This window comes from Rhinolophus ferrumequinum, chromosome 26 (genome assembly GCF_004115265.2).
Source record: "Rhinolophus ferrumequinum isolate MPI-CBG mRhiFer1 chromosome 26, mRhiFer1_v1.p, whole genome shotgun sequence".
NCBI lineage: Eukaryota > Metazoa > Chordata > Mammalia > Chiroptera > Rhinolophidae > Rhinolophus > Rhinolophus ferrumequinum.
The window spans coordinates 13,153,103-14,116,789 of NC_046309.1; the positions used below are offsets into that span (position 1 = coordinate 13,153,103).

Below are 963,687 nucleotides of genomic sequence, written 5' to 3' on the forward strand. Positions count from 1 at the left end.
GGGATCTCCACAAATGCACCGTGTACCGTTACAGTTCTGCACTGAGCTTAGATTTTCTGCCTTCTTCCTCAGGGTCAGGCCATTAACCAGCTCTTCGGCTCCCCTGGCACCCATCCCAAATGCATCCCCTTCCCACACGACATGGCCCTTCCCGGTTTCCAGATTACCATCTGCTGCAGGCTAGGAATCCAATATTCCAGATGGGGTTTGGTTTGGAGAGCAGAAAGTACCAGCCACCTGCCCCTTGTTCAGCAGCTCCATGGTGGACATGTCCAGTGCTCAGAAACCGCTGCCCTCCTACCTCCAGGCTGGGGCTGTCAGTTACAGAAGGTCAACATCCCTATGTACACAGGGTCTTGGGCAGGTCCCGGCAAAGCCTGGTCAACGTTAAACGATGCAGAGAAAGCCATAGTTGGCACCCTGCATTGCACAGCATGAAAACCTCCTGTGCACAGCTGTGACTCACACAACTTCACTCCCAGCCTCGGTTGTCCATGATTCTAGAGCGAGAAAATTATAAGGCAACTCACTTCGTCAGAATTCAGAAACACCTGTTGCTCAACATCAGCTTTGCCCACACAGGTCAACCTTCCTCCGTGCTAGCTTCTTGCAGTTAACTTTGCTTTGGCCCATGGCTGGAAAACCTCATCCCACACAGGTAACCTCAGGCAGCCATACTAGACCCACAGACACTAACGCAACCTGCATCCTACTCTGTGGTAGCATTAAAATTCACATTCCAATGGGTAAAAAAAAACATGGAATGCGTGTTTGAAATGTCTGCTACCTCTTTCTTTTCTACAAAGGAATTATACTGGTTGTACAGACAACCTGCTGTTGCACAAGCACACACACACAAAAGAGCCTGTCTAACCGAACAACTGATCTTGTTTGTCATTTTAGGTCTTGGAGAACTTGAGCTGATCATTAGTAGGCATTGGGCTTCTCAGTTTTAATCGAGTTAGTCATCAAAACACTTCATACAGATATTCCCTGCTGCAGTGTCAAAACCCCACTCGAAAAGCGTGCTCTGGAAGAAAACTGAGAAGCTTTTGGCTCCACGTTGATGGAAAATTCTGGGGAAGTTCCATCTTCGTGGATATTTTAGGTGCCGCAGATAACCAGTCAGAAACAACCTGAGAGGTCCGTGCTGCCAGAGTGCTGGTAGTGAGTGTTGGTGGAAAGTTTCTGCTGAATGAAGCCAGCCAAAGAATTCTCCATATTAGCAATGGCCCACCCCGGGAGAACCATGGAAAACAGCAGTGAAACCAGCAATTCCTGGAGAAAACTCAGCAGCTTTGGGGAGTCTAAAACGGTATGCCTGCATAACAGATACTTTGTGAATTCAATGTTAGACCAAGGTCTGCTTGGAGATTCAGTAACTACAAGACTAGCCAACAAGTAATACACTTTGTATGAACAAAAAGGAGGCCAACGAATTCTTGCTGGGGGCAAAGGCTTTTTCCACATTCATTTACTCTCACAACCACACAGCCTAAGTTCTGGGATAGGTATTCTTTATTCCCATTTTATAAATGAGTCTCAAAAGATTAAAACAATCTGCCTAAGTAATAAGAACCAGCTCCTAAGAATAGGAGCCCGCCCTGAAACTGAGGACTTTCCCACTGAACCTACATTCACAGTCTGAGGAAGAGGCCTATTTGGAAACGAAGCTTCTGGTGATACAAGTTCTTTGCTGGGGGTGATAATCAAAATCTTTCGCCACCCGAATGCCCCAGCATTGACTAATCAGAAGGGAACCAGCAGTAAACACTGTGTACAAACATACAGGTGCATACGTGCCAAATAGCTGGCCCTTCTCATCAGTCCGTGAATGAGATTTGGAACTTTCTGAGTGATTGCAGAAGAGGGCAAAGGTGGTCATTGTCATCAAAATAGTTTTTTAAATTTCAAATAATATTTTTGATGATAAAGGAATGTAGATCAATTGTACAAAATTACAAAGTATTTATAAGTATAAAGGAGGAAATAAAAATTGCATATGATTCTCACACACACACACACACCATAGGTAAGATCCCACCATAGGTAAGATCTTGCCTTTTTCACTTATAATCATGTCCCCATGCCACTTAATAAAAATCTCTGGTGGCTTTATGTTGATGCCTGCTTAATATTTCATCTTAGAGATGTAATATAATTGATTTAATCTTCCTCTTCTTATTGCAAATTTTGAATATTTCAGTTTTCATTTATACAAATAACGCTTTGGTACGTATGTTTGTGCCTGAAGTTCTGTTCGCCTTTAAGTTTTTGTCCTTAGGAAAATTCCTAGAACAGTTGCTGGTAAACAGGATCACAGAACCACCTATTACCGTGTCATAAACCTGGCTCTAAGCTGACTATATTGTCTCAGTTCAGCTCCTCAATGGGGAAAATCCCCCTCCCACACAATACAGTTACCACCAACCTCAATATTGTCATCATGACCATTATGGTTATTACCTGTGTAATACCCTTCCAACTCTCTGATGTTTCTAATTGACTCCTCCATAACCCTGTGCTTGGCATCGTTAGGAAACGGTGAAATATAAAACATGATTTCAATCCTTAGGCAAACTTGTAAGGATGCAAAGACTACCTGGAGTGGTCCACACATTCTCCCATTTGTGTAAATGCCAAATAAAAGGTTACTACCACACTGTTGGAGATAAAAAAAAAAAAAAAAAAAAAAAAGGGCTTTAGGGATGGGTGAAACTTGAGCCTGTCCGTGAAGTAAACCATTTAGCAAAGGCCCCCGGCCAGAAATAGCTCTACTGGGAGCCACAGCCAAACTATCATTTTTATTTTAAAACGTACCCTTCCACTGGAGTCCTAGAGTATCTATAAGAGGGGTGGGTGCTCAGTGTAGCTTGTGGGACAGGATGGGACAGGGTGGATTCATTTCCAATCTGCACTTTACCACCATGCTTGGCTGTAATTCCTTATTCAGAGACTTTTCTCTTTGGTATTACTATTAATAATACTTTTTAAAAAATCACATTAGCTCAATATAGGTATGGCATGCCTATATTTCCAAAAGGTGTTGCCATGAGTGCATGAAAATGGAGTCTTAACCTTTGATCCTTCAACCAGGAGGAAAGAGGGATGGGGACCGAAAGCAAGTTAGGGAGTCAGGATTAGACTGCACAGCCCCTCTGTAACTTGTCCTCCCCGCACCTTTCTGCCCAGGTTGGCCTCCTGTTAACCAAATGAGTCATCAACTGCTCCCTTGTCTGGTAGGTTAGCTGTCCAATGAACCATGAGGCTTTAATGGCTAAGAAATTTTCCAACAGTTCACCATATTCACCTTTCACATGAAATCGTGTTTCCCTTTCTGTGTCCACCTTTGGATTTCCAAAGGAAAAAGAAAAAAGGGGAGCACATAGAAATGGAGGAAAAGAAAAGAGGATAGAAAAGGGCAGAAAGGGAATCCTGGAATTGTTTATCTGGCTTGGACGTAGAGGACTGAAATAAAACCAATGGAAGAGTATCTAAGTGCCTCTCCCGCTGCCCCCATTTCCAGCCTCAGGTTTCACGTTTCCATTGTGCACAGTCATCTGTAAATCATGTAATATGGATTCACTTTCTTAATTGCATTTTTCGTCTGCTACTCAAATGAATTCGGACTTGACCTTATTAAACAACAGGGAATTATCAAAGGTTCTTCGTCGAGGAGAATAGTTGAATGGAGCAGCTTACATTTTATGTCTGCCAGAATCATGGCAGGAAACAAATGGCATATTCCAAAGGGGTGTTTGAAGAAAGTTCATTTAAGAGGCCGTGTCTGATGGTGTGGGTGGAGTCTAGAGAAGTCAGCAAGAGAGAGTGTAGGAGACCCAAAACGGTTACTGCAACCTGGACCAAGCTCTAGCTCTAGGAGAAAAATGGCTGCCAACCAGAGTCTGTAGAGGAACACAGTGTAGCTGGAATGGAGGGAGCTGGGGAAATAACCCTGACCTCTCTTTCCTCCCCATGTGAGACTCAGTGAGAGGGCAAGAGAATCTATGGACACTGTCCATTCAAGTAGCTTCCCAGGGTCAGAGCAGGGCAGGAAGGAAGTGCTGGGTTTGCAGGGACACAGAAAGAAGATCTAGTCTACATTTATGTAGCATAGTATCCAGAGAGATAACTATCTAGATGGAGATATAGATATACAGCTAGAGATCTATTTGTTAATCTCATTTGAGCCTCACAACCACCCTGCAGGGTTTTGTGTTTTTCAAATGAGGTAACTTGGGCTCTCAGAGATCCAATCATAGACTCAACTAGAAGAGGTGGCAGACTGAGGACATCAATCCAGGATTTTGACCTACACAGATGTCACTCCTTGCCTCTGTCTTTTCCCATATTCGACCTCCCTTGTCCTCACTTACTCAGGGTTAATCTGCCCTTCAAGTCCAGTTTAAACCAGTTTGATTGAAGTAACACCATTGATCTCATCCCTTCTGACTGTCCAGAGTGCCTGGTTTTCAACTAGACACAAGGCAGCAACTATTTATTTATTGACTTTGTATTGTTCTGGGGTGTTGGTCCTTGAGCTCCAGAGTCTGCTTTCTTAAGACAAGATCAATATAGCATTCCTTTGGATGTCAACATCCAACAGGACTTGGCATATTCTACAACTCAGCAGACGGTCAATAAATACATCCCACATTTAAATCCGTCGCAGGGGAAGGGAATCAGGATATGTACCGTGTATGTAAGTGAATGTACATGGGCCAGGCAGGGTTCAACGTCGAAAACAGAGCTACTCTCGCTAAAAGGGATCAAATATAGGGAAGCAGGCACTCCTGAAATCACTGGGCAGGCAGAAGGAAAGGGCCAGCTTTAGACTATTGATTCCAAGATCAAATGACTCTCGCTGTCATTCAGGAAGCTGTTATTGCTATTGACACCTCACACCTCTCAAGTCCTGACGAGACACTGGGACGCAGATGTGGAGTCGAGCCACCACAAACATTCACCTATGTTCTGACCTTCTTCCAACAGCCTCATTGCAGGCAGGTGACCTCTGCCTGCTTCTCCACTGTTCAAGCAAGTTCAGCTCACTGACACAAGTGCACTAAAATTCATCACTAACCCTAGCTCTGAGGAAGAATGGGAAGGCAGTTTTTGGTCTCTTTCTTGCAGTATTGAAGGGAGCATAGAACGCCAGGGAATTAATTCTGAGTGCCAACAGAGCCCGTGCAGCCCATGACTACACGTGTGCGGACGTAGAGCGTCCGTGTGCTGCCATCATCCAGAAATTAAGACAGTGTAACCGTGGCTAGATAGTGAAGAGTGTCAGAATGTGCAGTGAAATCTTTTGAGGTATTTTAGATGAAGCACTTTTATTCAATTGGTGAAATTTGATGGGGTCTTCAGGAATAGCCTTGGAGGGAAGCGATGGCAAATAAAGACAATCTGTAACATGAAGGGGTGTGTGAAGAGGAAAGGCAACAGCCTTCTCTTGGAGCCGGCAGGGGTGCAGCGGGGTGGGGCCAGCATACTAGAGGCTTTTAGGTGTGTGAACCTGTGTCTTATAGCATCAACAGCTCATGGAAAGCACACCCTCCCCGCACTGGTGCCCTCTACTACCAGCCTACCACCCCACTCCACCCCCACGCACCCAAACTGCTATCCTGAGCCTTTCTTGATCAACAGGGCCCCCTGGAGGTATAAAAACACTCATATTTTCTGTAGCATAGCAACAAATTTGCTGGGTGTGAATTCAACTTTTATGTGAGGGGAACATACAAATCTAAACTGAGACAACGAGCAAGTTGGAACTGGAATTCCTAACACTTAGCTCCCAGCAACCGGGGCAGCCCTGCTCGCTCCACCGGATGCGCCAGGCTGACTCTAGAAGCAAGTACTGACTTAGACAGTGGTTCTCAGCTGGGGGCTGGTCTGCCCCCCAAGGCACATCGAGCAATGTCTGGAGACAATTTTGACTGTCACAACTTGGGAGGGGGTGCTACTGACGTCTAGTGCATAGAGGCTACGGACACAAAAGAAGTATCCAGTCAAAAACATCAATAGTGCCTCTGTGGAAAAATTCTGTGTTAGAAGAGGCCAGTTCCCCACCCCCACCCCCTAGGTTGCTCCTTAGGATGTCACCAGGCTCAAACCTTCCGCACTGCTCATGGTTCTCCTCAACCTGAGACACTGAAAGATACAAACAGAAAAGAATAAAACAACGCAAACCTCACACCCATTAGGATCATTATAAAAAAATGGGGGGGGGCAATAACAAGCATTGGTGAGGATGTGAAGAAATTGAAACCCTTGTATATTGCTGGTAGGGGTGTAAAATGGTGGGGCCACAGTGGAAAACAGTAGGGAGGTTCCTCAAAAAGTTAAACATAGACTTTCCATATGGTCCAGGAATCAGTATATACCCCCAAGAGCTGAAAGCAGGGACTCAAACAAATTCTCGTACACCAATGTTCATAGAAGATAGCCAAAAGGTGGAAACAACCCAAATGTCCATCAAGAGAAGAACGCATAAACACAATGTGGTCTATACGTACAATGCAATGTTGTTCAGCCTTGGGAAGGAATGAAACTCTCATACATGCTGCAATATGGCTGAACCTTGAAAACATTATGCTAAGTGACATAAGCCAGACACCAAAGGATAAATATTGTGGAATTCCACTTATATGAAGTACCTGGAATAGGCAAATTCATACACATAGGGGTAGGCGAATGGTAGTTGCCAGGGCCCGGGAGATGGACGAATGGGGCATTATCGATTAATGGGTACAGTTTCTGTTTGGGAAGATGAACTAGTTCTGGAAATGCAAGGTGGTGATGCCCACACAACACTGTGAATGTTCTTAACGTCACTGAATTGTACACTTGAAAATGGTTAAAATCGTATATTCTATGTTACGTGTATTTTATCACAATTTAAAAAAACCCCACAAACCTGAGATTCTCCGCTCTTTTAGACCAAATAGCAGCCAAGGTCAGCGGGTCCCCGGATTGCCAAGAACGCTCTGACTAATCCACAAAGGTGCAAAGCTGTGTTTGCCAGGACGTATGCCAGGTCATGACATATTAGCTGAAGATTTGCGGCACATGGCTTTGATTACCCTGGGCTCAGATTGGATTTCATGGGACCAAGGACAACTGGCAGCAACGTGGCTGCCTCTCCAGCTCACCAAGAGGACATCACTTAAAATTCTGAAATGTGCTGCGCGAGGGAGCGCCTCAGAAGCCCTTTTGGCTTCAGTTGCAGAGTCAGCAGGACGGCCTTTCTGTGGGAAAGCAGATAAGAGAAAGGGACTGGAACTCATAGGAGGCATGACGATGTTGCCAAGTCCTTCTGGCCGTCCCTACATCTCTGCTGGCACCTCTGAGTTGCCAGCTCTGCTCAAGTGCAAAGAGACTTTGTTTGTCTTTGTCCACTTGTCTGTGCCATCTCACTGTCTGTCTGTGTGTGGGTGGGCAGGTGTGTGCAAGCATGCATTTATTTAATATTTTCCTCTAAGCTAGTGAGCTCGGTCTTTAGAACACAGGGATGATGAGTCCAAGGTTGTGTGTTTAATTCCAATTACGAACGAGTTAGCATCACACAGTGAAAACTGTTTTCGGTCACAGAGGGCACCCTTGCATCAGCTGGCAGGCTGGCACAGGAAGTGCATAAAGGAATAGGGGTGGCTGTGAGCAAGTCATCCACACTCAGCCATGCCCAAGGCCTCCAGGAAACAGAAGCCTTTGTAAGGCTGTGTGAGTGGCGCTGAAGGACATTGGTAACTGGCATATGGCACCTGCTAGCTTCCACCCAGACGATGCTGCAGACCCCAGAAATACCCCACTGGTAATATGTCACATTCCATCGACTGAATCCTCAAGCAGCATGATTTCATGATTCTTTTTAAAGTAGCAGGTGGTGTTCACCGTGTCTACCCCAAGCTTTCCCCATGACCTCTTTTGGGTCCCCATTGAGAGATGTCAGTAGCCAGTGAATGTGGTTCCTCGGCTGTCACTACTGGAGATGTCTATGTGACCAGACCAGCCCCTGCAGAATCCACAGGCTATGAGGCCACCCTCCTGGTGGAGGCCTTGGTCAGCAGTGCTACGATGACCACATTCTCCCCAGACAACCACAGAAAAGAACTTCACCGTGGAACTGAATATAGGGTCAGAAAAGCCATGAGTTTTCCAAATCCTGGATGTAGGGGTAAAGTCATATCAAGCCACACCCTGGGGTCCAGCAATGCTCCTGCCCATTGCCTACTCATGCAGGGTTTGTGACGCTGTAAGAAACACCAAATATCTTGAGTCCCTTTATTATACTTCCCCACTCAAAATTCATGTGGTAATTCCCATCTCTGTTTTTTTGTTCATGTTCTTCTCCCTGAATAGGATGCCTCCCCATCACTGCCTCTTCATTCGATTTCCCCAATTCTTACCCACCTTTATGCATTCTGTTATTTAAACAGTTAAGTCAAAGCAAGCCATATCATAAACGGTTTCCTTCCGGAACCTATTACTTGCAACTCCAAAACCTGACACTAGGTGGCGGTGGCACGTTGCACTCTGCTATCGGGGGGCGGGGGGCGGGGAGACTGAATCCATGGTCAAGAAGGCAGGAGCAGGGCCCTGATAGGAAATAAGGGGGGTCCAGCCCTCGCCTCCTTTTGACGTAGCTTATGAGGCCTGTTGCCAGGGGAAGGCTAGCTAAGTGTACAAGGCAGGTTGGACCCCACAAATGGAAAACGAGGCTCTGGGAAACACTGAAACTGTGAAATGAAGTATGTTTTTTTTTAAGTTTCGACCATCAAAACAGGATTATTTTAATGAACGTCTGACAGCATCCCTGTAAAGGTGAAAATGGGGGAAACATAGTTACCATTGGATCCAGTTTTGAACAGTTGTGTCTGTTCCTGGCTGTGTGTGATGCTTATTTATCTGGCTCTGTTGATTGTGTACAGTTAAATGGCCTGTGGAAAATGGTGCACAAGCATCTAGCAGTGGGTGATCACCGGACAGGCTTGGTCAAGCCTGGATCAGAATACTTGGTCCGTCTCACAAAATCTACATCCACTATTATTTGGAGAAGCTTACATCAACTTCACTGATCATATCAACTCCCTCCCATTTCAATGTCAAAACAGAGCAGACCCATGTAGCTACATCACTTCCAAGGGTAAATATTATGCAGTCAATGACAGGAGAAACTGGCAACATTAAGGTCCTTTTATGAAGCAGAAGTTATCAAGATAACAACTGCTCAGAAGCCACAAGCCAAGATCGTCACTCTGCCCTCCTGACAACTTGTCTTGTCCTAAGAAAGCAATTGAATCTAAAGGTTCATCATCATCCAGATTTCTTTTGCCTTAAGCCTCCCACAGTCAAGAAAAGAAATGCTCAGGCCAAACACTTTTTGGCAAATCAAGACACGATGTCCACCAGAGGTATCTTTCTGGACTCTGTGCTGCTTTTTTGTGATCATTGCAATGTTCGCCACCACCACTGTGCCACCTTCCAAACCATGCTGGGCCTGATCCTGGTTAAAACGCAAGACTCCTTTTATAATATCCTCAGTTCACTTTGTGTGAACATTTACACATATCTGGGGTTGTGTATTACTTTGTAAGAACATGTATTCTACATTCCATTGAAACCAGCACTGTGCCTTATGCCAAACAGATATGTAATCGGTGTTGCATTAGATCATCGATGAGATTTAAGTCAGCACATGATGGAATCTCCTGTGGGGCGAACACCCTAAGAGAATTTCTTCTGATGTTAGAGTTTTGATATGTAGAAAATATTGCTGATGCGATGCCCTGGAACTAACAGCCTTCCATCTAAGCACGTGAGAGGAAGTTCAAAGATGATCAGAGGAGATTCATATTTGTAAAAAAAAAAAAAAAAGAAAAAAAAAGAAATCATTTGAATTCCACATGGCAGTTCCAGAAATGTAAGTTACTCCCAGAGCATGCATAACCCTGGAAGGTTCTAGTTCTAGCACAGCCTAGAACAAGGTGATGGATTCTGGCTTCAGGGCGAATCCAGAGAGACCTACAGAGAAGCTATAGCACCAAGAACATAAGTAGTGACTATCAGGTATCTATAGGGGGCTGTGCAAGCACCAAAAATGTTCACTATTTTGATCGACCATTGCTGAAAACTGCTGCTTTTTGACGAGAGAAGAAATAATAATATCTTCATGGTTCCAAGTTTACAAAACACTTTCCAATACAGTATCTCATCAAATCCTTCTAACAACCAGGCAACGTAGATATTATTTTCAGAAAAGGAAGGCTTAGAAATGTGGCAACTTGCCCAAGCTGGCTGGAAAAACTGTGTCTCAAAACCAGGATTTCTAACTTCAAACCTAGTTCTCCCCCCACTATGCCATGGCTTTAGATCATCTGACCCTAAGAAATTTATTTAAATGGGTCAAAAGAACAATGTGGACGTGAACCCAGTTTGATGAAAAAAATTATCTTGCTTATTAGTAATGTTAGTCCACTGTGGGTTTGTTTTATAAACTTTATCATTTCTAGGGAAGTCTGTCAAATTTTCAGAGTTCTTTGGGGGAGGTTTCAATGCTTTTGTTCCTTACTTATAATTCATTCCTAATCAATGATTCCCGATCTGCCTTATTTGCAGTTGGAACAAACAAAATGTCCAACCACAGACGATGTGTAAAATCAACCTAAATGTCTCGGCTTCTCTGCTAGAGTACACAGAATTTCTCTCTCCTCTCTATCACTCACCTGTGACATTCTGGAATGAGTCTCCAAGCTGTGCTGGACTCAGCCTCCCCTCACTCACCCAGGCTCAGATGGGTCAAGGGGACCACGGGAGTGACATAACCTCTGCTCAGAATTGTCCCTCCTCACTGATGGATGGGTGAGCAGTCAATTGCCAGCGTGTGTCACTAACACCAAATAGTAAATGCTCTGTGGAGATGTGGATATGCTACTAAAAAATTAAATTGTCAAACAATAAAAACATCCTGTCCCTTTCCATTCAGCTGGAGACCAAGGCAATCATTTTTATCCTAAGAAGATTTTATACGCTTTTCCTTTTCTCTTCTTCTATGCCCATCCTTTTGCAGGTGTGTGTTCACAGACACACGGACACACACACACTCATTTCTGACGACCGCTTGTCACGTGACAGAAAGGATTTCAAATGAAAAAAAGATGGCGGAGGGAGGGCAGAGGAAGAGAAACAAGCTAGCTAGATTGACATGCCTCTAAATCTCAGGGGACTGGCTAATGTTGGTGCAGCCTGGAGACTGCCTAGCCATCTAATGAAACACAGAGAAGAGAGAGACGCATTTGCTATTCTAAAGCCACAAGTCAATGAATGCAAATGTGCCCTATTCGAGAAAACCAAATTAAAGGAACTGCTGGAATTTTCTGCATAGTTAAGAAGAACAATTTTCTCCCCTTTAAGGCCATGTTTACCCTTCGGAATTCACATACCCTTAAGCACAAACATCTAGAAATGCATCACTTGCAGGAAGGATGTATTATATTAGCCCAGCCCTGTCCTTCAAAGGAAGAAACAAAATCCATCATTGCCCAGACAGCTTCTGCCATGCTACAGCTGCAAAGAGAGGGAACGGGCCCCAGGGCTCATATCTGACTCGGCTTCAGGTGACAGGTGTCTAGGGCAGTCAGAGCCTTGGCTTTCTTCTAGCCCACAGTCACACTCCAGTGTGAAGACAGTTCACGAGACTATAGACCAGGGCAGCACCGTTGAACAGGCAAATGAACGGGGATGTAGAGAGCTCAGTCCTCATTCCTGAAATTTGTCACTGGGTCAGTTGCAATGATTGATTCAAGATGGATATTCTTTGCTTGAATTGCTAAGGGAACTTTTCTCCAATTGTTCTGCCTTCATCGCCAGCCAACCCATGTTGGTTCCAGGTTATGGAAAATGCACTTGGCCTAGCCTGAGCTAAAAGGGGGTTGGTGAGCATTCTGAGATCTCCTAAGGAAACAAACAAACAGAGAGAGGGCTGGGGTGTATGTGCCTCTCTCTGGGCTCTGTCTCTGGGTGTGTCTCTCCTCTTGTGGGGATTTCTCCTCTTGCTCCCGTCACATTCTCTTCTCTGGCCAGAGAGTCTTCCCCACAGCTTCCAGAGGACTTGTCCCCAGTGCAGGCAACCAGCAGAGACTGACCCCACTTCCAGTTCTCAATTCCAGATTCCTAGAAAATGGAAACTTGTGAGCCAAAAGAACATACCCCTGCCTTTATGGAATTATAATTTAGTAGAGAGAAATGACACTACCAAAAATAGGCGCATCGCTTTATAAATTAATAAGTGAAATGAAGTAGTTTGCAAAAATATAGACTGGTAGAGAAGAATGGTTGGGGGGTGCTATAGACTGAATGTTTGCATCCCCCCCAAATTCATATGTTGAAACCTAATCCCCAATGTGATGGTATTTGGAGGTGGGGCTTCTGGGAGGTGATTAATTCATGAAGGTGAAGCCTTCAGAATGAATGGGGTTAGTGCCCTTATAAAAGGGATCCCAGAGAGCTCCCTTGTTCCTTCTGCCATAGCAGGACATAGTGGGAAGATGCTGTCTACGAACCAAAAAAACAAGCCCTCACCAGACACGAAATCTGCCAGCACCTTGAACTTGAACTTGGACTTCCCAGTCTCTCCCAGTCTCCAGAGCTGTGAGAAATAAATTTCTGTTGTTTGTCAGCCGCCCAGTCTTTGGTATTCTGAGATAGCAGCCTGAATGGACAAAAATAGAGTGGGGGATTAGAACCATTGAAGGTGCTAGGAAGCGCAATTCTGAAAGAATGACATTTCAGCTGAACCCTGAACAAGAAGTAGGACTTAGCCATTCAAAGGGAAGGGGAAGAACATTCCAAGCCAGGGAACCACGTGAACGAGGCAGGGAAGAGCTGAGCTTGTTTGAATGCCAGTGTGGCCAGTGGTGAATGGAGGTGAACTGGGGTGAGTGACTGAGAACTCAGGCACCACAGCGTGTTAGTCTCATTGCCAGGTGATGCGATTTTCTTGGAAGCGCAGCGGGAAACAATGAAGGATTTTTAAGCAGATGCATCATTGTTGTGTTTGTTTTCAAAGATCCTCCTGGCAGAAGCATGAATGGGTAACTGGGAATCCACGATGGAAGCAGGGAGGCCACTTACGAGCCCATCTGAAGGGTCCAGAGCAGAGGCTATGCTGGCTCCCTAGTCCAAGGTTACGGTAGTAGACATGGAGAGGAGAGTAGGATCCAAGAGAAATTTGGAAGATAGAAATGACAGGTGTTGGGGATGGATTTGACGTATCTGTGGGGGAGGAGAGGTAAAAGGCAAAAGCAAGAATGCTCCCCAGATTTCTGGTCTGAGCAAGGGCACGGATGCAGGTGCCAGTATGAAGACCAGAAGCCCTGGAGCAGGAGCAGTTGGGGTGGAAGGAGACACCACTCTGCTTCAGGCACGGGAAGCTCCAGCTGCCTCTGACATCAACAAGCAGGTGTTGTATATAAGACTCTAACTGACTCTGGGCAGTGAAAACACGATGTGATATATAGATGGTGTATTACCGAATTGTACACCTGACACCTATGTAACTTTACTAACCATTGTCACCCCAATAAACTTAAACAAATAAAATAAAAAAGGAATCTAGTGCTCAGAAGAAAGGTCTAAGATGATAAATTTGAGAGACGTCAGGATAAAATCTTTTTTTTTTTTTTTAAATCACGGGAATGGGTGAGGTCATTCCAAGGAGGAGAAAGTAGAGACTGAAATGAGAACAGGGCCCAGCATTCAGCCGGGACGTGTCCAACCTCAGGCGCTTGGGGAGAGGGAAATCAAAGTAGGAAGTCTGAGGGAATGACAAGGGAATGAGGAAAACCTGGTGAGCTGGCTCTCACAGTGAGGAAAGAGAGGGAGTTGACAGCTGGAACAAAAGCGGCTGAGGGATTTCGTCACCTAAGCCAACACCAGTCCAAGGTCTATCTGGGGGACAGTGCTACTCGGCAAAAAGTGTCTATTATACAGAGCTAATGATGACTCTATCCCCGTTTTCCTTCCAGCCCTTCCCTGTTTTACTATTCCAAGTGACCTTTTTTACTCTTAACTCCAACTAAACATCCAGTCATCCTTCCACCCACCTACCGATCCATCCATCCACCACCCATCTGTTTGTCCATCCATCCTTCTGTCCACCCTTCTATCTAAGTCCCATACTTCCCACTAAGGTGCAAGGCACACAAGGGTCCCCAAGGAGGACCCTCAGTCCTCGAACCTTTCACTTTTTCTTTTCCCTTTCTACTGGTTTTTATTTGGCTCTGAAGGAATTGTGCAACCTTTGCTTCATGTACATACAGTAATACTCATTCTGGTATCTGGTCTTGGTAAAGAACCTCAGATCCAGGTTTAATTATGTTGAGTTAGTCATAAGAGCATGATTGGAACCATCTTCCTTTCAACGAAGGCAAGGAATATTTCTAGCTTCCAAATTCCCCACACTGTTTTCACGCAGCCTAGATCACCTCTAACTCATGTAAGCCTACTTTCGCTCAGTTCACTCAGTTTCTTGCAACATTTGCATTTCCTTTCAGCCTGTCAGCATGAAAAACTCTTAGGTAGCAACGCCTTAAAGGTCAGCGTAGTACCTTCACAAAGACTGATGAGACTATTTTGTGTTGCGTTACACTTGATGGTGAGCCTCGTTCTCTCCTTGCAGCTGGTGGCCTGTCCGGGCTTCGCCAGCATCCCTGACCATGGCATATGCCCTCCCTAACTGCTGCCCCCACTAGAACCACAAGTTCTCCCCTTCTCAGTAGGTCCCTTCTTCCTGCTACCACCTAGACTTGCCTTTTTATAGATCATTTGTTTGTCCATCCATCTATCTGGACAAACCCATCTGTTTGTCCATCCATCCTTCTGTCCACCCTTCTGTCTAAGTCCCATACTTCCCACTAAGGTGCAAAGCACACAAGAGTCCCCAAGGAAGACCCTCAGTCCTCAAACTTTTCACATTTTCTTTTCCCTTTCTACTGGTTTATCCATGAAGCTTTGGAATGATGGTAGATTTCACTCGAGCCTTCCCACATAGATTTACATATTCCTTAATGACCCTCTGTGGCACAGGTTACAAACTGAGATACTACCAGACCTTCCTCAAATCTTCTACTGTGTCAGGATTTACTTTTCACCAGTTTCTTGTCTCTTTCTCTAGGCGGTTTCAAAGCAAGTTGCAAACAGTCCTTTTCACTCGGTGCTACCTCCAGCTCCCGGCCTCTCTACTTACTGCCACTTGGCCCGTTCCAGTTATGCTAAGTCTGACCCAGGTTTTCACGAGCTGGGGCCCTCCTCCATCATTCTTCAGGGCAGCATGTCACATAGCACCCTGCTTTTTTACATCCACTTTTCCCGAAACTCTGAGCCAACTCCACCCGACAGGTTGCCTCACAGCCATATTGGAAGTAGGTGGAGGCGTAAATCTTTAGAAAATAGGCAGCTTCCATCGGTTGGTGATGAATTAGGAGGATTCAACTTCCAGCAAGTGAGAGTTGTTAGTTGTTAACACTGCAATGGCTCTGCCAAAAAGAGTCTTTCCCTGGAGGAAGGTTTCAAAATAACATGAACTTGCTCCAGATGATTTAGGAGGACAGAATAGATAACTTTTCCAAATACCTTCTGGCCCTGGGTTTTTACTATTTGCCTCTCCAGGATGCTGCCCTCTGATTTCAGAAGCGCGAGTGAAGTTATACCATGATAGACTGCACCAACCTGTGTTCACCTTTGCCCTAATTTTATTGGTGGGGTGAGGTGGACTTGTTGTAAATCCATCAAAAACATACCTGAAGCACACTCTGGGGTACATATTAAATCTAGGAACTTGATGTCCTCTTGTTTCTGTCCCTGAATAACAATTAGGCATCAAATCCCATATTTGACCACGTCATAGATTTACTGATTTGCTGATTGTCTTTGCCTATGTTTATCTTTCCAAGTTTTGAGTGGATGGGCACGTCTCTGAGGCATTGAAAGTCTCCTGAGAAATAATTAAGCCATGGAATTCGTTATTTCAGAGGCTACCTGTGAACCCAGAGCATACTCCTATGATGCTTTCTGAATTTAAAAGCCAAAGAGGATTGTTTCTCTCCATCTTGCTCCACACATGTATGTTGTGTGGATTTACTGGGTTTCTGCTACTCCAGCAATTCACTGGCTCCAAGAACATTACTGAGAACCCACTACGTGCTAGGCCCCATGCTAGGGAGACCCCCCAAATACATAGGACACCATTGGAGGTGCAGTGGTGAGCATAGATGCCTTCTAAACATGTAGCACGTTCTATAACGTTCTGTAACGGAAGAGACAGTGCAGGGAAGAGGAAGAGAGCGTGGACGCCTGGATCCAGACACACCTGTGCTTCTAACCAACCCCAGCTTTGCCTCTTCACAGCTGTGTGACCTCGTCGAATCTGTGGGTGTCTGGATCTTGGACTTCCCAGCCACCAGAACCGTGAGAAATAAGTGTTTGTTGTTTGATTTTAAAAATAATTTTAAATCTAGCTAAACCTTGGCTTCTTCCTCTGTGAAATGGGCATAAGTGTAAGATTGCTGCAAGGGTTAGGTGAGCAAATGAATGTGAAGGTGTTCAACGGGTGTAACCAGGGTCCACAGTGCATTAGACGTGTAGTGACTATTCCCGATCCCTGAATTTAGCTGGGCTGCTTTCTTTAAGGAGTATCTCAGTGCAGGATTGCCTTCAAACCAAATACAAATTCTTCTACAGAAAGCTTTAAAAGGTAACTTACGAAGGTATGACAATTAAGTTCACGAACCTGTTGCAATGATGTTGCTAACCTTTTTTGATATCAGAGGGATTATTCATTATGAATTTGGACCAACTGGACAAACAGTTAACCAAGTTTACTATCTGGACGTGCTGAAAAGGTTGTGTGAAAAAGATGACCTGAACTTTTTGCCAACAATTCATGGCTCTTGCATCACGACAATGCACGAGCTCACATGACACTGTCTGTGAGGGAGTTTGTAGCCAGTAAACAAATAACTGTATTGGAACACCCTCCCTGCTCACCTGAACTGGCCCCCAATGATTTCTTTCTTTACCCAAAGATAAAGGAAATATTTAAAGGAAGACATTTTGACGACATCCAGGACATAGAGGGTAATAGGACTACAGCTCTGATGGCCATTCCAGAAAGAGTTCCAAAATTGCTTTGAAGGGTGACTAGGTGCTGGCATCGGTGCACACCTTCCCAAGGGGAGTACTTCGAAGGTGACCGTAGTGATATCCAGCAATGAGGTATGCAGCACGTTTTCTAGGATGAGTTCACGAACTTGATAGTCTGACCTCGTATGTCTTTCCTGAAAGTGTGTTAAGGAGACAGAGAGAGCCGGGCTCCCCAACGAGTCTCTGCCCCTCTCTCTCCCTGGAATTCTGCTTCCCATCCATGACCCCACCTCTCTAGTTCTCATAAATCCGCCTCACCCCCGGGCTCGCACACTCTCCTCACTCCTAAAACTCCTCCAGCACCCCCCATCCTACTTTCCTGAAACCAGGAATCCTCCTAGGGGAGCATCGTGAGCTGCTTTTAAGCCGTGCCAGGCATTTATCAGCGTTTTGAAGAATTGTGGAGGCTGTTAGCTTGAGGGAAGTGATTTCTCCCACTTGTGTTAGCTGAACCTTGATTTAAAGGGGAAAATCTACAGGAGAATCTGAAAGATTGGGAGGAGAAAGCAGGAGAAAGTGGAAGGTGAAGTTTGCTCCTGCTTTGCAAGACCGAATGGACAGTTGTCTTTCAAAGCAGGGAGGGAAGAACTGTTCCATGTACTCACACTACCGTGTTTCCCCGAAAATAAGACCTAGCTGGACAATCTCTAATGCATCTTTTGGAGCAAAAATTAATATAAGACCTGGTCTTATTTTACTATAAGACCAGGTCTTTATAATATAATATAATATAATATAATATAATATAATATAATACCAGGTCTTATTTCAATTTTTGCTCCAAAAGACTTATTAGAGCTGATTGTCCAACTAGGTCTTATTTTCGGGGAAACATGGTAGGAGGAAAAAAGTGTCGCTAATGACAGGGGCTTTACATATGTAATTTTACTGAATTCCCAGGGTATAATAGGTAGGTGCTGCTATTCTCTTTTATAAATGAAGAAACCGAAGCTGTAGGTTTTTAAACACTTGCATAAGGTCATACACCATATAAGAAGCAGAGTCAGCGTTTGAAGCCAGATCCATATCTGAGTCCAAAATATCTACGCTTCCCATAACTCCACACAATTTCCCCTTCTTCATTGTTTTACGTTCATATAAAGCCCGTCAGCTCATATAGACCAACTTTACTATATGGCTTGATAGACAGAACCTCAAGAAAAGCATTTTCACAGAAAAAAAGAAATCACACATACTGAGCTCAATTAAAATCATTAACCACTCATTGCTCAAAACACTACCCACACCCTGCCACTTCCATCTCTGGATGTATTTATTTCCTGGGCATGTTCAGAACGGACACATGATCACGACCTCTCAAATCGAATTTCTCTGCAAATGCAGGAGGAAACTCTCTTTTTGAGAATGTACGGTCTAGGCCTCACCGCGGCACAGGATCGGACAATTTAAGACCATTCACTGCGGCACCCCCAACACCCAAATCGTGCTGACCAATGACGGATGCAACACTGTCGTTCACCATTTTAGGAGCGAAAATAAATCTAACTGTGTAACTTTAGAAACTCTTTGTGTTTTTCCCCCCACAAAATGTAAAATCAAACAGCAAATGAACCTAATTCCTTCCCTTCTAAAGCACATTGCCCAAATGGACTCCCTTTGTTCACCCAGTTAATGAACTCTCACTGCCAGGTGAAAGACCGAAAAGAAAAACAAAAAACAACCATCTTTGATTAAAAAGAAAGAAGAGGAGTCACTTAATCCTTACCTGCCTCATCTGGAAGGTCTGCACAGGGTGTCTGAGGTGGCTGGCCCTATTAACGCTTTCTTTCAAAAAGGGTACTTCTTAACTGGCTGATGGCTCTTTTTGTTCTTACATTTCTAATTTGACCTTCCCAAATTGCATCTTGAGTCTGGGAGGAGATGGGAGTGGGGTGGACTCGCAAAGAGAAGGGATAATTGCACGTTGAGGGAAGTCAAAGGGCTTCCAAATCTTTGTTCTTTTCTCATTCCTTCTGGCCCCCATAAGGAAGACCAAGAGGTCTGCCCTTACTTGTTGGGCTGTTCTGCAAAAATGAAGCCAAGTATCAACTCTGAATACATGAGGCAGCGTTCAGGAGAGGGGTGAGGAAATGCCAGGCCCGCCCAGATGTTCTCTTGGAACTACCTGCTAGTGTAAGAAGCGCTTCCAGAGGCTTCCAACACGGCAAACAGCACACGATGGCCTCACTTCCCAAGACAACAACAGTTGTCACTTGCGGTTCTGCGTCTCAAATCTCCTGTAAAACTCTCTTGTGAGGCCTCCACCAAGGTCTGTCCTCCAGATTGCTATCTGGCATATTGTTGACTCTGTATTAATGACAGAAATCAAAATGATGCCGACATCTGCTGGTAGAGGAACTAGAGTGGTGAAACTTCAGAATCCTCTTTGGTTCATTAGCAAATTGCAAGTTGAGGACAATCATTGAAAACTGAGGTCGGAAAACACATTACCAGCCCTGAATACAGCCATCAAGAATCTTAACCAGATGGAAGGAAGAAAAAAACTCAGCATCAAAGCACCTCTTCCACTCTCCCAGCTACTTGGATGAGTGACGCATGCAAGCAGTTGAAGGATGTATTGCGCAGACGACCTCTGCCAGACACTTTTGGTACCTGTAACTGGCCGTGGGAGTTGGTCCCGATGTACAAATTTCCCTATAATGAGATCATTATTTTATGCACTTACCCAGTGCTGCGTGAAGAAGGATCTTTATAATCCCTTTATGACTTTCTGCACGTTTATGCAACGTAGGAGGCGAGGATCTTATAGAATTTGGATGCTGATGGGAGATGCCCAAAGGCCCCAAGAAAGACCTGAAAACTCAGGAGCTTGGGATTTAAATCTGGCTCCTGCAATGGAAAGCTTTTTTTCGAGTTGTAATTGTGTGCCTCCGTTTTCCTATCCATCCATTGGAGAGAAGACCACAACTATTTCCCGCAGGACTACTGAAAGGGTAAGAATTTTAAGAGGTTAAAGACATGCGATGGGTAAGGTTCCTTTGTTCTGAGACAACCAAGGTACATTAAATAAACTCACTTTGGTAATATTTACTGAGTGGGTACTGTGGGTGGCCAGGAAGTGATCGAGGTGCTGCTGGTAACACAGCCGTGAACAGAACAGCTCAGGTCCTTGTCCTTAAGGAGCTTACATTCTAATCAGAGGAGAGAGAAAATAAACACATGCGATGCGATGTTACGCTGTGCTATGCTGTGCTACGACATGACATGACATGATGTGACGTGACGTGACATGACACGATGTGACGTGACATGACGTGATGTGACATGACGTGACATGGTGTGACATGACATGACATGACGTGGCATGACATGACATGACGTGACATGACATGATGTGACGTGACATGATAATATATAATATAGAATAGAATAATTTCAGGTATTGATAGGTATGCTTAAAACAAAGAAGAGTAAAGGGCAGGAGGGTGATGAGGCGGGGAGGGCACTGCCATTTCAGACCTGGTGGCCAGGTACGGTCTACCGAACAATTTGGCGTGTAAGCAGGAACCTGAATGAAATGAGGAAGTGAGTGATGTGGATTTTTGAGGAAGGTGCGTTAGAAACAGAGGGAACTGAAAAAGTGCGAAGACTCACCCATCGCTCAACATCACAATCAGAAGAGACCAAGATTTGCCTCCGGGAGTAGAGGCTGAGAAAGCTGAGGTCCAGAGAGAGGTGGAGACCCCGCCAAATCCACAGGGTTTTCCCGGTCTGGACAGGAACAGGATGAAGACACTGGAGGTCTGGCTGCAGTCCTGCTGACGCCATCGGGTAGCTGACAACCTGAGACACTGTTCGGATGTAGGCTGTAGCTGTCTTTCAGGGTTTTCTGAGACCCGTATTTCTCTGATGGTGAAGATCCTTCTACTTTTTTCCTGAAAAGTGGGGATTGAATTGTGTGTGCCTCTGAAAATGGCGTTGGCAAGCTTTATGAGTGGACTTCCTTATACAAAGCAGCACTCTTTTCCAGCTGCACTGTGGCTGGAGTGGGCAGCCAACAGAAAGAAGCCGGGGCCCTGCACTTTATACATGAAGTGCCCATTACCTTCTCACTAAATATTATTTTTTTGCAAAGGTTTTAGCTAAATTACAAGCCTCTTGACAGTCTGAATACAACCCACTGTAGTGTGTAAATTCTACTGAGCCATAAAATGTTTTGAGGTTTCTTGGGGTGGGAATAGGTATGAAATTACAGTCCATTATTATTATATATCTCTTTTCATTACTTTTTGTTATATTTCTTAGGACTAACCAAAATAATTCTTATGCTGCTGAACGTTTACAACCTTCAGATATAAATAGATGTTCCCCGAGTTCCCCCAGGTCATCATTTATAGAGCTCTGCCTATTCAGCTCTTTTAATCTTTCTTCATAAATCCAGGGGTCCCCCTCCATCACTCTGATTGCCTTCCCCCCAACACTCACCCCGTTTGTCTGTACCTGCCTGGTAATTAGATGCTCAGAGCTGAGCACAGCCCTGCAGGTGGGGCCTTAGCAGGGTCATCTGTAACTCCGAGTGTTGCTTAACAGATCCATTTCCGTTTCCTCCTGGGCCCCACATTTCACTCCAGGTAGGATAAGCCAAAGGGAACACAAAGGGAACACCACAACCCAGACCGAGAAAACGGGTCCTGGGAGGAAAGGTGACAAAGCTAGTCCACATTTTATTTACAGACAGCCCAGAAGCAGACACTGGAAGGTGGCAGAGAGAGGGTAGGGAGTCATTTTCTCCTCCATTTTAGTGCCAACGGGAGAACAGGTTTTCCACGGTAGCAGAGAAGCTTGTCTTAATTGGTGTTAAAACCTGCGTGGGGCTGAGCTTTCTGGGCTTTCTTTTCTTTCAGAAGCCACTAGAAGCCTCCTGTATAGTGAGATGAGACACAAGGAGGGGCATCTCATTCCATGAGCATGCTGAGGGCACGACCCAGCCACTGGCTCTTTCTGACCGACATTCCCTCACCTCTGCACATGCTCCTTCCACAGAGGCCACTTTCCTAGCCACTTAGTCACGACCATCGGGGATTAATTGATTTTTTTCATCAGCAGGTTTATGGAAGTGGGGAGAGCACGTCATCAGATAGCTTGTATGAGTTCATATGAATGAATCATAGCTCTCTGGCAATTTTGTTAGCTTTTCCTCATCTTGTATGCCCACCCCAGCCCCTTGTGTAATATTTATCATAGAGTAGGTATCTGACAGACACTTGGGAGATGGCCTAAAACAGTGGATTTGAATGTATTTTTTAAACAGACAGCCCTGGGCGTGTCGTCTCACGCTCCTATTAGCCATGGGATTGAGGGAAGGTGCCTTAACCATCCTGGCCCTCGGCTCCCTCACGTCTAAGACAGAAGCATCTCATTGGGGTTTTGTTACACAGAAGTGAGACAGCACACGTCAAGCCCTGGATACATAACAGGCATTTCTATACAGTGTTAGTTTTTCTCCCCAGGAGAGAACACGTATCATGGTGGCTGGCTTTGGTAGGTCTCACAATCCCTCACGTTTACAATGTTTCTGTAATCATGTCTATTGAGGGAAAGGTAGTGTGTGGAGGGAGGAAAAACCATTCGACTATGGTTAGTCTTATCCATTCGCAAGATGGCATAGACGTTCACAGCCTAGCTTTGATCTGCAATTTGGGGAAAGGCGGTTCCAAATACACGAGGGATCATCTCTTCCCCTTGATGTGATGTTGGAATTTAACTCCCGCTAACTGTGAACAGGCATAATGAGTCGGCATCCGGGGAAAAATACCCTCTAGTGCTTAATGAACACAAAATAAAACATTTCCTTTTATCTTTGACATCTACCCGTCATTTGAATAATGCTATTCATACTCATGACTCATAAGACCCTTCCATCAGCTCAGTGTTGTCACGAAGGCGCCTGTGGAATGCCAATAAGGACATAGAGATCTCTTTGATGGTATTACAGTATGAAAGCTGCTGTTGCAGATGACTTATGGGGTCCCAAGTCAATAGAAGGTAAAGAACATTCTACAATAGCTGTATCTTTCTACTCAAACCAATGAAATTTTATGGCCTGGAAATGATAACATCCAAATAGAGCACAAATCTCCTTTGCTCGAGCAGGGACCCTCCGCCACCTAATAGGATGAAAACAGGACCGCAGCAATAATGAAGGCCGTGAGCTTCTGCAGTTGCCCAGCTGGGACTAGAAGGGACAGTCTTGGGAGTTTAAAAAGGAACAGGGTCTGGAGAGGGAGGGTTCAGGCTGTACCGTAGTCTCAAATTGAACGTAAGCAAATCTCTACGATGAAGCCATCTCTCTCCCTCATTATATTTGTGAGCTCCTTGAGGCATAACACTATGTGTTAATGTAGCTCTGTATTCCCACCCCTGGCACAGGGCTTGGTGCACAGTGGACTAACATATTTGAACCATTTACTATGCACCGGCTTCTGTATTTTACACCATGTCATCTTATTCTTTTCTCATTACAGGTCTATGAGGGAGAAAGGTAGTATTGTTAGTTGCTTTGTACAGATTAAGAACATGAGACTGGTTAAAGAATTCTAAAAACTTGCTCAAGGTCATCCAATAGATGTCAGAGCGGAGACTTGAACTCAGGTCTGTCTGTTGCCAGAGCCTGTGGTCCGAGCCGCACACTCCAGGGTGCTCAGTGAAATGTTTGCTGACCAGCACCAGAGTCAGGGGTGGGGTCAGCATGTGCAAAGGCTATGTGGCTTTTAAACATGAGGCTGTGGGTACAGACAGTAATTCCAACATGGGATGAGGCTAGAGGAGGTATTGTCGTTCGCAGAGATCAGCAAACTTTTTCCGTAGAGGGCCAGATAGTCAATATTTTAGGCTTCATCACAACGACTCAACTCTGCCCTTGTAGCATGACGGGATCCAATAAAACTTTATTTACAAAAAGTAGATAGATCTGCATTGCCTCCCCTCTCAGGAGTTTGCCAACTCTTGTTCTATGTAGTGTCTTGCCAACAAAATCAATGACTAAGTTGCAGAACAGGTCGACCCCCAAGAAGATGGAGTAGAAGATGGAGTAGAAGTTGATGCTATCTTAGCCAGGATCCCTGTAAAGATAAAGGAGATCAATGAGGGCTTTTAAAGAGAGAAGTGAATCGTAAGGATGTGAGCTTGCATTAAATATCAACCTCTCTGAGCTTCCACTTTGAACTATGAGGGTGGCCCACCTTCCCTGCAGCAGAGTAATTTCACATAAACCCCCAGCCCTGGGGTTGCCTCGGCAACACTTGGTATCTGGGGTGTTCTGCAGCATCCTTTGCTCAGTTGTCACCACCACCAGCTTGATGCTATACAAACTAGGACATCCTCTTTTCGAATCTGCCCACCTTCCTCTGTAACACCCCCACACTGTTTCATGAAATTGTGGGTGTTGGGGGCCTGGGAGAGGAAACAAAACAAGCATCGGTATCATTAGAAGGCTTGTTAATAAAGAAATACTAAAACTTCTATTTGTAACAAACACCCAGACCACCACATTGGGAAACTGAGTCGATGGTCATTCTGAGTTGTTTTGATTTTGCACGAAAGAACCGCCTTCCCTCACCCCTTCCCCCAAGAACAAGCTAAAGTCAATGGGGTAGGTTTGTTGAAGATGGAACCCTCCAGGTTCCACGTTCAGAATATGAATATTCTCCAGCAGGAGATTAGGGACAGCCGCTCCACTTTCTAAGGATAAAATGCCGGTGCCAGCAGTCAGAGCAGTGCAAGTAAAGCACCACACTTGGAAAAAAAAACTGTTGACACATTACAGAAAACTTTGAAAACCATTCTGCATAGGAACAGGCTTTCCTTGTACCAAAGACGTGGGCAGGAACATAAAACCTTCTCTGCCTTGGGGTTGTGCTGACCACTCTCTTCGTTATTGCTCAGAGTTATCTGAAAAGCCCCTGATCCCATTTTCCTCGATGTTCAGTTAGTACTTGTCAAAATACCATCAGCGCAAAATGGAAGAGAAACTAGTTGCCTCTAAGAGCTTTGGCAACATGGAGAGTAGTTCTGCAAGAAAAGTAACAATGAGCTGTCAGGACATAATCCAGAATGGGAAAGAGCATGTCCAGATCCTAGCTCAGCCTTTAATTAATTACCCGGGAGCATGTTATTCCACCATCCTGAACTCGGTTTCCTTATCTGTGTCTATAAAAGGAGAAGAAAACAATATGTCTCACTCAAAGGGGTGTGGCAAAGTAATATATGAGACACTATCATGTAAAACATCTGGCAAGTGCCTGGCACAGAACTGCGGTTCGATGTTTGTTAATTATCGTAAAGAATCCCGATGTATAATAAAAGAATTTGTTCATTCAAATTATTGGTACATATGAAGTGTTACTACTTATGTGCCAGGTTCTTTTCTAATTGCTAGAGGTACACACAAGTCTCTGGCTTCCTGGAGTCTACTATCTACATAGTGGAAAACACAAAAAAATAAATCTAGATAAAGATCATTAGATAATAGTAAAATAAAGAAATAAAGCAGGGTAAGCTCAGGTCCAATGTCAGAGGATGCTACATAGATAATCAGGAAAGGTCTCTCTGATGAAGTGACATTTAAGCGCAGAACTGAATGAAATGAAAGACAGAGCCATGGGTACACCTGGGGGAAGAGTGTTTCAGGCAGAGAGGACGTAAAGTGCAAAGGTCCTGGGGCAGAAATGTGCTCAGCATATTGCAGAACCAACAAGTGATCCAGTGAGGCTGGAGAGTAGTTGGCACAGGGAAGAGTGGTAGATGAATGAAAGAGACGTACCAGAGGCCAGGTCATGCGCTAGAGTGTTTTGACACGTCTTGGTGGTTTCATACGTGTTTATCTAGCTTCTCTGATGAAACTGACAATCTCCTGAATCAGTGGAGCAGAGCAGTTAGGACTGTAGTTTCAAGTATCAGACGAATCTGGGTGTCAGCCAAGCTAACAACTTTATATCATCTTGGAAAGGACTCTTACTCTCTAAGCCTCATTTTCGTCCTCTATAAAATAGAGATCATAATAGTGCCTATTTCATTGGATTTTTTATGAAAATGAAATGAGATAATATGAGTAAAGCGCCAGGTGTTGAGTAAATGCTCCATACATTAGCTACCGTGTTTCCCCAAAAATAAGACCTAACTGGAAAATCAGCTCTAATGCGTCTTTTGGAGCAAAAATTAATATAAGACCCAGTCTTATTGTACTATAATATAAGACTGGGTGTAATATAATATAATGTAATATAATTGAATATAATACCAGGTCTTATATTAATTTTTGCTCCAAAAGACGCATTAGAGCTGATTGTCTGACTAGGTCTTATGTTCGGGGAAACACGGTTTTATCATTGAGGTCAGCAGGACCATGCTGTACATGTTTCCTTTATCAGTCAACAAATACATATGAAGCCTTATCAAACCCTGTGATCTATAATTTCACACTTGCTAGCATTGTGTTGACCACAGAACTTGACTCTTGATGAAGTTTTGTAGACTTACAAAACAGCAATAACTTTATAACCCAGCAATCAGCTGACTGACAACTCAATTCAGAACCCGAGAACTAGAAAGCAAACAAAATATGTCTTAGAATTCCCCAAACGCCTATCAGAAAGGTTATACACTAAAGCTATAAACTGAAATCATGAGGGACTCTACATTCCTTACTTGTTTTTAAGCCCAATCACGTGTTTAGTAAGTCAGGTTTCTCAGCTTACAGAGAGTTGGAAGGGACAGTAGCCAAAGGCCAAGTGCTTAATGGAAAGAGAGCAACCGCGCAAAAGAAGACAAAATTAAAACTATAAACAGCAGAGAGGAGAGTTCAAAAACGGAACACAGGAATCTATTCACTCATTCCTACATTCACTTATTCAACAATTCATTCACTCCACAAATATTCATGGGTGACTATTGGAGGCCAGGCATTATTGATGGGAACTGGGTACACAAAAGTGACAGGTACATCACTTCTCAGACATCAGGGTATGGTGGGGTAGACAGGCGATAAAACATCTCCATAGTGTTAAATGATAGACCAGAGTGCAGGCCAGCAGAGGGCGCTGGAGGACCATGGATCAGTCAAACCGGCAGAGACCGTTTTCTGGAGGAAAAGCGGGCCGCTTAGTATCAGGGCTGCCAGGCCTTGGTTCATCCAGTGACTCAGTGAGAATTATCACAGGGCAGTAACGGATGCTCAAAACCACGATGCTAAGTGCACAGGTAAGGACAGTCAACGTTCCCTGTATTATATTTGATAAAGCTGGGAATTATATGAAGGTTTTCATTCAAAATTACTTCTGTACAATTTTCTGTTCTAAAATTGATGTGCTAACTGTAAGTTTTTGCTGAGATGGACTCTGCCATCGTGTATTTCTTGTGATATTAGATCTAAAAGGAATTATTGTTAGGCCATGGTTTTCAGACAATGCATGAAGCATACTACATAATATTTTGTCTTGTACATAAGTATGAAATAACGTATCTACTTTGGTCTTTTTTACACTATCTGGCTATAAAGGGAAGGTTTATGAAGAAGTATCCTTAGCTATGGGAGTCCTGTGAAAGTTTGGCATTATTAATTCTACAATTTTGAATCTAAAACATGAGTAAATCAGTTAATTTGACTATGTTTCATACTAAGTTATGGCCAATTGTCCACCAGTTTGGTTTATTCAAAAATACATGCCACTGATATTCAGAGCAGTGCTGTTTGTTAGAGCAAAATAGTGAAAACAATATAAAGATCCAACAACACGGGACCGATTAAATAAAAGGTGGTACATTCATAAATAGAATATTCTGCATTCATTAAAAAGAATAAGACTGTGCTAATATGGAACATTCTCCAAGATATATCGTTAAGGAGAAAAATAGTATCTGAGTGAAAAAAAATCCTACATATTTCGTAGAAAACAGAAGGATGCACAAAATATTCGTGACAACTGTAACCGTAAAGTAGGGGTGCTGGGTGATGGGGGTTCAGGAGAAAGAAGGAAATTATTTTACATTGGTGTCCTTTGTGCCTTTTGAATTTTGTACCATGTGCATGTATTACAAATTCAAAAATAAATCTACAGAAAAAATTTAAACGAAGAAGTGTCCCCAATCCCAAAGGGAACATGTTGAGGTAAGATGGTACACCAAACTGAGCAAGTGTCAAAAGAGGGCTGTTCTAGGATTCCCTCCTCCTTTATTTACCTGGCTCCGTCACTTAGGCTATCAGAAGGGACCATAAGCCAGAAAGAATCTGGCTCAAAGACTGGTGTGCTCCATGCTTTAAAACTGTGAATTCAAAGGACTTGAACATATATTTCCTCAAAGAAGGTTTACAAATGGCCAAGCAGCACATTACAAGATGTTCAATACCTCTAATCATCAGAGAAATGCAAATCAAAACCACACACAATGAGATACCACCTCACATCCATTAGGGTGGCAACTATTAAAAAAACAAAAAATAAAAAAACAAGTGTTCGTGAGGATATAGAGAAAAGGGAACCCTTGTGCATGGTTGGTAAAAATATAAAGTGGCTGCTGTGGAAAATAGTATGACGATTCCTCAAAAAATTAAACAGAATTACCTTGGGTTCTACCAATAGCAATTCTGGATATATACCCCAAAAGAATTGAAAGCAAGGTCTCAAAGAGATATTTGTACACCCCTATTCATAGCATATCATTTACAAGAGCCAAAGGGTGGAAGCAACCCAAGTGTCCATTGAAGGGTGAATAAATGGATAAACAAAATGTGGTATCTATGGCATATTATTCACCCTTAAAAAGGGAGGAAATTCTGACACATTCTACAACATGAATGAACCCTGAGAACACTGTGCTAAGTGAAAAAACCAGTCACAAAAAGACAGATACTGTACGATTTACTTATATGTGATATCTAGAATAGTCAAATTCGTAGAAGCAGAAACTAGAATGGTGGTTGACAGGGGCTGAGGCGAGGAGGAAAGGTGAGTGATTATTTAATCAGTACAGAGTTTCCATTTTGCAAAATGTAAAGGGTCCTGGGGATAGATGGTGGTGATGGTTGCACAACAATGTAAGTGTACTTAACACCACTGAACTATACGCTTCAACTGGTTGTGCTGGTAAATTTTATGTTAGATGTATGTCACCACAATTAAAAATAAACATTTTTAAATGTGATTTTGAATGCATCCAAATAGAGCTTACACTTTCCATTTCCCCAACAAAACTCAAATGTTTTGCAGCAAGTTTCATGCATTTCTCTTAAAAATCAGTTCCATACATTTCCTTTCCCTGCCTGGCCCCATATGCATTCAAATTTTTGACACTTAGGAAATACACTTAACCTTTTTGACCCTCAGATTTTCTCCGAGGAATAATAACTCCTATCTACCGCATATAATTGTTGGAGGGGTACACGAGCTACGTGTGGGAGCATTTACAAACTGAAACAGTTACCTCCCGCAACAGATCAAAGCGTGTTTCAGTATATGGGTTAGTAACATCTTCACATACACTTACTACCTGAGACAGGGAAAAGGTGACAGAACCAGTGTAAAAAATCTGAAATTAAATGATCCCATGGATTTGTTTTTCTCCTTAAAAATATTAAGTTATTGAGGGTGGGTTGAACTTCAGTAAATAACTTTGAGACATGTCACATTGATGTGGAAAACTTGGTTCTCTGACATCTTTTTTTTTTTTTCCTGAAAGGTGATATGACAGTGTCTTAGTTAGATTTGCCAGCTCAACTCAATCATACAATTTAACAAACATCAACTCAGCAGCAACGAAGGGGGAACCGTGAGGCACGTAGAGCAAGTAGAGGCGGTTCCTGTCATTAGGGAGCTCACCCACAGCCTCAGCACTAAAAATTGTTTCTTTAGGTGCTTGTTCTACTTAGTACCTTCTCCCACGGCAGGTACCATTTTCAACCCCTCTCCTATTTTGTGTACAAGAGTCCCTTGAAAAGGAGCTGGCTTTTCTAAAGGTCTTTCTTCCTCCTTCCCTACCCCTACCTCTTCAACCCGTGTCTGACCCTCTGTCCCTCCATTTCTTCCTTCCTACCTTCCAACCATTACGTACTGAGCATTCGCTATGAGCCAGATGCCATCTAGATATGGAAGATACTATGGCTAGGAAGATAAAATCCTTGACCTTGTATCATTATCACTCTGGATGAGAAAGTTTCCTTTCTAGCCAAAACTCTATGTGCCTTAACTCTAGTACTCTGAAAAAGAAAATGAATAATACCCTTGAAGAAGTTAGATTATATAAATCTATCAATACACTGGGGTGTTGCTTGAGTCTGACCTATGATATAAGCAACAAAAATATTTTTGCTTTATGTATAATACCTTAAATATATTCATAGGGTACCTTTCCTGTGCACAGCTCTAAGCATCTCGAAATTTATGTGATACAGAGAGGAGAAAATCATCTTCATGTGATAGATATGGAAAACAAGGTTTTAAAAAACCCAAGTGACAAATCTCTGTAGGATTGTCAACTTGAGGACACTTGTCGAGCAGGATCCCACAGGAGTCATCTTATTTAATTTTTCGTCAACAACTTGGTTAAGTGGATTTTATAAATGATTCAAAATATGTCTGAGTGTCTGGAACGAGAAGCAAAAAGGGTTTTTAAAACAACCTTGACAGCTTTTCCTGCTGACAACACTGGGGCATGTCAAAGAGGATGAACACTCCCAGAGCGATAGGTCCTTCCTCACCAGGGGAGAGGATCACGGGAAGGTTTAAACAGGGGGAGCCCAGCCAGCTGCTGTCTAAAAAGATGCTATTCATTCAAAGGTGCTAGAAGTTTGAACTCAGGAGAAGGAACAAGAAGAAAAAAGTCTGGGAGATGAAGCCAGGCCTGCACTTCATGACTTTGATTTTATGATGAAACAGTTAAAATGTTGAAGTAGAAATAACCCCTAAAAAAATGGGGTGTCCCAGTTGTCAATTTACAGCCTTTCAGCTCCAAAATCACCTTTCATGGTCGTTTGTGATGCTGGAGCAGGAGCCTGGGGACATTTCTCTTCTGCCAGGTGGCACGCTGCTGAGGTTAGTCACGGAGGATGCTGCATGAGCCTTAGAGGACCAGGTGGCTTCTCGTTCTGGTTCTGGTGTGTTTTCCTCTCTTCCTGTTCCTGCAGCACCTGGGAGGGACATCCTGTGGCTCACCTCAATGAGTTCAGCAGTACGTACAGGTGGTTAGTGGTTATTAGAAAGTTCTGCCGGAGCCCCAGGCATCTTCCTGAGAGTACAGTACCCCCACCAGCAGCTTCCTGGTGAATTGGCCAGTCAGCGTGTAGCTCATAGTGAGTTTTAGCAGCACTCAGTGAACTTCTCTGCGAGCCAGAGGGCTACAGCCAAACCTTCATCAATAAGGCCCGAATCTCAACTTGGGGGAAGAAGGCCCTCTCCCAAATTTGTTCCTTCCTTGGGTAGTCTGTCTCAGTCCTAGGCAGTAGCTACTCCTTGTATAATCTGCTCTTCCTATCATCTTGGGATTCAACCCCTCATAGAAACTCATCCTCTGTTAGTAGTTAATGGTTCTTTACGTTAAACTTTGCGTGTTCAAATCACTGGGTGGTTTTTGTTTTCTGACTGGACCTTGATTAATATGCTGCTATCCAACAGAAATATGCATTTATGTTCACCAAAAGCTATGTACTAGACATTTCATAGTAGGTGGCGCTGTTCATAATAGCTAAACTCTCCATCACCTGGAGAAGAGACAAATAAATCGTGGTATATTCCTACAAGGGAAGCTATACAGTGATGAGAATAAATTAACTATATAAATACATGCAACAACACAGAGGAACTGACAAACATAATGTTGAGTGAAAGAAGCAGAAACAAACAAATAAAATATTCTGATTCCATCTGTGTAAAGTCCCCAAACAGCAAAACTAACCTCTGGTGCTAGAAAGTAAGAAAAGCGGTTATTCCTGGAGGGGATTGGTGATAGAAAGGGGGTGCAGGGGGTTTCTGGGAGCTGGTAGTGCTGTTTCCTGGCTAGGGTACTGGTTCTATATACTGTTTATGCAAATTCATTGAGCAGCGCCTTTTTGATGTTTACATTTTTAAATTAGTCAAGCTGAAAAATATTACATATTTATTGAATTTATGAGGTGTGAAATATTTTCCTCAAACAATGAAGTCAAGCACATTTATTCAACAAAAACTGTATGTACATATTACATACCAGTCACTGTCTATGATGCTAAGGATCTAGAGATGAATTACTTATTCTTGGTTCCTGTCTACAAAGAGGCACAGTCTACTACTGGGGGGGAGTGACATGAAAACAGATCACTACGATGCAACAGGAGTCCTGGAATAGTTTAGGTAGGAATGGAGTGCTGGAGATACAGAGGAGGGAGCCACGAATGGGGCATTAGAAAGCTACACAGAAAGCTTTTGTGAGCAGAAAGGTCCTCTGCTCAGGCATCAGATTGGTGAAGATGTCAACCGAGCCCTTGGAAACTTTAAGACCCAAGCGAGACTGGGGCTGCACATATATGAATATGTAGGATCACAGTTAGATATAGTGATGGTTGAAGTTATGGAGATGAAATCACCAATACAGAGTGTTCAGGGCAATAAAAGGAGGGGACAAATGATGGAACTTTGGACGGGGATTCAGTGGGCAGAGGAGACTGAAAAAGGCAAGTCAGAGAAGCAGAAAGAGAAACAGGAGACTCATGTCTTATAATCAGAGGGACAAGAAAATGTTAGGAGAATGGAGCTTTCATTGTCAAAAGCCACTGCAAGATCAGGTCAGATGAGACTGTGGGTACAGTAAGTTCTCACTGTCATTGATGAGTTCTTGGAAACTGCGACTTTAAGTGAAATGGTGTGTAACGAAACCAATTTTGCCATAGGCGAATTGATACAAGCAAGAATTAAGTTCACAAAAGGATGTTATTGGAAGACCTGCTATATATGGTTTTGACAATTAAGAGGTCAGTAGGACTCTAACTGAGACTATTTTCAAAAATCTCGCTTTGATCAAAGTAAAAAGCAGGGACTGTGAATTTAGACTACTCTTTAAAGATACTTGGTGGTAAAGTGAAGGAGAAGAATAAATCAGTTTGAGCATGATTGTAGGCTAAGGGGAAAGGAGGAGGGGGAAAAAATGGATGACAGGAGCCAATGGGAGGGGTGGAGGAGAAGTGTCCAGGGTCAATTGTTTTATAGGCATCTGCTCCTCAAAACGTGGGCCATCAGCAGCACCTGGGAACTTGTTCGAAATGCAGAATCTCGGGGCAAACCGCAGGTGTAGTGAACCAGAATCCACATTTTAATTAGATCCCATTGTGATCATAGCGTTACTATTCCCATCTTTACCAATGATGAGACTGAGGCTCAAAGAAGTTGCTTGAGATAGCAGAACTGATTGGTAGCTGAGCAGAGATTCAATTCCAGAACTTCCGGAGTCCAATGTACTTTTCAAGCGGGAGAAAAGTTCAGTTCAGAGGAATTTCTACTTTCACTCAATTCGAGAGAATTGTTTGAGATGCTAGAACGCCTCCAACGATCAATCACAGGCCTGTAGCCCTAGTGCCGCCAGCTGCGAGTTTGTTCAGACACTGATGGACGAATCCCTCTCTGAAGCCTTGGCTTCGTCAGAAACAACATTGACAGCGTTAGAACTTCACTTCCCAGCAAGCCCCGCGGCTTCCATCGTGCGACACATGACGGGCACCCTGTCCCTCCTCTCTAGTGGAGCTGCTCAGCCGAAGAGGGACACGTCCCAGCCTGACGTAAGGGCGCGCGGCATCCTGGGATATGTAGTTTGACCCCGACTAGGACGCCCCCTCGGATGAATGGGGCCGAGGCCGACTGCGAACTACAGCTCCTCGGCCGGAGACCACGGCGGCCCCGGAGAAGAGCAGCGCCCTGGGACGGTGGCGATGTTCTTTGCGGTGGCCGAGGCAGCGGTCCTGCTTCCTGGGATAGCGATATAGGCGGCGTTTCCTCTGCACGCTCGCTCCCCGTCCCTTGCACTGGCCATGCGCCCGATCTTTGCGGTGGGCCTGGTTTTCGCAGGTTGCTGCAGTAACGTGATCTTCCTGGAGCTCCTGGCCAGGTGAGTGACTCCCGCAGGCCGCAGCCGTGTTCCCCGCACTGCACGGAGAAAGGCGGAGGACAGGCGTTAACGCGCGCCGCCCCCCGGGCCGAGCCCCGAGCCGCGGAGCGCCGAGGCCGGGAATGCACGGCCTGGGCTGGGTCCGCTCTGGGCGGGCTGCCTGGGACCCTGCTGAGCCCGCTACTTCTTCATCCTGCGCAGCGTTTCCTATCCCGCCCAATGGTTGCACAGCATCCCTCGGAGGGGGACACGGGGTGTTGCTGTCGTCACTCGTTTTTCACACACTGGGGGTATTGATCCGGGAGAATTTCTCACGTGATGGGTCCTAGGCCGGCAGGGATCTCTTGACAGAAGCCAAGGTTCCTCCAGCTCTTTTCTCTGTCCCATTCATAACGTCACAAAGCTTTTTGATTTATAAGTCAGTCTGATTTTGTACACGCGGCAAAGAAAGTTTCATGTGTATTCAAGCGGCCCGCAAAGCGTTTATTACTCTTAGATGGTTACGAGTACTTTGGCCAAACATGACTCCTAGTGATGTAATAGAACGGATTATTTATGCGAAAGGTCGATCTCATTGACCAGAGAGAGCATTGCCAGCTTTAAGATACTAGTCTTTAAACTGAAAAGCGTGTATTTTAAGGTGTGACTTTATAAATTAATAATTGGGGCGATGGAAGTAGGGCAAAACGGGTCAACGGGGTGAAGAATGGAAGCTAGACTTCAGGTGGTGAGCACGATATATTATGCACAGATGTTAAATTCTAATGTTGCACACCCGAAACTTATATAATGCTATAAACCAATAAACCAGTGTTATCTCAAAAAAAAAAAAAAAAAAAAAAAGGAAGGAGGAAGAATGGCTAGGAAAGTTTACCAAAGGGAGACCAGGTTAATTTCATTGAGATGGCAACCAAATAATGTTGAGTAATAAAGTGCAAAGTTCAGTGGGTAGAAACTGTTGCGGGAAAGACAACAGGTGGACTAAAAATCTCAAAATTATGAATTTCACTCTTGGCTCTGTCCCACCCCCACTGTGTGACGTTTTAAAGTCATTTAGCCTCTCTGGCCTCCTTTTTACTGCTGTAAAATCTATCTTTCTATGGTGCTGTCTATTGCCAAGGTTCTGAATCTACATTTTGTCTCCATGACCATCTTATGGACAAGATAGATCAAGAGTTATAATCTCTGTTTTGCTGAAAATGAAAGAGGTCCCAAGAAGTTAGATGATCTTTTACTACTTGCAAGTGGCAGAGACAGACATGTAAACTCCTAGTCCAATACCTTTTTCAGCCTCCCTGTTAATTTTGAACTTGAGTGGCCTCTAGGTTTTGGTCACCCCATTCCTCGTGGTGCCTACTAGAAATGTATTTTATTTTCATGATACCCTTCATTAAGTTGTTCTGAAGCAACCAGTTTATTTAGGGTAAACTCTGTGTGGGGTTAATTTTTGCAGTTACAGAGCTTGGAATTTTTTTTATGCGGAAAGTATTAATAAAGATCTGTCATTTGTTATTCTTGAGAGTAGGTGGTGAGGGGTATGAAAAGGAGAAAAGAAGTGTATCCTGCTGGTACATTTCAAAGGAAGGTTACTTTGACAATTGATTTTAAAAGATAAAAAAAAGGGATAAAAACAGGCCAGCCATGGAAGTGAAGGTCAGAGAGTAATAGTGTAATATTTGTGTTGAATATGCCATTACGTTCAATCTTGCCAGAGGTATATGACGTCAGTTACGCTAGCAACTGAAGGGACTCTTGAATAGTTATGAGCTCTTGGCTAAATTTCTTGATCTTCCCTAGTCTGTTTTCTTAACGGTGAAAGGGGAGGGCGATGGCTTTGCCAGCATTACATGATTTTGAAGGAATAAATGAGATTCATGTGCAAAGCCTGAAGCACACTCTAGTCGGCTTCCTCTCCTCTCTAACCATTTTGTTTCAATACAGGTATACGTGTTTTATGAATTTGTTCCTGGGAAGTGGTAGATATATCTAACTTTACAGAATGTTTTCCTGCATTGTGGGAACATCTATTTAGAACACTTTGAGTATTTTGTAAATAAATCATCACTCATTTATCTTTTTTGTAAATGTGGAGTTTTGCTCACAGCAATGGGTCTTAATAAAGTAGCAATAAAGAGGGGTACATTTATTAATTTAATGACTGGTACACCAGACTGAATAGCAGCTTTTTCCTGATTTGCTTGGACTTCTCGTGCTACAGATCGATAAAATTAGAGCTGTTTGGACTAAGTGGTCTTTTAATTTCTCTCTGGTTTTGGCCTTCTCAGAATTTGTGACTTCATCTTGGGACGTCACAGTGCAGAGCTCATAAATTTTTATAGAGCAGAAACTGTGCTTTTTATATGACTTCCTTGGAACCATTGGGTGGCAAGTAGAACACTAACTATAAGTGGAAATGCTAAAGTAACTTGCAGGGAGAAGTGAACATTTTTAACCATTTTCCCCAAATTGGAAAACAAATTTAGATTTTTCTTATTTTCATACCTATAATTGGGACCTGTAATAAAATATAGAGCACAATGCAGTGTAAAAAAAAGATGCAAAATCTTGAATGAGTGCCTTGATCTCCCTCTTGAAGGAGCTTACATTCTTGGAAGCAAGATATGCTCACTAACGGGGCAGGGTATTACGGTCTTACATGCGGAAAACAATGTGAAACATTTCCTTATTCCCATTTCACTTTTCCATCAAGTGCCGAATGCTGAATCAAATAGGAAAGTTTCCTAAATCTAGAATAAGAGTTACAAAAGGCGTAAACGATCTGCCCAATTCTTTTTCTTCCAAGTTGCTTTAAAAAAAAAACTGGATCTTGCCAAAGAGAATTCAAAGTTAGAGAAACTGATAATTCCTGAGGAACGAATTTCAAGAAAACAAGTGATTTAGGGAAAAGGGTCCAAATTTTTGCTCTGAAGTTTTGAAATGAATTATTTAAGATAAAATAATTCCATTGGTATCTATACGACAGTGTGTTCCTAAAAAGCTCTCCAAGTTGATTTTTAAAGAGTTGAATTATATGAGTATATAAGATTCATGTAAAAATCTTATGGAAATAAAGACAAAGTAGAGTTGTCAAGGGCGAAATGGGGAGTGATTCCTAATGAGTATGGGAATTCTTTTGGAGGTATCCTATAATTAAATAATGGTGATGGCTGCACAACTCTAAAGACAGTACTCAAAACCACTGAATTATAAATAATAGTAATGATGGTGATGCAAACACCGTGTATTTGCCATGTGGCCCGGGGAGATTTATCTAACTCAGTGTCACTTGGCCCTCCTTATCTTTAGCTATGAAATGGGCCATAATGAAACCTACCTCCATAAAATAGAGATAAAATTAAAAGTTATTATGATGCCTTTTTAAAAATCATATGGCGAATACACTCGTAAAGTGAATCGTATTTTGAAATAAATTGTTTCTTTATAGCTTTTGTACAATCCTCCTATTCTAGATCAAGTTTGCTTAAAGAGAGGCTTCCCCGCATTCATTCAGGTGTTTGAGTGAAGGCCAGACGCTGTACCCCGAGAGTGGGGGCACACAGGTAAATAGGACATGGCCGATCCTCTAAGCATCCCTCTGTGGCACTGTGCTCTTACTCCTCACGTGGCTCGTGGCTCTCTCACGCTGCTGTCATCTCCTTGAGAGCAGAGATAAGGTCTCATTCACACTGGGAGCTCCCTGACAGCTAACACCTAACTTTTTGCATAATACGTTCTCGATAATTGTTCTTTAATTGAGTTGACCTAAGCCTTTGGTAAAGAGAAAATGGAAGGGAAAGCAAGGAAGCTTCCTGAGCTCCTTTTGGGCTAAGTTTGTGCTTGGCACTTGATATTTTCTCATTGAATCCTCACTACAATGTTAAAAAAATATGTCATTTCCATTTGATAGGTGAGAAAAAGGATCAATGTAAATATCTTCAAAAGGGTTACTAGACTTCAAATTGAAGACCTTCTAATATGCAAGATTCTAAATCCTGGTCGTCCTTGCCTGGCAGACACTATGGGAAGTGCTTTTCAGGGACTGGCTCGTTTTGCTCTGCGGTAAACCAGTGACATGGGCACTAATAAATACTGTTCCCATTTTAAAGATAAGAGAACTAGTAGATGTAGAGAGGGTGATTAGCTTTCGCTGTCACAGGGTAGGTGACAGAGCTGGGTCCTGCATGTCACTGTGTACTTTTAACCACCGAGGAGCACAGTGGTTCTCAACTGGGTGTCAACTCCTAAGCCCAACATAAGAATTACTTGTGCATCTGACACCTGCACACCCAACCCGGCCCTTTCCCCAGTGGTCTACGCTAGTGGTTCTCGGCTGGCCTCACATTCGAATCAAGTGGGAAGCTTTCAGAAGTACAGAGTCCAGGGCCCTACCCCAGACCAGTCCATTCAGAACCGGGAGGGTGAGGCTCCCCAGGCACATGATTTTTAAAAGATGGCCTGGCCAGAGTGGAAAAGCACTGGACTGGGAATTATCTAGAGCTCACGTTCCTTCCCCTGTCACTCATATTTAGGCTAATGGTTTTAATTAGCTCCTTGAATGAGGCAAATGTCTTACATGATTATTTATGGATTCCTGCAACATTTAGCCCTGTCCCTTGAACGTAAGAAGTGCTAAAAGAAGTCGCTGAATTGAATATAAAGCGGTAGTTTTCAAGCCAACCTTCACAGGCTGTAGAGTCTTACGAGTAGCAACAGTTTTGCCTCAGACAGTAAGCATCGCTTGGCAAGAATGGCTTACGATAGGAGTTGCTTATTTTTATGCCTGGTGGGTGTATTTAAAAATTTGTATACTTGGCACTGTTATTTAATATTAACACCACCAATAGAGAATGGAGTTGTTTTTAATACAAAGCATTATATTCACGTAATAATATAGTTAAATCCCTCTAGTCACCAGCTTTGAGTAAATGTCTTTTGGGTTCAGATGCAAACACAGACTATGAAGGCTGTATTTTGTAGCATGGGAATATTGGTAATATGGGAAATCTGGAAGGTTCAGGAAAAGAAAGACAGCTGCTCACTTTGTACTTCTTCCAGTGATTGAACAGAGCCTAATGGCGGACCAGCTCAAGAAAAGCACAGACATTTTAAGTAACTAATTTTCAGAGAGTGCCTCAAGACGGATGTCTGGAAGAAGTTTTCTACCTTGGAATTGTGTTCCTAGCGGTCACTGTGAAAGACTCCCCATGGCTCACACAGATCACTGCCAAGGTGCGACTGGGGTTCAGGAACACGTGCTGAGTGCCTCGTACATTGTGTCAAAAGTTGGGGAGAACAGCACACTACAGCTGTGTCCTCAATCTTTCCGTTTTTACTTCTTACACCACCCCCACCCTCACCCCCAAAGACCTTGTTTTAGGCATTTTGTTCCCCCCACAAAGAATACACTATATATGGGTTTACGTACAGGATGTACAGCTGTGCTTTGTATTTATAAAAATAGTAAGATTCCCCCCTCCAATAACCAGTTTTTGGGTACTGTCCCTGACATCAGCACTGGGTACACATCTCTGATTGACAGTAGTGTGGGAGATGCCTGGTCCGGAGGATGTGTAAACATTACATTTCTTCCGCCCTTGGCTTTGCTGCCTAAGCCTGAGCCAGCTAGGGTCCTGAATAACGCCCTCTCGGTTTAGTGAGGATCCCAATAAGAACACACGACCAGCTCATACCATTTACTAGGAAAGTCGGATCGTCGTTCTAGGAACGAGTGTCTCGGTGATTCTTACTCATGGCCTGCTACACGTACGGAAGAGTGAAGTAAGAGTGCTTGACGTTCTTCTCTTTGAGGTATATTGTTAAATGTGTGTGATCCATTCGGTATGAAAACAGGGAGCGGAGGTACAGTGGGTACTATCAATATAACAAGTCATAGTGGCTTTTATCTCAGTGTTTTGTGCCTTTTTGTTTTTCACTACACAGAAAGCATCCAGGATGTGGGAACATTGTGACATTTGCACAATTTTTATTTATTGCTGTAGAAGGCTTCCTCTTTGAAGCTGATTTGGGAAGGAAGCAGCCAGTGATCCCCATAAGGTATGGTATATTGAAGTCTCTTTTAGCCCTTTTTTCCTTTTTTAAAGTTAAGAGCTTTTGTGGTGTTTATATAAAAGGAATATGAGACATCCTTTTACAAGATTTGTATCAAGATATCAGTAGAATAATAATTCATTTTCTGGCTTTAATATGTTGTGAAACTCCAGGGAGCCTGTATTTACAATAAAATGCCTGCCACAACACTTAAATAACTATGATGGAGACAAAAATGTATTAAATGTGACTGTGTGTGTGTGTGTGTGTGTGTGTGTGTGTAGTGTATGTTCAGTTAAAGGCCCAGTGTGATCACCAGTTTTTTAAAGAGTGATGTGTGCTCTCCTCATGTTATCAAACAGGGTAAGAGAGGTATCACTGTTCCTTTTAAAAAACGAATGGCTTTGTTTTCTTAGATCCCACATAAAGTGAAATCATATGGTATTTGTCTTTCTCTGACTTGTTTCACTTGGCACAATACCATCTAGGTCCATCCTTGTTGTCACAAATGGCAAGATGCCATTCCTTTTTATGAATGAGTAATATTCCCTTGTATAGATGTACCACATCTTCTTTATCCATTTGTCTATCGATAGACACTTAGGTTGCTTCCATATCTTGGCTATTGTGAATAATTCTGCAATGAGCATAGGGGTACATATGTCTTTTCGAATTAGTCCTCATAGATACGGAGAACAAATCGATGGTTGCCAGATGGGATGGGACTTGGAAGAATGGGTGAAAAGGGGGATGGGATTAAGATGTCCAAATTGCCAGATATAAAAACAGTCACTAGGATGTAAACTACAACATAGGGAATAGAGTCAATAATATTGTAATAAGTACGTATGGAGTCAGGTGTGTACTAGAATTACTAGGGTGATCACTTCCTAAGTTATATAAATGTAATCACTATGTTGTACACCTGAAACTAACACAGTATTGTGTATCAACTGTAATTGAAAAAAAGTTTTTAACTTAAAAAAAAAAAGGCTTTTGGAAATAAATAGAGGTGGTAGTTATACAACATTGTGAAGGTACTAAATGCCACTGAATTGTTAACTTTAAAATGGTTGATTTTATGTTATGTGCATTTCACCTCAATTAAAAGAAAATAAATGGCAAACTAAGGCAAAATTGTTGATTCCGGACCCCCATCCATTAGTCCACATTTGCATAATTGTTCTCATGAGGCCAAAAAGAAAACAGCAGTTCTTATAATAAGCAATGTATTGAAAACTCAGCATTCTTGCTGTGAGACTTGAAATAAACGTGTAATCCATCTGAGTGTGAGTACTTAGTAGGGTAGTGTCACTTAATCCCGTTGAGAGGGACATTCTGGTATGAATGTATCAGGGACAGGTGGAGGCTCGGCCTTGTGGGTATCATTTTGCAATGTTCCTGAGTACCTTGCTATAGAAAATCTGGCTGAATTTTGTTACTAATACTGTATTTTTTAATTTCCCAATGGGAGGCTAAATATTCTGAATCCTTTTTTATTTGTTTCCAGTGGCGTTAGTATCTGCCTAAAACTTTTTGCTGCCAAGACCATCATTTACGTCACAGTAGGAGCTGCGGCATCTTTCGATTGCTCTGACCCTTTCTTTCCTCGCCTTGTCTCTTTCCCTTCTGGCTGCCATTAGCACAGTTCAGGATCACATTCACTCGCATCCTGACTTCCACAGTAGTCTCCTAGCGGGCTGACCTCCTGCCGAGCACCTCCTCGTCCCCCCATTTCCACTTCCTATCTTTGGATCATGGCACTCTCTCTCACAAGCACGCAGGGGTCACCATTAGCATCAGAGTGAAGCCCAGAATCCCTACCCTGCCCCTTGAAGCGGCCCAGGATCTTGCCCTAACCGCTGTACTCCCATGTGTGCCCGTTTACGCTGGCTTTTGATTTTCCACCTTTGGAGCCGTAATCGGGTCGTGCTCACGTCCTTCATCGCCACCAGTGCTTTCTAGGCAGTGCTCTGTAGGCAACGGTGTGGGATGTAGTTGGCATTAAATACCCTGAAAGACCTTGATGAACTCACTTTATTTCTAAATGGCATCTTGTCAAGACAGGACTAAGAACATTTGGCAAGAAACCTTGTGAAGTCGCCAGGACTGTATCGTTTCTCTGCTGTGAAAGAAACAGCGATGGCCAGTGATTGTGCGTGTGTGATTCTGTTCTCATTCATTGTACAGCTCCTCAGACTTTCCAGACTGGGTCAGATGAGCCCTGGTGTGGTTGCCTGTTGGACATACAGGTCCATACCGAACCAGCAACGCAACATTGGTTCTTGTTAGGGAAGTTAAAGTGAGACTGGTGCTGTCACATTCTTCCGATGTGTAAAGATGAGGAAAAAGTGGGGGTCTGTGGGCAAAGCTCAGCATTTCCTGAAGAATATGGAACCGCTTATGTACCTTTCCCCTGCATTCTTAAACCATTTATTTTAAATACCTTTTTCTTCTATTGAATGTATTAGGTGCAATCAAATGAAATTGCTGATATTCAACCGTTTTTGACCTATAAAAAATGGGTAATTTTAAATGGTTTAACCTGATATGTATGAAAGCCATCTTAATTTTATCTGGTTTAACTTGGTATGTATAAAAGGCATCTTAAGTATTTTCTAGTTCAAACTGGGGGCATAAAAATATGAATTACTCATTTAATTCATTTATTCATAATTGTTCATTTGTATTTATTCCTTTATCTTTCTAAGGTATTAGGGTTTTCAGAGTATGGTTCTTTCACTTCTTTGGTTAAATTTATTCCTAAGAATTTTATGCTTTTGATGCAATTGTAAGTGGGATTGTTTGCTTAATTTCTCCTTCTCATCATTTGATATTAGTGTATAGAAGTGCAGCTGATTTCTGTATATTGACACTGCATCCTGTAGCTTTACTGAATTCATTTATTAATTCTAATAGCTTTTTCTGGAGTCTAGGGTTTTCTATATATAGTATTATGTCATCTGCAAATAATGAGAGTTTTACTTCTTCCTCTTTGATTTGGATGCCTTTTATTTCTTTTTCTTGTCTGTTTGCTCTAGGTAGGAGTTCCAGTGCTATGTTGAATAGAAGTGATGATTTCCTGTTTGATCCATTGGTTGTTTAGTAGCATGTTGTTCAGGCTCCACGTATTTGTGTTTTTCCCAGTTTTATACCTGTACTTGATTTCATGCCATGTGGTTGGAAAAAGATATTTGATGTGACTTCAGTCTTCTTGAACTTATGGAGGCTTGTTTTGTGGCCTAATATGTGATCTGTTCTGTCCCAAAAATGCTTATCAAGTCGATCTGGTGTGATACGACGTTTAAGGCCATTATTTCCTTATTAATTTTCTGTCTGGATTATCTATCCATTGATGTGAATGGAGTATTAAAATCCCAAACTGTTATTATAATACTGGATTTCTCCCTTTATGCTATTAGTAATTGCTTTCTACATTTAGGGGCCCCTGTATTGGGGGAATGGATAGTTACAATTGTTACAGCCTCTTCATGGATTGACACCTTTATAATTATGTAATGTCCTTCTCTGTCTGTAAAAAAAAAAGCACTTTAAAGTCTATTTAGTCTGATGTGAGTATTGCTACCCCATCTTTCTTTTCGTTTCTATTTGCATGGAGTATCTTTTTCTATCCCTTCACTTTCAGTCTGTATGTATCTTTCGATTTGAAGTGAGTCTCTTGTAATCAGCATATAGATAAGTCATGATTTTTAATCCATTCAGCCACCCCGTGTCTTTTCATTGGATCACTTAATCCATTTACAGTTAAAGTAAGTGTTGATAAGTATGTACTTAGTGCCATTTTGTTCATTGTTTTTATACTTCTCTGTTCCTTTCTCCTTTTTATCTTTTCTTCCCTGGGGTTTGCTGGTTTTCATTGGTGTTCCATTTGCTTTTTTTTCTCTCTGAATTCTTGGTATATCTTTTGTAGGCTTTTGGTTTGTGGTTACCATGGATAGATAGATAGATGGAGTGATAGATAATTCTATATCTACTGCAGTCTATTTTAAGCTGATAGATGTTTAAGTTTGAATCTATTCTATAAGGACTACATTTTCACTACCCACGGCATGGTTTCATGTTTTAGCTCTTTTTGTGTTTTGCATCTCCTGACTACGTATCGTAGTTTGCGTTGAGTTTGATACTTCTATCTTTTGACCTTCATATCTTTTTAAATGTCTGATTCGGTGTATTTACTTAATATTTGGCTTTAACCCTGAGATTTTTTTCCTTTCTTTTATTTTCTTATTTCTGGAAATGGCCTATCCTTTTCTTATATTAAAGAAGACCCTTTAATATTTTTTGGTAAAGTTAGTTTCATGGTGATGAGCTCCGTTAGTTTTTGCTTCTCTGGGAAACTCTTCATCTCTTCTTCAGTTCTGAATGATAACCTTGCTGGGTAAATCATTGTAGGTTGCAAGCTCCTTTCTTTCAGCACTTTACAAATGCCCTGCCACTCCATTTTGGCTGGTAAAGTTGATGCTGAGCAATCAGCTGATATCCTTGTGGGATTTTCTTTGTGTGCAATTCATTGTTTACCCATGTCTCCTTCAAGATTGTGTCTCTTTTACTTTTGACATTTTAATTACAATATATCTTGGTGTGGGACTCTTTGGGTTCATCTTATTTGGAATTCTCTGTGTTTCCTGGACCTGGATGTCTATTTTCTTTCCCAGGTCTGGAAAGTTTTCAGCCATTATTTCTTTAAATGGCATATCTGTTCTTTTCTCTCTTCTCCTTCTATATATAATGTGAATGTTTGAACACTTGATGCTATCCCAGAGGTCTCTTAAACTGTCCTCATTAAAAAAGTTTTGTGTGCGTGTTTACTATTCTGACTGGTTGATTTCCACTAGTCTGTCTTCCAGGTCCCTGATCTATTTTTCTGTAGTAGCTAATCTGTTGTTGATTCCTTCTCATGTGTGTTTCAGTTCAGTTACGATGTTCTTCAGGTGTGCTTGGTTCTTTCTTTTACTTTCTACCTCTTTGTTGAGGTTCTCCCTAAGTTCTTCTATTCCACTCTCAAGTTTGGTGAGCATCTTTATGACCATTTCTTTGAATTCTTTATCAGGCAAATTACTAATATCCATTTCCTTAGAGTTTTTTTCTGGAGATTTTCTTTGTTCTTTCATTTGAGAGATATTCTTCCATCTTTTCTTCTATTTTTTTTTTTTTTTTTGGACATTCTGTGTTTGTTTCTATGTATGAGACAAAATAGCTCTCTCTCCCAGTCTTGAAAAAGTGGCCTTCTATAGAAGGGGCCTGTGTGTAGGCGGTTGATCCAGGTGGTTTTGGCAGGCCGGTAGGATCTGAGCTGGTTGCCTAAGGCGGCCGGCGCACCGGCCTCCTGAGCCAGAGCGACTCCAGGTGGGGAGGCCAGGTGGTGTAGTGATGCTCTGTTGATCCTGCTTGTTCCTTTTGTTCAGGGCTGAAATGGGCTTGGGTGATGTGTTCAGGTACATGCTGCAGCAACCTTGCAGGTAGGCCAGAGCACCTGCGTAGAGCCCCGCCCACCCTATGGAGGTGGAGGAGGACAATGGCACTCACCAGCTCCGCTGGCCCATAGAGTTCCCACGGATCCCGGAGGGCTTCTGTGCCTTTCCCAGCCTTCTCTATGTTGTCTTTTTCTCTTGTTTGTCTTTTAGAAGCTGTTCATTCAGTCCTCAGTTGTCTCACAGGAGTCATTGTTCTCTGTATTTGTGTATATTTGAGTTTGCTCATGGGAGGGGGTGAGTTCAGCATCCTCCTACGCCACTGCCATCTTTGACTTCTTTTATTTCTAGTTCTTTAAGGTGTAATGTTAGATTGTTTATTTGAGATATTTCTTGTTTATTGAGGTAGGCCTGTAATGATACAAACTTCCCCCTTTGTACTGCTTTTGCTGTGTTTTGGGATGTCATATTTTCATTTGCATGTGTCTCTATGTATCTTTTAATCTCTTGTAGTTAATTTTGTTTCATACCATTGTGCTTGGAAAATATGCTTGGTATGATTTCAGTCTTCTTAAATTTATTGAGACTACTTTTGTGCCCTAACATATAATCTGTCCTTGAGAATGTTCCATATGCCCTTTAAAAGAATGTGTATGCTGTTGTTTTGGGATAGAAAGTTCTACAAATATCGATTAAGTTCGTTTGATGTAATGTGTCATTTAAGGCCAATATTTCCATATTGACTTTCTGCCTGGATGATCTATTCATTGCTGTCAATGGGGTATTCAGGTCCCCTACTATTAATATACTCTTTTTTTTTTTCTCCCTTTAGGTCTGTTAGTAATTGCTTTATATATTTGGTACTCCCAGGTTGGGTGTGTATGTATTAATGAGCGTTATGTGTTCTTGATGAATCGTCCCCTTTATCATTATAAAATGTCCATCTTTGTCTTTTGTTACCTTTTTTTATCTTGAAATCTATTTTGTCTGATATAAGTACTGATACATCCGCTTTTCTCTGGATGCCATTTGTTTGAAGTAGCATCTTCCATCCCTTCACTTTGAGCCCGTGTTTGTCTTTGTAGCTGAGATGAGTCTCCTGTAGGCAACATATAGTTGGGTCTTGTTTTTTAATCCATCCCGCTACTCTGTGCCTTTTGATTGGTAAGTTCAGTCCATTTAGAGTAATCACTCTAAATCACTCTAAATATATTTGGTATATGAGGTGTTTTTATATACATATAAATATATTTGGTATATTGATATATGAGGACTTACTAGTTATTTTATCTTTTGTTTTTTTGTTGCTCTGTATCTCCATTGTTTCTTTGTCCCTTGCGATTCTGTTTGCTATTTCAGTTTGGTGGTTTTTTAATTATTTTTTTCTCCTTTTCCTCTTTTTTTGTTTTGCCTCAGCTCTGGATTTTTGTTTTGTGGTTACCATTAGGTTTGTGTAAACTGCCTCACACATACAATAGTCCTTTTTCTTCTGATTGCCTCTTTTCTTCATTCACCTGTACCTGTTCGGACCTTTTCCTCCTCGCCTTTTGATTTTGTTGTCACAAATTATCCCTCTTTATGTTGTGCATTCGTTACTAAGTTGCAGTAGTTATAATTATTTTAATGCCCTTTTCTCCCATTTAACCTTTATAATTGTTTAGTAACCTGTTCTGAAGTAGATTTGCAGTTTCCTGCTTCTGTCAGTCAATCATCTTACTCAAAGTTTTGTATATTTTTGTGTTTTGTTCCCAGTAAAAGAGCTCATTTCAATATTTCCAGTAATGCAGGTCTTGTCATCGTAAATTCTCTCAGCTTTTGTTTGCCTGGGAAAGTCTTTATTTCCCCTTCATATCTAAAATATAACTTTGTGGATATATTATCCTTTGCTGATTGTTCCTCTCTTTCAATATTTTGAATATTTCTTTTCATTTTCTCCTGTATTGTAATGTTTCTATTGAGAAATCTGATGATGATGGTAATCTAATGGGGTTTCCTTTGTAGGTTACAGTTTTTTTGTTCCCTGGCTGCCTTGAGAATTCTTTCTTTGTCATTCATTTTTGACAGTTTGAATAAAGTGTGTCTTGGAGAAGGTCTTTTTGCATTTATATCCTGGGTGTTCTGTTAGCTTCCTGTAGTCCAGTTCTTTCCTTAGGCTTGGGAAGTTTTCGTCAATTATTTCTTTAAGTAGGTTCTCTGTTTCCTTCTCCCTCTCTTCTTTTTCTGGGATACCTATTATCCTTAGGTTGCTCTTTCAAGTATAGTCAGATAGTTCTCATGGAGTTCTTTAATTTTTTTTTTTTTTTTTTTTAATTCTTAGTTCTCTCTCTTCTCCCTCCTGGGTCATTTCTAGGTTTCTATCTTTGAGTTCGCAAATTCTATCTTCCATCTCGTCTGCTCTGTTTCCAATTCTCTCTAATGCATTTTTTATCTCATGTATTGAGTTGTTCAGCTCCAGAATTTGTTTGGTTCCTTTTTATACTGGGGGTGCCAAAAAAATGTATACACATGACTTGTATTCATCTTTTGTTATCGGTGTATATTGAGTATTACAATTTTAATGAAGTTTTTTCCTTTCTTAAAATGTGTATACTTTTTTTTGGCACACTCTATAGTTTCAATTTCTTTGGTCAAGTACTTCTGTTCATTAATTTTTTTATTCCTGAGCTCATTGAACTGCCTTTTTGAGTTTTCTTGTAAATTATTGAATTTCTTTAAAATTGCAACCTTGAATTCTCTGTTATTTAAATCATAGTCTTCCATGACTTCGAGTTTGGTTTCTGGAGACTTCATTTTCTTTCTGTTCTCCCAAGTTATCTTGGTTGTTCATAGTATTTGATAGATTCTTTCTCCGTGTGTACATTGAGGTAGTAGTGATCTCTTTAGATACTATTTTACTCTCAACAATTCAGCAGGCTAATAGGTAGGGTACTTTCTTTGTTTTCCCGTAGGTGGTATTATACTACAAGTATTTGTTTTCTTTTACCTGCACTATTTGCACCTCTGGGATCATGGTGGAGTGGCGTTTCTTAGATTAAGGAAAATGCCACATACTCACTGGAATGGTGGGTGTCCCCTCTGTGACCAACTTGCCTTGTTTACGGGGCACCACTACTGTGGTGGGAGAATGTTGTGGGTGGTGGAAAACTGGTTTTGTGAGCCCCCCATAGCTACCTCCTTTTCCCACTGTGTTTTTGACTTTACCGGGCTCTTCTGGGGCATATGGGGCAGAGAAGGCAAGTTTATGATCTCATGGCTCTGCCCCCACACCTCACAGTAGTGGCTGACAGCTACAGCTGTGTTGTTTAAAGCTTCCCAGGTACCTCTACCCAGCTCTGCCACAATGGCAAGGGGAGGGAGGTGCCTTTTCCAGGAAGGAAACTGCTTCTGCCCCTCTTACACTCCAGGTCGTAGTGTGAGGTCTGTAGCCCAACTTCGCCAGGGTGGGCACCAAACTGCGTCTGCAGCCACTGTCCCTGTCCTTCCGCCCCTCCTGTCTCTCCTCCTTGTTCCAATACTCCCACCTTCAGATGTCCCATGCGTGGATCTTTTAGGCCTGTTGAGTGTTGAGCAGGGGATCCTTTGTTGAGTTAGAATTGTCTGACTTTTAAATTTAAGGGGAGAAACACTGGCATCTTCTCACTCTGCCGGGATGCTCATGTCATCTCTCTCCTTTCACTTTGTAAAAACCGATTGATGTCTATTAGGTAACATTTATGAAGCCTAGTTTTCAGTTTCTTTGTATACTTGAAACATATTAAACCAGGGTTTCATGAAACGTATCCTAGAATTCAAACATTTTCCACGTTCGTTTGGCTTTGGGAAGTATTTTTCTAGGTACTTAGCGTTTGATGTCCCATTATAATGGCAACACAGACTTCATTACAGAGGAAAGAAGCAAAATACATTATTTTAACTGAAAATATGTATTTCCCTCTATACTTGATTTTCCTGAAATAGTAGAGCCTGTGTGACGATGAGCTGTTATCTCCGCATTCCAGGTACTACGTCGTCATGGTAACCATGTTCTTTACTGTCAGCGTGGTGAACAACTACGCCTTGAATCTCAACATTGCCATGCCTCTGCACATGATATTTCGCTCCGTAAGTACTGTTGGCTCACACCCTGTGTTCCTCTGAGAATGCAACCAAGGGGGTAGCTTGAGCACATGCCATGAAAGGCCTTGTAATAAGTGACACTTAGGGCATAAGAACACATCTCATGGATGGGTGAGCAGAGGCTGGCTTTCGCTTGAAAAGTAAGGCGAAAGAAAGGAATGTGAAAGGAGATGGTTTACTTTTATTTATCTGTAAATGAGATGGTCTTACAGATGATTAATAAAAGGGAAGTTGAAATATGAGATGGTCTTACAGATGATTAATAAAAGGGAAGTTGAAATATTCCCAGGAAACTGATTTTACCTGTAATTTCCTTCATCTGGTTGATTTCATGGTCAAACTTGCTATGACTGTTATTTAATTTATTTCTTGTCACCTTTTGTTTCTTTCATAAAATTACATTTACTTCTAGTACATGAAACAGACATCTTTCTGTTTTTTGTTGTTTTGTTTTGGTTTTTAGGCAGAGACTTGACATAGTTAAAGGGAAATTCTTGACGAAGGTGCGTTTCTCCCAAAGCAGTAGAGGTTTTTGTATCCAAATGAGAACATGAGAATGTAGTTAGGCTTGCAGAAGAATACAAAATGGGTGATTATTGGAATTACAACATTTCTGTATGGTCTGAGATTTTTGTGAGATCGAATGTGCTATTCCGAAAAGGACTTCGTAGAGCCTAATTATAATTACTAAGATGACTTTCAAAGATGACCTTCAAAGCATTGAGCATGTAGTAGACTTTCAGTAAGAACTTGATGATTGATCAGCACCCTTTCAGAGGAGAGCCCCTGCACGAATTTTTTCATTAAATTGTGTGTGAGGAGAAGCTTATTAAAAGCTCTTACAAATATAAGATAGACGGAAAATTTGACAAAAATAAGTCTATAATATAATTTATTCCTGCTAGCCTTAGCTTCAGCTATAACCAGTTACTGAGAGGTGATCGTTTATATTTTCATTGTCATCTTTAAAAGGTTTTATTACTTTAAAAGTTAAATTTTTATGGTTCATACTTTTTGCCATCGTAAAAACACCTGACCTTTACTAATTACTCATCGTCACGTCCTTTCCAGCTGTTTCCCCCCTATTCATGTTCATATTTATCTTGAATTATGTTATTGTCTTTTCCTAGTGTATTGAAACTGCCTCTTGTCTCCTTTTACAGGGTTCTCTAATTGCCAACATGGTTCTAGGAATTATAATCTTGAAGAAAAGGTAAACCGTACATGTTTATAATTTATGTACAGGAAGCATATCTTGAGCCCCTTTTAGGGGAGCTAGTTTGTAGTTGGCAGCTACTTTGTTTCTTAGTTTCCTATGTGACGGTGATGTATATTCCTGAGGCAGTGGACCAGGTAAGAGATCCCACCTGTGGCTTTGGATCAGCATTTTCTCTCTGTGGAGTTAGCTCATGTCATCATTGACTCCTTAGAACCATTCTAACCTACGCAGCCAGGTGATCTAGAACTTCACTGTCCCTTAGGGTCACCACTAGCCACATGTGACTTTTACATTTGAATTATTTTAAATATTTAGTTTTTCAGTGTCACTAGTCACATTTGATGGGCTCAGGAGGCACATGTGGCTGGTGGTGACATGTCAGAGAACACAGATGTGGAACATTTCCAACGTCGCTGTTTTGTGGGACAGTGCTGTCATAGAAGGAACTCATCCGTAGAAAGTAACGAACTAAGGAATCATCATACTTATTACAAAGACAATTCCTAACAGAGGCCCTCATGGCCGAGAAGATGGAATGAAAAGCTTCAGGATTGTTCTTTGCACCTGTCACCAGTGGTGGCTGTGGGATAAGGGTGGAAAACATCAAAAGTACCTGGGATGCTTTTTAAAAGTATTTGTCTCCCACCTTCATTCTGAGCCTCCTCTCTCACTCCCAAGGAGGAGGGTCATGAGGAAAGACAGCACAAACAGTCTGGAACATTCCCTGGGGAAGTTCACCCTTCCTATTAAGACCCAAATTGTACAAGTTGACGCCAACTTTGCCATGTTAGGCCCCAGTATTAGAACTCTATACTAACTTGGAAAGTAGCTCTCAGGGCAGAGTGTGGGAACCTAGAATTTTGAAGTAATAAGGGCTGTGTCATAAAAAGAACAAAAAGGACAATTGTCCTGTCTTACTAGGCTCCTTATCATGAACCCGTTATCCCGAGACTTATGTATTCTCCAGTTAAGCACCTCTGTAGGTGATTTCTTTCCTAGGTTCTCTGCATTGAAGCATATATACATAATGGTCAGTTTTGTTATGTTTGGAGTAACCATCGTGCATCTTAGTAGTGTAAAATTCACCTTGGGACACACCTGTGGTCCTTCCAACCTTTGATTTTGGGCTCATAACAGGGATACAAAACAACACATTATAAAAAGAAATGTATTCTCTTGATACTGCCTCAGAATGTCAGGGGCCTTTCTCAAACATTTCAGTTTTCCGTAAGAACTTGTTTTGGGTCTGTCATCTTGAATCAATCTTTCTCAGCTTTTTTGACTCTCTTAGTGTGTGTCACCCAGAGAGCAGGAATTTCCCTATTTAATATCATGGATGAGTAACTTATCTTAACCTAAAAAATAAGAGGCAACAAGCATTTACGTGAGATCAAAAAAAGAAAAAAAAAAAGCTATCTGGGAAGCACTGATTTGGGCAGAAACCCAAATAGTGTTCTGATTAGGAGACAAAGGCAAGGGGTATTTATGAGAAAGGAAAGGGGAACAATTACATCCGTAGAAGGAAGGCATTTCTATTGGTGCAGATCAGCTAACATAGTGACACTAATTCTAAACCATGTTTGTAAATTATCAGTCCAGTAGTTACCAGCCGGGTATTCATAAATATCTGCCTTCTTGTTATCTTTGCAAACAGTTCTTGGAGGCACAGTGTTGCTTTAGGCCCAGTCAAGGTTACTTTGCCCTGTTTTAACTTTCCGAAGGTTGGAGGCATAATATATGCAGGGCAGTTCCTCTGGGATGGGATGGCAACTCTGACTCCATTTGAATGTGGCTCTGTTTATTCTTTTTTTACTCTTATTATCTCCTTTTGTTTATCCTGGGTAGAAGCCCTTTGGGTTCGTAGTGTGCTCCTCGTCCCAGGATTTGAAAAACAAATCTATATGTGCCTTACCCGTGCCGTTCATTCTTTTTTAGGCTTGAATTATAAACCTCTCTATTTTGATCTTTCCAGACTGAAGCCTTCCCTTATTTTTACAGCTGCCTCCATCAGTACCTTCCCTCGCCCACACCCTCTTCTCTAGCACAGTGCTCTGGGCCCTTCACTCTGCTTCTTAGCCAATTCTGTTGGCCTTTTATGAGATGCCATGACCAGAAGTATACAAAGTATTTGAGCATAAGCCTCGGGTGGTTGGTACATCCTGTGAGCTTACTTTCTTTTCACTCTTGCCTGAGGCCTTTTGCTTTATCATCAAGAATCTGAGAGGGATGTGAATGATACTATTTTAGTTAATGTGAAATGTCACTGTTATTACTGCCAATAGTGCTAGTTAGTTTAATATTCCTCCCTTTCTCCAACTATGCCAATATTAAAAAAACAACACTTTTTCAGAGTTAAAAAAAAAAAAATCCTCGCCTGAAAATGGCCGATTGAATTATTTTCAGAGTATTGAATCCTGCACCTTGTACCTCACATCCTGTTTTCCCTCTTGCGTGGTGTGTGTCTTCACACTCAGGTTTGGGCTCCCTGAAGACAGGAAAAGCATGATGACAGTGAAGATCTGAGTCAGGCTTTCATTGGGTTTTTTGAGAGCAGAATGGAAGGTCGTGTCTGGTCTCTCTTTTTTTTTTTCTTTTCCTGATGAAACAATCAGTTCACAGACTATCAACTACCACCAAGAAAGGGTGTTGTATAACATTGTGCGGGCACCCCGATTCTTTCACACACAGACTCACACGGACTCTGCTGGGAAATGACCCTCTCAATTATATTTTGGTAACTTGTACTCTTCTGGGTCATCTGACTGTAAACATCACGTGGAAATCAGTGTCTTTGCTTTCCTAAGGCGTTCTTGTTCTTATTTTTGCAGATACAGTATATTCAAATACACTTCCATTGCCCTGGTGTCTGTGGGGATATTTATTTGCACTTTCATGTCTGCAAAGCAGGTGGTAAGTATTAGCTCTCAAATCATTTATATTCACGCATTGCCATGGGGGCCCAGGTACTTATTAATGATGCAATAAATTAAACGCTTCTGTAATGCAAGCATTCAGATCTCTGAAAAAGGAGAGTGGCGGGAAATGGGTAACAAATATTTCCTTTGTAGCTGGGCCCCTGGCGTGTAGTTCTGGTCTCTATACCTAGTCTTTTTTCTTATTTCCTAGACTTCCCAGTCGAGCTTGAGTGAGGATGATGGATTCCAGGCATTTGCATGGTGGTTACTAGGCAAGTATAGTAATTACAATAAAGATAATTGCCTTTGCAATTCTGTTTGCTGAGTTTTCTCCTAAGGGACATGTTTCTTGGCAGGAAGCTTCGGCTAAACAAATGATGCCACGGGAGAGAGAGGCACTTGGGATCACGTATCTCTAAACTTTAGTGTTCAAGAAAATGTCCAGGATCGTGGTAGTATGTTCTGTAACAGGGGTCCATGTTTTTCATGGTTGCCATGGACATGCCGCCTTGGCCCAGCATGCTCTCGGGGAGCAGTGCTTAGAGTATCCTTCATTTCCTCATGATCGGTCTGCGAGTCGAGGCTTCTTCAAAAGGAGGGTGCACTGCAGCTGTTGACTGCATTTCCAAGGGACCCATTGCTAAACCCTAGATTTCTTTTCTTTAGACGTTAGTGTTCCCAAACCCAAGCGATTAGCAGAATCTCCTGGGGAATTTTTTAAAATACAAGTGTCTCTTTGTGGAATTAATGAGTCAACTCCCGTAGAGCTTGGTCCTCAGTTTGTGTGTTATGGAAGGGAAACTCCTTCCCCTGCATTCAGTGGTGGCCATAACAGATTGAGACTGACCAAGCGAAAGAGAAATAGCCATGGAAGAACCATGTTCTCCTTGCTTCTTGGCTCTGAAACTTGATCCCTTTAGATTGTATTCTTAACATAGATCTTTATGAGCTATTAGAGAAATACTTTTTCCACAAAGAAAAATTTGCAAAGGATGTGAACATACCGTTCATGGGGAAATAAATAATGTCCAATAACTTTATGTTCGGCCTCACTAGTCTAATAATCAAAGAAATGCAAATTGAAACCCAAATACGGTACCTTTTTATTTTTGGTCTGTGATGTTGGCAAGATAATAAATGATTATTCTCATTGCTGCTGAGTGTGCAGTAAGACAACCATTTTCATATAAACTGTTTCGAGTATAAATTGACATAGTCTTAGTGGAAAAACTTTATGTGTTGAGTTATTTAAATGTCTACAACCTTTGACTTAGTAATTCCACTTATGAGAGTTTATCCTAAGGAAATAATAAACATGTTTAAAAAAGATTTATGTCGAAGGATGTACCTAACTGGAAGTAATCTAACCATTCTCATATTATAAGACATTTAAGTATGGTTCGTACACACGAGAGAGTAATATGCAGCTATTAAATCATACTTTTGAAAAAATTTTAATGAATGACCTGAAGGAAAATCCAGGAAAAAGATGGTGAAAAAGCAAGATATAAAATTTTATACTCACTAAGAATCTGTCTTAGCATGTACATAAATGTAAATAGAGAGGTAGGAAGCTATATAAAGGACTGGATGGTAATACTGTGATTGATTTTTATTTCTTTTTAAAATTTATACATGTCCTACAATTAGTTTGTAATGTTGGTAGACTATTTAAACAATGAATGTTCTTTTAAGAAAATATCTGGAAATTAGCAAATGCAGGTATCCTATAACCTGACCTGTTTTTTAGGAATTGGAGCACTGACGTTTGCTCTTCTGATGTCAGCAAGGATGGGTATTTTCCAAGAGACTCTCTACAAACAATTTGGGAAACACTCCAAAGAGGCTTTATTTTATAATGTAAGCAATTTCTTGAACTTGGGGAAGATAAAAATGACTGAGTGACTGTTAATTGTGATATGCTATTTCAAATGTGATATGCCATCCTTCTGAGGGATTGGAGGATCAATTTATTATCTGGTAAACTGCTTAGGACCCCGTAGGTGGAAGTAAGTACTCTTAATACAGGCTGCTGGGTACATTGGGAGCCACAGGTCTCCACACGAGGTGATCCTCGCGCTCAGTGCGCACAGAACATGTCTGCTAACCGGGAACTACCGCAGGGACCAGGACCCGTCACCCCCAGTGCTCATGCAGATGAAATCAGGCTCAAACCAGTATGGGAACCTGGACAGGAAAATACGTTACAGAAACAGCATGCCAAGGGGAGTGAAGACCAGGGGTGCCAAAACAATGTGTACACATGCCTTGTCGTCCTCTTTCCTTATCGGTATATATTGAACATTACAATTTTAATACAGTTTTTTCCTTTCTTAAAATGTGTACACATTTTTTTGGCCCCCTCTGTAAAAGCAGGCGGGCGTTTGAGAGAGTTGGGGAGGACAGGTGAGAGGAGTAAGTCCCTCAGATGGGCTTTATTCATTTGATGGGGAGTTTCCATAGCTCATTAATTTATGCTTCTTTGTTTTAAACTGCTGATCTGGCGCTACCTCCTCTAATTTTTCTTTTCCTCCTCCTTCTTTCTTGTCGAGGTAGGGAATGCCCAAAGCATGGCCCCTCAAGGTCAGGGTGATGTAATTGCCTCCAGGTTCTGTAACTTCAGGGATTCCTTCCCTGCCAACTCTTTGTACTGACGTTGCAGACAAGCAATCTGATATATTTAATTGGAGCTAGAGCATGCGGCTAGGAATTTAAAAAAAATAAACATTCCATTTGTTCCATGTCTCTCATTTAGAACAGAATGTGTGGCACATAGTAACTGCTCAGTAAATAAGTGATTCCTTATTAAAGTATTGTGGAGTGGTGGTGGTGGTTTTCAGGTACAGTCATCTTTGCTTTTCTACTGTTTCCTCTTCTTCAATCTCTTTTTATTCTTGTCTTCATTTCTTTTTCTCTGACCTCATATTGTCCTCCAGTCTCTTTTCCCACTAGTTTTCTAAACTCCCTGAAATTTGCCTTGACATTCTTTATAATTTTTAAGACCATTATATTTACTTAACTGTTCTCCGAAAAAGTAGTAAAATGTAGCCAATCCTTTGGGCAGAATGACTGTGTCTTTACGTTTCCCATTCCTTTTTGTGGAGGAAAGGATGCTGACTCCATTTTTTTGATTTGTGTGGTGATCATCACCCGTAATTTGGGGGTCAGAAGCACTGGATACATTTAACTTATTCTCTAACTTGCTTTTTTTTTTTTAAAGATTTTATTGGGGAAGGGGAACAGGACTTTATTGGGGAACAGCGTGTACTTCCAGGACTTTTTTTTCCCAAGTCAAGTTGTTGTCCTTTCAGTCTTAGTATTGGAGGGCGCAGTTCAGCTCCAGGTCCAGGTGCCATTGCTAGTTGCAGGGGGCACAGCCCACCATCCCTTGGGGGAGTCGAACCGGCAACCTTGTGGTTGAGAGGACGCGCTCCAACCAACTGAGCCCTCTAGGAGCTCAGCGGCAGCTCAGCTCAAGGTGCCGTGTTCAATCTTAGTTGCAGGGGGCGGAGCCCACCATCCCTTGCAGGACTCGAGGAGTTGAACCAGCAACTTTGTGGTTGAGAGCCCACTGGCCCATGTGGGAATCGAACCGGCAGCCTTGGGAGTTAGGAGCACAGAGCTCTAACCGCCTGAGCCACTGGGCTGGCCCTAACTTGCTTTTCTTGATACTGCTTATCAAATAACTTGTAGGACTTAGAATAGCGAGAGCAGCTTTACAATGAGTCAGTGTTGGTGCATTTCAATTTACGTGAAATATTTCTTCCCACAGCATGCCCTGCCACTTCCTGGATTCATCTTCTTGGCTTCTGATATTTATGACCACGCCGTTCTATTCAATAAGTCTGGTGAGTTTCTGAGGCAAAATTTCAGTTTGACTCTTGACTTGACTACTGCTTTTTTATCCAAATCATTTCTCCACTTGAAACCATACCCCTTCCAGGGACACAGTGCTGTTAAGCAGTAGCTGCAGCAGCACAAGCTTTTACAGGTGCTCCTAATTATTTGCAAATGAAGTGAGAGGATGTCTTCACATTTTCTGTTTTGCTTTGGAATTTGTGTGCTTGCATTTGAATGTGGAAGGTTTGATGTTTTGAGAATGCAAAGAAATAGTAGTAATCTGCCTTCAGCTGCTTCTAAATCATTTCTAAGTTAAATATACACTTTTTTATTGTCTTGAGTTTTAGCATGTCAGGTGAATCTATTATCCTGAATTTTCTGAGAGAGCTGAATATATACCTAAATATTTTACATCATACTGATTGTCTCTTTCCTCAGCAAAGTGATACACTGGATCTCTGAACTTGTTCAACAGTAATAACATTTAACTTTCTTTTCATTTCAATACTCACTGAGTATTTCAAAGACAATAGCAGATTATTGGGATTTCCCACTAATCCAGACATACAGTTCTAACAAATTATCTCTGTTTATCTAGATGGCTTAATTTTTTTGCAAAAGAAAATTAATGTTCAAGTTATGCTATATCTCAAACTCTGAAAACAATTTAACAATATAAAAAATGCCCTTAGAGGATTACTATGTACTTATTCTCTTCAATCTTGGGTATTTTATATTCTCCCAAATATTCACTGTGTAAACACCTCATTATGTAAAACTAACATAAGAATGTATTTAAAGGAAGAAAAGTTAAAGTTCCATTACCCTATATATCAACTAATTTCATTTTACCAGTTTCCTTCCAGACACAATTTACATAAATTCTTACATAGTTGTAATCCTTCTGTGGATATAATTTTCTACCTCCTTTTCACCTTCATTCTGAGGTGGTATTTTTGTGTGTGACTATATGTAATCGTTATGATTTTTTAATTGAATGCATAATGCCTCGTCTAGTCAAAGTACCTTTGCTTACATAGCCATTGCTCTGTCATTGAATATTTAAATTAATTCAGAGTTTTTCCTTATTATAAATTGTGCTGCAATGAATGAAGAACTTTTTCGAATTATCTAGAATTTCTAAGAATAACTACTAATACTTGTATGGCCCCATAATAAGAATTGTGAGACTGATTTCTTTAAAAACACCAACTTATACTACCACCAAATGAATGACTGCCAATTCCATTTCACATTGCCAGATTAGAATATCATTTGTAAATCTTTAATGGCTAATTTAATAGATATACAATGCTACAGCCTTTTTAATTTAGAATTCTTTGATTACTAGTAGGACTGAACATATTTCCAAATGGCATTTAGTTACTGGTTCTCTTACCTCCTGTGTTGTCAGTTAAGACCATATCATTTTGAACTTCTTTGTGCTTCACGATCTTTCTCTGTAAAGTGGGGTCCTATTGAGGGGAATGGTAAATAATTTTTTAAATTAAAATAAATTATCATTTGTTTTAAGAAAACAGTATAATAATTCTTGAGGCAGATGCCGCCTGAAATCGAGGCACGTCAAGTGGTATGGGGTCCAAATGTACTCGTAGGGGAAATAACGCTGTTGTTCCTGTTAGGTTCAGACTGTATTACTTTGTTCAAACAGATGAAAATGTTAGCTGTCGGAAGTGAACCACTGTCTCCCCTCTTGATCTCTGCAGAATTATATCAAGTCCCGGTCGTTGGTGTGACAATGCCCATCATGTGGTTCTACCTCCTCGTGAATGTCATCACTCAGTATCCTTTGCCGTACGGTCTCCTCGGGGTTCTTTTGCCATAGGAATGTTGATGGCTTTTCTTCTAACACTGCAGTGACACGAGTGTCATTTTTGCCTTGGTCTGTTCTGCAGTAAGTAGGACACAGAGACGCCCATCCAATGAGCTCCTCTGTGGAGCACCGAAGGTGCCATAGGTCAGTAAGTCCCAGGGACACTGTGACAGAGCGCTGCGGCTGGAGGTGGATAGTTAAGAATTAATACAGGGCACGCATGTTCTGGAATATCCACCGGGAGTTTTCTAGTGTCCTAGGGTATTTCATAAGCTGCCAGAAAATTCTGAAAGAATTTACAGAGTTCTTTTATGGAGGAGATGGTGGAAAGCCTGGGGACTGGATCAAATACAGGTGGGTGTGAACGCCTTTTCTGAGAGTGTGACCCTCTGTAATTACTTGGGAGGTGACCACTGTACACCGAGGGAAGAATTCAGAATAAGGATAGTGGGAGGTTTCAGGCAGTTTCGAGTTGGGATCCACAAATGTAGACCAGGAATTCTGCAGGCTTGTCTAGCAGGAAGGAGCCTCAGAGCAGCCGTAGCCAACACTCATGTTTCCTACTTCTTAGCATCTGAAGAATCATTTAAGCCAAGAACCACGCCAGCAGTTTCTCCCTGGCTGATCTCTTTGATGACAGAAAGCCACCTTAACTCCATCCCCCCAGGTACGTGTGCATCCGGGGTGTCTTCATCCTCACGACGGAATGCACCTCCCTCACCGTCACACTCGTTGTGACGCTACGCAAGTTTGTGAGCCTCATCTTTTCCATCCTGTACTTCCAGAACCCTTTCACTCTGTGGCACTGGCTGGGCACCTTGTTTGTCTTCATGGGGACCCTCATGTACACAGAAGTGTGGAACAACCTGGGGCTCCCAAAAAGCCAGTCTCAGAAGGCAGACAAGAAGAACTGAGGTCTGCTGGGAGACCAGTGTCACAATAAGCCAGGTCCGGTGAAGGTCTGGCTCCCATTTCACTTTTGTTAATGCTGAATTACCCCCAGTATTGAACCAACCACATACCAGAGATTCCTCAGAAGGAGGGGGCTTCTCAGATTTCACATGGTGACACAGACCAACATTTGTGGGCTGTGCTTAGAAACCCCTCAGCCCTGAATTCTATGAGTTCATGGGTGTTTTTCTGTTTTGTTTACCACAATAGTCAGTACTGTACTTGGTTACTGAATTCTGAGTCCCCAGAGCTACAGGTTTGATATTCACGGTCTTGGACAAGATTACCCCTTTTGTTGCTGTTCTGATGATTCTCTGCCATAACAGTTATCATCATCCTGTGGCCTCATCCCTTTGTTCTGTCACCCTTATACTGTTCAGCAGCGCTTTTCAGTCAGATGCTCCAGGCAGTATCATCAGGAATAACTAAGTTACCAAGTGAATTGAAACACCGGTGACATTAGGGTTGGACTTTGTCCCGCATGTTGGGAAAGAAGCAGTTGTCCCTGTGAGCTGAGCCCCGGTGCCACTGGAGCAGGACCAGTGGGAACCCTTTTCCATAGTTTGCTTTTTCCATTCTCTATGCAAAAGTTATATGCTCTCACATCTGTTGCTTTCTGTGCTTAGAACAAGCCTGCAGCATATCTCTATGGCACAGTGTTAATAAGAAAGACAGAACTGCAAAAGAGAGACGTTTTCCCTCGGTCCTCTGCATGAAGCCCATGAGCCTAGAGCTGAGATGGTGATGGCAGGATGGCCCTGGTCAGCACCTGGAGAGCTCTAGCTGCCGCCACCCCAGGCACTCACAGGACTGCTTCCAAATGGGAAGCTTAAATCTTTGAAAAACTTCTTAACCAAGGAGGCTCAGCTCTGCCTGGCAATTCTGAGAGAGTTACAAACAGGCTAATGAGTAGACTAATAGGGACAGTGGGTGTGGTGCATAAATCAGGTCAAATCATAACTAAAACGGAAAGGTTTGTTTTTGTTTGTTTTCCTGTAAGGTCTTTTAATGTTCTTGATGGGTATTTGTATTTACAGGTAGAATGTATGTATTCTATGGGGTTGTATGTATTTTCGTACAGGTAGAAATGTGCTCCCTGGCTTTTACTAATCATTTCAAATGTTTGGTTTTCCTCCCATGACATAATTTTGAGACAGGAATGATGTCAGTGTGGTGGGTGTAGGTGAGTGTGTGCCCTTGTGTAGCTTGTGTGTGATCATTTTGGAGGAGAGAGCATGAAAGCGTTCTTTTATTTCCTCGTAATGACAAAGGGGTCAATCCAAGAAGAGGCTAAATAACAATGACAAATACGTGCCAACATAGGAGCACCCAAGTATATGAACCAAATATTAATGGACGTAAAGGCAGAAATGAACGGTGACACGATAATAGTCGGGAACTTTAATACCCCACTTACCTCAGTGGATAGACCATCTAGACAGAAAATCAATAAAGAAATAATGGCTTTAAATGCCACATTAGCCCAGATTGACTCAATAGACATTTTTAGAACATATTATCCAAACACAGCATAGTATACATTTTTCTCAAGTGCACATGGAACATTTTCCAGAACAGCCCACATATTAAGCCACAAATCAAGCCTTAATAAGTTGAAGAAGATTGAAATAATATCAAGTATATTTTCTGACTACAGTTTCATGAAACTAGAAATCAACTACAGAAAGCAAACTGGAAGAAACAAATAACATGGAGAATAAACAACATGCTACTAAACAACCAGTGGATCAAAGAGGAAATCAAAATTACCTTGAGACAAATAAAAATGAAAACACAACTTTGCAAAACTTATGAGATATAGCAAAAGCAGTTATAAGAGGAAAGTTCATAGCTATACAGACCTACCTCAAGAAGTAGGAAAAAAATCCCAAGTAAAAATCTAACTTTACATCTAAAGGAACTAGGGGAAAAAAAAAACAAAAAAAAAAAACCTAAAGTAAGTAGAAGGAAGGAAATAATAAAGATCAGAGTGGAAATAAATGAAATACAGAGTACAAAAATCAATAGAAAGATCAATGAAACTAAGAACTGGTTCTTTGAAAGGATAAATAAAATTGACAAACCTCTCCAAGGCTCATCCAGAAAAAAGCCCAAATAAAATCAGAAATGAAAGGGGAGAGATTACAGTTGATACCGCAGAAATACAAAGGACCATTAGCAATTATATGCCAATAAATTCAACAATCTAGAATAAAGGGACAAATTTTCTAGAAGTATATAACCTTCTGAGACTGAACCAAGAAAAAATGCAGAATCTAAACAGGCTGATTACTAGCAATGACACTGAAGCAGTAATCAAAAAACTACCAACAAATAAATGTCCAGCACCAGATGGTTTCACATGTGAATTCTACCAAACATTCGAAGAAGAATGAATACCTATCCTTCTTAAACTATTTCAAAAAATTGAAGAAAGAGGAACGGTTCTACACTCATTCTATTAAACCAGCATTACCCTGACACCAAAAGCAGGCAAAGACGTTACAAGCCAATATCCTTGATAAACAAAGATGCAAAAATTCTCAACAAAATACTAGCAGATAGAATCCAACAATATGTTAAAAGGATTATATATCACGATCCAGTGGGATTTAAACCAGGGATACAACGGTGGCTCAACATCCACAAAACAATTGGTGTTATTCATCACATCAACAAAACCAAGGATGAAAATCATATGATCATCTCAATTGATGCATAAAAAGCATGTGACAAAATTCAACATCCATTTATGATAAACACTCAACCAAGTGGGTATAGAAGGCACTTACCTCAACACGATCAAAGCTGTATATGACAAGCCCACAGTTCACATCTTATTCGATGGTGAAAAGCTGAAAGTTGTCGCTCTAAGATCAGGAACAAGACAAGGAGGTCCATTCTCACCACTATTGTTCAATATGGAGGTGGTCCAGTGCCCCGATGCATCATCTCCATCCTGTGTGCAACCGCTGCTTGCGTTTTTGTAGGGGGCTTTGAACATCTGGTTGTACAGAATACCAATAGCCTGGAATGAAATATATTGAACAAGTTAGAAGAGCAATGAAGAAAATAGTCTGCAACCCAGACTTTAAAATAGCTCTGAGCCCCGTTGGGAGCCATCTGAAAATATCAGAGACTTTAAATCCTAACCAGCCAGTGGTGCCTAAGGGAAAACTGGAATTACCCTTAAGAGCATTTGCAAATTTAAGGAGTTTGGTTGTTTCTAATTCTACCTGAGAAGATGTATTTATCCATGTATAGCAGGAGGTGTTGGCAATGGCGCGAACTTCTCCCTGGACTGCAAGCAAATAACCAAGCAATCCTGGTGTCAAAGGCTACTTGAGCTGGGAAATCGAAAGATGTCTGTTGGACGCCAATGGGTGGGCTCTTCTATTAGTGGTCTGGTTAGATTTCACATCATTATGTCTAACTGAGCAGTGCCAAGCCCAGCTAGTGTTGGAATTTAAAAGGTACCCTTTGCACCCACAGAAGTCATGTACTTTGCACCCAGAATCATGTACTCAGGTTTACAGAGAGGCATAATAATTTGTTTGTCATGCAACTAGCTGTTTGTGAAATTTGTAATGGTTAATAGGATAAAATCTTTATGAACATATACTAATATATAACAGATTACACCAATTGAGCAAGCAGCTCAAATTTATAAGGGTAAAGACCCAATATCCCTGAATTTCCAAGCGTACTCATACATCTCAGTGCTAACTTGTTTTCACCTAAATGTTACCCCATTGGCAAAAAAGATTTTACATATTCCTTCCCTTCCAATACATCATTATACTTTCAGAGATGGAAAGGGAACAATTCAATTTCTTCACCTTTCTTTTTGCCCAGTCTCATCAATCTGATATAATGTTGTTATGGTGCTTAGGCTAAGGTAGGTGCTCTAAAGAATCCAATGAATTCAGTTATTTTCTAGGTTCTAGAATATTGCTGATATTATACAATAAGCCTGTCTTCCAGAAAGCCATGTCTCTGGTTGAAACATTTCCTGGATCAGTGATGGAGGAGTTAAGATCAGCTGCCAGTGAAATAAGACTGTTCCCTAATTGTCAGATAACAGTTTGATCTTTTCTGTCAAAATAAAAGTTCTTAGCAAATAGGACCAGGTCTCATTCTTTGCCTTTATTCTTAAAGCATCTACTAAAGTGTTGTGTGCGTGAGTAGCATGTGGTGGATGATACCTGGGAAAGGATTTCTCCTTCTGCCTCAAAGAAAACACCAATCCATCACATGGTATATTTTAACTCCAACAACACAATTTACAGAATCGTTAACTTTTGAAAATTATGTTAAATGTTGTCCACATTAATACAAGTAGATATTTAGGCTTATTCTCTATGACATCACTTAAAATGTATTTCAGTTTTTAAACACTGCCAGGAAGTGGAGATAAGGAACTCACAGTCTTCAGTCTTCAAAATACTGAACTCTTCAATATAATCAGCACCAAAAGTGAAATAAGAAAAGCTTGCAGACTGACGACTGCCAAGATACTGCTCCTCTTTAAAGGAAATTTTCTTATATTTGAAAGTACACCTTTCAGTTTTACGGTATTGGGAAAAGGATAACATACATTCTAAGATATTCATAAAGATTGTACACAACAGTGTGTCTTAGCCATCAATTTCTGCCTTACCGTGTTGCTCTAAATCACCTCAGCTGAGATATAGGTCCTTTCCACTTGAAAAACTGATCACTATCAATACTGGGGTGAAAAGTCCTAGCAAGATAAAAGGAATGATTCACATTGCAAATGACGTACCTTTCATAAACAAGCAGCACTTCATTTGCCAGGGATATGCCAGTTTGGCTTCATTGACTGGTCAGAAACAAGGGCAAATGCATATAGGTCCACAATCGTTCCTTGTACAAGGAAAACGTAGAAGGCTACAATTTTTCCATAATAACTATTTCCCCATTAGGTGGTGTGTGAAATTACTGGAACGTCAACTTCGAAGGTAGAGAGGCAGAGTTTGGTGAGTAGTGCTGTTTCCTGCCATACTATCTTCACAGATCGGAGTTTATAAAATCAACAGTTAAGTTATAGACAGTCAAGAAATTACTAACAGGAATAACTGTGGGATTATCAATTTTACTAAAGGTAGAAGCAGGCATCAGATGACAAATCCAGCATTCTGACAGGTTCCCTGAAGAGGCTAAGGTTTGAGAGTATTGTACAACAATATTTTTATGCCAAGGTTTCCCATTTACAAGGGTTAAAACAGCAAAAATTAAGAAGTACTGTATAGTCAAAGATTAATGATATGGAGTTAGAACACACAATATAAAACACATAAGATGACCAGCCCGTTGCAAGAAATTAAGATCGCTAATATACCCAGGAATATGTAATCATTATAAGGGTTGTGTAGAGCAGGATTTGACTTTACTGGCCTGGTCCTAGATCTCGGGAAAGGTTATATGCTTCACGGGTTGTCTGCTTTCTGTCCGAGCGGCTGTCTGCTCTGGATAACTTTACTTTGAGGTCTCCTACAGGTGGGGTGTTTAGTCAGGCAAATGAGGTGGGAGTGTGAGAGCCTTTTTAAATAAGAAACATGAATTCATGAGTTAGTACGCACTAACTTTGCAGCACAGTTAACAATACCTGGTATGGTCCCTTACAGCGAGACGAGAATCCTTGTAGAGATGTCTTTTTCAGTAGACTGTATCTCTAGGTTATAGGCCATGATATTCCATGTCTTAGTCTCCTGGGAAAGCTGTGAAAAGATTTTCTCTACTAGCTTTGAATTAATTTCAAGAATTTTTATAAGTTCTTTGCAATAAGTCAGAAGGTCTCCTTAAGGCAGGTTCATACATTCCCTGATCTCGCATCATAGGTCTTCTGAAAATGATTTTAAAAGGGGATAATATATATTTACCAAAGGGAATAGACCTTAAGCAGTACCAAAGGAATGACTTTAGGCTGAGGCAGATTAAAAGATTCAACAAGTTTCACCAATTGAAGTTTGACTACCTCATCAGTTCTAGAAAACCAGAGGACTGGGCATGATAAGCACAACGGAAATGCTGCAGTATTGGCCGAATTTTGCATACCTGGTGTGGAATTTGTCTCGTAAAGTGGATTCCTCAATTGTTATCAAGTTCTGGTGATTTTCCAAGCAGGAGAAAAATCCTTTCTGGAAGTATTTTAGTAACTGCTGCAGCTGTAGCTCTTCAACATGGGAATGCTTTTACCCAATGAAAATACATATAAATTATCACTAGTACATCTTTATCTTTGAGAAGGGGGCAATTGGATTAAAATCCACTTTCCAAACCAGAGATTTTTAGCATGGCAAATAGGCCCCATTAGTTTCATTTCCTCCTTTTGTAAAAAAAAATTCCCTTATTTTAGTTACCATTTAGTCATCCATTTAAAGACTTCACGAGCAATTACAGAAAGTTAAATGGTTAGAAGCAAAACTTAGCTCTTTCAATATTAAGGTTTGGTTTACCCAAGTATCAAAGACCTGATGATACAGCAGAGCATACTAGGAATTAATCTTAACAAAAAACAAAATCCTTACTTCCCCTTTATAATTTCTTACCAAGAGCACACCATTAGTACAGGAAAATTTGTGACAGAAACATAACCCTTTTAACAGAAACATAACCCCAAATTCCAATTCTGTATCAATGTACTTTTGAAAGCAAAGAAACGTAAATAAACCCATTTCAATCTAGCCAGCTTGACCATGCAGAACGATTTCTTCTTCAAGATTCCTTTTCCATATACCTTTTCAACTTCCATAAATCTTTCAGCTTCTGTTATTTTTACTTTCTTATTCTAGAACAATCGTTTTACTCTAGAACAAAATTACTCTTTTCTTTCAACAAAAGTATTTCCATTCCTCACCCCTTCTTTTACCAAGCACACATCTCTGATTTCCCATAATACAACCATTTTTAGTCAGCATAACATCCTAATCAGGCTTTGTCACAAGTGTCTGGATCTTAACAGCAGGCTTTAAGGTTCTGAGTAACCAGAGAACTTTAAAAACTATCTCCCAAAATTTCACCTCAAAACTCATTCCATTTATCCCATCTGTTTTTAACAATTAATTTGAGAATTACTTCCTGAAGTTTTCATGAGACCTCAAAGCGATTAGTCATTATATCTAAAGACATGCCTGTTATAAGTAAACCGACAACACTAAGCTATTCTTTATTCACTGAAGATTGATCCTAGATTACGTGCACTTGAAAAGCGTTTGGGTGTGTGCCTGTTATTTCTCTAATATAAGCATTTATTTGTTTTAAACCAATTGAGTGAGTTCCTTTACTACCCAATTCTGAAATTACAGTTCAATCAGGGCAGTTCCATTCATCAGCAGAAGTATGCCGTATCTACCACATACAGACATAAACAGATAAACACAGAGATCTCATGGCTTTCATTTTAAAATGCTAGCTTTCGTGTCCCAGGCAAATAACACAAAACTGAAAAGAAAAAATGGATCCACATTACGTTTTTAGCAGATGGACCATTTTGTTTTGCTCAGATGGTCAGAGTTTTGCATGCTGTAAGAATTCCTTTAAAGCTGTTTTTCAAATCAAAGAATACATTTCACTGCCTCTGAGAGTTTGAGATCCTCTCCTGTAAGGTACCCCTAAGGTGGACTTATCATTGACACAAACAAACAAAATGGAAAGCAAGCAAAATGGAAAACAATGAAGTTGGAAAGCCCAGGAAGCAAAGATGGTGGCCTCGGAAGGCTTGAATTGAAAGGGGGCAGACTTTCCTAGACAGAGAAAGAAAATGGTAGAAGTGGGGCCTTAGCACAAGATGGCTGCTCCCAGGATAGAGAAGGTGATGGAAGGAAAAGAGGCCTCAAAGGCTATTTAAAGTAGGTACACCATCCAGTCTGTTTTATCTTAGAGCTCTCAAATCAACAGTTCAAGAAAGCCTCCTATTGTTTCTGGGAGGCATGGTATTTCTTCTGTTTCTGTCCAGAGGCCAGACAATTACAGTTCTCTGGACTGCCCTTGTTGTACATGCAATCAGCAAACGTTCCTGTTGCTGACAACAGGAGGCGGCTGCAGAGCATGAACATTTTTAGAACAAGGTTACCGATTGTACCCCTTTTTTATGAAGGTGTCCCTTTGAGGTAACTGGAGGAGTCCCTGACGTGAGGGAATCCCTCCCCTGGTACCAAATGCAAACCATATGGAGGGTCCCTCTCAGTCTAAACGTATGGACTGAGGCCCAAACTGGATGAGGCTCCCCAACCTAAACTGAATAGTTTCTGAGACATCATCTGAAAGCGCAGGAAATCTTGGATCCGAGAGGACTTACCCAAGAACTTCTGGTGCCGCTGGGAAAACAACTGAGCTCAAGGGGGTTGTGCAGGTCCCAATGCATTGGTTTCAGGAAGGCATCAGGAGAAGAGTTGGGCCATCACTTTAGATCCTAGCACTGCCAACATTTAATGTCATCTGAAGTCCACTGCCACCAATTCAAGATTCCCTAAACGGGGGTGGCGGTGAGGGGAGACACTTTATTCAAGTGAAATGGCTCAAGTGAAGCAGCCCAAGTCTTGCTGTTCAAGTGCTACAGCTCCAGTGCAACAGCTCTGGTGTTACAGCTCCAGTGTTACAGCTCAAGCCGAGAAACGCAGCTGAAAGGGCACTCCACGGAAACAAAGGAGAGGCTGGTATAGAGAGAGAGAAGTTCCTGCCCCCAGGGCCTGATGGTCCATTTCTCCGCAAATGAAGACTCCAAATCCACACAATTTGATTGGTCCAAATAGTACTGTCCTGATTGTCTGACTCCATGCATTCTGATTGGTTGTTGTGGAGCTGCTCTGATTTGTCAACAAAGATGCAAATGAAGATACAGCTGCACAGCTCTTGACTGGATGGGGCAGGTCTCAGCGCATTGGTCAAAATACGATTCCAGGAACTCCTTTATAAGGGTTGGCTCAGATGGCAGGAACACAGTGCAGGAAACCGGGCAGTCCCGTCTGTGGTTTTTCACTGAAATTCAGTGTGCGTGAGAGGCCTCTGTAAACTACGGCTGCTAAAGTCAGGTTATGAATTTGGACTGATTAACCACAAGGAGTCCTAGCAGGTATTTTCTTACTCAGGGTTGTTGATATATAGAGGGCCAACAGACATGAAAAGATGTTCAATATCACTAATCATTAGGGAAATGCAAATCAAAACCAGAATGAGGTATGACCTCACACCACTCAGAATGGCTATGATAAAAAAGTCAACAGATAACAAGTATGGATTAGGATATGGAGAAAAGGGAACCCTCGTGCACTGTTGGTGGGAATGCAAATTGGTGCAGCCATTATGGAAAACAGTATGGAAATTATTCAGAAAACTAACAATAGATCTACCATATGACCCAGCAATTCCATGTCTTGGTATTTATCCAAAGAAAATGAAAACACTAATTTGAAAAGAAATGAACCCCTATGTTCACTGCAGCATTATTTACAATAACCAAGATATGGAAGCAAATTAGATGTCCATTGACAGATGAATGGATAAAGATGTTTTATATATACAATGGAATATTACTCAACCATAAACAATGAAATCTTGCCATTTGCAACAACATGGATGGACCTAGAGGGTATTATGTTAAGTGAAATAAGTGAGGCAGAGAAAAACAAATACCATATGGTTTCACTTGTGTATGGAATCTAAAATAAACAAAACAAATGAACAAACAAAACAAAAACAGACTCAGAAACAGAATTCAAACTGATGGTTGCCAGAGGAAAGCATGGTAGAGGGATAGGTAAAAAAAAGGTGAAAGGGAATATAGTAAAAAATATTGCGATAACTTTGCATGATGACAGACGATTATTAGACGTAATGTGGTGATTGCATCGTAAAGTACATAAATTTCAAATCACTATGTTGTACAACTGAAACTTTTATTAATATAATGTATACCAATTAAATTTAAATTTTTAAAAAGCTGCCTCGGTTTTGGGTTTTTTTGTCACATAAAATGTGGATGCTATTTCTCCACTTAAGTAACAAGGTTTTTAGATTGATTTGTTGTTCTGGACATTGACAGTGCCAGTAAGGGTCTGTTCTAAAAGATGCTGAATTAGGTGTGAACCCATTCGTGGAATCTTTGAAAATATGTGGAGTTCCTCAGACTTATGGTGCTCTAAATACTATGTATTACCGTGTTTCCCCGAAAATTAATATGAGACCCAGTATTATATATATTATATTATATTATATTATATTATATTATATTATATTATATTATGACCCAGTCTTATAGTAAAATAAGACCGGGTCTTATATTAATTTTTGCTCCAAAAGACGCATTACAGCTGATGGTCCGGCTAGGTCTTTTTTTCAGGGAAATACGGTAAATATCCTCTTAAAAACAAAAACAACAAAATCTACCTTTATTTATTTATTTTTTAATAGAAGAACCCGTTCCCAAGGTCTATTTGATTGCTACATATCTGGAGTCTTAACGGGAGACCTCTTAATAGGACAGAGCATTACATAATAACACAGTATCTATCACCCTTTATACATTGATGGGAAATATTACAATTTTAGTAATTGAAATACGTTGATGTATACAGACAGCATTTAACTGGGTCCACTAGATTCTGGTTTTAGGCCTGTTCTCTTAGTCTGAACACCTCTGCTTGTTAACAGGATATGTATAGACAGATTAGGGCACACGTACAGTGAAACCAGTACATGTAAGAACGGAATACCTGAAATGCCCTGGGAATTGTTTTTCCTCTCTAGTAGTTGAAGATAAGGAAATGTGTCTAACAGATACTAGTTAATACTTTTTTTAACCACTTTTTTTTTAACCATTTATTCCCTTTGATTAACTGATTTTCAATCCACGTTGAAATTGATTTCAACCTTTATTAAAGGGGCAGATAAACCATCTTGTAGAGGGTCAGACTTATACCTAACTGGAGGAGAAATGTCTATTAAATAAAACCATGTCATTTTATGCCCCAAATAGAGGATATAGGCTGTTTGCAAAAGAGAGTGGTGTTTAAGACATCCAAACCTATCCCCTTAGAGCAAAGATCAAATAGATCACACTAGCCAGAAAAAGTAGTGTGTGCGTGTGTCTGTGTGTGTGTGTGTGTATACACTTTTGTGCCCACTTAACAGCTGAACCGGGGCCAGAGATATAAGGCAACAGGAGAAAAGCGGTAGCTATTTGGATTATAGTAATTTAATGTCTACATAACCTTTACCCAAATTCTATTGTCACATTATATATGCTATCTTTTTCCTTTTTATTAGTAATTTATTTTGGATCCTTTCTTTTTCATCCAACTAAAACAACCATTAATGTACTTGATGAGTTTCTATCAAGTTCTGAAGTATTTAGACACAATCCAAATAGTTTTTTCTCCTTCTTCCTGCCCAGTTCTCCAAGGTGAAATGCTATAGTACTTTAATTTGGTCAGTGCTACAAGTGAGGGAAAATCTTGAAAGCTGAGTTGATCTGGGCCACCCACAACAAACCTCTTCTGGGAAAATTACCTGACATTTTTTTTAAAAAGATTCTAATAAATATCTTTCCTGAGCACCTTTCCTCCTTTCTGCCCTGTTTTTTTCACTTTCTTGCCCCTACCTCCAGTTTCCTTACTGCAATCTCCATTCACTTGTGTAATTTTCTACTGAGCAACACCTATAATCTTTTCTCTGTTCATGCCTCCATGATTTGGGGCTTTTGGATGTTTTTTACAGAGTATTTATGTCTGTGTGTGTTTTCATACACTGTTTTAAGCATTGACAGTAGAGGTCTGCGTCTTTGGGGATGAGACTATCTGGCAGAGTAGTGAATGTATGTGTACATGAGTACGAACATGAAGCGTTACTGTAAAAATGTGTCTGTATTTTGTTATAGCTCAAAGGGGGCTGAGAATCCTTACCACCTTTTCCTTCTATATTTGGAGCACGATGGTTTTCTTATTTCGCTCTTAGGCTACCTCTAGCTGACTTCACTCAGCAGTGCCAAATGCCTATGGTGAGAGGAGGTGGAAAACATTAGGTCAGGAGTAATTCTAAAGCAGTGAATTAGCTCTGGGCTGGTGGACACGCTCAGCAGTGGGCCCGCTGAGCTATTAGAGAATGCAGCCAAGGCCTGCGCAGATACATCACTACACACTGAGAAGAACCACGCCATAGAGATCTGGAATCACGAGCCTGCTTCTGTTGTAACTGGTTTCTCGGTGGTTTCGAGTAAATAGAATTAGGAGTAATTCTGCCCTTATTAGATAAACAAAGCGTTTTGATCTTAATAGCTTTATCCTGAAAAATGTGAGTGGGACTTACCTATTCATTCGTAGGTTGAAAACTATCAAGAGAGACAAAATCCACTATTATTACTGATTGGTGTGACATTGGAGAAGGAGTATAAATAATATTTGTAAGTAGGAGAACTAGTCATAAGCATTAGGGTATGTTCAATACGTACGTACCAAACTGAGGTGGGAGACTTGTGGTGTGTTCTTCTCCCTTTCCAGAAGCTTCCTCATAGTAGACCATGCAGAGAACGGAAGGAGCAGTGGTCACATCTTTCTCAGTTCAGTATTGCCAGCCCAGCAGCAACTGACTTGCGTTACACGAACACACGGATGCTTGCTTGCCAAGATCTCTTATTCTCTCAAGTTTTGGAGAAACCTTCTGATGATCCCTGATACCTGTTCCCACTCGTCATCAGCTGGTTGGCAAGACAGCAATTAAGAGGAAACAGCCCTAAGATTCCCAGCCAGAGAAGGAACGAAGGGCGAGTGGAGGACACACACGGGTGTTGCGATGGGCACAGGGCTTTTTGCTCTCTGCCTGGTGGTAGGAGGGAAAAGCATTATGTATTTGGCACCCTGCATTATTAGATGCTCACTGCAAGGAGCATCAGGGTAGCATTCAAGAGTCTTAAAAGTTTTTGAAGTAGGCTGCCTGGCGTGACTCTTAAAGCTCCATAGCAGGTGTAGTGGGTTTGTACTGGTTGCTGCCCAAAGCTCACTATTTACCTGTCTGTTCCCAGTGTCATACTGAGACACTGCCCCTGAGCTTTACTTAATTCACTAGCCATCCTACCCGATTCCCTCAATTTTATCAAATAAGGCAAACTGCAAGGGTACCAGAGATGGGGGGTGGGGACGGGGCAAGGAAAGCTTGGTCTATGTTTAGAAGAAACAAGACCCATCCTTTTTAAGAAAAAAGGTTGTAATAATTCCTTTGGCACATTAAATTATTTCTCTCTTTTGAGATGTAAAGAAGACGCCTGTGAACCACCAAGAGAAGCAATGGTTAACAATAAAAATATCTGTGTGTCACGTGCAATAGCAAGTCATTTCTGTGCTCGTTGCTTTCACTCCAGAGAACAGCAAGCACCCTCCTAAAAATAAGAGGACGATTTTTAAAGTAGGATTTCCTAACAAATTCTGTAAGGATGGGAAGAGGTGGTGGGGACTTGATTTATGCTGCCTCCGAGCTCTTCATTCAGTACTACATTTTAAGAACAGAGCTCAGGGAGGAGGGGACTAGATAGCAGCAGACCATGTAGAACAGCTAAAAGACATTAGCAAGTATTCAAATGTTGAGCTGTGTAAATATCAAACCTCAGCTTCCAGCTTTAGGAGTTATTTGAGCAGAGAGTGCAGGAGGAAAGGGAGATTTCTGTGAATAAAATATCTTGCCAAACAAACTGCAGGAGTCTTTTTTTTTTTTTTTTTTTACCACGATTTCTTATAAAGAGCCATTTTCTACCTTCTGAAACAACTCATCGGACCCCTGGTTTTTATCTTGAATTGTACCATCATTGTTTCTTAATAAAAGTGATACCATTTCTTGCTGGTGTTTCCAATCACCATTGCCTTTCGAGGACTCGTGTGCAGTTTCAAAGCTGTCCGGTTGTGTGTTGCCTTGTGTGGTTGGTAGTCACTGGTAGTGGTGCATTTTACTGCCAACCATCGTCTGCAACCTGTCTTCGCACAGCCCAGCAGCGGGGTCAGTCGGCAGGTGACTGGTCTGTTTCTCCTTCAGAAAATTTAAAGAGGACCAGCCTACTTTTGGAGGCTGTAGAGAGGTTTCATGGCAGTAAGTTGCTGTAGCAAATCTCTCAAAACCTCTTAGCCTTAATAGAAACACATTGATTTTTGTAATGCTGCTAACGGTCAGCTCTCTTTATCTTCAGTCTTGCTTTTCAATAAATCTTAATGTGAAATGAAAGCAAAATTCACAGCAGTTACCACACCCGGTCAGGACACTAAAGAGAAAAAAAAGAAAAAGAAAAAGAGAGAGAGGTTTTGCACTAAATATAGCACAATTAAAATTCATCTCTTTAAAAATCGCAGCACAGCTTTATCGGTGTCGAACTCAAAAATGCTAAGAACCACATGCCTAAGCAAAGGAAAGAACCCTTTGGGAGACTAAATCATGGGTTAGCTCAACTCTTTAGCGAATTGCATAACCTCATCAGTGAAGCAGTTTTCTACACGGTGCCCTGTGATTCCAGGGTTAGCTGCAAAACACAGCTGCAGACGGCAGCATCTCGCCTGAGCTATCATACCTCCTTGATAAGGGCTCAACGTGGACATCAGAAACCATCCGCTTTCTTCGTCCCTGTCTTCTACTCAGCATCCAAGCAGTGATCAGACATGAGTACAGATCAGTGAATTGCGTGCGTATTAATGTCGCAAGTTCCCCTTAAATGAAAAAGGAAAGCACATCTGGCTACGCAAGCACGTGTTCATAGTCAAAGCTTCGCAGTGATGTTCTTTATCGGCAAATTAACTTAATAAAATCATCCCATCGTTAAAAGTATGTTATGTGCATGTCTGATTGTTTCTTAATCAGCACTTCAGGATTTAGCATCTGGCTTCATTACTGCATGTGACTCCACGGGGCACAGATGCTTCCTAAAGCCCAGGAAGCTTAGATGGTAATGACTGGAGGTTTATTACGTCCTGTAATAGCTCCAAATGAAGTTGCCTGCACGCATACATTCCTCTCATGAAGTCCACACATCTGTATCGATTTCCCAGAATTTTTAACATTGTTAAAATTATTGCTTTCCTTCCGGTAATTAAACGGAGAGACATGGTAGTAATAGTGAACACATATTTACCATGGGTGAAACACTTTGCACGACTTATATATTCACGTATTTAATCCATCGGACAAATCAAAGTTAGAAAATTATCGTTCCACTGGTAAGGTGTTGGAACTGGGATTTGAACCCGTGAAGATGAAGACTGATTCCAGAATCTGCACTTTCTTAATCACTGCACTTCGCTACTCTGCAGTTTCAGTAAGAGACAGTACAATCTTCCTTTCCTCTGTCTCCCTGTTTGGAGTAGATCTCTGTATGCTAAATGTCAACAATTACTCTTGAATCTGTGTTTTTTCCCTATCATTATGTTAACATGTGTCTTTGAATTCATACCATATTCTGTACCTTTCCTCTAAGAACTTATGATCTGTTCTGTAGTACAGTACGAGCAAGAAGAAAATGAAATCCGGAAAGTAGCAAAACGGGACTCAGGAATAGTCCTGGTTCTTAAATGTTCACATCAGAATGTACCCATTATTCCTGGTATGTAAAGCACTCGACCTTCAGGTTAATGAACAGTAGCGAACATGCAGTTAATTAAATCACAAAGCCTTTAGGCAATTAAATCACAAAGCCTTTATCAGTGATTTTCTTAAGTAGCTGTGGTTTACAGAACGTTTAATGTGTATGTTACGTTAACTGTTCTTTTTAGTTTCTGCATGATCTGCCTCAGAAAGCATTTAAATTACATTATCTCCTCTACCTGGATAAATGCCATCCCTGAATTATACTTTGATAAGAAACCTGCAACCATTATGCAAAGATCGTTACAAGAGGTGTCGTTTTGAATGATTCAGTATCTGGCACAAATGGAATTTCCTGCATTATCCATTATCCCCTGGATCTCCTCCTGATATCCAGTGTATAATTGCCTGATTTCCCCCTTTCAAGCAAGAATCAATGCTATGGTGTTCCTCAAACTTTAGTTCTAGAAAATAGTTGTCTCTGCAGATTTGTTTACCTGTGTAATTTTGTCAGAAAATGAAAACGTAACTGTCGTCCCTTTGATACAAATTCATCAGGATTAGGTGTAACTGCATGTAATAGAAACCCAAACTACAGTAACTGAACCTAATGGTTTATTTTTCACAAGAGGTGGGCAGATTGGGGCTGGGTCAGCCTCTCAAGGAAGTGACCCAGGAAAGTGAAAGCTGCTATGAATGGACACATCTGCAAAAGGCAACATGTCTGCCCACTGTCGCCAGAGGAGCTGTTATATGGCTTCTGTTTCATTTCTACCTTCCACATCACAGGAGTCTGTGTCGTTAGACGAAGCTATCCCTGAACGCTGGTAGAGAAGATTCTGGGGATTATAGATTCCAAGACTCAGAACTCTTTGGACTACTCAACAACAATATTTAACTCTCAGACAAACAACTGGAGTTGAGGATCCTGACATAATTCTGCGACCAAATGTGTAGACCCTTCTGCACTTTGGTGTCCGACCTGTTCCAGTGACTAGGCTGTTTTGGAGGTTAAACTCTGACTGTTATCTACTTGATGAACTATGGTCCCTATTTCACCACAAAACTTGTTTTACTAGTTTATTTTGCAGAATCCAAGGGAAATGGAGGTATTGCCCCTGGCCTTGTGACATCCCCTCTGCTGCTGACCATGTCTTATGACTGCAACTGTTGGCCATATCCTGTGACTACCTAGTAAGACAGTCAACCCAAATGAGCCATTGTTCTTATCTCAAAACCCCCTGCCAACCCGCAAGTCCAGTTGCCCTGTCCAATCAGGAAATGAATTATGTTAGTTATGGTCTTGTTTTCCTAGCAACCCATCTCTTTGATCATCAGCTCCTTGCAACTCTCGTTTTTAAAACCCTAACCCTTCCCCGATAAAATCTTAAAAAACAAACAAACAAACAAAAAATCCTTGCCTAATTGTTCCCACCTCAGAGCCCAGTTTTGGTGCATTGCCGAAGGCTTCGTTCTCTGATTTGCAAATCACATCAGAATAAAATTCCCTTTAATTCCTCAGAAGAGTCCTGTGGCGCTTTTGTTTGCAGAGTAAAGCAGCAGCATGTTTCTGCCTAATATCATGTGACGTGACTATTCGTCATGTAAATGAACATGCTGTCATTCTTTCCTTTTAAGTCACCATATCCATCTCTAGTTCAACGGCAATTCCCCTTCGATATCCTTTAATCTGAAGCCAAAAATGAAAAGTTAACTACCACACATCTCATAGAAAATGAAAAGGGCTTGGGGGGGGGTGGGTATTTGTTGCTGATAATCAAATTAATTTGTTAATGTTAATACACTAATACATTCATAACAATGCGAGGATCAAAATATGGAGGCTTCTTATAGTCCTCGTTTTAGGGGCTGTTCATGAGGCCACAGTTGGTATGGATAACTTGCTTACTCCACTCATGCTATGTTCCCTTCGCCCTCTGCCAGCTACTCGGCTGGTCAGGGCTCTTTGCCTTGCGGGATGACCCGAACATTCATTCCTGAAGTGCCTGAGCCTATTCCTGCCTGCACTGGTGCTGTGTCTTCCATTCACTTGGATCTGTGGACATGTGACTACTAAGAAATGTTCCGAGGAAAGGCTTTGAGTTTCACATACTCCTCGGCCCCACGGTGTGGCAGGATCCCCGTTTCTCACTGATAATCACGATCAGATCCCCCCACGACAGCAGAAGCAGCGATCCTTTTCTTGGCCTATTGCTTCAGTGGCATAAGGAGTCAAAAGTGACCAGGTGGCTGTCTCAGCTTCCTCCTCCACTGAAATTTTGTTGCATTCTTGGTGAAAGCCTTCCTCCCCTGGAATCTGAAACTTCTAGACCAGCAGCATTTACAGTTGTAGGAACTAGGAACAAAATTTTGGCAATTGGGCTTTAGGGGTAATGGTGTGAATCACTTCACATGTACCTCCTAATTCTCAGCCCCCTATTTTCTGGCTGTCGGTGAAAAGGGACCGTGCGTTGGTTGCTGGTTCAAACAGGTCCTGCATCTTGTAGGACAGCAGATTTTAGCTGCTCTTCTAGTGCATGGCGACTGCAAACCAGGATGTGTCAATTTCCCCAGATCCTTTTTTTCTGGCTGCCACACAAGCAGCCACTTCTCAGGGGTTTGTTGTTACTGGCTTAGACCAATGTGAAACACAAAGAGTTGGCCCAGCTTCATATATCTCTTCCATCTTCCTCACATACATGCAAGCGAAACACACACACACACATTTGCTGTGTTTCTGGTATAAACACTGAAAGCTCCTTCTTTTTCCTTTTTCTTTTGAAGGCCCCCTAGTTCCTGCTGCCTCCACTCTCGCTCTTTAATGGGCCAATTTTAAATGTGTTAAATCTAGGGAAAGATGTCATCAAAAGGAGAAAAACAGGTGGGGGAAAAAGAGATGAAAACCCTCTTTGACAGCTCACTTCTGTTCTGCAGCTGTGAGGGACAAAGATTTGAATTGGTACCGCCCTCGACAAGCTAATTCATTCTCTTTTTTATGAAAAAAAAAAAACCCACAGAAAGCTACATTTCCTTCCTTCAATCAGCGTCAACAGCCAATTACAACCTTTCATCACCCAAAGTGGAATAACACAAATGTTACTGAGGAAGAAAACAGTTGGACTGACAAGATTAGCAATTCACGTCTTCTTTCTTAATCTTGTAATCACATGATATGCAGCAGTTTACAATAATACACACCCAAGTTTGCCAGGAAATTACCCCATAAGGGCCGTATGTAAATTCCCCATCATGCCATGTCTACTTCTGGCAAAGAAGCACGTGTCTTCCTGCAGGAAACACAGGATGAATTAAGATCTACCCCTTAGAGAGCTTTTTCCTCATCCATTAACCACTGCAGAAGGTTGGTAATTATGTAAGGAGGGGTATACTTGGTAGAATATATAACCATGACTGGCATTTGGGGGCAACAGAAAACTGAGGCAGCTGACAATGCCAGAAGGTATTTCGCCAGCGCTAAGATTAGCGCTTTGCTGTCATGTGCTGGAAGACAAAAGGCTTCTTGCTTTATGGGCATCAAATATTTGTTGATATGATCTGAATTTTTTCCCTAAGTTGGGAAGCCCAACTTTCTTATCAGTGCTCTAAAACCATACCCTCATACCTCAGAGGGTGTGCGTGTAATGGGTATGACTTTTAGACCACGAGCTGGATTGTGAAACGAATGTCACATATAACAGATTAAAAAAAAAAATGATTTAAAGAACTGATTCCCAGCCCCCACCTGCTAGGGCTCTCAAGCTCTGTCTTTGCCACCACTCCTGCATTCCCCTGGGGTCACACAAAGATCCAGGAGTCTTATGTGATGTTTAGAAAATGAATGAGCCGGTTCTGATTTTCTGTCCATTCTTGGTTATTGGGGTTCCTGACGCCTGGTGACCCTGCAGCTCCAGTGTGTGCCCTGGAAACACTGTCCTGGCTTCCTCTTTGGTATGTTATTCTTAGCATTTCCCTGGGTCCAATTGCCTGGCTTAGCTCAGGGTCTGGAGCACAGAGGGCCTGAGGGCGGGGGTGGGGTTTGTGTGTGGGGGGTGGGAGGCAGGAGGAGGAGGGACTTAAATCCAGGCAAAGGCTTTTAATGAAGAGAAAGAATGGGAAGGCAGAGGCCGATCCATGCTCAGTGAAGCTATAGATCTCGTTTCTCCTGCCTTGGGGTGGAGGAAGGACTGGGGGCTTGGGTTAGAGCCTCCTGCCTGCCTCGTGTTCTTCTAGCTTCCAAGAGGACGTAACACCCCCATCACCTCCATCACGGGAAGACTTCGGAGGTGCTCAGTGTGGTCTGTGGGGCGCCCTGGCCTCTGCGGCTGCATCTACGCCCATTCCGTCACTCTAGACCCTGAAGGAGGACTGCTCCTTCTTGCGTGGTCACAGGAATTTCAGGCAATCTCAGAAGATCTTGTCTGAGAGCCATCACCCTTGTTTCAGATCCCCTCTTTGAGGACGCTGGGACACATTCCCTACTTTTCCAAAGTCTCTTTCGTCATTTCTGCCAGAGCACCTCGAGGGCCCTCAGGCAGAAGGGCTATGAGCCTGTAACCGAACAGCCCAGGAAGCCAGGAAGACCAGGCCCCACTGTTCCCACCACCAGAGTCACACCCTTTACATACAAGGTCAGATCGTGGCAGTCACTGGGTGATAGGACAAGCTCGGAATACTTCATGAAACCATATGTCCCAAATTCCAGAGTCATCCTTTTTAAAAAAATCTTTTTTATCTCCAGATGGGATTATTCTGTTTTCTTTTTTAAAGAGTTTTATTAAATTTATTGGGGTAACATTGGTTAATAACACTATATAGATTTCAGGTGTACAACTTTATAATATGGCATCTGTATACTCTAGTGTGTGCTCACTACCCAAAGTCTAGTCTCCTTCCATCACCATGTATTTGACCCTTTTGTCCTTCCCCTCCCCTTCCTCTCTGGTAACCAAGCTCACATCCAAAATATATAAAGAGTTCATATAATTCAACAACAACAGAAATCTGATAAAAAATTGGGCAGAGGACCTGAATAGATACTTTTTCAAGGAAAACATACAGATGGCCAACAGATGTATGAAAAGATGCTTAACATCACTGTTATAAAGGAAATGCAAATCAAAACCACAATGAGATACCACCTCACACCTGTTAGAACGGTTGTTATCAATAAGACAAGTAATAACAAGTGTTGACGAGGTTGTAGAGAAAACAGAACCCTGATACACTGTTGGTGGGGATGTAAACTGGTGCATCCACTATGGAGAACAGTATGGAGGTTCTGTAAACAATTAAGAATAGAGCTACCACATGACCTCGTTTCCCCTCTTCTGGGAGTATCTACCCCCAAATTTTGAAAACACTTATTCATAAAGATACATGTACCCCTATGTTCACTGCAGCATTATTCACAGTAGCTGAGACATGGAAACAATTTAAGTATTCTTAAACAAATGATTGGATAAAGAAGATGTGGTACTTATATACAATGGAATACTACTCAGCCATAAAACATATTGTCATTTGTGACAACATGGATGAATCTTCAGAGTATCGTGCTAAGTGAAATAAGTCAGACAGAAAAGGACAAGAACCATATGATTTCACTCATATGTGGGATATAAAACAGCAACAAATGAACAAACCAAACAATCAAAAAATAAATTCAGAGGTACAGTCAACAAAATGGTGAATCATCCTTAATTAGCCAAAACGTAACAACCATAGGTCATTTATGGAAGACATTCGAAGCTCTGCAATGCTTAGTGCTTTGTACTTGACCACTCCCACCAAGAGTGAATAAAAGTATATCTGTTTCAAATCAAACATAGACACTCTGCTGTAGACACTGCATATTGAGTTCATTTCACACATCTAAGGCATAGATTCCACAAATACATTTCATTGTGACAGTCTTCAGGCATTCAAAGGTTCTGGTGAAAAGTATGTTATGTGCCTCTGCCATTTCCAGTACCCAGAATGCCTTTGGCAGTTGTGGCTAGTGAGGCACGCCAACCACCTGTTTTGTAAGCAGGAATATATGACGATAAATGAACTTTTAGAGTACGTGATCAATAACAAGTTGTTGATAACAGGCTATGAAGGATTAGAATTCCCGCTATTTTTAAGTATTTTTAAATTAATTCTAATTAATCGTTGAGTATTACAATTCATAAGCACTGTGCTAAATTATACACATATCAAGCTGAAAAATCTTGGTACTAATTTCAAGGTACTTATGATTTCAAGGTAATCATACTCATTGGTGATTCCTACCACCCAAAGACAACTACTAAAAAATCTTGGTGTATTTCTTTCCAGTTTTCTTGATGCCTACAAGCTGTATACCAAAATTAGGATCATGCTAAATATACAGTTCCATGTTCTGTTTTATTTACTGAACACTGTTTTGTATGCATTTCTTATATTCTTTGAAAACATGAGTTTTAATGACTTCATGACATTCTATTATGTGGATGTTCAATAATTGTTTGCACAAATTCAGTATTGCTAAACATTTAACATGGAATGTTTCCAAACTTACTTTATTATAAACAGTGATCCTTGCATATAAACCTGTCTACGTTGATCAGATTCCTTTCTTAGAATACATCCCAATTAGATTTATTGGTTCATAGGCTATGAACAGTTTTAGATCCTTAAAGATATATGACCACTTTTTGTGGATCTACACTACACACAATTCATTAAGAAAGTATTTCTTCATTCATTAGGCAAATATTTCAATTCATTAGGCAAGCTACGTTGTACCGAGTATGGTGCTCCAGCATTAGGAATAGTGGTGAGCAAAATCAACAAGGTCTCTATCTTTACAGAAGTTGTGGTCGACTAAAAGAGAATTTAGATCTAACCTGAGAATGGGAATCTTTGTAGATTTAATGTTAAATTTCATGCAGAGTTAAGAGCTTGGAGGGGGGAAGAATAAAATGAAGACTCTGACTCTCAGAATACCAATTAAACGAATAATTCCCACAAATGGTATTAAAATTTGTTAAGCATTATAGCAGCTGTCAAAGTACCCATAAATCATGCAATTATCCATTATATGTTCAGTTAGTTAAGGTTATGGAGAAATATTAGAAATTGGTTTAACTCCAAATGGTACTCAGAGGGAAAAAAAAATATATCTTATTTCCATAATTTAAAAATAAAAAACTCAAATGTCAAAGCAGTTGCCTATTTTTCCCCAAAAAAACTTACCTAGGAAAAAAATGCCAAAAATGCTAGAAATGGGAAAAGGTATGAGGAAGAATTTCTGTATAGTAATGTGATGACAGGTTGAACTGAGAATGGATGGGTCCCCATCCTGTTCCAAACCCACAGATATCCTAGGGAGGGAGGGAAGGAGAAAGGGAAGACGAAAGGAGAAAAATTAAGCTGCAAACTGGGAGAACATATTTTAATATACTGATAAAGAATTAATATCCAGCTTTTATAAAGAACTCCTGAAATCAATAAGGAAAAGATAAATGACTGACTAGAACAGGCAAAAAAGACATGAACAGTATTTCACATAATAAAAAGACACCCAGCAGCTATGAGACATGAAGAATGTGCAATCTCATTAGTAATTTAGGAAATGAACACTAAAACCACAGTGATACATCCTGTTACATGCGTCAGCCAGGCCAACGTAAAAACTCAGAAAACAGCAAGTGTGCACAACGACGGTATGAGCAGGAACTTTTTTTAAATACTGTTCTGGAGTGCAAACTAGTACAGCCGACTTGGATAATAATTGGACATTATCTTTTAAAGCTGAAAACCTGCTTATCCTGCGACCAGAAACCCCACTCCTGGCTAAACCCAAAGAGCAACTCTTATCCATGTGTGTCAGCCGACGTACCCAAGACTGTTCATAGAGTGCTGCTTGCTTTGGGAAAAACAAAAAACGGAAACGATCAAAACTGCCGTTGACAAGAAAATAAAAAAATGGAGAAGCAAGGAATGAACTATAGCGTCGCCTGTCAACAAAGACGCATCTCAAAAACCCTCTTGCTGAGTGTAAAAAGTAAGTCTCGAGTGACGTCATAGGAATGGCGGCAGCAGGGCGCACTATCTGAGTTCTCCTCCAGATCTTGTTGCAAACGGGAACTATAACCCATCGAGGAAATTTTCGCTCACCACACAATGTAGTGGAGAGATTCGTGGATTGCTTGAAGCTAAGAAATTCTTGGGGGTAAGCTAACTGGACGGAGCAAGGAGAGGAGGAGGAGAAACGGCGTGGGAGCGCCCGGCCGGCAGTGGCGGGAGAGCCCAGCCCCCAGCGGAGCCTCAGCTGGCGGGGGCGAGGACCGAAAACCACGGAGCCGGGCAGGCGCGGGATCCCAGGCGGAACGGAGAGCGCAGAGACCGGGGGTAGGCCCTTTCCCTGCTCCCACGGCTGATTTCTCCCGCCGGGAAGGCGGCGCGCCCTGCGGCGGTCGGGGGCGCAGTCTCCATACCTGGGCCCCTCCCCCCCGCCCTGCTCCCCCAATCCTACCCCGCCCTTCCAGAGACTGGGACTGGAAACCGCGGTGCAGCCCCGCTGTGCCGGGCGCGGGCGCGCAGAGCGCAGAGACCGGGAGGCGGGCGCTTTCCCTGCGTCCCGCGGCTGATTTCTCCCGCCGGGAAGGCGGCGCGCCCTGCGGTGGACGGGGGGCGCAGTCTCCATACCTAGGCCCCTCCCCCGCCGCGCTCTTCCAATCTTACCCCGCCCTTCCAGAGACTTAAACCGGCCCCTGAACCGAGAAGTGGTATCAAAAGCTCACGCTTTGGGAAGCCTGACGGGCAGCCCTGACCCAGGCAGTCTGGGCAGTGTGCGTGATTTTGGCTGCGCTAGGAGAGAAGAGACGCCTCCACCCCCAGCCACCACCTTTTCTGGCCTGCGGGAAGAGGGCGACGCACGGCTGGGCTGGGAGAGTGAAGACCCCTCCATCTCCAGCCCCCACCCTTCCTGGCTTGCCTAGGGTGGGGTGGGTGCAGCGGCCGAGACACACCCGGAGATCAGCAGTGAGGCAGGCGCAGCTCTGGGCTTCCAGCAGATCAGAAATCTCCTGCCCGCACTCACACACACACACTGAAGAGGTGCCTTAAGACTCAAGAGTTTTGGTCACATATCTGGTGGTGCCACTCTCAGTCTGCATTTGTGCAGGCAAGGGCAGAAACTGCACTGATATTGTAAAAACTATCATCCAGACCCCTCAGGCCCACGCTTTTAAGTCTGCAGTCCCAAAGTCTCTCTGGGCACCAGGTGACCGGCTCTGCCTGCGCAATAAGCAGGGGGCTCCTTGGTACAGCAGAGAACAACCTGGACATTGCTTGATGGGCTTAGGCCGAGACTGTCGCTGCTTTTTGTATTGCTTTGTTTTGTCTTGTTTTGCTTTGTCTTTATATCTTTGATATCTTTGCCTCTGTCGAGTGGGGTTATCAGGTGGTTTTTGCATGTGAACGTATTTGATATTTTTCTTTGTTGTTGTTGTTGTTGTTGTGCTTGGTGATTTGCTTTGTTCTGAAACTGCCCTGCCGGGGCCCAGCTTGTGAGGCACGGTCAGCAGATCAGAAATCTCCCGCCCGCACCCATACACACACACTGAAGGAGTGCCCTAGGACTCACGAGCTCTGGACAAAGGACTGGTGGTGCTCCTCTCGGTGTGCATACGTGCGGACAAGGGCAGAAGCTGCACTGACTTTGTGGAGACTATCATCCAGACCCCTCAGGCCCACGCTTTTAAGTCTGCAGTCCCAAAGTCTCTCTGAGCACCAGGTGACCGGCTCTGCCTGCGCAATAAGCAGGGGGCTCTTTGGTACAGCAGAGGACAACCTGGTCATTGCTTGATGGGCTCAGGCCGAGACGGTCGCTGCTTTTTGTTTTGCTTTGTTTTGCTTTGCTTGGTTTTGTTTTGCTTTATCTTGTATCTTTGATATCTTTGCCTGTGTCGAGCGGGGGTTATCGGCTGTTTTTTTTTTTTTTTTTTTTTTTTTTTTTTTTTTTTTTTTCTTTTCTTCTTTGCTGTTGTCATTGCTGCTGTGCCTTGTTCTGGGACTTCCCTGCCGGGGCCCAGCTTGGGTGGCACGGGACTCGGCATATCTGGGGGCCAACTCCAGACCAAATCTGAGTGCAGCCGGGGTTGACCTGCAGGTCACATACCTAGAGGGGGTTCTCGGCAGGCTCTGGAGCCCATAGAGGCCAAACCACATTGGGGTGGTCAACCCTCACGCAGCAGAGTGCCCTGCGGGGGGCAGAGCCAAGTCTCACGGCAGGTCAGCCCAGGAGTTGACCCCACCTGCTCATTAGCGGGAGGCAATTAAAGATCTTCTTGAACGGGACAGTGTACACAACACAAGACTCACCTTTGGAGCACACGCAGAGGAGGACGACGTGGTGCGAGTCAAATATAAAGGACACATACTACACAAGATAACCTAGCAAGAACTAAGAACTCTAGGGGATCTACCTAATATATCAAAATAAACACAGTCAGCCAGAATGGGGAAACAAAGATACACGTCCCAAATAAAAGAACAGAAGAAGCTTCCACAACTGGAACCAAATGAAGCAGACGTAACCAACCTCTCAGAGACAGAGTTCAGAACACTGGTGATAAGAATGTTTAAGGAGCTTAGAGAAGACATAAAGAAGGATGTAGAAATCATAACAAACGAGCTTAGAGAAAACATAAAGAAGGATGTAGAAATCATAACGAAAAACCAGTTGGAACTAAAGAACACAATTACCGAAATTAAGAACTCACTTGAAGGAATTACCAGCAGGCTAGATGAAGCAGAGGATCGAATCAGCGACTTAGAAGACAAGGTAGCAGAGATCACCCAAACGGAACAACAAAAAGAAAAAAGAATAAAAAACAATGAAGATGGCCTAAGAGACCTCTGGGATAACATCAAGCGCAACAACATGCGCATCATAGGAATACCAGAAGGTGAAGAGAGCAAGCAAGGGATTGAGAACATATTTGAAGTAATAATGTCTGAAAACTTCCCCAACCTGATGAAGGAAACCAACATACAAGTCCAGGAAGTGCAGAGAGTTCCAACCAGGATTAACCCAAACAGGTCCACACCAAGACACATTATAGTTAAAATGGCAAAGCTTAAAGACAAAGAGAGAATCCTAAAAGCAGCAAGAGAAAGACGGAGGGTTACATACAAGGGAACTCCCATAAGACTATCAAATGATTTTTCTACAGAAACATTGAAGGCCAGGAGGGAGTGGCAGGAGATACTTAAAGTGATGGAAAACAAAGGCCTACAACCTAGATTGCTTTATCCAGCAAGGCTATCATTTAAAGTTGATGGAGAGATAAAGAGCTTTCCAGAAAAAAATAAGCTAAAGGAATTTATTACCACCAAGCCAGCATTGCAAGAAATACTAAAAGGTCTTCTGTAAATAGAAGAAAGATCAAAACAACCTAACTACAAATTTAAAAATGGCAATATCTATGTACCTATCAATAATCACTTTAAATGTAAATGGATTAAATGCTCCAATCAAAAGACATAGGGTGGCTGACTGGATAAGACAGCAAGACCCTTGTATATGCTGTATACAAGAGACTCACCTCAGAACAAAAGACACACACAGGATGAAAGTGAAGGGTTGGAGTAAGATATTTCATGCAAATGGAAACGAGAAAAAAGCTGGAGTTGCAATACTTATTTCTGACAAAATAGACTTTAAAATGAAGAACATACTAAAAGATAAAGATGGGCACTATATAATAATAAAGGGATCGATCCGACAAGAGGACATAACCCTAGTAAACATCTATGCACCCAACATAGGAGCACCTAAATATATAAAACAGGTACTGACTGACATAAAGGCAGAGATCAACAGTAACACTATTATAGTCGGGGACTTCAACACACCTCTGACCACAAGGGACAGGTCTTCCAGACAGAAAATCAATATGGAAACAACAGCCTTAAATGATACATTGGACCACTTGGATTTAATCGATATTTTCAGAACATTTCACCCCAATGCTGCAAAATACACTTTCTTCTCAAGCGCACATGGAACATTTTCCAAGATAGATCATATGTTAGGCCACAAAACAAGTCTTGATAAATTTAAGAAAATTGAAATCATACCAATTGTCTTCTCTGATCACAATGCTATGAAATTAGAAATGAACTACAGGAAAAAAACGGGAAGACACACCAATTCATGGAGGCTGAATAACTTATTACTAAATAATGAATGGGTCAAGCAGGAGATCAAGGAAGAAATCAAAAGATATTTCGAGATAAATGAAAATGAAAACACGACGACCCAAAATCTTTGGGATGCCGCGAAAGCAGTCCTAAGAGGGAAATTCATAGCTTTGCAGGCCTACCTAAAGAAACAAGAAACATCACTAATCAACAGTTTATCTTCACATTTAAGGGATCTGGAAAAAGAACAGCAAAATAAGCCCAAAGGGAACACAAGGAAGGAGATAATAAAGATCAGAGCAGAATTAAATGAAATAGAAACCAGAAAAACAATACAAAAGATCAATGAATCCAAGAGTTGGTTCTTAGAGAAGATAAACAAAATCGACAAACCATTAGCCAGACTCATTAAAAAAAAGAGAGAGAGGACCCAAATTAATAAAATCAGAAACGAAAGAGGAGAAGTGACAACGGACACTGCAGAAATACAAAGAGTTTTAAGAAGTTACTATGAGCAACTATATGCCAACAAATTTGACAATTTGGAAGAAATGGACAATTTTCTAGAGGCGTACAACCTTCCAAGGCTAACTCAAGAAGAAACAGAAAACCTGAATAGACTGATTACCACCACGGAAATTGAATCAGTAATCAACAGTCTCCCAACAAACAAAAGCCCTGGACCAGATGGCTTTACAGGTGAATTTTACAAAGCGTTCAAAAAAGAATTATCACCAATTCTCCTCAAGCTCTTCCAAAAAATCCAGAAGGAGGGAAGACTCCCAAACACTTTTTACGAAGCCACTATCACCCTGATCCCAAAATTAGACAAAGACACCACAAAAAAAGAAAACTACAGGCCGATATCTTTAATGAACATAGATGCAAAAATCCTCAACAAAATATTAGCAAACAGAATTCAGCAATACATTAAAAAGATCATTCACCACGATCAAGTGGGATTCATTCCTGGTATGCAGGGGTGGTTCAACATCCGCAAATCTATTAATGTGATACACCACATTAACAAAATGAAAAATAAAAATCACATGATCATATCAATAGATGCAGAAAAAGCATTTGATAAAATCCAACAGCCATTTATGATAAAAACCCTTAAGAAAGTGGGAATAGAGGGATCTTATCTCAACATAATAAAGGCCATATATGACAAACCCACAGCTAACATCATACTCAATGGGGAAAAGCTAAAACCATTCCCCCTAAGATCAGGAACAAGGCAAGGATGCCCATTATCTCCGCTTCTATTCAACATAGTTCTGGAAGTTCTTGCCACAGCAATCAGACAAGAAAAAGAAATAAAAGGCATCCAGATTGGTAAGGAGGAAGTAAAGTTATCATTGTATGCAGATGATATGATACTATATATAGAGAACCCTAAAGACTCCACCAAGAAGCTATTAGAGCTGATAGATGAATTTAGTAAAGTGGCAGGATACAAAATTAATATTGAGAAATCAGTTGCATTTGTATATACCAATAATAAAACATCAGAAGGAGAAATTAAAAAAACAATCCCATTTACAATCGCTCCAAAGACTATAAAATACCTGGGAATAAATTTAACCAAAGAAGTAAAAGATCTATACTCAGAAAATTATAAGACACTGATGAAAGGAATGAAGGAAGATATAAATAGATGGAAACACATATCATGTTCATGGATAGGAAGAATTAATATAGTTAAAATGTCCATACTGCCTAAGGCAATATACATATTCAATGCAATTCCTATCAAACTGCCAACGTCGTTTTTCACAGAAATAGAACATATAATCCTAAAATTTATATGGGACCATAAAAGACCCCGAATAGCAAAGGCAATCTTGAGAAATAAGAACAAAGTGGGAGGTATAACAATACCTGACTTCAGATTATACTACAAGGCTACAGTAATCAAAACAGCATGGTACTGGCATAAAAACAGACACATAGATCAATGGAACAGAATAGAGAGTCCAGAAATAAATCCACGCCTATATGGCCATTTAATCTACGACAATGGAAGCAAGAATGTACGATGGAGTAATGACAGTCTATTCAATAAATGGTGCTGGGAAACCTGGACAGACACATGCAAAAAAATGAAGTTGGACCACCTCCTTACACCATATACAAAAATAAATTCAAAATGGCTTAAAGACTTAAATGTAAGGTCTGAAACCATAAAATACCTAGAAGAAAACATAGGAAGAAACTTCTCAGACATTACCCGGAGTAAGATTTTTACTGATATACACCCTCGCGCGAGGGAACTAAGAGAAAGAATAAACATGTGGGATTATATCAAACTAAAAAGTTTTTTCACAGCAAAGGAAACCATCAATAAAACAAGAAGGGATCCTACTGAATGGGAAAAGATATTTGCCAGTGATATATCTGATAAGGGATTAATATCACAAATCTATGGAAAACTTACTCAACCCAACTCCAAAAAAACAAACGATCCAATTAAAAAATGGGCAGAGGACTTGAAGAGACATTTTTCTGAAAAGGACATACAGATGGCAAACAGACATATGAAGAAATGCTCAACCTCGCTAACCATCAGAGAAATGCAAATAAAAACCACAATGAGATACCACCTCACCCCAGTCAGAATGGCTATCATCAATAAATCAACAAACAACAAGTGCTGGCGCGGATGTGGAGAAAAGGGAACGCTTGTGCACTGTTGGTGGGATTGCAGACTGGTGCAGCCGCTATGGAAAACAGTATGGAGGTATCTCAAAATTCTGAAAATGGAACTACCTTATGATCCAGTAATTCCACTCCTAGGTATCTATCCGGAGAAATCCAGAACTTCAATTCAAAAATCTCTATGCACTCCTATGTTTATTGCAGCACTATACACAATAGCTAAGACATGGAAACAACCAAAATGCCCATCGATAGATGACTGGATTAAGAAACTGTGGTACATTTATACAATGGAGTATTATGCAGCCATAAGGAAGAAAGAAATCTTACCATTTGCAACAACATGGATGGATCTAGAGAACATTATGTTAAGTGAAATAAGTCAGACAGAGAAAGATAAGTTCCATATGATCTCACTTATTTGCGGATTCTAAAGAAAAGAATAAGTGAATGAACTAATCAGAAACTGTTTGGGAGACAATGAGGAAAAACTGAGGGTTGCTAGATGGGCGGGGGGAGTGGGGGGTGGGGGGGAAGGTGAGGGGATTGGAGGGCAGTCGGTGACCACAGGATGGCCACGGGGTTTGAAAATTAATCTGGGGAACGTAATTTGGTGGTTACCAGAGCGTAAGGGGGTTGGGGGGTGGGGGATGAGGGTGAGGGGGATCAAATGTACGGTGATGGAAGGGGAGCTGACTCTGGGTGGTGAACACACAGTGTGATTTATGGATGATGTGATTCAGAATTGCACAACTGAAATCTATGTAATTCTACTAACAATTGTCACCCCAATAAATAAAAAAGAATAAAAAAAAAAAAAAAAGTGAAAAAAAAAAAAAAAAAAATTCAGGCTACACTTAAGTCCACATTTTCAAGCCTTCACTGTTAATCCTTTTTTAATTGACATGAAATGTATTCCCAATTATTAATGGAAAGTGTACTTTCTGGAGTCTAATTAAATGCTCTAATCGTATTGCTACCATTAAAAAAAAAAAAAAAAAAAAAAAAAAAAAAAAAAAAAAAGTAAGTCTCAGAAGACGACAAACAGAATGACAGCATTTTCATAAAGCTCAAAAATGGTCACCAAATAATCATCAAATAATTATTTGATATTATCAAATAGTACATTATCATCAAATAATAATGTACTACTAAAAACACACAAGGTAATGGCAAACTGAAAAGTCAGAATTGTGTTGATCCCTGCCCTCCCAGGGCTTCCATTTCAATAAAGGGAAATACACAGTAAGCAGGGCAAATACTGAAAATAAATGCTAGATGATGAAATGTGCTCTGGAGACCAATGAAGCAGGGAAAGGGCATGAGTATTGGATAGAGTGCGATGGGGTCTCTAGACAGATTTTAAATAAGATGATTAGGGAAGACCTGAGAGAGTGATGTGAAAGCAAAGCCCTGGAAAGGTGAAGAAGTGAGCCAGAGTGTCACCTGGGGGCCAGAGTGTCTGGGACAGAGTTATAGGAAGTGGACATACTCTCACTGTAGCTTTATTTCGTATGTGAAAGTCACCTTAATAATGCTGGTGCATTGGGACCAAACAACATCCTTCAACTTCAAGTTACCTTGCATTTCTTGTTTTTCTTTTTCCTTCTTTCATCTGACTTTCTGAATCATATATTAATTGGGTTTTCAAAGACTTGCCCCAAGTACAAGCAAGTGGAGTTATTATTTAGGTAAATGTAGTGGCCCATGCAAATTCTTTATTTGGCAGAATTCCTAGTTAGATCAGGAATTTGTCTATAATTTCAAGCATCACAATTTCAGGAAAAATAGATTGTACCTCTGTCCCAAAGCTCAACGAGCCTATAAATACCAAATTTAAATATTGCACAGTGGCAACTGAGAACATTTTTTACTTTACAATAGGTAGAAAGTACTATTTCCTGTTGGAGTTACACAATTAGAAGCATGCATTAGGATAACAGAATTTTCAAGAGAACCTTATAAATTAAGGTGCAAATGAGAGTTGGGGCTTTAGTGTTGCGGATTCTAACTTAACATGTGGTGGAATTCACCTCATCAAATTACTAAACTCAACTCTCATGCACACAACTACCTGTGTTAATGAAAAATCCCTGGGGCTTTTCTTACGTTAATAAGCAAGAGAAAATATAAAACTGCAGGACTTTCTCCTTCTTAAATGCAAGCAAGTATGATAGCAATGAGCTGAGCTGAGCCATTTTGAGCTTGAGCCAGTTGTGCCAACAACGCGCTGCCACACAAGAGGGAAAAGTCCGAGGGGGTGTCTACTAGCAATGCTTTCTCCACAGTCCTGGCTGACGTGGTGAAAAAGTACGTAATCATAAGGAAGTAGCACTGGAAGGGACCCTGGCAGGCTGTCCTTTTACCCTTTATCTCCGTCTGAGTATTCTTATGTTCGTTTGTGGTTTGTTTAACTCCTGCCTCGTTGACAAAGGAGTGTCTTGGCACCAGCAATGCTTTCCCCTCATTATGACGGGCCTGGAAGAGAGGACTAATGCAAGGGTTTGCCTGAGAAGGGCTTTCTGAAAAATGGGATAGCCATACTTCTGCTGAACACCTTCTCTGACAGAACTCTAACCGGACAGCCACGGCCCCCCTAGATTACCACAACTTTAGTGGGATCCATTCTACCTCACCAAAGAGATGTTGGCTGCCCCGGAGGAAAAGCTGGTCTCTTAGAATAATTATCACTACCGTGTGTTATTGACGCTAAGATGTTATAAATTGAAATGTACACCATCATTTTATATTCCACCAAGAAAGAAAAACAATGCTGCCAATTCAACTAGGGCATGCCATCAATTTTTAAATGTGCCCTGATTTTAAAGATATTACAATGTGACTCTTAGAATTGATAAAATACTTTCTTTTTCCCCTTAAAATTTCCACCACTTATTAATTTTCTTCCAAGACCCACCAATGGGGGTTGGAGACTTGAGGCTGGAGACCTGCCGGCTACTGTTCAACCTGATTCATAACGTACCCCCACCCACCCCACCCCCCACTCCCAGGTCTGTGAACCAACATCTCCATCAGTTCCTCCATGACTGAACCTAGCAGCTGAAGTAACAAAGAGGTGAGTAAATTTTCTAAGGTCAGCCTCCTGGCAAGTGGCTGAATCAGGATTTGAACTCAGAAATTCTGACAGCAATCTCACACAGTTTATCATTATTTTCTAACGTTTCCCTAAATATATTTAGACAGGACCTCTCAAAAACAATTTTAAGAGTGGAGTAAAGATTATGATCTTATATAATCTACATTGAAGGATATTTCAAGAAATGACTGTATCAAACTTAAGACTGTATTTATTGCCTGTAAGGTACTGGTCCACACGTTCACACAGCGCCCCCTTTAGGAGAACTGGGAAACAAATGTCCCCAAAAGTCTCGATCAAGAAAAGCTGTGCTCCTCCGGAGCCACTATTTGACTTTATCTTAAAGTCACTATGAATCTTGAAACTGTGGAACTGATCATGTTTCCTTCTTTACTGTGACTACTGGGAAGCTTAATTTTGTGACTCACCTCTAACAATTAGGGCTTGCACTTCATAGATTAAACATGGTCTTTGTTTTTCGCTTTGCACCGATAAACTTACTTTTTCATGTTTTATCTGATTGAATTGAATGCGCCACTGTAAGTGTCCTCGAACCTTTTGGAATGGAGTGGCATTTTATATATATTATATGCAGAGGGTGCCAAAGAAATGTATACACATTTTAAGAAAGGAAAAAAACTGTATTAAAATTGTAATATTCAATATATACCGATAACAAAAGATGAATACAACTCATGTGTATATATTTTTTTGGCACCCTGGTATATACCTTTATGAACTTCTGAAACTTTAGTGCTTTCTAGAAATTTAAATGCAGATGTCCCAACTTCCCATTCAATTATGAAAGGCACTCCCCCCACTTTATAAAATCCAAAGAAAACAACAAAAATAACTGGCACTAGAAATAAAATCTAAAGTGAAGTCCAGATGCCAAATCTTGGTATATCCACTGAGGACAGAATCCTGGGGAAAGCAGAAAGAAAATATATCCTGAAAATAGCGGAATATATGTTAAAAAATATTAAAAAGTTCAGTCACCTCTCACCTTTTATCTCTCTTGCCAAAATAGAGAAATCAAACAGATTCCTCTATTATTGTCGAGCTATTTTCTGAAGGGCTCCCATCCCCTCACTTTCCCTCCAGGATTTTATATTCCCAATTTGACAACGAGAAAGTAATCATATAAAATAATTAGTAGTAAACATTGAAACTACTGAGAAATAACAGAGCTACTGAATGTAAAGCCAAAACAGCCCCTGAAGATTTATTTGGAAAAAAAAGGGTGCGGGGGATGAGATTCTACGAACTGATTCTATAATTCCTAATTAAATTTATAATTTTGGGAACAGGAAAGTCAGGGAGAAATAAAAACATTTAAAATTTCATGATATACATCAGAATAGGGAAAAAATATACCTTCCAAGTCACTGTAAATGAAAAGAGCAACATATACAGCAAAACACATAAACCAGTAAGTGAAACGGCTGTGTTTTACGGTCTCAAACTCACCACAAAATATAAGACAAAATGACAGAAATAGGACTGAACTCATCAGTATGAAAGAGAAATAAAAATAGTTTTGCTCCACAACTGAAATAGAAGGCAGAGATTTGGATTGAATTCAAGAATATCCAACTACGTTTCTTACAACAGTGAGACCAAAATCAAATTACACAGAACGAATAAGATAAAAAGGATAGAATAAAATATATCAGGCAAACAAAAATAAGCAGAGGTGGCACTGATATTATCACATGAAAGTTCAAAGCAAAAAGGAATCCATGAAACAAAAAGGACCTTTTTATACTGAAACAAAGTAAAATCCACAATTATAATAGTCCTGAGCATTTATGAGCTGATTAATATAACATCAACATTTATACAGCAGAAAAACCATTTGCTATGTAAAAAGAAAGACACAGAAACACAACCATAGTGAGATACTAAAATACCAATCTCATCTATGACAGAACAAGTTGACAAAAATAAGAGGATATATCTAGGTATACCCTAGTTTAGGAAAATTGAATTAGTAGATGTATCAAATTTTTCTACCATAGACTTTTAATTCCACTGATGAGTTGTTTTTTTTTTTAAATTGAACATCTGCCAAGGCATAAAGAACATTAATAAAGCTTATGACGTATAATTATATAAACCATATTTTCATTTCTTCATTATAATCCATCAAACCTAGAATTTATAAGAAAAAACTCTGAAAACAACTGTTGGGCCAATAAAACGGCCCAACTATAATGATAAACCCCTTAGATTTGCACTGTCCCATATGGTAGCCCCAAGCCACATGTGGTTATTTACTCTAACTAAATTAAAATGGAAAACTCGGTTCCTCAATCACACTAGCTACATTTGAAGCACTCAATAGCCATGTGGAGCTGGTGACCATCACGTGGGACAATGCAGATATTTCTATGGATTTCCATCATCTATTTGACAGAGCTGCTTTTAGGAAATAGAATTCATGATCACACATGGAGACCAAATAGTTAATGTTTAATACACACGGCTCTCACAAAAATATAGAACACTGACATCCTAGGACAAAAATATAACAAAGACATGAACCCCCAATTCATAAGAAGGAAATACTAACAGAAAATCAGCAGGTGAAAAGTGTTCAACCTAATCGATAGAAAATATTTTTTCCACTATCAAATCAGTGATAACGTATTATAACATGCTTTACTCTAATGAGAGTGTGGTGAGATGGTCACTTATAAACCACTGAAGGCAAATAATAAAAACTTGAGAAAATCATTCTGGATCGCTCCCACTTACCTGTCTAGCAGTGGTTCCCAAATCTGGCTACAAATGGATTCACTCAGGGAACTTTAAAACAATACAATGCCTGAGCCCCCGACTCCACAGATCCTTACTTAATTGAATTGGCATGGAGCCCGGACTTTGGCATTGTCAAGCTTATGGGGATTCCAATGTGCAGACCAGGTTGAGAACCACTATATAACTTCAGGGTCTGGGGTACAACAGAAATCCCATCTAAGTGTGGGACTGGCAGAGCAAGGGCATTGGATCCCATATAGAGCTCTACCTGGCAGCCTGTTCACCAGGTTTCCAGTATAACATGTGGTGGGAAGTCATCAGGGAAAGAAAATTGCAGGGACGAAGGCAGAGAGGGGCTCAGACACACCCTGGGCCCCAGAATGGCATAAGGGAGAAGCTGGTTTATCATATGCTTTCATTGAAAAGAACCAAAGTTACATAAAAAGGAGGGTTGACTTACCTGGAGTGGTCAGAATGATGGGGATTCTGACAGCAGCTACAGGCATGGACCCTGGAGAGGCAGGCAAGATCCAAGACTTTCTCATTAATGCAGGAACCAGATGGCTCCTCCTGATGTCCTGGAACTCTGTAACCCCCCTGGAAGTTGGACGCAATCCCAGGTAAAAAGCAAGAGAGGAGAAACGGAACTGATTGAGATTGCACTGAATTGACTGACAGTAAGATTAAGTTTCTTCTACTTTGAGCTTACAATTAAGAGTTTGTGGTAGGAGGTATTCTTACTCACTACACATGCATCATCTAGCTTAATCATCACATGAATCCTTACAGGTACTCTGGTTAGAATCCCAATTTGATGGATGAGAGCGCTTTGATTCAGAAAGTAATTTACATTTCTAACGCTTTTTCAGATAGAAAGTAATCAACATTTCTGACACCTTTTGCTTTATATACTTTGATGTTACATGACTCAGTTCATAAGGGTTTAAACTCATAGATACAGACAACAGATTGGTAGTTACCAGAGGGGAAGTGTAGAGGGGGGTAGGTGAAATGGGTAAAGAGGGTCAAATGTATGGTGACGGATGGAAACTAGACTTTTGGTGGTGAGCACCTATAGTGTATACAGATAACAAATGATAATGTTGTACACCTGAAAATTATATAATGTTATTAACCAATGTTACTACAATTTAAAAAAGATTTTAAAATAATTGTCAAATTAAAAAAAATCTATAAGGGTTTGTGACTACTCTATCTTAGTAGCAATGGGATGCACCTGGCTTTGGGTAAAAGGGTATTTTACGTATCATTCAATGATTTTTGTCTTGACCTCTTACTTTGATTCTAATATTGCTACTTGGTTTTTTATTTGTGTGATGCTACACTTGAGGTTTCTATAAGCATTTCTGTTATGTATCACTACTTTTTCTACAGTCAGCAGATAATACAGGTAGGGAGAGAGGAAGAGAAAGAGGGCTGGAGAGGAAGGAAGAGAAACCCAATCACTATGGGAGATTTTTTAACATGTCAGTACAAGTTGGAAAAAAAAACTAAAAAGAAAATAAATGGCTTGACTGATACAATTAATAGAATACATACCTCAAATTTCTGTAACCCTACAAAGAAAACACCTTCTTTTCTATACTTATTTATAGTAAAACTCATTGTAAACTAGGAATTAAATGAAGCTTATTTTTCCATAGTTTATCTGCTAAAAATCTACAGCAAACTTCACACTTAATAGGAAAGCATAAGAAATATTCTTTTTAAAATGAGAAGAGAATAAGGATGCCCACTATTATTGCTTCTATTCAACATTGTATTGGAGGTTCTTTCCAGGGCAGGTTTTGAAAACAACAACAACAAAAATGAAATAAAATAAAAAAGAGAATAATAATAGGAATGGAAAGAAAGTAAAATATTGTCATTTTTGATGATACTATCTGGATGGAAATCCTGAAATAAGCTACAAATATATTGTTAGAATTAATATACATGGTAGATATAGAAATGAATTACATTTTATATGCCAATCCCAGAAAATATAATCTTAAAGAATATTCCATTTACAATAACCAAAACAAAAGGCACCTAGGTATAAATCTCACTAAAGATTCAGATGTCCTTTATAGAGAAAGTTGTACCACTTTATTAAAGGAAGTAAAGAAAATCGTTACAAATGGAGCATGTTTATAGATAAGGGAGACACGTATCAAAAGGAAGACACACCTCCCCAAATTTATGAATTAAATTTTAATTCTAATCAACTACAAGTAAGAGATTTGTAAAGTTGATAAATAAATTCTAAAATTACTTGAAAAAGCAAAATGTGAATAGCCAAGATAATTTTAAAGAATATCAAAGTGCATACTTGTCTTACCACATTCGATGTCTGCAGAGTCTGTAGTTTCATCCATTACTTCATTTCTAACATTGGTAATTGTGTCTTGTTTGTTTTTTGTTTTGTTTTTTTGGTCGGTTTACCAAAGAGAAGTTGTCAATTTTATTGATCTTTTCAAATAACTACCCTCTTGTTTTATTGATTTTTCTCTATTATTTTTCTGTTTTTATTTTTATTGATTTTTGCTCTCATCTTTATTAATTCCTTCTGCTTGTTTTGGGTTTATTTTGTTCTTTTTCTAGGTTCTTGAGTGAGAAGGTTAAGATCCTTCTCTTCTAATGTATGCATGTAGTGCTATAAGTTTTGCTTTCAGCACCGTTTCAGCTGCATCCCACAAATTTTGATATGGTATATTTTCATTTTTGTTCAGTTTGATATATTTTTTTAATTCCCTTGAGACTTTTTGTAAATGGATTGTAAATAAAACAGTAACATAGCCCAGAAGCAGAACCAAGCATTTATGGAAACAATATATGAGAGAAATGGCCTTACAGATTAGAAAAGGGATGAGACAACTAGGAAAACATTTTACTCCTACCTCACACCATACAGATATTGTATACAATTCTAGATATTGTATATACAATTCCAGATATTGTATAGACCTAAATTAGAAAAGTATAACTATTTTTAAACAAAGCATTTAGAAGAATATTTAGGACACTATATTAATGATTCATAGGATATAAAAAGTAGAAACCATAAAGGAAAAGACTGACAAATTTGGCCATATTAAAAGCTTTTATTCATTAAAAGATAACATTTTAAAAGAGAACATTTTAAAAGGTGAAAAGATAAGACACAGTCTTGGAAAAGACATCTGCAATACACATAGTTAACAAAGAATTGATAACCAGAATATAGAAATGAATTCTGCAAATTGATAAAAAAAAAATCTAATTTAAAACGAGGTAAAACATACATAGGCAAGCCATAAGTGGCCAATAATCTTATAAAAAAATCATTCAACTTTACAAGTAATTAGAGAAATTAAAATTAAACACTACAATGAATTTACGTCAATAGTCATTGGATTAGCAATAAAAAGATTGCCAATTCCACTTGTTGGTGAAAATGCGGAAAAATGTTGGTGAGGGCATATTAGAGTAACCAATGTAGCAATATCGGTACAGTTAAGATTTGTATACCTATAACACAGCAGTTCAACTCCTATACAAGAATGTTTTTAGCTGTATCCTTTGTAGTAGCAAAAAAAAAAAAGAAACAAATTTAGCATTCATTAACAGGAAAGTGGGTAAATTGTGGTATAGTATTATAGTAGCATATTATATAGCAGGGATAAATCTAAAACGAAAATAGCACAATCTACATGGATGAATCCCACAATATGTTAAGAAAAAAGTTAATTGCTGAATATGTACAGTACAGATCGTCCCCGACTTACCACAGTTTTACTTACAATTTTTCAAGCATTCTTGTTTCTTACGATGGTGCGAAAGTGACATGCATCCCGTAGAAACTGTCTAGGCTAAGCTATGATGCTCAGTAGGACAGGGGTATTAAAAAATGCATTTTCAACTTACGATGTTTTCAATTTAAAATGGGTTTATCGGGATGCAACCCCATCCTAGGTTGAGGAGATCTGTATAATATGAAGTTGAAAATCATGGTGAATGAAAGCATATATTGTTTAGGGATAGAGGCATATGCATCGAAGTCTTTATCAAGTTGAGGAAGGTATCCTCTATTCCTAAATTTTTATCATAAATGGATGTTGGACTTTGTCAAATGCTTTTTCTGCATCGATTGATATGATCGATTTTTCTTGTTTGGCATGTTATTATGGTGGATAACATCGGTTGATTTAAACTATTGAACCAACCTTGCATCCTTGGGTTAAACCCCACTTGGCCATGGTGTATAATTCTTCTTATATATTGCTGAATTTTATTTGCTTATATTTTGTTAAGAATTTTTGCTTTTATACTCATGAGTAATAGTACTCTGCAGTTTTCTTTCTTTGGAAAGAAAGTCTGATTTTGGTATCAGGATAATATTGGCCTCATAAAATAATTTGGGAAGTATTCCTTCTGCTATTTTCTGGAAGAGACTACATAGAACTGGTGTGAAGTCTTCTGTAAACATTTGATAGAACTCTCCAGTGAAAGCATCTGGGCCTGGAGATTTGATCTTCAGAATTCAATTATGAATTCTTTAATTCAACTTAATTCTTTAATTTCTTTAATATATTAATAGGGTTGTTCAAATTACCTATCTCACATTGGGTGAGTTGTGGTAGTGTGTGTTTTTGAGGAATTGGTCCATTTCATCTAAGTTGTCAAATTTATATATGTAGAATTATTGGTCCATTTCATCTAAGTTGTCAAATTTATATATGTAGAATTATTAGTAGTAGTCTCTGATTACCCTTTCGATGTCTGCAGAGTCTGTAGTTTCATCCATTACTTCATTTCTAACATTGGTAATTGTGTTTTTTTCTTTTTGTTTGGTTTTTTTTTTATCAGTTTACCAAAGAGAAGTTGTCAATTTTATTGATCTTTCCAAAGAACTACCTTTCTGTTTTATTGATTTTTGTCTACTATTTTTCTGTTTTCATTTTTATTGGATTTTTTTCTCTCATCTTTATTAATTCCTTCTGCTTGTTTTGGGTTTATTTTGCTCTTTTTCTAGGTTCTTGAGTGAGGGGGTTAAGATCCTTCTCTTCTAATGTATGCATGTAGTGCTATAAGTTTCCCTTTCAGTACCGTTTTAGCTGCATCCCACAAATTTTGATATGGTATATTTTCATTTTTGTTCAGTTCGATTTAGTTTTTAATTCCCTTGAGACTTCTTCATAGACCCACGGATTATTCAGGATTATGTTGTTTAGTTTCCAGATGTTTTGGGACTTTCCTGTTATCTTTCTGTTATTAACTTCTAGTTTGATTACATTTTGGTCAGAGAACATACTTTGTATGATTTCAGTTCTTTTAAATTTGTTACGGTTTCTTTCATGGCCCAGGACATGGTCTGTCTTGGTAAATGTCCCATGAGCACTTGAAAAAAATATTTATTGGGCGGTTACTGGATAGAATGCTCTATAAAAGTCAATTAAATCCTATTGGTCGAGGATGTTGTTGAATTCTTCCAAATCCTTGCTGATTTTGACACTTTGACAGGGTGGGAAGGGGGAAATGATACCTTATTAATGCTGGGTGAGTGTGGAAGTTGAGTCCCCACTAGACTTCCACTGAGACCGTGCTGCCTCCAACATGGCCTCCACTGGTTACCTCCACAAGGAGATGGGTCAGTGATAAGAATCCTGGATCTCCACAAGACCTTCTCTGATACCTCCATGGTAGGAAGAGGAAGAGGGGCCTCATTACTACTAGGTGGGCAATGGACGTCCAGGTCTCTACGTGGCCTCCCACAGTGAGAACCTTCATCACCATTCATACTGAGTGGTGATGAAAGTCCGGCTCTCCACAAGGATTTCTATGACATTATTCCAGCAGGGAGGAGAAGGGGAACATTATTCCAGTCACTAAACAGTGGAAGATTTGCTGACAGGGTTAGGGATAAGGGTGGGGCCACAGTTTTATTCATGGTACTTGGCTACAGTCCGTCAGTTACTGTCTGCAAGTTCTCTGGCTTGCTCAGCTGCTCCTTTCCTAGTCCTTTAGCTAGAGAGAGTGGGCTTTTTGTTGACGCTTTCGTGGTCTATACCGTTAGCGTTTTGGGGTTGTAGCTTCTGCAGCACCCAGTTCAGGATATTGGAGGCAACCAAGAAACCTAGGAAACTCACCACTGTGCCGTCACTCAGGTTCTAAGGTCCCCAGTTGGTCTGCCTTCTTCCTTCCACCTCTCAGTCTTCTTTGCTTGCTTTATAGATACTGTCTAGGATTTTAGCTGTCCTTAGTGGGAGAAATAGGGAAAAGCACATCTCCTCCATGTTGCCTGAAATTGTAACTATTATTTTTATATCTTCTAGTGTGTCTAAAATTTTTAAAAATAACTTTTTAAAAGATGAGATGATGCTAGTGAAAGTGAAACTATTTTTTAAGAGTCTGAGGGCACAGCAACCACTCTCTGTCTCCCCACTTTTCCAGAGAGGATTGCCTCCCTTTCCCTGTTCAGCCTTGTCCCCCGCCCACGAACCCCGAACCCCGAGAAAAGACAAACTTTAATGACCTCCTGTTGAGAATACTGCTAGGTGGAAGAGAGAGGCCAACAGCACATCCCGTTACATTCAAAACTGAGTTATGAGAAAAGGAGTTATTAAACGGGGGGCGGGGGTGTTTGATAGTTTTAAAAGGGAAGTCGTTAGAGGGTTTTTATATTTAAAATATTTAATAGTTAGTACAGTAGTGTGTGAAGGCTTCTGTTCCCATGAGTCATCTTGCATAGAGGAGTCAGAGAAGAGACCATTTACCAATCCATATGGATGTGTTTCCATGTTTTATCAACCTGGATAGTCTTACTAGCACATGCCAGTTGACGATCAGCCTTACCTATAACTACTCAATATTTTTCTTCTGCAAACAGCACGTAGTAAAACGAGAAAGATGATAAAAGTTGTTTAAAATATTTCTAACGACAAGCAGTACATAATCAGAGTCAGGAAAGGGTAAAATAAAAAATATCTGATACTCTTTATCCTTCATATTGCTAAAGCTAGTCAAGAACCAAGAAAAATTACATAAATTAATTCCCTTTGAGAGATGCAGTTGATACCATGTTGGTCAGAGTCAAATGGAACTCTACAATCTTTTCAAAAGCAGAAGGATAAAATATTTCAATTCCCTAGAGTATACACTAATGTTATATAAATGGACACACTGAAATTTCAAGAGCACGATTCCAGTTGGATATATCAAAAAAATCACTAGGCACTTAGCAATGCAGAGATCCAGGCAGATTTTGTCATCTGATATTTCAGAGCAGGAAGCAGCTGGAAAAATCATTAACAGCTATGGGGAAAACTGAAATTACATGTCTAAAAGCTAAGAATAACCTACATTAAAAAGACACTATTCAGAGACTCACAAAAGAAATTGATTGAGAGAATTAAGGCATACAGAACTTTTTTTTTTTTTTTTTTTTTTTTTTTGCAGGTACTTGATTGTGTGAGAAACAGCCCGGATCCTTGGCCAGGTCAGACAGAGGCACTGCGCATGATCAGAGCAAGTTTTCCATGTTAAGATCAAATCTCAAACGCTGTTATACTTGTGGCCATGAGGGATTGGAGGAAGTGTGGGTTTGATGTTGGAACCTGGGCTACTGACAACTGACATCCGGTGTCTTCTGTATTGGAAAGACGCTTTTGCAAATAGATGTGACGTTTTATGTGGTGCTATAAAACATTAAGAAAAAAAGATTCAGTACATATAGTTAGCCCCTTGCTACACTAAACTAAGACAATAAGCATTGCATGATGTAAGCACCAGAATAATATTTAGAATTCATTCGTAATAAACTTTAAGGAATCAATGACATCCAAACAAGACAAATAGGGGATGAGGTTCAGAATACCTCAATATGACTGGTTGGACAAGCCTTGGTTTGTGTAGACCTATCCAATGACCAGAATGTTGTTACAGCAAGAAGTTCCCACGCTGCTCTTCTATAGTGTTCATACTTTCTGTAAAAATGCCCGTATTCTTTCACAATCATACATAAGTACACTTAGTGTATACACACACACGCACGTACCCTGAAGAGTCCTTCCTAGAGATATGTCATTTAATGCCCTCTAAGGTTGCTCTATTCACCCAGGATGAAGACACCCAGGATGGAGACACTCATGGAGCTAGGTTCCTCGGAGGACTATTTTAAGCAAGAGGAGTTTGGATAGAGACTGAAGGTAGAAGCATGTGATCATAGAGGGAGCTGAATTCTCACTGGGGGATTGGGACAGTGAAGCAGAGGCTTCTAACGGGAATGACAAAAGTGGAGTGACCTACATTATAAGCTCAGAAAGAATCCATCTATTGGGCAAACTGAAGCAATCCAAAATGTTAAAGGCAAAAATGGATGTTTTTGGTATATTCAGACAAAACGGCACACTCCTTGAGAAGATACCATGTTCACAGAGGACCAAAAAAAAAAAAAAAGAAAAAAAAAGAAAAGAAAAGAAAAGAAAATGCTCCTCCTTGTTTGCTTCTTTTTTTTCACCACTGATATATTTTTTAAACTGGAAAGGGTAACAAAAGCATCTTAAGAGAATAAGGACCCTGATGAAGAAAGAAGAGAGAAGAAGGCTGGGCCTCCTTTCTCAATCAGTTCAAGTTTCCACACCCCAGTAAGTTACATTCCAAGGTGCCTAACTAACAGAAATACTTTTAGAAAGTCTGGTCTTTGGGAATTCACTGACAGGGAGAAAAATACTGGAGACAAATGATATTGCCATTTAAAAAATGGCAATAAAGAATTACACACCTGTACACCCGCCTTTAAACCTTAGCCAATTCAAGTTTATTAAAGAAATGGTTTGTGTATTTAGAAAATACTGTAGTGAGGAATAAGTGTTGGGAAGGATTTGTGAAGAAAAATTATTTCAAATTAATTTACTTTCCCTTTTACTTAGGCAGGGGTCAACAAACTGTAGCCCATAGGCCAAATGTGGTCTGCAGCCTGTTTTAGTAAATTAAGTTTAATGAACCCAGCCCATGCCTATTTATTTGTATATTGTCTATGGCTGCTCTCACACTACCATGGTAAGGTTCGAGTAGTTGCAAGAGTCCATGTGACTCATAAAGCCAAATATAATTTACTGTCTGATCCGTTACAGACAGCTTGCTGATCTCTGAGTTAGAAAATACCACTGGTATAATGTATTCTTGATTTCCATAAGGCACTTATCAAAATTTGTCATGTAAACACACAGAGAGACATGAGTGGGAAATCACATACCAGGTAGATTTTCCCTGGAATTGAGTCTCCAGAGACTTGTCACAAGAAGTTACTCTTGGCCAAATTCTGGGTCCTAGCGTTGACAGTGACCATGGCAAAGATATAAGTGACATCCTTGCTAGTTTTATAGAGATCTATGAAGTTTTAAATATAGAAGATGAATCAAGACCCAAAATGATCTAATCAAGCTAGAATGTGGGGTTGAAACCAAAATGATAAAAAGATGAAAATACAAATTACATTTATGTAAAAATAAAAATCAAGCATTCATATATTGTATGACAGAAACCTGGTTTTGCAGTTCATGTGAAAAAGATATGAGAGTTTAACTGATCCAGAGCCAGCAGTGAGATGTGACTGATCAGAAAACCACAGAAGGACGTCAGCAAGGTGGCAGACTAGAAAGATCCACGCCCTTGTTCCCCCCCAGACACATTAAACACACAACTAGAGACTAGCCAAAATAACTTTATAGGAGCTCTGAAAATCAGTCAAAGACCTACAGCAAGCAAGGGAATGCCCAATCAAAAGAAAGCCACATTAAAAACAATAGAAAATACCAAGTTGTTTTTACTCACTTTTGCCTCACCTCCCACCCCTGGGGCAGCTTAGAGGAAAGGAGACCTGGTCTCCAGTTCCCTCCTGTGAACCAGAGAGTAGAGCAATGTTCTCACCTGTCTGGGGGCTGCCTGACTGGTTTCTCTGTGATCTGAGTCCAGATGGCCAAAAGTGGCACAGCTGGGATCTCAGACTAGGGGAAGCCACAGGGAGCAGTGGGCAGGGCTCATGAAAACCACAAGGGGGCACCAGACGCACAGCCGCCTCTTAGGGAAATGAGGACATTTTTAAAAAGCACCGGTGTATACTGAGAAATTGGAAAAAAGCACACACACACACAGGCCCTGGGAAAGCGCATGCCCAGAAAAGGACTGACAAGACCCTAAGGCTTCATGCTGGGCTGATCTTAGGCTCGGCACCTGCCCTGCTAAGTGGTCAAGGTGTTCCCCGGCACGGAGCCAGTGTGCAGCCTTGGAGAGGGGGCTGCTTTTTCAAATGCCCAACTTTCAACAAAACATCACAAGGCATATAAAGAAACAACAACATGGCCCATTCAAAGGAACGACACACGTCTCCAGAATCCATCCCTGCAGGAACTCTCCGTCTTCTGCTATGTGTATAAAGATGTACACTGATCATATCTAGTAGGAATCTGTGTAGCACTTTATTTCTTACCATACTCATCTCGTCTGGTCCTATATTATTATGTTACATTATAATATACATGTATTACAGTACTATAGAGGAGAAAATAGAATATTACTATATTACTGTAGGGCAGATATTATTATTCCCAAATCAGACATTATCTGATTTGCCCAACACTGGGCAACCAGACAATAGTACGAATGAAACCAGAACGCAGATCTTCTGATTTCCAGTCCAATGTTCCTTCCGCTGTACCGCCCCACAGGTAACAAGCCCGACTTGCTCTGGCCAGACTACGTTCGGAATGCAGTTTTGACTTAGTATCCCACTTAAGGAAGGACACAGGCAGCGGAGAGAAAATGAGATGGGAAAGATCTGGGCACATATGATGGGCCATGGTGACATGTTTGGTCCAGGGGCCCTGGGTTCCCTCAGGCCCTAGAGTGGCATGTCATAGTCGTTAAGGGGTTCCTGGACTATACTTCTCACTCCTGTAAGATGACATAAAGTGTCCACATGAGAATTTGGGATTATCCCCTGGACCTTTGGTCTTGGGACTCTAATCTTTATTGCTTGTGTTCTCCCTCATGAGTAAAATCCTTGAAAATACCTTATCTCAGCCAGCTCTTCTGACTATAACCACAGCTAAAGAGGGAGTCCACCTTTGAATGGGTTAGAAGATGGGCCTGCTTTAGAAACCTCTGCCTTCTGGAGTTGCCATCCACTTGTCCCTGGCAACCTAACAAGCCTATATTCTCTTTCTGGTTCCCCTAGTCACGTGAGGAAGCAGGGGAGCCTCACGTTCTTTTTTGGGCTCAGGCAGAACATCCCGCCCCCCTCAGGCTACAAATGGCGGCTCCCTCCTGGCCTCTGTGTCCTAGAGAATTCCCCCCAATTTAGTCATTCCTCTATCAATTGCTCACAGAGCCCAACCTTCCATCCCAACACTGGGTAACTTTCTCTTTTGCCCACGTTCACCTCTAGCCCTTCATGGTTTTTACTCACGGTCACTTATGAACATTGCCACTGAGCCCAGAGACAAAAATGCAATGACTATTCTTTCTGTGCCCAAAGAAATGTATTCACATGTGTGCTGGGCAGCAGGGGACAAGAAGGGCGCACATTAGGGGGACTTTGGCAGATCCTTCAAACCTAACGCCATCAGGATACTGCCAGACTCCCGGAGCAAGACTGGCCAGCGATCTGAAACCGTCCACACTTCTTTTCCATATAGGTGTGTGGTCACGGGGGCAGAGCAGCAGAGTCCACTCTAAGTAGCTAAGTGACCCGGGGCACATTCCTGACCTTTCTGAACTTTGTTTCTCATCTATAACAATGGGAGACAAATAGCCCACCCTTCCTACGAGGAGAGATTCTGACTTAAAACACTCATTTAGTTTAAAAAATCAGTAACAGAAAAACAATGGGCAATACATATAATTACAACATTACTATTTATAGGAGAACTATATGTAAAACGACTCATACCTTTTAGGACACGATCCTCCCCACTGTCACTTATTTCTGATCCTGGGGATGAATAAATGCTGTACTCTTGAGGTTTAAAAGGCAATTCATTTGGCCATGGACAAGGCTGAAACACTGCAGAATATTTTATGGGACCCTGGGAATCCAGGCTGCGGAAAATACAAAAATGAATAATATCTGTGAGATGCAGAACTACTAATGGCGATACGACCTATGCCTGTGACTTCAGTGGGTTATGTGAACACGTCTCTGTTGAGCTGAAGTTTCCAATGGTATTTGTAGCAAAACCTATAGAGCCGCGGACATATTAAGTACCACACATATTACCATAACCTTCTCATCCATCCCACAAAACAACTGAATACTTCCTAAGAGCAAGGCATTGTGATAAGTAGGCGCTGGAGTGTAGAACAAGATGAGAAAGGCACAGGTTCTCATTTCTAGGACTCGAGAATCAAGTGCGATTTAGTAGGTTGGTGCAAAAGTAATTGCAGTTTTTGCAATTACTAACTTTTTAAACCACAATTACTTTTGCACCAACCTAATACCGTGTTTCCCTGAAAATAAGACCTAGCCGGACAATCAGCTCTAATGCGTCTTTTGGAGCAAAAATTAATATAACACCCAGTCTTATTGTACTACAATATAAGACCGGGTATGATATAATATAATAATATAATATAATATAATATAATATAATATAATACTGGATCTTACATTAATTTTTGCTCCAAAAGACGCATTAGAGCTGATTGTCTGGCTAGGTCTTATTTTGGGGGAAACACAGTATATACAGCCGTTCCTGCTATTATTTCAAGGAGAGAGAAAATGAAAGCATGGTAGGGGGCCTGATCTGGACCACACATTGGGAATGTGACTTCATCCCCCTTTTAGGATAAATGTTGGGGTGTGGCCAGGGTGTGTGAAGTTCCAGGGTCTGGGCCAATATACCTCCTTCCACCAGGTTGCTCTCGTCTGGGATTCACCTGCTTCCCACCTGGTAGCTCATCCTGAGAGCACCGTAAGTAGCTGAGCTTGGGTCACAGCAAGACTGCACATCATTTCCTGTATTCACGAATTAGCTCCTCTCCCCTGTTTTGTGAACTGTTGACATCTTTTCCTCATTTACCTTCTGAGGATCTTCGTGTTTTCCACATCGATTTGTGTGAATGCTTTATAGATTGAATGTCAACTCTTTTGCTGTATTTTAAATAGCTTACTGTGTCCCTTTTAATTTTGTTTTGGACCTAGAGGAACTTCAAATATTTGTATCATCAAAATATATTCATCTTCCATGATTTTTCTCATTTCTCCAAAAACATTTCATTAACACTTTAATCAACCTACAATATAAACGTAGTTAAAACTAAGTCATATTATACAGGAGTTTAAAATAAAAAGCAATAATCACCCCATTTTACTTTCCTGAGAGCCAACCATTTTTACGTATGTCTGTTTTAGATGGTCTGACAATAATCTTCTGTCTAAATAATATGCTACTGACGTTTATTGATTTATCAGCTTTAAACAGATCTTTGATAGACATGGATTTCTGCTGTGACTGGGAAGGATTTAGCTCACTTAATAGCACTTCCCATACTTTTCCTCCCCCCAAATAGCTTCATCACTATTTTCAGTGTCTCCATCTGTCAGATCTATATCTCCATGTATCATGGTTAAAATCTCCATTTCTTGTTCCATCAACAACAGATGATACATATTGACTTTCCACCTCCACCTCCTAAACGGTGTCATTAGAGCTCTACTTTTCACTGTCAGTTTTAATTATATTAAGTTTTGGCATCATAGTTATGTCTTTTCATGATTTAGCCAAAGATTGATTAAAAATGCTGAAAATTAATAGATAATTGTTTACTGAAGAGCCTGGGAGTTGGTTGTGATTATTCTTTCTTCTGTCTAGTTCCATGCAATGATTCTTATCTCAGCCAAAAAGGAAAACAAAGAAAAAGAAAAATTTCTAGGGTCAAGTTAGCTTGACCTTTAACTTGTTCCCATTCCACATGTAACTTAAGTTCCCATCGGGCAGTAGCAAAGGCTGATGGAAACTGAGTCTATTCAAGACAAAGCTTGTCACTTAAATGAGGGTATCTGCGTCTACCAGGGTACCATTGAGACTGAAGCTAAGATGAAAAGGGCAGAAGCAAGTCTTAATGAGGTGTCCTCAGGAGTCCAGGGCTGTATCACTGGAAACACAGTCCAATTAGCTATCTGGGCCTGTCCATGGCCCGGGAGGAAATGTAGTGGGTGGTACACGCAGGCTGAGAGTGACATGTCCAGTGTGGGTCCTAGCGCAGTGTCAGTGTTCTCTGTGAATGGCAAACAGAGGCTGCAGCACTTGGGTGGCAGTTCATGGCGGGAATCTAGACCCGGCTCTGCGAAGCTGCCATACAGCTGAGGGTAGACACCTGCCTCCTGCTGGACCTGAGCTTCCTATCCACTCTAGCAAGGGCTAGATGGCATTGACAGTCCCAGCCAGAGGGAGTCCAGGAGGGGCAATCTCCCTGCACTCGGTGTTCTGCTGAGAAGTTCTGACTATTGTTATCAGCTGACGGAGAAGTCGATTTGCTTGCTTGACGGAGGAGATCCCTCTTCCTTACCACCTTGGATTGAGTTCTTGGGTCTGTCTTTTTTTTCTAGATAACAGATTTTGGAAGCTCTCACAGAATGCTACCCCTTTCACGTAGAATGCACATGCTTCTAGAAGACCTTGTTTCCCAATCTTCCTCCACCACAGAGGGTTACTGAGCTCGCCCAGAAAGCACGTCCTAGAGAAGTATAAACTGAGACCAAGGCTGCCAACATCTGGATTTTCCAGTGACTGAACAACTCTTCCTTCTACCCCCTGCAATGGAGAAGTGCCCTCATTAACCCAAGCTTGGGATCTTCTCTCTAGAAATAGAACTGGATTGAGTCTTTCCCCCTAAATACAGTCTTAGATGTATTTAAGTTTTATGGGCTAGATCTTTTATTCTAAACTCTAGACGCATAAAGATGTTGTTCTTCCTTCTTTTAGTGAAAAACAGTAATCCAATAGATTTTCATGGCCAAATCTCTAGTGATATAAATATAGTATGTTGAAGGGAATACAGAAAGAAAATGGCAAGAAACATTTCACTGGGTTGTTGTTAATAGGTATTGTATTAGTTTGCTAGGTTTGCCATAACAAAGTATCATGAATTGAGTGGTTGCAACTTATTGTCTCACAGCTCTGGAGTCTCAGAATCTGAGATCAGTGTGTTGGCAGGGTTGGTTCCTTCTGAGGGCTGAGAGAGAGAATCTGTTCCAGGCCTTTCCCCAGGCTTCTGGGGGTTTGCTGGCAATATTTGGTGTTCCTGGGCTTCTGGATCACCCCAAGCTCTCTCCCTGTGTGTGTGTCTGTATCCAAATATCCCCTTTTTATATGGACACCAATCTAATTAAATTTGGGGTTCACTCTACTCCAGCATGACCTCCTCTTAAGTAATTACACCTCCAATGATCCTATTTCCAAATAAGGTCACATTCTTAGAGGATTAAGATTCCAATGTTGGAGGGACACAATTCAACTTGTTAACACATATGTTTTGGTCTCGTAGTTGGTCTCTGAATCTCAGACTTAGCTTCCAGAGCCATGAGAAATAATTGCCTGTTAGTGATGCCACTCACTCTACAGTAATTTGTTAAAGGAGCCTGAACTAAGACAGTCTCTTTCTCACTATATTCCCATCAACCTACCTTACTGTACTACAGAGTCAGAGCTTGAAGAAATCCTCAGAGATCCACAGTTCTGACACTGTCACAGAAAGCTAATTAGCTCACCATGATACTAGAGTCTATACTATCTAGTGAACTGTTCAGACTTGGATGGACCATCTAGAAGGGACAGTTATTTTTTATCATCATATTAATGAAGGGAACCCAAAGTGTTTCAACAATAAAACTCAGAAATGAAGGAAAGCATTAGTCATTTTTTAAATTGTCACTCTCATTATGACACATCAGCCTCATCAAATACCCCTTTGCTCTGGCAGACTTTTAAAATAACTTCTTCAAGTTACACTAATACTTTGAAAATCATAAAGTACTTACTGCTGAAAATATGGGGAAGAATAAAGAACATTAAAATTGGCCATAATCCCATCACGAGAAGATAATAACTGATAAAATTTTGGTATATTTCTTTTTAGTCTTTTATTTTTCTGTACATTCACATGAATATTTTTAGACTTACATTATGTTGGACATACATTTGTATCTGACTTTTAACACATTTGTTCATAGGCCCTGATTTGAATTTAACTCTATAATTTATCTAAAAAAATTGTAACATATAGAATGATATGAGAAACTTCACTGTATCTAAAAGAAAAATTTTCCCCATATTTTGAATATTTCATCAAATTTCCATGGATTTTTTTAATAGTCTTTCAAAATATAAAAATCAGAAATATACAGAGGGTGCCAAAAATGCATACACATTTTAGGAAAGGAAAAAAACTGTATTAAAATTGTAATACTTAACATGTACCAATAACAAAAGGTGAATACAAGTCATATGTATAGATTTTTTTGGCACCCCCGGTATAGCCTGTGTGGACAATTTAGAAGTTGCAGAAAACGCTAAAGAAAAGTAACCGATAATTCTAGAAGATCCCCTGTTAATTATTTAGTGTACTTCCTCCCATCACATTTCTGTCGATTAGGTTGCCATGCATTCAGACACTCCAGAGAGACCACCAAACTCACAGACCCCTTCTGAAGAGTTCTTCACTTGCTTCTCTGTCACTGCTCTGGCCACAGATGCAGATAAAGGATGGGTGCATGACACAGAGGTAACCAATCTATAGACCATCCTCTTACCTACGCAGCGATCTCCGCTCACCAGTAGCGCCCTATTAGTAGATGGCGATTGACCCAACCAGCCAGATACTTACTTGGGAAGTGTGGATTCAAGGCCTGCAGAGAGCTGGCCAACTGTGGCAGGCACAGCTGAAGTAGAAACAACGTAGGAGAATGCCCGCAAAAGCCAAGCAGTAACATTAATAGTGGAGGGTCTACTGTGGCCTCTATGGAGTCCTCAACTTATATATATTCAGATTCTGAACCACACTTCAATATCTTAAGCACTGGGACCCAGAAATGGCCTTTTATATATTGGACATCAGCTGGTACACACTTTGACATATAGCATCGTACTAATCAGATTGCAAATTACAGACACCAACTCTGGCTAATGTAAGTGTTAAAAAGGGAGTGATTGAAAAGCTATTGGTTGGTTAGTTTATAGACTTAATGGAAAACTAGAGAAGCAGGCTTAAACTCTGGACAGGAACCAAGGGAAGCTAGGCAGCAAGAACACAGCTGAGTCGTGATACAGGAGAGACTGGTAGACATCATTGCTTTCACTGCACAGTGGATTTCTGATCGGTTCACCACTGGTGACTTGAATGTTTGCTAACTGCCCCTCAAAATTCAGAGTCCCAGAGAAAAACTTCAGAATCCCAGAGAGAAGCTTCCAATTGTATGAACCTAGGTTATATGCCTGTGCCCTTTCTAGAGGGCCAGCATTTACTCCCTTCAAATTCAATGGTGGGACATGGGGTTCTGCTTCCCAGTTTTAGGATTTGTCTGGAGCCCAAGGATGAGGGCTATGATCTTGACTAACCAGCAGAAAACAACCAACTCTATCCAACAAAACTCAACTCACGTCTTTTCAGAATATCTTCCAAAGGGAGTTTTAAAAGAATCTTCACAAAGCTCCAAACTTTTCTGTAGTTCTAAAGCTGTGAAATAATGTACCCCACTGGTGATTGGTACTGGTACTGCGCCCCTGAAATTAGAAATAACAACAACAAAAAAATTCCAAAGAATTTTGAAATAATACCAAGCGCACACACACATGTAATACCTAAATACTGAACATTACATCCCACATAAATGCTAATACCAATAAAATCTATTTGGAATAGTGTACCCACTCATAAACATTCCATTCAGAGCTTGTCTAAGACGCTGGCGTTATTACATTCTAATTCATAGATTAAGCAAATCTCTATTGTTGTAAGTATTCCTTATCCATTAAACCATTAACATAGAGAAATTTCTTCCTACTGATTAGTATGTATTCTATTGTAAACTGTACTCCATTTGTTATGTGAGTTCTAGCAATATATTAACTGCTATAAAAATTGAGATAGATATTTTCCATTTTTTAATAATCGAATGCTTTGAAATAATACCAGAATAAAATATTTCTAAAAATTCTAATGTTATACTTCCAACTGAACTTAAGTATGAAATAGTCTTTTTCATCTATACTAGCCTGTTTTCCCAGAGTGACTTGAAAGAATCATTAACTATTTTTAGCAAATGAATAAATCCCACTGCTATTCACCCCAGACTTGCTAAATAGAGTTGCTATGTGCTAAGTAGCTCAGTTGCATATAAATGCATGCAAATTAAAAGCATCTATCTGTCCTATAGGACCCAGTTGGAGCTCATGTTTAAAACTGCTTAGGTTTTCTGTTTACAGTGTTTTAATAGGCATTGCTGGTCAGAGGTCACAAAGCCCCAGCTTTAGCTGCTTTGAGGGACATGCCTATCTCCTGACCAAGAACCTTCCAGATCCTCCAGTAGAACTTTGTATGTACCACACAGCCTGTCTTTTGCATCAGTCTATCCAAAGATAGCCTACCAATATGGAGACAATTAACCACACCTTTATTCACATAGGGTAGACAAATAGACAAAACATTATTTATATAGGTTAAAGGTTTTCAACAGATAGCTTAAAATTACAGACAATAGAAAAGAAGTGTAATTTAAAGCACTTTTAAATGGCTTTTTTATTCTGAATCACTAGGCCCATTTTAGCACAGAGGTCCGTTTATGTTGATGATTTAGGATTCATTTGCTATATTTGGATACTGGAAAATCAATCTAAAGATGCTCAGCTATAAATAAATGTGATAAATCGCTACCTTTGAAATAGGAGTGCATGATGAAGAGGTGTCTTTCCCATTAGGGCCTGTCGGGCTGTGTTATACTGTCTCTCCAAGGAATTTATTTCCTAGGCAAGAAGTAGCACCAGAAAATTATACTGATGTTCAAAAGACGTCAGATGATTAAAATAGCTATAATCATTCTCTTCTTACTTGAGGTTGCCAAATATGTGGAAAGAAAAAGGAAGAATATATAGGCCAAAAAAACAACTGCTATTTGTTAAGTGGAAACTTTATAAGTAAAACCAAAATCCTTTTATGAAGACTGAAATTTAATACATAAATTTTATATGACATCTAAATAATAATGTGGCAATTTTTTATTAACCTTACATGTGTATATATATTTTTTATCTTTCTAATGAGAGTATCTCTCAAGGGTCCAGATTATTATCGGGTTTTTAGTCTTCCCAGATCTTCCCAGCACACATAACCAACTGATTGAATATATCCAACAGTGTTTAAATATGATACTGAAATAGGTCAGACTAGGAGGTCTTTCTCTGGTATTTCACCAATATCACTCTCACTGTCATTATATCCTTAGCAAGCATTTGATGGAGATACAAAGATTTAAAGACACAGTGCCTGCATTCAAAAGGTTTATAATCTGGTGGCAAAAGGTGATTTAAGAAGAAGGAGAAAAAAGATAGCACATGCTGTTTTATAAACAGTATAACATGTGTTTACACACATTACCTGACGGACTGGGTCCTGTGTAGCAACTGCCCATGTCCTGGATTTCTTCACTGTAAACCAACCTAATCTCTAAAATTCTTACTTTACAGAAAACATAAACTGGCAAGGGCTTGTTTATTTTACATAAAACACTACTCATTGATAAAGAGGTTTGTAATAACATTTAAATAAACAGCAAATGTATTTACAATACACTAACCTTTGTTTGCAGTAACTTAATCTGAACTAAACCTGACTGTTCTGATTTGAACGTCATTACCAGGCTCCTCTATAAGTTGCTATTCACTTAAAATCGCACAGGAAATAACAAACAAGTATGCCAAAGAAAAGGTCCACACCACAGCTAGGGTGGTTAGCCCACAACTCCAGGCTAGTGTCGTTTCAAGAGTTGGCATGTCCTTTGGGAGACTTTTTTAAGAATCGAGTTTCAAGGATTAAGTTGATGTGATTCTAAAAACACTTTTGCAGTGCAAAAACTCATCTGCAGGAATGGCTCTGCTCTGCAGTGATGGCAGGATTGGCACAGTGAGCTCTCTGGGAAACAACTCGTACCCTGGAGACCAGAAGTCCCTTTGGTCATTCCTTGTCCCCTGCACATGCACACACACCTTAGCACAAAGCAGCGAAGGGGTAATATATAAACAGTGAATGATGTTTACTATTCTTTATACATCTGCACTAGAATTTGCAGTCAGTTGTGGCTAGCTTGAGAAATTCTAGGTCAAGCTTTTGAAATTGTTCCTTAGAAACCATGACACACGAGAGCTAACACATGCACTCATTGCACCCAGGCTCTCAGGCAGATATTTGATTGCTGAGACCATTTTACTGGTTCCCTGACCATTAGGTTCTGTGGTCTGGGTAAGGAGGATGAGGAAACTTATCTGTTGGGTGGGACAAAAAAGGAAGAAAGGTACAAACTCTGTAAATTTCACCATTTAAAAATTATACACTTAAGTAACTCCATATATACGTGTACATTGTTTCATATTACTATAAAATTACTATATATCGACCAAATTGGCTGTTCTACTCTCATGTTAATTTGTTATTTTTTTCTCAAATCACTCTATACTTGTATATATGTTGACTGTTGTGATTTTGCGTTATTCTGTCCTTATGTTTTTTCTTACACCGATGGTTGGTTTCAATTAAATCATGACTGGGAAGATAAGAGAGGTAGTGGAAGCATAGTTTTTAGATCTTCCAGAATCCCCGCATAAAAATAGATATAGCAACTATATAGTAAAATAGAAGACATATCAAAACATTTATAAGAAAACTAGGTGACCAGGTATCCCCTCAAGCCCCCAAACACAGGTGATAATAGCCACAAAAGTGCCATGGTATCAGTTTTTAAGCAAGAGGAAGCGAAGGAAGCAACAGGGTGACTAAAAGACCTGAGAACAGAAAACCCCAAAAGAGTTCTAAAGCATTCACTGGAAAGCAAAACAAGGCAATATGAGAACCACAGCTGAAATATGTGAGGGGCTGTCCCCACTCTAATAGTGGGTAGGAATAAGGGGTCCATAGTAAGTTCTGAAGGAGCTGGATCTACTGGGAATTCTTGAAACTGATTTAGTGGGGGTCCCTTCTAAGACAGGGTCTCTCACTGAAGAAAAGCTGATGGGAGTACAATAAAAATTAATTAGGACAGAGTCAATAGAGACAAAGGAAAGAGAAAATGTAGTCCAAAGTGGGGGAGGAAAAAGAGTCAGGGAATCTCAAAAAGGAAGCTATTTCATATTTTAACACAATTTGAAGGAACCATGCTGCTTTCTATAAGCTTGAGAAAAATAATTTCACATAAAAATGAGAAATTTTCTGGTCAAACTCCATGCAAAGTTATTATGAGAAAAAAGAAAACCAAGAGGAGAATAACACCTCTATATACAATGAAATCTTGCTCATAGAACAGATAGTCTATAGTCCACTACTTAAAAATAAACTAAGACATTAAGAAAATGACACAAAACATTAAGGAACAAATAAATTGCAATTTTACAAACTCAGAAATGAGGTGATGGAACTCAGCAAAGACTTAGCAATATAAGGGATAAAAATCACTTTAGAAACAAAAAACAAACTGGAAGGAATACAAGAGTGAATAAATGAAACAAACAATGCCTTAAGATAAACAGAAAGTGAATGGAGGAAACATTCAAAACCAAAAGAAGAAAGAGGTTACAAAGATTCAAGAGAGAGCATTTTCTCAGTCCGTTGAGATTTTGCTTCCCAACAATCGTAGTCAGTTTGGTTCAAATAAACTTCTCATAAGCTTTAAAAAACAAAACAAAATGAAACAAACAAACAAACAAAAAAGATTCAAGAGAAAATAACAAATATTCAATATTTGTTATTCAAAATAACAAATAGTCCAAGAAGATCCAAAGTACAAATCCTTGACAAAGTACACCAAAATAAGGAAATAGGATAGATAATAAAAACTACAATTCAACTATAGAGTATAACAGTAAAACAGACTATTAATAACAGGTAAGAATTCAGGAAATATTGTTCCCATAGTCCTTTCTGTATCTACCAGAGAATAAGCTTAGATAACAGAACAACTAGAGAGCTACACCTAATAATGAGCATTTAGTATCTACAGATTTGAAAAGTAAGACAAAGGAAGAGTTAAAAGGAAGGGTATATAATGACTATATGTTCTGATAGTGTAGCTATAATACAACCATAAATAATGGGGGAGAACATTTGCCCTCAGTTTTTTTAAAACTGTTTTCAGTTTTTATACAGGATGCTGGTAATATTAGTATTGGTATTCGGAGACTTTTCTGTGTGTAATGTGATAAAACAAACGAGAAATTTAATGAGATATTGTAATTCTATCATCTCCTATGACTTTCAGAATCAGGATTCTCAGTGTGGAGGGAAAAATATGTAATAGAGAAGAAGCTGAGTAAAAATTCCGACGTCTTGTATCTGAATTGGAAATATTAAGTTGAACTCATGAAACATTTCGTCTATCCACAGAAAAGGCGTAGAAACAATGATCGCCCCACTAGCGATGAGCTATCCTGGCAATGTATTCTTGTGCTACTATCTGCCACTTAAAGAAAGAAGGCTTCTTGGAGAAAAGACTGATTCCAGGTCTGGAAGGAAATGAACCAAAGAGCATAGATTTTCGTCATACCAGATAGCAAGGTGGCCATCAGAGGCTACATGGCTCATGTTAAGAGGACATGGGAGCCACCTGAAGAGGCTCTCACTGGTGAAAGGGAGGATGTTTCAATAAGGATAAAAAATGCAATGGGTGGATACTCTCCAATATGATGTGTACAGATTAAGATCATAAATGATATTTTAAAATTAATCGGTTATCTTCAGAGAATAATAGGAAACCAATGTATTATGTTGAAGAAAATGAAAAAAGCATTTAGACTGCTAATCTTATAGGAATTATACCACTTGGTAACCAGGTAGTAGAGGAGAGAAGCATCTCTTCATAGTATTATTCCAGCTAATAAATACGGTGCTGAACACCATGCACTGAAAAATGCACCCGAGTAGAAGAAAGTACTTTTCATTTGGAGTCAAAATAGACACTGCTAAGCTGTGAAATCTTGGACAAGCTCCCTGTGCTGACTGCCTCCTAGTAGCGAAAGGAAATAATAGGCAGTCGACGTAGGTGTCCAATATTTTATCACCACAGATCCACTTTCTCACTGCCTTTCACACATTTGGGTACTTTATAAAATCGTACTGGCCTTATCTGCTACACCCATACATTTGCTAAATTGGCTTGGAATGAATTGGTCATTCAGCAATTTTTTTCTAAAGAATTGGCTTTCAGTAACTTGGCCTGCTTCAGTAACTTGGTCCCCTAAGAAGGTCAGAGGAGCTTGTTGAAGAAAGAGATACAATTGAAATTCACACAATCAAGCTTCTTCTAGAAAGCAAAGAATCTTCGCTAAGCCATTATAACCTTCCTGTGTGCTTTCCAGGGCGCCAGCCATGCAAAAGGGGGTTGGGTTGAAGCTGAAGCATAGTAATACCTGACAAGTAAAACACAACAACTTAGATTTCTGTAACCAATAGTATATGTGAGTGTCATATAAATAAAAACTTCTCATTGGATAGTGTTTGTTATATACTTTTTTGACAGTAAAAAAAAAAAAAAAAAAAGAGAGCTGTACACTATTTTTTTATTCAAACCTAAAAAGAAAATTGTGTGTAAGAAGTGAGGCTGATTAAAATTATATTTACAGTTCTCCAAGAGTCTTTTAGAGATGTTCAAATTAATGTGCTTTGGGAGTCATTCAGAAAAGTAAATACCTTTTAAGCTATGAAAACAGAAGAAATAAAGCAACAAAGGATTGTATAAGCAAGGAATGAGGAAATAAGTAAAATGAATATTTTGTTGAATTATTTAAACCCATATTAATTATGGTCATATTCATAGAAACCATTGCATATTGATAAACTATTTGAGTAACAAGCAAGAAAAGTGAAGTTGCAGGTTTTCGTCAGACTTGAAGAGCAAAGAATATTCTTGGACATTGCGTCCGAACAAAGGCAAGTCAGCTGGGTTCCAGGGTAAATCCCCGCTGACTTTAGATATGAGAAACAAAAACTAGCTCTCAGTTTACGAGTAGTCAGTAATCCTGAGGGTCTCCTTGCTCCATCGGCCCATTTTCCACTTAAAGGAAGAAGGCAGTAGAAGAGGGGTTACAGATACGCTAACCTCACCCTGCCGGTGAGAGGAAACCAGAGGGTGTCACGACCAGACCACGCATTCCCTAAGGGCAGAGTCTAGAACAGGGGCTGCAAACAAATACCTGCTGTTCTATACTGAAAAGCAAATCCAGATCCCACATACATGGTAGGAATTCGACACATTCAGGATGGGGAGAGACAGATGACTAAGTGAGAGGACAGGGAGGGGTGGGGGTCGGGGTAGCAGAGGGAATGGAAGAAGGGAAGGGACTATACTATCGCTGTTATATAAAAATCTAACTTATTTTTGAATATTGACATTGTATCTAATAACCCGGCCAACTGCACCTCTTTCCTAAATTTACACCAATCGTTCCTTTTTTTATTGAGATATACTGGACATATAGCATTGTGGGTAAGTTTACGGTGCACAGCTGAAGGCCGGAGCCCTTTCTCTCCTCCCTGCCAGCCATCATCACCATAACAACAACTAACAGTTCTTTTACGGTCAATCATTTTATAAAGATGTTCCATATGCATTTGATACAGTCACTCTGTAAGGCAGATATTATTAGCTCCATTTCACATCTCATCGCAGATAGGTGATTTTTACAGGATCACCCAGTAGGTGGCAAGACTGTCACAGGAACACTCACTGCTGGTGGATTTTCTCTCAGGTCACGGAGTCCTGTGGACAGAAGCAAGCTAGACTAGAAATGCACACAGACCCAAACACACACGTAAATATACACTTACCCAACTAGTTATGACATGTGCACATGTGACTACCAAGGAATAGAAATGGTTTCCTTAACACACACACAAATCCAACCTCATTATTTTGTAACGACACCTTGACACACGCATACTTGCAAACTACGCACATGGAAAGAGTGGGAGGCTAGAATGGACGGATTGGACGGCAAGACCTCACGGACACAGTGAGCTCTGAGGTGGGTCTGAGTGGAGAGGAAGTACGCAGTTTTCAGCATAAGCAGGAAGGGTGCCTCAGAGAAACAGAAGCAAGAAAGCACTGACGATGGGAATTCCTACTGTGTCTGACTGTCAAATGGCTCTCTGGATAGTTTCCAAAGGTAAATATGAACACATTCAATCTACAGTGAAGATACCAAAAATAACATAAAGATTCCCCCCCCCCCTTTTTTTTTTTTGGACAATTTAAGATACAGGTTTTTGACAGAGAATGCAATTTCTTCAATCCACCAAAAAGTTCCAAAAACACATGGAAACTTACGTTGGGAAAGTAAAATGAAGAAAATATCTTCTCCTAAGGTGGGTAATGATGGGTACATGACATAATTTACATGAAACCTTTCCAGATTATAGATGCTGTATAAAGGTTATTTGTGTTCTCTAACATAACATTGGAATATAAAGCTTCTGTTGTGGTGATCTTACAAAGGCAGGTTGCTCCTTTTGCAGTATTATAACAGCTATGCAAAAAGTTAATACCCCCATGAAATATCCTAAAATTTGATAAATACTTAAAATTTCAAAGTAACATTGAATCCATAATCTTTAAAAGAAAATGAGGCACTAAAAATAACATAGGCAAATTCACCCCATAAATACGACAGCAGCAATTTCGTATTACATTCACATTCACTTCTGAAAAGTGAATCTGTTGGCTTTTCAATGACACTATTCTGTTCCACTCTCTCTCCACCAGCCCCAACAGGCAAAGGGACCAGAACTTCAAGGCTGCAAGGGGTTTGGGCATTACTGCTTTCACGGGTCGGTCACTGCCAACCGCCTAACACGGGACAGAACAAGTGTGCTGGTCTCTAGGACGCCCTGGATTATGGGGCTGAACGATTTCTCAGGGAGGTGAACTGTAGGAAAAGAGGAGCCCTCGGTGTGTAAAAGTTCAGGAGACTCTTTTTGACAACAGGTGGTCAGTAAGACCGGCTCCCCTCACCGCCCACCTACCACCACCAAGGTGGCCCTTTCTACTCTCACATTGCCTTTTTATCACATTCTTGCCTCTCCAATTTCTCCATACTGTTCAATAATTTTACATTGGAATGTTACAGATGAATTATTGTTAATAGGGTGCAGCTTCTTTTTTTCCTTTTTCATTTCTGTTCCTCTGTTCCCACCCCTGGGTACCTGAGTGCCCTTGAGCAGAGAAAAACTATCTTTAATCAGGTCTGGAAGTTTTCTAACAGGTAATATCAGGTTGGTCATGTTGAAATAAATCATGACTACCCATTAACTGGCAGAGGGGTGCAAATCAACGGTGTGTGTTTCACATCGGCGTGTATGAGGGTGTGCTAGAGCACAAACTCACTGGGGCATGAGTTGGTTCTGGTGATCAGGGCACAGACTTATCATTAAGGAATAAAGGTGGCCAAGGAGTTGGGTTCTGGAGTTTACATTCTGGATACGCCATGCCCTAGGGGAGATTAAAGAGGAGTTTCTATCGGAAAGTCTACGCTCCAAGAAGCATAAAGCTATACATCCAAGAAGGACAGGACAACAAGTACAGAGAGAAAGCAGCAGACTGACCTGGAAAGAGCTGGGTTTCCCAGGACTGCAGGGACAGACATTGATGGGTTCCTAACGCGGAGGGAGCCCCCCAGGGTATGGCAATATCTCAGGGGGTCAGTGCTAAGCAAAGGTACCAGTAGTATGGAGGGGATGTGGAGAATATCAGAGCCACCGGTCTGAATGAAACTCAGGGTGGTCTGGAGACACTCCCCCAATTTTCCAGGATGGTGTCAATTTCAGGATTCTTGGGCTTAATTAAAAGAATGGGCAGCAGTCCCCTCCTACGGGCTGATATTTGATTTCCCGCAGATCCTGGTGGATGGGAACGACTGCAGAATTCATTTCTTTTGGTTAAATAAAGACGCACGCAAGTATCATGGTACAAATTCATACTATTTGTAGATGTTCAGAGTCCACCCACTGCTCCTTCTAAGAAGTCATAGTCTGTGCCAAGCGGCCCTGCCTTTGGCCTTGCCACAGATAACTGGACAAGCAGTCTAACGTGACCTGTGTGGTATGGCTTGGAAAGTCCAGCTGAGCCAATGAGATTCTCTTGCCTCCTGCAGTAGGAATTAAAGAGACGTTGCTGGGAATTGTGGGTACAGAGCCTCGAGGTCATGGAGAGTTGGGGCTGGCGTGCACGGTGCATGAGAATGAGTTCCAATTATGTGGGAGGGGAGCCCAGGGAGGGGAAGAGGCCAGCCGGGAGAGAGAGAAGACACCAAAATACCTAAGAAGAGAAGCAGGGATGAAAGGAGCCTGGCACCTCTGGGAGGCAGAGAAAGCACCCAAATTTCTAACCCTGGGGTCCGTTTCTGAGCAGTCTGCACTTCATGACCATTCATGATACACTGTGAATCTACTCAGTGTACTTTTCATAATGGAACTACCTCTCACGTAGGCTGACTTGAATGGGTATCTGTGTCTTACACCTCGAACACCCCACTCTTATGACTAAATCGGAGTAGAATGTATATGCCCGTATGTACTGCTGCCCAAGACTTGGCGTCTGAAGTACCCAGTCTAATTCTTTTGACCACTGCCAATGGTGCTGACTTTAGAAGATGATGTGATTATTTGCTTAGAACAGGCTGGCCTTAAGAAAACACATCCAAGGAGAAAGTTCTAGTGCTTCTGCGACAATTGCAATGGTTTCGATCTCTTCATAGTCCCAGATCACCACGTAAAAACTATTACAAATGGAAAAATGAGCACGACTTGATTTGAATGCAGTGCCAAGTCTGTATTCAATACTCCTGCACATACTGATGTCTGAGTTCTCAGAGAACTGAGTTTGGACTAAGCTATATGACCGGTTGAAATACTGTTATGTTCTAAAACACGGATTCTTTGAATGGACCCACTTTGATGACTCAGCATAAGAACACTAAAAATTATACCCCAACAACAAAGCATGTTTTCCCTGGAAATACATATTTTACAGCATTAATTACACTGTGCTTTGCTATCTTGATAAACGGAAGAGTTGAGTTTCAGAGTTTTGATGAGGAGCCTAGGGAAAAGGTACTCCAAAAATATCTAAACTGAATATTCTGTTTTTAGAACCCATTTCTATTCTCGGAGGTGTTGAAAGAGGTGAAAAAACTTGCCTTTAGATGACAACAGTCAGAGAACAGTTTTGGTGAAACTTATTAGACTGAAAGTATCAAACCACCTTTTCGTCTGACACTACGTAACCCTCAGCTGTGCCTTCACCCCATCTATTCCTCCTTACCACTGGTGTTTTCTTAGCTGAAAGTTTGGCCCATAATTTCACAAAGTAGTTTCTGTCTGTAGAATCCAGAAAATCACACGAACTCAATACACTAAGCTTCTTAGATGACTTTTCAAAATTCAGCTGACATGCCTTAATATCTGGTAGGGAAAAAAAAACACAAAAAAACAAAACACCAACATTTAAAACAAAAGGCATAAAATAGGAGATAGGAACTTTATGAAGTAAATGTTTTATATCTGGATTTGTCCAAACACAATAAACTGCATATTTAAAGTCTGTGCATTTCAATTTGAAAGATAGCTAAAAGTATGTCTTAGAATAAGATAATTATTTTTGATAATAATAAAGTCAGCCCACAGCACCTGGTAGACACATCCTGGGAGTATACTTAGGGATCAATCAATATAGGCTCATAAATGGAATTAAAGGAAGTAAAACTTGGCAAAAACAATGGCTTCCCAATACACGTACTTAACTGAAAAGTGACTCTTATAATTATTTACCATTTGACAAAATTCTCCTATAAGGCTAAAAGGAAAATAAAACATGCAATGCTAAGAAGAAACTTTAAAAAAGAATGAAATGGATAATGAGGTCACTGTTTAACAGACTTTATTAATAGATTATGTCTAATGTTTCCTTTAAAACATTAGAATGTCTAGAAACCTAAAGAATGTTATTTCTATTGCTTCTCATCTATAGAGGGCCCAGGTATAAATACCTTTGGATATATAAGAGCCTTAAACCTTTCTGTGGTATTGCTTTAAAAATGCTTAAATAAATAATTTCCACATGTATCAGCAGCCAATGTGGCTGACTGAGCAGATGTGGGGAGTTATCTTCACCCAAAGGAAAAATAAATACTGGATAATGTATAACAGAAGTCTTTTTGTTTTTGTTTGTTTTGTTTTTTTAAAAAATACATAGCAATGGTGAAACCAAGAAAAGAAATACTTTGAGGTGTTGGAAGTGAAGATTATAAGTGAGAGGAGTGGGAATTGATGCCAAGGGTCAGAGTGTATCAGGGCCTGAGGCATCTGGACTGAGAGAGGAGATCCGTCCCTGTGTGCTAAAGTACAAGGCCTGGGCTCTTTGATAAGGAGACAAGTCGGAAAGGGAGTGTCTGGAAGTGTCCGCCCCAGACCGAAGGCCTTTGCCTGGTCGCAGAGTCTCACCTGGACTGAGGGTGGAAATACCTGTGGAAAATCAGGCCTCCAAACCTGTGCTGTGTGCTGGTATTGAATCTGAATTTGAATGCCCACCAAATGGGGTGGCAAACCTGAGCTTAAAAAACAAACAAACAAACAAACAAAGTGAAAGCTGTTGCAGATAGAGTGAAAGTATTTAACCATGGTAGGGAAGTCTAAACCTCCACAAACCCAGCACCTGTCTTGAGAAAGGGGGAGAGCCTCAGACGACGCAAAAAATGGGCAGGTACACACCCAAGGAATTCCAGGTGATAGAGCAATCTGAAAAGGAACAGTAAAGTAACTATATTTATCACAATCACAGTGATAAGAGGAGACATAGAAACATTCTTTGATGGGAAAGCCATTCAACCCATATTGGTTGAGCACCTACTATGTGCTGGTGCTTTGGATGGTGGGGATATAGCAATAAATAAAAAGTCCTTGGCCTGTGGGAATTACATCCTAATGTTGGAGACAGACAAATAACACATCAGATAATGTCAGGTAGTGATAAGTGTGACGAAGGACCAGGAAGCCAGAGAAGCATACAGAGTGGGGGGGGGGGGTGGCATGATGGTCAAAGGAAGTCCTCTCTAAGGTGGTGACAACTCGTCAGTGATCTGAAGTCATGAAGAAGAAAGGCATTCAAATAGATGGGAGAAAAGCTTATCAGGCAGTGAGAGTGGTTCTGTATAAGGACCCAGAAGCGTGCTTAACACAACTGAATTAAAGAATTCATCATGGCTGAAGTAAGGAGAAAAATTAGACGGAGGGGCCAGATCCTGTGCTCAATTATTTTTTTTTCCCCAAATACTTGTCCTCTTGATGGGAGTCTAAGAACAGAACATTGTGAAAAAGACCAGATGAGTTTGAAAAAAGTTAAGATAAAATTTAAAGACATAGAAGCTATATTCATTGAATTAATTTCCATAAAATGATCATATGACCACATATATATGATATGTCACATATATGTGTGATAATATATGACATTGATATGTCATATATATAATATTTGACATATATACATCATATATATGACATATATATGTGTGTGTGTGTGTATATATATATATATATATATATAAAACAGGGTTGCTTTTTCTAGCTTTTTGAGCTATAAGCCATTTGTACCACGATGTAAACAAGCCAAGTTCAATCTAATGAGACAATGCAGCTGTAATTCCAATAATGTTTTTTTTTCCCTTTTAATAACAGTGTGGATGTGGCTTCTCCTGTACGTCCTTAGTTATAGGACTTCTGTTCAGCCAGACTTTAGGCGATTCTCAATGATGGTTGTTCTGTAGTTTAGTTGAAATTTTGATCACGAGAGGAGGAGGCCAGCACAGCGTTTACTTACTCCACCATCTCCACCAGAACTCAACAGTTTAATGTCTTAATGGTTTCTCAGCAACAAAACATTTTGAGTAAAGGTAATATATTGTAATGCCACCACTTGGACTCCTATAATAAACAGCTTCATACAGTTCTTAATATAGTTTCTAATGTCTTACTACATCAATGGACAAGAGAGTCTTCTTCTCAATTAAAATAAAAACATAATTACCAATGTTATAATATCGTGCAACAAGTTTCTTACTGTCATCTTATTCAAAGTAACCAAATTAAAGTCAACCTTAAGGCAACATTAAAAATATATATATATATATATATATATATATATATATATATATATATACACACATATATAAATTACAGTCCATGAAAAGTACCAAGTTCTTCAGTATATAGGCCAGTTGAATTTATTTAAACACCTATAATAAAGCATAAATGAATTTAATGATGCATGGCAGATTTTAAAGTTATTCTATGGATTAGTATCATTACCAAATAAAGGCAAATACAAATGAAATACCTGGAACAATCGGTACTACATCTCAAATTAAATCTAAATAGCTTAGACCTTTTATTTAGACTTACATCACTTTGCAGTCAAGTGAATTAAAATAATATTTGTATAAAACATTTTAAAAGAAAAACACAGAATCCAATCTAAATTACAAATGCAGTAGAAGCCATGTACCTAGGCATAAAACATAAGTGTGTGTATTTAATATCACATCATCATACAGACTAAACAGGGCCTTTTACTGCATACAAGGAGGAAATAAAAGATGTTGATTATCTCATTTATGGGCACACAGCCATGTCAATAACTAGGAATAAAATTAGAATCTGAGGGTCAGATTGTGAATATGGCTGACCCTTGAAAAACATGGGTTTGAACTGCGAGGGTCCACTTACACATAGATTTTTTTCAATAAATATAGAAAATGTATTTTCCTTATGATTTTTAAAAACTTTTTTATATTAGTTTCAGGTGTAGAAAGCAACATAATGATTAGACATTTACGTACCTCACAGGTGATAACCCCCCTCTAATCGCACATAGTTATTACAATACCATTGACTATATTCCCTGTATTGTACTTTACATTATGTGACTATATACATTTAATTATAGTTGACATTCAATATTATTCTACATCAGCTTCAGTCATGGGGATGTGAAATACGGTACGGGGAATATAATCAATAATGTTGTAGAGATTGTGTAGGGTGCCAGATGGGTACTGGACTTATCGGGGGATCACTTCATAGATTGTATAGACTCCTTATGATTTTCTTAACATCCAATTCTCTAGCTTACTTTACTGTAAGAGTACAGTACATAATACATGTCACATACAAACTATATGTTAGTTGACTGTTTATGTTACCAGTAAAGTTCCTAGTCAACAGTAGATTATTAGGAGCAAAGTTTGTGGGGCTTCAAAAGTTATACATAGATTTTCGATTGTGTGGGAGGCTGGTGTCCCTAATTTCCATGTTGTTCAAGGGTCAACTGTATTTTGAAAAATAAAAATCCCCATTTTAATAACCAATTTTTCTATATTAATGAGTATATATACATATATACGTATATATATATATACATATATATATATATAAACAATTAAGTCACTCTCCTGTCCAAAAATGAGACTGAAGACTTTTAAATATAAATCTTTTAACATTTAAATAAAACGTTGCCAAAAAGATGAATCAACACTAGAGTTTGTTTCTCTTTGAAAACACTTGGAAATGTATGACTTGGAAATAGGCTTTCACTTTCAGACAAAAGTCCACAGAGAGCCAGATGATTTCAACAGCGTTCATTTTCTACCCACTCAAATGGGGTTGAAACAAACAACGTGTTTATTTAGGTAATAGTGAGGTAATAATAGTATTAGGTAATAAAAAAGCTGTGTACAATTTGTTTTTACTAACAAGAGTAATTTATACCTATCATGATTCAATGTATACACATATATAGAATGTAAATACCTATAAAATCTCTGCAAAAGTCTCAAAACTGAAATATGTAACCATAAAAGGGGCCCAAAACAAATTAAGGCACAATAATCCACTATACAATTAAAAATATTGATTTATTTTTAATAGGAGAGTTACATAATTTGTAGTGGAAAATTAAGGAAAAAGCTCAATTCATTAGGAAGTGTTATCACAAAACTGAAGGTGCCAAAAGAACCTATTTTTTCAGGACAGAATTAAATCTTAAAAGTCTTGTCTATCTGTGCTTAAAAGAAAGGAGTAATACCAACTAGAAAAATAATCATTTCACATAATATCCATAATAATTTTCCATAGCAAAATAAGCTTTTACAGTAGAAAGCTACCATATAAGTTCAAGGAAATATGGTAATAATGTTGATGTTATATATGGTAAAAATGAATATACGTAAGAAACTATTCTAACGGTAAAGTGCTATAGTCTTGAGTGTCCAATCAAAGGAATAATCAGCTATTTAAACAGAGAACAGAGTGTACATCAGGACAAAGGAAAACATGTGAATATTGTTCTTACACAGAAAGAATGAGGTACAAAAACGTTTCTTTCCATTGAACATCAAACTTTGGAATGTCTTCAACAGAGTTGAACTAACGGGTTCAGTATTTGGACACTGTATCCAGAATGTGCTAATTAAAATATATAACAATAGTTCCCTGATTTTCCATTCCTTAAAATGGAGGAGTTTATCATAAAGCAGTGAATGAACACTTTGAAGGAGATACCAGATAGGACAACTAAATTTCAAGAGCTGAAACTTGATACATAAGATATGGATGTGTATAGAATTTGGGGAAAGGAAAGGAGAAGAAAAGGGTAGCCATGACTGGCAGGAAGAAATAGGATAGAAACCTTCAGAGAGCTCAGATAAGTTTCCTTTCCCTTGAGCAATATGCTTGATAACTAGAGTTGTGATGTGATTTCCACCCACCCCTATTCCCCCACCTTTGATAAGTATGGTGTTCGCTTGTTAAGGGCTCATTTTTCAAGAACAATTTTTTCAAAGATGTTGTTTCATTGGTCAATTCTTCTAGTGAAGACTTTTTTTTTTTTTTTTTGTCTTTCTTTGCTTTGCTTTTCTATCTTTGTCCTTATAAACTGAGGGTCTAGATCTGGTAGCTTGTAGAAGCCAGTCTTTGTCTTCACCCACCACGAAAAGAAAACAATATGCCCACCATCTGGTAGTTTATTCTTGAGTAAGGTAGACTGACAGCATTTACCATTTATCCAATCTGAACACAGAATATAAACGCCTTTGATTGTATCCATAATGAAGTAATAATAGTAAAAATAACAGATAACATTTATTGCGGATGTCCTATGTGTCAGGTGCTATTATAAATATCTGTGTGTACCACACATAAATTTCAATGCTGCCTATGAACACCAAGAAAGAATCTCTTGATCTAAGTAATATTTTACTGACTTACAATTTCTTTCGAGTATTATTCTAATTCTGTTTAAGCCTTTTACTTCAATCAAGGTTGGCAATATTTTTTAAAGGATTTTCAGAGAAGTGCATCTCATTTGCCAAATATTTCTACCTAGTTTGAACAGTATTGTCTTATTCCAATTAATGATAAAATTCTACATAATTTTTTTTTTTTTTTTGCTACTTACATGTTAATACTAACAAACACTCATGTAAGCACGTACAATGGGTCAGACATTGTTCTGGGTGTTTTTCAATATATTAACTTATTTAATCCTTATAATAATCTTGAGATAGCTAATATTATTATCTCTATTTTGTACATGAGAACTTTGTAACTTGCCCAAGGTCATGCAGCTAGATTGTACTGGAACTGGAATTTCCATGAATTATTTTGAATTTTAGTGTTATTTGAAATCATGAACTTCAAAAGTTATAATCTTTAAAAAAAAAAAAAAGATCTTCAGCTTTCCTAATCATGGCTATACTCTATCACCTCTAAGATTAAAGAGTTGGTCTTTTAACATTATTTATCTATCATCAACACAAAGAAATAGTTAGGCTCTTCTTATCCTCTTCTCAGAATGCCTGGTCTGGTCAATAAAGAAAAGTGATTTTTAGAGTTACGTCTTTCAAATTAAACTTTTATAGACATACTGTCCCAGACACTATATAAATAGTGCAATTATCTGAAGTGGAATTTGGAGGATCTTTGATAGCAACAGGATGATTTCAGGGTTGTCACGGAGAAAAAGGAAAGGGGGTCAGCTAAGTACTTAGCAGAGAAAACACTATTGATCAAGATTTGTTTTGAAGGAGTTTTTTGCCTTAGATTTACATAAGAACATATTACTACGCATATGGATTTTGGATGTATCTTATTTGGAGCCCTCACACTGACAAAATGGGTAATTGGCACTACACTGGATCCTTGCTATTGGCCCAGGAAAGAATTTGGCATAAATCATGCCCACGCATCCCACCTCCCTTGAAGCCAATCAGAGCAGGGAAGAGTCTGGTCAGCAGGCCTCTAAGAACAGCACCCCACAGCAAAGCTCAGGGCAGGGTTTTTCACACTGCAGGTTGCAAACTACATTGTGAAGTCCATTTAGTAAGTCACAACCAGCACGTGTAAAAATGCACATTGAGCAGAACAGGAAGTAATCACTGTATCGCCATAATAAGGGTGTTTTACGATACTTCTGTTTCCTACGTGTGCTTGTGTGTGGGTCACTATATTGTAAAATGTGTTCCTAGTTATAGATCTTGAACCAGGAAGTTTGAGCAGCCACTAAGCTAATGAGTACTAACTGTGTGTATTTTTCTAGTACTGAGCCCTATATTTAATAAAACAGATGGCTGAATTCTTCCTAACCAGCACATAAAGTCAGTTGTAGTATTAATAAATGGATGAGAAGTCATGTAAGGAAACTTACATTTCATCCAATCCCACTAATCACCCAACACGCAGAGACTTTCGATAAGTTTCCGTCACACGTCATCTAAGTTCCGGAGAAGGTCTGTTTGCCCCTCTGTACATGACTTCTAACTCTTAGGAAGTTCTTCAGTATGCCAAATTGAAACAGAACATAAGGTCGCTGCTTTCACACACCAGATTTTCATGTGTGTGAATTTAATTCGATATAACTTTTCCTGAATAAACACGGGTTTATCGTGGAAGATTTACAAAATACTAAAAAGCATAAATGAGAAAATAAAAATTACCCCAAACCTAATGACTGGAACTACCAACTAGAACCATAGTGACTATATGTACCTCCTTAACCTGCCCTTTCCTTAACATGTTATAAATATCTCCCCCTTCTCCATATTCTTCTATAGCATGAATCTAATGGCAACACAGCATTCTAACATATGGCTGTACCATAATTTTTTCCCATCAGTTATTTTTAGAATCCCAGGAGATAGCCTGATTGTTTTCAGATTTTATTATAAAGATATTAATAGGAACATTCTTGTACATAAATTATTTCCTTATGATAATTCTTGGATTAGAATCACTAGGTTAAAGATACGAAAATGTTTAAGGTTTTGACAGATGCTGTAAAACTGTCCCCAGAAAAGCTGTGCCAATTTACTTTTCGGTGATGACACGGCAAGTGCACTTATATTTAGCCTCACCAAGAAAAGGTATTAATTTGTTTTCCATCTTTGCCAGTTTGGTACCCAAAAAGAGTCCATTCTGTTCTAATTCACAGTGAGGTTATTTTTTTGGTCATATTTATTGGCCATTTTTATTTCCTCTTTTGTGAATTACCGAATCATGTCCGTTGTCGAATGATCTTTTGAAGCTTAAAAATAATTGATTTAGCACTTTAAATATTTAAAGAAGGCTCTTATGCTCAGGGGATCTATTATCTCTGCTGATTTGAACACAGACTTCCTTTAAAATTTAAAGCTGAAGATTATATGAGCTAATAGGGTGACTAAAGTCCACAATTTTTCCCCCCATAAAGATCACTTTGCTGAGAAACACAGCAAATGGAAGTGACAAGAACTCTGTCAATGTAGATAGGAAATGGCAACTTTTAAATATTTATATTCTAACGATTAAAAAGCATAAATTTCCCTTACACCAAGAAAATCGGTAATAGCAGTGTAAACCTCTCACCAGAGAGGAGTTGGTGATCTTTTCTACTCCATTCCTTGGGCCACAAACAAAATGTTGTCCAGTTGCACTGAATATGAGAAACTTATACCACCAAAGAAAAGCATAAACAGAACAAAAAAAAAATCTTGCATTATCATCGAACCCAGGAAAGGAAGTTAGAGCTTTCTCCAAATCAAATGAAGAGAAATTTGGCTTCTCACTTCCCATTAGAACCCTAGTGAGAATGCAACCCCAAATACCTTAAGGAGCCTCAGACACAGTTGCCCAAAGAGGAAACCAGGTACATTTCTAAAGTTCTCCGCCTAAGTGAGGTACTGGTGCCTCTAAAACGCCCTATACACAGCTCATAAGAAATAGGGGGTTATCCTTATTCTTCTCTTGCAGTCTGTCCCCCTTCTCTCCCCCGCCCCCCTCCCCCACCATATCCAGTCCAAATCGCTCTCAAATCTGTCCATTCCTGCCACATGCCTTATTTCAGGCCCTTGTCGCCTTGTCTGGACTATTGCAGTAGCTTGCCAGCCACTCTTCTTGCCTCCTATATTGCCCTCCTTCAATTTATCCTCTACACTATCTCTAAACAGGTGCCTCTAGGATACAAATTTAACCACTCCTTATCTCCCCATTGTTAGCAGATCAAGTTTCCAAGTTCATCAGCTTAGCACAGAAGGCCCATTGCCTTTACATACACCTAGAGCTCCTGACATTTGGGTCCTTCAAGTACGCTACGCTTGTCCTTGGGCATATGCCATTCCCTCTTCTAAGAAAACTTCCCCTCTCTCCCATCAGTCTGCTAATGGATTCTGCAACCTGGAAGACTGAGCAGAAGGATGACCCCTTGGATGTGTTTCCTGGTCCAATTTTCTCACCCTAGGCTGAATTCAGTGTCCTTTTTTGGTACCCTTACGGCATTCTGGACAAGTGAATGAATAATTTTCTTGCCTATTTGACGCTACACTTAGCCTCGTGCGCTGCAGGGACTCCAGGGGCCCAAATGGCATGGGGTTGTGCCTTATCCCCAGCTAAAGAGCGAGCTCCTTCAAGTGTCCTCATCATCTCACTATATGTAGCAACTGTCACATGTGTGGCACATGGGAGGAACTCAATCAACGCTTGTTGAAGGAACTAACTTCATAAAAGTAAGTTATGTTTCAGAATTCACCTTATTCTATTCATCTTGGACAAACCAGATAAATCAGAGGGTAATTACCAGTATAACATAGGCTTTTCACTTGACAAGAGGATCCTGCATCCTGGATTTTGAAAATATCAATTTCCTCGACTGCCCTTGAATTAACATTTGACATACATTCAATTTTGTGGACACATACCTTTTGTGTAAGACACATTTATACAGGCATTTAGCCATCAGTTATATTTTTTAAACACAGAACGCCAAACATAACATACATGCCACTGTATATGTCGTATAATAAGCATTCAATAAATTTCTTGTAACTTTTTAAGAGTTGAATCTTGGGTTGGCGGTTCTGCTCATAATTATTCTCTTCTCGGGGAAGGCAGACTCCATACATCCTGGAACTGGGCCCAGGACGTGCGTCTAAATGTGACCCTGTGCCCGCCAGAATAGACTGGCTTAAGACGGAGCACCGGACTCAAGCTGGGTCAGCCTTTCCTTGAACTTTTTAATCTTACGATTAAGGAACATTCGAGTTAATCCCTTTCTAGTAGTGGGAGCTGCCGAATACTAAACGAGATGTAAAACTTGAGAGCGGTTAGTGACCAAGTTCCCGGCCATGTGCAGAAACTGATATATAGTCATTTGTAGAGGACAAAGACAACACGCAGAAAGAGACAGATGAGAATTGGTGGGCATCCAGGAGATGGTAATAGTCCAGGAGATGACAAGCGTCCAGGAGATAACAAAAATACTGGAGATGACAAGAGTACAGGTTACGTTCAATATCGGGTCCCCATCTCTCCACACCTCTACCTTCGCCATAGTTTGGTCCTGTGAGACATTCCACACCTTTATAGAGATTTGCATAAGCCACCGGCTCATGGTGGACTCCTGCCACTGGCCAGCAAAAGAATCCTGATGGGACAAATAAATGAATGAAAACTAACTCACTTGAATTTTCTCCCCACTGATTTGTTTAACTGATTCAACCAGATGGTTTTGCATAATGAAGCCGTGAGCTAATTTCCATGAGGTTCCTATTCAGAGAGAAGGAAGGTATTCATTTTGAAATACATTTCAAACAAAAGTAAGTTTCAAGTGATATCGGCCAACGCCTATCTGAACGCCTATCCAACGCCTGCTGGATCACAGAGTCCTGCGTGAAAAGAACTTGTCCTCTTCCCTTCAGGAATTCCCACCAATCAATTGCGGATTTGGAATCTCTGTGGGAGAGACCAAGACCCAGACATTATAAAGGCTTCCTTTCTCGGAGTTCTTGTTTCTGGACCCATTACTAATGCGAGGAGAGAGTTTTCTAATGTAGAAGACGACTTTTCTAATGAACACAAAAAACATAATGGCAATACGCCACTGCTTCAGCCAGAGTTGGAACTCACGTTGGAGTTCGTATGCGTCTGGACACCAAGGCTCCTCGCAGACGCCAACCCTCGTGACGGGCTGTCTCTTGGCAGCGGGGCAGTACTGGCTGCTGTGCCCTCTACAGGGGCTGCTGTCCCAAGCTGAATGGCAAGAGGCAGAAGTGCAAAGGCTGGCTGCCTTCTCAGAACCCAAAGGCGAGCCCTCCCCTATGCTGATGTGGGGTTGCAGACGTAAGTGGGTGTGGTGTATGGACTCACAGCACCCCGACCCCCGCTTTCCATTCTGTGACAGCACTTCTTCAGGGGGCATTGATGACGTACCTGCCGGCTCCTGGGATGGCTTACACCTTGGTGCTCTGACTGCCTCTTGCTCTCAGCTTTCCTTTCCAGCTGCCCTGCTCCTCAGCAGACACCTGATTTTGGGGTGCTGCCGGGCTTTTGTCCTGTGGTGCTGCCCCACGTTTCCGGGGGTGTTTCTCTTTGCTTTGCCGCCTGGAAGCATTGTCCCCTTGGACAGGGCTCTCTCTGGTCTGACTGGTCTCTTTGGCAGGCGGCTGGGTTGGGGCCACATCATCCTGCTCTGGGAGATCCGAAGCCATCTGTCTCTTCTGAGACCTTCCCCTTTTAGGAGCTCCTTCCTCTCTCCTCGGATGCTCCCTGGGAGCAGAAATCCCCGAGCTGGACTCTGCAGAGGCCTTTTCGTTCTGGAGAGGTCCCCTGTGTGAAACTTGACCCTCTGGAGTTGGCTGGTCACCGCTGAGGGTAGTTTTATTTTCTTGAAATAATCCCCCAGAATTCTCTCTCTTCAATGAAGGTCCTTTTTGGGATACTGCTACCTTTTGGACCGGGTCATCTGCGGGGAGCTTGGCATGGGCCTCTTTTCTGGAATAATGTACTCTTCCCCTTTCCTCTTCCTGCATGTGGGAATCTCTAGGCAATGGTTCACTGTGGGCTGGCTCGGGAATTTCTGGGGGATGGACTTTGCTTCTCTGGTTCCTCTGAGGACTCCGAGGAGGGCTGGGGCGAGGGTGCATGGACACCTTTGGGCGAGTCGGCCTACTCTGGGATTCTGGCTGCAGGGCGGGCTGGGGGCCTCCAGGCGGAACTTTCGTCAGGTGTGCCGGTCCTTTAGCTGTCTCTCTTTGGGTAGGGAGTTTTTTTTTCCTAGCTCCCATCTGCTGCACTGGCTCTTGGTTTTGGGGTGAGGCCTGCATACCTGGAATCTTCTTGCCGGATGAGTGGCCTACTTTGGGCGCTCGCCTCTCCTTCGCAGGCCTTGAATCATGACGAGCCCCCGTGTTTTGAGGCAGCGGCTGTTCCCCAAAGGGAGTGGGAATGCGAGGGAGCCTAACGCCCTGAACCTCGTCTTCCTGGGGCGGATCGGGGGCGGGCTGTGCTGTGTGCTCCTGGACAGGGGGACTGAGAAGAGGGAGCTTCACGTCCCGGACTTTCTCTTCCTGGACTTGCTGAGGACTGTGGCCTGCATGGGGGCTCAGACGCTCTGACGGTTTGGAATGCGGAGGGCTGATGGGAGGCAGTTTACCGGGGTCTCCTTCCTGAGCTGGCGGAGGCCCGGGAGACCTCAGGGTTTGACCTGAGGCTGTTCCTGAAGCCTCTTCCCTGCTGAGTGAGGGAAGTCTGGGTGTGGGCCTCCGACTCTGCAGGGGAGCGAGGACCCGAGGCTGGGGCAGCCTTGTGGGAGCCAGCTGGCTTCTGGAAAGCAAAGTCACTGGGTCTTCCCCGTCCTGGGTCTGTTCGGTATTTCTTGGGTCCTGGGGATGTGACACTCCTGGGAAAGGAGTGTGGACCCGGACAACTTCTGCTTCGGGGGCTCCGTCCTCTAGAGGTTGTTGAGAATCTTCCAGAGATGGCCCAAGCATCTTGGCCCCATCCGGTTGGGAAGGCTGTCTTGGGGGATCCTGATGGGAATGGTGGAGTGGCAGACTGGCTGACTCAGGTTCCTCATCCTGGGTTCTCTGGGGGCTGAGGGAGACTGGGTCAGGTGCCTGTGGAGGTTCAGATGGGGGAGGACCAGTGGAAGGTACCGTGGCCTCATCCGATTCTTCATCTTGATCTGGCTGAGGGCAGGGGGCTGGAGGTGGGTCAGCGTGAGGAGGTCCCCGGGAAGAGGTGGAGGTAGACAGCCCTACTTCACCCGCTTTTACCTCGGACGTCTGAGCCTCATTTTCAGGGAGATTTGTGGTTACTATTTTCGAAGGAAGATCTGATTGTTGAACATCCCCGTCCTTCTGGTTTGGGGATAAGTCTTGGGCCTGCTGGGGAAGACCAAGTGCCGATGGGCTGGGCTGCAGAGGAGGCTCAGCACCGACGTGAGCCTGGGGAGAAAGCTCTTTTTGATAGGTTGCTCCCTCCCGAGTCAGCGCCTGGTTTTGGGAGGGAGCTACGTTCTGCTTTTCAGGGACCTTTGCATGAACCTGCATTCCAGAGAGATTCTCTGCTGTCTGGCCATCTGCTTGCAGTTTTGCCAGGCGCCTTAGGGAAGGAACCAGGTGTGCTGGTATCCCTGAGGGAGTCTTCTTGTTAGAGGGAGCTCCTGCTTTGACATAAAAAGAAGTTAGCTAAAAGCATCTTAACGAAGACAACTATGTAACTTTAGAAAGGAGTAACAACAAAAAAATCTTTCCCTTTTTTGAGGTGTGCAGGCCCTTGAGAAGAATAAAATTACACATAGAGAAGATTGTAACTGTCCCTTCTCTTTGGGGATACTAAGTGCCTAGAATTCTCTTATTTAGTGGAACTTAGAACCACCTTAATCAACTGAAAACTTTAATGAATAAATATCAAGAGGCAGAACCAAAATTCATATCCAGGTCTGAGAGTGGCAAGAAAATGTTCCAAGTGAATGAGATTTAAATTTTCACCACCTTCAAGCTCACTGCTGCTTTCAATGGCAGAAACTAGAAGATGGACATCTAAGCCAGATGAAGTCCCGTCTGTCTGCTTGTGTAATGGCAGAACACGGAGAGACACGCTGAGCTCTGAGGAGTTCACCAGCACCCAGCAAGGGGCATGAAGCTCAGAAGGCAGTCAGTGAGTCAGATGAACGGAAGGAAGGACAGAGAGTAAACAGATCTGATGGAATCAGAAGGCGCCATGGCACAGAGAAGCTGCTCCTGGGGACCCACCATCCAAGCTACTACCCCACCTCCACCCCCAAGGACGCCTGGGTCCCTCCAAGTCTACCCTAGCTTCAAAAATGTCTCTCCCAGGCCACTAACAATGGATGTGACAGAGGGGGATTGCTTCCTTTGCATGAGGGCAGGTTCCCAGCATGACTCTGGGCTCAGGGACAGTTTCATGGACGCAATCTCCCCACCAACCACTTGTTTATGACCGAAGCCCGGACGTACTCTGGTGGCCCATATATCACCTTCACCCAGGCTGAAGGACGTGGCTGTGACATGCTAGTGGTCACAGCAGGCACACCAGTCTGGGACAGCCTTGAAGAAACCTGTCTCAGCTCACTTTGGGGGGACCTGATACTCAGAGGCTCCAAATCAGATCAGACTTCTGAGGTAATCCCAGGGTGATCCATCCCCAGACACAAGCCAGGTTCTGGCCACCGTTCCCTCTCCCACAAAGCAGGATGACCTTGGACTACTCCAGCTTCTCACTGAACCTCCCAGTCTGGGTATGTACCCTTTGCCTCAGTCACACCAGATGTCTCTGGGACCAGAGTGGGGACAAGGGAAACTTGCCGCTTGGTGAGGTTTCTGAGAAGATGCCCCGTTCATCATTCTTATCTCCCTAGTGTACAACAGTTATAAATTAAAATTTAATTTCAGTCAAGAAACAAGGTTAAAATAAAATATCAGAACACCAGAAACATCTAGAATAGGCAAATTCAGAGAGACAGAAAATAGATGAGAGGCTATCAGAGGCAGGGGAGCAATTATTGCTTAATGCGTACAGAGTTTTTGTTTGGGGTGATGAAAAATTTTGGAAATAGGTAATGGTGATGCTTAGGCAATAGTTTGAGTGTAATTAATGCCACTAAGTTGTACACTTATAATGGTTAAAATGGCAAATTTTGTTATTTTTTTCCACAATAAAGAAGTAATTAAAAAAAAACGCAGAAAAATATAAAGACAGTACAACCCAATGCTGAAGGTTCTTTACATTTTTAAGTCCTCCTGATTTCCTGTCATCAGACATACAAGGATTTCCCCTCCCCTCCCCACTTTCACAATTTAACAATTCATGTGAGTTGGCAAATGATACCCGGCCCTTTATTAGAGATAGAGGTACCACTTTACGGACTATTAAATTGATCAATTTTCAGGTTTGACTCATCATCACCATCTTTTCCCCCTATCATTAGTCAGAATTCTGAATAATGATTTGCAAATATAATTTTATTTTATGATCTCTACGGCAAGAACTCAGGATAGAAGTTGGATCAGCTTTTTCAAAGCTTTACAGGAAGTACCGACTATTCCAAAAATAGGTTGTACAGAGACAAATGGGAGGTGAAGACATCCCTTATACTGAGTTGTAAACATAGTGAGTTTTCCCTTATTTTATAGAAACTATAATGTTTATTCAAGCTTTTTTCTTAGACTTCATGTTTTAGAAATGACTATTACCTGCATTGCTATAGGGGAAAAAATAATAAGACAATTCTGTACCTTAATTGATCCACATTTTTAATTAATGGCATATCCAAAGATCTCTAGGGTTTATAATCACTCTGCACCTAAAGTTACTATTTTATAAAGGCATTAAATGAGAATTCAGTTCATCTCTCCCCTATGGAAGGTTTACATTTCTGGGTCCAGGCTCGGGGACCTGCTATACTCGGAGCTCATAACCTTGGCCTTGCTTTTACCACTTTGTGCCACTCTTATCATTAAAGCTTAGAAATTAAAATTGCGTGCTCAGTTACAAATTAGCAACACAAAACTACTGAAGAGAAAGCCATCTGTTATTACTTCAAATATTTGGGGATAATTTTCAATTTGCGTTGATATAGGATCCCTGCTCCTAAGAAAACAGTGCCGTTGGTTACTAGATTTCCACTTGTTCTGAATCCTAACACACAGATGGTCTAATCCAATTGGGAAAACCTCAGCTCTAGAAGACCAGATTCTAACAGTGTTCCATAATATTATATATATAGTTGATATTTTTTTAATGAAATAGGAATTAAAGTGATTTCTTTAAAGTAATGATGATTGATGACACTGAGAATACAAAATTAAGGCTTCCTATATCCAATCCAGTTTTCTAATTGCTCAGACAAAATGGTCTTTCATAGAACCTTAAATATGTTTTATTTTAATTTCTTACCTTTGACAGCTCAGTTATATATATATATATATATATATATATATATATATATATATATATATATATAAAATAGTCCACTGTACTGAAATGATTGATTGTTGTTTCTAGGGCTCCCAGTTATGCTAAGTAATACAAGTATTTATACAAATATACCTAACTTACAGAAATTGAGATCAGAGGGACCCAGCTCAGATCTGAGGCAAAGAAGTGAGAGCCAGTGAGACCTGTGGTGATCCCACTGGGAGTGATGACATTCATTTTGAGGTGATTATTGACGGGGCCAGAACGGGGGGAGCAGCCTCTCCTACAGCGAACCTGCAAACACCTGGCCCACAGCCTTGGAACCTACGTCACAGCTCTGAAACGCAGACAAGTCACCTGCTGTACTCTCGGGCCACTAGAGACACTGTCAAAGCTTACTAATAAGGACTTTGTTAATTATAATTTTTTAATACTCATTTGAAAAATGTTTAGCCTCTGAAAAGTCACTTCATATGCAAGTTTACTCTTAAACCATCAACAGAAAAGAAACTGTATAAATAAGTTTTATACAGATTAACTATATATATTTATACAGATTAACTGTATAAATAAGACAATGTGTTTGGCTTCTTAAGAAAAACATTATTTTCTAAAATACTAACCCTGTCAGAAAAACAGGGGCTGTTGAGGCCAGTGATTTGATGTATTAAACACAAACCCTCCCACCTGCTTTTTTTTAAAGCTGGAATTCTATTAGTCAATAACTGGATGGCCCAGTTTCAGTTACTAAATGATCTGAGATTTTACAAGTTCTATAATTCATACTCTTCATTAAACCAGACAGGCCTAACCTAATAAGTCCAAATAAATGAAGTTTTATTATACCTTTTAAAATGGGAGTCCATTTTCCTATGCACACATTACCTGGTCTATTAATTTCCCAAATGGCACCTGCACCCAACAGTCAGTCAGTGCTCCTGATGGCTGTAGAATAAGGAAAGATGGAGAGATGGAGCCCCGCTGGCTGCGGAGGCAGAACCCTGCTCCAGTGCCACCATTCAGAGGTATCCCCAGAGCTCCTGATTCAAAAACATGCTTTTCTCAACTATTTAGAACTGGTCAGGCTCAGGGGACGGCCGCGTGTTTACGCAAACCCACAAGTGGCTGATTTAAAAGCCAGAACACCAATTTATTAATTTACAGTGGGAGATGGGCCTGGCTCAGGGACCAGGGCAGGATGTTCTAACGTAAGGGACAGCCCCCACAGGGACGGGTCCACCCGAGGGACCAAATTAACGATCAGAAGCTTGCTGGGTTAGCAAAGATGTAAAGCAAAGGGAGCCAGAGTTCCTCAAGAGAAACTTCCATCAAGCTATGGACACTTCATTAGGTAAACTGTGCTACTGGGCAGACACAGCTTCCTCAAGAACCGACACCTCATGTGGAGAATCAGAGCGGAGCCGGTAAACACACCGACAGGCTCCTAATCTAATGTCCCTGAATTGTAGACGGAGCACAGACCTTTACTCCTCCATTAGTGCCTATTTTCAGACAGGGTGCACTTTTCTTCCGGTACTTTCCAGGCAGTAGTTGTAGCCTGGCCACTAGTCTCCTATGAGACAGACGTAGAAGGAAAACCTTAGTCATTCTCTACGGGTTATTCCCAGTTTCACACGCCCTCATTCCAGAATTCCAGGGGGCACCTGACCTGGGAAAAGTGCATGAAATTGCAAAACAGTACAAGTAGTCTGAACTCTGGAGAAATCACAACCCGGCCTGCCTCAGTCTGCTCAGGATGCAACGTGGCAAGCAAAATCCACCTGGTTGGAGTCACGGAGGCTACAAACTCCATGCGCACACAAAGCTGTGGGACATCTGCACAGCAGCAAGAATCTCGAATTAACGCTTTACCATATGTAACATGTGAACGTGGTTCAGCCCATAGAGAGACCTGTTTTTGTTATTATGGTGGTAAAATACACGCCACATAAGATTTACCGTCTTAACCATTTTTAAAATGTACGGTTCAGTGGCATTAAATACATTCAGATTATGGTGCAAGCATCACCACCATCCCGCCCTCTGCAGAACTCTTTTCATCTTGTAAAAGTGAAACTCTGCCCCCATTAAACAATGACTCCCCACATTCCACTCTCCCCCCAGCCCCTGGCAACCACCATTCTACTTTCCGTCTCCATGAGGTTGAGTACTCTAGGTACCTCATATGTATGGAATCATACAGTATTTGTGGTTTTGTAACTGGTTTATGTCACTTAGCTTAATGTCCTCAAAGTTTGTCACGTTGTAGCATGAGTTAGAACGTTTTTAAGGTTGAATAATATTCCATTGTATGAATATACCAATTTTGTTATCCATTCGTCCTTCAATGGACACTTGGGTTTTTTCCACCTTTTGGCTTTTGTCAATAATGCTGCTATGAACATAGGTATACAAACATCTGTTCAAGACCCTGCTTTCAATTCTTTGGGGTCCCCAGAAGTGGAATTGCTGGATCAGACGGTAATTCTACTTTTAATTTTAGAGGAGCCACCATATTGTTTTCCAGAGCAGCTACACCATTTTACATTCCCAATTTCTCTACATCCTTGACCACACTTGCCATTTTCTTTTGTTTTGTTTTGGGGTCTTTTTAATAGTAGCCATCCTGATGGGTGTGAGGTGGATTTGGGGGAGTCTTTTAAATACATTTCAAATTACTCATATACCGAAATTCTAAGTTACGGCTTTAGGATCCTAGACTTCAAGGAGCCCTCATATATCCTACATTCTTGCTGCTCATGACCCATCAGGCAGGTGGGGGGCCTCACTCCATTTAGCAGGATAGTACACTGAAGCTCTGAACAGCTACGCAGCTTGCCCAAAGGAGCAGCGGGGCCAGGAGCAGGCCCCTTGCTGTGACCAGCGCTGTTCTGCTATACTCTGCAGTGCAAACTCTTGAGGACTGGGGCAGTGCAAGGAAAAGGGGGAAGAAATCTGTGGGACTGAAATGATGCTCAACAAAAACCCGCCCAGCAGAACACCACCTCAAGGGACCCTCAGGGAGCCAAGCTTCTAGAAGGCTGAGCTCTGACCCATGAGGCTGACCATGCCTGACCTACTGCCAGTCTCCGAGGCACTGCCTGGCACATCCATCTGCAGGCAGTCCCCTGAGTTCCATCATGGTCCCGAGACAAGCAAAGGTGCAGACAGGTCCAGAGGGCTGACTCAGTGCAGCTCACCTGTGGGGACGATTGCCCCAGAGGAAGGATGGGAAGTAAAGAGTTAGAACCAGCTTTAGCCTGGCAGGTGAGGATCCAAACGACAGCTCACAGGTTTGTTTTCCTTTCTGCATACCCACAAAAATTCTGGCACGAAAGGGCTGGGACAGTACCTGCAGTTGGAGCCAAACTCTGAGCGGTTTCCTTGGATAATCCCAGGTATTCTCTAACGAGCTGACTCATCTGTTGGTAGGCGGTATCCAGGTCATCTGAGGATAATGACAGAATGCACTTTAAAGCAACAGAGTCACATCCAAATACCATCAGTTTGCAACTGTGGGTGGCAGGGATTTTTTTTAACTACACCTCATTTTACGGCTATTGTGGTAGGCAGAGATCTAAGATGAGCCCAGCACATGGACAGAACCTGGGGCCAGCCCAGGGGACAGAGGGCCACCCCTGGCAGAGAGCCAACAAGAAAGCAGGGGCCTCCGTCTTATGAGCACAATAAACTGCATTCTGCCAACAAAAACAATATGCTTGGAAGAGGATTTTCCCCAAGTGACCTCACACTTCAAAAAGTAAACTTTGCTGACAGTTACTAACCTGCATTGATTACTGCGTCAAAATATCCTGGAAATGTTTGATTAATGTCAACATAAAGGTCCACTGTGGAGACAGCAAATTCAATCTCTGCACGACTGAATAATCCTTTTCTCCGCAAGTATCCCTCGTATTTTTTCTTGTTCATGGGTACTACCAGGATGTATCGAGGCTCAAAATAGGAATTTTTCAAACTCCTTACACCCTTTCAAGAAAAGATTAACACATGAGAAATGGATACATGATTGAGAAATCATTTTGGAGCTGTCTGACACCATAAGGTATAACTAGTAGTATTATGTTGAAGAATTTATCAGTATAATTAGATATTATTTTCCTATAAATATCTCAAGGTTGGATTACTTCTCCCTGTTCATCAACTACTAAATTATCATTTAGCATTGGATAAATCATTTAGTATTGAAATATAATAATTCATTCTACTCGGTATCCTCTAACTAATCATTCTAATGAACATGACTGTCAAAAAAAGAAAATTACTAGATACAAATAGGTACACTCACAGCAGTACTGCACCTTTATTACAGAAAAGTAATTTTGATTTCTTCATCTCCAAGGGCATCCCTGCAGCATCAGGAGACAGGGGTCTTACCAGAGAGAAAAGACTCCTCTGTTACCACTTTGTCATTTCTTTGGGACACTTCCTGTTCCTAAATCAGTCACCTGGTTGGCTGGTTCCTGTTACACCTCACAGCCTCGACCCAGAACAGGAGAAGGTCAAGATCATGATAGCCCGACACCGGAGCTCACAGCGGGAAGCAGTGGCAGGGCGGGAGGGCTGGGTCATGCCTGCAGCTCTCCAGCTACTCTAGACTCTGCATGAACCCCTCAAGCTCTCCAAGCTCCAGTTTCCTCGTGAACGAAAACGAGTTATTCCAAATGGCGGACTCGACAGTTCCTTCCAGGCCAATCCTATCATCAACAGTTTAACTCAATGTTCAAAACCTTTGTTGAAAAAATTCCGGGGAAGCAATACAGGCTCTTTTTAAAACCAATTTCTAAAAGTCAAGACCAAGAGCAGTTTGGAAAAATGCTTTTGCTGGGGACAATCAGGGAATAAAGCCTGATTTATAGACTCAACCTCTTGGAAACGAGTAAGAGGAAGCTCTCAGGGAGGAACAAAGGGAAACAGGGGCCAGCACTGAAGGAGTAGCTGAGTTGGAAACAGGAGGACACAGGGAGAGTTTGTGCACTTGAAGATGCAGAATTTCTGTTTCTTCTAGTCCAAGGAAGACATTTTTGGGAAAATACCTTTTTTTTTGGCTTCTTTTCCTTAAAGGTGCAAAACCAGTCAAATGCAGAAAGGTAAGAATTGCAGGATTTCTAGTCAGCAAAGGTAAAGAGCTGGAAGAAACGTGACCAGTTTTACTGACATCAAGGAATATTGACACCACACAAGGAGCCAAAAAGGAATCCCAGTTTTCTGCTGTCAAGTCACTGAGGAAAAAGGTCTTAAGAAAGATTTATTTAGTCCATAGTAAAGGAATACAAGATGGGCCCAGATTTGGTTTTCTTAAGTTTGGGCTAATGGGATCCTTTTTATTATCATTTGTTTTCTGACTACAAAAGTATTATACTGTTCAGTGAAGGTAACTTGAAAAAAATAATCAAGTGTCTTTGAAGCTTTGCTTATTTAATAAAGCTATATATTTTTTAAAAACAAATGAGTGGGACATTCGTGCTTTCATTTTGGATCTTCATTTTGGAGAAACTTTTGTATAATCTAATACAGAAGAATACTGGGACTGGGGTGATATTGGGACAGAGAGGAAAATCTCCTGAAATCTGCAAGTCTAATTTGCTAAAAGAATGAAAATATTGCAACCAGTGAACAACTGGAGTCAAACGACACCATAGCCCAGACATCGCTCATGAAGAATGAAGTAATAAGGTCAACTGCATGGAGCTGCCATCATCCTGAGGGGCAGGGAACCAGTTCTACAACCTGTAAGAATCAGGCTTTATCTAATTTATCACTTCAGATAAACAGAGACCACACTTTGCAAAGAAAAAGGATAATTTCGTGAGGAATTAGCTTAGCAGATAAATCTTGAATGGTCGTTTTACTCACAATAATTGGTGGTTTCTTGTATTATAATCTAATTCCTGTCATTTAATTTTTCATGTGTCTTGCCTCCCACATACTAATTATACATTTAAAATCTCACACTTTTGTACGCATTTCCCTTGTGCCTGGCAGTGTGCTACTGCCCCACCCCTAATACACACACACACACACACACACACACACACACGTAAAAAATAAGTCGATTAAAAAACACTTACTTCTATTTCCATATGAACACAGCTTGCTAAACCATCTCTTGCGATGCCTTCTATGGTGTCCCTATTTAATCCATAACTGTGATTACCATAATTAAATGTTAGAATGAATTTCCCCTGAAATTTGAGAAGTACAAAGACTTTCATATAATTGCTGCCATAATGAAATTTAATATAAAGAAAATTACTCGATGCCTTCCTTTCATATGATTCCATAAAATGTACCAATGGAGGCAATTATAGAAGAACAACAATGGGGCTATGAACATAAAATCAAACTATGATAGAGAAATTGATTCGGCATTCTCAGCTGGCAAAAAAATTCTGCTGCTCAAATGTTAGAGGCGAGTGAAGGCACTGAAGCTGTGGTAGAGCAGATCATTTTGCTTACTTACTCGCTTCCTGCCCAGCCTGCACCGTAAACCATCATTATTGAGAGAGCAAAACGAATAGTTCGCCCTTTGCCTCAGCCATTTCGGCTCGGCCAGCACACCAGGTAGGCCCGGAAAGCTTCCATTCTCCAAAGCCTTGTACTCCCCGATAAGCCTGAAGGCCATGAATTACAGGCACATCTAAAGCCTTTGCATTCTGAGATAAGCCATGAAAAACAGAGTCATCCTGTTTTTCCTTATAAACATAGCCTTTTATGGACACTGCCTGCAAACTGTGGGACCCATCGTGATTTGAAGCATAAACACTGCCGTCTGTCTGTGTTCTGGAAGCCCAGTTCTTCCCAAGCTGGACGCCCTTCCAACATGAACGTAAGTAAAAACACGATTCTCAAAATTGTCTGACTTTTACTTTGACAGTATTATATTGATGAAACCACTAGGTCTAATTTAAATTGGGAGGCTGAGAACAGTGGAAAGAATAAGAATGTGGACAACCTTGGCAACTCTTGACTCTTCACATGCATGATTTTGAAATAAATAATGAAGTGAAACTTCTAAGGCTGAATCCTATCAAAGGGCAACATCCTCAATAAGAACAGTACACAATGGAGTCCTTTGCGTTACCCTGCCCTTCCTGAAGCCTGAGGTCCTGGAGATCTATGGGGGTGGGGGTGAGCCATCTGTCAGGGGGGCAGTGTTGGAAGGCCAGGAGCCAGGGTATCTCTCAGGTGGAATGGGACTCTGGGGTGGGGGGACGGGGACTGCTGCACATGATGAAGAAAATCCATACTCCACCTCCCTCATAATCAAAAGAAGTTTATATCATGCATTCTAAAAGTTAAAAAGTCAATAATAAGTATCCTTAATATTTCACTCAAAGTCATACCCTCTTTGTTCTGTGGAACAAATATTGTAACTCCTTTTCTATTAATAAATAGCTAGGTAGGTAGATAGACACCTCAATCTTCTGTCAGGTGTGTATTTTATCGTGTTTACTGTGACTCACCCTCTTTTCAAAATGTACACTTGAATCCTTTTTCAGATATATACTATGAGTTTGTTTACTTGTATGTACAAGCACCTCTCTCTTTGGATCCCAAATACATTTTCTGGAAGGATGTCGAGTTGGGAGAACTCTTGCATGGTATTCACGTGCATAAGACAGGCCCTGTTAAACCGTTTATTTGAAGAATTTAGATTAAGTGATCTTCCAGCTTCTGGCCGGTAATACTCCCTTTGTTTTTCCCTGCCTATGGATTTCTTAATAAACAGCAATAATCGTATTTCAGAAGCCTCCAGATCTGGGGTCTTATTTCCACAAGCAAGAAAGAGTTCTGTAGGTGACTATGTATGTCCTTCAAAAGGGCTTGTTTGTCTGTGGGCATGTTGGGGGGTGATCTGCGTGTTAGGGAGGGGTGCATAACTGGGTCTGGGGCGAACCTGTCCGAGTACCTCTGTGGGGATGGGATACGCCAGGGTTGTCTGTCAGGGGGTGGGGGCTGTGCATGGAGGGGGAGCAGGACGTCAGGGAGGTGTTCTGTGTACAGAAGGCCAAGGGTATGGGCGGGAATGGCAAAGCTGAAAATGTGTCACAAGTCTATACTCTCCAGGTTTGTCTCTCTTCATAAGAGTCTCGAGCTCACTTTAAAGAAAAGAGAAGGAGATGAGAAGCAAAATTCAAGTGGAAGAAAATGGCATCATCCTGAAGTACTGTATGCTAGCAGTACTTCTCAAACACAGGAGGATTTTAGTAGCGGGAATAAAGCTGTAAGACTAAACGTGGTATAGAAGTACAGTGATGTCTGTGGTGAGGAATTGAAGCAGACTTACTTGGTTACAGATGTGATAAGGTATGGAACATCAGAGGAGCATATGGGTACTGACAACAGATGCGCCGAACCGAGAAAAAAATGCCTCAGACTCTAACAAGAGAAATGAACTTGAACTTTGGGAACTAGTTGTCTTTCCACCCAAAGAATCCTTAGATAATGCTTCTTACTATAACCAGATAACTCCTCAAATCCCCATTAAAACTTCCAGAAGGATGAAGTTCCAGAATACTCTTCATACATTAAATGGAACTGTCCAAAAACAACCTTAGAAGAGACACTTATAAAGAATTTCCAAGATGTGCTTTTGACAAGGTCAGAGGGGAAATGGCCTAGGGATTATAAGACTTTCTCACTGGGGCGTCTCTGTAAATGTAAGAAAACATGCACATTGTGTAAAGTTGGTCATTGAAACTTAAACTTGTAGAAACTGTGGCGCCGATGCTTACATGTTCCATGGTTCTGCGCACTGAGGTAAAGTCCAGGTTTGTGATTTGGCGGTGGGGAGCAGAGACAGGAGGAAAGACGGAGAAGGGGAGCGAGGGAGGGGCCATGTAATACCTATCAGAGCATCGCTAATTGGGTGATATTTCCAAAGCAGAAGTATAGACTAATCCTTAACCCGTCCTTTGGTAGGCACTTCAGGGGGAAAACAGTGGTGTAGCGTTCATTTGGTGATAGAAACAATGAAAATACAGACCGCATTAAGGCCCAGGGTGAAGAGAAAATAAAAGGCTTACAGATTCTTTGGTAGTGATGAAGATATGAGACACGCCTTCCGTTAAACTGAAGTCATGGGTGGCTATGTATTGACGTTACTAGCATATACCTTTGATAGATGAAACCAACTGGGGTTGTGAGGGCCCCTTTGCAGGTGAAGGCCAAGACAGAACAAATAAATTCTCTTTAAGAAAATGAACTCCGAGACAAGGGTGCCGTGAATTACTACCGATTAGACGATCAGGGTTTCGGGAAAAGTATCTTACACTGAGTAAGACTACCCAGGACTCCTATGAAACAGACTAATGCAGGAGAGTTACCCTCACTTGGTAAAGACACAGACCTCAGAGAGATTCGGAATATTCTCCAGTCTAATAGCAAGGGCTTCCAGCTGCATCAGTCTCAGAATTTGTCAAAAGTCTCAGAACTTGTCAAATGGGGATGCTACAGTGGACGGTCAGGGCTGTATGTGTAAGTCTGGGACAGGCCAGCTGAATGGGACACACTAGGATGAAACGGTAACTATCAGGAAGCACCACCGATAGAGCAAACAGAATGAGTGGTCTCCGGACAGAGCACACCAATCCCTAGAATGTTCGTTTTGCCAGCTTCGTGCATCACATCAGATCCGTGAGAACTGTCTGTCTTGAGTAAAATCTGATTAATAACAGCAGCACCTGATAAATACAAGAATTTTTCACAGTGCTTTTACTTCTACGTTCCTAAAATGTCTACTCATTCCGTCTTACTGAAAATTTACAATATTTTCTCCAGGATCAGAAAATAAAGCAGCACGTGAACAGCGATGTATATTAAGAGGAGTAAGGAAAAAACAACCTGGTAAGAACACATCTCTCATAACAGACCGAATGTAATTGTTTGCTTTTTTGATCACTATTTCCTAACATTTCTACCAGGGAACGTGTACGAGTATTTTGTAGTGCAGTGAAAATAAAGGAGAACGTGCTTACCATGTTTACCATTTCATTAAACACTTCTTCGGAGATAAAATGATAATCAACTCGATCCCCTTCTCCAAAGTAAGGGGGTCTCGTGGTGTGACAGGCCCTGAAAACATAGAATAGATAACCAGGTCTATATCTGGTAACTTGCAATTCAAAATGGAAATGAGCTCAGTATAAAGTATACTTTAAAAAACTGAAATTGATCCATGAACCATAAAGTAACGTACTTGTGAGACCCCTGTGAGGCCCCTGTGGTTTTGAGGCGAGACTATATTCAGCCCCGATACTCTAGAGGGATGATAAAACGTTCAGATGATCAACACCAAACTCTTACTCATTGTTATTTATGGTCTTCTGAACCACCTCCTCGGCCATCACATAATCCTTTAGGAAGCATAACAATATTTATTACTCATGTATTTTTCCACCCAAGTGTGTTCGTGTTCTCTCTGACCTGTGGGCATTTCCTGCACGCTCCTCTCTTCATCCCTCCACCTGGCTAGGCCACGTGTCCCTCAGGACTCAGTGTACGTGTCACCCCCTCCCCGCCAATAACAACAAAAAGCCTTTCTTGACCCCCTATTGCTGGATTCTGCACCTTTTCTTTATACGGCCATCACCTCAGTGCCTGCTGCCAGTTGCACCCCCGTTCCCCGTTCCGGACCCCATCTCCTCCTGAGGGCAGATGTGAGCTCTTTCCGCTGAGCCAGGGGTCTGGTCATAAAGGGTCTCTAAGCAGGACAGTGTCGTTGACGCAGCTAACGCAGCTGACACTCTTTCTAATACACGACATTGTCCTGCTTAGAGACCCTTTGTGACCAGACCCCTGCCATCTCCTGAGGGCAGACGTGAGCTCTTTCCGCTGATCTGTCAGCACCTAGCAGCACTGGGCAGGTACCTCCTCCGGGAATCCATGGGTCCAGTGCTGTGTGGGATTCTGAGCTCCACCAGAGAGGCCTTCTGCGCACTGCCCAAAATGACCTCTCTACTCCACACCCCCAACTACTCTCTATCACCAGAACTACCTTCTTGTCTCTATGTATCTGGTTTTCTCCTGTCTTCCCAGCAGGACCTCTGAATTACAAGGGGAGTACTTTATCGTGTTCATCTTGTTTGCATTGCATTCCAAGTGCATAGTAGGCACTTGCTAAATATTTGTAACATGAATGAAGACATGAAACATGCGAAGTGGTCAACAGCTGCGATGAGCTCCATTTCACAGGTGACTGAAAATGACTGGTCCGAGGCCACAGAGCAGGCCAGTGTTGGTCCCAGAGCTAAACGGTGGGGGCCCAGCTAGCCCAGGACTCTTGACTCACACAGCATTCTTCGTCTTCAATGTTAAGGTCTGGGAATGCAAACTCATTTTTTGTTTTAAAATAGGAGATGCGAATGGGTACACACTTGACATGCTATTTCATTTATTCCTGAAAAATACACGAGGTGGACGCTATTGTTTTCATGTGCTAGATGAGGAAACTGAGGCATAGCAATTAAGTAATGTGACAAAGTGGCAAGGCTATGGTGACCCCACAGAGGGTAGAGTCGCAACCTCAAAAGCCCCTCCATTACAAAGACAAATAAAATTTTCATAATTCATCCCACTGTTCAGCTTCCAGGATGACCAAGAATTAACTATACTAGTACATTCTGAGGTCTCAATGTCACATTTGAATTGCGTGCTCAGGAAAGAGCGGACACTCTAGAAGACTGTCAGATCGTCATGACATCTGCTTTGCTGTTTGAACACATCGGTATTTCTTCCCACACTTTGGCAGGGACCCTCTGCCTACTGGGGTCCTCGATAGTCATGAATGATCAATCAGTGACTCAGCAGTGGACCCTCAGTGTGGCTTTTACTTTGTTGCATTTCCCAACGAAGACACTGAGCGGCAGGAATTGTTTCAGAATTTCTACAGGGAAGACAGAGCAAAGAAGCAATTTGAAGCTTCTAGGCAGAGAGACAAAGAGATGGCTTCACCGATATGGAGAATGCAGATGACAGAACCTGCATCCACTGTGGAGTGCTCTCTATTAAAAGGGACCTCAGATGACCTGAGGTTTCTTGAATCTGTCATCCAGTTTTCACATATGCAGAAACACCTGCTGTGAAGTATGCCGCCCCAAGATGAACATCTTAAAAAGGAAATACTTCATAGTGAAGGCAGTGTTTCACTAAATTTACTTAGGAAAAAATACTGCCAAATTTTAGACAAAGAAATGTGCTTCGGCTATCACCTTCCACAGCCTTCCTCTCCCCTGGAAATGTAATTTCAGCTATAATTTAAATTTCCATGGGTTTATCATAAATCATGGCAAGTTAGTTAAATCATGGCTTGTAATAGGAATCCTACTCCCCATTTGTTTCACCTAACAGACAAAGGAACTGAGTTGGATATTAACCCCAGGCAACACTGGTCCTAAAGGTCTAAGGGTGAGTTAGATATTCTAAAGGGAGTTCACTGGCCAGCTGTCAGAAAGGATCCTAACAAGCCAAATCCACAGAGAGGAGGAAAGGATCAGGAGGGAAAGGAATCCAGAAGGCCAGGCCAAATGATGGACTGTTCAAATATCCAAGGAAATGCAATAGGAAGAAAAAGATAATCTAAGCAGAGCTAGCAGGTGGATGGGGAAGCAGCCATTTTTTTCAGTGTGATTCGGAAGCATGCAGATTTAGAATCTCAATTCTACAACAGATTGCCTCAGGAAATAATAAACTTCCTGTTACTGAAAATATTTAGGCAGAGCCTTGGCTGCAAATGCATCTAAATTCAAGCAGATTCTAGCACACCATATTGTTAGTAAGCAAACTCTTTCAAGGGGTATCCACGAAAGTCCAGGTATCCCCAGGGTATTTGGGAGGCAGATTAAAATGGCCCTCATGTTCAACGCAAGTTATATGTCAATTAACTGCTGGGCACAATTTAAGAAATCATCAACGTAGAAGATTCTAGCACATACTGTGTCTGAGTACCAAATTCCAGGAAGCCACTACTCTGCCTACTTTCCAGTAACTACACACCACTTCCTAAGTCACACCATCGTCACCTGTCACTGTTCCCTAACTGGTCTCCTCTTCCCAGCCTTCCTTCCCAAGCCCTCTCCCAAACTGCCCACAGGGTGGTGCACTTTCTAAAACGCAGCTGACACTCTACACGACACTGTCCTGCTTAGAGACCCTTTATGACCAGAACCCGGGCTATCTTTTCAGTCTCGTCTTCTGCCTTCTCCATTCATGCGTCAAGCTTAGCTTTACTACAGAGTGTACTTTCAGTTAATCAAATTGCCTGTCCTTTTGGTCTGAAATGTACTACCCCGAACCCTGCTCAAGCCCCACCTCCCACTCCTCTTTTCCTTCTGTCACAGAGAAGCCTGACTTCCCTCGTCATAGCATCCATCAGACTGGTACCTTGTTAGGCGGCATGTGACCTGTCTAAATCCCATACCAGACTGTAAGCTGCCAGGGGGCCAGGACCCATGTCTGTTTGCTTTACAGTTTTATCGCTGGCACGTGGCACATGGATGGCACTCAATAAATACTGACCGAATGACTCCGTGAACCATTCTACTAGTCTGTTGCATTTGTATAAGCAACATTTAGGTAGTTGCAGCTCACATCATCTCGTTTAGTTGAAGAGCTGTGGTCTTTTATTTTGCTGTATTACAGTGTTAAAAGGAAAATATATTTAGTAGTCAACATCGTGAAAGATGTTCTGAAAATAGGGAGTGCTATAAAACAGAGATCTAGGGAAGGAGAATCAAGTTTTCTTTCATGACTATTCAGATCACTTAAATGGCCTTAAATCTGGAAGATGAACAGGCAGGTGGTATTGTTTTGTGTTCCCCTCACTACTCTAGCACTCTTCCAGGAAGCCACGGATTTGTGTCGTTAACATAAAGGTTGGACATAAGAGAGACTTTGAGGGCAGTTAATCCCTACTTCCAGGCCACTAATAATCCATGTAAAGAAAGACCATCCAACCTACTCGAAAAACCAAGAACAAATAATAAAATCAAACCTAAGACAAGAGCGCAATCTCTCAGCCACACCAATATTTGTTATATTACTGAGTTTTGAATATTTATATATCTGGATACGCCACTCAGCATGTGAAAATTTCACTGACTGTCTCGGTCTTGGGTCAGCGTGATTTCAAAAGGAAGACAAAATACCAGGAGAAATGGAAATAAAGATGAGGGAAAGAAAAAGATTTAAGCAATGACAGAGAAAGTGCCTTTGTAAATGTTTCCGTTCCACGATGAGATTGTACTCATCCCCTTTTCCTTTTCATTTAATCAAAAAATCAATAAAATTTATGTTGGAGAGAGAATACAATTAAAAGAAAATCTAAACAAGAGCCGTGACCTGCCTCCGAGGATGTGCTTGGGTTTTCTTATTCATTTTAATGAGAAAGTTGTGGCATATAATAGCAGTCATTATTTTACTTTCTCAATGGATGAAATTAAGAACTATCTAATGCCCTTTTTTACCCAAGGACATGGTCTTTGATTCATTACTTGATGGAATTCTTCGAGTGATTCACCATTGAACAAGCCCTGATCTCTGCGTCATTGCAGATGCTAGTAGACATTGGCTGCTGCTGTGAACCTGTGACGAAGGCGGGTATGTGAGTGTTACTTGGTAGTGGGCAGCTCGGAGTGGCTTTCAACTTGCCACTAATTCCATCAGTAACAGTAACAGTAGAGACGCATGAAGACGACGTCGGGATTTTTGTTTCGCCATCTTGTGCCTCCACACAAGTTGCACCTGACACCCCTATTTAAGGTCTGATTTCCCCACTAGATCACAAATTTCATTAAGGCAAAGACCTTACCAATCTGTTCCCACTGTATCTTCAGGGCCTAACACATAGGAGGCACTCAAAAAAAAATATTTATTGACGAATGGAGGAACAAATGAATGGATCCTTCCATGTATCTCTCCAGATATCCATCAGTGAAGTTTGGGGAAAATCACCCATGCTTTTCATCACAGTAATTTCCCACTCAGTATTGCAGACGATGCTATTAATTCATTCACAGACTCACTCGCTCAGTCATTCACTTAATAAATATGTATCACGCGTGTAGAAAGTGCCTGACCATCTGCTGGGCACTGAGAACTGAATGGTGAGCAAAGCTGACATTGTCCCTACCCCCACTTGGGTTTGCCACAAGGTTCAGGTTTACATATTAGCACAACCGTCAGGACACACCCTTTTGCCCGAGTTTGACCTTCCATTCCTTGTGTTCCACTTATCTTTCAAAACAGGTTCAGTACCACTAGATGAGCATAATGGCCTTCTATACTTTTTTATTCTAATATTAAGTTTTAATTTATTTTCGTTACTCCAGGGTGCTTAAAATATATTAATGAATAAATTATTCTGTAGTATTTGTATCCTAGGGTTGTTCAAATGAGGGATGTAATTTTAGATATCTAAATAAATGGACCTGCTTAAAAGAGTATTTACATTGTTTGAACACATGTCGCTTAAGGGAAGAAACTTTGCTGTATTAGCATCAGAAAATAATTTGCATTTATTTTTCTTGCTGTCCTCTACATCTTTGCAGTCACATCCTCAGCTCACTGACAAACTCCACGAATCTAAAAGTAATTCCATTGCCATACGGGAAAAAGTAAAAGAGGAAACCCGTTTAAAAGACCACAGTGATCATTCCGAATCCGATGCTCAGAAACGTCTTCAAAAACCTGCAAATCCAGCTGACGGTTTCTTATGGATTGGCTCTAGTGTTTTGGGTATTTTTACTGGGTCATTAGGGAATCGCACAGCACGATATTTGCTCCAGAAAACTGAGTGTATCGAATGCCAACCTGAGGGGAAGGAAAGGAAAGACCGTTGCTGCCCCTTTTCTCTCCTTCCTCCTGATATATGCCTCCAAAGAGGAAGACCAGGGTGGAGACAAAAAGGCTGAAGTGCGGTCAGCATTAGTTCCAGGAGAGGCTATGTCACCAGTGCAAGGATCTGCCCATCACACATCACGGCACTGGCCTTCTGACTGTCACATTACGTTCTTAATGAAAAACACATGTATCTCCAAACCTTGAAGAGTGACTTTGGCTGTTGCTGAATTAAAGTTAAACATTTGGAGGATTAAAGCGGAAAAAAAAAATACAGTGTCTATCGCAGTGCAATAAATGGTAAAGAAGCTGACAAGCCTTCTAGGCACATTTTTGAATTTGCTTAAAATTGATAGCTGAAATTAGTCATAACTAACCGTCTACAGTCTTACCAGCCAATAAACAGACTTACCCGTATCTGAAGTAAGTGCTAAACTGCCTGCAGAGGCGGTGGGCGAGTTCGCGTTTACCACAAGCTTGAGGACCAGCTAATACCAACATGGGATAAGGAGCATCCAGACTAGGAAGAGTGCTGTAACACAGGGCAGAGTCAGTGAGAGGCCTGTTTCCATCACGTACGCAGCGTGCTAACCGCATCCAGCATGGAGAGTGTCTGTGCCACTGACACAATTAATCCAGTAGTCCAGCACTTGCTATACTCGGACTGTGTTTCCCCGAATAAGACTTGGCCGGACTCTTTTGGAGCAAAAATTAATATAAGACCCTGTATTATAGTATAGTATAGTACAGTATTGAATAGTATAGTATAGTATATAAGACCGGGTATTATATTATAGTAAAATAAGACCAGGTCTTATATTAACTTTTGCTCCAAAAGATGTATTAGAGCTGATGGTCCAGCTAGGTCTTATTTTCGGAGAAACACGGTATGTAGACAGTGCACAGAAGGCAGGTCTTACTTTCCAGAAGCAGGGGGATTACCACACGACACCAAAAATAATATTCAAAACACGGATAACATGTAAACTCCAAATATATGGAAATTTACTTGAATGATTTCAAACAGAACCGTATGGTAAGATATAATGAATTCTTGGTTGCTAAAGTACTCCCTCAAGAACTTCAGAATGAAAGAAGGAAGGCTGCCTCTGAGAGTTTAACATGCATACCTGTTGAATTACAACACCAATATGCAAAGCAAACAGCAGTAAGTAAAATTTACCTGAGCGATTACTATGTGCCAGGCACTGCTCTAGGAGTCTTACATGCGTTGCCTCATTTAGTTATCACAGGAAGCTAATGGAGACGTCGCTATCATTATCCCCATTTAACACATGAAGACTGAAGTACAGAGAGGTTAATTCACTTGCTCAAAGTAACAGCTAATAAATAAGAGCTAATACAGAAAGCTAGGCGTAGCTTTCGGGCCTGAAAGGCTGGACTAAAGAATGAGCTTATTATTAAAATCTCCTGCCACATGTTGAGCAGGAGTGTTGGATTCCACTCATGACACAGATTATAGAATACAATATAATATTTAAAAAGAATACATGGCTGAGGTGTGGTTTGATAGAGAATCGGGGTGGTGGCAGCGTAATTTTTCAGTCTCTCTGAATACCCACAGGAAAACAGAAAAACCTAAGAGCAAAGGCCCATGGAAAGCATGTGTAATGAACCAGATGAAAGGGGAACTCCACGAGCCACAAAACCACAAGATCTTCGGAGTGCTGGAATTTGTGCAGTAGGAACCAATGGGGTAGCATATGATAGACCTGAGAACAAGGGAATCCCCCAAACAGCCAGTGGTGCCCACTGGAAAGCAGGCAGGCTGAAACTGTACACCTACGAAAACTTGCACGTGAACGGTCACAGCGGCTGTCGCCGTAATGGCCAAAAACTGGAATCAGCCCACATGAATGATTAAACTAATTGTGGTGCAGCCAAACCGACGACTACTACTCAGCAATATAAAGGAATGAACTCGTGATGCACCCAACAATTTGGATGGATCTCCAGGGACTAAGGCAAATAAACAAACACAAAAAGTATCAATCCCAAAGGTTATATACTATTCGATTCCATTTATATAATCTTCTTGAAATTAAAAAACTATACAGATAGGGAGCAGATTATTGGTTGTCAGAGGTTAGGGGAGATGAGAAGGAGGGAGTTGACTGGGGCTATGACAGAGGCACAGGGATCCTTGTGATAAAACTCTCTGTGTCTTGACTGTGGTGCTGCGTATATGAATCCACACATGTGATAGAATCACATAGAACTACACGCACACATGAGTATGTGTGAAACTGGTGAGGTCTGGTAAGGTTGGTGGATTGCATAGATGCCACTTTCCTGCTTTTGATACTCTGCTATCACTGTGCAAGGTACTACCATTAGGAGGGGAACTGGGAAAGATATACAGAATTTCTCTATTATTTCTCACAAAGTGCATGTGAATCTAAAATTATCTCAAAATAATTTCTTAATGACTAAAGAGAAGAAAAATTTGAGAGAAAGTGACAAACATTGAAGACAGGCAAAGGAGATCTTCTTCAGGACGAAGACAACCAAAGCAAAGACTGTAATTTAAGAAAACTTTCCTGAAATAAAAAAAATGAAACTACACATTGTGAAAGAGCACACAACAGACCCGAGAATATTAGCCCAGAATGACTAATATCAAGACACAGTCTAGTAAAATTACTAGACTTTAAAGAAAACGAAAAGAAAAATGTTCAGCTAGAAGAAGAGAACGCATGATTTACAAGTATAAGGGAAAGAAAATCAAATTGCCATCAGATTTTTGACAACAATGTTTTGCACCGAAAGAAAATGGAGTGACTTCTTTAATACATTCAAGGAAAAAACTGTGAGCCATGGGACTTTATATTTTATAGCAAAAATGACTGCCAAAAGAAAGGGCAGAGAATATTATCAACATGCAAGTGTTCAGGGGATACTGATCCAACAGAACTTGCTAAGGAATCTACTAGAGAACAAGCTTCATACAACCACAATGACTCAAGGGACATCAATATAAGGTCTGGAAGTGAGCAATAAATATGCAGGTATCCACAGAACCAAGGCTAAGTGACAGCGAAGGAGAACCTGTAGTATGTGATGGATATATGTTCTGACAATACAAATATAGTGCACTATTTTTAAAATGGGGTGATCGACACTTATATAAAATAAATACAGAGGGAAAATTCACAGAGACAGAAAGTAGATTAGAAGTTACCAGGGAGTGGAAGTAGCAGGGAATGGGGAGGTAACGTAAAGAGTTTCTGTTTGGTGTTATGAGAAAGTTTTGGAAGTAGATGGTGGTGATGGTTGCACGACGTTGTGAATATAATTAATGCCACTGAACTGCACACTTTAACATGGTTAGAATGGCAACTTTTATGTTATATGTATTTTATTATAATAAGAACATGTGGAGTGGTAATGGGAAGAGCATAGGCAAAATATGCTTTCGATGTTTTCAGTAAACATATCGGTTAGTGGTATTCGTTTTGGTATGCGGATACTGTTGTGTGATGTGGGACTCTTTTAAAAAAGAGTAATTATGGGATTTCTTAATTCAACCCTCTGCGTCCTTGATGTGGGAGTAAAGGATATATGATGTCAGAGAGAGAAGGTTACGTAAAAGCTCAACTGTAGTCTTGAAATTGAATTGTAGGTATAAATATAAATTTAGGAGGTATTTTAGATTGATACAGATAGAAATATCTAGATATGGATTAGATAGATACAAACAGATTGTATAGATACAAGTAGATAGGTACAAATATTAATAGATAGGATAGAATAGAAGAAAGGAAGGGAGGGAGGGAGAAACGCAGGAAGGGAGGGAGGAAATAAATACATTCCTACTTCTGTTCACTAAAAGGTCTAGAAATAATGGCCAACCCAATAGCAATGATTATCTCCAACATCCACACTGCGATTGGGAAACACCACTTCTCGCTAAAACAAACCAGGGTTTCTTGGAGAAAGGGCTGATTTCAGAATTGGGACAGGATTTGTACAAGACGAGCTTGGGGAGCCTCGTCATGCTGGAGAGCAAGAAGCTATCAGTGATCACCAGACCAGAGTCCAGTTTCTGCTGTGTCAGTTTAATATTGTATCCTCACCTCGATCGTGGCAGGAGAGGGGACCATCATTCCCCCAAAAATGCAGCATCAAAGTCCCAAGGTTAAGAGTCAGGGTTCCTATTGGGGTGTCCGAGAGCTGTGCACTGACCCAGAGCGGGAAGGGCAACAACAGGCCTTGCTCCTGCCGCGGGGAGTCTCTCCCAGTGGGAGCCGCTCTATCTGGGGGCATTCAGGCTGCTTGGCCATTGGCTGTTATCTAAACAAAAGCCAGGAATGACCACAAGATACTGTGTTTATCAGACACTGCTGTAAATTTCTTTGATATATATTTTTATATAAATGTACCCTAAAGCATGAAACAACAGGCAAGCTTCATAAACTAGAAAAGAAATACAGTGAGGACATAAATGCCCTTTTTTTAAAAAACCAAATATGCTTTTCCAGATGTATGCAAATAAATGATAAATCATTTCACCTAGAGGGCTGCCATAAATATATAAAACTGCCAATGTCTACATTATTATATCACACATAAAAAACTCATGTCCTAGATGCAAAGTAAACCATTGTACTCTCTGTGGGAAACCGACCATGTGAAACACAGGAGCGAACATGAAGAGGAGAAGCCATTTATAACCAGGACCTCTTACACGTCTTTTTCAAATGCCTTTGGGTATGCATAGAATTTCTGCATTATACTTATAGCAGAAACGGCCATCTGTTCTGACAGATTGTTGAAAACGAGAAGGAGAAGCCGTGGTAAATCTGTCTTTGAACTTAGAGGTGAGAGACTCTTCATGTGTTCAACCAAACTGAGCGACTACTCCCTGCAGAGTTGATGGCAACGCAATGCAATCACTAGACAGACTCTTTCAGGTCTCCCTCGGGCTGGCTGGGCTTCCTTTGAGGGACTCGCTAATAATCTGCATTGATGGGATGTGCTCCGGCAAGGATAGTGAGGATTCACTCACAGAGAAGGAAACATTTCCAACTGGCTGTGGTTCTGTCCTACGGTACATCGATTGGCAAACATTTTTTTCAGTATTATTTCACTGTCCAATGGCAAGGGCTAGCCGCCACTCAGGGGCCAGATGAAAGAGGGAGGATGAATCCACTTGTCACTACACTTGGGAAAACACCCAGAGAGCCCCTATTCGAGCCTGTGATGGTGAGACGCTGTAACTGAGACAACACAGCCTAGCAAATAAAGACCTGGTCCCCTTCCCTCAGAGGAGGTGAGAAAGGAATGGTTCACAAAACAGAGGGCTCGGGGAAATGAGGAGGTGGTCCTGCGTCTATCCCCTAAATTCTACCCAGCCGATCCCGAGAGAATACCTGTCAAAGATCCTCTGTGGTTGCATCACGCTGTTGACGACATGGGTCATGTGATCTTGGGCTGCGACCACTTCCGGGGGAGGGTTGTATCTATTCACTGCGGCGACCTTTTCCAGAATTAGGAATGCAAGAAGGAAAGAGGTTTCACTCCTAAAAAGATGACAAGGCTTAGATTTTCTTTAACGAAACACTCTAGACATGCAACCAGGTAGAGAAAATAATTGAAAGTATGCTCATGAACCTTTGTGTTCTGCCTTCGTGTCTACTCTGCCTGTCCTGAAAACTACATGAAGATAATTATTTTAAAATTGAGCGGGAGTCCGTTGGTCCCCTCCTTCTTTATACTTCCTGGTTTGGGAGGGAAAAAGCAAAAAATAAAACACAAAACCTCTAAAGTCCATGATTACTTCTAATACAGTAAACACTGCAATTTTTAGTACAAGAAGGACCCCAGGTCGGTGACACGGCTGCATTTTCTTCTCACGTCATCTCACCAAGAACTATTCTGATTACCTCAAATTTTTCCCAAACCTCCTCCTCTTTTAACATTACTTTCTCTGTTCAAAGATACAGGCCTTTTCTTTGTAACACACATTATTCTACCTACCTGTCTTTGTCATCTCTCTAAGGACATTAGCCTGGTCTACTACACCTTTACTTAATACACAGTTTTAAATTTTATTCCCTTCGCCAAACATTGAAGGGAGAGAGAAATCTATTAAGTGTCTTTGAGTGTGAGAATAATAACAGACTGCCATCTGTAACTATTTTTAACGAAGATTTCAGAAATACATTTATGAAACAGAATATCTGCCTCTCTGCATATCGAGACCTGATTTCATTCCCATTTCAAATTTGCGGCCAGTGTAACAAATCCCTCATTTGTGGAGATGTCAGCTGTCACCAGTCACCAAAGCAAGACAGAGCAGCTAAGCTGGCAAAGGTATGGTGGCGGGGAGGCAGGTGCTGCTGGCATTCGGGGTCTGGCGACTCTGGAACTGCGTGTCCAGATGAATCATTATCTTAAAGGACAGAATTAAGGATCGAGAAGATCGGTGTACTGATACATTTGAGTAGCACCATGTGAGTAGAACGACATTACAACGCATTTCATTGTTAAATGAATTTTTCGAGTGACACAGGAAGAACCACATCCCCTCCAAATATGATAGTTATCTAAATGAACAGTCTGCCGCGATGCTCCTGCTGTTTCCCTCTGCCCCTTTTCTCACTGTACCCAGCAGGGCTTCTGCTACGTTTGTGCTGAAGCTCAGCTCTGCAGGGGGTTAACCAGATCCTGGGACAAGGGAACCCTCCCTAAATAATTAATTCACATACTGTAAATTAATGATGTGGATCATTTATTGAGTATATTGGCCCTGCCGCAGGCAGCGTAAGATTTTCAAGCTTATTAACTCGTAAACATATGATGTGATACGATTACATACCTTTTCTTCCACTGTAATCTTCTTCTGATCTAATTCTGTTAATTGCAGTAGCATAAAAATGACGAACAACCAATATTCAGATTTTTCCTATTTAAAATATCAAGAGGATTATTCAATTGCCTTCCTTTCCCCCAATTAATAGGCATGGGCATCCGACTGCCACGGCATAGGTCTGTCACCTACCACCTGACCGGTCACTCACACCTCCTCCCCTCCCCCACTCCCGACAGGTCTCTAGGTTTTCATGCTTACCATCCCCATTATATTAATGACTCCAATGCATACTGTGACTTGTAACGGATAAAGTTCTTCAAATGTGGGATCTTGCTAACCTCCCTTAGAGATAAGTAGGACAGGTAAGATGATTTTCCTGTCTAAACGGAAAGACAGCTAAGCCTCAGTGAGGTCAAGTATTTCACCTAAGGTTGGATGGCCAGTGACTCAAACCCTACCTTCTAATTCCCAAGTTTCATTACTGCACCCAGTGACACAGGATGTATATTATTACTTTATTATTACTCATCATGACTTTGGATTCTTTCGTATTAATTTGGATCATTTATTACACATTCGTTTTACAATAACAAAACGGTATTCATTCATGGAATGAATTCCTTGTTACTCCCTACCATGTGCCATGTTAGGATTACTATCTGCTTTTTAAAAACATAATGAAAGGTTTTTTTTGTACTAGAAGTTACACCTCTTGGAAAGGAAAGACATCAGTGGATGACACTTTTTTTTATAGACGAGCATATACATGAAATGTATCTTTTTTTTTACTTCGATGTGTAAATGGGAGGGGGAGTTTGTGTATATAAACGAGCTAACATATGAAGGGCTTTGTGCTGGTCACTGACGCACATGCACAAACACTCCTCCTGCATCTGAAACTAGGGGGTGATGGCCACCGTAAGCCCTGCTGCTTTCTTTCCCAGAGATGCTTTTAAATTGTCTGCCACCATCCCCATACTGAGGATTGTTTTCAGGTGTAAATCTTATTTTTCACTTTTTATTTTATTATTATTTTGCCTGCTGGACTTGTTCATCAAGATACACACAAAAAGAAAGGCACTCGGAGATACAAATTCAAGAGACTATAGAAAGGTAAGTGAAGAGTGTAGGTAGAAAAGTGGAATGGAAGAAAAGTAGGCAGAAAAGACAAATGGACAAAGAAGGAGGGACAATGGCCAGGAGAAAGGATCTATCAATGGAAAGGAAGAGAGGGCCTGAAAAAGTCATGGGTCTTTGAATCCCAGAGGTGAAGAGTGGGAAATATTATTTTTTTTTCTATAATCAGTTTACAACACCACTGATTTCACAGCTATCTCCAGACAACTTACTTTAGGTATCTAATCTCGGATTTCTTTCCCCTGTTATAAAACAGGAACTGAACTCTGGCCACATCCCCAGCATGGTGCCTTCTCTAAGGTAAAAGGACACTGCTCCCCAAGCTCAGTAACTAGGATCTTTATTACCACCTGGATGAGTCACAAATGAGCCCACAGAATAGAAAATTTCAGGCTTTATGTTCATTAACAATGGTGCATAGGGTGCTACCTCGCTTAACCATTCTACTTGTTTCCTAAGACATAGAGAATGAAGATAAGCACACGGTATTCACGATCCCGATTTCTTTATCAAAAGTATTTCTTGAAGAAGAGTTCCAAGAAAGCCTTCCTCCCCCTCCCTCATATAAATGGTCTTTTACCTGAACTGGAGTTCTCTGCTGATATAAATGATCTCTTACCTGAACTGGATTTCTTAGAAGATTGAGAACTCGAAGGAGACGTAGATTTTCAAGGTATTCTATTTCACCCAGCTCAGAAATCTGTTTAATCAAAGAAACAAAATACTATTGACTGCACAAAGATAATAGAAAGCATAATATTTGAGGAGCTACTTTGGATCCTTTAAATTCAACTTATTTTAAATTTGCTCTGTTGAATATCCAGCTTCTTCATGTGAATTCCACAAAGCTACACAGAACCAGGGGATCATTGCATGTCCCGTCATGAATGTGAACACATTCAGGCATGTTTCCTTTTTTCCTTTCTGGCTAGAGATCAGGGAGGTGTTCCTCATCTCAGCCATGTTTATTTTAAGGCAGAAATAAAACGGAATGTCGAATCAGTACAACTAATGCATGCTGTGGCTATTGGTTCTCCATACCCTCCCCCAACCCTTCCAGCCCTCCAGTTCTCCAATCTCTCTCCCTCGCACTGCTTGCTGGCCTGGTTATCTGTGATTGATGAAGCCTTCTTACTGAACGTACACTTGTAGCTCTATCATTTTTTCAATAAGATCATTATTTCAAGGAAAGACAAAAACAGGAAATTGTGTGACATTTCTTGACGTGGATGTTACATGGGTGTTCACCTTAGAAACGTTGTCAAAGTTTACATTTATGTTTTATACTCTCTTTGTGTAGGTTATGTTTCACAACTTTTAAAAGTAAGGGGAAAAAAAGGTCCCTTAATTTGACTAAGAATAGAGCTTAGGCTACACGGCCTGAATTTTGCACTAAACCAAAGACAAACACTTTTATTTACATTTCCTATAATTGGCATAATTATTATTTTATTTCAAACACAGATATTGAACTTTTGCAAACAACTAATGATCACTTTTCATTTCTATTTCTCCTGAAGTCATTTCTGCAGGCACTGTAAAAGCACTCCAGCAGCCGTGACTGATAATTCCTGACTTACTGAATCACAAAATGCAGCAAAAATGCAGACTATTCCCAAAGCTCAATCAGGGCAAGAACATATGCGCCACTTTTAAAGGATGCCATTTTCAAAGCTATCATATTAAAGGCAAATTTCGAGATACAATATACAACCTGCACACATTAATCTGGTGAGAGTAACGTGTGCTATTATGCACATCTTTTTCCATAAGCTGACTAGGCTGCCTGTTGGACTGCCACTTGGATCATCCACAAGATAAAAGGATCAATTTTTTTTATATTGCACTTTTCAGGAAAGTGGAAAAGTGAACTTGGTCCACACTGCTCAGTCAGACCTTTCAGACAACGGGCTGGTTTCCCTCTAGCATATAGCTCTTGGGCTTGGACCTAACGCCAACGTTAGGAAATGTTTTCCTGCCGTCAACATGTCTCACCAACAAGTCTTGACCACGTGCACTCACAGACTGTGCTGATGAGAGTGGAAATTTTTTCTAAAGGGCAATCCTATGCCTCATATGTGCATAAGCTATGAACCCGCTATCCCACTTCAAGAGGCTTACACTGAAGAGATCATCAGACAGACAAGAATTAGATATGAGCATGCTCAGTTTACTGTTTTTAGTAAAAGCTAAAAATACCCTAAATTCCTAAAAACTCCATCCTTATGTGATAAAATGAGTCATGGTACAGTCCCATAGTAGGAACACTGTGCACCCAATTTAGAAGATTTTGACATCTATGGTGAATGACATGGAAAGATCTAGAAACGTCGCAAACATGAACAGAATGACCATGGAATCCATAACATTATATTACCACTAATTTGTCAGTTGGGATCATTGAGCTTTCGAGAGTCAACTGAGAGGGATCCAGCTTCCTCCCAGTCCTTGCAAAGGTAGGAAGAGGCTGGTAAGGGGCAGAGGGCAGCCAGTGTGGAGTAGCCTGGCTTCCAGCTCCCACCACGTCTGCTGAATTAGCAATGTGCGACCGGTATGTGTGTTCTCCCTCTCCTGTACACCTCGCCTCACAGCAGACCTACCCTCACATCTTCTCTCCTTAAATGCCAAGACCCAAGGCTGAATGTGCCACAGAAGATTATAGAAGGTGTTGGGATAGAGCACCTCAAATGACCTAGAATAAAATAGTGCCAGAAAGGTTATATTCTTAAAGGAACTTCAGCCTCTGCTGCTAAGAATGCCACACCAGCACAGCTGACCCCAGATTCCAGTCTGCTCCTCTTCTAGAACCTACTCTGCTTCTGCTGGCCACTCCCCACCCTCCGGAAAGGGGTCAACTTCAACTTCGTAGAGAGAGCAGAGCAGTTTAGTTGACTCCTTTTTTGCCATTTTCTTCTAGGCCATGTTCTTCAAGCCTCACCATCCAGACCTAACGGGGCCTGTGGAAGCTTTTCCTTCGGGTAGAAAGACAGATTTGTGAAATAATGACACGGAGGCTCAGAAAAGTAAAACGGCATTGTCTAAGTAACTCCCAGACGAATATCTTACTTCTAGAAGAAAGGAACGAGGTTACAATAGAGTTAACATTTTGGGGATAAGTTTTAAGTGTTAGAAACATCAAAGGTAACAAGGACTGTAGCGTAGAAAGTGACAAACGGCCCCCAAATCCCCAGTTGATGACAAACATTTGCAAAGGAACTTAAAAAAGAGATGTTCAAATGATCACATGAAAATACAGTGATGTTTCAACCGCTAAAACCAAATAAATGATACTGATGAAAGTGCTACCAATAAAACAACATTCTTGACATTAAATTAATCATTTGAGAAGCAACAGCTATGTTATGTTTCTTTTACAAGATAAATTTTCCATCCCTGATACACGGCATTCTCAGTGGTACTGGAGAAACCTCTGAGGAAATCTTTGGATGGCTCAAAGAATATTTCAAAGTACTGTTGTTTGCTCCCCAACCTGCCCAGTGGGGAGCCAGGGAATTATGTTATTGTTACAAACCTAACCGTTGCCAAAGATCCCCCCTGGGGACATGTGGCCATTTTTTTTTTAATGGGGTCTCTTTAATATTTGAAAATTATAAACTCCTTTCTTAATGATATCCCTTTGTTCCTTAAACTTATTCAAATGTAATTTGAAAAGTCTTCTGAAATGGAAGAGAACAACATAGTAGGCGTGAAGTCTTTCTAGAGCAGCAAGCGCTATCTAGTGTGGTCATTAACAGCCACACGTGGCTCCTTAGCACTTGGAATGTGGGTACGGTGAATAGAAATGCACTGTCAGTGTTAAAATACACACCAGGTGTCAGAACCTTAGTATGAAGCAACAGAATATAAAATATCTCATTGATATTTTTTTAATGTAGATTACATATTGAAATGGTAATATTTTTGATGTACTCAGCTACATAAAATATATCATTAAAGTTAATTTCACCGGTTTTTTTTTTTACTTTATTGCGGCTACTAGAACATTTAAAATTGCCTCTGTGGCTCACATTTATAGTTCGCAGTGTATTTTTCTCAGAAAGCTCTCTTCTAGAACGTTACATCATACACTTTTCTGAAGGGGAGGGCCACTGGCATCTCATCTACTGTATTATCCTGCGGGGGTTATGACCATTGACTCTGGAGGCAAACGACTCTGTATTTGAAGCCTGGCTCTGCTATTTGCTTGATAAAGAACTTTGGGCAAGTTGCTTAACCTCTTTATGCCCCAGTTTCTCCATCTGTAAAACAGTGATGACCACAGGGTTATAATGAGGATTAGTTGAGATATATGTAAAGTGAGATATAGTACAGTGCTTGTGCATAAGTATTAGATGAAGATCACAGTTATTTTATGACTATAACCGTTAGTGTTACCATTACTGCTTTTCCTGAATCCTGAGTGTTTTCCACCTTTCCAACACTCCTTTATACCCATGAGAATCATGTTAATGGCAATTTCCTGAAAAGGACAGGAAAACCACGTGAAAGAGAGATTATGCTGACTTGGCAAGACAGATGGCGCAGGGAACAAAAGTTGTCCATTAGAATTAACTTTAGAAGTTGACAAAACAACTTCACATACAAATCAAATGAAAATGAGGACGGACAGCTTTGTCTGTGATTAAATATCCACTTCGTCCCAGACCTAAAGACGGCCTTTCCTTGAATTTGAGAAACATAACAGATGATAGAAGTTCACTGGAGAGTCATCGGACACAACTGATAAGCACCATCACAGCTGGACAGAGAAAGGTCTCCCTAGCATCACATTTCACCTAACGAAGATCAATGTCTCCTTCAGAGTCAGCGAAACATTTGATTTTCAAGAAGAAATGAGCATTCAACTTCCTTATGAAATCTTTTCCAAAAATGTGATAAAGTACTCAATATGAAAAAAAAAATCACAATATAGATCTTACTGCATAAGAAGTCACCTATAGGTACCGACTTAATATGCCGTGATTAGGAGCTTTACTGAAATGCTTTACTGAAAATAAAGGGTGATTGGGGGTGGTAGACGAGGATAAAGGGGTCAAACAAATACATGGTGTGGGAAGGAGAACTGACTTTGGGTAGTGAGCACACAATGCAATATACAGATGATGCATTATAGAACTGTACACTTGAAACCTACATAATATTACTAACAATGTCACCTCAATAAATGTAATAAAAAAGGGTAGTTAAGAGTGAAAGCCAATTTATATAATTTGTGAAGGAATATATGCACATTAAGCCATATATGGAAATTTGAGTAAGTCCAATCCCCAACTCATAGCGATTGGTAACATACACTGTTCTTCCCATTGGGATGTAAGAAGTCACTTCCTGTGTCTCTTCTCTGCAAATGGTAGGCATGGGCTATACCAGCCCAAGGTTATTCTCAGGTCTACAATTTCCCTGCACTAACATTTCAGGTATTCCTAATGCTATCTGTCTTCACAAAATTTCATAGGAACATATTTACTTCAGAAAGTCACGTGCACTTGGTTGCAGTTCAAACTTTTAAAACAATGTATTTAGGAATCATCAAATTTTTGAAAACTAAAAATTGTAAGTATTTAAAAAAAAATAGTCCTTCTTCAACTATTGCTGTAGGAGTATGAGATTTCTAAGCTGGCATTTAATGTGACAGCCTTTGAGAAACCAATAATGGGTCCTAATATGTCCTCTTAATGTAGACATTGAAACCAAGACATATAAAGTATGACATTACCTTATTGTCCTCTAGGTTGATCTCTTCCAAGAAGTCATGATTCTCTAAGCCTTGGAGGCTACTGATCTGATTATGGGACAGATCCACCATCTGCAGAGCTTTCAGGTCATCCAAACCTGTGATCCTCCCAATCTGGTTATGGCTCTAAAATTGATAACATACACTCAATGTCTCTAGTAGGGAAGAGTAATAACAAGTGTTCATTCTGGATACTGCCCTAAATCTCTTAAAATCAGTAAGCCATTCATGTCTGTCCCGCCCCCATGTCCATCATTTGTCTCCCTAAACACATATACAAACACCCCAGAAAGAAATCCTCGTTTTTCAGCTGGAAGACTCGGAATATAATATTTTCACTAATGTAAAAGCAAGATAAACATTCAAGTCAGTAGGATAGACAAAAGTTAGGTAGTATAAGCTTTTCAAATTCCATAACCTGAAGCCTAATGACAGCATAACTCCATGTTTATCTTTCGAAATAAAATTTAATGCAGTTCTTTCATCAGCATCAAAATGAACCACATGAATATTGTAATTTCCCACATACACTTTGTTTTCAGAAACATTCTAACTGTAATCGCTTTGTATCATGAGGGCTATGGTTGTCTGATACACCCACCCCCCCAATTATTCATGCTCTCACGCAGTGCCCTCCTCATGCATCGAGCTGGACCTCTAACTTGCCTTAACACAAAGCATATGGCAGAAGTGTGCCAGTTCCAAGTCTAAGAATTAAGAAGGCCTGACAGCTTCTCCTTTCGTGTCTTGGAACCCTGAGCTGCAATATAAGAACTCTAGTTACTTTACTGGAGAGAATTCAGGGGAGGTCACATGGCGAAGGAGAGACCACATGGAAAGACTCCCTGAGATTAAATACAGAAGAAAAACCCAGCCATTCCAGCATCCCAGCTGAGCCCAGCCCCCACCAATCTGCCAGCACTAGCCGATAAAATTTCTCCATGCCACTACATTTGGGGTGGCTTGTTACGCAACAATAGGTAACCAAATGAAGTTCTTTAATAATTGGCACACAAGCATCTTCTCAGACAACGAGCATAAAACCAAGAAAGTTTCAAGACTCAAATGTTGTCCTTTTTCCCAACCCCTATGTACCCATAACAACAAATTATGGTGATAACAATAATTTGCATTCTCTTGTACATTTTCCAACATATTCATAGTCCCATGGGTTCCTTATCCTTGAGGTATAAGAATATACCACAGCAAATTGAACTTGTCGTTTAAGTTGTGAATCATAATAAAGAGAATTTTGAGGTTTCATTTAATGCTATGTTATGCCCATCTTTAAACTTTTAAAATTTATAATAAGCACTTGAGAACTAAAATATTAAATGGTAGTAGTCTCTTCCATCTGAAATATATTTCCTGGTATATTGCATGGCAAGAACTCATTTTCATCCGATTTTTCATACGATTTTACTTCAATAATGAGCAAGACTTGCATTCATTAGTATAATTTACGGCTGTTTAAAAGATATTAATAGAATGTTGGTAATCTATAAAGCTGGGTGATAGTACATGGAGGCTCATTAAACCACTTTCTTTATGTTTGAGAAATTCCGTAAGAAGAAGGAAAAAATAGTCATAACCCCATTTATATAAGTGAAGTCAAATTTCATACTATTCAGAGTGCAGAAAAGTTCTAAAAAGTGTACTAGAAAAGAAAAAATGACACTGAACTTAACATAATATCCATATTAATTTAACTTATTGAAGTAAGACCTCAATACCCTATTTAAAATGTGCCCACACATCAAATTTATATACAATATACTTCTTCCCAAAGAACTTTGAAGTGTTGTGGTTGTGGAAGATAGCCTGTAATAATTCTCCCCAGTGTCTCTCATGGCTTTCAAGGTGGTAGATGCACAAGAGTAGAGTGAGGCATAGAAAAGTTAAATTAGATGCCCTATGCTCATTAAAAAAAAAAAAAAGCAGAATGGAGAAATATTCAGAATCACAGACTTTGAGCTGAAAGTCATCTAGTCCAACCCTTTATCCAGTTCTGAGAAACTGATATATCGCCCCTCAAAGCAGACAGTAGTTTCTCCCTGAACAGTGTTCTTGCTTGTTTTGTCATCACTGGTAGGGGAGTCAGGACAGACTCCCTTTAGAGAGAAGACACTTTCTTAAATAAAGGAAATGAGAAATATTCTTCATCTCCCAATTTGGGAGGGCAAAAATGACAAATTGTTCTTATCAAGACAAAATAAATTCTAAAATTTGAAATGCATTGCCCTTACTTGCCAAGGGAGGTGGTTGCCACAACAGCCCATAAGTGAACGACATTTTCCCCTTAATCATAAAAGTTGATAGCAGACAATTAACCAATAATGTGCACAGTGAATTGTTTCCCCCCCCCACTAAATTGTAAAATGAATTATTTTCAAGACTAAAGCAATTGTTTTTCTGATTCCACAAATTAAAAAAAGAAAACCATTAAAAACTGTTAAAACAAATGTGTATCACTTTATTTATTATATTTTATTAACATGGAAAAGAAAACCCTTCTAGTCTCAAAAATTTTAAGGACAATGAATGATGGCACATTCTGTATTTTCTAGTTCAGCTCCCGTGGTGGGGGAAGGGATTAAGAACAATCCACCTAACCTATTTGTAGAAAAAAAAAATAAGTCTTTTATGCTTTTTCTAAAAGCTACTTGAGACATGAATCTGTCAACATGGATGATTTATTCAGTTATTGAAACAAACTCTTGGGGTGACAGTGCTGTGTTGTTTTTCTTAATAATGAATTCAGTTCTCGTTCCCTGAAGCATAGCCCCATACCCCTTTCCACAGGCCGCGCTCCACTTAAAATTAATAGGGATGCTGATCGAGAAAAAATATGTAAAGAAAAGGACAAGATTCTAACAAGTTACAAACGGAATAGCACATACTACCCATAAGCCTCCAAATTATCATCATTTTAAAATGTGGTTTTATCATTTTCAAAATGTGCAGTCCAACTTATAAAATTCATTTTCATTTATGCTTTGCTAACATGGCCTGAGTGGGCAGAAAGCAGGAAACCTCAGGGAAATTATGAAATCTTTCCATGCCTCATTTCCATCCCAGTCCTGGAAACCAATCCTTTACCCCCACTGAAGTCACTGTAAGAAATGAAGGGTCTTAAAAAAAAAAAAAGCACTTCCAGCTCCAAGCTGCGAGGGAAAAAATTAACACATAGCGAACCTTCAGCTTATCTGTGGTTAAATAAGGCAGGAGTAGTATATTGTATGTGTTAAAATTCTGCAGACAACCCAAGATGTCACTTCAAACAGCAGTGCAGTGCTTTCCTCTGGGACAGTTCACACAGGTGACTAATCAGCTACCAGCCTCCTGGCTTGAAATGCTCCCTGTCCACCTTGTGGCGGGTCTAATAAGAACAGCAAAGCCGTGTAAGGTTAAGAAGTAAGAGGACAGGAAGAGGAAAGAAGCCTGGGTAATCCACAAACTACATTATCAACCCTCGAATTGATGAGTGATGCTGTTATTTCAAAAATACTATGTATTTGGGACTATTATGATCCTGCTTTTTTGGTAAATTATCTGCATTTTCCTTGAATCACAGTCACACAGCATGTCATACAGTTTAAGAAGAGTGCTCTCTACGGGAAATAATAAACAAGTTTAAACTCTCTGATGGAAACTGTTCCTTTATTCTCAGCACTCATTCTGGTTTGCTAGAATCGGAGACGAGCATATGTTAATATGAAAGGACTGCCAAAATGCGGTGCCCAGAGAACATATTATGGTTCATTTGAATGCAAAGGTGTTAATATCAATAAATAGAATGTTAAATACGTGTAAATGTTATTTCACCAATAAGACGTTATGAAATCTATTTTTAAATAATTGTTAAAAGTATACCTTTCCAATTGTAAAAAGTTAATTAAAAAAAATGAATTTGGAAAACAAATTAGAACTGTCTCTCTTTCTTTCAAACACACACACACACACACACACACACACACACACACACACACACACACACCCGATACGGAAAGGAACAAACAAAACTGAAGACAGTAACATTTCGTTAAGGAATTATCTCTCTATAAAATGGAAGATTCCTAATTATAATTCATACAGTTACTAAAATATTAACTGCACTTCTAAAGAAGAACATTTTTTGTTAGACTTACCAGACAGAGAATTTTGATTGGTAACGTGCCTAAGCTGCAAATCGTTGTGATCTTGTTTTTGGCCAAACTAAGGTGAGTTAGATTGCTGCACAGCTCTAATCCACAGATTTCTTTTATCTCGTTGCCTATATACCATGACGATGTTTAAGGAAAATGTTGTTAGAAACATTTTGAAGAAAAAAACAATGCGTGTTAAATAGAATAATAGCATAAATAGAGCAGTAGTGTATGCCCACTAAATCTTGAAACAGTTTTTCATATCGAGGTTAATATTAGCATCGCTTAAAATTGATTGTTTTTAAGGCATGCTTTTGGAGTGTGGTCAGTTGCATTTGCATTTAGGTGTGACTCATTTAACTGGCAAGAAAAGAAATTTCGGAGAGGATCATAGCTGTCTCCTTGGCAGTGTCCTTTCTGTTGGTTCCTTAAAAGTCTCCATAAGAAACTCACGTGCTTCCCACAGGCAAGACCTCTGAATCCAGGGTCACCTTGGAGAGGTAACATGCATTGAGCTTTATCCTCCTCCAATCTGGGACAACAGCCTGGGAAATGGCATCTGTAGCAAATGGGTGGTCAAGAAAATCCAATACCCTGATAATAGACAGAAACAGCCCTTTCTTTCTATCTATCTTGGCTTCTCTTCTCACTTGAAAAGAAATGAGGCCTAAACTCGCCCTTCATTTCCTCATCCATTTATTTTCTATTCATTGCTAAAATTTTAACTTCTTGCTCCTGTGTTCCATCCTTGTATTCACCTAAAACTCCAATCTCAAAGTCACCCATTCTACTCACCTTTCTCTGTCCTCATTCTCTTTGGAAGATTTTCAGGGTATGATATCATTTCCCACCAAGGCTCCGTTTTCCCTTCCAAGTAGCCTAAGACATCATGGTTTTCTCAGCTACTTACAATCTTCAGGAAGTCCATCCAATCAGTCACCAAGACCTGGCATATTTGCTTTAAACTATCTCTTTCATTATTCCCTTCCTTTTCATTTACTCCTCTGCCAACTGAGTTCAGCTTCTGCAACCATGGAGACCTTTAACATCCAGTCATCAAATCACTTTGCACACTGCAGTCAGGTTAATATTTCCAAAATATTAATTGGATATCATGCTTCAGATGAAAAAAAATCTCCTCGGATGAATTCCAAATCCCTCACTCTGGCATTCAAGGCCCTTGACCTGAAGGAAAACCTATTTATCCAATTTCATCCCCATTATAATCCAGTGGGAATTCTCTAATTCTGCCTATCTTCTCTGAACTATCTTCTCAATAATTCCCGCATGTACCAAGAACTTTCTTACTTGGCAGTGTTATCTTTTTTTTATACCGCTTTCCTTACTCCTTTGTAATCCCTGCACATTCTTCACAATTTCAAATTCCACTTTCTTTTCTTTTCTTCTGTAACATTCACATTAAAGCAACATCTTAAGTACTTTCTTTTTCACAGATAACCTCATATTCTCTTATTTCTTTTTCATCACATAAGTACAAATGATAGATTTGAAGAGCATACAACATATATAGTAGACAAAGGATTACTATCTAGAATAAAGTATGACATAAACTAATAGAAAAAAAAAAAGACAACCCAATAGAAAATGCAGGAGGAATATGTCCAGGATATTCCCAGGAAATGTCCAGAAGAGCAAATCGAAGTGGCTAATAACCACATGAAAAGACACTGTGCTTCACCTGTAGTCAGAGAATACAGATCAAGACAAGATTCCATTCTTTCCCCACCAGCTCAGCAAACACTGAGAGGTTCTAAAGAACAGATACTTGCAGGCTACTGGATAAGTAGGTTCATTATGATATAGCCACTTTGGAGGCATTTTGGCAGTATTTATTATAACTGCAAATATATCACAGCAATTTCACTTGCTGGTATCCATTCTAGACAAACCATTTCTTCCTCAAGGCCATTTCTGGTCAATTTCATACCCGCCAGCTATCTCCTTCCATGAATCACAGACTCAACATTTTTTTTAAAAAAAGTAATTAAGGAATCATAAGTATCACCAAAACATATATTTTGCCTCATAATTGTTTGTAGTTATTCTAACTGTACTACTTGCTAGTTATGTGACTACTCTCTGCTCAGATGTTTCATTTGTAAAATGAAGATGACACCAGGTAGCCATGAGGGCCAAAAGTAAGATCATGAATTTAGAAAATGGGGCAGGAAGGCGTTGCATGAGCCATACAGCACTTAACAGTTATAAGCATCGTTATCATTAGGAAATTACACGCACGTGAGGCCGAGGAATCTCATCCTCTACCGCTTGGCCAACAGCACAAAATGGAAAATTGAAGACCAGGAATGATTCTGAAAAGATCTCGGCCATAGAAAGAGGTAAGTAAGGAAACTAGATGCAATGATGAAAAAATATTGCCCAATGAACCAGAAATTCGCAGATGTTTTTCATTGGTTTCAAATTCGGTGGTTGGGCAGAAGCATAGCTCCGCTGTGGTCCATACACATTTTCAAATCTACTTTCATAAAGCACCCTGCCAGAATAGCTCTACAAACAGATATCTGTGCTCACAAACATGATGCTCCCTTCTGCTTCCACTTTCTTTGGGCTATTTCCTCATTCTGTAACTACACCAAAGACTAGATGTTTGCAGATACCGATGATAACAAAGGATGTGATATGCAGGACGTAAGAAATTAAACTCTCACACAGCCCGAGATGAAATAAAATATCCTCTGAGTAGGCAATCTTCGGCAAGAAAAACTTCACATGGCCATCTGTCTCAGTTTAGCAGAGGGAGCAATAGTCTGTAAGTCCTTTTTCAGGAGCACTAGTGTCCTGGTAACTCTGCTCCAGATGAAATGAAGATACACTGAATTGTGACAGAGTTGAACGAATGCCTGTGGGTAGCTGAGCCAGGAAGCATCCCATGGGAAGCAGGCAAGAATCAGAAGACTAGAAAACAGGAATCCTGAAACTATGGAGAGATAATGGAATGAGAAGGAAAGCTTGCTTACTGTGTGCACAGTAATTTTCTAAGACATCAGAGGCGAACCACAGTTTCCTGGTACACCCCGCTATCCAGTACGGCAAGTCATGTTCTACGTAATTAGTATCGCAAGGGCCAAAAGGAGGAGGAATACAGATGTGGCACTGCCATCGCAGCCACGGCTTCTGCAGCGTCCATTGTCGTCACTCACACCATCAGGGCTAAGGGCGAGGAACTGAACTTACGTCTCTGTTGAAAAAGTGGTTCATTTCAGAAAAAACTGTCTCCTGTTGCCTAACTGTTCACTTTCCTTTACATTTCCAGGAATTTCAATTGATCGGGTTGTTGAGTAAAGAGCACTTTTTATAGTGGCACAGCTTTCTGCCCCTAATGAGTCCCACAGTCACGTCCTATGTGACCGCCAGCAACGGTCATGGTCCATACGGGTCACTATGCAGGACTGGTCCCTACAAAGCCCTGAGTTTGCAGCTTGCTTTCAGGAACACCTCTATCTCCCCAATCTCCCGTTTTCTTATTTTAAGAACCTTCACGAAATGTTACCTGCCCTTCCTCCTAACATTATTCTTTCATGTTCTTTCTCAGGTCTTGGTACTTTTGGATAAGAAGAAGTATAATCTGATAAGTCACTAAACTATTACAATGAATTAGTTTACTGGGTTAATCCTCTTAGGTGTATTTTAATTTTAAAAGGCCACTATCAGGAGAAAGAGACTCAAAGAACACCAAATTATCATACCGCATTCCAGCTCTAAAGCTTTTTATTCTGTGAATAAATCTTTTACAGTGGAATTTTAGATCCTATGGAAACTGAGTGAAAGAATCCAGTGACACATAAGCATAACTTTGCAGCTAGGGAAAAGCCCAACAATATATTTTTACATTTTGGCGATGCTGTCAGCAGTTCACAGCGCTTGACATGAATTATTCACTAGTTCAGTATTCGCTCTAATTCATTTGTCTCCGATCATAAAATATGGTTCGGGTGTATAGAAAACAGTTACTGAGAAATAGGTAGGAAATCCATCACAATTCTCTTAGTGGAGAGAACCGCAATGATGGCTTTAATCAAAACCAATCCTGAAAGATCTATATCACCTTTCCAGTGAAAAATGTTCTTCACTATGGGAGTGAAACTCTGAGAAATGAAGCACACATACACTTGAAGTGGCGATGTGATAAAAGTAGTAATTACTCAATGAATTGCAACATGGGAAAAACAATGGGATTCAGAAGACTAGTCTCAGTTCAATCATTTGCCAAACAATCTTGGACAAGTCACTGAATGGTGCTCGGTCTCTGGCTCCTCTTCCATAAAATAACAGCAGTGGGATATCTCTAAAGTCCTGCCTGGATTTAAAAAAATCTATGAATCACTGTTTTTAATTCCATGATTCTATAATACTAAAATAAATTCCAATGAACAACCCGTCAGTATTTACAGATAAGAATGCATCCTTTCTCAAGATTAAATAAATTTACATACCCTTGGCTAAATTTATCATCTTGCAACTTAGGATAATTATCAATTAATTATCAGTTATCCACACATGGAAGAACAAAAGAGCATAGTGAAATAAACTATAAAGTTGGTATAGTTAATTCATTCTGGGGTATTAATATAATCTACAACTCACGATGTCAGTATTACTAGCTTGATTAACTAATTTGTTTTTATTTAATTGTTCTGTTTTGTTTTTTATATTGATAATTATCTTTTGTTTCACTTTATTTTAAAGAAAAGTGCACTTTTTTTTCTCAAGTAGAAAAATCACGTACGCCCTCTAAGGAAAGCTTGAACAAATATAAAGAATATTAAAAAGATAACTGTCAAATTTCTGAAGCATTCAAAAAAGGAACCCTCATGCACTGTTGGTGGGAATGCAGACTGGTGCAGCCGCTATGGAAGGCAGTGTGGAGGTTCCTCAAAAAATTAAGAATTACCATTGACCCAGCAATCCCTGTCCTGGGTATATACCCCCAAAATCTGAAAACATCTATCCATAAAGATATATGTACTCTGATGTTCATTGCAGCAGTATTTACGGTCGCCAAGACATGGGAACAACCAAAGTGTCCTTCGATAGATGACTGGATAAAGAAGATGTGGTATATGTACACAATGGAATACTTTTCTGCCATAAGAAAAGATGAAATCGTGCCATTTGCGACAATATGGATGGATTTTGAGGTTATTATACTAAGCGAAATAAGTCAGACAGAAGAATTAGAGAACCATATGACTTCACTCATATGTGGGATATAAAATTGAAAGCAACAAAGGAACAAGACAAACAAATAAACAAAAACTCATAGACACAGAGAACAGTTTAGTGGTTATCAGAGGGTAAAGGGGGAACGCAGGTGGTAGATGAGGGTAAAGGGGATCAAATATATGGTGATGGAAGGAGAACTGACTCTGGGTGGTGAACACACAATGTGACATATAGATGACATATTACAGAATTGTACATCTGAAACCTATATAACTTTACTAACCATTGTCACTCCAATATATTGAAGAAAAAAAGGCCAAGTGGAGTGTATCAAATTAGGAAAGCATGGCTTGCAAATTATAATAGAGAGGACTGATTAGCTTAGAGCTGAGGATCTCAAAGTACGGTCCCAGCAACATCAGTATTACCTGGGAACTTGTGAAAAATGCCTGGTACCACCCCAGACCTACTCAATCAGAACTCTGAGGAAGAGGGCCAGCAATAGGTGTTTTAACAAGTCCTCCAGGGGATTCTGACACCGCTGAAGTTTGAAGTTTGGTAAATCATTGCTTACAAAGAAATGTATTTCTAATTTTCAGACTTTTAAATTTTTTAATGGACACAGGTACATCATTTGACACACATGACCTGCTTTTTATCTACTTTGAAAAATATAGTGAAGACTCTTGAAACCACCAGCAGCAATCACTTCTATCTGTCTCTGCACACCTCTGCTGTGATATCCTGGTGTCACCTCTCGGAGGTAACCACTATGCGGAATCGTCTATTTGCTTTTCTCTTTCCACACTGGTTTTATACCTAAATTATATTAAGTTTATTAAGATCCCTCCTTATTGCTGCATGGAAATATATTTCACTCATTTTCACTACTGTATGATATGCTGTTACGTGAGTGTACCATAATTTACGTTTTATCAGTAAGCACCTGTTTCTCTGAAAATAAGACCGAGCCGGACAATCAGCTCGAATGCATCTTTTGGAGCAAAAATTAATATAAGACCAGGTCTTATTTTACTATAATATAAGACCGGGTCTTATATAATATAATATATATAATATAATATAACATAACGTAACTTAATATAACATAATACCGGGTCTTATTTTACTGTAATATAAGACTGGGTCTTATATAATATAATATAATATAATATAATATAATATAATATAATATAATATAATTATAATAATATACTATGATACCAGGTCTTATATTAATTTTTGCTCCAAAAGACGCATTAGAGCTGATGGTCTGGCTAGGTCTTATTTTTGGGGAAACACGACATTTGGGCTGTTCCCATGTTTTGCTATTATAGGCAATGCTACTATGAGCGTTCTTAATTCTTACACAAGCCTCCAGGTATACATATGCTAAACTTTCCATAATAAAAATGAAAATGCTAGGTCATAGGGAATTTGCATGTTCAACTTTTCAAGATTGGATAACACTGTTTGCTAAAGTGGTTGAACAAATTACATACCCGTAAGCAAGACAAAAAGAGTTCCCCTTGATTTACATGTTCTCCAATTCTTGATATTTTGAGATTTCTTAAATTTTGTACACTACTTGTTCACGTTCACACACAAGTTTTAAAGGGTGTGACGCTATGTTCTAAGCTTATCATCACGTGCAAATAAAGGGGGTTTTTTTGTTTGTTTTTTCTTTTTACAACGTGTGTCTTCAAGAAAACGTACCTTCCATTCTCCCCACATCTCAGCCTTATTACAAATGGGGTGTGTGCCAGCTGCTGACACCTGGAATGAGGTCCCAGGGGCAGTCAACCCTTTCTCCACTGCCCTGCAAATCCTCAGGTGGGAAGGAAGATACTTACCGAGAAAGAGAAGGCACTGCTCCCTTACCACCCTGAGAACTTCAGTCTCAGGTGTAAAGAAGAGACTCAAGCTCATTAAACTCACAGGACCCCAATTAACCCCTTAAGCTCTAGAAGCTGGAGCATGCCTACTTGAGAGCAGGTGCTCTGTTTGCCCGGGAGCCTGAGTCATCCAATGGATCTGAAGTTGGATGCAAATGAAGCTTTTTTGTTTGTTTGTGTTTTTTTTAATGAAAGCATATTTTAAACACACTAGAGAACCTTGCTATTTAAAGGGGGCTTAGTACAAATTCTTTTGTAAAATAAGTAATCACTAATTGTCCTCATGGCCACATCTGGATTTTCAAATCCTGAATTTATATAGAAACAGGGTATAAGTTTATTTGAAGAAAGTAGTCCGTTTAAAACAGAACTTCTTATTTCATTCTCAAAAGAATTAAAAATAAGGCTATGTTTATCAGAATGACTGTCTTACTTAGCTTTTCAGGTGTAAGACGCTCTTGGTAAGCTTTGACTTACAGTCTTATTCCTTGGTAAACACAGTATCTTTCCTCGTTTTATGAATATCAATTCTTAATCATTTAAATGAGTCACGCATCTCTAGAAAATAGCTTATCTGGTACTATTTCATGTCATCTGGTACACATTTACTAACGGGTCTACTAACCAAATTTTCCCCTTTACTCAAAGGATACTGTCCAAAATTAGTTTAGTGAGAGCCTTGTATGACGACAAATCACACATTTTAGAAATTTGGTTGCAGGAAAAATCCACCTTCTGGTGAGAAAAGGAGAACGATATGTCATTCTTTATTTTTCATTCATTATAACCACAATAATTAAATGCACAAGAAGAATGCGTTTCTGGTGTAGAGTTAGAATTCATTATTGAAAACTCACTACGTCTAAAATATTTACCTATATTTTATCACTTTCTGAGATACTGTCTGTCCACTTTGAGAGACCCTGTGAAGAAGACCCCCTTCCTTGTGGTCAGAGAAGACATGCCCACGACCTACACACTCAATCCCTGCAGCTACCTTCTCCATTTCAGCATTTGTTTTAAACTTGCTTGATCTTCCTTCAGGATTTACCTCAATTTCACCATTAGTTACCACCATTTCTTCCAGATTCTCTAATGTCTGGTAAACTTAGTTTATATGCATATTTTGTTTCTCTTTTCTATTTCTGTCTCAATAGATTCTCCGATGTCACGCCCTAAATGCCAGAAAAGTCTTTCTCACGCATCCCTCAGGCCATATCTCTTCCACTTAACACCCTTTCTCAAAATGGACGATTTTGGGGAAGCATTTTCAGCAGCATCTGTTGTTCCTAGTCAAAAACATGAGACTAAAGAAATACAGCGTTAAATAACTTCATTTAATTATCTACCTACTGGCAAAGGACAGACAAAAATAATTTTTAGAAAAAGCAATGAAAATCTCAACTTTTTGAAACACTGCATTGATAATTTGCTGGTTATTTTCTGCAAAACTATCAAGCAATTATATAAGAAGCACTATTCTTATCTTCTTGTACCTTTTAAAGTAGTGATTCCACCCCTCAAAAGTACTAACCTTATTTTATCAATGCATTAAATACTAAATACTTAAAATACTAAAAACTTTAAATACTGAATTCTAAAAATGGAAACAACTGAAGTGCCAAGGTAGAAAACTGCTTAGATTGATTATAATATAGCAATGACACTATGTACAACGTCAGTAAAATACAAGTGTGTGAACCACATGAAGAAATAGAAATGTGCAAACACTGTTAAGGAAAAAAGAAATCAGAACACAAAACTTAATGCATATAGAAACTGCAACTATGTAAAATGCATCTCATGACTGAAATAAGAAGTCAGTATGGCATGATATAAATGGAGTTTCGTGTTCAGTTTTTTCTTCTATATAATAATGATAGCCTAGAAATAAACTTAGAATTATCTGAGCTTACCTATAATTGGCACTTTTTCATCATCACCTTTCATTCCTGTGCCATAGCAAGTGCCATTCTGATACCTATCCAACTATACCCCTGTCAGGACTATGTGCCAATACTATGTCCCCCATGCACCTATTACGTTTGTTGACAGACCTTAAAAGGGTTGTGACATTGCTCTGACTCCCCCTGGGAGTTCCACTGGATCCCAGAGTTAGTAGGAAGAACCTGTCAAATCAAACGAACCCTCTTCACCTACTAGGAGCAAAAGCTACTAGGAAATACAAAGAGAGTGGAATTACAAGCTCCTGCTCTTTAGGGAAAACATGTTCTCTCTGGTTTGTGGCACAAGGCTCATAGGTCATAAATAAAAAGGAAGCAGAGCTTCCCATGAGGTGCGATACTATACATCAGCCTGATTTCCTGGGAAGACGTGGGCTTTTGGTCTCAGACATCAGGTTCAATCCCAGCCCTGTTACCTCGCAGTAAAGATGAGCCACTTAACCTTCCTGTACTTCCTGTAAAATGGGACCATTCCAGCTGCCTCACAGCTTTGCTGGGAGGATTAGGTAATGCACATAAGGTAATGAGCTGGAAATACCAGGTAGCCTCAATCATTCCCTGCCGAGGTTCCCACGGAGTTCTCCTAGCCCCTCACGGGGGCGGGCTGGCACCAGGCACACCCTTCTCTAAAGTTACTGCATATTTGCTCTTAACTCTCAGACCTTAAAGATGGAGTGTCTGCCATAATGTTGGACAGATGTCATGATAGGTTTGTGCAAACTCCTAGTATGTACAGCACTAAGAGGGAACCCTAACGTAAACTATGGACTTTGGGTGACAGTGACGTCAGTGTGAGTTCATCCGTTGTAACAAATGGACCTCTCTGGTGGGTATGTTGATCCTGCAGAAGCTGTGCGTGTGCGGGGGCAGGAGGAATATGGGAAATCTTTATGCCTTCCTCTCAATTGTGCTGTGAACCTAAAACTGCTCTTAAAAAAAGGTGGGGTACCTGATATGTTCCTGTTCATTTGTGGCATCCTTTTGAGAGAGCGTGAGATAAGGGTGTGAATGAAAGAAACTCCAAGGAAGTTTTTCCCAGGGAAGAGGTCACGCCGTTGCTGTGACTGGTTTCCCTGGGGCTTAGGGCAAAGCAGAATTCGAAAGCAAAGGAGAGAGAATGGAAACAGCTCTGCAAATACAATTCCTGATAAGCTGAAGACCATGCGTCCCCACACAGGCACCTTGTACAGCTTACCCGGACAAAAACAATGTCACCCTGGCAACAACTATAATTTCAAAGGGGGAAAAATACCCACTACTGATAAAAATGGAGAGACGTGAAACAACAGAAGAAAAATTAAGAAGGGTGTCTCATTGGCACTATGAGGGATGTCAGATTCTTGACTCTATGTTTGTGCAAACACCGGCAGAATACATTGGATCTAAATTAATTTGGTTTGTAAATAAAATAATATCAGCTAATAAAAGGCAATAGCTGATGTCCATTCCTACAAGTACCTTTTAGATTAAATATGTGAGTCCAAGAGAAGAACATTCTGTAGCACTGTTTCCCAAAACTGTCAGCACATTACAGCCACCCTGGGGTTCTTTGAAAAATGCCAAAGCCTATCATTATCTTGGACCACGAGGGTCTCTGGCAGTGGGCTCCTGGCCTCAGTGGTTTTTAAAACTCCACAGGTGATTGCAGGGCGCAGACAAGTTTGGGAACCACTACTGCATGACGTCTCTGCTTCAGTGGTCCATGGACCCCCAACCACAGCATCCCCAGGAAGGTTGTTCAAAACCCCAGTCCCAAGCCCCAGCCCAGACCGACAGGGTCAGGATGTCATTTCCACAAGAACCCCGGGTGATTTCTGGGCACATTAAAGCACAAGACACGGCGCTTGACAGCAGAGTAATCTGCTCCACCAACCACACTGCAGAGTTTTATTCTGCCCCTGAAACGCAAAACGCGGGTGCAGAGAGGCAAGAATGAAGATCTGAGGTCTTGGCTTTCTAACAAAGTAAAGGGTGCGTCATGAAGGCGGGCAAAGTTGGAGCCCCCAGGAAATTTTTACAGATTTTCCCAGGTATAAAATTGTCCTGCTATAATAACAACATACAAATAATAACTAGCATTTAAATGAGGGAGAGAGAACAGATGGAAGTTAGTTCTCAGGTTTGAACACTAGGTTTTAGCAGCTTCCTAACAAAGATTATCCGCTAACAGACCATCTCCATTTTCGAAAACGAGACACTTACCACTAGTGAAACCTCCATCTTTATTCTCTCTGAATTTTTCTATTTTAGTGCTGTTTTGCCTATTGATGTACTTAGCAAACCAGTTAACGTATATAATTGGCATATTGATTTACCTTGAGATTTTGGGGTGGCTTGAAATGGAAGAATGTAGTCAGTTTATTTTGAGAAGCATTAAGTTCTAGAAGATAAGGCATAGAGCTCACGCAAGACAAATCTGGGGGGGAAAAATAAATACAGAATAAGGTCAGCCAATAAAATAAAAATTAAAGTCATTAAAAACAGCATATGTTACATCGGAACATTTTTTAATTATGCCGGAGGCAAGCACATCTTAATTATACCAGAGGAGTGAAAGGAATAGTGTGTGAAATGCGCACACACACACACACACACACAGTGTGGAAAAGTCTCCACGAGCCAATAGTTGAACCTTCTCCCCCAGGCCTCCCCACCTCTTCTGTCCCCTCTTTCCAGGAAGGCCAACAGGTCACGGAGGCCTGCTCGCTTTCCCAGCTCACTCTCCCACAAGCTGCTAACAGTCAAATGCTTCCAAAACTGCCAGCCCTGGAGGAAAGGACAAGAAACTAAAGCTTTAGATAATCCTCTCGATAATTAGCCCTTAAATAACTGAATTAGGTCTTTTCAAAAGGACTGAAAATGCCACAATTAGAGAAGTTTCTCTGCTATAAATTTAATTTTCTTTTAGTTGGACTCAATCCTAAATCTCATTAACTATTAATATTTGAAGCGATTTAAATTACTGCTCTTATTTTACTTTGACTCCGGATTGGTGCAAATGTATGTCTGAGTTTTACATGTTATCCCAAGCAAATATTCTGGCTCTTGAATACAAAGGACTACAGTGCTAATATTCACCCCTAATGAAATTACATGTAAAACATAAAAATGGCGAACTATTATCTTGTCTCTCCGCGTCACTTTACAGCAGAAGCACTTCGGGACGGGAGGATGAGGAAGAAAAAGGCTCAGGGAGAATTGCATGACAAGGATTCACTACCCTGTCTGTACCAGCCATTTGTTTCTCCACCTGAAAATGGTAACAATAACATCTCTCTCTCTTCTCACTCTACATCCTAGAACCAGCGGTTACTGGTTCTGAAGCCAGAAGATCGCCACCAATTTCTACTTCATTTCGCTGGTCTAAACCACACCCTTCTTTAGCCTGTCTTTTTGAATGAAAGTGTTCTAGGAGGGACAATACATGGAAACATCCACACTTTGATGGGAGTTCATAAGCGAATCAAGGAAGGCTGCCTGTGAGGGGAAACCCAAGGAGAAACGGTCACTGCTTTCCAAGTGTTGCCTATTTGTCCATTCTGAGCTCAGCTCCGAGTCTGTCAGCAGTGCTCTCAACTCTATGAAATGCCCCTGGCCCCTCTCCCCAGCTCCCAAGAACTGATCTTTCTGTGGGCAGGTAAGGGCTATCGCACGGAGTTCTGCCTTGAAGCAGAAGCAGCAGTTACCACTTACACGGCGATAAAGAGATGGCAAGTACATTTCATACTTTGTAGACGGCCAGTGCCCTTGAATCACTGACAGAAAAAAATCCATGGTCTGGGCGGCCGGGCTTCTAACGCTGGCAGACCCGTTCATTCCCTATTTGGTGTAGTGACCGCCATGTCCACCAGATGGCAGGAGCACCTCACGTCTACATCCCTGGTTCTCAAAGTGTGGTCCAGGCCTCGTAGCATCAGCTTCTCCCAGGAACTAACTAGAAATGCAAATTCTCAATTCCCACCCCAGATCTGCGACACAGAAACTCTGAGGGTTGGGGCACAGCCATCTCCTCCCCCCACACACATCCAGGTGATTCTGATGCAAAGTGAGCTCTGGCCTATATATCTGGTCATCAATAAAGTTGTTTTCACAAACAGGAATATATACTATACCTTACACACGGTAGGTTCTCAAACACTTGATGAGTTAATAAAATGGGCCATACAAGATTAAAGAAGGCTGATCTGAAGAGGAAAGATTCATTCGCCACTGTGGACTCCACAAGGGATAAGAGTATGGAGCCACATCTGTTTCCTCTTCTAGCATAGCATACTCGAAGCCTCCCACTGCTCTGCAATTCCTCATCCAGTAAATGAAACCAACCTTGGAGGGGTGGGGTGTGGGGAGAGCTCCTGCCAGTAACACTAAACACGTCTTTCCGATGATATGATATCCGGGATTTGCTTTAAAATAACCCTGGGGAGGGGAGCAGGGAGGTATAGATGGAACAAGTGAGACCGTGGGCTGACAATGGTTGAACCTGAATGTTCACTACAATAGTCTCTCTATTTGTGCACGTTTGTAATTTTTCATAATAAGAGTTTTATAAAACTAGGAAAAAATATTCTTTCAAAATAATAGCATTTTAAGAATATGCGAGGCTATTTCATAGCCATTGAAATGAAAGATTTTAATTACTGCAGTCTTATGGGGGGGAGTTAAAATGAGACAGAGAGGACCATATCAGCAACATGTAATTGTCATAAAAAAGACAGACCACAGAAAAGATTATCAGTGAGGAGAGCGGGGTAGAAATAAGGATTTGCTTCCTTCCCTAGAAGTCTAAAGAAGAGAAATTGTGCACTTTAACTTCAAATAAGATCAGAAAATTAGAAACAAGGATCAAGCTTTGATGAAAATGTGACTAATTTCATGTAATGTGAGCTAGATGTCACAACAAATAGAGTATACAGAATTACAAATGGCAAAGTTAGAGTTTAAAGACTCAACTAAATATACGGCGGCAGCAAAAGGAGAGGCAAAAATGAATCTGTGAATCTTTGGTGCTCAAATAAGAAGAGAAGTAGCTGGGCAGGATTAAAATGTTGATACAAATGCAAAATAAAGAAAAGAGTCCACTAAAGGAAAAAAAATGAAAACGAATTCATCTACACTGAATAAACTAACAGAGGGAAAGAAAAGGGAGTCATCAAATAGTCAGGAAGTATGAAAGAAGTAATGATCCATCTCTTAACAGGACAAAAGCAAACATTCCATGTGACACTTTTCAATAGCATCAAGTGCCTTTGGGCCATAACACAATACAGCATGTTTGCTGAGTTTGACTTTTGCTTTAGTCATCAGTTATCGGCGCCTTTTTTCCATTGGAAAGCGGAGGATCGATATGTAAATTGATCCACAATAGCACGCATGTCAAGTTTGGTAGTATTCAACTATATTACAGTAATACTGCAAAGCTGAAATTTTGAAATGAGTCAGTGAGCCATCAATTTACAAGAATGACAATTACATACCTTCAATTTTATTTACTGAGAGATCCAACTTCTGTAGGTGAACATATCCACAGAGAATGCTAACGTCAATTAGATCACAACCCTGAGAAGACAAAAGGTACAAGACTTTAATGTTGCTTTAACAGGTTAGTCCTTGGCCTTCTGGCAACATCTGGAAATAACAGTTGACAGAAGAAACCCAGAATTTCTTGATTCAAAAGTAGAGTAGAAGTGAGAGGACAAAATCTGAAGATTACTACTAGCAGGATCTCAAAACAGACTGTATGTCCCATTAAAAAAGGCATTCCTCTGAAAAAACAATAATAGCTTAGGAAATTAGTGGTGTTAGCAAGAACAATACATGTGAAAAGGCAAATTAAAGCACTGTCATGAAGACCTTCAGTGCAGTTTTACATTTAAAACAAACAAACAAAAAAACCCAAGTAACAGTAATAAAGCCAAAGCCTTTACCTAGTAGAGGAAAAGAAAAAGCTAATGCCTGGAATTTAGATGAAATGTTAAAGAGAGTTCACACCCAATCGGGAGAGCATTAATAAAACCACCACCTACATTTTCCCAAGGTTCATTTTTAAATCTCTCCTGCAATAATCTCATCTGATCAAACAAAGGTGTGAGATCCCCAGGGCCGATTATTTCCAATTTAGAGATGAGAAATATGAGGGACAGAGAGGTATGTACATTGCCTAAAATCACACAGCAAGTTAGTGATAGAGAAGCAGAACCAAGTCTCCTGAATCCTTGTCCAAGATTCTTTCTATGAAATCTTGTTTCTAGTGAACCTCAAGAAGGGTTGGATGGTTTATTCTTGTCTATGGCCTAAGAAGGTGGTCCAGTTTCATCGTTTTGCATGTTATCTGTCCACTTTTCCCAGAATAGACTGTCTTTATCCCAGTGTAAATTCTTGCTTCCTTTGTCGTAGATTAAATGACCATATAGGCATGGATTTATTTCTGGGCTCTCTATTCTGTTCCATTGATCTATTCGTCTGTTTTTATGCCAATACCACGCTGTTTTGATTACTATAGCCATGTAGTTACACTATTTGATATCAGGTACCATGATATCAGAATTGCCATGGCTATTTGGGGTCTTTTATGGTTCCGTATAAATTTTAGGATTATTTGTTCTAGTTCTGTGAAAAAAGCCAGTGGTATTTTGATAGGGATTGCACTGAATCTATAGATGGCTTTGGGTAGTATGGACATTTTAACTATATTAATTCTTCCTATTCATGAGCATGGTGTATGTTTCCATTTATTTGTTCTTTAATTTCTTTCTTCAAAATGGATTAAAGACTTAAATGTAAGACCTGAAACCATAAAACTCCTAGAAGAAAATATAGCAAGTAAATTCTCAGGTATTACCCTTAGCAATATTTTTATTGATATATCTCCTTGGGCAAGGGAAACAAAAGAAAAAATAAATAAATGGGACTACCTCACACTAAAAAGTTTTTGCACAGCAAAGGAAACCATCAACAAAATGAAAAGACATCCTACAAAATGGGAGAAGATATTTGCCAATGAATGACACATTGATAAGGAGTTAATATGCAAAATTTATAAAAACTCATATAACTCAACACTAAAAAAACAAACAATGCAATTTAAAAATGGGCAGAGGACCTGAATAGACATTTCTCCAAAGAGGATACACAGGTGGCCAATAGACATATGAAAAAATGCTCAATGTCACTAATCAGCAGAGAAATAGAAATAAAAACCATATGAGATATCACCTCACACCTGTCATTCTGGCCATCATCAATAAATCAAGAAACAACAAATGTTGGCAAGAATGCGGACAAAAGGGAACCCTCGTGCACTGTTGGTGGGATTACAAATTGGTGCAGCCACTATGGAAAACAGTATGGAGTTTCCTCAAAAAAATTAAAAGCAGAACTACCTTATGACCCAGCAATTCCACATCTGGGTATTTATCTAAAAAAATCCAAAACACTGATTCGAAAAGATATATGCACCCCTAAGTTTACTGCAGTGCTATTTATAATAGCTAAGATATGGAAACAACTGATATGTCCATCAATAGATGATTGGATAAAGAAATGTGGGTACATATATACGATGAAGTATTACTCTGCCATAAAAAAAGAATGAAATCTTCCCATTTGCAACAACATGGATGGACCTAGAAGGTATTACGCTAAGTGTAATATAGTTAAGTCAGGCTGAGAAAGACAAATACCGTACGGTCTCACTTACATGTGGAATTTAAAGAACAGAATAAATGAAGGAAGCAGAAATAGACTCATAGATGCAGAGAACAAACTGATGGTTGCTAGATGGGAGGAGGGTTGGGGGGGTGGGGGAAATGTGAAGAGATTAGGAAGTACACATTGGTAATCACAAAATAGTCACAGGGATGTGAAATACAGTATGGGGAATGTAGTCAACAATATTGTAAAAATTATGTATGCTGTCAGATGGGTACTAGACTTATGGGGAAACCACTTCATAAATTATATAAATGCCTAACCACTAAGCTGTATACCTGAAACTAATATAAAATAATATTGAATGTCAACTATAATTTAAAAAATACACAGTCACAGAATATAAAGTACAGTATAGGGAATATAATCAATGGTATTGCAATACCTGTGTATGGTGTCAGATGGGTAGTAGACTTATTGGGACTTTGTGAGGTGTGTACATGTCTAATCACTATGTTGTTTTTACACCTGAAGCTAATAATAAAAAATGTATTAATTAATTAAAAAAATAAAAGACAGGTTGGAACAAAGACTCCTATCAAGGGTTTATGTTATGATGTCAGAATCAGAAAAGCCAACCAATGAAATGTCATTATAAGCAAGTTCTCAAATATAACAACGATAAGAGTGTTTAATGAAGGCCGTTGGCACAGTAATAAATACTGAACACCTACTATGCATAAAGCATTGTGCGGGGCATGGTGAGAAATACAATAATGAAACAGAGCCATAGTGTGCCCTTATGAAACTTATGACTTTGGCAGGAGAGAAGATACGTACACAAGTAAAAAGAGAAAGTAAATAAACAACGTGTAACATAACTAAGATATAAGGGGGGGAAAAAATCAGGAAATCAGGCAACCCTAAGAAAGTGTATCCAGTAAGACAGGTTATGGAGGAGAAGTAATTTAACGCGTAATATCTCAAATGTAAGGAGGTCAGTGGCAAAATAAGTTAACCTTCAGACCATCTAGCTGAAATAAGATTTAAAAAATTGCTTTTTTATTTTGTAGATTAATTTAAGGCATAGCATTACGTACATAAGCAGACTCGATTAAAAGGGTCTTGTGTTGGGAGGTGTTGACGGTTGGAATTATCTACCATTCCAACGTCTAATGTAGTGCAATTCACACAGGGTGCTCCCTGTATGTTATTGCCTGACAGGCTGAGTCATCTGTAAAATGTTATACAGTGAAAATAGTAAAAGATTAGAGCTTTAATATGCTGTCCTCAAAGCACATGGCATGGAACCAGCATGGGAGAAAAGACCTTAACATTTCTTAGATAGTTTACTCGTTCAAATCCATGACAGAACAGCCTTGCTGTCAATTTTATACACTTGAGTCAAATTATGGTGCTATAGCAAAATTTTTGTGTGCTTTTTTTTCACCTATATATCTGCATTTACTCGGTGGATCTCCAAGGACAGTTAAATGCTTTACAATATAAGGAAGCAAAAAGAGTTAAATTGTTTTTCTAGGACTATAGAGAAACAAAATAGGAAAAAGAAGCTGAGTATTCTGCTCTTACAAGCCTCTCTTTTGATAAAATTGGAGCCAAGATTCTGTGCGACACTATGAATAATAATACTTTTTTTTCCATTAATAATAGGTATCTTTTGGAAAGTGAGAGATAGCTCAAAGCTCCTTATTTCTTGACAGACTTGGTGGGGGTTGACCGGAGTCGATACCAAAATCTTTTGTTCCCTTGGATTCAGACATAAATTTTTGTCCTGGCAGTGATCAGAGAGAAAATTCTTAAAGAGTTTTTGATTGGATTTACAGAATCAAATTCAACCTTCTGGAAAGAACGCATTGATTACTATAATATAGATGACTTAAGATGAAAGAAATAGATTGTGAAGGGAATGAAAACAATGAAATTTGAGGAGCTGATTAATGGATTGGCCAGGGCTCTTTGATATCTAACATTTACATAAATTACTCTTATCACGAGTGTCCATCACATGCAAGACTCTGAGATTTGGGGCCACAAGAGCTATTAATATGAGTACCAGAGAAAACACTAGATATGGTCCTACCCATGGTGACCGTGGCCTACTCACCGATAAAGTCAGACTGAGGTAGACCTGCTCGGTCCCAGACCCCGAACGCCCCAATTGGTAGAGTGCCTCCGCCACGACCTCCTCTCTCAGGACCCCATCAAATTCCTCCTGCAAAAAAATGTCAGAAAAGTGGACAAAGAGAGGACTTTCATTACAAAACAAACATCCGTCGTGTCATATCCAGCACTTACTTAGTATATTATATATCCAGGAGTTGAGCCCTCCACAGTTTACTAGCCCCAAAGAAAATTCTGTGTTGAAGGGGTGTGTGTGTGTGTGTGTGTGTATATATATATATATATATATATATATATATATATATATATATATATATATATTATGTATGATTAAAGAAAAATATCTATCAAATCAAAGTTTCTATTGCTACCAAATTTTCAGGTGGTCACTTGTATTAAGTATTCACAGTGGAATTCACACAAGGACATAGCAGTAGGCACGTCAGCATTAGTGGTGATAGTTAACACCGATCGAGTGTGTTTCCTTTCCAGGCACGTGCTAAGAGCTCTCAATGGATCAACTCATTTCATCCTCCTGACGACCTTCAGTAGGTGATCTGAGCTCCATTTTACAGATGAAGAAACTAAGGCTTACAGAGGTTAACTTGCTTGAAACCACACAGCGAGTATGTGACAGAGCCAGAACACACATCTGAATCTTTCCAACCCCAGAGCAATTCTAATGCCTGACTGCTTGCCCACACCCCCAAAGGTGGCTACACTAAGTGGAGGCGATTATTTCTGTAATGTGGTAATCTTGCTGGAGAAAACAGGTCCTCAGTTTGCTTCCTATTGGCTAATTTTGCTGGATTTATATACCTTATAACATTTAAAAAGGTAATCGTTTCCATAAGGAGGCAGGCCCTTGGTCTGCAGACACTGAGGGATGGCTAGTGGCCCAACATGCTCTTTCTCCAATCATGACAGACAGAAGAGATAGCAGGTGGGGCAGTGCTATGGTCATGCCGCTTTTAACTCCGTAACCATCAACACATTCGCAGTTCCATCAGCATGAGGACACAAAATACAGTAAGCATCTCAGTGACACCAGCATGACTAGCCAGGGCGACAGCAAAATCCCTTTGCCAGATCTTCTCTGTTAATTCAGGAGCTAATAATGCTGCCCAGGCTGCTGGGAGGTAGGCTTGTGCTAGTGTAGAGACTGTCTTTCTCCCCAGATTTCTACTGGCCCAGGGAAGCAAACACCGCTCACGTGGCAAGGCACTAGGGCTGGGCAGGCTTGGTGTGAACCCCAGGTCTGCCATTTTGGAAATACGACTTTGGGCAGATACAGTTTTCTCTGAGCCTCACAGTCTTCGTCTATAAATAAAAAACGTTATTACCTTTTCTTAATGTTTGAGGAGAATGGAAAAAAAATAGTATATATAAAGCTCTTAGCCCAGTGTCTAGAATACAGCAAGTGTTCTCAATAAATGACAGTTGTTACTACTAATTAAAGAAGTCGGAAACTCCACATCTTAATCTTTCATTCATCCACACCAATCAGCCTGTTCACAAAATGGGGGAAAGATTTTTATTTTTCTAAATAAAGTTCCAATTTCTTAAATGAAGCCTGGGAAGGAATAGAGCTGGGTTTCCCTCCAGAACCTTCCACTTAAACCTCTGAAGTTAAGCTGAGCCACAACCTCCATTTCTTGGACATAGGAAGATACTGCACCGCTTATTGTAGGTAGATGTCTGTTTTTCACCGTCGTCATTGATATGGAGACCAGCCACACTGTCCGCATTTGCCAAGGTCCCCAAGGCAAGACTCCCCATACAACCTCCTCACACCTCCTTTGAGGTTCCTGCCATTTGTCAGCAGCTGCCTTTCCCTCCGGGTCTGTGGTTATTTTCAGACCTTTTCAGCCCTGTCTTTATCTTGGGTGACTTCAGCATCTCCAAGGATGGTCATTCAACACTCTTACTACTTCAAGCACATGTGCATACACATGTTTCTTTACTTTCTCCACCCTGGACGCCTTAAAATTGATCTCTGTGCAGCCTCTGCCACTCACTCCCATGGCCTGGACATGGTCATGAGGCTAAACTGCTGCACCCTAAAAACCTCAGACCCGGGTATTCCATTCCTCTCTGATCCTGCAATTGCCTACGCCCCAACCTTTCCGACACCTACTGAACTTGTTCTCTGACCACAACAGAATCCCCAGTCTGCTCATCCTTCCCTTCTTCAGAGTCTGTCTGTCCCCTCCTGTCTCTACGTCTTTCCCTGCTGGGTAGCCCATGAGCAATTTCAATGTCTCTCTACCCTCAAGTCTCTGACTGCTTCTCCCCCGATTGCAACTACCACATACATACCCAAACCTGAATCAAGTTCACAGTCAACTACTGTGCTGAGGCAGGGACAGTGTCATGTTCATCATTCACGTGGGATGAAAATCTTTATAGCACGCTAAGCACATGCCAGACAAGTTACATAAGCAATTTCAGGAGTGTGAGAAATACTACAAAAGAGGTGAGCAGGGCGCTTCGACTAGAAGCAGGGTACCCCTTTTCCATCAGTTCTAGTGGGGAGCAGGAGGTTATTTAGTGAAGGGGAAGAAAGGTCAGAAAAGAGAGCCAGAAGGGTATTACAGGCAAAAGAGGAAATGTGCACAAAATCTGAAAGGCAAACTTGAGCATGGCCCATGGGGGAACTACAAAGAGTTCAAAACAGCTGAAGCATAAAGTGGGAAGGGAGGAAATTCAGTGTCTGGCACATGGTAGGCGTTCAAACATGGGCTGAATGAATGAAAGAATCTATTCCTCCTCCCGAACTGCTGAGCGGGGTGGAAAAGGCCCCCCACACATGCATCCTGGTGACATTCTAAAGTCGACTTTTAGCTGGGCTTCAGCGCTGTTAGTCTCTGGCTCCTCCTCAGCTGCCTTTCGCCTCCCACTGCGGCTGGTCAGATCCTCGTGGCTGTCCTCAAGCTGTCCAGGGTCTCCACGCCGTCGTCCTCCCTCTCAGCAGATGCCTTTCTCTTCTACTTTTGAGGCGAAGTAGAAACAATCAGACGTGAACCCCCTCGACACTGAGCACCTGGCCCAATGCTTCTCGCTTGGGTTTCAGAGGTAGCCTTCTTCTCCACACTCAGGTCCCACGCCCTCTGCTTCTTCAGGGACCTTGCTCAGGAGCCATCAGTTCTGCGCCCCTTTGCCTGGGATTTCAACCGGTCACTGTCCACTGTCATTCTCCAACATGTCGTTTCCCCAGCTCTATAGGTAGGTCCTAAAAGGGCTCTCCTCGGTCCTGCCTGTTCCTTCACCATAGCTGTAGTCTCCTTTAATAACCGAGCTCTTCTGGAGTTGCTTCCTGATCCTTTGGTTCCTCTTCCTCACCTCCCATTCACTCTTCAACTCCCTGCAGTGAGGCTTCTGCCTCCGCCACATCACAAAACCACAAGGGCCAAGGTCTCCAAAGACCCGCAGGCAGAGCTAATGAGCTCCTTTAGGCCTCTTCCCACTTACCCTATTGGCAGCAAAACTAGTCCCACGTTCTCAAGACTCTTTCTTGCCTCGGCCTCCCTGTCAGACAGCTCTCCTTTCTTCTCCTACTTCTCTGACCGGTGCTTTCCAGTTTCCTTCCCCGAGTCCTCCTCACCTGCCCTCCACTTAAATGCCTGGACGCCAGGGTTCAATTCTTGGCCCTCCTCTTCTCTTCTGTTTTATTCCTGGCTGACGGCACAGACTCCAATGCTGATGATTCCCAGATCTCCTACTCTGAGCCCCGTCCCGATTTCCAGAGTCACATGAGTCATACAGCCAGCCCCTTAATACACAGCTGCCCCTGTCCATTTCCTATCGTAGTTAATGGCCTCAAATCCCACCCTCCCCAGAAGACCACTCTGTACTCCTACCAGCCTGCCCAGACTTCTAATAATATTCAATTAGTGACTGTCCCATGTCAGATATTTTAAATGTTTTCATCTGTAGTCTCCTTCCCATTTCCACTTCCGCTGCCTTAATCAGCTTTTGTCTCTCCCCCTAGATATTGCTAGGGTCTCACTCATCTCTGTGCCTCTGATTTAATCCCTACTCAGCCACCGGAGCAGTTCCCCACTGTTTAGAAACCCAAGCCCACAGTCCACACAACAGCACGGAGCCCTCCCCTACCTGGCCCTGCTTTTCTGCTCTCACCTATAACTGGAAAAGCTGCCTTCGGCCTGCCCACGTGCCACCTCTCCACCCAGACAAGCGTCTACTTTCCTGAATGTCTTCCGCGATCCCTGCAATCCCGCTGTCATCGGTACCTGGATGGCTGTGTATATGGATACTTCACATGCTGAATAGCTATGATTTACTCACATTGAGAGCAGGGACCATGTATGTCCTCAAGCCCGTTCTCATCATCTTCTAGCATTACTGTTGCTATCATGTATTCCATCTACAAATTTTTGAGAGCCGAGTGGGTATCAGATACTATGTTGAGAATGATCACATAGTTTCTCATTACACGTGATGGTTGTAACTGTCTAATGTGCAGGCCTTATTATTCACATTCAGTTACTGGCAGAGAGTGGTTTTCATGCATCAGACACATACAATGAGCCCAGACACTTCTTTTGCCCGATATACAGAGGGTGCCAAAAAATGTACACACATTTGAGGAAAGGAAAAAACTGTATTAAAATTGTAATACTCAATGTATACCAATAACAAAAGATGAACACAAGTCATGTATATACCCCTTTTTTTTGTAGTTAGAGTGCTTCCTACCTATGCTCAATGAAGGCTAAATTAAATCACTTAATGGGCTGTAGTTAGCAGATAAAAACATGTAAGTTAGTATTTGTATTAGTAACAGTATAAATAATTGATTATGCTAAGTATTTTATATATACGATCTTATTTAATTCTCAGAACTCTCCTGTGAGATAGGTATGATTATAATTCCCATAGTACAGATGAGACAGAGAGGGGAAGTAACTTGCTTAAAATCTCACAACTAACAAAAGGCTTTCCACGAGCCCAAGGCAGTATTCTGAATAACTGGTCTGTGCTACCTCCCTTAAGTTCATAAGGGCTGCTGAGGTCTGAGGCCAATTGTATCATAGCCACTCTGTAATCATTGTGACCATATCATGGCATTATAAATCTTAACTAGGCTAAGACATGGAAAGGAAATCACTGAACAGAAAAGCCCAAATGTTTCCTTTGAAACTTTGCAGTTTATTCAGTAGATTGAAACTTATGAGATACTATAAAAAGCTAACATAGAATGTGAGAACACAAAATGAATATGACTATTCAGAATGAAAAAGAACTAATAAACTTTTTCCACAGATATCCTAGAAGCCAAAAAGGAATAATAACCAGCTCAAGTCAACCCCCCCCACGGTTTGTTCCTGGCATACTCAAGACAGATTAACAATGGCACTAATGAACCCCATAACCGATGAGCATGCATTAATTAGCGTAATAAAGTGAACTGGTGATTCATTTGTGAATTCCTCTGGGGCAGAAGCTGGTGGAAACCATATAAACATCTTGAACTTGTAAAAACAATGCTACAGGTTTGCAGTCGTCACTGTTCAGGATGGCAAAGTAAATCAACAAAAGATGAACAAATAAGTCATAATTTCCTAAGATCGACTTGAAGCAAAACTAGTGCGTAACTAGCCCATGTAGAAGGAGGTAGAAGAGGAAAGATGAAACGGGGGTGGGGTGTGGGGTGGTGGTGGACAAAATGGGCCCAATGTTGAAAGTGAACAAAAGGACATTACAAAACAAGGGAACCCAAGTGGGGGGAAAGTGTTAAGGGGTTAATGGTAGACTCAGAGTAACAGAAGACACTGCAAGCTAGGGAGGAGAGAATAAGAAGAAATAAGACTACTGGGAATAAGGAAAAGCACGTGTGACAGAGAATGGGCAAAACAAAGAGAAACGTATTTGGCCTCAAGGAAGAAAGGGGACCAGGGAAAGGGGAAAGATGCAAAGAGGGGAAGCCAGAATACCACAGAGCTGGGATATTAGAAACATTCTGTTGCTCTGCATCACATCTACTTCTGAAAAGAATCGGAAGCAATCTGTACTATGAAGGAAGGGAAAAGGGGAGAGAAAAACCTAGTTTAAAGAAAAACGACTGAAAATATTGATTTGAGTTTCCTAGCAGCCAAAGCGGAAAACCTAACAGGTTATTGAAAGGAATCAAATCAATTTATGTTTTTGGAAGCAAACAAGTAATATACTAGAAGCCAAGAGAAGGGAGTGACGTGATGAGAAGTGGAAAGGGACAAGAAGACAGGTAATTGGCTAAGAAGGGACCAGGATGACACTAAGTGTAAGAAAGAAGTGGAATTGGGTGGTGGTTAGAAGAGGTCCTGTAGGACAGAGAGAATTTGTATTAATATGAAAGGCAAAGCCACCACCCCGGGCAATATACATGGGGATGTCGGGAACATTCTCCACATCCTAAAATACTCCACAGCAAGTGTGTGTGTGTGTGTGTGTGTGTGTGTGTGTGTGTGTGTTGCTTGCGTAATGCATCATATGCCCCTGACAGAAGTAATATATTAAACTTTTAAGTCACTTAATGTTTGAGGAAGCAGTTATCAGATTATTTCAAACAAGCAATTTTTTTTTCCCTAGAGGAAGAAGGATGAAGGGACTAGAAAAGTGGGGGAGAGTGTTGGAGTACTTCACAATCACGGGGAAAAGGAGCAGAGGATGCCAGACAAAGAACTCTACCTATTCACACTGTTGTCAAGGTTTAATTCTGACAAAGCCGTAACATCCATACAAACGGATATTTTTTCATAACAACGCTGTGTAACTTGACCAAGAAACCAAATGTGCTAATGAAAAATAAAGACGACGTGGAAACATTTCAACAAGGGGTGAGGAAACTAGGTAACAGAAATGGGGGAAAAAGAGGGAGAGCCTCGGAGTGGTCAGGAAGAGGCACTCCTGGAGGCAAGAGCCCAAGGAATCGGCTGGCTAACCCGCGACCTGGTGAGGGGTGTGTCGGGGAGCGGCTGCTGAAGTAGCAAAGGAGCAGGGCCCCAAGACTGCAGAAAGGAGTGAGGGGTGGGAGAGGGAAGGCACACCTCCAAATTCTGCATCTCTGACTCTGAGGACTCCTCGGATTCCACTTCTTCCTCGCCCTGGCTCTCGTCTCCGTCTGCGTCTGACTCCTGATATCTGTGAATGAGCTGCTGGAGCAGGTAGGAGGAGGCTCTCAAGTAAGGATCTTTCGGTCTCTGCCCCATGGGAAAAGAAGACCTGTACTCTTTTTCTGAGCGCAACATCATCGACTGAGCTCCAGGTCGTGAATTGCTCAAGCTTCCCTGGAGAGAGGAACGCTTCGGCCACTGGGAACTGCTCCTGGAGGTCGCCATCTTGTTTACCTTGGTTGCCTAGGAGACTGAAACCCTGGGAGAAGGTGCCGCCAGGGATTCTGGGGCCTGTAGTCTCCGCCCCTCCGCGTGTCCTCTCTTAGTCAGCACCTCGGCAGGCAGGCAGGCGACTTTCCCTTTTTGTCTGCGTCTTCTGTACTTTTTATTTCTCCTTAGTCTATTCAAATTCCGGCTTTCTTTTTCTTTGTCTTTGTTGTTTTCATCTTTTTTCTTTGCATCTATTTTCTTTGTGTCCAACTGTCTGTTTTCTCCCGAACTTGAGGCCTTCTTAGAGATTTTTCATCCCACCCTAAGGTCACCGGCTGCCCCCCACATCCTGTTTCATTCAGGAAGGCTCTTTTCCCCGAGTTGTACTTTGGAAGTGTTAGCTGTTTCTCTAGTACTCTCTGTTGGAAAGCTAATAACGCTGAACTTTTACTCTACGCAGAGTGCGGTGTTAGGAGTGGAGTGTGTGCATAAATAAAGGCCATGGCCGTTCCTGACCTGATGGCTTAATTGTAGATAATAAAGAGAAACTACCACACAACGACTGAGGGCCGATTTGCAATGAATTTACATTCCCCTCCCCGCCCATGGTAAGCCATGTCCTTGGGGAGAAAAACTGGCAGTGGTCGAACATTCCAAACAAAGAGGGAAATAATGACTGTCAAATTGACACTGAAAAGCTTCTGAAAAGCTATTAGCATCCCATAAATAATTGTATTAGTCAAGTGACCTGCATTGGTAATTATTTTTATCTTTTTGCATAGGTTCTCTTTGCAGTTTCATGAAATACTCTTATAAGATTACAAAGCACGATTTTAGGCTAGTGTGATTTGATGTGGCCCAAACCCCATAGCCTTATGCTCCTCTAAGTAGACAGACACGCTATAGAAAAGCAGAATGAACGTTATAGTAACTCTTATTGCCATAGCGATGGCAACAGAGATCCTTGCAGGGAAGTCACCCTCATCCTCCTGCGTTACAGGGCCTTTTCTCCATGCTTCAGTGACAGCAGTTACAAATACAAAATGATCCTATCAATGGTTGTCAGGGGAGAAGGAGAAAAACTCCTGTGGACCCCGTCCATTCTTTCTCAGCGCTTTAGGGACCATTAAAACTGACATAAAGCTTTCAGAATTACCTTTCTTATCTTACTAGTCATAAATGTAAAGGCCACAGTGAAAGTATCTGTCTGCCAGACTCATCTTGCTACTTGCTTATGTCTTTTTCCAGTGGGTAGACATTCTTCCAAGGGCTATTTCCCCACCTTCATCCCCATAGGACCTGGCTCCAGCTCACTGACATAGGGAAGAATGGGGCAGAAAATATAAAATGGAAACCTAGTATGTTTTTTTTTAATTTTTTTTGTTTTTCCCCAATAACTTAATCAGCATTTCTAGCAAAGCAAGTTTTGCCAATGTCAAAACTTGGAAAAGTGTCTTAAGGCAGTCGGTTAGGATCTGTCAAAGGGTAATTTTCAAAAAGTTAAATACACGATGCTCATACAAAAACTAGAATGAAACACATGTGATTTAATTCCACCCATCAGTTAATGAAGGAACCAGTAAGATGGTAACAGGGTCTCACAGTCCACAAAGAAAGACATTCTGACATCAATTCACTAAGTTTATGAACTTATTGCTCTTCAGGATATTAAACTATATAGTTTCCGGGGTTATATATTTCTAAGTGTTTTGTCTCTTTTCATTGTCATATCTATCCTTTGTCTATCCCCATTTGACAGAGGAGGTCACTGAGACCCAGAGAAGTTAAATAACTGGCCCAAAGTCAAGTGATGGTGCTAAAATCCAAACCCAGGATGACAAACTCCACAGTCTGCCTTCGACTACTGCTTTTGCAGGTGGAAAATGTGAGTCAAAAAAAACATACACAAGAATTCTCAGAAGACATATATAAATGTATAAATACATATTTAAATATGCATAGAAAAATACATATAGTTAATCTTCTTAAGTATCAATAAAAGAATTCAGAGAATGACCCTTCATTCAGATTCACAGATTCACAGCATATCAGAACTAGAAAGAACTTAAGAGCCCATCTTATCCCAACTCTTCCTTTTACAGAAAAAGAAATTGATGGCCCTCCAGGGACAATGACCACCCTTCACCCCTAAATCACCTAACTTGTTAGCAGCTGAGCAGGAATCAGTCTAGATCTCTCACTGTTCACTCTTCACTCTTGTTCGCTCACCAAAATGCTTCCTAGATTGAAATTCTGTCAATAGAATCCCTACTTTGGGATTCCGGCATCAAACTCAAAGGTATGTCACTATAAAAGTTATTTTACCAGATAGAGAAGACAGAATTAGGCAAAGGGAGAGGAGATGATGGGAGGGAATATTTTGTCTAAACTCTTTCCATTTAGCACAAAACAGTAATAATCATTTCTATTTATTCATTGCTGTGAACTAGAACTATGCTCAGTGCTGTATGCATATCTCAGTTAATTATTCTAACTGCTCTCTGAAATAGGAACTGATGTCTCCATTTTACAAAAAAGAAGAATGATGCACAGAAATGCTAAGCAAGTTGCCATATCCAAACCAAAATTTGGGTCCAAACCAAAACTCCAACTCAGGTTTTCCTGGATCCAAAGCCCTTAATCTTGACCATTAATACTCTACTTTCTCCAGGAGTATGAATTAGTTTCTCAGAAAATAAGTGTGAGTTTGTGTACTTTCTCCAGGAGTATGAATTAGTTTCTCAGAAAATAATTGTGAGGTTGTGAAGCATGGAGAGCCTGGCCCTGGTAAATGAATGAGAGAGAGAGAGAGAGAGGGAGAGAGAGAGAGAGAGAGAGACAGAGAGAGACAGAGAGAGAGAGAAAACACATGCACACTGGGGGCCAGGCAGGAACACCCCCCGGTTTCTGGAGCCAGGGAAGTGGATAGTGGGGTGGGTAAAGGCAGTGGGTCTTCTGTGACAGCTCTGAATTCTCACCCACTTGGGTGACAGGAAGGAGAAAGTAGAAGAGTGTCACCACAGATGTCCTAACTCAACAATCAGACGAGCAGAGTTCCCTCTTACTCAGTCTTTTGTTCTATTCAGATCTTCAATTGATTGGATGAGGCCCACCCATGTTAGGGAGGATGATTTGTTTTAATCAATGTACTGATTCAAATGTTCATCTCATCCAGAAACATTCATAAATGCATTCAGAATAATGTTTGGCCAGTGTCGGGGCATCCCAGGGTCCAGCCAAGTAGACACAAAAAAATTAACCATCACAGAAGGTGACACTAATGGGTAGTTTCTAAGCAAGGGGCGGAAAGAAAGTCCTTTGGAATCTGTGAAAAGGAGAAAGAACAAATCTCCTATATTTTATCTGCCTTTGTACCAGCCATCGTGTCCAGCGTAGTGGGCCTCCTGGGTGCTCTGCTTGAACCTCATTCTCCATTTCATGCCCTACTATCTAGGGAGCACTCTTGCCTTCCATAAAGTCTGTGATGATGCAAACCACTAAGAGTATTAAAAGGTCTAGGATGCACATAGAAAAAGTAATAATAAAAACAACAACAATAATAATAATAGAGCCACACCCATGAAAAACTGCAAGTAGACAAGCTTTGGAATTCTTTTCCCTTCAAATGAAACAATATATAATTCAGAAGTGGGAAGAGGATGGTAAAGAGAGAAATTGGACCTTGAGTCATGTCATAGGACCTTTTTGTGAGTCCTGGACCACTGGCAACATACACATCTGGATAATAAAATTCAGTAACCGGCAGAAGAATAGGATAGAATCCTGACCTTTGGTCTCTTACTGCCCTTAGGTACCCAGGTGGGCAAATCTGTTTGAATTATTTATCTGCTTTGTAAAGAGTTTTGAAGATACAAACAGCTCTGAATATGCATAGTATTTTCATTATAAATAAAGAGAGGCTTAGGGCATTTTTCAAAGTTCATTAATTATTGAGGTCCCCTCAAGCAGCTCTCACTCTGTCATGTTTTGATTTTTGTTCCTGACCAAATCAAGTGACTCAAGAGTCCATCTTGATTATGAATTCATTCAGAAAGCAACTTATAGCTTTTATAAAATTATTTTGAGTAAAAAATCAGGTTGGAAAAATTTGATTTTAACTGCTTAGGTACTGAATTGCTCTTCATACTACAGATTTCTAAAAAACATTGTGGCAAAATATGTATGACATAAAATTTACCATCATAGCCATTTTTCAGTGTACAGTTCGGTGGCATGAAGTACATTCACACTGTTGTGCAACCATCACCACCCCAGAATTCTTTTCATTGTGCAAAACTGAAACTCTGTACCCATCAAACAATAACTCCGCATTCACCTTCCACCCCAGTCCCCAGCATCCACCATTCTATCTTCTGCCTCTATGAGCTTGAGCAGTCTAGATACCCCACGTAAGTGGAATCAATCAGTCTTTGTTTTTTTGTGACTGGTTTATGTCACATAGCATAATGGCCGAATGGTTTATCCATGTTGTAGCATGTGTCAGAAAACTCCCTTCCTTTTTAAGGCTGTATGTATAGACCACATTTTGCTTATCCATATATCTTCAGTGGACACTTGGGTTGCTTCTATCTTTTGTCTACTTTGAAGAATGCTGCTGTGAACATGGGTGTCCAGAGACTCTGCTTTCAATTCTTCTGAGTGTATACCTAGAAGTGGATTTGCTGGAGCCTATGATAATTCTATTTTTAATATTTTACAGAACTGTCATACTGTTTTCCATAGCAGCTGCATCATTTTACATTCCCACCAACAGTGCACAAGGGTTCCAATTTTTCCACATCATCACCAATACTTGTTATTTTCTGAGGCTTTTTTGACAGTAGCCATTCTAGTGGGTGTGAGGTTATATCTCTGGTTTTGGTTTGTATTTTTCTAATGATTAGTGGTGTTGAGCATTGTTTCATGTGCCTATTGGCCATTTATGTATATCTTCTTCGGAGAAATGTCTATTGCACTCCTTTGCCCGTTTCTATCGGGTCACTTGCTTGCTTGTGTGTGTGTGTGTGTGTGTGTGTGTGTGTGTGTGTGTGGTTGTTGAGCTGTGAGCATTCTTTATATATTCTGGATATTAATTTTGATCAGAAATATGATTTGCAAATATTTTCGCCCATAACCATGGGTTGTGTTTTCACTCTGTTGACTGCATGCTTTGATGCACAGAAATATTTCATTTTGATGTAGCCCAATTTATGTGTACTTTTGTTTCCTGTGCTTTTGGGGTCATACCTGAGAAGTCAGTGCCAAATCCAATGGCATGTGGCTATTCTCCTGTTTTCTTCTAAGAGTTTTATGGTTTTAGCTCTATGTTTAGGTCTCCGATCCATTTTGAGTTAATTTTTATATCTGATTTAAGGCAAAGATCCAACTTCATTCTTTCGCAGGTGGACATCCAGTTTTTCCAGCATCACTTGTTGAAAAGACACCACTGCTTTCTCCAAAGTTTAAAATTCTCAGAAGAAACTAAGACTGTCTCTTTAGGCAGAGAGTGTTAACAAGATGAGACTGATTATAGGCAGATACTCCGAGTACTTCACCAGTATTAACTCAATAATCTGCAAGGTATAGGCACTGGCGGTCTCCATGTCTCCCCTGCGCCATCTGTTCCCTTCCAGTCTCTGTATCCCTGGAGGGGCTGACCCTGCAGACAGTATCACCTGGCTCCCCTGTCTTCTGTCTTTTGATTGATTTTGGCCAATGGGAGGCAGGAGACAGGAGGGTAGGCAGAAGAATGGTCAGTGTTTCCCTTGCACCTCCCGCATCCCTCTGTGTCTATGGTTCCTATCTGGAGCCCCTAACATAGCTCAGCCCTCATCCGGCTCTGGAACACTGTTTGCTTCCCTTGATCCTTCAGTTCCTGCTGTGGCCCTGAGTATCTCAGGAATATCTAAGGAAACCTGTGCTGGTTTCCTTAACTCTGCCCATCCCTCGGTAAAGAGCCCCTTTATGAAATTGTCTTCAGAACCCTGCCTGAGTGGGCCTAACATCTCCTGCTGGGTCCCTGACTGATAAGAATGGTAAGTGAAATGAAGACACCATTTGAAAGGAGCCAATGAAACTGATTAGTCTAGTAAGATTTTCACCCTGATACTTACATTCTATTTGTAAGTTGAAGGTTGGGTGACGGAGGCCCAGGAGTTGGCATACGCGTGCGTTCTTTCTCTCTCTCTCTCTCTCTCTCTCTCTCTCTCTCTCTCTCTCTCTCTCTTTCTCTCTCTCTCTCAGAGGGGGGCGGGCGGTGTAGTATAGGGGAAGGGAAGGGAAACTCTGAAGTTACTTTTTTGAAAGGCTAAGCTTGCAGAGGGAAAACAATGTAAAAGTTTGCCATGGGCATATGAAAGACAGTTTGGGGAATATAATCAATAATGTAAAGATTTTTGTAGGGTGTCAGATGGGCACATGTCTTATTAGGGAGACCACTTCATGGACAGTGTAGATGCTTGACCGCTGCACTGCACACCTGAAGCTGAAGTTGAATTATATTGTATGTCAACTACAATTTAATATATAAAGTCACGGGATATGGAGTACAGCATAGGGAAGAGAGTCAATGGAATTGTATTGGGTATATACCATGTGAGAGGGGTAATAGATTGGGGGAGAAGGGTTATCACTGTGTGAGGGGTGAAATGTCTAACTATTGCATTGTTTTGTACACTTGAAACTAAAAATAAAATAAAATAAACAGTGTAAAAGATCAATATTCCTTGTCAAGTACTGAAGATGGCGATTCTAAGCAGACCAGTAGTAGGATTTCACACCACTAGCAGCTTAAAGCTGCCAGAAGGGTTTCTCCAGTTTCCCCAAACTTACTCAATAAGTAAAACATTATTTATATACCACTCAGCCATAGAAATAAGTTTATAATTTGGGCATTAGAAGCAAGCCCAAGGCTGGAGTACATTAAGCAATAATTTATATCAGAAGTGAATGAGAGAGATAGCACAAATCTAGGATTATACAAGAATTCCATTTCTTTCAGTTTTACTTCTTTGGTCATCTCTCAAAGGAAATGTATCTCCCCTTGGCTCATTTCTCTTCTATGCATTTGGACCTAATAAATGGGCAAACACCATCCACACCCACCTCTGCGTCAGTTATTGAATGTGATTGTGTCTGAAAGTTACTTCTACCATCTAGCTGGACTTAAACCATTCTGTAAACTACACGCGGAATTTTGTACCCTCGGGGCGAAAACTTGGCACAGGTCTAGTCAGAATTACAGCACTTCCTACACCTGCCAGCCACCCACATTGCTGATTCAATCTGAAAGACGATACTTCTGTACTCATAAATGTCCCCGACCACCTCCCAATAGCAGCTCTCGGAATCGCAGGCTTACACCTCGGAAGGGAATAATCAATGCACCACTTGTGGGATGTTTTATAAACCCAACCTAGTCCTAGGATGACAGTCGTCACAATTTACAAGACGTTACATTGGCTAATTCCTAGTCCTTTGCCATCTCAAAAATTACCCGTTAAGTTAAAATTTAAAAGAAATAAATGTATATGGATCATAGTTAAAAATACAGAGATACTCTCTGTGCCCAATTAACTTATACGTATTCAAACAATGAGTAGGAGGCTGGGAGAGAGGATTTCCAAATTCGATTTATATCTCCCCATCCAACCATTTCTCAAAGTAGTTGCCAAGTTTTCTTAGATAAATCCTAAACAATATTTTATACTTTCATTATGCTTATTTTTAAAAATGAAAGTAAAAAGACAAAGTGTTTTTCACCCTGACAATAAACCTGTACAGGCAGAGAATTAGATGTCAGAATCTTTAAAAGCAGTCACATTATTTAACTGATGAATTAGTAGGAATATGTGGAAGAGAAGGTAGGATTTTAAAGTTAAAACTGAATAACAATTAGGTTTTATTGTCATTAAAATTCCACTTTCAGCTGCTAGTAATTTTCTTTTGACTACAAAAAACATTAGTTCTGAGTAAAGAGGAAAAAGATCTACATTGTTTTACAACAGCACCCACTGAAGAGGCTGCCACCGTAGTAAGAGGTTGTCATTTGAATCGCGTAGACAGTGTGAAAATGAACAAAGGAAAACCTCATTCAAAATGGACTCCGGAAGCCACCAAGGAAGGGTTCTCATGCACATGTCATTCATTACAGCTTACTTTATACACTCCAGAAGGAAGAAGCTTACTATACACACCCTGGCAGGAAGAAGGAAGATTTTCTCCTTGCCCAGCAACAACCCAGCCAATAAGAAGCCACCAAAACTTGAACTCTCACTCTCTTCCAATCAACTTTTGTTCAAAACTGCCCCTCCAAACTCCTCCCTTTCTCTGTAAAAGCACGCTCCTCTCCTTTGTTTTCTGGACTTGCCTATGGTCCGCCATAGTTTGCATATCTCAAATTGTGATTCCTCTATTATTGCCAAATAAACTCAATGTTCCTGGCCAAACTGCTTACCTTTTTGCTTTAAAGGTTGACAATAGGAAGAGAGGAACAGGAGAGGGGAAGATTGGTAAAGAAAGAATGCCCTGGGGTGCATGTGAGAATCTTGAAAGCATGAGCAAACTCACATAGGAAACAGTATCACTGTTTCCAGTGGTAGGAAAAATGATGAGGGAGTATAGGAGGTAATAGCAGAAACCAGCATCTGGGCCCCTGTCTTCATACAGGGCACAGAGCACTGGACACCAAGGTGTCCATTATCGAGTAAACGATCAGGTGCTTTGAATGGGAAGGTTGGGGGTGTCATGCAAGGCCAAAGACAAGTCCACTTAACTCCAAATAATAGTATTGGTTTTAAGCCTTTAGCAAATTTCCATCAAGATACTGGTTGGTGTATGGAATTTATTTGAGGAGAACTTGGGTTTGCAGAATGACTATACCTTACCACCTTTCCCTTCCCTCCCCCAAACAAATACTGGTCTACTATGAATGTCACCCAAAATATCCACCCCCCTAATTCATGATTAGAGTAATAAATATAGAACCTGAATACATTTAATTGTTAAGCAGGTCCATCCATGAATTGAGAGCAAAAGAGCATATGCATTTAAAATATGTGACAAACTATAGAATATGAGCTGTAGGCTATCAAAGCTACAATTCTGAGTTCAACCACTCAAAAACTGAACTATGTAAGGTGAGGAAAAACCACAGCAAGAGTGATGTGTGTAAATTGAAAATAGGGACAAGGCCACCACTGCTAAACCTCAAGACGTCTTAGAAAATTAGATATTAATTAAAGTGAGTCTGGTAAACACACAACTCTTGGAGAAAAGCAGCAGATTGAAGAAAGCTGATTCCATAAATTCTGGAAGCTTCTGAGAATGGTTACTCTACTAGAATGGAGCAACAAGAAGTCCATCTCAAGGAGCAACAATTAAAAACAGAGCTGCCAAGAAAGGAATGACTCAGCAAGAAGATGGCAGCCCCTTAAAAATGAAATGTGGGTCAGAGCCTCAGCCCTCCCTAGCTTTCCTAATGGCTCCTCTGAGGGTAGTTCCGTTAACATCGCTGTCTATCCCTTAAAAAGGAAAACGAACATCCCATGATCTCATCACAGCACTAAAAGGGGTCACATTTCAGTTAGCAAATGGCAGTCTCTCTTTGTAATTTACATACTAAACAAGAGCTTCTAGATTCCTGGAATGTCTTAAGGGGGACAAGAGAAATAAGAAAAGGTGCCTATGCCAACCCATGGTTTAGTCGGAGAAACTCAGCTACACACAGATGACCCATAAAGATGGCTGGGTTTTGCAATACAGTGCGAGAGATGCTAATGCTGGAGTTATGGTCCAAGTGCCGAGGGAAAGCACAGGCCGCCTCGGCCAACACATCCCGTGTGGATCCCAGCATTTCTCATTATCATGAGCTAGTGAACAAGCACAGTATCAAGTCCTAGGGAGGAGAGAACGGGCGTGCCAATGTTTTCCTTTTCCTTGGGGGGCCCTAATTTGCTAGACTGGCTCTAGGTGCCTCTTTCTTCAATATTTATGAAAAAGACCTCATTCTACCAGTTTCCTCAGTGAACTCTGGGGAACTGTAAATTATTTCATGTGTTTCCCCTGAAAACAAATCTAGGATGCCACTCCCCTAACAAATTAATAGGCAGTTGGCCCACCCAATACTGCCACCATTTCTAACACAGATGGAACAAAAGGATTTCATAATAATGGTACCTGGTATATGCCAGGCACTAGGCTGGGTTCTTTATGTACATTCCGTTTCTTCATATTCAGAATAGTAGGGATTATTACCTACCATTTGCAGACCAGATAAGAGTTTAGGTTAGGTGACTTGCCTAAGAGAACATGAGCTAGTAGGTGATAGGGTAAAAAATGTAAAGCCAGGTCTTCTGATCCCAAAGCCCATGCTCTTTCTAGCACATTGTGTGTATCCCGCAAAAATCTGAAATAAACTCAAGTACCACAGAAGTCTCTTGGAGGAAAAAAGCTGCCATTACTTTAGTGTAACAAGTAGAATCAACAGCTGGATCACGGGATACCTCGGCTGGTATTTGCCAACCTAACCTCTATTATCTCCCATCTCCACTCTGCCTCTCTTTCCTAACAAAACCTCAGTCCCCCCCCAACCCCTACCCTAGAACCCCCCCCTTGGAGCAGCCACAGGTGCTGCTGTTTCCTGGAGGCGGGCTCCCATCTAGCTGCAGCCCCAGATTGATTTCACCCAGTCCTGTTCCTTGCTGGTGATTGGATTAGGACGGTCACATAGAACTAGTCTGGCCAGTGGTATGTCGCTACTGAAGGAGCTTCTGAGAAGGTTTTCCTAGTTCTTTAAAAAAAGGATCAGAGGCAGAGGTGATTTCTTCTGCGTGGACTGGGGACCCTTCCATACAGGGCTCTGGGAGCCTGTATCACCAGCTTTCATAGTGGGATGGGGTCAGTGAGAGGGAGCCTGGGATTCCAAACACGGCTGCCTTCTGCCCAGGCCAAGGACCATCTTGGGTCTTTCATTATTTCCCTTAATGATGGGAACTCTTTTGGGTGTTTCCAATGGTTAACCAGCTCCTTAAGTCATTTTGCTTTTTTTTTTTTTTTTTTTTTTTTGGCCTTTTGGTAGAATCCGGGGCAGTTAATCACTTCATATTCATTTCTCTCTTGTAATTTAGAGAGTTTTCTCTGTGAAATGCAAAGCAATTTCACAGAAGCCATAGGAATCTTCTCTCCGCAGGATCCTTTATAAGATCAAACAGGTATCTGTCAAGAAAGAGCACTCATCCCAGGCCAGAGCTCTTTAATGTGATAATGTGGTGATGCCTGGTCTCGGATTTCTTCAAGGTTCTGCAGACTGCACCCCACCGCCTGCCGTACCTCTTCTCCCAGTTTGGTTCTCTCTCAGTATCTTCCTCCCTTTTCTCTCTCTCAAATTCAAATGAATTTCTCAACATTCTCTGCGTTCTTTATACTCTTACCCCCTTTACTTTACAACTTTATGCTCACAGGGCACCCCAGATGTTTATCCTTAAATTTGACAAATGCTCACGGAGTGCCTGCTATGTGCAAAACACTGTGATAAGCACAGTGCAGGACGGAAACCTGAGTGACGTCCCTGCCCTCAGTGAGCTTATATTCCAATAAAAGAAATACGTCAGGGTAAAGTGAGGGAAGCAGAAAGTACAAATCAGCATCCCATTTTGACCAGCTGAGGCAGGAAGGGAAGGTGGGGCTGAGGGTATGGGGGGGTGGGGGGCGGGGAACCAGGCAGAGGAGGATGAGTCGGCTCCTCGTGCCCCCCCCCCCCCCCCCCCCCCCCCCCCCCGCCCAGGCTGCAGATCAGCCGTGGGACTGACTGCAGGAGGAAGAGGCTCCCACAGCCTCTTTTCTGCTTCACCCTTTCCTTGATCTCTCTTCTTACCCAGCCTGTTGACCCTTTTTGTGCATTTCTACCTTCTCGCTCAAATAAGGAGCTCTTTTCAACTACGTTTTAAAAAGTATTATTATTATTAATTATTATTATCATTATTGCCGTTACCTTCAGTTCCCTTTTTCTCCCATAAGCTGGGTCATTCCCAGGATCTTCGAAGACGGGGTGTGAGGCAGAAGTAGCTCCAAGACGTCAGGTCAAGTCCCTCTCCTCAGCCTGTGGGGTTTAACAGGAGACAAGAGGTTAGTAGGAGAGAAGGGGCTGAGACTTGCAGGGAGTGGGCAGCTGGCTTCGCCTCCTTCCCTGCCCAGCTTCCGTGTGTGCTGAGCGCACCTGCATAGTGCTATGTGGGGTGGGACAAAGGGAGGGAGATGGGGTGCCTCCAGGGACACATGTGCCTCGATCAGATTGGAGAATCCCATGGCCTGCATCCACGTGACGCATTCACTGCCAAAGATAAGGCGGCCCACCAAGTTCTACTGCGTGGAGGGTGGGCCTCTGTCCTTATGTCACTCAGAGCTAAAAGGACCATGAATATAGAAAACTCGAACCTCTTACTGGCAATGCTTCACTAGCTGTTCCTGGTAACACATACGTGGGCAAGGCATTTAGCCTCTTTGATCTTCAGTTTTCTCATCTGAAAATTGTGGGTAATAAACAATTTGCCCAGGCTCGATGATGGAAGAATTAAATGAAATAATGTAAATGTGGCACTTAGTACAGTATGTAGCACATAGAAAGCACTTCATAAATATTAGTTCTTATTCATCCCACCCCCCAAATCTTTCCGTAAACATTTACTTGAATTCTAGTTTGGTCTTAGCACAAATAATATTTGTAAACTGAGTCCTGTAGCCAACCCTTAAACTGGAGGAAATACTAGGTAATTTTGAAGAGCTTTCTAGTAAGTTAATTGGCCAATATTTCTGAAGTAAAGAAAGACCATCTATTTGGAAACTGAGGTAGGAACCCTTACCTAGAAAGCTGAAAACTGATGTGGGCGAAAAGCTTGGCAAGGACTGAAGCCCTCCCTGCTTGCCAAGAGGTAGACTTCATACAAAAAAAAAAAAAAAATCCCATAAAATACCTGAAACACTATAAGTATTAATTATATGTCGAAATGGTAATATTTTGGACATACTGGGCTAAATAAGATAGTTCATTAAAATATTAAATTTTATTAAAATGAATTCCACCTGTTTCTTTTTACCTTCTTTAATGTGGCCACTAGAAATTATTTAATTACTTGGGGCTCACATTATATTTTTATTGGACAATGATGACATAGTGAGTAGTTTATGTGACAAGCCATCATGTGAAATATTCTCCACTTTTATTTGGCTTAATAAGTTTTGGTGAGGAGATCATATGAGATATTTTCCACTTTCATGCGCCTTAATTAATACTTAAACATAAAGGAGTTAACTATGGTCCGTATGAGTTAAGCGTATTCTTCTACTTCCCTTCAATGCTGAACTTAACCAAGGCTTTTCTTACCCTATTTTATAGAAAGTACTTTCTCTCATCCTGGTGCTAAAAGCATCCAAGGTCTTTTTCCCAGATGCTGCTTCTTTTGTCTCTTTCTCCCGATGCATCCATTAAGAACCCTTTGATGACTGGAGCTTCCTCTGTCAGAGAGCTCCATGCTCACCAACTAATTAACTCAGCAAAGAAAGCCAAGCTGTTATCATGTGGGATTTGCTTTCTTACTCCCTTGGTGTCTTCACTTCCGGTTTCCTGCTATGGCCAGAAGAACAAAGTGGGGAGATCACCGTGGATCTCAGGTTTGACTTCAGGCTTTTATTTTTCCAGCTGTGAAAGACACCTCGACAAATATTATAGCTATTTCATTACTTCATCCTTCCACAGAGAGGAATGCTTTTGCAAGGTTCAACCAGTTTTTGCCACTGACCAACCTTTCCTTTGTAAATAGTATTAAACAAACAAACAACCCCAAAACAACAACCCACATTTGAATAGATTAGAACAACCTTTAAACCAATTAACATACTGTTTTTCTTTCCCCATTTCATTTCCTATACATGTTATTTTTCAACTGGCTTCAAAATTTCAATTCTCTTGTCTCGGTGAATGATGCCACATTTTCTTTCAAGTTCGTATTTGCTTCCAAGTTCAAGTGCCTGCCAGACGCCTCTACTTGGGAATCCCATAGACACCCCAAAGTCAATGTTTGCAAAGGAACTCCTCAACTCCCTCCACACGGTTCTCCCTTCCTCACAAAATCTGTTAATGTGGTGACTGTCCTCCAGTCACCAGGTTCAAAATGTTAACAACGCTATGTTCAATTCCTCTCTCCCTTCCTCTCCTCTCACAAACATTTGCCAGGCCAGCATATAACTTCCTCAGTTGTCTTTATCTCCTCGTCTCCATTCTGCTGCCACGTGCCTATTTCGGTCCTTCTTTGCTGCTTTTCAGATGACTGCTGCAGCCAGCTTCCTCCCTAGGCTGCTACTTGTCTCCTCTGTGTCTAAGTAGGTGTGCCCAAGTGCATATTCCTGTCGAGGCTCTGCTCAAATCACTTCCCAGCATACAACCTGGTTCCCCCGACCTGCAGACTGACGTCAGACACCTCAAATCACTTTCTGCTAAAGTAGACATACATATAAATGCCAAAAACCAACTGAGAAGCAAACTCTGCCTGATAAAAGACTTCCCAGCATTCAAAGCGCTCTACTGCGTGGCCCCAGTATACCTTCCCACGGCTCCTGGTCAGACTCTTGGTTCCAGTAGAACTGAACTGTTGAGTGCCCCCAATACTCAAGCACATTCTTCTTCTTCTTCTTTTTTTTTAAAGAGGGCACAGCTCACAGTCGTCCATGTGGGGATCGAACCGGCAACCTTGGTGTTATCAGCACCACGCTCTAACCAACTGAGCTAACTAGCCATCCCTGAAAGCACATTCTTAATTCAATAAGCTGTGTTCTTCCCTTCACCTGAGGCTCTCTTTTCCCACATCTCAATACACAGTCCTACACGTTGATATTAGTTTGCTAAGTCAGCCATTACAAAGTACCACAAACTGGGGTATTTAGAACAACAGAAATTTATTGCCTCACAGTTCCGGAGGCTGGTCTGAAATCAAGATGTCGGCAGGGCCATCTTCCCTCGGAAGGTGATAGGGAAGGATGTGTTCCAGGCCCCTCTCCTGGCTTCTAGTTAAATCCCTTGGTTTGTGGCAGCAAAATCCCAATCTTCAAATGGCATTGTCCTGTGAATGTGCCTCCAAATTTCCCCTTTTTCTAAGGACATGACTCACATTGGATTAGGGCTCCCCTTACCCCAGTAGGACCTCACCTTAACTATGTACATTTACAATGACCCTATTTCCAGATAAAGTAGCATTCTGCAGTACTGGGGGTTTGGACTTCGACATATGGATTTTGAGGGGACACAATTCAACCCATAACACCATCCTTACAGCCATGCTCAAATGTCGCCTCCTTCTGGAAACATCCCTGGCCCATGCGCCATCTCCCTACGCCCAGCCTGACCTAATCTCTATCCGTCTTTGACCACCTCTGGCTAAGTAACCCCTAAGTAACTTTTCTGTGCTTTATGACATAAGCACTGACTTAGCACCTGGTCAGGTATTTGAGTTGGCTCCAGGCTATTTTTGGAAAGGAATATTGACCTTGATTGCAGGATCTCTAACTCCCATGTCCATCTCTCATCTCCCTCGGAAGATGAAGGAGGAGAAGCATAAATGCTTTGAAGAGGGCTCTCCTTGGCCCTACAAATCTGCTGTGTGATGAGATGTCCCCGTGGCGATTCCCTGCCATGAGAGTGCTGGAGTTCTGAAGACCGTTCTGAGAACTCCATCACCTCCAACTGCTAGAGGCTATACTTCCACTCACTACCACTGAAGAACTGGGATTGCTCCTAGCCATCCCCACAACAGCAGCTCTCCCGCCCAGAGCAGTAAATCTGCAATTTATGATGCAGATCTTGATTTCTTTTCACAGCCTGCTCAGCCACACTTTTGCGGTTTTGATTAGGAGATAGTGCCCTGTGTGCAAGAATTGGGTTGGGTCACACCATTTAATAAAGCTATCATGACTAATGCGAGCACTACATACAAAAGGGGACAGGAGTCCCACAGCTGTACTCTTTGCAGCATGAAATCTTGCAGCTTCCACTTGGGTAGGGACCTTGTTGATGTCACAGGGTGAGGGATTAAGTTATAATTATGTAGATCTAAATTACCTTCCAGCAAACCCACTGGCGGTTCTTCATTAACATCGCAGCAGGCTTTAATTCCAGCCCAACACTGATCACCCTTCAGCTGTCCGACACCCAGCCTGCAGAATATATTTGGAATTAAAACTCTGGTTGACAAGAACGTCAGGTGCCGTTTCTCTCCTTTTGTGTCAGACTTGATTTTGTTTAATAAGTGTGAGTCCCCCTTTCATGGCAGTGCTCGGGTGTGTGTTGGCAGGTGCCACAGATTTGACCGCACTGCCCAAAGCTCACTAACTGAGAACCTGCAGTTAGGAGGGACCTTAGGTATCACTGCAACCCCATGTCAGCTTTCTTCTAGAAACTTTTAGGACCAAAGTGGCCAACCAATAGGACCATGGACATTGTCTAGGCCCAAATCATACTCAGAATCAGAGCTAACACGTCTTTCTGTCTTTCCAGGAGTGCTGAAATAACCAGGAGGAGAGGCTCAGGGATCAGTGAGGAACTTGGATGTTTCCATTCCATATCAGTTGCGGAGGCTGATCTCTGGTCAATGTGCAGAGTGCCTCAGGAGTGGCTAGGTGATTCTTTTGGGGTTGCCAGAATCTTGTCTCAGCAAGGACTGTCTATGAGCCAAAACCACCTCCTCGGTCTTCCACTAGGGTGAACCAAGGAGATTGTCGCCCAATGCAAGTGAGATAAAATAGCCTTGTTTTAGGAGACTGCAAGGCAGCCCCTGTAAGCAATAGATGGAGAGATCTGCTTTTTCTCCATTAAGGAGGGAGCTAGGCTTTCGCATACTCACCTTAAGGGATCGGCTACCCATATACTTTTTTCCCTTCTCTGTAACGGGGAATATGCTTCATCCTCCCTGATATCAGGTAATGTTCCGGCCCTGACAAAAATCAGAGGGGAGGTGACAGAGTTGGGAGGAACAATGTGGGCCAGTAGATCTCCAACCAGAATTACCTGTGGGCTTAAAAAAAAGGAACATATTGCCTGGTCCCATGAGGCTTGCTAAGTCAACATCCCCAGGGGGTGGGAGTGAAACTTTCTTTTTCTTTTAGCTTCTATCAGGTTTAATTTTAATTGTAGCAAGCGTCCTGATTCTTCTATGTGGTTTCTGGTCCCTGCTTTTTATTTTTAATCTTAGCTTGTTTGTGTATATGTGTCATAATTCCAGACTACTTCCAATTCTTTCTGGAAAACAGAAGGTAATGGGAATGGTGGGTGTCAAATTATAAGTAAAATTAAAAACAGAGCTCATTCACCAAAACCACCCACCCCCTAGAGAAGAAAACCACATTCATCATCTGTGATAAATGGCCATCTGTCTTTGCTTGAACTCCTTTAAGTGACAATTAGTTCACTACTTTAAAATGTGACCTATTCCATTGTGGGCTGTCAGTGAGATAAAAAGTTCTTCCTTAAATCGCAACAAAATTAGCTTCCTGGTGACACTTCTCTACTGATCTTAATTCTTTCCTTTGATAATTTAACAGCATTTTTTCCTCCCAGCATGTACGAGTTACTACTGCTGCGTAACGTATTATCCCCAAACTTAGCTACTAAAACAGCCTGTCCTCTCAGATGCAGTTTCTGAGGGTCAGGAATCCAAGAGAAAATGACTTAGATGGTTCTAGTTCAGGGTCACTCATGAGCTTATTAGTAAGATGTCAGGTGGTGTGGGTATAGTCCCCTGAAGCCTTTGATTGGACCTGGAAGGTTTGCTTCCAAGATGACCCAGTCACATGGCTGTTGTCAGACAGCCTGAGCTCCTTGCGTGTGGCACTCCCCAGAGGGATGTTTGAGTGTCCTCATGACATGGCAGCTGGCTTTCCCCTGTGCAAGTGATCCAGGAGAGCAAGGAGAAGTCTCAATGTTTTCAGGACCTGGTATGGTTACACAATGTCACTTCTTCCACATTCCACTCAATAGAATTGAGTTGCTAACGACAGCCCAATTCAAGACGAGGGGAATTAAGCTCTGCCTCTTAAAAAAATAATAATTTCTATCTCTTCACGGATATTCTCTATTTGGTGAGACATTATTCTTCCCTTTAATTCTCTAGACATGGTTTCCCTTAGTTCTTTGAACATACTTGTAATAGCTGATTGAAAGTCTTTATATAGTATAAAGTCCGACATCTGGGCTTCCTCAGGGACAATTTCCAGCGACTGCTTCTTTTCCCGTATGTGGGCCATATTTCCCTGTCTCTTTGTATGTCTCATAATTTCTTTGTTGAAAATTGGACATCTTTCCTTAAAGGTTTTTTTGTTCATACTTCTAACGTGTACAATTCAATGGATATTCAGAACTATCCCCACTATCGAATTCCACTCCCTTCCATCACCTCAAAAAGAAACTCCATACCCATGAGGTGAAAACTAGACATTGAAAATAATACAACGTGGCAACTCTGAAAATCAGATAACCTCCTCCAGAGAGTTAGTTGTTGTTGCTGTTTAGTAACTTTCTTGGACAAATTCTGCAAAATATGTATTCTCTGTCACGTGTGGCCCCTGGGAGCGTAGATGGAGGATTCTACATTTAAGAAACCTACCAGAGCACCTCCTGATATAAAGACAACCCAAGGGCAGCCTAGCTGTCAGCCTGTGATAAGAAAGGCCAGCTTCTGGGGACCTCTCTGTCCAGCTTTCCCAGTGAGGTCACCCAGTATGGCTCGTAGCTTTTCACCTTGCCTGGATGGTGCCCTACCAATCGTTGGCCATATTTGCACTTTTGGTGTAGTCCATGGTACCCTGAGAAGAGAAGATTTTATGTTGTCTGTAACACTAACAAGAGATAGGTCTCTCTGCGATTAGATGTATGAGGAAGTATCCATGGTTTCCATGGGAGTATTTTGGAATTATAACTTAAGTCCATACGTTTGACTTGAAAGTAGCTGCCTTCAGAATGGCCAGTTATATCTGGTGTTCAATGTGATAAGTAATCAGTAGAAACTCCACACCCTTGGCCGAGCCATGTTTCCAACAGTGAGGGGCTGAAATTGGGCTGATCACATCTCTTTCACAGTAAGGGGTCTTCCTAGGTGAGCCAAGTTAGCAGCTCGCTGGAGCCAGACAGCCTTGGGGTGGGTCATCCGCAGGTATTAGAGTGATAGTACAGGGATCTTTTTTGTTTGCTCTAATAAGCTTGATTGTCTATGGTGAAAGAGGCTGAGAGAATTTCATTTTGCAATATGCGTACAAGGAGGAATTGGCCCATACAGTGGAGGGATGGAAGAATAACTGGACTGTACATACTGGGTTTTACCGTTTTGGCAACCCTAAATGAGGAAGCGTGGCAGATTAAAGATGGCTATAGATTCTTTGATATTCCTCCTCCTATTGAGAGATGGATCTATTACTTGCCTATTACTTTTTGACCTTTAGAGTATGGCCAATGTGACGCTATGCTAGTTTTAGGGCTAGCCTTTAAAAGGACTGGCAGCTTCTGCTTGGTCTCTTGGTGCCCTGAGACCACAATTCATGTAAGAATTGTGTCTATCATGGAAGAAGTGCAACTACCCTGCTGGAGAGACTATGTGGAGAGGCCGAGATGACATGGGGAGGGAAAGAGGACCAGCCGAGCCCAGCCGTAAAGCCATTCCTGCCAAGGTGTCAGGTGTGTGAGTGAAGCCATCTTGGATACTCCAGACTAGCCCAGCTGCAAACTCAGTCCCACCGACTGACCCGGGTTGATGCCACATGGTACAGACTTGCCCAGCTAATCTCTGCCCAAATTCCGGATCCACAGAACCATGACATAATAAAACAATTGTTTTAAGCTCCTGTTTAGGTTGGGTTAGGTTGTTACACAGAGATAGCTAACTGGACCAGGGAGTCAGTGTCCTTCTGTGAGTGTGTGCCTCAGACATGGGCAAGGGACCGGAGTTAAACCCTGACGTTTCCGCATCGGAATGTGGCTCTCGTTGACCCTCTTAGGGTGCCAGGACGAAGGGGACTGCCCTGTGTGTCACTGGGTGGGTCTCCCAGGTATCTGCTCGATGCGTAAAGAGGCTATACTGAAGTAGGGTTCTCTTGGTGTAGAGCCGATTGTGTGCTTTACAACAAGAGAAATTGCTGAGTCATGGATAGGTACACTTCTAAGCTTTTTGATGCATACTGCTAAATTGCATTCCGGAAAGGTCTTGCCAATTTCTAGCTCTTCCCACAGTCTATGAGAGTGCCTGCTCCTGCCCCTCAGTAACACTGGCTAGTATCGACTGGGGTAGTAACTGTGATCTCATGAGAAATGTCACCATTTGCAAGACCTCAGTTCATTTATCTTTGTATCCATCATGGCTTGCATAGTGTCTGGAACAAAGCAGGTACACCGCAAATAGTTTTTTGAATGGATAAAGACCTCAAAGGCTACAAAATCTATTCCTCCAGCCAAAGGCCTCTCTTCTCCTGTCCTCAATGTCCCACAAATGTGTTGTCCCCTCAGTCTTGCTTCTCCCCCTCATGCACGACGTTCCCTATCTCACTGACTGACGTACCACCTGCTCAGTTAACCTAGCTACAAATCGGGGAACCTTCGTTTGCTCCTTTACGGGTTCCTTTTACTCACCCCCTGCCATCCAACCAATGATCGCATCTTGCCAATTCTATTCATTCTTTACCTACTCATTCATTCTAAACATATTTCTTTAGCATTTACCATGTGTCAGGGATCATCGTAGGTCAAGCCTTCATGCTTTTAAATATCTCCTGAATCTATCCCCTTCTCTCCATCTGCACCACCATTGTCCTAATTCACACCATGGTCGTTCTCCTGGGTTATTACTAGTCTCTCTGCCATCCAGTTTCCAATTCACCTGCCACCTGCCCCCCAAGGTGATATTTCTAACATCAAAACCTGATCCTTCTCTCTTGCTTAAAAGCCTTAGTGGTTACCCCAAACTCCCTAAGGTAAAGATTATACTAAAAATTCATTAACATTTCACACAAGCCCCCAAAGGGGGTGAGGCCTTTGGGAGGTGCTTAGGTCATGGGGGTACAGCCCTAATGAATGGGATTAGTGCCCTTTTAAAGGAGACCCATAGAGTTCCCTAACCCTTCTACCATATAAGGACACAGTGAGAAGGTACCACATAAGAAGCAGAAAGTTGGTCCTGACTAGACACCGAATCTTCCAGGGCCTTGATCTTGGACTTCCCAGGCTCTGGAACTGTGAGAAATAAATTCCTGTTGCTTATCAGCTAGCCAGTCTCTGGTATTTTGTTACAGCAGGCAGAAGGGCCGAAGACAATCGGTTCTCAATGGAGGGATGCGATGTGGGGCGCATTGCACAGATACTCTTACTTCCCTCTGAGCCCCTGAGTAGGGTCTGGGACCACGTGTAACTGTCAGGGTGTGCTAGGGCAGCATAACTAGCTGCATTCGGACAACATGGACACGAAACTCCAAGAAAATGGTAACAGTTAATAAAACCGCAAAACTTAAGAATTTCTGTAACTCCTGTGAAAATACTTATCATGTTTGCTGTGTCGCAGATGAGTGAATTATAGCTCTTTAGGTGTCAAAAGGCCTAATACCTGTGCTTTATTAGTCTCTTAAAACTGGCTGAGTAAACAGCATTTCAGTGTTATGTTTCCCCATTTGAAAATTGCAGCTTCGGATCTCCTTCAAAACCATGAACATTTACTTCCACTGGGACATCAGAGAAATACAAGGAGCTCTGAGCTGCGGAAGAAGGGGGTAGTCATACAGAGAACAGATTTTTCTCCCAGTCTTTTTCATGTTCTGGGGAATGGGCCTGGGGTTCCGAGGATGAAAACTCAAATCTGGGGACTGGTATTTACTGGCACTGTGATGGAAAGCTTCTAAAGAAAAAGAGCTGGACCAGTGAGATGGCTAGACCTCAGCGAAAATTCAGGATTTTAAACCTTTAATAACAGTTAATTATAATAGAGTCAATTTTTTCTCTTTCTGATTTGGACACATATATTAATAGAAGCTTTCCTATAAAGAGTTAGATACACTGAACTAAGACCTATGTATCCGGCTCATTACTACTACAGGAGTGACAGGAAGGAGGCAGAGAAAGCAAAGACTGGGGGGCTCCAGGGTCACATCCCCATTGCCTCTGTCTCTAGGACCAATGTGCTGACTGAGCACTTGATACTGGCAAAGCACCATCTTTTCTCCCTTAAGCCTCTAAATTTAATTTGGCTCCTGTTCTCATCACTCCGCTCAAGTTGTTCTCTTTGATGCAATAATTTCATGCTTCTTTAAAACCCCCTGGCTTCATGGGCTCTCCGCTCATGCTCAGCATCTTTGTTGTATTAGTCAGGCTAGGCGAGGTTCTGCTGCAGTAACAAACAATCCCCACATTTCAATGGCTTAAAACAACAAGGATTCATTTCATGCTTACATCACACATCCACTGCAGGTCAGCGGGGGCTCTGCTCTGCATCTTCCACCTCTGGGACCCAAGCACACTGAGCGGTCGCTGTCTGGAATGCTGCTGGATGTTGTGGCAGAGGAGGCAGTGAGCTCCGGAGCATTGCACACAGGTAATGAGATGCTTTGGCTGGGAAGTGACACACTGCTTCTCATAACTCGTTGGCAACCTAATCACAAGGTCCCACCCAAACACAAAGGAGCGAGGAAAGCAATCCTACTGTATTCATGGAAGGGGGAGAGCAGGAACTATTGAGAATGTGATTAAAACCTCGGACTTTTTCTTTCATGTAAGGCACTAACTAACCATCCCTCCTAATGCCGCGTGCATGTAATTCCAGGGGATGCAAAGATCCTATGTATCCACTGACCCACAGGAAGGTTTACAAATAACTAAAGAACACCCAATGTGCCCGGCTTCCTCCCTGACTTGTTTTCCCTCTTGACTAGTTGTTATGATTGGACTCTGCTGATCCTCCTCACGCTTCTGAGTTTTCTTTTTTTGCTTGATTTTCTTTGCTTATTTTTTTACACAGTAGGGTTTGTCTCAATGCACCCCTTCATCTCAAATGCCCCCATCACTGCCCTAGCTCTCCATTTTCTTCCAGACCATAGTCCAGTTCACCTCCTCCATTAAGTTGAATCTGGCTAACCAGTCTACTGTCTTCTTTCTTTTTCTGAATTCCTCGAGTATTTAGTCTGAGCTGCACATGAGCTTCCAGCGCTATGCTGGCTCGCAATCCTCCAGAGTTGCTTCATGTGCTGCCCTGTTCTTTCCATGAGATGGTCACGTGTCTGAAGGCAGGGTCTTGCGTTCCACTGCTCTACTCGGCAGCGTAACCATATGGGATACGTCTGAGCTCCCAGATGCAGGCTCCCTGGGATTGGCTGTCAAGAGACCTGGGTGCTGATACTGCCTCAGTCCCTAACTGTCCCCACTGCCTTCTCATGGACCTCTTCCCTTGACCCCTTGGAAAAGTGAGATGGTTATGAATCTACAGCAGGTACTCACCTGTTGTGGACGACATTAACTGATGTCATCCCTGTACCCCAAGGAGACTAAAAGGACTATCCTCTTCCTCGTCCCACTACAGGAAGGTTACCTGAGACTCCTCCTGAAGCCTCGGCTCCTTTCACCCCCAGCGGTCGGCTTAACAAACTTTGTTTCAGGGCAGAAAAAGAAGAGGGAAGGAAGGGGACTGAAGAGAGTCACTTGGGAATCTCCCTCCCAGCAGGCTATTATTTTAAAAGGTCTTGACCTTAGGAAGAGACCTTAGATCTCCCAGGGACCTTGGGTCTCCCAGTGGCAGAAAGGAAAAGAGACTTTGGCTTTGGAAGAAAGGGAAGAACTGTCCAACCTGGAGTGTTGGCTCCCCAAAGCTCAGAAGAGACAGGTTGTAGATTCCGTGTTGCCTTCTGGGGGGCAGAACCTTGGGTGGCGGTGACTTTGGGGGATACCTGTGGAGGCTGGGCACTGTCCCTGGAGGCCCCCTGGGTGAAGCCTGGTGACATGAGCGAGGACCTCTGGATCCGGAGCTGCAGTTGAGGACAGCGGGCGTCTCGAGCAGGGGTGACGAAAGGATCAGGATACACTGATGATGAACTTTTCTTCACCCCATTTTCCTGACCTGCTTCATAAGCAGAATGTTGATCCAACTCAAGGGAAGGGAACCCCCCGCCCCTCCAGGAAACCACGAAAAATGATTGAAGTTGGACTTTTGCTGATAATGGTAAGTAGGACCTCAGAACTAGATTTAAGAAAAAAAAAAAAGTGACAGTTTTCTTACCTGAGTTTCATAGAGTCATCTGCGAACTTATTGGAATTCCATAATCTGACATTCCTCAGCAGAGGTGGGAAGTGAAGCAGCAAACTCAAATGCAGGCAGAAAGCCATGTGTCTGCAAAGATCTGGTCCTTGAAGGGTACTGAAGCCCTCAGAGTTTAAGGAGATGTGCATAGTCCACTGGCGGGCAGAGATGCAAACTCACTAATAGCTACAGAGGCAGCAAGCAGGCTTGAGGAACCAGAATTATATTATTATTATTATTATTTATTGTGTATATGTGACATTTATCATGTGCCAGGCCCAGAACATCTCTTTTACTTTATACAGCAACACGGTTGGGTAGGAGCTATTATTATTGTTATCCCATTTTACAGATGAGGAAACTGAGGGATAGGGCATTGAATAATGTGCATAATAGCAAACCACTTCGAAAAGGCTGAGGTGACATTTTGAGCCCAAGGTACACCAGAGTCGATCACCAGATTGGGGGTGTGAGGTTACCAGCGAATGTCACTTGAAGCTCAAATATAGAAAAGTGAAGTCCCCCCTCCCTTTGCCACACAGAAGGAGAGGGTTTGGCTCAGAATAAAGAACAGAGGGGTTCTGAGCATGAACTCTGGTGTTGGCATCTGTCTGGGGTCAAGTCCTTAATCTGAGCCTCAGTTTTCTCCATAAAGTAGGGATGATAAGATCTCCTAGGATTATAGCGAGGATTAAATGGAATAATGTAGTAAAGCATCTGACATATACTACCGTGTTTCCCCGAAAATAAGATCTAGCTGGACCATCAGCTCTAATGCATCTTTTGGAGCAAAAGTTAACATAAGACCTGGTATATATTATATTATATTATATTAGACCCGGTATTATGTTTTATTATATTATATTATATTATATTATAATATATTATATTATAGACCTGGTCTTATAGTATATTAAAATAAGATCGGGTCTTATATTAATTTTTGCTCCAAAAGACACATTAGAGCTGATGGTCCGGCTAGGTCTTATTTTCGGGGAAACACGGCAAATGCTCAATGAATGGGATCTAAAATAACGTAACAGCAATCATAAAATAAAAACAACAGAAAACAGGTACTAATGTTTTCCTGATCTCTCACAGTAAGTAAATCCTCGAGAAAGAAAACTCGGCCTGGTAGGATGAGGAGATTGCCGATTTTTCTCCTCCTAGATTATCTTTGCAAAGTCAGCAGGAATCTGAGGCCACATTTCTAAATGGTAATGGAACCTATACCTACTTGACAGCACCCAGCCTCCTTATTTTTCTTTTCAGTGGTATGAACATACATAAGCTGGGTAAACAATTACAAAATACATGTGCAGCTTTCACAGGTCATTGCATTCTCGGTTTCCAGGGACGTCTGCTCCAGGTACGGGAAGGTCCTAGCAATATTTCTGATTACAGATATCAGTCTTTGGTCCAGGTATGTTAAAGCAACTTCTCAAATCATGCACATTTCATCACATTCACACCTAGCTCTGTTAGCACAAACTCTTGTCGGGTGTTTGCAGCTTAGGTCCCTTTTAAAGAAATTTCCAGCTCAATTCCCATGGCTTTTGCATCTCATTACATTCCTGATAATTAGCTATATCTCATTACATCCCAGGCCAGTTGGAACAGGATTAGTTGTTTTCAGGTGTAAACCTGTGGCGTGCCTCTTGCTACACCTCTGCAAAATCCCAGGCAGGCTTTCTGTCTCAGCCAAATGAGAACAACTGCTTCCAGCTGTGTACACTTCACGACAACTTCCATTTCAGGAAAAGACCCCGCTGCATTTCACATCTGGTCACACACTTATTAATTCTGTACTTCTAACAACTGAGCCTAATTAGGACAGAGCCAGGACCATGGCCGAGCCCAGCCGTTCTTTAGTTTTCTTGTTCTCAGTACCTCATTACACTCCCTCCAAATTACATTCAATTTATTTTACATCCCTGCCACATTAAGACATACTGCTCTTGGGTATGTGTATTTCCACACACACTTTGCTTCTCAAGCAAAACCTTGTAGACCAGGATCTCCGTTGGTCCATATCCTGCCAGAAGGACAGCCAGTTTGCTGGTCTTCTCACGCTTGGCCCCAGTGGCATGGATACACCTTGGGTTTGTCTGAATCCTCTCACCCTCTGTTCTTTACCATGGAATTGTTGTTCCCGAGTCCTGGGGAGGCAGTCAGAGCTGTGCCTCAGAGAAAGAATCCTGAAGGCAATGGCCTTGGTCCATTCAGAGCCTGTAAGGCGGGAATCCATTTTTCTCCATCAACCAATGGGAAGGGGTGCACTTCCAGACTCTGTGCTAGCCAGAGAGGGAAAAGTGAATAGTGACGTACAGTCTGGAGCTTCCAGAAGGGCAACGCTTGGAAGACAGCAGCAGAGGGTTGGGCTGAAGATTTATTTCAGTTCTCAATTGTATGAGATTTCTTCCTAAATGAAAGGATAGCTTTGGCAGATTGAGGGGGAAATACGGTCTCTTGGGAAGACATTATCAAAGTGGAAGTTGTATGACTTTTCATCGGAGTGAAGGTATAAGCTCCCTGTTACAAGGGACTGTCTTGTTCGCTTGCTATAGCACGAATCCCGTATCACCTGAGCTGTGACAGGCAATTATATCTTTTTGACTGACTGAATGAACGCATTAGCGTTCATGGATATGACTTGACAGTAAGAATTATCTGGGTTGGTTGCCAATTCAAGTTGGCTGTATTTGAGTTTTTCTTCCTGAGCTATTTGAGACGTAAATTAATGACTGTCAGGCAGAGAAAACACTCAGGCTAGAATGAGGTCCTGGAGAGGGGCTGGGGCCCCTGGGAATGAGGTGTCTCAGCAGAGGGCAGTAATTCCAGGTGGAGGGTCCCCTCAGATTCTGTATAACTGGCTGTCTCAGGACTTGGGCTGTGGGAGGTCAGACTGGTTCCCATATTCTGTCCCTATTAAAGACTCAGGAGTGTCACTGTTGTCTAGTATCAGCCCCATACTTCCCAGCACTGGGCATATATCAGGCCCTCAGGGAACATTTGCTGAATAAAGAACGCAAGGAAAACAATACACAACATTGAAGCTTCTCAAACATTTTTTTAATTTTCTGTTTTTCTCACCAAGATCACAGTTAGGTTGTACAAACGGGTGTCACATTCTAGACCCGTAGGGCGTGAGGAATGACTGTGTGCGGTCCAAGTCCTTCTTGTTCTCCTTTCCACATGGTTTCAAGGCGACGTGTTGTTTTCTTCTGTGACATATCAACCACGAGTAGCAAGAACAATTGGGGACCTGGGGACAGTGGTGAGACCCAGTGTTCCAGGAGCAGTGAGCGCTCACACCACCCAAGGGCACTTCAGAAGCGCAGCTGGTGGGTGTGAGAGGAGGCATGTCACAGCTGTCCCATCTTCCTTGCATTCAGCTGAGCAGACCTGGGCTACTTTCTAAGGGAGAAAGACCCAGGGGCTTGTAAGGAGAGTAAACGAGCACCTAAGAATCAATCACACCCGGACAATGTTTCAAGTGACATGAAACGTTCGCTCACCATTATTTTCTCTTGGAAAGGAGAGAGGTGAAATCAAAAAGGGGATTGGATCACCTTGTATGCTTCCATTTTTGTCATTAATTTCATGGCTCTTGGCTTTGATTATGGCAGAAATAAAAACAAGAAGGCAATATACCAACTTATAACCTGTGTATGGGTTACTGCATACAAAACTCTCCCAGGGATTAACATAGAAGGACTTTTCCCCCCTCGTCCTGAAGAGGTCCTGTCTTGGTTAGGGAAATTTGTTGAAAACTCCAGCCATCTGAGAAGCCATTGTTTTGATCTTGGCAATAGAGGCAGAGAGCAGTGCACATACACTTATTTCATTGAATTGTTAACTGACAAGGTTGAGAGAGAAAAACAAATCCTACATTTTATGGAGTAGAACCCTATGAAGCGACTTTAGGAAGGGACTGAAATTTAGGTAGCAGTCCACTTCCTAGAGACTGCCGGGCATTAGTAATTTGTGCATGCATTTTTTTTTAGAGTCCAGTTTAACACATCCTCCCCCTGTCCCACCCTAGCCCCTGTGAAATCCACTGCATTAAAGCACACGTTAAATCAAAATATTCAGTACTGCAAAGTCCCTTTATATGAGAGTTTCTATGAGAAGCCAAAACTATAGAGAAAAAAGATCCTTACACCTTCTCTCCACTAAAGCATCAGTGCAGAGAAAACTAAGTCAGCTTGGAACATACCAAATAACATACCGAAGAAAGCAGTAAGTATGACTAAGGAAACAACAATGACCATCCCCCACCCCCGACCCCATGCGTTGCATCCCATTAAACCGTAGTTATTTTCTTATCCTTGGTGGCTTGCTTGATGGCAGCCTGCTCGCAGATGATTTCCTTGAGTCGCTGCAGCCTCATGTTCTGGGTGGTCTGGTCTCCCACCCCCGTCTGACTTCGGTGCAGCAAAGTCAGAGCGTGGATGTACTCCAGCTCCGTGTACTTCACGCCCTGGTCCACCACCAGGTTCAGGAGCTCATCGGCCGTGTTGTATAACATCTCGTAATACTGCCTGAGGGAATAAGACAGAGCACGCTTACCATCTCCACTGCCAGGGGTATACGTGGGTTTGAGTAGTAATGAACACGTCGCTTATACAGTTTACTTATTCCATAACTGCGTTTACTTATTCCATAAACACTTATTGATCACTAGGCATTGTTTTCGGCCCTATGGATAGAACGGAGAACCAGACAGTCCTGATTGCTGCCCTCTTGGAGCTCGCTGGAGCGCTCTTCAGGAGAGTAACTCGACACAAAGACCCAGGGAGACCTCACATCTTTCAGAGTCTCAGTTCACTCAAGACTTTCTCCTAGTTCTGCATTTACCTCAGGAGATCCAAAGAAAGAGAAGTAGGGGTATGGAACCAAGAGGAAGAAAAACAATCATGTGGCTGGCACTGTCCCCGGTTTTTGTCTCATTCAATCCCTCACTCATTCACTCCTTCACTGGAGGCTCTGTGAAATACAGGGTTTTCTACTCCATTAAGAGGTCGTTCTTAGGGTTATTGGAAGAATTAATTAATCCATATGGAGCACTTAGAACGGTGCCCAACACAATTATACGTGCTCCATAAGCAGTAACTATTATTAGTAGCAATATAATATTAATAGTAATGTACTAATAGCAATAGCAGTATATAATGATGAGCAAGACGTAGCCTCTTTCCTCAAATAGCTCAGAGGCAAGTAGGAAAGGTAATGAAAAGCAGCGAGATAATGACTGCATTTCTGTTGACAAGTTAATTCCCGTGTAGTGTCATTTACCCTCACTGCACCTAGCAGATAAGGAAACTGAAAGGATAGAGGAGTTGGAAGACTTGCCCCGTGTCACAACGATAGTGAGTGACTGTGCCAGGACAGGAACCCAGGCTTCTGACTCTAAGTGCAATACTCCTTTTTCACGGACACAGTCAAGAAGAAGGTTCCAAGTGCCTCGAGTGAGGTGTAAATGCTATGAATTTATAGCGGAGGAAGAAGAAATCACGCCACGCTGAGGGGAGGCTGAAGGATAAGGAAGACTTCATATGGGGTAGGATACAGTCAGGCAGGGCTTCCAGGAAGGAAAGTCTACAATCGGGGAAAAGAGAAGGGCACGAGCAATGGCAGGGAAGAGTAGTCCGCTTAGCCTGGGAGTGTAGCTAAATAGCGGGAGTCGTGGGAAAAGGCCGTTAAATCCAGGAGGTGGAGAGCTTGACATCAGGCTGGTTAAGTCACTAAAGAACTTTAGCCTAGTTCAGTCAAGGTTCCCCCACCCGCCAAGGTTCTGTTGAGAGCAGAGGCACCATTCCAAGTTGTGCTTCTGGAAGATTAACGTGCCAGTGGTATGTGGAATGGCCTGGGAGGACACCGGTTGTAATTCTAGCAAAAGCGATGTGGCTTCAAGGCCATTGGCCTGGCTGGTGGAGAGAAGAGCAGGGCCTGCAAGGGAAACGTGCACTAGCGTGACTTTTCAATGCAGCGAGAAGGTGAGGTGGGAGCCACTTGCCATTCTTAACCCAACATTACGCCACTACTCTCCTTCATGGAGCCTACTAGATGGACTCTGAGGCCATGACTGGCACGGTGACTACAAATTACCCAGGAGGTAAAGTTCAGCGCAGGGTCTGAGCCAGCAATGCTATCACGGCTGGCCGGCCAAAGGACGGAGGAACCTTCCAGAAGACAAAGAAGCCTCCCAGAGAAGGACAGGGGAACCTTCCAGAGAAGGACAGAGGAACCTTCCAGAGAAGGACAGAGGAACCTTCCAGAGAAGGACAGAGGAAACTTCCAGAAAAGGACAGAGGAACCTTCCATAGATGGACAGAGGAACCTTCCAGAGAAGGACAGAGGAAACTTCCCAAGTTTACTTCCTTCTCTCTTCCTGACAGGAAAGGCAGCTTCACCAGGATTGAGGGGCCCGAACAAGGCAGGGCCCCCGAGGCATCTCCGGGGGTGAAAGGATCTTGCGGATCTAAGAGGATCATTGGTCCAGAAATCTCGTACTGCCGGGCTCTGTTGGGCTCGGGGCATTGGATTTGTTTCTTCTTCATCAGCATCTTGAAAAAAAGAACATTCTAGGGGAGAAGCAAGCCACCCTTGTGGTGAGGAATACATTCTGGGAGCTTCACAGTCAGGAACTTTCTTGAAGCTTCATATTTAGCATAAAATCCATGTGAACTACTCCTACTCCATAACACGCCGGTTGCAATTTAAAAAGAACATACTATTTTTTTTTAAAAGCCTCATTCTGTAGGAAGAGGCATCACATTTATCCTGCGGCTTCCTGTGTCCTCCATGGCTTCCTGTCTGTTTTGAGAAATGAGGCCCTACTCATCGAATTGTGTTTCCCTGAGATGCACAGATAAGCAAGCGAGCTGTCCATTTACAGAGCTAGCTAAGTATGCATTACAGAATGTTGCTCCAGAAGCACACACGTTCAAATCTAGATTGACCAACTGGAATGAGGGAGAATTTGGGGCCCATGTTTCTGCCAAAGCAAGAACGTGCCTGGTAGCCGCAGTTCTAGACTGGTGGTGCTCAAACTGTCAAGGGCCTGGGCAGCTAATGAAAAATGCAGATTCCTGAGGCCCCAGTCCCAGACACTGTCATTCCCAGAGGATCTGAACCAGCTAGGACTCTGCGTCCTCAGTCTGTCTAGTGTGGGAATAGTTACGAAACCATTCCCATCTCCTTGAACCAAGGACATAAAAGCATTAGGGAAGGAGACAGAAGCCATAAGTGGGTTGTGGTGCTTTTCAATGAGATGAAACCAAAAGAATTGGGTTTCTTTGTATTATGATGCTGATATTCTCATCATTTATCTTAAGAAGTAACACTGAACCCATCAGCCCAGATGAAATTGGATTTCTCTGGAAAAACCCAATGAACTGTTTCCAGAGGTGAATTGCTGGTTTTCTATAGAGACCCCTGTTCCATGCTGGGAGCAAACAACAAAACAAAGATGCCTGGATTTCTAGTCCTGGAACCTCCTGTGTGGTAAGCGATAAAGAGCATGCCACTTAAGTCCTATTGTTTCAATATCCTCTGTGCAATGAAGACCTTTATAAATCCCAGAATGACACTCTCAAGTGGACTGAGAGATGAAAAGAGTCTTCAAGCGCCTTGGATAAACAGTGCCCCGGAATTGCAAGGCTGAGTTATTAAACAAAATAGACAGGTAACTGATGGTGCATTTTCTATAGTTAGGGAAAAAAAATTCCCCATAACCATGATGATATATTAGATCATAAAGAAACATAAATATTTAAAGACAGAATGAAATTCATTCATCTTTCAGAATAGTACCCAGTTGCAAAGACTAGACTAAAATCAGCACATCAACGGTTAGACTTAGAGCTGGAAAAAGGATGCTATGCTACAAGGTGCCTTAAGGAGAAAATAGGAAAATGCCCTGAACTGCACACTTAGGTTGAGCTTCCATGATAAACACTGACATGCTGAAATAAAATCATGTAACCTGATTGGGATAAGTAATTTATCAGCACTTGTGGAGGCCCCAGGAAAACGAAAGCTTGATTTTTATCATTAAGCATTAAAATTGCAGCCATGGTTTCCAGGGTACCACATTTTACAGTAGACAGCACTTGACTTAGCTGCCTGGATGGCATCGGTTAACACACAGTTGATTTAGACCTTTTCTAGCTCATGACTTGTGGAGCAGGTCTCTTCATAGCCCATAATTAATAGCCCATAAAGGGCCAATTGCCAGACACGGACCAACTATCCTGTTCTGGAAACCAGGGTTCCATGTCACCCTGATGGGTGGAACATTCTGCGAGAGGTGGGTCTCCACTCATCGTTTCTCTCACCCTTTGTTGTCTTTGGGCACACATTAATATTAATAATAACATCTAACTTTTCGGTGCATGAACATAATCAGCACTTTGCGGTAGGTACTGCAGTCATCCACGATGTACAGATGAGCAAACTGAGCGTTAGAGAGTCTGAGCGATGTGTCTGAGGCCTCAAAATGAAGGACTTGGAACTCTGGACTCACTCCAAAGCCACCAGAATACAGAAATATCTGGCAATGTAAAAAGCCATAGTACTAATGTCAAAAGATAGTTCTACAGCTAATTCACTTTTAGTCATGATTTACGAAATACTAGTTTAATAAAATTCACATACTGACTCAACTCTCTGCCTTCTATTGTAATGAAACAAGCCAGTATCGTGGCAATTCAAAATTCATTCATACGCTTTGCCGTTATATTTGAGCATCACTGGCTTTGATCTGGGAATTCAGCGCTCTAAACCCAAAATAATGAAGGCATGTTGTAAATTCAGCATTCAGGAGTTACAGGAAAGCTGTTTGGCTTTTTCAATCATTTTTGTCACCTCTCTTTATTTCTCCTGGTTTTGTCCCTCCATGGTGGTAATGGACAAGGTGGCATTTCTTTCCAAAAGTTGGCTGTCCTTCTGATTCATTACTTCCTTGAGGAAGGGAGATCATTAAGTAATTTCATTGTAAAGACTTTTTCATCTAGTCCTTCCTGAGCTAAGGATATAATAGTATTACTATCAACAAGAGAATTAGGCTCTGAAGCTGACTTCTTAAATATAAGTTTCAAAGGAAGAAAAATGTACCTGAATATGGCTTAGTATTGATTGTTGCTCCCAAAATTCCTATTAGCCAACAGTTGCAGCATTTTGAACTTAAATAAAAACCCAATAGGAGGTAGTTCACTAAATTGTCAGGAAAATATTCAAATCCTGTTTTCTTGTTCACTCAGTGGTACATATGATAATAAGCAGGGAAATGGAAAGAGAAAAGAAACTGAATAATCTATAAACTAGATAATCATCCCATAAATAATTGAGAGGTAGTTACAGTGGAAAGACTTAGAGAAATAAATAAATACTCAAGAGATCAACTAAATTCCGACTCTGGTTAAGTCTTTGATTCCCCACTTAACCAGCTGTGTGACCTTGGGCAAGTGCTGGCAGCTCTTGGGACCCCTGCTTCCCAGATGAAAAACAAAGAGGTTACAGCAGATGCTGTGTAAGCACTGGCGTTTTTTGGATTTTAAAATCTGTAGAGAATGTCTGCTTAGTCCTTTAATTAACATCATGGGCTTCCACATCAGAAGCAGCTGATGCCGGTTTCCCCCAAGCCATTACTGTAAGATGTACTACTGAGTGATCTGAAAACATTCTGAACAAGTGTAAACGTAGCTCGGCCATACTTTCCAGACCGAAAATAAAATGGATGGTAATCTTGTGTGTCAGAAGAATAAATTAGTTTATTAAAAAATATAATATAATTGCTCTGATTTGTCCTCCCCTTCAGAGAGCTCATAGACACAATTGAAAATTCTGATTTGAAATAATTGAAGTTACTACCACTCCAGGAATGAGAAAACTAAGGTAGAGAAAAGCTAAATAATTTTTAGAGAGTTAGGGGCAGAATTAAATTTCTATTCTATATTGGGATCGTTTTGAACACTCTTGACAATAGATTGCGCAGGTTTTTGTTCCGAGCAGGACACGCCAGGACAGAAGTAAAGTACAGTCTTTAGAAAAGACAGTGAAGAAATTCCCTCAGCTGGTGGCAGCAGAAAATCACTCAAGAGGTAAAGAGCCCGGGCGTGCATGGGCTTCTTTGATTGGTCCTGTACCCCCATCTTCTTTATTTACTGTGACACTCACACTCACCACTGCCCTTCCACAAGGGCGCTGTGCTTAAATGGCAGTTACCTATTGTACGGGTTCTGATAGTCCCCAGGCTTCAGCAGCCCTGGGGGATGTCTCTCCTGGGGAGAGGTTAACTGTTAAAGTCATTTGTGTCCATCTTGCTCAGGAACGTAGCCTGGTATTTGGATGGCAGCAGCTAGAGCCTTGCTTTATTCCTCTTTTTTTTAAAAAAAAAATACAACCACTGAAAACCAAAAAACTCCTCCGAGACCCATGTCTTCTGAGATGATGACCCTCTCCCAAGCTCAGTTACTGTAAAGGGAAGACAATTTCTTTTTGTTCCCTGAGCGAGAAACTTTGCTCCCCACCGTGGGAATGCATTCGAAATTTATAAAGATCTACGGGTGAAATTTCCTCCTTGACAACGTAAGGATTCATATGTCACTCTCTGCTCCATCAGATAATTTTTTAAATTTAAGTTTTCTACAACAGGGCTGGAGGAAGATCTGCATTTTAAATTCCGTACAATTAAAGCTGTGTCTCTTTGGTCTGGCGCTGCCTTTGGCCAAACCCCAATTGCATGAATAATTATTCAGTCCATTAAGAAGTCTGCTCAAGTCCGTCTCCCATCTTGAAGGTTTTAATAAATATTGATCAGGCACATTTCTGTTTGCACTTTGTCAAAGCAATTCTGATGGATTCATCTTCTGATGTTATCAAATAATGAAATATGAAAGAGTGAATAGAATTACCCTCTTGTTCTGTGATTTTTTATTTAGGTCCTTCATTTTACTTTCAGAATTGTGTTTGTCTCCTACTCCTGTAAATGTTCTTTTGATTATGAAAAGGTAAGACCAGGTTAAGGAGGGCTGTGCTGTGCTGAATATCACTTTAGAGAGTGTTTTCCATTAAAAAAAATTATCTAATAGCATGGGTTGATAAAAGGACATAGTATTATGTACTCTGGTAGCCCCAAAGCTCCATTTTGTTCACCAATTAGCACAAGGCCCTTTTGTTGGGGATTATCTATTATACTATATATTTCTTAGATTAGCAATCTGGGAAACTGTTGAGACATGCTGAATAAAAATAATTCCGAAGCCCTGTGGCTTTTCCAGTTTTAAGTAATGAAATGGAATGATCAACTTTTCAATAAATAATGCAAAGGATTTCTTCAAAGGATAACCTAGTATTATTATTACTAATGCTTAGGAAGTTCTATTAATAACATTTGCAATGCAAACATGACAGAGAAAGCTAGAGTCCTTGCTGCAAGAAGCTTCTTTTATCGACACTTAAAAAAACCCCAAAAAACCCAGTCCAGGCCCAGATCAAAGGTATCTAAGGCACCAGGCAAACGTTTTAATTTAAATAAGATAAATCTGGGGCTTGCCAGCCACCTGCCTGCCCATCCTGCTCTCTCCCTCGGTACATGGGAAGGGAGAAAAGAGCTGGAGGGCCCTGGACAAGGTACAGAAACCAAGGTTTCGGTCCCAAGCGACGACCAGAGCTAGTAATGGGGTGGAGAAGTGAAGGGTAACAGGGGTGGGGTTTCTGTATTTACAACATGGGGATTCGTCTCTACCTGTGTAGAGACGTGTATGGGGAGCAAGGACAGTGTGGACAGATAGGCATGGACTGCATGGCTTTGATGGGAGAACACGCCCATTTGAGCATTATGCCAATGAGGCCAAGGTGATGGACTGATTCTGGTAGGTGCCAGTTAGTTCTCTTTTTCAGTCACTGACTCTGCCCATAGCCAGCTAGTTGCCAAGTGTGTTAAGCCAAGGACTGGGTCAGGTTGAATGGACAGTTCACCGCAAGCCATTGTCACTGCTAGGGATACTTAAGAGGCAAAGACTGCTATTTAGCCAGCAGTTCACTGAGTTTGTCAAACCTTGACTCCTGACCTTTTGATGCTGGTTAGGAACCTTAGTATACGTTTCCATATTGTTACAGGGGATTGCTCTACTTTGCTGAGACAGAAGACCATATCCTTTAGGGCTAATGGGCAAGAAAGGAAAATAGTTTTGGCAGAGAAACCAAAAAATCAGCAGATAATTTGAAAAGTGTGAGCATATTCAAATCAGTAGGTCCCAATGGCAACCACTCAGTATATTTACTGAACCCTTACAGTTACTTATGAAAGAGAGAACACCTAAATAAAGCAAAGCTATGAAATAAGCCCCCTGAGATTCAAGGACATGTGACTCAGGATGTCAGTTAGAAAAACAATAGACTACATCATCAGAAGCTAATGGAAATATGTACAATATCCAGCAGGGTTTAATTAAAGACCCAAATACTCTGACAAACGTGATGGATAGCTTTGGGTAGCAGTGTGAATTTGGTGGATGCAAAGCCACTGTGGCTGATATATATTTGGATGTCAGTGAACCATTTTATAGAGTGCCTCTAAAAAAATATTACTAGCAAAAGAGAATTTATCCTGAATGGCCACCCCTGAGAGGACACAGGCTGAAAAACAAACAAAGGGTAATGAGAAAGGCAAATCAACAGATTCAGAAGAGAACATCTCTGACAAATGCTAAGGACACTGGCTTATAACTGATCTCACTTAATACCTTAATTAACAGGAAGAACACACAGAGTAGTGGAAAGGACAAATGTTACCAAATGGGCAAGGGCCGTGAACGGCAACAAAGACAGAGAAAAACTGCAAAGGACTCCAGAGAATTTAGAATTATGAGCAGCAAACGACAAAATGAGATTCGTCTTGGGAAAACCCAAGTAAGTGAACGTGTCTGGAAGAAATTCAAACCTCCTCTATTCAATAGCTGGAAGAAACCTTAGAACAGTACTGGTGAAAAAAACGGTCCATTGCGGGGGAGGGGTAAGGTTATGAAATCAGAGCATTTTCTTCCTGTAGAAAAAAGTACCAGTTATAGGACAAGGAGGTGATGCTAATCCCTGTCTTTGTTGTACTTCATAGTTCCTGTATTGCTTTATACTATAAGCCAATTGAAAGAAAATCCGAAAGACAACATCAAATAGGATTAAAGGGACAGTAGGTTGGCAGAAAATAGATTTAAAGAGATTCAGTCCAGTTTTTGCTCAAATGTCAGCTTATCAGTAAGTGAGGTTTTCCCTGACCACCTTATCTAAAATGATACCACTCAATCCTCATCAAGCTTTGTCCTTTTTCTGAGCTTTACTTTTTTTTACCACTCACCTCCATCTAAAAATATATATTTCCAAAAAATACTTTTAATATATATTTGAAAAATATATGTATATATAAAGTTAGAGACACACCATAATGCAGTGGTTAAGGTCATGGACTCAGGAGCCAGGGGCCTGGGATCGAATCCCAGTTCCGTCACTTACTATTTGTTTGATCTTGGGCAATGTATTAATCTCTCTGTGCCGTATTTTTTTTTTTTTTCACTCGAGAAATGGATAGTACTACGGGGTTGTTACAAGGATCACATGATGATGGACAGTGTCCGGGGCAGAGGAAGTGTTGCAGAAGTATATTGATTACGGAAAGAAATGTCTGCCCTGCCCCTTCCTAGAATACAGGCTCAATGAACGCAGGGTTGGATTCCGTATCATTCCTTGTTACCCCTTGGCCTGAGAACAGGGCATCTAGTGGTGTTGAATAAATCAAAAGGCATGAATCAAATTGAGAGTCAACCTAAGTGACAGAGCACAATGTAAAAAGCAGTCTGATTCTTTGACACTAGAAGGGGCGAAACTCTGAATACAATAGTTGCTCCCTACCTACAAAGGCAAAGGGTATTCTGAGGACACTCGGGGAGGCAGACCCTCCGTGTCTGCGATAACCAGTTGCAAATGGAAAAGGGGAGGGCAGGGAGGGAAGAGGTCTGGTTTCGACTCATGATCTGCAATCCTCAACTTTTCTTTCTTTCTCTGATGGAATTAGACATGAATCCTCAGAAATTCTTGGCCTGTCTGAACTTCAGTTTCTTCATGTACACAAAGGGGTAAATAATATTACATCACAAGCTAAGTCTGAGGATTAAATCAAATGATAAGGTAGGACACTCGCTAGGTAAAAATGGTCCTATACATATATATATGGCAGCTAACTGTCATTGCGCTCTGTACTGGCTGGGTGTGTACATATTATCTTTTACTTTACCACAACTGTATGAGGTATCATATCCTCCACATTGAAATGCCTCTTTTATTAATCCTCCTCTCTCCACTCAGAAGAGGGGTTTCTTTTCTCTTCTTTCCTTTTCTAGGATTAACCCTATGCCTTTGATCCCAGTCCTCCCAATGCCTTGAGGACCGTGTTGAGGTTTGGTTTTGTTTTGCTTTTAACTCTTGTATCGAGTACCTACCCCTTTCACTGGTTCTTTCATGTCTGCCTTCAAACATCCTTATATTTCTCATATTTTGAAAACAAAACAAAGCCAAACAACAAACCCCAAACCCTTTACGATCCTGAGTCCACTCCCTTCTTCACCATTTCTCTTCTCTTTTCATTGTTAAAGTTCTCGGAAAAATAAAAATCATTTGTATTCACTGTCTGTCCCTCTAAAGCCTCCATTTTTGTCTGAAAGTATATTCCAAAAGGTCACGAGTGACATGCTAGTGGGCAAACACAATGGCCTTTGCTTAGCACTCTTGCCCTTGACAGTTTTCCATCCTAAACTCAACTTTCTTTGAGTCGGTTATTGAGCTTCTTCTCCCAGCATCCTCAGTTTCTTGGATTTCCTCATTGGCTCCTATCCTCTCTGCCCACCACAGGCATTCCTTCCAGTCACGCGTTGGCTCTTTGTTCTTCTCGCTTTCCTTCCCAGAGTCTTATCTGTACATGAGATGTCCCCTCTCTCTCTCTCTCTCTCTCTGTCTCTGTCTCTCTCTCTGGATCTGGTCTCTCAATAGATCAAAGCCTCATTTTCACTGATTGGCAGACATTTCTGCCAGGTGTCCTTACCAGGTACCTCCCTGACTTCCAAATTTTGTTTAAGAGAACTATAGTTTGCAAAACCTCAAAATGTCAGTATCACGTTTGAGTCTTTGCTCTTTATTTCTTTTACCTGATAATTACCAGGTCTATCACGGAAACATCTTTTATACTCATTTCTTCTCTCCAATCTCATTGTCACAGATCTTAGTCCCCTCTCACTGGGTTATTACAATAATCTCCTACTGTAGTGTCTCACGGTCACAAACTCCTCCCAGACGAACCTCCAGTTCCAACTGGATCAGATCACTATTCTGTGTGCAAGAGCAACAACCACTTGTGTGTCCACTCGTGCTAGTAGCACTGGATTCACACTCTTAACAGTGATACCCAAGGCCTTTTACTGACCTGGCCTCTAGTCCACATTTTCTCTCACTTTCCCCCTGCTTCGGTTTTCTATTTAAGCCAAAACTTAGCTCCCCAATCAGTGTCCCTTGAACATACTTAGTACTTTTGGTCTCGGGTTTGTGTAGCCGAAGCCTAACTGACGTGCAAGACCGCTGAAATCCCATATCCTCTATGAAGCTATCTGAGCAAGTTCCTGCTTCTCGTTTATTTACTGCATGGGTCACCCCATGTGTCATTTAAAGTAGTGTTTGTTTCTTAAGAAAAAAAAAATTAAGGTTCTTTTTGACCTGGTAATACCATAAAAAATGTTATTAGGGTATTTACTTATTACCTCTGTGAACCTGGGAAAGTTACTTAATCCTTGTGGGCCTGTTTTCTGACCCATAAAATAAGGATATTGCTAGTACCTACTCCTAGGGCTGTTAGAAGGATTAAATGAGTTAATATGTGTAAAGTGCTTAGAACAGTGCCTGGCACATAATACGTAAGTGTTTGTTAAATAAACAAACAAAACAAGAGAATAAACGAAAGCAAAAGGTACAAAAAGCAAACACCGCAAAGTCTCTCTCCCACTTCTGTCTCCTACCGTGTTTCCCCGAAAAAAAGACCTAGCCGGACCATCAGCTCTAATGTCTTTTGGAGCAAAAATTAATATAACACTTGGTCTTATTTTAATAAAAGACCGGGTATAACACAATATAATACGGGGTATAATATAATATAATAAATACTGGGTATAATATAATATAATAAATACTGGGTATAATATAATATAATATAATATAATATAATATAATATAATATAATATAATACTGGGTATAGTATAATGTAATATAATATAATATAATGTAATACTGGGTATTATATTAATTTTTGCTCCAAAAGATGCATTAGAGCTGATGGTCTGGCTAGGTCTTATTTTCGGGGTAACCTTCCACCCTGTTTCCTTTCCTGGAGAAAATCACTGTTACTAGTTTCCAGGGTATCCTTCCAAATACATTTTAGACATATACAAGCACAGCTGTGGGCGTGTGTGTGCGTGCACACACACAACACTTAAAGAGAAATGATGCTTACATGCTCTTCTGTGTCTTGCTTTTTCCACTTAACAATATATCTTTGAGATGGTTTTATTTCAGTATATATCGACCTGCCTTGTTCTTAATGGCTGCAGAGAATTCACCGGTATGGATGTATCATGATATATATTTATTAACTTCTCCCAAAACGCAGCCTTCTTGACAACAAAGACTATGGCTTACAACTCTGTAGCACCCTCAGTGCTTACATTAATACCTTTGAAAACTCTTTTTTTTTTGTTTTGTTTATTTGTTCAACAGATATTTAAGCATCAATTATATACCAGGTAGTATATATATATGGTAGATACTGAGAGTAAAACATAGTCTTTGCTCTCTGGAGATGCAGAGTCTGGTGTGACAGTAGCCATGTAATTATACTAATGTGACAGTGGCTAAATAAAGGTGTAAAGGAGACTCTAGGATCACCAGTAGGAAGGTTTTCTGGAGGAGACAGTAAGGATGAGGCAAACATGAGAGAAAGAAAGTACTAGACAAAGAAAGGAAATGGAATGTGTGAAGTGGATGGGAAGTAGGAAGAATACGGTATTGGGGGGGTGGTGGTTACAAAGCGTTTACTTCTTTCTCACTGGAGTGCAAGGGGTATGTGGAGAGGGGACAAGAAGTTAGCAAGATAAACTGGGGCCAGAACACAATGGACCCTGTCTGTCGTGCTAAACACTGCAGACTTTCACAGGTAGGTGGAAGAAAGGATGGATGGTGAGACTGACTTAGAGTGATTCTCCTCCTATTTCACCTACGTTATCCGACAAAAAAATTACCATCTGTTAGTACCAGGATTTAATGAACGTAGAAGAGACATAGTCTCAGAACAACAGGTGCACGCTTTCTTTTCTGAGGAAGTCACAAACTCACAACTTGGTCATTAGTTTCCTAATTTGCCATGGATGAGGCCAGTCTAGCCTTAGGTTACCCCCTGGCATTTGGAAACTAAGGCTGTAAGAGGAATGTGAAGACAGAGGATCTTAGAAAGAAGTCAGACATGATGACAAGTGTGTTTTAGAGGCAGGGTGGAGGATGGACAGTCTGAGAAGCAAGTGCTCCTTCAGGCTGTCGGACGATCCGGCCTACGCTTGGTTTGCTCGATTCTCCTCTGTCAGGACATATGGGTCTTTAGGTTTCCTCACGCCTCATGTTCCCAAGCTTGTAGCTGTACACAAGCAACCTCAAGGACAGAGAAGGGTGCCAACATTTCATCAGGAAAACACGCCCAGGCTCAGACCTCTAGGACCTTCCATTCAGGTCAACCCTGGCAACAACTGTTACCACACGCACAGCTGGACTGTGATGAGGGAGAGAGGAAAGAGGAGGCAGGTGGTAGGAACAGAAGAAAGCAGAGCAAGGCGGCGGGAGGGGGACGGCTTTTATAATACTATTCCCGGTGTCATACACGGTAGGCTTGATAACCTCAGTTTGGCAGATACATAGAGCGTCTGGGAAGAAGGTCACGAGGCTTCATGTGACTGACACTAGATGAAATCCCTGTCCCTTAGATTCTCTACGACAGTGATCATGAGCTTCTGGGATCACTGGTAACTGGGAGCGCCACTTACATAGTGAGAACTCACACCAGATTCTTACTGTTAGAAACGGGAGTTAAGTCTGGGGAGGTGTCTGCAAGAAAATGAGATGTCCTAGGACAAAATCAACCACAGGAAAACATAGTCTGCGAGTCAGCAGAAAAGCATCAGGCATTGAGGGCCAGAATAGCATTTTTTTTTTTTTAAAACTGACCCTTTCCATAGGGCTGAGACTGCTCAATAATGCTGCTTTCCTACGTCTATAAGAAAAGGGCCTTTGATGGGGAAAATATATATAGCATTTGCATTCTTTTCTTTAGGAGGAAAAAAAGTATCAGATTTGAAAGACCTCCAGAAAGGGCAACGTTGTGTGAAGAAGGTCTTTGCGCGCTTAATGCTTCTATTTAAATGCTAATGCTAACCTATAGCGCGGGACCACACAAAAATGAAAGTTTTTCAAAGGCCATAGAGTGAATTTAAAAGGAAACTTTAATTTCTCGAAGAAAAGGTATTTTGTTTTTGAAGAGAAGCAAACACATGGCATTTCACGAGAGGAATATCCTTCTGAGGGTAAAAAAACAGCTGGCCACACAGCAGACGTGTGTGAGGGCAGCGGCTTGAGAGCACTGAGTGGGCCGGGGCTGTCTCTGTCACCAGTGGGAGTTTGCCCTCAAAAGACTCGTCTGTGGAGTTCAACGCTTGCCACAAGGGGTACCTGCTGGAAGGGGGATGCTTTCCCCTTCCCTGAACTGTCTCCTGGACCAGCCTGTGCTTTGGGAACACAGCTGTAGGGAAGGAGAGCTGAAGACCAAGGCCGGGGGGAAGCACGAGGCCTGGGGTCCTTGGCCCAGAACAGGCGAGCAGGACACAGAATGGGGGCGAGGGCCTCCTGAGAGGTTCAGGGCCGCTGGATTTCCCACGGGAACCAACGGCGAAGAATGCAGTGACTGAGGCCCCAAGCCCTGGGGAAAGGTCTGTTTGGAATCAGAATTAAGGCGGGGAGGCTGGGAGACCACGTGTTTCATATGGGTGCCAGGGAAACCAACTTAGAAAAATAAAATTAAACAAACTCAGGAAATATCTGTGGTGGGGTGGAGACTGGGAAGGGGGCATGAGGAGGCTGCTAGGGTCATTCTGAAGTTTTATTATTTATGTGGGGGATGGCGACATGGGGGTATTCACCGCGTAAAAAGCAATCAAGCTGCACAGTGAAGATTTGCACAGGTTACTGTATGTAGGCTGAATTTCTACAAAAACATATTACTTTCCTCCTCCTCACCCTCTCCCTCCAGAAAAACAAAAGAAAGAAGGAAAGCAGGCAACAGGCCAGGTGATGGGGTGGGTACCTGGGTATACATATTTCACTCAGCCTCATACCCTAACATAAAGACCAGGGCTAATTTTACGAACCTTGAAAACCTCATGCTAACTAAAAGAAGCTCAACACAAAAGACCACACGTGCTATGGTTCCGTGTATATGACATATCCAGAAATCCACAGGGACAGAATGTAGATTAGTGAGTGGGGGTAGGGCATGGGGGCACCGGGAAGGGGCTGCTAACGGATACAGGGTTTTCTTTTTTGGGGGGGTGATGAAATGTCCTAAAATGAACTAGTGATGCTGGCTGCACCACTCTCACTACACAATTAAAAAACCCAATGAATTGCACATTTTCAAGGGTTAATGTTTATGGTATATAAATTATACCTCAATCATAAAAAAATGCTAATTTTATGCACTAGAACCCTGACTTCTTAACTGTACAGAAGACTTTGGTCCACAGCCAATACCCTTTGAAGACTCATCCGCTAATCAGGATATTTGCTACATGTAGTTCAACGTTCTCCTGTGCTATTTGTGGAAAACATTCTGTAAGCTAAAAGATACAGAAACATTTTCACCAGCTCACATTTTCACTAAGAGTCCCTGAAAAGTACTAAAGCCATTTTGTAGGGCTCCATACTTTTGTAGGTTCTGTGGCCCAGTTTTTGTATTAAATGCCTCTGAACTCCCTCCAATCTCAAAAAAAATTTAGGACAACTAATAATAAATAACCGCTATTAGAAAAATCGGTTAAAATTGGGAACAATTCTATGTGTATGATTACAGAGTAATAGAAATATAATTGAGCCAAAGATTCACTAATTAATGTTTTTATTAAGGGGAACAGTGAGTGTTTATTTAACACTTACTATGTGCCGGTGCTTTACACGTGTACCTGATTTCATCCTCACAACCGAGCTCACAAAGGCTAAATACCTAAGGTCGACTGGCTGGTTCACAAGAGCCAGACTGAGTTCTTCCTACATAATAATACACTCCCCTGTCCTATCTCCCTAGATCATTCCGTGAAAACAGTTTACACCCAGAATCAAGTTTGGGGAGACAAAAATGTTTACTCATAATCAAGAGACTCACTGAGATCGTATTTGTGACAGCTCTGCATAAACTGTAAAGTGCTGTACACATATCTGGCAAGAATACATGAATATTATTTTAGCTTGGGTAACGGATGGGGGAAAAAACTTGGAAGCTGTGGTGCAGATGACTGCTCCAAGCGTGACCCTTGTGCGAACTTCAAGTGCAAGATGAGACTTTTCCCAATTATCTATTCTTTTACACAGCTGACCTTCAGCTCTGTATTCACGGTAATGAACGACTCTTCGAGGTAGACTTGAGGCTGAGGAGAGAGAGGAAAGAAGGCCTGTGATCTCAGCGGGTACAGATTTTCAAGAAATATGTTTGTCTTTAACAGGAAAAGTCAAAAGTTAGTCAAAAGGCAGCAAAAAAATGGCCTGGAAACCTGAACCAGGATTTCCACAAATACTGCTGAGAAAGTGGAAGGAAAGAGCCTTTCCCTCACACTTGCTACTTTCAGAATTAGTCTCAAAATTTGCAGTGCTTTCCAACATCCAATGAACCTGCTTTACATATGGTGCGGTGGGGCTCCTTCAGCCAGCAGGATGTGGGCCATTAGTTGGGGACATGCTGCTCTCATGACCTGAGTCTCAGTGGAGAACACAAAATGAGAGGAAGGTGGCAGAGGGGATTAGCTGAGGTTACACAACGAGTCAGAAGTAGAGTTCTGATTAAGTCCACTCTGCCTGGGCCCCCGCTTGCTGACGTACCCACTAGACCATGCTCCATCTGTGACCAGGCCAGTGCTACGAACCAAGGTTACGCTTCAAATGAGCCCTACTCTGTTGGAGCTGTAGACACAATGCAGGGGAGTGTGGACCAAGGAAGAAGAAGCAAGCAAGCCTTCAGTCTGTCCTTCCTACAGTGACACTGTTCTGGCCACTTCCCTGCCCCCTTTTTCTACTCTTTCTTCTCAACACTTAGTCAAAAGTCACAGGATATCAGGGAACTGAGCTGCTGCCCCCAAGTCACCTGAACCATAACACTCCTCAGTAGACCTGTTAGAGTTCAAAAGCAAAGAACGTCAATGTCGAGAGTCACTTAGGAGCCAGGACTGGAGGTTCCTGAAGGTCCCACACCAGGTAGCTGGAGGTGGGTGTCCCACCCACTCCCGGCTTCCACTTCTGAGAACCTGTGTTACTGGCAAACATTTCTAATGTGTTCAAAGAGAAACATTTCAAGTGTGGTGGTGAAAGAAACGTTGGATTGTGACCCAAATGTTTCTTCAAATGTTTTTTCAGGCTGGGGCGTGCAAATGTTTACAAACCATGTGGGCAGGAAAACTGCAGTGCGATGTGTTTCAGAAATAGTTGCTTGAGGGGGGAAAAAGAAAATCCCAGCGCCACCAAGTGCAGCCAGGATGTCATTAAGAAAATGTCTGTGTTCTTTTCCAGCCCATGTGGCAGTGTAGACATGATGTGACATCCCATATGCACCTGTTCCAACCTTTGTTCTGCCACTAGCTGACTGGCGATCGTGGTCATACCACTCAATCCCACTGAACCTCAGTTTCCATATCTGGAAAAATAAAGGGATTAGACTAGAAGTGAAAACCATCTCAACCCAGGAGGGAGATGAAGTGGGGGGAGGGCAGGATTATTAACATCATTTCTATTTTCCAGGAAAAGAAATACAGGCTGAGAGAGATCAGGCCTCAGGTCGCACAGCTAACCAACAGCAGCGCTTTAATCTGGTTCTCCTAAGCCTGAAGTCTGTAACTTGTCGATCACACCACACAGGGTCTCGACGTTTTTCTGGCCCCCTGGCTTCCTGGGTGCCTCTGTACTATCCAGTCAGAGATGGCCCACGTTCGTTAGTGGTACCTTCACTTTCATTTTTTTCTACCAGGCATTATGTCACTCATTCTGCACTGGGAAAAAAAAAAAACAAAACAAGTGCTTTTGACAGGAGCATTGAGCGCCCTGGGAATGTACGGGGTGCAGCTTTATTTGAGTGCATATCCAATCAAAAAAATAGTGGCCTCGTTGTAATAAAAAGCTTTGCTGTGCTTTGTAATGAAGACACAAAGCACTCAGTTGAAATCACAGTCTTTCACACTAATCTGCTTTCTACTCTATATGGGAGACGCAGATACAAGGGAATTCAAAGTGACGTCTACAAAATAATTTTCTCGAAGGAGGCATACCCCTGGGTGGGAGCCTCGGTTTCCCCCAGGACTGCCTCTGGGGTCAGGGTTTCTCACCTTTTCTCTTGTCTTACTGTGTTTATGGCGGGCACACTGATCTACAATGCTTATGCAACACGTGACAACTGACAGACTTTCCAATAAAACCATCCCATATTATATGATCTCAATCAGGGTATAAAAATCCTGTCCCACCCACCTCTACACCCACACATACTTGCACACTAGAATACAAGACAGTAAGCTCAGTGGGAGGAGAGGGAAATGAGGATTTTAAAGGCTTTAAATAAAAATTATATCTGTTGTTGGGCTGCACAAAGATACAGAGTAATTAAAAAGCTCTTCAAAGAATGGAATAAGTCCATTAAATCCAGTTAAATAATTTTTCAGAGACACTGCAAGAAACACTTCTCGCTGTTTCATTCTCTCACAATGAACTGAAGGAAGAATATCTCATTTTCCAAATGAAACTTTATGGAGTTTTCAATAAGCCCCCTCAGCACTTATCTAAATCTTTAATTAGTTCTATAATATACTGATGATATCAAGCCTAATTAAATTTATATAGATAAGATGCAATGAAATTCTAACCAAGTGAGCTGGAAAGCATATATTAAATAGTAAATTTAATGGTTCAAGCTGATAACTACAAATTTATATCAAAAAATTAAATTCAATTTACATGTTGTATTCAAATTGATTTTGAGTGTGCAAATTATTGGAAAAATCTCTTGAATAGATCAGTAAAATTGTTAATCCTGCCTGTTTAAATATCAGTTATTAATGTCTGCATTTGCAAATAAGCCACACACATTTGCATTTTTACTGCATATAGTAAAAAATTATGTAAACCTGATACTGTTTTATTAAGAATATAAAGTGATTTTTCTTTTGGCTTCATGAAAAAATTAAGGAGGCAAAGAAATGACTGTTAAGCCTAAAGAAGAGAGTCAGCAATTCAATATATATAGCAAGGTGAAGGTTATATATATACTGCTGACTAAAGCAGTTTATGTTCTTCTTTGGGAACAGCGATTATGATGATAAAATTCTGCCTTGTTTACAATCAACTGGAAGGGAACTGGACACAAACACCTGAGGTGACACTCGCAGGGGGATGTGAACGTATATACAAATTTGGTGGTGTTCACTTCAGTTTGGGAACAGAAGAGAAACACATTGTTATGCTTATCTGAAGGTAAAGGTACACACCAGGTGATCACATTTCACAGCTCGGCTGAAGAATATGCTTGGGAAGCTATATTAAAAATGTTAATTGAGCTACAGTGACCTCAGAATTAGTTGCCTATTTGTCAAGATCTGTGCAGTGATTATTCTGGACCAGCCATTATCTGCTTTCCCCCAAAACGTACCTTTATTTCTCTGGGATTCCATTGGTTGGTAATCTGTCTTTGAAATAATCAAACATTTATCAAATATTTATTACATTGTCATGTGCTTACATTATGGGAGATGTAAATAATATGCCGATGACTTCAGAGAACAGAAAAATGAGGGTGAACTGGCGTAGTCAATTATTCCAGAAAAGGGGTGGGGTGGTGATGCATTTTGAAGAGTGAGAAGTTTAATAAGTAAGAACGAAGGCATGGAGGGTAAACTGTCAGTCACGTGGAAGGAGCACCGAGACCAGTGCTCCTGCATGTTAAAATCCGAAATCTGACGTGTCCAAGTTCAGCAATGCCAACCAGCTTTGTGCAGATGCCTCACAGGTGACCGGCTTCAGACAGTCCCCATCGGCCAGATATGCTAATTCTTACACAATCAATACTGCATCTCTGTAGCCTCATGCTTTTCCGACCTACCTCAGAAAATAGGGGTGGGGGGGTCTGTCCCACTGTGCGGTCCATATTGCACTGGGTTGTCTTCCCATCCTGACCGTTTAAAGGTAGACGGCGGACAAGTTACCTGTTTTAGTTTCTTGTTATTCGTAGAGCTAGGCATTTTGGAAAGAACTCCCTAGATTTGGAATCAGGTGGCAAGTAATAAGATGCTGAGGATTACTATTTTAGAATTGGAATCCTGGAAATAAAAAATGTGCTTTCTCAAGAACCTCTGGGCTATAACTGGGGAATAAGAACTTGTAAAAAGTCACAGGAAGTCTTCAGTTTGTTTTGTTGTGGCATTCTGTTCTACAAGCTGTTTGAACCTAGAGCAACTGCTCTAAGGACATTTAGAGAAGGAACAAGAAAGATGATGAGGGTAAAAGGGATCAAATATATGGTGATGGAAGGAGAACTGACTCTGGGTGGTGAACACACAATGTGATATATAGGTGATGTATTACAGAACTGTACACCTGAAACCTATGTAACTTTACTAACCATTGTCCCCCCAATAAATTTAATTAAAAAAAAAAAAAAAAGATGATGCCTCCACTCAGAACCAAGAAAGCCCCCGAGAAGGGGTGGGAATAATTCACTTCTAAATCGTGTTCATGGCAGTGTATATAAAGCCACAGATGCTAAAGCTACAGGAATACTGCTCTGTCTCCTCGCGTTGGTATAGTACCTGAAGAGCAGAAAGTCAAATACCAGGCCCTCATCTAATTGATGCATGTTGTAACTAATTGAGATGATACGTTTGAACTTTTTTGAGCCTCTCTACCAGGGAGAATGTCAGAGAAATTCAATTATTACTGAATTATAATCCTATAATGTGTTTTATCCATCATCTCATGCTTTTTGATTATCTGAGCCTGATTTCTTTTTTATAAAAAAATTCAAAGGGATTCAGTGAAGAAATACAGCGACTTGGGTCTCCTTCTGTGAGGAAACCATTCTACTGAAGGCCCCGTCAATGGCGGCTCCCTGGGATCCAACTCAGGGCAACGTGGGGAGCAGCTAGCAGTCTTTGATGGAGAAAACTTGGTCAAAAGCACTGATATCTTCTTCGTTTGGTCTTTATCCTTGCTGCTTTTCATCTTCCCTCTTATGACTATATTCATGTTTCAAATTAGAATTGAATTCCTCTGCCTTGCCCCCTAATTTGACTCACTTTTCAGTAATGTCAAGCAACTATCAAACACACAAAAACTGGGAAACCAAGTGCCAGCTACCCTCTTGTACATTACAATAGGAAGAAAAAGAATGAACAATTGCGGACGTCCTCCTTATATTAGTACTAGGTACTTCTATTTGCAGTGTCATTTAATCCTTAAAACCACCCTAACATGTCAACAAATCATCTCTATTTTAGAATTAAAATAACTAATTGGGATTCAAACCCTGGTTTGCATTTTTTATTTCCATTTTACCACGTTGGAAAACAAGGAAGTTTTGAGAAGAGACAGAGTCCTTCTCTTTCTACAGAAGCTATATATGATGAGAAAGCTATCCATTATCTAAAGAGAGGAAGGATCTATTAGGATCTATGAATAATATTGTTTAATCCAAGCAAAAATTCACTTAGCAGTTCTGAGGACCCAGATTTGATACAGAAACTAGAAAAAAAGGAACCTATATTTCTAGATCTCAAGGGAGAATTACCGAATAAGGAAAACTAGATAGTCATTATGGTGTTGTTTTCTGATTTCTGTCTATAATTGAACTGAGCAGAGGGATAACACAGACAGCAACCTTTCTGATAGGTCTATTGGTATGAACACTTACCAATTCAGAGAGCAAACGCATTAACAGTTGCTATGCCTAAGCCTTAAATTCATGCTGAGATACAAGTTGCCCTTTCCAGGGACCTTCTTCCACGTCAAGCCAGCTGACGAGTGGCTGAAAGAAGGCAGCTTTCCATTTCTGTTGCCCTAGTGACTGGTTTAGAGGAAGGTGTGTGATACAATCTGGGTCAATAAGACAGAAGAAGAAGCCTGCAGAGGGACTGCTAGAAAATATTTCTTCGCTGACAAAGATAAAGGAAGGGGCATGGTCTTCCACTGGATGTTTCAGAGATGCTCGGAAGTTCAGGACCAGCCTGGGACCCCGGAGGGCGCTGTGAAGGATGGAGCCAACACACCTTGAGGGACAAAGAGCAGCGAGTGGGCAAGAACCTGGGTTCTAAATGACATCCGTGGGCCACTGAATTCACCAGCCTTCAAGACACCCTACCTTGGGCCTTCACGTTACTGTCAGATAAAACATTTTTTCAAAAATTAAACGCAGTCAAAAGTATCCTAATAGATAAACCTCCCGATGTGAAAGGTCAAGATATGGTTCAGCTGTAACACAGCTCTCCTCTTCCTAGTATTATAGTGTGAAAATGCTTTTCTTTGTAATTTAAATAAACTACCTAAATCACCATTTGTACTTCCGTTAATCTCCTGCCTGCCTAGCTTTTCAAGATGAAGCTATTAATGACCCTTTTTAAAACCTTTCTTCCTCTACTGTCTATGCACCAACTTCTGCTCGGCCACCATCGTCCACTTTCTCTCAGCTACACTTTTACTTTTGCCTGTATTGTCCTGCGAACACAACGGAGTCTTTTATGCTTTGTCTGCATAATGATTCATGAAAAAACAAAGGCATTTACGTCATCGTATGTACTAAGAACTGTCTAGTGCTAGGGCCGGTATTGTCTAAGGATTACATTTCCTTCTCGGTCGATCAGTCATCACTCGTGCGCTTCTCCAAGAGGATGCTTCTGGAAGTTTGCTTTGGATTTGGACCATGCATTTCTTGTACAGATTTTTGTTTTCCTGAAAATATCTGTTTGACTTTCCCTTTTCTGGCATTATTTTTAACTTCATCATACTATCCTTTTTCTTTTTCTTTTTAAAGCCTTTATAAATATTTATATAGACAATAAAGCAATAAAGACAGTACTACTTAAAGATACAACAATGACACCAACATTTGAAAGTAGTAATAATGGATGCTGGGCTCTATTATTAATTTCTATTGAGCATCCCTTACTAGAAATATTTTAGGATCTTGGTTCCTTTGCAGTGTGAGATGCCTATAAACTCATTTTACTCTGTTATAAAACATTTTTTTTGGGTCTTTTCTCTCCCAGAGACCTTTCCCCAAGTGTGCTCTATTCTCTCTCTCCAACTTGAACTGGTTCTTCTCTAAGCCTGCTGCTTTACGGGTGCCCTCTCACTGATTTTCTGAGTGGGACCAGTGTTTTTTTTTAGCACTATCTTTTCTATTTTTTTGTTGTTTGTTTTATTTACTTGCTGTGCCCAAATACATCCTGTTAGTTCCCCAGAAAAAAAGAGCACAAAAAGTAAACTTGGTGAATCCTTATATATCTGAAAATGTCTTTATCTTGCCCTCACAATTGGCTGACACACTCTCTGGATATAAAATTCTAGGTTGTAATCATTCTTCCTCAGAGCTGAGAAGACACTGCTTCATTATTTCCTAGCACTTAGTGCTACTGATCACAAGCCTGACGCCAGCTGACTTTCTTTCCCCCTCTCTCTAAAGCTTTCAGTAGCTTTACTTTAGGCACTCTGAAAAGTCACGGGGCTGTGTTTAGGGAAGGCGATTTTTCCCCTCACCACAGTGGGCACCCAACAGACTTTTTGACTATGAAGAGGTGTACCCTTCCTCATTTTAGAAAAAGTGTTTCTACTAATTCTTCAGTTCTTTCCCTTCTTCTTTATATTCTGATCTCTTTTCCAGGGACTCCAATCAGCAGGACGCTAGGCCTCTAAATATAGGTAAGACAATGTTCCTAAAAAGGGAACATGGTGGAAGGGAATTCTGCCCGGGAATGTTATGAGGGTGGCACAGAGGTGCTAACAGGTAGGTTTCTCTTCAGGGTGAGCAGGTGGGGTACGAACTGTCAGGCTGGGAACCTCCTCCCTCAATGCCACAATGAGGAGGGCATTATCTGGGGCTCCAACGTCCAGACCAGAAGCTCTGACATTCCTTGAGTATTTCCTAAGATGGGTCTTTCAGGACTACATTCTGGATGCCAACATTTTGAAGGGGAGAATAAAATAGTGCTACGTCATATATTTTTACATCTCTGAAATTGTCATTAATCCTTGTTTTCCATTTCTGTTGACACTCCCACGTTTTTTCTTTTCTTTTCTTTTTTTTGAACTGTTGATTATGAGCCTGGAACTTCTCCAAGACACCCACTACACACTCCAGACTGGTTTTCCCCTCACTGGTTTATCCACTAACTGTATCCCATCTTCTTTCCATTTTCCAGAAATACGTTGACATCTTTTGTTCATTGGTAAATCCCCTGCTACCCTTTTCTCAGTTATGGATTTAACCCTTTTTGTTTTCCTGGGAAAGCGCAGTAGCGGAGTCTGCCATTTTGAACCCTACGTATTATTTAAACCTTACAAGCTTTGTTAAAAACACCGAAGACGATGCAGAACACTTTCAGGCAACTTTTAATGCCTGGCATTGAAATCAGTGTATGGTCCAGCAGAGCACAGCCCTGCTGATTTTGTGTATCTGAGCAGGCACACGGTGAGGAAGAAGCTGCCAAAGCCGTCTTCTGTGCTTAGACAGAATCGTTTCCAAATTGCTTTCATCTTCAGAAACAACGAAAGACGAGAGATGCCAGGCTCTCAAGTGCTGACTCTTAAAAGTGCAGGATTCCTTGCATCCGGTCTCACTGGGAGGGACAGCTGCTCCCACAGGTCGCAAGGTCACCATTGAAGCCGCCCAGATCAGGGCTGGGCTGGGCTCAGCTGGTGTCAACTGAGGGTGTGAAGGCGTCAGATGGCTCTGAGCCTGGGGTGGTGAACAGCTCTGCACCGTGATGTGGGATGGAGAGGTGCCAATCAGTCCCACTGGCACAGGAAGACAGTGGCAGGGGTAGCAGCTTGCGAGTGACGGCGATGACAGCAATAGTGAGAAGAGGCTGGCAGCTGCCACAGACACCAGAGTAGCAGCCACTGGACAGTGACAGCAGCTACAACCGCAGGAGAAAGTGGTGACAGGCTTAGGGTAACACAGACGTAAAATTGCTTTCAATATACAGAATATTGATTTCTAGGTAATGCGGTTATAAGAAAGAATTTAATGTGTTAAAAAATGCTTAAGACAAGGGGCTTCTTTCTAACACTAAGGTCAGAGGACCCTTATAAAGAGCCTTTGTCACCATCTCTGTCTCACTGATTCTGAATTTCAGCTTCCAAGGGGTTAATGTTTCTAAAAACGCTAGTACTTCTAGAAGGGCTATCCTCTTTGTCATCAGGTGGCAATAAAGAGTCATAATTTATTATCTCAGATGGTTTGGGCTACTAGGGTGATTGGACATTTAGTGTTTTAAATCACGACTTTGTAACTAAACTCACTGTCTGCTTATTAACACAATCTGAATTGAGAGATTCAGTAACAAATGAAAACTTAGAAAACAAAACTTAATTGTAAATTTAAAAAAAAAAGAATTCCCTTATAGTTCTTTAACTCAGTGGATCCATAACGGAGTCTTAGATTCATTTGCACAAAAGTGTCTTTCTCTTCATTTGATGCATCTGTTTTTAACTTTGGAATTGCTATTTCTTCAGTAGCTTACTGCAGCATACCTCCTTTTTCTAGAATAAGAAAGTCTTCCTCCAGCTGGGATGGAAGTATCAGATTTTGAACTGGGAATACCTGTCTCTACCCTTGCAACTGTAATTTATTCTTTCTCTAGCTGGGAATTCTTTAGTCCAATTACTCCATAATCAACTCTTAATAATTTAAAAAAATCACCAGGACTACTAAAAGCATTTCTTTACTTCCAGAGGCAGTATTACAAACTGTGTGTCTGTCTTTCCTGAACCACAGAAAGATTTTCCCTTTTGGAGATAAAGTGAAAGAGTGAAGAAGAGAAAGAAAGAGAGCAAAAGGGAAGGAAGGGGAAGGGAGTGAGGGAGTGAGGGAGGGAGAGAGGGAGGGAGGGAGGGAGGGAGGGACGGGGGGGAGGGGGAGAGAGAGAGAGAGAGAGAGAGAGAGACTTCCTGCCATACTTTACTACTGCTCTCAATTTTTGTTCTTACACAGGTTTTGTTTAAAAAAAAAAGCTGCTTTATTGAGATATAATTCACATATGTGCAACTATCACGGCTATCAATTTTAGAACATTTTCATCACCTCACAAAGAAACCCTGTACGTACCCTTCAGCTATCACTCTTCTGGCCCCCTGCTCCCCACCCAGCCCTAGGTAACCACTTATCTACCTTCTGTCTCTATAGATCTCCCTATTCTGGACTTTCACATGAATGAAATCCTATAGTATAAGATCTTTAGTGCCTGCCTGTTTTTTTCACTTAGTGTTGTTTTCAGGGTTCACTCCTATTGTCGCATGCATTAGCACCTCGGTCTTCTATGGCCAAATAATAATCCCCTGTATGGACATACCACATGTGCTCACCCATTCATCCAGGGGTGAACAGACGGGCTGCTTCACCTTCTGGCTATGACGATAATGTGACAATAAACATCGGTGTACAAATTTCTGTGTGAACATGTGTTTTCATTTCTCTTGGGTATGTACCTAGGAGTAAATCTTACGAGGTTTCAACATCTTTCTTACCTTAGTTCTCTCCTTCTTAATTCCTATCCCCCTGCATTGCTCACATTGCTGAGCCAACTCTGCTACTCTGTGTGTAAGCAGGAACTACATCTTCATTTGGAAGCTCCAGGAGTGTTTAACTCTCACATATGTTCAGTAACTACTTGGTGTATCAATTATAGGAATGAATGACCCCTTGCCAATTTGTCATAACCACCTCCAGCAACTGACTTCTTTAGGAAGTCAGGGAGATGGGAGAGACAGACAGAGACATCCTGCCATATGGCTTCATATTGAAATAGTTTAAATTATATGCTTTGGGGCTTGTAGTTGGCTCTGTTCATTAAGGAAATCAAGTGGGAAGAAGCTCTCGATGGTAGATGGTTCCAAAGTTGTGTAAGAACCTGAGAACAGGCTGCTTCAAAAGGACCACCAAGATGCAAAAGTGAGACAGAGGCTTAATGTACAATAAACAAGGGAGACATCAAGCAACATGATTTGGATAATGAGAATATGTCATCCCTCAACATAAGAAAGATAACCCATTGGATGGGCATGGCTGAGTCTAGACAAGGTCTGCTTCCTTTACGAAAAGAAGAGAAAACCACCAAGGTGGGCCTGCCATACTCAAGAGCTCTGCTTCCCCCAGCTCCCTCCTAACTGCTCAGAAAGATCACGGCGGGATCTAAGGGTCCTCTCACGTCTATTTGCTAGATGTGGCTGTGTAGCTGAGGAAGTTCTTTCAAGGCAGCTGGCAGGTGTATCAGTTAGACTAGATTCCTCTCAGAGAGAAAGCAAGAACTTCAAGGTTTTGTGTCAGTGACCCCAAGAGTAAGCGTCGGCTCTCCTCCAGACTGGTCAGAGATACATAGATTCTCCCTGTCTACCTGGCACTTGAAGGATACTTCTCTACATGATTATCGTGAACTCTGAGGCTCAGGAAAAGAACACATATACCCTTCACTGGCGGCAGAAGTACCAGAGTTAGTTAGCACTTAGCAAGGCAGTGAGGACACTCAACTTCACTGTGCCTCCTGGTCTAAGAGTCCAGCCACCCTCCGCCCTGCGGCTGACCTAAGAACTCCAGGTTCCTCTACGAATTTCCTTTCTGCTCCATAGGAGCAGGAGACATCTCCCTCTACAACATCTCCCTCTCACCTAATCACAGTTCTTACATCTTGTTTTGACTTGAGAGGTTAGCAGGATTTAGACAGTAATTAATTGTGCTATCATTTCTACTTTAATTTACTTAAGGAAAAAAAACACCAAACCCATGTGGGCAGAGTAGATATTTACAGCTAAGAGAGAACATGGCAATGTCAATATCAAAAGCTAATAAAACTCATAATCTTTCTGTATTGACTTAGTAACAGGGACATGGGTGAGCAGAAGTCATATTTATTAGCACACAGTAATTTCTGTTTATAAAGAAGTACCCACCAGCTCTATTATTCTAGTTTTAGAGAAGACAAACATTATGGGGAGTGAGGCTAACATGACCCCCCTTCAGGGTCGTATCAGTGACTGAAGAGGGAGGGTCAAACCACACAATGATGCCTCTTCTCTCCAGGTGCCTGTCACTGCCCAGGGTGCCACTGTTTCCGATGAGAATGTGACCCCTCAGAGCTTTTGACATCAACCTGCAGAGGGAGCCCTGGACCAGGAGTTAGGAAACCCGGGTTCTAGCCTGTCTGCATCATTCCTGGGCAGTGACTCCACTTTCTGAGCCCGTTTCCTGCCTGGTAAAGGAAGGGGCCAAATGACACCATCTCAAAGTCCTATCGAATGAAGACTGTTTTGGTTTCTGGGAAGACGATACGATCCAAGTAATCTGAGAGCCAATCAGGACTCTTCTTGCCGAAGTCTCAACTCCTTCTCTGCCCTCTACTGCTTTCTCCTTTCACCATTCTCATACTTGTCATATTCAGTCCTCTTTCACTCTTTCAGAGGGATAGAGAGCGGGACTGAGAGAAAAAGGAAGGGAGGGAGAGACAGAGGGAGGTGGGTCCCTTTCCTTTCCTCCTCAGCACGGGGAAGAGGAGCTAAATTAATTCCCATTCTGGAAACCTTTGGCTTCACAGGAGGACTAGAAATACGGAAAGGCAGATTACGATTATTTCTGATAATTTCAACAACTACTATTAATCAAAGTGACAGAGAACAACAAATGAGTATATATTTTAAAAAGGCGTTTCTTTCGATAGCAAACACCTTGGAAATTCTATTTTTTGTCTGAGCCCCTTAAACACATAAAACACCCACTTGTCACACTCAGGGTTAAAAAAAAAATCTTCCTTGGAACTAACTAAATCTGAAAGCATACAGTACAACACACTAAAATAAGAAAGCTCTAGATTTTCTTAAAGGTAAGGTTTAAGGGGAGCGGCACCCAAAAATTATACTTTGTAAACTTCTCTCTTTTTGATAGCTTTTGGTTCTTAAGACGGTCACGTTTCCTCTGTCTATAATATCCTCCTTCCTTCTAATTCTCACCAAAAACTGTTTCTTCTACGACGTTTTTCTCTGTTTCAATCCACTCTGAGTAATGCCCCAGCAGCACCTCTATCTAATTCTTTCCATAAAAATGCCTTTCCATAAAACAATTTTTAAAGTGTCTATCTCCAGGCTGTGGTTTATTATGTGGCACGTAATAAACTCAGCACTTTATTGTCTGTGCTACTCACTTATTACTTACATTTTATTCATTCAGCAAACTGCTACTGGGTGTAGTAAACAAAACCTCTTGGTTTTGTTTATCCAGCATCCATGCCACTTCTTTTGGTGACAGAACCTTTCCTTTTCTCTGGACCATGTTCTGTGAGGTTCAGTTTGGACAGATCAACCCGTCACAATGGGAGTGAATGTGTGATGTGGATGCTCCAATCAGAATGCTCCCTTCTTCTTGGGCATAAATTGTCTCAGAGACGGGCAGGGCCCATCAGAGTCCCTCCAGACGACTTGCTGTATCGATTTCAGAAAAGAGAAGGTCTCTCTTCCCCTAAGATTTCCAGCTATGGGTATAGGTATGGGGCTATTATTTTACCACATGGAGAGACAGACTATGTAATAATAAGACCAAATGAGTGCAAACAGAAACAAGAGTTTGACAAGAAAAAAAGACTGCTGATAGGGTTTGAATTCTTAGACAAAACCAAGTCTAAAACCAATCACCTCTTGACTATCCCAGTGTCATGATTCAATAAACTCTCTTTTTTTTGACTTAAGCTGGTTTGGATTTGGTCTCTGCTCCTTGCAACTGAAAGAATCGTGACAAACACATTCGATATCCCCTGTACCAGACAATGAGCATCTAATCTAGGGCCTGAAGTTTAAACACAGTAGTGGCTAAATTCCAGAGATAACCCCTCATGAACCACGCCTCCCATTATTCACGCCTTTGGGCAGTGCCCTCGTGCACTCGATCTGAGCTAGGCCAGCGACTTGCTTTAACTGACACAATGTGGCCAAAGTGATACTATGCCAATCCTGGGTCTGGGCCTTAAAAATGTCTGGCATCTTCTACTTTCATGCTTTTGGGAGCCCTAAGTTAACAGGGAAGAAGATTACCCTAATGGAGAAACCACATGGAAAAGCTATGTGGAAGGGGGACTCTCTGAGACTACATGGGAAGAAAGACAGAGGGACTCAGCTTTCCAAGTATCCCCACCAGACCTATGAGGCAAACCATCTTGGATGTTCCAACCTCAGCTGCCATCTGAGGTTACAGCCACGCAAGAGACCCCAAGTCAGTCCAGCAGAAGAACCAGACAGCTGAGCCCCAGTCAATCTGCTAAATCAAGGGAACTAAATCAAGGTGGTTGTTCTTGGTACTAAATTCTAGGATGATTTATTATGTAGCAATAGATAATGGTAACAAATGTACACATCCAATAATTAAGTCTTCCCAGCTATGGGGAGCCAAGCTTCAGGGCACGCAATCTAGCCAATTCTGCTTTCTCTTTAAAAAAATTAAAACTCTTGATAGATAATTAGGTATTCTATATAATTGACCAAGATAAAGAGATAAGATGCAATTTTAAATTTAAAGAGATAAGATGCAAGTTTTACATCACAACTTTAATAGTAGTGAGTAATAATGCAAGACCCCACACTTCACTGAGGACTGACAGAATGAAAAGCTAAAATTCACTAGATTTTACTATGCATGTACCAGTCAAGGTTCTAAGTTGCAGAGAAGAAATTATTGAAAGGATGCTGGGTAACTCATAGATGAGCCAGGAAACACTGGAGAATCCAACTTGGAAAATGAGCTGGAATAAACAAAGCTAGGCAGCAGTTGGGATCATGGCCAAAATCACTCCAGAATCATTCTTCAAAGAGAGGTCCATGAGATACCACCGACGCCACCTCTTGTTCTGCTGCCAGCAGAACTGGCTGTTGACTGTGCCATGGCCACAGCCACCGCTGCTTCCCTCGGTAACTGGAAGTTGCCACCGCTGCTGCTACCACCTCATGTGGTTCTCCATCACCCCTGCACTCCGAGTCCCCAGCTCCCTCCACAGGGTTTGATGTAGGTGCATCTGATTGGCTCAGCCTAGGCTGGGTCCATACAGGATGCGAGCCTGGACTTCGTGCTTTTATAATGGAAGGTGGGCCCTGCCTCCCTCCAGGATCATATTATGGGGAGTTTCCTAAACACAGAGAGTTAGAAGCTAGGCAGTCAAAAAAACAACAAATGTCAATCAGATATCACTGCTTTTATCTTTCTTTTAAAATGACTGGGTTTTCCACTGATACGACAAAAAGACAGCTTTTTGCTGGGTCCTCTTTTCTGAATATTTTAAATTCATGTAGAAAAAAGCATAATAGCTCCAGAGAAGCCATTTAAGACAATAGCATCAGTTGCTGTATTACCACCTACTGATGCTTTGGGAACTGAGATTTGCACTCGGCAGTGGCCTCATGCTCCCTGAGCTGTCTGGTCCAGCCATCCTCCCTGATGCAGACATCCTCCAATGCTGAAGCCATGCCACGTCTCGCGGAGGTCTTACGCCCCTTCCTGCCTCTGTTGGGCCCAACAATGACCGTGACCATTCCGAGACCGGCCTTAGGTGCTGTGCTGAAATCCTTTCTCATAATGCTTTTGGTCTCGTTTATCCCTGCAGGCCTACAAAACAACATCTTTCAATTTCTTCCGGGGAAGATAAAAAATTGTTAACCCTCCCTTAAGCCCTTTCAACTACGAATACCCCGCCATCACCGTTTAATAGAGTCTATAAAATCATGGAGGCTGTGGTATATCTTCTTGAAATACTAATGCATTACATTGTCATGAACTGTATAGCGCAGTAGCGAAAATGCAGACAGACCTGGCTCTGAATCATGGTTCTGTCACTTACTAGTTGTGCAGACCTTGGGTCACTTAATCTTTCAGAGACTCAATTTTCCCATTTGTAAAATGAAAATGCTAATACCTAAGCATGCTAGGTTATTACAAGGATTAAACAAGATAACATGCATAAATCACATAAGCAGAGTGCATTACACCAAGTAGGCCCTCAACACATAGTAGTTAGTAGTAATAATATTACAATAAGGAAATAATATATTTATTTTAGGTACTTGTTACTACCTTGTCTTACTTATGTGTGGAAAAATGAAATGCCATGATGGAATTATAGAGAGATAAAATCTTCATGATGCAGCATGAAAAGAAAATGAGGGGTACAGTTAATCAGATATTCTGGCTTATACTGAGATATCATATTGAGTCATCAATGTTTAAAAGACAGAATATAATAAAATATACACAATGCTAAAACTATACTAAATGCAGTGGTATTCTGTGATGATGGACAGAATCCTCTCGTCTCAGGGCCAAGCATCAGTCAATTATCAGCTGCAGTGAGAAAGTACAGAAGTCCCAGGTAGTATGATTTCCCGTACGGAAGAATTACAAAAGCAATTCTCACTGTTCTTCTATTTGGTTCTAACTATAAACAACAATTTATAGAAAGAGATGAATATCGGAAAAGGAAAAAACAAACTTATTGTGCTAAGAGAGGGCGAGCTTGATCTAGGGGATTAAGCAAACCTTTGAAGTTAGGATTTAATCATGGCTCACTGATCAGGAATGGACAAGACAGATTAGACAGAACAGAAGAGCTTACTATTAATACTCATTATTTGAGTTCAAAAGAAATGGGAACAGGTACAGTTCCTATTTTTGGGGGGTGATCCACCCAGCTTTAGTGGCAACAGCAGGATACCTATGTGTGATGGTGTGCCAAGCTGACCGGTGTACAGTCCTCACTTATACCTGCCCGGGTGAGGATCCCTTGTCAGATAGTTGCCAAAAGGAAATTTCTCTCTCATTCTATTGGTGAGCTAACACAGAGGTCGGTATTATCCAAGCAGATCTGCACAGGTCCTATTGGAAGAAAGGAATGCTAGGAAAGTAGCTGGCTGTAGGTTTTACCGGGGGAAGAAATGGCGTGCGTGCGTGTGTGTGTGTGCGCTGGAGTGTGTGTTTTAATTTAAAAAAGGGAAGAGAGCTATGAGAGGCTCTTTGGCTTCGGGGCTCATGATTTAAATGTGTGCTATTGGTGAGAAGGGGCCTCAAAATGCCTAAGAGCACTTTCTTTCCTTCTGCACAACAAATGGTAAATATTTAAGGCTCATTAGAGGAACTGGCAAATAGCTGATAGCCAATAGCTACAAAATTTAACTAAGGCAATCAGCTCCCTGGCAGACATATGCTTCCCTTGTTCAAATGTTAGTTATGTGTCATTATCATTTCAATACTTTCATCCCTGGAGAACTAGGAAACCAAGAATTGAAAAAAAACAACACAATTTCGGGAAACTGAAAAATACAAATTCTCCCATGCTATATAATTAAAGTTAACAAAAGAAACAGACCCACTGCCACATATGTAGCACGGAGAGAAGCTGAAACTTCAAATGACTGATTTATCACAGCAAGTAATTACTTTCTGTTTTTCACAAACATTTGAAACCTATTATTACTTTCACAGCGGCATACACGTCAACGGAAGACTGTCACCTAAAAGAGAAATGGGGAACTGGGCTGTAATTAATTTCTGGTCGAATATATCACGAAGCCTTTAATGTTGTCAATAAAATGCTCTAGCAACGGAAAATCCCCAACCTCTCCCTCCCTCCTCTGTTCCCAATACCCCCACATGTTTGATCAGCGTCTTTGTGGCACTGGATGCCTAAAGGAGAACGAGAAACGGCTTGAATGCAGGCTGCAGAGCTGGGGCCATTGATCCACCCTTTCCCCTGACCCGGATATCAAGAAAGAGAAGTCACTCGCGAGCTGGCCTCTCCTATCCCCCCCACTTGTTTTCTTTCTCATCTGACTCCATCTCCAACTGAGTAAAATAGGAGGTGTGCAATTCTTGGAAGGAATTCAAACATGTAGATGGGCAGGCAGTGGAAATCATTACCGCAGCAACCAAAGCCCGTATAGTTAAAGGTTAGAACACGAAGACTAAGAGTGCCTCGAGGAAAAAGTGATCTGCATAAAACCTTTCCATCAATTGGAAAACCACAGCACAGCCATGGAGAGGAAGAGCTACAGTAGATGTGACATTTATATTTTTGAGTACCTACACGTTTATTTGTTGAATTCGTGTTCAGAGCCTTAAAAGACCTTTACAGGTCATGTAAAAGCAGTAGCCAGCTTTGATCTCTGTCTGTCTGTCTTACTTTCCAGCACCTGTGGTGAGAAATGCTACAGCCACGATCTTAACTCTGAAAAGAAACAGGCCCACATTCCTTCCTTCCTCATTCAAACATACACACACATGCATTTGTTCAGTCAAAAAATACTCAAGTCCCCGTTATGTACTGTGTATCGCAGAAATCTGACAGTATCTTTATGGAATTGGATAAACATTAACCTCTTCCTTTTGAAAAGCTCTCCTGCGATAGTCTCTTTCGAAAGACAGGGGTCAAGGCTTTAGACCTCTGAACCCCATCTCTGGCTCTACATCGTGGAACTCTGGGCAGGTCGTGTCTGCAGGAGACCCCAGAGCGGATCTTCCAGTCGAACCTTTACTTTGTAGAAGAGTAAACCCCAGCCAAGAGAGCTGAAGTGACTTACCCAAGTTTATGCAATGATGGGTTGAATTTGTTCACTGGTTACCCACTACATAAACGAAATACCATTTAGTTCACCCCAACATTTCCAAGAACACAACTTGACTCTGCCTCAAAATAGTAATGGTGACTGCCTTGAGGGATAGTTTTAATGATGATTCAATTTAATCCAGGGAAGTGCTTTCAGGTTATTTTTACTTTTACAGTCTGTAGCAGGAGAAAAAAAGAGAAAGGGGACTGAAGGAGAGTAAGAGTCTGAGAGAAAAATGGCCTGGATACTGTGTGGGTCTCAGAGAACAGGAGGCCACCCGCAACCTTCTAAATCAGAATTTTTAGAGATGGAGTCAAAGAATTCCACTCAAAACAAATTTCCTAGGAAATTCTCAGGGCCTCTCGCTTTTGAGAACCACCTGATTCATCTGTTTGGTGTTTTAAGAGTACGGGGGGTATGTACCTGGGCTTAAGGATGGAGTTCTCCAGTGATGGGAACCACAGGCTGGTTCTCAAGTGTGGAATGGCTTCCAGAGAGTGGAGCTGGGCAGCGAATGCTATTGTTCCAGGACAGATGCTTGGAAGTGGATAGAAAACCTACAAGCAGCAGGGAGAACCCAATGGCTGAGCCAGTCCAGCCCCAACACATTTGAGAAGAAGCGAGCTGCAGAGCCCGCTACAGGGAAACTGCTAATTAAAGTGAATTAAAATTGCCAGAGACCAGAGTTCGATGGAAATCAAGCAGGTAAGACACAAACCAGAAAAAAAAATAAAGGAAAAAAAAATGTTTGAGAGCTCAAAGAGCCTCATCGTAAAAGGAAATCACATTTAAATTAAACAAAGCAAAACAGAGACCTGATATTTATGGAATGTCAGGCCTGACTGAGAACATATATAGACTTTGGGATGGACTGAGTCATATTGGAATTCTGACTCTTATTATTATGTAAACTGGGACTTCAGCTGGGGGTTGACCACTGAGCTCACTGTGGTTGTCTGGCCTCCCTTCAGCACTCAGGTCTTACTCTATTTAGACCAGTAAAGGCTGTTAAGCAAAGCAGGAGGTGGGAATGGAGAGAAGGGCTTTCTACACCAAGAAAAGGAGTGAAGGAGAAGCTGGGGAGAAAGTCTGGCCTTGACATGCTTTGTAAAGTGTTGTGGCTATGCTTTTTATACCTATAAACAATTGTACCTGCTTCCTACTTTTAAGCGTCAAATTGAAACCTTATAATCTTATTTAGAAAACAAGAAAGGTCAGCTTCAAGGCCCAAGTTTTTCAGTAAGAATTCTAATAGAGTCAGTAAATGATCATTCTAGGTAGCGCTTTAGTTACAGAACAAGCTTAACGACTTTTTAGTACAATACAATCCTTTCCTGGCAGAAAATGGCCTCACTGGGTGAATTGATTTAATTTCCTGACTATGATGAATATAGAGGTAGTACAGAGTATATAAGTAGTACAATTTGATGAGAGATTTTGGACAAGTCACTTCTGATTTCCGTTCCCTGGGATCTTTACTGGAAATAATAACACCTGTCATCTATGCTGATCTCTGAATCATTCCAATGGCAGTGTATTTGCTACAAAGGAAAGACTGCCATTGTCTGCCAGTAATTCCTAAATTATACATTGACATTATATATGTACAAGGTATGGTAACATTGATTGAGCACAATCAAAAGAAATCTTACTTAATCAAAGCCTCACACATGAGATATGCTTATGAGAAATCAAACATCACTATTGACATGTATTTTTTTGAGAGTATGATAAGCACTCACTGTTTTTGGAGTGCTTTATGGGGGACCTACAGATCAGTAGGCATACTTACCTACCTACTGCAAGATCCCTAATTAAACAATTAATTAGAGATCAATTAGTTGTTATTAGAGTGCATGGAACCTACTATAAGAGCAGTAAACACAGAAAAAGATCAGTGGGGGAAAAAAGTACGTTCAAAAATAAAAGGAAGTGGGATGTTCAAAAACAGGGTAGTAAGTAAAATGAAGGTTTAATTAGGGAGATATAATATTTAAATCTACTTATATGAAGATCTTCAAATTTTTTTCCTAAGAGATCAAGCCATACAAACTTTTGTTTCATTATTACATTTTTTAAACAGACACTTCCTTCTACCAGGCAGCAAAAGCTATTTAACCCATCATATTTCTCAATTTACTCTGGCCCCTAGGAAAAGCAGGGATAACTGCATCACCATTCAGTTCAAAAGCTATAACATTTGGGATGGGGTGGGACAGCTTCACTAAAAGAATTTGGGTAGCAGACTCGTCTCTCCTATAAAATGAATCACACATCCACATGGTTAATCATCTTGACTCAAAAATCTGGACCATTCCAGGAAAAGGCTAGAAAAGGGATAGGTTATCCCAGGATTGAAAAGACAGATTAAGACCCAATGGCAGAATAAAGCTGGGGAAAAAAACAAACGAAAGATGATGTGAACATAGTGTGGATTTTTTCCAGACACAACATTGCTCATCTAGCAGGGCAATCTAAGGAAATTTTACCTGCTAGGTAAGGGCATTTCATACTTTCAGCCCAGTCACCTCTGAAGGGCAGCACCCATTCTTGAGATTTAGACCACAGATATTCATCGGTCTGGATGTCTGTGGGTGTGACCAGTAGATGGCAGCGTGTCATTGCTAATCACTATCTATCAACCACAGCCGGGTCACTGCTAATAGGAAAACCTATAACCTCTTCTGCAGAAAACCAAAGTAATGATCCTGGACCAAGCCTGCAGGAAATAACAGCTCCCTTGGAAGGAAGTCAACAATCTCAGCCATGCCAGAGATCACTCCTGGCCTTAAAGTACAAGGTCAACGACAAAGGAGGGTCCGAGTGATTATTTAGTTTCTAGGCTGGCTTGGTCACCTCTGTCACCTTGATGAGGGCACGTAAACAGTTTACTTCAAAGAGGAGTTGGAAAAGTTAAAATGTAAAGATGTTTTAATTTACTAGGAAGGAAGACGCCAGATCAGTTTATGGGGAAAGTGCCATTTCAGTACCGGAAGTACTTTCATGTGCTGTCCTCTTCTGGCTCTTGTACTGTGGCAGTTCCTTCCCCATCCTCTTGAGGGGTTCCTCTTCCTTCTCCTGCCCTTGACACTGGAGTTCCCCAGGGGACTGCTCTCCATCTACAGTGTGTATTTTCTCTAATGGTTTTGAACAACAACTCTATGCTGATGATTTCCGGTTTCTGTTTGTTCAGCCCAGGCCTCTCCCCAAAGCTTCTGTCTCACGTCTCCAGCTGCATATTAGACTTATTCACCTGGAAACCTCACGGGCTTCTTACACTCATCCCGTCCACTGATGATCTTACCTCCATCAAACCTCCACCCTCTCCACCTGCAGGCTTATCTCATTCGATGGTATTGGGACCCAGCTAGATATCCACGTCAGGAAGTGGAGGGCCCTCCTTGACTTCTTTTTCTTTACCCTCACTGTTCAACCACTCATTTTAGCTGCTTCATACTTCTCCACTCTGTCTCCTGCATCCCCACCGGCACTGACCTAGTTCAGGCCTCACACATCTCCCTCTTAACAATCACTTTCCAATTGGTCTGTAATTGCCCTCTAATCCATTTCTACATGGCTGCTGAAGGAGTCTACTTAGAACAAAAACCTGACCATTGCACTCTTCTATTCAAAAGCCTTGAGTCACTGACAGGATAAAATCCAAAGTCTTTGTCATCCATGAGTATTTATTGAACGTCTACTATATGCCAGGTACTGTCGAGGCTCTGGGGCTATAGAAGTGAATAGAGTCTCTGCCTTAGAAAGCTCACATTCTACTTCCCGTAGATGGGAAACTAACAAACTGTTTTCAAAAGCACCTGTAACATTTTATATTCCTACCAGCAATGTGTGAGGGTTCCAGTTTCTCCATATCCTCGCTAACATTTGTCATTTTGATTTTAGCAATCCTTGTGGGTACAATGTGGTATCTCACTGTGGTTTTGGTTTGCATTTCCCTAAGAGTTAATGATGGTGAGCCTCTTTTCACATGTGTATGGGCCATCTATATGTCTTCTTTGGAGAAATGTCTATTCAAATCCAATACCTATTTATTTTTATTAGTTTCAGGTGTACAAAACAATGTAATAGACATTTACACCCCTCGCAAAGCGATAACTCACCTCCCCAATGTACTACCCCTCTAATATCGTGTATGGCTGTTAGAATTCCACTGAGTCTATTTTTTAATTAATAGATTTTCCCACAATAGTTGTACATTTATAGAAAAACTGAGAAGATAGTACAGAGATTTCCCACAAAACTTACACTCAGTTTCTCTTTTATTAACATCTTACATTAGGTATGGTAAATTTACCAAAACTAATGAACTGATATTGATACATTAACTGTAGTCCAGAGATTATTCACATTCCTCACTTTTCACCTACTGTCCTTTTCTCTTCCAGGATCCCATCCAATTACCCCATTACATGTAGTTGTCATGTCTTCTTAGGCTCCTCTTGGCTATGACAGTTTCTCAGGCTTTCTTTGCTTTTGATAACCTTGACAGTTTTGAGAACTATTGGTCAGTATCGTGTAGGCTCTTGTGATTAATCTTGTGATTAAATGGGGGTTATGGGTTTTGGGGAAGAAGGCAGCAGAGGTAGTGTCATTTTCATCCCCTCATGCCAAGGGTACATCTATCAACATGATTTATATATGTTGATGTTGACCTTGATCACCTGGCTGAAGTACTCTGTCAGATTTCCTACTGTAAAGTTACTTTTCCCACATTCCATATGTATTGTCTGGAAGGAAGTCACTATGTGCAACTTATACTTAAGAAGTGGAGACTTAGGATCCTTCTCCTTTAGGGTAGGGTAGCTACATAAATCATCCAGAATTCTTCTCACAGGAGATTTGTTTCTTTTTTCCTACTTATTAATATAATCAATCAATTATTTCTATCAGTATGCCGTCATCAATGTTTATTTTATACTTTGGGTTATAATCCCATGCTACTTTATTTATTTATTTTTGCTCAAATTGTCCAACTTTGGTCATTGCGAGTTCTTTCTATGGATTCCTGTGGCCTGACACATCCCTGCAATGTGTTAATGTGTGTATGTGTTTAGCACTTCCTGACTTTCCGGTACAGGATGTCCCAGGCTCATCTTGTGTATTTCCTGACCCCAGTCCTAGAATTATCCATTTCTCCCAGGAACTCTGGTTGCTTTTGTTGGAGAATAGTACTGGAAACCAAGATTTGGGCACTAGTTGTGCTTGTTGCTACTGGGGTGCCTTTACCTATTCTTTAATTGGGCTATTTGCCTTGTATTGTTGAGTTGTAAGAGTTCTTTATATATTCTGGATACAAGTCCCTTTATGAGATATATGACATGCAATTTTTTTTTCCATTCCATTGGTTGTCTTTTTACTTTCTGATTCAACCTCTTATTGAGTTAAACAAATACAGTATATTGTACTTCTACATATAAACCCGTGTTCAGAGGAAGCATTTCAGGCAAGATTTTTATCTCCTTTGGTCCCCAGGTTCCAGGTGGTTCCTTCTCTACCAGTGAGGTTTTTCTATGTATATTGCCCTATGTATGGATACTATACATAGGAAACATAGGGCTTCACTGGTTAAGTGAACATATATAGAACAGCTCCAAAGCTAATCCAGAATTGCTGGAAGGGGGTTAGGAAAGGGAGGGGTGCGTCACTTAGGAGCAGAGACTGTCCATTATCAAAAATGGAAACACCCAGTTAATATCCTTATAGGGGGATCATAGCTCTGCTTCATGATGAGAAAAACACCGTGAGTACCTAAGCTGGGAAGCCTTCTTAGTGACCATCCAATGAGAAAAAAGAAGCTGCCAATTTGATCTTCTATATATCACACTAGAAACACTCTAATCGTTTTCCCTACCAGGGAGGTGAGGAGTGAGAAGCCTATTCTCAAATACAGTTAAAGCTCGTGCCTACACTAGGTAAATTGTGTAAGGAAGGTAAAGAAATGAAAACCAAAGTACTTCAGGCCTTTTGTGAGGCCCTCGAGTACCCAATTGTATGTCTTGAGCTAATTTAACCTATCAACAGCATTTGACACAGAAGAAGACATCCTCCTGTTCAAATATTTTCTTCACTTTATTTCTGAGACACAACTTCTGGTTATCTTCCTCCTCTACTGATTGCTCTTTTTTAGGTTCCTTGGCTGGTTCTTCTTCAGTATTCCAACATCTGAACAGTGGAGAACCCAGGCTCAATTTTTGGACAGCTTCTCTTTTTTCTCTACTTGTGGTCTTGTTGAGCTGTCACCTGTCTCATAGCCTTAAATCCCATGTATATGCTGATGATTCCCCAGCTCCTGTTTCCAGCCCAGACCTCTTTCCTGAATTTGTACATCCAGCTCTCTCTTCTTTATCTCTATTCACATGTCTAACATGCATCTTAAGATTAATATTTTCAAACCCAAACTCTTGATAGCCCCTTTCTATTGGCCCCTTTGCCCCTCCCGCCCCCTAACTCAACCAGCCTTTCAAATGGTCTGGCTCATTTTCATTTCAGTAAATGAAATCCCTACCCTGTGAATAGCTCAGAACAAAAAACTCAAGAGTCAACTGGTTCATTTCCAATCCCTTAGGAAAACCTGTCAGCAGAACTTTAAAAATAAATCATAATCTGAGCACTTCCTTCCCATCCACTCCACTGCTACCATCTTGGTTTGAATCACCGCTGTCTTTCACCTGGATTACTGCAATCGTTTTCTAACAGCTCCATCTGCTTTTGCCCTTGCCTGGAACCTCCTCTTCCCAATTGTCTATTTTTAAGATCGCAGCCCGAGTGATTATTTTACGATGGAAGGCAGATTATGGCACTCTTCTGTTCAAACCCTAATAGCTTCTTAACTCACTCAAAATCAAAGCCAACTTCATTACAATGGTCTTCCAAATCTTAGCTGCTCAGATAAACCTGTGACTTCATCTCTTACTCTTCCCCTTGCTCATTCACTTCAGCCATACTGGTCTTTCTGCTGTTCTTCAAATGCCAAGCATTCTCCCTCTGGTTTATTACTCCTAGATTCCTTATATTCCCTATCCTGATATGCTCTTCCCCTAGATATCCACATGGCTTGTAACCACTCTTCCTTTAGGTGTGTCCTCAAATGTTACCATCTTGCTAGGGAATTACATGAACACTTTAAAATTGCAGATTACCTTCATTATACCCGCACACGCAATTCTCCTTCCTATGCCTATTTTTTTTAACCATAGCATATACCATCATCTGACATATGCCCCACAATAACTCAAATTCCACTATGGCAGGGTCTACAGAGAATGCACACTCAATTAATATTTGTTGAATGAATGCCTGCGTGCATGCATAAATGAATGAATAAAAGGGTGAGGAAGCTTTCTCATTTGTTTGAACTTCTCCCCTTACCACTTCCTGTAACCTAGCTTTCATTTTCTGATCTTTGTCAGATTTAAGAATGAGACATACCAGTCTAGAGAAAACCAAAATTAGAAAATCAAGGGCAGATGAAGCCCTGGAGGAGGAAAGCCAAAAATAGAGGTGACAGGAGAGATAAAGGAGAAAAGGGAGACAACTCTAATGGGACAGATACAAAATGGAAAATGGGGGTAGAAGGCAGAATTAGGAAGAAAACTTTGGGATATTCTTTCTGAGTAATGGCTTCACTTAAGCTATAAAGACTGACAGGTCCACCTTGGGGAGCACAGTACCCTTGCAGACTTCTCCTGTTAAATGCTGCCTGGACTCTGCCTCAGTGACTCAGTTCTGGAGAAGCCCATGAAGCTCAGGGTAAGATGCTCTCTGATGAAAGGAACTAAAAATCACACTCATAAAGCTCTTCCACTTTCTAGTCAATCCGCAGTGATTTGCCAGGACAAAGTATCTTTTTGAGTTTGAAAATTAACAGTGGAGTCAAAAGGGTCAAAACCATAGCAGAGATCATTACCATTGGAGATAAGGTCTTTCTAATTTTGGTGATCATACAGGTAGGCTTGATTCTTTGCTCATCTAAGAGTTACCCTCCGATTAGAGATTAGAGTACCAGTTGTATATAAAAGGAGACAGACAACAATACCACGAGTAGAAAAATCAACATAAATGGAATTGTTCCAGGGCTCTCATTTCTTGATTACAGAAAGGGTGTTCTATTTTCCAGTGGGCAGGAAGACTACGGAAGTGAAAAACTTACAAGAGTCTTGCAACTTCTTGTTAAATAAATTTTCTGACACATGGCAACTAGTGATTAATTACTGTGGTAGAAGATAACATTTCTATAGAGATTTGCTGGAAATACAGATGCTGTCCATGCTTGGTTAGACATTGCTTAAGGAATGCTGAGGCACACAGCTCCAGTCTATTATTTCTGGCTATTTTGGTATCGCTGTTATATTTATTTTACATAGCTTCAAAAGAACTTAGGCTAGAATTGATGGAGCCCATTTTGCAAAACCTGTCCCTACCAAAAACAAGAACAGAAAAAAAATAAGGCTATAAAGTGTGTCTATGTATATATATATGAGAGCAAGAGAAAATGAGAAAGAGACTATAAAGAGTAGAGATATATTATTCCTTTTTTGTACCACTTCCTGCTCTACAAAGAAAGAACTGCAAGGGAGATACTCGGTCTCTTATAAACCTAGAAGAAAACTGACCCATGTCAGCTGATTAAAACTTGCAGGGCATTAGAGGTAAACTAAACTCTGTCATTATCCAACTCCTTCACCAACACCAAAAGATGTGCTGACTGGATACCTAGTCTTTCACCCAATACACACACTGAGCACTTACTCTGGTCCAGGCACTGAGACAGACAGCAAGAGTCTCGGAGCCTACAGGATAGTAAGGAGATGTCTTCTGAACCAGGATCAGAAGAACCGAATCATTCAATTCTACATGCTGATGCTGGCTCGTTTCCTTTTGGAATCCATTAAGAGTAAAGAGTAATAGTAGCACTACCTGTCCCAAGTGATCACATTTCAGCTGACACACAAATCCAACTGTGAAAGGCATGAGTTGCTTGCCATTCAATTATTTCCTGAAGAAATGCTTCATTGGCGCATGGCCCACCGATGCCAACCTCAATATTGCCCAGTCAGCATTTCATTAGTCAAATGCCAGTTGTTGTTTTTTTCAGTATGTATTCGAGCTCCATACTGCTGCCAAAAACTGAGTTAATTTACTTACTTCAGCTGAATAAAAAAAAACACCATTTAAAAAACGATGATTGAATTTAGGAAATTATATTCTTCGGAGAATTAGGAATGCTTCTCTGTGTCCCTCAGGCCTCCATGTTCTTAAGCTCCCCTTGTCAAAGCTATCATGAGACTAATTCAATAATGAGATCATTCCCCATAAGAGAGGCCAAATAAATGCAGCATTCAGTCACACCTGGTTTCTCTAATCTGAGCAAGAGGCCTCCCACCGAATTTAGCCTAAATTAGGGAATTTAATGAACGAACACACACACACACACACAAACACACACACACACACACACACACACACACACACACACACAAGACAGGGAATGTGGACAGAGAAGCAGAGGAACAGGGCAGCAATAGAACAAATGGAGTGACAGATTGGAGAAGAAAGGTTAAACACGAAGATATATGCTTATATGATTCCAAAACAAAGATCCTAGCATATACGTCTTAATAATTGTCAAAATAGTATACTATTTCATCATTCCCTTGAACATATCAAGAACTGTTTCAAATTTTCTTGAATTTCTCAAGGAATCAAATTAGCAAGCAAAAAGACACAGAAATGCTAAATACTAGGCAGGAACATTTTGGATTGTTAGAAACAAGTGACTTCCTAGGCATAAAGGAGTTTGGGAAAAAACTAGGAGAAAGTGTACCAAATATCACAGTCTCTAGATTAAAAGTTTATGAGTAATGTTTATATTCTTCTTTGTATTTTATATTACATATTTTATGCAATAAGCACATATTATTTCTATAATCAGAAAAAACAAGTTACTAAAGTTTAATAGTAAAAAGAACTTAGGCTAGACAATAGGAAAAATTAGCTGTCTAAGGGATATTAAACGTCCAATAGAATTTTACAGAATTACCTTCTCTATGACTGAACAACATCTATTTGTTTCATTTGTTTTCTTTTTAAAATTGAGATATAATCGACATAATATTAGTTTTAGCTGTAGAGCATAATTATTCGGTGTATGTACATATTGCAAAATTATCACCACAATAAATTTCATTAACATCCATCACCTCTGTCTTTTTTTTTTTCTCCCAAACTAACTTTAAGAACCAAGAATCCATTTTTAAAAATGACTTTCAAGGCCATGCGATCTTGGGTTTGGTCCAAGGAACTGAGCCTAATCTTCCCTCTTACCGTGCAAAGTCCAGGTCTGCCTCCCGCGACATGGTGATGTTGGTCAAATTCTGCTGAAGGACAAAAATGTTCCTACACATCTTCTTGATGCCAGACTCACTGATGCGCCTAAAGTACTGGGCACCATTAATGAGGATGCAGGAGATCAAATGTCCTAGGCCTGAGGGACCAATGGGCAAAAAGAGAAGGCAGATTAGTGCCATCCTGCAGAAACTGACTCATGGGACTGCTCTCTTCTAATCCGCCACTAGTTTAAATGACCAAAGAATACATATCTCTGATGGTTGCACCAGCTGATGTCACAATGATTTCAGAGTATTTATACACTGCCGTAGTACTTACAAATGGGGAGATTTGGGGCTGACAGCAAGACCTGGTATACCCACAGATCCAGCACTGCCATCGATACCTAAAGTCACTGTGTCAGGGCTTAGAGAATATGCCAGGTTGTTATACACTATTACAGTACATAGGGACTCTTGTTCTTCTGTACAGATATTTTGAGAGCAAAGAACACATGTAAATACAATGATCTATTTGGCCTCCTCTTCCTCCCACAAAACAGACAGGGGTACACTTTTAGTTCAAAGGTTGACTGAGGGAAACCTACATAAAGCAAAATAAATCAGTAAGAAATTGGGCTACTAGCACTGACACTAACACAACTCAACATTGACAATGGAGCATGTATCTAAATATTAATTGGAGAGAATATAATCAGAAACAAAATGTGAAAGAAAAGTTAACTGTTGAGTTCCCATGGGACACCTATGGACATTTCTGGGGTTTCATAAGTGGTTTGTTCTCACATCCAAAGGACCGTCTTAAGATCTATGAAATTTGGCAAAGAGCAGGTCAGTACATCAACAAAGTACAAGGTCCCATTCAGGATATTCTACGTAATTAAGGAGAGGAACGGTGGTTCCGAACCACCTGAGGCACATGAGGGTTATTGCTTTTAAAAGCTAGATTTTAATTCTAAAGGCCAGGAATTAAGCAAGCATCTCTTCCTTCTTTTTCTCTTATCCTTGCAAAGTTGGACTCTAGCAGGCAGTTTCCCCGAACTCTAAAGCTGGTCTGACTAGTCATAAGCACTCTACCATCTTTATTTTCCTTTTCTAAAGCCATGAAGCCCCTCTATGGTGGGACTTTTATGGTTCAGATCAGAGCTCAGGGCACATCTTCAGGTTCAAGAGCTCGCTCTGTCATTGAATGAGTTTTCCTCTGATGAGGATGAAGGTAGAAAAGAGGGAGGAAGATGCAGTCTCTCTTGCTTCTATGACACTCACCCACTGTTGCTTCAAGACCACAATTGCACTTCTACGTGTTACTATTTGCAAGTGAAACAGAAAGACTTTTACTCAAGGAAAAAGAAACACACACATGGGTTTTACATTTAATATCAGATAATTTATTGAGGAGAAAAATCACTGTTGGTCAAGTTTTGGCTAATACTCCTGAGTCCCTAAATTCTGGCTCTGCTATTTGCAGTCGGACCTGAGTGTAGGTAATGGGTGTGTATGTGTGCCTTGTTTACAGGGAACAGTAAATAATAATAAATATATCAAATAAACAAATTTATAGAATAAACATGTACAGTAAATTATAATGCTAGCTAATAATAAAACCAATGCAAGCTGGTCTGCTTTATATTATCACTATACACCAGCCATTCTGAACTATATCCGTGACGAAGTACTCCTTTCTGCCACACCAAGAAGCTTGAAACCCTGTCACTCCCGACCTCCTACCTTGGGAAACTCCATATTCTACCTTTTTGAGTGTAGAAAATTAGACCACAGAGAAATCACTAGATTTTAAAACAGGAAGTCTCAAACGTATGATTTCCTATTTAAAAACCTATTCTGTGCCAGAGAATTACACCTGCATTTCAAGATGTTGCCTCTCAACAGGAGTACATGTTAAGAAATGTTTGGGCGAAATGAGAGGCAAACCCTGGGAATGAGAACTGCGAATGTTGAGACACAGCGCTTGGAGGAGCCACAGTGGAGAGCAAGGAGGAAACCGTGTGTAGTAAAGGCAGAATGCTGCTCAGAGGGGCCTGCAGCTCCAAGCTACAGTGTTACTGCTGCCCCCAGATTGCCAGTGCTGTGAGGCTGATGCACCCCTCACCTTTTAACCACTTACACATTTTAGCTCAAGTCTTTTGGGGATATTTCCCTTCAGAACTCATCTCCATCTTTATAACATAATTTCCCGAAAAAAATAGGAATTTTATTTGGTCCGACTTTCGTGGAACGTAACTGTTTCATAAAGCAGTCAATGGCCTCGCAGCGGCACTCTCTTTCCTACCTGCAGGTTGCCACAATCCTTTCGACAATGTCCCTTCTTAATTGTTTTAAACAACACTGGCTGAATTCTTTGAGATACCCTGGATACTTGCAGCGCCCAGGTCTACATACAAACAAACCAAAACAAGAAAAGAGGGAATATGACTGGAAATCCTAACAGGGGTCCGTCCTATGGAAGGAATTCAGCAGGAAAAACTATTTGGCTGGCATCGCATTTTTCAATGTTGAAGGCAAATGCCTTAGATGGCACTGTCTTTCACAGCCTCCTCGCCTGCCTGCCTGCCTGCTCTGAAGGCATTTATGGACGTCGCCTTCCTAATTATCACTGCTAATCTGAGGTTTCCGTTGTTTTCAGACAATAACACATTCTCTGAGAGAAAACGCCCCCCTTGCAGTGATAATTTTAGCCCATGAGGGATCTTTCCGGGTTCTCTCCTCATTGTGTGTGTGTTTCTTTTTCTTTTATGAGCTCCTCTCGAGTCAATCCGTGGCCCTCCACACATTTGCCCAACTGCCATGAGTAGCATGTCAGGGAGGCAGCCGGGCTGCCATCTGCCTTATCTTGGATTACATCTCCTTATCAACCAGGAGCAGATGGCAGCCATATTGTGGTCCACCTAGCCGTACACACAGAGACTAGGTATTGCAGCTTTAATCGGAAAACAAAGAAAAACCCAACCACCTTTTTCTACAAGTTTTGAACTTCAGTAATAGAGAAAGATCAGGAGAACTTTCGCCCTTCCTTCCTCCCAAGCTGCCGGGGACGGGCAGGGTCTGACCTTCAAATATGTACTGGAACTTGTGCTGCTGAAGGCTGGCACCCATGGCCTCTTCGATGGCGCTGATGTCTTTGTTGAGCTTGACCACCAGAGGGTCATAATCCATACTTTCCACGTTAGCGACAATGGCGTAGTTCCCTTCCTTTGCAAGAGGGATGAGATAGTGGAAGCAGTGAACCCTGAAAAAGAGAGAGATGGGGAGAGCAGTTCGTAATACATCTTTATGCTATAAAAATAATGATCTTCTGGCGACAGAGCATCCAAATACTTAAAGCAGTAGTGACCCTCTAAGCATTTATGTACCTCTTCCCCTTTTCACCAGCATGCTGTCCAGAGAACAACTGAGGGCTCTTGAACAGTGCTCTGTGCTTGTTTAATTCGTATGTTGTGGGTAAGAAACACATGAGCTCTCAAATTCTTTTCAGCGACAGGACAGTATGCACACACTGTGAAAGCATTATATTTTTCAACAGATACTGTTGTAGAGAAAACTAGAGGCAGAGGTCACAGATCCTAAAAGTGTAAGCTTTGTCATGAGCCTACTTGGGTTTCAATTCCCAGTTCCAACGTTTACTAGCTGTGTGACTTCAGGAGAGGTATTTTCTCTCTTTGCCTCAGTTTCCATATCTGTGTAGTGGGAATGATGACAAGCCCTGAGGAGCTACCATATTTCAAGTGTACCGCATATGACCTGGCACAGGGGAGTCCGCAACAAGCGTTGGCTGTCATCACTACTGACAGAGTTATCCCTGTTCATCTATTACTTAAGTCAAACACTCAACATCCATGAATTTGGTAAAAATTGTGCCCTGGGAATATGAGACACAGTTTGTACCCTTGAAGACTTCACAGCCTAGTGGGGCCGACCGAGGAAAAGTGACCAGAAGGGGGCAGTGTCCCACTGAAAAGCACAGGTACTGGGGTGTCAGGAAAGGTTTCTGACAGGACGCGATACCCGAGTCACCAGGACGTATGTGAGTGAGCTCGAGGAAGGAGAGAACTCCTGCGTTATAAGGGCCTGAGTCAATTCGATTATGCACAGTTCTTTGGTTCTTTTTCGTAGATATTGGTAACTGTCCAAGAAGTCTGAGGTGGGTAAGGACTGGCTACTTCATAACTTTTGTATTAAGTTGAAATGAAAAGCAAGTAAGTTACAGTCCAAATAATTCACACACACATACACACACACACACACACGTATTTATTAAAAACACAAAACAAAAACACCATGCCTGATTCAAGCAGGCCATTCTATGAGCGCAGTGAAATCCTAACTCTCTACTGTTTTGGATGCTGTGTCTCTTGCCATAGCAGATTGCCTGGAGGTAGACATGGCGACAATTCAGTCATGATTCTGTTACCCTTAGAGTTGGCATCAGATAACAGGAAATATTCCTACACACATGGCTACAAAAGCCTTGGGCATTATCCCTAATGATGCTAGTACAGTATTGACTACCATCTTTTATCTATCTATCTATCTATCTATCTATCTATCTATCTATCTATCTATCTATCTAAGTCAGGTTTACTGAGAAATAATTTACAAACAGTAAAATCTACCCTACTTAGCGTGCAGTTCTCTGAGTTTTGACACATGCATACATACAGCTGTATAAGCACCCCCATAATCAAGTGATACAACAGTATCATTACCCCTAGAATTCCCTTGTGCCCCTTGGAAGCCAGCCTCTATTCATACCGCAAGGCTCTTGCAACCACTGATCTATTTTCTGTCCCTATAGTTTCGTCTCTTCCGGAATGCCACATCAATGGAACCATACAGTTTGTCGCCTTTGGAGTTTGGCTTCTTTCACTCTGCCTAAAGCATCTGCGAGTTCTCCAAGCTATTGCTCATGGGTGTGCCACATCCTCACTGTTCACCAGTGGACCTCTGGCTCATTTCTAGTTTGGGCTGATTACGGATAAAGCTGCTTCATGTACGAGTTTTTGTGTAAACGTAAGTTTTCACTTCTCTTGAGTAAATACCCTAGAAATCGATTGGTGGGTCATATGGGAAGTGTATGTTTGACTTTATAAGAAACTGCCAAGTTCTTTTCCAAAGTAGGTATGGCATTTTGCTTTCCTAGCAGCAACGGTCTAGAGTTCTAGTTGCTTCACATCCTCACCTGGACCTAGTTTTGTCAGTTTTTAAAAAAATTTAAGTTTTATTGAGGTATAACTGACATAAAATTGTAAGATATTTAAGTGTTCATCATAGTGATTTGATATATTTACACATTGTGAAACAATCCCCCATCTAGTTAATTCACAGACCCATCACCTCACATACGTATCCTTTTTTTTCAGTGAGAACATTTAAATTCTATTCTCTTAACAAATTTCAATTATACAATACAGTGCTACCAACTATAGTCACCATATTTTACATTCCATCCTCAGAATGTATTATTCAGCTTACAGCTGCAAGTGTGTACCCTTTTACCAACCTCTTCCTATTTCTTCCGTTCCATTCTCCCAGGTACCACTTACTTTTCTGTTGCTATGGAGTTTGACTTTTTTTTTTTTTTTTTAATATTCCACATATAAGTGATAGTGTGACTATTTGTCTTTCTTTGTCTGGCTTATTTCATTTAGCATAATGCCATCAAGTGTTTGCCAGTTTTTGTGTAAAAAAAAAAAAGTTTGGTCATTCTAATAGCTGTATAGTGGTATTTCATTGTGATTTTAATTTGCACTGTCATAATGACTAATGATATCGGGCATATTTTCATGTGCTTATTTGTCATCCGTATATCTTTGTGTTCACATCATTTGCCTAATTTTTTTATTATGTTATTTGCTTTCTTAATAAGTTTTGAGAGCTTTTTATGTATTCTGGATATAAGTCCTTTATTAGATGTGCATTTTGCAAATATTTTCTAACAGGCTTTCACTTGTCTTTTCATCTTAGCAGTGTCTTTCAAAGAATGGTTTTAAATTTTGATGAAGATCAATTTATCATTTATTTCCTTTATGGATGGTGCTTGGGTGTTAGATTTAAGAAATCGTTGCCCAACCAAAGTCACAAGGATTTTTTTCATATGTTTTCTTCTAGAAGTTTAAAATTTTTAGGTTTTACATTTAGATGTATATTCCATTATGAGCTAAGTTCTTTTTTATAGGATATGCTATTTCCTTATAACCTGTTCATGCAAGGGAATCTGAATGTCTTGACTACCAGTTCATTTTCATGATGAGTAATCATCTTAACAGCTGCTCATAAACTAATGACTAATTACACCAATAAAAACTCATTCTGACATTCATGTGCTAACTGGCAAAAATAGATAGTTTTGATCAAGGTACCAGTAACTAACTGCACCAGTCGCAGACCCCTCTGGGATGTGACCTTTCTGAGATAATAAAAGTCAACCAACCCTGGTGCAGGATTCGTGACTAGGGACACTGATAGGTATTGCGGTTGAAATTTACACCAAGTAGCTCTTGGTTAAAAATAAAATCAAGCCACCGATGCTTAAGTATTTTTATAGTTAATTATAAATATTATAAGCCCAGACAAGGGGAAGGCCATGTACGAAGGCATGAGGGAGGAAATGGAGGACATTTTTAAGGACAAAGAGTTGTTCCTTTCAGAACACACGGATCACATGACAGAGGCAGGAGGGGAACGTGGGGAGACGGGCGGGGGCCAGGTTGGCACAGTCTTGGAGGCCATTCCAGGACTCTGGACTTCATTTGAGAAGACTTAGGAAGCTTTAGGAGGATTTTAGGAGGTGAAATGATATCAGCCACTATGAGCTCTGGCAAAATCACTGTGGCACAGTATGAAGGGTGGACTGATGACGGAGAATGGAAGCAACTGGAAGTAGAGAGACTCCTTAGGAAATTATTATGCATTGGAGGTGAGAGCTTATGAGATCCTGAAGTGAGTGGCAAAGAGGAGAGATAAACATTGTTTTAAGGTACTGTCTTCCTCTCCCAAAACGACCAGAGACGAAACAGAAATTACAATAGTCATTGCCAAATGTCCAATTCCAAAACAGTGTTCTTTTTCCTTTCCGTTGAATTCTAGAATGTTGTTGCTGGCCTTCACATGACTTTGGCACTAAGGTTTCCTGGGAATATTGATGATCACACAGCAGGATGGGTGATTTTGGGAAAGTGCACACTTAGGACCCCAACAGTGACAGGCAGCTTGCTGTTGAATCCACCTGGAGCCTCCTGATGGTGAGAGAACCAGAGGATGAATGTGACCTTCTTGGCTTCCTGGGCTCAAATGGCAACTTCATCCTCTCCTTCCAAAGCTCAAGTAGGGAAAACTACTCACCAGTGTTTTAGGGCCTCATCCTGTCTTTCCTTCATTGGCGTGTCATTTGCCTTATGCTTCAAATGGTGGAAAGGCCCTGCTTGGTGGTTAAATGGGACCTTACAGGGACACAGGTACCGGACACTCTTTGGATGGGACCTTCAACACAGAACCTACTGGATTTGAGAACACCTTTTGATTGGAACTGTAACACTGTTAAAGAAAAACAGCGGCTATGGATATAAACATATCTAGGGGAATAAGACAAAATTGGGCATTTGAAGTTGTTCTGGACTTCTTGCTAGGCCTCCCCATTAATGCGTCGCCCATGAATTGTTGTTTTCTTGTCTGTTCTATCTGTACTCTCTTATTACAGTGGCTTCTTGGGTAAAAGTGCCAGCGACAGAGCTTAGCCAGCCACTTCTGCATTGTACCAGCTCCTGGATGACAGGGTCTAACATCTACTTCTTTCACAGCAGACGGGAACAAAACAAACGTTCCCTGATTGTGCTGACAGAGCTGAAGTTGGCCACACAGGACCTCGTACCTCTTACATACACGTAGGGAACTACCAAGTGGAAACAAAATCTCTGTACCAATTCCTTTTCTTTAATGGGCAACAGGTTTTGTTTGGGGAAACAGCTCTCTCTTTGGGTTTGGTTGCAAACCAGCTAATTCTCAAGAGTCACTGACGTTTTTTTGAGTACCCACCATGCGGCACGACCATTCCAGGTTCTGGGACCATCACGGTGAACAAGACACACCTGATTCCTGCCTTCTGCGTGCTAACCGTCTCTTCCATACTCGCCCACTGTGGGCAACGAGTACACAGAGCCGTCTCCTGTTTCAGCATTACTACACTACAGTATAATATTTGCTTGACATGTCTCTTATTCATTTGTATCAACTATACAAAAAAAAAAAAAAAGCTTATTACTGTGACAAGGAATGAATAAAGTCTGTGAACATTCACTACCTGAGCCATACGTGGAGTGGTCTGCCTACTTTTGTATACTACTCTCTAAAAGGAACAAAGACAAAAGAGAGCATATTCACAAGAAAGCAACCTGCACGTTGAAACCAAGTTATATGAGGAGGCGAGGACAATTAATTTAGAAAAAAAAAATAAACATGTTTCGTGTTGTCAGCAAAAGTCAAGGAAAGATAAACCTGCATCTCTAAAACTCAGCATTTTTTGTTATTTATTCTTAAAATGATCTTTCTCTGTTCTTAAACTAATGTTGAAGGAGATAGAGCAATGGCTGTTAACAGTACTGAATGGTTTCTTGTAAAGTTAATAAATAATGACTAAAACTTGTTCAGCATTCTCGAACAGTGCTGCCAAGGTGTACAAAACTTAAAAGGGCAGGATGGGGGTTAAGGATTTAAAAGATTTTACTCTAATGTGTTGAAAATATCTGACTTGGAATTGACTACACTGCGAGCAGATAATTCTGAACGGAGAACACATCATGTGCCCACACAATCAACAGCATGAATTCCAGGAGCTGTGACAGTAATTCATTTGATGTCCCCTTGTTTTTCTGTGCAACCCAGGTAACAGACGCGTCAGAATGTTACTAGGTGCTTTTTCTTCTTTTATGTCTATTGCATTTATCTATTCATAGAAAACAGCTGATTTATTTTACTGTCGGTGTGCAAACAGAAAACAAATTTTAAAATTATTGTGAAATAAATAGAAAAAATACAAAGGAAAAGCCTTATTTCTGGACAGCTGAATGTAAGAAATGAGATCAGAAAAATATGTTGAGTAAAATAGATTCCAAATCTGCAAGCTACTTCTCTTGCTCCACTCACAAGGTGCGCATGAGGAAGAAGTAATTCACTGAGCAACATAATGAAGAATGACAAAAGCAAGTGGCATAAAAAGGAAGTGACATTAACAATGCATTGTCAGTTAGGTTTGGCCTGGGTACACCTGTAAGATACCCAAGTTCTAACTGGAGTCCAAACATATGAACTGAAATCCTAATTACATTTTAAAACTCTAAATCTAGTAAAGACTCCAAAAGAAAATACTCTATCAACTTTAATAATGTTTCATGGTCATACAAAATGTTTTACTATACACTTTCTCATCCTGAAGTTTCAAAAGTGTATCCAACTGTCTATTTGACATGGCTACCTAGAGTCTAATAAGCGTTTCTACCTGAATATCTCCCAAATGGAATTCTTGATTTCCACGCCTTTCCCAGTCTCCTCCCTCGGTCTTTTCTCACCTCAGTTAATGGCTCTGGCATCCACATTGTTGCTCTAGCCCCAAAGTTGGTGGTTTTCCTTGATTCCTGTCTCTCGCTGCTTCTAGCCCCTGCGCCCTTTCTGATTTATCAATAAATTTTATCAGCTCTACCTTCAGAATATGTCTCAAGTCCAATATTTCTCAAACTTCCATCTCTGTCACTTGGGTGCTCATAATTGGTGTCAACTGGTTGCCCTACTTCCATTCATATTTCTCCCTGCGATTACTTTTCCACTTATAGCCAATGTGATCTTTTAAAAAGGTGAACGAATGCTGAATGAATGAGTATCACTTCCCACTTAAAAAGCCTATGGCTTCTTCCTGCACTTGAAGTAACATCCGAACAAGTCACCTGATCTTCAAGACCCTGTAATGTGTCAGGCTCCACGAGCCCACATGACTGGGCTCCAGCCTGCTTCTTCACCTGTCCTTCCACCCCCACTATGTCACCGGGCTACCATCACATTGGACTCCTCTCTGTGCCTCGAAACTGTCAACCTTGACTTCATCTCAGACATCAGGAGTCTGGAAATTCTTTTCCCCTAGGTCTTATCACCTTGTCACATTTTCTCTGACTACTTTATCTAAAACACAAAAAGAAAACAAACCAATAAAAAAATCCCCCTTTCTAGTCAATTCTGGCCCCTGTATGCGAGCAGCAGCCCCAATTCGCTATCGAGCTCTTGAATCGTGACTAGTCCAAATTTAAATGTGCTGTAAGCGTAAAATATGCAGATATCAAAAGCTTAGTACAAAAAAATACGAAATAATGCAGAACATCTCATTAATAATTTTATGTTAATTACATGTTGAAATAATATTTCGGATAGACTGGGTTAAAGAAAATGTTATTATAATTTATGTATTTCCTTCTATTTTTTTCAAATGTGACTGTGAGAACATCGAAATTATCTATGTGGTTCATCTGTAGCTTCCTTTGTATTTCTATTGGATACCACTGCTTGATTCCATTATGCTATTTTCTTGTTTTACTTGTACTTATCTGAAATTATCTTTTTTTGTTTATTCATTGGCTCTTACCCCCTTAGAATGTAGTTTCATGAGAGCAGGGATGCTGGGTGTTACTTTCATTGCTATATCCCAATTTTGAGAACATTGCTTGGCACAAAGAAGGCACTCACTAAGTATTTATTGAATGAATGAATGAATGAATGAATGAATGAACAACTGAAGACGTCCTAGTCTTTTCTGCCTATCATTTCCAAATGTGTAAGAATAGATCTTACCAAACTAATCAGAATATTCTACACTGTAGGGGAAGGAAGAAGAGTCCAAGAGTACAGCACTTTCAAGACTAGTTTCTTGAATTATTTTAACTTAATCATTTCAATTGGGTTTTAAATTCTTTAAGGAAGGGATCATGGTTCCTGCATCTGTATACTACTTTCTTGATTGGCAGAGTATCTTAGTAAAAATATCAATGACAAAGTTACTATAATTGCAATGCTACTGCACTTACTATGTGGCAGGTATTGTACTCATTATTTATTATTTCACTTGTAAAATCTCTACAAGTTAGGAACGACTGTTTCTATTTTTAAGATTGAGGAAACGGAGGGCTAGTCAAGTTAATTTACTGTCATAAGATCAACCACCTGGCTGGGATAGACATTCAAATCCAGGTCATTCTGCTCTCACAGGCTTTGCAAACTCTGGATCACCATATTCACAATATAACCTGTGCTCAAAATATTTAAGAGTGGCTGAATAACACTAGAAATGGTGTTCAGTGTAAGAAAAAAAGGACACCAATAATAAGAACCCCGCATTATGGTGATACTCCCCAGAAATGCCCGTATTCAGTGACGCATGACTCACGGTGTATTTCCGTCTCTTTGCTGTGTCATACCTGACTTCCAGATGCAGGACCAGCAAGCAGCGGTCAGCCATATCCTGGAAAGATTTGGCAAGTTCGCTCAGAGTCTGCATGATCTGCTCTGACACTGGGGGGAGATCCATGTTCACATGGCTTTCTTGAGCAGGAGACGACACTGAAAAAAGGGATGAGGACAGAACACCAATCACTTATGTCACTCGATGCCTACAGGTTTTGGTTTTTTTTTTTTGAAATGACATGTTATTTCGTTGCTCATCATGTTGTTTTGACCAATTTGGCTAATGCTAGGGTTGGCAGCATTAGACGTCCAGGACATGATAGCCTATTTCTGTACTTGATTAAACATAGAGGCCCAGCTGATTGTCTTGAATCAATTCACAGAATGATGGGAACAGAATTTCAGAGTTGGAAGTGACCCGAACAGTCATCTGGTCCCACCATGTGGTCTATGCTTGTGTAATTTGCACATCTTTAAGTGGCTGTTCAGTTTCTGGCTGCATACCCACACAAATGTTTGTGAAAGGAAACTCAATACCTCTGGAGGCAGCCGATTCCATCTCGGAAAGATCTGACCATCTTACATGAAGCTGTCTTTGTCGTCATGAACTTCTAATCACCGGCCCTGATACCACTACCTTTGCCGCCCTTCTCATGTGTGTCAGCACTTCAGGTATTAAACACAGCTCTTTTGTCTTACTTAAGTCTTCCCTTTTCCAGGCTAAATGTCCCCAGTTTTTCAACTATTTTTCAAATAATCGGACTGAATCATTTTATAATTCTCATAATTCCCCCACAAAGACATTCTAATTATTCTGTATCTACCTTGAAATAGGGGACGCAGAACCAAACATAAATACTACGGAGTGGTCTGACCTGACTAGAGAGAATGATCAACTCCTTTTCCAGATGCCCTGCTGCGTGCATGGAAGCCTCAAGTATTCCAGTGGACTGGTTGTGTGCTGTTTTCTACTTTAACTCATATCCAGCTTACAGTCAACTAAAGCCTTTAAAAGGGCCTTTTGGCAAATGTGATAAAGCTACCTTCTATAACTCTCCCCAGTAATTGACAAAAGATTTAATGGCATGTGGACACACTGTTTTCAGGAAAATACGGAACAGTAAAAATGTGAACTACATTTGTTGACGTGTACACTTCTGTTGTATATGCAGTTCCCCACAATTTCTCAAAGCTCATCCACAATAATTTGGCAATTTTATTCCAAAAGTTATTTTAGTTCTCTAGAGTCTCAAAGCCTGGCCTTGATCCTGTCTCCCTACTTATCGTGTGACCAAGAGCTAATTACTTAAATTCTGTCTGCCTCAGTTTCTTTTTCTGGAAAATGGAAATATTAGTACCAACAGCATGGGACTTTTGGGAGCATTGGATGGGTTAATGTAGATAAAACACCAACAGCACATAAAACTTACTCCATAGTAACACAAATGATAAACACAAGTAATTATTATTCATTAGCATGTGATTTGTCCAGGTTAAGAATCTTAAGCTTCATTACAACAACAACATACTTAAAAGATAACTCAATCCATCTTGAAGTCCAATTTCCATTCATCGGTATTTTCTGCTTTTCCATCTGGAAGTTCTTCTCCCTATCAGAGGATGCGAGAAGAGCTCCCCGGACTTAGGGCTCATGTGCTATGGCGAGGCACTACCGACTAAATGTCAGGAGGTGTTCATCTTAGAGGGTAGGGGGCCGACCTCTGGTTGCAGCAACATCCACAGTTATGCACTTTCAGGGCTGCATCTATTCCTAGACTCTGGCCAAGTGCAGAGAAGGACCCAGAGAGACAATCGAGACGTACAGACTAATCCTCCCTGGAACCAGACTTTAATAGTTAAAATGTCACAGCAAACGTAAAAATAAGTTTTGTTTGAGGGAACATGTAAGGAGGAAGGAAGTGCAGTGAAGTAGGTTTACAATGATTGCCGGCCTTGGCATCATCCAAGATGTTCACTAATTGATCTGCAGGAGGCTGGACATGTGACACTGCACCCCTCTGATGTTAACATGATTCCTTAACAGTGCTGTTAGGTGCGGGCCCGGCCTTCATACATTTTCATTTGGCAGGCTGGATGACAGCAACTCGAAGGAACACTGTTCAGATATTTCAAAGCATTCGAAGGCTTCTGAGCCCCTGGACCCCTCTGTTGTGTGACACTGGCATGGCGTGCTGTCTATGTATCAATGAAAAGAGGCAGAAATCATACCCTGAAGAAATCAGACTTGTGGTCTGAGGGTCAAAGCTGTACAGTCGTCCCCCTTATCTGTGGGGGATATGTGCCAAGGCCCCCAGGGGAGGTCTGAAATCACGGATAGTACTGAGTCCTGTATATACTGCTTTTCCATATGCACAGATACCTTTTCACTTAAAGGAAGCACTTTATGGCTTCTCTTTGGCGTATCGGAACTGCCAGCATCTTGCACTAGTCTTGCACTTCGGGGCCGTTGTTAAATAAAATAAGGGCGACTTGAACATACAGCGACAGTGGACCTGATAACTGAGATGATTGCTAAGTGATTAATTGGAGAGTAGCACGTACAGTGTGGATACACTGTACGACGCGATGGTTCACAGCCTGGGCAGGACGAAACAGTGTGGTGTGAGAGTTCATCACGGGACTCAAAATCGTGCGTACTTTAGGACTTAACGAATTGTTTACTTCTGGAATTTTCTATGGAATATTGTCGGACTGTAGTTGACCGCATGAGTAACTGAAACCGTGAAAAGCAAAACCACAGGTAAGGAGAGGACGACGGTTCTCATCTCCCACACTCTCTCAAGGGCATTCTGGACAAATTCCACCAAGACAGTAAAAAAATACACCTGCCCTTCTTAATAGAAGTACGTAATTTCTCCGTGTGTAGCAACTGACCACTGCCAAACTGTGCAATTATGAAAACGTCTCCAAGTAGAAGTACGCTAATGGCAAGATGAGCAGCCAAGACAAAACTTGCAATGAGTGAGGGGGTAGCACTTTAGAAAAGCAGCATGCTGTGCACTTCACTTGACTGTGACCTAGAGCAAAAACATAACATTTTAGTAAAGCAACATGAAAAATGGTGCTCAGCATTCTACCGAAAAGCTGGCTTGTGAATTCTTGAGGGCTCACTGAAATGTACGAAGTTCTTTCTTAAAAAGAAGGAATTCACAAAGAAATGCTGAGCATGGCAAACAGACAACAAAAACAATTAACTAGCTCTTTAATGTCAAATGGAAACCTACAAAAAAAGCAGCGCTGACAGAATCTGCTGTTGGATTCCTGATCATTTTATTAGACTATGCACTTTGAGTTGTTTTTCTAATACTGGGTGTGGGTCACATCAGATCATTCGTAATATCCCTGTTCCTCTTATGATAAAAGCAGGCATCTCTGAAACTCCTAGCTAACTATTTGTGGCAAGATAACCATGGCTTTTTGTACTAAATTGATTGGTCTATATGAGGAAGCTGAACCTCGGTCTCTGGGGCAGACACCGCTTATTAGATGAACCAACAGATATTTCCAATTCTGCTGTGCTCACCCCACTACGGACTCTGGAAAGCTACAGGTCTGCATTCTCGGCCTTGCTTTCATAGTGAGAGGTGGCTATGTGTCACCGTGTGGCCAACGACCCGCTAACTAGATTCTTCTTTGGCAACTTGATCTAATCCTGGGCTAATTCTGCAACTCTTTGGACAGCGAAACAAAAGTATGGATTGTTGCCACTAAAATTTCCTGGATTTTAATCTCAAAAAAGCCTTCCATATCACTTGTCAACCCTTCACTAGTGTTGGCCAGCACCTACCCCTTTCTCAGCAACTTTCTCAGATTCATGCTGCTCTCCCAGGCCCCTCGTCTTTCCTACTCTCTGCTACTCCTCTCTTGAGGACCTCAGATTCTTAAGATTTCAGAAGAATTGTTAACACTTGCTTCCTCCATAGTCGTGCATTCTATGAACTCTTCCATGTGCCATACTCTGATTTCTGCCTCCAGTTCTTCATTAAATAATTATTGTAATAATCATTGGTGATAGCCTAATTGCCAAATCCACTGGGTACACTTCAGTCCTAATCTCAGAAAGTCTCTCTGCTCCATTCAATATGACTGGCCATCTCCTACTTGAAATTGTATTTCCCTTTGGTTTACACGGCACCATACTCCTCTGGGTGTCCTCTCACCTCTCTGATGTTGTTTTCATAGCTTCCTTCCCTGAATCCTCTCCTCTTCCTTTAGCCCACCCATAAATGCTGGTGTTCCCAAGGAATTTCTTCCCTCTTGGTCACCCTTACTTGTCATTCTATATGTCCTTTCTGAGTGAGCTCATCCATTTTCATGCTTTGTGCTATTACCTAGGAATTGATGACTCCTAGATAAAATTTCATTTGATCAACTGTTTGTCAGGTATTTCACCTGTGCATCCCAACGCGTCTCAAACGCAATGTGTTCAAAACTAAACTCATTATCTCTTGCTAGCATCTGCTCTTTTTCCCAAATTCCCTTTGGTCAGTGGTCTATAACTCTAAGAATCTCAGCTGCCGATATGACACTCATCTTTGAGTCTCTTCTCTCTCGTTCTCCTCAGCAAAAACTAATTTCTGCCAACTTTATTTCGTCAATGTTTTCTTAATACATGTTGTCTTTTTTATACCTACTGTCACTATCTTGGTTTAGCCCTCATCTCGTCCCCGGATGACAGCAGTCACTGACAGATGTCTTTGCCTCAGGCCTGCTCCCTACCTTCATTCAATCCTCCATATTTAGCTAATTAAACCTGAGTTAGAGAATCAGAGTTATTTATCTAAGACACAAATTTGACTATGTTAATTTCTTGTAAAAATCACATCCATGTATCCCACCACTTATATGATGAAGTCCAAGTTCCTCAGCAAACCTTTCTATGATTTTTGGTTTCTGTTCAATACTTCAGTTTTTCTCCATCTTTTACCACTTTCTCCTTCCTCTCCAACTTTTCCCTTCCTGAAGACTGGCCCTTTGACCCATCACCCTTTTAAAGCAGATTCCCTAAACATATCATGCTGTTTCAGGATTCCACCTTTGATGGCTCTTCTTACTTTTTCTAAGCTGTTCATGCTTTCTGGCTCAGAAAATCTTTCCTGTTCTCCAGGCAGGGCCATTGGCTCTTCTGGGCATTTCCCCACACCCCACAGAATTCTATTAGAGTAGTTCTCATATTCCATTGACATTATCTGTTTATCAATAGTTCTCCCTACCAGATCATTACTCCCTCGGGGAAGGATTTTATGTGAAATCCTTATATAAAATAATCAATGCTTTTTTAATTAAACAGAACAAATGATTTGATTGACCAACATAACATGATGAACATAACTCACATAATAACAGGCTGACAGAAATCAGGAAAGAGAGGGAATAACCTGCGACTTTCAACTAGAACTTGCTCCTTCGTTTCTGCAGTATATTCTCGGGACAGAGTGGGGCATAGGTGGAGAGGCGAGAAGCTCATTATAGCTGGTTCCCTGGGTTAACCAGGAATCTCACAGAAGTACAGTTTAAAGCAATTCTGGTCAATCCCTACAGCCCAAGCACCTTCTCTATAAACTGCATTGCCTTTAGAAGTCACTTTAATTTCATGAGGCCATCTTTCCGTTCCTGAGACTTGGGATGTCTCTTTTCTATTGACCTAAAATCCCTGGCAAAGCACATGCCCAGCGTCTCTCCAGGAAGCCAGGACGCTAAGTGTCATGGAGGAGCAATCAGCGTAGGACATCAGGATGTCTCAAGTGGTTCCGTGTCCTAATATTAACCAGGCTGAAATCTGTTCAGGTCTCAAAATTAGTCAAAATTGGACTCATTCAGACTCAGAAGAGCATCTGTTTTCAAGGATGCAGCTGCTACACTTTCAACAGCAGCTCACTGTGACTTCTTTAATTGATACATGCGAGGATGTCCCTTGTGCATCTGCGATATTATCGAAAATTGTTACAATATGAGCTTAGACGCGTATCGGTTGTCATGAAAGTGGTAAACTGAAAAGAGTTTTCACTTTGGTTATCACTGCAGGAATAGAAAGGTTCACTCTGTGAACGCAAACTTTTTAGAAAGTGGAAAAAGACAATGAACAATGATCCCACGCGATTTTCTCACTGGAAAGCATTTTAGAAGATCGCATTTTGGTACAATCGTCATTTCCGATTCCTCTTTCTATGTGTGCAGGGAAGTGACAGACACGCCATCGCTGCTTGAACCTGGGATAAAACAATTTAATGTCCAATCTTCAGGTTTCCTATTTAGAAAAGTGGGGGTAATAGCCCCTTCTTAACTCCTAGAGCAATGTATTATTAGGTTTTGTAAATAATTTTGAGATCCTCTGATGTTGTTACCTGGCTGACATTTTTAAAAATAAAAATAGGTATGCTGAGCAGGCCTGTGACATTAAGAACTCCTGGGGCTTACAGAAGGAATGGGGACTGTGACAGTAGACCCTCTATCTCACCTCTTTCCTCTCCTAAATGCCTGTGGGGTATGCTACTATCAAGCCTAACACTGGGGTAGGATTTAAAAGTGTCTGTAACACCACAATTGAAAGTTAGAACTTAATGCCAGCTAGCTCTAGCCTCGGCCTTCGTACTTCTCTAATCCACTATCTGTACCTTTTACTCATGCCCTTGAATTATCTGCAAACCTATAAGTTAATGACCCCCTACCCCAGGAGGCACTCTGTAAGTATTTGTTAAATAAATGGTTTACCTATGAAACCTACTGACTTCTGGAATGGACAGGTGATCTTCACATGCTTAAGTCTCTACTGTCATATTCGCATCTAATTTGAATTTTCTTAGGATGCAGATATCCTTTCTCCCTGATCTAAATCATTACTCCCAACCTGAATTTCATGGTGACTCTTTTTGATCACTCCTTTTCTTTTCCAAGACACATTTTAACACCAGCTATTCTTCACCAACAGTCCTAGCTTTCGCCACTATTGTCAAATCATTTATTTAGTCACGTTTTCCCACACTCCAAACAACCTAGAACCTAGTTTTTAAGTTCTTTGGCTATGCTTCTGCATAAGGATGGGCCTTATCTAAGAAACGTGTTTTGCCAAGTCCTCTTTATTTTGCTTCCTATTTCAGATGCAATGGTTCTTCTGTACCCAATAATAACTTTCTTTCAGTTCAGATTTCCCTAGAAATTTTGGGTCTGAACTAGCAAAGCCAGTTCATTTTGAAAGCCAAGATGCTGACTCAGATTGTTCTTTGACCTATAGAATTATGATCACAAAGAATGAGGACATACTGTGCATTATTCAGATTAGATCCTATACATGCACAGATGTGTATAACCAGCTCTGGAAAAACAGCTTACTCCATGAGACATAATACCCAGCCAATGGATCCTATTATATCTAATAGTTGTATGCAAGAATGTCAAGCCTTTCACTGCTGCCTCTGGAAGCAGCTCTCTTTTGTCTACTCTTACAGGGGAAGAAGGGCAGATGGAAGACATTTTTTAAAAACTGGAGTGAGGAAAGTGGAAAAAATTCATTACCAGGAAGGAAAAAAGAAATAAAGATGGGGGAACTAGAAGATAAGGTGAAAGTGTCTTACTTCTATTTGCTTTTCTAGGGTCCATTCACCTAACTGATAAAATATTTATGGTAAAAAAAGAAAAAACTGCTTCCAGTGGGTACAGGAGGCAAAGACCTACTTTCTTTTCTGAGGTACTATTTGTAATTTAAATGGCCATGTTTTATACCTTTCCCCCTTATTAATCATAAATTTATGGGCAATATAACTTCTTTGTGTTCTTTGGAACATTTCCTTTTCATCCCTCTCTTTTTCTCCTCCAAAGTGTTTTTTATTTCCCTTCCTATAGATAGTAACTCCTGGGGGAAGAAAATATATGCCTGTCCAGCTCACTGCCCAGCCTAATGACGGGTGGTCAATAACTTTGGTGTGAGAATGTATTACTATGAGGCCCAAAAAGACCAAAGATCAAACTTTTATGAAGAACTTACCTTAAAGAATGCTGCTTAAGAGTAATTTGCATCTCTATGAAACCATACTCTTTCCTGCTGCATCCCAGAGAAATACATTCTTTCACTTTTTATTTCCTCTAGAACACATTTCTTAACAACGCTGCACCTCATTTTCCTAATTTCTACAATGGAGAGAGTTGTGAGGACCAAATGGGGGGCTTGGCCCCTCGCAAGGTGCCCCCTTTTGATCCTTAGTAACACCCTGCCTCGTCTTATGGCTGTGGCACATTTCATCTTGCACTGTATTTGCCTGAGGCATCCCTGGTAGACTGTGCGAGTCTCGGAAACAAAAGCAATACATCATTCTTCCTGGCGTCTCTCAGAGCTTATGGCTCTTTCTCATACTCAGCAATAATGCCTGTTGAATTTAATCTTGGAGGACAAATCAAAACATTTCATATCCTTTTTTTTCATTGCATCATCACAATGCCTTTACCCTAACGTCTTCCAAACAGTTCATTAGCCTGGAACGTTATTCTGTTTCAGGGTAAGAAACTGAAGCTCCAGAACAACTGTGCATGTTTGAAACTGAAGAACAATTCCAGATATTGGCCTATCTAGTAGAAGCAAAGGAGATTCGCATCAGGCTCATGGTGAAGAGCAATACCAGAATAAGCAGCAAAGTAACAAAGGACAGCTGTTTCCTTAGGCTACCACAGGGGAAGAGGCCAGTCCCAACGGAGCCAGTGGCGTGCACTGCACACGGCACAGCTCCACAGAGGGCAAATCCCACCAGTTGTTTGGCAAACAGAACCGGATGCTAACAGGCGTAGGGAAGCCTGACGTTCTCCTACGCCTTTAGCTGTGGGCTCCTAATCCGTATACTGCAAACCTGCACAGACGTAAGGATTGTACGCCTTGTCAGTGATAGGACAGACCTCGGCCTCTTTTATACCTGGGGGAACATTAATATTGATTTCTCTTTTATTCCAAATGATCCTCCCTGAGGCTTGGTAAAAACCTAATCGTCTGCTAAAATGGCGTGTCACGTGGCCAAATCAGCTCCTGCTGGATGTGAAAGAGCAATGGGCGGAGGGAAAGCTAATGGACAGCTCCTGCCATTCTGTTCGAAGACGCTACAGTGGAGGTATACAGAGGGTGACAAAACAATGTATATACATTTTAAGAAAGGAGAAAATGGTATTAAAATTGTAATCCGCAATATATACTGATAACAAAAGATGAATACAAGTCATGTATAGACATTGTTTTGGCTCCCCCGGTATTAGATTTTCCATGGACTTTGTACAGCTTTTTTTATTTCTGTCTGTGAAATCCCACATCAAAGAGCATCTGAAAGTGTTAACAAATACTTAACCAGATATTTTTAGGCGAATAAAGGACACAGATTTAAGTTTAACAGAATTTCAGAGGCAAAAATATCCTATGGCAAAGAGGTAACATTTATCCATGTGTTTGAACAGCTTCCTTCCAGCTCTGGCATTTATACATCTTCCAAAGAGCCGTAGGGGATGGCTTACTCACTGTGTAAATTAAAGACATTAAGTCCATGGACAAATGGTGGAATGGAACCACACAGAAATGCAGCGCCAAACAGAATTCCAGTACGACACAGCAAATAAGTGCCACAAATACAGACAGAATGAAAGGAGTTAAATTGAAAGTCCTAGATGGGGATCTCTCTTCAATTTAACTTTTCCCAGTTGCCTTTTTTCCTGAGTTTCCTGTTCAGGCAGCTGCATCCTTCATAAATTTGGACCCAAGTTGAAAAGTAATCATTACCTTCTTGACTGAGAGCCGGTAAAACCTCGCTTTTATCTTTGTGTCCCCAGTATACCGCGCAGTTTCTAGAACTAGCAGCTAGCTAACTATCAAGCACAGTGAATAAGAAAGCGCCCTTTGGCAACACAGAGATCTGAGCTCAAATTCTGACTTTCTCATACACCATTTGGGTGAATGTGTCCGTAACAGACTCCCCACCGATAAAAGGAGGGTCATCAGACCTAACTCTCAGGACTGTGACGATTAAAGAGAAAATATACTACAATTAAGATGTGACAATTAAGTTTGCAAACTAATTGCAATGATGCTGCTAACCTATTTTAATATTAGAGGGATTATTCATTATGAATTTGTACCAACTGGACAAACAGTTAACCAAATTTACTATTTGGAAGTACTGAAGAGGCTGTATAAAAAAGTTAGACGACCTGAACTTTTTGCCAACAATTCATGGCTCTTGCATCATGACAGTGCACCATGAGATATGTAACATTTTTTCCAGGATGAATTCACGAACTTAATTGTCATAACTCGTATAAACACTTAGAATAGTGTTTGCCACACATGTGCTTAACATACGGCAATTACTATAACTACTACTATTATTGTTTATTCCATAAAGTTATGAATAAACAACAAAAACCGAGTATCCTTCCCCTCCATCTATAGCTTTCAGGAGGCTTTGGAACAATTAGATTAGCTCTATACATTTCATGGCAAAATGGCTGAGCTACTGTGACTGCAGAGTGAAACTGGCAGAATCGCAGGAGCTCTGGTCTCTCTGATCCTATTGCTGTGTGAAAAACACACAGACACCTGACTTACCTGGAAGACAGAGGTGACCCTGCCACCGAGCGCACAGACAATCACCGAGACTCGCTATGGAGTTGGTAACGGCTTCCTTGAAGCGTGCAGGAAGTAAGAAGTATAGAAAGAATTAACTTGCTAGCACACAGTGCAAGACTTGCAGGTATAAATCTTGCTAAGAGAATTTCCAGTCAGTGAGAACAAGTGAGGCCACTTGCGCAGTATGTAGTAAAGATAACAGTTAAGCTGTACCTGCCTTTTAATCTCTCTCGTGCAGGCTAAACTGATGAATTGGTGCCATACATATGTTGACTAATGCCTTGGGAAGGTTAATAATACACAGCCATATTTCTGTCTTTATACATTAGTAACACATGGATACTGTTCACTCGTCCATCCCAGTCTTGCTATATAATCCCTAGAACAATTAACAGTTCATATAGATGTTTCCTGAATCAACTTTCCTAAAAATCAAAAGATGAATAATCTGTTTTTATGCCAGTGAAGGGTATAATTATTTAATCAGTTGATTAAATAATTTCAGGATAATGCCTTAAAGTCTAAATAATTTTCTTTCCCTAAGTAAAAAAATTAGTATTCTCATTAATTATGAACCTGATTTTCCTACCTATAACAACATTTCTTTTGGATTGACTTTTGATGGTTAGGCTCAGAAAGTGGTTCAATTATGACTCAACCACTTACTAACTGAATTACCTTGGACAAGTTGTTAAACCTGTGAATCACAGCAATCATAGTTTTAACCTCAGAGGATCATTGTGAAGATTCAATGAGATAAAACACACAAAGCATTTAGAACAATGCTGGACCAGAGTAAGTGCTCAGTAAATCTGAGTTCTTGTTGGACCTTTCGGTGAGAACTCTGAAAGACTGAAACTCCTAGACTCATCTTATCTCATCAAAACACCCTATAAAAAACTGCAGCACTTAGTTATGCACAGGGCTAGTGGACAGAAAGGAAATCATATATTGATTTATATTAAGACATTTACACTGTGTAAACTTATGACATTTTGACCTTAAAATAAGGAATCGCAAAAGTTTCAGAACACCACAGAATTCTGGAAATGCTCAAACTAGTGAAGACAACAGGAGAAGGGGATTAAGGGTGGCAGGTTTAAATTTTATCCTTTCATCCACAAAAGGGGGAGAATGACTTTCTCCAGAATTGCCAGTTCCATAAGAGACGCGGCGTTTCGGGCCGGCATGAGGAGGTGGTAGTTTGGTGGGAAAGCAAGCAAAGACACTCAGAAGCAGTTGGGGAGAGAGAAAGTAGTCTTCACCTTACTGTGTTTCCCCGAAAATAAGACCTAACCAGAAAATAAGCCCTAGCATGACTTTTCAGGATGACACCCCCTGAAAATAAGCCCTAATGCGTCTTTTGGAACAAAAGTTAATATAAGACCTGGTCTTATTTTCGGGGAAACACGGTATTTTGAAGGGGGAAGGACCGAGATCTCTCTTTTCAAGGAAAGGATGTCTGCAGAGCTCGGTTCTTTAGCAAAGTGAATTTAGGATAGATAGTCAACAAAGCTTTGAAATTGTTTTTAGAGGTCAGGTCTGCCTTACTCAAACAGGGCCTGAAAAGTCATATTTATATTTATATTTTGGATCAGCACTTATTTCATGGTCACAGTTTATTTCTCTCTGTCGAAAGTACTATAAGGAGAGAAGAAGAAATACACATGGGTGTGTGTCCATTTGGTATCAGTGAGGGAGTAAGGATTATGAATTACATAGCCATGAAATTTTGACCTGAAATGATAGAAATTGTTATTTTCACGTGGAGAGACGGAAATTGTACTATAAATTATTTCAATATGCTCATAAAGACACTGACAAGCCAGGTCTTCTATTAAAGCTAAAACAGCTGAATTGGGCTTATTTTGAAAAGATTTTTTAAATTTTTTTTTTTATTTACTACCTTGGGAGACTTGTTATTTCATTTGCTTTCTTGGGAACATGTTCCCCTTCATATTACCCTAGATTAAGTTTACTACAGAGTGTGAGATGGGAAAATACCGTACGTCCTCCTCTGCTGTCAATTCAGCATCACCCCCAGCCCCATTTCCTGCAAGCCAGCAGCTAATTTCCTTGCTCCTTGCTTCCTCCCGACTGTGTTCTAAGCCCTTTTAGCAATATTTTAAAACATCTAATTCCCTGTATTAAATTTCCTGAGTGAGCCTCGGCGAGTTAATATAATCTTCTTCTCATGAGATATTTCTGAGCTTGGGCAACTCAGAGCTCAGAGGACGTGGGAGCAGGAAGGGATGGGATCCAGGGTCCCTAAGGATGTGCCCCCCTGACACTTTACCTGCAGGCTCACCTGACATTGCATGTGCCTCCTATGCACTCATCGGTGATTACAAGCCTCTCCTTTCATACTTAGATTCTTCTGTGTGAGCTTATCGGAGAGTTCTCTGGATGCCGTACCGTGTGGGGGTTCAAAGTGCAGGCCGTGGAGGCGGACTGAGCAAGCTCCAGTTCTGGCTCCACCACTTAATATCTTAATGTGTCCCCGGAGAAGTGACTTTGCCTCTCTGTGCCTCAGTTTCCAGTAGGTAAAAATGGAAATAATTTCGGCATCTATGTCACGGGTTCTTGTGAGGATTAAATGAGTGAGTGTGTGTGTGTGTGTGTGGTGTGTGTGTGTGTGGGGGATGTGTGTGTGTTAAGAATACCCCCTGACACAGAGTGTTTGATATTACTTTTTGTTGAAATTACTTAGTATTTTGTGGTTCAGATTTTATGTCTTAAATTTTCTCCACTCCTCTCCATGAACTATATTCCCTTTGATGAGTTCTAACTATGGGATCACACCTATATTTTCTCCAAATGTCTGAAAATTAAACTTTATGAAACCTAAACATCCAACTACGCCTGGAGTTTACTTTCTTTGCTGTGTCAACTCCAATATGGAACATTCTCCCAAAACTACCATAATTTTTTTACTTCCCCAGTGAATTCTTCCCTTTGATTAGAATTAAGCACTACAGGATACTGGGTCTCCATATTTTTCCCTCTAGAGAAAAGAAATCATCCAAAAGACAAGTCAAGAACTTATTTCTCATCTTATTTTAGCTGCATGAGATTTCCAGAAATGTCAAGCTAATTGAAACCTCTCATCACCATTATATCAACAAAGCACCATCCATGGTCTATCTCTCGCTAAGTGGTCTCTAGTATATACTTTTACATCAATCTCATTTGCTTCTTCCTTTTATGTGTGTTTTAGTCTAAATATGAATGTTGTTTCTAATCTCTCCTCAGAGAAGTGAGTTTCCATACAACATCTCTCATATTTCACCCATTAGCAAGGATGGTTGCTAAACAGTTGTGCTTTCCTCCATATGAGATATAAAACTCAAAATAAGCGTATAGCAATCTCTGTAGGGTTTTAATTACCTTGGGTGCAACAAGTGGTCCATTTTGTACTTTGCCATTATTTTAGGTGCATATTGCAAAGATGTTGATAAGTAATTGCAAATAGTAAAGTCAATTCTCAGTGAAACCAAGAAGGGAAGGGAAGAGGCGGGGAGGGGAGGAGAACAAAAGGCAATGAAGTGAAGAAAATATGCCTTGAACTTAATGAAACAATTCTGATATTTCAAGTTTGTTGAAATACGACTGTACTTGTTTATTTAAACATTTTTTTAAAAAAATTATTTTTCACTATAGTTGACATAAAATATTATATTAGTTTCAGGTGTACAATATAGTATGAGACATTTATATACCTTACAAAATGATCGCCCTGATAAGTTTAGTACCCATCTGGCAACCATACGTAGTTAATACAATATTATTGACTATATTCCCTCTGCTTTACTTTACTTGTTTTTTTAGTGGGTAAAGAAACAACTTAATGATAAGGAAGAGAAGTAAAAGACTTTCTAATCCAGAAAGTAAAAGCATGTCAAAGAATAACCAAAACAGAGTATTAAAAGGAAATAAACACAGCACTTCTTATGAAAGACTGGTAAAATCTGTCATATGAGAAAGTGGAAATCATAAAGAGACTAGACAGAGTAATTGCCTACAGTGAGGAGTACTGAAGAATTAAAACAGAATACGGGAAGGAAAAAGACAAGCAGAGTAAAATTTCTTTTTAGTTTAATGAAAAATAATGTGTCTCCACGATCAATATCCCAGCTCTGTCACTGGCTAAGCACAGTTCATACTTTTAGGCTTAAGTTTTTCCATCTGTAAAATGGGAATATAGATGCTAGCTTTCTAATTAGCTTTTCCAGAAAGTAGCTGTGGGGATGAGCCGATGGATGGCTGTGGTGCAAGTTACAAATGTGCAGTGCTAGACAGTTTCTGCTGGGGATACAACAGGAAGTCAAAGGGAAGGGGACGAAAACAGAGAATGGACAGGATGACTTCATAGCTTCCTTGGTACGCCTGGACTGCTCATTTCAATGCAGAGAGGAGGGATGCCCAACGAAGCTCGGAAAGCGATACAAACTAACTGCAGGTGAGCTGTGATAAGCAGGCCTCAGCGTGGTTCCCACCAGGTTGGTAACCACTAACGATAAAGAGAGTGCAGTCTGCCACTGCGATAAAGGACCAGCTAAAGACTATTAGTGTTTCATTTGCTGAATGAATGTCCTTCATGGCGTGTGTACACGAACCAGTAATGAACTGTCTCCTTGCGACAGCCTGGGTACTCCTCTGGGCCTCTGCAAGGAGGCGTACGTTACAAGAAATGAGCACTTTCAAGGAGGCAGCAACTCCTGTAAAAGAAGTTTGTTTTCAACTAGTTTCTGCAAACCTCCTGCCTTACGAAAATTTGCCTCTTTCCTTTTTCCTTGCTCCCACCCACCCCCACACTCTATCTTATACAAATTAAAGGAAAAAGAGGCAAAACCATCCTTCATAACATTTTATAGATAGATAGATATATCTGGTTTAGATGAGAGCCCAGATATCAACGGGGAATATTTAAAAAAAGAATAAAACAACTCTGAAGCCCTATTCGTCTTCTGTGACAATAAAGAGAAATCAATCTCCTACTAGTCACGTCTTGCCCATTAAGCCGAATGATTAGGTTTTCTCTATTTGCCAAGGTCCTCTACACCTTATCTACCCCTGCGGAATGAGAAAGTCAGGCCCGGGCCTCTAAAGCACATAATCGTATTTCATTTCTCGGGGGTTTATAACCGCTATAGCTCACAGAGGACGGTACAGTGAGGGCTGAGGTTCTCTCTTCAGCCCTTTACCCAGCCTCTCTGTGGCTTCTGCCGGAAGACAGGTCTGGGGGAGGCCGTTTGGAAACGAGTTTGCTGCTGGTGGTGGTTTGCTGCGTGGTTGACACTCCTGAACCAGTGAAGTGTAGATAAAACAAAACCGAGTATAAAAGGCTGAGAGAAAAATACAGTTGTTTCTTCAACTTAGCTGGCTTTCTTTGATAATACAAAAAGTTAATATCCAGGAGACTGCATTGTACTCTGACATAAAGAACTGGATGAGAAGCCAGGAGTTCAATGGCTGGGTCTCTTGCTGATATTTCTAAGAGGGTTTTGGATGTGTTTTCTTCCCCGAAGATTTGTATACTGTCTATTTCCCTAAGAACTGGAAGTTCTTGCTCATATATTACCTCATATTAGCCTTGCAGATTTTAATTAAAAAGATTTCACGGGGGCATACATACATAATAAAAACAATCTCAGAATATATGACAAGTCTCCGCTTCCAAATGTTAACATTCTCAACATTCATCCCTTCAAGACCAACTACTCCTTTCTTCTTTTCTCCATGACCTTTAGTATTTCCTAAGCAACTGTGTTAAAAATAAACCCCAAACCTCTGCATTAATTTAGCCATTTATCTGAACTCATCTCTTATGTAGATAATGGCCCCGCTAGGCCGTGAGGCCCCAAATGACCACGTATCTTTTGTTCACCATTAAACCCCATGTCCAACTCAGTCTTGGGCACAGAACAGGCTGAATGACTGAAGAAACAGAAACGAATGAAGGGACAACATCCGTTCTTGCTCAGTGCCAATTTCACTCTCCTATTCCCCTTCATGGGAATTCTCATCTCTCATTTTTTAAAACACTTTAATATCATGGATTCTTCTCTAATAATTTAAGTATAAAATCAGTCTTTTCCCCAAATCCTTGATACTGCAGTTACCCCCCAGTTTGGTGTCACTTTCCTTTCATTCTTTGCCTCACTTGTCAGACATAGCCCTGCACTCTGGCATTTCTTTTGGCCCTGGACTGTCTCTTGTCTAAAGACACATCCCCAAGAGGTCAAAATTCCGGTGTTCCACCGCGAAACACATTTTGTAGTTTATTATATCACAATAGTACTGAAGGTTTTCGTTTTGGTCAATTAGCATTTATTAAACACTTAGAGCATACTCTAAAATGTGCTCTAAAAAGGCATTCACAGAATTGGGTTTTGTTTTTGTTTTTATAAATTCTGAGCCTTTCAAAAGTTCTGAGCCCTTTAAATATGGGAGCCCCATGACAACCTTTCTGATATCTGATGTAGGGGAGTAAAATGAGGCATGACGGCAGGGACAGGTTCCGGGGGTGGGGGGGTGCAGGGCGGGGTGGGGACGGGCACCTGGCAAAGCTGAGGGACCATGGGAAGTAGCCACAGGCTGCAGGACTCCCTCCTCTGGATGCCTCTTTTTATAACGCCTGCCTTCTGGGTATCTCAAAGCCATCCCTATATGTACCGCATGTGAAAACATATTGGAATCCTCTCCAGATCATAATACATCTGTTCTAAGAGGCTGAATGAGAGATGCCAGGGGAACATTAACTCAGAATTTCCTAACTTGAGTGCAATTAAATTCTCAGCCACAGTGCGGAATTAATGTCGCCCTTTGCATTTTAAATACATATTTTAATTAAATGACACCCATCTGTAGAATATGAGACTGCATTTTTATTGAGGATTTCAAATGATATAATCTGTTCCTATGAAGCGTAAACGGCTTGGTTCATGTTTCCAGAAACCTCAGAAGAATTATATGGATCTGCCATAAGCACGTGTGGGGACAGTCAATTTTGCTTAAATTTAAATCTGTTTAACTTGCATGATAAGTGTTGTTTGTGTGGTAAGATTTAGATTTATATAAAAGTGACAGGAACTAAAAGCACAGCTCTTTAAATGTCTTGGATCGTTTCTCTGGAGAGTATATGAGAGGCAACGACAAGGTCGAGGGTGACCGGTCTCTGCCGTGTCTGGAGCTGCACAGGCTCGGTGATAACCTTTTAAGTCATTTAAACTAATGAGCCGCTTCATCTAAGGGAAAAGGTACGAGCCTAACTGCTAAAATACAGGCGGGACAGCCAGTGGGATTTGCACGATTACTTCTGCAGAAAAGATGTTGGGTAGGTGTCAAGTTTCTCAGGAAACGGAACTACGCTGACAGAAGTAGAAGAGCAAATACATCCTTTTCTCTTTACAGCTGTTATTTAGTATCTTTGCTCAATGCGGTTTTTTGACCTGGATTTCCACATTAAGTGTGTCCTTCAAGAGGAAAAAGGAGACAACGTAGATGATGGCTGTGGTCGAGGCACCGCCTTGATGTGTGACCTCGGGAGAGTCAGACGCGTGGCCCTCAGTTTTGTTGCCCATAAACTGGGAGAGCTAGCTAGCAGCGTGGTGCTGAGATTACGAGTGTAGGCACACGAGTCCGGCTGCACAGATTTAAATCGTGCCTCCACCACTCTCTTGAACCTCTCTCTGCCTCAACTTCATCCTCTAAGCAATGAGGATAACCACCTCCTCCATCGAAGGCTGCAGTAAGGACGAGACAAGATAACACAGTAGAGATCATAGACCAGGGCGGAGTCAGACCTGCGTGGCGTTAAAAATGCCAGCTATTACGTACGACAGTCGAAAGGGTCAGGTAAGGGAGTCACAGTGTCCCGGGCTCCAGTGCTGGCTTTGTCAATGACCACCTGCATGATTTTAGAGAAGTCATCCAATCTTCTGAACTTTATTTTTACCATCTGAAAATGGGGACAACAACGCTTTCTGCATTCAATTCCTATTGCTGTGACAAATTGTTAACAAATTACTACAAATGTCGGAGTTCAGAAAAACACAACTGCATTATCTTGTAGTTCTGGAGATTAGAAATGTAACACAGGTCTCATTAGGCTAAAACTGAGGTGTCAGAGGCTCTCAGGGTGAACCTGTCTCTGTGCCTTTCCCACTTCTAGAGGTTGTCCACATTCCTTGGCTTGTGGCCCCTTCCTCCATCTTTAAAGCCACAATGGAGGATTGAGTCTTCCTCATACTACATCACTGGACTACTCATCTGTCTCCCTCTTCTACTTTGAAGGACCCTTGTAATTACATTGGGCCCACCTAGATTACCCAGGCTAATCTCTCTATCTTCAAGTGAGCTGACTGGCAACCTTAATTCACTGCAACTTTTTTTTTTTTTTTTTTTTTTTTGTCGACATCTTTAGGAGGCTATATTCTGCCTACCACACTTATCTTCACAGCATTATGACAATCAGAATTAAAGTTCTAAAACTCCCAGTATAGTGTCTTGCACATGATGAATTCTCAATAAAGGAGAGTGTTCATTATTGGAGCTGACTAGTGGCTAAGGTCCTGTCAATCTTGGAAGTTCTGTGATCTTATAATCATATAGCTAAATGTTTTGCTAATAGTTTTATGTTTGGATCATAAAGAAGTAGATTCCAAGTTCTGATTATATTATCTATACAGATTTCTCTACTAAGAGTGAGAATATTGTAACAGAATAACACGTCTCTCTGTTTAATCTATTGGTAGCAATTGGAAGCAAGTTAAATCTTTTAGCATGATTATTATACCCCTATTAGTATGACTTGCCTCAAAAACTGTCAAATAGCCTGTGGAACTATCTTTACAATAGTGAATGGTTAATTTGAAAAGATATCCTATGTTCACTGCAGCATTATTCACAATAGCCAAGACATGGAAGCAACCTAAGTGTCCATCAATAGACAAATGGATAAAGAAGATGTGGTACATATATATAATGGAACATTATTCAGCCATAAAAAGAATGAAATCTTGCCATTTGTGACAACATGGATGGACTCAGAGGGTATTACATTAATCGAAAAAAGTCATACAGAGGAGAACAAACACCTTATATTCATTTACATGTGGAGTCTGAAAAACAAAAACAAACTAAACAAAACAGAAATAGACTCATAGATACAGAGAACAAACCGATGCTTGCCAGAGAGAGGGGGTCAGGAGGATGGGTAAAAATGGTGAAGGGGACTATGAGGTACAAACTTCCAGTTATAAAATAAATAAGTCACAGGGATGTAATGTGCGGCACAGGGAATACAGTCAACAGTATCATAACTGTGCATGGTGACAGATGATTACTAATTTATCATGGTGTTCACTTTGTGAGGTATATAAATGTTGAATAACTACGTTTTACTCCTGAAACTCATAATACTGTATGTCAACTATAATAAAAAAATAGCAAATTGTTTTGAATATTACTTATAGGGACATGATGTTATATCTCCAAATACTAAACATACTTGAATTATTTTACCAGTTGTTCTCATGCATATTTATTTATGCCTGAATACACACATAATATAAGGGCTTAACATTTTTCATTATACCTAAAAAAAATGAAGTCAAATTGCCAGGGTTCTGTTGTTTCCCATGTAAGTATTGCTGATGAACAGAACCCAGTTCCAATCTAGGTTGTTAGGCGTCTTATTGGTTTTAGCTATCTAATAGTCCTTATGAAACCAGAGAACATCTTAGTCAATAGACTGTGGCCATGAGTAAGGCAGAACATACCGGGCGTGCCAAAAAAAGTGCATATTTTAAGGAATGTTATCTATGTATTACTTTTCAAAGTTGAATCCAATTACGGTAGCAATGTGTAGTATGACTTTTGCTCAAAAGATGGTGTCAATTAAATGAATGCTAGAGTCATTCACTGTCTTACAATTTTAATACAGTTTTTTCCTTTCTTAAAGTGTGTATACATTTTTGTGGCACCCTCTGTAGAAGAAGCCACCTGGGATCTTACTAGACACTAGACAGTAGAGTTTCCACGATCTCACCCAAACTCAAGCAAATAAGTTATTCTTGTAAAATTTGGGTTTGGTGGTCAGTACTAGGAATGAGGGCAGATAATTAGTTTCTCATCATAAAATTTTCAGGAGAAATGGTGAAGCTTCCAGATTCCAACTGACATTTGGAAGGTCCATTTTTCTCTCATTTCTGGATCTCAGGAAGACTGACCGGAACTTTGTGGACAACAGGCTCTTCCTTGATTGGGTCTAACTAATACTTTCATAAAATCGTATAGATTATTCATTAGAATTGATTAAAAATTCAATAGTGAGAACCCAATGAGAACTTTGCTACTGTAATTACTTTTGGTTCACTTTTTACTTTAATCAACGCTAGATGTACACACAGATTAAAGAATTTAGTTTTTATAAGCTTTTTCACTGGGCAACCACTTTCAACTCTTTTAGTGGATTTCCTTGGTTCTTATCCCTGTATAGTTAAAGAACTTGCCTAATTTGCTACTATGAGACTTTTCAGTTTTAGGTGTTTATTTGCTGTCTTGCCTCCCACTATGGAAGATGAGGATTTAACTCCCCGTGCATACACACACTCTTCCCATTACTTTCTCACTACAGATGTCTCATAACTTTGGTTAGATCAATATTTCATGTTTATATTATTAACACTAGATAAATGCTACTGACATCTAAAGCCATATAATATTCCTTACTTTTCCCCTGCACACAGGTTTGTTTTTTTTCTGGTGCTATTAACAGCCTTGCTATTTGCTTGCTTACTATTATTATTATTTTTTAATGTACTTAGGGATCATTCAACTGCAAATACTTGGCCTGATTGAACAATCCCCTGTCAATACCATCGTCCTGAATAAATCTCTCCTGAGAACTTCTGAATCTTCCTCTGAGTCTTTACTTCCTGTGTCCTGCAGAGCTGCCATCTTGACATCTGTGTTAGAATCTCCATTTCTTATATACCATGCCTTCCTACTTTTATGTAAACTTCTTCAGTTTGGTAGGTCTGAGGAAGGCTGCATGGAATGTAAGCTTTTTAGAGATCCTGTATGTCTGAAAACATTTTTTATTCTCCCCGCACACTGGATGGACAGTGTGGTTATATAATTCCAGGTTGGAAATATTTTTTCTTAGAATCTAAAAGGTATTTTTCTATTGTCTTCTAGAGGCGAGCGTCACTTTTGAGGAGTCATTGCTTTTCTGCTTCTCACGTCTTTCTACAAACCCTTATTTATTTATTTGGACAGTTGTAGGATTTTCTGCTTATTCTGAGGGTTCTGCAATTGTGTGATGACTGCTTTGTTCGGAATCTAAGTCTAGTTTCATCCACTATGCTGGGCACTCTGGTTCTGTTTTAACTTGAAAATTCATGTTATTTTTGGTTTTGGAAGTTTTCTTTTTCTTTCATGATTCTCTTCCCTTTATTTCTCTCTTCTTTCTCTCTGTGGCTCTATTAGTCAGTTGTTAGACATAGTGGACTGCTCCTTAGGGTCCTTTTAATTTTTCCCCCCTATTTTCTGTTTGTCTTTATTTTCTTTCTCTCTCTTTTTTTTTTTTTGGATATTTTTTCAACTCTATCTTCTAAGCTTTCTTCTGATATTTTTATTTTCACGACTTATTTTTTTATTTGCAAGAGTTCTTTTTTGTTCGTAAAATGTTCCTTTTATAAGTATACTATTCTTGCTTCATGGATGCAGTATCTTCTCTTACATCTTCTTCTAGGGATATTAACTACAGTTCTTTTGTTTGTTTGTTTTTTTAAGTGCTTTTCTTTTGGGATAATCCTTGTTTCCTCTAAGTTACTCTTTCTGTTTCGTTTGGTCTCTATGTTTCTTATGATATGGTCCCCTGAAATGTCCACCACCCTTGGCTGCCTGATTATACGTAAGTGGGGCTGACTGAAACTTCTGTGTCTGGAGAGATAGACTTCATGAACTGTGGCCATGATTGTAAGTGACCTGGCTGGTCTGTTTCATGGGGTAGCCACAGATGTCCATGTCTGGAGTATTTTTTTTGTTTTTTTCTCTTGGGCTGATCAGATTCCTCAGAGAAGACTTTCCAGTCTCTTGTCTGAAGTTACATATCTGGCTGCCAGCCAATCAGCAAAAGGAAGCAGGTCTCAACAGTCATCAAAGTGAACTATGAATTGACCATCCTAAGTTCAGATGGTAGCCCCACACTCAACTATGACTTATATCCTGCAGTCCAAGGGATCTCTATTTTACCATTTTCAGAGAACAAACCTCCAATGCTCTGCTGTGACTTTGATAGGAGCAATACCACAGCTATGTGAAGCAGGGGAGAAAATCTGCTTCAGAAGATTTTCAGATAAGATAAGAAGATGATCAGATAAGAGAAACTTATCTGATCATATCTGCATTTAGATGGATCACTTTGGTACAGCAGTTGTATCCTAGTAGAACAAAGAGAATGGAAGCCAGGTAAATGTCTCACAAACAGACTTTCAACAAGTCTTCCCGTTTTTAACCCCATTTTCATTCCTCTTTCAGAGGTAGCTACGGCAATTAAAAAAAAAAAAGTAAGTTGGATAACTTTTTGGTGTTCTCACTACTAGTTCAGAAATTAGCTTTCTTGGATTTTGTTCTCCTGTTTTCTTTGTTCCTTATACCTTTAAAAATCCTTTTTGTTTTGTTTCATGGGGTTAAGGAAGACAGCATAGATAAATGTGTATGTTTATCCATCATGGTGTTTTGTTTACAACTATTTAAGGTTCATACTAAGGGACAAATTGTTTACCCTTGTCAACATTATGGCTACTTACCACATGGTTGGACCTAGATTGCATTTTACTCAAAATGGCATTCTTCCACTTCTCCCAATCTACACACCCACCAATTTACTAAATATCCCTCCAAATTCTATGCCAAATTGCATGCCTGGGTGTCTCAGAGCCATATTCTATATAAACAGCAGGCAGGCTTCAGGCGCCATCATCAATCACTGTTACCTCAGTGACTTGGGAAGAAATTTGCCAGGAACAACATAAAAGATGGAGGTGGCAGCTTTTATTAGTCTTTGACTCTGTGTACACGAACAATTCAGAGCTGAGTCTATGAATTGAGTTCAATACCAATCTGCAGTTACTGGCATAAAACTTAGAAGGGGCTCTAGTCAAAAGATGGAAAGCCTAGAACTATGCCTGCTTGGGGCCCATCTGAACTGTCTGGAGACCATTGCTCTATGGTAAGAAAACATGGGGTCCAAATCAACAATTTGTTAGTCGATTAGAGTGAATCTGAAATTGCTTTTTGAGAAGGATTTTGAGCCTACGCATAGCCTCTCCTTTAGCCCAACTCCAGCTTTCCTACCTGACTCTCAAAAATGTTTACCGGATCTGAGCCACAATGTTACCCAAGCGAGAGAAGTTGTTCTTGTTTCTACTCTAGCACTGGTTGTAGTCCGTATCACAGGATTTCAGGTGTGACCTCTTGGTAAGTAAATGTTAGAGATCAAAACTAGCAGAGCTACTGGGACCTATAGGGGGTGTAGATGGGGAGGAAAGTCTTATTCTGAGACGGCAGCACAGAGACCTGTGTTAGTCATTCAAATAGAAATATCTATGTCCCCCACTTAAATAGTATTCTTAATGGAGGTCAAGGTTAATTAGTTTGTCCATTTATTTGACAATTGATACAATCCACATTATTTGAGCCCCTTCTATGCACCATATTAGTTGGTGATATAAAGAAGAAAAAGTCCATACTTTCAAGGTGCTTGCAGTCTAGTTGGAAAGGCAGATACAGTAACAGATGAATGACATTAATACAGTATGTCAACTGCTACAGATAGCTTGGCTATTATGAGAGCTCAGATAAAGGTTACTGAATTCAGTCTGAGGTTCCAAAAACGTTCTTGAAGTGGGGATGCTTAAGCTGAATTTTAAAAGATGAACGGGATTAACCAGGAGAAGTAGAATGGGAAAAGGTAGGAGAAAGGGCATTAGACGCAGAGGGGGGCAGCCTGAATAAAGGTAAGAGGTGAGAACTGGCATGGCACTTCAGGAGAACCAAGGTCAGTTCAATGCCCATAAAACCAGAGAGCTAGATTGTGAAGAACTTTCTGTGCCATGTTAGGGATTTTGGACACTGCCTAGCAGATGATGAGAACCCACTGGAGCAACTTATCTGATCATATCTGCATTTAGATGGATCACTTTGGTACAGCAGTTGTATCCTAGTAGAACAAAGAGAATGGAAGCCGGCCGGTTAGCAGGAGCTACTGAGATAATTCAGGTGAGAAACGATGACGGTATAAAGTAGGGCAGTGACAGTAGGGATAAAGGAGATATGACATATAGAGAAATACTTAGAGAGTAAAATTAGCAGGTCCTCATAGCCATGATCAGAAATAGGCATTATTATGATTTACCTAATTTAAAGAAAATGAAGACTCAAAGAGATTAAAAAGCATGTCCCATATCCCATAACCAAAAACAACAATGCTTCTGTGGGAGAAATGCTTTCAGAACTTCTAGAAGTCAATTTTAAAAGAAGTTCTGGAACATAACACATTCATTACCTTTTAAGTAAACACTGGAGCCTAAACAGGTAATGAAGGAAAAATTATTTAAGGAAAAGAAAGACAAGTCAAAGTAGAAGGTCAGAAAAAACATTTTCAGTAAATAAAATACACATTTAGCTAGCAATAAAATAGGCATATAATTAAATATATTGCTTTGAATAAGGAAGTTAATGGCCAGAATACTGTGGAAATCCAAAGGCATTCGTACTGTTTAATCCTAGGAGCGTCTTAAGGGAGACAAATGGATGACTTGAGAGGAACTTTCTTACGCTGTGTAAGATCACTGCTACTATCAGTGCTTGAAACGAGAGAGAAAAAAAGGGACTGGTAGTACCTGCAGAAATAAGAAAAAGGGTTGGCTCATTTGTAGACAAAGATTTACCAGCCAATTCAGCAAACAGACGAAGGGCGACAGATTTCAGGCCCTCACTGGAAGCACTCTGTTAATTTCATTCAATTTGATGAAACGTTTCCTGAGTACGTGCTCGGCCTTAACTGGTTTTATTATTGACACTGAGTTATATTGGCCTTGTTAACGTCTGTACCAGGATGCAGTACAACCTGGGCCCCGTGCAACACCCCCAAGTTGTCTGTGATTTCTACCTGGTGCTCTGAATCTGAGCTAACGCGGAGAATGACGAGGGCGGGAGTCTTAGTGCTGGCTTCTGGCAGTGTGCTGGGCTGTTCAGTGATTCACATGACTAATTCAGTGTGCAAAGTACAAAATTAAGCGAACTGCAATATGGGTAACTGACCACTAATGAATTCAAGCTGACTATTTTCACTATTCTCATTGCCCAGCCCTTCTAAATATATTGCTCGGATGCATTTCTCAGCTGCTTAGATGTTTCAGATGGTTCTATTAAAGTTAATAGGAGCTTCATGGTAATCACGCCTTTTTGTTGTTTCATGATGCGTGTGAAACCTGAAGATGCAATCCTTAGTAAAGGTCTGGCATACACAGGAAGTCATAGAATAATCCATTAACTAAATAGTAGACATAGAAAATACCATATCAGCACATAAGGATCTTAACTTCTTAATCTAAAGACTAGAATGGTTTGAAATCCTTAGACGCTTACACAGTAAATCCTACTTTAGACTAAGTCACACTCGGCCACCAGGATTTTATTGAAGACTAAAGACTTAGTTCATAAAAATTAAGTATTTGAAAGTTATAGTAGATGTTTTGAATTAATGCATATTTAATTCTTTTAAAATTCCACTATATATGGTGTTAATGAAGTATCAGTATTCTGTTTATCTTCCCAGGGCTGTTCAGAGCCACTCAGACATTTAACAGCCTATATTTATTCTGCTTTAAAAAATAAAATTATTTATAAGTCGTCTCACTGAAAAACAAATCCATATGAACAATTGACTCAATGACACATGTTACAAGCTAATCCCGAATGGAGAAAAGGAAAACTTTGACTTTAGGGAAATATACTTGCATTGAAAAACTTAATTCAATTCATTTTAAGTCATGAATACAAAGACCCTCTTGAGCATGCCATTGAAGAATACTAAAAAGGGGCATCATTTTAGTTGTGCATTTCAGTCCTTAAATATAGTCCTCATACTGACAAACAAACAAACAAACAAACAAAAAAACCCAAATGTATTAACTATAGGAAAATACAATGCTTTTATAAGGAAATGCACAGAAAACAAGTTCTCTGTTCAGTCCTAACTAATTACTATTTATAAATATGTGATATATCTTTCCTGGCATTATATCCTCACACTTCAACAAGTATGCTGGAATAAAAGCAGCCACAATTCTTTGCAGTTCTTCTCATCAGGAGGTAATGTCTTTCCTCCACCTCTTTATTCTAGACTGGCCTTATGGCTTGCATTGACTAGTAACATGGCTGAAGTAATGCTGTGTGGGTTCTAGAGCCAGAGTCTTAGGGACGCCAGTATCTGCTTTTGCATTCTTGGAACTGCTCTGATATCTCTGCATATTAAAGCAGCCCAGGATGAAAGATCCTGGAAAGAGAGAGGCCCAGCTTCCCCAGATGTCACAGCCCCAAGCTGAGCTATCCAGCTGAATGCAGCTGCCTGAGTGCCTCTGCTAAGGCTAGAACTGCCCACCTAACCCACTGAATGGTCACAAGTATTTGGGGTGGTGTTTTTTACACAGTAACAGAGAACTGAGGTAGGAAGTATCTGGATACTCCAGCACCTTCTATGGCCATGGCATGCTTCACTTTGCAATGATTAAGATAGACAGAAGAGCTTCCATGGAGGAAGAATAATTTCAAAATGCTTTGATCTGCCAAAGTTAATATAACTTAAATGAGATAAATGTCTTTTGCTATTTTGCAGAAAATGGGAGAGGACGATGATAGTTATGACTGCTTAAGGATGGATGAGATGAAGGATGAATCTATTGCTATGGTACAAGTTTTTTCCAGAAGTACTTACCATTATGATTACTCAGGCTTACACAAGTAGTTAGGACCTCTCCTGTGTCTCAAATAGGGGGAAATCGACAATAAACATGGATATTTCAAGGATGCTTTTTCAATGCACTTCTACATTTTCCCCCCTTAGGCTCAGGGATGGTTCCCTTCGTTTTCTCCTTATCCTCACTCTAGGAGAACTGTTGTTAGTTTCTGATTTTCTACCAGAAAATCCGATCTGATTTGAATCACTTCTGTCCTTTACCACTCAGGTTATGTATATGAAAAACATCTGGATGTTGATAAACTCCTAATTATGCCATATTTTCATATAAACTTCACAGTGCTTATCTAAAAAAAAAAGAAAAGAAAAGAAAAGAAAGAAAAGAAAAAAAGAAAAAGAAAGAAAAACACAAGAACACAAAAAGCAATGGCAGTGCCGTCCCTTAACAAGTCCACCTGGAGACAATACTGTCTAGGGCGGGCATCTCCATATTCCTTTGATTAAATATCTTAACAGTAGAAATTGTGAGCCCAGATCATCAGTATATGTACATTTAGTTATTGATAAATTATACACATCTATTATGGTACTAATATATTATATACATTTAAAAATATAACTAAAAAATGAATGAAGAATGAGCCGAAGCTAGAACAAATAATGTTCTTAAATGTCCTCCTAAACACGATGGTTTGAAACTGACGTTAGTTAATATATCAAAGCACATATACACTTAGGGGAAAGTTCACCTCGATAGCAGTGGATATAAATCCATATTCCAAATAATACTCTTGGCAAGTTCTTTTGCCAGTTTCCAGTCATAGCTGATTAGATTGTTATATCTGATTGGGTAACTTCATTATATGACTGATGAAGAGCTCTACCAGGAACAAGAAAAATACCAGCTCTGTCATTTTCTCATGGCTTGTTTTTGCTTATATCCTCAATCTGTAGTTTTCCTTTTAAGCCATTTATCCATTTCTGAAGGTCAGTTTAGTTAAAAAAACAAAAAACAAAACAACTGAAAACGTAATCCATAAATCCACTTCACCAGGCATATACTATGTTCCAAAATGTTGACAATAAAAGAATGGCAGAGGATGCCAAAGTTGTTTCCTCTTTGTTGTGGAATCCTTGGGGGTTCCCTCAAGAGACCTCCCACACAGTACTTGACAAATAGACCAAATGCGGGCTCCCATGCCATCTCTTATATTAAATATCAGTAAAACTTACATTGCTCCTGATGGTTTTAATGTTTAAAAGTGTAGTAAATAAGTGATCTTCTTTTTTCTTCCCATTCCCCAATGTATTGTTTTTCATACTTTCTGGGAGGCATAAAGCTCATATTGAAAATAACTGATCTACAGAACAGAACAGTAATCTTGAATCTTAACTGTAAATATTAAATACGCTAGGAATGTAAGGAAGACAATACCTAGGGCTTTAAAAGAATTTTAAGCCCACAGCTAACACTATACTCAATGATGAAAGGTTGAAAGCTTTCCCTTCAATATCAGGAACAAGAACAGTGTGCTGCTTCTCACCCTCCAGTTCTACGTAGTGCTACAGGAAGTCTTAGCCAGAGCGAGCAGGCAAGAAGCAGAAATAAAAGGCACTGAAATTGAAAAGAAGTAAAATTGTGTCTATTTACAGATGACATGATCTTGTTTATAGAAAACCCTAAAGAGTCCACAAAAAAACTGTTAAAACTAATAATTCAATAATGTTTCTAGATACAAAATAAACATACAAAAATCAGTTGCATTTCTATACATGAACAAAGAATTATCTGAAAAAGAAAGAAAACAATCCCATTTACAAAAGCATCAAAGACAATGGAATATTGAGGAATACATTTAACTAAGGAAGGGAAATATCTATAAACTGAAAACTGTAAGGCATTGATGAAAGAAACTGAAGAGGGCACATAAATGGAAAGATATCCCATTTATGGATCAGAAGAAGATTATTAAAATGACTATACTACCCCAAACCATCTATATAGATTCAATGCAATCCCTCTCAAAATTCTAATGGCATTTTTCACAGAAACAGAAAAACAATGCTAAAATTGGTACGAAACTACAATAGACCCTAATAGCCAAAACAATCTTGAGAAAGAACAAAGCTGGAGGCGCCACACTTCCTGATTTCAGATGGTATTGTGGAGCTATAGTAATCAACACAGCATGGCACTAGCATAAATATAAACCAACGGAACTGAATTGAGAGTCCAGAAATAAACCCATGCACATATGGTCAGATAATTGACAAAGGAGCCAAGGATACTCTCTGGGGAAAAGATAGTCTCTTCAATAAATGGTGTCAGGAAAACTGGATGTTCATATGCAAAAGAAAGAAACTTGACCCCTACCTTACACCACTGACAAAAATTAACTCACAATGGATTAAAGACTTAAACATAAGACCTGAAATCATAAAACTCCTAGAAGAAAACATAAGAAAAAAGCTCGTGGACATTGGTCATAGCACTGATTTTTTTGGATATGACACCAAAAGCATAAGCAACAAAAGAAAAAATAAATGAGTGGGACTGCAGGTTTCTGCACAGCAACAGAAACAATCAAAACGAAAAGGCGACCTACAAAATGGGAGAACATATTTGTAAACCACTTATCCGATGAGGGATTAATATCCAAAGTATATAAGGAACATATACAATTCAAAGCCAAAAAATAGTCCCAACTAAAAAGGCAAAAGGCCTGAATAGATATTTTTTTCCAAAGAAGACATACAAATGGCCAAAAAGTGCATGAACAGTGCTCAACATCACTAATCATCAGGTAAATACTAATAAAAACCACAATGCGATATCATCTTACATCTGTCAGAATAGTTATTATCCAAAATATATGCAATAATAAAGCTGGTAAGGATGTGGAGAAAAGGGAATCTTTGTACAGTGTTGATGGGCATGCAAATTGGTGCAGCTGCCATGACACACAGTATGGAGGTTTGTCAAAATATTAACAATAGAGCTACCATATGACCCAGAATCCCACTCCTGGATATTTATCTGACGGAAATGAAATCACTATCTTAAAGAGATATTTGCACCCCCATATTCACTGCAGCATTATTTACAATAAATAGCCAATATATGGAAACAACCTAAGTGCCCATCTATGGAGGAATAAAGAAAATGTGATGTTACGCGCGCGCGCGCGCATGCGCACGCACAAGAATATTATTCAGCCATAAAAAAGAAGGAAGTTCTGCCATTTGTGATGACGTGGATGAAGCCTGAAGGCGTTATGCTTTGTGAAATAGTCAGTAAAAAGAAAGAAAACTATTGTATGACCTCACTTATATGTGGAATTTTAAAAAGCCAAACTCAGAAACAGAGGAGAACAATGGCTGCCAGGGATGAGGGGACAGGGCAGGTCTGACATGTGTTGGTCAAGGGAACAAACTTCTACCAACAAGAAGAATAAGTTCTCAGGATCTCATGTACAGCCTGTGACTATAGTTAACAAGATCGTATTGTATACTTGAAATCATCATATTGGGTATCTCAAAATTACACAATGGTATATATGTCAATTGTATCTCCACAAAGCTGGATTTTATTTTCTATTTCACGAGGAGGTAAAGAATAATGATTCATCTAAAGGAAGCAGAGTGTGATGGTCACAGGCACGAGCATGGATGTCACTCAGATGTGGGTTACACACTAACGCCACCACTTACAACCGGACAATGAGCCTCATAGGTCATGAAGATGAGATGAAATCAGGTAAAGAGCTTGGTGTATAATACTATCGCTGTATCTGAGAATAACGCTGAACGTCTCATTAGAAGCCATCATCTATATAAACAATTAGGGATTTCAGAGGTATCAAGTAGAAAAACATCTGAAGTACAATTTTCATAATACGGCTTCAGAATACCAATTTTCATAATTCTAATTCTGGGTACACAGATCCCACAGAACTCAAAGCAGGGACTCAAAGAGATATTTGTGCACTCATGTTCTTAGCAGTATTATTCACAATAGCCAAAAAGTAGAAATGTCCATCGACAAGTGAATGGATAAAGAAAACGTAGTATATATCCATACTATTCAGCCTTAAAAAGAAAGGAAATTGTGACACATGCTACAACATGGATGAGCCTTGAAGACATCATGCTAACTGAAATAAGCCAGGCACAAAAGGTTTGATACTGTGTGATCCCACTTTATGAGGTACATAGAGTAGTGAAATTCACAGAGACAGAAAGGGGAGGGTGGTTGCCAGGGGCTGTGGGGAGAGAGGAATGAGAAGTTAGTGTTTCATCAGTATGGAGTTTCAGTTTGGGAAGATGAAAAAGTTCTGGAGGTGGATTGGTGGTGATGGTGGCACAACAGTGTGAATGTACTTAATACCACTGAATTGTACACTCAAACACGGTTAAAGTGGTAAAAAAAAGATAAAAGGGAAAGGAAGGAATATTAATTTCCATTCCTAACCAACTCTAAGAAGTCCTAGCAGAACTGGAACCTCTAGAACCCCCTTGGGTGTTTTATTACCCCAGGGGCAGTAGAGAAGGGTTACCCCTAACCACAGCACTTGTTACCCCTGTGCAGTAGCCCAGCTGAAGCCTGGGTAAGTCTTAACCAGAGATGGCCCATCAGCCTGCCTCAGTACAGACAGAATCCTTTGATGTTAAAAGGCCCAAGCTCCAGAGCGACTTTCTCTTGTCTGTCATTTTTGTTCTATGTTTTACTAAAACCACAATGCAGCAGTTTCTTCATTTGTACATTCCCCTGATACAGTGAAGCACACATTTGAAAAAGTCATTTCATGAGAGCTGGAGTTTTCACTCACTGTAGCCCCACATAAATACAACCTTACCCTTTGCCTAAGTTCAAAGGCCACGTGGATTTGGGAAGGCTGTTAAACGTAAGTCTAATTTTAAATGCAATACGCCAAAGCTCCGTCAACAGCGAGACTAAACTATGAAATAGAATGGCTCAGCTATCAACTGGAGGCAGACCTGGGCGTTTTGCATTGAGTACTGCTACGGGCAAATACTGGCAGTAAAAAGAAGAGTCAGGAACAAAACATTCTCAGGATGGCTAAGAATGAGGTAAGCAGCTTTAAAAAGGAGAGGCAAACCAAGGAAAAAACTACCTCTTATCGAGGAATCACTGTTTGCTATACGCTGTGTCAGCTGTTGTGTATATGTTGTGTATACAGATACAAATTGACTTGATCTTCCAAGCATGTAATGGGGGATTTATAAAACAGACAACAGCATCCTGGATGTTAAGTGTCTCGCCCAGGGCCAGCCTATGCCCACCTACTGATGATGCCAGCACAGAAATAAGGAAGGGGTGTAACATCAAATGTCAGTCTTGCCTCCATAGTCCATGGGCAGGGTTGGGTGAGGGAGAGAATGTCTGGGACAGTGTGGAAGCAAAGCACCTCTCCATGTTTGTTTGAGGGATCTGGATGTGGTGGGAGGGGTTTCTGGCTGCTGGTGGCCCTGTGGTGGCCATCTGTCTGTCAGTGACCCGTGCTCTGCTTCCTGGAGTGAGGCAGATATAGCAGCATATGCAAAACTCTGTTGTGGGGGCGTTTCTCTAGCACACTTCCAAGATTTCTGTGAAAGCCCAAAAACTGTTGGCTTGAGCAAAACCGTTAATTGGGTTTGTGGTACCTTTCAACAAACAATACAATGGTGGCGTTTTCGTCCCACTCCCTCTTTTAGAAGCAGACAGAAGTTTAGAACATCTCTCTGTGGATAAAGTTTGAGCAAATACTTTTCTTCATAAAGCCAATCCTAAAGGATGGCTTTGAATGTATTGAATAAACACACTAAATGCTATTTCTGATGGTATTTCTGTTTTGATGCTTATAATAACCCATAAATCTTAAAATTAATATTTTGGTGAGAATTTCTCTTTACACAATTTGTCTCACTATCTAGATGTCACTATTTAAAAACTGTACCATAAAAGGTCAAAATCTTGTTATCACAGTTCTTGAGTGAAGTTCTATATTTCCCTAAAAATTGTGCAAGAGACGCTCTTGGAGAAAATGGACAGATCCTCAGTAGGCCTAAGGAGAGAGTTTCCAACGAAGAAAGTGGACATGTGGCCATTTTATTCTGATCTTTTGTTCAGGCTGCCTCCCTTAAATCTCCCAGAAACTTCTCATTATAAACAAAAAGGGACTCGGTCTTAATCAGAAAATTGTGTGGTACTACAAAAGTGCCCAAGATAAAACCTGGGATAAAAGATAACACCTAAAAAGCATGTGTTCTCGATCAGGTCCAAAGCTTGGATAAAGTACATGAATCTTGGAAAAATAATTCATTTGGAACCACAGTTTTTTTTTTTTTTTTTTTTTTTTTTAAGACTTACAATAGCTAAAATTCTCAATAATGAGTTATCTTCAGGAAGAGATGTTGTTTGAACTGGCGTTTCTCCCCCAGGTGTCAGGTTAATGACTTTATCATTTTCTTTTCAGGAAGTTTCTCACACAAAGACAGTCTCTACACACAGAGATCCAGTTACATAGCTTATCATTACCTTTACTGAAGTTCTATAATGTAATATTTCTGATAATACATTCTCTTGTCTTCCAACCACATCAGGCATCATAATACCTCATCTTTGCCATATACTGTGTGTTTTAGGAGAATGAGATTTCAAAGAGACTTACAATAGACATATATTGGAAAATAAAAAGAACCAAAAAAAAGAGAAGAAATTCCCAACTGCATTTAAAATGCAACAGTCCTCCACTGCACGACCCAAAGCTAGTTAATACAGACATTTCCACTAACTTTAATCTTTAAGTGGTTATTGTTGGGGAAAAAAAAAAAGAAATCAAGTTTGCGGTTCTCAAAAGACAAGAGGGAAGAAAATGACTTGTCATATCTGACTGGGTTGGAAATATAAAATCCAATTCTGAAGAAGCAGAGATAAGGAAAGTGCTATGGAAGAGCCATCAGCTTAGCAAACACTAAATAATGAACCATGCAGAGACTGTCCGGCATGATAAAATACTCTATTAGAGCGACTGTTTTTAAATGAGTGATAATTGTGGCACATCTACAGTGAAATGTTATTGAATTTTTATCTGCAGCAGGAAGCTTTTGACAGACTTGCAGAAAAGTCACCTACAAATAGTACCTTCTTTAGATGAATTTGACCAAAGGAGGTTTCCAGCAGGCAATGTCTTTCTGACATTGCAGGGCTTGTGCTTCCTTGAAGAATCTGATCAGATAGTCTTGCCTTCTAAGAAAGACACTCAGGGTTTTCAGGAGTCTTAGAAAAAAGTCCTCATTATTCGTCCTTTCATGATAATTGGATTAAGTTGTGAGTTCAGAACTCCAGTCCAATCTACCCAGGATTCAACAACCAGCGCTCAAAGATGGTAGTACACAGGACGAGCTGCTATGAATAATCAACACTGTTCCTTGGAGACCTACATCTAATACATACCTGTACATCATATGCCAAAGGATAATTTATTGTACAATTTATAATACTGTATATACATTATGGTATTGAATGTAGGATAATAAAGTAAAAGAGAACCTTTCCCTAAATACATAAGTAGAAAATGTGGTCCCAACCTAGATTCTTGGGAGGAGAGGGCACAGCTGTTACAGTTCAGTTTCTAAAAGTGGGTGAAATGTCAAGATCCTGCCCCACCCCTTTAAAGTGCACTCAATGCCCTGCATAGTAGGGACGCGGCATCACGTTCACCTTGTGCATCATTTTGGGAGACAGCTGAGGCACAGCATCCTCTCTGGGGAGGCGGCAGAAGCACCCTGGTTTGGTGACCTGAGGCACACTAGCCACGGGCGATTATGCTGTCCTGCCGGACACGATGGTCTGCATTCTGAGAACGGTCAGGTTTAGTCTAGATTTTGTCACTGCCTCATTTTGACCTTGGGCAAACGGCCAAACTTCTGTGTTTCACGATCATGCTTCATAAAACGGAGACAATAAAAGGTTGGCCTGTCATCGACGCCTTAAGGCAGAAATAGGGGATTACGAATGAATGATTATGAAGGTCCTTGAAAGTACGAGACGCACTCTAAGTGCTGAGTGTCATTACCGTCACCACGGCCTCCTGTGGGACTGTTACACGCATACACATTCATTCACACATGCCGCCCCTTTGTTACACTTTCCCGGGACTGGCAGTCTAGAAAGGGTCTTTATGCAGTATTGATTAATAAGAAAGCTGTCTCAGAAAGCATAACATTGAGTTAACATTGTGAACATTTTTCTAAATTCAATCCCACAGAGTGATAGAGATTTCTTCCAGTCAATCTCAGCCAGCCCTCTATCCTCTTTCTGTCTTCCCTGTCAAGGATGGATCTCTCCTACCCACTGAATTTTGTGCCACACCTACACTTTTGTGCCACACTAGTTTCAAGGGTGAAGAAATTAAAAGACACTCTTTTTCTACTAAGGAGTTCATTAAGTCATGGTTTCACTTTGGTTAGTGGGCTTATCTGAAGTTTCAAAGCACCCAACTATCCGAGGGCTTTTCTAGATAAGAGCTTAGATTTAATGGCACATTTAGCGCCTTGAGGTACAATCTTTCACTGCTTCGCACTGTAAGAAGCTTTTCCACTTGGCAGCCACATCAGTTCCTTCAGATTTCTTGTTCAAGTCCTGCTGTCCTAGTAGCCATTCCTCCTCTGGGCTGCTCGGGGTGTCACTTCAGGTTAACTCAGCCTGTCCACCATCTCCTCAATCTGGCTCTGCAATGTCAACATGCCGTACTAGAGCCTTTTCTTGCATTCCAACTTCTTCTGCCTCTGCCTTCTCCCAGGGAATGCCATTTCTATTTCTTCCTGTTACCATTCTGTGGTTTTGTCTGAAGATGTAATCATTCAGCTGGAAGCTCCCACCCACCACACTTAACCATCCATGATATTACCATATTTTAATAAAATATTTCCCATACGGATACAAATGTTGGCACTTTCAAAGACACAGCTACATAATTCTTTACGGGCAGATACTTGGAACTCGATAATTACACTGAAATGCCCACAGCACTAGCCTTCTGTAGCTTCACAATTGATGAACACGTTCTTGCTGAGGGTACTGTTTCCTACTCAGTACTCGCCACGGGACAATGCATGCTACAGATGACCAGCTGACCAACAAAAAGGGAACTAGGTTTGGTTCTGGTGTGCTTTGCAATAATAGCTGGGCGCTTGTTTCATAGTTTTGAAGAACAAAGGTATCCTTTTGAAACTCAACCTGGTTTCTCAGATGGGCAATTTGTAGACAGAGGTGACTTTCAGATGCTGATCCATTCTCAGGCACATGCCTGCGACCTCAGATACATTTGGGAACTCTGGTAGAGTGACGGCCACGATTTACCAGAAATGGCTCAGCAGTACAGATGTTAAGAGTTTTAACAGCAACTATGAGACTTGAGATAAAAGAGTAGCTTGAAGGGATGGGAGGAAGGGAAGACCCAGCATGAGGGGAGGAGCGCAATGAGTGAGAGCTCTAGGGATAAGAGTCATAGTGGTGAACCCACGAACCCCATTCTGAGTACCTACTGTGTGTCACACACTGCTAAGGATGCCATGTCCACCATCTCATGTAATGGTTACAGCGACCCGACGAGCATGCATCACTCTTTCTACTTAACAGGTAAGAAAAACTATTTGGTTCAGAAAAGCTAAATAATTTCCCTACGGCAATACAATAACTGGACCGATTTGTCCCCACGTGAGCCTGACTTCAAAATCAAATGAAAATATATTTGGAAATTATTTTAAAAAGGGCTAAAGGCTCATATAAAAGTAGAAGTAGTATCAATTAGATGAGATCAAAACAAATTCAGAGTTGGACAATGGGTGAGAAAAAGAATAAAGAAGATATAATACCAATGGCGATTTAATGTTCTCGGTAAACAGCATGATCATGAAATTCACCAACGACAGTGACTCTGGAAGGTATCACAACAGAAGAAGAAGAATGATAAGAGTGAAGCCACAGAATGAGACTCAGCTTAAAAAAAAAAAAAATCACAAATCATAATCCCCCCAAAATGATTATGTCATGGAAAGCCTAGCCTCGGAAAGATGATTAGAGAAACTAAGTAAGTTAGGCTAAGCAAATGTCTGGGGAGGAGCTGTCTGATAACAGTCTACAAATATTTGAAACTTGTAAATACCGAAGCAGGAGAGGAATTACCATGCGTGGAGTTTTAATTAAAAATAATCAGATGAAATTATGACAGGGAAAACTCTAGCTTAATAGACTGACAAAAGCAAAGCTGACAGAGGACAATGTCTCATGAGGTCTTGGCTGGGGATATTTTTATTCTCATTTGTGAGAATAAAATGAGAAATTAAAGAACAAATTTGGGGGCGGGCTCTAAATCAGTCGTTCTCAACCTTGGCTATTGGTTGAAATAGCCTGAGGAAGTGTTAACAAGCATGGCAAGTGGGAATCTTCTCCAGACAGTGTGACCACAAGCTCATCAGGTGATTCTACAATAAGCCAAGACTGAGAACCAACCCTTCCGAAGAGTGGTTCTCCACCTCTGATTAGATTGGTTTGGGGATATCCAGGCCGCACCTTGGAACAATTACAGGAACGTCTCTGAGAATGGGGCCCAGCATCAGTATTTTTTTTTTCCAGCATGAGTAATATTTTTAAAGCTCCCCACCTGGTGACAGCTCAAGTGCAGCAAAGTTGAGAACAGCTACTCTAAAAGGACAGTTTTCAGGAAGCAAGTTTCACTTGCGGCGGGCTTTGAGTCAACACTGCACATTAGAGCCTAATGAAAGTGGGTCAAAATAAGACTATAACTAGTGAAGAAAATTTGGGTGACTCTTTTAATCGCAGCATGGCTTTGTCTGAAATAAAACGGTTGTGTACATTTATTAAGGACTGTTTAGCGCGTGTGACAATTGAGAAGTAGTGGCAGACCTAATCAAGTGGCCCAGGGTAGAATAAACAGTTCCTCCTGCACAGAGCCTTACAGAACCATAAGATTTTAATCAATATCAACTACATAATTGTTGAAGGTGGACGACTACTTTTTTTTTTTAGCAGCTATTCAACTTGTCCAAACATTGGGCGTAATTACTGATATATGTGTCATGTGCACAAAAAAATAGGCACTAAAAAGATAAACAGACAAAAGCAATTTGTGGCAGGAGAGTGGAAAGTCGATCTAGAATTCAGAAGAACTGTCTAGAGAGGACTAGGAGAATTGGAGGCATAAAAGTCCATCCCAGGGCATCATCAGTGATAAATCACAGTGATAGGAATTACTCTTGATATAATGTGATGAGAACAGCACTTTTTCTCTGTGGTTTTCCTTCCTCAAACTCGTAAGTCCAGTCTAGTCATGAAAGAGATCAGACAACCCCATGTTGAAGGGCATCCTGCAAACTATCTGACCAGTATCCTTCCACACTGTCAAGGTCGTCAAAACAAGGAGAGTCTAGGGAGCTGTCGCAGTCTAAACAACACGAAAGGAGCGATAATGACTAAATGTATTATGATGTCCTAGATGTGATCCTGGAACAGAAAAAGGACATTAGATAAAAGCTCAGGAAATCTGAATAGTGCATAATAATGTATCAATACTGGTTCATTAGTTGTAGATGATGTAAGAGGTTAACAGTGGGGAGATACACGGGAGTTCTGTACTATCTTTGTGACTTTAAATCTATTCTAAAATAGAAATTTTATTTAATAAAATCAATCCCCGGAGCCCTACCACAATAGACATCCCAGCATTCCTCAGTGAATTGACACGTAGAATTCTATTAGGAGCTAGAATCGTTGAAAAGTGTGAGGGCAGCGCAGTGACTGGCGAATGGTCAGGACAGCAGCCAAGTTGGAAAGAAGCAAAATGGCAGCTGTGGTCATTTTATGTCAGTTGACTGGATCTTCAGGCCAGAAGTCTTTCACATCCAGAGATGGACCCATAGGGGCCAGGAGAATGTGCTCAAACGCAATCAAGTATTTTAGAGAGAAGATATTTAACATTTAATTTCTGAAGAACAGGACAGAGGAAAGGGTTTAGATGGAAGCCAAGGGACTTCAATAACAAATAGATGATACGTTTGCTTAAAGAGCAGAATATATAATCAAGAAAATGTTAGAATCTCTAATCCTGGAGACTTTCTACAGAATCCAAGACAGACAGGACGGCCCCCTGAGGAAGGCTTGCAGGTGAAAATGAGCCCAGGAGGCCCTTTTCTGTTCTCTGTAGTCTGTTTTTAAAAGCAACACATCCTTAAAACAACTGGATAAAATACAAAAGAAAATCATTAGTGTTCCAGTTGCATACAGTCTAACAATTTTTATGTAGGTCACCTTTTGCTGAGAACTTACTTTACCAGAACAGTTCATCTCAGAGTCTTTATTTAGGATTCTCACAAACAGTACTACAAAGGACAGAAGTTACTCTGGGCCTTTACTAGAAGGGTGCCACTGCGATCGATGGAGGAAAACAGGCATAAACCTAGATCCGGAAGGCCCGAGCCTAAATAGGATCCTGCTGAACCTCCTTGCACTGAAAACGTGTTTGTTAAAACAGATCTTGAACAGAAAGAAATTCTAGAAGTGGGAGTGGGAGACAGACACTGAGTGATGGCTGAGGAGAAAGAGTCAGAAAACAAAAGGGAATCAGAGGAACCCATGAGAGAAGGTCAAGTTGGGTCAACCCAAGTCCTCTCTGGGACAGTTTCGGGACCTCTTGGGGAAAATGATCTTTTTGTGTAGGACCAAATAATGCTGAGACCAAGGGTGTTGGCCAAGGATGTTGCCATATGGAAAGTGCTCCCCTCTGATGGAAAACAATAAAGAGGAAATACCCAGAGATAGGGAGAGGGAGGGAAGGAGAAAGAGAGTGTGAGCAGATGTGCACACACAGCTACGACACGATGCTATCTTGTGAACCGCTGGAGCCAGCCACACCTGAAGTTTTCTGATTTACCAGTTTTATGAATCAATGCATTCCCTTTCCTTCAACTGGCTGTGACTTTCAATGGAAACAATCGTAAGTAAAACAATTTGAAGGAAGATTGAGCAGGCGGGCTACCAGAAGAAACGGAGTGGGAACTGTGGACTGGGGTAGGACGGCAGTCAGGATCCACATGACGTGAGGAGACTCTTAAGTGGAAAGAGGACACAGTGACATTTAGGCAAACACTAAACGAGATGGGAAAGTTGTCTTTGAAGAAAATGATCAACTGGACAAATGGCCAACCCCACTCTATCACGGAAATGTACACTTCAGTGTAGCATTGGAAGTTTCAGGTGGGTGACAATCTTGCTGTAATATGTGAAGAGATATTCTGCTATGAAAATAATTTTCTGCCAACTTCCTCCACTCCATTACATGAACAGATCCTGAATGAGAACAAAGCATGGCTTTTATCATACCACACAGTTAACAGGATGCGGAACAAGCAATACACCTCGTATCATCTTTTCTTGATGACGTCCCGTCCTCAGAACCCATTGAGTGCTGGACCAAAGGCTGGCATTTTCTTCATGCTCCCTGGTCTCGAGACTTGGAAACAGTTTTGTGGAGGTAATCATCTGATTCACTTTTCAAAGGAATAACAAAGCGCTGTCCCGGTTCCCTTTCTAGAGTTACACTGACATGGAGAATCAAAGTAACCATTATCACAGAATTCCCCGCCATGTTCAAATTATAAACATCAATGGGCATCTCTCCTGGGAATGCAAAGAACAGATGAGCGGGGCCTGATGTAAGCAGAACAAACCACGTCCGCTTGACGCTTTGTTTTAGCAAAGACAACATGAGTAGTGATTCCAGTTCACTTGGGTTTTGCCCTGATCATCAAAACGCTGACAGTAACTGAAATCACTCCCTGGGTGGAATAATCATTGTGAGCGGAACCGAGAGGGTCCCACTTACAAAATGGAACTGAGCACACGAGACAAAGTATTAACGGGCGCGGCAGAAGAGATCTTTGTCAGAGTAACAGGGATGATTACAGACATGAATTAGACGGCAACTGTGCCGTGGCGTCTTGGTGACATGAACACAACAGCTAAACTGTGCAATTACAAAGCTGAGCATAACTCAGAGAGCATCTCGCTCTTTTTGGAAACAGTGGATGCCAGGTGAGCCTGTGTGAATCCCTCAGCGGCTTGCTTTACAGGCTGTGTGCTCTCCGGCCTGTGGAGCCCTTTTAGAATAAACAGAAAAGAAATCTGGAATGCTATGCCACCGGAAATAAGCGCTTGCATTATTAAATAGTAGATGCTGATGTCCTGCCAAAGGAAAGGACACTTTCCAGTCATCACTAATAAACCTGCCCAGGCAGCTCTGCGCTTGTGAGAGTCAAAGGACGTCAGGAAAAGAGGCATCTGGTCCCTTTTCAGAGCTGTTTGTTTTGCAATTAGCTAAGGGGAAATTAGCTCTGACCCTTTTTTTTTTTTTTGGAAAGTGGGGTGGCACTGGGAGATAAAATGGATAATTGAGACTACAGCTTGTGACAGATTGCCCGATAGGACGGGATTATAAAGTTGAGGAACTTTCAAGGATGCCTACACAGTCTGCTCAGATCCAATACGGGGCCCAAACCCTCCTTAATGGGTGGGTACATTTTCTATTCTTACAGATTCAGAGAATGAGAATAAACATGTATAATTTTATCATCAGATAAAAGTATTTTTAAATAATAAAAAGTATAAACACAAAATAAATAGTAGTATTTGAAGCTTTCTAAAGCACAGTGTATCATCTCCCTCAAAAGCCCCCCACCCCCCTTCCATCCTTCCCCCTCCCCCCCCACTGGCTCTCAGGACAGCTCCACATGCAGCATGAGACCCTAAGCAGTGAGCATTCAAGGACTGATTCTGCCTGTGGGGGCTGAATGTCAGGGAGTAACTTACCCCTGTGAATGTCACCATACCTCTTCCATCTCTGCCCTAGAAACCATGGTGAATCAAGTAATTATAACTTTTCAAAGGACAGCGACAGTAACTTACTCTGAAGTTCACGTTACAAGTAACGGAAGCGTTTTCCTTCCAGAAATCTTCTAAAAGTTAAACTCTAACATTGAGGCCAGAGCTGATTTTGTTTCTTTGATGTTCTTGCTGTTATTTTGCTTTATTCTGGCCTGTTTGTATCTCTCCATTTGTGCATTCAAATCTGCCATCTCCTTTATTCCTTCTTCACATTATTTTTTCCTTTGCCTCTATTATAACCGTCTAACACATACTCCTGAACTGATGCCTTTAGAAAGGATTTATAGTTATTGAATAAAGTTTACGTGCCCTTAAAGTTTTCAAGTTTTTTCCCTTTGAGTCATTGGTCCTTCACTATTTTTATTTCATATCTTAATACTTGATTTTCTTGAAACCTATAATTAAGCTATCTCTCAGCAATCTCTTTTTCAGAATTGTTTTTCTCATATTCTCTATTTTCTAGCACCTTAATCACTTCTATTATTCTCTTTTTAAACACTTTTTCATTAACTTCATATCTGTTAAAATGAAAACATCAGCCATGTGCTCGGCTAAGAGCTCTAAGACAGTTTCTATCTTGGAGAAGTTGTGAGTGGGACAAAAGATACTGCTTTCTGTTCCTGAGACACAGCGGCTCAGTCTTACGTGATTTTCTGTCTCTAAGGTTTACTATCAAGCTACGTGAACACGGACCATTTCTGGCCTCCCAGGCTCCACACAGGGAAGCCAAGGTCACTTCCTGCTGCAGAACCACAAAGCTCGGGAGGGGGAGCACAGGCAGAACTCGGGCACAGGTCTTCCGACAACCTGAACACGTCGACACGCGGTCACAGGCACCAGGACACTCCCATTTCAAGAGGAAGTACTCCGTCTAGCTCCTCAGCTGTCCCCACAATCGCTCCCCGACCAGATACTTACTCTGGGCTGTAGAAAGGTTGGAGAAGGCTGACTTTGTTCGACCTGCTAACCATTCCAGGCTTTCATGCATGTTGGCCAAGGCTTTGAGGTCACTGACGTCACGCAGGATGTCTTGCGCGGGGATTAATTTATCACCCAGGTTTCCAATAAGAACTTCAGATTCCTTGCCAAAGGCTGCCCTGAAAAACAAATCAGAAACACACTTCATGTACAGCATGGAAATGGTAGGGATGGGCAATACCTTTTCAGACCTGTCTAGGATAGTGGTTATAATCACTGTAACACAGCATGTTATTTCTGCTAGTTGGATTTTAGGAGAAAATTACCATACACCTGTTTAAAATTTCTCCAGTAGGAGGAGAGTTCATGGAAGAAGAAGGAAGTGACCTTGAGGAAGTGACCTGTACCTTCAACAGCAACTAGAAGAGGCCCGACCCATACATTGATGGACCCTCGGGATAGCTCTGATGCCTGCTCCCTTAGGGGCTTTTCCTTTGCCTCTTCTCCTGCTATGGAAGCAGAGGAACAGCTTAGGGTATTAAATACATGCTCTGTTTGAAGCTTGTTGTTAAATGAAACAACCAAATTAATGTGGCATTTGGAAAATGTTTTAAAATGTTCAAAAGCAAAGAGGACTGGGCATCTTTAAGAAAGCAGACGATAGTTGAGATGGATGACAGGCCTCATTCATTTCATTCACTCACTCATTCACTTATTCTAAAAAGGATCTGGGGCAAACAAACAATAAAGCATCAAGGCATTCATTATTTGGAAAGAGAAACCAGTAAAAATCAATGCTGGGATCCTTTTACTGACCGGAAAGAAACACAGTCAGGTGGATTTCACACAGAACCTGGTGTCTTCATAACGTTTTGGAGGGTTGACAAATCGTGTTATGCAGGGTTACAGGAGGAGAGAGTCAAAAGGGACCCTAGAGACCACGTGGCACAGTCACTGCACAGATGAAAAAATGAAGGCTCAGAAGGTTAATTGTTTCGCCAACAGGACACATGAGTGGCAGAGCTGGGATTCAGGTTGTCTAATCCCCACAGCTCTCTTTCTTTCAAAAAGAGCGAGGGCTGAAATGATAAAAGATGACGGAAGATCTTAGGGAGAAAAGTCCTGTCTTTTCAGGAAAGCTGCACACCGGTGGGTAAGCAGAGTTGATGCCAGTGGAGGTTGGAATAGGCACCTGGAGAGTTTTTTTTTAAGTCCCAAGGCTTTTACAAGTAAAAACACCTCCAGTGAGCAAAAGCAAGGGCTTTATTTAAGTAGAACAAACTGGATTAAGTTTCAAGCAAGCAGTGATTAACAATAGTTGACATAGAGTCACAACGATGCTTAATTGACACCAGGCACTTAGTGCCCAGCAGACACTCAGGGTTGAAAGAAACAACTGCTGTGAATCAAATGCTTATTAAAAATGTTTATGCTACCAAGGAATGCCTCGTGGTTAGGCTTCTTAGTTCAACAGGTTACATTTTTAAGGAAAAGTCATAATCAGCTGACCAGGTTGGGTAGGTCCTGGCCACAGAGGCAACGCAGTGCAGTGGGTGAGACACTTGAGTGTGCACACAAACCTTCCCTGGGGTCTTATAAAAGGTGCTGGGGTGGTACTTGAAGTCTGCCTTTCAAACTAGTTTCAGGCTGCTCGTCGGAGAAGCGTGCTTCCTTTGAGTAGCAAGGCTTAGGTGACAGCACAGGCTTCAGTCAGGTGAACCTGGGTCCAAATCCTGAACCTGCCACTTACTTGCTCTGTGATGCTGCTTAACGTCCCTGAGCATTATTACTTAGGGAATAATGGTAATCACCCCTGACCTCACATAAGTAATGTAAGCACTAGATGAGATGGCTTTTAAAATCTTTACTGGGAAAATGTCAGTAATTACAAAAGTAGAGAGAAGAGCGTAATAAACCCCCTTGTAGCCATTACTCAGGGTCAATTATTAGCAACTCACGGTGAGTCTAACTTTCATGTATCCTTACCCACATCCCACCCCCCACCTTAGGAGCATAACACAGTGCATGGAACTTGGTGAAAGCTAGGAAGTTGTAGCTATTATTATTCTCAGGTCTGCTGACATGCTTGCTTTAGTGTCAACCTGAGGTGTGCTATGATGAATAAAAGGAAATGGAAAAGAGTGATCAGAAGTAAATAAATTAGATCTCAAGGGCTAGTATTACAGATGGAACCTTGTGACATCACACAATGCCACTGTGTTTCAGAGTCCAGACTTTTCTCAAAATCTTCCAGAGGTAAATTAGTGTGGCAGAAACCATTAGTTGCCTATCCAGCATCCATTATCGCACGCCTTCTTAGTAAAAGGACACTGATATTGTTGGGGTCACCAGAGACCCAACCTAAAAACAAAATATAACCAACAAAATAACCTCGTCAGTCTCCCGGCCCCTCTCGCAGATGTGGTCATCAGTGAGATACCAACTGAAATCAGCAGATGGGCTTCCCAGGAAGCTCTTTCCAGCAGTGTTATTTGGCAAGGGCCACTTTTGCCCTCCCCCTTACTGGAACACAGCTATGGTGAGCGAAGCTGCAGTAGTGCTTTGTCAACCATCAGGTGACCTTGAGTATGGAAATAATGCTGAGAATGATGGAGCCCAAGACAGGAGGGCATGGGTGCAGTGGTGACATCATGCAGCTGACAATACATTTCTGGCTTTCCTGTTATAGGAGAGAAAACGAAACCTTGTTTGCTTAAGCCACTGATATTCCAAGCTTCTGCTACCAGCAGCTAAATGTAATTTCGAACTGACACAATTACCTAATTAGCATAAGTGATGTCATCCTCAGAAAACCTCTGAATTTAGATATCCCTAAAATCGAGTTACCGGGAAATGGAAAACAATGTCTCCTCCATGATTTCAGCCCAGCAGACGGTTATAATATCTTCCCCTTGGCTGTCAGTCAGTCACGTTGTAAATATTTAGTTTTCTTAATCTGTCCTTACATACCAACTCTCGCAGACCCCTTAATCACCTTTGATAGATAGAACACAAAAAATGCCTGTGAGCGACGTGGGTAAAAAGCAACAGGGGAGGCAACCAGCTTTGAAAAACAGGCTTGGAGCCATTTCTGTGCACGTAGGTGTGACCCTGGGTGGAAAGTGACAATGGAGACAAATGTATTTCTGTAGACGGTTAATCTGCTTGTGCTGGGATCGGGGGGCCCAGGGCATATCTGTGGTGCGCCTCCAGCGGGAGATGCTACTGCATTTCCCTTTGGCCCACCGAGATTTACTTAACCTCCTCCGAAGGGAGAGCAATAGACTGAGAAAAATACAAACTGCCTCATGTTGAATGCAGAGTAGACATCTCATTTGACAGGAATCCATAATCACCCCCTAACAACCTGGAGAGAACACAGAAACCATGACATCAAGAAGTGACTGACAGCTAGAACCCTTTCACACAGAAAAGCATTCCTTCGAGGATTTGTGTGTGTCAAAGAGCTTGGTGGATGGTTTTTATGTGCTCCAATAACACTGAGGGGATGGCTTTAGCTGCTTGACTGCAGATTTTTTTCCTAAACCCTCTAATTTATTAAATAAATTATGGTCTATCGACACTATGGAAAAGTATGCAGCCATCAGAAATTATATAGTAGAAAATACTTGATGTCATAGAAAAATGTTGGGTATAGTTTATTTTTAGCTGTGATATACAGTTGAGTAAAATAAGCTGTTAAAAAATGGTATGAATTGCATAACATTAAAAAAGAAAATAATTACATATTTATATGAACTACAAAAAGACTGGATATTTACAAGGTCAGACAATTAAGTTCGCAAACTCATCCTAGAAAAAGTGCTACACACCTCATTGCTGAATATCACTATGGTCACTTTTGAAGTGCTCCCCCTGGGAAGCTATGCACCGACGCCAGCCCCTAGTCCACCCTTCAAAGCAGTTTTGGAACTCTTTTTCTAGAATGGCCATAAGAGCTGTCGTCATATTACCCTTGATGTCCTGACTGTCATCAAAATGTCTTCCTTTCAATATTTCCTTTATCTTTGGGTAAAGAAAGAAGTCTTTGGGGGCCAGATTAGATGAGTAGGGAGGGTGTTCCAATACAGTTATTTGTTTACTGGCTAAAACCTCCCTCACAGACAGTGCTGTGTGAGCTGGTGCATTGTCGTGATGCAAGAGCCATGAATTGTTGGCAAAAAGTTCAGGTCATCTAACTTTTTCATGCAGCCTTTTCAGCACTTCCAAAGAGTCAATTTGGTTAACTGTCCAGTTGGTACAAATTCACAATGAATAATCCCTCTGATATCAAAAAAAGTTAGTAACGTCCTTGTAACAAATTCACAAAATTATTTTCAGACCTTGTATATACCAAAATGTTAACTGTGTGACTGGATCATGCTTTGTGCCTCATATTTTCTACATTTTCTCCAAAGAACATGTTTACTTTTTCACTAAAAATGACAATTAGAAACCCTACCACAGATAAGAAAACCTTTGAAATGGACGCATCGAGAATTTCAGCATAGAAAATGGGAAGATGTGGGCTCTGCAGTCACTAGAACTAAACTGGGAGGTGATGAGTGGTCCGTCTGAGGCTGATTTGGACGGTGGCTCCGGGCTGGCTCCAGATGCGGTCAGTGTCCACTGCAGGCCCCCCTCCCCGCCCGAATGACCACCACCCAGCATCTGGGCCAACCCGGCTTCCTCTTTTTTGATCTGAATTTCACTCACTCTTCAGCGTATCGTCAGCAGGCCAACATGCTCACAGAGAAGCCTATGAAACTGAAGGATGCTAAACCCGTCACGCTTAACTTCACCACACAACTATAAACTGTAAAGAGCTTGATCGGACGAGACTGCATTGAAGACAATTTTGCCAAGAGTGTAAACCCTGTTTAACTTCATTTTACCGCACAATCATAATCTTTAAAGAGGTCTGTCTGACAAGAATTCATTGAAGAGAATTTTGCCGAAGATGCCTAAAATTGTCTCCATTTAGTCTTTAATTCTGTTACCCACTGAAATTATAGGAAGGAAAAACAAAATCTGCACTTTCAGCAGGCTAAATGTACTTAGGAGGGAAACATCACAAAGAGTTTGCAAGTGTTTGATTTGCACATCTGTGCTGTATTTGGTCACATAGCATACACACACACACTCACCGTGCTCTCTCTCTGCCTGCCCCATCCCCCAAATCACCCCACTGCTTCATAGAGCTGAACCGGGCTGAGAGGTGACTGTCCCAGGAGCCTAGGACACACTGCAGCAGGGCCAGTCCCCTAGCATCCAGAAGAGAGCAGGGAAAGGGCAAGAACAAAACAGGTCATCCCAGGGGGCGTGAGGTGGTATTTCCCCTACTATTTCCAATGAGCAGCTGGGCGTGATTAGCTTGCCCATTGGGTTTAGGGGACTCAGGGTGAGAGATCACATGTGACTCGAGGAGGAGGACTGAGAAGACCCTCGACCTGAGCTGAGTACAGTGACTGAGGAGCCTGACTGGCCCTTTCTGGGGAGAGGGGCAGAATGCCTTTAGGTGATGCACAGTTACCTTATGTTAAACAGAAGTACGAAGTCTTAAAATACAGGTGTGGATACAGAATAATGAAAGTCCTAGGCCTATTTGCCCTAAAACCTACTCCACACCTTTCCCCTTCTCTGCTCTGTATTTGGGAGATGGGGCGCTGACTGAGCAAGCTGTTTTCCAGGCTCCGGACTGAGGCCCTGGTTGGATACTGAAGGGCAAAAGGGAGAGGGCAAGCTGGGGCTTCCCTCCACCGCCACCTGGAGTGAGGTCTCCAGCAACCAGCAAGGGATGCGTCTCCTAGGCTCCAACTCCTACCATGCCCCAACTCCCCGTGGGCACCTCTGTGTCCCAGGAAATGCCTCCTCCCTTTGGCATTCGAGGGCTAACGTGGGAGGCAGTGGCTTCCTGCTATTGCTAATCTATGGGTTCTCTTTATGTCCCGTTTGACGCACGTCCTCATTACCCTGTGTAACCAAGTCCCTACACAAAATTCCCTCTGAGGCAGACACTGGGAGTGGTTTTTGTTTCCATGTTAGACCCTGACTTACACGAGACCTACCGTCATGAGGACGTCTGACCATATTCAGTGCTCCTGGGACTTGAGTAAATGTTTTGGCATGGGGATTAATTAGTTCTGTCGTACAGGTAGCCAGACTGAGACATGGCAAGGTGACCTGTAAAGATCACCTAGCCATTATCTGTCAGAGCCTAAACTGATGGAGGTTATTTTAAAAAGGTCAGGTCCTCTGACCTAGATTTCTAGTAATACCAACTCATCCTCATGTGATGTGACAGTGACACCTCCATTTATCACTTCCGCCTTTTACAACTGCTCAATCTTCAGCACTTTCAAATCCTAATTTGTTTATGTCAAAAATAATGGAGGGAGTACCATTCTTTTTAATCAGGTTTTCAAAAGCTGTTTCTCTAAAATGATTTGGCTAAACCGTCATAAATAGGAAGTAATAAAATAGGCCAGTTATCTTGATTACCATTGTGTTTTTGTCCTCCTAGAAACTGCCAAAACTCATCACTAAATCTGTCCCTCATGTTTGCATGCATGTGCATTTCATCACACTATCACGTGTAGTTACTTTTTATGTTTAGTAAGTCATTGCTACTCTTTAGAAACTGGTCTCTGCCTTCAATAAGCACAATCAGGCGTTTTTCATCGGCTTTCTTTGCCCACTGTTCTTCGACCATTCAGAAACGTGCAATGCTCTTGACTGGCTAGGTGACACTGAGCAGTCCACCATCTGCAGAGGCAGGGAGGGTCCTCAGGGAATTCTCTGCAGTCAAGGTGAGTATGGAAAATATCAGCAACTTCTCTTCTCCCAGGATCTGCTTGAGACTTAAAAACACATTCATTGTTTTCCCTGATCCCAGGGAAATTGGGGTTTCTGGGTTCCTACCGACTCAGAGATGACAGGCAGAGAAATTAATTAAGGGGTGTGTGTGGTGGGGGTGGCCACCAGCTCTTTCCCTCGTGCTTTTAAATGAGCTGGGTCTCTAGGACAGGCACAAAACACCAGACTGGTGAATTTATGGTGTTCTGGCACTGAGAGGGATCTTGGTAGTTAGTCTAAACCAGTAGAACTCACCAAGGCTATACATTAAAAGCTCAACTAGGAATGTTTAAACAAAATGCCTGATGCCAAACTCCACCCTCAGAAATTCTGATTTAATTGGTCGTGGGTGGGGCTCAGGCATGGACATTTAAAACAAAGTAACAGCTTGAGATATATAATTCACCCTATAAATATGTGCATTTCAATGGCTTTTAGTATAGACACAGTTGTGCAATCATACCACAATTATTTCAGAACTTTTTCATCACCTCAAAAAGAAACCCTGTAATCATTAGACTGTGCTCTTATCCCCAGTCTCCACCCCGCAGCCCTGGGAAACCATCAATGCATCTTCTGTCTCTGTATTTTCCCTATTCTAGACATTCATACATGATTCCTAGTCACATAAATGGGACTCATACAATACGTTGTCTTCTCTGACTGGCGTCTTTTATTTAACATGGTCTCAAGGTTCATCCATGTTCAAGAACGTAGCAGTGCTTCACTTCTCTTATTAATAAGTAGTAATCCATTGTATGGAGAGACCATATTTTATTTTTGTATTCACCCACTGATGGGCATTTGGGTTGTTTCCAAATTTTGGCTATTAGGAATAATGTTGGTATGAACATTCACATATGAATTTGTATGTGGATGTATGATTCCATTTTTCTTAGTTATATATACCTATGAGTGGAATTGCTGAGTCATACGGTCACTCTATCTTTAACCCTTTGAGAAAATGCCAGATTGTTTTCCAAAATGGTGGCACCATTTTACCTGTCCACCAGTGGTGCTGAGGGTTCCCATTTCTCCACATCCTTGCCAACACTTGTGATTACCTGTCTTCTTTTTCTTTTTTATCATAGTCATTCTAATGGGTGTGAAGTAATATCTCATTTTGGATTCAATTTGCATTTCTTTAATGGCTAATGATAGTGAGCATCTTTTCATGTGCTTATTGAGCATTTGTATGTCTTCTTTAGAGACATATGTCAATTCTGCTCCTTTGTTCATTTTCTAACCAGGCCATTTGTCATTTTATTCTTGAGTCATCAATTCTTTAGGAGATTTTTACTAGGAACCCAGGCCCTTTTCCAGCTCCTGTAGTGGGTTCATAGCCCACGAGAATGATTTCATAACCTGCTAGTCTGCCATGACCAGAGTTTGAAAAATACTGTGTTAGCGTATTCCTGGCTCTGTGAATGTGTCCTTTGATTGGTTCTCCCAAAGATGGCAACCATTTATCAGGCATTTTATAGAGCAATTGAAGCACACAGAGGAAGATGTGCTCATTTGCACACTATAGTAAAGGTGGGCTCAGATTCAGGTCTGCTCTTAGTTGACTAACCACGATTACAAAGCACATTGCCTCTCACGAGCTGCAGTAGCTTTAGAGTTTCCTTTGGCCCGGGGATTCAAATAGCTCCCCTGACCCCAAAACATATAAAATTGCTTTTTCTCATAGAATCGGATTGTGGCGGGGGGGACATCACGGACCTGTCCAATCTCAGAGGAGAGCCCCTTCCTAACAGCAGGCACGTTCCGACTTTTTAAGACCAGAATGCTCGAGTGATGGGCAACCGCCTAGCACTAAAGTAAATCAAAAGCTTTCTATGGGAAAACAATACTTATGGCTCCTTGATATGTTTATAATTACAAACGATTCAAGTGTTTATGTGGGACAGAGAGAGGGAGGACACAAAACTCTTAAATTCAACAGGAGAGAATTCTGAAAGTTCAAGAGAAGGATGAGTGACTGAGTGAACATGAGGAATGGCTGGTGAGAAAGGCGGATTGAGTGGACATCACCCCCACTGAGGACAGACGCGCTGCTTCAGCTGGGTCACAAATCGTCCCCTAGCGGGTGGTCAGCTGGATCCATGGGCTGGGTTTACCAACCATCAGAGAAGCCTTTCCACTAGTGGCCTGATCCTCTGACCATTTAGTTAGCTGCCTCCCAGTCTTTATTTATTAATTTTTAAATGGAGGTACGAAGGGGATAGTTATGTTTTTAAGTTTGTTCCTTTGTCACAGGATGTGTCACCTATACATGGCTCAGAAAAATATGCAGAGAGAGCTTTTATTAAGAGAAAGGAACCATGAGAGACACAAGAGCACTCTTTCCTAAAACGAAAAAAAAAAAATCACAATGCCCATCGCTGCCAGTTATTCCATTACTTTAGTCATGTTCTTAAGTCCTGCAGGCTCCAGCAGGTGAGATGTTAGTAACGGCTACAACAAATTGTTAAAAGCGTGGACCCGAGTAAATGGAATTGCTTCATGCAATCACAGGTTAGCAATGCTGGAATTCCTTGCTGTTCCTGAGCCTTCCTGGCGAATGAAAGCAGCTACTTGCCCCCAACTCTGCCATCCTGAACGTGTAATAGAAAGGAAACGTGTAGGTAGGCTAATGAAAGCATTTGCAATCAAGCATGATCGTCTTCAAACACTTTCACCGTTGTGATGTGGCAGCACAAAGATTGCCTCTCCACCAAGCGTCTACATGAACAGGAGGGAGCTAAGGACACTAAAGAGTACTGCATCGTCCAGTCAAAACACTTTTGGTTCATTTGCCACCCATCTTCCATTCATAAGGCTTTCTTCCCAATTACGCCTAAAGCAGTGACTAACTGAAAGCCGTCAATAAAATGGGGATATAAAGGGGGGAGGGGAAGGAAAGAGGGAGGAAGAGGAAACGTTTTTTACAGAAGAATGTCGGCAAATACATGTTTCAGGCAAAGTTCATCAAAGACGCTAAAACTACTGTTTGAAAGGTTGGTAGAAAACAGGAAAATCAAACGGTCTCAAGTTATCACCCCACAGAGAACTAGCTCATCACAGAAGGAAATAAATGCACCTGACAATGGGGTGATCTGGCGGGGACGACCTCAACCAAATGGCAAGCTTGGCACTGCCAGCAATGGCACAGGCAGACTTATGTGACACAATGCAGTGGGAGGTACAAAACATCATCTATGCGTGTTCTTGACAGAAACGTTCACTCTGGATATAATCACCAAGAAACAGGTAAATTCCGGTGCCGGCTTGGTAACTGGCTTAGGCTCTATCAACGGATTCCTTGTCACGAAACATAGAGGGAGTGGACGAGACTGTTGTAGACTAGTGGAACTAATCAGAATCAGAGGCACTCAGAACTGCATGCCATGTGACAAGAAATTCTTAACATTTTCTCTATAATTAGAGTTTTAGGTTTTCTTCCCCTGCAGCGCAACTTTCGTTCTTCTGTCTGTATTACTAACAGTACATTCTATACATTAAACAGGTAGCTTTTTTCTCTCTAATTTCCAATCGCTAACATAAAATGACAGCTCAGATTTTAGGTAAACAGTTAAGTATTTGCATTTTGCTTTAGACTGAAATGAACCCCCCCCCCCAAATTCATATACTGAGGCCCTAAATCACAAAAGCGATCTTTGGGAGGTAGTTAAGCCATGAAAGGGAGGCCTCATGGTGGGATTTGTACCCTTATAAGAAGAGCGATCTCCCTCTCTCTCTCTCTCACTCCCTCTCCCTATTTCTCCCTCTCTCCCTCTCTCTCTCTTTGACATATCAGGACACCGCAAGAAAACAGGCCTTCGCAAGCCAGGAAAACGGCCCTTATCGGGAACTGAACTGGCCGGCGCCTTGATCTGGGACTTCCCAGCCTTTAGGACTGAAAAATAAATTTGTTCTTTAAGCCCCCCACTCTGTGGTATTGTGTTACAGCAGCCTGAGCTGCCGTATATAGAATACACACATCCTATATTCTAAGATGACTTCTGTGCTACCCTTCTTATTTAATCCATTACTTGTATATCAAGTAGTACATGACTACAAACATACATTCACTCAACAAGCATTTACTGAACAACTGTTGTGTGACTCACTCTGCGCCTGGCACTCAACACCAAAACTGTAGACCAACGATCCCAGCTAAACGCTCTCGTCATTAACCCTACACCTTTGATATCAGTGTTGAATACTGACTTGATCTAGGAACTTGGTTTCATAAGCCTTTACAGGCACCCTCTGCTTATATAACAATGTTTTTCTAGAAAATTACAATCAGCAAAGAGTTGACTACATTTTCTTATAAAAACAGCTTTAAAATTGAAGGTTGTGATTCTGAGACATCAAATAAATGATGAGCAAAAAACCTAAAAATGCCATAAATGTAAACACACTAAAACTAGAATGCTTAGGAGTAGCTAAAAAATACTTTTATACCCAAAATTCCAGAAAATGGACAGAGTGCACCAGGTGTGCTGATCATACAAAGGGTTGCAACCTAAAGTGTAAAGATACAACATAAAAACCCTTTACTAGACATTAAATATGACCTAATATGCCAGTTAGAACAAACAGACACACACTCACTCAAAAAACAGCCTATAAATTCTAGAATCAAAAGTTATCACTTACAGATAAAGGACAGAGCTGCAGAGGGAGGGAGGGGATCTGGCTAAAGACACACAGAGAATTAGGGACCGGGTGGAAAAGGAATGCAAGGCTCTGTCTCAGGGTTTTCTCCACACTCTGTACCCCTTTTTGGTATCAAGTAGGGGAGTGCACTGATGGATCGGTGAGTAAAGACTGTGAAAGAGCCCATGAAAATCGATACGAGGTAACAACAAGCAAAGAGCTAACTGAAACAGCACATTATTTTCAGGATGGTGGCATCTGCTCAGAGTTCCCATAGACACTTCACTTGGGCTAACATTGCACTGAAATGCTGTGAGCTTAGAACATGAACACGTCTTTCTTTAGGCAAGACACTCAAATAAGCCTGGCTACTTAATTTTCTTTGTAGGACGTTTTCAAGCAACAGTGGAGACAAACAATAAGGTACAAGGTTTTTTCCTGTAGGTGCTGGGACTCCCAGAAGGACGCAGTTTTCCTGCCAAGAGCCACTACAAATTATGCCTTTATTCAAATAATAATAGTTTTCCATAGAGAACATTTCTTAAGCTTCAGAACAGATGGTCCATACACAGGATTAAAATAACCAATAATTACTTACCATAAATTGAACATAAACTTTGGTTTTTCAACAACCAAGATTGATTCCAGATTTAAAAGTCAAAATTTATCCAGCACTGAACTTCCTTGTCTGAGTATTCCAGTTGATTGACCATTCTGGTTATTTCTCAAATTGTCCTACGATGTCCTTTTGAAGAAACTAGTCCAAGAGCAGAGGCACTTAAACAACTGATTTCATGCAAAGGCAATACTCCCAAATTTAGCAACTACATATCACATCTTCGAGGAAGCTCTCTTGGAGCAGAGAGGGAGAAGTAATTGAGGCGTGGGTCAGGGTGTGGGGATCTTAGGAGGAAGACAAAAAAGATGGGAACCCCAGGGGTAACGTGAGATACTACAGAGAAGAGTAAATACTTTGAATAAACTTGGCAGAAAAATGAAAATAGTTTAAGAGTTTTTTTTTTTCAGGAATAAAAACATAGGTTGTGCGGACATTGTTTTTTAAGCAAACATAAATTTAAAACCTAAGTAACGTTACTCACGGTTAAATCCCCTATAATGATGAGCGGTGATCCGCCGTCCCAGCCTCCCCATCCTTAGTCCTGTGACCCAAAAGAGGCACCTATAACTTTAAAAACAAAACTATTTCTAATTCTTCCAGTGGTTATAGCCACCTTGTTACATAACCTGTGGAAACGGCTGCTTGTTGACGTATTATTAATTTTGGATCTTTTCTTCCGACCTCTTCAATAGATGGGTGAAGAATTAATTAGATTACTATGTCCTCTCCCAGCACCCCCAAATGTCCCCCTTTGCCATTCCTAATGTAGTTATGTAATGTTTCGTTTTTATATTCGTCTCTCTCTCTAAGGTTTACACATCTTTACCTCTAGCAAGAGCTACAATGCTTATTTGTTTTCCTTTCCCCACAAGGGGAGCTCCTAACCGAGGAGAGAAGCAGGGTGAGGTGTCCAGAGGACAGGGTTTCAGGGAAGAGCTGATGCTGGAGCTGAATGTTGAACAGCTGAAGCGGGCAGGTACAGGAGGAGGTGGGCGTGGGACGAGCAGAGGGCATTCCAGGGAGAGGAGTGGTTAAGGGGAACACATAGAAGTCGGGAGGAAAGGGCAGGTGGACTGGGAACCTGGAAAGTTCAACAGGGAAAGAAAGACAGAGGTGAGACGGCAAGGGAACTGACGGCTGCCTCAGACAGCAGCCATCCGTGGAGGCGGCTGGGTAAGGAGGACGGCAGCACACTCCTTCCAGCAGTGGTTTTGGGCTTCCGCTTGTCACCCCGTCTCAGGAACACCCCTTCCTGCCCCTGCCCAGGCTGGATGGCAGATGTCCTTTTCTCCACAATGGCACAGATGTCACCCACCATCAGCCTCACTTTCTGAAGGGCTGAGTGGGACTAAATTAGAGGGATTATTATTTTTTCTTTTATTAAGATTCCAAATAAGAGAAAGAGGAATGGTATTAAATGTACCTTGAAGTGAAAAAAAAAAATTGCATGACCTGAAGTCAAACAAAAATAAAATGTAGAAAACACTCTACAGTGACTTTTATATGATACTAACAGATAATTACAATCCTCAACTAATTGTCTAACTAGACCAGCATTTATGCAACGTATAGGAGAGATGTTAAGGGTGTTTTGTTTTTTTTTTTCACTTCCTGCCAATCATGCTACTAAGAGTCATATTATTTTGATATAATAACAAAGTGCCTAATTCAATCTTCTTGAACATTAATTGATATGTTTGTAGCTGAGTCTCCAGTTAATTACCTGTCTTTTCTGTTTAATTTTGAGATTTAAGTCTGCTTCGCATCCAATCTTGCCTGGCAGTGTCCTACTTCTATCCATGACCTTCATCTTGTTTAATTGAGGGAAAAAGAACATTTTAGTAAAGTATTTTCCACCCTTTCTACTTATTTAATATATTCATGTTTTCTGATTCATCTTTCCATTTCTAATTGTATTTTAAAGTCATATTAAGCATGCACAGAGAGTGACATAAATGTCTCCATTCTAATAAACATTTTGTTCAAGCTAAAGTCTTTTTTTCCAGCACTTGATCTTTTACTTGTTCCTCCAAATTTATCTAACGATACTTCAACAGTTATAGTTATCTGGACCTTTTAATAGCTGTTGCTTAGGTTGTTTTGAGAAGCCTTTAAATTTCCAGGTGGAATTTTTCTGAAAATGTATGCTCTATTTTATTCGTACTGTGTTATACATTCCTAGGTCTACTAGGGCTCTGCGTCTCTTAATTGTCTAATCTCAGTTATGTGAAGAAACTGAAGGGGTGTAACGACTGACCAAAGGGAAAAACAAAATAAAACCGAATAGTTAATGGCAGTGCTGAGAATTAGAACTCAGGCCTGAGCTTCCAAAAGAACATGTTACTATACATGTGACACGTATGAAGCCTCTGAAGGTATTTCCTTCCAATTAGGGGATTTGGCTCACAATTCTTTACATTTATCCTTTTCATTTGAAGAGTGGGTGATGCTTTCTCTTTCTCAATTCAGTTGCATTCATTCAACACTTATGGATCTGTGATGCACGAATGATTACAGTTCCAAAGAAAGAAGGTAAAAGTGCAAACCTGCTTTGTGCTTTTATTTAGTTTTTTTTTTTTCCATCAAGCATTTAATATAGATAGAATTCAGGCCAAACAAAATCTTAGGAATCACTTTGCTTTTTGAAAACAATATTTTGCTGTTCTTTAATCATACTGAGTTGGTAATTTCATAACACAACAAAAAGCAGTCTTAATAAACATATGCCTCATTTGATTCTCGAAATAAAAGATTACCTTCTACATAACTCAAAAAGTAAAAATAGCTGAAAATGTCCTTTAGTCTCCCTTCCCTATTCAGGACTGTATCACACTCTATCGGAAACCTGCATAATTTATTTTATATCATTTTTATATTGTCATTCCTTTTGTGTTATCCTCTTTGCCTATTCAATAATGATTATTTTCTGTTTTCTTTTCTCTGATGAGACAAACAAAAAACTCAAGAGTAAAGATAAGATAATCAATTTGAAAGCCCCTACATTCCTGGGTTTAATATACTGTCCCTTCCTCCCCCCAGTAGCTGGATGTTTTGTTATGAACCTGTCATTGAAAAGGGAGGCAGATAACCCACAACAATGTAATACATGACATACAATACAATGGATACTAGTGATAACACACTAAATCTAGAGTAAACGCACCTGTATGATAAATGCTTGTGCCATTAGTATAAAATGATGAGCGTATCAGTCAAGATTATGATGATCAGTGAAAATGAAGGAATAACTCAAATGTCTGAAAATACAAATTCCTGATCCATTTTTAGGCTGGTTAATCCTAAGTGGTAGCCAGCTGAGCACACCTAGCTACATCACTTCGTGGCTCTGTGTATTGGGGGAACTTAATTTTTCTGCACCTCAGTTTCCTTATCTGTTGAATGGGAAGAACAGTACCTGAAAACGCCTAACGTTGCTGAACAGTGCCAAGCACTGTTGACTGTGATTGTTGTAACTGTTGCAATAGATGGCACAGTCTTTCCAGAAACGTAATTCTTTATCCTCCATCTTTCTGCCTGCTAGAGTTCAAGACTAATTTGTAGGTTTCATATAGTCTTTCACTTGTATCACCTGAAAACTTAGGTCCTGGTCCTGCCAATCACACTCTCCACTTCAGGCTCTAGAAAAATGATTCTTATTCTTTGATATTATGGAGTCCTGAGTGAAATGGGCTAATAGATTTTTTTAAGGACAGTCTTTCTAATACACACGGCCTCCCCAATTCCTCAACAACCCCTCTCCACCCTCTTTACTTCTCCCGTCTCCTTATCGCTTCTGTTAATTACATCTCTAGAAAGTAGGGCTGCTTTTATCAGTCTCAAAAGAATAAATATATACATATATATGACAGGTGCAAAGACAATGGGCTAGAAAGCCTGCTTTCAGCTTCTTTGGGAACAAAAGAGTATTTGCTATTTTTCTTTTCTTCTATTAAAGCCCTGGCTTGACCTATTTCTTTTCCCCTCTATCCAAAGTTAAGCCTGGAAATAATACATTTTATTTTTTAGTTAAAAAACAAGGCTAGGAAAAGGCCTCGTTTAGTAATGAAGGGAATATAACCTTTATTCAGTGTAAAGGGCACTGGAGTCTATATTCACCCAGGTGCCAAAGAGCCCTCTAAGCTCTAAAAACTAATTATAGGAGGAGAGTGACTTTTCAGTCTTTGGGGCTCGCACATGCTCAGTGGTCCTCTAATGTGCTAAATCAAGGCTCTCTGTCAACTCTACCACGTTGGAATATCAATGAAGAGTACTCTCTCCTACTTTGCTTTCAACTTCTAATCAGGACAGAGAATAGGACAGATTAAGAGGAAAGAATCAATCACATGCAAAACAAAGTGGTCCTATAAGATTTTTTTTCCTTCTGTGAAAACAAATGTAATTTGTTTTCAAACCATGTCTAAACGCACAAACATGGACAAATCTCTCAGGCATAATGTTCGGCAAAATAAACCAGATAATATGATTAAATTTATATCCAAAATATACAAAGAACTCTTACAACTTAAAAATAAGAAAATGCACAACCAAATTAAAAAATGGGCAAAAGATCTGAACAGAAAGCTCCCCTGAAAAATATTTATATATAGACGTCAGATAAGCACATGAAAAGATGCTTAACATTGTATGTCACTAGGGAAATACAAATCAAAACAATGAGGTATCACCACACACCTATTAGAATGTCCCAAAACCACAACACAGACAACACCAAACTCTGAGGAAGATGTGGAGCCACAGGAACTCTCATTCACTGTTGGTGGGAATGCAAAATGGTGCAGCCACTTTGGAAGACAGTTTGACGGTTACAAAGCTAAACATACTCTTACCATATGATCTAGCAATTGCATTCCTTGGTGTTTACCCCAATGAATTAAAAACACACATCCATAGAAAAATCTGCACACTCAAGTGTACAGCAGCTTTATTTATAATTGCCCAAATTTGGAAGCAACCAAGATGTCCTTCAGTAGGTGAATGGACAAATTATGGTGCATCTGTACAATGGAATACTATTCAGAAATTTAAAAAAAAAAGATAGAAAGAGCTATCGAGCCACAAAAAGACTGGAGGAAACTTTGTGCATATAGCCAAGCAAAAGAAGCCAGTCTGAAAAGGCTGTATGATTCCAACTACATGACATTCTAGAAAAAACAAAACTATGGAGACAGTAAAAAAAACAAGAAAAAAACAAAAAACATCAGTGATTGCTGGGGGTTCAGGGAGAAGAACGCAGGGATGAAAAAGAAAATCACAGAGGATTTTTAGGGTAGTGAAACTATTATTTTGAATGATACTGTAATCGTGGATACATTCATTATACATTTGTCAAAATCGGTAGAATGTACAATGAAAAGAATGAACCCTGATACAAAACATAGACTTTAGTTAATAATAATGTATCAATGTTAGCTTGTCAATTTTAACAAATGTACTACACTAATACGACATGTCAAAAATAGAGGAAATTGGGGGTAGTGAGGGGATATATGGGAACTCTGTGCTTTTCAATTTTTTTTATAAACCTAAAACTGCTTTCCCCTAAAACAAAGTCTATTAATAATAAAAAACTATATGTATGTAGTTTTCTTATATCAAAATAACCAGTTGACAAGTTTCTCTTTGATAATGTGAGTAATGAAGAAGAAAAACATAAATAGGAAGGCTTTAGGTTAAATTATAGGTGAATTTTTGAGTATCATGATTTGAGAATGTTTTAAATGGCACGATAGCAAATTTTCGTAATAAAATTTTGGTAAAATATGGCACTACAGTATGAATATAATTAACTTTGTGAGCAGTAAAGACCTATTTATCTACAGTTGTAAACTACCTCTGAGAAAGAGATGAGCCCACAGTTCTATGATAACTTAAAAGTAAGATATTGGCTAATACTTCTTTTCTGGTCTTTGCTTCTTTAAAGAACTTTTATTTTATTTTCACTATTTATTCACTTAATTAGGCAAAAAAACAATAAAAATAAACTTAATTTTAATGTGCCAAAGTAGTACCTTCATTATTTTTTTCTACTTTACAAAGCTCGAAAACGACAGGTGAAATGTTCCACTGTGACAAGCCAGCCATGTGAAAATGAGTAGCTTCGTCAACTTAGGCTACATTTTCATAGTTAAGTAAATTATTCAAATTGTACACTGGTAAATGTTGAGGGATAAAGTTGAAAAAGAGACTTTACTTTTGTCAAGAAAAGCAGAAAACATTCAGAGATAATACCATGTATATGAACACACATGAGAAGTACATATGTATTTCCAGAAAGTTCAACTAACGGTTCTGTGAACTGAACAACACCCTGAAAACAACTTTAACATACTCTGTATGGGTAGGAACTTTTCTTATCGTCATAGTTCCAAGGCATGGTACATAATAAGGTCAATACAGATTTGCTGAATGAGTGAATGAATGAACTCCAGTTGATTCATTATAACACAAAATTAATTATATACTTATATTTGAAGGGAGAACAACCTACAAATTAAAATATATTTTGACTCAATTTAGCAAATGCTCTAAATTTGATTCCTATTAATCCCTTCCTTCTCAAGTTTTGAGCACAGGCATATTTGCATGGGAAATGAGCAGTAGGATGAAAACAAGACTTTACTAAGTTCAGTTAATCGCTGCATGATATGTAGAACTGGACAAAATTTCACATGAGAAAGCATTAGCTAAACAGGTGTTTTTCCTCCCCGTGTTTAGTACAACGTAGAAAATAGAACTTTTACCTTATAAAATCTTCTTCATCTTCTCTCTTTGGCCTCAGCTGTTTGGGTTGAGCCATATTAGTCCAATTTGGTAGAGATTTCAACAGTCTGCTGATATCGTCATCTTTTGCCCAAGATGCACTGATGACAAGTTTTTCTTCCGATTGCACGATGCCCCTAAACACAACCAGCAGAGAAGAGAGACACTTGAGCACACTGCTAGATAGCCAGCTAGCATTTTTCACCTTTACTACACAGAAAAGATATCGCACCCTCTCTCTCTTACTAACATACTCCATTATCTGACTCGGGGCAGTGACACCCATTCATTCTAGATTTCATTCTTAGTTTCTTCATTGTTGAGTAATCATGAAAGCTAATAATACTAATTCATCTCCCTTTATCATAGTTAATCCCACAGGGTAAGTAAAAGTGGGTGGTAGGTTTGGGGGGAGGGTCTTTCAAGAAAAATGTTGAACAGATAAGGTGGGGCCACCAGATACTAAATGTTATTAAATGACAACATAAATGGTACCTGAAGGGTGACAGAAGTGTCACAAAGGATTGTTCTCTGACTTCTTGGTTTAACCACCAATTAGTGCTACTTGAAGGTATCTTCTGAACTGTGGGCACCCCTCTTTTCAAAGCAAATCTACCATCACAGAGACACCTTCTGACCCTGATGTCAGGCAGACAAGTCTTTGATTATTGCTCTCTCCAGGGGGCTTTGACGGGTGACCTGGAGCTGACAGGCTTCAAATCCTTTCACAGGCCCGGGGGCAGCTATTAACACTGCTCTTACCAGGATGCACCTGGAAATTCATTTTAAATGTTCAATTTCAACTTAATTAAAAAGCTTCTCTTTCCGTTCACCATTTCTGTCCCCACAGCTAATGTGAGTGGTCTAAAAGTCTTCATCAGCAGTTCCAGGTGACAGAAGTGACAGTTATTTATGAAGGGAGTTCTAATGAGCTGGCTACTCCTCTGAAGTCGAGAACGCGGCCCCAGGAGACTTTCCCCTCCTCCTCAGCCAGGGGTTTATTTGGGAATCAGGGTTATATGGGGGGACAGGACGCATTCCTAAATATACAATATATATATATATATATATGTATATATGGTGTATATGCATGTCTGGAGGATAAAATCTCCTTTACCCAACAGACAATTCAATGTTTGTAGACAAAAGCAGTTGAAGCTGAAAACCCTGACTCACACTAACAAGACTCAAGGTAACATGGTTCTTTGAAAAATAAGCGAGAGTCATAAGAGGACCACAGCTGATTTCTAGAATTCTTCGAACTCACTGTGAGCAAGAGTTTTCTAAGAGTAACTATGGCCAGCAATACAAAAATCAGACTACAGAACTTTCTTCCCTAATCTCTCAGATTACACTGGTACCTTCAATCCCCCGCTTTCCTTGTTATTTTCTTGCATCTTTTAGGACATATGTATGGATGAATCCCACAATCTCACGTTCGCACTTTTGTACGTGAGGTGATGGATGCAACAGAATGGTACCACCTCAAAATTATGACAGGCCATTCCAGATGGACCCTGCATGCTCTCTGGCATTCTTTTTATGTCTCTGATCAACTTCCTCTTGCATTTCCCTCCATGGTTATTTTTTAGACCTTTGCCCTTTATTTATCTCCTCATTACTTATCCCCCACAATCTTTCTATCTGTCAGAGAAAGGAGGGAACCTAATTCCATACTCTCAAATATTCCACCTCCGATCTCCCACAGAAGTATGTTCAAATCTGTTGCATCCTCATTCACTTCCAGTAACCCTTGTACTTAGGCTTGTGAGGATTGTTTCTCACCCCCAATTATCCCTTTTCTTGTATACCTAGTACAGTCGTTCCCCTTTATCACTCACTAGTTTCACTTTCCAGGGTTTCAGTCACCTGCAATCAATCACGGTCCAACAATATTATATAGAAAAATTCCATAAATAAACAATACGTAAGTTTTACACTGTGAGCCTTTTGGAGTAGTGGGTTGAAATCTCATGCCTTCTCGTTCCATCCCACCTAGGACAAAAATCACCCCTTTGTCCAGCGTGTCCATTCTGTATACACACCCTGCCCATTAGTCACTTAGTAGCTGTCTTGATTACGTATCAGATCGACTATCGCGGTATCTCAGTATTAGTGTTCAAGTAACTCTTATTTTACTTCATAACGGCCCCAACGCGTGAGAGTAGTGATGCCAGTAATTAGAATATGCCAAAGAGAAGTCGTAAAGTGCTTCCTTTAAGTGAAAAGTTTCCAGACTTAATAAGAATGAAAAAAAAAACAACACTGTATGTTGAGGTTGCTAAGGTCTGCAATAAGAATGAAACTTCTATTTGTGAAACTGTGAAGAAGGTAGAAGGAATTCGGGCTAGTTTTGCTGTTGCACCTCGAACTGCAAAAGTTCTGGCCTCAGTGCGTGATGAGAGCTTAGTTAGGATGGAAAAGGCACTAAATGTGTGGGTGGAAGGCAGGAATACAACCAGGTTCTGACTGAAGCAGCAGCAGCGTGCTGCTCCAGAAAACACCGCGCCTGTAATGAGGGCTTGAGCACAGGGTGCCCTGCAACAAGTGACACCAGCCATTTACTGCAAGTCAGGGACAGTTACACAGATTCAGGAATCAGTTTGGACTGAAAACTATAAAAATTACTGGAGGGTATTGTTATCATTGTTCTAGTTTACTATTAGTTACTGTTGTTAATCTCTTACTGTGCCTAATTTGTAAATTAAACTTTATCACAGGTATGTATGTATAGGGAAAAAACACAGCATACGTAGGGTTCGGTCCTATCTGTGGTTTCAGGCATTCACTGGGGGAATCTTAAAATGCATTCCCCGTGGCTAGGGGGAAATACTGTATCTCTCAACGTATTCCCCAAATCCCTGTTAATGTTTCAAAAAATGAATGGATGGATCTCTTCCTTGATCCAGCATTTCTCTTCAGTAAAGCTCCTCTCTCTCCTTCACAGACAGTCACCCAATGAGTGGCCTTCACTCTCTGACTTCACTTTTTTCATTCATGAACTCTCCACCCAGGATCTATTTGATGATCTAACCCATCTAATGCTTTTTGAAAAATTTTCAATTAATCTATTTTTCATTTCCAGATTTTCTATTCTGCTCTTTTATAAATCCACTCCAAAAAGTCCTGTTCTTGTATGATGGATTCTACTCCTTCATCTCTTTGAATATTTAAAAGCAGCACTTTTAAAGGGGCTTTATGTGGCTTTATATTTCGTGTTAGTTCTTTGGATGCTAAATGTCCTATTTGTTGCATTTTCCTTCTTTTCTCATGATGGTGAATTTTCTCATGTGGTCCGCTATTTTGTTCTGCAAGCTCTACCTCAGTGGGACTTGTGTCTTGCAAGAATCCCACGTTTGCCCTGACTTTTGGAGATGTTACTCTTAGGTAGTTTGCATTAGTTGTCTCTTCTGGATCCTAGTTCCAAATAAGTGGGGTTTTTTTGCTTAAAAGTGTCTCTCCCTACACGAATAGTGCAATTTGAGGTCCTTACACATGTCACATGAGTGGGATTCTGATTTCTATCAGGGGCCACTTTTTTGATTCCGAATGGGGTGGCTCAATTCCCAAGCCCAACTTTTCCTGGTTCCATTCATGAATGGAATAGCCCCTTACATAACTTCTGCACAGATACAACTCCTCTCAGCTGTTGAAATGTCAGCCCCTATTTAGGTCTTGACCTTTTCTATGGTCTGAATGTTTGTGTCCAACTCCCGCCCCCACCAAAAAAAAAATTCCCATGTTGGAATCCTAACATCAACAAGAGAGTGTTAGGTGATTAGGTCATGAGAGTGGAACCCTCATGAGTGGAATCAGGGCTCTTATAAAAGAGACCCCACAGAGTTCCTTAGCTCCTTCCACCACCTGAGGATACAATGTGAAGTCCATGACCTGGAAGAGGGTCTTTACCCAACCCTTTTGGCACCATGACCTTGGACTTCCAGTCTCCAAAAGTATCTATAAATGATACTTTTCTGTCATTTATAAGCCACCCAGTCTGCGGTATTTTGCTGCAGCAACTCAAACAGGCTATGATGACGACCTCTACATGTGCTCCTGACACCTTGGTGGGCCACTCAACTTCAACATTGGCTTGTTGCTCTAGCTTTTAGTTTCTTTTTCGTTTGAGACATCTGGGGAATTCTTTCTTCCTTTTGAATTTGGCTACATATTTAAAATACTTTTTAAGTTACATATTGTTATCATTATCCACCATTCCCTCTCCCACTAAACATCTAGTATTCCTTATTTTGGTCAATAGTCCAACCATCCATCCTGCTATTCAGGTCAGCACTCGGCGTCATCGTACTGGCTCCCGGTCACCACATCCTGCCATCCCATCTCCTTACTATCTATGAATCTGCCATTTCCTGTCCAGGTTCATGGCCATGAACCTATATTTACAGCCTCATCATTTCTTACTCGATTTTGGCGGTAACCCTGTAACTCAGTGGCATGCCTGGAGCTTCAAGACCATTAGTCCAACTCATCACTCTAGTCAGAAGAGTCATTTTTCTAAAATTATACAAATATCATCACCTATTCTCCTCTGTAAAACTCGTCACCGATTCCTACTTCTAAGACCAAGTCAAACTTAGCAAGGCGTGAACATCTACCTTTTCAGTTTCATCTCCAGCAATGCTTTTCCTCCTTTGTCTTGCTTCGCTATTGCCAGGCAAACCCCTGCCTGTGTCACCTGAACACCCTATCCATGAGGAGAATGCAAAAGGGTTTTGGATGAGATATACTGTGTCCTGCTTCTGTGTATTATCTTTGCCTAGAGAGTCTTTTTGTTTGTTTGTTTTCATCTTCCTTGTTTGCCTCTGGGGATCAAGTATTAACTTGGCCTTTCCCTCAGGACAGTTGAATCCCCCGTTTTTGTGCCTCATCACCCTTATACTAGAAGTTTTCAACCTTGACTGCACATTGGGATAATCTGGGAGCTTTTTAAAAATGAAATGCTCAGGCCACACCCAAGACCAAGTAAATCAGAATCTCAGGGGATGGGACCCAGGCATCAGAATGTTCACAAGTTTCCCAGGAAATTCAAAGGTGAACCCAAGGGGGAGAACCACTTCCTTACACGTAACCTCTACTCTCAGGGGCCCCACTTTACTTCTTTACGAGTTCTCCGGGGACAGAGTTTATTTTGTCATTCCTTTTCGTGCCTGTAGTGCTTAGCACAATTCCTGGTGTTGGGTAAGTGTGTAAGAACTGAACTGGAGATAAAAAATAAGCCCTCTTCAGTTTCAGGAGTCTAGATAACTCATTAAACTAAAATCAATTTAGTGCTTTTCCTTTACTTCTTCTCTGCACTAAATAACGTAGGTGAGCTATCAAGCCATTTGGCATTTTGACCAACTTACAGATCATCTGCCAGGCTCTCACCATACCTCTCTGAATGCAATACAAACTAGAAAAATGAATATAGGTGTGTTCCTCTCTGAAATAAAATCCAACATAGAAAGTCGTGACTCACAAAACTAATGAGCCAAGGGATGATTACTGACAAGCCTTCCCCTTCTATTCCACTTGTTCCTAGGTGGCCTATTACTGGAAAGTCTCCCTGAAGTCTCAATTTCTCTGTGAAGAATTTGTTGACTGTGTTAGCCTACAGTAATCTTGCCCTTTATACTTATTACCCATAACTTCACAATTCAAACTTTATCCCATACGATGGGTTGGGCAAACTATGGCCTATCGATCAAATCTGCCTCATCAGCTGACTGTATGTCCTGTAAGCTATAAACAGTGTTGAAATTTTCAAATGTTTTTTTGTTAATCAAAATAATAATAATATTTTCTGATATGTGGAAATTACATAAAATTTAAATTTTGGTGTTTATATCTAGAAAGAACTTGGCTGGGTGGTTCAATTCATCTTATAGCCACACTACAGGTCAAATTCTGCTCCAGGGAGTTAGAAGCCCAAACACAACTCAGGTCTCCAGCATCTAAATTTTTGGGTCCATCCGTAGTGGCCCACATCTGCCGTGGGGTTCAGTAACAGTTTGAGTCTGTAGGTGTGATATGGTATTGCACATTTTGGGGGCCTAGAATGTTTCATTTTAGCCCTGGGTGGAAAGAAAAAAAAATCACCTAGTGGGATACTATGTTAAAGGTACTCACACTATTTACTTAACGTATTTTTTAGAAGACTGGTTTACTTCAATGATTCAGTATATTACTGCCTTTGCTACTATTCATACATCCTGTCTTATTAAAAAATGAAAATCAAATGAACAAACATGCTACCTATATACTGCCCTCCACAATAAATTATTAATTCATATTGGAATGAACATCGATTCCAAATGCAATTCCAAGTATTCTAATTGGAAATATTGGCATTGATTAGGAATATACCATTAGTATAAAGGGAATTTTTCATTCAAGTGCCAAAGTTTCCATCCTGACCAATTGCATTTATTAGTTTATAATTTTGTCACAAACTGTACTGCGTGGACTACAAAAATCCCAGGACATATCCAAATAGCCTCAAAAAAGGCAAGCTAAACCTCCAACAATTATTCCACAAGAGCAGCAGGGTTAATTTCAACTACCAGAACCAGAACCTATTAATTAATTCACAGCTCAATGGGCCACAGACAGAACCCTCTGTGTAACTATTTGTACCCGTTCCCAGGAGGAAGAGGGAAATACGTAAACCTCTCGGAACAGGTGACACAACTGCCATGAGAAGGGTCCAGCCTCTAGTCACAGCTGAGTAAATTTCATTCGGAAAACATCTGCTGGTGCTGACTAGCCCTGATGTGCACTGCTTCTTCTCTGGAACAGTTGGGAAGTGCCTGGTCCCAGGACACAGCTGGAGGGCTGCGTCTTTCATTAGATAAACAACCAGGGGCAGGTGGGGCTAATTGGATTCAACTGTTTGGTGACAGTCGGGGCACCGTGCTTATTTTCCCAGACCCAATCTTTCCGACACTTCAAAAACTAGGAGCCAAACTAGACAAATGAACCCTGGACAAGGCTGGTCCGGATGAAGCTGCTGTAGTCGATTTTCGACCGTGAATGGCCGGACCTGTGGCAGGCCAAACTGCAGTGTCACGTCCAGCAACGCAGTGATAATGACAATGGGAGATACAAAAAACAAACAAACAAACAAATACTATACTGCTGATTAAAACAAAACAAAATAAACACAGATTCAACACAAAAGAGCCCTTAAGATAAGACGGAGCAGAATAAATAGGAAAAGAGCAGAGAAACGGCTGATCACTCCAGAGTTAATTCATGGGAAACACAGGCAAACCGGAAGACATGCTTGCACGGAGCTTGCAGAGGTTTCCTGGGCATGTGCCCTCAGCTCTTTTGAGGTTCAAAGTTAGTTTGCTGGCAAAGGCATCATGGCAAGCTCAGCTAGGCTCTCCTTCCTGCAGGACCCTGGCCTCTGGATACACAAGAAACCTGAAGGGCTTCATGAGCTTTCACAGCCCGGGGTCTAGTCCCTGCTCTGAGCACAGTAGGGCTACTATTTCCTCAAACGCCACTTTGATGATGGAGGAGGCCACCCTTCTCATCAACACCTGTGCTCATGCTCTTTACTATGGGAAGTTTTCAAAACTCCTTTTCTGCATATTCTCATCCAACCACAAGGCCCACGTTAGTCATTTTGATTTCTCCACCTTCTCTCCAGCCATCATGGTGGACAGGCTAACCCACGGCTTGCTCATCCTGTTCAGGAAATTCCTCATTCATTCACAGACATACTGAGCGCCAGTAAGCTGTCCGCCCTGTGCCAGACCCGGGTCCTGCCATCAGCAAATTGTACGTTGATCCCTATGTCACTCTTTATGCTCTGGCATGAGTTCTCGGTCCTCCAGGAGAAGCGGTGAAAGGTGGGCCCTGAGCGTGGACTTCTCTTACTAAAACATGCTTGGGTCTTAGATCAACCGAGCCTCTAAGACTAGACGATGTTTTCTTTGTATTCTCTACCAGACCCACCCCAATGCAGAAAAGTCGGCAAAAAATATGGCTTAATGAACTGTTGCTAACAGAAACTTTGAAGAACTGTGACTTCCAATTTTGAAATGACTCTTTAGGGACACAAGCTGCTGGTTGTACCTCAGGGCAAAGGGAGAGAAGCACTCAGTTTGGAAATAGCAGACTGATGGACCGAGCTCAGTAGAGACTGCACAGCCAAGTTCACCTTCAAGCCCCAAGGGGTGTGACTAACTAAGGAAAAGAGTTTGAGTCCTCATTCCCCTTTTAGGAAACCTCTCTTTATCCGAAGCACGTAACATGCCATCACCACACAACACCGTCCTTCTCTCCAGAGTGAGGTGCTCACAGAAAGGTGAGATGTTTGTGACCTTTCCTCAGATCTCCAAACTCGCAGGGGATGCTCAGGTTCTCACGGTAAACGCGTCAACTCTCAGCAGAGGGCATTGTGAGCTTATGGATTTGATCGTTTCTGTAAACGCTATCGGCTGCGAAAGAGTCAGATTGCCATGTTTCCCTGCTCTCTTCCTTCTTCCCCAGTGTTATATCATTTTGGATCATTTGAATTGTATATGGCTTTCTATTTAAGTCAGTCATTTGCTGGCAGCAAAACTAGAACATTTCCTGTTTTTCCTCTCACTGTAATCAGGATTTGGCTGTCCAAATTAGGACTGCCCTAATTACTCCGCAGCAGGTGCCAGTCTGGGGGAGGGCAGTAAATGGGAAGGGAGGAAGTGAGGACATTCTGCATCTTCAGACTCACATGATGAGAAAACACTTTCTCCCTTGGCCTGAAAAACCAGATTAAATAACAGGCACTGGGAAGGGGGGCACCATGGGGTTCTACATGGTGTGTGTGTGTGTCTGTGTGTGTGTGTGTGTGTGTGTGTGAGAGAGAGAGAGAGAGAATACATTGTTGTACAACGACCGTATAAATGATTTTCTATTTACTTCCCCTCCAAGCTTCACAGAATTACCTTTCCCAGCCCTGGTATCATTCATCCTAGGCCTGTAATTCCCCAACTGTGGGGAATCTCTCCAGATACCACCCTGTATATGGAATGTTCGGGTAGTAGGCACCATCCCAGAGAATTTGGCCAAGACGGACATCACGTGGTGTGCTGGTCTCTTGCAGGAAGGAATCAAGATACTCTTGATGAGCACGACATACCAAGATCCAAAAGCAACGGCTGCTCCCAGAAGAACGCGTACACCAGAGAGACAGTTGCACTGTCGGGGCAAAATGGTGGAATACAAACGACATGGAAACACTCAGTTCCTATAAGGACAGACCACGGTGAACAAAACTATCCGTGTTCCTACCAGTAGCCAGTCGCTCCGCTGGGCATTGCATCCCAGCCCCACTCAGTAGCCAAAACATTATTTCGGCAATTCACGCTTTCTCTCCTATGTCAATACTTTTCCCTTTCTTCTAGACACTTTCTTCAAACACAAACACACACTTACTTCTCCTATTTAAAATAACACATAAAACAACAACAACAACAAACCTGTCACGTGGCCTCAGTTCTCCAGCTGCTACCCCCGTTCTCTGTCCCCCTTTGCAGGGACACTCAGTGTAAAATTTCCAACTACATTTACAAGTTCCCTACTCCCAGTTTCTCAAGGCCACACCATTCCGGGTTTCAATCCGACTGGTCCACAGAAACGACTCTTGTGATGGTCACCAATGACCTTCACATTGTTCAATTCATCACCCCATCAATGGTCAGTTCTAATGCCGATCGAGTAGCAGCATTTGGACCAGCTGATCACTCCCCTCCACTCTCCATCCCGTTACTTGGGTCCCAGGACACCACCTTCTCTAAATTTTCCTCCTATTTCACTGATTGTTGCTTCTCGGTGCCCTGTGCTGGTTTCTCCTCATCTTGCGAACTTCTTCAAGTCCACGATTCTCTTCTCTGTCATAGTTATACTCACTCCCCTGAAGGTTTCATCTAGTCCATGGTTTTAAATACCGTTTGTATGTATCATTTCTATGTTGATGGCTGCCGACTACGCATCCAGGCCACTCCCCTTTGGATGCACAGGTCCGACTGCTTACTCTGTATCTCCACACGGATGTCTAATACACATCCAGAATTAAATCCTGACCTACTTGCCCCCAAACCTGCAATGTCCTCCATCTCAATAGCTGACAATTCCATTTTTCCACCATAAAAAATTCCTAAGAGTCACGTTTGACAGCTTTCTTTCTCTCACACTCTATGTTCAATCCGGCAGTGAATTCTGTTGGCCAGCCCTTTCAGAATTCACCCAGATCTCACCATCTCTGCTGCTACCAGCTAGTATAAGCTGTCTTCACTTCTTACCTGGATTACCTCAATAGGCCACCCTTGTCGTCTGACAGTATTCTCAATTCTTATATTTTAAAATGCAAGTGAGACCACGCTGCTCCTAGGCACGAGCCCTCTAACGGCTCCCCATTTCACTCAGAGGAGACTGAACACCCCACAGGGGCCGACCAGGCCCTACAAGGGTTTGCGCGCCGGCCCTTTCTGGACATCCTGCTAACACCCCCTTGCTCAACGGACTCTAACTAACCCTGTTGGCTGCTGTTCATAAAAAATGTCATTCAGAGTCCCAATGGCCTTTGCCCTCTGCCAGGGTACTCTTTCCAGACCTCCTACTCCCAAAACTCCTTTGCGACTTTTCTCCAATCTCAGTTTGACAGGGCCTACTGGGGCACCCTGTTTAAGTTTCAACCTCTAGCTCCTATATGCCAGAGGCTATTCATCCTACTCTATTTTTTCCCCATAGTACTGACCTTCTAAAATTCCTTATAGTCATGTTACGTAGTATATTTATTGTCTATCTCCTGTCTTCAATCTCCAACGCAATGTAAACTCTACGACAGCAGTATTTTGTCTGTTTGGTTCATTGCTGTGTCTATAAACTCTTGTATAAGCACTCAATAAACATTTGTTGAATGAATGAAATCCTAGAAACCAAGTAAATGAATTGTTTTAAGGATAAAGTAATTAACTGTGTCAACGGTTACTGAGATTAAAGAATATTCTGACAGGTTTAATAAATTTAGGCACAGAAATTACTTGGGGCACAGAAATAATTCAAAGCATATAATCACAAAATCACTGCTGATAATCCTACAGATATCCTGGCAGACGGGGAAAAATGCCTGAGAGCAACCCTGATATTCACAAAAGAAAAGAAGGTAAATTACAGAAATTGGGTGGGTTTGGAATTGGATTTATAAATAAAATTCTAGAACACATTAGTAAAGGTGATTTGTGAACAATTAGGAAGTGGTTCTCACAGGTAGCCAGGAAGATCTCACAATGAAGTCATATGACCTCGTTTCTTTCCTCAGTGGGTAACTCTCTGACTTGAATGAAGAAATGGTAAATTTGGCTCAAGGTCAAGAGACTTTGTTCCCAAGGGTAATTTGTAAGCTGTCCAAGATATGAATTCTTAACAAAAGCTTTGGCAGAGCAGGGAGCAGTGGGTCCTAAAAGTGAAGGGAGAGGAGGATTCCTGAACAAGTATCTCGTATTGTCCATCGCTGGCTTGTACATGTCCATCTTGGGGAAACATGAGGGAGGGTTAGCTGCATTAAAAGGATTGGGACCGGGGGGACACCCGCAAGAAAGCTAAGTTTCTTATAGGGCAGATGATAAAATATAGGGGGTACTATCACGAATGGTGGTAAAGGCAACCTTTGTCACTGTCGTCGCTGTCATTACCAAAATAGCAGCCAATCATTTTGGGGGGAGCTTACTAGTTGCCAAAAACAGTTCAGAAAGATTGACATTTTCAAAGCAACTCTATAAAGAAAGAAACTATTATTATCCCTTTTTTGCAGATGGAAACAATTTAGGCACAGAGAGGCTGAGTAACCGTTCAAGGTCATGTAAGTAAAAGGTGGAAACGCTGGTATTCAGTTTAGGCTTCAGGGCCTGCCCTTGGGTTCACAGTTAGAAAAACACATGAACTGAAGTACTGAGTAATACATGGATGTCAGTCTCAGAGGAAGTCTTGAGACAGATGCCCCCCAAATTCTCAATTTATCCCTGTCCTGTTGAACATTTTTAAAAATGACATACATAAGGAAATGAAGAGATTGCTTATAAAATCCAGAAGGATGTGGAATTTGGAGGAATGGCTAAGATTTTTGATGACAGAATGAGAATTCCAAAATATCTCAATTGACTAAAATGATGACCTAGAAGTAACATTCAATTTAATGAGTAAGTATTAGATCCTGAATTTGAGGTAAACAAAAGTCTCTACAAACACAGCACAACAAAGAGCGGGTTAATTTCAACGATTATTTCTCCTCACAATGGTTCCTTAATCCCTAGAGCCAACCAGTGGCCATGTCCTATGAATTCACCTCCTTAACGTCCCTTGGTCTGTCCCTACCTGCCATTTCTCCTGCCTCTCCTCTAACTCAGGCATTCACTGCCTCTCTCTTCTACCTCCACACTCTTGCCTGTCCAATCCTTCTGCCACAGAGCTCAGAAAATCTCCGTAGCTCACGGTTCTGCACCTGGTACACACTCACCGTCAGTGGCTCCCCCCTACCTCATTTAAGGCCACTTCCTGGAGCTTGGCATTCATGGTCCTCCACCATTTTGGTTCAGCTTTCCTTTCTAAAACATTCACCATCTGCTCTTCCTTTTCCAACTGTCCCCCACCGCCTTGACATCATTTTGATTCCTTGCTTCCTTCAGCTCCATGAGCCTCGATTCTGTCTAAATCCTCCTCATCCTTCACAAGGCCTACTTCACGTCCTTCATCAAGCTCTTGTTGTCCTCCTTAGGTCATTGCTTTCCCCTGGAGCAGCTTGCCATATTTCCTGCCATAAATTAATGCTGTGCATATATACAGGTCCTATTTCTTTGTCCCTTATTTCCCTTTCTATCCTCCACCAAGAGTGCAAGCTCATGAAAGCATATAGTCTGTGACTGATTGGCTTCTGCATCCCCACACACTCACAGTGTGGAGCTCTGGTAAATGTTCAATCAATGGGCGACATACGCAATGATAGGATGTAACAGGAGGTGCTGTGTCCTAAACTGGGTCCTGCACAAGGGAGGTGATGGTTTTGCTGAAGTACCAAGAGCAGACCTGGGACCCAGCTGGAATACTCCTTTTTAGAACAGGCAGTGCCAGGCTAATGGGCAACAGAGAAAGAAGACTGGGATGGTGTATAGACCCAAGACACATCGGAAACTAGCACTGTTCTGTTTAGGGGAAAAAAAGACTCAATGGACCATGACAGCTATCTTCACATATTTGAAAGGTTTTAATGTATAAAGATTAAACTAATTTGGAATCACTCCAGGAAAAAGCACTGTGTCCAATGGATAGGGGACTATCATTCCAAAACAAGAAACTGTTCAACAATGACCAGTCTGCTTTGCGCAGGTAGCGAGTTTCCCCTCACTTGACATGTTGAGAGGTCGGATCATAAATGAGGAGGAAAAGACTTCAAGCTATTACTATGATTTCAAGCTATATGAAATTTCTGTGGCCCAGAAATTCCAGTCTTAGACAGCTACCCGTGAACAGTGGCTTTTAAAATTTTTATCTGTGTATCCCTTAAAGGAATTTTGAAAAATGATATTCTCCTTCCCATATTTAAAAATTGATATTTAATATTTTTCAGCATGAGCTTAAATGGTAGCAAAAGATGTGTTTTTTTGGCATATTATAAATAGTGACACTTTATAATCATTATTTCAAGTGTACCCAATGGAATCTCAGTACTATTATACCTTCAAAATATATATAAATAAGCTCTTCTTTGACAGTTGGATATTTTTCATTTTTCTCTTTGAATTATTATTTTTATTTTAGTTCCTCACTGAATTTTATCCAATACATGCTTGAAAGTATTTTATTGACTGCTCTATGATAGTTTTCCGCCAAAAAATTATTTGTACAAATTAAAGTCTAAAATATTTAGGATTTCCTGTTACCTTGATTATAACATAATTATTGATGATATGTATGATTTAAGTCTAAATATAATTTTTTATGAATCATTTTTGAACAAAAAAAGTAAAATATTATTGGGAGAGCATCTCTCAGTGAGGTGGTTGGGTTTCTTTTCTTTAATTGGCTGATGTAACTGTGGATAAATATTACTTAGTCTGGAATAAAGGAGGCTAAGCATTCATCTAAGCTAATGCCACATTCATCTTTCCAAACCACTACTTCCTGCCTCACTTACAATGACTCCGTGTCATCCACTATACAACATCTAAATTTTCAAGTCTTACTTTTGAAGACCTTTTGTTATGTGGTCTTATTTTTCCTATCAAATATTATCTACCACTACCTCCTGCTAGGAACTCTGTTCCATTCAAGCTTTCTCCTCATTTCCCCCTCTGAATATCAGACAAGTATGTCTATACTTTCTCCCCATCCCTGTGATACCGTATTTATTCTTGGTACCTCCCTCAATCTCACTCGTCTTTCTAAGGTGCAGCACGTATCTGTCTGTGACATCTTTCTGGATTGCAATCACTCTTTCTCTCTCACATGTTATTTCCTCTGCTCTTCTATTCTGTATTGTACAAGTAGTACCTGATTATGAAATCTCTACTTAATTACACACCACATAAAATTTAGTATTTTATTATACATTGTTTTCTCTCCTAATTGTTTCAGGTCTTGTCAACCAGACCATAATTTGTTCCTATTATTAGCTTTTTATGAGAAGTGCTATGATCTTTTCCATAAGCTCAAAGAGATTTTTGAACCTAGAGAAAAGAAATCAGAGGGAAAACTAAAGGTTTTCAAGTTCAGAACAATGGTTTTTCTTTTCCACTGATGCTGGAAACAGTGTGTCTTTTTATAACAGCAGGAAGGCTATAGATCAAACATCAGGAGGAACACATTTATGAGAAGTAAAAATAAATCATATTATAGATTATTAACAGTTACTAAGAGTTTGAAATTGCTTTCCTTTAAAGATCTTTTAGAATCACATGACGGACTGATCAAGATCTGCAATTTCCTCAAGGAAGACATATCTTATGATTCTAGGCTTTCATGAAAATCAAGGCTGACACTTCGTCTAACCCACCCAATGGCCATCCTAAATGTCTCTGTCCCGTGGCCCTTTCATTCCCTCAGTGGTTATGACTATAGAAGCATCTAGGAGACTATTTCTGTGCATATGTTCTCATCCGGTCCTTTGACGAGCTCAAGGGTGTTCCTTCTCTATAGTGGTGGAAAGTTGGGTTATGGAGGCAATATCACCAATCAGAACAATCGTCAGGTGCGAAAGTCACTTTGCTTAGCACCCAATAGAAGCTGTACCTGTAGGCCGCTGTGCAGGTGTCCTTATACTCCTGGAGCTTCACACACACCATGTTGAGGAACTGATCTGAGTACGCGCTCAGGTCATGCATCAGATTCAGGAGGTCCTGCACTGTCTTCTCCACAATGATTGTGCTCTGGGAAGGGACACAGAGAGAGGATACAGAAACTCATGAGTTCTTTTCACTCACCTAACGTGCAGGACAAGGATGGACAACTAAAAGGAGGCAATCATTTAAGACATTTGAGCTTTCCTGGGAGGATGTGACATTTGAAAATACTGATTAAAACTGACAACAAAGTAAGTATCTTACATAGTGCTGGCCTCCCAAAGACCTGAGAAAGTGTTCTCTGTGGAAGGACAGAGGACAGGGATTTTCCGATTGATTCATGGAATTCTTAGCATCCACAAGATATCGCGGTGGCTTTTCGGGAGGAGAATACACATTCAATTGGGGCCTGCTGAATCATAACCCCCAGGGCTCTATTTTGAGGCAAGGGACTTCTGACGGGCAGCACCAAGAAGAGAGCTCCCCCAGATTTGTTTTCAAAGTTTCAAAACCATCCATCTATTAAAAATAACAACTAACATTTGCATTGTGCCTTACAGTTTGTAGAATGTTTTCACATACACAGCATATGTTGTCTCACTTGAGACTCACAGAATAACCAAGAACATTTACTGGGCTCTTATCAGTGCAAAGCATAGTGCTAGGCAGTCTACATGCGTCATCTCATTGAATCCTCTCAACCCTCCTAGCCCCAAGGTGAATCCCGCAAGCACCCCCAGTTTAAAGATGAAACAGGCTTAGAAAAAGGAAGTGAACAAAGCCAGGGCTCCAGGCTTTGCTCTTTTAATTCCACCATTCTGCCTCTAGGCTAGACCTGAGTTCTGTCTGCAGCCCAATTTCTTTTTCATGAGATCATAGTACCATATTTCCCTGAAAATAAGACCTAGCCGGACCATCAGCGCTAAAGCATCTTTGGAGCAAAAATTAATATAAGATCCAGTCTTATTTTACTGTGATATAAGACCGGGTCTTCAATATAATATAATATAATATAATATAATATAATATAATATAATATAATATAATATAATATAATATAATTAATATAATTAATATAATTAATATAATATAATATAATATAATATAATATAATATAATATATAATACTGGGTCTTATATTAATTTTTGCTCCAAAAGACACATTAGAGCTGATTGTCTGGTTAGGTCTTATTTCCGGGGAGATACGGTATTTCCTATTGCTGTTGCCACTGTAGAAGCAATGTCCAGACAGACTCAGACATACTTTAGTAATGAATTAGAGCATCTCCAAGGGAAAAAAATAAGCCCATCTTACAACGAGTGGGCAAGAGTACGTACTATGCAGCAAATCGGTGTTGTATCTGAAAAGAGGCACATCCAGTAAACTCTTTAATCTTTAAGAAAAGACTGAGTTGTTTAAACCATTCGTTCATGCCTCTTTCAAAAGGAGCAGACATACACTGGAGTAAATATTAATCACATACACAGCAGCTTGGAATCCAATGGTCAATAAATGGTTTGGTGAGTACGTATTTATTTACATAGAATTACCTAAGCTATGGTAGACTTAGCCATAAAAGCAAATATTGAAAAAATATTTTTTTCCAGTCTGACCGTGACCCATAAAAGAATCGGAGGCATTTTATTATGTTTAAATGCACACTATGGGATACAGGGTTTTGGTTAATTTGTTTTCTCCTGAAAAAAAAAAAAAAAGGACAAAAATGTACAGCTTTTCTCAATACAATGGAGGCTCAGCTTGAGTTAGAGTTTACATGTGTATGGTCATTCAAGATTATTTGCTTGTAAAGGTTTCTTATCATCTTTCTCTGTCTTCCGTTCTCCTCACTGCCCCAAAATAAAACAATCAGAAGGTAAAAAAGGAAGGAATAGTTATATTCTGCGAGGCAAACCAAATTACAGTCTCTACAGAATCCCCGCAAGTTCAACTTCCTTTTCTGTATTGATTTTAAGATTAAAACACTGCAGCTTCACCTTGACCCATAATCCCCTTTCTCTGTAGTTGTGTTTGAGTGACAGGAATTGATTCTGCTTAGCTACATGTCCCCATGCTGCTAAGAAGAATCGAAAATCCTCATCCTGATTTGGAACACAGGATATCCTACAACATGTGGACAGCAATTAATAAAGGAGAGCGGAGTTCAGCCATTCTAACAAAGCCAGTTTAAAATCTAAAACGCTGCAAGGAAGATGGGCATGGGGAGATTGCTCAAACTGAGAGAAGGGCCTGGTTCTATTCCCAACTGTGCTATTGATAATCAACTCTGGGGCAGGTCTGGGTCACTACTTCCTTCCTAATGACTCAATTTAGTTTTCTAATAACCAAGGATCATTTGATGGCTCCTCTAATCTACTGGCCGTCATCACTCAGGTATCCAATCGGTGCACTGGTGCTTTCAAACTTAGGAAACAAAGTACTGTGCAAGTGTTCTAGGTTACCCCAGGTCTGTGCCTGGTCTTCCTAATTAGATTATCGACCTCTCCAAAGCAAGACTCGCTCTCTTCCTTTTGTCCATCTCCCGTCCTTGTCCTTTCCCACTTGTTTATAGTTTCTCAGGATCTTCAGGATAATATTACTAATAAAAGAAACAGTACTAATTCCATTCAGACACACACATAAACCTCTCTGAATGTCATATACACATACGTGAGGGATGCTGAGACCAGACATCTTTGCATCTTTGCACTTTGGGTGGGTTCGGTTTGGTGTGTTTCTCCACAGTGCTTTCAACTGACTAGAACTGTGCTGATGGTCTGGGAGAGGAAGGGGAGACTGTACACAGAGAGTAATACTCCCTGGAGATAAAGGTTTTGGGGTAAACAGGAAGTACCTGCAGGGACGGATTAGAACGCAGGTTTAATTTGAATGGTTGTGCTCAACAAAAGGGCCTATTGTGCTGCTATATGACTACCTACAATTTTCCAGCTATTTGGTTGGTTTACCTTGTCATGGTAGCACTCTGGCTAACCAAGAACTACATTCTCTTCAAGGAAAATGACCCTGCAGTTTGCCAAATGATGGGTATTTTTACAGGGGAAAAAGTTCCCATTTTTCAGGAATTTATAACAATTTCCAAATCAGTGGCTCTGACAGATAAATGCTGAAAATATCCAATTTCTAACAAAGTCAATTCTGTTTTTATTTATATGCTCTCTCTGGCATCACAAATGACTCATTGATTCATTATTAATTTTGGGATTTGCCGATGTTGAATATAATGACGTCTAATAAGTAAAACCCTGATTTGATTCATTATAATTTCTATTAAACATATCACAAATGATTGATATTTGTTCAGAAACAACGCAATTCTCATTTCTTGCAGCTTATTACCAGGTAATAAAGTCTGGGCATGACATGAAAAATGAGAAAAGGAAAAAGAAAATCCCAGAATAGAAGAGCTGATGCAATTAAAAAACCATTTCTATGAAAAATAAACAACTAAAGTTTCTTACAGGGATATACCAGCAATCTAAAATACAAAGAGAGTGCATGAGGACCAGCTCTTAGGTTCTGCACTTTTAAAAAGTTTAATGAACGAATGAATGAATGAATGAATGAAGATGATTGGACCCTTGAGGCCTTGTCCACTGTTTGCCAAAAACGGGGCTCTGCAGCATGATACTGATGATATTATAGAAAAGTGGCTCTAAGCTCAAATAATTTGACAAATGCTGAGTTCAAGAAAACTGAAGATGTTTCTTCACTGAAAGACTTTGGAAACTTTTAATATGCTAATATCATTGTGATTCTTAAAGAGAAGAATGTGGTACTCAATCTTCCTCTAACAATTTAAGCAAAGAAAACATTTTTCATAGCCTATCTTTTCACATCTACTGGAACAGTGTTTCCAGCACATGGTTTGGGAACAACTCCCTCCAGTTCTCTGGTCATACTGATGAGGACACTAGGTCCAAAGAACATACTTGGGGACACATGAGGAGCCCTGATAGAAATAGTGTGAGAATCCAGGTCTCTTTCTTCTCAGCCCATGTTTTTCACATGCCCAGCCTTTGAAGCTCTGGCTCCTCCTACCTCTCCAGCCCTCTCTCTCTCCAGCTGCACTGAGTATGCCCCCACCCCCTGCTACGATCCCACTAAATTACTAATCATTCCTTGATTGCACCAGGCTATACTTCCTGCCTCTGTGCCTTCCAGATTCCCAACCTCTGTGCCTGGGATGCCCTTTCTAGCTCTTGCCTCTCATCCTTGAAGAGTGAGCTCAAGGATTATCTGTTCCCCTTCTGTGCTATCAGAACACCCTGGCATAATTTTAGCTCAAGTCCCAAAAGGGGTTTGGCGACCCCTGGTTCACTTGACCTGGTTTCTTCCATGAGACTGTAAATTCCTTCAGATTGGTGGCCATACCTTTATATCTCTACTACTAAACTAGTAAGGTATCTGGCATATTGCAGGTACTCAACAAATGTTTATTAGGTGAATTGACGCAAATATAAAGCACAGTCAGAACAGTGTGAAAACACAGATTTAAAGTAAAACGTTAATGTCAAATAGTGGGTTAAAAGCCTGACTTGATAAGGTGGAACCAGACCACAGCTTCTCCATTACTACATTACTGTACCTTAATTTCCAGTTCTAAAGACTGACTTTTTTATTTTACAAAAACATTCCTAATTTTATCTGATTCTACTATTTTCTATAATGGCAACCTATCTATCTATCTCTATGTATATCTATATCTATCTATCTATATCTATACCTATGTGCTAAATTTAAAGTTTTAAGACAAATAAATAAATTCACAATTCAGGGGTGGAAAAAAAAGCCAAAAAATCTTCAGTTTGGACCATGCAGCCTGTATATTGGTGCTGTTTTAGCCCCTGGAGCAGGGAGCAGGGATTATTCAGAGATGCTGCAAAGAAGCTAGGGTTCTGGGAAACTGCTTCAGGAAGAATTTCAAACAGAAAATAAATCATTCATCGCTGCAGACACCGCCACCCACCCGACCCCAACACCACACACACACCAGCGACTGTGAAGGAAGGGGCTACATGAATGTTTGATGATGACAATACGTTTCTGTTTATGAGGACAGACTCAACTACAATTCAGGAGAACTTGCCACACCGTGCTGTCCTCACAATTACTGCCAGCGCCAACTGGTCGCTGGCTGTAAACAAGAACCGCAGGCTGCGGCGGGATCACTTTGCAGTGCAGACAAATGTCCTATTATAATGTTGTATACCTGGAAATTATGGAATGATATACTCATAGACCAGCTGTACCTCAATTAGAAAAAAAGGGGTAATAGCAACAGTGACAGTAATGACAGATGCCAGAAGGCAATCTGCTTCCTGTTTTTTAATCTATATTTTGATTTCTGTGATGCTGAGCATTTCTGAACGTGGTTACTTTTTTAATGAGCCAGCTGGTGAGAGGCTGTGCGTCCAGGCGTCGGTGCCTGAGGAGCTGGCACGTGTCCCCTCCACGTCACCCTCCACCTCACAAGCAGAGTGACCTTTTAAAAAGGTGTATCTCCCACAGACACGAGTGCGTGTGTCCATCAAAAGACACGAACACACTATGCAGAACAATTTATTTGTAATAGCCCTAAAAATAAAGTAAAAGCGATCCTCGTGTCCATCCACAGTTGACTGGGCTAATAAATTGCAGTGCTGTCACACAATGGAATACTGCACAGAAATGAAAAAGGACGGATGACCTGCAACGCATGACGACACGGATGAATCTCAGACCATATGCTGAGTGAAAGCAGTCGGACAGACAGCAGCACCGCTGTATGGTTATTGTTGTAGTTTAAAAAAAAAAAAAAACAGGAGAAAAGCAATCTTGGTGATAGAAGTCCTGACTGGGGAGGGAGACCCTTCCAGGTGCCGGACATACCTTGCTTGGGTAGCTGATGCGTGAGTGAAAAATATGTAAAAATTTTCTGCACTTAAGATTTGTGTGCATCACTGCATGTAGTTTGAACCATCAAAAGACAAAAACTAATGTTATATCTGATTGTGTCTCTCACCAACTTACGGCGCGTCGATGCACGAGGCCCTCATCACGTGGCTTCTGTGGCCTCCCCAGCCCCATCGGCCACCATTTTCCTCTGCCTCTCTAAGGGCAGGCACATGGACTTCTTCAGTATTCATTCCCACGGCAGGAACCTCACTTGCCTGAGAAGTCCTGTCCCCTGTCTTCCTTTGCTAGAGTATTATGTTTCAGGTCTCAGCAAAAACTCCTTTCTGTGGGAAGACTTTTCCTAACCCCCATTAGGTCCTCTGTTAGAAACACCTAGAACATCACCCCCCCAACCCTTTGGTTCTCTTTCTCTGGAGAACCAGAAACATACATCTTTGCTGGGGGAGGTGGAGACGCTGATTGGGAGTGACATGTAGTTGGTGGTTGGTTACATGTTGTGCGTGTTAAATCTCAATTTTGAACAATTTATGTCCACCGTTATACCAACAAATAGGCAACCCTTCAAAAACTGAGCTGAGAATACCACCTGTAAGTGTGTAAGCGATTACAGTGGTTTTCACTGCTCGTGTGTTTTCACACCATGAAGACGTGGCAGTATTGTCGGCGATACTACTACAGACCACCAGAAGTGTTCAGAAGGATCAGAAGTTGTTTGGGGAAAGTGAAGGGAACCTAAGTAGTTGATTAGATAGATACATACTTATTAGGTCAGTATTTTCTCTGTGCCAAACATCAGGCTAACTGTAGAAGAGGAAAATCCAGATGAGACAAGATCCCTGCCCTCCAGCGATCTGCGATACCAGTAGATGACAAACAAATTCACAAATAAGGACCAGAAAGTGTCGCAGGTGCTATCCTGGGCACCTGTATACTGTACAGCAGAGGCACCGAGGAGAACAGAGTTAACTGGACTGGGGTGGAAGGAAGGGGGTGGGGGTTAGTGAGAAAGAGGAAGTTATAATTTAACTGAGCTCTGAAAGATAAATAGTGACTTATAGATTGAAAAGATGGAAAAAAAGGACTTCAGGTAGATGAAGCAGCATGAACATTACATAGTGTGGGATTCAGGGAATTGCAAGTGGTTCTTCAAGGCTGGGGCGAAGAAAGGGAGCATGTGTGTATGTGTCTGTGTGTGTGTGTATCTGTGTATATGTGTGTATAGACCAGGAGCGCAGGCTGAGGAAGGAAGGCAGAAGCTAGATCCCTGAGGTCCCTTTATAACATATATATGTGTGTGTGTATGTGTATATACATATATATATGCATATATACGAGTGTGTGTGTGTGTGTGTGTGTGTGTGTGTGTATATATATATATATATATATATATGTAAAAGCTAAATTTTGAGTATTCCTCTTTTCTCCTTCTCCAACAAGAAAATACAACAAATGAATCCTATCTGATGTCACTGATCACTAGATGTCCCACTTCATGTATAGGAAGACAATTTCAAAAGGTTCCAGTTTTCAGAAAAGATAAACATACAACCAAGAGGGACATACATACCGAGGCTATCTTTGGCAGCCTAAAGAGGTAGGAAGAATATATGAATAGGCTTAAACAAAGAAAAAATAAGGTGAAAATTAGGGGCAATCAGAAAAACTATATCCCTTTAGAATGCATGTGTGTGATTACAAAATTTGTCAATTAAAAACTTGGGAAAGGTATGTGAAGTACATTACCACTAATATTTTTTTAAAGTTATGGTTGAATAAAATCTATACCTACCATATCTTATAAGCACAGCTGGCTGTTTATGAGGTTTATTTAGGGGCTTGTGATTTCCTATTCAAAACAAAACAAAACATAATAGCAGGAAAAGGGAAAGAAGTATACAGCAGTTGTACATAATTAGGCTTCGAGATCCCAGGGGGCATCTCTGTTTCCCTAGCTAATATTAGGTAATAAAAGAAGTGTTTGTTGACTTATATACTTCATATCAACTCCCCTTGATATGTAAGGGAACCCAGAGAGTGGAACTAGATCAATGAAGAGGTAGCGCTAGCACTTGTAAGAAATATACTCAACTCCACCCCACCCCAATACACACACACACACACACACACACACACACACACACATTTATATATAGTGTTACGTGGTAGGGGGATATAGAAGTGTAATAACAACATTAGCATTAGCGGCTATAGCACTTCTTTTGTTCCAATGCTTTGGGTATCAAACATGTCTCTTTTCCCAATAATATTGATATTATTGGAATGCTATCATTTAGAACAAGAACCAAGTGATATTCCAAGAGAAGGTGCAAGCAAGTGCAGAAGACAGTGCAAGGGAACAGGAAGAAAGGTGGGGGGTCTGAACTGGGTGCTGAACGGTGGGTGAGGTGTGGACGCACAGAGAGGAAGAGGCAAGGTATTTTAGACAAGAGTAACGGTTGGGGGTGAGGGGTGAGCTGGTGTCCTGCAGCAAACAGGAGACCAGTGTGACTGGAGGAGGGAATTCCAGTGGAGGAAGGGGAAGGGAAAGGGGTGACTAGATGGGGGGACCTCACTAGTGGACTGTCGGAAGGACAGCTGAGGGCCTCCTCCTGCAGATGGAGAGAAGCGGGGCCGTGTATTAGGAAGTGGAGCTCGGAATCCTAACTCCAGAGCTGCAAGTGACCCATGCTATCCACAGTCTAGTTCTCCAGTTTTAAAGAAAGGAAAACAACTCAAGTAAACATTAAAGGGCTTGTCAAAGACACACAGCTAAGCTTACGATACTCCAAAATCGAGATCCAGCTCCCTTGGGCCAAAGCTGATGATTAGAGCATCAAACAGAATAAATTACTGTAGGTGATTATATCTATTGAAAAATATGAAAAAAAATCAATGCAGAGAGCAAGTCAGAAAACAACTCATTTGTCACTGTTTGAGGTGACTATTAAAATAAATTCTTCTTTGAATTTTGATAAAGAGAAAGAATTATGCATTTGTTTACTCTGTCTTTCCAGTAGAATCTCTATTTCAGGATTACCAAATAGTCAGAGCTCTACTTTTCGGAAGCGCACCAGCTGAGAAACACAGGGGAAGTAACAGAATTAGAAAGTCACTTTGCAGCCCCTAATAGAACAAGTGATTCAGGTAAAGATTATCGATTGGTACTAAAACAACTAGATGAAATGTGACAAGAAAATGAGCATTTTGGTAGCAGCAAAGTTATACCAGACAGATTACTTTCTGGTTACACGACGGAAACTGTAACAGAGGGATCAGGTGGTCACGACTCTCATCCAGGGGTCAGTTTTAGCATCACTAACGTTAGAAGGTATCTTGTACAGGTCTGCTGTCACGGAATATGAAATATAACATTCTCTACGGTATATTCTTACTAAAAGCATTTACCCACAGCAAGGCACATTATAATCCAATTACTGAAAACCAGTGATAAATAGAAAAATCTTAGAAACCAACAAGAAACAAAGAAATGATATTTGAAAGGGAGAATGGACTCAGGCCTTTTGAGTCTCATTTCGATGTTCTCTTTACTGCCCTGGGCTGTGCCCCCTCCTGAGGAAAATGGTGTTCGATGAAGATGGACCCAGGCTGACATATGGGGGTGGACTAGAGCTGTGAGAGTTCATAGTAAGGAGGATGACGGAGGCCCCAACAGTCGTCAGGGTGGCTTGGGCAGTGGTGACAGGAGGAAAAGAGGTGACAGAGAAAAAAAGAGCAGAGGCAAAGAAAAAAAAAAAGAAAGCAAAGTATGATAAAAGCTAAGGAAGAAGAGTTTCGAGGAAAAGGGCTAAGTACGGGCATCCAACTTTTCAGAAACAAACCAGACACCAACAGAATCCTCCAATGAGGGAAGAAGAACTCCAATGGAGGACTTACTTCAGGTAATAGCGTCCCCTGGAATTTTATTTCCCAGTTGCATGTTGCAAAATATTTTCTTTCTGTTCAAAGAGCCCAATTTTATTCCATGTTATATAATCCAGTTCTCCACATATTAAAAAAAAAAAATCCTTTACTCTTGTCAATGTAAGTTTTTTGTTAAAGGCAATTTGCTCAAAGAAAAAATAAAGGAAGTAGCATAAGTGTTAAAAGGCTTGAAAAGGAACAAATGTATTACAGAGGAGCTTATAAAACGCAGATAGGTATTCGAAGATAACCAAATCCTAGTTGGCTTGATTGGTGAAGGTAAAATACTCAGGTACCCTTGTTTCCTTTCTCTGATATTGGATATACCTGTAAATATAAATACAATTTATAATACAAATTTGAATGTTAAAATAAGTGACCTACTGATCATTCATCTGTCAATCTCTCCAATATTTACTGAGCACCTACTATGTGTCAGGCACTACCGCTATGCTACACTCTGGGAATAGCTGTTACTGTAATGAAGTGTGCCATATAGCATAGGTCTAAGTGCTTTATATGCATTAGCTCACTTAACTCCATATAAATTCTATTTTAACCATCTATAAGGTGGGAACAATTATCCCTATTTTATAGTTGTGGAAGTGAAGTAGGAAGAGATCAGAGAGTTGTCCAAGGTCACAGAACTGTAAAGATTTAGTTCCAGCCAGGATTTGAACTCTGCAACCTGCATCTTTTGTTGCTTCTAGTAAACACACAGAAACAGTAAGTGATGAGTTAGTCTTCTGAGGCATTCCACGGTGCCAGGTGTAGCACGTCAAGGTGACAGAGAATTGATTACGGAAGAAGGTTACTGTGACCTTCAGAGGGCAGATTCGGTGGTGCGGTTGGTGAGACCAGAAGCAGGTTTATAAGAAGCTGTGAAGGGAGTGGCGAGGGAAGAGAGACACTCACTGAAGACATTTGTCAATGAAAGGAAGGTGTGAAGTCACTCAGCAAGCAGAAAAGATGTACTCAGGAGAGGAAATGAAGATGGGACCCTCCTGCTTCCCACTAGACTGTCCTTATGATCAGCCTTCTGGAGACACAGGCCACTCCAGTGCCAGCAGCCAAGAGTCTCATCAATGACAGTTTTCTACCAGCAAGTGCTCTTCTAGCTTCACAATTTCCTGATACCCTGGCCTCTTCATGTACCCACCAGTGACACCTGATACAAAACAGTTGGTCATAAGGACACCAGATGGCCATACAGACTTGGGCTAAGGGTTCAAACTTTCCTAAACGACTTTTTATGATGTTTTCACATACTTTTCCATGCCCTGCTAACAATAGCAGCATGGCATTTTCTAGCACCTTTTTTCCTGAGCACTCTGAGTACTTCACAAATACCTCAATCAATATTCCAACAGATTGTGAGAAAGTGGAAGTCATTACCGTCCCTATATTTTAGCAAGTCTAACACTTAGCGTGGTTTCAAGGAACAAGCACAACACGTAGAAGGAGGTTTCCAAAGAACTCTGAGCCGCTATCAAAGATGGTCTTAGGTGCCAGCATCTCCTTCAATTTATCCAATTCTCAATCCACTCTGACTAGGTTCTTTCACGTTGCCAAGCATCTGTATTCACAGAAACCCTTCTCTTGATGTAGCAGCGTTACTCAAGCGTTTTATGTGATTACTATGTCCTTTCAAAGATTACACGTCCTCAGTCACTCAGTGTAATGTCAACAAACAAACAAATCCAGAAATTCACAGAGCGGAACCTTTACACTTCTTCCTTTTTGCCAGCAGAGGAAGGCGGCTTCAACAGGAGGCCCCAGTGGCCCACGCTGGCGCACGATTCATTAGGGAAGAGCTACAATATATAAATCAACATGTCAGAGGAGGGAGTCGGGCTGGACCCCGTGGGAGTCGCGTACCACACACACATTTGTTCCACTCTGTGCAGGCTCGCCTGTCTTTGGGGGCTCACACCATATAATAATCAATTATGCTGACAAGTTTCCCTGCAAATTGTTTCAGCCTCAGTTACTCAGGCACCTCAGAGGTGAGATCTGGGGCCCTCGAAGGAAGAGAATGAGCAGGGAGCTTGGCTTCCAGGAAAACGGAACATCTGGATCTGTTTGGGGGAGGGAGAGTGCGAGCAAGCGTGTGCACACAGGGGAAACGGTTCAAGGGCAGAGACACAACTCAGCTTTGCTTCACGCTGGGAGAGACCATACGATCTGAAAACCAATGAATTTAAAAAAGTAGATCTTGTTCTTGACAAAACTGGTTGTTGTAAACCTAGCATTCCGGCTCATTCTAGGAACAAAGGTAACTACTTCATATGACCTTTGCATGCTGAGAAAAACAGTAAGCGCCCCTGGGCAAAAATCAAGTGACGAGTGAACAGGAGGCCTGGCTCCAACATGCTTTTAACACTGACTGCCTGTGGGGTATGGAACGAATTACTCTCCCTTTCTTCACTCAGAAGGGGTGTGGTACCTTTCGCGAACCATGGTGACATCTCAAGCCCACCAGAGAGTCAACTGGGGCTTTAACGCCTTGTCCCAAGTTGGGGAGATGAGTCATTCATTTACCTTTCCTAGACTTTTAGTTATAAAAGCACATTATTTGTGAAGATCTATCTGTGAGATTTGAGATTACCATCCTGCATTCTGATGAACTAAAGTCAGTGGCATCCTGCCCAAGTTTGTGTGAAAGGAACAGTCACAGAACCACCCACATAGTGCCCAGGAAAGCAGTGTTTCTCCTGAGTTCAAGAAGAGCTAGTGGTTAAAAATCAGCACATTGAAGCTTCCATATATTTCTTTCTAAGACAATCTCTTTGCACAGGAAACACCCACGCCACTAGGAAGGATACAGCTGACACGTTACAATAATTTCCAGACTTTAGGATTTTACCACCGAGGAAAAAAAATAAATGGATCGACATACACCTAACTTTTTATTTTGCCAAGTTATGATGCTTAAAATAAAGCAAAAACAGATCACCTACAATACCACTAACTATATACAAGGTATATATATATATATATACCTTTATGATTAAAGGTATGAATATGTTAACATCAATAAAATAGAAGGAGAATGAGAAAAAAAAGGACAGTCCTTCCAAGAAAGTAAACTGGAAAGTGCCCGCATAAGTGAGTGTGCGTGTGCACACGTACGTACACACAACCTATTACAGTGACCTTACTTCACCCATTTTTTGTGGACCCCATGTTGGGCTGGCCTTTGGGGACAACTGCTCTAGGAGAGAGGACACGTTTTGCAGGTCACTATGCCTGATGAGACACGTATGCCAAAGAACAATGTTCAACCATTGTGACTGTTTTCAATTTTGGGGTGGGGTGGGGAGGCTTTTGCTTTGAAATGAGATATTGTCATTCCACCAAACAAGGGCTTTTTATTTATCCTGGAGTCTCTTACTAGACTAAGGATGAGAGCAGAGGCAGGCTTTTATGTTTAAAAAGTAGGAGAAATTAGGTACACAAAGATTCAGCTGTCATGATTTTATCCTGGGTGGTAAGTATAAATTTTTTAAAAAACACAAAATGAATACAAAACTCAAAAGTATGCAATGGAATAATAAAATTCTTCCACAGCCTCAAACTGTGGGTGACTTAGGAGGCACTTTAGGAACATGCAGATACGATTTGCAAAGAAAATTCTAATGATTCATAAAATTACCACAGTTCCCATGTAAGTGAAAACAATAGAGCCCACCGCCAAATGTAGACAGAGCATTCAAAGCATTTTAATGTTTTCTCATTCTTTTCTTTTAAACTCTCTGCTCCTTTTATCGCTAAGATTCTTTTTTAAATGAAAAGTAGAATGTCCCTGCTGTCCATTTTCTACTTTTATTGTTTCCCTTTTGTTCTAAAAATGAGGGTGAAATTAAGTGCTTAGATCACTAGAGATTTCCAGATGGTCAGACAAATGAGTACTGTGGCTCCTGGGTTTGCTTTTTTTCATAGATATGGACATACAGTTCTCACTCGGTCTCCAAGGCTCTTGTTCAACACAAATTTGATGGAGCCTAAGAACCTTCAGGATGTGTCAATCAAATTTCTGTCTAGGACGAGGATCAAAATTGGTTTAATTGCTTAAGTCAAAATGGAAATTTTCTATGCGTTTATAAAGTATCCCTTTGCTTTTCTGGTATATATTTTTGAAATAAAATAAAAAAATTTATATTATATGCATTTTAATCTTTGCAGGTTATTCTGAAATATAACTATCTTTCTTATTATTTATTTGTCACCCTTCCTTATGGCCATCCTCCTTTGGATTTATTTCATTAACCTTTCCCTAGTTCCAAAGAGCTACTGTTCCGGTGTTAAAATGCCAAACCATCCTTTCTCTTCTTTTATTTTCATGTGTTCCTTTTGCTATTCTCCTTTCTGTCTTAAACTCTCTGCCTCATAATAAGCCTATAGGTAAGGACTAGATAACAACGGGAGCATTTATTTTATTAAATAAATATCCACATTTTGCATACTATATACATCCGGCATTATTCTAGGTGCGTTAAAATTATTAGCTCATTTAATTCCCATAATGACTCCATGGGGTAGACAGTATTATTATCTCCACTTGGCAGACGATAAAACTGAGGCAGGAAAAGCTTAGCAACACCCCAAGGTAACACAATTAGTGAAGTGGAGCCAGAGGCAAAGCTCATGAGTCTGGCACCAGAACCCTTGTTCTTAAAAAGAATAAGGTGGAGGAGGAAGGAGAAGGGGAAAGGAGGCGGAATATAGAGGGAGAAAGACAGAAATTAGTGAGTGATTCACTGGGGACGAGAAGGGTGGAGGGAAGGGCAGATCAGAGGGAGCCCTGGATCCGCTGTAAAAATCTGAGCTTGGTGGTCACTGGGACGGTGGCAGAAAGACATGTAAGGCAGGCATGACCACGTTAGAGGAAGAGTGGCCATCTGGAATGGTAGTTGATGGGACTCGAGCGCATTGGTGCCTGGAACGTCGGCAGAAGGAGAAGAGAGCAGCACGACCGGAGCGTGCTGCTGAATGCCTGAAAGCTGGCTGTCCGGGGAGATGAGGGCCGCCCGACTTCTAACGTTTGCTGTGTCCACTTGTGAATTCTCCCACCATGGCTGATTTCAAGCTACCAAGGTGACGTCACTGAGCTTGCAGTTGGGATGAGAGGCCCAGTAACACACCTGGTAATATAGTATTTCTGCCGTCGGCTACAATGATGCAAATAACCAAGAGCATAGATAATAGTAAAATTTCATAACATAATCAAGAAGTGATGTGTCTGAGTATTTATTACCTTTGTTTTTAATATTATTATTATAGAACTTACTTTTTAACAATCTCTGTGTTTAATAACCAGCTCACAGAATTGCTGAAAATGTAACCACCAGCTACCGGGAGCCTGTAGGAGTCAGCTCCTGCACACCATCGAGCCTGACTACCCAAATACATCTGTTCTCAAGTAAGTGGGTGGATGCTGGTCTGGAGACTTGACCTTCGCAATGTCCCAAATTTGCCACAAGCAGGAAGTAAATGCAGGAAGAGGGATACAAACTAAAATGACAGAGCTTCTGAAGAAGAGAATACCCACTCCAATCTGATGAATGGAGAAAGAGGGCACGTGTGAAAAGGCGAGTTTCACCAGGCAAGTTCAGAGGAGCACTGAGCCCATGCTCTCTCACATGCCATAGGCCACTAGAGACACCAAATGAACACCATGCAGCTTGCCACCTGTCCTCTCGCTCCCTAGGCAAGGTCTTGCATTTTCATTCTGTGCTCTGTGTAGACTCTTTCCGCATGGGAAAACACAGAGATCAAGAAGGAGTAGAGGTTATCTTATGTAATGACAAGCTTTTAGGTGAGCAACAATGATAAACTGTGAACAAAACACAAAATTTAGGACTGTAACAAACACTAGTTGTACATAAATCTAGATGTGGCACTGAGGAAAGCTACATGGAAAGCTCTGAGACACAGAGAAGAAAAAAATCAAATAGCACAGAGAACTAGCGATCTTTGGAGAAAGCCAGTCTGTTTTACTCACCAGGGTTTCCCCCAGAGTAAGCGAATCTCTGTTCAGATTGTGCACAGTCCACATAGAGTCCAGTACAATCATATTCAGTCAGTATTTTTTTCACTAAGTGAATTTCCCTTGTATCTATTCCATGTGGTAACTGTCTTTGAAATTCTTGTCACTTGAATACAAAGGGACACTTGTATGTTTGTGAATGAGAACTGTTTTTTGTGGAAAACTCTGTCTTTTGTTTTGTTGCTCAAGATTACAGTAATATTTGAAAATGCATAAATTTACAAAGGAATGCACGTTTAAAATTTTTGACTTCCAGCTCTTCATATAACCTGACTGGGTATATAGTACAATACAGAATTTCATGTGGGAGGCATTTTTCAAATGCTTGTTGAATTGAAAGATTAGTGCAAGATCCATCTGATTACTCCAAGCTGCAAATAATGGGCTGTTTGCTAATTGACACCTGAACATATAATTACAACTGGCAACCCTACATAGCAGAGCACCCGAGGTCAAAACGTTAGCCAGCTTCCAGATCCCAAGCGGCCAGCTGTGGATTGGATTGGAAGTTAGTTAACAGACTTCCCACTTCCGTAGCTGCAGAGAGGAAGCAGAGCCGGGAGCCTCAGGTTGCCTGGAGAAAACCAATGCTGAGACGGAGGCCTTTTCCGTTTTATTGAATACTAAGTCCTGCCTTCCCCAGTCCCCGCTTTACTCACGCAATAAGAATTTCTTGCCATACAATTCTGGTTTAGAGCAGGGATTGGAGTCCACCTTCCTATTGCAGATGATGTGGTGCGGCTTGGATACAGAAAAATAGGATAACGATGTCTAACGGAGAACCTTCACTAACTTCTTTTCCCAGAACAACATTTAGAGAATATTCTTGAGCATCGACTACGAGGAAAACACTGTGCTAAGGAGATGTGAACATGGGGGGAAACGGGGGTGACGACGACTAACGGTTATTAAGTACCTCCTGTGTGTAGGGATATGCTAAGCAGGGCGGCATGCTTCATCGCATCCTGCTGAACTCCTTCACTGTACAGAGAAGATAGGGCACTTCAGGAAGGTTGAACTCCTTGTCCACGATAAGACAGTAAGTGGCGAGGCTGAGCGCTGCCCTCAGACTGGCCCTATTCCAAACGCCACGCCCCTTCCGTTAGACCACATGGCAACTCAAACCCCGAATTCTCAGGCAGTGCCTTGGCATGAAGGAGACTACAATCTAGTTTTTGTCTTCTTGAAAAGGATATAAAACTGAGCCAGCTATACGAGGTATGTATGAGTACTTTTCCTCATTGCCTGAGATGCTCTGGAAGGTTTTACAGACAAGTTAGAACCTGAGTCAGGCCTTCAGGGAAGGGAGATAGAAAAGCTAGACCTTAACCGCATAGAGGGGTAGGAAAGAAGGGGGGAGGGGGTGTTCCATATTTCTCCAGTTGCCTGGGAAGAGGCAGGGTAAGGCCTTACCAGTAAAGGTGTAGGGAGCAGGGATGAGAAAGATGTACCGAGGGGAGGACTTACATCCAGGTAAAGAAAGCAGAATGAACATACACATCTAGTCTCTCTCCCTCCCCAAACCTCACTGAAAGGACAGAAAAGAGATGATTTTTTTTCCAAGACAGAAACCTACAAGGATAAGGAAAATGGAAGGAGCAAGACAAAAGCAACAGAATTTTGGAAGCTGGAAAGCAGATCAGAGTGGTAATTGCTTCTAACAGACTCAAGAAAGTGGAACCCTCTGTCAGTTGTAGGGAACGCCCGGAAGCAGCCAGGTCTCCACTGTGGATTCCCGACAGCCCTGGGTACAGGTGGGTGTGGGGAAACAGGGATCAGCAGCAAGTCTGTGAAGGGGTCAGACCCCTTCCCTACTGGGGAACGCTCTCTCCTCCACTTTGGTAAAAATCTGAAGGTTTGCTCCCCGGAAAGAGTAAAATACAGGGTCTCTGAACTAGGAGACAGGATGAACAATTAAGGATGGGAGAGGAGAAAAAGGGGGAAGTAAGTGAATTGATACAGAGTGGAAGCCCCGGCCATCTTCCATCCTCTTCCCATGGGTTTCCGGGATGCTGATGGTGAGACCGTCAGTCTCCAAACAGCAGATTAGTGACTCTTCCTCTGTGGAGACTGGTCCTAGAAGGGTGACCTCAAGAGACTAACGGAGGTTTCCCAAACAAATGGCTCGCATCTTCATGGTTGGGCCCCAGCCCAAGCCAGGCAGTGAGATCACAAAAATAAATAAAAGCTAAAGAGCTCTTGCCCTGAATATTTCAAAAACAGAAAGGATCTCTTGGAACCAAACTCCATATAGAACTATTACTGAAGACAGTTTAAAGTGTTTTAATTTACTTATAAAAGAATATTCTTTTTTTTTCTTTTTCTTTTTTTTTTTTTACTTTCTGTGTTATCGGCAACTATTTGATTACCAAATTGATGAAATAACCTCAAATTCATACTGGTTTAAATGAGGAGGCCATCGGCACACATGCCCTACAGATCCCTCGGAACCACGTAGCCAGATAGCACACAGTGCAGTGCACGAGTAATAACCTTCCTTTAATGAAGCTAATCAATACACATTTGCTCCGGGTTCTACTGAAAGGACCTGGTCTCTTTTAGTATGCACACCCACCTCTGAGGCTTCGAAAAATGAAGTCTCTGGCAGGTTTAAGTAAGTGATTGGAGTTTTCCGCGGTCACCCTACAGGTCAAACCGTGTATCACATTTAAGCGAATGTGGCAGGATAATCTTTTGAGAGGCTAATTTCTGTTCTCACTGACACAGGAAAACTTGGGGGTGGAGGTGGACAAAAGAGATTTTTTCTCCTTCTCTGATCCCACTTGTAAAACAGTAACCAGGTCTTTGATTCCCCACGAAAGGATTAACAGCTTCTCTGTGCTTCTGGGAACTCCCCCAAAGAACATCTACCACCCAGGTCTCTGGGAGAGGAAGCTGGGCTGCCTCAGTGCGAAGGGGAGGAGGCGCTGCATGCTTTGGAAGTAGTGACGACAGCGACAGAACCAGGCCGAGCAGTCGGGCTTAGAGCCCACGGGTTTGATGGTTCACTGTGGAGCCCTGGGGTCTGGGAACGCCCGGATGAGGAGCTGCTGTTTCCGTCAGTGGCAGGACCTACTGCGACGCAGTGTCCCGGCAGGTAGCAGGCTCACCGATGGGGGGGTGCGCAGATGTCTGGGAGCCCAGCAGTATACCAGAGCCTCGAGGGACCCAGGACAAGGTCCAGGGGTTAAGTTTGGTTGGCACAGGTGGCAGGGCACAGCGGAGCCGAATGTTTCCAAATCAATTAAAGGGACTTGTAAATGAGCTGCTCAGCAAAGACTAGGGTGGACAGAGTCCATGTCAGCAGACAGAGCCTGCACATTTCTCTCTTCATTAGAGAAAATCATACAACTCTAACGCTCTGAAACTCAAAGCTTCTGAGCACACATAGGCTCTCAGATCCACAGATGAATCAAAGTGAGTTCTACTTTGGAACAAGGAAAGAAGATAAGTAACTTGGAATTTCTTGTCAGAGCTGAGATTTAGTGGACGAAGGGCGTAGCAATGCCTCAGATTAACCAATCCTCATTGCCCGGCCCATGTGACCTCCTCACCAGTAATGGTACAGCTGTCTCACCCGCAAGTCTTCTCCAGCTGGCATCACCTCTTGCCGACTTCCCGTATTTCCCACGGCTGCACCGCACCGCACTGCACACCCTTGCCTCATCCGGGCCTTGGGCCTCTTCTTCCCCTACCTGAAATGCCCACCTTCCTTTCTCTGCTTGGTATACTCCCCCTCAATCTGTAAGAGCAAATGTCGGCCTTCTCTGCGAAGCCTTTCCTGACTCCTTCCAAGTTAGTCATCCATTCCTTTGTGCTCTCGCAGTGCTTTGAACAAACCATTGCTGCAGAATTACCTGTTTGCTTATCTCGCTCTATTCCTTAGCCCCCGCCCCCAACCACTGCATGGAAAACAGACCTTGAGACACACGAGGCCCTGTATAGGCTGAGTGGACAGTCAGCATCCAGACACCCAGTAAACCAAATACCCGAGGGAAGTAGTGGGTAGTGGGGAGAGGCAGGAGTGAGAAAGGCTGGGACTCACCCCCAACTCTGCCAGTGTCTTGCTCTGTGACCTTAAGGAGGTTGTTGGAAAGATTACACGAGATCACATCTGTGAAAAGTATGCTGCTCAATAGTCCCCTCTTCATGAACTTTAGATAAATGAAGGTAATTTTCCTGAGAAAATTACCTCCTAAATTTTGAGAAATGAATCTAATCTTTATTAAAAAAATATGCAGAGCAAAATAGATGTCTCCAAGTTCACAATGATTAGTCACTAATCAAGTACCGTAATAACTAAGACACAAGTGTATTTCTACTAAAAAGATGAATAACAATAAACAGGAAAATACAGAGACGGGAAGATCATGTGGCCTAATTGTATGTTCAGAGTATTATCATAACTTAAAAGAACTATTTGCAAACAATGAATTTATATGTCATTTATGAGTAAATTACATAAGCGGACTCTACAGGTTTTCATCACAAACATACTGCACCTAGGTTTTATCTGTTTGTTTCGATGCACTGTGAATGATTTTCTTAATCTTTAGTTCTACTGATATAAGGTCTCCATTGTTCTTTCAAAGGAAATAAAAACAAGAAATTCAGGAAAAAAGAAACATCTTATAAATCATCTTAAATCTGATTGGGCAAATGAAATTAGTCAAACGAACTTTGTCCCGTGACATTTATGTAGGAAACGTTTACAAGCCTTATATAGCAGGAAGCATCTTCCGAGTTATATGCATAATAATCCTTCACTATTCACTTTCATTTTTCAGACAAGAATTTCTCAAATAAAATCTCAATGCCTAATAGTATTTCAAAATAATATTTAAGAAAACAGAATTCCACTACAAGCTTACACTTTATATAATTTCTTACACTCTCATCTCTGATGATTTTTCTAAAGTATATTCATCTTTTCTTGCCTTTTCGAGTAGAAGCCACACAGCTTAATATAACCCCATGATAACTTACTACAAATCAATGACTTGTCATTATTATATCCTTTCTGCTTAGCAGTACAGCCACAGCCTCATGGGCTTTCATGGCAAGTAGGGCAGTCTGAACCCCACGTAAATGGCTCCCAACCAGCATGCTGTCCTGTGAATCTACACAGCGCTTGTTACAGAGCCTAGCAGTCATTAAATCTCAAAGCCTTGAAAACAAAAATAACAGTAGACTATTGGTGTTGTCAGTTTCTGTTATTCCTAATTTGCTGCTTCTTAAAATCACGTGAACCAGAAAATCAGACAAACTTTTCTAGAATACATAGGCTTTGACTAAGGGCCAGTAGGTTGATGTGGATCACCACGTGACTCAGAAGAAGATGCTTTCCATTTTGCTTATACTAATCAACTTTAGGTTCTTAATTTCTGAATCCATCAAGCACTCAGACAAAATCAAATGCAAGAGCACCACAAGCCTCTCCAACAACAATAAGCCAGGTGTACAAAAAGTAATATGAATACTTAGTTGAGTAAGACAGGATTCACGCTATAGATAAAATCTAAGTTTCTTGCAAGCAAAGCTTGGTCCTACTCATTTTTGTATGTCCCAGAGCACCTAGTGTTGTGCCCTATACCTAGTTAGCAATCAATTACTGTTTATATCTTGAAATAACCATAGGAGTAAAAGAGGCTTTGGTATTTCATCAAATGCACCAACGGCTCCCAGGGAGGATGAGAGCTACACATGTAGGCCCCCCGCTCTATCAGGGCACAGAGTGGGGGGGGGGACCAGCACAACAATATGTCTACACTGAGGAACCAGAGAAGGAAGCCAGGGGCTGTGCACCCAGGGCTGAGAAGAGGAGGGCTCAGAGAGGACATCCCCTCCATGGTCCCCAGGCCACTGAGTGTGCTCATGGCTTAGGGGACTAGCTGTCCCTTCCTTGGGTTTCTCTTTTCAAGGCTCCTGCTCTGAGGAATCTGACCATCTAGCCTCTGTCCTACCTTTCCACTTCTTATCATGTAAGACAACTGGATCCAAACATTCCACATCCAGTGGACTCAATTGACTTACAAAATCCAAAATGTTAGTGACAGGGCACTGATCTCTTGTTCTGGAATTATCTACACTCACCAATCCCCTCTGCTTTACTTAATTTTAGTGTGAATGATTTGAAGGCCAGAAGACGGGGCTTTCACAATGTACTGCTTACCATAATGCTATGGGTGGGTATATGGGACGTTATTAAATACTAATATTTGCAGGAAAAGTTTGGGAGCCCATGGAATTACCTAACAGCTCCTGTCAACTTTTGTAAATTAACAAGACTCCCTAAAGCTTTCCTGACCCCGAAGGGCAGTGGAGTAGAGTGGGAAGAACATGAAACCAGAGTTAGATCTGGATATAAAATCCTGACCTGCCACTTACTTACTAGATGTGCTGCATTAACTAAGCGATAAGTGTCCTTCTCTGTAGAACGGAAGGAAGACACTGCTTCACACGGTTGTCGTACACAGAGCTGTGATAGCAGTCCTTGGACATTTCCAACCTTGCCTTCTTTGTGCTTCAATATCTTGATAGGCAAGGTACCTCCCCCGAAACTAGTGTTTCTCAAAGTGTGGTCCAGGAACCCACTTCCTGAGAACCACCTTGACCTACTTGATACAACTGTGGATTCCCAAGCCCCCCTCCAGACCCACAGAATCAGAATCGGTGGGGTGGTGCCCAGGAATTCCCATCGTTACACCAAGTCCACAGGCAATTCTGGAGCACCCCAATTTAAGAACCCCTGCTTCTGGTCCTCCTGGTGCTTTTCCTCATTTCCAGAAAACCAAGTGCCGACCCTGTCTGAGCACTGGTCTACTCCAAAGGAATCTTCCTCGCACACGCCTCCGTGCCTCCCTTCGCTTGAGAAAAGACTCGGAGAAGCACTTTCAGTGCAGGAGAAGTCGGGCTACTAGTGAAGGAGCGACTCACATTTATTTAGGTTATTTAGGGATGGGTGGAAGGGCATTCCCAGTAGAGAAAAGTGAAGGAATAAGAACATAAAGTCAAGAATTCTCTCAGCATGGAAAGGGAACAGGGAGCAGTTAACTGGGGTTGGCACGCCTGAATTATTTCTAGTTATATATGGAGAGAGAAATATATACATATTGACATCATGTGTGCTATGCCTATAACGCATTTAGGTAAATCATGACATTATATATGCATGTGGATGCTCTTTTAAAAGTTTAAAGTGTTTTGCATAGGGTATTATTATTTCAAGACCTGAAGAATTTAAACTCCACGTCTGAAACCTGGGTATAAGAAGGAAAAAGAGAAATAACATCCATTAAGCACTTATGTGTGTCCACTCTGTACTAGATACTTTGCTATTTGATCTTCAATTCACCAACGTTTCTCTGAAATATTATTTTCCTTAGTATGAAACCCAAATGGGTAGACATTAAGATATTTGCCCCAAGTCACACAGCAGCTGTATGGAGGGAAAGATCTGCTTTTGATTTGTTCTGCATGGTTCTTTCCTCCCTCTCACAAATGGCCAAACACATCCCTGGAGTCACATCCCTGGAGTCAGAATTAATGTTTTTCGTCGCAAGTGGCACTTTGTAAACATGAGGAATTGCTGGCTCTTTCACTTTCTTCCTCAGAACTTTTAGTTTGATGATCTCTCATGCTCCGTTAGCCTGACTGTAATATGTAGAAACGCTGTAGAAAATGAGGCAGAGAAAGGGAAGGCAAGCTGCTTCACATTACTGTGTAATCAGATGTTCGCCGGGCGTAGCATAGTCTGAGGCGTCTTCTGGACTCACACAGCTCACAGCTTAGAATTGGGCTCCTCTCAAGGACCTTTAGTCACGGGCCTACAGGCTTGGGAGTTTTTCGAAGGGGAAACATATCGATAGAGTGCCACAGGGTGCTGCTGGCCTGTAGAGTTCTACCTACAAATCCAGAACTGTACAGGAGGAACCAGGTGAAGCTGCCAATATCTGACATTGTTTGACCCACAGAGGTGGCCATTTCAGAACCTAATAGAAGCATTCCGTGGGTGATCTAGGGGATGTTCTAGTCGGCTTCTGCCTCTGTTTTCTAAATTTTAGTACAACTATCTGTTACACAATTCCCTGCATTTTAAAAAGCTTCAGCATACAAAGCCATGGCCACAGTGACTAGTACACACTTAAAAGTGCTCAGAGCAATTTTCAACCAGCATCTTATGTTATCTTCACCATCCTGTACACTGACGGCACACAAAAAATTCCCTTTTTCAACTCTTCAAACTCAGAGATGGACCTCTTGTGCGAGACCATTTGTTCTGATTAATGATGGCGAGAAAGTGGCTCTCTAGTCCTACTCTTCAATGCGATTTCCTTCCAGTGCTAATGACTCTAAGTCACTACCCTGTGAATAAACCCATTTGGGGCTCCTAACGCCAGCTGTAAGTAGGAAATTAAAGTAAATGGAAAGCCAGGAGCTGCAGCAGTTCCAGCGTGGGTACCGGGATCCAAGAGACACTCATCCATTAACCAAACAGCAGCACTTTCAAACCCAGCGGGAACCAGTGGCTCCCCGCTGAGAAACAGAAATTAACTTTGTGAGGAGATAATTCCTCTTTAGATGGTTGTCATCTTCAGAAAAGCTCTCTGGGTGAGGAGGTGGGAAGAGAGGAAGGGAGGCTCCTGACAACAGAGCCACATATGAAACCACAGCGTCTCAGGGAACCAGGTGGCACTGAAGATGGAGGCTCTGCCTTGCTCCCTCTGGGACATGTGCTTGAAATGCACCAGGAGCTGTGGTGCCATTTACGTCTAATGGCTGTGGGATAAACTAAGACCGCACAAACGATGGCTACAGATGTAACTCAACCGAAAAATGAGACAAGTGGAATCACTGCTTTGAAAAACACACTAGTGCCACTGGGTGGGGTTTTGCAAGGTTTTAGGGGAGAAGAGTCAAGTACCCGGAGGGTGCCAAAGATGACACTACAGAGACCTGCTGGAGTGGAAGGCTGTCACAAAACAAGCCATCGGAATTTGCAGCGCACCCTGGGATTGGGCCGCAAGCCTCCACAAGATGCCAACTTGTTGTTCAAAACAGACGAAGCATAAGCGATGCCTATGATTGTGACACTATTTTGACTAAACTGAAAATAATTTAATATTACAGGGTTTGGAAACTGCCGTGAGGTAAAAGTATAGGAAAACTCTGCTGTTGGTGAACTGAACTCGGAATACCAGCCCATTCGGAACCAACATTTCCTGAGGACCTGCACAGAGCTAAGCCCCAACTTCAAGGTGTTTCTAAGATTCCAAAAGGCACTCAGAGTGGCTTCATCAGAGCCATCTGGCAAATAAAATTATGCCCGTTTAGTCCCAGGGTTCTAGGAGACAATCATCCTGGTAGATCAAGTGGAGGTATTATTTTTTTAAAAGTGTTGTATTTCTCCATTGCGTTTCTGGCTGTAGATTAGAACCTAACAAGCAAGGAGGTGACTCAAGAGACGCTGAGAAGCTTGGAGACGCAGAATGGAAGCAGCTTTGTGGGGTTCATACAGGCTACAGGAACTGGCCATGGCCCCACCAATTCCAACTTGTGCTTATTTATCTACGTGCAAGTGACACCTCTGAGGTACTACAGTATAAAACGTACAGTGGGTGATCAAAACCATGCATTTATTCATTCAACACTTTTTCTGAGCACCTACTGCAGGTTCAAGCACCTCCTACATCTCCCCTCGAGACAGAATACAGTCCCTCTATATCCTCAAGGAATTCAGAGACTTGTGGGTGACAGAGACGGGAATAAGCAATAACAAAAGAGGTGATGTCACACGGCAGCGCCAGGATAAGGCATGGGCAATGCTAGTGCCCCAGGCGCTTAACTCTTCTGTTTTCTCACAATTCTAAGTCGCTACAGCATCACACATATATTTTCTTATTTACAATTGCACCAGTGACTTAAATCCGCAGAGAACTTACATTCACAATGTACTCTCAGATGCATTACTTATTTAATCGCCACACTGGTGCAGTAAGGGTCACACTAGTATTATTTCCATTAAGGAGGTGAGGAAACTCAGGAAGGTAGGTTCTCTGTGAAAGGCCACACAGCTGGTGAGTGGAAGGTCTGGGATCCAACTCCAAGTCTAATTCTAAAGGTCATGTTTTTTAAACTACGCGTATATACGCTCCAGTTTCTTAAAAGCAATATTCGTGGAGGGTTTCACTTTACAGAACGCTTTTACATGTTCCAGATCATTTAATCTTCCAGAATATGCTATAAGGTACATAACTCACACTACAGGTAAGGGAGTTGAGGTTCAGGGATGTTAAGAAATAGGACCCTTTTATGCAGCTAATACGTGGTAAATCCGAAGGCTTACGACCAGGTGCCAGACTCTAAATGGAGGCTTTCCCCGCTCACCTACATATGTAGTCATTGTTCACCATCATTCTGGAGTGTGAAGGAAAATGCAGGGTTAACTACTTTGCCTGGCACATGAAACACCAGGAGCTAACTTAAAGCCTGTTTTTCAATGACTAGTGGTTTCTTCCCTCTCCCTCGAGAAAAAGGTACATACTATGCTTTTCAGAATTGTTCATCCTTCTGTATTATGTGCAGAGTTCTATTACATCACCACTCGGGCACTTAGCACAGAGAACACGACTTTGGAGATTGGAAGGTTCCAGGCTAAACTATGGACCCCAGGGCCCTAGACCCAAAGTCATGTATCTCCAAGTGCAGTTGTGCTGGTATCTGAGAATCGAGAAAGAATCAATCGTGCCTGCCCAAAAAGTGGAAGACATATGGACAAGGGTGCTCTTATATCTTATTTTAATATCTTATTAGAAGAAATCTTCAGGGTATCAGATATAGTGTAGAGAAGCACCTGAAATCTGCAGGTGAAATGAAGTTGGTTTTCTGGTTTAGGTTACTAGACTATTCCAGGAAGGTTGGTGGTTTGGGACAAGTTGAGAGAGGAGACTGTAAAGTAGCAAACGCACCCTACTAAGTGCCTGGGGTAGGTTGTGCATGAGAAACAACTGTCCACTCGTCTGTGCTGATAAAAATAGGTAGCTGAAGTGGCAGTGCCTTGGAAACAGCAAGAGGCGCCGTTTACACCACCATCATCCGCTAGGGGGCAGCACTGTGTTACCTGCTTCCTGCAAAAGAGAACGACATGGAAACTGCACAAGTCTCTGGTTGATGGTCTAGATCGTGAGGCTTCTATTCTTCTTTAATTAATGGCAATAGGCAAGTTCTTCTTTTAAATTGTTTTAAAATTGGTTTCTTGGGAGTAAAGGTAAGATAGTGAGAAGGGTACACCCCAAAAGAAGAAATGGCTAAGAGGCGCTACTTGAAGGTGGGGAGGCAAGTAAGAGGGCTCGAAAACTGAAAGTGCCTCCGGATCCCACTCTCTCAATTTTGCTGATGGCTGCGCTTGTGTTTTAAAAATAAAATATCTGCTGAGTGAATTAAAGGAATGAATTGTATTCCCGGGGCTCCCATTACCTTTCCCGTTGCCAGGTTTTATCAGCAACGATCAGTAAGACTATCAGATCTGATGTAAACTTCTTCCCCCTTGCACTCTTTTTAGCTTCAGAACATATCAAGCACAGGATTAATTTTTTTTTTCTTTTGAATAGTTGAGCCCAGGAGAAGAATGTGTAAGAAAAACACCTAGTAACCTGGAGACCAATAAAACAGGGCACGCATGCGTGAAGGGATGCTGTGCTCCGTCTCGGAACGCACTTCCCTCCACCAGTTTCCCCGGGATCCCCGGTGCCCTGTGTCTATTGCAGCTCTACACCAACTCCTCCTGAGAAACAGGACGCTGGATGGCCAGTGTCTGGAGAGGTGAGTGTAAAATGACACTGCTGATCTGTCATCCTGAGGCCTCTCCCTGAAGTCAAATGGGATGGACCCTTTCACACAGCCCCTGCCAGAGGAGCACTGCCTGTCACGAGGCAGCTGTTTCCTCTGTGCACCCAGCACACTTTTTGAGGGTTAAACTCTCTGCCTCCATAAGGTAAATGTAAACACCAGCAATGGGTGTGTATCCACCAGGCACCAGGAAATGCTGGAACCTGTTCACGAGCAACTTTGTGCTCACAAACACGTCAGGGAAAGAATGCACCTGGAGGCTGAGCTCTTCCTGAGGTGGAGGGGCAAAGCCTGGGGTTGGAAAGAGGGTGTAACTCATATATGCAGCTTGGCTGACGCGAACCAAGAGATCCTCCTGAGATTTAACTTGGCCAGAAGACGTGGGAAATGTCTCTAGAACATGATCTCGGTGTCTTCAGAGATGAATCCAAACGTGAGCACAAGACTGGGGTTTAGGGAACACTCGCTAAACTGGACCAAAGTGAAAGGGGATGTCTTGGGGGGTGGCAAGACTTGTGAATTGGGCCTCAGGGGTGCCTAAACCGATGCCAAATAACTCAGATGTTCTTTCCCCATAAAATACTCGTAGAGGTGAAAATTATCAAAACAATAGGCGAGATCTTGACAATAACAACATTAAGAAGAAAAAAGCAATGGCAGCAGAACCCAGCTAGCTATATGAAGCAGGTGTTCTGGCTGGTGACAAAGCGCCCAGTTATCTTAGGTGTCAAACTAAAGGATAACATTGTTTCCAAGAATCCCCACACTACCATGATTGCCCAACACAAAGCCAAGCTGTACTTTAAGCAGGCACTTTTCTACCTTAGGCTAGGATTGTTTACTGGATTCTGAACACCGGGAGCAAAAACGCAGCAAATTGACTAAATCTACCTTCCAGTAACTTGACCCATCTGACCTCCCCAGCCTTTCAGGAGTATTTAAGAGCAAAGATACCTGATTGTCTTTTAATTTATTTGTTTATGGTTTGTGTTTTGAACAAATCATTGGTCCCTAACTCATTGTGAGAGGGCTCAATGATATAAACTTGTTTTGTGACAATTCGTGTCAGGCATGGCTTTTAAGTGACAGCAGATGTTGCTATTCCTTTCTCCTAGAAAGAATGCTTTTTATTAAAGAAGCCGCCTTCAGAGTTTTGTTTGCTCCCTAATCTCTATCCCAAAGACTAGAGTCAGGAAAATGTTATGCTTATTTTTTTTTAATGGTAGAAAATGCATTTTAGAAAGAACTGATTAAATTTCAATCATCTCTTGGGTTATGAGCATTTAGAAAAGGAAATGTTACCTATGTTAACATTTATGTACATTTAGATAAATGTTATCTAAGTCAATTCGATATCTAAAATGTTGCCTAATGTTATCTAAACACATTCAAGTGTTATGTTAATTTTCTTTCCTTTACTTACAGGATTAGTAGACTAAGTGATTTTTATGTCTTCAATTACCTTGAGGGCGATCCTTATGTTAAAAATATGGGGTGGATGACCGTTCATAAAATCAAGACTCATGAAAAAGCTATACTGAGAAAAGGTTGCTTAATGGATTTTTTCAGCCTAGAGGGATATCCATAATAGACTCCAGTCCTTGGAAATGACACGAACAACAATTTCATTGATAACTGTAAATAAAGGCATACAAGGTTTATTTATTAAATTTAAGAAAAACAGAAAGATATTGAAAATACTGCTATTGCTACTGACGACAAAGTCAGGATTCAACATTATCCTGACAAGCAGGACATCAAAATTATAGAACTCAAGGACAACAGATGTTTTTCACTTAGATTGCAAATTACTGGCTTTATCAAGAGCATAAGGGGGGAATAAAAGGTGGGGGGAACCTGGAGATTTTAATTTGTCAAAAATCAGTAGAAATAAGAAACTTGATCAGATTTTTAGAAAAATAACAGCAACAACCAAAATCTCCGGGCTGGATTAACAGCAGTACGAGGTACTACCAAATGTAGGTCATCATATCCTCAGTGTAGATCAGATGAACCAGAATTACCCTTCATAAGTTCATGTGACTCTCCCCTTCTCTTACTATGCTCCCCAAGGTGGCGTTCCTTCCTACTGACAATTCTACCCACAGATGCTGACTCCTTGATTCCTTTGCATCTTTCAAGAGCAGCTCAACAAACAGCCCATCCTGGCTCATGTGAGGACTTTCCTAAAATCTCTCAAACGTTCATAGCCCCAAACAAGCTGCCTCTGGCCTCCATATGCCCTGTATTTCTTGATAAGCAGCCCCAAGCCTGGCACTCACGGCAGTCGGTTCGCAGCTTAGCCTCTCCCAGGCACCTCGGAGCCCAGTGCGGGTGGTGGCCATCTGCTGATCACTTTATAGCTCATACCAAGTGACCCTGGGCAGGACACTGGCAGTGGATGACCTTGGCCTGCAACAGAGTCCCTCCCAAAAGGCCCCAGAACCAACACACATGGAGGCCAGCTTCAGACCATACCAGAGCACAATCCAACCACCACCATAAATGACACACCCAAAAGAAGATGGGACAGGCACCAGAGCCCTGCTAAAGTGAATCCTGCTCCATAGGGTCAGCCTCTGCACCACAGCTCCTCCACTGTAGTCATGGCCAGTCCTCACAACCAATCAGCCTGAGGGTCAGTCCCTCCCACTGATGTGCTGACAGTAACAAAGGCTCAACTACAATAAGAGGGCACACACGACCCACAAGAGGGACACACCTGGAGCACCTGGCTCAGGTGACCAGGGAGACTGGGCCCCACAGGACACCTACTATATAAGGACACTCCTCTAAGACCAAGAGACATAGCAGCTCTACTTAATACATAGAAACAAACACAGGCAGGCAGCAAAAATGAGGAGAAAAAGAAACATGTCCCAAATGAAGTAACAGAGCAAAGTTCCAGAAAAAGAACTAAACAAAATGGAGACAAGCATTCTACCAGGTGCAGAGTTCAAAACAGTGGTTATAAGGATGCTCAATGATCTCAATCAGAACTTCAACAAAGAGATAGGACCCATAAAAATTGAGAGAGAAAACATAAAAAAGAGCCAGTCAGAAATAAAGAATGCAATAACTGAAAGAATGAAATATTGCTGTCTACAACAACATAGATGGACCTAGAATGTATTGTGCTGAGTGAAGTGTCAGACAGAGATAGACAAATGCCATACGATTTCACTTATATGTGGAATCTAAAGAACAAAATAAACGAACAAACCAAACAGAAACAAACTCATAGATAAAGAGAACATTTTGATCGTTGCCAGATGGGCAGGGGGGTAGGGAGAGTGGGTAAAATATGGGAAGGGATTAAGAAGTATAAATTGGTAGTTGCAAAACAGTCATGAAAATATATAGTACAGCATAGGGAATATGGTCAATAATATTGTAATAACTACATATGTTGTCAGATGTTTACTAGCCTTATGGGGAGATTGCTTCATAAGATACATAAATGTCTAATCACTATGTTGTACACCTGAAACTAATATAATATTGTATGTCAAGTGTAATTGAAAAATAAAAAAAATATGTATTTAAAAAAATCTCATGGGCTTAAAAAAAATATTACGGAACCACAAAATGCTCTGAAAAGCCAAAAAAACAAAAAACCAAACAAACAAAAAACAAAAACCAGTTCAAATGTCACCTCCCTCACTACTGACATAAAACAAGCCACTTCCTTCCTAAATACTTTCTATCCTAATAGATATCGCTGCCTTATTGCCTTTATAACATTTTTGACTGTGTGACACCATCTTATTAATTCTTATTTCCTGGCTCATTTGTCTGTATTATTATCTGCTATAATGCAACATTCTAGACACATTGCCAGTGTCTGGAATAGTACCCAAAACACAACAGTGGCTCCAGAAGTATTTGTTGAATGAAAAGTGAAACATTTCTGCTTGGCAGACCATAGCAGACTGTGTTTAATTCTAGGTATCTCATTCTGAGAGGGACATTGGACATTATCCAGAGGAGAGTACTCAGAATGGTGAAAATTCTAGAAACTTCCTCCTATGAGGAAGAGTGAAATAAGCCATGGTAGTTATCTTGCAGAAAAGGAAGCAAACTTCTTTTGCCAATATTCTATTTGGCAAAACAAGATGTAATGGATAATTTACAGAGACACAGACTTTTGGTTCAACTATAAGGAAGAATTTTGCTTTAAAAAAAGAAAAGGAGGCCAGCAATGGAGTGGACTGCCCTCTGGCGTGGTAACTTTCCTGCTAAGGTTGGTATTCAGCAGAGGCTTGATGGCCATCTGGCAGGGCTAATGTAAATGGATTTTGACGCAGGATGGGGGTAGCGAGGTCACCCAGATAACCTTGAAAGCCTCTCAATTCTAAACATTATATGATTCTGTAGGCCTGTTCAGACATGAGGGTGATATTTCCCAAAGAGTATCCCTTGGAACACGAGGTCCCTGTGATACTCCTGTGAAAAGAAGTTCACTGGGAAATAGAATATACTGTATTCCCTCCAGTAATGTGGTGCTGTAAAAATACCTGTTTGATGTTACACTAATGTTTTCCCATTTTTACCTTGGAACCAGTTCTCACGCAGTTCCCATCAGCATCTCACAGAAATGGATCCCGTGGAACACGTTTTGGGAAATGTGAGCCTGCACTACGGGAAGAATATTCTTTTCTCCTTAGGATACCTTAAAGGGCAAAGATATTAGAATTTCTAATTCTGCACAGTACTTTAGGCTGAAAACATAAAAGTTATGGAGCACCCAGAGAAAATTTTGAAATTTTCTGCAATTTCATAAAGACAAATAATCTACATATCATAGCATTTGGCAGTGTTTTTGTTGGTTTAGAAGAATACAAACAGATCAAAGAAACTGACATTCAATTGAAAAACAGTTCCTGAACATGTTTATATTATGAGTTGCTTCTTTGAACATTATGCCCATGAATAACTCACATACCCTTAGTTACAAGATACTGAAAACATTAATATTTCACATGCTGAAGTGCTTGTAGATAAACATACATAGCAAGTATACTGTCAAAGCTGACCAAGCCCAAGAAAATAAAATGTGGTTTTACTTTGGGTGGGGGGGGCAGCTCCTTATCTTTTGTTTCATGTGTATCAATTTGGAGAGATTTGCAAAAGCTTGGAATGATTCATTCAGTAAACTAATACTTGAGTACCTACTATGTGCTGGTATTAGAGCTGCACGGCACCTTGCTTTCAGGAAGCTCATTCCTCATTAGGGAAAGAGGCAGACAAGGAAGCCATTGTAATACATTGTGGTTAAGAACAGCAGTGTGCCTGAGCTGGCTCCTATTGGCTCATAGGAGTGAACTGTTAGGATTTTAGGACTTTGGTGAAACAAAATTAAACACATTATTAAACAGACACAGTGTTACTACCGTGTTTCCCCCGAAATAAGACCTAGCCGGACAATCAGCTCTAATGCCTCTTTTGGAACAAAAATTAATGTAAGACCTGGTCTTATTTTACTATAATATAAGAGCGGGTCTTACATAATATAATATAAAATAAGACCAGGTCTTACATTAATTTTTGCTCCAAAAGAAGCATTAGAGCTGATTGTCTGGCTGGGTCTTATTTTCGGGGAAACGGGGTAGTACCCGCGCTCCTGAGGTTATTTATATCTATTGTTTCCATACAGGGAAAATTCTGTGCAGTGATCTGCTACTGCACAGGTCCTCTCAGCTCCACATCCAGCACCATGTTGGTCAATTTACATCGGCTATGGTCGGAGTAGTCACACCATGGAAACTGGCAAACACTACAAATCAGGGCTTGCTTTATTGATCTTCCTTTCACTTCACAATTTTTCCCCCCAGAAGCTGGTTGTTAAACATCTATTGTTAGATGATTGGATAAAAAGTACTTTCAGGTCCCTAAGCTTCCAGTTAAAATACATGAGACCTCCATGACGAGGTAAGAGCTACCACACGAGAGTTCTGTATTCTGGTGTTCTTGGCTTCTAAAAGTCTCTCCTATACTGAAACACATGCTTACTTTTGCCTAAACATATTTTTACTCAACGAACATGCATTAAACATTTATCATGTGCAAGACATTAGGGGGTCAAGAATATGCCATGTATGCCTTTCAGGACAGTGACCAGACGAATTAGAAAGCTTGTGTTATACAAAATACACCATTCCATATGAGATACAGTTATCTTCCACTGCTGTCCCTTCTGAAACATGTTTATAAGCTAGCTTCATTGGTGTTAAAAATAGGGGAATTGCAAAAGTTTCACGTCCCTTGAGTCTATAAAATCCTTCTTGGCAAGGTTAAAATTTTCACATGAGAACCCTTAGATGGGAGGGAGACCATCCCTAATACTGGTCACCCCACTGACTGCCAGGATTGGAATAAAAGACGTCACAGACCATGTGGGTGTCATCTCCTTTCTCCTATACGAACTTGCGGAAGCTGTGCTCAGGTAAAAACGGCCATTTCTGATTTCGTGATGTGTTGCTAGGGTCTCAAATTACAATCACGCATATGGCCATTTCTTGGTACAGACTCCCTCCAAGTGTGGGGCTCTCTGAGGACCTCTAGGGGTTCTCTCCCGAGTCCCGTAAGTTCTAGGACACTCTGATATGCATATCGTTGCGGGAAATCAGAAAGGAATCCTAATCCTTTACTCCTCTAGAAAAACTGCCCTTGCTGCTGCTAATAACACTTATAAGGAAAAAAGGCTACATTTACATTGTACTTCATAGTGAGTCAATATTATTCATCAATATTAATCCCATTTACATTCCTAAAGGAGGCACGGCAAATGCTACAGCTACAAATTTTATTTGTAAATAAATATACAAATGATGAGACCCACTTAAGAGCACATGGTGATGACATGGGTTTTAAACCTCAGGTGAAAACCTAGCTCAAAATCCAGCAATCCTGCCATTATGCCAGGCGTCTGTGGGCCAAATCTTACCTGCCACCTATTTTTGTAAATAAAGTTTAATTGGAACATAGCCAGGTGTATTCACTTCTGTACCATCTACGGCTACTGCCAAGGCAGCGCCAAAGAGACTGTGTGACCTGCAAAGCCCACAGGACTTACCATCTGGCCCTTGCTGACCCCTGCTCTCTACCACATGGCCTCAGTTGAGTGGCCCTAAGTTTTCGGTACCAACAGCATGGGCTCTTTCAGATCAACACATAGTGGATTAATCTATGGGTAGAGGTTACTTGGAAGGGACTCTGGACCCAGAGTGTCATTGTGGGATACATGTCACCTACACATCAACCCAAATTCCTCTAAAGGTGGGTAAAAGCTGTGCTTACAAGGTACCTGACTGACCTTGGGGTGGCCTCTGATTTCTGTTATTGGCGTTCTGAAGTTTATAAGAAACTGAAGACGTGGAACTGAATACAAAGAACCAAAGACTTCAAAGATGAAATAGAAGTGTAAGGTAATGAGGCAAGCGGCTGAGAGGGTTAGAGATGCGTTTTATGAAATCCAAGGCTCAGCTTGCTTCCCGCGTTGTCTTCCCTTAAATCTCCTTTCACTGTATCCCCTATGTCTTTGCTTGACTGAAGACCAACTACATAGATATAAAATAAGTGTGATGTTTTCCTAATTTTTGCTACAAATTAAATTTTTCCCATGTGTGTATGTGTATGTACCGGGGGAGTAAGGAGTAGATGGCAGTTATCACAGAATTCATTGCAAAGTCTGTGGGTTTACTGTGGTAAACAAATGCCTGCCTTTCACCTTCTTTTAAATCCTGTAAACCTGACAAGTTTAGCCGGTCAACCAGGGACACTTCATCCCCCCTGAAAAATGAAGAGTGTCACATCAGGACTCTGAAACCACTGCAGCAAACGCCAGGTTAGTGTGACGTGTGTTCATGATGTGATTATGAAATGAGCCTTTAGTCTGTTAACGTAAGCAAACCTTCCTTTAACTCACTGCTTGGTAACACGAAGCGTGGAGCTTTGTTTCAACCGAGCTCCAAACTGGTATCAAGGAAGATGTGATTTGCTGGTTTAGAGGGAGATAACAGGTGTGGTGTGCTGGCTGGGACAGGTGGCAGGAGTTACATTGTAAAGAACTGACTCCCGGGAAGGCTTCTGTCAGGGAGAAAGCCCACCAAAGCCCCGTGAAAGGGAGTTTGACTTTCTCAGAGAACAAGTTACCGGAGAGTTTGGGAAGAGTCGAACCCCCAGGTATCTTCAGTCAGCACAATGGACAGCAGCTCGAATCCTAACCCAGCTAACTGGCGCCGCTCCTTGGCCCACACTGGATCCTCGATTCATTCTGACCGACGGGAATCTTCCCTGGGGGCCATGTGTCGTAACAGTAGCCGGAGTAGGCCCCCGTACCGTCTTTCTAAACAGGTCACAGTGTATTCGCTCTTTTATATGAAATCACATAAGCAATAAAAACCAAAGTTCTCATGATATAGAGGCTACCTACATATACATACAAGTTTCCATTTCAATTTTCAGTTTGGATTTTGAGGCTTGAGTTAATAAAAGGCCCTTTTAAATCAAAAAAAAAAAATCCACATGAGGTAGAACAAAATCTATTACGATCAAAATAGAAAATCTAGTGTGGTTTTAATGTAAACACACATATTTTCAGGGGATAGTTGGAAAAGGGCCCACTATGACTTCCTTTTTAGTGGGGAATGGGCTTCTAAAGGGGATTTTAAGTTTGGTTATAAAAACTGAGTGGAATCTGAGGAAAAGCATAAAGCAGTGCTGTTATACCTACAGAAGCACAGCTGAGAAATATGGCTAAGCCCATGGAGGAAAAAAGTCAGCAGTAAGGAATGCACATGTAAAACTAGTAAGAATGGAGTGTGTGGTATAGTGAAGATTTAGTGAAATTACACTGGTTACATAAAAATGAAAAAGAGAGACTATATAGTTTGAGGTGACTGTTGGAATTCATGAGGGTATGGAGATGGGCAACTGCGCTTTTCTTGGTAGGATTATGGTGGAGGTGGTGGTAATTTGTACTTATCTGAAGAAGTAGGTATGAACAACGACCTTTATGTAGAAGAATAGGCCTAAAAGGAGAGACAATAAGCTACAGCAGAAAAGGCTTTGTCCATTTGGGACACTAATCCTTATCTCAAAAAAATGCCATCGTTTTAGTCGACAAATGAAAATACCTAGGATCATAATAGACCCTGGCTTTCCATCCCCAACTGAATCACTGGCCATGTGATTTTTCTACTGCCCAATCCCCTTCAGACCCATTCTTCCATTTCTTACGGCCTTCTTTCAGGTGTTTACCTTCTTTGTAAAGTCTATTTTATTGTGAAATATAACACACATGTATTGCACAATAACATATATATGAGAAGTTCGTAATGTGGATGTATATCTTAATAAATAATGGTAAAACAAGTATTCAATGGAACCACAAACCTGGTAAAGAAACAAAACTTTCCTGTATCCCAACTGCTTTGAGCCCCAATCAAAATCGACTCCCTTCCCAACTGAGGTAACCTTTATAATAATCTCTCTCTCTCTCTCTCTCTCTTTTTTGCTATACTTCATGATTCTGTCACTTAGATATGGGTCCCTAAACCATATAGTTTAATTTTGCCTGTTATGACTGAAATCCCACTTTACACATTCTTTTGTGTATTGCTTCTTTCTTTCAACATTATATAATTCATCCAGACTATGTAACATTCATTTTCATTGTTGTATAGAATTCCATTATAGGGATGTATGACAATGTATCTATTTCTCAATGTGCTCTGCTACTTCATGCCTCTATATCTTTGTTATTGCTTTTTCTTCTACTTGGAACCTTTTCCCACCTTTCTAGATTTAGCTAAAGTATCACCTCCTTTATCAAATCTGTTCTGAATGACCTTTCACTCTCCTGAGCTCCCAACGTGCCATGTACAAGTATACACCATGGCAGGCATAATACTGACTTGTTAGTGTATCTGCTGCTCTTTACTAAACAACAAACTTGAGAGCAGGACTCAGGTCTTCTTTCTCTCAGAGTGATGACTCTCTTCATGATACATTTTGGATAAATATATGCAAGGAAAGTTAGACAGCTTTCAAATATAACACTGAAAACTAAGAAATAAAGTAAATGTGGTTTACAGCAACAGATGGACAAAGTGAACGTAATACACTGGCCTCAGGTCTATAGATTTAGGTTTCAATCTTCCCATAAAGCACTTGTCACTCCAGGTTTTGGGTACTAGCATAAGTCTTCCACGGCTGATATTCTAAAACTCAAAAATACTATGATATGATTACCAGCTTTGGTCTTCATTCTTTGCTGACCATCAACTGTTATGCCCATGTCTCTGCTACCAGCAGACAAATGGGCAAATGCTAAAAAGGCCTGCCAAGGAAAACACCGTGAAAATGAATTTATTAAGAGCGTACATTTTGCACCAGAGCACAATCTTCAAAGCAATATGCTGCACTGTCATTATCTCATTACAGTAATTTCAACACTTGCTCCTGTTAACTTATTAAAAAAACATTTTAAATCATTTTCTTCATTGCAGGCACAACAAACTATCTCATTACCCAAATATGGATCGGTGCCAAATGATATGGCAAGGGATGTGATAAAAGAAATGCACACAGGCAGGAAAGAGTCAGAGTTTGGAAATAGGCAGACACATAACAATATATAACTGCAAACCACGGCTTGCCAAACAAACTGCTTTTTCAAAATGTTGTCACCATCACGCCACAATCGCACTGAAACATTATGCCGCTCACCTTATTCTAAAGCCCTCTAGACGGAAAAGATACCTTACTGCTTGGTTTACACTTTTTCTTGCGTACTGCCTGGGCAGAGTGTGAATTAACCTCTAGCCATTTTATATATGTGCCTCACCATATAAAGCAATCCCATGTAAACATCTGGATGAAAACTTTCAAGTTTAAAAAAGATATATATCATTGCAAAGACACTGTCTAAAGCAGGAGTTGACAAACGAGGGCCCACGAGCCAAATCCAGCTGCTGTATTTTAGGTTTCAGTAAAGTTTTATTGGCACACAATCATGCTCGTTCATTTGCACATTGTCTGTAGTTGCTTTTATATCACAATGGCACAATTGTTCAAGCAGCGACCATTTGGCTCCCCCAGCCACATGGTAATATTTACTCTCTGGCGCTTTACAGAAAAGAGCTCGCTGATTCCTGGTCTACAGCCGTTTTGCTCAGGGATGGCTCACAACAAAGCAGCAGCGGGATTACCTGGGTGCTTGTACAAAAATGCAATCTCAGGACGCACCCAGACTGGCTGAATTGGAATGAGCCCGTAAAAAAGAACCCCAGGTGACTAACATGAATATTGAAAATTTGGAAGCACTGGTCTAAAGAACACCGTCCTAAAGATAAATGAAATTACCCAAACAGAGGTGGGCTTATTGCTGGACTCACAATATTTTATTACTAGACGACTGAGGAGAGGGCTCCTTGCAAAGATTTTCATAAAGAGGAAAAAGAACGTAGATGGAAAATTATAGAAAGCATTAATAATGTACGTGAAGGGGAGAGGTGTTTATTTGTTTGCTTGTTTTTTTTTTTGTCTGTTTTTTTTTCTTGCATCAATGTATTATACCCCTAGAGAAAATGGGACATGTGCAAACCACTTTACCCCAGATGGCTAGGATTTTTTTCATGAAAGAACCATTACTGCTGAAAAAGCAGGTCTAGGCCCCATATCACTCTCCCCAGTGCAAAAACAACAAGTAAATAAAAAACAAATTTGCCAATTTCAACCAAGTCCATTTGGTTGTCATACTTATTTCCTTTTTAAATACTACATTTTCCCTGTGTAACAGAAAAATTGGTTTTCCAATAAGGCAAATGGGTTATGATTTGCTCCCTGAAAAGAAACGTATTATAAAATCCACTCTAAATCTCTATTTTATCACGTGTTATTTGTGTTCCATTTGTAACAGGGATATGCTGTCGTTTGGGGTTTACTTTATCCCACACTAGAAGGATCTGGCAGAGATGAAGGCCATTTCCTCTTAAAGTTACAAAGCCTGATCTATCATTGTGTTTACATTTAATATCTTTACGTTTTCTAAGTTTTTGAGCTGGAAAGCTTCCCTATATCTAAACTAGACACCTCCAAAGAGAGAACAATATATACAGCAGAAGAACCAACGGACAGCGAAATCCACTCATGAAAAACACATGTTACAACTAGACTCCTCACTGGAAAAGAGCTTCAGGAGCCAGCAAAAAAGATGTCAGGCAGTAATTTGAGAGGAAAAGTTATTGCTGCTTTGATAACAACTTTCAGTTGCTCAGAGATTGTTACCTTCTGCTCCCAAACACCGCCTGCTTTGGACATGCTGGACTTAGCAAGTAGAAAATATATTGAAGAAAAAGGAATCCTTTGTTTAAGAGCATTCAGACGGGACCATCTTTGATTTCGGAGGTGACAAACTGACTTCTGTCATGGAAAATGTATACCTTTTACCACTCCTCACTCTTCCAACTAAATCTGACAAAGAAGGAAGGTAGCTGCTACTTTATGGTATTGTTTCAAAGCATCATGGAATGTTACAGCTGGAAGAACATTCTGAAAAGGCCCAATGTCCTTTATTTAGAGATGAGAAATCGAGGCCCAGAGAAGTTAAGTACACTGCCCACTGTCACATCACAAGTTGGCAGCAAATCACCACAATGTACATTCCCGGGGCACCGTTTTCTCATTTAAGTCTTTGCACTTAATGCTTAATCCAGTGCCTGGTATACAGCAGACAGTCAGACATTGTTTGGCTGAATACAGATCCCTGAATTCTGTCCCAAGCTTTTTCCACTGAACCATGTTCGTTCATGTTTAGCAGTGAATTAATCTCTTTTATCTTCCCAAAGAATCAGAAGTCACATTTCAAATGATGCTTTTACACAGGTGTAATTAAGTCTCCAAAAGGTGGGACGGTGAAGAAATTAGAGGCTAGGGCATAACAGACACTTTACAACCTGCAGATGCCAAGAGCAGGCAGCCCAGCCCTCTCCACCCCCCTTCCCCACAGTATAACAGCAATTATATTCCAGGGCGAATAATGTCATTATCTAAATGAAACCAGGAAGGGGAAAAAAAAGAGACTACGGCATAAAAGGATTAGCTGCTCAGTGCCTTGTGGTTGGGGGAGGCAGGAGGATGGATCTCGGCTGACAATTTCATAAAGTTGCCATCAATTATTGAAATCATTGTGACTTTTCAGACGGCATTCTGGACAGCAAAGGGAAAAGACACTCTACATTTTTGAAAACCATAAATTAGAAGAGAGATGCTTGTTATTTGCTTTTGGAGTGAAACGTGCTCTGCCTTTAGAGAAAGACGCAAAAAGAAAAGCAAAGTCGCCCTCAGAGGAGGTGGTTCAAAATGCCACTTTTCTGGAAGTTCAGTGGAACAAAATATCTTCCTCACAGTACAAGTACTGGTACTATGAGGCTGGTGCAAAAGTAATTGTGGTTTTTGCAGTATTTTTAACCTTTTAAACCGCATTTACTTTTGCACCAACCTCATATTAACATCCAATGTAAATAGATTGCTCAGGACATGAAAGGTGGCAGATTTTAAATAATACTGCAGGTCAAACAGAAGGAGAACTGGGTCAGCAGGAGACAGGGCTGGATTCTACTCGTGGAGCTGCCATTTACTAGGTATGTCACCTGCAAGGCACTCAACTTGCTGAGCTTGACGCCAGTCACGGGCCTGGAGGAAAAGTGTAGCTCTAAAATTCTACGGAAGTCTAGTCTTCCTATGACGGGGAATGGCAACACTGGCTGGGGAAAATTCATACTGTGGGTTTAACTATACACAGTCAGTCTTTTAGTCAATTGTTACGACTTACAAATATTTGTGCCCTGTATATGAATCTGGCTACAATACTCAATGTCTGCTATTTTCTTGTTCTGTATGTAAACCAGCCTTTGCCTATAGGTCCAGGACCTGAAAGAAGGAAGGAAGGTGAATTGTACAAAGCCTAAAAATGTTGCCATTATTCGAAGTGTTTGCATTCGCTAAGCTAGCTCAAAAGCAATCGATTATGTCCACCCAGGACATATGGAAATAATGTCTGCAATTGGATTAGTATCATGAGATCACTCTAGTTGGGAGTTTCATGAACCTATTAGCTTGTTTTCCCCCAGATACGGCTATTAATAGCTGAGAAAGAGTAAAATTAGCTTTTAATTCAGTCACTTATGATTATTTCCATAAAACTACTCCACGAAAAAGCAGACGCTATAAATATATAACTAATTACATAAATATTTAACTAATGCATTTGAGACAGATATAGGAATGTTAGCAAGATTTTTTAAAAATATAACTACCTAGGGACTAATTAAAAACATTCCCCAACTAAATTATAACATTATAGATTAGAACTTATCTCTGATTTTTTTTTGGCTTTTGTTTTTCACTTAAAGAGAAATCTTTAATTTGCTCTTATTTCTGTTCTGTACATCAAAAAGTTTTTCATCACTTGCAGCTTACAAATTTCTTGTCACGGCGGGTGTTGGAGAAAGTTCTTTCTGCACTTACAGTTTGGCCCCTCTGCCTAATTAATGCTCCTTTCACCCTATTAATTCCTCTACAAATGAAGAGGATTTGCTAATCGAATCAAACCTCTGTTATATTTTGCTAACATGCAGGTCACTATACATTCAAGAAGGATGTATGTGCCAGCTCTTGTGCATTCCAACTCCCAGGCAGTAAACACACTTACTTTTCATCTCTCTCTCTCTCTATTCTACCTTCTTCACTATCAACTGGTGTAGAAGTGAGACTCCAATTGGCTCAGCTGACCTGGACAGCTAACATTCAAAGGTGTGGAAGGAAACAAGAGGCCTCTTAACGCTGGCCCCCTGGCACCTCTTCTAGGACGCTTATCACAAAAACCCTTCTTGAAAGGCGCAAGTTTAGCCCTTGACAAGGCAGGATTTCATTTCCCATGTGGCTACTTCCTTTAGGTTTAGCTTCTTGGGGAATCCCTAGGGGAGGGACCCCGAATCCCTAGGGTTCAATACATTTACTTGTTGTTAGCTCTGAATGACTTGGTAAAAGAATTATATTTGCTTTTTTGTCCCATTAATTCCAGGTTTCCCGATAGCTGTAAGTCACTCTGCCTTTTTTTCCCCCGTCTCATGAGGTATAACTATTTTGCACGCTTACAAAGATTTTCTCCCCATTATTTGAGCTGGAAGAGGAAAAATCATTAAGCTCTAAAAGAGTCTGCTGCCAGTGAATTCCTATAAACATCTTTTCTCAGCCAGAAGATTTTTGTGCCACCTGACTCATGGTTTTCATTGTCGCTGGAGCAGCATGTCTTCAGCAAGTTGGTTTTATTTTTTTTAGGGGGTGGAAAGTAGATTTAGAAGGACAGAGTTTTTTTTGTTTTGTTTTTGTTTTTTTTCTGGAAAAGAATGCTAAGTATTTTGTAAAAGATAGAACCTAAGAGTAAGTTTTAAAATGGAACCTAAGAGTGAGAGTAAATGAAAATATTTTTACTTTTGCCTTTTGCTTAGATCCAACAGTTTACTCATTGTGCTCATATTTTTATTAAATCACTCACCACTGTGGTGTACTTGCTTATTTATAAGTCTGTCCTCACCACCGCTACAAACCCACTCACCCCCATGACTTCCTTAAACAGCTAAAAACACATCCAACTGATCTGAAAACTTATGACCATACAGACACATATACATGGGTATTTACAGCAGCTTTATTCATAAGCATCCTAAATGGAAGCAACCAAGATGTTCTTTAATATGTGAGTAGATAAGCAAACTGGTAATTCTATGCCACATGCTACATACCACATCCATAATCCATACCACAGAACAGTCTCCAATAATGAAAAGAAAAGGGCTGTCAAGCCATGGAAAGCCACGAGTGAATCTTATTCATATTGCTCATTGAAAGAAGCCGGAATGAAAAGCTAAATACTATATGATTCCAAATATAAAAGGCAAAACTGTGGAGATGGAAAACATCAGTGATTGACACGTGTGGAGAGAGGGGAGAAAAGGTTGAACACACGAAGTATAGGGAATTTGGGGGTGGTAAAAACCATTTTGTATGTTAATATAATGGTAGATACATGACATTATGCATTTGCTGAAACCCACAGAACATCAAAGCACAAGGAATGAACCTTAATGTATGCAAACTTAAAAAAATCATTTAGGAGGTTAAGGGATTCCAGGATGGTGTGCAGAATATGAAAAAACTACCAAACTCTATTAAAAATGTATACAAACAACCTTCTTGAAAAGAGGAGAAAAAGTGCTGACCCAAGTAATTTTGGGAATTAACAGTCTGTAAAACTGGAGGCAAAAGAAACTGGACGTAAGGACTGCACTGGTTGAGACAGTTGTTTCCCACAAGGGTATGAGTTAATAATTCTGATGCTGCTATACATGGATGCAGGAATTGAATAGGTGAACAAATGAATGGTGGATGGTGGGATCCAGACTTTCCACTGTCAACAAGAGGGAGTTTACAGATAAGCAAGAAGGAGAGGCTAGAATGGTCTGTACAGTAATGCAGTAGAGTAGGAGACATCAGTATGAACTCATTTTTAGCTTAATAAATAGATGCAAGTAGCTACATATAGAAATATGTATAGATATGAATACAGACAAGGGTTAGCACATACGTTTCCTTTCTCTGTCAGCGGAGGGGACCTACAAGTAATGATGTCCAAGTAGCAACAAGCACATGGGGTCTCCAGATCTTGGTTGCCAATCCTGTTCTCCAGTAACAGAAACCGGGGCTCCTTGGGAAAATGGCTGATTCTAAGACTGGAGCAAAACATACACAGATGGGGTTTGGAGCATCTTGCAGTGCCAGAAAATAAATGTTGAAAATCACAAAGATGGGGACACATGCGAGAGATGTGCCAAATGAAAATAGGTCCTAACGGCCAAAGCTGGAATAATTTGAGCAACAAAATAGAGCCGTATTGGATTGTAACCCACTGTGTACAATAAAAATCCTGAAGTCCACGCTGACACAAATAAATGACTGAATAGATATAGAATAGAGGAGAAGAGACACATCTCTAATGCAGAAGGATTCCAAGTAATTTATGCACACTCTCTGTCATCAGGGAAGCAGGAAGTAACTCCCAGCTCCTTGAGTGTATGGGCGTGCATAGTGACTTCCTTCCAAAGAGTAAACTATGGAAAGAGGGAATAAGATAACTTTCTAGTGGAGAAACCTGATAAACACTGCCCCAGCCAGAGGGGTCACAGTTGACATTGACAGTGAGTGATAAGTCACGTGACAGCATGTACACTTGACCTGATGTGATGAGAAGGGCACTTTATTTCTGCTGCCTTCCTCCCCCAAATGCATACTCCCAGTCGAATCATGAGACAAATCCATATAGTAGGACATTCTACAACATACCTAACCCACTGCCATGGCCATTTAAAAAAAAGGGGGGTGACCAGTTAGCTCTGTTGGTTAGAGCGTGGTGCTGTTAACGCCAAGAATGTACCAGACTAATCTAAGATGTTAAAAATGGGGAAAACTGGATGTGGGGGGTATGGACACTCCCTGTACTATCTCTGCAACTTTTCTGTAAATCTAAAACTTTTCTGAAAAGAAAAAAAAAAATTTAAAGGAAAGCCCAATATTTAGTGCTACTTTCTCTGGCAAACATAGAGTCACTTTTACAGACCCCATCCCTAGCTGTAAGCCAGAGGCTACGCTTGAGCATAATTGTTAGCAATTTCCATTTCATTCATTCATCAAATGAGTGCCTACTATGTGTCAGAGATTTCTTTTGGCTCTAAAGCAAACTCTGAAGGTATGGAAGAAAAGGAGATATTTCTTGGTCGAGAAGTAAGAAATTAACTGACAGTCCAGTCCTCCCTCTCTCTGCTCAGGCAGACTGCTCATTCCGGCAAAGCCCTGGAAGCCCCGGGCGAACACAGCAAGCAAGGTCACCGGGGCACTTCTGCGAGAACCTGATAGGAAGCCTTGACCTTGGAATGACCAAGGGGGAGAATAAATTAAGAAACGTTTTGTGGAATAAAAAGGAAGAAGCAATTAAGCTCCTGTGGTTGAAATAGGGCAAAGAGTCGTGTGTGAGGAGAGGTACAGAATGGCTCTCATTTAAGCACAGTTATCTGAATTTGACTTTGTAGCTATTTGCAAGTGAATACTCAGAGTATTCTGGACTCCAAAGATATGACCATCCATCATGGGAATAGCTGTAACTATGGAGGGAAAAAAAGCAGATAAAAACGAGGAAGAAAAAGAAAGGGAACTAGAAGCCTAGATGGATTTTTTTCCCCCTCCTCAAAAGACTCTATTTCCAATATGTACAATCCAAAGAGGACATAATAACATAGATAACCTGGTAATGAGCTAGCTGTGTATTGCATTTTCCCCAAAGTAGGACTTTAACGGACAGAGCTCCTGTGTATCTGAAACAGCAATAAATGAGAAATGTACAGCTTAATCTTTAAACAAATATGACCCTGCTGTAGCCACATGTCTGCTCTTGTGGACAGAGGGGACGAAGAGCCCCTTCCAGTCACAGCCTGCGAAGGCTCAGAGAGGAAAAGCTGATGAAGATTTATGAGCACAATACTTACACCAGAAAGTAAGCTTGTCTGGTTTGTTTGGCCCATTATGGCAATCGATCAAAAAGACTGGCTTCAAATGCTGAGCTGAGCAAAAAGTTGTAACTCCCCAAACGTCAGGCAGCCATGAGGTCACCACGCGAAGCTTGGGTCTGGAGGTAAACATTCATAGGAAACCGTTCCCTTCAGAGCTGGATGCCTGGACCCCTGTCTCAGACGGCCTTTCGGACCCCAGGCTCTCTGCCCTGCGATCTTGTCTGCGGACTGGCAGAGCCCACTCTGTCTTACTAGAGCCCCCATTCGAGTGCACCCCTTCACGATTCTGCACCTCTCCCACGTCAAAGGCAGACTGCTCTGCTCCAAGTTTAAGACCTCCGGGAGAGTTCTGTACCCCACTGGCCATCTGGCTTGCTCTCCGTTCATTCCTTCACTCATCTGGGCGAATCTCACTGTGATGTTCGCTCACACTGAGTCCCGTGTTGGGGGCCGTCTCTCCTCTCCTTTCTCCGTGTCTACACATCCTACAATGCCCTCCACACATCGTACGATCCTCTTGTCTAAAGCCTCCTGAATCCTCTAGCCCTCGGTGGTTGTCTCCGCAACTCTCCCACGGCAAATCCTCTGGAGCATTCAGTGTGTGATTACAGACTGTCCTCTGCTGTCCTCAGATTCGTAGGTGTAAGGAATTCTGATTGCCTCACTAAACCGGAAGCGCTTGAGAAATAGGAGCCATGCTTTAAAGTTCTTCTGTATCTCCACAGGTCCTGGTCGAGGGATAGCACAAGGCAGGGGTTCAGTAATTATCAGTACCAGCCCATCTTAGAGTGCGTGTGCTGAGATAAAGTACACACAAGTTTTTGAGCAGGACAGGATCCTTGAAAAGCGTGAAGAAAAACAGCTGCTTTATTTGAACAGTTAATCTTAAGGGGCCATTTAACTTTCGAGCTGAGAGAGTCTTGTTTTTCTGTCTTCATTTTCTCACTAGAACATCTCTAAGCCAAAGCTGCAACATCCAGACAGGGCAAACATTACTTGTGATAAGAACCTCAAAAATTCCCCCAGAACAGCAGTTCTCCGTCAACACTCATCTGGCTCCAACCAGTAATCTTGCCAGATCAGCAATTCTGCTGCTTCTAAGAATGATAACTACCATTTGCTTCGGCTGTCGAGCCAGCCTTTTCTCTCTTCTTGGTATCTTTTGATGGGACCCACTTCCTCTTCTCTAGCATTTAAGGAAAAGAAATAAATCTGAAGATGCCTTTGTTAGCAAGTAAAGTCAAATATATTTCAGATGAAGGCAACTCTCTAAAGATCCGAGAAAGAGTGTTAGTGTAGCCGGCCCAACGGCAGATCTGTCGTAAGGTATTACCTTCTCTCCTGCTCATCCACCAAGGAGTGGACCCAGGCAAGATCAAAGCAGACAGCAGCCAATCAACATCTCAAAATACTTACCCCAAATCAGCTCTGTTTCGTAGAAGAGTCTAGGAGATAACTCAAGTGGTCATCAGCGGGCCTACCTTTACTTAGACAGAAAGTAAACTCAGTTTAAAGCCCAGGGCTTATAAGCCTGTATTGATGTCATCCCAAGAGAGCCTGGTGCTCAGACAAGTTTCCTAGTACTGAGCAAAGCTGGTAAACAAGTGTCACCAACTGTAATGACTTCCTCATTCAGCACTCCCTCGTGACTCCCCTATCCATGGGGATAAAGCCTTCCAGCTTACACTTTTTGCACTGACCTCATAACCCAGATATAATAAATGAATTCTGGAGAAGTTGCATCTAAATTAAAATCTGTTTCAAACACATCCTGAGAGACGATGGGCTGTGGGAAAAAACATTTGGAAACAGAACTGACTTCAAAAAACATAAACTTTCAGATCATTAATGGTTCTCATACAAGGTATAAGTCTGGTGGCAGATGATTTTCTGCAAACAAAAGAAAAAAAAAAGTCTTCATTTCCAGCCCCTCCAGGCTTTCTCCGAAAGCCTAGCGGACTAGACTCTTTAGAAGTTACTTAAAAAAAAAAAATTATAATTTTTTTTAATATATAAAAAATTACATATATATATATATATAAAATTTGCTTTGCAGAAAGCTACTTACAGAAGTCTAGTTAACTGGCAAGTTCTCTAAGAAAACCAGACAATTAGACAATATCCTATTTCTTTTTCATCCAGAAATAAGACTATAAAGATATGTGTCAAAATTCAAGTTGATCATATTATGTGCCTATCCTGCCTGTATATAAAAATCTTCTCTCACTGGCTCCCTTCACAGCCTTTTCCACCAACAAGAGGACAAGTTCCCTTGTCGTATTACAGTATCAATAAAGGCACGAGCTGGTCAATTCCCTGTTCCATGACATTATTTAAAGGAAACACCTGAATGGGTATTTTTAGAAATTAGATGCTCTTTTAACAAAGCAACTAACTTTCCCACTTCATTTCTCTTCATGTTCAGATTTTCTAAGTAAGATATTAAAAACCTGTGGATAACACCAGGGTAAAGAGGGTAGAAAATGATTAGGAATTTAATTCTGGGATGGCGGAAGAAGAATCAAAATTACCAAATTTGTTTATGTTATGAAACAGATACAGCAAAGTATGGACTATAGAATCTGGATGGTGAGTGGGTGTTCACGCCATTTTTTTTCAGCCCTTTTGGATGTTTAAAACAGTTTCATAATAAATGCTGAAAAAAAATATTGCCAGGTATTTACACTGGTTTTCATACATAACCATGTATGAAAAAAAAACCAAAAACTACTGGTAAAAACGAGTGAAGCTTTTCATTTAACAGGAAACACTGTTCCTTTCTGTAGGTGTTTTCTTAGCACCACCCCCTTTAATGCGAATGGGTTTCCTGAAAGGCACGACCATTGGGTGTGTGGACCAACAATAGTTAACAGTTCTGCAACACCTCAATATGTGGAGCTGTTCATAAAGCCCTCCTGAGTACGTGATCCCACTGCGCTTCTCACCTTAGTCCGTAAGGCTAATGGGAACCAGCATCGTTCCCATTTTACAGACAAGGACAGTGAAGCTGAGGGACGATGAGGGGCTTGGGCTTTCTCGGAGGTCCCTGATCTGACCAGGAGACCAGAACCCCATTTGACACTCCTTTCCTACCAGGCCACGATGAAATGTACCTGAGTTCCTTTCCTGCATGGCTGTGAATAATCAACAAAAACTCTACAAACATGAAAATGTATTAAACCAGTGACAGAATTGATAATACAAAAAATAACACAATTTGATAAGACAATTGGAAGACAAGAGATGAATGTTATAAAGTCCCTGAAGTCGCTATCAGTCATGAAACACTGAACGGGCTCAGCCGTCTCAGAAGTGAACAGGAGAGTGCTGACACCCTCAGTGACGACAGAAACGATCAAAGACAAGAATGAAGGCACCTTCCATTTCATCTTCCGGGACAAAGCCTGACGTGGCCACTAGTGGTTAGTTATCTGAGGTGCCTACGTGTCAGGAAGAGGCCAGACAATAATATTGCTAATGAATAAAATAAAACAATAAGAGTAAGATGCAAAGAAAATCAAAAGTACAGACTGTGGTAAGTTAGTATTTCTTTCGGTCTAGATAGACACAGAAGAATCAGATTAGACTACCCAAGGCATCTTGGTTCTCAGACTTCTTTCAGCACGGTGAGACCACCAGCACTGCTTCTCAGAGGTTACAGAGGGGGGAAAGTCAATTTTCAACTTAATGGTTTTCACGATGATTTCCAGCAGACCTTAAAGGGGACTAATCTAGTTACATTAGTAAAAGCTGAATCTATTCTGTACTATACAGGCTGGTACAGCAGCAGCTGGCCGTGATGCAAACACCACCCAATGCAACCTCCTTCACATTCACATAACTTGATGGGAAGAAAACAATATGCTATCGCTGCTGGCCTCCCTTCCTTGGGAAACCAACGAGAGGTCACTGGCAGTACCCTGGCTTAGCGGGAGAGATAACAGGTTTGGGCATCAGTGTAACGATCTCTAGCAAATCACCACACTGTAAGTAGCAGTGATCACTGACCTTCCGTACGGCGTAACCACAGCTCCAGCAATCCCTCTGCCTAGCAAAAACTCACTTGGAACCTTGTTGACACCCAGAATTTAGACTACCCTGGACCGACTGCCAGAACAGCAATACACTGCGTCCCGCCAGAGAGTCTTCAAGGAAAACAAAGCAAACTGAATACACTGCATTCTATATAACTAGCTTCTAATTATGAGCTGTGGTAGGTTGAACCACAGCCCCTAAATTTTACACAGAACCTCAGAATAGGACCTTATCTGGAAATAGGGTCTTTGCAGATGTAATTAAGGCAAGGATTGTGAGGAGATCATCCTGGATTAGGGTGGGCTCTAAATCCCATGGAAAAGTCCCTAGAAGAGCCAGAAAAGGACAAAGGCAGACCCATGGGAGGGGGCCCGTTAAGGAGGCAGAGACCGGAGTTATGCTGTCAGAAGCCAAGAAGTGCCAAGACCACCAAAAGGTGGAAGGCGCGAGGGAGGGTCATCTAGAGCCTTCGGAGAGAATGTGGCCCCTGGACTCTCAACTAGGAGAATAAATCTCTGCTGTTTTAAGCCATCAAGTTTGTGGTAATTAATTATGGCAGCCCCAGGAAATGAACACATGAGTTTTCATGGTCATAAACACTAGGAAAAAGACAAAGGAGGTGAAACAATATCTTCTCTTGTTGTCACACCACGGTAGCGGGAGGCAGGAAATAGAAGTTACCAGGTGGGTGCTGAAGTACAAAGAACAGGAGTTGATACACAGCAAGTTAGTGAGGAGAGGAGTTGCAGGCTGAAATCTAGACAGAGATGGTGGACGAACACACTCAGTTAGTGTCAGAAACCTGTACAGGTGAGACTTAAGGAGCAGGCAGGTAACACGTATCAGAGGGATCAATGCTGAAATCGACACGTATGTGACTCGGGGAAGGAAGGAGATCCACTTCACAATCATTATTTCATCTAATCATTAGAAAGGATTCCTGGGTTCCGGTGATACATATTTTATTATTTTTGTTTTAAGGAGGAGGAAATAGGTTCAGAGAGGTTAGCCATTTGGTCCTGGACACAAAGTTTTCGATTGAAATGGTGGGATTTAAATCCATTTGGTATCTGCTTCTAAGGCTTAGGCACCAAACTTGGTTCAAAGCATCAAGAGAGCCCCCTGTTATAAACCTGACTGAATTAAGGAGTGTCTGAACTAAGTTTTATGTACTTCCTCTCAGGGCAACGACTGGTCCTATGGTGTAGAAAGATCCAGGCCAGTGGCACTAACTCGGGCTGCATGCTGGGATCACCGGGCATCTTATAAAACGCTGAAGCCCAGTACCCGCTCTTGACCAAATGAGCTGAATCTCTGGGATGGGATCTGAGCAGTGGTGTTTGCAGAAAGCTCCCGGGTGACTCTAATGGGTGTCATTGAGAACCACTGCTCTCACCCTGCACGTACCAGTGGGAAGTGCAACCAGCTCAGGAAGAGAAGAGAGTGCAGTGTGTTTGGGCTGACTCTGGAAACACTTAACTCCTCAGAGGTATTCTCACAAATACTGGGGCAGTGAAGACAATGGAAATCTGCTTTAAATGTTTTGAGGTCGCCTAAAATGTTTACTTGCACATCTTATGTGTTTCCCTCCAATGATGCGGGAATTGCAGTCTAAGCCTTAGGAAAGCCGCCTCTGTCTCACACGGCCCTACACGGGCGGAAAATGTAGGCTCGTCCTGTGTTTGCAAAGAACTTTGCAAAATTCAGCAATGTGCTACACTGGGACACAGCTTCTGCTGCCACTGCAAATACTGTTTTTACAGTCTCTGGGCCTGTGTGAAACAAAGCTGAATAGGTTTTTCTTTTTCTTTAAGAGACTACGGTACACCACGACACTAAGAAACCACAGCATGAGACCCCATTTCCTAACCTCCAGCTGGCAGGGTGGTGCTGCATAAGGCAATGCTTTTAGAATGCTAGCCTGTGTCAAAATCACCTGGAGGGCTGGTTAGAACACAGATTTCTGGGCTCCCCGTCAAAGTGGAATAAGATTTAGGCACTTGCCTCTCTCACAGGTGCGGGAGGTGCTGATGCCGACAGCCCATGGGCCACACTTTGTATTCGGCTGGGACAAGCAGTGCTTCTCAAACTCTAACGTGCATACAAGCCACCTGGAGATGCCGTACGGAGGTCTGATGTCCTCCTCCACAGACCACTCTCTAAGGAGCAAGGGTACAGCGTATTCCATCAAGGGGTAGGAAGAATAACTTTACTTGGACCTTTGTTCACACAGTTAGGTGCCCAATCAGCAGTTTGACGTAAAAGAAAAATCTTAAGCATTAGCCCTCGTCCTTTTTTTGGATGGAGAGACTAAAGCAGAAATAAATGAGTCCCCGAAATCAATCATAAGTAGGGAACTGAGTGGATGCTTCCTTGCGTCCAAGGAATAAACAATCTGTAGACTCCTGCACACATACAAGACCTGAGAGGGTATCCACTTCCAGTGACTGTTTCTACTTCCCATATCTAATGCCAGAAGATCTGACTCAGAAAATGTGAGTCAGATCTCTTATGAGGTTTGATTTTGAATCAGCACGCATTGCTTTGCAACATGTGGAAGCCATTTTGCAAAAAATAAAAAAGTGGCACCTGAGATGGTAAGACCATGAGGTCTATTCAATCTTGCTTTCATGGTGGTAAGCGTTACAGGCAGAACAACTGTGGCATGTTCATTGCAGCTTTGTCAAGAATTTTATACCCAAGACTACGAGGCTTATACCACAAGCGGAGAACATGCACACACATCCTTGTCCTAAGGAAGCCATCATTCAATCATTCTTTTTCATTCACTCATCCATTCGTCCATTTATTAAACATTGTGTACCTCTTCTATGTAGCAGGCACTGTTCTAGGAGCTGGGGATTTAGCAAAGAGCCACTTGCAACAAATAACCGAACTATTCCATCTGCTGGAAAGTACTTTGATGCTGAGGCAAGAGATGGTTGGGTTTATGCTTTTACTTCTCTGGGAGGCGATATAAGAAATGACGGATCTAGAGCCGAGTGTCCCTAACTATGGTGAGAGACCAGGTTCCCCCTTTACCCCGCCTCATCTGTTGTAGATTGATACTTCCATAAAATACAATGGAAATTATGTACTAGCATAAATTAAAAACCACAAAGATATACAAATCCCTTTTTTTTTTACTCGATTGAACAATGTTGCCGAGCTATAAAAAATGGGAGGCATATAATGCTTACTTTCAAATTCCGTACATCTCGAGCAGGTGGTAACAAATACCTTGCAGACAAGCTAACTGCTCAGGCTACGCTTTGAGTTGAACTCATTCAGAGCATGGCCTCCAGGGTCAGATGCCTGGGTCTGAACCACAGTTCTGATCCTTGCTAGCTATGTGACCACAGGCAAGTTATTGCATTTCACTGTTTCTCAGTTTCCTCCCCATAAGAAGAACACCACCCCCACAAAGCTGTTGCCAATACATGTAAACGACAAGTCAGACATACAATGCGCTATTCTGTGTCTGCAATGCTATTAAACGTGAGCTGCTGTCATTACCACTATCTACTCTTAGGAATGCTATTCTTACTGCTATTACTACTTCCGTTACTAGTAGTACTATGCTGCGGTATCATTTTGGGCTACTTGACAGTTGTTTCACCTATAAATGGCGCTTGTAATCACTTCCTTTCTAGTTACCTCTTTCCCTTCCATGAATTCTGTGCCGAGAAAGTGAAATGACCGAGGCGAAAGCACACCATCGCCCATGGAACTAGCCCCTTATAACCGACTGTCTATACCGCCCAGATGCCATTGCAGAGGTCAGGACAGGGTGTCCCGGGTTCTCTGCATCTGCACATCAGAAACAAATGACAGCGGCACTGAGACCGGTGTCCTTCCGTTCTCCCTGGAGAATCCAGTTGGGCTGACGCTACATGACACTGGTGCTGTCTCAGGGGACAGGCACGATCCTTTCTTCTCCTCTGGGACCACACAGCAGCCTGGCAGAGGGAATGACTTTTAAAGGACATTTTTATACTTCATGTAACTGAATACCTAACCCACCTGCGCCTTTCACACAAACAGTTGTTTTGGAAACTCAGCTAAAATTTGTCGTGATTCTTTCTTACTTTTTCTTCAGAGTGGTCACCTACCATTAGCCAGGGATAAAACTATCAAGGTGACACAGAAACACATTTAAGACACACTGAAGCTTGAGCATGGGAAATTATATTAGAAAATTATTTATAATTCTTACAAAGCAGGAGAAATGCTCAAGATGGAAAAGGAAACTAACCATCATTTCATTTGCTTTTTAGATCTCATAACTCTGAGAATAGTAAACAAGTTTATTGATATGATCTAATTCATTTGCATTCTCATAAAATGAAAATTTTATGAAGAAAGAGAGGGCAACATGATAACAAAATAAGAAAGCAGATGTTTTGGCTCTGAAAACAAATTTGGAGATTGATAACTTGAATGATCTTAGTTTCAAGATTTACTTCCTTACATAGAATTCTCATGTCTTGACTAGGTCAAAGAGAGAACAGGTAAAGTTGGAGTTCTTATCTAGCTTCAGAATGGAGTAACTGATTTAAATAACATCAGGAAAAAAAACCCCACAAAAAACTATAAAACAAAACAAAACAAAAAAACAAACAAAAGAACAAGAGGAAAATTAACATGTACAAATAGCTGGTGACGAAGCTGGGAGTGATTTGACAGGCACATCGGTAGACTGCCCAGAGAAGACCATCAGCCGACAGTGTGTGGCCCTGCCATGGCCTAGACTGTAGTCAACTGGTTAAGAGTTTTAACGTGTTTTTGCCACTCAAGCTGAAAATCATGATGTTTAACAAGCCAGCATCTTTAGTTCACAGACTCACTCTAAAACACTGTTGTCTGTGTTCTTTTAAATTCAGTACACTAAGCATATTAAAGTTGCTCTGTACAGCATATAACACAACACCTCAGGGACATAAATACAGAAATGTTTTCTGATGGAGAGGAAGTTAATGAGATGGTCAGACAAAAGAAAAAGGTAAACAGGTTTTGTCATTCTCTATTTCTCATTTTCCCACTCTGTCTATCTATGTCTACCTATGACTCTCAAAACATATTCACCTTGTCCATCCATCCTTCTACCCATGCATGTATGCATCCATTCAATAAGTTATTTATTGAGCACCTTCCTGCTGCCTAGTATTGTACCACGCTTTTGGAACTCACATTCTAGTGGGAAAATACAGAAAATAAACAAGGTGGAGAATAAATTAACTAATAATTACAGTTGTTGTGTCAAGAAGGAAAAAAAATCAAAGTGTTCAAATAGTGACTAACTGGGGAGATCTATTCGGGATCTTGATAAAAGAGAATTCCACTTAGATGATTCAGATGAAGGAACATTCATGAAGAGATGATCCACAGAAGTACAATTGGCACTGAAAGAAGCAACAAAGGTGCTGAGGCACCAGAAATGCGTAACAGAAGACAGCTGTAATCAGGTGCCAGGAGAAGAAATGGGGGTGTCCAAGTTCAGTGAGAGCTGGAGCTATGGCGGAAGTGTTGTCACCGGGCATCACTGTTACGCGGGGATGCACCCATGGTCAGAACCATGATCCAAAGTGGAAAGGAAGGAGATAAAAAACAACCCGACCTCTTTCTCCTCTTACCCTCCAATCTGCTGTTAGTGCTTCCGATTGGTAGAACCTGATCATGAGTCACCTGGCAAGTGAGCTCTGGTGACACAGTCCAGGGTTGGGCTTCAGTGTTGAGAATGGACTGGGGGATGGGGAGGAAATGGAGCATAACCAGGGAAGGGAGCCCACTTAGGTAGGACTGTCAGGAAAAGTTCCCCTGTGGAGGTGATATATGAACTGAGACTCAGAGAGGAGTAGTTCAGAGCCAGTGGAAGAGCAATCAAGCAGAGGGACGAGTGAGCACAGGCCTGTGTCATGGCCCCTTGTCTGCCTCCCGTGCTCACTCCGTACAGATCCCTCACCAGGAATCTAACACAGACTCAGCCAATCCAAATGAATCCATTCCTTGGTGTGACGCTATAACACAAGTCCTGGAGAAGTGAATGCCTCTTTTCTATTTTCTCAATATCACAGAAGAATTTGCTAAAGAATGTGCCTAACTAGGACACTTTCCTACGAAGGGTCCAGCATTTCCATTAATTCCAACGTACAAAGAAGGAAAATTCAAGGAAAACATATATAAGGGCAGAGAAGGGCAGGCAACTGAAGCGAACTATAACTCCCTGTCATTTATACAACTTTTCTTTGGAGGGCTCAAGCCTTCTACATTTTGAGATATCTCCATATCAGGCAATTTATGTAAAAAAATGAAGAAACCTTTTGTCTCTTAAATGAAGAAACACTATAAAGATTCAATTACACTGTAATAATAGTTAATGCATTTAAACTCATAGTTTCTTTTATATTTACCTTGGAGTCACTGGATACAACGGATATACAATAAATACCCCGAGCCTATCCATCCATGTATCTTCTGAGATGTGTTGCCCAGAAACCATTTCTTTGTATAGTCCAAGTAAACTGTTCAATGTTAACAAGATCATACTTTCATTAAATGATCTGATTTTTAAAAGCGAGTTTGCTGGTAGGTTCAAGTTCACTGTCAGTTAGTCAAGTTCTTAACCATAAGTCTGCCCTGCAATGAGTACAGAGGGTTTCCTGTGGGTAGCTGGGGTTCGGCAGCGTACCCCCCTCCCTGTAAGTCCTTCATCCTCCAGGATACATTCACCAATGGACAAAGAATGTTTTTCAAGGACAAATGCCAGGCATATCATGAGGCGTTGCCGGCTCGTTAATGAAAATAACTACCTCCCACATCCCAAGCTAATCACTTTGTTCTTAGAGATCTTAAGGAATTTCCATTATCTCTACATTAGTCCTACATTTCCCTAGTGCCTGTTTATTTCTTCATGTTTTGTCCCTGAAGATATGGAAACAGATGGTAATTCTTTAGTTTTCACCTGTGACTTTTGCCAAGGCAATGAAAACTGTTGGTAAAAACAGTAAGTTCAAAGTATATTGGTACCTACCTGCAGGAGGGGCCGCTGCACGCCTAGCACCCTCATGGTGTCTGCGTTAGCAAGGATCTTCAAGGGGTCCGACGTCTTGGTGACGCCTTCAATCTCCTTGTTGATCTCAGCCAGGACTTGGTTGAGAAAGATGTTTTTGATGTACACAGTGAGAAACTCTCGAAGAGGACACTGTTTGGCTGGGCCAAGCCCCAGGGCATGCTCGATCTCCTGAATAAATCTGGAAGACAGAGTAAAATGGTTGTTGAATGTATCAGAGAAACAGTTACAGAAATATGACAAAGCACACATGGGTACCACTAGGCTTTGGCTACGTCCATGGAGAGACGTGAGGAAATTCCCAGAATTCTTAACAAGGATTCTGTTTTTCCACTCTATAATATTCATCTATCTATATGTACTGCTGATCTATGTATACTATTCATCTATCTATGTCTCTATGTATAGAGATATAGATATTTAAATACAAGCTGTTTCACTAATTGAATAGAAACGGGATGAAATAGAAAACATGACTTCTAAACTAAGGGGGGAAAGGGGAAAAATGTTTTTATTAATTGAAGAAGGAAATAAGAATAAAAGAAGCAGCGCATGATAAACAGAAAACAAATTATGATGCAAATTTAAAATTACATGACCAAATACTACATAATTCTCATTGCGATCTTTATATACATACATAGAAATATGAGACAGAGAGAGAGAGAGAGGAAGAGAGGAAGAGAGAGAGAGAGAGAAAGAAGAGAGAGAGAGAGCGAGACAGAGAGAAAGAGAGAGACAGAGAATATAAAGAAAATACTTTTAATTCATGTCGATAGGTGAGTTGGAAGGTTACAGAAGCAAACAGGATGAGAGGTGGGAACAGAGGAGAACTTCACCTTGATTTGTAATGATCTATTTCCTTTTAAAAACACTTAAAGCATATATGGTGGAAAGTTAATCACTGTCAAAGCTGAGATGACTATGCAGATGTTGGTTATATTTCTCTTTGTACTTTTCTACACTGGCAGTTGCTGCTTTGTATGGCTCTGATAGGCACAAATTTAAGTTACTACAGTTTTGTTAATAACACCGATCCTCCAAAACCAAGGTTTAAATTCCAGTTGCCACAGGCATTAACTGTGAGTAGTGCCATAAAGTACAAACTTTGAGGCTCGCTCTTCAGATCAGAAATCTCTACGTGAATCAATCGCTGTTGGTCACAATCACTGATCATGTCACTACTTTCCAAGTGTGTGGGTGACTGGTCACTGTACACCTGTTATTCAGTTCATGGACAGACAGCAGAGCATGTAGCTGTGCTGTCCCCTGGTCAGTGATAAACCCATGTGATATTTTACAAAGGATAATTAAAAGAGGGAATTGGCCAAAAAAAAAAGATAAAAGCACAGAAAACAAACAAACAAATAACAGTGGGTGTGAAATTTGAATTGAATGTCAGGAATTTATAGAAATCTCGCTGACCATGGGAATGTGGACACAGACCCCATTTGAGAGGCAAGCACAGCCAGAGTGCAGGTGAACTTGTTGACCTAAATAAGTGAGGGAAGTGGTTGTGAGAGAAAGGATGAAGGTGGTCTGGAGGAAGTGATACTGACAGCAAAAAGTTTCACATTATAGAACTCTTGGAGATAGTTCATGACAATCAAAAGCAAAGAATAAAACGCTGACAATTGATCCAAACTTATTACAGAAGGAGGTCTGACATTTCACCGAGGTATAGAGAAGATGCTCATTGTGGATTGTCAATAGCAAAAAGAAGGTGGCAAGCATTGTTCAAACTACTCCTGATAAGATTTTAACAATGAAATAAAACACTATTTCTCAATGCTTCTAATGCCACTGTGGACTCAATACATTGTTAGTTTTCTTATTTTTCCATGTCTGTACACATTTATAACAGAGAGTTTTTAATGTTTCGACAAAAATTCTTAAAGTCATGAAACAGTTGTGGTTTTCCCCACTGATGAAGAATGCTGTGCAGGTAATTTTTACAGCTCCACAACGCTGTGCAAAGCAAGGGCTCTATTATACTTAAAATTTTTCTCAATAAAAATCTAGAAGGGAAATGAAATCAAATGAAATAAAGCAAAAAAAAATGACTAATTGAGAAGACATTACAGATTACAGGGAAATAACTGAACGAATTAGTAGAAAAATGAGCAAAGGATACAAAACGTTTACAGTGAAAGAAATACAATGGTCATTAAACATAAGAAAATAGTCTTAATTTCACTGATAATGAGAAAAAAAGTAAACTATACGGAAATGCTATTTTTTACATCAATGCATTGGTCAAATTCCAATTGTTTGAAAACACACTCTATTGGCACAAGTGGGGAAGGGGGCATTCTCCTCTGTTGTTGACGGGAGTGGAAAATGGCACCCTTACGGAGGGCAAGTTGGCACTATCATTCAAACTCACAAATGCATTTCCCTTGGACCCAGAAATCCTACTTCCTGGAAAGTTTTCTGACATGATTACATAGATCAGTGCAGCGTTATTTTAATGGCAAAAGACTGGAAACAACTGAAAACAAAAACAAAAAAACCGCGTCGGTTAGGGATTAAATAAATCAGGGTGCAGCAACTCCCAACCCCTGCCCCCAGCAAACACGAAAGCTTCTGATGCACTAACGTGGAAAGATCTCCAGGATATATTGTTAAGTGAGAAAAAAAGCAAGGTGCAGAGCAATCTGTGTATAGCAGTATTTACTACACTGACTTTTGTGTAAGAATTGTGTATCTGCATTTGCTTATTTTATTATAAAGGCATCCTGGAAAGACTCACAAAACATTAATAAAAGTGAGCACCTGTGGGAAGCAGGGATGGAGGGGAGGTCTGGAAGAGGAGTGAGAATGAGACTTTTCAGTTATAACCTCTTCGAGTCACTTGATTTTTAAAAACCATGAATGTCGTAGCAACTCAAATAAAATTAAATTATAAAACATAAACAATTACCTACACATATCAAAGACTGTACTTCATAAACTGCTTTCTAACTAGAGCACATTTAAAGTTTGGTATATAAATGTCCCTTAAGTTTCGCTGTTTAGCCTAATAAAGAGTTTCCTTTACTTAATTAATAAATAAATCATGGTTAATCTTGCATATGACCAGTTAAACACTCCATTAACCTCTGGTGTGCGTGTGTGCATGTGTGTGTAGGGAAAGAGGGAGTACATACAGAATTATTATAATGAAAAAGTAACCCAACGAATGCAGGAAAAAAAGTGGAACTCGAGAAGCCATGAGAAACAGCATTGAGGCTTCATAACAGATGTTATCAATATGGAGAGGGAAATAAAAACGTGACCCAAAACAAAATATAGTAAATCTTTAAGAGAGTGAGTGGAAGGAGGCAGGGAAAAACAAAGAAATACAAGTAGAGAGTTAACCATGGCCACAATTTGAAGATCCCCAAATCCCACATCCTGCCATGTTGACCCCTTCTGATCTCATCGAGAACCCAGGGAAGTCAATCACCCAGGTGCATCTCGGTCTCCTTGGCTGGCCTCTGAAAGAACACCACTGTTATGAATCTGCTAAAGACAGAGTAGATCTTCCATCATTTTTTAATATTATGGGGATCAATCTCAGAATCCTTATTTATTCTTTTCACTGAGACTTAGAAAGAGACTCTTCTGAGCATAAGGACTTCTTACATTTCCAAAAATCTTTAACACTTATTAGAACAAAATTTTTAGTAGTTAATCTGCTCCTAAACAGTGACAGAAGGCTCTGAATTATCCCCACTTCTTTTTTCCTAGTCTCACATCTGCCTTTGGTGTCTCTAGAAAAGGAACCCGCCCTGAGCAGCACTGATGGAGGAGTTGCCATCACAAGCAGCTGAATGATTTCTCCAAATACAAATCATTTATCCCCTAAAGCACACGGCAGTTTAAAATGACACACCCAGGTTGATGCTGTCATCCCTAACTCGAGGGGGCCCATTTACCTTGTTTCCCAATCTGCTTTCAGAGCTGTGAGGGCCCTCACTGTGCAGAAAGCATGAGATACTTGAGAGAGAATGAAAGAGGAAAATTAGGGCCATCTCAGCTGCCCCCTTTTTAACTCCAGTCAAAAATGGGAAGCAATTACATTCAGTGGACAAGTCGCTTTTTCTTGGGCGGGAAGGAGACAGGATAAACACTTTCCTAGGCATCCAGGAGCAAACCAGACCCCTTGTCATGGCAGGAGGAATCATTTCCGGGAGGCTGAGTGGCCGAGAGCAGCGCGGAGAGAAGGGTTTCCTGAGTGAGAACCTTGAATGTACAGTCTTGGGCAGGTTGGGTAGCCTCTCGTAACCTCACGTTTGCATTCTGTAAAATGCACATGATAACGCACAGGATTGTTCTGATGAGTAAATGAGGAAAGAAAAATGAAGCACTCAGTCCAGAGGTTGACCCATAGTAACTGCTAAGCCAATGGGTGCTGCAGCTATTTGTATAATTGACCAAAAAGCCCGACATGGCCAGCGGCCAAGGGTGAGTCGCTCACTGCTATACCCTCAGTATCTAATATTATTCTGTGGCTAGCACATAGTAGGCTCTCAGGAAATATCTGGTGAGGAAAGTGTTGAATAAAATAATTAATGGATCCTTTACCTTCAACCCATAGTTACTGAATCTAGGGCATGTCCTCTCTGACAAAACAAAACAAAACAAAATGCTCTTTTCCCAAGAATTCATATTAGAGGTCCAAATAAAAAATAAAATAAAAAACTTAAAGAATGAAAGAAAATGTACCCCTATGGTCACCACGGCTGCGTCTTACAGAAAGAGCATTACCCAGTCCTTGCTCACCTTCCCACATTGTTTTTTACTTTGCACGTATGGTTGTTCACACTACTTTATATTCTGCTCCTTCGCAGGGTATGATAGACTCATTCCATCATGCTATAATGAACACCACATTACTAAACCAAATATCAATTAGGGAGTATTAATTCTGCCTCCTGGTTTTATTATAGGTAATCCTACAGTGAACATATCTTCATTTTGTCTCTGTTGAAGTATTTCCACAAGTTATTGGGAATAGCTCCTTGTCATTTTCCAGGGGTGTGTCTGTTTTGCTTCCCCCCAAATTCCCACAGTACACTATTAAGTGATCTGGTGCATGGCAGACAGGAGAGGTTCAAGGCTTAGAGGGGAATCATCAAAAAACCGGGGTTTTCCAAAATGCTCCCCATCAGTCTCTGGAAGAAAGCTAGCACTGAATTTTTCACACTCATAAGAATCTCATTAGGAAGGAAAACACTCCACTTCAAAGTTAAGACGCACACAGATGGAACCCTGTCAGAAGGGTATTATCTCATGAAGTTCTTTCACACCCGGGATTTCTGATCCTTGTAAATGATGAGAAGGCAGCCAGAGCCCAGGTCCATCTGTGTGTATAGGAAGAGAATGAGAATCAAAGGAAAGGATCTACATAACACTATAGGCGGAGGATCTAATTACAGGCTTTTGAGGAATCTGACTCACCCAGCCTCCTAAACCTAAGGCTGTGAAGAAGGCTACACCAAAAAAGAAGTGAGTAGGCAAGAGATTTTTATTGCATTTGAGTGTCTAAAGCATGGGTCTTATTTCTGAAATTCCAATATTGTTATTTGTAAATATTTAACCAAAGGTTTTCTTTTCAGAATGTCATCGACTAGGGGGCCTCCTAAAATACGGACATATTTTTAAACTTACTCTATATTTTAAACTTTTTCTTATATCAAGTATGTGTCCTGTGGAATGCAAACGTGGGTGTATACTACCTATATTTCACTCAGCATTTTCAAAATTTTTATCTTGATTTGACTTCTATCCAGAGAAATTGTGAACTAATTAAAATTTCACTCAAGCTTTCCAAGCCCTGGCTTAACCCAGCCTCCTCATTGCAAATTCCATTTCACTGTAAAGCTCCACTTCTTCCATCTCATCTCAGCCAAGAATTATGGCTGCTACCAGCTGGAAATATCCTCGAACACAGAGGGCCTTTAGTGTATTTTAGAAGTTGCAGTGATATTTATTCATTTGAATAAAAATAGTTGCCCATAGTAAATACGTATTCCTTACTTTCATATCTTCATGGTTTTTTTCAGTTCTATGGCCATTATTATCAGTAATGGAACAAACTGATACCATGTGCCTCCTGATAAGATAGAGGAAAACACAGCATCACTTCTCTGATATTCTTGCCAGAAAGGCAGAACTTAAACCCAACCATGGGGAAACATCATCTTCCCATACATCCCAAATACAAAACCAAAGGTGCAAATTTCTGAAAATTCAAATTCAGAACTCTGGCTTTTGGAGTACAAAGAATGCATTCATGCTTCTCTCATGAACGGTCTGGCAGTGTTTATTGCTAATTACATTTTTACTGCATACATTTGTATACAATCAGTAGCATACAACAAACAATATTTTAGTTCTTTTCACTGTGGTATTTCCTGACTTCGCTGCATATTATTTTAGTAGTTTAGGCTGAATAATGTACACCAAATATTTATCGGAAAGGCTTAGGGGCTTTTCTCCTGATGCCATGTAACATGTATTAGATTCAGTAGGAATGTGTATCTGTCCCTCTGACATTCTGCGTTCTGCAGGTTTTCTCAGCATCGCACTTCCAGTAATCTTCTAACCTAGTCTTGACTCTCTGTAGAGACGAAGCATGCTTGCCCTCACTGAGAAGCTCTGGATCTCATCTACTGCATAATAGCTTTAAAGGCATACTTACAAATCCGAATCATCTCCTGTCCCTCCTTTTAGTCCAAGGCTTCTATGTAAAAAGTTGCATAATATTCATAAGCCTGCAGAAGCTCTGTGTAAGTAGTCAAGCCTATTCAAAGGTAAGTCCCCCTGGCACCATCCTCACCGTGCAGTACTCTACTGCCACATTTAATACAAGTACACTCAGTAATGTCATACGACATGGATATTTATAAATGTATACATTAAAAACTCAATTGGCAATATACAGTGACACACTATTCGTGAGAGAGACGTGAACGCATTCTTTGTGCTCCAAAAGCCAGAATTCTGAATTTTATGAAATGTGCACCTTCGATTTTGTGTTTTGGTTTTATGGGAAAAGAATGCAGACAGCAGCAGTAACAACAACCCCATAGCATGAACGACATGTGCATTACAAAGAGAAAATGAAATGACACTTGCCCTCAACTTCAGCAAATCAAAAGCGTCTTTGGACACAGAAAGAGAATGAAATACTGAGTGAGTGCCAAGAGCAGAACTTTCCCGGACTATATGGGCCCATGTAAAAAGATGCCAAGCAGCGCTAACACCAGAGTTCTGCGTGCAGATGACACTTTCTGCACCTCATTCTAAGGGACATAAGAAACTTTCCTGAGAGTATACTCAAAGTCCCTACCATGCTTGATTTATATGAAAAAAAAAATCAATCTATAATCCATAATGAAATCCATTCCCAGACACGAGCCCATCCTTGCACAAAGAACTGTGCCCAGTCAGCTGTACTCAGGTAAATGGGCCTTTGGAATCAAACCCAAGTGAAGCCATGCCAAAGTCCAGAGACAACTCCGTGTGCAGAAAGAAGACGCCCAGCAAGTGTGGCTCCTATAAGACATGTTTCTTCCTTACTCAGTTACTCTCAGAAACGACATTTAAGGCACAGAGCAAACTGAAAACAACTTGGGCAAGGAAGGAAAGGAGCCTCGGAGGAATTGATTGGAGATTATTTGACTTGCTTGGATCAGAGACATAGTCAACGGACTCGAGAAACATCACCTAGAAATGATTTACAGGAGACTCGTTCAGAAACAGCAGCAACAGGCATGTGTAAGACCATAAATCAGTGGGACAGGAAAACCGAAGACAAATCCATAAAGGTGGACGCCCTTTGGAGCACATTTGCCTCTTAATTCCTGGGCACATCCGGGAGAGGCCCCCCTGAACAGTCTGTAACTCTTCAGGCTGAGGGCGACTCCTCTTGTGCCTTTCGTAGCGGTATATACACATTTTTCTGGGTAAAAACGCAAAAGAAACTCATCATTGCAGAGGCTGATCATGTCCTCAGTCTAGGAGACAATTTGCTGAGCTAATGAAATGAAAAGGGATTTGGGTGCTCTTATTTGTAATGAGTGAAATTCACGCCTAGGACCAGAGGAGGAAAAAGACGTGGAAGTCGTTAAGAAAAGGGAGAAGAGAATATGATCTACAAAATTTGAACTCTGCAGGCTTGTAAACAAATTTAACTGCAAAATGTCTCACCATGAGTATATTGCCAAGTGATTTTTGATGACATTGGAGTGTTCCCTCCAGACTGAAAAGCACTTTAGGTAAAAAAAGTAAGCCTGTTTAAAATGACAGCTGTTTAAATTTTTTTAACCATATAACTTGGAAATTGAAGTAATTCAAGCTCTAACCCTTAATACAAGCAATCTCTTTTTTTTAAACCAAAAAGGCATGTAAAGAAATAGATAAGGGTTATTGATATAAAGCTCAGAGACAAAATGATAATCCTGCTTTTTGGAATTTTGCTTTTATCTTTTCCATTTATCTTATTTATAATATTAGGTTGGTGCAAAAGTAATTGCAGTTTAAAAGGTTGAAAATAATTGCAAAATCCACAATTACATATGCACCAACCGAATACTGTAAAATAACCTGTCCTTTATATATTTTTTTAAATAAAAGATAAGGCTATTTGAAAAATTTTCAAGAAAAATTGTGACTTGCTATAAAATGTCTATTATATCGCCTGAAACTTATGTGTAATGTATTAAATATATTTTAGGTGTCCCACATCTGTTTGGCCTTTAGATATTTTAACATAAGACACAGAGGAATCAAGCAAATCTTCCACCTGTTGCTATGTCAGTAGAAACTGCACTAATAATTGCTTACATTTATTGGGCTCCTACCATGTCCTGATGGAAAAGCTTTACAAAGATTATTTTATGCAATTCTCACAATAACCCAATGATGTCTGTGCTATTACTATCTGCATTTTACATATCATGAAACTGAGTAAGTAAGAAAGTAATAGTGACATTAACAGCTGACAGTTACATTGTGTTTAAAATACGCCAGCACTATTTTAAGGCTGCTTTGCTTCCCTTACTCCTCCCAACACTATGAAGTAAAGTCCTTTTACAGTTGTCATCTGGAAGAAGAAATGAAGGCACACAAAGGTGAAGTACTCCCCCCAAGGTCACATAGCTACTAAGTGATGGGGCCAAATTTGAACTTGGGGGGTTTGGCTCCAGAGGCCACGCTGGGCTGAAGCACCACTCCACAATGTTTCTTCTAACGTCGCTGCCTCCCGGATGTTTGCTCTTTGTGTTAGGACTCTTGAGGGAGGCTGGAAGCAGAGCACAGTCAACAGAGGTCCATGTGCGAAGCCCTAGAGTGTGTACTGACATCATGGAACCTTGTGTGGATGGACAGGACCATGATACTGCTAACTACAAAAGTGTGAATATAGCAAAAATCAAATTATCATTCTTGAAATATAATAAATCTTATCTCTAGCTCTGACTTCTTTCCCCAAGCTTCTGACCTGCATTTTTAACCACCTGTTAGAAACTTTCAACTGGATGACCTCTTGATCATTCAAACTCTGTCTAAAATGGGGCACATTATGGCTGTCCTCCATTGTAATTTTAATTCACCTCTTCCGTGTCTCTATTTCTGTACCATCCTCATTTCAGTTACCCAGGCTGAACCTGGATCATCTTTTAATTTCTTTCTCTTATTTTCAGCCTTGCCACTTATGCAAGAACTTCCAGACTTAGAGGCATTCTCTTTATATTATCTTTTATGTTCATGCATTTACTCACTGTTCATTCTTTCATTGAGTTGAGCAGTATTTATGGGATGTCTACCGTATGCCATGTACTGTGCTGGTGCCAAAACATCCACAGTGAAAGAATCGTGGCTCAGGGACGATCATTCCCACAGCACATGGTATGAATGGTGCCCCCTCAATTAGCTCCTTGTGGGAGCCTGGGCAGATCTTCCTGTGCATCCGTGTGTAACATCCAGCACCACAACTCAGGCTTTTATTAAATGAGATGGTGTAGATGAACGAACAGAACTTAATGTAAGATAATTTCTTTCCCAGGTCTCCCTAAACAATCTCCTGGTTTTTTACCATCTTTGATCCCTTCTTCAATTTATCTAACGCACAGCTCTTCTATTAATCTCATTAAGGCATAGAATATATAACTATGTAGTTTCATGAATGCATCTTATTCTTCTCGCCTCCGGGTCTTTATACATGCTGGTCCATTTGCCTAGAACATTCTCCCCATTGTTTACTGCAGACAGTGTTTGATAACTAGTAGGTATCAAGAAATAAGTCCAACATATTGTTACTCTACTCATTAGGAAACTTTGCTTTCTGTGTACTCCCTACATTAAAAAACAAACAAACAGACAAAACTCTATGCCTTTTCTCATAACTCTGTGGTCTACTTTTAGTCCAGGTATGCATTTTCTAAATCGTGGTATGTAAGCTCGAGGAGAGGCTTGAAGAACTGTCATTTTCACTATAACCCTGCTTCAAGGGCCTATTCAAAGCTCACTCACTCATCGTTTCCCCTGATCTCTTTAAACTACTTTATTAATTTGAACTACTTTACTTCATTACATAGCATTAGTCGTTTCTCTCACTCCGTGTTTACTCTCTCCTATGAGAATTAAGCTCTGTCAGAGCAGCAGTTGCGTTGTGTGTATTTGTGAATCATACTTGAAGCACTTCACACCGTATCAAACACAATGGACTCAGTTAACAGATACTTGACCAAACGATAATATTGTGTTTCTATCACAAACTATTTAGGCTTGTTTTAAAAGGCTACTGTTTTGTAAAAGGGTTTTAAATGCACAGATTATTTTGAAGCTATGTTTTAGAGAATCAATATGGTAGGCTAAACAAGGTGAATAAAGAATAGAGATAGAGAAAGAACAAAGAGAAGGTTGTGCAGTGAAATGAGGCACGCAATAAAATGTATAAACATGAAGCATTTTTTAGGCGAACGATTAGCAAATCGAAACTTGGTCATTTTCCTGGTAATGTGGAATTTAGTGAATCTGGCCTATGCTGAATACTGCAATGACACGTCAGAGACTGGAAGCATTTCATGTGTCAAAAACACGAGTGACAGTCTGCTGGGATAAAATTATAGTATGTGTTTGTTGGAAGAGACTGGCTGGCCACTTGATTCTCGTCTTCACTGTTCCTCAACAGAATGCATTTCATTATATTTAATCAGTGAATGCTCTGAAAAACTCAGTTCTGAATGATCTCTGATGAGCCTATTTGGCAGCTAACCTTGTTCCTGAACTTAGATTATGTTTCTTATCCCACTCTTATGTTTATTATCATATAATTAACTGCCAGCCTGAATGCAAAGTGTTGTAAGAAAAAGTACCTGGAAAATAGTGAGTGATCCCCTAGGCAACAGTTATGATATATGCGAGTCACAGACATTTCCTGTCCCCTAAACTTTTCTACTTGTAGCTCCTTTATTCACATACTTGATTATTTCAATTAAGCCATGATAATCTTCTTGTATCACCGCTGTTTCTTTTCTCAGCTCCCACAGCCACACATCCCCAGACCAATATGTATAATTATCTTACAACAATATTCGCAAAGTTATATTCCACAATGGCTCCAAGTTCTCCTCAAATATACCTCCTACAGAGCTCTTTCCTATTTGGAAGCAATTATCGGATTTCTAGAGTCTCACTTTTGGCCAATTTATTGTCATATTATACTCTCAGGGTTTCAACATGACAAAATGGGTTGGAGTAACAGCGACTTCATATTGGAAGTGAATGAAGCTAAACACTTTGAAGCCATCTCAGCTGGCATTCTACTATTACTGTCTTTCTTTTCAGAGCCCTCGGAATCATTTCCGTGTTATAGATTCATTAAAAAGGTCCACTTACTATATAGGAATTAAAGACTTTATCATTCCTACCATTCTATGTTATTCATGTTTTCACTTCTTCTGTCAGGGTAAATAAATGTTAAAAAATTCTGCTAAGAGACTCACAGACAGAGAGAACAAAATGATGGTTGCCAGAGGGGAAGAGGGTGGGGAGGGCAAAAAAGAGAGAAGGGAATAAAAGGTACAAACATCCAGTTATAAAATAAATAAGTCATGGGATGTAATGCACAGCATAGTGAAAATAGTCAATAGTATTTTAATAACCTTGTGCACTGAAAAAAAATTATGCTAACAAATCTGAAGCACTGAAAAGTATAATTACATTTGTATATGGAATAATGCAGGGGAAAAAGCCTCCTGTCTAGCCGATGACTTGTAGGTGAAAAATCAATCATATAGGCATTAAAGTGATGGGATATACAACATTTCCAAAGAAAAACTAGACCCTATAAAGGAATTTCAATTACAATATGATCAGTTCCTGCAGAACTGACATTCCTCTGGATTATGTTGATGACAAATACCTAAAACACACAGAAGACCACACAGCTGCCCACCAGTTAGGGTCTGCAATCAGCTTACTCTGCTCAGTGAGTTACACACTTGGGCTGATTCTTAGTACGAATTGCAGCTGAATATGCAAGAGACATAAAAACTCTGCAGAAGTAGTTAGAACATGAAAAAAAACTCAATGTAAGCTCTGGTTTCGTCTAAGAAATGTCTCCTGTTTTCTTTCTTTTAAAAAGTTTTTCAATTACAGTTGACATTCAATATTATAATAGTTTCAGGTGTACAGTATAGTGGTTAGACATTTACATAACTTAAGAAGTGATCCCCCATAAGTCTAGTACCCACCTGACACCATACATAGTTATTACGATATTACTGATTATATTACCTATGCTGTACTTTACATCCTCATGCCTGTTTTCTAACTGCCGATTTTACTTCTTAATCCCTTTGAAATGCCTCCTGTTTTCAAAGCAATGGGAAAAAAATGTATGGAATATATGCCTTATCATAGCACAGATATGAAAGTACATTTTAATGGAAAAAAATATTTCAGGAAACTACTTTGTCTCATGTGAAACTTGTAAAAAATTTCTAGCCCATCATAGTGGCAGACGGTTCCCTTTGATAGTTTATTTTCAACACGATAGCAGACATAAAATTGTCCGTTTTTATCAGGTCGACAATGAAAAATTATGGCCAGAGGCATGGCAGCCGCAGGCACAAGAGTCAGTTTTGCGTTTAGCATTTATGTATTCAGATTGATACTCTGTGCATTCATGTTTAGTGATACCTTTACATGCTTTTACATTATTTCCCACATGCATATCTTGTTTTGGCAGCTATAGATAAGGTTGGTGCAAAAGTAATTGCGGTTTTCGCATAATTTTTAACCTGTGAAACCACAATTACTTTTGCACCAACCTAATAATAAACTCCTTTTGGACAGGAGGTATTCGCTGTATTTCCTCTCTTTTTCAACACAGTCATGTATACAAGATCCCACCAATAATCTGAAACATGACAGTAAACTTCCCAAACACCTAACTAAATAATCAATTCAACTAACCGTTACTGACCAGGGAGCCCTAGCAGCTAGAAATGCCAAGTCCAGTAAGTCAAGTGGATAAAGGATAATCTCTTCTATGTGTCACTCATGTTCACAATTACAAAGGGCTCGCGCACACGTGAACCTCACTCTGCTTTGAGGGCTGTTCTCACAGTGATAGTCATTTGTAGTTTTACCAAGGAAGAAACTGAAGTTCCGCTAAGGTCAGTGATTTGCTGAAGGTCACACTGCTGTCGGGTTTTAAGATGGTATCTGGTACCCAGATCTGGCTCCAAATCAGTTCACCCTTCTTTCTTCTATACCATGTACTAAAAATAATGGCCAAGCCCATATGCATGGGAATTCACAAGAAAGTAAAATCAATAGTCACAGATTCAATAATTCCAGCAAGTTTTCCAATGAGTTCATTTCCAAAGATGGAAAGGCATGTTTTCCACAGCTAAGTTGTAGATTTTTGATAGTTTTAAAAACACCGGCAAAGTCAAACACATACAACTTTGTTGGGAAAATGAGTGGGCAAGATGCATGTGGAAAAACGAGTGCTATAACAGGAAACTACTGTTGATGTGTTTCTGTCTATAGGACATGATCCCAAAACATGCTGTGGCATGACACCAATGCCGTACACAGGTCTGGGGAGCCGTGAGAAACCTGGAATTTCGTAAGATTCAAACACAATGTTAGGCCAAGCACAAAATCTGCATCTTTTGCCTCTTAGTTCAGTGTTCTATTCTTCAATGACAAAAGTCAAAGAGTAATTAGACTACGTGGGTTTCTCTTTAACCTGATTCGCCATTTCTCCTAACAGCACGATTACCTGCTAATAAGATTAAATTTGGTTTAACTGGAGGATGATTTCACAGCAGAGCCCTCTGTGACGCCAGTTCCCGTGGGATCCATGCTTCTGGAGATTTGGTTTAATGAAAGCTAGACATAACATTCATTTGGTTTAATGAAAGCTAGACATACCGTGTTTCCCTGAAAATAAGACCTAGCTGGACAATCAGCTCTAATGCATCTTTTGAAGCAAAAATTAATATAAGACCCGGTTTTCTTTTATTATAATATAAGACCGGGTATAATATAATATAATATAATACCAGGTCTTATATTAATTTTTACTCCAAAAGACACATTAGAGCTGATTGTCTGGCTAGGTCTTACAAACACGGTTAGAACTGGGCCTGCACAGTTGTGAAAAACACAAGGGCTTTTGTTTACATTGACAAGGAGCCCCATTTAGTCAATCTGAATCTTCCTAATACCCAATGAAATATTTATTAATGAGCATCAGCACAACAAGCCTGAAAGTGTTATTTGCATTAATTTAAACCATAAATAATTGAAGGCAGATTTCATTGCATAAGTCACGTTTTTTTCAGAAAAAAATCCTCAATGGCATGCTGAATAAAGAGAGACCGTTAGGGAAGTGAAATGTATTAGTATTTGAGGGTGTTTTGAGGGTGTTTTGCATACCCTTGAACTACATGGATTGTTTCTCAATAATATATAATTCATTACCCTGTTATATTCATCTCAATAGCGGTACAAGAATGACACACTGATAATTTTTTCTTATTTCTGTTGGTCAGGATTATAGGGACTGTATCTGTGCTATTCATCAGGTTGGACCAAAAATTAGTTCTCAGCAGATCTGGGTATCCACTTATTCACTCAGTGAGCAAACGTTGCGTGTGCTTACTGTATGGCAGGAACCAGTAGAATAATGAAAAACGGGACAAAACAGAACTACTCTTAAAGACAGCTCAAGCTAAAGGGATGTTGAATCCGAAGCACAATGCACACCCTGTTAGTGGTCATGAAATAAATGTAAAAGGTTGCAATCAGCACACAGAGAGATGGTGGTGGAGCGGTGGGCGTGGGGGGGACTAAATAGGATAGAACATATCAGAGCACACTGCATATAATAATGATAAATATTGGTTTGTCTTATTTATGGGCATTTATTTATTAGTTGTTTGTTTATTTCCAGTTGTTTAAACACATACGTGTAAGAGTATACCGAATCCTGGTGTAAAATATAATGTTTACTGTGAAGAACGGTATGAAAGCAACTGATCCAGAGGGAAGAGAACTTGAGAATTATACCCTAGAAAGGCTAACAAGCTAAAGGTATGGACCACATTGCAGTTTGTTTGCACATGTATCCCCCTACATGATTCTAGGTTCTCTGAGGGTAAGATACTGACTGGTTAGCTTCATCACTGTATTACCCTTCAGTGCCAGCGTAGGGCGCTGCCAGAAGTTCAGTGCAAACTTCCTACATGAAGCAGTAAGTTAAGCTGACTCTGAAAATGGCCATGATGTAAACCAGCCAACTTAGGGCTGTGTTTAGCTGAGCGTATGTAAAGAAAATATATATTCATTTGCTGTTGGCCAGTGTTAACGATCATTTTATGCTTGTATCTCTCTACCCATGACAATTAAGAGCTAATTTTATTTGTGCAAGCTCTAATTAATTCATAATTTTGAGTCTCTACCTTTAGAAAGTATTCATAAATTACAAACAGTATTGCTGCTAAAACAAATTTTGCCTCTTATTAGTTGGGTATGCCCTGGTACAGGGGGATGCAAGTAGGCCTATTGATTATTCATAAAGAGCTAATATAACATACTCAACCCAGAAGAGAACATAAGCATGAAGGAGGGCCAGTAAATTACGTCTCACTCACAGCAAATAAGAGGAAAATCACTTCCAAATGCTGTCCATGTCTCTCATCTCATTGCTCCCCTTGGAAATTAGCACGGTGATACATAGCATTGCTAAGAAAGCAATAACGAGTGGAAAAAGAACCACCTTCATGCTCTCTGATCTCCCTGGCTCCACACACCACACCTTCATCGCCGGCCCGCACTGTGTGAATGTATCCGGTGGGTGCCTGCCATGCAGGCTGAGGCTCTGCTAGGTGTCAGGTAACATTATATTTTTCATCTTGAAAAAAGATGTGTTTTATCAACCTTTGACCTCAAGGCTGAGTCATTCCATTCCCCAGGGTTATTTATGTAGTTGTAACACCGGAAAGGAGCAAAAGGATGAGATGATCTTAAAATTTTTCTGCCTTGCTCTTTGACTCAAGAAGTTATGCATACGTGACACTTTGTAGTATTGTTACTAAAGGATAGAAGATACTTGCCTGTTAGGTCGCCACCCTGGGAACCTAATTAGATGTTCACACTGTCACCTAAACCTTGAAAGAAAGCAATGACCAGGGAATGTCCAAGAAATGTTTCCATGAATGAACTTCTCTTTGACTATAGTTCCTAAGACTGTTTGAACTTTTGAAACAAGAGTAAGAAAACCGTATCATCAGAGGACTGAAAATTCAGTGCACTGATATTACTTAATAATATGACTATTACTTAATACTGTTTTATGAGGAAAATAAAAGGGACGTTATTACAACAAAACAGCAAAACTTTTATTCTTGGAGTTGTGAACCTTTCACTTACAGCATCATAAAAAGAACCAAAGTGATTATTCTAGGTCTTGATAGAGAGAAAGAAGACTCTCTTCCTCTTTGGTCAATTAGTTCTCCAGGAGAGGCTGTTATTATAACGATGTAGGAGGAATCAGAATAATTAGAAACTGGATCATTGAAGGAAATACTTATTTTCAAATGTACAAGCTATACAAACACTTATCTATCTAATCTAAATACGATTTTAAGAGAATCCAAAAGGGATGGAAACTAAATAATAATGATGTTTCAAATCTGACTTCAGAATTTTGGAGTCACTTTCATATTCATTACCTAAGCTAATGCCACCAACATTTTACAGTGCTACGTTGGCACTGCTATCTGGGGAAGTAATGTGTTTCACTATAAGTTTAAATTTAGAGGAGGAAGAAAGAATGTAGAATGGATGGATGGATGGATGGATGGAGGGTGGATGATAAAGTATATTTCAAAAAGCTATAGCTACCTGATTCACCAGTTTCTTGATATTTAACCTGTTCCTGTGAATGTGCATTATTCCCTTTAAATTGCTTTAATGAGATCAAGTAAGGTGAAAAGACAAGAAAATCATCTGCACATCAGTCCAATCACTACTCGTATGACTGGTTTATAGTTCTGGTCTATACCCTGTTCTCCTAGATTATTACAACTGTCTCTGCACGGGTCTCTCCATTCCCTCACTATCTACCCAATGTTTCACCACCAGATTCATGTACATGAAAGATCTCTTGCACAGTGATATTCCATTTTTCAAGAACCTTCAATGGCTTCTACTTCCATCACATGAATCCAAAATTCCCGCTCTGGTTTTCTGGCCCTCCTATGACCCGGCCCCATTACTTTCTCACTTCTCTGCAGGATGCTTATTTACTTATTATTTCACAAGAATCCAAAACCATTCCTGCCCTGGACCTTTCATTCTTGTATGTTTTTCTACTCATTCAGAACACGCCTCATGTCGGTGAAGTTTCAGAACACCCGCATTTAATATAGATAAAGCCAGTGATACACGGGCTGAGAGAAGGCAACGCAAATATGACATCTGGCCTGCCATTCTACTTGATGAGACTACGTCCCGGGTGAGCAGGACAGGGAGACATAAATCAAGGTCCCTCGATCAGACTGAGCTCCTGGCTAGCTCTGGGGGTGTCAGCACCTAGCTCTTCTGAGTGTGACTATGTAATCTAGTATTTCTTTTATTACTTTTATTGGGGTGACGTTGGTTAGTAAAAGGATAGAGGTTTCAAGTGCACAGTTCTGTAATACATCATCTATCTGTATATCGCATTGTGTGTTCACCACCCAGAGTCAATTCTCCTTCCATCACCATATATTTGACCCACTTCTCACTCCTTCTACCACTCCCCTCCCCCTTTACTCTCTGGTAACCAGCTGTTAAACTGTTGGCTGTGTCTATGAGTTTTTGTTTCTTTGCAATCCAGTATTTTAAAACATGTATTTTTAATGCACTATAATGCCTGTTATTCACAAGGTGAATAGTTCTTTTGGAGCTTAACCACAGAGGGGAAAAGCTGGAGGAACATGTAGCTGTACTGTATTTCCCACGCTGAGAGACAGCAGTTCATTTCTGACCTGCTAAGTGATTTCCGTAGGTAATCAGGATGCTATCCAATTTTCACCTCAGGTAGAGAAGTAGATTCTAACACCCATATACGATAGGAGCGGTTTGACATAGCCTATCTAAATTCTGCCGGTCTTTTAAAAGCTCAGCTTCAGGCCTATTGTCTCTCCCTCTCTTCCCCAGCTTTCATAGTCCAAGGAATGTGACTCTGTGTTTATACCTCACCTTTTACTGTCCTCTATTCTTTCTCATGTAATCATCTCTTCCCAACTCTATTTTCATTTCTCTGAGTAGAGACAGTGCTTTTATTTTTCGGCATTTCCCATGGTTGCTAACGCAATGTGCCACCCATATTAAGAAGCCGTGGTGTGATGTCTTGGACGGCGTGGTGAGCAGAAGAGAGCACAGCGTTTGGGGTCAGACAGGGCTGGCTGGAATCTCGGCTCCCGGATGTTTAACCCAGGACAGCCCCCTCACCCTGAGGCCCGATCTACACATGGGTGAATAGTACCTCCCTTGGAGGGTTACTGTAAGGTTGGCACTGATGTATGTCACCCCGTGAATGTAAGCAAAGTGCCCCAAATAAAGGGACACTCACTATATGGCAGGTACTATGTCTAACAATTAATTCACTTGTTCCTTGATTTGTAAATGTGATAGAGTATTTGTATCATAAAAGTTCTGTCACCACAGAGTCTCTTTAAGTAGGAATTCTTTTGAGACTTTTAGTGGCTCTGTGTAATCATGGAGATCTCTAGCGGCCCTCTTGGAACTTACTAACAATATCTTATGTCTCTATATTGTTTAGGGTTTATATCACCCTTTTATACAGATTATCAGTCTTTCCTAACTTGCCAACAAGAAATGATGGGGACCTTTATCAGGCAAAGGAAGCTGGCAGCACCTGGCATCTTGGTGGTAACACTGACAAAATGCTTACAATGGACTCTGGGCCTCTGGAAGCGCTGGTCCTTCTGCCTGGGAGGCTCTCCCGCCAGGTGCACCCAGCTCACTTCAGCCAGGTGGCTGCATATGCGGCACCCTCTGAAGATATTCAAGGAAGGCGTGCCCTCTACAAGAGATCCCCTATCACTCTCTATCCCATTCAACTGCCTCTTTTTCTTTGTAGAATTGATCATGGTCTGATACACCACATATGTTTACTTGCTTATGTTGCCTGTGCCTCACTGGAATGGAAGCCCCACGGGGGCAGAGACTTTGGGTCATGGCTGTCTACTTAGAAAAGTACGTCACACACTGCAGGCGCCCTAGAGATCCTTTTGAATATCTGTTAACTTGTAGGCTCCTGTCTAGTTCTTTCCATGAACATCAAGGCCTATAAACTCCAGGAGGTTAGGATTCTCACTGAACCAATTACAGAATGAATGGAAGCCACACCTTTACTACTTCTCCCCCATTAGATCCATCTCCGCTAGTTGTCTGGAGAAGCAAAAAGCTCCAAAGCCCAGTTCTGCTTCCCAACTCTCATGTTTAGCCCATCCCACGTGTCTTCTGTCCTCCAGTGGCGCCAGACAGGAAAGCTGGCATCTGTGAAAGAGAAAAGGTGCTTAGGTCTCACGGCTCGAGACCCCGTCACCTTTCTTTAATGCCTGTTTAAAACTACTGGTTGATGACAATCCCTAAAGAGAAAAGAATACGACATTACTTGGGCAGAACAGCTTACATTTTTCTTTTGAATTATCACCAGTAGCACATTCTTGCATGTTCAAATCCTGCAGCTCTCAATCTGGCCCCCTGTAAAAAGTAACATATGCTCACAATAAATCTTTAAAATGGCTCTATTAATAGAGTGGCTGTGGTGACAGTTTTATAAATGGGCCCCATCTTTATGCAAACTGTGTTTTATTAGATTGCATTATAATGATTTGTAATAAGAATACAGCGATGAATTCTAAGAGAAGGAACTCCAAACGTCCCTAAGCCAGTGAGGGATTTCAAAATCCATGAATTCTGTGCGGCAGCCACTGCATCCGGGAACAACAGACATCATCAGATTAGTTTGGCTACAGTTGTATGCTTCTCTGCCTGCTTTTTCCAATCAGATAATAACAGTCTAATAACTGGCTTTGTGTCTGTCAATCCAATTATGTCCTATTTGGGATGTGCTGACACTCCATTACATGGGCAGACAGATGGCAGGGTCTTGTATTACCCTCCGACTGAATAATTAGCTTCCTGGGCACATAACTAGGGAAGGAGCCCATCCTGACATAATGCAGTCAGGTGTCTTCCAAGTAAAACCAAAGACATGGATCACTAAAAATAATCTTGTTAGCTTAATGTTATGTCGAGGCCATGCCTGTAACAGGCAAAGCCGTCTAGTTTATCCTTCAAGTCAACTCAGGAGCCCCCCTGGGCAGCCTTGATCAGGAGGGTGGCCCTCGGGCCGTATTTCCACGAGAGCCCTTCCACCCCTTAAATCTCACTGGTATCCACTCCGGGAAAAAAAAAATACAGCCTCTGTCTGGGCTCCAAATGATGTTGTCACCCTGGGAAAGCAAAACTGTTCTTTCATCTGACCTGATCTCATTAAGAAATTAAAGGAGTACGACACTCACTCAAATAAGTTGCCTATGGAGAAAGTGAAATAGAATCTAACCTAAAATTTTTAGGCGACAGGGCTAGGTGCCCGTGATAAATTAAAATGCAATCATAAGAATTTTAATGAAGTCACCCTATAATTATAAATCTTCATAGGATGCTTACAACACAATTAAGAAAAAGGAATTTAAAAGGAAGCACCACCATATGTCTTCCATATTCCCAACTCTATTTACCATAATGATCAGCATTTAACAGGTGTTCCATAAATTCTCCGTAAATCAACTTACGGGTGTTTCAAAGAAGTTTTTAATAGTCACGATGACAATTTTTAAAAGGAAAAACTGCGAGGCAGTCGGTGAAATCAATGCCCCCAAATACAATAGGAGTTTACGACTGAGAACCTACGTGGTTAACCTAACACCCTTTTCCCCTCCTTTGCCCTCCAGTAGCTTTGTCACACACGTGTCTCACTGTCATGGTCAAATTCTAATTAGATTTTTGGCATTTCACACTTTCAGTGGGTTAGAGCAGGAGTGAAAAAAGCAAATTAATATGGAGACAGCATGATGTCATGGAAAGAATATGTCCTGGGAATGGAAAGATCCGGACACCAGCCTGGCTGCCCTATTTATAGCTGTGTAACCCGGGGCCTCAGTTTACTCATTAGATGCACTTTACAGAGCCTCTGAGTACAGCTCTCACACTCCGTGATTCAGTCGGGGATGCTGGCATGCTTTGGCCTTTTCTCAGCTTTCCTCATTGCGAAGAGCAATCCCCTCCCGGCCCTAAAAGGGACCTATAATATCCCTGCTATCTCATTATGAATATTCATTTCCAAAGGCACAAAGACTAATAAACTACAGCTGCAGAGAACAGAGGGTCAACATACTAAAACAGCACTAAAAGCGGGGACACATTAGTGTATTGAACCACTACAGCAGACGACGTTATAGCACTTTAATGAGGACTGCATTTTTTTCATGGTTGTGGTTAAAAGGAAAAGCAGGCCCATTAACCATTCTTCTTCCTTTCCTAAGTGTCTTCATTCCTTATTTATTGAGGGAAATAGTTATAGTCAACAATAGTTCCACGTGAGCTTGCTCGTGTAATACCTGATTTTTTTTTTTATTTTTTTTTTAAGTTCTTTGAGTACACGGTCTCTTCGATCAAACACGTAACAGAGCACTCACAATGAGCAGCTGCCTTGACAGCCAGAGATTAGCCTGGGACACGTTCCCTCAGTGCAGCCTGAGTCCTGCTGCCGAGGAAGAGAAGGCCACCAGTGGCAGTCGCTTGTGACACATGCAGGCTGTTATCAAGGGTATGGAGAACTTCCAAGGAAACGAATAAAATGATGGAAGGAACACTTGGGCTGGGAGAATCGAAACCTGGATGAGGTGAAGGTAGTGCCTGTCAGGAGCTGGGACAATGGATGGGACAGCCCCGTCACGAAAGTGCAAAATCGGGGACAAGGCGATTTCCTTTAGAAATTTTACAAACACTGAAAAATGAAGTGAGGATTCTAAAGCAGAAGTGGTAGGTCCTACATCCAGGCTGGGAGGAGGCCAGGGAGTGTGGATGCCATTGGTACAGGTGACAAGGGGCGAGCCTGCCAGTGGCTTTCTGAAGCAATTCACCATTTCCAATGGGAGAGAGACACTTAGTCTCCGACTTACCGGGACAGCACAGGTGAAATACCACCCTAATTACGGAAGGCACCAGAATGTATCCCTGAAGAGCTATTGTTCCAACTAGGAGTCAAGAATACTAGAAACCTGCTGAAGGATTCAAAGCTGATTATAGAGACTAGAAGCAGCAGCAGAAGAAAAAAACAAAACTACTCAGTTGCAAAATCCTGGGCAATGTGTATGAGGAGAAAACGGCTTCCCAAGCTCAAGGTTCCTCAAATCTAACTCTTCAATCCATTTCAAGAGCGCCTAAGGAAGAAAAGACCTACAAAATGCAAGGGGGACACTTTCCTTGTCATACAAAGATAACATAAAGCCAAAAGCCCTTTAGGAATTGTTTATTTGGGACTCAGTTCAAACCTGATGTGAGGTACCTGATAAATACAGCCACAATGAACAGAGCACTACTGCCTGTTAGAGTCTCCTCAAAACACTAGAATTAAAGTCATCAATGAAGATGATAAAATGAGGTGAGCAGACTCCTGCTTCAAGCTCCTCTGAGGATTTTGAGGCCCTACTTTTACTAAACATTGTAATTTGCCAATCAAACACACTGCGCTTGCTTTCCTAGTAACTGAGACATTTTCCCAGGTAAAAAAGAAAAAGGGTGGGGTGAGGTAGGGTGAAGTGGGAGACATTGCCTCCAAAAAGGCATGTGAATGTCCACCTTCACCTTTCTTTCCTGCACCGTCCCGCCAGTGCTCCAAAAGCAGAGAGCGCTCTGGGAAGATAGCTCTCCATTTGGCTGTCTAGACCAACGAGCCTCCAAATCCATTCAGACCATCTCAGGTTGACTTCTCCTTTGGATGCCTCCTCTTGAAGAACTATAAATGCATATTATTTCCACACACCTTTTTCAGAGCATCAAAATTGTCTCACTTTCTACAGTTCCATTTTCGGATAAAAATGTATATTCTACAATAGCTCCACTTATGTTTTCACCATAGCATAATAATTTAGATTTTTGTTCCTGTGAACAATTTTCTTCTACAGCAGGTTTTCTTTTCTTTTTTCATTTTCTATATTCTCAAATAAAAAAAAAAAAGAAAAAAAGAAAAAGAAAGAAAATGCCTTAGTTGTAAATAAAATAATCACTTTTTATGGACTGTGTGAAAAGCACCTTTTGGGGTGTTTTAAAGGACAAAACATTAAGGCTGTTTAATTCTGATCTGAGTAGAAGCAAATGTGAAAGCCCTCAGAGGACATCGGAAACCATGGAAAGGACAACAAATGGCAGCAGATTCCTAAACCAGGTACTTCACCTGGGGTCTGTGAGTCGCCTGATGCTGTGTGTTAAGACTTCACAGGTCTAAGCATACAAGTATCTCTTCAGGGTCCATAGCTGTCATCAGATTCTCAAAGGGAGCTATAATCACCCCAAATTCCCTAAGCCACAAAATTCCCCTGAAAAGAGTCTCATCTGCATGTGAAAAAAAAAAAAGGTTCAATTCAGTTTCCACTTATCATACATAAGAATAAAAGTAAGGAAGCAACAAGAGAGGTAGTTTTATTTACAGCCACCCATGTTTGATTTCTAAATCTCAGATAATAGTCTGATTTCATAAAGATGAAACATATAAAGAAACCTGGTCTGGTTTAGATAACAGTTTGTGGAGGGAAGGCTGTGGACCAATAGATCTAGCTTCTAATTCTGACCCTGCTGCTACCCTGCCGCTCAGCTTGGGGCCAGCTAATTAACTTCTCTGGAACCTGGGGCAGAACTCTTGGCGGCCGTTTACACATCCAGAACTTGCTTTACTAATTCACTCTCACTGAGATTTTGTTTTGAAATATTTGTAACTAACCCAATTATATTTATTAAACAATAAATTATTTCTCCTTCCTAAAAGCAATCCAAGTTTATATAACTGCCAAAAGAACTTGCCATCAGTTCTTCTACCCATTTGTCCAACCATCCAACCAACACGTCTTCAGTTCCCAGCACGCGTGAGGCCCCATTTGGGGCGCTAAGGACACGTGGCTGAGTTAGGCAGGTCCAGCCCCTGCTTCTTTGGAGCCTACAGGAAGTGCCATACATGGACTTGATGTAACTCCAACCAAAAGATAAATAAACCTTTTTGTAATTTTGCAGCCATATCACGAGCACATCCATATTCATGAATATAGTGGAAACAACTTGTGAAGCTTATCACCAGCTTCCCAGATGTCGTGGAGTTGGGACTCCTGGACAGTTAGTGGTTGACTGAGATCAGCTGTCAGACTCCTGCTGGTTCTAAAACATTACCATCTCAGCATTCTAAGTGGAGAAGAGAGGATCTCCAGCTCGACACAGGTCCTTGATATACAGCCCTTATAAAAATCATACTTCAGTGATGAAAATATTCCCACGTCTCCAAAATCTACATAAATGTCTTCTTTTACGGAAACCTAATTATGTCTACAACTAAAGCAGATATTTATACTGATAATTCAACTGATGTACAGCATCCTCCATGCTTCAGAGAGTTGAGTTTAAATGGCTTTTTTGATTACTAATTATTTTCTAAGTGGGTTTAATGCTTGTGAAGGCTACTGGGACCACATGCCTGAGAGTGAATGTGGTTTATTTGACAGCCACATGCAGCTTGAAAACCTACCTGCAAATCTCAGTCTGGAAAGGTCTGTTTTGTGAAGCTGAGGAATATTTCAGTCACGATATCGTCCCTTCAGTTGCTGGCTACTTGTAAATCTCAAGCCGGAGGATAACCCAGCATTAGCGATAGGGAATGAATGATATGAAGAATTTGCCTGAAGAATTTGAAATGATTTATTTCAAATGCAATGCATGTGGCCACTCCCAAAATAAAAACTGCAGGAATAGGGCTGACATGTGAACTCGTAATAAAGGCAAATCGCTTCCACATCGTTTCCACCAGTTGTGTGAGTTCTATCACGCCGGTGCGGTTTCAGGTGTTCCTGTGATCACCCCCATCGTTGCAGGAAACTGAGTCATGTTTCCCCATCATTTGTCTCGGCCCACTCAGTGCTTAGCAACACAAAAGAGCCCCCAGTGGGATGGGCAGAGACTCATTAGCAACTTAAAGCTTTAGGAGTAGGAAGCAATGTCAGGGAAAGACATCTCTCAGACTTTTCCAGTGAAAATCAATTCATCAAATTCCGTTCCTGTCTGTACACTACTGCATGCTCTATGGCTCCTGAAAAAGCTGTCTCTCCTCCAGGGTGGGGTAACTCAGCAGCCTCTGATTCATCGACCATGTTGCAGACCGTAAAGTGGGCTGGCTCTTGCTTCTGCTGGGAAGATCAGGGTGCATTAGTTACGTGCTCATTATTTACCGGGCTGGAGGCAGCGGCTGATTCCCTCAGGAGACTCCCAACACTAAGAGCGTCAGGTTTGTTCCATGAGCATATATATTTCTCCTAATTATGTGGTCAATGGGCTGAAGATTTCACCATCCAGAAAAAGTGGCAAGGCCCTGACACTTTAAACTCAGTGATCGATACGTTGACTACATCTAAGATGAAGCGTTAGAAACTAAATCTGTACGCTATGGTTGTGATGGTTAAAATGCACAATTGACATGTAAAGTCTTTCGCTGCTGTCAACAGTGTATTTATTCCCAGAAAATGCAATGGAAAAGAGAAAGTGTTTTCCCAGCATCGTCCACAATCGACACCAAAATAACATTTTTCCTTCGAAATGGACAGACTGATCAGTAAACCTACGATTATTATAATAGTAACACAGTCATAACCAGACTAAGTAACTGAGGTATGGGGTTTTATTAATTTGACCAAAAATATACCTAGATCAACACTGGGCTTAGAACCCAGGACTTTCAAATCCTCCTCTGGTCTTTTTTCCAATACATTGCATTGTTTTGTTTTATCAGCAAATAGTAATACTATGTTCTTAGTGTGGCAGAAAATAAAATTATATTAGGAATCTTGCTAGAAATAAACAAATTAAGAGAGGCAAAAGGAAAATACGTGCCATTTTGTGGGGGGTGCGGAGAAGTGGCACAGAATTGAGTAAAGGTCAGCAAAATACAAAATGGCAATAAGTAGAAAGCTTCTGTGTAGCCTTGGGACCGAGGAATACGCTTTTCTCAGTCCAATGTTCCAGAACTTTTCAGATAAAAAATTTCTTTTTTCTTCTCTTTTTCTTTCTTTTCTTCCTTCCTTCTTCCTCCTTCCCTCCCTTCTTACATACTAGCTTGATTAAGATATAATTCACATACCATATATCTCATCCATTTAAAGTTTATAATTCAATGGCTTTTTAGTATATTCAACCAAGCTGTGTGGCCACAGCTATAATTAACTTTAGAACATGTTCATCACCCCATGAAGAAACCCCACAACCACCAGCAGTGACTCTCCATTACCCCCCAAAGCCACCCCACCCCCAGCCCGGGGCCACCACTAGTCTATTGTTCTGTGCCAGCTCTGGAATCGTGTAATAGTAGTTCTTTGTGGTTGGCTGCTGTCACTTAGCAGAACATTTGCAAGGTTCACCCATGTTATAACATGTATCTGTACTTCATCCCTTTTTATTGCAGAACAGTATTCCATTGTATGGATTTACCACATTTTATTTATTCATTCATCAGGGGATGGATGAACTGTCCTGTGCTTTGTGATGTGTTAAAAAGCCTCCTCTGGGCTCTTCATTAGCTCACAGTCCACCGCTATCACTATTTTTACTTTTCACTCATAATCACTAACGGAGTAGTGTTTTTCATCTCAGGGAACAAAGGTAATCCAAACATGAACTGAAAGCCCGGTTAAAGATAACTGAAAGGCCATGGGTTGGTATGAATAATAATCAAATTAGCTGTAAGCCATTCACAAAATACCAAAGAAAGCCACATGCATTTAGGACCCAGGTTGTGTTACCCAGGGAAGTGCTGATGAGTAGGTAGATACAATGGCACCACCATAGAAAGGTGATGAAACAGGGCGGTGCGTTTCACAGTGTCTTCCTTATGGTTCTGAGTAACTACTTCACTAGAAAAAGGCACTGCCACTGCTTCAGCTTCTCACGGCCAGCAGCCCTGTCTTACACAGCTTTGAACCTTCCCCAAAGCCTAGAATAGCATCTGATCAATCTAGACTTAACAAATATTTATTAAATGATCATGTGTGCCAGCTTCAGGGTCCCCTGTGAAAACTCCAGAACTTGCCCAACCACTGGGGTCTCACAGCAAACTTTCTACGAGACAAGCTGTTTTGGGCCACTACTGAGTATGAGCATATTGGATTCTTAGAACTGGACTTAAAATGAATACACATCTAAACCCAACTGCTAATCAGTGCACATGTATTTACTGAGCATCTACTATGTGCCAGGCACTGCCCTACACACTGGGGACCCAACAGACAAAGCTGCTGGCTAATGCAGCTTACACTCTTGTTACTGGAGACAGAGGTGAAACAGACATGTATAAAGTAGTGACAGATGTCATGAAGTAAAAATAGAGCAGACTGGGGAGTGGGAACTGAAGATGCCGGTTAGACATCTCCATGCAGAGACCAAGTGGGCAGTTAGAGATACAAGTCTCGAGTTGAGAGGAGAGGATGGCAGTGCATAGAAAATATCAGTGCATAGTTGGTATGTAAAGTCATGAGACTAGAAAGTACATCTGACAGAAAAGAGGAGAGGTCCAAACACTGAGCATGAGATGCCCTAATTTAGAGATAGAGAAGACAAAAGGAGTCAGCAAAGAAGGAGCTACAGCAGCGAGGGAAGCGGAGGACCAATCAAGAGCCGAATAACTGCAGTGTTTTGAATACACCCGGGATGCCAAAAAAATGTACACACATGACTTGCATTCATCTTTTGTTATCGGTATGTATTGAGTATTACAATTTTAATGTAGTTTTTTCCTATTTTAAAATGTGTATACATTTTTTGGCTCCCTCTGTATATGAACTTTATTCCCTTCCCTCTAGGAAATTCTCTAAAATATGGTATGTTCTAGAGAACATATTATCATGGTTAAGAACGTGAGCATTAGGAAGCAGTACCTAGGTCATGCAGCTACTACCTGTGTGACCCTGAACAAGTTATTTAACCTCTATGAGCCTGTCACTTTACGTATAATAATATCACCTATATGTTGAGGGATTAAATGGCACAGCCCATAAAAAGTGTTCATGATTCCACCTGACAGAAAGTGCTCGATAAATGTTACTTATCATTATTGTTATTCACGAATGCTACTTCTTTTATGTCTAAAGCACTTTCCATCTATATTGTAATCATTTGGGATTTATTTATAACTTTGAAGCATAACGATAACAACTTCTGTGTTTATGTCTTATGTTGTCAACTAAAGTGTAAGCTATTTGAATTCAGAAAGTGGTTCAACTTCCTTATATTCTCCACAATTCTAGCACAATACTGTGAGCACAGCAGAAGACGCATATACATACATATGGAGAATAATTTTACTATCGTATATTTTTGACAGGGCAAAAAGAATTATGGGCCTTTGGAGTTTTCTTCTCTCTGCCGGGATGCTTAAAAAGGAAAATTTCATATACAACAAACTCTATGTTCCTTGCAGATAAATAAACCCTAAGTCTTCTATTAATAATAGCCAGGGTGATGAAGTCATCACCGCGTTCTTACCAGGTCTTTTGGTGGATGGGGGAAGAAGTGGCCGACAATTGAACAAAGGTGAGCACAGTGTAAACTGACACAGAGTACAGACCTTTTATGTGGCCTTAAGCCTGAACGAGTGCTTTCTAGACTTACTCTTTCAAACTTCTCAGGTACTGCATATGCTTTGAAAGCTTTCATTACATTTCTGGAGCGGGTGCTGGTCTAGAAAACTCTGCGACGCCTGATTTTTGATGGACTGAAATGAAGGCTCTGGCACCTTCTCTAACAACATGGATGTTTTTGGGGTGGTCTACCCAGTCCTCTGCTCAGAGAAGAATTCATAACCCCCAGAAGGATCGAATCTTTGAAGCTATTTTTCGGCTAAATGGCCCTGTTCTCGCACTAACTGATTTACATAGTGTCATGAGCTATCTGGCCAAAGTGGGAGACTTGGGTCATGGAACGAGGTCACCACAGACGGGAGACTCAGACTCCTCTTGCTGAGGTCCCCAGAGCTGCCCTGGTTTCTGTCCTTCCGTAGCTTGGATTCTTGAGACACTATTGTCCTTCTAAAAAGCTTCCTTTTATTGAAATTGGTTCCTTTTACTTTACAATTTAAAAACAAAACAAAAAACGCTCACTGATATATTTGGTATATCAGAAAAGAGGCTGAGATCTGAGGTAAAAAGACGTTTTCAGTGTTTCTAAAGTAAAACCAAGCATATAGAACACAAGCCCGTTGTCTTTCTCCATCTCTTCCTCTGACCTCTTGGTTTGGTGACTGGAAAAATGGCATTCTTAAGAGCTGAAAATGGAAGGCACCAGGTAGTTTCAAGAAATTAAATGCATGCTTAGGAAAGAAGAAAGGAATATGGGGGTGCTTTCTGTCCATGTCATCCCAGTGTCGCCCTGTCTTATGACTCAATCCCTATATTACTCAGTGAGCCAAAGATAAAAATTCTAAATTAGGACACAATGAAATAAACCAGACACATATGGGAAGAAAACAAATCTACTGAGACACTGTCTCAACTCTATGGAAGTGCCAAAGAAAATAGTTACTGAAAAAGCTAAGACTTGATCAAGCGCTTATACTACTATATTTAAAAGGGAGCAAGCATCACAACTGATCACTTGAAAAACAAAATTTTTTTTTTGCACAGGAATATGCTGGTTTTACTCACAACACTTCTGACTCCCAGTATGTGGACTTTTTCCACACCTATAAACACTTCACCAATTGGATGTCCAACAATTCAATTCTGACACTAACTAGCTGGAGTGTCAGACCCCACAAGTTAAGGACTCAGTCCCACAAAACGGTCCCCACTTCAGACACTAACGAAAAGCCCCAGGCCTCCGATACTTCTGACTGACCAGCTATAAATCAGCTTCCCACAATGTCCTGCTTAGGTTCGATAATTTCCTAGAACAGCTCACAGAACTCAGAGAAATGTTAACTTACTATTATATTACTAGTTTATTATAACGGATGTTATTAAGGAACAAATAAACAGCCAGATGAAAGACACAGGGTCCCAGGCACAGGAGACTTTGTCCCACTGGAGTTGGGGTGGACCACCCTCCTGACAGAATCCTGTTGTTTAGGGGGTTTTTATGGGAAGTTCATTATGTAGCCATGATTTATTCAATCATTGGCCTTGGGTGACTAACTTCATCCCCAGCCTTTCTCCCAGGAGGCTGGGGAAGGGTTGGGGGTGGGGTGGCTGAAAGTTCCAAGCACCAGGCCTTAGTCTGGTGACCAGCCCCCAGCCTGAAGCCATCCATGGGACCCAGTCACCAGTCCTCTCATCAGCATAGAAAAGACACTGGACCACTCCCAAGATTCCAAGGCTTTTAGGCGCTGTGTGTCGGGCACAAAGACCGAATCAGTATTTCTTGTTGCACCACAAGGAATACTTTAATTCTAAAAATTATGTACGTAGCCAAATTCACATGGAATACACGGTTTTAAGGTATCATTCCAATAGTGATGGCACTCTGGGGTTGATCAATAAAGGTTGCTTTTCTAGATCCCCTTTTGCCATGAGGCAGTAGTAGGGGAGATGGCTAACTGGGGTTGGGGGTATGATGAGTGGTGATTGGTCGTATGGGAACTGAACCCGTGGCCTTCGCCTCACTCAAACTGTCCTCCACTTAACGAGTTATGCTAATCCGGGGCTATGTATCTGCTGATAGCTGCCTGGAGTAGCACAGCTGTTCAGAGTAAAACCAGCAGCCAAGCAGTTAACTGATTTGGCAAAGAAAAACATTTTTGAAAAATGGCTTCTGTTTTTAAAAGTTAGCCTGAATGCAGCTGCGGTTCTTGAACAGCTTGTTCTGAACCACACGGCCTTCCAGCCTCCCAATCCTCCCACTATGTTCCAGGCTCAACTGGCTTTCAACAGCTGTCCCGAAGCAACTCTTGAGCATACTAAGCCTGGGATTCTTTAACACCAAGTAACACTTTTCTCTCTTTAATGGGTAATGGAGCCTTCCGACTTTCACAGCAGATGCATTTAAGACTTAGTGATGTCATTTAATTACAGACTCTGAAGAAATCTGCAAGCATCATTATAACTGGCCTATGCTGTCAGCTCCCCCATGGAGCCGCAGCAGAGCCATGTACAAGGACAGACTTCAGACGGGAAGGAAGAGGAGAAATATGACCAGGTCAAGGCTGTGCTCCATCACCAGAATACTGATGTCCAAGATTCTCATGTAGCACCTAGTTCAGTGGAGATAAAACTCAGAAAGGCAAGGAGGGTCCAAATTAGAAGGCAAGTGATCAGGTCACTATAGCTACTGAATAGTTATTAAGGTGTATTTTCTCAGTTGGAGTGATCAAGTTAAGATGTCAAAGGTACATTTTTTTCTGTCCTCTTAATGGTCTCTTGGAGTCTTAACCATTAGACTTCAGTAACTACTAGGCACCATTACAAGCACTTGCCCTTGACCTTTGCCTGGTAAGAAATGATGAAAATTAAGGGGAAAAAATTGGAGCTTTCTTTGCTTAGTGTTAATCAAATGAGAACTTGCTTTAAGAAAAAAAATGAAATGGCACAATTAAAAATTTTATTGATTTGAATTAACATAATACTATCATTGAAAATGAAAGAAGAGTTAAAACTGGATGTTTTAAACTACTGATTACTATTCTTGAAGAACATTAGTGACAAGAAAAAAAAAATTCCTGAGATGTCTTAAATTACAGCAGGCCAGAGGGTGAGGAAGAGGCACCGGAAGTTAATCAGTTTGCAGTCCTGGGCCAAAACCACAAAAAACTGCCCCGATTCCTAAACGTACACTGACACTTCGAACCAACTTCCAGGCAGCTATTTTAACAATTATCCAGAAAGAAAAGCCAACTGTCAGATGGCACCACACTCTGCTTACACGTGAACTCTCCAAACAGTTGCCCACAACTAATCCAGAAGCAAGAAGTCCTTGTTCGTTCCGGATTATTTAGCTATCCCAGAACGTTCTCAGCTTTACCTTTGCACGCACCCTCCCCCTTATCTGTAGCCAATGTAAAGTCTTTCGAAAAAACATACATCTTTCTTCCCCAAACTCATTGTATAAAAAAGCCTCATCTACCCCAAGATGGTGGACGAGTCTTCCCCGGCTATCCCCGCTGCTGGTGGTTTAGACTGCAGGTCCCAGCACCTGGGCCTTTCTCTGGCTAGAAAGGGTTCATTCCTGGCTCGATGAACCCTTTCTTTCAGAACAACTTTTGGTCGCCAAGGTCTTTTATTGTTTGTTTGTTTATTGTAAGGATAGGGGTGTGAAGAATGTATCACATTTATAAATTATCCAAAGAAAGCAAATCAAAACAAATCAAAAATAAATATGCATTTCATCTACTGCATAAAACCTTCTCTTGGTACTCGCCGCCATCAAGTAAGAGTCTGGAAAATGAAATTGCATAGGAGTTCAGAAAAATTTGAAAGCATCACAACTCCAAGTCTGTATTATCTCCTGTTACTATGAGCACGTATTGCTGGTATACCGTAAGCAAAGGAAGAAAGAACTAAACTATGTTTGTTAGTTTAAAAAAAAAAAGAATTCCGAACCTTCCTCCCTTGTAAATAATTTAGAATTTTTAAAACTACCTATAAGCAATAATCCCATACACCAATTCTCCACACAGTTCACTGAGTGTACACTTTATTACACTACTTAAATGCAAGAGTTCAAGAGCACAAATGGATGAGTAATTGACATGGTGAATGAGATGAACATTCTGGCTTTCTGCCACCAGGAATCATGTAAAATTCATTGCTCATAAAAGCAGTTATGTCCTAGGCTAACTGCAGGGAGGACGATGGCCAGGGTCACGGCTGCAGATCATGATGTCACACACAGCAGGGCTTCATCCATAAGCATTCAAGTCCACGGGTATGTGATTCTGACCCACCCTTCCCACAACCAACCACAGACGAGCTTTGGTTTCTGGATATCTCCAACCAGAGCTGGTCTGGGAAAAGGGCTTGGCAGCCTATGCAGCCATGCGACTTGAGGATGCTATGAAAATGTGGATGCTCTAGGTTCCCTACTTTTGGGAAGGGCCTAAAACAGTAAAGTTTTCCAGAGATACAATGGCTCACAGCGACGGAAGAGGATATGACTTACAGAAAGTTCTTAAAACATCATTATTGAATGCTATGAACTGTATAAATTGCTACATACATTTTATTACTAATCTCCATCATAATCTGATGAGATAAACATCCCATTGACATGTGGGTCTTTCCAGTCTGTCACCCTTCTTTCCAATGGCTGAGCAAGTGACCAGAGCAGAATCCACCCGTGGGTGGCCTTGCAGCCAGAGGGCAGGTCTGTGGAGACTTCTCCTTTCTTTCTGTGTATGCCACACAATACCCTCAGGCTTTGACATCAGGTCCCTCTCCTCACATGCACAGAACAGTTGTAGTATATACCTGGGTCCTGGGAACATTTAATCTAAGGACAATAATTCCTGGCATTCATTTAACCAGATTTTACCTACAAAAGAATGTGTCTCAAGGGACCCATTAAAGTGTGATTTGCCCCGGGCTCCACTTCTACCATGGGCCAGGCTGCGAAGAAGCCTCCCATGTTGGGATCATTTTTCTGCCCTGATTTGAAACTTATTCGTTGACTGCTTTCAGGCTGCCTGAGCTGAGTCTCATCTGTTCAAGTAGATTATTGCAAAAGAAACTCCTTGCCTAGTGAGATCTACATGATGCAGGGAGCATCAGATAATTTCTAATTGAATTTTGCATCACTTTGATTAATGTCAATGCCCTCCAGGCCCCAAGAACGGGTGCACTTGTGTGATTTGAAATAATTCAACAATTTTATAGAACCAAGGAGGGATATTGCTTATGTGCAAGCCTAGAGGCTCAGCTACCTAACTAGTTTGGATCCTAGAATGATTGCATGCCCTCAGAGGTTACATTTATTTTAGTAAACCAAGATATGTATAAATATAACATTTCCTAATGTAGCATTTTGACAAATAAGTAGCAATTTCTGGATTGATGACTTCTTCTGAGCTAAGGAGGCTGACATGTTCTCCACAAAAGCTGGAAAGATGTTATGAACACAGACAGTGCTGCGACCCTCGGCAGCCTTTTGATACTGACCCAGCTTGGTTGTATTCATTCCCCAAAGCTAATTAAGCTGAGTCATACGGGCTAGGTCAAAAGGGAGATATATATATATATATATATATATATATATATATATATATATATATATATATATAAAATAAAATCTCCATGGGAATCAACCAAGGGAATGATTAAAATTAGGAGAGGTTGATTCTGACACAACACAAGCTTTTTGTGTTTAAATGGCATGTCTGGAAGGACGTAGCATCTGTGTTTTGTTGCTGGTGAAACTAACGATGAGTTAGACAACTGGTCCAAAGGCATAGGAGCTGTGGTTCAGTAGAGAACACAACTGGGAGTGGAGGTTCTGAGCCCCTACCTCTCAGTGACTCCAGTGAGGTAAGGCTGAGTCCCACGTAAGAGACCCACAGGTGAGGAAGGCCCCACGCAAGCCCAATTCTTGGGAGATGTATCAAGCTGTCCCACAAGCTTCAGGTGTGGGAGCAGCTGGGCTTCCCTGTCTGGAAAAACCCCAGACACTGACAGAATCAACAGACTTGGAAAGGGGCTCTGCATTCATTGACATTCCAATTCTTGCAGAAAAAGAAACGCACCGATAAGGACAAACTGTCTGGCAGAGCCAGGTTCCAAACGCAGGTCTACGATCCCATAGCCCACTGTTCTCTTCACGTCACCAGTGAGGACAAACCCTCTTCTGACTTTAGAACCTACAGAAAACCAGTTCATTTCCATAGCGAGGCCAGGAAACCCAAGACAGCTGACCTCGAGTTTACTGACCCTCTCCCATCCCCCGCCCGTGCCCCCTCCAGGTCCTCCGGCTACCACCCAATGAACCGATAACCTAAACCAGCCTTTAGAAGTTTTCAGCTTCCAATAGTATTCTTCACAGACTATTCTGAAATCTGCATTTAGAGTTTTTTGTTTTTGCTTCTTGATACTTCTTATTTCCCTTGCACAGAAAGACACACTCTCTAAGAGATGTCATTTTCTTTTAGAAGCAAAGTGATGGAGGAACACAGGCGGCGTGTTCCACTCTTGTCAGTGTTAACTGCCGCAGCGGCCAGGGTCTCGTGTTCCCGGGGAGTCGTAACAGTTCACACGCCCAGTTCTGTGACGTCATCACACAAGGAGTCACCGTGAAGCAAGGCATGTTCTAATCTGAGCAATCTTCAGAGGATCGAGTCATCACTTAGCGTTTCAGGAGGCAAAATTTAACAATTCTTAGTGCCAAGAGGGGTTGTGACGGCCATGGAGGCGCCCCGCCTGGATCTTCCTTCCAGGGAATGTGTTGTGGGGAGCAGAGCGGATGGGCAGCCCAGAGGCGTGCGCCCCGCGTCCCCTCTGTGTTCTCGCCAGGCCACGCTTTCCCGAGCTGCTCCCAGCCCTGACTGAGTACAGCAGGGACACCTGACCTGTACCTTGCAGCCCAAGGTGAGATTTCCTGTGACGTGACATTGCTCCATCCACAACAAAAAGACACTGTTATTGGGAATTATTAACAAGAACACTGGCGGGCACCCGGGAAATCTGGGAGAGTGGCGAGATCCAAGCAAGTGGACTGGCGCTATCCATATAAACGGGTAGTTAAAAAAAAAAATGCAGAGGAAGAAACCAGTTTAATAAGGGCTCTTCAAAGCAGTTTTTGAGCTCCCAAGTCCAAACCATCTCTAAGGCTGCGAGGATCAATAATGCTTCCCTTTTCCATATTTACAAAAACAAAACAAAAACCTCTGACTGACACGGTTACCACTGCCAACTAAAACGCTAAAAGTGTGGCTTCTTTAGATTCTTAAAAGGCAATTTTAAGAACAGGGAGAAGAAAGTATTTCAAAAATGAAGAAAATGAAGGATGTTTTGGGAAAGCATGTTGGCTATTACTGGTAAGGCATTTAGGGCACTGCTTGATGACCCAAAATAAAAGCGTAGCTAGTTGTGAAAAACCGTTAGTGACCATTAATTTTATGATAATATTGCTTGTCAAATAAAACCCATGCCTCCAGCAGCCAGCTCGTGCCCTTCCAACCTGCCAGGACTCACTGCCCTGCCCCGCAGGAAACCAGCAGGCTGAGTCCTCCCCCCTGGACATCACTGACGGACCGGTCCAAAACTACCCACAGGCCCAGTGAGTTCCGAGAAGTTTCAAGGAACAGTTTCTGAGATCGTTCTTCTTTCTCTTGTTTTCCCTTACTCTTTGCTTTTTTACAGTATCATAAATCCACACTTCTTAACTAGCACTACAGCAAACATAGGAGTTGGTAGTTTTGTAAAGCCATTTAAAACCCCCCAAAAAACCTCATTTTTCTCGACAAAGACATTAAATGCATAGTATTTATACCCCTCACTTGGAGAATGAAGGGCACACGTAGACACGCATTTAACAGTATCTACAGGCAAAACCTCATGGCCTTCCAAAACAAAATGACCTTGCTAATGCCACTTTGCAATGGAAATGTAAACTCCAAAGGTCATTTTGCATCCGAGGTACTCACTGATATATGAATTAGACTCACAGAGATGAATCAATGGAGTTTGTCTGATTGCTTCCTCACTCCTCCATTAAAGCAAATCTTCTAAGGCAGCAGGAGAGATCACAAGGATGTTTGAGGATTGCTTATATGCAGATACAGACGAGTCCAAACCCCATCATACTTATTATGGAACACAGCCTGACCATGAAATCTTAATTAACACTGTAATAATTTACTTAATATTCTCTGGTGCAGCCCATGTAAGGCTAAATCAGAAGGGAAACACTGTTAGCATTTTAGGAGAACTCAATTAAGAGAGAAAAACCGACATGGCAGAGGCCATATTACAGACTAATAAAGGATTAAATAAACCACTTGTTGCTTGGGTGTTTCTGCTGTGCGATAGAGTGAAGGGGAAAACAGCTCTGAAACCTTGGTCAGACCACAATAACTTTCTGAACGAGTAACGGGGGGCAGACAGTGCAGGTAAATGGTCCACAACCTTCTGCCTCTCTCCTCACCCTAGAAATAGTGAAGAAGTCTTAAATGAAATAAGATCACAGAGCAAGTCCTGTTTAAAGTTCATAAGGGAATCATGAGAAACATGGTGTACATTTTTTTCTCATTAATGACCCCCTAAGATTAGAATCAAGACATAGAGTAAGATGAATGGCAACTTGGGTTAAAACTCTTACTCTATGTGTTTTGAACCTTTCCTTTGTCTTAATTACAGCAGTCCTAGGAAGGATATCTGCAATACTTGTCAATCAAGTATGGTTTTATTATATAAGCCTTTCACGGCTCCCCCTTTTAAAAACAGGGGATGATAAAGTAAAGAGTGAGTGTTACTAGACATCTAGGCTGCACAGAATATCACCGAAGTAAGATATGGTACCAAGACAATCTTCATAATGACTCATGATAATCGAAGATGCTATGTCTGGTATGTGTTAGCTATATGCCAGACTGTTGTAAGAAATTCACATACGTTAACAAGGTTAAGCCTCACAACAATCCTATAGGGTAGATACTATTGCTATCATCCCCATACACGAGATTTGGAAATTGAAGAACAGAGAGGTTTGGTATCTTCCTCAAGGTCACATAGCTAATAAATAATGGCCTGAATTTGAACTTAGACAGGATAGCGTTTTAAAGCCTGCATTCTCAGTCATATACCACTTTCATCTATACTACTCGTTTGCTTCCTACTACAACCCCAACTCAGGCTATCTCTGATTCCATCAATAATCCTAGTACTGCCTTGTTCTTTAGAATGACATTCACTAGGAATGTGAGAACACTTTTCAGCTTTAGAGTAGCAACTTCTTACATGAACTTCTGCAGGAAGTATTTTTACTATACCTTGTGGTCCAAAAGGAACCCCTCAGAGTGTCTGAATCAGACCTAGATACATAATTCGGTAACAAGGTTTCCTGGTAATTTCTTCTGAAGCTGTATCTATGAAAGCAAAGTTAACTGACAGAAAAAGAAATACATATATATTCTCAACAAGAACAAGCAAAGGCCTAGAAGAGAGGACAAAGTATAGTTTTTAATCTCAGTAGAAATTCTCATAAATACTATGTTCAAAGACTTCTCCTTAATAGGGAACAAGAATCATTAAAGAGCCTGGTGAAATCATTTCAAATTTATAATCTTAGCAGACTAAATGTAAAAAACTCAATAACAAAAGAAAATTATGAAATCATGTCTGAAAATGTAAGTAATTTTCTTAGCTCGCAATTGGTCCTCTGTTTAGAACAAAATTAAAGCTCATGCTCTTTGTTTTCCCCTTTAGTTACTTCCCAGAAGGCTAAAGGAGCCTTCTTGTTACAGGACACTTTTGTTTCATATTTTTAATATGGCAGCGAACTACACATAACTATTCTTAAAAGCAATTAGGATGACATAAGTAAAACAGGGAATAAATTTGTGGCCCATAATTTTCAATAAAGAAGTACAGAAAATCGTACTTTGTTAAGAACACTCACTTGAAGACCCAAAGCAATAGGTTTCTGAACTTAATCCAAATTATTTGGCATATGAATAGGTCTCCTCTGAGCCAAATGTTAGCTCTTGAAAATCTGATAACTCTTTAAAAATAATATGTTGATGATTTAAGAGGATACAAATCAAACATGAGTTGAATTTTTCATAAATTACACATGATTTTAAAAATGACAGAGAAGAGTGAGTGAGTCCTGTCCACATTTAAAATGGAACCCAATTGATCATTCACATTCTGTAGTCCTTCATTCACAAAGAGGCCAATTAGCCTTCTTTGGTTGCCCCTTTTTCCACGCAAAGGAACTGGGCCTGGGGCAACACGTGCCAAACGCTTGGAGTCAGAGACGCGATGTTCAAGTACCTCCTGAAGGATGACTGAATAAATAAACACAGAACTGAAACTACGGTAAAAACCGTGCCACTGCAGTCAGCTTTGGAAAAGGAGAGGAAGGACAGGAGCCAGTAAGGAGGACGCTGCATTTGTTGCTTTATTGAGAAACCACAGAAAGCACTGCTATTTGTATTTCTAGCACCAAAGGGTAGAATCAGAAAACAGACTGTGACAATTAATAAAGAGACAATGAAAACAAACAAACAAACCTCAATATCCTCAAGCAGCTAACCTATTCCTTAAAATCATGCTTGGCAACTTGAAGTTCCCACTTCCGTTAGCTTCCTAGCCCAACTAGAATTAGATCTCTGCCTTATTTTGCCTTATTTCTTTCAGAGTGCTTTTCATCCACAGCACACCCATAAATGTCCAAAGAACCTTAAGTTCACTCAGGCTGTAAGCAAAATGAAGACAGATGCAGTTCTTTCAGAGAACTGATGATGTGTCTTTCTTCTAGAACTGAGCCTAATTCTATGCCTCCTAGGAATCCTTTTCTTAAGTTTCAAGCATGCCAAATTTCAGTGCTTCTCTGTAGACACTAGAACCTCACATGTGTTCTAGAGCCATGACTTACCCACACCAGTCCTACCATCTCCTATTATTTATGGACTGAGGACACGCAACAGAAGAATGAACAAGCTTGTGGGATTCTATGATAGATGCCTCATAGGAGACATGCACAAGGAAAACGATCTCATAGATTTTCTTGGATATTTTGATGCCTTCCCCATTTCACAGTCCTCTCTCGTTCGCACTAAATCCATGGAAAAAAAACCTACAGAGAGAATACATCCCAAATGACACTAGTGTAGCTATACATATATTCAGCCAGATGTACCTGCTACATGTTTGGCAGATAAAATTAATTTGTCTTCTTGTCTAACTTTATTAAGGCTGATAAACTAAAAGACAAGAGTACAAAGTCAGTGCTACATTGTATGCCCAGCTTAAGAAAGCCGTGTGTTTGCAGATCACCGAGCGGGACTGTCAAATTGACTGCTTTATTAAATGGTCTAACAAGTGGCTTGACGTCGTTTTTCCATGATGCAGGCTAAGAACGACCAATGCACACTCTTCTAGTTCATATAAAAGCCGAACACACGGAGGCCGCACATTTCATCCATGTTGATCTCTACCCCTTTTCTCCAAAGGACAGGGCTGTTGCAGATTAAAGAGATGAAGAAACCCTGGCAGGTGGCACTACGCAGTCAAGAGTTTAGGAGGGAAATGGAATTCTTCACTTCAGAGAAAGAGAAAAAAAAGTAAAATATCGTCCACCTTTTAAAAAAAAAAGTCACAATTGTGACTCCATCAAGGGGTAAATCATGTTGAAACCCATAAACTTGGAGCCCAGGGTGAAGGCAGTGCTACGTCTTACTGACATATACTTGAATTACTGCTGCAGGTAATAGACTTAGAATCAGATTAACCATATTTTCATCTTATTCAACTAATAACGGGGGCAGTTGAGCGGAGGATTAGAATCTTCAGGGAAAAGTACTCATAAACTTTGAATTGACACTGTGAGTTATCCATAGCCTCAGTGATTCCTGAAATTGGTCCAGGGAAGAGCTTCATACAGCCCATTTAATGGACCTAAAAACGTCTAAGTCACTAAACCCAACAGAAACATGCACTCAGAACTAGAGGCCATACGTTAAGGACCATATACAATAATTTGCACAAATAGAGTAAGAAGTTAGGCTTGAACTAAGTGGAGTTTTAAAACTGCTTTCTTTTCTAAAAAATCGAGTTAAATGACTTCAAATTTCATGGCTAATACCCACGGCCAATATGCTACTGACTATCGGCAACAGCGTGAGTTAAACAGAAATGCCATAAGAATAACAGTAATAAGAGTAACTGGAGCTAACACTTATTAATACTTACTATGTGCTGGGCTCTAAGCTAACCATATATATATATACATACACCAGGGGTGCCAAAAAAATGTATACAAGTGGACACTTTGGTCAATGTTGCTCAAGCAGTCGTTCGCCGTAATCAGAAGTGTCTGGACGCTGATGGTAACCACTCTGAGCACCTCTTGTCATTGCAGAAGTCAAACGTGACTTGTATTCATCTTTTGTTATCGGTATACATTGAGCATTACAATTTTAATACAGTTTTCCTTTCTTAAAACGTGTACACATTTTTTTGGCACCCTCTGTATATATTATACACACACATATGTATGTATAATTTCATTATCTTTGATTGCCTTCTTTTTTCAACATCTTTATTCAATTCCATTCTACTTCCTACTGGGACATCTTTAAACCTTTACAAACACTGAGAGTCCACAGCTGGTACGGAGGCTGCATTCATTTAGAAAGCAAGTGAACCATTATAGTAACACAGACGTATGGAACTGGTTAATCATACGCTTTCTGCTCATGCCTGAGAATAATTTCGAGATATCAGTCTGGCTCTTCAGGGGTGATGAGGGACTGCCCAGCTCTGCCCAGGCTGGTTAGCTCACGGGGCAGACAGTCACCCAACAGTGTCAAGACTATGGCTTCATTTGCTTTCTGATACCAGTATATTTTGCATGGAGAATAATCATTCGGTATCACACACCATCACCTTAATCCCAGCTACGTGCTTTGGAAACACGTGTCTTTGATCTTGAGGGAACCAGATGTGAGAGAGAGGGGCTTCATATAAACACGGCCCTATTAGGATGGAGGGTGTAAGGAGATTGAAAACCACCAACCCCACAAAAGAAAACAAATCTCAAACGTGTTTTCTACTGGTAGTGCACAGCAGACCTGTCTGCACAGAACCAGCTATCGGCCATATCATCCATTCAGGTCAGAAGGGCTGTGGGCGGAGTGGTCCACGGTGGGGTTGGTGGCGGGGGGGGGGGAGTTCTGGGGGCAGCAGAGTCAGGAGCTCTGTGTATGTATGACCAAATAAAGGCGAGGGACGGAGAGCTAGTACCGTCAAAGATTTGTATTGTCAGCTTACTGCCGACATTTCAACCTCCAAAATGTACAAATTAATTAGAATCCATAAAAAAGTACCCAGAGATTTCAGCAGCTGTAGAAAGTAGCACATCTTTGGGTATGATCTGCCTTAGTAAGCAGCATCTCCCAGGCAGTCATCCAGGGAGCTCAAAAAGCAAAAACAAATAAAACAAACCTAGAAAAATACACAGATTATTCGGCTCTGCTCCAAGCCTATTGTCTTAGGTGTTCTCTCAAGGGGTGGGGATTGACAAGAGGGTAGAAATGGGGCAGGGAGCAAGACTCTGTCATTTGAAGAAACTCTCTAGGGAATTCTTACTGTCATGATTGGAAACCACCACCCTGGAGACATCAGTTATGATCACTTGGGTTGAAAAAGACGGAATATCTGCACGTGACTTGAGAGGCCATATCTCTAAAACAGGAAACAGACACTTAGTGCGTAACCTGTAAAAGAGTGTGGATTTCAACCAGGGAGGTGCTGAGAGCCTTCTTATGCCCCTTAGCGGGTCCTTAAGAGGCCTAGACATCCACTGGGGAAAGAGAATATGGGATCAAAGCAGCCAGAAGGCAACACACCACAGGCGACTGTGGAGTAGCTTCCCCACTTTCCCCACTTAGGCTCACTGCAACCCTATGAGGCAGGAGTCACTCCCATACCCACTTTACAGATGTGGACACTCGAGGTCTGAAAAGTCTAGTGATTTGAGCAAAGTCACCCAGATAACTAAGGCGGGAAGCCGTAGTCTAAAAAGTACGGAGAACAGCCTAGAGTCAGGAGAACGGAGTTTCAGCTCACGCTTGCCATGAAATTATTTTAGCACTCAGAGCCTCCAACGTCCTTGTTCGTGAGTAAGGAGATTGGATTAGGTCATTTCTACGGTCCCTTAAAATTTTAACAATCTATGATTTAAGCTGTCACAAGCAGGTTTTCTGCCCCATGGCTTAGTTTCTTTTGTACTATACTTGATGGCCACCTTCTGACGGTGTTCAGCAAAGGGGAAGCATTAAAAATCCAGGTTAGGTACTACTTCAGGAGTCATCCAAATTTAAGGTTTATATATAGATGAGAATAAATCATTTTAACTAATGCACTGTAAGTTCTGCTTTAGTAAAGATGGAAGGGGGAGGTGCCCAGTGGCCTGAATTCAACAGCGTGAAAGATTCTTTGCGTTCTAACACACACCCTGCAATGGTAAGTGGCATCTTCCACGAGACCAGGTGTTAAGAGACTTCTGTGTGAGATGTTCTGAAATATTACCACGGCTGCAGTAACAGTCTCTCTGCAAAATGCATGCCCGGCGTAGCCTGGGACACCAAGCACATACTGAGTAGGAAACGTACATGTGCAGAATGGCTGTATAATTGTTGAACTCGTGCCTCATATATTCATAGTTAATTCTGGCAACCGATTTCAGTTACGGGAAGAGGGAAGATGGGGAGGGGGTGACTTCTCCTGTCCTTCAACTTCCCAGAAAAGTATTAGAAATGACAGCCTGTGATTGCTGCAGACAGTATCTAATTAACTGTCATTATAAAACACATGTCAGAGCCTGGGGCCTATGAGGGATCTGATGTCTAATTTCTCTCCAGAATAATAAGAGTCTCTGTGAAACAAGCTGGTGAATGAATTTTGTTGTCTTATTAATCAACTGATTTCAATCTGCCCCCCTATTTCCCTCTCATACCTTATTCTTTCCCGCTGCAATCCCCTCCCCGAACTACTTTGGAACTCGTATTTTAGACAAGTGATGGATTTAAAACAACTTCTTGTCATCTTCTGCCTAGGCAATCTCAATAAAGAGCTACTGCAGAAATATGATATGGAAATGGAAGCTGTTTGTAAAAACTATTAACTCAATAATGAAACAATTATTCCTAAACAACCATGAAAATTACTTACAAGCCTTATTTTCTCTTATTTTGCCATACCACAGATTGTGATTCTATTTTCATTCCTATTAATTAGAACAAAGAATTTAATCCTTCTCTCCTTCTATTATGCAAAAACAAGCATGGTTATTAGGGAGCTATCTGGTTTCCAATTAATTTTTTTTTAGGAATGAGTCGCAGAGACAGAATCATTACCGATGTTTTCCAATGGGGAGGTTAGGATAAGAGAAGGCCTGAATCAACACAGAAAGTAAGTAATTTTCCTCAGTCCATTTTTCCATTCACAAGATTACTCATCAGCTTCCCCAAATGGATCCTGGACAATCTGTAACTAAGCAAGGAACATTAGCAAATGAGGCTGAATGATGCAGGAAAAAAGACTGTCAGTTGACAGAAATTCTGTAAGCTCCTGCATACAATACATCCGATGGTAACTCCCACTCACCCCGTCCAGCCCTGTTACAACCTACATCCACAACCATGGAGGATTCTTCTGGAAGGGGAGGACACATTCTGTATCCACTTAATCTGTGTCACCGAGAATGACCAAAGCAGTGTTTTCCAAACTGTGCATCATAACCAGCATGGAATGGATTGATATGTAATGGAACAGGACAAAAATAGAACAGAAAATATCAGTGTGTATTGTATGTAGTAATATACGGAGAACATGCCTAGATACTGTGGTGAGAGCCAAACATTTTGACAAGCCTTGGACTAAGGCAAAGAAGTTGGTCATCAAATATTCATTAAATACATAGATGAGCCCAAAGCAAATTAAACTGGCAAAATGCTTGTTGGTTCCTTAATTTAACTTCTGACTACTCATTAGACATATCTGCCCTCATCTTTCTTCCACAAGGAGTAATCGGAGAGTGCGGGAATGATCCTGGTGCCAAAGATCCAAAGATAAGCCGATGACTTCTGGTAAAGTCAGTTCCAACTTCTGTTGAAGAATTAGCCGAGACATAGGAAGCGGGGGTGAATGTTGAAAAAGTTCCATTATGTGAATTATGGAAATGTAAAATATTTTATCTAGCTGATCAGAGCAGAGAATTATGTTCTATTTTTAAAACGCTATGATCCTGACTACATAGTAAGAAGCAGTCACTGAACGGTGACATATACAAGAGCCAATAAAACTCTAGTAATCTACTTATATCTCAGACAGTCCTTTACATCTGCCCATGAAATTACTGATTAGTAATTACCACATAAAAAACCGGAATCTGAGTTTTCCTGCGTTAGCTCTGCTTCAACACCCTGTGCACAGTCTTACGTGGCTCAGGCCTAAAGGGGTACAACCGGCCCAAGTTGCTATATACAGGGTCAACTCAGGACGAAAGTGTTCATTTGTCCATACATCTCTCCACCTATCCAACTAGCACTTCCTGAGTGGTAATTATGTTATCAGGCATAATGTATGGTGGAGAGAAAGGGACAATTAGCTCTCAGGAAAGGCTAATCAGAGGAAAGCTGACATTTAAGCTGGACATTGGGTGGAGGAGGAGAGGAAATAAAACGGGAGTTTCCGGAGTGAGGGATGCATGGCGGGAGAGCAGGGCAAAGCCAAAGAAGGTGGGGAAGGGTTGGAGGCCAGGTAACAGAGTAATTGGCGAGGTGTTGTAGAAAGATGACTCTGGGGAGAAAGATTAGAGTCAAGAAGTTTGTTTAGAAGTCATTGACTCTGAACCTCTCGATTCAGGGTTTATCTCCTCAAAATTACACAATCTACCTCCCTCGGCACTTAATTAATACACTCATGTTACTTCCTGTGCAGACTTTACCACCAAAGTACCTTACCAAACACCACATTTTAAAAAGTTAAACAAACAAACAAACAAAACGCCTCAAGATTTCCCCTCACTTACTTTTATGCTACGGCAAATTTGATTGCAGAATATTTACTTCTAACATTCACTCTACCTCTATGTAACCAAAACACTGTATAAGACATCCATACTAAGACACCTACTTTCCAGGTGAAAGGAAATTTAAATTTGGTGCATGGGTGATCTTTCTCATTCCTGATGATCTACTTAAATGTTATCTCCCCCAGGCAGGGTACCCTAATTTCTTGACCAGATGTTTTTCTATTCCTCTCTGAACTGCCACAGCATTTGATTTTAAACTTCTTAATGCCCGTGTTACAGCCTCTCTGACATCTCCTTAGCATCTGACACTGTCGCCCGAAACCCCTCCGCACACAGACAGGAGACACGATGCTATTCTTCCCTTCACTGTTAAACCTCTCTTCTCCTTCTCCACTAACTGTTCCTCTTTCATCTCTTTAGCTTCATTTCTTCCATCTAACCTTAAATACTGGTCACCTACAGTTCATGTTACTTTGTACGCTCACCCTTATAATTTATTATACTAGCTTCAAATCATCATATACACCAATGACTGGTATGATTTTCGGCTTTATAGCAAAAACATACTTGCTGAATGAAGATCTTATTAAATCTGCATTGCTCCAGCTTGCTTTTAGTGTTTATAAACAAAACTATCACTAAGCTAACAAGCATTATCATAAAAGACCAATAAGTAATGGTTTACATTAAGGACTATCACATGGAAAGTCTTCTTCAGAAGATCACAGAAGAATTAAAAAAATGCGGGATAGACAGTTGTGTAAGACCACGGACTGTGGAATCAAGATAGGCCTGTGTGTGTGTACCCCAACCCCAGCTAGGGGTAGGAAGATGGATGACTTGCTGGACTCCTTAAAGCCTTCAAGTTTCTTCACAGATATACTGGGTATCATATTATAATATAATAGCATCCACTTGGTAAGTCCATGGTAAGTAAAAACAGGATAACACATGCTACATGTTTCATATGAGTTAAGCGATTCAGAAAGAGTTAGCTAGTATGATTATAAAATAATTATAAGAACATTTATGACATTTTTACTCAAATAGCTCCTCAAATAGGACACATAGAAAACTATGCATGGAGGGATCAAGAGGACACATAGAAAACTATGCATGTGGATTCACCAGGCTTATTAAAGTACTGATCTACTCTTTCCCATCATAAAATTTGGTCACTTTCTTGATGTCTCATCTTGGCACAGGTGGACATACTTAAAATATAGTAGATGAGGTCAGTGAAACAAAGGCACTTGCTATAACTACATGGAAAAAGAGTCTGTTCTGGAAAAAAAAAAAAAGTGGCAGATATAATCGAAGTGTGAGGCTCCCCGTGGTGACTGCTAATAGTCCTTCAAACCTGGAAGCTAATTCTGTACAAAAAATCAGCTCCTTTTGGATATTAAACATTCATGGTAAAGGGAATAAGGGAAATGCTCAAAACTGTCTCAGGTTTGCTTTGTTATCTAGGAAACAAGATTGATGTATTGCATATAGAGATTTTTTTTTTCCTCATTAGCAAATAACCAAAATTTTCTCTCAAGTAAGTCTTTTTTCCTTAAATAAATGTTAACTACTTCCCTTAGTTGTTAATAAAAAGAATAAAAAGAAATCATTTGCCCTTCTACGTGCTACATAGCTCAAGGCACAATGTGTGCAGACAGACTTTAAAATTGGAATAAAAACCAGACACAACCCCAGGACAGAAAGATTTGATGGATCAAAACCATGTCTGTTCAGCCTCTGAGAAAAATGGTGCATTAATTGGGAATGAAACTTTCCATTTTAGTAGCCTAAGCACTATGTAGGCGGTTGGCAAGTGTAGCCACCATCAAATATCAAAAAATTGACTTTCTTGATAACAAAGGCCAAATTATCATTGTTGAAAACTAAATAAACTTATTTTAACAGAACTAGGCACCAGGTTTTAGTTTCTCCTTTATATGCATCGAAGTGTGATGCATAAAAAGTGTTTTGTGGCCAACATTTAGTTCTCACAGTGTTTTGTGGCCAACACTAAATGGAGCTGTGCAAAGTGCTGTTCAGAAAGGTGAACTAACTGGCCTGCACATGACCATACAGCCTTGCATGTGGCCAGCCCTGGTTTCTGGCACATCAGAAGTCAAAGCCAAGTGCTTTCCATGGTGACAGAAATCACATCGGATGCCCCTCCCCCACCATATCTTCATCTGCCTAATTCCTAACTCATTCTGAAAGACTCCATTTAACTGTCATGGCCGTTGATATCACATCCTTTTCTATGTTCCCGTAACTTGCTCTTTATATTTCTTCCATAGCCCTCATTACAGTATTTTGAAATTATCCATTTACTGATCTGTCTTCTTCAACAGACTATGGTTCTCTGAGAAGAGGGGTCTTGCCTTTTTCCTCGTGTGGACTGTTCAGTGCCTGGTATATGGTAGTCAATCAAAAAGCATCTGTTGCACTGAACTGAATACCTGTCCTACATATAGCATCAAATTTTAGGGAATTCGTTAGAGTGTTAGCATGTGGCTAATAAACATCACTTTCCTGTGAGCCAAATATAAATTTCAGATGATCACTAGGAATCCCTCTCAAAAAACACGACAGTATTTCCAGTTTGCCAATTAAGGTTCACTTTCTAACCCTGGTGATAGTTAAAACTAGATGCTTTACATATGTTATGTCATTTGACTTTCTCTCTACCTCTAGAAGGCAGACACCACTGATAGCCCCATTTTACAAGTAAAGACTCTGAGGCTCAGAAAATTGGCAGTCTACCCGAAGAGGTGGGTATTAAACCCAGTCTGGAGCCAAAACTGAAGTTCTTGAGATAAAAAAGAAAGTTTCTTGATGTAAAATCGGGAGAGTAAACAGGAAAAATAAACTGCTAAACATGTTAAGTTGTACTTTAGAGTGAATTTACTTTTAAACTGAATGAAGGGAAGAACACATAAGAAGAATCAAGCTCTCTGAATAGATACAAGCACTCAGGCAAATGAAAGGGGCAGTTACGTAAATAAGAATTCCCAGCTCATCACAAGATAAGTGGGGATATTTAAAAAAAAAATATCTGGTGTCTGACGAAGAGTGGGAGGAAGGAGAAATCTATAGAGGTAGAAGAATTTTGAAACCAAAAGAGGATGAAAAAGAATGAAACAGAAAAGACCCAACTCCACTGGGAATCTTATTCGAACTCTAATGAAAGATTTGCAAGCTTGGGAAAGCCTATAAATATACTAAGAATCGTGAATGATCATAACCAAGTAAACTGGCTGATCTGACATTAAACAAAGGCTTCAGAGAATATATTACAAAGTGAACTGACTTGTTGGGTCTTTGACAATCATTGTCAAGTACTAATCCTTTCCCTTTCTCTTCTGGCGTAGGTACCTGATAAGGAGGTTATGGAAGGGAAGGGAAGATTTTCCTTAAAGGGTAAAAATTTATCCTTCAGTAGATAAATCATGTGTAGCATCAGTGGGTGGTTTGGTAATGCTGACCAACCATTCTACTCTAAAACTTTACGATTCCCAATTATAACTTGACATTGAATTTTAGCCAGTCCAAATTCCATTGAGGTAGATCAATATTTTTCAACTACCATTCTAATGACATGTCACTACTATTATTTAGGAAGCATATTAAATTGGAATTTAATTTAAATAGAAAGTGAGTTGCTTTCCTTTAAAGAATTACACTGTTTCCTGTGTTAAGCAAATAATAATTAACACAAGTACATACAGTTATAATTAGCAGGGAATTTAATTAAACAAATATGCCAACCTAACCAGATGCATGACAAAGTAATTGTAATATGCCTTGCCAACGTATTCTTTCCCACTTCAGAGTTCTTACATGGTAATTATAAAGCTATCTCTATCTTTTTATTTTTTTCCCATAATAAAGCAAGTTCTAAATATGAGCCTCCTAAAATCCAAATTCCTGGCGGGGAGCATTGGAGAATGCAACCATCTATTCAGTCAGCACTCCTGGTAAAAGTTCAACTGATTTTGATGCTTTAGCTCCATCTGAAGTTTACCAGTTACAACCTCATAAAATTGAAGTGATTTTTACATAATCTCCAAGAGTAGGTACTCTATCCTTCAAAAAGAAAGGAAGTCGCCCAGAAATCATGTGCCACTTTGAGTTTCCCTCTCCAGATTAGCAAAAGCGTGGTCAATTTTAAGCAACCCCTAGCTCGATTGCTAATGGCAAAATAACTTATCAAGATATTCAGTAGACTGGAAACTACTGATTTTCTCATTATTTTAAATATTACTCAAAAGTACGTTAAACTGAATCTCTGAGATACAAAGTTTCTTTTCTAACAGTCTCACAGGAAATCCCTCTTCTGGGACTGGGAAGATCATGAACTGAAAGCCTCAAACCAAACAAATTCTAGTGGTGTGTCTGCTTCAGTAAGATGTCCTATTCCTGAGGCAAATCCTCTCAGCCCACAGCACTCTAGAGCTCTCCTAACACGGGTCCATGGATTTGTCCCCAACTCAGAGATGCCCTAGTGGGCCATCCACAAGGCTTCTCGCACTGGAAGAGACAACAGGGCTTCCTATTTTCCCTGGACTAATGAACTTGTTAGAGCACATCTCCTCTCTTTTAAGGGCAGAAGCATCAGAAGAATTATTATCTTACACCTTTCACCTTGACTTCTGCTCAATGTTTGAAAACTACATAAAACTTGAGGGTTGCAGAAAGATGAAAAGTGACAGTGAGGAGGTAAAACAAAATGAATTAACATTAATAAGGCACATCAGCGGTGTGCCTGGCACCTCGCTAACTCATTTACCCATAATTCCTAATTTAATCTTCACAGGTAACTTCTCAGGGAATCAGTATTGCCATTAACAAAAGACGTGGGCAAAAGACAAGGTTAAGAAATTCTACTGATTCACAGAGTTACATTTCCTTGTAGTTTATTTTTTATTTTTTACAAAAATCAAAAGAAGACTAAGAAACTTTCATGTAATTTTGAGAGGTCCCATAGTTGCTAAATCCTGGGACGGTGAGGACCACTAAAAGCAGAAATGTCCAGTAGAAATCTGTCACACTGCTTTCAGAGAACTGTTTTCTCCATAGTTCTTTCCCCATGTTTCCATACTTAATAAAAAGATTATAATTTTTCTCTGTTAAAAATGTTTGGTGTTATAATTTCTTTTGCTGAATACTCACAAAAGTTTACTTTCTGGAAAAAAAACATGAAAAGGCAGGCAGTCCTGTATGCAAGTAACAACAGCAGCTAATACTTACTAGGCACTCTTCCAAAATGTGTGTATTAACTCATTTTATCCTCCCAACAACCCCATGAAGTCATTTTACAGATGAGCAAATTGGGGCACCAAGCGGTTAAGTAGTCTGTCCAATGTCACACCTTTCGTAAGCTAATGGAACCAGGAGTTCAATTCATTTTTTAAAATCATTTCTAAACTGTGCCCTTCGCCGAGTAATTCACTCAATAGGCCAAACAACATAACTGACCATTCTTTTCTATGCCAGGTATTGTGCTGGGTGAATGAGAATACAGGAAGGAAAGGTGAGGTATTGAGTCCTCAGGACAGACACATGTTACGACAGTGAACAGACTGTTTTCCAAACTTGCATTTGTTAGAGCCTGGTGACTCACAAAGAAATAAGCATTTTGTATTTGGTGCTCAGTCCTGTTTTAAATAAATGTAGCCACCATTTATAACAGTTTCTGTTTCTGTGTGGTCCCCAGATTGGCAGCACCAACACTACCTGGAAACGTGTCAGCAATGCAGATGTCCATGGTTCTACATGGACAGGCGACTAACCTTTGGCTTAGGACACATCTTGAATTTATAAATTGGTGCCCAACAAACAAGACATGATAAAAGCAATACATGTTAATTGCATAACAAAATGAACACTACAAAGAATAACCAGTGTCAATGTTTTGGTCTAATTTCTCCTTGTCTTTTTTCTACGTTTATAAATAGCATTTTACATAATTAAGATCACACTGTATATACTGTTCTGATTACTACTGTATTCTAATATTCTAGACACTTCTCAGTATCATTAAAAACACTTGGTAAATATAATTTTAATTACGGTAAGGATGTGGCATGATGAATGTACCACTTCCCTATTGCTAGATATTTAGTTTGCTGTCAATTTTCTGCTGTTGTAAACAAGCTGAGATGAACATATCTGTACAAAAATATTTACTTACATATCAGTGGACTACCTTGGTATAAATATCTATAAGTAAAAAGCTCTAAGTTTAAATAGCTCCATGCTTAGTGGTCGCATTAATCAGTGATCCCACTGGCAGAGTATAAGAAGTATAAGAATAACTGTTGGCTTACCAATGGACAAAGGTAAGGAAATTGTTTCTTATTTTCACATTCAGTTTTTGGTTTCTAGTAATGTTGAACTTTTTATATATTCAACAGTCATTTATGACATTTTTGGCACATATATATCATCTCATTTGTTGACTTTTATTATTTAGATTAAGACATGTGAACTTGATGCCTTTTAGGTAAAATATAGTTGAAAATCAGCAATTTCATATTTTAAACCTACCATGTGTCCCCGAAAATAAGACCTAGCCAGACAATCAGCTCTAATACGTCTTTTGGAGCAAAAATTAATAAAAGATCCAGTATTATATTATATTATATTATATTTTACCTGGTATTATATTACAGTAAAATAAGACCGGGTCTTATATTAATTTTTGCTCCAAAAGACGCATTAGAGCTGATTGTCTAGCTAGGTCTTATTTTCGGGGAAACACGGTAGTAGCTTAACTTTCAGGATTTGAAGCTGTATCACTTACACAGTGATAGAAATTTTCAGTTTATTTGGGACACAGGACATATGTACATAAAAGAAGAAAAAAGTTCTTGTCACTAGTTTTAGTATCATCTTGGGTCCCATTCAGAGTTCTCTGCCTCCTCCTACAACCAAGAATCCAATGGGTTTATAAGATTTATAACCCCATCTTAATATTTTCCCTTAGTAGACTGTCAGTTCCTAGAGTAAGGAAGAAGCAGGGAGGGAGGTTATAAAATCACTGGAAACCTACCCCCTTTGAATCTCAGAATATGGTGTCTTCGGAGACAAGGCTCCACTCCTCACAACTCATCACGTAGAATTACCCCACCCCTGTGCTTTCTTTCTCTTGCCCCAAAGACGGAGACACAGAAATGTCTGGTCATGAGAGAGCGGAACTCCAGGAGGCAGTAAGGAGCATTCATGAATCTGTTCGTGTGCCTTTTTCTCACTCCTGGGCAAGCCACTTCAGTGATGTTTCGCGGGAAGATGGAGAAGGAACACTTTACCAGGAAAAGCCAACCTAAATTGTCCACTTGGTCAGTCGCTTAAGTATAGAGAAAAATCACTGGACCCCAGTGAAAAGTGTTTGCTTTCTAATTAGTATTGCTAGTAAGTTGAACAGGGAGGTGGTTAGAACTGAACCAAGTAATCCAGAGAATTCACTTCTCAGCTATTATCTCAATCAGCAAAGTTGATTTCACGTTGAAAAGTAAATCAAATACCAGGAAAGCAACATGATGGCAGGTGGGAGAAGGGCAGTGAAGTTCTCTTTTTATCTTTCAGGCAATCTGGGGTCTAGCTCTTGCTCTGTCACCTAAACAAGCTATGGGACCTTCACTGAGTCAATAACCAATCTATGTGGCAGTTCACTCTCGTAAACAGAGACAGATTAGAAGGGCTCTAACGTCTCTTCCCAGCTCTAATTTCTATGATGACGTGGATAATTGGACAATACCACAGGCAGCCTCTTCTCCTTACAACTCTGACAATAGTACATTTTATCAAGGGAGACTCAGCGAGTGGTTCAAAGAAGGCTCTTAAGCTTGCTTACACTCTCACATATGCTAGAAAATACAAAGCTTTTTATGTGTTTCATGAATCTGTTTCAGAAGCTTTAGAAGAAATAGTGTTATCCAAGCTAATTAAATGATTTCATCTGTGTAGCTCTATGCAATTGTTGGGATTTTTCCAAAAATGCTCCTTAGGGCATCTTCTGCTTACATTGTTTTGTTCAAAATTACAGAGGTAAATATCAACAGCAAATACTAATCTTCCTTTAAGACTTCTTAATTAGGGAAGGCTGAAGCCCCAGTTAATACTACATTTTTAATTTATCAGTTTGTCTGCTCTCAATGATTGGCTGATACAGGCTATTTTTGGTGCAGGACTGTGAATTTGCAGTCTTGTTTTTGAAATCAAAGTGTGATGCTGAGTATTACAGGTCAAATAATGATCAAAGAAAATCCAAGAGATGATACATTATCTGTTTATTCTGTTACAATTTTGTTGCATCAACTATTGCTCGCACTAAGGAAACCATTTCCTAAGCCTTGGAGATATTTTTGTTATATAGAACTTTCTGTTGTGTAGAAAAAAATGACTTTTGACACCGGACTCTGAGATTCAAAGAGGATAGGTTTCCAATGATTGTATAGCCCTCTCCCGGCTCTTCCCTGTTACTCTAAGAACTGACATTCTATTAGGGGAAATAGTAAGATGATGTATTTCTTTCCGTTTCCCATCCCATCACTGACAGTATTTTGAAAAAGTTGCTGTGTCAATGAAGAATATTACATATGTTTGAATGTAGTCACTGTATTAAAATACTACATTAAAATGCTACTCTCTCTACACACACACACACACACACACACACACACACAAGATTAAATGAACAATGACGCAGCCTATGAATGTCTGTGTTTCCAAATTTGCTCAATATCATCTGCTGTGTCTCTGACGAGCCTCACAACACAGAACTGGGCCTCACAACAGCACAAGTGAACACACAGGTCACCTCCTCCCAGTGATTTTCCTGTGGGGGATCTGACTTGTCCTTCCATTTTCATCTTTGGAAAGACTGGTGCTGAGATGGACAGGCAGTGATTAATTCTCACCTGCACCCTGCTTCTTCTCATTTTTCCATTTTTCTATTATCACTTGTGTCTTCCTTTCTCATTGTAGAGGCTACCTCTAGACCAAACTGGAAAGCAGGCGAACTCTACCACTACCCTCCCACACCAGATTTCTCTGACTGTTCTCCTTCCTAAATTCTGACCACCCACACCCTTGACATTTGAGGACTGATGTCTCATCCTCCATCGGAATTCCAGTGCAGCAAGACCCTTCTCTCGGCTTGCTGTCATGGTGAAAAGGGGTCGATCACCGTGTGATTCTAGGCTCTAAGCATCTGATGGCAACTTTACGTGTAGTATTATACTGTGATGGCAGAGAGAGATGAGTGGCTTGGAAGTCACACCACCAGGGTTGGATCCTGGCTCTGCCACTTACTAGTCATGCAACCATGAAAAAGATAAGTCATCCTGTTAAGCCCGTATTTCTTCTGCACAATGAGAAAGCTCATAGGACTGCTGCATTTAAGTGAGATAATACATGTAAAGCCACTTGAGATCTGTACCTGGGACATAGTAAATACCCAGTGAAGCTCAGATATTGTTTCATTACATCATTGGTATGTTATCATCTTTTCATATATTTGCCTATCCCAGAACCATTTGAATAGTAAGGCTGCTCAGAGAAGTAGCATCTTAATCCAATATTCCATGATAAAAAGGAGTCTGTGGTCATATGAATCTGGGAAGCATTGTTATGAACAAAACAAAACAGACTCTTTTCTTACTGAGACTTAGAATCTTGATTATCCCAGGGAGCCATGAAACGCCAAGAATGGGATGGGTTGCGGTCTTTTCCAGTCTCATTCTTACCAGCTTATGGAGCTCCCTGCCCGCCTAGAACATCTGGAACATCCTGCAAGTTTACACAATTCTAGAGAACATAATTTGGGGGAAAGCGCCGTGACCCAGAAGATTTTAATGGCATCACTTCAGGCACTGACATAAGCTGGAGGGAGGGGATTTGGGGCCTGGGGAGCAAACCCAGAACCCCACAAAATTTCATCATGCTTAAACTGCTTAGCCTATCGTTATGCTGCTGGCCCTTTTCCTATTCTTCAGAAGTGCCTTAATTCTTCAACCGTTCATTCCGTAATCACTTGAAACTGCCAGAGCATTTTCACCTCTTCATTTTCCCTTACGAACAACATGACCTTTATAACCTAAAGACCGAAAAGGCGCAATGTATCCCCGAAGAAAACTACTATATCTCTTACTTCAAAGACTAATAAAGAATCCTTTGGGTATCCAGGCAAGAAAAATTAATGCTACTTTATACACACACACTTTTCAGTGTGTAACTATAACATTGTCTACCATTAGAATTGTAGACCATGTTTCTGGTCTACTTATTAAACATTTATACACACATATATAAAACAGAGGTGTAAAAGAAAGAGCATGTGTTCATTCCAAATGCTCTCCCGGCCTCTGCAACATATTTCACTGCAGAAACTCTAGCCTACGTGCGTCTCTTCGTTTGCCCATCTGCCTCTCCTAGACGGTGGGACTTGCTCCTCAGAGACAGAATCCTGGCCTTTCATCTTTACATCCCTAGTGCCTGGCATGGGACCTGGGACATCACAGGCGTTCAATAAATACCCATGACATTCCACCAATAAATTATGTATTGATTTCATTATTTTATACTAGCTTCATGACTTTCTGCCTGGGTCACAGTCAAAAGTGGCACCATTAAAGATGGTTCCTAAGTCGTCCAGCAATTCAGAATTTCCGCGTCTGAACAGAAGATCAAAGCAAGCATGAAAGTGATCCTTCCTTAACCTCTCTGGATAAGAACGCCGGCTCTGGAGCCAGACAGCCTGCGACACCGCTTACTTGCTGTGGCAGGCAGGTTATTTAAATTTTTAAAGACTCAGTCTTCTCATTTGCTTCAAAATGGGAAGAATAGTGCTGTAGTAATCAGGGTTCCCCAGAGAAACAGAATGAACGTGTGTGTATATATTCTACAGGGAGGTTACATTTCAAATCTGAAGGCTGTCAGTGGCAGAATTCATTCTTGATTGGGGGGAGTCTGTCTTTTTGTTCTTTTCAGATTGTCAATTGATTGGAAGAGGTCCACCCACCTCATGGAGGGCAATTCGCTTTATTCAAAGTCTTCCAGTTTAAACATTCATCTTATCCACAAACACCTTCGCAGAAATATCCAGAATAATGTTGGACCATGTAGCTGGGCACCGTGGCCCCGCCAAGGTGACACATACAATGAACCAGCACAAGTCCCTGTCTCAGTGGATTGCTGGGAGGATTCAATGAGTGAAGAATAATAAAAGCACAAGAACACTGTCACACAGATAGTACTGAGGACGTAGGAAGTGGTGTTCGAAAGCAAACTGCTTTGGGGTCACTGCACAGACAAACACTTAGCCAGAATCTGGATTCATGAATAAAGATCCTTGTCTTTATCCAAATCTGCGACACTCTAAGCATGGTAAGATAAAAAGCTTTTTCACAAATTAGGAAAGACATCCCGTTATGGGATTCGGGTTCTTTTTTAATCACAATGTAATCCATGCTGGGATTCCATGACATACAAGCCTCTCTAAGAAGAATCCACCAAGTAGTTTTGACTCTTTCCAAAAATCTCTCAGGAAAACAGCTGTCTGATGATAATCTGCTCTCCCCTCTCAACGTGGGCATTTCCAAAGCTGAAGTATCCTCATGATACTCCTTTACACATCTAAATAACAAAGCAAACATAGTCTATATCTTAAAAAATGACTGCTTCATATTTTTTTCCCCTAAAACTACATTTCTCCCCCATCTTCTTTAACTCAGCAGGAAAATACTGAGAAATTTAACTGAGCCGTAAAATGCAACTCCTGTTCAATGGCTTACATTCAACATTACATCATTTGCCCAGTGTAATTGCATTTTAAAGTTGGGATCCACTGTCTTCTTATGGAAGAAAGAGCGGCCTCATTTGTGTTAGGGCAGAATGCTAGCATCTGCTTATGGTCTTTACAGACATTAAACAAATTCCCGAGCAACCGATTTCACAGATAGATTTTCTAATAATGTCCCATGAAGCTAAGGAACATTTAGCGTTTCAATACATATTTTTAAAAAGCAGCCAGACAATCCTTATCTTGCCAATTCTCCACTTCATTCCAGCAGCCTAAGTGTAGTATTTCCATGTATTGCTCCAAGAGTCTCCATCTTTGACTAGTCACACTGATTCTCCTGAACTAAAATAATCAGATCACACCCAAATACGTCACACTCATTCTAGTCAATATTTTCATGTAACATTACAATGTGTTTTACACATGCCTTTCAGAACTTCCCAGTTTATGCTTCTTGGTTGCACAATATAAGGAAAGAAATTAACTACCTCATTTATTCCACCTCTGGGATGGAAATGCTTCCTGAATTCTCTGTCATTTCTGTAAATTTTTCTTTCCTGAGCTTAGGGCAAAAGATTCTTGGTCCCCAGATGGTCTTGATAAAATATTTTATGAGTGTGTGCAGAGGGGCATTTTTAAATGGAGTAGGTCCAAAGCTCTCACCACATTGTTAATGGGGTGTGCCACATAAAAAAGATGAAGAATTACCAATGCAATAGAGATGTATTACATTAAAAGAGAAATAGTCATAGACTGGTTGTAGCGTAAGAAGATTTTAGAGATAATCTTAGAGACAATCAAGCTCAATACCTTCCTTCTTTAACTGGAACAATGGAAGTTCAGAGAGGTTAAGTGAATTTGAAACATCTTTTTTTAAAAACCAACATTATCAACATAAAAAGAAAGTGCCAATCGTGGCTTCCATAGCTGTTTAAACAGCCCCACCCTCTACCTTCAATTGTAACAGAGGTACTTAGAAAAAAACAAGCAAGAAATGTCATCAAGATGGTAATTACGGGTGACTTATTTTCTGTAATGGGGTAATAATGTTTTTATGATGAAAATGATAATTATGAAAATATGACGTGGAAGAGAAAAAGCAGAATACGAATTAGTACGTGTAGTGTTATAAGAATATATGTGCATAAGGAAAATAACTGGAGGGTACGGAACAAAAAAAGGTGGTTATGTTGGAATAGAATGTTGATTTTTTTTCCTTCATCCACGTATTTCACCAGTATCACACTATTTTTCCAATGATTTCATTGGGAAGGGAGCCACCCCACACACTCTGGTAAAACTAGCTAAGCAGTGAAGGATGAAGAGGCATCAGAGAGAAGGGAGGGCAAGATACCTGGAGCAAACATTCCACCTTGACTCAAGACACGAAGAAATTAAAAACAGGCACATCTGGGGAAAAAGTGTAAGCAGTTCAGGGTGTGTGAGCGCGCAGTTCTGAGGATAAGACAGAAGACATGTATCAATCCTTGTGCACACTAAGCACGAGGTACATGGAAGTTAGTGTTGCTGTTTTTATGCTATAACTCCTCTAAAACTTCCAAATGCAAGGCTTACTGATTGGTTCATGTGACTTTCCAATGTTTTGTGAAGAACTTTATATAATAGCATCAAGTAGGTCTTGTGGTAAAGACAAACAAACAAATAATCAAAAACAAACTGGTTGATAGAGGATTTGTTAGCATCTATTTTCTGGTGGTCTTTAGTCTGATTCTCAGCACCTGAATAGACTATACCGATAGAGAAAAGTACCTGGGAGAGATGCAGGGTCAGCCTATGTGTCAAGAATATATTTTTCTGTAGGAAAATGATTATTACTGACAAACATTTACTAATCAGCAACTAAAATATTGTCTTTATGAATCTATGGAGAAACTATAGACTATCCGTCCTTGTTAAGAGCAAGGCCATGTAGAGAAAAAGATCAATTCAGCTTCTTTGAGCAGCTTCAGACCTGGATCTTTGAAATAATACTTATGAGCGCTTCGAAATTCTAAGAAAGAAAGAGTCGATCTTAATAATTAGTTAATATTAATCAATGTTTTATCATATTTGTTAGCATTAAATTGAAAGTAAAATCAAGTTGGATTTTTAAATGTTACGTATCTATATTTCGTAGTACTTTACAGCGCTTCATACAATCACTCGGTACTATACAATTATGATGGCTAAACATTTTACCCTGGCAAAGAGTTATAGTAGCTTTTAGTAGCAGTATCTTCACTTAGCCTCCCCTCCCTTCCTCTGACCATTCCTTAAGTGGAGAGATTCCCTAAAGTGTCACCCAGTTCTCTTCTTACTTAAACATTCATCTTATCCACAAACACCCACAGAAACATCCAGAATAATGCTGGACCATGTAGCTGGGCACCGTGGCCCCACCAAGGTGACACATACAATGAACCATCACAAGTCCCTGTCTCAGTGGATTACTGGGAAGACTCAATGAGTGAAGAATAATAAGTAACTCCCTAGTCCATTTCAACGACTGTCATGACTTCAACTATCACCAAAATACCACAAACTCCCTTACAATTACCTCCTACTGCTACCCTTTTGAGGTGCCAAGAGGTATTCCTAACTAACTAATGCACTCCTGGATATTTCATTAGGACCAAATGTCACAAGTTCAGACCCAAACATAACATCTTTCCCGTGAAAACTGCTCCTGCTCTCACTGTCCCTATTTCAGAAGAAGGCACTGCCCAAGGGGTGGGGGGGTGTCATCCTGGCCTCCTCCCTCCAATAACCTAAGGCCTGTCGATTCTGCTGATAAGACCCTTCACCCGAGCCTTACTGAAACAATCTTATTTCAAGATACCATCATGTCTCAACCAAACTATTATCAGAAACTGTTCCTACTGCCTTCGGTTTTTCCTGGTTCAAAACAGTCTCCCCACCCCTGACACGTTACTAGGGGCATGGAAGCTGTGCGGATGACTTGAGTTAGTGTCTAAAGAATGTCGGCTCTGTCTGGCACGTTGTAAGACTTGTATCGTCCCCTCCTCCCTTTCTTCCACCTCTTGCTTTAAGTTCGAGTCATCCTTTGGCTTAAACTCCTTCAATGCCCCCTGTTCATAAAGTCTGAAGTCGTGAGTCCTGCACATGACCGGCCCTCGGGCTCTGGCCTTGGCATGGGCATCACCTGTGCACACACACACCAGCACTCGAGGTTCAAGGAGTAACGCGTCATTCTGCAAACGTGTGAGGACCTTTCCGATGGTATGCTATTTGCATGCTAAATTCTCAGGCTAGCAGGGGCTCCACTCCTTGTTCCCCTGGAGAAATCCTTGTCATTGTTCAAGAAGTGTGCAGTCTGGAAGTCAGCCCTCACCCAAACCTATCGGCACCCTGATGGTCTCGGACTTCCAGCCTCCAAAACTGGGAGAGACCAACTTCTGTGGTTTATAATCCACCCCATCTGGTACTCTGTCACAGCAGCCTGAACAGACTGAGGTGATGGAATAATGGTCATAGAGCCTTTCTGCCACCCCAGGGAGAGGGCATTTAAACCCTTCAGTGCGTCTGTCACACTGATGACGCTTTGCTTCATCTACTAGATATTTACATATCTCATTGCCAGAGTATTTGTTTGTTCTTCATATGTAAACTAAACTCACCCCTGCATGTGTGTTAATCTTAGCTTAAAAACATCTTAGCAAGTGTCTACCGTGTGCCATCTTCTTAGGTGTGCCAGGGTGCAACAGTGCACGAGTTCCAGTCCCCTTCCAACTCCTGTATCAGTGAGATCGCTGTAAAGTAGGCGATTTTAAAGAGAAGTAGGTATAATGAAGACCATAGAAGTGGTCTTAGGAGAGAACAGTTATGTCAGCTTCTTGGTGCTCAGACTCATAACAGATGACAGTCCTGTATTTATAAATTTAAGCTGGAAAGATTCAGAACACACAGATAAAGCACATTCTAAAGAGATCAAATTCTTTGATCTTTGAAAGAGATGGCCAAAACAGTGGAGAAAACCATCAAGGGCAATCCGTGGGAAAGGGATAATAAAATGGTGACTGAGGAGTGACCAAGTCACAGAAAAAGGATGCAGAATTCTCCTTAGCAGGGTAGCACTGGCAAAACATGGGGCCAGATACAGGCTAGTTATGTTGGATAGTGTTTGACAGAGCCAGGTGAGAGTTCAACAGTGGAGAAGAATTGGAAAACTGAGACTCTGGTGAGACTTGCACAAGTTGCTAAGGGCAGCAATGCATGGCCTATTATCATTCATCTTTCATGAAAACATCCATTAAATGAACACTTATTTGCTGAGCAAAGTCGCTCATGACTTCTCTATGTCTCCTTCCCCCCTCCAAACACTTTGATGGCTTCTGTGATAGACTGAATATTTGTGTGCCCCTAAAATTCATGTTAAAACTAATCCCCAATATAGTGGTATTTGGAAGTGGGGCCTTTGGGAGGTGCTTACGTCCTGAGGGTGGAGCCCTCATGAATGGGATGAGTGCACTTATGAAAGAGTCCCCAGAAAGCCCTCTCACCCCTTCCACCAGGTGAGGACACAGGAGAAGACAGCCATCTATGAACAGGAAGTGAGCTCTCACTGGACAGTGAATCTGCCAGGGCTTTGACCTTGGACGTTCCAGCCTCCAGAACTGTGAGAAATAAATTTTGCTTGTTAAAACCACTCAGTCAGGGCGGCCAGATGGCTCAGTTGGTTAGAGCGCGAGCTCTCGGCAGCAAGGTTGCCGGTTCAATTCCCCGCATGGGATGGTGGGCTGCGCTCCCTGCAACTAAAGATTGAAAACGGCGACTGGACTTGGAGCTGAGCTGCGCCCTCCACAACTAGATCGAAGGGCAATGACTTGGAGCTGATGGGCCCTGGAGAAACACACTGTTCTCCAATGTTCCCCAATAAAACAAAGAACAAAAACCACTCAGTCTATGGGATTTCGTTATAGAGGCCCAAAGGGACTTAGACAGCTTCTGACAGCTTCTCTCTGTAACATTCCTATGGCAGTCTGTACTCACTCTTTTTGCTTCTAAACAGCAGTCACCCTTGTAACTACGTGTTTAATGTCCACACTCCCCACTAGACTGTACGGATCAGAAGAGCAGAGACCATGTCCCCCTTCACGTGCTAGTGCCGGCTCAGTGCTCAACAGAGGAACTAACTATTCAGCAGCTATTCTGAACAAGTGAATGACAGAAGGCATACGCCAAAGAATAAATGAATGAAAAAAATAAACATCCCAGAACGATGGCTGTCATTAGCCCCGTTCTATGATGAAAATATCGCCACTCTGAAAAGTGTGACAAAGCCACTATGAAGCCAGCACTATTCAGACTCACCACCCATGCTCTGTCCTTGATCGCTCAGTTTCCCTTAGATGGCAGTGCAGTAAGAGAAAGCAACTGAAAACAAAGTTTGTAAGCACTGGAGAGACATAAATGAGTCCCCAGGAAAAGGAAGACTTACTGAAGAAGAGATTTCAGATGCTGGTCTTAAAATAAATTAGAAAATCCAAGAGAGATAATCAAGTCGCCATTCCAAGTAAAAGGAGTAAAATGTAGGAGGGCAGTTTCAAGGGTGCTTGAAATGAGTGAAACATCGAATATTAGATGCAAATATTTCACAGTTATGTCTTAAGACAACATGTAAGACCCAGTATGACAAGAAGAGCTACATATGAAGCTGGTTTTCCTGAAAATGAAGAACTAACAAACACGCAAACCAAGAAGCGGTTATACGTGGAATTACGTGCTCACTTATATCACCCACCTAACTTCTGCTTTCCTGCTTTAATTCAGTCCGTGAAAACCAATTAGACTTGAATGAAATGGAAACCAAGCAGTTTCTTGGAAGATGTAACACCCTCTCTTACATGCTCAAAATTCAAATTTGGGTGGAGGCAAAGCAGCAAGGAAATTTCAAACTATTTTGGGCTGTGTATTTTCTCAGGTCTTTTCCTGGCAAGTCCTTCCCACCCAGATATTTGACTAATTGGAACTCTAGATTTCAAGCCGAAGTCTTGGGCTGTAATTTGGTACATCTGCTTAGAAATGTGACTAGAATCTCGAATTATTTAATTGTAACATTTGGGAATGGTGAACATTCATGCAATTACAACTAATGACCAGAAAAAATGCTAATAAACATCACTTTGCTGGGAAAGGAGAAAGATACGATCCGACTTTGTGTAAGCAATAAAAGGTTTCTTTGTGACCATGAAATACACTGGCCTTCCAAGTATTTTGATGGTTTTCGATATAATAAGAAACTTGAAGGAGTCAATAAACCAGTAAAACAGGGAAATGCACTTTCTAGGTGATGGTTTTCCTCAATACTAACACACATGAGTAGGTGGGAAACAATATCTCTCCTGTGGCCCAACTTTTGCATTTCAGGAACACTTGCATTCTCCAAAAATCGGTTTTCTGACGTTTTCCCATTGAAAAAATTCAAAACGACTGCTACTCATCTCTCATGTTCCACAGGATCCCATTATAAAACCAGACAGCCCACAGAATGAAGTTCCATAGACAGTTCTGCTTTACACGTATCTTCATTCCAGAGGAAAGCAGTGATCTACCCACGGGGCTCTGAGTCTCGTCCATCCAGGAAAGAGCATAGGACACCAAAAATAGCCTGAGACTTCCTGAGAAACAGGAGTTCACTGGACACACTGGAAAAAGTGCTTGAGGCCAATGACCTCACACATATTGGGGTCTAAATGTGCTTGAAATAAAAACACTTGTCTGTCAACCATCAATGACAATAGTCATCATGACTCTTGGGGGAAATAGAATCCAGACTCTTGGGGGAAAGGAGACAATGGGAGGTAGATGCAGTAGAGAGAAGCCCATGTAACCTGAGCTCCCCAGAAATTCTAATACACAAGTCCCCTCCCTCTGCTGATAACGAGGAAATCACAACATTAGGCCTGTTGCTTTCCTTCACGTCAGATAAATTTCCAGCAATCTCTTTTGGTCTCGGGGGCTTATCTCTTTAGTAATTCAGGGCAGCAAAATCTACCAGCAAGGAAAAGCCAACCAACCCCTCGGAAGGCCAATAAGGAAGGACGAAGATACGTTACACGAGTGGCTGGGGTTCTTCTTTTGCCGAATCTCAAGGGACTGTGAAAGTAGAAGCAATTTGGAATTGATCACTGATTTGATGGGAAAATACTAGTTCACACTGCAGCCCGCTCTCAGCGCTTAAACTACAGAGTTTCAGACATATTATTACACCTTTGAAGTCTGACCAGATTAGAATGAGTTATGACATAGATTGAACCAAACTCAAAGCAATGACGTCACATTGTTAGTGGTCTTCAGTCTGATTATAATACAGGTTTTTAACATAGGCCACCACCCATCAAGACACAGAGACATGGATAAAATTGTAAAGCAGGTCATCTAGGGGGATCTCTCTCTTTTCTATCACCCCTTTGGACTCCACGGAAAAGTCTATCAGCTAGAGCAGGAAATCCTAAAAAACGCTTTCTTTCTAACATGGAACTGGCAATTCTCCTAACTAAAAAAGAAAAGCTTTTAGTATGTTTAAAACAAAGTGGTGGATTTTCCCAGATTGATTAATGGCAGTAATATGCCTTTAGGAAGGCTGAGATAATGTTTTTAAAACAGCTTTCCCCCTTATCATAACAGTTAGAAAATTTCTAATAACATAATCGGAAAAGACAGAAAAGTGAGAAGTAATCATATCCATTCAATAAATATTTATTGTAGGGATACTCGCTGCCAGGTACTAGACACACGATATACCTGTGTGTCTTGTAGGTCTAGAGACAAGAGTCTCTATAAAGAGTCTTTATATATAGACAAGAGTCTATGTCTCACAAAACTTCCATTCTGGAGGGAGAGAGAAATAGTCTTCTAAAGACAATATTCTCAGGCTCCTCGCCTAATCCAAAGTACTAATTCTGGTGGTAGAAATGTAAGGCCAAGTAGAAAGATGTTAGTTTGATAACTGAGCAGCACAAGAAGAATTTGGGGGCAGGACAGGCTTTGCAATGGCTCAGCTCACACGGTCCCACCAGTTCCTCGATCTGCAAATAGGGTTGGCCCAGCACAAAAGAGAGGTTTAACGGGCATATCCAGAGGGAGAAAAAAAATCCACTGGTCTTCTTTTTCAGTGTGAGAACAGGGAGACAGAAGTTAACGAGCCTTTCTAACTCCCTGAGAGACTAAATTTTCAATCAGGATGGAGATGCTGTAATTATGTGGTGATGGCTGATAGGCAAGAAACTAATTAATGTTCTCCTTGGTTGCCGGGTTTTCTTGCTGAATCATACAGATTTTAGACTCTGCCTCAGAATAGGAACAGTTAGGTTGAGTTGGGGAGAGGGAGGAGCAACGGACAGGCTAAATTGGGTTGCATGCTCAGTCTGATCCTACGAGGCTCAAATCACCTTTATTTCTGAGCAGGGTAATTTAATACATAAAGGGTCCAGAAAGGTACATCATTCTTTTACTAACATACATTTCCATGGATGTGCATATCAAAACCGTTTCACAAATTGTTTCATTCGACCTTCACAGCATACCAAGTTCTGTAAATGTTTCTGTTGTGATTTTAAGTACATGAAGTTACTGCGAATCCTCTTGCAGTTCTTATTACAAGTCAAACGTGGCAAATTTCTTTCATGTAAGAAAAATAAAATAGTGACAGCAATATCGACAACCACCACCAGTGTCGTAAGAGCAACGTGGCACTGACCAGTTCTTTTTTTCCTACTAAGAACACATCTGCCGTTATTCTGGACTATGTGGCTTTCCATTGTGATTGCTTCCAGGTGTGCTGACTGTGATGCATTCCAATACCATATAAAAATTTAAAAATAATAGTTCTTAATATACAGCAATAATAGTATTTCAGAACATCGAGTAATTAGCAACTTGGAGTTAACCTGACTTCAGGGCTCAGAGAAGTCTCAGAACTTCACAGCAACAAAATGCTACTGGAAGATTCACTACACACATCCAATTTATGCCACTTCTACGACAGACTGAGAGATGTAGATGCATTTCCAAGTGTTGCTTGAAACAACATACCGTGTTTCTCTGAAAATAAGACCTAGCTGGACAATCAGCTCTAATGCGTCTTTTGGAGCAAAAATTAATATAAGACCCGGTATCATATCATATATCATATATCATATCATATCATATCATATCATATCATATCATATCATATCATATGATATTATAAAGACCCGGTCTTACATTATAGTAAATTAAGACCAGGTCTTACATTAATTTTTGCTCCAAAAGATGCATTAGAGCTGATTGTGCAGCTAGGTTTTATTTTTGGGGAAACACAGTATCTTTTGTCTTAACATACCTGAGTCCTAACATTCCCCAGGTGTAGCTGTAATTCTGAAACTCTGACTCTGTCCTCAGCTTTTCTTCTTCTCTCTTTATCGCCTTTGTCTCGGCTTTCTCCAAAGTGCTTCAGTGAGACCCTCTTTAGAAAAGAGAAAACTCTGTCCTGACTTACAAGAGTCAGGGAAGAATTTATTGCTGTCAGTCTGGCAGTTGAATGAGGAATCATGGGAAAGATGGGATCCATCTCTGTGACTTTGAAATGTTTTAGCGACAGATGAAAAGATTTCTGCATTCTGTTTGAATTCTCTCTGTTCGAACCCATGTGTATCATTACAATCCTATTTTGCTGAAGTTTCCTCTTCAAAACTGAGCACTGAACTATAAAGCTGCTAGAGAGCCTTATGAATCTCAACACGGAATGCCAAGGCCAAATGCTACTGGAAAGCGAAATCTCTGGCACAGAATCAAGTGTCTCCCCTCATTGGCACATCTGCACGGAGCTCAGTCTTAGGCAGAGACCTGCCATGGCTCAGTGGGTCACAAATATACTAGGCAGAGACTCAAGCACTGGGAAAATGAACACTGAGTAAAACGCTGAAGGAATCTGTGACTTAATTAGACAGGGTACAATTTTTTTGAAATTAAATAGTAGAATAGTTCTTCATCTATAAGAACTAGTATATAAGGTAATATACTTAGCCAGCAAAATAACTGAAGCTCTCTACCTAACTGGGAACTGGCAATTATCCTGACTAAAGAAGAAAAGCTTTTAGTATGTTTTAAAAAAAATCAGTGGAAAATTAATCGGCCTAGGATTTTCCCAGATTGATCAAAAAAAAAAAAAAAAACCCACCAAAAATTAAAAATTAAAATAAATAAAGACTGTAATTTTGAATGATCACTTCAAAAAAAAAATTAAGTAAACATAATGTGAGAAACATTGTCTCACTATTTGCTGTCTTACCATGAACCCTAGAGCCTTTAGGAAGGCTGAGATAATGATTTTAAAACAGCTTCCCCGCCCCTCCCCAATCATAATAGTTAGAAAATGTCTTTAACATAATTGGAAAACACAGAAAAGTAAAAAGTAAACATTCATTTGACAGATATTTATTGTAGAGATACTCTCTGCCAGGCACTTGGAACTGTACACATAATATAAAACGGGGAAAAAATACCAACGTAAGTCCTTTCTCATAAAACTTCCATTCTAGAGGGAGAGACAATCAAAATCAAAGTAAACAGATCAATAAGACAATTATATATTGTGATAAGTACCTCAAATGTATTTAAAAAAAATAGATGAGGATTAACAGGAGGCAATGGTTCTAAAACAAACCACAATGAATACTTCGGTCTATTTTATTCCAGTCCTTTTAAAAATGTTTTAAGTGCTTGTTTTTATAGCTGTAATCATGTCATTTTATATCCTGCTTCTTTCGTTTAAAGTTCTCTCATGAACATTTTCTACATCATTATACACGCCTTATGAACATAAGCTTAATAGTAGTTATTATTAAATACGCTAACATTTATAGAGCATTGTGTACAAGGCACTTTCTTTATGTTAGCCCATTTAATCTCCATAACAAGCCTGCAAGACAGGTACTTCCATAATCCTCATTTTCTAGAATAAAAAAAAATTAGGAAGTTTAAATAACGTATTGAAGATTGTATAGTTGATTTAAAGCACAGCTAAGTTTCAAACCAGGCAGTTGGACTCGGGTCTTATGTCATATCACATAACTAAATAGTACTGCTTTAATGGTTGCATAATATTTCATCACTCTTATTTGGAACTTGGTGCACAAACTTTTTATAGGATAAAAATGCAAACAACAAAGACAAAACATATGAAATGACAATGGAAGCAACAAATACGGGGGGCAGGGGAGCAGAGAAGTAGAAAAAAAGATTCCCTCGAAATGTCTAAATAAAACAGGTCGAGAGAGAAGAGGAAAAGTGAGCTTCCAAAAATTTATCCCCTTGGCAAATTTCTTAACTCATCTACTCCAGATGATTACGTACTTAGTACTTAGAATCACTTTTTTTTTAAAGTACAGGGACAAATGCCTAGTATGTACTATTTTCGCCATGAAAGCATCAACTAGAACCTTTCCAACTTTTGGGATCATGGGCAATAGACAGCCAAGGATTCAGCCATCAGATGTGTCCAGGTTTAGCTGCATTTGCAAGTCCTTGGCCTTGGCTAATCTAACGGGTGCACAGACTCTTCGGAGGGATTTGATACAATCTCATGAAAATGATAGCCCCAAGTCACCACATAGCAGGGAGTCACATGGGCAAGCCCAACCAGGGGAGGCATAACAGACCATTTGTAATATTAAGAATAATTAACAACCATTCTCTGCAAAGGTTTAGTTCTATCTGCGCCTTCGCCTCTTACTTGTCGGTACCTTGGGGTGTATACAGTTTATCCGGTACTCTCCCATTCCCACACCCTGGCATCACTGTCAGCAATTAGATTTGAGTTTGTTCAGTTTTAAAGACCATGATTCACGTGTTTCATTTTCCCCTAGAAGGTCTTTTTAAATTAAGCCTCAAGTAAGAATTATACTGTAATAAAAGAGTTAAGATCTTGTGCTTTGAAATCAAACTGTCCTAGATTGAAATCGCGGCTCTATCACTCACTTCTGATTTACAAACTTTGGTTACGGAAGGGGTGGGGGTTTTGCGGGTTACAGAAAATTTACTACATTATTCCTTGTACCTCAGGAATCTTCTCTAATGCTTTGTACATAGCAGGTGCTCAATAAATATCTTCATATAATAATTCCCCCATATCTAAAATTTCTCTGTATATTAAACAAGATCTAATTCTATTTCTTTCTTTTTTTTTTCTTTTTTTTGCTTCTAGGAAACATGTACCTGGCAGATGTTCAACAGCTACAGATCGACAATGAATGAAATGACGTTGGTACATAATTTGGTTGTAAAGTTTACAAAGTGCCTTGAGCTGACAGAAATAGTGCAAATGAAGACTGTAAATGGTTATAAAACATGAAATACCTCTCTCACTAACCTATCTTTTCTCCTTAGATTTATGTTTCCCAAACTAGGGATTCTTCTGTTTTTGTTTGTTGTTTTTTTTTTTGTTTTTTTTTTTGTTTTTCATTCCCCTAAGAGGCAGACACACCAACCTAATAGGCAGCAATCAAAAACTGGATGGCTTGCATTTATTTAGGACTTCCAGCATCAGAGCACAAAAACGTCAAAGCTGAAAGTAGCTCAAATCCAAAGCTCAGGCTCATTCACCTAATGGGGAGAGCTTGTTCATAAATCCCAGTAAATGGACAGTGATCCCTGCCAGTTATGGGCACAAAGAACAAGAGCCAAAGTATGGTCCACATCGGCGGCGAGGAGGGTTTGCTACTTCATGGCCTTGTAAAAGATAGCATCTAATTCCCAAAAAGCTCCTGTTTCTGGGAGAAATTCATCCGGGATCTTCCTCTGGAGCTTTGATACATGACATGTCACAGTGCCCTTGAGTGGAAAAAGCGATGGCATGAAACAGGTACCAACAATGGCACAGCTGCTAACGGATGCATTGAAATCAACATCTATTCTTCCCACACCATGATGCAAAGCCCCTTTTACTGCTCGGAAACAAACACAGTTTAATTTTATTTCCTGCGAGGCTTTGTATAATTTTGACACGTCCTCAGTCAAACACGACCCGGTCCTCCAATCAGGCCCCATTTTTCTGGAGATGGGAAAACAAGAGGAAGTCAAAGCAATTATTGAAAACTCATAAGCAGCAGCTTTAGCCTAATTACCTTGACTTTCCTTTTTAATTTTTCGATCGAGTGTCGCTTGTTAATATACAAGTATTGACCGAGCTAGTAGAGCCTGGTGCTAGTAGGATAAGAACAGATGCCGGTGGGAAGCAGACCCAATACTCGGCTCTTCCTTTTTGGAAGCACACATGTGCATCACAGACTTTGGTTTGAGACCCTCTTAGTATCTATCACCAGCAGCCCCTACACAGCAAGAAGCTTTGTGAAATGCCTTTACTGCAGGCTGTGCCTCTGCCAGCAGGGGGCAGCTGGGAAGAAGCAAAACCACTCTTTTCTCTGTTTCTCTTTTGATGTTAAAACCATGTTGCTCCTAAAACAGCACATAATCTATTAGAACTCTCTCCATAGGGATGAGCAACCCAGGAATGAAGTAAACATCTTTCTGAGCTGCGTGTGTTGTCTTTTAAATTCTGTGTATGTGCAATTTCAACTTGGAAATAACTAAGCAATTTTGGGTGAGCAGCCCTGAATATTAATGTATCACTGACAAACGCTTCTAATAGTTCCCGAGTCCTTTGTCAGGGAGAAATCTGAAGTTTCCTTGCTCAACATGACACTAATTTTAAAAATAATGATTTCTAAAGCACTTTAAACTTTTCAATTTCTCATGTACCTAAATTTCCTAAACATTACTATGTTGTAGGTTGAGTCTTAAATTGCTATCAAGGTGGACCACACTATAAGCAAAGAAAATTCAGTAACACTGTGTGAAAATCAGTTTTCCAGGAGCCAAGACAACCCCGATAAACCAGGCTGTCATGCTGCATTCTGTTTTATCTTTTCAATCAACTCTAAGAGAAAATAAATAAAGCAGGAGCAGTTAGCAATGCTAAGAGTAATCAGAAATATCTAAAAGGGGGAGTGTTCTCGAAGAATAAACCCTGGTCACAAAAAAAAAAAAATTCTACTACATATTCCAGAAAGAAAGAAGAATCTTAAGGACTGGCAATAGTCATAAAAAACCAAGTTAGGGGTGAAAACCCAAGACACATGGGAGTAAGTGACAGGAGATGGAAGCTGATGGATACAAGGGGAGCAACAAATGATGAAATCAGACGAAGGGAGAGGGTTCAAGACTGGTAGAGAGCAGAAATGGTGCACTGATCAGTAGAAGCCATAGTACAAGTTGCAGAAATAGTTTAGCCCCTAAAAAGTGTGTTATAAGGTCAACAAAGGTATATCAACTACAAAATGACAAGTCTACAGACTTTGGGAGGCAGTTAGGGAAACGGCAAAAGGGTTTCGATTACACTTCATCAGGCCCTGAAGGTTAGTCACAGACATAAATATGCCATCAGTCCAGGTCGTCAAATGGCGAGTAAATTCACTAGAAGGCACCAAGAACAGTCACACCACATCTGTACAATAGTACCTAACATCAGATAAGATCCCAGGTATCCAGCCATCATGCATGTTCCAAACATGCTTTAGTACAATATTGGTTCAGATACCTTATATAATACTTAAGATTCAGAACTGAAAGCTGAAAAACATCCTTAGGCTTTTTCATTAATGGACTCCAAAGAGTAGTATTGCGATTTGCATATGGCTGGATTAGAACACACAAGACAACATGTCAGCAGTTCAGGAAATACGTTCTGAGTGTCTGCTATATTCCGGACAGTGGAATACGTGTACAAAGGCAGGTGTGACTTGGTCTTTCTCTCTGCAGAGGCCACTATCTAGTGGAGAGAAATTATGATACAAGATGAGAACAATAATTAAGATAGGAACAAGATGTCAAGCCAGCCAAAGAAAGAAAGGACGAAGCATCATTAAAAAAACAACAAAAAAAGTTATATTTAAGGTAGTTTTTTAAAACCATATTTGGAATGGCCATCAGGACAGCAGCAGGACTGGAGCAGGGAGCAAAGAGAGGTCCTGGTGCCCTCAGGCCAACCCAGGCCTCAGGTGGGGACGGACAGACCAGTGTTGAAAAGGGAAGACTTATGTTTAGAAAGACAGGGTGGGAGGAGAGATAGAGACACCTGCTGGGAGGCTAGTATGGCAGACAAAGAGAAAGGTAGACCCAAAAAAAGGAAAAAGTAGCGTCCTCGTCCAGAAGTTGAACTATAGCTCTTATTCACACCCTAGATGTGACAGCATGGAAAGACTGCTGGATTTGTTGTCATATGACCTGGATTGATATCCTTGCGCCACCATTTACTATGTATGTGACTGTTTCAGCCGGGATTATTTCAGCTGTAAGTCATAGAAAATTGACTGAAAGTGGTACACAGCTGAAGTCTCACTGCAAGAAATAGAAACCATCTAGTTAATGTAACAGAAGAGGATTTAATGTAACAAATTTGGTGCTTACAGTATCATGGGAGGAGCTGCTGGAGCTGGGTCAAAGCTGGGCTTCCAGGAATTATTCTAAAAGAACACGTAAGAACGGACCCACCAGAGGCACCCCTGCATCTGTGGCTGTGAGGGAAGTGAGGACTTAGGGGGCTGCCGTGCGCCCAGTGAGGGCCCTTTAACACTGTGGAGAAACGCCGACATCTCCATACTTGCTCCAGAGAACAGCCACGCCACACAATGTAGTCTTCACCTGTTTCCACTTCCAAATGTCACAGGAACGCATCTCACAGGAAGAACCTAATTCATCCCCTAAATTCTGCTGCATGGGAGACTAGTCACGAAGGCACGCTAGGAGGAGCCTGAATGTTTTCTGAGTGTAAACCACCAGATTCACAATAACGACTAAACAATAACGGTAGTTATTAGCATTTGTGACAAGAATTCCAAAGGCTGGGCAGTTTCAGAATTAGTTAATTTGGAGGCTGTACAGTATCATGAAGGACTCGGGGTCTTTCCATTTTTTTCTTTTCTCGTCAGAGCCTTGTCCCTTTTGGATTGCAAAGTAGCTGACACAGTTCTAGGTAACACATGTACGTGTGACACTGCTGACAGAAAGCAATGGGCCTATTTCTTTGCGTTACGTTTTAATCAGAGAAAACCTTGCCCCAAATGTCCCCATAGACGTCCTCTCAGATTTGCTGCCCAGAACTGTATACTTTCTCCGTGGCCCCGACCATCATTGGCAAAAGAAACAGCATTAGCATGACTGGCCTAGACAAACCATGATGCACCACCCTGAATAGCAGGAAAAGGGACCTTTCCCTGAGCACATGCCTTGTGAGAGCACTAGACCAGAACAAAATTATCCTTTGGCAGCTGGGAAGAAGGGGGGCGGGGTATGTCCCCAGGTTAAGCAAGTTGCTCATCTCCCACTCTCAGGGTCTTACTTCCCTCAATTCTAACACGGGGATGCTACCACCTGCCTACCATCCAACACAGCATCACTCCGACCTATGGTCTTACGTCACTTATGCCTCTGATCTCACAGGGCCATCATTCCGGGAAGATTCACCTGAAGCAACATACGTAAAACCTCTGCAGACAATGTGACGTATCCTCAGTATCACTATGGGGGGCGGAGGGGTAACAAAAGAGACTTTTATTCTCAGAAATACCACCCGCTCTCAATAGTGCTAATTGAGAGGGCAATCATTGCCTTGAGAAAAAGCAATTTGCTGAGATGTGTGTTTCTGAAGCGTTTTATATTGTCATTACGGAGAAGAGGGCTAGATTCCATCAAGAAAGACAAACAATAAACCATGAAACTGCCCAACAGTGTTGGCATGTTTCCAGAGAACGTTTTGGATGTTTTTAAGAGACTCTCTCTCGAGTGTTGCTAAAACTCATGAAGCAGGTTAACCACTTTCCCAGCAGGTAGCAATGGGTCCAGAGCCTGAAGTGTAAAGGGCAGGGCTTATTGCTAATGCCCGTGTTACTATCCATGCAGGACCTTACGTGTAAAGTGTGTGGATAGTTGAAGACTTCATAGTCCTCGAGTTTTCAAAGGGTGATATGCTTACCTGTTGCACACAAGGTACAAGCTAATACATATCAATTCCTTCTTTTGTACACTCGGTGGAATTTCATTTCATATACAGTTGACTCTGAATAACACGGGATGAATTTCTTTTTAATATGTATAGTACTGTAGGTATATTTTCTTTTTCTTATGATTTCCTTAATAACGTTTTCTTTTCTCTAGCTTCTTTTATGGTTAAGAATACAGTACGTAATATACACAGCATACAAAACATGTTATTCGACTATTGACCCTATTGATAACAGCAGGGTATTAGTAAAGTTTTCAGGGAGTCAAGTTATATGTGAATTTTCAACTGTGTGGGGTGCCAGCACCCGGCAACCCTCACATTGTTCAAGGATCAACTGTACTTATATGAGGATAACTGAGTATTAATAGGATCATTAATATACTATCTTTCTGCTTACCAAAGTTAATTCACTTAGTCAATTTATATTACAATATGTTATTATAGAATTGGTCTCATGAATTAATGATGAAACTTTTCAGAGGAACTTCCTCTAATATTCTCATTCATTTACTCTTTATTTGACTCCGTTAGAATCCTATACCCTCAAATACAATAAGCCATTCTACAGGACGCTCAGCTCCAGAGTATCATTAGTAATTCAATATACTGGTGGTGCTTGGAATTTTGTCACCCAGGTATTATGAGAAGGTTGGAAAAATCTGTGAAGTGTAGAACATTACCCTTGTGACACGGTGAGGAAGTCATACAGAAGGCTAGTTTGCTGTAATGGTAGCTTTCTAATGTGTTGACTTGGCCAGGCTAAGCTATGTTGGCCTGAATTCCCTTCCGTTTGTTTCTGGTCAGGGGGGGCTACGAGAACACTCTTGCTTGATATTTGAAGGGTGGAAGTGCAGCAGTAGCTGCTGTGTTTTAGAGAGTCAGGAGGTTGGGGTCTTAACCTTGCTGGTTCAACTCCTTGGCGTGGGGCAGCTGTCAGGCCTGCAAATGCTCCAACTTCCCCTGGAGCCTCCTATAGCTTCTTCAACTCCTGTGCCAGACGTGTTGTTAGCTCAGTGATTAGGCTGCCAACTTCTCCTGTAGGACGCTTATCATCAGGGTTGGAGAGAGCGAGAACTAACAGGAATCCCAGCCCATTCTGGTGGGTTCTAGCTCGCCCCTAATCTCCCCGACTTTCCATCCTTCTCTCCTGCTTCCTGACTGTCTGCCCTGCAGACTTCAAATTACAACATGAGATAGAAAGAAACTGTTTAACTAGAGCCCACAACTCTATACAGTCAAGTCCCTGTGACAATTTTTTTTCTTATACTGGTATGTGTGTGTTTATACTAGACACATACCTATACGTGCTTCTGCTTTTCTGATTGAACGCCAGTATTTAATGCCATCATTTACTTGCTAGAATGTAATTCTGTGGCATGCTGTCCATAAAGATCTTTGGTTTGAAGAGAAGTGACTAAAGGTAGTGTTTTTTTTTTTTTTTAAGTTCCTACAACCCAGTAATTCACAGATGTGTGACTCAAGAAACGGAGAGTTAAGACTCAAAGAGGCAAGAAGCATTACTACACATTTAAGAGAGATTTCCTCTTGAAAAGTTTCAAAACTAAGTTTAAGCATTAAAAGCTAAACCACAATTTTGGAAACCTAAATTGTGTTCCTAAATTTTGCTTTCAAAACTTCTTATTCTCCAATCATTCTAGAAAACTTTGGCCTTGCTATATATGAAATTTTGATTTTTTAAAACACATGAATTAGAGAAAATGATAAAATGAAAATAGCATAATGTTAAACATATAGATCTCTCTATAAGGGGCTAATAGCAGCATCCATTGTACAAAAGGGTTAAAAACAGGAGTTTTCTAAAGAATAATAATTATTATTATAACTAGCATTCATATATAAGGTTCTGCAATGAAATTTCACTGAAAGTACAAGCCTGTTTTACAAGTTTTAGATATAATATTTCATCTTAACAAACACTTTATAGGGAAAATTCAATGATTATCCCCCTGGTACTGACGAGGAAACTAAGGCAGGAGAGAGAAATAGCTTTCCTAGGATTACCTAATAGGAAAGTGGCAGGACAAGACTTTTTGGCAACTCCTGAATTCACACTCTCAGCCTGACTTTATATGCCATGCTACAATTTTTAAAATGTATACGATATGTTCAGAAATAGAAATACTTCTTGTAGTACTCAATTATTCATATGGTACCTCTTTCTTATCTCAGAACCTTTACTCACATTCCTAAATCAAACCATCTTGGTATAACCAGTTTTCTCTGATGAGAATTTAAGCTTCCTGAGGCCAGGTCCGAACTTCTTCACGATACTTCAAGATACTTCAGAGTAACATTGTCATGGTTTTCATGACTCAGTAGCTTGTGATATTTAAGTGCTAACTGACATGAGCCTCTTGATGGCAGGGACCGATCCTCTTCTTCCTAGCTTCTTCTCAAATGTTCACGTGCTCTACATACTCAATAAAGCCCTATGAATTCTAATAGTCAATTGGCTTTTTAATCTGGCAACATAAAGCTGAACACAGATGCAAAAACGGAATCTTTTCCACTGAAAAAAATTTACAAAAATGGTGCACAGACCCATTCACCAAATTGCTTCACTCATCAGCAAAGTGGGCCTCTCCTGAAGATTAAAGGTCATTTTGGAACAAATCCAAGACAGCATTATAAACAACGGGCAGAAGATGTATACAACGCGTTACTGTTATTCAAAGAAGCAACACAGGTTCAAACTTATAAAGATTACAAAAGGGTTTTGATAAATTAAAAGAAAACATTCAGCATGAAAAAGTTAAGGTAGGTTGGTGTCATGAGGTTCAATTGTCCTTTCACAAACTGTCTTTTGTTGCCCTGTTGAAAAAAGCATAGCCCTATATAGTCTACGGTGGGTATTCTTAAAAAGCAGTAGAGGTTAGGAGTCTGAGGTCTCAGACCACCACATGTAATTTGCATTTATATTACACTTTAGAGTTTAATTTAGATCGCGCTTTGGGATTTCAGGTTTTGTTTCAGTCTCCATTTGGGCCAGTTAGTTTCACTCTCTTCCACAGCTACAAACTGTCAAAACAAGCCATCTATTTTATAAATGTGTTCTACATATAAAAAGGAAAACTAGTCTAGAGCATATTTATCTCGGTTACTGGGAAAGAATTCAAATGGAATGGAAGTAACAACATAACTTGGAGTTGGAAGAGAACTTATGGGCATGCTGGCTCATGGTACCCAAGCTCCTTTCTGCAGCATCCCTGGAGATGTCAGTGATATGTATTTTGCCATATACAATGCGCTCTCATGTAGAATGTGCACCCATGTGTAATGCGCACTCTTGTTTTTGGACCAAATTTTCAGTGGAAAAAATCTTTTGTTTTAATTTTTTTAATTCAAATTTTTATTTGTTTATATTTAGGTACTTGTTTTTTGTACTATAAAGGAATTTTAGCATTTATTTTTTTAACATATTATGGTACAAGACATTTTATGTAACAAATAATTATAAAACACAAGGACAGATACAAAGTACAAGGAATTTTACGTACTGATAACAAATGTACGATATTTACGCATCATAGAAGGCCAAGAACTCTTGGTCGTTGCAAGTTCGTTGTTAAGTTCAGCAAAACTGATGATTGTACTCTAGGGTGTTATTTTGCATACGATATCGTTATTGATTTCTAGTTACACTTTTAACTCATAAGCATAAATAAAAGAAGTAAAAACATTTGTATAGATACGGAATCAGTACTACCCGTGTGTAACGTGCACCCTTATTTTTCCCTCATAAATTTGGGCAAAAAGTATACATTATGCACAGCAAAATATGGTATTTCCTTCAAATCAGAACAAGCACAGATGAGACGATTTCTAATAGTTACTACTTTAAAAAAAATATTAAGTCATAGTCTATGAAAGCGATGTTCTCAAAACACCAAAAACGCATGTCCAAAATTATCTATGCAAAACAGGTCACGATGACTAGAAGAGCTCAGCATCTGCAGACATGCAGTGTCTGCTACTTCATTTCTAGGTAGCTCAAATAGCCAGAAGTTAGCAGTTTGTCATTCCATTATCCACACCCTCAAGTAGAAAGCTCATTCCGCTAAAAGAATTCTTCTTGCCCTGTAAAATGTTGCACTAAGCTCTACACTGTTTCCCAGCAACGTCACCACGGAGGTAATGATGCTGTACATTTCATTTTTCCAGGCTTCCTGCGTCTGCCAGCATTACAAATGAGTCATTAACAGTCTCGGGTAGATTGACATGGTTGTTGGCTACTGCTGAGAAATCTCATTTCTTTCAAGACAGCGGGAGGACAATTTGGGTTTAATAACTGAGGGACACAGAAAGCTTGCAAAGCTAAAAGCAGCTGAAAGTATACTGGGCCAACTTTCTAGGAGATTTAGTTTGTCACTGAATGCAAAGGTTGAATGGCATATTTCATCAAAAGGTCCGGGCTGGGAAGATCAACCCCAGCCTACAGAGGACATGGGAGTTGTCGCTAATAAAAAAGTGAAAAACCTCATCTTTAGCTTGTATGGGGTGAAGGGAAGAGGGATTTGCTAGACAAAGTCCCAGGATGTCCCAGGCAACACAACCAGCCACAAGCCACCTTCTCATGTACATAATCTGGTTAAATGATATCCGAGCAACACTGACTTTGGAAGTCGAATAACATGAAACGACAACAAAACTCTTTCTTCCGAAAGGGTTCAGAAAAAAATGAATACGTTTCCTAAAGCAGAACATTTGTACAAGAAAAGGAATGCTTGAAAAAAAGTTTAGAGTTGAGGGAACAGCAAACAGTTCAGCTTAGATGAAGCACAGAGTCCCGTGGAAGAGTAATGGGGAAGGATTAAAAATGTTGGCAGGGACCTATTATCAAGTACCTAAAATTTCCTAATAATTGTTTGTATTCCATGATAGTTGCTTAGGAGCCATAGAAGGGTTTAAAGGCTAGTGAAAAGATGGGAGCTGTGCCTGAGAATGAACATAACAGCGTCTGTAGGACACAGTACAGACCAGCTAGGGGGCTACTGTAATTGCTCATACGCAGCCAGAGCGAGATTAACGACTATGGAAATATTCAAAGAATAGCAAACCAGGAAGCGATTCCTAGGATGGAATCTACAGGATTTAGATAATAACTGGTAGTGGCAAAAAGAAGATAAAATTGAAGACAAATATGTTTATGGAATGGGCGCTTAAAAACAACAACAACAGAAGCTAAAAACAAAACAAAAACAAAATTCCAACAATTTCAACAAGATGATAAGCTCTTTTTGGGGGGCATGAGTACCAATGCTGTATGTTGTACAGATGTCTAGAAGGCAGTTTATAATGAGTGTTCTGGGTTTTGGGAGAGACAGTAGGGTGGTATTACATAAACATAATAAGTAAGGAAATAAGACCACCGATCTAGATTATAAAGAAGACCTACCTAGATTAATAATTCGGACAGAAGTAATATTTTATGAATAGGAAGGAGAAAGGAAGCAAAAGAGGACAGAGAAAATGAGCAGTCAGAGAGGAGGGAGACAAATACAGTGCATGTTTCAACTGTGGATAATTATGAACGTATGGAAGAGGTTTTTACCTATTTTGAAAGAAATAATAAGACAAGGAGGATAAATGCTAGAGAGAATACCTGTTGATTTAACAATTAGGGGGTTATTACAGTGGTTATTAGGACCAATGGTTCTCAACCCTGGCAGCATGTCAGAATCTTCTGGAAGATTTAAAAAATTATCAATAAAGAGGCTTATCACTAACCAATTAAATCAGAATTTGTCAGATTGATACCCAGGCATTTGCAGTTTTTAAAAGCCACCCAGATGATTCAAATGCAGCCAGGGTTGAAAACCATTATTCTAGACAGAATGATGAAGAATATTAAAAAAAAATAAACCAAAAGAACATTACGGTCAGTGGGTGGTAGAGAAAAGGAGCACAGTTTGCTCTTTGGATAAACATGCTGTAGAAAAGAGAGCAGTGTTTTGAGAAGATCTCATGTCAAGAGAAGGTTTTTGTAGCAAAAGGAGAGAATGAGCATATTTGTAGGTAGAAGAAATCAGTGGACATAGAGAAACTAAGTATCTTATGGGAATGGAGAGAGGGGTTGGATTGGGGTGGGTAGTGGATAATGGAGTACGATTCTGGAAAATTTGGCAGAGGATACACTTAAAAGCATAAAGAGGGAGGTTACCTTGATATGATAGAAAGATATTCTTTCCTCGGAAAAGGAATAAATGAAGAGAAGAAAAAGGAAGAAAAAGAAAATTTTGAAGGGACATGCTAAGAGAACCCTCTTTAGGTGGTCTCAATAGGTAAATTAACAGGGGAGGGTTTGGGGTTTCAAGGTGTGGAAAAGGACTATGACACCTCAAAAGGTAAAGAACCTAAGATCCCACTGAAGGAAGGCAGGTAAAATAATCTCCTAATGTAACTTATCCAATTTCTTATGAGAAAACATGAGGGAGGGGACTGGAGTCCATGGAGAGGACTCAGATAAACTTGTGAGTCGCTGGGTAAAGGTTTATAAACAATATTGCTCAACATTAGAAGTCAGACACCAACTGCTTTATAAAGAAGGAAACAGACTCCTTGGACCAAAGTTTCAACTCGCATCTACACTGAGTCCGAAGAAAGTTAAGGATCTCATCAAAGTCCTGAGTTAGGAATGGCTTTAAAACACCTGACTAACACTAAACCATAAGCCTCAAGAAATACTGACAATGAAGTGAGATTCACAATTCGTTAAATCCCTAAAATTTCAAGAAAGTGCATGAAATCAATACAGGAAAATTAGAATGCCAAGGAGCCCCTCAATTTCTGGAAGGCATACAGAAACTGAAAGAGAGCAGAAAAAAAATCTACATGTACTGTTTCCAATCAATGAAGTCTAACAAACAATCAAAGATCACCTAAAGTTTCAAACTCATACCCACACTGGAAAAAAAGTGAAGAATAATCATGAGATAAATGAACTTCAAAGATTCCACTAACGTTCTGCCAGGTCCTGGACAACCAATGTCTGGCGCACCATCACCATCTCCCTGCTTACTGTGATAATGACTACACAAGCTAAAAACATTTAATTTTAAATTCTTTCTAGTATTTGGGATGTTCCCATCTATAATTTGAGTTTTTAAGTGTCACCAGCTCTTGCCCTGGGCTGCTAACAGAAGCTGTCTCAGTGATACAACAAAGCTCTCTGGTGTATAACAAACAACCCACCTGTACAAATTTCACCTGCCAAAAGTGCTATTGTCTACGGCTTGGTAAATGGTTTGTATAAAAATCTATAGGTTGAGTTGAGCAGAAATGAAATAAAGTCTGAGCCGTGACAGAATGTCAGTTATGGAGTTGGGAAAACACCCTTTTAAAAAGTTGTTAACTTCGGGACTTTTTTTATTCTACCGTGTTTTCCCGAAAATAAGACCTTGCCAAACAATCAGCTCTAATACATCTTTTGGAGCAAAAATTGATATGACCCGGTCTTATTTTACTATAATATAAGACCAGGTATTATTTAACGTAAGACCCGGTATGATATGATATGATATGATATGATATGATATAAGACCGGGTCTTATATTAATTTTTGCTCCAAAAGGTACATTAGAGTTGATTGCCCAGCTAGGTCTTATTTTCGGGGAAACACAGTAAGAATTTTCTTTAACTATCATATTCCTCTGTCACAAGTCATATTTTGAAAAACCACCAAAATTACTTTGTGAAAAATTATTCTGCTAGGCAATTATTTTCTTGGGGTTTCACTAAAGGTAAGTTAAAATTTGCATTTTAAATTACATTGATGTAACATGTTTGGAAGAGAGGGCAAATAATCAGCAATGCACCCTGCTTATCTAAATAACAACAGGCTATGTCTCTGCCATTTCCATAGTATCATGAGGAAATATAAGTGAAGGACAGAGTCTCAAGAGATCACGACAAGATACCAGCAGAGATATGGTGGGTTCCAAACAGTGAAAAGGAAGTCATTACAGACTTAGAAATATTAAAGTTTAGGGACAATAATAATAAAAGAATGACAGACTTGTAAACATAATGACCAACCTCAATGTGGGAAGTTCAGACTTGGCAGGGAAAGGCAGTAAGAGGCAAACACTCAGGTACATGGCATAATAACATTTAAACTGACACTTGAAATGTGAGTTCTGATTAATGCACTATTTGGACGTAATTAACTCCGTGGTTCCTTACAACATTGCTGTGAGGTAGGTAAAGCAAGCTTTTATGACACCCATTCTAGAGCACAGGCAACCGAGTTTCAGAGAACTTAAGTAACTTGCCCAGAAGCAACTCTTAAAGCGAGTGCTGGAGCCAGGATTCGAGCGGAGGTCCCATAATGCCAAATTCCACGCGAGCCTACTGTACCAGTGACTGTTTCTTGGGCGGGACAAACTACTATTTGATTTACCTCTTTATCCTCTTTCCTTCCTTTTTTGCAAATTAAACACTCCTAGACATTGCTATAATTTTTTTCATGGTATCCCAGTAATAAACAGAGAGTCTTCAGTTAGCACCTATTATTTTATAGAGTCCAAGGATAAAAGACACTCTTTTATTCATGTTCCACATAAAAGAAATCAAAAGCAATAAAAAGGGGAATGGGGGTTATTGTTGAAGGGTAGATTTCAGTTTTGGAAGAGAGGAAAGTTCTGCAGATGGATGGTGGCGATGGTTGTATAACAGTGTGAATGCAGTTAAGGCCACTGAATGGGACACTCAAAAATGGTTAAAGTGGTAAACTTGACGTTATGTATATTTTATCACAATAATAAAGCAATGAAACAGTTTTTAAAATCACATTAAAGCTCTGATTGAAATACGGTTGTACTAAAGATAAATGACTGAAGGGTGAGCTCTGCTGTTGATTATCTCTGTTAAATATGTTGCTCTTCTATTTAAATGTGGCCCGTATTTTAAGGAAAAACAAAAAAAGATAAACCTCATTTTCCATTTGAACAACTAGATTCACTTTGTAATGATTATCAAGTGAGTCTTGTAAAGTCAAATGAAATCTAAGAGAGAAAAATACAATATTTAATCTTACTAAAGGCTTGTGTCTTTCACAGCATTCCCCAGGAAAGGACGAAAGCTCTCGATCAATACTAGTATATATCTGTTCATGTGAGTTGATCTATACAAAGCAAGGGAGTGGGGGAAGCAATAAAGTGCATAATTCTAAATTGCATAATATTCAAGACTGGTAATTTTCGAAACTTCTTCCAAAATATTTTGGAGTGTTAAGCTCCAGAGCATAGCAACATGCCTTTTTCTTTGCTGTATACTCAGAATTTAGCAAGTAACAGAAGGAAGAAAGGAAGGGAAGAGAGGGGAAGGGAGGCTAATGGCGCTATGAACGCATCCAGACAGGCCTCAGAAAATTTACGATCTGCTAAATGTGAAACAGTTACTAGTTCACCAAGTAGACTTGACGATATCAAAAAGCTGTTTTTGTTTTTTTTTCTAGAGCTGTGATCAGTACATAGCGCAGCATCATTCATAACGTTTTACCAATCTCTCATCTGTTTGAAAGGAATAACCGGAATTCAGAACATTTCACTAAATGGTCATCAACAGGCAATTAATCCTAAGACTTTGTACTCGGGGACTGCTAACTTCTGCACTTTCCCAGGTAAGGTCCTTGTCCAGCTAGAGAATCTAACTCCAAACCCATTGACCAAAACTGCCATTGTTGTCACCAGTAATTATTACCCTATTTCCAATCGTCATCTCATTTGTACTAGGTAGGTCAAAAAGACCTACCTTTACCTGCTTTTGGGATTTACAGGATATTGTGTTTGTTTATTTTTCTTTTTTAACTCTTCCTTGCTTTGTTAGAAAGAGTAGCAATATTAGAATAACAGAAAATCAAAGCCCCACTGTTACTTGGTCAAAAGCCTCCATCATTTATTCCCCTCACGTAAATCTAAGAAAAGCAATCACGATTGTGATTCAACGATTATTCATCTGAATGCTAGAACATTTAAGTTCTAGAGGTCAATTACTTTACATCTTGCTCTGGGAGGTTTCCAGATTAAGATTTAATTAATTTGATTCCTTTGACCAAGAAACTAAGTTATTTTAGACCTACAAAAGGAAGTTTTCTTAGTCTTCTGCAGTAAAGGGAGACTCGATCTCCGGGATTCATGGGAGCATTTTGGAGAATCATTATGGTCGACTGTGATTACTTCAATTTTTATCAAAAATATGAGTATGGAGCTTAGAAAAAGAAGTCTTATTAAATCAAATATTAAACAGAAATCTATAGCTAACAAAATATAAAATAACATCAGGAAAGCTTGAGAAAAATCCCACTGTGCCGCACAGACCCAAGAAAATATCATGTAGGTAATCACTCCCTTCTATAATAATCATACCGGAAAATACCATTGCAACAGGAAGCACAGTGAGTCCTTTTCATTATTCCCTAATGTACAGTGCTCTTTCTAGCTAAATAAATATTTACCTGACAGTTGCTTCCTTCCCCCATTCCCTCAAATAACAGTTTGTAGGATTTGCACAATAGGCCAACATGAGTCCAAATCCATTGATCAGTAATGAATACAAGTAGCAGTGCTTTAACAATTGCATAATACAGTAGTGTAATTACTGTCTTCTCAGATATACGAGATTTTTTTAATGGCATAAGTATATATTCACTCAATAGAGAATAACCAAGACAGCTGTCAATCATTCCCACATTTCTTCTTACAGCCTGCCCCAAGTTTGTGGTTTGCAATTAAGTTGTTTTGTATTTGCTGTAACTTTTCTTAAAACTAATTCTATGGATGACTAAAGGCAGAAAATTCATCAATAACTAACATTATCTGAGAACTACAGGGTTTATGGAATAGAATTATGTTCCTGTCATCCAAAAATTTGAAGGACTGTTTTGTGAAAGAGGGATTAGACTATTTCCCTAAAAACCCAAAGGCTAGAACTGGAATGGGCAGGTAAGGCTGCAAGAGACTGAGTGTTTTGCACTAAAAGAGAAATTCACCTGTAATTAAATCAAGGCATAAGAGTTAATGCTTAATCCTTTCAACGTAAATAATTTAAGAGGAAGTATGTGCAAGAGAAAGTGAAAAACACAGAAACAGATAAAAACAACAGCAATCTCTTAGACTTTTTCTCGTACACTTGTTTGTTAAATTATTCACATAAAAGAAAGTAGCTTTAATCTGCTAACAGCCTTTCTAACAGGCATTTTCATTAAATGAAGGGATGAATTTCCTCAAAAGATGGAGAACGATCTAAATATTGCAATGGACAAAATTCAAGATAGATAATATAAAAACAATTATGTGTTTGAAGGTGGTTAAATTAGAAGATCCTAAAGGTTCTTAGTAAAAATGACCTTTATATAGAAGTCATTCTTCTTACTGTTATTAGCTAACTAATAAGTGGGTTACGAGTCTAAAGGAGTTTGCAGAATAGGAAAAGTTTACATCGTGTTATAGGGAACATAGTACAGGTTACAAAAAGCTAGGAGGCAATGAAGTAAGGAAGGCTTACACTTAATCTCAAGACAAATTACCAGCAAATACAACCATTTTCCAAGGGAAGGACAGAAAATCCAGTTTAAATCTGACAAGGGAAGGTACTTTTTGGTTGATTCAATGTAGTCGAAAAGGCTGGAAACATTCTGTAACTCTCAATGTTATCTACAGTTCTGAAATAAAAAGCTATCTTCAGCAAACCCTACGTGACAACATCAATGGAAAGTCTCAATAAAAATTTCCCCAGTACAAACTCACAGAAGCGATCCTTTCAAGACAGCTCCCTAGCAAATAGTTATTTTCAGGATAAAGCGACTATGCTTTCTTGTGGCTCAATGTTCACAAAGCCACTAGGCAGAGGGGTAGTTACTTCCCCACACAGCTTTCCCTTTCTCTACCTGATACACTACCATAAATTTTTAACAACACATTTTTAAGGTCTAATGAAAAAGTTGTAAGTATTGACTTTAGTTCCTTCCCACTCAGTGATACTCTGTTGATTAACCAGAAAAGTGGCATTTGGGGGCAAAGGAAGAAAAAGATATTCATGTGCCGCTATCAAGTTAATAAATTGTCAAGGGGCTATGGTTTAAAAGACCTTCAACAAGGATTGACTGTCAAATGAAAACAGAGAAATTCATCTGTAATTAAGTTAAGCCATAAAAGTTAATGCTTAATCTTTTCAATGTAAATAATTTAAGAGGAAGTATGTGCAAGAGAAAGCGAAGAACACTGGAACAGATAAAAACAACAGCAATGTCTTTATGACTTTTCCTTGTACAAGCTTGTCTGTTAAATTACATACATTAAAAAAAACTAGCTTTAATCTGACACACATAAATGCTGAGTTTTAATGTACCTATCTCATTTAATTCTCATGAAACCTTATTTGTCTTCATTTACAGGTGAAGAAACGGCACATCTAAGAGTTTTAACTTACTTGGCGACGTCACAGCCTGTTAGCGGCAGAGCTTGCATTTAAAAACTAGTCTGTTTTATACCTACCACTCTCCGTGTTCGTTGATTGCTCTTGCTTACAGGGAATCTAAAACATCATGTGGGAATTAAAACAAACAACTGGAATCAAATGTACAGTGGGAGAGATGGTCGCAGAGCCATGACAAATGTTTAGAATGGATGAGAAGAGAGAGATGAAGGGAGGAGAACTAAGGAAGTGTTAAGGAGAAGAGGGCATCTGAACGGGCCCCTCATAGATTGCTAAGATTTCAATAGGCAAAGGGGGCCATCAAACAGAAAATGTGAATAGCATGAGTAGATAAAGACACGCAAAACTGCAAGGCTTACTGGCGCCCTGTGAAGAGGTGCTGAGGGTAGGCCCACGGCCATGTTGAAATGTCCATTCCTGGTCATGGACGGGGACTTGATTTTGTAGGTGAGGGGGAGCCAGAAAGGCCTCTGAACAGGGGGTCTGTGTATCACCACATAAATCAGTACAGAGCGCGTGTGTCCAGTGCCTGCTGTGGTCCGGGGGCGTCTGGTCAGTCCTGAGGAATCCCTCTCCGACACATTTCATCTGTTTGCTAGGACCTCACTTTCTGGGTTGCTCGGACCCTTCCTCACAGTCTCCTTTGCTGTGCTCTCACCTGTTTTACGTCCACACACTGGAGTATGTCAGGCACCCGTCCTCAGAACTGTGCTTTTCTTTATCAAACTCTCCCTCTAGGAGATCTTATGCATACCCATGGGTTTAACACCATGATTTTAGATGACTGTCGATCATTCCTCTGCTTCAAACTTAACGAGGCCAAATTCAACGGGCTCTGTCCTCCCAAATCTGTTCCTTTCCAAGTCTCCTCCATCTCAGTAACTGGCAACTCCATTTTCCCAAATGCCGAAGACAAACACCTTCCCGAGATCTGCGGGAGGCTTCTCCCTCACCCTCCACATGCAGACACGAATACACCTGTCGGCTCTACCTGTGAAGTACAGCCTGGTCCAAATCACTATCACCTTTCATCTACATCGGGCGTTGGCAAACTACAGCCCAGGGGCCAGTGTGACACACCGAGAGATACAGTTTTGTCAACACACAACTATTCTAGTTCATTTACTTATTATGGTTTCTGCTTTCATGCGAGAATGGCACACTTGAGTAATTGTAACGGAAACCACGTGTCCTGTAAAGCCTAAAATACTACCTGGGACTGTCCAAAAAACTATTTGCTGAGAGTCCTGGGCTGTATGATTACAAAGGCTTCTGAAGTCTTCTCCCTGCGTCTGTCCCTCTGCCTCCCTACACACCATTCTCCACAAAGCAACCAGTGAAAATGGAAAACTGGGCTGTCCAATGTGCTGGCCACTAGCCACATGCTGCTACTCCAATTGAAATCCTCTGACAGAAGAAATTCAGTTCCTTAGGTGCAGTAGCCTCAGTGCAAGCCCTGAGGAGCACAGTGACAGGTGGCTTGTCGGACACTGGAGATTTGAGAACACTCCCATCACCACGTAAGGTTCTGTTGTTCGGTACAGCTTTGAAATTGAAGATTCCTTCCCTCCACTTCTCTACACCCTGCAGGAACTTCCTTTTTATTCCGTGGCACAGTCTTGATCACTCCGCGCTCCCCATGCCCCCACATCTCCGACCTCGTCTCCTTTCCCTTCCCCTCACTCACTCTGCTCTAATCACGTGGGGCTTCGCACCGTGCCCTCCAAATGCCAAGCATGCCCTCGTCTCAGGCTCGTTGCTCTGGCTGTTCCCTGTACTGAACATGTCTTCAAATATCTGCATGAATCCTCCCCTCACTTCCCTCGGCCGCTGCTCAATGTCACCTTCGGAGAGACCCGTTTCCTAAGCAGCCCGTTGGTCCACTTTATCTGGCCTCATGGCACTTGTCACCAGCTGACTTGTTAAATCGAGATTGTATGATTCACCAATAAAATAACAGATAAGTCCTTATGAATCTCTTGTGTTTTCCCACTAGCGTGGAAGCGGCAAAAAGCAGGAATGTGGGCTGTTTCCTTCTCTGATGTAGCCGCAGACCGCAGAACAATGTCAGGGATATCTGACTCAATAAATATTTGCTGAATGAATGAGTGGGCGAGTGAAGGAACGAATGGGAAGACCCTACAGAAGAGCCTCCAGAAGAATTAAGATGTAAGAAGCTCTGCTTTGAAATCTTCCTGATGCGGCTTCACAATTTCGTCTCCTACCTCCCCCAAAGCTTAGTTGTTTTCCCCTTTCAGTTGACTTTGGAGGAACTGATAAAGTCAGGGAAAGCTGCTCAACAGCTCCAGTTGGGTCCTGTCTGCCTCAAGCTATTCAACAACAAAGGCTGTAAGACTGTGGAAATGCCAGCTGGGGAGAACCAGACCGGCCTTAGCAGCCCCAGGCCTCAGAAAAAAATGTACCAGCCCAGGGGCGAAACTTGTCCTCGCCAGACCTGCCAGCCTGGAGTTCATCACACACTGGATATGGGCGTTCGGATTCTTCCACAGTTTCGATTGGCGTGAGGAGCACTTACACGTGACGCACACTCAGGGCTTCACCTCTCATTGTGAATAAGTCACTAGGGTAGGAAATTAAACTTCGTTATGAGCTCAAGATATTCTTCCTCATCGAGTCAAGAGGCATTGTCCCCTTTCTGCCCAGAAGGAGACACTATTCCTCTTGTTTGAAACAGTGTCCTGTTTTTCCGAGGATTTAGTGAAGAAACATGCAGGAGTTGTGAGAGCGAATGCCGCTGCTAAGGTTTGGCAGAAACTGCCACAGGCCGTCGGTGCCACCAGCTGCAGCACGGCCAACTTCGATATGGACCAGCTGGCCTCTCCTCCCCTTTTTACTGCTGTTCAATACACTTTTTTGTTTTTGCCTAGAACCCCAAACCAGCTGCTTTAACGAGCAACAGACGAGTAACACCAATACATTCACGCATCTGACAGCTTTCATCTGGCAAATTTGTAACATATGAATTCCAAAGCAGGTAAATAATTTAAGACTTCTAATGTACATGGAGAAGTAACATTTCACTTATAAATAATACTCATAAAGAGAGGAGGTTTTATTCTCTGAGGCATTCGAAAAAAAGCAAATCCACGAGATGATCAGTGACCTAGGAAAAGGTTAAGAGCAGCTTAAATAATAAATGCAGAAGTAGAATCGAGACTGACATAAATTTATTTTTCCTGCTACTGCATCCATATGGCAATAATCCAATCTGAGAAGCTGAATTTATGTGGTAAGGGTATAACTCAAAGCCCGCTTGGTTAAAGATGCAAAAATTTAGGGTAGTTTGGAGTAATATTACACATCACTTTGCACTTTGAATGGCAGGGAAATTTTACATAGATTTTCACATAAGACACCTAAATGAGCACTCTAGTAAAAAATTAATGGGTTATGTTTCCTTTCCCACTGACCTTTAAAGTGCCTAAAATTCAAGCAGAAGTACCTAACAGTTATCGCTTCTGCTTACTGCACCAGCTGTATTATACCAGACGCCTAAAGTTTCCGTGATATTGCCCAATTGGCTATTCATGGCGACATGTAATTGCCCAAAGCAGAGTTTAACAATAGCCAGCTTCCTTTTTCCTTGTGAAAAGGATATGTTTCGTCTTAAACATCCCTCAGTCTACAGAATCCTAATTTTTTCTAAAGGAGAAAGAATAACTATTTTTCTCCACTTAAAGAGCCTCTGATTTCCCCCTTGAACCCGAAGTAAATGCAAAAGCAACAGGAATTTAATGAACTCAGGTGAAGCAGCTGAGTATGTGTAGCCAGAGCAACTGGTTTTCTCTGGTTTTACATCTTAAACTCTAAAAATGAAAGTGCGTTATCAAGAGATTTCCAACATTTCATTGCAGTGAAAGAATGGTCTTAAGGCTTCCACATCCCAAATGGGATAAGGGGTAAGGCCCGTTTAGCAAGAAATCTTAAAGTTACATTTTATATCTCGAGTCTACATTTTATACCATTTTATATTTCTGTGTGCCAGAAGTTATAGGCAGTTGCCAAAAATTGACATGTTCAAATTCAACTTTGTCAGGAACTGTGAAAGGTCTGAGTTTTTAACCCATTTGCAAGCTAACAAGTTAGCCTGCCACAGTTTCACGGATGCTAGCAGAAGAAAAAAGCCCCCTGGGCCAGAGACAAAGGGCATTTTATTACTTTCAGCAATAATGTATGCCAGATGATTATTATTTCCTCGTGGCCCCGTTCCCACAGAGTCACGTGATGAGGGTCAGGTGACGCATGACACACAGTGGTCTGAGAATAGGATAGGCACCCCAATCCTTTGCAACCGGCTGCAAGCAAACCTGCCACAAGCAAACCTGCCTCATCTCCGTGCCCTGGAGACAGACCTTCTCTTTATGATACTGGGCAGTAAATAAACCTGCCCTTTACTTCGGAGGAGAGACAATATCCTTTCAAGGCTGTTTACTGTACGGCCATTCTTGAGAAGATGGTCCACAAAAAAAGGGTGCTGTGCTTCTATTCATAAGATGTAACACGAGACACACAGAAAATTGTTTCCCAACAAACACGTTCTTACCACGTATACCTGCCCACTGGTTACGTGTAAAAGTGACAGCTGATTCACTAGAAGGTCATGAAAACAAGCCCGTGCTTCTGGTTGACTATAAAGGTTCAAAAGCTTAACCCACCTGACAAGTATCATATTATACCTGCATTTTTCTTTCTCTAAATCTTACAATGGCCTATGTCTAATGTGATAAAATCTGGCCTCTGACATAGTAACAATATTAGAAATAGGGATGAGACCTCTTGACTTCCAAACATATCATTTTTCCTGCCATGCCACAGCGCCTCCACATTAAAAGAGATTCTCTATCTTATTAATGGTTCCAATTATCAGTTTTGATTCTTGGTTCTTTCCCTAAGGATACTATATGACCCCCAAATAGGTAACATTCAGAAAGTATGCTTGATGATGTTTCAAAGTATTTTTCTTCATAATAAGCTCCTAAGAGTATAGAAAATAGTAAACTGCAAGGTGATACCGTTGCTGATAAATGTGCAAGGTATGGAAGTTTTTCTTAATCTTAATGAAAAAATGGAAATGAAGCTCTACATTTTCCCCCTTTCACCCCAAACCAATGCAAGTCCATTAACTTAGTGACAAGAAGAATGAATTATCAATTTTAGTGACAAGAATAAAGAATTTCAAGTTCTCCATTTTCCCTTAATTGAATACAGATAGTAAGTATAAGAGCAAGTCCGTCAAAAGCTAAAGCAATAGAGCAAAATGACAATCTGAACATCAAGCACAACTTATATTTACTTTAGGAAAACTGACGGGTCCTATTTAATGTTAAGAAGTTCTATTTCAGCCTGAAATAATTTCTTCTTAAAATATCAGATACATTTCTGCCCTGAATCACTCTCCATTGTGTTTGTGGTAGCATGTTTAGAATGGCAGTTGAGTCAGTTTCCAGTTACCCATCCCCTTGCTGGAACGATCACCATCTACATTCCCAAGGGGCCTGCATTCTGTCTGGGGAGACACATTAGACAATCCTACATAACCAATCACAATCCAGTGGGGTAAGCACCAATAATTCTGAACTCCGTTGTAACCCATTCGTTCGTTCCTTCGTTCATCTGTCAGTCCCTGATTACTTTCTATCAAGCCTTATGCTAGGCAGGGTTGGAAAAGAGAACACTGCAAACATTTACAAATCTCTGGTCTTGCTATATCGAAAATTATTTCTTGAAAAGGGGAGCATTATTTGTAAGTTTCTGTCAATTCAATTTAATAACAAACCACCAAAATCCACATCAGAGAAATGCCTTTCAGATATGTTGTTTTCTAGTACTGTTATTTGTTACTGTGCCTTATTAAAGTAATTTCAATTACTTTCTAACTCTTTGTTTTTACAATGTTAAGCTTCCAACTGTGCCCACAGTGAAGAACAGCAGCAGATGGACACAGGTCTGGAGGAATATTACAACTGCGACCGGAAGGAAGCGGATGGAGGCTAACAGCAGGCTGAATGGAGGTCAGAGTTCCAACAACTCAAATCCACAGCTTCCTGGACAATAAATTACTTCTAGCCTACAAGGTCTTCTGGCATTCAGCTTCTTTACCTTTTTATACACCTGGAATGCCTACCACCACATTCTCTTTCTGAAAAATTCCTCCACGTGTATGCTTTAATAAGAAAATCTTCAATGGCTCCAAACTGACTGGAGAATGACCCTTTCATCGTTCATTAAGGGCTCACCACAAATCCAGGCCTAGTCTCCGCAAAATGAGCCCTTTCCCTAATGACAGAGGTCCACCCATTATCCCCAGAACAGGCCTGCTCCCACACAAATGCTCTCACTATTCCTTTTTTCTTTTAAACACATTAATGGTAGGTTTTTTAAATTTATTGCAAATTTCTTTTTTTAATACAAACCAAACTGTGATCTCCCTAAATTTCTCTTACGAGCAAAACCTTTGCTTTACATTTTATAACAATAAATACAAAACATTACTAAAGAGACGTGTTTATCAAACTGTGCTACATGGGATACCATTTTTTGGAGATGTTAATTTTATTTCCTCCAGAGTTAAATTTATTTCCACTAGAGTAAAAGGAGAAGATTCCAAGATCCAATAATTTTGGAAAATATTACAAACTCACTGCCTTCTTGAAATTTCAGAGTTTACACTGGCATATAGAGTTATCCAATATTGGGGGAAAATCCAATATTGCCTAATCCACTATTTCCCAAACTAGTTTTTTCTTTGCTGAGGTAAGATTGGTTTATAACAATATGGAAGTGTCAGGTGTGCAACATTATAATCTGTGTAAACGACACCATGCTCACCACTGGAAATCTAGTTTCCATCCATCACTGCACTACCGACACCACTGAACGCATTTCACCGGGCCTCTGCTCCCTTTCCCGTGAACCGTCAACCTGTCATCTGCCCCTGAGAACTTTTGTTGATGTTTTGTTGTTGTTTGTTTGTTTTGTTTTCATTTTTTAATATTCCACATAAGAGTGAAATCAGATGGTATTTATCTTTTTCTACCTGACATTTCACTTAGCACAATACCCTCAAGGTCCAGCCGTGTTTGTCAAAAAATGGCAGGATTCCACCTCTTTTATAGTTGAGTAGCAAGATACATCACATCTTCTTCATCCATTCAAGTGTTGAAGGGATTGAACTGTTTCCATACCTGGGCTATAGTGACTAATGCTGCATGAACATACGTGTGCATGTATCTTGCCACATTTCACTATTCCCTTTCTTGGAGGATCATTATCTTTCCTTTTCAGCAAATGTTCACTAAACACTTATGATATGCTAAATGTCCATTTTCTTTAATTCCCACTACAATGCTATGAAGAGTAAACATTATTGTAATTTCACCTAACAGAATATTGAGATTTAGAGAGGTTAAGAGCCTGGGATCACATAGCCAATAAGTGGACCAGCTGGGATTTGAACTGAGGTCTCTACTTCCCGGGTCCAAATTCTTAACCACTGTAGTGCAATAAGCAGGATTATCTAATGGTGACCCCCAGAGCTCACTCACTGTTGCCTAGACAACAAACTCGTTGGGATAGGTGAATACTTTTCTCCTAGCAGAAGGGACTGTATCCCTGATCAGTTATCCACAGCACTGGTGGCTTGTTTCCTCCTTCAGAACAGGAAATTGAAACTTCCCATAGGTCTGACAATATCTAGATCCTAGGCAGCTGACATTCTCAGACAACTTCTGGCAGCAGCTGGGACACCCAACTGAACTGCTTGGTCACAAGTAAGCACACTCAGTCCCCCCGTGACAAGAATGCTTTCTCACCAGTGCCCTATGGTGAGGCAAAGAGCAGAACTCAAACGCACACTGCAGGCTCAGCAGAGCGCAAACCCTAGTGTACCTCTCCACAGGGTGATGGGAGAACTGGGGGGAACTGGGCCCTCTTTTCTCTTGATGATTTAGCCATGTAAGTGTTCCCTTTTCCTAGTAAAACCTATTCCTTAACCCATGCTGGGTGAAGCTGTGCCATCAGCCTTGAACCCTGGTACAGAATGAGTGGATACACAGATGGCATTTACCGGGCACAATCACCACCATGTTTTGGCATAAATTTTACCCACTCGTCCTTTAAACAAAGCACACCTTTGACATATGTAAATAAAATCACTAGTTTAGACATCTTTTCCACAAATATGCATTTAGATTCTAATGAAACTGTAAGCTTCCCAAAGGCAGAGCAGAGACCCTATATATTTAGTCCTTTCGACAGGCTCAGAGGCTGCCCTGTATCCAACAGGCATGAATGCGTATTCAGTGGTTGTATGTGTATGTATACAGGTGAGTATACTTTGTTTTTCAGATGGCCACATTCCATCCATTCATTCAACGTATAGACACACCTAGTATATGTCAGCTGTGTTGGACATGGGGTTTACAAAGAGACTGTTCTGGCACAAGGAGCCCCTGATCTAGCAGTAGGATAAATGTATGAATAGTATATTAGAATAAAATTATAGTTACCAGAAGGTAAGGGGAGAGAGGGGTAGAAGAGGGTAAACAGGGTTAAATATATGGTGATGGAAGGAGAACTGACTGTGGGCGGTGGACATACAATGTGATGTACAGACAATGTGATGTACAGACAATGTATCACAGAATTGTACACCTGAAACCTATGTAACTTTACTAACCATTGTCATCCCAATAAATTTAATAATAAAAAAAGAATAAAATTACAGAGCACCATGGGGTGGAGGGGGAGCACATCATGGAGCGATTCGCAGAGGTGGGGGGAGAGGGAGACGGGAGGGAGGCGGGAGGGCACGCACAGAGACAAGTCACATCTCAGCAGGTCCCGGATGAATGCACCAGGCGAAACAGCAGCCAACTTCTACAACTGAATGAGAGAAACACACCACCTCTTCAGTTATGAAATGAATGCTAATTTAAAAGATGATTCCTATCATTTGTAAAATTATAAAGCTCACTTAATGACCGAAAGTTCTTTCACCCATTATTAACCTTGAATTATGCACAAAAGGGCAATGTTACTGATTTCATTCTTGGGCCGTAGCCACCTGAAAGGATGAGCGCACGCAGTGAACCTTTCAGATGTCCTAACCGTCCGTCTTTGTCTGTTCTTCCTTCCCTCCTCCCTCCCTTTTTTTCCTGAGAGCTAAACCTGAAGCTGTGGGAAACATCAAATGGACCTACTCGCTAAGAAAACTTTATTTTTTTTAACTTAACAATGAGGGAAAACATAATTTCTTGTTTCTTTGTTTATATCTGAGTCTAAGGAATATCGAGCTGATGTAAATTACCGCCAATTGCAGAACGATACTTTTAAAGATTTTCTAAAAGAAATGTAAAACAAATAATCTCTTTAATGACAAAAATCCTCCAAAAGAAAGCTCCGATTTTGACAGTATTTTCATTTTATATTTCATGACAGGAGACCAGATCTATAATACAAATCATTGTAAGTCTTCAAGTCCAATAGTCAAGGGCAGACGTTGAGAAGTGGGTAGTCTATGACCAGCAAAAATCTCACTCACAGATCCGTCTAAAGCAGTCTCACCTCTCATGTTTATCAGCAGGTTGTTCACACAAGAGTCTCTCCCGTACACAGGTATTTCAGCTCTATAACACGCCCTTGCAATTACTCATTCAATTAGATTTTTCCACATATTGAGAGCCCCTGGAAGGTAGAGGACCATGTCAACTTTTTCATGGTGGAAAGTCCCCGGTACTTTGCATTGCTCTGCCCATAAGAAGTATTCAATAAACACTTGCTGAATGAATCACTAAATGAAAGAAACGAATCTAGAAAAAGCATCTTTAACGAGAATCATGCTAGAACAAACCTCTCTGTAGGCAGTAGTGTAACAGTCTTTGAGATCTTGCCTATAATATTTTTAAGAAGCAGGAAAAAAGATTCTTGAACGGGATACAGTATGCTTTCTACATAACTCATGGCAAAGCTAACTGCTTTAATGATTCTGCATCACCTATAAATGGTTCTTGCTGTTTGAACAGGAATAAAATGGCTATTCGACTAACTTTCTTATAAGAAATATGCTTTCTAGAGTAAGAATAAGAGTTACCATGAGAAATAAACTGCCCAGTCTCATGTGTCTATACTAAAAATTCCCCTTCTTCCCTCCCCAAATTAAATAAAGGCACTGGTACCCTCTCTCTCTCTCTCTCTCTCTCCCCCCCTCCCCCCCAATAATGAAGAGAAATCAAAGAAGCAACATCAGGTTAAACAACGTGCCAAATGCAGAGGAAGTAAGAAGGGTTCATCTGTGAATTCATCACAGGAGGGATGAATTAGGAGAGAAAGGCCCTAAGAAGCAGCTTAGGAATTAAGAGAAAAATACAAAAGAAGAGCAGAGTTAAGGCCAACAAATTTTAAAAGCCCCTGTATTCACTTAAAATACAGGAACCTTTATGTTTATGACTCTCAATTACTCTAACTTTTAGCTTATAATTTTCAACCTGGGCTCTCGCCTGATGTGGAATTCCCAATATTACCCCATCTCCCCCTAAGTCCTTAGGAAACATGAAAGATTTGAATGGCTACTTCGGGGTTAGCCGTTCGGTAGCCAGCAGATCCATTTTTGTAGTCTACATTTTCAAGTGGGAGTGTTCAGTAGGGGCAGCAAGAAACGAGACACCAGCGAGACCCCTGCAGTCCCAAAACAACTGGTTTGGCATTCCAAAGCCTAGAATACTCAGTACAAAGTCACCCATAGTTGCTATTCTCTGCCTTCTAGCTTTCCCCTATTTATACAACCCCAGAAACTGATGGTCTTTTGTGAAGATCACGATGACTCTGAGAAAAAAGAAGATAAGGAAGACCAAAATGGAGAAAACATATTCATGGAATCGGTAGGTTTATACCAGAAAACCTGGAGATCAACAGATACAACCTATCCCGTTACATCAAAGAGAAAGACTAGGCCCAGAGATGGGATATCCTTCTCAAGATGCTACAGTGACAGAGCAGAGGCCGAATCCAGAGTTACGTATTCCTTTGTAACCCAATATTATTTTTATCATGACGATGATGATGATGTGAAGGGGAAAAACGAACTCGATAGAGTTGGGTTCCAAAGACAAGGACTTTATTTCCAGCTGAGGCAACTCACTTCACCACTAGATCCTTCGTTGTCACTCTAGTAAAATGGGGATGGTACTCATTAACTTACAGCATCGTTTCCCAAAGTCACACCGTGTGTGTGAATATATAACACAGACTACTGAATACACACATCCAAGGTGATCCATCCAGCAGCACGCGTTCGGTGGCCAGGGAACAGGACCGTAAGACGATCTGTTTCTTCATCTAACAAGAAGTCCCAGGGTGGGGAGGGCTCCAGGAATGGTAAAGCCAAAGCTCTTGCCCAGTCAGTTGTCTGGGACTCTCTTAGCTCCACCATTCTCCACAGTCAGCTTGACCCCAGGTTATCTTCCCTTCAAAATGCATAAGAGAGAATACCTTTCTCCTAATTGTCGGATAAAAATCTTTCCTTTCAGTCTGATTAGTCCAGAAAATAATCTGGACTTCATCTTCGCTAGCGGAGCTCCCTTACTAGCAACACAACAAGTGCAGTGTTAGAAATATTCCAGGCCTGGGAGAGGCCAATACACCCCAGGCTGCAAGTGTCTAAACTCCTTAAAATGAAGGGGGTCTGATCAGTGTCTAGCTGAGTCTACTTTCCCTATTAAACATCCATGAATTGCTTAATACTCTGTCTTTTACGAGACACTCAAAAGTGGTTCTGGGTATGTTAGTGGGTTTCAGTTTGTTCCTTCTACAAAAAAAGCCACGAAACTCTCTTTTTGGAGTTTCACTAAATCCATTTCTCTTTTATTTTAGTCTGAGCATTGCAATCTGGCTCTACAGGTAGCAAATTGAAATGTTTAGTGGCCCATTGCAGACAGATTGAAAGAAGGCATCGGTACCATCCAGCCAAGCTCTCACGCACGACGTGATGATGTAGAGGAATGACTGAGCATTTGTTAAACTTCTCCCATTGTGAAAGCAACGTGTTATTTTCCTGGTTGTGCACTGAAATGCCTCCATCACCGACAGACCAAGTCAATAAAAATAATATAGTTTATCTTATATTTCTGCTGTTCCTATGGGGACAATGTGGCATATTGGACCCCACACCGCTTAAACTCCACTTTACCAATACTGTGATTAATTATCCCTCTCCTTCATTTTGTAAAATGTTTCATGTACTGGTGGTGATGGCTTTTGCTTGTGTTTCTGGTTCTTTTTTAAATTTACGGGTTAAACTGAAGCCCAACATCGTTTGATTACAAGTCTCACATGACATGGTTACCTAATTTAGGATTACATATACAAAAGACAATAAAAAGAAGGTGGCAATCATATCGAAGCAAAACAAAGGAAAAAAGACATTAGTAGCGGCTTCCCTGGAATTCGCTCCTTTGTGTCTCTGGCTGCACAGTACAAATAGCTGAAGCTATGGGGCAGATTGCACGAGGTAGCACTGTGAACCTGCAACGACCAAAGGTACACCCCCACCAGCTTCTGTGTCCAAATCACCTCACCACTGAGTGTAACCCCACATACCACGTGAGCCACAGCAGCGGCACAGACTCAGGGCTGTCAGCCAGAGGGAAACCCAGGAAGGCACCTGAAAGGTCAGGTGTGCACAGGAGACGAGCATGTCCCCGAGGTCTTCCCCAACCTGCGATGTGAGCCCACTCTTATCTGTGCTGTTTCTGCTGTGCTTCTTCCCAAGAGCTATGGACTGAATGCTTATGCCCCCCATGCACAATTCATATGCTGAAGTCCTGATAAACCCCAATGTGACGGTATTGGGAGGTAATTAGGTCACAAAGGTGGAACCCTAAAGAATGGAATTAGTGCCCTTGAAAGAAGAGTCACAAGAGAGATGACCTGTCTCGGCATGTAAAGGAAGATACCGCAAGAAGGGGGCCACCTGCAAATCACCAGACACACTGCTGGCACCCTGACCTTGACCTTCCAGCCTCCAGAATGGTGAGAAATAAATTTCTGCTGTTTCAGCCTCCCCCTCTCTGGCATTTTGTTATGAAGGCTGGAGCAGATGAAGATACATCCTTCATACTCTGTCTCCATTAATTGGGCCTGAGAGTCTACTGTAGCAGAAACTTCCCTTTTGCAGTCTCTTTTGAGAAGCAAAGTGCTCAAATAACTGCACCTGCCCTGACGAGGTTCGGTCCCAGCCCCCCACACCAGGAATATTAACAAGAGCTTGCTGGCTAAGGCAGGCTCCCATCTCTGCAAGCCCCCGGCAACTGGGAGACAGGCAGGTGTTTCCTCTCCAACCTGAGAAGGAATCAGCAAGCACTGGACACTTCTGTGTTCTCATCCCTATTTTGAATTTAAAAATTGTTGCTTCTGTCAGTACACAAAGAAAAAGCAAGCCCCCGGCAACTGAAAGCAAAAGAATTTAGGCAGCTCTTTTGGCAGACACTCTTTGTGTCCACATATATGTAGAAAGCTGTCATTTTTTTTTTTCTGTAGTAAAGAAGTGATGACTACTGCAGAGGCTGTTAAAAGGTCTACGATTCCACTGTTACTTCACTCTTCTCCCAAACCCTGTCCCCCGACTGGATATATGCACCAGTAAGCACCTAGCCCCGCACTGTCCAATTGTTTTGCCTTTGTTTTGAGGGAGGCAGCAAACTTATGCTCCAGAAACTGAGTATGTCTTTGCCAGAGATTTCTTTAACACAGGTTTGCTGTGGGAGCTTATAATAATTTCACGAGCCAACAGCATACAGGATAGTATCTCTTAATAAGCCAAATGAAGAAATAATATACTCCAAACAAATGACAGATGAATCACAGTATTCTTCTAGGCAAGGGAAGATGAAGGAATAAAGTCCCAATTTAATACGAGGTGGACTTTTTTTATAGGAGGCGGCACTTGAGAAAGAGGGACACGAATGCATCTCCTGCATCCAGGTGCAAAAATAAAAGTACCCTGTTGCTAAGAGCACATTGCTAGGGAACAAAGAGACTGGTGCTGGCAGGCAAGCTGACTCTCTTCCCGGGGCTACCATGTTGTTGTTCACTACTGCCCATAAGAGAGTAGCCCTAACTTGGCAGGACCTAGTGCCCCAAGGGTCTTCAGAGAGGCTTTAGGTCAACAAAGAGTCGCCTCACCCAAAGTGAATCTCTCAAACAGTCCTCATGAAATCTCAGTATTCATAGTCTAAATGTCTTTTTGCAGAGTTGCTTTTCCACCTGTTCTTAACAGTTAGACCCCAGCGGGGCTGCTCATTGCTGAAGTACATTATCAAGGACAACAGATGTGGAATGATGACACCCTGACACAACTTATTTCACACTTTTATCAAGTTTTCTTTTTCTTTCTTTTTTTTGGTCTTTGACATAAACAAGTAGATTAAAGCAACTGCACATAGGTCATAAATAAGGAACTCTGATATCATATTAAATCTGTACATAACACCAATATAGTAACTACCAGCCACGTGTAGCGATAAAGCACGTCAAACGTGGCTAGTCCAAACTGAGATATGTGTTAAGTGCCAAATACGCACTGGGTCTGTCTATGAAAAGAAAAAAATGTAAAATATCTCACTAATAATTTTTATTTTAATTACAGGTTGAAATGATATTTTAACTGTGTTGGGTAAAATAAAGTCTTAAAATTTATTTCATCTGTTTCTTTATACTTTATTTAATGTGGTACATATGACATTTCTAACTGGAAATAAATTATACGTGTGGCTCATTATTTCTTTTGGAGAGTGCTGATCTGTACATTTATTAGACAGCTAAAAAGTAAGTCTAATACTGATTTAAGAGTCTGTATAGATGTATGAAAATGTGAATATAAACACAAACATATGTGTGTGTCTATCACCTTTGCAGAATGTTTTTGCAATTGATAAACTAAGTTTGTAAATTCCTATAAAGTAGAAGGAAGGTACCATGCTTGAAACTGTTTAGGTTTTTCATAATAATAATTTAATTATATTGAGGCTAAAGGAACTAATAAAAAGGTATACACACATACGTATTTTTTTCACACAGAGACCTACACACACACACACACACACACCAGAGTGGTCTTTATCATACATAATAAAAATGACATTAATTCAAACTAGTTGGGAGCGAAGTCCATTCACACACTAGCAGAAAGACCAGGTGAATACTACATTTATTTAAAATTAAGTCTGATCAATTTCTAAAGTTATAAATGCACTGGCACTTCTAGTTAAATGCTGGCTAGAAGAAAATATAATACACAAATAAAAATCAGGTACAATCAGCATAGCAAAGCCTCAGTGGAAGCAAGCTGTTAACGGTGCCTAAAAACGATTGGATTATTAGCTTTAGATCTTTTTGATCTTGCTTAATCGTGTTAATATTCAGCTTCATTAAAATCTTTAAGGTAGTATCATGCTTCAACTCAGCTCCAGTTCAGGTTATCCTACCACAGACTGTGAAGTATGCAATTCTATCTCAGGAGCAAAGATGTTTTTGAGGATGTGTAGAGCTATTTAGATAATGGAAGATTTCTAAAATCTAGGAGTATATTTTAATGATGACTCAGGGAGAAATTCAAGTCAGAGAATGAAGACTTTCTAGGTGTTTTTAATTCTTTGGTGGAATACCATTAACAAATTTAAAATACTGTTTATTTTCACTGAGTATATCTCTGCATTTTGATTCTCAAATCTTCTGTTTACTTGGTCCTTTCTGTTGATTTTATCAGGTAAGAATGTTATAATTGCTATTTTTAATAAATATATGAAAATTTAAACATCCAAATAAGAGTTAATCTTTTCAAAATACTTGCCTGTGGATGTCAGATATTTACCTGAGAGCTGCTGCCCCTATAAAAATATTCTAAATTCTACTTAAGAAACGGCCCTAAAAAATTAAATGGTGACATATTATGGAACACTAAAGATTTTTTGATCATTTAAAATCATTCAAATTTAATCTAATGAATTAAGAAGTAAACAAATTAGGTACTATCATTTGATGTTTAAATACACCCCCCCACACGTGTGTGTGTGTGTATATATATATATACATATATATATATGTGTATATATATATATATACATGTAAAATATATTAAAATATATAAAGCAATTTTACTTGATTTTTGGGTCCTTGAATTTTCTCTAAAGTAATTCCAAAGAATGATTTTTCTAAAAAAAATGTTTGAAACAATGGTAGCATTTCTATGTATTTTTTTAAAAAAAAACTCTTCAATATATATTTTTATGAATAAAATTCAATTAGATGATCAATCTGGAATATTCACTTAAAAATCAGTCTATGACCATGTTTTCTACATGTCAACACAAAAATCAATTGCAAACAACTGTTTACTTGACTTTCTTTTATATTCCTAGCTCAGAATCATAGAATTATAGTCGCCTCAGGTATGACCTTCCATTTCCTCGGAAGTAAATGGAGAGCTGTCCAAGGTCACAGAGCGAGACCCAGGTCAAGTCTGGTGTCCTGAGTCACTTTCCTTCCACACTAATTCACAGCTAGCGCTCCCCTTTCCCTTTCAAACTGAGATAGGCCCAATAGTCTCATTCCCAAATTCAAAATGTTTATTTTGTGTGGATGTTATTTTCCAGGCTATATTTAACCAAATTAAGTGACTACTTCCCTTGGGGCACTACCAAAACTCAATTGTCCCTCTACCACTCGCAGTTCCACATAGTACCCCTGCACTGATTATCCTGGGCACTAGTGGGCTCTTGCTCCTTACAACCAGTGCTATCGATGCTGTCCCCAAACCACAATCTCTATTACCTGAGTTTTCCTTCTCAAATTATAATGTAAGTACTCAAACTGCCTTCTTGTAACTAAACTTTAATTCTTGTTAAGCTTAGGATTTGAATTTGATCAACTTAAATTTCCTTACAACAGATGCTATTAAGTTAATATTTAATATCAGAGAAGGGCTCTTTTTTCCCCACTTTATTAACTCACATAAACTGCAACAGAGTAGTCCTGAAATTGTTCTTTGGACCACACTGGATACCTAAGTCCCCGTATAACGAACAATTGCCAAGCCAACATTCTTCAGGCAGTAAAACACAAATTCAGTAAAATAAGTGAATGTGGACTGTCTATTGTTATTTGTTATAATATAATCTGACATATACATCTTGACCAGGACCTATTAGCAAATCAGTGACTGCAGGCTCAAAATCACAAATTCAAAGGTTGAGTATTTGACCATGTGTCTTCCCAGATATCCCGCTTACTAATGAATAAATGGAAACATTACCCTGCAAATTTGGAATCTGTCAAAACTCATGGAGTAAATCAGAGACAAATCCAGGAAAAAAGATCACAACCAACAGATTTCCATTTCTTATGTTCACATACAAAGTCAAGATGACTGTGAAATAAAGAACGTGAATTAACATCACCCAGAATTCATTTACTGCAGCTTCTCTAAACCACATCTTTTGAAAAAAATAGTCTCTCAAGAGAAGATAAGAGTAATTTTAGAGAGGAGGTTCTGTTAACATATAAACTTTGGAAAACACTGCATACTGTATCAATCACGTCAGCACATTATAGTTCAGAAAAGTCCTGGAGTAAAGAAACCTATTAGATTTTATTTAACCAAGGGTCTTTGAGTTTTTCCCAAATTCCATCTTCTCTCTGACTGGCCATGAATCCAGTTACATTTCCTGGGGTACCAGTGTCCTGTGGAACATAGTTTGGCAAATGCTGATTTAGTGAAAAGTTATAGGATTGAAAGACAAACACAGCGTCAGACTAAATTTAATGAACACTCTGTATGACTTTCACAAGCAATTTAGCTAGCCAGGACTTGTTTTCCTAAAAATATGAGTCATAATCTATCCTATAACTGTATAATGCAAAATTCATGGCTTTACTACGTTCTCCATTGCAATGGCAAATAATAAACTTTATTCCTTAAACCAAGATCAAACATTTAATGAATATGCAATATTTCTAGACTCTGCTGGAACTCCTAGAAATGGTCCTTACATGGAAGAGCTCACATTTAGTTAAGAAAACATACACTTGAAAAAAATCACTATAGGGAGCTATTAGCGGAATGAATACTGATTCAGCCCTTTTTAGGGTAAGGCAGGGAAAGGTCTACTGAGGAGTAGACCTGAGGGATGAATATCAGTTTGCTCGAGGGGCTGAAGGAGAAGGGAATCCCAAACAGAGTAAAGAGTTTAAGATATGAATCTTTAAATGGTCTAGATGTAAATATATCCCTCTGTACATACATGTCACACTGGATTCTTTAACGTGTGTTCTAATTTCAAACTTGCATGTATTTATATCATATCATCAGTTTGATTCCAGAAAAGATGAATGCTGACACTAAACACTAACAGTACTTTTAAAAAGCAACCTTAAGTTAGTACTTAACTTTATAAGAAACAATACATACATGGCATGGAACCAGTAAAGCACGTGCCTACATTTATTGACTAATTTATTATCATGGCCCATTTTTTTTAATTTCAATATTACAGACACAGAACACACACACATAAATCAACCATTAACCTCTAAACTTTAACATTCTATGCAAAATTTCAATACATGGCCTCAAAAACCACTGAGAGAGAAAAACAGTTGCCAACATACATGGTGTAAGGAAAGAAAGAGGACATTGCATCCTGGTACAAAGTAACCCACCCACTAAATGCTGGTAGTTACTGTCAGTAAGTTTAAGAGAGAGAGAGTCTCCAGTGCTAAAAAGTAAAAGTAAAGTTGTACAAGATCCCTATACATCTTCCTTAAGATTAATAATGTCAACTCAAAAGTGAAACCACTACATAAAACCATACACAACAATTTTTAAAAATAGCCTAAGGCTCTTCTTCCCCCCCCCCCCCCCATGGAGAAGCACTGATATACAGAGCACGGAGAAAAAAATAAAATCAAAGGTCAAAAATATAAAAACAATCTTTTTTTTCATAGAGCTTTTCACCTTTTTTAGGAAGCATTCAACTAACTTGCATTTTTTCTCTATACTTGCAATAGAACACATGCGGGTAGCACAACACATTTTAAAAACAACCAATTTCAGTTTCACGACACAGCTGGTTATATCGAGGGAAAACCGCATGCACACCTGAGCTACACAGCTCTGGGTTTTGAACCACACTCCACCATTCACTAGATGTATGGCCTGGTGTTCGTTTTTATAACCTTCAATGGGCCAGGGAAAATAATAATAATAATAATAATAATAATAATAATAATAATAATAATAATAATAACAACATTTACTTCAGAGAAATTTTATAAGAATTAAATGAGATAATCTGTGTTAAAGTGCCTTCCCCTTCCTTAAGTTTCAAACTAAGCCTCTTCAACTGCCCATTTTCTTTATTTCCGGTTTCTATGAAGGAAAACAAAGATAAAGAATAATAGAAACAAAGATAATGATAAAAGATACTGAAAAAGACAACCAGTCTAGGGAAGGATTTTTTTTATCTCTCAACCCTGAAGGAACATTAAAATTATCTTGAGAGCTTTGAAAAAATGGTTTCTGGGTCCCAGGCCTTCCAGTATTAAAGTCCCCTAGGTAATCCCGATGCAACCAATTCTGTACATCTGTTTTAGGAAATATGTTCTAAACACAGACCAGTTCTGACACGGAGTTGGTGCTCGATAAAACATTTAATAGATGAATATATTGCATATGATTGATGGAACCACTGGGATATCATTTTAAATAATTAAAAAAATAAAAACTACACTAATAATGTTCCAGCACAGGCACTGAAAAATAAGACTTTTTGCCTTCAGAGTCTAATAAGGAAGGATGACACATAAGCAAATAAATTAAAATTGTGATAAATGCAACAACTGAAACAGTAAAAAGGAGAGTGAGTGGGATTAATGTGCTGCTCTAAAGTAGCTAATTTAAAAAAATCAATAGATGATGTTACTTCAAAGTCAACAACAACAAACCCCCCAAAAAATTATATCTAGAAAGAGACCAAAAGTAAAGGGAGAATACCAATTTGTTTTACATTTATAATGCCATGCTTTAAATACTGCTTGATCAGTATTATATTTTGTTTTTCAATGACCCGAGAAACAGTACCAATAACCTCTGAAACGTGAAGAGTACTCGATCCATATTTCTATATTAATCTTCTTATAAGACGGTATTATTTCAAGCAATCCGTAATACAGCCACATTTCAGTATAACAAATGAATTCGGACAGCCCTTTGGCTTTTTCTATAATAGGATTTGATCCATGCAAAATAATTGTTCGGATAAGCATAATTTGGATACCTCTAGAATTGCATTTCAAACTTTTAAAATGCTGACACAACATAACGCAAATCACTAATGAGGATGACGACCAAAGGTACTATCATTGTAACAGTTATCAACACAGGCTATTTAAGCTGTTGATGGCTTGGTTTTGCCCAGCCCTTAGATAACAACAACAACAACAACAAATCCCTCATGACTGACAGGTTAGCTGGGAAGAGGTTCAAATCTTCCTCTTTATCCATTCATCCGTTTATGGACACCCAGGCTGCCTCTGTATCTTAGCGACTGTAAAGAACGCTGCAATGAACACATGGATACACATGTCCCTCGGAAATACTGTTTTGGGTTTCTTTGGATGAATACCCAGAAGTGGGATTACTGGGTCCTTCTTTGTCTCTTGCTACAGACTTTGTTTTAAAGTCTATTTTGTCTGGTATTAAGTCTTGCTACCTCAGCTTTTTTGTTTGTTCATTTCCATTTTCATGAGGTATCTTTTTCCATCACTTCATTTTCATTCTGTGTGTGCATTTGATGCGAAATGAGTCTCTTGTAGGCAGCATCCGTAAAGGTCTTGCTTTCTTATCCATCAGCCACCCTATGTCTTTTGATTGGATCATTTAATCCACTTACATTTAAAGTAATTGTTGAAAACTATGTAGTTATTGCCATTTTACTATTCAGATTTTTGATCTTTTTTTTTCCCTTCTCCTTAAAGAAGTCCTTCTAACAGTTCTTGTAATACTCATTTGGTGTTGATGAACTCCTTTCCAAATTTCTTGTCTGGGAAGGAACTAGAATCTTTGAGTTTCTCAAATATCCACAGTGTAATATAAATGTCAGAATGTTCACACAGGAACCAATGAAGCATCTCTTGACAAAGAAAAATGGACCTGGACCATGGGGCTATGGCTTCTGAAATGTTTAAAGTGACAGGCAGGCTAAATTACGTTTGGAGGTTTTATTTTTCTAAGGCAGACAAACTACAGTTTTACTAATACTGAAAGATAATTTACTTGTTTAAGAAAAAATATCCAGGACACATTATTCTAGTTCCAGAGCTTCCCATACCGTTCGTAACCGAGAATACTAATGACTAATAAAATTGGACACCATTTCTTTTCTTATCAGTCCCAAAGGAGCAACAATCATCACTATACTGTCATTTCTAATGTAAAGTAAAATCACTAATCCACTGGGACTCAGAGTAAAAGCTGGAAGGTAGTGTGCTATTTTTGCCACTTTTTTCCATACCTATTTTCCTTTTGGGGAAGACCTCATTCTATTTAATTAAACATATATACTGATCAAAGGAAAAATGCATGCAGATATTTACATAATACAATGCCTGTTCTATACACAGTGTGCTTACATACAGAATTCTATTTTCAGCTGACTTCACAAAAAGGTCAGCTCTTTCAGAGTTAATCGTGCTATAAAATAAACTGCCGTTTCCCTGGTTTTGGTGAAGATCCCTACAAAATTACACAATGACCTCAGGACATTTCTATTTGCATTATACCTTGTCTAAAATCATGATTCTAACTCTGAGTTCAATGGCATGTAAAGTGGTGCTAAATAGGTCCACATCAGACAACTATTTTAAGAGTGCTTCAAGGCAAATAAAGATATCCTCTTAGGCTTCTTTTAAAGGTAAATTTTACATACGTCTGTACACACAGTTTGCTAGATTTATATACTAGTATTTTAAGATTTCATGCAAATGTTTGTTAACCTTTACCCAACAGGGTTTTTTTTTAAGTCATATTTCATGGTAACTGATTAATAAATAGTTATGCTAAAATAATGAACAATTGCTTGAACATATTTTAAGGCCAGATTGAAGAATGTAACTAGTTTGGAGAAAGGTTAGTACTTGTATTAATAGTCAGATCCTGAGGTGTGGGGAAGAAACATGGTAAGAAGCAATAGAGACAGCAGCAAACACCAACTCAGAAGTTTTAAATTCAAAATAATGGAATAAGCATGCTAAAGAAAGCCAATCATTAAACTTAGTACCGTGCCAAAGCATAACTATTCTCTTCCTATAGATTTATCAACACTGTAGTAGCCCAGTTATTTCTCAGTTTGGGCTAGCCGATTAACTGGAGCCCACCCTCTGCTGACCGTACGTAGGTAGATGTAGAAATTGGATCAAGGGATTACCACAATCACTGAGGAGGCCTGTTCCACATGTAGTCCCTGATGATGGAGCCAGCCGGAGACCTTGTCTACAGCATGAATCCATCCTACCAAGTTGTACGTAACTGGACGAAGGGTAGACATTTACTCCAATGGCAGCCAATCCAAAGGCTGGCTCAAAGCCAAGATCATACTCTTACTCTCAGCTGAAATTGGAATGAGATAGTTAACTGAGAAAGAAAAGCAGCTAAAGCAACTAGTCATGATGTAGAGAAACACTAGAAATGCCATGGTAAGTTAAAATTTTAAAATTGTGAGAAAATAAAACGACCAGGAGGGAAAAGCAAGCATGGAAGTTAATGAATCATTCACGAGACGAATCTCTGTGGGCCAGCTATCATTCAGACTCTTGTCTCCTTCTGCTCAGCTTTACGTTTCCTACCACTCCTGTGTTTCCCCTACATTTTTTAATTAACTCCCAAGTACATCATATGCATGCCATAACACCTACAATTATCTGAATGAGTCTCTCTTCTTTGCAAGAAAAGATCCAACTGAAAAAATAAGCAAAAGTTTTGCCAATGGATTTGGCAAAACTGAGTTAAATCGCCAAGTAAGTTGTCATCTCCAAAATTCATTCATATCCATTTGAACAAATTACCATTAAAGAGAAGAATAAAGATGGTAGCAATGGCCTCACAACCACCATTCTTAGCAAATTTATCGTCAGTAAGTCCTTCATTTCCATCTGTCTTTTCCCATTCTCTCCTTCCCACCCCCACATACGTCCCCTCTTTCCCATTTATACTCACTCACAAGAAATCCATTTATTATTGACATAGTATGGTGATTGCCAGGTGTTTGAGAAATGAAAAGTAGTCATCTTCAATGAAATGTAGATTATTTGTTACTATAGATATTCAGAAGATCAGAAGACTTTAAAAACGTAAACATTTTTCAGCGGATTCACTAATGATATAAAAGCTCAAAGTCCATCTTCCTCACTACCAAGAAATATGTACCATTCATAACAACTCCTAGACTTCAGCTGTAAGTTTTCCCATCTCCTATTTTAGTCCTTCGCCTCCTCCACTCCATCTGCTCCCACCACCAAGGCTCAAAAATCTCCCAAACAAGTAAAACTGATTCATTCCACCTCTTCTTTGACCTTTTTCCTATGTGTTAAACTACACTTAAACTAAAAGGCCAACAAATTCACTTAATCTCTATGATCCAAATCCTTTCAGACTAGGTATGTATTCCCGTCAAGGAAATGTCACAGAGCTTCCTTTTAGACCTCTTCATTAAATCTTCACACTCTCGTTCAGAATATTATAAAATATTCAGACATACAAATAAGCATAAACAATACTGAGTAGCCCTGTAGTGCTACCCAGTTGAAGAAACAGAGTTAAACCTTGAGTGTAGTCCTCCCTAGGTATATTCCTTTTTCTTCTCCACTCCCACCCTCGGAAGTAACCATTATACTGACTTTCATGTTTGTCACTCAAAACTTTGTCTTTAGATTTTATACATGCATGGATTTCTAAAGAATACACACAGAGATCCATACATATATACAGTTTCTCATATTTTTAAAACTTTCAGTAAATGCCATCATACCATATTCTTCACCAAACATTATGCTTGGGAGATTGATTCACGCTGATATGTAGCTCCCATTAATTATTTTTTACTGTTGGATAGTATGGGTACCTTTTTATTATTTACAACATATCACAAAGTATTTACAAGTCCTTCTGCAGATGAACAGGATACTTCCAGTTTTTCGCGATATTTACTAATGTAGGCTGTACTTCTTTGGTAAGTTATCTTTTCTCTCTGTCTGCTTTTAATGTCTTTTAATGTCTTTGACTTTGGTGTTCTGCAGTTTTATTTTGCTGCATTAAGGTATGGGTTTCTTCTATCTCTCCTGCTTAGGATTCATTACGCTTCTGGGATCAAAGGGATCCGTGTTATTCATCAATTCTGAAAATTTCTCAATTTCTATTTCTTTAAAGATTGCCTCTTTCCTATCCTTTGTATTATCTTCTTTTGGAACTTCTTTTCGAAGTATGTTAGAACATCTAATCACATCTGTTCCAATTACCTCTTGCTATTAAAAAAAAAACCCAAAAACCTCCAAAACTTAGAAACAACAACATTGTGGGAGTCAAGAATTCTGCCGGGGCAGAGCAGAGATAACTGTGCGTGTTCAATGATATCTGGGACCTCAGGTGGGAACAATACAGTAACTGGGAGTGACCCAAAGAGCTGGGGCTGGACTCTCCATATGGTTTTCTATTCCTCAAAACATCACAGCCGCATGATACTTGGATTTCTTTCATGTCAGATCAGGGCTCCAAGAACAATTATGCCAGCAAATAAGGTAGAAGCTGCATAGCCATTTACGACTAAGTCTTAGAAGGTACATAATATGATTTACGCCATAGTCTTGGTTCAAGCAGTTACAATACTGCCCAGGTTCAAGGTCGTAAACTACATTTCAAGATGGAAGTAGTGCCAAAAATATCTGTGGTCCTTTTAAAAACTGCCACAGCATCCTACGTATTTTAACTTCTCTTTCATATTTCCTAAAACTTTTGTCTTTATGCATTCATTGCATTTTAAGTAATTACTTCAGATCTGTCTAGTAGTTCGCTAATTCTCTTGAATGTCCCTAACCTGATGGTTAAATCATGAACAAAATTCTTAATGTAAAGATTAAAATTTTCATTCCTAGAAATCTATTTGGTTCTTTTACAAGACTGCCCAGTCTTACTTTTTTGACAGTCTCTTATTCTTTTATCATGTTTTGGATAAAATTTTACTTTTTAAAGGCTTGAAACATAACCATTTTGTATTCTGCAAGTAGTAATTCCATTTCTAAAGTTACTGGAAACTAATTTACCTGCTCATTTTTTCTGCTTGACTCCAGGTCGTGATTACACATTACTCGGGGTTGTAGATTCATGTTTTAGGAAACTTTATCCATGTGAAGAACCGAGGCTTACATGGATGGCTGTTCCTCTAGAGAACTGGTTGCTTTGCCAGGACAAATTTTCTTGCCATCTCCCTTTGGTGATGAATGATTTTTTACTGAAAAAATCTTGATTTTTTACTGAAGGTGTAAATTCTATGCTTTACACGGTGGTTTTCATTCTAAATCCCCTCTTGTACAGGCCCAAGGTCCTGTCTCCAATAGTGATGCAGCTATTAAAACTCAAACCTCTTGTTGCTGAGACTGACAAATGTCCCCAAGGCAGCTACAATATCAGTATCAGCTTACTGCTCTGGTTTTTAGTTTTCTCGTTATTTCCATCCCCAGGAGACCTCTTACTCTCTAACTCTCTAAGGTCAGCAATACATTTAAAAGGAACTTTATTACATTATATCTAGCATTTCTAACTCTTTTGTCCTGGGAAATTTTCTAGACTTTTTAGCTCTCAACCTTGCCAAAAATCAAAGTCCCTTCACTTTATTTTTATGTAGTCATTTCTAATATTCTTTCTTCCCCACTTTCTTTGACCTAGAACCCACAAATTTATCACGTATTCTGCAAAAATCATTTTACTACATCACACTAAATTATTTCAAAAATTGAGGTAATTTGGTATTTAAATTACCAGTCAAAATTGAAAATCAAATGAAAATATGGTAATTTTGTATTAAAATCCTTTGTCTTTATAAGCATATCAAGTTTACATACAGTATAGTTAAATGGTACCTTCTGCATCATTTACAAAGTTACAAGAGTGCATTGAAACTGAAAGAATAAAGTTTTCTAGCATTTTAAATACCTTCTAAATTAACTAATTTTAGTGTAATAAATGAGTATGAAGGATGAACACTTTGTCATTTGCAAAACACTATTTCATAGTTTACATGTAGTTCTGTCAAAGGGCAGAAGAATATGACATCTAGAGACATCTTTTCTGAGCTATGACCAGTCTTCATACAAGTTTCTCATTTGTGTGCTATGCAGCCTCCACTAGTTCAAGTTTTTGTTAAAGTGGAGGTGTCTGAACTAATTAGATAAACAAAACATGTTGTATTGGCAGAACAATACTTCTTTAAAATAGCAAGGGTGACTTTGAAACTTTCTAAATGATTTAGGACAGATTGCTAAACATATAGAAACGAACCTGGTGCACTCTGCAATCACCTGCTCAATAAGCTATGTTTCAATAATAATAAAAAAATTTTTTTAAAGGGAAATTTTCTGCTTTCTAGGTATTTTATTTTACATCTTATATTTTGGATATTTAGATGGATAGGTAAAATATTCATCAGCTTTTCATATTTTGACGTTAATATATATTACCTGATTTTTTTGCATATGAGTGTGTCACAACAGTGAAAAACATTTTAATAAAGCTAGCAAAATTACTTTTCTTGGTTCCTAACATAATACCTAACAATCTCATATCAGTGCCCCAAAATTGGGTAAAAGAGAGTGTGCTGTGCAGAGACCATAAAAGCTAAACTAAGCGTAGGGCTTTCAAAAGAGTACTTTACTGAAAATTATTTTTACAAATCCTAACTTCAAGTAATACTAAACAAATGATCAGTGAAAGAATAATAATCACAAGGCATTTTATTTGATTCAAAAGCTACAGATATTAGTTATAAAGGTTCAGATGAGCAAATTACAAACCATTCATTCTTCTATTGCCAGCCTCTTGACAGTTTAATATATATGTTAGATACTGAGCCCAAAGATATGAACCCACGCTGCATATGAAATTAGCACACTGTGAGTTAAATTAACAGTCACATGTAGAGTAAGCTGCAAACGTGATACTGATCAATTATGCCCCAAGCAGAGCAATAAGGGGTGCTATCTGTGAACCAGTTGACCTGAAAGAATGAGAAACAACACTCACAGTGATTTTACTCCTTTTAATCTGTCTGATAACAGGAACAAAATGTGCCAGCTAGAATGAGCCATGTAATATAAATACCCAGGGAAGGAGATGGAAGGCCCCATAAAGAAAGCCAGGAGTGAAAGAGGAGAGATGACATTCAAAAGAGTCACAGTGCTCAGAAAATCAAGGTGGGAAGGGTGGTCTTTCAAAGGCATCCTCATACTTTCCCCCCCTTTCACATAATAACAAGAGTCTCTGTAGGATCAGAACACCAATGTGTTCAAAGAAAATCATTTCATGGGGGGAAATCCATAGATCCCTTTGCTATGTGTGGACCCATTCCTTTCCTTTAAAAACAAACATTGATGCTTGAGAAAATACTGCGTTTCAGGACCCAGGAGGTATAGCTTTTGAGTCGTTCTGACTGAGAGCCTCAGGCCCTGTGGGGTGGTACAGGGGTCTGATCTTATACATGACTTTACATCTGGTATAGGACTTGTCGGCAATGAACTTACAACAAGTGCACGAGAAGATGGCTTATGAAATTGCTCACAATATACTTCTCTTCCATTATGCCATACATGGTTAGGTGGGTGCTTCTTAGTAAACATTATGGTCTGCATATGATGTAAGAATTCTCAAAAATAGGACAAATGATTAGTTTGTTTTGTAAGAATTTAGGTGTCACCTCTATGTCTCAATTTTCTCATCTATAAAATGATAACAGCAGTGCCTACCTCCCACAGGTTATACGTTTTCGTTATAAGGATAAAATAAATTAATATACGCAAAGTCCTTAAAACAGTGCAAGGTTTATACCATGCCAGAATTATTAGCTATTCTAATGGCATTATTGTCTTTATCATGCTTAATAGACTTATTTGTTGTTCTGACTTCTATATCATTTATCCAACTTGTAAATCTTTATATTTTTATGAACTTCCATCTCCACCATCTTGATATAACATTCCTTGCCCACAATAAATGAAAAAGTATGTTAATGGAGATATTTTTCAATGAACATTGGAATAAAGGAAATGCATATGCAGATTTGCCAAAAGGAAAAAAAGGAAACAAAAAAAACAATGTAAATGTATAATAGAATAACTTTTCTAAAAAAGGCAACAAAATAAAGTCAAAATTTCATATGGTCGCAAAATTTGAACGGATTAACCAATTTTCATTCTACAGATTTTCTCTCTTATACAAGTTGGAATATAGTACCCAGCATATCACTTCTTTTGAATAACATTGTCATATACCTGTATACATCCTGCATCCTAGATTGTTTTTAAACATTTTACTTTGAAATAATTGCACACGTACAGAAGAGTTGCAGATAGCACGGAGAGTTTCTGTCTACATTCCACACACATCATACAATTACCCCAACTAAAAAGTTAACATTGGTACAAAACCATTAACTTCACACGGACTCTGTTCTGAGTTGCCCAGTTTTTCTACTAATGTCCTCTTTCTGTTCCAAGGTCTAATCCTGCTGTCACATTAATTTGGTTGTCACGTCTCAGTCTCTAACCTATGATAGTTCCTCAGTCTTTGTCTTGTGTGATTTCAGAACTTTTGAAGAGTACTTGCCAGTTTTTTGGTTTCTTTGATGTGTTCCCAAGTTCAGACTGCGGTTTGGGGGAAGAATATCACAGAGATGAAGTGCCCTTTCCACCTTATGGCTTCGGGGGATGCATGATATCAACACGTGTTACTCCTGGCTCACATGCAAAGCGATGTCTGTCAGGTCTCTCCACCCCTGGAGAGTTACTCTTTAGTCCCCTTCCAGATACTGCAGTTGTTAGAGGGAAGTCATCCTGTCTCACTGAGTACAGCCCACAGCCCAGGGCAGGAGGCTCAGGCTTTGCCTCTTACAGGGAGGAACATCAAAGAATTTGGGGACTTAGGTGAAAGCCACCATGGTAATTCATAAATAGTTTTGGAGAGATGCTTTGAGACTATACAAATATCCTATTTCTGTAACTCAGGTGTTTTCAAAAGCCATTTATTTCTACATATACCATCTGCTTTGGCCTTCACAAGGTTCCTTTACTTTACGATAAATAAATCTGAAAAAGATGGACACGGTTTATGTGAGTACAGGGTAAAGCAGATTCCCACCTTCATGCTAAAACTGTAAACCTGCCCGGCGGTGCTAATTCTGCTGCTCAGCACCAGGAATGGCAGGTGTCACTGTCCCAACAGCAAATGGGGCACAGTCACTGCCACTCCTTCACTCACTTTCCTGCAGACTAAATTGGAGTAATAGAAAATAATGAAGAGGGCTGGGCTAGGCGACAATGAAGTGCTTGGTGTTTGCGCTATGCATGCACAAAATCATCGTTCCCCTTCTAAGTCAAGAGTATTGTTCACTTAATGTCTACTTGACTCTCTTTTCCTATAAAATAGACTCTGGAATGCTTAATCAGTTCTTCACAGAACTCTGAAGCCCAGTGGGGGATATAGTTTAGCCTTAAGCCTAAGAGACATTTTTAGATAAACCTATTTTCTAATTGTTGAATCATATGTCAATCTTTGTTAAAAACTTTAGTAAATATCTTTAGTTAATACCATTTATACCTGCAAGTCCATAACATTTAAATTCTAAAAAGCAAAAAAAAAGCCTACATAGCATATTTTGTATATGTTTAGATAATATTTAGAAAGCATTTTCACATATATTCCTCATTAAATCCTTTCAACCGCATTATGAGAAAAACAGAAGAAAAAAAAGACCTTATTTCCATTTTACAGATGATACTTTAAGAGCTTAAGTAGTTTACCTAACATCAAACTATCTAGTGACTGGTATAGTTAGGATTTCAAACCCAACTGAACTATATCACCGACTTTTGGCCTAAATGGATAGGTACTCACTGTTTATTTTCATCTGAATTTGCCCAAGCATACTTTGATGTATCAGATCATTGCTTTTAAATAGAATGCATTCTTGGATACTATATCAGAGTTATTGGTATTTTTTTAAATCACATTTTTCTTCAAATCATGAAACATATGCTCATCAGAAAACATGAGAAATGCAGAAAAATAAAAAAGTAGAAAGCGAAAACTACTACTCAGGGATAACTATGTTTATGATTTGTTATATTACCCCCTAGTAATATTTTACATAGTTAAGGTCATATTATGGCTATAATCTCATATTCACTTGAAACATTCATACTTATCTTTGCCAATAAAAGCTGTTTGTGGAAATAATTGTAACGTGCCACTAATAAAAACAGCAAACAACTATATGATGCATACACTCCAGTCACTGCTCGAAATGCCTCACTTGTATGACCTTATTTAGACTTCACCTCAGGCCTACGAGATGGGTCCTATTATCTCCATTTTACAGAATGGGAAAGTGACTTAATGGCTACATATAATAGCGTACTACCTGAAAATACCATAATGTATTTAGCCTCCTCACTATTTCTTGATGTTTAGGTCATTTACAATTTATAAAACTGTAATAAACAGTATTATAAAACTCTAATGTTAAGTTCTGATTCTGCATGTATTATTAACATGAATTTTGTTGGGCTACATCTGTGATTAAGTAAGCTGAGAAGTGAAACACAGTCTTTATTAGATGTTGCTGAGTAAGTGGTACCAACATAAAAGGTAATAAAAGCAAGGCTGCCTTTATATTTTCAAATACCTTGGACTGCCTACGCGTAGACCAGTGACTGTTAAGTGTCATGGCCAAGAACCCAGGAAGCCATATTTTGCCTGCAGAACAGTCCTTATAGGCGATGTCACCTTCCCTCCACATGATAACATCTGATGGGATGGTTTAGGTAAAGGAAATTGTGACACAGAAAACACAAAATTACTCATTCATGGTCAGTCAATAAACAGACGGCTGGATCAGAAAAGTCACCTAGGTTAACTATTCTAGTCTAGCAGACCACATTGCCTTTCAATTTTTGAAAATTAAGTGTTCTAAAGTCCTTCAGAAATGTTCCTTTAAAGTATAGTGGGAAAACTGAAATCCATATACTCGCAATGAATGGGGAAACTTGCTTTGCTACGGCCAGTTGGGAACTATTTACAGGAATAAGTAGCCATCCTATTTTGTCATAAATACAGACTTTTTTCCCCCATTACAGATACAGAGAACATTTCTTTTTAAATTAAAAACAATTTCCCCTTGGAAGCAAGTCTCTATCATTCAAAAAGATATCTGGTGCTGAAATGCCCTTTACCTGCTTTATTTACATGAGAAACACGACAGAAAAAGACTTTATGCTCCCCACCGGCTCATTTCTCTAAGCTACAGCCATTGATTCTTTGTAAGTTTATTTATTCAAAACAACAGCACAAACAATTCTTTTTTCTTGGGTCAGCAGCTTACTGAATTAACATCAATCATCAAAGGAGACAGGGCTGAAAGGAAGATGGAAGCCCATTTTCTCATGATTGATTTTTTTTTTTTTTAAGCCAAAACGCACAGGCATAAGAAGGAGGCTATTTACCATTGAAAAGGTTCAACTTAAAAGTCACAGCCAGAAACTGGGCACTCGGGAGACTGACCAGGTTCCTTGAAATCTTAAGGAATTTTTTTTTTAATCACTTAAAATTTCTTTTTTGATGGCCTCTGAGAGTTTGATTACATCACTATAGAAAGCCCACCTGAACAGCTAAAAACAAAGGGAGGGGAGATTCCAAAGGAGAGAAGTAAATCAATGTTGTTGTTTATACAGTGATTTTGTAATGGCTTTCTCTACTCAACTTACTTTGATGTATTTTAAAGTGGGAAAAGTTCATCAAAGACCACTGTGATTACAGGCTTAAATATATTTGAATGACTACCTTTGGCACGTTTTAAAGGTGATGAGGTCCGAGGTCCTAGCAAAATTATTCTTTGAAAACCCTGATGTACTTCTTGCTAAGAATTCAGCTCAATTACTTTCCCTTGCAAGGTGGGGGTAGAGAGTTCTTGCCTGAAAATGAAGTCAGAAGGGTCAGTATTCCTAAGACTGCTCTAAGAACTGCAAAAAAGTAATTGGTTTGTATCCATTTTATATCCTGTCGGGTCGGGGGAAATGTGTTTCCTTCCTATAGCTTTCCTAGAGATTTATGTAAGGTGAAGGACGCATTACACCAAGCATGTATAAATTGTTGGCCTCCTATTTCAGTAGACTGTGCTATATTCTTTATGTTAGATATTTTTACATGCTTGCCATATTGTTAAATTAATTTTAGGAGAAAATATGAGATTTGCAGTCTAGGGTACAAGTGAAGGAAGAAAAACAGAAAAGTCCCATATGCCTGAGTTGGTTGTCAGAGACAACCCTGTGTTATCATTATTTTCTTTCAAATTGAGACAAAACTTCTTTCAGTTAAGAATTTGATATCAAAGTCCTCAATCACCCTCTTGTCTGAGAATGAAGCAGGAAAGGCCATTTGTTCTCCAGATGTAAAACAAAGATTTTTAGCCTATAATACACAGCATTATGCTGGGTAATATAGGTGGTGGCTTGGAAGGGAGAAAATAAACAAATTCATTAAAGAAAAACCAATAAAAAGTATGAAGGACTTTCACCTAATTTAAAAAAAACAAAACCGTTTTTAAACAATGAGGTGTTAGAATTTGTTAACCATTCTAAACTTTCATTTCTATTTACTCTCATACTTACAGCACCGACAAACTAGCAAACGAATGTTGTACTGCATGTATTACCATCTATGGTGATTTTTGAGGAATCATTTAGCGTCCGCATGCTATAGAATGTTGTACAATGAGAAAATGTAAAATCTAGGAGAAGAAAAGCCCTGCCACAAATAACGACCAGCAATGTCAACTGGCCATAAAGCATTATAGTTAGTATAATGTCTCCGGCATTCTGTGAGGAGGAGGTGGGATTCCAGTGAAACTACAAATCCTCCCCATGCCAGCTCTTGAGCATGACGGGGCATCTTCAGTTGGAGCATCCGGAACATCCGGCCCAAAGCTGGGCTCCAGGTGGTTCTGTGGTGAAACATCCTCACTGAGAAGAAATCTCGGAGGCCTCAGGGTGCTACCAGCATGGGAGCAAGGATAAATGACCACCATCAGTGCTAACACGGAGAACTTAAAGAGGGCATTAGTAGAAAGTAAGTTAAAAAGCATGATTTGAAACAAGGCTGCATAAGGGGGGAAAAAACGGCTTCGTAAAATTCTGAAAAAAAATTTTCCTAAAGTTTTCAAAATGGCACCTTTGCTTTCAGCAAAATTGTTCATCTCCAAAAGAACAATTTGTGGAAGAGAAGTCTCCGACTCACAGGGATAGCAGGTGAAAACATGTTCTGCTTTACCAAAATTCGGAGTGTTGACAAAAAACAACCCAAGGCCAAAGAATTATTAATAAATGATGGATCTGAACTATTTTCACAAAACAGGAGTCCTGAGATTGGTTCGAACATAGAAAGTGTAACCAGAAAAATATAAAACTAAAATATCTACATGAAGCAAGTAACTAAAATCAACCAGGCAGGAAGATAGAGGGTAGGTGGCATTAAGAGCTGATCTGATGACACATGTGGAAATTTAAAAGGGAGAAAAAACAAAGAAGAGTGAGACTAGGTGTATGATAAAATTTAAGACCTCCAAAAAAATAAGATAATTTCAAAATAAACATAATCTTGAAAAATCAGTTACTTTAATAAAGGAAACAGATGAGGGAAATGGTTGGGAGTAAATTGCATTAAATCACGTCGCTGTGAGCGAACACAGTGAAATAAGCTGTGAAGAGCGTAATTCCGTACTTACATTGTTTTTTTGCAAACAAAGTGGGAAACGGAGCATTACTGAACCTTGCGTAAGTTCTTATCCAAATGAGTGCTTCAATTCGTTAACTAAGATTTTCCCACGTCTTAGAAATGGAGTTAGTATGTGGAATAAAGCAGTCACTCTATGGTGCTGTCAAATGGCCCAGCACATTTGTTATTCACGGGATTAAGTCTAACCAATGAAGGCTATTTCTATTTATGACACGATATTTTTTAGGTAAGATCTTTTAGATTGATCTATCTGTGTGTGTGTTCTGTGCCTTGATCAGCTCCGACTCCCAGTGACCCTATGAATGAGTGACGTCCACAATGTCCCGTCCTCAATTGCCCTACCCAGCTCCTCTGGACTCATGCCTAGGGTTCTTTTACGAGGTCAATCCATCTCATCATCTTCCTTTTTTCTGGCTGCCTTCTATTTTTGCCAGTATTATCATCTTTTCCAAAGAATCCTGCCTTTCCATAATGTGCTCAAAGTAGGATTGATCATCTATCAATCTACCTATCTATCATCTATTACCTATCTATCTATCTATCTATCTATCTATCTATCTATCTATCTATCTATCTATCTATGTAGCAAACAGCTTTACTGACATACAATCTCCATACCATAAAGTTCACCCCCTTTTTTCAGGTTATTCTTAACTTGAACACATACAGGAGAAAATAGAATCTTATTAAAAACAGTCAATAGAAGTAGAGTGGTGCATTTTAAGCCCAGTATACTGTTGAACACATTATAGGACATTAAATAAACATTCGACTTCACTAAGTAATGTAGGCTCTCTAAAATATATCTATCAATGAAAAGAACTTAAACTATACCATATATTTTAGTTAAAAGCAAAAAGAAAAAAACACAAAGCATTCTATTCTGATGCTACTTAGCAGAGAGGGAAAGATTTAAGAGTGGCTTTGGAACGAGGAAAAGAAAGGAGCTTTTACTTATCTTACTAATCCTCGAGTTCTTTACACATAGTGAGCATTTAAGAAATATTGACTAAATTAAAGAATGAAGGAAGCTGCAATATAGGAGGAAAGCAAAACCCAAAGTAAAAAAAAAAAAAAAAGGCAAATTTTAAAACACAAGCTTGTAATTTCAAACTGGAGCTTTGGAATTTTATCCTGATGGTTGATAACTTGGATGGCAGTCATTTTTTTTTTTTTTTTTTAATGCACGCAATGCACTTGACATATGAGAATTCTACTCTATATTCCTTGTGGGGAGATCAGTATGGCCCTGACAAAGATGGAAGTGTCTAAAGATGAAATCATGGAACAAATCAAGCCCAGTAAATCACCTGGATGGGGCACTTTAACTATAGGTCATTAGGATCTGGTAGAAGGGTTGTGGAACGGCAGACATGGGGATTTGTCATTTGTCCTAGAAAGAGCAACATATCTTAACTATAACAAAGATGTCAACAATAATCTTTTACTTCTGTTTTTTCCTAGAACTTAAAAATGGGAGACAAGAGAAACACTAAGAATTATAAAACCAGTTAGTGTTATTTCATGCATAGGAAATAGGGAGTTCAAATAAAAAATAATACTCTTTAAAGAAAAGACAGATGTTAGCAGTATAAACAAGAATGATTGTCACAATAAAGGAAGCAAAAACACCAAGCCTTACAGATGGATCACTTTGTCCTTATACATTCATTTTCATTCTCTCTCTCCCTCCCTCTTGCGCCCTTGCTGTATTTTGTATCCCCAAATAATAATCACATATGACTTTTTGAAAACTTTCTGTAATATACATAATTTCTACTGCAAATAAAAATCACAATCTTCACTCATAAAAGTTATCAGGAAAAGAGGAAAACAAATAGTTCAATGTTTGGAAAACATATTTGGATATCACACAGATATACAATAACCTGTTCATATATTTATTTAATAAAAAAATAAAATGAAAGTAAGACTGCCTTTAGAAAAGAAAGGGAGAAGGTGGAAGTTAATAAATGCCTTATGGGAAATTAATGAATCACAGAAAGTATAGTACCCTCCTCTCTGCTTGGTACAGATCAGATCTCATTACAAATACTGCATTCAGTCCTGGTTCCTACATATAAAAAGGGGCAATACTCTATTACAGAAGAACCAAAGAAGGGCAATCCAACCACGTAGAAAAAAGAACTGTTGAAGAACTAGGGCTGTTTAGACTGACATCGGGCTAATGCGATCCATCTATTGAATGGCTGTCATAAAGGGATTAGATCTGCTCTATGGTACTCTACAAAAGAGGTATGCTCAGTCTTTAATCATTTAAGAATAAAATGTTGGTCATATTCTAAATGTATTGTACTGTGCTAGATGAGGTGGAAGACAGAGGTAATCAGACAAGAATTCCGTTCTCATAGAGCGTACAGTCTAGAAAATAAATTAAGACATAAAGTTAGAGTATGAGTGTCATCTAGTATCTGGAACAGTTCCTGGTGTATAATGAACACTCAGTAAGTATTTTTGTGAATGAATGAACGACTATAATTCTCAGCCTACTGGTCTGTGACCCTCTGCTTGACCGAGTGGCATCAGCTGACCTGGCTGACTCACGTCCACTTCAAAGCTGCAGGCTCACGGAGTAGGCAGCCTTCCCAAACAGAGATGAGCCACAAGGCAAAAATCATTGACCGCCAGAAAAGAGAACCAAATGGTGCTACGTGAATTCAGAAGCTGAAGAGATTAGAAGTAAAAATTACAAGAAGGCAGATTACATCTCAATCTAATAACTGAAGCTGCCCAACAAAGGAACAAGGATCGAACCCCCAGTTACCCAAACGAAAACCGTGCTTTTTGGAGTCTCTCATCAGGAGGTCACTTTATGTGTTCCCCACTCTGACCCCGTTATCTGGAGATACAGTCTGGGGATATTCATCTCGGCAGGGCCAGGAGGAATACAGTCTGCTCTAAATCGAACAGTCTCCAAAGTAGAATGATTTGTCCACACTAGAAGCAGACAACCAGTAAATCAGGTCTCAGAATCTTTCAGAATAAAGTCAACCCTTCTCTGATAAAGAACCACAACCTTATACACAGACTATAGTGTTTTTCCGTAATGCACTGATGGGTTTGTAAGAATAACCTGGTATTTTCTAAGTCATTTAATATACCCTTAAACAGAACTATGAACACAAAAGGTCTTCACGGATTGATATGCTATTACATACGTGCATATACTATTCTAGTTGACACTAAATTAATTTTACCTCCAACATCGGGTTGCAGAGAGATCAATATAAACTCTCCTGAACATCATACAACAAACAAAATTATGACTTAGCGAACGCCTTTGAATGAAATGAGAAAATGCTTTGATACTTATTTTTTAAAAAGGTAAGCTTGCAGCTGATGCCTCCATTTGTTGGTGACTCTGCTGATCTTTTGATGGCCAAAGCACTTACCTGTGACCCTATTACCATAAAGGTAAACCTGTACTTTGTAGCACCTAACTTCATTCAGCACTCTTCTATAGAGGATGGTAAAACTTTGATTTTTTTTTTTTTAACCGTACAGAGGTCTTTTATTTTTTTACACCTATCATGCCATTAATTCATAGGAAATGGGTTCCAGAAGCTCAGGCTCCTTTCCATCAGTTCTCACAGAGTGTGCTTCTCTGGGTAGAGCAGGTTGGCACTTCAATTGAGCCCAGGTACCTTTCTTTCTCTTTGGCTTCCTTCTTTTTCAGATCATTTTCTTACTCATGTTTCAGGAAGCTATCTTGGCCCTTGGAGAGCTTAATATACTCAGTATGTGCACTAACTGTCTTGGAAAGAAACTTGCCCTGAACTTGTTTGTTTGCAACAATCAATGCCAAGTGCATGCTGGGTAACACTGTAGACGCTTCCACTTTTGCCATGGGAACGTGTGGGGGACATTCCTTTTTGAACAGTGCCCAGTCCCTTGATGTCTACAATATCACCGTTCTTGTAGATTCACATGTATGTGGCCAAGGAAACAACTCCAGGTTTTCTAAAAGGCCTAGAGAACATATAGCGGGTGCCTGTCCTCGTTCCCTTTGTGTTGGTCATTTTGGCAAATTACTGGAAGATGGTGGTTCCAGCAGAAAGCAAGAAAAGTTTTGAGTGATTTAATTTCAAGGAAAAGCCCTAGCAATGTCTCATGAGGTAAATATGGTCTGGGAGCCCTAGCAATGTCTCATGAGGTAAACATGGTCTGGGAGAACCAAAATGGAGGCACACTCAAACTGGTATGCGATGCCTCAAGCTACTGAACTTATCATTTAAAGGAGAATTATCATGCTGGCAACCTATGAACCAAGAGGGCCGACGTATTTGAGATGAGACAACTGTAGTTAATTTTTTTTAAAAAAAGATGACAATTGAATACATGAGGATTTCACATAAAAGTCAAAGACATATAACATTTTTATTAATTTGTTTGATTTTCAAATTTAGATGATGTAGCACCACTGGGATTATATACTAAATGACAACAATTAGCTGGACCTGAGTATAGTAGCCTCCCCTTATCCAAGGGGGATATCTTCCAAGACCCCCAAGGGATGCTTGACACAACAGATACCAAACCCTACATATACTGTTTTTTTTCCTAGATATACATACGACAAAGTTTAGTTTATAAATTAGGTACAGTAAGAGATTAAGAACCATAACCAGTAATAACACAGAACAATTATAACAATACACTATAATAAGTTATGTAAATGTGCCAATAAGTAAAATAAGGGTAGCTTGAACTCAAGCACTGGGATACTGCAACAGTCAATCTGAAAACCAAGACAGCCACTGAGTGACTAACAGACAGGAGGCGTGTCCAGCATGGAGACTCTGGACAAGGGATGAGTCATGTCCTGGGCAGGAAGGCGTGAGATTTCATCACGCACCTCACTCAGAATGGCGTGCATATTTTAAACTTATAAATTATTGATGGACTTGTTTATTTCTGTAATTTCCATTTAATATTTTCGGATCACAGTTGACCACAGATAACAGAAACTGTGGAGAAGAGCAGACTGCTGCATAGGTTGGCCTCCTAAGATGAAATAAAGGTCCTACAATTTGCCTAAGTCACTCACTGAGGTTATCAATCAAGCTCCAATAGCATGTAAATTTGTGACCCTTTTACTTCCAGGAACACATGTCTAATGAAAGGAAACAAAGCAAAGATATAACAAAAATAACCTGAATAACCTCAGAATATAATCAGACATAGTTATATACAGGACACTCATGAGTCAACTCTTTCTGGACTTCCACCATGAAACAGAACGGCTCTATGGACCAAGGCCACACTGGCTTGTAGACATCTCATCTACGGATAACTGTCGTTTAGGGTCATCCTGAAAACCTCCCAACTGATACTGAATTGATAATAAAGAAATTGTGAAACAAGGTCCCTCTACCTCCACGCCACCCCGCCAAAAAAAAAATTTCAAGGGTTTTCCCATGGATGAAAATGATGTAAAACACTAACCTAACATTTATTTAGCACAAGAAATTAGGTGTCATATACTTTTAAGAACACTTTCTTACTTGAATTGCTAATTTGGAGTTAATATAATCTTCTACAATGGTGCTAATAGGACTGAGTCTTCTCCCTGTCCCAGTCTCATTACATTCAGATGCCAGCCCTAAGTGTAATGCTAAGCACCATAATTCCGCCTTTATTAGATTCAGGTATATAAATGGCGTCCCAGTGAGCGTGGTAAATTTTGATCATTATTTCTCCACTCAAGTTGTGTTCATCTCCCTGCTGAGAGGATGATCACTGAGTTTTACCACAAGCCCAAGGGACCCATTATTTATTATATTACATTTTATGGTGTGGAGCAAATAAATGACATTAAAGGGCTAAACTCATTCGCAAAGACGAACTGTATTCATAAACTGAAGAAATTCTTTAAATCAAGCCTATGCTGCTAATAGGCTCTTCATGAAAATGCAGAAACATTCACTGTCACACGGCAGCAATAAAGGGAAGCAACTGGGTTAACACAGAGAAACACTTGAAGGCAAACATTCTAGACAAGGCACGTAAATGTAATACAACCGAAATCACGAGGTTAAATACACACACCCCACTTCGTAATCTGTCAGTTGCAAGTAACTGGATTGTAAAAATTCACACCTTAAAATAATATAATTATCATAATAGGAGAACTCAAAATAAACTAAGTATATGAATGTGAGAAGAAGTCAGTAACCCCGACCCTTCTTAAGATGTGCCTTAATGACGATGCATTTTGTCTTCATTGGCTTGTCTTATATTAAAAGCCCAACTGGCAGGGAATGTGTGTGCATTTGTTTATATAATACACTCTTCTTTCCAGCTCTGATTTCTAGGGTTTCACGCAATTGCTTCTGGTATAGCTTTAGACTATAAAAAGTATTCTAGCCACCAATTCGTTAAGATTTTCATTCCCCATCCCCCACGTGACTTGAAATCATTTCAGGCAAGCTACAAGTCTGCATTTTTCCCTTGGCAGATTTAAACTCTGTAGAGCGTGAGAGTGACACCCATTCCTTGCCTCTCTTGGACTTCACTGCAGAAAGCCACTGCGGGCCTCAGGGTCAGGGGCCCAAACTACCCTCGCATCTGTTTCTTCTTACACAGAGCTGCACAATGCTACCCACGCGGCTGTGTTGTAACGAGAGGAATAATAATGAATTTTCTGTGTCAATTTTCACATTCACTGGGTATTGTAAGATGGTGCACTGCAGATATAAAAGAACAAGGAAAATGAGTATTAACAACAACGTATCACAGTAATTATTTAAAATCACACTTAAGAGGATTACCATAGAAACTATCACCAGCATATAAAAGGGGCGTTGTAGCCAATACAGAAAGGAAGCTAAGGTGCACAGAATGAAGGCACAGGTCTGGAGGCAGGGGCAGAATTCCAAACCGAGGCCCACAACATAGCAACAATGCTTCCTTCCACCATGTAACAGTCCGAGTCAGGGCATACAAAGAAACCATGAATGGAACTTCCAAAATAGAGGAATAAATGGCGAAAAGAACGAGGAAAAACATACACAAGAGAAAAGGCAGGGATCCTTCTGTTGTGACACAATTACATGTCACTGTAAAAGTCTATCCTTTACAAATATAAGAAGATAGAAGGTAATGGAACAGACCCTGTGTGTTAAACAGAGTCAGGCCATTTTAATAAACATGGTCCTTCATTCACTGCGGTGTTTGAATGTTGTTTATTTGGTTCCTAAACTCCTATTTGCCATACAAAATTTTCCGGGATTTGTCACTAAACCACAAATTCTACCTCATCAGAAAAGCAGTGGGAGCTTCCCTTCAACCCCCAGCCCCGCGTGCACTCAGGCACCCCATGGAGTCAGCAGTTGTCCTCTCCACACCTCTTGTTCACTTCTTCGCCCACCTGAGCCAGGGCTTCCCGGGCGCTGTGCTGTGGGGCCCAGCCCTGTGCTCAGGCAGCCGCATCCACGCACTCCAACTGGGGCACCACACAAGGCCCCCTTCCTTACCCACTGCCACAAACATCCCCTTGTTTCTCCTTCCACTACTGCAGACTCTGCAACTACCAGAGACAACTCACTTTTGCGCCTCACTTCTTCCCCCAGTCAGGGCGTCCTTGAGTAAGACAGGATCTGTTTTCATGCACTGGTAGTGCCAATGGGGGGAAAAAGATGAATGCCCTCTTGCTAAAAGAAAGGGGGTTCACCCAATATGCATTACTACGTAGGAAGAGAGAGGAGGATACAAGAGGGAGACAAGAAGTGGAGAGAGCAACCCCGTTGTCCCTAACAGGGAGGGTCCCACACTTCCCCTCTCAGGCACAGATCCCCTTCACCACGTCACCTGCCCATGCATCACCCCAGAACTGCCATCTGACCCAAGCCGTGTGACCTGGACATTCTGCCCCTCACCACCCAGCTCTCTCAAGAAAGAACCCTCTGCCCTGGGCCTCAGGACGCAGAATTCGGGCATGCTGAGGGCCACGTCCTTATTCTCTACAGTAAGAAGACCGAGCTGGATGAACTCTAAAGTCCCTCTATCATTTCCCAACACCGCATAAGGGCTTCTGTCCCCACACCTCGGTTTCTGTAGAAGGTGAGGTGCTCCCAGAATCTCAAGCCGACCTCTATATCCATTCCCAGGATACATGTTTATATTTCAGTTACATTTGAGAAAGCTACATTAAGACACTAGAGATATATTATGGATAAAACTGTTTTGCAGAGGCTTGTACCAAGTAAGACTATTTCTATGAGAAAATGCATTCTGAGTTCCAAACAACTCACAGATGAAAAGATACATGAATTATAATCTATTCACAAGTATGAAACTCTATTATTATGCTACCGGATACCATTATAGAAAAGCTTCAGAAAACAGGCAATTTGGCAAATGACCATGAACATGACCTCAAGATGCCCACAGACTATATTACACACTGGATGTATACTAGATCAAATTCAAGTCACTCTTTAAAGCTGATTTTTCCCCCAAAATTGAGTAGTAGCTTATGAAAGAGAAAGTGCTCACCCTATCTATATAAGCTATTTTTATGCAAGACACTGAGTAACTCTGAAAAGATTAGCAATCACCTAGTCTAGCCCCTATTCAACTCTTCAGGATAATAGAACTAGTTAGAAGCAGAGCCCGAAAAACCCCGTGTCTCCCAACTCTTCCATTCTACTTCACTGTGTCTCACACGATTTCTGATCCGAAGTTTCCTACTTCAGAACTCTGAACTCCAACACTCAGTGCATTGGGTACGAACTCCTACATAAATAGGCTTCACAGTCTAGATAGGTGAAAAATAGCTTTTCCCGTCAAATGCTTTTTGCTCTTTTCTCGCGAAATATCTGAATCCACCAGCCATTCTCTTTTTACTTTGCAGTTTTCTCATCCGCTGCCTTAGAATATCCCATCATAATGTTTAGGGTGTTTTTACCCAAACAGTCATGTTGTGTTTGCGGCACTGGTGAGCCTTTCTCTTCCATGCTCCACAAATGAACACAGTGACTCACTGCTAAAATCTGACGTGCTACAGAAGCCCGCGTAGGTTCTATTCTCGATGGTATTTTATGTCAAAAGAAGTGTGATAAATATAGGCAGGGGAATAAAACCCATTAAATGTACACATGGAAAATAAGCTGTAAGAAGGCCTTGCTTTCCTCTTAAACATGTTCTCTTTTGACTTACGTGCATGTCTGGGAAAGCTGGATTGTCTGACAAGTGGATGATGGAAAGTGGCCGTGTTATAGGCTCTTTAAAGTGCATTCTAAAGAATAGTAAATCCAAAATATATCTATCCCTTGTTTGATGTGTTTACTGTTCACGTAAGCTTAGAAAATGTTGCATAGGCTACTTGTCTCTGGAAATTCACCATGAACCTTGTGTATTGAAGACTGAGAAGTTCTGCAGTGAAGAAAGTTGTTTGTTTTAAACTCAAGCAAACAAAGGGTATTATCAAACTTTTATGGTACTCAAAAGGATCTACTAGAATAGAGTTTCTTGGGAACAAGAAATGTTTCTTAATTCACCTTTTTGGCCATGGCTCCTGTCACGGTATCTGATATATGACCGTGTTCACAGTTTTGAAAAAATCAAGTGACTGAACCCGAAAAGCCTGAAACCAGGAAATGTGGCCAAGGTTCTTAGGTCTTACATAGCTAAAGTGAAAAGTAAAATGCAAGAAGAAAATGCAAATGTCAAAGTCAAATGTACAACAAAACAATAGTTTCCCCTGAGGACAAAAGTTCTGTTTTACAATTCTGTTCTACAAATACTTTCCTCAAGCAGTGAGTAGGACGCTGGAAACACAATACACTGCACAGGCCTTAGGAAGGTATTATGCTCCACACGGGCTCCATAAACATTAGCTAGTGTTTCCCAGCAGTGTCCAGAACCGATTTATCTATCCACTTACGTTCTCAATGCCTCAATTTCCCTGTCTATAAAATAAACAAATATTTACTGTAAAATAAAACAGCAATCCCTACTCACTGAGGAGTGAGGAGGCTTCATGTACGTTTCAGAAGCATTTGGAAAAAGGCAGATGATGGATGGAGGGTGAATCATCATCGGAACCACACGGCTATGACGGCAAACAGGTGAGAAAGGCAGCCTGCGCGCTCTCCCGGCTCCCGCGTTTCCTTTTTATAAAAACCACACACTTCTCAGTTTCTTAGGGTGTAGAAAGAAAGATGAGAACTGTGAAGGCAATGGAAGTCAACAGGCTAAGTTCTAATGATTTGCATGAACAAAGAGCTCTTTAATAATCCACACAAATATTTTTGACAATGCAGAATATACAAATTAAATGACTTCCTAGAAAGAGCCAGGACATAATAGACTAATTAAGAGAATAAAAGGCTCAGGTTGGGACTATGAACCAAGAGTTGAAGGAGAAAAAAAATCTCTGATTAGGATCTGGACTGTATAGCCCGGATTCCTCATCCATCAGTTTGTAAATTACTTGGGACCAGGGACTGTGGCATTCCCTCCTACATCCCTAGTGACTGGCAGAGTGTCTGGAACATATTAGGCACTGAGGAAAGGTGGAATGACTTAATGGACAAACGCCCATGCCTCCGCTTTTTACCAAGCAATAATCAAAACCTAACCAGATATGTAAAGGATGACAGTAATGATTCAGTTTTCTGTAAAATGCTTTCAAGGAAAATTGAAAATGTTTCCATCCGTATTAGCATAAACCTTAAAGGTAGGAAGGGTAAACCTTAAAGGTACACTCTACAAAATGTCCCCAAGCTTAATACATGACATGGCTATCAATCTGCATACCAGTCACCCCAATCCATTCTGGAGAAAAATCATTGCTTCCAACATAATATACTAAAACAAATTTATAAATGTTAATAAAATTTTTAAAAGGTCAGGTCACTACTTCCTGCAACATATGTCAGGGGGAAACCTAATACATCTCAGTATCAGGTCACTGGCAGGACAGCTATGACATTAAAGAATGGAGAAAATGGAATTCTTTCTCTTTTAAAATTAGTTAACCAGCACATCTATCTGTTTCCCTCTTGGCTGCCTGGTATGAAGCAAGCACTGGAACGGGAAATTTATCGAAAAATACCATTAAATCAATATGGCAGGGAACTCTACTTTATACAGGACTATAAAAGTCATGCATGTGGGAAATCTGAAACAAACTGGGACTAAAAATAAGAACAAAATGTTTTTTAAAAGTAAATAGATTCCTAGAATTTACAAATTTAGTGGATCAGGAAGCAAAACCAGGGGCTTGAAATTTGCCTTGTAATCCTTTCTTCTTAGGCTAAAATTAGAGATTGCCCTCTTAACAACAGAGCTTGAAAATGACAAACAAAAGTGAAGGTTCTGGCTGCATTATCAGAAACTACTTTGGAATATGGTAATAAAACTGGATTCTTCGAAAAGAGTCATATTGGGTTTTAGTAACAAACGGAGATGCTATTTTGTTTTTGTAGATCATCCATGGAGAGTCAGAGAACAGAGAGAAAGTGTGTTGTCAACTAATTCTATTGTGGAATAAAATGTGTCCTGAATATCTGAGCAGCAAACACTGAAAACACAGTATGTGTAGGTCATACTAACATTCTGAATAGACTTCTTTAAAAATGGTGACATAGATCACCATTTTATATTTATATTTATATATATAATATATATTATATAAATATATATAATAAATGTACTATTTAAATTTAAATATATATGTATATATGTGTATACACACACACACACACACACACACAGAGACAGATAAATCTGTGGTTTCTAAGAGTTAAACATGAAATATTTTTATTTATATACCCCGATTACCTAAATTTATAATATATACTAGAAAGACTGCTTTTGGAAGTCTTAGAATAATTTAGTTCTACAATTGAAAGGAGTCTTAGAGACTGACTATTCTAATATCCAGGCTGGTATCAACTTAAATGGTTAAAGTAGTTTATAAAGCATATTTAAACGTATATGTTTGATCCTCATAAGAATCATGTGCAACAGAAAAAGTTCATTGGTTTACTCAAGAGCACTCAACCAACCATGTGAAAAACCAAATGGGGAGGAGAACACATAAGTAAACAAGCTCCTCACTTAAGTAAAGAAAGAAATGAACAGAAAATGAAATCAATTTGGATCACTGTGGTAGAGGGGTGAGCGTCTAAGTAAAAAGAAAAAGCAACTAAATAAAGTAAGTTTAACAATTTGCATGACAATGCATACGCCAGAGAAAATTAAACACACTATACTAGGTTGCTAATGGCCTAAAGGGCATTGTTTCTATTTAATGGAGCAGATTCCTCCATCACACATGTACCTTTTGCTGTCAAGATGTGTTTTCAAAAAGGAAAAAGAAAAAACAAAGAGATACCATGAAAATCACCTTAAACTTGAACTGCAGTTGTTTCTTTGCAACTTTGGATGTGCTTTTGTTTGTTTGTTTATTTGTTTTTTCATTGCCATTACCAAAAAGAAGGGAAAATCCCCACCTCGCATGGCAGCTGAGCCTAGAGACCCATTTTGTCACAGGCCATTAGTGGTCATCATTACACAGCTTAATGCAGTTGTCTGTTTCCTTTCATGAACTTTGCACATATTTATCTTCAGCTAATGCAGCAGAAGTTAAGGGAAACCACAAGGTCTCTGGATTTGTTTGCCTTTATGGGATAGCACTTTGAAATCATTCTGAGCCAAAGGGACACGGTGGTAACATGTGCCTCTCCTGTGCTCCTGACGCTAATAGGACGTGTTTCTTCACCGGGATAAAGATATGGGTACTTTTGTTCAGAGGTGGAAAATTGTTATGCTGGGACTTTAACTCAGAAAGCAAGGAGGAAAATACAATTGCACACACTGACTCCAGAATTCTGTTTTGGTCTCTGAAACTTCATTCTTTCAACAAACATGAATTCAGGGCCTCCAATACACCAGGAACCATTCTAAGTGATCGGGAAACAACAGTGAACAAAACACAAAAATCCTTGCCCTCATGTAATTTATATTCTTAGTGGAAAGAGACAGTCAAGTAAGGAAGATAAAAGATGATGTAGATGGCCATCGGGTCCATGCAGGTAACAAACAGCGCATATCACAACTTTAACTGGTGACAAAGCAGCAGAAATGTCAAGTCAGCTGAAAAACATACACACGTAAGGCAGGAGTTCACTGGAGAAGTCTGGGCTGGAGCCATCAATTTGGGAGTCATCAGCCTGAGATGGTCCTTCAAGTCCTAGATTGGATGAGATCACTCGGAAGGGGGGTAGATTTTACAAAAGAGAAGGCAGCCGAGAAGTAAGTGGTGGGTACTACAGACTAAGAGGTCAGGTAGGTGAGCGCGAAACTCCTGAGGAGCCAGTGAGCGGGGAGGAAACCTACAGGAGCCTGTAGTGAAGAGAGACTGGTGAGGAGGGAGTGGCATCACATACTACAGACGGGTTTAGAGACATGTCAAAGTAGCAGGTCACAAGAGTGGTGACACTTGGCGCTGACCAGCAGCAAGAGTGTAGATGGGGAGAGAATGCACAGAAAAGAAAAACTGGGGGTTATGTGTGTTCTATGCCATCCATTTCTCTGTTTCAATGTCTTCATCGCAAAAAAATGAATAATGAAGAAAAAAAAGGAAGACATTAACAGCTTTATCCCTTACGCACATTTATGAAAACTAAGGAAGACTGTGATACGTTTTGCGGTCTTAGTAAAAAGCAGAGGAACACTGTCAAGATTCCACTAATATAAGTCACCTTTTCAGTTTTATGTTGGTATTTATTTATTTTGGATGAGAGGAGGAATAGGACAAATAAATGGAGTGTCACATAGGCTCTCATTTGCTAAAAAAAAGTTCAGAACTAATATCCTTGCTTAAATAAAGGTCTTCAACTCACCTTAAATTATATACAAGGATAATCACTGAGCAAACGAATCCAAAGGTTAAAAAAGTGAATGACACATTGAGATGTGATTAAATGCCCCACCCCAAGCTGCTCTACTCAAAGTTCCCAAAGACACATGCTCTCTAGATCAAATATTTTCTCTCTCTCCTTGATTTCTCTGCAGCTTTTAATAAGAGCTCTCTCCTTCTCTGAACATTCTTGCGTGGTTTCCATAACTGGCTTTCTTTCTATGTTCTTGGCTGTCTCATCACTTTGCTCATCCTCTTAATATGGCATGTCCCAAGATGAAATGGACCCTAGTTTTCAACTGTATTCAAAGCTTAAAAATCTACTCGATGCAGAATAACACAGGGAGGATGAATTATCTGTTTGAATGTCACTCCAACAATTATCAGTTTTGAGGCAAGTTGCAAAAATCTTTTCGTTGCCAGTTTCCTCATCTGTAAAATGTGATATTAATGTTACCTGCTGCATAGTTTTCATGAAGGTTAAATGAGCTAATCCATGTGAGGCTCAACACAGAGAAATGGCACATATTAAATAGGCAAAAACTGTTGGCTATAATTGTGACTCGCAGACATAAACTCCTACCCTCCAGCCTCTCTTTATTTCAAGTCTAATTTCTATTGCCTACTGGAATTAGTCATTTGACATCCTCAAACTCTTTGTAAACCAAAGACAAAATACTTTAGGGATATTATTGATTAAAGATCTCCTGTACGAGTATCAATTAGTAAGTCAATTTTAGCAAATTATTCAGTAAATATCAGCCTAGGAGAGTGATGAATAAAATGGCATTTCAGTAATGGGAACCTAACTTGAAATACTAAGAGGGTTTAGAGGTGTTTCACACTCTCTTTAGCTTATGTTCCTGCAGTGCTATCTTCTTTGCCTCACCAGCCTATATCTGGTCAAGCTGCATTCTTATAGTTTTCATTAATAAAAAAGTATATTTATGTAATCAACCCCCTCTCCCACCTTAGACAAGAATCACTGGTGTAGAAAATGTCACATGGAACTTCATAACCCTATGTTTCTATTATTAATATCATTTAAATAACAAATCGTGTCCATTTCAAATATTTTATCCTGTTATCTAAGAACTGTTTTGGAGGTAATACGAACAGAGAACACTTCACACCCATACCTGTCCCATTCTCATTTGTAAGAGAACCATAAAGTATGTCTTCCTGCAGGACACATAGCTCACTGCTTATTTTTAACTGGATACTCTATTTGTTGTCAAAACTTAAAGTGACCAATTATCTACTTAGAAATACAGATTGCCACTGCCATCAAAATTCTTTTATTTCATAAATGGATAGCCCCAAACCATAAGCAGTTAATAAAATATATCCACAGAGCCAGCAAAATGTGTATTCTACTATTTCTGTGCGAGCTTTCCATTTCTTTGCTGCTAAAAACTTCTTTCTTTTGCCCAGAAGAGAGGGCAAAGTAGCACTATAGCTCAGGATTTGGAGGCAGATACTACAATGCATAGAATTCCTCCTGTAATGCTCCATGAACAAACACAGTAAGATGTGTATATGGCTCAAGGTGATGGCGTGTTTCCTTCCCTCCAAGAGCAGCTCGTAAAGTAGAGATTCCCAGCGTCTCACTTTCCACCTACACGGCCGCCCTGCTAGCATGGAGCATCGGAGACGCAGAAGAACACGCGCGGTAAAGGGGGCTGGTCTCCATTACGCCTCCTGGGACCACGCTGAACCCCTCTGCTATTGCAGCTATCTCAAGTGCTCCCCCCAGTCCCTGAAGATACCTTGGCTGGCTTGAGTGGTGCACTGGCAAGGAAACAAAACGTAAAGTCCGACAAATGTGAATTCAAATCCCAAATTCACCCCTGTTCTGTGGTCCTTGAGCACATCACTTTATCTCTTTCTCAGATTCTGGATTTTTCAAATCAAACGATTATTAGGAGAATGAAGATAAAACATGAAAAGTAGCTGGTAAACAGCAGGGGCTGAATAAAAGGAACAAATGGCAGTTGCCTCCAGCCAGGGTGTGTGTGGACTTCTGAGGGGGCAGCAGATCTGGCACATCCACAAAATTCTGCACTCAACTTGCATGAGGAATTTATTGTGCAACCCCCCCGCCCCCGAAAAAAACTGGCATCAGGTCTTTCCACAAAGCAATCAGAGGAAGAAAAGTTAACAATGGCGGGGGTGGGGTGGGGGCGAGAAAGGAAAGCCCTAAATTGCACTCAAAGGTTTAATATTCTTCTCACTGGATGCTTTTAAAATTTGCAGAGCTCCACTAGGCCCATTGGATGGGGCATATACCTTTTCCATGGCTTATAAGGATCCACACAAAGCAAAAACAACAGGGATGAAAGTGTTACATGCCTGTTATCAAGAGAGCTTTCACAAAATGTGGCAGAAACAATCTTAGAGGGAGACGCACTTCACTGCCATTCTTTCTCCCCTTCTGTTTATTCTTTGTAAAATCACTGCTGCCATCCCATGCCGACAGCTGCCTCTCTCTGCCTCAACATGTCCCTTCACCCTAGCTCACAGACAGTGGTGTGCTCCTACTCTTCTATGCTTGGAAAATAGTCTGTAAAGAAATGACAGGGAACAAATTAGTCATTCTGCAGTCTATTGATTAAGCCACACTAAATCAGGGTCACACCGGGTGTGCGTTGGGGAAGGGAAGCAATCAATTCAAGGCTGCCAAAAAAAAAATAATAGTAATGAAAACACACAGAAGTTTCAGCCCTTTTTTACCTTGTTATTAACATTCAGGCTGTGAGTCCTGATCATATCGCCCAAGGGCAATAACAAACCCTAGGACCGGGAAAGGAAAAAGCACTTATTAACTACACAACATGGAAGGCTGGTGGCAGACAGGGGTTAGCTTCTGCTTCGTAAGTCTTAGAGAAATGGATGTTAGTAAAAGAAGATTTATCCAGAGAAGAAGACAGGTCGGTCATACCTTACTTGTTTCTGGAAAAATCCATTGTAAATGGAGGCTGCTAAATAAGTAAATTGCTACTTTGCCATCTAAATAAAGCAAAGAGGGGCAAGTCATAGAGAGAGAGTCAGACTTGACTAAATTAGTTCCAGTAACTGAAACTCATTACTTTTGGAAATAGTTTCTGCTAAAGACAGAAACATTTTTTGACAGGCACCAGGTCTTAGCGAGGACATTCTTAATTTTAGGAAGACTTCCCTGCCCCTTGAAGGCTGTGTTGGATCACTCTACTGTGTCTCCCGTTCTTGGTGGCACATAACCGCTTTCTTCGGGACTGTGTGTCTCCCACACTGGCCTGTGAGCGTCATATTTTATTCCGGTTGGCTTGCACTGGGCCCAGAACATGTGTGGGGCTCCCTGCGGCAATATAAAGCGCCCAGAAGGGAAAGGTCATGACATGATTGCTTCTGGAAGCCCAGAGAACTCAGACCATGAAAGATGTGCCAAGGAATCACACATCTCTCGGTTCCGGGTTTTTCCATGCAGCCTCAGGAACCCAACACTGATTCCATACCCAATTCAAGGTAGAATCCACACTGACTCTTAAAATAATGGTGCAACTTTCGTTAGGTGAGAAGAAATTCAAAACACACACTCTCACAAAATAATGTGCTCAGAAAACTGAAGATCATTTCTGCTTATAACTATAATTTATATTAAAAGTATAACGATCCTCTTTAGTGAAAATATATTTTCAAATTTGGAACTTCATTGCAACGCGCTTGTGTCTGTCGAGGGGGTTGGGCTGGCTCACTAACATAGAACTTCCAATGATGTTTAAGGTCCATGCTGAAAAAAAACCTCTCAGGTAAAATTTTGATATTCAAAATTTCATTTTTGTATTCTCAGCAACAAAACTCTAAGAATTTCTTGACAGCTATGAGGAAATAGCTATGAGGAGACTGCAAGGCAGTCTCTTTTGCAGGGACTGGGGCAGGGGGTGAATGTTATTTATGACCAGAAAGAAAATGAGATCAGAGACTCTCTTGCTGGACTTCATTCACTATCATTAAGTTAATATCATTAAGTTAATATGCAGCCAGCAGTGATTGGCAACTGTCACTATGCATTTGGCATGACTTTTGTTTTTGAGCTTTAATCACGCCTCTCAGTTCCTAGAAGAAAGGCCATTTTATCTTACTAGACTAAGAACAAAATAAAAACAACAACAACAACAACAATAATTATAATGACTGTCACTTTGGATGATCTCCCTGGCTGTCTCCTTATCTTCAAGCACATATTAAATTAGATAAATGATGCTTTTTGGTTGTTTTTTTCCTACGTGTCATTTCTTATTTGAAATGCTGTTCTGAATTAATCTCATTTCAAGTCCCCATATCACGTACTCTTCTCCGTCCCCATGACTTAATTCCTAAATCTTGATATCAAAAGTAAAAAAATAGGCAAATATTACATAAAACTTTAAAATAAATTACAAAACTGTACTACATCATTTCACAATATTCTAGTTGGTGTTAACTTATGGAGATACAGCATATGTAATCAGGCCTGAGTCAATTAGTTCAAATAAGTGTAATTCTTATTTTTGGAAATATTTTCTGCTATAGATGAAAATATTTTTAAACAGGTAGCCGTCTATCTTCTTATCTGTAAGGGTTCGCTACCGTTCTCACAAAAAATTTGCTTAGTGTAAAGTTATCGCAATGCATATTTTCATCTGTATTCTGCTGCCATTTCATGTGCACCATTATTTTAATTAATGGACCATTCATAATTTTACTAGAGCTTTTTCTGTATTCAAGGAGGCTACTATTACCTTCTTAGTATTTTTGGAATTAAAAAATAATTATCACTATCCTAGTTACATACTTTGGATACTTTACAAGATGAAATTCATTTTCTATTTCTTCCAATCTCCAATTTTGCTAATAGCTTTGCATAGGCAGAAAAGAAAAATCGTATATTCCGTGTGTTATTATGAAAGCCCCCAAAATGATAAAGCTTAAAATTCAGCCCTTAATAATTTAAGTGTAAGCAACCTTTCCCTCAGTCCTTTCATAGTACAAATACTTTGGTGGAACAACACATCCTGTTACTTTACTATGAATGAGCAACAAAAAGAGGAAAGAAGGAATAGGTAGGCCCGGTACTGAGATAAGAAGAAAGGGGCAGATATTCCATCACGCATCCCCCTTCAATTTGCTCCATCCATAACCCACAGCCCCAAAACGCTAAGGACATCTGAAAAAGATAATCCACTTAACTATCCGTTTCAGTTTCTACCGTGTGTTTCCCCGAAAATAAGCCCTAACCAGAAAATAGCCCTAGCATGATTTTTCAGGATGACATCCCCTGACCATAAGCCCTAATACATTTTTTGGAGCAAAAATTAATATAAGACCCGGTCTTATTTTCAGTGAAGCACGGTATGACAACAGCCTCTACAAATACCATTTATCGAGACCTTACTGTGTTTCAAGTGTAATTCTAAGTTGGCACACTGGCTCATCTTCTAACCATCCCAGAAAGCTAATGGAATTATCCTATTTTACAGATAAAGAAACTGAGACTTATTAAGGTTCACTGACTGAAAGGGGAATGGAACTTGATTGGTTTGACTCTAAAACATTCTGCCTTCAGGGCTAAATCAGCGCCCTCACAGCTCTCAGAATCCTAATGAATTTAAGGCCCTCCTTTAAATTCCTTCAAAGGCACATGTTTTCATGCAGGACTGATTTTTATAAACCCTTATTCGCACATGCACAGAAACAGTGCTGGAATGACAGAAATCACCCATGCACTACTTAATTTCTCAGTAAGGAAAAACTCCCACGTATTAGAAACGTTATTATATGAGTCTCAAAGGGGAAAAATACATGATGTCTGTGAGGAAACTCTTTTCTTCCCATGACTGCCTCTATCTTTCCTGACTAGGTTTCTTACTTATATGAAACTTTCTTCCCTCTTACTCACCCTGGCCTAACAGATGTGAATTCCTCCAGCCCCGAATTCTCTGCTGTCCTGGGCACCATCATGCCTTCACTCTCACACCAGGCACAGCTATGGAGAGAGAACATGCTGTTCTCACATATTTCTATTTTGTTCACTCCAGACTTCGCTGTAAAGTTCAGTAGCTGGGAGGTTGTTTGGAGACTGACAACAGAAAAAGATTCACAAAGTTGGGCTTCCTCTTTCATATCTGTCCAAACGGAGGAAAATGGAGCTATACCGGAAAGAAAATTCAACTCTAAAGGGACAGCTATTTGCTGAGCTTTGGAGCGTTTACAAGGAATGAGGGGATGTTTGCAGAGCTGAAGACCCAGAGAAAGAAAATATTAGGGAAGGTATTTACCCTGTTAACCTGCCAGAGAGAAGGGGAAGTTCTAAAAGGTAAATACAGAGGGTGTCAAAAAAAAATGTGTCCACATTTTAAGAAAGGAAAAAACTGTATTAAAATTGTAATACTCAATATATGCCAATAAGAAAAGATGAACACAAGTCATGTTTGACATCTGCAATTACAAGAGTGCTCAAAGTGGTTACCATCAGCGTCCACACTTCTGATTATGGCGAACATTGTTTGGTAGACTTCTGTGATGAGCGTGTAAACTCTTCCAACACCATCGCAGAAGAAGCAGGACTTGTTGCTGTGCGAGGTCTCCTGGATCTTCCCAGGTGTGCATCACACACAGCACCATGCATCTCAAACTTATCACGGATGCGTGCAATTGTTAGGCGTGTTGGAGGTTCTGTTGCATACTCATGCCTCCATTGTCGTTGTACTTCCCGGCGTTCTCGAATTTCAAATACCACTTCCAAAGGGTCTTGCGCTCCTCGAACGATAATCTTGCTTCTGTCATTTTCTTTGACTGTCCTTCCTGTCGCATTCATTTGATTAACGCCATCTTTTGAGCGAACGTCATACTACACATTGCTACTGTAATTCAATCCAACTTTGAAAAGTAATACATAAATAACATCTCTTAAAATGTGCATACATTTTTTTGGCACCCCCGGTATACAGTTGTTTGTGCACAAATGCAAAATAGTACAACAATGGTAGAGCAGTTGATATACCCTCTGAAAAATTCCTTTGGAGACACAATTTTACAAATAAAGTTTGCACTTTCTTGGAACAGTGTGCATTTTCAGTGGGGATGGGCAAACACGTGGTAACATGCAGAGGGCTCCCTTGACTTTTAGGGAAAACAGCTTCTAAAATCTGAGTTATTACTAGAAGTTTTGGATTCCACGTAATAGAGAATCTGAAATACAATATCTTCGTACAAATATAAAACATTTTGGATAATATTAATAATGTTCTCCTTCCTCTCTGAAGTTTCATTAGAAGACACCATTTGGCCCATCAAAATCTACAGGAAATTACTATACACAACTGCTCCATTAAGCACGCTAATATATAACTTCAGGTTTCAAAACCCTTCAAGGACACAATCTCACTTATTTACTAGCATTGCTCTCTTCCTGAAATTGACTCCAATTAGAAAATTTGGAATAGTAAGCACAGCCATTATTATAGTTTTAAATTCTTAAAAAATTTTTGTCCCTGAGATTTGTGCTCTCTGTTTTTCTTCTTTTCAACCAAGAAAAATCAGGGTTAATATTTAAGACCAAACAGGGTCTATGTTAACGTATTGCTCAGCATGTGAGCTTTTAGGATACTGCCACGAAAGCATTAAGGCTATTTTTATTTTTATACCTATAAATAAAAATGAACATTATGAATGAGAGTTTGGAGAACGGAGAAACTGTCAAAATCCCATAAAACAGTAAAAACAGCCTATTGCTCTGGGGCTGCACCATGACCTCCTCTCTCCCCACCGTTCCTCCACCTCTCTGGACACATGTCTCTCTCCTTCTTCTTTACCTGGTTTCCCTTGGCCACTCTCCACCATTGCTCCAATCCCTTTGCTAAGTGTCTTAAGTGGAACTGAGATGCTTGTTTGTTTTTAAACAATTGTTGTTTGTAGTAAATAAAGCATTATAATCTCTATATTATGGTAAAGACATATTAAATACCTGATATTTCTCTAAGAACGAAAAAAGAGAGAGAGAGAGAGAGAGAGAGAGAGAGCAAGAGCAGGAAAACTGCACTTCACCAGTATGTAGCCTTCAAGTGATTTTGGAATAATCAAAAGAAAAAAACTTTCTACCATCTCCCACTTATCATCAAAAATATACTATACGTCTAGGCTTTTGTGAAAGTAATCACAATTCATATTGTTTTCACATACAGATTTCAAAAAATACATCCTTATATCCTAAGTACTTAGGCTGGTAACTTGTCATCTACACTGAGAATATTAACCGTTGGTGTCCTAGGAAGGGTGACAATTGTAAGCCATCAACATCGTAGCCCAATTACCTTAAAAAGGAAACCAACCAGCTTTTCTGTTTATCTGTAAGATAACACCGAGGATCAATCTAGCAAACTACCTGCTTACTAGGGTTTCAGAGTTACAAAGTGATGTCCATGTGGGAAATTTTGATACCAGACAGGAGTCCTCAGAGTAATATTTAAAAGCATCCTATTCAATGAACAAGCAATCTGTATTATGGTTTCATGCTACAGGGCTCCTTTATACCGTGAGTGATCACAAAACTCTATCTCTATGAGCATCAAAAATCCTTTTCTTATGATAATGCCATCGTTTTTCAGACTAATGAATCAGGAGGTTTTTCTAAAGATGTTCAATTCAAAACAAATACAGAATTTGTAGTGCTAAAAAACTATAGGTGTTGATTTTCTCTGCATTTTGTTTTTTGATTTTTAATTTGTGGAAGATCTATCCATCTTCTCCTCTATATTTATTCAAGTTGAATGAAAAGTTCCTGCTTCGGTTCAGAGTTTGATCTTCTTGGCTCTGATGTGTTCCTTGGCCTGGTCCCTAATGAGACTAAGTCTCTTATTACACACACTGTCAACATCGACATCAAATGCTTGAGTGAGGAGAAAGTTGCTTTTTACTGCAGAACTCTGAGGCCCTCTTTGGGGAGGAAGATGGAGAAATACGCTGTATGACTTCTTTCAGTTTTTCTTCTTTCTCACATGGGAGTACTTAGGACATATTCAAAGAGCCTTTCGTGGTCATTATAGTTAAATCAGTAAAGAAACTCCCTCCCTCCCTTTTTTTTCTTTCTTTGGGTATACATAAGAAATGTCCACTCCAGAAGTAAAACCGACCTATCTTGATACTGAGAAAGCTTTATGAACAGCTGCTTTCTGTTGTAGGATAAAATAACCTCGAACACAAGAATATATCTCCCAGCTTTTTCCTCTCTTTGAATTTCTTCCACTAGATTATTTTTACAGATTAGAGTTAACCTTCCAAAACCGTGAATATCCAGGATAGGTTATTGACTGTATCTTTTGATCAGAATACTCCTCCTGATTGGGGCTTCGACACTGTACGAGAAGTCGGCCGGAATTATTAGGATAAAATGCTAATATACGATTCACTTCCCTGTTCCAAGGCTTGATTACTGTAGTAAGGGACCTTGCAATGGCCATTCCATTAGTTCTAAGTGGGACTAGTCACGATCTGTAATTGACATCCTGTACCATACACAGACACATGGACAGCTAAAACATGGACAGTGTACACTTTTAGCTCTTTCTACAAGAAAACACCAATTTGAAGATTAAAAATAAGACTAAGTAGTCTTAGAGGGCAGGATTTTCATTCTAGAAAGGAAATAAGCAAAGTCAAGTTGCTGCCAGTGGGAGGAACAACAGAGTTTAAAGCTCCATTTCACCAATTAAATTCTGGCTGCATTTTACCATCAAGCCTTTTTTTCTCCCTTCATAGTGCCAGAAATAGATTCCAGAGCCAATGTTCTCAAGTGAAAACATACAGTATTTAGACAAGCAGTAATTCGCTAGTAATGTTTCCATATAATCATTTCACACACGATTGCTAATCATGCCATGTGAGAGAAATCTCTAAACTAGGGAACATATACGAGGCCATAAAATTAAATTATTAAACTGATAAAAAGAACACAAATGGCCAAACAAAAGAATGTGCTCTAGGATGGTTCAGAGTATTAATACACAGCCTGCTCTGGATAGTTTTGAATATTTACAGAAGGGTAGAAATCTGAACTGCAACTGAATCTTAGGAATATAAACACTCTCTTATTCCTGAAATGCTGAGCTAAAATTATTTTTCCCCAAAGCAGTAATATAATATTCAGTAGTTTCCCATTCAGTCACTTATCGTCATAACCTCTAAGGACTAAGCTCTTAAAACATTATTTATTGAGGTCAATGCCAATCGTTTTCCTACTAAACCACACTCCCCCTCTTTTCTCTATACCCTCTAAAGCCACTAATAGGAAGCAACAAAGATTCCTAGTGAATTCTCTTGCTAAGAAGAACGATATGGCATTCAAACCAACTCCATCATTTTTCTCTTTTTACTCCGATGGAAACACACGGAAGGTGGTGATGGAAAGCATTACCGAGGTTTACAGAGAGGAAAGCCAAGAGAAACACTCTGAACAGGCGAGTCACTCCCTCCCTCCTTCAGAAAGACAAATGAGCATGGAAGAAGTCAACGTTATAAATAATCTTTAGTGGTAAAAAAGCAGTCACGTTTCCCACATGGCAGGATCTGGCAGAGTATGTTATGGAACCAGCTCATGAAATGCGTAGCTATCAAATTAATTCCAGTTGGCTGGGATATGAACCCTGTCACATATATTGAAAACTTGATGAAACATAACTAAATGTAATGATAAAGAGCAATGAAAGTGCTGCTGGAAAAGTAATCATGAAGCTTCAGACTTGTTTAATGATTTTGTCAATATGTGGAGAAGAGGAATTCCAAGGAACCAGAAGAAACCCCAGGGGGATTCTGCAAACATTAGGAAGAAATTACACACAGAGTTTGTAGTACTGCCACTTTAGAAAAGGTGAGGGGGTATTATTTTTGAATAAGAAGCTCAAGAAAATGATAAACACTAAATTTTAAAGCTTAACATGATGTTTCAGTTATGGCTGGTAACAGGCTTAGCGTAGTACCAAAGCAGTCTATTCAAGACTCGCGGCAATCCACCACAGAGAAAAATCATCATTTCTCTTGATGCTTAAGGCACTAGATAGAGAAGCACAGGTACAGTAAGAGAAAATGAACAAGCTAAAGTTAAATCCATGTACTGCTTTCCTTTCATAAATTGTTTCTGGCATTATTTCCTACAACTTCAGTTTTTCAACTATTTCTCAAACAAAAGATTCAGTTAGGGGACTCACATTCTCTTGAGGAAAGCATGAAGACTAAATGAATAAGTAAATGAATTTTAAAAATTAATGAAGTGGCTGAATTAAACTGCTAACCATTTATTCAAGCTTTGCCAAATATAGAGATGTGTCCATTCCCTCTGACAGAAGAGCAACACTGGTTTAGCAAGACGGCACCAGCAAATGGTCTGAGTAAGTCCGAAGTGTTTTCCTCCCCTTGTATGGCCCGTACTACATCATCCTGCTTTAAAATAAGGAACAGGGAATATATCATACATGGGGAGATATCTGTGTTTAAAGCCAATTCAGAATAGCATCATGAAGATTAAAATATTTGAGAACATTATACTCTCTTGTATATACTCCAAATTATAAGGATTCAAGATGGATGCTCACTACTATTTCTAGATATAAGTAGGAAACCATATTAATGTTCCAGGAATTCAATGTTTGCATGGCATCAAACTTTTAGTGGCAAATTGGATGTGAGCAATGCAAGCACAATCACGAAGACCGCATCAATTCTGTGAGTCCTTCTGGCATCAGTGGTAGGTTTCCTGGAGTTTGCTGGGATCGTGAGGACACACAGCTCTGATCCATTAAGGACCACACCTGCTGTCGTCATGTGGTAACTCAAGTAATTCAATCGTGTTTGTTTGGGAGAGACTTGGAGTTAACTTAGGGACACTCAAATACTACCAAGGTTCTCAGGATATGCTAATATATTTATAGAGGGGCTTCCTGATTGCATTAAAAATGCATCCATCTTCCCCTTTTTGTCTTTGCAGAGGGCGTGCTACAGGATTTGCCATAACCAGATGCAAACTTCTCCTGGAGGCTGGAGTTGCTAATTACATTTTGAAGAGCAACTGCTTTCTTTCTCTGTGCTTATCATCCACCAAGTAAAATAATATCTGAGATATGTGTAGCACACAGAAGTATATTTCATCCAACTCCCAGGTAAATACATATGTGGACTACTCCCAAGAGTGGGTTTGGTAGAGGATAAAAGACTGGGAAGAGACCAAAAGAAAAAAAATAAACAGAAATTTTAGAAATAAAGTAGGAAAAGCTCACTCTTTTCAGAGTGTGCGGTGTAACCAATATTTGGAAGAAAAACTACTCCCTAAGTAGCGCAGTTCACATGAATTGCTAGAAAAATTTCATTCAAAATGTCAGCAGAGGCTTCCTTCCTGTCTCCAATCCAAACTACAATAAAACTTCCTGCAGAAGCACTGAAGCTTATGACAAAATTTCTCTAACATTTGGTTTTTCTTCTAGCGAAGAGAAAATATGGGGAAATACAATTTTTGACAGCCTTTGTGATGTTCAATAAGGGAGAACTGTTTGCAAACTTCAAACCTGAGTGGCTTGTTGTAGCACCTTTTCTGACAGGAGGCATTAAACAGATGTCTCATATAGGGGGTTCCTCTGGTGTGTGGTGTTGGAGAAGCGAAGGGAGGGGAGGGGAAGGGAGGGTAGGGGAGAAGGAGCATCACGTGCTGCCATGGGAAAGTAACACTCTACCTTCAGAAGTTTTACAAACACAGGCTAGCAAGCTGATTGCAAAAATGAGACCCAGAATATACACCTCGACGATCACTTCCATCCTACATTTATTATCCCAACATTCCTAGAATTCAGAATGTATCAAAACTATTATTTACTCTCTCATATAAAATCCAAAATGCAAGACTATCATTTTTAAACAAACACAGGCAGCCTGCCAGCTAACCTCAGCACTAAAGAGAGCAAAATAATTGATGCTCTCTCTGCTTCATCCTTATCTCTACAATGACCTAAATAAGAATCACTTCTTAAACAGCTGTACCACAAAATGCATTTGGAAATTCATCGTTGTAATTCATTTGGGTATCAAAATTAACCCCAAGAAGGAAAACTGGGTGCAGATGTATTTTAGGGGGTAATGGCCGGAAGGCACACAAAACCTGAACCATGAACTGCGCAGTCACCCACCCACCCGCTGCCTGCCCTCATTATTGTTCCTACAGTGAGAACTAGACGACACTGCCCTCCATGAGAAGCTCACCTTAGTAACTCACTCACCGAGCATTCACTGAGAACCTAGTATATGCTGGACATCACCAACGGTCCAGATGTGCAAAGCCGACCCAAACACGGTCCCTAGCATGTTCTCTAGGAGGGATAAACACATGAGGACACGTACTTAGAGGGTAGTTATGACAGGGAGACAGGGGCACAGAGAAAGGGGAGGAAGGAGTAAGAGGTGTCAGAGGTGTCCCAGAAGAGGTTACGGAGGGATGACTCGGAAATTCAGCTGGTGGAGGAGAAGGAAACAGTATCAGGTAGAGAGCAAGACATGCAAACGAAGAGAGGCATGCCCGAGCATTAAGGTCCATGGAACTCAAACCTGCATATTTAGGAAGGCTACAGAGACTACAGCAAGGAGACAAAATGACAAAGATTATCAGTTGCATTTTAGAACAGAACCTGCTTCGCGGACCTTGGGAGCGAGTTCCCGTTTGGAGATGACATTCGGAAAGTAAAAGCTACAAACTGCTGAATGAGTGAGACAATGGTAGGGTGAGCAGAAAACAGTTCAAGAGAAGCTCTGCGGAGACCGTGTGTTGAGTGAGTAGGCGGAGAGAAGAGACCCTTAACAAGCCTGGCAGTGAATGGTCCCAAGTGGAGAAAGAGGCCAGAGATGTCAGCAGAGGCTTCCTTCCTGTCGCCAATCCAGAGAAGCCAAGAAGGAAAAGGGTGAAACATGAGAACATAATCAGCCATGTAAAAGGTTGACAAAACCGGGTGAGACAGGACTGAAAAGCACCCTTGAGATGGCAATGATTTGGTGACTAGGTTGGGTTGAGAGTATTTATAGGTCCCAGTCGGTAGAGTTCAAAGTGAATGGGAGGGAAGAAAGGAAAATGAAGAGCAGAGATTGATTATACATGAAAAGCTCAGTAGGAAGGAAAAGAGAACTTTCAGTGATAGATGAGGGAGGTGATATGCAGGTTTAGGAAAACTGATTACATGAAATGGGAGAAGTTGAATTGAGCACACTTACAGTCCCAGGAAGGAGGTATTAGAGAGAAAAGACAAAGACACGGAGAGATTAGGTCTAAACCAAACAAACAAATACACAAACAACAACAAAAGCAAGATCCCAGAGGGGATGGAGGGAAATGGGATTAAGACTGGAGGAGGATCTGCCTCTACAAAAAAGGAAAGAATGTGCCTCTAACACCAATACATTTCTAAGGGGAAAGAAGGAAAATTGAAATTCAGCACTAGTGGAGTAATGGACATCTTTGTCGTGGATTTTCTTTTATTTTCAATTAACCAGGATAACCTAATGAGGAACAAACTCTCCATAATGCCCAGGACAATGTCTGGCACACAGAAAGCACTCAATAAATATCTGTTGGAAAAAATGAACAAAAAAAAAATAACAAAGTTAAAGAATTTTCCCTTAAAATTCAGTTCAAGTACAGTCAGCGCCTATTGAATATAGGAGTTGCATCTTTAAAAATCAGTATGTCAATCAAAAACATGCAAAGGGGAAAATGTAATGAATTAAGGCGTGTAAAGCAGAGGAACTTTCGACTGTCAGAGAAGGATGTTGGTTCCTTTTTATTCTTCAGTGAGATCCTCATTTCAATTTTCTTGAAAGCTTCAAAATAAGAAAGAACTGCAGATTCATTCAGATGTCTTTCTGAGCATGGATGCACCCCTACCAAAGGTACTCGGGCGTTTCTAATTTCATTTTCAAGAATGGACTTAGTGGCCTCTTTTCACACAATTTCCTTTTCTATTCTTATTTCCAACTTACGCCTAAATAAATAAATAAAATATGCAAACAAGATACTGGCTCTGCTGATGCAGCGCCCTGAGCACACTGGGCAGAGAAAGAGACGTGCCTGTGGCTGGCCTGGCAAGGCTGCTGACTGGGGTTCCGGGAGCGTCCAGGAGAGGCTGCAGGTGTATGAAAACTCAGAAAACAAAGTAGCTATGAGAAATGTGGCTGTACAGAATATATGATAGTCTAAAAGCGAGCATGAAGACAACGAACACATATAATTAACAGTAGGCTCAAGATAGCATAAGGAGGTTAAAGTCATGGCTTGTAACATGCAAAAATTAAAATGCAAGATTCCAAAAACCTACTAAAAGAATATTTAATATCCATCAAATTTATTTTGTGCTTTTACAACCGGCCCACACCCACTTACCTAGGATTCAGCTGCTCATTTACTCAAAACATTTTTACTGACTGTCTAGTATAGACCAGAACCACGTGATTTACAGTCAACACCTACTCACTATTATGTTAGAGCCTCCCAATCCGGCCCATGCTCACTGGCCCTGTGATATTGGTATGTCCAACGGACTTGCTGATTCTCTCATGTCACACTTCTCCTCTCCCTCTTGACTGAAGTTTGCTGTTTCCAAACACTAGCCTACTTACTGATGTTTGCCTAAAAATATTGATTCAAAGTTGCCAACTATCTTTCTTTGAAAAGAACGGTTCTTAATTTTGAGGTAATATTTTCACTTTCCTTGGTGTTGAAATTTCTTCTCTTTCATAAAACTGGCAACCTATGTTAGTTGCTGATGAGTTTTTCACTGATTGATTCATAAATCCCAAAGTCTGGGAAATACAGAGTCGACTAAATTCAGCTTCGCTTGCTTTTATGTCCAAGGCTGTAGGGCACAGTCTCTATTCGCCCTCCAGATAATCTGGCTTCTGGGCACCCTGGCTCATCACCAACCCCCCCACCAACCCCTCCAAAGCAAGCTCTTACTTGCTTTGAGACGTTCCTTGGCCCCACAAGATAGGAAATCAAATGATTTCTTAAAAAGTTGTTTGGAAGTTTAAATTGCAAGCAGTTTTAGGATCATGAGGTCCTAAAAAGTTTTCATTTATTCCAAAATAACCATTGAATGCTGTGTGTTTATAACTGCCAATTTCGAGGTATCCGATACAATGACTAACATACAGGAACCTACTACTGAGCCATCCCCAATAACGTGGATGACTCACACAGACATAACGTGTACAGACACCAAAGAGGACATATTGTAGGATTCCATTTACATGAAGTTCAAGCACAGGCAAAACCAATCTACCTATCACGACAGAAATCGGAATAATGGTTACCTCCTAGGAAAGAGTATGGACTATCAATAAGAGGAAGACTTCCGGGGCACCGAAGATGATCTATCTACGTGAATGTGCCATATCTTCATCTGGGTCAGTGTATATACATATGCAAAAAAATTCAAACAAATATATTAACATATATGTAAGGATTCGTACATGTTAATGTACATATATTTCAATAAAAATGAAAAGAAACAGATTAGCTTTTAAAATATTTATAGATTCAGAATTCACAGAATCCAACTAAGAAAGATACTTCCACATTCTTTCACTAAAGAGTGGTACCCTAGAAACTTTCTGGCATTATACTTTGTTCTGCTTACTATGTACCAAATATTTTCTCATCTATTTACAATGTGGTAGCTACAGAAAGAGGCTTTCAAGAATGCTCATTGAATTTAACTAGTAATCGTCGAATAATTTTGATTCTTCCAAGAGTACTGAAAACTATGGCGAGGACATTAGAAACTCCAATATCTATTTCAATTGCCAAAGAAAAAGGCAGACCCAGCATTTCCAAGTTCAAAAGCAATGCTCTTAATCAAAAAAATAAAATTAAAGTAATTGAAACTAAATCTTCTGTGGTACTTCCACTATTCTTTATAACGGGCTGCTCTTGCTTCTCTTACTTGACTCAAAGAACTTTTCCTTTCTCACTTATTAAGTAACAGCCTCAAGAAAATACCGTTGCTTACTCTGAGGTTTCTTTTTGTTTTTAACTACAAAAGGAAAATAAAAATGGTTTCTTGACAGTGAAATGGTAAATATTTCACTTGCAATATGACATGTTAAAAAAAAATAGGCAATATTAATGATTAAATAAATGTTCAAATGACAATTACTGAGAGTAAAAAAGTTGAAAAGGACCAAAGAAACGCTTGTAACAAAGTACGCAAAGCAGAAATAAGAGAACAAAATGAAAAGGAGTGTGAGTGTGTTTTCTGAGGGGCATGGGGAATGGGAAAATAATTTCCCAAATCATACAGAGAAACAATGTTGAGCCAACACCTGAAGGAATATAAGTTATTAAAGGTAGAGACCATGTTTTTCCTCTAGGTGTTCCTGTGATATTTTTGATACCAAATTACATTATGAATTTAGGTTTTAAAATCAGATGTAAATTGGCCTGCGGCTAGACATAAACATATTTCATTGAATGCTGAATAAGCATATTTTGGTGATCATAGTCCAAGACAAATACATGTACAGAATACATAAAAAGCAGCACACAAATCATGTAAACATTTTGCAATGAAAAATAAATCTTCTCTACTGTCTTTTATATGTATGCTTCCAGTAATGTGAATTAATAATGATAAAATTTAATTGATAATACGAAAATCTGCATCTAAAATGTCAGCTTAAATTGAAGTCAAAATCACAGCAGCAGTCATGATGATTTTAGGTTTATTTGGAAATCGACTTTTCCTCCCCTATTAGCTTTTATAGCAGAAGAAAGCCAGCTTCCTTTGTGCCCTAAATCTCACTGAAAGGGTTAACTTATACTCACCATATTCTAGTTATGGGCACAGGAAAAGAAAAAAATAAATAAAATAATACAAAAACAGGAGCAGAAAAGGAAAAAGAGGATAGAAGGAACTCCATAGCAGGGAGGGGTGGAGTTCCTCTAACACTGCTCCAGATACAGCCGGGACATGAGTTTCCCTCTTATCCTTGTGCTGGAAAGAATGTCGAAGCAGAAGTCAGCTCTAACTCCTCGACCTCGCCGATGGTCACCATCAGCATTAAACTGAAGTATAAAAAGTAAACTGAGTGAGTAATGGAAGAAACCTATCTATCCAGAACTGTGAATCTGCACCATATATTAGAAAGACTTACAGTCATAGATTGAAAGAATGTAGGCCTGACAATTCAGCATCTAGTTAACTGCATCTTGAATTCAACTTCTGATTAAGCATCTCCAGGAAGGATACTTTCTTCCAAGGAAAGCTTTCCGATTCGGGGGTTGCTTTATTCATTTAAAAGTTCTCATTATGTGGAGTTGAATCTCTAACATCCAACAAACTAGTTCTAATCCATATTTATGGAATAACAAGAAAACAAAACTGCTTTATCTCTTTATGTATTTGAAAATAGATATCAAATCTTCTGTTTTCCGCTAACATTTTGGTTCTTCCTACTGTTTCTCATAAGGAAGGGCCCGTAGGTTTCTGCTAACTAGACTGGCATGTCTAACCTCTTTGGCTACTGTAGTTGAGATGTGCATTGATATGTGGGTTGGAGTCTTGACTGGCTCTCCATTTCACTGGGTAGTAAAAAATTGCCGGTTAGTTGCAATCAGTGTTCAGCCATATATCACACATCATATTTTGAAAATACAAATACAAAAGGAAAAAAAAAGTGGGTTTTTTTTTCTAGATTATCCCTAATTTTTTAATCTCCAAAACTTAGTCAGTTTCAAGATTAAAAGCATTTAACATGTGTAATATAAATTCAAAAGCAGTTACTCAAATGTGGGGTTTGAAATCTAAAACATACCATCACTCAAGTGCTTCACAGGCCTTCATAGGTCAGAGAGCCTGAAAACTGCATTATTTTTCATAATTCCAAGGACAGGAGAAAAAACGTGCTTCATAAAAATGCAACAGGGTAGCCACATTTCTTCCCATGCATGAATAATGTATGATCTACAATGTTATTTTCTAGACTATCTAATCACCAGCATCTTTCAAAATGTCTATATAAGCTTTAGCTCATTAAGAACATGTATCGGTATAAAAATATAACATACCTGTGAACGCTCAAAATAATATTCCTCCAAATACCAATGCACACATCAAACTGACAGGGTGGGACAACTTTTGTCCATTTCTCAAAGATAAAGATATTGGGAAAAGAAATAAAGAATAATTATTTCAGCTTGTGACAGCCATGCTTACTCTAAATAATCAAACTCTCCCTCTTTCAAACTAAATCACACACACACACACACACACAAACACACACACACATTCAAGAAATGATCCAGGGGCTACATTTAAAATAAAAGTGAAAATCTAATAGAAACAGAACAAGAGGCTAAATAAGAAAGCTTCTGAAGCAAGGTTTCTTCTATTAGAAAGGATTTTATCATCTTAGAAGGGTATTCCACTATATACATGAAAGAATGATAAAAGTACTTTATGCAACCATAAGCTTTTAATGGAATAATAAGAGAAAGAAAAGGTGAAAAGAGCAGGTATCTAAAGTTCTAATAAATAGCCTCATATTTTGTTTTACCTGTCAAAAGTCATAGTTTAGGATCCATGGCATTAAAAACCGTAAATTTCTAAATTCACCTTTATATTTCTGTATTTTATCCTATGACATACTTTCTAGTTATGACAGAAGTAAAAAAGATGTAAAAAAATCTAGTATACCATTTCTTAGGTATGAAAGATTGTTCGATTTTAACATCATTACTAAAGAAAAATAAATTTCCTTTCTATTTTTATTAATATCTGATGAAAAAAGTTAACTTCAAAATAACAAATATTTGCTAAGCACTCCCATATAAGTTGCCAATTAATTCTTTAAACAAATATTTACTGGGTACCCCATTCATATAGAAGATACACAGGAACCACTACCTTCCCTTCACTGTGGAAGTAATGTTAAGGAAGAAAAGAAAGATCACTGAATGGCAGCAATCCAGGATGTTACAGGAATGCAGATTTGGAGTTCTGAAGACCTAAAATGGTCTTACCAATTTATTCATTTATAAGCAAGAGCTAGTGCCAGAAAAAGTTGCAAAGACCCTTTGCTCTAGATCTGGTTTAGACTAAGAGATAGATTTTATATATACATATATAAAATTATATATACATATTATATATATATGTATATATAAAATTCATATGTAGTTAAGTGATTACCCCAGAATTCTTTTCTATAAAAAAAAAATTAGACTTGTTGACAAAGCTTATTACACAACAACAAAACAACAAGTCTTCTGAAAGCAACCCAGGAAACCATACTACTTCTTTAAGAAAAAAAACAATAATCTCTTGTTCAGCCACAATTACTCCTTAAAACTCTCAGATGTCTCCCAGGATCACTCCTTAACAACATCTGGATAGGCTAATGGCATAACAACATTTGCTTAGTATCCTTTGGATGTTACTGTATACATGGGCTATATCAAAGATTTATTTTCCATTTTAGGACACATAATAGTTATGAAAGATGGGATTTTCAATATACTAATTACAGTAGTGCTAAAAACAGGGCTTCCTGAGTGTCCCAAATCTAGTACGACAAAGTCTTAGAAAACAGCTTTTCCTGACAGCCATTATACGAGGCTCTCTCTAAGCCTTTAGAGCTGCTGGAAGCTTCAGATCTAGTTCCCAAAGTTTCTTGCAAATCTAAATATAATGTCCTCCTTGTTGTTTAAACAAAAAGTAGAATGGTTTGCCTTGAGGAGCCTGTGTACAAGCTCCCTACTCATAGGCCCCAGTATGTACTCTAGAACCACAGCCTCCCCCCGCCTTTCGAGTTAGTCTGCTCGCTGCTCACTGACCCTATTCATTTTCTTCTTTCACATTTTCCATTTCCTCTGCCCAGGTCTTTCTCCCCCAGAAATTCACATGTCTTCCTCTTGCACTTCACTTTCAAGTGTAATCGAATGTTCTCAGAAAGGCCTTCCCAGTTCACTCTACCTAAAAATAGCACCGCCCACCACAAGCACCACCAGCCATAGAATTCCTCAACTTCTCTGTTGCTCTTCATAAAATACTTCATAAAACCCGATACTGTTTCCCAGGTGTATTCATTGACGTTTTATTGTCTGGCTTTTCCACCAGACTAAATTCCACGCAGACAGACTTGTTAGTCGCTAGATGGAAAGAGCTGGCACAAAGTAAGGGCTCAATAAATTTGGTTAAATGCATGAGGGAATGGATTTTTATTGTGCTTAATTAGAACTGTGAATTTTGTATGCCTTTGATCTGCCAGCATTGTCAACATGTGAAATTGTAAGTACAATAATGAATAAAAACAAAACTATAAAATAAAAAACGTTAATCCCTGAGGTGGTTTACTTTGGACTATCAGTTTTAGAAACATCACCTGCTATGTTATTGGCATACTCAGTGTTGGAGCCTTTCACTCCTCCAGCTTTGGTGTCAGCCACTTCCTGACCCCCTAATGTTGAGCACTTCCTAACAAACAGAGGCATTTCAAAGCTATTCCACGACCGACCCACGAGTAACTTTGAAACAGCACCCTGTATGCTACTAACTGGTAGTTTCTACATCTGACGAGATAACTGTTAGAAGATATACTTCTCTATCATTAGAGACAAAGATGATGATGGTATGGTTACAATTGCTTGTTTTGCTTATAGCTATGTGCCTTGAAAGGCACACAGGCAACCCAAGAGGGGCTGTCAATCACCGAAGCCCAAGTTGCCAAGAAAATTTCATCTCCCTACTGACCTAAATGCCAGCCTGCTCCTCACTGACCAATAAATATTTCATTTTTTGTTCTCCCCAGTAAGCCTAATTGCTGTCTGATTTTAATGAAGTATGGTTGATAATAAATAGTGAAGAATGCTGACAGCCTGGGTATTCAATATTCAAGTTGTGTTCAACAGTGTAAGCATCAGTGACATTTTTGCAACATGAAATGGCACCATCATCCACTATGTCTCCAGCCTCCTACCTCTGCCAAGTGACCCCAAGACTACAAACATCTGTTCTTCAATTGTCTCCGAGGAAACACACTTCATATATGCAAAGTGCTCATTACCCTAAAGAGCAAAATGCCTTTTCAGAGGTAGTTGAAGCAAATAAGCAAAAGAAACAACACTTGGCCAATTGGACTTTTAAATGTTAAAAGGTCAAGCCTTTGGTGTCCCTAAATATTATAAAGTATTGCCAAGTCAAAGAATTACAAAACTTGAAAAGTAAAATGCAAAAGTCATATCAACCAAGTCTTTTATTTCACAGATATGGAAACTAAGACTCACAGTGATTTGGCCAACATCAAACATTAAAATGTGGTCACCTCCCCCCCGCCCCGACACACACCCAACCCACTTTCAGTGGTCTGTCCTCTCTGTCATGCTGTATGAGTACACAAAACGCCTTTCCCTTGAAACAATGGCTCCACACAATGGCTGCTGAAAGAATGATTAAGTAAATCATTTACTAAATTCATTTCCCAAATGTGTTCTAACTGCAAAATGTAATGTACATTCTCCACAGTGGGTACTTAGCGCTAAATGAGGTCATAAGAGTGAGACCCTAATCCAACAGGGCTCAGATCCTTAGAAGCCGAAGAGGCCAAGGAAGGACACGGTGAAAAGGCTTCCTTGGATTCATGTGTTCTTATTCCTGATCTTGCCTAACTCTAAAGACGTGGAATTTTTGTTTCTCAAGCCATGATGGACTGCATGAAACCCCACCACCTATCAACGATGATTCCACCTTTGAAACCAGAAGCCAACAGTTGTGAGATGGTGAGAGCAGTAGAGACGAATATATGACATTGTTTCATTAGTAACACTGCTTACCAATTGCCTTATTGGCCCAGAATGCATAGATAGATAGATAGATAGATAGATAGATAGATAGATAGATAGATAGATAGATAGATAGACAGATAGATGGATAGAGCAAGGATTCGAGTATTTTCTGAATACTTTAGTTAGATGCTGCAAAAATTTAGATTCTTAAAGAAATAATTGTTGTTATCAACCATTTTCTGCAACATGAAGGAACTGTACTAACAAATCTAAGGCACAATATAGTCTCTGTTTTCAGTCTTTTAGAGAATAAAGAAAAATGAATTTTAAACAAGGGAAAAATAAATTCTCCAAACTCCACAAAATAAGTTCAAATTTCCTGAAAGGGCTAGATTATATATTAATTGTAATTAAAAAGTGTTACACTATGTCAAACTGTGGTTAATACCTCAATAAAATGTACTTCATTGGTCAATGAAGTACACTTTTTTTATCTTTATATTTAGATCATGATTTACAATTACCATCATATAATAATTCAAGAATAATACTTTCTGCAAAATAATCTAAATTCACGCCTGATTTAGGCTAAAGAGAACTACGTCATTCAAATTTCAACATTCACATTTCTCCCTTCTGTTCCCCAAATGTAAGGCCTATAAAATAAATTCCATTTATAAGGTGAATCCATCCGTTCCTCTTCCATGTTTTCAAAGAAAACAGAAAAACAGTCAACATGTCGGTGGGGGGTAAAGAAGCATTAGACCTATCATTTTCAGGGTCTATATTTTCGTGAAAGTATTTTAGAATTTACTCAGGCACGGCTAAAAACTTATTACAATGTTTTTGTTCATTTAGATCCACAGTCTGAAAACTTAATCAGATGACCTCTTATCATCCAAAGCTTACATTAAGGGTTTAATTGCACACAATACATTTTTAGGCTAAGAGAGAAACAAGGATAATACTCTATTTCCTCTTTCTAAAACTGCATTTTCTAAGATAAAATTTCCTGATTTGTTAGCCAAAAAGAGAAAATACTAAGGGAAAACATTAAATACACAAATCAAGGGGCCAAGGTAGTGAACAAACTGGAAGTCAGTATATTTGCTTCCAAAACTCTGCGTGATTTCCTCACGATGAGACGGCAGCAGTTGCAAGAGTAAAAAATAAGTTTGCCAGGTTACTAGATCTGAAGACCTTGTAAAATAAATTTATGGAAAGATAGTATAAAGACTGCTGAGAACAGCATAATGGTTATCTGCTGTGTGGTGTTCTTCGCAGGTGGTTCAGAGTTTCCAATAGGGAAAACCTTTAGGCTACAAAGAAAGCACTGCAAGTTGAATAAAAATTACGAAAAGAACATTCTTAATAAATGAAGTGTGTGAAAGCCATAGTCACAGTTTCTGGAAGACACACTGCAAGGGTTTCTAGACATACAAGAGTAGCAAAGGAAAGTGAAGGCCCTGCACACTTAAAAGGGTTTCTTCATGAAAAATATTTTGAGAGTTCATTAAGAGAGTTGAAGAAAACAATGACATAAAGTGTGAATAGTGTTGGCTTGTGATAAAAGTCCGCTTGTAATAAGTTACTCCTGAACTCATTTTTTGAATACAATGTGAGTTACAAAGAAAGAATAATTATTACAAGCCATCAGAAAAGGAATTTGGAAAATCGGAGTAGGAGAAGAATGTGATTCGTTCCATACAAGTAGACACACATTTGGAGGGGAAGAACTAGGTAACAGGATATGTGACCACTCAATAATGTCAAACTTGTTCCAAGAGAGGCGGTACTGGTTTATATACTATGTATAATCTTATCTACTAGAACAGCCCATTGATCAGCATCTCTTCAATAACTGATGTTTTCCAGCTTCCTAATTTTGCCATGCAGGCAGCCACCAGTGAGTGCCTTCAGGCAAGGATCTGATCTTATTTTTGTGTTTCCCCAGACCCTGGCATAGAATCAGAGTTCAATAAATAATCAGTGAGTAAAAGTGAAGGAACCTAGATTTGAACCTATATAACTTGTTCTGGTTTTCATTTTCAATTTCCAATCCTGTGCTTTTTCCTATCTTTCCATTCTTTTCCACTGTCTTTCCTGCTGTGATATTATCTTTAAATAATAAAATGTGAAATCACATTCACTTTGAACGAGCATGGTAGAAAGGCAAGGAGCAAAGGACAAAAAAATAGATCTATACCTATTTAAATAATCCCATAAAAATAAGAGTAACTGAACAAGAGTCCACATCTAACTTAGCGAAGGCGAAAGGCACACCGCAAGTAGTCAAAAAACATTTCATTTATTGAGTAGAAATAAGTAGATTACTACAGGAGAAATGAGAAAAATTTTAATTGCTAATAGTAGAAATGAAATATACTAGTATAACACACAGTGATTTTTCTCATTACCAAAACTAAACTTCCAAACTTTACAAGAAATAATAAATCCAATAATCAGCAAATGCTGAAGTATAAAAACTAAAATTAAAAAAATATACATTAAAAGATTTTATTCATTTGAAGTTCCATAAGCCCATAAGCCATTATAGAGCTAAAACTCTATAATGGGCTTGAGAAGATAGGTTACAATTTGAGCCAAAGGTTAATTTAAAGTCTGTAATGAACCACCTGCTTAGAAAGGAATTAATTTACCTTGCAGACCATATTTTTGTGACTTCCATTAAGAGTTACACAGAGAATGAATGAATGATAAACTATTTAAGTAGTACAAGAAAACTTTCTCCAATTCTAATCAATAATAAATTAAAATTCTGAATGAAAAGAGAGACCAAACAAGTAAGTAAAACTAGTAAGATTATCATCAAGCTTTACTGTAAATAACTCTAGAAAAGCAGAGTAAATATAATACTAACGAATAATTGTCAAGAATTGTTTAATATATTACATTCTACCAGTATTTTATCAGAAGTGTATTTTAGTAAGTGTGATATAGTATATATATATATTTTTCCATTCAATTAAGTTCACATTAAAAAGATAAAAAAAGATTATGGGAAAAAATTTCTTGAAAAGTGGTTATTGACAACACTGCCAAAAAATATCCAAAGGGTTGTTTCTTCTATACTTAGAACAAATGTAAGCTTAAGGATTCCATTTATCCAAGCCAGAACATAACTTAGTAGTAAACCATGGAGTTAAGTCTAGGTTAGAAGATGTCTATAATGATTTAGGTATTTTCCCATTTTCCTAACAATTAACAACACTAACCGAGGAGAAATCAATTGTAATTGGAGAAGAGAGGGAGTGCTAAACTAATTACCAAAGTCAGTTGATATATATGAGTATTGTTATTTAATTTAGAAATTCTGCATGTTGCAATTAACCTATTTCATACATATATAAAATCGACTAAATTTAGAGGAATAGTCTTAATTCTCTTAATTCCACGATTCTTAAATTACATAAATTTACTTGCTACAAAAATTTGCTAAAACAGATACTTTTAAGGTTAATAACATTTTTTTAAAAAGCTCTTATTTTTTATTGTGTGAAAGTGACTGTTGCTGTTATTTAATTTATATATTTGTGTTTTTGCACTTAAACCTAATTGAGTAAAGTATTCCAATACAATTTTAAAAACTGGTTAAGAGATTACAATTGAATTAGTTCTAATGATATCAATTTAGTAACTCTTGGCTAATGAGATAGCAGGATAATTCCAGTAATAAACTGCTTCTGTTTGGGAAAAGTACATACAGTATTATCTCTGACCAATTCAGTAGCATCTGTTTAACTGTTAATCCAAATGCCTCAGATATATGAGTTATCTGAGAAAGTTGATGTGACGATATGAAGTGTACGACTTGTAATGACCCCAAGGGTTTCAGGTCCATTATATGACAATGCAGCAAAAGTATATACTGGTTCATCCTGAAGAAAATATGCAAGTAATATTGTACTGGGTATCTGTGTCCAAAAAGCACCCTTTTTTACTGTGGTCAAAAACACATAAATGACCACCCTTTCCATCTTACAGCTCAGAAGTGTTAATTATATGCACATTGCTGTATAACAGATCTCTAGAACTTTTCATCTTGCAAAACTGAAATTTTAGATCCATTAAACAAACCCCCTTCCCCCCACCCCAAAAAGTACCTTTTTAAAGGTATTTAGGGCTTAGAAGTTTTTTAAATGGAAGTAGCACGGATTTTTATTTTCTTACAATCATAACATCACAATAAACTGAGCATTAGAACTGATGTCATTCTAGTCACCGCCAAGTTACCCTTCAATAAATAAAACCATATATTTGATTGATGTCTTCCAGTTTTTGAAAATCATATTTGTTCAGAGTCCTGCCGATTCTCAAAAGTTATCTGAGTCATTAGTGTAAATTAGTGAACAGATCATGGGTCTATAATTTTTTTCCTGTCAAGGGCCAGACAATAAGTATTTTAGGCTTTGTGCGCCATATGAGTTCTGTTGCAAACACGTATTCAACTCTGAAATTGCAGCACAAAAGCGGCTATGGCAATACATACACGGATGAGCATGACTTTGTGTCAATAAAATTTATTTACAAAAACAGGTGACAGGCTAGATTTCTGCCATAGGTCATAGTTTGCCAACCCCTGACATACATAAGGAGGGGAAAGGAAGGACAGGGAGAGGGACGGGAAGACGGAGTAGGAAAGAAAATCTGAAGTATTTATGGAGTATTACTCCTGAGAAAAAGTATCTCCTTAGTGGAGTTGACATTATTTGTTCTATTGACTAACTTGGATAGCGAGGCCCTAGAACATGGAATGAGTTATTTTTGTGACTTCTCCCAATGTGGACTGACCTATTAGCATTTAGTACATGAGCATAGATAATTAAAATATTGATCTTCAGTAAGTATATAGGATTTGACTTACCTTAGTAATGGATGGAATATGACAGTAATATTTCTGGCTCCAGGTTTGCAGACAAATTTGGTTCCTCCACCTTCGATTAAGTTGTCATCAGGACCCCCTTTCAGAAAAAAGAAAAAATAGAGACATTTAGTTTATTAGAACTATTACGAAGGAATAAACTGAGCACATCTGGATAACTGTTATACTGGCATAAGTAGGACCACTTTTGAAAACAATTGCCCTCAATATCTACAAAACTATTTGGAATGACTTGAGCTGGTCTTCCTCATTAAGTAAACTATGAACTAGCATTCTATCCCTGGAGCAATGAGATGGAAGCACAGCGAGAATAAACAGCATATTTACACAAAGAGTGCAAGAGTATAACTCAGTTAAGATTCCGTGTTTGATTGCTCATCACCAGTGTCTATCTCGGGCAGCATGGCATGTGAAACTTTCAGGGGAAGGAAGAAGTGTCATTCAAAGTTGTCCAGGGCAGTAAGGTTGGAGTAGACACTCATAGAAACCTAACCGATCATATTAAGTCAAATCTAAGACCCCACTAAATGTAAGCTACACTACTGTTTTACGTAACACTAAGGAAGAAAATCCTGCTAATCAAACTGTACAATGCTTCTTTGTTACTTAGAATCTTTGTTTTCTCTTACTAAAAAGCTCCTTTTTAAATAAATAAATGTTTACCATGTATCTTGCATACACATTTAGTAAGGACATATAAGAAAAATTGGTTAACATATTCTTAAAACCACGTAATATCCAGAGTCCTGCTCTTCTGAGTGATTCAGAAGTTGTCAATATCCATGTTTCTAAGGAGTGTCAGTCAGCGAGTGAGTTTCTCAAAGGAGTGTATCCAGCATTTTATTTCAAGTAGCTGATACGCATTCTTCTTCAAAGTTTATGCTATCCAAAGGTTTAATGAAAACATGTTCCTAAACCAACCAAGACTCATACTCTTTCCTCAAATGGTCCTTAAGAGGTTCATTAACTGAAATGTTGAAGGCTCACGGTAAGAGGCCTAACTACTCAGCTCCCACAAAGCGAGGCAGAAACAACTTATCATGGCTGCCTTGCGGTCGACAGCTATTAAGATGCCATTGATGTGAGATACATCCTAATTTCAGAGTGCAGGATGTGAAAACATACGTATCTTAGGATGCTGGGAGAAATGCCTCCCCCAGCCCCACTCCTCATGTTTCCTTCCACTAACATGAAGTTCAATTCATGTAATCCCTGACCTCTCTCCATCTTTTACTCACTGCAGTGAGTGAAGTATCTCCTTTGGTAAAACTGAGGAGAAAAAGCTGGGCATGCATGCTTCAGAGAGCCCTTATTCCACTTTAGAAACCAGAATGCCTGCAGATAATAAGTGTTGTCTTGCTAAGCTTAGCGATGAAGTTCCTGCCTTGTCAGAAAAGGTCAAAGTGGTCCAACACCTTCTGTGAGTGGTGAGTAAATTTGTTTAATTTGGATGTTCATTTAACAAACTCACTTGGCTCTCAAACTAGGCTAAACATCATTCAATCTAGCTTATATCAATATAAAAGTGGTATTTCACCTTCCATTTACCTTTACTTGTGTTATTTCTTAACAGTTTCAGAATCCTGACAGGAAAGATACACGCCATACAAGGGACTTCCTCAAAGCCTTAACAAGCTACACTTAGAATATTTCATTTATTTTTCTAAATTAAACATTTTCTTTCTAATTATAGCTCTTTGCATGATACCAAACACAACTAAATCTCACCTGATTTATTATCTATCTTAATGGTCTCTGAGGCATCTTGGAAATTGACTGATAGAAACATGTGAAGCTTCAGAAATCCATAGCCCAGATCAAGACTTCCCAGAGGCCTCAGAGTCTAGACAAATCCCATTTGGATTAGTTGTTTCTACTAACAAATCAGAACACGGTTCATCTGAAGAAAAACAGAAAATATAATGGCATGTACAGCTCTTAATTAAAAATCATGAGCTGTTTTTACTCATTACAAAAAAAATCCTTTTTATGGTACGATATTTGCATCAGAGATGTTAGTGTCCTGCCAAGTCAGAGGTTTTGCTGATTTAAAAAGGCAGCGTCAAGACTACCACAAATCTGCTCCTTTAATAAGACTCCTCCTCGAGAGGTCGTATGGTATGGATACAGACAGAAAGAAAAGCCCGAGTAAATGTCTTCTTTATCAACACTTCTCTTCCTAAGATCACAAAATCGAGACACAATTAAATCACCAAGGAAACATGTGTGTGTGTGTGTGTGTGTGTGGGTATAGAAGACACCAAGTTACATTCAGTACTCCAGGAACAACATAAGTAATTTACCATGAAATATGTAAATCTTAATCGACTCGATGTGAGTATATCTCTTAAGAACCACATGATCTCCAATGGTTTCTAAAACTTCTGACGGTCTGTGATTTTAGGTACTTGATAATTAGATACAGACATGATAAACCTAGCTCCAATCATTTGTTCTAAACCTCTATTAGCTTCAGACAGACGATTACTGATTTGCATAATGGGTTTAAACTAAATAAAAAGTAAAGCTTGGGCAGAGATACGAAAAAAGAGACACCCCCTCCCACACCCACCCACCCTATCCCAGCCCCCAACCAAATTCCCACATACAGGAACCTCATGGACTCTTCCAGTACCGCCACCAAATGCCATCTCCCCTGCATTTGGTGTGCTTTCCTCTTCACAGACCACAAGTTCAAACCTAGCTTACTCAATGAGCAATCAAGACCACCAACCCAGTGAACCTATTCTTGAAAATCGAGCTGTCAGAACCAAAAGTAAGGGCGGTGGTTAAAGCCTGCAGGTCTCTGAGTCTCTGTCCTCTGAGATTTCTTCTAGCACTTCAGTATTCTGGGTGAGAAACCAAACTCGCCGCTCCTCACATGCCTTGGTAATCAAGTACCCCGGGAGCAGCTGTCATAAACGGTCCTACGAAACAGGCTAGTCAATCCTGAGAAGAGCACAGAGTGGGCCAGGGCAGTGCCCTGCCGGTCATTCATCATGCTTCCAGTCTAATCTCAGCTGTCACAGGCCAGGGGACAGGCACCAGAGAAAACGCCAGATGATGACAGATGGTTGGAAAGAAAAGGAAACTGACAGTAGTATCACAAGGAGAATATGTATCACGCAGAAGGGAGGGGAAGAAATGCCCCAGTACTGTTTCCTGTTTCTAAAAATGAGGACATGGTGTGACAGGCTCTCTCAGATGACCGGCAAGAGGCACCAAGGCCACCCAGTACCGACGGAGATGACAGCATCTGTTAGTGCTGCTTTTAGAATCCATTTACTTCTACATAATTAGCTTCTACACTTATTTATTCCTTGGTTCTCCCGACTAGAATTTGATGTAGTTTGTAATGAATCTAGTCATTTTAATAGAACAGAAATAGAAAATCAAGGCCTCAGAAAAAAAAAAAAAAGGAAACAAAGGTTCTCCCTGAGAGGACAAATGGTTCAGTGAGAAGGATCAAAAAGATCTGTGCCAGGCCCCAGATCTGCTACTAAACATTGTAAGTGTGATAATAATTATTTAAATTCTCTGAGCCTCAGCTTTCCCATTTATAAAGAAACAGACTGAAATAAACTCAAAGACTTGTATTGACGTTTAAGATAATGTACTCTAGGGCATTCAGCACCATCTCTGACACTCAGTACATCGAAAATATAAAGGGTTGTCTACTTTTCCCTTGAAGATTACCAGGCAGTTAAGGATCTAACTGATCACACATACACACTCACACACACACACACACACACACACACACACTCACACATCACTGGAACATAAATTTAAAAACAAAAAGTCCCAATTTAAAAAAAGAATGTCATTCTTTCTACCTTAGGCAACTTTGTACAAGTCTGTATCATCAAGCAGACCAATTAAAACAGGTCTGTCTTCTTTTGGAGGCACTATTGTTGCAATGAAACATTTAGAGAGCTGCTGAGAACACTTACAGCATGACAGAATAAAATTCGTCTTTCTCTACTCTTCATTTTTCAATTAAAAATAATATTAAATGTATCAATGTTAAAATTATGAATGTTTTGTGCCAAGTACTGAGATGAAAATAGTATAGAATTCGATGGTCGCGTTTGTTGAGCCACAGAAGCAATATGCCTCATCTGACATTTTTAATGAGTTTTGGATTGAAAGATGGCCTTCCCACACACAAAAGAACCACAGTGAAGGTGAATTTCTTACAGCAAACTTTGCTTCATAAATACTTCCAAGGATTATGAGAATGCATTCGGTACAATAAATGCGGACTTCCTGATTGCATCAATAAACGGGGTCTTTAATTGATTCTAAGAGCCAGCAGAATGGTCTGAGAGTTCCCTGAATTCACAGCTTTCACCTTGCCAGAGGTTTTCTTTTAGAGTCAGTTCTTAGCTAGTGCCTCTTCTTAAAGCACAAGTTATAATCATGACTTAATGCTGTTGCTGCTGCTACCACGACCACCAACCAAACTTGTAACAAGGGACTATACATAAGCTTAGGGTTTGGGACTAAATTAAGAAGAAAACAAAGGTAAAATAACTATAATAATTATCTTACCCTCAAGTAACTTCCAGTTACAGCCAAATCAAGCCAACCAGTCCCGGTGATGATATCCTATTGCTTACGGGTAAGCTTGCTTATTGGATCTGGCAAGAAAATTCAGGCAACAAGCCCCTTTCGAGAAAGGACCATCTTTGGTCCTCAACTCTAACCAACAACAATATGATTTTTTCATAGATATATCCCTTTACTTAGAATCATTTGGGGCACGTAACAAATACTCAGCGAATATGTGTTCAATGAATATATGAATAAACAAATAAATGAACAATAAAATGACAATGTCTTTTTCAGACCTAGTGAATTCTAAATAGAAACCACCTAGGAACAAACAGCACTTGTGTCTTGCATAAAGTATGCTCAGTAAGAAATCCATATTTCAATAAAGTCCTAAAAAAGTATACTGATTAAGATATTTGTAAGAAAAACAATCTCACAAATAGAAATGAATTAGTTATGCCCACCACTAGAAAAGTAAATGCCTTGCCTATATTTCATTGCTGAATTATACTTTATTCTTGGGTAGCTTTAATGTTGTACTGTAGGTAATTAAGACAGTTGTCAAGTATTATGCAAGATATGTAGAAAGAAGGTCAAAAGGGGGAAGGGGACTCATGTTTATTATACATAATTTACTAGGAAACTGGCACTGTGCTGCACCCTTTACATAAAATGTCTCACTTCATCCTAATAATATCCCAGTAATATCATCACCGAACACAGAGATGAAGAAATAGAAGCTCATTGGGGGTGGGGGGTGCAAAGTGTCTTGGTCAAGGTCACACACGTGGTAGGTTCAGTAGTCAAACAAGTATTTTTCAACTTTATATGCTACAATGTACTGAATATCCTGTTAGGTTCCCAAGAAACTCACAGGTTGAATAAAGTGACACAGATGATGGGTGATACAGGAAAATTCGAAAACAGGGAGCAGTAAACCTGATTTTATGGTGGTTTTGATACACGAAACACATTTTGCATGGAATCAACACACTGCAGCAGTGGGTTATCCAGGTCAAATCACAAAAAGCCTCTCTGATCAAAAATGTAAGTGAAGCTTCAGAAAAACAATAGTGTATAGATACAACTACCATGTGGACAATGATTCTAGGGGAAACATGAAGGGCTCGACTGAGGCCAGAAACAACGCTTTCCTCTCTAATAATACAGTCCCAGCAGCAAGACCTGGAACCAACTCTACTGTGTCCCGTCTCTCCTGACATGCGGGCGGTGGGTGCAATGACCCCTCTCCCCTCAAACTACTGGTGAGGGCTCCTGAAAGGTAGGAAGACAAGAAAAGGTTAGGAATTCCGGGAGGGCACTCTGCAGAGTGCCCTTGTACTAATCCCCAAAGCACAAACAGAAGCATTTTTCCTATTTCTCCTTTTAAGTAAAAAATCCCAACAGCCCTCCCTTGCTGCTTCTTTTCTTGTTCACAAGTCATTTCCACGTGTCTAATCATGTGAGGCCCATACAATGTCTCACAATCTCCTTACAACACAGAAGATGCATTGAGTCCCACAGAGGTCATCGAAGAGTTTTTAATTTTAGCAATGAAAAGGGAAGATGTGGTTAGTCAGGTATATCTAGCTCAGAGATTCTCACATGGGTAAGCTGGAGTCCCCTACCTTACTGGTTTCTTTCACTTAGCATAATGTTTATAAAGTTCATCAACGTTGCAGAATACATCAGTCCTCCATTTCTTTGTATGGCTGAATATTTCAGAGTATGCATATACCACATTTAGTTTATCTATTTATCGACTGATGAACATTTGTGTATTTCTTCTTTGCGGCTATCATGAACAATGCTACTATAAACATCCACAGGTAAGTTTTGGGTGGACATATACTTCCCATTCTCTAATATATACCTAGAATGTGAATTGTGTCATATGGTAACTCTATGTTTAACATTATGAGAAACTGCCAGATTGCTTTCCAAAGAGGCTGCACTGTAATGTTTACTGTTGTTGTTGCTGTGTTAAATAACTAATAGTTTAAAAGGAAATCAGTGTGTGTGGGGGGGCTGATGGCCGCACACAGAGGAAGTACGAGTATTTTGTTCTCCAGGAGAATCCTTTCCCACTAGCCCCAGCTCTCCCACCTGCCTCCTCCTATAGGGGTGGCTCTTTCTGTTTCAAAGGAACGTGGAGGAAGCTCATCACCTATGATTAAAACAGACAATAAGGTTTCTCCCTTCACTCAAGCTTCAGATTGCTGTTTGCTCAGTAGTTCCTGTTAAAATAAAGCAAGACTGATACGAAGGCTGAGAGAATGCAGCGGCGTCCTCTAATCAGATCAGCCCTTCTCAGTGTTGACCTAACATGTATGTTTGACTCGTCGGGAGTCTTCCTATGATTGCTTGCCAGCTGAGTGGTAGATTTATGATGTGGATAAGCATCAACCTGAAAACAGACAGAGCCCATCCATCTTGTTTTGCCTGTGAAATGGTCTATGGTGGCGCCCAGGCCACTGGAAAGGATTAATGCCTACACATATTAGTTCATGCAGAAGAAACTGTATTGTTAAATGCTGTCACGGTCTAAACACTCAGAGATGTACTCAAATCTACTACCCTGTTTCCCCGAAAATAAGACCTAGCCAGACCACCAGCTTTAATGCGTCTTTTGGAGCAAAAATTAATATAAGACCTGGTCTTATATTATAAAGGTCCGGGTCTTATTATTATAGTAAAATTAATATAAGACCGGGTCTTATATTACATTATATAAGACCCGGTCTTATATACATTATATACAATATTACATTATATCTTCTAAGTCCTGGTTTTATTTTACTATAAGACCCGGTATTATATAATATAATGTAATATAAGACCGGGTCTTATATTATAGTAAAATAAGACCAGGACTTACATTAATTTTTGCTCCAAAAGACACATTAGAGCTGATGGTCTGGCTAGGTCTTATTTTCAGGGAAATATGGTAAGTACTCTCAAAGTTGGAAGGAAGATATTTGAAGGGATTGATATGACAGATGCAAAGTATAATAATAGCCCCCAAATGACTGAGAAGCAGGAGAGACAAAGGGCTCTTTCCATACAAACTTAAGAATCCAAATGTAAGTTGCAGAACCTGGTAACAACAGTTCGCTTACTGACAGCAATCATCAGTGCTGGCATCTGAAGAGAAACAGCATTACTTCGCGCCTTACTGGAAGCATGTGAATGCTGCAGCACAGACTGCTTTACATAACTTGACCAGCAAACGCACAGTCACTGTTTAGGTTTAACCAGCAACAGTCAACTTCCCAGGAACCCGAGGCAACAACGCTTGCAATATTCTCACAGAATTAAAATTGGTCTTCCAAGACAGCTAACCATGAGCCACGGCATGATCAACGCTCAAAATTACAGCTAGCAGGGACATTTTTTTCTGTTTTTATATAAATAGAGTGTAATTTGAGGATTGCGCATATCCTATGTGCGGTAAATAATTGATACAAATAATCACTGTTTTATAATCTGATCAGACTGTCCATCCCTTGTAGCTCTCCAATGGCTAACCCATTTTTTTTTTTTTACCCCAGTGGAGGACTACAACAAAAAAGGAAATGAAACTCTCTCATTCATCTACAACTGAAATAATGACAATCGTAAAAAAAGATGTGTCTTCTATATTTGTCTCGACATCTGTCTTTCATTAAATGCAGTGAGTTCAATGTCAGCCACACACAAAAGCAAAAAGTAGTGCATTTTTCTAATAATGTTTGCTCCACATTTATCTGGCACACTTATATCTTGTACATATTCTCAAAATTTTTTATTTTCCATTTTATCAGTCATAACTGGTATAAAGCACATACCCTAAGTATTAACAATTTACATTATACTGGACCCCAAAATTCCACTTCTAGGAATTTCCTCCCATCCGCAATAAAAAATATTATCTGTACATTTAAGATTTGGCAACAAGGACGCTCATCACGGAACAGTATATAAAGATAAAAAAAAGTTAAAATGCAAAGCAATAGGGAATTGATTACATACACACACATATATAATGGACAAACATGCACCGATACACGCAAACACAAATATATTACTGGAATATGATGCAGCCATTAAAAATATATAAATACCGCAATAAGGTAAAAAAAAAAGATACAAAAGGCAGAGCCATTATTGTGAAAGATTATTAATTAAAATAACATTGAGAGAAAAGCCTGTATTATATATATGTCTCATAATTGCAGTACTGGAAGTCTTTGCTGATCTAATTTTTTTCTTTCTTTTTTGTTTTGTTTTTTGTCCCCTTTGCTGGAACCTTTTTGTTCCTGGAAACTTTCCTCCCGTATGTGTTATATATCATGTGTATGTGTGCACATCAGTGTTTTACCGGCTCACATTCCTTAGAAATTTATCTGTAGCAATTCTTTGAGGACTGGCTTGGAGGTCGGTTACACTAGAAAACATTAGCAATAACTTCTGCTAGTCGGCATAAAGGAACTACCAACCTAGAACCCATTTTAAACTAAATTCTTACTTGGAAATTTTCTCACACCACCCAGAGGATATATATTTTTCCAACAAATCTGGTTATAAAATCTTCAGAGACTTGTCCTCCCTTCAACCTGTGCCAAGGCGACCACTATTTTTTAATGCCTTATTGGGGTGGGGAGATTATGGGGACGGTGATATTTCCAGATGATCCATATACTTTGCCTGGAGTTTGGGGTTACTTTGTACTTAGTGCCCCGGGTTGGATAGGTTCTGGGCTTTGTTCCTTCTCCTGTGCCTTCCCAGTTCATCTGGGTTTAGCAAATACCTTCAGAGTGAAAACTGGCTTTGGTAGTTCTTTCTCCAGTATCTCTCTACAGTCCTGTTTTTATTCCCCTCCCCCCCGATAATCCTAACTTTCTTGTCAATTTATCAAAGCAATTTTTAAGTGTTTTATCCCACATTCTAAATTTTTTCATGGGAGGATCAACGAAGGTATCAATCACACCGCCAGAAAAAGAAGTTTCCACACAATCTACTCTTTACAGAACAGTCTATAAATAACTCCCCCTCCGAATTCAATCACTCCGGTGCAAGTCTCTTTGGATTCTAGTCAGATATCCCTGTTACTGTTTGTTTTCAATCAATTCGCACAGTAAACCTAGCTCAGGTAGTCACTACAAATAACACAAGGAAAATAATAGAGCAGAATATCGTTCTTGCCTTAAATGTTACCAGTTAACTTGAAATAGTGAAATATAGTATTATGTAAAAAAATACAATTTAATATGGTAGATTATTAAATCAGATATTAGGAGAATAAAGTCCTCTGACGTTGATATCAAGTAATTATATGGCATTAAGTTGTTTGGCGACGTTGAGCCATCTATTTTTTACCAATAAAATAAAGGCAATAAGCCAGATAATGTACTCTTGAGAAACTCTTCCATCTATGAATTTTTATTTCCTAGATTATAAATTTCCTTTACAATATAGTCTACCTATTGGTTTTATTTACATTTTCTGATAGGTATAACATAATATAGTTGAAATTTATGCCAAATATTATAATCATTGAGATTTTATCTGCAATAATTCTAATGGGATTTTAAATGAGAATGGACTGTATTTTTGCTTTGGGATATTAGTTATGCTTCTGGAAAAAATACCTGGTATCATTCTGGGCTGACATTATTGCACCATCTAATTAGGATTATCTTATGCTCTCTTCCTTTTATGGGAAGAATCTTAGATTCTGCCCTGATTATCACAAAATGGGCAAAATTCATGGTATGTCTGTGCAACCTTAATCTAAAATGTTTCTCAATTATTCACTCTAAACAAGTATCAGAACTTTTTAAAAAATCACTATAATCAATGGTTTTCAAAAAAGCAATTTTGAAAAAAAAATTTAATAGGACAATGTACGCAATTGAATTCAATCTATAATCAGTAACTCAGCATCTGTGCGTAGGAGTGAGCTTAAGATGATATAAATATCACTAAAAGACATAGTCACGACCTCAAGAAGTTCATGTTATGACTGGCATATAAAAAAGAAGAAACCAAAAGTTAGAGACAAAACTATTATAAAATGCAGCAAAAGAACAAAAAAAGAGCATTGCACCAAGGCAGAACTATTGCTCTTGAATTTGGAAACCAACTTCACATGAAGTGTAATAAAATCCAAGGAAGACCTGTGAAGTTACAGTTGTTTGGCAGAGAAAATATGCCATCGTTCACCTACAAAGTAGCCTGATATTAATAACACAGGAAAGCAGACTGGCAAAGATAACACAGAATACAGAATTCCTAATATGGGTATTCAATAAATACCCCACGTGGCTGATCAAAAACAGTGACTCAATCACAGTAACAAAGAGCTACTTATCAACATTTCCTAAATACAGCACATAAAATTATTGCTAAAACCTCTTCCTGGAAAAGGATTTTTCTTTTGTTATCTCCTCAAAGATCAGTGAATCTGCTTTTTAAATGTGTTTTTCAAAAGTCTAAAATATAGACAAGGCTTTTATTAAAATAAATGCACATAAGAATGGCTTGTCAATTTAGCTCAGAAGAGCGCAGAGATGGGCAGAGGTTACTAACAAAAGGTTCTGAAAATACCAGACAAAGCAACTTAGGCCTGGAAATTGCTGGTCCGTGGACACAGCCTCAGTGTAAACATTTTTTATCCCAACAGTCAAGCAACTAAGGACAGACTTAGATGGAAGGCCGATTAAATTCAACAAGTTTTTATTACATACAACCATGCACAGGTACTACTACTGTACAGTTTCCTGGCAGCAGGAAGGACATCAGCCGCTGGTCGCTCATGTCTAAAACCTGGGAGTCCCTCTCTCTCCTGTTTTGCTCATGCGTCTCATGCAACCCATCAGCAAATCTGGTCGGTTCAGCCTTCCAACCAAACATCAGGAATTCCCGTACTTCTTTCTCACCACCCCCACGGCTACTACTTTCCATCTGTGTCCTAACTGGTCTCCATAACTGGTCTCCATAACTGCTTGCATCCTCACCCCTTTGCAGGGGATTCTCCACATACAAGCCAGAGTGAACATGTTAACATGCAAGAATAAGGCAGTTACTCATCTCTCTAGAACACTCCAAATGCGACCTGTCTCATCTCGAGTAAAAGCCTAGCTCCTTACAGTGACCTAGAAGACTATTATCTGTCCTTGTAATGTTCTGGGTTCATCTCCTACTACTTCCTGTGCCACACAGGCTTTCTTCCTCTTTTGTGAGCGTACCACGCACATGTCGGCCTCAGGGCCTCTGTTGGTGCTGTTCCATCGGCCAACCGTCTCCTTCCAGCTCTGTATGGCTTTGCTCCCGTACCCCCTGCACGTCTTCACTCAACTACCCCATTTTCAGTAAGTCCTCCCCTAGCATAGAAAATGGGGTTAAAGTAAAATATAAATAAATGCATTTAAATATGAAATTTTGTCAGTAGAAAGCATGTATTTCTATATACCAGCAACAATAAATCTCTAAAAACGAAATCTGGCCCTGATGACATAATTCTGAGGACGATATTACACAGGGAATGCCCGCGAAAACGACGCATTTGCACGAGCACACAACTAAAGCATACACAGAAAAAAATGAAAACCATGCCCATGTAGATGTTTGAGCCAGCTTTTCCCTCCCAACACTCTACCCTGAGTGTTTTCCTACGTCATTAAGTAATTTTCAAGAACCTGAGTGTTAAAGATTGCATGGCGTGCACCAGTCACCGTTCACCAGCTGTTATTAGAAAGGCTGCTGCATGCCAGGTACAGCGCTAGGTGCAGGGATCAGAGAGAGTCCTTGCCCCGTGGAGGGGACCACCCTGTCATGAGATAGACATCAAGCTACCACACAAATCAACGTGTAGTACTTAAAAATTGTCTTCTGCATTCTGACATCGGAACACAGTGGCAGGAGAGACCATGACACCTCTATAATATTTTACAACAACCTCTATAATACCTGTTAGGTGCTAACTTCCTTCGAGGCCAGAGAACACCTGTTTGAGGGAGTGACCGTTACATAGAACCTGCAGAATGAGCAGTAGCTGGTCTATAAGAGTAGAGGTAGCAGTTGGTCTGTGAAGAGTAGAGGAAGGCCTATGCATATTCTAAGCAGAGAGAGGGGCATGCGGAAGGCCCAGGGCAATGGAGAGCTCGGCACATCCGGGCACTGAGAAAAGTTGAGTGTTGGAGGGCTAGTGAGGAAGGAGGGTAAAGCGGGGAAGTAGGCAGAGCCAGCTCGCCCAGGGCCTGGCGGGGTATGCTAAGAAAAGTAGATTTTGTTATCCTAAGTAGAATGGGAAGCTATTGAAGATTTGGAGCAGGAGAGTGCATGATGTAATGCAAATCTAAGATCATGTTCTAAAAACCTCAGTATAATCTGTAACACAGCCCTCTCCGTAACTTTCATCCTGACATAAAGTCTGGCTTCAAAATGCTTCTCCTGTCATCCCCAAAGCGAAGTCTCTGGACTGTCTCCTTCAGTTCTCTCTGCCGGGCAGCACACAGGGTCTGCAGCTTCTGGGGCCGCCATCACCAAGCTAACTGTGACAAAACCTCTGGCCACCAGGCCCAAAGCCCCCTGCACCCCTCCCTCCTAGTCCGCTGGCCAATCTCCGTGGATAGTAACTATCTAACCATCCCCACCCGTCCTTCCCTCATAATGCCCTGCATTTCCTTGATCCTGATTCAGGTCCTACATTTCTCCCTCTCCAAAAGCCCTCACAAACACCCCTTGATTTCCTCCTGTGAGCGCCATGTCTCCAGAGGCCCCTCAGGTGCCGGTCACCTCCCCTCTCACAGGCAGGGCAATCGGTCATCCACACGGGGTGCTCCACGCAGCAGCGTCCCGACCACTTCATCTCCAGCACTTGGATAATAGCCGTAGTCTTTTTTTATTTATTCTGGTGCATAGGCAGGCACACAGGGCAAAAATGACATGATGTCTGGGGATTGCTTCAAAATACATCAGCAAAGAATAAAAAAGGAAACAGGAGATGAAGCCTGAAGAAGTGAAATCTTGATAACTATTGGATGCTTAGCACACAGAAGGATATAGATAGAGATACACACCGCATCCTCCACTTTTGTGTGTGTTTGAAATTCTTCCAAAAAAATAAATAAAGCTGCCAGAAATACATCAATTATACTTAACACAGATAATCCTTTATTAATTTTCCTGGATCCACTGGAATCTTTAGTTACAAACCCTCCTACATCCTATTTCAACACGTCTGTATATTACATACATATTTACCAGTAGTAACAATTGAAGGATAATGACAAAATTGAATGATTCCGGCCCAAACCGTAGATGGTACTCTCCAATTCAAAAGTACTTCTATAAAGCCACAGGGCCTTCCCAGGGTTCTCTTTTGACTTTGCACAGATATTTACCACCGTATTTATAATATTACTTTTTCTTCCATTAAAGGACTATCCCTTAAGGTAAACACATGCCTTTAGTTATTTTACATCTTGTGCTGAGCACACACCTGGCAAATCATCATGATTTAGACAAACGGAGGGCTTCATGGCACGACACTCAGTGTGTGAATGTGTGCTGTCAGTACTGTTAGATTTCACAGGAGTTGCGTTGGGGTGGCTTCAAAGGTATCTAACTACAGGAAGAGCCTGATCTAACATGTGCTTACAGTGCTCTTCCCCCACCCCACCCCACCCCCAAATCATAAGGCAGGTTAAAAGCAAAACATCACAATTGGCTACAGGTTGGTTCCAAGTTCATTATAACTGGAGAAAATCTTTACATTCTGGACCCAAAGCAAATAACTGCTGTGCCAAACTAATCTCACGCATCTCCTAATTTAATATTTAACCTCATCCTTACTTTCAGTGCACATTAAAACAGTGCAATGGGGTGCCCTGTCTCTGGGAACTGTGACCAACTTGAAGGCAGGGTCTTTTTATCTTCCATGTTGGTATAATGCCTAAAAGTTCTAATACAGTGTTCACTAGTTGAGGAACACAATAAATATAAAAACACTCGGAGAAGTCAGAAAGAAATCACCACAAAGTCAAACGAGCTAACCAATTGGATTGTTGACCTAGATATCTTTGAGAACTATATTCACGAACTCATACTCTCCTGTTTTTTCCTAAGGGAAAATGAATTTCTGTCCCTGTTTTCCATCTACTCAACCAAAAAATCACCCAAAACTCAGACTAAATTAAACTATAGATTAAAACAAACTCCCAGGAAACTTGGGCCATGAAACTTTGAACAACTACAAGTTGAAGCACATCCTACTAAAAATGACTTATTTGAAAGAAAAATTTCCTTACTGCACTTAAAACTTAAAAAGTCCATAAAGGATGATTTAAAATTACTTAATGATATCAATTTTTGCTTGCTATTTTCGCCTACATCTTTACTTGGCAAAATTAAATTCAAACTTCAGAGTCATGCTTGTCTGCTTTTCTAAAATCTATTTTTATACTTAGGTTGGATGTACCTGTACGCAGGGGCCCATTTTCTATCACTCTGTGAACAAGGGACGACCATACAGCAGAAGTTGCAAACACCAAGCAGGTCCACAAGCACTGATGTAAATGTGTCCATTAAAACAATTTGCATTTCTACTGTTGATGCTTCTTATAAGAAGTCTATAAAGTGATTACTCTCTTCTGATCTTCCTAGAGCACAATAGAGGAGGAAATATTAGAATGATCATAGAATCCTTGCAGTAACACAATTTCACTCTCCTCTCTTTCATGTACAACTCCATGGAGACCTTGAAGACCCCCCGTGACACACTATAATTATTTATTTACTGAATTTCTGAGCTTGATGCCAGGAAATGGATTTAAAGATTGCTATGTACATGATGCGTAGTTAGGTACATTGTCCTTCTGACACTGCCTAATCTATTTTTACTCCTGATACTATCTTGTGTAAGATCCAATACCATATGCATTGAAATAAGTTGTTCTTCAATGTTTCAAAACCTGATTTATTAGTTGTTCACATTCCATCTGCCTCAGAGAACTGCAATGTGCCTTTCCTTTCACTGGCTGCACAAAAGGTTGAGGCTCAATTTTCCTTCCCTTTATCATTTGATCAGCATATCTGACACATGTGGGAAGTTCTCCTTTCAACTATATAAACCACTTAAAATTCATGCACCTTTTAAAGAACAGGTCAGTACAGCAGGAGCTTGACTAATGCATTTGCCATCTTCCACATTTACTAATGTTTCAAAAAAAACCAACAACAACAAACAACTGGTCTCAAAAAATGGTCCTTGCCATCGTAAACTACCCTGAAGTCAGGCTATCACACTGATGCTTGCCTAAGCTCAGGGGACCAATAATTTTGTGATTAACAAATATGTATTGTGTAATCTACAGCTTGGAACAAGATGGAACAATCCTAGCGTCTGTAAATAACTACAACAAGGAATAACAACAGATGAAATAATCTGAGCGCATGGGAGAAGAGAAAGAAAACAGTCTGGAGGAGGCAAGGAAGATACCTGTCACGTCTCTGTATGGAAAAGAAAAGAACCACCATTTAAAACAGGAGCAATGAAGCAGGCTCTGTAGGGTGAGACAGGTTTTAGTTCTAATTGCTCTAGGAAGGAGGTTAAAGAAACATTCAGAATAGGTGTTGGGGATATAAGGGATTTGCGAAGGGAGATGGGTAAATTAAGACATTGGACAGAGAAGGGAAATGGAAATGTACAGAGTGGTATTGGAATTAAGGGGGCTGAGGATGGTGTAGTGCAGCAGCTACCCTCTTAAAATGAACAATGAACTTAGTCAATGAACAATTCTCAGTCCTCATTCTTCTTATTGGATCTAGAAAGATCAATTGACACAATTAACCCCTCGTTTCTTGAAACAAATTCTTTACTTAGCTTCTAGGTCCCTATAATCTCTTGCCTCTCCTCCTTACTCACTAACCCGTCCTTCTCCATTCTCTTGCTGATTTCTCAACTTCCTGATCTTTTATCATTCAAGTGGCCCAGGGGTCAATCCTTGAAACATTTCTCTGTTCTAGAAACAGGCCATAGAATATTTCATTTAATCCGGTGGCTTTAAATATCATCTATATGTTAATGCCACCTCAACAACTACCTCCAGTCCAGACCTCTCCCCTGAACTCCTGACTTATATTTACAACAGGTATTCAATATCTCCATGGGGATTCTTATAGGCAGGACTCTAATTCAATATGGCCAAAACCAAACTCTGACCCACCCCCCATCCCCTGCTTGCCCTTCCAATAGTCTTCCTTACCTCAGCAAAAAAGGAACAAAATGCTGATTCATGCTACAACATGGATGAACCTTAAAAACATTATGCTAAGTGACAGAAACCAGACATAAAAGACCACATGTTGTATAGTTTCATTTATACTAAATATCCAGAATAGGCAAATCCACAGAGAGAGTGAATATAGATTATGGTTGCCAAGGGCTGGGGTGAGGGGTGATGGACAGTGCCGTCTAACAGATGTGGGTTTATTTTGGGGGATGATAAAAACGCTCAGGAATTAGTGGTGATGGTTGCACAATTCTGTGAACATAGTAAAAATCACTGCGTCACCCGCTGCAAAATGATGACTTCTATGGCATGTGAATTTCATCTCAGAAAAAACATTTAAAATAAAATAGAAATAATAAAGGACTGCAGAACTTTGTTTTTTTTGCTCTTGTTATCTCAAGTACTTATAACAACATCTGATAATAGTGGGTACTCAGAAAATACTTGCTAAATGATTGATAAATTAGTTTCTAAAGTTTATATATGTGTACATATATATATATATATACATATATGAAATAGTATTAGATAAATAGATACACACACATAGGTATATATCTACATATATATTGCTGTTCCCTCTTCCTCATACAATAATACCTAATGATGTGTGAAAGAAGAGCAGAAGTACGTAAGACCCAAAGTCCATTGTTCTACTTTGAAATCAGTACAAAGTTCGTTTAAATAAGAAAAAAGAATTTTTCAATTCTTTAAGTTCAGGACCCTCTCAAGTTAGGATAATTTTAATTATTTAGGATGTTTGCATAACACTGAATTTGAGTTTTAAGGTTATTTGTTGTAGAGTACAAACGGTAAATTCTAACTCGATCCACAGATACTAGTATTACAAAACTATTTTGTGTATGGCACAGTGAGAGAAACCAAAAAGCCTAAGCAATGGTGACTTACCCTCAAGAAATTTATAACCTACATGGGTAGAAAAATAAATGCCAAGTCCTGAAATTTCCGAAGATAAAAGATCAGTATGTAAAGGAACAAAATTATGTGGGACTTTAATTTGGTAGCAACCGAAAAAAAGAAATCCCACTTCCCATATTCTGAATTTTTAAAATCTGGCATTTTATTTTTCTATGTGGAAAAGAACATATTCACTGGGGTAGTGGTAGATATTCAATAAATGCTTTTATTTATGTGACCATAACTCCATAGTGTATCTTAAAAGCGTAGGTAACTGTCCCCCTCAACATGCATACACGCTTATTTTTCCCACACACATAAGAAAGGAGCTCATTTTCCATTTCCCACCAGCAGGCACAGATTCCCAAGGGTGCTGCCACCACCGAGGGTGCTCCTGCCAGGGCACAGAACACACCTGTCAAGAAGACCCAGCTGCAGCCAAAATATTGGATTGCCTAGGTTTCACCCTGCCATATCGGATTCCTCAACCTGTTCATCCATAATCTCTTTTAGATGGGTTTCTCTCCCTTCTCATCATGGCCGCGTTGTTTTGTCTGAAATTCAATCACAGATGAATTAGACTTGAGGAAACATTCCCATTCTAAGCTCTGTATTCACATCAGAAACCCTAGACCCTGTGTTAATTTTGTTACAGCTTTTCGTTCTCACATTTCAATGCAAAAATCACTTCCCCCGGAGAATGCCACTGATATTGGCAAGAAAGCACAAGGGGCTGCCACACAACTCAATCGTCAATAACAACCGGGGAAACTCAACCCTCAGCAGACATTAGTAATCACGGGAAAACAGCCAGAACTTTAATCACAATTCTTTCAAAAACAGCCAGGGATTTCGAAATGCTGTTATTCTAGGATATGACCCTAATACAGTGCTTAATCAAAGCCATTGCCAGTACAAGAATAACCTGCAGACTTTGATGAAAACCAATTTCATAAAAGTCAGTGTATCAGCATCATGCCGGACCCAATACAGCAAAACTAAAAAAAAAAAAAAAAAAAAAGCACATATATCCACATTCTATAGATAACATTTGTTTATGAAACCCTACAGCAGTTCTACATTTGGAATTGTGTGTTTATACAAAGACACGTGCTCGTGCACACACACACATACACGGCCACTTAGGCACACGGTCACACAATTAAGGTTACATAATCAACAAAAGCACCGGAAGATGGGAACCCGTGTAACTGGTGACCAGCTGGGAGGGCAGGTGCAGGATGTGGGCTAAATTGTCCCCCTCCCCCGCCCCCGCAATGTCCCAGAGATGGTCTGGGGGCTTTTTTCAAAATCGAAATTGGGATGGAATGTTTTCTTTTTTCGTGCCAAGCCTTTGCTGGCAAAAGACTCAAGTCCCAGATGTTCTGGAAGCAATGAAGCTTGACTTAACTCTGCCACCAGCTCTACGGAGGCTACGTCCTGGCAAAATGGCCAAGGCCGTGATCACACCTTACGACACAGCAGCTGCTGTACTCCGTCGCCACAGAAGAGGAAAGAAAAGCAGAAAACTGCTAACCCATCTTGTCTGCTATACTCCCACTTCTAGGGTTCTTCTCGTTCCCCAATTAGGCGACAACTGGGGAAAGCGGCAGGGGTACAGGGGCACGGAGAAGGAGAGAGGCTGTGTTGACATGTTTGCTTTACTTATGACGATGATCTCCGCTAGGGAATGTGAATATAATGGTGGGAGAGACACACAACAATTCAGAGTCATGAAGAGCCTCTTAGAATTAGAGGGAATGACTTAACTCTTAATGTAAAAAGTATATATACATATACATATATGTGCATATGTATATATAATGTATAAAGTATATATATGTAAAAAGTAGATATGTGTGTGTGTGTATATATACATATATATATTCATATGTACACACCTACATACACACATATACATACATATGTACACACACAGATCTCCACACATTTCTACAGGCTGCTTTATATCAGCAGATATTTCCACCAGATCTTTCCACTAATAAAAGGGGAGAAATTCCTCTGAGTAGAAACAATGTGACTTTCAATGAGTATTCCAGCCCAGTAACACCAATAAACATCGAAATTCAGCATTTCAATTAACTAAAAAAACAGTATGAGATTTTTTTTTTAACCCATGAAATACCACCCCCATCACAAAGAGGTCTATGAAAAAAAAAAAGGAATATGCCAAATAAACTGTTGCTTAATTTTAAAAGGCAGCACACAAAGAAGGGAGAGGCAGGACAAAGGAGTCTAGCTACATCCATCTCACTTCCATGCCTTGTTATCAGGACAATCCTGAGAGGGTTATTCCCAGGTTAGGTGAGTCACAGCAAACCTGCTTTCAAATGTACATGGACAGTATTTAACTATGTATTTTCTCGGCACAATCTGTATGAGTTGATGCTGCTATAGACGTTAAGAAAAACACTACTTCACAAACATCTGTTCCTATCTGACCAAAGGTGTTAAATGTTAAGAAAATAAGCTAACAATGTTTTACAAGCTAGAAACCTGCACTGGTTAGAGACACAGATGCAGTTCCTTCCCACAACAGGCTGTGGAGGAACAAAGAGATAAGATGGCAAGTTGTAAAGCTTCTTTTCTTCTGAATCAGACTTCTTTTTGTTTTGGGCTTTTGTTTCCTGAATTATGAATTCTTGGAATGTCAGAGAGACCCATATGTAAATGTAAAGGCTGAAATATTGTCTAAATGATTTTCTAATTATCTGCCTTTTGGGAAAATGTACAATATTGATTCTCTCCATTAGTGCAAATAATGGAGGGGACTCTGCACCTGACTGGGCCAAGTGGGAAAGCCCAGCCCCCGCGTTTCCCTGAAGAAGAAAAGCAGGTCTACATAGATAATAATACCTTACAATAACACAGCGACTAATGTCCAAATTACTTTTGCAGTCAGTCTCATCTGAGTCCCTCACAGTACTATCTTTGAAACAATTGATGAAACAATCGAGCAAAATCAAGATACCAAAAGGTAAAACACCCTGCCTAAGATCCCGACAGATGGCTAGTGGTTTAGAACAAACAAAAATGCTAGGCAAGGAATATTCAAACATCTCAAAAATCAGAGATAATCTGTCTAGTTTCTAATACCTGCTCTGTAATTAACTTCTGGTATGATATTTAGGGAAATAATGTGAAGCTGGACATTTGTAAAATAAGAAGCATACCACTTTTGCCCCAACTATCTCATCACAGATACCAAAATAAACATAATAATAAATAACAGGTAGGCTTTCGGATATAAAACATTTTACACAATTTCAACATTTCACCTGCATCAAACTAGTTCCCCTTTAAAGGTTTCTGGCGACTCTAAGATTCTAAAATTCCTCTCTCAATTCAGACTATGATAGTTTTGCTTCCGTGATATCCAGAATGGTCAGATGACCCTCTTTGGTTTGAGGACCGTCTCAATGACTACGCTCCAATTCTACTCGTTGGAAGAATATTAGTCATTTTTACCTAATGTACAGCTAGGGATCACAGAAATTTTGTTGATAAAGGCATTTTTAAGAATTATTAAATTCTGCTACATCTTTACGTAACCACATAAAATGTGGATTCTGATAGAAAGTTAGAATGCATTTATTCTTGTTTTAATATTTAATCAGAATAAAACACAAAACAGGCTTATTTCTGTTTGCTTAATAAATTATTTTGTGTATTGTTTTTAAGACGTTGCATATTTTACTATGTTTGCTCAAATATGCTTGCTCATCTATTAGAGAGACAAACACACTTATGAAAATTTTGGAAAAGGTAGAGAGGTTGTGACAACTGGATGTAATAAGGAAAAGACCGTGTTTGAAAGCCAATCCTTTGATGTGTGGAAAACAGAACTGAAGAGTCTAAAATCAGAAGGGATTTCTATAATTCAAGAGCTTCATCCATAAAGAGCTCCTATGATGATTTACTATATGATCTGACAACTGGACTTCATCAGTTATTCTTCTCAATCCAAACTCTCAAAGACAAGTGATTCCTATTTAATAATTACATACACATTAGTAATTCAGGGAGCAAGATGGCCTATGGCTTAAGGATTTCTAGCTGGATTATCTCAGGCTCTGAAAGTTATGCCTGCTGGGTAAGGATTACCAGAGTTATTTTCAGATAGTGAACTGGAGATACCAAGACTAATGAAGAAATGTCAAGAGACCACAAGCAGAACAATAAAGCAGTATCTCCCATCCTGCCTTGATGAATATCTCCTTGCCTGGAAGTTATTCATCCTCCTGTTTCACTTGTAAAAACAAAACACCACCACAATATTTATCTACAGTACAGAAGTAATGACTGCTCAGTCCTTTTTCTCGCCTGTATGTCACAACAAATGAAGACTAAGAAGAATTACTGGACCAGAATAAAAGACTTTCCTAATTTTTTAAAGATGTAAGCCCTTGGATGGATATCTATTTAGTTGTTAGATGGATCTTTCAAGGCCTTTGCAGATAATCCCAGGTGTGAATTGCCCTACATGCAATACATTGGGCAAAAGGCAAAGCTTTCCAAAGGCCCTTCAGACTGCAAAAATCTCAAGTCCAGATCTTGACAGACTTTTGTGTGGCCAAAGAATAATCCCAGCAGGTGAACTTCAGAATTCTGAGTGCGAAGAACACAAGAACTGGTGAGTCCCAACAGACTCAAATTACAGCCTAAGGATATACCACACATCACAGACACATGTCTTCCGGTCTTAGTCCACCTTGTGGCCACAGCACAGGGCAAATGAAAGCCAATGAACCAAGTCCCCAACCTGCATTCATTCAATGCCCCCAAAACCAAGGGTCACCTTTTATAATCCAATGAGCTGCCCGTTCTGCCCAGCGGTGTGCAGCTGGGAACTCACTTCTGCAGGCTGTTAAATAAGCCCCTTAACCAATTCACATCAGTAACTTAGTTCCAGAAGGTGTATTTTTTAAAATAAATATATACGGTGTTAAAAATGAAGGAATGGAGGCAATGTGGATAGGAAATAGGATGACGATACTTTTTAAATTATGAATTAAAAAGGAATTACATCAAAATAGCTGAAAAGGAAGCATAAAGTATGAGGTCTTCATTTCCTTTATATTGGGACATCTCATTTTTATATAAAACAAATGGAGGATAATGGTAAAAACGCAATCTTTGGTACTATCTTACTTAATGGCTAATAATTATTCTCCCAAACCCAAAACCATAAACAAGCAAACCAGAAATGCGGAAACAAATATAAGTTTGTTTGCTTTAGAATGCTATTTAATATTTTTAAAGGGTGGAGTGGGGAAGGCCAGGTGGAAGAGAGAAAAGAACATCATTCATTTTGGGCATGTGGTATTTAATTTCTTTTTTGGATTGAAGTTTTTTGGATGGATCTGGGCCTCATGAATCTAAATGCTGCCACATGGCCCAGTTCCTAATGGTTGGGCTATTACACTACAGTTGGATTTATTTTAACAATTAAATGGCTTGTCCAAAACAGAAGGCATTCCTGCCTTCCAGTGGATAAAATACACCAATCCCTCTGGGGATGGACATAGGGCAAGCATACAAAGAAGTCTGTCTAACAATGGTAAAAAAAAAAAAATGTCAGGAAACAGAAAATGTCAAATCCCCAAGGGAAAAGCAAACTCAAACTTTGGTTAGAGCTCGGACACCACTGTTTTTGCGTGATGAAATTATAGTCTGCAGGGTCCCCTCAGGGAAAACAACTGCTGAACTAATCAAAGTGTAGAGTTGGGTGGATTTTCTTTTTCCAAAGTTGAAAACAAAAGCAATGGCAACAACACAACTTTCGTGTCGTTGCTGGCAGACAACTGAACTCCTCTCAGGATAACTTTTCTTTGGAAAAAAAACTGAACCAGAAATGAGAGTTGCGCATTCTGAGTTCCTCTTTCTGATTCCAATTTCCTGCCTGGTATGCTGGATGCTAACGGAAATTCGGGAGGATAAATTTAACTGTTAATTACATATTCAAGCCATCCTCTGATTGTGCTGCTGGGTTCAAACAATGACACTAAAACTTGGGCATTTTACTTGATTTTTATTCGGCCTGACATGCAAACACCTTGTAAAAAACAAATGATTGAAATAAAATTAGCTGCGGACTCCACACCTTTCCAAGGCCAGTCTAGTTCAGTTTTAGTCTGAGCACTGGGGTTTCACTTAGTTCTGCGTTCAGACAACGTCTCCTCAGAGGTCCGGTTTCCATTTTGAAACTCAAAGGCACTGAACAATCAATAACGCCGGACAGAGGCAACTAGTCTGTTCTCCTGGTTTTGATTTTGCAATCACAAGTGTCTGGCCTAATCAAAATGAGATGAAATAAGTATTAACTATTTCACTTGCACAGGATTCCACCAACCTCCTCTTAGGTACTAGGAAGGCCTTGCCTTTTCCAATATTTCCAGTTATAGTTTGCTACTGTATCCACTCCTTATGAGGATGATATATTTCCTTTGCAAGAAAAGGGGAGAGGAATACAAAGAGCTAACACAAACTGCCCTTCAGCTTAAGAAGCCCATAAAGAAGCTGAGGATGAAGCTACTAAACGTGCCCTTCTACATGGACCACAGCGCATCACAGACTGATGCGCCAGGTGAGTGCTGAGAGTGCGCCAGGTGTTCAAGGATTTCGGAAAAGAAAGCTTCTCGGAGAGGCCGACCACAGCCACCCATCTGAAATTTCAACCTTCCTTCTTGACATTTCCTGTCGCCCTTTCCTGCTTTAATTTTTCTCCTGAGCACTCATCATTATTAAAACATTATATATTGATTATCTTGTCATAACACATCTCCTCTTCTAGAACACGAGTTCCATGATGGTAGGGGTTTTTGTCCATTTTGTTCACTGCCGCATTCCACTGCCCACAGTACTGCTGAAGCAACTCTTTGGTAAGTGAATGAATGAATGAATGAATGAGAGGACCAGACGGACGAAGATCAGAAATATTAACTACCGTGCTTCATGTTTTGCCTTTTCATTAATATAATCCACACAATGTCCTCATTTAAAAAAGGAACATGAAATTCAGAAAAGTAGGTTGTTTCAAGTTACACAGATAATAGCTACATAAGGATTTGCACAAAGGTCTTTATGCTCGTAGAGCACCACACTGTCTCATTTTCAAAGAGGAAATAGCACTTGAATTGTTGGGTTGGACCTTTGTATGAGTGAGGAGTGAAGAAGGTAAAAGAACCAGCATAAGAAAGGGCAGACATGAAAATTCAGGAGGATCAAATATTGCAGAAGGGCAAAATCCTAAAACTTATGCTGAGATTTCTGTTCCAAAAGGTAAATGAGAGCTAGACTCTGCAGGGCCTTACATCCCAGGACCTGTATTTCAAAAATGAACACTTTCAAACTTTATTTTTCTTAAACAGAACTTTTCTTTGTCACCTGAAAGCTTATACAGAATTCTGATATATTAAGTACATAAAAAAGTCTGAGAGAGAATTCTGGAGAGAAGAAGATAGATTAAGAGAAAATTGCAATAGACCAAAAACAAAGGACTGAAAAACAATGATGCAAGTGGGGGGATAAAGGAAATGCCAGATTTGAAGAGTATTGGGGGGAAAAAAGCAAAAAACCTTGGTGACAGATGAGGCAAAGTTAATTGTCAGAGAAGACTCATAATTTTGAATTCCGACTACACTGAGAATGCTGCCCTAGGGGTTTTGAGGAGAGATGATAACTATGACTTTAGATAAGTCTGGATGGTTTCCTCTACCCCCATGTACCCCTGACAGGTTGCGGCCCCCAAAGGAGTTCTCCAAGTCTCTGCTCTTCTTACTTTCTCTCTGAATAACCAAGTATACAATCAACTACCACCTGAGCACTAATGAAACCCAAATACACGTGTGGCTCTGACCTCTCTCCCAAATGCCAGGTTTTACCTAAATATCCCATATATTTCAAATTCAACATCTCACCTCCTCTTCTTTACATCCTACACGTCTTCCCCCAAAGCTGGCCCCTCCACCGCCCAATTTCCCAGGCCAGTATTCATCTCCCACTGCTTCCTGTCCTTTACACCTCTCCTTCGCCCACCCAATCAATCAGAGGGAGTGAAGAAGGATTTTCCATTCTACTTTATACCTTTCTGCATTATTTGAATCTCTACAATAACTCCCATAACTTAAAAGCCATATTCAACAGAAAGGAACAAGTGTTAACAAGTGAAGGAAAAGGAACCTCTGTGCACTATTGGTGGGAACGTAAAACAGAAAAAAGTAGAACGATACCTCAAAAAAATTAAAAACAGAATTACCATATGATCCAGTAATTCCACTTTGAGGTATATATCCAAAAACATTGAAAGCAGGGTCTTGAAGAGATATTTTACACCCATGTTCACTGTAGCATTTACAATACCCCTAGATTATTATTTACATAGCCCAAAGCAAGAAGCGACTCAAATATCCATCGGACAGATGAATAAACAAAAGATGGTATATGCAATGGAGTATTGAGTATTATTCAGCCTTAAAAAGGGAGAGAGTTCTGACACATGCTACCACATGAATGAACCTTGAGGACATTATGCTAAGTGCAATACGCCAGCCACAAAAAGACAAACACAGTATGATTCCGCTAACATGAGGTACCTAGAGTGGTCAAATTCATAGAGACAGAAGGAAGAATAGTAGTTGCCAGGGCTGAGGTAGGGGGTAACGCAGTATCATTGTTTCACAGGTGCAGAGTTTAAATTGGGGAAGAAACAAAATTTCTGGAGACGGATGCTGGTAAATATAAGTGTCCTGCACACTTAAAATTGGTTAAGATGGTAAATTTTATGTTATGTGTATTTTACCACAATTAAAAATCTAAAAATTAAAGTCGAGGAAGCAACTAAAGAAATCCCACATAATAAAGATAAATAGTAGTGCTTAAAAAAATTGAAAACGAGTACTTACGCACCAAAAGATATTCATACTATGCCCATACCTTACTCTACTCAAGAATAGTCTTTATATCAAAAGAACTGATGCACTGTAAGGATAAACAAGTTATTTACTTATGTCAAGTGCTACATTTTCATTACAGAGACAAAAAGCCACTACTTTGTATTTTATGCTAAAGTATCCCTTCACTGTTAACTTTAAATGAAACTCTTTATGGAGAGCTAGAGACCTAAAACTGAAATATCACTATACCATTAATATTTTAATCGAACCATGAATATTCATAGCCATTTACTTCTTTAAAGAGCAAGATAACTAAATTATTCTACTATGCAAATTTCAGTCCTGACAGGACGTCTTACCTTCATCTACATTAGAAAACCCAATGCATTTTGGGCCCATTCATTATTTATGCAATCCTAGAGTTTTCCAGGTTAACAAGAGCTACTGAACGTCAGCGGCATTTTCTCAGACAGAGATACAGTAATTGCGGTGCTCCAAAGTCGTTTTGCCCTAGCCATCTGAAAGAGTTGTATTTTATGTTTTCATGATTCCAAACTAATTTCAACACCATCCCAACACCTGTTCTTCATGACAAGACCAAGAGAATTAGGAGAATGTCATGTTATTAGAGATTTGTTTCTTTTTTTCTTTCAACACCCTGGGAAATTCCTGCTCTAGCACTGCAAAGAATGTTAAAACAGCTAAGCCAACTATTTTACAAAACTAATAGTGCATTACTTCCATTTTCAATTATAAATAAATTTATGCAAATTGACTGATAGTCCCTGAAAGTGAAGTAACTCATTTTGATGCAACAGTACAAATAACCTACTAATTCAGGAAGCTATCCAGAACACACCACCGGATCTGGGTTGTGTATATTTTAAATCAGGTTATTGTTTCAAGTTAGCGATGGTGATAACTATAATGACTAAAAATGACTATAACTATAATGACTATAATGACTAAAAACTATAATGACTTATTCTCATTGATTTTGAGGTACAAAAATACATCCTAAGTCCAAAACCCATGTGACTAAAGAACATGAGGCTGGCTTTTTAGTGGCCCCATAAATAATCAGCAATATTGCCACTGCACTCAAGGTTCTGCAGCATCCAGTAAAGGAAAAAGATTCCTTTCTATAGACTACGGATGGCCAGGTAAATCATAAAGATCCCACTAAGCATTTAATGAGAGATGAAACTGATGTCAAAGGGAGAAATATGTCCAAAAGGGGCACCCAGAACTATGGACTTCCTTTTCTTTCAGTCCCACGTGAGGATCCCATTACCAAAGACAAAGACTGCAATTTCAACAAATTTAGATGATAATGTAAGAATAATTTCAAACGTATACTGAGTTGGAAACAATCTACATCTACCTATTGGGGCTATGAAAGGAGCACCTACACTTCCAAAAATCTATCACGTCCACACTGCAGATTTGTCTCCGATTATGAACAATTACTTGCATGATGTGACCATGCTGGGGGTTTTACTATGCGATCATATCCTTCCAAAGAAGCCAGATGGATCATCTTGGTTTCTTTTTTTATGTTAACATTTTTGGGGGGAGTCAGAAAAATTGCATATGCAAAACAAAACGACCAGTTTCATTCAGTGAGTCCACAAATATGTATTGAGCGTTTTTTACACATAAGGCCTGTGGAAAACAACTTTGAGCTCTGTAATTTTATTATTAAAACATGGATGAAAACTGATGATAACTGCCAGACTGCAAACTGCATCCCCTTCACTTCTACAGGCAACTCATTCAGACGGAGAATGTAACAGGAGGCAGCATGATCCGCCGCAAGAAAACTGAGCAGGAAGGAACACGTCACTTCAGGTGTGGGGACCTCAGCTACCTCTCCAGTAAAACACACTAGACACTATCCAAGAGATCTTCTAACTTTATAAAAATCATTGGAATGTAAATGTAGGAATAGTTATCTCAGAGGAGTTAGTACAAGGAAGAGAATGGAAACGCCAGGAACTTAACAGGTGGCATCGTATCGTTCCTCAAATTTTCTTAAAGAAAAATATTATTAAACGGGGGAAGGAAGACAAATATAAGTTTATTAGGGCACCATATGTTCGTTAGCTCCTTCAAGTCTGATGAATTCATTAAATAGAGTATATTTAAAGGTAAGTGCAGGTAACATATTTTACTTTTCTAATCTAAGATATGATTCAAATTTTAACAAAGGTATGTCCCAGCTCCATCATTTGTATAATTTATTCCTTGTGATTATGTCTATCTTTAAATTATGCTGTGAAAGAGACTGCCAACCTCCTGTGCCTAAAAATGAGCATCTTTCTTCCATTTATTAAGAAATGAGGGGCGGCCGGTTAGCTCAGTTGGTTAGAACCTGATGCTCTTCAAAACAAGGTTGCCGGTTCAATCCCCGCATGGGCCACTGTGAGCAGCGCCCTTCATAACTAGAATGAAACAACTACTTGACTTGGAGCTGATGGGTCCCAGAAAAACACACTTAAAAAATAAATAAATTTTTTTTAAATGATTAAAATGGTAAATTAAAAAAAAAGAAAGAAATGAAAATATAGATTCAACCCTGAGCATATTATACTTTTCTCTCATGCACTCACATACAAGAGTGAAGAGCAGGACTCGAAAGTAAAAAACAAATTAAGTTAATCTTAGCATCTTTTTTCTAAGCAGAGACGTCCATAAGCACTGACAAGAATTAGGAGTTACAACAAGGTTGTTGTACAATACCGGTACTTACATAAATACTGAATTCATAATCATCACCACTGTGGATATTTTAAAGGTCATCCTCTCATCTGTCATCACTGAAGTTAAATGAATGAATTAATTTGTGCCAAATCTCAAAGGTTTCGACGAAGACTGGCTGGGTTAGGAAGGGCTGTATGGGTGCAAAGGCCTCAAGTTGGCTCTCGCACGGTACCCCGTGGTCCAATACTGTCTCCACTGAGATGGTTTCACAAGGCCCATTTCTCACCTCCGATTGTTTATTTTCTGGTGAGACTGTGGGAGATCACCTTCAGCTTTACCTGGATGGTGATTGTTCTGCGCCCCCTTTAAGAAACCATCTTTCTAGAGCTGAGATTATTGGGACCCCCTTTTTTGCTCACTTTGATTTTCTTGGCTGTTACTAAAATTGGCCAATGTCACAGAATGTCTTAAATAATTCGAACTCAAGTAACAGATGCCCTCATAAATGGGTTAAATGTGTTTTTTAAAAAGGCATAGCAATACACTACACAATGGTAATTTGACTGTGACGGAGACAACAAATTAAAATGAAAAAGAGAAGCCAACCAATCACGTTTCTTAAGGTGTGATCTGCCAATTATCTCAACCAACACAGATCCTAATATTATCACTAGACCATATGTGTCATTCTCAGGCAAAAAATACATCTTTTAACAAGTCTGTAAGAACTGCTGGCACCCATTCATACCAGCCTGCACTAACATCTTGAGAATTTTCTTTATTCCAAAAAATATATATGGGGGGAGTAGAAGAGGTGGGAGGGAACCTAGCCATAAATGTGATTTCGTTACAGGTGCAGAAAAGATACAAAGAGCTAAGCAATTCTTTGTAAATTTGCTAATAGATAACAAGATGCTGGCGGAGCTCACCACTCACAAACGGAAGGAGGTTGTGGAGGTCCGGACACTTTCAACATACCCAGTGCCCATCTGTCAGCTACATAGTCACCGAACAGAATGAGCCATTACCAAAGTCCTTTTCAGATATCATCTGTCAACCACATCTAGTCCTCCTGCCAAAAGAAATCAGAACTGCGGAATGCAAAAACAGACTGGCCGTATGCGACCAAGGAGAGGTTCATTTAAGACGAACCTGGAGGCGAATAAAGGCAAGGGAAATTAGAGGACACATAACCACGCGCAGGAATCTGTTTGAATTGGACACCACAGGCATCAAGGAAGCACAGAAGGAGACAGGCAAACGAGGATGCAAACCCAGTTTGCTCCACTGCACGTAATACAACTTTAAATGCAAGAACTTGTCTATTCGACCCCAGAACTGGTTCTCTCTGGAAGATGAACGCACTGGACTGACCCTTCTCCACTGCGATCCCATTCCCATACCCTCCCAACAAAGCAGTAGCATTTTTACATCAAGAAAACTGTTTCAATTCATCCAATATGTATTAAACGTTTTCAACGTCTAAAGTGGTATTGTTCGTGTTATGGAACCAGAATTATTTTTAAGGTGGTGGGGGGAGCTCTTTTAGACTTAGCGCTCTACTACAAACCGACACCTGTCCTGTCCACTTACAGTCTAGGTGGAAGGAATGTGCACCAGGAATGCAGTACACAGAATGGGTCGTACTGAGAAGAGACGATATTAGGTGTACATAGTAACGGGTGTGAGGGGAACACTTAGAAGCCATGGAGGTAAATCTAAATGAAGGAGGAAATAATAAATTTGGTGACAGTTTGGATCTAGGAGATAAAAGAAATGTGGTACCTTCAAAAATACATGTAATAAGTACATACTGGCTTCCTATGGGGAAAAATCACTTTATGATTTTTTTAGTTGGAAACTGAGCACATCCTTTCTTTGCAAAAAATGTGTGTGATAATCAGTATAATTATTTGATTGCTGGTGAGCACTTCACCGATAGGTAACAGAAAAGGCACACTGAACAATCGGGTCAGCTGTTGCATGAGTAATATCATTTTTATTATAATATTCTTTCTGAAAACTTTTTCCTAACAGATTAATCATCACTGAAGACAAAGAATAATATTTTAACTCTTTAAGGTCCCAAATCTTCACCAAGCATCATTTGTGCAGGTGGCGTCTTCTCAGATGCATGTAAAGTTCTAATGAGAAAAAGACGAAGAGCAGAAAGGAAAGCAGCCAGCAGGAGACACAGGGAGTACAGTATTAACGAGAGTGAGGACACTGACGTTTCAGAGAAGCAATGGACACAGGACCACGAGCTTCGTGTGTCACACCTGTGAAGAGCAGACACTTGAGGATAAAGCCAGTTACAAATGGTGGCAGGGCAGAGTCCCTTTCAGACAAACTGACTGGTCTACAGACAGAAACAGCCCAGACCTGAATTATCCTTTAGAAAGAAACGCCCACCTTAGTACTGAAACCAGGGCAATCAGCAAAAACTTTTATTCAGTGCCTATTAAGTGAGAGGAACAACAGCATTATCAAAAAATGCCTGTTCTCAAGAAGTTTACTTTCTAGTTAAAAAGCTAGATTCCGTCTTATTCTCTCCCAAAATATATCTAAAAAAGCATGTATGTGTGTATGTCTTGGTAAGTGTATGTATATATTTAAGTAATATGGTAGCACCCAGATTTTACATCTGCCTACATGGCCGTGACTATATGTAACCAGAGCCGTACGTTCTCTCTCCCCTCTTGTCCTCTGACCCCCACCCCCCCACCCCCCCCCCCGCTGCATTCAAGAGCCAGGGCTATTTCTTTCTTCACATCCTGTCACCCAAGCTATTAATAAGAGGAGAAACCTTACCTAATAACCAACGATAACAACCAGGAATTCGAGGACACAAAATGTTTTATATATATACATACATATATATACACTAAATAAACACTGAAAAAATTATAACATGTAATAAAAGGTATTTTAAATTTGTACATGGCTGCAGACTACCTCCTCGCTGAAGTCAAGTCTCCAGCATCTTTCCTTCGTACTGAGTACAGGAACATAGGAATCCAAAGCCCAGATGGGCAGTTAGAAGCCTGGCTCTGAGCCGTGAAGTTGTGCAGGATGAGAAGCACGAGCTTCCTGGGTCCCTGGCCCCCTTCTTAGGGCTGCCTCTGGTGACTCCTCACACGGAGGGGCCCAAGCAGAGGACCGAGGTGAGGATTTGCCAGAGGACAACGGGGACACCAGAGCACTACCCTCTCTGTACTACCTGTCACTGAAACTGGCCCTTCCTCCAGTCTTCTAAGTAGCACCATGCTTCCCTGGATGGCTACCCCAAAATCCCTAGGTTCCTATTTATCTCTGTCAATAATTAGTGAATTCACCTCTCCATATCAAAGTTTTGTCATTCGGTACAAACGGGGTTCCTTCTAGGTCTAACAGTCTCTGTAAAGTTGTAAGTATCGTAGGCATCATAGACTAGTATTGGTTTTTTAAAATTATTATTATTCATCAGAAGAAACGCCAAAGTCAACATATTAACTATAGTCAAGAGTCAATTGTTCATGTATTATCACAACTATAAACGACCACACTCTTTTGTCTCAGAATTGGTACAGTTTCAAATTACATATATAATAAGTACTTTATCATGTGGTCACGTCCTTAAATATTATCTTAGAACCTGGATAGGGTTTCCTGGTAAGTGGGAAATTAAAAATTCAAAAATAATAGACTGTTTCCCCCCAAAACATTCCCCATTTTTATAATGGAGAAGTATATTAAATTGGACATTTTCTCATAGTTACGAGTAGAAGCCTGAATCATAAACCTTTTTAGGTCACTATAGGTCATATTCAGATATCACTATTCTTGGATTATGAATCAGCAATCAAAATCATGCTATTTCAATGGGTGAGATGCCCCCAAAACTTCCCGAGAATCCCAACAGCTCTTCAAACCAGTAAACTGTCTTTCCTTAAAGTTTATTTTATTTTACTAAAATGTTTTTTGTTATGCCAGGAGGAATTCCTTTGAACTATTTTTGTATGCACTTCTTTTATTTTGTCATAACCTTCCCAATGCTAGAAATCTTTGACATACACGCAGAGAAACTATCAATTATTTTTGTTTATGTTGTTCAAAGTAAAACAATTATCCAAGCAGCCTGATAGTTTATTATTCTTGATATTTTGCTATTTGTATATTGAGTAAGCTTTTACAAGTTTTTTCCTAAGCTTATTGATTTTTCAGTTCCAGTCTTCTTTTCCAGGCAGCTTCATGTTTTAGCCTATTCAATAATTCACTGCTATGATTCAGATTGACCGTTTGCATTGCTGCAAATTTGGAGGAGAAATTTAGACAGCATCCTAAACAGGACGTTAGGCTATAATGAATGATGTGAAAACAAAAGAAAATAGACTGCAATGTGGTGTTAACGTACCTCTAAGCACAAACGAATACAACCATTCAAATAATTGTCTGGTTTCTTCAATATCTACGGATACTTAAACTCTTCATTCATACACACTACTACCATTCCATTAGATTCTCTCCATCTTTTCGTTTATTTTCACCCAAAGACTCATTAGCAAAGAAAATTTCCGTATCTATTTTCTCAGTGAATCCGAATTTTTCATTAACTTTCCTTTTAAAGATATTTACTTTTATTAGCATCTTCCACACTCACTGGCTCCCTTCTGTTGGATGACATTTTGCCTATAGGGACCATCAAAGGGGCTTGTCTGGTGACTGCTCTGAGTCACACTTACTTGTCTCTCCTCTAGTGAACCATTACGTGACCTAGAGCCACAAAAGTCATCGTTTAATAATCACTTTTTTACATTGTTCTTAATGGTTTGTGTATTTCAGTTAGATCTTCCTCCAGCCTGTAAGTGATGTAAAGGCAGCGTTCTGAAACAATTCTAAATTCCACTGTCTAGGAGGGAAAGTCTGCCTGGTGCTCAAATAAGACAATGATTGGGAAGCATGTAGACACCAATGCTTACATCAGCATCTCCAATCAGTTTCAAATTAATAAATCATTTTTAAAACAGTTACCATAGTCTTACTTCTTTTAAATGCCTATTTAAAGGTGGGCTTATGAGGGGCAATTTTACTTTGGTTATTAACAAGCATACAACACCCGAAGCAGTGGATCATGGCGATTTCAGTGGCTTCCTAAATCTTGTTCAAACCTCTACGTCGTCAGCCACTTCACTTTCCACAACGTGAAGGACACACATCACACAGGTGCTGAGCAGTGGGTCGGAGTCCTGGTTTCACCACGTCCTAGATGTGTGACCTTGGATGTATAACGTCTGTGCACTTCAGCTTCACACATGATGTGCATTCACCGTTCTCAAAGGGTGACACAAGTACCATCTGCCTCTGAGTGGGCACTGATTTAAAGACGTAGGTTCTTGGGCCCAGATCCCAGACCTGCTGAATCAGATTCTCTGAGACTGGAGATCATGAATCTGTATTTCCACCAAGACTCACTTGGGGTACACTGAAAATTAAGATGGCAAAAGGGCAGCAGCTGTTGAATAAAGCACGTCAGAAAACCTAACTGCTAATGACATTTCTCGCTCCAAATTTGCCTTGTGCAATCAGAAAAAAAAACATCTTCAGGTTTTACTCGCCTACACTATAAAATAACGTGACTGAATTCGATGGTAACATTAACTGCTAATGTTGTAAGACCTCAGATTCCCAATCCTCAGTCTAAAGAGAGCTGGCACCCCTCATTCCCCAGAGTATTAAAAGTCTGCAGAAGTCCTAAATGCATGAGGCCATCCACCTTCATACGGCGCCATCCATTGTACATTACACATTGACACTACCAACGTCACTTTCTTACACCACATTTGAACTGTCAAATGTTTCAGTCCACGGAGGCCTTTTGTGACAGCTCACGATTCAATTTCAGCAGCACTGCCATCTTGGTACATCAGCTGGTAGGCAAGTGTTTGATATTTTATTGCATTTTGTCATTATCTTATAAAAATTAGTGGTGCACAGAAAAACAAAAGTGTGTGCACTGGTAACAGGCACACATCTTAACTATACTCCAGTTGAGACACAGATGTAAAACATCAAGTGTGCAAAAGTACAGAATCTCTAGCAGCTGCTACCGCGTATTTGCTGGGAGAAGCCTGGAAAGGTAATGATTCCATTATTTTAAAAAAAAATTAATCTTCATGCATGAAATGCAGAAGATTGCATCAAAAATTGAAGAATTGTTAGATATTTTATACCTATTTTGGCTCTCTGGGAACAGAATTTAATATCCTACCATAATTATCTATGTGTGTATCTGTGTGTGTGCGCATATAATATACATATGTATTTGAAATATAAGCAGGAGAATATACTACCTATCTATATTCTTTTTAAAAATAAGTTTTTAAAGGTAGCATAGTACATCAAAAGGTTAAAAAGGGAAAAAAAAAAATCAAGTGAGTATTCTCACATCAATACTTTTAAAGAATGCACAAACCTGTGTAAAAACCTTTCCATTTTTCTTGACATTCTGTAAGACTGTATATATGTCCAGGTTTGTTATTTAAAATAGTCTAAACCTTTAGTCAGATGTTACATCCATAGAAACATAACCTTCAAATATAACAAGATTATCAAGGTATAACTATAAAATCTTTTAAATACAGTTTACTGAAAGCATTTACCAATGGCAGTCATCATTCATTCAACAAATACTTACTAAGCATCTGTTATGTGAAAGATATTGTTCTAGACACTAAGGATAAGACCAAAAAGAAAAAAAAAGCCTGGTCCCTGTCCTTATGGAGCTAATATTCTAGTGGGTAGTACGCCAAGTAAGTTTAAATATGTATCTTTAATCAATGCATATTGATTGTGCATAAGGACTCAATGACGTTTCTTGGTCAAAATAACCCATCTTGATTCAGCGGATTTAACAACAATGGCTGAAGAATTTCCCCACTCAATTGAAAATTTGTTTTTTGTCAGTCCTAATCCTATTTTAGCCAATACGTACGTGCTTACCACATGCTCTGTCACACTGTATGTGTACTCCCATATATCATGTTCACAATCACCCTTTGAGACAGGTACTATTATTATTCCCACTACACAGATGAGAAAACTGAGGTTGGGATGGGTTAAATAACTGTCTACCTCTACAGGTCATGAAGTGATCTCTCGCTTATACTCCCTCTGTGTGACTCTAACTTCTGGTCTTTGACTTAAAGAGAGACTACAGATAAAATACAGATGAGTGTAAAGTTTGGCCCTTCGTCCTCTCAGTCCAAACCCAAACTAGAATTCCTGGCATTAAAAAGCTATAAATCTGAAATTCATGACGATGTGGCTAAATTAAAACCATGCCAAAAAAAAAAATGGAATCTATTATCTTCACTTCATTTAGGTCAATGCATTTACATACCTTCGTAACGATACTGAACTCATACTCCTTAATTTTTAAAAATTACACCACATATCTGTAAACCTCAGTAAACTGTCACTATTTAGACACTAACATTGCATAGCTTCTCTGACATCCTTTGAACTTCACACCTTGTGCTACAGTTATTTGAAACCAATTGTTGCCACAGTTCTCAGCTCCATCAGCGGCACATATTGAGAGGTTCTCAAAGTGTGGAGCTGAACTAGGAGCAGAATCACCTGGGAGTGGACATCTGACATGCAAATCCCTGGGCCCCACCCAGACTACAGTTGCCAGACATAACAAAACAAAAACCCAAACATACCCAACAACAAGGTGCCCAGTTAACTGCAAATTTCAGATGAACAATAAATTTCTCTTTTAGTGTAAGCATGTTCCAAATATTGCAGGGGACACACTTTAAAAATCAGTTGCTGTTCATCTGAAATTCGAACTTAACAGGGCATCCTCTATTGCATCTGACAACTCTACACCAGAATCAAAACCCAGTCAAAAACGGAAGGCGGATCCACCAATCACTTTACCATGTCCCCGTGTTATTCCCATGCAGGCTTCAAGTTTGCGAACCACTGGCTTAGACTCAGCTCCTCCCTGAGCCATTTCTGACCAAGTCTGCATCTAAGTTAAACCCTGTGAGTGGGTGGCACCTATCATAGCTAACATATTTACTGAACACTCAACTCTTATGTCTCTTCATGGATTTTCTCGTTTAATGCCTAAAAACAATCACATGAGGTATTGTTATCATTTCACAGATGAGAAAAACTAAGAATAGAAGAAATGCTTGGGAGAGCCCACCAGTTTATTGTGTTCCCTATGGACTCCAGCCATGCATGCCCCATCACTGGCAATCGCTGCCCCCGGACTCCTAATCAGCTAGGGCCTCCAATCCATTGTGCTACGGTTCTGAATGGGAAAAGCCTTTCCCTAGGCCATAAACTGGGGTTCTACTTCGAACTGCAATGGTGCAGTTGTACACCCCAACACTACTGCTCACCACATGGGAGGTTTCTATTGCAATTGCTCACTCATCAGATTGGAATCCTGTGTTCTCTGTAGCTGGCTGGGTGAAGTTTGAGTTCATGGAACTTCTTCAACATTACCGTTCAGACTGCTGGACCTGGCCTTAGCAACCCTAGCTCACAAGCTTCACTCAACTTGAGTCCCAGAACAACCTGCAGCTAAGCCTTAGGTTGGGACATATATCAGCATATTGAGAATAGAATTCGTATCTGTTTGCTCTTGGTCCTTACACTACATGTCAAGACTTACATATTATAAACCTTGAAAAATTATTAAAAGAGTGAAAATCTTAGACTGTCTCCTCCGGGTTAGTAACCCAAATTCAGTATTGTAACTGATCCTAATCTTCGAAATTAGTAAGTAGAAGTTGGTTTCATAAGGTACAGTTAAAAGCGTGACACAAAGTAACTGAAACATCTTTATTATATCTAATTTATTTTTTTATTTAAAGTAGAGAAAAAGGCAAAAGGGTGGGAACTTGATTTTGACCTGAAACTGAGCAGACAAAATAAAAGAATCCCCATGAAGGAAGTACTCTTTCCATAAAGCTCAATTTGTCATATCCATGCCAAGAAAAATAAAACATATTCTTTGCGCCTTCATTTTTTTCTCTAGAGTAACTCCAATTCTACAGAATCACGCCCAAGAGAGTAACTTACCAAGAAAACTCAGATAGACAAAGTGGCTGATGTCAAAAGACAGTTATCTCAACTTGTAATTAATTCAATTCCTGGCATTTTTGCAGAAACAAATGTCTATTGTCACCCAATTTTACATTCCTGCTGAAAGTGAAAGCAAGTATATTTAAATAGTGGGTTTGAAGGCCCTATTTCGCTAGGTCTTCACCTAGTCTAGGATGCATCCTTTTTTTTTTTTCCCAACTAACTTATACCACATAGATTTATCAAATCCATTTCTGTGAAAACAGACAGAAAAGAAGAGCCATGTATCAGACACTTCCTACTCAAACCACATATAACTAGGCCACAGCTGGTGCCCATTCAATTCAACTGTTAAGGTGCTTGGAGGAAACAGCTTTAACACATAAGCACACTTGTTGTTAGATTCTTAAAAATAACTAGGGCAACTAATTTTTCTACACAAGCAAACCCATCTTACCCAGTAGGAAAGAAGAAATAAAGTGACATGTAACGATGGAGGAACAATGAAAGGATAAAACTGGAAACCTCAGAGCCATCAACAGCTGCAGGGCAATTATATTCCATACTTACAGATGTTCATGAGAGAGCTAATTCGCCCAATTTGGATTCACTTTTTAAAAACACACACTTCTTGAGATCAAAAAAAAAAAAGCTCATTTCATTCTGGATACTTTAAGAATGAAAACACATACAGTTCTCTTTCCTTCCAACACTTTAGTCTCTTGCTATTTCAAATAACGTTATGAGTGGCCATTAAAAATGACCACTAATGCCAGAGTGTGACAACCCATCAGTACAAATCAAACAGATGAAATAATAGAATGTGCAACCTCCCGAATGCTGACCATAAATAGTCCTTCCTTGACCTGAAATAGCCCTTTTATATTAAAAAAAAAAAGTAGAACTGAAATGACTAAAATGATTTCATCCTTTTTTCAAGACTTCATGAGTCACCACAGCCCACCCCAGCAGACCAGTCCGTTCCTAATGAGTCTATTATTAAAATTAATTAGGGAAGTATTCAGTTTGGCCACAGGGGGGCTAGGAATAAGAAAATGTGATGACTCAGGGACTAAAAAATTAAAAGCTCTTCTTCAGAGGTCTGAGGATTACTAAGGACACATGAAGATCTTTTATTCTAGATTTCATGAGGAACGAGGTCCCAGTATGATACATGAACCCCATAATCCATTAGTTGTATCATTAGTTGTATCAGAAACTCCAATAACTCAATGCCCTCAATTCTTCTTTCCATTTGTTGCTGTACTAGGAAATAAGAAGATTTCAGCTATGCTTATCTGAAACTAATTGCAATTTTCCAGCTCTTCGCACACTTGTGAAAACAACTATGATTAAAATAAAGCTAATATTTTTCCTAGGTAAGAAAGAACTCTATTTGTCAAGGGGTGTTCCATAACTGCTGAAGCAATCAACCTGATAGAAAGGGCAAGTCTGGCAGTGCCAGAGGAATGGGATTTAGAGAACTGTGTGAACCAGAAACACGAGGCTGCCATATTGGAAGCAGAGGAACCTGGGAATGCAAAACCCAGTATCCAGAGAAGCACCAAGAGCGTCTAATCCAGATGCCAGGCGTGGCCCAGGGAAACCTCTGCTGCCTTCTTATCATCATAGCAGAAACCAACTTCTGGGGATGGGCTGCCTGAGCAGAGGGCAGCTTTGGCTAAGAGAGCAAAAGCACCCTTCACCGAGGTTCAACTATTTCTTCACAGTAAAAACATATGAACAAACACAAATACAGTCACCACTCCAACGACTGAGGACTGCCCAGGGCAATCCGGCCTGAATTAGTCGAAGAGTGGCATTTAAAACTGATGGAAACAAAGTATAAATGATGTCTAGGGTTTCTAGGACTCTGTGTCCTGCTGTGTACAGGTGGCAGGCAAGCAGGGATAATGTCTTCTTAGAAATCATTGAGGAAAAGAAAATGAAGACTTAATTAAGGAATAGGAAAACACTGGTTAAAGAAGCTATGGAGGAACTTAATCATCTAGGTTACAAAACTGGGTTTGTACAATTTAGGATATTTTCAAGGGTGATTTTCACCTTATTTGCAAAGACAGATGGTGTCGACTGGCCATCCAAGGCCAATCCAACCCCACTTCCCAAGATAGAAATTAAAATGCCAAATTCCTGCTTTTGCCAAGTCATCTGCACAGAGACCTGGTCATGTGACCAGACAGAAGCCAAGGTAACCTGAAAAGGCTCCCATTTCTTTGACAAGGGACAGATACATCCTGTCCCTTACCCTTTTGCCTCAAACATGAATATGACTGTCATTCCACCAGTCACCTTGTGACCAAAAGAATTGTACAGAATCAGCTCTGATTCCACTGAGCCATTCAACCAATTGCCTGTCTTCAGACTTCTTTTACGTAAATAGTAACAAGCTCCTGATGTGATCAGCTTTTCTGTTCCTTACAAGTGAACGCATTCCTAACCGATACAAGTGCCACTTGGTTATATCCCCAGAATCGAATCCCCATGGTGGATGACGCCCTGTCATGTGCCTCAATGTGAACAGTTACCCCTGAGTGGGAGAATGACAGAAAGTCTTTATTTTCTTCTTTTACTCAATCGTGTTGTCTAAATCATTATCCCATGAAGATTTATTTGCTTAAACAGAAATTAGAAATGAAGTTTCATTTGACACTAATATAACAATATAAGATAGTTTAACATAAAAGAAAGATTGGGAAAAAAATAGAGAAGCATACCATCATTCTGGAAAGTAAGTTTCAAAATAAGAAACCAATTCTCTGCCTATCAATCCATAAATTCAGTATATTCCCATCAAAAAAAAAAGATAGAATGTGTAATGGAACTTGACATGCTGATCCTAAATTTCATCTGGAAGAATGAATACCAGCCAATAATATTTCTTTAAAGAAAAAAAAACACACACACAAATCCACAAGGTACTTGTCCTACAGTTTTCTAAGGATAACAGCACACAGCACTGAACTGGAACAGGCATGGATACATAGTTCAGTTATAATTTCTAGAGAGCACAGAACAAGATCCACATACAACGGTACAGCGGACAGTTACGGAAGTCAAACCAGTCACTGAAGCTTTCGCTGTATGGTTCTGGCCAGGGCTGGCTACATTCTTACATGACTTCATTTCCAGGACACAGTGAAGGGCAGCTGACCCAAACTGAGATTTTTGGACTGGGGATCAAAATGCAAAGAGCAGGAACCACTGATAAAAAGACAGTCTCACATTAGAAAGAAGAAGAAAACCAACACGTAGAAACAAGAGATGAGAAACGAAGCGACAGGGAAAGAGGAAAAAGAAAAACCTGATGGCATTGAAACCCTGGCCATAGTTATTTTCCCAAGGCTCAGCCACATTTCCTCTTCTGGGTTTTGAGGGACAGCCCACTCTCCTCAGGAATTACTGTACTTAAATTCACTAAGTATTTTTTCACCCGAGATCTAAAAACCCTGATACATGTGGGGATTAGAATATATTTCAAATCACTGGAGGAAGACAGAATTGGTCACTAAAAGGTAGTGGGACACTGATTTTACATCTGAAACAAAACATTAAAGTTCTATTTCACACTACCACAAAAATGTGGATTAAAGATCTAGACTTGCATAGGGAAACACTGAACTACAGAATTATAAGTCTAGAAAAAAAGGTTTGTTTTTTTTTAAAATATTGAGGTAGGAACATTTTATTTTAAGCAAGATTAAAAACCAAAAAGCTGTAAAGAAAAAACAACAACACATAATTAGCACAAAATTGTAAACTTCTGCACAATGATGGATACTTAAACAAGGTTTAAAAAATGAGCAACAAACTGGGAGAAAATTTTGCAACACTGAACAAGAAAGGATATCCACAACATATACAAATCAGTAAGAGGTCCAGAAAAATGGTCAAGAAATAAGAATAGGCCACTTGGAAAGAAAAAAATAGAAATAGATACACACATCAAATGCAAACCAAGGCTTGGGGTACCTGGTCTAACTGCTTAAAATCGGAAATCTGATAAACATTTTACATAATTACTATTTATTATCATATATTTTTCCTCTTATGCCCTTTAGTCTTACAACAGTAATGAGGGCAAAGGTGGCCAGTCATATGGCACCCCTGGGGGTACCAGAGCTGGGCACAGAATTTCTCATGCCTCTCACAACTCTCTCAGAGGCAGTCATCACTAGGATTCCCCTCCCAAGCAACTGAAAGCTTATTAGATGATTTGAAGAAGTATTAACAGTGTTAATCTCTGATATCTTAAATGATCAGGATTCCATTAAATCAAATTTCTATCTCCTAATCTCCTTAGTGAGCATAAGCATAGCCTATGGGGACTATCAGAAAAACAGAATATATATTAATTCCTTTCAAATTGGGGGAGAAAGGGAATAGGAAAGAGACTTAAAGAATATGTACGACATTTGTTTATAATTTCCGAGATTATCCTTCTAATTTAAAAGGGGAGAGGGGATTCGCTTAACATACTTTCCCATTACATTACTCAATGTTTACTCACCCCCAAAAGCGCCTCAGGTCTTTCATGAACTTAAAACAAAGTGTATTATTTACACTTTAATTGAAGAAATTGATTATTATGAAGTCATACCCAGAAAATGAATATAACATAACACACGTAGTGACTCTTTTAACTACAAGTTATATCTGAATTCTTAGAAGCCACTATTCTAATGCTCTTATTAGATTTCCCTTTACACATATCCTGGGATTTACATTTATAACAGATTCCAGAGCAAAAAAAAAAAAAAAGTTATTACTAAAAAAAAAGAAAGAAAGAAAGAAAGAACCAAAATGCCAGCTAACATTTCCCTTCAGGAAGCATTTCACTGTGGGTGTTTTAACAGGCATGTTTCTGCTTTGATCAAGGAATAAAAAGCAGATGAGTTAACAAACATATTCCATGGTCAGAAACAACTCGTGAGGGGAAAACACTTAGCACACTAATTCCCTGTGCTGGCCCTCTGTTAAGTACAACGGACTATTGGATTGGGGCAGTTACTATCAGGAGAATTTTCTTTACCATTCAGAACTCTATAAAAATCATGTATGTTTTATGTACCACACGCCTGTACTGTAATATACTGACAGGTTCTAAGAGTATGAATCTAATAACTCTATTCAAAATAAAAGTCTAATTATTTTAAAGCTCATGAAACACGGAAAGTTTCAATTTTACAATTAAATCACTAACATTGGGCTCGTGAAATCCCTAGGCCATTTACAGAATGCAAACGGCGTGTGTCAGTTCACTGGCAGAGTATCAACACGCAACCTAAGATTTTGGGGTTTGCTTTACTTTGGCAGGAGAAGAGGAGGCCAGGTGGTATTGAAAAGAGTGTGACGATGGTCTAAGGAAGTCAGGTTGAGTAAAAAATTTATTGTTTGTGGTGAAGGGATGGGTGCCTGTCTCCTTGGTCACACACTGCAGTTCATGGCTCTGTTCTGAACAGCTCAGTGACCAACCCTGAGTAAGAGGCACATAGAGACTTCAAGTGCAGCCCACCCTCTACCTATCTAACAACTGGACTCTTTCTCTGACTTACTTCATTCGCACTCTTTCACTCACTCATTCACTGTGGAAACAGAATGAAGCAGAAAGGGTCGAAGAAAGCCCTAGGCTGGGACAGTGCTAGGGTATCAAGGTTTCCTCGCTGGCTTGGCTCCTTTTCTTCTCACTCCTACATCACTGTGGACCCCCCAACCCCGAGTCCTCAGTCCTCTACTCCTGAATCCGCCCACTCTCTCAGCATGTCATTCATCATTTCCACCAACACCCACAAAGAAATACCCCAGTCAAGCCGTATTCCCCATGTCCAGCCCCTAATTCTTCCTGCGGTGCTCAATTCCTGTCATAATACTCCCTTTGTAGATCTCCCGCACCTACGTGGAAATGTTTATCTTGCACACTGAAACTTGTGTTGATTGTAGGACTTTTTTTATTAACACTTTATGTATTTATTTTGACATCCAATATTATTTTATGTTAATTTCAGGTGTACAGCATGGTGGTTAGACATTTGTATAATTTAAGAAGTGATGCCCCTGACTGGTATAGTACCCACCTGGCACCATGCATAGTTATTACCACATTATGGACTATATTCCTTATGCTTTACATCCCATGTCTATTTTGTAATTGCCAATTTGTACTTCTTAATCCCTTCACCTCATGGAACTTCTTGTTTCTTTGAAAACCTGACGTAGTATATTCTGTTACATGTAAAGTTGGAACTTGACTTTTCCTTTTGGACAGTGGCGTGTCCAAAATCATGAATGTGGCAGTGACGTGGGGATTGAAGATGGAGGTTGAACAATGAGGAACAGGACAATAAAATAAGGGTACTCTTAGCAAAATGGGATGGGAAAAGTGAGGCAAGAAATCTCCTTTCAAAACAATAAGAAGTAACTGTACATATGTATGGAAATTCCATTTAGGATCAGAATCAGCGACAGGAAACAGCCAGAAGGGACTATTTGTACTGAAATACAAGTCATTAACTTGAGCCAAGCTAACAGCAAATGACTGCAGTGGCAACTGCTGGCTGCCGATAATTAGTTTAGAGCCTATTTTAACATAAATATTTTATCATGCAGCATAAAACTCGTTATGGAGAAGAATTAGAGAGCCAGGAGTCTGGAGGCTCTGGAGAGGTGATCTGTCAGGTCCCAATAAAGAGCCTTCTAGGAGAAAGCAGGCTTAGTTGTTCAGCAAGACTGGATTTCACTAAAGGCACAACAATCCGTTAAGAATGTATCTCATGACAAGTTAAAGAGTACAGGTACCAAGCTACACCGCATCAAACTATGGCCGACAACTGACAGGAAAAAGGAAGTCAATGGAAAATCACCGCAAGTGATTACCGTTTTCTCAGTGACCGGCGCACATCCCATTTCTATCAGAAACAACATACTATGTCTGACCAATTCTGTCCTAGTAGCAAAGTTACTTATGTGCTTACACATGAAAGGTGAAAAATTCAAAATTCTGAATATTAAAAATTGCATTTTGCATGAGACCTAAGAATGTGCCAAAATGTTATTTTTACTTCAAAAACAGTTGTATACTGAGTGTATATAATAATTGCACAATCGTGGGTAAGAGTCCCATGTGCATTATCTCATTTAATCATGAGAGTTACCCTATGAGGTAGGCACCACTATGGTGTAGATGACAAAATAGCAAAGAGATACTAAAGTACGCATGTCTAAAATCATGCAGTGAAGTAGCAAAGCCAAAATGTAAACCTGGGTGGTCTGATTTTAAAGCCTGTGCTCTTTCTCCAGATGTACGTTTCAAGTGACCCTAGGGCTTCTGAATATAATCCTAGACTTCTTAGAGAAACAAAGTTAATATTTTTGAATTTCATTAAAAGAAAATAAAAACAGGGGCATATAGGTATTACTCAAAAAATTATTATTTTTAAGAAAAAAAATGAAGATAAAAATAATACAGTTATAGGTTATCTTTGAGGATGAGATCTGAAATGTCCTACCTGAGAAAATAGTTAACACATAACTAAAATATTACCATCTTCTTAACAACCACACACTCAGTGACCAGCAAAGAAAAAGGGCATTTTAATTATTGCTAGTTTTTCAATATATTTAGATACCTTACTCTATCTATACTCAAAATTGCCAAATCCAGCATAGTCCCTTAGGCTGAAGGGGACTCAATAAATATTTGCGCATTGTTACTTAGAGAAATAACTTGGCGAGGCCATTCTGCGTTACAGAAATTAATCCATACCCCAAGGGCATTACAGGCTAGGTTCAATTTTTCCAATAACTTCTAATCCAACGCTTTCCCAAATAGGTTCCATCCAGAGCAGTCTTGGAGGTTTCTATATATTTCGTGACATACTGCTATACCTGAGGGGAACTAGAAGATAAAGAATCTTATAATTTGTAATCCAGATTTTGATTCCACAACCATTTACTGCATGTAAGTTGTGAGGATCAGGTTATAAAAAATTATTAGTCAGACATGATTCCTGCCCATAAGGATCTCACAGTCCATGGGGGGAGACAAATATATAAGTGAAAAATTAGAATACAATGTGATGATGGTTAATGTGTAAGGAGCTAATGGAAAAGGAAATAAAAGACACTGAATTCTGTCTGAGAGGTCAGGTGCGGCTTTATTGATGAAAAGTGGCATGCAGGACGCTGGCCCATAGCACGACAGGTAGGCTTAGGAAAACAGCAGTTTCGAGTACAGTAATGAAGAGGAAATGACAATGGCCACAAAACCTAAAACCTGAAATGAACCCTGTGGTTAGAATTCTGATTCGTGGTAATTTTGTTGGAGGAAAAATACTCAATTTGGTTATGTTCAGAAGCAGAGAAGAGGCAAAATGGCGTAGAGACTGCCCTAGCACTGAATGAAGTTCGGAGAGCAGAAGCAATGAATTTTTCTACCAGAGATCAATTTATTTGGAAATGGACAAAAATTTTAACAGTTTTATTTTTAGTGTAGAGAGCTTAGGAACTTACGAGTTAAACGTATGTTCAAGATACTTGTTACTCAACCCTCATCAACAATAAAGACTTCTAGAGAACAGTATTCAATTATTGAAAGCTAAAACTTAAAACTTGATCAATCTATGGCAATACAGCTTATGAGGGTTTTATGGCTTTCAGCAATAGGCCTGGGCTGCATTCCCACAGACAATACAAGCTAACATGGCATAAAGTATGACTTAAGAAAAGCTGATAACCAGAAATCTCAATTTATATGACAGATAAATTGAAGCTTTTCGATATACAAACTGAGTTTTCACTTTCAAGAAAACTCACCTTGCATTCCTTTAAATAGCATATTTCCTAAGGAATTTACGTTGTAAGATATATTTCAGATTTTTATTTATGTATACTATATAAAATAAGAATATTTATAGATCTTCATAAAGTCTACTTACGAGGTAAAGGAAAATTGAATCCCTACAGAATTGACATGGGCGGGGCAGGAGGCACTGGTGATATGTTACATGAAAGATGAAAGCCTACCACAATTTTTAATTTTCCAACAACAAAATAAAACCTGCATCACTTCTCACAGTGTTGGTAACTAGAGAAAATGAAATCGGGTCATACTGCCCGCCCTGGCTGCCATCCTCTATTCCTGGCTCCTTTTATCTAGGCCTTTTTTATAAAAGACAAGTTGGGTCTAGGAAAGTGGGGAAAATAAAGGTAGAAAATCATATCTGAGCTGGAACTTGACAGATCGGATTTATTGAGGAGACAAAGTGAGGTTCGAAAGGAGGACGGATTCTGAGCAGTAGAAGTAAGAACACACGCAAAGGAACCCAAGGGCACAGAGCGTGAGCAGCTGGCTCGGGAAACCGAGTGGGAGGAAGTGGTGTGAGGACAGAACAGCCGGGAAAACACACAGGTGACGCAGCCCAGACATCTGGGAAAGGAAACCAACGCATTCCGAGTACGATTTCAGGACTACTCAACACATCCTGTAAAAGCCAGAGATGGGGCGTCATGTCAGTGGAAAACAGACATAATCCATGGTTCAGGCAGCAAAAGGCCCGAAATAACGGGGGCAGCAGGAATGAAAAACTATGCACATGACAGACACATCGTGTTATAGCCTTTCCATGGATGTCACACCTTATAAAACATTTCATACCATTATCTCATTTGATCCTCACAATAATCCTGTAAAGCAAGCAGATATGGAATACTGTCCCTGATTTACCAACAAGGAACCAGAAGCTGAGATACGGGAAGCTGCCCAGTGTCCCCTCCTCCCTAGGAAATGGCACGGGTAGTGCTAGAGCTCAGGCAGGTTCACCCAGGGACCCTCCGAGTATACAAAAGGCGAGCGGGTCACAGGTGAGGAAGGGTAAGTTCTGCCCCTTCCGGTGTTTGTTATCTCATCAAGTGCACGGTATTCAAAGGTCTAATAAAAATGTTTTGAAGATGAGGGTACACATAATACATTAATGGTAAGACGTGCCTTGACTATAGAAACATTTAAAAGTGAAAAAATAGGATTTTTTTATTATTGAGAAAAGACGGTGTTTAGTACTTTGCACCACTGCGCCAGGTGCTATGGACATGGTGTCGGATACATTCATGCCGACAGACTGGGCTGTGTTAATGAGACATGTGATCCGTTCTCTCACCAGGTGGGGGGACAACCCCACCTCCACACCCCCATTCCACATCACCATCAGGTCTCAGCAGAGGAACCTGTAGTAACTGCCCGATGTGCCGCACGTCCCTGGAGGTGGCTAGGGCTGAAAGGAGGTCGTGCCTCATGTACCTGGCTTTCAAAATAACTTCCAGTATCAATCATTATGGCTCAATTTCCCTAACATCTGGGTATCGATAAAACATCTCCAGTTGAAAGTCTCAAATGTTTGCTAGACTGTATACCAGAAGTACCTTTTTGTTTTCACATGACAACAGTCACAAAAAGATATCGTCAGTGATTTCTGCCCTGTCTGTTAAAACAGCTGCTTTGAAGAGAAGCTAAAACATTTAAGATGCAATGTAAAACAATGCTAGCTGACACATAAACCAATAACTCTGTCTGGAGCTTAGAGAAGCATTTTTATGAGGTCTGAAAACCACGGTTCAATGGAGCCATGTTGTTTCTTTTTCATTTCTGAAATCAAATGTTCTTAATGATATAAAACAGCTGCAATATCACGCAGTCGGAATGCAACCAGTTTTATTACTTTTTATATTCAATCAAAATGCCAAATGCCATTCACAGCACCATTATTCCTGAACCATGAAAACATATTTAAATTCATTAATATTATTACTTTTAAAGATGTCCAAAATGATCTAACTCTATCTTCTCATGAAGGCTCAATAAAACAAAATTAATTTCCCTCTCCACTCTGCAAGTCAGAAATGGATACACTGCTCCCCGCTGTTAATGAGGGGGCAGAAACACTGCTGCTTATTGTACCAATGCACTCGTTTAATGACTTATTCTTTTCTTGGTAATTACTACAACAGTAACTCATCCCAAACTTCAGCATTTTAACACTGCCATATTATTTCCATTTTCATCTTTTAGTTTGCTTACCTCCTGGACAAATTTAAATGAATGAAAATCAGCGAGATTACAGGTGGTAAAAACCCCAAAAGAAACACCATATGGAGATCCATATGCTTGGGCACGATATCAACATGTGACAGAATCCTGGAACGTAACTTCAGAACAACTGACATCCCCTCTGAATCAGCCCTCTGTACTCGTGGTCTAGAACATTCGCATTGTAAACCTTGTGCTAACATATTCGATGCCTAACTCCAGAATACAGTAAGTCAAAATGTGCAGCAGTTACTCTCCTCCGCCCAAAAAACGTAAACAGAGCACTCTCAAAACAACTGAAATTACAAAAACATTCTCTAGACCAGAAAAACCGTAAGATGAAACTTGCCGTTCTGAAGAAAACCCCAGGAGGAAAAAAATGAAATGGTACAACAGTGAAGTGTATGGCAGGGGTGCAACTGAAAGGTAAGCAAAAGCCAGGCATTTCTCACATAGCAAAGGTCTTTTATAACAAGTAACATAGGAACAGACTGCTGAGTTAGAAACCAGGTTTCGCATCACACTACTCATTGTGAAATGATCAGGGAACCACCTCTCTGATAGGGTACTATGTCCATGCTGGTTCAAGCAGACAAACAGAACCAATGGGAGATACATGTTAGGAGCTTGTAAGGAACTGCGGGCTGGCCAGGCACGTCCGAGTCCTCGGGCAGGCTGTCAGCCAGGGCAGGCTCTCGCTGGCTCGCGGGCCACAGCTGCAGCTGTTGTCCACAGACAGAATTTCTTCTTCAGGGAAGCGGCAGCCCGGCCTGGATGGCCTCTTGCTGATTGCATCAGCTCCGCCCAGTTTATCTGGGATAATCTCCCACACTTACAGCCGGCTGATCATGGACCTCAATCATAACAACAAAAAACCGTCCCCACAACATCCAGATCAGCATTTTACTGACTAACTAGGGACTGTAGCCCAGCCAAGTTGACATATTAAAAAGACCATCACAGGTAATAATTGGACGATGGCACATGCCTTCCTTTGTGGTGTTGGAGACCAGTGGGCAGTTTTCGTACAGCTGTACCCCAGCTAAGCTTGGGCGCTTAGGCATTCTTTTCAATTCATAAAAATGGGTGATAAAGCACAAAAAGCCTTTCCCTAATGATAATACTGGTGGTAATAAAAAACCATAAGGCCATTACTCTTGAGGAAACGCTAGATGTCATTAAATGCTGGATTTGCTCAGAGATATAGGTTTTACAGTCTCAAACTTGGAGCTATATAGTTCTTAAAAAAAACTGTCATTATTTAAATTCATGCAGGAGAAAGGACTGGTATCATAAATGATGACCATAAATATTTAATAAAACAGGCCTAAGCAGGGCCTGGTATTTAATACAATGGAACATTCTGCTGTAGAAAACGCTAAGGCTAAAGATTCTTCTTTAGGGCGCATCTCTTGTGTGTCTGGCGTTCTCCTTGATGCTGAGGTCACAGTGGTACACAGGGCCTGCCCTCAGAGGGCTTACTTTGTAAACATAAATGGTGTATTGCATAACATCTCTTCCCTACCAGCAAAGGGTTGTTTAATACCTCATGAAAGTGATAGTTTCATAACAAAAACCATAGCTTCTATTCAAATAAAAAAAGTCTTAAAACATATGTCATGAAAGTTTTGATTCATAAGAAAAAGTCAGTTGAGAAACAAATTTCATTAGTGTCTTACCACTTACGGCTAATGGAAAGTAAAATGCATATAAATTTCAAAATTAAAACTGTCAAGGAACAGGAATGACAAAGAGAAACGTGAATTTTGACAAAGAGTGCTGCATATCATAGTTTCAAAGTCATGTGAATAGGCAGAAAAGGTTACTAGACTATTATATAAATGAAAATCCAGGGATTAAAACTGTGTTCCAGACTTCAACAAAGCATCTGCCGAGATGTCTTACGCTGCCCTTGGTTAAAATATCTGTATAAATATAAGCAGAACAATAATATACTTAGGTACATAAAAGCACAGCACCAAGAGCAACTCATAAGTGAATAAATTCAACTTAGAGAATTTCTCGAGAGTCAAACAAGGAGTCTGCCCCCTTGGCTCTTATTTTTGGTCAGCAATTTTTTTCAATGACAGGGAAGAAAAATACAAAATGCATATCAAATTTATGCATGTCATGAGACTGGGAAGGCAACAAAAACAGAATTAGGAACCCAAAAGACTATGATAGTCTAAAGCTGTGCACCGAAGCGAAAATGAAGAAAATGTAAAAGAATAACACCAAATTCTACAACAGAGCAGAAAAGTCAGCCATGTAAGAATGGAATGGTGTCTAGAAAAGGCAACTTATAGGGACAGAAAAGTTGCAGAAGCCAGGGGTGGGGGGCGGATAGGAGAAGCAATCCTCTATAACGTGTACCAGAAAACGTTTAGGAATGAGGGAAAATGTTCTATCAATTGTGGTGATGGTTACGTGACTGCATATATTTGTCAAAACTCATCAAATTGTCCACTAAAACACGAGTCAATTTTACTGTAAAGTACATCTCAATAAATTTGATCTTTAAAAGAATAAAATAGACAAATGTAGCTTTAACATAGCACCAATGAAAGACCCTTAAAAGTCAATATGAATCAACACAGTAACCAGCCATAAAATATATCTAGAGCAATATTAGATCACAAAAAAGTAACAGATGTACAGCATCTACAACTAGAGAATTAAATCATTCAACTCTCCTCTAGACAGGGCAGATCACATCTGGGAAAGAGTATCCATTTTTTAAGAGCAATTTGAACCACCTGAAACAGTCAAGAGTATCAGTGAGAATGTCAAGGACACTGGAAACCTGGAAATCCACCCTGGGAGCTGAGGGTTTTCATGTGGAAAAGAGGAGACTCAGTGGAACACGCTGGCCACTCCCATGGATCATGAGGGCTGCCATGTGGGATTGAGATTAGACAGCCCCTAAGGCCCGATCAAACTAGGGCAGTAGATATAAACTGGAAACTACCTGAAGAAGTAACGGAGAAAGAATTCAAGTATTGGGAGAACAGTCAAACTAGATGGCTTTTAAGACCCATTTAGTATTGGAAGTAGTTTAAGTGAGTGAAGAAAAGCGTTTGAACTGGGGAACCTGCAGCAAATGTGGGAAATAAGGTAAGAAAATTACTTGGCTGTAAAACCTAAAGGATTTTGTGACCATAAGAATGTGAAGAAGAGAAAGGGAAGTTAAACCAAGTTATGAGATTTAATGGGAAAAGGGAAAGAAAGTAATAAGTATTAAATATCTGCTTGGTATCAAGTGCTGCCCCAGCTATGTTTTTACACATTTAATCCTCAGAATAAAGCCCTGAAGTAGGTATTAAGACAAGTCCATCTTCAGAAAAGAGAAAACAGTCTCAGGGAGGTTCAACATCTTGTTCAATGTGTAAAAACTGGAGGAGCTAGGATTTGTTTTTGGATTTGACGTGAAAACCCACACTCGTCCAATGAACACCAATGTGACTCCCAGAAGTAGGATTTAGTTACCTGGAAAATTAACTTTTGAGAGACACTTCATTTCTTAATGATAGTAACAAATGAGGCATTACTTTCTTTTTCTCCATAAAATAAGAGTCTTGAACCTGAAGTGTAGGAGGGGGAATTTCTCATATATGACTATTTGCCAGAGAAATAACTACCACACAGGCCAAAAAAAAAAATGCTTAAGGAACCTTTATAATCTGTCACAAATTTTCAAACACCAAGTATATATAAAATCCCTGGACTTTTAAAATCCCAAAGTGAAATGGAATTAAAAAACAAAAGAATCAGAGCAAAAGGTGAAGAGTTATCTTCCTATTCGTTCAAAGCTTATCTCGCTATTATTTCACATACGAGATACAAAGGTCTGAAGCATGCTAACCAGTAGGAAGAAGCAAGGAAATCTACAAATGGAAGATAACAAGGCTTTTACAGCAGCCAATCAACCCAGCACATCAATATCCTGTTGCTTTAGAAACAGAGCATAAAAGGTTCCTGCTTTAATTCCCTTGATTTGTTTAAAGCTCACATTTGACAAAATACGATCTAACAAACTTATTAGCATGGTCCTGGCGATGAAGAATACAGGGAAGGAAAAGAAAAAAAAGAGTGTTGAGGTTCTGAAATTTCAGTTAGAATACAGAAGAAAAAGGCATTAGCTACTGTGAGGTGACCTAATTTAATTTGTTATAGGCGTTCATAAAAATGGGTTCTAAAGTCCTTCATCCTGACTGACAAAAGACAATTTCAAACCGAAGACAAGAGATTCACATGGAGAAGTCAGGTAAATCAGTGTCCTACTGGGAAAACAAATGAATGGCGAAGTTACTATAAAAGTCACTTTACCAGCAGGAATTGTACTAAATTTCAATTTAACCTGATCTTTAAATGATTAGGGAACTAGAAGGAAGACAGATAAAACAATGAAGACATTAGTCCTAGACATGCTGTGATTACCAAGATTTAAAATTTTATTTTAAAGATTTAAAATTTTATTTTAGATCTGGGAGAAAAAAAAAAAGAACCAAAGCACAAATACCTAGTACAAATTTATCTTAAACATGTATTTTTTTTCAGTTTACTTTGGTATAATTTTTAAGTTGGGTTACAAGCCCTGATGATGAGGAATCTTTTATTCTCTTCAGAAAAGATATGCTGAGTTCTTAACACTTTCATTTCCCCAAAGAACCATTATTTGATGCACAAGCCAGGCAAAAAAAAATAGATGTATATAACAACAATCAAAGTGTAGCCCCTAGCCCTAACTATTTAACTTTGTTTGGAAAGGTATAACTCAAAAATTTCTTAGTAATGCTATTTCTTGGAGAAATAAGATAAACCTAATTTCATTTACAGGCTAACTAAAGACTGAGGGCCCATTTATCATTTTTAGAATGCCAGCCAGCAGATAAGATTAGTTTCTGTCACTCTCAGCACTGTCAAGATGACTCAATATGATTGCAAAGTCGATTTTTATGGCCATATTTGAACAAATAATAAATGTTCCTATAGTGGCTCCAGTTTGAGGCTCTCCAAGAATTTGACTGATACAGAGGGTAAGTGACAAGCACACTTCTAGTAGTCAGTTCACTTTATAATCTCATACTACTCTTTTCTAAAGAAGATCTAGAAGAAGCCAGCAGAATTATTAAAACCTGGATAAGAGCAGTATAGGAATAAAGATGAAAGGAATTGGGATTATTGTGCCTGAAGAAAAGACAGCATAAGGATAACCTGATAATAGTTATTAAATATATGAAAGCTTGTTTTATGAAAGATAGGTGAAGCTGACCAACTCAAGCGAAAATGGGAATTAAGGAATCAGGTGAAATGAAGAAAGAAACTTGCCCACGGTATAACCATTTAGATAGTGAAAGTATAAAAATACTCCTCTGAAAGTCAACACTAGGGAATTTTAACTGTATAACAGTTTAGGTGGAGTCAATAGAATTAATTAAATTATATCTGGATACTCAAGGTTATCTTCTGAGATTCCAAAGAACTCATGAATTAAATGGAAATAATAAACAGAAACACATAAATCTGCCTTGGGGAAAAAAATCTTAGGCTATAGAGATTATGTCAGGATACTCAATTCACATTCAAAATGAACTTCTGAAGAGTTATTTTTTAAAAAAAAAAATCTCTGATTTACTTCTTCAAGCATTACCAAAGGGAACTAAACATTGAAAACATAAATTGCAAAGCCAACCAAGAGTTCAAGGACAAATCTATTAGGTTGGTGCAAAAGTAACTGTGGTTTAAAAAGTTAAAAATAACTGCAAAAACTACAATTACTTTTGCACCAACCTAATAAAAAGCTCAAGTGTCCCAAAACACTAACTATTTAAAAATAAACAAGAAAATATTTTGATAACTGTGGTCATCTTATGGCTATCAATTGGCATATTTCTGGGTAAAAAACACACTTAATGTTATTAATATGTCTAATCTCTACATTTTAATTCTGAATTCATCGACAAGTTTGAAAAGAATAATTCAAATTGTTCTCCGTACGTGGAAGAAAAATAAAACTGATACTGACAATCAAGCACAGAATTTAACGCCCTTCATTCAATCAGTTTCAAACCACTTCAAATCATTTTGTGGACACCTTTAAATGGGTATTCCCTGGCCATCCTCAAGAAGACAAGAGATACGTGTTGGCGAGGATGTTGACAAACAGGTACCTCTTGGACGCTTGGTAGGACTGTAAATTGGTGCAGCCACTATGGAAAACAGTATGGAGAGTCCACAAAAATTGAAAATAGAGCTACCGCATGATCCAGCAATCCCTCTTCTGAGTGTATATCCAAAAGAAATGAAAACAGGATCTCAGAGAGATATCTGCACTCCCATGTTCATTGCAGCATTACTCACAATAACCAAGATATGGAAACAACCTAAGTGTCCATCAGTAGATGACTGGAGAAAGAAGTTGTGACACACACACACACACACACGCCACACACACACACTGAAATATTGTTCAGTCACAGGAAAGAAGAAACAACATGGATGGACCTTGAGAAAGGCCACTCTGTAAGTGAGACAAGTCAGACAGAAAAAGACACACACTGATGGTAGCATTTATATGTGGAACTTAAAGGGCTGAACTTGCGAAAACCAGAAAGTAGACTGGTGGCTACCGGGGCTGGGGGGTGGGAGAGTTGGGGAGATGTTGTTTAAGGGAACAAATTTGCAACTAGTAGATAAGTCCTGTAGAGCACAGAGATTAGTCAACAACACTGCGTTACGGACGTCACAGCTGCTATGAGACTAGACCTTACTGTTCCCACCACAAAAAAGAAATGATAAGCGTGTGACATAATAGAGGTTCTAGCTAACGCTACGGAGGTGACTACATTGCAACATATCAATACCATATCAAATCAACACGTTGTACATCTTAAACTTACCCAATGTTATAGGTCAATTATACCTCAGTAAAAAATAAATGAATGTGCATTCTCCAAGCGATATATTATTTCAAAATGATTTTTAAAAATAGGTTTACAAAATGCACTTAGCCTGTGTACTAAAAAAAAAAAAGAAAGAAGCGGGTAAAGGGAGTCAAACATATGGTGATGGAAGGAGAACTGACTCCAGGTGGTGAACACATAATGCAATATGTATTACAGAAATGTACACTTGAAACCTAGGTAGTTTTGTTGACCATTGTGACCCCAATAAATTGTAATAAAATATTAAATAAGTAAGTACGTAAATAAATAAATAAGACAGAAAGATATGAGAATTCAGGATCTTGCAGTCTCCCAGGAATCAAAAGCGCGTGACCACCATGAAAGACACTTGAGCCTTTGCTTTCCTCACTGGTAAAGCCACACTTACATGATGCAAAGATGGCGCCTCGGCAAAACTTCTTTCCCCCAAAATTACTCCCAAAACTGCCTAGATATTTTGTTGTTGTTGTTAAATTTATCATATGACTGAAACAGCGCCAAGTAAAAGCCCGAGTACACAGAAAATAATTTTTCTTTAATATACAAACACACCTGCGTGGATGATTCGCACCTAAACGGAAGAATTTATGGGGCACGATGCATCACTGCCCCCAAGTGTTTATGGCCAACAGCCTTTCAGGCAGCAGGGAGCTGCTCCCCAGTAGTGCTCAAGTAGGTAACAGTGATGAACATCCAGACACAGAAAATTAATTTGAGTGCCATTTGGACGTTTTCTCATTGATGGTATACCTTAACTTACACTTCCGGTGTAGTGCATACCTCCTCAAATTGTTTGAAAAAAGGGGGAGAATCATTTCCAATAAGGAAAAAAGTAAATAAAGACTAGGATGAGCTTAATTAAACCTCTTATTTCATATAGACATAAATATTCAAAATATGGGCCATGATTTTCCTTATTGGTACCTATTTGAATGTGAAAACTTTCATGTTCGTAGAATTAAAAACATGTTGTTAGTAATAACAGGAAAAGAGAAATAGCTAGCGAGCAGTGCTTTGACTCATTACGTAAAAACACCCCACACATCAAGGGATCCCAAATTTCAAAACAAATATTTTTGAAAAGTTTTTTTTGACTCTGCTGTACACCTGACACTAATATTGAATGTCCATGGACATTGAAAAATAATAGAAAATTTAAAAAATGTTGATGAAAAGTTTGTCGATGAGAAGTAAACAGAGAATAAATAAATGTATCTCTGCAACAAAGTCTTTGTCTACTTTACAATGGGAAGCTATTAGCTTTAAAGTGAAACTGGCCAATTCTATCAGAACAATATATTGTTCAGTTACATGCAAATTAATAACTGCTGGCAGGAATCTCTAATAAGAGACCCAAAGCTTTTGAATAAGGAGAAATTGCAATTTACCAGAAAAACATACACACACACACACACACACACACACACACACACATATATAATGAGCTATGCATTAGCAAATGAAAGTACAGATTTGGAAATTATGTTTGTAAATTTGAAAGTAAATAAAAAGGCAGCTGAGCAATTTAGCAATTTTTATAAAAATGAAGCCATGCATGGAAAACTTATTAATGTCTTTTTAATAGTTTTCGAAGGTAATAAGCACTGTGATGGGGTAATCAGTTGGAGTTACACTGGTTTTTAATGTTTCCTTTTCCTGGGCAGCCAGTACCATATGTTTCTAGGAAATTTCCATTAGTGGCTCACTGACAAATGGGACAGAAACAGTGTTCTAGGGCTGGAGTTTGAAGAAGAAAAGAAATCCAATGGCAACATTTAGGTGGTATGTGGTTTACCACAGATTACATAATGACAAAAAGTGGCCATCAGGAATAAAATTGCAGCTGCTAAGCAACTGCATTAGTGAGGCAGGTGCTACATAAATGATAACAAGTAATGGCAATAGTAATAACAAAAAATGCCCTATGTGTTTCTAATGCCTTCCTTCTGAAGTACTCAAAACCACCGAGAGGAAAGAGCTAACTGCTCCTCCCAGGTTTTTGGAGGTTACTGGCGGTGATTTATTTTACATATCTAAATTATAGAATCACTTATCAAAGAATCACAAAGCAAGAAGGAGTTCTGAGAGAGTCGCTACAGTGAACCCGTTACTTCTAAAGCAGAGGCACCCCTCCTTGGAATTTTTCTGGGAGACATTCTACATATTCTCAGGTCCCGGGATTCATAAACTTAAAAAAACAATAAACTTCTTCCAGAAGGACGGCAAAAAATTCAGGTTATATCCATGACGGGATCTGGGAAAGTTTTCATGCTTAAAAAACATCTGATAATTTCCTTTCCTTATACTTTCAAATGGCTATGTCACACAAGAAAGGAAAAATTCCAAATTATTAAAGCATCACAACCTACACCAGATTGTAATGGTTGCTTTTACAGAGAACTTACGTCCGACACAAATGGCTTTTCCAGTCCTTGAGTAACAGGTACTGAGATACTGTGAGCAAAAGAAACAACGCAACTGAGATCTAGAACTCTATTACATCAGTTTTGCCAAAGGAAGCTAGGGCCTGAGTTCACAATTTGAGTTTCTGTAAAGTTTAGACATTGGCAGATGCGCAAAATGGAAAAACACAGCCCAGGAGGTAAGGTTAAGAACTAAATGAGACACAGGAGAGATGGCTGTTGGCGTCAGATACCAGCTAATGACAATAAAAGAACTCTCTTAATCACAGTGCTTTAAACGTGACAGCATAAAAAATGATGGGATCCCCATTTCCATGCAGGGGTAGAACACTCTGCCACTGCCTTCTGTTCCCTCTTTGTAATTGTAAGATGATAAAGTGTGTGTGTGAATATAAAATGGTTCTTTCTAGAAGTAATGGAGTAAAGCATATTCTTAAGTATACCACAGGTACAAAGTACATGGGTAAAAAACAAAGACAATTAAGTAAATATTTCCAGAATAGAAGTTGGCTGATCATTACCAGTTTATATTAAAAATGTACAGGGTAAAACACACTAAAAGAAAAAAAAAGCATACACACAGTGATTTCACTGAGACAAGTATGGCGCTGTAACCCTTTCCTCATATATATATATTATGTATCCATTCCTTAAAGAGATTTTAAGTTCCTTGAGAGCGTGGACACAATTTTTAACATATATTATAAATTCAATCATAGAAGAAAAGAAAGAAGGACTAAGGGTAAAAGATTTTAAGAAAGGGGAAGGAGAGCTTTGTTAAGCTATGGATGAGGGGAAAACTAAAAGAAAAACAATTCAATTTGAAAAGATATATGTAGTTTAGTGGTTACCATAGGGTAAGGGGGTTGGGGGGTGGGAGATGAGGGTAAGGGGGATCAAATATATGGTGATGGAAGGAGAACTGACTCTGGGTGGTGAACACACAATGGGATTCATAGATGATGTAATACAGAATTGTACACCTGAAATCTATGTAACTTTACTAACAATTGTCACCCCAATAAATTTTAAAAAAATATATATATATATATAACAAATATGATTCTGTCCTTCTAAAAAAAAAAAAAAAGAAAAGATATATGCACCCCTATGTTCACTGCAGCACTATTTACAATAGCCAAGCTATGGAAACCACCTAAGGGTCCACTGATAGACGCATAAAGGTGATGTGGTACATATATACAATGGAATATTAGTCAGCCATAAAAAAGAATGAAAGCTTGCTATTTGCAACAACACGGATGGACCTAGAGAGTATTATGCTAAGTGAAATAAGTCAGAAGGAGAAAGACAAATACCATATGATTTCACTTACATGTGGAATCTAAAAAATAAATGAACAAACAAAACAAACACTTATAGACACAGAGAACAAACTGATGGTTGCCAGATGAGAGGGGGCTCAAGGGGGATGGGTGAAAAAGGTGAAAGGGATTAAGAAGCACCAATTGTTAGTCACAAAAATAGTCATGGGGATGAAAAGTACACCACAGGGAATATAGTCAATAATATTGTAATAACTACGCATGGTGTCACATGGGAACTTAAAAGGGTGATCACTTTGTAAGGTATATAAATGTCTAATCACTATGTTGTACACCTGAAACTAATATAATATTGGATGTCAACACTAACTAGACAATAAATTATTTTTTTTAAAAAAAGAAAAACAACTATACTCCAGCTGAGCATTTTGATAGAAATGAGGGTTCTCTCATGAAGAATGATTCATGCTTTCTGAAAATGCAGCAACAGGAGATTGCAAAAATTCACAATCCGTAGTAAGTGAAAGAAAGCACTAAATAAGAAATATCTAATATCAAATCTAATCACTAAATAAGGAAATATTCAGCTCTTATACCATAGTACAAAAGGCAGTGAGTTTGGATTCCAAAGAGCTCGGTTTGAGTCTTAGTTCTGCTGCTTATTACTTATTGTTATCCAACCTCTGAACCCAGTTGCCTCATCTATTAAAACAAAAATACTCTTATGGCCTCACATATCTGTCAGTCACAATAACATAACCAAAAAAAGCAGGGTAAGTTCTTGTAGTTGTTGCTATTGAAGAAAGCAAGTGTATATTTATAAAACAAAAGGAACCCAAAGTATGGGCTGTGGCGATCAATATGCAGAACTTTTTATAATTACATTTTCAAGACAGTTCATGATTACACTTACGTGCTGATATAGCTCACATGTGAACTGTATTTCCACAGATGCTTTGGTACAAATAAACGGAAGAGTGCTAAACCACCATTATTCTGGTTGAAAACAATATTAAGATGAACATGTTGGACTACTTTCAGAGGAATGTGGAGGAAAGATCCAACATGGAATTCTGCTACGTTTCCCTGCCAAGCATGCAGCCAGTGATCACGGTAGCTGATTCATGCTGGAACAAAGAATCTGACTACTAGAGAGTTTTCTCTTGGCCAGAAAATGAGTAAAAAAAGAATACCAGTGGTATGAGGTGCTTCAGACACACTTATCCCATCATTCTTGCCACTTTCTTGGAAGTCCTCTTTTGTGAGTGTCTTTAGTTGTGCTGTCATGGCTTCCTCAATGCCCTGAATCATTTTGACTTTGGGGAAGAGCCAGAAGTCGCATGATGCCAGATCCCGTGAATAAGGTGGATGAGGACACACCGTAATGTTTCCATTTAACAGAAATTGCCATACCGGAAGTGATCTGTGACACAGAGCGTTGTCATTATGGAGGATGAAGTAAAGACACTCATGAAAGAGGACTTCCAAAAACTGCTTCAGAAAGTAGCAAGAATGATGGGATACGTGTGTTTGAAGCAAGGGGGAGTACTTTGAGGGGGTATTAATGGCAATGTGTCTTTTACTGTAATAATTTTTTATTAGTTTAAACATCCAGCATATCTTTTGATGACACCTCGTATTTTGCCTATTTCCATGGGGAGTGTAGACTTCAAAGATAAAGTACAGTACAAGAAGTAAAGAGGTAGCCACATAAATGGGGTAAAAGAAATTAATCTGACTTTGACACTTTAGCTAAGGATGCAGCACATCGCACAGGAACCAATAAGACACTCTTGTTGTCCTTGAACATACATCCTCTTCTTCTTCCCAGCACATGAGCGATTGAAACAGACCATATGTCTGGGTCTCCCTTATAGCTAAGTATCGTCACGTAACTTAGTTCAGGCCAGTGAAAAATGCAAGAGGAAGTCACCATGGGCAGCTTACTGTCCTACATCACCCTGCCTACTTCCTGTTGACTAATATGTAGATATGACGGCAAGAGTTCAAGTACCCACCTTAGACAAGGAGGCCTTGGGAATGGAGCACAGACATGACAAAACATTGAGGAAAAAAAGAGCCTGGTGCTGTGGATGTCGTGATCAAAGCCACCATACCAGGACTTGACGGACAGACGTGTGTGTGAAAGAGAAATACAACTCTATCGTGTTTACACCGCTGCTGTGCTGACTCTGTTATCCACAACCCCTCCTACTGCTACCGCCAGGACAGATGCTTGGCAGGAAGTCTGTGAACTTGACAAGGAGAGTTCTTACACGGACTGACAGAAAGAAAGAAACAAGCTCAGATAGAAGTGGCAACACAGGAACGACAGATATGATTGGGGAGAAGTAGTATGATGAAGACTGTACCCAGTCATATATTTTGCTGGAATGAGAAGGCTGGTCAGGAACAACGCCGATGGCCCTATCTGTCTAACACTAACGACCACAGAGCACCGGCAAGCTACACTTCAAAGAGAATTGAGTGGGACCTCGTAAGAATCACTAAGACTTTGGGGTTACAAACAAAAAGAGAAAGACAAAGCAAGGGGGAAGTGGGAGGGAAGGACGGAGGGAAATTTAAAAAGTATGGGAAACACTACTGCATATAAAGGAAAACTATAATCTATCGAGCACTTACTCTGAGTAGGGAACAGTGTAGCCATTCCTCCTCCTTTGCCCTATTTAATCCTCGCAGTAACCCGACTAATCCCTATTATGACAGATCAGCATAACGTGGTCGGAAAAGTTTAGTAACTCAAAAAGCAAGTACATGGAGGAGCATGAATTCGAATTCAGGTCTTTGTCTCAAAAGCCCACACTCTTGCCATTACATGATGTTGCTGCCTCAAAGTTCTATTGCTGAACAAAAGTTACTAGACTCAGAATACAAGCAACATAACTAAAACATCCAGTCTGGCATAAAAGACAAGAGAAACAAATGTGATAGCACTCGATCAGCCTGAGCCATCAGAAAAGAGAGAGAACGTGATAGTTAACAGAAATCTCGGGAGAAAATGAAGATGTTCATTTAGGTTATAATGGCAACAAAATGTACGTTGGAAATATCCAAACCCACAGCCACCAGTCTTAGAAGAAAATGACGACATGTTTCTGAAAGAAGATAAAAATCTGTAAGGTGAGGATAATTTTTAATCAGATAAGAGAATCACTATTACCTTAAAATATGCATTACGTTGGTTTCCATAAAACTGTACCAGAGTCCTACCCCCATGCTGCCCTTAGTTTGAATGCAAATTCTACAGTCCTCTCGAGAATGCTGGTGTAAACTCTGCTGTCCTGTTTGCTCTATAGAACGTTTTCAATGTTAACATTTATCCCAAGTGAAGTTAGGATTCACACTGGCGGCAGTCATTCAGATAAGATTACAGGTATCCAGGTAGCAGGCATTTTTTTCAAAAAAATGAAACCCTTCTCATAATTATCTAGCATCAATCTTAAGCCATAAAGAAGGCAGCTGCTGAGGTTAAAAAACAAGGTTCCCAACCCTACAGTCTGAAGGACTTGCATTCGAGGTCCAGCTTTTACGTACAGAGAGTGTGACTTTGGACGAGTCACTTGACTGCCCCGAACTTTATCAGTAGAGTCAAATGCCTCTCATCTCCCGAAATAAAAACGCCATGCCAAAAGCCAAGTACACAAACACGTCAGGGTTTAGAGTGGACACTCAGTATACAGTATCTCAGTTTCACTGATGGACAAAAGGTCTTTTTAAAAAAATAAAATATAGCTGTTTCATGTGCTCAAGCAGAGTGATTACATAATGTGTGACCCTAACCGACCTCCAAATAATGACTCCTGCGTCCTTTCAGTGTTCCGCCTTATAAATAAGCACCAGAATCCAAATGAGTGTCACCACATCTACACAAGTGCCACTGAGAAGCAAGCAACAAAAAGCGCTTTGGAGAAGGTCAGCTCTGAACATAAAATCTATCCCATCTCCCCATAGTTTTCAGTTCATGTCCCCAAAGCCAGCATATTTCCCACCAAGCGCCTCTCCAGCTAGAGACAAGTGACTCAGTGAGACCCAAGGTAGACACCAGAGCCATCCTCAGAGTCATTTCCATCCTTTGTCTGCTCCGGCCTGACTGACTTTGACCATGGATGTCACACGACGTCTGTGTGACACGCGTACACGAGTGTGTACACATGTTAATGTGATTCAGTACTACGAGGTTAAACTGCACAGAAAACATATCCCAGCCCCTGATTAAGGCCTGCATTAAACCATCAGACCCATCACAAGCCTCGCTGATGAGTAGCTATTTGGACACACACAGAGCTGTGATTTCCATCCACTTTACTAATCAGCAAGTTCAGATTTGCTGCTAATGTGACAGTGATGAACAGGAATGATGCTAATGTGACAGTGATGAACAGGAATGACAGCTCAGGGTTGATTAAAATTAGCTGAGGTTGTTCAACCCAGGACAAAATGGAAGGGCTTTGAAAACAACTGCAGCCAAAAGCGCATCTCTGGAGCAGAAAGGAAACAGCAAAAATGTGTGTTTACTGATTATACACAAACTGGAGCAAATACACACAGTGACATCGTTTAAAATGTAGGCAGTCATTATTCAAATCCTACACTAAATCAAAAATGGCAATAAAAATTTGAATACATAGCACCAAAGTGCTGAGCAAAACAATATGTCAAAAGGTAGAGGATATGGTTTCACTGTGAAAATATAGGGCATACTAGAAACACAAATCCATTGCTTACAAGAGGTGAAGTAAAATTCTCTGATCTACGCAGATTTGGGAAAAGCATTCTCAGATGCCATGCAGGCTTCTCCCATTGTCATTCTCAGAGACTTGGAGCCTTAGCCACAGCTTTCAGGACAATTTCTTCACCTTGTTTACCTTGCCTCTCATCACTACCTACCCCCACGCCACCGAAGCCAAACCGGTATATTAACACACGGGGAAGCAGAACAATCACTGATAGTTCTGGGTTTGTAAGAGTCAAGATGTACTCCTTACAAAATGCAAGAAGCTAGTAATAGATGTCTATTTTCCAACGTATGTCTTTCTAATCCATCCACCAATGTTTCCAGCAGCACAGCACAGTGTCTAAAAAGTAAAACAAAACCAGAAAATTTACAGAGACGGCCAGTCAGCTGTGGCACTACCGTAGCTTTTTATGGCAAGAAGCTGACCAGGAACAATCCACACTGTACAGACAGGCTACCCTCAGAGCCAGAGTACAATAGACAGAGATGTCTTTTTTTTTTTTTTTAAGTAAAAGTCCAGTAACACATCTGCCACTGTTACATTCTAAATAAGGCGACCAGATTCTCGCATTAACAGAGTGAATCTAACTCCGAAAGACAGATCTACTCAAAGAAAACCTTCACGAATGAGTCATTCCAAGAGGGTTGGCACCCACCAGCTACAAAGTCCTAACACAGGCCCTCATCCTAACCCTCGAGACCAAGAAGCATTTCAACACAAACATCACACGCGTGAGGTTCTACAAAGAATGCACAAGGATACTGTACAACAAAACTATCAGTCTCAGAATCTAGCAACTTTTAACTCAGGTTTCACAAAATATCAATATTGCTGTCCACTGAAATATTCCACTGGTATAAACAATGAACAGAAACCGTGAAGCGGTCTTCTAAGCATCCAAAAATCTATATATACAAATCAGACACATTTTACAAGCATCTCTGCAAAGAGGTAACAAAGGAGATCAAAGAACAAGATACACTGCTCAGAGCTTCTGTAATCAGATACTGAAAGTCAATCAACACAGGCAAATCTTCATTACTGTAGTCCCTGCAGAAATCACTGGAAGGGCTGTTTCTGGGTCAGACTCCATCCATCTAATTTTCACCCTGAAATCTCTAAGAACGGACTGTAGTCAGAGGGACTCTCTCGTTTTAAACTCTAACCCTCTATAGTAACATTACTCCCTTTTCAGTAGTCTTTCCTCCTGCATAATACAATTGTCTAAATTATCCTTTATTAGAATTCCTCCTCAAAAGTAAATTTTCTGAAATTATCTGAATTGCTTTATTGCTTCTAAACAAGTCAGTTACAGACACCTCCAAACAAATTTATACTGGAATAAATAATTCTTTTTTTCCCCCTTCTGCTAAGGTTCAAAATCAAATCTGGTTTCCACAGGTAAGAATAGATGTGGCCAATTTATGACTGAGACACATCCAAATCCCACTCGCTTCTGGAAGAAAAGGGAGAAAGAAAGCAGGCTTTCTCCTAGCTCAGTGTTTCTTTCAGCATTGCCACTTTGTTTTCTGGTACTAACTTACTACAGCAGCCCCACGGATGAACAGCAGTCAGGAAAATAAATTACCTACTAAAGTCAGCCCCACATCTTGTCAGCGTGGTTCCTCTCTGTTTAAAGTGGGAGAAGCGACTGCGATTGATACTCATTTCTTAAGAGGGTTTTCACTGAAGCGATTTATCCTAAATCTTGTTAAGTCTGAGCCCACCCCTCTTTTTATGTTTCTAAAATACTGAATTATGACGGAGCATATACTAACGAATACAGTTAAAGAATCAGGCTAATTAGAGAAAGAAAAAGTTCAGAGAATTTTTGGAAGGAACCGGGCTCCCCAAAATTAGAAATGATAAATAGTGGGGGTACTTTTAGGTCTCCCAGGCCTCTATTTCCCCAAACTAACTTCTAAAAACTATTCAATAAGATGTTTTTTCTAATTAAAAGCTATCTCATTATTAAAAGTCAGGTTCACTGAAAAAAAGCGGTACCACGGAATTCTCAACTGTAACTCCTAGAAGGATTTACATCCCTAAAGACTTCTATGTTCTTTACATACGAGGATTTTTTTTCACGTCTTTTTTCTTACTGAGGTTGAGAGAGAGACCTGTTTTCAAGCCTTCCTGGGTCTCCAAGAAGTCAGTGGTGGTCCCCAGACCGACTGTAGCCAAATCTTTCTTGGTTTTATTACAACGTTCCACTGTCTCCCCTCCAGCTTTCACCTTCTTGTCAAAATTTAACAAAAGAATATAAATTCAGCTAATGAATCTGTAGCGAGAAGCCAAGTAGACTATACTATACATCTAAAATGCTCCCCATGAAATGGTTTATTATATTAAACTAATTAAAGAAGCGTGAATACTGTCCAGCACGGGTTAAAGGCCCACAAAAGGCAGAATCTATGGTTCGGGAGTGAGCTCAGGAAAGACCATATAAATACATCTTTGACAGTCAACAAAACAGAGATACCTTTGCATGTAAAGATCATATCAGCTATATTTTAAAGGACATGAATAATAATGGGGGACCATGTTATTAATTTTAATTAAAATCTTTTCCTCACTAGAAATTTTATTTTGTCCTTTTCCTACAGTTTCCCTCTGCTACAGACACTACGTATATTAAGAGGTATTTGTATGTATCTGTATACTAGGAGGTGTCTATTTCTCCCCACTAATGTTTAATGGTAACAGTCTCTGCTAGGTCCTGCCTCCCTGAATCTTGCCATAACGTCAGGAACGTCTCAGATCTTACAGAGCGTTAATGAGAAGAAAAGACTGAGGTAAGCCCAAGGTTTATCAATTAATATGCCAAGAGACCCGACACTGTTTTTTGCTTCCTCACAGACGCCTTGGTATGGGAAGTGAATCCGATTCACCTCCTTCAGCTTTTTCCTTTGACAAAGCTGTATGTGCAGAACCTGTAGCCTTTCTCCTTCAAGGCTTTAAATGTTTTGTGTGGTTTTTTTTAAATGCTTAAAACACCCAGCTCCTTCCATTTATACCCAACTAGAGTGACTTAGATGTCGTACAACCAACTTCCTTGGACCTTGGATTAATCGAAAGTATACCAAGTAAATTTACATGTGCTTTAACTTCTCTTTAGGACATCAGTATTTAAGGAAGGGTAAGCGTACCTTCAGTTTCTTAACATTTCCATTTGGGTGATGAAAAAAAGAAAATGGCCAAGTGTACAAATAATTCACCGCTTCTCTAGGCTGCAAGATCATACCACCCACGTGTTTTCAATTGCCCGAGATCTGGAATCTGGATGCAGCTCTTCCTGGAATGTATTTCTGCAGGGTAGGTGACCTTGGGCATCGTATTGAACTATTCTGGACTTCATTTTCCACATGTATTGCTACACTTCCTACAGGATTAAGTGAAATAATGCATGTATGTGGCTGGCACGTTGTAAACTCCCAATATACGTTGGTGGAGAGGTTGGCATGCTTCTCCAATTACAAAGGAAGCTCCAAATTGCTGTTCGTGACCATCCCTGCCCAGGTCATTGGCAAGACTGAGTAATTCTCCAAATACATAAATGACGCCGTAGGTATGCACTGGAAGCTCCGGATAAAAGAGGTATTTTTAACAGGATTTCTCTAGTTGTCTTGCATTTCGTTTGGAATAATCATGCCTCATAAACAGACAGTGATGCCACACGGAAAATGAACGTGGACATTTGAATCTATCTACAACTATATATATAACTCACCAAAGGCAGCATAAGGAGTAGGGCACGATTACAGAGTCAGAAAGGCACCTATGTGAATCCCTCCTGCACAATTTACTAATCGAGTTATTTGACCTTTCTAATGCTCAGGCCTCCGTCCACAGAATGGGATGATTTTACACCTTGGAGATTTACTGCCACGATAAAATGAAGTAACATTGAGGGAAACGCACTTGGCAGAGAATAAGGACTCAGATGTAAGCTCCCACCCCCGACCAGCAGAATGAATTTAAACTGCAACCCCCTCCCCAGCAAATCTGCTTTTTATTGCCAAAGTGAGCAGAGATGTCTGAATGGTAGGGATTTATTTGTGGCAATCTATTCTTAATATTCTAGTTACATAAACAAGTGAAAAGCACTCATTACGCTGGAGTTTGTTTTTTGAAATACAAGGCACACCATCCACCATAAACATCATAAAAAGCCAAAGAAGAGGGAGACGAGAAGAAGAAGGGAACAGCTGGGGGAAGCCGTGCACATCACTCCAAGAGGCAACGGGGCCAACAGAGTTTTTCAATAAAAGCAAAGAGAACACTAGGTGGTAAGAAAACGGATACTTTAGATCTGGGGAAGCGAAACATATTCACTCCTCTTCTGGATACCAGGGGAGGCTTGGATAACATATCCTGTCTTAATGAGCTCTATTCCATTCCCAGCTGTTCAGAACAATGACAGAGTTCACCGAGGCAGAGAACCCATCTACAAAAACTCCATTGTCCCTAGAGCCAGAGGTGCAGGGCAAATGCTACATCATACATCTGTTGATGTTTGCATGGAAAAACGAGCAGCGATTAAAACAAACAAACACCTTGCACATCCAGCATCTTTCTTCTGTCAAAAGCACGTGTATTTTTTAATCCTTTCCTTTGTTCAGACAAATATGTTGGCTCTGAGCACTTTCTTAAAAAAATTAGTTTTCAGAGTAGTTTTAGGTTTACAGAAAATTAAGTATTTTAGAGAGTATGTGTGTGTGTGTGTATATATATATATATATATATATATATGCACTTTTAAGGGTCTTGGCTCATTTAAAGTCTTCGATGGTCACCTAGAATTTGAATAAGACAGTTGAAAAAAATGACCAAAGAAGAGAATTTGACGCCCCGTTCCCTATTTAGATTTGCAGAAGCCAAGAGATGGTGACAAGAATCTGAACACAATATAATGAATAGCCACTAGGGAAAACAATGGATAGCTGCATATTTACACAGTACATAACCAGGGCACCCCTAGAACTAAACTCAAAATCATGGTCACTGATAAAACATTTACATGTATAGTATTCCCCGCTTGATCCACAGGAGACGCGCTCCAAGACCCCAGCGGATGCCAGGAACTGCAGACAGTACGATACCCTATATATATCAGATGTTTTGTCCTCTCCATACATACCTATGCTAAGTGTAAACTGCTCTGCACTCTGGGGCCGTGATGAGGTAAAATAAGGGTTCCTTGAACACAAGTACTCAATACCACCGCAGGCCATCTGAGAACCGAGACTGACTAAGGCGTGGGGAGCGTCTGGAGTGTGGCTAGGCTAGACAAACAGATGATTCACATCCCCACATCCCGGGTGGAACAGAGTGTGGGACAGAGCAAGATTTCCTCACGCTACTCAGAATGGCTCACATTTTAAAACTTATGAATTGTTTACTTCTGGAATTTTCCAGTCAATACTTTCAGACCTCAGTTGACCTCGGATAACAAACCACGGAAGAAAGCAAAACCACGGACTAGGAAACAACCAAGTCCATAATGTAGTGCAGAGGTTCTCCAAGTGTGGTATCTAACTAGTTAGAAACGCAAATTCGTGGGTCCCACCCAATAACAAATCTGAAATCTGGGGGGGTACACAGCAGTCTGTGTGCTAACAAGCCTCCAGGTGATTCTGATGTACATGAAGTTTGAAAGGGACTGGTATATTCAAGGATGTCTGAAGGTGAAAATGAATCGTAAGTACGCCCCCTTCCCCCCTTACCTGCTAAAAACAAAAAAGAATTTTGATTATTTTTAGAACAATGTTGCATTTCATTTGGGGAATTTGATGACTGCTTTGTAGGGCTTCCCGCCGTGGCCTAATGAATAGAACACTTTCAATAACTGCCATCTTTCTTAATTGGGCGCAATTCACATTTTTCATGCCTCACAAAATGAACTGAAACCTTTTGTTTTACCTATGTTCCCTTCTATACAATTTGAAATTTGTTCTAACTAGGGTTTTCAACTAAATTTTTTTCTTTAGTTTTACAGTGGCTTTCAAGTCTTTCCAAACTACACTCCACAATCCTGCCTAAATCTTCTCATTCCTTTACCTATGGCTCAGACTCACACCACAGTTAAGACTCTAGGTTCAGATAAATCATGTAAAGGTCTCTATTTATAAGCATGGGCCATTAGTTAATCAATGTAAGAGGCCCAACTATCGCATGACTTAAATATGTTATTTATTTCAAATCATCTACAGCTTGATTCAAGAAAAATCCAATTAATGGGGGTGGCATGATGGTTAGTGCCCCTGTAACTTTCTTTCATTTTCTATTGTCATCTAAATCTATTTCCTATGAAGTCTCTACAGTAAAATTAGTTATATTCTTACTGCTGATTCTCTCTAATGTGCCTGGAGACATGAAATGCCTTTGTGAATCAATTTGCTAAACTAGATAGTCATGATACATCGGTTTGCTGCAGGAAGCTATACTCTGGTAAACTTCTCTCTTGAGAAATAAAATGTAGAATCAATGGAGAAACTTACAGAATCTTAAGTCATGTTTTCTTTTGTTGTTTTTTTTTTTTTTAAAAATCCTCTGCAAATCAATTTGGTCTTTCTTCTTAGTCCAGTGAAGAACTGGTTTATTTCAAATTACTGATCCTGTATTACAAATAAATTCCTAACCTGACAACCACTTGGATAAAAGAGGAGTGGTCAACATGTATTAATGGGATTAACTTATTTGAGCAAATTGGAAAGCAAAAGAGTGGGTATTGCTGTCAGACTGATTTATGCTTTGACCTACATCATCCCAAAGAAATAAGGATTTCTCAACAGCTTATGTAACAATATTGTATTGGTCTCTCAAGTAAAGAAAGAGCTAACTATTGGGGAAAGGAAAATAATGCACCGAACATATGTCTCTTCTGGCAGAAGAAACTCAAGACACTGAATCCTTGGCAACATTACAGGACATATCTGTTAATGTTTAAGGCAGTCAGCCCCTCAGGAACCAAAAACAAGTAACAGTCTCTCACTCTGGAATACTGCCTCCGGAAAAATATTGATTAGGCAAGCAGGAAGCCCTTTAGAAAAGGGCTTCTTAATCTGGGATCCATGGATGCAATTCAAGGAGTACAAGGCGTTGGATAGGGAAAAAATACATGATTTTAGTAACCGCTAACTGAAATTCCGTATTTCCTTCCATTGTGATAATAGGCAACAAGTACAAGGGTATGAACATACCTATAGTAATTTGGTCACCAAGAGAAAGCAACGATATTTTTGTATCATATTACAGTTGTTGCCAGCATCTCAAAATGACACTTCTGTTTGCAACTGCTTTTAAAATGTATTATGAGACCTGCCACTAGCTCTTGTGAATTATAACTGTATTTCAACATAGTTGGTTCCTTTTGTGCTACTATGTACTTTTTAATGTATTTAACAACATTATTCCGAGAATTTGAAAGGGTTCATGATTCAAAAAAGGTCAGGAATCCTACTTTAGCAAGAAGGATGTAGCGTAAGAGGAAATGCTCCCAAGTCGTACCGGAAACTCGAGCATAAGCCCTATCTGCCATGAGGAAGAATTGCCACAGAAAAACACACGCATATTGTTCTCTTTGGAAATCCGCAAACATGCTGGGATGCAACACCAGCTTATTCTCACTTGGAAACTACAAAAAGACCTTTAAAAGGGTGAGATTGCTTATTTGGCCTCAATAGGAATAATTTCCTGCAATGGGATTGACCGTGGCAGTATCAGCCTAACTGCAGTGGCTGTTCTGGAACAAGAAAAGGCAGCTCGGTGACAACTCAGCAAACACATCAGCAGGGCGCACGTTTCCTCAGCCCAAACTACTACCAAAGATACCGCTGAAGGGACACCATGGGGCACGACAAGAACTGTGGCTCTTACACGATGAAAGTCGTAACTAGCAAACAACCATGGGGGACAATTCAAATGGCTAAATGTCACACTTACAACAAGATGGAATAGGTCAAAAGCTCTTCATTTGTATAGAAAGGATTTCAAATACCCAACAACAGAATAACTTTGTGAAGTGCTAGACAGGAGATTAAAACAATCGCAAACCGATACCTTTGTAATTATCAGATATGATTCAACAATTCAATCTCTGCACACAAGGGATATTCATGAAACAGAGGTTTGTAAGTCAGATCATTTCAATGTGCTAAGAGAAAGCGCATTATTGAAAGAAATCTAACAGTAAAATTTGAGGTTTGACAAAACAGGGCAGTAAACAATGATCTCAACATTACATGGATCCACCCAAACTATTCTGTAAGGAGCTATCACCCATTAAAATATTTCAATCCTTACTGAATTTCATATGTAGCATCTGCCTTAATAGAGGTTTGCACTAGCTGACTAATCATCTACCATTTATACCCCGAGATTCTAAACTTCAAACTTTCCTTTCTGGCCTGATCTTTTCTTCTACACTATCCCAGAAGTAGGTAGTCTCAAGCAATCAAGAGATAAGAAGGTACAGCATATTGTGGTTACCAGCTAGGATTTTAACTGAAGTAAATAATTATCACTACGATGCAGATTTAGATATATTTCTTCATGGCAATCAGGCACAGGCAAACACAAAGTGGGGTCTGAAACACTGCTAGGCAACTTGAATGGGTTCAGAAATGAAATGTGGCAATGCCCTTCCAATGGGATAGTTCCTGAAAAGAGTTCAAAACAAACCAGCTGTTGTGGCTTTCCTACGGCCACAACAGAGATCCCTAGGCAGACAGGCTATTTTATTCCAGTCACCCATAAAATGAAACTACCTAAAATCATGTGTATGCAAGGATCTTACAAAGGGATAGTTCTGAGACAGATTCTGTGCACTTAAAACGCTCTGCGGCTGAACAGAAACATCTTTTCACTCTTTGAACACAGAATTTTCTATTTTCTACACTATTCTGTGCTATCTGCCGTCCCAATTCCTTAAAGTCTGCCCACATAATTATGATTCAGTTGAAAACAAAGACAGTGCCACTATAATTGTGCCCAAGGAGCCCAAAATATTAAACTTTCATTTTCGCATATGGCTTTCATCACTCCTCCAATGTGGTCTATATGATAATATATCATTTGTTATTCAGAAGAGGAAGACTTCCATACAAAATGAATGACTTCAATTGCCTTATAAATAAAACATGGATAAATGTCTTGGTAAAATAAATTAAAGGAGCATTTGTATTTGATCACTCCATCATATTACTGTCTTTATCTACAAGCAGAAAAAGGTGTTTCCTGAAATTCATTATGTGTAAAGTCCATAATGGAGAAAAATCACTGCAAAGTTATGGCTGAAGCCCAAACAAATCACACATGTTATGCAGCTCCGAGACTGAAAACACATTAACAGCACAAAACTCAGAAAAGATAATGGTGGCCCACACTTGTAGTTTAGGGGTGTGTGTGTTTGTTTTGGAAGAGCTTTTGCTCGCTTGACTCTTTTAAAAATTAAGCTGTAACATATTACTGAAGGTTGGTATTAGACTCCACTTTCACTTCTTAAAATTTACTAAAATAGCTGAAGAGGACAAATATTAGTCTTGATGAAATACTTTTGCTAATTTCGATTTACTGAATAGGAGTCATGAGATAAACTATTTGAATCCATTTTTAAGGAAAGCTAAATACACACCATTATTAGCATACCATTAAAGTAACAAATACACATGAAATAGAACTGGAAAAAATCACAAATAATAAACACGGTATATTTTGCTCTGGGGGGGGTATAATTCTAAGTTATCTCTCTTCTTCCCATTATTGTTGAAATGCACTGGGGACAAGACAAACATCAAAAACTATAGGTGTAAATACAGAACACTTATTGTTCAAGATAAACCATTTTTAAATAGAAATGACGCAACTATTTTCAGTGAAAAAAATCATGAAAGAGAAAGCTTTTTTTCATACATGCTACGGCAGAGTGAGGTGCAAACACAAAAATCTTAATTATAACCATCATTTAAGATTAGGTAAAATAAAAATCATCCAAGTTCTAAGGAATTTAAATTTTCAGCTAGCATTTCCCATAGCATAAACAGCTCTAGGAGAATAGTATTAAAGTAATGACAGTAAGTGCATTTGATGCAATAAAAGTTAAGCCTGTTTCATACAAATGTCACTGCCAATTTATAAACACTGTCATTCCCACTTGCCAACATTAAATTGGCTCGGTTTACCATCCAGACCATGTAATGTGCACATCATAGCCCTGAAGGACCAACATCCCGCATGACACCCTTTTATATACTTTATACCCCATCACCAACACTACTCATTTGCATTTGAAGCTTATTTCCGGTCAAACTGGGACTCTCTGAAACACATACTTGCTTTTTACGGCTAAGTGGGGAAAGGCATAAATGAAACTCAAAAACCTTACTCTCTCGCTGAGCTTGTTGTGGGGAGGGAAAGATAGGAAGGAGAAACAGAAAGAAAACGATAAGGAAGCAGAAAGGAGAGAGGTGAAATAAGACAGGAAGAGTGAAGGTAGAATTTCAGGAACTGAAAGGGAAAAGAATTATCTCCCATAATTAATTCACACAAACTAATAATTTGTGGTATTTGCACTTATAATGTGACTCCAACAGAGAGTCAGTTGTTTACTATAATATATATTTCACCTTTTAAAATATTCTGCACCAAAAAATCATGATTGATGCTACATTTACACAGTAATTTAACCGAACACTTTTCTCGCCTTTACTCAAATTGGCTTCATCAGTTGACATGCATTTCACACCCCAGTAAAACAAGGCCCCTAAATCCAATTTATTCATATTCAGACATTACTGAGTTGCATATATGGGCTAGATTTTGTGCTTGTCTCTGAAAATACCAAAAAGAATAAGGCACCCACACCAAGTGAGACAGATACAAAAATATTTATTAAAACCAATGTGGTAAGAACATTAAGAGAAATGCACAGGCTTTATGGTACATCCAAAGAGGCCTGTATTTAGTCTTTCTGCCACATTTGTTGCAACATTATTTTTAAAAATTTCGGCTTTTAGTTTTATATTTTAAAGTTCTTACATTTTTATGTAAGAACTTTCCTTCAGGAAACTCTACAATTCTCATTTGGAAGCTAATTAGGTTGCACTCAAAGTCTGTCAAACTTTTTTGTTTATTTTCTGTGAAGAAGTATGTGTGGATTCCTCTCTGGCTTGGCTTTTTTCCCTTTCGATTGTTTTTTTAAAACTTTTCTCATGGTATGAAAGGTAACGCATATTTGTTTTTGAGTAGTTTCATGGTTGAGGTTTATAAATTTTCATTTATAACAAGTATTTGTTATTATACATTCATAGCATTTAAATTAATACCTAATACTTTCTTAAAATTAGATAAAATATTTGCTTACCTATAATTTCGCTATTGTTAAGCTTTTAGGTAGCTGTCACTATTTCACTGCTACAGGGAATATAGTTTCTTACTGTGGTAAAACATACATAACAAAATTTGCCACTTTAACCATTTTTAAGTATCCAGATCGATGGCATTAAGTACCTTCACACTGTTGTGTCACCATCACCCACCATCCATCTCCGGAGTTTTGGCAGACGGGTGGGACACCTATAATTCCGTGAAGGTTTCATTTAGTCTCTCTTGTCCAATATCAATCTCTTTATGGTTATAGTATATCACACATCCTATGGTTCATGAGAAGAATATGTAACTAGATCTATGCATTTAGGGTAGAAAGAACAGATTTAGATGGATGTGTGTGTAAATGGCAGTGAGTGACTGACCCATGACATAAGTGGACAGGCTCACACATTAGGAGAACAGCGGGTAAACAAGACAATGGCCTGAAGCAAATATATCTTAAATGAATGTTTTCTACTGTGAATGGTTCAAAGTTTATAAAAGACGAGCAGGTAGTTTGGTAGTAATTATAGAGTTTCCTTCCATATCACCCAACCTTTCCTCTTTTAGTTATATACCTAAAGCAAAATGAAACAGATGTCCACACAAAGTCAGGTACATGAATGTTCACAGCAGCCAAAAAGTAGAGACAAAACAATGTACATCAACTGATGAATCCACAAATAAAGTGCCCAAACATGGCATATTACTCAGCACTTAAGGGCAATGAGGAATTGATACATGCTATAATATGGATGAACCTTGAAAACACGATCAGTCAAAAATACCACATATTGCATGATTCCATTTATATGAAGCATCCAGAAAAGACATATCTATGGAGAAATAAAGTAGATTAGTGGCCGCTTGGGACGAGGGGACATCAGGGGAAATGGGGAGTATTAACAGGTGCAGGACTACTTTGGGGGATGACGAAAATGTTCTAAAATTGATTGTGGTGATGGTTGTACAACTCTATGAATATCCTAAGAACTCCTGAATTATATCTCAATAAAGCTGTATTTTTTAAAAGGAAAGGGAAAAAAGAGATGCAAAAACAAAGTTTCCCCAAATCTTCTAGTGTTCATACAGTTGATGAGACTGTCATATAACCCACATTACAGACTATAATTTCAATAGTGATGCATCAAAGTCCTTCCAATATTTTAAAAGCACTGCCACTGAGCAAAGATTCAACTGAAAGATGTATTGATGACACGTCAATTAACATCAAGGCAAATTTTCTATTCAGATGATGAAACCAGTTACTGACAATAAGCTCTTCAATGGCATGTCTTCACTATCCTGATTATATTATCTTAATGATTATAAAGTATAAGAGGACATGCTGTAAAGAAACTGGCTGTATCTATTTCTGCTACTGTGAAAAACTGGTTTGACGAAAAACAAGTGACATTGGAAAATTCAGGGTCCTGTGCCAGAATGACCTCCATGGTCATTATACGTAAATAAAGATTTACAGCCCACCTAAAGAAAGTATGTTCTGAGGTTCTTGCGACACACTGCATTGTGCATCAATATTAACTGGTTGCAAAAAATATTAATTTAATTCTTTTTCCTTGCCATATAATAATTAATATCAACAAGTGTATAAAAGTCATATCACCAAAAATGAGCAGCTCGTAATCAAAGTAAACTATCTTACAGAGAGATGTGTATAAGAGAGACAACATGCTCTAAAAAATGTATTCTTTTCACATTAATAAGAACTAGAATTTAATACCTGGTTTATCAATCTGAACCTCTCATTAATAATAAACCAGTAGCAGCAACAAAAATGTTCAGAATATCCTTAGTCTAATGCATCAGAGAAAAATATCCTTACTAGGCAGAGAATAAAATATAATGAACATAAAATATTGCATCGAAAATATCCCACTCCCTCCTTCAGGACCCAGATTTTCTCACTGGAGTGCCTAGCTCCTAGCACCCCAAAGTCTAAGCCCTCAGTTTCACTGTTATCTAATTAACTAATAAAATTTTGACCTATTCATTGTTACACATTTTTTGTATTTCCATTATTCATCTTTTTCAGTACTTCGGTGCTTCTTGTTGTCTCCATGGACACTCTTCTAAATCTAGACCAGGTAGCTTCTCATCAGTTATTTAGATACTAAAGGGGTTACCTGGCGCTCGCTCCCCAGAAGCACCTCTTTGTCAAATTTTCTAAAACATTCATTCCAGGAATTTATCGGAAATGACCTGGAGGAATTTCTACTTGTAAATACATGAGTGTTCCTATGAGTTGAATATTAGAACTAAATGAATCAAATTAGATTACATAATAGTAACAAAATATCAATATCATAAATACATGTAAATCTCCTAGAACAATATCTGGATATAATAATCAATAAAGGTTACCTATCATACTACATAAATTAACAAGTATGAAACGGGGCCTTAAGCCAGTCACAAATGTGCTAGAAAAATACCACTCAGTGGAACAACCAATTTTGTTCTCTGCCCAATTACGGTCCAGCAATTTGGAGAACGGAAACAGCTCACATATACCCAGCAATTTCATGAATCCAGATAACAATCAAGAATTGAAAGTAAACAAAAAAGGCCTCTTAGGGGACAAGACAGATGTGACATATTTTGCAAACCTTACTACTCACCTCAGGTCTATTTACTTTTATAATACGTTACACAGAGAAACGCTTTCTCGTATCCAGTTTCTATGTCTAAGGAAAGAATGAAAACAAAGATTACTAAAAGAAGTAAGCTAAGAGCAGAAGAAACTGCCTGACAATAAGGAAAGAAAGACATAAAAAAAATGAATGAAAATTAAATTGAAAAGCAGACCCAAGAACACAAAGAGTCAGGACTCCAGATGATTTGAAACAAGGACAGAAAGACTTAAAGCTTAGGATAGTATATTGTTCGAAGTTCATAACGATGGCTCCACGTCATCAATAAAAAGTTATGTTAGGTTTAAAATATTCTGTTCAAGAAGATGAGAACTACATGAACTATCTTAGAAACCTTCTGCTAGATAGTGGATAAAAATTTTAAAGATAAAAATAACATCAAGCATAGGGTCAAAAGTTTCATATACTTAATCTTCAATTCTCACTGCCTCCCTAATTAAAACATGTATTTGCACACAGCAGTTTAGAACTATGAGATGGTTCTTACCTGCCAAACCACATGAACAACCAAAACGTCACAACTTGTATATTACCAGGAATATCCTAACACGGTCACAACGGCTTCTGCTGTGATCTGTACCACCCGGTCCATAATGAACAAAATGTCTTGACAATACTAATTAGTCATTTGCGGCCCTATAGGTCCCATTATCACCCACAGGCATTACTGAAAATCACTGTAATTGTGTGATATGTTTTTAACGTATACTTTTAAAAGAATCCTATTGCTTGTATGCCTCCAGTGTTTAGACTTCGCCATAAATGATCACTTACAGTATTTCGTTTAATCCTCACAGTAACTCTAGGAGGGAGAGCACATCATCACCTTTTAGAGACAAGGAGATCACATCATTTAGAGATGAGCAGTTAGGCAACTTACCGGAGATTGCCAGACTATTACATGGAGAAGCTAAGGTTCAAAGCCATTCAAAATAGGCAAAAAAAAAAAAAGGACAGGACCCAAATGTCCATCAGATGATGAACGGATAAACAAAAAGTGGGAAGGCCATATAATGGAATGCTGTTCCTCAATAAAAAGTAATGAATGGCTGACATATGCTACAATATGAATGAACTTCAAAAAAATTATGCTAACTGAAAGAAGCCAGATTCAAAAGGACACATAATGGTAGGATTCTATTTAAATGCAATGTACCAAAAGGCAAATCTGTAGAGACAGAAAGTAGATTAGTGACTGTCTGAGTGTGGGACAGGAATTCATTGGGAATGGACCCCATGAAATCTTACCATGGTGACAAGATTATGTTCTAAAACTGAATTGTGGCGATGTCGGCACAACTCAATTTTAGTAAATTCACCAAACATCACTGAACTGTACACTCACTAAAATGGGTAAATGTTGTCATTTTAATTATGCCTCAATACATTTGTTAAAACTAAAACAGATGTATCTGACCCCAAAAATATGCTATTTCATGGGGAGGAAAGAGGAAAAAAGAAAAGGTTTAAGATGACAGGGATCCAGTCATACATGTGAAATAATTTATAATGAATTTGCAGTGTCGTAGTGGAAATGCCTCAGAAGTTTTAAAGACATACCCTTCTTTAAAAAGAGAGAAAATGCTGCCTTTAATATTAATAGCAAGGTTTGCTTGTAAATAACAGAAAATACACATAAGTTGCTCAAAGAAGGAAGAGGTTTACTTCTTACTCTAACCTGAAGGTACACAGTCCAGGCGGGAATGGTGACTCATTGGTCATCAGGGACCAAGGCTCCTTCCTGCTGTACCAACATTAGAGCTTGGCTTCTAATATCAACATGGCCCCAGTCCAGTATAGCTACTGAAACTTCCACCACCACATCCAAACCCCGGGCACACAGAAAGAGGAAGGATTAGAAACAGGTGTCTCCCAGCTGAGTCAGATCCTTTTAGGGACTTTTCTCAGAAGCCCTATCCAACTACCCCCTTTATATTCCACTGGCCACACCCACTTGCAAAGGACACTGGGAAATGTATTTTTTAAGCTAAGTACATTACCATCTAGGATACAATCAGAAGGGGGAAAAATGACGGGGAGAAGCAGGCAGGTGAGTGAATACTGACTAAGCAACAAGCAGGTTCTGCTCAATTCCCTTTAAAATTGCTCAGGACCAAAAATAATCAAAAGAAAGTCTGGAATAAAAACTGAAGACTGATGTACAACTAAACACCTAGCATGAAGATAGCATCTTCTGTGTAGTATTTTGTATGGTTTCAAGAATGTAGTGGTATTCCTTATCAGCATCCAACCTGACTATTCATTTTCAATACAAAATTAGAGTCAGAAATCGCTATTGGAATAACAGAGTTTGAAAGCTGGTCCTTCGTCCTTTTCCTAAACATTCTCCCACCTCCAGTTCTGTAATTCATGTATGAAACCCAAATGAAGATTTGTACAGACACCCAATTATAGATCCTAGTAATTGTTAATTTGTTACTATAGCTACAGGTTTATGTCACTTGATGGGAATGTCTCTTTGCAAATTGCTCTAGGCCCAGGGGAAAAGGTGTAAGGTTGATGATCTCTTAATGCACACACATAATTCTATTAGGTTTGATCTCCTCCAGGGGAAATAAGATCACTCCTAAGTGCTGAAGTGTTAAAGATCAACAAAAGTGTCTGGTTCAGAGACATCAGGGCTAAGCTATCCTGGTCAGCATCCCCTTTCTTCATTGTATTACTAGGTTTGGAGCAGTGGTTCTCAAAGTGTGTTCCCTGGACCAGCAGCATCAGCAGCACTTAAGAACATTCTCAGACCCCAAACCTAGACCCACTAAATCTGAAACTCAGGAAATGGGGGCCAGCAGTCTTGGTTTTACAAACCCTCCAGGTATTCTGATGAGTCTAAGGTTGGAGAAAAGGTCTTAGGATATATTCCATATTTTACTTCTTTCACCGAAAAGACAATTTTTCAAAGACAAATGGGATAAGAAATGTCATTATACATTCAATTTGGTACCTTTGCGGCCATGGAGAGGAATTATAATGCCCTCATTTATTACTAACTCATTACTAACTGCTGCTGATGTTGAAAGAAAAGTCAACTGATCTAGAATTCTTCCAGCAGTGCTCAGTGATGGTAATCAACCAGGTGCTAACTCTCCATAGAGTTCTTGAGGAATAGAACAAAGGAGTGTTCTCATGCCTTCCATAGGAAATACTACATGTTCAGCCATTACTGCAAGGCAAGATAGCTGTGCCTATTAGCATGGCAAATGTACTTTATCTTGAGAGCACATTTCAACAGACTGAGATTCTGATTTCTGGTTCTGCTGTCGTACGACATACACAAGTTATTGAACATCTGTTCTTTCTTCTAAAAAATACAGATGATACCCAATCGTAATCTATCCAGAAGGAATTCTGTGATCATAGTCTATAAAACAGACTAATTTTAAGAAGAAAACCTGGAGTCAAGTTGCTACTTAGTAAATAAAGATTTGAAACATTAATTAAAAAACAATGAAATCTTCATATTTTAAATTGGTAAGAAAATTTTTTAGACTACTCAGAAAGCTAGACAGTTACTCAGACTAATTGAGCATATTAATTATTCCTTAATTTTTATTAAGTTAAGAAACAAAGTTTGTAGGAACTTTGAGATATAAGGAGAGATTACCCAAGGAAAACTGCAGTATCTACTTAAGAATCTTTTTTTAAAATCTACCTATCCATCTGAAAGAACTCATACAATCAAAAATATTCCTAGATTAGTGACTTTAAAATTATTTTTTAAAAAATAAGATTATTTTCCCCCAAATCTTATTTAAGTGTTGGACTAGGGCAAAGAGTATAACATATTTACATCTAGAACAGATAAAGAGTATCAAGAACTCACTAAAGAGAAGAAAAAAGACAAACACCCAACAAAAACATAGAAAAAGGGTCAAGGCTCAAATAGTTTTAGACTTTTAACAAAAATTCGGTGAAAAAACTACAAATGCTGAGTAAATGTAGAACAGATGCTAAACCTCATTAATAACAAGGTTTATACTCCAGCCAAGTTTTAAAAAAATTGATAATACCAAATAATGTCAAGAACAAAAATGAACACTTTCATAGACTTTTGGAGGGACGGTAAACTGGTAACATTTTTTGGAATGTAATTTGGTAGTCTGTTCAAATTCAAATATTCAATTCAAAGTTTGAATAGGCTTATGGTTTTACCCAAGAATTCCTCTTCTAGACATCTATTTTTAAAGGAGTATTCACCAATGTTCACAAAAGTGTTCACTGCAATATTTCTGAAATAGCAAAATTTGGAAAATGTGAACATGTGAAATCATGTAATATATAAATGCAGAAAACAGGAGTACAAGGAGGCACACGAAATTCCTTACAATGTATATCGCCTGGGCAGAGGAACAGCAGTGAGAGGTTGAAAGATTTTATCTAAGTTTTAAAAAATTACACCAGTCAACCATGAACAACAAGTTCATGCATAAAATTCAAAAACCACAGAGGTATACAAAGGAACATTTGAAAGGAAAAAAAAAATCTTGAATCCCAACATACACAACAAAGAAACAAAAAATCCTTCAGCCTCCCTGGTTGAAGCTTTCAGGGGAGCACTGGGAATCTTGAGTGGTCAGTTTCTTAGACTCTTCAGGTTTCTAAGTGTTCTAGGGAACAAACACAGTTCTAAAACCACTGGATTATATTAACTCAGAATATGCTTCTGAGTCCCACAGGAGAATATAATGTTTTTGAGGGGTTTCACATCACTGAGGGCAATCTAAATTTCAGTCATACACACTAGAACATTTAGATTACTAGACCACGACCATGGAATCAAATCAGTCATACATCAATATAGAGAAATGTTACCTTCCTTATCCATTTAGATATTCTAAGACATCACCTGTCATCCAATCACCAAATATAGCACAACTACCAAATAAGTCAACTGCTATGGAAAAAGAGAATTTTTGAAAACATTTCTTCAGCGTGTCTCCCATTTGAAAGGAACTTCTAGTTGAGGAAGACCATTTTGAAGTATTTATACATTCACTGAACATTTGAAAAAGGGAATGTTCACGTGTCCTGCAAGCAATACTGCTGATGAGCAATGACAGCTCAGTAAATAAGCAAGAGACTGCAGCAGCGGTTAATGGCAATTAAGTTGAACACAACCACAAAATCACAGCAATTAAGGCGCCCAGAGAGGAATGTGGGAAGTCATCCAAGCTACTAATCATTTCCAACATTTTTTACATAACTTAAGGGAACCTAGCTATAGAACATCAAGCTTTTGTTATTACACTATCAAGCAATTAGAAATAAATCTGGAAACACTAATGTGCAATAGTACTCAATTCTTAGAAGAATCAGTATGAGCTTGGGGTCCTCTCAAGAATTTGGGAGGTCTTGCAATTACCCGGGCCTCAAAGAAGGTTCATGTAAGAGATGGAGAGAAATTCTTGGTGTTGTATTAGAAAAATTTTCAGGGCTGTGGTTCATTTCATGTCATCAGAACAAGCTATTTCCATTCAAGACAAGAGGCCGTTAGTTAGACTAAGATTGTTTTTCATTATTATCACAATGGTTGCTAAAGACATACAATTCTAACTCAAGAACTTGTAGTCAACTTAGAGACTATTAAACTATTAAAATAAACCTGTAATTTTGGATATACTGGGCACAAAAATGACAGAAGGACACTAGAAGCAAAAACAAACATTTAATTATGCTTATTAGGAAGTATTAAGACCTCATCGAGGCGCGTTTTCTAAAAAGCTGATGATGTAAGACTTTTACACTTATAAACCCTGGTTGTCCACTTGTCTGTCCTCTCCCCACCTTACTCACGGCACTCAAGTCTCACGAGGAGTGAAGCCTTCTTCAACTAAGTCTTATTCTTGAGCTTCTCTTTCCATTTATCCCAGGATAGAAGTTCCACAACTCCAGGGTTTCCATCTATCACATAGATGATTCACATATTTCAATCTCTGACTTGAATCTCTCCCAATCCATTGCTTTGAACCCCAAGGTTTCAACTTTCATTTCACTGACCACCATGCACATAAAAAATCTAATTTCATAAATTAGATTGATCAGGATCCTAAGAAAATAGGCTTCTTTGTTCCTACACTATTTCTGCTAGAATAGGATATCCTTAACAAGTCAAGTATTTTAATGGAGAATGGGATTAAAGAATAGAGAGTTTCAGACACTCAAGAACAATGTAATTTTCCCAGTAGAAATTTCAATAATAATTAAATATTTATCTATATCCTTAATAAATATCTGTACCTATACAGATAGATATCTGTGATCATATAAACATACATGAGTCAACTACTATTAAAAACTGATTATATTATACTTAAGTAAAAGCCATCTTTTCCAACCATCACCAGCAAAGATTTTTAAATAGCTTCTCCCAAGTCCATCATCCACCACTATATAAACTGAACACACAGCAAACCAAACAAAACAGAAATGTTGTCAGTAAAATAGCTGACACCTTCTCTCCACCACTGGGAGTTCCAGAATCTAATAAGGTTATTACCAATTGCAAGCCTCTTAAAGCAAATCAAGTTATTTAGTTAACTGGTTGATTGAACTATACCAAACTAAAGTTTTTAAAAACCTAACATTAGAGAAGGGGAAAAAAAAATCTAGAATACCCTTGGTTTGCCCACTCCACTCAACAATAATCCTTGCTTTCTTTAAAATCATTCATATTTAATTACTATGCCTCTCTTAATTTTTCCCAACTTTTATAAATTCAATTACTTCTAACTACTTTTGATACTCAAGTAAACATTTGAATATAGGTATATATGTATTTAGTTCACACTTATTACAGAAGGATATCATTTTCTATGCATTCATTGAAATTATTTTATTGTTTTCTTCAACCAATTATAAGTCTTTCAAAGTTGGGAACTGATTGGTATGTGTACTTGTGAATGTGTGTGTTTACACACATACACATGTGTAATAACTGCATTTTGCAAACCGAATGAAACCTAGGCACTCTCTTCCTGCTTCCCCCAGAAATCTCCTGGAGGCCACCCACGCACCCCTCCCCGCAATATATGCACATATAGGTTATGAATCCCTAATTGATCTGTTTAGGCTCCCTGAGTGATGAACTTGATAATACAGAAACATTTTCCAACAAAGAAAATATCTATAAGCATAACACTATCAATTGTTTCAGCAAATATTTATTGGGCACCAAAAAAATCATATAATCGTTAACATCCAAAAACATAAAGACCAGCATTGAGTCTGACAGCTACAAATCTGACAAGATCGACTCTCCAGCCTCAGCTTGTCAGTTTTTCTTCCTTTTTCCCCCGAAATTAAACCGTAGCAATTTTCATTCAGCCAGTGATAGATACTCTTCCCCAACAAAGGAAGGAGGCTTAAGCAGGACTGACAAATAAAACTGAGAAGCCATAGCGGGGTGGGAAGAATGATAAACTAGATCAATGAATCATGTTCCTAAATCAGAGATGCTCTGGGGAGAAAAACGCAACAACAAAAGTCACTGATTATACAGAGGCTGTATGGTCTCTTCCTGTCATGGTTAGTACAGTCCAGAAACTGCTGGGGAAGCTGTTTTTAAAAATAACCCCCAAGATTCTAACAAAAGCCCCTATCCTTCATGCAAATACAGAAAATCAAGGCTGGGGGAAGAGGAGAAAAGTCAGATTTATGCAGGCCTATTAACCAATCTTTACCCAATGCCTAGGAAAGGTTCTTCACCAGTGTTCCATCTTAGTACTAAATGCCAACAAGTTCCCTGATGTCAGTAAGCAGACAGTCCATCAGTAATACATATTGACAGCTTCAGATATGCAGAGCACCAAGTGCAAAAAATGGGGCAGTGAAGAGAAGGTGATGTGATTCACAGATACTGACAAGGTTCCTTAGGAATCTTAGAACCTAATGGATGAAGAAGAGAAAAATAAGAGCTTTACCCGGGCAGAGTGGGCTAGCACAAAAGATAAATTGCTCCTCTTTTTCTCAACTGAAATTTGATGTCTAAATTAAGAGAAGAGAAGGTAAAAACTGTTTTCAAGAAATGAATTTTCATTACGTTGCAACTCCTTGCAGAGAACCAATTATGCCGATGACAGAATACATTTTGTTTTGGGGTTGCCTTACTTCTTATCTCAGGCACCTAAGCTTGACAAAAGTCTCATATCATTAAGTGGTAATCTATGCCCTGAGAGGTTAACTCACTACCTAAACTATGACTCAAGTGATTTAAAATAATTAAAAACACCAACAAAAATAAATAGACTCCAAAAATAGCAAACCACCATTTAGAAAAGAAGGTTCTTTTTCTAATGAAAGAAATTGTGGCTTCTTGCCAAACCATATAAACACTTTAAATATTTGTTCAGCCACTGAATATCTAAAAGAAATTTACTGGAAAAGACTGAATAAGTAATAAGGCAGGAACAAAAAATATTGCTGTGCTCCTAAAACATATTCCAAGCAAACATTTACAAGATACTTTGCATAGCAAATAGGCCACTACAGAATCAGGCATTTCAGGTTCTTGCATTTTCAGATTTTTTGTTCTTCCTCTTCTCTGAATTTTCCATTGACTAAACAGCAATCTCAGAATTAAAATCAAAAGACAATTTTTTTTTTTACATATAATTTCACACCCCCCACCCTCCCTTTACTCTCAAGTGTCTGACCCTGGTTTGATAATCTCATTTCCTGAGAATCAAAAAGCTGGAAATTTAAGCTTCCTAGAGTGTTAATTGCGGCCCTGCTCCATTGCTAATCAAAAAATTGGATGTTTTGCATGAAAATGCCTCTCTAATTAATTCTCAGTCATAAATCGCCCTGGTTTTAATAACCCCTCCTTGATTGGATAGCCTTTGAAGAGACAGTGCAACTAATCCGCCAAACTAGAAAAAACACACGCAGAGGAAATAATAAGGGGGCTTACAAGGTAGGAACTAGATGATTACATGAATACTGTCAAACCAAAAAAGTGAGTCTCCTTTCCAGGACTTTCCTGCCTCACCCTGCACCCCAGTAAAATAAACCATGAAACCAGGAATCATGAACAAAGGTAACTGTCAAAGAGGCCACGTGTCGTTAAGTCAAATCTTTTCACCGTCGTTCCACAAAACAGCTATTCCTATCATTTTTTAAAAAAAGAGGTTTCCCCTGACATTTTTTCCCCTAGAAACTGGAGATCTGGAAATGTCCACTTGTCACACTGTCTATTTTAATAAGGCAGGGGTTTGTGTTTCCCCCTTCCCTCTTCTTCTGACTGACAATATATTATCATACATATCTCTAAGAGGTGCTGAACTGAATTTTCATTATCCAGAATGTCAAGATTCATTTTTGTCATCAGAGAACACAGCTGGTCTACACCAGCAGCCCTTTGATTAATTCAAATGGAACAAGTCACCTATACATAACTTCATTTTTCCTAGACTAGGTCTTGTATTCTCCAAGTTTTAATTTACATCGTGTCAGTTTAAGATACCATTTGCTGCCATAGTGGCACTCAGAGAAAAACGGAAAGTCTTAATCAGCAGATTTTGCATTAGTCCTGTGATTATTAGTAAGACAACAATTGATAATTATTAGCCTCAGAGCAGGACTTTTTTAGAACTCACTCTCTGCTGTTTGATAATATTAAACTAAAAGAAGCTGCTGAAACTATACAATGAATATTTTGAGAAAGCACTATTTTTAACATCTAAATGAATACATATGTGACTTTCCAGTTGACTTGTAAAACAGTTACATCTATTTTCTCTATACTGAAAAACTGCATGGAGGTAGATATAGAAAAAGTTATTCCAAAAGACATGACACAGAATAACATACGCCCATCTCATGATCCAGCAATTCCACTCCTACTAGGTATATGCCCGAGAGAAATAAGTGCCGATGTCCAAAATTGTTCATAGCAGATTTATAGAGCCCCAAAGTGGGTATAATAAATATCTATTAACAGGAGAATGAATAAATCACCCTATCATCATACAGTGGAATATTATAGAGCAATAAAAATAAACTGATACATAAAAGAACACTATTCATAAAAGAATGAATCTCACAGACGTTATGCTGAGCAAAAGAAGCAAGACGCACAAGACACTGTATAATTCTATTTACAGAGAGTTAAAGAATCGTGAGAACTAAATGATAGGATTAGAAATCAAAATAGTGTTACCTCGAGGGGGGTGGGGCTAATGGGGAAGTGGCATGAGAAAACGTTCAAGGTGGTGTTTACACAGATTTATACGAAAGCAGAAATTTAGATATACATTTAAGATACATGCATGTTACACACTTTATTGTAGGTATATTTTACCACAATATGAAGTGAAATAAAATGGTAACAATAATAATCATAAAATAAGGTAGAAAAAAAGAACAGAAAGGATTCGGTTCACAGGGAACTAAAAGCTCATGTGTTAGAGACACGATTTCTGTTTATATAATGTATATTATCACTTCTCAAAGTATTTGTGGCAAACTATAAATGCCAAAGTGTAAAACGAAATAATTATAGCTAAACACTAAACAAACACCATCTAAGACGGAGCTAATTATTCCCCTTGGGCATTACACTGTAATAATTTACATTATTTGTGTAGTAAAATTCAGAGTGAGTGACACTGAAGATCAAAATAATTTTGAAGAGAAATGCCCACTTTCATTATTGTCATGAATATTTATGCCTGGAGTAGGACGAGCAGGTGTAAGTACTGGCCTCTTGGTTAGAGACACGTGAATTCCACCCACACCATCACAGAGGAGACCACCTAACATTACGAGGCTGGGCTGACCACGAGGTAAACATGTTTTCTGAACACTCTAGCTAAAGGACTTCTGTTAAAGAAGAAAACAGAGGGCAAAAAGAACTTCTGAAGACCGTTCTAGGAGAGTCTATTGGAATTTATTTGTCCACCACAGTAGCATACTTATTCATTCACTCATTAAAAAAAAATTACTGAGTGTCTCTGAAGTGTGAAGAATGATGCCATGGGCTGTGGGGTCACAGATAAATGAACAGTAGTTCACATTTCTTCGGTACTTAATGTGTATCAGGCTCAGTTCTAAATATTTTCCTGAGGCTACCTCGTTTCCTCCTCTCCATGGCCCTGTGAAGCGGGTGCGTTACCTATTCACCGTTTACAGAAAATGAAACTGATACACAAAGGAGTTAATCTGCCCAAAGTCACCCAGGTAGCAAGCCTGACAGCAGAGACCACACTCTAAACCTCTAATGAGTCCTCAGAGTCAGATTTCTAGGAACAGATAGGGAACAAAGAGCTGAGACTTAAGAATCTAGAGCTTTGGACTGAGTGAGCCACAGAAATCATTTCACTTCTCTTTACAATAGAGAAAACGTGTAAGTGACTTGCACAAAAATCACAGGTTATTAAGAAAGATAAATGATAGCTAGATTTTAATAGCAAATGCAGAGTACATCTAGGACTAAAAATTAAAGAATTCATATTCTTCAGAGACTAAAATGGGCACTAAAATTAATCAATCAACCAAAGCCTAGAAAGGAAAAAGTAGTATTTGCAATTTTAAACTAGCAGGAGGAGAAAGGAGGGAACAAAACCCTAACTCCACCTCCGACGAAGGGGAATGGTGACAGGTAATCAGAAACTGCTGAGAGCCTTAAACAGGAGCGTGCCAGCGGGGAGGGGGGTTGCGGGGGTGAAAAAGGTGAAGGAATTAATAAGCACAAATTGGTAGCTACCAAATAGTCACGGGTGTAAACAAAGTACAGCATAGAGAATAGTCAGTAATGTTGCAACAACTATGTATGTGCCAGGTGGGTGCTAGACTAATCGGGGTGAATCAGTGCACAAATTATATTAATGTCGAACCACTATGCTGTACATCTGAAACTAATATAAAATAATACTGACTGTCAACTGCAACTGAAAAAAATAAAAATAAAAATGTTAATACTCTAAAAAAAAAAACTGCTGAATGCCTAAAACAGGAGGGAGTTGATAATAGTTTAGATGAGATACAAAGATCTAAACAAAGCTAAAAGAGAAACAAATATAAAAATAGACATTTTCAAAAGCTAACTTCACCCCTTATCTAACACTCCATAAAAAAACTACTCCTCTTCTTCTACTTCCTGTCTTAACAAATAAGACCATTATCTACACAAGTCACCAGATTGGAAAATGTGGGAATCAGCCAAAATGCCTATCTTTGCTAAGACTCCACGCAGAATGAGTCACCATGTCCAACTGACTCTACCAATTAGCTTTTGGATCTATTCCCACCTCTCCATCTTCACTGCTATCAACCTTCTGAAAAGCTGGCAGAATCTTCTCTAAGCTCCCACCTGAAATAACATCACAACTTGCCTCCTTGCCCGCAATTTCACTGTACTCAATGCATCCTCCACACAGAAAGAGTGCTTTTCCAAAACTGCAGATTTGATTACGTCACCTTGCCCACAGTAAACCCATAGGGAACTCCCTGTCACCCACAGGACAAAAAGCAGGCCTTCTTGCTGCTATACGGGGCCCCCTGAGATCTGCCCGCCTGCCTCCCACGTCCAGGTGCCCTCATCCCCATGCACTCGGCTTCAACCACTACAAAACACCTACAGCTCAATGGCGCTCTCACACATTGGGGTGTGTTTTACATCGTCTCCCTACGTGGTTTCAGTAAGTGCCCTTCCCCTGGTCGGTCTGGCTAACTCATCTTTTCAATATCAGTATACATATCCCTCCTGTCTAACACCTTCTGCAATTCCCGCTGGGAATGCCAAGTGCTTTCTCCTCCATGCTCCCCAAAGTACTTATCACCGTATCTGATGGCATGTCTTGACTTCCACGGCACCTAGAACTCTCCCATGTGCCGACATCTCAGGAGCGGGGCCTAGAGACACTGACTGCATATTGCCTCTCCAGTATGTCAATTGATACTTATACAACAACCCTAAGAAGGCCCGGTAAGTGTTGCGAACTTCATGATACAGGTAAGTAATCTGGGACTCAGAAAGGTAGTGACTTCCCTAGCAAAAGCAGAATGACTAATAGGTAGTCCTTCCACTAAACTAAGATGTTTCCAAAGGTATTCAAAACACAAACAGCTGCACCGATATTCCACATATGAACATCTCACTACCCAGCCGAACAGGGCTATGTAAATCAGTTAACTGGTGCTGAAATCAGACATTAATGTGCAAACAAATAGGGACTTATTTGAGCTAAGTGGGCACGAATATGCAAATGAACTGGCTGCAATTCAGTAGCTGTCATCACAATTCTAGGAATGAACACCCTATATTATGACTATTACAATATTCATGCAGCATTCACACATACTATCATATATTATTATAAAACGGGCTTTCTGAGCTTAAAATTGTGGTGAAACCAGAAGTAACTTGGTGTAATTTTGGTGTGGACGGAAACATACAATTTGGAAGTCAGATGTGAGCCCACAGAATTCTGCAACCTTCATCCACAACCAAGCTGGTGTTTGTGGTCCAGGCTGAACAAGGTACTTTGGAATTAATTAGGTTGGTCCTTCCTGATCCAGCCCCTGCCAAAACCTCCAGCCGATACACCACAGTTATGGCATTTAAAAGTTATTTTTCCTATAGGATTTTAAATAATAAAGTGGTCTCGCTAATCCACTCAGAAAATCCAGGATGTGATTCCATTTAGCTTTTGCTCAAGTATAACAGTGACTCATTTTCCCGTCATCACCATGACACCACTGGTTTCTCTCTCTTATTGTTAATGATCATCAATGGCCGAAGCCATTGACAGCAGTTTTTGAGTCCTTTCTATCGTCTCTGGTTCCTGAAAGCAACAAATTATAACCAGTGAAGGTCTGTATACATCAGCTGACTTCCCTAAGTAATAGAAAAAGTTATATCCAATTCATGCTACGAAAAGACAAAAGCTCCCCTCACACTTTCATACATTTATTCCTCCCATGCCCACTGCCTAAAATGCCCACCCCTTCTTTATCTGAAAAGCTTCTCGTCGTCCTTTATAAGCAGCTTGAAACTTAAATACTATGAAAGCCTCCCCGCTTTCCTAGCTCTTTGCACACACACCTCAGTCACATGTATATACAACTCCATCATAACGCCCATCATAGTGCTGGGGTCACTTGTTTGCATGTTGAATTAATTAGGATGTCAGTAGGGCTGCAAGGAACAGAGAACCAAAATACTAGTGACTTATGACAGAGTTTATTCCTCTCTCAGAGATGTCTGGGGGCGGGATGGTGGCTCTGGTGACCAGAAGTGTGACACTCCATCGTATTAGAAACCCAGGCTTTTCCTATCTCACAGCTCCATCCCGATGGTTCTGTCTCACCTGCCTGGTCTAAGATGGCATTACCACATTTCACTCATATCACGGGTAAGAACATCTGCACACACACCCGGGGCTGTCAGAAAACAGAGCCTGTTCGCTCCCCTTAAAGGTAAGACCAGTCGGCTCCCGTCTTTCTTGGCTGGAGGCGCAGATTGGACCCACGGGCAATGGGAAAAGATATTTGCCAATGATATATCTGATAAGGGATTAATATCACAAATCTATGGAAAACTTACTCAACCCAACTCCAAAAAAACAAACGATCCAATTAAAAAATGGGCAGAGGACTTGAAGAGACATTTTTCTGAAAAGGACATACAGATGGCAAACAGACATATGAAGAAATGTTCAACCTCACTAACCATCAGAGAAATGCAAATAAAAACCACAATGAGATACCACCTCACCCCAGTCAGAATGGCTATCATCAATAAATCAACAAACAACAAGTGCTGGCGCGGATGTGGAGAAAAGGGAACGCTTGTGCACTGTTGGTGGGATTGCAGACTGGTGCAGCCGCTATGGAAAACAGTATGGAGGTATCTCAAAATTCTGAAAATGGAACTACCTTATGATCCAGTAATTCCACTCCTAGGTATCTATCCGGAGAAATCCAGAACTTCAATTCAAAAATCTCTATGCACTCCTATGTTTATTGCAGCACTATACACAATAGCTAAGACATGGAAACAACCAAAATGCCCATCGGTAGATGACTGGATTAAGAAACTGTGGTACATTTATACAATGGAGTATTATGCAGCCATAAAGAAGAAAGAAATCTTACCATTTGCAACAACATGGATGGATCTAGAGAACATTATGTTAAGTGAAATAAGTCAGACAGAGAAAGATAAGTACCATATGATCTCACTTATTTGCGGATTCTAAAGAAAAGAATAAGTGAATGAACTAATCAGAAACAGTTTGGGAGACAATGAGGAAAAACTGAGGGTTGCTAGATGGGCGGGAGGGGTGGGGGGTGGGGGGAGAGGGTGAGGGGATTGGAGGGCAGTCGGTGACCACAGGATGGCCACGGGGTTTGAAAATTAATCTGGGGAACGTAATTTGGTGGTTACCAGAGCGTAAGGGGGTTGGGGGGTGGGGGATGAGGGTGAGGGGGATTAAATGTATGGTGATGGAAGGGGAGCTGACTCTGGGTGGTGAACACACAGTGTGATTTATGGATGATGTGATACAGAATTGCACAACTGAAATCTATGTAATTCTACTAACAATTGTCACCCCAATAAATTAAAAATAAATTAAAAAATAAATAAAAAATAAAATTGGCAGACCAGATAAAAAAAAAAAAAAAAAAAAAAAAGGTAAGACCAGAGGTCATGCACATCAAATTCACTCCCATTAGATTGGTGAGAATTAGATTACATGTCCATGGCTGGCTGCAAGGAAAGCTTGGAAATGTCTATTTTGGGTGGCCATGTGTCTGGCTAAAAATCAGGTGCTCACTAATGTAGAGGAAAGGGAAAACAGACGTCGGGGACAAGTGGCAGTCTCTGTGACACACTCACGGTCCTTTCTGCTCTTTGATCCTTCAAAGGCAACACTTGGCTTTGTTAATTATTGTATCCCAAAGGCCCAGGGAAGTGTCAGGACAAATAAACATGGTAAATCTGTAGAGATTTAATACACAGAAAGTCCTAGGAAACATAGGAAACAAAAGCCTACCAGCTGCTGGCTTCACTTAATGCTAGGTTCTCACATCCCAGACGAAGGAAGAGAGAAGAAGGAGCAGGTAAAGGGGGGAGGGAGCCCTCCTGACCTAAAGCTGTCTTCTCATAAACTCCTTAAGGTACAGTACAAGTTCAGTAATAACCTGGACCTGGAGTTTCAATGGAATCGTGCAGGCCAAACGACGACTCCAGCTGTCACAGACAACTCCAAATTTGGCTTAGACTTCTAATGAAAGTAGTACTCTACCTATATGGTTTTATCTCTGGAGACTTAAAAATTTTTTTAAAAAATTGTTATATTTGTACTTTTTATAAAATGTATAATATATATAAGTGTATATGACACTTGTACAGGTTTTAAAAATAAAATAGAAAACAGTATTCCCATAACTTAGCTTAAGAAACAAAACAGTGCCATTACGCTTGAAGCCCCATGTGCTCCTCTCCGATTATATGATTCCATCCTCTTCCATCCTCTCCAGCAGCCATCTCTTTCCTGAGTCTTATATCTGTGCTTCACATAAGGATACATGACTAAGGAAGATACTAGTCAGTTCTCACTGTTTCTGAACTTCATACAGATGCAGTTAGACCATACATATTCTTACGTAATTGCTTTTGAGATTCAACCAAGTTAATGTACAGTATAGTTTAGTTCATTTATTTTCATTGCTATGTATTAGGTTGGTGCAAAAGTAATTGCAGTTTAAAAGGTTAAAAACAATTGCAAAAACTGCAATTACTTTTTACCAACCTAACAGTATTCCACTATATGGCTATACCACAATTTATAAACCCATTCTCCTTTGGTCCATGGTATTTGAGTTATTTTCAGGTTTTTGTTAGTCAAACAATGTTGCTAGGAACATACTTGTCACTAGGGTTTGCCTTTCACATTTGAGTTCTCAACCCAGCAAAAATTTATTTTCCTAAGTGACACGAGGTTCAAATCCAATGTCTTTTTTTCGTTTGTTTATGAAGAACCAATGGTTTCACCACCTATTATTTATTGACTATTCTCTCCTATCCCTATAAATCTGTAATGTCACCTCTCTCCCATATCAAATTTTCCTTTATATAGGGGTCTGCTTCTGAAAGTCTTCAGTTTTCTCACAGTGTCTTGGGTGCCCCACGGAAAAGAGGAAAGAGGGAGATGCAGTGGGGATGGAGGGTCTAAGCAGGCAGGTCTCAGAGCCCCCAGCCCCACTTGGTCAAACCACCTCCACGTGAATTTATTTTCTTACTGAACTGTGAAATAAGACTTAAACAGAAGATAGGTTCTATAACTGAAAAATGAATTTGAGAAGCACTACGTTATGAGTTCTAAAGCACTTTCTACCATTAAAACCTACTGTTTTACTCTCTAGACTCATTATTACATGCATGTTACATCAATTTCTTCTGATAATGAGATCACTTCAGATAATCTCTATTAGTACTGCTAAAAGGACCCAGCCTTCATTTTGAAAATGTAGAATTGCTTTATGAATCGTATCTTATTGAGACAATGATAAACTTATTTAGCATTCTCATCAGTTTCTAATAATGACTTTCCTCACTATATACTATATATCTTTGTGGTCTTCTCTATTTTCTAAAAAAGCTCAAGTCAGAATTGGTTACATTATATAAACTACGAGAGTTACCAAAAATACAATTTCTCATGGGCCTAAAGAAATTCTTTTAAAAAATGACCAAAGCTCTTATTTTTACATTAAAAAACTGTGAACCCAATAATGAAAAACATGAGAAGCTAACTTTTAGAATATTCTGTTACATCACGTTAAAAGCTTTTGCTGACATTTTGTCATACTTTGTTCGTTTTTTTTTTCAAAAAAAAAAACACACCTACTAATGGAAGTATAATATAAAGAAAAATGCATATGTATCACTTTTAAAAGTCAAATATGTGTCTCATTTAACAGCATCCCCACTTTTCCCTTATCTGCACAGATGAATGAATGAATAGAATAAAAGTTTTTTTAAAGTAAGATATGTTATCAACTAGTTCTGTTCGATAAGCAAGGATTATTTCTCAAGAGTGAGGTTCTTATTGGGCTTTACTAAGGCTTTGTGATGGATATCCTGCACTCTCCAGATCTATTTTCTCATGACTTCCAGTCTCTTCCATATGGTACAGCTGCCATGGGTAGAGAGGATGATGTATGAACTGGAATTATTCAAAAAATCATTTCACGTAAACTAAGTCCACAAAGAACATCTTTAAATAAAATAAATATCTACATTGCATAGGTTAAGAGGTGGTACACTCAATAACAGTCTTAACATAAGAATACTTTTATTTCCTAAAAGATTCGAAATAATGCATTGGTCTGTTCATGACCTGAGGAAAGTATATTTATTACTTACTACTTCTCAGGTACAGGTAAAGAAATTAGCATTTATAAAAATTGTATTATAATTTCATTTCCTTACATACAAGTACATTAAAAAGCAAGAATATAAATATACAAAAGGAAGGATAATCGATTTTTATACCCTATTTTAGAACCTAAAACAGAAGAGATAACTATGAAATATTAAGGTTATTTTCAAATAATTACATGCAAATTTAAGAAGAAGAAAAAAGTATGTATTTTCATATGTCCTCTGCATTGTTATTAACAAAATCATTAAGGAAAATTTTCAAATCAAATTTCAGGATATAAAGCTTTATAAGCGCTCCTCATATTTAAGGCTGTGGAACAAATACGTGGTATGAGTATAAAATTGCTATACCTCATTTCAGCCAAAATGTCCCTGAAAATGTGTGCACAAGTGAAATCTTGTTTTAAATGCTCCATTACAGTACAGCTTGCTAATTCCGAGACTCCTATTATATATCCTTTTGTAAAAGGATAATCAACTCATAGTTATCTATTTCAAATATTGCCTTACCTTAAGGCAAGGCACCTCCAAACGATTATTTACATACAATATCATTAAGTATTCACAACCCCAGTCACCAACAACCCATTAGAGAGAAAAACAGAAAATTCAGGTCAGGTCAGTAGAAGAGCCCTGTTTTCCCTGATGCTAGTACTTCCATATTTACTACATAAAGCAAATCCTCTTAGAGAACTCAATTCTCAAGTGGTTGGAGCTTTACTGAATACTTTAATGTCAGGGCTACAGAAATGCCACTCATTAAACTAGTGGGTATAAAAATGGCACTCTAAAGGTAATATTATTGAGTACAAACAGAAGTACTAAGTAGCCCCAAGACAGAAAAGAAACTATAATCAAAACTGAGTACATAAGAAAAACAAAAACAAAAGCTGAGTATACATTTTGACTTGGATCAATGACAAATTATGTTTTCTACCCATTCAGGAGTTTCATTATCTTTAAAAATGAGCAACGTCTCAGGACTCCTACTCTGTTTATCAAAGCTCCCACTAGGGGTTCTCAAATAAGTAGGCTTGTACCCACAAAAAAGGAGAGATTGAAGTTGGAGGCCTCCTGCACCAAATTTTTTTTTTTTTTAATTTCTACGCACTACACCAATTATTTATTTTCAAAATATGTCAAGGCAGAAAATAGAACTGTACCATATATTTTTAAAGTGCCTAATTCAAGCCAAGCATTGTCATGGGCACCGGCATGCACTAATGAGTAAATAAGGCTTGCATCCTGGGTATTTTGAGGAAAATGTAGAAATTTTAACAGGTTAACAAGAAATATATTATTTTCTTAATAACATATTAAGAAAAGCATATGATAATGAAAATAGAAAAACCTATGGTGATAAAAGAATGACAGGATGGGGCAGAGGGTGGGATGCTGGAAGAGGTCAGGGGACAATACCTGGGCAAGATAATACCTAGACCCAGACGTCATGTGCTCCCAGGCACGAGGTTGGTTTTGGCTGAGATCTGCTGGGGAGAATTTATAGAGTGAAAGATCCCAGGACCAAACCCTGAGACACTTCAACGAGTGCTTGAGAAGACGCAGAAAGAACATGAGGAGGAGGAAAGAACAAGAGCTGCTGAAAGATCAAGTGAGATGAACACAGAAAAACACACACTGACCAGGCAGGCCAAGATGGAGGTCCCTGGATACCGTGGGGCGAGCCACCTCAGCGCAACAGTGAGATGGGTGGGGAGGAGAAAACAAGAGACTAAGAAGTGGACGCAGTCCGAATGCCAAAATGATAAAGTTTTAAAAGCACCGTTTTAATTTAAATCAATTATAGCTGCTCTAATTTTTCCAGAGTTTTAATATCTAATTTTATAGTCGCAGTACGCCCCTAAAGTGGTCGGAACTGATAACAGCTCTGTTTTTCAAATGAGAAAACCGAGGCCCAGTGGGACTAAATAACCTAAGAGCTCATTCTGGTCATGAGCAGCAGTATTTTGACTTTTTTTTTCTTTTAACCCTCATGAGATAATGTGTTCGTCAGTTATCTCATTCTCCTGAAGAATCACACATTAAACCTGAAAGCTATACACCCAAGCGAAATGTCCATTAAAACTAATATCTTTCTAACCTACAACACGGCTGTCTCAGCAATACAAGGAGGCAGTGGAGACGCTGAAAACAACAGGAAGTCTCTGATTAACGGAGACACAGACACAAGTTAGGTTTCCACCTGTTATCTCGCACCCTTTGAAACAGCATCCCACCTCCTCAGCCCCATTGCCAACAGCAGACTACATAATGAGCCATCTGTACCGTAACAGTTAGAGCCAACTGAGATGGGTTGATGATACCAAAGAAATCTCATTTCATTTTTCATTCTTTTTTCCCCTTGTGTGTTGGTAGGTTGAGTAACATTTTTAATTGCATGATAAATTGAAAATGTTGGCAGGAACTTAACTTTTTGTAAAACTGGAGTTTTTTTAATGTTACTTTGATGGTCTTTTCTGGTGAATTTCTTTATTGCGTTCTATGCAACAGAAGGAAAAGCTGACCCCTATGAACCACACCACTGGGAAGCAAAGTCTGCAGCTAAATGGCGTTAAGAGATCCTGTGCCAGTCTCTTACGATGTGACTCAACTATCCAATTATACCTTTTCAAGGATAAGCTGAAATGCAGATCTCACTGCAGTCCTTGGACCAGTCAGATTAATAGAATAACTGAAAAAGGATGGTCGTTTTCAATGGAATACAGGTGTGATTCTTCCCTTTTTTCCCCCACTGAAATATTAAAAGCATTTCATTCATCAGAGAAACTTTCGCTCCTGAATAAAACACCATCTGACTTTTACAAAAACTGGTCAGCTGATCTAGTCTGTCACCAAGCATATGATGTGTCAGCTCAACTCAACTAAATTATTTTTTAATGACTGTTATGAGAATGACATTTGCTAACTACTTTCTCCCCTTGTAACCAGAGATAAAGCTTCCTATTTTGTTGGACGCCAGTAAATACAATTGCTTAAAAGTTCCATATTTCAATTAACTTTTTGAAGGACAGGAAAGTTCCTAGTTAGATTATAGTGATTCTTCAATTAACCATCTCACAGGATGAAATTGCTCTGTAACTCAGTTGGATTTTAAAATGTTTTTCAATTACACACAGCAGTGTTGTTCTAGGACAGACTCAAAGGCAACATTTTTATTTATAAAGCTACGTATAACTCCAGAGAACAAAACTATACCTACGCATTGCCTCTGCTCCTTCAATTTAAAAACCCATGTCAACCGCTGAAGCTGATAATGGCTGCTTCTCCTTTGGGTCCCTTCCTACCCCTCAGTGGTAAGCTCTCTTTCCCACTTTAGACCTCAGCTGCCCTCGCTCACTCTATCACTGAGTCAGTCGGCATTTACTGAACATTTACTAACCCGGACACTGTGCTAAAACTAAGTACAGGTGCACAAACTGTATTTCCCTCACGGAGCCTACAGTTTTATAGCAAACTCAAACAAGTCAGCAGTAATGCACAATATAGTGTGGAAAGTGCTTAGAAAGGAAACACTAAAGATGTAAGCACACAATGGGGGGCCACAATGATGACAGACAGATGATAGATAAATAGATCGATAGACAGACAGACAGATAGAATGAATGACACTGTCTGTGTAGTAGGTTGGGGAGAGGAGGGACAAATAAGGAGGGCCCATCAGAATAAGTAACAAACACATTTAAGTTGGAAAGCTGACTAGGATTTAGCCAGACCAAGAGACAAACAGAATGTATATGAAAACTTTGAAGAGTCAGTAGCAGAAATAACAATTTTAGAGAAGAAAGGCATGTACTATATGTCAGACGTATAGTAAATTTACTATACGTCAGACACTTTTCTAAACAGTATTCATAGCTGAACTTACCTAACTTTCACAAAAACCTCATGGAACAGGTACCGTTGTTTTTATCCCCATTTAGAGATAAGAAAACAGAGGCACAGAGGTTATGAAGCTAGTAAATAGGGAGTTAGATTTTAAACATAGGAAGTTGGGGCCGAGAGCCCCCTACTGTTCGCTGTACGGTCTCTCCCGAGATCACAGACAGCCAGGGGTGGGAGGCCACTGAAAATCATTCCACATGGCGAGAGCACAGAGTGCTTACTGTCTTACTGTTCTTACTATCTAACAAAAAAGAAGAGAAAGAATCTAATATCAGTCCTTTATCCTTCTGGACTAAGCAGGCTGGAATCTGAGTGAGTGACAGGCTGCACTGCTGACGTGGTGTGTGGTCTTCCGTTGATTACGTGCTCTACCTTTTCATCTCTAAGTGTCCAGTGAAGGGCTTCATGTGGTACAGAATGGTGACAGTAGGGAAGGTTGTGTGTGTTGGGGGGCGGAAGTATACGGGAACGCTCCATACTTTCCACTCAATTTGGCTGTGAACCAAAAACTATTCCAAAAAATTAAGTTTATTAATTAATAAAAAACAAAATGATCAGGATTTAAACTAAAAAATAAAAAAAATTAAAAAAGCCTTTTTTTGTCCCCATTAAAAGAATTTAAAATACTAGAAGCCAGGTAGAGAGAAAAATGAAAGTAAATTTAAACTATTCCTTAAGCCAACTCTGAAATTAAAATTAAGACATTGTGAGTTTGGAAGTATCTCTAGCCCTACATAATGTGTTATGCCCCCTAAGTGGCAGTTCAAATACGATCGGTCCTACAAGAATGTGTTGTTCTGTTACTGTCCTCTCCTTACCAGCAGTCTACCCTATACTCCAGGGAGGTAGCTGCTTGCGAGAGCCGGGGACCCCTGCCCCTTCACTCCCTGTCTAACCACAGAGTGGATCATGCCTCATTTGCCCCAATTCTCTCTGCACTCCTGTATTTCCAGACTCCAAGATGCACACTTCATGTTTTCCAGGACGTACAGTAACACTTTAATACTAATAAAATGTTGGTAGGCTAATTTCCTTTCCCTTATGTCCTCAAACATTTCTGGGCTTTTAGTTCTGATAACTATATGTATAAGCTGTGGAATCAGTGCTGTGAAAAAACAATGAGAGAGCATAGCGGGATCTTTAGAAAAATCTTAGGTATTTAGATGAATAATGAAGGCGAACATAGGAATGACTAGGCAATAGTCTTTAACTCCAGAAAGGCTGGCCGGTTACCTCATAATATTTTGATGCAGAACTATGACGAGTCTTAAAAACTAAATATATAATTGGATAGGCTAGTCACCTCAAAATATTCCAAGTGCCTACAATGCAAAAAACAGTGAAGATGTTCTTATCTACCGCTCATGAAAGCCTGCTGATCTAAAATAATCAAATAATCACTCCCTTCTCTCGACTCCTCTAGCAATTTGGTGTATGTTCCTCCTTAGCTGTCAGCATTTACTTTGTGCTATTGTTTTTGACATTCATGCCTTACTCTCATAACTGGATCTTAAATTATTATCTGTGATTCCTCGTACTCAACGCCCTTCCCTTCCGAGGTCTCGGATGTCCTGCACTTAGCAAACCCTAACCAATCTTTCTCGATTACATTTACCACGAGGAGGTCCACTTGTCACAGAAGGAAATGTTATTGGTCTCATTTTGGATTTAATTAAATTTACTTATAATCTATTTCCTTAAGAATTTTTTCTGAAGATCACAACTCTTTCGTAACCACATACGGGTATCAAATAACCTGTGTTATCAGAGCTATGTTGATTAGAACATACTATTTAGAGGAAGCCTTCCTCCCTTTCAATAATGACAGAGGCCTCATTTGCCTTTTTCCGAATCTCAGCTACTCTTGACGTATTCCAGAAAATATTGAAAACAATCATAGCCACAGTGGCAGCCACAGAAGACTGGCATTCCCCTGGGGCGACTGGACTCATATCTGCCACCTTTAAGCAAGAAGAGACAGAGCACACCTCTTTGCTCTGAGTTCCCACTTGAATGGTAGTGGGTCTATAAATCCTGTGGCCACAGTAACAGTTTCAGCTGCTTGCCAGCAGATGATGGGAAATGCTACAGCAACAGATTATCAAGCCTCTACATCTTGGCTATCTTAAAAGAATCCTGTGAATGCAGACTTGAAATTCACACATTATACAAACACTTCAGGTCTTCCTCCAGAAAACGAATTTTTCCAGGGAAATTTCATCACCCACCTTGAAGTTCTCCACTCCGACTGTAGAGCTCCCTTCTCTGCTCTCGCAGATAAGCACTCATACTGATGGCATGGGAAGACGATTCGAACCTGCAATGAAACGGGGATAAACAAATGCTTAGGTGGTAACCAAACATAGCACAAGGATTCCCCTCTAGTCTGTGTGATGCTCCCTGAGGTGCCACGGAGAGGACTTTCTGCCTCGTCTACCGCAGGGCCAGGGCAGGCTGCCAGAGACCTTGACTTATCAATGAGATTCACCATAAACGCTCCTCCTCCTCAGCAGTATTAGGATCCTTTGCCCACTTTCCATTTCAATGGGGGCAGCACTCTTCTGTAGAACTTTCTTTTGCGTCCAGGTCCTTTGCCAGGATCCCTATGCACACATCAACAAAACTATGTGATACAGTCATTCCCATTTTTCTGCTAACCAGCTGAAGGGCCATCATGACTGCCAGCTGTCACCACGGAAACCCTGGCTCCTCAGAGCAGACAACTTCCCTTTCTAACTCCCCCAGTTCGAGGACTAGTACAAAGGACGTGGTAGAAATGCTGCTGACAAACTGCACCAAAGAAGCAAGGCATTTATGGTCTCTCCTTAAAAGTCCTCAAAAACAGTACAGTTTCTGAAAGGTTGCCAGAGTTTTGACCTGCCACGTAAGATGTTCTCGAATATACTAAGCTACAGTTCACACCTACCCGGAACTCTGTCAGAGGTCAGAAACATGAGGGGAGCCTCATGATATAGAACACATCTCTGAAAACTGAAAGGGAAAAAAAACAAAAACAGAAAACAAAACAAAACATCTCATTCTTAAGAGAAACTTGTAGATAAGGAAAAAAACAGTTAAAATTATGACTGTGTCAAACAGTAACTCCTTTGATGTGCCAAGAAATTCCACTTCAAACCTGAGATCTTCAAAGTCAGAAAAACATGACGACGGGAGAAATCCTTCTAAGAGTTAGCGCCACTCGGGTAAACAGCGACTTGAGGAAGGAGCAACAGTGACGATGGAATCGGTGTCTGGCAACAAGGAAGGCGCACCATCCTGCCCTCTTCATCCTTTCTTTGGCAAGGAAGACGAGTACTGAGGTGAATGTCAGTCTGAGGGAAACACCAGGCCTCCTTGATTCTCTAGATTGCACCCTGCCGAGAACTAAGAGGACACTGACAGCCAGAAGGACAGCAGAGTGTGCAGGCCTTCAGTGCCACCTGCCCGTCAAGTACAGAAAAGAAGTCACTGACCTCCAAAAAGCATGCTGACAACTATTGATCAGAAATGAAAAGGGAAAGAAATAAACTCTCGAGCAAAGAATAGAGAGGCACACTTTATACAACAAGAGAGAACTTAAACACACTTAATTAACCTTGGCTAGGGCCAATTAAAGTGTCATCAAGTCCTCCATGGATGTAATGACAACAGATTACAGCTCGCCAAATTCTTCATCCTTTGTGACCTGATGTAGTTTTGCTACTCAGGAATCCTTTTTACGTTTGCACCAAGTCACAGATGGAGGGAATTTTGCAGTAAGGGGCTGTAGAGATGATTCAGTCCCACCTCCTTATTTTCTAGGCAAAGGCACTGAGGCCCCCAAGCTCTGGCTCACAGGGCCCATTAACGGTAAAACCAAGACTAAAAGAGGCAGATCTGTAATGATGGCCTAATTCTGTGTGGGTGATGAGTTTTTACTAGGATACAATAATAAATGTGCAACAATTATTTAAGTTCACTTATTCAGTTCCCACAATTGGTATGCTTTCCCATACCATAATTTCAGGATTGGCTAAATATTTGAAAAGGTATCTGGGGTCTGAGGTTGAAAGTTAGGGGTGATGACTGACAGCATGAAGTCTAAAAACCCTGAAACCTTATTTCTACAACACATGGGAAGAGGAAAGAAGAGGAGGGCAGGGGAAGGGAGGGGAGGGGAGACTGAAATGGTGGGTAGATGACATCATACATTTCTCAAAACCCACAGACCTGTGCAAGAAAGTGTGAGCTCTAATGTAATAATGAACTTCAGCTAATAATGATGTATGACTATTAGTTCATCATCTGTAACAAATGCACCACACTCATGGGAGATGTTAATACCAGAACAAGCCGGGGGAGCAGGGAACATAAGGAACTCTCTGTACTACCTGCTCAATTTTTCTAAAAACCTAAAACTACTATAAAAAAATAAACTCTACTAATTAAAACGAAGAAGGATTTGCAGGAAGAATCGCAGCCGATTTCCCTGGAGTCACCATTTTTATCGGGGTGGAAACGAAGGCAGAGAAATGGAAAGGGCTGGATCCCGGCCGGTGCTGCCCAACGACTTCTCGACAGGCACCGTGATTGTGGGAGACGATAACGTCCCTGTGCTTTAAACTACCTGTGGTTCACCTGTGAACCTACAGAGTAAAGCATTTTTACTGATCCTGCATCTAACTTCTGAATAAAACTGTAAAAAGGAAAAAAGAAAGGAATACATTCACTGAACAGAACGCATTTTATTCTACTGTGGGTTTCCTCTAGACCACAGATAAATGAACTGTGCAAACTTTCCTTACTGATTAAAAGGACTCTATGAATCCATAATAACAGCAATAAAAAAATCTCAAAAGTGAATCAATAAAAGACACTGGAGCCTCAAACTATTCAAAAAACTGTGATGATATTCCGTAGTTACTTTACATGCTTAGATTTATAGATACAACTTCTTAAATATCTATTAACTCCTCAGAAGAACACAGGTCTACTAAGATTTCAATCCCGCTTCTAACACTTGCTAGCTATGTGAACCTACATAAGTTCTCTCTTGTGCCTCAATTTTTTTCCTTTTTTACATATGAAAAAGGATTAAAAATAGAACCAAGACCTATAAGGTAGTAATGAGTAAATGAGATGATCCATGAAAATGGCTTAATGCGTCAGCTAGCACTCAGTGAGGACTACCCAGTACTCCAGCGGCTGAAATGTGCTGCAACCTGAATTAAATTATGTTTAATTGAGATTATTTCGAGGAATTTATCTACCACAGTGCCTGCTACATAGTAAGTACTCAATCAATAGTAGCTATTACTGTTATTATTATTAATGTTAATAATAATATTAACCGTTAGCTGTTACCAAGTAACATATCCTTAGGATGGCCTGAGGAGGTGGGGGCTGGGGAGGAAGTTAGCTAAGGTAGTAATTAGAAAAAAGAATTTCCAGTAAATCAAATAAAACCAATGCAATTTAGCTAGAGAGATCTGCATAACTTTATTAAAAGGTTGTTTCTTGGCACTTGGGGTTTTTCAAAGGCTGAAATATTACATTTCCTTTCATTTCATATAAATTCCCCAGAAACAACTGGAGAGTTTCATTTCCCTTCATTATATATAAAACTCCCGAGAAACAAATCCCTGCAATTTTTTAAAAAAAGTTCTAGGTAGTCCAATAACCATATTCCACTGCAGTCACTTCTACTTACTGAAAACAGAAGGACACAAAATTGACTTCCCATAAATTATTTCCAATCAACTTTGACAGGGTGAAGTAATGGCCATCAACTAAGTAGCGTCACCCCACTTGGATCTAACACTTCTTGACACCTGCAATCTTACCAACAGGGGAGAGACTTACTTGAAAAGAGAATTTTTGGGCCTCTGAGGCTTCTTCTTGGCAAAAAAGGCTGCAAACTCTCGTCCAGTGCTGGCATAACTCAGTTGAGCAGATGGTTCAGAGGCCGTACGAGTATTTTTCATATCCAAGTACTCGGTCAACAGCATCTGTACAATCAGATAGACAGTTTAACACATACCTTTGTGATATACTATTAGGGAAAGTGATTTGAAACCATAAAAACCTAATTCTAACACTGCAGCCTTGACATCCGGAAGTATGCTCACCTAGCTATGCATATTTCTAGTGGGAGGTCTGAGGGAAGTGGCGTCACAGTCCGAAAGCCATCTATTGCCTGCTTACTCCTCCAAATAGGAACAGCGTGTGGTGGACTTGTGAGTACGGGAGGAAGGCAACGTGTTTATTAGAGGTCTAAATGTAGCAGCCCTGGGCTGAGTTAATATTCTCCTTCAGCCCTGATTTAATCCCCATTATTTCCAATCACGGCAGCAGCAGCAGCAATGCTGGAGCATTTACTGGGGGCTTACTATATTGCAAGCAAGGGGCTAATCCACTCAGATGCACTACCTCATTGAAAGCACCGAGTTTTACCCTGCAAACCCTGGGATTACAGGTGAAGGAGTGAGGCTCAGGAGCTAGCTCGGAGGTCGGAGGGACCCTGGTGGAGGACTCTGGAGTGCAGGCCCTTCCCCTTCACCCTGACAGCACAGAGGACAGGCACGCTAACAGACCTGCTCGGGGGTACCACAGGCTGCGGCAGGAAAGACGTCCTGACCTACAAATGATTTCTAAGACCACTGCTCAAGAGCTTCGAAGCACCAAAAGAAGCAGCTTTTTCGATAACCACCGCCAGTGGGTCCTGCTTATAAAATCAACCCACTTTAGAGCCTTGAGGGGGGCGGGGGGGGCTAGAATCAGCGGCTCTACTATTTCTATGGCCTATGTTCTAACAAGTCCCCACTACTGTGAAAGAAAATAGCAGATCTGGAATAGAAATTCCCATGGTTCCTAAGAATATCTAACCCGCGACTAAAGTATATCAACTGATTTCCACAGTTCCTCACCACGTTTAAATTTTTAAGATACCCAAGTGGTATAGTACATAGAGGCAAGCGATTCTACCCATGACTGAAGTAAAAGCTTTTCAGAGACACAAGGTCCCATGTAACTATTCATTCCCGCTTGCATTTGAATATTCATTCATTCATTCATTCATTCATTCATTCGATGCCAAGTTTGAGGATACTAAGCATTATCATCAAAAATCATTTTAAAGCACTCTATGAACATGTTGCCCCCATGTAAGTTTTAAAGCAATTATTTCTCTAACATGAGCACATACACACCACTGAGTACTTATCAAACATCAGACATTTTGAAAACATAATCTTCCTCAACCCTGAAATCTACGGTCAGAGCTGCTATCTACATTTCAGAGATGAAGAAACTGAGAATCAGTGGTATAAAGCAACCGGCCTGCATGCACGCGTGGGGAAAAGGGTCAGTAGGACACCTCTGTATATTCCCCTCGATTTTTCTAGGAACCTTAAACTGCTCTAAAAAAATAGTCTTCAAAGAAAAAGGAAGAAAGAAAAGAAAAAGAAACAAGCGTAAGGTCTTATAATTAGAACCTAACAGGCCAAGGGTTAGTTAACTAAGCCTATGCTCTTCGCCATGACAGTGTCACCAAGAGCATAAAAACTGCCAATGAGAATGACTATGAGTGGCAGTAAGTGGACTTGATTTATGTCATTTTCTGTACAATAAAGATTTCGCTGGGAAAGTACAAAACATGTTAACAGATTGGTCAATTTTTCTTTTTCTTTTCTTTTTTTTTTTTTACTTATTGACGAGGCTACTAGAATATTATTCAACATTCAACATGCTGATGAAATAACATAATCACAAATATTCCTCTGTTAATACATCACCCAAACTGCCCAATAGTCAGGGAAAATATCAAATTGGGTCTCTACTTCAGTAACTCAACTGAGTGACTCAAATTGTAGATTTGACACTGATGCTAATGAAGTGTGTGAAATCTGTGATCAAAAGATATCTAGTAAACCAGAACAGAATATCAAATTGACGTAAGCAGAAAGATGTCTACAAATACACTGGATTCACTGGTTTTAACACCAATATGACAGAAAGATAGTTCTACCAAAGCATGAAGATACCAAGTAATTCTTTGAGGTACTTACTTATCCTAGAATTCAATGACTGGCTTTGTAAAATAAAATATTTACTGACCAAGGTCTAAATAACCAGCATTCTCAAAACCCTGGTATTTGAAGAACACGCATCAACCAAGTCCCCTCAGTTATAACCTCTCAGCATTGTTAATCTATTTCTCTCCGCTGGCTTCTCCCTTTCTACCTGCAAACGTGCTATTTCTACCTTCTCAACAAAAATCTTGCTTGGTCCTCATGCACTATCTACAATCTTATTTCCCTTTTGTTTTTAGGTTCCAAACCTCCAAAAGCAGCCTTCACATATATTATTTCCTCTACCATGATGTGATTTATTCCTGATTTCTCTCTCAAGCTCCAGTTCCACATCTGTGACTGAATGCTTGACACGGTCACATATTTCAACGATAAAATCAATCCTAAATTCAGAAACCTAAATCCTCTTCCCAGAAAACTGGTAATTTTTTTTTTTTTTTTTTTTTTTTTTTTTTGCTGTTGTTAGTAGTTTCTTATTCTCACTGCTCTTCAGGTTTAAAAAGATGGTTCAGAACCATCTTTTGATACAATACTTTATCCCTTGTATCCATAAAAGGATTAGTCCCCGAGTCCGTTAATTCTTTCTCAACTCCTTTAGTTTGCCCCTTCCTGTCCATTCTGACAGCCACCAATTTAGTTCAATTCATGCAGTTTTTCTTATTTAACTTTCTGACTCTCATCTCTTATTCTTCGAGTCCTTCTCATACCCCATCAACAGAGTGATCTTCCTAAAGCACTGTTGCTACTATTACTCATCTATAATGAGTACTCATCTATAGACGACTACTCCTCTATAATGCACAACCATCTGATCTCAATATGTAGTTCCAATTGTATTTTGTTCTCCACACAATGAACACGACACTCCAATCACAATCACCTACTTAACTCTTCCCTCAATATGTCTGGGCCTTCTCACTTCTGGAACACCTAACCTAGATTACCCTCGCTCCCAAATAAATTCTAACAAACCCTTCCAAAAACAGTTCCACTCTTTTCTCTTCAATGATTCCTTCCCAGGCTACTCTAGGCCAGTGGTCCCCTTTTCTGAACTCCTAAAGTACTTGGTTTTACACATCATTCAGTAAGTACTCATCAAAAAACTGCCTGGTACTATTAGTTATTATTTAATAAAAAGATACCTGGCCACCCCAACTTAAATGCTATATCCTCAAAGCATTATATTTCTTCAATCCCACCACAGCGCCACACAACATACCAGAAAATCAAAATAGTAGTGACTCACTGAATTTTAAAAAGTATACCATAAGAAGCCATGATCTATGATATTTTATGCAAATTAGATAGTCTCCAAAATAGAATGAGCGCTATAAATGAGTCTCCAATACAAAAATCTAAAACAGAAGTAAAATAAAAAAGGGATAAGTGTGATTTTCGTCACAGCCTTTGCGGTGTTTATTCCACTGATGCATCTGCTTCTTTTTCCTAATACCACTCACCACCAGCCGGAGAATACTACTTTAAAACAGGTAACATTTTATCTTGACACCCAAATTGGTAAAAGTGCATTTTTACATATCTTAAAGAACAAATAAGCTCCTATTTCTAAGGTACTTGAGATTTGATTGAATTGGGCTAAATCTACTACAAAGTCTTGACACAAACATCAGACATCTGGTATTAAAATATAACCAAATACTTTCTTCATGATTCTACATCATTGTGGATGATGTACTGCGTCTTCCAAATTATACGTGAATATCCTAAGCACTCATCTATGATTGCCTGGGGAAAATCACTCAAGACTGGAATTCTGGGGCAAAGGGCATTCCAGATAATATCAAATACATCCTCTGCCCACAGAAAATGTGCAGAAGATAATCCTGTGTTCTTGCTGCTTCTAAATGCCTTCATATCTCAGACACTCATTTCTTTTCTCTCTTTAAGTCCCCAAAATTGCTATGTCTTACTCATCAAGAGCTCGTAAAATAAAAGTCAAAGTTTCTGGGTGTTGTTAAGTTTAAGTTAAAAGGCATTAATGTGTAAAACCAAAGACAAGAAATATGAAAATATGGTTGGAAAGCACCTGAAAATCTATATATCAGTGAGATCATGATTCACTATATTTTTTGACATAGCTGGTATGTCAGATGGTTCTGCGGTTGAAGCACAGAAATAAACTGCTTTAAAAAAACATTCAAATTAGTGTGGTCGGGCATTTCTTCTGCTATAATATTTAATTAGCAATCGCTAAGACGCTAGTCCAAAACTCGCATGATGTATAAAGCAGGGCCAATATTTTGAGATGTATAACATAACATTGGTAACATCACTCCCAATAAATTCCTCCTTTTTCCACTTAATTCTCTTTAACACGTTGCCTGTGGCTGCTTGTGGTCATACAAAGTTTTCTAAAAATAAATATGGGAATTATTGGATTAAGATTAACACACCACCTGCCGTTAGCCTCTGTTTATCCAGGTAGAGCTACTCACTGAAACACCCAGATCCTTCTAGGTATGGAATGTGGTAGGTCCCCTGCAGTAACTTCCCAGCTTACAAAACCCTCTCCTCGTCGAAGAACTGGTTCCCAACCACACAGCGGACTCTGACAGCCATACTTTACCCTGGGATCTCACCCTCATGGCCAGACCCTATTCTACCAGGTGGAGAGCCAACCCTCAATCACCCAATCAGATTCACTTTCTGAGGGACACGCTAGTGGGATACAGTCTTTGCTGCTCAGTGACTGAGTAGATGGAAATTCTTTGGGGCAACCAAGTGGATGGAAAAATCAAAGAAAGCCAATCTGCACAGAGAAAATAAAGAATGAACTAGATAATAAGAGAAACACAAACAAGACACCTACAGGAGAGAGATTTAAAGGTTGCAACCCGTTTTCTATAGATTTACATGTCTCAAATCCAGTTGCTGATAAGGTCTTAGATTTCCTGCCCTTTGGTTCCATAATATATCCTTATAACCTTTAATACATTTTCCTTATGATAACTTGAACGGGCTTTTGTCTCTTCAATAAGATACCTATGGATAAATGAACATATACTAGTACACATCTAGTGACATTTATATCCTAAATACTGCCTTTGCAGAAAACTGGTAACTCATGATAGCAGTAGTGGAAACCAGTTCTCCTGAGTACTAACTTCAAATGTTCAATGATGTGCAGCAAAGCTATACCGTGTTTGTCTCCAGTGACAAATCTGAAAATGAACTGCTTATGTTAGGAGTAATAATAAAGTGAAAAAAATCACCATCAGCTCCCAATATGAACTAAGGCTCAATGTCTCCTGGGCAATATCTTAAATGTGCCAGCATTAAATACTTAATTTTCAATAATTATTGTAAAATGCAGATGCCCAGGTATTGAAGTCAAATACATAATGATGAGGCAATAACAGGTTTTGAACAGGTAAATAAAACGTTGATAAATATACTTTAAGTAAATTATCTGCTAGCATATAAAATAGATTAGAAAGCAGTGGGGTGTGGGGCAAAATAAATGATTAAGGAAACATTGTAAAGGGAGAGGGACGAGAAGGGAAAACCTACCAAGGCAGTTCATGGGGGAAAAAGAGATTTTAAAGTAGTGTTACTGAGATTGTACATTAAGGCATATATTAGAGTGTCAGTGCAGAGGAAAAACATAAAACTTAACCAGTGATTCTGTGAAGGAAAGAAGAGGAGAAATTAAAGTGGGTAAAAGAGTGCGTATTTGAAAGGCTAAACGCGTGTGGTTCCAGGAACAATAATCGGGCATGTAGGTAGAACGAATTCGATCAGGACAATAAATTTAATTTGGAATATGCTCCCTTGTGAAGCATATGAATATTCATATTCATGTGCACCCTCAAACACGTAATTGTGAAAGGGGAAATAATGTTGATGAGATTCCCATGATTTATACAGTAATTAACTTTCATTAGGACTGTTAAGCGTATGTCTGTATGGTCTCTGAAGGATACTGTGAAGGACATATATCTTTGAATATTTGTAATTTCATTTTATCCCCCCATTTTTTATTTTTTTATTTTTTTAAGGAGGGCGCAGCTCGCAGTGGCCCACGCGGGGATGGAACCAGCAACCCTGGTGTTATTAGCACCACGATCTAACCAACTGAGCTAACCGGCCACCCCATCCCAAAGTATTTTTAAAACAGCTTCGTTGAGGTGTAATTTACATACCACAAAATGCACCCACTGCAATAAAAGTTGTTGAACTGTATATACATTTAGATGTTACAAATCAGAGTCCATATGCCCCAAGAAGATGCCAAGCCCCTGCATGAGGATGGAGAGGTAGGAGTTAACAGCCTGGAAGTTTTGTCTTCTCCTGGAGGTGTTGGCTAGGTCTTCCCCGGTTGCAAGTTCTTTTTGCCAATGGTCTCTTATGTCATTTAACCTCTTGTCTTATGATGACAACTAGCTGCCTCTAACTTCACAATAGGTATCAAATGTGTAACAAATGTTGCTGGGTAGGCCAGACCTCTCTTATCCTTCTTACTATCTAGAGGTCAATATCCCACCAGTGGGCTATCAGACAACCAGTGAACACACCTGCAAAAGATGGTGTTTTCTTCTGTTTTTCACATCTTTACCATACTCATTTTAGATCAACACCAGACATTAAAATTCCTATCTCATACAAGCAAGAGGGGAACTGACACATATGTGAAAATTATAAAAAATGCTTCTGATTGATCTAATTCATATGGTATTTTACCGTTACATGTATACGTATATGTGTATACATACATATGTTTGTTCAGATTTACACACAGGCACACACACGTAGACACTGCAAGAATAAACATGAATGAGCAGACTGTGTGATCAAGTCATGGTCCCATCATCCATCTTAACTACGATATGTCACTTTCATTGAAACCCACACAGCAGTTTGTACCTCTCAAGGATTTTATCTCGTAGTCATTTGCCTTCTCTCCTGCCTCTCAGTTCAGGCCACGCCTTTTCTCTGCATCTCTGTTAACATCTAGCACAGTGTCTCAAACAAAGTAGGGCCCCCCCAGTAGGTTACCTAAATTGAAAGTAAGATGCTTGAAAGGGCAGCTCCTTATTGATGTTTTACACTCACACAGAAGCTTCTTTGAGTAGAACTACAACACCCATGGTGAAACTTGAAGCTGGTTGAGGTACATTAATTGACTCACATCACAGGAATACCATTTATTAAATTTCTGCTCCAATGAGATAAGTGCTACCCTAATGACCTGAAAGAGTTAATGCATCTTGGAAGAGACCCAAATTGCTCTCTGGAGACAGTTTATTCAATTAAATGGCTACGACTCAAAATTTGCAATTAGCAGTTCAGTTACTAAAGAATCCTTCATATTAGTTATCTGTAATCTGTGAACACTGACACACCTATAAAAACCAATGTTTGCTTACAGTTGATTCAAAATGGAATCTGTAGGAATAACAAGTGCAGATGCAGCTCCAAATAACATTTATTTTGTCCCTACTGAGTGCCAGGTACAGTGTTAAGTACATTCCCATTAGGATTTGAGTGGAACGTTGTAGAGACAGGGAGAAAACATGGTTGGGAGGCACTGAGGGGGGATACAAAGCACAAGGGTCCAGAGAGAAATAAAGTGGCTTCAGGGAGTTTGCAAAAAGGCTCTCCCCTGAATTAATGGAAGGCTCTTCAGAATCTGGTTTCAGGCTATCTAATCACATCTTACTCTCTTCTGTATGAATCGTGTGTATGGTCAATTCAGTAAGGCACTCACTGTTACGAAGCCATGCATATTATCCCCATCTAGAATAATCTTCCCACATGCCCACGTCCTAGCCTTCCTGAAAGGACCGGTTCAGCTCCTACCACATACACAAAACCTTCTCTGACCAATCTATGTTAAAATCATCCATTAAATTCCTATAGGACCCACGATGATTACCTGGATTTGGTAACTAATCATATACTGCTGGATATTTAACTTTTCTTGCATTTCTCTCTTAAACTCCCAACATGACTTGACAAGAAGGCACTCTGTCCAACGCATCCTTGTATTACCACAAATTCATCTCACACTGAAATACCTTAACTAAAATCCTTTATAACTGAAGAAGCAACTTAATATCTCTCATTTGTAGACTTTGTCAACTTTTATATCTACAAGAAATATTTCTATCTATAACATAGGAAAATTATTCTATCCAAAGATGATGAAATATATATAGATGAAATGTCTATATTGATGAAATATACATATGTGTGTATAGATATAGATAGATGACAGATAGATAGATATAAATATATCCCTTGAGTAAAATACTAAACTGATGAAAAATATCTGTTGACAGCTTGACAGTATTAAACAAAAAGTAATACTATTTTATCAGTTTTGTTACAAAAAAAAAATTCCATATCTATAATACGTCTGTGATTATTATATGCTATTTCTACTGAAACGGTATATGTTAACTCAAAACATGGAATTAAACTATTTCATTCATTTATTACACTTGAGCTTAGCCTACAATTTAAAAGGTTAACCAATCAATTGCACTGCTGGCTTAAGTACATTTATAGTAAATATTTACAAACTCCAGGGTCCAAAAATGGAGAACTACTTCACTGATATTTCTGGCATTAAAATTAATTCCTTCAGATGGGTTTTCCTATTTAACTTTACTTTCCCCTAAATGTTTCTTTCTTTTATTTTGATCTTTTATTTAAAAGCAATATATGCTCATAAAAATTTCAAACAGTACAGAAAGCTGTCAAGATCAAGTATTCTTTAACAGTCCTGTTATATGGAATAGATGTGATTGATTTGCCTTCGTTGACATCTCGTGTCATTATTTTCTCTTGTCGTTCCCCTAATAAGCACAGTATCTGCTCAAAGTACCTAATCAATGTATCACATGCATCTCAGAGAGCCCAGTCTATTGGCGAGTGGAAGAAACCTGCCAGGTTGGCAGCATATGGTCCAATAGGACCCTTCTGGCTTTCAACGATTCACCCCCCATTTTCCATACATTACTCCACCATTTGGTAATTCCTGACAACGAACACAGACCTGCTCCAACACATTCCACTCCTCCCTTCTGCCCCCACGACCCAAGGACAATGTCAGAAAAGCTGAAAAGCCTATGAGTTTAGAAAGAAGTTTGCATACCTGAATCATTTCTCTTCAAAATCTACATCTTTCAATTGTAACTCTCAAAACGACCACCACACCCAGCAGAGAGATGCAATAAAAGGCCACGTCAGAAGGGTAGTAGATTGGGGGAGGGGGTCCATCATCTTGTGAGAGGTATGTCTAACTAGTACATTGCTTTGTACACCTGAAACTAATAAAAAATAAAATGCAATGGGACAGGATGGTTAGTTAACCTGACTGCTTGCTAAGCCAGAGTGAATATTTGTCAACATGACTTCAGAACATGAGAGGTGGGGAAACTGCGCCAGACTCTCCCAGTTATGAAAATTGCCACAGTTCTACCTACTTATCCTCGGCTGGCTTCTACCCCTTGGTAACAAGCTCAGACCACAAAGCAAGTCACAGAAAAGGAGAAGACAGCATGCTATTTAAATACCAACCATGTTAACTCGGAGGCAATACAGCACGATTCTTGTATCTCTTGTTCTCTGCTAATTGCTAAAGACATCCTGCTATGGAGAAGACAGCAACAGTCGCCAGGCCCTAGACTTCTTTAAATGCCAGCTCTTAATAACAAACTCCAAAAAGGTCTTAATTGCGTTTACCAGGAGCTCATGAACTTTAAAAGTTGTTAATCAGAGTTCCAAGTAAATGGAATGACGATTAAAGGTTAAGTACAGGTTTCTAAAAATTTCAGAAGTTGACAATATATTGCCCTTCACAGGGGGGAAAAAACCTCTACCAGCCTTGACAGGAACTAAATATCTTAATTAAAAATGCAGAAGTATCATGCTTATTTTCCCAAGAAGTTCTATTTTCAAATGTCAGAGTTAATCATGCACTTGATGAAAAATGTGCAACAGTCCCTCTGCCAGGGAGGGAATGCCTTAGTAGTCTGTTCCAAGACATCTGCAGGTCTCCAAAAATGTCTTTGGTGTCCTCTCAGACCTGATCTCTGCTTATGCTGCTCAAAAACCTGAGAATCACAGTGAAATTCCTTCTACAGCGAGATCTTAATTGCTCTCCATCTGAGGAGTAATCTAAAGCCACATGTCTTCAATCAAGTCTGCTTCATGTTTATGTGGCTCAGGAGAAACAAGAGGTGCTTCCTCCATAAATTTGCTGCACCTGTGTCCCTGGAGTGACATGTTGACAAATGAACATGACATCTCCTGGAACTCCAATAAGAATTTATGATTCTTTGAAAGAATATATTTGATCAATTACAGTGTCATCACAGTTGAAAAGCAAAACCATGTCTTCAGAGTGTACTTCACAAAAATTTGCGAGTGCTTGTATTCCGCAATAGGATAAATGACAGATCCCAAACCCCAGAGTCAGGTCCTCATTCTGGCTTTAATCCTCAATCTCAGATTCTCCAGCTTAAAAGGAGCTGGGTACAACAACCGCTGAGTACAATAATGACTAAGATGAATAGCTGTGTAGTGCTCTAGACAAAATAACTGCAGAACTCAAAATCAGAAAATATTTGGAGTGTACTATCTAGCCAGTAAAAATAATTATTCTTTAAGCTAAGTACACACTTATAGAAGAAAAAAATAATTCCTTCTGCAATCCTACTGTTCTTTCTGCTTTTGACTCTGATTACACTTTTAATTCTTTTTTTTTATTCCTTCTAAAAGTCTAAGAAAAGCTCAGTGTTTGTTCAATACAAAGTACATACCGACAGCATACTTTAAAAGAAATGTGCGGGTTCCAAGTCTTACTACCACAGCTTGGCTACTACTACTGTTAGAATTATTTCTAGCAATTATATTACACTATCGGGATTTGATTTTGCTACAGAACAAACCAAAGCTTGTGAGTTTGAAAGAAATCTGTAAGTGAAAATGTAATACAGTATGACGGTTAGCCAACTTAAGGTGAAAAAAGAGGAAGCAGGGAAGAATTTTTAAATGGTTCTTTTTTGGAAATACTTCTTAAATTTGTGAGGTACTTTTAGCAGCACCTGCGACTACCTCTCCAGGAGTGGTATAGTGGGACATACCACCTTGAAACAAGAAGGGGCTCCCTCTTCCTGAGGATAAAGTTTCAGAGCTTGACATTTGGTTCAATCCAGCAAGTGTCAATCAGGCTTTTAGTAAGCAATCTGATGGAGAAAATGGCTCCACTCGGAATGGTGAGCTCTAAGCTGCAGGTAGACAGGTGGGCTGACCTCTCACACTTGCTTCTTCCCAGTGTTCCTTTGTGACCAGGGGCAGTATGGAGGATGGCAACTGATCAGGAGTTCTGTGATTAGTCTGTGAGACAGAATTTCTCAGGACAAAGTGTCTCAGTCTCCTTTGTATTTGCCCAAAGCAGCTCTCGCTGAGTCTCACTGTGTGAGTGTGCAATCCATCCCATCTGAGTGAAGGGCTTTATGCACACGAAATCCCTGAGCCTGGTCTCATTTGCACCCTGTTCTCCTAAAGTAGCTTTACCCAACCAGATCAGGACAGCACTTCAATAAAGACAGAACACCAAATGCCCACGAACCGGTCTTGAAAAACCTCTTACCCACCATTATCACCAGAAATCCACCAGAGGCCACTAACCAGACAAACAAGTGTGTCTCAAAATCTCCAGTGTGTCTCAAAATCATTCCAACATCTGTGCCTTTATTCAGAGTCCTACTAAATTGAAAGAAATCACCTCATTTCCGTCTGCTACATCAAATCCAGCCACCTTTCATGGCCCAGCACAACTTTTCACTGATGTTTCTACTCATTCAATAAGCACGACTGAGTGCCAGGCCCTGCCCGGGGTGCTGCACATACACAGGTGTGGGAGGCAGTGTGTGCCCTCCCCATACAGGAGATGCTGAGTAGAGTGGAATATCTAGTCATCCGTTAGGGCCCAATCGCCCAGGTCTGCTCCATCTGAAGGTGCTCTGCCTCCTGAGCGTGTTCAAGGGCAGGAGCCCATGAGTGGACATTAGGGGGAGGTGCTCCAGGAAGGCAGCCACGCTCATCAGTCCTCATCGTGACCTGCCTTCCCCCACGGAAGATACAGTCGTTAGTGCCTGTTTTGTTGGCCTTGGTACAACTATTCTTTCTTCTGGGTCCATGAAGCCATTAGCTAAGCATTTTCTAGCCATGCATATCCCTCTAGAATCTGGTGACCCGTGTAAATACAGTGATTCCAGGATTCGGTTACAATAACTTGCAACCCAAAATCAGACTCGTTAATGGCAATGTAGAGGCTGGGATACAGTTGCTTTCATTTCCTTTCCATTCACTTGCAACTGGAATACATGTGTTTACCTTTAATAGCTTCCAGAGATACAGGCAGACGACACCTAGACTGAATACACAATGGAGCAGAGCGACAAAAGACACTGTGGTTTAGCCGAACGTGGAAGGAATCCGACTGCCCACGTAATCAATGTTTTATAATTTATATTCTCAGAGAGTGAGCTATTATAATCAATAATCCTCACATTAATAAATAATATAGGGAACTACTATAAACTTATGACTTGGGACATGACAGACAAGGAAACAGCTTGCACTGCTGAGTTTCATGGAATTGTTTCTTTCGCGGCTTGAAACATCGCTAGAACCATAGGTAGATCATTCAATTTTTAAATCAAAACAGCAGTAAATTACAACCCATAAATCTATAGAATGCCAATTGTATATATTATACATGCAGTTTTAAAGTTGCACTGAGCACTTTTCCATCTGGACAATCACTAGCTCACCTTTGTCCATGTATATAAATCATATCACTAGAATTGTCACATTCATCAACTCTGAAACAGCTTTCAAAGAAACCTAGACAGACCTCTCCATCATAAAAAAAGGTCCTACAAGTAACAACTTTAGAAAATAAAGACTATTTTTTTTTCTCCTGTGTCAGTCATGATACTTTAAAAACTAGGAATCTAGATGGTGGAATTCCTGAGCTTTGTCACATATGAGTTGAAAGTTGCCAACATAATAATTCTATTAAATAATAATCACCTATTGCCACCTTGGAAATATGCTCTATTCTTAGCAGAAGGAGGAGTTTTATGGTTTGTAACCTTTAGCCTAACAATGAACCAAAGAAATCCTCTTAAGGAATGAAGGCAGTGTTGGAGAAATAATTAAAAATACAAAACATAAAAAAGAGTTGTTTCAGTATGGAAGAAATTTCCTTTTAGAAACGAATTAAAGAAAACACCTCCTAATCTATTTGGAAACTGAATATTTAGAATGTTTTCGGTCCAGTTACATGTGAATAGGGGTGAAAATGTAATAGTCGCCTGTCTCTAGTTTTGAGATTGACATTCAAAAGCACACAATTTAGAACTTAATCACACATTGTCTTGAAATGTCAGTGCTGTTAAAAATATTAGTTTTATCTCAGCTACGAAGCACCTAAGAACAAGCACCACCTAACACATTTTCTTTATCTCCTGAATTACATAGAGGTTACTCAATCCCATGACATGAATGAAGCACTTTTTATGTAGAAAGAAATCACCCTGCTTTCAAAAGAAAGTTGTGTTTTTAACATATAACACACTTCTCTTAACTGTGTAAGTTATATATTATAAAGAAAACTTTCTAAAGCGAAAAATACCATTTGCTAAACAGCTATTTAACAAAGAGATGATACCTTTAGTATAGAGAATATTATTTTTAATATGTGTTTAAAAGGTCACTAAGTTATATGTTCATGATTACCTTCCTTGGAACGTCTTGTTACAATAGGCACAACAGAAAAAAAAAATAAAGGAGATTCTCTGGATGCTTTATAAATAAGTAGTCCAAAAGTTAATCACTAATTTCAGAGAACTGGCTTTTTAATTAAGTGAAAATATAATGTTTAAATTTTTTAAAACGGATTTCAATTTTTAAAGGATTAAAAACCTGTATGCTATTATCTAAGGACAAAGGTAAAAGGTAAAGATTTCTTTTGATGACATGCTGATAGCAACATAAAGCAAATGCAATGTCCAATAGCAAGCAAGCATCAGTATTCCATGCTATCAACTGTCACTGAAAAGTTTTACTATAGAACTTTCTACTATATTCCATGTAGAAACCGGCCAACCGAAGTTATTAAAATCATTGAGCCTTACTGTAGGAAGGAGAAACATATTTCTGCTTTTATATAAAATGACTTCTATAACCGTGCTGTATTATTTATAATTCACAGTGATTTTTATATTCTCACAGTTTACTACAGATTTTTTTCTTAGTGATTTATGTTAGGCTCTTTTAAAGCCTCGTTCATATTTATGGTTTATTCTCCTCCCAGAAAAGGTAACAATCCATTCCATGTATACGTGTCATGATAAATTTACAGATTGACAGAGGGTGGACACACACGGACTTTACACAATGAAAAGGAGATGGATGAGTAACTGGCGATGCCATTATTAGTTACTTTTCGTATGGAAAAAGTACAAAACGGACTGTGGAACTGAACAACTAACCTCACATGACAGCTTTTAAACAGACATAGATCTCAAATGCCCACGGACTGCTCATTTGCTCAGAGTAAATACAAAGGTTAGCAGTTCACATATGTAACGTTCTGTTGGCTGTTCTGTCATTACAAGTATTACTAAGAACATGTTTCTCCCGTGGACATTTCTTAGACTGTCAGTGGCTGTCAACAATCCATAATGGTGGAGGGTCAAAACAACCTCGTTAAAAATAACTTTCAAGAGGAAAAAAAAGCACCCTATTATCTGGAATCGAAGAGCATTAGCTATTGGGGACACATGCGATGGGCAGAGAGCTGCAGGCTGGTGGGCTATGAAGACGGCAGTGGCTGTGGAGTGCGTCAAGCTGACTGCGGACCCTCCTCCACGTCTGTGCTGGGGCCCTGTTCTTCCTCTGTGGGCACCAGCTTTCTCCTCAGACACACTTCTCATCTCTACACACGACACTTCCCTGTATTTCTTAGATTCTGAGGTACACATTTTCTCACAGTTTAACGTATCTAAGATAATTCTAAAACAGTTATCAATAGTTGTTTTATAATAGATGTACACATTTAAGGTACTTTTTCATTTTTTCCTCTAATGTTATACTTCTTAGTATCTTATATCAAGGAAATGAGATATTTACTAATACTGCTACGGTAGGGACCATTTCTAATCTAAGCTTTATTCCTCTTCCTTCTGTTTTTCTTTTCTTTCGTTTGGTTTGTTCATTTGTTTTGGTCTTTGTTTCTCATGCACTTCATGGGAAAAGCTGGGTTGTTCAAACAATTACAGTACATCCGGCTAAATTATCCGACCCTCGCCTCTTCTCAGTGGTAGGAGGAAAGGTTTAAAAGCAACACAACACGAATATAGTTAACACTACTGAACTATACACTTAAGATGCTAGAGTTCATATGGGGTTTTTGTTTGTTTGTTTGTTTTCCCCCCACAATTAACAACAAAGAAAAAGGCAATAGCAAGGCACCAGGTCTCTGCAATCATCCTGGTGACAGCCACGACTTCTCAACTCAAAATCATTGACCTTTTTCCAATACATCAATTAGCTATGGCCTGGCAGGTCTACCTTATCAACACACTAAACTAGCATCATGCTGAACACCTTACTGAAGAAACATCAGAACTTGGGGTCCATTTCTTTCTGTCCCTAGCATGGCAGTTTATTGACGGATAGTCACCATCTCAAAACCATGTAACTCTGTGACTCAAGATTTTTGAATAAAATATGTCTGGGGATGCGGGAGAATAAAATATACAAATAGGAAAAAATGTGAAACTGTTTAAATACTATACCACATGAATGAAAGAAAAATTCATTTGGTCTAGAAAGAAAATGTAATATTAATAAGTAAAATGTTAGTAAATTAGCTGAATTAATATTTATATAAATGTGTGTTAAACATATACATTTAAAGCTAAAGTAAGATTAAAAGAGGATCTTGCCCTAAGTTACAAGTCAATAGGAAATCTGGAGTAGAAATGAGAAACAAACATCAGTTTTTCAAGTTAAAATATTAACATGGTATTTGACTAGTAGCACCCCACACAATCTCTTCCCACATCCCCACTAAAATAAAGGATGAGTACAAAAAAATGAGCGCAAAAAATAGGGCTAAAACTCTGTGCCCACACTGCCAGAATCTTAAAAGGAAAAATATTCCACTAAATAGTAGATTAATGGGACAGGGTTAAAATCTACACCTTTTTCGTTTAAGCTTAATAGTTCAACTGCTGTACCAATGGAAGGAAAGTGAGTGTGCTCTCTTGGAAGTAGGGACAAAAAGCCTTTCCCACCCTCCCACTGTCTGCACTCTCCAAACCAAATTGCACAACCATTAACTATTACATAGATGGTAGCCTGAGAAGCTGCCAGCCCTTTTCCTTACCACCTCACACAAGAAGCTCTTTTTCTACATCCATTAGAAAGAGCATCTCAAATGCAATAGCAAGTAGGAGAGGATGGGGAATGGGGCTCTGACAAACAGAATCTTCTTATGTAAAATACTGCACACAGAAAAGGACAAAAATAATCATGGAAGATGCATTTATGTTTAGTTTAATATGTCATCTATTCTCTGCATATCAGGGAGACAGGTAGAAATGGAGGTTGAAGATTCCATCTCAAGGAAATAGGTTTGCACTATATGAAAACTAGGAACTTGGCTAGCAGATGTACACATGAAATTGATTTCTAGCAGTAAAACTCAGAAAATGATTTCATTAGCACTCAAATGTTTAAATAATAGGCTAAGAGGCAGTCTTCATATTCCAACGGTCGGCAAACATTTGGTCGAGGTGAACTTCCTCTCATTTGCGATTGAGTAAACAGGGGAAAGAAAATGTGACCAAGAGATACATTTCAAGAAACTAGAAACAAGAAAATTTCAATAAATCCTGGCAACTTCAGTACCATGCAAGAAGAACACATGGCCTCCTGCAACAGTAAAAGAACTCTTCAAAGAGAAAACAGGTTAAAAGGAAAAGATACAGATTAAAAGTGGACAAAGATAAGAATAATTGCAAGGAAGATAAAAATGCTGTAACAGAAGAGAAAGCTGCCATAAAAGCAATACGTTAATAATTTATATTCCATAAAGTAAAATCAGAGGTATGAAAAACAAATCTGAAAAATACTCCCAAACATAGATGGGAAAAAACAACAAAGATTGAAAAGGTTGAGAACAGATGATATGAAGATTTGACAACAAGGATTCAATCCAATTAATTATAAACAACTTAAAAAGATATATGTTCATACACACACAAACATACACCCTGAAGTATGTTTTCTTGCTTAGGGGGAAAAACATCATGAGTAAAACAAAAGAGGTTACCACATTGGGGAGAGAAGGGGTTATACTGAAATGACCCTTATCTAGTTAGATCTAATTTGTGATGCAAATAAAAATAGGCCAAATAAAGAAATTACAAAAAAATGAGCATGGCTTTATACTTTCTGTAACACTATATTGATAGAAGACTATGGAACATTGTCTACAGATTTTTAAGGAAAAAGAGCAGTTCCAAAAAAAAAATTCCTCACATTTTAAAATGCTCGGAAAACATAACTTGAGAGGATTAAGAAAACAAAAAACCAGTGTTCTTGTGGGGTGTATTGGTTTCTTAGGGCTATGGTATCAGATTACCACAACAAGGTAACTTCCAACAACAGAAAATACTCTCATAGTTCTGGAGACCAGAGGTCTGAAATCAAGATGCTCGCGGTAGGACCGTGCTCTCTGGAGGTTCCAGAAGAGGCTCTTTCCTTGCTTCTTCCTATCGTGTTTCCTGGAAAATGAGCCCTAACCAGAAATAAGCCCTAGCATGATTTTTCAGGAGGACATCCCCTGAACATAGCCCTAATGTATCTTCTAGAGCAAAAATTAATATAAGACCCGGTCTTATTTTTGGGGAAACAAGGTAGTTTCTGGTGGTTGCTTGTAGACGCAGCCTTTGCCTCCACTGTAACAGGACTTGAAGGACACAGTTACTAGATTAGGGTCCACCCTAATATCGTAGGACCTCATCTTAACCTGATTCAATCTTCAAACACCCTATTTCCAAATAAGGTCACCATCATAGGTACCGGATGGTAGAACTTGAACAGATCTTTGGGGGTACACAATACTACCCACAAATGGGGGTGGGCGAGAGTTTTCATACACACTCTAGGCCACCAAGGATGAGTAGAAATTATTATAGAATCGGAAGCATACGGAAGTCATGACACGAAAGGATTGGTGTGTTTTCCCAGCCCCAATGTTAGTAACCCAACTAGACAGAGTGTAGAGGGGTGAAGTGGAGCTCAAGGGTAAAGTGTGGCCAGAGAACATTTCCCAAACTTGTGTCTTTCCTGCTCTGCCCTTCACCCACAGCCACTCATTTCGACCCACAATTTAAATATTTTATGTAGACACTTAAGACAACTGCAGTGTTATCCTCTCTACCACTTACTAATAGTGGCTCAACTATTTTAAACACAGTTGGGACAGTATTCCAGAAGAACTACTAAGTAAAAAGTGTATTGCTCTCTCTGCAAGGGAACAGTTCCATAGAGCAACGTAAGAACCATTTTTTCTTGCCTCCAAGCTTAAGAATTTCTCACTTCTTTGACACAGTAATGACCTGATCATCAGGTGTTTTTTAATTAACTCTTCTCTCATCTAGGTCCTATGACTGTGCCTATATCAGGTATGCTTAAAAACATTTAGGCTATGAACTCAACTATGCTTTTAAAAAGCAAAAGCAAATAAATGTAAGCGCAAGTTAAAAATTATCCCTAGGATGTAGGATTCTAGATGATTTTTAAATTTTATACTTTGCAAGTTTTCTCTGTTATCTAAACATGTCTATAATGAACACGTAAGTATATTTATAAGCAGAATAAAATGCCTTACTGAAATAAGGGACTAGAATTTTGCATTCCCAATATGACCATTTTATGATTTTTAATGAAGCGAATATTTGGAGAAGGAAGCCCACTAAAATATGAACAACAGTCATTTCTAGGTGCTGGGAACACAAAAATGTTAACTTTCCTTCTTCTAGTTTTCTTTATTTGCCAAATGTTCTGTTATGAGCATGGCTTATTCTTAGAATAGGAAATAATACTATAAGAGAAAAGGGGGAGGGGAATTTCCTGGCAGACTGTACAGGAAGAAAAGAGAATGAACTAACCTTCCTTTCTCATCTCTAAAATCTGTATACTCATGTTGGGGAAAAAAAAGCAAGCAGAAGTCTCAGATTGCCTAATACAATTTGTAACAGAAAAGAATCGACACTGATGTTTTCATGCCTCCACGTGCTTTAGAAAATGACCTATCTTCTAGAACATAACAGTGCACAGCGAAATTACATCTGAATATAAAAATGATGAAATGCTTAGTTGACTTGGCCAGAATCACTGAATAATGGAAACATAACCTGCCAAAGCCAACTAAAAACGATTTTTCAACTTAAGTTCTTAACTCATGGTTAAAAATCCGCCATTAAACCTGCCCAAATGTCCCTGTGTCTTTACAGGGCTAAATAAACATATGGAAACGTAACTGCAGCTGAAGGAGGGCAGGTGGCAAATAAAGGGTGAGAAACATGTTTAGAAAGTTCTATTGTCAACTGAGGCTGAGTTCTGGGCTGATTCCCACTGCCCGAACGTGACGTTTGCCACTTTTGGTAGTTTGTTACCCTGCATCTTCAAAATAGTCCCACATCCAGAATATCACCACTTCTTCCCTGAAAACAGCAGGGTGATCCTTCATCTGGATTCAAAGATCTAGTCTGTGGCTCTAAATTATTTGTGAAGATGGATCAGTTTTGCCACTTTTGTAAAACACAAAAAGACTAAAATGATAAAAAGAAGATGAACAAAAGCCAAGCTCCGGTTTTATTTTATTATTCAATTCAATAGACATAAAATTACTTTGTCCAATCACTACACGTTTCTAAGTGCTTGAGTTCAGTTTCTGTACTGATTTCATGGAGGACAGGTAACAGGTAGCGCCTCCTGGTGCTGGGCCAGGGTCACGCTTTGAGTAGCGCCAATCTAGTCAACCCCGAAGCGGGCGTGTGCTCACTAGCTAACGGTGGGCAGACCAGGGAGGAAGCCATCGTCACTGTACAAACACACCTGCACTGAAAGCTGGGCGTAACCATTCAAAACACCATCAGAGCACCAGAGAGAATTTTACTGCACCAAGAATGGAGCAAAAAATACAAAAGCATCTCTTCTAATCCTAAACTGGACAAAGTCCCCCTTTTAAATGAGAAAACAGTTTTACTGACATGTTTTGGTTGTAAGTGTACTGAGCTGAGGGAAAACAAGGGCTGATCCAGCTTCCCTGGTCTCATGTCCACGCAGAGAAAAGGCCGATGACAGAGAAAGAAGGTGTGAGGCATTCAGACTCACAACCAGACAGGAAAAACAGTCACAGTGAGTGGAAAGGCTCTGAGACTTTACTGGAAAGGAAAGAGGTCTTCCTTACTAATATTATTAGAAAGTGTCCTGGTTAGCTCAGTAATCTCTTAGCGTTAACGAGACAAACATCTGGTATCAACACAGCTCCTGATAATGCAGTTTGGTACAGAGCTGTGGCTCACAGCTACCACCGCACATTAGAATCACAGTGAGAGTGCGCGTGTGTGTGGGGGGGGGAGGGCAGGAAGCGGGGGGACCAATATATAGGCCTCTGGAGCGTGGCCTGGGCACAGTGGGTTTTGCTTTGGGTTTTGGGGGGATTTTTTGTTTTTGTTTTACAACTCCCTAAGATGGTTATAATGTGTAGCCAAGGCCGAGAACCACTAGGGTAGTAAAAAGAGCCCTAGCACAGAAACGAAACCCTTGGTTTCCAGGACTGGCCCTAACGATTTTCAGTTGTGTTGCCCTGTACTTGTAGGACTTACTTCGTATTGCAAAGCCACATTCTACATAGTTATAAAGGAAAGCGTCCACCACCCTCCCACCTCACAGGGCTTTGGGAACTTCAGATGTGTGTTCACTGCAAAGCAGTTCAGACATGTTCCGGCAATCCTTTTTGAATATAGTATTTACTAAGAGAGATTTCAGGACTCTTATTAAATCGAAGATCAGAAACCTATGACTGCATATGCACACTTCAGTAGATTCCATAATGAGTTTAGAAAATTTTCAGTTTGTCAAGATGTAAGTTGAAAACTTTGAGAAATGCTGTCTTTTAGAATCAAGTACATGGTAGAAGGAACTTAGCAATCATATGTATGATCCAGAAACACGAAAAAATATACATACACGTACAATATCATATTCATGCCCATGAAGTTCTGCCTAACTCAAAAAAAAAAAATCTGTTCTACTTAAAATCATAAGAATTTTATATGCAGACAGTCCCTAGGCACATAGACATGATTAAAAACAACCCCTAAAGAGCATGAGTTTGAGATATCTCAACCAGTCCTGAGATTTTAAAATAAAAACTATCTGCTAAGACCACTGGATCTATCTATCAGCCCAGACCTCTTCCCTGACCACCCAGAAGCATTCGCCCAATTGTCAGCTCAATAGCTCATCTCATACGCACCACCCATTTAATAGGGCCAAACACAGGCCAACATCCTTCTCTCCCTTTTCCGAATCTTACTGTGGCTGTCTCTCTCTCCTCATTCGGAACCCAACTCAAATGGCATCTCTTTAAAGAGAGCTTCCTGACCAACGTGGTCTGAAGAAGACACCTTCACAGCCAAGCTTACCCTGCAGTGTTGTGCCCTCGTTCTATCTTTCTGCAGAGGAACTCATTAAGAAGGAAATTACCTTACGTGTGGATGTGTGAATGCACGTATATGTGAGTTTATTATCTCCCTCTCCCCAGTAGGATATGAGGTCCATGCAGGAAGGGACTCTGTGCTGTTTGTTGCTATGTAACACATTATCTGGTTCAAATTAGTCCTCACTAAATATTACCTCTAACTAACTGTGTGTGCGTCCACACAGAGGCGTATGGAAGGAGGGAAATTCAAGAAGTCTAACAGAAAAAGAATAAACTACCCACACAGGATTAGGCTCTTTTAAAGATATCCTCCTTTTCACATCTGAGACCCCATGTAGCCTATATAAAGATACTCTGATGCACAAAATTCCTCCAGGCTCTACTTGCTATTCTCTGCTTCGAGCCTTCCTTCTTTGGTCTCCCTGGTCCACTATGCGAGCTCTCGTCCAGAATCTCCCTTTCCCCTTTGGGCTAAAAATTCCTTTTGTCAGGCGGTTTGACTCTGTAATTTGGCTTTTCCTGAAGACAACATTCATGTTGACCCCGTGGCCAGCTGGTTAGTGAGGGAGCTACACCCCAGTCCAATACGGACCTGGTTCTCATGAAACCTTTTTGGCCAGGATATCAGTATACCCAGGTATCCTGGGAACAAGAGAACAGGAAGTGACCACAATTCCCTGATCCACATAGTTCCGGAGTCTGTCATTTGTTCCTGGTCTTGGCTCAATGGCCGAAATAAGGGCAACACTCTACCCGAAGCTTTCTTTACCTGGGCCCCATACTCTCTTGCTGCAGGTGCTGCTTGTATGAATTCAGCTTTCTGTGCACAGGAGACAACACCTCACTTCACCACCACATTCCACTTTGAGGGGACACATTCTAGCCGAGTTTTCTGGAAATACAACTTTGAGAGATAAGGATGAAGCCCCAGGGTCCTTAGGTACTATGCTTGGTTCTGGCCCCTCAACACAGCCAGGAAGATGGGGGAACCTTTCCTAATTGCCTGTGACAGCACCCACTGACACCCCCAGAAAGGGCAAGCCAACAGGCGTGCAACTGGATCTGCAGAGCAGCAGAGACCACGCGCGCCCAGAGTATCTGCGGATTCTCACCTGGTGCTTTAGCAAGAACAGGTCACAACGGGGTTTCTGGTATTAGAGTTTGCACCACCAGACTCAGGGGCAACTGTTACTCACTTCACAGACAAAGTCTTACCCACAGGCCTGATTTCTGACTCCGTCCATGGCTACCCAGAGGCTCTCTGGTAAAGAATCCAGAGATAAGCCCACATTCTGCCCTGTACGTGAGGTGTATCTACTCTCATCTTTCCCCTTGTGCAAGGATTCCTGCGAGGATTTCCTGGAAACCCATCTTCTGCTTCGAGCACTAATTACATTTCCCACTCCAGGTCTAGCCTCCACATCACTCCATGCCTGAGCTCCTGGGAAAATGCACCACCTACGGAAGACTCTCTTCCATACAGAGGCCATGGTGCCAACGCTACGGGGAAATGGATCGTCTTAAAACTCGTTCCATGCTTCTTTTCACAGCAACTACAGTTTCTTGCTCCACCACTTTCACAAATGCCCATTCCCACGGACTGCACTTTGTCTGACAGATTACGTTATTACTGCACTCCTCCACTTTGATCAATGGTGCCCACCCTTATCTTTCACTGGTCAACCTTATCAACCTTAGCTACAAGCTTCCCATTGAACGGCTATCATCTCAAACTCAAATGCGTTTATAACCAATTCATCTTCTCTTTATTGCAAATAGTAACTCCACTGCTTTAGTTACACAAAACTCATTACTTGGTCAGCTTTGATTTACTTCTCAACATCCAGCCAATCTTCAAGTCCCTCAAATGCCTTCTCGTAGTCAAAACCCATTTACTCCCACCTCCTCCATATTTCGCTTCATTAATTATCCCTTCACTCCCCCCAGTCATAAATGAACTCCTCATTCCTACAAGGTTCTTTCCTTTACCTTATAAATAGGCTCATATACCATAGATCTCAAGCTCCTCGAGTCCCTTCCCCATCTCCACTAGACTGAAAAATCCTTCCTCTGTTTCCATAGCACTTCATCACTGTTCTGTCATAAAGCACATCATGTTATCACAATTTAAGTGTCTGACTGCCTACTAGTAAGGGCTTTTGGAAGCAGCGATTCCAGCTTTTTCAACCATAAATCTCCAAAGTATAATACATTTCAATAAATGTTTACTAAGTGAGTAAATTCTCCTTATACATCTTCTCTCTTTTCTCGTAACTATCCCTTTCTATTCTCCCTGTCCTTATTCTGTCCCTCTTTATCTCATGCAGGCTTTCAAAGGGGTATTTTGAGTTGGCCTTGAGTCTAATCCCCTTCAATTCATCATGAAAACTACATCCAGAACACCCTTTCTAAAACAATCATTTCATAATATCAAGTCCCGGGTTAAAAAACACACACAAAACAAAAAAACCAAACTAACACCACCAATAAAAACCTCCAACGGTCCTCGATGGCTCATGGCAAGCCTTGTCAGAAGGTTTATCCTTAGTAATTGGTAGATCTAAAAGAACTTGTGGTGAGAATGTCATTTCCCAGCTTTCCAAGATGGTGCACCAGAAAACTCTGCCAGTAGCGCCGTCCTCTCCTCCACGCTGCGTAAGGCCTCCCACCTCAGGACTGTCCATTACATGTGTATTGTGTTTGTATATATGCACACCATACACAAACACACATACAACACACATGAAGGCTTAGCAATTTTAGTCAGAAGTAGCCCCACTGTACCACGCACAAGCCCTATCCATAAGAAAATGATTGGAGCCTTATAGACAATGATAAATGCCTCTTCAAGATGGTAGAAATGCTTGCTTCATAAAATTGAAAATCTTTAGCTGGGATTTCTAGATCCTCCAATGACTCAGCCCAAACCCACCTGGACAGGATTTTTTCTCACACCCCCATGATACCTTCTGCGCTAGTCTATTAAATACAGTCCCTCCTCTCACACGCTCCTCGCACTTTTCTATCTCTACCTTTTCCTGCTACTGCTTCTCCAGTCTCGCTGGCTCACTTGTCTGGAATACCACTCCCATCTTGAAGCATGTCCCAAAAACTCAGTGATCTCTCCTTTCCTTTAACTCCCCTGGTATTTAAGAGTTCATACTATTTATTTGGCATTTACTACTAGCTGTTAAAGTTACAACTTTTGAAATGGAAAATTTCTTCTAAAACCTCCCAGTAGTACTAAAGTACCTCCAGACAAATCATGAACATTGATAACCAAATGTAGCATGAGAAGTTAATTATAAGGCTAAAAGCGCTTGAAAGGAAGAGGGGACTGAATGGGCAGCTAAGGGCAGAGATACTAGTGAGAATAACAGAGTGAGCGCCTTCGTAACAGTACAGAGTTGATTCCAGTACCTTCTTCTGTATCCCATAATATATCATCCAGGAATAGTGAGACTCGGTAAAAACATGAAGAGAAACAAGATAGTCCTCATCGTTTGCAGGAACTACAACAACTTTTTGAAAAGTTTAAAAGGTAGTTGATGTTACTTATGTAAGACTCTGAGTTGGGAATAAAGTGTGTGTGGTCCGTGTGGGGTGGGAGAGGGTTGTAAGTCATTCTTCAATTGGATTGCTAACCTTGTTTTTAAAAAATGCTTTTAAATGAACACATTTCATTAAAAGGAAAAAAATAAAGAGGTTGTAACACACGAGAAGCACTGTGCTAACCTGAGTTTGGCTTCTTTGAGCTGTCTGAACAGAGTGATACATGGAAGAGTTACCCACTGAGTTATAGTCGCCCTGCTCACTTCATGGTTAGAAATCTCTACACGCCCCACACTTTAGTCGGGAGGCAGACTCAGGGGAAACATGGGAAGGGTCATCTGGGCTGAGAGAGAGTCTCCCACTCCACCTTTGCTTCTTTTGTGTTACAGACTTTAGGTCTCTCAATAAATTCTCACCCTTTCATTAGTGCCAAACCAATGACATGTCTTTTTTGGCCCTAAGTAATTATGTGTCAGTAGTTAGAAGGTAGCTTTGTGTAGTATCATTATCCTCATAAATACAAACACACACACACAAACACATAGGCCACTCATTTATATGACGCACGTTATTTCTCATTTTAACTTTGCTAAAATTGGGAGGGGTCTTCTAAATGATGACATATTAGAACTGATGGTATATTTCCTATAACTTGAATGTAAGACCTTGAAGGCAGAGAACATGACTGGGATTCAAACACTGACTGAAAGGAACATTAGTGACCTAATCCAATCCCCCTCCTTTCATAAGTGAAACGCACGTACCCACAAATGCACACATGCGGTCAAGGAAACACAAACCTAGAATCCAAAACTCCTGATTCCCAGTCATTGCTCTTCTGTTCTATAAGCCCATCAGCAAATGTACTGCTGAAATGACTCACTGCTGCATGTAAACAACAGGAAATCAAAGAAGTTTTTGAGATGAGGAAGACATGAAAGAAAAAATTCAATCTACTGTACGTGTGGCAAGATCAGAGACAAAGTCCATTTCGTTCATTAAGATATTCTGAATGCCCACACAGTGCCTTGCGATTGTTAGCATTTCATAAATTCATTTAGAAATGAACATTGTGAGCTGACAAATCTGGCTGTTGGCAGCAAAGAACCTGGTTCGCAGGTGGTAGCAGTAGCACAAAGCAGTGTGGCCCATGGACCATCTCATCCAAACCTCTCTCATGCCTGTTACAAATGAAGATATCTAACTATGTCCTTCACAAGCCAAATGAATTAGAATTTCTGGGCTTGGGACCCAGCAATTTGGACTTTGAACAAGAATTCCATGGTGGTTCTCAAGGCCATTAAAGTTTGAGAACTGTGTATGAGAAACTAATGGCCTGCACTGGAGACAATGGAAAGAAAGGATCAATCACAGAAAAAAATAAAATAAGAATAAATCTAAAGAACACAGGACATGACAGGGAGAAGAGACAAAACTTGGGCGATGGCAAAAAAAAAAAAAAGGGCAAAGTTGGTTATGAACTAATGGAAGAACCATTTACATATCAATGCACAAACATTACAGAACCAGGAACTCTGAGAAGCCCTGGGATGAAGGATGAATTCCATCAGGGTGCAATAGGCCAGGAGTACCATCTGAGACATCATTAAGATAATTAAATAATTAACACACATAAGATTAAAATTTCTCTTGGGAACAATGATGATGAACAACAAAACACCTAATGTAGTTTCTCAAATGACTCTTCAAATATCTAAAAAGATAGAGCTGAAATGAATATGGAGAAAAGTTGAAAGTATCTTGTTATATAGTCACCTAAAACTTACAGAAGAGTTAGAAGTAGCAAATTAATTCATGCTATTCAAATAAGGCAGACATGACAAGATGAGCTTTTAATATTATCTAGGTGGGGGAAAGACTGGGAAAAGAAAAATGCTGCTAAAAATGGAGGGGGGTATGGAATTAACAGAGACTAAACTAACTCAGAAACTGAACTAACTCTTTTTAACTTGTCTTTGAAAAGAACAATGAAGAAGACGTTATTTGTATAATTAGACAGAACGAAGACTTTGCAAAAATAGCGACAGAAAGCAGATGTGGAACACTTGACAAAACTGCACTCATCCCAATCTGTAGCCTGGATGATGGGAAGCTAAGTCTCTTAAGGAAATTCACTCGTACACTTCAGGAGTCATTTACAATCATTATGGGAATATCACAGAAAAATGGGGACACAGAAGATTTGAAGGGGAGAGAAAAAATGAGGTAACGAAATGTGCTATCAATCTTAAAATGATTGCAAAGAGAAATTATGAAAATGTTAGGGTAAAACCAGTGACATTTTCTCCCATCTAGATTGCAGCCAGAGACATTCTTCTTCGCTATCCAACCAAACAGCAAGTCATCATCAGATAGTTGGAAAGGTATAAAGACAATGAAATAGAAAGTGAATGCTACCACACTTTCCCATTGTTTCTGAGCAGAAAATTGTGCCACAAAGGTCATAGTCCATTTTGTGTGTGTGTGACAGGAAAAGGCAAAATACTCGAACACCTAGTGGATAATTAAATCATAAACCATAATCAGAATAAAAACCTAAAAAAACTCTAGCAACAGCAATATAGAAGATGTGAGAAACTGTAAAATAAAAGTCAAATAAAGTTCAAAATAAACTATAAATATGACCAAATATTTTCAGTACATTCTTTAAAAATAAATCCTCTAATATATGTCTTTGGAGAACATGTTAAGTTTAAAGGGAAAGCAAAAAGAAACAGAAATCCTAAAAAACTACCTTTACTATGATCGTAATAAAGTTGAATGAATCCTGGAAGTTCCTCACAATACACACACGTACCAACACAACCCCCATCCACAGGCAAGCAGCTAAATACGTTTTTATTCAATTACCCTCAATTTATAGATAGGGTTGACAGGCAAATTTACATGAAGGCATATGCTTTTTTCAGGAAGTCAACACCAAGCTAATGGGAAAAGATCTCAAAAAATTATAAACATAAGCAAAAAAGACTATTCCATTTCCTACAGGCTAAATTAATGGGGGGACTTCGTTTCTGGATATCTTTTTGTGTAAAGCATAGTGCATTCCACATAGTACACATTAAGAACTACACACTGATTAAACTGAAAGCCATTCAACTCACATATAGGAAAGGTATATGACATTTACAAAGGCTGGTTTTGTCACAAGTCCGTCAATGGCCCTTGATCAGATCCCTAAAACGGACCTCTGTGGCCTTAGTAAAGAGGATTATGCCAGTAGACTATCCTGTAAAACATAAATGCTACAATGGGGCAGGCGGTACACTGTGTTCTCTCAGGAAAAAGGAGATAAAGAAGAGAAAAAGGAAAGGAGTATTGGTCCTGAGTGTCGGGGAAGGGTGTTTCATCACTTATGAGTCTTCATGCCAGATGCAGAACAAAGGAGAAAGCAGACTCCCAGGTAATGTCATTTACATGAGTAATGATAGCTCTGGTCTAAAGAGGACACTTAGAGTCAAATTCAAGATCCTTTCATTCAGAGGCCAAAGCTCATGGTGGACAGATGGACATACCAGCTGAGACAGTGAAAAGGAAGTACAAGAAAGGCCCAGGCAATTCTAGGTGTGAACCACTTCCTATTCACTCAGATTGCCTGAATGTGAAGAAGAAAAAATCTTTAAAAAATGTAAGAGCACCAATCCCTTTAAACAACTGGTCAATTTCATCTCCTTAAACAAAACAAAGGATACACACACACACACACACACACACACACACACACAAAAGTGTTTAAGATAATTTAACCACACTTTACGACCCTTAGGCATAAAGCACAAGAACAAATTAAGAGACTGTTTCCATATCTTGTCTATTGTGAATAATGCTACAACCTAAGTGTCCATCAACGAATGAATGGATAAATTGATGTGGTACACACACACACACACATACACAAAGAATATTATTCAGTTATGAAAAAGAAGAACATATTGCTATTTACAAGAATACAGATGGACCTTGAGGGCATTATGCTAAGTGAAATGAGACAGATAGACAAGGAATAATTCTACATGGTACCACTTACATGTGGAATCAAAAAAAAAAACTAAGTCAAACTCGTAGAAACAGAGTCGGAAAGGAGCTGCCATGGGCTGGGGGTTGGAGGAAATAGAGATGTTGGTAAAAGGGTACAGACTTCCAGCTGTAAGATGAATAAGGTCTACGGACCTAATGTAAAACATGGTAACTATAGCTGGCATTACTAAAAAAAAAATTTTAAAGAACAAATTATGAGGACAAAAAAAAATCTAACCAAGGATTTGACTCAAAAGAAAGAAAAAAATCCAGCTGCTTCCATGTTAAAAGAAGCAAGTTTATTCATTCACTTGCTCATTCAACACAATCCAGACAGAACAAGGAGCAATGGCAAACACTTTGTACCTAATCCAGGTACTTCTGAAAATTAACAAATGACTCAATAATGGAACGTTTTTCCCAGAAAAGGATGTCCACTGAACAAGTGAAGATCAAGTGCCAGAAATACAGACTGATAGGATTAGGAGAGAATGCTACAATACCCATGTTTTAGGTGTCATTTGATTGCCATTGTTAGCATAATAATAACCTAATTTACTTAGCAATGTGGACCACTGAGAACTTGAATGAACAGGCAAGAGAGAGGAAAGGAGCATCTACATAGCTGAAATGTATTTATGCCACAAAATCCACAGTGAAGAACCCAACAGCTTGATACCAGAGGGTCCTTCTCTGTTTCCATCTTCTAACCACCTTGGTAAGGTGACCTTTGACACATCACGACACATCCGACAAAGGGTAAGTAGTGCTGCAGAGTTCGAATGAAGCACCAGATAACCAGCTTCAAAATAATGGCCCTTTGAGCATCAAGAAAGACTAAATGTGCCTGCATTTTGAGACAAAAAGGCGGGGAGCTCAGAGCATGTCATCCCAAAATATGCGCCTCTGGCATACTGACTGTTTTGAGTTAAAGGCACTTGAAAACTAGCAAATATAAGAACACTCTGGGCTTCTTTCTTTTTCTTAAAAGCAGATAAAATTCTTATATGAAAGAGGAACTCTCTATACCAGAAGAATAAGTAGCATTCTTATCATCAAGGACAAGAAACTGAGACCAGGTGAATTCTACAGCAATACTCGCAGACCTTGTTAAAATAATTCTTATCTTCCGTTAGCCTCCTCACAGTTTCATCCCCTTTCCACAACTGCCTTGTTCAACCTAACATAGAAAAGCAAGTAGGCGGTGCCATGTCTTTGAGTCTTCATTTCCATATGAGGGTTCCCGAGTCTTGGAAAACTTTAATTAAATAAATGTGTGTGCTTTTCTCCTATTACTCTGGCTCTGTCAGTTTAATATTCAGATCACGTCAAGGGCCCTAAGAAGGTGACGGAAAACATTTTCCCTCCCTATAGAACCAATTTGAGAAATGTATTACACAAAATTTTCCATTTAAAAATGTTAAAATACAACCTTTGGTGCTTAAGGGGGTGAGATTTTGTTTTCTGAAAAATTAAGCCACACTGAAAATCAGATTCCTAGACAGTGCTAAATAAATTGGGCATTACCAGTATTCTTTTTAAAGAAAATATACAATATGTAGGAGTTTACTTACAGTAAAGCAATCAGTCTCCATTAGAGCAAAGATAACCATTTTTTCAAAAACAGTAAGGATAAAGCTTTAATTATGAAAACCAAAGAGCATTATGGGTTTCTTAACATGACAGCAGGTCTGTGAGGTCTGTGAAAAGGTACCTCGTTTCAGTCCTGGCCCACAAGCCTTAAACTATGGTTAAACAAGCTCAAAGTATCTTTGAAGCAAACTCAATGGTGCACTGGGTTTCCCATTTTTGTTGCACTAAATCAAAAGTTAATAAACATTGCAGGCAGTTCCTCTGTGTTCTTTAATCCACACCCCACCAAACTCTAGGAAGTAAAAGCAGCCCCCACAATCACTTCACAGTCTAGAGAGTTTGCAAAATAACATGGTGGGGGAGCTTTGAAGTCTGTAGTAATAGAAAGAGAAATGTATCATGAATGCCAGAGGGGGGAGCTCAGAGCAAAGGGAAAGATGTGTCTACAATGGGCAAGAAAGGGAAATTCTGAAAACCTTCTGAGCTTTTACACAATATCCTTTTTTCTCTGTTTTTCAGTGTTCTCTTTTGAAGGATGGGTTCCAATGCCTTTTGAAATAAACAATCTTTTCCCCCATTTTTCCTAGGTAGAGGGAAAATAAATAAAAGTACTGATGAGGGTAACCCCTTTAAACAGGGGGCAGGTGTCTGGAATCTGCGCTTTGGGGAAGTCTCATGCACACAGCCTGCCCTCGGTAATCAGTTTTGTTTTCAAATGAACCTACACAGTAGGATTGGCACCTAATGATGCTGGAGGCACAGGGAAGAAATTAGCCCAAGACAATCATTATTTTCAAAAGGTGTTTGGCCTCCTCCAGATTCCTTGAAGTTTACTTCTAAAGACAAAATGGAACTTTCATAGGCTCTCTCCATAATTACAGAGACTATCTTTGTGTATTTGCTGCCCTTTTCACCACTGAGGAAATCTAAGGACTTTACCCCATAAGAGCCACTGGCCACTATCTTCATTTAGAAACAACTTCCAAGGACAGACAGGTTTGCAGAGTTAGCCAGAGCTAAGCGGCGCCCTCCTTCAGCCGTATCTGAATTGTTCGCATTCCTTTTAACTGAGCTTTCAATCTTGAACAGTTTTGTCAGTGATCAGACACAAAATTGGCATTAGAAATAGGTGCAATCAAACAATGAGTTTATGATTCTACAAAGGAAATTAAGGCTCCCAAATCGGTGCCCAAAGGTAATCTTTCAAAGAAACCACATCCCTTTGCATCTGTTAGCTGCTGTCGCAACAAGACCGAGTAACAAACCACTTCTTCAAAACTCAATAACACACAATAATAAGCATTTCTCTCCTGCTCTCACATATGCTGATTGTCTGGGATTCAGCAAAAACCAAGTCCTAATGCACAAGCACATGTGAAGCCTTCGCTAGTGGCATATCCGCTGACATTCCATTGGCCACGATAAGTCACATGTCCAAGCCCAATATCAACACGAGGAAGAGGGAATGATCGCTTGCCGAACAACAATCCAATCTACTGCATCCTCGGATGCAGGCTGCTAGAGCTTGTTCTGTTTACCCACACCTGGTATTCCGCTGCTAGCGGAACACAAGGGTTGCATCACCACACCATCTGGGTAAAAGAATATTTTTATGAGCTTGCCAGTGAGAGGGCCCTTAGAAAATAAAATTAAATAGGGGCAAAAAAACGTTACAACTGGGAATATATTATATTTCTGGATATAAATGGCCATGATCAGGGGCTTTACTAGCACCTCAGTAACCTGTTAGTTAATACATTTTCTACCTTATATCAGATTCAACAATCTTGTATATGTAGTATTAGCTCTGCATAGAAATAACCTGGTAGGGAGCAAAATTACAAGGGAAAGAGAAGGGAGAACAGCTTATGCAGAGGTTCCAAACTTGGATGATGTAAAAAATAGTGGTGACGCTGGCAGAAATTGAAACAGTGAAAAGCACTTGACAAACAAATGTATAGCAGCTAGTAACAAATCTTTATCATAAAGGACATTGTACGGTCATTTTTAAAGGCTATGATTACCCAAATACATTTAAGAGTTAACGTATTAACCACATACCCAGATAAATCCTACTGGAAACAAGATGTGGGATAGAGCTAGACTGCTGTGTGCATGCATGTGTGTGTGTGCACATGCATGCGTGTACACGCACATATACATATAATAAAACCTTATAAGGTGGTCTAAAGAACCCCAGTTTCCGATTTCACTAACAACTACTGAATGCCTACTATGTATCCCATACAGTGTCTCACCAAATACAAAAGCTACATTGCCAGGAATTATTATTATCCACATTTTACAAATGAGTAAAATGAGCCTTGGTGAAATTCTGTAGTTTAAACAAGATTACACAACCAGTTAGTCACAGAGCCAGAATTTGAACACAAATCAAAATAAAAGCCTGCTTGTTTTTCCTATCAGCCCAAGCTAATCCCTAAAAATGCCCTTATCTCTTACTTTAACAGAAAGGAGGATGCATTACTATTTTCCCACTTTTAACTTTCACTAGTACATGGATGGAGTGGACTAGAAACACAATTATTATGTTCACAGCCTATGATCCTCCCTAGCCTATGTCCCACAGATTATGACCTGAATCCACATAACTGTTAAACCTCTTTTTTTAATACCAGGTAAAAATCAGGTGGTGAAAAGTTACAAAAAGTGAAAAATCTCAATAACTTCAAGTAATATCTTACTATTCTGCTTCCTAGAATGAGTTTTAACTAAAGTAACTGAACCAACTGTGTCCCATAAAGCCATATAAAATGAGGGCTTTGTCAAAAAAGAAGTGAAATACATACCCTTTGCATTCAAAGGCTATAGATTTCTACCTACGGTCTATAGCTTTTGCACAGCAATTCTCAGCTTCATTATGGGTCCAGTCTACAAACCTATCCTTTACGGCACACAACTCCACTTAACATGCGAACGTGGCTCTAAAAACATTGCCTCAGATGCAAGGTAATCTATGCTTACTTACACTATGCTACATTTAATTTAAATATATATTACTCTGGAAGAGCAGAGTAGGGAGGAAAGACTGATCAAATGGATTCCATCCACAAGGGTGATTAGGAAAGAAAAAAAAATACTAGTAAATAGAGAGCAAACTTGCATTAACATGTCTCCCTTTCAGATAATTAGTTGTGAAATTTTTTAAGGCAAGTGACTCACAAGGGAGAGTACAAATTTATTGTCTTCCACAAGCTAATAATCTTGGCAGCTATGAAAGTTATCTATTTATTGATGGGCAACTGTAATTTATCTTCCCTAGGTAAAATGCAGTTACTTAAATGTTTTTCTCCTTTTATGAATGCTGGCCTCAGCAGTAAACATGCAAATGATTTCACAAGAACAAAAACACTCATTAAATGTCAATAAACCCCAAAGCAAAGCTATAAACCTGTCAGAAAATGCTGTACCAGGTCAGCAATGAACCACCAAGTTCAGGAAGCAGGGTGAATTCAAGATGATTGTGATGCTGAGAGCTTGGCAAGGATGGATCCATTAGAATTCCTCCAGCTCTAAACTTCTATGACCTACCGTATCAAAGCTTCGGGTAATAACTCATTCCAGGAGACGTGATGTCCAAAAGTGCAGAAAACAAAAGGTAAACTTGTATTTAATGATATATCAGTTACATTTTAAATAATATGCTCCATACGGTGGAAGATAAAATGGTGTGGCCAATTTGGAAAAACGTTTGGCAATTTGGAAAAAAAAATCCTTTTTGAGGATCTCCTCAAAAAGTTAGAGTTACCCGTATGACCCAAAAATTCCATTCCTAAGTATATTGAAATTGTAACTGTATCTTCAGGCAAAAACTTGTACATGAATATTCATAGGAACACTATACATAACAGCCAAAAAGTAGAAACAATCCAGATGTCCATCAACTAATGAGTGGATAAGAGATGGGTCATCGACTTTCCATTCAATGGAATATTAGGCAATAAAAAGGAATGAAGTACTGATACATGCTATGACATGGATGAACCTTGAAAACATTATGCTGAGATATTTTCTCAACACACAAAAGATCATGTAATATACTATTCTATTTATATGAAATGTCCAAAGTAGGTAAATCCATAGAGACAAAAAGGAGACTGGTGGTTGCCAAAGGTGGTGGAGAAAAAGCAAAGGGACTGACCACTAATCCTGAGTCGCTGCCAATGACCAGGTTCTTTACTGGGGTAATGAACACGTTCTAGAATTAGATAGTGGTGATGGATGCACGACGTTGTGAATGTACAAAAACAACCCACTGAATTGTACACCTTAAAATGATAAATTTTGTGGTATGTGAATTAAACCTCAATTTTTTTCATCTTTATAAAATTATCAAAAAACACCTCAAATATGTGACACAACCATTTAACTGTGCAAAACGTAGAAAATGTGATATTGAAATAGAAAGCAGATGATTTGCTATTGAAATGTTTAAAATATTCAGATTATGATTTTTTTTTTTTTAAAGTAGGACACACACAGCTCACAGTGGCCCACGCGGGGATCAAACCGGCAACCTTGGTGTTATTAGCACCAGGCTCTAACCAACTGAGCCAAGCAACCACCCCTCAGATTATGATTTCAAAATAAATTTGACACTTTACTCATTGTTTTAGGTCCAAGGCAAACATCCTTCAAGTTGATTAAAAGAGAATATGAAAAGGCATGTTTCTATCAAGTTTTTCTCTAATATTCTGAGGCTTCATTGTTCTAGTACCCTTGTACCTACTAAATCAATATATTCCCTATTTCTCCTTCATCATTGTTCTTCTAACCCATATTTAATTACCTCAATCCCTATTCTCAAGTCATATCTCTCTTGGTTAATAATTTTCCTGCTGCTTTGGTCTTTCCAATGCATCAGTATTTCTACCATCCCCTTTAATCAGCTTTTGACTCATATCAAATTAGGATTTTCAGATACACATTTGCATAATATTCACAAGGTATTTCTGATTAGTGAAAGAAAGGAAGACATAAAACACAAAAAATTAAGAAAATTCACTCTAAGAGATTTAACCAAAATTCACTTTAAGTACAACCCAGTTCAGAACCACATATACACAATAAACACCAATAAATGCTTGTGGAACAAACAGCAAGTAGAAGAACAAGAACACACAACACTGTGAAATGCAGCTGAAGGAACCCAGAAATTATATTACACAAGTCTGCAAGGCACCCTTACTAAATCAGTTTCCTGATTTACAAATTCTCCAACAGCCAATTTCTGAACAAGAAGTTTGTGCATACCTAGCCAAACCCATAGGAGCTGCAGGGATTTTGAGAAGAACCGTACAAGGACCTGCATAATAAGTTTAATAAAATGTGAGCACAGTGATTACCATTCGTTCTGAGATGGCTTCTTCCTGATTACTCTCAGGCATGTGCTCCCGTTTGTGGCACATGCTTCTGGCTGCTGGAATAACAACTGGCATTTAGATGTCAATGAAGAACAGACCAAATCAAGGATGGAGGAAATGTTAGCAATTCTCAGATGGAGAAGTCCAAGAGTGAAAGAACTCCTTAAAGCTTACTTTCGTTGGCTCTGACCAGAAACGTATCTGTGGTTGAGAAATTGATACTCTGCTACACAAGACTTCAGAAAGGATAGCTGCTCCTCACCTCCGACCAAGTGAATAAAATTGGAAAATTTTAAATCAGGACATTCTCTATGCTGAGGTTTAATAATCCGTAGACATACAAATCACTGTCAAGTGTGATCCAGCAATTCTGAGAGCTGCATTTTAAGCTTCCATTAGGCTGGAGCACTTTTACCGTGATCCCATCAGTCATAAGTTGAGAAGTTAAATACCCTATTTCTCAAACTCTTGAAAGCATCACAGGCTGAAAGCAAATAATTTGCAAACACAAAGTAGTTAGTTACGTCTCTCACCCTTTTCTGTAATAAGGAAATTGATTCTCTCCTCAAAATCTACAATTGACTTTTCTCCTTTTAATCAGGATTATTAAAAGGTGGTATCAATTTTCTACCTGGGGACCTCAACCTGAAAAAATGAACAGTGGAACAGTCGATCCCAGGGGGATGGGGGATATGCGTGTGTGTGTGTGTGTGTGTGTGTGTGTGTGTACGTGTACTGCCCTCACCCACACTCCAGAAACACAGTAAGAAAATATTCAGCTATCAGCCTTCCAAATTCTAATCTCTACCATGGCAATCAATGGAGAAGATTGGCAAAGAGAGTCCCCAAAGGCAAGATGTTAAAATTTACAGAGTTCAGTGGTTCCACAACCTTCCTATGCCACCCCCAAGTTCTCTTGCACCCCAACGCACATGTAACCACTAAATGGCAAAATGAGGTTGGAGAGTAACTGATACAAACTAATCCCATATACAAAATGCTGTTCTCCTTTGTGATTCGATGTTAAAATTCCCACTGTACCAAAATTTAAAGCAAAAGTCCATTTCCACTCGACTTCCTGTTTTGGGAACTACAGATAATTAATCACAGTGTTTAGCATGCCACGAGGTAACAGCTTTAAAAGTATGTCAAAAATGTCAGGGTCATTGATGAAAACGCACAGAAGTGAGCAAAATGCCAGAGACTTTGCACATAGAGCAAACGAACAAAAAACGTAACCAGGTGGAGGTGTGTGTCACCCGGTCCAGAGAAGCATTCAGGAGAGAAGCCCAGTGTGGAAAGCTGGATAGAAAAACAGTTACTCCTTATCCCAACCAAAATGCTTCCTAGCTTATGAGGCATGTGATAAACAATCCACGTTAATGACCCACAAGAATTGATTACCCTGAAAGAATGAAAGCACTCATCTAATCGCCTCTGAGGTACCTCAAGGCGCACACACACACACACACACACACACACACACACACACGCACGCACAGGAGCCTGGAGAGTCCCAGCAGGAAGCGGAGGTTTCTTCAGAGTGTGTGGCGCCATCTTTTCCAGACGAGCCCAGTCCCTCATTAGCGGAAAGGGCAGAGCCGCACACCCTGGACCACACTTCAATATAAACTGCTCAGTTCCCTGTGTTGTCTTAAGAGAGGAACCGTCTGAAGTTCACCAAGAAGCTGACATCAAAAGATGTTCATGACAAGGAGCGCTAATATTCCATAAGAAGAACCTCTGTGTCACACAGTGATGCCTATGATGGCGGCCACTTGTTTAAGGCAGAAAAAGCCCGCACACAATTATCAGTTCTTTCTTCACCACGTACACACAAATACCGCCTTTAGAATTACCCTTGGCAAGGCAATGACAGCAAAACAAAGTACCAGTTTTTACAATTTCCATAAAGTATTCCTAAAAGAAAGGCACAAGGAACTATTTTTCCTTTTCCACAGGAAAATTAGCAGAAAATTGAGCCATGTAAATAAACTTACCATAAACATCCAAACAGACACTATTATTATCCCACACTTCACGAACAACAGTTATTTGCATGTAATTAATTTGCTTATTTCTGTTGCCTCAACAAAATATGTTTATCAGTTTGGTTTCTAAACAATAAGTGTTTAATTCTTCCTTTTATAAGAAAATATTTATCTTGCTCTTTCCTTCACAGATCCAAAGCCATCTGCAGGCATAACATAGAGAGCTGCTTCCGTGGCAATTACAGCCATGCCCACCCCCCACCCCAAATAGGGCATGACATCACTAACTTTCAAGTGAACACAGAATTAGCAGGGTTGGGTTCAGTAGCGCCTCTAGTATCCTGGCAGGCAGGCATGCTGACCAGTGATCCACTTCGTGCCAAAAACAATGTTATCAGAGACAGAGAAAACATTTCAGGAAGGGAGGTGGGGGGTGTCGATCACAACTAAACCCAACTTCTAATCCTGTTCTCCCTTGAAAGGGCAGCTCCTTACCAATGTCCCCCCTCCCTGGCAGCTTTCATGGCTGCTCAGCTCACTGTCTTCATAGCCTTCCCTCCACAGTCCCATAACTGTGGTCCATGGGGCACGTCCCTTCCCCCAGTGGACACCTGGACAGTGTCCCGCCTCTCTCCTGAGCTCTGGCCCTGGGAAAACGGCACTGGCTTCCTGCACTGGAATTGCAGCCACCATTGACTTAAGAGTGCAGCTGGGAGAGCTCCCCTCACCATGTCTGTCCACTGATCAACCTCCACACTGGAAGCTTTGTCCCAGAGAATTTTGGTAGGCCTCTGCCAAGGTGTGGGCTAAAGATTACAAATGTCCCACTTATAGTACCCTCTCTCTTATTCTTCCTTTTTCTTGTTTGAAAGTTAACTTCTCTATGACAGATATAAGAAATAAGAAACAAAGTGGTCACATTTTTTTATGGATTATTTACTCACCATATACATAGTGCTAAACCTCACGTCAAATATACAGTAATCTGAGAGCCTAAACATGATGATATTTATAAATATTTCTGGTGTATTTTTGTTAGAGGAATACTTGTAGAGGATACTTGTGCAGAGTTATCTGTACAAATGACAAATCGCCATTCATTCATTCAATAATTAATGAGTGCCTGTTATGGATACATAGAGACAGTAAGGTAATGAGCTTAAAATCTAGCAGGGAAGAAAGGGACAAATGTGTACACATGCACATAGTGTACAAGCACATATGCACACATACAAACACACACAACTAGCAAATGAGCAAAGTGATGTGAAGGTATGATAAAGAGGGCTGACAGAACTACCTATGACTTATCTAAGTCAAGAAGAAAAGGTGAGACAGACTATCTGTATTACTTTTACCTGTGATTTTACCCTTCGGTATTATGACGTCTCTGGAACAATTTTAGAATTAATCTCTAGGAGAATTCTCACTTCAAAGAAAATTATTTAGCTCATCCTTGGGTTACTTCATTAATTGTATTACTTTCCCTAATGATATTTTCAAAAGAAGACTAATTTTAGTTCCTCCTCTTCTTTTAAAAATATAACCATTTCCCACATAATTTCTTCAATAAGATAAAGCTTTGCATACTTCTTAAAATTCTTTCTAACTACAGACTTTTTTCCTCCTGTTAAGAATGAGATTCCAAGCTTTTCAAAATTGCTCCATAAATTCCCAAGGGATATTCCACCAAATGCCCATTTAAATCAGCTCTAAGTTGAATGTCATTCTGAACTGGGTCATTTTGAAGAGCTGCATGAGCCAGTAAAATATATAACCTATATAACCTCCCTGTTAAGAAAATGTAGGTCCAAAATCAGCCCTGCACAGTTTGCCCATAATTTCACTGGCTTCCAATTTAAGCACCCTTTTTATTATGTAATGCAAGCTACATAAGTACCCTTTTCTTACATAATTGCAAGCTATAGGGAACACAGACTCTTATATTAAGTTCCCTTTTAAGTATATAATACAAGCTTTATAAATACCCTTTTTATATGTAATGTGAGCTATTGGAAACACAGAACCTCTAAGAATAACCTTAAACATGGAAATATTCAAGTAACCCACAGGTAAGCTTAAAGTCATCTCAGGACAGCCAGTAACTTCACTGAGTGAGTTTGTTTAAAAAAATCACAGGTCTGAGCTGTTTTGTCTTGTTTTCAGTTGTGCCTCCATCATCGTAATTCTCGCCACTTACTTTAATCAAGAAAAGCATACGTGGCCAGACAGCCGGCCTGCTCGCAATGCTCAGAGGCACAGGTGAAAAAACGATAGGTCCGAAAGCAACAGTCAAGATATTAGCGTAAGTGAGGGACAAAAAGGCTGGTTCTCTGCAAAAAAAAAAAAAAAAAAAAAAAAAAGAACATTTTAAATGGTCTTAGGTAAGGCTATGGAGCGAAAGATAAGAATCACTTCATAGGAGCCACATTGCACATAGTATTTATATTTATTTCCTTCGTCAGCCTAATATTCTGTGGTCATATACATGTCTGTCTCCGTCAGTAGATTAAAAGGTGCTTACGGGCAAGGATCGTATTTCTTCATCTCACATCTCTAAAGTACCTTGAAAAAATACACTCAATGGCTGTTCAATAAATGAAGGAATATAACTGGCCTTAAAAACAAATTATATAGACATGGGGGAAGAAAATGGAATAGGGGATTAAAAATAGTTAGGGAATTCAAAAAAAATTTAAGTACCATACTTGTTGGCCTTCACTTCATCTTTCTAGTTGAAAATAACAGAAAACTCAAAATAGCTTAAACAGAAAAAGAGGGGAATTGATTAAACAAATTTAAACATATAGTATATAACTCAAAGGCCAAAAATGTAGCCAGAACCAGGAAAAGTAGGAAAAGACAATTAGGATCCCTAGGGGTGAGTGAGGCTTCTCTCTCCATGACTCGGATTCTCTGTGCAGGTCTAACTGCCCTCTACCCTCCGCAACAAGCTTTCTCTATTCTTCATTCCAAACAGCAGAGGACAGCTGCACCAGCGCTGCCCTGCCGTGGTCTCTCATCTCCTTACATGAGATCAGCAAGGCGAGAACCGACATCTTTTGGTCCCCAATTCAAATTCCAAAGGGGAGAATGTGTGTAGCTGTTTGTGTCAAGGATCCATCCCTGCTTTGATGGTCAGAAAGACACAGTGAACATACAACCATGACTTTTAGGGACTTGCTTCTATGAAAAGAGGGCAGCACCGTGAATTGGGCACTACAACACGGTCGTGCTTCACAGCTCCCTGAGAACGTCCACATTCTTTCATTCATTCAAGTCATACAACAGCCTCTAAAACTGAAATGCGAGGACTCATACAAAAGAAAAGTGAGGCTAAGGGTATTTCAGGGATCCCAAGATTGTTCAGCTATCAGGGCAGGGGAAAGAAAACCCAGGCCAGTTTTTCCTACCAACCCCCATGACCAAAATGGAATAGTGAAAGGGAAAAGAACATTTTTTTTTCCAAGAAGTCGAAGTTAGGAACACAGACTCTCGCAGAAAGCGCCACAAAAGTAAAAAACACTACACTTACCTGGAGGTGACATGGGGGGTGGGGCATGGGCAGTGGTACAGGAAACAACACCTTCTCTAAGTTGACTAAGCAGTTAGCCTCAATTCATCTCCTATCTAACAACACGCTCAATGATCCCAACGGCAGTTATAGGCAGTGAGTATACATAATGATTCAAGGCAGGAAAAGGGAAATGTGGAGTCCCGGGAGTGATGGCTACGGTAGCAAGACCTCAGGTGGGTCATGCATATTTAGAAAAGTTTTAACTACAGGTTCTCTTGTGGTCCCTTGGAGATTGTGCCCCCACCCTTACCCCAAGAGAATCAATGTACTGACCCATTTTTTTCCTCCAGCACTTCACCAAACTCTGTACATTTTAGACATTCTTCTTAGTCATTTCTACACATGATTTCCCATGAATACTGTGACTTCATTTAAAGACTACCGTAGTTCCCCCTTATCCACGGTTTCACTTTCCATGGTTTCCATTACCCGCAGTCAACTGCAGACCAAAAATATGAAATGGAAAATTCCAGAAATCTTAACTTGTGTACCGCTCTGAGTATCGCGGTGAAATCTAGCACCTGGACATGCATCATCCCTTTGTCCAGCATCTCCACAATGTACACGTTCCCCACCTGTTAGTCACTTAGTAGCCATCTCGGTTATCAGATAGACGGTCATAGTGTCTCTTGTGTTCAAGCGACGATTATTTTACTTAATAACAGCTCCAAAGTGCAAGAGTAGCCAACGGTGGCAATTAGGATATGCCGAAGAGAAGCTGTAAAGTAGTTCCTTTAAGTGAGAAAGAGAGTGCAGTATAATAAAATATTTTGGGAGAAACCACATTTACATAACTTTCATTACACTATATTGTTATAATTACTCTATTTGGTTACTGTTGTTACTCTCTCATTGTGCCCAATTTAGAAATTTAACTTTTATCATTGGTATGTGCACATGAGAAAAAACATAGTATAAACAGGTGTCCGTATTACCCATGGTTCCGGGAATCCATTAGGGGTCTCAGAATGTACCCCCCACAAATAAGGGGAGGCTACTATATCTTGGCCATACAACATGAAAGGAAGAGACTGATTATTCAGTGTTCTCTAGGAACCGACACACAACCAACCTTAGCAAGCAAAAAAGAGCTAACTGGCCACCATACGATCCAAGCTACTTTTCCATTCCTTTCACATTCAGATGAAGCAAGAGAAACTACCGGAATTGATACTAAATTTCTGGGCACGAATGTACCACATCAAAAAAAAAAAAAAGTGTTGAGACTGGAATCCTACAAGAGCACATCCTATAGCCTATTTATATTAAGCGCTTAGCCAAGAAAAAAATGAATACATGAGTTTTGACTAATTAGTTATCCCTTATCCTGGACATATGATACGTTTGATAACACTCTCTTCACGGGATGAGTGAAACTGATAAAACTTCTGTTCTTTCTACTACTAAGAGGAGATGAAAGGAGGGAGTAAAGTTAGGAAACAAGAATAATTTAGGAATTGTGTTTTAGTAAAAATTAAAAAAAATAACATTTAGTTATTAACAGTGTGGTCTTTCCTCAAAATACTGATTGCTGCCACTGAAAAGAAAATCATGCAAAAACTGGATGTGTATAAAAAATGCCCAGGTTTCACATGCAGAATCGACAAACTGAAAATTCCTTATTTCAAAGAAGTTAATTATACTAGTTATTCCCTCAAAAATGAAAATCTTAAAAGAGGGTAAAAATACACAGAGCCCAGAGGTATTGATGAGACAGACTGGCTGAGGACCGCCGCAGGGAGTGGGCGACCTGACTGATGGCAGCCTGTGGTTCATACCGAGAGTAGAGGCAGAAGAGAAGGTGGTAATGGGACGGCATCGATATTCCACGTATGTCTGGCATCGCTGGTTCCTGTCTGGCCACAGCGGACATCCAACCTAGCTTGGGCTCACCGTCACTACATTTTCTCTGCTCTTTTCTTCTCATCAGAAGACCTTTTAATGCCTTGCATGTTAAAAAGGTTTTTAGCTGACATGCGGTCAGATCGTCCAACCTTCACATTCCAGCTTCTCTTGGAATCCTTCCCCTGACAGGAAACTTCCTATCCATCAAAATAGTGTACTCCAATGTTAGATAGCTCTAATTAGTGGTAAACGTTTTTAACTGAGCAGGAAATCTGTCTTACTTCGACTATTGAGCCTGAGTTCCGTCCTCTAATAAAACAGAATTTAAAAAATTACTTATCCATACGGGAACTATTCAGACATTTAAAAAGAAATTACCATGTCACAGCCAAATCTTTCATGTGCAGCCCCATGAATCCCTTCCCTTCCATTATGCTTCCTATATGCTTTTCTTCAATCCAAGCTTCCAACACATAAAGATCACATTCACATAGGATCATTCATACTATCTAAATTTAAACGAACTCTCCATGTTGCTAGACCTTGCATTTAGTCATCTGCCTTTTATTTCTTCGCTCATACAAAGATGGTCCATATGGTCCTCAGTGTCTTTAATACCCCACATTGCTGTCTCCATCACCACAGGACCACACAGAGGGCAGCAACGATGTATGTGTAATCCCTCCTCTACTCCAACACCGGTGTATTTCCCTCCTCCCACCCCTCCTTCTTTAAAAATTTAACCTTGTCAACCTTTCTGCCTCTTCTAGAACTGTTTTCCTCAACTTTCTCCTCTCAAGTGTCTGGTAGGGGAGGAGGGAGGATGGAATACTTTTGCACTGTGTACACAATGTTTCATTTAATTGGTCCATCTTTTTGATGGCTTTCCCATAAGGACTCTCCACACAAATAAAGTTGTTCCTTTTAAAATTAAGATATATTATTTATGCCTCTACTATATACAAGCACTGTGGTTGGCAGTGTGGTACACAGATAAAAAAAATAAGCTATTGTTCCTTCATTCAAAGGATCTTAAGAGCTAGAAAGTAAAACAGCCACCTATGCAAATAATACGATGCTTTTAACAAGGATAGGAGGAGAGAAGATAGATATGAATAAAGATACACTCTCGAGTTTCTAAATCAGAAGAGTATTGCTGTGGTGCCACTTAGAAATTCCGAACTGTTCACATGGATGATGGTCAAGCCCTTTACCAAGTTTCATGTGCAAGGCTAAATAATAAATAAAGTTCTTTGCTCCATCTTTCCTTGTCAGCTATTGCCCTATTTCTCTCCAGTTCACTGACAACCTTTTTAATGTGTTTTACTCTGTGCTTCTCACACACCATATATTGCTTTCCCCCCAACAACTTGAATTTGAACTTCGCTTCTAAAATCAAACCTCCATCCTTGAAGGGTATTAATGAGCTGATCACCAAAAAAAGTGTTTTTTGGGTTTTTTTTTAATTTTATTTTATTTAACAAGACCACATTCTCTCCCTCTCTGCAACATCTGACATTGTAGACAACCCTTACTTAGTATCTAACAAAATGATTCTTCAACTTAGTACATTTTTGACCAAACTTTACTTTCTATTTCTCATACCTCACCAAAATGGAAGCCTGCACCAAAGCATTTCTGGGACTTCTATTCTTTTTTCATTCTTTCCTTAGAAAAATTTCTTACTCTGACCTATCAACTATCATTTTTGAGTAGTTGCCTTTATAGACAGATATGGATCTAGAATACATAGAGTTTACTTAAGCACAGGTACACATACAAAAACAGAATATACTACAAAAAGACAACTACGTATCTACCACCATTATTTAACAAATGCTAACATTTTGCTTTACATAGGTCATGCTTTTCTTTTTTTTCCTTTTTGAAGAAGTAAAATGATACAAATACAGCTAGGGCCCCCACACTCCCATCGACCCAGTTTTAGACTTTGATTATACAAATATATATTAAGAAACAACACATAGTAACATTCTGTTCATTTTAAAAATGTGGAGTCAGTAAACACATGAAAATATGACCAACAGCATGAGCCATCCAGGAAATGTAAATCAAAACCATAATGAGATGCTGCTTTACACCCTCTAGAATGCTAATAATAGAAAAGATGGACAGAAACAAGTGTCAGGAAGGATAGGGAGCAAGCGAAACCATCATCCATTACTGATGGGAATGTAAAAGGATACAGCCACTTTGGAAAACAGTTTGGTAGCTCCGACTTAGAGGTAAGTTACCATATAATGCAGCAATTCCACTCCTAAGTCTATACCCAAAAGAAAACATATGTTCATACCATCCAAGTGTCCATCGATGGAAGAATGGATGAATAAAATGTGTTATATCCATACAATGGAATATTGGCAATAAAAAGAAATGAAGGACTGATACTCCACCATGGATGAACTTTAAAAACACGATGAACCTGAAAGTAGCCAATCACAGAGGACCACATATTGTATGATTTAATTTACATGAAATGTCCAGAACAGGTCAATCTACTGAAACAGAAAATATATTAGTGGTTGCCAAGGGCTGGAGAGGATGGAAGACCTGGGGTGGGGTGGGGGGTGTGGCTAAAGGTTTCTTTTAGGGACAATGAAATGTTCTAAAATAGTGGTGATAGATGCAAAATTCTGCGAATATACTAAAAGCCACTGAATTATACACTTTGAATAGGTGAATTGTATATGTGAACTATACCTCAGTAAGGCTGGTTTTATATATACAGACGTAGTACGCACCTATAATAATTATATATTATATATTACGTATTACATATATCTATAATATATATTACACATATATATATCATTCTTTTACAGCTTATTCATTTAGTACTATGTTTCTGAAGTTTATCGATATGGACACATGTATAACTACATGTATAAGTTCATGTATCTTAACTGCTCCAGTGTGTGGGGAGAAAATTACACTACATTTATCAATTTCTCTATTTTTTCCTATGTGAAGTAGGTGCTACAATGAACATCCTTGTACATGCCTCCCTGTGTCACACGTGTGATAATTTTCTAGGTTAATGCCTAAAGGAGAATGGCTGAGTTGCAGATACACACATCTTGAACTGTACCAGGTATGAGAATTTCCAGATTGCTCGCTAAAATATTAGTACAATTTATTCCAATCCGTTATTATACAAGAGTTCCTGTTTCTTCTCAACCTTGCCAACACCAAGTGGTTGTTGCCAATCAATTTAGGTTTTGCAAATCAATAGGTTTAAAATGAAATCTCACCAGGTTCTTAGTTTTCATTTCCCTATTTAAGTGAGGGTGAGCATCTTTCATAATTGGATATACAAGCTTCTTCCTCTGTCAATTGTCTACTCATGTTCTTTGCCCATTTTCCACTGAGTAGTTTGTCTTTTTCTTATTGATTTGCGTGACTTCTTCCAAACTCTGGATACCTGTATTTGGTCACTGAGAGGAGTTGCAAATATGTATTCCCAGTCTATGGTCTGTCTTTTCATTTGTTTTTAATGCCTTTTGTTATCTTGAAGATTTTATGTTAATATATTCCAAATGTCAATCATTTGTTTTAAGGCTTGTGATTTTTATGTCTTACGGAATTATTCCCTATCACAATGTCATGAAACTATGTATTGTGTCTTCTCCTATGAAAGTTTTAGAGTTTTGCTTTTCACATTTAGAACTATCACTCATCTGGAATTTATTATTCTGTATTGTGTGAGGTGGGTATTTAATTTTAATTTTTTCCATATAGAAAGCCAACAACTCTAGGTCCAGCCTTACACCCACTGATCGTAACTGATACATTACTTTCAAATCTATATTACCTATTTTATAATCACAAATGTAATAATACTTGATTCAGACGAAAATCAAAACTGGGTGCAAGAACTAAATGGTGAAATATTACCAAGAACGATGATGCACGAATGATCTCTAAGTATTACTCTATAGATAATTAATAATACAGGACATGTGTTGCCTTAAAATGGAGTTGGAAGAAATATTTTAACAAGTGATCAAACTCAGCATCACCAGTAACAGAACCAAGTAGTAGTACTTCCAGAAGGGACACAATGAAAGTACACAGCATACATAGGTAGTATTCTTGCCCAAATTTGTCAATCTGAATCCAATCAGGAGGAATGAATTAGACAAATCCAAATGTGGGGACTTCTTACTTGACAACTGCCTGGACTCTTCAAAAATATCATTAAAAACAAAACAGGTGAAAGGACTACTCTAAAACTAAAGGACTATTTAGTTTTAAAGAAAACTAAACAGGCAGGATAAACAAAATTGTAATGTGCAATCCATGTGTGGATCCTAGATTATTCTTAAAAGTCCAGTTGTAAAATACGTTTTTGGATAATTGGAGAAATTTTCATATGGACTGCATATAAAATAATATTGCATCGATATCAAATCATGTTTGATAGTAGTACTGAAGCTATTATTGTAAGAAGATATAGGCTAAAATATTTAGAAGGGTCTTGATGTGTGCAATATCACACGTTAAAAATACACACACATATACATACATACACATTATTACAGTTTTGTGTGTGTGTGTGAAAAAACTGTATTAAAATTGGAATACTCAATATATACTGGTAACAAAAGATGAATACAAGCCATGGGTATACATTATTTTGGCACCCCCAATATAGACATAGATATATAGATATAGATATAGATTTGTATATAAAACATATGTAAATCTAAGTAAATCTAACATATGTACATCTCAGTAAAGGGTATAGTAGTGTTTGTGGTACTACAGGTGATCCCTCATATAACACGGCACTTCTATAACACAGTTTCGCTCTATACAGTTCAAGAATTAGAGAAATCCCCGAACAACACAGAACATAATAAGAGCTTTTAAGAGCAAAAATTATCTCATTCGAAATTAGGGAAATCCCTGAACGATACAGAACGTAATAAAAGCTTGGTAGTGATGATGAAGAAAACATTATTTAATACATATTAATATGTTATACTTTTGGTGAAAATTGCTTTAATAAAGATATTTATCTTAATTATAAAAATATAATAGTATGATTTTCTAATTTTTGGAATCTAACCCCATTTTTTGTATTAGTTCTTTATTTTGTATAACACGGATTTGCACAACACATTTTTTAGGAACCTAACAACCGTGTTATACTGGGGTTACCTGTATTCCATCAATATTTTCCGAAGTTTGAAATGTTTCCCCCAAAAAGCTAATGGTAAAAGTTATACTGCCTCTCCTGACTTCTGTTTTGAACTACTAATACCTTTTAGATATTTCATCTTAATGCCCATTGTCATTTTTATATCAACCTGTCTACAATACATTTCCCCAATATAACCTCCCTTTCAGACTTTCCTATTTGTAATAAGTTGATTTAGCATCATTTTCTCAGTTATTTAGACCCAAAATCACATAGTCAACTTATAAGATACTATTAGGTTAATAATTAATAAAAATTATAATAATCTGTTCAGAGAGTTTACTGGTTTTTACAATTATGATTCAAAAATTATTTTACCTAAATAGACCAGTGAATGGGGAAAGACATGTAAGTCTGTGAGGAAATAAGTTTGTAAATCTGTGAGGGACACGGTAAGCTGAAGCTATTTAAAGAAAACTGATCCAAAGACATTCCTCATCAGAGAGAGTGAATACAGACTCGTTCCACCTTCAGACCTCCTAGAACAAGAAGCCATCAACTGACAAGACATCTTGGAGCCACAGGGCACAGCTGATAAGGTCTAAGGGACTTCTATGAACCCAAGGTTCTGGGTTGCAAGTGATTGATATGCAAAGCAGACCTCCAAACCTGCCGAAGGCAGTGCCCATGCAACAGAGCACCTGGGCATGCGCCCAGCTCTGTGCACCACTCCTGATTCCAGGAGCTGCTCAGGGCTCTAACCCAGTTATCCTGCCTTCACAGGAATCAGACCACAGCTTGCACGACACAGGCTCTTTCATCCATCTATTTTCAATCGGCATTGACTGAGTGAGTGCCCACGATGTGCCGTAAATACCACTCTGTGTGCCAAGAAATAAAAAATTAATACAATCTGGGCCGTGGAGCCAAGAAGAGCAGAGTGAAAATGGAGAAGTCAACACAACGTGACCACAGTGTGCTAAGCCTGAGAAACGGACCAGGAAGTGACTAATTCTCCTTAAGGAACAGGTTATATCAAGACTGCAAAGAAGTTCACCAGGTAGAGCAGAGAGAAAAAGCACACCAGCAAGAGAAGAAAGCACGTACACAGGCAAAGAGGCATGAAGAGCACGAAATGCTGTGGGCTGCTGCACGCATGTGAGAACATCAATGGTAGGAGCTGAGAGGACCCTTCCAACAAAGTCCACACTCATTAAGCATGGCCCACCAGTCCCTATAGAGAAACTGAGGTTTACAAAACTTAAGTCACTTGCTCAATACCCTAGAGCCAGCCCAAGTGGCAGGGCTGAAAGTCAAGCCACAATCTGACACTTAAACTCACTGTAATTTCTATGACGTCACCAATAAAATGCCAACATAAGGGTATGGAAGGGGATTTAAGCTAGGGATGACTCAAGAAAGACCATCGACAGCAACATTTTCTTAAGGGCAGTTTTACCATCTGTCTAGGTCCCAACAAAACATGACTATTAAATAAAGTGAATTGAGAATGCTCCCTAGTAACTCCTTTGGATTTAAGAACTAAGCAAAATGACAAGGGATTTGGTTTGGAAACAAACAAATTACCAGTTTCAGCATAATCTCCATTGGAGCTTGTAAATCAAAAGGAAATTCAACGAGCTGTGCAAAAGGAAAATCACTGAACTCAAGAGAAGGAATCATTCTGAAATGGGCCTTCAGTAGATGGAGCTGTCCCCTCTGAATTGGTGCTGAACTACGGAGCAGGGAAATCTGAAGGGCTAAAAATACAGTTATTTGGAGAAAGGTTCTGAACATGTGCACTGATGAAAATGCCAATCACCCTTCTCCTAAGAACACTGGAATTGGCCCTGGTATATCAGCCCCATTCCAACCCTGAATAATGTTGTTATTATTATACAAGAAATGAGTACCAGAGTACCTTCAGCACCCTAAGAAACAGACAACTTACACACTACTTGACCATCAAACCAGTGCTTTGAGAAAGACAGTGGAATGACTGTAAACCACTTTGAATTTTATTTTCATGGGGGGAAAAAAAAAACCTCAAGGTTTATCTCGCCCCTTAAATTGTAATATGATTGAGGAGTTTATGTATGGCAAAATGTTCTTTATGATTGCTAATTTTTTCCTCATGCTTCCTGCTGTCATATGAATTAGGCTTATGACCAGGCTCTGTTTTCAATTAACTCAGATATTTAATTCTATATGTTGGCTTGGGATTAACATACAATTGTGAGGTTGCAGAATTTGGTCACCCTTAGACAGATGCTAAAGACCTTTATACCTGAATGTGGAAAAAGAATTAGACATGACTCCAAATAAAGATAAAAATATTAATATATCCAAATATATTTAAATAATAGTTCGAATGCCTAACCACAACATGTCACTTTTCCTCAGTTAATGCCAGCCCACCAAACGTTGGCCAAAGAAAACTGAATTCTGAAGGACTCAGCAGGTGCAAATCAGAACTTCTACACATTCTAGAACCTTTTTCTAGGCTTAAAGTTAGACTGCCCACTGCAGAGCAGGACAAACTTTGTTTGGCCCAGCAGTCAAGAAACAACCCCTGAAAAGCCATACAAACAAACTCAATGAAACTACAAACAAGCTCAATGAAAGGTGATTATTACTTAATGATTGATTCACTTTAAGATTTAGGGTTCTACTTCTTCCTTTCAAAGGCCACACTTAAAAGTACACTGCATTATTAAAGAGGCACAAAAAACTTGCAGCTCAAAATCGAGGGAAAAAAATGCTTTGTGATGATAATTTACTCTATGACTTTTAAAAAGCAGAAGACAGACAGCAGGTAAGAACATACATTCAAGTATTTCAGTATAAACAACACTGCAAGAATTCCAAATAAACTATCATATTCCACTTGACACTGGTACACAGCTTTCCCTAAGCCAGCATACTTTTGTGACCTCGAAGGTAAGTCTTTCATAATCTGATCATAATTTTCACCTAGAAATGCTTTTACTGGGGTATTTGATGTTGGGATATTTGTTCAAATGACTTTCTTGAGAATGTCAATATGTATTTAGATGGAATATAAAGACCAATAAATTGTTCCACTTTTGCTGATGCTGAGTCTTGAAAATATTAAATCTACAGATACACATCTCTGATGATCGAGTTAGAATTCTGCAAGTATAAGAACAGGCCTAATGAACTGGCAGAGGTCAGGAAAAGAACAGGAAATGGGAAATATTTTCATAATGCATAAACGATAAGAATATTTGTTTAATCATAAGAATTCGCGAGTTTATTTCTAATGACATTACAAACTATTGAGGATAACACTAGCACAGGTAAAGTTGTTCAATGAGGATCTCTCCTCTACAGATGGCAGAAAGATGCTTCAATTTCCTTATACTTGGTTAACAGTTTTAATGAACTATTTGAAGTCCCTTTCTTTTGTATCCAAAAATGACTACAGTTCAGTGTGATTCTTCGAAAAACCAGCTCAGAAGCATAAAACTTAGGGTTTTACTAGTCACCAAATACCCTCAGTTAGATACCCCTAATATATATATATATATATATGTGTGTGTGTGTATGTTTCTAAATCCTTTTCCATTAAAAAGAATGACTCTACAGGTGAGGTCTAACTACTTTTTACAAAAGTGAATATGAGTCTATACTAATCACACATTCTTTTGCCAAGTTCCTTTTGATACAAAAAGATGGCTGACCTTGATTTACTTATTTATAAATTAAATAATTTATAATCTAGAATATCAAACTCAAGATCAGTGTCCTCTAGAATGCAGTGCCAGTCCTGAACTTTAGTAAAATGAGAGCTGTTGAGCTAGCACAATTTAAATGGTCTAGATCTACTGATGCTAATATAGGCTTCAAACAATAAACTTTACTACCATCTTTTGAGCCCTCAGATGTACTTATCCAAACAGAATTCAAGAGAAGACAGGAGACAGATGTCCAGGTCTACACAATGTGAATGAATGCACAGCCTGATGCGAAGAAGAAAATCACATACATACAGATACACATTCCTCTATCTTAAGGTTCTTTGAATAACCCTATGCAAAACTCAAATTTCCCAATGATAATGCTTTTTTCCCTCTAACAGAATGCCTCCTTCTCTCCTTCCTCTGACACACTGTAAGTCCTGACGAGAAGACTCTGAGCTGCCTGGAAACTCGTGCCCAACACGTTCTTATGCCCCCTACAGGCTGTGTGTGGTGCTCCTGGACATAAGACCGTTCAAAACTACACTCACTGTGTATTGGCTCAGCAGGATAAGCTGTCCGGATGCAGGGGGGAAATGAAAAGGTGAGACGCATGCGAGCCAGGGTGAAATATAATTTCATTTCTCAGCCCGGAAAAGAGACGCCCTGCAAATCTACATGCTTAGTCTCTATGTCCTTGTTTGTAAAACAAGGATAATAATTCTGAATATTCTCTTAAGAACATCATACCCATAGGCTAATTAACAATAATAAGAACCAGGAAAATGCAACATTCTTTTAAAATGCTAACTGACAACAGGTTCCCTGCAGGTACGGTCTAGTAATTTATTTCTAGTTCTTTCCTTCAACTGCCCTCCATTAGCTCCGTAAGGCTAACTAACCCACAGAGCTATGAAGAGCAAAGTATTTCCAATACTTATGAAGCGGGCCCAAAGTAACATTCTTCAGAAATCAGATCCCTGGGGTACTTAAAATATATGGAAAAGAAAAAAGGAATTAATTGAATGCACATAGCCTGCCAAACGTCTAAATAAGACTAGCTGTTAATATCTTCCACAGTAAGGAAAGTTAAACAAGAGTCAGGATAAGGACAGAAGCAAGTCACACCCACTGCTCTGAGTTAGTGATCTCTAAAGGAATTAATGGAAATCTTCAGGGAAACAAAAGCAAATCAACTCCTCTGGTCTATTCTTGAAACATTTTGAGCACGAACAAAAAAATTGAGCCTCCAGCACACTCAGCACCTTATAGCTGGTGATACTCCACATGGTTGCTTTGAAAAGAGGGGGTAAGGTGGGCGCAATACTGTGCTTAGCTGCAGCCTTGCAGCAAGACATTACACACCCATCTCCTCTCTCGTGTGTGCAGTTGGCAGCTTCTGTAACGGGAATAAATTAAGTGAGAGAGTAAACCTAATGCAGCTAAACTTCTACTACTCTTAGACCATCAAAATGGTAACTTGGTAGTAAAAAAAGAAAACCTCAATAAAACAAAACCGCAATAAAGCTTGATCATTCTGTTATTGTATTTTAGCTATACATGTACAAATTTGCTAGTTTATTGTACAATCCCCGATGAGCAATGCAGAGGTAGAGCCTATGAATAAGAACAACGATGATTTATCTATATACTAACCCACTGGAAGGTTTATCTGATTTGGATTACACTTCCCTTTTTATGCAGTCACTCAAGATAGCTCCAGCAAGAGAAAATTGTTTACACAAGACAGTCCTAAAACAGGCTACCTATGCAATTCAGAAAGGTCATTTGGTCTTATAAATAAAGTGTTGAATATTAAAATATGCAGAGGTAAATGAAAAGAATCATTGACACCTGTTCGACCTTTTTCTCCTAGTCCCAGAATCCATGGCTAGTCTCATTATTCTATGAAAATATATAGAATTCACATATGCTGGACTCAAAAAAAAAAATGGAGAAGGAATATAACATTTGGCAGCCATGTTGTAAAACGTGACAGAGCACTGAAATATAGGTGAGATGCGATCACCACAGAGCTTAGAACAAAAAATCCCTAACCAGTAGTTTTGAATAAACTCACTCACTAGGATTCTTGCTGAGACTGGACTCAGCAAGGACAGACACATAAGCCCAAAGTCAAGGCTTAGTTGGGAAATAAGCTCAGAGGAACCTAAGTGAAGTTTGGTCAAGAAGAGTTTTTGTCAAATCCAAGAGGAAATAAGCCTTGTATTGCGGACAAGAGTAGCTGTCCTTGATTTCAAGCAACAATATTTTTCAGTAAACATGAGATTGTTGTGCCAGATTCTTAAGGTGGCCTCCAAAGCCTGATGTTCACACCCCTGCATGACCCTCTCCCCTTGAGTGTTGCATGCTTGTTTCCAGCCAAGTAGAATATGGCAAAGGTAATAGTATGTACATATGAGGTGTACATTCATCTTGCCAGGAGACTTTCTCTTCCTTTCTAGATGGATGAAGCAAGTCATCCTGTTGGAGGAAGTCCACATGGGGAAAAAAAACAAACGGGCTACCTGTAGATGCTGAGGATGGCCTCTACGTGACAGCCAGCAAGAAACCGAAGCCCTGAGCCCCAGAGCTGCAAGGAAATAATTTCGGCCAACAACCTGAGCTTGAAAGTGGATCCTTCCTTAGTCGACCCTCTGATGAGAACCCAGGACTGACTCACATCCTGACTGGACCCTTAGGAGACCCCAGTTAAGCCACACCTGAACTCTTTACCCACAGAAACTAGGGGACAATAAATGTATGTTGTTTTATATGCAAAAATAAAATAAAAAAAGAGTAGCTGTCCTTCTAAAAGAACATGAGGGTCACTGCAAACACTCTGGGACATGCACGCTGATAGCAATGGATTGTTCCCTCTCACGCTCTGCCCAAGTTAATTATAAAAATACCACTTTACGGTCATATAGCTATTACACTTAATAAACCATGATTACATTCACTTCCACCAATAGATATTATCAATAGAAATGACTGTTGCCTAAATGAAGACTTCCTGTACAAGCAGATATAAAAATAATTTAAAGTTTTAGAACTATTAGAACTGAATTTTATTTATAGGCTAGAATTCTAATAACATATTTATTTCTCTAAGGTCCTTTTAATTATAAGAACTTCACCCTTTATAGTCTATCAATATAGCAAAGGAATTACAAAAGGCAAAGAGAAAGAATCAAAAGAAATTTCAATAAACATACCTTCCTTTTACAGCTCAGCAAAAATACAATCTCAGAAAACATTACGGGTAAAACCACATTTTTAATGTTTTAAAGCAACAGAGATCCAATAAGTAAAATAGGTTGTATTAGTCCACAATGCTCAAAAATTACTAAGCATTGGAACACATGCCATAAATATTTTAAGTATTTGTAAAACCATGATCTTCAAAACTTGTTAGGGTTCTGGGAGGTAGTCCACAATGGAGGTAGTACAGGATGGTGCAAGAAAATAGCATGGGATATGGAGTAAGCACCTATCCTGAGTTCAAGTGTACTTTCTGCCCTGGGTACCAAGTGACTGTATACATTACTCTCAGCCTCAGTTTCTTCATCTGTGATATAGGTATAAAAGGAGATAAGGCACATGAAAGAGTTTTGCAAGCAGTAAATCATTATACAAGTATTAACTGTATCAGGAACACCAAAGCAGACTCCTACTTGACATGTTTTTATAAATTATGGACATATTTTATCTTTAAGATCATAAATACCTTGCTTGCAACCCCAGCATCTAACACAGTGACTTGCCCACAGTAGGCACTCAAATATTTGCCAACTGAGGCACATGGATAGGTGGATAGGATAGATGAACAAATAGTTGTAATTTCTTTTCCTTTTGCAGCTCTCAATTACAATTCCATTATCCTCTCAGGGTGGTGCATGTGCCCCAAATAGCAAACAAAACTCAAATTCAGGAAACAGAAAATTATAGTATCAATATTAGTTGGTAATACCTACATTATTTTACCACGCTCTGAAGAAAGAAACCAGAAAGAGAAGAGTTTTATTTTTCACAATTTCCACAACCGCTCAACTCGATTATTTATTATTGGTCCTATGACTATTATTCCAGATCTTTTCTCTCCTCCTTCATATTTAATATGGATCACTGCCTACATAGTAACATTAAATTACAAATTTTGTTTTATTGACATTTGCTCTACAAATATCATTAAAACTTTACTACCAAATCAATATTGTATGATTTTAATGTAAAGGTTCCATAGCCTCAAAAATCATTGTAAATTCTATCTTAGGCAAAATAAAGATATAATACCTAACTTTTGACTTTCCTTTTCATTCAGTCACTTATTCAATAAAAATTTCTGTGTGCAGGGTACAAACAATACAGCTGTCTTTTTAACAAATGATGCTGGGAAAATTGGATCTATATGCAAAAGAATAAAACTGGACCCTTACCTAATACCATATGCAAATAACAATTACAAATAGATTAAAGACCTAAATGTATGACGAAAAAGTGTAAAATTCTTATAAGAAAACATACAGCAAATGTTTCACGACACTGGATTTAGCAATAATTTCCTGGGTACGACACCAAAGGCACAGGCAGCAAAAGAACAGTCAAATAGGACCTCATTAAAATTTAAGAATTACGTGCATCAAGAGAGTAAAAATGTAATCCACAGAATGGGAAAAAATATTTGCTAATCATATAGCTGATAAGGGATTAGTATCCAGAACATGTACAGAACTCCTAAAACTCAGTAACAAAAAAACAAACAAACAAACTGATTCAACTATGGGCAAAGGACTTGAACAGACATTTCTGTAAAGAAGATACACAAATAGCCAACAGGCTCATGAAGATACTCAATATCATCAATCACCAAGGAAATGCAAATCAAAACCACAATGAGATACCAACTCACACTCATTACAATGGCTACTGTTCAAAATGAAAATAAGTATTGGCAAGGATATGGAGAAAATGGAACCCTTGCGCACTGTTGGTGGGAATTTAAAATAGTATAGCCATTTATATGCAAAAAAGAATGAAAACCAATTACCACATGATCCAGCAATTCCACTTCGGGGTATTTGTACACTCGTGTTCATAGCAGCACTTTTCACAATAGCTAATACATGGAAGCAATCCAAGTGTCCATCGATGGATGAATGGATAAGCAAAATGTGGTCTACACGTACAATGGAATAGTACTAATCCTTTAAAAAGAAGAAAATGCTGACACATGCTACAACATGGATGAACCTTGAGTATACTGCACTAAGTGAAATAAACCAATCATCAAAAGACAAATACTGTATGATTTCACTTATATTAGGTACTTAGAGCATTCAAAATCATAGAGAAAAAAAACGTTTGTTGCTAGGGGGTGTGAAGGGGGAAATGAGGAGTTATTGTTCAGGAGATATAGAGTTTCAGCATTAGAAGATGGAAAGTGTTACCAAAATGGGTGATGGTGATGTTTGCACATTATGAATGTATTTAATACTACTGAACTATACACTTAAAATGGTTAAAATTGTAAATTTTAAGTGTATTTTACCACAATAAAAAAAAATTGGTGGAAAAAATGAATACAGCTGTGCACAGGACCCAGTCACAGCCCTGAGACTGCCCAGCTGAGCCAAGAAGGGCAGGACAGGTTGGTACAGGTTGGAACTGCTACTGCAGGAAGGTACATCAGGCTTAGGGAGGCCACAGCAGTGGTACCTAATCCTTCCCTGGAGCTTCAGGAACCGCCTCCCAGAAAGCCTGACATCAAAGTTGAGAAGGAAAAGATAAATGAGTGGTAGCCAGGGAAGGAAGGGTGAGAAAAGGTATCTTATGCAGAGGGTACAGCAAATGGGAAAGTGTGGAGCCGAGAAAAAGCACTCCATCTAGGAAGCAATGTGAGATGTAAAGCTGCTGAGGCCACACTCCATGAAGGCCTGTGTGCCAGGTCCACGTTCAAGGAAGGCTTGTATGTCACACCACGTGGTTCAGACTGACCCTTCAGAGTTTGGATGTTAAGGAGGGGCTGGTCATTCAGAAACATGATCCCAGCTGCAACGTGAGGAGTCAAGCAGAGCAGGGTTAGAAGGTCAGTTAACAAGCTAGTTACAGAGACGGAGGGCGGGGAGACAATGGCACCTGGAACAAAAGATGCAGCCTTGCAGAGTGAGAAATCAGAGGGTCTTAGAGATGTTAAGAGATGAAATTATTAGACTTAAGTGATTGATGTGGGACATTTTTGATGTGGAGCACCTGGAATGGTGATGTTCAGAGGCCACTAAGGTGGAGCATATAGGCAGCTTGGCACCCAGCACTGAGTTCAGCAAAGACGCAGGACTCAATAAATACTGTTGGCGTCACTGTAATGACCAATCACTGTAACAGGACAAATTCATTTCTGCAACACTGACAATCCACAAAGAGGTTTAGTACTTGAGTTCCAGGTCAAATGTGATGGGCTGCGAGCAGCCTTTCCACAAACGCAGTGGGAATACAGTAATTCGGAGAAAAAGATACTGAAGAAGCAAGAGGAGAGACCACAGCCCTTTAAAGATCCCAAACGCTTCCCAATTTCTCAAGATAAGAAATCCTCAAGATGATGTGTGTGTGTGTGTGTGTGTGTGTTTCTCCTATGAATAAAAAGATGTCTCCCCTTGTTCAAAGAAATATTCATTAGTGTCTTGCTATTGAAACTGTGGTCCAAGCAGCACTGGAATCACCTGACAGCTTGTAAAAAATGCAAATTATCTGTCCCCACCCCAGAACTACTAAATAAAAGTCTGCATTTTAAGATCAACCGGCGATTCATATGCATGTGAAAACTGGAGTAGCACTGAATTAGGGGACTTATCCACAAGTCACCTCTCTAAAGCTAAAATGAAACTGCCAGCATTCCTAGCCACATACACCCACATACCCGTTTGAAGGAGTAACCCAACAGTCATCAAATTATGCAATTTACAAAGCAGTACACGCTGGTACTTAATGGTGATTAGCAGGAATCAAAACGGAACTTCAGGATTGCCTGTACTCAATAGGCCAGATACTTAAGCAAAACTAACGGAATTATGATTTGTTCTAGGTTTAACTACTTTCCACAGAAAAAAATTCATTGGCACTACACATTTATTTAGTAGAGAAGCAGATAACTTACATACTTACAGCACATCCCCATGTTTCTACATAGTTTCCCAAGGGGCTTTGCAAAGCCCTTAATTATATACTAGTCTGGAACAACTATTTCATTAGCTAATTTGCTGCCCACCCACTTTTGTCAGGTGAAAATGTGTTACCACACGGTTCTTAGCGGAGACACAGTTAATGTGTTTTGGATGGTGATTTGCTTAAAAGGAGTAATTAATAGTCTACTTCAAAAATAAACACTACACCAATTTAAAATAATGCATTCAGGAACAGATTAAAAGGTTGAAGAAACTAAACTTATCTCAAAATTTAGACAAAAACACAAAAGAGGCACGGAAAAATCACTGTATCTACTATTTAATATCTTTAGTTATTTGAAAAATCTCCAGTGAAAAAGATTCAGACTGATGATTTATCCTCTAATTAGTAAAGAACATAAAACACTGCCCATGTTAAGAATAAATTTTAGTACAACTGAAATCACTGAGAGATTAAAACAATTGATTTAATAGGAAAAAGAAAACAGACACTTCCTTAAATTTGGATCAAATTTAAAAAGCCACTAAGTGAGGTTCCAACTCTTCAGATTACCCGATTAACAAAAAAAAAAAAAAAGGGCTCTCTGGCATCAGTATATACAAATGGTGATGGTAACCAGGATTCTTAGGCACCCCAGAGTGATACTAAAAATGATACAACTCTTCCAGTTGGTTAAAAAAGAAAAAAAAGCCTTGAAAGACATTTTTATAATTTTCACTGCTTCCTGCACAACTGGTTAAGGGTTTCAGAACCTGACTGCAACTAAACTTATGGCTACAAACAGCTTCTCAGACCTCCACTCAGAGGGCTCACACCTTCCCGTTTTTCTCTGTTCCGTTTCATTCTATGTATGTTTTACTCCCTGCATCTGCTCTTCCTTCCTTCCTTTTTATTTCTCTATCACACAGTTAAATCCCCAGAATACCCACTAATCTTCCCATCGATATAGCCCACCTATCTTTATATTCATCTTCTCATTATCCAGTTGACTAACCTACCAGGTAACACAAAACAGCGGAACAGACCTCTCAGAGGGGTGGTAGAAGGGAAGGAGGGTCTCAGAAAAACCTTCGATAGTAGTTGTTATGGCCAACGAGTCCCAAAGCTGAGAGAAAGTGGTCAAAAGTAATGCCTCAAAAGAGATCTGGCTTTTATTCCTAAAATGATAAAATCCGAAAGAAACTATAAACTAGATTCAGTGATCTGACAGTAACATGCTGCTATTAAAAAAAAAAAAAAAAAAAAGACAAAATTCCCTAAGAAAAAGAACTGGAGAAGAGAGCATTATAAAAGCACAATCTTCCGTCATCAGGGCAACTCCCAAGCTGGTTACACACAGATATCAGGAAGTACTTGCTAGATTGCTGCACACAAATTAACCAATACCAAGTGAGCAGAGGCCCAGAATATAAAAATGTAGTTATAGTAGGTTATTTTAAGTATCTACCAACCAAATACTCATTATATTATTGTAAACTTCCATTAGATTGCATGTAAAATAATCAAGAAAATCTCTAGTCTCTAATCTCTAAGTCCAGGGTCTTCAAGTAACTGGATTTACAGATTTTAGGACCACGCCTAATCCAAGGTCTCACCATTTATGTCTGATCAACCACAACAGTCTTCTAACTGCTTTTCCTGCCTCCGTCTCCCCATTTTTCTCCACACTGCTCATATGTCTTCAGAGTCACGAACCTCTGCACTCGTAGCCCCAAGTGTCTTGAGTGTAAACTCAAAATGCACAAAAAAAGCACTGAGTATCACCATGTTTCCCCGAAAATAAGACTGGGTCTTACATTAAGTTTTGCTCCAAAAGACACATTAGGGCTTATGTTCAGGGGACGTCATCCTAAAAATCATGCTAGGGCTTATTTTCCGGTTAGGTCTTATTTTCAGAGAAACACGGTATGTCTAACAGAGACATGGTATTCAATAAGTGTCGGTTTACTATGAATCTTTGGCTGTCATTCAAGCTCCTCAAAAATCTGGCCCTTACTTACCTCTTAAATTTAAATAGTATCTATGCCTGTTCAGGAACCATCTACTCCAAAGTGTCCTGTCACCAGAACATGCCACATGTAAGATATCTTTATTTACATTGCTTAGAATATATGCCACTCCAACCTGACTCCTTTGTTCTTCTCTTAACTCAATCCTATTTTTCTGACCAAGCTCTGTATCCCCAGAAGCCCCAGCTCTAACCCCAACCCACCTCCATGGGAAGCATTTCTAAAAGGGCCCGGCTTCACTCCTGTGACGTCCAACACTGTATTTTGTCTACACCACTCATGAGGAGTGCATCTCTTTTTGTGACAATTAGATGCTACTTGAAACCAGTGGGACAAAATGTCTGGAACGTACAAAAATGAGTTTCATAAATGAAGCACCATCTCAGCATGAAAACTCATTATGCTCATAATTCGAACTATACTGATCTTTGTCTCTCTAGTCTGTAAGCCTGGATCTTGTACTTAAATGAACTCAACAAATAAGTGATACGAGAGCTTCGGAGACCCTGGTGAGTGTGCTACTTCTTGACCTGGATGTTGATTACATGGGTGTGTTTATTTTGTGAAAATACGTGAAAAATATACATTCATGATATATACACATTTTCATGTGTATAAAAAATACAAAATACACAGGTGAAAGTGGACAGGTAAAAGAGGAGAGGAAGAGAAACACCTAAAATATACAATCTGAACAAAGGAAATAAATTAATTCTCAAATATTGGCCTGACAGCCATGTCAGTTGTTACAGGCATTTATTTATCCTCCAGGGTATTTAAGAATGTTTCCTGTTAGTGGTTTAAAAGCTATTAATCACTTTAACCCTTTTAACAAAGTATAGTTTGGCTGAAATAAAAAGCAATAACTAAAAACTAAAAATGTCACCATTTCAGAGGATAATTCCGACATAATTTATAGAAATGCCAGGAAGACCAGCTACTTAACATAAATAAAGCACTTTGGAAATGTAAATGATATATAAATTCTAAATGCTGATGATAATAATGGTTGAGTTATTAATATGCACCTTTATAAATGTAATTTTAAAATAATAAGCACCTAAATACTGCTTTCCATTCTCTAATCAGTTTAGAGATACTAATTAAGTCACAGGTCATCCTCGGAAATATATGCAAATAATTCCATTTAGAGAAAATGGAACTCAAGTCAGTAAGTTAGGCTCACGTTGAATGGAACAAAAGGTAATCCAGTTCTCTTTGGTCCATATACCTTTAGCTGAGAAGGTGGAACATACTGAAATTAACAAACAGGATATAAACTCAACTTTGGCATTCCACTTTTAGCTCCTTCTGCAAACCTTGCTTGAAGAAGGAAAGGATTACTGGGGAATGTCTGGAACGGAAATGTTATGAAAATGAAGATCTGGCCCCACCATACCCTAGCGTACACCAGAAGTCCAACACATTGAATAGAACAAAGGCAGAGAGTGTGAAATAAAGGGTTGACAGGCAAGTGCACGAAATGACTAAGGTTCTGGATCACAAGGAACTGTGTAATACCAGGAGGGCGTAACTAAACAAGGAAAACGCTAATACAACCCTATTTCCTAATACACCCCTGTCTTTACCTTTATGTTAGAATCTAATACTGAAAATGGCACCCAAGTGTATGTATGAGGAGATTGCTTGTGCCACGTAAAATAAATCTGTACCTGGGAGGATTGTGGCTCAGCATGGCCCCTTATGATATTCAGACCCCTCTCGTAGGAGATTCCCAGGATGTTACTTGTGGGAGTTCTGGCCTGGAGGGCCTGCCTCGTGTTCTCTATGTGATTTTTGTCAGATTACAACAAGCGTGGTAAGCCTAATACATGAGTTAAGATACCATAATAAAGGGAAGCAGACAAAACCATAATGGTTTACATACATTTCAAAAACAATGGAGACACATGTCATAGGGGTTAAGTGTCTAACCGCAATTAGACAGAGCTGACTTTGAACACCAGCCTCACCACTTAATAGCGGGGGCAAGTTATTTAACCTCTCTAAATAGCACTTTTATCACCTATAAGTAAGAGGAGCAATGGCAGTATCAATGTGGGGATTAAATGGGATGTGTGGAAAGTACAATACTAAACATAGCGGCATGTGGTAAGTTCTCAGTAAATGTTAGCTGTAATTTTTAAATTATTCATGGAGACAGTAAATTTAGAGAAACAAAGAGAATGGCGTATCTGCAGCAGAGGAATGACAAATATAGAGGCTTAGAGGTAACAGGATGAATTACGAATACTGAAAGATAAACGAATTAATACACAGAAGACAGGCTTGAAAGAACAGGAAAAGATAGCAAGATAGGAAGCATCAAAATCGTAATTCTTTATGAAATTACTGAGCACTTGCTATGGAATGATACAGCATTAGCTGACAGACAAAAAAACAAGGAAGTTATCCTCAGTACACAAAAGCTAATAATTCCACTGAAGAGTCTACAACTTTAGGTGACAGGGAGGGGGTGAAAACAAAAGACACTAAAGCCAGACGGTATGTACAGGCCTGGGTAGGATGTCTCGATCAGCTCTGTTTGTAGTAGACACAGGCTGGTGCAAAGGCTGCTTTGAATCAAGACTTGAGATGGATAAAACCATGATTGCTGTGACAACCAGCAAAGTTGCAAGTCAAAGAAATACTTTGGGTTTGCAAATGGACTCCTAAATAAAATGCAGGTAAAAGTGAACGTCAGCATTTTGGTTTGAATTTCTTGGCTCTTTGAAACAGGGTCGTAGCAAAACCTCAGTCTTACAACACTAACATGCATAGAAGCAAACTATAGCTCTTCTACTTGAAAGGAGACGGGGACCTTGAAAAAGCCCCCCACTATGCTAATCTTTCCAGTGAGAAGTGAGAGCCTTGCTTTAAAGGGGTAGCACGCCTTACAGGAGGGACGTGACAGTCACCTGAAGATCAGGACTCCCAGAGGAAGCCTGTTCGCTAAGATGTTAGACTAAGTGAGCGAAAGAGAGAGAATAAAGGCAGAGCTGGGGCTAGAACTGGGTTCTAAGTTTAGAGTCTGGTTTGCCCTCGGAACCCGACCTGCCATGTAACAATCCTCTCGGGTACCTTCTTAACAATGACATACTTAGATGTAAAAAGTCACAAGAACAGTCACTGAAAATCATTCTTTTTTAAAATCTTCCTATTGAATAGTGAAGACAATGAACATTGAACTCAGACAAGGGTTCAAAGCCTGGCCCGACCACATACCTATCGGGAGTTGGACACAGAGTCCACAGGTGAACACGGGAATAATATACCACTAAGCTGTCTGCATGTGGTGAGGGACCTGAGGCTTGGCCCAGGTCCGACTCATTAGCACAAGGGAGCGTGAGCTGATTTCCTGAAGGAACACCAGCATTTCCTTCTTACTATCTGGAGTCTAATTCGTGGTTCTGAACATCAGATGATGTGTTCAACAAAGATGGCAAAGCCCCATCCTCCTGGAGTTTCTCAACCAGTAAGTCTGGGATGAGCCCTAGGATTTGTGCTTTTAACTAGTTCCCAAGTGATGCCGATGACACTTTGAACCACTAGGCTGTCTAAAGTCATTCTGATGCCAGTCTACCCTGAGAACGTTTTATGATAAGACAAAGGAATGAACCTCTTCCAGAAAGTCAGAAAAGGCTAACATGAAAAAATATACACATACAATTGTTTGCCATGCACATATGCAATAAAGAAAAAAGAAACAAAAAAAACATCTGCTGAGTTGGGAGCCAAATAATCCCTAAAGAGACAATTTTGGTTGCCCCCACCACCACCACCCCCCACCTCCTGGCACCCTTTTTCATAAAATTTTAGCACAGGTTTATTCCTTACAAATCCCAAGTGATTCATGTCAGAGTAAATCCCTACAGAAATACAGGCAAAAATGAACAGATGGCTTTTTCCTTTTTAAACACTGTGCGTGTGTTATATATATTTTTTTTACTTGAGCAGTAAAACTCACTGCCTCCAGAATCACCGAGAGGCTACATACAAATAATCTCGGTGGATTCAGCACCACCACAGCTCGGGGCTCCTGTTCGTTTGCTCCTTTAATTTTGTGAACTGCTCAGGGCCCTGTGCCACCCCAGCTGGCCATAGATGAAGGAAGACAGAGGAGAGAGAAAATCAAGAGCACAACAGATAGAAAAGATGAGGGTTTTCCCAGGCTTTTCTGGCTGCCACTGGGATTGATTGATTGATTAATTGATTTTTAAGAAAAGGATATGGTTCTTCTCTGCACACACTTTCCCATCTCTCTAGTCTGCTGATTAATGATCCCCAAAGAACAACAGCTCTTTACTCTCATACTGGACTGGTGTTTCTATGAACGAAGAGGAAAATTACAAGTATTTTATATTAAAAATGCAAACTTTCTTGAAAGTGAGCACTTTAAATGTCCCTAATTCATTTTAAGAATTTCACCTTTACCCTTCCACAAGTAAATGGATTTTTCATCATCTCCAATTGCTACTGAGTAAAAAAAAAAAAGAAAAAAGAAAAAAGGCAAAAGTACTGCTTTTTGACCAGCAACAATAACATAAAGACTTGGTGACCGCACAAAATTATACTAATTACCAGAGACTAGCTGGGTATCCTTGAATTGAGGCTCTCAGGAGTAATTTACTACCATAAACTGACAAAATTACAGCAACTTTAATTTTGTACGCTTGTAATTCCTTTTCTCCATCTTTTTTCCCCCTTGTAACTTTGCTGGTCTTTTTAAAGGGACACTTTCAGGCACTTTGGGTAGGATTTTTATGCTAGATTTGTAACATTCCCTTGAAGCTTGAAATTAAAATTTCTTTCTCCCACCAATTTAGTCCCTTTCCATTTCGCAAACATCTTTCTTGATTCTTGCATCTCTAATGGAGCTGAAAATTAATATGATTTTTTTGTTTAATTCTTTGATTATGCAGAAGAGTCATTGATGGTGTCGCCATGGTTCTTTCTATATAGTAGACCGGGACTTGTAAGAAAAGCCTCACATTTCTAGGGCACCTCATCTCCCAGTGGACCACAGAACACTATACAAACTGTACTCAGAGGAAACACCTCCACACCACTGACCCGTAGCTGCCCCTCAGGTGAAATGTGTGCTCTGATGAAATAGAATTTCCTCAAAAGAATTACATAATAGAAGCTCTGATGAGTCTGAAGAAAGGCTTACCACTTTAAAAAGATAATTACACACAAATGGTGTCACTGAAAGAAGTAGATTGAATTTACAGCAAGTGCAGTTCACTTATGTCAAGATATGAAGGAAAACTTTTTTAATAAGGAGAAAATCAAAATGAAAAAAAAAATCAAAATGTAAAAATTTCTTTTTTTTCCCCAAAAGAACCAAGGACAATTTTGGACATTCTAACTTAACCTGCAATCAACTTTTTCACCCTTCTTCCAAACCTATTGTCACACCCACAATGAAAATGATGGCAATGAGTGAGCGTTGGTTATCCAGTAACACTACATACTGTAACGTTCTCAATTTCAGCAGTTTCTCTTGCCAACAGTATTTCATGCCCCTAATCCGGAACCCTGAGCTAATCTACCTGGACATCAGAAACCCAGAGATGATTTAACTGCCCTCCAGTATAAGGGAAAGCAGGATGGACAGGTCTCCTGGGAACTAGCAAACCTTCACAAGGTTAGGATTCCTCCGCTTCATGACTTTTAAATCTACACAGTTCATCACATTTACAGGGCATTTAAAATTCAACTTAAATCAACCAATCAACAGATATGTTTTGGATATCTACTACTCATTCATTCAAAGAGTATTTATTAGGTACATACTACACATAAGAAGCTGTGCCAAATTATGGGGGTAGGAGGAAACTCAACTCACAAATAATCGTTCCTTCTCTCAATTAAAAACTGAAAGTGCGAAAGCACTGTGAGAAATTTAAAGACAAGTAAGAAATGGTCCTCCAGAGGACTTTTATCTGATTGAAAAGGAAAGATGTAGATTCCGCAGAGGAAGAAAAATGGAACTATGAGATATGTCAAATGAGTAATAAAAGCGAAAAGTGCAATGAGTTTCTGAAAGGAAATGATCAATGAATGCTTCATAGATGTGATAAGATAGAGCAGATTGCAGCACGTCAGAGAAAGTATTCAAGGATGGGGCAAAGACAGTGGAAGACGTGCGGTATACATAAAAGTGCAGGTGTGAGAGAGAACAGTCCAATTTAGAGGATAGGGACAGACTAACTTAATTAGAACACAGCATTTCTATAGGAATAGAGAATGAGCACAGAGAAATAGGCTTTGTCTAAATTGTGGAGATATTTGAATGCCAAGCCAAGAAAACAATCTTATTCAACAAACTTGTTCATTACAGGGAAACACGGGCCATTTGTAATGACGCTAAATTTTGCTTTGGGTTTTCAAGTTACTTCTCTGATGATACAAAGGCTGGCCCACACATCGTCCCCAGACTGCAAGGAGTCCAGCTTCCATTCGGGAGCCCCTTCCCATCCAGGAACCTGAAATTGTCGCATTTCTACAGGATACAGGAAGGTCTGCGATCACCTAGCCTGCCGAACATCCTTTTTCCTTAAAGTAAAATTCTGGGAGGAGGGGAGAAGAACTGGCATTATTCCCCAAATAATGCAGCTCTTCTATTCCCAAAGCACCCCAGGGAGGCCGGCTTGCAGCCTTGTTGGGTTATGTGTCTTTGAAGACCCTGACCTCCATACGCACCAGTCAACTCTTATCAAATCTGCCCGCCTTCAGTAGAGCGACCTACTGACCCTACTAGTGCTGCGTCCCAAACAGAGGGGAGTAATGCTACAAAATCCGGGGGGATGGTGCAGGGTCAACTTCAGGTCAGCGAAGCTCCCCTTTAGCCTATGTCAATCAGCGGAGCATCTAAAACGGGTATACAAAAACAAGAGATTGGATTTCTCTCTGATCACAGCAGGTGAACAGATCATCAGCAAGGGACCAGAAACAGAGAAGAAATGAAAACGCCTACAGGGATAGCCAGTCTATTTCCCTACTGATACACACTCAATTCTGCCAGGATCAAATGCCCAGTGAAATCCAACTCCGTTCTCCTCGGGGACTATCCTATGGCCCAGTAGTTCTCACTGTAGACACAGTCCCTGACATTCAGTTTACGTTCTGCACTTACCGTCTTTATGCTGTGCTCACCTACACCACTGTGGAAAGTAAACAGTTCCTTTATTTCATATTTGAATTTTTAAAAATGACTAGAAAGTCTCACCACCATTGTTCCCAGCGTGTTTGCATTTGAGCTTCCAATCCAAAGCATCTGACCTACACTATCGATTGTGTATTCCCTCTCCCAGTATAGCAGGCACTGGTCCCTCGATAAAAACACTGTGGACGATAAACAAGTACTTGCTTAAGTTTTCTTTGGAGCCCCTTTTTGATCATCTGTTATCTGTGAAAATGCATGAGTAACCTCTCAAAAACTGTTCTGTATTAAATCGATGCCAACGCCTGAGGAGTCCTAACTCTGAGGGACTAACCTGACAGCGACAATCTTTCTTGAGTATCGTCCCCTTTGAAAAGGCTTACATCTCTGCTTCCTTGCTCATTCCTAAACATGCCAGCTTTTCCAAAAAGCACTGCAACTTGCCTCCTCTGAAGTCCTTCACCACTACAGATGCCCCGCTGGGGACTCCTACCCCTCCGCCTGTCACCCCAAAGCACAGGTGTCCAGAACTGGGGAGACAGGGACGATGGGCCCCAGATCCGTGATGAGATGCCGTCCTGCGCATCACCGCCAAAAATAGCACTGGCCTTTTCCACTGCCATATCACGTTGCTGACACATCTCATGTGCTGTCATTTATCACCCCCGTGAGACTGGCTGTGGCGTGCTGAGCTTTCGTCATCTGTTGTGTGCAGTTCACTTGGCGGCAGCCCTTGTCTTCCCTAGATGGATTCCTATCGAAAGCGCCAAATTTTGTTTGTCATTGTTCACTTTATAGTTTCAAAACCCTTCAAAACTTGTCGATAATCAAAAAAAGGTTCATGCCACTCATTAGTGCAACGCAATGCTTTGGCAACACCAACAAATACTTCTGGGAAGCCGAGAATGACTTAAAAAAGGAAATCTGCACCTTTGAAAGCTGTAAGATTTCTTGCATGAGCTGATTAAGGATAAACACAATTTAAATGATTTTTGAAGACAATTCCCGTGGGAAGAAGTGCCCATCACCTTTTTTCAACACGTGCTTGTTATTATAGGCATAGATTTGGCAGGAAACATTTATTTTGTCCATCCTTCTACAACTAGGCAGAAGTATACAGAAAGCATATGTGCGTAGGTATGACACTGCGAAACGGTTTAAGATCCCTGAATAACACATTTTCTTAAGATCTTTCAAGTTAGAAAGAACTTCTCTATGACTACGTACAATTTTTGTGGCTTCCCATTAAACACATTCACTGGAGTTCGGATGGACATAAGAATGAACGTACAGGAGAGGATATCAAGACACTTTGCTGCCCACCCTCACTAAGCCCTTCTCAGCCACGGCGTAGGTCCAGCTGCAGAACACAGTGATTAAGAGGGAAATAATATCAAGTCATCTCAACTCCAGGGTCTTATCCCTATGGCTGACCCAACATACGTTTTGTCCTGCTTGCTCTGCGTCTTCTCTTTCTTCCAGGCTCCCTTCCAGACCTGTTCACACAGGCTTTTACTTCCTCTCCACGCTGTCTGTCCCTATCCCTCAAGGATTCGCCAGCTTGGGAAAGCTATCGCCCTTGACCTGAAGAGAATTTGGGTCCTGCTCAAAAATTTGCTACCATGTCACCCACTCAGGATGAAGAAATTCGAAAGCAAAGAAAGGCAAAATGTGGCATCACTACAAGAAAAACCAATCTCTAGGGACGGTATGATAAGCTCCTGGTAGCGAGTACAGAGAGCTGACTGAGCTGATGGAGTACTTCAGGAAGACAGTCCTCGCTTCACTTCTACACTCATGAGCTGAGCTGGTGCACTGGTACAGCTTCAGCGACCATCCCCACTCAGATGACCCCTACATTTCTACCTCCTCCCCTAAGCTCTCTCCTAGCCTCCCATGCTTAATCTCTACCTGCCTATAACACAACTCGAAAAGATATTCTGCCCATACCTCAAATGCAACAGGGACAAAACACCATCTTCCTGATTCTAATTCCCAACCACCAAGGCGCACAGCTTCACCCTGACCATGACTCTCCGTTTCTCAGAGTGAAGGTTAAAAGATTTCAAAAACTCACTCTTCTTTCCAAATCCCTGTCCTCCTTTTCACTGTCCTACCCTAGCCTAGCCTTTCCCTCTTGAATTGAACTTGCATTACCGTTATCTCTCCATCCATTTGCTTCCCCACCAATTAATTTTGCACACTGCTGCCAGATAAATAATCCTAAAAATATTTTCACCATTTTATTCCTCTATCAAAAAGCATAACATCGACCATCATCTATGAAGTAATCATGTCCCCCAAAATCAACTTAAATGTGATTAGTTATCTAGACCCAAGACACAGGATAATAATATTTGTTGGTGTAAAAGTAATTGCGGTTTTACAATTATTTTTAACATTTTAAACCGCAATTACTTTTGTACCAACCTATAGCAAATGACACCATGGAGAAACCATCAACAAAATCCAGAATGTGGGAAGTTCTATAAGACAAATTATTTTGTTTCTTCAATAAATAAATTTCAAGGGGTGAAAAACAAAATAAAGAGATGAAGGGGAACTCACAGATTAGAAGAGTCTTAAGAAACGTGCCAAACTGCAATATTTAAACCTTATTTGGATCCTATTGGAACAAACTGTAAAAAATATATAATTACAACATCTGACACAATTTGAAATGTGAACACTGGATATTTGATAATAAGGAAATTGTTTTCAGGTACAATTATGTTTTTTTAAAGTGTCCTTATCTTTTAGAGATTCATACTGGAATACAGATGAAATAATATAATCTCTAGGATTTTGTTCAAAATAAAGGAAAGGGAATGAGTATAGGTAGGAATGAAACAACGTGACCATAAAGTGATAACTCCTGAAACTGATGAAGTTGGATGATGAGTACATGGGGGTTCACTCTACATGTCTACATATTTCTGAACATGTTTGAAATTTTCTATACTAAAAAGAAATATATGTAACAGCCCACTGCCAAAAGGGGCAAGTCCAAACTGCTCAACAGCTTATTCAAAGATTTCCCTGTCATCTAACATTATTCAATCTTATATTTTGGTAACACTATCTAAGAAAACAGACCAACCAACCAAAAAACGTCCATTCTCTCCAACTTTCTATAATCCTATTCATATTATGTATTCAACCTTAACTATGTTAAATGTACAAGTTCCACTTTGTCCACGAACTCTACTTTAACCCATCCTGCCCTCCTCTCTATGGTCTTCTCTAGCACTTGTGCACACTGACATTTTTCCACGGGACCCTACACTGCTCTACAGTGTTCCTGATTTATGTTCTTGTCTTAACTCCCTCAAGATTAAGATCATTTCATGAATTCCTTTTGAAACTGTTAAAGAAAGAAACATTTTTTCCTCATCAGGTAAAAAAAATATATAAATTAATATAAATTTAGAAAATTCATACAGTAAATAGGGGTGGGGGAAGAAGCAAAATAAGAAAACCCCCTTTCTTATTAGCAGAATAATTATAAACGTTCTCATGTAATTGTTTCCACACCAAAAAAAATCTTCGATGATAAAATGTATTTGTCAACATTCTCAACTACTCAAGTCAAAAACAGGAATCACCTATGTTTGCTCTCGTTGGGCTACTGCCCTAAATAAAGTTGACCAAAATCTGTAAATGGAGATCCATTATAGCTCAGTCATTTAGTTTTTCTTTTCCCTCTAAAGTGTGTGCATATTAAAGCATTTTCCCATCTTTATGGAGTTTTAACTTGCTATAGTTATTTGCTGTATGTAGCAGAAACACTCTCCTAAACATGCAATAATGATCTATTTTCCAAATTAAACTAAATTCACGTTTTGTAAATTTCTCACAGTCCTTAAGACCGTCTTTAATACTCTTGGTTTTAATATGACCAGACCTATAATACTCACTAATCCTAGCTCTTAACCGGATTGTGCATTAGAATCAGTTGAACTCCTATGGAGGGAAGCTCTCCAGATGCGGGGTCCACAGGGAATTCTGACTGTACACCCCTGTTTTAAGACAGTAGAGAAGACAAAACTAAGATGGACCGTGACTAGCATAACAGAATCCAGAAGATTTCATTAACCAGATTACATGTATGTTTGTGAACACTGTGAACAAAAACAACACCGGGAGTTGAGTCCAATTTAGAGGAAGAGTTCTACTTTACCCCTCAAATGTTAACTTAGTTCTGTTCATTGGGCAACATACTCTCTGTTGACAAAGCAGAACACAAATTCTCGGAGCAGGCACCTTTCTGGAGACTGAGGGGCCCGGCTGACAACATACATGACTTTAATATGCCACCCAAACAAGAGGCTACCAAAAAGTTTTAAAGGCTGAGAAAGGAAGAAAGCTATTTCTGCAAGAATAATTCCACAACGTCAACTGGCCTGAAATACTGAAAAAAAGCAAAAAAAAAAAAAAAAAAGCTAGTTTTACTTAAAAGTATGGAATCCTCAACGGGTCAAACAAAACCTAAGAATAACTCAGTTTTAAACCGGGATTCGAAACAGAAATTGCATCCGTCTCCTCGAAAAATCTCTCCAGGTCATGGGTCAGTACCAATAAGATTTGTGGATTTCTTACCTGACAGCAAACTTCAAGTTCCCTCTGTATGAGGTTAATTTTATCACTATTTATAAACATTTATGTGGCAGTTAACAAAAGCGAAATGATTTTACATTCTGTCTCTGTTAATCTCCAGAAAGAGAGATCAAGGCACTGAAAAATGAAGTGACTTGTTCTGGGGCTCGCTGTGGGTGGACGACACTGTCAGTAGAACCCCTGCCTCCATCTATAGAACACTGCTTAGCACACCAAGGGGTTGGTTACACATTTAAGCCAACAATGGCAACATGGGCAGTCTTGTTTTGAAAAGATATGGGGGAAAAAAGTGAGATTTTTTTTCTGAATCATAACACCTGAAAGATGGGTTTGTTCAAAGTGATCCTCTTATTTCCTGCTATGCAGAATCCCGCCATAAATGGAACATTATGCGTTTCTTGTGTACTTCACATCTTATATACTTGAAAATGTGCAGCCAATAGTATGACAGTCATGTCACCAAGTAGTTGACATTTTGGGAAGTGCTGCTGATGCTCAGAGGGGCAAAAACATGTATTTCTATTATCGCAGCTTCAAAAAGAGTGTGAAACTGGAAAAGGAAGGCAGCGGTGTGTGGTCACAGGGCTGACGCCAGGAGAAAACTCTGACACCCTGTTACTGTGACAGCTACAGCCTTGTCTCCTCGCTAAGCTGTCTCCAGAGACAAACATGCCGAGACAAATGAGCCTTCCAACTACACGATGGATTCTGCCTGCCAGGGAAAGCCCAGGTTCCCGTGGAGGAACGTTGCTGAAGTCTTCACAAGATCAAAAATTATTTTATTTTCCAAGATTCAGTAAACAAAAAATCATTTCAATTTTTCAGAAAGAAACCTTTTCCATTCGAAGAAACACTGGAATTTGAACTCCAAACACGTGTAACTCCATTCATCACATGATCCCATCACCTTCGTGCATCTATGTACAGGTTCAACGGCAGGTTTCTGTTGGTCTCCTCAATGACTTTGTCCTCCAGCTAGGACTTTAACCTAAGAGCATTCCACCAACAAGTGTATGAAAACTACATTGGCTCTAAACATGAAACTCTACATGGGCACTAAAAGCAAAACTCTTCTTTTCTAACCCCTCCACGTTGGAGAACATTCTGTGTTACCACTCTTGCCAGATCGCTAACACTGAATTTAGTGGGAAAACATACACTAAACACGCAGGCTTCCCCTCACTTCACCAGTGAGCACTCTATCTTTTGTTCATCTTTGTTCCCTAATATCTAGCACAGTCGGCCCCAATAATTTAACACTAAAGTATCATTAAAACAGCTGTTACATTGCAAACCAGGCTGACATGTTGACTACATGGTTTTACAGATAAAAGACTCCTAAAAAGTTTACAAATCCTGACCTCTCTTCTTTGTTTCCTTAACCATGCCCCATGAAATTCTCTTTTGTTTATTTCACTATTAGACAATACATCAAATAATATAATCCAGATTCTCCATTAGCCTAGAAAATAGTTTCTCTTCCTTAGTCTCCATGCTCTCCAGTCAATCCTTTTCACTGCTACCATGTTAATTCTTCATTTTCATTACACCCCAGTCAAAATCCTCAAAGGTCCAATATTACTAAAAAGAAAGCTCCTCAAACTTCACCATGCATACAAGTCACCTGATGGGCTTGTCAAAACACAGATTGTATGGCCCCACCACTAGAGTTTCTGATTGGCTAAGGCTGAGGTAGGGATAAAAGTTTGCACGTTTAACATGTTCCCAGGTAACACTGATGCTGCTGGTCTAGGAAATATATTTTGAGAAACACTAGCCCAAACACTGATTCCCAATTATAGGATCATAAACCAACATATTGGGATCATCTTAGGGGCTTAAAAAACCCCAAAGAATCCAGTCCTTACCAAAGAGATTCTCATTTAGGAGGTCTACAATGGGGCTAGGAAGCAATCCCTAGATAAATCTAATATATATATCCAGCTTCAGAAAAAATTAGTCTAAAGATAAATCACAAACAAACCTCTTAGATGACACTAGGTCTTCCAAGCCTACACCTCGATCTCCCTATCCAAACTGATCTCCTAGTCCACAAAATAAACTCGTAGTTACAGCTAAACCATTCTTCTTCTTACGTACCCCTGAATATCCTTGAATGCTCATTCCTTTTGTTGCCACTTACAGTACCCTCTCATTGGTCATTCCACCAACTATCTGCAGTGCCATTCCTCCCTCCTCTCCCTCTGTGAATCCTCTCAGGATCAGCTCATCATCAACCTTCAAAACCTTTCTTGGTCCATTCAACATGTCTCAGATATATGACACATTGTGCCAACTACCATTCTTGCATTCATTTGTGTGTCTGTGCCACTGCATATCCAGTTTACTGGTGGGTATATATAGCCTAATATTACTCAGTAATCTGTAGCCTGAAAGAATTTTGAGGGAACTGGAAAATATAGGAACATAAAAACAATTCAAAAGTTGTATAACAATTTTTATTGTATAATTACAATTTAAAATATTTAGATGAATCTCTTATGCAGAAAGGTTTTATTCTCAAATCTGTGCGTTACTAATAACGAAGAGTAGAAAATATAGTTAAGAAACAATCAACCATATAACTCAAGTCATGACTAAGGTCATTCTAAAACATATGTAAGGGGGAAAAAAGATGGGGCAGAAAAGTAGATAGGTAAGAGGGGGAGAAAAATGGAAGAAGAGAAAGGAAGAAGGCAAAGAACACCACCATACCTTGACCTCAAACCAATTAAACACAAAATGTGAAATGAAATGTTATTTCTTTGGTAGACCTCACACCTTGTACTATTAGATAAGTTTTAGTTTTATGTTCTTTGTCTGTCAAATAGCTTATGCCAATGATGTACATATTCATTATCATGAAATAACAATAGTATTGCCAAGTGTAGTATTTGGGGACTACAAGTCACAGAGGTGTAACACAAGTGATAGCTCTTTGGTGTCTTAAACACATCCTAGGGGTGAAGGGAGTGGGGAATGGAAAAAATGACTGCTAATGGACATAGAGTTTCTTTTTAGGGTAATGAAAATGTTCTAAAATCCTATCATGGTAATGGTTGCACAACTCCATAAATACTAAAAATCACTGAAGTCTATACTTTAAACAAGTGAATCTTACAGTATGAAATTATATCTCAATTAAGCTGCTTAAATAAACAAACAAATATCTCATTTATAATACGAAGTTGGAGCCTTAAATCACCCTTTGAAAACCACTGATAAAAGTAACAATCTGTTAACAATAACTGAATCTAAATAATGAGGTATACAGATGCCCATTGTACTGTTCTTATTGTTACAACCTTTCTAAAAGTTTGCGATTTAAAAATTAAAAAGTAATAAATAACATAAAATGTATCTCATAGTAGCATGATTTGGTCTTATTTTTCATTGTTTTAAAACCAATCTGACAAACTCTGCCCTTTAATTGAAATATTTAATTCATTTACATTTAATATAATTATTTATGCAGCTGGTCAAAGTCTAACATCTTGCTATTTGTTTTCTAGTCAACCTATCTTTCTTATTCTTTGTCTTTCCTTTTTTATTGTTCTTTTCTTCCTCTCCTGCTTTCTTTTGGATTAATCATTTATCCACTACTCAATTTTATCCCCTTTACAAACTTTTGTAAAATACACCTATTTTACACTTTAGTGTTTGCTCTGGTGTATGCATCCTGAACTTACCACGGTTTACTTGAATGATCATACCTCTTCACATACAGGCATACCTCGTCTTATTGCACTTCACTCTATTGAGCTTCACAGAGGTTACTTTTTTAAAAAATAATTGAAGGCAAGATTCTCCAATATCAAGAAGATTGGGACTCGCTTTACTTATTGCAATACTCACTTTACTGCGGTGGCCTGGAACTGAACCTGCAATAGTTCTGAGGTATGCCTGTATAATGCAAGAAACTTAGAACAGGGCAGTTTCATTTACCTTTCTCCCATCTTTTGTGCAATTACCGTCACACATTTTACTTTTAAATATATTATAAAACCCACAAATATTATTATTATTATTATTTGCTTTAAACAGAAATTAAACAATGAGAAATGTATTATATTCTTAGTCTTTACTTCTGGCCCTCTTTATATTTTCCTAGAGATAGGTACTATCGGGTATAATATTCCTTTCACTTGAAAAAACTACAACATTTCTTGAAATCGAGGTCTAGTGGTGACAAAGTCTTTCAGCTTTAGTCCATCTCAAAATGCCTGTATTTTACCTTCATTTGAAAGGCTATTCTCAGAGGATATAAAATCCCAGACTGACAATTTTTGTATTTTCCAGCACTTTCAAAGTGCCAGCCATTGATTTCTGGCTTGTTTTGCTTCTCATGAGAAGTTAGTGAAAATTTTTATCACTAGAAATGTGTCTTTTTTTTATCTGGCTATCTTTAAGATTTGTTTTCAGCTACCTGATGATGAAGTGTCTAGGTTTTTCTTTACGTTAATCTTGTTTCAGATTTGTTGAGCTACTTGGATCTGTGGATTTATGTTCCTCAACAAATTTAGAAATTTTGGGTCATTGTTTCTTCCACAATTTTTTGCCCCAATCTCTCTCTCCCCTCTTCTGCTGTACCTACAACTACACAAATGTTAGGCTGCGTGATATTGTCCCATAGGAAATTATGGCTTTGTTCATTTTTCCTTTGTCTATTTTTCCCTGTGTGTCAGTATAGATAATTTCAACTGATTTATCTTCAAGCTCTCTGTTTCTTTCTTCTACATTAGGTAATTTGCTGCTAAATCTATCTGGTGAACTTTTCATTTCAGATATTATCAACTTTTTGAAAGCTCAGTTCTGAGTCACATAACTGCCTTTTCACAAGATGTATGCTGGACATTATGGATGCTTCGTTATTGGGACTCTGGATTATACTGTCTTACTTTACAGTGAGTTTTGTTCTGGCGGGGATTTAATATACAGGTAGATGGTGCTGATACCACAGACTTGGTTTGGGGCTTTGTTATGTGAGATCTAGAGTAACCCTTACTCTGCAACTAGGACGTCCTTATTTCTAAGGCATAACCTCTCTGAGGTCATATCATAAACATAGGATGTTCAACAAGTTCTGCCCACACTGAGTGGTCTGAACTCCAACATTTCCAAGCATTTGGCAACTTCTGGAACCTCCGTTCAGCTCCCAGCCCCTCAGTAGCTCTTTTCTAACAGGCCCTATGGTGTGCACAGCAGCTTCGTGTTGAACAAAGGTTCAAGGGCACTCTTGCCAGATTTCTGGGGCTCCTTCTTGGTGCAGTCCCTCTTCTCCACTATCCTAACCCACAAATTCCAGGTGCCTCCACATCCCTGACCTCTCATCTCTGCTTAGAGAGTCTGCTACTCTATGTTTAGGCTTCATTATGCCACAGTGTGGAAAGCATTCCCAAGGAAGCAGCGGGAACGACTGTGGAGCTCGCCTCGCGTATCCTCTGCTCTCAGCTGACTGTGCCGATAGCCTGAGCCATCCAGTTTTAGGGGTGCTAATAGCAAGAGGTACTTCATCATGGCCTACAGATGAGGTCCCTAATTCTAACTATTTCTGAAATAGCTTGAAAATCTATTATACACGTATTTCATCCTTAGCATGAACATATAACATGAAAGGCACGTATTATTTCTACATGACAGATTCGCAAACCAAGATATAAAATGTTAAATGTTAAATAACCAGCTTTGAAACAATAAAGATATTTTATTCAATACACAATACCTGCTATGGACTTATAGTAGCTGACATAGTGGCAAAAAGAACTTCAGGGAATATACTTGCAATCCATATTCTTTTTATTGAACCATCAATAAAGCACACAGACTGTAGCCCCCCAAAAAATGTCTACGGAATGAATAACCAAGAATCAATCATTCAGTCCACCAGGAACGTGTCTATACTCTTAAAAACTAACTACAACTTCCATTCATGATTTATTTATTCCTGCAAGACTCCTATTTGCCATGCAAGTAATTTCATTCCTACAGTTATATTTTTTCAATTCCCTACATATACTTTAATTTTTTTTTTCATATTAGTAGGTACTATTTAACCAAGACATTTCTATTTAGTTATGTCAAATTTGTTTCAGCTGTCTCTTAACTGTATTTCTAATTTTCATCTGGCCAAGTCAAATATATTTTCCTGGCACATGGAGAGAAAATATAATAACATTTCTAAATACCATCTCTGCAGCATCATACCAAACAGTGATATCATCCCTCCGATCTTAAACAAATCAATCAAAATGATACATTCATACTTATAGATTTACTCTCATCTCAAAATAAGCTCTTGACCAGTCACTTACTCCAAAGTATGCAAGAGTTGACTGTAGAAAAATGGTCAAAAAGTTAAGCTACATACAAGTATACATTTATGAAATAGTGTTTAAGAACATTTTAGTATTGGTTACCTTAAAATATGCCTACTTCCAGTGAAGTAAAGTATCTTATAATCAAAAGCCAGACAATGTACATCCCTGATTGCTACATATTGAGAAGCTCCTTCTAAGTTTAAAGCCTGGCAAAACAAGTTTGTTAAAAGGTCTTTTGAAGGTGATATTAGTCCATGAGATCAACAGCCTCGCCTTTAAATAGAAATATTCCTTTTTCGCTCTGCTTATTAGATGAGGGGAATATTCTAGGTGGCTGCTTTTTCTGGTGTTGTTCTAACCTGTTACTCTGAATCAAGATGGCATCCATTGTAGAAAGGACCTTACCTGGAGGACATCTTGGATCTTCACCCACACATCGGCCATGTCGTACAATTTGACATCTTCCTGCTGGGTAAGTGGAGTCATGGCGGTGTCCTGTAGGTACCCCAGGACCAGAGAGTGTGCAGTGGCTACAGCATTGAACTTGTCAAACAGCAACTCCAGCAGTTCTAGAAGTAACCTAGCCGAAAGGAAAAAAAACAAACAAACAAACAAAAAAAACAAGTAAATAACACACAAACATATACACACAAAGATGATTTCCACTGGCCTGCCAGAAAACCACCCAACTAAAGCGAAGTAGCACACGACAGTGTAAACAGCACAACAATCGATTTCAACAGGTTTGATTGCAAACAGACATAGGATCTGAGCAACTTTGGAAAACTTATCTATGCCTCACGTTTCCTCTGCTATAAAATAGAAAGGACGGAAGAATTTTAAAACCAACTGTCGTCTCTAAACCAGCAGTATGCAGCTCAATAAACATGTGTGTCCTTCTTAACATATTTTAATGATTACAATACCACTATCCTGTATTCATGTAGACAGTTTCTCCAAGGAATTCAGGCAATTTTTCAGACAACAGTTCAGATGTTACACAGAACATGCTATTCCCTAGCCATGCACTGGGCACTTTGGTAAGGATCCTAATCCTTTTAGTTGTGGGCAGCTGGGCTCACTACCGTTCAAATGCATGGCCCAGGTTCCTGAAAAAAAAAAAAATACACCCACCCCTGCCAAGCAATATGATGTTCACGACAGGGAGCAGCTTAGTCATCGCATGATCTCATTTTTCATAGTGAGAGATGCTGGACACATATTATTACGTCAATCTGAAAGACTCAAGGACACAAAATGAGGTTGCAAGGCAGCTGGGCCTACAACAAAAGCTGAGTTCCATGTCAGTGCATTTAGCCACCCTAGGGTGAGAACCGCTCACCTTAGTTCTAGAATGCAGCTGTATATTCAGAGACAGCTCGGAGCTTTATGTCATGGAAGCAAAGGAATTCCTCTACCACTGAGCCTCCCAGGCTCAGAATCCTCTGTTCCTCCTCTGAACGTCTATAGCATTTCATCCCACGTTTAAGGAACTGAACCCCGGGCGGCTCACATATGTGATTCAATCAATGTGAGTCCCATCCATTTACAGACTCTTTCCCTCCCTTCCCCAGTATTAGTTTTCCAGTGTAGACACTGGATATTCATCTCTACACTGAAGAGCACTTAGAACAGCGACCAGTAAATTTTGCTGAATGGATTTAATGTGTATACCATGGACAGGTAGAGAACATTCTGGAATGTGACCTTTATTGCATATTGTGTGGCTCTCAGCTCATAGTTCCTAAATAGACTGATAAACCAACCTGGAAAGTAGAAAAGGAAAGCAAAAGAGCTTGTCAATAGTGTCAGTTCACAAGATCTCATTACCATAAATAAGAGGTTATGACTACAATCTCATCTAAACATATAGCATATTATCTATTGCTCTGGCTTTTTTACTGCCCAATTATTATAATTAATGTGCCAGTGTGACAGCCAATAACTTTCTTATGATAAAACCCTAATATCTATTTGACAGTTTCATTTACATGAGACAGAATCAATAAAAATTTATGTAGTGCTCCCAGTCCAGAATATACATAATCCAGAATTTACACATTGGATTTGTAAATAAGAGCTATCCTACCTCTTGAATGATGATTTTCTTTTTCATCTTTTAAAGGGGAATTCACATTCATATAGGGCTAAAACAATTCATATTCACATATACCTAAAACAATTCTTTTTCATCTATGTTATTGGAGAACTACTCAAACATCACCAGAGAGAGGGATAAAGTACAGGAAGGTGTGTCTAACAACATAACAGCCAAAACAGTTAACTCAGTGCAAAGAAATAATCTGTATAAAACAGCATCACAGAGTAAACACCTGATGAAGTGAAGGTCTTACTTTTCACATAAAAATTTATGCTGAATGTGGAAGCCTGTGGTTCCCAAACATCAATCCACAGACCATAATGTCTTTTTCAGTGGTGCGTAGCAAAAAAAAAAATAGGACCATATATTGACGTTTCACAAAGGTAAATTTATTTAATTTGATATTTTTTGTACTCTCTTGACAGGAAAATCTGTTATTTTCTCTCACGATGGCAGTTACATTGCCAAATGTCCCTACTTGACAGAATTAACACTTAATAACCTTATGTTCTCCTCTAACATTTTGTGAAACCACATTGGCCCGTGACATTCAGAAACCTGAGGCCCCCTGGAGCCCAGCTTCCCAATGGCACGAAGCTTGAGGCGCAGGCCTGCACACCAGCAATGGAGCAGAAAACCTGGAAGAGAAGTGGCTCCTCTGAAAAGAGGAGTGACATCTGGTTGCCTCTGAGCCACCAAGCTCAGGACTACACACCGTGCCTGCCACTTGAGGACAACAGCGATTCGGCCATCAGGGGCAGGGAGACTCAGCAGGGGACTGAGGAGTAAGATGAGAGCTGTTAACGTCACAGAAACAGCAATCCCCTGATAAAATGCTGACCGAGCACCAGCTTCTGTCACCAAGGCCAACACAGGCCTGCTGTAGTGTGACCATCAGAGCCACAGGAAAGACTGCACGGGAAAGAGAGGGGACAAGAGACAGGCCGGAAGTGCTGAGATCCCATCGTCTGCTCTGCCGACTGTGAAACACCCACCCGTTTCCAAGACAGGGAGCTCCTTCTGCGCTATCGTCACACAATCAGGACACTATTCATAAACCTACATTTCGGACATAAAAGTGTAAAACTTCTGTGCTGCAAATGATACCATCAAGGCAGTGAAAAGACAACACACAAAATGGGAGAAAATATTTGGAATTCACAAATCTGATCAAGGATTTGTATTTAGAATATCTAAAGAATTCTTACAACTCGAAATAAAAAGACAAATAACTGAATTTAAAAATGGACAAAGGACATGAACAAAGGAATGTACATTTCTCCAAAGAAAGCATATGAATGACCAATAAGCAAATAAAAAGATGTTCGACATTAGCCGTCGGATATATACAAACCAAAACCGTAAACTAGCACTCCAACCCACCAGGATGGCTATAATCAGAAAGACATACAATCAAAAGCGTTGGTGAGGATGTAGAGAAATTGGAACTCTCATACAGTATTGGTTGGGGTGTAAAATGGTGCAGCTGCTTTGGAAAACAGTTTGGCAGTTCCTCAAACCATTAAACATGGAATCCCTATCTGGACCCAGCAAGTCCATTCCTAGATCTACACCCAAGAGAAATGAAAACAGACATGTGCACAGAAACTTACATACAAATGCTTACAGCAGCATTGTTCGTCATAGTAAAATAGTAAAATCGCAAAAGTGGAAACAATCCAAATGTCCATCAATAAATGGGCAAACAAAACGTGTTGTATTTATACACTAGAATATTATTTGGCTATAAAAGGGACTGAAGCTCTGACACGTGCTACAACATGGAGGAACCTTGAAAACATTACGCTAAGTGAAAAGTCACAGAAAACTATATATTGTATTATATATAATCTATTTACATGAAATATACAGAATACGAAAATTTATAAACTGAAAATACATTGGTGGTTACTTAGGAGGGTGGGGATTGACTGATAGTGCATATGTGGGATTTGTTCCGGGTGAGGGGATAAAAATGTTCTGGAACTAGATAGTAGTGATAATTACACAATCCTATGACTAAACTAAAAACCACTGAATTGCATGCTTTCAATGGTGAACTGTAGAGCATGTGAATCATATGTCACTATATCTGGTTTTTAAAAAACCATCAGCTGTGGCTCCAAGTGAGGACAGGGAGGGCCCAACAGCTGCCCTGCAGTGAAGAAAAAATTTATGGGGCAGTGAAAAAAGGAATCTGCTGTCTCAAAAAGTAAGGTTTTATGAAAGCCAATTCCTTCGATTCCTCCTACCAAGAGGACATTAGCTTTTCTCTTTTGGTTCAATTGTTTGTTTGCTTTTCCTTCTAACATAAGTAACTTGCAAGGAACGCAAGATTCACATTCTTTCTGGGCATTGGTCATTCCTAACCCTTTAATTATGAAAACAATCTTTCAACTTCTTCAAGTGTTCCCATCTGTAAAATCAAAGTATTAATTAATACCTGTTCTAGGATCCTCACAGAACTGCTAGAAGGATCAAGTGAGAAAATGAACAGAACGAGTCAAGGTCACAGCACAACGTTGAAAAGAGAGGAGACTCAGGCTCCCATTTGTATGGGTTTCCGGCGCGAGCAACTCTGAAGAAGATGGTTACCTTTCCCAAGAGACAGGGGAAATTAAAGGTAGACATTTTGAAGGAACGATGTCAGGTTTAGATCTGAATTTGTTATATTTAAGGCATCATGTACTTTGAGTACTTGGATAGCATGTCTGGAACTCAGGGGAGTGATGGATACCGGAAATTTAAAAAGTGAGAAATATTTAAGAGAAGAGATCACTCCGGGATAACATGCAGAGTATGAAAAAAGGAAAGCAAGTTAGGTCCAGAGCCAGCATTGCCTTAAAAGAGCAGCATAGAAAAAAAAAATGGTTAGGAAGTAAGTAGGGAGGAAGAAGGAAGCCAGGAAGGAAACTTTTAGAAGACAAAGGAGAGGAGAGTACCAACAGAGTCCAAGGCCAAACAGAAGACAGGTAAGGTCCAGAGAGCAATGTACAACTCACAGCTTCCAGTGACCTTGGCAAGAAGGTTTCCAAGGAGCTCTGGAAGCTAAACTCAGCAGAGGGATGGAGAGTGAATGGCTAATAAGGAAAGAGAAACCAAAGTCAATTGCACACTTGGCAACCAACATACGCACTCCTTAAAAATGAAAAGAAGAAGGTAAGACGACTCTCCCCTGATGCATAAAAGAAGAGATTAGGAACGACTCACATAAACAGAACATAAATCTGCACTACTCTGGCCCAATTCAAAGCTACCAGAAATAAACTGAAATATGTTCATACACTCTCCGACTGCCCACACAATGCTAGATTGAGAAAACAAGGGTTTGCCTTTAGCTGCAGACGTACTCAGGATAACCTAAACACACAAAGCCCCACTAAAATCATTCCCCACTCCACTCCCACCACCAAATATTAAAGAAACAAAACATTACATTTAGCTCAGTTACTTAAATCTTGTAAGGCTCAAGGTTTTCTCCACTGATCTAAAAGATAACAGAGCAGGAAAAATCATTAAATAACTAGATGATTCCTTAAGTTGAATTGAACAAGAGAAAGCCTCATATAGGAATAAGCCTAAGAAACTTATAGAATTTCAATTAATTGCAATCGCTACCCTTCAGAAGAAAATAACACATTCATTCTCTCTCTCTCTTTCTCTCTCTCTCTCTCTCTCTCTCACACACACACACACACACAGGTTAGTTCAAGAGTCACAAAATAGTACATGATGTTATGCAATACAACATCACAGTTGGTGAAAGAAAATATTGATCCTGAGATGGCAATTGGTCCGCATGTCAGTCTGAAGGACTGTCATTAGAAACCTAGACTTGACACCAGCTCTCTGCTAAACAGGGAGACTTTCAATATGCCACGGGGCTGTTCCAGATCTCTGGTTCCACAAACACAAATTTCCTCAAATACAATTTCCTAATCACAAATTGACTGTGAGAATTAAGTGCAAAATTGTATGGGAAAGGATAATAAAAAAAAAGCAAACTCAAAGTGACAGTAAATTGTTATTTAAGAACCTTTAGCAGTTACCATCTAGAGGAAATTAAAAAAGGGAGAGACGAGATACTCCAGATATCCCCACACCTGTCTGTCCCTTGGCGTGGTGAGGAAAGTTCTGCTTGTATTTCATAACATACACCAGTATCATTCCAATAAAACTCCCTCTTTAATTAAATTAGTTGTTATTGGGTTTCTGTCGCATAAAAGAGGCCTAATTCACAAAATAAGAGCCAATTCCTTCATTCCTCTGTGATTCTGTAATCCCTCCAAACAGAAACAGACGATCACAGTGGACAGTGAAAAGTGACAAAAGAGTGACATGCACGGCCTCTTGGGCCAGCAAGTGAGGACAGAGTTCCTGTTTATGCTTCTCTGAAATCACATCTTTACCCTAACACATGGCCCAATGTCCAGAATGGAAAAAGCCATCAGTCAAAGCTGCTGGGTGCCCAAGTTCATGAGCAAAGTAGGGCGGCAGCACTAAGAGAAGTCTAGGATTAGGGACCAACCTGGGGCACCCTGCATGCAGCTGGCAGCGAAAGCTGTCAAAATGGAAGGGAGTCCTAAAGCAGTAAGGCTGAAGTGAGATGACGACGACGTCAGCGCCAGGCCAGGCCCGGTGTCATGCTTTCCTTGGATCGTCTCATCTCCCCCTCAGGGCAACGCTCTGAGGAAGGTGCGGTTCGTCCTCACTTAATGTCACTGACAGGTTCTGCAACATTAAGCGAAATGACAAATAACGGAACCAATGTTACCACAGGCTAATGGACATAAACAAGAGTGAAGCTCCGAAGGCATCTCATCAACGTTAGAACAAAACTTCAAATAAAACATTATTGGTGGCCCTGCTGTACCACTTATATCCTCATTTTGTAGACAAGGAAACTGATTGAAACAGCCCTCCAACTTGTCTCCTTTCCTCCACTCCTTGCGTCTCCCTCTCTAGACTGTCAACTCGTCGAGGGTAAGAACTGTACCTGATTTATCACTGTATTCTAGTATTTGTCATAATGTCCAGAATATGATAGGCAATAAACGAGTATCTGTTGAATGAAACAAATGAGCTCCAGGAGAGGGCAGATGTAGAGACCTGATTACAGGTACTAAATGGTGAAGAAATATATTTGTAGGTTATAATACCTTGGCTTTAGGAGACCACAATAAAAAAAATTTTACATATAACCATCCTCTCAAAAAGATAATCTTATCAACCTACTCATGAGAATCCAAAGTATACTTACAAGCTGAAAGATACATGCAATCAGAGCTAACTTTAATAATACTGTAATAAAGTCTGTTTTACGTAAAATAAATAAATAAATAATAAAGTGTCAAGATGAAGAAAGTATTGTTCTTTAAATATACATCCAATTACCTGGCAAATTTTTAAAACAGCCTTCTTATAGTTGTAAGTAAAATGTCACTTATGCAACCAGATCATCTAACTTTCTACCTGCAGCAATCCTTTTGGTGTCTCAACTTCAAGTGCCACCATGAGAAAAGGCAGAGGAGTAAGAAGAGGAAAATGTTAAGGAAAAGTCACAGTTATACAAGGCAAGAAGTGTGTACGGCATAAAGCTACCTCATCGAGCAGTGAAAAACGTTTAATTTTTAAGGTGAGATACAACCATTGGAATCTAAATTTAACACCCAGAAAACCGTGAATTAGTCATTTGGCTGGAAAACCCAGGTCTGCAGCCAAGAAGCTGTCTTCCCTGGTCAGGAGGCAAAGGCACACACACAAGGTAGGAAATCTATTCTGTTCTCCTCCTTATCTGCTGAGACTTGAATATCAGGGTTCTGCATTTCCCACTGACACACAAAGGCAATAACCGCAGAATATTTATTTCCCTGCTACTGCTATGCTCTAGAAGATAAGAAAATACTGCACTCTGAGCTTAGGTTTAATATGAAAAATTAAAAGAAACTGATCATCAATCATTTCAGATCAAAATGGTCGTAGTTTTACACGCCTTTATCTCACACACACATTTTCCTAATAAGCTTGGCTGAGCCAGTATTTTTCATTTCAAACAGGACACAGATCCCATAATCTTCAAGGTTATCTAATACCTACTTTTAAGGGGAAGAGATAAGTTTCACCACTTATTAATAACAATATTCATGTAAAAAGAAGTAACTATTTGAAGAGTGCTGACTAATTCTCCATCTGTACTATGAAAAGAACAGGAAAAAAACTATTAGCAGTATAGAGTGAAACACAGTAAAAATAAGAGCTCTGAGCTGGGTGCTGGCTGTAGTCATTTCCTTCCAGTGTCACTTCCTCACCACGTCAGCCTCTCACGTTCAGCTTCTGAATTCTAGAGAGGTGACTTCGTTATAAATGTCTCATTCTAACAAGCTGCAAATGAGTGAACACAATTACAAAATAAACCCAGGCCAGCCCTCTTCTTTTAATTAAGGTATCAGTATCTTTCTTCCATAAGCCTTTCCCAGGATAATCTCTTCAATAAAAGGTGTGGGGAAAACTGGACAGCCACATACAAAAGAATAAAACTGAATGACTATCTTACGCCATGCACAAAAAGCAACTCAAAATGGATAAAATACTTGAATGTAAGACCTGAAACCAAAAATCTCTTAGAAAAAAACACAGGGGTAAACTCCTTGACATCAGTTTGGGCAATAATTTTTTGGATTTAACAAAAGCAAAGACAAAAAGAGAAAAAGTGGGACTGCATCAAATTAAAAAGCTTTTGCACAGCAAAAGAAACCATCAACAAAATGAAAAGCAATGTAAGAACATATTTGCAAATCATATGTCCGATAAGGGGTTGATAATCCAAAATGTAAAAAGAACTCACAAAACTCAAAGACAAACAGCAGCAATGATGACAAAAAAATCCACAATCTGATTTTAAAATGGCCAGAACTGCATTGACATTTTTCCAAAGAAGACATATAAATTGGCCAAAAGGTACCTGAAAAGGTACTCAACAACATTAATCAACAGAGAAATGCAAATCAAACCACAAGGAGATGTCACCTCACACATGTTAGAATGTCTATTATCAAAAAGACAAGAGATCAGTGTTGGTGAGGATATGGAGAAATGGGTCCCTTATGCACTGTTGGTGGAACTGTGAACTGGTACAGCCACTGTGGAAAACATTATGGAGGTTCCTCAAAGAAGTAAGAACAGAACTATTAAATGAGTTGGCAATCCCACTTCTGGGTGTATATCCAAAGGAAATGAAAACAAGATCTCAAAGAGATACCTGCACTCCCATGTTCACTGCAGCATTACTCACAGCAGCCAAGGTAAGGAAACAACCTAAATGTCCATCAGCAGATGACTGGGTAGGAACATGGGACATATACTATATACAATGTATTATTACTCAGCCATGAGAATGATATCCTACCACTTACACCAACATGGATGGGCCTTGAGGGAATTATGCTACACGAAATAAGTCAGAGAAAAACAAATACCATATGATATGGTTTACATACGTAATCCAAAAAAAAAACTAAAAAAGAAACAAAGAAATAGAGACTAGAGTGGTGGTTGCCAGGGGCTGGGGGAGTGGAGGGAATGGGGAGATGGTGTTCAAAGAAGACAAACTTCCAACTCCATGATGAGTAAGTTCTGGGGATCTAACGTACAGTGTGGTGATTACAGTCAATAATACTGTATTATAGACCTGAAAGTTGCTAAGACAGCAGATTGAATGTCCTCATCGCAAAAAGGAAATGCAATTATGCAATGCTATGCAGGTGTTAGCTAACGCTGTGGTGGCATGTGCAATATAGGAGTGTATCAAATTAACATGTTAAACTTACACAATATTCTATGTCAACTCTATCTCACTAAAGCTAGGGTGGGAAAGAGCCTTTCTCATTCCAAAAGTAATATTTCATCATAGTGGAACATGAGAAAATGTATCCATAAATTCACTTCCCAGAGATAACAAAAGTCAAGATTTCAGGTGTATATTCTTAGTACTCGGTTGTGTGTTAGTCTTAACACAACAATATACATAATCTCGAGGGGAATTGTTTCGGTGTCTAAATCATCAGTTGAGCTAATTAAGAGCCATTTACTCTGTGGCTGCTGATCAGACTTTTTAACATGTCCACCTACCACTGAGAGGTCTGCCATTGATCGCAATGGGGGATGTGGGTGGAAGAATGGAATACGTCAGAGCCAATCTGCCCTCCCCTGAGGAAAACCAAACTCAGGCCCAGGAAACAAGTCTGGAACATCATCTTTCGATGAGCCAGAAAGCAAACTTACGTGGTGGAAAGAGACTACTGCTACTCTTCATTCCCCCGCCACCGAGCTTTGTGAACTGTCAAATGATTTCAGCTTTCACATTTCCCTGGGTAAATCTGGGATTACTAATAATGCCCCTACCTGTGATGAAGGCAATAGAGAGGCTCAGTCAGGTGAGACACCAGATGGCAGACTGCTTTGCAAAGCATAAATGCTACCAAACTGCAAACTCGGAGGTGCCTGTGATGTTATAAAGTGTTTGCAAACTTTAACATGCATAAGAATCATCTAAAGCATACATTCCTGTGGGCCCCGGAACCCAGAGGTTCCAATGTAATCACCCTGCACTACAGGGGTAATTGGCATTTCTAACTCTCAAGTGACACAGATACTGCTGATCCTTAGACCCTACAGTGAGTAGTGCTGAGATTTCAAAAAAAAAAAAAAAGTCCTCTTATTAAAAATTATACATTATCTTCTTTGCATCTCTGGCTTATTAATTTATTCGTTAAACTTCTTGGGCATTTAATATGTGCCCCCTCCTCAATCAGGCTACAAACACAAAGTTAACTCCCCTCCTGGGAACTCATGGTCCAGTCTGGTCAGAGGCCATGATAATGGGATGGGCCGGGAGCTGGAGGAGCCCAGAACGTACAAAATGCGGCCTGAGACACACACAGAGGTGCTTTAATCATATCTGATACCACACCTAAGCTTCACCAGGGGAAGATTTTCCTCTGAAACACATGTATGTTTGTGTATTTCTGCATTGAAAATGATGCAGTGTCAGGTTGAAGATGAGCGCTACCCGTGTGTATTATGACACCAACAAGTGCCCAGAAAGGCAAGACTTAAGGCCTCTCCCACTGTCTGCAGGAGAGGAGTGGCCCTGAGGCAGCATGAACACTGGCGACTAAATGTCATCGATCATAACCCATGAAACAGATTGGATCTATTATTCCCTTAACTGACCCAATCTCTAATTTGAACCTGCTGTCGTATGCAAACCAAGAGAAACCAAGAGCAGGCTCATTTTTGACTCTGACAAACATAAAACAAAGATTTAAGAAACATCATACTGAATACAGTGTTTCCCAGAAAGTAAGACCTCACCGGAAAATAAGCCCTAGCATGATTTTTCAGGAGGACATCCCCTTTGGAGCAAAAATTAATATAAGACCCGGTCTTATATTTGGGGAAACATGGTAAGACCTCTGGCCCATTCAGCCAAGCACCCTTTCTCTAGAGACTACAGCCCAAGGACAATATCCAATCAGAAAGACAGCTGTCCAACCTCATGTTTACAAAGGGGCTGTAAACATCACTGACATTACTAGTTCACTTTATATGTTAGGAAGCTGTCATCGTCTAATTTACGTAAAGTCTTACTAGAAAGTGCATAGATTTGGGACCAATACTACCTTCCATGGTAATGACCTGTATGTTTTAGTTAACAATCGGTGTTAATAAGTCCCATATGCAAAGAATTAATTCCTTTCATTTGTTCTAAAAATAGTTTAGTAAAGCTACAGGGGATATAGTCTAGTGGAGGAATAGTGGAATTTCTTCTATATGTCCCCGGTTCACCTTATTCATACCCTTCAGTATTTAATAGCTGGGTGTAGTTAAAGCAAGTTCTCACTGATACATGTAATCAAAAGGAGAGATTTCATTAAATGGAATCATAATCACTGGAGTCAAATTTATGCTTCCCATCTGCTTTGATTCAAATTAACAAGTCATCCAAATCACACCGCGGCCCTTCCTGATTCCAGCATGTCCAAGGGTGCCAGGCAGGGCTAGGGAACGGCTCCAGGAGGCCACAAGGACAAGTGTTTCACCTTGCTTCAGAGCTGCTCTAAACGACTGTTCTCTAAAATAAAATGACCAGTGCCCCATAATCCTACATTTCAGATACTTAGAGGAGTAAAAGAAGAGATGAAAGGAAATGTTATTTATCTGAGAAAGAAACACATGCCTGACTCTAGCCACAGCTGGAAAGAAAGCATGAGAAGTATTTCACTTGTTTCTCTTTTCATAAACACTCTACTTGTATTAGGTTGGTGCAAATGTAATTGCAGCTTTTGCCTTTATTTTTAACCTTTTAAACTGCAATTACTTTTGCACCATCCTAATGCAGCAAAACGAAGCGTGGCACCTGTGTCTATGGCTTTCTCATAGATAAAACCACTTGGTAACACTCCCCTATTACAACAGAATGCCCTCCTTCCAAGGTCTGGATTCGGAATTTTTAAAATATAGTTTTTCAACATTTAGGGCAATAATTCAATGTATTTCTACAAATCTACAACCTTCCTAGACTGAGAAACCAGAGGAAAATAATAAGGCAATGAGGCAAATACCAACCTGGAAAAACACAATGATTATAAAGTACATGATTCAGTGTTAGAATTACTCAGCACTCATTCAGCTAACACTGCCAATCAACTACATGACAGACACTTAAGGAGGCAGAACCGAAAGGGGTACACAGTCCATTACGATGCAGTATAATAAGTGATATCTATTTAAATGTAGTGTAGCCACTCCTGCAGACTCCACATGTATCAAAATATAAATATTAAGAATGTCCTAGAAGAAAGTTTGGGAAATTTTATTTACAATCTAAGAGTGGGGAAACCCAGAAGCTATTTAAAAAACATTGATAAATATAGCCTCATAAAAATAAAAACTAATGTCTGATGGTCAGACATCGTAAAGTCAAAAGCAAAACTGGAGCGGGGTGCATGTGAATTGCAATATAAATACCTAAGAACTAATTTTCTTAATATATAAAACGTTTCTGCAAATCAATAAAAACAACAACATACTGGAAAAATGAACAGTTCACTGAAAAAGAAAATAATCATTATTTAAACATTGTACTGTTGAAATTTTCAAACGTTAAAAAAAGAAAGAGAATAGAATAAAGAACCACCCTGTAGCTGTCACCCTGCTTCAGCATCATTTACGGCTAATTGTGTTTCATTTATACCCCACCCCCTCTCAATCCAGATTTTGAAGTAATATATCCAGATATAATCCAAGTATCAAAACAACAAATTATTTTTTACACAAATGAAAAGAAGTTTAACTTCACTTATGTTTTAAAAACATGCACATCAAAACCACCTTAGAAATGCCCTTTTCTCACCTATCAATGATTGTCAAAGATAAAGATGTTTGATAAAACAGTCTGTTGACAAAAGGATATAAGCACTCTCCAACATTACTGATGACATGAAAACTTGGTATTATTGCACACTTGGCAATATTATCACAATCTAATCAACCACAGCGGTCAGCGAAAACTTGGGAACTGGCATATCCAGACTCTGGTTGCTTTCCTTCTCATATCTTCTTATATGTCAGTATCAAGCTAACCACCCAATCAGAAGAACAACTGGTAAATGATACCAAATGTATGGAGTTTGATAACTACAACTAATACAAAAACAATAAAAGCTGTCTTACTTGATTATTTTAAAAAAAGAAAAAAAAACAAGAAAACCACAAGACTCCCCTCCCCCGAATGCCCACCTACCCAGACCAGCTCAAGTCCCCAGGTCCCCATGGTTATATGCTCTCCTGGCACACTTTGCTTTTCGTCTACAGTATTTAACACAGTTGGTAATAATATCCTTATCCCAGGGTTCTCCGATGAATGCCTGTCTTTCTCTCTAGATTTAAACACCATAAGAGCAGAGTCCACGTCTTATTTGTTTGACCCAGTTTCTGGTCTATGGCAGACACTCAATATACAAGGAATTCATTCTTTCATTCAACAAATACTTATTATGGGTCAGGTGGGCACTGTGCTGGATTCTGGACATATGGTGCTGAACAAGGCAAATGAGTTCTCTCTTAAAAATTCCATTCTAGGAGCAGTCAGAAAATAACCAGATACACACATACCGTGTTTCCTTGAAAATAAGATCTAGCCGGACTATCAGTTCTAATACGTCTTTAGGAGCAAAAATTAATATAAGACCCGGTCTTGTTATGTTAGATAAGACTCAGTCTTATAGTAAAATAAGACCAGGTATTATACATTATATTATATTATATCATATTATAAAACCTGGTCTTATATTATAGTAAAATAAGACCGGGTCTTATATTAATGTTTGCTCCAAAAGACACAGGAGAGCTGATGGTCCAGCTAGGTCTTATTTTTGGGAAACACAGTATATCATAAAAAGTAATCTAACGGACATGATACCATGATAACAATCCATGACCTGCAAACAGGTATTACATTTTTCCATACTGATATTCCCAATAAATAGGATTTTCAGTTTTAATTTCTTCTGATTAAAATAACCTGAGTACTTTAAATGAGTTCTTAAATAATGAATTTATTTTTCAATAGTTGTAAAATAAAGGAGGAGAAAAATAACACATACCACCATACTATCCAAGCACAACTACGTTTAGCATTGTAGTATATTTCTTCCCTGTGTTTTCCATGAACCTTTCTTTAATATGACAGGGAGCACTGAACATGCAATTCCCTGCTTTTTTATCAGACATTTAATCTTCTTTCATTCATAATTGAGAACCAGGAACATAGCAAAATAGTCTCCTCCCAAAAGGGAAAAAGGTCTGCCTGGCTCCATGGCTTCACTCATTCAATCCTTTCTGCTCTCTTCAAGACCAACAGTTTTACCAAAGTGGAACAGGCCTCTGGCACCTCCCCCTGCAGTGAATTTTCTGTCTTAACATTTCAACAGGACCATTTTCAAACAGATGGAATGGCGGCCTCACACGTGCCAATCATTCTTTTCCCACATTCTTTTCTCATTCAGATTCTTGACAAGATATCACACCTTTGAGGAGATACTATTTCTTCCATCTTTTCTTCATTCTTTTTCTTATTTGTTAAATGTTAGAGAACTTCTTCCAGCTTCTTTGAAACAAAAATATGGAAATGCTCATGAGCTAGATTTGGGGAAAGGATCAATAATTAGGCAGCAGGAGTTCAAGAACCTGGTTATGAGCTACACAGGCTGCGGATCACATTATCCATCTGAAACTGACGACCATGCCTGCCTTCCTGGGGAAATTATGGGCAGCAAGTGGTTCTGGAAGAGTAACACTGCACATGTTACCCTAATGTTTATCAAGTTGGCAACAAAAGTAATTGAATAAGTTCCTTTTAATAGTAAGCAGAGGTTTATTGACACTAGATAAATTATGAATGAACAGAAAGACAAAATATTTCTCCTATAAATAGACAACAGATAGTTTGGGAAATTTTAGTTTACATAGCTTGGTAGAGGTGGGTCAAAAATAAAATAATAAGTGAGTCACCAAAGTGATTTTTCAAAACTGGCTGTGAAAGTATTCTGGCTCTGTAGGAAGTGAAAGCAAGAGAGAATTCACTCATCTAGTTCCTTCTCCTTTTCTAGCAAAATAGCACACAACATTAATTCTCTTTACATAAAGACAAATGAAAACAGGCCTGCAATGCATCACAACCAGAATACATTTAATAGGATGATGTTGAACAATGAAACATTTAGAAAAAGTTACAGTGCGGGTAGCTTGCCTCAAATAGCATTTATATGCTAATGATTTGGAATAGGTTATTTCACTGGGGGGTGAGGGAGAGACTACACATATTGGGTAAGGAGGAATCTGGGTTCTTTTTACCCAGGCTCCAACATTCTTTAAGTAAAACAGAGTCTTATACCTTTAGCATAAGATACCTTGAGATAATGGTAAAATAATAACAATGCAACGTATTGTGACTTTACTTATCCCTAGATTAAGTGCCACTAACACCTCCCAGTAAAGTTCAATGAACACAAAGTACCATGCAAGCTTCAAGGGATAATCTGACAGTATCCTTTCTCAAATCCTAAACCTCTAGAAGCAACAATGCAAATCACTTCGGAATAACGTCTCCAAGGTAATTAATTCTTGAGAAGTTTTGAAAAAGCTTCTTGATGGCATAGAGCCACCACAGACTAGCTCAAAATGATCACTCCTTTGGAATCCCAGCCCAGGCAAGAATTTAATCTTTGATTTGCAAAAAGGGGTTTGCCCCAAATATTTGCTTTCTCTGTACTATTTTATCTCAAAGAATTTTGGCCCAACATTTCAGTTTTGTACATTTTATAAAATGAGACCACGGTATAGACATGAAATCAAGACAGCTTGTTCACTTGACAGTGTCCAACATACCCTGCCTACAAGCGCCTTTAAAATACTGACAAAATGAAACAGTGAGGAGAAAACTCTCCTGCTGACTCATTCCTCATACAGAAACAGTTATTATTTCCGGGGGCAGTCTGCTGAATTTCCACATCCACTGTTGTAATTCCCACTTGTGAATTCTGGAAGGCGCTTAGGGAACAGAAGAGGAAGAGGTCAAAAGCCTTTGAAAGAAACATTGCTTTTAAGGCTACTGTAATGAGATCTGCAGAAAAGTTATCGATCCGTGCCCTTTCGTTTTATTTCCAATATATACTATAGTCATGTTATTTCCCTATGAAAGTTCAGTGTATTCATCTAGGGACTTGCAGCAGCAGGGCAAATAACAAACCAGAATTTTGGAGTGTTCATTAGGAAGGAGGCAAAAGGTCTTCTAGGAAATCCAGGCACCAAGCAAAGAAAGAAGAAAAGTTCAATTTAAAACCATTCCCCAGCTTCTCTGGATCACAATGTGAGTGATCAAAGAACATGGAAGTTGAGCAAAGAATCAAGTAAAAATAAACATGTGTATTTATACACATACACACACACACACACACACGCGCGTATGCATGTAACAGGAAGTACTTAGTGGCACCACTCTACTAGACTCTGACCCCATAATCTCGACTGACACAAGCAACCCTATAAAACAGGTATTATTTTCCTCCACTTACAGAGCTGGCATTCAAAGTCAAGTCTGCTTGACTCCAAAACCCATGCTCGTCAAACAATGTGTTTTGCAATATTCTGTGGCAGGAGAGGGGAGGAGGATGGTTTCTTCAACAATCGCACTTTTGAATTTTACAAGGGAATTAATTTTTGAAGTTTCAAAATATAATTAAAATCAGTGTTATTTAGATACATAAAAGAATATTAAAAACGTAAATAGAATACATTAATTTTTCCAAAAAATATAAAGTCAGTTCAGGGAAGTCTATACCAAGGCACTATTATTATTTCTCCTTAAATTTATCTTCTTCCAAAAGTCATTTTAAAGCCCTCAGCACAAACAGTAGAATTTCCTTAACAACGTGTCAACATGCTGTTATGATCCCTTCTACACACTGTCTAGCACCTCCCAGGAAATCACATTATTTGAGAAAACATGCTCTACTTTGCCCTCTGTTCTCAGTTCTGTAGGTTCCCTTGGCCTCTGCCCCACCTACCTTGCCAAATTCCTGCCCTGTCCACGTCTGGCGTGTGTGGAGGGTTGGAAGGGCAGGGGCAGGGTGGGGTAGAAGCAGAGAAGGAGGAGGAGGGAAGAGAGACATAGGTAGAGTGAACTTTGGATTTTCTAGGAAAGCCCCAGTTTCAAATATGGTGTCCCACAGTCAGATGACATTCGTCTATTATGCCCTAACCCTAGTTTGGCAGACACATCCTACCAATATCTGATAGTCAAGACAGAGTTTGCATTAGAGTACAATTCCAGGTTCCCCCCTATGAAACAAGAATTATGAAATCCAAATCCCATTCATTTTTTAAGTAAATACAGAGATTCCTGAGACTGATTTGCCTATTGACAAATATCACCACACATTAAAGGAGAAAACATGGGAGAGAGGAAAGACCATGGACTTGCATTCAACTCTAAGACCAGACACTTGTTCTGTGACCTTGAGTTAATTATTTAATCTCTGGGCCCCAGTTTCCCTGACTGTAAAATGTGGATTCTACTAAGTGGCTCATAAAGTTGTAGTGAGACTTAAATGAGATAATATATAAAAATTGCCTTGAATTCTGCTTAGTACTTAGTAAAATATACAATAATTGCTTCATTCTTTCCTCCAAGTATGGACAAAAATGCTTTGAAGCTTCTCAACCACGTTAAAAACAGCTAAATTATGCCTATTCAAGCTGTTTTCACCAACCTGAGTATGTATGGGATACAGCATCCCAAGTTCAAGAAATAACATCAGCAGAAGATAATTACTTAACCCCCCACCCTAGAAAAGGTATAATAAATAGTTATCAAAACACACGCACTGCACCCCCCTCTACCTTGGTTGATTCTCCGCAGTGAGGTTCTCTCCCCTTTGATAGCTGCTGTCTGCCACCTGGGTTGTAGACCTCTTCACAATTTGTTTTAGCTCCTGCTCCAAGCGTTCTTTGATCGCCTTAACTGTCTCTGGGATCTTCTTCAGTTTGGCCAGCCCCTTGATGAGAATGCCCATAAAAAGGGTACTGTTCTCCTCTGGATCCAGTTCCACATCCTCCTTGATGTCCTGGAGGTTAATCTCCCTCACTATAAAAATAAACAGATTCCATTACAAAATTCCATTCAAACACAGAATGAGTCTAGTCAATGGGATCACTGCTTTGATTCCTCCCTTAAAAGAATCAAGAGAAGATTTTTCCATTACATTTATAATTAAATCTTACTGACATGGTAGCTATCCAAGAATCACAAAATAACAGTGTATTCTTCAAGTCATACACATCAGTTAGTAATAAGAGACGGAAACTGTTACAAACAAGTGAAACTGTTACAAACAAGTAAGCAGGTCTCCCAGGTCAGCTTCTCTAGACTACCCCTTCTACACTGACTCAGTCAGTTCCTGCGGTTTGTAAGCATTCACAGTTTATAAAATGCTGTAATCGGTGCTGCAGAATTCTAAAGAGCCAGACCAGTCTCAAATTCCTATTAGTTGGAAGAAATAAGTAGCTTGATATAAAGACATTACAAATACATGCAGTAAAGGTAAATACGTTAAAATTATAACAAATGATAAAAGAGATAAAGAAAAATTTAAAAAACCAATGCAGTAAATACAAGTGAGACAAAACTTTGAGGAAAAGAGTCATAAAGAATATTTCATAAATGAAAAAAAAACAAACACCTGTTTTTCTTTAAACCTATGTCTACCACAAAATCATTATCTACTGACAACTGATCTTGCTAATCCATGGAAGTTTTCTGAGAACTGTTTGTATATGTCAAGAGTCTCCATCCATCTTGAGACTACAGCTTTCATTCAAGCCATCTGGTTTGGGATGGAAGAAACAGGTGACAACAGTGGTTGTTAACCCCTGGGGGAAGCTGGAGAGTGGGTGGAACTGGCATCTGATACTTCCCTTACCTACTGAGATCCACAGGCCTTTCCCTCTAACTAATGCACACATATGCAAACCTTCTCATATAATTTCAGAGATTCAACAACTACCAAAAGAACCATGGGTGAAAAACCTCTGGCCTAAAAATAATTTTCTCATTTTACAAATGGCTGGATTCAGACAGACAAAGCAAAAATGGGTAGAGCCTAAATATGGATCCTAAGAGTTCAAGTTTTCCCCAACCTCCCCTCTTCCACTCCTCAAAACAACCTGAAGGTTTTTAAAATATATGATATCCAGAAAGAATGTATGCATTCTTCTTTAGCAGATTCAAGCTCAACTATCCTACAAGCCCACTCTAAGTTGTTCACCACCGCTGAATGCATGGAAATCTATTTATTTAGGGAAGAACTAAAATATCCCAGGATATGAAATTCTGGTAACCGCTGCATAAATTTGCTAAAACCTCTACTTCAGATGGCATGTAAGCTATTCTCATTCTCCTCAATCCCTATTTTTGTTCCCAGCTCATTAAAAGACACTTAAATATGAATCAAAGGTATTTAATTGCATGCATGATATAATTATTTACACAAGTGTGTTTCAAAGTAAATAAATCCTCTCCATGTTTAGCAATGATGCTGTTGTCATAAGATTCACTAGATCCCTGAAACCCATGAGGACAGAGAGAAACACATAAAAAAATAACCAAATTCATATGGTCTCCTTCACAACATAGAAGGCATTTGATGATATATAACATTTAATTTTTTTAATACTAGTAAACAGTGTGGAACCAAGAAACCTGGTGCCACTAAATATCACATGACAATTCTGAAGGCAAATCAAAAAAAGTAGCGATGTTTCCAATGTGACATTTCAAGAACAGACATTTCAGTTGTTGGTTTTGCTTTATACATAAGGCACTAGACACCTCTGGCCACAAAATTACTCCATCCTGAAAGACCAACCCCAACAGCAAGAAGAGAAAAGTACTCAGCAGCCGAGGAGCCATCTCAATTCAGCACACTGGAGGGGCAAATGAAGCAAAGGGATAAGCAGAACGTCAGGCAGGATAAAGCCAGAAATTTAGCAGGGACAAATGATCTTCACAAAGGAGCACATGAATCACAAACAGGACCCAGGTGGCAAAAGGCCACCCGAAAATCGCAGCCACCTGACCCAAGAGTGATTGCTGATGAGATAAACATAGTTGAAATCAATAAGCCCCTAGATTACAGGACATACAGCTACTTATATGCACACTAATATGACAGATAGCCTATTAAAAAATAACAAATAAGCAAGATATGAATAATAAAATGGCACAGCCCCAAATGGCACATTTGTTTAGACCCTTATCTTTGTTTGTCTGCTGAAATCTCCTAGAGCATAAACACTGAACAGATCCAATATTAATTAATTTATATTATCTATTTCACTTACATCAGCTGAAAAGTAAAAGGTAATTTAAAAGGATAATACAATCAACCATGAAGATTACTCTAAGAATCACAAAACCCTGTGAGGTCAGACGGAATTATTGGTGCTTTATGGAAAAAGCCTGTATAAAAACAATTTAGCTGAAAGTCAGTTAAGTCCTCACACCACAATTAGAACAAAATGTATATAGGGTAATAGCCTTTTTTTTTTTTTTGGTAGAGTGGATATCTAAAGTATGAATTTGTAGTGACATTTTGATCAAAAGCACAAGAATTATTTTTAAGTGGTAACTTTCTTATTTTCTGCTTGACAATATTGTCAATATTTTCAGGCCAGTTTACCATCTGTGGGGGCAACATTGTGGATATGGAATTCTCCTGATACTTTAGTTGTTTATTAGGCTTGGTAATTATTTTGAAGGCTCCTTTATATATTGAATTCTGTTCGATAGTGGCAGACAGTTCTGTTATATAGGAAGAATGTTTTTGAATACGTGTAAATTAAGATATGTAGGTCAAAATCATATATGTGAACTTTACATAATTTAGGTGTCATGCATAATGTAAGGAATGATATCTACAAGGAATTTTCTGTAAAAATACTACCATTATTTCTTCTACTTTAATTAACATGTATAAATACCGTGGGTGCCAAAAAGAAATGTATACAGGTAGACACTTTGGTCAACGTTGCTCAAGCAGTGGTTCGCCGTCATCAGAAGTGTCTGGACGCTGACGGTAACCACTCTGAACATCTCTTGTAATTGCAGAAGTCAAATGTGACGTGTATTCATCTTTTGTTAGGTGTATATTGAGTATTACAATTTCAATACAGTTTTTCCCTCTCTTAAAATGTGTATACAGGGCCGGCCCGGTGGCTCAGGTGGTTGGAGCTCCATGCTCCTAACTCCGAAGGCTGCCGGTTCGATTCCCACATGGGCCAGTGAGCTCTCAACCACAAGGTTGCCAGTTCAATTCCTGAAGTCCCTCAAGGGATGGTGGGCTCCGCCCCCTGCAACTAAGATTGAACACAGCACCTTGAGCTGAGCTGCCGCTGAGCTCCCAGATGGCTCAGTTGGTTGGAGTGTGTCCTCTCAACCACAAGGTTGCCAGTTCGACTCCCGCAAGGGATGGTGGGCTGCGCCCCCTGCAACTAGCAACGGCAACTGGACCTGGAGCTGAGCTGCATCCGACACAACTAAGACTGAAAGGACAACAACTTGAAGCTGAACGGCACCCTCCACAACTAAGATTGAAAGGACAACAACTTGACTTGGAAAACAGGCCTGGAAGTACACACTGTTCCCCAATAAAGTCCTGTTCCCCTTCCCCAATAAAATCTTTAAAAAAAAAATGTGTATACATTTTTTGGCAACCTCTATATATAAAATACAAATTAAGAAATTAAAAAGAGTCTGACGCAAAATTGAGAGTAACATCTCTTTAAAGAAGAAATGCAAACAATGAATGGAGCCAGAGGGTGTGTCCAATGAGCTCTGCAGGGAAAAGCAGGCAAAGGCAGGTGGGATTTGGCCCATGTAGGGATATAGAGTGATGCTCCGCTGGCCAGGTGAGCTGACAAAATCCTTCACGTAGGGCTGCAAGCACAGGACCAAATCAAACTCTAAACCTAGATTGGTAGGCTGCTGGTCCTACTAAATCCTTATCCTTCATCCATGTCCCAGTGGACGTACTTGGTCAACTACATATCTTAACTACCTTTCGATTCTCCAATGAAAAATTGCTTCGAACATCTTTTATTCTAATTAATGCACCCACTGGTGCAGATTGAGAGAGCCATATCTGATGCACTGGTTGCCTCGAGTATAGAATCTTGATTAGGGTCTTTCAAATGTTAACTAACTACCCCTGGAGTGTGGATTCCTGATTAAGGTACTTCAAAAATGTTAACTAAGCACCCCTAGGGTGCAGATTAAATTACTTTAAAGAAAACTACAGACAATATAACATCCCACTCCAGAAAGGAGGCTAAAACTATTGCCAACTGCTACTTGGGGCCATCATTTACAGGAGCTAGGAGTTTTTACAGCCTCAGCACAGGGATGGTTTCAATTCTGAGGTGGAGATTGCAGTGAGTTTTGAAAGCACAATGAATGTGCATGGGTCCTTCCCTAAATAAAAGTGGGCTAAGGGAAAATGATGGTTGGTTTGCCTCTCGGGGAAGGTAGAATGAAAGATTCTATTTGGATAAAAACAAACAAAACTAACATCTGTTGAATTAGTTTCCCTTGGGACAATGCCTAAGGTGCATTATCTCATTTAGAGCAAGAAAGATATACCTTGGAAGGTCAAAGAGTAGCAGCCAATGGAGAGAAGTTACTAGGAATATAACAGGGATACAGGATAAGAAGAGACAAGGAAAGGGTGAAAAATTGATAGTTTATATTAATATTCACTAAAATGTATTAGGTTGCAGTCCTTTGTTAATATATGGTTTTGTCAGTTCAGTTGCTACAGCATGATGTAGTAGAAAAACAAAAGTACCATCACATATGTCAGGTTTGATTATCATCTCTATGAGTTACTACTAGTTGTGTGATCTCTCTCAAGTCACTAAATCTTGCTGGACCTCAATCTCTTCATCTGTAAAGTGGAGATAACATTATCTACAGAACTAGGTACACTAAATGAGATGTGACATCAAAACACAAAAACAAATCCCCCAAAAGTCAAAATAGGTAATTTGAAAACTTCTAGCTTTAGGGACTTTTGGGTTACTGAAGACAATGATGGCTCCTTAGATCCCCATCTCTCAATATTTCTTCCAAAACCAACACAGAACAAGAATAAACAAAACTCATAAAATCCATGCCTTCAGGATAACTCAAAGACAAAAACTGTCCCAAATTCAAAACTACTGTAAGAAAAACTAAGAAGTAAAAAAATCACCTATTCCCTGAAAGTCAGCTCCCATGCTCCTACCCCACCCCTACTCAGCCACAAGACTTTGTTGCAGGCAAAAAGGTGACTGTGGAAAACTGTGATAAAGAGACAAGAAGGGAGTTAGTGATGAACCTGGGATTGATCTGAAACAATCACTTGAAAGGCAAAGACCACTGTATGTTTCAAAATACTAAAAAAGTAACCGAGCAGATCAGAGCATGAACTATAGGGAAGGGGCTTAAAAGCAAACACAACTTAAAGGAGCGGTGTTTGGGACACATAGTTTCTGCAGTAGAAATAAGAAAATAAGAGAGAAATACCCTTTGGCTATTGGATGGTGAAGGTAGAAAGAAGCATAAAGGGAAAATTCAGGATCCTACAAGACAAGAGTCAAAAATCCCAAAAACAAATCTACGAAAGTATCTGGATTTTGCTATACTGACAGAAGAGGGAGCCAATGAGCTACAATTTCGATAAAACACCCCAATCGCATAAAAATGAAGAGGAAAAAAAATGAACAGATTCATATAGAAGTATTTAAAAAAAAAACAATCAGGAAGTCCAACACACACCAATATCACACAACAGAAGAAAATTCCCTGTAATAAAACAGACATGAAGCACAAAAAAACTAGATGGAATTAATATACTCAAATAGGAATTTGTAGATATAAAAAGCTACCCTGAGTCAAAAATCCAAAAATTAAGAATATACATGGACAAATAAAGAAAGGTGTGAGAAGAAGACTGACTAAACTCAGGAAATATATGAAAGAAAAAGACAAAATTATCTCGTACATGAAGACTAAATTATAAAATACCTAAGGAAGAATAAACTCAAATGAATAATTTATAAAGGGTACTGAGGAAATGCACAGAACCAAAATAGAGAATAAAAGGGGATATAAAGAAAGAAATAAGACCAAAGAGAAAGTAGTAGAAATAGAAGACAGCCAAAGAAAAAAGTAACATATTAGAAGAAAAACAAACAATAGAAAAGAATACTTAAATTATAAACCAAAAAAACTTGCCAAAAACAAAACAAAAAAAGTCTTGACTCTACAAAACAAAAGAGCCCATAGGGTACCTGGGGAAAATTAAACCAAATAAATCAACTCCAAGACCTATCCTACTAAAACTATTTAATTTCTAAGTTAAAAAGTCCTCAAAGATCAAATAACTTACAAGGGCAAAAACAAATTAGATTGGCATAAAGATTTTCATAACAAAGACACAAAGGAAGACAACAATAACATAGCACTTTGTAAAAAAAATACAAAAAGTGTAAGTGTAAACCAAGGAATTTATACCCAATCAAGCTGTCCTTTAAGTACCAAAGGTATACGTAAAAAGTATTTTTCAGTGGATGTAATTCTGCATCTATGAGCCCTTCTTGAGTAATCTTTTAGATAATGAGCTTCATCCAACCAAAAAACAATGGAGAAAATTTCAACAAAAAGATGGATGATAAGCATTTAAAACATTTAAATGTAGATTTAAGACAAAAACAAAAGTTGGATTAAAGACAGCTATACAAAAGTAGTGTGTTGTGACAAAGTAAAAATAATGCAACTAAAAATTGGCAGAAGAGAGAGAAAGAGGAAAATAAAGTAAGTGTGTAGTTTGTTATCTAGGCAACAGATGGGAATTAAAGGATACCAATAAAAATAGAAATCTGAGAGTAAAAGGTTAAAGAAAAAAAGAGCATTTTTTCAAAGGTTCTTAAATACATTAAAAGACAACCACTAGGGGAAAAACACTCTTCCTAAATAAAAGATTTTATAAAGGGCAAAGAATATCTCACAAAGATAGCAAACATAATACACATATTTATAAAATACTATGTTAGAGTTGAGATAAATATAGCAGTCATATCAATATACGTAACTGGATTCAATTCACCTATTAAAATGATTTTCAATTTGACTCACAAAGCAAAGACCACCTATGTTATACATATATCTAAAACAAACTAACTTTGAAAAGCTAGACATATAGAATAAACCATTGTATGTCAGTCAAAAAATATGAACCATGATGAAGGGCATTTTTTTTTAATACCAAAAGCCACAATTCGAAATAAAGCCCTAACACTTATGACTATTTACATACCAAATAAAACAGCAACCACCTTTTTGAAACAAAACTACAGGGGATGCAGAGATAGAGAAAAAACACTAATAATAGAAAACTTTAATACATCACAAAAAAATAAGAAGCAGAAGACCTAAACAACATAATTAAATAAGGTAGATCTTATGGCTATATACATATCAAACTACACCAAATAATAGAGAATGAACCTTTTTCTAAAGTATCCATGGGACATTCATATAAACTCATCATATATTAAGTCACAAAGAAAATGTCAGTAAGTTCCATAAAGCAGAAATGTTACACACACTCTCCGAATTCAATGCAATAAAACTAGAAAGTACTAAGAAAAACAAAACAAACACAAAAGACCCTTTCATCTTTAAATTTAAAATCTTCCTATTAAAAACAAGTGGATTCTCATCCAAATACAGACTGAAAACAATTTTTTTTAAAATGATAATGAAAGCACTACCTATTAATGCCTATGGGATACATGTAAAGTGTTGATGAGAAAAAAAGTCCCGTCATTGAACACTTTTATCAGTAAAAGGAAAGAATTAAACATGATTTCAATTTCTAGCTCAGAAAAAAAAAAAGGCACAAAGAAGGAAATAATAAACATAACAGCAGATAACGAAGTAGAGAACAGAAAAACAATAAACCTACCTAATCAATAAATCAAAATCCTGGTTATTTCTCGGAAAAAAAAAAACTAACACAATAGACAAATCACTAGCTACTTTGATCAAGAAGGGACATAGCACAAATAAATAAATGAGAAAAAGGAAACAAATTTTCAAAACCATAAGAAAATACATTATAGATCTCTATATATAACATTGAAAAACTAAATGAAATGAGTAATTTCATAGGAAAATACAGATTATTAAAACTGATCCCCCTAGAGAGAGTACACTTAAAGAGAACAATTTTCAGAGAAGTAGAGAAAATTATTAAGAAATAAAAAGTTAAAAATAAAAATACCGATCCAAATGGTTTTTCACAGGACAATTACAAAACCTTCAAACATCAGATAGTCCCAATGTTCTATAAATATTTCCAGAGAATTGAATATTAAGAAAAACTTCCTAATTCCTTTTATGAAGCAAATTACCCTGTTGGAACCAAAATCTGATAAGATTTAGACTGTAGGCCAATATCGCTTATGAACATCTATGCAAAAATCCTCAATAAACTAAATATTAGCAAACACAATTCAACACCACAGTGAGAAATTAATACAGCATGATCAAGAGCAATAGGAATGAAAAATTGGTTCAATATTAGGAAATCTGTTAACACAATATATTAATAGATGTAAAGATAAAATAGAAAAAATGATAAAAGACAAAGATGATTTACAAAAGATACATAAAAATGAACTTTAAGAAAAATTCTTCAAACTGACTCAAAATCAGGAAAACGCAAATTAAACAATTTTCATTTCAGAGGTAATATCATGTTCACCTATCAAATTGGCAGAAATGAACAAGAATGACAACACATTCTTTCGCAAGGCTATGGGGAATACAAGCACTCGCATACAGTGTCGGTAGGGATATAAACTGATAACAACTCTTCTGCAGGAGAATTTGGCAATGCCGGAAGAAACACATAGGGGTTTATCTTTTGACTGAGTTATCCCTCTTCAAGATATTTACTCTAATGATACACCTCCAACAATATAAAAATACATACGCATAAGATTATTCTATGTATTAGAGGATAGTTAAATTATGGTAAATCGACACGATAAAATACTATGCAAGTGTAAAAAGAAATCTAAATTTCTATGAACTAATATGGATTGATTTCCAAGATACATAAAGTGAAAAGAGCAAAGTATAAGAGAGTATCTCTAGTATTCTACCCTTCGTGAAATAAAGATGTAAACATATCTACACGCTCCTTGGTGTCAAAAGAAACACAGAAAGGATAAATTAGAAACTAATGAGACTAATTAACTATATGGATGGGTGGAAACAGAACAGAAAAATGATTATTATCTACTTAACTTTTTTACATGTTGATGGGGAAAAGAAATGGGCCTACTAAAACCTGGGCAAATAAAAGATAACTCACAAACAAACAAAAAAACCAAACGATACATATACATGGCAAGATTATCAACACCACTAGAAACCAGAGAAATGCAGACTAAAATAACTTAAACTAAAAAAAATAGAATAAAAACACAAAAGCTATCATATTTGTAAACATCAACTTGCAGAAATTAAAGTCAAACAAAGCCAATTTTAAGGGCAAAGAGCAGAAAGATACAAGCTCACGCACAACTCAGAGGAATTTACATTGACATAATCACTTTCAAAAACCATGTGGCAAGAAAAGTTTAAAATGCATAATATTCCTATACACACACACCCCTAAGGGTAGGGCTGCCGCACCTTTTGAGCATCATGGCACATATGGGAAATAATAGTGGTGGCTGCATGTGGCTAAACAGCACTTGCCTAGGGAGTGTAAGTGCCCCACGACCCAACTAGCTACCCCACAGGCTGCAGCATTCAAAATCTCAAATATACCTATAATGCATTCCCAAGAGATTAGGGGTTGGCAACTCCGCCTACAGAAATATGTGCAAGAATACTCACTGCTGTAGGTTCCTAATAAAGAAAAACTAGAAACAACTTATACCTTACTATAGGGGAATGGATAGTGATCTATTTTATAATAAAACACTACACAGTAGTTAAAATTTTAAAACTACAGCTATATTGTCACATAAGAAAATCCAAAAAATACGATGTTGAGTGAAAAACCCAAGTAGTAGAACGATACATGTTGTATTATTCAATTCTAATTATATAATTAAAAATAAGTAAATTAAGTTACATAATTTTCTTAAGTCTTAAAATATTCAAAAAACAAGTTTTTATATATAAACACATAACATATAGTTTATATGTAAATATACGCACATACAAGTATATAGAAACTATATGGTTTCGATATTTACAAATGCACGACAGAGTAAACATACATACAGTGAAAGTATGAAGACATACAGGAAAAAGATAAAGAATAATTTCCAAATAGTAGTTGCCTCTTGGGTAAAAGAGAGAGGAAAGGAATTGAAGAAGAATTTACACAATCACAGGGGGCTTTGATTGTACCTGTAATGTTTTATTTTTTTTAAAAAAGAGAATCTGAAGTGAATATGGAAAAACACTAAGATTTATGAATCTGGTGGGAAATACATGGTGGTGGTTGGTTATATTGATCTCTGATATACGGATAATGTAATATTCATATTTTATAATACATAATTATAGTAAATATGATAGAAATAACTAAAAATTAAGCTCTAGCCTTGCTTCACTGTTACATTTAGAAAGATTTGAACTATTAATTTAATTTTGCCTGCCTTGTATATATTCCTCATCTGAACTTACGATCAATCATAGAAATCAACAAAGATAGTCCGTAAGAACAAGTGCAAGGTACTTGAGGAATAGTCAACTTAAAATGCCAGCGGAGACCCTGGCCAGAAGTAGGGCAGAAGTAACTCAAAAGATGTCAGAATATTTTTGAGAATCAGCTCTTCAGTTTTCTAGACATATGAGTTCCAAGAAGAGAAGCTTCATCTCCTTTTAGGATGGATTTCCTAGCTCCCACCCCAAGTGGAAAGAATTTTTAAAATATGGGACCCAAAATTCTTAAGATAAATATTAAGTCTCAGAAGGAGACTACGAAATGAAATGCACAGCAAGAAAACAGCAGCAGAAAAAAAAATCATTTAATTTGTGCTCTCGTTAGGTTTTATTGCTTAACCTATGCTGGTACCAAAAAGAAAAGAAGCAAGAAGTCCAGTTTCATTATAGTTACGTTCACAGCACTCCCAGCAGGAGCGTGAATGAAATGAATAAAGAAGCCACAAATGAAATGCCTGGGTACCCTGGGAGTAATTGCTCAGTCAAAACGTTCCAAAGGCAGTACGCCAAATGAAAGGACATACTGAGAATCCAAAAGCTGAAACCAACATTTTCCTACAATTATTGGCTTTTCTCCACACTTCTCCCATCCTTCTACCCAAGTTATAGTTGAATTACGACATCTAAATTATACATTAGTTTCCCCGTACATTACAAAATACTGTGACTGATGAAAATAAATAGAGAAGAGCCCTACAAAATATGCCCCTTACATATTTAGAGTGTGAACAGCATGAGGCCAGCCTCCAACAATTGCCATCTTGGTTGAACCTGAACCAATCACTCAACCTGCCTGGATTCAATTTCCATATTTGTAAAATGAGTTTTTAAAATACCTGATTCACCAGAGAGTATAAGCAGTTTTTCATACAGTCACTAGCATAGGTGTCCTCTTATGCAGACTACTTGGTTATATTTTTGCCTATTTTTCTATTACCTTGTTTTATTTATTTATAGAGTTTCTTTATATATTCTGGATACTTAATCTGTCAGACAAATGCCAGTCTTCCCATGTGGATGGACTCTTCTGTGAACTGACCACTATTTGCGCAGTTATTTATTACGGCATTCCTTTTCTTCCTTATTATGTGGGAAGGCTAAGTGGATGCTAAGCATTTTGCTCTTAATGGGCTGCCTATATCTGTGTCTTGATTTTGCATTTTATAATTGTTTTGTTCTTTAATTAGATGATGCGTGCACATATAATTCTGTACAAATGTTATGATGACCTAAATATTTGATAATACACTTAACTATGAGATGTAAATATAATAATCATAATAATGACCATAGTGCCTGCTCTGACCACTCACAGGATGGTTGCTTCAGCTGAATGATGTAACGTATCTCGCAAACTAGTAATACATAAACTATGATAGAAAATCTCTCACAGAAAGTCACTCACAACTCTACCTCTAAGACATTTGAAAAATGACTCATTCACAAGAAATCAAAATTGTCATTTAATGAATAATAACCTTCAAGTTCGCAGGAATCGTCTCCACACTTAATTTATGGCACCCCAATGGGAGAGCTGTCCTACCCAGGGACTCCCTATTGGAGCTCTCCCCATAAAAACATCAGTTCTACTGGATTACATCCTCAATCCCACTATTTCACCAGATAAGAGGGGAGCTCTAAGAGCCTCTGTTCAACTCCCTGCTCAGAATGACCACCGTGTTTCCCCGAAAAGAAGACCTAACCGGAAAATAAGCCCTAGCATGATTTTTCAGGATGACGTCCCCTGAACGTAAGTGTTAATGTGTCTTTTGGAGCAAAAATTAATATAAGACCCAGTCTTATTTTCGGGGAAACAACGGTATTATTTTATAGGCTGACCTGCAGAGGTCACAAATAGACTCCTAGGACTTACTGTTCATTATGAAAAATAAGACAAAATTTCTGCCCATTGTTATAGTATCTTTCATCAGCTCCACACTTTTATGTGTACTGGGTAACATTCTATGCAGTTCTCTCCATAATTTATATCTTCCTCATTTATACAATCCCCCTTAATAATGGGACCCACATTAACACAGTCCTAAAGGCCAGAACTGCAGTGACTGAAAAAGACTTCACACATACTTTTGAGAAAGTCAAATTTTGACACGTTGGCCTCTAGAGATAACTTAAGGCAGAAAACAGGCAGTGCAGAGTGTGATAAGCAGAACTGTGGTCCCCGAAAGACCTCCATGTCCTAACTGCCAGGATCTTCCCTTACGCGGCAAAGGAAACTGCAAAAGTGATCAAGGTTCAGGACCTTTAGACGGGGAAAGTATCCTGAATTATCCAGATGGGGATCGATCACATGAGTCCTTGAAAAAGGAATAAGAAGGCAGAAGAGTGGGTTAAAAAGATGAGCTGTGAGGAGGAGGTGACCCAGTGTCACTGGTTTTGAATATGGAGGAAGTCAAGGAAAGTCGAAGCTCCAGGAGCATGAAAAGCAAGGAGACAGTTCTCCCATAGAGCCTCCCTGCCCACACCTTCATTTCAGCCCAGTGATACTCATAGTGGGCTTCTAACCTAACAAAACTATAGAATGACAAATTTATATTGTGGCAGTTTGTTGTGGCAGCAACAGAAAACTAATGCACAGAGTAGGCCGGGTTTATCTGCAGGAAAAGAAACTGAGCACCCTCTGGACCCAGCTCCTGATTTAAAACCACAGCTCTGCTATGTGTCAGCTGTGCCAACCTAAACCACTTATTAACCCTCCCTAAGCCTCAGTGTTCTCATCTGTAAAATGGGGCTAATGGTATAGTAACGCTGTCAATAGGTTCTGCAATCTTAAGTAAAACACCACATAACAAAACCAATTTTACCACAGGCTACTTGATATAAACAAGAGTTAAGGTCCTATGGCACCTCATCTATGTCATAACCAAATGACATTATTCAAAGACCTGCTGTAATACCTATCTCCAAAGATTGCTGAAGAACTAAATGAGTTAACTCATAAGGAACTTAAAATACTGTTTCACAGATAAAAGGCACTACGAGTCTATTACTGACTTAAATCAATAATAATTTAACCACCTTGTTTTTCAGTCACCCACAGGAAAAATCATGAGATCAACCATCATCAAAACAGTGAAGAGACGAGTCCTTCTAAAAAAAATGTTTGTGCACATATCTACAATGAGTCTGCATGATGGTCCCAGCTCCACTAAACCACCGTGCAGTTCTTCAACAGTCATTCCTGGTAACAAAGGAACCAACTGCCAAAGTCAGGGTCAACAGGAACTCCACCAAGTGATAAATGCTAACAACAGGGCCTGACAGAAAACGTGCCCATCAAAAAGTTAAGCGTGGTCTCATTAAAAATAATAGATGTTGCAAAATGAGTTCCTACTGAAATTTTCCATAATTGGCCTTTATTCAGCTTATTTGGTATTTATACAACACTTTTCATTTGCAAAACATCTGCCCTATCATTTCTTCATAAACAATTAAAATTTTATTTCACTTGGCTACTGACCGGGCAACATTTAGATAAACTGACATAACCCGGCTAAGCAATGGTGATTCACACTATAAAAACACAAAGATATAATAATTGGTAATTTCCATGAAAGGTAGAGGTAAAATACAAATTAAATGTATAGATATTATTTTCTGTTTCATAATGCCACACTGCAACAGCTCAAAGCAGTGTCAAAACTCAAAGAATAGTAACACTACATCAGAAAGAGGGAGAAAACAAAACCTTTTAACTCCAGGAAGAGGCTTGAGTACAAACCTTTGTAAAGTACCATAATAAAAATATCAACGTTTGGGGTTAAAAAAAAAAAAAATCAGTAACAAAGCCGACTAACAAAATTTATTATAAAATAATTCCCACAGTAAAATCAATAAACGTCAAGATTCCAAGCCTAAATAACCCTAAAATTTAATTAAATGATATTTAAGAGGTAATTAATATGCCCCAGCAACAAGAATATATTGTTAGGCTCTCAAAAACAAATATATTGTTAGGCTCTCAAAAACAAACAAACGAAAAAAACCTTCCATTTGGTTACACAAAACATATTGATTGAATCCAAATTATTTTTCTACCTTTTCCTAATTTCAAGCGCTACAGGGCTATAGAACTAGTACGAACTCGAAGAACTCACTGTTCTCTGAGAAGCCAATGACAACCGACCTTACTGTTTTTTTCCAAGGCCCTGAGGACTTGGGCGATCCAGGGCAGCACCTGCAGGACATCCCCCAAGACACTACGTCCCCTTCTCCCCAACCCACAGCTGCCAGAGCAGAGAAGCCATAGGCAGAGTCCCAAGAGGCTGAGCCCCGCACTGAGCTGAACTCTCTGATGGCAGGTCGGAGCCATAGCGGAGCTCCCTCATGTCTCTGCCTCCAGATTCAAAGGACACCCTCCTTCCCCCAACTTTCAATAGAGGCCAAAACGGCTTTCCTTTACTGCCAAGAGAATACTAGGCAGTTCCAGAAGGACCGGGACTGGTGTGAGGACACATCCTCCACGTGCCTTGTGTGTGTGCAGGTAGGCCCCTGGGAGATGCAGGAGTCAGGATACAGGACAGGAGTCACACACTCGAAAGCCCTCAAGAACCACACAGGGAATGTTCCACACGCAGCAGCTGGGTAAAAGCGAACAGGAGCCATTCAGCTTATAGCCAAAAGGAAAACACACACCCCATCAGAAAGCATTCAGATTCAACTGCAGAAAAACAAACAGTGCCAGTCAAATAAAACACATCTGCAGCTGGATTCGGCAGGCAGGCCAGCTTCAGCTGCCAGTTTTTCCACGCTGACACATGCAACCGGCCCAACCAGTCATCTTACATCGTATTCCCCTGAGGGTGCCAAAGGGCTCATCACAGGGCCCAAGGCACCACCATGCGGACCTGCGCCCCTGGACCCGCCGGCCTCCCCGAGTCTTTGCCCAGGAACTGCAGCATAGTAAAACGAAGTTTACTGACTGAAGAATTCAATACTTACCACTTGAGCTTCCAGGAGTAGAATACTGAGAGGTATCAAGAAATTTTCGAGGAGTGGAAAGATTTGAAACATCAATCAAAGGAACAGGAGACGCATCTTTCACAAGGGAGCTGGAGGGAAAGAGTATTTGTTACTTAGCACTTTCTCCAAAACCAAATGAAGTCCTGCTACATGTGCATCCCTTATCACTTTCTTTTTGTCATACACCCTTTTTACATCGTGACTTCAAATACCCCCCAAGTAGATTTCCAGTAAAGTGGTGACTGTCACAGACAAAGTGTGTAACAATGTATTCTGAGGGTTCCAAGTACTTAAATTTTTATTGTCTTTTCATTTCCATGCAAGGTTTAAAAATCATGATGTAAGTATGTTCTGGATCCTCGGGATGACCACCTTATAACCAGATTATGCCACACAATTTCAATACCCCCTTTGTTTCTGTATTAAAATTAATTTATCAGCCAAAAAAAGATCAAATGACACCATATCATGATAACCAAATGAAGGTTTAACAGTAGTTAAGCCTAGTTTAACTTGTGTTGTTCAAGCTGGAGTTTTCTTACATATTCTGGGAGTTCACAACATTTAGTTTTCTTTAAAAGAGGTTCATAAATTTCATCAAGTTTAGAGTCACTACAATAAAAGATGACTGAAGGAATCTCAAACAGGCTAATTCAGATTTGATGACCCATTTCATCTTTTCCAAAAGGGCCTAGCTCGTCCTCTTAATGATTAACTTTAGAGTCTCCCAAATAAACACATTCATTTTAAATGATACAAAGGCTATCAAAACACAATTAAATTTTCAAGGTAACTCCTATTTATCGGCACCTGGTAGGTGAAAGAATGTAGGCACGCCAAAGCAAATAACACCTGTGCCCTATCCTCCAGAATCTGAATCATCGAATCACATTGCATCTACAACAGAAAAGCTTCTCTAAGTCAAGTCCAAAGGGGAGAGAGGTCAAAGCCATAGTTCCCACCACCTCCATGGTTCCCACCACCATGGAAGTGATTCGCAAAGTGGGGCAGGGGCGAGACCTTACCTGCAGGAAAGCTTTCTCCAAATGGCACGGGAGGCTGTGCGCAATTCTGAACACCCATCCCTCTCTCCATCTCCCTCCTACACGACTTTTTGGAACCAAAGTGCGAGCTATGTGGGTATTTTTAAGCTAGTGAAAATAAATGAATAAATAAACATGTTCTTTCAAAGAAGACTTTGGAAAAGAAACTTTATGTTAAAGGGTACAATTACCATTTAAGGTCTTTTTTTTAAATCAAGTCCTGGTAATGCGTGACCCATTGTCCTAGGCCACAAGGATAACTGTGACAGTTGTTAACTTCTCTCTTTTCGCTTAATACAGGGAAGAATGGAACCACTACTCACACAAGTCTCGAGCATCTGTTACGTGCTTGGCACTGTGCCAGAGCTGAGGATCCGAGTATGACTAAGGGATGCGCTGAGCCCAACTTAGCGTATTTCCAATCGTCACAATCACCTGCAGACTTATGAGAACCCTTGAGTGAAGTATGAGATATAAAAGTAACAGAAACCACACTTAACAAAGACTGAACTCAACTAGTTCCAGTAACTCTTTCCCTTCCACATAAAGCTATACCTTCCTATTTGCCTCAACTCTCTTAAGAAAACCCAGCGGCTTTCATATGTACTGGCTCATCACAATCGTTTTTCTGCATATAGTTTTTTTCAGATCAACACACAGGTCCATGGGATCATACATTAATCTTTTACATAACTATAGTCTTCTCATTTTTCTTCTCTATGGTCTCATTCTCTTTTACCTGCACTTGACTGGCAATTGGACAACCAGCTCTACCCACTCCCGACCCCTGGACACACACGTGTGCACAAGGAGCAGAGGAGAATCACTCAGGTTTACGGTGCTGCGACCAAGTATTAACAAAAAGTTCAATTTCAAATGATAGGAAAAATATATAATACATTTTATAAATATTTCCATAACAAAAGTAGAGGAGTTACTTTTAAAGCATTGGTAAATGAAGGTAGCGATTAGCAGGAAAATGCAGGTATGTAGTTGGAATACTGCCTGCCAAGCCTATAAATGAAACGGTACAGTTAGCACATATGTGCGTTCGCGGTGATGTGTATATGTGAGTATAATACACACTTCTATATACACAGGTGTGCACATGATTTACGTTACATTAAAACCTGTAATTATTTCTCTGTTTTAATCTAAAAATACATTTCAGTTAAATATAGGGTGATAAATGGCTTGCCACTTTAACTTTGAAAAACATAAGCTGCTGACTTTATTATCAGAGCCAGAAGGGCCTCCCAATTCCATCAATAAACTTTTAGAAAGTCAATTTACTGCAAAACTATTTTCATAGATTCGTCTCTCTAAAATTTTCCCTTGGGCTTCAATTTTCTACTTTGTGAACACTAACCCAAAGGCCAGTCATTCTGGAAATGACTTTTAGTTTTTCTCTTGTTCTTTTATGGAAGGATTTAATCTCCAGAGTTCAAGAGAAAGGGGGCACACCCACTTATTCAGTTACCACAGACATGAAGCCCGACAGAAAGACAGCTGCTATTATATAATAGAATATCGCATTGAACTAGTCTGTACCTCAGTTTCCACTTCAGAAAAGAGAAAAAAAAAAAAAGCTTGTTTTCACCATGCATCAGAGATAAAGTTCAGAAAGTATTAATTAATTAGTACCTTCAAAGGGCTTTGAATGTCTCGGGGAAGCATTTTTGAAAAGTGAACAGTCAAATCAAAATTAGATTATTCTTTTCAAGTTTCTAATTAATATGAATGATCTCAACTGCTTTATTTTGAAAGAAATACTGATAGGAGTTATTTTTCCTTTTAAATACATGATTCCAAATTTTTACTTTAAATCCATTCAGAATCATTCATAGCTGAGGGGACGACAGCTGATGGACATAACATCCTCCCTAGTATAAGACCACCGCCCACAACGACTCACTGTATATTGTGATTGAATGGGGTTTGCTACTAAATAACCACATGGTAGTGGACAGGAACAGTATGAAGCAAAGGAAACTACACCCCAAACAATGGCACCATACATATTACCGCCACAACCCCAAAGGCCTTCCGTCCATTAACCATCTATCCAGCTAGTAAGGAGCTACTTCCAAATGTGTTTGATTTCAGCATTTCCAGCAGGAAAAGATTGAGTATTTTTAAAAAGAAGAGTTAAAAGTACTAAATGCTTCTTAAACATTTGCTTTTTAATTAGAATTTATTTTTGTTCCTTCACTCAGTAATAAATATGTCCAACCACATCCAAAATTTACAGAGGCAGCTCATTTGGCTGATTTTATTGTCAGACTAAAACTTGACAGAGTAAGTTGAACTTATAGTTGTAAATCTAGTAACTAATATATTCACCCCTCTAACCCCAACAGCTGGCACAGTACCTGTCAAAGAGCAAGTGCTCGTAAAAGTTTGTTAAATCAAACTGAGCTAAGAAATATCTGTCAAACATAATACGCCCTTAGTACGAAACTTTAACTGAATAATGAAACAGGAATGGCTGGCATAATAATTTTCTATAGTTCTAAGATCTGCTGGAACATACAGAAAGAATAATGAATGATTCAGAGGGTATAAAAGTCACAAACAATCATGGTCTCAAATGATAGACCCAGACTGAAGACATACAACACAAAATAAAGTGAAGTTAAAATCCAAGCAAAGAAGGAAAAAGAGAGAAAGAATTGAAAGCTAAAAAAGAAAATGACATATGTTAAAACAAAAAAATTTGAAAGCCAAGTTAGGCAGCCAATCGTACAATGAAGTCAAGGGCACATTAACACACCCAGAGCCCAATATGGACACCAAAATCCACGGGTCTAAAATTTCCTCCCCTATGAACTAGGGTCCAAGAAAGCAAGGTCCATCACGTATTAACCCAGGATGCATGCAATAAGTAAAACGATTTACTATTTTTAAAATAACTTTTTATTGATTGTATCTGCTTATAAAATGTATTAAGGGTTCCTGTTTAAAAAAAAATACCAACAGAATAATCTATTAATATAATTTTGGTGTAATGCCTTCCAAAACATTTAACAGAAAGGAGTCTCTGTCTGTCCATCCATCTCTGCCCCCTACACACACACACACACACACACACACACACACACACACACACAAATGTACATGTGTTCTTCTTTCAACATTCTTTGGATCATCCTGTATAGAATTTTAAATCCTAGCATTTCCCTTCAACAGCAAACATTTTGCCACTTCATGAAAAATCATCCTCAAAAGCATCATCAATAATTGTACTGTTATTCCAGTAATAATACACGGTCATGATGAATACATTCATTGGACAGAGGGTTCGGAGTACGTCCTTCTTTCCTATTCCCCATCCCCCATTTCCATTTCCCAGAAGTAATTCCTCTTACCAGTGTTTCAGCATTACCCTTTCAGGAATTTTTATACACATATATTTATATCTATGTAGAAAGGATACATAGTTATCATTTCAATTCTTTTCAACTTCTAGTTCAAACATACTTGTTCTTCTTTATATATATGTGCCTTCATGTGACTTTTATTTTTTCCTGCAGTAGAAACTTGCTCTGGGGGGTCTGTGTATTTATTTTGTATACCAACAATGGGGACAATCTGTATTTGGAGATACTCTCCATTGTCTGGGTCAAAGCAAAAAAAGTAAGAGAATCCTACTCCCTGCTATAAAAGCTGAAGGAGGCCGGGCATGTTCCAGGCTCAACCAACAGGATGATTCCACCCAGGACTTTGAATCTTGAGAAGATAAAGGAAAGATTAAGGGACATTTAGGGATCCTGTACCTTGAGAGTCAAAAATCCAGCACTCGTAGGCATGATGCCAGTGGAGCAGCAACCCATCCAGACAGACACTTCCTGGGACGTGTCTGTGATGTGTGCCCAATGGCTTCTTCATCTCCCTGGGTCCCTTCTGGGCTTTCAAGCCTCATTATATAGACTTCCTTCCCTTAGATTCTGTGACCTACCTGGCAACTTTCCACTAAATCCCTTTCCTTGTTTCAGTTACCAGGACTGACTTTGAAAAGAAGTCTATGACTTCTGCTATTTGCAATCAAGAACACTGGCTAATACATCGGCCTTGGTATAAGAGAATATGTTTTAATTGCTCTGTCTTCTCTGGTGACTTTTCAATACAGAAATCTTTAAACACACATATCTAGGTTAGTATACACAAAATTAAATGAATTAAACATAATTTCCCTAATTATTAAAATCCAAAATAAAACAACTTCTGACTCATCTTTAAGCAAGAATTCAGCATTCCTTTCTATCTCCTGCCTATCCACATTTCCCAGCCTCTATGACCTTAACGTGGGGATATAAATCCCGTGCATTATTATAGTCTTTGACCAGAGGCCTTCTTTTTCAAAGAATACTTTTCAGCTAATATTTGTGATCGTGTAAAAATAGATGTGTCAGTTATTTATAGGTAAATTTACGTATTTAATGATGTGTAGTCCTCACAGTCGTTATAAACTAGCTACAAATTTATTGTTCTCAAATTGCAGAATTTGGTTTATATCTCAGAGTTCATCTTTGAGTATTCTTCTCACAAAAAGCACACTAGTGATTTATTCTTTGTAGCTAATTTATATCTGAGAACGTCTCTCTGCTGCCTGTGCATATCAGTGTCCACTTGGCTGGGTATAGAAATCTCTGGACCTAACTCTGCCCCATTCAATATTTAGTACACTTTGCTCTGCTATCTTCTGACATTCCGTGTTCCACAAATCCTGGTGAGCCTGATTTTTGCTCCTTTCTGTGTATCAGGACTAGGTCTAACTATATAAAACAGAAGACCCAAATAGCAGTGACCTGAGGAAAATACAGGTTTTCCTTCCCATTGTATAAAAGATGTAACCTATTCAGAGCTGTAATGGAGGCTCCATGGCATTAAAGACATTAAGACATGGCTTCCATCCTCAAGGTCCCCAGGTGTCCGAGATGGACTGATGGCACCAATCTATGTCCTACACAGGAAGTAAAGGAAGGCAAGTGAAGGATAAAAGAGTGGGTGTACCAATTTAGTCGGCATCTTTAAAGATTTTCCAATGAGACTCGATTCAGCAGCTTGCAAACAGAAATCTCACTAATCACATGTAACTATGGAGGAGGATGGAAAATTTAGGCCTTGGAACTGGGTACATGGCCACGAGCAGAATAAGGTTGTCATTAAAAATGAAGAAGGGGAGAAGATATGTTAAATGGACAAATAACTATCTCTGCCACAGCAGATAAATTTTCTTCCTGGTGCTTACAGAATTTGTTTTTGAAAAGCATAAAAGTTTTCCGATCATATCTAAGAGTAACTTTTCTCATTAACTGAATTCAATTGATTTGCAAACCAAGGTCTTTTTTTGTTTCTATTTGGGTAGGTTTCCTTTTTACACTATAATTATAGCTTCTGTTTCTCACTGTATTCATTTGCTAGGGCTGCCATAATAAAATACCACAATCTGCATGGCTTAAAGAACAGAAATTTATTTTCCCCCAGTTCTGAAGGCTGGAAATCCAAGATCCAGATGTTGGCAAGGCTGATTTCCTCTGGCTTTAGGTGGCCATCTCATCACTGTGTTTTCACATGGTCTTCGCTCTGGGCAAGTCTGTGTCCAAATTTCCTCTTCTTATATTGACACCAGTCATACTGAATTAGGGCCCATCCTAACGACCTCATTTTAACTTATTTACCTCTTAAAAGATCCTATCTCCAAATGTAGCCAGTCTGTGGCACTGGGAGTTTGGACTACAATATACAATTTGAGGGGGGGCACAATTCAGCCCACTACACTATCATTTTAGTGTTATTTTGTAGCACCTAAAATCATCGGATTGCTCTATTTTCTCCGTCTTTCATATCTATTATCTTTCTTTCATCATCCTGTCTTGTTCCTCTTCACGAGGAGCAAAGTGTTCCCTCCATATCACTGATTCAATTCTTCTCACCAATGCTTTACACAGAGACTTAATTTCCCTACTTTATTTTGGTTTTCCTTATATTTTGTTCATGTTCTATTTAGTTCTCTCTGTATCTCTTCCAATTCCATTCTGATTGTTCCCCATTAAGGTTTCATAGAAGCTACACACTGATTGCATACAACCACAAAATCCCAGTACCGTTCAACAACAACAAGCACATATATTGGTGGCTGGCTGATCCAGGCTCGGCAGATCAGCTGATCTTGAATTGATTCCACATGTCTCTCTCTCATCCATCTCTGGGACCAGTGCCATCATGGTGATGGCAGAGGCACAAGAGGGCATGCTTACGGGCACAAGCACATTTCAAGCCCCTCCGGTGTCACATGCTAACGATCAGCAAAACAAGAGCCCCAGAATCAAAGAGCAGGAAATACACTTCTCCCACTAAAGTGGAGGGAGGAGGAAAGATAACTTCGAATGATAATCTAATCTACTACACCATCTTGCATCTTTTGAGAAACCTATATTTAAGCCTCCTAAATTTTTCCTGTTTTTTTTTTTTTTATAAAATTTTTCGCAAATAAATGCTCTTCTCTCAAACCCCAAGGTAATGCTCGTTTTCCCTTATGCAATAGAGTATTTTCCCAGGACCCAGAGCGGCGATGTTTTTGTTTGCTTTTTTTGTTTGTTTCTTTTTAATCCTTGCATGGGAAGAAATCTATTCAGACCTGTTATTTACCAGACACTGTAGAAGGAATTTCCTCAGCATTGTGCCCACCTACCACTTTATTCTCTGTTAAAGTACTGACAGTTATTCTATTGAGATCCACTGTTGCAGTTAAGTCTCAGGTACATAACCTGTAGCTCAATTTGTGTGTCTGGCAGGAGTTTCTCTAGTGCCCAGCTGCAGAAAAGAGATAGAAACTCCTCTTTCTCTGTCAGGGCCTCTGACGAAACTGAAGCATCACCCACAAAAGTAGCAATTTTTGTCTGAACAGGATAGGGCTTTGAAGACTTTACTCCAGCATGTACTGCTCCCATTGTTCTTCTTGCCCATAGCTGGATGAAAAAGTATGAAGATGTGTATTTCGGTACATACTGCTAAACTGCCCTCTGAAAAGATCATACATTATTTTAAAGGAGCTCTCTGATACATCCCAATAATACCAATGTTCTACTATCTTAACTGCCTGAAAATCTGGTATTATTTCCTACCAGGTCTACACTAACCTAATGAATTTCTGGAGTCCACCCAGACCCTTAAATATAGGGCTATACTACAATCAGCCCAGGAATGAAAAGAAAATGTTCTCTCTGAACCTCTCCTGAACTATTCCAGGAAGAAGATTTTCTAAAGATGAACAGAGCCCTAGCAACAAAGAATCTTATAACTGCAATTCATACCAATGTATGTCTTAACTAGGTTGACTTCACTATCCAATTTAAGGATTTTTTCTCTTCCTTCTGAGATATACCAGAGGATCTCTGATCCAGTATATGAAAGGCCCACAGTAAATGTTTCTTATGTATCTTTACATAAAAGGACCATAATAAATGTGCAATAAATGTGGAATGAATAAACTTTGAATGTCAGCCTCTCAGAATATGCTCAGTATTTGCTGTTATAAAAACCATCTTATAATTTCAAAGGCAGTATGTTAATAAGAGAAGTAAAATAACCTACAACAATATTCTGGGAAACAAATAACAGCCCTTAAAATTCTACAACACCACAAAACACTGTAGCAAAGGGCCTCTTTCACCAACCTCATTCTCCCTTTTTCCTTGTTACGCTGCACAATGCGGCTCGTCGATTTGATGTACAGGTGCCGGTGCAATTCATCTATGAGAACCAAGTGGAGGTTCATCTTCTTGCTGTGAAGCTCCAGCCTAAGGTCACTCAGTCCTTCCACCTGGAGCAAGGGGCCCTCCAAAGACTCAACTGCTGACACCTAAGACAGAGGAAAAAACAATTAGGTACAACTAAATAATCTAGCAATATTATAAAGATGAAACTATTTTTTAAAAGACACAGTCAAAAGAGAGTTTATGAAAATGTTACAAGCATACATCACACTTTGTAGAGTACAGCAGTCCCCCTTACCCAAGGTTTTGTATACGGCAGTTTCCGTTACCTGCAGTCAACCAAAGATATTAAATGAAAAAATCTCACAAATAAACAATTCAAAAGTTGTAAACTGTACGTTGTTCTTAGTGTGATGAAACCTCACACCATCCAGCTCCATACAACCCAGGACGTGAATCATCCCTTGTCCAACGTCTCCATGCTGTATATGCTTCCTGCCTATTAGTCACTTTGTAGCCGTCTCTGTTATCAGATCCCCTGTCATTGTATCACAAGTACTTGTGTTCAAGTGACCCTTATTTTACTTAATGTCCCCAAAGTGCAAGAGTAGTGATGTTGGCAATTTGGATATGTCAAACAGAAGCTGTAAAGTGCTTTCTTTAAGTGGAAAGGTAAAAGTTCTCAACCTAAATAGGAAAAAAAATCATATGGTGAGATTGCTAAAATCTACGGTAAGAACAAATCTTCTATCCATGAAATTGCCTAATTTATAAGTTAAACTTTACAACAGGCATGTATCTATAGGCAGAAACATAGCACATAGAGGGTTCGGTACTATCTGCAGTTTTAGGCACCCATTGGGGATCTTGAAACACATGCCCTACGAATAAGCGGGGACTCTTGCATAATGTGGATAGGCCTACTTCTGCCTTTGAAGGGTTTAACATCTAAGATAATGCTGAAGAAAACAATGAATAAAGACAAACGTGAGGCAGCTAAAGTACCAAAACAAAGCCTTACATACAAGTTTATTCCCACACACCTTGCCTCTCAATGGACACAAGTAAAATGACCTCCCCAATGAAATGATTGTATCATACATATTCTCACAAGAACTCTATATACTAATGGTTTCAATCAGCTTTCCAAGTTAGCCTTTTAAGACTAAAGCTAAATAAAAGCACACTACATGTTAGTAATTACTTCTCATCATGATCAGAAATCAGAGCTTGGTTAGCCTCAGTCTCCGTGTGCATCTACACACAGTCAGTCTCGGACTCCCTCTTTCTCATATATATACACACACACAGAGGTCGACAGAATTTTTACACGAATGCTACTAGTGGACAAAATCAGTCATCACCTCCCCTTGGCCTAACCCAGCTGGACAGAAGAAATGGGAACTGAACAGTGACTAGAAAATAAACGATGGAGGAGGAGATACTCCTGGTATAAAGTGCAATTTGGGAGATTTTAAGACAAAATGGATTGGATGAATAAAAACGGTGTAGGAGTGCCCCCAACAAATGGAGAAAACGAGGGACTCGAGGAATCTGGGGCGACTCATCTTAAAACCAAAGTGGTAACTGTAAAGGAAAGGAAACCAGCATGTATGCTACGACCCCATTTATGCATGTATACAGAGGGTGCCAAAAAATGTATACACATTTTAAGAAAGAAAAAAACTATTAAAATCACACTGATGGTAACCACTCGGAGCACCTCCTGTAATGGCAGAAGTCAAACGTGATTTGTGTTCATCTTTTCTTATCGATATATATTGAGTATTACAATTTTAATAGTTGTTTTCCTTTCTTAAAATATGTATACATTTTTTGTCACCCTCTGTATAAAATTATGTCTTTAAGTATAAAGATCTTGTATACTTAAAAAACAAAAAACTTAAAGTGAAGAGTCTATTCCAGGTACTATTCCTTGGGAGAAAAGGGGGTGGGGAGGTAGAGAAACATCAGGAATGCCAAAATCACAACAACAGAGAAGAGATGACGGCAAGCTGAACGCAGAGGGAAAAGCGCACCACCACGCTCCCTTAAAGGATTAACGTGCTATGACTATTACCTGCTTCAGTTATACTTCTAAATATTTCTAATATGTACACATAGAGGCAATAACTAATAATTCTTCAATGTAATTATATATATAAACATGCTCCTAAAAAATAAAGCATTTATACAAAACCAACAGACAATGAAAGCCGTGAAACATACCGGTGATAAGTGTTGATCACAGATCTGTATCAACATACACAGTCACTGAGGAGCTAGTGGACAGTGAACATGAAAAGCTTGGCAGCTGCCAAATGCAACCTGGCCTGAGATGGGGACGAAAATGCAACAGCTTCCTCACAAACACATCACGTGTTCTGTGATGGGCTATAATCAAATGTCAGGAGCAAATAAGTTTCCTTAAGTTAACCAAGAAAGAATCGAGGATTGAGAGTGACGAGCGCTGGGCCCGCTCTGCCCTCTGAAGCCTGCCAGTTCATTTTCACGCTGCCCCTGCTCCAAGCGCCCCTGGGCCTTGTGCAAGCTGCCAGCTATTCCAAATGGAAAGGCAGCCTCATGAAATGACCAAAGTGTCCCCAAGGAGGAACAACAACAACAAATTCATTTACACTTATGCTCTAAAATGGATTTTAACTTGGGTCGCTAGCAGAGAAAAGAGGATGCATTAACCTTTAGTGACATCGAGATCTAGAAAATGAAAAATAATTTGGTAAACCACTGGCCCATCATGTAGCCCTATCCCTTAAGGTAATTAAATCCAGCTGAGATGTTTAAGCTGAAAAACCACCCACGGCACAGCCACACTTGGTTTGTTTGTAGGAATTTGCATGAATATTTTTAACGCAAGCAGCTCATGTTCCAAAAACAAAATTATATGGCAATGTCAAGTTTCAAAGCCACTTAATTATATATATATTTAATATAGGTAAAGCACTTAGCACGGTACCTGGCAGAGACTGAGTGCTCGCTGAAATTGTTTTTAAGAGAGCCTATTTATTCTGTGGATAAATAAGTCTCAGAAGGTGGTTTCAACATTTTCAATAAAGTGTTATTTCCTTCATAGACCCATTTTAAGCATGTAGATGACAAACTTTCAGAGTATGTTCTTGTGACCCAAAACACAAGCACAATTAACACGCATACACACACACACACACACACACACACACACACACACACAATCAAGAGTAGTCTTAGAATTTCAAAGATTTGAAAACCTTACCACAAAGACAACAGAGACTAGACAATAGTCTCTTACTTCTATACGAAAATACAGTGCTTTATCTTCTGGCCCTCACTTATTAAAAGTATTTACAAAGCTGTAATTATAGAAGCTAGACAAGGTCACTGTCTTTCCCTAATCTAACCTTACTAAGTGGTACTCAAACCAATTTAAAGAAACTAGTTGTCAGTACAACCTTTGATCTCTTGAGCGTCAATTTAGAAACCTGGCATTTATCTTTGCTGGTTTTAAGTAGCCTGTACCGTAAAGTTTACACAGAATGAAAAACTTGGTGAGGCAGCGGTCAACCCAGCAACCATCACTGATGGCCAATTCTGTTGCACTGTGGGGTCTGGTTTCCAGGCACTCACTAACAACTAAGGCTTCACTAGGAGAGAAGTCCATCTACATTTAGAAATGGGCATAACTAGTAATAAAAGTACAACTAAAGAGACTTTTTTAATGTAGGAGAAATGGTTGTTTTATCAATTATTTCACTGTCTTCTAAACTTAATGACTACAGAGCACTTAACACACTGATGAAACATCAACTTCTGTTCAAGCGACGCAGTTGGATCCAAGTAGACAGCAACAAAATGGTCTCACAGGTGAGTGGCTAGGAGAAATTATCAAAACTGGGTTCATATATGTGACACACAACACTGAATAATGTCACAAAAATGTATTAAAATTATAGGGCAAGACGTAGCAGATGAAGATCAAATGGACAATATCCCGGTAACAGTTCATTGGTAAATGCTCTCTATACGTCAACTCTCAAATAAAATATCATTCATTCTTGCCCCAAATGGTCTCTTCTTTCACCTCCTGGAGTTCTCAGATACACCACACTATTTCTCGTGGCAGATGACTACATAATGAGCCAACTAAACGTATATGGAATCTTTTTGACACATATTTTCCAAAATAATTTTGAGGAGAAAAAGATACTAATAGTAGGGAATTTTTTCACCAAACACCAATTATTATCTAACAGAATATTGGTGTTCAACTCAACACAGTTGGAAACTGCTCATGTAGACAACAGAAATCTGTTTTGTTGTTGAAAACAACTATTCCATTTAGGATTATGAAAATAAGCATACATTTAGAAATCATGCTAACACATGATATTGAACAGGACAGCATGTTTTGCTATTAGAAACCTACCCATTAAGAAAACAGAAATTCCAAAAACTATTGCCACAACTCAAAAAAAAGGTCAAAGGTACTGTTAAAATGTACACAATCAAGAATCGTCTGGTATTTCAAAAAATTCTACCTCGAGATGAGACTTAAGTCTACAACAAAATAAATCTTTGTAATTAGGAATGATAGTACCCATAAATTTTCTTCCCCAAATTTCTATTTCTCAATTTCATTTTAGTTTAAATTAGGAAATTATTATTTCATAGTTAAGTGTTTATCTTCTGCCAGTCTTACTTAAGCTGATTAGGTAAAAATATCTAGTTTGGGGCTTTAATATAAATAAATGAAAACGTTCTGGAGAAACACCTAAGTTGGCCATTCTCAACAACTGTTTCATTGAAGAAAATGCTACGAAGGAAACTACTGGTCTTTTTTATTTTTTAGTTGGGGGAGGTGAGATACATAAAGGTAAATGACATTAGTAACTGTTTCTAAATAGAAGATTCAAGCCAAAAACAGAAGACTCTTAAGTATAAACAACAACAAAAAAAACCAACCTGATAAATTAGCCATCTGCTAGCTAATGAAAATGCTTATTTTGGCAACAATATTCCCTAAGAAAGCAAATGTTTGCCGTTGTGAACTCCAAAACAAACATTTCCTTCAGGACTCTGATAATTCCACAATGTTTTATCACTTCTCAATAGGTCAGTTTGTCTCCTTTAAGGAACCATTTTTCTAGTAAGAGGACATAAACATTCTGAAAATGTTGCCTAGGCCCAACTTACAGAAGCAATTAAAAGATATGAAATTAGACTATTCCAGAGAATTGATACCGTCTCCTTACACACACACTCACACACACACGTATATATACACACGTGTGTGTGTATATGACACACATATATGACATTATATGTATCACTATATGCATACATATACATATGTGTTTGTGTGAACACACACACACACAGAAGATGCCAAAAAAATGTATACACATTTTAAGAAAGGAAAAAACTGTATTCAAACTGTAACAACCAATATAAACTGATAACAAAAGATGAATACAAGTTATGTGTATACATTTTTTTGGTACCCCGGGGATATATGATATGAGGAAAACAAACTTTTAAAACGGTGTAACTAAATAAGAACACCAAAAATCTCTGTCCACAAACAACAAAGAAACAATGCTGGGAACCCAGAAGAGGAAGACGTTTTCGGCTCCAGCAGGCTCAGCTCCGCCAATGACTGGAGGCCTCAGGGCTATTGACAGTTGGGTGTTTAAGACAGACTTCCCCAGAAAGCCACAGCAGCAAGCAGACAAGGCCAAGTGCCTGGAGCAAGGACTCTTCTCCACCCTCCCTCTCTCCTCAGCCAGTAGCTAATCAACAGTGATCAAATCAAGCAATCAAAAATGGCCCTTCTTAAAATCAGCGTGCTAACATAATATTGATCCGACCCGTTCGGGGGACCCCTTCTCCCTCAGGAAACCCAATACCTATAATGCAGACTCAGCATGCTCTCACCATGAAAAACAGGATGCTGTCTACCTCCATTCTCCCTTCATTACGGCCAGGGTTATTGCGTGTTTTTATTTAATAAACCTTCATCAGCTCAAATGAAGGGTTGTTATTAGTTGAGCTAACAGCCAAATGATAATGCTCGGGAGAGATATCAGTGCTTGTTGGTGCATTAACAAAGAGAGGAGAAGGGTTGAGGTCAAGCACGTGTCAATGTAAATGAGGCGATATTAGGTACTAACGGCTTAATGCAATAGACTGCCTGGGAGATAATGGAATTTTCAGGATAAAGCAAATGAGATGAAGTTATTGATAAGTGAGTGAAGGGAAGAGGGCTATAAGATAAAGCCCTGTCAAAGAAAAGGCCTTTTACTTGTGAATTTCATCTTCAAAGTATATCTCCAAATCTATCTTAGAAAACAAAACTCAAAAGAGATCAAATGTGACTTCTAGCTTCCTGAGAGATATCCTATTCCTGCTGTGAAACCCAGACTCGTTCTAAAAGCGTACTGTTTTATTAAGTTTTTCTTAAGCTTTCTTTGGAGTTCCCCCCCTTATTTTTGTTTTCATTTTGTTTCATTTTTTTCTTAAACATCAGGACACATTCTACCACAAATAATTCCCATATTCTATTAAAGCAAAAACCTTTTTTTCCTCTTGTAAAGCAGAGAGGGGAAGCCAGATCTTCTAAGATATTCCATCAGCCCAAGCCCCACAGAATGACAGTATCTGAGAAATAACAGAATTTTCTATTGTGAGAGAACTTTAAAGGTTGTCATGACTGGAGCCCTGCCCCAATTTTACAGGTGGAAAAAAGAAAAAGGAAGGCCCAGAAGTGCACTTTTTCTCCTTAACCTTTATTTTTCTTCCAAATTATCAAAGTAATATATGCTCAGTCTAGAAAACTTAAAAACACAAAGGAAAAAGATGATCCATATTCTCAATCATCAAATAAAATACTTTAAACTTCTTCAAATCATTTGCCATACAAAATTTTTACAAAAATACTGTTATTTTTAAATATGCTTTTTTCACTTGGCAATATGTTGGGAACGTCTGCCATCACTAAATATATGATTTTTAGTATTTTCATACCGTGTTTCCCCAAAAAGAAGACCTAGCTGGACCAGTAGCTCTAATGAGTCTTTTGGAGAAAAATTAATATAAGACCTAGTCTTATTTTACTATAAGACCAGGTATAGTATAATATAATATAATGTAATATAATAGAATGTAATGTAATAGAATAGAATAGAATACTGGGTTTTTTACTATAAGACCAGGTATAATATAATATAATATGCTTTTTGCTCCAAAAGACACATTAGAGCTGATTGTCCGTCCGGCTAGATCTTATTTTCGGGGAAACACGGTACTAGTCTATGATATCATTCCACAAATGACCGAAACCAATTCTCTATACTGAAGTAATTGCTAATTATTTTTACTTCCTTAAATCTTACTGTGATAGTTATCTTGTATACGTAGTTTTGAACACATAACAATTAAAAGTCTTAATTCTTTCCTTAATACAACATTCGAGAAGCAGAATTCCAAGTCCTAAGTTATGTATATATTTAGGACTTCTGATGCATGACATCAAACTAAGAACCATATTTGTTCTAAATGGACTTAAAATAGACCTGTCCACAATTACTTTCCTGATTAAATTAAACTAGACCCAACACCTTATGAGAAAGAGAAGACTCACAATTGCTTATGGAAAAAGCTCCCTTCAATTCTCAGTTCCCATCAGTGCTCCATAAAGAGCTTTAAAAACCTAGGTTTCAAAATACAAGAAACCACTAGGAAAGATATTCTCATTTAACAAGTGTCCCAAAGTCACTTACATTTGTCATCTTGTTATTCTGGGACAAGAAAAAGTTACAGAACAACTCTCCTCTTAAAGAGTTGGCAAAGGACGTGTCTGAGAAGCACTTCAGACTCACACTTAAATCAACACAATTCACCCACACTGCAAGAGCCCCAAATCCATCAGAAACGCTCAGCACTTATACACAGCTCTTTAGTAACATGAGCTATTAAAATCCCACAAAAGAATGTGAGAGGGATATGGCTTTTTTTTTTTTTTTTTTTTTTTTTTTTTAAGAACTAGGCAACCACAAGTAATTAGTACTGGGATGAATCTCATAGAAAACCTACTTCTTTTACAAGCTCCTCCTATCTGGTCAAGCCAAGCAAAAGCTCAGGCCATCATCAAGTTGACAGAGAGGCCTCCCATGAACAACACGTATTGTCATCCAGGGCAATTCACACATATCTAGAATCCTCATCTGGCCACAGACTGAGCAGTCAAAACCCTGCTCAAGCAAGTCCATTGTGAGGCTGAAGCCAGAATATGATGGAGGGTGTCAGCAAAAGACTCATCAGAAACAGTTTTGGAGACAAAGAGAAAAAACTGAGGGTTGCTAGATGGGCGGGAGGGGTGGAGGGTGGGGGGGAAGGTGAGGGGATTGGAGGGCAGTCGGTGACCATAGGATGGCCACGGGTTTGAAAATTAATCTGGGGAATGTAATTTGGTGGTTACCAGAGGGTAAGGGGGCTGGGAGGTGGGGTATGAGGGTGAGGGGGATCAAATGTATGGTGATGGAAGGGGAGCTGACTCTGGGTGGTGAACACACAGTGTGATTTATGGATGATGTGATACAGAATTGCACACCTGAAATCTATGTAATTTTACTAATAATTGTCACCCCAATAAATTTAAAAAATAAAATTAATAAAAAAAGAAACATATGGATGAAATTCAAAAAAAAAAAAAAAAGACATGAATATTATTACTGACGTAGATCATTCCTCCTAGAGACTAAAGTGTGTGTGCGCGTGCAGGAACACACACACACACACACAGTGATAATATGATTAAATCAACATGTATGCATCAGTGAGGGAAGCACTAGGAGAGAAATGCCACTCCATGCAAAAAAGGCCCAGACGACTGCCTTTACTTTTCACCCAGCGCGCAGTCCGTGCTATGACACTGACGATGCTACCCACACCGTTTTAAATTTGCATCTCACCTGATAGTTTGACAGAGCACTTTACCTGTACAAAATCTCATTTTTATTCTCACAACCATTCCATAACATCCATAGGGTAAGAATCTGTATATCCACTCTGAAGAAGAGGACACTCAAAAACAGGGAGGGAATGAGGTTTATTTGTCTAAGCTCATAGAACCGGTGGATTGCTCGATTAGAGCTGGAATTAAGACCGTCTGGCTTTTCAATGCCTCTTGTTTGCACTATACCCAGCCACCACCTGTCAATAAATACATTTTTGCTCCAATTTCAATCCACAAAATCCAGACAATAAATCAAATAAGAACCCACAGTAAAGACACAGAAATCAGCACCAAGATGACAGACAGCTCTGAAGAGTCCCAAGTCAGCCCCAACCTGAGAGCATTTACTTTAAACGTTACGCAGAATTCAGAGTGACCCAATAATCATGCTGTGAAATCAGAATAAAAGTCCAACACTCATCAGCTCTATCCAGAAACTGCAATAGAGGAAGGCAACAAAGCAACATTTGTACATGCAATGGGATGTACACACATGTGAGCACAACAATGGGATGTCTCTCGTCTGCAAATACTTGGTTTCCAACGACTGAGAGCTGGTGTGGAAGTCAAGGGCAATTAGTTTTGCTTTACTGCATAGCATGGGCTGTACCCTACATCAATGGCTCCAAATCTGTCCATGCATTGGAATCACCTGGAGAATGTCAACCATTGCTGAAGCTGGTGACCCACCCCCAGAAATTTCAATGTAATCAGTCTAGGGTGTGACCTGGGCTTTAGAATTCCTGAAGGATTCCCTAGTGTGCAGAGTCTGAGAATCACTGCCCCACAGCCAAGGGAGCCAATTGAGAATTGCTGAACCCTATGAAGTTTAGTGCAACAAAACAGAATTTCTATTTGCTTTGAAATAAAAGGAGCCACTGAGGAGCAGATCAAGGCGCAAATGCAAAGGGAAAGAAAGCTCATACCATAACCTGCTGCCTATCAAACAGTGTGGCTTTTCGAAACCCAGGCCTCCAAAAACAAATCTAAATAAAAAGGGCATTGAGCAGCAAGAAACATAGTTGCTACAAAGCCCTGTGTTGTCACTCTCTAGGAGAAAAATAAAGCTGACTACTAAGCCTACTCAATTTTGGACACAAAAACAAAGATTACTTGGCTCCTAACTTTATTTTCAGTTTTTCTTAAATCTTTTTTGAAGAGAAGATGTAGGTGTTTGAGGGGACAAAGGGGTCCCCAATTGCAGCGAGAGGCAGCTACAGCTGACCACCCATCTAAATAGCAAACCATACTATCCCACCCCAGGACTCCTGGGCCCCTTTGTTTTATCACCATATGAGAGACAGTGTTTATCTGTTCATCTTCTGTCTCCCCTGCCGGTATGTGAGCTCCTTCAAGGTTAAGACCACCTCCACAGACACACATACACCAACAACACAAGTGATCACAATGGCGTCATCACAGTCACTTGTCTATCAAAACATGTGCCCGATTCTTTCCTGATCAAGTATTAGCACAGCATACAGCATCGGGCTCTCCATGCAACGTTCTACACTAGGAACAGATGGGCGTTAATGGCGGCTATTTCATTATTGATCGCTGATACATTTTTTATCATGTTGTAGAGAAATCAATATGGAATACTGAAACATTGTTGCAGAGTCACTGAACCACTTTCAGGATAAGCACAGTTAGTTCACCAGAATGTTCCAGCTCCTGAGAGTCATAGCGTTTTCACTTCCATCCCATTTCCAGAGTCAGAAAGAGAAAAAAATAGTGAGATCTCAGAAACTTCCAAGCCAGATAAAAGGGATATGTGTTTTGGCCCCTTTTTGTCTTACTTGTACATTAATCATTTGATAGTGGATGCATGAGCACTCCTTCCCTATCCACAGTGTGAGATAAAAATTGTCTGTTTCCTAACGACACAGTTTTCCTGGCACCAAGAGACACAACGTCATTGGTCCATTATCTAAGCACTCACAGAATAGTTTAACATCAAGTGCTCTAACACTAAAACCAACAGTTTTGATGAGCATCCTCCAACAGTGAACTGGCTTAGATCTAATTGCCACATTCAGCAGAATAATACATTTAATTAGGAGTAATTTTACAACAAACTGATCTTGGACAGTTTACCAACAAATCACACTGCTTCCAGTTAGACAGCCAGTGGGTACCCTATGAACATGTACTTGATGAAGGGGGAAGAGATCACTGATCACTGAATCTGAAATTTGACCATGCCAAATACCCAAAACAGCCTTCTAGAACTTGGAGGTCTCAATCATCCCTTAGTGCATGTGTTAGAGCAGACGAGGCTTGTTTTCGGAGAAAAATCCTATCTCTGCCTGCAGTAATCCTTTTGAATACAATGTAGAATAGTCTTGCATTCTGTCTGTCCAGGGAATTAAAAATGCTTAACTTGCAGGCGCTACGTCAACTCTTTTATCAGCTCAACACAAGTCCGCCTCAGAACATTTTTTGAGATTATAACATGGGAGCCATCACCACATCCTTTCTTACAGTATCAGTAAAAATAACTGATTATAAATAACACTTCTAATCACTTAGTATGTATACTGTGACCTCTTCACACGTATGGCTTAATTATCACTTAATCCCTTCCACCACCTTTGGGGGTATATATTATTTCAACTCCAACTGTCAGCAAAGTCAAATTAAATAATTAGTCCCAAGTCATCGAGCTGGTCAGGTCAAAGCTGGACGTAAGCACAGGTCCATCGGACCCACAGTAAGACCCATGCGAACATTCACAACCTTGAATGTTTGAAAATATTGCAAACATCCTTTTTTTTTTTAATCATAGGGACTTAGAAAACTACGCAATGAGATGGCTGCCTTCCTCTCTTTATCCCAGATGCGGCCACGTTCTCAGGGTGATTCCGCCACACCGCTCTCTCAGCAAAGCACTCTGGGATCCTCTGGGAAGAGGCAGCTACATAAATATAAGTTATTATTATGATTGTCATAATAATCTTTATCTGACTATACAGCAGCTATGGATTCGTTTTTAAAAGGCGTATATAAAAAAAGACAATATGATTAAGAGACATTCAAAATCTCTCCAATCTCAGGAAGACTTAGAAACGAAAAAATTATTTTAGTCACAAGCCTTGCGACTGTCAGCTAAAGTGCCTCAAAACTCCTCACACTGGCTTGGTTCCCACTGATTGAATGCAATTATGAATTGACTTCTATGGGTTGATAAATCAGAACTTGTGTAAGTGGTTTTCAAAGCTCATCTGTGCAATTTTAGTTTGATGCAGACTTCCGCACCAATTTTCCTTAAAAAAAAAAAAAAAAAAGTTCATAAAAATGTTCACTATCATGAAATACCTTCCTGGTGAGCTCATGCCACTGGGAAGAAGCTGCTATTCTTATATTAATAATTCTTCCCAGAATTAATCAGTCATTGTACATTAGAACCAGCAGCTGGAGTGTTTTGAGTGATAATGAAACCTGTAACAAGGCATCTTCAGCCGTCTTTTCAAGACAATAAGGGAATTAAAATTTCAATTTAAATGCAGAGGTTTGAAACACGCTTCACTGGCAAAATTACTTCAATTAATGTGAGTGGAATACAAAGGACAGACTGCAGAAATGCGATGCAGCAACCAGAAATTATGTCATTAATGTGCGTGCATCAACCCAGCACAATGACTGCAAAGGTCTCATTTAAACCGTACCTATCACGAAGCTACAGGCTACAATATAAATCAAGTCTCTGATTCCAATGTGACGGATACAGGCTCCTTGTTGGATCACGTTGAGCTTTTTGTAAGCTAACCGCAGCTGTTTACCTTGAAGAAGGAAACAAAAGGCCATGCCTATTTGTAGACATTCCCTGTCATGACAATTTAATTATTTTATGCAATAATCAGGTTATTATATCAAAAGGAGAAATAACTATCCCATCTAGAAGCCAAGGCTAATGCTATCAGACCAGGCTAATGGTGAAGCAGGAATGGCAGGAGCTGACAAGAGCCATGGGTCGCCACTGATTTATTTACTCTGGATTTATTAACCTGAGTAGGGATTAAATTACTGGGCATCTGCCTGAAAATAAAAATGCAAAATCTTCTGTTAAATGAATCCAAGGAAATCAGAGGGGTTTGAAAGACTGGATTATTTTGTCTTCACTTTCCTCTGAGGTCTTTCAGCAAAGGTTTCCACTTGGACCCTGCAGATGCCTTAAGCAGATTTTACTTCTAAAAGCACATAACCATGGGAAAAGGAAATGTGATTATTTTTTCATATGAAGTCCAATGAAAGAGCAATTATAGGCGGTACTATTCACTCTTATAGACAAAAGGCCAAACTGAAGACTATTTCCGACCTTTTAAGCACACCTTACATCCTACCTCCATTAAATCTTCATTGTGTATTAGGATATGCCAACTCCCCAAATCATGCAAAGCAACTACCTCATCTGGAGAAATGGGGATGATATCAGAAACCTATTTCTCACAGGGTTGTTGAGAGAATTTTAGTTTGTTAGTGAATTTTACAGAATTTAGTTTGTTAAGAGAATTTCAGTGTTAATAAAGGTACCATACTTAAAATGGTACCAGCACCCAGCGATGCTCAATCCATATTATTATGATTACTATTTTTGTTCTTTGTTTAAATATTGCAAAAAGGAAAGGTTAGAAACTAGAGAACCTTGCCATTAAAAACAAAACCAAAGAAAGAGAAAAAAAAGGAGGAGAAAATTCAAACCAGGGTTCCTAGAGAGAAATCGCCTTTTCTGTTTAGTGGTATGAAAGTCTTTCACAGAGTTACCCACGTGGCTAACGACCTGTGAACTGTGACTACATGAGGGACACGATGGTAAGTATGGGACAGACAAAAATAGGGACGATATAGCCCCTGCCCTCAATGACCGACCATACGAACTAAAGCAATGGTACAATAAAATACATGCAGCTTATGGAAACAAAGAAAAAGCATCTATTCACGTTTAGTACACAAATACACACAAATTTTTTTTTAAAGTACCTAATCACCTGAGACATTCAGAGACTTGATGAAATTTGAACCAGGTCTTAAACAACAAATCGTAATTTTCCAGGTGGACAAGATTGAGATCGTTTCAGGGAAATACATGATCAATTCAGAAAGAAAACTCGACCGCATCAGCAAAAACTACCTAGGTGTTACAACTAATAAACCCATTATTTCTAAAAAACAAAAAATATGATACTCAGAAATAAAACAAAATACATGTAATACAATGTCTCTAAGAAATGCATTACTAAGCATTATGGTACCGCACATACATGAAGACTCAATAAATGAGAGACATATCCTGTTCACTGCAAGACTTGATATTACAAAGATGAAATTCTCTTAAATGTAACAAAAATCCCATCACATTTGTTGTGCAACTTGACAAGCTGATACTAAAATTCGGATGGAAGAGTAAAGGGCCAAGAATAGCACAGACAATTCTGAATAGCAAGGTGAGGGAATGTCTTCACCTGCTATCAAGATATAGTATAATATTATAGTAATTAGAACAGCATGGTTGTGGTGCAGATACAGATGAGATGAACTGAACAAAATAAAGAGCTCAGAAACAGACCCATGCATATGTGAAAAGTTGGTATGTGACCAAGATGGCATTCAATCAGTAGGAAGTGGATTCAGTAAATGGTCTGAGCCAAGTGGCTATTTATAGAAAAGATAAAATTAGATCCCCGGTTCATACTATATAAGAAAATAGATTCTAAATGGATTATAGACGACAACATGTATTCTCCTTATGACACTGGAATAGAAAAAAAATTTTTCTTAAAATAAAAATCACATAACAAAGGAAAAGGGAGAAATTTTATTCTGTTAAATTTTAAAACTTCTCTATAACAAAAGACTTCATAAACCAAGTAAAAGACATATCACCCACTGAGAGAACACATTTACAATCCATCTAACAGACACAGGATTAGTATACAGAATATATAAAGAACTACAAGTAGAAAAAAGGAACTGCTGAGAAATGTATCTCATATACTCACCCTTTTCTGAAAGTGCCTGGTCTTCCTTCCTACCCCACGCCCTAGGCTCCCCACACCCCCCAAACACAGAGTTTTAGTTGGAACTGACAATCACAGTACCCAAGCTGACCCACTCTAGATCCTACACCTGTATTTCTGAGCTAGAAAAAATGATTATTTTCCTCTGCAAAGCTGAAGAGATGAATGCTACAGCCTCCACCCCTTTTTCTCCTGCCCACATGTGGAAGAAACATCCACAGGAGAACAATGAAGAAAACAGGCAAAAGAACATACCAGTGGCATTCCATATATACGCCTGTCCTTTTAGCAGATTGGTTACATGAGTAAAGCAATTTTACCTAAGCTAGCTATGGTTAGACTTCTGTAATTTGCAACCAAGAATTTAAAGAACTATTTAATGAGATCCTTAAGAAAATGGGTCAAAACAAGGACAGTTCCTTACCGATTAGCTCTTAAGTAAACAAACTAGCCCTTAAATACTAAGACCATAAAACAAAAATCCTAAAAGGAACATAACGAACACAGAAATAAATTCTAACAACCCATTTTTAACATATGGCACTTGTTTAAAAGCAGGCCCATTACAAAACAATCGTGATTCAGATGTCTATACGCTAACTATATATAAGCTTATCTACTCTGATCACTGAATCTTGATAATTGAGAACATATATGCATTCCTAAGGCACAAACCAAGAGTAAAGCTGAAAGGTGACTCTACATACCCCATGGTCATTATTAAGAAAGACGTCACTAGAACAAGATATTGAAAGAAGCCAATTCCCAAGAGGAGATGGTTATTAACCTCCTCCTGCTGTGGAAACTGACTCCTCACTCTCATCACATGGCCAGGTTTTGATATATGAGAGAACATCACGGCACATCTCACCTCTAGGTTACCAAACTTCCTTACAAGCTTCTTATGAAGGACTTACAGCAAAATTCTTCTTGAAAGTCGAAATGCATTAGAACCACTAGGAGGATTTAACCTGTTTCTCCCAATTCCTCTCAGTGTTTTTTCGAGTGTTACAGCCAATCTAATTTGGTAAAACAAAGATAAAGGACTTTGACCTATCATGGAGAAGAAAATCCCAATACAGCCCATCTGCTACTGAGAGCTTCTGTAGTCCTCAGACAACTCTGAGTGAGATGGAAGTGGGGTGTTCAAGTAAAGAGGGGAGGGAGATAGAGCAGCCCTCCCTGAGGGCCCTGGGCCCTGCGAAAGTTAGGGTTGTAAGAGAGCGAGATGTGTATATTTTATTCATCTTCTTGATGCTCGGCCACAGGCACCACCAGTTTCAACCTTCTCTGAATTTTCATTTCTAATTCAAAAAGTTATAGAATGGACTAAGATAGACGCTACAGGCTAGGCTGGGCAGTACTCTTACTTGACCAAGTTACTTCCAAAATTATTCTCCTCAAGTTATTTTCTTTCTTGTCAACGTAAAAGAAAAAAAAAAAAAACATGGCCCCGATGTAAAACTACTTTCAAAGACTTTGCAGAATATCAAGTTTATACATGTCCTAAAGTTCTCGTGCATGCAGATTTCATTCTTTAAAACGGGATTTGTTAACTGTCTTCCTCTGAAGCTAAAACACCTCTCATGACTATTCCAACATGATTAAATACTGATTTCTTATCTTTATACTTCCTGCCATTGCTCCGAAGGCAGACAACATATAAATAATAAACGTCTACCGTTTCAAACACTGGAATTAGGAAGACAACCAGCCAGGCTTCACCTGCAAGGGCTCATGAACCCCAAGAGGGCAGTCTGTAAGGTGCAATGTGAATTACGGAATTCAGAGAGAACAAAAGGAATGCTTCGCTATCTCAGCAGAAATGGCTGTGAGCGCAGGCATGTCTCTTACCAGCATGTCGGTGGCACTGAGGTAGTGCTTGTTGGACATGCACTGTTCCAGCTTTTGGGGCACCTGCTTGATATTCTCAATTTCATCCAGTAGGTTCAGAACATGCTTATGTTCAATTCCTTCAATCCACAATTTCCGAAGCTCATCCCGTTTGCAATGCAACAGCATCTTGCAGGAAAGCAGGTTCTCTTTGACCTACAATAAAAAAGATTGGGTCTTGGATGAGTCCCAAGTGTTGCCGGCCTACACCCATGATCTGGTTAGTATTCTTCATCGGTACTACCGTAAGCAACAGGTCCTCGTTCCCGCTCCCGTTTATTCCTCTTGGTTGGTCTGCTTTGAAAATTCTAATCCTAGTTCTGACACTGACTCACTCGGGTACATCTCCATGTCTCTGTGTCTATATTTTCTCTCCTGTGAAATGAGAAAACTACACTAACATACGCTTGAGTGAGACTAGAAAAAATTACTTTGGATATAAAGCACTCTGAAAACAGGAAGTACCACACTGATGTTAATATATCTAAAAGGGGAATGACAGACATGAGAGTCCACGCTATTGTTTCTTCCCCATTCTTTCTTGCCTATTTCCTAGTCACCTGATAGGTCACTTGGTCCATCCTTCTAGATCAAGAACTTCAGATGAACTTCACAACCAGGGAACTGGGCATTCATCTCAACTGACTAAAAGGAACCTAAGGTCAATTTCCAGAAAAAGAGTCGACACATTCAGAGAAAATCTCAAAATAAAAGGAATTAGAACACACCAAGGATTTTTTCTCATGTATTCTGATTTTTCGATGTTAAATACGACAATCACAAGCATTCTCATACACCTACACAGTTTAGTGACAAGCACAGTCACAACTTAACAAAACAGGAGGAGGAGGGGGAGCAGGAAGAGGGAGCACAATGTACATGATGAGGACATCTTCGTTTCTCACCCTAATTTAATTTTGACAAGATGGAAAAATAAAAAGATCAAAAGAAAATAAACTGTGAAGAATGACCTTTTACAATTCACAGACTACTGTCATATACTTTTGACATTCCTCACATGTATTTTTATTTGAGTTAAAATTTATTATTTGTTTAAAGTCTTATTTTCGGGGTTTTGGGGGGGGTTATGCATGAATACATCTCCAGCATACCATCTGATGAGCGTTAGCAAATCCATACACCTGTATGATCCAAACTATCAATGCACAGGTCATTTCCATCACCCTAGAAAGTCTACAACGTTTCTGATAACTGAAAATCTGCCATCTTCTACAAGATTCGGTGCGGTGGTACACACAAGGACGCTGTATTTCTGGTGATTATGAAGCTAAATTTCAACATTTTTCCAACATGGAAACTATACAGACAGAACGCTAAGATTAGAAAATTTCTTGAGAAAGCATCTCATCCATTCCTACAACTTTAGGATGATACTTGTATGATATTTTGCAGTGTAAAAAGAGCCCTGATGGGGCTTAACGGAATGATTCTCAGTTGCGGGGGGGAGGACGTCAGAGACTCCTTTGAAAATCTGTTGAAGATGGTCCCAATTACCTGTACTTCTTCCCGAAATCCCAACAAAGTGATAGCAGAAGAATGTTTTTTAAACACAAAACACCAAGAAAAGAGAGAGAACAGCAAATAAAAGATGGCAACAAAACTTTGGAAGGTGGCACAATGATGGACAGTGGGCACTAAATGAGCAGAGCTGAGGACTCTGAAAAAATCTTAGCCTGGAGTGGGGTTTGCTAACATTGAAAAGGAGGTGTGAAGAATACTAAGGGATTAAAACGTTCTATAAGGAGTATTTTGACAGGTAATTCCCTCCCCCCAATAATGGCTACATAGGAGGTTTATGACCTGAAGAAACTGAATTAGAAAGGATCTGGACCAGGACAGGCCAGATACAGCTGAGGGGAGAGTACGACACACTGGGTAGAAAACAGGAGGGTGAATTCCAAGTGTGCTTATGGAACAGGAAGATTCTCAGTCCCCTCGAGGCCACCACTCTCCTTCCAGGGTTGGCTCCAGTAACACTCAGCTTGACTTTTAATTCCAACACAGGAAACTTATAGCTTTCCCCTGGCAAAAGTGACCAAGTGAAAAGACCTGCAGATAGTGACATCTGAGGTTTCACCAAGGTAACTGCTGGGTCCCTGTCCAAGCATCACTAGACAAGTCCCGTAACATGCTCTAAGCTTCCCATCAGCTTTGTACTACCTCCCTCTTACATACAAATAGTGAGCCAAGGATCACAGACAGTCAAGGAAAGCCTGCAATATGAAAAAATAGGAGTCAAAACAAACAGAAAGAAAAAACTACTGGAGGGGAGAGGGGGACCAAACAATTCAGGAAACAGTTTTAAAATAAAAACTATAATTAATATCCTTAGACAAAAATAAGATAGGGGCCGGCCCGTTGGCTCAGGCGGTTAGAGCTCCGTGCTCCTAACTCCGAAGGCTGCCGGTTCGATTCCCACATGGGCCAGTGGGCTCTCAAGCACAAAGCTGCCAGTTCAATTCCTCGAGTCCCGCAAGGAATGGTGGGCTCCGCCCCCTGCAACTAAGATTGAACACAGCACCTTGAGATGAGCGGCCTCCCAGATGGCTCAGTTGGTTGGAGCGAGGGCTCTCAACCACAAGGTTGCCAGTTCAATTCAAGTCCCGCAACTAGAAAACGGGACCTGGAGCTGAGCTGCGCCCTTCACAATGAAGACTGAAAGGACAACTTGAAGCTGAACAGCACCCTCCACAACTAAGATCGAAAGGACAACAACTTGACTTGGAAAACAGGCCTGGAAGTACACACTGTTCCCCAATAAAGTCCTGTTCCCCTTCCCCAATAAAAAAAAAAATCTAAAATAAAAAATAATAATAAAAATAAGAGAAGATAGTCCAAAGAAACAAGAACAGGATGCTTCAAAAAAAAAAAATTCAATGACAAACAACTCTTCAAAATTAAAAATGTGATTTTAAAAAAATCCAATACAATGGCTAGAAGATACCATTCAATGAATATCTAAAGAATAAAACATAAAAAGAAAAGATATAGGTAACAAGAAGATAAAAGAAAATGAGGGGATTGATACAAGAGATTCAATACTTGCCAAAAAGGAGTTCCAGGGGAAGAAAAAGGAAAAACATGAAGTGGAGAAAATACCAATAAAATAATAAAAGAAAATTACCCAGAACAAAAGACATCAGTTTTCACAAATACTCATAGACACAGACAATAGTTTAGTGATTACCAGAGGGTAAAGGGGGCGGGGGGTTGTAGAAGAGGGTAAAGGGGGTCAAATACATGGTGATGGAAGGAGAACCGACTCTGGGTGATGAACACACAATGTAGATGATGTATTACAGAATTGTACACCTGAAACCGATGTGACTTTATTAACAATTGTAACCTCAATAAACTTTAATTTAAAAAAAAGACATTACTTTTCAGATTGAAAAGGCACATCAAGTGTTCAGACAACGGAGTGAAAAAAAGACCCAAGCCAGAGCACATTATCCTGAAATGTAAGAACACAAGAGATAAAGAGACAATTGCTTAAAAGCTTTTTTTTTTTTTGGGGGGGGGTGTAGGGAACAGGAACAAGACAAAGATTGTGAATCAGAATGTGTATCAGACATGCAAGCTCTCAAAAAATAACCTTATATGCGCCATATCTCAGCAAGCCACTGCAGAGTCTGCTCCATCAATACAAGAGAAAAACAGAAGAAACCAAGATCCAGGAAAGTGGTCCTGGGTGCTCCAATGAAGAAAGGCGACAGCAGTATTCAATCACTATCTCCAAGGAAACAACAAAAATTACACAAACAAAAACAGGATGCCGGGTGGCTGAGCTGTAAATACTGATGTAGTTATAATCAAGTAAGCACTCTCAACTTAACCTTGAACGAGCGTGCAGCTATGGAGAGAGGGTGAGAAGAGAAGATAGGGTAGAGTGGGAGAAAGAGGGGGAAAGTGACTGAATCCTCACCTTCCATAGCTGGAAGTTCATGTGCAGTGTCAAAAATAGAAAACTCAAGAAAAATTGTATAAACATATTACTTAGAAATATAGACACAGAAATATTAGGAAATAAAAACTGAAAGAGTACAAGTCAGTGCCTCTGAAGTGTTGGAATTGGGGCTAGGATACGATGAGGTAGCGGGGTGCTTGTTTTTATCAGCATTTGTAGTTTTATTTGATGTTTTGAAAACATTTCTCCAGGCCATTCCCAGATCCTCTTGGAGGTTTTTGATCTCTGGGTTAAGAACACTACGTATTCAGTCCATTACATTTTAAATCTTAGTTAAAAATCTTAGAATTTGATTTCTGACATTCTACTTGGTTCTTACAAATCTACTTGGTCCTTGTAAATCTCAGCTTTTTCCTCTGTGTGTAATGGTTACTATGGAAACAGTTAAAAACAAATTTTATGTCATACAACGCCCAACAAGGCTCAATCACGAGAGTAGGGGATAAACTTACAGAGTATCGGTACAGCTGTCTGATTGGAAAGAAGTCCATGGCCTTTCACACTAAGATATACAAAATGTAACCAGCTCACTTCCCAGCTTTGCTTAGTACATTAAGGGAAAACGAAAAGGAAGGGTAGCATTGGGGAGGGAGGAGATGGTATCAGGCTGTGTGGAAAATGAACATTGCTAAAATTAGTCCCTACACTGAGTTAGTTAACTAAAGCTGCAGACATAAGAAGCTATAAGAACTTTTCACACTAAACTTCCCTGAGGCTTCAGTTTTTCTTATTAGAAAGTCACAGTCATGAAGCAATGTTATTTTAAGAGTTGGGATACGGGGCGGGCGGGAGCGGAGAGAGATATGAGTCAGCAATAACAGGGAAGAAATACCAAAATCTCAAAAACATTATGCTGAGCAAAAGAAGCCAGATGCAAAGGAGCACATACGGTAAGACTCCTCGAACAGGCAAAAATAATCTATAGTGATAATTACTTCAAACAGGATGGGGAGGTAGGAATTAAAAGCGAAGATGAAGGAGGGAAAACTCTGAGGTGATGGTAACCCATTCGAGGGCATACACATTTGCCAAAACTCATTGAACTTACTCTAAAACACTACATTTTATTGTGTGTAAGTTATAGCTCAATGAATATGATTCTTGAAACAGAGAGGGGGAGAAACAGGCCTATATCCGTCAATGAACAGTGACATCTAAATTGAGAGAGGTACCAAATTACACATTTATTTCTCAAATGCTCGTTCTACTGCTATAAATGTAGTGACAGCATCTTTATTTCATTCTATTTATCAAGAGATTTAAAATTGAAAAATTATGTTACTCTCTGCTTCTTCCTTAAATAAATCCAGGACTACCCAAGCTGTTCAAGTCATGACATCAAAACCCAAGTATAGAAATCCTTCCTCAAACACAAGTTCCTTTGGCTTCCTTAGAATTCCAGTAACTTCACAACTACTCATGATCACGTGCCCAGCAACAGCAAGAATTTCAACTTTAATATATAAGAACTGCAAATCACTTTAATTAGAGACTATTAGAAAGAGAGAAAATAAGGAAAACAGAGCACAAGAGGTTACTGTGAATAGACAGGTGAGATGATATAGATTTTTGCAGTGCTGCCCTAGGAAAGATAAAGAGAGGAGGAAAACTAACCAAGGCCTCTGAATAATACTGTGGTAGCATTTGGGAGAGGAGGAACAGAGACATGTAGGAGAGGCTGATGGATACAGGTGTTGGGGGCACCGGCAGTGGAAAGCCATAACTTTTAAGTCATAAAATCAGACAAGCACTGAATGTGGCTCAAGAATAAAGAAGGGAAATGCCTCTGAGTGTGCATGTTATGTACAGGCAGTACAAATATGCAAGCACCTCACTGAAACTAAACTAGAAATCTCCTGAAAAGCTCTCCATGTATAAGGGATGGTAAATGAAAATTAATATAACAAATTATTCTTAATTTTAAAAGTACAACATATCATGAAATTTTCTGTTTTTTATAGTCAAATCTATATCATATACCAGTGTTTTCATGGGTGTTTTCCTGATGTAAATGTCCACCCATTTTTTCCATTATCTTATAAAGTACCTAGAAAGAATGAACTTCAGAAACACTGCTCACAATTGTTTAAAAGCCCTTTATAACTAAAGATCATTTTTAAATTACCCTCGAACTTACTTCCCATGCTTTTGTTCCCTTAGTTTTTTAGCTACCATTTTAAGGTGCTAAATTCTCAGAGAGGCTCCACTCAACCCTTTCCGAGGACAATAATACTTGGCTTTTGAGTTGCTGAGTCTGCACACACTACACAAACACAGACACAGTTAAACTTAATGGAAAGATGGCCTCATCGTTCTTGTGATTGCATTAAAGCACTGCGAACTACAGTGTAGAATTTAATTCTGACATCTCATTGTTGCCCACAGCTTAGCGTGTCCATTTCTAGGCTTTTCCCCTCTTTCTCCTACAAGGAGCTGGGATGTTCCATCTTATATGTGGGCTGTAAATAACTTCCTATCAAAACCATCTTGGTCTACTGTTGACTTTTTAAATATCCATTAAGGTTATTCTTCAGTCTAATTCTACCATTCAAGGTACACGTGTTGTCAGATAAAAGCCACAAAATTATTATAGTTGAATGGTAATTATTGAATGTTGCATTACTCAATGATTCAGTCCCAACAACTTCACTTGGACAATCATGCAGAGTTATTTCCAATTACAGGCAAGAAAAATGAGTTAAGAGCTTGATGTACCACCAATAGGGCAGCCAAAATTGGGGTGAAATGGAAAGTGTTTGTGTATGCATCACAGCAGAGACAGGTATCTGTGTTTTCCCTTCAGCCCACCTGCTCCTGGGATAAGCATTAGATGGAACACTCAGTGTCTGTAAAGTAATCTGATGTCATCTCATCCACCTACTACACCACAAAGGAAGCGCTCAAATTCAACTACCAATAAGCATCACCTAGACGGCCCGAGTCCCCAACTTGTATCTACTCATCTTCACCTGTTTCGGTGCTGCTGCTGTATTTGTCATTGTATGAGAGACACTGGCAGAACCTATGGACTCTGAAGGTTTCTAATGCAATAACATCTCATTTTGACCAATTTTACAATGTATTCAACAATAATAGGATCGCCCAAGTATTTTCCTTATTATCCATATTACTTGGCCTGCTCAATCACACATGGTATTTTATTTGCACTTTTTAATTTTTTTAATCTAGAAAAAATTCCAAATGGACTTGACTGATGTGAAAAACTTTGGACCATCTGGGAAGAGAGTTAAATTTGTCGGCTCTGATTATCCCAGGACATAGATTCTAACAGTGCAATATAAATTTATACATGAAACTAATAGCAAAATGGGAGATGAAAACAGTTCTGAGTTCTCAAGCTTTTAAAGGTAACAAAGTGGGGCGGCCGGATGGCTCAGTTGGTTAGATCGCGAGCTCTGAATAGCAGGGTTACTGGTTCTATTCCCACATGGGCCAGTGAGCTGCGCCCTCCACAACTAGACTGAAGGACAATGACTTAGAGCTGATGGGCCCTGGAGAAACACAGTTCCCCAATATTCCCCAATAAAAAAAAAATTTTTTAATAAAATAAATAAAAAATAAAGGTAACAAAGCATGAATACGAACATTTTCGTCTACTTTGGTTCCTACTAAAATCTGTTCTCAGCACAGAAGCTAGAATGGCCTTTTTCATCATGCCATGTCATCCCCATGCTCAAAACCACACAATGGTTTCACATCAAACTCAGACATAAAACCAAAGCCCTCACGGGGATCGAGACCCTGCATGACAGTCACCCACCGGCTCTCATCTCCTCTCTCTCCGGCTACTCTCCCCACTTTGCTGTAGTCCCACTGGCCTCCTTGCTGCTTCCCCCAAATTCCAATCATGTTCCTGCTTCAAGATTCTTTTCTATCCGCTATTGATACCTGCTGATTCCTTCTTCCTGAGGTGCTCTCCCGACGCCCTCACCAACTTAAAGTGATGGCTCAAATGTAATCTCAGTGAAGCCTTCTCTGACCAATCTATTGAAAACAGCAACCCCTGTTTCGTTTTGAGGGGTCTGGGGGCGGGCACCTCACTTCTTACTATTTGTTACACCATATTTTACTTATTTATTAATGTATAGTCTGTCTCCCCTGACTGGAATGTAGACTCCCTGAGGACAGGAACTTTTTATGTTTTCTTCACTCCTATACAGCAGAGCCCATGCTCAACGCAAGAGACACTTCATATACAGAGACTAAATCAACGTTGTTCAGTATCATCCGTTTTTCTGTCTCCTGCCATTCGCACGCAAGCTCCCTGAGGTCAAGGACTGGTGTTTTCACTCTTAGAGCCCCAGCATCTGAATCAGAAGCAGGCATGCAGGTGGCACTCCACAAATCCCGGGGGTGCCCAAAACATGTATACACATTTTATAAGATGTTAACTCTTTGGTCAGCGTTGCTCAAGCCGTAGTTTCCCGTAATCAGAAGTGTCTGGACACTGATGGTAACCACTTTGAGCACCGCTTGTCATTGCAGACGTCAAACGTGACTAGTATTCATCTTTTGTTATCAGTACATATTGAGTATTACAGTTTTAGTACAGCTTTCCTTTCTGAAAATGCGTATCCATTTCTTTGGCACCCTCTGTATTTACTGAACTTTTGGCAGAGAGCAAAGAGAAAACTTCCACTCAGATCTATACATTCTCATCACCTTGCCTGGCTCTGAAATAATGTAGCCCGCTGATTATTGAATAATCCCCATTTGCACTTTAAAAATAGATATACCTATATTTTGTATATAACCCAACGTACAATTAAAAACCAAAATGACAGGGAAGGATTGGTGAGGAAGCGTCAGTGTTTCCTTGGTGATAAGAACTGGATGAGAATTAATTTCACTTTCATTTTCCCCCAACATTTTCCTTCTCCCATGTATCAATTATTAAAGGCTTTTTTTTGTTTGTTTTTAAGAGCTGTAGCCCTTTCTCTTCCCAGTTTTGAAACTAATTCATAACACAGAATTATGTGACTTTTTTTTTCTTTGACAACTGATATAAACACCAACTAATCTGTTTTTGGTTTTCTTTTGCTCCAAACTCCGCCATACTTAAAAATAAGGATGATGAAAAGACTGTGGCTACTAAAATAAATGTAAAATAATCAAAATGAGACTCTTTTTTAATACCAGCAAACGCTCTTTGGGCAAAGAAGCTATTGACTCAGAAGGATAGAGTCCAGGCAGAAACCACTGCCGTGCTTCCCTGGAGATTAGGACAAAGTCCTTTCAGCCAAGCAAACTAATCAGAAAACACCAATACCAAAAAGCCCTCACCCTTCCTGTGATTACCCGAGGCAAAGCCAGAAGGTCAGCAGCTTTATACATTCATGTTCTGACCCCTCTTGGGCTTAGAATATTGGGTCAAAATGGACCACAGTTTCCTTTAAATCTAGAGCAACCGATCTATAGCTTCACCTAGTTTCACAGATAAAGCCACAGGATGAACTCAGCACTGTAAAGGCTAAGAAATACAGTATTCCTTTCAAAAATGCCCAGTTAATTTTAAAATGTAAAGAGGACAGCGCGTTGCTTCAAAAAAGGTTAAGAGCTTACTGAAGAGCTTACTGATTGCTGGAACTGTACTCTTAGAGGCTGAAATACATATATCAACAGAATCTTAGAAGAGTTAATTTATGTATCTGCTTACAAAATCATGATATAAGGTCTAGAAGACAGAAAACATGTGAGAATGCCGTAAGCTCAGTTATTACTGGGCAGGTAGAGTCCAGGGAATAATCTCCAAACCAAGTCAACAACCCAGGGCAGTGCAATTCAAATGGTCTGTGCAGTACCCCAGAAGTGTGTGAGGGGCAGCGCCAGTGCTGACGAGGGGACCAAGCATGAGGCTCCAGACCGCTCACCCCAACATCAACAAGAGGAGAGCACCACCCCCCTTAATGTTTGGTGTATTGGGGTTCTGCAAAAGACCTCATTTTAAAAAGGGAGGGGATGGGGAACGTCGCTGCTTTAAAAATGTCTGAAAACCAGCAGCAAGGGTTTTAGAATCGGGGAGACCCAAGTTCAAATTCTAAATCTGTTGAATGAGGAATAGAGGCAAGGAATCAGTGCTCAACAAGTGGTAGAAATTATTATTTATCCAAGGGTAGTACTAAAAGGTATTAAAGGAGTGACTCTCAAAATACCTGACCAAGAATCGCATAACTATGATGTGACAGCAAACAACGTTTGTCTGTCCCTCGACCAAATATAAAAATACCCCTTGTGAACCCACTTTATCCTTTCGGCACTAAAGACATGGTACCCAAGAATCAAGAGTTTTTCATGCACCCACCACAAAAGGAAGGAGGCAGGAGAGGGAGAAGTAGAAAGAGGAAGGAAGGAAGGAAGAAAAGAAGGAAGAAGAGGGGAGAAAGAAAAACAGCTGCAAATTATGAAAAAAATAACAAAATAAAAATTAATACATACTTATCACTATTAAAATTATATTAAAGACTTCTGGTATTCATAAATATTTCAGTGTATGTTTAAATAATTTGTAAGTTAGATTTTCTTCACAAAAGTTACGTACAATCACTGCAGAGAAATCACAACCAACTTCGCATTAGGTGGCATACTCAAAGGCAAAAGTTCAAAAAAATTTTCAGCCACTATAGTTACAGCCACACACACACACACACACACACACACACACACACACACACACACACACACAATGTGCGTTATGAGCACATTACTGTGTTTCCCCGAAAATAAGACCAGGTCTTATACTAATTTTTGCTCCAAAAGAAGCATGAGGGCTTATGTTCAGGGGACGTCCTCCTGAAAAATCATGCTAGGGCTTATTTTCGGGGAAACACGGTAAATAGACTGGATACACTGTGACGGGAGCTGTAATAGCAAGAGGCCCTTCAGTCTGAAAACAGTTGTGGCCTGTTTTCCTCGAGTTGTGGCCATCGCCTGGGTCAGTTCACTCTGCAGTGAAAAGTAATGGCAGGAGCCAAGGGCAGACACAGGAGAGGGAAACGCCAGCCCGGGATGCCCTCTGCGACTCTCTGCAGGCAGCCTGTCCAGCATACACATGCCCACCTGCATCATTCCTGAAAGCATCCTTAGGGACCACTCGTTACGGCCATTAACGACTACCCAGGCACCTAGCTCCAAGTGCTGCCATCCCCAGGCGACAGGAAAGAAGGCGCACCTGCTTAATTTTATTGCGGGAGTTGGTGATGCGCTCCGTGATGCTCTGATACGTGCGAATGGCTGTGGTCAGCTCCGTGTAGTGCTGCACGATCAGCTCATCCAGGTCACGGTCACATTTCTCATAGGCTTCTTCAAGGCGACCCTTCTCATTTTCTCTGTCTTCAACATCATCACTGGTGGATAGAGTCCTGATAAAAGACAGAATACATCAAGCTGAGTAAAACAAAAACAAAAAGGGAAAAAAGAGATGAGTTAGTCAATAGGCGAGCACACTCATCCCACTCACTAGGAAGTTGAAACAAGTTACTAACAGAAAATATGAAACCATCTTCATAGTCAATTCCAACAGAGCATCTAAATGGATTTGCTGGTTGCCTATCCAAGGAGCTTTTTCCCTTCACTTCCTCCTTGGCATACCCATTTTAATCAGGTAACAGGCAGCATGAACTCTGTGAAAGTCTGGGCAGGTCTGGATTTGTTTGAGTGAATCCTAGTAATTCCTGCTAATTCCATTCCCCTTACTAGTAACAAGTCTGGCCAACGAGACCTAAGGACTTCGAGGAATAGTCTGCTTGCAAGATGATGAACAGGAAGCAGGTCCCTTTACTCAACACTCAATATCGTTACAAAGCTGAGACACTCAAATATTTCAGCCATCTTACAACCATGAAAGGAAAGCTGAGAGAAATGGCAAGCTGCCATTATGATGTCATTGGGCCATCAAAGCAGCTAAATCCTACAGCTGCCTTACCTCAGGACATCCTGTTAGGGGAGAGAAATATCCACTGTTTAAGTCACTTGCAGTTGGTCTACTTTTAATTATAGCTGAAAGTGTACTAACAGACAAAATTACTCACACACACTGAGGAGCCCCCATTCAAATAGCTCATTTCAACAACCTCAGTTTGGTACAGAGGCCCCAGCAGCCTGAAGTAAGGTCGTACTAACTCTAAAATCTGTTACAACAGCAATAATAAGCTATACTACAAGACGGTCTCTGCCATTCATTATTCTTCCAACAGCACTAACAAGATTGATATGAATCAACAATAACCTGGGAAGGAGGTAGATACGCTTATTAAAAATCTTTCAATAACTTAGTTTGATACATGGGCCATAGATCTTTGTTTCCTCTATTCTTTTTCTTGGATAATTTTTTTTTAATTTAGTGTTATAATCAGTAACAAAGAAACCTTTTTTTCTTATCTGTTGGCTGCAGTAATTTAGACTTTCATTAAATTCCCTCAGATTTGTCAGCTTATACATTCAGCATAGTTTATTTCACTTACCTTTTTTTTTATTTAGGGAGGGGGGCGTTTTAGGCTCTCAATGATGGATGCAATCAATTGTAAGTCCATCATTAGGACCGCTTTCAGAGATGGTCTATCAGCGAATCAATCACATATCCACTCCTAGATATTTGCATGCAAAATACTGTACAACAGACTTCTCCCAACTGTCATTTAGGGCAAACGATCTTAATTCATGAGCCACATAATAAATAACACTTCTTTTTCAATTTAGAGGGAGATTCAGCAGGCCAGCCTTTAACTTCAATCTAACCTCCGAAAAGAAGTTTGAAAATGTGTTACGAATGCCAAGGATGAGATGGGGGCTGGGGGGTAATGAAGAAAAAAGTGAGCCTCTAAGGAGTATGGGGTACACTCAGGAAAGCAGCACACTGGGAACCCCAAGACATGGAGGAAGAAGGCCTTTCTCATGCCAGGTCCTGTGGCCTCCTCTGTCCACTGGTGATCCTACACCAGACTACCTCCAAGGTTCCTTTCACCTCCCAGGTTACCTGAGGCACAAGTGTTGGAGTGTTTGACTAATAAAGTAAAGCAGAGTGGGGAATTTAGAGGGGAATTTGGTTTCAAAGATAGAGCCACAAATATGACTTACAATATTTGCGTACAGAGTAGCGAAGCATGTCTTCCTGTTGTTTGTATGATACATAACTTTGCTCTTTAAACCTGAAGCCTTCCGGGCTGTTCATCTAAAAAAGCACGGTCAGAAAATGCCTTCCATTTATCAACGGTCCCAAAGGGAAGAGTTCCTGGATATTTAACTCTATTATTTCCCCTTGTAACAGCAAAGAGCCACAGAATTTTCAAAGCTACACTGGATCAGTTGGCCATCCTTGTAATATTTTGCATAATTTCCTCTCCGTCACCATTTGTAGAAGGAAACATGCCAGACATTTCACATTGTTTACATTAAGTAGAATGACCATTAAGGAAAATGTCAGGCCCCGAGAAGACACCTTGGGCAACAGCTGTCACTATAACATTACCGGAGCATTAGGAAATAGGAAGGGGTACTAAAATGAAGATTGAAGAGTAAATTGAGTCTATAGGGGGTTTAAGCGATTTTCATTTTTAGAGAAAATATTTATATAAGGAAAGCAGCTTGTGCCAGGTTTGCCGCACATTTGAAATTCATCTTCTTGACGCAAACTGGGCTGAATGACATTTTGCCTTTAGTGAAAAATGCATTAGAGAACTCTGAGAGTGCGAACCATTAAAGTATTTTTTCTTTCTTCTTTTTTTTTTTAATTAGAGGAAAGGAAGGTAGCAAGGATAAGAAACAATAATACCCACTAATATTTAGAGAGGCTTACTAGCTGCCAGGAACCAGCTGTGCTGAGCACTTGATAGAATGTATGTTTAATCCCCGTAGCAGTCCTTTGGAGTACGTCCTGTTATTATCCTCCCTCTCCCATTTTACAGAGATAGCAGCTGAGATTGGAAGAGGTTAACCTGCTCGACCTCGCACAATGAGAAGTACAGGGATAGCACAGGGATTCAAAACCCAGGTTGCTCTGTTTTCAGATTATGCTCCTAACTCCTCCAGAATTACGGGCTCTGGACTCAAACTGCCTGGGTTACACACTGGCCCCACCGTTTACTGCCCATGTGACCTTGGTAATGGCATCTCATCTTGCTCATCTATAAAATGAAGATAGTAGGTATACCTTCCTTACAGGGTTGTTGGTGAGAATTAAATGACATCAAACAAGGCCTACCGTATCATTAGCAGTCAATAAACGTCCGTTGTTGTTTCTAGCTACCATGGTCATAGTAGCAGTAACCCTGGTAGTAGGAGGAAAAGCAGTAAAAGCAGTAACTTTTTTCTACAGTGTAATGTAAAGGACACCCTTTGGAGACAAGTTCGGATTTCATCACCCCCAAACAGTAGATCATTCAGCACTGGGCATGAGATCTGACCTCTCCGTCACGTCACGCCTCCTCAATGTCAAGAACTGTGACGAGCCTGAGATGTTTGTCCTACCTACAATGCCAACAAGTTAGCCTGCCAGTTTTATGGACGCCGGCAGAAAACACAAAACTCCCGGGTCCGAGGATAAGGACCTTATTCCTCATAGCACAGCAAGTAGCCTGAACACCAGCGTATCTGTCCAGTCTCCCTTTCCTCCAAGTCCTGTGGGGGTTAAGCAGATGGGCTCACATGGAGTTACCAGAGAGGAACCCTGAGCTTGGAAAACCGAATCTTTTATACTAGGCAGTAAACATGCCTGCCCTTTACTCTGGAGGGAGAGATTATCCTTATCCTCCAAGACTGTTTACTAAACAAATATCCTTTACAAGAAAGTCTAAAACAAAGGGCACTCAGTGCTTTGCTCAAAAGAACTCCCAAAACATAACACTCCCAAGGAGAACTGTCTGTCTCCTAACAATAACGGAACGTGATTCATCAGGTTCCTCCAAGGATTGCATGGTGTCACGTAAATATTCATTTCCAACCTGTTTTCTTTTCTGCAAAATGAGATCAGAAATACAATGTCTCGGACAATAAATTTTTGCAAAAGGAATGAATGATAGACTATAAGAACAGACGAAGCCCAAAGTTCCCAAGCAATCTACCAACACCCAGCAAATTTCAGTGTGGGATAATTTTGTTTTAAGCCACTCACTTGGTCTGAACTGATAGCACAGTAGAAAAGAACACCTGTCACCTAGCTCACCCCACCCGCCAGGTCAGGAACCTCCCCTCAGCCTTCTGAGCTTCTATGCAATGGAAAGTTCACGAGCTCACAAGCAAGTCATTGCAATTTTGAACAACTCTACTTATCATCACAAAGCCTTTCACTAAAATAAAATAAAATCGGCCTCTTTATAATGAATACCTATTGGTCTGAGTTCCAACTTTTTCAGTAACAAAATAAATCTATTCCTTCTTCCATAAAATTTCTCTTTCAATGGTAAAGGGCTCTCAATATATCTTTCTTTCTCGGGTTATATACTTCCAATTTCTTCCACTGTTTCCTCCTCAACATGAAAGCCCACCATCCTTGGGCTTTCCCCCGAGGTCCCCCGCAAAACAGCTCACACTCACCTAGTACTTCCTCTACGCCTGACATTAATGTAAGTGGTTTACACGTAACAATTCATGTATCCCTGACAACATGATCCCTCATTTGACCAATAAAGAGATTGAGTTGGTTTTTTTCTAGGCAAAGAGCTTTTATGTAGCAGAGTCAGGCCCCAATCCTGGGCAGTCTGGTTCTTAAAAGGTTCCCTCTCCGGCCACTCAAGAACACAGCACACTTCCATGGCGTGACCAGTCCAAACAGGAAGAGGTTTCATAGCCCATAATATGGACACTCTCCTAAAGATACGTTGCCTTTTCTTATTGAGTCCAAAAATGATCCAAGATCCCTTTGATGGTTTAAGTGCTAACAAGCCGGCTCTCACTCATCCTCTACTCAGGAAACTTGAAGACTAAGTGCAGAAATTTACATGCACCCATGTCCTACATTTTGGGAAGGGAAGGTGAAAGCAAAACAGAGAATACAAATTGAGTGTCTATTATACATCAGACAATGTAGTGGTTATTTTGTGGACATAATCTAAAGCCATCCTCAAAATAGTCTGGTGAGATAGTATCACCACCCTTTCTACAGATTAGGAAAGAGAGGAAGAGAGGCACACAGCTAATATCAAAATTGGAATTAAAACCAAGGACACTTGACTCCAAACAAAGCCCTTTCAACATTACATGGTATAAAATCCTACTTTTCCTGCCTTCAGCTCCCGAGCTGCAGGACTGCACCTTAATAAAGCTACAGCTCATATGTAAAGAGAACAGTAAAAAGGGCACTAAGCAGCTTTTTTAGTAGTAAGGTCTTGAAGCTGGACAAGAAGATTTAAAAAGCATGAGCAGAGGACAAACAGCTTCAAGTTGCCACCCAAAGATGCATTCAAGATACTGACCCCTTCTTTAGATTTTTTCCCCATTCCTATCTCAAAACCATTAGGATTTACAAACTACTGCCAGGCTCATGGAGGAACAGAAAAGCGTCAACTAGATTCCAGTTAAGTTAGACACAAAGATATTTCTGGATCACTCAGAATTTTTTTACTAAGACAGCTCTGGCATTATGCATGATGAATTGCATCTCTAACCATGACTAATTAGCTCCCAGGAAGGAATTTATTTACCTCAAGAGCTAAAAGAACCATGGAGTAGATGCTAAGCTATTGTTCACAGCACCTAGTAGGAACACGAATGTTATATGGTTCTGGTGAATTCAGTCATTAGCTCTAAGCAAGCCATAAACAAGCATGACAAACCCAGGGTAAGTAACTGCAGGGCTAAAATTGCATTTGTCAGTTTCCTTTCTTTACATCAGCTACTGTAGTTCAGTGTAGCCAGTCAAGTGTTTTGAAAGGAAAATAACTAGTCGCTATCATTGGCTCCTATGGAGCAATTTTGCTTTCACTTTGGACGTAATAGAGTAATGGAGCGCTGGCAGGAGAAAGTACACAAAAGTCGACATTACTCTTTAAAAAGATAAAAGGAAGATCAAATAAAAGAAAAAGCACACCTATGAAAATCAGGTTAGTCGCTCAGAGGTAGCCCATCATTCAGGAGGAACAGTAACCTTCAGTCAAAGACAGAAAGAGAGGATGCAAAAGGAAAGAAGACTAATGTGGAGTACCACCATGAGAAACACACCAGCAAGGTTTCTTACTACTCTCATCAAGTATGTCAGACATGAGGTTTTTGCGACTTCTGAGCTCTTTGACCTTGGACGAGTCACTTAACTTCTCTGGGCCTGGTTCTTGCCATCAAACAGACAAGAGGAGAGCACCTGCCCCACCATGTGGTGGTGAGGGTTGAAGAGTATGAATGTTCTTTGTAAAACACAGTGCATACAATGTGTGTGCTTATATACATCATTAGGAACAAAACAAATCATCTGTGAATCACGACACTGTTAGCCCCAATTCCCTAAAGCCTCCCCATTCAAAAGCTCCTGAGGACTCTTATTTATGAACCGCGATGAGGCTTCTTCTCTGCATTCTTATGGTGCCGGGTACATTAAGTGCTTAGGAAAAGCTAAACAATGAGCAACAGCAAGTTGCAGGATCTGAAGAAGTCAAGGAAGGCAGTTCCCTGACATAAGAAACAATCGCAGCAGCTAAATTCTCTCTCAAAAAAGAACGCCTGTTCAAAAACCTCTAGGAAAGGACAGCATAGCGGCCCGATTTAGTTCACATATTCATTCAGCAGATAATCACTAAGCAGCTACTACTTTGCAGGCACAGTTCTAAGTGGCCAGAGATACGGCTGTGAACAGAACCAATCCCTCCCTCATGAAGCTTGCATTCTTCTAGGGAAGCAGGCAATAAAGCGAATAGAGAAACACAGCACGTGGCGGTCCGGACGCAGCAGCTATGGAAAACGGAAGGCAGCGTAGGAGGAAGGGGACCATGTAACATAAGGAAACCGGGGAGGGCCTCCAGATGAAGATGGCATTTGAATGGATCTTTCTGGGTAGTGAGGGCAAGGGAGGTGGTACTACTATGTAGAAAAGCTGATTCCAGAGAGAACAAATGGACAGGCACTGAAACAGGACATGTTTGGCCTATTCAGGGAACAAGGAATGGCAAAGATGGACAATGTGGCTTTAGAGAAGTGAGAAAGGGTGACGGATAGGTGATAAGGTCAGGGAAGGAAGCTGGGACCAGATCAGGTAGTTTCGTGGGCTTTTACTCTGAAAGGTACTTTGAAGTCAGTTGGGAGTTAGCACCCAAGCAAAGAAAAATAGCTTTCAACCAGGATTTAATAGTAAATACTAATATTGAACAACAATATTTACTATCAAGTTGCACTTTAATTCTATCCTACTTCTTTCCAAAAAAAATCTGAGCTGGTTTGTACAACAAAGTAGGTAATACAAATGAGAAGTGGAACTTGTTAAAGAGATGCAGGACAAACAACACTATATAAATGTAAAACACAAGTATGCTGGTCATATGGGCAAACATAGCAGTTTATACGAAATGAGCCCCCACTCTAACTCTGAAGTTCCTAGTAGCCAGTGCAAAAAGGGAAACACAGCCAGTTATATAATTTTCATTATCAAAAAGATAGATTCTACTTCCTCTGAGGAAACAAATTTTAAACTAGTTCCAAATTCTAAAATAAATCTTTCACTTAAAGAAGACATTATACAATATAGTAAACGGCGTCCTAAACAGCCTTCTAAAAACCAAGTAATTTACATGGCCATTTCTTCTAAGTCCTTCAACAATGTAACATTAAAATGCAACTCAGCCCTACAGATTTTGAAAGACTCTGAATATAGTCCAAGTATGAACCTTTCCAATGATCTATTTTAATCGAAGGGTAGAAATTAGGGAATGTATAAGACTAAATGGATCAAATCATGTTTTATGAATTTCGACCTCTTAGCAAGCCTTTTATTAGTTCAAGTTGACCAGACAGTAGTAGTTTTGAAGAGAATCTAGAATTAAGTATTTGGTATTAAAGATTTAGTTAAATATTATAAGCCAGAAAAGCAGCAGTAAGGTTGACAACCAATTGTGAAAACTTTCGAGCCTGGCCAGGGCTCTTGCCTGAGTCTCAAAACTACCTATAGGTAATGACAGACTGTCACTCTGGAAACAGTGTAGGGTACTTTAACAAAGTAATAAGAGTCCCCAGAGTGTACCTGCTAAGGACGGAATTGTGACACCCCTCTCCCCCAATGCATATGTTGAAGCCCTAACTCCCAATGTGACCACATCTGGAGGTAGTCTGTAAAGAAAGTAATAAAGATCAAGTGAGGTCTTAAGGAATGGATGTCCTTATAAGAAGAGGAAGGAACACTAGAGAGCCCTCTATGTACTCAGAGAAGACAGGTCATGTGAGGACACTATGAGAAGGTGGCCATTTACAAGCCAGAAGGACAGCCCATACCAGAACCAATTCTGACAGCACCTCGACCTCAGACTTCCGGCCTCCAGACAGTGAGAAAATCACTTTCCGTTGTTGAAGCCGCCCGGCCTGTGGTATGTTGTTATGGCAGCCTGAGCAGACTACTACACCACCCTACAAGACACAGGCAGTAGTATTTTGGTTGGGTAATTCTCAAGGCAGATGTTATCGGTCACGCCTCCCTTAGCCACAGCAACACAGATTCTTGGCTAATCCACAAGAAGAATTAGCTGCCTGACACAGCCTCGGATAACTGAACTAATTAACTTGCTATAAGGAATATTTAACATAATACACCTGAATTTTAGAGACATCTGCAGAATAATTAGCATTAAGACCTGCTTTCTGAAAACAGATAATAGGCTTAATTGTCTACGAAGGGCATTCCTTGATGGCATCCAGTGACCTCTCCTCCAGGAATAATAAAGATTAACGAAACAATTAATGGAAATCCCTTCGAGCAACTCAGGAAAACTAATTACAGGTAAAGCTCCACATATCCAAAAATCACTGATCAGGAAGTTACAGGTCTATAGAGCACACTCTCCAATAAGAATGAAACCTCCTCACTTTCGTACCATTCTGTAAAGTACGAAAAATGGGCCTCTGAGCAAACGATCTGGATGTCACAGAGCCCCTGCACTTCTTACTCATCAAGTACCTGAACCCCTCAATCAGTGCTCTTTTCTCTCCTGTTAGGACAATTCTATGAATTTTTATAAACTGCACAATGAAAGAGCACGAGATGAGGAATCACCTTTATTTCATTTACAAAATATTCTAACGTAGGATAATAAGGCAAAAACTGAGTCTTTTTAAACTCTCAACAAATACTCAAGGGTTAATTAGTTCCAGAACCTCACCCCAAGTAGGACAAAAATTAACTATTAGCTTATTGATCTTTCTAGAATATAATATTCCTTTCTATGATTGATCCCAACACAAGAAAAAGGAGTCTAAGGCTGACACGACGCCTCACAACATTACCCTATTTTCTTTCCCAAACTGCTTTTAACCAGAAGATTATTAGGTTACACTATTAGATCTAGTTAGCCCTTATTTCAAATCGCATGCATTAGATTTTCTTTAAAATATGAAAGAACCAACCTAAGAAATGCCTGACAGCAACAAACACCTATTATGTCTGCAGGGGAACTAAAGACAGTTCTATGTATGGAAAAGGGAAAGTACAACCTCAAGAGGAGGAAAAGAGATTGCTAAGAATATAAACACTAACCAAACAAGTTGAGAAGCAGGTCTTCAAGCCTATTACAACCTGCATGTGATGAGTAGTCTATAAATGCTTCCAACGAATTATAAAAACAACAAACCCTCATCATAATTCTGAGTTTGTGTTAAAAATCACACATTAATGTCGGAGATGTAATCTCCAACATTATATAATCAAACAAGATACGGCTTCACTCAAAGCATAACCAAATCTACATTACACTTTTAAATCAGATTTTATTATATTCAATTATACACTGCAATTGCTTGTTTCTTAATTATGTCTTATTAGAGCCCACAAAATACAAGATAATCCCATCCCAACTGACAGCAATTGGCGATGACAAGTCCCTCTGAAAAAGTTTCCTGATGCATAAAAACAACATCCCTTAATTCAGTACAAAGAGATTCATTTCATACCAAGTGACAGTAAGCAATTTCTGCTTTAAAGTCAATTGCAAATTCACTGTTGTCTTGCTTCAGACAGCTCTTAGGGCCAATTACTACACCAAATACATGCAGTTTTTCAATATTTCAATTAACTCGGTTATACAAAACACTTCTGGGGACCAAAAGCTATAACTCTTGGAACTCACAGAGAAGGCCACTACCTCAAGTAAAATCACCCCCCACTAAAGCATAAAACTGAGTGCAGGGTTGACAAAGTCCAGTTAAAATCTATCCCTGCCCTTACTGAACCAAGCTCACCTCTTTTCCCTCTTCCATTTGAAGCCCCACACCCTTCTCAAAGCTTTGTCCACAGCGATCTTATTTTTCATCTACAGTGGAATGTTTTTGTTACTTTAACACATTGTGGCATTTGGTCATTTTAAAAGTCTACGCTATTTCCTAATGTGGAGTTTCTAGTGAGTTCCTGAGAAATGATGTTTTGTAAGATATTAATAGGTGTTAGAGGGTAATACTGTGTTTCCCCGAAAATAAGACCTAACTGGAAAATAAGCCCTAGCAGGATGGCATCCCCTGAACATAAGCCCTAATGCTTTTTTTTGGAGCAAAACTTAATATAAGACTCGGTCTTATTTTCGGGGAAATACGGTAGATTATTTGGGAAATTCCAGATTACACAAATTGAAGGTTTCTTAAGCGCAAACATCCAGGAGACATTAGTATGTTAACGTGCAAGGTACACCAGAGAGGGAAGGTGTCAGAGTAGGAGCTACGTAGGTGGACAGGTCAGGCAGAATACATTAGTTAGCACCTCTGTGATTTAGTCATCTACAGAACCTTACCATTCCCAACCCCTCTCCTCTCCCCAGCATACTCACATATATAAACACACATATGCATGTACACTTGAATGAAAATCTTCTATCACATACAAAAATTAAGAGACTTGTCGAATAAACCCAGCTTCACCAACTAAACATTCGAATCTTGTTTCATTCACCTCACTAACTCAAACCCTCTTCCCCAATTATTTAGAAGCAAATCCTAGACATGTCATTTTTAGTGGTACATATTTCAGTGTGTAACTCTTAGGAATAATCTTTTTTAAAAAAGCAAAGCCATAACACCATTATCTCAGCTTTGAAAAAAAAAAAGTTAAGATGCTACCTGGTTTCTTTAACGTGCGTTCAAGTCACCTGCTAATCAATGGCAGATTCTGTTCAGGTGGGTTAAGTGGTGACTGAGGTTCTGTATTTCTAACAAGCTCTCAAGTGATATTTTGAGCATAAAATAATGTCTCCCATAATAAGCAGCACAAGGACAGTCACCAAGTTATAAATGGAAAAACACCTTTTGCGTTATATGTCACTTTTATTTTTTTGCAATGGCTTTATAAAACCTTTTATAAAAGTCTGAAAAGGTTTTCCTAAGGAACTTAAAATATTTAATTTTCTTACCATGTCAAATGGTACATAACAATGCTCCCTTATAACTTCCTGTTAAATGGGGATGTTCCATTTTTTTTTCAAGGCAAAATTCCCGAAAAATAAAGGACTGGCTACTGAAAAGACCAAAGTCATGATTCATTTCATGGCTTGAAAGCAGTTAAAAATGTAAAAAGTGGCAAAGTAGAAGACAATAAGGGGCAGAGCTCACCACGGCAAACTGAAAAATGCAAGCACAGACTGCAAGCCGCCAAATGCAAGCAAAAAAAACCACCACCAACAAAAAGAGTCAAAATATTATGGCACCCAAAGAAAACCCATTTACCAGCTCCACGAGACCTCAAGCGAACAATTAGCAATACTATCTCAGGCGCTAAATAAACAGAAAAAATCCTATTCTTAAAAATAAATACATAAGCAGATGCATAATAGTTCCAAAGCATTTCTAAGAGTCTAAAGGGAAAGTTCCTGGGAGAGTACTGCATGAACTAAAGGTATGTAACTGTGTAATTAAATATACTGCAAAACCAAAGACCAGCAGTGCCGAGATATCTAGTTCACTTCCATGCCGAAACTTCCTATAGCACATCTGATTACCTTATTCTTCGTCTCTGCGCATATGCAACCATCTGAAACAACTAATAAAAAAAAACAAAGGCTTCGAAACCTTGGACATTACGGCAGTTGGAATTTTCAGGGCAGAGTGATGGAGAGGAGAGAGCTGCCCAGCGCACCCTGGAGATCCGTAGAGGACCTGCCTTGAGTCTTCAGCTACGTGTCCTCAGTGCATGCACGGCGGAAACTACTCAAGGCCAAGAAAAGAACCACCTGAAAGGATTGATGGAACAATTACCTGAAATCACACACAGCCTGAGTAACAACTCTCTAAAGAGCACTGGGAGGAGCACTCAAAAGCATTTTGCCATAGTGGTGACAAAATTGGCCCTAGACGACATAGTGCTCTGTTCCCAATTGGCAAAATTTAAACAAGACCTGAAAGGACCACAGTATTTCCAAGTAACTCAAACACATCCCAGAATAAAGCTCAGGAATATTTACAGGAAAGCAAAGATATCCAGTATCAATTCCCAACAAGGTAAAATTCACAGTATCTAGCACCCAGAAAGTACAAAGCATGTAAAGGAAGGGAGGAAAAGACATCAATCAACTGAAGCTAACCCAAAAATAACACAGATGATACAATTAGTAAACAAGAACATTAAAACATTCATAATACCTGTATTCTGTATGTTCAAGAAGCTACAGGAAAGAATAAACTTGTAAGCGGAGACATTAAAGATAGTAAAAAAAAAAAAAAATCCAAATCAAACTTCTAGAGATCAATACTACAATTCATAAAATTACATTACATGAAATGATAGAAATTGTAGAAAAGATTAGTGAACTTGAACACACAGCAGTAGAAACTATCCTAAAGAAAACACCAAGAAAAAAAAGACTAGGGGGAAACAAATGAACCTCAATTCGTTTATTCAGTGAGTTATGGGACAACTTGAAGTGGCCTAAACTAGAGATAAATCCAACACACAATACGTAAGACTTACACAATGAACTCTATTAAAAAACAAAAACAAAAACTGAAATCAAAGAAAAATTAAATGGAGAGATACACCCTTTTCATGGATCAAAAGACTCAAATATTGTTAAGATGTCAATTCTCCCATGTTTATCTGTGCATTCAATGCAATCCCGACCAAAATTCCAGCAGGTTTTACTGTAGAAATTGATTAGCTAGTTCTATAATTGCTATGGAAATACAAAGGACTGGAATAACCAAAATGACTTTGAAAAAGTAGACTACAGTTGGAAAGCTTACGCTATGTGTCTCCAAGACTTTTACAGGCAGTAATCAACCCTGTGTGGTTGATTACCCTGTGTCATCGAGATAAGCAGATGAATAGAATAGACTAAGAGTCAAGAAATAGACCCACATTTTTGACAAAGGTGTAAAAGAAATTCAGTGAAGAAAGAATAGTCTTTAGTGAATGGGACTGGAATAATGCGATACTCACACACTCACACACACATGAAAACGGAACTGGAAAAAAATGGAGTGCAAGTGTTCTCTATCTTGATGTGAAGACTGGTTATACAGGTAAAAATTCATCAAGCCATACACTCGTATGTATGCTCTTTACTATAGGTATGTATAATGAAAAAGGGAGACAAATAAAATTAGCACATAAAGACCCCATATTTGTTTAAAAAATTATTTCTATCTATCCATCCAACATTTCATACACACTCAGAGAAAGAGAAAGGGAAAGAGAAAGAATAATTTTTACTAACAAGAAATATACATACCTCATTCTTTGTTTTGTTTTATTGACATATAAATAACAAATATAATATTGCCTTCTCTGTGCCAAATGTGCTAGGCACTTTTATATACTCTGATTTAATTTCCCCAGAAACCATGGCAGATCATATTATCCCATTTTACAAATGAGAAACTAAGATACAGTGGTTTTCAGTACTGTACTGATCCAAGGTGACCTGGATGACGGGTAATACAGTAAGTTTCTACCAACTATACCACACCTTCCACTGCAGACTGTGACCACACCGACCTGTAAGTAATGGCTTGAAAAAATATGACCTTATAACCCAATATTAAAACTGTATGCCTGGAAGCTTTCAAGAAATTCTAATGTTAAAAATTACATGTGAGGTTAGAAATTATGACATGGGTTTCCAAGATATTAATACTGCATGCTTAGCCAGAAAAAAAATGGGATTTTTTTTTTCCCCTTACATCCACATATGCCGTCAGATGTCCCAGGACTTCCAGGAAGTTTATAAAGTGTTTGGTCTCCAGCTATTCTAGTAGAGTAATTGTCAAACAATACTGCATCCCTGTGCCAAGACTCGCCAGGGAACAAAGAGCGGAATCCCTAAAATCCCTTACAAGACAGGCTCACATGAAGAGAGGGGATGATGATGGTGACACTGTGCCCACCTCACACAGCTTCCAGGACTCTGCTCAGAACAGTGTCCACGTCCCTTTCCTGCCACAAACTATATCATGGACCTCAAAGCTCTTTGTTCAAAGCTATGATCGAAGCCTGGACCCAAACTTCACTTTGAATTAAATATGGGGCTGACCAAAACACTCTCTGAGGAGCAAGAGAATTTAACAATAAAGGATTTTCTAAGTTTTTGAAATTCCATCTTCTGTGAAGATCTGAAAGTTGAAACGTGAGTCTTCAAACTGCCTTGACATCTGTAACCAGAGGTTGTCTACAAAAGCTCTGCTCTGAGGTTTCAATAAGGTCTCAAGTCGCAGCCAAGTTTGTCTTCCCAATTAAACCTGCCATTAAAGGCAACTTATAAAGAGAGTTGACATTTAATTGGAAAGCAAATCACCTAACAGGAAGTGGTAGACACGTTTCCCCATTAAAAATCACACAAGAACTCACAAAAATAAAATAGCATCTCCCAAATGCCATCTTGCTTATTTCCTGTTTAGAAAGGCTGCCTGCTCCAACTTCACACCAAACACAGGTTGGAGGCTGGGGTTGGGGGAAGAGCAGGCGGTGATCAATAGAAAAGTAAGAGAATGTGAGTGTGTGCACATAAAACTGTCCACATTGTACATCAGCAGGTAATCAAGACTCTATCCGCCCATTTAGTTCCGTCTTAAAGGGCCAGTGGCAAGACTTGAAACCCAAAACTGCAGTTAGCCGCAGCCTCCAACAGCCTCACTCCCAAGCACCATCTGTCTCATCGGAGCCCCGCCTCACAACCTGAGGACCTCTTCTGCAAAGCCATGGGAACATCTGACTGTCCTGAAGTAATTTTATTTAGTACTTTTGAAATGGCTAAGAATTTCATTTATGAGTCTCAAGGTACTTAAAAAAAACCCATCCTCCCAAACGTACTACTTCCATTAGTTACACTATACTTCATCCTTATAAATTATTTTGACTTTTAAATACTTTATAATGATGGACTATCACACTGGCAAAATAGAGTCATTATTGAACCCTTTGTACCATGGCCAGAAATTGTGGTGAGATTTGGATATCCCATGTCTACACCTGCTCTGTCCTTAAGTCAAACCCTTCTCCACAGGTACTTTTTTATCCACTGTTAAAAGATGACTGTAACAGTAAATGTTCTTCCTACTACTAGGAATAGTTTTAAAAAATACATTAAAACTGTTCTGTTAACACATAGTGAATGTAATCTAGAAATTATATTGTTTCCATATCTGAACAAGAGAATTGAGAGAGAATTTGTAACATTCACTATTCAAAAAAGAAAAACAATTGTTCAGTGACATAAAAAAAAATGAATAAAGCTAAACTAAGCAAACTTTTCAAAGGACAGTGGACTCGACCATGAACAAGTAACTTTTTGTGACAAAATGATAGGTCCAAGAAAACACGAAAGAGAACTGGCACATTCAGTTCCACAGACCCTGAAGATACGTCTTCAGCAATGCTCAGATTTTATAAACGTGAATCTAAAATGGGTTTTCCTTTTTGAGGCTTGTTGCCAAAGCAACCAGGAAAGCTACAGTCTCTGAGAGAATTTGAATAGAGGTTAAGGATAAGAAGAGGTAATCAAAGTTTCATAGGAGGAATTAAGAATCATGAATACAATGTTGCAAGAAGGGTAACAAAGAGAATACAAATTGAACAGAAAGACAAAGCAGCAACTTCAGAGTGACAGAATAAATTTTACTAACTAGAAATACACATACCCCATTCTTTTTGTTATTTTCCGATATATGTAACATTGTATTCACGTAAGGTGTATAACATAATGGTTTATGTGTATGTTACAAAATCATTACCACAGTATGTTTAGCTAACATCCATTACCTCACAGTTACAAATTTTTTATGGGATGAAAATTTTTAAGATCTACTCTCCTAGCAACTACATTCCTCATTCCATTCCCATAAGTACTCTCCCTCTGACTCTTTCCCACCCCAACACCAAAGTAACGCTACCATCCTCTCATGCACTGCCACTGTTTATGAAATTTAAACCACTGGGTATATTCAAAAGCACCTAAGAGAGGAAATAACAGGAGAGAGGCTTAGCAACACCCTGAGTCCAACTCCAAAATTCCTGTCATTGAAAGAAATGTGGAAATATAAATATCAACACTCTGACACTAACAACATCCAGTCTTAAAAACATCGTATGTGACCATGACCTCAAATTCTTATTAAACTTGCCCAGAATGCTAAGTCTGGACACTCCATTATGCTGGTAACATTCATAGCAAAAGAAAAGTGTTATTCTAATGGTCAAAGAAAAGGAAGAAATATGAAAATAATTAATATACAACAGAAGTCAGAGTAAAAAATGCCTAGGTCTAAATCATGGTGACAATGTGAAAGTAATATACATAGGCGTAAGAGATGGATGAATAACCAAATCACAGAGGCAACCAAAAGCAATGTATGTTTCCGAATCAGCATCCGTAAAAAAGCTTTCATTCGATTTGTATGCATTTTTAAATATAGGACATTTAGGGTAAATTAAACTGCACTTAAGAAAACTGATTTCTAGCATAAAATAAATGGGCAAAGCCTAAAGAATCATAAGTACACAGGTAAGGTGGTACATTTGTATATAGCTGCTACCTTCCCTAATCCCCCACTCCATTTCCACTGGAAGTAATCACACCTCCTCCTGGATTCCCATCATATTTCATCTGTCTCTTCCAGTCTTATGCCATAGTTTTTAGTTACATATTTTATCCCTCAAGTATAGCTACTGTAACATCATGTTTTAATTATAGTCTATTATAACATCATGCCTGATTCGTTTATGCAAAACTCCTGGCCATTCATTCAACAAATATTTACTAAATACGTATTAAGTGTCAAGCACCATACTAGAAACAGGCAGCAAATAGGTACTGTTTAAATGAATGTTGACTGCAAGGCAAAAAAAAAAAAATATACAAGTTCAGAAAGAATCCAAATAAGTTTCTGTATTATATTAACACAAAGGATGAAGATGGGAAGCTACAAATATTGTATCATGAAACACCTATACTGTGTATTGTCACAGCAAGAATGTGGATCGACCATTGAACAGCATTTCCTCTGAATGGCCTACCAAGTTATATTAAGTATTTCCATACAGAGAATTATCATCTTAATACTGTAAAAAAAAAAAAAAAGGTAATAATGATGTAATATGCCATAATCTTAAACTAGAGGTCCCTAAATAACACCCATGAAATGGATCTTTATCATTTATCAGTCCATGAGGAGTAGGTTATTTTAAATGTTCAACCTGTTCATTTATTCAAGGGCTTATTAACCAGATAGTACTGGGCCTGAATTTTAAAAAGATCAGGACGCTCCAGGAGCCCCCCAAGAACTCAACCAAAAGTTTAGCTTAGGTGCGGGGGGCGGGGGAAAGAAGGTGGGGGGTAGAACATGTTGTTTTATAAAAAAATACCTGAGTTGAAATTCAAACGTCAACAACAGAAAGACGTGTCATATATTTTATTCAGGTTGTTTTTAGTCACTCCCTCTGTCATCTTTAATAGTGTTTGAAAAGGTCCTCCCACCCTTAATTTCTCCCTTAAAAAAAAAAAAAAAGAATCTAAAAGTCCCGCCACTCTCACCATAAATACTCTGGGAAAATTATGTGCATAGGGGATAACTTGACATTTGTTTTAAGGAACTGACAGGGACAGGAAGACCGAGACGTGTGCCTTCTAACGCACAGCCCTGTCTACCAGCTCATGACAGGCTCTTGTACGTGAGGCTGTGGCCCTTCCCAGGTGCTTGGCGATATCCAAAGGGTGACAACACCATCTGCGACTCGTGACAGGCGTCTCCGGACTGCAGGGCCTGCCACCCACAAGTCCAGGACACAAAGCCCCTTCCTCAGGGACGGCTGCAGAAGACAATCAATCGACCGATCAACGTGGTGTGAATAAATGAACACACCTGGCTTTCTCCACCGGGCCCCACAGAGCCAGCGTGCTTTTAGGGCCCAGACACCCTAATGGCAAGCTCTGGCTCTTAAAAAAAAAAAAGAGAGAGAGAGAGAGACTGAGGCGAGACTCCTCCCTTTAGCCCAATCCCAGAGAAAAAGGGGGACGTGTAGGGGTCCTTGGGAGGAGCTGGGGGGAGGCAAGGAGGGAAGGCAAGGGTCGGCAGGGTGGAACCCAGCTAACCCTGCTCCCTTCCGAAGCGGAGGTCGAGTCGCTGCCCGCTGCCCCGTCCCAGGACCCTGCCTCCTGCCTCCCTCACCTGATCACAGAGATGAGCAGCCCCGAGGGGTCTTTGCTTTTGCTGACAGTGCTCCTGTATTTCCCACCAGCTGCTTCTGCCGCCATCTTGGCACGGGGCGGAACCGATGCGCTAGAAGAAACCAAAGCCGCCGTAGTAATTGACCGCGGGGAGAGCCCACCAATGGGAGAAGAGCAATTCACGGAGCTGAGCAATCGCTGGAGTGAGGAGGTGGGACTGAGGCTGCATGTTTCAAGACCGGACGCGCGCGCTGAGCATTCTGGGAATCGTAGTTTTCCTTCCGCGGTGCCTGAACGCTTAAACCGGTGGCTGCTTCGTGTAGTCCTCTGATGACTGTCTTATTTACATTTATTCTGATCTTGGGTATTTTACAGTTTCCTTGTTTTTAGAATTATATGTTTTTTAATTAAATTTATTTGACGATGCCAAAATGTGTATGTGAGGTGCGTATTTAAGAGGGCGGGGTGGCGAGTGGTGGGGGCGGTCTATGCTTAATGTCTCTGTACAAGGATTTTACTTTCCACACAGTGGTTCAAAAAAAAAAAAAATCCAATAAAATGTGAAAGTGAATAGAGACAGAAATACTTTTCTTTAATATGCTCTAAAACTAAATGTTTTACATTTGTTTTATATGAGTTCATTTTCCAGTGTCGCTTTATTTCCAGAGAATCCTAAAAACCTACTCAGCAATACGCAAATGGATCTTGATAAAGAAAAGACCAAAAAACAAAAAACAAAAACCGAAACTAACCAGGTTGCAAATTCCATACCTTTCCAAGCTAAATAAAATACGGACAGTAATAATGTACGTGTGCTTTATTCATATTTTTACTGGTAAGTTTTCATGTTTCTTGCGTTTGACTATAGGCTTAGTCATTCATCCAGAGATTAAATGAACAAATAAAGATTAGACTATGTATAGAAAGTGGGCACATGGAGAAACAAAAGGAAAAGTAAATATTGAGGCGTGAAAGAGATGATCTGCTTAGTAGCAGTAAAGGTTAAAGAACTTTAGAGATGAATAGAAAGCAAATTCAGAGGTCACTGAGTTATGAAGCAGCAAGCACAGAACATACCAAATATTATTAAACAATACTGAGCTGGAAGTTCACCTCGATTTTAAAAATCAGAAATTTGTTTCTTTGTTTAAAAGTGTTCATTGCCTTTGGCCCAATAATTCCAGTTCTAGGAACTTTATTCCTAAAGCAATAGAGATATTGAAATTTTTAAAACATGGAAGGATTAAATAAATTTTAGAACATCCATATGAGGATATAATATATAGCCACTGGAAATCATAATTTTAATGACCTTTAATGAAAAGATTTTCGAGCTATAAATGCAGAAAGCAGGATATAAAATTAAATAATTCACATATAGAGAGAGGTAATTGGGCCTGCTGGCTAAGAATACGAGCAGTAGGGGGGGAAATCATCATCTCAGTTGATGCAGAAAAAGCTTTTGACAAAATCTAACACCCTTTTCATGATGAAACACACAGAAAACTAGTAATAGAAGGGAACTTCTTTAATATGATAAAGGATATTTGTTTTAAACCGCAGCTAACATCATACTCGATGAAAAACTGAAAATTTCCAGCTATGATCAGGCACAAGACAAGGAAATTCTAGCTAGAGCAATTAGGCAAGGAAAGAATAAAAGGTATCCAAATTGAAAGGGAAGAAGTAAAACTATCTCTGATTTGCAGACAACATGATTTTATATATGGAAATCCTAAAGAATTTTTTTAAGAAATGATTAGAGCTAATAAATGAATTCAGCAAGGTTGCAGGATACAATGTCAAGACAAAAATTCATATGAAATTGCAAGGAGCCCCAAGTAACCAAAACAATCTTGAAAAATAACAAATTTGGAGGATTCAGACTTCCTGATTTCAAAACTTACTAAAAAGCTACAGTAATCAAAAATGTGGTATTTGCATAAACACATTGATACGTGGAATATAATTGAGAGTCCAGAAATAAATCCATACACCTATGATCAACTGATTTTCTATAAGGGATGTCAATATGACTCAATGGATAAATAGTTTTCTCAACAAATGATGCTGAGAAAACTGGGTATCCACGTGCAAAAGAATGAAATTAAACATTATCTTAAACCATTCATGCTGTTATAACAAAATACCACAGGCTGGGTAGCTTATACACAGAAATTTATTTCTCACAGATCTGGAGGCTGGGGAGCTTAAGATCAAGATGCCAGCATACTTATGTTCCAGTGAAAGCACATTCTCTGGTTCGTAGCCAGTGCTTCTCACTGTGTCATTACATGGTGGAAGGGGCTAGGGATCTCTGTGAGGTCTCCGTATAAGAACACTAATCCCTAATCACCTCCCATAGTGCCCACCTCCGAATATCATCATCACCTGGGGGTTAGGATTCAACGTATGAATTTTTTTTGGAGGGGCGGGAACTCATTGAGACAAAATTGAACGTAAAGTGGATCAAAGACCTAAATGTAAGAGAGAAAATTCTAGAAACATTAGGGGTAAATCCTTACAATCTTCGATTTAACAATGAGTTCTCATATATGACACCACAAGCATGAGCCACAGAAGGAAAAATAGATGAATTGGACATCATCAAAGTTTAAAACTTTGTTCATCAAAAGATACTACCAAGAAAGTAAAAAGACAGCCCACAGAATGTAAGAAAACATGCAAATCATATATGTGATAAGAATCTTTATCCAGCATATGGAAAGAATTCTTACAACTCAATAGTAATAGACAAAAACTCCAATTAAAAACTGGGCAATGGACTTGAACAGGTATTTTTCCAAAGGAGATAACACAAATGGCCAACAAACACCTGAAAAGATGCTCACCATTACTCATTAGGGAAATGCAAATCAAAACCACAGCGAGATACCATTCCGTATACACTAGTATGGCTATAACATTTTAAAATGGAAAATAAATATTAGCAAGGATATGGAGAAATTAGAACTTTGTACATTGCTGATGGCAATGTGAAATGGTGCAGCCAATGTGGAAACCAGTTTGGTGGTTCCTCAAAAAGGTAAACATAAAATTACCATACGACCCAGCAATTCCACTTATAGGTATATATTCAAAATAATTGAAAACAAGTGCTCAAAATAAACGTATGCACGAATGTTCACTGTTCACAATAGCCAAAGGTGAAAGCAACGTGAATACCCATCAATGGATGAATGTGGTATAATATGTGGTATACGATAAAGCTATAGATAAAATATGATATATCCATACAATGGAATGTTACTCAGTCATAAAAGGGAATAAAATACTGATGCATGTTACAGCATCGATGAACCTTGAAAACATTATAGTAAGTGAAAGAAGCCAGACACAAAAGGCAACACAGTGCATGATTCCATTTACACAAAATATCTGGAAAAGGCAAATTCGTACAGACAGAAAGTCTATTAGTCAGTCCTAGGGTTTGGGGGAGGTGGAAATGGAAAATGACTGCTTTGTAGACACAAGGTTTCCTTTTGGGATGATGAAAGTGTTCTGGAACTTCATAGTAGTGATGTTTGCACAATTTTGTGAATGTATTAAAGGTCATTGAATAATAACACACTTTCAATGATCAAAATAGTAAATTTTATGTGATGTGTATTTCACCACAATAAAAAAAAAAATGCAGGTTGCGCAGTAGGATTGCCCAGATTCAATCCTAGCTCTCCACTTCACAGCGAGGTTACCTTAGGCAAGTTACTCAACCTTTCGGTGCCTCAGTTTCCTTATCTGTAAAGCAGGTGATAATAGTACTTCCCTTAGAAAGTTATTGTGAGACTGCAAGGGATATACATGATCAGCGCTTAGTAAACATCTGCTATTATTACTAACTTACAGTACAAATTTTGTTTAAAATATCTTTGTGGGTACTATGAAGTCATTTTAAGGAGCAAAAAAGATGGGTCATTTTTCATTTTTTCTTTACACTTTTCTTTGTTTTCCAAATTTTCTTTGCGTGGTGCTTTTATAAACAAATAAACAAAAGAACGTTTTTAAACAGCAAATGTTGGATAAGCATCAAAAAGGGCTTATCCAATTTTGGATGAGCTACTTTTATCACAAACTGGAAATGCAATTATGTGATGCTTAAATCAACACACCCCAACTAAACCTTAACTCAATAAACTGTTTTTGCTTCTCTTTTCTACTTCCTTCACATTCCACCTCAGGAAACTTTACCCACTGCATTTTGCATCTTCAGGCGACAGACATACCCTGTCACAGTGCTGCTATTCTAGGTGTTCTTCTAAATGTACTCCAAACTTGCACTAAACTGTGAACAATGAAAAGAAAATAATAAGGGAAGGCTTAGTGGGTCTGTCCATTTGTAATCTTCAGCCTTCAACCACAGACTCCCAAACTCCCCAGGCTACTTGGAACCTTGGAACCATCTAAAGTTTATGAAGATGTAAGGGATTGACTATAGACTCCTCTGTGTGGGCAGGTCTGACATACAGGGAAATAAAAGGAAATGACCGTAAACCACAGCACCTACCCAATGCCCACAGAACAAGAGCATAAATGCTACAGATTTTTTAATGGGAGATAAGCAAGGAAGACTAGGATGACTATAGCAGTCTTCATGGAACAGGTGGGTTATAATGGAGCTAAACCAAAAAAACGGGGGATGCAGGGTGTTAGAGACTTAAACACCTACAGAAGAAGGGCCAGATAGACATGTTAAAGTACAACGTGAAAACATGCATTCTATGTCAAGGCAATAATTTGACTAGAATAAAGGATTGATGGAGAAGACGCGGGGTCATAGGTGGAGACACGGAGATCTACTCAGAAAGGACCTTGAACCTCAAGGCCAGGCATTGGATATATTTGTGCAGTCAAAGTGAGAAGCAGTACATGTTCAGGTCTTGTTTTATGTTGTCTATTATAGTGTAAATCAGGGCAGACTGCTTCTTATTATTACATTTGTAAATACCTAGAGGCTCTTACAGCCACCAGAACATCCAATGAAATGAAAATGTTTTGACCTCTTTGGATGCGAGGCTCTATATAAATCCAAGATATTGATATTCTTATTATTGTGGATAAATGAAATGTGTGAGTCAGACTAGCTCAACAGCAGAATTGCTTCCCTAAGATTCATAAAAAACATGCCAGGCCTGGTGTCCACAGGACACCCAGCCCAGACCCAGGGAAATTTAAAAAGAGTGTCTCATAATATCAGCCAGGTGTGCAGAACTCTGGAAAAGAAGCTATTTCGTGCCCCCATTCACATTTTCTTGTTACAAGAATCAGCTCACCTAAGATATAAAATATGTGCTCTAGGCATGGCTGAGTAAATCAAGGCACAGCATATAGATCATAAACTGAAGGAAAAAGTCAACAACGCTTTCATCATGGAAAAAACAACTGTTATTTATTCAGGGTCTAAATTTTATATCAGCTATTTCAATTACTTCCGTTTCAATAAATCTTACACAAATATAAGCTTAGTTTAAGATACGCACACATTGTATTCTATTTAGAAGGAAATTTATAAGTAGATCACAAAAGGGTGTAATTCTCACTGGTTGATTTTGTTTTCCATATTCTGGGTACCTGGTTCAGCCTCTGTTACCTGATCGGGAAGTTGTGGTTTAATGTTCATGTTGCATTTGAGTTCCTGAGTGTTTCAGGAGGTTGGCTAAGAATAATATTTTCATATGCCTGTTTGCAATTTGTATGCCTTCTTGGGAGAAGTGTACATGTCCTCTGCACATTTTTTTTATTGGATTGCTTATTATTTTGTTGAGTTGTATGAGTTCTTTACATATTTTGGATATTAGCCCCTTTATCGGAGATGTTGTTTGCAAATATCTTTTTCCATTTGGTTGGTTGCCTCTTCGCTTTGTTAACGCTTTCTGTTGTGGTGCAGAAGCTTTTTAATTTGATATAGTTCCATTCATTTATTTTTGCTTTTAGTTCCCTTGCCTTTCACGTCAAATTCATAAAATCCTTTGTAAACCCAAGGTCCATATGTGTAGTACCTATGTTTTCCTCTATGTAATTTATTATTTTGGTTCTTATATTTAGGTCTTTGATTCATTTTGAGTTAATTTTGGTGTATGATGACAGGTAGCAGTTTAGTTTCATGCTTTTGCATGTAGCTTTCCAATTTTCCCAGCACCATTTATTGAAGGCAACTTCTTTTCATTGTATATTTTTGGCTCCTTTGTCAAAAATTATTTGCCCTGTGTATATGGGCTGATTTCTGGGTTTTCATTTCTGTTCCATTGGTCTGTGTGTCTGTTTTTCTGCCAGTATAATGCTGTTTTGATTACTGTCGCTTTATAGTATAATTTGAAGTCAGGGAGTGTGATACATCCAGTCTTGTTATTTTTTCTCAGGATTGCTTTGCCTATTTGGGGTCTTCTGTGATTTCATACAGTGTGATGATTTTTTGTTCTATTTCTTTAAAAAAATACCATTGGGATTTTGATGGGAATTGCATTAAATCTATGTATTGCTTTGGGTAATATGGTCATTTTAACTAGCTATTAGCGAAATGCAAATCAAAACCACAGTGAGATACCACCTCACACCTCTTAGAATGGCTATTATCAACAAGACAAGTAATAACAAGTGTTGGAGAGGCTGTGACAAAAAAGGAACCCTCAAACGCTGCTGGTGGGAATGTAAACTGGTACAGCCAGTATGGAAAACAGTATGGAAATTCCTCAAAAAAATTAAGAATAGAATTACCACATAGACCAGCAATTGCTCTTCTGTGTATCTACCAAAAAAAAAAATCTGAAAACATTCATTGGTAAAGACATACATACCTCTATGTTCATTGCAGCATTATTCACAGTGGCCAAGACATAGAAACAACTGAATAGATGAATGGATAAAGAAGAGGTGGTACATATATACAACGGAATATTACTCAGCCATAAAAGATGAAATAGTGCCATTTGCAACAACAGGGATGAATCTTGAGATTATCATGCTAGGTGAATTAATCAGACAGAAAAAGTCGAGAACCATGTAATTACACTTATATGTGGGATATAAAACTGAAAGCAACAAACAAGCAAGCAAAAACTCATAGATACAGACAATAGTTTAGTGGTTAGCAGAGGGTAGGGGGAAAGGTAGAAGAGGATAAAGGAGGTCAAATAGTCTATGATGATGGAAGGAGATTTGACTTTGGGTGGTGAACACACAGTGCAATACGTGGATGACGTATTATAGAATTGTAGACTTGAAACCTATATAATTCTATTAATGTCACTCAATACATTTAATAAAAATAATAAAGGATAATTTTGTTGAAAGGGGAGTGTCCTTTGCTTCTGTGGGACACAAGCCTCTGACTACTAGTAGCTAAGGCAGCAACTGTACCCCAAATTATTTTCCAGATTCCACCATTCAACAAACATCAAATACAAAAAATGTAACATGTATAATCAAATACTTTCTGGGCATCCCCACCCAGATATACAACCAGCGCCTCTACCTGAACTCACTTTTCCTTCCCACTTCTATCCCAATTGACTCCTTCCCTGTATTTCCTGTTTCGATAAATGGCTCAAAAATCTATTCAGTGAAAATACAACCTACAGAATGAGAGAATATATTTGCAAATCATATATCTGATAAGAGTCTCATATCCACAAAATACAAAGAACTCTTACAACTCAGAAACATAAAGACAATCCAATTTTTAAAATAAGCAAAGGATCCGAATAGATATTTCTTCAGAGGAGATATACAAATGGCCACCTGGCATATGAAAAGATTCTCAACAGTATTAGTCATTAGGGAAATGCAAATCAAAACCACAATGAGATACCACTTCACACCCACTAGGACCTCTATAAATTTTTGGAAAATAACAAGTGTTGGCAAGTATGTGGAGAAATGAACCTCTAGTACATTACCTGTAAGAATATAAAATAATGCAACGGCTGTGGAAAACAGTTTGGTGGTTCCTCAAAAAGTTAAACATAAAATTATCATATGACCCAGCAATTCTACTCATAGGTATACATGCAAAAGAACTGAAAACAGGCATTCAAATAAAAACTTGTACCTAAATGTTCCCAGCAGGACTATTCACAATATCCAAAAGGTATTTATGTAGAAACAACCGTAATGTCCATGAATGGATAGACGAATAAATAAAATGTGGTATATCTATATAACAGAATATTATTCAGCTATTAGAAGAAGTGAAATACTAACAGATTCTACAACATGGATAGATCTCAGAAACATTATGCTAAGTGAGAGAAGCCAGACACAAAATCATTCCTATGATCCCTCTTATAGGAAACATCGAAAATAGGTAAATCCAAAGAGAAAGCAGGTTAATAGTTGTCAGGGGCCAGGCGGAAGCAAATATGGGGAGTGACTGCTTTATGGGTTCAGGGTGTCCTTTTGAGGTGATGAAAATGTTCTACATCTAGATAGCTTTTCACACCATTGTGAATATATTAAATGTCACTGAAGTGTACACTATAAAATGATTAATCTTGTGTTATAAATTTTACCTTAATAAAAGAAAATATCGAGAGAGAGAGAGAGAGAGAGAGAGAGAGAGAGAGAGAGAGAGAGAGAATAGAATCCCTTTAAGTCATCGTTCAGTTGGACACCAGATCCTATAAATTTGACCTGCATGATGTTTCTTAGATCTGTTCTCTTCCCACATTCCCACAACTTCTTCTCTCAACTCACCGTAACAGCCCACTTGTTACCCCTTCCTCTTAGACCACCTTCATTCCAATCCACCCACCACACTTGTTGAAATCTGTCGGTTCAGATGCGTTATACATCGTGTTTGTGGCCTCTGCTGACGTGAAGCTGTTCGGTGAGGTCTGCTTATCAGCTAATGACTTAGAGATCAAACTGTGCAGTGCTTTGTGCATTCTGGATTTAAAAATATTTCTTTTACTACGCATTATATCAAATCTACTACTGCAGGGGTGGAAATGAAGGCTTTAGGTGGTTTTTACAAGTTGTAATGTATATCAAATAAATCTCTCCCATAAACCACCTCCCCCCATAAAGAGGCAGATATCTGATCCATTTACTTTTGCTGTAAAAACCTCCAAGGACTCACATTGCCCATAACATTGTTTTTCAACTGTTTACTAGAGAACCAGCTCCACACTCTCTTTCCAGCTTCTTATTTATTACTCCCCATTGTATGCCCTCTCTAGCCATGTCCCACATATGCCAGATATTCTTAAATTTCCCTTTCTTCCTACATACTTTTGCTCAGCCTAAAATGTCTCTGGGCCTTAGATTCCGTATCTGTTAAAATATAGCTACTTCAGGTTTGTCGAGAGACTCGGAGATAATAAAATATTGTAGGACACTCAAAATATGTTTATTTTTAATAACTTTTTTTTAATTTACCGGGTCTTATCCTTTAAGACCAAAGGCCAGCAGCTCACTTAAGCACTCATGCACCAGAGATACACACACCAGAATCCCTTACTTCTTGGTTAGCAGCAATTATGACAAGATCATACGACTGTTACAGAGGGAGTTTGTTCCCTTTAGTCTTCTTCATTTGTAAACACAGTTGTATCCATTTTCATACTCCCAGTGCCTTCCAGAGAGCAGGATCTCAGTAAGTATTTGTTGAATTGACACACCCTCTATACTACTTTAATGTATATAATGGGGCTAAGACTGAATCTTCCAAAGACACTTGATTTTTAAGGAAAATTACACCAAAGAGGATGGTCAACCTCACCACAGTCATCAAACTAATACTAAATGATTTGAACACGTATTTCCTTTAACAATTTTTAAAAAGATGTCACTGTTCAATGGAATTATTTCAAACTTTATTCAAGTTCGTCTTTTGGGAACAATAACGAAAAACAGAAATCATTTTTAATGGATTCATAGATTGTAATTTCATCTTAATATATAAAATCATGAGGAACATTAAAACAGAATCAGCAACATAATTTCATATCTGAAATTCTTCATACTGTCTGGAGTAAAATCCTCTAATATGTTGTTTACTTTATTCACATATATAAGTAAAATTGTAGATAATACAAAAATCCCTGTCCTTGGTCTGTAAAAAATGCTTGTAGATGTTTATTGTGGAATAAAACAAATATCCAAAATACAAAAGCTTTTGAATTTCTATTTAAATACTGAGTTGATGCTTATTTTTGTCCTTAATTGGCTCATCATTGATTGAAAAAGCAAAACAAAACAAACTTGCAACAGACAGTAAAATAGTGAGGTTGTCCATTCTAAGATTTCAAGTGTTAATGTCTCAAGAAGGGGCGCCAGTTAGCTCAGTTTGTTAGAGCGCAGTGCTCTTAACAACACGGTTGCTGGTTCAATCCCCACATGGGCAACTGTGAGCTGCGCCCTCCACAACTAGATTGAAACAACTACTTGACTTGGAGCTGATGGGTCCTGGAAAAACACACTGAGAAATGAGTAAAAGTTTAAAAAGAAAAGAAAAGAAAATGTCTCAAGAAGTTCAATCATCCTGAAATCACACCTTCCACTGCAATGGCTACTAGCTACAGCAGTATGACCACCAGTTCCCTTCAACTCTTCTAAGAGGGTCTTCAACCATCTAAAGAGATAATTATATTTGTTATGACGGTGCCTTTTGTCATCCAGAGATTGGAAGGCATCACAGGGGAACTTGATTCACAGTGGGATCAAGTATTCTTTATCCATCGAACATCTATTGAACAGAGAGACTATCAGGTTGAATTGGTTCAGCTGATAAGTGAAAAACAGACATCTGTAATTTGATTAGCTCTCCAAAACTAACTTGCCTCTATCAGTCCTGCTTCAAAAAAACCCTTGTGAAAAAAGCCATTGTCTGTGTGTAGAGAGTGATAACACATTAAGATTTATTTACATTTTATATACCAGGGTGCCAAAAAATGTATACACGTGACTTCATCTTTTGTTATCGGTATATATTGAATATCACAATTTTAATACAGTTTTTTCCTTTCTTAAAATGTGTGTACATTTTTTTGGCATCTTCTGTATATATTTTTCGCAACAGATGTATGAGTACATGTGCACCAAGAGATACGTAAAAGATATTCATAGCAGCATTATTCATAGTATCTCGTAACTGGGCATTACAAGAATGTGTGCAACAATAGTGGACTACATAAACAATGCCACAGTCATGCGACAATACCCTAGGGCAATGAAAAAGAGGCCAACTTCAGCCACACACAACAACATAAATGAATCTCAAATACATAATGTGGAGTGAGCAAAGACAGACACACACAAAAATGTATACTGTATAATTTCGTCTGTATCAAGTTCAAAAACAGGCAAAATAAACTCTACTGGTATAAGTCAAGGTAATGATTATGTTCTGGGTAAGAGAGAGGGTAGCAGTAGGTAAGGAGGGGTCTGCTAATGTCCTCTTTCTTGATTATGTAGTGGTTACATAGACATTGACTTTGTTTTACATCTGATTTATATTTTATTTTTTATATTCTATTTTACTAATTTTTTGAAGGTGACAACAATGTATTGTTGAATATATTGTTCACTTTTCTGATTGTAACTGTGTATACTGAATATACATATATAAATGTGCCAAAAAATGTATACACATTTTAAGAGAGGGAAAAACTGTATTAAAATTGTAATACTCAATATATACCGATAACAAAAGATGAAAACAAGTCACGTTTGACTTCTGCCATTACAAGAGGTGCTCAAAGTGGTTACCATCAGCGTCCAGACACTTCTGATGACAGCGAACTACTGCTTGAGCAACGTTGACCAAAGTGTCCACTTGTATACATTTCTTTGGCACCACCTGTATATGTATGTGTGTGTGTGTGTGTGTGTGTGTATTCTGAATACATTATGCTTACATATGAATTGTATATCCTTGTAAGAATACAAGAAGTTGATAATATGATAATCTTGGTTGCCTCAAGAGGGACCTGTATGGCTGAAGGATAGGGGTATATTTTTAAAAATTTGAACCATTACAGTAAGCTTTACCCATTGTCCTGACAGACTTCAACGGTTTCAATATTCTGGCTTTTGCTTATTGAGTTTTACTTTTGTCACAAATATCTTGCACTACACAGTTCTCACATTGGCGTTTTGCTAAGGCAATGACAGCCTGTTAACTATTAGCATTTATTTGAGAAATTCTATGGCATTTCACTCTTTTCACTTCTGATCATTCTTTCTTCAGCATTCTCTATACACGTTCCATTTCAGTCTCCAAAAATCCCCTGTAATATTTCACTGGCAATTCTGATACAGTTTTTGAGTTCCTACACACCATTCATTCACTTTTTCACTAAAGCTTAAAAAAATTAATTAAATGATTGCTCAAAATCTCATCAAATTCTTTGATTATGTAAATAATTGCTCAGGAGCACCACTTTTATAAACACTTGTATGCACTAAGTAAAGGCAAAATAGACAACATTTATTTAACTTTACAGGTTTGTGAAATTTCCACACTTAATTTCAAAAATATTAAGTAAACAAATGCTCAGCTATGCACACAATTCTTAGGAAACAGTCACTGCCACCTGTTACCTGTTAAGTGCCAACATTTGGGAATAAATATGGCTTTCACTTGAGCACTGAAATGTTGGGTTCTTTGGCTGGAGAGATCATGTTGAAAATGTGCTCATAAACAAGATGTTTATATATGATAAATTATTAATAGTGTGAGTGTCGTGAAAAGCAAAATGCTGAGAATTACGGGAATGAGTAACAGGGTGACTTAACACCTTAACATCTTAAATAGTAAAAGCTGTTTAATCCTAAACCTATTGAGTGACTTGACAAAATATCAGAAGCTCTAAAATAATTTTTTTAAACAATAATCTCAGTTAACAGATGGGAAAATGAAAATAGAAGCAGAGTAATCTGGAATGTGTCTATTCAAGATGTTCATTCTTTTAATCCAGGGGTGATATTTAACAAATTGAGAATGGCATGACGCAGGTACTGTCCAATTAAGAATATACACCACAGGATGGCCAAGGGGTTTGAAAATTAATCTGGGGAACGTAATTTGGTGGTTACCAGAGCGTAAGGGGGTTGGGGGGTGGGGGATGAGGGTGAGGGGGATCAGGTGTACGGTGATGGAAGGGGAGCTGACTCTGGGTGGTGAACACACAGTGTGATTTATGGATGATGTGATACAGAATTGCACAACTGAAATCTATGTAATTCTACTAACAATTGTCACCCCAATAAATTAAAAAAAATAAATAAATTAAAAAAAAATATATATATACGTCTCAGCCTTGGTCCTGGAGGTCATCTGTGGTGCCAGCAATTCAGGTCAGGTGCTGCAGTGTGGCTGTGAGAGGTGTGGGGAAGGGAGCCCATTTTGGGGGGCTTCAGGCAATAGCTATCTACCAAAAGTACAGGGGTCCCCGCCCCCCCACACACACACACCTTTATTCATGGTTTCGCTTTCCATGGTTCCACTTATCTGCGATCAACCTGGGTCTGGAAATATTAAATGGAAAATCCGGGAAATACGCCTACGGTTTAGGTTGCACGCCGCCGTTCTGAGATGCGATGAAATCTCGCGCTATTTCATCCGGGACGTGACTCATCCCTTTTTCCAGCGACTCCATCCTGGACACGCCCCACTCCCATTGGTCACTTGGTAGCTGGCTGGGTTTTCAGGTGGACTGTGGACGTATCACGGTGCTTGTGTTCAGGTAACCCTTACTTTACTTCATAACGGCTTCAGAACAAAGGAGTGGTGCTGCTGGAGATTCACATATGCCAAAGAGAAGCCATAAAGTGCGTCCTTTAAATAAACAGGTGACAGTTCTTGGCTTCATGAGGAAAGCAGAAAGACATGTTGAGGTTGCTAAGATCTGTGGTAAGAAGGAATCTTCTATCCATGAGATTGTAAAGAAGGAACAAGACATTCGTGCTGGTTTTGCTGTCACACCTCAACCTACAGAAGTTACGGCCACAGTGCATGTTAAGTGCTTCGTTAAGATGGAAAAGACCACCAAACTATTGTCTGTGTCTATGAGTTTTCGTTTGTCACCCCAATAAACTTTAATTAAAAAAAAAAAGATGGAAAAGACGTTAAATGTGTGCATGGAAGACATGAACAGAAAATGTGTTCTGACTGATGGCAACATGTTGCATCAGAAAGCACTGAGCCTGTACGAAGACTTCAAGGGATACCCAGAAACGAGTGACACTAAGCCATTTACTGTAATTCGAGATGGTTACACAGATTCTGGAACAGGTGTGGCGTTTTATCATCATCATCAGAAGAAGAAGGGTGAGTACAGTATAATAAGATATTTTGAGAGAGAAAAAAGAATGACCACATTCAGGTAATATTTATTACAATATATTGTTATAATTGTTTGATTTCATTATTGTTATTGTTAGTCTCAGTTTTTTTATGAGTTAGTTTATAAGTTAAACTGTATCCTAGGTATGTAGGTCTAGGAAAAAAAACAGAATATGTAGGATTCGGTACTATCTATGGTTTCAGGCATTACTGGGGGTCTTGGAACGGATAAGTTGGAACTACTATAAATATCATTTCAATATTAACACCATTGCAACTATACTGGTGCATATTAGGAGAATATCAACCCTGTTCTAATCCTAATAACAATTCTAATATTCCCAATAACAGGTGCTTGATATATATGTTAGCCCATTGTCTGGGTGTTCTGAACATATTATCTCTCGTCCCGCTACAATCTTTCTAGGTAGAAACAATTATTCCAGATTCTACCAAGCAGAACGGTGGAACAGAAACAGTAAATAAATGACTGCGAGCTTCCACATTCATTCAAAGTGACTTTTTGGATGTAAGAACAAAATGCAATCCATGAACCTTAATGGGATCCTAGGTTTTTAAAAAGCAATAACAACAGCTATAAAAGACATTTCCAGGCAATTCTGGAATTTTAAGTATCGACTATATATTATTCTTTTTCCTTTGTCATGAGAATATTGTAGCTACATAGGAAAATGTCCTTATTTTTAGGAAACAGTTGAAATATTTATGAGTGAAAAATCATGGTCTCTGCAGGATATTTTCAAATGGTTTAGAAAAAAAAGATAATGTATAAACAAATATGGCCAAATAGCAATTGGTAAAACTAGGTATACAGGTTTTCATTGTTCTATTCTTTCAACTTGCCTGTAGGTGTGAGCATTTTAAAAAAATAATATGTGTGAGCATTTTAAAAAAATAATATGTTGAGGGGAAAAATATGTAAGGCATATGTGGAACAATCATATTTATTGGGTATTTAATACATGAAAGTAACGTTCACCTTGTAGAACCACTCCAGCAATTTAGAAAATAACACAAGCATGGTGCATGATTATAATTTGATGTTACTACATAGTTTTAGAAATTAAGTGTTTCAACAATAGCACCACCCATCAATGGCAGAGGCAGGATGAAGACGTTTAATGGTGTTACCCAGAAAGTGCCATTGTGTAGCTCAAACCAAGAACTTTTATCACAGCTGCCAGGCAGGAAGTAACACTTCCCACCAAAGGGGGATGAAACAGCCCTGCAATCACTACGTGACAGAGAACAAGGATTGCACCAAAGCAAAAAGAGAGACCAAAGAGATTGAGGACACAGTGCAGTCTGAGCAGAAGAAGAGAGGCTGCAGCACCATAGCACCATTTTTGTTCACAAGTTGAGTGGGCAACAAGTCATTTGTAGAATACAGGACAGATGGGCAAATCTTCCATGGAAAATATGTAATGAAGGTTCAGTTCTTAGAGCGGAGGCTTTGACAGGCAAATGCATCTGTATTTGCAGCAAGAACAACGTGGAACACATAAGAGAGAGCACGAACTAGACCTGAATCATTCTCCTCAACCTACTGGTTAAGGCTTTTTACCAGAGCCCTAGAAGATATACTTTATAGAGTATGTTTCATGTAAGTGCCTAGAGAAAAATAAGCTATTTTCCTTACAGAGAGGGCATTCAGTCCTTCTGCATAAATCTTTGCTGCCATTTTCATAAAGTTCTGAGACAAGGAATATTTCTAAGTATTGTTATATTTAGATACCTGGACCCATTAAACGCCATATCATGAAGTCCATATGCCCCTATCTGAGCAGGTAAACAAAAGCTAAGCAGCCCCCTTCGCAGAATCCAATTTCAACGACCTTATTCCTCGCTGGGGTGTGATGTTACATTCACATGAGGGATACCAAGAGTAGAGGTTTGAAAAGATGGAAAGCTTAGAATGCAACTTGGAGAAACTGAATTGAGAGTGAGAGAGGGGGAAAAAAACATTAGTGGGAAACCCAGAAAGATAATACGAGGCTAAGCAGGAAGGAAGGATTTGCTGACTATACAGATTATGAGTCACACAAAAATGAGTGACTGTGCCAGTAAACACACACACACACACACACACACACACACACACACACACACACACACACAGTTTTCACACCAAAAAGTCTGTAGGTCATGAAAATTCTGTTCTCCCTACGAAACCAGAATTGTTCTTCCTACAATAGGAAGTGCTCCCTGGCTGACCTTTCCTTCACAGTCATCCGCTCCGCCTTCCATCTCCTTGCCTATCACCCAAATGAGAAAACATGAGCCTCCGCCTGCAGCAAATTCCAAAAGGCCTTTGGCGTAGCACATTGGTTTTGCGTCAAGTTTATTGCTGAATTTCACTTGCTTCTCCTGATCTGGCTTATTGCTGATTTTAATCTTGTTTGTTTTAGGCTTCTGAGCTCCACTGCAAAAATACCTAATATAATCTTGGTAGCTAGAGACTGTATAAATAACATACATCATATTCCTGGTGTAATCACACTATATCATCCACATTATGCGGCACCCACAGGTGGCCTACATTTTTAATTATTCACCCCCAACTCTAAATTAATACAATGAATTTAGAAACTCTGCCTCTCATCAGAGCAAGTAATTGAATCCTCCATTATGATAATAAACCATTTTTCGGTGTAAGTGCTCATTTCCAGAGGGCTTTGCTTTGCACTGTGCAATAAGTCTACAGATAGTAGTTCTGCAAGGGTGCTGGGTACTGTGTATTCAGATAATAGTACTTTGTTATTTTGTCATAGGTCGTAAAGCACTTTTACTCTAACAAACCGTCCCAGGATTCTGTGACAAAACGTGTCAAGGGAGCTTCATTTTCTGAGGGATAGAAAAGCAATTCTCGTAATGAGGGTGTTCTTTCTGGTACAGGGAAGGCACCTTTCTCGTGGGAGATTTTATGGCCTGCGTTTAGGTAGAAACGGGGAAGTGAGAGAGCTCTGCCTGCATCTGCTGTTTCTCAAGGGCCTGCGGCTCAAAATCATCAATGTGCCAAAGCATCGTGTTGGCAGGTGGCATGTCCTGAGTTCCTTCAGCAGGCTGGGTCGGCAGCCAACACCATGATGAGGTTGGAGGGCTGAGAAAGGGACTCGCGGGACACATTCCTGTCCCCAGCAAGACACCAGGGTGAAAAGTCACACATCAGTCCTATACTTCGCATCCGAAATCCCTCTGAAAATAAAAATAATGACGAAGCGGGGAAAGATGATCAGCATCTGATCAATTCTCTCAAAACCCTCCAAGCATTCCCAACTGCCTAACAACAAATTCCTCCCCTAGCTTCCAAAGCCCTGTCCTGTATGGCTCCAGACTGCTTTAACCCACCTGAACTTTTAATTACGTCCCACATTTACCTCGCTCTGGGCCTTTGTCCATCGAGCTGCTGCTCCAAAAGTCTATTCCAGCTAGAAATAATTCTTCTCAAGGCATCTTTTCTAAGGAGGGGGAGGTCTCTTTACTCAATCTGGGCGTAGGAACTCTTGACAGCAAATACCATTAAAGCCCATTGAGTTTCTCTCTCTTTGGCAGCACCTAAAGGGTTTTCATACCAAAAGGATTAACTGCCCACCCAAGAGTGGCAAATTTATATAAAGTAACTAGCAGTTGATCTTCAGCATAAACCCAGCATAAAATTGATAATACCGTGTCATTCTCTTGCACTTCCAATCCCTTCACGCTAAAGGGCAACCGATGCTGTGTACTCAGCACAAAAGGAAGAATTTGTTCCCTTGGGGAGAGGGCTTCTGGGGGAGGTGCCAAGGATACTATTAAAAGCCACAAGACAAACATGGAACTTATTTCTGAACGTTGTCCTTTGCACCGTGCAACCATTGTTGTTAAAGTAGACAAAGGGACTAGCAAATAATTGGTAGAACAATTGGCAGATGAGCTTGTCTGCCACAGAAAGCTGTGCAGATTCTAGACAGAAAGACAACTCTTTCACGGAAGAAGGGACCTTCTGCAATGCTAGTTATGTTCTATTTCTTGATCTGGGTGATAACTACCTAGTTATATTTCAATTGAAAAAAGCTCATTAAAGTATTAAGGAAAACAGAGTGTGGTTGGTACTACTTGAAATTTTAAAGGAATTTTAGTTCACTGTGTAAATGGACTAAATATTAATCAGTCAGCTTCAAAGTTATTGTTCAAAATTTGTAATTCTATGAAATAGAATGATAAGACATATAAACTGAAAAACTTAAGGAAAATATTATTCAGCCGAAAAAAAGGAAAGAAGTACTGGTATATGCTGCAATGTAGATGAACCTCCAAAATATGCTGAGTAAAAGGACTCCAACACAAAAGGTCACAGGTTGTATGATTGCATTTATGTGAAATGTCCAAAATAGATAAATCCATAGAGACAAAAGGCAGATTAGTGGTTACCAGGGTTTGGGGGAGGGGAAAATGGGCAGAAACTTGCGTACTGAATGTGGGGTTTTACTTTGAAGTGATGGAAGTATTTCGGAACTAGATAGGGGTAGTGGTGGCACAACATTGTGAATGTACCAAGTGACACTGAAGTATTCACTTTAAAGTGACTTATTTGATGTGAATGTCACCTCAATAAAAAGCTTAAGAAGTATCGGATTTAGATTTTAATACATTAAAATGTAACACATTGCAAGAGTAATTTAACAACCTCTAAATGGCCTTTTCTGGGCACCAAAACAACCTTCAAGAGCATACAATGCCCTGTCCTTTCTTTTGGCTTTGAACATGGGAACTATTGATGGGGTCAGGTTCATGTTTGGGGGCAGGGATAAGGGAATCCCTCTACACTCTTCGTAGGCCCTGGTTTACTGTCTCTCCAAGTCCAACTTCATAGGTTTTCCTAACACAAGGGGGAACTTGGACACTGCAAATAAAAATGTAATCAATGGAATCTGAAGAATTGTTCCATCTTTGCCCCGCCGTTTGGTAAACCTGAATTCAATCCGCTTGAGATTGCCTGTCAAATTAGCTCACCCTCTGGAAAGAGATTCTATAAACTTTCGGTGATAGATCTTACACCCAAAGAGTAGGATTTGTAGGGGAAATCCCGGCCTTGATATTAAGCCTTTGTAGGGATGTGCTCATGTCGGCCATACTAAGGTGGACACGTGAAGTTTCACTTTGTGATTTAACTGGAGCTGTTTGCTAGTACGGCCAAGGAAATGAGCTTGGTGGGGATGGAAGGGACTGAGCATATCTACTGTTTAGGGAGAAAGAACAAATTCCAAGATACATCTCCTTGAAAGCTTTTCCCAGTATGTGCAGAATGGGAGCATGAACTTAATTTATGAACTTGGAGGAACCACGGGCAGAAACTGAGAATTATTTGCAACTAATATACATGTCCAAATCCAAGAAAATGACTCTTCTGTCCTAGGCCAACAGGTGACAGTGATAATATCCTCAGGACCAGTCAGACTGTATTCAGTGGCAGAAAGTGGATCTGAAATTTAATTAGAATTGCCAGATTCAATAAACAAAAATACAGGGCATCCAATTAAGTTTGAATTGCTGATAAGGAACATTTTTTAAATGTAAATATATATCATATATTGCCTGGAATACAGTATTTAGACTAAAAAAAAAATTTGTTGTTTCATCTGAAATCTAAATTTAACTGGATATTTTGTATTTTATCTGAAAATCCTACATCAGGGGTGTATGTGCGTGTGTGCGTGTGTGCGTGTGTGTGTGTGTGTGTGTGTGTGTGTGTGTGTGTGTTTAGGAGAGAGTGTAACTGAGGCTCAGAAAGGACTTGTTTCCTCTTGTTTACAGTCTCACATGATGAAATAAGGTCTCTTTTCATTTTACCTTAAGATGCTATGAAAAGCTGAAATAGTCGTCTGAAAAATTTGGAGTTTCCTTGACTCCTGTCTCTTTCCTGATCCTCCTATACTGCCTGTCTTTTCTGCTTTACAGCCAAGCACATGTCTAATTAACCTCTTCTGTCCTTTAGTCTCCACCGAATCTGTCTTCTGCCCCTGTGGTTTAAGTGTGTTTAGGAGTCTTCTCAAAACAAGTAGAAAGTAAATGAGGACTGTCCACTTAACCTCAATCTGGACCAGGTCGGGGGAGGCAGGGAGAGAAAACGTGAAGCCAAAGAGAAGGAAAAAAAAAATCATCTTTTGCTTTCCCTAGTTGCCACATTTCACAGAATACAGGACCGGCAGTGTCTGTGTATATTTACCTTAGAAACAAGCTTTATGTAAATTGGGTAAGCCACTCAACCTCAGGTTGTTCAACTGTAAATAAAAATAATCTCAACCTAGGATTGCACGTAGGCTCCAGTGAGAAAAGGAAGTGAAGGTACTTTAGAAAATGTTAAGGGCGCTGATTAAGGAGTTGTTTTATTCTGTGTTTTTCCCTCTTGGAACACTGCATCGAAGACACACTTCAATCTCGGTTAAAAAAAAAAATTGTCAAGGTATTCTTGTCAAGGTATTCACCTTCACCCTAATCCCAACAACTAGTCCAAGGTGTTACAAACAGTGATAAGAGAACTTAACGAAGTCACCTTCAGGACCATCACCAGTACCTTCCAATTTCCCCAAGTTAAGCCCCTCCATCAGAGAGTAGGTGAAGTTGGGGAAAAAACAGTCTCTTTTTAAAGCCACATTGGCGTCTCTAGGAAATGACAGTGCTTCAGATGCATGAAAGGAAATGTTCTGGAGCTAAACACCAGGAAACATCTATCAAAACACAAAAGAAGTGACAAATTACTTATAACGTGCAGAAAAATATGCATTTGAATGATCATCTTTAAAGACTTTTTTTTTTTTTTTTGGAAAATAACACATTTATAGATGTTCTGCACGAGGATGGGTGACTGCTTTATTCTCCTATTAAATCTCCCTGAAAAGGAAACTTGAGGGATTCAAAGGTATTTGCAAATCACACTTAGAGCTTCTCGCTTTATCTTACTGGCTTTTTTTTTTTTCTTTTCTCTTTTTTTTGACTTTTGCTCTTAACAAAGCACCGCAGTTCTGATGGTGACATCTATCACCCAGGCTGGGTCTCTGCTGGGATGTATTTTGTTCTGTTGAGATTTTAAAACATCCTTCTTGTGGTCTCTTCTTTCCAGCTCCATAAAGATAGCTAAGGTTTTCTAGCTGTTTGTGTTCTTCTATTCCTGGTGCGCAATCCAGATTTGTCAATCCAAGTGACCACGATGCCCTACCTCCGACAAAAGGGGGTGTACCTCTCAGAAACCCTTGTCCAAGGCCCTAAATGGCCATTTAACACCGTTTGTCAGTGCTAGTTGCCAGCAAAAAATTAGGCCCTACGTCTCTAAAGGGGAAACAGTGGGAGATACATGATCTTCTATGGACTGGGTACCATGATCCATTGGTGTCTCAGGAAAAATAATAACTCATTACTTTTTTCACTTAAAAAATGAAAGGAGTTACACATTAATATTTAATTTATGGATTGACACTGTAGCCCTCACTTGCTGCCTTCAGTCACTTGTCACCAGTGGTATGCCAAATACCCTAGGAAGAGTGGGGACTCCCCATTTAGTTGAGATCTACAATGACCCCCATTCTCATTACTCTTTTTCATAGAACAGTGAACTATGGCAACGTCCATGTATACAGTTACATGGTCTTGCAGATTATGTTTCGTTTTAACGAAGACGGAGCTTTAAAACACTCCTGCAGAGAAACCATGAATTCAACAAAGTTTTAATAACTCAAGCACAAAGGAACAACATGATGTTGGCAGGGCTGACACTTTGTCTTCTCCCGGCACAACCTGTACTTTAGGTGAAAACAGTGGTGATCGAATAGGGCTGATCCATTTCTCCTGCTTAAAAGGTCCCCATTGAAAATCAGTATTTTACATCACAAACCAATGAAACAAAATCTATTTTAAAATATTGTTTGTTTTTCCCTTAAATAACTTTAGAACCATATTAGTACATCAGCATGTGTACATGGTATAAAACTAACTAGTGATATTTTACAAAGGCTCATTCCTAAGAGCTGTATACAACCAAAAATATTTGGCAACCACTGGATGAAAGTCAGTAGTCTGCTGGAACTAGCTCATCTAGGCTCCTGAGAGCTGAGTGTGAAATTTTCAGGAATTTTTCAAGCTATGTGTTAAACACAACTATTATTAACATTTTAATTATAAAAACGTAATTATATAAATTATGTTAAAAATGAAGGTAGTTAATATTCAGACCTTGTCATTTCTTAATTATTTTACTACTATTATTTTACTATTATCTATGCTCTTCAGGTTATTTACATCTATTTTATGTGTATGGTGGTATGTTAGGTATCTATTACTATATAACAAGTTGCTCCAAAATTGAGCAGCTTAAAATAACAAACATTTATTAACTCAACAAGGTTCTAAATCAGGACTCTGAGAGCAGCACAGCTGAGTAGTTCTGGCTCAGGGTTTCTCACGACGCTGCAGTCAAGATGTCAGTCGGGACTGTAGCCATCTCAAGGTCTGACGGAGCTGGAGGGTTCTCTTCCAAGAATGTGAACTCACATGGCTGTTGGCTGGAGGCCTCAGTTCCTTACTGCATGAGCTTCTCCACTCGGCTGCTCACAGCATGGCAGCTAGCCCTGCAATGAGTGATGACAGAGAGAAAGAGACAAACTAAAGTATCTGTTATAGGCTCACCTTGGGAGTAACATACCATCATTTCTGCTATATTTTATTGGTTCCACAAACGAAGTCTGGGACAATGTGGGAGGGGAATAAACGTTAGGTATGCACATGATGATAGGGGAGCTATCTTAAAAGCTGGCTAGCGCAGGTAGAAAGACCATATAACGATGTGCTACCGTAGATCCCTTCCCAACTCCATGTTTAGTGGCATTGCACTAATTGCTTGAAAATGAGCCAACGTAGAAATATTTGTACCACAAAAAATCAGCAAGTGCTACTAAATCAAGAGGTTTTTGTTACTGTTTCTTTGTGAGTCATTCTGTTTGTTTGTTTTGCCTGGAGAGCCAGTTGTTAAACAGATACCAACACATCCCAGGTTAGAGTACACCACCACACATGCTAAATTTGGCAAGGTAATGGTGGGGAGTGCGGTCCCCAAAGGTAGAAACGTGCGTTAGGAAGAATTAACTGGAATTTAGTTGGGACTGGATGACCCAAGTCAGAAGCAGCAAACCAAGACTGGCCTCCTAGGTGGTGGGATGAAGGGAGCGGCTGATCCTTCAGTGATTCTGAAGGAAGACAGCCTGTGGATTGATCCATGGTCGTTATCATTGACTAGGATGGGAAAGACCAGACAGACCCTTGCCAGGTATGACATGCCGTGGACCCAAGGCTCCCACTCCATGGGGGACTGACAGATTATATGTGAATTTTGATCTTGAGCTCCTATCAGTGCCCTAATCTGAGACTGAGACAGGAGTGCTCTAAGATTGGAAAAGTAAGAATTTGAAGCAATGGTGAAAGAAACAAGGAGAGAAGCATGTTAGGGGAACCAAAGACAATGGGAATCGTCTTCTGGATAATAAAAGGCTCTTGCACAGAAGAGTGAACAGGATAATGACAATAATGACCAGAATTGAATCTGTCCTACGAGATGAGATTTGTTTCAATTTCTATTCACTACTGGATAATGAATGTAGGCTTGTTTCATCTTCAGTATAACCATTCAAAATTCAATTTAATACGTGCTATTTAAGGTCTGCTAAATACCATAGACTGGGCTGAGCTCCTGGGGATGAAGGTTGGGGTGGGAGGTAAGAGAACTCTATTAGAGAACTCGATTAAACAGTCTCTACTCTGGATGACGTTGCCGACTTTTGGGTCTAGTTTACAACATTTTAGGGACATCCAATTTTTTCTGATAACAAGTAAGATCAGGATATTGGAACTTCAAAGGGGAGTGTATGTGTGTGTGTGTGTGTGTGTGTGTGTGTGTGTGTTTAACTGTGCTAAAATACACATAACATAAAATTTATGACTGTAACCATTTTAAGTGGACAATTAAGTGGCATTAAGTGTATTCACAATGTTGTATAACCAGCTATCACCACTATCCATTTTCAGAACTTTTTCATCATCTCAAACAGAAACTTGTACTCATTTGACAATAATGCCCCAAGCGATGTTGGAGCTTTTTGTGTTTCAGACTGATTTTTTTTTTCCTTTGCCTTAATACCTTCAAAGTCTGGACATTAGGTATTAAATATGAAAGCATCAAATCAGTCACTAGTGCTAGTGGGCCCTCCGTGGATTGAAATGTTTTAAACTCAAATAAACCAAGGCTGTCATCTACATGATATAACCGCTGATGAATTAAAACTGAAAATGTAAAGATCAATGAAAGAATGGGTTCATCAATTTAATTATAGAATTGGGGAACAAATGAAAGCAATCAGCCCCGCAACAAAGACCAATTAGTTCAAATGTACACTGAACGAAGGAACTAGGTGGGCTGAAATAAGAATCACAGTTGGATCTTTTAGAACTTGACCTTTAAACTGTATATACCACCCGGTTGCTCTACTCTGATTTACAGATGAGTCACCAGATAAACAGAAGTTTATTAACATGTATTAACATACATGAGAGATATCCAGGGAACAATGAGGAACTCTCTGAGATGGCTTAGAATTCAGGCTTAAATAGCATCTTAATAGGGTGAGTGGAGAGTGAATGATTTGGGCGGAAGATAAATGGATTCTTAGAGGACATGTGGGAGCTCTGATCGTTTGAGACAAAGTGTGTCTGGGTGTTCTAGCCTCCTCTCTAGTGATGAGAGTCAGTCTCTCCTCATTGATGAAACTCCAGGGCAGGGGATTTAGGACAACCGAGTTCCTTTTGGAGGGTGTATCCTTAGGCAGATAAGGGGCGTTCAGAGAATGCCTCTCCCTGCATTTGCTGTTTTTCAAGTGCCTCCAGCTCAAAATAATCAATATACCAAAGTGGCGTATTTTGGGGTGGCATGTCCTGAACTCATACAGTTGTATTTTGGAGCAACATATTCTGCTATTCTCTGGTATTTACATCCTAACTACCAACAGTCATTGTTTGAGGGCTGTTCCAGGGGTGGATAAAAAAAATAGCATACAACTGCATTTGAATTCACGTAAGAAGAAGATGGAGAGTCAGACCAAAAGGCTGCAGGGACTTGAAAACATGATGAGCAGTTAGAATTTTATCTTGAAATCAAGAATTTTTACCCAGTCGTTTATTTTTGAATCATTGCAAAGCATTTTCAGCATAACATGAAAGTATTTTCATCACAGGAATGTTATCTGGCATATCTTTTCAGCTAAGACGACTCTGGCTGCTAAGTGAAGAATAAATCATAGGCGAGTAATAGTAAAAACAGAAAAAAAAAGAATTAGAAGCTGTTTTAAATTAGTTACTGGCGCAAGAGATGATGGGGGCGGAGGCTAAGGTGATGGCAGCAGAGACTGAGGGAAGTGGTGTGATTCATGACATATTTTGAAGGTGGCATCAACAGTATTGTAAGGAAAGAGTGAGAGAGAGAAAAGTCAGTGGTGATCTTTGGCTTTTGACTTGAACACGTGGGTGACTGGCAGTGCTATTACTCATTCTAGAAAGGCCGGGGAGGCACACATTTGGGGGTAGAAATCAGGAATTCTGTTTTGAACATGTCATGCTTGCGATGTCAGTTAGACATACAAGTGAAGCTATTAAGTGGGCAGTTGGAGCTACCAGTCTAGATTGTAAAGAAGTCTGGTTTAAGATAAACTTTAGGCTTTATTAGTATCAGTTTAGGTGTCAAGTATAGAAATAACATATAAAGCCAGGAGGTCAAACTGCCAGTTTTAACATAGTTGCCAAATACCCCTGTGCCAGGTATCTTCCGTTTGCCCTTCTCTTTCTACCCTGTTTTCTGTTTCAAGAGAATTGATATGTATGTATGGAACCACCAATGGGGGTCTTTTGACCTCTGGCTCCTGTTTGAATTCCCACCCATGAGGGACCTTCCGTCTACCCCCAGAAATTGAAAGGGAGGAAGGATGATGAGGTCCTTTGGTTGCCTCTTCACGGGTTCATCTCAACCAAAGGTCACTGCTACTCTGTCAAGGTGACTTCTTCCACTTAACTCTCTCCCCTGCATCCCGGTTACATCTGCCTCTCTTCCCCTGAAGGCTGAGGGCTTGGATGACTAACAACGCTCCTACAGCCTCTGGCCCTGTACTATCTATCCCCTCTGGTTCCCTACATCCAGCCCATACCTTTGTAAATAGTCCATTTACTGAACATTTTCAAATTATGCTAAGTTTAGTACGTCCTGTGTTTCCTCTTGGGATGCTGAATAATACGTCCCCTCATCTTAAAAATCATACCCACCAAAAACAATCATAACAATGAACAGAAGCTCAAACTCCATCTTGTCACGTATAACCCTAAGTCACACTATATGAAGATGGAAAAGTAGGGGAGGAATGGTAAATGATTTGGCAAAGCTCAGGAAGGTCAAGAATTGGAAGCACCAGATTCTTTGGAAAGCAGGGATGAGGCAGAGGGATAAAAACAGGAAGGTTGGTTAAAAGGGCGTATAGCAACATGTGTGTCCCCACTTCTACTTCAAATCCAGGACAGTTACTCTCCCCACTCCTGCAAGAGATCAGAGATTTATTTTCTGGAGAAATTAAACCACAGAGGGTCTCAGCTGGAGCAGGAAGGCAGAGGTTCCAAGAGGAATATCTCCAGGAAATTAAAAATTGGAAAGGATCAATTTCCTGACAAGTTTGACGATAGAGAAAATTCCTTGCAGTGGTATTTTACATTTCTCTGTGATTGCGTGAGAAATGTTAACTATATGTTCAACGAATAGTCAGCAAATGAAAAACAAATGAGTATTTTTAAACTCTAGGTAAAACAAAAATTTGCACAGGAAAATAAATGTAAATATGGCACATCAGTTGCCTCAGCAGTGAGCAATATTTATATATTCAGTATACTGAAAACATATTTAACATGTTACAATGTTGTGAAGAAGGGAAGTATCTATTAACTTAAAATGCACATACCTTATGGCCCAGAAATTCCACTTGAAATAATTCTGTATATTTGCACATATTCTAGGATGTTTATGATAATGTCGTTTGAAACAGCAAACAGTTGAAAACCTAAAGGATAACAATAAAGTCAATGGTATTGTTGCAAACAATGAAATACTATTCAGTCATCAGAAAGAATGACGCAGCACTATATGAACTGACACTGAACGCATCTCCAAGACATATCAAGTAAAAAAAAAAAAAGCAAGAGTCAGCGTATTGTGCAAACTTTATGTAAAAGTGTGTGTGTTTGTACATGTCTGGAATATCTCTAGAAGGAGATACAAAACACCAGTAACATTGGTTTCTCTAAGGAAGGGAACCAAGTAGTCAGGGGATGGTGTGGGAAAGAGATGGGTTGGGGTGGGGTAAGAGAGTGGTGTGTTTTTGTTATAAAAGACTGGCACTGTTTGACTTGTTTAAAAGTATATGTATATACAGTTTATTCCCTCAGATCAATACCTGAGGCTCTTTCCCCGTCATTCATGTATATGCACAGAATGACACAAAATTTGAGTCACCCAGTGCCCACATTCCCTGCTGACATCTGCCTTCAGTTCTCACACTGTAAACAAGTATTCTTTTCCCAGGCCATTTAGCACCATGTGTTTTTGCATTTTTGTCCTTCGCGTTGGTTATTTCACTGTGCAAAATGGCCCCCAAGCATCGTGCAGATGTGTTACTGTTTCTAGAGGATGAATTGACATAGAAGTGGAATTTCTGGATCCAAAGAAATGAAAATTAAAATTTTTGAAAGATACCTCCAAATCGTGTTTCTAAAATTTATCTTTCCATCCTCAGTGGTTGGAAACACGGATTACCCTTCTCAACATTGTAGGTGATCAGTCTTTGAAATTTTTACTGATATGATGGGGAAATAATGCTGTCTCATTTTTTAAAACTTTCAAAATTGGATTCATATGGAGAACTGCACATAAGTGCACCATTGAATGAATTTTAGAAAACCGAATGCAAACATGTGACTCGCACACAGATCAAGCAACCTGAATGGAAACCCTTCCCATCACTACCCGTATCTAAGGATTTACTTTTAAGAGCATAGATTCATTTTGCCAGTGTTGGTTCTTTATATAAATGCAATATAGACCATTTTGTGTCTGGCATTTTTAACTTGACATAATGCTTGTAAGAGTCCTTCACATCATTGCAGGGAGTTGTGGAGCATTCATTCTCATTACCCATTCCCTTACTGTCATTTAAATTTGTATTTTGTTGCTCTTAGGTAGAATAGTATTTCGTTTACAGACAGAAAATAGGCATCTTTAATTAAATGTCCCCATTTAGAAACATAGCAAGTCTAACTTATTTTATTATTTTATTTTTCTTCTTATATATATTCCACATTTCTTTTTAGATTGCCTTCTAAGTAATTCATAACTTTCATTGTTATTATGAAAGAAGTCTCTTTTATTTCTATGACATGTTATTATTGGATTTTAAGAACAAGTAGGAAATATGATTTTTACATGCTGATTTCAAACCTGGTCAAATTTCTGAACTTTCTTTATCAGTCCTAATCATTTTAAGTAATTATCTTGAATTTTCTAGTTAACAGTAATTTGTAAATGAACAAATAAGAACATTTTTATTACTTCCCCTAATATTTGTGACTTATTTCTTTGTCTTCTGGCTCAAAGCTCCAGTACAATTTTGAATAGCTGAGCTGATATATAGACACCCTCCCTCATCCTGATTTCAGTGGGAATATTTCTAAAGTTCCACTCAAAGTCCCGCGGCTTTCTCTGAATTTATGGCACATATCATTTATCAAGTTAAAGGTGTTTTCTTCCATTCCTATTTTAGTATGAGGTTTTTAATGCTAATCAAAAATAAGAATTGAATTTGAGCAGATTGTTAAAGCATTTATCAATGTTAATTTCTCTATTGGTTAACATAGGAAATTACATGAAAAGATTTTCTAACACTGAAATATCCTTATAGTCATGTAGTCATGGGAATAAATGATACTTGGCTATGGTGAGTATTTGTGTGTGTGTGTGTGTGTGTGTGTGTGTGTGTGTGTATCTTGATTTTATAATGTATTATTTAGGATATTTATATTTATAGCCATATGGTTTTGTTGTTGTTGCTGCTGTTGTTGTTCTATTCATGACTTTATAGCAACTGGGATGCTTTCCATGTTTTTCTATTCTGGGAATAACTTATACAAGAATTATTTGTCTCTTGAAAGTTTCATAGAACTTGTGTATAAATTGTTGGGCCTGAGCCTTTTAAAGGCTAGATCTTGACTACTTATTCAATTGCTTTTATAATTATTGAGTTATTCAGTTTTCTACCTCTTATTTATCTTAAGTTAATATAGAAATGCATATTTTTCTCCAAAATCATCCATTTCTTTTATATTTTCAAACATAATGGTATAAAATTTACATAATTTCTTAGAAGTTAAAAAACTACTGTTGGACCTTTAGTTTGTTTGCTTTCTTTTTTCTAAGGTTTATTTTTTAACTTTATAGGAATTGACAAAATTTGTTGATTTTACTATTCTTTTAAAATAATTTATTTTTGTTTGTATTGATAAAGCCTACTATATTTATATTCTATTTCATCAATTTCTGCTTTTATTTTTATAATACTTCCCCTTCACTTTGTACTCTTTTTAAATATTCTTGTGATAAATTACTAGTTCATTTTTTAAAGTTTATTTTTAATCTTATTTTTTAATAAATGTATTTCAGTCTATAAATTTTCCTTGGCAACAACCCATAGGCTTGGATGTGGGGGGCAATTCTGGCCGTTCATGTCTCAATAATTTGTCATTTCTGCATTGATTTCCTTTTGAAGACAAGAAGTATTAGAAGTGTATTTTAAATATACAAGTTATAGTTTAAGGGCTCTTGAATTTCTTTTTTAACCCAGGGGAAGACGTAACAATGCAAATATACTTAACACTATTGGCTGTTTACTTAAAAATAGATACGATAATAAACTTTCTGTTATGTATATCTCACCACAATTGAAAAAAAATTTTAGTGCACAAAGAAACAAAAAATAGAAATTGACTTCTGGGTGGGCTTAAATGTAACCACAGGGTCTTTAAAAATGGAAGAGGGAGGGCAGAAGAACGAGAGAGATGGCAACGTTCGAAGCAGTTGGCCTGTCCTTGATGACTTTGAAGATGGAGAAAGGGGCCGTGAGCCAAGAAATGCAGCACCTGTAGAAACTAAAAAAGGCAACGAAACAGCTTTTCCCCGAGAGCCTCTAGAAAGGATTGCAGCCCTGCCAATACCTTGGCTTTGGCCAGACTGATGGAATTCAGCCCTTCAGAACTGAAAGGTAATAGAACTGAATTGTTTTCACACAGATACAGTTTTTAAAAATCCCATTTTAAGAGAGGCTATAATTATGCTAATTCTAATAAACTTTTATTAGCAGTAGTTAATGAAGCCCGGAAGTTCGTATGACATATAGCATTAGTATTAGGACCTTTCTATACCTGACATAAAAGCAATCGAAGCATGGTGATATATATAGCCTCTCAAACATGTATAAGCCATCGGGAAATTCTTCCTATAAGATACACAGAGCCTCTCATCCACTTGCTATTCTTCTGTACAACTGCAGTACATACAGAACCATCCAAGGTTTTCAATGAGAAAATGGAAGCAGAGTGCAGTTAAGCTCCGAGACCCCAGGACCTCTGTGGTGGGTGAGGAGGTAGAACCTCCTAGGTCAGGACTATTTCCATCATCCTAAATGAGCTCTGTCCAGAACCCACTCCACACAGCCAGGATTGAAACACAAAGCCCCTGGAACCCAGTCCCAGCGAGGCTCAAGAATAACAGCTTGGGAAGTATTAACCTGAAACACTATTAAAACTTTCATCTGCAGTGATTGGAATGGAAGTGAGAGAGAAAGCTCAGCAGAGGGAGAGAGAGGCCACAGCATACCAGCCTCTTTGCCCTCTCCAGGGCTTAAGGGAATTCCGTTCCTGGAAATGTGTACAGAGCCTTTGCCACTGTGTCCCAGATGTGTTCCACCTGCTTATCCTTTGAACTTCAGATTGCATTAGCAGAGCTAACATTTGCTTGTTGGGAAGGAGGCAGAACCGTTTCTCTCCCCATCTCCCTGGCCATTTGAGAAAGGTCTGAGAATGAGAATGATTCCTTTCATAGACGGAGACAGCCTCATCTTGCCAACACTATTTTCATCCATCTTTCATTTTACTCTTTTTAAAAACAGAAGTAAAGTGATTTTCAGGTTTGGTACAAGTCCTCTGACTTATGATTCCCCAAGTTCATAGTTTACTGCAGGGCTTTCTGGCGTATAAGGTGGGGAAACTGAAGAGTGAGATTGGCAGAGATTGGGAGAGCATATGCTATGTGATTTTGTTGATTAAAAATTGTAGAAAATCCAAGTAAATCTATAGTGACAGAAAGTAGATGGGTAGTTGCCTGGGGGTGATGGGGAATGGTGGCATGACAGCGTTGGAGGGAGGGATTACCAAGGAATACAAAGAAACTTTTGGGGAAGATGAACGTATTTATTGTCTTGATTGGGATGATGGTTTCATGGGTGTATACATATGTAAAAGTTTTTCGAATTTCACACTTTAAATACGTGTAATTTCTTGTATGTCAATTATACCTCAATAAAACTGTTAAAATACTTTAAAAAAATAAAACTCCATGAGTGGGCCTCATCCAGTTATTTAAAGGCCTGACTAGAATAAAAGGCTGAGGAAGAGAGAATTCTCTCTCTCTCTGCCTGACTGTCTTTGAGCTGGGACATCAGTCTTCTCCTGCCTTTCGACTGAAACTCAGACTGGAACTCACACCATTGGCTCTGCTGGTCTTTAACTTGGGACTGCAGATTTTGAGACTTCTCAGCCTCTATAATTGTTTAAATATGGAATATATAAAATTCTATATCATCATATAGAATTCTACATAAATATATAATTATATATAATATGAAAAGTCTATATAATATAAATTCTATATAATATAAATTCTATATAAATATATAACTATATACAATGTAATATATAATATATAGAGACTTTACAATACAAAGTCTATATATATATATTTATATATATAATATAAATAAAGCCTATATATATAGAATGTAGAATACATATATAAATATTCTGTTTCTAATGCAGAAACAGAGAATGTGGACAGTTGGATCAGTCAAGAAATGCTATCTGCCCAGGCGGTTGAATTGGACAGACAATAAGACAAGAGAGTTGACAAAAGACAAAGCACTGAACACATAGAGAACAGAGGTGCTGGGTAAGGGAAAAGAGAGGGGTCATGGAGGTGTCAATGTGTAAACTAACAGGTAAAGGAAGAAAAATGGGTGAATGAAAGTAGTTGTCGGGATGAGAACTTTAAGAGAAAGCTTTCAGAAACAGACGTTCTAGATGATGACAAAATCTTGGAAGCGAATGGCTGAGAAAGAGTGGAGGTGATGTTTATTGGCATTTTGTGAATGAAGGAAGTGATTGACCAGTGTGCTGCAGGATCTACGTGTTCTTAGAGAGAGACACTTTCAAAAGAATCCAGACATGTTACTTACTAACTGACGTCAGCATCTCCAATTTGCAGGTTTTGCTATTGTAAGTGATACAGTACCTCTGGAGAAATTATACCCCTAAATACATAAAATGATCATGAAAAATATCATACCTGAAATATTTTGATCAGCAAGTTGTGTGTCACTGTTCTAGATGGTACAGCTTTTTTTCTGTTGTTGTTCTTTTATGGTATTTTTAGCCTTGCAGTTATGGGACTTTAAAAAAAATCTAATTAGAAAACTTCCTTTCCTGCAATTGATCTTTCCTAATCCTTCACCTGGCAACTCAGCTTTAGCACAGTAACTTGAGTTAGTTATGATTGGATGGGCTTTGTGAAATGAGGGCATTGAAATCGATAAGTGAGAGTTTCTGGCCATTTTTTTCATTGTTGACCTCTTTGTAAATTTGATGAAAAAATATGAGTCTTTATTTTCCAGGAAAATGAACATAACCACACAATTCCACATTCAATTTGAAGGTAGTTTACAGAGTGTCACTTAATATAACCTGAATTTTATTATCACGGCTATCTTTTCCGTTCTACAATTGTATGACTAGTTACACTACAAAATCAGTTGGCGTATTTTAAGTCTATTGCAATCTTTTCTCCTAAACTTGTCTCTCAGATCCCTTTCTATAATTGGTGACGTGTAGAGTAGCATATAAATTCCTCTCTGTGTGGTCTGATATTTCTCTCCTACTGTGACCCTTCCCTGTCAGAGCACCTAAGAGTCATATGCTGTTCACCCCAACAGATTTTATTTAAAAAGGATCAGTCTCTTTGACTGGAACAGCTGAGCCTGGCATCCTGTTTGTTGACTGGCAACAGCCCAACCCCACAGCTGAAGTGGCGGAAGGGACATCAGAGACACTTCCCATTAGCTAATTCATTCTGACCTGGGAATTACAAACCAGAGAGAAGAGTCTGGCACAGAAAGCAGTGCAGGGAACTAATGGGGTGATGACAGAGTCTCTGCTGAACACATTGGTACTTGTACTGTCAAGAGTGCTCAGAAATGACAAGCCTAGAAAGAGACCATGGGGCGAAATGAGGAAACAAGACAAAAAATATATCAAAAATATCCCCCAACAAGCAAGCAAGCAACAAACATATACCTTGAAAAAAATCATGTCTGGAGATAGCCCAAATTTTCTATTTTTCTTAAATTAATATCATCAATAAGATGGTGTCTCTCTCTTTGTGTTAAAAGGTCACTGATAGCTTGTCCAAAGCACCAGTAGGAGATCTAACTGCCCAGTATCCAGAGGAAGAGCAAATTCTAATCTATTTTAGAAAATAAGTGGGTTTCATGGGTCAGATTATTTCTTCCCACTCTTTTTCTTAGGCAGAAAAGTTACCTTTACTCTGTTTCTTTCTATCTGTGCCTTCCCCTTTTTTATGGCAGTTTTTTATTTCTCTCTCCACCTTTAGCTATACTCTATCAAATTCCTAGAATGGTGACATAAATTTCTTCTACAGTTTATTTACTTATTATTTTGATTTTCTCTATTGTCCAAAGGATTTGAAATGATTTACAATAAAGACTAAAACAATAGAGAATCCCTAAAAGATAGCAATAGAATAAGAGCCAAGCAATGAGTGGATTATGGTTGTGTCATAAAAAATTAGGCTCTACAAAACTACTAAAATTGATTCCAAACCATAGCTCTGAGCTCCCTGGAAGCCAAAGTAAAAAAATCTAATCACTGAGGTAGTCTTTATTACCTATTAAATTAAATATACTAACATGAAGGGTTTTTTTCCTGTTATTAAATTCTAAAATGAATTTATCTGTCATGGAGATATTCAATTAATATGGTATAATTAAATATCTTCAATTTTATTTGAGATATAGAAACATTTTTATACGGAAAGTTCTCAAATACATCTTTGATAAATGCCAAGAGGAGAATTTAGGTCATGGACGTGTTAAGGTTTTTTCACAGGTAGCTTAAAGAAATCTGTCATAATAGTGTTGTTTGCTCGTGTTTGACTTGGTATGAAGAGAGAATTTAGGATTGTGGAGAATTTAGTCTAGACGAATAAATTGTTAGGGATGCTTCTTGGAAAATTCTTTCTTTTCTTTTTTAAAATCAAAGTTTATTGGGGTGACAATTGTTAGTAAATCTTCTTAGAAAATTCTTTTCAATTATCAGTTGTCTCAGGTGGGTAATCCATAGACAATGAATAGCATGTAATTTGAGACCTAAAGCATAGATCTTCCACACCGTTGATAGAAGAAGATTTATGTGCTTTAGTTCTCTGGTGTGCTGATGGCAATGCCAAAGTTTTATTATGAAAACGAAGGAGCTTGATTAGTATTCTTACCTAGAAATTACATGCAAACAGTGCCAAAATTTTTCTTTGGAAACAGCTTTGCGTAAGTAAAATATGTCTGATAACTAAATTCAATAACAAAGTTGTGTAGTCGGAAACTGGAGCACATCCGCCCATGGCAATGATTTTGAATTTGTCACAATTAATTTTTTGGCTTTTCTTTTTGATAGCAGTTAGTTGATGGCATTATTTACTTTAGGATGATTGTTAAAGAAAGTAAGGCTATGCAATCATCAAAGAAAAGAATGATCTTCCTGTTTGCTATGACACAAGAGAATGCATCCAGCTCATCTAAAAGTTGTACCAATACATTTGGTGTGAGTTCCAAGGAATGGGAAAAGAGTTATATAGTTGCTACTAATAAGGCACAGAAATCTCCATTTCTCCTCCTCGCGACTCATTTAAACGTACTGTTGAAGTTAGAGTAGGATCAGATTTACATTATTCATTTCAGTAAGGACAAAAGGGTACATGGTACAAGCTATGAGAAGCAAAAGATTCATAATGTCAGCATGGTTGTTAAAACAAGAGGAAATTTGCATTACAGCTTTTCATATTATACCATATTTTTTTCCTTTAGATTCAAAGTCTACTCAAGTACCTTGTGCTACGATTTAGCCTTTAAGAACAAAGAATTCCCTTGCTCTGTGTCTACTTATTTCCTATCTTGTAAATTGATAACTAGTCAGGTAGAATGGAGGTGCTAAGAAGAACATGGCAATAAAGGACACTTCTTTGAGTTTTAGGATTTGAAAAACAAATCCAACCAATATTGACAATGTGCCATGAACAGAGGAATATAATCAATAGAATTATCTGGACCTGAGGTCCAAATAAACAACAATAAAGGCAACAACAACAAAATGTCTAGGTCTTAAAATAGACTCTAATAATACTATAATAAATATATATGGTGTTGGTGGGAGTGGGGGGTACTGGATGTATCAGAGTGATCACTTCATAAGTTATATAAATATCTAACCACTATGTGGTACACCTGAAACTAATATAATATTGAATATCAACTGTAATTGAAAGTTTTTTTAAAAAAGTTTTCCAGTTAGACTTTGAGTCAAAATTGGTTACAAGAGGCAAAGAGGGTTATTATATAATAAAAAAAGGATCAATTCATTCAGAGGCTATAACAATTGTAAATATATGTGCATCCAACATCAGAGCACCTAAGCATATTAAGCCAATACCAACATATCTGAAAGGAGTAATAGACAACAACGCAATGATACCAGGGGACTTCAATACCCTACGCTCTACAATGGATAGATCATCGAGACAGAAATTCTATTGAACTACACCTTCAACCAAAAGGACATTCCACCCAAAAGGAGCAGAATACACATTTTTCTCAAGTGCACACAGAACATTCTTCAGGATGGATTGTACATTAAGTCATAAAATAAGGCCTAGCAAATGTAAGATTAAAATTTTATCAAGTACCTTTTCTCACCACAATGGTTTGAAACTAGAAATCAGTATCAGGAAGAAAACTGGATAATTCACAAATGTATGGAAATTAAACAACACACCCCTGAAATAACCAATAGGTCAAAGAAGAAACCAAAAGGGAAATTAAAAATTATCTTGAAACAAATTAAAATGAAAACACAACATATCAAAATTCATGGGATGTAGCAAAAGCAGTTCTAAGAGGGAAGTTTGTAGCAATAAACGTCTACATGAAGAAAAAAGAAGTATTTCAGATAAACAACCTAATGGTAACCTGAAGAAACTAGAAAAAGAAGAACAAACTAGCTCAAAGAAAAGATCAATAAAACTAAAAGCTGTTATTTTTATAAAGATAAACTAAATTGCAAACTGTTGCCTAGACTTACCAAGACAAAAAAAATGGTTCAGCATCAACAAGTCAATAAATATCCACCACATTAATAGAATGAAAGATAAAAATCATTTAATCATCTCAATAGATGCAGAAAAAGCATTTGACAAAACTCAACATCCTTTCATGATAAAAACTCTCAAAAAATTGGGTATAAAAGGAGCATATCTCAACATAATAAAGGTCATATATGACAACCCCACAGTTGACATACTCAACAGTGAAAGGTTGAAATCTTTCCTTCTAAGATTAGGAATAAGACAAGGGTGTCCATTCTCACTACTCGTATTCAACATAATACTGGAAATCCTAGCCAGAACAATAAGTCAAGAAAAAGAAGTAAAAGGCATCCAAATCAGAACAGAAGTAAAATGGTCTCTGCAGATGATGTGATCTTACATATAGAAAAAGATCTAAAGATACCACTAAGAAACTATTAGAACTAATAAGTGAATTTAGTAAAATTACAGGATGCAAAATCAACATACAAAAATCAGTTGCACTTCTGTATACTAACAATGAACAATCTGAAAAAGAAATAAAACCATCCGATTTACAAAAAGCATCAATAATAATAATAAAATTCTTCGAAACAAATTTAACCAAGGAGGTGAAAAATCTATATGCTGAAAGCTATGAGACATTGATAAAAGAAAGTGAAGAAGACACAAGTCAATGGAAAGATATCCTGTGTTCATGGATTGGAAGAATTAATATTGTTAAAATATCCACACTACCCAAAGCCATCTATAGATTTAGTGCACTCCCTATCAAAATTCCAATGGCATTTTTCACAGAAATAGTAAAAAATCCTAAAATGCAAGTCATCTATCGCATAAGGGGTTAACATCCAAAATATATGAGGAACTCATATAACTCAATAGCAAAAACCAAAACAATTCGATTAAAAAATAGGCGAAGGACTCAACTAAATAGTTTTTGAAACAAGACATACACATGGGCAAAAGGTACATGAAAAGATGTTCAACATCACAAAAATCACTAGGGAAATGCAAACTGAAGCAAAAATGAACTCTCACCTCACACCTGTTATAATGGCTTTTATGAAAAAGACAAAAGCAAGTGGTGTCTCCGAACTCATGGACAGGCTGTGGAGAAAAGGGAACCCTTGTGCATGATTGGTAGGAATGGAAAGTGTTACAACCACTATGGAAAACAGTATGGGGGTTTCTCAAAAAAGTGAAAATAAAGCTACCATATCATTCAGCAATCCCACTACTGGGTACCTCTAGGTGCTAGGAATGAAATCACTATCTTGAAGAGATATCTGCACCCCCACGTTCATTACAGCATTATTCACACTAGCCAGAACATGGAAACAACATAAGTGGCCATCACTGGATGAATTGATAAAGAAAATGTGGGTTTGCATACCCAATGGAATATTATTCAGCCATAGAATAGAAGAAAATCCTGCCTTTTCCAGCAACGTTGGTGGAGCTCAAGGGCATTGTGCTAATTGAAATAAGTGAGACAGAGAAAGACAAATACTGTATGTTCTCACTTATATGTGGAATCTAAAAATACTTCACTCAAAGAAATAGTAGAATGGTGATTACCAGGGTCTGCAGGGGGTTGGGGTTGGGTAAAGGAAATGGGGAGAGGTTGGTCAAAGGGTACAAACTTCCAGATATCAGATGAATAAGTTCTGGGGATCTGATGTACAGCATGATGATTATAATTAGCAATATTATATTATACACTTGAAAATAGTTAAGAGTAGATGTTAAATGTTATGACTACAAAAAAATGGCAATTAAGTGAGGGCTGGAGGTACTACCTAACTTTATTATGGTGATCATTTCATAATATATATGTGTACATGGGTATCAAATCATAACATTGTACACCTTAAACTTACATATGCTACATGTCAATAATATCTCAATGAAGCTGGGGGAAGAAGTCTATGTCTTGACTTGAGAACTGATTGTGCGTGTATATTATATGTGTATCCCTTTAAATAGATCAACATTCCCTGAAGTGTGTTTCCCAGAATATAAATTCCATAGTAGTTCCATAGTAGCTCCATGTTCAGCCAAAAGAAAAAGAGTTTTCCTTCATCAGATAAATTGGGGCTCTACACACTGTGTTGTTTCCTGGTGAGTCACATATATATATTAGCATGATCAGAGGAACATAGTTTGTTCAACCCAGAGTTGCCCAAACTTGTTTCACCAGGTCATTCTTTTTTATGTGACACTTACCAATTTCCCACTAAACACACTTTGCTAAACACAGCTGTAAATGAATCGTCTTTTTCCTGTATCGCTACAAATTTAAGATGACGTTGGCCATGCTGTAAGTGAAGCATTGTATAATAATAGTTCTACGCTTATGCTACAAATGCAGAATCCACTGGGCAGAGGTCTTAATCTTCATGTTTTCCATACTTTACTCAAGGCAAACTTCGGAGGTCTGGCAAGTGAGGCTCAGCAGTCTGGTGACCTGAAGTCTTAAAGAAAACGTGGTCATCATAAGCTTGAGGGTTTGGAACACTTTGGGTTAGTTTAGGGAGATTTTCCGTCCTCGATTTCCACGAAGAACTAAGAAATGACCATGTGTAAGTATATGCTGGCGCTCGTGTGCTTACAAGGTAGAGATTGCACGGTGTCCCTTGGCAGCGGAGCTTACAATGACAAACTTCCCTGGAGAGGCTGTTCTTGTCTTGTCAAGGAAGATTCACTTGGGCAGACCACCTGCATATTTAAGAGAGCAGCCCCCTGCAGAGTGAGGAAGGTTGGCAAGCTTGCTCACAGGCAGTACCTCTTAGTATAAGGGTTTGTCTCTAAGAAAGGGCAGAGAAGTTGACAGAGAAGCAAGACAGCCCAAAAAGGTAAACACGAGGGAAGGGTGTGGGGAAGACCTCAAGGCCTGTAGCGTGTGCCGGTAAGCTGGCTCTCTGGAAGGGCTTTCACCACCATTCCCAACAGCTTCTCCTCAGGGATTAAGACTGTAGTGTCCGTTGTTAATTCAAAGCATCGGGGTGGACCTCAAGAATGAAACCCTGGGTTTTCTGCCCATAGGCGCATGGGAAAGTTTTGCTGTAGGGCCCAATAATAATGGAGAAAGCAAATTAACTGAACACGTTTACTCCCTGAGTGTGTGGAGCAAACAGTTATACAATCGAAATAAGTAATGCTCTACATCCTGAAGCATTCAGAATTCAGTGAGACAGTCAGTGTCACCATTTCACTCCAGCTCAGACATTCCATGGCCTGGTCATCTAAAATCTCAACTAGGGTAGTCTTCGGAGGGGCTGGGAAATATTCACATGCCCTTTTGCTACCATCTTCTGCAAAGAGGACTCCAGATAAGCATCACTGGATTTATCTGACATTTGCCCAATTCCTATGTAAATAACCGTAAATAACCAGTAGCTGAATCTCTAGCTGCTGAGAGGTAAAGATTGAATTGGTTCAGACTGATAAGGTGGTACATTCTGGCTGACTTTGTTTTGAAACAAGATGAGATACCCTTCTAGGAGCTGGGAGAATGTAAATATGTGTAAAGATGGCACTGAAAGCCTGTTTGACACAGCTCTGGACTTCACAGAGGTGTGAGGGGGCAGAAATTTCCTCGGTGCACAACTGTAGAACATTTTATTTAACACCCCGGTCTCTGGATGAAATACTGTCATCCTGTTTGGTCTAAAGCCTTTCTCTGTTCTTTTTAAACATTCAGTTTTATTCAGAGAAAAATGATACGTGGTAATTTTAAGAGGGAGCCATCCCTGGAAGAGGTCAGGATGGAAATATTAACTGCTCCAGGCTGCTGGTACTCTTATTAAGGAGACAGAGTATATGCAAATGAAGACAAAGACACACTTCAAGATGGAGGGAACGCTTACAGCAGTTTGGTAAAGAGACTTGAAAAATTTTTTCTGAGAGATTTTTCCATGGTACTGACCTGTAGGCATGGTGGGGTTATAAATCTCTCTTTGCAGCAGCACTCAGTTCAGTCCAGTACATTGGACTCCTGGTACAATCAAGGAAACTCTGAATCCACTCATGTGCGTGAAAGGAAGTGAAAGAAGTAGAAGTAACAGGAAGAAGAAGGACAAGAAGGAGAAGGGAATTGGTGATAGAGGAGGCTGACAGGAGAGTGGCTTTTCTATCTACTTCCTCTAAAATGTTTTCCAAGTTCTCTGATTCTCAGGGAACAATTCAAAGCAGGCCCAGAGCTCAGGAGTCAAGCTGGGGTGGGGCTGGAGCTCTGCCACCTGCTCCCAGCCACCTGGTTCAGGTGGGCACTCCCCACCCGCAGGAGAGGGACGTGGCTTGCAGCAGAGACAGTGGGAGTCCAGAGTGTGGACAAACTCCCAGCACTCTGAGGTTCCCTAGTGTCCCAAGATTGACAGAAAAGTGCCTGGGCTCATCCTATGGCCTGGTGGTGGAGGCACTGGGACATTAGAGCATGTCTCACCAGGGCCACACATAATTCAGGTAGTCAAGGGATGAAGCCAAACATATCTCTTAGCAGTGGAACCATCAGAAGAGACATAAGGCACCAAGAGTAGGTCATGTCGAGAATATGGGCACCTTTGTCCTGGTGCTAGTGACAAGTATGGGATACAGAAATAATTCTTTGTTCAGATGTGACATGGTGCAGCCAACCCCAGACCTTTTGGATTTGGCTTCCTTAAAGCTCTAGATCCTGTCTCAGTAAGAGCTGGATGTTGTATTTGGTTAGTTGATGGGCTGAGACCCATCAATTTCAATATCCATAGATTATGGCAAAGTCATTTAGAAGCTCCTCTGACTGATGGGCTGTTCTTTTTCTCTTCCATCATCACAGCATGTCGACTATGCACTTGCCATAATTAACTAAGTTAATAGCAAACTTCAATGATGTATATCAGACCTCAAACTCACTAAGATCTTAGGAGGAAAAAGAGACTAATGTTTTTTTCTTTCTTACTTAACACAATCCCCGGGGGAAATCAGAAGCTAAAGAATTTTTCAGTGATGAAATTAAAAACTATTCCCTCCGTGGATTAAGTCAAATAATAGAGAACAATAGTGGCTGTAACTTAACTGTAAGGGACTTTTTAATGTCATTTCAGAGTTGATAATGCTGGCACACAATAGGCCAATAAATATTGAAAGAAAATGGTGGGGTGGGGGAGAAAGAGATTGAGAGAATGAGGAATGGATAGAGAGGGGGGTGGGAGAAAAGGGACATGGAAAAAAGGATTGCTGACCCAAGTTTAGCTCTAATTTGTGAGGGTGCCCAAAAAAATGTATACACATTTTAAGAAAGGAAAAAACTGTATCAGAATTGTAATACCTGAAATATACTGATAACAAAAGATGAATGCAAGTCATGTGTGTGTGTGTGTGTGTGTGTGTGTGTGTGTGTGTATATATATATATATATATATATATATTTTTTTTTTGGCACCCCGGTCTATATAAATAGGTATGTTGGGAAAGTATTTACTTAATTCCCAAAAGTTTTGACATGTCAATCGTTATACTGACATGTAATTAACAATCAAGGGGATGCTATCAACATCTTTTTTACAGTGGGAGGAGTTTCCCAATATTGCTTGCAGTTATGACACTGAGTGCCATCTGGAATTACAATGAGTAACACTTATCTGAGTGAGGTACAGATAAAACAAACCTACAAGGAAAAGTGTGCTCTTGAAACTTTTGGATGAACATGAGAAAACAATGCTGTCCCATATTCTCAACCTCTCAAAATATATATATAATATACATGTATATATTTTTTATATATATATATATATATATATATGTATCATTTTTAATTAAAAGATTCAGTTGTGTAAATCCATGCTCACTTAAGACCCTTTACGGTGATTATATTAAAGCTGTCTATTAACACTTGAGAAACCTATCTTTATAATTTGGGAGCTGAACATTAGCATAATGTTGACAGGTGATTTGTCCTAGTCCGTATTACTTTAGTTTGGGGTTTGGGGTTAGAATTATATACACCTTCATCACTCTGCCAGAAATTCTCAGTGAAGGATGTGACCTTAATCCATAGATATTCATCAAAACCCAATTAAATACCAAATGATTAATGATGACAGTCTCAAGTTCCTCTTTTGAACTCACTTGAGGAAGAGAAGACTGAAAAATGTATAAACGTGGAAATAGGACCAAAGGAAGGGGCAGGTGGGAAGAAGGAAATAATGAGAAAGGCTTTGAGAGACAATCAAAAGTAAAAGAAATCCCACGAAAAGTCATTGATTCAATGGGTCGGAGGCACCCACATCAGGAGACGGCTGGCATGGCACCAAGGGAAACGTGTCACCATCCTCTAAAAGGCAAAGCTCTTGCATCTAAAGCGTGAAGTCTTATGCCATTGCCTTTACTCCCTCAGCTGGTCTCTTGCAAACACACCTTCTGCACAATTTGGACTCTGCCCTCCAGAGTGTAGGGAGCTGACTATTCAAAGTGGGCAGAGAGTGACCACCAGGGCTCATTCGGACAACCTGCTTCCACACACCAATGAGGTACCCACAGAGGCTCCAGTTTTCTGTCCCAGCTCTAACTTTCTCTAGACACTTCTGGGGTATATCTACTTAGACACATTCTCCTTCTTTTATTCTGTGTTAGCCAGTTTCTTTTACTTTCTTCCTCAGTTTTTAACGATTGATAGTCTATTCGTTGTGGATTATAATTTGAGTAGACAGAAACAAATCAAGATTGTTGTTGTTGCAAGTGACAGAGCTCTAACTCAAACAGACTGTAGCACAAAAAGGAACAGGTAGGTTCTCATGATGGAAAAATCCAGAGCTTCAGGGCTGGCTGGGTCCAGGGGCTTGAACCTTGTCAAATCCTTAGAACTCAGTTTTCTTTTTTTCTGTCATTTGTAGTAACATTATTGTGAAGAAGATGTTCCCTATAAGGGAACTCCCTGCCACTTCAAGCATCTGTCCTCCTCCTATTAATAGCTGAAAATATCTTCAAGAGCTCCTCTTTCCTTATAATTCCAGCAAAAGTAACTGGATTGAATCGCATTGTCTGGCTCGGATTGCATGTACGTCATTGAACTAATCAATGTAGTCAGCAAAATGGAATAGCTGCCTGGCCAGGCATGAGCCACATGCCAGTTTCTGTACCCGGGGGTGGGACCAATTCTACAGAACTACACAGCCTGGGAGAGATGTCACCAGAAGGGCACATGCAGTCAATATCCACTACATATCGCTTTTCCTCTTTTTTTTTTTTCCTCTGCATTCCTCGAAACTTAAGAATGTCCTTCCCTTTGCTTTTCAGGAACCACTTCTCTTACCTCCAGCTCCAACTGGCAAAAGAATTTCTCAGTTATTGATCAACCCAAATGGCATGTTTCTCATCCCCTGTGCTCCTTTCTCTTCCTCTGAGCTTTCAAACTAAGTGAAAACAGTCCCCTCAGCAGTTGCTGCCTGCTTTCAAGGCTCTTCTAGGTGACTTGCCTCTTTGCTCAGGGAATTTTCTCTTTTCTGATTACGTCTGCTTTCCTCCAAATCGTGTCACATCAGTGTCTGCACCAGTTTTCTGCCTGCTCCCGTGCTCCCTTTACCTCATTCTATCTGCATCTTTGAGCTTCCAGGCCAAAAGAGTGTTTAGCCTGCTAAACAGTGCTGACGTTAACATATAGTCACACAATCATGTGTTAAACTATTGACCAAAAAGAAATCAGTTTTGTTTCAATCCACAGGAATTTGGGGACGTTGGGTAATTAACTATAATGAATGATGGTAGGAATTGCAAAAATCATTGCACATTGCCACATGTATGGAATTATTTTTCTTTGAGTTCTAGGAGTTAGTAATTGGGTGGTACGGTAAGTATCCTGGGAAGTTATAAGGCATATCCTGAATTTATAGGCTGGGCTTTCTTTCCCTCACAAAATACGTAATGCTAAGGTTGCAAATTCAGATGTCCTGAATAGAAGCCTGGCATGTTGACATAAATGAAAACAGAAGTGGATTTCAGACGGTAGAGAGTGTTGGGAAGACTCTGGTGAACATGCATGACCCTTTTGATGCTGGTGTAGTGGTTAAGGACACGGATTCTGGGACCCAACAGCCTGAGTTCAAATCCTGATTCCGCCATTTCTTACCTCGGCGATCACAGCCTAAATAACCAGCCTCTCTGAGCCTCACTATCCTGTCTGTAAAATGGGCATATCACCAGTGTCTACTTTGTTGGATTGTTGTGAGTACTAAGTAAGTTAATATAGGTAAATCACTTAGAAAGGTTTCTGGCACATAATAAGCACTGTATAAGTGTTGGCAGTTATTATTTTCAAATCCAACCTGTTTCCATAGAGGAATATGTTCTATCTTGTGAGATCATCTAATATTTCAAGACAAACTAGAAATGCAGTTTTTCATGTTAAGTTCCAAGGTTATATTTGTTTTCATTGAACTAATTTCATTTCATTAATTTTCAATTTAATTGAAAATATATTTTAAAACACCAAGAAGGCTTTATTGATTAAGAGTGCATTTCAGGCGCAAGATACTGAAAATCCAGCTTACAGTGGCTTAAACGGATACGGCTTCATTTTATTTTTTTCACATAAAAATATGTCTGATGCAACCACTTTAGAAAACTGTTCAGCAGTGCATCTCCTAAGATTCAGCAATTGCACCCCTAGGTTTATCCCTGACAGAAATGTGTTCGTGGGTTTAGCATTAGATTGTTTAAGAATGTTCATTGATAAAAACCCGAAACTGGGCAGTACACCAATGCTCATCAACAGTAGAATCAATCAATAAATTGTGGTATAGACACATGTGGACACTATGCAGTAATGGAAACAAAGGAACCATAACCCCACACACCCATGTGGAAGAATCTCACAATCAAAATTGAGTGAATGAGGCAAGGCACCAAACGATACACACTGTATCATTCCATTTCTATAAAGCCCAGAAAGGAGGCCAAGTTCACCAGTGGTGTTAAAAGCAGGAAGAGGGCTCTCCTTGTGGAGGAAAGGCTGACAATGGGGGTGGGAGAACCCTGGGGGGCTGTTCACATTCTGTTTCTTGCTCTGGGTTCTGCTTTCTCGGGGTGTCCAGTCTGTGCGATTTCATTGACCTGTACACTTACAGTCGGTATCTTTTCTGTATGTATATTATACTTCCATAAAAATATTTTTTAAAAAGAGGAAGAAATCGAGAGGTGAGTGGTTTCTGGTACTGATTGCAGGGCCCAGGTCTTTATACCCTTTGGCTCTCGATCCTCAGCTTGTTGGCCTTCATCCTTAAGCCTGTCACCACATGTGACGATTGCCACTGCCCTCTGTGTCATGTTCCCCTTCGTGGCCATCTGCCTTTTTATCAGGAAGTCAAAAATTCTTTTCCAAAAGCCCCCGTCCCGCTAGCCCTTCATGTACATCTCAAAGGCCAAAAGTGAGTCATGTACTCACTCCTGGTTGCCAGAAAGCTCCACCACCATTACCCGCATCCCCCCCTTTACCATTCCTCACTCCCTCATACTAGGAAGTGTCAAGGAAGAAGATATTTGGGAAAGGCGTTTTTGTCATCAAGCAGCAGTATCTATCCATACAGGCAGATACATTTGCAAGTCAGGTGTCCTTGGGGCAACTTCTTCCTAGATCCATGTGTAAGGATATTTCCCTGTGTGTGTTCCTGGATGGAATTCATCATAGTAAGTTTAAGAGACTTTTTTTTTTGTAATTAACATGGTTGATCACTGACTCGACCTACCTGATAAGCCAGGCTTACCCAAAATGAAGTCAGAGAGGATGCTGAGCCTCAAGGTTGTCCAGAGTGATGGACAACAATTTTCATCATGAATTGGGAGACTTTCTTTTGATTAAATGAACAATGAAATGTAGGATCGCTCTTCCACACATATCTGTACTAGTCAGATTTCAGACTACCAAGGCGAATTTTGTGCAGACGAGTAAGTCAAAGCAGGTTCATTCTTGATGTGAACCCTGAACCACGCCCTCCAAAACTCCTGAGTCTCTCGTAATCTCAAATCCACTTTTTGTCTCTCTGAATTTGCCTCTTGTAGGTATTTCATATAAGTGGACTCATATAATATTTGTCCTTTTGTGTCTGGCTTAGTTCACTTAACATAATGTTTTCAAGGGTCATTGTGTTGTAGCCTTTGTCAGAACCTCCTTTCTTTATGTGGTTGAGTCATAGCCCATTGGTTTGGATTATTTCCACCTTTTGACTATTGTAAATAATGCTGCAGTGAGCGTTGGGATATAAGTATCTGAGTCCCTGTTTTCAGTTCTTTTGGGAATATACCTAGGAGTAGAATTTCTGGGTTATATGGTGTCCCTATGTTTAGCTTTGTGATGAATTGCCAAGCTATTTCCCCAGCTGCTGTACCATTTTCCCTTCCCATCAGCAATGTAAGAGGTTCCACTTTCTTCAAGAATATGTTCCTTAACTGCCATCAGTGGGCAGACTACATCTGTGTGCACTCAGCTTCACATTTCACAGTTCTGTGAGAGAGAATGCAATTGGCCCAGCTGAGGCTGGGCTGGATGCGCGCCCCTGTATCACTTGGCAGTGGGAGGAGGGGACCAGAATCATGGGATGTGGATATGATCACGTGACAGGGTGATCACGTGAGTGAGCTGTAAGCAGTCAACCCAGGAGGTTTGCACAATACTCAGTTTCTTCTTTTCTGACATGGAGATGATAATACTTAATACAGTGTACCTGTGGAGCTTAAACAAAATCATGCCTATAAAGTTTTTAGTAATTGCCTAGCATGCAATACATGAAAGATAGAAGCAATAGTAGCATCAGCAGCAGTTGTCTCAGGGCGGGGAAGGGGTGTTTGTGGGCAAGCACCATTATTCTCCGTCAAGTGTCAAATACACCTATATTTCCTATTACAAAGGAAACCTTCTGTAGTATAAGTCTTGACTTTATCCAAAGCAATTTTTGAGCCTATTTCTATTTTCATCCTGTATTGCCTTCAGGGGTGCCATGTTTCATTTCTTGGCTCCCTGTTTTGTTGAGTAGTAATTTGTTGGATTTGTCCTGAAACCATCCCTTTTCAAACGCCTGAGACAGCTTCTTGTTTCTACCTCGGTAGCCCTTGAGACTGTCACCACAAGAACTTGTTCCCGTTTCAGAGTGGAAAAGTGAATGGGAACATTTGGACAGTCCCCGGCTTTCTCCTTATATCCCAAATCATGCGTTTTCTTTGCATATCGTCACAGACAAGCTTATCGCCTCTTTAGCTTTATTGAAGTGTCAGAGTAGAATCACTTCTTTACAGCATTCATGTAAGCTGCTGCCTGTAAGGACAAAACTGAGATACTGAATGGCTGCTTAGTGGCTGGCATCACCCTCTAGAGGCCTTGTTCCTGTCACTTGTCACCCAGCACAGGTGATCCAAACGCATGCCTCAATAAAATGACAAATTACCTTACCTACCTTTAGAGTTACTCTGATCACAAACCAAAATGCATGGATGCCAGAGTCTACTGATTCAGCACTGAGCGAACACACATATTTGTTCTTTACCCTCTTTATTCCTTTTATGATGAGAAGTGCAATGAGGAATATCTGAAGAGAGATTTTTCTCTGTATGAAACTATAGAAACCTAACTGATGCTTGTCCCGGGGCTCCGCCAACTGCACTAATCACATTAATACAAACTCTGAGAAGTGCTACTGTGATGTGATCCATATGTGACAACTGTGCATCTTCCCTCGATGTAGTCACCTCCCAATTATCTGCACAAATGCAGGGGTGCTGTGGTGTGGACAATTCCAAACAGCACACAATCCAAATGCCATTTCTGCTTGGCTTGAGAAGACATTATGCAAATTTGGGGCAGCAAATTTACCTTCTGTATTACATTTTGCCCGGATTCATATTAAAAACTTGTTTGCACGCTCCGTGAGTGTGTGTGTGTAGGTGTAGGTGTGTGCTGGGGGAGGGATGTGGTAGGAATGGCATTTCTGGAATTCAAGAAAATCATAAAACCTTAGCACTCCAAGGAGCCTGGCACATCATCCTGCAACTTATTCCTTCATTTTTTTTTTAGAGGAGACACCCCAGAGAGGGGATGTCACTTCTGTGAGCTCGCCAAGTAAACTGGTGGTAGAGCAGGGACCAGCTGTATCTCTCTGAGTCACATATACTATTCTTAAATCGGAAGCCCAGCTGAGCGTGCCAGTCTTTGGGTTTCCAAACCCAAACACATAAACAATCTTGTTAGTCCCTCCAAAGGGTGAAGCCGTCTATATTCTCACTTCTGGAGACACACGGCTTCCTCCCGAGGCTGGGTCAGGAAGCCCCACCTCCACGTGGACTGGGCAACACCTGTTTCCCCAAGGTAGCAAGTCGCCCTGGTGGGCTCTGAGTCTGCTTGCCACATGTTGTCGGGATTTGAGTTGCTTGGCATCAGCCAAGAGCTCTCACGGAGAGTCTCCTGAGTTCTGTGTGGGTTGGGCGTAGGGAATTGCTGGGAGACCACAAACCCTGGAATTAGTGATTCTGTACCTCGGGGACTGTAGCAAGGGAAGGTACATGTAAGCATCGTGTTTTGAATCAGGGCTCCAGCAGCGTATGCCAACCTGATGGGTAACCTGGGGGCTTGGCTGCCAGTGAGTTAAGTTGACCTTGAAATAACAACTGAAGAGCAAACATGGAGCAGACAGGCAGGCCTCCCTTTCTGGCTAACCTCCCCAAGAAATACATCAATGAGGTCTGAGAGCAGGCAGCCAGCAAACGTCAGCTCAGGTGCCACTGGGGACCTGGGGAGCTGGAGGGTCCAGGAATGAGCCGTGCCATGCTGTCACGCGCTGCATCAGCTTCCAGTCTGACTGGTGGCTGTGCCAAGGGTCATTATCAGCGAATGGCTCTTTGTGGCTTGGAGGTGGCTGGCAGTCGTGCCTTGAGCTTTCCTGTGTGGGCAGGTGTTCTCATTGTGTTGGGTCCTCCTGCAGCAATCCAGCAGAAGGTGCTAGAGTGTCTGGAGGGGCTCAGAGGCTGGCATGGCACTGGAGGCTGGCTTCAAATGGGATGGGGACCCAAAGATGGAAAAGGTGCTCTGGGCAGGGACCCAGGCAGGGTTTGCTTTGAGCTTCCAGTCTGGCAAATCGAATCTATCAACACCTGTCCTGCACCCTCTCATTTCCTGCCAAGAACGAAGACAAATATTTACCTTTGAATGCTGAATCATGTCTAAAGCTACTTAATGGGTGAAAGGCCTTCCTTTTAATCAGAGATGCATATTATTCACGTTTCATTAATTCTTTCTGGGCCAAAGCCTTTTTTCTCTGCTCACAGCAACATCTGCTTAGAACTACTACGATTGTCAATAACAGCCATGTTACAATATAATAGGTTACAATTATACCTAATAGTATAACTTGAGTTTATGAAATGTTAACGTGAACGGAACAGTTTGTAGAAGTTCTCATTTAATTCTCACAACAGCCATTTACCATAGATAAAATCATTTTATGATCTCCAGGGCTTCCGAGGGGTGAACTGACTTACTCAAAGACACAGTAGACTAGAAACTTGAGCCTAGGTCTTATCATTCTTTTCCGGGTTCTATAGCTGTCCCTCCAATGCCTGGGAGGAAAGATGAAATGGCTCATGACAGGACAAAGTGAAAGCTATGAGTGCAACCTCAGTGCTTGGTGGAGTGCTCGTGGCACAGTGGACAGAGCTATGCTTCCTTGGATGCACTGCTCTAGGTTACACCTGCCCTTTGGATCGAGCATTTTCTATGACCAGTCCCTACGGGACACAGGACAGGTATTTGCCTACCTAGGGTAACCTGGGGATCATTAGAGAAGTGGAAATGCAGATTCTTAGGCTTCATCCAGACGGACTGAATCGGAAACTCGGGGTAGACACAGCAATCTGGGCTTTAATAGGTCCTTCCGGGAATTCTTTTTCACACTGAAGTTCAAGAACCACTGGCTTAGACCAGGGATCAGCAACTTTTTTTTTCTGTTAAGGACCAGATAATAAATATTTCAGGCTTTGGAGGCCACACAGTCTCTGTCAAGATTATTCAACTCTGCCATTGTAGTGAAAGTAGCCATAGAGAATATGTAAATGAATGGATGAGACTGTGTTCTAATAAAACTTTATTTGGACTAATCAGGGCTCCCTTTTGTTAATGGTATTGAGGCACACCAGTGTGAGTATACCTATAGAATAAATTCCTGTGTTTCTGACTGAGTTTTCCAAGTGTAATGCACTATTTTATGGGAGTTTAAGAAGTCTTACTTATTTTTATTTTCTGGTGACGCAACTCTAGTCTAAGATACTGGCTTCCCAGTATTAGGAAGATATTCCCCACTGTCTCCTAATTTGCAATAATGCTGTTGAGAAAGCCTGTGCTATTCTGATCTCTGATCTTTTATAGATGGCTTTTAAAAATAATCTCTAAAAGGCTTAGGCTCCTTATTCCTGATGCATTGAAATTTTACAATGATTTCCTTTGGTGTCTTTTCCATTCTTTGTATCGACATGTTGGGACTCTTTCAATCTGGAGACTCATGTTCTAAAATTTTCTTGTATTATTTCTTTGATAATTCTCTCCCCTTGACTTTCTTTGTTCTTGCTTTCTGGTATATCCATTAATTAAATGTTGGATCTCTTGGTTTGAACCTTTAATTTTCTAATTGTTTCTTCTGTGATTTATCTCCATGTCATTTTGTTGTAGTCTCTGAGAGATTTTTTAAAAACTGTTTTATTCCTTTATTGATAAAACATATAAAATTTTTTGTGTAATATTTTTAATTTTTAAGAACCTCTTATCTCTGATTATTCTTTTTACATTAGGTCGGTGCAAAAGTAATTACAGTTTTTGCAATTTTTAACCTTTTATACCGCAATTACTTTTGCACCAAACTAATAGTTCCCATTCTTTTCCTATGGATGTATTATGTTCATTATTTCTAAGAATATCAGTTATATTTATTTTTTTGAAAATAACTTTTTTGCTGCTTATCTTTTCTCTGTCTCTTCCTAGTTCCTTTTTTCCACTGTGTGTGTGTGTGTGTGTGTGTGTGTGTGTGTGTATCAGTGTCTTTCATATTGGAAGATTTCCTCAAATATCAAGAGATCCTTGGTTGTCAGTTTATATTTTAAAAGGAGCTGTTAGAGAGCTGAGCTCACTGACTTCATTGTAAGGTAGTGGAGTAGCAAGCTGCTCGCTTCTCATTGGTGGAATTCACAACTATCTGTATCTCAAGGTATTTGCTCTGGGATGTTCAGTGGTTCTGGGGAAGAATTCTGTATTTTCCTTTGTTTGGGTAGAGGGTGGTGGGGAAAGAAGGAAGCCATGGCAATAAGTCTGGTTCCTGGTATTCGGGTAGCTGGGCATGGGGTAGGAGGGTGGGGTTCGGGTGGTTCTGTTCATTTTATGCATAATCTTTTTCTTTTTCAGCCTACTGCTGTTCCCTGCCTGCTACTGGGCTGTGGGCCTGGGTTTGGATCTACTCTGGTTTTGATTTCTTCTTGGTGCAAAGTATGTCAGAATGGGGTGAGCCTCCGAGGGCTTCTCTTTGCTCCTTACATAGACTTTTAATCAATCTCCCCATTTTTAGTTCCTTCCCTTACTCCTGCTTTCTGTGGTATTTAATGTCTTAGAAATCCTATTGTTAATTAACTACATAGGCTTCCTCCACTCTGTTATCTAATTTTAATTCTTTCACTTATTTTCATATAGTCGGAGGTTATAAATATTTCTTAATTTCATGGATTATGGAATTTGTGTTTTGTTTCTTGTTATCCTTGTTGGATTTGGGTGATTCCTGCGAAGAAACGGGGGAACCTCCGATAGCACATTTTCATTTTGTTAAATACTCTCAAATGGCCCTCCATAAAGTTGCACCAATTTATACATAACACTATAAAAGCATCCATTCCCCGTATCCTCCACACCATCTTCACATATTAACTTTCTGAACTCAGTCAATCTTAGTGAAAAATGGAGCTTTTTAAAACTCTATCTTTTGTAAAGGGCACAATTTTAACTGTATCTTTTGTAAAGGGCACGGAAACCTCATTCATTCTAAATGTACTCATTCAGGACAGACATGTCTTTGCATACTGATGTTTGTAGCTCATTTATTATCAACCCCTCTTTGGAAAATATCTCAAAGCGCTCACTTTTCTGGTTGTAGAGTGTCAACAGACATTGACATGGTCAGTGTCAGGAGAGTTGCATTTGTATTTGAGAAATTGCCCACACATGGGCTTGTTTGTATGTAATAAAGGACCTAGGGAAGTGGACCCCTAAGACCTCTGTCCTGTGCCATTACCCTCTAGTTTGTCCTCTTAGACATTCCTCCAGGGAGCCAAATAGAGGTGATGGAAAGGGGTTGGGAGACTCATCCTGCATTACGCTTTCTTCTCAGGCCCCTGACTTTTCAGCTCTTGGTTTTACACAGTATGTGTCCTCTAAGCTGTTCAAGGTGGTACATAATCTCTTTGACAGTGAACATTGCATAAACGGCCCAGTAGCCCAGCTGTTAGGCACCGCGCTAAAGAGAAACATTTGGCCCAGACACTAATCCAAATCTCTGGACTGTGGTCACTGAGGGTCGCGGAAGGAGACGTTTCGAAGAGAAAGATCTGATCATCTATCCTCCTGTTTGAGAAAGGAGAGGGGATTGGATTTTCCAGTTAGTGGCCAATTCTCCCCCATCGAGGGTCCTCTGTAGAAATACAGAGATAAAGTACCAGTGACCACAGATGGAAGGACTCTAGGAGAGAGTAGGCCGCATTTTAGCAACCTGAGTACACCAAACTGTGAAAGAACTTTGCTCATATGTGGAAGACCTTGCTTTCTCCCTCTTTATTGACATAAACCTTACACCTAATTCCCAGTCCTTCCCCAGCTCGTGTCTGTGGCGGGTGGCGGAAGTAATCTCAGTCCAGAGGTTTAGGAAGTGGATAAAGATGGGCTTCTACTTAGTGTGGCAGATTAGCTGTACACAAACTTTTTTTTCTTTTAAGTCTTAATGACTACATTTTGTCTTCTAAGGGTTACTTTCAAAGATTTAAATTGGTCTTTAATGTGCTGAAAAATTAAAAAAATAAATGAACGATAAGACGAGGTTCACTTAAGGATGATTTATGTTTCTGAATCTACTTCACTGTATTTCATCCCCCTCATAAAGAGGCAAATGGAAATAAACCTCTTTCTTCCTTGACATTAGATAAGGAAACACGACGACATACGCTGCCAGACTTTTCTACGTGGAATATAGACAGGGATATCTGCTTTACAGTTCCGTGACATTTCAAAGCATGATTTTTAGTTTTCCGAGTCAATGCCTGTGGGTCTCCAAGGCCATACCTTATTTTTTCGTTATTTAAGAGACACCTCGTAGTTTCATCAATAAGGTTTGCTTGTTGTTACTTGACAAGGGAACAATATGCTGACAGACAAAGCCCACAATATCGTCCATCAATCAAGCACGTTGGGGACTCAGAAATGACAATGAAACCCACGGCATTCAATAACCCGTGGTGCTGGGAATTAATCAGAAATCTGGTGTTGTTGAAAATAAATGAGTTCTTAATAAATTAGATTTGAGAATTACTTACAAGCTGTGGATTAGGGGTCTGTGCAGAGAAAGCTTCTGATTCATTGGGAAATCCACAGGGGGTAACTGCTGCTAAAGTAGACAGGAAAATATGCTCACCCCCTGAGGAGAAGGGAGGAGGTCTCCCTAGTCTGTGCCAACTTCTCACTTGCTCATTCCTCCATTGGCCAGGCCCAATCTGCGCATGTGTCCCTTACTTCTCTTTTTTTAATTTTTCCTTACTTATGCTCTTACTCTCACCATCTGCTTTACACCTTAGGCTTCAATTACCTGAAGTTTTGGGGTAAATTATTTATAACATGATGACACTCAGTTTCATAATTAAATTGATCAGTAGAGTTTGGGAGACATTCAGTCAATGGTCTACAATAGGCAGCAAGACTGGTTTCCCCAGACCCCGACCAGGAATTGGATCTAATTCAAGACAATACACCAATTAGTTATGGAGTGCCTACTATGTGTGGGATGCTATGCTATGTATTAGGACTACAGCATTGCCCCAGTTTTCTCAAGGAACTTAGAATGGTGTGGGGAAGTTGGATCTGAATACAAAGCAGAGTGTCCTAAGTGCTTAGATGAAATTGCAAATTGCTGTAGAATGACGGAGGAGGGGCAGAGAATTCCAGCTTGAGGTGTTTGAGATGATGTCACAGAGAAGGGGGGCATTTATAGTGTATCCTAGAGAACTAATATAATTACAGGAGATGAGGGAAGGGTTAATGGCAGTCCAAGAAAATGAAACAATATAAACTGACGCTATGATGGAGTCTTGAAAGTGCAGGACACATATAGTGAACAATAATGTATGTATACTTGACATTTGTTAAGAGAGTAAATCTTAAGTGTTTTTACCATATATACAAAAAAAGAAAAGGAAAAGAAAGAAAAACAAGGATATGTTAATTAGCTTGATTGTAGCAATTATTTCACAGTGTATATGTGTATCAAAACATCAAGTCATCAACCTTAAATATTCACAATTTTTATTTGTCAATTATACCTCAGTAAAGATGGGAGCGTGGGACGTGTTTGAAAACTGTCATTCATTTGTTCATCCACCAAATATTGAATGTCTGCTCTAGCTTAGCTACTGTAGACTGTGGCTGAAGTGTAAAGTTGACGCAGGAATATAATAGGAGATGAGGCAAAGGAAAAGTTTAGGACTGGAGTTTGAGGGACCAAGAGTCCATTTCAAATGCTTCGTTTTATTTTGTTTAATATTTGTTTTCGTAAATGGTGTTATGCTGAGCCTATTTTTCTGTTGCTTGAGTTTTCTCACTCAGTATGTCTTGGAGATACTTTCATGTCCATACCTGTAAGACTACCTCATTCGTTTTATTTTTGTATCATACATAGAGATGGGCTACAATTTATCTTACGCATCTTCTTTAATGAAAAGAAATCATCCCAAAGGCCAGTACTATGTTACAGAATTTTTTTAAAGGAAGATATATTAGAACCAAAACTAATACCTATCAACCAGTCAATCAGTCCATCAATCAATATCTGCAGAGGACTCTATCAGAGCAAAAAGATAGTGCACTCAAACTAAGTAATTAAACTTTGATAAAGTTAACGAAGCTTCATAAGTGTACTATTTAAGAAAATATAATGAGGGTTTAGGGGCATAACAAAGAATGATGTTACACACCCCCAGGCTAGCATCAGGGAGTTATTGGCAACTCTATGCCAGACTGGGAAGGAGGAGGAGTGGTGACCAGAACCTAAAGCAAGTCGCTGTACAGAGAGGTGACCAGGCAAAGAGGGGGAGTGGGGGGGCCTTGGGGAATAGACATCTCAACCTCACTCTTCTCCTGACTGTTATCTTTTACCTGGGTCTCCCATTGGCCAAGCCATTTAGTAGCCAGAGGCCAAGGTGATCCAATCTACAGAGGTCAGCCTCCTGGGTCACAAAGCAGGATGGAGAGGAATAGAGAATCTGGAAGTGCGCTAAAAAAATCGCTAGTATGAGGACCAATTAAGAGTAATCAAAATGATTATATTAAAAGATGGGAAGTTTTCACTGAGAGTTTCAGGATATATACTTGTTGAGGAAGAAATGAAATATTTTTGAGGGTGGAAAACAGAGCTCCTAGGACATTCTACAATACACCTGATCAGTATTCCACAAAAACAGGATTTGTAAATCGACGCTATTACCTTTATTCTTAACTTTTCTCCTGAGTTCCAGATTCAGATTTCATTTGACTACTGGGCATATCATTTCTGTGTCAAACTTGCTATGTCTCACTGATGCCTCTCCAGACCTGTCCCTAATAACCCCAGCCCTTCTCAACTCCTTCTCCTCCCCCTGCCTCTACTTCTCTACTTCTCGACTACTCTCTCCTCCCCCTCTCTCTATTTCTCTCACCTTAGTATATGAGCCATCACTTAAAGTTTCTTCCTCTACTAGATTGTTAGATCATTGAATTCCAGGCAAAGAAGTAGCTCCTTTTTTACCCCCCACAACGCCCTGTGTAGAACCTGTCTACTTCCATCTTGGGAAGAAATAGAAACTTTCTCTCCTGAAGCAGATCTGTCATGTGACTCACCGTAGTTTGTATCACTTTAGTTAGCCCCAGACCATTTAATTTGTGTAACCATTTCCTCACTATATTGAAAGTTATTCAAGGGCAGGGACCATGTTTATTTGTGTTGACAAGTCTCCTGGTGGCCCATTTTCAGAGGAAAGAACTTAACACCCAGTAGGAGACCAGTGGCTGCAGTTGACATTTTTGCTCTCAGTCTTTAATTGTGTCTTGAGTAAACCATGTCTCAGCTTGGGCACCATCTAAGCCTCCTACACAAACTTCAGGATAAGACATAAGTTTGGAAGTGTTATATTAAAGGTGGACTCCTGTTGTTTCTGGGCTCCCAACTGGGAAAATTGCTTTCCGTTCAGCCAGTATTTAACTACTTTGTCAGCTGACATGAATATGCAAAGGAAAAAAAGGCCACCAGCAGATCCTGTGTCTTGGTGATTAGGCATTAATAGACAATCAAAGTTTGGACAGACTTAGTCTTCAAATGCTGCAGGTATCATGAAAAGGAACTAAATCATTCTGATTTTATTTCAACGGCTGTTCAAGGAGACTGAAAAAATACATGATTATAACTATCCCTTTGTGGATCTTTTCCACATTCATTTGAAAGAGGGATGGCAGCTCATAATGAAACGCAACTTCCTTGCAAGCCAGAGGGCTTAATGACGAATTAAGAAAACTGCCACCTTGTAGCTAAAATAATAGAAAGAAAAATTGAATTATTCTTTCCATATTAAATGCATATATTCCTGAGTGTCTTTGGTCAAAATGACTTTGCTGGCCACATGGAGTGAAATACACTTTGTTTTCACATGGGTGCATTAAGCAAAGCTGTGGGCTCTACTATACTATTTAGAAGGGAACCGAAAAACATCAGAATGAAAAAGCACTCTCACCGTATGGTTGTATCAGCCCTAAATTGTATCACAGCTGCTTCCGACACCATTAGATGGAACACTGGGCAATTTATAGAAGTCATTTTTAACAATTTGATTGTTGGTATATATCTGCTGAATTGATTGGTTGCGGAGACAGATCTTTAGTTGTATAATAGCAATAACATCCTTTGCAGATTACCGCTCAATTTATTCCTGACGCTAACATTACCAACCAGCATCTATCAATTTACATTGGAAAAATACGTTCCTATTTCTTAATTATCTGCTTAATTGTAGAGAAACTAGAGTCCCGTGATGCCCTGATTTGCCAGCACTGGGGAGCCTGCCAGAGTCACTGAGAGTCTTGCTGTTTGGCTTCCAGAGGGCTCTGTGCAGCCTTGTGATATTAACAACCTTTACCCCTGTGTATAAGCAGGCGTCTGTGCCCTGAATCAGTCAGCCACACAGCCTGCTCTTCTGTCCCCCAACTGGAGTCTCCACAAGCTGGCAAATGGCTTCTCCATTGACCTACTTTCCTGCTGATCCAATCTTGCCAGCTTTAGTCGTCAGGAATCCTGGTGATAACACCCTCCATATGCTCTCCCTTGGGCATCATGAACCTCCCTGAAGAGTGATTGGCGGGAGGGCGGGACTTCCCAAATTTTGTGGCAGCTCCCTGGAATAAATTATAGGCCTCCTTGCTGACCAGTGGCTTCAGACTGACAGCAGTGGAAGTTAGGCACGTTCAGCCAGTTTCCTCTTCATCCCAGCTGCCGCCACCACTAAATATAAACATAGATCTCATAATAGATGGGCATTAGAAAACAATTAATGTGAGTCATATCATTCATATTTGCCCACTCTTTTTGTTGTGAGATTTCCTTTATTTATTATTTTCATTATGGTTATATATATATATATATATGTACACATATATATATTATTACCGTAATACATATTATTACCGTATATATATATATATATATATATATTATTACGGTAATTATATATATATATATAAAATCTTTGAAAGATACTATATATATATACACACACATACATATATATAATTTACCTCTTTAACCATTTTTGAGTGTACAGTTCAGTGGCATTAAGTACACTCACATTGTTCTGTAACCATCACTACCACCCAGCTCCAGAACTTTCCTTCTGCGCACACTGAAACTCTGTCCCCGTTAAACAATAATTCTCCACTTTTCCCTGCCCCCACCTCTGACAACCACCAACCTACATTTTCTCTGTGAATTTGACTGTTCTAGGTACTCTGTGTAAGTGGAATCATACAATATCTATCCTTTTGTGTCTAGCTTCCTTTATTTAGCATACTCAAGTTTCATCCATGTTGTAGCATATATCAGAATTTCATTCCATTTTAAGGCTGAATAATATTTCATTGTGTGGATGGATCATATTTTATTTATCCACTCATTCGTCAGTGAACATCTGGATTATTCCCACCTTTCAGCTATTGTGGGTTTTTGCAGTGGTATGCTTTCATTTCTTTCTCTTTCTCTTTTGTGTATCAACTAGAGGTTTCCTCTTTGTGGTTTCCATGAGGTTGACATAAAAGATCTTACAGTTATAACATTCTATTTTTGGCTACTGTGAATAATGCTACCATGAACTTGAGTGTACAAATATCTGTTCAAGTCTCTGCTTTCAATTATTTGGGTCTTTGCCCACTCTACAGAAGTACTGCTCATCTCCTTCACCATGTGACCTCATCCCAGCTTCCATCTCCCTGTGATTCACTGCTAACACCTTTCATTGTTCCTACCTGGATTTCACTTCTTCTCATTACCTGCCTTCTCTGCATCCCCCTCTTCAGCTCACAGGTTGTGATTGATCTCCCGAGCTTCCTTTCTGCTATCAGCCTGTTAGGAAGGATGCAGAAGCTCAGAGCTAGGCTCCTAGAGGAGGGATACTCCTTTGTTTTCCCACTGATGTCCATTAGCCTATGTGGATCCTATCCCCATGCTTTCCACAGCCGTTATGAAAGAGGCAATCCCTGATTTCTATCCAGCAACCCACATGAATGCACAAGATCATCCCTGACTTTGAGACTCTGGCAGAAGATAAAGGGTGAAGCGCACACCCCATAGTCAGAGACCAAAATCCAGAACCATGATAATGGCCTCAGCAGCTTTGAACTCCATCTGCACCGTGGCAGGAGGAGACAATCTTTGTCCCAAGCGGGGTCAAGTGCAAGAAAGCCCTCTCTCCAGTAAGGAGAACAGTTTGGTTGGGCCAACAGCCCTTCCAGGGATTAGAATCACACCTTTTCTAAAGCACTTTGATTTTTAATTGTTCTTTTTATCACAATCATCATTATTTTAGGTCCCTACCATTTGTTGCATGCTTACCATATACAAAACACATGATAAGAAATTTACTGAATTTTTTTCTCTCTTATATTTTTAACCATACAGAGGGTGCCAAAAACTGTATATACATTTTAAGGAAGGAAAAAACTGTATTAAAATTGTAATACTCAATATATGCTGGTAACAAAAGAAGAACACAAGTCATGTGCATACATTTTTTTGGCAGCCTCGGTATTACATGTAATATTCACAGGAGGCAGACTATTCTTTAGAGCCACACTGCCAAGTTCAAACCCCAGCTTCACCACTTACTAGTGGCTTGAAGCTCTCTAGCCCTCAGTTTCCTCATGCAGGGTAGTATAATAATAGTATATACATTAAGAGATGTGGTAATTGAATGAGAGAACCCATAGCATCATACGTAGCACATAGTGCTTAACTGGGGTTAACTCTTCATAAAGATCAAGAAACTGAGAGAGAGCAGATTAAGAAACTTGCCCACAGCCACTCGTGCTAGGACTGTAGACCCTAAGGTGTATGCTCGTAAGATTTCTCAGTTATAGATGCCTTCTCTGTTGTTCATGGAGGAGGAAATAGAACAAGCTATATTTCAACCTTTTGTATAAATTATAAGTATGTACCAACCTCAGATATATTTTGTGTTAACTAGCCTACCTCTGCTTCAAGAGTAGATAACACAGAGTGAAATAAAATTTCTGCCTCTAATTTTTACTGACCTAAGGCAATTGGATATCTAAAAGGCTGATCATATCTTCCACGTACAAACCCACATAAAGCGTGCAGATTCCTTATCTCACCCTCTGCTAAATATCTATTCTCAACATTCCCAGTCACCAGAAAGCAGACTATTAATCCTTTCTCCTATCTCACCACCCTCATCACTCTCTACAAATTGGTACATGAGAGATAGTAAATGTAGATGGCAGTTCACAGAGCCAGAAGTGATCTCTACAGGTATTTCTTGTGGAGAAAGCTGCCCGTTCCCCAAGGGGAGGGACCAAAGGAATCCTGCTCAAGTGCATTTCAAAGTCATTACAGTAAAACTCTTTTAAAATCTGGACCATATCAAAATTACCTTTCATAGACTTACTTTCTTGGGCTTTACTCAAATCAAAAGCAGTTTCACTTTTTTTCCCTTTGTATCAAACCTGACGCTGTGGTTGATAACAACTGGTTATTTATAATCAGGCATGGCCCATCTGACCGTATGAAGTTAATGGGGCAAGTTTCTGAATGTAGATAGTTCTACATTGAAGCATCATTCTGTCTCAATTGTAGATAAGTCTCTGGATGTGGGTGTGAGCTCATCTTGGCAAGATAACACCGTATAATTTGGAAATAATGGATTGCGTGTGAACTTCTCTTCTTGGGAGGTGGTTAAGAAAAGGCTGGTGGGGCACATGTTTAGATTTTATGGAAAATTTTCTTACAGAAAACAAGGTGTTAAACTAGAAAATGAAGGGTAACGTTCTTTCAATGTCTGCACTTTCTGATTTTACAGGACAGAGTAAATGTATGTGTTGGGGAAAGGATTATGTCTAGGTCAGAGGGTGGCAAACATTTTCTGTAAAGGGTCAGATAGTAAATATTTTAGGTTTGCTGACCATATGGTCTCTGTCACAACTACTCGGCTCTTCCATCGTAGTACTAGGCGAGCAGCCACAGGCAGTACATAAATGAATAGCCATGGCTGTGTTCCAGGAAAATTCTGTTTATAAAAAAAGGTTGTGGGATGACTTGGTCTGTGGGCCATGCTTGGTCAGTCCATGAATTAGGTTCTATGCTGGAAAATTTATATATACTGAGGGTACCAAAACAATGTATACATATTTTAAGAAAGGAAAACTATTAAAATTATAATACTCAATATATACCGATAACAAAAAATGAATACAAGTCATATTTGACTTCTGCAATTACAAGAGGTGCTCAAAGTGGTTACCATCAGCGTCCAGACACTTTTAATTATGGCAAACTATTGCTTGAGCAACATTGACCAAAATGTCCACTTGTATATATATTTTTGGCACCCCCAGTATATATATACAATATCTTAATTGCTCAGACCACTGGACATCAAGATATAGTCTAGTTATGCTAACCTAGTTAAATTATATGAACACAGCTGAAGAGACATTTTTCTCATGCACCCAATAAGGAACAATAAATAAGTCTGGCCCTAGGCTTTTCTGAAAGAGCGTTCAATGCTAGAAGAAAGGAAAGAAGGAACATCATCAGAATTCTCAGGGAAACATTCCATTATCCAAGAAGCCTTCAAGTAAGTAACTGAAAGAATACAGACCCATGAGCACTTACGGAAATACTATGGATAACAGAATTCTACATTGAGATAAAAGAAGGAACTAAGAAATTGACATTCCGTGATAAAAGGCCTGGTAGTGAGCATTTAATACATTTGACTCCGGGGCCAAATATGGAACGAAAACCAGATTCCAAGCAACTACATGGGATTCTGCATGGGAATTACATGCAGAAATCACAGTGAAAGCTACAAATGTGGACAATATAAAAACGACAATACAGCTAACACAGATGTTAGGAGGAGTTGTGAGAATGCTGAGATCTAAAATAGAAATATGTAATGACTCTAACCTAATATTTTTCATATTCTCTTTTTAGCTTTGGAGGAATCTTTTAAAAAATTGTTTCTATCTTAGTAAGAGAAATATTTATTTGAAGTTCAACAATTCTTCTGTTTCACATCCACTAAAATAAAATAAAAATAAGTTTAATTCTTTTAATTTAAAATAGCATCTATAAAAAATGTAAAAAATAAAATAAAACAGCATCTATAGTGTGAGCTCAGTTTTTAAAAATACATTTCTGTCTATTTTTGTAGTTCCACATTTGCACTTTAAAAACATACTGTGGATTACAAAGAGTTTTTGGTTGTGTTATCCTAAAGAAAGACGAGAATTTCAAAATGGAGAGATTTGAGCTATTTCTAAATTTCTATTTTTTTTACATTTCTATGTTAATTAAATTATATCACAAGCAAGTAAATTTTTTACAAAATGGTGGAGGGCTTTTCATAAAGAAAAAAAAGAATCAAACATGTTAGCAGTAGTTAACTTTTTGTGATGATACAAAAGATTGATGATTTCTTTTTGTTTATATATTAAAACAATTTTTAAAAAACCAACATGGATTTGTAAAAACAGAATACATTGCCATAGAAGCCATAGAAAGAGCATTTTCAAGAAGGGGAGAATGGTCAATTCTAAGAAGGGGACGGGAAAGGGGAAGGAGAAGGAGAAGAAATATTAGCTACAGGAAAGTCATGGTTGACCCTAATGAAAACAATTTCAAGAAAATGGTGGAAGCAGAAGCCAGAAATGAGTGAGTATAGAGGGAACGGGAAGTAAAGAAGTGGAGATTCTGAGTTTAGGTGACTCTTTCTAAAATCAGTCATGATTTCTCAAAAACACATTTTGGGATAGATGCTATTTCCTCTGTTCTAATAGAGAAATTGAGGTTTTGCTTCTTCACCAAGGTCATATGGCTGGTAATGACAACCCAAGTCCATCTGACTCCCAAGCATATAGTTTCACTATACTATGATCTGTGTGAAGCTTTGGTTGGAGGATACAATTACAGTAAAGAGAAAACAGAAGTGACAAGGATGCCTTTTGAAGTGCATGCGCAGCCCACAGTTCCCACTGCTGACAACTTTCTATAGTCACAAGGATGGATGATGACATAGCTCTGTGTGCCCTGTGTGGCCCTGCCACCCTGTCCATACTGAATGGCCTAGGCAGACAATCAGTGGGCAATAGTGATTGAACCAGAGTGGACCAAACACAAGCCTAAGTCCTCTGGGAATCTTTATTGCAGCTACAAGATACTAGTACTTTTTTCCAGACAGCCACTAGAACTAAGGAAAATTAAAATAGGCCAAGGTAGCCATATTTGTCCAGATGCACATGGAGAGGCTGAGAACACTGATTAAGAGACAGATAGACTGAAAAAGATAAAGATGGAGATAGAGATAATGAGGGAGAGAGAGAGAGAAACAGACGGGGGAGACAAGACAGAGAGACAGACAGAAACAGAAACAGAGAGGGAAAGTGAAGGGGAGAGCTCATGTCACTCCAGAGAGAAAGGGACCAAGTGAGGTGGAAGTGGAGCTGCTTTGACTCCGATGATTTTGCATTTCTGGTTCTGGCAAGATTTAGCTGCACTTTTTTGGTTGTGTTAGTTTGAGTGGGTTTCTGTTACTGCCAATCAAATAATCTTCACAGAGGCAGGAAGGTAAGAATTTAGTCACATCAGGGAAGACTAACGGGTGTACGAAAGTTAAAGGATTACCTGACATCACCACAGCATGGGGCGTGCTACTTATCAACAAGTCTTTGGACAGATAGATGTCTTATCCGTTGGAAGGTACTAATTGTACTTAAAAAAAGCCAAACCAAACAAAAACAAAACAAAACTGTCTCCCGAGAAATATAGCCTTGACTCCTCTTCCCAGATGCTTTCCTCTTTCTCTGACTGAGCCAAGAGAACCTCAGAGCCTGGAATTTTTTTTTAAAAGGTATAACAGGAAGCATCTATAATCTGAAGGCAGTTTGGGAGCTCTGGAAGCCCTCCTGAAATTGCAATGAACTCTCTTTTCTTAAGAGGAATCTCTGTAAGGATTTCCAGACTGCTGTGAAACTGGCAGCTTGAGCTACACTCCAATGCTTCTCAGTTTTCAAGGGCTGTGTGTTTCTGAGTCCCCTTACGGCTCCTTGAGATGGGTTTGGAGAGCACAAAGTTTCCCATGACTACCAGTCTCACCCCTTCAGGCAGCAACTGGAGGAGGAGGAGACTATCGAATTCTGTTGTCAAATCTTTATTTATAGTTGGCTTTGGAGACTCAGTGTCATTCATTCATTCACTGTTCATCATCGGAGTTCTCCTGAAAAGTCTCCTGTATTTAATCAATTCACTAGAAAAATGATGATAACAAGATCTTAGGTTTAAAGTCCAAGAGAGTCCCTTAGCATTATTCTGATTTCAGGTGACACTGGTAATCCAATCACCTGTGTCATAAGTCACTTCATCCATCAACATCCATTGCACCCACTAATTCCTCAGTATTAATATGTGAAGATGTCCTCACAGGGCATGACCCGTCCCACAGTAGATTGGAGGCACCATCCTCGTACCCAAAGTTTGGAATATTTTCATTTGTCAGGTAATCTCTCATAAGGACACCCCCCACTACCCGGTTGTGGAGTTTTCCAGCGGAGAACTGATAACTCAATATAGTGAATGAACTTTGGCTCTCGGATCGGGTGTGACACAGTTGCTCTCCCTTGATGCATTGTAAACCCTCAGCCAGCACTTTTGGCGCATTAGATCACATCCTCTGACTAACGAGCATCTAGGGTCCAAGCCAATGTGTGCAACTTGGCTGATGTAGGTTTAAATGCTACAATGCATTACAAAGTGCTACATGTCACCTCAAGTTGTGTTCACCTCCATCATGGCTTAGGCTGATGGGATGCCACATAACAGGAAGTGGCAAGCTGGGTGATGCATAATGCAAAGATATATGGCCTGCCTGCAAAGCAGTGTGTTCTCAGTGGGAGCAGCACATCACAACAGAAAGCCCTGCTTTCAGCTGATCTCACATCTGTCAGTGGACCAGGGGAAGCCAGCTCGCTTAGGTAATGGGCTCTCTCAACACCTTAGAAACCGCTGCTCACTTCTCAGTTTCGTTTACCCAATTCTATCAGCAGTTGCTTTCAAAAAACAAAGCCTATCAGCTTCAACTTAAAGCTACCTCAGGGAAGAGATGAGCCTGGAATTGCATGTCTGAGGTTAGAAATCGGACGTGCCTGAGATCTTGGTATTCGCCTCCGCTTTTGAAGGCTCTTGTCAGGGCAGCTTCCCATATAGCCCCTGATGTGTTGGCCAGATTTGCATTTCACTCTGAATATGATCAAGTCACGGACACAAAGTTGTCTACACAAAGCTCCTGTCAGGTTAGCAGTTGCCTTTTTGTAAATTATAAAGAGACACTACTTTTCTACCAGGTGCCTACCGGACTGCCCATAGTGATGATGACCATTTGCTATCCAGAACAATCCCCAGTTCTTGGTCACTTGAGAGGATCTCCAGCTGGTCGCTTCCCAGAACACTTCCTCGGGCATTCTAGCCTTGTTTCTGGCCCACTGGCAGTGACTGTCTCCATGCAGGGCCCACTTCACAGACAACGTACATGGAAAGTGAAGGGGGCGTTTAACATTCCAAGCTATTCCAGAACCCCCACTTCCTCAGGGCAGGCTCACAGCACACCAATATGTGTCCACAACGGTGAAGAGAAAATAGGCTTCACTGAATACTCGATACTCAATCATGGTTAATACATGAGGTACGGGTGTTTATAAATAATTGGCTTTCTCAAGTATGATGTCTGTAAAGAAAAATTGAAAAGTACGAAGTAGGAAAGGTATAAAGTAGAAAATTAAAATCTCTCATAATCCTGCCACTCAGAAATAATCACTATTAACGTGTTAGTGTATTTTCTTCCAATTGTTGTTATAGACCTGCCCATGTGTTAAAAATACTCTTGAGATTATTTACATATATATAACATATATCAAGTGATATGACATATAACATGTTATGTATAATGATTATGCTTTATTTAGCATTATGTATAATAATTACATATATATATAGTATACATATATATAACTTTATGCCCCCTTTTTTCCACTTCATGTAACATTATTAACACTTCCCCATGATTTACTTCGGGTAAATTACCAGCACAGGAATTACTAGGGCAGAGAGGCATTTGTAAGTCATGCAATCCATATGCTCAAATGATAAGGATATTGTCTGGCTTGGAAATCTTAACAACCTTGCATGCCCGTGAAGAACGGTCCATTGCCTTATCCTGTGGAGGACTCCGGCTCATTACAGACACCACCCCGCAGTGGCTGGAGGCTGTGAGTGCCGCTTCCGTTTCATTCACTGGGTCACTCATACAATCAATACCTCCACTCCCCACATCTCAGTGCCCACTTCCATAAGGTGAACTTAAAAATGAGTACCTTCAGGATTCCTAAAATCTGAACAGGATTACAAGACACCCAGGATGGGTCCCCCAGACTTCCTCCCACTTTTCGCCATTCTTGGCTTTCCCCAGAAGCAGGTCTTTCCGTATGCTCAGGTGGGGAGGAGAAGTGAGGAATGAAAGGGAGAAGGTTAAAGAAGCCTCGCGCTCTGTTCCATTTCCTAAGTCCTCCCTAATTCCCACAGACTTTGTGGGAGAAGTTGGGAGTAAAACTAAGTTGTCCTTTAAACCTGTCCAATTCAGTAGCCATTAGCTCCATGTGGCTATTTAAATTTAAATGAATTAAAGTGGACTACAATAAAAAATTCAGTTCCTCAGTCTCACCACCCACACTTCAAGTACTCAATAGCACATGTGTCTCTATAGAACATTTCGATGCTTCCAGAAAGTTCTATGCATGTAGCTGCTCTAAAGTATATTTATATGAAGGAGAGTAAATGCACATCCCTGAGGTTCTGGAGCCTCTGCCAGACTGTATGAGGGGAGACATTTCTTGGAAGACTCTCCTGTTCTTTTAAAAGCTCATGTAAATTTTTCATTCTGTGATATAATGCACACATGTTTACTGTAATGTAAAAATATGATTTTAAATACCGAAAAAGGAATAAAATTGAAAACCCACAAAGGCATTAGATTTATCCTGCAGGTTTTTATAAATAGCAGTTGGAGAAACACAGCTTTGGGGGCACTGAGGGCCATGCTCTACTCTGCCCATCACCCGTGGTGAGCCTCCCTGCCTTGCCAGAGAGAAAGGGCCATTCGAACCAAGTATTTCCTAACTAGACCTTAAGACTGATTCATGTGCAGACCTCTCAGACAACTTCCATGCATACCCAGTGAGATACTGTGAAGCACAGGGGACAGTTAGGGTCATTTCAGAATAAGTGTGGTGTTTTTTTTTTCAACTATGCTCTGACAACTTGGCTGACTGAGCATATGCAGGTAGAACTTGTGGGCAAGATAACAGAGACCCTGTCTGATCACTGAGGTCCTAGCACTCTGTCCTAGGATGACGCGCTCGGAGATATCACTTCAAGCCCAGTGCTGTGGTGTGGTTGTCCTGGGCCAGGGGTTTTCACAGTCACTCGGAGAGGTTATCAGACATGGAAGTTCTCTCATAAAAAGAACCTTGAGTCATGGTATTGCATGGGGCCCTTTAGTAGTGGGCAATGGAAATGCAAGGCAAGTAATCATGAATTCCTATACTCTTAAGCAACCTCCAAAGGCTGTAATCCACACCTAAGCCGTAAGTGGCTTCAGTTATAGTCTACAGACTGACCCCAGTTCCAATGCATGAGATCAGGTCCTTTGTTATTGATTCAGTCTGTGTTTTTGCCAAAGTAGTGCTTTCATCTAGCAAGGGCTGCTTAATGATTTCCAACAAAGAAGATGTCCAGAATAATATGAAGAAAAATGAAAGATTGTGTAGAACATGGAGTGGGCCTGGGTTGGAATATGTGCTGTTCTAATGGCTTTTAGGGAATGAGATCAAATATCTGTGTAACCTCCTGTTATGCAATCTGAAATGTTCAAATGTGTGCTTCCGTTCAAATTTCTTTCTGAAGTTGAGGTTTATTTCTTCTTTGTGCTCAGGAGAGACAGAAATGGTGAATTTCTATCCTTGAAAAAAAATTAAAAACTTCTCATGGTTTTCATTAATGTTTTATGCAGATTTATAGCTTAGAGGAAATCATTTCTTTTCCTCTCTCACCTTCCCCATAGATGCTATTTTCCAACTCGAATCACTCTTGTTTGTTTCTGAAAATTCTCCAATATACCCATGCCCACTCTAGGGTAAATATGCTGGACAAAATAAGGTCCTAACCAATGCTACTGAGTTGGATTCAACCAAAACTACATCAAAGCTATCGAATGTCAACTGGCCCATTGGTTTTTCTCTAACCTGGGGCCTAGCACCTGTTTTTCTGTTATTTTCACCCCGATCACACCCCTCCACTAAGATTCTCTCAGCAAACTGCTGCAAATGTATCATATACAGGAATTTTTATTGCAAATATTTGTTTCAATTAATTAGCAATGACCTTATGATGTAGCCTGACTGCATTTTTCTATTGTAAGCATGTGGTAGCTCTAGCCCCAGGGTGATGTACAGCCCAGCAACAATCCTTAACGATCCTCTTAATTACACAGTTGGGGTAACCATTCTGTCTAAAAAATCTGCTTCGTAATTACAAAATCACCAGCCCAGCCAGCCGTGTTGACCCATCAATCGCTCGCATTCCACTGTGTCCTTAAAATGTGTGCTGTTTTCTCTCTGCAAATGACAGGGAAGCTTTGGAAACTGGTGAGCGTGGGATGCAGCTGCTCTTGTAATAAATGACTCTCTGCCCAGGGCTGCTCCATCGCTGGGCTTTCTTCCTTTACCTCCTGCCATCTTTTCCTCCACAATCCCCTCAAAAAAACATAAGGGAATTCATCCTCTCTTTCAAAAACATCTACCAAACGCTAGTTGCAGTAATTGAGCATAAGCCTGAAAAAGACATTATGGCCCCTCAGGTTGACTGGCATGATTCCTTGGATACATAAGCTGTCGTTGAAATGGCCACTTAACTTGTTCCCATTTACATACCAGTTTTGTATCAGCAGCTCCAAAATGGACGTGTGTCCCTTTGTTATTGTGTGTATTGCATTGAATCGTGATGATCTGTGGACCTTGTTGATCTCCTTGGATGCACTGGGAGTTTTGGGGTCCTAGCACCTGGCACAGCAACTGGTCCCTAGGACAGGCTCAGTGCATGTTTGTGGTCAGATGTTGGCAAATGAAAAGGCGGGCAAGTTCTTAACTTCTCTGTTGTGTCATATCTTTTCACTTTGAAGGCTCCTGCTGGTAAACTTGTCCTGACTGCAGTGTGCATGAGAAAACCTTGGGACCATGTGACATATGTGTATCTTGAGTGTCTGGTGAATGCAGCTACTTTTTGATATGGCAGAACCATGGTTTGGCTGTGTGATGCGACTTCCCAGTCCCCTGGGTGTCCTCTACAGGCTTGTCCTGGTTTCAGGGAATCATCGCCGCCTCTTCTACTCTAAGAGTATTGCTTCTCTGGGTTCTGTTTGGGAACTGGTCACCCTTAGAGCCACAGAAATGGATTCTAAGGACTTATGCCTCAGTCACTATCTCTTCTTGTGGAAACCTTGCCTTCTGGAGCAGTAGAGATAGGCTAAAAGCTTGTCTTCAGGTTGTAAGTGACATGATTTGAATTAAGAGGGAGGGCTTACAGTGACAATAGTCCTCATTCATTGCTGGTGGGAATGCAAAGATGATACAGCCGCTTTGGAAGACAGGCAGTTTCTTGCAAAGCTAAATATAGTCTTTTTATACAATCCAGACTTTGAGCTTCTGGGTATTTACCCAATTGATTTGAAAAGATATGTTCACACAAAAACCTGCACATAAATGTTTACAGCAGCTTTATTCATAATTGTCAAAAACTGGAAGGAATCAAAATGTCCTTCAATAGGTGAATGGACAAACAACCGTGATGCATCTCTACTATGGAACGTTATTCAGTAATAGAAAGAAATGAGATATCAAGCAACCAAAATATGTGAAGAAAGCTTTAAGCTCCCGAGTGAAAGAAAACAGTCTAAAAGGTCGTATATTGTATGATTTCAATCATATGACATTCTGGAAAAGGCAAAACTATACAGCCAGTAAAAATAATCAGTGGTTTGTTTCCAGGGGCTCTTGTGGGAGAAGGGGAAGGGAGGAACAGGTGAAACAGAGGGAATTTTTAAGGCAGTAAAATGATTCTGCAAAATACTGCATTAGGTACATGAAGTTCTGCATTTGTGAAAACCCGTAGAACTTGGCTGCACAAAGAGTGAATCTTGATGTGTATAATTTAAAAAAAAAAAATCATTTGGGGGATAGAGAGGTCCCAGGAAAAAAATTCGGACTGTGATAAGAGAATCTAAATGTATAAAACAATCTCACTGAAGGGGGCAGGGGGAAAGGTGCTGACCAAAGTAACTCTGGAAATTAGTGAAGTCTGTAAGGCTAAAGATGAAAGACACAACACATAAGCACTGCATTCTAGTTGATAAAGTTGTTCACCACAGGGGTGTAGGTGAACAGCTCCGACGCTTCTATATGTGTATACTGGAAGTGAACAATTAAGTAAATGAGTGGAAGCCAGGTTTCTCACTGTTGGAGTGGAAATGTACAGATCAGCAAAGGAAAGAACCAAGAATGGTGCACGTGATAATGAATTTGTCTTGAGGCATCAGTATCAGTTCATGTTTAGCTAAATACAGATTTTCGCATATAGAAATATGTGTGTGTGTGTGTGTGTGTGTGTGTGTGTGTGTGTGTATTTTTCCCCTCTTTTTGGCTGTTGGCTGAGAAGGCCTAAATGAACAGTGCCCTAGTAGCAACAAGTATAATTACCACCCAGATTTTGTTTTCTAACATCATTCTCCAGTAAAAGGAGCTAGAGTTCCTTGAAGAAATGACAGATTCTAGGAGTAGGGCAAGTGTGACATAACAAGAAATATCTATTTGGTCTCTCTCCGTGGTTCCTGGCGTAGAACTCCTAAAACCCTTGGAATTTCCTGAGTGATGGGGTGAGAGGGACATCTTTTAAAAAAAAAAAAAAGATATTTTTTTTTATTGGGAAAGGGAAATAGGACTTTATTGGGGAACAGTGTGTACTTCCAGGACTTTTTTCCAAGTCAAGTTGTTGTCCTTTCAATCTTAGTCGTGGAGGGTGCAGCTCAGCTCCAGGTCCAGTTGCCATTGCTAATTGCAGGGGGCGCAGACCACCGTCCTTTGTGGGAGTCGAACCGGCAACCTTATGGTTGAGAGGATGCGCTCCAACCAACTGAGCCATCCAGGAGCTCAGCGGCAGCTCAGCTCAAGGTGCCGTGTTCAATCTTAGTTGCAGGCGGCAGAGCCCACCATCCCTTGCAGGACTCGAGGAGTTGAACCAGCAGCCTTGTGGTTGAGAGCCCACTGGCGCATGTGGGAATCAAACCGGCAGCCTTCGGAGCCAGGAGCATGGAGCTCTAACCGCCTGAGCCACCGGGCCAGCCCAGCTGAGAGGGACATCTTTTGTTATTCATTATAAGCCCCTTTCAGCCATGCCAGAGTTTATGCTAAGGAAGGGACTCTTGGGTATGGAGGCTGGTTGGCTGGAGGAACCAACCATGTGATGAGAGAGTTGGAAATCCCAGTCCTACCCAGCTACCTTCAGAGAGGGAAGAGGGAGCTGAAGATTTAGTTAACCACCAATGGCCAACGATTTGGTCAATCATGTCTACATAACAGAACCTTCATAAAAACCCCAAACCGGTGGTGAACACACAATGTAATTTATAGATGATGTGATACAGAATTGTACACCTGAAATCTATGTAATTTTACTAACAATTGTCACCCCAATAAATTAAAAAAAAAAAAAAAAAGGCCCAAACCACAGAGTTCAGAGAACTTCCTGGTCGGTGAATATGTCAAGAAGCTGGGAGGGTGCCATCATATCTGGCGAGGGCACAGAAGCTCCACATGCCTTGCTCCTTCCTTGCCCTATGCATCTCTTCGATTTGGATGCGCCTGAGATGTATCTTTGCTAATCAGCTGGTAGTAGTAAGTAGTTGTTCTCTGAGTCTTGTGAGCCATTATAGCAAACGGTCAAACCTGAGGAGAGAGTCATGGAACTTCCAATATGTAGCCAAGTAGACAGAAGTGTGGATGACCTGGGGACCCACTGCTTGTGATTAGCATCTCAAGTGGGGGGCAGTCTTGTAAGACTCAGCCCTTAACCTGCAGGACCTATGCTAACTCCAGGTAGTATAAGAACTGCTTAAAATGAGGGAAAACCCCACTATTTGGTAATAGTTTTTCTTTTAGCAAGAAATACACAAGATAAGCCTGGAGCTTCTTGCAGTGCAAGGAAGTAGGAAAATGCACATTGAAAAACAAAACACATTGATGGGAAAGTGTCAGAGGAGCACAGGAGACAACTGAAATAGCTCCCAATGGCCAAAGCTGGGACAATTTAAGCCACATAATAGATAAAGTAGTGTGAAGTAGGATTATAACCCAAAGTAGAAAATAAATATCCCTGAGTCCATACTGATAAAATGATGATTGAACAAAATAATAAATGGGGAGAAAAGAGAAATTTTTCATGCAGAAGAATTCTAAATAATTTATATAGATACTCCACCTTCAAGGGAAGAGAACATAATTCTCTGTTTCTTCGGGATCACACAGTGATAGCCTTCCAAGGTGTACAGTATAGGAAGGAGGGAAAACAAGTTTATAGTGTAGAAAGCTTACAGGCACTGCCTCCGCCAGGTGATACAGGTCAACATCCATAGTGATAAATCATGTCGATAGTATATACTCCTGATACGCTGTGATAAAAATGGTGCTTTACCTCTGTGGCTTTCTTCCCCAGAACCTCTAACCCCAGTCTTAAAATGAGAAAAACATGGAACAATTCCAGTGAAAAGACATCCTACAAAACACCTGACGAGTACACTTCAAAAATGTCCAGGACATCAAAAACAGAGAAAATCTGAGAAACTGCCCCTGCTAAAATGAGCCTTAGGAATCGTGATGACTGAATGTAAGGTGGTACTCGTGGGCTGGATGGGATTCTGGAACGGAAAAAAGACATTAGAGAAAAACTAAGGAAATCCGAAAAACGATGGACTTCAGTTGATAGGAATATATCCATATTGGTTGATGAATCATAAGAGATGCACCCTACTTATGTAAGATGTTATAGATAATAGTAGGGGAAGCTGGGTCCAAGGGTGTATGGGAACTCTATTATCCTTTCGATGGTTCTGTAACTTCAAAACTATTCTAAAAATATAGTCGATCTTAAAAGAGGGGACTGGCTCTGTGGCCGTCAGGGCCAGCCTCCTGGTCCCCTTCTCTCATGCCTCCACATTCCAGGAACCTTACCACCCCTCTGCTTGGCAGGGCGATTCTGGCTATACTGTTGGTCCCTGCGCAGTCACTCACCAGCCTTTCTCTGTGCGTCTAGAAGTTACGACCACCATGAATTGCACCAACTCGGCTCCGTCGCCTTCTGACTTCTGTTAGGTTCTGTAAATGGAAGGCCCCGATGAGAGATCAGAGAGTGGAAGGAGAGAGACTACGGGGTACTTCTTCCCCTGGTGGCCCTCCTGCTCAGCTGTGGGCTGGCGATGACTGGTGTTCAATCTAAGGCCATGCCCTGTCTGGTGGGGCCTCTCGACTTCCCCGTCTCAAAGTCTCCCTAACTCCTCCTGCCACTTGCTGCTTCAGGCCTAGGCTGGTAAGTGTTGCTCTTGCGATCCAGACATTTCACCATCACGTACCGGTTCCTCTGAACCCGTCCCACACCCTTGTAAGTAGCCCCTTCATTAAACTCATTCCAGTTTTCCCACTTGAATGGCCCAGCTGTGTCCTGCCCTGACGCTCCTGTAGCTCTCAAACCTTTAGGGCCCTAATTGTTACCGACACCCCCTTCTGGGCTTGATGCACCCCCGACACCTTGTCCCCCCCACCAGCCTGTCACCCACAATGCTTCTCTAAGAAAACAAGATGCAATTTGTCTCTTACTGGTGCTCTTGAAATTCACCCTGTCTGCGCCATTGTCTGCAGACCAGGGAGAAGTGGAGGACGAGAGACGGACTGAATCTCTCAACATAAACTGATGGGAAATAGCACTTTTCCTACTTACCTGTGTCTTCATTTGAAAAATGGGGGTAGTGCCACACACCTACCTTATTTTCCTCTGTACGAATTGCTAGTGGTAACAAAAATAAAGTCGCTAGTAAACCGGAAGAAACATGTAACAACCTCATTTTTATAGTCTCTTCTCTTCATTGTAAAAGTCACATAACTTTTGGTGTTAAATTTGTTCACAATAAGCATGTATTCACGTATTACCACTGTAATTAAAAGACTAAAAAAGAAAAAAAAAGAAAAGTAATATATGCTTGTCAAAAATTTGAAAAGTAGTTTACACATTTAAAGGCGGAGATAAAAATGACCCAGTAATGCTGGGGCGACAAAACAGCATGTTGAGAGAATGTGTGAATTCTCCGTTCAAACACAGGCTCCATCACTTTTTGCTGTAACCTTGCACGAGTCACTTAGCTCCTCTGGGCCTCATTTGCCACAGCTATAAAAAAGGGGACACTAAAAACTCCCTAGCAGTATCGCGGTGATAATTAGAGATCATCTCAGTATGGCCTTGAGGATCATGCCTCACGCAGACTGTATATGAATAGAGACAGCCCCGGGTTTGAATGTCTGCCTTGTCAGTGGCATGTTGTTCGACCTTAGGCACGCTAGCTAATCTCACTAAATCTGTAAAATGGGGATACACATGATCACTATTCCCTAGGGTTCTACAGGGTGATTAATGACAAAAGAGCTTCTGAATATAGCGACGAGCTGCCGGCAGGCAGATTGCATTGCGGCCGCTGTCTTCGTCTCCTTCACGCTCATCATCTTTATGGCTTCATCATCCTCAACAGTCGTCCTCCTAGGAAAGGAAGTCAATCCCTCAGTGACCCGCCAGGTCGTAAGAGTATTCTCACCCCGACGGTCCCAGACAAATAAAACCTGGTAAAGGTCAACTGTAGCAATAGCCTTAAATTGAAGGGAAAAAAAGTAATTTGGAGTGAATAGAGGGAAGAGGGAGATGGGGGTGGAAGGTGAAAAGGAGGGTGAGAGAGGTGGATATTAGGAGAAGCTGTCTTTTCTAATTTGTCTCAGCAACAGGGGAAGGTGTGCCAGCTTTTTATTTATTTGATTTATGTTTGTTTGCTTGCTGAAGAAACCCCTCACTTGTTTTCTGTGAGCCAGGCTCCGTGCTAAGCACTTCACAAATATTAAATTTGGTACAAACATGCAAACTTACAAGTATAATTGTCTGATTCTACGTAAGCCTAGGAGTCTGAGGCCTTTTCTAAAGCAGCAGGTATATCTCTTTTCTCTCACTCTCACTCTCTTTTGTGGGGGTCAGTAAGGGGGGCAGTAAGGTAGCATTTGTGTGCTCAACTATTCACCACTCATTCATTTATTCTTTCAAGAAGATTTACAGAGCACCTGTTAAATTACCAAGAAACAGCTCGCACTGACCTGGTGGAGCTTATATTCCAGTGGAATGAGACAGATAACAAAAAAATTAGGTATAAATCATTATTCTAGGAAACCCAGCATTGCAGTATGAAGATAGTCTTTCTGAAAGAAGCTTTTGATAGATGAGTGGGTGGCGAAAACCTGAGGACCTGGTTTGGGGAATAAGGTTATGTGGAGAGATGTCAATTCAAGAAAGACGTAAGTGGGGTGACCATATGTCTGGCCTGTTGCCCACATGACATCTCTGTCAATGTCAGCTCAGGGTCACCACCTGAAAGCTGCCGGACCTTTGGCATCTTGAGGGAGACGGTCTCTTCTCAACCTCACCACATTTCTCCGAAAGCTCTTGGATGTGGCGTGTGCCCAAACCATCTCCAAGAATCAGAGTGGTGCTGAACCCCAAGGCTATATGAGTTCAGAACTTCCTATCTCTTTATCTCCTGTGGGGACTCTTTCAACAAGCCAGAGGGGAACCAGGGGATGATAAATTCCCTAAGGAAAAGCATATTAAAGTTCCATTTGTTAAATCAGCCTCCTGATCTTATCGACGGTGGGCACTTGTTCTAGCAACAGAACCAAGGGGTGATAAATCCTTTCAGCTGAGTCCGCAGTCGGTGATCCTAACTGAGGACGAAATCAATGGGGAAGTCATCTAAGGAATGCACTTCGGGCTTGTAGAATACTGGGCTGGTACTAGTGCTCCATCAGCTTGTAACCGTTATTTTTCCCCTGCTGGTGTGTGTCATTTCAATAACAAAGCTTTCGACATGGTTGGTAGGAATTTTCCTCTTCTGGGGAGAGCAACAGAAACACCTGTTACCTATGATCCTGTTTGCAACGCAGAAATTCACTCCCTTAGTGTGCCAAAAGGCTTCCTGGAAATTCTTGGAAACAAGACTTGAAAAGGAGGTTTTGCGCTGCTGACAATAAACATAAACCCACGTGATGTCAGTGCTTCTCAGAGAGCTTCTCGTGCAGAGGAAAGCATCCTGACAGTCTGGGGTGTATTAAATTGGGGAAGCAACTGCCTTTTGGGAGACTTCATGGGCAGATGGGACACAAGGCGAAGAAAGTGAATGTTTTTTAGGATGCAGTCTAGGGACCAGCATTTGCCCCATTTATTTAGTCACCCAGTAAGTGCTGAGCACATTGTGTGCCGGGAACTGTGCAAAACACAGAGCAGAGGCTCCCTGAACAAGCCATTCCCTGTCTCAAGGAGCTTCTGATCTAGGGCAGGGTCAGCCAAATCTGCACCTGGTTGTTTTTGTACAGCCTGAGGGCCAAGAACGGTCTTTAGATTTTTTTTCAATGGTTGAAGAAACAATATATTGTGACCTGTTAAAATGACATGAAATGCCAATTTCAGTGTCCATAGTAAAGTTTGTGTTGGAATACAGCCCCGTTCACACATTTATACGTTGCTTTCTCACTACAATAGCAGAGTCAAGACGTAGGGGACAGAGACCTTACACTGCAAAGCCTTCAATATTTATTATCTGGCCCTGTAGAGAAAACATTTGCTGACCACGATTGAGGGGACACAGGCAAGTAAGAGGAAGCTCCCTCACAATGTAACAGGTGACAGACGGTACAAGTGCAGCAATAGCTTCTTGCCTGTAGGACTCCAGGACGGCGAAGATACTGAATCAGTGGCTAGCAGATATGATTGCTGTTACAAAGAAAGCTGACTTAGCAAGGAGGGAGTGTTTAAAAAAAGAGGACGTGGGGCTGGCTGGTGGGGATTAATCATAGGAGCGAGAGGGCAGCATCCTAGTGAGGGCTGCAGGGGGAGTGGGTTATGGAAGGGGGCTGATGAGCTATGGGTGTCTTTGACAGCAGAACCTGAGGCAAAGACTCCAGTATATGAAGTTGATTTGGGAGGTGATCTCAGGAAACAGGACTGAGGGGATGGAGAGAGTGAAACAAGGAAGGGATAAAAGGCAGAAAAGGGTTTGTTGATGACTGGTGAGTGCTGTGGGCAGTTGAGGCTGTGTCCTTCTGGCAACCCTTGAGGAACTGTATGGAACAAGCCTCCAAACTGCCCCGTCCACCATGGGACAGGGAAGCTGTGTCCTTTACTCTCTGATCCTTTACTGGTTAAGCTCGCATCACCTCCTGTGCGCTGCAAGGTTGCACCTGCAGGGGGCTGCTGAGCGCCTCCTGAAGCTTGAGAGAAAGCCCTGGGCCGGCAAAGTGAAGACCTCATCTTCCATATGTGTGGAATTGTCCCCCACCGCTGTGCAGAAGGCAAGTGATCAGGGAGACGTGGCAGCACGTACCATGAGTATTTGCTGCACAGAGGTCCACAGAGCTGAGGAGTAGAATGAAGCTCTGGTCCCAGGCTATGGTAACACCTGTTGGACAATAGCTGCTGCTGCTGGCTACTCAGATTCCCTGGCTAGCCTTGCAGCCCCTGGGGGAGCATGTGCCTCAGGGGCTAGAAAGCACGAGTTCTGGGAGCTGAAAGGCCTTGATTTCCTGTAATAGTCAGGGTTCTCTAGAGAAACAGAACCTATACGAGACATCTATCTTCCATCCATCCATCCATCCATCCATCCATCCATCCATCCATCTATCTAATCTATGAGAGAGGAAGAGATTTATTATAAGGAATTGGCTCATCCAATGATGGAGGCTGAGAAGCCCCACAATCTGCCGTCTGTTAGCTGAAGACCCAAGAAAGGTAGTGGTGTAATTCGGTCCGAGTGTGAAGGCCTGTGGCCCTGGGGACAGGTGATACAGAGTCCAGTCTGGGTCTTAGGGCTTGAGAACCGGGAGTACCAAGCGCCAGAGAAGATCGATGTCCCCAATTTTTCCTTCCTCTGCCCTTTTCTTCTATCCTGGCCCTCTGTGGATGGGATGATACCACCGCATTTGGGAGGGCAAACTGCATTATTGAGTGCATCGATTCAAATGCTAATTTCATCTGGAAATCGCCTCGCAAACAGACCCAGACATATGTTTCGCCAAGTATCTGGGCACCTGTAATCCTGTCAAGTTGCCATATAAAATTAACCATCACGGTCACTGACTGACTTTGGCCAGCTATTTGTCCTTTAAGGCTAGAAAAAACTTCCCTTTCTAACTCAGACATTTGTGATGATGGTTAAATATGTGTGTTTAAGCCTCACAGAAGAACAGAGTGCCGTGGAAATATGCCATTATTATGTCCGTTAGAGGCCCCCTCTCATTTGTTCTTTAACATAGAAGACTTTCCAGAGAGTGTTAGTCTCCTGTCAGCAGCTTGCCTCGATCCTGATCTGTGTACAGCAGTACTTCTCAGCAGGGGAAGGTGGGTGTGCTTGGCCCCCCAGATTGTATCTTGCTAGCAATTCAATGTATTGGCATTTCCCTATTGCGTGGTTCACCAGTCTAGCTTCCAAGCAAGGGACTGCAAATATCCAAGCAAACCGTAGGAAGGTTGATGTTGCTGACAAAAGCAGATCAACCCTTGACCAAGATTTTTCTTTGAAATTACAAACTAAGAATAATCATAATAAGGCAGCTGTAGCACGTTCCTGAACCCCAGTCCACTCTGTTTCCTGAAAAAAGGACGACGTTTGGGTGGCAGATGGTAAACCTCTTCACGTTCTAGGTGTCTTGCTTTCCTGGGACCATTGAAAAAGACACTCTTCATATTTCCAAACAGTTGATCTTTGATTGTGTTTGCCACTCATGCAATATCTGGGGAGGGAAAAAAATCCTGTTGCTTTTAAATATATGCAAATTATCTCACCCTTACAGAAGACAGGTTTCATCAAAGGGAGAAATAAACAGAGAAAGGGAGAGGGAGGCAAGGAGGGTGGGAGAGACAGAGAGGGCTGTGAGCCATTTCAGGATGCCATCCATACCCTAGGCTGTCAAAGGAGAGGCAGGCACAGAGAGAAATAATAGCAATAGGGGATCATCAACATCTGGAATTCTCCGCTCGTCACTTCTTGGTTCAGTCTAGGTGAACATGTTATGAAAAGACGTATTCTGCTTAAATCCATTCATTTTCACAACAGCTGAGAGAGGCACCCGGGAAAACCAATTCCATTCTACAGATACGGGAAATGAGTACTTAGTATCCTACAACAGTGCAGCTGGAGAGGGAATCCAGAAAGGTCCATTCCTGAGGCCAGCTTTGGCTTGAAACAGTCTGGTTCTCTGGGGCCCCTTTCTACCTTTCCTTTGCCAGTTCATCCCTCGGCCTCTAATGCCATTTCCTTCGCCAAGGTAATTATGAGCAGTAGTTCTGAGATTCTGCCATTTGCAGGAAGAAATTTAAAAAAAAAAAATTGAAACTCTCATGCGATGGAATCAATCCTTTAAGGTTCCTTCTTGTTTTAAACACCGAAGGGCAGAAATGTGCGCTATTCTTCAAGAGAAGCACCGCTCAATGGCAAGAGTTAAACCTACTGTCACAAATCTGTCATTTAAACGTTTCCCCCACCATTGCTGTGTTTGGAATTTGCAGTCAGCAACATGTCTCATGTTCATTTTACATTTCTTTTATGCTCCCTAATCCTGAGAATTTGATCGTCTAAGGAATAGATTTCTCCCCAGTCACGAAAGTCAGCGTGCTGTCCTTTCTTCCCCTTCATAGATGAAAGCCCGGAGACGGAAACGTGGCAAATGGCTTTTCTTGTGGTCGTATCAAAGTCATTAGAAGAGTCACCATTTGGAGATAGAACTTGGGACTTCCTCCTTCTATTTCGGGTTACTAGCTAATAAACAAAGTCCAGTCTTGGGTTGACTGGACTGTAACAAGGCCAAGAGGAGTAGTCAACGAGGAAAACACATTCACGGACGTACCTGGTTAGTATATCACAGCATCCATCACAGGGACCTTAAAACAAAAACTGACAATTCCCACAAAAGATTAGAAATTAGATGAGGAAGGAGAACCCAGCAGTCCCAGAGTCCCCAGGGTCTTCAGCCCTAGTGGACAGTGCTTTGGCAGGAAGCTTATTACATTCATTCAACAGGCTCTGGAAGGTGCAAGATGTAAGCTGAAAGATGGAAGCTCAAATCTTGGTGCTGGTGGCTGCACAGCCCTTTAGCCTAAAACAGAGGAGATACCCATTAGCCACAGGGAGCCCAGACACAGATTCTACTGTTGATTCTACAAGGGAAGGAACATGTCGTCCTTATTGTCTCTAAGGAAACTGTGCTTGCCAAATTCAGGTTGGTTTCACTCAAAGTGCAGCAAGCAACAGAGGGCAAATTCAGCAAGATTTCAATTATGTTATAAATGTTGGGCCAGGCTGGGCCACTGCTCCCCTAGAGACTATCAGAGTCAGGGCAATTTGAGGTTCTATAGCTAGCTGCGCTGAGGGGCTTCTATGCAGTGTCTGGAGCCTGGATTCCAGTCGCTATGTAATAGGTGCTCACGAAATGGGGTGACCCTGAAAAGGAGACTCAGATCCACAGAGAGAAAGTCTTACGAGGTTGTAGAAATCCTTTTCCAGTTCCACATTCCAGCATTTGAAGCTTGGTCTGCACGTGGAGATCTGGGGACTGGAATGAAGCTCCAGTCTCACAGAGCACAAGTAGGATGGTTATGGTTGAAGAAGATCCAAACGAAATCAAGTCTGGGGGCCTGACCTGCTTTTTTAGTGATGACCTTTCCAGTTGAGTACATTGTTGGAACGGAGCCTAGCAATAGGTCTGATCTGCTTGCCTTATTTTGACTTCAGGAGGTATGTTCGTATATTGTATCCCTGTATAGAAGCTTCCCATTCATTCTTTCAACAGACATTTTTATGGATGCACTCTGGACTGGGCATTGTATTAAAAAGTGCAGATACAAAAAAGGCTAATTAATATATTGACCTTTCCCTTCAAGGAAATCATGTTGGGCTCAGTGGTATTTCCTGGAATCATTATGTCAACTATAGTGTTGGATGGGGCAGGTTTAGGGGAGAGTAGAAAAAATAATCAGGGACCCGTCTCAAGCCCAAATGACCTTGACTACTTGATGTGAACTCTAGGGTTTCTGCTGGGGCGTGGGTCCTGCTCTGAACCTCATGTTTTGACCGGGGCCTTGATATCCTATCTGGTACTTGTGAAAATCTCCTCCCTACTGTTGGGCTCCGACAAGAATGGACTTCTTGAACCTTGAGAATGCCATTTTTCACCTTCAAGCATCTCAGCGTTGTAGAAACTTCTGCTGACATGTCTCACCCAGTGGGCTGGACCCCCACATGTTTATGCCATCCCAGACTAAGCCTGAATTTACTATAGGCCTTTGGACTTGGGGATTGCCTTTCTTCCTTCCTTTCTCTCTCTCTCTCTCTCTCTCTCTCTCTCTCTCTCTCTCTCTCTCTCTCTCTCTTGATCTCTCTCTCGCTCTTTCTCTCTCTCTCTCTCTCGCTCTCTCGCTCTCTCGCTCTCTCGCTCTCTCGCTCTCTCTTTCTTTCTCACTAGATTTAAGACCACAGGCTACTCTCCCTTGAGGACCACCCAGGAAACAAAATTAATACCTCAGCCCCAGCCCTACTTATTTGTGGTTACTTCCCTTTCACCTTGCCTTGTAGCCGAGAACCCAGCATGTCTTCAGGACAAACTCCAATTGTTATGACACTGTCCAGATGAGACCTTTATAAGGAAGACCTCATCCTTGATGTCACCTGTACCATGTCCCCTCCCATCGTGGATTCCTGTGTGTGTGTATGAGGGCAGATGGCTGTCTGAAATTTGGACACTGACTGGAATGATCATTTCAAATCCAAGTGTGAAATAGAGTTGACCCTCGATGTTCAGCCAGCAGGGGCTCCTTTGACCCCCCTTCCCCAGATTATAGTTTAGATCAGCTTCAACAGAGAAGTTAAGCTGGTGCTTCAGGGTCAACAGACCTAGGTTCCAATACCAGCTCTGCCTTCTTGTGACTCTGGACACGTTATTTAGCTCTCTATGCCTAGGTATCTGTAAAATAGTACTTAATACGTGCTCCCACCAAGGATTATCAGAGTATTTAAATACTCAGAGGTGGTGTATTAAAGCATAGGCTTCGCACTCAGTAAGAGCTCAAAAGGTGGCAAATATTGTTCTTTTCTATCGTGATGGTTATTATTGCTCTGGCTTTTCCCTAACTGAAATCTTAAAAGAGACTGTCTTATGCCGCAGTGACAATGCTGAAACATGACTCAGAACAGCCTGGAGGAAGGACACAGGAAACTGTGCAGGAAAAAGGGAAGATCAACATGCAAGGGGGTCGGGGGAGAAGAAGGCTCAAACTCATATCCTGTCATTGGGGTGACAGGTGCTGTTTTACGTTTTTGTTTTACGTTTCTTTCTTGGGTCTCTCTTTTTCCTTTTGATTATGGACATTTCAAACATACACAAAGATGGAGAGCACGCTCTAATCAACCTCCCATGTACTTCTCCAGCACCACTGATTATTTACCACCACGTGGAACTTGCTTTTGGTGCCTCGGTTTCTCCCATACACACTAAGAAACGAACAGTGTCTGTTCCCCTCCTTGCTAACAGGCTGGTCATGCTCATGAGAAGCTTGCCGTTCTCCCACTCCCATAACACCTTCCACGAAAGCCTTGAAACACATCATTTCCAGTACAAGAGGTTTCTGCAATCACTGATAGTTTCCAATCCGGCAGCCGCATCCCCTAAATTGTCCACAAATTGAGGGCGTAGCTGTATCCCACTTCCTTTCTCCCCCAACTCCCATCATATTGTACGATGTGAAACAATTCGAGATTAAAGTGACAAATTAACTGTTGACTGCTAAATATTTAATGTCAAGAAACAAGCCGTTTTAAAACCCATGAAGATTCAGGCAATAAATCTAAATAGTGCATGTAGTGGGGAAATGTTATAGTAACTTAGATTTTTTTCAGCACCTTAATATTGTCTTATATCAGATGTTTGCCAATTGGAAAACACACAGCACATTCACTGCATAAATTTACGAGCCTGTTCCAGTAACCCCATCCATTTTCTCTGTATTGTTTTCTCTTGGCATTTATAGCAACTTCAGTTTGTCACTGCGCAAGGATAAATGATTTTTAAATTTTCACTCCCAGCTTTGGCCCTTGTTTAGTGGAGTGCACTCATGGCCAGCTCACTTTTCTTCCATCACCCTTGAAACATCAGGTAGATTTTTAAAAATGTAAGTGGTAGGATTTAAGGCAGAACCAGAGAGGAGCTAGACTGCAAGGATGAGAATTTCTCACTTCCCATCTCTGCCAATAATTCCCTTTCTGGATGCAGGTTGCTACTTTTAATGTATTCTGCGGAGGTTGCTCTGAGGGTAATAAAACTTGCCACGAAGCAATCCTTCAGACATGCAGAGGGAGCTGAAGTAATAATGAGGTGAAAATGACTATGAGTTATAGAATATTCCTTGGGTTAAAGGAGCAGTGAATGAACGTGAATCGTATGAGTTTCTGGATCTTTCCCCTTGTCTTTACGTCCTGGAATGCTTAATCCCCTGCTTCTTTGCCTAGCCGCAGGGATGTCATATAGTACAGCTACATAGGTTGTGCACGGCACAGCTCCAGGGCCTCCATCCACGTGGACCACTCTGTGATCACCTGTCCATGTGCTAGAACTCCGTCTCTGGGAAGCCTTTCCGATGCCCTCGGCCCTAGGGCCCTCTCTGTTTAGTGGACAAAGATGCTACGAGATGTATCTCTGACCCCAATCTCATGAAAGGACGCTGCCCCAAAGAATAAGGGTTCTCACTAGGGAAACCTGAAGGTCTAAGATAAGCTGTCAAAAGTGAACCAAGAAAGGGGCTCTAACCCCACAAGAAAAACCCAGTTTATTCAGTGATGTTGAGCCACCCACATAAAAACTCAGCAAGGGTTCCTGGGCCACCAGGGCTCGGCCATTGCCTCAGGGAAACTAAAATAGCTGTTCAGACACAACTAGTTCTTTCCTTTGAAGGAATATCAGCTGCTGGTTTGGCCTGAGGCTACTTCCGAGTGGCTCAGGATACTACGGCCAGAATTCCCTACCTGAGGCCAGATGCTGAGGCCACAGCCAGTCCTGTGCATTTGTCCCAGCCTCTAGTTCCATCTTGGGGAGCCATCAAGAACTGGGGTTCGTTGAGCTACAACTAAATCCCACCTCTCTTCAAACAAGAGCCTGGAACCTTTCTGTGGATATCATTCAGGCGGCCAGCCCAGCTCCTGCTGCAAACCACGACCTAAGCAGCAGGCCACCTTCTCGAAGCTGGGCTGGGACACTTTCGCATTGTTGCTCCTGGCCCACAGGCAGGCCCATTAGGCAGCCCAGGACAAGGCACCTACACTAATGCCTTGATACTTGTCACGTGGTACCTGTGTTCGACATAGCACTCTACTACCTCAGCCAGAAGGACACAGGCCAGGTGGCATTGATCTTCCTCTTCCCCGGGGCCAGCACAGTGATAAAAACACAGTGGGTGTTCAACAGCATTTATTAACAGTGCCATGCGTGTAAATTGAGCAGTTTTAAATTTCCTAAAGTAATAAAAGGAGCATAGCTCCAGTGTCATCTATTTTTTACTACCTGGTGTTTATATGCCTCTGGTTAGTAACCCAACCTGTTCCCACAGTGAATGTGGCAGGACTATGCGATTATGGGCCTGGGACTTTCTCTTCCTTTAGAAAAAGCTCTGTAATTACTAGGGCTCTAACTTTCTCTCCCTTTGTAAATTCTTTCTAAATATTATCTTGTAGCTAATCTGTCACTGTCGGCAGCCTCCCAGAGTTGGCTTCTCTTACCATGTAGTTGATTATTTTGGGGAAAGTTCTTATACATATTTAAGGAGAACTAGGGCAGGAAATACGTGAAAGTCAGAATGAGAAAAAGAGAGGGAACACTTTTTGTGGGACTTTCTGATGCCAGGATACAGATGACTTCATTTAATCCTCACAACCCCATTTTACAGATGAGAAAAACTAAGTCCCAGAGAGGTAAGTAACTGCCTAAGATAGGGCAGACCTTTAAAAGTAGGAGTTGATTCAAATCCAGATGTATCTGACTCCAGGGCCCATGCTCCTTTCATTACTTGGGCTTCAGAAGACTTGGGTCAATAAGATAACTCAACAGTGAAACTACAGAAGGTCGAGGAAGTAGGTGGGAAAATGATATCCTATACACATGAATTGTTTGGTGATAAAGGAAGACCACGGGAGAGAAAATTCCTGTAATAGCTAGCCTTGGTTTTATACAAGAGAAGGGCAAGGTTCACATCTGTCCTGTGTAGCATTGTTTCTCCACTGCTTAGCACAGTGGCTAGTCTCGTTTGTGCTTAATTTGTTGAATAAATTTCCAGTCTCTGACATGAGGCTTTTTTTTTCCTTTCTTTCTTTTTTCTTTTTTGCAATTAGAGCTCAGCAAGAATAATCAAATGCACCTTTATTGGTTTTAGCCACTGTGCTTGCAGATTGTTTAATGAATATGTAATCAGTGGTGCCTCATCGCTTACCCTAAATCTTTCCTAGAAGGCGATTGAGCGAAGCGGTTTTGAACTGTTTGGTTAGGATAATCAGGGACCATCCAATATGAGAGTCACTAGCTGCATGTGGCTGTTTAATTTAAAATTAATTAAAATGAAATAAAATTTAAAATTCGGTTCCTGGGTTGCACTCACAACATTTCCAGTCTCAGTGGTCACACGTGGTTAATGGCTACCACGTCGGACAGTACTGACAGACGAGAACATTCCCTTCACCCCAGACAATTCTGTTGGACAGCACAGCTTTTAGAGCATAGCCTTTGGTGTCAGACAGACTGGGGCCGAATCCTCATTACACTATTCTATTGTGGTATAACCACAGACAAGTCATTCATTGTCATCTGTAAAATTGAAATAACAATAGTACCTGTCTTAGCCTCGGTTCCCAGATATCCGAGTCTAAAACAGAGGTCTAGGTACAAATAGTTGATTGAAGAGTGTCACAGCAGAGAACAGGAGTGAAGGGTGGAGTGCGTGAAATAGGATAGAAGGGAGCGTCCATTTGTGGATGTATGTTTGAGTGGGCTTTCTCTAGAAGAAGCTGCCTATTTGATTCTAGGACACTACCTGCAAACCTGTATGACGTGCAGCTCAGGTTCAGTTGTCTGGGAGTTGAGAGTGATGGGAAATATTTATCCACTGGTTCCTACCCCTTTGCTTCCCTTGTGAGGGTGATTCAGATATTCATCTCTGAACCGTCTAAGCTTTGCTTGTTTTGCCCTGCTGGGCAGTGATCACTGCAATTCTATTCACCCCTCTTCAAGGGAGGCCACCATTGAAGCTCCTGGGTCCCAGACACACTCCTCCCACCTTGAGCCATATAACAGGAGCTCCTTGCAGGAACCAGGGTCAGTGCTGGTGTAGTAGTTCCTTTGAAGTCTCCAATTGATCAGGTGGTATCGGCAGCTTCAAGTTTAGTGACTAAGTCCCCTGGCACAATCCCTCCCCACTCCATGCATTCTAGCTGTTAGGGAGATAGCAGAACATATCTTCTTTTGGCTCAGTGTATAGGTTTGAATTTTCTATGGTAAATGTTTAAAATTATTTTCATTCCATTTTTGTAATTATTAGTAAATAGTTACACCAGTAGTGTTTGCAACCTGAGTCTTTGTAGAATTTATCTCCACAAACTGGCTGACTTACAAGGGCATCCAGGACTTGCTATCCCATTCTCGCCAGATCCTACTTGTGTGTTGTCACTCATGTGCTGGTGGAATGTCAAGACAATCAAGTCCCTGTCCCTTACTGGGGCAGAAGACAGGGACGTTAACACAGCCCTCGGGCAAGAGTCTGAATGCGCTTCCGTTCCTCTCATGACAATCAAACTGTTCTGATCCTTTCCACACTGATCTGGATGGGGAGGGAGGCGTTTGCCAGATCAAGAGTCACAAGCCAAGAGCTAGAGGCTGTGCTGATCTGCTTAAGTGAGGATAGGACAGCTGACGTGGCAGATGCTAATGGAGGCTGCCGCCTGCTTTAGGTTTGTGAGTGTCATCCACCACGGTCTACCTGGGATTTTTTGGTTTTGTTTTGTTCTGTTTTCGTTTTGTGTTTTTCAGCATTCACTAGGTGAATTGAATGGAAACATTAAGGGAATCACGGCTCCAGCATCTTTCAAGCCTCTCGGATGTTAGCACTGATCTCTACAATTCCTTCTGAGATGCACAATTGCTTTGCTGTCTTGACCAGAAAGGTGGGGGAGGAGAGCAGGGACAAGAGTTTCCATGCTGTCCTTTCTATCACAGTGGCTTTCATTCTAGAAGTCACAAAACTAATGAGAGGATTCTCACACCTTCAGAGTATATCCATCCCAATGACATACTCAGGGACTTTCTCACAGCAGCCCATGCTAAATGTGAGCAGAGAAGGTCCAGGGTGGGAAACATGGGACAAAGGGCAGATATCAGCAGGTGCATCTGTATGAAGCTGACTGGAATCTGGACAGGACTGGTCACTGTGGCACTGGCTAGATTAACAGATAAGTGAGGTTCAGAAGATTTTAAATGGTGTATAGGGAGTGGCCTATAGAGTCAAATTCATGTCCAAGGATTATTGGGAGGGGTAAAGGAGAAAACCATGTTACTGTATGGCACATGACATACTCAAGCTACTCTGTCGTTTATGTTATTGTTGTTATTATTATTTCCCTGAGAAAGAGACCTTTCATGTAGGAAAAGAGCAAGGTGTGGAAAGCTTAGATCATTACACCACCACCTCCCATTGTCTCTGAGATCTTCTTAAAGAATCCGTTTGCATGCTTGGCCCCCATAAGGCATGCATTAAAACTGCTGCCGTCTTACCTCTTCCATCAGTATCTTCACTGATAAAACAAATTTTTTTTCCAGCTGTCTTCCTTCCCATTGTTAATTAATTTTTCATTCAATAGCCATGACAGATACTACTCATTCCTTACATTTTCTTTTCAGAGTCCTGTTGTGATTTCATTAGAGCATCTGGATTCTGAGCTATCCTTATTCTGAATCTTGCTGACTTTAGATACCGTGTTTCCCCGAAAATAAGACCTAGCCAAACAATCAGCTCTAATGCGTCTTTTGGAGGAAATATTAGTACAAGATCGGGTCTTATTTTACTATAAGACCAGTTTTTATATGATATAATATAATATAATATAACATAATATAATACCGGGTATAATATAATGTAATATCTGGTGAAATAGACTTTAAGTGAAAAAAAAAGAAATTGTCACATCTTAATGATCACTTTTTAATGATTTAACTATAATTACCAAAAGGATATAGTAAATTTAAATTAATGTACACTTAACATCATCTCAAAATATATAAAGCAAAAATAGACAAAACTAAAAAGAAAAATTGATTAATTCCACAATCTTAACAAGAGATTTTAACCACCTCTCTCAAAAAATGCATAGAAAAAAGGAAACAAAAACCAGTAAGACTATGGAAGACTAGAAAAAACTAACAATTTAACTAACAAACTTTGCCTCATAGCACCAATAGCATAGTAGCTAACATCTTTCACATGATGATAATTTTTAAGGACTCATGGAAAATTTTTTAAACACTGACTATGTGCTATGACCAAAAAAAACCACAAAAAAAACAAAAGACTCCGCACCTTTCAGAGTATTGAAATCATATAGAACAGGGTTGCAAGTTGGATTCACTAGAAGCGTATCCCACCTAAAGGGCAAGGGACCTGGGGTGCTTATATACCAACTCCTGTTAGTCATTGTTTGAAGGCTGCTGTCTGGATTCAGGCGTGAGGAGGCGTTAATACCAGCACTTCTGGTCTGGGTTCTGAGAGCCAGAGAAAGTGCTCAAACAAAGAAAGGCAGGGAGAGGGCAGTGGAAGATTTGATTAGGGCCCACTGAAGCGGTGAGGTCAAGGGGATGGGGCAGAGCACCAACCAGGTGCCACACTGTAGAGGAGGGGTGAGGTGGGGATGCTTTCCAAACATCCCGGCTCTTGGCCTCCACTCCCTGTACTACATTTCCTTCTCTTATGTTGCCTGGGGCAGGTGATGGACCAAAGCTGGCCAAAATGTTTCCACCACCCCTCTTTGCATGTCCTATCAATAGTCTACCACTGCAGCTTAAAATATAAGGGTAGTTTGCACTTATAATCATGAGTTAGGGAGCCTGAGCCAAAATTCTGAGACAGGAAGAGTCCCATTTTTACATCCTATTACAAATCCTTATAATTCTTTGCCCTTCCCTAATTCTTTGCTTTCTCTTGTGGCAACTTGGGCAAATCCCTACTCTTGGAAACCCAGAAACCAATGAAAACAAACGGGGTTAATTATAGGACTGAGAGGGGATAGTGGTTTAAATATCTTTGAAAAATACAGGAGCATTAGTGCTATTTGAGACATATGGTGCCAGTTCTTTTGTTATTTCTCAAAGGGTGGAACAGATTTTAGTGAGAAATGAAATCTTCTCAGTGCTGGAGTTGATTGTAGTCTCTCTTCTGTAATACGTCCATCTGTGCAGCAGCTCTTGTGCCCCCGGAAACTCAACTCCTACTCATCGTCCTCCCACCTACCCAAGTAAGTAGTTCAGAGAAACTTTCTATCTCAAGTCCAAAAGCAAAACGTCGGAGAGATCATTTTCACAATCTGTGTAAACGTCAACAGACCAGAACGACTCCATCCTCCAGAACTGCTGGGCAAAAGAAGTGCTGCCACCTCCAGCTGAGAATTCACACAACTTGCATCCAAAGGTCTCCCAGTCCTAAGCTCTTGGGGCTCGGCAGTTGAGTCTTTCTTTGCAGTGCCTCTCAGATACATCCCTCCATCCCCAATTCCTGCGTTCTTAGAGAAGGACTCCATATGGCCTATCTGAACTAGAGTCTTCTAGAAGATTTTCTTGCCCTTCACTAGATCGCACCACGACTATCTACCCTGTGTTATCTGTTGCCAGGATAAGCCACTTAAAATACCAGTTTCATCATTTCATTCTCTTGTTCAGTAGCTACTCTGGCTCTAAGTATTTTCTTTTTGAACCAAGGCCCCCGACTAGCTTTCAAAAGTCCAGTCCTTCTTTATCTGTCTAAACGATCCTGTTCTCAATTCCTAATGTGTGCCCTCCCTTATCCGGTCTGGTGCCTACACGTGATGCTCTTTCTTGCTCTCACATTGCACGTGACCTTGCTATGTCCTTCCTACCCACTGTTAACATATCCACATATTACTACATGATATTGTATGTGTAGAAGAATCTAATACTTCACCTGACGTCATCAAGCCCCACAGGTGGTCCCCTCCCATAAACCTCACCGATTATAACTTGGGGTTCCCCACTCGTTCAAAACCCTCCACCTCAGAGAAATGAGGCAGAAAGGGAAACTGATTTCAAACGTTAATCAGCTGGATCTTCTAAACCAACCAATCCAAGAGCCTCCACCTCTGCTACTCTTTCATTCCGCTTCAATTTTCTTCATAGCATTGCTCGTAATCTGCAATTCCCTTATTCACGTGTGTATAGATTGCCTATCCCTCCTCATAGGTTGTGAGCTCCCCTAAAAGAGTGCTTTGTCTCTCTCGTTCACCACTCTATCTCCCAGCGCCTGTGCCTGGCACATAGCAGGTGCTCAGGAAATAGTAGTTGAATGAATCTATTTCATGAAGCCTTCTCCTATCAAGTTAGTTAGTATTGATTTCTCACTTTCCTCACTGCTAACTCAGTCCTTCAGATTTCACCCTTGGTTATATCTAGTGTGGCAGCTTACTGAAGTTGTCTGAATTTATTTTCACCATAAATCTCTTATTTCCCCACCTAGATATACTTCTTGTTGGTAAGAATTTAAGCTTGGTGATTGGGATCACTGGTTTTTGAATAAGACAGAATCAGATTTTAATTCCATTCATTAGTTGGGTGACTTTGAGTATGTCACTCAACCTTTCTGAACTGGAACAAGGGAAAGAGGATACTTTCTTTGGAGGATTTGTGGAAGGATTCAGTGAGAAATAGAATGTAAAGCACCTGTGAGAGTGCTTTGGACATAGTGAGTACTCATTAAATGTTAGAAATCAAGGCTAATATCATCCACACCCTCGTATTCCTAATTACTACGTACAGATATGGAAGTTGGACAGAGAAGAAGGCTGATAGAAAAAAAATTAATTATTCATTAGAAATATGGTGTTGAAGGAGAGCTCTACAGCTACCCTGGACCACCAGAAAGAAGAGCAAGTGGGTCCTGGAGCAAATTAAGCCTGAAATATCGCTGGAGGCAAAAATGACAAAACTGAAGCTGTCTTACTTTGGGTATGTCTTGAGAAGGCAGAACTCTTTGGAAAAGACACCAGTGCTGGGAAAAATAGAAGTCAGTACGAAAAGAGGAAGACCAAATAGGAGATGGATTGACTCCATAAAAGAAGCCATAGGCGTGAGTCCACAGGAGCTGAGCAGGGCTGCTGAGGATGAGACATGGTGGACATCACTCATTCATAGCATTGCCGGGAGTCGGAGGAGACTCAGAGGCATGCAACACACACACACACACACACACACACACACACTTTTAATATGAAAAAATACATGCAGAAAATATAATGCATATCTCATACATTATAATGTGTATATTATAAAAAAATACAGTTTATTTTTTAAAGAAAATAATATAACCACGTGCCCACCACTAAAAATTAACCACTAATAACATTTCATCATTGTTGTAGATATTTTAAAATAAAAGGTGTAATACGTAATAGATTAGCCTAGATAAGTCCTTGGTGCTAAATGTTATTATGACTATCATCATGATTATTTCAAGGCAGAAATGCTCTTTAAGGATAATTCTCATGTCATGCGTTTTTTCTATTCCTGCCTCCTTCCAATCCAGACCATCTAGAACAAATGCTGACATAGTTGCCCTAGGAGTACTTGTTGAATTAAATTGAGATGATAGTTTATTCACACTGTAGAAATCTGATTTAAAGAGGATAAGAGGTTTCCTGATTGTCAGTGCCAGGAAAAAAAATCTTCAGTGTTTCTGGATCATGTATAAAAGATTTTATTAAGTTTATCAACCCTGTGACAAAGCTGGAGATAAATTCTCTCCCTGAAAGATCTCTGAGAAGCGATACAATTTTAAAAGGAGCTAAATGGGGATGGGACTCACATCCACTCCACCCAAAAAGCCTTTAAAAGCAGCATCCAGCCAGCTAATAAGAGTTAGAAAGGCTTCCAACAGGGAAGAGATGATTAAGACGCTGGTCCATTCAAGGCTGGCTCCTTTTGTGAACCAAATCAGAGGTAGCAGGATTCTGAGTGTTGGGCGTTGCCAAGCTGGGCGGCAGCACCGAACAAAACCAGCACAAGAGCAGGAATCAGAAGACCCACCAAGGGCCCAGGTGTAGCTGTCGCCAACTTGCTCCATAGCCTTACCCCCTTGATCTCTTTGACCTCAGGCTCCTGCCCTTCCTAATGAGCTGGTCAGACACTTGAGCTCTTGGGTCCCTGTCAATTCTAAATACTGTGATATTCTGAGTCCAGTGTGTTTCTGAACGAAATCTGCCTCCTTCATAAGTTAGAGTTGTATTGGTATCTATTTCCATGTAACAAGATGCCCCCAAACTTAGTAGCTCAAAAAAGCAAACATTTATTTTTCTCAATGTCTGTGCATCAGGAATCCCAGCAGGCCTTTGCTGGGTGCCCCGCTCAGCGTCTCTCACGAGGCTACAGGCAAACTGTCCGCAGCGGCGGCGGTTAGCTCAGGGCTGGACAGAGGGAGGACCTGTGTCGGGCTCATTTGGGTGGCTGTTGGCAGGTCTCAGGTCCTCACTGGCTGGTGGCGGAGGCATCAATTCCTTGCCACCTATAGGCCAAGTATCTGTAGGGCTGTTTGAAACATGGCAGCTGATTGTCCTCAGAGGGACAGGACAGGGAGAAGGACAGAGAGAGAGGGAGGAGGAAGAGAAGGAGAAAGAGGAAGTACCTGAGATGTAAACCACAGTTGTTTACCTAAAATAATCTCAGCACTGACATCCTTTCATTTCTGCCCTATTCTCGTTAGAAGTGAGTGAATAACTCTAGTTCATACTCAATCTGAGGGGATTAACAAAAGCGTGAAAACCAAGGGGTAGGGATATTGGGCCATATCAGAGGATGCCTATCATAAAAGTGGAAATGGAAACAAGGTTGAGTGGAGACACAGGACCAGGAAGAATTGCCTGTGTGGGGCTGGTGATGAGGAACAAGTAGGGTGGGGTGACCAACTCACCGCAGTTTGCTTGAGACTTTCTAGTTTTTCACCCTGAAAGTCCCACATCCCATGAAACCCCTCAGTCCCTGACACATGGGGATGCTTGTCACCCTATGGGTGTTCTTATGATTGCTAGTTTCTCCTTTCTGGGGTGTTCTGTCACTACAGAGGAGCTGCTATCACAGTAGCTTCTATGCAGACAGAACCAATATTACCCATCGGGACAGGGTCTGCACTGAAATGGGCCATGCGTGACTTGCTATAATGAGAAACGTGTTTCCTCGTTTGGCAGCTTGTGCCTTCCCTGGGAAGACCTTGCTGAATGGTATACAGTTGATTGTGTCACAACAGGGCATTGTTCCTAATGCCACTTTGGGCTGGCACCAGAGCAGATGGATATTGGCATGTCATCCTACAGCCAGGGCAGCATGCCATCATGACAGATGGATTCGTGTGCTGGCATGTTGTGGAATCAACAGGTCCATCAAGTATGAAAGTGACGGGCTAGAAAGTGACTTCAGGAAGTCAGAACTCAGCCGGAATCCCAGGAGACTTAGGGATATGTTAAGACAGCACTGTGGGAGCTAAATTTTTTGAGATGAGTTTTCTGAAAATGAAATGAAGTAGACCAATTTGCTTTGAAAGGCTTTGCAAAAGAATTTGGCAGCCAAGAAAATTCCTCCCACCCTTGTTTTGTGATCTCTTAGTGGCAACAAATACCACCACCAACATCCCCTTCCCACCATCACCACAATGAATCAGAGCTAAACAGAGCAGGAAAAGGAAGAAAAACAAGATATATAAACCAACGGAACTTCCAATTCCCCCCTCTCCTCTGCCTATTTATTCGTGCCTGCGAGCCTAAATTGGATGTCAAGTCAATAGAAAAATCCTTTGGTGAAATCTCCTTTAAGAAACACTTTGGCTAAACATACTAAAAGATATAGCATACATTATTACATTTTTTTTAATCTGAGAGTCATCTGCATTCTACTAGAATGTAATTCAATTTACCATTGTGATTATGACTCCCTGCATTTTTCTTAGAAACCTTTGGAAATCCAGTCTTAGGAAAGAGAAATAATACCAGGAATAGAAAAGGGAAGATTTTTAGTTTCAATGCAGTGTTTTTCTTAGTAATCAGAAAAGCAGGGACAAAGGGTTAATAAAGCAAGCACTGCACTAGACTGACATGTTAATAGTTCCGGAGCCTCTGATGTCTGGAGGTTGTATCTGGATACAGATAGAAAGCACTAGAAGTTGTAAGACCAGGAGGGAATTTCACAGAATCCCAGCCAGAAGATGCAGATTCACAGATCTATTGATTATTCTCTCTAATTACATTCTCATCTATAATAACCCCACCTTGGCAAGATGAGGTAGGAAAGGTGTTCTGAACTCCACTTTATCTATGAAGAAAGGGGTGAAGAGACTTCCTCCACTTTCTGAATTCCCAGATGGTATCTTATCCCTGGACCCAGAAGCCCTGATAGAACATGGGCCTAACCAGAGCTGAACCACATAACATTCATTGCCAAGTACCCCATGTCTCAGCACTTAAACACCCATGAAACAACCCCCTTTACATAACGCGACAAAGGAAAAAGTGTCATTTTCAATCTCCCTGTCTTCTAAAAAAGACAGATGCCAAGGAAGTTCTTTGTGAGGATGCAAATCAAGGAAGCCAGAGAAGCTCTAAATTGTTCCATGGAAAGATGGATCTGGGAAGAGGGTGATGCTGAACTCCAGAAAGCTGGGAGCTGGCTCAGTGGCAGGAAGGAGAGGCGAATTATTAGAAATAAGCAGGCATCTTTATAACATTTTGCTGACTGAACTGTAGCATAGCTCTCCCCTCTGTCTGATCACAAAATCTGTCAAAATTTATGCCACTTGCCAGTGCTTTTGGAGTTTGAGTTATTTTGGAGGGGTTTGTTTGCTTGTTATGCTATTCATCAGGGTGAGGCAGGGAGGATGCAGTGAAAGTGCTGAGGTGACCCCAAGGTGGAAGCACTGAGAGTGAGAGCTGAGGCTGCCCATGCAGAGGAAATCACCTTGGTCACCATGGCCAGTTAGTTATAAGGCGGCTTCAGGGCTTGAGACATTAGCCGCGACAGACGTGGTACTGCAGTCACAGAGGTTCTCAGGAATAAGGGCACTCATTTATTTATCTCAGAGAATCATTTGGGGTGAAGAAGGCCCTTGGACAGTCTAGCTCAGAAAGTAGGAATACACAGTATGGCATTAGAAAAAGTTTTGTCATCGAGACATCTTCCCCAGATTGACCCTAAATGGCAGAGCAGCTGAGCAACGTACCAAGAATGGAGAAGAGCATATCAAGAGCCCCTCCCGTCCAGGCTAATTTTTCCTATTCTCTATTCTTTTGCCTAATGATATGCTAGTTGCATACAGGAAAATGGTGAAACCCTACCCCTATCCGTTCAATGATTTGTTTGCCACCTCTGGCCCGGGTGCTACTGACCTAACTCTTTCATCACCAAGTTTTAAAAACACCAGACATTTCCCCCTACTTTAAATCAAGCGAGTCACACGTATTAGCACCAGAAGCTTCAAATCAGAGTCTTCACAGATCTCTTACTGAGATCGGTTGTATAACCTGTTGTCGTTTCTGGCAATTAATCCGTTTGCTATTTCTTGTAGGATTCAGAGGCACCTATGGTTTTCATAGGCTGGTTGCACACACCATTTATCCTGCACAGACAATCAGTTCTCTACCCATCCTTTATCACGGCTAAACTAGAGCTGAAAGGGCGATGCCCGGAAAGAGAATGTGCTCTCAGCACCCGGGGATTCATATCTTTGGCCCTCCCCCCGTGGCCTGGAGCTGCTCTGAGTAGCAGGGGAAAAAAAATGGGCTCCCAAACCCCAGTGAAACATCTGTGTCTACTGCAGCAAAACCCGGTCCTCATTCGCTCTGCTTTTTGACTCATTGCAGGAATCTCATTATGAACTCATTTCATCTCTCCAGGGAGCGTGCTGATGGAAGACACTGTTAAAATTGTATTTCAGTGTCTTGAACCTATTTAAAGCAGACCACAGGGAGGTTATTATCATTTCTGTCGTTAAAAGTGGAAACAAGGCTAACAATAATAATATTTTTATTGAGTACTCAAACCATAAATATTTATTGGATAAGTATTAACCATTGGAATTTCAAAGCAGCTTGGTACCTCACCCCTGTCTCCAAAAATCTGCAGCATAGTTGGAAGACAAGATGCACTTTAAAATATTTTGAGTTGAGTTGGGCTGTATAGTGGAGAGATTCAGCCCAGAGATACAGAAGACCAGAATTCGAGCTTGGACCTCACCATTTACTCACCGTGTGACATGGAGCAACCTCTAAGGGCCTCGCTGTCCTTACTGATAGAGTGATAGGTTTACCCTACTTTTTTATATTCACCAAATATTTATTGAGCGTGTCTGTATCAGGCATCATACATGGGTTATAGAAATAAATCCACATTTTAATGGAGCGGCAGATATGCAATAGATAATTACAGTATTCCATGTGAGGTAATGTAACAGAGGTTCTTTCTGTCAATCTTTCATGTGTTCACTTAGCACCTACTATGCGCTATGTCCTCTTTTGTGCTAGGGACACAGTGAACAAAATGGACAAACATTCCCTACCTTCGTGAAGCCTACGTTCTAGCAGGGAGGGGGCAGACAATAAATAAAAACAAGTAAAAAGAAATAGATACACTGTTCCGTCAAGGATGAGGAAGAGAAAATAAAATAAAAGCAGGGTCGATGGCATCAGGAGTGAGGCGAGAATGGGGGAAGGAGAGCTGAGAAGGTGATTTTTGAGCCAAGATTTGAAGGAAATGAGGGAGCTAATCTACAAAGAGCTGGGGAAAGAGTATTTTAGGTAGAGGGTCCAGCCAGTGCCAGGCCCTGCGACAGTGAGACCTGCGGTATGCAAGGGGTCGGAAGGTGGTTATTATGGTTGGGTCCGCGGATGAAGGGACGGACGGGAAGGTGGTGAGGGCAGAGAGGAGTGGGTATGGGGGACAGATGGTGTCAGTTCCTGTGGCATCCTGGAAGGACAGATGTGGCTGTTGACTGCAAAACAGGAAGCTTCTGGAGGGTTCAGCGTAGAGGAGGATACTCTCTAACTTCTGGAGTGAATGGCAGCGGTACCTAACATCTCTACAACCCCGAGCAGCTTGAACCGTAGCCTGAAGGCACTGGAGTATTGAAAGCATAGGAGTGACATTTCCCTATTTAAATGTTAGAGGGTGACGTCTGGCAGCTGTGTAGAGAGTAGGCTGCAGCATGAAGCCTGGAGGGATAAAAAAAGACTGTTGTGTTTTTTTTTTAACCTCAGCTTTATTGAAATATAGTCGACACGTAACATTGTGTAAGTTTAAGGTATACAGCATGTTGATATTATGCACAGAACAATGATTAACTAAACTAACAACACTTTAGTTAACACCTCCATCATGTCACATAATTACCATACTTTTTGTGGTAAGACCATTTAAGATTTACTCTCTTAGCAACTTTCCAGTATATAATATCCTAGTGTTATTAACTGTAATCACCAAGCTGAACATTAGATCCCCAGGATTTATTCATCTCATAGCTGGAAGTTGCTGTCCTTTGACCAACATGTCCTCATTTCCCCCTCCCCCCTCAGGCTCTGGTAACCACCACAATCCTCTCTGTTTAAAAGAAGCCTCTTTTAATACTCCAGGAGAGAAGCGAGACAGGCTGGAATTAACATGGGATTAGAGATGAAGAGGGAAACGCAAATTAAAATATTTTAAGGCAACAGAATCAAAAAGACCTTATGACCAGTTGTATTCAGAGAGAAATGGAGAGGATGGTTTCAGACTTGGGCAACTGGATGGATGGTGGTATCGGTCTCGGAGAGAAAACATGCGCAGTTCAGGCTTCAGTAGGTGGGGTAAGACTTGTTCAGTTTCAGACCGGTTGAATGAGAGGCCACTGCGATGGAGAGTTCAGTGGGAAGTCGTGATAGACGTTACCAGGGCTTGTCAATACCTGCCTCCGCTCTCCTTCCAGGCTTCTGGAAGCCTGCCCATCTCAGCCCTCTTGCCGTCGGGCGGGGCCGTGTGATTTGCTCTGAATGACGAGTTGTGAATGTAAGTGATGTGTGCCATGTCTGGGCTGAAGCACGTCAGCTTTTGTGCAGACCCTGAAGTGTTCTCTTCCCTTGCCCATGGAAACTAAGGAAGGGTACATGTCCCCAGTGGCGCCACCACAGATGCTGAGCCTGTTTCAGCTTAGGTCCCAGTGACGGGCTGAATTGCGTCCTCCCCTTCCCTCCCCCGCTCCAGATTCATATGTTGAAGCCCTAATCCTCAATACCTCAGAACGTGACTATATTTGGTGAAAGAAAGAAAGAAACAGACCTTTCTCGGGAAGATAATGGAGCACATATTCCATAAGAACAAGATGATAACCCCCAATAGGGGAAACATGGAATCAAGGAAAAAGCAGGACTAACACGAGGGGGCAGTAGAGGGAATTTCTAGGATGAAATATAAAACGATCGGAGCAGAAAGACAGAGGTCCTCTGAAGGTAATCTCCAGAGAGAAAATGAAACGGGTATGTTTGAGCGTATGAGAATATGATGGATGGATATGTGACAGTAATGTTGGAACATTTGGAAAATACTCATG

General features: G+C 39.9%; 3 protein-coding genes across 4 annotated transcripts; 1 reads left to right on the forward strand and 2 right to left on the reverse strand.

The window, feature by feature from the left end:
* The first annotated feature begins 33,381 nt into the window (after window positions 1–33,381).
* Window positions 33,382–64,759, forward strand: SLC35B4 (solute carrier family 35 member B4). Its single transcript, XM_033098938.1, has 10 exons — window positions 33,382–34,278; window positions 40,219–40,332; window positions 49,757–49,859; window positions 51,038–51,087; window positions 53,922–54,003; window positions 54,220–54,280; window positions 55,759–55,868; window positions 57,781–57,856; window positions 59,576–59,651; window positions 60,350–64,759. Exons 1-10 carry the CDS (start codon window positions 34,202–34,204, stop codon window positions 60,594–60,596), a joined length of 996 nt encoding a protein of 331 aa, XP_032954829.1. The 5' UTR covers window positions 33,382–34,201; the 3' UTR covers window positions 60,597–64,759.
* Window positions 64,760–136,938: 72,179 nt separating this feature from the next.
* Window positions 136,939–201,848, reverse strand: LRGUK (leucine rich repeats and guanylate kinase domain containing). The gene is made up of 16 exons (XM_033098683.1): window positions 201,558–201,848; window positions 194,492–194,599; window positions 190,194–190,275; window positions 187,035–187,135; window positions 183,409–183,490; window positions 175,659–175,783; window positions 171,493–171,636; window positions 166,375–166,455; window positions 164,625–164,711; window positions 163,177–163,283; window positions 158,196–158,315; window positions 151,927–152,023; window positions 148,018–148,131; window positions 145,714–145,915; window positions 145,281–145,376; window positions 136,939–139,154 (listed from the first exon to the last, which is right to left on the reverse strand). The coding sequence occupies exons 1-16, from the start codon at window positions 201,846–201,848 to the stop codon at window positions 136,939–136,941; spliced, it is 4,053 nt and encodes a 1,350-aa protein (XP_032954574.1).
* A 27,334-nt stretch (window positions 201,849–229,182) lies between these two features.
* Window positions 229,183–863,315, reverse strand: EXOC4 (exocyst complex component 4). 2 transcript variants are annotated; one of them, XM_033099157.1, is made up of 18 exons: window positions 863,191–863,315; window positions 844,604–844,793; window positions 833,388–833,582; window positions 816,471–816,655; window positions 807,728–807,837; window positions 791,821–792,064; window positions 773,664–773,838; window positions 693,107–693,252; window positions 689,494–689,582; window positions 585,940–586,036; window positions 422,302–422,521; window positions 364,830–364,966; window positions 349,535–349,690; window positions 330,653–330,831; window positions 287,185–287,326; window positions 278,785–278,963; window positions 275,694–275,853; window positions 229,183–230,676 (listed from the first exon to the last, which is right to left on the reverse strand). In XM_033099157.1, the coding sequence occupies exons 1-18, from the start codon at window positions 863,274–863,276 to the stop codon at window positions 230,439–230,441; spliced, it is 2,928 nt and encodes a 975-aa protein (XP_032955048.1). In that variant the 5' UTR covers window positions 863,277–863,315; the 3' UTR covers window positions 229,183–230,438. The 2 variants fall into 2 exon arrangements, with proteins under 2 accessions (XP_032955048.1, XP_032955049.1); XM_033099158.1 differs by having other exon boundaries at window positions 844,604–844,818; window positions 863,191–863,287.
* Window positions 863,316–963,687: the final 100,372 nt, after the last annotated feature.

Bases quoted from the DNA above. Each gene is read 5' to 3' on its own strand.
- SLC35B4 (XM_033098938.1), top strand. From the start codon at position 34,202: ATGCGCCCGATCTTTGCGGTGGGCCTGGTTTTCGCAGGTTGCTGCAGT. The intron at 54,004-54,219 runs GTAAGTATTAGC...CTTATTTCCTAG, and splicing joins TCATGTCTGCAAAGCAGGTG to ACTTCCCAGTCGAGCTTGAG. The intron at 59,652-60,349 runs GTATCCTTTGCC...CCATCCCCCCAG, and splicing joins CTCGTGAATGTCATCACTCA to GTACGTGTGCATCCGGGGTG.
- LRGUK (XM_033098683.1), bottom strand. From the start codon at position 201,848: ATGGCGACCTCCAGGAGCAGTTCCCAGTGGCCGAAGCGTTCCTCTCTC. The intron at 194,600-201,557 runs GTGTGCCTTCCC...ATTTTTTTGCAG, and splicing joins CAGAGATGCAGAATTTGGAG to GAGGAATTTGATGGGGTCCT. The intron at 148,132-151,926 runs GTAAGCACGTTC...CTCAAATTTCAG, and splicing joins TTAATGAAATGGTAAACATG to GGGAAATTCATTCTAACATT.
- EXOC4 (XM_033099157.1), bottom strand. From the start codon at position 863,276: ATGGCGGCAGAAGCAGCTGGTGGGAAATACAGGAGCACTGTCAGCAAA. The intron at 844,794-863,190 runs GTGAGGGAGGCA...GTCTTTTATCAG, and splicing joins CTGCTCATCTCTGTGATCAG to GACTCTATCCACCAGTGATG. The intron at 689,583-693,106 runs GTAAGTCTCTCC...GTTTCATTGCAG, and splicing joins CCCAAAAATTCTCTTTTCAA to GTTCGAATCGTCTTCCCATG.